Source organism: Pleurodeles waltl, chromosome 6 (assembly GCF_031143425.1).
Source record: "Pleurodeles waltl isolate 20211129_DDA chromosome 6, aPleWal1.hap1.20221129, whole genome shotgun sequence".
NCBI classification, from domain to species: Eukaryota; Metazoa; Chordata; class Amphibia; order Caudata; family Salamandridae; genus Pleurodeles; species Pleurodeles waltl.
In genome coordinates, this window is record NC_090445.1 from 1,675,583,737 (window position 1) to 1,676,675,802 (window position 1,092,066).

The following is a 1,092,066-nucleotide window of genomic DNA, read 5'->3' on the forward strand; positions in this document are numbered from 1 at the left end:
GGTGGAGATTTACACTTGTATGTTTGCGTATAGCATTTTTTAGTACTTTAGTAGTACTATTCTAATAATACTAATATACTTATACTATTATTATACTATAATTTATGAATAGGTCCCACAGTTTATGATTCCGGAGCAAGCTTTACATCATATAGGAAATCCTGAAGGCACATTGATAATCTGGCAATTCCAGCAGAAGTTTAACTTAACTCATCTTCAGTGACCAATAACATCAATTGCTTGTGATCAGTTGCTGGAGTGAATCTTTTATCTCATATGTATTCAGTCAGTCAGTCAGTCAAAGTACTTTATTTCGATAAATAAATATCATAAAAAGGCATAAAAAAAGAAAAAAAGTTCAATCAAATATTACAGGCAATCAACAATTTATATTATCTACAATGTTCAAAAAAGGGGGGTCAGTAAAGTAAAACATCCTAAAAACATCATTTAACGTAAAACATTAATATTCTCCCAGATTCGCAGAAATTACATTTCCTATAAAAAGTTAATTAATCACTCAATTCATTACAATAAAATAATCGGATTGATGGCGAACTTCTTTTTCTTAACCCTAACAGCTCCCACTAAAAAACTAGCAACATGGAACATAATCCTAGGGGTCTGTAATAACTGTAAGAACAAGAGGGCAGGTTTGACCTGTATAAACCCCTCCTCCTTTAAAATTGGGAACAAATATTTCTTTCTTAAGGCCGCGTAATGGTCACAGAATAACAGAAAATGCATTGTATTCTGGATCGAAAATTTATCACAATTACACGGCGTTCCTTTTTCCGGAGGAGACCAGGTTTGAAAATGGCCAAGAGTTAGATGGATCAGGTTAAACCGAAAGCGTGTGAGTAGAAACCGGTGAAAGGGTTGATTTACAATAGACAAATATAATTCAGGGCCCACATAAGTACTCAAAATGATACTGGCCCGCACCAATGGTTTCTCATATTCAACTTGTTCTCTTTCTAGACATAACAGATCTTTCATCATGCTTTTAATTAGTCCAATATCTTTAACAGTTATTGATTCCGGGGAATAAAAAAGATCCGCTCTCCCTAATCTAACAAAACAATTTTTGATGTAAACTAGCCACGCTATTTTATTTACTTTATCCAGCTGCAGGCAATCTTTTAATATGGAGTGGTTGAGCGGAATTTCTTGATTCAGCCAGATCTTTAGCCAGGCTAGAACGGGGGCCAGTTTGATCAAGTCTGAAATTTAGCCCACACCCAATTCAGTATGGACAATGTGTGTGGAAGTAGACTGTGGGAGAGAGAGAACCGATCTTAGAAATTTATTTTCCGTGATCTGTATACTTTCCATAGAGCAATATCCCCATATCGCACTTCCATACGTTGGTATTGCAAGGCATTTTGCTTCATAAATTTTTAGCAAACTAACAATTGGCCTCGCCCCGAGTTTGTTCATAAAACCCCGAAGAGCAGAGGATGACTTTGCAAGGGCAACATTTCTATTTTTTATCTGGGGGCCCCAGGAGCCTTTCTCATCGAAAGTGATCCCTAAGTATGGAAATATTGCTACTCTACACAATTCTTGCCTCCCACAAGTAAAAGTTTTGGGGAGTTTATTTTTATTACCCTTACCCATGATCATGATCTGGGACTTTTTAACGTTGATCTTTAAATCCAAGGAAGTCATAAAAACCTCAAAGGCGTCCAATAATCGTTGAAGACCAACACCAGTACGAGAAAGCAGGACAGCATCGTCCGCGTATAGGAGAACCGGAATACCGAGTTCTCCTATCCGTGGGGTGTCCTGGGTAGCATCTTCTAGTGTAGATTCCAAGGCATTTATATAAATAGTAAAAAGAAGGGGAGCCAGAATGCACCCCTGCCTGACTCCCCTTTCTGAGTTAAAGTGGCTGGTGCATCGCCCCGCAGTAGTAACTCTAACAGAAGCTGTTAGGTCAGTATGTAAATCTACTAAGAGGTTAACAAGAGCCTTGTCCAGTCCCATGTCAAGTAAGATTTTCCATAATTTAGATCGATTTACAAGATCAAAGGCTGACGAGAGGTCCATGAACCCCAGATACATGGAACCCTCCTTTGCCTTCGTGTATTTCTCTATTAATAAATACAAATTCAAGCCTTGATCTATAGTACTCCTTTTAGGTCTAAAACCATACTGCACATCTGCTAGGACCCCTTTCTCTGTTAACCAATCGTTCAATTTATTTAAGATAACTCGACCTAAAATTTTCACTGAGGAATCAATCAATGAAATCGGCCTGTAACAAGATGGGTCTTGCCTATTACCCTTTTTAAACACTGGTATAATTATAGATTTCTTCCAGGAAGACGGAATTTTATCAAATGCAAGATTATTAAAAACCTTGCATAATACCTTAGACCAAAATTTTGGAAAACTTTTAAAAACGTCCCCAGGTACCCCATCTGGGCCCGGGGCTTTGTTTTTTGTGGTTAGGTCTATAGCCCTTTCAACATCTGCAACTGCAAAAATAACTGCATCCTTGTCAGGGGAGATTTCCCCAACTTCATCTGCTAAAATTCCACCAGGAGGACCAATATTAGAATATATCTGACTAAAGTGTTTTATCCAGCCCTCATCTGGGATGTTTGCCTCTAAAGGAGTATTAGTTTCATCAGAAAAAAGGGCTGATTTATTATTTTCCAGAATAAACCACTGTTTTTTAGGGTTACTGGATCCAAGAGTTGAGCCAAGGCGTTATCTTTCAGAGTCCTTTTCCTCTCTAGAATAGTTTTTTTATACACTTTCCTAGCATTTACTATTTTTGATCGATCTTTAGGAATAGATTTTAGTGCCTTAAGTAGTACACCATGTGCTTTCGAGCATTCCTTATCAAACCATCTATTGCCCTCTAGTGCCTTCTGGCTAGATTTTGCCTGGAGACTACGATTAATTTCTAAGCAAATCTGATCAAATGCTACTGTAACCACCTTAGGGTCTGGATTTTCCGCTAGACATATAGAGATTTCATCCTCCACTTTGGATAAGACCTCCTGAAAAAAAGTTTCAGGGACTATTTTTGTCCACTTCAACCTTCGATTCTGGTCTTTGACTTTAAGGTTCAAGCCCCCACTCTCTGCGACTAGTTTGAGAGAAATCAGTTCAGTGTTCTTAAAAACAAGTACAACAGGATTATGATCACTAAAAACTGACACCTCAGTACAATAATTTAAAACACTATTTAACAAAAAAGAAGACAAATAAATATAATCTATAATAGTACCATTTTCTTTGCCCTTAAACGTAGGGGACCTGCTATTCCCGTCTCCACAGCCAGACTCATATAAATTCCATTTAGCAAGGAAAAGCTCAAGATAATCCCCCTGCCTAGTATGTTCTGGATGAGCAGTTGAGGAAAAGGGAGGGCCTTCCTCATCCCTCCTAATACATGGTAGGGTACATGGATGTATGTTAAAGTCCCCTAGTAATATTAACTCAAAAGTATTAACATTTATACTATAGACTGACAAAAATGTATCCAAGTCATCCAGATTTTGACTGGTGCAATCATTAGCATGTGAATTATAAAAATTTATAAAAAGGATCTTACCCTTATCCTGGGTGGAAAGCTCAACAATTAGACAATTTACTGAGCCCGAGGGGCATTGAGTTAAGGTACCTTTCATATCCAGTTTGAAAAGGCTTAATAGTCCCCCCTTAGGTCTTCCTGCCACACTGTTTGTAGCTGGAATGCAAAAATGACAAAAGCCATCTAAGGAAAAGCTATTCGTTTGATCCCAAGTCTCTTGTAAAGCAATGACGTCAAAGGATTTTAGAGTCCTTTCCCATTCGGCTATCCCAGACTTACTCTTTAAACCAGCAATGTTCCATGTAGCAATCTTGATGGACGATGCTGAAGACTGGGAAGAATTTCCCAAGACATTTGGCAGTCAATCATTTTCCTCCATAGAAGATAAGGCAGCATACCGATTGTGAAGAGGTAAAGTGTTAACGGTCTGCCTGTAAGTCAGCTGATGACGACTTGGCTCCCCCCTAATTTGAGACCGGGACATATTCACAAATACATTTGGGGTACAGGCATCCATACCTCTTCCGTTCTCATTTGAACATTGCCCTTGCACATACGACGAGCGACATTGAGTATTGGTCCCATGATTATAAAAGAAGCCAAGAGGTCTAGCATGAACCGCATTTTCTAGAGTTGGCAAAATTGCAGCTCTCAGAAGCACTGTTGCCACGTGTTGCGGGTGTTTAAAATTTATAATAATGCAGTCTCCACCACTATTTTTAGGGCCATTGCCAATCCAGCTAACTCTGCGGGTAAATAAAATGTCATTTGCAAGGGCACAAGGAAATCCACAGTTCTTATTCAGCCAAGCAAGCGTCTTGTTTTTAAGAGCAGGATACGTTTCTACCCCAGAACCATTCAGGCACAAGTCAACCTCTGGGACATTTGTTAGAACCACAGTATATGGTGCACATTCTGGCGGGAGATTAATAGAATTATGTCGCCTAGTTATACTTCTTCTATCAATGACTGTCCCTCTTATAGTGTCCTGAGTACTCCTTTGTGTTGATCGTGGTTGACTAAATGTGTTTTGTACACTAGCCGACCCTACTGGCAACGTAGACAAGGATGAGGCGGTCGGCACACTTACAGTTGGTGGGGCCTGAACAGTAGCCCCCAAGCCTTCCACCCTATTACTGACTATAGAGTGTGTAACTGAGCCCACTGGGCGGTTATCCATAGAGCCTATTGAGTCTAAGTGGGTACTCAGTGGAACAGTGGACCGAGTCAAACAAGATTCTACAAGGCCTTCCAGTCTGGTAACCCTAAGAAGCACTAATTCTACCTTGGCCACCAGGGGACTGATCAGTACTTCCAGTTTAGATTCAAGAATTGTGACCAAAAGATCAATTTGACTTGAGTGCAGACTAGCCCCCTCAATAATATTGGTGGGCTCAGGGACATTTCCCCTATTGGTAGCTGTTGGGCCAGCTTTTTTTGGCTTCCGACCCCCTGCTTTCTTGACAGGCCCCTTCCTACAAGCACGTACCGCTCTCCTAATGGGAGATTGAATAAGAGGAGACCTTGTTGGTAATGTCCAATCCTGTACTTGAATAGGTTCGGAACAACAAACCTGCTCTACCACAGAAACATCAATATTTAAATCGTTCTCATTGTTGGAAATAGTTGAGACACTCTGAGACAGTGATATAGAGGGTGATATAGAGGGTAAGCACTGCCTTATGGGAGATGTTTCTGGACTAACCCTACTTAATGATGATCTCCTATCTTCGTTAATTTTACTAACTACTTTAAAAAGATAGTTATCCAGGGTCCTTGATTCATTATTTGTAGCCATTTTAGAGGACCTCAGTTTAGACATGATGGGAACAGCGGAGTCGTCGATTATCTGAGTTTGCACGTACTCTTTCCAGTTCACCCTACAAATGTAAGGCTCCTTCCGATACTATATTGTTTACACAATCTTCCCGTGAAACGCCCGCCAGTGTTCAGACAACACTAGATAGGGTCAGTGGTGTGTCAGTGGTGTGTCAGGGTCACAGGGTTCCGACACTGCGCGGGACTCGAGTCCGGCTCCCGTCTCCCCTTCCACAGTCTGCAGCTCTGACCTCGCCTCTTCCCGTGGTCCTACCTCGTGTCCGCTTCCCCCGGGGTCTCAGGAGCCGCTTGTGCCGGTTGTGCCGGAGCCTGGAGCCTGGCAGTAGGGGCAAGTTCCCAAAAAGACACTGCTGGCCGGGTCAGGAAGGACGATGGTTCTCCGTTCCAGTAAGTATTTCGCTTTTCTTTTGTGAGCTGGGGTCCTCAGAGAGCAAGTGAAAGGGGGGGGGCCCAGCCCTGCCTCTTCCGGGCAATTTCGGGCAAGGACGGGCCCGCCCTTGGCCCGGGCTTCGCCCGGGCGCCTCCCGCGCGGCGGGAGCGCGAGTTAAATTTAAAGGGCTCCTGCCCTTTCACAGCAGCAGCAGAGTGGTTCCCCCGGTCTCTGGCGGCAAAAGCGCTTCCCGCGACGGCGGGAGCGCGAGTTAAATTTAAAGGGCTCCTGCCCTTTCACAGCAGCAGCAGCAGAGTGGTTCCCCCGGTCTCTGGCGGCAAAAGCGCTTCCCGCGACGGCGGGAGCGCGAGTTAAATTTAAAGGGCTCCTGCCCTTTCACAGCAGCAGCAGCAGCAGAGTGGTTCCCCCGGTCTCTGGCGGCAAAAGCGCTTCCCGCGACGGCGGGAGCGCGAGTTAAATTTAAAGGGCTCCTGCCCTTTCACAGCAGCAGCAGAGTGGTATTGTATAAATGTTCTAAGCCCCAGACATAAGCCAGTGTTTCTCCCTTGATAACTGAAAGTCTTTCTTCTGTGGGGGATAATCAACATGATGCAAATGCAATCACAATTTCACTTCTGTCCTCATTCTAATGAGTGAGTGGAATGCTTAATCCTTTGCAGTGTTATAAATGATTTGGCACTAGGATCATACCCTAGGAGGTTGAGGGCTATACTAATAACGTCTTTAATCTCTTCAAGGTAAGTCTAACAATAACGTAACCATTCAAACTTGTTTGGAATTATTCTCTAGTCCAGATGTCATGATAAGTTATTAATACATTTGGAATAAACCTCATCCTTGGAATGAATTGCTGGAACCTTTCTGATTGTCTTTACTAATTTCTCCTCAGATATAATTCCACCCTTACTTATTTCATAGCCAAGGTAGGTAACCTTCAGTTCTGAAAATGTCCGTTTGCTGATTCCTGCTACAAGATCTATATTTGCCAATGTCTCTGGCACATTAAGCAGATGTGCATCAAGCACCTTTATATCTCTCCAAAATAGCAAAATGTATCATGGAAACATATTACCCACGGCGTATCAACAAACATTTCTGTCATCAACCTCTGGAAAATGGCCGCAGTTGAGGTAAATCTAAAATGGATCCAACTGAACCTATATCACCCATAGGGTGTTATGAAAGCAGCCAGAGACCAAATTTCAGGGAGCAAAGCAAGCAAGTTGGTGATGACATATTGAGTGTTAAAAAACTTTTGGCATGTCTGGTAAGCATAAGCATCTCATCAAATTGTGGTAAGGAGAACTGATCCACCACAATATTGCTAGTAAGGCCAGTTGCGGCTGCTGGCAATGCAAAATGGTGGAGCAGGGCAGTGAGGGGAAAAATAATTAAAAAAATAAAGTACTTACCTGCAGCTTGCCGCCTCGGTGCACCTCTGCTCCCGGCACTCCATGGGCCACATTGCACAGGCTCCCCACCCAATCCAGATGCTGCTGTCATGCTGGTAATTCTGTTACCCAGCATGAGAGAAGTGCCAGGATTGCTCCGAGCGAGCTGCTTTGCCGCTCACATAGGGAGTCTGTGACTCTTCTCCACTCAGCTGCACAATACAACTCGGGTTGGAGAACTCCAAGTGCACATATCGGTTTGGCCATGCTCAGACAGCTGGCCAAACAGACATGCGCACTTACAGGGCCCACCATTCTTCCTCAATAGAGGATGGCCCCACCCCACCCTAGACTTGGCCCAGTCTCCAGGCAATGAAAAATAAAATTATAATAAAAGTATTAGGATAATACTATTATTATCATTTTATTTTACATCTGTTGGCTTTCGGCAGTGGGGTGATGATCCTCTATTATAGCGGAGAGCTGCCGCTGATTAAGATTAAGATTCATTAAGTAAACACACAACAGGGTCTTTCCATAGCACTGCATGCAATGACAATGAAGAAATCCACTCAGCAGACTCAAAAGGTTCTATAATACTAGTATCAAACAGTAATAAAGTGAAAAAATGGATAAACTCCCAAACCAATTTAGAAATATAGAACTATTATTAATAAATGCAACAAGACTAAAATGACAAACATGGAATCTGTAGAAGTGGATATATGTAAGTTTAAAAATGTCAATGAAAATAGCTCCAAAAAACACAAAGCGACAACTGTGGAATCTGGTTGTGCCATATCGAAACAAAGTCACAAGTTCAGGCCAACCATGAAGTAGTTTGGACCCACTGCATGGACCTAGTTAGGCCTGCAGAATCAGAGTACCTTAAGGCCTAGTTGCCTAACGTTCTGAGGTCCCGGGTTTAGGATGAATCATGTAGCCTAGGCTATACGTTGGTTTTGATGAGCTGTATGGTTTCGATGCGAGATCCTGTGTCACTGTTGAGGATCCCGTCAATGAGGGTGTGCAATGTGAAGTCTGGTGTCAAGGATGCAAATGCAGTTGAGGAGATGTGTCGGTTCCGAAGAGCTGTGAAGCTTCAAAGCGAGAATTTGCTTTGTTGTCGAGGCTGCAGTTGATGGGAGATTTGCAATATGAGAGCTTGCGTAGATGAAGCTTTGCACAGTGGGGTTCCGATACAGACATGCAAGGCCAATGTGGAGTTCTTTAAATGGGAGAACACTTGCGCCAAACAGCAGAGGAAATGCATCAGTTCTGCTGGGTCCACTGTTGGGGTCGCAGTGTACATTTAGGCCCACTTCCAAGGTTCCAGAATGGGAGTGGCACAACTTGGCAGGGAAGGACTTAAAGATAGCAGAGTAAAGGTGCTGGGATCAGGGTTGTTGGAGCTTTCTGTCCCTGAGGCTCTGGTCAGCAGGCCATCCAACTAACCCTTGGAGCCACTTTTGGGTCCTGGGTTCAAAAGATGCAGGTGCAGTCCTTCTCACCCAGGCAAGAGGGCAGCAGGCAGTTGGTCAGCACAGGGGGTAGCAGTCCTTCAGTGCAGTCGTCCAGCAGAGTGGCAGAACTTTCAGCAGCAAAGCAGACCTTCTTCATGGCACAGTATCCACAAGTCCAGAAGTCTACAGAATAATTGATCTCTCTGGTCTAATATTTATATCTGGCTGTTCCTTCAAAGTGGAAGAAGCTTCTAGAGATATCCCTTTGAAGTCCACAGGCATCCTGCCTTCCCTGTCCTGGGACCAGTCTACCTACAGCAGGTATGCAGCCTTTTGTGTGGAGGCAGGACACAGCTGATTCAAGTGTAAGTAGGGCTGTACCCAGCTCCGCTTTCCCATCCTGCCAGTGATAGCCCATCCAGGCACACGTAAGCTCATTATTTTGTATGGCTGTTTAGGAGGACTACACAAAGCCCAACTGCCAGCTACACCCAGTCACCTAACCCAGAGGTAGACTGCAAGCACTAAATGGCTTTGGCAGGAAAATGCCAATTTTTTAAATGTGCCATTTTGAAAATTGTAATTTAAAATCTTACTTCACCACAAGAGAGGGGTTTTCATTACAGTTCTAAGGACACTAAGCATGAACTGGAATACATGCTCCTATTTGGAAATAATTATCACTTATTAGATGTAATAAGGTAACTTCAATGTTAGCTTAAGGGAGAGATAGGCCTTAGTGAAAACATATTTAAGAGATTTTTACCACCAGGACGGGTAAAACTAAAAATATGTGTTCTTCTTTTTAATACACTGTATTCTGACCTCTGGACTGTCCAGGGCATACCATAGGGGTGACATATATATTAAAAAGGAAGGTATTTATCTTGCCAGGTCAACACAGCAGTTTAAAATCTGCAGACACTGGCTGCAATGGCAGACCTGAGACACGTTTAAAGGGCTATTTAAGTGGGTGGCACAATCAGTGCTGCATGCTCACAAGTGCATGTTATTTACAGGCCTTGGGCACAAGTAGTGCCACTTTACTAGGGACTTACAAGTAAATTAAATATGCCAATTGGGTGTAAGCCAATACTACCATGTTTAAAGGAGAGAGCACAAGCATGTAAGCATTAGATAGCAGTGGTAAAGTCCTAAGTCCAGCAAAAACGAATTCATTAAAAATGTGGAGGGTAAAAGGAAAAATCTTGAGGGTGACCCTGCAGAGAAGGCCAGGTCTTACACAATCAAAACAAATTTCCTATGATATATAGAAGTGAAGTTACTCTTGTGTTATATTTAGGCTATACGCCAATATAAACCTCTATTTTGAACACAATGGATGCCATTTCTCTCATTAACTCCTGGTTACCCCCATGCACACATCCTCTCCCCACCGGCTTCTTAGACCTATAGTTAAATAATTAGATAATGGTTTATTTCCACTGCAGTAATTGCCTTTTTAGTGTTGTACTTTCTATGGCACATATGTGAGATTGCAACAAGTATCTATCTCATGTGTTTCTTTACTGGGTTCTTTAACTGAAAGTATTGTTGTTTAATGTTTCACATTTGCACAAAGGGTGTTGAATAGTTGTTTAAAGAACTGGAATAGTGCTTATGTATTAAGGTAATGAGGTGTATTATTCTTGTGTTCTGATTTTCTAAAGACATGGTACTTTTGCTCACACCATGATGATTTTGCAAAATGTCTAATTTTCTATGCAAGGCCATTGTATAAGAACCCCTTGATTTTGGGGTGAGTCACATATATTCCCCATATTTCCTATGCTACTAGAGAGGCTACCTGATTTGCTTAATAATTTGCTGCTTATTTGGGACTTGGAAAATGTCTTGATTTTTACATACACTGTATAACTGTGCATCTGGGAGCCTTCATGACACTGACTCTGTATTACTTATTTTGAACTTTTGTAATAAAACTCTTTAACTTTACATTATTCTAGAACTCAATTATTCAGTAAACCCCTTTAGTTATTAAACTGTCTTACTGTGCTAATTTGATGTTCTGGCAGGTGCCTTAAAGTATTGTCTCATGAAACTAAGATTTAATGCTGTCTCTGAGTAAACTGAGGGAGAACTGAATGAAGTAAATTTTGGCTGTCCAAATTATAGAGTATGGTTTTGCTCCCACATTATGGTCAAGTCTTGTATGCAACACCCTTTGGTCTTTCCAACTCAACACAGAAAGCCTATCCATGGCAAAATAAAGTTTACTCAATGGTTTCCGACCTGTAAACTTTACAATTATAAGCCTTTAACCCAACATCTCTAAACTGTCCCTTGTATAACATTCAGATATCCTGATATCAGAAAGTTCAGGGTGATCATGAATTAATTTTACAAATCCATCTTTTCAAATTTGTTTGCAATAAAGTATACATTGAGTACCATATAGATAGTAAGCACAAGTGCTGAAGAAGGAAACACAAAACTCTCACATACACATTGGGGTGAAGGTCCATCAAGAAGATTGGTTCACACATAGGACCATTTGTTGTTCCGATGTTTTGTACTGATGAAAGCTCCACACAGCTGTGTAAACTCAGCTCCTTTATCCTCTGCTCAGTGGGATACCACAGGAACAGAAAATATAGCCGCCATATTTTAATACCAGCTATCAACTGCCATACTCTCCTTACATTCCAAACAGGACCTCTGACGCATCAAAGGACTCCACAACCAGACATTAAGGGCCAGATGTACTAAAATGCAATGTTGCATTTCCTAAATAGCGACTTCATGAAATCGCTATTTACGAAATGCAAAATGCTATGTACAGAGATACTGATTTCCTAATAAGGAAATGCCAAATGCTATGTACAGAGATACTGATTTCCTAATAGGAAATCGCTATTAGTAGCTAACTATTAGTTTTGATTTCCTATTTGGGAAATGCAAAACCAAGGATGGCAATGGGCAAAAGGCCACCTTTGGTGCACCCCAAAAATAGTGGTGCACACGTAGAGTACACATATGCCCAAGGGGCATGTGTGTCCTCTATTGGAATTTAAAAAAAAACTTTTTGGGGTGCTTTTTTTAAATTGCACATGGTTACCATCGACTTCAAGTCAATGGTAATTGCATTTCCTAAATGCCCAAATCGCATTTAGGGAAATGCTTTGTACAACAGAATAGGAATCGCAAATAGGCAATCCTATTTGATATTTCCTATTCTGGGGATCTCAAATTGCGATTTCTACCAGGTAGAAATCTCAATTTCCTAAAGGCCTTTGCACATCAGAAAAGGCCATTTTGCATTTCTTAACAGTCGGAAATACTGATTCAGACATTTAAGAAATGCAAAAGGGTTTTGTACATCTGGCCCAATATTATTAACAAGAATTATACATATCCCACTAGAGAAGGGCTGATAATTTCCTAAAACAGACTCAATGTTGCGTGGGTGGGTAGCTGTTATCAGTGTATTGGGTGAAGTAGCACTGGGTCTGCCCCCCAGGAGTGTAAGGTGCGCACTGCACCCCCATAATGGCTGCCATTATCTATCCTATATTGTGGAAATGCTACTCCATTGTGTCTTAGATGTGCATGTGTACCTAGTCTCACAGTCGAAGAAGAATTTCTCAGGATGGTCTTTAACATCACTCTAGTGATCAACTGAGACATCAATAGGCCTGTCTTAACATCTAGTGCTAGGGGACATGCCTCCTTGCTTCTTGCCCACAGTTCTTTCAATTGTAAGATATCTGCCATAGTGCAGAGGGCCACAGACACACGCCTGCAAGCCCGTAAGCGTGAATTTCCTGGATGACCAAAGCTTTTTGCGGTTGTATTGTGCACGTATGTTCTCACAGAGCACAATGAATGTATTCATGCAACTGTAGGGGAAAATTAAGTTACACTCCGCACCAGATTTAAATCACGAAACTGTCATACACCAGGCGCAAACTGGTGAGTTGTGATTTACTTTCCAAAGCAAAGCCTGATTTCTATTGGAATGGTGCCTTAGGTAACACAATGTAGCTCCATGCGCTACATTTAGTCAATGGGGCGTTCCATGGGTAGTACTTGGGCGATCACACGGAACTAGTCACGGGCGTTGACTCTAAGACCCTTCATAATTAAAAATGTAAACAGGATTTTACACCAAAAACGTACATAACCTCAAGACAGGCCTAAGGTTTGAGAAAAGTTTTCTTTCCTCAAAACTTTTTCAAACTTTACATGTGTGCTGCACTTTAAAAAATGTTTCCCCCCTATTGTATAACATGTATATTTAACTCAGAAGTTCATCAAGTTAAAGGAGTAGCTGCAGCCAGTGCAGCTCAGACACAGTGAGCAGAGGTTTACAGCTCATCCTGTTGGCAGCTCATGCACTAACTTGGATCTTGGAGTTGAATGTATGTTCTTTATATTGAGGGTTGCAAAACAACAGAGTGTTGCCCACCAGTGCACCTACTGAAAATCATTTTGGGGCATAAAGTCAGCACATTGCTACAGAATGTGCATTTTTCATTGCAGGGTCGGACTGGCCATAGAGGGCATCAGGCTTTTCCCCATGAGGCCAGAGGGGTGTGGGCCAGTTTTGCTACGGTGGGTGTGGCGGGGATAAGGGTTTGTAATGGTGCTGCAATATCAGCCCCCAGTAACAAAAGCAGCAAGCCAGCATAATTCACCCACTCTCCTATCCAGCCTCTGTGTGCGGACTGGTCTGACAAATTTGCCTGGGCTGCTTTGGGTGTCCAGTCCGGCTCTGTTTCATGCAGTGGCCTAACAGAGATCTCTGCAGTGCCCCCTGCAGTGCGGGGGGGCCTGAGCTCCAAGGGGCCCCCTCAGCACAGTACACTGTGCCCAGGCGGCAAATGCGTGACTGAGTCCAGGGGGGAGTGGGCCCAATCCAGATACTTCGCAGGGGGACCCCCGCACGTTTCTTTACACCACTGGCTTCATGGTATAAGTTGTTCCCAATTATGCTATGATTTAGACCGATCCATCTTAAGGCGCAGTTACAGACTTTGGTTATGTGCCTAGCTTCTCATAATGAAGTCACTTAAGGAACTCTTCTCTTCTCTTTCCTTTGTTTGATGTTACAAACCCTTCGCGATCTTTCCTTGTACAACCTTTGAAACTTCTTGTGGATCTGTGAATCTGGTTCCCCTTATTGTGATCTGTGTGTAACTTCATAGGCCATGGTTTGAATCATGGTGTGGCTTTCATCCTCCGAATGTCAAAGACCTGTGCTTCATTAAGATAGGAGACAGCACATTGTCATTACATGACAACTGGATGGTAACACTTGTTTTTGAGGAATATCTAAAAATTATTTAAAATTACTAATCTACTATTTTGCTGTTAAAAAGCATTAAAAACAGATTTAATTTGAGCATTGCTTCCATACTGCTGTTATGGTCTATTGGGACACAGGGCATGACTATGAGTTTTGCGGAAGGGGACACCCGTCCTCCAAACTCCCAACAGTGTAGTTGTCACTGTGCTGGCTAACTGCCCGTCGGCCCCATTAAGACTTGATTGCTGGGCTGACTGACGTAAACCAAGGTTTTCTCCAGTCAGCCCGGTGGGAAAGTGATGGCAGCATTGTAGCCAGTTCATAATCGAGCCAATGCAATACTGCCACCTTCTCTGGGCACCAGCACAGCAAACAGTGTGCATTACAATGGTGCTGGGCAGGGGGACCCCTGCACTGCTCATGCCATTTCCATGGGCAGTTCAGTGGTCCCCCTGTAGCTCCCTGCACCTGTTCTCCACCAGCCTTTTCATGGTGGTGAAACCGCCAGAAAAGGCTGGCAGAGAACCAGGTTGTAATCAGCAGGGCGGTGCTGAGTTCCGCGCCACCCTGGCTGATTCCAACCTGCACCGCCGTTAGCCTGTCGGGATCCCGGCAGGGAAGGCGGTAGGTTGGCGGGTCTGCACGCCAACCTCATGATGTGGCGGCTGAACCGCCACAACCGCGGCGGTCTGGCAGCCACTACCAGTGTGGCGGTCTGTAATTAGGCCCTAAGTTGGATCAAATGCTGATCCATTACTTATCAATTCATGAATCTTAATTTCATTTTTATTTGCTCATCATTATCATCAACGCGTTCACATAGCTGTTCAAGACGCAGGCACTTAGCGCTCTACACACCAATAAGACAGGTATTGTCTGCCTTTCATGTATATTATGGTCCTGTCACTATATTTGTACTTCCAAGCGTAGAGTGAAATTTACCACGCTCGCACTGGTTAAATATGGCTAACTTGTTACTCAATATCCTCTACTTCCTAAAAGTGTTGTAGATCAGTGTGAGGCCCCTTGGCGCGTCAGTGCCCTGCTGGTCTTTCTTCTTATTTCACACATTTCTTCTGGCAAGTGCAGAACAGCCACCGATTTGTAAAAATTTTAAGCAACAAAACGTGCTGTTTCTTCTTCTTTCATCCAGACCCTTCTCTTTATATCGAGTTCAATTGTTTAATTTTACAAAGTCCTAACACAAATGTGTTCTTAGACTAAATAAGGCAAGAAGAATCCAGGATCGAAATTGTAACTGCTAACACAAGTTTGTTACTTGTACGAAATTACCAATTATGCGGTAGTCACTTTTTGAGGATTTCACTTTTCGACACTTTCTTCTTTTTTGGGAGAATTTTGTGCCGCATCCTCTCCACCTAGTAGTAGATTTTTCCTGAGTGATTCAGACATGAATCAGGAAGGCCTATGAAACCCTTACAAGGTGCCACGGACCCCACCTGGACTCCTTGCCATATTGTGTGTTAAGAAGCACCTAGAAGATTGACCTCGGGGACCACAGAACTCCAATCGCTTCCATGTCCATTGATATTGGGGTTTAGGCACAAGTCTCACAAAAATATACATAGGGGGTGGAGGGGGGCTCGTTATCAGCAACAATGCACAATGGCATCGCATGGAGTGACGTCATAAACAGGCCATTCTCTTTACTTTAAAACAAATGTGTATTTTCAAGAATTGGGATTCCAAATCAGTCTAAGAGAAAACGTGTTCAAAGCTACAACGAGACGTTAACTTGGTTAGTACCTAGAGAGCATGTATGTTCTCGCATGTTTATTAAAAAGTCCGTGGCTTGGCTCAGGTAAGAAAGAAGGGTGGCTGCTGTGGGTCAGAGTCGGTTACCAGCCTCAAAACCTGACTTTGACCATGTTCATTACACCGGTTAAAATCTTTACATCTCTACAGTCTTTTCAGAACGTGTTCTCTTACAATGTGAGTATGACTACAAGCTTGCATCAAAGGGTTTCCTGCAACGGAAGGGATTTGCCACCGCCTCGCGCACCCAACTCTTGACTAATGTCTGACCAGGCCAAACTATGGGAAGTTCCTCGCGGAAAACTTTACGAAATGGATGTCGGCAAGGTCTCACAACTTCCCTTAACCCACAATCATTAGTAAGGAGGCAAATATAAAACAAGGAAGTAACACTGGAATTAAACTGAGACCTGAAGGTCGGTCCTACCCGGAAATGACAATGCAAATAACAACCAGTATGGTGAAGCGATAGCCTATCGAGAGAGAAAATGACCCTCTGCTTCAAACAATGCATTCCCTCGGCCTCTAGGTGAAAAAAGTGAGTCCAGGCATAATGTTTGTGCATTCCATTTTTTTAAATAAACTTAACTGCACAATCAAAGCGGGAAATGCTAGGGTAACACCATACCAGCTTTAACCTGAGGACACTTGGACACGATGAAATGAACTCTGGTTTATCATGGAGGATTGTCACAATAAAATGATTTAGCGGTTAAGATGTTAGACCATGTTGGACTGGGTCTCTGGTTCCACTACTTATCCCCAGCCAGGGCCTCCTGACACTGCAGTTCACAAACATGTTACTGTCACAACAGCTAGCCTCTGCATAGTTCATGTGAGTGCTTTCTTCCAGATCCCCAACTGCCATTGGTTCCTGGTCAATGTTGGTGATACGTCCTGGGGGTCACGAGTTAAATTACCAAAAATTAGGATAACCTGTCAGTTCCAGAATCAGGGGGTACCATCAGTAAAGTATTGCCTGATTCTGGGAAATGTAATTCAAACTAAACTATTGTCTCTCTGGAGACAGCACTATCTCCACCTTTGGTAGTTTGGCGGTGTGGGGGGCACCTGGAACCCCCCTACCCCTCTCCAGCCACTGTTTTTCCAGGTGCGGGTTAGGTAAAATCAGATCTGGTGTTTCTGGATTCAGTAATACAGGTTTGAAAACACAAGTCCATTTGTCTAGAACATCATTCCCCCACCGTCCCCCCGGTATGAAGACCCAGACGGTGTGTAATGGGAGCCATAGGGCAGAGATGGACTGGCCATCCTGCCACCCTGGCATTTTCCAACTGGGTTACAGGCTATGGGTTGCTTCCAGTGCAGGATGGGCTGCCATGACCCAAGCATAGCTTCATGACCCCATTCTTGCAGAAGCCTCCTGCAGATTGGGGCTAAGTAAAAAGCTTTTTCCAGGGCTGAGTTTGGTTTGCATTTGAGCCAGACCTTAAATGGAAGAGGAAGGGGGCGGTCAGTGCACACCCCAGGGGATGAGAGGTGGCCTACAACTCTAATACTGCATGACACAAGGGCCTGTCCAGTCAGAGGTCTTTCTTTTAAAAGGAATCGGTCTCTCGTGTACACACTGAAAAACAGGGGGCCTGCAAAAATATATAATCACATTAAAGGGCCAACACATTACCCCCCAAACAGAATTAGAGCACTTCATTGGGGAAGGTCTATACTTCAAAATACCATCGAGGTTATTTAAATGGATTACATCCTAGCATGCTAGGCTATCTTTTTTTAAATCGATTTATATTTCCAGAAACATTAAACCAGTTTCCAGGTGAATGTGCAATTAAAAAAGTGAAGCATAAATTAAAATGGCAATGTTTGTGCGTTGTAGAAGTATCATCGCACAGCCGTTATCAGAAATGCAAATATTATATTTCAGAACACGTTTCAATAATCTTTTCATCGGCTTTAAGTAGCCAGCTAGTTTTTCCATTCTTGAATTTATTATTTTTGGAACAATTTCCATCAGAATTGCTCTTGATGGTTCTTGAGTGAGGCCCTGGAATCACGGAAAATCCCAGGAACAAGTATTTTGATATAGAATTGTTCACAAGTACCTACAAGTCTTTACATATCCTGGTCAGTTTTCGCTCACAGTTTGCATCCTCGGCCCTCTACAGAGCAAACCAACACTGAGTCAGTCATCAATCTAATTCATGGAATGAGCTAGAACTTACCCCACAAGCCAAACAGATTTACCCAGCTTATCTTAATTACTGTTTTAAATTTGTTAAGGTCTTTTATGCCTCCTGATACTATTTGTCATTTGGTGCCACTGTTCCTTCCTGAATTCAGACCTACTGGTCTCATGGCACTTGTACCAGTGCTAACAATCTCTCCCATTCTTTCCTTTTATTATCCATGCATTTTGCATCTTATCACACATACGTCACATCCTCTTTATTTCCAAGTCTTCCTTCTTCCACTTGTCTCCTGCATCAACACACATTTACTTTCTAAATGTACCACTCGATTCTGCCACTAAAAACAGCTCCCCAAAGTGGTGTACCAGGGACAGTGATGAGCTCCAGCGTAGCAGTTCCATTGAAGCCTATGATGCTTCTGCCTCTGGACAACTATATCATTAACTGCTCCCATTGTGTCCTCATGCACCCTGGATTGTCCTAACCCCACCACCTGGGTAAGTATGAAACTCATCTATTGTACGATTATTTAAAATCATTACAAACTAATGGAATCAGAAGTGAAGTGAACCGCGGTGAAAGGCGCACACAGTACATCGTGGCTCTGTCACTTATTAAAGAGGTTATGTGATAAAAAATGTAAAATATAAAAGACTAATTATTAGGTTGAATTTTTGAAACTACTGGTTAGTTCATGGTTGTACAATTTAAAACAGTAATTAAATCCTGATAATTAAATTATGGGAAGACTTTTGTCATTGCATCTTTGTAAAAGCAGCTCCCGCTGCAGCATTTATCAAATGAAGAAGACAAAGTCTGATTTTAGGCCACAGGCCAACATCTGTAGCTTTGATCATTACATGTGTCCTGGGTGCAGAGTCACCTGACAGGGCGTCTGGGCCAGAACTACATCAATGGCCAGCTTCATGAACTTTAAGAAATGAGCAGTTAATTGGCCCAATTGACCTTTTAAGCACATTAACACCGCCTGTTGCAAGGTGGAATATTCAGAGTTGTAAAGGGTGGTTTGAGCCACAGTTTGAGGAATTTTTAACATGTGCCGACCACAGGCGTTAATATCTCAGTGGTAGTACCGCCTAGTCTGCACAGCCTCTATGAGCCACTATGTTTTATTCCATACCAGTAGACTTTCAATGCAACCAGGGCAAATTTAAACCTCATAAGCTGCTTTTTTTCTCAAGCGCCAAGGGTTGCATCAGATATAGCGGCATTGAGTTGGATTATTGAGTGGTACACAAGTTTGCATTGGAACGTTTTCTGAACTCTTCCATATCCAGCAGTCCTGCCAGTAGTTTGGCCTTTTAGCTTCATAGTTTGGCTAATGACGTGCTTCAAGGCCCCATATCCCAAATCTCCTCTGCCTCTAATTCCTTTAAGCAAACATTAAGGGATGATTTCCATGCATATTTTTCTTTAGTGATTGTCAAAAGATATTTTTAGCATATCGGAAGGGACTTCTTTAAGTGTGGCAATTAAGCTATGATGGGGAAATAAGCATCAAATGTCATCTTGTCAGATTAAATTCTAAGTGTAGCTGTGATTGTATAGTGGCATCTGCTAGATCATGGGTACTCACAAACATTTCCCCAGGGGCTGCAAAATACTGTCCGTGGCATGCACCAGGGCCGCACTGATGTCAGCAGGCCGAGGGTCGGGGTGATGAAAGGTGGACATAGGGGGGTGTGAAGCAGATACATGGTGTGAACAACAAACCGTGAGAGAAAAAGAGATACTCATCTGGTGGCTGAATTGCAAAATGTAAAACCAGAAAACTAGGCATCAGTCCTGGCTTCCTCATTTGACCAAACTGTGTGATCCTAGGCAATTGGTTGATTTAATTTGTCTCCTTTTTCTTCATAAGCACATATGAGAACACCTTGGAATACACGAGTTCAGGATGTGTGCTATACAAAACATTCTATTGTGTTTTATTCAATAAACTACAATGTTGTTCCAATTATACAACCAAGGATACACACAAGGTGCACCTGACAAATTACTTGCCTCTTGGTTCATTAATGGCATTGTTATCAGAATGGTGGCGGCGTGAATATTTCCAAAACCATGTTTGAAAACTATCACTTCTAAAAAATGCCTCTCAATGCAGTGCTATAGTCTGATCTAGTAAGGTAAAAGGCTCATGCATTTAAACACTTTTTTGAAGTTTGCTGACAGCTTATCAGGTTTGTACATGCTTAGTGCAAGTTATCTTCAAAACTAAACACTTTCCCAAAGATAAGTTGTCTAGGCCACTTAGTTAATGTGTAAATAAAGAATGCCTGTTTCACAGCTTATTGAATTTTTCTGTTTTGTTGAGTGAACAGCATCCCTGTGCAGTTGTTCACCAGGGGGCCGCAATTAAAGGTCAGGAGGGCCGCATGCGGCCTCTGGACTGTACTTTGAGTATCCCTGTGCTAGATGGAAGACTTGACAATAAGTGTTACATGGGACTTTATCAAGGCAGTTAATCAAGGTGTTTCTGAAAATAAGCATTCCCTACAGCAGCACAAGTATTCATTTGCATTTAATAACCCAACAAAACATAGTTAAGTCAGGCCCAATTAAATTCTTCAAACAGCAGAAAAATGTGGTGTTAAGAGACTGAGTGGTGTTTTTCAGAACTTATTTGTGAGGCATGTGCGACCTCTTTGGTTAAAAACCACACACCAGGGTAATTGTACGCAGGAACTCTTTCTATTTTTTCGACCTACCAATTTGGGAACCGCCCCTCTTTTGTATTCAGCAGCCAAATTAGATTATCTTGGTTTTTACTGTGTTTATCTTAATGTTATTTCTTCCACAGGATGCTAATTCATCCTATGACCTATAGCTCTTTGATATTGCAATTTGCGTTGTTGTTATACTGTAGAATGTTCACCCTGTGACTGAATAATTTGGAGGGTGCAATCTCTTGAAGAAAAAGCCCCTTCAATGTCACTGAAATAAAGGTTGAATAGCAGTGGAGCGAATAAGCATCCCAGTTTCAAACCTTTGTGTGTGTGTGAAGCCATGGTGGCCCTTCTGACCTTTAAATAGGTGTTAGTGTAAATACCTATTGTTACTCTTAACAAGAGGGAAGGGGTGTGATGCTTTAGCATCTTTGCCCACAGTTGGCCTCTACTGCCTCTACTGATGTTGAAGGAAGCAATGTTCCATCTCCTCCTCAGTTCCTGAATTCCACAGCAAACCAAAGACCTGGTACTTCACCTAGGCCTGACTCTGGCTTGGCCCCTACAGCTCCCGCTTCAGTGCTATGATACCCTCCTGGATGAGATGTACATTATAAAAGTACACATAACATAACACAATTTAACGTAATATAACATAAAATAACTTATAAAATTGCATAACATAATGGTATATAATAATCTGCCCTTTCCCGTCATGACTTGGTGTGCCAGTATTGCAAATGTTAACACATTGTCCTCATTAGTGCACTTTTCTGGAGGCCTGTATGGAGAGGTGAAATAAGATTCTTCTCAGAGACCCACTGCTCCAAATCTTTCAGTAGACGCTTAGCATAACACTCTCCTTCGATGTCTAAAAGGGCTCTGAGCCAGACATTTTCAGGAGATGACTATGATCATTTTTTAGGGTCGAGAGTAAGAGTGCATGCGCTACTGCATGCGTCTTGCTTGCGAGAATCCGTTTTGTTCAGTACAGGGCTTGGAGCCCGCCTGTCGCTCACCATTTGTTGGCTTGCGTGGCACTCTTCTTTACAGCCTCGTAATTCGTCAAGGCACACCTGGCATAATTTCTGTTCCTCTGTGCGGAGCAAGGATCAATCAAGCACTAATTGATTCAACTTAATTAGTGCCCGCCCGCTGATCTCAACGTGATCAAGGTGCTATTTTGTTATTTTTAACTTCTAGTGCCCCTCAAACAGAAGGCTTGTGACTGGCAGAAACGTGCCCAGCAGGACAAACAAAATTGCTAAGTTTTATTTTTTCAAGTTAGTTTTCTTTTATTTAGCCAAGTTGTCTTTTCTCACTTTCCACTCATGTTTTCTTTGGTATTTGTTCATGGGCTCTGCTCTCAAAAGATGACAATTAACGTGTTTGAAATATTGCAAAGCAACAGTGTTTCTTTATTATCTGTAATCTCTGAAATTGTGCTTGAACACATAATCATGTAGTACACTTCAGTCAACCCCACTCAAATCCACCACACTACAATCCACTCCAATCCAACCCACTTCACCCGGCACCAATCCACCCCACCCCAATCCAGCCAACTCCGACCCACCCCATTTCAATCCTGCCAACCCTCCCCAAACTAATCTGCCCCACTCCAATTCGCCTCCCCTAATAAAAAACAATTTGCACCACTCCACAGCAATATGCCCCACTCCAATCTGCACCAACCTAATCCAAAACAATATTCCCACTCTAATCTAAAACAATATGCCCCTCTCCAATCTTCCCTGGTCCCAAACAATCTGCCCCACTGCAATCTGCTGCACTCCAATCCAAAACAACCTGTCCCACTGCAATCCAAACAATCTACCCACTCCAGTCCGCCCCACTCTCATCTGCTCCACTTCAATCCAACATAATCTGTCCCACTAAAATCCACCCCACTCCAATCTGCCCCACTCCAATCCAAAACAATCTGTCCCACTCCAATGTGCCACACTCCCGTCTGCCCCACTATAATCAAAAACAGCCCGCCCCACTCCAATCTGCCCGACTCCAGTCCAAAACAATATGACCTACTCCAATCCAATCCACCTCACCCCAATCGAATCCTCTCCACTCCATCCCAATTCCCCCCACTACAATCTACCCTACTCCCATTTATTCCAGCCCACACCAAACCAATCCACCCCACTCCAATCCACCCTAATACAATCTGCCTTACTTCGATCCAAAACATTCTGCCCACTCCAATCCAAAACAATCTGTCCCACTCCAATCTGCCCCATTCCAATCCAAAACAATCTGCCTGACTCCAAACTGCCCCACTCCAATCCAAAATATTCTTCCCCACACCAATCTGCCCCACTTCAATCAAAAACAATCTGCCCCACTTTAATCTGCCCCACTTCAATCCAAAATAATCTGCTCAAATTCAATCTGCTCCACTTCAATCCAAAAAAACCTGACCCACTCCAATCCATTTCATTTTACCCCATTCCAATTTGCCCGACTCCAATCTGTTCCACTTTAATCGAAAACAACATGCCCCACTCCAACCTACCCCACTATAATGCCAAGCAACCCGCTCAAAACCAAAACAATCTGCCCTACTCAAATCCAGTCCACCTCACCCCAATCTAAACCACTCCATCCCAATTCACCCCACTCCAATCCACCCCACTACAATACAGTGCACTCACACCAATCCAATCCAATCCAACCCACCACAATCCGGTCCAGTCCAATCTACCCCACTCCAATCCAATACATCTCACCCCAATACACAACACCCCAGTCCAGTCCAGTCAACCCCAGTCCAATCCACCCAACTGCATTCCGATCCACCCTACTACAATCCAATATGCCACAGCCCACTCCAATCATCACACCTCACTCCAATCATCCAACCCCAGCCCAATCCACCCCACCCCCATCAAGTCCACCACTACCCATTCCACCTCACTCCAATACAGTCCACCCGACTCCAATACAATCCTCTTTAATCCACCCCACTCAGTCCAAACTAGTGCATAATAATCCACTCTACTCCAGTCGAATCCACCCCACTCCAAACCACTTTAATCTTCCCCACTTCAATCAGTACACCGCTCTCCAACCCAATCAACCCCACCCAACTCCAATCCAGTACACCCCACTTCAGTCCAATCCACCACACTCCAGTACAATTGACCACAATCCACTCCACTCCAATCCACCCCAACCCTATCCAATCCAATGCACCCCAATCCAGTCCAGTCCACCTCACCCGTATCCAATCTTCCCCAATCTACTCAACCGCACTCAGTCCAATCCACCCCATTACACCCTAATCCACCTCACCCAGTCCAATCCACCTTGCTCCACTCCACAATGATACACCCACCTCTACTCCACCCTACTGCAGTCCACCCCACTCCAGTCCACCCCACCAAATGCCAATCCAGTCTACCTCACCTCAATGCAATCCACCCCAGTCCAATCCATCCAAGTATAGTCCACCCGACCCTAATCCAATCCACCCCAGTCTAGTCCACCTCATCCAGTTCATCCCAATCCACCTCACCCCATTTCAATCAACTCCAATCAACCTCACTCGACTCCAATCCATCACACGCTACCACAATCCAGCCTACCCCATCCCAGTTCAGTCAACCACACTCCAGTCCAATTCATCAAGCCTACCTCACTCCAATCCACCCCACTCCAATACAATCCACGCCACTACAATCCACTCAGCCCAACCCAATAAACCCCACCCATCCAAGTTCAGTCCATCCTACTCCAATCCATCCACCCCACTGCACTGCAAATCACCCTACCTCCATGCAGTCGAACCACTCCAATTCACCGCCATCCAATTCAACACACCCCACCACAGTCCAATATACCCTACTCCAATCTAATACACCCCATCCCAAGTCACTCCACCCCAGCTCACTCCAATTCAATCAACCCCAGCCCTATCACTCCAATCCACACCACAAACCCAGTCCAATCTAATCCACCCCACTTTAATTCACCCAAATCCAATCAAGCTCACCTCTTTTCAATCCACCCCACTCCACGCCAATCCAATCCACCCAATTCTACTTCAGTCCAATCCACCCCACTACCTCAATACACTCTAACACACTCCACCCCACTCTACAACACTCTCTGCCACTGAATCTTACTTCCCTCTACTCAACTTTACTCAATTCTACGACACTCTAATCCTCCTATACCACTCTACATTATTCAATCAAATCCACTTTACAACACTCTACTCACCCACTCCACTGTGACATTCCACGCCACCAACTTTTAGCCATGGTGAGCAGGACCCACACTGGTTTACAACACAGCAAAACAAAGCCAATAGGACTTGTATATAGGAGACCTATTGGCTTTGCCAATGCTTGTTATGTATTTGAAGCTATATCGAGCCCTGCTGAAAGTCAGTTATTACATTGGTAGTTAAAATGTGGCTATAAAATGGTAGCAATATTTTGTCTCATTCTTTCTTGACTTTTTTGAAGATGACAGCTGGAATAGCACTGGGGACAGGTCACCATTCTGACAATGTGTTCTCAGCTCCTTGTAAGTTGGTGGTTGGGCTGAAGGCAAACGATTAAATGTTGTCTTGGTGTCTACAGCTTGATTAATTTTTGGACCCAGTGATGCTGCTATCAACATATAACCTTATGATGTTAATGATACAGTTAGTGAGTGAAATATAAATGGATATAAATTGTTTATGAAATGCTATGGACTGATTAACTAAAGTGCAGAATTCTCTTGTATCCTTACACTTTGCAGCCACGTGGAGCTTGTCCCATAAGGGTGCTTCCTTTACTGGTTTAAGTTCCCAAAGTTATTTCCTATATATTCCAAGTCCCAATATGGCTGCCAGCACTTCCTTGTTGGCACACAATCAGATCTCAGCACGAGAGCGGGAGGGGTCGCGAATCCTTTGAGTCCCTATATAAACAAATTTTAATTTCCTTTAATTTCTCTAAAACTACTGAGCGAATTTTCACCAAATAACAAAAAAGGTTGCTTTCTGGACAAAGAGCTACCTTCCTGCCAAATTTGGTGTAATTCCATCCAGTGGTTTGGGAGCTTTCGCTGTTCAAAATCCCTATGGAAAAATTAATGGGGGGAAAAAACTTTTGGGACCCACCCTTTTTTTCTTAGCTCCAGCTTGACAGATCACTCCGAGCCTTTCCAGACAGCAGCTGAAGTTTGCTTAGAAAATTTCATGAACATTCATCAAATTCAGAAACTAGGTCCTAACTATAACTACCTACTGGCAACCACCACTAGGTGTTATATATATATATATATCCACATACACACACATTCCCTACTGTTGGTTTTTCTATGATAAATGCTTCTTGTGGGTAATATATTTATGGATTGCCGCATATAATGAAAGATTGAGAAGGGATTACTGTTGACTTTACTGGTCCCTCAGTTTTTGGCATAAGGATTCACCTTCAACATTCACCGACCTACCTTTCTCAAAGGCATTTACATATCTCATGGTCTGCTCCTCACCTAAAACATGCACCCAAAGCCTACACGAGCACCATTTCTTGCTCTGCTCCATTTACATACGTCCAGGCCCACATTAAACGCACATTTGTGCGGGCCCTCAGCAATGCAAAGTGTTGTTTCATGGCACAAGCCAGTTCAAATAGCAACGCCAAGCATGAAGGGTCGGACTGGCCATTTTATCACTCCAGAATGTCCCTTTTGGGCTGCAGGTTAGAGGGCTGGTTTCGAAGCAGAATGGGCTGCCAATGACTAATCATTCTATTTGCCCCAATTCCAGTCAGGACCCACTGCAGACTGAATCTGGTTTGAATATTTTTGGCAGGCTGATTTCTGTTTCCAGTATGGCCCTGCAAATAATTTGTGTATGCAAAAGCTATTTTGCTCCGAAGTTGGCAGGAGCACAGCGCCAAAACCACTTTGCATCATGTCACGCCAACCCTTCTACAAGATATACAAAGGGGGTGCAACTCACAGGAAATGTGCAAACAGCCATGTGTTTCCACACATAAACAGAACTACTAACGTAGTGTGACACAGATTTTAGTGAAATCATAGCATTAAAGGACCACAGGAGGGAATAGCGGGTGAACTGCTGATCATGTGATAATCCCAAGTGCAACTTTTGAAATGTCTTCAAAATGACGTGTTTTGTATGTCTTAAGTTGAGGTATTTGTCATCACATTGAAATTTGCAGTAGAGAGTGAAACACATCTCACTCAGCCAATGGCTCGCCATTAAACTGCAGCTCAACACTTAAAACCATATTAAAGCAGCTGCTTTAGCAAAAACGTAGTAACTTCTTATTAAGATGGTTTTGTACATTTCGTTTTACCTTTTGCACAATATAACACTGCAGGTGTTCACTTAGCACTGTGCTAAGCTCAGTAAATTCGTGCCCTAGTTTCTTCATTGTCTCTAAATATTGACGTTTGATCCAATGATGTCCAATGATGTGTTTTGTTCTAAATAGTCCATTCCTGCACAGGTCCAGTTGACTGTGCCTCCGGTACACAGTTGTCCAAACTGCAATGTTGTCTATGCTGTTTTTCTGAAATTCACTTTCCATTCGGCCAGTACTGCCACTCAGAGTCCCATCATCAGTACCCTGAAAAAACTCGAAGAATACCACGCCGTGGTTCCATGCCATCCTGGTATGGTCCATTAAGCGGCCTCTAAACCCTGTGTCTCAATCGCATGCTCAGTGTTCATTTCCACTGTGTCATCGACTCACCTACAAGACAAATGCACCAGTCACTGCAGACCTCTAACAAGTGAGCCTGGTCAATAGGGCTCTCCCCACCCCACCCCTCCCTACACCCTAATCCCATGGTGTAGCCTTCATTGTCCCCTAGGAAACAGCGCCATCTGTTAGTTATAATGTCCTGCCCAGGTCCTCCACCCTGTAGACAAATGTCAAATGTCCTAGAGCCTGTGACAACAGCCTCGAAGCACCTCTTTTCAACAAAATGGTAAGGAGATGTGGCCTAGCGGCTTGAGCTGCCAACTTTAGAAAAGAGGAACCATATTCTAATTGGCTCAAAATCCTGAGCTTCTGGGTAAGTCACTTAAACTTCCAGTGCCTAAAAACAAAAAAAAACCTCTGATTCTGTTGTAGATCACTCTGGTCCCCTTGGGTCAAGTTAGTGCTCACTACAATAAAAAACTGTCCTATACTATCTCCCTTGGACACTGAAACTTGTACTTGGATTGTCTAACGTATTGAAGTCTAATTCTGGCATTTTACAAATGCCATCAAATATAATGCACTTATAATACAGCAACTGGGATATCAGGCACGTTTGTTACGGGCTATCCCATCAACTAAGATAAAACTTGAGCTCTTAGTATTTTCAGTTTCAGTTGCCAGCTTTACACTGAACCTCCCCAATAAATCATTAAAATGTCACTGATAGTGACACACACGCCATGATTTATACTTTTTGGGGCAAAACTGCACTAATGCAGTTTTGCACCAAAATGTTTAGCACTGGCTTGCACCATTTCTGTGCACCAGCCGGGCACCAAATTTATGGAATGGTGCAAGCCAGTGCAAAGGGTAGGCTAGTGTAAAAAAAAATGACGTTAGTCGGGTGGGGCTGGCGGTATGAAAGAAGGGGGTTTTGCACCAAAAAAGGACATTAGGCAGGTTAGAGTAAAAAAAATGACTCTAATCTGCCTATTGTTATTTTCTGACACAAAACCATCCATACCACATGACTCCTGTCTTAGAAAAGGCATGGCCATTGCACCCTGTGCTATGTATGGGGCCCCATTTCAGGGCCCTCTATGGCACTTTAAAAAATAAAATAAAATGCTTGCTTGTACTCACCTGGGATGGGGTCCCCCATCCTCCGCTGTCCCGCTGGTGTGGGTGTCCCTGGGGCCTGGAGAGGGCACCTGTGGACTTATTCCATGGTGTTCCACCATGGAAAGAGACTCACAGGTCCCCTAACCCAAGCGTTAAAAAATGGGGCAAAGCGAGCTTTGCACCATTTTTTGACCCCTCCTCCCTTCCGTGCATCATTTTAGCACAGGAGTATAAATATGGCGTTAAGGCTATAGAGTCATTTTTTGCACGGGAACGCCTACCTTGCATCTCATTAAGGTAAGGTAAGGTAGGTTTCCACGTCCAAAAAATGACTTTAACTCCATACACTTGGTGCTAGACGGGTCTAGCGCCAAAGTATAAATATGGAGTTAGTTTTGCACTGAATTAGAGTAAAACAAAATGATGCAAATTCGGTGCAAACAGAGTATAAATATGCCCCACAGTCTCTCTGCTCCCTTACCTTTCCCGCAAACAAGCAATCATTGGCTATTGAAGGTTATCCTCTTATCCTGCTCTTCTCTGTGTCTCCCAAACCAGGGCTGTGCTGTGGGCCTCAATTACTGTACAGTGAACAGAGCCCTAGTTGTATTGCTTTCTCCTCAAATCAGTGCTTGGAACCCCCACTCAGCAGAACAGAAGTTCCATGTAGCCACTAGCAGCACACAGACACTCACTGTCACATTTTGCCATTTCCGCTCACTAGTGCATCCCTCATTTGTTCAACTTCTTTATCCAATTGAAATAGGTTACCCCTCACTCCTTTGGTCAATTTCATTGCCTCAAAGTGACCTTAGAACCATGATGAGTTAGGTATTCTGAGCAGCGCTTTGAGCACCAGCACGTATTATTCTACACATTAAGCACTGCAGGTTTTCCAAGGGCGGCTGGGATGTCTTGTTTCAAAAGGAAAACAGAGGAGGAAAAATATAAAAATAAAAATAGCCTTGAGGCTTAAATTAGGGTTTATGCTGCAGTGTATTTATCACCCCATACTGCTCGCACCTGATTGGAGTAATGTACACGTGCGGACAGTCTTGTTGTGATCTCTGTAGAGGCTGGTGGGAAATGTAGTATGTGGGCTTGCTTCCAGATTGGTACCACCTTGTTTCATAACAAATGCCATCGCAGAAAAATAAAATAATATTAGCAATAAAGATAACACTGGGTTTCTGCTCCAGTGTGTGCATGTGTCGCAAATAAGTTGATAAATAGAATTTCTTTGAGAATGCTTGAAAAGATACATCTCAAGTGTATACGTTCAAAAAGTTATTTTACGGTGGCAGAGCACACATATGTTCACCTTATAGACAAATATGTTACTCTTGTGTTGTGACTTACTGTCATGTTTAGAGAATCAGAGGGTTGGTGACACATGTTTTGTATAGACGTGTCTGTTGCAGTCCAGTGTCTCTAAAGGAGTAGTCATGTCTGTCTGTAGGGAGATCTATGTGAGTACTCATCATGGATTAGTACCTTGAGCTAAAGAATGGCTATTAGATGGAGGCTCAAGGCTAGTGTCATCTGGAATTCAGTTAGTGCCAAGGGATGTTATCATTTACTCCCATTCTGCTGGGGCGAACCTTATAGACCCACCATTGTTGTTTTTCAAGGAGGATTGAAGTAAATCCTGTTGGCTGTGATATCTTTTCGATCTCTGTCCAGTGCAGGTGTATCGCCATTGGTTTGCCCCAGCTAGTGAGAGATAAGTCTTGTAGAAGATCTCTTGCACCAAATGGTGCTATGGTGCTCACCTATTCTGACCTTGATTTTCCTAGAGGTCATGCCTCCCTATCGCAGTCCACACGGGCATTCAGTCAGGTATACTCTGTGGTCACTATTGCAGTTTATATGTGCTTGTTGCTCCCACTGTGGCTTAGGGCCCAGATCTAGGGTTTTAGAAGGTTCAGTGAGAGAACATACAGAGCAATTTCCACAAGGGTAATGTCCGGTCACTGGTGGCGGGTTCCATAGGCTAACTTGTCTCGCAACGTTAGTATTCCAGGTTATAGTGTGGACTAAGATGTCCTTTATACTTCTAGTTTCTTTAAGGAGAAAAGGGGTTTGGCGTACGTCAACTGATTCGATGCAAAAATCTGCCAATGCTTTTTGATGATCCTCTCGATTTCATTTGAGGAGGTTTTTGTAGGTGCTGACACAAACCACAGCTTCCGCTTCCTCTTAGGAATTTGTCTATAGGAGGGCTTCTTTTGGGTTATTGCATGCACATTTTATTTGGTTTTGGAATAACCTTGCCAAATAAAGCCAACTGCTTTTCCAGGAATCTTGTTGTGAGGGTTTATGTTTCTTTCTTGAAGTCCTCTAACTCTGTGCTTTTTCTCTGGATTCCGAGGAACTGTTCCACTGTGAGATTTTCTCTCAGCGCCCTTGGGTGGTCGCTGTTGAAGTGAAGGAGGCAAATGTGATCTGTGGGTTTGGTGTAATAAATTAGTGGTGAGCTTCCCAATGTTAGCCTTGATGGTGACATCGAGAAAAGACACAGATCTTCTGTCTGCTGTCATGGTGAATTTTCAGTATGGATTCCTGTCATTAAGCCAGTCAAGGCAAAGTTCTGTGCAGTGGCGTAGCGTGGGGGTGCCGGCCGCACCGGGCGCAACATCTGGGGGGGGGGGGCGCGCTCGCGCTCGCACTCGCGAGTGCTAAAATCCACGGATTAGGGGGCGCAAATTACTTGCCTTGCCCCGGGTGCTGACAACCCACGCTACGCCACTGGTTCTGTGGTCTAGTTCTCACTGCGCAAGATGACAAGGATATGATCTATGCAGCGGTGTCAGATTCGTATCTTCTCAGTGTATGAATTGTTGATCCATATATTGTGTTGCATGAATTGTTGATCCATATATTGTGTTGCACAAACCAGTGCACATATAAACATGATATGGTGGCAGCAAAAGTGCTGCCCATCGCGGTGCTGTGGTGTTGTATGTAGATTTTTACCTCAAAAGTGAAGAAATTCTGCCTGAGTGCCAAGCTCACAAACTCCATGACCCAGTTGACAGGGACTACCCACAACAACCAAAATCCAACATACATAAGTAAAGATATGAATTTCTAACTAAAAGGAGCCTCACTTAATAGAAATCAATGGAGGTGTTGTTTTAAAACAAAGTACCTGGTATACGTCAAAAATGAAGCCGCAAGGGTCAATGGTGCGTCAGAAAAGCAAGCAATGCGCCAATTCCTGATTCTTTATTTACACCGGAAGCCGTGTGACGATTTTTACTTGCATGGGAGGCTGTGTGTCGATTCTGGGTTTGCAGATTGTGACGCCCAGGATCCATGTGTGGAAATTTCTGATGCGCTGTGCGAAGAGTCCGCATTGAGAATAGAAGCTGCATGGTTTGTTCTACCGCGAGGCAGGTGCTGCAACACATTTTCAGCTGTGTGACGGGTGGTGCGTTGATTCTTCTGATGCGCACACAGAGGTGCGTGGATTTTCCCCTGAAGTTTACCAGTTTCCACTTCTGAGGGCCAGGGACTGGTTCTGGCACTACTTAGCAAGTCAGGACTCTCAGCAGAAGAGCCCAGGCACAGACAGATGAAGTCTTTGATGTCACTGAGACTTCAGAAAAGGGGGCAAGCTCAGTACAAGCCCTTGGAGAAACTTCAGAAGCAGGATTTCAGAAAGCAAAGTCCAGCTCTTTCCCTCTTCAGGCAGAAGCAGCAGCCCCAGGCCAACACAGCAAAGCAACAGGTAGAATGGCAGGTCCTCCTTAAGCATCAAGCTCGTCTCCTTTGCAGAGGTTCATTTTGATCTAGAAGTAATCTAAAGTAGTGGGGTCAGCAGTCCAATACTTATACTCACTTCAGCCTTTGAAGCTGACAAACTTCAAAAGAAAGGCTTTGTAGTGCACAAGACCCTGCCTTCTCCTTGCCCTGCCCCAGACACATACCAGGGGGTTGGAGACTGTATTGTAAGAGGACAGGTAGACCCCTTTCAAGTGCAGGTGTCAACTTCTCCCTCCCACTCTAGCCCAGGAAGACTCATCAGGGTATGCCGGACACACCTCAGCTCCCTTTTGTGTCACTGTCTAGAGTGAATTCACAAACAGCCAAACTTTCAGGCTGACCCTGACGTGTATTCAGCAGCCAAGCAGAGGCAAAGAATGGTTAAGCAAGAAAATGCCCACGTTCTAAATGTGGCATTACAAAAAAATCTAAAAACCAACTTTACCAAAACATGCATTTTAAAATGTGAGTGCAGAGACCCCAAACTGCATTTAAAGATATTTAAAACAATCCCCATGTTAACCTATGGGAGAGATGGGCCTTGCAATAGTAAAAACTGCATCTAGCAGTATTTCGCTAGCAGGACACGTAAAACACAGCAGTACATGTCCTACCTTTTAAATACACTTCACCCTGCCCATTAGGCTACCTAGGGCCTCCTTAAGGGGTAACATACATGTAGAAAAGGGAAGATTTGGGCCTGGAAAGTGGGTACACTTGCCCGTTCGAACTGGCACTTTACAGCTGCACACACAGACACTGCAGTGGCAGGTCTGAGACATGTTTACATGGCTACTCATGTGGGTGGCACAATCAGTGCTGCAGGCCCACTAGTAGCCTAGTATTTGATTTACAGGCCCTGTGAACACACAGTGCACCTTACCAGGGACTTACCAGTAAATCAAATATACCAATCATGGATAAACCAATCACCAATAACTTTTAGACAGAGAGCATATGCACATTTGCACTGGATAGCAGTGGTAAAGTGTCCAGAGTCTCAAAGCCAACAAAAGCAGATCAGAAGAAGTAGCAGGAAGGAGGCAAAAACTTTGGGGATGACCCTGCAAAAAGGACCAGGTCCAACAACCCCTGTACATTAACTTTCATCCATCTAGACTGTTATGAACACTTCTGTTGCTTAGACATGTCTTCCCTTCCTCAGGTCTTCCCTTCAGCATACCTTTTCTCTAGTGTCTTGTTCTTAGTTCTACTATCCTATTTGTCCATTTTGAAGCAGATGGACCTTCATTTCTTGATCCCTGTTTGAATTCTCTCCTTCATTTGTAGTCAACTGTGGCTCATTTCTTAAGTGCCTTCCTGTCGCTTTATCTTTAGCCACCCTTCCCATGTGCCTCATCAAACTTTGTGTTCATTTTGCAACTAGATGATTACTCCTTAGTCCTACCACCTTAGGGGATCCTTCTAATTTCATATCAAACCTCTTTCTTGTCACTGTGTCCTGCACTCAACTTTCTTATCTTGGACCTTTATACTCATTTTCATAGCATCCTCCCAACTTGGGCCTTTTCGTCATCCTGGTATGCACCTTTTACTGGGACCCTTGGCATTCACTCAGCTATCTGCAGCTGTCACTTATTTCTTGTTATGTTATGTTGTTAAGGGGATTTATAAAGCGCATAGTTGTCCCAGAAATAGGGCTTCCAGCGCTAGTCCTAAAGAAAGGATAAGCTGAAGCCAATGGTCTAACAGATAAGGACAGGCATTAGATGGAGAAATGTCTTGTCTTCAGAGATTTCCTAAAGTGCAGATAGTTCTCGGTGTTACTAATAAGAAGAGGTAACAAATTCCACAGAACAGGGGCCTTGGCGCAAAAGGATACGTTACTAGCTCTGACTCTCCTAAACGTGAGACAGTGGCCAGATTGAGGTCGACTGAGCAGAGACAGCGGGTAGGTTGAAATTGCGGTAGAAGATAGGACAAAATCGGGGCCTCTTGGAAGGACAAAATCGTATGGGCAACACACAAAGTTTTAAAGTGGATGCGCTTTTCCACTGGGAGCCAGTGCAGTTTGCGGAGAAGACCAGTGACAGAGCAAACTTTTGAGAGAGAGAAAAGCAGCCTGGCCACCTCATTTTGAGCTAGCTGGAGTCTTCTGATGGCTGAACATGTTGCAATAATCCTGCCGAGACAGAATTTCTGCCTGAATGATGGTTTAGCGGGTGCTAAAATCAAAAAGGCCAAGATTGGGTGTGGGGCTTCTCAAGAGCCCAAACCAGGTGCCTGCTACTGCTTTGGCTTAAGCTTCAAAGGTCAGGGTGCTGTCCACTATGACCCCTAGAGGTTTTATGGAAGCCTTGGGAGTTGGGGGATGCCTGAAGGAAGGAGGCCATCAGTGGTCGTCCAAAGAGTGGGTGTATTTTCCCAGTAGAAGGACTTCAGTTTTATTCACATTTAGGCAAAGATAGTTGGCATTCACCCAATCTGCAACTGCTAACAGTCCTTGTATTGCTCTACATAATCATTGCCTTTGGAGCTGAGAAGCATAGCAATCTGCCCACTCTGTTCATGTTGTCACTGCCTGGCTATTTCCTTTCGTGCCTCTTTAGCCTCTTCACAGGTGCCCTTTAACCCACTTCTGGATTCTTGTCACTGTCATTGCTTGGCCTGCACATTTTGGCCCTCCGCTCTCTACAGTTAACTTTTCCCCAGGCTGCTTCCCTTAGAGAAGCCTTCCTCTCAGTTGTGAAACCTTCTGACCCCTTTTCGAGACAGCCTATTCTCTACACGGCAGCCACCTTTACACTGTTCACCCCATCACCCCATCACCCCCACTTATACCACTTGCAAACATTGTAAGTGAAAGCCGGAGCCGTATCCATCTCTGTAAGTCACCCTTGGGCTCAATAGTGACCTCTGTCTCTGTATGTCCATTTACACCTTTTTTAACTCCATCCCTACTTGAGAAATCACTTCACCTTCTTCTCCAAATTCATCAGCTAGACAAGTCAGTCCTTGCACTTTGCCCTGTGGAACTCTCTGGGTCTCACCTTTCTGTCAATCCTCTCTCAAGTAACATTTATCCTTCTAGTTCAGGACATCATTCCCCATCTTTCATTGTCTAGTGGCTGTCATATGGCTTTCTAGCTTGTCTCCCAGGATTAGGCACATCAACCACTTGTAAGCTTAGGCTGGTAGGATTTCACAAATTGTCCCTTGGGCTCATGACCAACTCTGTCTCTGCTACTCCCCTCTCCTTTGGTGGACATCTATCAATTAAATTTAAGGAAATTATTCGCTGAATGAGGTGGCAACTGAGCCATCTCTGCCTCTTCCATTTTTCAGGTTCCTGCTGAACCTTGCTAACATGCCTGGGGAAGGTACACTCACTGTCTATCCTTGCCTCTCCCAATTCTTGACTATGCCTAGTCTCTATACCTCTTGTTAGTCCCTTACAAAGAGGGTGGCACTCTGCCCATACCTTCCCTCTTCTAACTATGAGGTAAACCCATGAGCCCAAAATCCCTGTGACCATTGGAGGCTTTTTATAGCTGCCTCCCATAAAGAGGCCCCCTTTGGCTTCTCTCATATTTGTCAATACTGATTAACTCTAGATTTATCTAACAACAATGGTGTTATTTTAATTGTATTCCTCTTAATCCTCCATTCTAGTGACGTCTATGAGGAAATGGAATTCCTCAAACTCTTTTCTCTTAATATCCTTCATATCCCTCCTATTTGTGATTCTTGTAGTATTCTCCTTTTTTTCTTCACTTTTTTAACTTCAATGTTACCTCCAGTTGTCAAGCACCCCAGTATCACCTGATTTCCATGCATATCTCGCCCTTGTCATGACTACACAAGTATCTCATGATATCCTCTCTTCTGCAACCTCGGTGTCCTGTCTTTCTGCCAGTCCATGCTATCATTTTTGCCCTTGGCCATCCTCATGCTCAAACCTCTCCCTCTGCCCCCAAGGGATGTGGGGTTGGAGGCTCCATGCACTGTGGGAGTGCCCTCCAACATCTCGTGGGTCGATCAGTGAACCACTGCCTCCTTAGATCCCCTACATTGATCCCCTATATGGAGTTCAAGCTGCGCCTTATCTTCCAATATGCATCATATGAGGAGATGATATTCCCTCCGTGTATGCCTCCTACAGGATACCATTCAAGCCTTTGATCAGTGTTTGAAATGGAAGAATAGAAGTGCATGTACCCATTAGCCCAAAGTGCCTGTTTTTCACTGAGTGCTGCTACTCTTTCAAAGCAAATGAGTGCAGGACTTAATACCATATAGTGCTTGCCCATTTAAAGCACTGCCTGTGATGCAATGGTCAAAGCGATCACTCCACCAGCTCCTCCCAATGTGTTCCCCTGTTGCTAGTGAACCTCCCCTCGGCTGAGGGGGATACTCCATTGTGCCTGACAGGGTCCCTCCTTGGAACATATTTATATTGCAGACAGTGGGACAGATCACAAAACCTTTAGACAGGTGCTATTTCATGCCCTTGGTGGTAAATAAGTCGGTGCTTAGTGCACCATATTTTTAATGCAGGTTTGTGTAGGTGGTAAGGTGGAACAAGACGTTTGTGTATGTCGTTGTGGTGCGGATGGGCTGTCTTTTTTTGCGCCGTTTTGCTTTTGTGCTGCATCATTACACTTTTGTTTTGTCATCCTGTGCTTCTTCTGCTGCAGTCGGTTTTGATTATTTTGTGGTGTTGTGTCATGTTATGATTGCGTTGTGTTGTTAGATTGATTCGTTTATGTTATTGTTTTATGTTCTTTAACTTCAATAAATTCTGCTACATTTTCAGCAAAAATTTGTATATTCCTTCAACCTTTCTGTGAAAAACAATTCTCTACCATTGTCTAAGGTGGTAAAATAGTCAGGGGCAGCTGCTCGGCTGTGGTGGAGCAGCATCACCACGCTACTAAAAGCAGAGAAATAAAGGAATAATAAAAGTATTTTATTATCTTTTTATTTTTCCGCTTTCGTTGAAAAGTGGAGGAGGAGTGATGGTGTGCTTCTAAGTGTGCATGTCCGAGGCCGGCCAAACTGCATTGCGTACTTAAAACTGTATTATACTGCCAGGTGGAGACCAAGCACAGTGTCCCACTCGCTCTTTCTGCCTGCTCAGGCCAACCCCGGCACTTCTTTCACCCTGTGTAACAGCATGAGAGAAGCGTTGGGGTTGGTTGGGGAGGGACAAAGAAGACGAGAGGCAGCAGGAGCGGCGGAACACGGAGGTGGATTTTTTTTTTTCCCCTCCCCACTCACCCTGCTGCCCCCCCACTTCTTCCCGGCAGCAGCCGCGACTGAAAATACTGCAGCTTCAGCTCTGCCTGTATTAAAGACACCAGACAGCCCGCAGCTCTTTCAGAGATCTGTCTTACATTAGCACTTCCAGTTCCCACTTCATGAGATAGGGCTCACTTTGTGGTGCCACCCCTATCTCATGGAAAGAGGGGGATAGCCAGGCCTCTAAGTTTGGCAGGTCACTGTTTAACAAGTAATGAGGATGAGGGTGTAACAGTGGAAGCAAATTCCAAACCTTTCCTATTTAAGGTCACTGTCGCAGTGGTGTTTTGTTCTGGCAGACCTCAGATTTAATTCAACAGTAGTCTATTCTGATAACGACTCCTTGCAGGTTTTTTGCAAGTTATTTGAGAAATAACGTAATATTTATAGACTAAGAGGATGCGTATTAATACAGATTTTAAATGCATTCCCAGCTCTTCTAGAAACTGATTCTGCCTCAGGAATACCAATGAACTTTCCTCATAAAACCCCATCCCCGGGAGACTGAAAGCTGTATAAGTTTCTAGGAGAACAGAAGAGCCTGACAGGAGGGACCGATGATAAAGGTGATAATGCGTTCAATGAAATTTGCCATGTTTCAAGCGATTTGAATGATGTGACAGACTGTCCTCTCACTGCACTGAGACTTCCAGGAACAAAGGACCTTTCATTCTGGAGCAAACTTTGCAACGAAAAATGATGGCGTTGGGTTAAACTCAACATAACCTATTTAAAACAAATGTTCACTTTCTGATGAGCGATTCTAAGCTGCTCCGATTCTTTCAAATAAACCCAGGAATTGTTGAATTTAACGCCACACCATCACTTTCCTACCAAGTTAGTTTCATAATAATTTGCACTTATATTATGTAAACATTCATCCATTGCCAGTGGAAATACATGTGGTCATATTACATTTTTTTTGCAAATTATCTGGCTCTGATTCAACATTTCTTGGTACAGTGCAAAGGTCAAACTCCATGTTATTACCACAGTATAGTCTAACTCACTTCAGAAGAAAGGTTAAAGTCACACAGTTTCTATTCTTTAATCACTTTACGAAGGAAAACAACAGCGACCTTAGTCACAGTGCTCAGTAACTGTGACTCTACTTAATTCCTTTTATTTAATCAATTGTTTGAGGGAGCCCTGGGCCTGGGCATTATTTGCATATGTGACTGGGTGGGGAGTAGACGTCAGAGTTCCATAGAAAAGAACCTGCCTCCCCAGACTCCCTGAACTTTCTCGGAGAGTCTGGGAAGACAGGTTCTTTTCCACGGAGCTCTGACTGCAAGTTTCCTTTTTTTTTCGAAGCACAGACCACCCCGCCCTGGGGGCACTAGGCCTAAATATTCTTTTCATATGTGATGGGGCAAGGAGTGCTCGGGAAAAAAAGGAAACTTGCCGCTAGAGCTCCGTGGAAAAGAACCTGTCTCCCTGAAGTCCCAAAGAGAGGAAGTGGTGTTATGGGGTACAGTGCAGAGGTAGAGTGCGGAGGCCAGCAGGGAGAGCTGAGACCAGGTGACAATCAGCTGATGTGTGCCTAGCCCAGTAGGAAGCAAGACTAAGCACTTTGTGAAAATACCAGGCTGGTGAACTGGTTTGGTGCTGCTACTGCTAGGTCCTAAAGAAAGGGTGGTGTGAGGCTGTGTGTAAGTGCAGAGGAAGTGATTACAAGGCTGGTGCAAGACTAGGGGTGTGCTTGGCCCTCCGTATGAAGTTTGTGAAGGAGGGCAGTTGTGAAAGGAAGTACTGTGCAGATACTTGCACAGGGGCCGCCGGACCCTGCTTAGCGCTTCTGAGATTGGGCACATAAATTTGGCTGCAGGTGACACTATGCGCATGCGGAACTCTGCGGAATTCGACTGAGTTTTTAACCAACTCTGGGAATTCCACGGCGTAGAACTATGTGTGCTCCGTCCGGGCCTATCAAAAATTAAAAAACAAAAAAGCTTATTTTGAGTAACCCCCACAAAACAAAATAAAATAGTTTGTCTCTAGTTAGTTTTAGGCCCTGCAAGGTCACCCATGGTGGCTTTAGTACAGGTCTAGCATGGTGGCCAACCTCCATCACACACGGCCAGATGTCTGTGCATTTGGGGGTTGGCTGCTGGTGGTAAACAGGGCATACATTTTCAGCTGAACTCACCACGTGACCTTGCAGTGCCTTAGACTAAATAGGCACAAGACTAAGGGCCTCATTACGCGGCAGGCGGGCTGGCCAGGGGCTGATGGGCGTGAACCAAGGATCCCGCAGATCAGCCCAGTGAGAAAGGTACAGCGACACACAATCGAGCCAGCAGCAATGCTGCCACCAGCAGGGTGCACTAACACCCTTGAAATGCGCAGTGTCGGCATAGCAGACACTGTGCATTTCAAGAGTGCTGGGCAGGGGGAACCCTCATTGCCCATGCCCTGGGCATGGACAGTGCAGGGACCCCCTTTGGCTCCCTCAACTTGTTCTCCCCCAGCCTTTTCATGGTGGGGAAACCACCATGAAAAGGATGGTGGAAAACAAGATTGTAATCAGCCAGGCAGCACCGCCTTGGCTGACTACAACCAAGACCGCCGTCAGCCCATGGGGATCAATGTTCCCGTCAGGACCGGTGGTGCCCTGGTGGTTCCACCTGCCAGGGTTGTAATTGGGTGGTCAGACTTCCCGGAGTGTGGCGGTCTGACCGTCAATGTGTGTGTGGCGGTCCTCAGTCTGCCACACTCATAATGAGGCCCTAGATAGAAGCCAAAAGTAAATAAAGGCCAGGCCATAGGCCAAATCCCGCTATGAATCAACTGAGGCAAAAACCTCGCACATCAAGGGCGCAGGAGTTGGCCACCCGTGAATATTGAAGCACAAACTGTCCTTTTTGTCATTCTGTCTTACTGCAGATATTTAACACCTTTAACCTGGATATGTGTGGTATCTTCATGTACTGGGCATCTCATCTCTATCTGTAGAATGTTATTATGTAAAGGGTTGTTGGAGTCTTGTGGGGATTCTGGAAGGTGGGAGGAGAACTGGTTGAGAGGAGGAAGATAGTGGGAGGTGTTGTGAGCTGCTGGATCGTTTATTGTGGATGAGATAATTACTTTGGACTTAATAAAATCCCATTAAAACAACCTACTTTGGATTATAACTTCACATTGGCGACGAGGATGGGATACGTTGGTGAAATTATCTCAACACAGATATTGGAACTTCTACTTTGAACACAGAACAGGAGCTCTTATATTGGATGACTTTATTTTGGATCCAACAATTGAAACAACAAGGTATGTGGCAAAAATAGGAGGACTTGTAAGGATTTATTTCCATAATTCTTTCTTTGGATTGTCTGACTTAAGCCCTGTCTCCTAAAAGAAATGACTTGGAATTAATAACTGTGATTTACAGTCTATGCAGAGGGCTTAATTGACTAAGGTCAGGTTTGCTGTACAATTTCATCAAGTTTAATAATACTCTATGGACTTGATGTGTTAGCCTTACCAACAGTTGCCGCACGACGCCGGTATATTTTTGAATATTTTGCTCACCGCGTGAAGCTGGCACGCGTCGTTTTCAATTGCCTGGTTCTGTGATTGATGCGAGCGCTCGCGCTTCCTCTGAAGCTGCGTTCCATCTCGTGCGCTCACCGATTTCCTAAATAAACAAACAGGAACTGCCGCGTGTGTGTCTTGTAAAGTGGAGCACGAGCGCACGCGCTTCTTCTGAAGCTGCATTTTCATCGCGTGCGCTTGCCGATTTATAAACAAACAAAGACGAACTGCTACGATTCACTGCGCCTCCCGGATTTTCAGTGCAGATGTTTAAAATGTTCCTTGGGCATTTTCTCAGTGTATAAACACAAGAAATACATTTACGAGTATTTATTACAGCCTCATTTTCATAAAACAAGACGAACTCAACGTAGAAAATAGCCTCTTCGTTTTGTGTATCACATTGAGGGCTCAAAGGTACTAAGGGGGTCATTACGACCCTGGCGGATTTCCTCCGCCAGGGCCGTGGGACGCGGTGGCACCGCTGACAGGCCGGCGGTGCCCCGCGGGGCATTCTGACCGCGGCGGCTTAGCCACGGTCAGTAAAGGGAAACCGGCGGTCTCCCGCCGGTTTCCCGCTGCCCCCAGGAATCCTCCATGCCGGCGCAGCTTGCTGCGCCGGCTTGGGGATTCCGACTCCCCCTCCCGCCATCCAGTTCCTGGCGGTTCTCCCGCCGGGAACCGGATGGCGGGAGGGGGAGTCGTGGGGCCCCTGGGGGCCCCTGCAGTGCCCATGCCAATGGCATGGGCACTGCAGGGGCCCCCGTAAGAGGGCCCCTACAAGTATTTCACTGTCTGCTTGGCAGACAGTGAAATACGCGACGGGTGCAAATGCACCCGTCGCACCTTCCCACTCCGCCGGCTCGATTACGAGCCGGCATCCTCATGGGAAGGTCGTTTTCCCCTGGGCTGGCGGGCGGCCTTTTGGCGGCCGCCCGCCAGCCCAGGGGAAAACTTGAAATACCCGCTGCGGTCTTTTGACCGCGGCGCGTTATTTTGGAGGGCGGAATTCTGGCGGGCGGCCTCCGCCGCCCGCCAAAATCAGAATCAGGCCCTAAATGTTTGCTTGTATTTTAGACTGAATTTGGGGAAGACTATAAAGTGAAGGAGCTGTACATTAGACTTTACATTTTACATTTTAGTTCAAACATGCAGAATATACCACCTCCTCCTTTTTTCTTAACTGTACCTGGAGATGCTCCTATAATTTGGTCGAAATGGAAAAAGTCATTTCTTCATTACACAAGAGTTTGTGGTTCATCTATATCTAATGAAAGGAAAGTCTCACTCCTCATGCATTGTTTGGGATGTGAAGGCTTGGAAGTCTTTGAAACGTTACCTGAGCCTGAGGATGAAGGGGCAGAATTAAATGAATTTGAACTTTGCATAAAGAAACTGGATCTTCATTATCTTCCAAAGATTAGTACAATTTTGGAACGCTACCATTTTGGTATGAGAGAACAAGGACAGAATGAGTCTATAGAGGAATATATAACAGCCTTGAGGAAATTGGCTGCAACTTGCAAATTTGGGGTGACTCTTGAAGAACGCATAAGGGATCAGTTTATGTTGAAGTGCTCCAGTGACAAAATCAGACAAGAACTTTGGAGTAAGGATGATCCTACGCTTCATGAAGTGATAACTATTGCTAAAGGTGTTGAGCACACGTTGGCGTGTGTTGGTGAATTAGAGAAAAATAAGTATCCTTCTGTGAATAAAATTGGTCCGAAGAATGAATCACAAGAGAACAATGTTTTAGAGGTTGATGGAAAGAAGGATGAACTTAAGTTATCACAGATACAGAAATCTAAGTTTAAAGATACAAAATGTTTTCGATGTGGAAACCTGGGTCATTTTGCGTCTTATAAAAAAATGTCCTGCAATTGCTGCTGTGTGCAAATTATGTGGAAAACGTAGACACTTTGCAAAATGCTGTAGATTGCCAAAGGAATTACCTTCTACTTCTATTAAGGTGTTGCAAGACCGTATCTTGATGGTGGAGGATCGTGTCACTGAGAAGAAATATCCTAAGGACATTGTAAACCTGGGGGGTGTTATGTGTGAAGTCCTTTTTGATTCAGGAGCTTGGCTAACTTTTATGTCTAACGAAACATTTGATAAATATTTGAGTCATTCAGTGAAACTAAAAAATCCCGATGTGGTTCCAGGGGGTTATGGTGGCCAAGCTATAGATCTGAGGGGATATTTCGAATCTAAAATAGAGTTTAAATCTAATTCTATTGTGGGTAAAATATATGTACCAGTAAAAGGTGACAGTGTTATTAGCTGGCCACATCAGAAGGATCTTGAAGTTATTTTGGATCCTAATAATCCTAAGCCTGTGATGTTGAAAAAAGATTTTAAAAATGATGTTAACAGAATATGTAAGATATCTGATGTGGTTAGTGACAGTGTTTTTCCAGATTTTGTGAACGAATTCAAGAGCGTGTTCACTGATACATTGGGATGCCTTACTAAGTATGTACACCGTATAAAGCTTAAAGAAAATGCAGTACCAATCGTGTGCAAGGTGTGACCCATACCAATTTCTGTTAGGGAGGATGTTCAGAAAGAACTACACAGGTTGTGTCAGTGTGGTATCATAGAACCTGTTGAAGCCTCAGAATGGGTTTCACCGGTAGTGGTGGCACGTAAACCATCTGGTGAGATTCGTCTCTGTGTGGATTTGAGGAATCTCAATAAAGCTGTTGTTAGTGATGTATTTCCTCTTCCCAATATCTCTGAGATGGTAACTTTGTTGCATGGAGCTAAATATTTTAGTACATTAGATTTAGCTTCGGCATACCATCAGATTATGCTCCATGTGGATTCTAGGGATCTCACGACCTTTATTACACCTTTTGGCACTTTCAGGTTTGTGAGGATGCCTTTTGGGTTGGTTTCAGCTTCCTCGGTATTTCAACGTGAGATGCATGATTTGTTTGGCTCAGTGGAAGGAGTGAAGTATTTTCAGGATGATATTTTGGTTTTTGGTCGGACAAAAGAGGAACATGATGTGAGGGTTAAGGGAGTTCTTAGAGTGTTGGGTGATCATGGTCTTACGTTGAAACTGAACAAATGCCATTTTGCGAAGGAGGAGATAGAATATTTGGGACATAGAATTACTTCTTTGGGGTTGTATCCCAAAAGAGAGCTGGTAGAGAGTATTTTGAATCTGCGACCGCCTGAGAGCAAAGAAGAGCTTCAGGCTTTCTTTGGTATGGTGGAATTTCATGGGAAATTTCTTCCAAATCTTGCTGCCAAAACTGAAAGTATGCGTAAATTGCTAAAGAAAGGTGTTAGTTTCAACTGGTGTGAAGGTTGTGAAAGGGAATTTATTGAGGTTAAGAATAGCTTATCTAAGGTAGGGTGTTTGAAATCTTTTAATCCTAATGAACCGTGTGTTGTCATGACTGATGCTAGTACTAGAGGTTTGGGTGCTGTGCTTCTACAAAAAGGTGATGTACATGATTTAAAACCTGTGGCATATTGTTCATGGACTTTAAGAGGTTCAGAACAGAATTACTCAACTATTGAAAAGGAAGCTCTGGGTGTTGCTTGGGCGATAGGGAAATTGAAAAATTTTGTATGGGGAAGATCCTTCAATGTGTACACGGATCACAAACCATTAGTTGAGGTGTTCATGAAAAAGGGCCTTGATCAAATTTCATCCAGGATTAGTAGATGGGTAGTAAATTTGCAAGATTTTGATTTCAAGGTATTTTACGTTCCAGGGGCATGCAATAACACGGCTGATTGCTTATCAAGACTTACGTTGGTTTCAGAGGAGGACAGTTCTGAGGAACAGGAGGATAAGTTTAGTGTGTGTAGCATTACCGAGGGAATTATTAGTCATGATGAATGGGTACGTGAGGTTGCTAATGATCCTATTCTACAGAGTGTATGTGATTTCATAAAGAGCAAATGGAAATTTGCAAATTTAAGGAACTCTGAAAAATTAAAAGGGTTTTGGATGATAAGAGATGAATTGTCAATTTCTGATGGTGTGTTACTACGTGGTGAAAGACTAGTAGTTCCTGGTACTTTGGTGGATAGGATCATTCAACTTGGACATTCTGGTCATCAAGGAATAAGTAAAACCAAATCAAGAATTCGCTTGAATTATTGGTGGCCAGGAATGGATGTGGGTATAGAAAGGGTGGTCAGGGATTGTCCTGACTGTTGTAACAGTGACAAGATCTATAGAATGAGAGTACCATCGATGTGTATCAGAAGTCCGGCTAAAAGACCGTGGGATATTGTTGGCATGGATATCGTGGGTCCTATTTATGGTAGAGGTGGGATTAGCTATATTTTGGTTTTGGTCGATCATTTCTCCAGGTGGGTGGAGATCGGTATTGTGCATAGTGTTGAAACCAAGAGGATTATAGTTCTTCTGGAGGAAATCTTTGCTCGGGAGGGTTTTCCCAATGCTATTCTCACGGACAACGGACCACAATTTGTTTCCAAAGAAATGGAAGAGTATCTCATGAAGTTGGGAATTAAACACAAGTTGTGTTCCCTCTATCATCCTGAGGGAAATGGAATTGTTGAAAGATTTAACAAATGTGTCAAAGAGTGTGTTCAATTAGAAATGGCAGCAAGAAGATGTTGGAAGGAAGGATTGGAGAGATTTTTGATGGCTTATCGTTTTACTCCACATACTTCCACAGGGGTTGTTCCGTTTGAGTTGTTTAGGGGAAGGAAGGCTAATACAATGCTGGTCCCTGGTTGGGTTGGTGGAGGCAAGAATGATGCCGTGTCTTGGTCTGGTAGAATACATGAGGAGAAGGCGGCGGATAGGAGGAAGGATTATTTTGATATGACGAAACGTACTTGTGATGTGAATGTGGAAGTTGGGGACAAGGTTCTGATTAAGAGACCAACCTTTTGTAAAAGTGGGAGCAGGTTTTGGGGACCATTTACTGTTATAAAGTTGTTTCGAAATGCTGTAAAAGTGTGTGATGGAAGAATTTGGAATTTCAATCGCATTGTTGTGTCTAAAAAAAAAACGTGTGTGTAAAGATTCCATGTTAAATCTTTTCCTTGTTTATTATTCTACTTCTCTATATGCGTTTTTTTTAATCTTAGTATTATGATATTGTACAAAGTTTCTGCTGTTACATGTTTTTGTTTATTCTGTTTGTTTTGGGGGGAAAGATGTGTGGTATCTTCATGTACTGGGCATCTCATCTCTATCTGTAGAATGCTATTATGTAAAGGGTTGTTGGAGTCTTGTGGGGATTCTGGAAGGTGGGAGGAGAACTGGTTGAGAGGAGGAAGATAGTGGGAGGTGTTGTGAGCTGCTGGATCGTTTATTGTGGATGAGATAATTACTTTGGACTTAATAAAATCCCATTAAAACAACCTACTTTGGATTATAACTTCACAATATGGTTACATGATTTTGCACATAAACACAACAGGAGGGCATAAACCATATTTTTAGATGTGCAGAGTTATATTTTATTACAATTATTGAGCAGACAGTGGGCATCATGACCCTCTTGAGGCGTCACCTCTTGTGTGCCATAGCCTCTCTCCATAGTCAACTACAGTATATATAAAAATAATAGGGACACTCTTTCACCATTCTGCATCAAGCGTGAAGAGAAACCACATGGGAGGATAAAGAAGATATTCCTTTATTTGACACTGATAGAAAACATTATTTAAACATTAAACTTATAAATGTCCTTGTTAATGTTCAATAACAGTAGTGAAAGTCCATACAAGATAATTAATTGATACAACAGAGGGGGAGGTATGTAACTTCAGTTTTAAAAGTACTATTTGCACTATTATTGTTTTCTCAAAAACACACCACACTCACACACACAACAGACACAATACACACCTATAGCAACACAAAAGGATGATGGACGGAGTGCTGAACAATGCAAACACTCACTCCCAGTCACAGATCTGGGTTTAATCCATTGTTCTTTTGCTCACCATGCCACCCCAGTTTGGACCCAGCCATATGCACATCAGTCTTTTGTGTTGCCACAATACACACCTAGCCATCATTATAAATCCTCCCACACAGAACACCACACTATAACATCTGAAAATCAAATTTGCATATAAGAATTTCGATTTTTGTTTGTATCTGCAAATAATTAATAGAAAGTACACACACATACGAAAACTACACAAAACACATCTCAAACCTTTTTGGAAACAATGGACAAAAAACACATGCACACATATGTAAAGAACACAAACTAAATTCAAATGCCTTCAGTTACACAGCACTATATTGGAATACTTCAATTTAAAGTGTACGTGTTTTGGAACACCATAAGGAAATGATACACATAAACACACACACACACACACACACATAAAATAGACATAGCAAGCACATAATCATCAACAAAAATCCCTTTAGGAACACAAAATATTATAGTGGAATATGTGGAACAAAAAATTTCACCAACCACTGTTCAGACTGATTGCACTGATGAACACTTATCAGAAAAGACACACACATACAGACACAGATTATATATAACACACACACAAAATCAGTGTGGCCTGTTGGCAAATACGTGCATACACACACAGACACTCACATAATACACACACAACACAGTCCAAAATCATTACAAATCGACCTACACACAGAACACCACATTGGAACATAATACATTTGTGCTTTCACATCATGGCCCTACTCAAAAATAAAGGGGCATTTTTAAGAGCCCCTGGCACTGTTCCAACACCACATTAGTGTCATTTTTTTATGCTTATGTGGCGATAGAAGGCTTACAACGCCGCACCATATTTACAAAGTGGTGCATTGCATGCATTGCGCCACTTTGTAACCCTTTGCGCCACATTATGCAGGTGCCAGGCGTAATGCATGCAAAGAGATTTCCTTGCACCATTTTTTTTGGCACTTTTAATGCTTTTTCAGAGCAGGAGCTAAAAGACTTTTTGACGCTAATCCTGCAAAGCGCCCGACCAGCGTAAAAAAGTCTGGTGCTAGTCCCGTCCCCTAACTACCCCCATGGTGCACCGTATCTTAAATATGGAGCACACATGGTGATGCTAGGAGGGCACTAAGGAACGCAACAAAAGTTTTTCTTTTATACGCCCCAAAGTAGGAAATTTATGTCTGATTATATTTTACGTATTAGAGAAACCTCTTCACCTACACCCCACCATATGTGGAGGTGATCTACTGTCCTTTCCACACTGGAAAGGGATTTACCCCAGACCTTGGTTGAAGTAATAATACTACCATTTTGAGGTTGGAAAGGAACCAACAAGGAATTTGCTAATGCCCATAAACATACTTGTTTGCAGAGGTTCACAAACATTCAAGGCTTGTTACCCCTTATAACACCCGAAAATACCCTAAATCACACCCTTTGAGTGGAATTAATGGGTGCAAATGTCTCTGTATTCATGGCAGAGATCTCTACAACAGTAAAAGGGCTTAACCCTGCCAGGAATCTCTTTAAGTCCAAATGTACATTTGTGGGAAAGCCCCAACATGTAATCATTTATTTTAAAAAATACTTTATGCAAATATTCACAAACACACAAATTCAAAGTTGCTGTGATACTTACATGTATTCATGAGCAATGGTCTCCTTCAGAATGACTTTGATGAGCCGGCAGTTCATGGAGAAACTGTACTGCAAAGAGAGGTTTGAAAAATGTGCCCTTCACTTACTGTCAATACTCATGGGACATAAGAGACAATGAACAAAAATAACATTTGCCCACTTATTGCCATCTTTAGCATCCAAGACAAGTGCAGCTCAACAGATGTTGTAGACCACACATGCAATGACATTTAAGTCATATGCATGAATGGACTTGAGCATAGAAAAGGGTGCTCCTCGCAGGTCCACTATCTGTGTAGTTCCACCTGTGAGGGCTGCAACAGAAATAGAATATCTTACATCCTTTTCATGCACAGTGTGGTGTGTCTAATCAAAACCAACCTACCACCTCCACGAGTAGGTGCATTTCTGACCCCAGTGTGCAAATGTTGATGCAAACGGTATTGAATAACCTCCCATTGTTTGATTGTATGGGTCACAGCATACTTATAATGCCAGAATGTTAACTAAGCATCTTACCACGTTTTGAAATATCAACGTAAGTATTACAAAAAATGCGTTTGGCGAGTTGACATTTGAAATATTAAAATTGTGTGAAATGCAACTATATCCAGGAATTGAGCCGTTGTCCTCTTAGAAATCAAGTCACACAAAAAGCAGCTGCTGTAGTTCCGGTACCTCTACCTACAGCCACAATATAGCTTGAGTCTATCCTCATAGCCTCTCTCTCATTTCCAGCAGCCACTGACCTTTTGGCCTACCTTCATAGTGTGAGTCACTTAGAAAACAATATGAACCTTATGCTATGTACTTGAAATTGCTTAGTGCTATGACAGACCAGCTGTTTTTTTAAAGAAAGTTCAGACATTTCATTACTATAGCTCAGTGGTTCCCAACCTTTTGGCTTCTGTGGACCCCCACTTCATCATTACTGGAATTTGGGGACCCCCACTGACTCATTATTAGAACCCGGGAACCCCCCAATGAGTCATTACTTAAAGCTGGGGACCTAATCTGTTAATATTATTTAGTTTTCGAAGCAGTTGCGGACCCCCCAGGCGTTAAAAGGAGGCACACCATTGTTTACAGTGAACCTCAATGGGCTTAGCAGGATTAGCATCACAACATTGTATTCTAGTCCTGCAAAGCTCCGAACTAGCATAAAAAATGTTGAGGCTAGTTCTCTAACTACGCCATGGTACACTGTATCTTAGAAATGACGCACACATTGTGGCATTAGGGGAGCGCTAAGGGGCGCAAGAAAAGTGATGATACACTGGGTACAGTGCCACTTTTCTTAAATCTGGACCTAAAGGTCTAAAACAGCTTTCTGTAGCTTGACTAGCAATGGACCACTGAAGCAAACTAGTTTGCATTCTTGCAGAATTGCAGCTGAATGTTGCGTTCTATTTATAATTCACAAGAATAATGTAGTCAAAATAGTGTGGGAGAACATACCATGGGTATTCTATCAATTTTTGCTGTTTGTCAATCATATCATTAAAGTATTGTATAAAAGCTATTGTGTTTTAAATTGTTTGCAGAAATATTGTAGCATGCATCTTGTTTATAACAGTTTTTGACCTATAAATGTGTTTAATGGTGCTTATTTTTGTGTTTTTGTGTATGTTGTTTTGTAAATCAATGATTTTCTTATTTGTTAAGTGCCCTGAGTGTCGACGTTTGAGTATGCAGTGTTTTAATGTTAAATACTACAATATTTTCCTTGTATTTTGATTCTTTTATATTGGGGTGTTAGTTTATTATCCGTTCATTTATTTTATGGATTATTGTAAATGTTAGGGTTCGTTAATTTAGGAGTGTTTATTTTATCTATTTTTCATAAGTTTTTGTGCTTTTGAGGGGATTCAGTGGGTAGTGTTTAATGTTTTCATTCTTTTTTTAATTTAGTGTTTTGGTGGTTAAAGTGCAAGAAATGTGGTTGTAGATTAAATTAAGGTACTGTTTCTGCATATTGTGTTGTGTTGTGCTTAAGATATATTTAGGGAACTTTAGGGAGCTTCCAATGATCCCTTCATAACATGTTTAGTTTGATATGCTATTTTAAATTAGTTGTAGGTCTTACTGGTTGAAGCTACTGGGATTCCGAGGGTTCGGGCTTCAAAATCAATGTTTATATTTGTTAGGAGTTAGTTATTTTTCATAAACAATATTTTGGAGTTATGAGACTTTTGAGGAAAGTTGCCAGGTAGAGTTATAAATGTTAATCTAGTGTAATGATAACAATGTTAAGCATTCAAACGTAATTAATGTTGTGTGGTGTATTTGTGATTAGTTTGCGTACATTTTAACATGCTGTGTGTTTGCTTTTTTGGGTGTAAATTACATGGTAATGTTCATGGGATCATTATTTTCATCTTCCTAATATATTTTGCATTTATGTGATTTATAGTTGATATTTGTTGTAAATGTGGGATATGGTGGTTTATTGTTAAAATCTATGTTGTTATTGTTTCTGGAGATATGTAGTATATTTGGGATGTTCAGATAGTAATGTGTTTATAGAAATGTAATTTTAAAAACCAAATGGTGCTGTTCAAAAATATTTATTAGGCTTGCAGACTATAAATAGAATTATGGTTGACAGTCTTTATTAGTTGGTGAAATTTGGATAATATATTTTCTGGAAATTATGTCTAATGCCCCCAGAATGTACTCAAATTTATTATACTAAATTCAAATACTTTGTACTATTATTAAGACAAAAACACATTCTTGCATTCATTTTAGAAACAAGGTTGCATTTTGTGCTAAATAAAAATCACAAAATTGAGCTTGACACGAATAACAGTGGCTCAGTTTCAGTGTCATTATGTTGTTCCCATACTACTGTGATAGGATTATTAACCAAACCAAATCCCAATTACACATGAGAGCATAGTGACAAAATCTCAGGCATTATACATAAAAAATATAATGAGAGATGCCTGGCATAGCACAGAATATGTAGGCGTAAACAAAGTTTCACCCATTCTTAGGACTTTGCTAGAAATATTTGAATACAAAGGATTTTTTTTAACACATTAAACATATGCATTTTAAATGATTTCTGTTGAACTAAAGTTAAAATACTAAATTAGCACGCGGAAATGTATGTATTTGCCTCAATGTTTGAAGAACTAGTATTCAATAGTAAATGTCAATCCTCCACCCACCCAATGTATGCACTGACATTAATGTTTATGAGACTGGAGTTAGAATAGCTTATCCAACCTACTCCCAATTTATGCATAGTTTAAATTGGGTCTCTGGTAGGCGGAGGTATGCAACCTGTCAAGGTAAGTTACAACATAGCCTAAATTATCATGTGCTCACTCTCTTGGCACAGAGCATGCAGGCTTAACTTAGAAGGCAATGTGGAAAGTATTTGTGCAATACCTCATACAGTAACACAGTGAAAGCACCACAAAAAATACCCCACACCAGTTTAGGAAAACAGATATTATTTATCTGAATAAAAAAGACCAAAACAACAAGAATCCAACATGCACATGTTAAGAAATCACTTTTTAGAGGTTTAAGTAAGTCTTAGTTCACAGGAATCAATGGATATATCTTCTTAGCACAAATATTTGGGATGCGTAAAAAATAATGATGTAGAGGGCCACAGAGGATGTGATGCATTGGAAAGTAAAGTGATGCGTCAATTGTTCCAGCACAGCAAAGTTCATGTGTTGATTCTTTCCTCAGAGGCAAGGTGATGCGTAGATTTCTGGGTGAGCAGTCTTGGATCCTTACTGCGGTGTGGGGATAATTTGACACCAGAGGAAGAATTGTGGAAGATCCAAAACAAGCTGCAAGGATAAAACAGTCATTGTTTTGATTCGATAGGCACCGCAGTGATTTTTCAGCTGTAGAAAGTTGCTGCATCGATTCTGCAGGGGTTGCATCTATTTTGCAGGAGTTGCGTAACTTTTTCCAGCACAGTTGATTTTCTCTCACTGGTGAATTCTTCGATGGCCCTGAGATTTCTTAACAGTAAGCAGCTCAGTCCAAGTGCTTGGAGATCACTTGTGGAGGAAGGCAAAGTCCTTCTAGCAGAGTCAGGTAGCTGCAGGCAGCAGGGCAACAAGCAGGAAAACAGTTCTTCAAGAAAAGCAGTCCAGATGAGTCCTTTGTGCAAAACGGCAGTTCTTCTGACAGAGTCCATTTGTAGGTCCAGATGTGTCTGATTTTAGGGTGTCACAGACCCAGTATAAATACCCAAATGTGCCTTTGAAGTGGAGGAGACTTTAAAAAGTGGTTTTGAAACGCACCAGTTCCCCTTTCAAACCAGCCCTGTCTGCCAGGAGATCTATGGGGGGCTGTAAGTCTTTAGTGTGAGGTCAGGCCACTAGCCTTTGAAGTGTAAGTGAGAGCCCCTTCACCCTTCCTGCCCAAGAAGACCCATCAGTATGCAGGTGAATGCAGATGCAGCTGAGTGTCCTATGTTTATGGCTGTCTAGGTTGCGCACACAAGGGGAGCTGTCAACCTGCACAAATCAGACATGTATTAGAAACAGGCTGTAAGGCACAGAGAGCAGTAAGTGCAGAGAAATGCTTGCTTTCTGAAAGTGGCATTTCTAAAATAGTAATGTTAAATCCAACTTCACCAGTATGCAAGATTTCTCAGTACAATTCCAACCATGCCAAACATGACAATTCTGCTCCTTTCAGATCAGAAATTACCACTTAAAATATATAAGGGAATTTCCAATGTTGGCCTATGAGAGGAGCAGGCTTCACTATAGTGAACAATGACTTTGGGTGTTTTTCACTACCAGGAAATGTAAAACTTACAAGTACATGCCCTGCCTTTTACTTATATAGCATCCTGCCCTATGGGCTACCTGGGTACTTATATGTAGTAACTGGGGAGTTAAGATCTTGGCAAGTAGTATTAAATGCAAAGTCAAAGTGGCAGTGAAACTGCACACACAGGCCTTGCAATGGCAGGCCTGAAACATGGTTAAGGGGCTACTTAAATTGGTGGCACAATCATCGCTGCAAGCCCGCCTGTAGCATTTAGTTTACATGCGCTGTGCAAATGTAGCAACCTTCACGAGGGATTTACAAGTAAATTAAATATGCCAATTGCCATGTTTTAAGGCGAGAACACATCTTTTTAGCACTGGTTAGCAGTGGTAACGTGCCCAGAGTCCTAAGGCAAGCAAAAATGAGGTCAGAAAATGAAAAGAAGGAAGGCAAAAAGTTTCAGGTGACCCTTCAGAGAGGGCCATTTTCCAACACAACCCTCCTCCAGCCTAAAGCCAGGGTAGGGTAATCAATGTCTTGATGGACTTCCCTGCTTAGGGCAATAAAATATGGACAATGCCCACTACAGCAGGGCACTTGCTAGTTCTATGGATTTCTGAACTCAGCTGGATCCCTCTGTCTAAACTTTCTGGGGCCACTGAACTGACCCATAGTGAACCCTTCTCTTTACCTGTGGACCCCATCTATGGCCAACAACATAATGTGGCTCATTCCACCCCTTGGAAGCTTCCTGTGGTCGATCAGCTTACTGTCAACTCTGTGCTGGTGCAACACTGTAAAATAGATGTGAATGTGCTTTCTCATGATTGTGCACTCTCATGATTACTTTTGCTGCCCCACACCCAGCCATTCAGTGCTTTAGTGGAGTAATCAATTATATCTACCCCACAATTGGTTAGGGAGCTTGTGACTGTCCCTGAATCTTTGGTGATACGTCTCAGGGGTCAGTCCAAATTTGGCAATAAAAATGGCTTTTATGTGAGTGTATTTGGTTTGGTTCCCATACTCTAATGGTAGAAATGTGTCCCTCCCAAGTGTTGCCACATGTTTCCACAGACCCGTACCCCCAGTGCTCTTCAGGAACCCTATGTACCCTCAGTGCAACTTTATAAGCAGAAAACCACGTATCAATGTCATCTCCCACCACATAACTGGGCACCAAGTCCTTGGGTATATGAACATTCTTGTCTCCATCAGGTACTGCATGTATGCTACTACCATCACTGCCTGACCTTGAGTTCCAGCTGTTTTAGATTTAGTTCATGAGTCAGAAGAAGTTACCTTTCTGCTAAGGCTCTTTTAGCTACCCTGTCAGCTCACTTGGCTTCCCTCTCAGCCTGTATTTTTAATTCTGCCAACAGCAGATGAAATTCTCTCTCCTCTCTCCTTTCCTCTGTGGTCAGGTCATGGCTCGGACACTGCTTCCTGCCCTCACAGGTAACACAACTCCAGGGTGTCCTCACCAACTGCTGCAGGTAGCTCCTCGGGAGAGCCTTTCACATGCTCCCCCAACTCATCAACTTGTTGGGAGCGGGACTCTGTCCAGGCCCTAAGCACCCTCTGAAACTCCATCATCTTGGTGGCTCTTCAGGTAGGTACCCCCATCCCTTTGCAACAACTTTTCAACTGGTTAGCTGTGTACTCCTCCAGCTTATCCAGCTCAAACTCCATGACTCAACTTGTGGAACCAGCAAGAGACATGATGTTTAGAATGTATTAAAAATTTAAAGCAAGGAAAATTGCAGATTTTTTTTAAGTGGTCTTTAAATGTGGGTAGGTGGTGTACATGAAGCTATTGTATGGCACTACACAAAATCACGTCCTAGCCGTTGCGACCATTGTTAGAAATTGGGTCTCTTGTTGCAGAGATATGCACCCTGTCCAAGTAGGGACTACAAATCCTCATCAGGGTAAGTCACAATACAAGCTAAATTATCCTGCGCTCATCCTCTGGTAGCTTGGCACAGAGCAGGCAGGTTTAACATAGAAGGCAATGTGTAAAGTATTTGTGCAGTAACTCATACTGCAACAGTGAAAACACACAAAAAGTACTCCACACAAGTTGAGGAAAATAGATATTATTTATCTGAATAAAACAAGGCCAAAAATCCAAGAATCCAATTTGCACAAGTCAATATACTGTATCACTTTTTAGTGGTTTAAGTCTTAGTCCATAGGAATCAATGGATGTATCTTTATAGCACAAAGTACCTGGGATGCGTAAAAACTAATGACGGAGAGGGCCGCAGAGGTGGTGATGCATCGGAAAGTAAAGTGATGCATTGATTTTTCCAGCACGGCCAATGTGTTGCGTCAATTCTTTCCTTGCTGGAAAGGTGATGTGTCGATTTCCGGGTGCGCAGACTTAGTTACAGCCGTGCAGGAATAATATGGCCTCCAAGGATGATGCGTGGAAAATCCAAAACATGCTGCCAGGATCATCCCCCATTAGCATATTTAATATACTTATGAATCCCTAGTAACATCGTACTACATGCACCCAGGGCCTATAAATTAAATGCGACTAGTGTGCCTGCAGCACTTAGTGTGTCACCCACTTAAGTAGCCCTTTGTTAACTTGTCTCAGGCCTACCACTGCAGCCTGTGTGTGCAATTCTAAACTGCCATTTCGATCTGTCAAAATATATCTTTCTCCAAGTCCACACCTTCCTTTCTAATATATATATATATATATATATCACTTTAGAGTAGACCCTGGACTGCCCAGAGGGCAAGGTGCAGTTTATTTAAAAAGTAGGACTTGTCATTTTGAGTTTTACATGTCCAGGTATTGAGATATTCTTAAATTCATTTTTCAGTACTGCAGGCCTACCTACATTGGAGTTACCTTTTTACACATAATAGGCTGTCATTTCCAAATTGAAGCGGGTGACCAATTCATGTTTGGTGTCTTTGCAATTGTAATGAAAAATCCTCTCTTTTGGTAAATTTGGATTTTAAAATACCACTTTTAGAAAGTTTGCATTTTTCTGTGTTTGCCTGTTGGGAGTTTTGTATTCCTCCTAGAGAGCCACATGCAATTGAGAGCTTAGGTGTGCCTAGATGGTCCATTCTTGGAAGTATTGGAGGGCGGGGCTCAGCACAGCCCTACCTACTAACACTTGTCCTGCCTCCACACAAAGGGCTGCATACCCACTGTAGTTAGTCTGGAGCCAGGATGGGGAAGGCAGTATGACTGGGGACTTCAAAGGGAAACCTCTGGAAGCTTCACCCACTTTAAAGGCAGAAGTGGGTATAGGTATTGAACCTCAGACACCAACTGTTCAGTACACTTCTCGACCTGTGGATTCTCTGCCAGGAAGAAGGACTGTTGTGCTACTGAAAGGACTGCCACCCTGCTGGACTGATGCCATTCTGGACTACTGGCTTTCTTGACTGCTGCCTTGCTGTGCTGATTTGCTGCCTGCTGCATGCCTGGCTGAGAAGGACTGGTCCTGCATCTGTTGAATCCAAGTCTCCAATGTTACTCCAAGGGTTAGTTTGCTGGCCTCCTGACTAGAGCAAAGATACTTCTAGGACGAATGGAGTTAACTTCAATCCTCCATCCTACCAAAAGGTAGATTAAGCTCAAATTTACTGAACTAACCATCCCCAAACAACATATTACACCATAAATTGATCAAAATTAAACCCCATGCAAACAATTGATGTAATCCAGAACATTATTATAATGAGCCGGTGTCTGTTTCATGCAAGTGTCACAATGATTTTGGATATTGAGCTCTGGGTTAGCCCCACGGGTCTCCCTTTTGCCCCACCTCCTGTCTTGAGACGTAGCACTCAAATGTTGGGGTTCTTGCTGAAGGTAGTGTTGATGTCCTTCACCACGCACTGCACCAGCACATCCATCTCCTCCTTCCACTCCTTTGCCATCTTCCCATGAAACTGAGCCAGGCACAATAGAGCCCACGGGACACTAAAGAGTAACAGCACAAACACCTTGCCGCTGCAGTGCCTCCCCCCAGGCATTAGACCAACATTATGACTGCCTTTTTAGAATGAATGAAAGAGCCAGGCACTAAAGCACTTGCTAGCTTTCAAAAAGTGAAAAACATTGTCACTTTTCAAACTATATTTTTTTAAAGTTGCTTACATGTAAAATAGAACACATAATTAGGGCTTCTGGTTTCATAGGTGTAATTTTTTTAACATTTCCATCTGTATTTATCAGTATTTATTTTTTGCCCATTTTTTTGGGTAATAATGCATATTTATTTTATATTTTTATAAGAAATAAAGTTGTAAAATGTTATATTTCCACATTTGTTTAACTGATTAACATGCTCTCATAATATGGTGCCTGCCATGTTTTAGCAAATTAAGTGGCCAAATATAACAAAACACTACATCCATAGATAAATATTAACATTATATACAAATATAGGTTAACATATACCTGTATTTAAGAAAATCTCATCCTATTTTTTGTTGTTTAGCTGCTCAGCTGTTGGCCTGGAATTCATAAAGAACAGCATGGAGGGTCGTTAACAAGAAGCACAATTTTCAGAATTGTTCTGCTTTTAAAAATAAATACAGACAGGAAACACATTGTTTTCTGTTTGTATTTATCTTAAAAAATGAAATATAAATAACCTATAGTAGTCAATATTCTTTTTTTATTTTCCATGGCATATAAAAATAATTGTTAGCTCAAGCTGCTTCACTTTAAGGGCATAGCAGATGCATCATTTCAAAATGATTGTCTAGTTCATGGGTATGCTACCTTGCCTATGGTTTTATCAGCCCTATGTTAGCAGCCACTTTTTACTAAATCAAAACCTTAATGACACCCGGGGTGACTGTCTACATCTCTTGCAGGACTATTTCTGATTCCCCAGGGTACCAATGAAAATGGAAGCTTAGACGCCGTTATCATTGATTTCTGACACCTTCTCTTGATTCTTGAAAGCCACACCATGTTTTCGCTAAGAAGGGACTGCACACTTGCTCCTTAAATAGGGTGGGTGGTAAACTCTGCCCACCTCTAGTTTCTAATAACTTTTGCACTGTTTGATGAATCCTCACAAACCTTTCCAAAAAAGGTGCTACCGTTTGACTAGCTTGCACATGGAAAGTTTAACAGTGATCCTCAAGAGGGGAACTGAAAAAAGGCGGCTCCCAAAACACTAAATCCACATGTATTCTCTGTAGACTTCATTAGGCAGGGCTATAGCAAAAACTGCTGCATGGAATTACATCAAATTAAGCAGGAAGCTAGATCTTGGTCCCCAGATTGAGCTTTTTGTGATTTGGTGTACATCTGTTCAGTATTTATTTAGATATTAGGGTTTTAAAAAATATAGATATCTGGGCAATTGTGTCTGCAAGAGTTCTGCAAGAGTCCAGTGAGAGAGCAAATTCAAAAATGGAGCCCTTTGATTGGTTGAGAGGCCTGTTTTTCCGTAAGCCTTAACGCTCTGATGGGAGCAACAGGCTCCCATGAGTACTGTGAGAAAAAGCGCTGTGATCGGCTAGGTGTGGACTTTTAGAAGTGAAATGGGCATCGTTCCTGTTTACTGTTAAAAAAATTGCAGGTGTTGTGAAAATGAAGTGAAAAAACTATATATGTTGTCAGCAGAAAGGCAACCTGCCCCTTAGATTTTGAGAGGAGGCCTCTAAGGTATAAGTACTATCTTAAAAGTAAATTTATATTGCTTTAAAGCAAAATTTTGTATCTTGCAGGACTCTCGCAGGATCCTTTTAAATAAAAAGGAGCAGATATTGTACATCCTGTGTCCAGCTAATAGGTGTAAGTGTTTACAAAACACATGGGCTCCTAATCTATCATAGGTGTGTATGGGTATTGAACACTTTATAAATCATTGTATTCAGGAGTAACTCTGTGTACAGGTGAAAGTTGATGACGTGTGAATTTCTTGCCCATGAGGGGTCCCTCACAGACCCCTCCAAGATTTCTTGGGGTCAGCGTACCTCTAGCCTGACCCCTTCTATCACTTTTAAATGTATTTCTCCCCTGCTAAACGAGTTCCAATGTACAAAATGGCAGCCACAACTTACATTTCAGGTTGCAGCCAGCCAATCACATCATAGCTGTTGGCAAGTGGATCTGTGGATTTACCAGGATCCGCAGAGGGCCAATGGCAAATCTGCATCTCTATATATACATAATTATTTTAACTTTAATATTTCCAAAACTACTCAACAGGTTTACACCAAATTACAGAAAAAGATCTTTCTGGACCAAGATCTAGCTTTCTGCCAAGTTTGGTGTAATTCTTTTCAGCAGTTTGGGCTGTAGTTGTGTCTAAAATCTTTATGAGAAATTGCATGGAATACTGCATTTTGTGACCTTCCTCCCCCACACATTTTGTCAGTCCCCATTTGACAAATCATCCCCAAACTCTACAAACTGCAGCTGAAGTGACTGGCACACTAAATTTGAAAATGTTGTGAAGATTCACGAAACTGTGCTAAGGTTATTAGAAAAACAGAATTTTTTTTCCTGTGGAAACTAGGTCCTAACCGCTGGGTTAGATAGATAGATAGATAGATAGATAGATAGATATATAGATAGATAGATAGGGTACACACACCAACCCTCCTCGAGCCTCAGAAGCCTCCGGAGATCCTAGCTCCTGTGGGTGGCAAAATATTTTTGTCCCAAGGAGCCCAAACCACAACATTGTTTCTCTGCCTGTTTGAGCATGGGTAGGGAAGATGTGTATGCTCCCACAGGAGGGAGGTGCAAAAATACTTCCGCCAGGTGGGAGTATACATTTTTTTGCTTGCCCACTCTCTTGTGGGCAGGGAAACTGAGATTGCTCCAGCCCGGCCAGAGCAGGAAAAATACCTTCTCCCACCGGCTGGGAACATAATCAGCTCCCACTGCACCCAGGAAAGGGTGCATACAGGGGAGACGTTGGGGCCACGGGGGCAATAGGCCTCTCCTTGTGGCCACAAATGTTATGTGTGTACTGGCTACCCCAGGTGGGACTGGGGTACCCACCTTGGGCCCTAGGGGATAGGGTCCCTGGGGCCATACCCCATCTCCTTTAAATGAATTTCAGCCCGGAAGAATAGGGTCTCAGGGACCAGTATTGGTTCATGGGGTAGTGTTCTGACCCTTTGGCAAAGTGACTAGGTCTGCCTTGATTAAAATGAATTCCAGCAATGCATGCAAGTGGGCATTTGGTTGCTGGGCCCTGAGCCCAACCCACTGCTTCACACGGCTCATGAGTGGCATGGACATTGGCTGCTCATGAGAGGTTCGACGGAGGGCCTTGCCAAAGGCCAGGCTCTGCAGTCAACCCCACGCCGCACATGCCTGAAATCTGTGCCCACCGTTGGGTTAGCGTTATGTATGGTATTAAAATCTTACTTTGTATTTTTTTTTTAAAACCTCATACATTTACTGAATAAAACAAAGGTTAAAGGTTAATGTCAGTTAAAACTTTAAAGTTTTAAACTAACAAAACCACTCAAATTAACTAGTTATAGTTATCTCACGTAACAGGAATTTGGTCCCTAAAGTACCTATAACTCTTCTAAATTGCTAATTACCTCCCATAATACATTACTCATGATATGTTCAGTGACATCATTGATAAATCTGAAATTATATAATTTATGTCATGACTGTGCATAGTGGAGGCACAGGTAATACTTACTTTAGGGCACGAGTTGTGATTACTTCGGTAAGTACTAAAAGAAGGTGCAATGAGTGGATTCCACTGGGAGTACCTGCTTCCCAAAGTTTCTGTATTTATTTGGCATCTTGGAGTACAAGACACCTATAATAGCAAGGATCTATGATTTATTCAGTGATTCATGGGGCGTTTTTTTAGATTGGATTGCATTTTTATGCAATAGGAGAGTGAACAACTGGCATCTGGGGCACATATTCTGATGTGTGCTTTGACAATGCCTCTGCTATGCTTGTGCAGACAATGATGCTGGCATGTGGTATTTAAATGCCTGCTGGCTGACAGATGAGCTTTTCATTGACTATCTCGGTGCAGAAGAGGAATTATATCTCATACTAAATAAAAGGCCTCTTGAATCCACCAAGGCTATTTAGGGACCTTTAAGCCCATCCTAAGGGAGACAGCGAAGCCAGACCTAAAGCACAAAGAGAGAGAAAAGGCAGGAAAGGAAGTTTCTGTTTGGCGGAGAATTTGTCAGAGTTCGAAAGCTAAACTGAGTCATTGGAACAGGTTGTGTTAGATGATGGGTAAACAACTGAGGAATGATTATATTGGTTCAGCAGAAAAAGAGTAGTGTGTGAGGCATTTAGGGCCAGATTTAAGAAAAGTGGCGCTGCACCCAGTGCAACGCCACATTTCTTGTGCCCCTTAACGCCCCCCTAATGCCACCATGTGTGCGCTGTATCTAAGATGCGGTGCATTATAGGGGTAGTTAGGGAACTAGCCTCCAAATTTTTTACGCTAGTTTGGAGCTTTGCAGGATTAGCATCAACAAATGTTGGCGTTCATCCTGCAAAGCCCATTGAGGCCAATTGTAAACAAGGGTGTGCCTCATTTTAATGCCTGCTATGAGCAGGTGTTAAAAGTGCGGGGAAAAAATGACACAAAGAAATCTCTTAGATTTCTTTGAGATGTTTTTTCGCCCCCCCCCCCCCAATGGGGCAACGCCCCCCTTGAATACATTATGCCTGGCGCAGGCATAATGTAGCACAAAGGGTTACAAAGTTGTGCAATGCATGCATTGCACCACTTTGTAAATTAGGCCCAGCGATTTTGGCCTCGTTGGGCCACATTAACGTAAAAACAATTATGCCAATGTGGCACAAGGAGGCTCTAGAGGCTCCTAAATCAGCCCCTTCGTTTTCTATATTCTTGAAATGAGCGTTTCGATAACAAATGCAACAAAAAAGCAATAAACTACAGTATGTAGGTTAACTAATCAGTATGGGTGGTGGAGATATATATTTTTTGCATGGTGAGAAGTTTGTTTTTGTTAAAAACCTTGCTGTACAAGCAGGCTAATCTCGCTACATACAAATTTCTCAATATACATATCAAGGGGACATTATGGAGGCATAAGAGATCAAAGGAGAGCGGACACAGGATAGTTAGCCTATGTCCCACATTTAATAGGTGAGGTTTTAAGCAATTTTAAAAGTGATAAGAAAGGACAAATAGTTGCACTAGGGGCCTATTTAAGAGATAAGGTCTGAGACGAGTAGCTGAAAGGGTTGGAAATGTAAGGCAGCCCCCTGAGATTTAGGGAGGTGTGCAAAATGTGCATAATTTGCTTTTACATAATGTTGTGAAATTTCGCAAATATTAGGCTATATTATGTGAAATTATGAAAAATTTAAAAACGGCATCCAATTTAGATTCAAGGATGCATTTTGTGCAAAAAAATGACAAAAAAACATGCGTCACAAGCAACAGCTGCTTGCTTTCTGTTTATTTGTGTTGTTCCCTTGCACCCATGCTCTATGTTTACCACAAATGTAATATAATTACACCACGTGGCTTAACTGCATAATTTCAGGAATATCATATAACAATCCTAACAAGAAAGTCCTGAAGTTAGGTGAGATTGATTACTCTGATGTAATTGAAATTTGCACCAAGGAGAATTTCCTGTATCAGGTGAAAGGTTCCCTAAGGTGCATATCGGTTCAGGTTTTTAGGTCAAGCGTGCAAACGATTTGACCTGCTGTGAGTATTGTGGGCTTTTAACCACACCCATATCACGCCCATCACTTTCACTCGTTTGTGTGCTTGCCTTTCAAAAATCACTTGATGTCATTGGTGTATGCTTTTTGTTTGTCCTGTCTTGAGGCTGTTTTTAATCAAGCCATGCAGACAGTCCCTGTTACATGGATAATTGCACAATTGGTGATGCAATTCGGTGTGGGCAAACAATTTTTTTTGTCTCTCCCCTTTGTGCAGCATGGCGGCCATGGCGCTCACAGAGTGAACAGGCACAAAAGCGTGAACTTGATTGGCGGTCCTGAATTATTGATCACATTGTTCACAGTTACCTAATCAGAGTCATTTCTAGTGGCTCTCCCCTTAAAACACTTGACATTGGTAAATGATTTACATAAAAGAGAATTCTTCAAAGCGAAAGAGGCTCTCCCGGCACAGCGGGTGTGCCGATAATACAATACTCACTGCACTCGGAAAACTTGACCCATAATGCTTTGCAAGGCATTACTTTTACAAAACATGTTTACCCATAACTCACTGTGTGGTTGTCTTAGGACAAAGGGACCACCACCAAAAGGTTCAGCACCACACGCTTTTTCTATCTAGGCCATCTCTGGGTCACCACACTGGGTTAGTGTGGACCTAAAAATAATAACCCCTCCCACCATTTAGTGGCTTTTTAAGCATTCTCAAGGCTGGATCTTTTGTTTAAGCAGCTGGGAATAGCTTGTGTTTTAAGGGATTTGTTTGTAAAGTCTTGGTTATAGGCCTGCTACACCTGAAAATGTGTAATGTACTACGCTCTCTGGGGGCTGAATATAGGGTTATTCTACATTATTTACAGTTATTTATTGCCTTTTCTTTTTGTGTGGTTATGCCCTCGAGTGGCTAACTAAGCAGTTACAGGACCATGTTTCTTATAAATGCTATTTTCATTGTGGTGTCCTCTAGGGGGCTGTTACATGCATATCAACATATTAAAATATTCGTGGCACGGAAACTTGCCTGATAATGCTGTGCAGGGCATTACTTTTACAAACATTTTTTGCTCATAACTCAGCCTATGGGACCACCTTCAAAACATTGACCACAATGTGCTCTTTCTGTCTAAATCATCTCTGGGTCCCCACACTATGGTAGTAGGGACTCTAAAATAATAACCCTCTCACCATTCAGTGTCTTTTAAGCTTCCTCATAGCTAGAAGCTTTGTTTCACAGCTGAGAGAAGTTTTGTTTTAAAGGCCTTGTTTATAACATCATTGTAATAGGCCTCCTAGCCCTAAATATATCCTGTAGAGGCTGAGTATATGGGTACACTGCATTAGTTTTTTCTGCTTTTTTCCCTGGGGTTATTCTCTCTAGGAGCTAACAATATGGTTACATGTCTATGTTTCTTATAAATTATATTTTTGTTATGGTGCTCTCCAAGGGCTCTTTTTGAGCATTACAGTCTAATGCCAAATGTTTATTTTTGATAAAGGTTTAAAAGATAACTGTATATGTTTAATAATCCATCCTTATTACAGTTATGACCATAATTGAGTACAAATTAACATCCTCACTACACTATGACTGTTTGAACACTCTTGATATGGTTGAGTGACCCTTCCAGTTTATTTCTCCTCTGTGGCTGTCCTTTGTTGTTTTTTGGGAAATTATGCTAGCCAGCGACTCTGACGGTAGGGTGGTGAAAGCCAGCAACTCTGATGGTGGGGAGGTGAAAGTGGTGTTCTATTGGAATAAGCATGGCAGATTTAAAGTAGGATGCTAAATGGCAACATATTCATTTTTTTCTGCAGATGGAGGAAGAAGGTAAATGGAAGTGATTTAGTTATATGCAGAGCCACTGGAATTATACGACAGGAAAAGATGAAATTATAAGGCAGGGTGACTAATTTTTGTGGCAAGAAAAGTCCGGTTATGAATTTACAATGCCAATAGCACTAACTCAAGCAAATGCGAGACCTATTGCACTGCAAATGCTTGTTTGATAATTAGCGGGGAGATAAATTGGTCAGTACTGTGACCTGCAGAATAAATACGTGGTATGTAGCCCTATGTTTTGCTTCTAGAAAGCCAATTTGGTGGTGATAGCTGTATGCACGTGTATATCTGGGAAGGCTTTACAGGGTTATTGTGGCACACTTTAGACATTTCTCCAGTGCTAGAAATGAGTATTGAAGGAGTTCAAATATGAGGCCATAGCAGTAATGTATCTAGCTAAGGAAACATGCAATAGCAAGCCGGCCATGTGATATAGGTTGTGGGGACCAATTCTGTGAATATTGAGTACTGGGCCGCTGAGACTATGGATGTGACAAAGGATTCTAAACTTATGGTTAGTTTGAAAAGTATACCAAGGTGTCTGGCTGAAGTCATAAGAGTGAAAGTGGCTGGGAGAAATAGAATTGGTATCAGGGCATGCTTTGGTCCACAGTTTGTAGGTAAGCAGTGAACTTGCTTTAAGAAGTTAAGCATACAAGAATGGATATCTATGCAGTGTCTGAAACGTTGTGTTGGCGATTAGGAACAAAATCTGAGAAGGAACAAATATATATGTATTTTAGGCTTACACATGATAGGAGAAGCCGAAAGGTGAGATGATGCTTCTAGGGATGTCCTATTGAGAGAGTAAAGCAGAGGGAACATAACTGAGGGAAAGAGAACTCCATTGGCAAAGTAGTTAGATCTGAGACTAATGAAGAGTAGGAGATAAAGGTGGTCATTCTGACCCTGGCGGTCTTTGACCGCCAGGGCGGAGGACCGCGGGAGCACCGCCGACAGGCCGGCGGTGCTCCAATGGGGATTCCGACCGCGGCGGTAAAGCCGCGGTCGGACCGGCACCACTGGCGGGGTCCCGCCAGTGTACCGCCGCCCCATTGAATCCTCCGCGGCGGCGCAGCTTGCTGCACCGCCGCGGGGATTCCGACCCCCCCTACCGCCATCCAGATCCCGGCGGTCGGACCGCCGGGATCCGGATGGCGGTAGGGGGGGTCGCGGGGCCCCTGGGGGCCCCTGCAGTGCCCATGCCACTGGCATGGGCATTGCAGGGGCCCCCGTAAGAGGGCCCCTACATGTATTTCACTGTCTGCTGCGCAGACAGTGAAATACGCGACGGGTGCAACTGCACCCGTCGCACAGCTTCCACTCCGCCGGCTCGATTCCGAGCCGGCTTCATCGTGGAAGCCTCTTTCCCGCTGGGCTGGCGGGCGGTCTGAAGGCGACCGCCCGCCAGCCCAGCGGGAAAGTCAGAATTACCACCGCGGTCTTTCGACCGCGGAACGGTAATCTGACGGCGGGACTTTGGCGGGCGGCCTCCGCCGCCCGCCAAGGTCAGAATGAGGGCCAAAGTCTGGAACTTGTTAGGAATAGCACTGGGTTTAGGGTCTTTTTAGGTGACCGTAGACCTGGAATGGAGACTAAAGAGACAAATATAACTTCAGTACATCAACTGCTGCCATGGCACAGTGGTACAAATTGGTGGGATGGTGTTGGTTACTATTGATACCAGGTCTCATAAAGTATGCATGGGTGCCCCTTTTTTCTGTTAAACTCTTGCACCTGAGCTGTTTCTCACGTGTGGTTTGTGTAGTGAGCTTGGGGTCTGGCAAATATACCATGTCCTTCAATTATTCCGCCAACCTTGATGCTCCTGCAAGCCCTATTAGTATTAGGGAAGTCATAATGTTCATTGAAAGCCCACATTATCCCCCAAAAATGACTTGGGCCTACATGCCACCTCCCATGGTGGCAGGAGGTTTGGTTATCCCAAAACAGGGCAACGCATGGCCAATATCTGAACCAGACAACAGAACCCCATCCTAATTGCTGTAAAAATACGTCACAATCGGATGCTTTTATTTTCTATAGTGAAATATTGCCAATGTAGCTCCTTGACAGCTGATATGATCGGTCAAAGAGTGTGTTTAGCGTATAAAGGGGAATACTTGCCCCAAGCAAATGTGCTACGTGGTCACAAGTGCCATATGCAGCTCAGCACTGGGTGAGCATCGAGAAATGACCTTTCTGTCCACAAAGCATGTGATGGGTGCAGTTGCAGCACTGACACTATTCACAGTTTAGTAGGAACACCAAGGAAGTAATATAATGTTCCCTGTGCCTGTACTTGGGATTACAGTACTTTTGCTCCTACAACAGAACGTGTCACATATTGTGCCTTTTCTCAGTTTCAGAATTGAGTTAATGTGTTCTACTCTTGAAAGGATTTTTTTTCCTTTCCTAGAGTCCTTATTGTCTGCAGGATAATATAAATATGGGCTTATTGGAACGTTTGCCAGCACAGCAGAATTTGAAACGATGCCTGGACCGGTTTGCTTTTTCCATCTATTTTATTGCAAAAACTTGTATTCACTTTGAAAGTAGGAAAATGAAAATAATTGGAATGGCTACATCAGACACACCAAATGCACGCTTTGTAAAGAAGATGAAGCAAGGTGTCCTCATTAAAACTTAATCTTGATTAAGAAATGAATTTTAAATTCAAAAGGTACAGAATCACAACAAATAGAAGACTTCCGCAATATTTTGTAATTACTCTTCCAGCACAAGGAGAGCAGCATGTCATCAGAGGAAAGCTATTAAACTCTTGAAACCAACACTACGAAATCAAATTACGTTTTCAAGCGACAAAGAATAAAAGTATGTTTTGTTTTGTTTTCATCTTCCTGTCCAAGTGTGCATCTGGGTAGGAGCATAGCTGCTTTTTCAGCCACGACGATTGTGTCATTCTCGGAAACTTTTTGCATCTTGGCCAGTGGAACTTTGCAATCTGAGACTTATAGTTTTGCTTTCACCATTATGCGTTTTAAATTCCAACAAACAAATTGTCTTTGGCTCAAACTCGAGGATGGGTGAAGGTGTTTTAAATTACATGGGGCCACTCACTTTACGTTTCTGGTGCAGCATTTGCCAATTACTTGGCCCCTTGGCACTTTATACAGACTTTGGCCTGTGGTTGTGGTTTGTAAGAATCTGCAGGATTTCGATTTCCTTTTTGATGGTATTTTTTTACCCTGGACCCCGAGAGATTGCTAAAAGGTATACTGGTACATAAACCGTGTTTACACATGGTAACAAGAGATTTATTCAGAATGGATACCGATCCATCGGCGTTTTTGTATTTTTGAATAAGGCCGCCACAATATGGCACAAATGATACACTTATGACTTAAAAGTGAAATGTCACATGCGATGTGGAGTATAGATTTCAGCTACCACCATTAGTAACTAAAATGAGATGCCTGAGGCCTGTCCTGGTAGCCTGTACAACTGAAGCCCTACTGCAACAAGCGCATGCCAAAAGTAAACTGTTTTTGATATGGTAGAATACCTACGTGTTACATTCCCTAAGGCAGCACCAAAGAGTGTCTTGCATGTAATTACGTAATAACATACGTATTTACCAGATTTCGCGCAGCCCCATAACTGCAGGGCACATGCAGAGAACAAAAGGCTTGCTTCAGCATTTCTGTCTGGAGGTGGGTGAAGTATTATCTAGGAATGTGTGGGGAGAAGAAAAGATGTGCATTGACAAACACACTAGTCATCTGAAGAGCCTGTGTGCTGTGGAGCAGGACTAGACCAAAAGAGGATTATGGGGTTGATTTCAGGATGAGGCTTCTTACTTAGGGTGTCCAAATGGCAAAGAACCAGTTCAGGTGGGTACTACACTGGAATGATGTTGGAGACATCCCAGTCCACTTGTGGCTTGAACTAGAAGAGAGCCATAAGTGGCAATGAGTCTTCTATCATTTCTAGAAGAAACTTAGAGCAGGTTTATCTGGCATAGATTGCTGTAATGCACTATAGAATGTATGGGTTGTGAATTGTCAGAACTCGTTAGGGATTGGCTGAGGGTTTGTTCCCATCCTCTAGCTAATGGCCGCTACAAGAAGGGCTCCCACCACAGCTCCTCAGACCCCAACTATTCCTTGGAAGAGGGCAAAGGAGGGAAGCCAATATTGCCTACGTCCTGCTGAGGGCGGGTCTGAGGCTAGCCTACAGCCCACTTGTATCTAAGCTTGGAAAGTGTGACTCACAGCATCAAGGACAGTGTCTTCCACAGGTTTCCAGGGCGCAAAAACCCAAAAGGACACCTTCATTGGAAGGCTCAACATGTTCAGTGGAAATGGCCTCTTGGGTCCTCCCTCAAAGGATGAGGATGCTGTGGGAAAGTATGAATGAGCCAGTGGAACTGGGTTCTTGACCATGCCAAAGTATCCATTGTACAGAGGACTGTCTCCCCCTGAAAACTGCAGATGGGGTCCCCAAGCAGAGCTCTTGGAAGTTGGAGAGCGCTGATAATTTTGGTTGTGACTGGTAGCCAAAGGAAAGAACAGTCTGTAAATCAGTAACTTGTGATCTACAGCATAACTCTGAAGATTTTAAACAAATGGAGAGTACAGGCCTGTGAGGTACTGACTATATCCTGCCCTGCCAATCTGTAAGAGGGAGGAACTGCTGATTTCTGTATTCCACTATTGAAAGTGAGAGGGGCCTCTGGTAGACACAGTTGGGTACCACACACCAACTTCAATTGACTTTACCATCTCAAATATATTTTACTGAGTTTTAGAAAATGTCTTCAAAAATCTCTATAACTTAGATTGCCTTGTGTAATCTGTGTCATGTTTCTCTTGTTTTCATCATTACCTTATTTTATTTTTATTGTGGTAAAATGATTTGATAATTTTACTTACTGGGTGCCTGATTTTAATGTTGATGGCACTGCTTGATTCACTTGCATATCTCTAGAGAAAATTCCGCTATCAAAGCGAAAAAAAATCATGTTTTCTCAAAGAACTGTAGATACAAAGGCCCATGTTTACTAATCTTTCATGTAACTCAATGCAGCAAGGCAATTTCCTGTGCTGCGTTGTGTGAAAGGGAGCAGGCAGAAATGCAAAATATCTACTAAAATATGGCACACTTCTTCTCTTTCATTGTGCTGGTGCACTTCAAGCAGCCTAGTGCTAACGCAGGCTTCTTGTGTTATTATAAAAGGGTGCCAGCATTACGAACAAGATGGTTTTTGTGCAGGAAGAGGTACCATCTGGCACAAAAACAATTCTTAGAGGCATAATCCTCTTTGTATGCATGGTGTAGAATGCAAGACATATGGAAAGAGGTTGCAGCAAAGAGAAATTTAGCTATTTCTTCTCATTACAGCCCTTTAAGGGAGGCACGCCATTTTGGCTCAAATCCAGAGTCATTGCCTTTAGTAAATTTGGATTTACATCAAAATACATGGGTGGATTCATGGAACCATAAATGCTCCACCTATGTCACGCCTACCTGAAGCAGTATAGCACAATGCAGTGCAAGGTGCTGCATTGAGTTACTTCTTTTTCTTTTAGAAAATCACACAGAGGCAATGCAAATCACCCCTTGCATAGCTTTGTAAATCTCGGCCAGCATTTTGCATCATGACATTGCCAAGAAAAGTGGCCCAACCATAATGCAAAAGTGTTAGTAAATCTGGGTCTAGATTACTACTGTGGTGGGAACCTGTGACAGGCTATACGGTATAAACCAGACTGACACGACGTAATCGTGGTGAGTATATAGAATATTTATTTTTATCTCAAGGTCTCTGGTCTCTTTATTGCAAAGTCTTTCACAAGGGTACGTGTTTCTAGATATGGATCTTCACGTCTGGTCGTTCTCCGGACCTTCTCTCATCAGGCGTTCATTCCCTCCGTGTCTGGTTGGCTCTCGGGGAATACCGGAAAAATAAACAAAACCCTAGGTTACGTCCTTGGACTCTGAGGGGTTTTCCCGTGTCACCCAAACAGAGGGGGAAGGTGAAGGTATAGGAAAGTGTGCGCAACACCCGTGTACCGTGCACTAACCAACTGTGGAACTATTCTGCTATAGTGCTCCCAAACTTGAGGAATTAGACCTGCCCTCTCCCCAAACAGGGCTGTTTCTGTTTCCTCCCCTCCTCTTGCTGCCACTCCTCTCTCCCAGCACCCTTCCCCGTATTTTCTCCCCTTATTGCCTCTGTTCCTTTAAAAAGGAACCGTACCTTGCTAAGCCACGACCCTCCGGGGTCGTGGCTGGCTTGAGGGCTCCTCGTCAGGGTCTCCTGGGCAGTCCTCTCCTTCTCGCCGCTCTCCTGGTTCTCCTTTACGCCGCTCTTCGGGTTCTCCTCCACGCCGCTCTCCTGGCTCTCCTCCACGCCGCTCTCCTGGCTCTCCTTCACGCCGCTCTCCTGGCTCTCCTCCACGCCGCTCTCCTGGCTCTCCTTCACGCCGCTCTCCTGGCTCTCCTTCACGCCGCTCTCCTGGCTCTCCTTCACGCCGCTCCTTTTCTCTTCCTCCCGGGTCCGGAAAGCCTTGTCCGTTTCCCTGGCAACAGGGAAACGCCTCCATGACGCCGCGATCGTTTCCCGGGAAACGGGAAGACGCGGAACTGACGTCTCGGCGTGCTCCGACCCGTCAGCTGCTGCTCCGTCCGTGTAAGTAAGCCCGGGCGCCCCATCACACCCCCCTCCCAAGACCGATCCTGGTCGAGGATTGAGGAGGAGAGGGGAAACCGTGAAAGATAGTCCGCAGGGCTTTGGCAGGAGCCTGGTATATGCCGAACCTGGAAGGAGAAAGGCTGGAGTTCAAGGAACCAGCGAAGGATTCTAGCATTGGAATCTTTATGAGAGGCCAGCCAGGTAAGAGGAGCATGATCCGTATAGAGAACAAAAGGTCTACCTAAAAGATAATATTGCAGATTTTCTATTGCCCACTTAATGGCCAAACACTCTTTCTCAATGATGGGGTAGTGACATTCTCGGGGAAGTAATTTCCTACTGATAAAAACAATCGGATGATCCCTCCCGTCCTGATCTGGCTGGGCAAGGACCCCTCCCAGACCCACATTGGAGGCATCAGTATAGAGGTGAAAGGGTTTGGAGAAGTCAGGACATTGTAACACCGGTTCCGTGGTAAGAATGGACCGCAATGTATCAAGACTAGCCCTCTGAATCTCCGAGAAGGGGGCCAATATATTGGGAAGCGATTTTGCCAAGAGGTCTGTAAGAGGGGCTGCGAGAGTGGAGTAGGCAGGTATGAATCGACGGTAGTACCCCACTAAACCCAGAAAGGAACGAAGGTCTTTCTTTGTTTTGGGGTTTGGCGCGTTACTAATGGCTTCAATTTTTGACATTTGTGGTCGTAGTTTCCCATCACCAATGATATAGCCTAAATAGGAAATGTCAGTCTTCCCTAACATGCATTTCTTAGGATTAGCGGTCAGTCCTGCTGTTGCCAGGGTGTCAAAAACCTGACTTAGATGCTCAAGATGTTCAATCCAGGTGTTGCTAAAAATAACGACATCGTCCAGATACGCAGCTGCGAATTTAGAAAAAGGTTTGAGCAAGTGATCCATCAACCTTTGGAAGGTGGCCGGGGCTCCATGTAGGCCAAACGGCAATACCGTGAACTGGTAAAGGCCAGATTGAGTGGAAAAGGCTGTTTTCTCCTTATCTTCAGGGAAAAGAGGAATCTGCCAATAACCTTTTGTGAGATCTAGGGTGGACATGTACTTAGCTCTCCCTATCTTCTCCAGAACATCATCCACTCGGGGAATCGGGTAGGTGTCAAACAGGGATATGGAGTTAAGTTTTCGAAAATCAATACAGAAGCGGATTGATCCATCCGGCTTGGGAACCAAGACCACCGGGGAACACCAGGGGCTAACGGAAGGTTCAATTACTCCTAATTCTATCATTTTCCGTATTTCCTCCTCTATAATATGCCTTCTCGCCTCAGGGACCCGATAAGGTCTTAGGCGGATAGTTTGTCCTGGAGGTGTTCTTATTCGGTGATGGACTAGGGATGTTTTACCCGGGACATCGGAGAAGAGTCGGACGTTTTGGTTTAGCAGAGTGTGTAATTGTTGTTTTTCGGATATAGATAGGGAAGGGTTAATATTAGGTCTTATCTCTTGTGGGGAATCCTCGCCTGGACATAAAGCGATATCTAATGTCTAGTAGGGAGACAGGAAACGCCCCATCTTAACGGTCTCCTGGTCCTCATCTATGGGTTCCCATTTTTTTAGAAGGTTCACATGATAAATCTGGGTTTTCCTTGGATTACTACTGATTTCTAGGAGGTAGGTGACAGGGGAGACAGCTCTAATCACTTTAAACGGTCCTTGCCACCTAGCCAGTAGTTTCTGTTCGGAGGTAGGCCTCATAATTAAGACTTGGTCGTTTGGAAGAAATGTACGCAATTTACTCCCCTTATCATAGTAGTGTTTTTGTATTTCTTGGGCCTTCTCTAAATGTTGGCGTACATCTTCCCAAAGGCCCTGTAAATGGGTTTTCAGTTTATTTACGTATTCTAACAGGGGTCGCCCTTCTACTTCTTCGTTCTCCCAGGTCTCGATAGCCATATCCAAAAGTGACCGAGGTTGTCTGCCAAATACTAATTCGAACGGGCTGTGACCGGTGGACGCTTGTTCGTGGGTTCTAATGGCATAGAGAGCTAGGGGCAATTTGATGTCCCAATCCCTCCCAGTCTCATCGACTATTTTTTTTAACAGTGACTTAATAGTTTTGTTATAGCGCTCCACTAGCCCATCTGTTTGGGGATGATAGACTGCCGTTTTGATCTGAGTAATTCCCAGTACCTTACAGATTTGTTTCATCAAAGAGGACATAAAGGGGGTACCCTGGTCAGTAAGTATTTCACGGGGAAATCCAGTGCGGCTGAATACCGTTATCATAGCTTGCGCTACGGATTTGGTGGTTATGCTGGTCAGAGGCAGGGCCTCGGGGTAACGGGTAGCATAATCTACGATTACCAGGATGTAGGTATGGCCTTTTGAGGATGGAAGCAGGGGCCCTACTAGGTCCATTCCCACCCGGCTAAATGGAACTTCAATGATAGGAAGGGGCATGAGAGGGGCTTTTCTGGGTCGGCTAGGATCTGTAAGCTGACATCTAGGGCACTGTATACAATACTTTCTAATATGGGCAAAAACACCCGGCCAATAGAATTTCCTGAGGAGGTATTCTTCTGTTTTCTCCCTACCGAAATATCCTCCCCCTGGCTGACTATGTGCGAGGAAGAGAACCTGATCCCGATAGCTCTCGGGGACTACCAACTGTCGTTTACGTTCTCCTGCCCTTGTAGTGCTGACTCTATATAATAGGTTATTGTGTATCAAAAAGTAGGGACCCACCTCATCGGTCTCCTCAACCTTTGCGTCTCTCCAGGCATTCACTAGGGACGGGTCTTCCCTCTGACTGTGACGGAAACTGATAGGGACAACTTCGGTTTCTGCTATAACCCTGATGGGTGGGTCAGTAACTTGCTCTGCCCTGTATTTGGTTCTTCCATCTCTTTTCTCGCGTCGGGAGAGTTTTTTTCGGTATGGAGGACACTCAATACTACTATTGGAAAAGGGAGCCTCGTTTAGCCACTTAGACCTTTCTTTCTGAATCTGGACCTCCTGTAACAGTTGTTGAAAATGGATATAGTCAGTGCCTATAATACATTCTTCAATCAGGTGGTTCATTATACCCATCGGAAGCCAGTCTCGATGCTTCTCCCACTCTACGGTTACGGTAACCAGGGGGTACTGTTCCTGGTCGCCGTGTATACAGCAGATGGTTACCCATCGATGGGTATTCGGATCAATTGGATCTACCAAGTCCCGTCGTATAACAGATTGACTACACCCCGAGTCTATCAGGGCAGAAAGGGAACGGCCATTGACTGTTAAAGAGTGTTTGAATTTAGTGTCGCCCCCTCCTGTACATAGAACTCGGTGTCGCGTTATTCCTATCTCCATCGGTTCTACTCCCTCGGTTTTCCTGGGACAGATCCGGGCTATATGCCCCCATTCCCCACAGTTAAAACATTGAGGGCCTTGCAGGGGAGGTGTTTCCGCCCGTCTGCGTTGGAAAGAGTCATCTACCGGAAGTCTCGGACCGGGTTTTGGGACTGGAGGGAGGGTTTTTACCGGAAGACGCGGTTGCAAGGCTCTCCCCTCGGTGGACCTGTGAAATGCACATGCTAAGTCGATAGCCAGTTCCGTGTCTACCTTAGGGTGTTGTCTTATCCAGTTTTTCGTACTGGGGGGAAGGGAGTCTAAATACTGCTCAAGGATGACTGTTTTTATGACATCGTCTCTGTTAGATCCTATCGGACCTAACCATTTCATTGCCAGATCTTGTACCCTAAAATAGAAGGTACGAGGGTCCTCATGTAGTCCCCACTTTACTTTGCGGAATTTAACTCGGTAGTATTCCGTGTCGTGGCCCACTCGTTCCAGAATGCTTTTTTTAATGTCCTGGTACGAGGTGGTACCCCCAGGATTGGCTGCCTGATATGCGGTTTGCATGAACCCGGTAAGTAGGGGAGCAATATATTGTCCCCATCTCTCTTCCGGCCATTGAGCTGAAGATGCTACTCGTTCGAAGTTAGTAAAAAAGGGATCCGGGTCTTCACCGTCCTGATATTTTTGGAGGACTGAACTGGGAACATTCGGGTGGACTTTGCTGGAAGCGATTGTCTAAGTCAACCGCTTCATCGCGGTTTCATGTACTAGTTGATTGTTTGCAAGGATAGTGGCTTGGCTTTTCAATGCCGACTGTAGGGCCTCCCTATCCTCTTTGGCTTCTCGTTGATGGGCTTCCCACACCAACTGTAAATGCCGCTGGCCTTCAGCCAACTGTTGGATCATGTTTTCCAGAGACGGGGTCTCGCTCATGGTGTATACCGTTTTATAGCCTTCCCGGGGACCAAAATCCCACTTCTGACACCACTGTGACAGGCTATACGGTATAAACCAGACTGACACGACGTAATCGTGGTGAGTATATAGAATATTTATTTTTATCTCAAGGTCTCTGGTCTCTTTATTGCAAAGTCTTTCACAAGGGTACGTGTTTCTAGATATGGATCTTCACGTCTGGTCGTTCTCCGGACCTTCTCTCATCAGGCGTTCATTCCCTCCATGTCTGGTTGGCTCTCGGGGAATACCGGAAAAATAAACAAAACCCTAGGTTACGTCCTTGGACTCTGAGGGGTTTTCCCGTGTCACCCAAACAGAGGGGGAAGGTGAAGGTATAGGAAAGTGTGCGCAACACCCGTGTACCGTGCACTAACCAACTGTGGAACTATTCTGCTATAGTGCTCCCAAACTTGAGGAATTAGACCTGCCCTCTCCCCAAACAGGGCTGTTTCTGTTTCCTCCCCTCCTCTTGCTGCCACTCCTCTCTCCCAGCACCCTTCCCCGTATTTTCTCCCCTTATTGCCTCTGTTCCTTTAAAAAGGAACCGTACCTTGCTAAGCCACGACCCTCCGGGGTCGTGGCTGGCTTGAGGGCTCCTCGTCAGGGTCTCCTGGGCAGTCCTCTCCTTCTCGCCGCTCTCCTGGTTCTCCTTTACGCCGCTCTTCGGGTTCTCCTCCACGCCGCTCTCCTGGCTCTCCTCCACGCCGCTCTCCTGGCTCTCCTTCACGCCGCTCTCCTGGCTCTCCTCCACGCCGCTCTCCTGGCTCTCCTTCACGCCGCTATCCTGGCTCTCCTTCACGCCGCTCTCCTGGCTCTCCTTCACGCCGCTCCTTTTCTCTTCCTCCCGGGTCCGGAAAGCCTTGTCCGTTTCCCTGGCAACAGGGAAACGCCTCCATGACGCCGCAATCGTTTCCCGGGAAACGGGAAGACGCGGAACTGACGTCTCGGCGTGCTCCGACCCGTCAGCTGCTGCTCCGTCCGTGTAAGTAAGCCCGGGCGCCCCATCACAGAACCCTTAGCTCAGAGCACTAATTCTGTTTCTTACATTTTTCATCTAGTAGATGTTTCATCCTGGTAAAAAGTATTCCACTGAAGTATTTGCTGAGGGTTTGAGATTTGGAGGGTGTTTGTTATCATTATGTAGGTTTCTCGTAAGAGCGATTGGTCTTGGATTTTAGAGCCAAATCTGTTTGTTTGACGTATCCAGTTTGCATCTTGTGTTGTGGTTCATGTTTGACATTTGGGTCTTGCGATGCTCTGCCTAAGCTATCTCAGCTGGTGTTTTCCTAGCAAATGTTCAATTAAGAAGATGGACTTTTGTAGGCTGGTGTTTGTTTTCTTCTAATAAATCTGTCCAAAGTGTGAAGTCATGGTTTCAGGTTCTCCATATTTTCAAATTGCCATTCTTAATCTGATGAATGTATGAAATCTACTTTAAAGTGCCCAGTTCTCTGTGTGCTATACTCCTAAATGCTGGATACGATGTTAGGTTGTGTATCTGTTCTGCATTAGCAATTCTTGCCTTTGCAAATGTTCATGGGGTTGTGGGGTGCATTGTCTGATGTATGGATGGTCGGTTATCCAGGAGTCAATCGACGGTCTGTCAAGAAGTGCCAAAGAATTCCAGTCCATCTCTGTGTTCTTACGCCTTACCTGAAGGGCTCCTGAGTTGATCAGTTAATGGTTGGTTATTTATTGTACTGAGTTTCTTTATTGCTACCCCCCAAGGACCAGATGTACAAAGCCTTTTTGAGGTCGCAAAAAGGTATTTTGTCATTTATAAAATTCAAATTATGATTCAGTAACAATTTAGCAAAAGAGAGGTTCTTCCTGAACACATATATATCCTCTCACAATTTTTGGAGAGATGCAATCATTTATTTTGTGTTTGGTGCTTACTTATTTTAAGGACTGAGTTTTGTTTCCTTGTAAGGATTGATATCATTTTTAGCCCCTTGGAAAATGACATCTCTAATATGATTTGAGGTACCTTCCTCTTCCAGGATTTCAGTCATTAATATCCGCACATTAAGCAATGTATCCCTTTTCTTCATGGTTGTTTGTTGGTACTTGGGGATATGTTTCTTTGGACTATGCGCTCATGGTAGTGTATGAACACATACAGTGACACAACTCATGTAGGACTCGCATGTTCTGGGCACTATATTTTCTTTGTTTCTTTCTCACTGCTTTTCTTTTGGTGCTTTATTGGATAGAGATGGATATGCCTTTGGATGAATTTCACAGGCGTGTTTGCTGGTTCTTGGAGCAGTGGACTTCCTATCATAGCACCTGTAAATGGATTTTTTCTGGTCATAGGGATGGTATAATCTACATGTAAGGGTTTTTAAATGATGATTTGTATTTGCTACAATGTACATATTTATGTGCATTGCATCCTTGAAAAAGTCTTGATAGACGAAACGCATGTCAGCTCCCGATGTACTTATCAAGACTTTCAATAGCAGTCGAAGTGGTGAAAATAAAAGGAATGTGACTGCAAAAATATGGACTGCTTCTTTGAAACATTTGTATAATAAATTACAGTATTTTATGGGCGCTCCCATGCCACATAATTAATTACCACATACATATGGTGCATGCACAATCATCTATTGAAAGATGTCAGTGTAATTTAAACCTGTGACTTGGAAGCTGTGAATAGACACAGGAGCTTGTGCTTCAACCTGCAGACCTGTGTACCTGGAGATGGAACTTATGACTTGTGGGAGAGGTAAAGAATTATTTTCTGCTGTCTTTCGAACACAACAGGCCCTGATTTAAGAAAAGTGGTGCTGCACCTAATGCAGCACCACATTTCTTGCGCCCCTTATTGCCCGTCCTAATGCCACCATGTGCGCGCCATATCTAAGATATGGAGCACCATGGCGGTAGTTAGGGAAACTAGCATCAAAATGTTTGATGCTAGTTCGGAGCTTTGCAAAATTACCGTAAAAAATGTTGACGCTCATCTTGCAAAGCCCATTGAGCCCCATTGAAAACAATGCATGCCTCCTTTTAATGTCTGCTCTGAGCAGGCGTTAAAAGTGACTAAAAAAATTACGCAAAGAAATATTTTAGATCTCTTTGTGCCATTTCCAATCCCCCCTCCCCCTTCCCACCGTAGTGTGGGAGCACTCCTTTGCATACAATATGCCTGGTGCAGGCATAATGTAGCGCAAAGGGTTACAAAGTGGCGCAATGCATGCATTGTGCCAATTTGTAAATTTGGCGCGGCGATTTTGGTCTCGTTGGGCCACATCAACGTAAAAAATGTGGCACAAGGAGTCGCTAGGGGCTGTTAAATCAGCCCCTTAGCTTTCTTGCCGAGCTTTGAACACGTGTTCTTCCCCAGGTACAATGAGCTACTAAATTATCAATTGAGGATTAGAACCTGTGACCTGTAGGTTTAGCAGGGATCTCTGAAGCAGGTGCAGACACATCTATGACATCTTCCTGGGATTCAAACAGTGCTTAATTTAGGCTAGTTGTTTCGGTGCGTAGCACCTGCACTTATTTTTGCGGGCCGGCGCTTATTTTTCTGCCTCAAGCATTTACTGCGAGCAAAAGACACATATGGGAAAGATGGAGGAAGAGAAACACGAAAAAGCGTCCCAATGGGAGAGAGTGGAAGCTGCAAGAGTGAGCTGAAGGGGCAGGGAGTGCCTTTAAATGGATTGAGGAGGTCCGAGATGGCTTCAGAAATACTCTGCCTCAGTATTCCGTGTTCGCACATTTAATTGCAGCAGCCGCGTTTTCAAGAGGAGGGCTTTGAGCACCGGCACCTTCTTATTTACAAATTAAGCACTGGATTCAAACCAGGCTATATAGATTACTCGCAGAACTCTGCAGAAAGAGGCTTGGCCCTCTGACTTATCTCACAAATGGCTGCTGTATTTCTTCTCGTTAATGCACCAGGGTTATCAACAGCAGTGCGCAAGCAAAGCTTTCCGTTGGCGTCAATGCTGACAGTTTTTGTCCAAACAGAATCCTCCAGGAGCCTGTGCCCTCCTGAGCCCGCGGTCTCGTGGCTCCGGCGCAGGGTGGTGGTATTAGCGTGCACAGCAGGCAGGGCTTAGGACCTGCCAGCATCCCAGCTGTGCAGGAGGAGTGCTCCAGCTGCCCCTGTCCTACGCCGAGTGCTGCGCCGAGCAGCCTCCTCACTGGCTCTCTGCGCCTTTGTTCAGCGCCGGAGCTGCGCTGGAGCAGGAGGGGAGCGCTGGGCAGGAGGGCTGCGCTGGGCATGAACGAGGGCTCTGTGGAGGGAGGGCATACGCAGTGGAGGAGAGTGAGGGAAGCTGCAATGCTCCTCAACTAGACGCGCTCCACAGCCTGCGCCCGGCCACCATGTACCGCATCTGAGCCAGGGGTCCTAGCCGAGCCCAGCCTGGCACATCTGCCGTCCATCCCGAGGATTGTGGGCTAACTTCTTCCGCGGACAGGGTATTTCACGCGAGGGGCGTCCTCGGCTCACCATGGGCTCCGAAGTTGATGCCTACACGGGGAAGGAGCAGTCCTCCATCATGCGCAAGAGAGCCGTCCTGCTGAGGAAGGGGTGCAGCTTTGAAATACAGAGGTACGGCGCCGTGCAGTATGTGGGAGCCCGCTGTAATATGTCACGTACATAGCGCCTGAGACCAGACTTTTAGGGCTTCATGGCACTCTAAAGATGGTGCAACTCTTTTACTCTGTGCTTTAAATGGAAATATGGAAGTGGTACTCACTGTTCAGAGTGTTGGTGCTCATTGTATCAGCCTCTGAAAGATGAAAGCCTGACTTGCCCTGTCGGGATTCAGGTGCCTGGGGTGATGTGCAGATCTCTCAGCAAGCGCTTAATTTCCAGCTTCAGTGGCCTCGGCAGTGGCATTTTAAAATATTAAAGTGGAAGAGTTTATGAGAAGAGTGACTGTGAGTGGTCGAAGGCGGTAATGATGAGCGAGGGAGGTGAGGGAGTGGGCAGCAGCCTCTGGCTATACTCCTAATACCTTAGGATCCTGTACACATATAGTACAGCGATTGAAACCATCTTTGGATCTTTTCTTCTTCAAAACTAAAAAACAGCCCACTTTTCACTTCAAGGGCTTACTGGTGTTTAATCGCGTTCGAGGTGTTCATTATTTTCAGATAAGTGGGCTAGAGTAGCAATTGGCCCACGGTCAAACGATGCTTTGTGGAGACGATGCCATCATCATTCACGACTCCTAGTATCGATTTTGTCAGTTTATGTATATTTGTGTGAGTGCTGGTAGTTCTGTAGCGCCAACCGAGACGGAGCAATGTAGCGCTGTTTGCAGCAATATGAAACACCAGAGCTATCGGTGGAAAGGGAGGGGACGATGTGAGAATCCGTGATGGATGGCTTCTTGTTGCAGGGGAAGAGGTCGAAGAAGCTAGGATGTCAATATCAGTGGTTGGTGAGACGCACCTGGGTCTGTAGCAAACCCGGACAGACGAAGGGTAATAGTTTTTGGACGATTAAAAGCTAGAAGCTGGAAAGTAATTGGTTGAAAATCCTTGAACGACCTGGTCGCTCCTAGTCTGCTGTGAGTTGACGAGATATGTAAGCTCAAACATGTCAGCATTGTAGCCAGAATACAGCCCGCAATAAAACATTTTTTAAATAAACCATCCACCCATTCATCTGCCCGGCCTTTCTTTACTTGGGACTCAGCACCAATTGATTCGTCCACTGGTGCTTTACTGATAGGTATTTGTGTCAAGCAATTAAACCATAATAATGTTATCGATGCCGGAGGCATTAAAGGCAGATTTGGCACTGCAACGATTCGAACCTACGACAAGCAGGTTGCGCACAGCTCTTTGCAGGGCGTGTCCAACCAGCAGACCTTGTTCTGTTCAGTGTACCTGAATCCCTACCCATCGACCCCGCCCATCCATGCCGCTTTCCCCTCCCTCTCCACCGACCCTCATTTGCACATAGTAGCCCCCACTGTTGCAGTTAGTGACAGAGTAAAATAAAGCAGGTCCGCCAATATGGAGTGCAGTCTCGGGTTTACTTTCACAGAGAAGTACATCTTGAGGTTGGGCTCCCTGGCACCTGCATTAGTAGAGGCCGAGGGGGCTGGGGACCTCGCTGTACAGCACTCAGCAGGGCTGCATTAAGTGCACGTGTTTACCGTAATGCCTCCGTTACAGGCAGGTAGTGCGGTGCTTCCGCGCGGTCCTCCTGCTCCCCAGTAACAAGGGGGCTGTACTGTGCTGTGAGGGAGGTGCCTGTCCGGTACCGATCTCCCCGGCTGTTGCTTTGTCGAGTAAGGAGTGTTTGTGGGAGAGAGGACCTGCTCGGAGAGCGTCTGTCGCACGGTGCGCGCCAGGCCGTGGGTGTGTTCCAGGAGAAGCCACCGCGCCGCAGGACCTGCGAGCCCTCAGGGTGTTTGTGCCGTGAATAACACTGCCAAGAAACAACACCGATAATTACAAAACTAAAAAGAAAAAAAAAATCCAGAAAAGGAACCAATATTAAAATGTAGATATGTGACATTTTAAACACTTCGATTCATTTTGGTAACGAGGTGGCCCTTTATGAATCTACTGTTGTCTTAACTTAGCATGCCTTAAGACCCTACACACCACATCACAAGATACCACCTCACACATCCCACCCCATGAGTTGCTACACCAGACCATACCTTAATACCTATATATACCACATCACAAGATCCCGCTTCACACATCCCGCGAGATGTCACACCAGACCATACCTTATTACCTGTATATACCACATCACAAGATCCTGCTTTACACATCCCAAGTCCATAATATGCAATGCTGGACCATACCTTAACGTCCACACATACCCCATCAGAACATACCACCTCACACACCCCACCACATGAGATGCCTCACCAGACCATACCTTAATACCTATATATACCACATCACAAGATCCCGCTTCACACATCCCACGAGATGTCACACCAGACCATACCTTATTACCTGTATATACCACATCACAAGATCCTGCTTAACACATCCCAAGACCATAATATGCAATGCTGGACCATACCTTAACGTCCACGCATACCCCATCAGAACATACCACCTCACACACCCCACCACATGAGATGCCTCACCAGACCATACCTTAATACCTATATATACCACATCACAAGATCCCGCTTCACACATCCCACGAGATGTCACACCAGACCATACCTTATTACCTGTATATAGCACATCACAAGATCCCACATGCCATGCTAGACAATACCTTAATGTCCACACATACCCCATCACAAGATACCACTTCACACACCCCATGAGATACCACACCAGATCATACCTTAATACCTATATATACCACAGCACAAGATATCACTTCACACATCCCACGAGATGTCACACCAGACCATACCTTATTACCTGTATATACCACATCACAAGATCCTGCTTTACACATCCCAAGACCATAATATGCAATGCTGGACCATACCTTAACGTCCACACATACCCCATCAGAACATACCACCTCACACACCCCACCACATGAGATGCCTCACCAGACCATACCTTAATACCTATATATACCACATCACAAGATCCCGCTTCACACATCCCACGAGATGTCACACCAGACCATACCTTATTACCTGTATATACCACATCACAAGATCCCACATGCCATGCTAGACAATACCTTAATGTCCACACATACCCCATCACAAGATACCACTTCACACACCCCATGAGATACCACACCAGACCATACCTTAATACCTATATTTACCACATCACAACATCCCACTTCACACATTCCAAGCCCATAACATGCCATGCTAGACCATACCTAAACGTCCACATGTACCCCATCACAAGATACCACTTCACTCCCCCCATGAGATGCCATGTCCATGCATACCCCATCACAAGATACCACTTCATACATCCCATGAGATGCCACACCAGACCATACCATAATACCTGTATATACCACATCACAAGATCCCGCTTTACACATCCCAAGTCTATAATATGCAATGCTGGACCATACCTTAACGCCTACACATACCCCATCACAAGATATAACTTCACACATCCCAAGAGATGCCACACCAGATCATACCTTAATACCTATATATACCACATCACAAGATTGCACTTCACACATCCCACGAGATGTCACACCAGACCATACCTTATTACCTGTATATACCACATCACAAGATCCTGCTTTACACATCCCAAGACCATAATATGCAATGCTGGACCATACTTTAACGTCCACACATACCCCATCAGAACATACCACCTCACACACCCCACCACATGAGATGCCTCACCAGACCATACCTTAATACCTATATATACCACATCACAAGATCCCGCTTCACACATCCCACGAGATGTCACACCAGACCATACCTTATTACCTGTATATACCACATCACAAGATCCCACATGCCATGCTAGACAATACCTTAATGTCCACACATACCCCATCACAAGATACCACTTCACACACCCCATGAGATACCACACCAGACCATACCTTAATACCTATATTTACCACATCACAACATCCCACTTCACACATTCCAAGCCCATAACATGCCATGCTAGACCATACCTAAACGTCCACATGTACCCCATCACAAGATACCACTTCACTCCCCCCATGAGATGCCATGTCCATGCATACCCCATCACAAGATACCACTTCATACATCCCATGAGATGCCACACCAGACCATACCATAATACCTGTATATACCACATCACAAGATCCCGCTTTACACATCCCAAGTCTATAATATGCAATGCTGGACCATACCTTAACGCCTACACATACCCCATCACAAGATATAACTTCACACATCCCAAGAGATGCCACACCAGATCATACCTTAATACCTATATATACCACATCACAAGATTGCACTTCACACATACCAAGCCTTTAACATGCCATGCTAGACCATACCTTAACGTCCACACATACCCCATCACAAGATACCACCTCACACACCCCACCCCATGAGATGCCATGCCCATTCATACCACAGCACAAGATACAGCTTTACACATCCCTTGAAATAACATGTCCATACACATACACAAAACATCACAAGATAAAGTTTCACACACCCCATCCCATGAGATGCCACGCATGCCACACTGCAAGATACTATATCCCATCCCATGAGTTGTCATGTCCATACACACCATTTCACACAATACCACTTCACATATCCCAAAGCTATAACATGCCATGATAGACCAAATCTTAACACCCATACATACCCCATCACAAGACACCACTTCACACCTCCCATCCCATGATATACCATGTCTATACACACCACATCACAGGATACCACTTCACACATCCCATCCTGTGAGATGCTATTTCCATACATACATCACAAGATACCACTTCACACATCCCATAAAATGTCATGTCTATACACACCCCATCACAAGATATAACTTCACACCTCCCATCCCATGATATGCCATGCCTATACATACCACATCACAGGATACCACTTCACACATCCCATCCCATGAGATGCCATCTCCATACATACATCACAAGATACCACTTCGCACATCCCATGAGATGTCATGTCCATACATACATCACAAGATACCACTTCACACCTCCCGTCCCATGATATGCCATGCCTATACATACCACATCACAGGAAACCACTTCACAAATTCCATCCCATGAGGTGCCATGTCCATACATACATCACAAGATACCACTTCACACATCCCATGAAATGTCATGTCCATACACACCCCATTACAAGGTACCACTTCACACCTCCCATGAGATGCCATGTCCATACACACCCCTTCACAAGATACCACTTCACACCTCCCATGATATGCCCTGTCTATACATACCACATCAAAGATCCCAAGAGATGCCATGTCCATACATACACCACAAGATACCGCTTCACATATCCCAAGCGATGTCATGCCCATGACACCGCTTCGCACACCCCGTCCGATCCCACGAGAAGCCACGGCACTGCACACCACATCACAAGATACCATTGGACATATCCCATCCTTTGAAACGCCAAGCCATATGAGCGCATAAAAGAACCTGACATGTCCTAACACGCAACAGCAGCGTACCCTACCACAAGTAACCTGAAATGACATGTCCTTCCGGAAGCCGCCGTTTCTAGGTATATGCAATGGAGACCTTACGTTTTTGATAAAGATGGTAGCGTACAGATAATTATTAGAGGCAGGACTAAATTAAACTGAAGCACTAACCAATATTCTCCCCAAGTAGATCTAACAACCACTGGATTTAAAATTACAAATTGCAATTGTAGTTTAAACACGTCTGAAGTAACGAAGTATACGTGAGACAGACATGTCGCAGACTGACCCTTATCGCGATCTGTTTGTACTGTGATGAAATGAGCGCACGGCCCTCTTTAGGCGCACACACTGTGTACAGCCAACGTGGTCCTCCCTCCCACCCCACCCCACCCCACCCGCCAGGGATGTCAGATGGAAACACCCAGCCTTGGTGCCGAACTACGATCGGCAGACATGACCCTCCTTTCAACCGTCCCATGCCTCTCAAGTTCATCGCCTGAGTATTCCCCTGATGATATGTCATGTTAGGTAAGCGATACCGTCTGTCGTACTGTAGCGCCCAAAGGCGGGCGGATGGCTTCTGAGCACATGCAGAATAATGCAGTGGAGTACTCTATTTAATAAAATGTTTGCAGTCACGGTTACGCTTCCAGATTTCCTTTCATTGTTTTAACACGTTCAGCTCTTTAGCCTTGAGCCCATTTGAGGATTTTACAGATCACAGCAGGGCCTACTGTGCTTGTCATCCCTCTGAGGTGGATAGATCAAGTTCCACTGAGTTGAGCAATGCCAAGATATACTTCTACTGCCCAGTGGCCGGTTCTGTTTGCTGTGGCGTGAGGTAAACATTTGTAAGGCGCCCATCTCCCAAAGAGACAAATGCAAATATCATAGCTTTACAAATGTTTTCCAACATTCTTATTTTTACTTCATCAATGTAACAACAGACTGTTGTAGATCAATAACATCTAACCGAGACTTCCAAAATTGTTTTAATTGCAGATTGGTGGTCTTGTGACTGCTACACAGCTACTCGCCTTTATCAGCTATCGATTGGATAAGTTACATTAGATCATATTTATTTGACAAAAAACAGCAGACTCAAGTCGACGTTTCGACCTCCCATTGAGACCCCTTTCATGGGCAGATGCTACAATTCAATCCCCCTCCCCAGCTGCAATTTGCCTGAACGCTCTGTCACAGTTAAAAGGCAATAGCACTGATCTCCCCTTAACCAAGATTTTTTCTTTTCTTTTCTAATCTGGAAGTCAAGTGATCCAAAGCATGCGCTAGAAATCAATCCGCTGAAAATCCCATTTGGTACAGTGTCAATCTCCCTTAGATCTAATAATGAGCAGGCAAGCCTAAACCCAGCTTGTGACACAGGAGGAGTATAGGTGACTTTCCATAAGTAGTAGCCAGATTTGGCAAAAAGTATGTGGCTAGTCTAATTTTTTCGTATCCTACACATATGAAAAGTGTTTGTTGAACCAACCTGAATATTGAACTATATGAAGTTTTGAGTTGTGTCTGTTTGACTGGCTATTGATAAAAGGAGGACTGATGCTGAATCAAAAGGGCTTTTCAATTAATTGTCACTGGAGGTTGATGAATGAAAATGGGAAGAATTTATTGACATTGGCAACAGTTGCCGATGCTAATTGCCAAATTTTGTACAGTAAATTGTCACTTCGGTCTACCAATTGATTTAATGTGCGCTCAATAATGTTAATGGAGGAATAGACTGTGTATTCTCATTAGACAGCACAGAAAGAATACTACGTTTCCAAATAATGCAAGTCACTATGTTTTTTAAATGACTTATTAGGTGCTAGGAGGAATTCAAATTGGAGGAAGAGAGTTCACTCTATGACAAAAAACACTTTCTTCCAAGGCACAATGTGCAGAAACCTACTTGGGAAGTGTACAGACGGAATACCTGTCTAATTGGTAACAGGCCATTAAGGACAAAAATATTGTATAAGAAATCTCTGGGCGTTGTGTTCTTTAAAGCAGAATGTTGGGGCAACCTGCATATACTACTGCTCTTTAAGGATGGAAAACTATTGGAAGATGGCGGCAAAGGGAATAAATAGAGCGACTCAAGATTTATGTCACATTTCATTTTCGGACTGTGCAAGGTTTTAGCTTATAGACTGAAACTGATTCCCAAAACTTTCTTGTAAGAAATACTTGTTCCATTACCCATCTACTTATAAAGAGATTACTCGATTTATTGACTTTGTGGAAGTTAGGTCCCTGGACAAGAGCTCAAAATTAAGGAAATCCTAAAAGAATTCTTAGAAAGGATGGTTACCTCTATCAGTTATTCTGTTCACAGCAATACTACAAAAGGCAAATCATTCACTCCACTGGAGAAAATGACAAATCTTTTGGATACTTAAAAAGGGGTATTTGGGACATCCAACCTGATTTACTGTAATAACAATAGTTGACAGCACACGTAGCACATTGCAAAGTTAATCCTGGAAAAAAGTGAGTAGTGGTTAGGGAGTGAAAACCCCACTTAGGTTTTGATAGTGATTGGCATGGTATGGTTGAATACAATATATTACCCTAGTTAATAAATAATGAAAGAATTCTAGAGAAAGCCAATTGCATGGAGAATTTATTGACTTAGACCTTCAATAGAGTAGATAGAATCTTACATTTATCGAACACAGGATACAATGGGTACGGATTATGGATTAAATTATTGTTAGCCTATTCTCGTACACATATGACAAAATGTGTACTCGTAGGTCTGGTGTAACTATAAAAAGGATTCCTTCTTTTGATGGTTTAAAGCAGGGATGAGTCCCTGCCAGTATTCTATGGAATTTGCTTTGCTATGGTCTATCCACCTACAAGACGAGGTCTCATATCTGTCAAAAAGTAATCTCTAAGGTGTACCTTTACTCAATATGTTGACGATACAGCCATAGAATACAAACCACTTGTGCATTTCAGAAGTAACTGCAACAAATATCTTTATATGCAGTAGAGACGAACTTTGCTATTAACTTTTACAGAAATTAAGAGTTTTTCCTTTGTCAAACGAAATGATTGCTTTACTAGATATCTTTATTCAGAGGAGGTGAACTTGTATGTTTGTTTGCTTAATCTTTTTACAAAAAAATTGAGATGGGATCATCACCAAGAGCAACAGGTAGAGAAGGAAAGGGATACAATCAGAGCTTTAATATGATTTAACTCTCCATAGAGCGGGAACACAACTGTTCTTTTATAAAGAGTGTCTGTGTCAAAAGTTTGTTTTCAAATGCCATATGGTGTAGAATGGAAATGAAAATGAAAGTGAATGAATAAGAAATGTAAGTCTAGGCATTTATAATTGAAAATAAAGACCACACTTGGAATCTCTAATAGAAATGTCAAACACTGATAACCTAACTACGCGTTATAAATGGAAACAGATGTCACTTGAGGACCCAAATGTGTAAGAATGTGATGTCACAAGTAGAGTGTTCTGTTTTAGCATTTTCATATTTTCATTATTTTGTAATTTATGAGTAGTCTGTGATTAGGATATGAAACAAATCATAGTTAAATACAAAGCTTCAATCTGACCTATAAAATGTTTGCATTGCTATAACAAGAATGAAAATAAGATTAGCCTAGTAAGAGCTTCTTATGCTTTACATAAAGAAAACATTGTTTATGTTCCTTACCAGTTTAACTAGCACATCTTAGACCTGAGGTCTAAGTTTACCTTAGTGAATTGGGCCCTGTGTCTTCAGGTATTTCCCACAGAGCTTTGCGGAAGGGTGCATTTGATTCATCCAGCTGCCAGATGGTTGAAGAATGATAGAAGCGCCTGGCCTGTCTGCACATCAGTGGGCTGTTGCTGAGAAAGTGATTGCGCTGCCAGGAGACTCGCCAACCTCTTTGTAGAACTGAGCTTATCAATCCTATGGGCAACCAGATTTCACTGCATGACCAGCCTGTCTATTTAATCACTGGTGAGCAGCTTAAAGTATCTTGAATATAGCAGCATAGCTATCAGTATTGCATTGGGTGCAATAGCACCGTGGTCCACGGGCGAGGGGCCAACTTCATTCTAATTAGTGACTGCTTCTTTTACTATAAAATAAGAGGAAGGTAAGGAGAATATCCTTGCTTGCGTTAGAGACACAGTAGGGACACTACCCTTGCTTGCATTAGAGCAACAGCAGCTTTACTAGGCACTGTTTGAATATCATTATAGAGCTGAGATATTCTGCTATCAGAACCATCTGAGTAAATTCGAAAAATGACCAGGTCCAACTTGATTATCCGATGTTTCCTGAAGTGAATCTTTACATTAATAAACAATAAAAGAAAATCACATTTACACATTTCAGTATCTGGTCCAGAAATAGAAGGTGATCTTTGCACACTGGCCAGATATGAAAACTTTGGTGACTCGTCTATCATCAGTTGCATTAGAAGAGTTGACGGTGTTCATGGGTTAACAATATACCATGGAGTTTGAGGGATACAAATGACCTTAGCAGAAATGATAACTCACCATTAACAAGATTTTAATTTAAGACAAAGAGCTCAATTTAGATAAGTTAGATGAAGTCAGAGTGGTGGAGGACTTTACATCTGCTATCCTGCCTTTACTCAGCCCACAAAATTTGTGGTTCACCGTCATCTCTGCAGTGAGTTCTATGGGTTTGTATAATCCACTGTCACCGTGGTGCATACAAAGCCATTTAAAGTTTGGTGTGTGTCCATCATTGGTGACGGATGCTTACATCAACTTTCAAAAGTTTTTACTTTTCAAAAGCAGGAAGTTTGTTTCCGGAAAAGTAAATACTGACGATCCCAACACTATGAGAGTTTTATGATCCCAACACTATGAGAGTTTTCTCCCATGGCGTGGGGGTCATTTTTTATTTTTTACTGTCCCACGCCACTAAGAGATGCCAGGCAGTGACACACCATAAAAAAATCCACCAACTGCCCATTCTAAATAGTAGTGATGGTCGGGTGGCTTACCCCCGATGGCCCATATTCTCTTGAGCCGTCGGAAGGAGGTTTTCTCCAATGGAGTAAATTTTACTCCATCAGCGTACACCTGGCTGTTCCCTTTCTCAAAACTGGGTGGGTGGACTGAGAGTGTGGCGGACAGGTAATTGGTCACCACTGTGGTGCAGTACGCTGGCCAGCAAACTCTAAATCGGGACCATGAGCTTCTAGCTGCTAGTCTGATGGGTGAAAAGAAGGCGCAAAAACAATTCTTTCAAAATATAATTCACAATTAGTTTAGTTTAAAGTTCAATCGATGAGTCACCAAAATCTGCTGATCAATGTGTTAGCATCGCTGTGAGACTTACAGAAGATTATGCACCTTATTAAAATCAATTGAACATTCTGTATGCTGCTCTAATTGGATATATGAAGGACAAGCACACATCCTACTTAGAGGGTCTCTTGTCACTATCAAAAATGCTAACAAAGGTAGATAAATACACTGAATCAACTAACAGAAGGTTAAAAAGAAGGCTTTCAGCATTTCAAGAAAACTGAATCCATTGGTGAGCCTTTTAGATCCACGGCAGAGAGTTCTGCTAAAAAGAGGTGCCTGATGAACACAGAGGCCCTGATTCACAAACTGCACTTTAAAGGCCATAAAGCAGTACTACAGCAGTACTAACCAAGTACTACTAAATGCTATTCACTGATCTGTGTCTGGAGACCTCCTTCTCCACTTCCTATCTTTACAGTGCTGAAATCTCCAAACATGAAGGTAAATGTTTGGTAGTAAATATAGGGAGGGGCCAGGGAGAGCGGCTGGAAAAGTCGAATACTTACTATCAAATTGGAGCAGTGTAGGGAGCGATAGGAAACACTTGGGGGAAGGGCACACAAATACAACCCCTCACCCACAAGAGAGTAAGACGATTGCTATTTGCAAATCACTTTTACTAACATTACTACAACAAATAAGATCCCACAACAGTAGCCTGTGTATTCCCACTCGGCCTCCAGCTCAGCTAGAAAGCTAGAACAAGAGAGGGCACTCACAGTTACTGTAACATACTTCCATGGAAAACATGGGGGCAGAGACTTAATATAACACCCCTTTGGAGATTATGTATAATCTCCAAAGGGGTATATATCTGTGTGTGTTTGTGTGTGTGTGTGTGTGTATATATATATATAAATCCACATGCTCGAAGTAGAACTTCATTGGTCCAAGAGGGGTGGTGCGAGAACCGGCACGAGCAAGCTGGTCAATCATAAATCAAAAAATAAAAAGATAATACTCGCACACTCGGGACTCAGGGAAAAACAAAAATTAGTTTAATACAAACACAACGCGTTTCGGCTGACACAGCAGCCTGTATATATATATATATACATTCAAAGTCCTGCTGAAGCTGAATACAACGGCCAAACAGGTCAGTGCTGGACCAGAGGGCGCAGGACCCACTCACATGTAGAAAACGCTTGTTTGGAAAATAAATACTGAAAACACTGAGAAAAAATCTGCACTTCACAATGAAGTTTTCTTGGCAAATGTTATTCATAACTGGCTCACACGTTTCGACCAACCGGTCTACCTCAGAGCCACGTATTCTGCGAAAACAAGCCCCAAGTGCATTAAAAAATATACAACAAACACTTGTAAAGAACATAAACGAAATACTCTAAAGACAAGAATGCCCTAATTGCCCCATGTTAAAAAAGTCATTCACAATTGTATCGCAAACCAATTCAAGATCCAAAATATTCACAAATCAAAAATGATGCTTTTTCAAATAAATATATATAAACACACCTAACTTGTAATTAGTCATAAAGAAAGATACCATGTGCCCAATGGCCACATATATACATCCAATAAACTGACCAATTTCACAACTTATTATACTGTCAAGTGACATATCAAAAGCATCAATAGACAGTATAGGATCATACCAGCAATAAGTACAACACTGAAAGAATCCACAGCCCTACATTACATTCGAAAGGATACTTCAAAAAATACAAAACCATAATACATTTACCATATGCATGGTACATTTGTCACATGCAATCAGCATTGTATCATAGAAAAACGAGAAAGAAAAAGAAAGAAAAAAACGAAGGAAAAAAATATGCGAGCTGAAATAAACAGGAAAGGGACAACAGAGCAATAATGCAATAACTGGTTTCTCACTAAAGAATGATGAACATCAATAGAAATACTGTTCTTTAAAAATCAATTCAACCAATGTGCTCAAACATCTCAGCAGAATTGAGTCCTCTCAAGCAAAATAATGTATCTTGATTCTAATTCTCTCAGAGTTTGTTCTCTATGGCCACGTCTTGCAGACAGTTGTTCTCTGTCAACACCAAAGAAGGAAAGTATCTCATTATGCATCTTCTTATGTCCTAAAATATATGTCTGCAAGGACCTTCACTGTGCCCTGGCTGGGCTGTAGATTAAATGCACTGCAGCAACATAGGCCTTTGTCACATAGGAAAAGTCTGTTTCTACATACTCATAAGTCACACCTACAAAGTGCCTTACAAATCTACAGGACAGGTAGGTAACATGTAAACAGATGGCACATTATATATTGGAGTTAGTGTGCTCTCACAGTGAAACAAAACCTAAAATCTATTTCGCCTGGCTGGAGGTAGACCTGGAGCCAAGAATCCTACTCTGAAGTGCTAACAGCAGCAGTTCTGAGTAGAGGGACCCTTCCCAGCAATTAGAGACTAAATCCAAAGGTAAAATCCTTGACTGGGCCATACACTTTGTATATTTGATACCCACTCCATCAGGTTAGTCTGAAAGTGTGCTAGTTTCTCATCAACCATGAATCATTCTGCCTTAAAACCTCAAAATTCCTATGTCCGCGTCTCATAAACCTGCTCCAATGATCTTGGTTTCTTTTTGCTTCACAACTTTTTCTTTAGTTTGACAATGTTATTGTTTAGGTTTTTTTTTGTTTTAATTGTTAGCACTGTTTGAATGTAATACACAAATATTTTCGGATTGGCTGATGCTTGTGCCATAGTTACCAGTGGTCGATCAGAGATACTCTAAGAATCAAACTAACCACATTATGTTAATTAAGCTGGACTTAGGCCCTCATTACGACCCTGGCGGTTAGTGTTAGAGTGGCGTTAATACTGCCAGCAGGCTGGCAGTAAAAAAAAATGGGATTTTGACCCTGGCAGTAACCGCCATCACAGACAGACACTTTAACACTCCAACTGCCAGGGTGGTAACGGCCGCTGGGCTGGAGACAGCTGCTGGTCTCCAGCCCGGCGGCTGTCACAATCCCACCCTCGGATTTACGACCCGGCCTACCGCCATGATTTTCGTGCCAAACACAAGACACAAAAACCATGGTGGTAGGCACTATCAGTGCCAGGGAATCTCTTCCCTGGCACTGATAGGGATCTCTTCTGCCCCCCTCCCCTCCTGAGAGTTCACCCCACCCCCTCCCTCTCCTGCCCCCGCACATGCACACACTCACACACGCACCCATATACACACATGTACACACGCATACCAACCACAGCCCACGCATGCACACATACATACTCACACACCGCAACACACACCAACATACCTTGTCGCACACATACATTCACAACACACAACATACACTCACATTCAGTCATTCACGCACGCATTCAACATGACTCACACCTGCATGCACACATTCTAAAACATACACACACACCCCACATACACACAATCCCCACACTCTTGTCGGAGAACCCGACTTACCTGCTTGCAGGGGGTCCTCCGTCTGGAGACGGTCCGCGGCACTCCTGTCAGCAGCAGCGCCTGCCAGCAAAACACTGCCAGGAAGTATCATTGGTCATGATACGGTTGGTGGTGTTTTGCTGGCGTGGTGGTGCTGCTGGCAGCAGCACCGCCTTACCGCCGTCCACCGCTATGACCGTCGGCAGTATTCCGCCAGCATTCTGGCGGTATACCATCGGCGGTCATAATACGCATAGACGGCTGGTAGCCACGGCGGTAGCATGTTGGCGGCCGTCGCTGTTGCGGTAGGCGGCAGTTACCGCCAAAGTCATAACGAGGGCCTTAGTCTCTGAAATGGATGTCAAAATCTTCCAATAGTTCTGTGACCAGTGAGGGTTCCTGGAAGTCAGATATGTTGTTGTTGAGCTCCTGTTGATGCGATTTGTCTTAGTGCCAACAACTCAGACTAAGACAATCCTGAATTAAGTAGATGGAGAAGTGGATTAACAGGTCGGGTAGTTTTGCCACTTCACCCTGGTCCAACATTTTTACTTCTAACTTATTATGGGAAGTCAACATTCTACTGTCAGCCAAGGAGAAGAAGCCGTGGATGGGCAGTGCTCCACGCAGCCAGATGCCTTTGCCAGAAGGCCCTGCAGAACCAGTTTTTAACATGGAAAAAAGCCCTGAGCTTCAATGCTAGTTTGCAGTAATCCCCAATAGAAAACAAAGATGCAACACCCACAGGCTGGGTGATAACCCCAAATGTATGAAAGACATTTACCTGATGTTTTTCAATAACAACCTCCTGCTTTAGGAGTTTGGTTTTGAGGAACATCTTTGCTGAGTGGCTGCACTGAACAAGGCGACTGCACAGACACGTTTGAGTGCCTTCAATGGAGCTGTAAATGTGGCTGTGCTGAAGGCAAAGAGATCCTCACCTTTATGATGATGATCAATAGTGAATATCTGCCTGTGGAAATCTCCCATTATGGTGAGCCGTACTTGCCAGGGAAGCAAGGTACATCTTCCCATTAACACAGAAGAATTGAGTCTTTCCTGCCACCGTTTACATAATGCCAGTAGCCTGCAATCAACAGTGGAATTTTCAAGCACAGTACCTCAACTAGGTATTCTCCAAAGTCTTGCATTCATGGCTAGTTACTTTTAATAATAATAATAATAATATTAATAAAAGTAAAGGTAAACTACTGAAAGTGTTTTGTTGGACAGATGACCAGATGAAAGGAATGTGTAACACTTAATGACAAGAGGATCCTTGAGACATATTTGGCCACAGATAAGTAGTTATACATTTATTACATTGATGGTTTTAGCTTTTCATAAAACTTCAAAAGGTCACCTCCTCTAACATCTCATCTGAAAAAGTGTTCCAGGTTGTCAGGCATGCTCCCAAGGTGGATCCAGAGAATACTAAGTGACAGTTTTGAGTTTTTTTTATTCTACGGTAAAGAGAGTTATTGCAACCCAGAATGTATCGATCTTGGAGAGAGTTCATTTAGTGGTAGCCTTGAGTCGCATCTGCATATAGGTGAATTAGAAAGCCTATTACTTCTATCTTAGTTCTCAGTGACTTGATTTACAAGGTGAACAGCATAGGCGCATGTCAACTCCATCACAAGACACCTCAGCTGAATGAGATACAGTAGGTAAGGATTTAATCATTGTGAACAATTGTCTGTGATTGGAAATAATAAAAGTGAGCAATCTGAGACCCTCATTCTGAGCAGGTTGTTGATACCACTCGGGAGGAAAACAGACTTTTCCAGCCTCATTAGAAGTATAACTCGAGGTTACCTCAGTGATCTCGGCTGCTAAAAAAAGAGCTGAAGTCTTATAGTAAATCAACACGGGAGATGGGAGGGAATAAGTGCAGAAACACTGATTACTGAATGCTGTTCGGAGTATATCTGGCACCCTACCATAGAATTACCAATGTTCCCAGTATCAGTAATTCTGGGCAGAGGGGAAGAAATACTTGGCCGAATTCCAATAAAATCTGTAGGGTGCCCATAGCATCTTACCTTCAACGCGCAAGTGGGGTTCAAGAATCTTGACGAACTCAAGATGATCATTGGAACTGAAGGCTGCAGAAAAACTGAGAAGGACAAGGAGGCAGGCATCACTCTTGCAAATTTGTAGTGGAATTTCAGCACCACTGTTTCTGTGCTGCAGCCTTAGAAGCCAGAGTGGTTGGCGGCTAGAAGTTGACAATGATATTAGAGGAAAGCTGACTGGCCACACATTTCAAAGTCCTACAACTTTCTGCTGCTGTGTTTTTGTGTATAAACCTTTGCCACTATCATGTCCAAACAAATGACATTTGATAAAGGCCTTGATCAGGATAACACACATGACTGACTGACAAACCCCCTACTACAGTAGAGGAAAGGTGATCGTCTTTTGTGTCATGTCTAGTGCAGAATGACTTTCAGTAGATATCTCTAGCATCTGTCAGCCACTGTCAAAGTGGCATGTAAAGGATGTCGGAGATGTTAAAAAATATTATTTACAAAATCGAAATTCGTAATTTGATTTATTAAGAACAGAGGCTTTCATTGGCTCATTAGATACGCCAGAAAAGAAGATGTGCATTTTATAAAGATGGTTGTTTACGTTCACAGGTACGTGGGAGATGGCCATGTGCAAAGCCACGGCGCCTGGAGTCGGGCTGCCTCCCTGGCCACGCAGTCACTGCCACATCCTCTCGCTGCGCCTTTGTGTGAGAATCACCTTGAGGACTCATTGGGCCATGCATTCCTGCAGCTGGTAGATTAACCTGTTTGCACAGCTGTTGGCACTTTGCTATTTATCATCGATGCTTTCGATTTGTGTTAGTGGACTTTATTGTGAAATGTGTTTGAGCTTCGTTGAACATACCGTGCTGGTGATAAGACAGCTCCTGATTTTGAGCCCGGGGCGCACGGCAGGCGCCTGCATTCCTTACCGCGCAGCAGGGTCCCAGCTTTTAGGATGAGCCCACATGGAGTTCAATGTCTATGAATCATAAACACAGCATTGCTCCAGTTCTTTAACCACAAGACGTCAGTCAGCCCCATATGGCAGAGACAGGTGTCTTAATTTAGCAATCCCCTTGCTCACTCTGTGCCAGATTGACCAGTCCTTGTCATTTTTTTATGCTAATGTGGCTCAACAAGGCAAAAATTGCCACTCCATATTTACAAAGTGGCGCAATGCATGCAATGCGCCAATTTGCGACCCCTTGCGCCACATTATACCTGCACCAGGCGTAGTGTATGCAAAGGGGGGTGTTCCGGCATTAGGAGGCCTTCAAAAATGGCGCAATGAAATCTACAACTTTTCATTGAGCCATTTTTGGCATCATTTTTAATGGCTGCTCAAAACAGGTGTTAAAAGGATGCACCCATTGAAATCAGTGGGCCTCCTTGCACTTTGCTCCACTAGTGTCAAATGTTTTGACGCTAGTTGAGCAAAGCGCCACAATACCGTAAACTTTTTTTACGCTATTGGCCTAACCTGTGCTGTGGTGTGCCGTATTGTCAATACAGTGCACCTATGGTGTCGTTAGGTGGGTGGTTCAAAAAATCTGGCACATCATTACTGATGCGCCAGATTCTTGTAAATCTGGGCCTCTATGTGATACAGCCAAAGCAAAGCAGTAAGAGGCAGCCATGATTGTGCAGAAACAGGCAGTAGGGGGTCGTGACCTACGGAGGGTGCTCAGGCTCTAAGGCAAGTAAGGTAAGTTGGCCCTTCTACTGTCTTATTTGGAAGCTCAAGACGCTGATAAATGGGGAGCAGAGTCCCTCATTTCCTTGGGCACCGGTACCACTCATCTGCAGCGCTTACAGTAGCGATGCCCCTGTGCCGGAGTGTAAAGGTAGCGTACACAGATCTGGATCTTTCCACAGGAAGCCAGCCTCACACAAGATGAGGCAACATATCACCTTCATTTGTCAGGGAGAGAGGAAGTTTAACGTTTTGGATACCAAGTCCTTATCAAGTCTTGTATTCTGCAATCTATGGATGTCTTCTTCAGTTTGACTCCTGTTCTGAAGTTAGATTGATTGACATATTTAGGAATTAAACATATCCAAAAATTGCTTACGTGATGCATTGGAGCACACATTGTTAACGCTGCAGGGCACTCCAAGAGCCCTGTGATAGGTAAAGGACCAGATGGTAAATAATGTCAACTACAACCACTATGAGGAATAAATGTTTCAGTGGAACATTAGCTCTTGAGATCGCCGTGAGAACTGGAGGTCATAGGTCCAATCTTAGCAAGACTGGCTCATCGTTTCAAAATCGGAGAACAAGTTTCAATTGGGTAATATTAGACCTGTCATCCGTAGGGTGGTCTTCCCCCAAACCTTTTTGCCTGCTCACCTCCATTTATTGCTGTATCTTTTTGTTAGCCTAAAGTACTTTACCTCTGTGGCCAGGTAGTGTGGGTGGCACAATAAGTCCAGCAGGCCCACTAGAAGCATGTAATTTACCAGCCCTAGGTATATGGAATACCACTTTACAAGGGACCTTCAAGTAAATTAAATATGCCACTTGTGTATACACCAATGTTACCATGTTTAAGGGGAGAAACACATGCACTTTAGCACTGGTCACGCTAGCACTTGCCATTGCAAGACCTGTGTGGGCAGTTAACTACCACTTTGAAATTTAATTTAAAACTACTTGCCAAGCATTAAACTCCCCTTTTATTACACATAATGCACCCCTAAGACAGGCCCTAGGTAGCCATAGGGCTGGATGCTGTGTAAGGAAAAGTTAGGTCATATACTTTTAAGTTATCCATGTCCTGGTAGTTACAAAAAGCCAAATTCATGTTTGACTCTGATTGACTAACGTTGGGAAATCCTTAACACACTTTTAAGCTGTAATTCCTCATTAGAAAGAAGTAGTTACACAATGTTTCATATATTTGGAATGGTGATGATAAATCCTTTTTAATGCTTAAGTTGGATTTACCTTTACTATTTTACAAATGCCACTTTTAGAAAGTGGGCATTTCTCTGTCCATACTGCTCTGTGTGCCGGGCAGTCTGCTCCAAATACACATCTGGGATGGGTGACACCTACACTTTATGCATTCCCTCTAGACAGCCACAAACCCAGGAAGGATGGGGGTGACAGAGAACTCATCTGCATTCATCTGCATTCTGATAGCTCTTTCTGAGCAGGAAGAGGGAGGGGGAACTGACACAACTGAATAAGCAGTGCCTGTCCCCACACAAAGGGCTGGTTACCCCTACTAATAGTTTGCAGCCAATGCTAGGAAGAAAGGACCTCTGTGCACTTCAAAGACCCTTCTTTGAAGTCACCCCCACTTCTAAGGCACATACGTACTGGGCCTCTGACCCTTCCAAGACAATACTACACTACTGGACCTTTGAAGAACTCTGCCAGGCGTAAGGACTGCTGTGCTGCAATGATTGCTCCTCTACTGTACTGTTTCCCTGGAAGCACTGCTTTCTGCTTTGCTGAGCTGCTCTGCTGCCTGCTGATCTCTGTTCTGCTGAGGACAAGTACCGGACCCATCTCACCTAAACCCAGAGTGCCTCCAAGAGCTTGCTGCTTGCCCACGGTTCTTCTGACGTTTTAGGGGCATTAAAGACTGCCTGCAACCAACACTTGGACTCTGCTTGCTGTGAGTCCTGCTCTGCCAAGTAGTGCCCATTCAGTCCAGGCCCTTGTAATTGAGTATCTGTGCTGCAACCCCCAAAAACCAACACATTGCAGCTGCTGCATCATTTAGAACCACTGCATCCCTCCTCAATGCCGACGCATCACTGTTGCCACTGAGGACGAGGGCTTTGCATCGCTGACTGTGCGGCTCAGGATTGACACATCAGCAGTTGGGCATCACCTTTGCATCATTGGCTCCGTGACTCGATGACGACGCATTGCCTTAATCACAAATGGTTCGACGCCACACCGCAAGGACGTTGCATCAACAACTTTGTGGCTCTACAACGATGCATCCCCTGGCTGTTCACATCAGAACTGACGCTTCACCTTCCCATCGCTCTTCAATGTCGATGATACCGTCCATCCAAGGTACTTTCTCAGCAGGCCCTGCATGGGTCCTGTGTCTGGCCTGTTCTCCATCGCAGTCAGCCTGAACTTTGGATTTACCCCGGTCTAGTGCAACCTCAAGTAGCCTCTAAGCGCTATTGACCTCTAAGTTCTACCTTTTATTTATTCTTCTAAAATTCATAACTCCGGCTCTACTTATTGGATTTTTGTTGTTTTGGTCTTGTTTTACTCATAGAAACAAAATCTGTTTTTCTAACCCTGTGTGGAGTATTTTTGTGGTATTTTCATTGCATTACTTTGTGAGTGTGCACAAATAATTTACACATTGCCTCTTTAGATAAGCCCAACTGCTTTGTACCAAGCTACCAGAGGGTGAGCACAGGCTATCTCGAAGTGTGTATCTAGCTTACCCTGACTAGAGCGGTGGTCCCTGCTTGTACAGGATGCATACTCTAACAGCCTGAAACCCCCGTTCTACAGGTAATAATAAATTCAATAAAAAATGTTCCATGTGAAGCACTTTGTATAAATACAGCATATAACAGAGGCCTAGGAAATTATGTTGCAGTAGCTGCTGGGAGGGTTTGGGGGACAGGAGGTTGGTATCTTGTATCACCGCTAAATGCAAAAAAATGTTAGAAGAAGGCACAGATTACTCAGATTAGCCAAAGTTAGCATTATTTACATTTGATTTTTCATAGATATTCAGTTCAACGAGAGAGTGAATGGTTTCAGAAATAACCCGGGGTTGGATTGGAGAAACTGGGATACCCTCTACCTAATTAAGAGCGGCAAATAAAGTCAGAAGATGTTAGGAAGGTGGAATCTGCAAGAGAAAAACAAATATTCAATGTGTGCAAAAATCAAGAAGGTCTGTCAGTGCTTCTTACCTTCGTTAAATTAAAGAAATATATGCCAATGATGTTATTATCATTGTAATGGAAGTTCCTCAATGCCCATTCCAGGTATACCTGACTTTTAAAACCTAAATCAATTAATCTCTGATTTGCCTAGGCAGTGGGAAGGGATGGATGAAAGTGTTTACCTCAGTCATAACTATGCCTATGGGAAATTTAAATGACATCACCAACATCTGTATAACTTTGGGGATTTCACATTACTCTTGGTATTTAAAAATCTTGAAATTATGCCTGAAACGTTAGGCTTTCTTGGCAACATCTTACTGTGAGAATCAGTAGAACAATGCAAATGGCCAGAATGAGAACAACTGCTGATTACACCATTTGTGTTTTTGCACCATTTCTTTATCACAAAATGCGTCCTGACGTCAAAAAGCACTATATACAAAATATAGCGCTATACAGTATGAAGGACTGGCATTTCATGTAATTTTTACATTATTTTCCTGAAATTTCACATAAAAGCAATTTACATGAAATTTGCATGCTGCTAGCCATAATGAGCAGACTTCCTCGAACCAGCATTCCATTCTAGCATTCTTTAGCTTGTCTGTGCCATTAGTCAAAGGCAGTGTCCACAGACAAGCCAGTACCGGTCTCACACAAAAAAGCCTCTCATCGTGGAATTGTGAGGCGAATGTACAAAAATACAAGCGACTTGAGGCAAGTGTTTGCGATGTTGGTCCTCATCGGTAATTGATCATGAGTCCCTTGGGACAGGAAACACAGAAACCAGGTTGGGCAGACCCTTCCACTAATGTAAATTTACAGTTTATTCCCTTACCACCCATCCTCGTGAGGGCTTCCTAAAACATGAACTAGCCACTCTTCTGAAAGCTTTTCACCATGTAACAATCCTATTCTGGCTAGTCTGTAACCTGTTACCAACTCGCAAAATAGGTTTGGGAGTCGCTATTAGGAAGGGGCGTGCCAAAGGGGTCCCTTCTCCACAGTGAGTTGCAGGGGGATGTAAGATTGTTTTCTGACCATGAATGCGGTCCCAAAACATTTGCACGGGACCTATTCCCTTTTGTGAATGAAAGCAAAAATATTTATTTCAGAGCAGGAAGTGGTCCCATGGACCACTGCCTACTCTGAAAAAAGAAAAAGAAAAACTTTCCATTTTTTTGTTTGAAATGAATTCTGTTTTCCTTTAAGGAAAACAGACTGTATTAAAAAAACAAAAAAACACTGCTTCATTTAAAAAAGCAGTCACAGACATGGTGGTCTGCTGTCCCCAACAGGCCACCATCCCTGTGAGTACGGCCATTCCCAATGACGTTAAAAATTGAGACCTACCTCATGAATATTGATAAGGTCGGTCATTTGCGACCGCATTGGGATTCGCAAAGTGGTAAACACACTGTTATACATCCCAGTTTGCGATTTCCTAATATCAAATCGCTAAGATTCGCTATTAGGAATTCGCAAAGCCAAACCTACATGCATCTGGCCCATAATGCTGTGGATGTCTCCCTCCACCCAGAAATAGCGTGTAGCCACACGCTTTTTATAAACCCTGTGTGAGAAAAGAGAGTCCAGCATGGCATTTTGGAACATAAAACCTCACCGAGATGCCATCCCATGTGAAATTATGGCTTTGCATTGAAGTTTGGCACACAGGAGCTTGGCTTCAGAAGGTACATCTGGAATTGAACTCTGGAGGTGGGTATATAGAGGCCAAATCTGATTTATGCTGAAATTACTAATTACACATCCGCATTAAGTTTATGAAGGGTAACTGTTGGCATTAAGTAGTAAGAGATGGAATATGGTAGACGTGCACCTATTCTCGGGGAGCATGTGGAGGATTGTAATGCCTTTTGTGAGTCCCCAATAAAGCAAGCATTTGCCATGCACCCCATGTCCTCCAGAATTATGCAATTGTCTGTCCAAAGATAACTGAATCTTACTTCCCTTCTGTGAACTACATTTATCAAATTTGTACACATTTTCCAATCATGTTGAGAACATTTAGGACTGTCAAAAGGGGTGAGCAGAGGGACCATTGTGATTCAGGTTCCTCACTTTCCAGGCCCCCCTCTCTTTCAGAGTTTTACCTACAAGCAAGCTTACTTTCAGTAATAATGAGGCACCATACCTAGCCAGACTACTAGATGGTTCCAGGTGATGTGTTTTCTCTTTCTTTGGCATACATTATTTTTAATACACAGAAACCACTGCGTAAGGCACCAGAATAACATCGTAGAGTCATCCGGAAGACCGAGTTAGATTTTTGCCCAGGCATCACACGGACCTTGGAAGCCTGAGGATACTTCCATTACAAGTCTTGTACTTGTTTCATTCATTGATGCTGTGGCTAAGTCAGAGGGCAGAATAGATAATATAGTAGCAAAAAGGTGGATGAAGTATGGTGAACATGGCTGTTACTGCTCACTGCTGGACTCCTTCCTACCTGCCAGTACCACCAGCAGCAGCCAAACATCCAAACACCACACAAATGATATGATCAAGCAAATCCATGTGGAATCCTGAAAGAAAATAACAGAAAGGAGTTGATTTGATGCACGCATTAGTTTGTGATATAAAGGTGTACTTTCCTGTAATACAACTTGAATATGTCAATGATGACAATGTTTCAAACATCTTTGTTGCCATGAAAGTTCGAAGTATTCTATGTAATGGTTGTTGTGCACATTAGGGGATAAACATGAACAACATAAACAGATGGAACTCTAAACTGCACATATTGCAGAAGTTCCATACGTGGTTCATGACTCTGGGTGAACATGCATTGCACTAGCGCAGATTTTGGAAGGATCATATTTGATGACACTTCATATACAAATTAACAGATAAGCAAGCATTCAGTTATTCACCTGCCTTTTTGATACAAAAACAGCCTGCATTAAATATCACCCAGTATAAAATACATTCAGTAATTTCCCCAAATAAAGGACTTGGGGCCAGATGTAGCAAGCAGTTTTGCCCATTCTGTGTCTATGGGAAAATGTGTTCGTACATTCGGCCCTTGGCCTCTTCTCTATTTTCGACTTCAACATAATGAATTCCTGGATGGGTGCATAGCACATTTTATATATCAGGAAAAGTACCCCTTGCTGGACATTCTAAGGGTCTGATTTTGAGTTTAGTGGACCGGTTACTCCCTCACAAATGTGACAGATATCCTGTCCACTGTATTGCAATTTCCATTGGAAATAATGGAATTGTAATACAGTGGACAGGTATCCGTCACGTTTGTGATGTTACCCTCTCCCCAAACTCTGAATCTGACCCTAAGCATTTTACAAGTTTCCAAGTTGTTCCGTGATCATATAGAGAAAGAAGGCTGAAGGCTGAGTTTCTTTATAAGCTTATGGCAATCCGAAGAGACTTTCAATATCCTTATCATGTACAGCAAGGGCTACTTTATTCCCTATTATACATGGTCACACCATCATCTTTCCCACAAAACACTTAAATCATTAGTGCATACCTTTTCATACGAAAGAGCGAGCATGTTTCCAAACATGAAGAATAAAAGTAGAGTCTCTAGTGCAATATTTCAACTTCATAAAATCTGTTAGATATTTGTTGCAGTTTACTACAAGTTAGTTTTGTTTTTAAAAAGAGATCAGGAGAACACTTTGTTTTCAACTTCAGAACAGGCTATGACATTCAAAATGCCATGTCTGCCTTACAACAGCTTGTGTGAATGGCATTTAAGGGCGTGCCCACATTAGGGCAAAACATTCAATACCATGTGTGTTGTTCTTTTCCCTTAGCATCCTTAAAGGTCACCTTAGCATGGCACTGTTGAAAAGGAGAGCATGTCACGGTTAGAGGTTGCAGGCTGTAATAAATTACATTTTAAATTAGACTTTCTTCAGAAGCACATAATGTAGTAAGTGGGATGGGGTCGAAGACTTCATCTGAGGGGGCTCCTCAACGCTGGATAGGCAGTTTAGTGCAATCACGAGGAAAGCAAACTTACGAATGGTCAACTTGTTTCACTGAGACACATTGGTGGGCTTTGCTCAATGCCAGGTCCTCAGGTGGGGAACTTGGCTCGTTCTGGCCTATTGCTTTTGCACTGCTTTGCTTTTCTCACCGACAGGTTCAGGCAGAGCAGGACTCTTTGGTCCTGGATTTTGCTTAAAAGATCTAGCTCAGGATGGTTTTACAGGAGTTAAACATTTAAAACCAAGCTAAGGTTTTTTGTGGAGCAATCATGTCACACATTTATTGATTGATGATGGCGATCCCCCACAATATTCCAATGGAAGACAAGACAGTATATGTTGTTTTGCAGTTAAGTTTTACTACACAATGGTATTTGGAAATCATCTTGGAATTCTGTTGGTAGAAACTAAGGGCCAGGTGTACCAAAGGATTTTCCCATTCTGTGTCAATGGGAAAATGTGTTCGTACATATGGCCCTAAGGCCCATATCTATACTTTTTTAGCGCCGCATTTGCGATGCTTTTTAACGCAAAAGCGGCGAAAACTTTCAAAATCCAATTGTATTTTGTAAGTTTGCGCCGCTTTTGCGTTAAAAAGCGTCTCAAATGCAGCGCTAAAAAAGTATAAATATGGGCCTTAGTGATTCCAACTAAACTTTCGGCAATCTTTCAGGAATGATACAAAAACAATTACCTTATGTACGCAGCATTCAGGCTGGACCTGAGTAGGCAACATTTTTTTTACAAGTGTAGGGTACACGCGAGTTATGGCTTTACATGTTAAATAAGAGCAAGTGTGAGTTGCGGCGTATTTAGAGGCCTCAGAGCTGAGTGGAGTCTGAACATCGAGACACATAAAGAGTGGTGTCCAGTAGCCACAAGAGGGGATGGATTCACATACATGTTTGTGGAAGCTTACAACAGTATAGTCAAGATTACACTTTGTTCTTGTTGACAGTAAAAAACTGATTTAACTAACCTTGAAATTTGACACATTTTGCAATAAGCCTTCTTGTGTTTGATGAAAGCAGTGGAAAAGTCGTTGAGCCGTGCTTAACACTCGTATGAGCCCAATGGTATTGAGTTTCACCAGGTGTTGGATGTTGGTTGCATTTTTTATTTGCTGGTTGAGTATTTCTTATCAGGGGTCGCTCCTCCATTAGGGCAAAGGAGCATCACCCCCCCCCCGCCAGCAGCGGCAGCTGCAAACCTGTACAAGGAAATAATAATAAACAGTGTTTATTATTGTTTCCTTATAAAGGGGCGGGCCACGGGCTGTGACGAGACGGGGGAGTGCTCAGCACTCCCCCTCAGAGCACATGTGCGTTTGGCCGGCCATCTTAGGCCAGCCAAACACACATGGGCAGTAGGCTCTCTCCAGCCCAGCAACACAGTTGCTGGGCTGGAGAGAGCCTGCACAGGCTCCCAGCCAATCCTGACACTGCTCTGAGCAGCGTCAGGATTGTTGCAGGGTAGGCTGGGAGCCTGTGCCTGCAGCAGAGATGAAGAGGATGGAGCGGTGCGGCGAGCAAGGTAAGTGTTTATTTATTTTTTTATTTCATTTTTATTCCCACCAGACCACTTCCCCATGCCCATCCACCCCTGCCACGCGGTGCAAGCCGCGACTGATCGTATGCCCATGTTTGCATCTTATGGGATTTGTAGCTAGTCAAAAATTTTAAATTCTTAGAGTTTGAGGCATGTATATGTTTAGGGATATTAACCAAGAGGCTATATTTAGACTAACCCAAGAAATAAATTAGTCGTTTAAATCAAGCACATCGACTTACAAGTCCAAAAGGAAGCCAATAAGTGTTTTGTGAACTAAATGATTGAGGCCGCCTATGAAAGTACTGAACACATACTGCAGAATTCACTCAATGCGTTGGGTTGCTTATTCTGGTTTCCATATTTTTGAGCATTGATTTGCAATAAAGCACCACGGTGGAGAAAGATCTGTATTTGAAGGGACAATACAATATCTGTGTAATAATCCCTCATAACTCTAAAGAGAAACTGTACACCAGTTATGTGTTATTTGGCTACAAATGGGACATATTTACTGGCATTTACAACCAATTTGCAAAATTTTTATTTTATGATACACCATGTGTTTTTCACATCTTGTTGATGTATTTCTCATTAGAGCTAAAAGTCACTATGATGCCATGTTTAACTTGTCCTCACACATTCATTCACTCAATAACTCACCTTTCCACTTCCTTTTCCACTCATCACTTCATGAATTATTGGCTGAGTTAGTGATTGACTGGGTGACTCCAAAACTTGCTCAACCATTCACTGATTTGCTCAGTCACCTTCTCCATTACTCAAATCAAATCAAACCAGGATTTATAAAGTGCTGATAATCACCTGTGAGGGTATTCTTGCACTGAAGCCATGCTGCTCGGGTGTAATCAGTTGAACAACCAAGTCTTAAGTCCCTTTCTGAATTCCGGAAGAGAGTGTGATGTCTGGAATTGGAGGGGGATGCTGTTCCAGGACTTTGCGGTGAGGTAGGAAAGGAGCGTCCACCACTGTCGCTGAGGCAGGTGCTGGGGGTGTGAGCAATGAGAAGGAGGTGGAGCGCAGCTCTCTGGAGTGTTGGTGGAAGCTCACGCAGTGGTTAATGTATGCTGGTCCTTGATTGTAGAGGGCTTTGTAGGTGTGGGTTAGCACCTTGAAATGACAACTCTTGTGTACAGGGAGCCAATGGAGTTTCTTGATGTTTCGGGTGATGTGGATCTGATAGGGGAGGTCGAGGATGAGTCTGGCTGCTGAGTTCTCTATGGTCTGCAGTCTCTTCAGGAGGTGTGTGTTGATCCCAACGTAAAGTGTGTAGCCATAGTTCAGGTGGCTAGTGATGAGGGTTTGAGTGACCGTGTGTCTGGCGCTGACTGGGAGCCATTTGAAAATCTTTCAGAGCATGCGAAAAGTGAGGAAGCAGATGAAGGAGACTGCATTAATCTGGTTTTCATGGCGAGATTGCTGTCCAGGATGATGCAGAGGTTCCAGGCGTGGTCTATAGGAGTGGTTGAGGTCGTAGTTCAGCAGGCCACCATGAGTTGTTCCACAGGAGGTGTAGTTTCCGAAGATCAGTACTTCTGTTTTGTCTGTGCTGAGTTGAAGGCAGTTGTTTTTCATCCATTCGGCGATGCTGGTCATGCACAGGCAGAAGTGGTGGATGGGTCTTCAGATAGCCAGAGGATGAGCTGGGTATTGTCTGCGTAGGATATGATGTTCAGTCCCCGGGTTCTGATGATGCTGGACGAGGGGGTCATATAGGTGTTGAACAGAGTCGGACTTAGGGATGAACCTTGAGGGAGGCTTCAGATGATGTTCTTGGGTTCTAAGGTGAAAGGTGGTAGGCAGACTCTCTGGGTTCTTCCGGTAAAAAATTATGCGATCCATTTGAGGGCATCCTTTTGAATTTCTAGGGTGTGGCGGGACACTGTGTCAAAGGCTGCTGATAGAGTGAGGAGAATCAGGGCAGCTGTTTTTTCCCTGCCTGGTAGGGTTCTGATGTCTTCGGTGGCTGTGATCAAGGCAGTTTTAGTGCAGTGGTTTGTGTGGGGTCTGGATTGGGATGAGTCCAGCAGATCGTTGTTCTCTTGGTATTCCATGAGTTGGAGGTTGATGGGCTTTTCGAGGTCTTTGGTGGGAAAGGGAGCAGAGAGATGAGCCCCTTCATCTATCAATCGTGCCCCATTATGAAACGCGGTTTCACCATTGGAGTGTCAACTCCAGGTGAGATATCGCTCTGGGCCAGCACCGGCAGCTCATTGTCTGATAACTCTCGGAATGCAGTCATCAGGGGAGTTTCCCCAGGTGCAGATTACATGCAATAAAACTGCTGCAGGAACAAAGGTAGGCATTGTGGGCAGCGGCAAAGCCAGTCTCCTTGAGTACAACAGGGGCAGTAGGTGGGAAATGACAGTGCATATATCCTTTTCATAATGGAAAAAGAGTATATGATAATCAGGCATTCCCAGGAACAGATGGTTATTCCCCATTCCAGGGGGAAACATCATAACTAACAGACATTGCTGAACAGATGCCAGGTGATCAGAGACTGAGAGACTGTGGCCCCCGGGGCATCCCTTCAGAGAAATCCGGCAAGTCAGCAATGAGGATTTTTATCACTCCAGGTCACAGCAGAGCATTGATAAATATTCTGCTTTCACAATAATCACGTTCATACAACAACAGCTCATACTCCAGCTGGTATTCGGTAAGCTTCGTCCTCACCACCTGCTCAGTCTGGCCAATTCATACATCTTCCAAGAAGTCCTGAGAGAAGCTCTGCCCTGCTGAATAAAGAGCAGCTCTTCTGGCTTTCAATGCACATCAATCAATACCATTAATCTAATCTAATCTAATCTATGCCTCTGAAACACAAAGGCACACCTACAGGAAAATATATTTATACTGTGGATGCAAAGGACAGCAGGCTAGAGATGCATACATTACAACTGGGGAGAAATTCTAGGCAGTCGACAGAGACAGTTACCAATTATGCTATAAACCGTCACACTCTACAATTAATTGATTAATTGACAGTGCTTATGAAATGTAATAATAAAACCAAACATCTCGGTGCTACAAAGAATCTTCAATTCTAAGACAACAAAAAGGCTTATACCAGAGTGAGCAGAACTTACCTGTTGTTAAAGCCTCATGAAATGTCAAGCGATCAGTGACGAAGTGTTAAAGCGTGCTCCCACCTTGGCCCTAATACTCTTAGGGGCCATCATACAAATGCACCTTTTTATTAAAGAGGGCATCAAATATAGAGAGAAAAAAAACAGTTCCCTTCGCCCAATCCTGCATCTCTACCAATCACCAAAAATAGGCATTCTAGAATGTTTGATGACGTCTGCTGGGGTTTGAGATCTATTGTGACACCTTTTAACTAGACTACAGACTGTGATCTCAAACTGAAAGTGGTGGTCCTGAGGGACAATTGGTAGGGACAGTTTCTAAAGATAGGAGGCCCAGAGTCAGAAATTGTCCACTATATAACAGACAATGGGCCAGATGTATCAAGGTTTTTTCCATTCGCAAACGGTGCAAATGCCCGTTTGCGAACGCAAAAAGCCATTTCAGAATGTATGAAAGACATTCTGAATGCAATTTTAAGGAATCGCTAAAATAGCGATTCCTTAAAATTGCGACCCTGTTTAGAGAGTCGCAAATTGCGTCTCTCTAACTAAGAAATCGCAAATAAGGATTCCTTATTTGCGATTCCTTAGCACATGTATGAAGCAATTCCTAAATGCGATTTTGGCATTTAGGAATCGCTATTTACCACCAAGTTGAACTTGGTGGTAACCATGTGCAAATTTTAAAAATGCATTTAAAATGCATTTTTTAAATTTACATGTAAAGCACACATGCCCTTTTGGCATGTGTGTACCTTACATGGTGAAAAAAATAATTTTGGGGTGCAGCAGAGGGGGCCTTAGGCCCCCAGCACCCTGGGGTTTTGCATTTCCAAAACTGCGATTTCTAGTTAAGAATTCGCAGATATGGGCCAACAGGCCCAGAGGTGCGAATGGGGCTGGTATCACAATTTGCGATTCGGTAATAGCATTTGCAATTTTTAAGAAATCACTATTACCGATTCGCAAATGTGATACGTGACATTTTGCGAGTCGGAAAAAGCGATTTCTTAAAAATCGCAAATTCCTAATCGCAAAAGTCCTTCATGATACATCTGGCCCAATGTCTTAAGGAAAAAATATTGTGAAAAAGACAGCCAGTGTGAGGCCTCCTGAGCTAGGGGCAGATCTTCCATTATAGCGCAGGAGCATCAACCCGCTGCCAAAAAAGCCCCCAGTCACTGCCCAGAGATAAAAAATAAAATGGTAATAAATTGTCCCAAACCAAGTGTCAGGAAGAGTCAGGGCCAGCTCAGTGCCAGTATCAAGGAGGAGCTGTGGGCTGCCTGTTCACTTGCTTAAAGCGTGGATGACTCTTTGGCCAGTTGTCTTGCGACATCCAGCCAGACGTGCACTTTTAACCTCTCAACCCAGCTGCGTTAGACAGGTGGGTGGAGAGCAAGCACAGGTCTCAAGTGCCCTCGAGAGTGCCAAGAGAGGTCGCTCACCCCAATCCTGTCGCTTCTCTCCTGCTGGTTAACAGCAGGATAACAGCACCAGGATTGGTTAAGGGAGTTTGAGCCTGGAGAGAAAAAGGAAACCAGAGTGAGGGACGTGTCAGTCACCTTGCAAGCAAGGTAAGTTATTTTTTTATTTTACCCCCTCCTTAAATGTGTGCACCCACTCATTTACCCACCTCACCATGCTCGGTAGTTGTCGGGCGCCCCTGCCCTGAGCTGAGGTGACAAGAGCACGCCCTCTAAGTGATAGATGCCTTTACCCGCATATGGCACTATGTGAACTAACTCATTAACTTGTTCTCTTTGCTAATATGGCGCTCATATCCATTTGCTTTTTAAGATGTACCATGGGGTGCAGGTCCTCAATGCTTTTAAACCTCAGCTAGTGGGAGGGCATACATTGAACCATGTTTTAAGCTTTTAATGTCCTTCACATAAATATTAAAAATTGTGTTTCAGTCTGTGGCTAACATCTGCAGACCCGGTTCAGTAGCCCAGTCTCATGCTATTTCAAAAACATGTTTTTTTCTGAATGCAAAGGACAGCTAGAAATAGACGCACGCTTTGTAAATGGGGAGATGTTGCAAATAGTTTACATGGAAACCAGTGGTGGCCTGCAGGTTAAAAGTATGGTGGGGCACGATGGAGCCAATCTCACCATATTTCAGACTCCTCCCGGTGCAGCACTTCTCTCCCATGTCCATGAGCAGGAATGGAAGGACTTCCTTCCTGCTCAGTGGAACAGGATTCCAAACAATCATGGAGCTGCTCTGATGCTGTTTTCTGCATTGGTCGGAGTAAGCTAACCCAGCGCTCATTTTGAGGCTGGGGGCCTGTGCCAGCAAGCCCCGGCTGTTTGACATCTGCGTATGTTGGGCTGGCCCTAGCTAGACAACCGGCCAGCCAGACATGCATATGCTAAGAGGCAGCATAGTTCCTGTAATTGCAGGATTCAGCCCCGCCCCATTCCCCCGCGCTGTACACGGCACAAGCATGAGGGCAAAATAAAATTGAATTATTATGCCGATGCTCCTCCACTATTAAGGAGGAACCGCCCCTGATAGAAATGTTGTAAACACACTCTGAAATTCTGTGGCTCACTACGAGTTGTTATTATTCCCTGATGGCACAGTAACAGAAGGTTCCATCTAGATTATGAGTAACTGCACAGTTTACCCCAGGAGCCGGATTCCTCAAACCAGCTAAAATTCCAGCGAAACAGCCCTGCTAGGAATGAGAACTAACCTGACAATCAGGTGTGTAACATCCCCTTCAATGCAGATATTCTCATTCCTAAATTGTAAACCAACAGTTTTTCCAACCAACTTGTAACAGTCTCTTCAAGGAAGACTATGTTACCGTTGCTAGGGAGCCTCTGCTACACAGACATTACCAAACAGGCAAGTACCACTATAGATATATATATATATATATGAGATGAGGAAATATAAGGGGCTGGGGCACACAAATACAAACACTCACCCACAAAAGAGTAAGCCCATTGGTTTTCGCAAACAACTTTTACTAAAGTTAATACAACCAATGAAGTAGTAAGTGCACTCCAGCTTGGCCTCCAGCTCAGCTAGCACAAGAGAAGACACTCACAGGTACTGTGTAACATGCTTTCATAGAACATATGGAGGCAGGGACTTGATATAACACCCCTTAGGGGATTTTTGTTTTTTAAATTATATATATATATATATATATATATATATATATATATCAGGAAACTTAGGAGACTATATATATATATGTTAAGAAACTATAACTCGTGGCCTAAAGTTACTTAACGGCATGAGATATAGTTTCTTCAGATAAGTAAAGTATAACTGCAACTGCTGAATTTCTATGGTTTTGTGTGGGTAAAATACCAACCTAACTATAACGTCCCTATAACCTGTGTTTGTTTCAGTGAATTTCCATGTTTTTTTTTAACATAAACCAATATATAAGTAATATATAATTATCGTACGTTAATACAAACGCCGCCACACACGGCCAAAAGCCGTGCGTAGCAGGCGTTGGCCAGGCCCTGCGACCAATCCCTCGGCATGCACCCAACCCCACTCTACGCATGGCCTTTGGCTGTGTGCGGTGGAGGGTATATTGTGTGAGTTTTTTTCCCATTGGGCTTCAGATCCACAGATCCATGGGGATTTGCACTGGGGGTCATGCTGTGTGCCACAGTGGCTCCACAGATCACTCCTTGATTTCTCACGGATCTGCAAAGGATCAGCGTCCCCAAGTATCTCTATTTTATCCTTTTAATAACTCTGAAACTACTGAACAGATTTACACCAAATTACAAAAAAAGGCTCTTTCTAGACCAAGATCTATCTCTCTGTGTATTTCCATAGTGTCTAAAAACTGCAAAATCCCTATAGACGTTGCATGGAGAAAAAAGCGTTTTGGGAACCCCCCACCTTTTTTCTCCGCCTCAGCTTTACAAATCGCCAAAAACTTTTTAGACAGCAGTTGAAGTAACTGGTGTACTAGTTTTGAAAAATTTGTGAAGATTTGTCAAACTGTGCCAAAGTTATTAGCAAAACAAAAAAGTCTTTGTATATATTTATGAATATGTTCTACAAACCAAAGGTTAAACTGACATTATAAGTAAGAGTTGTTGAAGTAAGTAAAACTAATGTTTAAAAAAACAAAAAAAACTCAAAACCTCTGGAATTCATAAGTTATAGTTTACCAAGAAAACTAGATTGTGGGACACCGCCATGCACTGCTTATGTCCATACATGTTACATTACTCCTAATGCATTAGAGGTGACCTCTGATGACATCTAAAATGACATAGATGATGACATCATTGATGACATCATACTATTATTGTGATACCGTACTATATTGTTTGTGGACATAAAGTAATACAACATGCTACATTTCTTGAATTGCCCAGTTAAATATTTCCCATGACCTACAATTTTCAGTCAGAGGTTGCCAGGAGTACTTTTGCCACTCTAAAGGCACATTCTATCAGGCCATAAATCTCCATAGTGTAGTATTCACTATGCATGTTCCTGAGATGGGAATAATGCCATTCAACCTTAGAGCATCTGTCATACCACCAGTGTGAGATAAACTACATGGGACACCCTTACATTGTTAATGATTCCAAAATCTGCAATGCACCAAAAACTTAAGCAAATTTATGGAAATAAGCATCCACATCTTATAAAACTCCTTATCTTATAACATTTTGTGACCATTAAACCCTACTATTCACCACAAAACATTTCAGTATGGACCATGTCCCCGAGTCTTGTCATGGCTGCTGCAACATTTTGTCCTTGCTGTGTCCAGCCAATCAAGTGGGGTTCCTTTGGGATACCCCACATGCCTGTTGGGGCCCGAATGTGCTCACCTTTACCCTTTATATTTTTAATTCATTTTTAGGGTTAATGACCATGTCCCAGAGTCCTATAAAGACTGCCAGAACATATTGTTGAAGGTGTGGCTAGCCAATCAAGATTGACTAGCCCACATTAAACTGGCGAATTAGAGCATGCTTGGAGACCAAAAGTGCAGATATATCTATTTTTTAACCCGTTTATGACAACCACAGACAGCTCTTTAAACATGAATTTCTCAAAAATGGTTGAACATAAATACATCAAATTAAAAAGCACTCTTTCTGAAGGAAGTTCTAACTTTCTCTCAAATTTGGTGTAATTCTGTTGTTTTCTCAGTGTCACTTACCAAAATGACCTATATCAATTAATACTGGAAATCAAAGTTTTGGGACCATCCCATTTTCTTGGCCCTCGTTAGGCAGATCACAACAAAACTTTCCAAGAAAGAGCTGAAGTGGGTGAACTTTTTTGGACAGTTTTGTGAATATTCATCATGTGGTGCCAAAGTTATTGGTGAAAGAAAAAAGTGGACATACCTGTGAAACTCTGCCCTAACCATATCAAATGATATTCCTAGCCCGGGGTGAAATAACATTATGCCTATAAGAGGGCTTTGTTTTAAGCTGACAAAAATGAGCAGCAGTAAATCACTCTGTAATGGGCCACCACAAACATGTTTTGTCATTTATATCCAAGCTGGGAGTATGTGTCAAAGTGGAAGGGACTCCAAATGTTCTTCAAAACCCCCATGCCCCAATGCTAATAATCACACTGTGGATACTTGTTAGAAATGAGGGCTCTGGTCGGCAGTCAGTTGCACTCTGTCCAAGCAGGGACTCTCACTCTAGTCAGGGTAAAAGAGAAACACACCTTTGGTAACCCCCACTCACCAACTTGGTAGCTTGGCACAAGAAGAAAGGCTTAACCCCCGAAGCAATGTGTAAAGTATTTGTACCAACACACACAGTAATTCAGTGAAAACACTACAAAATGGACACCGCTCCAGTTTAGAAAAATAGGTAATATTTATCTACATCAAACAAGACCAAAACATCAAAAATCTAACACACACAAGCCAACATATTAATTAAAAAAGAATAAGAGTCTTAATCCTTAGAAAACAGTGAGAATGCTGTTGTTACACGAAAGTACCTGGTTTGGGTGAAAAATAAAGCCACATGGGCGAGCTTGCACCGGAAAAGTCAGCGATGCGTCGATTCCTTACTTGCAACCAAGGCAGTGCGTTGTTTCCTTCTCCGGTCGGGTCGGCGATGCGTTGTTTTTCTCTCTTGCAAAAGAACGATGTGTCGATTTCCAGAAGGGCACCTCGGGTCAGGGCAGGCTTTGAGTCAATTTTCACGCCCAGCGATGTTGCGTCTGAAATCCAGTCGCACGGTGTCAGGAAACCACGCAGGATTGCATCATTATCAGCAGCCAGTAGCGAGTGTTGCACGTTGTTATGACAACCACAGACAGCTCTTTAAACATGAATTTCTCAAAAATGGTTGAACATAAATACATCAAATTAAAAAGCACTCTTTCTGAAGGAAGTTCTAACTTTCTCTCAAATTTGGTGTAATTCTGTTGTTTTCTCAGTGTCACTTACCAAAATGACCTATATCAATTAATACTGGAAATCAAAGTTTTGGGACCATCCCATTTTCTTGGCCCTCGTTAGGCAGATCACAACAAAAGTTTCCAAGAAAGAGCTGAAGTGGATGAACTTTTTTGGACAGTTTTGTGAATATTCATCATGTGGTGCCAAAGTTATTGGTGAAAGAAAAAAGTGGACATACCTGTGAAACTCTGCCCTAACCATATCAAATGATATTCCCAGCCCGGGGTGAAATAACATTATGCCTATAAGAGGGCTTTGTTTTAAGCTGACAAAAATGAGCAGCAGTAAACCACTCTGTAATGGGCCACCACAAACATGTTTTGTCATTTATATCCAAGCTGGGAGTATGTGTCAAAGTGGAAGGGACTCCAAATGTTCTTCAAAACCCCCATGCCCCAATGCTAATAATCACACTGTGGATACTTGTTAGAAATGAGGGCTCTGGTCGGCAGTCAGTTGCACTCTGTCCAAGCAGGGACCCTCACTCTAGTCAGGGTAAAAGAGAAACACACCTTTGGTAACCCCCACTCACCAACTTGGTAGCTTGGCACAAGAAGAAAGGCTTAACCCCCGAAGCAATGTGTAAAGTATTTGTACCAACACACACAGTAATTCAGTGAAAACACTACAAAATGGACACCGCTCCAGTTTAGAAAAATAGGTAATATTTATCTAAATCAAACAAGACCAAAACATCAAAAATCTAACATACACAAGCCAAGATATTAATTAAAAAAGAATAAGAGTCTTAATCCTTAGAAAACAGTGAGAATGCTGTTGTTACACGAAAGTACCTGGTTTGGGTGAAAAATAAAGCCACATGGGCGAGCGTGCACCGGAAAAGTCAGCGATGCGTCGATTCCTTACTTGCAACCAAGGCAGTGCGTTGTTTCCTTCTCCGGTCGGGTCGGTGATGCGTCGTTTTTCTCTATTGCAAAAGAACGATGTGTCGATTTCCAGACGGGCACCTCGGTTAGGGCAGGCTTTGAGTCAATTTTCACGCCCAGCAATGTTGCGTCTGAAATCCAGTCGCACGGTGTCAGGAAACCACGCAGGATTGCATCATTATCAGCAGCCAGTAGAGGGTGTTGCACGTTGTTTTTCCACCCGCGATGCGTCAATCTTCAGGCTGTGATGCAGGCAGAGCATTGATTTCAGCCGCGAGGCCGGCGGCACGTCGTTTATCAACTGAGTTGAGGATGGTGAGTTGAGAAAATTTCCCCGCACAGCGGTCTTTGCAAGGATTTCAGTCCTTTTCCACCAGCTTCACTATTCAAGGGCCCAGGGACTGGATGAGGCACCACTTGGCAGGGCAGGAGTCTCACCGGAGAGTCCAGGTGCTGGCAGAGAGAAGTCTTTGATGGCCCTGAGACTTCAACAACTGGAGGCAAATTCAACTCAAGCCCTTGGAGATTCTTCTCAATTGGGGATGCACAACTAAGTCCAGTCTTTGTACCCTTTCACAGGCAGAAGCAGCAACTGCAGGATAGCCCAAAAAAGCACGGGCATGGGCAACACTTCTCCTCAGCTCTTCTCCTTGGCAGAGCTCCCTTTTGAATCCTTGAAGAAATCTGATTTTCAGGGGTTTTGGGTGCTCTTCTTATACCCCTTTCTGCCTTTGAAGTAGGTCTACTTCAAAGAGAAATCTCTGTTGTTTTCAAGATCCTACCTTGCCCAGGACAGGCTCCAGGCTCACACCTGGGGGTTGGAGACTGCATTGTGTGAGGGCAGGCACAGCCCATTCAGGTGTAAGTGTCCACTCCTCCCTCCATTCTAGCTCAGATGGCTCATCAGGATATGCAGGCTACTCCCCAGCTCCCTTTGTCTCACTGTCTAGAGGGAATTCACATCAGCCCAACAGTCAGTCTGACCCAGACAGGGAATCCACAAACAGGCAGAGTCACAGAATGGTTTAAGCAAGAAAATGCCCACTTTCTAAAAGTGGGTTTTCAAACTAACAATTTAAACACCAACCTTACCAAAAGATGTATTTTTAAATTGTGAGTTCAAAGACGCCAAACTCCAAATTTCTATCTGCCCCAAAGGGAATCTGCACCTCAGTTTCATTTTTGGTCACCCCCCATGTTAACCTATGAGGGAGATAGGCCTTGCAACAGTGAAAGCTGAGTGTAGCAGTATTTCGCTGTTAGGACATGTAAAACACACCAGTACATGTCCCAACCTTTAACATACAGTGCACCCTGTCCATGTAGCTACATAGGACCTAACTTAGGGGTGCCTTAGATGTAGAAAAAGGGAAAGTTTAGGCCTGGCAAGTGGGTACACTTGCCAGGTCGAATTGGCAGCTTAAAACTGCCCACACAGAAACTGTAGTGGCAGGTCTGAGTCATGTTTACAGGACTACTCATGGTGGTGGCATAACCAGTGCTGCAGGCCCACGAGTAGCGTTTGATTTACAGGCCCTGGGCATCTCTAGTGCACTTTACTAGGGACTTACCAGTAAATCAAATATGCCTATCATGCACAAGCCAATTACACATGCAATTTACACAGGGAGCACTTGCACTTAAGCACTGGTTAGCAGTGGTAAAGTGCCCAGAGTACCAAACAACAGAGTCTAGCACACAGTCAAAACATGGGAAGCAGAGGCAAAAAAACAGGGGAGACTACACCAAGGATTCCAGGTCTAACAATACTTGAACAGAATAGTATGTTTGGCATCATGTATTTGATTGCATTATTAAAGCAGTAACAGAACTTAACTGAAATTTTAAAGTAAGTGCAGACATATTTAAACATTACCAATTTAATAGAATAATTGTGAAAGATTCTGAGGAGGGCCCAGATGTTGTTTTTTTCACGAGGCAAGGTCATGGGGGGGTTGCAGCATTAAAAAGTTTGACGACCACTACATTAAAGGGCCATTCAACTTTTGCTCTCTTCAAGAGGCCATTAAGTCCAAAAAAGCACTGTGCACGCACATTTGCATGCCTATTTGCCTTCCATACATGGCACACGAACAGTTGGTCTTATTTAAAAGAATCTGACGCATCGCCATTGATGAGTCAGATTTCTTGCACTTCCCGCACATCTCCTAGTGACGTCATGGATGCACTGTATTTACAATACAGAGCTCCATGGCGCATGATTTCACAGATGTGTCAAAAATACTGATGCATCTGTTGTACTAAACTCATGCATTGCTGGAGTAGAGTTGTTAAACTGATGCAACTTCAGCAATGAGAGGATTCTCCCATAGGAAAAGTCCTGCATCAGTTATATGCCTACTCTGAGCAGGCGGCAACATTTTTGCACAGTGAAGTTGCAGAATGACGCAGTGAAATGCTGTAAATTTCACTGTGTCAGTTCTGGGTGGCTTTTCCCGTGGGAATGCCTACCCAATATACATTATACCTGGCACAGGTATAATGTGATGCAGGGTTTTACAAACTGATGTATTGGGCCCAATGCGTCAGATTGTAAATATGGAGCAGTGTAGGGCACAGCAAGCACCACCTCTGCAAAAAAAAAAAAAAAAAATGACGCAGGTTTGGCGCAAAGGGCTTGTAAATGGAGCCCTGTGAGTTTTAGGGGATGATGCTCTCAGCCTCGAGCTAGTACATTCTTATTCATCTGCTGTTTTAGTCTCCTTCCGCCAAGTAATGCTACATTCTGCGTCAGTCTTCAGCAATGAACTCGCAGCTCGTTCTGGGGGACCCGGGTGTTCCCACTGGCAGTGTCCTGGTATTCCACGCCTAGGGATGGATATATGGGCGCAGAGACAGAAGTAAATGGCCCGGGGTATGACTCCGTGAGTGATGGAGGCTCGAGCAGCTAGCGCCAAAGCTGCCACTTAAGAGCTAGCGCATATGTTTGCAGAGCGGCTCAGTAAGCCCTCGGCAGCTCTTCATTGCAAACTGGCGGGCTTTTCATGCCCAGAAATGACAGCACGCATTGTGCGAGTGAGAGACTGCAATCTCAAGCCCCTCGTGTGGAAATCCTCCCGCTGGCGCCAACGAAACGAGCAAGGGACACTGATGTCCGCCTCGATAGGAACACCGAAGCCTCCGGTTAGAAACACCGAGGCCTCGCCAGACCGCGTACTTCACCGACGGTTCGTAATTACGCGCCGAGGAGCCCCGGGGCTCGGCTGCTGACGAGGCTTCGAGGACGCATCACTGCTTAAAGTCACGAGTGACCCATCTTGAAGCGGTGGCTCTGGCACAATTTGTACAGAAGTACAAATCAAACATCGCTTGCCAATTCGCAGAACAAGCTGCCGAAAAGCACAGGCAGCCCTCTTCCACGGCGGCGGCGGGAACATGCTTAGAAATATTATCTTTAGACGCCAGAAGGAAAAAAAATAGGAAATATTAGGGAGAAAAAAAACGTGCAATCAGAGAATGAAGGAGAAAGCTGGAGCGCTTCGTGGAAAGGCACGTTGCTTGGTCATGTGTCTTTTTGTGCCACTTAGGCCTGGTTGTCGGAATCCAGGTGCCTTTCATTGCAGCATATAAATGCCTGTAGCCTGGGATGTTATTTATAGGGGTATAGTCAGTGCTTAATTTGTGCTTGTTGTGTCCGGTGCTGAGCACCGGCACTTATTTTTGAGGGTCGGGGCTTATTCTTCTGCCTCAAGCATTTGCTGCGAGCAAAAGACACATATGGAAAAGACGGAGGAAGGGAAAAACGAAAAAAGCGTCACAAAGGAAGAAAGCAGAACGCTGCTAGAGTGAGCTGAAGGGGCAGGGAGTGGCTGTAAATGGATTAAAGAGGCCAGAGTTGGCTTCAGGATTACGCTGCCTCAGTATTCAGTGCTGCACATTTAATTGCAGCAGTTGCATATTTAAGAGGAGGGCTTTCGGCACTGGCACCTTTTTATTCACAAATTAAGCACTGGGTATAGTAAATCGTTTTTGGTGAATCCTATGATGATTCTGGTATGCACCAAAATCCACATGATGCAGTAAATTTGGTGCACTTATCCCTTGTTAATTTTCAACAAGTTTGACCTGCTGAAATTTTAAAAAGGGTGAGATATGTAACAAACCTAGTAATTACTGGCTGGAGTAATTACCAATCAAACAGGGGTTTATTAAGGGGTCAGAAAATTCTGAACAACTTGTAATCATGGCAGTAGTTCAATCTGTAACGCTAGAACTGAATTACAGACATTGGTGGCAGACTAAGCCGTTTGTTACACACTTTTCTTTGTAGATGTGAGATACTAGTGCACCATTACCAAGTGCTGTACGTTTTCAATCCACCATGTCAGCAGTCATGGTACCAATGATGTCATTTAACATGTCATGTGTGACAAGTGATATTCCTAGGCAATGCTGCCTGGATTCATGAAAGGACCATTTCACCTCTACCAGCTCCTAGAGGCGGGTTACTTCTCCAAACTTCCACTGTGCAAGCTACCAGATAGTGTGAATACACCGTTTATGCAAGCAGACAGCAAAGTTACAGGTTATAATGGGATGCGAGATGAGCTGGAAAACTTTCAACAGTGTGTCCAGCAGTTTAATGAGGCTTGGCAAAGTTTGAATCCACTCTAAGGTTTACCACCTTCCTAGCAATGGGATGCTGAAAAAGCTGCCTTTGCATGTGCTGTTTGGTTAGGTTAAGACTTTTTACTTAAAGTGGGCCTGGGCCAGGGTTCATGATGAGGACTGCACCTGCATTGCTAAATCTTGCACAATCCAATAACAGCACTGGCTCGGTTCTGGACAGGATGCTGTCCAGTATTGTCCTGCTTACTGTTGCCTTGTGCCTCTTCAGTCGTCCCTGATGCCCTACACTTAATCCACCTTCCACTGAAGGATTAGGCCCATTTCTTACATTCACCTCTACACCTGCGTCTCACACACACAAATATGATAAAAAAATCACACAGTCGATTTTTTCCCAAGGCTGGCAGATCTACATCAATAAGGATAGTGCTGCATTGTCTTCAATGCAGGCCAATGATGCATAAGAGTCTAATATCTGGACTTTCTGTGGCCTTAACAAGTGTTAACAAGCATTTGCAATGCAACGGGTCTAGCATTTCTCTGAGTTAGAGCTAAAAGCAGTTGTAAACTCCCAACTGGACTTTTTTTGCCTCATTAAATGGAAAAAAAACGAGCGTGCTCGACTTCTGCCAAGCAAGATCGCGCTGCGAAAAAAGAGAAAAAGTAGTCCACAAACAGGATGGAAAACAGTGAGCCTTGTATGTTTTCATTACTTGGTCGCTGCGCTCGAGGAGGGCTAACCACCGGAAAAAGGCATGATGTATGCATGCCTTCCTTTAATGAAAGTAAGCAGATTTTAAAAGGAAGCCCACAAACCAATGAAAGACACTGATGTGACATGGGCGGGGCTCTGAGCCTTTTTCTAACTACTAAAGCGTCTCGCAAACGATACCCATGCGCAAGCGCATGCTACGCAGGCTTGACCCTAAAAAGGAGGGGCATGAAGAAAGATCTAGCACAACCACAGCAACATCTACATTGCTGCTCTGGGCTGCAAACAATCTCTGTATATCCAATCCCCAGATGTGCACAAGCACATACACATGTGCAGGGACACACACAGACACATACGCACCTGGTTGAACATAAACCCACACAAACACACACACATATCATACACCATAACATCATACAAGTATATACACACAAGCCACACTACCTGAAATAGGTTTAAAGTAATTGACTTGTTTATACATTGCAAACTAAACATAAGAGCAGAGCTATAACCCATATTTTTCTGAAAGTTATTGAAGAAAACTCTTAAATATCGGCCACTCAAATCTTTTTTCAATGTATCTAGGCTAGTATGTCAATCTTTCCTTTACCCTTATGTGTTATAATCTGCTATGCTTGTGATGTATTCTGTGCACACCTCCATTGTGCTCTGCTCTGCTCAGCCAGTGTGTGATGTCATGCAATGTTGGTGAGTGACTGGAGGAGTGTGACAGTGGGCTGAGCAGGGAGGATACGGATCCTGGTAGGGTTTCCTTATTAGGTAACTTGTAACTTCTCCTGTAACCCTATAAGTAAATCTACAGCCTCTATGCTAAGTGAACTGACTACAAGGAATCTTTGATTGCAATATTGTGTCATTTCTAACAGTAAGATCCATTTTTTTGAATAGTGGGAATCAAAATGAGCCTGTGCCCAATATGCCATTATTAAGACTTTGTTTGTTGGCTGTGCCTTGCTACTTCAAAGAAAGAACTGGAGGCATCTGATCATTGAATGCTGCTGTTAGATAGAGTTTAGAGTACCCCAGAATGTACAAGTTGTCAGGAGTCCAAATAACTGAGCAATTGCATATTGTGCTGTGTCCTTGTGTGTGGCATTGCAGTATTTTACACAGTATAAAAGACTGTGGTATGCCCCAAGTATGAGGCATTCCCATGTCATGTTACCAACCCATAATTAGTTTGTTTTCTCCCATAGAACACATCCCTGGTAACCTACCACACTGCCCCACAAAATAATTTTTAAGGATCCCAAATTCAAAAGACACCTTGCTCCTGTCTATACTGCTAGATATACAAACACTTTTTCCTTAAACATTTTGAGCAATAAAGTAAAAAGCAGAAACATTGCTTGATGATTTACACACAATTACAGAAACGTGCCTCAGTTGGTATCAAGTTGAAAACAACATCAACTAAAACACTACACATGCATTCCATCATATTCCATTCCATATCATAGTATTCTCGTGAAATGTAAAGATGGAACCATGGAGGAGAAAAGCCTGGGCAGATTGAAGCCAGCGATGATCTCCAACACACAATCAGTGGTAGAACTGGGGGAAAAACCAAAAAGGTAGCTTGATAGACTGATAGGCCACGGGCGATACTTACTCACCACAGAAACTTATTCTGGCATCTCAATAAGGGTTCTTCTCTTTTAGTTCCCCGAAGTCTTAAGACAGTAGACTTATTGGTATATATAGACCTTTCATTCTATTAGGCTACCTGTGTTTGTTCCTCCAATTGTACATTGGGCTGCTGACAACGTGTCTGAGATCCTTATTGGCAACAACCTGCCCAAGCTTTTGTCTTCCGACGTTTCCATCTTTAATTTTCATTGTTATGATACAGCATTTCATGGGATGGGCACCTGGGAAAGTTCCTCTATGATCACTTAAATCCCACTTTATACTTTGTAAGTTTAAACGTTTTGGATCCATATGATTGACTAGACTCAAGCATAAAAGTTTATCACCATCAATCGAACGGTCCTGAAGAAGGTGGATTAGACACCAGCCTTTGTCCACCGAAATGTGTTGACATTTTAAATTGTATTTGTTGAGGGCTTATGAAAGTGGAGGTAAGACAGCGGCATTTTCTCTTAAGTAGGACTTCTGCTACGCAACAGGAACTTTGGTTCTAACTTAATACAGACTGGTGGGCAGTTGGAATTATTTCTGGTGATTGGATCTTTTGTTATTTAGAGAACAAACCTTTTCCCATTAGTTTTTTTGTTGTTGTAAAAATACATTTTCCCTTTCTTGTTTATATCTGTATGTATTAGTTAAATTACATAAATTGACATTCTTGGGGCTTAGCCACGTGGGATCTGTTTCTACAAATAATATTACACCACCAGCCCAGTGATTGCATGCTTAATAATGGTGCTGTTATTAATTAATCTTGTGGATAAAAGAGTTATGTTGTTCCTACAAGACTGCTGAAGTCCATAAGTGGGAGTGCCCATTTCCCAGAAGTATTTGCTTTGCTGATGACAATCCTTGCTTATTTGTCTTGATAGGAATCTAATTCAAAGCTCAGTGGTCTGGCCCAAATTGTCCTCAGACAGAACAGATTACATTGGCCATCAGTTCTAGAATTTCAAACTTTGCAAATAATAGAGAGCTAGATCTCATTTCAAATCTCATTACAATTACCCGTCTCGTTAGATGCATATTTATTGGGTTTGGCAAGGATAAAAGAATGCCTCCTTCTGCCACTAATGGCAAAATCCAATACGCATGGTCCTTGCTGAGCATATTTTTACTTCTTTGTAAGTTCACTGGTTCTCTCTGATGGGTAACTCAAATAACTCTGTTTAAGACTCACACTTTGTTTTCTAGTGGGGGTTTTCATAATTAAATAAGAACAACAACTTCCCTTTCAATTAGTTCCAGAAACAAATCTCTTTTCAGATTAAAAACTGCAAGAAAAACAATTTTAAAATGACCTCGGAAGAAACCGTCCCATCCATTTTCATTGCCAGCTTGTGTGTAAAAACTGCGCCAAGAAAACTGTAATAAAAAGGTTTCCCACCACGACTGTGTATGAATCTGGGTTCTAAAGACCAGCCTCAGGGCATCAGTTGTAATAAGGATGTAATTATGTGGGAAGACTAAACACGTCATTGTTTTAATTTCTGAAAAAAGTGACTTCCATTACAACAAAATGGAAAACATTTGAAAGTGGAGGAGGAAGGTGAAATCATTCAGCCTTCTATTTATCAACAAACACAAAGCTTGAGCAGGCAATTTATTTGTAATCTGGGTGCGGGGGAAGGAGTGGGAAATCAGAATAAAAACAAAAAGCATTTGCAATGCAATGGATCTCGCGTTTGCTCGAGTTAGAGCTATTAGCGTTGTAAATTCCTACCTGGACTTTTCTTGCCACATAAATTGAAAATTAAAAGTGAAACAGTTGACACAAGCTAGCCGATTCAAAGCACCACAGCCGCTGTGAGCATGGAAGAGAGACACAAAAGGAAAAAGAAGTACGCTCGCAGTCAAACCTATCGGCAAACGTGCAATTATTCATGTAACAGGGTCAATGGCAAAGGCAGTAACAAAACCGGCCCAAGGAGGGACAAACGTAAAGCATTTGCCAATAATGACAAAGGATTTTTGAAAGGCAAGCCCAAGGATGAGTGGTAGTGATAGGCGTGCAGTGGGCGTGGTTAAAAGACCACAGATAGATTACAAAAGGGCAGAGCGCTTGCGTGCTCCACCTAAAAAGGGGAATGTTGTAGCGGTCTTTTTAGGGATACAATCAAGGTTCCACTCATAAAAGTTATACTTTTAACAGACTTCATTATTTGGAAGAAGGTGACCCATGTTCCGTCGACACGTTCTAAATGTAACCTTGATGCCAAAATAGATCATCGATGTTATCAATTACCGATGCCCCCTAAAAGTAATCTGAAATGGCTATCTTTATCAAGCAAAGTAAACACGGGCTATCCATCAGGTTCTGGTGAATCGGGAATTACTTTGAGTCAGAGGAAACGTTTGATGTGAGATTGGCATGAACCTAACATTGATAGACAGCAGTTTTAACTTTTGAAAAGTTGTTGTGCTAGTCATGCATTCTTTGAGCCATGTACACTATAAATTCAGCACCAGACGTTCAAAGTTGTGTGAGAGTTCCTGATAGTGAAATGCTGGTCTAATTAAAATATTCTTAGAACAAGCTTTGGAAACCTCAATAGCACTCACCTATTTGACATCTACTGGCTTTGTCAACATTGTTTTAAACGTTGCACAGCAGAGCTTAAAGTTAAGAAAAAAAAAGCGCTTTGACCCGGGCAGCGTTCACTGCGTCATAGCGCTTTTGTTAAAGCCATGTTGCACAGCAATTGTGCAATATGTTAAAAAAAAAGCAACGAAAGGGGAAGCAACATAGTAGAGGTGCGGGGGAGAAGAAGGGAGTAGCAACATAAGGAGGGGGGTAAGCAACATGAGGGAGGAGAGGCAAAGGACCAACAATAAGAGAAAGCAGAGAATGGGGAAAAGGAGGGGAAAGACATAATATCGCAATCATTGCGCAAGCAGAGAATGTGCGCTAATTAAGCTGATCCAAAATGTGCTTGGTACATTCTCCACTGAAAGGAACGGATGTGACACTTGGCCTGAGCTAGCCAATTAGGAGTTAACAAAGAATTGTAACAGAGAAGCCTACAAATGGTAAGCAATGAGAGCATTCTAAGCCCTTTACTGTACACAATGCGTCTCACAAGTGAGAGCACATGCAGTGCATGAACAGTCCCAGGCTTCACCTAAAAATATGCCATTCTGCAAAACTTTTATTGAAGAAATTAACTATTTTCTAAATAGAAAAAAGGGCAACATGAGAAAGGACCCAAATAGAAGTTCATGCAAGAGCTATGAATGAAGGACACTTCACTATTGTCTTGTTTTTTTGTTTTTTTTATGATCCAACTTGTGACTCTTTTCACTTTATGATGCTGGTTGTGTAGTGGGTTATTATACTAATGATGCCATGGACCTTCCCCGCAGCCTTTCTGATTTTAGTATTCAGATCCAGAAATCAGTGGGAATGAAGATTAACTTGGTCCCTATAGGAGGGATGGTAGGTCTAGTGGTGTCAACATAGTGAGGGACTATCTCTTATTAGAACATTCTGCCCTTTAGTGGCACTGTAGCCCGGTTATGAAACTCTCTGTATGTTCATAATCTTTTTCTATGGAGCTCCTGCATAAATAATGTTACAGTAATCCGGTGTCAGCACTACTAAGGCCCTGAGCATGTCAGCTTGATGTGGTAATTGGAATAGCAGGAGGATCAATCTCACCAGATTGAGGTAACATTGGCATGATTAATTTGTATCAAGCCACACTTCAAGGTTTTAACTACAACCCATAGTTTTTTTTTTTTGGGGGGGGGTCCTAATTTCTCTTGCAGTCGAATAGCAGGCTGTTGCCTGAGGCCTCACTGCCCTGAGGATTTCCATTGTTGAACAATTAAGAGCAACTATTCTTCCCTTCTCTTAATGGTATGAGTTTCAGACAACTCGTGAAGTTTTTAGGATGGGCTTCATTGCTCCTGTTAGACTTGGCATCATTGGCATGGCCTCCCCCAAATTTTTGCCTCTACTTCCGAGGTTGTTTCTGTGTGCTGGACTCTGCTTTTGTTGTTTTGTTTGCTCTGGACACTTTACCACTGCTGACCAGTGCCAAAGTGTAAGTGTTCCCTGCATAAATTGTATGTGTACATTGGGTTATCCATGATTGGGATATTTGATTTACTAGTAAGTCTCTAGTAAAGTGCACTAGAGGTGCCCCGGGCCTGTAAATCAAATGCTACTAGTGGGCCTGCAGCACTGGTTGTGCCACCCACATTAGTAGCCCTTTAAACATGGCTCAGACCTGCCACTGCAGTGTCTCTGAGTGCAGTTGTAAACTGCCTATTCGACTTGGCCAGTGTACCCACTTGCCAGGCCTAAAGCTTCCATTTTCTTACATGTAAGACACCAATAGGGTGGGCCCTAGGTAGCCCCATGGGCAGGATAAAGTGTATGTTAAAGGTGGGACATGTACTTATGTGTTTTATGTGTCCTGATAGTGAAATACTGCCAAATTCGTTTTTCACTGTTGCAAGGCTTATCTCTCTCAGAGGTTAACATGGGGGCTGCCTTTAAATATTATTAAAGCACAGATTCCCTTTGGGAGCAGATAGACATGTGGAGTTTGGGGTCTCTGAACTCACTGTTTAAAAATACATCTGGTAGTGAAGCTGGTTTTTAGATTGTGTGTTTGAAAATGCCACTTTTAGAAAGTGGGCATTTTCTTGCTTAAATCATTCTTTGACTCTGCTTGTTTGTGGATTCCCTGTATGGGACAGTTTGACAGTTGGGCTGTTTGCACCTCTCCTCTAGACAGTGACACAAAGGGAGCTTGGATGTTGCCTGCATAACCTGATGGGCCATCTGGGCTGAGAGGAGGGGTGGAGTGGCCACTTACACCTGAAAGGGCTGTGCCTGCCCTCACACATTGCAGTCTCCAACCCCATGGTGTGTCTGGGGCCTGGCCTGGGTAAGGCAGGATCTTGAAAACAACAGAGACTTCTCATTAAAGTAGAATTACTTCAATGGCAGATATGGGTATAGGAAGAGCACCCAAAACCCCTGAAAATCAGATTACTTCTGGAACCAAGAGGAACCTCTGCCAAGGAGAAGAGATAGAAGCTGGAGGAGGAGTACTGCCCCTTTGCCTGTGACTGTGCTTTGCTGGGTTGTCCTGCAGTAGCTGCTTCTGCCTGAGAGAGGACAAAGACTGACTTTTGTGTGACTTCCCACTGGTGAAGAATCTCCAAGGGCTTGAACTGAAATGGCTTCCTGTTGTTGAAGTCTCAGGGACATCAAAGACTTCTCTCTGATAGCACCTGGGCTTTCTGCTGCGAGTTCTGCCTGCCCAGTGGTGCTATAACCTGTCTCTGGGCCCTGGAAAGGTGAAGCTGCTGGAAAAGAACAGAAATCCACGCAAAGACTGCTGTGCGGGGAACCTTTCGATGCACCACCCGCCTCCTGGCTGAAAAATTACGCGCCGCCGGCCTCATGCCTGAAAAATGACGCACCGCCGGCCTCGCGGCTGGGAGATCGACACAACATGGTTGGAGAAATGACGCACACCACCCGCAGCGGCTGCTGTTAACCACGCAAGCCCCCACACAGCATGGTTTCTTGACACCGTGCGACCGGATTTCGACGCAACATCACTGGGTGCGGAAAATCAACACAAAGAATGCCCGGATCCAAGGTTCCCATCCTGATTGACGCATCGCTCTCTTGCGTCAGAGAAGAAACAATGCACACCAACCTGACCGGAGGAGGAACGATGCACGTTCTCGCTTGTGAGTGAGAAATTGACGCATCACTGGGTTTTTCCGATGCACGCTCACCCTTGCTGCTTTATTTTGATGCTACTCAGGTACTTTTGTGCACTAACAGCGTTCTCACTGTTTTCTAAGGATTAAGGGCCAGATGTCGCATTCATTTTGCATGGTGCAAACTGCGAAAATCGCAGTTTGCGCCATGCAAAATGCCGAATGCGATGCTCATTCACAATTTGCGAGTTGGTACCGACTTGCAAATTGTGAAGGCGACCCGCAAATAGGAAGGGGTGTCCCCTTCCTATTTGCGACTCGCATCGCTATGCTAAATTGCTTTGTGACCGCGAATGCGGTCGCAAAGCAATTCACAGTTACCACCAGTGTCACACTGGTGGTAACCCATTCGCAAAAGGGAGGGGGTCCCCATGGGACCCCTTCCCCTTTGTGAATGTTGCCAAAAAGGGTTTTTCAGAGCAGGCAGTGGGCCAATGGACCACTGCCTACTCTGAAAAACCGAAACCAAATGGTTTTGTTATTTTTTTTATTTTGCAACTCGTTTTCCTTTAAGGAAAACGGGCTGCAAAATAAAAAAAAAAAACAGCTTTATTTAAAAAGCAGTCACAGACATGGAGGTCTGCTGACTTCAGCAGGCCACCATCCCTGTGAGTGCAGGGACTCGCTATGGGGTCGCAAAATGCGACCCAACTCATTAATATTAATGAGGTGGGTCTTTGCGACCTCATAGCGACTCGCAGTCGGTGTCTGACACACCATACTGCATTCGATTTTGCAAATCGGAAATTGCGAGTCGCACCGACTCGCAATTTCCGAATCGCAAAATCAGAAAATGCTACATCTGGCCCTAAGACTCTTATTTTTTTTTAAATTCATATCTTGACTTGTGTATGTTGGATTTTTGTCGTTTTGGTCTTGTTTTGTTTAGATAAATATTATCTATTTTCCTAAACCTGTGATGTGTCCTTTCGTAGTGTTTTCACTGAGTTACTGTGTGTGTTGGTACAAATACTTTAAACATTGCTTCTGAAGTTAAGCCTGCCTGCTCGTGCCAGGCTACCAAGGGGGAGAGCGGGGGTTAACTGAGGGTGGTTCTCCTTTATCCTGACTAGAGGGAGAGTCCTTACTTGGAGAGGGGGTAACCTGGGACTCCATTTCTAACAGCTCCCCAATCAGATATAGGGGGGCATTCTGACCCTGGCGGTCCGAGACCGCCAGGGCCATAATGACTGAAAGCACCGCCAACAGGCTGGCGGTGCTTTCTCCCCTATTCTGACCGCAGCGGTAAAGCCGCGGTCGCACCGCCGGGGCCGGCGGTTTTCTGCCGTTTCTGCCCCGGCGGTGATAATCCGCCAGGGCAGCGCTGCAAGCAGCGCTGCCCTGGGGATTATGACCCCCTTACCGCCAGCCTGTTTCTGGCGGTTTTCACCGCCAGGAAGAGGCTGGCGGTAAGGGGAGTCCTGGGGCCGTTGGCATGGGCAGTGCAGGAGCCCCCTAACAGGACCCCGGCCAGCTTTTCACTGTGTGCATAGCAGACAGTGAAAAGCATGACGGGTGCAACTGCACCCGTCGCACGGCCGCAACACCGCCAGCTCCATTCGGAGCCGGCTCCTGTGTTGCGGCCTCATTCCCGCCGGCCCAGCGGGAATGTCAGAATGGGGGCCGCGTGAGTGCGGCCGCATTGGCGGCCCCATGGCGGTTTCCGCCCGCCAAGGTCGGAATGACCCCCACAGAGTTCAGTGCCATCACCTGTATTTGGAGATGTAGGTTGTGTTTCCACATAATCTCTGCCAGTGCTCATAAGTAGGTATTTAACAAGAGAGGCTATAATGAAGAACCTTGTGGGACCCCAGAGAGTCAAATATTTTGAATCCCTTATAATTTGTCAGCAATTGCTGGACAGAAATGATTGACACCACCTAAGAGTACAACTTGATATCACAGCACATATTTTTCCGGGCATTCTGTCAGTGCTTTATGATGTACCATGTCATACACAGAGGCTGAATAGGATTAGGATTCCAGTTTTTCCTTTGTCCAGAAAATAACCGGACAGGTTATTATCTATTGTCACTTCATTGCCTCTCTTTGCCGGAGGCCTAACTGCTTGACAATCAGAATATAGTTCCAACCTAAGAGAGTTTCCCTTGGACAGGCATATGGATTTGAGATGCCACTAGCTCTGCCAGGAGTCTGTGTTGCTCGGTCACTCTGCCATAAAACTCAAGCTGCACCCTCCTGATGAAACCCATATAGGGAAAAACAATTCTGGGATTATTTACGTTTCCACTCAGAGGGGACCTGGCCTCACAGTTTGGGCTGGACTGTTCCTAATGGAGCTAAACAAAGACGAATTTGCACAACTGGTCCCCGTCTGAGGTGGCAATGTAGGCAAACAACTTTATTGCAACTGAGAGTAATCACCAGAGGCTGAGATTAAGTCAAGGAAACCACCCATAATTTATTTTGCTGTCCCCAGAAATGTTAGCCGTATGATTTGATAATTAGCTGATTGATAATTGACAGCAAATATTGCTAAATATAAACCTGTCAGTATGTGGTAGTTTCAATCTGGCAAACTATTAAAAAAACTCAGGCCTTCACAGGAAAATATACTCCCTTTAGTTTGTTTGCATCTTTGCATATGACATAATATCATATTGATCTCTTGTAGGACAGTGCCACTGTTGGGATGGTTACACCCCCACTTTTTGACTAGTGTTGATGCCAAATTTGACTGTAAGTGGGCTGGGACCATGCTACCCAGGCCGCACCACCGGTGTTCTTTTCCTAAAACTGTATCTTTGTTCCACAATAGGCACAACCCTGGCAAACAGTTAAGTCCCTTGTAAAAGGTACCCATGGTACCAAGGGCCCTGTGGCCATGGGAGGTCTCTAAGGGCTGTAGCATGTATTATGTCACCCTAGGGGACCCCTCACTAAGCACATACACACTGCCTTGCAGCTTGTGTGTGCTGGTGAGGAGAAAAAGACAAAGCCTACACGCACCCCTCTCAGGGTGCCATGCCCACACATCACTGCCTATGCCATAAATAAGTCACCCCTCTAGCAGGCCTTACAGCCCTAAGGCAGGGTATACTATACCAGAGGTGAGGGCATAGCCACATGAGCAATATGCCCCTACAGTGTCTAAGTCCATTCTTAGACATTGTAAGTGCAGTGTAGCCATATTGAGTATATGGTCTGGAAGTTTGTCATTACGAACTACACAGCTCCATAATGGCTTCACTAAATACTGGGAAGGTTTGTGTCAAACTTCTCACCACAATACCCCACACTGATGCCAGTGTGGGATTGATTGAAAAATGCACACAAAGGGCATCTTAGAGATGCCCCCTGTATGTTAGCCAAACTGCTAGTGTAGGACTGACAAGTCTGTGCCAGCCTGCCACTTCTAGACAAGTTTCTGACCACATGGGGTGAGTGCCTTTGAGCCCTCGGAGGTCAGAAACAAAGCCTGTACTGGGTTGAGGTGCTTTACACCTCCCCCTTACAGGAACTGTGACACCTGACGGTGAGCCTAAATGCTCAAGCCTCAGATTACAGTGCCCCACGGCACTCCAGCTAGTGGAGATGCCTGCCACTGGACAAAGCCCCACTTTTGGAGACAAGTCTAGTGGGAAAATTAGGGAAAACTGGAAGGAGTGACCTAAGGTGTCCAGAGTTGAGATGATCCCCTCCCTGCATAATCCTCCATCTTGGTTTGGAGGACAGGGACCAATAGGGATAGGAATGTGTTCCCCTCCCCAAAGGGAGTAAGCATAAGGAGGGTGTAGCCACCCTCAGGAACAGTAGCTGTTGGCTACTGCCCTGTGACCCCTAAAACGCCTCTAAATATAGGATTTAAGGGACTCCCTGAATCCAGCTCACCAGATTCTTGGTGATTTACAAAAAGAAGAAGGACTGCTAAGCTGGAACCCCCAGCAGAGAAGAATGAAGATGACAACTGTTTTGGCCCCATTCCTCCCAGCCTGTGTCCTGCTTCAACGGCACCAGAGAACTCTGCCCAACTCCAGAGTACTGTCCTGTACCCAGAATTAACCAAGAACTCCTGAGGACAGCGGCTCTGTCTAAGAGAAACATACAACCAAGGACTCCCACCTCACTCCATATGCGTGAGTCCTGACCCCTGGGCACCCGACGGCCTGTGTCCAGGTGGTCCACCCGGCAAGAGAGGGCTCCCAGGCGATTGCGAACAAGTTCCCACACTGGGTTGACCTCTCCACCCCTTCATGACGACGCCTGCAGAGGGAATACTGAGGACCCCCAGACCGTGAAGTTCCGTACGAAGATAACCGACGCCTAAAAACGCACTGCACCTGCAGCCCCCAGGCTTTGGAGAAACCGACACCCGGTACATTTACGTTGAACAGGCGGTCCTCCTCCCTGTCCAACTGGTGGTGTGCCCAAGACACCCCCTGGGCCTCGCCTACAGTCTCTGAGTGACCCCCGGGTTCCCTCATAGACCAGTTTTGGAAGCCTGAAATCCTGTTTGCACCCTGCACCCAACCGCCCCTGTGCCGCTGAGGGGGTGTGTTTGGTGCCTACTTGTGGCCACTCCAGTGCTCTTCTAATCCCCCTGGTCTGCCCTCCGAGTCGCAGGTACTTACCTGCAGGCAGACCGGATTCCAAGAACCCCCTGTCTACATAGTAGCCCACGTTAAAATTGCTCATCTTTGACATCTGCACCCGGCCAGCTTCGTGTTGCTGGTGGTGGGTGTTTGGGGTTAACTTGAACCCCAACCAGTGGACTTCCTAAAACCCAGAAACTGAAACTGTCAGTGCTGTACTTACCTGTGAAACAACTAACATTTCTTCCCCCCAGGAACTGTTTCTGAAAATTGCAGTGTGTCCATTTTGAAAACAGATTATTGCCAATAATTCAAGAACTGTATTACTTACCTATTTCAAACAAAGTACTTTTGATACCTGTGTGAAATATGAAACTTTTAAGGTACTTACCTACAACTTGAATTTTGTGGTTCTAGAAACAAATTAAGAAACTATATTTTTATATATGAAAACCATTGGTCTGGAATTCAGACATTGGGTGTGTGCTGCTTCTATTGTCTGTTTGTATACAACAAATGCTTTGCACTACCCCCTGATAAGCCTAACTGCTTCACCACACTACCACAAAAGAAAGCATTAGTATTATCTGCTTTAGCCTCTGTCAAGCCTCTGGGGAACCCCTGGACTCTGCACACTAGATGTCACTTTGATATAGTATATACAGAGCAAGATTCCTACATCTCTTTATTGTTATTGTTATTGTTATTAAATTCCAAGAACAAAAACAAATTGCCTCATCTAGTACTGAGGTGCTCCCACTGTCTAAATATTAACATCATTAGCTTTTTCTCATTCATTCCTTCCAGAACATCATGCCTACAATTTAATTTCCTCCTAACTCTATCTGAGCCAGATCAGTGCTCAAAATATTATTGTACCAAATTACAATGACGCTAAAGTCTAATGTCTCATCACCCTCCCAGCAATGTCTGCCCATAGTCATCATCTAAAAAGCAAAACAAACCCTACTTTTGGCCATAAACCCTCTTAAAGGATGTACTCCTCTTTAAAATTAGTGAATTTAACATTCTTCTCCATTGACCTTCCCTCTATTCTAACTAGATCCGGGCAAAAGTTATGTTCCACTAGTTTAATGAAAAAACTAAATGATGGGTAGAACACATAAATACATTTCAACTACTGGATATGGCTTAAGGCCACATCTCAAGTAATCATTTTTCACCCACCATGCCATCTCAGTGTGGGCCCATCCATATGCATTCAGCCTTGACCCTGCTCCAATGGGAACTGTCCAGCCTGAACTGCTGTGCCAGGGTCTCCCTGATTTGGAACACAAGTAACACAAGACCAGTTTTGCCCTTATTATGGGCCCATCAGCAAGGTAGAGCTTGATCCAGTGGCACAGTGAGCACGGGCTCATCTGAGCGTAGCTGTCCCACTCAGGGGATCAAAAAACAAAGTGATGGATGGAATGCTTGAATTAATCTCAGCCACTGGCAATCACTCAGGGTTGCATCCCAATCCACTGCTTTTTGCCCAGCATGCCATCTTGGTTTTTACTCAACAACATGCAAATCAGTCTTAACCTGCCTACAATAGGAACAGTCCAGCCCAAACTACCAGACCAGGTCCTTTCTGAACCAGATCACAAGCACCCCAGCACCAAGTGTGCCTTTATTATGAGTTCTCAGCTAGGTACAACTTGGGTCTAGTAGCACAATAACCGCAGGACCCATGTCTGGGCATACTCGTTAAACTTAGGACATCAAAAAACAAAGTGATGAATGGAATGCATGAATTCATCTCAGCCACTGGCACTCCCTCTGGGTTGCATCCCAATCTGTAATTTTGTCCCCATCATGCCACCTCAGTTTGAATCCAGCCATATGCAAATCAGCCCTGACCCTGCTCCAATGAGAACAGTCCAGCCTGACCTGCCAGGCCAGGTTCTATCTGAACCGAAACACAAGCAACCTAGGACCTGTTTCACCCTTGTTGAGAGCTCATCAGCCAGGTACAGCTTCATTCCAGTGGCACAGTGAGCACAGGATCCACATTAGGACATACCCATCCCACTTAGGGCACCAAAAACAAAGCAATGGATGGAATGCTTGAATTAGCTTTAGCCGCTAGCAATCGCTCAAGTGCACATGATGTTCACATGAGGAATAGGGTCAAGACTGAGTTGCATTTGGCTCGGTCCAAACTGAGGTGGTATGGTGGGTAAAACATGATTGATTGTGATCCAACCCCAAGTGAGTGTCAGTGGCTATGATTAATTCAAGCATTCCATCACTATCTTGTTGTTTTTCCACTGGTATAATGTGCACAATTTTGGTAAGTTTGCTTTATTCTTGTTCCGCAAAACATGAAAAAAGTTTGCTATTACATTACTTTGTGTAATTATGTTCTTTTTGTGGTAAAAGTTGTCTGCAAATGCCCTGTTACCAGTAATAATTTGCCACAATCCCATAGAAACAACACAAATGACAGCACAAGTGGCTGCTGTTTACAGGGCTTTTGTTTTGGTTACACTATTTCTTAGTGCAAAATGCACCCCGTGTCCAAAAGGGACACAAGGATGGACTTTGCACTAAAATACTGCATCATATGCCAGCTTTGCATTTAATGTAATTACATGTAATTATGCAAAAATTTCATAGAATTATGCAAAAGGTCATTATATACATTTACCACATATTTGTGAAAAATGTTGCTTTACCTATATGTACTCTGTTTAATCTTCCAGCCTCTTCCGGCAAGTCTTTCTTTGGCCAGCACTAATACTACTTTGTAGTATACAGCAGGTCCCTGTAGACAGGTTTTACATATTTGTTTTCAGAACCTCCCCCAACCCAGAGCAAGATTGCTTGCACTGCACAGTCACTAAGCCACCTAGGGTCATATTTAAGAGCCCTTAGCGTCACCTTAGCGCCGGCATAGCGTCATTTGTTTTACATTAAGGCAGCGCTAAAGTAGCTTTTTCAATGCAGCTTACTTACAAAGTGGCCCCTTGCGCCATAGTATGCCTGCGCCAGGCATAATGTATGCAAGGGGGCATTCCCTCAGTAGTGGGGCCTAAAATGGTGCAAAGAAATCTAGAAGATTTCTTTGCGCCATTGTTTGTGGAATTTATAATGCCTTCACAGAGCAGGTGTTAAAAGGAGCATCGCATTGTTTTCAATGGGCCTCTAGTGCTGTGCAGGATTAGCGTCAAACTTTTTGCCGCTAATCCTGCTAAATGCCAAACTACCATCAAAAATGTTGACGCTAGTTCCCTAACTACCTCCATGGTGCGCCATATGTTAAATATGGAGCACACATGGTGGCGTTAGGGGAGCACTAAGGGGCGCAAGAAAAGTGAAGCTGCATATGATGCAGTGTCACTTTTCTTAAATTTGCCCCTTAGTTCGGTGACTGGGTAACTTGTCACCACCAAGCACATTCACTAACCAATGGGAAATGATATGTTCTGTCAGTGCATATGTTGTTCTTCCTTGATCTGTTCTGTTTCGCTCCGGAAAATCCAAACAAATGGCTTAGACACTGTACAATGCATGCAGCTAATAAGTTTCTTGCATGTATGATGTGGAAGATCGTTTACATTTTTTTTAATTTTAAACTAAGACATTTTTAAAGTACATATTTAGCCTCTGGAGTCAATCAAGTAACAGGGTAGAACAGGTCCTACATATTGCAGGATATAAGAGGCTGGATAAATACAGCAGTATGAACACTGAGGGAACTATTACAAGTGGGTTAGTTAATTTCTGATCCACTCATAAATCCATGTATATGCATAGATCGAAATTACGAGTTGTTAAGTATTTAACCCATTTAATAATTATAGGATGTGTTAAATTACTCACCCTTCGTACAATTTTGGCAGGTCGAACCTGCGGAAATGTAACGAGGGAAAAACATATGGTATTTGCCGTATCATGCAGATTTTGGTGCTTTAAACACCCAAATGCTCATTTTATTCCCAAACAACCCATAATAGGTGATATTTATTACATTAAATAACCTACCACATGGTATCGTTATGTATCATGTGTTAAAAATACCACCTAAACTTGTAATCAGGGCTTGAGTCGGGCTATACAAGCTGATATTCAATGTTTCGTAATTAATCATAAATGTGCTTTCAATGTAATACCAAACCAATTAAATCACTTCCAAACATTCAGAATTGTACTGAGCATAAATCATTTCAGGCAAAGTAAAAAAAGCAAATTAGCAATTTAGAAACAAAAGAAAATAATGTGTGTCATAAAACAAAGATGAAGTAGCAGAAACTTGAAAACATTCTAGAATCCTAAACATAAGAATCATCAGACCTAGGCAAAAACCTTAATAAAGGTAAAAGAATCACTTACAGTCAAGATTTCATGGCCATTAGGATAACTTCACCAGCCTTTTAATAGTTAAAAAAATCTCAATATAGTTCTCCAATGGTGCATCTCACGCAAAGAGACATCCACTGACCTACCTTGACTAGCAAGTCTCTTCTCTGTCCATAGTTTAAATCGAACAAATAAGCATGGAATGAACTGGAGTGTATCATAGGAGGAAGGGGAGATGGGATGTAGGTTGTTTTGGGCTTTAGCCAAAAGGATAGTGAGGAAAAGGCATGATTATCCCTCATCAGAGCCCTTGATGGACCGGTTGGTCTGCAGTAATTGTACTACATGTTGGGTTCTACGCTGATCATCCCACCCTTGGCTTAGCTTCAATGGCTATGCGCGTGTCAAGGCTTCTAAGTTGATCATTCATCAAACTGTGAAAACCAAGCATGAGACAATGAGACACATATCAGGGCAGAATATATAAAATGTAGTAGATGAGGATTGGAGTTAATCACCAGCTGGGATACATTTGCGTGAAACCTGGGATGGGAAAATATATCCTATGCTATAACTATTCTTCTTTTTATTCTTAGCAGTTGTGCAAGGGTCCTACAAACTGGTGCCAGGGCAACAGTTATTATAGTTAGAAATAAAAAAGGATGTCTTTTTAAACAGAGCACATGTTGCTGAACCTGTTGTGTTACCGCAGCCACAGCAAAGGTCAACCAGTAGCCATCCAGAGCAAAAACATTGGGGTGGGAGAGGGAACACAGAAAAACATGGAAAATTCTACAAGCACATCAACAGATAGACATTTTTCTACTATCATCAGATATATAATTTCTGCCCAGAATGTAATCCTTGCTGTTCTTCTTGTAGAGGAGTCACATGTCTTTAGCATCAGCAACTTTGTAGATATGTGGTTAAATTCTGAAGAGTTTAATAGTCCAAAGAAAGATTTTTGTAGGGATGTGATACACTTAGGTGTCATTTGATAAGACAACTTTAGTTCTGTGCAAATTTAACAGGTTATAGTAAACTTGTTAATTGTTCATCAGCAACCTTTTATTTTGAAACATTTCTAAAATAGCAAGAATAAGGGACCAGAGATACCACAGCAATTTTCACATCAAAATATTGCATGACAATAGGGAATGCTCTACAGTGAACAGAGAGAATGTGGAAAAAGACAGCATATTTTTTTCAGTCAGCCAATGGGACATTTTGATTGGTAAAAGTCAAACTCTAGGTTAGAGTTTGTAGTAGTAGTTTTGTAAGGATTGGGTTTAGGTATGGGTTTGCTGTAATGGTTTGGGCTTGAGAAAGGTTTGGGCAAGCAGGTAATGTCTAGGATTAGGGTTAGTGCTTACATTAGAGTTACACTGAGGAAGTAGGGAAAGAAAAGTAATAGGGGCCAGCATTAATAAAAGGACAATGAAAGAAATTGAGATAAATTAGGGGTACAAGAAGAGTAACCTAAGGGTTCAGGATTAGAGTTAATATTTGGTTTGGCATTAGGGTTATTTCCAATTCATTGTTAATTTAAAAAATGTAGGTTTTGAGATGATAAATATAATTTCATAGTAGTTTGTAGTCGTGCATTCCTTAACATGATATAGAGCAAAAAGCAAACACTTGACATTTTAGATGAGAGCAAATACAAGAATTCTTGAAAAAGACTGTCATTTATGCTTAATGTTTTGTCATGGTTTACAATAAACCAAGATAAATGAAGCATGGAATTATAAGCACACCATAATTTAATTTAAAATGGGTTTCAATGGTCGATTTGCTTACATTAGAGAGGATCATAAAACTAACAGCTAACTTTTTAAATTATTGTAAAATATGGCTGAATATATTATCATTTTAGCCTTTGCTTTCCTTATTACTTGTTGTAATGTGCACATATTAAAACAAATGTGTTCACAGTTGCACAATTTTCATATTTGTGTTCACGATGACATAGTGTGACTCCCTTTTCTGAAGAATAGATGTTTTGGTCAGTCATACAGGCAATAGGGTAATATGCATTATAAAATATTCTTCAGGCATGTCCAATCCACAATCTACACAGCTTTGTGTTTTTCCGAATAGGCTTAGGTCGACTTTTACAAAACTAAGAAATGTTTCCAGGCTGCTTCTGCCAAACATCCCATCTCCTACCTTAGCTCTAGGCAGATTAGTTCCTTGGATCTTCTTGCATCTATAGATCAAACATCACCCACATTACCCCTTCCCTGTACCTACATCTACTTCATATCTGCCAATATGGCTGAACAGACTCTCTCCTCCACACCTTTAGAACTCCCCAAGCATCCTCTGAATCGTTATCCTGTATTGTAACCTACCAATGTCCTTGCATCCTTTCCCTATCCCCTCCCTGGTTTACTCTTCATTTCTTGGTCAGTCCCAAAGACCCTCAAACATGACATCCTTATGCCCCACATGAATAAACCCTCTCTGAACCATGCATCTTTTCCTACCACTTGCTGATTTGTAAATTTCACTGGCTCTACATGTTTGCTTAAAATCATTATAACACTCAGGTGTAATGGCAATTAGAAGCTCATTACAATTTGGTTCAATGTCATGCAAACAATTGCTTCAAAGATGGCACAAAGATTATTTTGTTCTCACCTATCATGGCTTCGAAACATTTACTAAATATATAGGCTTGATCATGCTTATAGATTGTGACTGCTCCACAGTTTTTGAAAAAATCCTCATGAGACTGTGAGGTAACGGCTTCACATGGCCACAGCAACACCTGACCCTTTTCTTATTTGGTTTAGATCCTTTGTTGCTGACTGATTCCAAAAGTTCAAACTTAAGGGCAGATTTAAGAGCTCCTAGCCCCTCCTTCTGCCACATTAGTGTTACTTTTATGATGCTAATGTGGTCCAACGAGGCCAAAATCACCACGCCAAATTTACAAAGTGACGCAATGCATGTATTGCACCACTTTGTAACCTTTTGCGCTACATAATGTCTGTGCCATGCACAATATACGTACAGGAGGCATTCCCCCGATAAGGAGGGGGCAAAAAATGGCGCAAAGAAATCTAAGATATTTTTTGCGTCATTTTTTTCGGCACTTTAAACACCTGCTCAGAGCAGGAATTAAAAGGAAACCACCATTGTTTCAATGGGCCTTAATGAGCATTGCAGGAATAGTTTCAACAATTTTTACACTAATCCTGCAAAGCTACAAATTAGCATCAAACATTTTGGTGCAGGTTCCCCAACTACAGCCATGGTGCGCCGTATCTTAGATACGGCAAACGCACGGGGGTGTTAGTGGGCGCTAAGGGGCGCAAGGAAAGTGGCGCTGCCCTGGGTGCAGCTCACCTTTCCCTAAATCAGGCCCCTAGTCCATTCCTCTCAGATCCTATTCATTTCATCTATATAGTCCTCTAAGGAAAACCCATCCCACTGATACCCTTGGATAGAATCTTGCAGCCTCTCGTGCTCACTCTTTTGCCTATTGTCTTCAGTCTTCATTACTACAGTAACACCCACCTAAATGAAGAATAGAGCCCTGCATCCTCACTATAGCTGTATGAAAGAATACATTGGCTGGTGAAGTTACAAGGCAGATACAGTTGTCTGACTTTGTAAAGAAAGAAACACTGCCTAGGGCACTGTAAAGTAGAATGTAAAAAGTAGAATTCCCTACATCTGTAAAATTATGTGCCTACTTACAGCAACCCGTCCTGCACAGCTACAAGTGTAGGAGAGGTTGGATAATATGAAGCAGGCAGTGGATTGGAACAGGGAGAGGATGTGGCGTAATGGCCAGAGCTGCCGACCTTGGAGCCTGGAAACCATGTTTGAGTCTCTGCGTCAGCTCAACATCCTGTGATCCTGGGCAAATCACTTTATCTTCCTGTGCCTACCAATAAATTAATGTGTCCTTGTGTACCATAACTAGTGCTCATATAAAGTGCTCCAATACCTTCGGGTAAAGTTTGCGCTATATAACATTGCAAAAAACAAAAGATGCAGTGGGTTTTAGTGACTAGTGGAAGCAGTAGGGAGAAAATAGTGATCAGGTGGTGAGGTTGTCATTGCTCTTGAGTGTCATCATGTGCAATATGGGCTATGGATCCATCACACAGGGTGTGTGGGCCTCAAACATGGTGTGGTTGAGGAAACCCGATAAAGGGATATCAAAATACTTTTATTATCTGTTTATTTTTCTGCTTTTCGTCAGTGGGACGATGCTCCTCTGCCATAGTGGAGTTGCCGCCCCTGCTGCATACTTAAAATCCAAACAGGATGGTAGACCTGCGTTGATCACCAACCTTCTCAATTCAAAGGAGACACAAGGAACAGTTTCCATTGAACTATTCAAAAAGAGAGTAATTTGTGGTAGTGGTCTTGTTGCTGATCAACATTACCAGTAACCACAACATTTCTGGTCATACTAGAAGGGGATGGGAGTGAGCCAAGAACTAGTGACTATAAAACAGAGGGCCTGGTCCAAGGATGATAAACCTGAGCCACCACTTTCATTTTTCCAGCATTTAGTTCAGAAGGTTATTTCATAAAAATGCAACTGGAGAAGGTCATTCCTGAAGTTTCAGGGATATGTCTGAGATACTACCACTTTTTTAAATAACTAATGGAATATGAATACTGTACATTAAAAAAAAAATCTAGCCAAATTAGAGAATTAAAGCAACTAAAGAGGTTAAAAGAAATATAGATCATTCCACAAACAGCACAACATCTTCAATTAATCAATGGCCAGTGTTTTTACTTTAAAAAGGGAAAATGTTTTAATTCACACACAACTAAATACTTAACATCCAATCAAAAATATAAACAATAAAAAAAACGTTCTCACTTACTACAATGGAGATCTGTGCCCAAAGGTATTTTAGTATTATACTATGTGTAGCCCTGCTATGGCATTCATCAAGAGAAATTTTCAGTGATGCAGCTTACACAGAGGTCTATGTTAAACCCTTTCCACTTTGATTTCTCAGAGAGTTCACAATGCAAACACCCTTATTTTTGCATTTGCCAAAGACTTCACAAAGTAAAAGTTGACTCTCATTGTATTGAGGCAGTCCAAGACTGACAAAGGGAGAAGTTGGTGGCAAGAAGCTCTGAACAGAGCAACACAGAAAAAAGACACTCAATGAATGAATATCCAATCAACGTTTCTTAACAAAAAATAAAAAATAATAGTATTTTAATGCATACACAACTAAATACTATCCTCAAAAAATGTATAAGATTTTAAGTGAAAATTCAAATTGGGACCTCTTTTAGCGGCCTCGCAGATTAAACAGAGTGCAAGTTATGTACCATGAGGAAATGTCACAGGGAGCAACTACTCCTCTAAATGTAGTCTTCTTCTGTTATCGCTAGGGTACCATTTGTTAATTATCACACCAGCAGGCTCTAAACATAAAAATTAGAAATACTTCTATAAGGGCCACATGTAGCAAACTCTGAGATTGCGACTCGGATATTGCAAGTCTGTCTGACTCACAATTTCCGAGTCGCAATCTCTGATGCAGAACGGTGTCTCAGACACCGTCTGCGACTCACTATGGGGTCGCAAAGACCTACCTCATCAATATTAATGAGGTGGGTCGCATTTTGCGACCTCATAGCGAGTCCCTGCACTCACAGGGATGGTGGCCTGCTGAAGTCAGCAGACCTCCATGTCTGTGACTGCTTTTTAAATAAAGCAGTTTTTTTTTTTTCATTTTGTAGCCTGTTTTCCTTAAAGGAAAACGAGTTGCAAAATGAAAAAAATACCGAAACCATTTGGTTTAGTTTTTTCAGTGTAGGCAGTGGTCCATTGGACCACTGCCTGCTCTGAAAAAACATTCTGGGCAACATTCACAAAGGGGAAGGGGTCCCATGGGGCCCCTTCCCTTTTGCGAATGAGTTACCACCAGTGTGACACTGGTGGTAACTGCAAGTTGCTTTGCGACCGCATTCGCGGTCACAAAGCAATTCTGAATTGTGATGCGAGTCGCAAATAGGAAGGGAAATCCCCTTCCTATTTGCGAGTCGCATTCACAAATTGCGAGTCGGTACCGACTCGCAATTTGTGAATGTGCATCACGTTAGGCCGTTTGCATGGCGCAAACTGCAATTTTCGCAGTTTGCACCATGCAAACGGCTTCCTACATCTGGCCCTAAGTGCCTACTGGAAAATATTAAGCTTTTCGCAAAAAGGTTAAGTCTTCAAGCTTTGACAAGTCATTCACAATGTAAAAATAAGAAATATTTTGCCTATGTTAAAATATTTCATTATCAATGTATTGACTATTGTTTATTACATGACAAAAAGTGACCATTTTGTGTCTGCCTAAAAAGGCACATTAAACATTTTACATTGACATGAACATAAAGACTAATTTAGAAAACAAGAAACAATTATTGTGGCCAAACCTAAAAAAGGACTTCTTTCATAAACCCCTTTCTCAATTAATTTTTTGAGATAACTCCTAATTGTACCCTCCTTCATATTGTATTTGTTGCATAGTTGAAAATGTAAGACACTCAGCCTACGGTGTTTGTCATGGAATTAACAATTTAAAACTCCTTGATGTTATATTTGACAAAGAGTCGACAATGTAGAATATGTTACTATTTCTTTCGTCAGCTTCAAAATGTAAACCCAATCATATTGTATTTGTTAAATAGTTCAAAAAGTAAAACATCTTCCTATAGTGTCCCTTCACTATTGTATTTGTCTGTGTTCACATGTAAATCCCCTTTTCTTTGGTCCTAGGGAAGGAGTTCACAATGTAAAAACCATTCCTATTGTATGTGTCATAAAATTCACAATGTAAAGCCATTCCATATGATTTTTTTGCGAGAAGTTCAAGTAAAACCTTTTCCTATCATTTTTTGATAAGTTCACAATTTGAAACCACTTCCTAATGCATTTGTGATGGGGTTACACCAGGCAAAGTCTATTCCTACTACATTTTCCCTGGGACCATGTTCAGTGCTTTAAATGGGCCGGTACTGTCCGGTACTGAGTACCAGCACTTTTTTATTTTGAGAGGGAGAGTGATGACGCAGAAAAGAAGGTCTAACAAATATTCATATATCATATAATCAAAATCGTATAAGGTAGTGTGATTTTAGCAAAGAAAAATAATGTACGTGGGAAATTGTGCCCACGGGATAGTTTGCCATTATTATAAACGGGCTTAATTAATCATGAAGAATTGACAAATGTAGTAATCCGTCATAATTGCAAATGTATTCTATGATTTTCTTGTTGAGACTGTTATATGCTCAGCTTAAATTTAGTAGAGGCTTTGGCCTGGTTGCCTGGTCTCAAATTTAACTGCGTGGTTTTCCCTTGTATTAACAAAAACCTTATTTTACTTTAAGGTTGTATTTTTCCAGTAGAGATGACTAATACACTTATCTCAAGGTTTCGTGCTAGGCCGGTTTCATCCTTTTAAAGCAAGGTCATTCTCTGCAGGTGCGGACAATAAAAGCACTGATACCGACATAATTGGCAAACTTTGTTGCAACTTGTGTTCCAAGGCTCCAAGGACAATGTATGCATAAATGAGTACTAGGAGAAAGACACTATTCATTGGTCAAATTGAAGCCACCCTATGAACCCTCCAATGGAAGACCCTGAACAATTTGGAATGCTTCTTACTTAAACCCACCGGACAAAGAGAAGTCAGCCATTTTCCTCGATGCCATTTTGAAGCAAGATTCAAGAAGACATTTTTTGAACGAGTCCTTGATGCCTTTTCTCTGTCACAGAGAAAGAGACTTTAAAGAATTCTCACCGTAGAGACTTTAACTTTAACTTTGCCCCGTCCAGTCCATGTAGTAACTTTGCCCCATTCTCCTTGCTGCCGCAAGGAAACTTGCCCTTAACTTTGCCCCCTTTTAAATCTGCCCCATGCTGATCGAACCGGTAGCTGAAGGACGAAGACTTTTCTTGAATGCTGATTGTATTTGGTAATTATGAAAGGATAATTGTATTATGCATTGTGTTTTCCTTCCTAGGTACCAACTGCTTATTTTGATCGGGCCCAAGCTGGGAGTTTTCTAAATTTGTGTTGACTAAATTCGTTTTGCATGAGGCCCCATAAGCCAATGCTAATTAGAGGCTAGTCGAGGTATTCACTTGAGGCACCATGCCAAATTGAAATCTTGTTCTGCTGACCGATGTATGAAATTAGTCAAATTCAATTGCTTATATTAGTGATTTGCATTGCCATAACCGAGTGCATTATAATCCAGATTTTGCGTAGATTGCGTTTCTTCCGCCGTTATGGACAGCTAGTAATGTTCGTATAAATATATCATTTGGTTTTGAGACTCATATACATTGTGTTAGCTTTGTTAATATAGGGAAATAAACTCATTAACTTTTAATAAACTGGTGTGGTTATTCATGACTGAAAGATCATGTTGCGTCTAAATACTGATTGTCATTGATTCTTAATGTATTGATTGATTACTAATTGATTATCGAATGTTGATCATAATTAGTTATCGATGATTGATTTGAGTGATCCGACTATTCTAGGATGAGGAGAGCCCAACTCGGTTAAAAGGTTCACCGACCTCCAGCGTGTCCAAGTACAAGTAATTTATAAGGACTGGACGCGCTATCAAGAGTACCGGCACATCTCAAGAAAAACGTAATACTTTTAATTGGAGAGTACCGGCACTTGCTCAGAAACAAGCAGGTACTCTAGCACAGAGTACCTGCACTTTAATTTTTCGATTTCAAGCATTGACTATGTTAGAAAATAGATGGCCACAGGTCTTAACATAGTGTAACAACTCACCCAAAAAATCCTGCTGGCCTGTACATATGCTTTTCACGATAAATAAGTCTGGCCTACTGGCTTTGTCGTAACATTTCATAATGACCAGACCAAACATGACATCTGACATAATTTTTTCCATATTAAACCAATGGGGCCTACAACCTTGATCACTGACTTGTTACCATAACCAACTCAGGCCCTCAGTATTTGCAGTATTATATGCATGTCAATAATAGGGCATCCTGGTTTTGAATAAATGTTCTGCTGCATGAGTGCGGAACTCAAAAAAATTGATGTGACTAGCGATTTAAGACTCTTCTATACTCCACCCATTTCTGGAAGGGCTGGCGTTAACAAGTTAATGCAAGACTAGATAAATATCCGCACGGTAATGTGCACTGTTCAGCACTTAATTTACATATTTCTAAGTGATGTGCACATCTCCTTTAGACAAAAAGCGAACATTGATTTTTGCTGCCTGAAAACAGCATTGATCGCTGCGAAAATGAAGGGAGCAAAATAGATTAGCACTTACAGCACTTACAGTAGTTTATTATGGCGGTAAACACAATTTGGTGAAACTTGGTCACCAAGCCCTTGGGATCGTTTAAGGAACCTGCCTCTTGTTTTGCTGGGATGAAAGGAGACAAAAGCTTCTCGACTGGAGCTTCTTGTTAGATGATGAGACTCTACGTTTGTTACTGACGGTCTGGGTGATGCTAGATGCTCGCGCCTCTGTTTTTACTTTGACGCACGTCAGCATCAAGACTGACGTGCGCCCCTCAAGGAGCAATTACTCCCATCCGCTTGGAAAATGAAAACAGTATATTTTCCAGTCTTCGCATCGCTCTAATGGACTCGGACGAAAAGACTGCACGCAATAAATTGTATATTTTTATATACTTTGTAATTAGTTTAGCCATGTTGTTTCTAAACCATGTTAGTCCTATTTTGAATTCAGTTAATTGTGAATTAATTTCATTTTTAATAAACCTAAACAGCACCATTGTAAGAATGCCATGGCCCCTGAAGCAAGTAAGGAAAATTGTCCCTTTGGTCATCCACCTTTCAGGGGCTTCCCAAACCTATTAGGGGAACCCCTTTCAGTTCTAGGCAATTGAATATCATCTGTGAGATATTGGAGACTCAGTGGCTCCTCTTCAGGGGTTGCCACCTGGCTGGTTTTCTACCGGCAGCACCGGTATTTTAATGTCCCACCCAGTTCAAAAATTAGCAACATCACCGAAAGTCGGTATTCTTTAGTCCTAATGTACTTCAAAGTCAGAAAAGTCATTTTGAAAATTAATACATTCGATTTTGTTTAAAGTCCTTCTTAGTTTAATGTCTGTGCTTTTGCAGACTTCAAACAACAAATGGGTGGTATTTTCCTTTTGGAAAGGGGGCGGCCCTAGCAGGTGGTCTCCATCATTTTGCTTTAGTCCACCACTTCAGCAGCACACACCACTATGGCCTTTGACACAGTGCTTAATATACAAATAATAATATTAGAATTAGAGGAGGAGAAGGTTTTAGTTTCCCGTAGGAGCGTTTGGTGGCACTGCCGAATGCTGCAGTTGTGCAATACTGGGACAGCCTTTAGTCATTTCATCTCAGGCCTATTACTTTCAATACCATAAGGTTTTTGTCTCTTTATCTCATTCTTGCATTTTTTAAATTCCTGCTTTCTCCCTTTCTCATTCCCCCCTGTCCTTTATTTCCCAGTTCTTCCACCCCTTTCTGCCTTTCTTTCTCTTACTCCTGGTCATCTCAGATGATGAAAAATACATCCCTGATGAAAAATACATCCCGGAGCACAAAAATGAATACCGATGCCCACCACCGGTAGCTACACCCACAAATTAAGCTCCTTCTTTGAGTTAGTACCAGGGATTTAAAGGTTTGTCAATCACTTCAATTTAGGTGATAAATTTAGAACTTACATTCGGTAACAGCAATTTCATGTGAGCAGGACATCCCCCATGGCATTTCTTATTCCAGTAGTGGAATAAGTTTCTTTGTTTAAAATCCCTCGCAGCCAATGGGAATATTAAGATATGGCAGACTGTCTGCTAATGGACTGGTAAGATCAGTGCATCCAACAGAGGTGCACCCCAATTCATCGTTTTTGAGGTCCTAAGTGAGTCGATTATGCCCAGGCTTGGGTCCTCAGCTCACTGCGCCACTGGAACCAAGCTATACATGCCGAAGAGCACTAACTAAAGTAAAAACAGTCCTAGTTTGCCTGTTTCTGGTCTAGGGAGGACGTGGTGTGGTAGTTTAGGCTGGACTCTTCCCATGAGGAGCAGGATCAAGACTGATTTGCATATGGCTAGGTCCAAACTGAGGTGGCATGTTGGGTGAAAAATGATGGATTGGGATGCAGCCGGAGCAATCGCTAGTGGTAGAGATTAATTTGACAATCACATCTATCACCTTGTTGTTTTTATATTTGATGCCCTAAGGGCCAGATGTAATACCCTCAGTGTTTGCAACTTGCAATTTGCATTTTTTTGCGACTCGCAAATTGCGAGTTGCAAATACTGATGTAGAGTTGTGTCTGAGACACTGTTTGCGATTTCCAAATGGATCGTAAAGGACCTGCCTCATTAATATTCATGAATGAGCTCACATTTTGCGACCCATTGGGAATGGCCGGAACTCACAGGGATGGTGGTCTGCTGGGGTCAGCAGATCACCATTTCGGTGACTGCTTTTTATATAAAGCAGTTTTTTTTTTGTAATGCAGTCCGTTTTCCCTAAAGGAAAACGGGATGCATTCCAAACATAAAAATGAAAAGTTTTCTTTTTCCTTTTTGTAGAGTGTGCAGTGGTTCGTGCGACCACTGGCTGCTCTGAAAAAATGTTGGTGCCCCCATTCACAAAGAGGAAGGTGTCCCTTGGGGACCCCTTCCCGTTTGCAAATGGGTTACCACCTCCTTTAGGGAGTTGGTAAAGTATGAATGTTTTGCAACTGTATTCCCGGTTGCAAAATATTCATACATACCAGCATACGACTCGCTATTAGGAAGGGGCGTGTAGGAAGGGACGTCCTTTACACGCCCCTTCCTAATACTGAATCGCAAAAGGAAAATGCAAGTCGGTAACAAGTTATTGACTAGCATTTTGCCTGTGGTACATGCCAAAACACATTCTTCCAGCCACAAACGGCCTAATGGGCAGTTTGCGACCGGTACACTGCATTGTACATCTGGCCTTTAGTGTGCCGAGTATGCTCAGATGTGGGTCCTGGCCTCACTGTACCACTGGAACCAAGCTATACTTGGCTGAAGAGCCCTAGAGAGAGTGAAACTTACCCTAGGTCGCTAGTGTTCAGTTCAGTTCTAGCTGGGTCCAAACTGAAGTGGCACGTTGGGAGAAAAATGATGGATTGGGTTGCGACCTCCAGTGATTTCCAGTGGCTGAGATTAAATTAAGCATTTCATCCATCCCCTTATGCTATTTTTTTCCCATTTTCATATGTATTCTGTTTTGCTAATTTTATATGGATTTATCTGTTTTTATGTTGTGTTTAGCGTACAAATGAAGCTGCACTGCGTATATTTCCACACTGCAATCAAAGTACAGTCACATTTGAATGTTGAACACGTGCCAGCCATTTCCAGTACAATGCAATCATCTGAAGACATTTAAATTGTAAGAACAGCTCAAAAATCCGTACATCTACAACTTCATTAGGGAATCTTTTCTTTTTTTATCTGCTCTACTTGTCAATTTGCAGAGCTACTGAGCTGCCACCTTTGATGAACATTTATGAGAATTGTCCAATAGATCACTTTTTGTCCTTATTTTTCAATTTTTTAAAATAAAGACAGACACGAAAATAGATATTTTTCAGTTTGTACTTATCCGTCAAAATGCAAGCCTTAAATATAATGGACTTGTAACTACAGAGGATGGATGCCTAGCACATTTGTGACAGTGTAATCCATCCACCAACTTCTAAATTGGGTCATACATCATTGCTACTGTTACCAAGATATTGGTGGATGGCAGACGTTGTCATGGAACAGTTAAAAGAAAAACCCTGGTTTATGAGAGTTCAGTTTGAACAGCCTCAGTTGAATTCTTAAACCATTGTATGAAATAAGAAATCACAGACTATTTATTGTCCTGATGGGGCTGTTTAAAACTAGTCCTAAAAGCTATTGCATGATGGTCAAACCAATGAAATACAAATGTGTCTTGTATAGTGACCAGGTCAGGTACTGAAGTAAAAAGCTCTAGCATGTGGACTGCCCCCATGTGGCAGCCAGAGACATTTCACGGATGAGAAAAGTGAATAAGAAGCTTAATAAAAAACAAACATCTGTGTGTTCCTACCAGTCATTTATATTGAAATGTCAGTTTACAGAATTAAGCACCAGTGAGGAAATAAGATAGAAAAAACACATTATTTAGCTTGTCTGCTTTGACAGAATTGAATTTTTTTCAGATCTCTAGTAAAGCCTCATTCTTCAATGTTTCTAGTCAATTTCACTACTCAGATGTACTCATTATTCATAAACGTTGAGATAACTGTGTTTAGTATTTTTTTTATTTTTATAGATGCATAAATGTGTACTGCGGTCTCCAACTGATGCCAATGCATTGACATTCAATGCTAGTGTTTAGACCTGTTATGGTTTATATAGCAAGTAGTAAATCCAAACCCAAGCTGCCAGCCTCAAGGAACTAGGCAATCATAGTTTTCAAAAGTTTCTCTCAACTCTACATTTGTTATTTTTTTATTCCCCATGTTTCCACACTGTCACACTGCTATGACATTGCAAACCACACTTAATGGACAAGAAAACTCTGGCTCTAACTTCTCATCTACAACTATCCCCAGCCGCAAGAATTCTCAAGATCCCCTTGTGACCTACTTCCAGTCCCAAACTTGTGCACCACCCCAGCAAGAGGTCCCCCATACCCAGGAAAACAATCTTGCACTCGCCCTCATCAGCAGCAGACTGGACTACGGAAACGCGCTCTACGCAGGAACCACAGCTAAGCTCCAGAAGAAACGACAACGCGTACAGAACGCCTCTGCATGCCTCATCCTCAACATCCCATGCCATGACCACATCTCAGCCCACCTCAGAGACCTACACTGGCTTCCCGTCACCAAGAGCATCACCTTCAAACTCCTCATCCACCCCCACAAAGCTCTTCACAACATGGGCCCTGCCTATCTCAAGGAGCGACTCACCTTCCACACTCCCACCCTCCAACTCCGTTCCGCCAACCTTGCCCTCGCCGCGGTCCCTCGCATCCATCGAACTACAGCCGGCGGCAGATCCTTTTCCCACCTCGCAGCCAAGACCTGGAACACCCTCCCCGCCCACCTACGACAGACCCAGGACCTTCTGACCTTCAGGAAACGCCTCAAGACCTGGTTATTCGAGCAGTAGCAGTCCTTCCCAACCCCCTTTCAGCGCCTTGAGACCCTAACGGGTGAGTAGCACGTTTTACAAATGATTGATTTATTGTTTGATTGATTATTACCAGGCATGCATCAAATGATTCCAAGCTTTAGAGATACCTCTAAATAAGAAAACATTTGTTTGTAGTTCTGAATAATTTTACAAATTACAGGAAATGTATTGCTCTTAAGGTAGCCACACCAGGCCATAACTAATCCTATACTCCATCTTGAATTCCAAACATGACTGTGTATTTCATTTCTTCTTCTGCCGCATGCATCAAAATGTGCACAAGTGAAATGATTTGCAGTGAAATGTTGCTCTCAGTGAATTTAGTTTTCCTCTCAATTTCAACTCTTCTAGGTTCTCCATTTTTCTCTCCTCCCAGTGGCCCTTTTCATTTCATAAATATGTCATTATTTGGTGTGTAACTAGGTTTTTACTGTCACATCCAATACATTGGGTCAGAAGGGAACTAATTATTATTCATTTAGGGGATGGTGTTGTGTTATGTATGTTGATGTATTGAGCCTATGTAACTTTTTACTTACCTTATAATGTGTGATTTTGTTTTGAATTCTCCCATAAAAGAGTTTTCGTTGTGGAGGAGAGCCAGGATTGCTTTGCAATTTGCTCAATGCTTAGTCTTTCTTGGCTCTTAGAGCTTGTCTTTCATTTTAGGAGAGTAGAACTATACTCATATTTTATTGATGAAGGCCTTACATCTTCTCATGCTGCATCAATACTTTAATGTCTATATTGTTGACTGACTAAATGTATGTTTGCCTTCTGTAATGGTCTAGGTCTCTCAATAACCCTTCACGGTTTCTAATTTGCTACTCACTCAAGAAAACTTATTTCTTTGCCTATACAATGTATTTTAAATGTCAGTCCTTATCTGCTAGGGTACATTACCTCATATAACCGTGAGGATACCACTGCACCCCATCCTATGTAGGTGCTCGATCCTATGTAGGCTCTTTACCTTAGATTTTCATCTAAGAAAACATCAACACATGCTGCTCAGCACTGCTTTCAAAACCACAAATCTCCCCCAGATCATGTATGGAATACTGACAAGCAAAGGTGCAGTTGTTCCCTGCACAAAAATTATGAGATTGTTCTTAAAATGTTACAAGTTTTGTGTAGTTCAGCACAGGGAAAAGTAAAAAAAAAAAAATGCAAATAAATTTTCAGTAGGAGAATTTTTACACAAAACATTTTGCCAAAACATTTCTCTGCAAAATGTTTGTGCTCATTTGTATCCAGCGGCGGTTTCTTCTCAAGAGTGGGGGAGCGTCACACCCCCACCCACTGTGAACCGCACAGGCAAAAATATAATGGAAATGAAAAGCTTTCATTGCCATTTTATTTATACCTACGCAGGGCACCATCTTGTAGACATGCCGGACATGTCCTCTGCTGCCCATGGGCAGCAGAGGACTAGAGCAGGGCTGACAGGAAGCGCAAAAGTGCGCGTGTGACTTTGGCCGGCTGTTTTGCGCTGGCCAAAGTGACATGCACACTTTGAAGCTCTCCACTCAGCTGGCTTAAGGCAGCTGGGTGAGACCCAGCACAGGCCTCTAGGGCCTGAAGGAGCACCCAGCCAGGCCACTCCATCCAATCCAGGCACTGATCTCATGCTGACTAACAGCATGAGAGCACGGTCTGGAATGGTTAAAGCACCTCGTCCGGCATTGACGAAGGAGATGAGCACCGCGGAGGACGCACAGCCCGTGAGTAAGTACTGTTTTTTATTTTAAATGTCTTTGCTTGTGTGTGTAATGCATGTATGTGTGTAATGCATGTAAGAGTAGTGTTGGTTTGTACTTAGTGTCATGGTTTGGGCTTTTGGAGGGCGGGTTGGTGTACTTTGGGATTCTGGATGGAGAGGTTGTTTTATTTTTATATTTTTTGGGAAGTGGTGGGACACTTCACTTGCCCCACCACTTTCAAAGGGTACCAGCCGCCACTGTTTTTATCCCAAGGTATCGTTTGAGAGCCTAACAAATACTTTTACATTTGTCACCTTTGCGAAAGATCTCTGGTGAGGTTATAATTTTGCACACATCTGTGTTTGAAGATGACAGTGAGGAGCGAATTCACAGAACAATCTTCAAACACACAAATCATTCTAAGCCTTCTAATTCCATAGAGGAAGATAATAATAACAATAATAATAATAATAACAATAACAACAAAAACAATCATAGTAATAATAATTACTAATACTACTAATAATAATCATAACAACAAAAACAATCATAATACTAATATTACTACTATTATTATTAATAATATTATAATTATTATTATTATTAATAATAATAATAATAACAAAAACAATCTTAGTAATAATAATTACTAATACTAATACTAATACTACTACTAATAATCATAACAACAAAAACAATCATAATACCAATATTACTACTATTATTATTATTAATAATATTATAATTATTATTATTATTAATAATAATAATTATTATAATAATAATACCAATAATAACAACAATGATAATAACAATAATGATCAATAATAATAATAGTAATAATAATAATAATAATAATAATCCCTTTTCAATATGCTAAAAACTGTACTTCTGCTATTCCTAATCACTGAAAATAACAAGCGTGATTAATACTCAATTTATGGTACTCAATAATATCTTATTTTTATACAACACTAGATACAGCAGTCTTGGCTCATTTAGATGTATAAATAACAGGTATTACTATTACCCAGTTTAATGGTACTCATGATGTGCTGATCACATCAAACGTCAGCAGCGGACGTTTCACCGTCACAGGTAAGGCCAGTGGTTGGCTGCAAGAATGTGTCGTGTTAATACTGCTGCAATGCTTAGCATGACTTTCTACCAGGGGGCAAACATTCCCTCCTCCTTGAAACAAGTATATTTTCTCTCCATTCAATGAGGGCAGGAGACAGGCTTTCATGTCTAATCTAACTGGAACACTTCCAATGCTGTTTAGCATTCGGCCCCTTCATGAATCCTTAAGTGAGTGTCGAAACATATGGAGGGAAATGAGCATCTGAGGAACTGATGCAGTGCCATGCCATTTACTTGGTCTATTTTAGGACTCTGCAATTCAAATCTTCACAAAAATATTGCAGCAGTCCTTTTGCTTGTCCAGCTGTTGTTTCTACCTCTATTAGCTGGTAACATGAAGTTGTTCCTTCATGAAACTGAACAATGAATAGAAATAAGTAGTCAATCCAAGAAACTTGCTCTGCCTGAGGCTAATTTACAAAGCATTATTGATCTATTTTGCTAATTTGACTGTTGCATATAACCTCTACATGGCCCGGATCATAAACAGGACACAGCAAGCATTTGCAATGTTTGCTCGAGTTAGAGCTATTGGCATTGTAAATTTCTAATTGTACTTTTCTTGCCACATAAATTAAAAATGAAAAGTAAAACATTTGACATTAGCGAGCCGATTCAAAGTGGCACAGCTGCCAAAAGAATGACCGCGAAGGAGAGACACAAAATGAAAAAGAAGTTTGCCCGCAGTCAAACGTATCTGCAAACGTGAAATTATCCGTGTAACAGGGTCGGTGTCCAAGGCGGTAAAAAAAACTGACCCAAGGAGGGACAAACATAAAGCATTTACCAATGATAACAAAGGATTTTTGAAAGGCAAGCCCACGAATGAGTGAAAGTGATGGGCGTGAGGTAGTCGTGGTTAAACGCCCACAATACAAAACTCACAAAAGTGCTTGCGCGCTCGACCTAAAAATGTTTTCATTAAATAAAGAGAACAGAATAATAAGAATCTATACAGTAAAGTACATGGGGGCACTTAATAAAAGACACAGTTGGGTAGAAATAAAATGTACCACCTGATTGGCCAGAATGTCTGTGTATCAGGTACTGTTGCAGATGCTAGAGGTATCATGCGTATCAGTCTAGCCACGCCTTACAGATTTACCACTCAGTGCTTTTGCAATACGAGAATTTAAGCTCTTTTTTTAATACTTCTTCAGAGGTGTTTGCTATAATTTTTGGAGGGGGTGTGGTGCGCTCCCTAAGAAAGCTTCTTTACATAAGAAAGGAATTTTCAGGAGAAGGTTTTGTGAGCTCTCTCAAGAGAAGGGGTCCCCTGGATAAGGTGAACTTTATCATCATGTATTGGAGTTTAAGAGTGTAGGCTTGTAGGCTCTATTAATACCAACCTGAATATGCTGGCTTCAAGGGGAAATCATGGTCGAAGTGAGGTGCTCAAGCTTTCTGGATCCTGATATTAACCTTTCAGCAGCACGTAGACAACTTTCAGGGGGCCAGATGGGCACCGGAGACCACTGTCAGAAGTGCATTCTCATAGTTAATCCTTGAGTACAATGGGTTACAATCATCCTCTGGAAGGAATGGTTTGGTTTCCCTGCTCTGCTATGCACCTTTGGTTCGTGAATTTCTATAAGGATCAAAGTTTAGACATCATTACATGTCCAACGTGGTGATGATTGATTCAAAAACCTGTCACTACTGAGCCATGAAAGTGAATATGTGGTGTTAATATTTTCTAAGAAGAGTGTTTGTAGGTGATCGTTGGCCGCCTCCTAGAAGAATTCTGCACACCGGTAGGCTAAACGGAGACGGCGGTGGAGCTCAAGGAGCAAGGAGAATGCATTGATTTTCCCCCAAAGCAGCCACTATACCAGCGGAGACGTCCTGGCTATTTACCCGAGCTGGGAGAGGCAGATGGCGGCGCTACGTAATCTTGGAGGTCGGTGACTTTGACCTGGGCCTACGGAGCCGCGGGCTCAATTTAGATGCCCCCCGGACTCGAGCAGATGTCTCTGCTCGCTGTTGCAGATGGGTGCTGACCTGCCACACTCTGGCTTCCCAGTATCATCACCACTGTGACACGTACGGAGATGGAAAGGAGTCCTGTTCTCCCCCTTCTCTCTGCATATCACAAGGCATCCCGGGCCAGGGACGCAGATTCCGATATCATGGGGTCTGGCTGGGAGCCGTTGATTGCTGCTCGACACCTGGAAAGGCGAGCAGTGAATACGTTGCCCTGGCAGGATGGGTGCATGCCTGGGCTCCTACATTCTGTGCACTGCAGTAGCGTGCTACTGGTCAGCAGTACCCAATGAGATTCTTTGACTGACCCCAACCAGCAAAGACCACGAAGGAGGATGTAAGGGCCCACCCTACCCAAGATCACCACATCTCTAGACCTGAGGGACTGACCCATTTCCCCACTTGTCTCTTGGGGCCCTGCGAGTGAGATAATGTGGGCAGGAAGCAGTACACAGGGAACTCACCAGTAAGGTCCTGTTGTCACATTGGGACTCCTTTCAGTGGTACGACGATCCATGTGTACCACCTGGCCCTTGTCACAAACATAATATAAGTCCTCCCCCACCAATGCAGGCCTGGACAGCTGGATGAAGTAGGGAGGCGCCCCCTACATCTCAGTCATGAGTTCGGCAGCCACCAGAGGACATAGCGGGGTCCACCATCCTCCTTAAGTAACCAAAACAGCCCTTTTGACTACATACCCCTCCCTGCCTGTGAATGGGGGGTTGCCAACCCGTGGCAGACACCAGCACTCATCTAGGAGCGCTATCCATTTCAACATTAGCCACTCAGCCTGCTACCTCGAGTGTGCCTGAGGTTGGCTATCCACTCACTTCCTTGGGGGCTGCAGGGCATGAGACAACACCATTGACCTGCCCGGGCACTGCTGATCCCTTGCAAGTACTGACTGACTCCAGCCAATTTGCAGTGCCCTAAGAGTAGTCAGGCACCTCAGCCCTGCCCAACACCGGACCATCTGCTTGCTCATCACCACCTCTCTGGACTCCTGGAAAATGCCCCTGTAATGACACTTAAGGGCGTTTACCCTGCATTTACAGCTGCTTACCTAAGGACAGCCATCAAGGGAACACCAGAGCCCCTTTCTCTGCCCATATACTTACCTCCATCGGGAGCTGGTACTCAGATTTGCAATGCCTGCAGACAAACCCATGGCAAATCTGCCCGTCAGTTGATATTCTCCACGGCCCTTGCTCATCAATGCCCAGGCCCCCCCAGCATACGTCACATGTCTCTGAAACACTGAATATCCATAGTAACTCAGCCAGACTCCACAATGAAATGCATCATACAGGAAATCACAGCAGTGGGCAAACGCTTGGAAGGCATGGACACCAAGATCTCAAAGCTTACAGCGGCATCCCGGTCCATCCGCACAGACACTGCTAGGTTTCAGGATAGGGTAACACGCCTGGACCAATGCCTGTCTCTGGTGGAGGACAAACCCAATCAACCGTCAGATGAAGACCAAGAACTCAGAGACAAACTCAGGGACCTCGAGGATAGAAGCTGCAGGGATAATGTTCGCTTCTTTGGGTTCCCGAATGGGGGGAAGACACTGATTTAAGAGCCTTTCTCAAGGCCACCCTCCCTGCCCTTACATTTTCTCCTCCGTTGGCGTTTCAAAGGGCACACAGGATAGGACCACCCCGCAAGGATCCTCCAGAAGGCCATGACCAATAATAGCCTGCTTCCTTAGACACAAACAGGTGCGACAACTGTTGGTGGCTGCTCGCTCCCACAGACCTTACAACTATGAGGGCTGGGGACTGCGCATCACTCCTGATTTCTCATGGGACACAAATTAAAAACAGAAAAGCTTCCTGTCTCTGCTCCCACAGCTCTGACAACTCAACATAAAATTTGGTCTCTTTGAGCCTGCTCGAATATGAATCACCAAGGAAGACTGCTCCAGAGACTTTTTTGACCCCTGGAACTGTGTCCTGACAGAGCTGATAGACCACTCGTCACCGGATGCACAGGCTGATCTGCATTTGCTGGGAGCATCTTCTGCTACACCTTTCCCTGACGATCGGTGGACTGCTGGTGACCACCAGAAATGGGGCAGAGTTATGGACACACTCCATAGGTCTCAAGAAGGCAGGGAGACGGCTCTTCAGGCGGTGGTGCCTCTCACACAGGACCAGAACAGGGACAAGTCAATATCTCCGCTGAAGCCCTCGCCCTCAGAGGACTGATCCCCCACCTTTTCCCAGCCTGCAAATGTCTGTCCTGTTGTGAATGTCGCTAAAGGGTCCTCCTGGTGCCACTCCCTGATAACTGAATGAGTATATTGTTACTAGTTGCACAGTGTTACTATATACTTGCTCACGCTAACCAGGCCCTCTCATTCATGCACCCTCTTTCTTAGGGACACTTGGGAGGCACATGTAGACCATCCCCTTGCATGCCCCACCGGTGTCCATAACCCAGTGGTGACTGCGGAGACATTAGTTCCCACCACTATCTGCCTTGCCTTTGCTTGGCATACCCACGCTGTACCCATTTGACTTGCACCGCCTAATGAGTATCTTATGGTCCGGTTTGTTTGTTTGTTAGCTTTATTAGCCAACATTGCATGATTGCCTGGTTGTTCATGTTTTCATATTGAAGTACTGATTTCTATGGTTTTACGGCATGCTACGACATGCAGGTCTGCAATGCTGCGCCCTCACCTCCCATGGGATACGTATCCGCGTTGTATCACCGCTGCAGTACTGGCAGGTACCCCCGTGCATACACATCGGGCGCCCCTCCCACTGCCCAAGCCAAGACTACCCCTTCACCCACACAAGATAAGCCACAGCCTTTGTGACCCACATGCCGATGACTATCTCCACCGCACTATCACGGACCCCATCTGTGCGTGCAGGGACCACCTTCCCCAGTTCACTGCTGACCATGGTGCCCCTTCAGATCGCTGCAGTTCCCAGATGCCTCCCCTTCGCGTCCCACCAGCTCCACATCATCCGTTTAGAACACATGCTAGCCCCCCCTCCACAGACTGAACTGGGCCCTGCTGCTCTCACTGACTGCCGATCCCCCCAATCTTCTACTTCGATACATTGTAGCCTTACCCCTGTTGATGCCACAAAGTGCTGGGAGGGCGTCCAGCGCTATCATCCTATAGGTTTTCGGATCAGATTCACATTTAGCCCAACATGGGGTCTTATGTACACCTTATGTACACCTCACCACCCATCCCCTTGTCTGACTACCCAGTGACCCTACTCTGCTTCTTTCCACACCACAGGCTGGCCCACACCTGCCTGGTGTCCAGATCCAGGGTAGGGTGATGGGCACCACCTTCAATTGCTCTAGATTGGACTAAGAATCCTGACTCTTCCGCGGAGCCCCCCCCCCAACATGACGTCTGGCCCATAGATCCTTCCAGATGTATGGACGTCCACTAAACATAAGGTGATGTAGGTAGTGGGAATGGAAGCTGTGCCACTACACCGTCGTACCATCTACCGATCACCGCCATTACATATACGCTGGAGTGCTCCATGTGAATTGGTACCAGTCATTATTGGCAATTTAGCTTCCTTTTCCTCCCCCTTCCCTTGTTCACCTTCCCCCCCTCCTACGCTGGGAGCATCATGCCCCCCTCACATCAATACCAAGCCTCCTGCCACCCCGGGCCACGCAGAATACCCTCCTCCCTGCTGTTACTCCTTACCCTTTATTATCTCCAGGAGCTGCAGATGGGCCTTCCTCAACAATCTACCATGCCGGGATATATCCAATGTTCCCGTCGGTAACTATTCCCTATTTCCCAAAACTGACACCCTCACGCAGCCTCCTCCCTGCTCCATCACTGACATGGATACCTATCACCATGTGCTCACCGTTTGCTGACCCCTCCCCCAAATGGGTGGGGGCCTCCAGCACACGAGCAGCGCAAGTTTAGACCCATAGCTAGCCGTTACTTGGCCTGATCCAGGGTGCTTTTCTGCTTCAGAGCTGTTTTCCTCTCCTCTTCCTCTCTCCTCCCTCCACCTGTCTCTCTCCCTCCTGCCCTTCATGTTATTCCCCTGCCCCTTCAGCTCACCTGAAGCAGTGGACACTAATGCCCTTCCCAATGACCGAGGGGTCCTTCTTTGTTAAATTGCATTCCTTCCCTCTTTCCATTTCCTCTCCCTACCACCCTCTTCCTTGGGCCCCCGTCACTCACTGCTGGTTCAGTTTTATTCCCCCACTTATGGCATTCCCCCCCAGAATTTGCAACCATGTCCGTGATGTCTATGATCTCTTGGAATGTTAATGGCTTCACACACTGCATCAAATGGAAAAAAATCTAGGCTCACCTTCAATCCCAAATAGTAGACATAGCTCTCTTACAAGAAACCCACCTTCCCCGACTGAATCTGGGAAATTGTGCCACGACTGGGTGGAACGGTTTATATACAGTAGTTGTCTAACAACTCTGACTTTGGAATGAGGCCAGTCCAGGGAATGCGTAGTCGCAATTCTTCTACGGAGGTCATCATTAAAACCTGACGGACCTGAACGACCATCATGTCCTCGCTAAAGTCAGGATTGGAGATCATGTTGTGTGTATTAGTGCTGTTTATGCCCCTGTGGGGACAAGTGCTCCTTTCTCCTTCAAGTCAATCATCTTCTCACTGAAGTTGGGGCCACCATTTCCTCCTGGGGGGTGATTGGAATCTGGCACATGACCCAATCCTCGACCATACTGGTCCCTGATATCACTGCAATGCGGCGGACAGAGCCCTCCTGGATGATAGTATGTTGGACCACGGCCTAACAGACCATTGGCATCTCACCCATCCATTGGATCGGGAATACACTTTCATGTCGCCGATCCACTATACCCACTCACAAATTGACTATTTTCTGGTAACTCACAGGGTGGTGGCCCATGCAAGGGACTCCCATATATTGGAGGCTGCCCTCTCCGACCATTCTCCCATCTTCACCCTAAAATTGGGACTCACGAACCCAGGGCACAAACCGTAGCATCTGAATATCTTGTGTTACCGCACACCGCAGGGCAAACCCCAACTGCGATGTCATGTCACTACCTATTTGGAGGACAACAGGGACTCAGTCTCCTCCGGCAGAGTTCTGTAGGCTGCAGCCAAGGCGACAATTCAGGGCCAACTAATGAGACTCGGCATTGCAAACACACAAGGGCCACACACAACAGGCAGAACTAGAGGGTGCAATAGAGAACCTCACATGCCAATACACCACAAAACCCTCCGCCACCCTTCGCCGTCATCTCAAGAGGGCTTAAATGGACCTCAATGCTCTCTTCACATCAAAGGTGGAGTACGCAATCCTCAGAATGAAGGGACTCCACTATGAACATGGTAAAATAAGCTGGCTGCCTTCTGGCAGCACAACTGCACCAACAGGAAGCAGCTCTAGCTATACCGGCCATCCTCTCCTCGACTGGGGAAGTCCTTACATACTCCTAAGACATCATCAATTAATTTGCAGCCTTCTATCAATCCCTCTACACCCCCAAAACTGCACAAGATCCGGCATGACTGTCTGCCTTTCTAGCAGATGTGCCCCTACCTAGTCTCACTGCAGACACTGGAGTTTATTGGAGGGCGAAATCAGCAAGGACAAGATTGCCCAGGATATTTCCAACCTCTCTTACCATAAGACACCGGGGGGAGATGGATTCCCTGCGGAATTCTACAAATGGTCAGGAGAGAATGTAGTAACTTCCCTGTGTGGGGCATTTCAGGACACAGCATGTGATGGGTACCTTGGGTCCCATCTCTAACAAAGCAATCATACCAGTCCTCCCCAAACAGGAAAAAAATGGCCTACTTCGTGGAAGCTATCGGCCCATTTCTCTCTTGAATGGGGATAATAAAATCCTGGCGAGGGTACTCGCTGCCTGATTGTGTAGTAATTCCATTCCTTATACACCATACTCAGGTGGGCTTGTGCCCGGCCGATCATCTAGAATCCGTCTGCGCACCCTGGCTATACCCTGCGGTCAACACGAGACCTGCAGGATGAGGCCCTTGCGCTATCCTTGGATGCCGAAAACGCGTTCATCAGGATAGAATGGTGGTTCCTACTTGAAGTTCTGCAATGCTTCGCTCTGGGTGATTACTTCATAGCCAAAGTCCGCTGGCTCTACGACTTGCCCACAGTGCAGGTAAATTGCGGGGGTTTCATATCAGACCCCTTTCCCATCAACCGCAGGACCCATCAAGGCTGTCCAATCTTGCTTTTACTGTTCCTCCTGGCCATATAACTGCTGGCCACCGGCACACCCTGAGTATATCAGGCAGCACTTCTATCATATATTTATATGCGCATGATATCCTACTTACACTCACAGATCTTCCACGCTCAGTCCAGAGCCTACGGGACATCCTTGACAACTTCGAGTCTAATCAGGATATTAAGTACACTTGGACAAGAGGGAAGCATTTCCCATCTCCTGCATCACCACAAAATCAGCCATTGCGGATCTACCGGTCCTATGGATGCCTTCCTGCCTTAAATATCTATGTATATACATCAACAGAGGCCTAGATTGCATGATTGCAGACAACCTCAATCCACTGCTAGTGCAGACACAACTGGATTTTTTTCTAGGTGTCCAGCCGACCCCATCTGACCAAAACCAAATTGTTGGTCCACCGTTCCTGTGGTGGCCTGGGCCTGACCTCAATAGAGACCTTTGGGCTCTCTCTACACCTCTCACAGCTGGTGTACATGCTCCCCAGGACAAGAGACCCACCGCAATAGGTCCAAACGGAATAAATCTTACTACGTTGCCGCTAGGGGGTGAGCCCCCTTTTTGGCGATGGGAAGCCTGGGACACAACTCAACAACTCAATGGTGCAAGTTATGATAAATTCGTGGAAACAAGTTCACAACCTACTTGGAGTGGATGCCCATCCCCACGAACATGCATCAATATGAGGTAACATCAAAATACAAATTGGAGGAAAGTTGCTCGATTGGGGCATATGGCACCTTGGCCAGGACCTAACCGACGCACATCTGAAGTCCTTTGCCACGATATGGTAGGAATATAACCTTCCCCTTAGGCACACCTGGAGACATACTCAGCATCAACACTGCCTTGCCCGTGGCTTAGGGCCACACCCTTGGCCTCTGTAGTCCTCGCCAGTAGTCTCCTATCTTAGAACCTGAGGCCACTTTTGTGCAGCTTTGTCTGGCCTGCACGCTCTCTTGGTCCACCATCTCTATTCCTTACCCCTTCTCCATAGTCTCAGACTCACCTGGCAACTAAAGTTACAAGTGGAACTTGACCATGATGACTGGGCAGACCTTCTGGAAGCCCGCGATTGCAGAGCACGGGAAGCCCGGATGAAATTTTATCTATTTAATGTATCATATTTAGTATTGGATGCCTGTTAAACTGAAGATGGCGGGCCTCCTGCCTCATGCACAATGTTGACGCTGCCAACATTCCAGCTGTGACCTCGTACATATCATATGTGATTGCCCCTCAGTTACACGCTATTGGGAAGCAGTGGGGGAAACTCTGCGGAAGACGCTGCCACTGCTAAACCTATTACCCCACCACTAATCTTCCTCCGTAACTTCACAGATTCCCCGGATTTGTCATGCCCCCAGACTCGTCTCCTTCACACAGCTCTTGCCACAGCCAAACTCTGCGTATTCAGACACTGGTGCTCCCCTACACTCCCCATGAATGATGAATGGCTCTCTGCCATGTACCGTACAGCGTCGTACAAAACGCTTTATTTACAACTTACAGGACCAAGCTGATATATTTCTCCAGACATGGGCGCCTTTTCTCTATGATAACATAGCCCCGCCCTGAGCTGCTAATCTCTGCACCATCGCCCCCTTAGTCCCACCTTCCCCCCCTCAACACACCCTCAGTCACACATACATATGTCCCGTACATATGTCCCCTCTCTGACAGCCGCTCCCCCTATCTCAACATGAGCCTCATAACCACTACCCATTACCTCATGCCCCCATTGCCCTTTCTACCTGCTGCACCCCAGCTTTAGTCCTCCTCCGTCCCTCCCTCTCCTCTTTATCTTGTATCTTATATTGAGATTACATTTTGCCTTCTCCATACCTTCAACGCTACCCCATCATGTAAGGGCACCACATCCACCGCAGCCGGATTCCATTCCCTATTGTGCTGTATGCCATTACGTAATCCTTTCCTACACATTTCCATTATTCTGCAAGCACACCAACGCCTTATGTAATGAATTTGGTGTCTCCCTGCATCATTCCTTATCCAACCTCATTCACAGTCACCCCATTCTGGCGATACTTAACAATGGAGCTACCGCCACACCCTGACATTATCTCTCCCTGCCCATGCCACATCTTAACCTTCCCAACAGTGACGACCTGCTCGGACTTTCAATGCGCTACAGTGTCTCTCGACCCTTACTTCTCATTAGTCTCCATGCACCAGTAGGACCCATCCTTTTATGAACACTTACACAGCATGTGTGGCCCAGTATACACGCTGCCCCTCCCCCACGACTGGCTCCTCCCTTACCGGCAACGCCCCACCAAGCTCCTCTACCAGGGCTGGGATTCCTACCCCCTCATTCTACTAGGGGTCGAGTGTCATTTCTGCTTAACTTGTAACATGACTGTAAAATGTTGTTGTTGCTTTTTCACAGATCACCACGAACCTTGTCTCTGCCTATGTAGTATTCTTTATTTTGTGATTGTGCCTAATAACAAATTGTGGAAGAATCAGTGTTTGTAGGAGTTTACAAAAACAGGCGGTAGTTGAGGTGAAAGAACAACCCAACAGCCACAACACATGACATACTAACCCAGTAAAACAACACAGCTACACAACACAACCAAGCACAACATCAAGGCAGTACAATTCAAAAGATCAACACAATGTACAAAGTGTCAATCAATCAGTCAATCATTTGTTTTAAAGCACACTACTCACCCAGATGGTCTCAAGGCACTGAGGGGTGTGTCCTCAGAGATCAGTTGAAGAGCCAAGTCTTGAGGTCCTTCCCGAACTGAGGCAGCGTTGGCGACTGTCTGAGATGAAGGGGTAAGGTGATCCACCCTTTTGCTGCCATGTTGTCCAGCACAACATGACAGTGAGGCCACAATATAACATAGTAACAATACAGTCTGTGTCATTGAAAACATGCCATGGGCCCCAGTGCACATTAGCAGGTAAAGCCAACCCCCCCATGGTACTCAGCCACCTATGGTCTGCTTAGCATTGACTGCACACATCACCCTGTCAGTTACAACTCCTCCCTTGCACACCTTCTATCGTCTTTGAAGGTACTTCTATATAGTACTTGATCTTTGTGAATGTCGCACTTGAAATACACTATTTCCAAGGGATGGTATAACTCTCAATATTCAGAGTCAGAGCTATGGTTACAATTTATAAAAGAGAAACCCAGGGCACCCTGAGGAGCTAGTTTAAGAGCTCCTAGAGCCTCCTTGCACCACATTAGCATCTTTTTTTTTACGCTAAAGTGGCCTAACGCAGCCAAAATTGCTATGCCAAATTTACAAAGTATCTCAATGCATGCATTGCCCCACTTTGTAACCCTTTGCGCTACATTATGCCTGCGCCAGGCATAATGTATGCAAAGGGGGCGTTGCCCCGTTTGGGGGGCAGAAAAATAGTTGCAAAGAAATCTAAGACATTTCTGTGCATAATTTCTTTTGGCACTCTTAACGCCTGCTCAGAGCAGGCGTCAGACGAAGGCACACCATTGTTTACAAAGGGCCTCAATGAACTCTGCAGGATTAGCGTCAAAATTTTTTAAGCTAATCCTGTAAAGCTCCGAGCTACCCTTAACTACCGCCATGGTGCGCTGTATCTTAGATACGGCGTGCACATGGTAGCGTTAGGGGGGCGCTAAGGGGCGCAAGAAAAGTGGCGCTGCACCGAGTGCAGTGCCACTTTCCTTAAATCAGGCCCTAAATATTTGGCAATCATTTACTAATTTTCGCTATTTGGAGTGAAAACACTTATGGCATAATTTATAACTGTGAAGTTCTTCACCAAGCATTTTCCACTTGTTAGTAGGCACTTTTTGTGCTCTATTTATACAGCCAGATTTCGGTTAAGTGATAAATTTAAATACAAAAAACACCTAACCTAACAAGCAAGGCTTTTAAACGCGTATAAATGTTATTGCGGAATAAATAGTACAATTTTACATACAGCTGTCAAATACAGTAGGCAAATAAAAATGGCATAAAGAGAATCAATTAAAATGTGTTTAAATGTCTCAAACCATTTTAAGAAAACACCAGAAATCGTAATCAGGTCCACCAACAAAATGGAGATAATAATATGACCCTCAAAATAGGGTATATTTCTTTTTGGAAAACTGAACAGAGCAGGAGGAGTAGTTCTGCTCAAAGGACTGCAAAACCAATTCCAGACAGTTTTGCCCCTACACGCTACCATACACACATTAGACAATGTGTTCATCCGTCTGAGGTTAATAGGGAAACAAGCAGTGTCAAAACCAATAGCTCCGGCTTTAATGTTTCAACACGAGTTAACATAGATATTCACAAATGCAGATTATATGCATTGTATTCACACACACAAAAAAGCACCAAAAAGGATTGTTTTTATGTAGAATGTGTATAAGAGATAAGTTATTAAATCTCACAAAAAGTGTGATGAGTTTACTACTTTATAGATGTAAAATCGTTCCTCCCACATTCCAAAGAAAGTATCTCCTGGAAGGTGGAAATATACACGAAATAGCCAATAGAACGAGTTGAGAGTGTAATGCTCTTCTAGACTGAGCCAAATCCTACACTATTTATATATTTATTCAATTGGTAACAATATGCTTTGCAGACAACAGCATTTGAAGCCAGACCTAAAAAAAAGCAGAAAGATAAGGGTGGTCTAGCAACTAAGACAATCATTGGCAAATCCAATAGGTCTTTTGGTAAAACTGTCTAGAAATGCTTAAATAAACAAAACATAATATCATACATTCATTCACTCTCTCAAATACTACTAACAAACCCCTTATTAAATGTAGAACATCTTCTTTCATATCAATCATAGTTAATAAAAGATACAATCAGACTATCAAACATTACATACTGATCCTAAGCTAAAATATACTTATGTTTGTGAGCAGCAACAAAAAAGAAGGAGGGGGTCCAGGACTTTTATTGTGTTGGAAAAAAATAAATAAAGAAAATATAACAGTTATTAAAACCTTTAATAAATGCAGAGTATGTAAGGGCTCTGTGGGGTAACCAGTGGCTCTTCAACAAGGCGAAAAGAGGTAGCAGTACCTCTATTTTAACCATTAAATAATGTTAAAGTCAGTAATTCTTCGGGTGGAATTACCAAATTCTCCTGATTACACTGCTGGAATTCAAATTCCACCCAGGCCTAATTTTGTTTTGTATATTTAGATCTAAGGATGTATTTCATATTAAGGAATAGTGAAAAAAGTGTAAGCACTGTGAATATGAGCCATTCATGTATTGTTCATTTTTGCTTGCTTTACATTTTTATAATGAATGCTGCTACTTGAGGTAAAAGTTTACCATAAGTGGTGCATAATTACGAGAAGGGGTATAATAGAGTAATTTCAGGAATTTCACTTAACAAGCTTAAGGCAAAATTTACAAAATGACGTGAATTACACCAACATAGCTTAAATTTCGCCCAGGCACAAAGCAAAAGTCATGGGAAGGAAACACAAAAAAGTTTGCTAGTAATAAGAGAAAAATATATAATTTCTATGACAATAGATCTGGTTTTCAACCTAAGGGAGTCAATCATTTCCTCTTATAACTCTTTGGGAGGAAAAGGTAACTCAAAACAGCACTCCTGATCATACCAGGACTTTTTCAGGGCCATTTCCGGGTCATTTCTTAAAAGCAGTGACAAAGATGGGTTGAACTGGTGGTTCTATGGAACATTTTTATGGGCCGTGCCAGGGATCGCTCCTCTGTTTTTCAGGAGTCTTGTATTATTCAAACTTCATGGCAAGGGGACAGAATAAAGACAAGAGCACTTTAGGAGAGTGTGGCATCATTAAGGGGGTCATTCCAACCCTGGCGGTCATCGACCGCCAGGGTGGAGGACCACGGAAGCACCGCCAACAGGCTGGCGGTGCTTCCCTGCCCATTCTGACCGCAGCGGTAAAGCCGCGGTCAGAAAAGGGGATCTGGCGGTTTCCCGCCGGATTTCCCCTGTCTGGGCTGAATCTCCATGGCGGCGCTGCATGCAGCGCCGCCATGGAGATTCCGACCCCTTCCCGCCACCCTGTTTCTGGCGGTGTTTACCGCCAGGAACAGGATGGCGGGAACGGGTGTCGTGGGGCCCCTGGGGGCCCCTGCACTGCCCATGCGACTGGCATGGGCAGTGCAGCGGCCCCCTAACAGGGCCCCAGCATGATTTTCACTGTCGGCATAGCCGACAGTGAAAATCGCGACGGGTGCAACTGCACCCGTCGCACCACTGCAACACCGCCGGCTCCATTCGGAGCTGGCTTCCATGTTGCAGGGCCTTTCCCGCTGGGCCGGCGGGCGCTCCTTTGGCGGGCGCCCGCCGGCCCAGCGGGAAAGCCAGAATGGCTTCCGCGGTCTTTTGACCGCCTAAGTGTGATGCCACACAATCTGGGGAAGACACCAGTGTGGTTATCAAAACTCTTCAAAGATTTGGGTTCTTGATCAATTGGACAAACTCCTGGTTGCTCTGGTCCAAGAGCTTAGAATGCATGGGAACATTATTCAGCACAAGTTTGGAAAAATATTTCTTTCAAATTTCCAGGAGAAGAAAGCTCAGAAGTCATCTGTAGGTTCTAGTTGCAAAAAGCAGAAGCTTCATCAAGAGAATGTCTTTGGGTCCATGGAGACATAGTAATATTACTTGGAGCTTCCTGATTGGGCTCTAGATTGCCTACAATTTAGAACTACATATGGAAAGGTGTCTTAAGTGCTCTACATCTCCTTTCTTGCAGCTTCAGCACTTTTCATAGTCCCATTGGTTTGTTACCACCTGGGGCATGTGGTGCAACACATTTTTATCATTGGGTTCCAGTCCAAAACAGATGTGAAAATCTGATCTTGGTGACTCGGTCTATTTGAGAGCAATTATCTTGGTGGATGATGTCCTCAACCTTGATCCAGGGAACAGTGTTCTTGCATCGGAAGCCAGAGATCTTGGCTACAGATGCCATCAGTCTGGGATGGGGTGGTCCTAGGCTTCCAAACAATTCATGAACTCTGGATGGGATGGAGAAAAATAAATCCTCAAACTGGAAGGAACTAATGGCAGTCTGGAAAGCAATCAGCTTCTTTACTGTCCAACTCACTGGGAATGTTTTGCTGATTCACACAGACAATATTGTGACAAAGACATACTTAAATTACCAGTTTAACACAGTATCCCAAGCCCTCAATCGAGTAACTCACCAGGTATGCACTTGGGGTAAGCAGAATACAATTGGTCTGAAAGCACTTCATATAAGCTATTATCAGTTTTTCAGTCAGCTTATCTAAGCTAATTCTTCCCCTGTTGTCAGGATTTTGTTTTCAGCCCTTTATTTTTCAAATGATTTGTAGAGGTGGGTGTCCTACAATATGAGAAAGTAGATTATTAGTTGAAATGGATGGGAGTCAGCCACTCTCTTGTTAGGTCCAGTACATGTTACAGAAATTAAAACCAGAGCTCAACACCAGGTAGCTACGGCACAGAGCAGACAGGCTTAACTCAAGCAAATGTGTAATCCAGCTAAGTAGTCAAAACATAACACAATCAAAAATCTACATCAATTTACAAAAATAGAGAAGAATTTAGTAAACAAAATGGTACCATAATGACAAAAATCCAAAAAGGAGAACAGCAGATATGAATTTGTATATTTTTCAAATAAAAAAGCACCCAGAATCGTTAAGTGAAAATGCGGGTCGACTAGTTTCATTAGACCGGGACCTAAATGTGTATTGAGGCTGACCGCGAAGATGCGTGGTTGGCTGCACCAACCAGGGTCGACATGGTCAGAGATTTTACACAAGGACATTATGGGTGATTACATAGGCAGATGGCACACCATTCTGCCTTGGGGATGAAGTAATCTACTCCATCCCCATGACAGAGTTACCACACCCTAATTTATAAATGACTGCAAAACGGGTGGTCATTTATAAAAGCATCAGCAGGAACTGCCATCACCTGGGTTTGTGGCAAAGCATATTACTCTTTGCTATGAGGCTGCGTCTGTTGAATGCAGCTCATAGCAAAAATTCATTTTTTTTCTTTACAAAAAGAAAATCCCAAAACATGATTTTCTTTTTGTAAAGAAAAAATATAATGCATACTTTGACGTGGGAGTTTTCTCCCATGCCGGGGGGAGTAATGTATTGTTTTTACATTTCTTTACTTGAGGTTTTACCTGGTTTTAAGAAATAGTAAAAAATAACCACATGTCCGCCCATGTAAATTGGACAGAGTAGTCTCTGTCGTGGCCAAAGTGAATTGAAGGTCCTTCTGCATTTAAATTGGATGGGAGAACTTTCATGTTGGTGGTATATATACATCTGCATTCATTTCACTTTCTAGATTAAATGTAGTTGTGGTATCTGAATTATCAAATGTCAGAGATCCTTGATAAAAAATAATTTTTTCTTTAGCTGTTTTTGCTAATTTGAATGAGCCTTTGCACTGAATTAGTATTTGTTCATTGTACTTATTGAGTGTAAAAGCAAAATTGATTACAAATCTTCATTACAATTCTTCATTTTTTTATCTTCTATCAACCTATAATGAAGGCATATCATTTAAGTTGTACTTAATAAATTAAGGAATGGGATGAGGACGGAGGCGAGGAGGTAATGTCCGGATTGCTTACTGGTAATCGACATCACTCTGGTGCTTCAGTCCACGTCACAGTATTTAGGACCCTCCTTCTTTCCCCTACTTCCTTCATCAGCCTTTAGATTAATGGGATTTGCAACATTAAGAAGATAAACAGAGGTGAAGAAGGCTTATGGGATGTACTTTCTGTGAATTAAATACAAATACAAATAGCCTAGATAATAGTGATAGTGAGTGTTGTCATAGCTGTTTTCAAAATATACAAAATGTGCAAATGTCATGCAAATATTTGTTTTGAAATGCTATCGTTTTAATGATGCATGGACTCTCCTCTGATGAAGGGAAAAGTTGCTCCTGAAACAAGTTGTTTAATTCATATGGAAGTTTAGAATTTGCTATGAATTCGACAGGCCACATTATCCTGTTGTACACCATTTATTCTACAATGGATGCTGTTTCTGTTCAACTTGATCCTACTCATTACCCCTCCCAATCGGTGTCCCCCTATAAAACCATCTCTCCTCTTTCTCTGGTGAGAACTGAGCACAAGACTTGGATAATAATGCGTCCTATGATGATAGCGCTGTGAATGTGGCTTCCGTTGTGTACCCAACTATCATTGTCAAGGACTTCCACTGGAAGTTCCAATGGAGACTTGTGAGTTCTATGAGTCGTTGTTCAAGAAATGTTTCATTTGTGTTGTACAATCTCCGGAGTGCAGTGACTGAGGAAGCAATGGAAGACTTCTCTTAAATGGGTTAGTCTTGAATTGATATTGTAAGTCCTAATTATTACGTTGTTGTTTCTGATTTGCCAAATGCGACCCTCACCATGATCATGATATGATGAATTTGCTGAATTTATTAACAGAATTGTGTATTTTGCTATAACACCTTCTGTGTTCCAGTAGTGAAAGGGGTTGATGCTGATACTGGTGCTGCTGATGCTGCTCTGGCATTTTTAGCCCTTCTGTTCCATTTGCCCTTTTGCCTTTCAGGTTCTGCCTTTTGCCCCATGAACTCTCTACGAGCTACTTTGGAATACTTTGCCATTTTATAGATGCCCTATTATACTGTCAGAACTCCGTATGAGTTTGGCGTTTACAATTTTCATTCAGAATATGCCTAGCTGAATTTATTATATTGCATTATTTTGTGCACTCTGCTATGATTATTTAGGATGATGTTTGCCTATACTCCTTTTTGTCGCCTTTTAACTTTTCCTTAATGAAAACTTTTTGCCTTGTTTTGGTCTAGTACTCAGACATTGTACACTCTGTATTTCATACTGTTTAACTCTGCTAGTTGTTGATTCCCTGATGAGGTGTGTAGTCTCTAACCAGTAGATCAAACAAGAGTTCTGGAGCGGAAAACCTATTAGTAATATTTGGACTCATCAATTATTGGGGTTTAGATGAATATTGGGGTTCAGCTCCCACAAGGTAAATGCAATACATATATTGAAGCAATCATTGGGACCACAAAGGGAGACACATGAAGATTTGTGGTGACTGATACAGGCATTCTTTAACATTATAAAAGTGCCTTCTTTCATAGTTTGTTTTTATAGTTAGAGTGAAAATCAGAATATGATGAACACTCAGCACAGGAAATGCTTCTCCAAACAGTTTATCCCGCTCCATTGATTTTTGACACTCTGCTCCTTTTATTTTAGTCTCAGCTTTGTAGTTCTGAAAAGCATTGACTAAAATAGATAGAGCAGGGTGGAAAAGGTCACTAGAGTCTGTTGGGAACTGTCCCCACCAGCAGGTTCTCTGCAAAGTCTCAGATCTATTCAGTGTCTGCTTCATTTAGGAATTATACAGAGGGAACATAGAGCAAGTGATCATGCAGGCAACTAGATGATTAGCTCGCACTAGTGCAACTGGCTCAGTGGTACCAGGACTCTGTGGTTGAGGGTCCTTCTGCACCACTTTTATACCTGTCTGTTACTATTCCACCAGAGTGTGACAGAGGGAATTCTCCTCGCATGCATTAGGAGCGATGGCAGCTTTACTAAGGCATTGTGAGCTAACCTATTCATTAGTGATTTGGGTTCACAGCAAATGTACCAGAAGCATCAGTGTGCCCTTGCACTCATTGAGAGAGAAGAAACACCATCAATGCAGCAGTGGTGGCACTTCTTGCCATCTATATCCTGTAAATAGCGCTTCAATGTGTTGGTGATCATGACCGGAGATGGCAGAGAGAAGTCAACCTACCAAGGCACAGAGCAGTAATAGGGTCAGTGAAGGAGCCCTCTCGCTCAGCTCACAAGGTTTAGGGGCTATCTATGTGAGAGACTGGGAGATTTGAGACACTAATAGTAATAAGTCATGGGTGAATTGTATGTGTACCCTTTACACAGCTGAACGGTTTTGTCCTTTCCTTATACTTACTCCAGGAAACACAAATAGGTGTAGACCTTGGGGTGGTGAGCTACTATTCATGTTAGCGGATCATGCACAGCTTTGACAACCAATGGGAAGATTTTGTTCTGGGCACAGCAGTATCTGTCTAACTTTGACATGGAATTGGGTTATGCGTCACACACACACACACACACACAATATACACTCACTGACTCACCCCATGCATTCACAAACATGTACATACACACACAATTCATACATTGATGCATACATGCATGCATGCACTAAACATTCAAAAACAAAAATCTTACCTGCCCTCCAGCTACTGAGAAAAGCCTTGGAGGTCCCAGGAAGGTTGGTGTTGCTGCCTTCCCTCACTGGCTGACCTTAGATCAGCCAGTGAGGGAAGGCAGCAGCCACTCACTCGTCACAGAGTAGGATTGGGTCAGTGAGAATTCTGACCTCACCCCACTATGTGACAAGGTGTCACTGATTGACTCTCGGTCTTGGGCACTTCTGGGCTTCAAACTGAACTGCCTAGGTCTGAGACAATCAGTGCTGTTACCCCACATCATGAGGGGAGGACCTCAAGGCACTTTTGCAGGCTGAGGAGGTCACATGTACAGGGCTGTGAAATCCTCAGCCTGGCAAGGTGCAGCTCAGGCAGGCAGGAGCAGACTGCATGTCTAACTCCAGGCAGCCTGACCTCAACAAGAAGAGTGTCTGTCAGGCTAACCTTTGCTCACCTGACAGACACTCTTCTTCCCCAAAAAAAGAACAGGGGACCTCTTCACCAGTATGTGTGGGCCGCTGCTGGGACACAGCCGAATAGCCTTTCGGCACCGCAGCCAGGACCCCGAACTGGCAGTGCTCCACCCGGACACCTCCACATTTTCACTGCCTTGAGCTGAACTACTTTGCAATGAAATGGCCACTGATGTACTCAACTAGTTACAAAGCAGCTCAGTTCATGAGGAAATCAGTAGTCTGCATCCCACTTGTGCATGGAGACCATATACTACTCTGCTTTAGCTGCCCAAAGAAGTCGGGGTGCACACTTCTCCAGTTGCTGTCCGGGGCCCATCTTGCTTTGCAGGTTGGTAAAACTGCACCTCTCTTTCACCCTGAAAGTTGGTAGAGTGAACTCTAAGGCTTGGTGTGAGACAAGTGTTAAATAAAATGTGAGATTGAAGGCCACTGCACTGGCTACTCCACTGACAGCTGTGTCCCAGAGCGCAATAAAACAACACACCAAAACAACACAGCAACAAAATATTAACACAACTGAACAGCATAATGACAAAGACACAGAGGCGCTTACACAGCACACTGTACACCAACCCACAAAGCACAGCACAACAACACACTAACAACACAACAGCATACTAGCATAGCAGTACAATTGTCTGGTGGTGGTGTGTTGTGCTGTTTTTTCATTTGTGTTATTGAATTGGCTTTCTGTGCTAAATAGTTGTGTTGTGTTGTTATTATGTGCTTTCATTATATTTTGTTTTGTCATGGTTTTGTTATTGTCATGATTCATTTTGATATGTTTATGTTGTGTTGTTGTGTTCTGCGCTTTTGTCATGGTGTATTGTGGCTGCTGCCTTAATATATTATTGCACTGTATTCTTTTGTGGTAGTCCTATTGAGCTGTATTAGGCTGTTGTGTTGCTCTGTATGTCTGTTGTTTTTTACTTATTACCATTGTTTGTGTTGTAGTGATGTGTTGTTATCGTGTTATGTCATTGTTTTGGTATGTAGCTTCATTTATATCGACAGCAAATACAATTGCAGCCAAAAACAGAAGATTCTACTAGATGTACAGTGAAAAAAAAAATATGTGCCACTGCTACATATGCTAAAATATCATCACACAGTTATTCGTTTTTTGTAATATCAATCAGTCTAAAAACATATCACAGTGTCATGGCTTAAGACACCATTTCCACGTCTCACTTTGTGTGATCCAGAGTTTTGATTGTCTCTTACCTAGTCCCTTTTCATCATTATTGTTACTCAGCTCCTTTTCCACTCTTTTTACCATTGTCATAGATCTAGATGTCTGCATCAAAGAACCCATCATTGTTAAAATAGTCCTCATTATCAGTGTTTCTCACCCAGGTGAATGCGGTACTCATGGTGAACAAGAATAGAATCTATATGAACACTAATGATGAGAGCAATGGAGGGGTTGGCGGGAATATGCTATTAGGTGGCACAAATGTCCGCCACATGCATGTTAATGTGATAAGCATTTTGTACACTGCCAGGTTCCGCAGTCAAACAGGTGTTATCTGCTATGTCATCAATGGTTGGACAACAATATATAGAGTTTCCTCGTAATCCGACAAGGGGACCATGTTATGAGTTACTTTGCTGAGAATATTCCCTTAGGAAAAATGTTCATTAAATAAATTATTCACAGTGATGGTACCAAGAGAAACAATCTGACAAAAATGTCAAAATCTAAAAAGCAATAATCGTTTTATAAGTTCCTAGATTTTCAGTGTAGGTGTTGGCAATGCACAAAAGTTGTAGTTTTCAGTGAACAAGTAGAGGAAGGCAAAAATGCAGTGTGAGCAAAATTCATACTATTAACACACTATAGACCAGATTTACTACAAAGTGGCTCAGTGGGGTGCTGCGCCAAAATTTGCAGTGCCGTGCTGCGCCACTTTAGAAATGCAGGGATGCGCTATATTTACTAAAATACAATGCACCATTAAGTTTCCCCCTGCGCCGGTGCCAGTGCCAATGCAGGCATCCTTGCACCAAGGTGCAAGGGTGTCTGCGTTGAAGGGAATGATTGTTTATGTGCAGGAAGGAGCCCCTTCCTGCATATAAACAATCTACAATGGTGATTTGGCACTTCTATGTGTGCTGCAGAATGCAGCACACATAGAAGTAGCAAATCATCATTTATGAATGAATTATGAATGATTGTTTAAGTACAGGAAGGGATACCTTCCTGCACATAAATAATAATTCATGGCCTTTTGCTCTTTCTATGTGTGCTGCAGAATGCAGCACACACGGAAAAAGCAAAAACGGGGATGAATAAAAGTATTCCTCCTCGTTGTGCCATGCTGATGTCACCCCTGGAGTGGTGTTAACTTTTGGCACTGCTATAGATTTCCGACTTCTTTTAAATTTGGGACAGTGTTAAAAGCAATAGATGTTGCAGTGGAACGCCCAGCGAAACACCCATTGCACGCCTCTCTGATGCAGAAAACTGCGTCGGAATGGCCCATATTTACAAGGTGGTGTTAAGTCACAAATGTAGCTTATCGCCGTTGTTGGAAATGTCCTTTCTGCAAGGTCATCCCCAGACGTTTTGCCTTCCTCCTTCTCTTTTTCTGACCTCATTTTTGCTGGCTTTAGGACTCTGTGCACTTTCCCACTGCTAATCAATCAGTGCTAAAGTGCATATGCTCTTTCCTTAAAACATGGTAACATTAGATCATACCCAATTGGACTATTTAATTTACTTATAAGTCCCTGGTAGAGTGCACTATATGTGCCCAGGGCCTGTAGATTAAATGCTACTAGTGGGCTTGCAACACTGATTGTGCCACCCACTTAAGTAGCCCCTTAACCTTGTCTCAGGCCTGTCATTGCAAGGCCTGTGTGCAGTTTCACTGACAACTCGACTTGGCATTTAAAAGTACTTGCCAAGCCTAAAACTCCCATTTTTCTACATATAAGACACCCCTATGGTGTGCCATAGGTAACCCATAGGGCAGGGTGCTGTGTAGGCAAAAGGCAGGACATGTACCTGGTAGTTTACATGTCCTGGTAGTGTAAAACTCCTAAATTCATTTTTACACTGCTGTGAGGCCTGCTCCCTTCATAGGCTAACATTGGGGCTGCCCTCATACATTGTTTGAGTGGTAGCTGCTGATCTGAAAGGAGTAGGAAGGTCATATTTAGTATGGCCAGAATGGTGAAACAAAATCCTGCTGACTGGTGAAGTTGGATTTAATATTACTATTTTAGAAATGCCACTTTTAGAAAGTGAGCATTTCTCTGCACTTAAATCTTTCTGTGCCTTCAAACCACGTCTGGCTGGGTTTAGTTGACAGCTCCTTGTGCATTCACTCAGACCCACCCCAAATACAGGATACTCAGCCTCCCTTGCATTCATTTTGAATGGGTCTTCCTGGGCTGGGAGGGTAGAGGGCCGGCCCTCACACAAAGGACTGCCACACCCCCTACTGGGACCCTGGCAGACAGGATTGAACTGAAAGGGGACCTGGTGCACTTCTAAGCCACTCTTTGAAGTCTCCCCCTCTTCAAAGGCACATTTGAGTATTTAAACAGGGCCTCTGCCCCTACCAACTCAGACACTTCTTGGGCTAGACACTCTACCTCACAGACACTTCCTGGAGAAGAAACCTGAACCAGAACCTGCATCCTGCTAGAAGATCTGCCTGGCTGCCCAAAGGACTCACCTGCCTGCTTTCTGTGAAGGACTGCTGCCTTGCTGTTGCCCTGCTGCCTTGCTGCTCTCTGGCTGTGGTGGAGAAGTGCTCTCCAAGGGCTTGGATAGAGCTTTCCTCCTGTTCCCTGAAGTCTCAGGACCAAAAAGACTTTGGGGGTCATTCTGACCCTGGCGGTAAAAACCGCCAGGGCCAACAACCGCGGGAGCACCGCCAACAGGCTGGCGGTGCTCCCTTGGGCATTCTGACGCAGTCAGAAACGGAAAACCGGCGGTGTACCGCCGGTTTTCCGCTGCCCTGGGGAATCCTCCATGGCGGTGCAGCTTGCTGCGCCGCCATGGGGATTCCGACCCCCATAACGCCATCCTGTTCCTGGTGGTTTTGGCCGCCAGGAACAGGATGGCGGTATGGGGTGTCGTGGGGCCCCTGGGGGCCCTGGGCACTGCAGGGGCCCCCGTAACAGGGCCCCACCAAGATTTTCAGTGTCTGCCATGCAGACACTGAAAATCGCGACGGGTGCAACTGCACCCGTCGCACCCCTTCCACTCCGCCGGCTCCATTCGGAGCCGGCATCCTCATAGAAGGGTGTTTCCCGCTGGGCTGGCGGGCAGCCTTCTGGCGGTCGCCCGCCAGCCCAGCGGGAAACCCAGAATACCCGCGGCGGTCTTTTGACCGCGCAGCGGTATTCTGGCGGTCCCAGCCAGGCCGGCGGCTTCCGCCGCCGGCCGGGGTCAGAATGACCCCCTTTATCTCTTCAAGAAGGACTCCTTGTGCGGCGAAATTCAACGCACAGCCTGCCAGAAACGACGCACAGCCTGCACTGCGGTGAAAATGTCACTATATGCCGAACAGGAACGACGCAGCCCGACTTCGCAATGAGAAGATCGATCAGGGCCAGCGTAGTGACCGGAACTTCGACACACGGCCCACCGCATCAACGCACAGCCGAGCCGGAACGACGCAGCCAGACTTCCATAGAGGAATCAATGCAGCGCCTGCCGTGCGGTAGACAATTCGACGCAACGCCCACCGGATCGACGCAGCTCCTGTGACTTCGTCCTGCCAGCGCAGGAAATCCACTCACCGTCCCTGGAGTGTCTGCAAACCCCGCAACCCGAAGAGGATCCATGACCGAGCACCGGAAATCGCTGCACAGCCGCCCCTGCGTGAAAACTTAGCGACGCATCAGCGTGTGCGGCCCGAGAAATCGGCGCACACCCCTTTGTTTCCACACTTCTCCTCCTCTGTGGTTCCTTGCAGAGATTTTTCATGCGAACCAAGTACTTTGTGCTTGAAAGAGACTTTGTTTGCTTTTAAAAGACTTAAGACACGTTATATCACTTTTCAGTGATATCTCAACCCCTACTTATTGCATCTTCAATAGTTTTGAACTGCATTTATCCAGATAAATATTCTATATTTTTTTACACACTGTGTGGTGTATTTTTGTGGTGCTATATGGTGTTATAGTATCATTTATTGCACAAATACTTTACACATTACCTTGTAAGTTAAGACTGACTGCTCAGTGCCAAGCTACCAGAGGGTGTGCACAGGAAAAGTTGGATTGTGTGTGACTTACCCTGACTAGAGTGAGGGTCCTTGCTTGGACAGGGGTAATCTGACTGCCAACCAAAGACCCCATTTCTAACAGCAGTCTTGTAAATGTGGTGCAATGGCCTTATAAACCTGGCTGTAAGAGCCTGATATAGACCTCGGCGGATGGGTTACTCTGTCAAAACAGTGACACATATCGCGTCTGCAGAAATCTACATCCCATAGGACATAATTTATAGTTTTCTCCATCTCAATTCAGTAAAGGGACTTTCCTGTAGACAGTGAACAAACTTTCTTATTCAGGGTATATAAGAGTAACATAAGGTACCAATTTATTTGGAGTAGAATATGAAAGTAAATGAAAACAGTTGTGCTGCATTGCCACTGCACTAGCATCAGGTTATCCAGTAAGTTAGTGTCATGATATAAATGTATTCGTTTTAAATTGGTTATCTCGCATCCTAACTCAATGATGCAATATTGACTTCTTCAGGCAACCTTTTCAGTGTATTGTAATACAGCTTTTTGCTCACTCTAGTGTAGCTCAGACAGCTGTTTCTTTGTTTATCATATTATCAAAAATAAATATAAAATATGTTTGTTCCAATGCAAGTTACATGCACTGTTAACTCATATAATAGTCAGTGCCTCTGTTCAAAAGTTGAGCATTTAATTCAAACATTTAATGCATTTGGAAACATCCAAACCTATTACAACTGGGAAGCCATGATATTTCTTTCCAGTGCACTTTTAAATAGCAAAGAAAGTAACATTTCCATGTACCTCAAATATTAGAAGTGTTTTAATGTGTACAAATCTATTGCATTTTCAGTTTTTTGATATCTGTATCCCTCAGCGTGTCCATCAGAGTGAGACATCAGCGTGGCCAACACAGACCACACTTAAATGTGAGCCAATGATACATCAAAGGGAATTGTGGCCTACCTGTTTTGGGACTGTCCTGTTAGCTGATGTGATGGACCCCCTAATACATTTATGGGATTGTCTAGCACCTGTTCCACCCATATCTTGCCAGCAGACGTTTTGGCAATGTGATGAAGATCAATTTCTACTTAGGAAATGCGCTGCCTACGTTTAATGAAACAATGTTATACCTCATAATCATAAGTTAGAGATCTGGAGGTCTTTCAATGGCCTCGCCATTGGGACATGCCACATTTGATAATATTTTGACATTGTTAAGGTTTTTTGGATGACAATTTGCAAGCACTGATGATGAGTCTGACCTGTCTGGTAGTGGAAAGCCCACTGATTTCTGTGTCTAGTCCAATTTTGCTTTTTTTGACAGATTTGAATGTTGCTTCAAACCCCAAAAGTGAGCACCAATGCAGTCATTGTAACAATGAAGAAGAAAAACACAAAATACTTGTATTTTTAAATTAGATTCAAAGCACCCTGAAGAAGGAGTCTGGGCAGATACATTTTGTGGTCCCTATCAGCCGAAAAGCTATGTAAACCTTTATAAATGTAAAACAATTCTAATCCCAGATCACTGTTCAGCAGGACTAACATTTTCGCCGAGAGCAGTGAATGTAAACTGTGCAGCCATGGCCTGGAATGACGCCTAACTAACACTTTATGGCCTGGCTCTGGACGTGATTTGTTTCAGAGGCTGAAATGAACACAATATTGATGCGCATTCCTCTACCAGACATTGGACTTCCTGTTTGCATATTTCCTTGTCTGTCGGATGACGCACATCTCAGTCTTCACATTCTCACTGTTTACTTACCTCATTGCCAGCATCTTTAAACAAAAAGGCCGCTCCAACCAAACAGAATAAGTCAAAGTACAGCGAAAGACAAAGCTCAGAAACTAAATTAAAAAAACCAAAGCCAAGAGTGAGATTCTTGTGTACACAAATAGCGCATTAGGTCATTTAAGCGTGGGATAGGCTCAGAGGGCACTATAGTGCCTGGGTACCTGCAGTAGCGCTAGACAGCGCACAGTGGGATGTAGCATGCCACATTTCTGTTCTCTCCATTTTGTGCAACGAAGTGTAGCAAGTTGCCTTCCTGTGCTCCACGAGATAAAAGACAGTGGTGCAACAGCTCTGATGCCTCACTTTACTTGCGTCGCCCTGCAACCCCGTATTGTCAGTGCTGTATTTACTATACAGCGCACCGTGACGCACGTTATCGTGGTGCTTTCCAGGTCCAGCAATTTTCACGAAAGCCCATAGGGTATAATGGCAGCATCGCTTTAATGCCTGCTCTGAGCAGGCATTAAAAATGACGGAAAAAATGGTGCAGTGAAATCTTGTAAATTTCACTGTGCCATTTTTTTAGCCTCCCTATGGGGGAATACGCCCCTTGCATACATTATGCCTGGCACAGGTATAATGTGGCGCAAGGGGTTAAAAAGTGGCGTAATGCATGCATTGTGCCACTTTGTAAATTAGGCACACAGGGGGGCCTCCTTAACGCCACATTAGCATAAGTAAAATGTTTGTAAATGTGCCCCAGAAGCGTAAAGACTTTGCCAAAAAGGACTGGTGGCGGATGATATTTTTTATTTTACATTGATGTTTCCCTAAGATAATGATTATTTGCACACTTATAGTTTTCTATGTGTACAACTTGGCATTGTGTTTTCCAAGCGAAATGAAAGTGTTTCCCTGTGAGTACCACTGGGCAAAGAAAATGGATGCCCCTTTTCCTTATTCTTAAATTTAGCCAATGGGTGTCTTTGTAGACCAAGGCTATTTTTATTATCAGACTCTGACCCGGAGCAATACAAAACCGGGCAGAAAAGGAAAAAAGAAGAAAGTAAAATGTAGGAAGACAATGGCCAAGGGAGAAATGCAGAATGTAAAGGAACCTAGGAGAGTGAGAAACCACAAGAAATGTGTTGTAGTGGAAGAACGAGACATGAGATGGGAGGAGCTATATGCAGCGTTTGAATTATTCAACCCTAGTGCACATAGAAAAACTCCAGGACCCTTCATTGTTACAAATTCAACACTTATATGATCAAATTTACAAATATTTTTCCCTGACTGTATGATTTCCTAGGGTAAAGTCATAAGTTTGTCATCCCTACTTACAAAAGAATCTTTGAAATCAGTCCATAGAATGTTGCTGATTGAGAGATGCATTTTGCTTGGCTTCTTCGACATCTAAAATGGAATTTGCCCACAGCACGTTACTTTTGTTTGGTGTAATTCCTGTTCCACCCTATTTTTGAACCATTTGGTTACCCTTTAAGGCAGAAGGACACAGTAGATTTTTGTAGCATTATTGCTTATCCCGTACATTAATCTGGGGACCCAACTTCAGTGCCTCTGTCATGGACTTAATGAGTGTGCAAACTCTCCAGGGTGTTGGTAGACTTCAGAGCCTAGATTTAGCAAGGGTTTGCCAAGCGCCACATAAAAAGCAGAGCATGGTGTTTTGAACTGGACTGAAGTTCTTTCCTCTAATAGCGGTTGGTGAAATTTGAGCATGGTTGGGCGGAAACTTTCAAGATGTACAAGGAATAAGTGAGTGAAGCAAAAATCTATCGCAAAAAAAGCAGTGCTTAATTTGTGCTTGTTGTTTCCGATGCTGAGCACCGGCACTTATTTGTGAGGGCCGGGGCTTATTCTTATGCCTCAAGCATTTGCTGCGAGTAAAAGACACATATGGTAAAGACGGAAGAAGACAAAAGTAAAAAACGCCATAAAGGGAGAAAGTAGAAAGTTGCAGGATGAGCTGAAGGGGCAGGGGTGGCCGTAAATGGATTTAAGAGGCCCGAGATGCCTTCAGGATTACGCTGCCTCAGTATTCAGTGCTGGCAGATTTAATTACAGCAGTCTCGTGTTTAAGAGAAGGGCTTTCAGCACCGGCACCTCTTTATTTACAAATTAAGCACTGAAAAAAAGATCAGCTGATACTGGTTCCTGCCGTACCTAACTGTCAAAGGAGCTAAATTCAAAACATTTCTTTTGGAACTAAGGGCCTGATTTAGATATTGGTGGATGGATTACTCCGTCACAACAGTGACGGATATCCCGTCCGCCGAAATCTAAATTCCATTTTATTCTATAAGATTTCGCTTTCAGCAGACAGAATATCTGTCACTGTTGTGACAGAATAACCAGTCTGCCAATATCTATATCAGGCCCGAAGTTATTAAAGACTTGACTGTGGTAATCTTTTAGCTCTGTAAGTAACGATCACACATATTCAATGGAAAAATTAAGAATACTATTATTATGCCTTAAAATATGTCTAAGGTATGTTTATCTAAGTATAGACTTATTCAAACCAATTGTTTTGTGTCTAAATATTTCTCTCTCTCTCTGTCTCTCATACAGTATATATATCTATATATTTATTTATATAGGTATATAGATCTATCTATCTATCTATCTATCTATCTATCTATCTATCTATCTATCTATCTATCTAGCTATCTATACATCCAAACAATATCCCAAAAATAAGAAGCGTTGCACTCCTGGATCCACTTCTTTAGCTGTTTATTTCACAAAATCCTTGTGCCCCCACCACCGACGCGTTTTGACCACTAAGGTCTTGATTAAACCAATTGTTTTGTGTCTAAATATTTCTCACTCTCTCTCTGTCTCTCATATAATTATATATATATATATATATATATATATATATATATATATATATATATATATATATATATATATATATATACATATATATATATATATATATACATGTATATATATATACACTTACTTTTATATATATATATATATATATATATATATATATATATATATATATATATATATATATATATATAATTATCAGCTTAAGGAACATGGCTCTTTTAACCAACATAGAATCCGGATACTCAGACCATTGTGGCAATGCTGTTTCCATCACACAGGGCACATGTAAAAGCAAATCCTGTTTAGGACATTTTGATATTGTATAAATAGCATACATGTTACTATAGAAAAAGCCACTCCTCACTTATGAACACTTAAATACTCTTCCGGAGTGACGGTGCCAAGACTAAACGTGTTTTATTTTGTATGGCTTCCTCTTCCAAAGTTACCCAGCCAGGGCTGCAGCAACAATCACGCAAGCAGTTATATTTACAGTTTGGTTGTTCTCCAGTCAAATACTTTAAATGGAAAACATGCATTTCTTTAGTTATTCTGTTTTTGTTACTCCAATCTTTGCTGAGATTTCCCATTAAGAACAGAAAAACAGCACACAGCTTCACTTTCGGTTTCAGGTGTATCCATAACCATTTAACCTGGTTATACAAAGAAGTGTGCGATATTTTTAAATCATTTATATTCTCTGTACACCTGGAAGGTGGATGGCCACATCACCCACAGGGGAACATCAAAGGGGACAGATTTGTGTGTTTCTCTACTGCCTGGGGATAGTATTTTCGCAGGGCCATCTGGCTAAACATACTAGCCATGGCCAGTGCGAGATTGTAGCCCCTGAACCTGGTGGATGACATCTTGTGCTGCCCAGGTTGGGGGTGTTTAGGTGGGCTTACACTCTCACTTTTCGTTCATAGCAGCAGATAAAGAGCACAGGTTATCAGATGAGCACGGTTCATCAAGGTTCATGGACTTCTGGGAGGTACAATTAAAAGTATTACTTGGTCTAAGCATTCCTTCTGCTTCTGTTTGTGGGACATCTGCCCCAACTGGGCATGAGGCCTAATCCGCCAGCCCTTTCCAAGCAATATTGGAGCTTTTACTCCTGCTTGCTGGCCTTTCCTGGTTGGTAGCCTTTGTAATTTTGCACAGGGTTGATGCTGGGAAGTAAGGTGGCGCTGCAGATGAGTTTAGCTCTCTGAGATGCGCAGAGGATGTGACTAATAGCTAGAGCTACCGCCATTGTTATCGAAGAACGAGGTGGGAATCACTCTCCGTCTCAATGTCTCATGATGCCAGATAAACCACTCGATACACCATGGTGAACAGTTTAAACAAATGTTTAAAATATGTTTGGCACTTGTGTTAAAACAGTGTAGTTGTGTTGTGAAGCACTGGAATGCCCTTGGACTGAGTGCGCGCTGTATGGAAGCGTAGAATAAATCTGTAAGCATCCCATGTGCATTTCTTTCTTACTTTATAATTTGGACTGACCTCTACTAAGAGTACTGAGTTTGAGCAAGAAATCGAAATATTAATGCACACTTGTCCATAAAGTGGTTTCCAGCTTTGTTATCTATTTACTAATCTGCTGGAAATTAATGACACTAGTCCATATCAAGGTACACAGAGAGCATGCATATACCAAGAGCCATGGTCGCAGAATCACAGGGGAGGGGATGTGATGCAAAGGCCAGAGTCACTGTCTTTAAATCTGGGGAACCAGGTTGGAGTCCCGGGCTAGCTCAACAGCTTGTGATTCTGGGCAAAATTACTTAATATTCCTGGCAGTGAACCCCGCTTGCACGCGGAGTTTGCAGAGTTTTTTTCCACTCCGTGCTCTGCTTAGAGCATGGAGTTCTCAAAAACTGTGCATAGAGGAGTTTTATTCCTTGTTCGCGCTCACCAACGTTGACTTGGCGAGCACAAATGAGGAAAATCTTACTCCAGACCGACTCCCAGCGTGATTTCTCAACGCATGAGGTCACGGATGGTTGCTTCCGCTTGCTTTGAGAAACCTTACGTTCACGTGGAGGAAGCTGCGCTAGAGTAGAAAATCTACACAAGCAACAGAAAAAGAAGCAGTGCCTTCTTGCGCTGTGCACGGTGCCATTCATGATGATTTTTCAACACGGGACAAACACCCAGTGCTTAAAAATCAGCGCAAACGGTGCGACGTAACACACTTCGCAGCTTGTAGAACAGGGTGGAGTTTTTTGGTCACTTCATGGAGTTCCACGTAGCAGAATTCTGCCCAGGCCTAGTGACAATCCCTTCAGCAGCATAGCTGTCCTTCTTCCTGGCAGAATGTCCTCAGGCCCAGAAGTGTATTAATTTGTTGGGGTCAGAAGTCCAGTTTGTATACCCAGTGGTGCTTTCGAATTGGGGGAGAACTCAAAGAGAGGCCTTTGAATTGCACAGAGTCCCTGTCCTTCCTGCCCTGGCTCTGGACCACTACAGGAGGTTATGCAGCTCATTGTATGAGATCAGGACACATCCCATTCAGGTGTAAGTGCTAGCTCCTCCTTTCCATCCTGAAGAGGATGGGCCATCAGGATGTTGATGGTCCATCAGTCACACCTAACCTCTCTTTGTGCGTGGATGTCTGGAGGGAATGTACAAAAAACGAGCAGTCACACACCGAGATGTGTATTCAGTAGAGGCAGAAGGCACTAGATGAGTTAAGGTAAGAAAATGCCAACTTTCTAAAAGTGGCATTACAATTTAAAATCCAACTTCACCATCAGCTGTGATTTTAGATTGTGATTCCAGGGACACCAAACTTGGGAGGTGTCATCTCTTCTCAACTTGAAATTACACTTGTAAAATGTAATAAGGCAATTTCAATGTTAACCTATGGGACAAATAGGCCTTGCTGTAGTGAAAACTGAATTATAGTGTGTTTCATTACAAGGATATGTAAAACTTTAAAGTATATGTTCAACTTTTTACATACACTGTGCCCTGCCACTAGGACTGTCCAAGGCCTATGTTAGGGGTGGCTTATTTGTATTAAAAAGGAAGGGTTGGGCCTGACACAATGGTTAACTTGCCAGGTCGACATGGCAGTTTAAAACTTCACATATAGGCTCTGCAGTGGCAAGCCTGAGTCATGTTTGCAGAGCTACTGAAGTGGGTAGCACAGTCAGTACTGCAGGCTCTCAAGTAGCACTTAATGTACAGGCCCTGGGCACACTGTACTAGGGACTTACAAGTAAATTAAATATGCCAGTTGTGGATAAACCAATGTTACTATGTTTTAAGCAGAGCACATACACTTTAGTACTGGTTACCAATGGTAAAATGCTCAGATTCAGAAAGCTAGTAAAAATGAAGTCAAGAAAATAGGAGGTTAAAAGGAAAAAGATTAGAGGAAACCATGCCAAGGATGCCAGGTCTAACAATAACGCCTGAGTACCAATCACTAGTGAGCCCACTCAGCTCTGCTATAGCTTTTCCTCAGCAACAATACAATGTGCTTATCAGCACTGCGCTCCTCCAGTAAAACCAAAAGTTGGAGTCACAAGATGCCACACTCCTCGTCCATCCTGCTCCTTAGCATCAAACACAAAACCACCAGTGGGCAAAAGTGAAGTAGGAGGGGCTTACACTTAAGTGGGGATCACACACTCCTTACCTGTCCCCATCAGCCTGTTCCTCCCCAGCCCTCTTCTAGAATCCTGTACTATGACACAGATAAAGTTCCCAAATGCAAGTATATTCTCTTCTGCTGAACCTTCCCATGCCCAGCAATGTGATGTCACTCTTCCCCCAGTAAAAATCCCCCTCATTTGCCCCCCACCCACCTCACTCCCTGGTGATTCACCAATTCTCTTCAGCGCTGGGAAGCCTTCGGGTAGGCATGTGCTTGATGAATCTGTATAACATAACACAGGGCTCACCCAAAAAACACAATTTAGGCTTATTCATCACAAGTAGGGCGCTCAAATTTCCTTCCCACTCCTCCTCCTTTTTGGCAGGGCAATGCACTTTATGTTCTTGAACATCAGCCACCTTTGCTTTCCTCAGTGCAAAAACTGCTTTGCGTCACTGTGCATCAAGAGGGTGTTATTGGGGTGGACTAGCACAAACACCCAGAGGATTTAATACAAAGTCAACCTTTTAAAGTAGCCAGACTGAGCTTTGTGTAAAAAAACTAATGCCTACTTGGAGCAGCCGCAAAAGAAGTGAAATGTTTTCATTTTTCAAAAATATCCGTATACTTCAAGCTGCAGCACTCAGTACTCATGCATTATGTGTGATCCATCTGAGTTTATCTAGGCATAGGTACTTGTACTGAAAGGGGATGCCTCCAGTACAGATTGTATGTTAAACGGTGCACACTCCCTGTTGCACCATGGTACAAGCAGTATCTCTTGAAAGGGAGCTGTATTAGAGCTCCAGTCCAAAGGATGACACCAGCAGCAGGTCAAGCTTGGTAGATACTGCTCAGTGCTGTGGTATCTACCTAGTACAATGCCTTACAACTAATGTGTATTCTCTGCTGGATTACATTAGAAATGAGTTAATATGGGCCCAGTTTTGCACATCATGGGCAGTTTATTTCATGTTGATTAGAATTCCAATGTAATAACTTTTCGCATTATTCATGTTTGTTGCAACACACAGCATTTTTCCCCACAATAGTTTATAACATCTTAACATTTAAGATTTATTTTTTACAGATAAGTAAAGATGTAATAGGAATCAATGTTTTTCATGGTAATCTCTGACAGGGCACCTGCCTCAGTGAATCAGTGCCTAAACGAAGCCGGTGGGAGATACCAGCTCTCATTTTAGGGATTGTCTCTTATTTTTCCTCAACAAACTTTGATCCAGAGCAACAGAGAAAAACTCACAAAGGGGAATGAAAGAGTAAGAGAAAATAGTGACAAAGCAAGAAAACAAGGACAATTCCCTGCAATGATGAGGAAGGTCTTGCTTTTTTGTGAGAGGATCTTTGCAAAACCCCTGCAGCAAGACATCAACATCTTTCTCATATAAACAAATTGAAGGCTACATCTGAGCTGGAATTTGCAGCCAAAAGTAGAAATAGCAAAAACAAAGTTATGCATCTGGTTGATCTTCGACCTGCTGCCATTAATAATTGATGATCCATTGAGGGTTGGTAAGGACATTACTTGTTTTTTTGTATTTTCCTTGCTGCTTTCAGTATCCAAGTGTTTGTACCTGGTGTCAACTACAGTTTACCATCCCACCATAGCATTGAGTTTGCAAAAAATATTGTAATAAAACTAAAATATCTCATTGTCAGGAACAATGGTGGTAAGAGATTGGAGTATTAGTTGAGGGAGGTGAGTACCCACTTCAAATAAAGTACATGGCAGAGTGAACCACAAAATTCACTAAATAAGCCTGTCTTTAACCGTCTGGTAGCATGGCACAAAGCTTTCAGGGTTAACTTAGAGGCAACGTATAAAGCATCTACGCAGTTCTCAAATAGTAATAAAGTGAAAACATAGCACAAGAAAACTTTCAAACCAATTTAGGGGCATTCAGGGCCAACCTTTTGAGCGACCTATATGTGTTAAAAAGGAAGATTAAGGCCTGGCAACTGGTTTATTTTGCCAGGGCAAATGGCAGTGTGAAAATGTGCACATTGGCTGCAGGGGTAGGCCTGGAGACATGTTTAACAGTCCTACTGTTGGGAGCGGCACAATGAGTGCTTCAGCCCTCTTGCAGCATCTAACTTACACACTCTAGATATGTGTAATACCATATTCTATGGACTTACAAGTAAATTACATTTTCTAATACGGAGTATGCCAATGGACCTATGTTATGAACCAGGAGCACAAGCACTTTACCTCTGGTTGGCAGGAGTGAAGAACTGCACAGAGTTCTAGGACCAGCGAAAATGAGTTCAACATAGGAAAGCAAAAATCTGGGGGACTACCAGGCAAAAGATGGTCATCGCTAACGCCAATCTTACAGTGTCACCTAGCTTTATGTCTTTGGTATAATGCAGGTATAAGAGGCAGATATATTTGTGTGCAACTTAGTCTCACTTCACATGGGAATTATACCAATGAAGGAGAGGGGGGCTCAGAAGTTACATATGGAAGTGTTTTGTTGCCCAGTAACATACTGTAGTTGAAAATACTCTTCTGTTTGTCTCGGTCTGTTGCAGTGAGTTCTGTTGACAGCTCCACCAAGACAAGTTATCAAATTCAGGAGCCAGAATGATGATTACAGTAACCAAAGTAGGAGTGTGCTAATCCCTGGGGAGATGTACCAAATAAAAACCATCACTCAGCCTAAAGGCAGATTTCTGAATTTCTTATTGTAATAGTTTCCAATAAACACAAATCACCTTACATCTTAATGGGAAAGCTTACACACTTCTTCATATACATTATATTGCATATGACTTTTGAATCTCTCTTGGCTCTTGGACACATACAAGATTATTTAGGGAGACTGTGGAGTGTTGCTACACATTTATAGGTGGGCAGGGCACCTTTAAGTAGATTCTAAAGAGTTTTTTGCTTAGTGAGCGATTTTTACCTTTTGCATGCTGCTTCAGTATTTGGGGACTGGAAAGTGGGTTTCATCCTGCAGGTTTGAGGATAAAATGGGCCAAACACAGTGGGCCAAATTCACAAATATTCTTCTGTCAGTAGGTGTATCGTATTCTTATTTTACATGTGAATAAAGTGTGACTTCCAAGACTTCAATTACAAAACATTTACAAAACAAGATCTGTGAGGGGTTGTGTGTTACGCAAGTTCAGAAGGGACTAGGTCATCAATTTCTAGGCTCTATTTACAAAGAGAGATCTGTGAGTAAGTTGCATTATGCCAGGTTCTGGAGGAATGAAGGCCTGATTTAGAGGTTGGGGAGCACTGAAATGTCCACCAGGATGAAGGAGTAAATTAATGTGTTGTCCTCAAGACATAACGTCCCTCAATTTTAGAGATGTTAGTCAGCCCTGCAGACATCTCCTAATATTGGCAAGGATTGCTGTCACAGTAGTTCCTGTCAATGCTGTAGAAGTTTGATGGATGGGTTTAAACAAATTGCAGCCTACTGTCAAACTTTTACAAAGTGTTACTTTTTTCAAACATAAACTCCCAAAGTGGGAGCTCGCTTTTGAAAACAGTAAAAATAAGGACCCCAGACACCATGGGATTTTTCTCCCATGGTGTGAGATCCTTTTATTATTTTTACTGACAACTACTACCATGTATTATGGCAGTGACAGAGAGTTAAAAAAAATCCACCTGACCACTCACTCTAAGTTGGACAGTTAGCGAGACGGCTAACCTCCACATCCTATACTGTGTCTGTCATCAGAAGAGTGTGTCAGAGATGGAGACGGTGTAGACTCTGTCATTGACATTCTGTCACTCTGCCCATCACTAAATTGGGTGTGCAAAAAGTGTGTTTGGGAGAGAGGGTACTGTGTTGCCATTGTTATGGAGTGCTCTCTCCACCAAACTGTAAATCAGCCCCTTGTTCATCAATTTCTAGGAGTAAAATTGCTTACTTGCTAGGAAAAAAGCTTTGTACATCAGTAGCATGGCCTACTTCTTACTCTTCATGAGTATGTCACACCTAAGTCATAGGTAAGACACATCTGCTCACAAAACTTTGAGAATTAGGTCTAAAAATCATGGTTGACACTTTTTTGTACTATATGCCCATATCCCTCCTGAACATAGTTGCTCAGCTATTCACAGGGATATTAGCAAACCGACTGAATCCCTTGATGTCTGAACTGGTACACCAGGACCAGTCCAAGTTTGTAATTGATTGACAGTGTGGCAACGACATGAAGAAAATCGTACATTATGGAAAGGTCAGGAAAACCCAAGCCCACCACCATTGTGTTTGTCTTAAGCCAAGAAAGACAATGTAAAGACTGTTTTAAGCTAGGGTATAACCTTTCATGAATGTCGACCTTATATCTGGATAAGCACTTTTTTAAGAGAACAAAGTGCTTGTGACTTGGACCCTTAGAGACCAAGGGCCATATGTACAAACACATTTTCCCATTGACACAGAATGGGCAAAACTGCTTGCCACATCTGGCCCCAAATACCCAGATTCATGATCAGGACAAGAGCATTTGAGGAGACCCAAGCTGTGAGGACAGATATTGTTTTCACAATTTGAGAATGCCCCCCATTTACCCCAGGTTCACTGGTCTCCTATGCATTGGGTCCCATTATCTTCTTGAATATGTTGAAGAAGAGAGTCTGATGATGCCAGCAGGATTCCAATCCTGCAACTGGGTGATCCATTTGAATGCACTGACATGTATGGGCCTTTTGCCAGCCTATATATGCAAAGGCATAGAACTAATAGAATTATATGTCTCTCCATAAGGTAGAGCACAGAGTCTGCAATGTACGACCGGGATTCTTCTTGCCCTGCCTGCTTTCTGATTTCCACCAAAAGCATTTGTGATCTAGGGTAAAGAAACAGTATGTGTAGCAGATGCATAATTTCAGTGAATTACACTGTGAATGAGCGATGGTCTGAGATTTTAACCCTCAGAGTATTTCGTAGTCAAGGCCTACTCCACCGTACTTATAGAACCTGTCTCTATCCCTAACCTCTAAAAAGTCGAGAGTGCAAATACTGCAACCATGACGTATGCACCTTCTGATTCTACTAAATACTTTTCCCATTAAACTTAGTGACTTCATCCTGCTTCTTCATTCACAGAATGGTCTGCATGATTTTCAAATGGCTCCCAAAGCACACAAGATGCACTGTCCCCCAGGGTCACATACCCAGCAGACTAGACTACGGCAACAGATCTAAGTTGGCATCTCCAACCAGCTCACTCAAAGACTTCTGGCCATCCAAAACACCATCGCTAAACTCATCCTAGACGTCACCAGAAGAGCGCACATCACTCCTTATCTCACAGAATTACACTGGCTACCCATCCAGATGCTATGCCAATTCAAGCTCCTCATCCATGCCTTGAAAGCCCTCCATAACACCGGACCTGCGTACCTCAACAACCGACTTCAACTGTACTATCCAACCAGACAGCTACGTAGAGCATCACTCGTCCTCAGACATTCCCACCCGCATCTACAAAAGCAAGTCAGGAGGACTCTCCTTTTCCTACATTGCCTTAAGATCTGGAATAAACACCCTCAACACATCAGGACTACCTCTTTGCTACTCAACTTCTGTAAGAAACGCCACACCTGATTGTTAAACTAGGAGCTTGGCCCAACCTATGTTCCTGCTCCGGTGCCTGGATACCCACAGGGTGATAAGTTGCACCACAAAAACCAACATAACATTCAGAGCATGAAAATATGCCTTGAAACCATGCTGTATGCACCGAAAAGCCAATTCCATCATACGTTGTAGGCGTTTCGCGTTTTGTGACTCATGTTTAATGGACACATGCATAGACTACACAGCAAAAAGGGTACCATTTGAATGAGCGCCAATGCATTGCAGAATTGAAAACACAAATTGATTTTTCTTTCTTTTAATTCATTCAATAACTGTATAAATATGGAAAAGTGCAAAAAAGAGGGTATGAGGACAGCCACATTACACATAGACTGTAGACGCAAGTCAGACATATGCCAACTGACACGACTCCACTGTGTATCACACGATATTGGCTTCTTTCACACAGCAACCCAATGAGCAGCCGATATCACAAGATGGCAGGCAATATGAGTTGGAAACCCCTGCAGCCAGAGTTCCCAACTCTCATTGTTTGCAGACTGAGTACAGCTGATGTCCATCGGGGTTTTTCAACCTCCCCAGTATATCAGTGTAAACTTTAAAGTCTGAGTTTGTTTTTTAGGGGGATCAGGTAGCTCATGAAAAGTGACCTGCACAACGCTACTGCCCTGAAAATGGTACCTCCCCCACAGAAGCACTTTCATGTCTGAGAAGGGAAAGGACTGAAGGGCCCATGCTCATCTGGTTCCCTCCTCTCACATGGTGAAATTTCTTTGAGGGTTGACAGGCCCCTGCCTGGAATAAAACGTAATGTGTAAAAACTCAATTTTGCTGATTATAAAATACCTGCTGAAACGAACAGACATCATGAAACAGCAAAAACTATTGGCAGTGGGAGTCAACTGATCCCACTGTGTTGCAGATCAGTCCATGCACAAAGCCACATACATCCCCACTATCCATATTTAACTGAAAAGCTGAGGTTGCAATGTGGCCTAGCAACTGTCACTGCTACTTTTGGAACCCGGTGTCCCAGATTTGTGTCCAACCCATGGGGACTCCTCCATGAGGGCGGAGGAGTGTCGTCCTCCCGCCAGCAGTGGCAGCTGAAAACCTTTTACCAAACAATGATAATAAACTGTGTTTATGATCGTGTTTTGGGAAAAGGGGCAGGGCCACGTGGTGACATGCACTGACTGGGAGTGCACAGTACTCCCTCTCAGAGCGCATGTTTGTTTGCCCGGCCGTCTCTGGGCTGGAGAGAGCCCGCACAGGCTCCCAGTCTGGCTGGGAGCCTGTGCCTGCAGCCATGAGGAGACGGAGCAGAGTGGATGGAGCTGCACGTGGCAGAGGAGGTAAGTGTTTTTTTTTTTATTATTATTATTTTTTGTTTAATTTAATGATCTCCCTTACCCTCCCCCTGCGCACATGGCCTGCGGAGGCGGAGGTAAGTATTTGGGTTTTTTAAAAGTATTTTTTAAAAATGTAATTCAATGATCTCCCCCAGTGCGCGTGTGCCGCCCCGCCCCTTCTGTTAAGTGCGAGCTGCGACTGGTCCCACCTTTGCACTTGTATCAACACCGCCTGATTCGTGGCAAATCACTTAGGGCCAGATGTAAGAAGCCTTTTGCGCCTCGCAAACGGCGAAAAACGCAGTTTGCGAGGCGCAAAAGGCCTTACGCGATGCAGAATCACATTTTGCGAGTCAGTACTGACTCGCAAAATGTGATTCTGACTCGCAAATAGGAAGGGGTGTTCCCTTTCTATTTGCGACCGCATCGCGATGTAGAGTTGCTTTGTGACCGCGAAAGCGGTCGCAAACCAACTCGCAGTTACCATCCACTTGAAGTGGATGGTAACTCATTCGCAAAAGGGAAGGGGTCCCCACGGGACCCCTTCCCCTTTGTGAATGCCCACAAAAATATTTTTTCAGAGCAGGCAGTGGTCCTATGGACCACTGCCTACGCTGAAAAAAACGAAACCAAATGGTTTCGGAATTTTTTCTTTTTGCAGCTCGTTTTCCTTTAAGGAAAACGGGCTGGAAAGAGAAAAAAAAAAACTGCTTTATTAAAAAAGCAGTCACGGACATGGTGGTCTGCTGTCTCCAGCAGGCCACCATCCCCATGAGTGCCTAGACTCGCTATGGGGTCGCAAACTGCGACCCACCTCATGAATATTCATGAGGTGGGTCTTTGCGACCTCATAGCGAGTCGCAGAAGGTGTCTGAGACACCTTTCTGCATCTCGGATTGCGAGTTGCAATTTGCGAGTCGCTATGACTTGCAAATTGCAACTCGCAATCTGATACCTACCTACATCTGGCCCCAAATCTCCTTTTAGCTAAAGATATGATATGTATTTGTGTAATTTCCCACTTGATGTACGCAATCTATAATTGCCTCCCAAACCCTCGCAATGTACAGCCCATCATTGCTTCCTAGCCCGGTTCAGACTATATCAACACAAATACATATCTACAGGAACCTACGGATGAGAGCTACAGCGTGTTGCAGTCGGCTGATATTAACAGCAGCTGCCTGCACAAGAACCCTGGCGCTATGCTGACCGTTCTAGCTAACAAGTGTCACGCCCTTTTTAACATGGAAAGACGTATGTGGTACATATTTTGGCGTTAACAATGATACGCCCCAGGTTGCAAGACCCAAAAGACTCCACAACTGCAGATCTGCAATAACACACAAACTTGAAATCTCCGATACCATCAACTTGCACAATATTGACATGCTCTTCCTCACAGAGACCTGGTTCAACGATACTTCTCACTCTATGTTTGATCTCCTTGTACCCACTGGCTATTCTATACTTAGAAATGATAGAATTGACAAAGTTGGGGGAGGTGTTGCAGTCATCTTTAGAAACTCCCTTCAACTTAAGGCTCTTCCTAACAGCTCCTTCCACACTTTTGAATGCCTATCTCTTGAGCTTCAATTGCACCACCGCTCACCTCTCAGATTCCATGCTATTTACCACCCGCCTGGTAGCAGCCCTTCGTTTATAGAGGAACTCACGGACTACATCAGCGACCAATACACGCAAAGTGACAATCAGATCTTCGTGGGTGACTTCAATGTCCACTGGGGCTCGCCTCAAGACACCTATGCGAATTTGCTGGCCACCTTCCTCTCTGCAAATGATCTTATCCAACACTGCACAGAAACAACACACTCTAAAGGCTCAATCCTGGACCTTGTTATTTCTAAAGCAGGCTTGCTGACTATCGCTACCCCTATTCATGTAGACTGGTCGGACCACCTCCTCATCCCATTCTCTCTTCACCTATCACACTCTATAACTCTTGGCCAGCCTAAGAGGGCTACTTCCTTGTTCCGTGACACTAAAAATATTGACCTCAGTACCCTCTGTGATTCTGCTGCTATCACTTCCAAGGCTAGACCCGGACCTAGATGTTAACGAACTCACCTCTCAATGCCTCACAGTCCTTGCAGTCGAAATCAATAATGTCGCTCCTCTCCAAAGCAAAAAGAAAAGGCCCACTCCCTCAGCACCTTGGTTCAACAAATCCCTCTATGAAGAAAGGAAGTTCCTAAGAGCCCTTGAGAAACAATGGAGACAAGCGCCCTCCACTGAAAATTTGGCCACGCTTCGTTCAGCAAGATCCAAGTACCACAAGCTCATCTTCCTTGGTAAAGCGTCACACTACAAATCCCTCCTTGACTCAGCCAAAAATAGACCCAAAAAACTATTCGACCTCATCAAGAACCCAAACAGCTCTCCCCCAACCTCTAAATTGGAAGATTCCACAAAGAAAGCAGCGGAATTCGCTGTATTCTTTGACGAAAAGGTAAAATCACTTGTAGATCAGGTCATTCATCCTACCCCTACAGGGGAGCGCAAATCCTTAACCATTTGGCAAAACTTTGACCCCATCTCTGACGATGCTCTCCTTAAATGCATCCTCGATACAAAGCCCTCTAACCATTCTCTTGACCCCATCCCTAGTGCCATTGCCATTGACTTCTATACTAATTCTCTTTCCTATTGGACCACTCTGGTCAACCTCTCCCTCAGTCAAGGCTCCCTTCCTGTTTCCTTCAAAACTGGGCAGGTCACCCCTCTGCTTAAAAAACCCACCGCTGATGCGAACAACCTCAACAACTACCGTCCCATCACTAACCTACCCTTTCTTGCGAAAATCACAGAAAAATGTGTCGCGAAACAACTCTCTCGCCATATCAAGGAAAATTATCTTCTTGACAATTTCCAGTCCGGCTTCATTCAAAACTGCAGCACTGAAACAGCCCTGCTGCTAGTGATTGATGACGCGCTGCGGATACTCGATTCAGGGGAGTCTTGTCTTCTAATTCTTCTTGTCCTTTCTGCAGCCTTTGACACTGTCAATCACAACACTCTCCTTAACACTCTTCAACAGAGAATGGGCATGGAGGGCACTGTGCTCAAATGGTTTGCCTCCTTCCTCTCTGATAGATCCCAAATGATCAAAATAGCGAACAGTCTTTCAGCTCCTTTAGCGGTCAGTCAAGGTGTTCCTCAAGGCTCCATACTTGCACCCACACTGTTCAATCTCTATTTAGAACTGTTGGGAAATCTCCTGAGTAAATCTGGGATCCACTATCATCTATATGCGGATGACACTCAGATCTGCCTTAAGGTGGCCTCCACTCACGATCTCTCCTTCCTTAGCTCTACTCTCGACTCCATTCAAAACTGGATGTTAACTCATCAACTGATCCTGAATCCCTCCAAAACAGAATTCCTCCTCCTCTCCTCCTCACTTTCTCATCCCCCAGTGCAATCATGGATGGATCAGATCAATCTAATGAACAAAAAGCCCATCATTGTCGAGAGCGCAAAATCCCTTGGTGTCATACTCGACAAAAAACTCAATCTACTCTCCCACATCGACTCCATTGCAAAGTCTGCTCGACACCAACTGCGCCTTCTTTGGGGGATTCGTCGCTTCTTCCCGGAGCACGACCTTAAAACCCTGGTCCAATCGCTGGTTCTCTCCAGATTGGACTACTGCAACTCTCTTCTTACTGGCCTTCCCAAATCCCACCTTTCCCCCCTGAAGTCTATTCTCCATTCAGCAGCTCGTTTCATATATGGGGCCAAAAGAAGCGACCACATCACACCCATTTTATCCACCCTCCGTTGGCTTCCCATAGAGGCAAGATCTATCTACAAAACTGCATGTATCACCCACAAAGCCTTGCACTCCTCCTCCCCTCGCTACCTGATGAATAAACTGAAACTCTCTGGGGGCTCCAGACCATCACGTAATGCAGAAAAGTTATTGCTTGAACCTCCCATTTTCAAGAAGGAAAGATCGATGGCCCAATCCTTTTCAGGCAACGCGGTGAGAATCTGGAACTCACTTCCGCCTCAGCTTCGGACCACCACCTCTTCCCAGGCCTTCAAAACTAACCTCAAAGCTCTCCTCCTTCAAAGACACTTCCAAATTTAATTCAAGCCCTCTGTTTTCTGAAGGAAGTCCTTCCATTATAGGAAATTCTGTTCTCCATGCCTATAGAAGTGCCTTCCCAGGGTGTTTTTGTGTTTTGAGTGTCTGCCATTTAGTGCAGTATTATACCTCTACCTGTATTTTGTACTCTTTTGTAACATGCACACGCACCTTTCCTTTTACAACGTATCATTTGCTACCTCTTATATCTTGTTTGCTTTTGATACATGCACAACGGCCACCACTGCCTCATGTAACGTAACTATTGTTTTAGTGTTTTGAGTGTCTACCATTTATTGCAATTTTTTTTACCTCTACTCGTACTTTATTTGCACTTGTAACCTGCACACGTCACTTTTTCCTTTCGTAACGTATCGTTTGCTACCTCGTGTATTTTTTTGCTCTTGATACTTGCACATTTATCACTATTGCCTCATGTAATGTAACGTTTGTCTTTGTAACAGGCTCACTTGTAATTCTTATTCTTTTGTATCTTTACTTTGCCTATTGTGAAGCGCTCTGACACCTTCGGGTAAAGTCCGCGCTATATAAAAACGCATTAAATAAATAAAATAAAATAAAAAAAGAAACATCAATTTTAGAAAATCTTCTCTCAGTGGTGAAAAAAACATCGTCTAAAGAACGCACTTCAATAAACTGCCAGCAGATGGCACTACATCACCAACAAATAAAGGTGCTAGTTCTAGTAAACCAGGTCTGAGAAACGTCTCTGAAAATGTTGATCTGTTATTCCACTCAGGAGTTATTTGAGAGGATTAAGAAACCAGAGCAAGCAGTAAATTAGGTGAAATAAAACTCGTAACTCACGTAGATAACTTTTGTTATAGGATCTGCCCATCTTGAACTATCATATTTTAAAAGTAAGTGTGATCTTTGCCATCAATCGCAAAGAGGTTTTATTTTGTCGCCTTGGGTGTCCTTTCCTGGAATGTCAATGTCAAGCACTGAGACTTTTCCTTCTGGGAATGTGTTCACACATATATATATATATATATACATATATATATATATATATATAAATACATACATATATATATATATATATATATATATGTGTATATATGTATACATATATGTGTATATATATATTTTTTTATTTATTTATTTATTTATATATATATATATATATATATATATATATATATATATATATATATATATATATATATATATAAATATATATATACCTCTCTTCCTGAATCAAGTCAGCACTTGGACAGGAGACCAAGACTGCCACGAGACTGCGATGCCACAAATCCGAAAACGAATGATTTCTGTACCATCAGCACCGATCCAAAAAGCTAAATACAGAGTATGTTTTGATTTATAAACCCCCCTATGTTCTTAGTACCAGCTACAAAAGTGTGTCTGTTTCATCGCACTTTACATAGAAGACATAATTCCAGAGCCTCGAAAGAAAATAATGAAAAGCAGAGTAGGCCCTACAGGAATCAGACCAGCCAGCTTCACAGTACATACACATAACCAAGGCAAGTGCGTCACCAGCAGAGATACCCTACCGGCCACGGCTCTTTGTGCTTCTCAGCGGTACATCATCTGTCTGGCATGCCCATGCAGCCCACCATATATAGTGGTTAACTACAGGGATGAGCGACATGGCAATTATTCACAAGTTGTACAAACGACCCATGGGGGTCAGCTACATGCAGCTTCTATTCAAACTTCCAGCCACACCAAGGGGCATATTTACAAGAAAGTGGCACATCAGCTATGATACGCATTTTTCTTGCATCGCCCTACGCCCCTCCTGACGTCACCATGGTAGTGCTGTATTTACTATACAGTGCACCATGGCACACGTTGGGACAATAGCGTCATAATTTAACACGCTATTTGGCACTTTCTTGCACTAGCGCCATAAAGTATGCCACTAGTCCAGCAAAGCACAAGGAGGCCTATAGGTCATTATGGGAGTGTCAGTTTAACGCCTGCCATGAGTAGGCATTAAAAATGAGGGAATAAATGACGCAGTGAAATCTTGTAAATTTCACTGTGCCATTTTTTTGGGCCTCCCTACATGGGAACACCCCCCTTGCATAGATTATACCTGGCACAGGTATAATGTGGCGCAAGGAGTTACAAAGTGGAGCAATGCATGCATTGGACCACTTTGTAAATTTAGCACACGGTGGGAGTCTCCTTAACGCCTCCTTAGCGTAAAAAAAAATTATGCTAGGGCGGCACAAGGAGGCGCAAGGGGCTTGTAAATATGCCCCAAAGTTTTCACTTTGCTGTCAATGGTGGGTTATAGAGACGTATATAGCACACTTTACGACAACACATCTCTAGGTACTGGCCTCACTGGCTCTGAAACTATCCTGTTTGATTAAAAGCATACTAGCTGATTCACCAAACCACTGCAGCCATAAATTGCACACCCATTACATAGGAGCGGCTCTACCGCTAGGGTGGAGAAGCGTCGCCCCTCCCCCCAACCCACCAGCAGCAGCAGCTGCAAAACTTTTACAGTAGAAAGATAATAAACAGTGTTTATTATCTTTCTGCTATTTCAGGGGCGAGGCCACAGGCGTGACAGGGACAGAGGCGGAGTGCATAGTACTCCCCCTCAGAACGCATGTACGTTTGGCTGGCCCTCTCAACCGGCCGCACCCACATGCGTAGTAGGCTCTCTCCAGCCCGGCAACACAGTTGCCGGGCTGGAGAAAGCCTGCAAAGGCTCCCAGTCTGCCTGGGAGTGCCCTGGCTGGGCGCTTCCAGGCAATCCTGACGCTGCTCTGAGCAGCGTCAGGATTGGGCGCCGGGCACGCTGGGAGCCTGTGCCTGCAGCCAGTGATGGAGGAGAGGATGGACTGGCGTGACGGCTTGGCACAAAGCTAAGTTTTTTTTTTAATTATTACTTTTTTTGGGTTCTCCCCCCACTTCGGCACGCACCGTGCGCCCCGCGCCCCACCCTTTTTCCCTCCTATGAGGTGCTTCTGCCAATACATAAAGCTGGTTCAGGGTCAGAGTTTCTGTTCTTGCACCAAACCCTTCCATGGATGTGGAGAATCTGCCCGTAGGTGATTTGTTTCGGGGTCAGTCTATAAGCTTCTTAGGCCCATTTTTATACTTTTTTAGCACCAAATTTGTGTCATTTTTTTACGTAAAAGCAGTACAAACTTACAAAATATAATTGTATAAAAGTATAGATATGGGCCTAAGTTTAGTTGTGTGAATACAGGTATCACAAAAAGGGCAGGGCTGTGATTTCAGGAAATGAGGTCCATATCGAAAAAATTATGACTTTATGAATATCCAAAAGCGGCAACAGTAGCGTTTCACATACAATTTACATGTTATATTTCCGTAGGTGAAGTTAACAGATAAGTTCAAATTGAAAGTGTCTAGAACAACCGTGTGTGTGTAAATCTGCGCAGTAAATTTACATATGTGACCCAGGCCCATACATTCAAGTTGAAGGTTTCCCGAAGAACTGGGTATTTTTCATTCATTTGTATGGGAAGACATTTTCGCCCATGAGGAAATATTTTCCTTGTAGAGTTAAAAAAGAGAGAAAGAGAGCGCTCGCGAGGGAGAGGGGGGGGGGGAGGGTTCAGGGAAACAAGACCATTGTACAAGTTCCCATGTCACTATATTCAGTCATATTCCATTCCAGGCAATCCGCTGGAGTAAGTTGGGGGGTGTAGGATTATGCTTGGAAACGTGTGACATGGGTAGATTTTGTTGATCTGCTTCGTGGAATTGTGTGACTCTTGACAAACGCAGAAGATGCCGGAAATCATATATGTACATCTAGGATATCAGGGTCTTCCCTTTAAGAATGACACAAAAAAGTTAAAAATGACACAAAAAAGTTATAAGGCCCTCTTGAGACATATGCAAGCCACTTGCAGAGAATTCCCAATGGTACCCAACTTGCAGAATCCTCAAATACATAGCATGATAAATTAGTTCTAATCCTTTGGGTGCAGGGCTACTTTCAATTTGATTTTTATTTGCCTTTGTCTCCAGTGCAAAATTATTTTTGAGGTCAATATTTCCCTTCTCTAATCCATTTGAAAAAGGGCATTTTTCTCTCTAACAGAATGCCAAGCCTGGTATGTTAACAAGTGCAGGAAGGTAGGGAAAATGCTTGGCAAATGTTTGTGGATCTCCACAGAGTTACAATGTTGGGGTCTTAACAGTATTTTCATTGCCCTTCAAACCTACCTTTCCATGCTCAGATGTCAGGGCTGTGAAGAAATCTATTAATCTTGCAGGTTTTCAGAAGCCGCTGGTAAAATTTGACCCTTAAAGTCTAATATTGTGAATCTGTGAACCAGGATCTGGATTCTACCTCTGCAGATGCAAGTATGTCCATTTGGAAGGTCAACATGTGTTCGAAAAAGGATGTGTGAATCCATCAGAATCAAACAATTTAATTGGATATATCTCCGGGGAGGCAGGATGTTCAGCTGGGAGCATGTGAGGTGTTTTCTGGCCCTGATTCCAGGTAACACCCAGGCTCTCAGTGTGATCTTGAGCAACGCCACAGTATATCCCCTGTTAGCTTCCTAGCATTTTGAGTGCTTGCATAGTTTCTCTAGATCTCCACAAAAACCATGATTGATCATAACTGACAGGTAAAGTATTTAGGGGCGAAAGGTCTTATCTGTTTCAGAACAAAATTGAACACACTCTGTTTCCTACATAATTTGATTGTTGTTGGGTTTCAGCTCAAGCAGCTGTTCTGTCCTCTCTGTGTTCCACTTGCTGCCTTCATGTTGTCAGGATGAACAGGGAGTGACAGCTTTGTTTATGCTTTTCTCTGGTGGCATCTTCATTGAGCAGGTCTTCTTATCTGGATGCCTTTACACATCCCACAAGACACCTGCGCCAAGACGTGATGTGGACAGGGATATATGGTAACCCGTGTCCGTTCCCCCTGGGCTTTCGTAGACAAGTTTCCCTCCAGCTTACTTTGGACATTTTTGCTTCGCAATTGCTTGTACCCTTATTCTCTTAGAAGACCATAAGAGAATGACTGCTTCCATTACATCTAGTAATAAAACTGGAAGGAAAATAGGATTCCAAGTTTAAAGGTACAGACTAGATGGAGCCAGGAAAAATAAATATTTGCTAAGTTTAGACTTTTTTTGGCAACTGTGGCCTCTTGGCGCTTTACACTCTCATGTGTAGACTCATTTCTGTGACTGTGTGTGTTTCGGGGCTGGGGGACGTCATTCAGCCTAATCCTGACTACGTAAGTGATGCAGGTTCTAACATGAGGGTCCTCCCTCAAAGGAGGGTTGCAGCTTAAGGCATCTTTTTCTACAGTCCATCCTAAACCATGTGACCGAGACCATTTGGCTGTCATCAGATGGTTGTAAGCAATAATCTACAGTATAAATTACATTTATGTAGGTTTCACAATTGTTTTACCCAATCTAGATTTGACCAGAGGAGTCCACAGGACATGTCAATCAACAGCACCAATCTGTTCAAGTGGGCCTCCATAATCTCGCCTCTACCCCCAAAATAGGCATTAGGCCTGGTTTTCATTGCCAACGAGGTCACTGTCTTGCATGGTTGCCAGTAATCCTCATTTGCTGTGTAAGCAGCGACAGTACCAACCCACAAATCACAACGTTGGTCACCTGAACACCGCATGGTTCTGCAAAAAAATGGGGCAGATGTACAAGAAACTGGCGCATCAGCACTGATGCTCCAGTTTTCTTGCACCACCCCCACCCCACCTAACAACACCATGGGTGCACCATATTTATGGTGCAGTGCACCCTGGCGCACGTTAGACCAATACCGTCACAAATGTTGACACTATTGTGGCACCTTGCTCCTCTAGCGTCAAAAATGTTGATGCTAGTGGAGCAAAGTGCAAGGAGACCCAGAGGTTAATATGGGTGCATCATTTTAACGCCTGCTCCAAGCAGGTGTTAAAAATGAGGCAAAAAATGGCACAGTGAAATGTTGTAGATTTCATTGCGCCATTTTAGTGGGCCTCCTAGCGCCGGAACGCCCCCATGCATACATTATGCCTGGGGCAGGCATAATGCGGAACAAGGGGGTGCAAAGTGGGGCAATGCATGCTTTCCGCCACTTTCTAAATCTGTGTGGCAAAATGCCTTCCTAACGCCACATTAGGTAAAAAAAATATATGCTAATGTGGTGCTGAGTAGTTTGAAAAGGGACTTCAAAATGTGCTCTGTGCACACAGCGGCGATATTCACTCACTGTATTGCTCAGCATGCACAATCACAATCACCCACTTCAGTGGTGAACCTGTAAAGAAAGCTACATAGTCTTCCTGTGTTAACTTTAAAAAAAGTTTTTGATTCCATTTCCCTATGGAGCGCAGATGGTGTAATCATTCAAGTCTATGGATATAAATTTCAATCACAGATCCTTGTATCAGACTTGAGGAATGCCAAAAATTAACTGAGGGTCCAAAACGCATCAACAAACTTGTCAAGCCAATTCACTGCTCGATCTCAAACTGGAAGACATACCCTGCCTTGTTTTTTCCAAACAATGGGCCTGATTTAGATCTCAGTGGAGGGGAATACTCCATCACAAATGTGATGGATATCCCACCCCCGTATTATGATCCCATCATATCCTATGGGGATCGTAATATGGCGCATGGAATAGCCATCATTTTTGTGACTGAGTATTCCCACTGCCAAAACTTAAATCAGGTCCAAAATCATCAAACCCTTGCTCAGTCTTCTAAGTAGATTTTGCCTTCTCAATATTGCATTTGGCTGTGAATGGGAGCCTGGAAATAGAAATAGGTTAACAGGACTGAAAAACCTATGGTAGTTTTTGATTGACAATTTTTAAAAGTTATTTTAAGCATCAGTTTATGAATCATAATTTGTATCTGATCATAACGAGTTTTAACATATTTTCTGATCACAAGATTGGATTTTTGAAATAATATTTGTTCGTTATTCGGGATACACTTCAGTTTAATGCTGATCATTTATTTACAATGGTATTTTGCAAACAATATAACTAATATTTTCCCTTAGAATATCTTACTGCATATTCTGTTTAAATTTCCCATATTGGGGTTATAGGAAACACCCAACATGTTTTCAATAGAGGAATCTGCACCAGCCATCAGAGATTATGCAGATATGGAGATGTTCCAGCCTTGGTCAAAAGGGTTTGTCATACCTCAGTGCCAGCCCTTTAGTGACACAATGCAGTACCACACATACAGGTAGTCTCTGTACTTTAAGCTTGGGCCTAACAGCTCCAGGAGCTGCGCATCAATAATTCAGCCTCCTTACCCTCTCCCATCTTGTCACAGACCTGGGTGGGATCTCATTGACCCCAGCTCACCCCACTCTGTGATCAGAGTTTTGGAAGTTTGCCCTTTCTGCGAGGTCACCAAATATTTTTGCCTTCTGAGCCTATATTTGGTTGGCCACAGGACTCTCTGTGTGTTTTATCCCTGTTAACTGCCGGTGCTTGTGCCATTCATTTCAAACATTCTCAAATTGGTATACACCAAATTGGCACATTTGATTTACTTATAAGTCCCTAGTACATGGTAGTGCATGCACCCTGTGCCTCTAAATGAAATGTGACTAGTGAGGTGTTGCACTCATTAAGCACCCAGTACCACAGTAAGCGTTTCTCCGGGCCTGACCCTGCAGCTTGGGTGTGCAGTTTCAAACTGCCATTTCGACCTAGCATAATAACTCTTTTGCCAGGCCTAAACCTTCCTTTTTAATGTTTACAAGCCACTCCTAAGCTAAGCCTCAAATGCTGGTAGGGCAGGGTGCATGGTATTTAAAAAGTAGGACATATATATTTGATGTTGTACATGTCCCAGCAGAGAAAATCCTCCAAAGTCATTTTTCACTATGGCATGGATGGCCCTCTCATTGGAAAACACTGGCAGATAGTAAGTGGTTGGTTTTGATTAGGTTGTAACCCTAATTTGTCTCTTTGCCAAAAAAGGAGGTCTGATTAAGGCACAAACCATCTCACTTGATGGATGAGCAGTACTTCTGCTTTGTCTGGTACTGATATGGGCGTTGGGGAGATGTGATTCTTTGGCCTTCAGTTTAAACGCTGATCAAGTAGCAGTCACAGTATCCACGGAGCTATTTAACCCCTAAAGAATTGGAAAAAGGGATATCTACGTGATTACCTTTCAGAGATTCTGTGAGATAGTTTTATGGAGGGCTGGGACCCCAAGACAGTTAGGGCTGTGGCAGAGTATGGTACTTAACTGTTATGACGTTATCAACTTCAGCAGAATGAATGGTCAGTGAGGTTCAATCATCATTCCAATTCTATTATTGCCCACCTCAATGGAACACTTTGTAATGGTCTCAGAAGGACCAAATGCTGAGTCAGGCATGTCCCGTATGCCCAAGTCCTAGCCTACGCAGCTTGTAAGGAAATCCAAATTTTTCTAATTTTTATCTACCCAAACATGTTTTCTGCACCCCCGAATTCAGAAGTGCAATTTCTAGAACATTAGTATTTTTCTGTTTTGCCTGTATCCCTCAGGGCATTAGTGTACGGTGGGCTTGAAAGTGGTGGCATGTAATTCTTGCCCTAAAAAGCCGAAGTGAGTGAGCCTGACTTTGAGGGAATGAGGCTCTGGGTCATTTTGGAAAATTGGGTCAAATAGTGGATTTTAAAGGACACTTTTTATACAAATAAGCTCAGAAGCCTTTGGCTTGCCAAGTCAATATAGCCAGATGCTACCCTGAAGTTGACCCAAATATTTTTTTAATTATACAGTGGATGCCTTCATATGTCAAAAATTACCTCCACTGTGCTAGGGCCAGCATTTTATCATGGGTGCCCCCCTTTGAAATTGGTGCCCCTTCTCTATGGCAAGAATTATACACAATATGACATTGCCATAATTTGGGCATTAATGTCTTCCATGCACCATGGGTGACTCATATGTCTAAATGTACCACTAGTATGTCCAGGTCAGGCATTTTGACATGGAATACCCCATCCTAGTATGCCATGGTTGTCCTCGCTTATGATGCCATGTGTCAGTGCCCACATTTTTCCATAGATAACCCGCAATCCATGTATTGCCTACAAAATACCAGCTCTTGCATTTCATCATAGGTACAGCATATGCCAAGTAATAGGTCCAATATGCCCGCTCCAGCATTTTCAGGGTCTACCACATGTTCAAACATTTACCCCGATAATGCACACACCAGAAATTTAGTAATTTACCATTGGTGTCCTATATGCCAATAATAACCTCTAGTGTGCCAATTTTGCTATAAGCACCTCAAATGCTAAGATTTACCTCCATATTTAAGCTTCAACATTTTGCTGTGGGTACCACATATGTCAAGAATTTCCTCCAATATGCCAGCTCCTGGATTTTGGCAATGAGCAACCTAACTGTAAGACACACACAAAACACACAAACTCCCTCATCTACATTGACTCACTCACTTGCATTTACTCATGTCACTCAGACTCACTCATTCTCTGTCTCACTCTCACTCAGTCACAGCTATTCTCACTCATTCTCACTCACAATTTTACTTAATCTCACTCACTTTCGTGCCACTGATACTCACCCACTTTCACTCATACTCTCATTTGTGTTCATTTGCCGCCATTCATTCACTAACACTTAGGGCCTCATTACGACTTTGGTCGAGGGGACTACTCCATCCCAAACGTGACGAATATCCCGTCCGCCGTATTACAAGTTCCGTTATATTCTATGGAACTTGTAAAACAGCTAACGGGATATCCATCATTTTTGGAACAGAGTAATCCCCTCTGCTAAAGTCGTAATGAGGCCCTCATTCTCATTCATATTTACCTACTCCCCTTGGATCTTTTTCTCTCACTGATTCTCACTATTGCTATCACACACTCTTACTCCCACTTTCTCAGGTTCATGCTTACTGAATCTCATGTATTCTTACCCAATCTCTCTCATTCTCACTCAATCTCACTCGCTCATTCCCACTTACTTCCTGGTCATTCAGTTTCACTCAGTTTCACTCCTAAATACACACAGAGACATTCTAGAAAATACTTACTTTAATTTATGCACGCACATTCTGACTCACACCCACTCAGTCCCTCACACTCCATTCCCCTCACTCATTCTTACTCACTTAGTGTCACTATCACTCTTACTTACTTGTATTAATTCTTGCTCTAAACAGAACCTCAGTATAATTGTTTATTCTCAATTATTTTCACTCAATCAAACTAATGAATTTTCTCTTACAATTTCAACTATGCTCACTCATTCTCTCAGAATCAAACATTTTTACTTACAAACTTTAATGCTTACAAAGGTACGCACTCTCTCTCTCTCTCTCTCTCTTTCTCTCTCTCTCTGTCTCTCTCTCTTTCTCTCGCTCTATCTCTCGCTCTCTAACACACACACTTAGTTGCTCTTAGTTGCAGGGACTCACATAACATTTAGCAGATAGATGTTTTTGACTTACCTGATTTCAGCTGACTGCCCCAGCTTCGGCTCCTCAACTGCAGGTGTGTGAACCATCAGGCAGGCAAAGAGCTCTTTCCTACCTCAGGCACTGAATCAGGAAAATGAAAGCTGATGCATGCGCAGTGCATACCTCACCAAAAGAACTACCTACACGGCTTCACTAAGATGCTATCACCAGCAAATTGGAGAAACAAAGAAAAAAGCACTGGTGGACCGCATTAAAGGAAACTCCAACAGCTGCAAGGAGATCTTGATCATCAAGGATTTCATCTCACCCTCACCCACTGTCACCAACATTGCTGACTCCCAACAACTCTGCAACATCCTATCTAACTTCTTCCACAGCAAAATTAAAAAGCATCTACAGCAATTTCGCACACCAACACAACCTCAGAGAACACATCATTAACCTACCCACCACCAACCAAGACGGCCACCTGACCGAATGGACAACCTTCACCAGAGAAGACACAGCAGCAATCATGCAGACCATCTACTCAGTGGCACTAGTGGAGCCATGTCCACACCACATCTACAACCTGGGAAGATCACCAATGAGCTCCACCCTGACCCACATCATCAACACCTCCATTACGTCCTCCACTATCCTGCATGAATGGAAACGTGCAAAAATCAGCAACCTCCTGAAGAAGCCCACAGCGGACCAGAATAAACTGAGAAATCTCTGACCTATCTCCCTGGTTCCCTATCCAGCCAGAGTGATTGAGAAAGCAACTCACAACCCACCTAGAACTTCACCATCTTCTATATAACACACAATCAGAATCCAGAAAGAACTACAGCAGCAAAACAGCATTCATCACAGCCACCAATGACATTCAGAACATCCTAGACTGAAGAGAAACAGTGGTCCTCATCCTGCTCGACTTCTCCGCAGCCTTCGAAACTTTCTCCCACAACATCCTCATCAGAAGACTCCATGAGATTGGCTTCCAAGGATCTGCTCTCAAGGATCCGTTCCTTCCTCACAGGAAACACCCAAAGGGTCAGGCTGCCACCATTCACCTAAGACACCAAGAAACTGATATGCAATGTCCACAGAGATCGTCCCTCACCCCGCTCCTTTCAACATTTACATGACACCACTCACCAACATCATCCGATCACAAGGCATCAACTTAATCTCCTACGCCAATGAAACCCAACTCATTCTCTCCCTGACGGGCAAGACAAACACCAGCAGAACCAACTTCACCATCTGAATGACCATGGTAGCAGGTTATATGCAAACAAACTGCATAAAGCTCAACTCCGGCAAGACGGAAGTACTGGTCTTTGGCAACAAGACCTCCCAATGGGATTACACAAGGTGGCCGTCAGAGTTAAGACCAACACCCACACAGACCATGCAAAAATCTAGGGATCATCCTGGAAGACAAGCTCAACACGACGGCCCAAGTCAACAAAGTGCACACCTTCTGCGTTCACATTCCATGCATGTTGTGAAAGATCTTCAAATGGTTGCCTCAGAACATCAGACAGACCATCACACAAGCACTCATTACCAGCAGGCTGGACTACGGCAACACTTTCTATGACAGAATCTCCAAACAACTCCTACACAGACTTCAGACCATCCAGAGCACAGCCACTAGACTCATGCTCAACCCTCCATGCCTCACCCAATAACACCATACCCCAGGAATCTTCACTGGTTCCCCATTATCCTACCTTGAACTCAAGACAAGGAACAACCTCCCTCAACACAATAGAACCTCCTCCTCACTTCTTGAGTTCTGCAAGAAGATAAAAACCTGGATCTTCATATAAGCACCTTTAGACCACACACCTACACACCATGCCAAAGCACCTGGATACCCTCTCAGGTGATTAGTGCACTATAGAAATCAACATGACATGTAATTCACTATGCACACTTGCTTTTCCACCTCACACTCTCTGTAAGAAATTGGAGTATTAGCTGAGGCACTGAGAACCCACCTCAAATAATAATCACAATCCTTGTCTGGGGGACACACTAATTTTACTATCTAAACCTGCGATTAACCCTCTGGTAGTCTTGCACAAAACAGTCACGTTTAACTTAGAGGCAATGTGCAAAATATTTATGCAGTACACAAACAATTATAAAATGAAATCACAACCTAAAGAAAATCCGAAACTAATTTAGAAAAGTAAAGTAAATTCTAATAAATAAAATGACACTGAATTGACAAAAACCCAATATGCAGAACCGGAAATTTGAATTTTTGAAGTTTGCTTTAAAATTGGTACCTATAGGCACACAATGCCAAGTAGGGTTATATGGTCACTCTAGACTGAAGCAAAGTCAAACGTTAAAGCAGACCACGATGGAGTCCAGGGTCATCCTGGTGAAAAGTTTATCTTTAGACTTAATATGTTTTATAAAGTGTTTGCAGATGAGTCGTCCATGGGGCAGACTGCAAGCTGGTTTCAAAAGGGGACTCAATTATGGCATGTTGATAAAGTGCGGGATCCTCCAGCAAGGTCATCGACAAAGGCTGGAAAGCTTCGAACGGGTGAGTTCTGAGGGCCTCTGGAAGCTTGTTGTGTCCCCGTAGCTCAAACAGGAGGTCAACCAACTGACCCTTACACTCATTTCTAGGGTGATGGGTTCAATGCAAGCTGGCTCAGTCATTCTTCATGTTTCAGACAGCAAGGTAGTCCTTCATCTGATTCTCACAGTTCCAGGATTATTCATGACGAGAGATCTGTGAGGTGCACTTTCATGCCCAGTGCCAACATGTAGGTGGAGGACAAGCCTTTTTCCATCCCCTAAACAAGTACTCATGAGTTCTTTGTCCCCACAGTTTTTGACACTATCTTAAATAGAGAGACGATTGGAAGACAGGCCAAGGTGTGAGCTTCATCTGCTACCGACACAGTAAGCAACCGTTGAAGCTCAGAAGGAGACTGGGCACAGCCCACCAGTCATTCTGTCAAGGGAGAAGTACTTCTTCACACTCTCAGGAAACTTTTGTCTACTGTCTAGGAGACTGCAAAGGCAGAAATTGAAGAAAAATAACAATTGAGGTCTCAGATGCTTGTTTTAAGAAAGCCCCTGGTAGGCAATGTCCCAGGGGCATGAAACAATTGCTCTCACAGAGAGGGAGCTGTATGTTTAGCAGCTCCCTCTCTGTTACAGCAATGCTGGCTCCTGCAGGAGACGGGGAGCTTGCTGGTACAGTCGGTGCCTTGAAGCACCCCCCTCCAGTCCCATTGCACACTGGGTGCCCTGTGGTGGACCCAAGACAGACGGTCGGGCCCTGGGGGTGGAGTCCTTGGGGCCAAAATTGACCCAGTGAGGGGGGCTGTGCAACCTCCTCCCCCCACCCCAAAGAAAAATATTTGGAGGCTGGGCCCTGGGGGATGGGGTCCCAAGGGCCAAGACCAGCCCGGTGCCCTCCCTCCCCCAAAAAATACAATGTTAAGGCCGGGCCCTGCAGGATGGGAGCCCTGGGGCCGAGATCTGCTGGGGAGGGGGCTCCACTATTTACCTCACTTATTACATTAGTCATGACATCTTCTATGACATAATAAATAATACCAGTGCAACATTTGCAATAATATTGTTGATAGGAAACTGTGCCTGGTGCGGGCCTGAGTTATAGTTACCTTAGACCAGGTAAACTGATGATGGTTGAAATAAATTAATTTGTAAATGTTCGGCTTGTGTTTTAATGATGTCTGTTCCTTTTTTCTTCCCCTGCACAATGAATCTCCTGCATTTGTACATTGCTAATAATCACATGTAAACCTTTAGTAGTGACATACAGTAGCTTAATTATACGTGACTTAAATTGCTACCAGGGCGTAATTAGTCACACTTAATGCGCAATGTAACAAAACTGGAATTACCTAAGTGTCCGCCTCAGGAGATGGGTTGGTTGATGTCTTTGTCATTTCCTTTTGTTTAATCCTTTCCCTTACCACCGACACAAACTCAGCCAAAGTGCCTTTCAAGGGAAAACTTCTGACTCATTCGTCTCTCCTGGCTTCTAGAAACTCATTCAGTAACATCACGGAAAAAACCGCGGCGGACGACTAATATAGACATATACACAACAGCAACCATTAACAAGGAAAAGCCACAACCTATTTTCATCCCTCAATACTTACTACCGAATTACTTCTAGGCGCTTTTAACCCAGAGCAACATAATGTAGAAAGCCATAATGGCAGCTCCAAGAGACCCTTCATGGATGAAAGGACATCTGGTTAAATGAATTCATCCCCTACCACCTCCACCTGCGAGTCCTCCCCACCAGCCATGGTGCTTAGGCCCCATGGGTGGGAAGCTCACCTCGAGTGAAGCTGGGCTCAATGTTTTATTTGAGTTCTAATTAGTCCAATCCCAAGGGGTCATTCAAGCAATCCAGCCAATCCAGTCAACCAAAGCATTTACCGATGAACCATATCGAATCATCTCTTGTCTTAGACAAGAGGTGGGTTTAGATCTGTGCAAGTCTACCTACTATTTCAGAGGTGCTTCCACTGCTTAAGTTGTGCCTGTGGTTGCCAGCTGCCAGTACCAGTACTACATTTCTTAGAACTAGAACTCTTTGCTTTATCCCTTGGGTACCAAGAGTGTTCTGATCATACATGGAAGCAGCTGGATTATCCTTGGAGAGCAAGGAACACGAAGGCCAACATTTAATTCCCTGAGCCTCCACCTTCAGGCCCCTCACTATTGCCAAATTCGAGCCTCCATGGTTGCTGCAGGCTAAGAGAAAGGCACACCTTGTGATGCTTACATCCCCTGTAGCATCGTCCCAAATTTTAGTATGTATAAAGATGCAGCAGGTGATAGGACTAAGAACACAGAAGTGTGGCCCAGCATCCCTACAGTGGCCTGTATCCCACTTCCTGCACCCCGGCACCTGCGGTGGATGTGGGAGACATGAACATTTGTTAAGCTACCGAGTGTGGGCTAAGACTCCTGTGAGCAGGGGTGTCTCTATTTATAGTACATCAGGTGCAGTGGTACCTAGGTGCATGCCTGTTAGGGGGCAATGCAATCATACTATAGCTGTAGTTTAGTGTCCAGGCACTGAAAAGAGGGCCAATAAAACTTGTTTGCATCATGGCCAATAGCACCATTGTTGCACCACTGACTGACCACCTCCTAACCTCTCACAGAGCAGCGCCACTTCAAAGCATGAGAAACACAGCACTTTAAAGCGCTGCGATGCTGCAGACTGAGCTCATGCTGATGTGCTAGCCATCCATCCTCCCCCATCGGTCCATGACGCTGGGAAGGGCCTGTGCTCCCATGCGTCCCCTGACGCTCGGATACAAACATAAAAATACCCTCAAAGAATCTAGAAGATGATTTTCTGTTCTAGCTCCAGTACCCGAATATTTGTGTTTCTGAGAAATGCTGTAATTTCGACAAATTGGCAGATTAAAAATATTGGTGTGAGTGCAAGGGATGTCTGCGCACGTGCACCAGAGACTAAGGGGCTATTACAGAACCGGACTAAAACCACCGGGAGACCAGCAACTCCTTCAGAGTATTGTGGTACAAAATATCGCACTGGCAAAATACTGATCCCAAGACTTCGACCACCGAAATATCCTGAAGGTAAGTACATATAGGTAAAAACAGATTTACTATTCTGAACTCCCATTTATGTACCTAGATGTACGCAGACGTGGAGTTCAGAATGCCTATATGTTGTGCTCACCTATACACTTGCACAGTGGTTAATTTATAAATAAAAACGTGCCGGTGCTCAGAGCTCTCCTCTGAAACATGCGCCTTCTGGAATTAAATGTGCAAGAATAGAATACTGAGGCAGCGTAATCCTGAAGCAATCTCGGACCTCTTCAATCCATATAAAGCCACTCCCTGCCCCTTCAGCTCACTCTGGCAGCTTTCTGCTTTCTCCCTTAGTGACCTTTTTCCTTCTTTCTCTTCGTCCCTCATTCCAATACGTGTCTTTTGCTCGCAGTAAATGCCTGAGACAGAAAAATAAATGCCGGTGCCCCGCCCCCCCGCCCCCCCGGAAACCACAGGCTCAAATAAAAAACTGCACTTGCAGTGTGAAACAGGTTTTATAGATGAGTTTTACATAAGTCTGTAAAGCAGGAAAGTAGTTGGATAAAGGTGATGAAGGCAGTTTAGTCGAAAACATATTTTTCCCTGAGACATCTGTGCCCCAAACTGCCCAAAGAAGTGACAGTACAAGTCAAAGCTCAACAAAGCCTGGCTCTCAGCACTCAAAGATTATAGTTTCTCACCAAAGCTGTAATTCAAAGTAAAATCTTTGGGCTTCTGGATTGATCAACTTTAAACTATAAACGTACACACTGAAAAAAACTCCTTACCAATCGTCTGAGGCTCATGTCAATTAAACGTTAAAACCATTCTAACACCAAAAGACAACTGCACAGTATGCTAAACATCAGTGGTATTGTGAATAGATATTTAAAGTGCCTACTGATTGGTCCTGTAAAGATCTCATTGGTACCACTACAAGCTGTGTTAAAATCTGTTGCAAGACTCCTTTCTAGAGAAGGAAACTCTGATACCATCACTCCAAGCTGGAAGGATTTTCATTGGCTCTAGAGAGAATCCAGCATCATCTCCCAGCTAGCATGCATCATCTCCATCACACTCCATCTCCAACATCCTTTGTACCTAGAACACTATATTGAAAATGTAGGTATTTGAAGAAAATATTAAGCTATCTCTAAGACAACGCAACCAGTTAGTATTTTTAGTTTATTATTCTTCACAACAATACAGTAAATATATCAGACGTACATGTAAAAGGTGAACAGCCTTTAAACTGAAACTTTTAAAGTACTTTTTCAAAGAGCTCATAACATAAGCTACTAGCATAATAAGAACACATGAACTAAATGAAGGAAAACAGAATAGAAAGGAAATATCCAGGGCCCTATGGGAAAATAATACAGGTGTGGATTTGCATCTTAGCCGGGATGTATTCAGCACTTTGTTTTCTGTCCACCATGTCCTGATAGTATGCCAGGAAAGATGCACCAGGTGCAGGGTTCCAGGGGCCATATTACAGGAGTGCCCCAGGGGCACAACGGGCAAATGCACCTGCTTTGCGCACCCCTCCAGGGCACTTTGGTATTACAGAAGGGGACACAGGCGCTTGGGTGGCCCCTTCTGTAATATATGCACATATGCACATATAACGCCAGAAATATCACCAGAGGCTGTTCCGTCATTTGCATGGGGGCATGACCCAATGAAAATGAGGGAATCCCTTTGCCTCTGCACCCGTGCCCTAATATACATGCGGGCAAAGAGGCAAATAAAGTGTCAGGAGGTGCCCTGGCAGTGTGCCACCTAGAAGATGGTGCAATGTCAGTGAATCCTCTGATGGCAGCCCTCTGGAGGGGGCAAGGGGGTCCCATGGACCCCCAAACATCACCTTGCAGTGAATGACTGAACCCGCCTGCAAGGGATCTGTAATCCCCCTTAAAAGTGCAGTCTGATTGCCGTCTGCACAGTGAAAAAAAATGGAGCGGCTTTAAAGCAGGCACTCTGTTTTTCACACGAATGTGCTGCCCCAGAGGAGCACAAGTATGCGGACACCGTGGGGTCAGCGCATTCATGCTAATATAGTGCATTTTCCTTGTTTGCACCGGGTGCACCTTTTAAAAGGTGTACTACAGGGCATCACTACAAATTCAGATGTAAATGGGATGGGTCTTACTCCCTTTGTGTGGAATTCTATATGGCACATAATTCTGTGCAGAGGAAATGGAGCGTCCTGTGCAAATGCATATCTTGAAACAGTGGTACTGGTTTTGGAGTTTTCAAGTTTCAGGGGGAGTGTAGCACTGCAATGATGCCTTCCTCAAGCAAGTTACAAAACAGAAGGTAAACAGATAAGAAATATGAAGAAGTTTCTATAGAAAAAGACAAACTTTGTGCTTATTTTTAAATTATAAAGTTGCACAAATAAAAGTGGTTCGCATAATTTCAGTGTCAGCAATAGTAACCTTCCTAACATTCATTTTAATGATGTTTCAGGAAGATGAAAGGAAATGTAGGTTTTTACATTTTGCACAATAGTGAGTATGCTTGACCCATTGAAATTTAAGAAATTACATTTATATAATCCCACCAAAGATATCTCACAGTCTGCTCCGAGCCCCAGACATATTGCCAATGCATGCATTTGACTAAGTAAAAGGCAATGTTTCCTACTTAAATTGTTTCTGTGCATTTCAACTCACCAAATTCAATAATTTAACACCAGGTCGAACATAGGAAACAATGCAATCCGATAATAGGGAGGCCCTCGGCAATCTTTTCCCTCTCCTCCAGTGATCACAGACAAGAAAAGAATCCAACAATGTACAGAACTTAACGTCTTGTCAATCTCTCTAGAGTGTGTTAGGACCACAGGAAACCAAGGTTTTTATAGATTTTTAATAAATGGGTTAATGAAATCAATTTTCGGAGTAAATTGCATAAAGAAGTGTCAGGAGGATATTAAATAGACTTCAAGATGAACAGAAACAAGAGCTATCACAAGGTGATAAGGAATGCAGAGTAAAGGGATCAAAAATGTGTTGTGAATTTTGTTATTATGAACTATTTGTAATTATGATTGTACCCATTTTCTAATAACTATTGTTTAAATTGCACATTGTAACGCTATCATAGATATCAAACTGTAGCTTGCCTAATGTTGGCTAAAACTTATTTTAGATTCTAGCCCAGATTTATGCAAGATGATGCAAGACAACGCTAGTCGTTAGCAACACTTACCAAGCCACGCGTAGCCACCTTGTGTAGCTCTATGTAATTTGGCAAATCAAAAGTCGTGCAAGGTAGCCATATCGCTTCCTTGCATCACTCTGCATTGGGACGGTGTTCCATAGGCAGAGCATGGGCATCCTCATGCATCCACCCCTGGAATTTGGCACGTTCCCATATTTACAGAGAGTTGTAAATCTGGGAATGTGTGAACATGATACACCTTCCCAACAAAGGCATAACAAGAAGAAATACCTTTATTTCTTCTCCTTATTCCCTCTTTCTACATAGAAAGAGGAAAATGCCTCTGAAGATTGTTTTTGTGCAGGAAGGCACCCCTGTAATGCAGACCCCCTTGTACCATGGCTCAGGGCACCTGCATCGGCACACCTGCCGATGCAGGTGCCCTGCATCAGACAGATTTCACTACGCCATTTTTGGCATCACACGTAACGTCTGCTATCAGCAGGTGTTAAAACGACGCACCCATAGAAACCGTTGGGCCTCCTTGTACTTTGCTACACTACCGTCAAGTTTTTGGCACTGGTGTAGCAAAGCTCCACAGTAGAGTAAAAAATGCAGATGCTGTTGTACTAATGACCATGGGGCACCGTATTATCAATATGGCACAACCATGGTGTTGATTGGTGCCGGTAGGGAGGCGCAGAAAAAGTGGCACATCAAATCTGATGCACCCCTTTTTCTTAAATATTGGCCTAAGTTTCTCAGCTATTGCGAAGTCTGAAAGTATGTGGTTTTGCATTTATTAGACCCTGAACAGTTATTAGATTGAAATCTTTTTCAGTAGTGCAAAACCTTACCTGGCATCTGGAGGGCAGCCTCTTAAACTTTTTCCCATTCACTTCTGAGCAAATGTGCCCTGCTATTAGAGCTGAATGTTTTCGAGACACTAATTAAATGTTTTTATTGTTTCTCTAGGTCTCTGAAACTTAAATAGAAATTATCTTTGTTAACCATACAATGTATGCCCTGCTCTTCTCTGACCCAAACAATTCAGTCGAACCATGTAAAAACTTTCCATTGTAATAAAACATGTTTTCCAGCAGCTGTGGCCCTGGTGGTTTAAAATGGAACACAATAAGTGACCCAAATCAGAAAAAAGGCCATAATGCCAAACGTAATGTTGAATTTACTTTGGAAACGGAAGGTGGGTAAATCTGCACCTTTAAAAATCACTCATTCATTCTCTGCTTGTCTTTTAAATGTTGAATTTATAAAACAGATTTAGATTTTACTGCAACAGTACGAATAATGGAAAAAGTACAAGTTATGTATTATTGGCAGACATTTTCATCTGCCCTAGAGTTAGCTCCAGTGCCTACTGACACGCGAATCTGACATTCAAATATGTCCTCTTAAGCAAATTTAAATGAAAATTGTGTGTTTTAGGCAATATGAAGCAAGTGACGAAGCCACACGATGATCCCATGCCAGTATATTTGACATAAAAAGCGAATGCAATTGACACAGCCTCATCACAATTGCTTACGGGGGAGCAACACTTGAGTTGCAGCTCTTCCTGGAACCCTATGGCTGGCATGTGGCTGGTGTTTTAGGCTATCAAGGCATGGTCCTACCAGTGATGGGGGGAAGGAGTGAGGTGTCCAAGTATCATGTCGAGCAGCTTAGCACAGGACTGGGTGGTTAGTGAAGAAGAAGGTAAGGATCAAGACTTTTGGAAGGGAGATCTGTTAAGACGCAAGCCACAACGGTGACATCAGGGTTTTGGGCATGGCCATTATTAGCAGTGCAGCAAATAATGGCGGTGATCACTGCGGTGGCCATCGCTGAGCTCATGAGAACACCATGTTCATACAGGGTGGTCCTGAGGGAGATGAGGCATAGGGGATGAGTCTGGCACAAGCAACTGAGCACCCTCTCTGCCAAATTGAAGGTCCACCTGCCTGATTTACAGATGGGCGTACCTTCCTTTGTAGATGGCAGCGACTTTGCTGTCTCTGTTGCCTAGATACCCTTCCTATGGCCCTACCTAGTAAGGCCCGTGGGAGGTTTTGCCATGTGCCTGCTTGCCCTATTTAGAATGTGCAGACACATGGCCAGTTTTGTCTTCTACAAATTCCACTCAAAAGGTGGCAGTATGTAAAAGTAAGTGCTTTTAACTGACCCCCACGCAACGAGAGAAAGCTCCCAAGGTAAGACCGTCATTACTTTTTTAGTTTCAAAAACAAAATCCTGCTTTGGCATTTTGTTTTTGAAATGAAAAAGAAAATGAAAGTGTGCAGTGTTGTGCCGACATGTTGATGAACCGGCATGTTGATGGGTTGATGTTGATGGACCCGCTCCGCAGGCTTTCAGTGCATTTCCAGGACAGGTGTGATGGCGGTTCCTGTACATGCAGGTGTTCTCTGCTAGGGCAGGAAACATCTCTCAATTTGGTGGGTGGAGTACCCTCTCCATGATGGGAGTAAAGTACTCCGTCATGGGGAAGATACTAACACTATCCACCAAATTTACAATCAGGTCCTTAATTCCAATAAAATGCAAACACTTGTAGCCAGGCAGACATTCTCTAGATAGCTGCCATTCGGCTTTTGACATGAACAACTGGGATCCTCCACGTACTTTGCTTGTGATAAATCTTCAGTATTAGTAGGGTATCGTCATTATGCTTTGGTTAAATGAAAGTGCTCGGAAAGGTTCATTCGTTTCTACATGCTCATACCACTTGGTATCCAGGAGACCATTTTGAACTTCTCCGATTATTGTAATTTCTTATTTCCTGACCTCTCTGACCTCTTCGGGCTTTGCACCTACCCAAGCTCCTGCACCTTGGACCTTGCACGGGCTTCGAGTATCAAAGCAGATAGATCCTAAGGTCACCTGCATTGTTTTCTGAGTTTTCCATCGGACAGGCCCTCTGTACCTGCAGAACAAATCCCAGTGATATCAACCAGCCAATCATCTGAGATCTGCTGATGCTCGCTTGCCAGTGGTTTCCAAGGTTCGTTGGGCTCTTCGAGGTTCAGGGGCAGAGCTGTTTTTGAGGGCAGCAGCCAATATATGGCATCCCTTACCCTTTTATCTTAGGATGCATGATTCACTGCCACCTGTCCACATAGCTCCGAAAACCTAAATATTTTCCAAATAGCTGGCTTGGTTTAGCTAGTTTCAGTACACCATTTTAGTATCAGAGCACCCTATAATTTGCAGTTGCATTACCTCACATTAGAGAAAAGACATCACTTTTGTTGTGCCTCCATCCAACCCCCCAATGCACAATCTGGTTTTACTGACTTCTTGCCTCTGTCCACTATGCTACAGTAAGGCTTAACTTAGCGGCAATTGGTAAAGTATTTGTGCAACACTTTTCACAGTAAAACAGTGAAAATACCACTTAAAAAGCTCCTGTACCAGGTAAGGAAAATAGAGCAAAAAGTAATAAATAAACCAAGATCAGAATGACAAAAATCTAATCAGTTGAACTGGAGTTATGAATTTTAAGAATAAAGTGAAAAATAGCACCTAAAAGCATACCAGGGATATCGGGTCACACTGGACCGGGTCAAAATAAAAAATTAATGTTGACCGCAATGGAGTATGGGTTAGATACAGTCCCAGATTAGTCCCACAGAATTTTTACCTTCTCAAGTTTTGTGCCAACAGTCCTGTTTGCACTGCGCAGGGTCGAGGGGAGCAAGGAGAGCGCCCCGCGAAGGGCAGGCCGAGTGTCACAGAAAAGCGGGCTGGAGCTTCATGTTGGTGGTCCTCCATAGGCTGTTGATGCAGTTGTGTGAAGAGACGGGCTGGTGGAGGCTCGCATTGAATTTTGGTGTGAGCGCAGTGTTTCCAGTGCAAGCGGGCATATTCATGGTCACAAAGAGCCCAGAACCTTGATTTCCAGAGCTTGTGAACCACGCCAAGGGTCCAGGACCTAAGAGACACCACTTGGGGGGTCAGGAGCTTGCTAAAGATGGGTCAAGAAGCTTCTGGGGAGCATTTTATGTCCCTGAGACAAGCATCAGACCAGTAGGCTAGCAAACTAGCCATTTGAGTCACCCTGGGGTCCTGGGTTCAGGATGAAGTTGCTGGTCCAATTCTTCTTCCCCAGGCAAGAGGGCAGCAGGCAGCAGGTTCAGCACAGCAATGTTGCAGGTACTTTAGATGAGTAGTCTAGCAGAGTGGCAGCCCTGGTAGCAGCACAACAGTCCTTCATCCTTGCTGAGTATCCACAGGTCCAGAAGTGTACTGAAGAGTTGGTGTCTGAATTACTTTTTTGCACTGTTTTGCCTTTGCAGTGAGGAGAAGCTTCTCGAGGCATGCCTTCGAAGCACACAGTTACCCTGCCTTCCCTGCCCTGGCTCCAGACTAACTATAAGGGGTATGCAGCCCTTTGTGTGGAGGCAGGACACAGCCTATGCCATTGTAAGTGGGGCTGCACCCAGCTCCTCCCTCCCATCCTGCCAGTGATGGCCTGTCCAGTCACAGTCCAGTTGTGTGTGACTGTCTAAGAGTAATACACAAAGTCCATCTGTCACCCATGCCCAGTCATGTGACCAGAGACAGGCTTTAGGCACCAAATGTGGCTAAGGCAAGAAATGCCAGCTTTCTAAAAGTAGCATTTTCAGAATTATAATTTAAATCCGACTTCACCATAAGCTATGAATTTAAATTATGATTCCAAATAAACCAAATGTAATAAGGCAACTTCATTGTTATCCTATGGGAGAGATAGGCCTTGTAGTAGTGAAAAATGAATTTTTCAATACCAAGAAATGCAAACTCTAAAAGTACATGTCCAACTTTTTAATTACACTGCACTCTGCCTTTGGGGCTGTCTAAGGCCCTACGTTAGGAGTGACTTATATATATTAAAAAGGAAGGTTTGGGCCTGACTAAAGGTTTATTCTGCCAAGCCAACATGGCAGGTTAAAACTGCGCACATAGGCACTGCAATGTCAGATCTGAGACATGCTTGTAGGGCTACTTACGTGGGCAGATAAATCTGTGCTGCACGCCTACTACTGGCATTTAATTTACAGGCCCTGGGCACATATAGTGCACTTACTGGAGACCTATAAGTAAATTAAATATGCCATTTGGATATAAGCCAATGGTACTATGTTTTACTGAAAGTGCTCAAGCATTTTAGCACTGGTTAGCAGTGTGCAAAGTCCTAGGGCCAGCAAAAACAAAGTCATCAAAAACAAGAGGTCTGCAGGCAAAAAGTTAGAGGGAAACCATGTCAAGGATGCCAGGCCTAACGCCTCTGTATGGGTTGTATACTGAGAAGATTTCCCCCTTTCCAACACTCTACTGCCAGGTCTCTGATTAGAAACAGACCTTTGTGATTGCTGAGTCTAAGTGGGGCAGAGCAGCATGACTTTTACTTTCTCAGAGCAGCATCTGCCTTCATGTCTGCTCCTTGAAGGGAATCACTGATCCTTTTGTGCTTTGATCTTGACAGGGGCGGCTTCTCCACAGTAGCGGAGGGATGCTGCCACCCTGGATGAGCCAGCAGATGAAAAATAAAACAATAGCTTGTTATCATTTATTTAGCAGCTGCTGGCTCAGCCAGCAGGTGCAGGGAGAGGTGGGGCTGGTCCAGGGGAAGTGGGATTGGGGAGGAGGGGAGAGTGCACTAAGAGCGCGTGTGTGCTTGGCTGTCCGTTTCAGCCTGGCCAAACACACATGCGCATTTAGGTTTCTCCAACCTGGCTGGACACACAGTTGGGCTGGAGAAACAGCACTGACCCCAGGCTTGTGTTTGAGTGGAAGTCACTCCACTCAGACCAATCCTGACGCTGCTTACATGCTATGTTTAGCATGTAAGCAGTGCCGGGATTGCTGGGGAGCCTGTGCTGTTGTCCCAGCAAATGCTGTGACACCTCAAGAGGAGCAAGGCGGCAGTCGCCGCTGCATTTGATCTAAAAACATTGACGTCTCTTCGTGTACAACTGTACCTTCCAGCGGTTGCCCATCTCTAAAGATTCTCACCGATCTCTTCCATGGTCATGACTTTAGCTAGTGTTTTAAGGTCCTATTGTCTAGATCATGCTCCTCTAGCCCATGGAACAGGTGAGGTACAAAGTATCAACCTTTAGAGGATCCATTTCTGCAGATCAAGTGAAGGTGGCATAACACTGTGACAGTGGGGGAACTGTGTACTTGATGAATTCCTCATGCAGGCATTCAGTCACTTCTTCCATATTTTGCAGCTCAGCTGGGCTTTGCCTATCAGCACTGAGAGACCACTGCAAATGTGGCTATATATCTAGTGATGTTTGACCATGCCAAGAAATCAAGATTGGCAGAAATTCATCTGACCAGCAAACCAAGAAGAAAAAATATATATATTAAGACCCTCTTGCATTTTAAACCTAGTTGGGTCGATTTGCTATTTAGCTTATTTGAATAATGAATGTCAACCTCCATTTGGCTCATTCGGTTTGTGCATGAAATATTTCAGACTGGAACAGAAATCGGGGGTTTCTTGCAGAAATGAAAAATAAAAGGTTCAGTCATAATTGGTGGTTGGTTACAGCAAATAGGAGGGTGAACGACACACGAATCAAAAGGAGTCCACCAGCAAATGTATTCCATTTTCTGCTTCTTCACATTTATATTCATAAGGTGTATAATACATACCATGTGATATCTAAATTACATCAAAAAAGGATAATGCATTGTCTTTGTGACAACAGGACCAGCCTCAATACACGGAAGTGCTGATTGACCAGCATCTGCGCTGAATAACATTACCCAATATTCCTTGCAAACGATACAAATGATGAACGTGAAGAAGTACAACATTTTTCCATTTGAACAGCCATCTGCACATTTTCGTTCTGGACTGAAAAGTTTGCAAATTAGGATGCAGATCTCTTCTGTAGTTGTTCCCTTAAAACAATTTCCAAAACCTGGTCTCACTAAATTTGCTTTGAGATAATCACGTTTTCCCTTTTATAGTCTCAATAATCTTCTGCCAAGCAGAAACCATAATACAAACCTTGACTCTTTCCTAGATGCACACGACTCATCATTTCAATCTTGAGACATTTTTGCTTTGTTTTCTCTTTTGTTGCTATGAGGTTCAGTAACTCATCAATTGGTGTTAGCATTTCCCTGCTATTTTTAGCTTTACGCTCATGCACGCATTGCCTTTAGCTGACATCACAACAACATGCTTCTTCAATGTTGGTAAAACAAAATGTACCTGGACCTATAGGAAGAGCAGGAAGAGGGTTTCGCCCCCATAGTAATGCTCTGTTATTGGTTTAATTAAACAACAGAGAATATCTCCTCGTTGTTTCAATCAACTGCAAACCACAGGGCATGCAACAGATGATTCAAAGGGCCCATAAAGTATAAAGAATACAGGCCCGTATTTATACTTTTTTAGCGCCACATTTGCATCATTTTTTGGCGCAAAAGCGGTGCCACCTTACAAAATACAATTAGGCCGTATTTATAGGCCCCTAGCGCCACAGGAGCGCCCCTTTTTGTGACGCTGCTGTGGCACTAAGCACAGCGCCGTATTTACAAGGTGGCGTTAAGCCACTTTTTCTGGCTTAACGCCACCTTGTAAATACGGCCCCTTCCCATGCAGCACTGTTTGTGGAAGTGGCGTGCAATGGGTGTTGCTGTGTGGGTGCCACAGCAACACCCATCGCATTTTAATGCTGCCTCAGATTTATGAAATTTCGTAAACCTGAGGCAGCACCAAAATCTAAAGCCACTCCCAGAGGTGGCGTTAGCAAGGTGCACCGAGGAGGAATACTTTTATTCCTCCTCGTTTTTTGCTTTTTCTATGGGTGCTGCATTCTGCTGCACTCATAGACAAAGCAAAATGCCTGAAATTATTGTTTATGTGCGGGAAGGTGTCGTTTGCGGCACATAAACAATAATTAGAAAATTACGCTTTGGCACTTCTGTGTGTGCTGCATTGTGCAGCACACACAGAAGTGCCCAAGAGCCATTAGTGATTGTTTATGTGCAGGAAGGGACACCTTCCCGCACGTAAGCAATCACACCCCTCAACACAGACATCCATGCACGATGGTGCAAGGATACCTGCGGTGGCGCTGGCAGCTAACTTTAGCACCAGCGCAGGGGGTAACGCAGAGCTGCGCCGTATTACCTTAAATACGACACATCCCTGCATTTCTAAAGTGATGCAGTGCGGCGCTGCCATTTTTTAAAAATCTGGCCCAATTATATTTTGTAAGTTTGCGCCACTTTTACATAAAAAAATGACGCAAATGTGGCGCTAAAAAAGAATAAATATGGGCCATCAAGCAGGTTATGAACCAAACTTCCCTAAATAGTGGCGTTTGAGGGTAAAACTAACTGGGCTCTGATGTAAATATGATTCTGAAGAGAGGCAGCAGGGAAGAGACTGCTCCCCCAGCCCATCACCTAAATATTGCAGCCCAGCTTACAGACGATCTGAGCATCAAAGAGCCTCTTAATGTTCTCGTTCACTAGGCTTGTGGACACTTTAACATAAACAGATTTATCCCAGTCGCTCCACATTATACACAGCTGAACCAAACTGGCAGTTCTGAGAATCCAGAATAATTACCCTGCTTGTTCTTCCAGGATAACTGGAAAAGCTCCTCCTGAGGGGTGATCACCTTAAAAAGTGGGGGCAGTTGAAGTTGACTACAGATTGTTGGGTTAACAGGAATTGTCAGACAGGGGTCCAGATATGATCAGTGGTGGTAAAAATGCTGAAGCAGGATCACTGTGCAGAAACTTTGGCCCAGTGACAATCGGATACATGAGTACAGGTGAATAATGCACCCCTGAAGAATTACACAGAGTTGATAGAATGACATCAGAAAGTCCTGGGAATCAGGGCACTTTGTTAACAGAGTCTGTCTTCCTGCAAAGGCAAACTAGAGCGGAGGGGCGCATGGGCATCAATCACCAAAATGCCAGGGATAGTGGAAGTGACACCACATGCCCTTTGACCTTCATGGTATTACAGGATGTAACATCACAAGACCATTCAACCAGATTTTTTCGTGGACCCCCAACATCACACTCATGCTACCTTACACCCCTTACATTCAATCTTATTCAGTCTTACTCATATTCACTGACACTCAGGGTAAAGTATACTAATGCGTTGTACCATGTTTGCATCACTTTTGTTACTCAAATCCGGTGCAAAGTGTTAGGTTGTGATTTACTATCCAGCACAACTCCTCATTTGTATTGAATAGTATCTCAAAGAAAGGCAGAATTGCGCTATACTCCGCTTTGCAGTGCTTAATTTTTGCTTGTTGTTTCCAGTCTGGAGCACCAGCACGTATTTTTCAGGGCCGGCGCTTATTCTTCTGCCTCAAGCATTTACTGCGAGCAAAAGACACATATGGGAAAGACGGGGGAAGACAAAAACGAAAAAGCGTCACAACGTGAGAAAGCAGAAAGCTGCAAGAGTGAGCTGAAGGGGCAGGGAGTGGCTGTAAAAGGATTAAAGGGGCCCGAGATGTCTTCAGGATTATGGTGCCTCAGTATTCCGTGTTCGCACATCTAAATGCAGCAGCTGCAAGTTTAAGAGGAGGGCTTTGGGCACCTGCCCTTTTTTATTTACAAATTAAGCACTGCCGCTTTGCATTATTTTGTCTCAGCTGCATAGTCCATGGATGGTGCATGGGCATTCCTGTAAAACCATCTATGAGTTTGATTGCAAATGCCTATCTACAAATATTGGTAGAGAGGAATTTGTGTCAAAATCTTTCACCTGCTCAAGGCAGGCATAACGAGGAGAAATGTTTTATTTTCTACTAACTTTTTGAATTTTGCATGTGTGCTGAATTGTACAGCACACATACAAAGTGGGGAAAGCCTTAAAGTATAAGTATAGTTTTGTACTGGAATGCACCCTTCTAGTACAAAACCTGTGCTCCAGAGAATGCACACATCCTTACACTATGGCGCAAGAGTGTCTGCGTTGTTGTGCGGCTGCTAAAAGTGCACTAGTGCAAAGGGAGAGAAAAATGCACCATATCTACTAAGAGTTTCTCCCTTTGATGCAATGCAGCACAGCATCTTTGATACAATGTTGCCCTGCATTAAAGAATAGTAAATTCGGACCTCAGTTTCACTGACTCTCACTCACTTTCACTCACATGCTTACACATAAAGACACATGCTCACGCATACACACGCTTTTACCTCACATAATCACACACTCACCTGCAAGCACGCATAGATCATACATTTAAAATAAATTGTACTTACTAGAGCTGCCACAAAAAAACAGTGCCAGCTAAGCAGGTTCCATTTTTTATGACACTAATAGAAAAATAGAATATTATGCACTATTAGTATACACTAAAATGTGCTGAAACTATGAAATGCAGAGCCGCCCTTCTGTTCATGACACTGATTTTGACACCTCTGAGGCCAGGGGTCTCAAAGCCAGTGCCAGGGGTTGCAACGAGCAAGCCAGTGGTCGCAGCTGTGACCCATGGCGACCCCTGTATGACATCCATGGAGGGATGGTGCTCCATTTGAGAATATTGAATTAAAAAAACAAGGCCAGGTGGTGCATTGAAAGTTATATATACTAACTAATATTTCACAGGTTATGAAGAGGCAGTAACTAAATAAACATTTTCAGGACATTCCACTTCAGCCTTGCTTTCCCCAGGGGTGCGCAGAGTTTCACATTCCTAAATAAACTTTGAAAAAAATAATAGCAAAATTAGGGATTTGTGAGTTGAATCTCCCTAAAAGATAGCTACATAGTTGGACGCCGCATAACGCAAAGTGGGGAGCAGAGGTGAGGTCTAGATGAGGTAAAAATGTAAAATAAATAAAAATAATTTATCTTGCCTCTGACCTTACTGCCTCCTGCCGCCTCATCCCCCTCTTATTCTGGTGTCCCAGCATTCACTGCTGGGACAGCAGCAAAGGCTCCCCAGCAAAACCTAGCATAAAAGCATCACCTGGATTGGTCTGAGCGGCAGAGCCTGCTGCTCAGATACAGCCCTGGGGTCTGTGTAGTTTCTCCAACCCCGCTGTTAAACATAGCCGGGCTGGAGAAACCTAAGTGTGCATGTGTGTTTGGTCAGCCTCAGACAGTCGGCCAAGCACACATGCGCACTTCGGTGCGCTCTCCCCTCCTCCCACCTCCTGTGTCCCAGCCTCACCCCTCCCTGTGCCACTGGCTGTGCCAGAAGCAGAAAAATAACACAATCTATCATTTTATTTGTCTTCTTGTGGTACAGCCAGTGGGGCAACTCTCCTTCGCCATAGCGAAGGACCTGCCCCTGGGAGGTACTGAAGTCAGCAAACACAGAAAAGGTAATGAGAGGAATGCTTTCCATTAGTCTAACCAATGGAAAATTCTCTGTATTGCATTTCAACCCATCGCTTTTTTGTCCACCATTCCACCTCAGATTAGACCCAGACAAATGAACAATGAACACAATCTTGGTCCTGCTCCGATGGAAGCAGTCCAGTGCGGACTGCCAAGCCAGGTCCTCTCGAAACCAGAACACAAGCATTGCAACATTCCTCTCGCTTTTCCTGTGATTTACCTGAAACTCACAAAAACAAAAGTGGAGACTAGGGGATGGTTACACCATGTTCCTTCTTAATCCTCAGTACATATATGTAAAACGTCAGGCAATTCTATTCATGTCTGATGGTTTCACAACTGACTGCCCTGCACGGCTGATGCAGAACAGCATTTATATTTATCACACTAGCCTAAGGTGGTGGAGCCTGCTTCCTAAAGTGAACCCTATCATCTGCCAGTGTGATTCATGGGCGCCATCAAAATCCCGTTTTCTGCATGTGCTGGCCTAGAAGGGGTCTGTGCCTTGTTTTTTCACATCTTCAGCACATGTATTAACTCTAAAACCCTTAATTTTAATGCATGTGCTGTTTACAGCAGAGCTGCCCTGTGCTTCTGAGTTCTGCTGTCTGCAGCCCATGCACCGACTCGGGGATGTTTTGAGGTAATGTGTGCACTGCAGATGTGAAAAACAAATGCACAGGCCTGTTCTGTGTCTGCACTGTGCAGAATCATGATACATCCTCTGGCAGCCACAAAATGAAAGCTGTGGGCGAGCCCCACTGCTGCAGTGCTCGTGGAGGGACAGCCCAGAAAAGGCAGCAACGCTCTTCTGCTAAAGGCAGGCGAGGTCATCCTCTTTGCATGGAGACTTCATTCTGAATATCGGCCCTAAGTGCAGAGAAATGCAGATGCATATTTGAGTGGTAACATGCTCTTTGCAAACGTGCCTGTTTGCAAATCAGGCCCTGAGAGTTCGTGCCGAAGGAGAACACAATGGTCAAATGTGCAATTACTCCCAAGACATCATTAAACAAAAGGGAATAATTAAATGAATGCACATGTGCAACATGTTATGTAGTGCTTTATACTAATATTGCTTAATACTAATATTCTAGCTGAGGTGTCCAGGGTAGTTCCAGGATGCAATCAATGCCAGATTTTCATAATCGCCTAAAGTAAATTTACACATAATGGGTCCAACTCAGGTCCAGAATCAAAAGTACTGGTGGAGTCCAGTAATGCTCCTCGAAATTAATCTTAACCATTTTTTCTTGACGTTCACAAAACAGGAATATCAGCATACTTGAAAAGCCGTATCAGGTGCAGGTTTCCAGGCAGGCCTATATGCCTGTCAAGTGACTTTTAAAGAAAGCCTGTGCCCCTTTGCGGAAGTGTACACAGCGTACACGCCTCATAGTGGCAAACAGGCGACTCTGCAAAAGCAGCAAATGTTTCTGCAAGGAAAACATTGTCCCAGTGTAGAATGTAATTACACTGAACCCAAACGGATCAGGGGATGGTCCGTTCCTTGTGGTGGGGACATTAGGACCCTGCAGGTTTGAGCCTCCCTACATCCATCACCAGGACTACGGACGCCACTTCCTGCCCAAGATCTGGACAGGAAGTGCGGGGGGAAGAAGGGCATTCCAGGTTAGAGAGGGTCGCAACAATGAAGGTGAGATCAGCAAAGCATCTATTTGCTTCTGATTACTCACCTGGGAGTCTGGATTACGGGATGCAACTCTTCCCATCCTACAAGAGGCGTTCTCCAGTCCATGACTTAAGTATCTTTCTGGACCAGCTTCTCTGCACTCCTTGTAGAAAAATCTACATTTGTAAATCCAGTTATGCCTGACAGGAGTTCTTTTGTGGGTTCCAAGCAGGTGTAAGTGAGGTATTCAATTGTAAACATCTTGTTATGGTTGAAAATACCTTTGTTAATTGGGCCCACTGGTTTCAAATGTTACTGGTTTACAAAGTGACGGGGTTATCCCCAATACCCTGCAGGTATGTTTGTAACTCAGTTTTTGCATGCAACGGTAATTTATTCCCTCAGTGTAGTGATGGCTTAGGCCCAGTATTGTGTGTGCATTGCCACTCTGGTTACAACATTGTAAGAAGTGTGGGGCCGGATCACAAAAATAATTTTTGACTGATGCTATTACATGTCCATGGTAGTAAGGTGGTGCTTGAGAAAACATCTTTTGCAAACTGTTATTGATGATTTGCTGTGCTGCCTCTTGTTGTGGGAGTGATATGTTGTGTTGTTTCATATCACTGTTATAGTTTTGTGCTGTGTTATTGTATTCTGTTGTTCTTGTGCTGTTCTGTGGTGTTTGTGTTGTATTCTGTTTTGACTGTTAAGCTAAGTTGTACCATGTTATATTGTGTTGCTATTCTGCTTTGTGTTGTTTTATTTTGATGTTTTCTGTGAGTCCTTTGGAGAAGCCACCAAAGCTGCCCTGTGAAATCATGACTTTCATTTCAAGTTTTGGGAACAAGCACACATATATAGCTGCCCAACCTAGCATAATCCCACTGCTCCGCCTCTCCGACTATTAACATGACACTTAACATGGCTTAAATAACATTTTGGAAGCGAAAGTTAGTAAGTACAAATGGCCAATACATATTTGCATCAAAAGTTAGGTGATTAAATCAATTGTGTAGTGCAGATGTATCTCAAAAGTGAAACCAAATCACAGGCTACTAAAACATCTGCTATTACCACCAGCAAATGCGTGGGGGAAATTGCACAGTAACATATTTGAGTAGCGGTTTTAATTGATTTACACCGAGTGCTCACTCTTGATGTAAAACCTTATGAAAACATTCTTTGCCCTTTCAATCTCGTTATACAGAACGACGAGCAAAATAGGCGACGGAGAGGGAGGCAAGAGGCAGATTCCACGGGTCTGGGGGTCCCAGCCTCACCACCCCCTCTCCCAGTGACTTCCAGCAGCAAACCTGCTAGGGGGACGTGTGAGGCACTAGGACAAACAGACCCAGTAAGTCCTGCACTCTACCCACTAAGCCTGGCAGTACCCTAGAAATATAACGCTCGTTGATGCGAATCCCCTCTTTATTCTGCTAATTAGCCCTGTTAGATTGTTGGTTTTCAAGGCTTTTAAATGCCAGCCCCTCCTGGAGAAGCAGGCATCCTTCAAGTGAGCCAGGCCTGACGCTGGGGAACAGAGACGCTTGTCATCATTTGTATCTCCCAGCGTGAAACTAATTGGCTGCGAGACTCATTTAGTAATATTATCCGAAGAAAAACCTGCAGCCTGAAAAAACACTTCCTTCATTTACGTCTTTAAGCGAGATGAGCAGAAACCAGGGACTTGGGGAGAGACAGGGGTTTCAAGAGGCCTGGCATTTTCAGTAGCAAGATGTAGAAATATGACCAGAGGTGTTTGCATTAGCCCTGCTTGATGAGAAGGAGGTGCTGATCAGATACAGAATCCTGATGCTGATTTAGAAGATGCAATGGAATGCTCAAGCCATTAGGAAAGAGAGGGCATTATTGTCAATAGGTGCACGCTTTTCAAACCCTTGTGTCATGTGATGTGATAGTGATCCACCAACCAATCAGAAAGCGACTCTCAAAATGATTTTTGCTGTTGACTTTGCCCACTGCAAGTTGCTCTTTCTGATGTGCATCACACTACCTCTTTCGCAGCACAATAGTTTTTTTACATTGTGGTTCTATTTGGTGAAGATCATTGTCACAATCCTATTGTACCCTGTAGCGCAAATCCTTTGCCTTAGCCAATCTGATGCAAAATGCTTGGTGTGCATAGGTTTAAAAAATATATAAATGAATGACTGCAATTCAAATGTTAGGACACACCTGCATTCTTCTCTCTCCTCTCTGGGCTTTCATTGAGCCTTAGGGGAGTTAAATACATTTTTGTGATTAAAGCCTGGGGGCCTAATTCATGAAACCTTCTGCCCACCTACGTTTAACGCAAGTCATAAAGTTCCACATGTGCTCAAAATTGAGAGATTTTGATTCAGAGAATCAAGATCTGCATTTGTGTATTCCTGTTGATGGATCCCATAACATAGTGATGAAGCATAAATGCTATTGCTACATTAACGTCCCAATAATCATCTATACATGACAGAATTTGCATTTTGTTCTTTGAATTCCCAACAAGTTAACTGTAAAGTGGAGCACTGAAAGCCTATGTTAAAGTGCATTCACTGTAGAATAATAATTTTAAGTGCTTAAAGATTTTGCTGCACAAATGGCAAAAGACTGGTGCTGGTTTGCGTAAAAATTTTTAGCAGCAGCTAACACCGTTCCTACGCACCATGCAGGCGCCTTATTTAAAGAATGGCGTTAGCCAGGGCTGTCGACTGGTAAGAGTAAAAAAAAAAATTACTCAAACCAGGCAGCACCGGCGTAGGGGAAAAATGGGGGTTGTGCGTCAAAAAATGGTGCAAGTCAGGTTTGAGGAAAAATCATGCCTCAAACCGGACTTGCACCATTTTTTGATGCCCAACCCCCATTGAAATGACTCCTGTCTTAGCAAAGACAGGAGTCATGCCCCCTTGCCCAACGGCCATGCCCAGGGGACTTCTGTCCCATGGGCATGGTCATTGGGCACAGTGGCATGCAGGGGGGCCCAAATTAGGCCCCCCATGCCACTTTAAAAAATAAAAAAATGTGGTATAGCCCTAAAAGTTTAAGTATAGTTAATTATTTGATTTCATGGGATTCTTAATGATGTTAATTGATAGTTTTCACTAAGATTATGAGTTTCTGAAAGGAAATGTTTTAAATGTTACGTTTATGTTGAAAAATATAGTTCTGCATTATGCCTACTGAAATGTATTTACAAAGTTCGTTTTACATCTACTGTACAATGAACACTGACAAAGTTTATTAATGATGAATTTATAAATTGGAATGTTATATGTGCCTTGCTTAACATAAATTAATGTATCATTTTGGTTCACTTTAGTTAGCCTATGTGAGGCCTGCAAGGCCCTGTTTCATAAAATGTGTAGAAAAATGTTTAGTCATTCTTGCTAACGTAACATTCTTTTGAGACTTTGTTCCCATAGAATGTTAGCTTGCAAATAGATGTTCAATTGTTTTATGCATAGAGAGCCTGAGAAAGTAACCTTGAACCCAGAGCATTGAGGAACTGTGTAAATGGACGATTTACAATTGTTTCAAATCGTACAGGGGAGCTAGGATGGATGCCTTTCCCACATTGGTAATGGGAATCTTTTCTAATGTTTTAAGCGACTGTCAAATAATGGATTATGATTGGACAGTTAATCTTCGGATTTGTGGTGTCTCAGATTGACAAATCATTGTGCATATTGGACATTAATATACCATTCCCAGTTGGATTAGCACCATTCTTCTTTAGAGACCGCTTCTAGATCTTGAGAGGTATTGATCTCTCCAACCTTGATTTTCTGTGCTTTCCTGAGACTCAGAAACTTTTCCCTGACCTAAGGAGAAGACTCTTGACCCAGCTTCTGAAATGATGACGCTTTTAGCCAAATTTTGCCCCAATGTCGTTTTTCACAAATTCTTTTATCACATATTTTCTTCTTACTTTTTGCCCTCGTGTTTTAGCCCAGCACATGATAACTTGAAACTCGCCAATTTCTAAGGTTCTTCCGTTGTCCTAGCTAGCTAACTTAGGGGATTCTTAAATTATCTTCATCCTTAAGAGTACTGGACAGTGCTTGTTCACCAAGCATCAAATAATTGTTTTTTTGTTTTGTATTGCTATCAGTTTTTCGTTCAGTTTATGTTAGTTCGATTAAACCTCTTCCAATGCCTGGGACAATGCATGGTGATTCTGTATCTTTATAGTTTTGTTTTGAGAATCATTTATATAAACTTAAGCATTAGTCTTCATTAAAATCCTTTTACTTTATTCCCGATGTCTTCCTTGTCTGGCCAAAGGGTTTTTTGACCTTCTTTCACCCTAAACTTAGAGATCCCCCTTGAGGATCCTTTATCTGGGGGTTGGGTGGATGGGAAAATTGTTAATCTCTGAGAAGCCGATTCAACAGAGGCAGGAACCAAAGGGGGCGCTCAGGGGACTGCTGAGGTGTATAAAAGCAGGCCTCTTACTCAATCCCTCCCTTGAAGAATCTCCTTGAACCACTGTCCACTTCCAGGAGACCCAGGCCACTGCCCTCTCACTTGATGGGAACTGTACAAAGGAAAGGTGGGATTTGTTCCTCTCTTTATATCAGAGGGTCAGTGTTGCACCATGCTCTCTCGTATTGGGGGCAAAATGGTGAAGACAGCAGGCTAACTGGGTGGCCGCCTCAGCACTCACTATTGCCTCCCCACACTATCTTGCTATCCATTAAGACTGTGGAATTCATACAGGCAGATGTTTAGGGTGAACTCTGTGAAAACAATTGCTCCAGGGGAGAGACAAGGAGTTCCCTTATGGAAAATAGTGAACACCACAGTATCAATACTGTTAAAAAATGGCTGTGTTGGAAAATGGCCCTCTCTGAAGGGTCACACCAAACCTTTTGCCTTCCTGCTCCTCTTTTTCTGACCTCATTTTAGTTGGCTTCAGGACTCTGGATGCTTTACCACTGCTAACCAGTGCTAAAGTGTATGTTCTCTCTCTCTAAAACATGGTAACATTGGCTCATACCCAACTGGCATAATTATTTTACTTGTGAAACCTTAGTAAAGTTCACTACATGTGCCCAGGACTGTAAATTAAATGCTGCTAGATGGCCTGCAGCACTGATGGTGATACCCACATAAGTAGCCTCTTAATGATGCTCAGGCTTGCCATTACAAGGCTGGTGTGTGCAGTTTCACTGCCACTCGACTTGGCATTTAAAACTACTTGCCAAGCCTTCAACTCCCCTTTTATTACATATGTCACCCCTAAAGCAGGCCCTAGGTAGCCCTTAGGCGAGGGTGCTATGTAAGTAAGAGACAGGACATGTACTTGTGAGTTTCACATGTCCTGGTAGTGAATAACACCCAAAGTCGTTTTTCACCATTGTGAAGCCTGCTCCTCTCATAAGCCAGCATTGGAAATTCCCTTATATAATTTTAAGTGGTAATTTCTGATCTGAAAGGAGTGGCGTTGCCATGTTTGGTATGGTTGGAATGATAGTGAGAAATCCTGCTTACTGGTGAAGCTGGATTTAACATTACTATTTTAGAAATGCCATGTTTAAAAAGTAGGCATTTCTCTGCAGTTACTGCTCTCTGTAACTTACAACCTGTCTCCAGTCCACGGCTGGTCTGTGCTGGTTGACAGCTCCCCTTGTGTATTCCACCCAGACAGCCATAAACACATGACACTCAGCTGCATCTGCTTTAATATGCATACTGATGGGTCTTCCTTGGCAGGAAGGGTGGAGGGTTTCTCACGCACACTTCAAAGGCTAATGCCCTGACCTCACACAAAGGACTGATAACCCCCACACTACTCCTGGCAGGCAGAAGTGGGTTAAAAAAGGAACTGGTAAAGGCACATTTGGGTATATATACTGAGACTGGGACCCCCTAAACCCAGACACTTCTGGACCTACAACTGCACTCTGCCAGAGGCACTGCCTGGCTGCCCAAAGGACTCACCTGGATTGCTTTTCTAGAAGAACTGCTCTCCTGCTTGGTGCAGCCTGCTGACCCCTGACTCTGCTGGAAGACTTCTGCTTTCCCCCACAAGTGCTCTCCAAGGACCTGGATTCAGCTTGCCTCCTGTTAAAAAGTCTCAGGGCCATCAAAGACTTCATCTGAGAGGGAAATCCACAGCATTGAAAATTTTGACCCAACACCTGCAAAAATCAATGCAGTGCATGCATTGCTGCTGAAAAATCGCTGCATCGCCTACCAGATCAACGCAGCACCTGTTTCATTACTGCAGCGTGTTTTGACTTTTCCACGCATCGTCCCTGGGCAACAAAATATCCTTGCACCACAGTGAGGAATCAAGGCTGTGCACCCAGAAATAGTCCTATCACCTTGCCGAGTCCTATCACTTCTGCTGCACTGGAAAAGCACCTCATCATTTTATTTTCCAGCGTATCTCCTCCTCTGCATTCCCTCTGCATTGTTATTTTTGACACATCCCAGGTACTGAGTGTTAAAAGGATACAACCACTGATTCTTGCGGATTAAGACCCATCTAAACCTTTGAAAAGTGATATCTTGACCTGTGCATATTGGATTTTTTCATTTTGGTCTTATTTTATTCAGATAAATATTATCTATTTTCCTCAACTGGTGTGGAGTACTTTTTGTGATGTTTTCACTATGTTACTGTATGAGAATTGCACAAATACTTTACACATTCTATGTTAAGCGTGTGTGATCTGTGCCAAGCTACCAGAGGGTGAGCACAGGATCATTTTGATTAGGCTGTGACTTACCCTGACTAGTATTGTATGCCCACCTTGGTCAGGGTGCATACCTCTGCCAACTAGAGACCCAATTTCTTACAAGCACTACAAAGGCACTCATATATCTTGTCAATAGTTTTCCATACTCAGTTTGTGCATCTACATTTAGAGGTTAAATTAGACCCTAGGAGACCACCCACCTTATCTGCAATTCCATGATAGAGTAACATGGAATTTATGACAAATGCAATACCGCTTTCATGACTGGAGCACTGTCATCAGAAATGTAATCCTGTGAGATATGGAGGAGGGCATGTCAAGACAACTAGCTTGACATTATTTTTGTTTTTAAGAAACTCACTTCTGCTCAGACACCACTGCCTTAGGGCAAGCATCCTTTTTGTCTTTTGAAAAGACCTCTTTTGATTCCTTCAGTTAAGTTCATCCAGACACCACTTGGCTCATGAAAAGTGTGTGCTGTTGTTTCAATTGGCTTAAGCCACCAAAGAGGACTCACTGTCCTTCTAACTTGCAGGCACTATGGTACAGATAGTGGTTTAAGGTACCGTGGTCATTAGTTGTGCTTAGAAAACTCCTATGAAGAAACACCATAACCACAAATTACCAAGACAGAGAGAGCAACAGCGGTGGTTTCTTTGTGAGTGCGGGGGAGCATGCCCTCTGTCCTCTGTGAGCCACGGATGACAAACTTAAAAAGGCAGTAAATGATTTAATTGCCATTTTATTTTTTTACTCCGATATGCCCGCTTCTTTGCCCCTGAGGCAAAAGACATCAGGGTGTGTCTTCTGCTGCCGATTGGCAGCAGAGGACTGGAGCAGTGGCAGGCTGGATGATCCAAATAGTGCATGTCACTTTGGCTGACTGTTTCCGCCAGCCAAAGTGCCAAGTGAAGCTCTCCACCCAGCAGTCTTAAGACAGCTGGGTGGAGACCAAGCACAGGCCCCAAGCATCTGAAGGAGCAACTGTCCAGACCGCTCCATCCAATTCAGGCGCTTCTCTCATGCTGGTTAACTCTCATGCTGGTTAACAGCATGAGAGCAGTGCCTGGATTGGTCAGGGGAGCTCCACAACAGACTGCAGCTTTCAGAATACTGAGGAGGATGTGCTGCGGCTAGTAAGTACCGTTTATTTTAATTTAACATAGTACTTTTATTCTGGGGTTTTTGGGGGGAGGGGTTGTTTTGTTATGGGTTTTTGGAGTGAGGCGGTATTTTATGTGGGCTTTTGAGGGAGGGGTTATTTTATTAAGGGCTTTTGGACAGAGGGTTTTTTTTTTTTTTTTTTTTTTTTTTCCACCACTTTTTAAGGTTACCAGAAGCCCCTGGTGAGCAAATCAATGACGGGCATTTGTTTAGCTTTCTTTGTCGCCAATTTCAAGTTTTTCCATCTTGTGTGTTGATCTTGCAACCTTTCAGTGTGGATGCATTGTTTTTGCGCCCTGCGGCAGGTGACTGAATACATCTTGTAAGGGATGATTCATCCCACAGTCGACACAGTCGATTCATCCAACAGTCGACAATAAATGAGCATCTAATAACTGTACAACCTTAATCCTCAAATTCTGATTAGAGGCATGTGTTTGCCATCAAAAGAAATTTTAATTGTATTTTTCAATTAATTTATTGCATCACACATCACAGCGGGTAAAATTTAATTTGTATGTCATGTCACAATTCCGTTTGTAAGCTATTTTTAGAAAACCACTTTGTAGCCTGCAAGGCATTTTTAAATGTTATATTAGATAGGTTGTTCTACACATATGGACTGAAGAAAATGTGTTTGCATCCCATAAGGATGGTCATTTGTATTTGAAAATTTTAGCGCTGAACTACAGTGGTCCTTACAGCGTTTAAATATAATGGCAATAACAATAAAAATAAAATCAATAATGGTATTAGAACCTATGTATTAATAATAAAATTGGGGATAAAGTAACCTTGACTCTACGTTATAAAGATATGGTGAGTCGTGACAATGTGGAGGAAAAAGGCAATAACAACTTTACAAGCTAATTTATTAATTACTTTACCAAATCCATATAACATAATATAGGGACTGTTTTAGGCTGCATAAACTCCCACATAAGTAATCTTTCAAGTCCCTTAGTCTCTTAAACCTTTTTTATAAAAGAGATATTATGTTTGCGGTTATGTAGACTCATTCCATACCATAAAAGAACCAAAAATATACTATATGTATTTCATTGTAGAATATATTTAAGTAGATTAATATATCACCACCAAAGGCTTTCTGTAATTCTGATTTATGATATTAATCACATACATTATTAAGCAGAAAATGATATTCTCACGGAAAAGGAGAGTATACCTCTTCTTTTACCATCAGCAAATGATATAAGAGGAAGCATTCTATGTTGAATATTTGTCTGGCTTATGAAGCAAGTTTGGTGGTCATAGGGCCAACCTGTTCAAAATCAATGAGCCTGGAGCAACCCCAAAACACTATTGCAAATAATGCAATCATCAAGGATATAATTGTAAAGTAGGACCCAAGGTATGTGGATATACAACCTAAAGGATAACTTTCCAAAAGATGGACAGCAGTCCTCATGGACAGCTATGTAATACGGTGCTTAATGGTAAGTAGGTGTTGGACTTTTGCTTATGCAGGGTCATCCCCAGTCTTTTTGCCTCCTGCCTCCTATTTTTTTTCTGACCTGTCGCTGTTGGCTTTTGAACTCTGAGCACTTTCCCACTGCTAACCAGTGCTAAAGTGCATATGCTCTCCTGTTTAAATTGTATGTAAGTGGTTTATCCATGATTGGCATATTTGAATTACTAGTAAGTCCCTAGTAAGGTGCACTAGAGGTGCCAGGGCCTGTAAATCAAATGCTACTAGTGGGCCTGCAGCACTGGTTGTGCCACCCACATAAGTAGCTCTGTAATCATGTCTCAGACCTGCCACTGCAGTGTCTGTATGTGTAATTTTACACTGTAAATTCGACTTGGCAAGTGTACCCACTTGCCAGGCCTAAACCTTCCCTTTCCTTACATGTAAGGCACTCCTAAGGTATGCCCTAGGTAGCCCCAAGGGCAGGGTGCAGTGTATGGATAAGGTAGGACATATAGTAATGTGGTTTATATGTCCTGACAGTGAAATACTGCCAATTTCGTTTTCACTGTTGCCAGGTCTGTCTCTCTCTCATAGGATAATATGGGGGCTACCTTTAAATATGATTGAAGTGTAGATTCCCCTAGAGAGTAGATGGACATGTGGAGTTTGGGATCCCTGAACTCACAATTTAAAAATACATCTTTTAGTAAAGTTGATTTTGAGATTGTGAGGTTGGAAATGCCACTTTTAGAAAGTGAGCATTTTCTTGCTTAAACCATTCTGTGACTCTGCCTTGTTTGTGGATTCCCTGTCTGGGTCAGTTTGACAGTTGGGTTGTTTTTCACCTCACACCAGACAGTGACACAAAGGGAGCTGGGGTGTGATCTGCATTTCCTGATTAGCCATCTCTGCTAGGAGGGAGGGGTGGAGTGGTCACTCTCATCTGAAAGGACTGTGCCTGCCTCTGACAATGCTGTCTCCAGCCCCCTGGTGTGTGTCTGAGGCCTTGCCTGGGCAAGGCAGGATTTCACAAGAAGGTGTGAGTCCCCTTTGAAGAAAGGTGACTTCAAAGACTAAAATGGGTATAAGAAGGGCACCCAAACTTACAAACTTTAGAAACACTTCTGGAATCAAGGGGAACCTCTGCCTGGAGAAGAGCTGATCGCTGAGGAACAAGTGCTGCCCTGCCTGTGACTGTGCTTTGTGGAGCTTTCCTGCAGTGCTGCTTCTGCCTGAGTAAGAGGGCAAAGACTGGACTTTGTGTGCCTTCCATCTTGAAGAAGAAATCTCCAAGGGCTTGATGTAGAGCTTGCCTCCTGTTGTTGAAGTCTCAGGGATAGCAAAGACTTCTTCCTGCCAGCACCTGGAGTCTCTGGAGAGACCCCTACTCTGCTCTGTGGTGCCCTTCCAGTTCCTGGGACCCTGAAAGGAGAGGCTGGCAGCCTAAGGACAAAAATACACGCACCGAGCACCGTGCGGAGAAAAGATCGACGCGAATCCGATCGCGGCTGAGAAAACGACGCGACGCCGGCTCCGCAGCTGAGAAACGACGCCGCTGGAAACGCGACCGGAGAATCGACGCCCGGAGCAGGAGAAACGACGCGCAGCATCGCTGACGAAGGCTGAGAGATCGCAACCAGCGCCGCGGGACTTCGGACCGTCGCGTGGCTGGCTTTTTCGACGCGCCTCGCCGAGCCGAGCTGTTTTCGACGCATATACCCGTGCAGGGTTATTTTCGACGCACACCGCCCGTGCGGGGTTATTTTTGCCGCAAACCAGGTACATTTTCACGCTAGCAGCGCTAGTGTGGTGTTACAACTACCTAAAGACTCTTTTTATTTTAAACCTTTAAAAAATCATAACTTGACTTGTGTATGTTGGATTTTTGTCGTTTTGGTCTTGTTTTGTCTAGATAAATATTTCCTATTTTTCTAAACTGGTGTTGTGTCATTTTGTAGTGTTTTCATTAAGTTACTGTGTGTGTTGGTACAAATACTTTACGCCCAGCACTCTGAGGTTAAGCCTACTGCTCTGCCAAGCTACCAAGGGGGTAAGCAGGGGTTAGCTGAGGGTGATTCTCTTTTATCCTAACTAGAGTGAGGGTCCTTGCTTGAACAGGGGGTAACCTGACTGTCAACCAAAGACCCCATTTCTAACATTGGTGACCAGCGGTCGGGATTGGACTTGTGTTTGTGCTTGACATACAGTAATTAAGTGTACACTACTGTTTTGATCTCAGACCACTACGTGACCACATACTACTTGTTTGGTGATCTTTTGATTTTTCTCTTAAGGACTCTTTTTATTCTACTTCCATGATTTTGCTGATCCCTTGACTGATTCTTTTTACTTCATTGGGAAATTATTTTTTTCTGCCTTTTGGAACTTTGCACTTGTGACCATCATGTCTCAATCTGGAGATGCAACAGCTGGAGCTGTGTTTGAAATGGAGAAACTGAAGGAGTACTCAGTTGCTCAATTGAAACAGTTCCTTAAAGATCTTGACTGTCCCACTGAGAGCTCCACCAGGGAGGGGGAGCTGCAACAGGCACAGAGAGGGTGACAATCAAGAAGGCTGGAAGGCACACAGAGGAGGAGAATATGGGGGGGGAAGTGCAGAGGATACACAGTGGTGTAGTGGAGGAACCTGTTACGCCTGGGGGGAGGGTCCCCAGGAGGGATGGCAGGGTGTCACCCAAGGGTCTGACTCCTGAAGAGTTACAGGACAGACAGGCAGAAAGGGTTCGCCGGTTGGAGGCAGAAAAGTTGAGGATGCAAAGGGAGTATGACAAGTGGGAAGAGTTGGAAGAAAGGAGGAGGAACTTAGAGATTAAAAAAATGATTTATGCTTACGAGCTTAAATTGAAAGAGCTGGAAGTCATGAGGGCTGAGTCCAGCTGGAATGGTGGCAGCAACAATTGTATATCCAGTGATGCTGCAGAAGTGCACATGCCCAGAGAGGTGGTGCCCTACTTGAAGGAGGGAGTTAACACACGCCAGGAGGTTCAGGGGTATGAGGTAGCTCCAGTGATGCACAGGGTCCCTGAGGTGGATTGGGGAACTGGCATGGGGAGTCATATTCCTACTGGTGGGAGGGACACTCTACTGACTCTAGGTGAGAGTGACAGGGAGAGGGGTTCCCCCCAGGTAGAAGTCCTGGTTATGGAGTGTGAAAACATCCCAGAAGAGTGTGGGTTGAGTGTCAGGGACAGTCAGGTACTGTCTCACCAGTCTCAGGAGGGTGATGTGGGGTGCTTTTTCAAAGCAGAGTCACTGGATGGTTGGGTGAAGGGTACTTTGGTTAATTCATGTGAGGGGCTGAGTGATGTAATGGCTGGAGAGCATATGTCTAGTCCTTATTTTCCAGAGCTATGCCAACACCAGGTGGAGTGTGAGTTCTCTGACCCCAGGGAGCTTACAATGGAGGCAGACTTCTGGGTGAGTACCAGAGAGTCTGAAGAGGCATTTGGGGGTGCTCCTGAGAGGAGTGGTCTAGGTAGTTCCCAACCAGGTGAGGTAGGGAAGGATTGTAGTGTCCCAGGTAGGTCCCAGTGTAGTGGGATGGGTGAGGGACCCCATGTCCAGTCTCAGAGGAGAGGGAATGGGGATGGGTTGAGGCCCAAGGTGCCCGAGATCCGGTCCCAGGTCCTGGAGGGTTCCCTGCGGGAACACCAGGAGGGGAACCTAGCCTGTACCATAGAGCCATCTGTTGAGGGAGACCCCACAGTGTCAGGAGAACTTGGGGGGGCCGCTGTAGCCAGCGTCCCACCAGTTCTGGTGTCTGGCAGTACCACTCCTAGTGAGGGGGTGCAGAAGTCCAGACAGAGGGTTGAGAGGGGGTTGCGGACCCCAGTGGAGAACCTGGAGGGTCAGGGGTCAGCTCTGAGAGCAGAGCCCCCCATGAATGACCTTGGTGAGACCATTTCTGGGTTGGGGGGAATCCAGACTCTGTCAGATGGGCAGAGGTCAGGAGACCTGCGCCAGCCAGACTCTTGTGTGGCCCTTCGGGACAGTGTGTCCCTTGAGGGGGGTAAGTGTGCCCCCCTGGAAGTCCTGGTGTGCCAGGCAGTGGTTCAACCGCAGGGTGGTGACTCTGGGTTGAATAATCAGGTTCAGGGGGTAAACTCTGACCTGATGGGGGGTAAGTGTGCTCCCAAGGAAGTCCTGGTGTGCCAGGCAGTGGTTCAACCGCAGGGTGGTGACCCTGGGTTGGATGACCAGGTTCAGAGGGTAAACTCTGACCTGGTAGGGGGTAGGTATGCCCCCCAGGAAGTCCTGGTTTGCCAGGCAGTGATCCAGTCGGTGGGTACAGACCCTGGATTGGGAGGCCAGGGTAAGGGTGTCCCCCCTGACCTGGAGGAAGGGGCTACTGCTAACAGTGCCCCTACCATGTTGTCTTCTGGGGGGGTCACTCCTAGTTGGGTGGTTCAGGACCCCAGAAGAGAGGGCAGGGGGAGGGAAGCCTCACCCCTGGCCCTGGTCCAACCTGAAGGTACAGACCCCAGGTTGGAGGATCAGTTGCAGGTTAACATCCCTGCACTGATGGAAGAATTGTGCAGGACTGCTTCTACAAGCACCCTGACAGTTTTTGACTCTGGGGGTGCCGCTTCTGCAGGGAGGGTACAGAGCCCCAGAGGGGAGGACCAGGGTCAGGTTGTCATCCCTGACCTGGTGGAAGAGAGAGTGGTCAAAGGGTGCCAGGCACCTGGGGCTACCACCCCCCACTCTCCACAGTCACAGTGGTTAGAGAGGCCTGAGGTCGGGCTCTCATCCCTGACAGTTGTCTGGGGCCACTGTGGCTTGCTGTCCTGGTGGACAGAGTTGCCCCTGGGGGGGGGAGGACGAGAGTCACATCCCGGGGGTGGAGTGGGCAACACCACTGTGTTGGCCCTGGTGGTACTATCTGCCCATTGCAATACATCTGTGAGCAAAGTAAAGTTAGGTGTTGCACAGATGGTGTCTGTAGATGTGGAGAAGGGTTCCCCATGGGTTAGCTTAGTGGGCCCTGAGAGTATGGACAGAGGGATCCAACTGGAGTCAGGAAGGCGTAGAACTGGAACATGCCCCTGCTGTTGTGGGCCTGGGTCCTTGTTCTATCGCCCCAATCAGGGAAGTACATCAAGGTATTGATTGTTCTCCCCTGGCTTTAGGCTGGTAGGGGGTCGTGTTGGACTTTTGCTTATGCAGGGTCATCCCCAGTCTTTTTGCCTCCTGCCTCCTATTTTTTTTCTGACCTGTCGCTGTTGGCTTTTGAACTCTGAGCACTTTCCCACTGCTAACCAGTGCTAAAGTGCATATGCTCTCCTGTTTAAATTGTATGTAAGTGGTTTATCCATGATTGGCATATTTGAATTACTAGTAAGTCCCTAGTAAGGTGCACTAGAGGTGCCAGGGCCTGTAAATCAAATGCTACTAGTGGGCCTGCAGCACTGGTTGTGCCACCCACATAAGTAGCTCTGTAATCATGTCTCAGACCTGCCACTGCAGTGTCTGTATGTGTAATTTTACACTGTAAATTCGACTTGGCAAGTGTACCCACTTGCCAGGCCTAAACCTTCCCTTTCCTTACATGTAAGGCACTCCTAAGGTATGCCCTAGGTAGCCCCAAGGGCAGGGTGCAGTGTATGGATAAGGTAGGACATATAGTAATGTGGTTTATATGTCCTGACAGTGAAATACTGCCAATTTCGTTTTCACTGTTGCCAGGTCTGTCTCTCTCTCATAGGATAATATGGGGGCTACCTTTAAATATGATTGAAGTGTAGATTCCCCTAGAGAGTAGATGGACATGTGGAGTTTGGGATCCCTGAACTCACAATTTAAAAATACATCTTTTAGTAAAGTTGATTTTGAGATTGTGAGGTTGGAAATGCCACTTTTAGAAAGTGAGCATTTTCTTGCTTAAACCATTCTGTGACTCTGCCTTGTTTGTGGATTCCCTGTCTGGGTCAGTTTGACAGTTGGGTTGTTTTTCACCTCACACCAGACAGTGACACAAAGGGAGCTGGGGTGTGATCTGCATTTCCTGATTAGCCATCTCTGCTAGGAGGGAGGGGTGGAGTGGTCACTCTCATCTGAAAGGACTGTGCCTGCCTCTGACAATGCTGTCTCCAGCCCCCTGGTGTGTGTCTGAGGCCTTGCCTGGGCAAGGCAGGATTTCACAAGAAGGTGTGAGTCCCCTTTGAAGAAAGGTGACTTCAAAGACTAAAATGGGTATAAGAAGGGCACCCAAACTTACAAACTTTAGAAACACTTCTGGAATCAAGGGGAACCTCTGCCTGGAGAAGAGCTGATCGCTGAGGAACAAGTGCTGCCCTGCCTGTGACTGTGCTTTGTGGAGCTTTCCTGCAGTGCTGCTTCTGCCTGAGTAAGAGGGCAAAGACTGGACTTTGTGTGCCTTCCATCTTGAAGAAGAAATCTCCAAGGGCTTGATGTAGAGCTTGCCTCCTGTTGTTGAAGTCTCAGGGATAGCAAAGACTTCTTCCTGCCAGCACCTGGAGTCTCTGGAGAGACCCCTACTCTGCTCTGTGGTGCCCTTCCAGTTCCTGGGACCCTGAAAGGAGAGGCTGGCAGCCTAAGGACAAAAATACACGCACCGAGCACCGTGCGGAGAAAAGATCGACGCGAATCCGATCGCGGCTGAGAAAACGACGCGACGCCGGCTCCGCAGCTGAGAAACGACGCCGCTGGAAACGCGACCGGAGAATCGACGCCCGGAGCAGGAGAAACGACGCGCAGCATCGCTGACGAAGGCTGAGAGATCGCAACCAGCGCCGCGGGACTTCGGACCGTCGCGTGGCTGGCTTTTTCGACGCGCCTCGCCGAGCCGAGCTGTTTTCGACGCATATACCCGTGCAGGGTTATTTTCGACGCACACCGCCCGTGCGGGGTTATTTTTGCCGCAAACCAGGTACATTTTCACGCTAGCAGCGCTAGTGTGGTGTTACAACTACCTAAAGACTCTTTTTATTTTAAACCTTTAAAAAATCATAACTTGACTTGTGTATGGTGGATTTTTGTCGTTTTGGTCTTGTTTTGTCTAGATAAATATTTCCTATTTTTCTAAACTGGTGTTGTGTCATTTTGTAGTGTTTTCATTAAGTTACTGTGTGTGTTGGTACAAATACTTTACGCCCAGCACTCTGAGGTTAAGCCTACTGCTCTGCCAAGCTACCAAGGGGGTAAGCAGGGGTTAGCTGAGGGTGATTCTCTTTTATCCTAACTAGAGTGAGGGTCCTTGCTTGAACAGGGGGTAACCTGACTGTCAACCAAAGACCCCATTTCTAACAGTAGGTGGTTAACAAAAAGCAAATGTTGGTTTTGCAAAAGCAAACAAGGTATGGCAAATCCAATAAGACTCGTCTTTGAGAACTATTCGCTTTGCCAATGGTTTTTAGTGATGCTGTACAGCCTCCCCGATGCTGCGCAGCTTGGTTAACGAAGTGAAAAAAAAGTGCACAGTGCGGCCGACTGCTTCATTGTCTATGTGTACAAAGCATATGCACAGATACAAAACTATGTGCATGCTTTTTAAACTGTATTTTTTTAATGGGAGAGGGGTTGGGATGGAAGTAGCGGCTGAGGGAGAAGTGACATGGAGGGACGGGGTGGAGAAATGTTTTGTGCAAATTCATCAAACAGTAGCAAAGTTAATAAAGTAAAAATTATTGCTTTTACAACAAATAAATAAAATTTAATTGTAACTACACTGTGGCAACCACTACTGTGTAATATATATGGGATAAAGTACCCTCTACCGTGCCTTATAAGGATATCACAAATGACCAAGCAGTTCCATGACCATAAAGAGGAACAAGGCTGAAGGTGACTTGTAATATCTTTATTGTGTATGACAGGGGGTACTTTCTTCCTTCTAATAAATAGTCACACAGCCTCCTTTCCCAGAAACCAGTAAAATCCCTAGTGCATAGCACGTTGATAGCAACGAGAGAGCATGCTTGCCAACATGAAGAAAAAAACTAGAATCTTCAGTGCAAAATTAACACATCAAACATGCAGTTAGATATTTTTTGCAAAACTATATTAGAAATGGTTTAATACAAGTCAGTTTTTTTCAAGAAAGGCTTAGTAGCTCAGAATATTCAGAAGTATGCAGAAATAATCCAACTCTTCCATAATTACCTAGGAAGTGCAACAGGCAAACATCTTGCTACAACTTTCTCTTGTCACTGTACAGCTAAGAAAACAGAACAAAAGAAAGAAAATCATATACATATATGCATATATAGGTAGTTATAGTTAGGTCAGCATTTCCATTAGAAATGCCTTTTTGTTTTTCTAATAACTTCAGTGCTGTTTGACAAATCGAATTGAAACTTTTCAAGGAAGTGTTCTTTATTACCTAGTTTGTGCAAGGAATGTTTTGGGCTGATCCATCAAGGGGAGGAGGGCTGGCAAGAGAAAGGCAGGGTCCCAAAACACAAAGGGCCTGATTATGACCTTGCAGATGGGATACTCTGACACAAATGTGACGGATATCTTGTTTGCCATATTACAAGTTCCATTATATCCTATGGAAATTATAAAATAGTGGGCGGGATATCTGTCACGTTTGTGACAAAGTATCCCATCTGCCAAGGCCTTAATCAGGCCCAAAATTCTCATACATTTTCCATAGACAGTTTAAGAAGCACTACTGCAAAAAACGCTCAATGAAATTAAACCAAATTTTGCAGAAAGCCAGATTTTAGTTCAGAAAGTGTGCTTTTTATGGTTTGGTGGAAATTTGTTAAGTAGTTTTGGAGAAATAAAGCTACAAAAATATTTGTAAATCTGGATGGTTTGGTTCAAGGTCAGTTTGAAGAACAGAGCCTTCTGTTTGTCCAAGGAAGCTTTTTTACTCCTTGGGCCACATGAAGAAAAATGTTGCAGGCAGCCATTACTGGGCTCGGGACCTAGGCTCCGGTTCTGACCTTAGTTTAAAAAACAAATATAAGGGTGAAAGGTACCCTTCCCCCTAGGCCCTGGGGAGAGGGGTTCCAGAAGGACCCTTCCCCCGACTGAGGCAAAATAATATATATATATTTTTTCAGATTTGCAATCCTGTGTCCCTTAGAACTCAAACTTGATCACGATTTTCTAAAAAAAAAATAAGAAAAGAAAATGCCTATCAGAGTTTTTAAATATATAGTTGAGGACGGGGCAAGCGGCCGACCCACTTCGAACCACATATACCCATCCCTTGGGATTTGGGGCTGGCTGGAAGGTTAGGTGGGATGCTCTAATTTGTATTTCATTTTGGGTGAAAGGGAGGAAAGTGGAGGGGCTCCTCATCCATCGGGGTCGAAAAATATATCATTAGGGAGAGGGCACACAGCCACCGTCCCTGAGCCTGTAGAGACCACGGAAACCCCATTCCCGTGAACCAAAGAGTAATTACATTGGGGGGGGGGGGGGTGCTGTCTCCCATTCCCAAACTCTTAACAGGCCTCAGAGACACCATTCCCTAGGACTGGCTTTTTTAATGTGTCTTGGGGAGCCCACCCTTAGGACACAGTAGTGTTCTCTGCCCATACAAGTATGAGCAACAAAAGCATGTGTGCTCCCACCAGGCAGATACTTTTGGATAAAGGTTCTCCTGGGTCCAGTTACCAAGGAAAATGTTTCTTGGAAACACATCAAAGTGTTTGTTGCCAAAAACCTTAACAGTCAGCACTGGAAGGTTTGTGTGTCTTGTTTTATATATATAAATATTTAAGAAAGATTGAATCTCTACACAATTTGCTTCATGCCATTTTTATACCTGCCTTACAAAAAACTATTTCTAATATCTTATTGAAAAAAATACTAACAGCTTTTTCATGTGCTTAAGATTTTAGCACAGATTCTGTTTTTATTTTTTTGTCTGAAATAAGAATGAAAGAGCAAGACACTAGGGGGCATATTTATGAGTCCCACTGCCTCACTTTTGCACCATGCAACATGGTATTGCATGGTGCAAAAGTGATGCAAGCCCTAAGTCAGGTTTATGAAGCCTGGGTGTTTCCACACACCTCCCATGGTTTTTGACTCATTCTCAGATTTACCAAACCTGGTATACCTGGGAATGCACCAAAACCCTATGCCTGCCAAGGGGAGGCGTAACAAGGATAAATATCACTATTTCTATTAGTGTTTTCCACTTTCTATGTGTGCTGCATTCTGTCTCTCGGGATTGTTTTGTGTGCTGGAAGATGTCCCTTCTGGCACAAAAACAATCCTGTATGCAACACAGGCAGTCTTGCTCTACAGTATTATGAGGGTCCCTATTACACTGACCCAGCAGGAAACTCACCACAACATTGACGCCGGCTCGTAATGGACCCGGCGGCAATGTTGCAGTGCGTCGGGTGCGACAGCACCCGCCGCGCTTTTCACTGCCTGTAAATCAGGCAGTGAAAAGCACGATGGGGCTGTCCATAGGGGCTCCTGCACTGCCCATTCCAAGTGCATGGGCAGTGCAGGGGCCCCCATCGGGCCCCCAGCACCCCGGCTCCGCCAGCCTTTGCATGGCAGTGGAACCACCATGCTAAAGCTGGCGGACACGCCAGGCCATTCGCCGGCCTAAAAGTGGCAGTGCCGGCGGTCCGACCGTGCCGCATTCGCCACAGTCGTAATGTGATGCTCGGACCACCACTTTGGCAGCGGTCCGACAGCCAAAGTGAGTGTGGTGATCTTAAGACAAAAATCAATTAAATGAAATCCTTGCAAGACAGCAACACGTTACGCTATCAAAAACAAGAGAAGGAAGAGCACACAAACCTAATAAAAATGCATTGCATGTATCAACACAGATGAGACAGGATAAAAGCATATAAAATGTGAAGAACAATGTGAGAGAACAGGGCTGATTGCAGAGGCCCGCTAACTTTTTGCCCCCATTTTCCACGTTTTGCTGGTGTTTTCCTGACTCTGATGGTGCCCTGGGTACTGCTATCCAGTCCCAGGGCCTGTGCTCTGTGTAAAATCAGTATGCAAATTAGGCTAATTATAATTGGCTTAGTCAACCTACCTATAAGTCCCTAGTATTGTAGGGCATGGAGGTTTAGGGACCCCAGCATAGGTAGTGCCCCCATAGGTGCACTGCTGGGGTGCCCAGTGTCATTTTAAAGGCAGGCCTGCCTTGCTGGCTGCGTTTAAATTAAAGTTACATGCATATTCGACTTTGGAATTAAAAGTAGTTCCAAAGTTTTAAACTACCTTATTTTTACATATACGTCACCCCTAAGGTGTGCCCTATGTGCCCCTAGGGCTGGGTGCCATGTAACTATAAGCAGGGACCTTATAAAAATAGTTTTATAAGCCCTGGTGGGGTAAACCAGGCAAATTCGTTTTTCCCTCATTGTAGTGAATGGCCTCCATAGGCTGGAATGGGGAGACTTTATTTTAATTGTAAAAGTCCCCTTAAGAAACAGATACCAGAAGTTTGGTATCAAATTAATTGTTATAAATAAATTTCACAACTTCCAGTTGTTGGATTTAATATAACTTGTTCAGGTAAAGAGATTTAAACTTTACCTGAAAAGTTGCCAACTTCAGCCCTGCATTGTTTTTGCTGCCGTGCTCTGATTGGCCAGCCTCTGGCAGCCTGGCCAGGCTGCCTTGATGAGGTGTGAAGTTGCCTGGCTCCACACAAAGAGATGTACCTGAGGGAAGAGATCTCCCCTCAGCAGATGGTGAAGCAGGAAAGGGGAGGGCTGCCAAACTGGTCTTCAAAGTCAGAGAAGGTGCCCCCTTTAGATTAGGAGAGGGGTGGGTTTAGGATTTTTAGCCACACCAGTGGGTGGGCTCAGCCACATGTAACCTCCAAAAATCACTTTCAGCCATGATGGATTTTTGAGGAATGTTGCTCCCTGGGATTTATTTCTGCCACACTTCCCAGGAAGTGGTCATCACAGGGGGAAGGACCCTGCCCCTGATTGGAGAACCAGGACCCCCATGTCTGTTCACCCAGGAGCAAGGATAAAACTAGCAGACCTGCACCCACACCTCAGATCCCTATCAGATTCCAACAAGGAAGAACTACAGGAGAAGAAGGGCTGCCCTGCTGGACCCCTGACCTGCACCTGGACACTTCACTCTGGAGGACTGCACAAGCTGCACACTTGGGCTTCACCACTAAAAGGACTTTACCTGTCTTTTACTGCTTCAAGAAGGGACTCCCTGTTTGCTACAGGTACAAAGGAGCTGCCCAGAGTCCCCTGCATCAAGTGCTGCAAGCAGAGCCCAGATGACCAGCGTCCAGTGGCCATTTGAGGATTCTGACCAGGTGCATTCTGGGAATTGTAGTCCCAACTCCCAAGGAGCAACTCAGAGCTTCTGGAACCTTGGATCAAGTTGTGGACACTTCAAGGACACAAAAAAGGACCTCTGGAAGAAGATCCAGAAGTTTGGAGACGTTTGGAGCAACTCCATAAGTTGAAGAGGTGCATTGCGGGAGTAGTAGTCACAGACCCCAACAGACACACCAGAGCGTCTGAACCCTTGGCAGGTGCTGTGGACCACTTTCCTGAATCAAACACTTCTGAAAGTAAGTGTGAAAGTGTTACCTTGTGGGTGGCCTGAACTCTGGACTTTGTTCCTTTCCAGTGTGACCTTTTTTAACCCTTTGAGCGCTAGTTGCTTCTATGCGCTAGAAAGCATTAATTCTTTAAAAATTCATATCTCCGGTTCCCCTTATCCGATTTTATTCGTTCTGATGTCATTTTAAAGATAAAAAAAATATAATCTATTTTTATGAATTGATTTTTGATTTTTAAACTGTTTCCTGTGTTTTATTTAATTATTGTTTTGTGATATTTGAATGCTTTACGCTTTGTCTCCTAAATTAAGCCTTGTCGCTCGTTGCCAAGCTTTCCAAGGGTTGAGCTGGGTTTAATTTACTGAGATCTAACTGGACCTAAGTGGAGGTTAGTGGCCTATTGCTAAGTGTAGGTACTTACCTGCCGTTACCAATAACCCATTTTCCAACAAACAATAAATATTTATAAATTGGAACTAGTAATTGCAAAGATAAACGAGGAAGTTGAAATAAGTTAAATATATATATAAGGTGGTGCTTATTAAGCCATAGCAATATATACAATTTACCTTATGAAAGGAATTAGTTGACTATTAACAGAATGGCCTAAAGTAAGAATTACCTACCTGTGAAAGCGGGAGATGAAAGGGTAGTAGTAATTGAAAAAACTCTATCATAACATAGGGAGATTGGCATGGGAGTTAACTTGGTATAGAAAATAAATCTCTCTAAAGATTTAACAAGATACATTGTGAATATTAGAATTAGATGGCAGACTGTTTTTAAAAGGTAGAAAGGTAGCAGTGTGATAAGAGTGATGAATGTTGGGTAATAAATATATGATTGTTTTTTAATCTTGAGCTTGAAATATTATGACATTGTTAAGACCATTTTTTCTTGTATTTATTTGTTAAAGTGTATGGAAAATGTATGTATAAATAGATGAACTCGTCCTGAAGAAGGTGGTGTGAACCAACTGAAAGACCACCGAAACGCAGCGTTGACAGTTTTTATAGTTATTTGAGACATTATTTTTTATTGTGATTATGTTTTATTATAAAGGATAAGAGAAAAAAAAATTAGTGTTAAAATGTTGTGAAGTATTATACATTGAAGATACGTTTGGTGTATTTATTTAAATATTATGAGTAACATAAAAATAAAAAGATAAGAAATAACAAGAAAAAAATGTGTAGAGTATGGTCTTCAAATAGTAATGTTTGGAATATAGTGACATTGGAATATGGTCAATAGCCCTTTATTTTTTCAATATATATATATATATATATGTATATATATATATATATACATATATATATATAAATATAAATATAACTTTTAATCCCATATATGTAGAAAATTGCATGCCAGAAACGTAATTTCAATTGAGTCTTAGGACTCAAATTCACACCCAAAGGGAATTTGTGTATGTGTACGGTCTTAAGACCACCACACTCGTAATGAGGGCTTCAGCATTCATAGACTCCTTGTGAGAAGTCTGTATTGTAATTACCTGGCTCTTTTCAAGTGTTTTTTACTAATAATGTTTGCTATTGAGAGAAATGGGGAAAATATGGGGACTGGCACCCCCTATTCAGAACTGTATCTGTGTTTTACAGCCATCTGTGGCACTGTGCCAAAGGTTGAGGATGGAGGCTCCTCTGTGGGCAGGGTTGGCCAACAGGCCTTTGTTCCCAAGCTCCACCTCGCTGTTTCACAGGACGTCCACTGCATTGGAAGCTGGGATGTGGCCTGAATGGGTCACAAATGCCAGCTCTATTTATATGTATGTTGTGACTGAGACTTGGTTTCGTTGACTGATTATATTCCCAAGATGCTTTTGCTGAGAGGACCTACTTGCGGTTTCCCTTGTGTTTTCAGAATATTGTATTCATTTTTGCTGGTCTCGCAAATAAACACACCCACAGGCTTGTGCCACATTTCTTGTGATTCATTCAATACCACTCTGGTGGTCCAGTGCCCAGCTATTGCTGTAGTTCTAACAAAGCTGCCCATACATCATACATTGGTGTGGGGCATAAAGCACCACTTAGCCATGCCCCCAGTTACCTGGCAGAACCGCAACCACCATTGAACAAACCAGGTACTTATAGACGTGCATTGATCTTCCAGATACCAAGCCTTTGGGCGAAACTCATTTCAAACTCAAGGCTCCACACTAGGGCACTCTTTACCCTGGCATTAGAAAGTATGCACAGCTCCACCCAATGGCACTTCATGCACTGAAATGTTGGAAGTAAGCAAGGCTCCACCCTATGGCACTCATACCCTGGAATCAGGAAGTATGCAGGGCTCCACCCTATAGCATTCCATATCCTGGCATCAGGAAATATACACGGCTCTACCCTATAGCACTCCATATCCTGCAATCAGGAAGTATGCAAGGCTCTACCCTATACTTCATACCCTGGAATCAGGAAGTACCCAAGGCTCCATCCTATGTCACTCCACCTTGGCATCAGGAAGTATGCAAAACACCACCTTGTGGCACTCCATACCATGATATCAGGAAGTGTGCAAGAGTCCACCCTCTAGCACTCCACCCTGGCATCAGGAAATATGTAAGACGCCATCCTATGGCACTGCACACCCTGGCATCAGGAAGTAGGCGAAGCTCCACCATATGGCTCTCCACCCTGGCATCAGGAAATTTAAAAGACACCAACTATGGCACTGCATGCACTGGGATCAGGAAGTACACAAGTCTCCACCCTATGGCACTCCACCCTGGCACCAGGAAGTACGCAAGGATCCACCGTATGGCACTCCACCCTGGCATCAGGAAGTAAGCAAGGCTCCACCCTATGGCACTCCACCCTGGAATCAGGAAGTATGCAGGGCTCCACCCTATAGCATTCCATATCCTGGCATCAGGAAATATACACGGCTCTACCCTATAGCACTCCATATCCTGGAATCAGGAAGTATGCAAGGCTCTACCCTATACTTCATACCCTGGAATCAGGAAGTACCCAAGGCTCCATCCTATGTCACTCCACCTTGGCATCAGGAAGTATGCAAAACACCACCTTGTGGCACTCCATACCATGATATCAGGAAGTGTGCAAGACTCCACCCTCTAGCACTCCACCCTGGCATCAGGAAATATGTAAGACGCCATCCTATGGCACTGCACACCCTGGCATCAGGAAGTAGGCGAAGCTCCACCATATGGCTCTCCACCCTGGCATCAGGAAATTTAAAAGACACCAACTATGGCACTGCATGCACTGGGATCAGGAAGTACACAAGTCTCCACCCTATGGCACTCCACCCTGGCACCAGGAAGTACGCAAGGATCCACCGTATGGCACTCCACCCTGGCATCAGGAAGTAAGCAAGGCTCCACCCTATGGCACTCCACCCTGGAATCAGGAAGTATGCAGGGCTCCACCCTATAGCATTCCATATCCTGGCATCAGGAAATATACACGGCTCTACCCTATAGCACTCCATATCCTGGAATCAGGAAGTATGCAAGGCTCTACCCTATACTTCATACCCTGGAATCAGGAAGTACCCAAGGCTCCATCCTATGTCACTCCACCTTGGCATCAGGAAGTACACAAAACGCCACCTTGTGGCACTCCATACCATGATAACAGGAAGTGTGCAAGACTCCACCCTCTAGCACTCCACCCTGGCATCAGGAAATATGTAAGACGCCATCTTATGGCATTCCATACTCTGGCATCAGGAAATATGCAAGTCTCCACCCTCTGGCACTCCACCCTTGTATCAGGAAATATGAAAGACATCGTCCTATGACACTTCACACCCTGGCATCAGGAAGTAGGCAAAGCTCCACCATATGGCTCTCCACCCTGGTATCAGGAAGTTTAAAAGACACCAACCTGTGGCACTGCATGCACTGGCATCAGGAAGTACGCAAGGCTCCACCCTAACACTCCACCCTGGCATCAGGAAGTAAGCAAGGCTCCACCCTAACACTCCACCCTGGCATCAGGAAGTAAGCAAGGCTCCACTCTATGGCACTCCACCCTGGCATCAGGAAGTAAGCAAGGCTCCACTCTATGGCACTCCACCCTGGCATCAAGAAGTAAGCAAGGCTCCACTCTATGGCACTCCACCCTGGCATCAGGAAGTACGCAAGGCCCCACCCTTTGGCACTCCACACTGGTATAAGAAGTACACAAGGTTCTACCCTCTGGCACTCCAGCCAGGCTCAGAAGTGTGTAAGGCTCCATCCTATTACACCCTACACTGGTATACGGAAGTACGCAAGGTTCCAGCCCATGGCACCGCATACCCTGGAATCAGGAAGTACACAAAGCTCCACCCTATGACACTCCAACTTGGCATCAGGAAGTACACAAGGCTCCACCCCATGGCATTTCACCCTGGCACCAGGAAGTACTCAAAGCTCCACACTATGGCACTCCATATCATCGTATCAGGAAGTACCGAACATCCTTGGAGACCTATGTAATTTGGCTAATGACACTCAGGCCATCTCTCTACAACCCTTTCTCACTATGCTCTACCCCGTCGCCTCATCACGAATCCAGCGGCAGGTGCCGCATAACTCAAAGGGAGGGGTGGGGAGGACGAAGACGAGGTGAAAATATATTTTTTTTCAAAGCACTTACCTTGCCTCCATCCATGCAGGCTCACTCAGGCTCCCCAGCAATCCTGGCACTGCTTTCATGGTAAACTTAGCATGAAAGCAGCGCCAGGATTGGTCTGAGCACCTTGGACTGCTGCTCAGACACAGCCCTGGGGTCTGTGCAGTTTCTCTAGCCCGGCTGTTAAACACAGCCAGGCTGGAGAAACCCAAGTGCGCATGTGTGTTTGGCCAGCCTGAGACAGACGGCCAAACACACATGCACACTTAGGTGCGCTCTCTCCTCCTCCCCATCCCACATTCCATGGCCTAGCCCCGCCCCTCCCTGCACTGCTGGCTGTGCCAGAATCTGAAAAATACAACGATAGTAAACTATCTTTTTATTTCTCTGCTTCTGGCTCAGTCAGTGGGGCGACGCTCCTTCGCCATAGCGAAGGAGTGGTCCCTGCGAATCAATTGAAAGGCAAATCGAAATGACATAAAAAAACAGTACATAGAACAAATACTTACATATATTCAATGGCATCTACAAGGACAGGTAGACCTTTCATAATGTTGGAGAAGGGTTGAGAGAGCCTCATTCCTTCAGATTCATGGGAGACTGCATTCTTTTTTCATTTTGCGTGTACTGCACCAAATGAAACGTTCCAGCATGTCCTACATTCTTGCAGAAAAAAAAAGTAATTTGCCCATCTAGAAAACTTATTATAATAAATAGTGCAGTCTTGCATTTCTTTAGAAAAAAATGTATACAAATGTTGAAGTCTATCTTTTGCTAAATCCACCCAAAGCATTCATACTTCCTCTATTATGAAAATTCATTTCTGCTGTAATAGCTTCAGAATCCCATCATGGCCGCCTGATACCAGACAGATTTATTTAATAATGGACGCGCCTGGAAGCCTCCAGTATTTTCAGAGAAAGGCAGACAGTGCAAGATTCATTTGTGATTGTGAAATGTCGCTTCTGCCAAGCATAGCATTGGGAATGAAAATTAGTGGAGGGAGCGAGAGAGACACAAAAGAGAGAAACATAGAGAGGAGTAAAAGAGTAAAGGACATGTAGAGAGTGAGAAAAATAAAAAGAGACTGCGAGAAAGAAAGAGCAGGCTGGAGAAAACCGACAAGAGCTGGGGTGTCCGAAAGGAAGACAAAAGAGAGGGAGACAGATCTAGAAGAGACATAGACAGACAAACAAGATTCAGACAAAGTAATAGCCGAGAAAAAGGAAGAATGATAGAGATCAAGAAAAGAGTAAAATAGAGAAAGACTGAAACAGGAAACATGCAGAAAGAGCAAAACATTGAAAGCATAAAATAAAGGATTAGGATGAGAGACAGAGAGTGAGAGACACAGAAAGAGTAAGAGGTAGGGAGTGGAAAAATGAATCGGAGAGAGAAGAGAAAAATAGAGGGAAAACAGAGACGATTGAATGAAATAGAGAAGAGTGGAAGGAAGAGAAAGCAAGAAAGAAAGAGAGAAAGAAAGAAAGAAAGAAAGAAAGAAAGAAAGAAAGAAAGAAAGAAAGAAAGAAAGAAAGAAAGAAAGAAGGAAAGAAAGATGTGGCAGAGATGAAGAGGAGTCCAAGAGGGATATAGAACAGAGTGAGAAAAAATAGAGTAAGAAAGCATGAGGGAATAATAAAGAGAGACGAAGAGCAAAAACAAGAGAAACACAATGAAACAGGAGAGATAGATAAACAGACTAAGAGAAAGAGAAAGAGGGAAATGAAGCCTGACAAAAAACATGGATGCAGAAATGAGAGACAGGGAGAGATTCAGAGACAGAGTAATACACAGTGCTTAAATTGTGCTTGTTGTTTCCGGTGCTTATTTTTGAGGGCCGACGCTTATTCGTCTGCCTTAGGCATTTACTGTGAGCAAAAGACACGCATGGGAAAGACAGAGGAAGAGAAAAACGAAAAATCGTCACAATGGGAGAAAGCAGAAAGCTGTAAAGGGGGGGTGAAGGGGCAGGGAGTGGCTTTAAATGGATTGAAGAGGCCCGAGATGGCTTCAGGATTACCGTACCTCAGTCTTCTGTGTTCACACATTTAAATGCAGCAGCCGCATATTTAAGGGGAGGACTTTGGGCACGGCACGTTTTTATTTACAAATTAAGCACTGGTAACACAGATCAACAGTAAGAGATAAGGAGCGAGGCGAGAGACAGATGTTTGTTTCTGAAGGGACTGGCCCTAGCAGGTACCGGGCGTTTTCCCGGTGGGCTGGAAGGGTGGGGGCCGGTTTTGTGACTGGGGCCGGTTTTGCAGCAGTGCTACGAACTCGGCCCCCTAAACAGCAGCCAGCTCGCGCTTGCACCCCCTCTGAGGTCTTAAAACTGCGTGGTACCTTTGCACGCACAGTTTTAAGACCTCACTGTGTGTGCAAAGGTACCCTTTCCCTCCCGGGGACTGGTCAGAAAAAGTTGCCAGGGCTGCTTTGGGTTCCCCGTCCGGCCGTGTTGGTTGGACTGTAAAATTACCATAAAGTTCCAATCAAATAATACGTTTCTTACAAACTAGCAAATGATAAAGACTTGTGCTCATTTTTTGTAGGATATGACTATTATTTATGAGTTTACGGGATATTAATTGTGGACAAAATTACAATATGAATTATGTCATTTTCTCTGAAATCCCAAAATGGATTGGTTTGGAAACATACCTAATTGCCGATGTTCAGCGCAAAATCAAACAAACCCAGTTACCTGCTAAATGAATAGAATTCTCTTTGTAAATGATGATGTCATCCTGTGTTTAGGATTAGGTAATTGTTGTCACCAGTGGGGTAAACCGGGATGTCACTTGCCCTGAGTGCCTGGCTGTGGGTGAAACTGGCATCCTGGCTTTTTGCTTGGCCCTGCCACCGCCCTGATGTGTGCACAGAAGCCAAGGCCTGTTCCTGCTAATGTGAGGTCCAGAAGCTTTTCTGTGACCAGGCGGGGCACACAAAGTGTGCCCTCATGGACGGCATGGAGCTACTCCCATGTCTTGGATAGTACATAAAGCGGTAGTGGCAGGGTACCAATTGTTTGCGACTCATTCGTATGACCAGACCTTTTTCCTATGTCAAAAGAGAGTGCAGTGTACTGGCTCTTCACATACAAAGTTCTGCTTTGATGGGACCTTGGAACCATAGTGCTGACATCCTGTGTGTGTTGAGTGCATGTATATGCCGTGGATGCGTAGCATACATGTGGTAGGATGACCCTGGGTCTGCTGAGACTCTTAGTATTGGGATGAGTGGTAGCAATTTTACATGGCTCCTGCTTTAGCATAGCAGAAGATGGAGGGTGGGTTCAGCTTCCCCACATATTGGAAGTGTACTGACTGCATTCCTGTAGATTCACAGTGGAGACAAAGACATTTAAGTGAGGGAAGATGGAGACGGAGCTACCCTTAAAAATTCAACAGGATCCTTGTTAGCAAAAGGCTGCTGATTAGTTCTTCCTGAGCACTGCTCTTTGGCCGATACTAGAGGCGAATGGTGGGACTTTGGTTTCTGTTGTTCAAGATGGGGAAATTTAGAGGCAGGAGCAGCCCTTTTGTCTGACCCTGGTTCCTGCCTCAGACAGGCCGATGACACCCAAGTGAAGACATCTGGCACTTCACTTTGCCCTTGATTTAAATACTTCCACTAAAGCGAGCATCATTTTTATCTGTTATGAGAACCATCACCTTGTACAAAGTCTGTGTCTGAAAAACATCATGAGAGCAGGATTTGAAAGTAATCCAATTGCAATGGGTTCAAAAAGCGTGGTAAAGACACTGTCGTTGTAGGGACCGCGTTGTAAAGGCATGCATAATATAGGCATGCGATGTTCCATCATACATCCCAAAAGTGCGTACACAGAGCTCACCTGTCAGTGCCACCAGAGTAGCGTTTCCATTGAGAAGGTAAAAGTGAGGCTGAGCTGTGAACAGAATGAGAGACTGAGGGGCATATTTAAGAGCCCCTTGCACCTCAGAGCGTCACTTTTCGTGACGCTCTGGTGGCGTTATGCCCTGCACCGTATTTGCAAGGTGGTGCCACCTTGTAAATACGGTCCCTTCATATGCAGCACTTTGCGTGGAAGGGGCATGCAATGGGTGTTGCTGTGGGCGTGCCACAGCAACACCCATTACATTTTGACTCTGCCCCATATTTACGAGTTTTCGTAAACCTGAGGCAGCGGCGAAATCTAACACCACCCCAGGGGTGACGTTAGCTGGGTGCAACGAGGAGGAATACTTTTATTTCTCCTTGTTTTTTGCTCTTTCTATGTGTGCTGCATTCTGCCGCATTGATAGGAAGAGCAAATCACCATTTAAGATTGTTTTTGTGCAGGAACACAAAAACAATCTCCCCCTGAACGCAGACATCCCTTCAGCATGGCGCAAGGGTGGCTGCATTGGCGCTCAGCTGCAAATTTAGCGCCGGTGCAGGGGACAGCACAGGCGTGCGCCGTATTCAATTAAATATAGTGCATCCCTGCGTCGTGAAAATGACTAAGCGAGCGCTGCCAATTTTGGCGCAGCATCGCGTTCTGTCATTTTCTGTTAAATATGGACCTGAATGTTCAGAGAAATCTGCTTATGAACCGAAGACTTTTGTCTAGGCGAACTTCAGTTGACGAAAATGTCACCAGATTGATCAAAGCAAGTAGCTAGTGGATAATCCAGAGTGAACTGCACCAGTGTTTAATCAGTGTCTATATATGGATACTACATAATGGAAACTATAGGCATTATCAGACTCCTATGTGAGGGAAAGGACACATGAGGGGGGTCGGTGTAATATTTTGTTTTGTCGTGAAAATAAAATATTTTCTTTAGACTAAAAACAACAATGGGATAGAAAATATGTTACTGTGTCTGTTAGTAGACTGTTAACCTATAACCTGTCTGACCTATAACTAAATTTGCAGAGCCATTGTTTGGACAGGCCCCAGGAAACAAGTGGCAAACAACTTTAACCACCACAGTTGGAGTCCAGTAGCCTTTGTCTACACTGTGACCCCTCAAACCGAATCGGACCCTAATACACAAAAAATGTAATTGATAACTCATTCTAATTTGGTACATGTTTCTTTAAACCAACAAACTTAAATGGAGAATATAGAATGTAAAACCCACACAAATATATTTTTTAGAATTTTTATTTGTGGTCTAATCAGTGCTTAATTTGTAAAAAAAAAAAAAGTACTGGTGCCCAAAGCTCTCCTCTGAAACATGCGGCTGCTGCAATTAAATGTGCGAGCATGGGATACTGAGGCAGCATAATCCTGAAGCCATCCCTGAGCCTCTTCAATCCATTCACAGCCACTCCCTGCCCCTTCAGCTCACTCTTGCAGCTTTCTGCTTTCGCCCTTTGTGACGCTTTTTAGTTTTTCTCTTCCTCTGTCTTTCCCATATGTGTCTTTTGCTTAAAGTAAATGCTTCATGCAGAAAAATAAGTGCCGGCATTCAAAATTAAGTGCTGGTGCCACTCACTGGAAAACACCGGCTCAAATTAAGCACTTGGTCTAATTAGGCTACATTATTATTGCTTACCAAAATCGTTCAGTGATGCTAATATACCAACTCTGAGCAATATGTCAGTATGCTACTTCCCTCCTTTATTTTAATTTGCACGCATCACACTTCACAAAGATTGAAAATAAATCATGAGGGTGCCAGAGGGCAACATCCAGGCCATTCACCTCATCATTCCACACTGTTGCCAAAGAACGGATGGGGTGAGCTCACTGGTACCAGTAAAGGGGTGGCTGTTCTCTCTCCTACCCCTGCCACAAGTGGTTAATTTTTGTATATATTAGGCATGATCTGCATTTATGCTGTCGAGTTTCTTTACTTACCACACATTTTGTGTTTTCCTTACAACGAGGCCTTAAAATATCTGTACTTTTTTAACATAAATTATTTTTCCGTGTTCAGAACCTGCACAATAATAATATTTTATTTTTGTGCATGAAAACTGCCTTCTGTTTTACATTGCTCAGCCTCAAGTGTAACTTTGCATTCTCGTGGCACTAAGTTAGCAATAGCTGAGAAGTAAAACCTCTCCTGAAGAATGACCTTTTTAGAGATCCATTTTCTGCACTTTCTGAATAAAAGGTGCACTTATACCACTGATGCCTCAGAAGAAAACATTAGCTAAAGGTTGCTCCTTGACCAATATGGTTTCAGAGTGAGAGATGCTGACAGCATTTCCGCTAAGAAGCCAGGAAGGGCATATGCGCTCCATTTAATGAAGACAGTGGAGAGTGAGATTAGATGCTGGGGAACATGCTGCCCATTGGTGCCCACAGCTGATAGGGAGGGAGACTACATGACTCAACAGCAGGACAGCATTATACCGTAATACCCCAAGGCAGGTAGGGATCTCTCAACCAATTTCACTAGAGATGTGACCCGAACAATGGGTTTTATACTCTATTCATTGTAATCATATTATTTATTGCTGAGTTATCTATTATTATATTGTTAATCCTGATAAATATGACACCTGTTAGATTACCACAAAATGGCATGATGCACACAATTATCACAAAATACCAAGGTGTATGCGCGTGTGTGTGTGTGCGCGCGTGTGCATGCTTGCGTGTGTATACGTGCTTATGTGTGTGTGTGTGCGTTTGCTTGTGTGTGTCTCTATGTGTTCCCTTGAATGTGTGTGTGTGTGTGCATGTTTATGTTTTTGTGTCAATACACGCTTATGTGTGTTTGCTTGTGCGTGCCTGTGTGTGTATGTGTGCCCTTGAATATGTGTGTGTGTGCATGCTTGCGTGTGTATACGTGCTTATGTGTGTGTGTGTATACTTGTGTGTGTCTCTGTGTTCCCTTGAATGCTTGTGTGTATGTGTGTGTATGTGCATGTTTATGTTTTCATGTGAAGAAATGCATATGTGTGTTTGCTTGTGCATGTCTGTGTGTGTATGTGTGCCCTTGAACATGTGTGTGTGTGTGCTTGCGTGTGTCTCTATGGTTCCCCTTGAATCTGTGTGTGTGTGTGTGCTTGTGTGTGTTCATGTGTGTGTGTGCTCGTGTGCATGCTTGCGTGTGTATACGTGCTTATGTGTGTGTGCTTGTGTGAGTCTCTATGTCTTACCTTGAATGTTTGTGTGTTGTGTGTGTGTGTGTGTGTGTGCATGTTAATGTTTCCATGTGAATACACGCTTATGTGTGTTTGCTTGTGTATGTGTGCCCTTGAATATGTGTGCGTGTGTGTGCTTGTATGTGTGTCTCTATGTGTCCCCTTGAATCTGTGTGTGTATGTGTGTGTGTGTGTGCTTGTTTATGTTTTCATGTGAATACACGCTTATGTGTGTTTGCTTCTGCGTGTCTCTGTGTGTATGTGTGCCCCTGAATATGTGTGTGTGTGTGCCGTATGTGTGTGTGTATGTTTGTGTGTGTCTCTATGTGTTCCCTTGAATGTGTGTGTGTGTGTGTGCATGTTTATGTTTTCGTGTGAATACACGCTTATGTGTGTTTGCTTGTGCGTGTCTGTGTGTGTATGTGTGTCCTTGAATATATGTGTGTGTGTGTGTGTGTGTGGAGGGGGGAGGTGCGCACGCGCACGCCTGTCTAGAAGGTCTGTAGGATACTACACCCCCCCCCCCATTTTCGGTGAATGAAGCCCAAAAGAAGGGTGAGTATGTATCCAGTTCCATTTTCTCCACAGAGGCCATGCATACGCCTTTGACAACTTAGGAAATGTACTGAGTGTGACATCTTAAATGAAGGGTTCCCAGCAAGAATAAAGAATGCTATTCTGCTTTTAATCTTCGGCACCTTTATCAGTATTATTGATTTGTATTGCATGTTTTTTCACAGCTAGACCTTGCTTAAGCGTCCTTTATCGAAGCATAAAACGTTACCGTGAAATCATTTTATTGTGTAATGTAATTTTGTACAACAAGCAGCTTTGTCAACAAACACACAATGGTGCAAAGGTTAAATACACTTTACTAGCATTTGTTAATATTTTACACCTTGATTTTAAGTCACTAAATACATCAGTGATTGGGGACTGCAGACAATTCTGACAGCCACTTAAAGCTTTTAATGTGCAGCACTTAAGGAGCGTGGCTGCCACAGAACAGTGATGTGTGCGTCTGCAGACGGTGCTCCAATGTGTCCCTTCGAGGAGGCTTTTTGACAGATATTTGCAGCCAGGGAGTGGCCATGCTTCTTGCGGAACAGCTGAAGGCGAAGTCAGAGTTGTGGGTGGATACTTTAAAGCAGAAGAGAAGCAATCATATAGGATTCCTCTTAGTAAATTGTCATTTTCTCTGATCTAATCTTCAAACATTTCCTGATATTTTTTGTATATTGTCATGATTTCATTGTTTTGCATTCATTTTACAACGAGTGGTTAATTTTACATCATGGATTTGAAAAAATAAAACCACCGATTTCTTCTGGGGTGTTTTCTGTATTTTTAGTTTTTTTGTCATTACATTGCCCATTTGTCCATTTTATTTGAGAGTAATGGCATGTATAGATGTTATTTAGGGGTCGCCAGAGGTCGCAGCTGCGACCCCTGGGTTGTCCTTTGCAACCCCTGGCACCGCCTCTGCAACCTCTCGCCTCAGGGGTGGCAACATCAGTGCCAGCAACTCAAGGCCAACTTTCTAGTAAACGCTGGTTGGACTCCACTTTCTTTGTTTTCTGTCACATCTTGTATTACATTAATAGTGAATAATATTACATTATTACACTATTCACTACTAGTGTAATGCAAAATGGAGTACAATTAACTGGAATATGACGCCTCCTGGCAGCTGAGGTAAGTTAAAACTGCTCTTAAATGTATGTTGTGTGTGTGTTTGCTGATGAGATGTTTATGTGAGAGAGGGAGAGTGTGTATGTTTGCATGCGCGTGATTCTGTAAGTGAATGACTGAAAGCATATGTCAAACAGTGTGTGATGTCACTTCCCTAGCATTTTGGTGAATTGACGTCCATGAGGGCATGATTCATTAAGGTAAACTTACACTTCTGTGTAAACTTGCGGTTGTGTTAAAATTCCCAAAACTACATTTTAATAGTAAGTTTACGAGTGTGGAGACTCCGTGGTCGGGGGCAGAGAACTCTGCACATAAAAAGGCAGGACAGGCCTGTCTTTTCATGTGCCCAGTTCCCCATCCCAGCTATGGGGTCTCTACATTTGTAAACTTACTATTAAAATGCAATTCCCAAACAAACATGAACTAACTAAAGTTTACCTTGGTGAATCAGGTCCAAAATTACATACGTTGACTTACCTACCATCTAACTCTGGTAGTCAAACTATTACAGCGGGTATTTTTGTTGCTTTCTGCTGTGACAACCATCAGGAGTCACTTTTGCAGATGTGCAAGCCAAATTACACCAGTGTCTAGTCTGGCTTCCAGATGTGTATGGTCATAGCCTTCAGAAAACCTTTGTGGATGTGTCCGGGGCACCATCACACTGAATTCCCATAGTACTTGCTTGGTGTCCGTTGCCTGGTGATGGTCATGCTTTTTACCCCATGGTGATTCAGGAATGAATTCACCTCACACTCATAAGGTGAGAAACTGTCTATGTTAATCTGGAAGAAACGATTAAGGGCCTAATTTACAAAGGTATTTTCTTCATTTTTACTAAAATCTGATCAGTCCTTTCCCACTAGCGGGTGGGTGTAATTTGCATAATTCCATGCAGCGTAATCACCTGAAATTACCTAGGAATTCAGCGTGATTATGGCTGAATTATGTGCAAAGAGTAATTCTACACTTAGCGCCATTTCTTAGCATAAAAATGCCCCCTCACATCCTAAATGGACACAAGGATGGATTTTGCTTTAAGAAATAGCGGTAAATGCAACAGAACACAAATAGTGAGTGCAAGAGCCGCTCGTGCTCGCTAAATGTGCTCTTGTGATAGGATTTCCCCCCCAAATCACTTTTATTTACTTGAGTTAGAGTAATTGCATAATTAGCTGCGATTATCAGTAATTCCACATCCAAGAGTAACGCATAATTAATTAAATCACTCCAGTTACTCCAGTGTAATAGAAATTATACACAGGCCTATTTCCAACCCTGGAAACGGTCACAGATTTACTACAGCAAAAGGGCTTTGTGATTAGACATTTAGGCCCTCATTATGAACATGGCAGTCTGGGCAGCCGTGCCGGCAGTGGCGGTAATTACCGCAACTGGAATGGTGGTCCAGACCACCATATAATAAACATGGCAGAACTGCCACTTTTGTAACTCCACCTCTGCCAGGCTTCCGTCACCAGGCAGCCTGGCGATGGCAGAGTTACATATCCGACAGTGCTGCCTGCTGGATAATGTGTCAGGTTCCACCAGCCTTTCCCTGGTGGTTTACCCCGCCATGGAAAGGCTGGTGGAATGGGTGACTCGGGCCCCCCTGGGGTCCTCTGCACTCCCCATGCACAGCCCCGTCGCGCATTTCTCTGGCCAATTAACGGGCAGCAAAATGCGTGACGAGTGCTGCTGCACCCGCCGTACTGCTACATTGCCGCCGGCTCCATTTGGAGCCGGCGTCAATGTTCAGGCCTTGCATTCAGCTGGGCCGGCTGGGCCGCCGGGCCAGCTGAATGTTCATTATGTGGCCGGCAGGGGCTCCTGCGCGCTGGCGGTCTTTTGTTGACCGCCAGCGCCGAACTCGGCGGGTTTTCCTGCCAAGTTCATAATGACCACCTTGGTATAACCCCATTTCCCAGAAACCCTCTTTGATTTACTGTCCAGAGAACAACGCAATGACATGACTTAATGGTAACAGTGTATATAAAAATGTACCCACTGGACCTGTAGAGCTTTTAAAAGTAGAATTGTATTAATGCATTTCTTATTATGCATTTTGATTATAGCGCACCCCAAAGAGGATGGGCAGCAAAGTGCTTTACAAAAAGAAAACACAAAACTACAGTTTGAAAAAGATAAACAAATATAAAGTACACAGACTGAAACAAAAATCATATTGTGTCAATACAAACTGTATTAGAAATATTAAAAATGTACCAAATCAAGAGGCATCTATACAAATGCACTGGTATAAATGCTGCATTCTGAATGTTAACTTTGTTCCCTACAGTAAGCAAGACTTTTTGGAAAATATCGGCCCTAGATTAAGACTTGAGCTGGATATTTGCATACCTACAGGTCCTAGTGGGAAATTAAGAAATCTATCCCGGGTAATACTTTTTGTAGTAAGGTCTGTGCATGAATACTACATTTCTACAAGTGCCTACCTGCAATCTATTGCTTGAAAAAATAAATACTTTGCAAAATCTGACATTACTAGATAGAACTGCTAGTTTAACAAAGGTTTACAGTACATTCAGATGCGCAGAACAACATTTAAGGCGGAGATTACAACATTAGCAACCCTAAAAATTCACTTGGGGCATATATTTTTTATTCTTGTCCAAAATACTAAGGGGCATATTTACAAGTCCCTAGAGCCACCTTGTGCTGCCATTTCATCATTTTTTTTTTTTACGCTAAGGGACATTACGGTGGCTTTTTCCCAGCGCCGTCTTACAAAGTGGGGCAATGCTTGCATTCCCCCACTTTGCAACCCCTTGCGCCACATTATGCCTGCGTAAGGCATAATGTAGGCAAGGGAGGCCCAAAAAAATGGCGCAGTGAAATTTACAACATTTCAGTGAGACATTTTTTTCTGACATTTGTAATGCCTGCTCAGAGCAGACGTTAAAATGACGCACTCATTTTAATCAGTAGGACCTCCATGTGCTTTGCTGCGATAGCGTCAACATTCTCAGGGGTGATCCTACCAACTTTTGCAGCATTTCATGTGCGTTTTAATGTAAACTATCCCATGAAGCCCCTTTTCCCCAAAATGCAAATGCTATGACAATGTGCAACCCTTCTCTCGTGCTCCCTCCGAACCAGTTCTAGGGCAGCTTCCACTGGGTTTGGGGCCTAATTGTCTGAATTGTCTAGGAGGACAACGGGAAGACTGGTCTTGGTCTAAACTGCATCCACCAGTAAAAGGGTATGCATCATTTGAAGCTCAGGAAGAGGCTGGTCATACCCCACCAGGCCACCTTGCTCAAGGAAGAAAAACACCTCCACACACCCAAGTCCTTTGTCCACTGTCTTGGTGCAATGCACTATTCACTGCAGGGAAGCCTTCATCAGTCACACGGCACTGGCAGAAAATGCCCTTTTGGCTTTAAGGAAGAAAATGACACGTTTAGAGGCAATTCATTTCCAAAATATTAATATAAAATCTGACTTGACTATTTAGTTGGATTTTAAATTGCTATTAAAATGAATCATTGAACCATTTTTGAATTACTCCAAATTGGATCTAGCACTTACTAAATGTAATAGTGCAAAGCAGTGTTAACCTATGGGAGGAGTGCCAGACTTGCTACAGTGAGAAATTACTTTGGAGGTTTTGTTACTGCCAGGTCACATGAAACATTAAATATACATGCCCTACTTTTTAAATCCCGTGCATTCTGCCTTATGGGATTTACAGTCTGACTTAGGGGTGACTTAAATATATTAAAAAGGGAGATTTAGGCTTGGCAAAAGTTTTATGTTGCCAGGTTGAAATTTCAGTTTAAAATTGGACACTCAGGTTGCAGTGACTTGCCTAGGGTATGATTGACAGGGCTACTGCAGTGGATGGCACAATGAGTGCTGCAGCCCACCAATAGCATTCAATTACCAGCCCTGATTATATGTGGTACTGTACATGAGGGATGTACACGCAAGCTAATGGTGCCAATCAGGGGTATGTCATTTCTGACATGGTTAGAGATGAGAGTACAAGCACTTTACCACTGGTTAGCAGGAGTAAAGTGCTCAGAGTCCAAAGTCTAGCAAAAATGGGTTCAGCAAAAGAGAGCAGGAACCTGGGAGAATACAGCTCCAAAGATGGTCATCTCCAACACTCATAAAAAGTACTTATCCACAGCCTAATTTTCAGCTCGTTTTTTTATCCTTTTTTCTCGTGTGTTTTTTTCTTTTGTTTCTTGGTACTGCATTCCAGCTCCGCCATCCTGATCTATTTAAAGACACATAATTCGTGTTCTCGCCACTTAAGTAGCCTTTTCCCTCATCTCATTTTTGGGCAGCTTTTGGCCCTGTGCCAACGCTAACACTAGGGAGAGCTCACGCAGGCTGCGATCTGCCGCGCGCCTCGCTGGTGCGGCAGTGCCTCGGAAGCACCCTGCAACCCACAGCACTGGCTGGTCGGGGGTGGGTCTATTCACCGTCCCTGCAAAAATACTGCCAACTGGAGCCTTGGGGAGCCGTGCCAGGCCACGGCACTGCCAATGCACTTGCAGCACGATCTCCTGCAGCAGCCTGCTTCCTCCTCGGCCGTACTGGCTGTAATTTTTGCTTTATTTTGTTGTTCTTGGTACAGTAAATGAGGTTGAGCCTTTTGACGGCACGAGGTAAGGGAGGGGGTGCTCCTGGGCTCCCTGGGGGGGGGGGGGGGCTTGTGCTTTTTGTACGCCTTGCTCAGCAAGCTGCTGCCACCATCTCAGGAAGGATCAGTATTCCAGGCAGCTGCTACTCGCAGAGACAGGGCATTTGTATTCCAAACACAGCCTGGCATTTGATCAGGCTGCATAATTATGGCAGAGGGTGGAGGGGAGGCAGAGCTTCGCAGAACCTTTCAGAGCCGCGCATGTTGTGGGGGGACAAATGATGGGAAGCTAGTTTCAGCAGCACGCTTCCGTTTCACCGTTTCAGCCACAGCATCATGACCACATCTGTATCTAGGCAGATGTGTGTGGACCTAGGAAGAGGATGCTGCTGGGCGTGGTGCACCGATTAAGGCGTTGTGATTTCAATGGTAGCGCCACTAGAGGGAGCCCGAGCCAAAGGTGTCCCTGGATGCGCCCGTTCCGCATTAATAAGCACATTTATGGTTTGTGATTTATCCATATGAAATGGCTAAAGCGGAAGGAGGCGTAAGTGGGTGAAATGTGTCTTAAAAATAAGCGCTGTACGTTGTATGTTTCTTTGCACACGGAAGAGTGTAAGCGAGCTATAAAGAGGCTTCCTGGCACTTGTTTCTGTTTCTCTGTGAAGGATACCAGGTAGGAGTAGATCCCCGACACCCCCTCGGCGCTACACACGACTGGATCAGGAGGACCCCACGCCCCCAATGCTCGGCTGCGGACTCTTAAAACCCCAAATCAACTGAGTAGGAACCAAATTAATGAGTTCAGGAAGAGGCGGATGACTCCTAGTGCGAATGAATGAACAATTGGATGAATTGACGAATGGATAAATGAGCGAGTGAATGAGTGAATGGATTTATGAATGAATGCGTTCACAAAGGAATGAACGAACTCCACTGTTTTAGTGCTTGGGAAGTAGCCATTCATTGAGGAGCCCTGCCAAGTATCCCAGGTCTATGCGTGATGTGCTACTCCAGTCCACTTTTTTTCTTTGAATTCTGGGAATTGTAGTCTTGTTTATCCCAATAAAAAACAGGACTACAAGTTCCAGAATTCAAAGGTAAAACCTGGACTGGAGCTTCACACCACGCATGGACCTGGGAATCTTGGCAGCTATGATTTATAGTTCATAAAAGACAAAATAATATAGCTGTTTCTGTAGCCCCTGTGAGACTCAAAGTGCTTTAAAAAGTAAATTTGTGACAGACTTGTGCAAAGTCACTAGTGTTACTTTGCATAGACTGGTAGATCCTTGAAAAAGCAGATTTAAAGAGCAGTGCTAAGGATAATTGATGAGGCTCTGTGTGGCTTCTACTAAAGCTGACTTATCTAATCACTCCCAGCTGTCAGTCTCGATCACACAGGATCAATGCACTTAGAAGGGCCAAGTTTTAAGTTAAAATCACTCTCCTGCAGGGATTTCTTGACAGGGTATCCCTGAGAAATGTCATCTCCTAAACCCTCCACATGTCACAGATTAACTCTAAAGCACTCTTTACTTGTGAATAAAAGTGGATACAGAAAGACGAATGCGAAATAAAGAAGAGAATAAAATACCAAGTATAGATCATTATGGCAAACTCTCCATAAGGTTTACTTCTAACTTGAATAACATTTACAAAAAGTGAATTCGACATTACTAGTTTTTACCATCCAGTATTTTTTTTTCAAATGGCTTTTCCCCGAATATTAGTGTAAAATTTCATTTACTCCGCGTAATCTTGTGTAATTTCTGGCATCTGTGTGACGATTGTTATGCATTTTGCTTAAGATGGTGCCACCATTCCACATCACGTACCTGAGGCTTAATTTGGGTAAAACTTCTATTGTGTGAGCACAGGAAAAATGTGAACACACTGAACGCAGTCATCTATTATTTCCACAACGTGCAGTTTTGCACCACTTTTTTTAGAGCCAAAAGCGTCCTCACATAAGAAATTGCTTGACTCAGCTCTAATAAATAATAAAAAACATTGACGCTTGAAGTTTGCATAATAACTTATAGGTTTGTGTATTTTTGGGCATTTCTTGTACTTTTCACAAAGAAGATCGCGTGCATGCAATCATGATTGTGCTTCCATTTGAACCGATCACACTATAAAAAGTTAAGCTGAATTTATTATAAACTTTATTAGCCTAGAGGCAGGTTTAAGGATACAGCATCCACCACTTCCGTGGTCTGTTTGTAGTTGGAACGGCAGCAGTGAACTTTCAGCAATGGAGAGACCCCAGCAGGTGGGTCCTAGAGCTTTGATCCTCTACCTAGATGAACACAGCAACCAAAAAAGCACAACAAATGCACACTCGTGGCTGCAAGCAGGATGAGATGCTTTTCTGGTTAGTAATTGTTATATCAATACACGCAATACGCAGGTCCAATGCTTCTTTGTTCACATATGTATTGATTTTTCATGCAGCATCAGTTGCTTTAGCATTGCGTTTGGAGTGTTGTTCGGCTGATGATAGGGCTTGCACATTGCTTCGTAAAAGTTCACACCAGAGGAAAACCCTACCAGTGGAGCCCTGCACTATGGTCAGAAGTTCACCTTAGCCCCAGTAATGCACTGTACATCTGTGCTCTACTGGAGTTGAGGATATTGACATTTTGAATATATTATCTGTGTCACATTACAATAAAAATTACAAATGCCCCTGTATTTGAGGACAGATGCCAATGGAACAAAGTATTTTATAGGGGAGGAATCCTGCAGCTCCTTCCCTGAGCCTTCTTCAGACCCCGAGGACCACATCCCCTGTGCCCGACATATTAATTAAATAGGAGGGGCATGCAGCCCCATTAACATCATAATAAAAAATCATTTAGATTCACAGTTATAACTGACATCCTTGGTGTGGTTTGCCCCCAATCTTTTTTCTTCTCCCCTCCTGTTTTGCACTTTACCAGTGCTAACCAATATCAAAGCACTTGTGTGCACTCATCTAAACATGATAAAGTTGGCATGCACTCAATTGGAATATTTAATTTACTTGTACGTCCCTAGTTAAGTGGTACTATATGTACCTAGGGCCTGTAAATGAAATGCTACTAATGGACCTGCAGCAGTCTTTGTGTCGCCTACTTAAGTTCTACTTAAGTAGCCTTCTTAAATTTGTCTTAGGCCTGGCATTGTGGCCTGTGTGCAGTTTTAAACTGTAATTTCGACCTCTTGCCAGGCCTCATCCTTCCTTTTGAATATATATAAATCATGCCTAAGGTAGGCCCTTATTAGCCCACAGGGCAGTGTACAATGTATTTAAAAAGCTGTACATGTACTTTTAGGTTTTACATGTCCTGTTAGTGAAAAACTCTTAAATTCATTTTTCAATACTGTAAGACCGACCTGTCACACAGGATAACACTGGGCTACTGCCCCAAAGGATAACATTGGGCTACCTTATTACATTTAGTTATTGATAACTTTTGATTTTGGAGCAGGTGGGAATGTCAAGTTTGGTTTCAAATGAATTTTAATATAAAACCCTGTTTAATGATAAAGTTGGATGTTTAGTCACAATTCTGAAAATAACAAGTTTAGAAAATTGCCATTTTCTTACCCTAACCATTTCGTCCCTGCAGCCTGTATCCTGGATCAACTGGCTAGATGTAGTTGGCAAAAGGCCCTTGTGTTTCCCTCCCAGACAGTGATGCAAAGTGTTGTCAGGATCGGACACCTTGCCTGGATGGGAGTTGCCTACCACCCTTGCACTTCAAAGGGGCTGCCTTAGCACACTCACAAAGGACTTCACACTAGTCTATTGCCACTCCAGACTCCTTGGAGCCAGGGCAGGGGAAGAAAGCAAGGAAGTTCCAGAATCAGTTGGGGGGGGGAAGATTGTAGAACTTTCTCCAACATGAACGCTTTCACAAGGTACACGTATTGGAGTCTCTGACTAACTCTTCACATCACTTCTGGAGTTGTGAAAGACTCTGAAGAAGGACCACTATGCTGGTTTGCTGCTGGAAGGGCTGCCCTGCTGCCTGAGGAAGGATGATTGGGCTGTTCCTTGATCATAGAACCACCAGAGTGACCTGAAAGGCTAGCTGACTGCCCTCTTGTTTTAAGCTAAGGGAAATAACAAGCTCCAGAGACTTGACCTGCATCAGCCCAGACAAGCTACCCAGTTTCAACTGGACCTGCCTGTGCCCTAGACCATTGGCTGGCATTAGAATGTACTCCTCCTGGCCCAACTGTATGTTCTCTCAGAACAAACATAGCGCAAAGCAATACAATGCAGCACAATGCAGGGCCTTGCATCTTGACAAAGGACCTCACATCGCGGCATCTCGTAGATCCTGATCTGACCCGAGGTACTGCAATACATCTTGATTCAGTACCTCGCATCACAGCACCTCACATCTCCTGATGGGCAGCCCCATTAAAACTGAGGCGAAGCGACGTATCTTGCCACTGGACTACACATTGCAGCACCTTGCGGCGCCTGATTGTCGCCCCCATTGGAACCAATGCAACTTGACGCAACGTAACACAGTGCAACGCAGGACCTCAAATGTCAGTACAAGTTCAAAGAGGAACCTAGCCCAGCAGGCCAAACTTGGTCCTGCTCCTACCCCACACTCTATGGTAGCCGGCTTAAGGTTGTGACCCAGGCCCTTTACAACCGGTTCACCACAGTTGGCAGTTTGCACTGTTTGGTTCTACTTTACCTTAGACTTTGAAATTGCAGCTCTTCAGTTCGAGTGATTGTTGTTTTTGCTTGTTCAGATACTGTTTATTTATTAAATGTTACTCTATGATTCTAAAATGATGTGGGATTTTTCCTGTGTGTGTTTTAACTTTATTACTGTTTAAATGCTGAATAAATACTTTACAACTTGCCTCTAGTTTAAGCCTGACTGCTCTTGTGTCACTCTACCACAGGATTAAACATAGATTAATTTAGTGGCTTTTGTGGCTCACCGAGACAAGGATTGTGGCTGTTGTTTGAGAAAATTCTCATATTCACTGAAATTACAAAGTTTCAAGTGATGTTATAAGTAGAAATTGCAATATGTTGCTTTACATTAAAAATTAGACATTCACTGAGGAAAGAAAGGTTAAAGAGATGTTATAGTTCGGTGAAAACATCACTGAAAACATACCCTTTTAAAGGAAGAAAACCACTCTAATTCACCAGTTATAGCAATCTCATGTAACTATAACTCATGCCCTAGAATAACGGTAACTTGCGCCCCCAGAATTCACTGTGTTGTGATCATTGATGTCATTTCAGATGTTGCAATGATGTTATGAATGATGTCATAAAACATGTCATAAGTGATGTAATATGTGAGGTAATTTGCAGTGTATGGCGATGTCTCAAGGCAATGCTACTTTAAGGCGGAAGTTATAGTTGCTTGAGATAATGAAATAACTATAACCAGTGAATTTGAGTGGTTGTGTTTGTTTGAGACAGTGGGGGTCATTCTGAGTCTGGCGGGTGGCGGAGGCCGCCCGCCAGATTTCCCCCCTCCAAAATACCGCTCCGCGGTCGAAAGACCGCTGAGGGCATTTTGGCTTTTGCACTGGGCTGGCGGGCGACCGCCAAAAGGCCGCCCGCCAGCCCAGTGCAAAAGAGCCTTCCCACGAGGACGCCGGCTCAGAATTGAGCCGACGGAGTGGGAAGGTGCGACGGGTGCAGTGGCACCCGTCGCGTATTTCAGTGTCTGCTATGCAGACACTGAAATACAATGTGGGGCCCCCAGGGGCCCCACGACAACCCATACCACCATCCTGTTCCTGGCGGGAGAACCGCCAGGAACAGGATGGCGGTATCGGCTGTCAGAATCCCCCATGGCGGCGCGGGGATTCCCAGGGCAGTGGAAAACCGGCGGGAGACCGCCGGTTTTCCACTTCTGACCGCGGCAAAACCGCCGCGGTCAGAATGCCCTGCGGGGCACCGCCAGCCTGTTGGCGGTGCTCCCGCCGACCATGGCCCCGGCGGTAAGGAACCGCCGGGGTCAGAATCAGGCCCAGTATGTTTTAACTGACATTTTCACCCAGCTATATTCCAGCCCCTTGTTGTGAAGATCTCCAGGATGGGCTTCTGGTGAGCTTGACCTTGTGGGCTGTGCAGTTCAGATTTACCACTCAATAAGCCCTGTTGTACTGCTTGAATTAAGCCAGGCAGCACAGGAGGGGACTCAATAGTGTTAAATTGTGTCCCTGGTGTGATGACTGGTTGAAAAATGCGCCATCACAACATTGTGATTGTTAAGCATGTTCACCAGTCGAGGCTCGCCGTGCGGTAAAGGGGCAGGGTGGAGCAGTGTGTGGTGGGGGTGGGGAGGGGGTGAGTGGGTTGGGGGACATAAAACAAATGGGACAACAGTAAATGTTTTTTTTTTTTAACTTACCTTATTGCGAGCCACCACGCTGCTCTGCTGGCTCCACTTGTAGGCATGGTCTCCCAGCCTGCCCTGCGGCCAATCCTAAGGCTGCTCTCATGCTGCTGGCATGAAAGCAGCATTAGGATTGGCTGGGGCACCCTGGCTTGGCGCTCCAAGACAGACTGTTTGTTTCTGCCTGCTGTCTCCAAACCAGCAACACAGTGCCCGAGATGGCCACCCAAACACACATGAACACTGACTCTATCATGCCCCAAAGCCCCACCCCTTTTACAATAAAATGATAATAAGGGGAGGGGCCACCGCTGATGTTCACCCAACCCTCTCTCAAAACTGGGATAAGTATTTATTTTTCCAGAAACTGTCGAGGTGTTAGGACAATCCTTGTAAAACCAGAACTGTCTGGGCAAAACCTGCACGTCTGGTCACCCTACCCAGACCCTTTGTGATCACTTTGTTTAGGTTGAAGAGTAATATGGGCACGTTGGTGAACAAGAGCGTAATTTTGTGGGTAGATAAGAAGGAAAACTTCCAAATTCTGGGGGAAGGCTAATCGCACCATATTAATAGTGGTGGAGAATTTCTTCCCACTGCCAGATTCCTCTGAAGATGTAACATTTCCTCCAGAAACTTTCTTTCACCACATAGCTCTAAATCAGGTTCCAAATCATTTAAGCATCTTTTGGGTGGTGGAACCTTTAGCACTTACCTGGCAAACATTACCTCATCTAGCATGTAGGTAAATATTCATACTAATCTCTCATGGTGTCTATTCTTGCCTAGTGAGCAAACATGATAGTAGTCTCTTGTGTATACTGATCTCTCATGATATCTGTTCTTGCCCTGGTGTCTCAGCATGCCTAATAGTCAACTGTATAAACTAATCTCTCATGCTATATGTTTTTGCCCTGTTGTCCCAGCATGCTAACAGTAACTTATGTATATTGATTTCTCATAGCAGCTATTCTTGACCAGCATGCCTAGCAGCCCCTGCTGTATACTTATCTCTTATGTTGTCTTACCTTTCCCTGGTGTTGCACAATGAGTAACAGTTCCTTTTGAATACCTATCTCTCCTGCTGGCTGTTCTCACTTGGGGCTTCCAGCATGCCTAGCAGTCACTTATATATAGTAATCTCTTGTGGTAACAGTTTTTGCCCTAGTGTGTCAGCATGCCTAGCAGTCCATGATGTATAGCTATCTCTCATGATATCTGTTCTTGCCCAGGTGTGTACCAGTCACTTTTGTAAACCAATCTTTCATGTCATCTCGTCTTCTCCAGTGACCCATCAGGTCTAGCGGTCCTTCTGTATGCCTACATCTAAATGAAGTTACGCAATTTTCTTTATTTTGGATCCCGTCCCTAGTTACAACAATCCTGCAATGCTGATGGAGCTGTTCCCGCACCATGCTGCACCAACCACTTAGCAACATTTGTGCCCCCTCCTCCCTTCTCCAACCACTTTGTGACATTCCTCCTGAAGTGGTGTCCAGTTAACACCCCGCAGCATGAGCCATTTAGTCCATGCGTGAATGTTTTAGTGTTTTTGTGTGTAAAATTGCTGTACAGTCAGAAGGAACCATAGCCCATACGTGTTTGGGTATATTTGTGTGTGTGTTGGTGTTTGTGTGTTATGTGAAGCATGCCACCATCCTCAGAGCCTGGACCATTTCAATGCCTATCCATCCGACCATCAGCCCCCTAACATAGGACATCTTGGATACATTTTCATGTATTCAGGAAATGTCAATACAATGCAGGCATCTTATTTCAAACATCTGGAGCAGCCTATTGATTTCTTCTTTGTCACTCCAAACTCACCCATAATGGACTTTAGCATCTCTACCACTGGTATCACGTTCTGCTTCTTACTAAAATCCCTACATAAGAACTCCCAAAACCAATCTCTTATCTGCCCAGCCATCCTCTTACACCCAGCTATTCCCCTCCACTGGTCAGCTGGCTTGCCTCAATCTCTTAACGCTCACTCTTAGAGCCAACCCACACGCTCTCTGTTCTCAGGTCTAGACACTGATAGAATAATTTCACCCACACCGGCTCATGTCCTACACCTCTGCCCACTTTTTCTTGGTCACCTGTTGATGTTCCCCAAGGTTTAATGTAATTTGTTTCTCACTTGCCATACACGTCAACAATTTACAATTGACTGTGCTCCCCATGTGCCGGAACCAGGAGAGAACATATTAAGCTAATGGGTGATTGAAGTAGATGCCTATTCTATTTTCAAATACAGCACTTCCATGACTCCTGCAGTGTGTAAGATATGTGGTCTGGTGTAGCATTGCATATTAGCATTGCAAATACACAGGTTTGAAAAGGGGCAGAGTTGCCAGGAAACAGTTTCCCTATTTGGGTAAGAGTTGGATGTCCTAAGGGGAGCAGTGAGGGGTACTGGTGACCACTGACTGCTCCCCCCAAGATCTTCCCAAATAGTAACATTTTGTGTAATGCAGCATCTCTTCTGTTAATAAACATAGGCTGTTTGCAAAAATTGGTTCCCATTCTGGAGTGCACATTCAGGAACGGAGGTCTGGTGCTGCGCCAGGCCACCACCCTTCCATTCAAAGCCAGTTGCTGGGGTCACATTTACCAACCTATGTATTTAATATTAATTAGGTAAGCGATTTTACAATCTTCTACAAATGAGCAAATTGTGACTTGCGCTCTTGGCGCCAGATATACAGTTATTTTCTGCTTGCAAATGGCCTGATTTGCAGATTTGGGCAGTTTGCGAACAGAAAATAGTATTTTAGTATGTACCAATGCTATTTTGCGATTCAGTAATCTATTTACCAAATCGCAAAATAGGTCTGCGAGTCGCTATTTGGAAGGGGGCGTGCCAAAGGCATCTCTTCCTAATAGCGAGTCACAGTGGTATGTATAATTGTTCTGAGGTCGCAAAACAATCGCAGTAACCACCAACTTCAAGTTGGTGGTTACCCATTCACAAACGGGAAGGGGTCCCTACCGGACCCCCTTCCACTTTGTGAATGGTGCGGCAACATTTTTTCAGAGCAGGCAGTGGTCCCATGGACCACTGCTTACTTTGAAAAAATGAAAAGAAAACTTCATTTTTTTGTTTGTAATTCATCTCGTTTTCCTTTAAGGAAAATGGGCTGCATTGCAAAAAAAAACAGCTTTATTTAAAAAGCAGTCACAGACTTGGTGGTCCGCTATCCCCAGCAGGCCACCATCTCTGTGGGTACGGCCATTCCCAATGGGGTTGCAAATTGCGACCTACCTCATGAATATTAATGAGGTAGGTCATTTGCGACCGCATTGGAAATTGCTAAATATGTCTGAGACACATTTGTACATTTAATTTTGCAAGTCTCTAATTGTGATTGAAAATGAATGGTCGTTCATCTTGCCCTTGGTACATAAGTCACATTGGTAATTGCAAACATGTTCCAAAAGAAGTTGGTGTGCAATTGGCACAGACTGGTTTGTGAACAGATATAAGCCCTTTAAACCCATGACTCCCTAAAGCTACTACGAATGAAGTAGGGGTTAACGTGTTACTAGTGGTTTCCTGGTTAAAGTTTGCAGGTTATGAAGGGTTCATATTGTCACAGACTGGTCGTGTCCAGGTCAAGTTGAGCCTCGCAGAGTTGTCACTCATTCAAAGCTGCCTGTGAGCTGAATTCCTCCGAAGCCCTGGATACCCTTGAGGTTCTTCAAAAGAAATGCCATGAATTCGTGTTTCTGTACCCAATATCCATTTTAGAGCTGACAGTAGGAAATTACTATATAGAGGTTAGAGGGGATGACAGGAGTCCACGCCGTGACGCATAGACCCACAGAGGATGATGTCTGATGCTGCCTAGAACGCCTGTGCTCTCTGTGTTTTTCATGAGCTGTCAGAACTGTCAACTCAGTGTGTCAAAATGTTGAAGTCTTTCCTGAAAGCGCACGGTGCCTGCCCACATCACAGCTCGTTTTTTTCTGTGTGTTCAGTGCAGTTGACTATGAAAGGCCTCCACCTCTCTGGCATCCATGTCTCTGCAAGTGGAAAATGTATGTCAGCTGTTTCCATGTACAGTTCAAAGTGTTCTTTGGTCCTCTTGTAAACTTGTGCGCCAATGGTAATGAGGCTTTCATGAAAGGATAATCACTATTTTCTTTCACTTTCTTTTATTGCTGCCTTTTCCCTGAAACATCAGAGCTACTGCATTCCATGAAAGGTACAGTTGTGTGTTTTTCACTTTCCAGTTATGCATATTAAACGTAAAATTCGCCGAAAATATTATTGAGAATCTACGCACAGCTTCTCTTTCCATGAATCATTTATCTGAGATCACCAGTTCTGGAAAAATACTACTCATCGTGCACTGTAATAATAAGTTTGCACCTTTAATACATTAAGGCCCATATTTATACTTTTTGTCGCACAATAGCGCCAACGAAGTTGTGCGTCAAAAATTTTACCGCCGGCTAACGCCATTTCAAAGTGCCATGTGGGCGCCTTATTTATTGAATGACGTTAGCCGGCGCTGCGGACTGGTGTGCGTCAAAAAAAATGACTCACACCAGGCAGCGCCGGCGTAGGAAAAATGGAGGTTGGGCGTCAAAAATGGGGCAAGTCAGGTCTGAGGCAAAATTCAGGCCTCAACCCGATTTGCGCCATTTCTTTTGACGTCCAACCTCCATTGACATGACTCCTGTCTTAGCAAAGACAGGAGTCATGCCCCCTTGCCCAATGGCCATGCCCAGGGGACATAAGTCCCCTGGCATGGTCATTGGGCATAGTGGCATGTAGTGGGGCCCAAATCAGGCCCCCCTATGCCACAAAAAAAACCGAAAAGAAATACTTACCCTAACTTACCTCAACTTCCCTGGGATGGGTCCCTCCATCCTTGGGTGTCCTCCTGGGGTGGGCAAGGGTAGCAGGGGGTGTCCCTGGGGGCATGGGAGGGCACCTCTGGGCTCCTTCTGGGCCCACAGGTCCCTTAACGCCTGCCCTGACCCAGGCGTTAAAAAACGGCGCCCATCAGGCTGGGCGCCGTTTTTTAAGGCCTGCCCCCTCCTGTGCGTCAAAATGACGTCAGACTATAAATATGGGGCACAGGCCTTAAAGTCATTTTTTGGAAGGGAACGTCTACCTTACATATAATTAACGCAAGGCTGGTTCCCCCTTCCAAAAAATGACACACATGGTGGAACTTTGACGCCCGCGGGGTCGGACGTCAAAGTATAAATATGGGGCAGGGTTTGCACCGATTGTGCGTTAAAAATTTTTAAGCACATTCGGCGCAAACAGAGTATAAATATGCCCCTAAATCTGTTTCCAGAGGCCTTGTGTTGCTGTTGGGTGAATTCTTGGGATTGCCCTGGTTAGCAGAAAATCAAAACTTTCACGAGAATCAGCTGCCAAACCGTCTTCTGTTCTTGGACCGGTGTATGTTCTACAAAGAAGAGCGGATTAAGGCACGGTGTAAGCTTCAAGCTGCTATTGGTGTCCTTGTACCATGTCATGGGTTGGCAAATTGCTACTATCCCAAGGATGGCAAAAATCCTTCAGTTGACGCAAGAAATTTGCAAGGTTGTGCAGTGCTCCAGACGTTCAAATAATGTTCACATATTTGCTGGGGTTATCCTCGAATTCTGCAACAGTCTCAGCATCACAGCACTTAAATGAATAAACATTTAAGCATAAGTCATGCAACATTGTAACTCACAAGTGCAATTTAATTGCTTAATTTTTTTGTTAGCATCTCCAGAGCCATGTTTTTTTTTTTTTCACTGAAGTCTAAATAACCCCCCTAAATCTCCAACCATGCTCAGGATTAGAAACTGGCTTTTAAAAAGTTTGTGACTACCACCACTGTTTGCTCAACATTTATTGAAATGTACAATTCTGCCATCCTGATGTAATATTAATTACGTAATTTCAGGAAGTACATTTTTACGAGTTGTCATTGTTATCTATGATCCTTCTCTCGCAATTGCAGGTGTCCATGTCCCTAAATTACACAAAGTGGTGGCCATAGCTTTGTAGGTTGAGAAAAAATACATTGCTAAAGCCTTCCTCCTCAGCTCCTTAGTCACAACTTGCTTTCTCGGCCAAGCTTTGTACACATTCCCCATTCCACTCCCTTCTTATATTCTTGAATCTGGTCACCCAAACAGACTGATGGGCGGACACTGTTGGAGGTAACCACTGAGCCGTGTGGATGAGTGGTAGAATATTTACAGTGAATGTACCACTGCCCATCTACAACTTAATCTCCCAGGGCTATGTTTGGAGTGTGTGTAATGTGTTTAATTTTAGGCTCTTTTCTTGTGTGACCAATGTGATCTAATTATGGGCACTAAGGTCCACATTCGAAGTTGCTCACGGTGGTAGTCCATGCAAGTACAAGTTTTCTGGTGTTTTCAGGTCCAGCGTTATCGGGTCATCAAACTCGAAACTGATAATTACCAGTCAGGAGGCATTGCCCCCTCGAGACTTGTGAGAAACTGCAGGGACGATGGACCTCATCTGCGCCCCACCATACCTGACTCATAGTTCACTTGGGGGAGCTGAAAAAACTCCCCCAGTTGAAGTAAAAGAAACTCTGCCCTGGGGCAACCCTGCTCCATCCATAACTACCAAAAGGGCCAGGGGAAAAAGCCCCCCCAAAATTTACCATCTGCCTCAATCAGCAGCTTATTGTAGGTGGATTTGGGCCTATTGTTTTCTCGAGAAGGGGGGAAAACATAAGGAATGGACCTGCTATTCTGGGTTTGCATGTTATTCCCCATTCTGCAAGAAATAGCTCATAATGCCCATATTGTAAATTCCGGTCAGTATTTTCCCACAGAGTTAACAGGGAACCCGCAATTACAGCTTAATATGGTAAAGGGGATATTACAACAAAGGGGAGATGTTGCATCAATGAGAGGAATTTCTAACACAGCTTTCAGGGCCCTAACTGTCATTAGTGCAGCATTTGTAGTGGCACGAGAGCTCTGGAAGTTGAGGAACCAACTGCACCCCATTCTGGGATATCCATTACTACCCAAACTAAGGATGGGGTCCCTCTTTCTTTGAATGTATTAGGATCAGTGGAAACCTTGCTTTGCCATCAACAGTGTTGATGTTCTGCACATAGTCACCAGCTAGTTACGGTTCTCCAAGGCATGAGAGCTTTGAGGAAGAATGTGATATCTGAATCCTTTCATAGCCCATAGTGGCTGTTTTCTGCCCCCTGCTTTTGGTGCAGTTATTCCAAGCCTTTATGCTTGCTGTTTCCACCATCCTCTGGTTGAAACTACTGTGCTTAATTGAGCTGTGCTCCTGAGGTTGTGGGCAAGGCAGTGGTGGCTTGCCAGTTTGTTTTGGTACTTGGGGGCCACATGACTTGTGCACAAAGCCCTCGTGGGAAAACACAGCACTGCGAAGACCACTGCTTGTTACACTGAGAGGTTGTGTAAGGCCTTTGGTGTGGTTGGTGTTGTGTCAATCATTTGGAACTCAGGACTATTCAGGTTGCTAAGTGTAGGGCTAGTTCATGTTTTTAGGACAATTTTGGGAAGGCCTATGTAGATGCTGAGACTGCAAAAAGGAGCAGTATACAGTGAATGGAGAGGTGGATGGAGGCTATAACGATACCTCATGCTGATGCCAGGTCTCTTTAAAACTCAGCACATCCCTTTATTTGTCTCTAAGATGCTTTCCTGGTTGCCTCACAAAATACTTCAAGTGCTTGTTCCTTCAATGCCTCCTCAGTTTCCATGCAGGTGTCTCCTTTATTTTCCACTCCCTGATTGTAACCCTCTTGCGTCACCTGCTTCCGAAGAGTCATTCTTGTTACTGCACAGGTGTTGCTACTCTTGTCATGCATATGTCACGCATGTTGGACACCACTAACATATTGCAGCAGGATTCCCCAGGCATCACCTAAATTATTCTCTACAGTGCTTCATCTTTCTGGCCCTCTCCTTGGTCCTTCTCTCCAGATGCCCCACAAGTATCCTCCCAAAGAGTCCTACCTGTATCACAACCACCCTTCATTGATCCCCCGCTCACCTACTAGCTCGGCAGCCATGGCACATGCTCTCTTGCTTGAACTTGCCCCTGCATTGTGATCCAACACTGCAGAAGACTGGCTATTGGCTAGAAGCATGTCAGTTATGTTTGGGCCACACATAGTACTGTGCATCGCCAGATTGCAGGATAAGTAGTGACCCACAGACGTGCAGTATTCCGCCAGACTTGCACATGCAACATGTGCTGCTTTAGCCAATCCACAACAGAGTAATCTATTTGATGAATATTTGTGTGGTGAGAGCATTTTAGAGCAGTTTACTGTTATTACATAAAAATCTGAAAGCGGGGGAAAGAGGTTGGGTATTAATGTAAAAACTTCTTCACTTGCCGGGTGTTTGTTCTGTTCTAAACACTTTCCAAGCGTTTGCATTAACTTTGTGGAAAGCTAGAGGTGGCACTTTTCTTGACACTTGTGGCATTTGACCATAACTTATGTGTATGTATTAAGAGGGTATTCAGAAGACCCTTTATTTATGTTTTGTCATTAGGGGAGAGAAGGGGTTAATATTAAGTATAGCATTAGATTTTAAGCAAACTATGTCGATTATATACCCACAGTAAAATTAGAAGGCAAAGCTTTGCTCTACTTTGTTTAATCACCAACTACCTGAAAAGGGATGGTGTTTACAGAGAGTAATAGGTTAGGGAGCACAAACTATTTTTCATACCCACAAAGAACACAATTTTCATAAAGTTTGTGAAAATTCCTGGTTCACCTTCATCTTCGCCTTTACAATTTATTTTCTCTGCACACTGAAGTTACCATACCCCATGTTATCTGAATTTCTGGGTGCAGTAGAACTGCATCAGTAGTCCCCAAGTTCCTGTAAAGAATAGGCTTAGGAGGAACTTGTGAAACTTGACTCAGCAGAATTCTGCTGAGTTACAAAAAAACTCCACAAGGTTCCATTGAGTTCCGCCAATGGAAAGAAATAGGAACATTGCGCTGCTTGTGCTGTGATTTAGCACCTGAAGTGTGTTCCTTGCCGAAAAATGACTGCGAATGGCAACACTTCTAGGATCAGATTTTCTACTCGAGTGGCAGCCTTCTGACCTTGAATGGTTGCGGCCGCCACGTTGGAAAAATCTCTCCGGATGTCCTCCTAGCAACTGAATATCATCGCACTACGGGACCCCAGTTCTTGCTCTCACTCGCCCACATACCATTTTGACACATACAGAAGAAAAAAATTACTGGAGTTTGGCCAGAGCTCAGTGTTACAAGAATCATGCAGATTCACCAAAATTCTGCCAATTACACCAGCAGATCAGAATATTTCACCCACCCTCTAGTAAGGAGGGTCTCAGTGGTTTAGCAAAAAACCTTCACTATTAATACATCAATTTACCAGCTTTCAGAAAAAGAGTGCACAGGCATGTTTAAGTTTACAAAGTGAGAAAGCCCTGTCATAACAAAGACAGAGAGCTCATTAGCTCCACAAGGGGAAGGGAGACTATATGCAAATCGTTAACCTGATCGGTTGTTCCAAGCTCAAATACCAAATAGCCAAAATCCAGATTATAGTGGCCTCTCCTCTTCCTTCATTCATAGTACTTTTGGAACAATGTGACGCTGTTCTAACAAAAGCCAATTCAGCAGCTACTTTGCATGGTGTGTTTCCAAGAAATACAAAGGGAAAGGAGTTTGCCCTATATGAAGAAGTTTTTGAATCATTACAACGTAATCCGGGGTGCAGTGTGGCCCTAAATTTGTGAAGATTGACATACATGATGCACTTGGTGACTGCAGAGGAATTGACATTGGCATCGGTGGACATCACCAAAGAATTTGACACCCTTGGCTGGAGATATCTCTTAAAAGTCCTCCAAAAATTGGAATTTGGTTCTATCTTTCCCAGGTGGGTTAGACACCCGTATGCAGCCCCTACTGCTGGAGTGCTAAACAGGCACACAGTATCTGCAGTCTGGGAGGTGAGGAGAGGTATGAGACAGGGTTGCCCCCTCTGTCTGTTATTGCTTGCACTGGCACCTGAACACTTGGTGACAACATTGCATCGGGAAATAGATGGGATTGATATACGGGTCGGGATGTTACTCATCTTCTCTCGCTTTATGCAGATGATGCCTTACTTTACGTGCAGATACCAACAGAGTCAGTCCAGCTTTTACAGATGCACCTGGAGACCTTTTGGGGTAGTGTCCTATAGCCATTCTTCACTTTGCATAAATAGATGAAAAACTCTACTTTTTCCGCTGGGGGAACTCATTGGAACACAAGCAGGATAACTACCTCCACTGGGTCTATAATGGGTGAGAGAGGTGTTTTGTTACCTGGGCATCATGGCTGAGGATTCCCTGGAGAGGTGGTGGGTGTATGGGACCAACCCACTGGTCACTGGTCTTACAAACTCTGTAAGATTCTGGAATACATTGCTATTATTGATGATGGGAAGGACTACAGTGGAGAAAATGGTATTCCTGCCCCTGGTGTCTAACCATCATACAAAACACCCTCTACACACTCCTATGTAGTCTGATTAAAACCCATGATCAGCTACTGGTCTCCTTGTGGTGGGCTGGGAATAGAAGTCGCATGGCATTGCTCCCGCTCAAACGGGATCCGATAGGGGGGGGGGGAGGGGCATGGGCCTCCCGGATGTGGAAATGTACTATTAAGCCTTTAAGCTACAACATGCATCACATTGGTTCACAGAAGAGGGTTACTGGGAGCGGACACTCATCCAGAGCACATACGGCATCCATTCCCTATCAGAGTTACTCATGGGGGCCTCAAAGAAAGCTCCCATATACCTTACGTAGTGGGGCAGGTAGCGTAGGTATGGGAGCTGACAGTCACTAGAGTTTTTAAGAGACCGCCTTTTGATAGGGACTTTAATATCTGGGCACTCAAGCCTTTCCACTGCATCAGTGCTGATATGACCGTCATACATTGCAGGGAAGGGGGTTGCGAGACAGTGGGGGACCTATGCCCTGGGGAGACATTCCTCACTTTTGAGGAGGCTCGGGAGGCATTTGCAGTAGGGGGCAGGCAATTTTGACAATACTCCAAAGTGGTGAGAACTGCGCAGGAGATATGGACTGACTTCCCCAACACACCCAAGCAAATAGAAATGCTACACCTATTTCTGACTGCGGGGCCGGCACACTACATGGTGGCTCTATTGTACAAAGCACTCAAGACGGACAGACCAGAGTCTGTATCAGTGGCATGTACAGCACGAGGAAAGGGACTGCTATCACCCTTGAGAGGCGGGTAATGGACATTGGACATGTGCAATGGTTAAGGGGGTCTCCTGCAAGGCAAGGTTTAAATTGGCACATCAACTTTGTGCATCGCATATATCTAACACTGATCAGGCTTAGCTGGATGTACAGAGATAGGGGTGCGGACTGCCCCACGTGCGGGGCAGAGGGTGCATCATCTTAACACATGTCGTGGGAGTGTCCCGGTGTCCATGCGCACTGGATACAGGTGGTGGCCTGATTGCAAGCTCCAACGAAGCTGCGGCTTGAGGTGTCACCCAAAGACTGTTTGCTGAGACTTGTCAGAAGGCCCAAACGAGGCAAAATGCCATGGAAGTTCTTGCAATTGGCCCTGGTGGTGGCCAAGTGAAGAGTGGCTATATGACGGCTACGTACCGGGCATCCCTCGCCGGTGCTGTGGATGAAGGATGTTACGGAATGGAAAGTAGCAGAGGACGTGCGCATGAAACTCTGCAGGTGCAACAATGAACTGCGGGCGACTTGGAGGTCTGAGCTGGGTTGCTAGAAACGTTTCAGTGGCAACAGCGCAGAGATGGTGACATTGAAACACAGTTACAGGATACTGTAAATGCAACCCCACAGGGGCAAAGAATGGAAGGAAACAAAGAGACTGGGGAGGAGGCACACCATACTGGAGATTTTGTTGAACAACCATGATGAGGGGGTAGAGGAGAGAGCAGGATAAGGGCAATAGTGGTAAGGGAATGACAGCACCCAGGCCACCAAGCTGTTAACATATTACGAGCTTGGGCATGCAGGACCTGTTTTGGGGCTTCACCAGAGTTTAGAATGACGAAAAGGGATGGCAAGCAGAATCCTCCTCAACTCTATAGGTGGGACTAACTTGCACAATCAACGTATGTACCTAGTTGGGCTCTTGTCTCTGTTTTTGCTATTGTCTCTGGTATATTGCATGACCTATATTAAGAATTGATACATAGACGTTGTGTGGGTTGTTCTTTGATTATGTTTGACCGTGGTCCCACGCCGGTGTGATAGCTCTACCAAAACTACTAATAAAAGAATTTACATTAAAAACATGGTTACAACATATTTTATTTTGTGATGTTGCCCTGTGTGCCCAAAGGGGCTAGGGTATGCCCTGACGTGGGTCCCTTGCTTGCTGCGCCACTGGATTCAAGCTAATCTGACTGATGAAGGGTGATACTTGAAACCGGTCCCAGGATGCTTGTACCCTGTCCAGGGAGGATCTGGCTTGGCAGTTCGGGCTGGACTGTTCCCATGGGAAACAGGGTCAAGACTGATTTGCATATGGCTGGGTCTAAACTGGAATGGCATGGCAAGCAAAAAAACTGATGGATTAAACCCAGATCTGTGACGGGGTGAATGTGGGAAGGGTATGCCCAGACGTGGGTCCCGTGCTTGCAATGCCACCAGATTCAAGCTAGCCTGGCTGATGAAGGGTGATACCCTGAAACCGGTCCCAGGATGCTTGTTTCTGGTCCAGGGAAGACCTGTCCTAGCAGTTCGGGCAGGACTGTTCCCATGGGGAACAGGGTCAAGACTGATTTGCATTTGGCTGGGTCCAAACTGGGGTGGCATGGTGAGCAAAATAACGATGGATTAAACCCAGATCTGTGACTTGAGGTGAGTGTTTGAAAGGTTTCAACACTCCGTCCATCATTTTATTTTGTGATGTTACAAGTTCATAACACCATGAAACCCAGGACATTGGAAGGCAAGCTGGAAATGGCTAGTCTCATGCTTGCGCATGCTATAAAAACTTCTGACAACTTTTATTGAAATATGTATTGAAGTTGGCATTGCACCTTATATCGTAAACCCCAAAGTGCATTATTTAATATTATATTGTCTTAGAACACGCCTCATAATATACAGCTCTCTCTTCCAACCCAGCTAGGTTTGCACTATATAGTTACAGATACATATATACTTAATGCATGGATATGCTTTCACAGATTAAGCTGTAGGCCACAAGTTCTAATACAATGCATTTTACAAAACAATGCATTTTAAGTAGCGCCCATCTGTCAATTACTTGGCCTCTCAGCACCATCAAAAGAATAATCAGAAAGAGCACTAGGGTCTGATAGTTTCGGGTGAAGTCTAAATGCAGCTCTGAGGCATCGCCATTCTGCTCCCAGCTCTGTCTTTGCTCTGTGCGGCCTGATTTCACCGCTACTGGGACAGATGGAAAATTGAGGAAAAGGAGCCAAGCACAGCTTACTTCTGCTGCCAAGTGCAGGAGTGCCTGCCTTCAAAATGTCAAGGAACCACCAGGGTTCAGATGGGCTTCAGCTGGCTCCTTCACGAAACCTAAATATTGGAAAGGTCGCGGCTATAGATAGACGTGGCCATGGTGGCGCGAGAGATCTGATCGGTCAGAGCTTTTGTACCCTAGTCAGCACTCATTCCATGGCTTGTGGCGCTATACAAAATAACATCAGGTAATGAATGTGTTCTGAAAAAGGAGTTTTCTCATCTTTGGCGCCCTCAGCGTGGGGCCAGTTGTGTTGCAAGGATACCATAGGCCCTGGTTTAAGCATAGATAGTGGTCCCTTTGACTGCTATTGGGTACTAGATACAGCAATTATCAGGGTTGAATGGGTCCCCCAGGACTCTGGACCCTGGTAGCACTGCACCTGCTGCACCAATGGCAGCTATGCCCATATGTGGGGTGAGCTCCCCGCCTATGATCTCACAAGGTTTGTCACCTATGCAATGGTGGACTGACCTCAGACACCATCGGTTCTAGTAAATGTATTGGAATGCCTTCTGCCACTCCCTCTTGTATCTAGTCACACCTCAAAGGCCACCCTACAATGGTTAGAAGCATATTATAATAACTAAAAACCAAACTATAAAACAAAAATAAATCTGAATTGCCTGTCTCTCAAGTGATGTTGAAGAGACAGCTGATGTGACTCTCCTCCATCCATCTGCCCTCCTCTTGACCACTCACACCGACAATTTAAAATTGTCGCCTCTACGCATCACCCTTTGTTTATTTATTTATTTTTAAATAAAAAACTTTAAAAAGTAAGTAGACATTTTTGGCCGCTTTTTAGTGGCTTGGTGGCTACAAAATCATGCAGATAGCAAACTGTACGGTCCAAAGGTATCCTGGTTCACGGGTTGCCGGAAGGAGGTGGCGCTGTGGCTCTGGATCAGCTGGTAGAGTGCCCGGTGTGAGAGCTGACCAGCTGGTCCGATGAGCCTAGGAAGAGTTAAACGGTATTATGACCACTTCCCCTGTGATAGCACCCACCAGAGAGCAGCAGGTTACTGAAGAATCCATGAAAATGCATTCACAAACTGTTACATTGGCAAATGTCATTGGCCATTCTGAGATATGGAACAAGCAGCGACCTACAGAGAAGACAGTTTTACAGTGTCTCTGTATAGCAGGAAGATGGATGGCTTGTGTGGAGATTTAACACACAGCTATAACCCAATCTGATGAGGTGGGGCTTCAGCTCCTCACAGAACTTTAGGAACTCTCATTACGGTGCAAGATGCATGTGGAAGATGTTCTGGAAAAAGGAGTCCCGTACATGGACAGAACATGTACATTTGGATGGGTGGACGATTGGTTTGCTTTGGGGAGGGGACGTATGATGCCTAATTTACTGATGTGGTTCAAAGACTTCAGAAAGGTATTCAGAGTTACAAACATTAAGAGCCTTGTTGGCATTTTAGTTGGTTTTGAACTGTGTTTATTCCTTGATTAAAAGCTAAGGGTGAATTGTCAAAGCTGGGCGTGGGGTGGAAGTATAACGAAGGTGGTGGAGCTACTAGTCCTATTGCACGAGGCTGGTCGGTGGAATAGTCCATAAGCCACAAAATCAATACTAGGCATAATGTGCTCCCAGCTTTGTAGACCAAATGAGGTGAGCAGAGTATTTTTCTATAATGTGATGGCCCAAGAAGGCCTTTGTTGGAGACCTGCAGAGATAGCTTTTTAGTTATTAAGTCTCACTCGTGACCGATCTGAATAGTCTCATTGGCTCCACCAGCGTAGTACACCACAGTTTTCACCAAACCACTTGAATCTCACTCCTGCAGAATCTTACCCCAGGAGCTGTGCTGGAGCCTTGGTTAAGGCCCAGGTAGACTTGCATTTACCTATGGGGTGGGAGCAGTCAAACATCTGAATGACCAGGGACAGAATTTCAGAAGATACTCTTGTGATTAACGCCAGAATTTGGTGAGAAATATTTATGACCGAGTTGCCTGTCAGTACCCTGTCCATAACTCCTAGTTGCTGATGAACTGGTGAAGAATGGAAATGCACATAGGGAGGAATGAAAAGAGGCAGTGGAGGAACACATGAGTGGAGGAAAGATGGAAGCTCTGGTGAGTTGAGGAAAGATGGGAGCTCTGGAGGAACATAAGGTTCTGAATGAAGAGACAACGCAGGAACACAGGCAGGAGAGCATTGAAAAGGGACAGTGGAGAAACACAGAAGGGGAAGAAAGATGGGAACTCTGGAGTAACATAAGGCTGAAGGAAAAGACAATGTAGGAACACAGGCAGGGGAGCATTGAAAAGGGACAGTGGAGGAACACAAGTGAACTCTGAGGGAATACAACACTGAATGAGAGAGACATTGGAGGGAAGCAGACAGACCAATGAAAAGAGAAAGTGGAAGATGACAAAGGTGAGGCGAATGGTATGAGACAAAGTGGTAACACAAAGTGTAGAAAAATCTTCACATGTCTGTGTCGAAATCGAGGCGTGAATGTACAGCAAGCCACTAACCTACAAGTATAGATGTCACAAACCTGTGCTTAAAGAAAGCTGATGGACTGCAGAAAATGCAAACATGACCAACGCACAATATGGCGGCTGTGGGGTGCACCAAGGGGCAGAAACAGCCCATGGGCAGCGTGTGGGGTCTGCTGGGGTAGGCGATGAGAGGCAGGGGATCTGGCTACCCATAACAAAATAACATAACAACAAACCACGACTGCTACAACATGGTGGCGGTGGGTGGCCATTGGCCACATAGTGTGCTGAAGGGGTCAGCCATAGCCTTTGCAGAGGGTGCACAGTAGAGAGGGACAATCAATTAGAAGCGTATGGTCAGTAGTGCTGAAAAGAAACCTGCAAGCATCTACGGGGCATCTGCATCAAGAATAAAAAATAACAAGCATTTTCAATGCAACGGGTCTCGCATTTTCTCGAGTTAGAGCTATTAGCGTTGTAAACTCCTGACTGGACTTTTCTTGCCACACAAATTAAATGAAAAAAAAATCAGTGCAATTCCACTATGTAAAATGCAGCACGATTGTGCTGAAATTGAAAACGGAAAAACCGAGCGCAGTCGCGCTATGCAAACCCCATTGGGATTGCGCTGCGTGGAAAATAAACAGGTAAAGGAGTCCGGAAACCATGCTGAAAACATCGAGCCTCGTATGCTTTTAGTAGTTTACCGGTGCTGTATAGGTGGGCTAAACACCGGAAAAGGCATGACGTATGCATGCCTTCCACAAATGAAAGCAAGCGGATTTTAAAAGGCAAGCACACGAACCAATGAAAGTGACTGACGTGACCTGGGCTTGGTTGGAAGCCCAAAGAGAGATTACTACAGGGGACGGAGCATCAGATAGAGGGCACAAAGGGAAATAGATTGTGGTAAGGGAGACTGGAAACACAACAGAAGGGACCAGCATGCTGGAGAGTCTCTTAAATGCCCATTTCCAGACTGCAGCAGAAGGCAGGAACCAGCCCCTCCATGAGGTGAGTGGATGGTCACTGGAGCTACCATCATCTTGCTTCATACCTGCAGTTCTGCTCTAGGTTTCCAGGTTATGACAGTTTTGGAATACTAAATATATGCTATATGAGTTCAGCTAAATTTTGCTCTGAAAGGCATAGACATATATGTGTCAGGTCACCCCATGTATAACATTTGATTAGAAGTTCTAAAACTTTCTCAACTGTAATACCGCTGAATAGGTGTATTTGTTAATGCCATGTTGCAATATATTTACTTGAAATGAAATATGCATTCTGCCCATGAACTTCTATTGTGTTTAGAGGTACTTCACAGATCTCATTAATGTGTTCTTTTCACTTCTCCAACTCATTTTCTTCCTCTATTGAAAATGTCCTTCTGTTATTCATCTTTGAAGCAGCAGATGCATTAAACTGTAAAAAATGTGTTCTGTCTAAAAGAAGTATAGAAAATTCCAGCCCATATTCTGAAGCTTTCGACTGGTCTACAATGTTACAGAAACAATAATTGTATTCACATCAGTGGGGCGAAGTCTTCATAATTCACAGCTATACCACGGAAAACGTGTATTGACCTAAAGATAACGAAACTCTGTGTCTCAGTTAGAGCTGTAATTTGCCTCAACCAATCACCCACATCTAAGAACTGTCACTGAAAGGCAGTCAAAGCCCAATCCCATCCCCAGACGGGAGGTACCTTGACTTTCCCTCCTGCTCGGCCACAAGCAGTGTGCAGAGGACATTGCTTTGCCTTTCATGTTACAAGACTATGGGATGCAATCTATGGTGGCGTTCAGGACGAAATAAAAAATGCCTGTCTTCCCAACTTTGAATTACTAACTTTTCTGCATTGTTTGTACTGGGAGGTTAGGGCTGGATGATTCATTCATTCAACCATCCATTCATGCATTCATCCAACCATCCATCTATCTGAGACTTATTTTACCACCTTCAGAGTTCACATTCCCCACTGACTGCAGATAATTATTTAAACCTTGTGCAGAATATCAGTTTATCAGACTTTCTCAGAATTAGGGTCAGATTTAGCTATTAGCAAACAAGTGACTCTGTCACAACGGTGAAGTTGCCACTCTCATTAGACAGCCACTCAAAGGTGTCACTATTCATCACCAAGGGTAGCTGAATTTCATAATATCTATGTGTTTTTGGGAAAGGGTTTCTTCTAATAATTCCCATTTCCTCCTGCTGTCTAGATCACCCCTGCTGTTTCAGATGCAGCCAAATGGCAATCTGTGTGGCTGATTCTTTTCACTACAACCAATCCCCTTGTAATTAGATACATATGTATTCAAACGCATGCCTTAGGACAGTGACTTATGAATAGTGACAATCCCCGTATCCAGTGATTAATTTGTAAATAAAAACGTGCCGGTGCCCAAAGCTCTCCTCCGAAACCCGCGGCTGCTGCATTTCAATGTGCGAGCGCTGAATACCGAGGCACCGTAATCTGGAAGCCATCTCGGGCCTCTTCAATCCATTTACAGCCACTCCCTGTCCCTTCAAGTCACTCTTGCAGCTTTCTGCTTTCTCCCTTTGTGACGCGTTTTTCTCTTCCTCCATCTTTTCTACCTGTGTCTTTTCACGCAGTAAGTGCTTGAGGCAGAAAAATAAGTGCCGGCTCTCAAAAAAAAGTGCCGGTGCCCCGCACCGGAAACCACCAGATCATATCAAGCACTGCCCTTATCTAACTCTAATAGTTAAACCACAGAAACGCAGGAGATGTTGGAAGGATTGTACAGGATCAGAGGCTTTTGGTACCTCCTGGTGCAACAGTCTTTGTGGGTGTTCCCCACTCAGCCTCCCACTCCCAAAAAGACCCCCTTTTCCATGGACTCAGGAGCATGTGAACTTGATAATATTCACAGTAAGTTTACTCTGGGGGGCAATGCACTGTGTTTTGTCTAGTCACAGTTTTGGCTTATAAAGATGCGTAGAGGGTTACCGCGCCCGCTGTTAAGCACAACGTGTAACACCTTGGCCAGAGATTTGTTTTTGTAGATAGGTCAGTGGGTTACTGCAGTTATCACAGAGATCCTTTTGAAAATTGCAGTTCATAAATTGCAATCCTTCTAGTACAGATGGATCTGACATTCAAATAGTGCATAGGAATCTCTCACATACAGGTGTAGAACAAAGTCTAAAAAGTTCCTCCAATCAGATTCTCCTACACATCTGTGAAGTGATAACACTGGGTGCCTTAGTTCCCTTCCCTGCATTGGCAGCTAGGGGTTCTGCTCCAGGTAGCTCCCTGCTAGGAGGAGTCTCGCAGAAAAGGAGGTCTGATAGAACTTTATGCTGGGCCCAGCAAAAAGAGAAAAGAACCTCCCTCATTTCCTTTTGGTTGCTCCTCTGAATGCTAAGCACTCAAAGTGTAGGCGCTACTAAAAGTGTACCGGTGCTGTCAAATTACACAGGCACAAATTCAACATGTATCACTAGCTGGTTCCCTCTCATTTCCTATAGTAGTTAAAGGTGTATATTGCAGAGCTTCATGTCTCACTTCTGCCGTTGTAAGTTGCACATTCCAGCTGTTATTCACAGTGCTTTGAAGGGCAGAAGTGCAGCATGAGACGCTATTTATGCTGATGAAGGAGAGGTTGGCAAGGGTTTCCATTATTGATTCCTGGTTCGTGGAGGACAGGCCATTGGGCATCTAACATGATGAACGTTGCCAGAGGGGTGGGCTAAACAAGAAGTTGAGTTGATGAGTCAAGACTAATGAGCTAAGGAGGGCATCAAATCTATGGCACAGTCACCCTAACTGGGTGAGGAAGGATTTTTGGGTCTGGCTAGCGGTCCTCCAACCACTGTGATTTGGGCAGTGGTGGGTGTGATCACCTCTAAAATGGCTCCAGGTGTGCAGGATGGAGCCTTGTGTTTATGGGACCTTCAGCTTGAAGGGCTGGAAACCTCTGAGCTTCAGATGTTTGTACTTTAAACGGTGCTGGAGTAAAGGGAGAGGACAAGGGGTTCTGTTAGCAGGTTGTGGCTGATGGGTTGCGGTTGATTATTTCAAATAGCACTTCATGTCTCATTCCTGTCATTCTGAGCAACCTTCATCAGAGTTGTTACATAAAGTGCTTAAGAAAGCAAAAATGCAACTTGGAGCACTATGTAGGGTATATAGTGAGGGGGTGACCAAGTATTTGTGCTTCTGATTCAGGCTGCTTGAGTAAAGGCCACAATGAGTGACTGAGTTAGAATATAGAATCCATAGACTAGATACCTGGTGAGGAACTGCAGCTACCACTCGCTGAGGTCACTGTGGGTGATGGGCTGGGAGGCGGGCTGTTGTGCACAGACTGATCTGCATTCAGAGTCAGGCTGAGAACCAGGGCAGGCCTGAAACCAGCAGCTTGAGATCCCTTCTCCATGGACCTGGCTCCAGGCTCACGCTGACCTCGCTCTCTGCCTGGTTTCCCGCCTACTGACTGTCTCTCACTGGACAATCGCTTCCTGGCTGGTCTGTAATCTGGATGTCAGCTGGTGATGGGCCAGATCTGACGAGTCTCCATGACACACTACGGTTGCAAGACTGACAGTGGTACGGGTGACTGACTGACACATCTGAGGAGGAGGAGTCTCACAGGATTTGAAAAAAAACAGGGAAGAGGAGATTTCTTTTCACACAGGACCCGTCATTGCTAGCACTTTCCTGATCTGAATTAGATGGATGGACCTCCAAGCAAACACCACTGGGTTCTGTGGTCTAAAGTGATACAAGCAGTTAGATTTAGAAGTGAATGATGTTGTGTTACTGCTAATACCAACATTGTGTGTCAGCCTGCGACAGACTGCTGCTGCTTCAGAACTGAGGGACAGGCCTGGGCCCTGCGGCAGGCAGAGAGAAGCGGCATGTGGTGCCCCCCCAGACTTGGCATCTGGTGAGGGGGCACCGGTCACACCTCCCTAAAGTCAGCAGCCTAAAGCTAGTACTGGATCCAGATGAGAGACTGAAGGGCCAGCGGAGAATTGAATCTGAAGCCTTCAGGTTAGACACAAACTCTGCAATTGACCTGAGCTATCTCGATGTGTTAATGTACCAATAAGAGGAGAATGACACAAATACTTTTACAAGGTGAACAAACCGTGCAACTAGTTAAGAAGTTGCAAAGGTCTAACTTCCTGCTACTGAACAGCCTCATTAGTTAAGAAGCCAATTTGTGCTGTGTTCACTAGATGAATACATGTGATGGTCACCAATGCAATGAAGTGAACCTGCCTGTTGAATGGTGAGTTAATAAAAATCTGGAAGGCACGGCGGGGAAGGGGGCGGGGGGGCATTTACAAGACAGCGTAATATGACATCCGAAAATGAAAGTTGTTCCGTCTGTCTTCCCCTTGGTTTCTCGCTTCTTAGGGGCTCGAGGCTTTGGCTTTACTGAAGGGGGACACATCACCACTTCTCCAGCCGTACATGCTTTTATCCGTTATATAAAAGTGGCTTTGCAAACTTCCCCAAGTAATGCACCCTTCTGAAAAATGTGTAATTAGTGAGGGCAGCATAGCAACGATGCCATAACATAAATATATAGCCGCTTTGACTGCTGGTAGGAAGTAAAATCCAGCAAGTATCGTGGCTCAATGGGGCCCTCAGGGCTCTAGGACCCGGTGCCACTGCACTTGCTGCACCAAGTGCCCAGGGCTAGTGATGCCTTGTACTGTGTCCCATGCCTTTGCCACCGCGAGGCTGATCCTCGGCATTAAGTTTAGGGCTGAAAAAACAGGTGGGTTTTCTTGAAGTTCAGGGTTTTGGGACGTCTGCCCATAAATGGATTAACATCATTAGACGCTGCATCAGGACATTTCGGGCCCGTCTCACAATGTGGGAATACAAAACATTTCGAAAGCATGGCTGTAGCTACTTCAGAACAAGTGTGCCAGCTGGCCAAATTCCAGTCCAGCCGCAGGGCATGAGCCCAGACTGAACAGAATTCTATACATGGAAAAGAATTTCACGCTTCGACGTTTATTTCGATGCGTGGCATAACGCTTGATCTCATCCAGAAGAGGGAATGGATGCGAAAGATAAAAGTACTCGAAAGCCTAAAATAAACAGAGGGCCAGAAGTAATAAGGCTTTTTGTGGTCACAACTGTCCAATGTTCAAAATCAACCGGTTTGTGGCTGCAAAAAGGTCTCTTGGAATGTAACAATTTGTTTGTTGCCTGTACTTACTGAATCAGTGTTTGGAAGGAGTGGTTTTAGGACATCCCTTCCAAATATCAGTTTGGATGTGTTAATGTTTTGTGACCAGAATTCAAACACAAAAAAATAAATGAGCTTCTACACAAAGGTAGTGGGAAGTCATTGGTAGATGGGAAGAGGTCTCCAAGGGGCCTCCTTCCCCTTTGTGGACGTTGACCAAAACATTTTTTAAGAGTAGTCTTAAATTTTTTTAGTTAAACCTGTACTTCCCCTAAACTTTAGCCACTCCTGAACCCTTAAGTCTCATTAGTACTAAAAGTGGGTGGAAAATGTCATCATTCTGCTTGTGGAATTTTCAGAATTTTGGTCCCTCCATGTTACTCTTTAAAGTACAGATTTGTCCAAAATTCTGACAATTGCGGCATGGTGGAATTTTGCTTCCATAAGAGCAATGCAATGACAACAGAAAAAATGCAAGGCACCGAGAAGCGAGCTAGGGAGTACGATTTGGCATCCCCTAACATGAATTCTGGTCACTAGGAAGCCTTCAGAGGGCTGCTTCTCAAGTAGATTTCCTGCTCGAAAAGCAGCAAAATCAACTACAAATTGGATTTTTTTAGTAACTATTCCATTCGAATGGACAGTTCGGTAGTTTTTGAGAGCAGTACACATTTTCAAAAATTTTAATTTTACTTTTTCAACATGAAGGAAGTGCCTCAAAGGCTCCATCTTCCCCTTCCTGTCCTGAAGGCTCTATCCAGTGCTTTGTCCATCCGTTGGTCCCTTTTCATTTGGAGTTCGAGGGGAAAAGGCCCCTCTTCTTCTGCAATCCCTGATCTATCTATCTATCTATCTATCTATCTATCTATCTATCTATCTATCTATCTATCTATCTATCTATCTATCTATCTATATATACCTGTATATATGCATACACACAAACATACACACATATGTATATTCAATCATCACATAATAGTAACTTACCTGTGAGGGTGCTCAGGCTGCTTGGAAAAAATTATTCTAATGTTTAAAAAACAACAATATTATTAATTGAGCCTCACAACCTCGACACTTACAGGTCAAGCAGGTCCTGCTCGTGGTCTAGGATCTAGGACATCAGTGCAGTGGTGCGTCAGCTGGGTGCAATGGACCCATCTGCTGCAGCGCACATGCAGCCGCACTCGCCCAATAGCAGCAGATGTTCCTGCAGGTCGTAACCCTTACTGGGCCTGTCACCTGTTGACACCTCTATGCAGGGGAGATGGTGCTGCACCCAAATGATTAGTGAGGCCACCTCCAACTCACTGAAAATGTGGCGGGCTGCACTCCTGCACCTCTGCTTTGCCCACATGGAATGCGGGTGGCACTGGTGCGGCCTGCTTCTGCAGTAGGATAAGTCGAGTTGACTGGATTGGTCAGGACAGGAGAGAGTCTGACTGGAATGAGACACCTGGGAAGGGGAAAGGAAACAGGAGGAAGACACGGGACTGGTCAGGATGGGAATCAAAATCACAAAAAGCACACACAGAAACACAAATACACAGAAGAAAAGACGGAGAGTAATAAAAATAGGTAGAATAAAGGTGGGATTGGGAAGTAGGTGATCAGATGAGGGTGGATTAGGTAGGATTGAAAAATGAGGAAAGAGGAGGCAGGAGAAAGCTAGACAGAAACAGGTAAAACAAAAGTGTGGTGTCATTCTGCTGGGTGGAACGCAATACCGTCTCTAAACTAAAAATCTGCTCAACCACCAACAGGGTGGCATATATTTTATAACCTATTCGTAGAACTCTGTGGAATATTGCAGAGTTTTTTTGTAACTCCATGGGATTCCATGACTTTCGTTTAAACCTAATTACTATCCCTAAACAATACTCATCCCAAAACCTCTAAAAACCCTTATTACCCTAAACTCTACCCATCCCTGAATGCTAAACACCCCTTACAATCCCTAAACATTACCTTTCCCTAGACCCTACAACTTCTTATTATCCCTTAACACTTCCCATCATCAAAACCTAAAACCTCTTGCTATCACAAATACTACCCTGCCCTGAACCCCAACACCTCCTTAGCACCCCTAAAAAACACCTTTCCCTGAACCCTAAAAACTCCTTACATCCCAAAAGACAACTTTGTGCCCTCTACAAAACACATTTGCCTTTACATAAAAGTCCTTAAACATAGACATAACTAATAAAGAAACCTAAAACAATATACCATAGATTACATTATTTTTTCAATGTTAAACTTAGATCATGGTTAAAATATTCCCATTTTTTAAATATGGATATTCAAAATGTAACATAATTTTAACTAACAAATGAAATACATTTAATTTAATTTTAAAGTAATTTAAAATGGTATTATAAAATAAAGACACTAAACCCTAACATTATATATGTATTTATGTGTTCACACACACACACACACACACACACATGCACACACGTATATTCACAGAAAAAACAAAAGTTAAAGTGATGCTATAGTTAAATATGTTAATAGGATCGTAGCTTACATAAAAAACAACCCTAGACTTTATCTGAAAAAAAAACAAAAGTTAAATCGACATTATAGTGAGGTGTTGAAATAAAAAAAAACAAATGTTTCAATAACAAAAAGCACTGAAATTTACCAGCAAACTATAACTAGGGCCCTTGTCATGCACTGCCTAAGATCTCATTATATTATATCACTCATGACATGTTAAATGACAACGTTGTTGACATAACTGGTGAGATCTCAAAAAATGAAAGGTTGACCCCCATTGTAACATAGCACCATGTAAACATCCCCAAAGAATTTTGCACAGTACTGCGGTAGCATAGAAGTGAAGTTTTAGTGGTGAGCCCCCACGGAAGCACTCATGAGTTGGACTCCCTGTGAGCCCCCAATCACAAGTGCCCTGGGCATAGGGTGTTCCTAACCTGTGCCTTCTAGCACATGTTTGGAATATTTTAGGGACACAAGTACTGAGTCCCTGAGTGCAAATCTCTTTTGAGTTGCAGCGAACTAATCAGGTTGCCTGGTACTGTGTGACCATTCATATGGTACTGAAATGGCTGATGGGAGGAAAAGCTCCCTGTGCCAATCAGAGGGTCCCATTTTTTAAAATTTTTGGTTCCATAGGAGTCCCCTAGGACCACTTGTCCAAATATGCCTAATCTTTCAACTCCTTCATTAACCTGAGCACCTCCTTAAATGCTAATTTGTAATTTAGCTGAACAAATTTACACCAAATCACAAAAAGCACACTTTCTGAGTAAAGGTTAAGCTATTTACAAATTTAGTGTAATATCTTTATGCCAACATTATTGTATTGGAGAGCAAAGTTTCATACGAGAATTAACAAGAGAAATCAACGTTTTAGGACTCCTCTTTTTGTTCGACCCAGCTTCACAGATCGGTGCAAAACATTCCACGACAGAGCTGATGTGAATTACGTTTTATTTTGATGCCAAAGTTTTTAGCAAAACAAAAAATTTGTTTTCTATGGAAACTTTGACCTAACTATATCTATACAGTGGTGACCGCCACTGAGTAATATGACACATTTATGTGAGTACATATATACATGTATGTACACATGTACAGAAGCTGAAATGCCTGAGTCTTTAATGTACTGAACTCTGATGAGGTGTCCATTGAGGATGTATCACGCTCACATTAGCTTGATTTGAAGAGCTGAGGAATAAAGTTCTAAAGTGACAAAAGTTTACCACTAGTCAGAGTGCTCCTGGGAGCTTCAGTGTGACCAGGTTCAACATGGATGATTCAAACTATTTTCTGATTCCTTGCTGGAGACTCTTGCGGGTTACAGAATTTGAGAAGTATAGGGAAATGTTATAAAGATCAATTATTCAATGGAGCTTCAAGACTGGTCACAACAAACCCAATTCATATGGAAATATCTCTTACTACTCTGTTTCTCAGGACTTTTACAGCTTCCTGTCATCTACCCTTTGCCCGGGGGATCATCAGGAAACTAAGGGGCATATTTACTCTGTTTGCACTGCATTTGCGTAATTTTTTTACACAAATCCGGTGCAAACTTAACTCCATATTTATATTTTGGCGCTAGACATGTCTAGCACCAAAATATTGGAGATAAAGTAATTTTTTTGCCTGAGGAAAACTACCTTGCGTCAATGAGATGCAAGGTAGGCGTTCCCGGGCACAAAAATGATTCTAAGGCCCTAGCGCCTTATTTATCCTTCCATGCAAAAATCACGCATGGGGGAGGAGGGGTCAAAAAATGGTGCAAAGCTTGCTTTGCACCATTTGTTAATGCCTGGGGCAGGGCAGGCGTTAGGGGATCTGTGGGCCTATTTCCATGGTGGAACACCATGGAATAAGCCCACAGGTGCCCTCCCCAGGCCCCAGGGACACCCATACCCACACCAGAGGGACAGCGGAGGATGGGGGACCCCATCCCAGGTAAGTATAGGTAAGTACAGGTAAGTATTTTTTTTTAAGTGCCATTGGGGGCCCCAATATGCCCCCCCCCACGTGGCACTGGGTGTAGTGGCCATGCCCAGGGGACCCTGGTCCCCTGTGCTGGCCATGGGGTGGTGGGCATGACTCCTGTCTTTTCTAAGACAGGAGTCATGTGGTATGGATGGCTGTGCATCAGAAAATTACTCTAGGCAGGTTAGAGTGATTTTTTAACTCTAACCTGCCTAACATCATTTCTTGGTGCAAAACCCCCTTCTTCCATACCGCCAACCCCACTGATTAACGTCATTTTTTTTTTACGCTAGCCTACCCTTTGAACCAGATTGTACCATTCCATAAATATGGTGCCCAGCTGGTGCACAGAAATGATGTAAGCTGGTGCTAAACTTTTTGGTGCAAAACTGCATTAGTGCAGATTTGCACCAAAAAGTATAAATCAGGGCATAACTTCCACAATTCTTAGAGCAGGTCCTGTGTGACAACGAATAAAGGTAAAGATTGGAACATCTTGTTTAAGTGCACAAACAGGGAGCAGGAATCTTCTTAGCAACAGCAGGTACAGATGGGTCCCCTTCTTCTTAGAGGAAGGCCTGTTCCAAAGTGAATTCTTCTCGGTTTCTTAAAGGTCACAAATATATTAGCATCTGTAGGTACGCCCTAAACCGAATCCTAACGAGTGCCCTCCAGTCCCATGATGTAAGTAAAGTCATAGGAGACTTTCCTTCTGACATCTGAAGTCTCACAGAGGACTCCTGATGCAATCCAAAACAGTGGAATGCTTTCGTTCCAAGTCATGGTTCCTCCCGGGTCTTAGATCCTTTCCTAGCAAGAAAGCTACTCCACCAGAAGAAGAAAGGCATTACTTGCTTCTGTATGAATCTAGGAGGAAGCAAACACCCACACAGTTTGAAGAAAGAAAGTCTGGAAACAGAGCAGTTTGAAAGAATGTTGATAATCAGGGTAGTTTGCATATTATCACCGATCAGGAATCCACTCGGGAAATCCTCATTCACTAATCCATCCCTTTGTCCCACATGACTTTAAACTTTGATGAAGGCACAGATGCTTTGGCAGGCCTAATGGCAAAAGTTAAAGGCAATTTTATCAAGCCCTTGAGACTTCATTAACTTAAATAAATGCTCCTGACTAGAAACAGAATCCAACATTCCATCTCGTGTAACTCAAAAGCTAAATTACATAGCTTAATTCCACCTTCATGCTAATTTATGACAGGCTTTAAGTCACAAAACGTCATTTGTGATCTCATTAGCAGCAACATGGCTATAGATAATCGATGTATTCAAATATTGCACTTCTTCTTAGTAAAGAGACTGTATTTGAGACTTCAAAGGGCCCACAAGGTCACAGTACTTGGGCCACAATCCACGGTCTCTACGAGGAACATTGATCAGGCATGAATTAGGATACCATCAAAAACGTGCTGCTAATAATTTGTTGCTAAATTTGCCCACCTGCCAATGGTGCACTCAAGTATAGTCAAATATTGATCACATTTCCAGCCTGTCAGGTGCAATCACTTGTGCTTAAGTCTGGTTTCTGTGGCAACGGCCACAGAAGGGGCAGATTTATTACAAAATTGTGCGAAGCAGCAGAGAAATCAAAATTGCTGGGCCGCATTGCTCAAGGGGGCCACAGTTTTGCACCATAGTGAAAAGAATTGTACCGGATGTCTATGCCTTACCAGTACAAAAAATGATCCTATGACTCAATTCACTTCCCCAACATTGAATTTGTATTGTACAATGCAGCAAAGATGCAAAGTTTGAAAAGGTTGGAAAAATAAAAACATTTCTCCAAATGAATTTCTTCCTCAAGGAAACAACATTATTTGACATCAAGTCCTGTCTCAAAACGTTTAGGGCTTTGCATCAATGGGTGGTAGCGTGGTAATGCCAAAGCATCCCACATGGAAAGCCCCCATTAATGCAAAATAGTGCAAAGTGCAACTTTGTTTTACTTTTAAGCAACTTTCAAATGCAAGAAAAAGTTTTGTGCAAGAAAATGTTTTGCGCTGGAAAGTAAAAACAAATCAATTATTGACACTGGTATATGTCACTTTTTGTGAACTGGAGCAGGGCAAACTGTTGATAAATCTGCCCCTGTTTAGCAACATAAGCCAAATGTTCTAGTGGTGTCAGGGGCAAGGCTGATCTGGCTGTACTGGGCATCAGGCGTTTCCACAGGAACCTGAAATGGTATGGGAGGGGCTGCTTTTGTTACTTGGGACCAGTTTTGTAGTAGTGCAGCAGTAGTAAAAGCACTGCAGAGTTCCTTGTATATGCAACAGTTTTCAGGCAACAATAAAAGTGCCAAAATGACGCTGGTGATTAATGTACCTGCTGGAGAGAGATGGAGCTTTGTCTAGTGGCAGTTTTGACTCATCTAAAGGAGCACAGAGAGTTAATATGCCTGCTGCAAAGAATGTGTACTATGCACATCACAGAACAGTATTTTATGTGAATAGCTCAGTGAGATACTGCTTTTGTCACAGACCTCCTTTTGTTACTGTGCAGTTCATAAATTATAATCATAATCTAGCACAGTAAGCTATGAACTGCCATCAAAGAGTTGCATGCAAACTGCATGATACAGGTTAGAAAGTTATGAGTTTTTCCCAGTCTTTTCATATCCTAATTTTGCTAAAAAAAAAAGGGTTTGGGTAGAAATACATTGTTATTGGTAAAGTCAACCCAAACCACTGTGTTACGTTCTGAAACCTGAGTTTATGCTTCCCCAGATCAAGCACTCAAAAAAATGCCTACCAGTGTGGATGACATGTGAATCCTACACCTTGTAGTATATAAAATTTTCTATACACTGATTAACACATGTATGATTCATTGTCTCTGTACGGTGCTCCAACATCCTACGCTGGTAAGAGAGGTGCTATAAAGCAAATGAAATACATGTGAGAGAAGGGTTATGGAGAGATTACAGGCACAGCTAGAGGGTGATGATGAGGGAATCGTTGAAGAGACCCAATGAAGATTGCTGTATCTTGGTGCACTGTAAGGTCAGCATTTACTGTGCTTTAAAAAGTAATATGATTGGATATATAATGAACAAAGCGTTGCAGGAATCACTGTTTTTGCCAATTTTTTTCGGGGGGAGGTAGAACCCCAAGCCCAATTGAAGTGGTCAGGCTCGTTATGCACCCTATTGGGGCTAGTCCAACAAAATTTGCCAGGGCTGCCTCCGTTTCCCATCTGGCCCTGGTCAGGAGTAGGGGTGGGCAGCAAGCTCCGCTCCACTGGCAGAGCTAACAGAGTTTTTGACACTCAGCGTGGAGTCTGAACAAAAACTCTACTAGCCCGACAGCAGAACGGAGCTCACTGCATTCGCCCTGCAGCCCAGTTATGTACTGTGTGGCCCATAACTCGTGCTGCAGTGTGCACTCACCCGACATTGGCGGAGCTGCTCACCAGCAGCTCCAGATTCCAGGCCTCCTTCTGACGGTGACTGCCAGCGCCAGTCCGGGCAGAAAGCCAGGCCGCTGGCAATGAGGACCCCCTAGGAGAACCCAGGTAAGTTGTCGTTTTCCTTCTTTGTAAATAATGTGTACACTGGTGCACAAGAGGCCTGAAACTGCAGCTTTAGCTGCCTACGGCCCTGGCCTGAATTCAGTGTGCACTGACTGCACACAGAGCAGCAGTGCCCAGGAGGCCTGAAAACAGCAGCTTTGGCTGCCCCCTGCTCTAGCCTGAAGGTGCCCAATCTCGGAAGCCCTAAGCAGGGCCGAACCTGCTGAGCTCTTTCGAGATCGTGCACATTCAGGCTAGGGCAGGGGGCACTCTGCTGCTCGCGGAACTCTGCGGAATTTCACAGAGCTGTTTACCAACTCAGAGAGGTTTCACCCATTCCTAGGCAGGGGTCCATCTGGCATACATATGTCTCAGAATATATAAAATGGGATGGGAAAGAGCAACGAATGGGCAAAAGTGTGTTTTTAATTTTCAAAACTTCTTTAGGGGGTTGTCACAGGCTTCCAACAATTTATGTTAGCCCTTATGCACATATTTGAAAGTATTTTCGTTTTTAACAGTCTTGCAGTATGAGTAAGTGTGCAAAATGAATTACAAAACCTGCATCAGGATTTTATGTGATATTAGGCAATTTCCTGTGAAAGTATTTGTCTTCCACAAGTACAGTGAAGTAATATATCTGCTGCCTTTGAAGGCAGAGCAGAGTAATTCCTCTTTTGCAACCTGATGACCCAGTGTGCTGTACATCTCAAATTTACAAGCCATGCTTCCACTGTGCCTCCGAGTGTGGTTTAAAACCAGTGCTTAATTTGTAAATAAAAACGTGCCGGTGCCCAAAGCCCTCCTCTTAAAAACGCTGCTGCTGCATTTAAATGTGTGAACACAGAATACTGAAGCAGCGTAATTCTGAAGCCATCTTGGGCCTCTTCAATCCATTTAAAGCCACTCCCTGCCCCTTCAGCTCACTCTTGCAGCCCTCTGCTTTCTACCTTTGTGACACTTTTTCATATTTCTCTTCCTCCGTCTTTCCCGTATGTGTCTTTTGCTCGCAGCAAATGCTTGAGACAGAAGAATAAGCGCTGGCCCTCGAAAATAAGTGCCGGTGCTCAGCACTGGAAACAATAAACACAAATTAAGCACTGTTTAAAACCCACTCTGTGATGAAGGCGCAGGGCCGCTGTGCTCAGGAGCTGACATTAGTCCTATGGAAAGGGACGCTCCACCAAGAAAGCCAAGCTGTGGTATTTTCTTTCATTTGGCTCGCTTGGTAGACCACCAGGGTCACACGAGGTGCCCTGATAAATGAGCCAGGAGCACACAACCCAGCAACAAGCACCGGCAAAGTCAAAAGTTCTCACCTTAGTAAGATTGTGCAGTGTCTTTTTAAAAATTCTGTTTATTACAGGCTTATGCTACACATGTAAAAAGAAAATAGATGTTGTCACCTAAATATGACCACCATATGCTTTCAGTAAAAAAATAAATTTAAAAAGCATCACTGATTTGGCTGTTTGACACGTTATGTTTTGTTTATTACTATTAAGTACTTCAAGTGTGTCAAACATTTTATTATTATAATGTGTGAAGTAGATAACAATTAATGAAGGCCTAACCGAATATTCAAAATCACAGAGAGCTATAAAATGATAATGAAACACATATTATAAAATCAACTTCAAAATTAAGAAAGAAAGAAAATCACCTTGTAACTGGACCCCCGAAGTGAATAAGTGGTGGGTATTTAATGAAAAAACATAAGTTAAAAAAATACATTTTGAGCCAAATTTGTCACTTAAGATAAAAAAAATTAGGCAGTATGAAAAATGTGCACAGTCTTTGAACAGTCACTCAAGGTGAAAGGAGGCAATAGCTAAACTGGGCCGGCCAATTGCTCCTTTTGCTGTGGTGGGACGAAGCAAAGGTGTATGACAATTTAACAGACTAGTGGGTGAGAGTTCTGACCATAAACCCTTCCTATATGTGTATATTGTGTGTGATTTTTTTGGAATAACAATAGTCTGGTGAGACAGCTATAGATATGACACAGGCCAGACCTAAAAAAAAAGCCACCTACAGCAGGGCACGTGCCTGGCTAGTCAGAAAGGAAAGTTTGCATCATGTTAGACTTTGAGGCCATTGCTATTTCGAAAGCTGCTGGATCTGAAGCAATAAGAGGGTGAGTTCGAAGTGATGGGCCAGATGTTTTTTCAGGAAGAGTCCAATTTCAAAGCAAAAACATGTATTTCAATTCAGGGGAAGTGCTGGAAAGAGAAAGAACTCTATTGCTATGGTTGCTTAACAAGTGTACTGCAGCTTGCCCACTTGAGTTACCTTGTTGGGCCTTTTTAAGAACGTGTCAGCATTTGGAAGGTAATTCTGCACCCTGTAAATGTTAATGCCAGTAGATGTGGCATTAGCTCTCAATTCTAAATTCTGCATCACCAAAGTGGAATAATGTTTTAATACTGCTCATTTTTCGTGATCCAAACTGCAACATTTGGAATGTTGCAATGTTTACCTGCACAATTTAGGTTTTTCCCGGTGACATTTGTGTGTTGGGAGGGGAGAGTGTTGCATTTTCACACTACTTCCACACAATTCTGATGTGTGTTCCAATACTCCCATGTACAATTGATTCAGGATTATTGGGGACCACGAGACGAGGTCCATAGTGATTCATTGCAGGCCCTAGTACTCCTGTGTGGTTGATATTGTATAGAAATGCAAAACATACTATGAGGGTGCAGGTCAGTTTCATTTGTGACATTCTGAATGGTCCTTGAATTGCAAACCTTGACACTGCTCCTCTGAAATGTGCATGTAATTGAAAATTAAAATGCTGGAGAGAAGGTTAGATCCTTACCGAGAGAAGGGTAAGGCATCCAAACATACCTTCATCCGTAGCACTAATGCAGTACTCCACATAAAATGAAAATCCAAACTCCCTTACCTTTCAGCATCCCATGCATGGGTGTAACCTAAGGGCCTTATTCAGATCTGAACAGAGGGAATACTCCATCACAAATGTGACGGATAGCCCGTCCGCCGTTATATTATTATTATTCCCATAGGATATAATGGGATTGTAGTACCGTTCTGCTTTCATCCCTGCTTTCACCTGCACTGCTCATTGCCACCTTGAGATCAGGAGCCACGACAGCGCCATGTCACAAGAAGCTGTTCTTCTGTTGTCTCCAGACGTGGATAGAAACTTAAAGGAAAATATAGTTTTAATCTGTACATTTTGTGGAAACATCCTGATAAACAAAACTATTATTGTGACCCCAGGATTCAAATGAATGAATTGTTATAGATAATTCTGGAGCAGTCATTCTCCAGCAAAATAGTTAAATCACCTCTATACTGTTGTTATCATCGATGTTCACAAAGTACAGGCCTAGCTAAGTGAAAATTGGATCTCCGCCATTACCAGTAGTGCCTGACAGCAAAACTTCCAGCTTGCTCTGACTAAAAAGGCTCCCAGGACCAGACAAAGAAATGTTTACATGCACCACTACCCAAACTAAAATGGTGCCTGCACATGCCAATAACAGAAAAGTAGTAAAACAGTTGCGCCTCCATCTTGGAAATATTAAAACAATATGAACTCATATAGTCACTTACTTAATTCATCATTTTATATATTATCCTGCCCTTGAATTGTGCTCCTGTATCTCGTCTGGAAGGAAAGCCCTTTGAAATATATAAATGTTGAGGCTGATGCCTGTCTCTCTATGGTTCTGTAGAGAATGTCAGCAAAGCTTTCAAAGATAACTAAATTGAAGGATCTCCAACTTGTGGTCACTAGAGGCATATGATGACAGAATTTGGATTAAATCTCTTGCTGGAACATCTTCAGAGAGTAGCATATGGAAGCTTCTTATTGAGGCCAGCCTCTCATTGGAGGCCCAAGAAAGCACAGTCTTGCATGTGTGTTTTGTTTTTTAAATGTCAATACAATATACTTAACTACTTTATTGGTTTACCAGACATACAAGTACTGCCAAATTAGTTACAGCAACACACAGAAGATCATTTAGCACACTGGCTTTCTAAGGTGGCTCACAAGAAATTTTACTTTTTTCTGGGTGTCTGGGTTCTTTTGGTGGCATTTAGAAGCATACTTTCCTGTCTTTGCCAGAATGAGTCAGTGCGTTTCCTCTTCTGTTTTTGTCAGGAAGTCTTCATTTCATTTTCTCAGCTCAATGTTAGGAAATATGTGTTTCCAGTGTCCTTCTTTATGGGGCAACGTGAGAGAATGTGTTCTCGTTCTCCTAGGCAACACTGCTGGCAGTCATCCATCTGCTACGCAGATACTGCACACCCACTCTTGCCCTTATGTCACACCAGTAAATATGTTTACCACTTCTAGGCAGGATTGTTATCAGATTAAACTTGGCCTGACCAAAAGTTCGAAAAAGTGCTCACAACTCATTTAATATTCAACTGTGGGTTTGTGTCTCATATCTTTATTTTCAGAGCATCTTTAGGATTTCTTTGATGCTTTGGTTTCTTAATCTTCATTTTTGAGGTTTATCTGTGGTGTACCCCTTACTCAAGTTTCGAAATGATTTTCTTTTTTTTACAGACTTGCATCATGGGTGAAGCTTCTTGGTGTATGTTATGCACCTGCAATCCTGCCTTGCTCCATGTTGGGATGCCAATTACCCCTGCATGGTAAATGACCTTACAGTGCTCACTTTGTGCCTGATGGCATGTGAAACTGGCTTCCAGATTTTTTTTATTTTTGTTGGCATCATGCTAATCCAGCAAGTGAGCAGAGGTCTAGGCCTGTCCCTGGTAATGTAATGTCCAAGTGCTGCTCTGTGATGTTGGAGGGTGCATAATTCTTTCTCTTGTAGTGGGCATAGGACTACTTACCATGCCCTAGGTACGCCACATGTACATGCAGCATACTAAGATTTTGTGAATCATTAATGTTACCAGACCTTTTTCTCTGTGTCAAGGTGAGTGCAGTCTAGTACACCCTGTCTTGAGTAAGATTCTGCTGTTGGATGAGCTACAGGTGACAGAGCTGGCACCCTGTGTGCTTGTAAGATGCTTGTATGTGTGGTGAGTGTATAAGGTATGGTAGGATGACTCAGTTTGTGGTGAGAGACTGAGGACTAGGACCAGTGGGCTTCATTTTGAATGGCCCCTGGTTTAGCACAGCAATAAGATAGAGAGGTAATACAGATTTCCCACACAGTGGTAGTGTATTGATTACAATCATGTGTATGGAGGGTGGAGATCCAGACACTGAAGTGTGGGAGGAAGGAAGCAGGCCTACCCTTGGAAATTCAAGAAAGGCCTTACTACCAAAGAATTAACAATTATCTCTTCTAAAGCATTGCTATTTGGAATATGCTAGGGTTGAGGGTTGGTACTGCACTTTCTGTTGTTTAAGGTCAAGATGTTTCTAGTTAGGGTCTGCCGTTTGTCTGTCCTTAATAACTTCTTCATGGAGGCTGATGACATCCACAAGCAGAAATCTCCCACATCTTTGCACCCTTTCTTTGAATACTCCTGCTGGAGCCAGCATCACTGCGACCTACAGAGACAGCCATCAATTTACACAAAGACAGAATCTGAGGAATAACCGAAAAAAACATTTGAAAGAGAATATTAAATCCAATAGAATATAGGAGGTACCAAATAGGCAGAGTCAATGCCTCACTGAAGATTGCAAACATAGGGGGTCATTATGAACACGGCGGGTTCATACTGGCGGACTAAACACGGACCACCAGCACGTTGAAGACCCCGCTGGCCCAATAATAAACATTCCATTGGGCTGGCAGGCGGAAACAGCGGAATGCTGGGCCTGGGCATTGCCGACAGCTCCACATGGAGCCGTCGTCAATGCCGCAGTGCAGCGGGTGCAGCAGCACCCTTTGCGCATATCACTGCCCGTAATTCGGGCAGTGACCTGTGCGATGGGGCTGTGCACGGTGCCCCTGCACTGCCCATGACACGTGCATGGGCAGTGCGGGGGCCCCCAGCTGGGCCCCGGAGCACCCCTTACCACCAGCCTTTCTCTGGCAGGGGAAACCACCAAGGAAAGGCTGGAGGCACACAGGTTCATTATCCAGAGGGCAGCACTGCTTGCAACGCTGCCCTGTCGGATAGAGAACTCCGCTATCGTCAGGCTGCCTGGCAGCGGTACCCTGGCGGTGGCGGAGGGCCACCTGTGGCAGTCCCCCAAGTGTTCGTAATATGGCAGTCCAGACCGCCATGCCGGTGGCGGTAATTTCCGCCACCGCCGGCATGGTGGCCTGGACCGCCATTTTCATAATGGCCATAGTGTTCTCAATGATAACCTTGTAACTGAGAGCTCTAGTTGCTCTAGTAGTATTTCATTTTGTTGTGAGATCAAAGTATTGCCTTTTAACTAAATGATAAGCTCTGGACTGGACCGTATGTTACTAAGTCTTTCAGTTGACTGTAGAGTTTAAAGAGCATGCATCCACACTTCCTCCCTGGGTACTTCTGACTGTTCTGCCTCTCTGCCTTTGATCAAGTGTGGAAAGGGTGCACCTGGCCAAATTTGAAGAGCCACTGTGTGAAATTCCACTACAAGGCACAGGTGGCAAATGACCCCAATCACTGTGGGTGGGGCCAGTGGCCCCATCTGCCCGTGAAACCTCAAACTAGGCCTGACACTCCAGGCTTCGATGGGACTTCCTATATATCTCTTTCAGGGATACATGCTGCCTTGCGTAAAAAGATCCTTTGTAAACCAAAAGACTCTTCTCCATGAGCTAGTACATATTAAGGCTGGAAATTCTGGAGTAAATCACACCCAAGCCTGGAATAGAATGCAACTACACACAGACAATGCTTTATTAAATGAGCATCCTTTACCACCCTGCCATCAATAAGGGTCTCTTTGTAGTGTGCCATACATTAATTACATATGTAAATAAAATAGCTAATATTGGAAATGGGAAATAGCCTTTATAATGTGACTGTTACTACAGAATACCTTTACCACACATCCATTACAACTCATATACCTTTACCACACACAAATTATAGGGTTTAGGGAGGGCAATGGTGTTCGGGTGGCAAGAGCACTTTTAGATTTTAAGTTGGGTAGGGGTATTTTAGGGTTTGCGGTAGGTATTGATATTTGGGTGGGAGAACTATTTTTAGGGCTTAGGGTGGGTAATGGTGCTAGGGTTGCAAGGGTATTTTTGGGTCTTAGGGTGGGTAAGGTGTTCGGATGCAAGAGGATTTTTAGGTTTTAAGGTGGGTATGGGTATTTTGGTGGCAGAGTTTTTTTTAGGCTTAAGGGTGAGTAATGGTGTTAGGGTGGCAAAGGTATTTTAGGGTGTAGGGTGGGTAAGGGTATTTGGGGGGCAAGAGTATTTTTAGGGTTTAGGGTGGGTAGGGGTATTTGGGTGGCAAATGTTTTTTAAGGTTTAGGGCAGGAATGGATATTTGGGTGCCATGTGTTTGTTTAGGTTTTAGGCTGGGTAGGGCTATTTAGGTGCCAACAGTATTTTTTCGGTTTAGGGTGGGTTGAGGTATTTGGGTGGCAAGGGCCCTTTTAGGTTTTATGGTGGGTAGGGGTATTTGGGTGGCAGTGGTATTTTTAGAGCTTAAAGGGTGTGCAGGGATATTTGGGTGCCAAGAGGGCAAGGGTATTTGGGTGGTAAGGTTATTTTTAGGTTGGGTATCGTTATTTTGGGGTTTAGGTGGGTAGGGGTATTTGGGTGGCAGGGGAATTGTTTGGGTTTAGGGTGGTCAGTGGTAGTTGGGTGCTAATGGTATTGTTTGGATTTAGGGAGGTTAGGGGTGCTTGGGTGGCAAGGGTATGTATGTATGTATGTATAGAGTATTTGTAAAGCGCATTCCGGCCCGGGGGAATCGTAGCGCTAACTAGGGTGAGGCAACAATGACTGTGGAAAGAAAGGTGCAGACTATCGAGGGAACAGCCAGGTCTTAACCCGTTTCCTGAAGATAAGGTAATTGTGCTCTTTCCTGAGATCTAACGGGAGAGAATTCCAAATCCTAGCGGCAGCAATAGTGAAAGCTTTATCCCCCCACTTCACCTTCTTGGTGCGGGGAACTTGAATTTGAAAGGTGCTGGCAGAACGCAGCAGTCGTGTAGATCGGTGCCACTGTAGTTTGGTAGTCAAATACTTGGGACCAATCCTGTGCGTGGCTTTATGAGAGATGCAGAGAGCCTTAAAAGAAATCCGTTGGGCTATTGGAAGCCAATGTAGATTCCTAAGGCTCTCCTTAGCTGAGGCTGATCCTGGCAAGTTCAATATTAATCTAGCAGCTGTGTTCTGCATCAGCTGCAGTTTTTTGAGTGATCCTTTATCCAAGTTAAGCAAGAGGGCGTTGCCATAGTCCAATCTGGACAGGACCAGGGCCAGGGTAGCAGTAATTCTCCATTCTTTTAAAATAAAGGGGAACATTTTCTTCAATTTCCTCAGAATCCACAGACAGGATTTAATGGTCTGTTTGACCTGAGGTTGAAATGATAAGTGGTCATCAAAAAGAAATCCTAGATTTCTTGAAGTGGAACCAGGTAAAGGCAGGGTGCCACACTCTTTGGGTCACCAGTTAGGAGACCACCGAGCCCTACTTATCCCAAAGCAGAGAACCTCGGTCTTATCACAGTTAAATTTTAGCCAGTTGGCCTTCATCCAGCTGCTTACCGCCAACATGCAAGCGTTAAAACGGGCCACAACTACCTCCACGTCTTTATTGATAGGAATGATAATTTGAGTGTCATCTGCGTATGAGGTTGGAAAGAAGCCAAACGAGCATAATAATTCTGCCAGAGGGGCCACATAAACATTGAATAAAGTGGGGCTAAGTGATGAACCCTGAGGAACACCACAGGGCAGAAGGTAAGAGGGGGATCTAAAATCTCCATTGCTTACCGTAGACCACCTGTTAGTGAGAAAGGACTCAAAGAGCTTCAGAGCCTGGTCTCTGATACCTACTTGATGTAGACGTTCTAGCAAAATATGGGGGGCAATAGTGTCAAATGCTGCAGATAGGTCCAGCAGGACCAGGAAAACACCCTGTCCCTCATCAACCAGCCTCCGAATAGTGTCTGATGAGGAGATGAGAGCAGATTCCGAACTATGGGACCTCCAAAATCCATGTTGAGAAATGTCAAAACCCTCTGAATCTGCCAAGAAATTGACCAATTCTCTGTTGATGTATTTTTCAAACATTTTAGCCAGAAAAGGAAGGAAGGCTATGGGGCGAAGATTGGTTAAATCATCATGTTTCCCAGTTTCCTTCTTGTTTAGGGGAATAATAGTAGTTTCTTTCCAAGCAGAGCGATAGATGCTGGAAGCGAGGACATACTGGAATATGGGGACCAGCACAGATGCCACCAACTCCGGAACCAGTTGCAGAATAGCCGGAGTGCAGGGGTCTAACGGGGACCCAGATTTGCATTCATAAAGCAGCTTGCCAATTATGTCTTGGGATGGCATGTTAAACTTGGGAAGTAACCTACAATTATCAGATATGGCTGTAGGTGGAACAAAGGGTATTTTTAGGTTTTAAGGTGGGTAGGGTTTAGAGGTTGGGGTCGATGCAGCGATAGATAGATAGATAGATAGATAGATAGATAGATAGATAGATAGATAGATAGATAGATAGATAGATAGATAGATAGATAGATAGATAGATAATATTTACCTGCTAAATGCTTACATTTTCATTGTAAAGGCATGCGTGGTGAAGCATATGCATGGTAAATTCTTTTGTGGCAAAACCATGAGTGATAAAGGCAAATGCTTTGTGATAGGCTTGCTGTAAAGGCATGCATGGTCCTGTCATACAACCATTGGAAATGCAAACTGCTATAACCACGTATACTATAGTTACTCATTTCTAATGCTTTATGTCTGATTTTACAGCCAAGCATTCTGATGATGGTGATGATGTTATTGTCACTGTCCTTGGGACAGAGGAGTTTCATCCATGCACCAGGTACTTTGCCGTACATCCTGTTAGTATCTAGGTCTAACAGATATTCCATAAAGTGACTGGTGATGGCACGCGAGCATTAACATCAGGTCCTGCAGTTACCTTGCCTCATCCAGAGATGCTCTCTTGTCTCTGGTGGTACGGTACGTTTTACGCTGCACCGCACATTTTTTTGACACCCACCCAGAAATAGACTGTTAAGTGGTTTATTGATGAAAATGTCCAACGTGGGGCTCCATAGGTGAACATCTAAAGGTTTAGCTGCCTTTACTGCAGCAGGAGTTGTGTCACCGGGACCCATGCTCTGCAGAGGCCCACTGCACCCCATCTATGCCTATCTTTTAATACCCGAGCACCTGAAAGGGGGTCCAGGTGCCCCGCTTACTTCAGGCGCCATGCAGCTCTTACTACGTCACTAGGATGCAAGTTGACACAGCCGTGATTGACAGGCTTGGGTAACTAACCCTCCAATCTTCTCTGTCCTTTCATTTTTGGCCAATAAACCTTATATTTTCTTGCTGCAGGTGTCAGTGAAACATGCTCGAGTAGCTTTCTGAGCTTCTGTCTGCATTGTTTCTGTTTCTGATGGTAAACTTGCAGGGCAGCATTCTGTCGTTTTACCGCCGCTCTGCACGCGCACATCGTCGTGCGGAAATAATGACCCCGCAGCTGGCTGTGACCCCATGCACAGCGCCTTGAAGAACTTCGTCAAAGGCAACTTCAGACAGAGTTCACGGGGGTTCATTTCTCAAGTGCAGTGGGATCGGTGGCTGGTGCTGCTCAGACGGGGGGGTGGGTTCACGTGCAATCAATGCTGGGTGTTCCCGTCCGCGTGCTTGCCTTCCTGGGCGGCATATTTGACTCTGTTATTTACCGAGAAACCGGTTTATGCCACGTCTGGCTGCTTTCTAACCAGACCGACTTTTTTACGTATTCCTGTCATTTATCACTGGTAGTTATGTTGGTTACAAGAGCACCCGCTTGTAGGAGGCTAAGGGAACTGTGGTACATGGGCCCATGACATGGGCCCAATCCTCAAAGTGCTTCAGGGCTTTTTCTTCCGGGTGGCATTTTGAGGCTTTAGAAGTTCTGAAGGACGCACCAGTCGGATTTTCCAAGGACAAGTATCTAGCCAGTACTTAATTTGAGCCGGTGGTTGCAGGTAGGAACCACCGGCACTCATTTTTGGGTTCGGCAATCATGTTTCCTCATCAGACTCATAGCGAAAGAGAGAAAAACACAAAAGAGCGAAAGAAATGTGGAAAAACAATGACTAGGGCGGGAAGAAGGGATGAAAAAGAACTTGTACCTGTGAGATGAAAATGCAGGAGGTGTCTGGTTGTGGATAAACGAAGCATGAAGAGGAATCAAGACTACGCAGCTTGGCATTTGGAAATCTCGATATTCCTAGCACAGGCCGCAGGCTTCTCAGCAAAACGTTCCGCCCCGGCACTTGTTGTTGCACAACTTAAGCACTCAGGGGCATATTTACAAGAAACGGCGATTTAGTCCCGATGCGCCACTTTTCTTGCATTGCCCCTGCCTCACCTAACGACTCCATGGTTGCGCCGTATTTACAACACAGCGCACCATGGTGGTTGTTAGGACAATAGCGTCAAAATATTTGACGCTATTGTGGTGCTTTGCTACACTAGTGTGAACAATTTTGACTTTAGTGCAGCAAAGCACAGGGGGGCCCATTGATTAAAATGGGTGCATCACTTTAACGTCTATTCTGAGCAGGCGCTAAGTGATGGAAAAAATATTACAGTGAAATGTTGTAAATTTCACTGTGCCATCTCTTCAAGCATCCCTGCGTCGGAACGCAGCCCTTGCATACATTTATACCTGATGCAGGCAGAATGTGGTGCAAGGGGTTGCACCACTTTGTAAATATGGCGTGGGAGAAAAGCCACCTTAACGCCACTTTAGCGTAAAAAAATTAATTGACACTATGGCGGCACTGAGTGGCGCTAAGGACTTGTAAATATGGACTACGGTGTCTGGCACTTCATATATGTGTAACTACTACTAGCTCCTGACAACAGAAGTAGCTGATTCACACAGGGAGGAACCTACCTGAGGACCATATAGAGGTCTGTATCCATCCATGTTACGCAGCCTGGATCCTGAGCGGACAACCTTTGGTGCACTAATATTAATGCAGCGCATGAGCATATATACACTGCTAAGCACAAATGCACATTGGAGATGGGCTTTAAATAGCAGAGCTATCCCTCGGGTTAGAATTTACAAGCTCAGATCTCGGTTGCTGAGTTATCTCTCAATGTACACTTGCTGCTCCAGACCTCGAGGACCAAAGATGTACTGCGTGTAGCACAGACTTCCCTACCTATGGGCTACACACCAGAGCTGTTTCACAGATTGAAGATCCAGAGGGCAAAAATGTCTCTTAGGTACAGGATGTGAAAAATCCATTCTTTAGAAATCATTTTTATATGTCCCACAAAACGTACAAAAAATAAAATTAGCATGTTGCTTAGAGACATACTGAGCAAGAAACTGCTGGGACCTCGTCGTTTGAACCCAGTACCTCAGTTTCCTGTCCAAATATCTATCATTCTTTGTCCTAATCTCAATTCTTCACTTAAATAGTTTTTTTTTTTGTAATTGGAACCCGCCTAATTACACCCCTGGCCCGCGGTGGGGTGCGTGAAATATCTGGAGCATTCGGTCCGTCTGTGCCTCTCAACTAGACTTCAGTGCAAGGTTTTATGAACCCACAATTTTAACGGTAAATGCAAAATCACAGGAAAATAGTCTTTGGCAAAAAAAAAAAAAATCAGAACGGAATGAAAATGCCACAATTTGCACTTGGTCTCTTGGCATGTATCTATCTGCATACATTTAGGGATGTTTTTAAATATATAAAACATTTCATTTTCCTTCTTTTCTTAGATAAACTGAAATAGCAGCTGAAGGCTACTAACTCTTCAAGTAACAAATCTTTTACAATGTTTAGCTGAAGCCGGGGACTGCTTTGAATCTCAGTGTTTACAGAAACATTCAGAAGGCTGGACCTGCCCCAAATGTTTGTCCCTTGATCAAGAAGTTTTGTGGGTTCAGCGAGCTGAAGGCTCTGCACAGATTCGGCTAGGGAGGATCCTGCCTTAAAATATTTACACAAGTTAACGGAGAGGATAATTTCTAGGCGCAGTCCAAAATAAAAATAAGCATTCATCATAAGGAACAATACAAGTTTAACCAGCATTAGCAATTCACACAGCCTCAAAATAAGATGAATACACCTTCTAGGCCCAGCGGAGCGGTGCATGACAGGAAGGGCCCAGCGGAGCGGTGCTTGAGATGAAGGACCCAGCGGAGCGGTGCTTGAGATGAAGGGCCCAGCGGAGCGGTGCTTGAGATGAAGGGCCCAGCGGAGCGGTGCCTGAGATGAAGGGCCCAGCGGAGCGGTGCTTGAGATGAAGGGACCAGCGGAGCGGTGCTTGACAGGAAGGGCCCAGCGGAGCGGTGCTTGAGATGAAAGGCCCAGCGGAGCGGTGCTTGACAGGAAGGGCCCTGTTCAGCGGTTCTGGTCACGGCGGGGCCCTGTTCAGCGGTTCTGCTCACGGCGGGGCCCTGTTCAGCGGTGCTCCTCACGGCGGGCCCTGTTCAGCGGTGCTCCTCACGGCGGGGCCCTGTTCAGCGGTGCTTCTCACGGCGGGGCCCTGTTCAGCGGTTCTGCTCACGGCAGCGCCCTGTTCAGCGGTGCTCCTCACGGCGGGGCCCTGTTCAGCGGTTCTGCTCACGGCGGCGCCCTGTTCAGCGGTGCTCCTCACGGCGGGGCCCTGTTCAGCGGTGCTCCTCACGGCGGGGCCCTGTTCAGCGGTTCTGCTCACGGCGGGGCCCTGTTCAGCGGTGCTCCTCACGGTGGGGCCCTGTTCAGCGGTGCCTGTCTAGTGTTTCCAGTGAACCACACCTGGCCAATATTTGCCGCTCACTCTGCATCGGACCTTTCTGTTGCGGGGCCCTCCTGTGATGGAGTCCTGGGGCCCTGGCTCTCCTTCAATACCCCCGGAATGGGGCTGGTGGGGCCCTCATGGCCAGGTCGGCTGCTCCCTGCCCTTTGCTCCTTGCTGCCCTTGCCCTCCTTGGCAGACTGTCCGTGGCCCTTGGCTCCCTTACCCGATGTGGCAGGTGACGGTGCAAGGCTACCCTCCTTGGGGGCAGGCGTATCAGGCCTGTCGCGCCTGCCCTTCAGTTTCTTGGTCCCCTTCCCAGGGGGGGGGGGCTGGCTGTGCCTTTGCTGCTGGACGATGTCCCAGCCCAAGGAAAGGGCGGACTCCAAAAACCAGGCATGACGTTCTTTGGAGTTGCTGGGCTGGTGGTGGCTGAGGTGTTTGTGGAACTCTTACGGGATGGAGGGGGTGGGTCAGGTGAGGAAAAGAGGTCCACTTTAGAGAGGAAAATTTTCTTTGGAGCCATGGGAAGGGTGGCTGGAGTGGGTATGGGAGTGGAGGAAGAGGATGGGGTTGTAGGGGAGTCAAGTGTGCTGTCTTTGGGTGCAGGTGCTTGGGCAGGAGGCTGACGTGAGGTGGATGGCTGTTGTTTGGGTGCCTGCCTGCGTTTGTGTGGTTGGGAAGCGGGGGTGACAGACACACTGGGAGAGGACACAGGGGACGTGTACATGGCAGTGGGGGTGGTGACTGCACGTGTGCGGACTGGTGTGGAGGGTGTGCTGGTGGTGGGTGCAATGGCTGATGGTGGTGTGCTTGCAGGTGTGTGTGGAGACGTCACAGGTAGGGAGGAGGGAGACGAGGAGGTGGGGGACACAGAGGAGGTAGTGGCTGTTGGCATGTCTGCATCTGGATGTTGCTTGGGTGAATGCTTGTGTGTCCTGTTGTGTGCAGGCTGGTCTGTAGGTGTGGATGGGATAGGCAGAGGAACAGGGGAGTGGGACTGGGTGGAGGGAGTCAGAAGAGGGAGGCTGGAGACAGGGACAATCGCTGACGTCAGTGCTGAGGCCAGAGCGTTGAACGATCGTTGATGGGCAGGCTGACCCGAATGAAGGCCTTCCAGGTATGCATTGCTTTGATGCACCTCCCTCTCCACACCCTGAATGGCATTCAAAAGGGTAGACTGCCCAACAATGATGGTCCTCAGGAGGTCAATGACCTCCTCACTGAGGGCAGCAGGGGTGACTGGGGCAGGGCCTGAGGTGCCTGGGGCGAAGGAGATGGCCGGCTTCCTGGCCTTGCGGGCACGGGCCGAGGGCTGAGGGCCGAGGGGCTGCTAGGAGGGCGGAGCTAGTGCGCTGGGTGGCGGCTGTACCTGTTTCTGCGGTGGGCCCAGATGTTGCCGCCACCGCAAGGGAGCTCCCTTCCGAGGATGTGTCGGTGTCGCTGCCGTCTCCACGGGTCCCCGTGGTGGAGCCCCCCTCGCCCTCCGTCTCACTGGTCATGTCGGAGTCCGTTGCATGGCCCTCCGGGGCCATGTGAGATGCAGCTCCCTCTTGCGCCGATGCCACTTCTCCTCCACCTGATGATGCTAATGCACACATTCACAGAAAAACAAAGAAAATGGGGGGGGGGTGGAAAACATAAAGACAAGTTGAGTGCATGCATTGGGGACACCGTTGGCGGAGAGGACAGACACAGAAGCCCCCTGCACTACGCTGCGCACTTGGGGTACACTACTCATTCACTTGGACATGCCCTACAAGCCTATGGGCTACAACTGCTCACACAGTATACACTGGTCCATGAATCGCGTTACTAGGCACCCTACAGAGGTGGGGGGCGGGGGCACAGGACCATACTTCACGGACGGGCCTATCCTACAGAAATCGCCTTGGCCTAGGGATACCCACAGCCCTCCACCCCCACCCAGGCACCTCCACTGCGCGCAAAATAGCTGAATGGGCTGGTACTCACCCCCTTGTGTCTGCTGTGATGTCCTCAAGCGCCCATCTAAATCGGGGTAGGCCACCGCCAGGATCCGGGACAATTCACGGGGGTCAAGGTACGACTGGCACCCCTCCTAGGTTGGGAGGCCATCCCCAGCAGAGCCTCCGCGGTCTTCCTGCTCCCGCGGCGGATGTCCTCCCACCTCTTGCGGCAGTGGGTGCTCCTTCTGGTGTGGACCCCCAGGGCCCGGACGTCCTTGGCGATGGCACGCCAAATGTCAATCTTCTGATGGGCGTTGACCTATGTGACATGTACAGGGGGGGAAGAGAAACATCATCACTTTTCTGCATGCTCGACCCAACCTTGCCATGTGGCACATGCTCTCATCTGTCGTGCCATGCATTCGTCATTCGCTGCCCTCCCCTCCATCGTACATCCTCCCCACTCAGCCCAGGCATTGGGCACTATGCATTGCCCCCCGTGTACTCACCTGTTGGTCTGGAGGCCCGTAGAGTAGCGCATACTGGGGGAGGACCCCGTCCACGAGCTTCTCCAACTCCTCGGAACTGAAGGCGGGAGCCCTTTCCCCAGTCGCAGCAGCCATTGTCACTTCCAGACCGAGGTCACAGCAGCACTTGCAGTATAGGTCCTCTCCTGTGGATGCTCAGGTCTCGTGTGGTCAAGCAGAGAGAAAATGGCGGTTACGTCCGCGGCGGTGCATGCCGCGGCGGTGCGTACCGCGACGGCCGGCGCTCACCGCCATTGGCTCCTGAAACCCATAGGGTTCAATGTTGTCCAATGCGGCTTTGCGCCGCGGACTGCGACCGCCTACCGCCACGGTGTGCCACGCTTGCGCAATTACCTCACTTCACATTGTCACACTTCACAGGTCAGGCAGCCGCCATTTCAAGGGCCCACATGGCTTCATTCCTACTGCGTCACACATGGCTAGGCCTTGCACCGACAATCATACTAGCCATTCAATCCCGAGAGATACGTGTACTGGGCATGCTGTGGGCACTTACCTGTGGGTTGCTTGACTCTGTGCTCCATGTTGTCCTTCCTAGGCATCGTCCGCTGGGACTTGCGAGGAGACGGAGGAATCTTCCCGTGTACAGACCGCTGGTGGACCTGTCGACAATGGAAGAAAGACACGTCATACTCACCTACAGACTCAACCGTGCCACTATACAGGAACTGTGTGCCCAGCTGGAGCCAGACCTGATGTCACACATCCGCCAACCCACAGGGATTCCGCCTCTAGTGCAGGTGCTGTCAGTACTGCATTTTTTGGCAAGTGGATCATTTCAAACTACCGTGGCCATTTCATCTGGGATGTCTCAGCCTATGTTTTCAAAGGTGTTGTCCAGAGTGTTGTCTGCCCTGATGAAATACATGCGAAGCTCCATCATTTTCCCTGAGGTGGGTGACTTGCCTACAGTGAATGGTGATTTCTATGCCCTTGGACACATTCCCAATATCATTGGTGCCATTGATGGTACCCATGTGGCTTTGGTTCCCCCAAAAGACGATGAGCAGGTGTACAGGAACCGTAAAAATTATCATTCCATGAATGTCCAGGTGGTCTGTTTGGCTGACCAGTACATCTCCCATTTAAATGCCAAGTTCCCAGGGTCAGTGCATGACGCGTACATCATGCGAAATAGCAGCATCCCTTATGTGATGGAACAGCTACAGAGACAGCGTGTGTGGCTAATTGGTGACTCTGGTTACCCAAACCTGCCTTGGCTATTGACCCCAGTGAGGAATCCCAGGACCAGGGCAGAGGAACAGTACAATGAGGCCCATGGGCGGACTAGGAGGGTGATTGAGCGGACCTTCGGCCTCCTGAAGGCCAGGTTTAGGTGCCTGCATATGACTGGTGGATCCCTAATGTACACACCAAGGAAGGTGTGTCATATCATCGTGGCCTGCTGCATGCTTCACAACCTGGCTTTGCGTCGCCAGGTGCCTTTCCTGCAGGAGGATGGTCCAGATGGTGGTGTTGTGGCCGCTGTGGAGCCTGCGGAGAGTGAAGAGGAGGAAGACCAAGAGGACGACACAGACAACAGGGACAGAGTGATACTGCAGTATTTCCAGTGACACACAGGTAATAATCTACTCCAGCATTGTATTATATCTGTAACTGTAGTGGCTCTCTACTGTCTGACCTTTCACCCCAATGTATGGTAACTTAGTTGTGTATATCACTTCCTATTTCAGTGATCTGATCCCCACGGAGTGCCCTCTGGTTTTTTTCCCCATGGACTACCGCTGTGTGACACTGGTATGTTGTCATCACAATGTAACTAGAAATGTTTTGTTGGTTATATCAAATACATTTGGTTTAAATAAATAGATAGCAGAATCCAGTTGGTTAATGTGCAATAATTGTGTTTATTGAAGTTTTAAAATAGGTGTATGGTTCAAACAGGGTGATGGTGGAGGCATGTCCATGGCAGTGTCCAGACTGTCGTTCCTACAGGTCCATTGTCCATATGCCTGTGGAAGGTGGAGCAGGGGCAGTTCAAGGTTGGACAGGGTAAACAAGTGGGACAGTGGGATGACATCCGGGGGTTTCCGTGCATGGCGGGGGTCTTGACATCCTACTCTGTCTTCTTCCTCGATCTCAGGCCTTTCTTGCGGGTGGTTCTTGTTCTGCAGGGGGTGGGGTCCGGGAGGGCCGTTGCTGTTGTGTCGGGGCCTCCTGACCACTAGCGCCGGCGGAGGTGGTGGGCTGTTCTTCCTCCATGCTAGTGCAGGGGCCCTTTGGGGGGCCACATGGTCCCGCAATGTGGTGACAATCTGGTTGAGTGCCACCACGATTGTACCCATTGCGGAACTGATGGTGCGCAGTTCTTCCCGGAACCCCATGTACTGGCCCTCCTGCATGGCCTGGATCTCCTGGAACCTGGCCAGGACCGTCGCCATCATCTCTTGGGAGTGGTGGTACGCTCCCATGATGGTGGTGAGGGCCTCTTGGACAGTGGGTTCCCTAGGCCTGTCCTCCCTCTGTCGCACAGCAGCCCTCCCAGTTCCTCTTTGTTCCTGGGCCTCTGTCCCCTGGACGGTGTGCCCACTACCAGTGCCCCAGGTCCCTGTTGTTGTTAGGGTTGTGGGTTACCCTGGGTGCCCTGTACTGGTAGACACACCGCTGCTTGACCTGTCCTGGAGACAGAAGCATGGGCCCGCTGGGTGGGTGCTGTGCTGGTGTTTCCTGAGGGGGGTAGGTCTGCTGTGGCCTGGGGCTGACTGAGGGTAACCGACTGTCCAGAGGTCCCCGATGGTCCGGGCTGGTCATCAGGTTCTAGGTCGACAGAGCTGCTGTCATCACTGGGGGCCTGTTCTGGGGGTGGGATGGACAAATCTGGACCCTCCTGGCCGGTGTGTTGGCGTTCGGGCCCTGCAGGGGTAAAAGAATATGGTTATTGATTTTGTGTGTGCCGTGGCGTGCGATTTGTGGGTGCCCTTGTCCCCCAGTGCTGGCAGTTCCATGTGGGAGGAGTTGTGAGGGTGGTTTGTGGGGGGGGATGGGTATGTGCAGTGGTCATGCTTAGGTGATGGGTGTCCATGGTTTGTGTTGGCATTCAGGGGTTTGGGTTGGGTTGGGTGGGTTGTGCTGGTGAGACATTAGCAGGGAGGATATGTGCTGGGGGGTTGGGGGTGAGGGTGGGGGTGTGGGTTGGCATGCTGGTGGTTGGGGGGGTGAAGTAGTTGAGATTCGACTTACCAGAGTCCATTCCTCCGCCTACTCCAGCGAGGCCCTCAGGATGCAGGATGTTCAAGACCTCTTGCTCCCATGCTGTGAATTCGGGTGGAGTGGGTGGGGGTCCGCCGCCAGTCTTCTGCACAGCGATGTTGTATCTTGACACCATCGACCGCACCTTCCCCCGTAGGTCGTTCCAGCGCTTTCGGATGTCTTCCCGATTTCTGGGATGCTGTCCCACAGCGTTGACCCTGTCGACGATCCTTTGCCATAGCTCTGCCTTCCTGGCTATTGTGGTGTGCTGCACCTGTGTGCCGAAGAGCTGGGGCTCTACCGTGATTATTTCCTCCACCATGACCCTGAGTTCTTGGTCCGAGAATCTGGGGTGTCTTTGGGGTGCCATGGGGTGGTGTGGATGAGGTGTGGGGTGGTGTTTGTGGTGATGAGTGTAGTGGTGTGTGGTGTTTTGTGCGTAGATGTGGTGTGGGTGATGATGTTGGGTTCCTGTGTGTGTTGTGGTTTGCGTTCCCTGTGCTCTCTCTCTGTGTATTGCGCCGTGTCTCTGAATTTCGCTTTGTGGGGGTTTGTGGGTGATGTGGGTGTGTGTTTTATATGGTGATGGGTGTGTGGGAGTGGTGTTTGTATGTGTATCAGGTGTGTGTATTTGGAATTGTCCAATGTGGCTGTGTTTTGTAAAGGTGTGGGTATTTTGAGCGCGGCTGTGTGTACCGCCAATGGAATACTGCGGTTGAAAGACCGCCGCGTGGATTCGTGGGTCGTAATGGCATGGGCGTGTTTGTGTTGGCGTGACGGTGGAGGTTTGGTCATCTCCAGGTTATCGCTGACCGCTGATGAGGCGGGCTTCAGTGGATGTCGGGTTTTTGGCGGTTTGGCAGTTGTGGGTCAGAATGACCGTGGCGGTTTACCGCGTCCACGGCGGGATGATGGCGGTCTTCTGACCGGCGGTTTGTGCCTTTTACCGCCAGGGTCAGAATGACCCCCATAATATTGCTGTCTCAGTAGTACCAGAGATACTCCAATGCTCAGGGATATTCAGGAAGCAGACTCTTAGAGGGAATAGGGATGAAGGTGTGCCACCTTCAGAGTGCATTGACTTGGAAGAAGTTGAAAGAAGAGACCACTCTGAATTGATGTTCCCACATTCCTACCAGCAGCCCCTGTGAACCAGATTGGAGGGAAGGGGATGGACAGGAGAAGGAGGAGGTTTTGTTCCAATTCAAAGGCCGATGTGATGATTCTTGGCAACCTTTGGCTAGAACTCTATTTGTTTACCCTTAAACTTAGCCAGTTGTTCTGAATCCATGACCATAGCTAGGCCAAAAAGGACACCACTTGCATTGTTTCCCCTGAGTCCAGTCATAAGTCTAATAGGCTCTCTGTGCCATCAACCTACATTGGGCACCTGAAACCATAGACACAAGAATCCTGCCCAGGAAAAGTATTTCGAAATTTTGAAACAAGAAGACAACAATAAGACAGGATGCAGTACACAAAGTGCATCAATCTTCTTTGACATGCTGTTCACTATCTGTGAGCAGTAACTTAGTACACAGTTGTGCTGATTCCGAACTCGCCAACCTTGCCCAGGCTGCTCCAGTCAAATTTGATGCCCTAAAGTTTTAGTACCAAATGCCACTGAGAGATGAGGCAAAATTAATTTGGTGTCCTCTCTCGATTCTTCACGTCTAGGAACTTTTCCAGGGTGTACATGTTAACTTCTTACAACATTCGTTTTAGAAAAAAACCCTATTAAACAGTAGAGAAAATATTTTTCAGTTCCAATTTACATTGAAGTTGGGCAAAGCTGTATTGCGTGCATTGTAAGACATTGTTGAAACGTACCTAAAATAAGCATTGTCTCTGGAATATAGCATTGTGTTTTAGCAATGATACCTTGATAGCCTTCGAAAAGGGGTACAGAAAAATCATGCCGTGGAGCGATGCAATTGTGAACACAGGTGTGTCATGGGACACAGTGTCAAATGCTTGACTTGAAATGTACAACTGGAAGCACAACTTGGCATATTTCTGATGTCTACCTTTATCTAACTCTCACGCTGACATTGTGTCAAGAGACAAAACTCAGTTTAGGAAAAGGGCATTTGATTTCCTCACAATGAGGTGGCGGCTTTTCTTGAAATTCTCCTTGTATGTTAAGCAATTCCTTTTTAAATTTAGAGAATCCTTCTAGGGAACACTTTTACCTCAGAGTTATATACTCATTGTCTACATATAGTTTGAAGGATGTCACTTGGTAGGGTAGACACATGCATACCCCTATTGAAGAGCTTCCGGCTGCTATTTCAAGAATGATTCATTTTATTAATAACATAGGGCCTGCTTTAGATTATAATGGAGTGGTTACTTTGGCACAAAGGTGATGAATAGCCCATCTTTCTGACCTACCTCAAGATGACAGATTGGGGGTGTTTAAACTCAATTTACTACCACGGAAGCAGAAAGCATTCCAGCCACAAGGAATATTCTTTAAAAAAAAAGAAGGCTCTGGGCTATCCACCCATGAATCTGGCTGAAATACTGCAACTACACACATCACCAAACTGGGCCAATATTTATAGCAACAACTTGATGCATTCTTGTTGCATTTTGGGACCCATTGTGTCATGTGCACTAGGCCCACCCACACTAGTGAGGTGTCAGTTTTTGGGGGAGAAGGGTGGGAATATAGAACAATAGAACATCCATTTTCAGCTTTTAAATCCAAGCCAATGGGCACGAAAGAACACATTTTGCACAATGCCCTTTGAATCATGTTAACTTGTGTAACCCCAAATTGACAGATGTGCAAGTCACCACTAATTCTACAGTTTGTATCCTGGGCACATTTAAAAAAATGCATAGGTTTCTTTCATGCCCATTTCTCATTCATTAGCTCTTGCCATATGAACTGTTGCATGGTCAGCACACAATGCAATAGCAGTACAAACTGCACCTAACTTGTTGGCTCTGAGTATTGTGTGAGTTTGCACAACCTACATATCATATATCACGGCAACCAAGAGGGTTTGAGATATGGAACACAAAATATTACTATACTATGACTATTCCAGTGGAATCCAGAAATCGTGGGTACCAGTAGAATCCCCAAACTTGTGGAAAAGAAAGGATGGAAATGTGTCCTTAATTCCTTTTCTGGGAACAAGATATGAAGGATGAAGTGTGATGTTCACTGAGCATCAAAAATGGGCCCAGCACTTGGGTGCCACAAGCCTCAGCATCTAAGGGGTTAAGGAACGCTTAGTGGGCGGGGCATTCAGATCACTAGTTAAACCCCCAAATCTTGAGAAAATTCAAACATTGTGCGCTGAAACCTAGGGCTCATCAACGCTAAGATTAACATTTACAAAACTGAAAACCATGACAAGTCGTCATTATGGTGGGTCAGCTGAAGACCCCCACCACATGAACTCACATTTGTGTCTTGGAGTGCAGGTCAGCCCCTGGGTGCTGCCATAATTTTGTATATTTTGTCCTGGCATTGGCATGAATGTTAGTGTAGACCTCTAACCAGGCAAGGTTCACATGTGTATTAAACTTGCCATAAGCTTTTCTATTATTAGTACTGCACTTGCATTAGTTAGCATCCTTCTTTAGGGAAAGGGGAATCTTTGTTATTTCAAAATTAACTGGGGAAACAAATTGAAATCGGGCTACACATGGCCAGTGCTACATCAAAACCTACCACAAAAAGGCCTCAGGAGGTAACTAGATCTCAAAAAGCTCTTGGTACTAGAGTTGGAGAAGGATTCAGTAAACATGTCATATTGCCCTGTAACCCAGAAAGTTTTGTACAAGAGCTCATGTCACCAAGTGACAGCCTCATTTGTGCAAAGTATTGAACACTTGCAAAGCACCTAGTGGTCTAGAGGTGAAAGACAGATTTATGTGGATCCATGGAGCTTGCTGGCCAAATAATCTTCAGTGACCGAAGGGTTATTTGCTGCTTTTCCTTCAGGCTAAGGGATTATGAAAGTATTGAGGATGAGAGGCATTTAATGGGCCCTCTTGAGATATGGGCTTATGTTCTTCATGGGAAAGCAATGTACCTAATAGGGTATTTTCAGTTTAAGCGCAGAGGTGTAATTCTCAGAGGTACCCATTATGTGATGTTTTCATGTTTAAAGGGCGCTTTCAAAGGTCCCTCCAAGCACCTGACATGATTTCCATAAACAAAATCCTCTGAAAAATAGATTAAAGTACATTTACTATACTTGGTCTGGTGCCTTTTTAGGGTGTAGTTTTTAGGTTTATGTGGATGCATTTTTGTAAATTTATTTATATGTGTTTATTGATTTTATATCAAAAACACCATTCTATTTTGTTCAAATTACAGTATGTTTGGGGAAAATTCTCTGAATGGACACTCGTGTAGTTTTCATAGTTTTAGAGCACATTTGGTTCTTGAAATGACATCCTAATTCAAATGTCTTCATCCCATCTACATTTCTTCATCTCTTTGCCCTCACGCAAACATCATTTTTCAACATTAATTCTGTTTGCCTCGTTATGAAGTTGCAGGGGGGCTTTGAGAAAGTGAATATAAAAGGTTTAGGTGCCATTTGTCCTAATCAAAGTGCCCTCAATTCAATTCAATTCAATTCAATATAAAGTTGTATTTTTTCCTCGTTAGTTACCTTTCATTTCTTTTTTCAATGCTATTACCTTCCAGCACTCACCTCAGTTGGTCTGTCAGCCCGCAGGTTACTGTGTGGAAACATTGCTGTCACTGCTGCTGGATGTACTCTCGGTGGGGGGTGGGGGGGGGGGGCTTAGGGCCTAGTTCACAAGAGTAACTTACACTTTTGTGTAAGTTTACACTTTTAAGTAGATTTTCTCCTTTTTTGTATGCACAAACAGAATGAATAATCATATGAGTGAGTATTTAAGTGAGTGAAATGAGTGTGAGCGAGTGAGTAAGTGAGTGAGCGAGCAAGTGAGCCAAGGCTACATGCTATAAACTTGCTTGAATAGGAACATGTTTGCAGCACATCCGGCCAATCAAATTGCTTCTTGGAGTTCAAAATTTATCATGCTCTTCGGAAATCTGCAGTAAATACCCTTAACTTCTGTGAAGGGAGCATCTCTGAGCTAACACACCCCGGCTGCAGAGCAGACTGTGGGAAGTTGATCTTACATGAGATTTTTTCTGCTGATTATTGAATGTAACTCATTTCATGGTACAATACTTGATTATTGAAGAGATGGGTGGGAGAGCAGATCAAGAGGCTGAAATTTGATTGCAATAAAAACAAGTATTTGAACTGCAATGGGTCTCGCGTTTGCTCGAGTTACAGCTGTTAATGTTGTAAATTAGTAGCTGGACTTTCCTTGCCGCACGAACTGAAAATAAAAAGTAAAACGGTTGACATAAGCAAGCCGATTCAAAGCACCGCCGTGAGGGTGAAGGAGACACACAAAAGAAAAAAAAAGTTTGCTCAAAGTCAAAGTTATGGGCAAACATGCAATTATCCATGTAACAGGGTCAGTCCCCAAGGGGTAACAAAACTACTCTAAGGAGGGACAAACATAAAGCAGTTACCAATAAAAAGAAAGGATTTTTGAAAGGCAATCCAACGAACGGGCGTGCGGTGGATGTGGTTAAAATCCCAGATACATACCAACACGTCAGAAAAGCAGCGCTTGCGCACTGCTATGCTCAACCTAAAAATATGTCCAAGAGGCATCTTAAGTGGCACTGGAGCAGGACAGGCTCTCTCACGAGAAAGGGTGGGACCGAATTCCATCAAAAGCCCCTTCATTGGTGCATGAGTTGCAATGGACATCAGCAGAAGGCCGACTAAGGCCTCGCAGCAGTTCCGCCTGGACTTCAGTGAATGCTTCCCAATACAAGGATAAAGGAGTCCTTTACAACTGCTCGGTCCCAGCCTCCCAGACCATCACGAGACTCTGTCCATGAATGTCTTCACTTAGAAGAAAGGCTCGCCCATTAACTAATTTACAGAAACCTTCGCTCACTCACAATAATTGCATCCTTTTGTCAGCTGATGTGCTGGCCTTCAATAACACAGAGTGCGCAGCTAATTGAGCCTGGTTACGGGAAACCCTGAAGTACTGGTTGTCCATGGGAATAAAGCATTTACCAACAACTGAGGAGGAAGCAGACATGACCGCTGCATAAAAGGATGCTATCAAGAGAAGACACCCTACAATTGTCAAACAAATAATTGTGGTTATTTGCAAAGTGCATCATAAGCTGAAGTGCTCTTCAACAATACATCAGAATCTTTTTATTTGATTGGTACTCATTTTACCAAGTTCTCAGAGATGAAAAGCGGAGTGAATCTTTCTAAATTTGCATCTTTCATTGAAAGATCACATTGAGATGGGTATTGTGTGGAGAAAATGTGTGTTGCAGAGGTAGCAGCTATTAGCCCTGGCTCTGTCCATGCTACCCCTGGTTTCAGGGGTCATAAAGGCAGCAGGAAAAACAGAAAGTAAATAGAGTAAAAACGAATGTTTTAATTTTTGTAGCACCAGCCCTAGCTCTTTTAAATGTCCCTCAGAAGAAAATAGGAGGCTTTTGAGGGGTTACAAGTGAGGCAAGGGGACCTCTGGAGGGACAAAGTGTACATGATGCTGAGTTGCACTGTCTGGAACTGTGGTGAGTCGACATCTGTGATAGATTGGGGTGGTGTGGGGTTCTGGTTCTTTCTGACCTCTAAGCACCCTTTAATACCATCAGCCTCTGGGTCTGCCTGTCTCTCAAGTAGGGGGCTTTTCTAGTCCAGCTAAGACTCTTGTTTTTTTAACTAAACTTTTTTGGGTTTCTGCAAGTTCCATCAAATCTGAGATGTTTGAGTGCGGTTCTGACACAAAACGTTACTTCTCCCTTGTTTAATTGACCTGTATTTGACACTCATGACTACTGCTCCATTACCAATGGCTTTAGATTTTACAAATATGCTAATAATGCCAAGTTCGCCTAATCTAGGATCCTAAAGTCGTAGGTAAAGGGGCCTCCTTATTGAGTCCCAACAAATAAAATGAAATACATGCAACACAGGGTCCTCGGTCTTTAAGGACCTAAACACCTCTTTGTCTTCCATCTGCTGGCTCCCATTCTTGGGCTTCTGTCACATACAGCTTTAATAGTGAGACACCTTGACGGTCCTTATTTGTCATGTTGACTCTGAATGTTTCAAGTTGAGTTTTAACAAGAGGAACTCTTGAATCTCTCCACTGGTTGCCTATGACTTAGATAAGTGAGATTTCATGCAGCACCGCCCTGGGGATTACGACCCCCCCCCCTCCCAGCTTTTACATGGCAGTTGCACTGCCATGTAACAGCTGGTGGAGACGGGGTGCAGGCAGCCCCATGGGGCCCCCTGCACTGCCCATGCCTTTGGCATGGGCAGTGCAGTGGGGCCCATCACACTTTTCACTGTCTGCATTGCAGACAGTGAAAAGCAAGACGGGTGCCTTTGCACCCTACGCACCACAACATTGCGTCAGCTCAATTATGAGCCTGCGTCAATGATATGGGCTGTACCCTGCTGGGCCGCCCACTGACCCAGTAGGGGGAACTTGTAATGGGGCCCGCGGTAAGGGGGCTGCACTGGCGGCAACCTGACCACGGGAGTTTGGCAGGCGGCCATTTCTGCCCTCCAAATTCGTAATGACCCCCTATATGATTCGCCATCCTTTTCTTAAAGAATGCCCAAGCAGTTTCCAAATGCCCATAAGGTACTTACAGTCAGTCTCAAAGTACCTCCTAAATGTCTTTCTGTGAGGTTTGTGCATTTGTGGTAGGGCTTTTTCAGTTTATGTTGTTCAATTTAGCAAAACCCTAGAAAGTATCATTCATGCTATAAAACGATTAGGGCCTTATATGGAGTTGGATGGTATTGGAAAATACTGCTGGTGAAATTTCCACACTACAACGAAGAAAGCTAGCCAATGGATTATTCTCCAGATTTAATATTTCACCAGTAATTGGAGGGTTTTCAATCAACATCTAAATCTCGATCAGGCCCCTAGAATTCTACAAAGCCATATGAATTTCATCATTGTGTTTGCCTTCATCGAAAATAGCATTATTTTCAGATTGCTTGATTCATAGTAACATCATGGATTTGTGGAGGCAACTGTGCATTTAAATAGTAAAATTCCGTACTGCACCCCCCATATTTTACCATATCATATTATACCACAACACACATGCCCAACCCAGGCAACTTCCTAACAAACTTATCTTGCTTGAGTAAATGTTCGGTATTGAATTTTGCAATGGTTGTGTGAGCGTTGGAGGTCACAGAAAGTATATTCACACCTTCTCTGAATAAAGGTACACACTGCAGTTTACATAAAGAGATAACATGTGTAAACAATAAAATAACAGATGAAGGCAGAGATGGAAACGAGAAACCTGAAGGCATGTACTTGGAAAAACCTTAATATATCTGACCTTGGAAAGATCTCAGCAATATGAAAATCACTTCAAATGGGCTGATTAAGTAGATTTTAAAGGACCAAAAAGTCAGATATTATATGGGACATTATATTTGGAGACAGAATTTAAAGAATAAGGTGTGAGAAGCTGTATTATTGTAGGATAAAACACACACACACATACATAGACATGTCATCCTGTGAGAAGCGGAAATTAATTTCCTATAACAAATTTAGGGCCTGATTTAGAACTTGACGGAGGGGAATACTCCATCACAAAGGTGACGGATATCCCATTCGCCATATTAGGATCCCATTATGTCCTATAGTGTTTGTAATACGGCTGAATGGATATCTGTCACATTTGTGATGGAGTTCCATCCACCAAGTCCTAAATCCAGCCCTTAGCCATCTGTGGTAATGGAGAATCTTCATAAAAGAATGATCCATTCCTCCAGTGGTCTGACTTCTCTATTTAGAGATATCTCAATGGGGGGTATCCTAACCTGCCAGAGGACGCTCTTCTTGCTCCATCAACATGGTCTCCAAGGTTCCTAATTAATCCTGCGTAAATGGTGGGCAATGCATTGTTGAAACTAGAATAGCTTATTCACCACCATTAAATGGAGAACATAATGAACTACAGCCATGAAAAGATGGCCAGCTTTCAGTGAAGGTGTGTTGTACTTTGTATGCTAACAAACGCGTCCCTAGCATGTTTTGAAGCGCACATTGGCAATGTACTAGCACACTGGTCACACACTTACAGTGCTTATATTTGGAAATATAATTTCTACTATCCAGCAAGGGAAAGAGTGAATTTGCCACTAAAAGAACTCCCCCAGGTTGCTCCCAATTGTCAGAGGAAGACACTTTATTGGCACAACCTCTGTTGTAATGGCTGTGAACTGTAAATTTAGCATACCTTCCAACACCCATGTGGTGGATGACCTAAATCTACCATAATTGCAGGTCGGAAAATCCACCATTTAAACTTATAAACAGGCTATTTGTATAAGTTCTGAAGTGAGTATGCTCACTGGAGAATCGTTTACCATGTCCTAACAAGGTGAGGGTGGTGGTGCATAACATTTAGTGCAACAGAATGTGTGTAGTGACATTGGTGGTGGGAGCAATGAGTTTGGCAACAGACATGAAATTCTAGAGTACCTGTATTGCTGCAAGTGAGTATGCATTCAACAGGTAGGTAGAAGTTCAGTGCAAGCCTGAGTCAATTAAGTGGAAGCACTCAGTCCAATTGTGGTATAGAAGACCTGGTTTCTGGTCCAGGGAGGACCCGGCCTGGCAGTTTGGGCTGGACTGTTCCCATGAGGAACAGGGTCAAGACTGATTTGCACATGGCTGGGTCTAAACTGTGTGGCATGGTGAGCAAAAGAACGATGGATTAAGCCCAGATCTGTGACTGGGGGTGAATGTTTGATTGGTTCCGCATTCCGTCCATCATTTGTGTTTTGCTTTGCTTTTACCACCATAAGTGCTTGCCATGCCATTCCTGTTTAGACCCAGCAATATGCAAATCAGTCTTGTCCCTGTTCCCTGTGGGAACAGTCCAGCCCAAACTGCTTTTGTGTTTTGCTTTGCTTTTACCGCCATAAGTGCGCCGGGTATGCCCAGACGTGGGTCCCGGGCTCACTATGCCACTGGATTCAAGTTAGCCTGGCTGATGAAGGGTGAAACTCTGAAACCGGTCCCAGGATGTTTGTTTCCAGTCCAGGGAGGACCCAGCCTAGCAGTTCGGGCTGGACTGTTCCCATGAGGAACAGGGTCAAGGCTGATTACCATATGGCAGGGTAAGCAAAAGAACAATGGATTAAACCTAGGTCTGTGACTGGGGGTGAATGTTTGATTGGTTCTGCATTCCGTCCGTCATTTGTGTTTTGCTTTGAATTTATACTGGTGGCAGCAGCAAGGCATCTCTTGGACACATAGTCACTCATATCAGTGGCCTAGCAGCATCACCTGAGCTTCTGGTGATGCAGGATTTCTATTTCAATATTGATCTGGCAATCTAAGCATGAGACGGGTCAAGTGAAATGAGGATGGATGCTCAGGATGCTACAGGTTCTTTCTTTAATGGAAACTAAACACTGTCAACAGAGGGACAAAGCTTTGACATTCATATCAACCATTCCGTCTTACGAACACCAGGTACGCTACATGGAAGGGAGTTACCGTCAGGATCAAAACGAGAGAAAGAGTGGCGGGTGTGCTCTGTTAAGGAGCTCAGGGTGGGGATGGCAGAGCAACATGATGGGAAGGATGTGGGAAAGGGTCGTCAAGAGCTGTAAAAAGCTGCAAGAACTGCTCCGCGTTCTATAACCAAATGCTTTAGTGAATCTCAGTGGGACAATGTGTATGTAAAATGCTTGATGGACAGCCCGTCCAAGCAATGTCAAACCAGGACAAAATACAGAAAAACAAAGAGTTCCCTCCCAAAGTCCATAGTTTCTCTGTATACTTAGGCCCAGATTCACAAGAATATGGCGCATCAGCACTGATGCACCAGGTTTCTTGCACCCCGCCACCGCCATCTAACAACACCATGAGTGTGCCGTATATACAATACGGTGCACCATGGCGCATGTTAGGCCAATAGCTGTTGTGGCACTTTAAATTTTGACGCTAGTGCAGCAAAGTGTAAGGAGGCCCATAGATTTCAATGGGTCTGTCCTTTTAAGGTCTGCTTTGAGCAGGCATTAAGAATGATGCCAAAAATGGCCCAATTAAATGTTGTAGATTTCATTGCGCCATTTTTGCTGGCCTTCTAATGTCGGAACGCCCTCCCTTGCATATATTATGCCTGGCGCAGGCATAATGTTGCTCAAGGGGTCGCAAAGTGGTTCAATGCATGCATTGCGCTACTTAGTAAACATGATGCAACAATTCTTGCCTTGTTGAGTCATGTTAGCGTAAAAAAAATGATGCTAATGTGGTGCACCGAGGCGCTCGGACCTTGTAAATCTGGCCCTTAAGCTCTTGAAACAACAGGTAAAGATGCTTGGAACAAGACCCAATAACAGAAGAGAACAGGGATTCCTCCTAATCCTGCTACGTTTGGGAGGGTTCTGCACGGAATCCCTTCATAGCAGGCACACTTGTACACAGACAAAAGCCTCCTCCGTTCGGAGAGGTTGTTTATTAGAGCTCAAATGAAAAGAATGCATTTCCAGAATGGAGATGTTTTGCCATCTGGGAAAAATGTTTGTTTGGCTTTGGTGATGAGTTATACTGCAGCAAACCCCACCTTCAGAATATGTTTATGTCAAAAAGAACAGATGGCCAAAGTCTGTGGAAGACTGACTTTTTTTTCACGGACTAACAAGGATTTTAAAAGTTCATTTAAAGGCAGTCTCGGGTAGTATTTGTGCATCGTTACTTAGTAAGTGTTTATTTTTTATTTTGTGCATGGTGGAAATGTGAGAGAACAGTGTTTTACACAAGATCTAATACGGCAAGCTGAGCTCGGAGTACCCTTGCACCCGCCTTTGCAGATACACGAGAACAATGAACATGCATTGTATTTATTGGACTGCTCTCAGAGACTGAATCACTTGTCTGGAAAGTGCTATTTTTATTTTGTGTGTGGGGTGGGGGGAGGAGTGGGGAATCCCTTGGATCTAATATGTTTTGAATCTGTACTCCTCGTTGTCTGCTCTTGACAGTTTGTGTATTCCAGCAAGTTGTGATCATCTATCTATCTATCTATCTATCTATCTATCTATCTATCTATCTATCTATCTATCTATCTATATATATATATATATAGTTGGAGACCAGTAGGTGTTGAACATAGGGTCTGATCTTTGGCCAAACCTTAAGCTCATTACCCATGCCTACTGAGCCTGAGCACCTGCGGGCACTGCCACTGTATCCTGCGTATGTTATGCAAACTTACCAACTGGGTACCTTTACAATGTATGAAAAAGATAATTGAGGCTCTTACCACAAGCCACTTGAATGATGACAGTGCTCTGTATGCAGACATTGATGACTGTGTAATTGTCCTCCCACACACCATCCAGAATATTGTTGCTGTGGTGATGTGCAACGTACCACCGAGATCCACATTTATTCCCACTCCTAAAGTTTTTCACTGGATTCCTATCTGTCAGCAGGATACATTCAAACTTTAGTGCTATGTTCACAGAACTCTCAATGCTGGTGGCCCTCAGTACTTTCACATTAGTATTGTATTCTTTAAATCAGTTAGGGCCCTCAGATCTGAAATACTTGCTCTTGCTCAACCATGATATATCACGTGCACATACAGGTGGTTGCACGTTTTGTTATCTAGCTACCCAATTTTACTATTGATATTTGTAGAACTCTAAATCAATTAGCTTTTAAAACGTTACTTAAAACATGTCTGTTTTAGTCTTGCACCTTTTGTTTTATCAGCTTCTCTTACACTCCTGTTCTTGTTACTGGTATGGTCAGTGGTTGCTGTTGCACCAGGATGTTCCTTGGGGAGTGAGTTGGCTCACTATGAATCTACAACTCTAGATAACATATGGCTAGTACTCACTGGACATGGCCTCCTATTCCCAGTTTGGTCTTGGCCAGGCCTTGCACTAAAATTCTGCACTCGGCTCCCCCACTCCCGACACAAATTGTACATGACCTTCAACTATGTTGAATAATCTCAACTTGCAGGATTGTGTCTTTCCTGATCCACATTATTTCTGGAATTGGAGGATCATACGCCAGGTAATTATAACATCTGCCCACTTTTTTGTGGTGCTGTGTCTGAGAATATCTCTGGTTCTCGTGGCTTTCAAAATGGCAGCCACAAACATAAGTGGGCTCTTCCCTAGGAATTATGAATCCCACATTACAACGCATTGGTTTTTATGAAGAAAGGTTCTATAACTGTGGCATCCTTCCAACATTGCCTATGAGATCTGGGGTTGTTCCTTCTTCTCTCTTATAACCTCAACATTTTGCCCATCCATGGGTTCCTCACATAGCTGCAAACCCCTTGCATTACCTAATTGTTGCTGCAACATGTTCGAGTCATGGCCAATAAATCATTTCTATATGGCACCGCCCCTAAATGTTGGCTTCCAAGTTTTTTCCGCCATGCAAATCATTTACTTGAAAATATTAAACATTAAAGTATTTAATGGGTTATTTTGACACTGGCTGATTACCTGTGGATTGGCCAGAGGAATGGAGGCCATGTCCTCTGTCAACCTGGTAAACGCCTATCTACATTCTTATGGGTTCTTCTGTGCTTTGAAGAGAACCGTCATTGTCGTAGCACTGAAGGTTGCCGATTTAATACAGTGTTTAAGGGGATCACTCAGCAAACTTTTTTTCAGAGAAAACAAACTACAAAAGTGGGATCTTGTGTTCTATAAGCGTACAATAAATGACCCACAATGCACAGGGAGCTTTCCCTATGCATGTGTAGGGTGTGGCAGACGTGGGCAGGGAAAATTTGCGTTTGCAGCCAGTTATCAGTATGGTGGGAAGACCACCACTACGACCTAGATGTCTTGTGGCTCATGGACTGCTGGATTACGGTTTACCCCATGTGGCGCCATCGGACACCCAAATCAACTTGACTCAGTAGCTCCCCACAGCTCTAAAAGGGATGGGGTAACAGTGGGTGGGATGGAAAGGGGAAACCACCAGTCTACAGAGGTCCTCTTGCTCCACAGCTGCTAAATAAGGTACTTAAAGGGTCATTTATACCCTGGTGGATAGTTCACAGATATTCAGGGAGGTGGTAGCCATGGTCTGCTCTACCCTGTTGGAAAACTGTGCTTCATATTTAGATATCCCCATCTGCCTGGCTGGCATCTCCATGCTGTGAAGTGAACCACCATCATGTCAGAACAAGTACTGTAGGTTTGCTAAGCAGGGGCACCTCCTTGGCAATATTTTTGTTCAGAGAAAACAAGCTTGCAAATCAACAAACAAAATTGAGCTGTGAAAGGCAGGGAGACCTCTAGATGCATGAGAGGCCATTCTGCATTTTCCCTACCTCAGGGACATCTTAGGATTTTGGGGGCCCTGGGACAAACATATTTAGGAACCCCATTTTGGAACAGCTTTGAACTCATGATCTAGTTTAAGTACGTTTGTGCCCTTTTTGGACAGGTGCACACTCGTCAAATTCTAATGATGTTGACATCTCATATTCAGGGTAATGTGTGTTTTCAATATTGTAACACAATTTGCAGCAATATTAGTCTCCATTACCCCTTACCATTCCTCATATCTTAGCTCCTGTTTTGATCTAAAAGAAACTTTTTTATGGATGTTACATGAAATATAAACACACATTTCTCTGACAAAATGCTGTAATAGACACACACATCACCCACATTAAAAATAAATGAAAGAAAATGGCTTTACAAACCATCTATTTAAGAATTATTTAAGAGCATCAAGGCAAAACCCTCTGCAGAACAGAGCTGGTTCTAATAGGGCCCACGAAAGGCTGGACCGTGGGTCAGAGCCAATTTGTCCCATGCCTTAAAACGTCTCTGCCCTACTTGTCTCTGCCAGGCATTGCAATGACTGACAGTCATCCCACCCCAGTGGCGTAACGAAATTTGAAGGGCCCTCCTGCAAAGTACGTGGAGGGTCCCCACCCGGACCCAGCCAGAAGCTCTCAGGCCAGGGGCTCACCACCCGTGTACAGTGCTGGCTGTGGTGAGGGGCCTCCCTGGAGCTCAGGGGCCCTCCCTGACCATGGGGACTGCGGGGCCTAATGTTATGCCACTGTCCCACCCTCAATAGGGCAAGATGACTACCACAGTGACCCAATGTGCTTTGGAAGACAAACCACTGGGTCTGTGTATACAGTGTATAGGGCCACAGGAGGCTCTGAAAAACATTAACAGTGCAGTTCCCATCATGTCTAAATGAGGCCCATAGCCTTCAGATACATGACATTACTATTTAGACTTAGAAATGTGTGGCTTTGTTCCCAAAAGGTTAGCTTGGACTTTGCCCACAAATTAGCAGGGGAGGTTGGCTAATAGAGGGCACCAGGGCGTCGACCTATCAACACAAGCAGTTACAGAAGAAAAGCTGCTCTATGCAGCTCTGTGCAGCTGAAAAGCAAAGTTATGAAATGACAGGTATGCCACTTAGTGTGCCTCAAATCCTTAGGCTTCTGCTGCTGACAGTGCAACATGCGCGTGTCAGAAGCACAAGCGAGGGGTACAGGGGGGCTCCATTGATTGTGCATGTGTGAAGGACGCTTTTTCCTTTCAGCACCATACACGCATTCGCGATCCATAGACATGTTGCACATGCCCTGTGCAGCGCAGGTGTGTGATGATGGGCGTCTGCTCAGTGGGGGGGGGGGGGATTTACATCAGAGCCGCTGCACGCCCTATAAGAACATAGGATAAAGCAGGAATGGGGAACGAGAGCCACCCTTGCTCTACGTTGCCTTCTGATGGGGCAATAAGCAGACAACTCATTAACTCATGGAGCCCATCTGAATCGAGGTGAGCAGCTCCAGTCATGATTGCTCCAATCGGTACAGTTTTGAACCCACCTGACCGGAATATAATTACACCAAAGAAGTAGTCCAGAAGGAGAGTCTAAATTCATGACAGAGGTCCAGATGAGACATGCTCCACTACGCTTGGGACAATGGACTGTGTCAGTGCTTAATTTGTGCTTATTGTTTCCGGTGCTGAGCACCGGCACTTATTTTTGAGGGCCGGCGCTCATTCTTCTGCCTCAAGCGTCTGCTGCGAGCAAAAGGCTCACTTGGAAAAGACGGAGGAAGAGAAAAACGAGAAATCGTCACAAAGGGAGAAAGCAGAAAGCTGCAAGAGTGAGCTGAAGGGGCAGGAAGTGGTTGTAAATGGATTGAAGAGGCCTCAGCTGGTTTGGCTGGCTCAGTATTCCGTGCTCGCACATTTAAATGCAGCAGCTGCATGTTTAATAGGAGGGCTTTGGGCACCGGCACGTTTTTATTTACAAATTAAGCACTGGACTGTGTGCACCTTTACCACCTCTCGTCTAAGATCAAAGACACAGAGAATTTCTTAAAGTAAGAAAGTTTGGCACACTTGTTTTTATTTGTGCACATATACCTATTTCTACATAATATTACTGTATGGCATTTAGTAGGCAAGCATTCACTAGAAATATTTGTTAACCCCTGGTCTCCTGAGAATCCAGTAATGGACAAGGTGTTGCCTAACAGCCAGAGGTGTGAGCTTGAAAATTGGAGAAGAGTTTTCTGTCCTAGCGTCAGCACAACATCTTGTGATTCTGGTCAACTAACTTAAACTCATCACTATGTTAAAAAACAGAGATGCAATACACGGCAGCTACTTTTTAATCTCTCGCTAATTTATCATTATAGCAAGATCTCCACTATGTTATTTAAGCATGACACCTACCTATGTGTGTATGTGTTAGAAGGAGAGTTCGATAATAAATAAATATGTTACTTGTGATATAGGAGTGCACTTTCAGCATTTGAAAAAGAAGCGCCTTTTCAGCTTTTGAAAAGAAAAAGAGAATCTACTAGCCAGTTTGTAGTATATTTTGGGTAAACAATCGCTTTAAAAACTGGCATAAGCAATCTGCCTCATAGTGTGTTTTGCACAGCACATCCTGGGTCACACACATATCTGCTCAAGGATATCTGATTTTCAAGCTTTGTGCAGTGATGTGACATTTTTATAGTGTTTCTTCCAAAACATGTAAAGCCAAATTTAAGAAAAGTGGCGCAGCACCCAGTGCAGCGCCACTTTTCTTGTGCCCCTTAGTCCCCCCCCGAACGCCACCATGTGTGGGATGTTCTACGATACGGCGCACCCTGGCAGTAATTAGGGGAACTAGCGTAAACTTTTTTTACGCTTGTTTGGAGCTTTTCCGAACTCGCATCAAAACTTTTTATGCTAATCCTGCAAAGCCCATTGAGTCCCATTGTAAACAATGTGGTGCCTAAAGGTACTGAAAAAAATTAGATTTCTTTGTGCCATTTTTTCAGCCCCACATAACGGGGGAACACCCCCTTTGCATACATCATGCCTGGCACAGGCATAATGTGGCGCAAAGAGTTCCAAAGTGGCACAATACATTGCCCCACTTTGTAAATTTGACACAGTGATTTTGGCCTCGTTGGGCCACATTAGCATGACAAAAATGACCCTAATGTGGCACAAACATGCACCGGGGGCCCCTAAATCTGCCTCAATGTGTCAAGTCCACGCTTTGTACAATATCCTCACAAGCCTGTCCTTTGAAAGTTGTGTTTCACAACCATATCTATGACTTTTGCACAAGGTATGTGAAGCCTGTTTTTGACAGTTGTTGTCACTTTAATCTTGTAAATGGGTTCTCTCCAGCCGGTGCATCTGACAAATAAAAACAAACTGCATGGATACAACACAATCTACATGTTGGTAATGGTAAAACTAATAAAGAAAACTTAAGCAATATTATGGTAGTCTCTATTGCTATTAATATTCACTTCAAATAAAGCACATGGAGACAAGGGATTGTTTCTCTCAGACAATGACAATGTAAGTCATTTTCTGGATACAGAAGGGGGAAGATGATGCAATTGTTTAACAAAGAGATTTTAAGTTAAATGTTGCTTTATTGCTGGAGGGTTGAGTAATAGAGTAATTGTGATTGTAGGTGAGTTATAGTGCATGGCCCTTGTTACAAAGCAGTGGAGCTCTGCACAAAGAGTTTACATAGGGTGTACAAAGTTGGAAATACTTATCACTGTACTTTGCACAGACAATAACACCTTTTTAGAAAGTGTGAAGCTTTCATGATTTTAAATGACACAGGGATACAATGTCAGCACCTTTAGTAACATACAAGAAATAAGTATAAGAAAAGGTTCTTGCCAACCCTATGGAAGATTAATGAAAACAGGTGACCTGTCACTATCTTAGGCACTGACAAATCCCTGCAGTGTTACAACCTTAAAGGGGCAGGACTTCTAGTGGTAGGGAATCCCTGGTACTCCGCTGATGCAGTGGGCTGTCTGTGGGCAAGTACCAGTGTGAGCTGTGATGTGAACTGTGAAATGAACTTGGCTGTAATAATTTGCTAGTTGTGAACAGGCATTAAGATGAGCTTTGAAATGATCAGGAACTGAATGAAGAAGAAGGAAAGAGTGAGAGAGACAGGAAGGTCAGTGCGAAAGGAAGACATAAATGGTCGTGTGGCAAGAAAGGAAGGTGTACGGATAAAAGGTAAAAAGGAAAGGCTTCAAGAAACAAAATGGAATTAAAGGCAAATAATGAAAAAATATCATGCGAAAGGACATATAGAAAATTAAGGACAAAAGAATGGCAGAAAGAAATATTGGACAGAAAGAAAATGGAAATCTTAAAATAGGAAAACTGAGTATCCATGCAACTGTGTGTCACAGAGACTAATGTGAGTCCGAATGAGTGTGAGATTTCAGTAATGTCAGAGTGGAGGGGACGGATTGATTGGTTTGGTTGTCAGGGACGTTAGGGTGTCTTTTTTTATATATAGTGTTTTTTGTTGATGACTGGCTGCAGGCAGTATATGCCCATCCTTGACATTCTGTCTGTGTCCCTGATATATTTTTGGCAATATGTTGCATAAAGGTGGCCTGGGACACTGGTGTTTAATACTGATGAAAATCCTTGCATTATGATGGTTATTCCTGGTTATTATAGTGATAATAAAAAAAATGAATACAATAAAAATAAGTATTGTAGTAGTAAATACTAGTACCTAGGAAAGTGACAAGATGCCCTCTGGGAACAAAATCAGAATTTGCAGAAAATAAAAGAAAACATGTTGTTTTTCTGAAAAGAATTTGCTTCTGTGTGGGAAACTGAGCTTCTGTGTGCAAAATGAAAATTGGGTATGTTATGGTGAAGTGTCTGCTTTTTCAGAAACTGGCAAGAAAATGCTTCAAACTAAATCATTACATTCATGAAGCATATTAAAGGTTTTATTTGAAGGATCAGTTGTGTCACAATCTGGAGACACTTACTATTGTTGCTGTTTCATGAGTGTTGTGTGGTGGTATTTTATTGTCTGTGTGGATAAAGCTTTTCAACTAATGCTGCTGAAGTCTTGAGCATGTGTAATTGGTGTAAGTTGTCCATTAAGATTTTATTATGTAGTTTAACTTCCTATTCTGGATGAGTAAAACAGTAATCACTGAACATGAGCCAGTAAATGCGAGCCAAAGACTACATTGTCACTAATTGATCGACTACTATGTGAGAGTTGGAATAAGTAGAGGAAAACTGGCGAGAAAGTTGAATTTGATAATATGTAGGGCTTAGGTGAAGAAAATAGCAAACATTAGTGTGAAGGAATGGATTTGTTTCTTAATTAAGGCGTGCCTTAGACTTAAGTGAAATCACATTCTCCTGTAGTCGATGCACAGTAGATTTGCAGAAATTCAGAGATATGTATCTGATAACTCTAGTCCTGTGGTACAATGCACCTGCCTACATTTTCTTTAGATCATTTATCCTTAAGGACAGTGATGGGTGAATTGATGGGTATCAATGTTTGTAAGATGTTGAGTGGGAATACAGACCTAATGTCTGCAGGTTATGTGTGTGTGCACTAGTTGTCTTAAAACACATTTTCTAATCCCTATAATTGCAAATTTCATGGTGTTACGTCATGTACAGTGGAATTCATGTGTACAGAATTAATGACTATATTAACAATAAATAGACTACAAATTTAGGACTACAATAATTGAAAATATTGACATGATGTCAAAGCTTTCACACTCGCAGCTACGCGACTCTCCTCCATCACTGGTGACAGGGTGACTTGATGGTCGACTGAAAGTCTGCGATGAGCTGGAGAAGCAGAACTGCTGTCCCTCTTCTGGATCCCTACAGAGCTCTGCCTGCCCGCTTTGCACATCCTTCCCTTTTTCATCATCGTTCTCAATCAGCACTACTTGTTTATCATACAATGCACAATATTCCGCCCAGCACCTGCACTCCTTGGATCCATCTCCTGAGGGGCGGCTGGACCAGGAGTCATCATCAAGTTGCGCGCATGAATTTGCATTAATCAGCCCACTTTCTGTATAGAAGGAAAGAGTCAGCATATCTTAAGTGTGCTAGCAGACAGAGCTCTACTCCTGACCAGCTTTTGCTCACTGGGTGGTAGAGCTCTGTTGTGCCAGTCAGGGGCTTAGCTTAGTATGATTGATGGGCTGGGGGGGGGGATGCTTAAGATTTCCCAACAATCAAGCTGGGACATCTTTTTATTTTTAAACATGAAAAGCAGGACATGAGGGGGGCTTAGGAGGCAGTGGGAAGACAGAGAGGATTGGGGAATGTTAGGGGTACTTAAAACACAATATTTTTCAAACAAATTAATATTTTATACGTTTTTGTGAGTGTGGGCATGTGGAAATCACAGGTGAAATCCAACAGGCACTCCATGTTAACCAACTAAAAGCACTTGCACCCAACTATTTAGTACAGAATACATTTTTTGGGGTGATTAGTGTAACACTCATAACCCCTCCCCCACCCCCAGCTCTCCCACCCCTGCCCGGAGCTACGCCCCTGATGCCAGCCTAAAGACAATAGTTATTTCACCTTGGAGGCTCTGGGATTCATGGCTATAAATTTAATAACCCACCCTTCAGAAATGCAGACAGCGAAATAAATGTATTTAATCTATTTTTTATTTTTTGGGAGGTTTTGTAAATTGGGGCTATCCATCACAACATGTTGTGGTAAGCTTCAAACGAGAGAAAGGTAGCAAAAGCATGTGTGACAACAAGAGCCCAATATTTTATTAAACATCTTCATGATTCACGTTTTCAGATGTGAATTGTTTCTATGTTGTTTCTTTCCACTTGCGCTTACTGGGGTTTTGGAAACATATTGTTCGGAAATTCTGGAAACACTGTACAAAACATGCCAACACATATAATTGTGTTTTTTTAAATTACTTTGAAAGTTGTAGACATGCTTCAATATTTTTTCTCTAGTTATCCTTCTTTTAGTCCTTCCATTTCTCAGTTCTTTTCTTTCTTCGTGCATTTATATCTGATCTTTGCATAGTGATTTTCCAAAAGGTTGTGTGCCAAAAATGAATATACAAAAAAATGCACGTGTCTAGAATGGAGATGATTTATTACTAGAAGCTTTTACAATGGATTGGGAATGCTCAAAGAGCGGAGTGCCAAATTTGATCCAATATGTTGAAAGACGACACTTTATAAGGCCCCCAGACTTAGAGTAATTTGGTGTGTAAAACACTGCAACCATTTAAATGACACATTCATTTTTTAAATTATTTTGACAAGTCTAGACATGCATGCCTGTATATTTTTTCTCTAGTTTTTTTTTTCCTTTAGTTCTTCCATTTTTTGCACGATTCAAGAGTCTGAAGTGTTTATTCTATCTCCTGGTTCCCTTAACTTGTGAGATAATGCACGAGTTATCAAAAACCTTTCTCAGTAAATTACATGAATATCCATTGTTCGAATGGGCTGAAAATGTTCATTGCCGGAAATATCTCTTTTCAAAGAAGCCTTCAGAAAGTGCCAGAAAGTGCAAAGGGATTGTGAGTACATTTCTTAGTCACACAATGATCTTCCATTGGCATCTTGAAGGTGGTCTTGCTGAGATGATTCCAAGCAGCCATTAATCACATGGTCATGGAATTATGCTACAACGCAGCAATTGAAGTGATTTCTACATGTGAATTTTTTCCCAAGTTAGTAAATCACTTAACCAAATGACATTTAGGGGTGGGAGGAGTTCGCAGATTTCTGCTATGCAGAACTCTGCGAAGTGCCAGAAAAAACTCTTCTGAGCGATGCAGAGTTCTGTGAGCGATAGAGTTTGGGTAAGTCATGCTGTTCATGCTGATTTTCACCACCCGGGGTTTCTCCCATGCTGTAAACTCAGTGCAAATGGCATCAGGTGGCGTGCCAGAGGGCCCTAACTTCTTTTTTCCAGACAAATAGATTTTCTACTCCAGCGGCAGCTTCCTCAATGCGAGTAGCAGCTTTCTGAACTCGAGCAGTCGCGACCGCCCGCGTTCAGAAATCTCACTCGTGCTTTCCAACATAGCGATTTCATAGCGATTGCTCTTGCTCGCCAACTTAACGTTGGTGAGCCGCATAAGAGAAACAATTTCTTCATCCACCCCTAATAATAATCATGTTTACTTCGCCTGAAGTAAAATATTAATGTGGTCGAAATCCACATAGTATTTTCCCGGGCTTGGCCTCTTTAATTTATCCTAAAGAAAATCAGGCACATGTTGTAGCTGCTTTCGTTTTCCATGGAATTACGAATCACTCCTCATTTTGTCTTAGAAATTGGGAAAACAACCAACTTAATTGTATTATTTTTTAAGAGTCGATTTTTCCCAAAAGCAAGCAGAATCTTGAAAAAGATCAGCTGATTTTCTAAAGTAGCAATTAGTTTGTGCAAAAATATATTTATTCATCAAACAGCACATATAGTAAGAGAAAATAATTTAGTTATGAAAAGGGAATTAATTTAGAAATCACACTAAAAGTGTATTGAAATAACTACTGTAATGCACTATAATGCACCACTGAGTGTTTAACTGTCAGCTTTGCCTAATTTTGAAGATCATATTGTCTCTTTACAACAAAACAAAATCACTAGCCTCGAAAATCATCACAATGCCACACAATTTCCAACCAAATTAGCAAAGTGTTCTACTACACCCACTGAAAATAGCTCCACAATTGAGATCCTACCTGGCACATCCCATTATACAAGGGATTGTGCAAAGAATGCTCTTATGTATCCACTGTGCTCAAGCAGAGTTTTTTAACTGCTCACTCCAAACTGTATCAGTTAAACCAACCCTAGATAGCAGAATAATGTCAATTAAATAAGTCTTTCCTGTCTAGTCCAACTAGCCTTCACATAGAGAAACCCGAAATTGACATCCAACCACTTCAAAAATATATAGTTGACTACTAGCAGTTGTTAGCTAGTTTCTATTTTATCTAAAACTCTTAATTTATTTTATTTTAATTTTTTTGCAAGGATTTTGCGAAATTCTTTTGCAACACGAAATGGCACCATACTGGAAGCGCAATACTTGGGTCTACTGTAGCTGGGCGTTCCAGATTAACAGACTTTATTTTCCCTCACTTTCACTTAACAAGAAAATGCTATCTTTTGGTCTGTGCTGTACTTTTACTGGGTGACTCCCTCTAGTTTCACTTTTAGTGTCAGCCGTAGATTGGAAGAAAGTGGAAGAAAACTGCCTAGAAAAAAATAACTTTAAAACAATGTTTCATAAATGACTGATGCAAATTGCTATAGAATGACTAATCAAGCAAAAGTTGAAACATTAATAGAAAATGACACCTTATAGATTGATTTTTAAAATAGTGGGTTTTCCCTATAAATTATTTTCTGCATACGTCGACCCTCAGCGGGACACAAAATCCCCCCCATAAAGCTCCACATGAATGGTGAATGTTTTGTTCTGATGAGTCATATCCTGCCCTTGGCAGAATAAAGTTAGGCAAAAAGAAAAATGTTCCTTTTATTGTCTGCTGTGAGATCTGTCAGTTGCTTTCTGTTCTAAAGCGTTTGACAAGTCTTAGTGACAGAACAAGAAACACTTAATCGCCGTGTTGTTCTCCGGTGCCTGGATTGTTTTAAGAAATAAAAAGCTCTTTGGTGTGGATCACTGGTGTTTTGTTTGAGATGTTGCTTAATTTATCTAGAGAGTCAACTTTTCTGCTTTTTCAAGGGAATTCTCACATCAGTGAGAAGTGAGAGATGTTTTACTTAGAAATAAGTTTTGCTAACCAGTTTCCTTGCCCTTGTCTTACAATGTATACACTTGCTCCAAAATGTCAAGACATTTTAACTAGGAGTGTGTAAAATGTATGTCATTTGTGTTTGCGCAATTATGTGAAATTTCACCAATTCATGCAAATCTATGTAAAATAGCATAATTATGGTGCATTTGGCATTGTATTTTAGAGCAAAATGTGTTCTTGCATCTATGAGGTAAGGATGTACTTTGCACTAAAAGAATAGTGCAAAAAGTGCAAAACCACAGCGAACAATAGCTACTCAACCTCTGTCATTTCCATCACTCCCATGTATTTGCAACACATTTTTAACTCACTCAGCACATGTTTGCAGTACATTTTTACAGTAAACAACCTGCAATTCCACATTCTAGCATATTTTGGGGATCTGTGAGTAACAAGAGTAGAGCAGAATTACAGCAATTACACCAATTACAGCAAGTATGGTGTAAGCAAGAATCGAGGAAAGCACCCCCACCTTCTGACAGAATCTTCCCCTGGAGGTTGGGAAGGCTCAGTAGTGGGGGACCCATGGAAAAGGTGGAAAGACTACAAGCAGGCAACCAAACTTTATAGGTCACACATTCCACGGCTCCACAGTATTACATCGGGTTCTTGGTGAACCCTTGGACAGATGCGTCAGATTCAGTACCACGCCGACGTATTAATGGAGCACTATACTTAGACGGTGGATGCGAGTTAATTTACCATTGTGGGTTACAGGACAGCGGCAAGGAAACCCCAAGGAGCTCTGGGACACCTTCTAGAATATAAGTGCCGCAGGAGAACTGCAACATGGTGGGAGATACAAACACCACAGCCAGACAACATCAAAGTTGGGATGAGGGAGAACACAAAATGCAAAGCAGCAAGGATGGCAAATAAGAAAGGAGAAAGATCAATAAGTGGGCAAAAAACTTGTGTGAATAGAGGAGCAACAACGATCCAAAAGCAATGTTGCACTGATACTCTCTAGCATGGCCCAAATCTACTGTGTGACCTATGTTTCTTAAAAGGACAGTGACGTGAAAATGGTACTTGCCAAACATGCACATTTTTTCTAAGCACCATCATCCTGTCTTCCAGAGCCACAGTGAAAGACACCAAGGCCCTCATTATGACCCTGGCGGTGTTGCACCGCCAGGGCCAACGGGGGCGGGAGCACCGCCGACAGGCCGGCGGTGCTCCCTTGGGCATTCTGACCGCGGCGCTTTGGCCGCGGTCAGAAATGGAAAACCGGCGGTCTCCCGCCGGTTTTCCGTTGCCCATTTGAATCCCCCATGGCGGCGCAGCTCGCTGCGCCGCCATGGGGGATTCTGACACCCCCTTCCGCCATCCTGTTCCTGGCGGTTCGCCCGCCAGGAACAGGATGGCGGTAGGGGGTGTCGCGGGGCCCCTGGGGGCCCCTGCAGTGCCCATGCCAATGGCATGGGCACTGCAGGGGCCCCCGTAAGAGGGCCCCGCTAGTATTTCACTGTCTGCATAGCAGACAGTGAAATACGCGACGGGTGCAACAGCACCCGTCGCACCTTCCCACTCCGCCGGCTCGATTACGAACCGGCATCCTCGTGGGAAGGGAGTTTTTCCCTGTGCTGGCGGGCGGTCTTTTGGCGACCGCCCGCCAGCCCAGGGAAAAACCTAGAATACCCTCCGCGGTCTTTCGACCGCAGAGCGGTATTTCGGAGTGGGAAGTCTGACGGGCGGCCTCCGCCGCCCGCCAGACTTAGAATGACCCCCCAAATCTCTTCCTACCTGCTCACCTTGTATTGTTGTACATATCCGTTTTGTTGTTTTTAAAAGATATTTAAAACACTTTCTGTTCAAGGGACATCTCCAGGTGTCATCAATGTCCACAGCTATATCATTTATATATTGTAAATAGTGTACTCTATCTCTTAATGTTAAATTGTGCTTATGTGAAATGTCCTATCTAAATATTTTTCTGTCTTTATGTCATATTGTAAATCCTTGGATGGTCGAGCCAATGTCTCTAATGTCGTGAACAGGCCATAAGTAGGAACCTGCACAGACTGTGCCCCTCACCACCCGCAAAGTGTGATGCAGGAGTACTTTTATCCAACAAATGTGGTACTCATTTCCTTTGACTATGTGGTCGAAGTGAGTGGGATCGGAGGGGCACGATGTACCCATACTTTTATGATTTATGACGCACATTCCCCTACTTTTTGTAAAAAGACAAACATCCTGTGATGGTTAATTACAACAGTTTAAATGCCTCAGCTGAAGTGTCATTCAGTGAGTCTCCTGTGCTGTGAAACAAAAACCTGGTAGACAGCTAAACAAGCCTTCCTGCCAGGGTGCCTGCTTGCCTGAAAGCAATGTAAATGTGCACTACAAGTTAATCTGCACATGCAAACAATGCTTTGGAGCCAGTACTGGCTTTAATTGATCTAATCACTTGAAGCTTTGTGATGACAAAGATTTATTCTTTTGGAATGGTAGTGCAAAGAGTTAACTACTGGGCTGTGAAGTGCTAACTTGGTGACTTGCTGGGGCATTATGAGTAGCCTAACTTGATTTGCCACTAATTAATGTCATTATCAGCACCACGTCCATTATGTCAAAGTGTTAGTGAAAGATGGGAGTGGGATGGATCATGACTATGAATAGAGTGGATCTGAGTATTATGCCTGGTGAGCAGCTGTTTTATCGATGATCTGGGCAGTAAATCTAGACATTATCTATTGCTGTGGCCGAGTCTGGGTTTTATCGATTATGAGAGGTCACGGCACTAATAGCTCAGGCCTGTGAAGTGTGCGCTTTTAATTGTAATTGTATTTGTATCGCGCTTACTACACCTGGAAGTGCAGAAGTGACAATAACATTTAAAAAAATGCATTACATACACACTGGGTGTTACTGAAGATCTATAGTTTGGAAGCACCGTTTTATCTTTAACATTTTGCGTATTTTGTAGCAGGTTATATTATTCTTTATGTAATGCAAGTTTAAAATGATTAATTACACATTCACAGTGCTGTCTGTCACAAGCTGCAGCCTCTTAGCACTAAAAAAACACAAGTTTCTTTTCGCCATTGCACCTACCATGACTTAGTTCTCTGGCCCTGGTCACACACAGACCTCTGCAGAGCATAAACTAATAGAGGTTTCATAATGTACTATAGTTCATGTCCCACTGAGTAACAATGGTTTCTCTTTATTTTTCATTTAAGCTGCATGTTATTTTATATGTAGTTACTTAACGGTGTAGGACCAAATACAATTGCAGAATGTTTTATTTTTTTAACCACACCTTTGACCCATCCCATGCTCACTGACTCCATCCCCACTGCATGCAGCATCACAGATCACATACTTTTTTAATGCACTTCGACTACTGTATACAGTGCTCATCAATCTCACTAGAGTGTCAGGGCACTAGAGGTTTGGAACACAGGCATGCACTGATGCAGTCTCTAGCTCGGCAGTCCTTCGGAAGCAGCCGATCACATGGCAAACATTTCAACACTCCAAGGACCTGGGTGACAGCATCCAAACTCCCTCCCTTGATTTTTCACCAATAAGACTTAGCAATGTAAAAGGGCACCGTAAGTGTAATATTTGGTGCAATTTTTTTAGGGTCGAGTCTGCGAATGCACGCGCTTGTTCGTGTGTATCATATGTGAGGTGCTGTTGTGATCAGTAAAGGGCTTGGAAGCCCACCTATCACTCACAATTTGTTGGTTTGCATGGCACTCTTCTTTACAGCCTCGTAAATCGTCAAGGCATGTCTGGCATCATTTTCGTTCCTCTGTTTGGAGCAGGGATCAACCACTAATTGATTTCAACGTAATTAGTGTCCGTCCGCTGCACTGGACGTGATCGAGGTACTATTGTGTTCTAACTTTGAGTGCCCCGCAAACAGACAGCTTGTGATTCGCAAAAACGTGCCCAGCAGGACAAACAAAATTGCAAAGTTTCTCTTTTTAAAGCTAAGTTTATTTTATTTTGTTAAGTCGTCTTTTCTCGGTTTCCACTCACGATTTTTTTATGTTTTTGCTCGTGGGAGCTGTTGTCAAAAGATGACAATTAACTTGTTCATAATGTGCATGACCCATTGCATCGCAAATGCTTGTTGAGCTTGGTTCTAAGTACTGTTTTAATCAGAAACAACTACTAAAGATTGATCTCGACCCATTGTGGAAGCATGGCTTAAAAATTCATTCTCCTAATGCTAACGCTGTGGAAGCAAGGCTGGGAAATTGTTCTCCTAGCGCTAATATTGAGGAAGCAGGGCTTAGAACTCATTCTCCTAGCGCTAGCATTGTGGAAGCAGGGCTGAGAACTAGCTCTCTTAGTGATAACATTGTGGAAGTAGGGCTTAGAACTAGTTCTCCTACCGCTAACATTGTGGAAGCTGGGCTTAGAACTAGCTCTCTTAGTGATAACATTGTGGAAGCTGGGCTTAGAACTAGTTCTCCTACCGCTAACATTGTGGAAGCTGGGCTTAGAACTAGCTCTCCTAGTGATAACATTGTGGAAGTAGGGCTTAGAACTAGTTCTCCTACCGCTAAGTAGGGCTTAGAACTAGTTCTCCTACCGCTAACATTGTGGAAGCTGGGCTTAGAACTAGCTCTCCTAGTGATAACATTGTGGAAGTAGGGCTTAGAACTAGTTATTCTAACGCTAACATTGTGGAAGTAGGGATTAGAACTTGTTCTCCTAGCGCTAACGTTATAGAAGCAGGGCTTAGAACAATTTCTTATAGTGCTAACATTGTGGAAGCAGGGGTTAGAACTCATTTTCCTGATTCTAACAGTCACTCGACCATATCAACACACAAAACCTAACTCATTCACAGTCATACAGTTACAGCTCTAATTTGCATTCACACTTTCGAGAACGAAAGGCTTTTGAGAATTTATATTTTCCATAAAATAAGTCTTTTTGCAGGAGTGTTCATTTGGGGCAGATGAAGCTAAGAATAATTCATGTACATATCTATTTAATAAAGTCATTTAGAGTCATTGCTGGCAAAGGAATCAAACTACATTGTCTTATCCTGTGTACAGGGGTGTATCACAAGCCCCTGCAGCCACTGTAGTGTGGAGTCCCAAACATCAAGTGCCCCTGGCCCTTCACAGGGGCCTCCAATCAGCCCAAGGCCAAATAAATATCTGTGAGGCTAAGGATCCCTCTTCACATTCTACCGGTGGGCCCCATCATTTTCTGTTACGCTATAGCCTGTTTGACGTAATAGAGTTCAAAGTGCATTATTTTATTTTCAGTCTTCCAGTTTAAGTACCTGGTGCATCAACTTTCTTCTGTCTTGTCTGGAAATTCCTTCCAGAATGTTCATGAAAGTTCAGGGGCTCATGGCACCAACAAGGCCTATGGTTCCATGGGCTCATCTCCATCTCAAGCCTCTTCTTCACCACCTTTAATCCTACTGATTCCCAGCCTCTCAGGATTACTAGGCCATAGTACCAGACTCTCAGTCCCTAATTCAAGGCTTCAGTTGGTGGTTGGATATGGAGGATATTGTCGAGGGTGCAGCCTCCTTCTTGACCTACAAGTGATGCCTACCTTGTCACTGGCAGATTCAGCTCAAACTTTAGACTGTCTCCAGAAGGAGAGTGGAGCTCTGAAAAAACTGTTTTGAAGTGTCCACAGGGGAGTATTTGCCTGTTAACCCAGCCACTCTTCTGGGAGGGCACATCGTGCTCTGACCAGGGGAAGAAAGGTTCCGCCATGTTTGATTTAGGTAGGGTGGGACAGTTTATAGTAAAACATACAGGAAGTGCTGAATAAATGAGGGAACTTTAACCTATTGGTTATTGAGAGCCCAAGGATTTACCCCACTCATAGACTGGCACTGTGCATTAGTGTTGCATCCTCAGTACCCTCCTCCTTAGAACACTCCTGGGCCTGTGAAGATTAAAAGTACTGACCTGCTGTCTGAAACTGGGAGGAAAATTGGACATGCTTTGAATTCATGATTCCAGGAACGTCACCAAGGGTCATTTGACTGCCCTTTTGTTTGATCTATAGGGAACAAAAAGCTTACAGAGCCTTTCCTTGCAACTGTTCAGCTGACCAGTTCCAAATGGGTCTGCTGCTGGCCTTTCTTAGAGTAAGGCCTAGCCCCCGTTTGGTACCACCCAAGTCCTTGAACCTTGACTGTGTTAGAGAGTACCCCTCCTGTCTCCAAACCGCAAGAAGTGGGACTTGAAAACGTTTTACCAAATACCTGGCAGGGGAACGGTCAGAGACTTGGACCACTGTCAAAGCCACAGCGTCAATGTTGAATTGTCGGTCAACCTCAACTTGTTGGTTTGTCCCAATGAAGGAGATCTAACTTCCAGAAAAGTTTGTAAGTCCAAACGCTTAGTTGAAGGCTAGTAGAAGGCTTCACCAAGACCAGTGCCAAGCTGAAGCTGATTAATGTTGAGGCCTTCTCAGGCAAAAACTTCAGACTTCCCCTACACACAGCTTTTCCATCTTCATCATTGACTGCACTGAGATCCAGTTCTTCATCAGCTCACCATTGAGCATCCCTTTGGACCCAGCTTGCAACTCGCTCCACCTCTAACTTGTTGATAGCTACTTTTTTTCATAAATGTGTTTAAGTCTAAATGTAAACTTTGTATTCGGGCGAGCCTGGTTCCTGTATCTGACCAGTGGTCTATTTTTAGTGTTATATGTGTCCTTGCAACCATTGTGGATGTGAGTTGCCAGACAGACATTTTGGGTAGCGTTCTGTAATTTGGGGGCATTTAACATAATTAACACAATCAAAATTGCACATGTTTTACCCTGGGTTAGTGAGTAGAAGAAATTAAGAGAATGTTACAGGCAGACTTGGTGGACTCTACTGGTAGAGTTGTGCACTGGCAGTGTAAGTAACACCAGCAAGTTGAGAAGACGCAATCAGAAATGTAAGAGCAGAACCAGACCAGCACTGTGCACCTGAGATTCCCCAGGGGCACACAAGTTGGTGGCATTTTGAAATGGCAGCTACGTCAAAATTGTACTGAAAAATAGATCCATTATTTTAGGTGAGGTGGTTGTGGTAGACTGTCATGAAGACTTTGGACATGTGAGAAGGCTCTCAGAAGACTGAAGATGGAGGAATCTAGGTTGTAGTGGGTGACTAGGCTGTGAATAGGGCTGGTCCCAATGCCTGCAAAGTCACACTAAACTTCAAAACCTCACATCTATGAAGACGATGATGAAGATTCAATGCTAGGTGCTGCAAGTTCTATGTTCAAGACATCCTGCTCCAGAAAATTCAGAAGCGGCCTCAGGATCCTCTCCCCACGCTTGCAAGAGATGCAGGAAAGTGGTGGAAAGCAGACAAAATGCAAAGTGAGGGGTTGATGGCAAGGCAGCAGTTGTTGCCGCAGAAATGAACATGTTGGGTGGCAGGGTGGGATCTTGATGGACAGCTGGGTCCATGGAAAGGGACAGTTTGGGTGACAAGGAGGTGGCAGAGACCTTCTAGATGGACAGACAGTCAGTGATACAGACAGGGAGGCAAAGTCAGACTTTGCAGAGGCTGGAGTGTGCAGAACTGAGCACTGTCCTGCATGTACATTCTTCCGCTGCCCTTCCTTTTACACTTCTGTGAAATAACAACGTAACCTCCATATTTATTGAATAAACTATCTTCTACATGAAATAACAATGTACCTTTTACAAGCATGTGAAATAACAATGTAGCCTTTACATTTAGGTTACATGTTCATGAAAAACAATGTTGCCTTAACATTCATGTTAAGTAGCAATACTGCAGTTACATGTACTTGAAGTTACTGTCTCCTTTATACATGGAGATGGAGAAACATTGTTTCTTCTACATTTCTCTGAAGTAACAATGCTGTGATTACATTGACTTGAAGTTACTGTCTACTTTATCCATAGAGATGGAGAAACAATGTTTCTTTTACATTCCTGTTAAGTAGCAATGATGCCTTTCGACATAGAGATGAGAAAATTATGGCCCTCATTACAACTTTGACGGGCGGCGGAGGCCGCCCGCCAAAGTTGCGCCGCAGGAATACCGCACCGCGGTCTGAAGACCGCGGCCGGCATTCTGAGTTTCCCGCTGGGCAGGCGGGCGGCCGCCTTAAGGCCGCCCGCCAGCCCAGCGGGAAACAACCTTCCCACGAGGACGCCGGCTCGGAATCGAGCCGGCGGAGTGGGAAGGTGCGACGGGTGCTACTGCACCCGTCGCGTATTTCACTGTCTGCTATGCAGACAGTGAAATACAAGCGGGGCCCTCTTACGGGGGCCCCTGCAGTGCCCATGCCATTGGCATGGGCACTGCAGGGGCCCCCAGGGGCCCCGCGACACCCCCTACCGCCATCCTGTTCCTGGCGGGCGAACCGCCAGGAACAGGATGGCGGTAGGGGGTGTCAGAATCCCCAAGGCGGCGCAGCATGCTGCGCCGCCTTGGAGGATTCTGACGGGCAGCGGAAAACCGGCGGGAGACCGCCGGTTTTCCTGCACTGACCGCGGCCAAAGCGCCGCGGTCAGAATGCCCTAAGGGGCACCGCCAGGCTGTCGGCGGTGCTCCCGCCAACCGCGAGCCTGGCGGTCACAGACCGCCAGGCTCGTAATGAGGGCCTATGTGTCTTCTACATTTCTGTGAAGTAACAATGCTGTGGATGCACTTACTTAAAGTTACAGTCTCCTTTCGACATGGAGATGAGGAAATCACGTGTCTTCTACATTTCTGTGAAGTAACAATGCTGTGGATACACTAATTTGAACTTACTGTCTCCTTTATACATGGAGATGGAAAAACAATGTTTCTTTCACATTCCTATTAAGTAGCAATGCTGCGGATACACTTACTTAAAGTTATTGTCTGCTTTATGCATGGAGAGGGGGAAACAATGTTGCTTTTACATTTTTGTGAAGCAAGAATGCTGCGGATACATTTACTTGTAGTTACTGTCTCCTTAATACATGGAGGTGGAGAAACAATGTTTCTTCTCACATTTCTGGGAAGTAACAATGCTGTGGATGCCCTTACTTGATGTTACTTTCTAGTTTATACATTGAGATGGAGAAACAATGTTTCTCGACATTTCTGTGAAGTGACAATGCTGCGGATACACTTACTTGAAGTTACTGTCTCCTTTATACATGGAGATGGGGAAACAATGTTTCTTCTATATTTCTGTGAATTAACAATGCTGCGGATACATTTACTTGATGTTCCTGTCTCCTTTATATATGAAGATGATGAAACAATTTCTTTTCTACATTTCTGTGAAGTAGCAATGCTGTGCATACACTAACTTGAAGTTACGGTCTACTTTATAAATGGAGATGGGGAAACAAGGTTTCTTCTATATTTCTGTGAATTAACAATGCTGCGGATACATTTACTTGATGTTCCTGTCTCCTTTATATATGGAGATGTTGAAACAATTTTTTTTCTACATTTCTCTGAAGTAACAATGCTGTGAATACACTAACTTGAAGTCACTGTCTCCTTTACACATGAAGATGAGGAAACAATGTTTCTTCTACATTTCTGTGAAGTAACAATGCTGCGGATACATTTACTTGAAGTTCCTCTCTCCTTTATATATGGAGATGATGAAAAGATGTCTCTTATACATTTCTGTGAAGTGGCAATGCTCTGGATACACTAGCCTAAAGTCACTTTCTACTTTATACATGGAGATGGGGAAACAATGTTTCTTTTACATTTCTGTGAAGTAACAATGCTGCGGATACACTTCCTTGAAGTTCCTCTCTCCTTTATACATGGCGATGGGGAAACAATGTTTCTTCTATGTTTCTGTGAAGTAACAATCCTGTGGATGCCCTTACTTGAAGTTACTTTCTACTTTCTACATGGTGATAGAGAAACAATGTTTCTTCTATATTTCTGTGAAGTAACAATGCTGTGGATGACCTTACTTGAAGTTACTTTCTACTTTCTACATGGTTATAGAGAAACAATGTTTCTTTTACATTTCTGTGAAGTAACAATGCTGCAGATACATTTACTTGAAGTTACTATCCTCTCTATATATGGAGATGAAGAAACAATGTTGCTTTTACATTTCTGTGAAGTAACAATGCTACAGATACATTTACTTGAAGTTACTATCCTCTCTATATACGGAGATGAAGAAACAATGTTGCTTTTACATTTCTGTGAAGTAACAATGCTACAGATACATTTACTTGAAGTTACTATCCTCTCTATATATGGAGATGAAGAAACAATGTTGCTTTTACATTTCTGTGAAGTAACAATGCTACAGATACATTTACTTGAAGTTACTATCCTCTCTATATACGGAGATGAAGAAACAATGTTGCTTTTACATTTCTGTGAAGTAACAATGCTACAGATACATTTACTTGAAGTTACTATCCTCTCTAAATATGGAGATGAAGAAACAATGTTGCTTTTAAATTTCTGTGAAGCAACATGCTAGTCCACAGGCACGTGGACCAGTGTCTTGATCACACTTGCGTGAAGTGTCAGCCGTGCAGTGACACAGATTCACGGCGCTGTGGCCCTGCCGTGCCCATGCAGGCATGTGCTGCGGTGGAGAATGCTGCAGTGTGCACTCTGTGTGTGTATGGAGAGGGGGGAGGGCGCAGAGGGGAAGGGGCGGGCCGGTGCGAGCCGATGATGTGCCGTGAATGATGCAGGAGGGGAGAATGAAAGTCTCCCTGCCCGGGGTGGCTGCTGGCTATCCGTGAGGCGCGCGCTCCCTTGCACAGGTGCCAGGGCCCCCAGGTGATGGCGGAGGGGCCCCAGGAGACCCGCTCGTGAGGAGCCCCAGCCCGGGGTGCAGGAATGATGCTCTCCTGACACCTGCCTGTCATTCCTAGCCGGAGGGCCGGTGCATGGATTATTATGGACGTGTGCAGCGCGGAGGCGGCGACCACCAAACTGTTCAGCTTCACCCAACGGTAATGACCCTTTTTACCAACTGAAATGTCTGTATGTTTTGTTCAAATCTCCGGCAGGAACTGCGGTGCCCGCCGCCTCTCGTGGCTTTTTTCATAGGCATTTAGCAAACAAGTGTGCTACTGGTGAGGAGGTCCGAGTGCCCCTGGCAGAGAGAGGTTTGTTCCTGAGATCAAATGCAGGGACGCGTTTTTCGCCTGTCGCCAGGTCCACGTCCTCGGAGCACGATGATTCCTTTCCTCTGGACTAGGCTGCAAAAAAAGTGTCTATTAGCGGCTAAAGTGTGTAACACTTTCCTTCAGAAGCCCATAGCTGGCACCCTGGCTTCCTTTGCGGGGAGGGCGCTGTCATTTGTTAATAAAATCCTGTAGATTAAACAGGATTTTCTGCCAAATGCACCCCTCACAAAACATAGGCTGCTGCAAATAGTTCATTGATATGCTGCACGTGCACCCAGAATGTGCCCCCTTTGAAGTTTCCACTGCTGGCACGCGCAGTGGTCTCTGTGTGTGTCTCTCTCTCTCCAAAGGGGGCGTGGGGCCAGGTCTGCCCGGCCCTCCCCTTTAGGGGTGGGCCTGGGATTCTGCTCAAATTTCAGCGTGCAGTTCCTGAGAGTCAAGCGGGCAGCGGTGTGGGTGGCTCCTCTGAAGTGGATTGTGGACTGTAGGGGAGGGGTGGGGGTGCTATGGGGCGGGAGGAGGGCGGCAGAGCCGAACAGGACGGTCTGAAAGCTGTCTCAATGAGTGTCCTGCGAGTGCAGGTGCCTAATGTCTTCCGCAGGAGCTCTATTCTGGGGTCAGAGGTTATGCCCGGAATCCACTGATGGAGTTCACACTGCACAGTGCGCGCGTAGGTGCCATCAGAGACTGTGCATTAATGCGACGTGCGCGTGGGCTAGTCTGTGCAGGAAGGAGGCATAGGCCGACCTCTTGATAAACCTGTAGAGCGCCACCCACGTACGGGTTCGCGAGAGTTGTCCAGCGCTACGTGTCCCCTTCAAGGAGCTGCTATTTACTTACTGAACGAAGCTCTATTGCGCACCGGTGGGAGGGACTTGCTCTGCTGTGTGATCTTGTACAGTGCTTTAAATGGACCGGTACTGAGTGCCGGCACTTTTTTATTTTGACAGGGAGAGAGCCTGCCGTTCACAGGAAAACGTAATACTTTTCATTAGAAAGTACCGGCACTTATCAGAACCAAGCAGGTGCTCACGTACAGAGTACCTGCACTTCGAATTTTCCATTTCAAGCATTGATCTTGTAAGATCCTGTGTAGTGCACCGGGGGTGGGGGTGGGGAGGGGAGAGCGGTAGAGGATCGCCTCAGACTGATGGGGTACTGCAGTGAAATGCCTCAGACTGAGGGACTGGGTGAACCTTTACAGTGAAAGGGGGAATGAAGGCCCTGGGTGGACTGGCCTACAGGGAAATCTGGCAGTGTCCGTCGGGCTGGACCGACGGATCAGTGTATGGACCGTTTTTTGGCTGTTTGTGGGCCTGTCCTATGGTCCGGGGGCCAGTTGCTACTGTTAATTTCACCGATCTTACCTCAAATATTGACTGCAGCAAGCAGAAATGCATCAGGCTATCTCCCTGGGAAACAAACCACTTACACAGCTTGGCTTGTCTTTACAGGTTTGAAATTGGCCTGCATTGTAAAGGTGGCCTCTCTTTTACCTTGTGGATTCGCTGATGGGGGGAATTTTTATTTATTGCAAAGGCCAATTTTCTGTGATTCTATTAAGGCCTTATACTGAGAAAGGGAATTCATCTGTAGACTGCATGTTGGAGGGGTGGGGGGCAGAGAAGTCTTCAGACTGTATGTTACTGTACATGACTGTGCAGTGCACGGGGGCAGATAAAGACAGTACACTGGATCAGTTGACGCTGTACACTGCACAGGGAAGGGGTGATGGACAAAGGCCTTACAATGAGGGAAGAGATGACAGTACACTGCATGAGGGAAGAGATGACAGTACACTGCACAGGGAAGGGGTGATGGATAAAGGTCTTACACTGGGGGAAGAGATGACAGTACACTGCACAAGGAAGGGGTGATGGATAAACGCCTTACACTGGGGGAAGAGATGACGCTGAACACTGCACAGGGAAGGGGTGATGGATAAACGCCTTACACTGGGGGAGGTGCTGATGCTGTACACTGCACAGGGAAGGGGTGATGGATAAAGGTCTTACACTGGGGGAAGACATGACGCTGTACAGTGCACAGGGAAGGGGTGATGGATAAAGGCCTTACACTGGGGGAGGGGATCAACCTGTACAGTGCACAGGGAAGGAGTTAGTGCTTAATTCATGTTGGTGATGTCCTGTGCTCAGCTCTGGCACATAATTGGTAACCCTGGCACTTACTTATGATAATCTTCCAAATGGTGATACTATGGGGGTCATTCTGACCCTGGCGGTCATTGACCGCCAGGGCCAATGACCACAGAAGCACCGCCAACAGGCTGGCGGTGCTTCCTGGCCAATTCTGACCGTGGCGGTAAAGCCGCGGTCAGAAAAGGGAAACCGGCGGTTTTCCCCTGGCCAAAGGAATCCTCCATGGCGGCGCTGCAAGCAGCGCCGCCATGGGGATTCCGACCCCCTTCCCACCAGCCTGTTCCTGGCGGTTTACACCGCCAGGAAGAGGCTGGCGGGAACGGGTGTCGTGGGGCCCCTGGGGGCCCCTGCACTGCCCATGCCACTGGCATGGGCAGTGCAGGGGCCCCCTAACAGGGCCCCATTAAGATTTTCAGTGTCTGCTTGGCAGACACTGAAAATCATGACGGGTGCAACTGCACCCGTCGCACCCCAGCAAATCCGCCGCCTCCATTCGGAGCCGGCTTCATCTTTGCTGGGGCTTTCCCGCTGGGCCGGCGGGCGATCTTTTGAAGATCGTCCGCCGGCCCAGCGGGAAAGTTAGAATGCTCCCCGCAGTCATTTGACCGCGGGGCGGTGTTTGGGCAGTTTCCGCCCGGCGGGCGGCGCCCGCCGCCTGCCGGGGTCGGAATGACCCCCTATGTCTTTATGGAGCCTGCCAGCTTAACAATTGAATGCACACTTGAAGCACATTTCTATAGCATCTAGGCCATCCTTAGTGGTTTGAGTATCCTGAAACTGTCCAAACTTTCAATCAATTTGGATTTGTACAGCACAGCTAATCACCCAACAGGGTTTCTAGGCACTCCCAGATCCCAGAGAAAGCAGTGAAAATAAGGGAAAAGCAAGGAGAAGGCACACAAAGAAATGCGGGAAAAAACAAGGAGAATGCAGCGAGAAAGAGAAAAAAGCAAGGAGAAGGCCCACAAAAAACATGAGAAAAAGCAAGGAGAAAGCATTGAAAACAAGGGAAAAGCAAGGAGAAGTCACCCAAACAAGGAGGAAAAAGCAAGGAGAAAGCTGTGACAATTAGGGAAAAGCAGTAAGGGACTCAAAAACAGGGCAGAAAGCAAGGAGAGAGCATTGAGAACGAGGGAAAAGCAAGGAGAGGCCCACAAAAAATGGGGGCAAAAGCAAGGAGAAAGCAGTGAAAAAGAAGGAAAACCAAGGAGAAGGTACGCAAAAATAGGGGAAATCCAAGGAAAGAGCAGTGAAAACGAGGGGAAAGTAAGGAGCGGGCACACAAAAAACAGGGAAAAACAAGGAGAAAGCAGCACAAATTAGGGAAAAGCAAGAAGAGGACACAACAAATGGGGGAAAGCAAGGCGAAAGCAGGGAGAATGAGGGAAAAGCAAGGAGAAAGCACTCAAAAAACGAGTGGAAAAGCAAGGAGAAGATAGGAACAAGAGGATGCAGCAATACAGGGAGAGATGGGCCTGGAAACATTTATATGAGTGTTGTAGCAGCGAGCATTTATACTGGCATGTGGCAGTGATGTTTGGTCCAGTCGGTAGTGCAACCGCTAGTGGGTTCCTGAGCAATGCCTTGGGTACTGGCTGTTGCTTGTTTAGACATTAAGCACAGGTTGATGAGTAAAGGCCTTACACTTGGTGAAAGGGTTAACCAGTGTAGTGCACAGGGAAGGGGTGGTGGATAAAGGCCCTACAATGGGGAGGGGGTGAACCTGTGCAATGCTCAGAGAAGGGGTGATGGGTGAAGATATTACACTAGGGGAGGGGATGAACGCGTGCAGTGCACAGGAAAGGGGTGAAGGACAAAGGCCTTACACTGGAGGAGGAGATGAACCTTTGCAATGCAGAGGGAAGGGCTGATGGATAAATACATAAGCTGGGGGAGGGGGTGAACCCGCACTGTGCACAAGGAATGGGGGGTGGATAAAGACATTACACTTGGGGAGGGGGTGAACCCGTACTGTGCACAGGGAAGGGGGGGTGGATAAAGTCATTACACTTGGGGAGGGGTGGACCTGCACTGTGCACAGGGAAGGGGGTGGATAAAGACATTACACTTGGGGAGGGGGTGGACCTGCAGAGTGCACAGGAAAGGGGTTGGGGGGTGGACAAAGACATTACACTTGGGGAAGGGGTGGACCTGCACTGTGCACAGGGAAGGGGGTGGATAAAGACATTACACTTGGGGAGGGGGTGGACCTGCAGAGTGCACAGGGAAGGGGGGTGGATAAAGTCATTACACTTGGGGAGGGGGTGGACCTGCACTGTGCACAGGGAAGGGGGTGAATAAAGACATTACACTTGGGGAGGGGGTGGACCTGCAGAGTGCACAGGGAAGGGGGATGGATAAAGACATTACACTTGGGGAGGGGGTGGACCTGCAGAGTGCACAGGGAAGGGGGTGGGGGGTGGATAAATACATTACACTTGGGGAGGGGGTGGACCTGCACTGTGCACAGGGAAGGGGGGGTGGACAAAGACATTACACTTGGGGAGGGGGTGGACCCGTGCTGTGCACTGGGAAGGGATGTTGGATAGATACATAATACTGGAGTGGAGTGGGGTGGGGGGGGAGTTAACGTATACAGCGGGAATGAGTAAGGGTGATGGATGATGGCCTTACCCCGGGGAAAGGGATGACCCAGTACAGTCACCGGGGATGAGCGCGCCGGAGTAGAGACCTCTGGATGGGAAGGGGGCGCCCCTGTGCCTTTTAGTGAGTGAACGAACTCATCCCCCACATGGGGGTGGGTTTAGGCCACTACCAGACCCCGTACAGTGCGGGCCGGGGACCGCTGCGGTAGAACGGGGAAGGAAACAACACTGGACCCCGTGAGGCCCGGTGTGTGTTTGGGGGAGGGGGGTGTTGTGACGGGGTGGGACCGGAAGAATGAATTAACCTCTATACTGCACTCCGTGTGTGTGTGGCTGGGTGATCCCTGCGCAGTTAGACCGTAGAAATGAATTAACCTCTGCAGAGTGAAGAATACCTGCTTATGTAATCGTGATCCTGCAAAGTGCCTGTCCGTGTGCGTGCCTCTGTGCGTGCGTGTGCGCCCATGTGTCTGTGCCCATGTTTGCGCACGTGTGTTTCTTTCGGGGTTACAGAGAGAGGTTTAGGTGAGTTGCACTGTCTCAACCATTGGTGACAATTTTTCTTTTTTTAAGCACTTGAAGGTAACATGTAGTTTTCATCCGTGAGAACACCACACAAAGCCTCAAACCCCTCCAAACCCCTTCTACGTCGCCAATTATTTTGTATTTCTATATAACTAGCCCCCCTCAGGTTTCCTTTCTGCTGCCTGGCAGGGATTCATGCACGTAACGAGGAACATTCCCCATCATGCTACATACACGTAGAGCGTCACCCATGTCAGGCACACGGGATAACACACGACAAAGAAACATGAAAACCGTACTTCCTAACCTGCTGCCTAGTGAAGTCCACAGTCGGGGGCATAGCTTCAGTGGGTGCAACAGGTGCAGTAGCAACGGGGCACAGAGGCCCCAGGACCCCTCGAACCTTGATTATTGCATTTTATTAATCAAACAGCGACCCGGGGGTGAGCGGGGCACAATTCCTTCCTTCAACCAGGGCCCGTGACTCACCGGCTGGCTACTGCCCACACCGAGCTTTACCAAAGCTTCAGTGGGTGCAGCAGGTGCAGTGGCACCAGGCCACAGAGGCCCGAGGGCCCCCCTGACCTCTGATTGTTGCATTTTATAAGTCAAACAACGACCATGGGGGGGAGGGGGGACAAATCCTTCCTCGCACCAGGGCCCGTGACTCACTGCCTGTGCTACTTTTGCCACGGCTTCAGTGGGCGCAGCAGGTGCATCGGCACCGGGGCACAGAGATCCGAGGGCAGCCTGAACACTGAGTATTGCATTTTATAAGTCAAACAACGACCATGGGGGCCCCATTGCCTTCTTCGCACCAGGGCCCGTGCTTCACTGCCTGTGTTACTGCCCATACCGAGCTTTACCACGGCTTCAGCGGGTGCAGCAGGTGCAGTTGTACCGGGGCACAGAGGCCCGATGGCCCCCTGAACCCTGAGTATTGAATTTTATAAGTCAAACAACGACCATGGGGGAGATTTCCTTCCTCGCACCAGGGCCCGTGACTCACTGCCTGTGCTACTGCCCACACCAAGGTTTACCACGGCTTCAGTGGGTACAGCAGGTGCAGTGGCACCGGGGCACAGAGGCCCGAGGGCCCCCTGAACCCTGAGTATTGAATTTTATAAGTCAAACAACGACCATAGGGGGGATTTCCTTCCTCGCACCAGGGCCCGTGACTCACTGCCTGTGCTACTGCCCACACCAAGGTTTACCACGGCTTCAGTGGGTACAGCAGGTGCAGTGGCACCGGGGCACAGGGGCCCGAGGCCCCCCTGAACCCTGATTATTGAATTTTATAAGTCAAACAACGACCATGGGGGGGATTTCCTTCCTCGCACCAGGGCCCGTGACTCACTGCCTGTGCTACTGTCCACACCAAGGTTTACCACGGCTTCAGTGGGTACAGCAGGTGTAGTGGCACCGGGGCACAGAGGCCCGAGGGCCCCCTGAACCCTGAGTATTGAAAGTCAAACAACGACCATGGGGGGGATTTCCTTCCTCGCACCAGGGCCCGTGACTCACTGCCTGTGCTACTGTCCACACCAAGGTTTACCACGGCTTCAGTGGGTACAGCAGGTGCAGTGGCACCGGGGCACAGAGGCCCGATGGCCCCCTGAACCCTGAGTATTGAATCTTATAAGTCAAACAACGACCATGGGGGGGATTTCCTTCCTCGCACCAGGGCCCGTGACTCACTGCCCGTGCTACTGTCCACACCGAGCTTTACCACGGTCTTTTATGCATCTTGTGATCTTTTGTGTTTTCCTAAGTGTATCTTTGGTTATTTAAGTTAGTACCTCTAGTGACTTAACGATGTGAGGCTCTTATTGGTGATGCAAACCTAGCGCCCCAAAAGGTTAAGGTAAGGCATTTGGGAGGCGTTTTCGATTATCCTCTATTTTTGATGTTAGGTCAAGGTGTAAAGGCAATACTTGTGATGTGATGAACTCTTTTCTTAAATTAGCGTTTCCCCTTTATATGTGCAGTGAAATTCTCTTGCATGAACATTTCCTCGGTTTACCTCATTATCGAGTGCATGTTTGACAATATTTTTTTAGATCCATTTTTTATGCACGCGATGTGTAAATGTACCAGGTGAGACTGCAGGATTCAGGGTGTTCTGCACCGAGAAACGGGCACCACCCACTGGTCTGTCTTCCTCGCCCCATTCCACTCCTCCACAGGCCTGAAATTAGCCAAAGCCAATTATAAAGTTACCCACCCACCAGTATGGCTTCCTCCATGCCAAACCTCCCTCCATGCATGCTGAAAGAATGCCTGAGCATTCTCAATTCATTTTTGTTCCTTTCTGTGAGAAGTATAAAGCCCCAAGCAAGAGTATTATTTTGTATTATTCGTTTGCTATTTGCTTATGTTTATCAGAGAGTCTATTATAGCAGTTTTACAAATTTCTTTAAACACCACACACATGTGAGGTTCCGCTCTAATGGAACCAAGTTTACGTGTGGGAAGGTTTGCTTGGGAAAGGTTGGCACCTGCTTTAGTGGTGTAATTGGGTCTCATTCAAAGTGTCCAGACCCCATTTATTGGTGAAAGGAATCAGAAGAATGAATGTTTCTTCAAATGACCATTGCCTGATTTAAAGATGGCAGCAGTCTTGCGGGCAATGCTATGAGCATGTTTGGTAGCTGCTGCTGGATGGGAGGTCTTCAGGTGTGTTTATGAACACAAGATACTTCATTGTGGAGAAGAATCATTGTATTCTTTCCTAAACCTGAGTATTGCTGGTCTCTGATACCGGCAAGGAGCAGCAGAAGAGGGATTCCAAGAGGCACCAGGTGGAGGAATTAAATGCCCCTGGTGGCATAGAAGAGGGGTAAGCTTGAACTTAATTTCCTTACCTAGGGTATATACAGTGAATGATTATGCAAGCTGTATCTTCAGCCTTTAATGCAAGGGAGGCCTCAGTTTCTTCTAAATAGCCCGTATAAATTCCTGTCCTCAAGACCACAGTCTGGAAGAGGAGGAAATCAAGGTCAGATTTGCCCAGTGAGCACTGTTCAATGATGTACCTTAGCACCAAAGGGGAAATTAAAATTCCTTCAAGTTCCAGTCTAGGAGGAGGAGGATTTTTTTATCCGATATCGGGACGGTAATGCTTACTTCTACATGTAGCCATAGTAAAGATGCTGACAAAAGAATAGGCAGAGGAGGATAAAAAGTTAAACCATCCTTCTTGTTTCCTGGAAAGAAGGTACCACCCAGAAAGAATGGTTTCCTTTACAAGTTAAGGTCGACTCATTGATGACTTATTTATTCCCTCAGGTGGCAATTATTTTGGAAGAGGCCTCACCTGCAGTCCCTCGTGGATAAGAGGGTATAATTTGCAGTGATAGGGCATATTCTGACTCTAATCTTGTAGTTAGGGCCTCCTTATATGCCAGTTACTCAATAGAGTCATTATTAAGAGACTTTCAGACACTGGCTGAACAGATTGACCGAGGATCGCATTTTACTTCAACCCTATTGATAATGGAGCAACACGTCTGGTCTCTGTCAGATGTTTCATTTGATGCACTGGGTACAGTAGCAGCAGCAGCAGGTCTATCTTTAGAGACAAGAAGACAAATATGGATGAGGTCCAGGAAAAACTTCCTGGAAGGCAGATTCTACTCAAATCCATCTGTTCGTCATGTTTCCTTTGGGATTGAAACTTTTTGTCATGCAATTGGAGACACTGGTAAAAACAATCTGTCAAAGATAGAACATTGATGACTTCTTCAAAGCTTCCTGGGAGAGGAAAGTTTTATGACTGAAGAAGGGCTTTTTGGTCATCTTTCCAGACAAAAGCTCTTATTAGACTCTTCTTGGGAGGCAGTGGAGCAGGGCAGTCATCCAACAGGAAAATCCAAGTTTCAGCTTACAGAAGCTTTCTTTCCTGCTCTGCCTGTAGCAAAATCATGACTGTGTTGAGTGTTACCGACTGCAAGGTTGCATTTTAGTTTCAGGACAAATGGATGTATTTTAGATTGATGGCTTCTGGACATTTTACAAGAGGGCTTACAGATTCCTTCCCAGGAGAGTCTGGCTGATTAGTTTTGTCTTACTCCTCTACCCTAACATCTTAGGAAGCAACAAGCCTGGTTGGAAGGGATCAAGAGTTTGCTCCTTAAGAGGGCAATAGTTCCTGTTCCTCTGGCACAGAGAGGGAAGATGTTTTACTTGATCCTTTTTTTGGTACAAAAGGTCTTCAGAGAGTATAGGCCTGTGATGGATCTAAAAGCAGTAAACACGTGAGGTTCAAAGTGATGTTCCTGAACTTAGTTTTGTTGTATGTAAAGAGTAGGGCCTTCTTGGATCTTCTAGATGCATATCTGCATGCACTAATATATCGACCATCACAGAACTATCTACAATTTTCTGTCTGGGACAATCATTTCCAGTTCCAAATCCTACCCTTTGGGCTGACTTGCTTTCCAAGGGTCTTTACCAAGATATTGGCACCTTTGGCTGAGGTGATCAATGCAAGACAAATTCAGGTCTTCCCATATTTGGATAGCTGGTTGATTTACTCTTCTTCTGTTTTAAGGCTCACCAGCATGATGCCCAAATCAATGACTAGCTACTGTTGGCCTAACTTGTTTTTGCTCCCTATTTTTCCTTTCTGAAAGTGGTCCTGAGGTTGGGGAACCCAGACCAAGTGATAGAAGGTCATCTAACTAAAATCTCATCAAGATATCTCGAAAGGAGCAAATATAGAAAAAAGAACAGGTAATCTGCGTCATATTTATTGGCTTTCTTATCACAAATTCCACCTAGTAAACCAATAAATAAAGTAGGTAAAGAAAACCCTTAACCAAGAAAGAGGAAACGAAATTTTAAAAGATGAAAGCAGAGTAAATATTTATCAAGAGAAAAGGGACACAAACGATAGGTAAATCTCAGACATGGAAAGGAAAATACTGGCCAAGAAAAAAATTGAAAAGAGCCAGAACATTTGTAGAGAAAGACAACAGAAAGGCAGCAAATAAGAAAGTTGCTACAAGTGTTGCATCATTGTTTCCTTTTTCTTGCAACCTTGATACCTACATCTGGTTCTCTCGAGGGTCTATGAGGACAGGTTTGTGCAAAGGCTTACTGTCAGAAATTGGGGTTCTGATTGGCAGACTACCCAACTGTCCAAGTAGGCACCACAATCCCAGACAGGGTAAGTCAGATACACACTAAAAGTTAACATGTACTCACCCTCTGGTGGCTCGGCACAGGCTTAACTTAAGAGGCAATGTGTAAAGTATTTGTCTAACACTTCAGACAGTAACACACTGAAAACACCACAAAAAGACTCAACAGCAAGATAGATTAATATATTATATTATTATGACCAAAACAAGCCTAAAACAAAAATAAATCCAATAAGCAGTATTGGAGATATGATTTTTTAAGAATAAACATAGTTGTAGTACTTAAAAGCAAAAAGCGCAAACTGAGGCACACTGGACTGGGACAAAGTCAAGAGTTCAGGCTGCCCACAATGGACTGCAGGCTGGCTACTGGACCTACGCAGGGCAAGATGAGCAACATTACCTTAATCCTTGTTGCAGCATGACAAGGGTCGATGATCCCTATGCAGTTGGGGTATTGCGCTTGATTCCTCCATGCAACTGCAGCACTGCGTTGGTTTCATTGAGTGAAGCGCTGGTTCCGAGTGTGACAGTTCTGAATACATTGCATGTGGAACTTTAATCCATGCAGGAGGGTTGATGCATCAATGCACCATAGTCAGTGACTCCCAACTAGATTTTTTCATTCAACTCGGATTTCTCTCTCATCAAAAAGACTTACCTCAATCCCTTGTTGTTTTTGAAGTTATGGAGTATGGACTTTACAAATAGTAGATTTACTTTGAACATTTTTGTGTTCAAATTAATTGAACTGGTGCACATTTATACAGTGGTATTTTTGGTTTATTTTCCACTGTTTTTTATTTATACATCAAGTGGATTAGGTGTCACAGAAAGACATGAAAGTAGTGTGGCCAAATATGTATACTGTGAATGTTTTGTCTATGTCTTAATAGTATATGTCTATTTTAAATACTCTTTTTCTGAAAAATCAATGAATAAGATGGCAGTAAATAGAGGGAAACCTATTTGATCATGCCAGTTAATTTCCAGATCATTTGGTAAATAATTTGTTTAAATATCATCAGACAAGGATCGTTAACTTTCTAGAAGTGGCATTTTCAAAATTGGAACTGTAAATCCAACTTTACTAAGAGGATTTATTATTACAATTTCAGGGATACTAAACATGGCATATCTATTCCCTTGCTTATAGTGCAATAAGGAATTCCCAGTGTTACCTACCATATGAGAGGAGTAGGCCTCACAGTAGTGAAAAACGAACTTGGGAGTTTTTCACTGCTAAGTGGTAGAAGCTTAAAAGTATACTTCCTGCCTTTTATTTACACATCACCCTATCCTATGGGCTACCTATGGATTATCTTACCTTAGTGGCTAGCTAGGACTTACCTTAGGGGTTATATGTAGTAAAAGTTGGAGTTTAAGGTTTAGTATAAGGTATATGTGCCAAGTCGACATGGCAGTGTAAACTGCACATACAATAGCAGGCCTGACGCATGTGTAAGGGCTACGTGGGTGGGTGGCACAAGCAGTGCTGCAGTCCCACTAGTAGCATATAATTTACAGGCCCTAGGCACATGTAGTGCACTTTACTAGGGAATTATAAGTAAATGAAATTTGCCAATTAGGTATACATCAATCAAACCATGTTTTAGAGAGGGAGCACATGCACTTTAGCACTTGTCAGCAGTGGTATAGTGCTCAGAGTCCTAACAGCTCAGCAAAAAGTGGAAGGAAAGGAAAAAGGCAAAAGGTTTTGGGGTGAGGCTGCAGAGAGGGCCATTTCCAACACCTCTAGACCAAAGACCTGATAAAAAAGAGAAAGAAGAGCCAGAGCTATGCGGAAAAGAGAGATTTACCATCAACAGAATTCTCTTTGGTTTTCTTTAAAACTATTATTGGCTTTGAAAACTCTTGCCTTATCCAAAAGAAAATGCAATAAAAAACTTCAAACCCACAAATACCCAATCCCCTTCTGTAATTAGAGAAACTACATTTCATAACCCATGTCTTACTGAGGTAACTTAGTTTATTCAGCAGTCTAGAGAAGTGGACTGGAACCAAGAACTTTAAACCTATTTTTAATGATCTATCTTTAGTACTAGGTTTTTGAGAGAAGGTCCTAGTTGGGCTTGCTATCTTTATCCTGTGAGCTCACTGTGCAGCTGTGAGGGCTTTTATGCATTTACAGCTACAATTGATTGTTCCCTTAGCAGTTTCTTTAACAAAACAGTCAACACTGCAGAGAACACTATTTGAGCTTTTGGATTCTGTAGGCTTTAAATACTTGTCAAATAAAGTGTTATTTTTGGTGGCAATTTCTTCAGGAAGGAGATCAGGAGAGCTAGGAGTCCTCTTCATTTCAATGCCATACCTAAAGCCCTTTTCAGACAAAGTGATTTCAAGACCTATTCCTGATTTTGTACCCAAGATGTCTTCATTTTGTCATTGTTCAAATGACCTAATTCTTCCAGTTTATGTGCCATCGCCGCAAGAAGGATTTGTTGCAAACCCTTCATGTGCAAAACATCTTTAGTGGTTTATTCGGGAAAAAATGCAATCTTTTAGAAAGGTTGATTTTTGGTTTTTTACCTTTGGTTTTCCTTGGAGAGGGTTTCCTTGAGACCCTTAGTATCATCACTATGTAGATGTCTCAAGCAAGCCATCCTAATGGTTTATGAATTCAAGGAGAATTATTGACAACTCAGGTTCATGGGTGTGGCTACTTCCTGGGAGGCTTTAAAGGGGACTTTAATGTTTGATTTTCACACTGCTGCCACATGGTATACTTATTGACTGCATTTGTTGGGCGGGGGGGCATGCTTCACTGACTGTTGGTCCTGCTGTTCTAGATGCTGTTTTGGGATCAACTTCATTTGAGACAGTTTTTGATGTTCATCTTTCTTAAAATCGTGGAATTGAAACTTTGGTATCAATTCATTCTGTGAGGACTGGGATGAGTGATGAGGAAGACAGGCAAGGAAGTAGTGGTCCATTTACATACCTGTAATATGACCTGAAGCCAGTCGGGTAATCATCAAGGAAGTGGTTGTTGATGATCTGTTCCTAAAGTTGAATGTCCACTTTTTTCTCTACTATGTTACTTAGTAACATGAGGTGTGAATTTGGTCCAAACTGGATTTATTTCAGGAGTAGGAAAATGTGTTCAGTGTTGAATGCTTCACCAAAGATACAGTGTAAAGGAGATGAGTTGACTGGAGTGAGGATGGGCTTTAGTACCCCTAAGGGGGACTCTTAATATGGGGAAATGGGGAAAGTGTCTTTTCTATATTTGTTAATTTTATATTAAAGGTCTAATATGGTGAATGCCTTCAACGTAGTCCATTTGGCTGTGTCTGCTTGATTTAATTGGAATGTTGGATAATGCCGTGTTTGGAAAGGTGGCAACGTCATGCTTGAGTACATCAGTGGGTTAGTCTTTTTATGTATGTATGTAATTGTATTAGTTAAGCACGAATTTAGCTAGAAACCAGCAGAGTGTTTTAAGAAGTAGTACTGTTTAGATGGCGTAGGGTGGCCTTGGTAGATTGTCAGAATGTACTACAAGCGGAAGGGGATGGAGCCATTGAGTTACAATCTTGGTGTTAAAGGGGATGTTAGGAACGGAATGACATGGGGATCAAGGTCCAGTTGAGGGTATTGTAGATACTGTGAGTAGGGTTCTACAAAGTTGGTTAAAGATCACATTGCTGAGTAGATCAAGCAGTATGTCTTTCATCTTGTTGGTGGTCTTGTTTATCGGAGCTTAAAGTCTCCTAGAAAGATGTTTGTTTGGCTTATGGAGGTGATGGTAATGAGGTCTTTGATTCTAAGATGACAATCGTGTTTCTGATGGAGGTATGTGGATCAATTGAGTAGCGGAGGTCTGGGCAGCTGAGAGGGGGAAGTGCCTGATGAGAAGCTCCATAGAAAGGAGGGAGGCTGCTTCCTGAAATGTGAATAATCAAGGAGAGTTCAATTGCTTGGTATAGCATAACATGTTTGCATGGTTCCCAAAGTAATATGCTAGTAGAAGGCATACTGACACATACATATACACAAACAGACATATGGACAAACTCAGTCAAATATGATTGCTTACATGTAAGTTGACAGATCTAACTGTATAACTGTTCCTATGCCCTCTGCTAACATTGATCTGCTGATCTGCTAAAATGCATCAAAATGTAAGTACATGGATTGCAGATAGCTGTGTGTATCCCAGCAGTGACTATTGAGCTTTGAGGCAGGTGTTCGTAAAAAAGATTCCAGTATAGAATAGAGTGATAAAAAAAGTCAGACAAGGTATCTTCAGGTGACACTAGCGGAGTTCTTTTTTTGACCTCAAGAGCTTCGTGAAACCAATTGATGCCGAATTGTGCAGTTTTTAACCCAATCTCCAATGGGTTGTCTTAAAACCTTAAGTTTTACAGGCCGTCTGTTTTAGGAACTCATGACAGGTTTCGCTATTTCAAAGTCTGCCACAGTAAACAAAAGTATTATATCCACAATAGGAATAAGTCAGGTATTTGCTTATAAATGAAATTGTGCACACAATAAAATAAAATGGATTAAAAAAGAAGAACATATTGTACATATTAAGCAAAAGTTGAAACACTCTGCTGATTATTGTGCAATTTACTACTCCATATAATCTGTGTATCAGGAAATAAAATATTAGAATCATTACTCTTCTACTGCAAGGTGCCAAATGGCAGCCAAACATATGTTAGAATTCTTCCAACACAGAAATGTGTGCTTCTGAAATATTCTGTGGAAGGAAGTAATGCTCTACCTATCATGCTTTCACCCTGACAGATGTTCTGAGCAAATGGTCTAAGACTGTGCAGTGTGCCAGATTCCATCTGCAGATTGTGCTAGCAGCCACAGCTGGAGAAGATTAACTTCAAGTTACAGATGTTGTAAATTCATGCCATATTGGTATACATCAGCTTTCAGATATTGCCGTGATGCCAGCTTGCATGCCACCCCAGTGCAGCACTCAATGCAGGCTAGCTTCCATATTGCCCAACAAAATACCATGTCATTATACGCATTGGTCCAGTAATGTTCTGCCCGTATTGTCACACCAGTTTCCACAATGGCCTAGTAAAGACCTAGTAAACAATGGCCTAGTAAAGACTTCGGGCCTGATTTAGATATTGGTGGATGGGTTACTCTGTCACATCAGTGACAGACATCCAGTCCGCCCAGATTCAAATCCCATTAATTCCTATGGGATGTAAATTTCAGTGGATGGGAAATCCATCACTTTAGTGATGAAGTAACCCGTCCGCCAATATCTAAATCAGGCCCTTAATGTCCTCAGGCAGACTTTGATATGTTGCCCTTTGACATTTATCACAGGACTGTTTGTCCTGTGATAGGATGCCCAAATACAATGACATATATAAGCCTGCATGTATGTACACTCACACATGCACACACACACAGAGAATAAAAGCAACAGGCATTAATCAGAGCTACTTCTGAATCTGTTCCTCACACCCTTTGATTTTGTGCCTAGGTCATTGTGGCTCACCCTGGCTCTTCCTATGGTGATGCTACCAGGCAGGAAGACAACTTCCTTCTGTCCTCCTGGGGGGGGGGGCTTTATGCAAGTGGATTGAGGCCAGCAGCCACACCACATGATGGTTATTGAGATAGGTGCAATGAGTAGGGGGCCGTTGCCTTCACTCATGCAGTGCAATTAGCATCCATTGAGAGGACTAGGGCACCCTGGAGTGGCAGGCAGGTCCTCCTGCATTTATTTGTGCATGGATAATGGTCAAGTGCCCTAGCACCTGGACCTCAGGCATGGCTTATCCACTGACTCCCAGGCTTGCTGCTATAGCAGTGGTTCCCAACCTGTGATCCGGGAACCCCTCAGGTCCGCGAAGCATCCTCAGGGGGTCCGCGACTGCTTAGAAAATTATATAATATTAACACATATTAACACATTTGATCCCCAGCTTTCAGAAATGACTCATTGTGGGGTCCCCAAATTCCAATAAGGATTCAGTGGGGGGGCCCTCGGTTCCAGCAATGATAAAGTGGGGGTCCTCAAAAGTCAAAAGGTTGGGAACCACTGTGCTACAGCATTATTTACCATAATGCTCACATCAGTACAATTTCTCTATATATGTTTTCTACCACAATTAAAGCACAGGGCTGCCCTGTGTCAAAGGAAAATTGCAGAAATGCACTGTATTTAAGCAATACGGCACATTCCTGTCCTTTCCCACTGTGCCAGCACTGTTATGGCAGCCTAGCACCACCCAGACACTCTTGCACCATGATGCAAGGGTGTCTGCATTGTAGGAAGGACTGTTTTGTGCAGAAAGGGTCACCTTCCTACACAAAAAAAATCCTGGGAGGCTTTGTCCTCTTTCCATGTGTGCTGCAGAATGCAGGACAAATAGAAAGAGGAAAAAATTAGGAGAGATGAAGATATTTCTCCTCCTTGCACCTCCCCTGGGAAAGTGTAAGGTTTTGCCTCATCTTGCACATCTGGGGATGCCTCAGAATCCGTTGGTGTTGCGTGGGAACACCCACTGCAACACCAATGGAACTCCTCTCTTGCAGAGTAAGGCAAATCAGCGATTTGCGCTGCCTTGCCTTACCCCATGTCAATGAGGCTTCGCATGGCCTCAGAGATATAAGTGCAAGGTTTGCGCCACTGTTACATCACTAAAAGTATGCAACGTCGGCCATGGGGCTCCTAAATATGCCACTTAGACTCATATTTATGGGTTTTGTAGCGCAGGATAGTGCAGCAATTAAACTTACTGTGCTACACTTCGTCACAGGTTAAGTGGAGAAATGCGCCATATTCATCCCGCATAGCGCAGTCCTGTCCTTTTCCCTTGTACTGGCGCCTTGGTTTTGGCAGCCTAGGGCCAAAGCTGGCACCCTTGCAGCAAAGTGCAAGGGTGCCTGTGTTATAGGCGGGATTGTTTTTGAGCAGGAAGGGACACCTTCTTGCACAAAAACAATCCTTAGAGGCTTTTTCCCCTTTCTACGCATGTTGCATTCTACAGCATGCATAGAAAGAGACAAAATCAAGGAGTAATATAAACATTTCTCCTCATATGCCTCTCCTGGGGAGGCACACCGTTCTGGCTCATTCCTAGGTTTACAGGTTCTTGCAAATCTGGGAATGCGTCAAAATCCATGGATATTTCGTGGGAATACCCACACAACACCCATGGAAAGGCCTCCCAGGTGCAACGTAATGTAACACAGCGATTTGCGCTGTGCTGCATTATTCGAGATTTATGAAGCCACGCAAAGTGGCCTTCGTGGCTTCATAAATCACACTTAAGGTGTGTGTCCCTATGGCACCACATTGCGTGGTGCAAGAGCGATGCAAACTGGGTCATGAATATGGCCCTTAGTGTCTGTGTGGGGGTGTTTAGCAAACCAAGCAGGTCACATACATATGTAGAACGTCTCTTAGCATCTGTTTCACATACACTGATGCACGGTGGAGTCAACTCAACCCAGGAGGCATGGTTTTCAAGTACTTATGTAGACAGGGGTATCGATTCAGGAGTATTGTGATTAAGCAGTATGGATTGGAGAGATTATATATCAATCAGATTCAGTAACATCCTTGCGGGGGTAGAGGGAAGTCCTCCTACACATACATACATCAACTTAAAAGACCTTCAAGTCACAAGTCACACTAAAGTCACACGACATTTCGGTAAGCGATATCCTGTCATACACCGCACGCGCCCACATATTCCTGTTCTCATTAACGTTGCAGCACAGCAGCGATGGAGTACAAAGTGGTTTCCCAGTAGGGTTCCAACTTGACAGAGTGATTACCCATGTTTTCGCTATCACAAGATAGTCTTTCCTGTTCTTTTAAACTAAGAATAGTGGTTGGCACTCTGCCCTCTCTTGCTGTGCAGCCTTTTCTGCAGAGTATTTTGTGCTCTTCTCACCCCATCTCAACGCCACTGTTGCCTCAATTGTAAGACTCCCTCCAGCCCCATCTCACAACCGGTCTGGTCTGCAAATGCACTCTTGCACAAACCCGCCTTAGCCAAAGCAGGAGTGGGCTGCCATGCAGAAAGCCAGAGACTTTCACAATATGTTTATATTAGCATGCATTAGAAGTGGGTGGGGGTTTAGAGATGGGTGACCCAGCTGCCGAACAACTGTCAGGGCAGGCAGCAGCCTGGCCACCAATTCTAAACAAATTCACCATTGTTGCAGTCATTTCCCTGCAGACATGACACCCACGCACATGGCAGAACAGCATCTGTAAAACACTGGAGCAGCTATAAAGGTTGGATAAAAGCCTTGAAATGGGACATCTGTTGTTCTTGCCAGTTCTTCTCATTGCAGAATCCAACTATGTCTTGAATCCTGAATTAATTCTGTGTTTCCTCAAGTAGCCTTTAGATAGATAGCACTCTCTTTAACGACCACTGCAAGTGTAACTGCAGCCCAGTGCTTAATTTGAGCCAGTGGTTTCTGGTGGGGGCACCGGCACCTATTTTTGAGGGCTGGCACTTATTTTTCTGCCTCAAGTATTTACCGTGAGCAGAATACACACATGGGAAAGACGAAGGAAGAGAAACATGAAAAAGCGTCACAAAGGGAAAAAGCAGAAAGCTGCAAGAGTGATCTGAAGGGGCACGGAGTGCCTGTAAATGGATTAAAGAGGCCCAAGAAGGCTTCACGATTAAGCTGTCTCAGTATTCTGTGCTCGCACATTTAATTGCAGCAGCTGTGCGTTTAAGAAGGGAGCTTTGGGCACCGGCATGTTTTTATTTACAAATTAAGCACTGCTGCAGCCCAAGGAGGGGCAAGATATTATCCACAGAGTTGAACTTGGTATACTAATAAAGTCATTCTTTTACACTTATTACCAGTGTCACATAGATACTAGACAAATGCACAACAGTGATAAGGTCTATAAGATTGTTCTGGAGTGGGAATTCCACTTGGATAGTGACGGCCATTACCATAGGCGTCTGCAGAAATGTTTTCAAGAGGGGAGCTTAATTTTAACATCATCCTTCAACCCTTTTTGACAATGTCAAAAAGAACAAGGGCATAGTCTGCGGCATTCCGGACTGTTTTTGGTGGGGGCCATGGATGTACTAGTGCAGGCAATGTAACACTATGGCGGCCATAAGTATGTGTCTATTTGAGATCAAGCAACCAGGAGAATGCCTCAGAGTAAGTGAGGTGTAGTAATTGCTAAGCATATGTTGCTGCTTCTATACATGTAGAAGACAGAATGGACTATATTACGTTTTCTCACCTTAATATCAGCGGAAGACAGATCATTTTGTAAAGGTACCCAAATATCCATAGGCGAAGGAAGGAGAAAGGACTGGTGGCTCCGCGGGGCACCCTCCATGGAGGCGTTAATATCGCTGGCTGGCTGTGTATTTACCTTATAGGAATAATCTCTAGTCCATCAGTGCTCAAGTAGCTGCACAAAACTTAGAGCAAAATTCTATGGAGTTTCTAAGCCACAACCAATTTAAGAATAACCATTGCCTTGTGCTCCACCATCTTAAAAAAGTCATCTCAAAAGCTGTCCGAGGCCTTGGCAAGGTGGTGATAGTGTGTAGTTATTTTATTTAAAACTTTTTTTCACTCATCACAAATAAGACTGTTCTGCAGGTATTTTTCATAGTTATTTTGACAGAAAAGCTTACTTATAATTTCTATCTTAAAAATGATCTTGTCTCAAAAGTCTTTGTTTTCTTATTTGTGGTGTTTCCTGCTCTTTTGAGCTTAATAGTTTTCTTTTCACTATCCTCAAAGAGTTATAAAAATAACTTTAAAATAGACTTTCCATTACTGTACATGTTGGACAGAGTAAATCCTGCCAAGAGTGTTACTGAGTGTCCAGTTATGAGGAGGCTTAGCCATGCTGATGATAACAGATCTCCCCGCATTAGGCCTGCGGGCACGTATGTATACAAAAACGGCAACAAGGAGGAACAGTATCTACCTAGTATGTGTTCATTTTTAGTACCCGAAATAGGACTACATATCTTCATAAAAGTGTGTCCTTATTTTAATGAGAATTTGATATAGTAAAACTATTTATAATTTATTTTGTTTATTTTCCTTTGATTCTGTTTTGGTAATCCGTTTTTTAAATTTTTGTCTGTTTCTGAACATCCTCTTGGTCCTGTTTTGCCTTCTCTTCAAAATTAAAAATAAGACAAAATAAAGTGGAAAAAGTACAACAGTAGGACTCTGTTTTCTATTTCCTGTACAATCCCTGGGCTCTGAAGGAAATTTACACTTTAAGACCAAATGAGAAAGACAGCCTCTTGGTTGACAAATATAGATTTTGAAACCCGAGCACATCCAGATTTATCTAGATCACAGAGTGAGGTTGTAAGTTAGAAATTACTCTCTTCCCATCCCATGAAACCAGACCTGACCGCTAGTCACTAACACAGCTCATCAGTGATGCCCAGTTTCATCTTGGGCTTTCATCCAGAGCACATCACATGTTTGTGGCTGGTATTCCAGCAGTGAATGGGATACATTACAAACCACCACATTTTACTTCCAGAGGGGATGGAAACTTCAGGAGTATTCTGATCAAAGAGAATAACACTAGGCGCAAGCGAATAAACAGATACACGTTTTCAAGTCTAAAGGACACTGAGCCTGATTTAAAGTCCGGAAGATGAGTTATCCTGTCCAATTTATTACAAGTGCAGCATAACCTATGGCACTTGTAATATGCTGACAGAATATATGTGACGGAGTTTCCCTTCCACCAAACTCTGAATCAGGCTCTCTGTTACTCATGGGCCGGTTACTCAGTGCATGGCATCACAACAGTAGGTACCTATTTTGAGATTTATAACTATTTCATGCACTTGTGAACTTGCACACTGGTGCATGGGAAGTTTTCATGCCAGCAAAAGAGCTTTACTTAGTACATGTTCAGGATTAAAGTGAACAGGAGGAGGTGAAATCTGTATTTTGAAAATAACATCCACTAACAGGTCAGGGAGTTCCAAAGTTTCACTAGATGTCTCAAATAGGAGAGGCAGACAAATGTGTATGATTTCAGCAAAAGGTGGAATTGGTAGCTTAGTATCCAAGTTCATGAATGGTAATAAGACAGTTTGAGATCAACTCCCCGCCATGCTAGCTCTCTTCCAAATGAGACAAATACGTAACTTGGAAGCTTAGATGAGACAAAGTCTTGTGTGCAAAAAGGGAGAGTCGCATATTACAATGTCTTTGAAGATGGCCTGCTGTGCAGAGAACCTGAAGAACACCATAACACAGGCCTATGCTTTGTGATTCGCAGTCTTTCTCAAATGGACCTTCCAAGGACAAGTTCAAAACCAGTGGTAGAATCATAATCTTCATTTACTTGCATACTGCAATGATTTACTGTCAACATAACTCACTGAAGCTTGCAAACCACAAAGTCCTTTCATTAATTTTACTTGTCCAGAGTCAATGACAAATACAACTATACCATATTCAGCTAGAAAAGAAGGACAGTCTCAAAGAAACTGAACATTTATCATGGTGGGGGAAAGAACACTGCAGATTAGAAGAGCATTCTTTTTGGAACCAACATCCGAGAAGGCACTAAAAGATTAATTAGAATTCTGGAGGCAAAAAGTAGATAGAGAATTCTTGCTTCAATCACTAGAGTTTCCAATCATTGAGAATGCTGTTGACTAAAATGTTTGACTAACTTCAATATTTACACGTCAAGGTGATGAAATGTACCAAAAATGTTTAATCAGAGAATCATTGCTCCCCGTTCATCAGTCAAAGAACAGCTTTGGCAGGAAGTCACAGTGACTTCAACTAGCTACCCCCTCTGTGGAATGTTGTAAATCTGTTGATACATTTTTATAAAAACATATACAATTTAAATAAAAAACTTGACATCTTTTTGAGTGGAATCAGCTGATTATTACCTGTTGTTCAGCCAGACTAGTATCATGGATCTGTATTGAGATCTTTCAACTTTGTAGTGAAAAACTGGAACTATAAAAGTTTTGTTTCATGAACGAAGTTGTTGTGTTATCACACACAGTGATGCCAGCACAACTAGGCATAGGGAGGTAACACATGGTAATTTATAGGGAAAAATCTGCCCCTATATCTGTAGATCTGAGCAAGAGGGGCCATGCACATTTCTCATCACCCAAAGACACATGACCTGAAATGTCACATCTGTGACCCTCAGAAACATTCACACTTAAAAAAAAGTGTAGGAATACATAAACTTGAAGGCCTCTCTGAATTTATGACTCCACATAATGAGTAGCAATGTGCAATGCACAGGTTATGCTCTTAGAAAATGTTTGTTAATATAAAAGTTTACAGAGCTCCGAAAACTATTTTGATACAAAGGGCATTAAAATTACAATCCAATATTTAAAAACTGGAGAGATGATCAATAAATTCCATTGTTGATGGAGTCATATATGCCATCCTCTATTAAGAGCTTAGTACTACAACTAAGAGGTAAACGAGTATGGCGTTTCCTTTGTCAGTGTGTCTTTTCTTTTTCCAGTATTGGGATGAACTTTATCTACTATGATCATAATATTTAGGTACTAATATTGCTAAGCATATTTCAAAACACATCTCAACATATTCATACACATGTCTCCTTTTAACAGATCGTATAAAATACCTTAGATTGAGGACAAAATTAACGACCGGCACGGAGGATCCTTTAACTAATCCATACCGAGGCCCATGTTTTAAAGTGAATACTTATTCCAAAATGTAATACTGCACCAAGTAAATACAAGTACTCTCAGGTGAGGTGTATACCAGGCCCCTGATTGACAAGTTTAACTTACCTACAAGTTCCTATAATGTGGTGTAGAAAATGCACCCATGGCATGGAAGTTAAATGCCACTTGTGAACTGCAACTTTTATTGTGCTGTCCTCTGAGCGGGCCTGCAATACATGGCCTTAGACCTACCATAAGAAGCCTGACTGCACAGCTGGGAAACTCTGCCTTTAAATAATAATGTCACCTAACACGACTTTACTTCCAACAAGATGAGATGCGTGGGATTTAAAATCGATAGTAGTGTGAAATTAAAGTTAGCATGTTCCTCCAGTGACCAGAGCCCAAAAGCTATTTTCCCTGGCAGGGCTGTAGCCAGATACTAGAAAATGTAAATTACTGATTATAAACGTTAATCTATAACTTTTAACAGGAAATGGTTAGGACATTCATTTAATGTTAATTTTTCATATTTATTAACAAACTATTCAATTGGTGGTTAGGTGTTTAATAAATATTTATGAAATGTAATTTGTACAAAGCTACATTTTCCCTGAATAAAGCCCCTGGAGGCTAATTTGCATTAGCCTGCCAGCAGCAGTCCAGCTATGCCTTGGGGTATAAAAACTGTTCTTGTGACAATTTTTGGCATGTGAATGCATTAAATAAAAGCAGAACAAAAACAGCCACTCATGTTCTGCTTTTCTGTGCACTCACATTTAACAACAAATTTCATCATCCTCTTTTTAAAAAAAACAAAATTGTATTGTTATCATAAACTTACAGTAGTGCCCCAAGTGTGCGCAAAGTATATACAGTCACATCATAAAGCGGGTAGTTGTAGGCAAGGATCTCTATTGGTAAGAACATAGCAGAGATCAAGCCATAGCAAGCTCTCCTAAGAACATGGCAGATATTTGTATAACATAATATGTTACATTGTAGATGGTACACCCAAACAGCCATCATAAAATTGTAGGAGAAGATTTGCATTAAATTAGATGAATTGAGACACACCATTCCCCCCCCCGTTCGGTGTTTTCCCCGGCTAGTCAGCTAATGGATTGAGTGAAACATGAAGCAATCGTCCACGTCCACCTTGTGCAGTACACTCTCTCCTGTTGGCCAATGTATTTCAATAAGGCAGTGATGGTGGCTGCCAGTACTGGGGGCAGGCTGCCCTCTGTGTCCAATGAGGGGCCCAGTACGATGTGATTACAGTAGCCCACCAGCGGATCACATAGGCAGAGACAGTGTTGTCCTCCTCCGCTCGCCTCATTGAAGGTCAGCCAGTATCGTATCCCAAGCACACACAAACTCCATAGGTCTCCCGCTCTGGCCCACCTCCTGAAGTAGTTCATTTCCCTCCCACGCTGCCCAGCCCAGTAGATCCACCCTCCAGCCCGCAACACGGGGTCCCACAGTGTGCTTCCAGTGCATAGTGACACTTTGTTTGGCAAGTAGCAGGGCTAGGTCAATGAACCGGGTGGTGACTTTGTGTTTAGCAGGTTGGGAGTAGAGGACTAACATGCACAAATGAGTAGAGGGGGTCAAGGAACGATCCATAACCTCTGTCATTTGGTGCACTGCCTCAGACCAATAAGAGGCCAATTGAGGGCAGCTCCACAGTATGTGAACAGCATCTCCATTAGCATCACGACAGAGCAGGTAGTCGGGTGGCATTGGCTAGAAATAGATGCTGAGTACCAGAGGAGCGAAGTATGCCCAATATGAATTATAGAAATGCATGAGTTTGAAACGGGAATTGCAGGAGATATTGGGCACAACCTCACACATTTTAGACCAGTCTCCATCAGTCAAAGGAGAACCCAGATTGGTTTCCCTTCGGTCACGCAGTGATGTAAGGGGGGCATACATCTGCACGTAGCACCCCGTACAGTCCTGTGAAATTAATTGCATCTTTCTCTGTAAATCTTTACCACAAATGTCATATGATGACATGAACTGGCATAATGTCATCATTTCTGGAATTTCACATGAGAAACATAACGCGAAATTCCCAAATTTACATGAATTACATCAGCGTAATTTAAATTTCACCCCGCCTAATCGTCACCTGCAGGAATGTGGCCATCATGCTCAAGAAGAAGCACCAAGGACCCGTCAGCAGGTTATAGTGAACTACGCCATGAACCACGTACTCACCAGAGTGTCAGAGTGACCCGCCCCTTGAGTCAAGGTACTACCAAACTGTTGGAGTGCACTGCGTTTGACGGACAGCCAGCTGCCAGGAAGAGGGTCATTATCAGAAGCCTCCACCCCTGCTGTAAGCCTCTGAGGGAAGAGCTGCTCAGCTCTCAGGAAGACCACTGTGTGCCACCTGGAAGTTGCATGCGAACGGTAGGATCTCACTGCTGATGGAGAGCCGACCATGGCTCGACACTACTCCCACACATCGTGTGATGGATTGAGCGGGCATAGCCCTGAGAGACTGAGACAAGACCGATCCGGGGGAAGATGGGTGGAGACAGCATGAACTGCACCTACAGACCTTACATCAAACTCTGAACCTAAGGGAGGCACCCAGCTGAGCTGGACTCACTAGGGGACAGGTAGAGGAGTGATAGGATTAATTGCAGTCTAGGCCCCTACAAGCACACAGATTAACACCTGTGATTTGAGTATTCAAGCATTATTGAATGTGTGGTAGAATTGTATATTTTCTTGTAATAAATTCCTACAAAGAGAAACACTGGTCTGGACATTGATCTCAGTGTACTGCGGGGGTGGTGGTATGGGTTCCTGAGCCTGAGTACCCCCACACTGTCCACCCTGGAAGCCTGTGACTGCTCATCCTGGTACCACTAAGAGGCAAGTTCAGAAAGATATGTACATGTCCTAGTTTGCAGAGTCATAGTAAGACAGGTCCTTGGACAGGAGTGGCAAAAGGCCTCTACACCCGCCATAGTGGGCCACTAGCCCCTGTCTGCCTCATAGCCTCGTAAACGGGGTTGACATCCTCCTTGAGTGAATGATGCACTTACAAATGACTAAAACAAATACAATAAGCCTCAGGGCATGGATTATACTTAGGGGCTGATTAATTGTTGGGTGCATAGCCCTCTATCCATGAGAATGGCGGAGGTGGCTACTACACGTCATCGTACAACACTTCACAAGGTCACGCAAGTGCTCCTGAAACATCAGGGTCACACATACTCCTGACAGAGCTGCAATGCTTGCTTGATGCTCTCATCCTGAAATATCTCTATGAATACTATTTACTGCCCTATACATTGGCAATTCGTATGATCATGCAACCACCCCCTCAGTAGTGCACACCAGACAAACCACAGCAGTAGCAATAGGCTCAGTTCACTTCCAGTCACAGGCTGCAAGGCCTAAACCATAACACATGCCCTTGTTCCCACTTCCAGCCATCCAGTGATGTGCATACTCATCACCGTGAACTCCTTGACCCAGTCACTTACAGGAATGCACTAGTTCTTGTAAAGGCACATGGATGCCCAGCAGCCTGCGCCCTCTTGGCACGTGCCTACTGTGATGCTGTCCAGTGGCCCATGACATTGTCCATAGGGGCATGCATATCTTTTCTAGACAGCAAAGTTCTTAATTGTCTCCTTCAAGAGAGGATGTCAAGATTCTAATTTCCTTTTGTTTAGGTGATGTTTTAATCCTGCATTGTGGGAAAACTTTCACCGAGCAGCAAGTCACATTCTTTCTAGTGAAAATGTTTACCAAATGTATCTTTTCAGGTTTTCTGAGGAATCCTGTGCTCTCGTTCCTGTGTTTTACACACATGGAAGGCTGACCAAGTGTCAAGGGTGGGGCTGGAAAGGTTTAGGATGAAGGGATTCAGATGAACTGGTGAACCTTGGTTAGGGGGGTATTTGAGGGAGAAGAAATTACAGTTTGATAGTTACATTTGCAACCTGTACCCTATGAAGATTGCCCGTCTCATAGAAAGAGTCTGGGCACTGTGCAGTTTGCACCTTGTGCGGATAGGATTTGCACTGCTCATGTATCTAAGGTATTATGCACCTACTGTGTGCAGGGTCCGCTCAGCAGCTGTAGAGCACAACTCCAAAGAAACCTTTGCATTGTACGAGACGACTTGTGCACTCTAAAATACCAGGGGTATAATGCGCTAATCAGCTTTTAGAGAGTCACTGCACGGATCATAGCATCGAATTCACTAAAAGCATGACTTCCGAATTAAAAAAATATATAACAGTAATAGACCAGCCCCGCAAAATCCTTCAGTTGACAGGGTAGTGCGCTTACAAAAAAGTTTTTGGGGGAAAGTTCACCTTAAAAAAATAAAGATTTTGTGGGGGTCTTAGCTGCCAACGAAGTTATGCAAGGTGCACACAAAATGAAAAGGCTGTGAAAATCCGATCTTTACCGGACATTTTCATTCTAATTCGGGAAAAGGTTTTTTTGTGAAAGTATTGGTTCTGCAATGCTACAGCATGTAAATATGCATCTATTGGCAAAGTTAGTGTGATCGATATTCTAAATGGAAAGTCGCGACTTAAAATGCATAAAAGTGTAATAAATGACAAATTCCAAACAACCCTTTGTGCCCTCCTGGGAACTGCAAGGGAAAAGGGCACGTTTAAGGGATTTTCCCCTGTTTGATTCGGTAGATTCTAATGCTTTGTGACCATTTTATGTGGCTGCAAAGCACGCAAAGAATATGGGCAGGGAAGGACAGAAGCTAAGCATTTCCTAAGTATAAGATTTCAAAGTTTGACAATGTATTCTGTGCTTGTGTAGGCTGAGAACTTGCGAGGAGGTCACAGTGCCAGAACATTGTGAATTCAAGTGAGATCTGCTCTCTTACGCAGGGTCACCCCCACCCCCACCAACAGCTGCAAACCTTTAAAAATAAAATGATAATAAATGATGTTTACTATTGTTTTATTTTTAAAGGGGCAGGGAGCGGGGGGCTGACAGCCATGAAGGCGAGTGCACATAGCACTCCCCTCAGTGCGCATGTATGTTTGGCCAGCCGGCCAAACACACATGCGCACAGGGCTATCTCCAACCCGGCACTGTGTTGCTGGGTTGGAGAAAGCAGGCCCAGGCTCCCCAGTCTGCCTTGGAATGCTCAGCCAGGGAGCTCTGACCAATCATAACGCTGCTCTGAGCAGCGTCATCATTGGCCGCAGAGCAGGCTGGGAGCCTGTGCCTGCAGTGTGGCAGAGAGTTGCAGTGCCCTTAAGGTAAGTTTTTTTTTTTTTTAAATATATTATTTTTATTTTTGTTTTCTTCCCTCCGCCCCACCACTTTGCCCAGTCACCAGCAGCGACTTCTCTTTTGGAGGACCCCAGCTTTTGCAACTTTTCATGTTTAGTTGAAATTCAATTCTTGTTTCATTAATATTCATGAACAATGAGGTTTGTAATTTTTAGTAAAAGTCCCTTTTTGGTGCAAAGGCAATGACCATCCGATGTACCGCGAAGAGGCTAGCCACTTGTGGAGAAGTGTGGCACAATGGTTAGAGCGGCAGACCCTGATGCAGAGAGCTGGCCCAGGACCAGGGTTCAATTTCCACCTCAGAGGGTCTTGGGCTCAATTCCCTTGGACCAGATAATTCTCGCCTCGGTGCCTAATCTAATTAATGGGTGTAACTCTGGGCAATAGCTTGCTTAATCTCCACAACGGCCCCTCACAGCGCTTGCATGCCTGGCTTCACCCTGGGGCTGTCCAGAGGGGTTCCACAGTGGTATGCGTACAGCGCCTTGAGACCCTAACGGGTGAGTAGTGTACTATACAAGTGCAAAGTTTACAGTTATACAGATGAATGGACAACGTGCTATACCCAGCCTCTGTTGGGAATCAGGCTCCACTTCTTCAGGAGGACTCCATGATCCTGCTTTTCTGGAAGCCTTGGCATGGTTCGCTCCCTTACACTTGATCATATTCGTTGACACTTACTCTACAGCCAAAGAAGCTTGACCACCGGCCAAGACTCTGTCTATTTCTGTGGGTGCTGAGGACACACACACAGACCTCCTGGCTGCGTCTGGCCAGCTGGCAGGCTTCGCGTATTATGAGACTGCAATTTGTAGATAGTGAAAACCTCTGGCAGCAAACACCGTATGAGGGCAACTCCAAGCATGAGAGGCCGAGGGCTGCAGCAAGACGGCTCAGAGAGAACATCAAAGCCTCAAAAGAGCTCACTGTGACTGCAGCGGGCTGAGGGAGTCAGCAGTACGCTGAAGAATTCATTAAAAGCAAAGGATTGGGCAGAAGGTGCATGGGTATGAAGTAGGGGGCAGCCAAGAGTGGTGTCAAGTAAAAACATAGACTGCAAAAATATGCTTTGAAAACACACAAAAATCAGTTTACATAAATAGCTCCCTTCTAAAATATCGTCCATTAACATTTTGATCTGTATTTAATTCCCAAATTCATCCAATCTCACTTCTCACATATTTTAAAAATGGGTTCCTAGTTTCATCAGGGTCAAAGGGCACCATAATCTCACTGCTGAGGCCCCTGGCAGTTTAGTGACTCATGCACATGAGAACATCTGCACCTCTGAGTTACATAAAATTAACAAAACAATTCAGTAAAATGTTCTTTCATGATATGATGTTGTTTTAGACCTCGAGGGTAAATGTCCTACTGTTTCTCCTAGATGAAGCATAGTTTTTTTACATGCATTTCTATTCTTTAAAAAGTTCTGTGAGGTGTTTCAACCAGAGCAACATCAGAACTAGGCCTGGGCAGAATGTTTCATTCCACCCGTGGAACTGACGAAATTTAGCAAGAGTAACTCGGAGTTCTGGCCAAATTCCACCAAACCAGCAAGGTCCCAGAAATAAGAGTGAGATTTGGCGTCACCGTGCACCATTTTCTATTGTGGGAGGTTGTGGGTGGTCGCGGCCAGAGGGCTGCTTCTTAAGTAGATTTGCTGCCACAAGTAGATTTTCTACTAGAGTAGCAGAAAAATCAATTTGAGTGCCAACATGCTCCTGCACACTGAATGGTGCCATTTGCGGTGATTTTTAGTGCTGCTTGCACAAGTATTGGCACTAAAATGCAGCACAAGTGGCACAACATGCATATTTTCAATTAGAAATCACTTTGCATGTGCAGTTGATTTGTTAAGCAAAACAAACTGGGGGCCAGATGTAGCAATATTGCAAATTGCGAGTTGCAATTTGCGAGTCCGAGCGACTCGCAAATTGCAACTCGCAATTTGCAATGCAGAACGGTGTCTCAGACACGGTCTGCGAGTCGCTATGGGGTCGCAAAGACCCACTTCATTAATATTCATGAGGTGGGTCGCAAATTGCGGCCCCATAGCGACTATGGGCACTCGCTAACATGGAGGCCTGCTGTAGTCAGCAGACCTCCATGTCCGTGACTGCTTATAAATAAAGCAGTTTTTTTTTTTTAAGTGTAGCCCGTTCTCCTTAAAGGAAAACGAGCTGCACTTAAACAAAAAACGAAACCTTTAGTTTCGGTATTTTTTCAGGGCAGGGAGTGGTCCCTTGGACCACTACCTGCCCTGAAAAAATATTTTTGGGTCCATTCACAAAGTGGAAGGGGTCCCATGGGGACCCCTTCCAATTTGCGAGTGGGTTACCATCCACTTAAAGTAGATGGTAACTGCGACACCATTTGCGACCGCATACGTGGTCGCAAATGGAATTGCATACCACTGCGAGTCGCAAATAGGAAGGGAACACCCCTTCCTATTTGCGAGTCGGAAATGCATTTTGCGAGTCGGTCCCGACTCGCAAAATGCATTTCTGCATAGGAAACTCCGATTTGCGACTCGCAAACGGCAATTTTTGCCATTTGCGAGTCGCAAATTGTTTCCCACATCTGGCCCTTGGTCCATTAATAGTCTTTTGCCCAATCCCCCAGCTAGACTTTACACCCACTCTGGTGCCCTCTCCACTCTCTGGCACTTTCTAGTGTCTTCGGTCCCCAGCATGATGTGTGGGCTTAGGCATTAATCAAGCACAGGTGCACTTCACCCTGGGTCACCCACTGGCTAATGTGTAGACCTGTTCAAAGGGCTTTTGACTCAAAGAATTCACACGGACGAAATCTATAATATTGATACAGCAGATTTTTCTGTGCACTTAGTCTACTCACAGCTTGGACCCGCTTTACTTATTTGTTTGAGCAGTCTACTCTGGAGAAAGTGGCAGATGCATTTGATAAATACTTTTCTGCATCAGCGGCTTCCGTGATGCAGAGTTGCTTTGGCAGCCCCATTGAGGTCACAGACCACTAGATGGGGATCATTGCAGCAGGAATGCATGGTGGTGCTTGTGTTAAGAGGTTGAGGGCTACCAGGCTCATTGCAGAAAGATGATCAGCCACACCCGTTGTAGCCTCTGGGCCAGGTCTTCAGCCGATGGTCACCGTGGCACCTGCTCCATCCAGAACGGGTTGGGGCTTCTGCATTGGCAGTAATAGCAGCTCTTCTTGTGGTATTTACAATGTTAAGGAGGCGTGGCACCAGTATGTGGGTACACAGCAGGGCACTTGATAAAATGATGTCGCGTGGTGCTTTACGGTGCTGGTGCAGTTCACAGTGGGAACTGCTCAGGGAGACCGAAAGACCCCACACAACGTGGGATGATCCAGCTGGCAGTCAGCTATTCCTGGGTGTCCTCATGCCAGGAGCATGATGGGCTTCTCTTCCTGGGCAGTCTCTTCTTCTGTAGGGATGTGCAACCTCCTTCCCACTCTGGGTAGGTATCTAGAGAGTAGGCAGACCCTCACCTCCCCTCACAACAAATGCAGGCTTCAGATGGTTATCCCTAACTGCTGGGAGATTGGCTATGATTAATTCTGATCACACAGCAGTACTTCAGTACCCTGCAGAGCACCGCCCTACTTTGGTCACAAAGAGCATGGAACAAGCACAAAATGTGGGGATGTTGGGCCCCACGTTTATACCCATTTTCCAGACCGGGGTATGGATTCCGTTTGCAACTGGTTTGGGATGGTTTTCTTCCCATACACAGACTCATAGTCACTCCATACACATGCACTCACAACGCACATAATGTAAGTGCGAGGGTCTGGAGAGCACAATAAAGTTGAACACTACTCAAGTGAGGTCAGTAGACATAACTCATGACTCACAAAAATCAGTGCGCAGACGAAACAGTGTATGTGACTAACCCAGAACTTTGAGAGTCATTCTAAGCCCGCGATGAGGGCACACTTGATGCACCCCTCCAGGTCACAAGATGGATACTGAACCTCGAATTTGCATGGACAGGCCCAGGTTCCTGCACACATGTGAGATTAGGGTGATATCTGGTCCACCCAAAAAGTCAAGATCCCAGTTCAGGGTGCAGTTAGAAACTCAAGGTAGAGAGACACACTTGAGTGGCACGCATAAGTTGTTCCCGTCCCAATGCCTACTTCACAAAAATGGAGCAAACTCATTTTGCGCCATGTCGTCTGCTCTGTCTGTGTAACTAGAAATTAAATGAACTGATTTTGCTTTAAATTTAGCCCAATCCAGTGCTTAATTTGTGCTTGTTGTTTCCGGTGCGGGGCACCGGCACTTATTTTTTAGGGCCGCGGCTTATTCTTCGGCATCAAGCATTTACTGCGAGCAAAAGAAAAACGGAGGAAGGGGAAAACGAAAAAGCGTCCTAAAGGGAAAAAGTAGAAAGCTGCAAGAGTGAGCTGAAGGGCAGGGAGTGGCTTTATTTGGACCGAGATGGCTTCAGGATTTACGCCGCCTCAGTATTCCGTGTTCAAACATTTAATTGCAGCCGATGCGTGTTTAAGAGGAGGGCTTTTGTCACCGGCTCCTTTTTATTTACAAATTAAGCACTGGCCCAATTCTTCACATTTGAAACGCAGAAAGTTTTCAGTCATTTCCTTATTACATAAACATAGCAAAAGCTATATCAGAGCAATATATTCACTCCTTCGCTGCCCTGTTGTGAAACAGGTTTTGTGAAATCTTTACTTCCTCCGTTCCCTCTTGTAGAATTAGCAAAAATGGTGCAACAATGTATTAGCTGTATTTTTTCTCTTATGCAAAATGTTTTGAAATAGAGCCTATGGTGTTTCTCTACATAAAGTTTGCAGGTCCACGCCAAATACAGTGAAGGTAGAGACTGCAGGATGCTTCTCAAATATTGTTCTTGCACTGGCGGGGCCAAGAGGGAGGGTCAATAAAGGATTTAAAAAGAAATATACAACAAATACTACTCTGTGTTATTCTGTTCCTGTATGTGGCAGAGAAATGATCGAGGCACAAGGAGATTACATTTTATCCACAAAATCACCCAATTTATTTACTCGTGAAAGCTAGGACTGTTCTACTGTTTTCACTGATAGCACTGCAACAAGTAGAATAGTGCACTGTGTTTCAGGGTGACTGCTAACAAAAATGTGATAACTTTTGTCAGAATAATGTGTTTCTCATACAGTAAGTACAGCGCATTCAAAAAGTTTCGCGTTTCTCACGATCATGGATGAGTATCTCATTCAGGCCATATTTTAGCAATGCATTCTGGGATCTATAGTCCATACTTTATAATTGGACAAAAAGGGCTGCAGAACCCAGAATGGATAGAAAAAACCTGCACTCGATGAGCTTTTCACAGCTGAGAAACTGAGAGTTCTGTCACTGAAAATAAGCTGTTCTTTTGTGTAGGACATAGGTAGTTGCACACTAGCCATGGAGCAAAGGACCGCTAGCCTAGTTTTATGCAGAGCTTTATTTACAAACTGAAGATAATATGTGTTCCCTAGGGGTGCAGTGTTTATTGAAGGAAGCAATCTACAGAAAGTGAGACTACTTTTACAAATTTCAGTACAGGGTTGACAAAAACCTCCCAACTGGGTTGCAGGTCTACACTTACCATACTCATAGCCTCACGGTGTTCCAGTAGTCGATAGTCTGGCTACAGATTGTGTTACAATGTGTTTGTGCTCAGTGTTCTGAAATACAACCACCTACAGTTCCTAACAATCCATTTGTTGACATGAAGAAGGGGCTGATTCTCTAAGCTAGATCAGACATATCGTTGGCTGTAGTTATTTAATCTCAGGTGAAACAGAGAGGGCTCCATGTTAGCCAGGACTTCCACTGCAGTGAACTAGGGACCTGATGTAGAAAGGAAGACGTTTCTAAGGAACACAGACTTTACATCCCACTGCGATGTGGAAGATGTATTAATCCATCACAGAGCGAAATGGCCAATCAGAAGAAGTTGCTTAAATCCTAATTTACATATATATATATTAATGAAGTAGTATTCCTTCTAGGAATCCTTCTGAATGGCTGTAGAGCAGACCTCCATCTTTGCATTTTAATTTGTAAAATGTGACATTGCTGCCAGTATCCTTATAAGATGCATGTGCTGCTATCTAAAAAAATTAGACTAAAGTGAAATGACAGATCCCACCCAGGTATATCATGTGAATGAGCAGCAGTTTACCCACCCCCAGTTTACACAGCGAACATTCAATGGTGGAAGCTCTTTAGTTTGCAAGTGGTACCCACACATTTGTGTGTCATAAGGATAGTGAGGGAAAGCCCTTTTTGTTAACAAGCCACAAGAACTCACAATGTGGACATTGTGAGTTATAAATCCATTTGTGATTGCCAACATGCAATCAATCATTCAGTGATTTATAAAGCGGGCTCATCACCCACAGGCTTTCAAGGCGCTCAACGTGCCATTGTCAGCCTGGCCTCTCTAAGAGTTCAAGCGTATCCACAGTGTGAGCCTTTTTCCAAAATGGGGGAGAGGGACTTTGAAGTTTAAATTCATCCCACCCTTTCTTCGCTTTGACACCTAGACCCGGGCAGAAGATGAGTGATAAGAAATGTCATAGTTAACCTAATACAGAGTGGCTCGCTCTCACCTATTTTCTTTCACTAAAAAACACAGAACTGTTTTCAGCACTTTTTAGGGTCGAGCGCAACGTGCTCTGTCCCTGGTGTAATCGCTCTGTGGGCTTTTAACCAGGCCCATCAGTTGTGTTGGTTCGTGGGCTAGCCTTTTAAAATTAGCTTGATTTAATTTGTGAAAGGCATGCACACATCATGCCTTTTCTGGCATTTAGCCCTCCTCGAGTGCACCAGCAACTACTGAAAACATGCGAGGCTCCATGTTTCCCAGTATGGTTTCTGAGCTGCTTTTTCTTTTTATTTCATAGGCACTAGTCGAGCGCTTTGCATGACATCGACTCTGTTACATGGATATTTGCACTTTTCTCGGTTACATGGGTAATTGCACTTTTGCAGGTTACATAGATAAGTGCACTTTTGCACATACGTTTCACTGCAAGCTAACGTCTGTTTCCTTTTGTGTGTCTGCTTTGCGCTCATGGCGGTCATCGGCTCACTTATGTGAAACTGTTTTACTTTTCATTTTCACTTTATGTGGCAAGAAAAGTCCGGTTAGTTATGTTAAACTGTTTTAATTTTCACTTTCTCTTTATGTGGCAAGAAAAGTCCGGTTAGGAGTTTACAACGTTAATAACTTTAACTTGAACAAATGCGAGACCCATTGCATTGCAAATGCTTGTTTGTCTCTGTTTTCTAGGAGCATAATCTCCTCTTGTCCAGAGTGTGGCAGCCCCTGAGGTCAATTCTGGGCCCCAAGTGGGGGATCACCACATTTTAAAAACCTCTGCCCTAGAGGGTTAAATGGCTATTGACTCCCAAGCACATGTAGCATTTGTGCTACACTCAGGAACATTTTTGCGCTTGATTAATACTTGTGAATAAATAAATATGAAATGATTTGCACAATGTTTGCACTTGTTGAGCATTGCCCTACCTGCAGCTCCCAAAAGGGTGTAGTGTTCAAAACATTTCAGTGAGCGTTAGGATAAAATCCCTAGAATGGACCACAGGGTGGTTCTCATGTAAACTTGTCAACCTTGTCTGCTACCAAACAGGTGAGAGGGATTTGTTTTTGTTTAGTAGCTTCTGCAGACGCATTCGCACTTTCTTATTAACGTCCCAACCTTATCATAGTCTGCTCCTTTTGACTCCCTTCAGGATTAACACAGCAGATGGGCCAGGTTTCTTCTTCATCTTAATTCTCTTGGATAATCTGACAGTAAGTTTTATCCTCGGATCTTGTTCCCTATTGTTGCAAGCTCATTTAATCAAACCCTCCCCACATTTGTCCCTACTCAGAGCCACCCTCAAGGATCCGGATCAACCTTAAGATTGACACTGTAATTTTCCTGACATTATAAGAGTGGTTTACATCTCACTCTACTTGTGACTCTTTTCAGGAATTAGTGGCCTGTGTCATTTGATGTCATTGTTTTTGTGCATTTTCCATGAGTTTGGTACAATTTCAGAAATTAATTTGTGAACATTCAGGGTGGTAATTTGACAGGATTTGCTGAGTTTTGGTATACTGTTATGCATTTTCGCTTATTTTTAATGCAGACAAAATACAAAAATACAGAAAGCATGTGTTGTGGCAAAGTGCATACATGTTTGAATTTGAACATTCTGCAAAAACATGGGATTTTAAAAAACAACCTAAATTAAATTAAATATATATGAATTACGATTTTAGTTAATACGTTGTCCACAGTTATTGTCCACGGATGCTGAACAGATGATCTCCAGGACAAGCCTTGAAACCTCAATACTGAAGAAAATTACATTAATTTACAGTATAATCAGAGTTGCAATGTGATTTAGAAATGAATAATGAAAAGTGAATACATGACAACTAAAGAACATCAGTCAAGGAAAGTAATGAGCTCAAAATGCTAGATGCCACTTTCTCATCAATCCCACATCCTGGTGCTTTTTTCAACATCAGTATGTATAGTGTTAAAATGAGGTGACCCTGTTCTAAGAACACAATATTAGATATTCCCTTTAAGTTCAGTGTGACATAAAGGTATACAAATATAGAGAGCACACCGGCCCACCGTTCCATACACACATCATATCAAGGGGAAGACATCTTATCTTCAGGTCGAGCCATTTAAGTGAAGAAATAAGTAATCCTGATATTTCATTTTACACAAAATATTTGTCTAAATTGGAATGCCAGTGGGGAGTATATAGCTGCTGATGATTATGTATGCTTTTTATTTGTTTCTGCATCTTATCAAATTGACACTAATGGGCTTTACATGCAACAAAATCATTGTATACAGATAGGATATTAACCTTACCCCATGCACACTGCCCTCCCCATCATCCCCGCGGCTTGGCCTTCCTCAGGGTAGGTTTAGGAAATACAGCAGAGCTACAAGCTTTTTTTCTGTCCAGGCACACCCAGGCTATCAGGCTTTAAAGTCTTCTTTTTTCCTGCCCCGCAGGACTGGTCTTTTTCATGTTCGTCAGGACCATTTTTTTCATGGCTTCTGACCTCTAAAGGCTACTATTTGGTGTACTATAATGTATAATTTACCACAGACATTCAGTAATTACTACAGACCTACACTATGATTGCCCACTTACAAAATAAGGCCTACCCTATGCTAGCACCAATCCTTGAAAAGTCCCTTCCGCGACAAACTAACTAGGCAGAGATCTGATACAAAGAATACACCCTGTGTAAACTTTCAACATATTCTTAGCAATCTTTCTTCACAAGCAATACACAAATGTGCCCAATGCTCAGGGGGACTCTGTCTTACTCTAAATCATTTATTATTTCAATACATGATTAATACATTTACACCTGAATAGCAAAGCAACATATTTCTCCAATTCAGAAAACAAGCAAAAATAATTTTACAGCAGGTCTCATAACAAAACATACATCCTACTCATTGATTCTCAAACATACCTCATACTCAGTCATTCTGATAACCAGCCAATCATTCACATCCATATAAAGTAACATTGTATGTTTATTTATAGAGTCTTTATACTACGTTGGTATCACTGTAGCTTAAGACATTCAATTATTTTGACTACTATATACAAATCTCAAATTTAATTGTTTCATAGTATCATTCTCCTCAATCCAATAGTCCCAGAAAGCAAACTTTTCATGTAGATGGTTCCACAATATTTGGTTCTGTTTGTTTGGCTTTGTAAGATACTATCACCACATGCTTTGGCTAGAAACGTATTCATCAGGAATGTCACATTCTTAGACTCCAGGCTACCTGCAAAAACACAATACAAAGTCCTGATGAGCCACAGCAATACAATTAAATGTATTCCTACCCTAAAAAAGGAATAAAAGACTTAGAACGGCACAGACCGCCATTAAATAACCTCCACCAAGAAAACACAAACTTTTATTAAGAACCCTTATCCGTCCATTGAGAGTCAGACAATGAATAAAATAAATAAACTGGTACCACAATGCACCTATGTCCATGGGCAAATCACTTGTGGTGACTGATCAGAGCTACTCACATAAAACCACCACCGGAAAGCAGAAAGTGAAAATAAATCTTCAAAATCACTCCAAAACATGAGCCTGCCAACAACTACCAAATTCCATCCCACCAAGATTTTCTGATATAAAATGTTGTCTGGTCACTAGTCCGATTTTAAAAAAGAGTTCCAAAATGAAGTCCAAATGATCTGTGAACTACAGAATAGAGGCAACAGAATCTCTCAAAGATGACTAAATAACCAGGGAACTGCTCCATAAAATTACAAAAAGGCTCCAACTAGTGAGGCCCTACCTGTTTTACTTTGAATTGCCCGCTGAAAGGGGAGGGACCACCGCTCTCATGACTTTCTAAAAGCTCCTCTCTCAGGCCTAAGGTCGGATACCACAAATGACTGCAAAACACAGTAACACAATTGAATATGGCTTTATAGGAGGTGACCGAACTTCTACAATCCCTCCCCATCACCGCCAAATAATGATTCACAACATAACGCAATGCCTTTTGTTCAAAATACGCGTTGACCTGCAGGACTCCTGCAATTAAACAGCCTAGTAATGGTCTGCTACTCCCCGTATCAACAAAATATGCTCCCTAAAGGGATGGATGACCCCTTGTTCACAATCCAAACACTAAATCGAAGAACTCACCCGGCTAGATGACGGCGCTGATGGTCTCCCCAAATCACTGGTTTACATGACTAGTGATGTGGTATTGCAACCCATCTCGCCTGCTAAAGTAAAAATTATGCTGTGCGGTGGCAGAACTCCCCTTGCTGCGTTGTGCGCTGCAGGTCTACTTTGGTCACTGATTAGCAAAACTCGAGATATAGCGAATAAGACCCAACTGGCCGACTACAACAAAAGTTGTGCCATAGCTAAACAACACGCTGATGATCTGCTCCGGTCACTGGTTTCTGTGACCAGTGATATAACATTATGACCCAGGTCACCTACTAAGATGAAAACCATGCCCTAGAGTAAGCAGAAGTAACCCTGCTATGTGCATGCTGATGGCCTGGTCTGGTCATGGGTTTGGGTGACCAGTCATATAATATTATGACCCAGTTCACCTACCAAGATGAAAATCATGCCGTGGAGTAAGCAGAAGTAACCCTGCTATGTGCATATTGATGGTCTGATCTGGTCATGGGTTTGGGTGACTAGTGATATACTAATATGACCCAGTTCACCTACTAAGATGACAATCATGCCCTAGAGTAACCAGAAGTAACCCTGCTATATGTATGCTGATGGTCTGATCTGGTCATGGGTTTGGGTGACTAGTGATATACTAATATGACCCAGTTCACCTACTAAGATGAAAATCATGCCGTAGAGTAAGCAGAAGTAACCGTGCTATGTGCATGCTGATGGTCTGATCTGGTCATGGGTTTGGATGACTCGTGGTATACTAAATGTAGCTCAGCTGGCCTACCAGGATGGAAACCATGCCTTAAGTTAAGCGAGCTCAATAAGCTCTCTTGTTGTAAACCACTGCTAATACTCTATCATGTCTATGTCTCGTAAATGCACTTGCACGCATATCCTAGACGCGGCCTCTCTTACCTTCATGTTTCTGAATACAAGTAGTCTGTACTCCGTTCAATGCACCTACAAAAAGAAGGAAGGCTGTTTGGCCTTTTCTTTAAATACTGGACAATCGCTGATTTCACGAGAAGGGGTGAATAGATCAGGGTTTAATGTGTTGGCCATATTGGCATGGTCTCTGTTCTGTTCATGGCTAAATACGAATCCCCAACATAACCGCGATTATCTGGTTAGTGATGCAAACATCATCTCATGACCAGCTCGGGGTGCAGATTCTGATGGTTACAATATTCTATAAGAAGGTCACAAGGTGGGGAACCCCAGTCTGAAACTTAGAACTTGAAAACAGCGGCCATCTTATCCCGATGAAAACTCAGTATCTTCACTAAGTCCCTGCTCATTAACAAAACATCCACTGTGTTCGTATTTCCTGGCTCCAGAAGTCCTTTCATGGGATAGGAAGGACATGTAGAAAAGAGGGGTACAAAAGTATACATTAGGCAGAGATTCAAAGTCACCCAAAAGGGTAGCCTTGCATGTGCAGCACACACGTTCAAACACATATGTGCTCACATGTTCAGCACCAAGTCTCTAAACCTAGCTCTTAAAAGGCAGATACTGGCAGATAGACCTCTCAGTCCATTTCCACTGAACTTAACAGTGAGTGAGACTCAGTTGGTGAGACTAATTCATGCTACAAGTCCAACAAGCATTTGCAATGCAATGGGGCTCGAATTTGTTCGACTTAGAGCTATTAGCGTTATAAAGTCCTCACCAGACTTTATTTGCCACATAAATTGAAAATTAAAAGTAATACAGTTTTACATAAGCGAGCCGATTTAAAGCTCCATGCCATGAGGATGAAGGAGCACGCAAAAGGAAACAGAGGTTCGCTTGCAGTCAAACGTATTGGAAATTATGCAATTGTCCATGTAACAGGGCCGATGTCATGTAAAGCGCTCAGCTACTGCCCATGGAGATTGAGCTGCATAGGAAAGAAAAAGAAAAAGTAGTCCAGAAACCATGCAGAAAACACAGAGCCTCGTATGTTTTCAGTAGTTTACGGGTCCGCTTGAGGAGGGCTAAACACCAGAAAAGGCATGACATATGCATGCCTTTCACAAATGAAATCAACGAATTTTAAAGGGCAAGCCCACGAACCAACGAAAGTGATAGGCGTGGCATGGGCATGGTTAAAAGCCCACAGAGAGATTACTATAGGGGCTAGAGTGCTTCCGCGTTCTACCCTAAAAACTGGGCAGTTAAAAGTGAAAAATCCAGTGTGATAAAATAGGTAGGACCCTTTTTGCTAAAGTAACGAGCAGCAAAGTGAAGATTTATGGGAGAGACTGCTTCCAAGATGTGCATGGGGGCAGCAGCAGGCATTATAAAGAGCATATTACAGTGCCATGAACACTGGATGCCCCTGCAATACAGCTTTTGCTTTGTGCTCATTTTCTTTCAGTATTGCAGTCTCTGGGATATAACAACATCAGTTTGAGAATGTGAATGCAGACAGGGCTGCATGACAACCCCTTCAAGCCTAGTTGTAGTACTCATTTGCAATCACTGCAAAGAATTCATAGAGGGAATCCTACCACATATCAGTGGCTTATTTGCGTTGCAACACATTAGTATATTTGACCAGTGGTGGCTGCCGCAAACCTCCAGGGGAGGGGTAGGTGGTGGATAAGATAATAATTTTAAAAGAAACGTACAGTTCTGATGCTGCCACCGCTGCCTGCCACCACGCTCCTCTGCTCCCCTGGCACAGGCTCCCCCATGCAATCCTGACACTGCTCTCATGCTATGCCTAGCATGAGAGCAGCATCAGGAGTGGCCTGAGCGGCTTGGTCTGCCACTCAGACAGTGCACTGAGTCTGTGTGGTTCCTCCAAAGTTGGAGAAACCTAAATGTGCTTGTGAGTTTGGCCGGCCTAAGCCGGCCAGCCAAGCTGACATGCGCACTTGGTGCATTCCACTCCTCCTCCACCCTCCCAACTCCCAGACCCACCCCTCCCTGAGCCAGCAGCTGAAAAATACAACAATAGTAAAATATCATTTTATTAGCTGCTGGCTCAGCCAGTGAGGAGATGCTACTTTGCCATGCAAAGGAGCCGCCCCTGTTTTTGACATCACACCAAGCATGGGATGGTTCGGAAAACCGGCACTGCACAAACCTCAGCGCGCTTTAACACAGTCAATCACACATCTGCCCCGTAGCCTTGATGACAAAAAAAGCAACTGAGAAACAGCTCTAGCGAGCTAGCTCAGGGATCTACGAAAGGACTGATGGATGAAAAGCTGCTCGACGTATTTTTTGACCAGGTCTTCAAACTCACAGAGGTGAATGCAGGTGCAGTTTTCAGTACGCGCGGGAAACACCTAGATTAGTGGTGTCAGGGGGGTCCACACCCATCCAGCTTTTAAGCGCCAAAAAAAATGCTTATTTCCCAAGAGTGCAGTAACTCACTCAGAAACAAAATGATCCTGCGTGTTAATGTTTACATTGGGCCTCATTGTCAATGAATAATGCACGTCACCAAGGCAGGTTCTAGACACAAAAGACGTATTGGCCGCTGGCTTTGCTCGTTCGTACGTAGATTGATATGTAGCTTAATTCTGCGGCCTCGGAATCTCAGTTCCCGTGGAGATGTCGCTGTATCTCTTGTTTGTCCTAAAGCTATCGATCGCCTCTGGGCGCTGTGCACGCGCTAATCCTGGCTTCTCAGTGCCCCCCCACTCCCCCTGACATGGGCCCTGCTACTGGCACCCTGTTTGCTAATTAGTGTTTCCTCTTTTCTTCCAATTGAAAAATCCTAATCAAAGACTCCTCCCCCATTACCAGAGCTCTCCTCTGAGCGCAGCAATCGATGTTACATCGACTCGGCTTGTGTGAAAGCCCAGCGCACATCCTGCCTATGTTTAATTATCCTGGCTTATCAACCAGGAGACGGCTCCGTTCACAGAGAAATCTAAAGGACGCCTTGGTTTTTTTTCAAAAACCTTTTTTACTTAAGCATTTTAAATAAAATCACTAAGCAAACATGCCTGGTACGGAAATAGAAACAGTACCGCAAAGTACATAAACCGTACACAGGGACGGGGAAAAAGGGGAAACCAATCCTTTTAAGCTCGGCTATTTCAGTCCTTATGTTTTTGATTTCAATAATGCTGATTCCACTTCAGCATTTCCAGGACCCAGTTTTTATCTTGTATTAAAAACAGTGCTTTAAAGGGCAGGTCCTGTCTTGTACTGAGTACCTGCACGTCTTTGATTTGAACGAGAGAGTAGCTGCACATCTCAGCACTGCTGCAAAATATTTAATGGGAGATCATCTGCACTTCTTAGCAGTGCTGCAATACTTTTAATGGGAGAGTACAGACACTTCTTAACACTGCTGCAATACCTTTAATGGGAGAGTACCGGCACCCCTCAGCACTGCTGCAATACATTTAACGAGCGAGTACAGACACTTCTCAGCACTGCTGCAATACCTTTAATGGGAGAGTACCGGCACCCCTCAGCACTGCTGCAATACATTTAACGAGCGAGTACAGACACTTCTCAGCACTGCTGCAATACCTTTAATGGGAAAGTACTGGCACCTCTCAGCACTGCTACAATACATTTAACGGGAGAGTACAGACACTTCTCAGCACTGCTGCAATACACTTAATGGAAGACTACAGACACTTCTCAGCACTGCTGCAATACATTTAATAATGGGAGAGTACCGGCACCTCTCAACACTGCTGCAGTTCATTTAAGGGGAGAGTACAGACAGCTCTTAGCACTGCTGCAATCTATTTAATGGGAGAGTACCAGCACCTCTCAGCACTGCTGCAATTCATTTAATGGGAGAGTACATATACCTCTGAACACTGCTGCAGTTCATTTAAGGGGAGAGTACAGACAGTTATGAGCACTGCTGCAATACATTTTATGGGAGAGTACAGACACTTCTCAGCACTGCTGCAATACATTTAAGGGGAGAGTGCAGACAGTTCTCAGCACTGCTGCGATACATTTTATGGGAGAGTACAGACACTTCTCAGCACTGCTGCAATACATTTAAGGGGAGAGTGCAGACAGTTCTCAGCACTGCTGCAATACATTTTATGGGAGAGTACAGAAACTTCTCAGCACTGCTGCAATACACTTAATGGGAGAGCAGCGGCACTTCTCAAGAGCAAACAGGTATTCTGATACAGTTCTGTATTTCTATTAAAGCATTGATTTTTAATATTTTCTAAAACAGGAAGTAGGAAGGAATATGACGTGTCAAGCGGTAACTGCCCAGTCTTCAGTACTGCGGTACTCATGATATATAAGTGGTTGCAGAAATGGTACAAAGAACCTTGGTTTTGTAGCATTGTGGTTTGGAGTCTCACGCTGCATCAACTACTCCTGTGTCTTGGGCCTCTCCGGTCCTCACCCAGAAGACCCTCTCCATCTAGAGGCAGGGCCATAAACTGTTTCTCACAGTAGTTACTGTAGTGCTTTGTTCACTCAATTTTACATATTCTAGAGGAGCTATGCATGTCCACCCACTTCCCTTAAGCAGCCACACATCCAGCCCAGTTTCATTTTTCTGATCACCAGTATGGAGCTGAATCTTCTCTATCAACCAGTAATTGGATAAGTGTCTACCTTTGGCTCAGCAGCCAGTGCTGCTATGCTTGGGGCTCAACTACTGGGCTGACTGCCGCACGCAGTCTGCAGCAACTATCATTGAACTCTTTTCTGGCCTTTGGCCTTTCCATCAGTGTTCAGGTGTATTACAGCACCCATAGATGCTAACACATTTTCCCATTGACACAGAATGTGGAAAAACCCTTTTGAACATCAGGTCCTTAGTGTGTCACAATAAGCATGCAGTCTAGGATGAACCATCGGCAGTGCATGCAGAGCAATGAAAACCCAATTTTCTCAAAGAACAGGAGTCAAGAGTTCAGTATCGGATTAGGAAGCAAGATACAATATTGGGTATAGTCAACCCTGGCAAAAAAGGAAGCTGAGAAAAAGCTTCTGATGTCCTGGGGGCTCTTGGAGTTTTCTGCCAGACCCATGAACTCTGGTCTTTCCATGCACCGAACACCCTGGTTTCAGACAATCAATAGCTCAAACAAAGTGCTGAGGCCATGCAAATTTTAGAATATACACTATGGCCCTCATTCTGAGTCTGGCGGGCGGCGGAGGCCGCCCGCCAGACTTCCCCCCTCCAAAGTACCGCTCCGCGGTCCAGAGACCGCAGAGGGTATTCCAAGTTTTCCCCTGGACTGGCGGGCGGCCGCCAAAAGGCCGCCCGCCAGCCCAGGGGAAAACGACCTTCCCACCATGAAGCCGGCTCGTAATCGAGCCGGCGGTGTGGGAAGGTGCGACGGGTGCTACTGCACCCGTCGCGTATTTCACTGTCTGCGTATACTAGCGGGGCCCTCTTACGGGGGCCCCTGCAGTGCCCATGCCATTGGCATGGGCACTGCAGGGGCCCCCAGGGGCCCCACGACAATCCTTACCGCCATCCTGTTCCTGGCGGGCGAGCCGCCAGGAACAGGATGGCGGTAAGGATTGTCAGAATCCCCTCGGCAGCGCAGCGAGCTGCGCCGCCTTGGAGGATTCTTAGGGGCAGTGGAAAACCGGCGGGAGACCGCCGGTTTTCCCTTTCTGACCGCGGCCAAAGCGCCGCGGTCAGAATGCCCAAGGGAGCACCGCCGGCCTGTCGCGGTGCTCCCGCCCCCGTTGGCCCTGGCGGTTCTCTACCGCCAGGGTCAGAATGAGGGCCTATATGCCTGCATTTGACTTCCACGCAGACCCAGGAGTATCACAATCTAGTGATACAAAGCTGTTGTTGGGATGCCCTTCCAAGTACCACTTTCACGTGCTTAGGTCTCCTACACTTAGGAGTGTGGATGGAGAGCCTATTTCTTGGACCTGTCAGTAGGCACGTCATCTTTCCAATTTGACACATGCATCTATTTAAAGTTGTTGGAGTTGAAAGGTTCAGGAAGCTTTCCTTCAAGCAGGCATGCCAATTTTTATCACTAGGAAGAAGAACAATCACTCACTCATTACATCTGACAAGCAGGGGAACCTCACTACTCACTCACTGCACCTAATCGCATTAATCACTTACTACAAACCTTACTAATCCCTCACTACCCCATGACTGGCAGGGAAGCCTCCGAAGGGAGGTGTTTCTCAGGGCATGTTCCTCTTGTTCTTATCTGCAGTGCCCAGAGGTCAGGCTGAGCGCCATAACTATTCATCCCACAAATAGGAACCCAGACAAGCAGTTCTTGACTACTTCAAGGCACAGGGTGTCCAGATATAGACCCCATCATGGCACAGTTGAGCAAGGCTGCAGCTTCAGGCCCTGAAATGACATGTCCCAGAATCAGATGCTGCTGCACAGCCTAATGCTGAAGGTTTTTATTAGGAATTTGTCTGTCGCCTTTATCCAGAAACTCCTGGTTCTCAGCCCTTTGGTGTCACCACTGGAAGAAGGTCATTCAGATTCACATGAGGCTTGACTTTTGTCACAGGAAGGTTTGCACCACTCCCTTCAGTTCTTCATTTGGGAGCTACATTTCTGCATAGAAAGCCTTTGCCCACTTATAGCGCTTCTCAGGCAATCTGGATGTTCTGGCAGCCATTCACCACCAGATTCAGGCACAAAATATAGTGGCTGCTCTATGGACATGATCCTGTTATTTATCAAGTCCCTGGTACACCAGGGCATCTTTGGGACTTACAGAAAAATCTTGGAGTCCCTTTTCCAGCTCCAGTAACGGTATCAGATAACACTTACCTTACATTTTTCATCCTTGTCCATGACTGAGGGTCAAAGGATACAACAAGATGGGGTTTGAATGTTGTCCTCTTCACTATGATGCATTAACCTTTCAAACCAGTGGCCCCCGGTGACATATAACTGCATTTTTGTAAAGCAGCCTTCTTCACTGAACCTTTTCTGTAAGGCGGTTTAGTGGTCTGTGTCATTTTAGGGTTCCAAATGGTTTTCCTTCATTCATTCTCAAAATGTTGACAGTATTTCATCTGAATCAGGAGATTAATCTTGTAGTCTTTTTTCTGATCCCTCATAGTTCTGATGCTGAAGATGTGCTGCAAAGTGTTGATGCGAGATGCATTTTTGATTTTATCAAACTATGTTTTGTGGCCAGGCAGGGTACATTAGTTTCATCGAATGTCTATGCACATTTCCCCTGAGGCAAAGCAACACTGGTGACATTGTCCATGCTAGCGCCTGTCAGAGAACCAAGCATGGCAATGAGGTGACCTACCCATGTTCAGTACTTCCAGTCCACAGAACCTTCCCCAAGACCTTTGTTCTGTGATGCTGCCTTTCCAATAGTGTGTTACTGTGGAATCTAATTACAGGCTGATTATTCAAGATACTTCAGTCGAAGTATTAGGATACAGTTACCTCTATGGGTGCTTAGTTATTCTAAGTGTGCGTGGTCTCTGCTATTCCCAGCACTTTTTTCCATGAGTAAAAACAACGAGGCAGACAAGCTATTTTTTTCTTAAAGGACCCCTCAATGGAAGTGGGCATGAGAAGGTGTACATGCATTAGGGTGACCAGGTGCCCCAGATTCGCTGCTGGGACAGTCCCGGTTTTTCAGCAGCTGTTTTAGCAGATTTCGTGAAATTTAGCTCATGTCCTGGTTTTTAGGGAGGGTCAACTGAAAATGGTGGAAGGTGCCTTTTTATCTTTTCTATAGCCAGGATATTTAGCAGGTGTTATAAGAAAATAATTGAATTAAGAGGCATGATACTGGCATTAAATATTGCATTTTATATATGTTCTTAGTGCCTTTTCTGTAATTCTAGGCTGCTGATCTCCTCTTTCTGCGATCTCTGTTGAAGTACAATTGTAGTCCTTCTTCTTTTTTTGTGAAATGTCCAGTTTTTGGGCTTTAAAATTCTGGTCACCGTATCACATGTGCACAGTAACCGGCACACATAGTTGTGAATTAACTGATTTGATAACAAGTTCCTAATCTCGCCACTAGAGGTCAGTGCCCTCAGATTGTGGATAACAGAGAGATAAAGGCTCGAGGAAGAGTCACAATCAAGATAGTGTTAACTTTCCTAGCATTGACATGCTCAAGTTAGACTTTTAAAGTCTGGATTTTGTTTCCGGTCACTGAGGAAGTTGTTGACATTTGGGTTCTTAAATTAAGTTTCATTTATGTACATCCTTTATTCTATTTTTTATTATTTAAATATGTGTGTGTATTATATAAATCCATTTTGTTACCCTGGCATCTGCTTCATCCCTATGGAGGAAGAAACAGCAAAAATATATATATATATATATATATATATATTCAAATATATATATATATATATTTTTTGCTGTTTCTTCCTCCATAGGGATGAAGCAGATGCCAGGGTAACAAAATGCATTTTGTGGTCAAACGTCTGTGCAGAAAAAGGACATTTAAGCTTTGATAGAGGAATTAGAGCTGTGTTTTGAAATGAAATTGTGAATGTGATTCCACTTACTACGTATAAAGAAATGAAACAGCTTGAGTTAATTCAAATTGATGCAAATTTATAGTCACGTGGCATGCATCCAAGACTGCTCAAAGGGCTCCGTGTAGTGATGGTGAAGCATTCTTTTTGAAGTAACCATGAGATCTGGTGTAATAATTCAAGACTGCTGAACACAGATTAGATGCTACTAAAGAGCAGGGAGTAAGGAATGACAGCTGGAGGCAGCTAAAGATTCTTTATCAATGAATATATCTCGTAATACTCTGTAGTGTGGTCCAGCATGCATGTTTGTACCGCAGATCTGCTTGATCTAATTTTGAATGCCCTTCCTACATAGCAAGTAAACATATCAGAAGTGCTGCCACCCAGGGCAGCTTTAGGGCATAGGCAAAGTGGGCATTTGACCAGGGCCCCATGCTTTTAAGGGCCCCTTGGTAAAGTGATCAGGAAAGTCAAAAGCGACTGTATTAACAGTTGCACAGGGAAAAGAATATTCTTGTTTTTTTATTTTATTTAATTACTGATTCATTGCAACTGCTTGTCTTTGACAGATGGAGAAATGTTTGAGGCTGGGCCGGGGCTGACCAACATGTTAAGCTTTCTGTAGAGCCCATGCCTACAAGCCAAGGGCAAAGGGACGTGAAAGTTTCATGCACAGAGAGCAAGTGCTATCAGGCCCCTTGTGAGGACCGAGGAAGAGACAGCCCCATTCGGTGCAGCAACCTACAGCAACTACACCTTGTTTCAAGCTACTGCTCAGTGGGTTGGGCGGCTGCGGTGGAGGTGAAGGCGAAGCAGCTCTGTTCACTACATGAGACGCACAGGAGGCAGATGGAGAGGAGAGGGGGGGAGAGTGCAAGAAGTAGCCCGAACTCCACAAGGGAGAGACTCAGGTGAAATATTAAAAGAGAAATACAGAGGGAGAAACAGGAGAAAGATGTAAGAGAATGGAAATTGAATTAGAGGAAGAGAGAGGGAGAGGCAGAGACAGGGACAGAGAGACAATAAGGGTGAAAAAGTGACAATAAAAAGAGTGAGGAAGAGATAGGAAAAGATGGCGGAGAAGACGAGTGTTCACTATAATTTGTGAGCAAGAGAGAGAGACATACTATTTAAAGTAAATAGCCAGAGAGAGAGAGGAGACATTACCCACACTGCAGAGACAGTCATAACAGTAAGAAGAGAGACATTTCCACAGAAATAACCTATAGCTATAGCATGTGGTACATAAGGAGCCAATCACAAGGCCCCACAAAGAGTCAGTATCCCTTCCTTGGGACCAACTGAGGAGTTAGCCTAATGCTCACACGGCTACAAAGAGACATCTGGATATCATGTAAGGGCAGTCACTTTACCTAAAGAGGTCACACACCAGCCAAGTGTCAGTGCACGTATCCAAAAGTGACGTCTCACATAAACACTAAAAGACAGCATCGATCTATTAAGAGATAGTCAGGAGGCATCTAAAGAGACAGGCACACATGATAGATGGAGATCCTGGCCATAGGCCTCTCTCACACGTAGGCCATCCACAGGAGCCAGCCAAACATTTAAAGAAACAGACATACACCTATCAGAGTGTTGAGACAGGCCAAAGAAACACCAACACAACACAAAGAGACAGTCAACACAAACCATACAGCAGACAACATAATCTGAAGTGTGTCAGGAGGCCAAGTGGGGTCAATAAATGCAAGAGGAACAGCACTTTATTCCTATTACTGACCTCCTGATAGAGCTGTGAGACAGCAGATGTAGCCTAAAGAGGTGGCCCATTTCAATAAAGACATGTGAGGTAATTGGGAAACAGATTATGCCACCTACCCCATACCCTCTGCAGACCATTTTCTGTGCTCCGCACAATTTCACTCTTGTGCTCCTCCACTCCTACCATGTGCCCACATTATCCTTCCCTTGTTCCCACCACTGTCTCAGACCTGTGTTCCCTCTCGATCCTTACCCAATGCTCTCCACTTCTCCTCCGCAATGGTCCCACTGCCACCACATTCTGCTCCCCATATCACACATCTATACTGGGATTACTCCTTCTCTAAATTCCCTTTGGTCCCTTCCCCCTGAGATCTCAGATGCCCCTCTGCTTCCTCCTAATTCCATTGCATGTGCTCCCCTTTTCCCTCCATAGCCTTGTTTGTCCTTTGTCTCACTGTGTGATGTCCTCGGCTTCTCGTTTCCATTTACCACTGAAATCCCCATCCTTTTTCCAGCACTGCTCTCTTCCTAACAGAATCCATTCTTAGACAGCATCCCTGCCCAGAGATGGTCCATCAGTGACTGGGAGTTATCAGGTTGTTGAGGTCACCCATCTTTCCTTGCAGGACAATGACAGTCAATGTGCCAGGAAGACTGCGTTTGAGCCGGGGCCAGGCAGGGGTGCTCTTGTGAGGGGTAAACAGCAGAGGAGCATAATGGAGGGCTCCTGATCAGCTGGGATCATTCTGCACTCGGTCCAACGGGGGCCCTTGCCAGCCAGGAAGGGCCATCTCATGAGATGTTCAACCGTCATCATGCTCAGGAGAGGACTCATCAGCCAGGAGGCACCACCCCAGATGAATATCCTCAGCAGTTGCAAAATTTGTTATAAGCAAAACTGTGAATCCTTTACGATAAGGCAATGGCTGACCTTTCTTTCATGTATTTTTACCTATATCTCTCTTCTAGGTCCTTGGAAAATCTTTTGAGTCTAGCATAGGGCTCGTTAATGGATTAGTATTTACCATGGTAGTGCAAAAGGAAGCATGAGGGGCTGGGTGGCAGGGTGTTTTTTAAGATACTAAGGCCCATATTTATACTATGTTTGTGCCAAATTTGCATCACTTTTTTAATGCTAATTCGGCGCAAACTTAACTCCATATTTCTATTTTGACACTAGGTACGTCTAGCATCAAAATATTGGAGTTAGCACCATTTTTGGATGCATGCACCTACTTTGCGTCAATGAGATGCAAGGTAAGTGTTCCCATCTAAAAAATGATGCTAACCCCATGGCCCCATATTTATCCCCCCCAGTGCTAAAATGACACACGGGTGAGAGAAGGGGTTAAATAATGGTGCAAAGCTTGCTTTGCACCATTATTTCACACCTTGGTCACACCAGGCATTAGGGGACGTGTGGACCCATTTCCATGGTTAAACATCATGGAATGGGCCCACTGGGGCCCACCCAAGCCCCAGGAACACCCTCCTCACAGAGGATGGGGAACCCCATTCAACGTAAGTAGGGTAAGTAGAGGTAAGTATTTAAAAACAAAATAAGTGCCATAGGGGGCCCTGAGATGGCGCACTTCATGGCACTGGGTGCAAGTGGGTGTCCAGGAGACCCTGGTCCTCTGTGCTGGCCATTGGGGGTGGTGGGCATGACTCCTGTGTTTAAAAGACAGGAGTCTTGTGGTATGGATGGTTTTGCATCAGGAAATGATGCTGGGCTGGTTAACTGCATTTTTTTTTTGCCTCTAACCAGCCTAGCGTCATTTTTTGAGGCAAAACTCCCTTCACCCTTACCACCAACCCCATCCAGCTACATCATTTTTTCTGATGCTAACTCAACCTCAGCGCCGGCTTGTGGCATTCCATAAATTTGGCGCCCGGCTGGCGCTTTGGAATGACTCGAGCCAGCACTGTACTTTTGCAGTTTTGCGGCAAAATGTATAAAAATGGGCCTAAAAGAGAAATAGGCAGAGTAGTGAGTAAGCCAGTTGCCTAAATAATGACATAAGATATTAAACGAAAACACTAAGCGGCATTTTGACGCCCTCTGGAACTTTGTTCACGCCACTATTGAAACACAACTCTAAAAATAATCCAATAGGAACATCACTCTTTTGGGCTTTCACCATTCACAACACTCACCTTTCCTCCCAGTCCCTGCCAGTCACTCTCTAGACACCCAGTGTATACATCCCTATTCCCCAGCATCCTTGCTTTCAGATGCTCTCACATTTGTGCCTCTGCGGCTGCCATACCTGGCAATGTCGAGCTCTCCATGAACATCTGAACCCCTCATACACATGGACGTCTAATGATGAGTTTTTTCGAGGGTAGCTGCTTCTCCCTCTGGCTTGCCTTTTGGGGGCCCTGGCAGAATCTTTGCTACCCGTGGTCCCAGGGGTGGGGTAATGACCCAAGTGGAAGAAACAAAACATAAACTAGGATCCAAATATTGTGTTTAATTTAAGTATTTTCCATTTCATGTCCTCATCTTATCCTGTCAGCACCAAAGGGGAGGCTGTTATAGGCTGCGGGCGGAAGAGACCCTCCCTACAACGGGCCTGACTGTGAGGTTCACAGACTGGGTGCAGATCACTTACACAATGGAGTATCCAGTCTGCCAACCTCTTGTTCTGTCCGCGTTAGAGATGAGTGGATCACAGGGATTCCGCCGATAGAACCCCCTTCCCCACCAACCCCCGGCTTCCTCGACAGAAAACTTCCTCCGTAGGTTGTATATAGTAGGTTCGACGAGGAAGGACTTTACACCACCCGCCCTACTGAGGGTGGATGGTGTAATGTATTTGTTTCTGTGCAATGAGTGAGCGAAAAAAATAATGACCCCTGCATCCCGCGAGAGAGCCCTCAGGGGATGGAAGTGATTGCGTTTTCTTTTCTAAACAAACTGAAGTTTTGGGAGTTTGTAACTGAAAAAATAAAATGAACAACTTGGGTGGCCATTCACTAAACTTTTAGCACCTCGGAAGGAGCCGCAGTGATGTCTGTTCCTTTAAATGTACAGAGATGACCACTGGTCCGTCCTCTCCAAACTTGACATATGGTAGTCGTCAGGATGGTCGAGATAAGGTTTTTTGAGGTTGTAACTTCTGTGCTTGGCAAAATCACAAGAGTTTCTGATCCACAAAATCCAAAGTCGCAATGTACGGAAGGATCTTTGTGATGTACACATGTCTTTGTGAATTGCAATGCCCAATTTGCATCCGTTAGTAATTGTTAAGGTAATGGGACGTGAAACGCGTTTCACCCTTTTGCATAGTACACAATAGATTGTGACAGTGGTTTTCACCGGCAGTTGCAGTCACAAACTTTTCATTTGATGCCAACCTCTGAAAGGAGGTGGAATTAATTCTCAAAGTAGAAAGTGTCTGTGCATAGGCCCTCTTCTTGCTTTCTGGCTCTCCCAGCAGTGTTTACTAACAGACCCTGCATCATTACTATTAATGGAGCAGGATTCTCTGAAGCCCACCAGAAGGCCATTCTGTACTGCGATGCATCAGTACCCCGTGGCAATGCACAGAGAGCCCGGGTGGCGAACACGCCGCCTGCGATGCTAGGCTTTGTACACCAGGCCTTGTGACTCTAAAAATATCTTCTGTTTCATTCATTGATCCTTTATTCATTTTGCATTGATGTTTCCCTATTGTTCTGTGAGCACGCGGGGGCCACATCTTGATAGAGGCTATTTATAGACTCAGACAGGGTGAGCGCCTAAGCTCACAGTCCTTTTGTCTATTTAAACAACCCCAGCTGGATAAACAGCCCAAGGTCCTTCATCCCTTCCAATAATTCTGCTGTCTTTGTCTCAAGCATGTTCTGTTTTCTGTCCCTGCCATGTCCCACAAAGGCTTTCTGTGCCCTTGCTGCTCTGATACTCAGCAAGCCTGTGAAACCTCACGTGTGATACCACACAGTGAAATGTAGGGGGCGCAGCAAAAAATATAAAGTCTCATCTGTGTGCTTTACATTGTTATGCTTATTTTGCTTGCACGTCTGTTTCTCAAGTAACATCACACAGCCTCCTCTTCATGGAAACCTCATAGAATCCCTTTGCTGCTTTAAGACATCTTTCCACAAGCAGAGCCTTCCATTTCTTTTTTCTATTATATTTGATGTTATTGCTAATAAGGAGGATGTATACACTTTATGATATATAATTGAAAAAAGTGTTTATTGAATTAAATTGAGTCACGTTTAACCACTTGTGGGGTACTACATATCTCAGACTCATTCTGCACCCTGGAGGCAGCCATTTTGGGGACCAGCTGCTCACACTTGTGACCACTAACGAGCGCTATAAAGAGCGGGCAGATCAACGCTGCGTGGGACATTCACAGGACGCACCCAGGCAAAGCCCGGGCTAAGGGCGAGCCCGTCAGCGACTGGAAGAGGCTGGGCTGAGCCCACTCTCTTTGTTTTTTTGTTTTTTTAATGTCCTTTTTTATGTTTTCATGCATAGACACTGATTGTTGACTCATATAGTATAGAAAGTGGTATGTAAAGCTGGGTGCGTAATATAGTTTGCTACAGGCCATATCTAGCCTACGACCACTGGTAGGGGGCTAGTTAGAAAGCAGCCATGGGCAAGAAGAGGGTAGCCTGCAGTAAGGCGCCTATTCTACAGCCATTGATTCCTTTTTGGTGCGAGCAGTTAGTGTTGTCTCCAAGGATTGATTTGGCAGAGAGGCGTTTGTTTTTGGGCTGTGCAGGTTCCCCTTACACCGCTATTATAGAGACGCCCAACATAGAAACTGCGATAGGAGGACAGGCTATCTATGACTTTACCAGCCCTATCCCTTTCATTAGTTCAGATGTCCCTATGATCAGTAGTATGGCATCTAACCCTCATGTGGAGCACCCAAACCAAGCAATAACTAAAGCCTCACCTGCCACTAAGCGTAAGCGGAAATCCAGGACTATTGATGCTCTTTCACCTCCTATGAGAGAGTCAACTGTAGGAGAGCAAGGTGAAGTAGTCAACCTGGGTACTGTCCAAATACCGGATTTGGATATAGTCGTCCAAAAGTTTATAACTTCCCTGAATAAGTGTTTAACCCCACTGAAAGATAGATTGGAGAAATTAGAAGTAACAGTAGAGAAAATTTTAGGGTTATGTCAGGGACAGCAAATGTTGCCACTGAGGGGGCCTATAGTTCCCACAAGTAACCTTGAAAAGACCCCTTTGGGACATCCTTCTTTATTGAATGCTCTCCCCCTTGAAAGTACTAGTCGGGAAGAGATAGCAGGTAGCAGTCGACTGCGTCCTGGCCTATGTTTGCAAGATAAGCGGTCTGCAACCATTTTAGCTCCTATCGTTAATCTACCTGTTCCCAATGTGTCGTCATCAGTTTCTGATGTGGCGCCACAAGAGTCTTTAACAATTACGTCATCTTCATACTTACCAGTGATTAATCTTCCTCTTGCTTGCAGTCCATATATTGTTGTTTTGGTCGGTGTTCCTTCTGTGTCAAACTTGCATTCAGAATCTACTCCCCAACTACAAAATAAGGTGTGTCACTGGTTAGTGAACCATTTCAAGTTTTGCGTTCGTGATTATGGAAATATGTTGTTGACCTGCCGTGTCACCTGGATCGGTCCCTCTGGTAAATGTATCCCCGATGACTGTATTATTGTTAATTTCAGGTATCCACACCTGGCAGAGAAAATTCTTTCCCAGCCTTTTGAGACTCTTGGCAGACCGGGTAAAATTAGAGTGTCACCACTTGGTTTTCTATAGACCAAATATCCCCCGAAAACCCATGATTTTGTCTTCGGACCCCCTAGCACAGTCCCCCCTAGGTGTCCCCAGAATTATATGTAAAAACTATTTTGATCCATTGGTTGATCTTAACGAGGTGGACTGACAGTATAAGGGGATGCAAAAGGCAGCCTTATGTGTCAGGGACCCGCTCCTTATCATAGTGTGTTTTCACATCATGTCGAGCCTGTTTCAGAACGGGTCTCTTTCATCACTCCCTTGCCTATGTTAAATACCTTATCGAGGGAAAGGGGTCAAAGAAGTGAGATGCATTGTAATAGCCATGGTGGGGACAGACAGTTTTCCCTGTTAAGTTGGAAAGTGGCCGCCTTAAGAAACTACATTTTTAACCCAGAGTAGCTATCTTTCATTGAGGGTTATGATTTCATCGTATTTCAAGAAACCTGGGATACCACTTCTGTAGTCTCCACTGGTTTTTCCTGTTATTCCTGCCCTGCTGTTGCTGCTCAATTTGGGAGAGCTAGTGGCGGTCTTGCTATTTGGGTGAAGAATAATATCAGAATTACTGTTACAGTTATAGATACAGGTAGTTCTGCGTATCAGGCCTTATTTATCAGAGACACTAAGCGCTCCTTTAGTTTATATCTAGTAAATGTTTACAACAACAATTTTTCCAATACTTACCTGTTTGAGGAGCTATTTAGTTTTATTGGAGGCCTAAAGTTTTATGGGAAGAGCCCCACTCAGCAACCAAGTATCTTAATTTGTGGCGATTTTAACGCTAAAATGGGCATTAATAATAAGGATTTTGGGCAAAGGAGTATGGTCACAGAAGAAGTACCCTGTGATGTGAGAGGATTTTATCTGCGGAATCTAGTAATCCAATATGACTTGATAGATGTACTCAATTGTTTTCAAGGCTCCAGCCCAGATAAGCCAACATATAGAGGAGGGGGTCATGGTTCTGTCTTTGATTATATATTTGCCTCAAAAAACTGTGTGGTGTAACAATACCATGGTGATACAAACTTTATGGAGCGATCATAATGCTATCCATCTAGAAGCTTGTTTTCCCTTGAACAAGGATGACAACCCAAAAGTGTCTGATAGTGTCACGTTTAAGGGTAGTGTGGCATTTAAAAGATTCTATAGCAACGCTAATGGGCTTCATAAGAGACAATCTCTCGATTATTTTGGGCTGTCCAGAGGAAGGATCTGAGGCTGAGTTGCTCCAGTGCTATATGCTTTTGTGTGAAGCGGTCAAGAATATGTTATCACAACCCTTGAAACCTAAAATAAATAGTCCCCGTTGGTTTGATGTAAAGTGTTCTATTGCTAATCGCCGTTGGAGATCAGCATTAGAGAAGCTTCCTAGGGATAAAAAAGAGGTTCAAGAGGCGAGACACTTTTACAATATGGCAATAAAAGAAAGGAAGCACTTTCTGTTTAGCAAGGACTGGGAAATGTTGGAACAGGCTGCTGCTCAAAGCAATAGCAAGGTGTTCTTGGAGAAAGATAATAGGCTCTATCAAAGGGATGTGCCACAAACAGACCGTTTAAGCAAAAGCATTTCAGGTCACGACTGGGTAATACACTTAAAAAATGTTTACTCACAGGAAGTAGATTGAGAGCACCCGGTGGCCTGCTGCAAGTAACAGTTCAGGAGGTTGAGATGGCTATCGTTTTGAGCGCTGGTAGAAAGGTGCCAGTCCCGGATGGGATTCCTATGGATTTATTTAGATGTCATCCCGGTCTTTTGGGAACTTATTTAATAACTCATTATGCAACAGGATACCTGTGTCTTGGTCACTCTCTACAATTGTCCCAATTTTTTAAAAAGGAGACAGGGGATCTCCCAAATGTTACAGGCCCATATCTTTAGTTGATAGCTCTGTTAAGTTAATAGGGAGAGTTATTTTTAATCGTCTGCAGGCTTGGACCACCGAGAATAAAATAATGTCTCCCTGTCAATATGGTTGTCAACCAGGTCTTGGGACTGTAGAGCAGTGCTTGAACTTACATCTTATTTAAGTAAATATACTGTTGCCAAGCACTGCCCAATGTACCTGGCATTTATGGATCTGTCCACTGCATTCGACAGCGTAAACAGAAGTAAGCTTTGGATGATCTTAATTACCTTAGGAGTGGATGTTGCCCAAGTGAACTTTTTGTCTACATGAAAACTTAGGTGCTAGGGTGTTATTTATATATATATATATATATATATATATGTTTCTCCAAATGCCACTGAAAATGCCGAACACTTAAGGATGGGTGCCTTCTCCGTGCAAGTGGCATACACGTAAAACATACCAACAAAAACGGCTTTCCTTCAAAGCCATAAAGGAGCACTCTCCAGGTTGCAGCTAAGTTCATTTCCCCAGTCACGAGACTGCTGCCTTCAGGTATGGAAATAATATGGGCATGAGACGGAGATGAACAGGCTTAACTAATTTGTGGAGGAAGTCAAGCAGCCACCCTTGCTACACAGATGCTTGCACTGCCACAGGCCCATTAGCACAGACACACACAGGGCCTGATTCACAAACTGTACCCTTTGTAGTCTTACAGTAGTGTTAAAGATGTTATTTTAAAGTGCTATTTGCAAACTGCACTTTTGTAGTAAATTACACCTTTGAGTACGTTTACTACTTTATGGTACTTACAAGCTGCACTTTTGTAGCCATTTACAAATTTTTACTCAGTGGTTATTTTATATATATATATATAATATTATATTATCAGTGGCTGGCAACGCACGTGTAGTGCCAGACTTACCCCAACAGTGTAAGTTTACTAAAAAAGTGTAAATTACTACTAAAGTGCAGTTTGTGAATTACGGAAAAGTAGTTAACTTACTCAAAAGTGAAACCTACCAAAAGTGTAAGTTACTAATAAAGTGCAGTTTGTGAATATCAGAAAAGTAGTTAACTTACTCAAAAGTGTAAACCTACCAAAAGTGTAAGATACTAATAAAGTGCAGTTTGTGACTATTGGAAAAGTAGTTAACTTACTGAAAAGTGTAAACCTACCAAAAGTGTAAGTTACTAATAAAGTGCAGTTTGTGAATATTGGAAAAGTAGTTAACTTACTCAAAAGTGTAAACTTACCAAAAGTGTATGTTACTAAAAAACTGCAGTTTGTGAATATCGGAAAAGTAGTTAACTTACTCAAAAGTGTAAACCTACCAAAAGTGTAAGATACTAATAAAGTGCAGTTTGTGAATTACAGAAAAGTAGTTAACTTACTCAAAAGTGTAAACCTACCAAAAGTGTAAGTTACTAATAAAGTGCAGTTTGTGAATATCAGAAAAGTAGTTAACTTACTCAAAAGTGGAAACTTACCAAAAGTGTAAGTTACTAATAAAGTGCAGTTTGTGAATATCGGGAAAGTAGTTAAATTATTCAAAAGTGTAAACTTACCAAAAGTAAGATACTAATAAAGTGCAGTTTGTGAATATCGGAAAAGTAGTTAACTTACCCAAAAGTGTAAACCTACCAAAAGTGTAAGACACTAATAAAGTGCAGTTTGTGAATTACAGAAAAGTAGTTAACTTACTCAAAAGTGTAAACCTACCAAAAGACGAAGTTACTAATAAAGTGCAGTTTGTGAATATCGGAAAAGTAGTTAACTTGCTCAAAAGTGTAAACCTACCAAAAGTGTAAGTTACTAACAAAGTGCAGTTTGTGAATATCGAAAAAAAAGTAGTTAACTTACTCAAATGTGTAATTTTACCAAAAGTGTAAGTTACTATTAAAGTGCAGTTTGTGAATATCGGAAAAAGTAGTTAATTTACTGAAAAGTGTAAACCTACCAAAAAGTGTAAGTTACTAATAAAGTGCAGTTTGTGAATATCGGAAAAGTAGTTAACTTACCTAAAAGTGTAAACTTACCAAAAGTGTATTTTACTAATAAAGTGCAGTTTGTGAATATCGGAAAAGTAGTTAACTTACCCAAAATTGTAAACTTACCAAAAGTGTAAGTTACCTTTGTAAATCAGGCCCGGACAGTCCAGTTACTTTGTGGCAGGATGCCCGGGGTCCATCATTCCAGCAGATACTGTCTCACATCCAACAGTTTTTTTGTGTTATGTGAATGAATGAATCAAAGAGTTATATAGTGCAACATAAATCTCAACAAGAGCTGTCCCGGCACTTCATATGTCTGGTCCTTTATAAAGGGGCAGGGTAGATAGCCCTAATGCGGGCATTTTTGTTGTTTGCTCTCCGTATTGTGCTTTGAAGTTCTGGGTACCAGAGCACTCTGACTAAGAGATTGCAAATATGTGAGTTAATATGAAAGATGCCAATCGCACCATTGTAATTGTATAACACTATATATACCCATGCACCAGGTGCTTCACTAATCTGCAGAGTGGGCTGAGCAACAACCTTACAATCTAGCAGCAAATCCTACAAATTACCTTTATTCTGGGTAAAGATCTTCAGTCTTCTCACTTTTACCTGTAAAATATGTGTAGATGCAGGGACAAGTTCATTGTCAGATGTTCAAGCCTATTTAAGATTTTGAAACCACAAATATCCAAAGACAGAGCTTGGAAGATTGATATAACTTTGTGGATAGCTATAAACTGAGATTCTGTAGCCGTAGGTGATTGCTGTGCGGTCTGATAAGGGAACACTTAACTTGCTGAAATTATTTTACTAGCTGAGTTTAATGGATATATGTACGCTTGTATATATCTCTTACAAAATAGGAGTATGTTTCAGCGTCAGGAAAATGCACCTAACTTCTTAAAGATTAATTAAAGCAACCTAGAAATCACGGCTGCAGGAATCACCATACAGTTGCTCAATGGGCATTGGGATCCATTAATAACCAAATCCAACCAAATACGTGACAGATAATAGCTAAAAATTAGAAAATATTGATAGATTCACAACTTGCAATGACCTCACAATTCTCCAGCTTTCTTAAAGCCGCATTCTTCCACACGCAGATCATCAATAAACATTTCTTAGTACCCGAGCATGCCCCAGTTAATCAACCTTCGTTTCTATTAAGATTGATTACTCCAGGGCAAGCCATCTTGTCACACCAATATACCTAAATGAAACTATGCAGTGCCAGCATCCTTCTGCCTCATGGACCCTACTTTCCCTAAAGTGCCTCGGCCAGGTGAATCCAGCTCAAGGTATTTTTAATTTGTCAAAAAATGTAAAAACAAGAGCTTTGCATGCGTATAAGTTAGAAACAAATGTATGTCATGTATTTACTAAGAACTGTAGGCTATGGACACGTATGCACACATCTGGATATCCTGTACATGCCAGCAGGTTCAGACTGAACTGTAGGGCAATCTAGCAGTGCCAGATGGGCCAGTCTGACTGGTCAGGTTGTGTGGTGTATTTTTGTGGCTTCACGTACACTGGTTTTGTGGCGTGGTGGCCCTGTTTTGTGGTTGTGTGTGGGCTGTTGTTAACATCTTTAAATAAAGACTAGGCTAGGGAGCAGGCATCACTGTGCAGGTTGTGGATGCTGTTACCATATGCATGCAGCATGGATGGACGAATCCCACTTTGTGTGTTAGAAAGCAGGAATTTGTCAATGTTTTTATCTTTTTAACACGGAAGCAACATAGAGTAATTGACTACTGCATTGCTCAAATATTACCACACCCATTGCGAGAAGCAACCAAAATAAAATTTGGATAACCAACTCTCGAAGACCACCGAGACAGGATGTCTTCAAATTTCGAAAGTTGCTCCATTTAAAAATGTGGGCCTTTTTTAGCTAACCAGTTCAAAAATATGGGCCACTTTTATTTTGATGCCTATTTTCAGTCCCAGTCTGACCTTGCACGCCAGATGTTGTGGACTTGGTTGAGCAGTAGCTATAAGGTTCTGTCTGCATTCGTGCATGCTACTGTATATTACTTGCTGAGTTCCCTGTATTCTTATTTCTTTGGTTCTAGTTCTCTTAGTATTTTGTGAGGTTCTAATATTTATGCCCCAGGCCCGCTCTCAGATGTTATTTGTTTTGGATAACTTGTGGAGTTTCTGACAGCCACAGTAGTCACTGTGGATGCCAACTTGAGTTCCTGAGCTCACACTCAGGGGCAAATTCATAGGCCCCTTGCACCGCATTGCGTCACTTTTTGTGATGCATTGGTGGCTCAAACCTTACAACCATATCTATTACGCCACGCAAAGCCACTTTACATTGCTTTGAAAGGCCTCATAGATATGGAGTAAGGCACAGCTGCACAAATAGCTGTGTTGCCTTACTCTGCGCCCATGAATTTTGATGCATCCCCACATTTACCAACCCTGGGAAACCTGGGAATGTACAAAATCCTATACTTCCCCAGGGAGGAGAAACATCTTTACTTCTCCCCATTTGTATCTCTTTCTATGTGTGCTGTAAAGAGGGAAAAGCGTTCCCGGATTGTATTTGTGCAGCAATGTGTCCCTTCCTGCGCAAAAACATTCCTGCATGCAATGCAGATAACCTTGCACCATTGTATCAGGAGACATCTGAGGGCTTTCATATACTGTTGAAGGGACGAGCAGCGGGACAGACTGTTTGACAGCTTTACTTGTCTCAGCACTGGACACAATCAGATTCAAATCATTTAAACCTCTGATCTCGTGTTACTCTTCTAGGATTTTCAGAAGGGAGAAGTGGCTGACTGTATCAAAGGCTGCTTAGTGGCAAAGAACAGTTAGAGGTCATAGGTTGCCTCTATCAAAGAAGCAGAACATATCATCCCCTATGTGCAACACTGCAGTCTCTTTGCTACACCCAACAAAACAGTGTACAAAACGGCACCCGCGGAGTGGGAAATGAAAGGAATGTGCAATATTGCTAAAATACAGCTCATTCCTGCCCTTTTCCATAGAAGCAGGGCAGCACAGCAAGAGGACTTGCTGCACTGTCCTGCACCAAACATGTCATGAATATGCCCCTCAGTCTGCATGTTGGTGCCTTGCTGGATTTCTGATGTGCCGCCCACTGAACATTACATAAGTGCAGCATGCAATAGGTACATGCAGCAGATGCAGAACTGGCATGCCAAAGGAGCACCAAAAGCAAGCCTGTCGCGCCTGACCACGACTGGCCACCACCTGCACCATCCACCCTATCAGCTGTATACCGTATTTGCAAAGCTCAGCAGTAGGACACATATGTTCTTCTTACTCTGGTGAGTTCTGAATCTCTTTATGTTTCCACATTTTTCCATTACTGGCTGAGAGTATAACTATTGTAAAAACAGAAAATCTATGTCAGTCAGTTATATTGCAATGAGAGGTATCATCCCAGGGGGCGAATGGAGGACCAAAACAAATGCTGAACATGCATTGTCAGAGCCAATGTGTCTCACCTATGCAAGAGCTATTGACTTTGCCAATATCTTCTAGAAATGTTGCACTGCAGCAGGGTTGGGCAGCATGGCTAAAAGTAAAGTTAGAAAAAAGCTCTATAACACAGCTAGTGCTGGCTGCGTCCTAGAGCTTTTTTTGTTCTTCTGAAGGGTGGGCAAGAAGGACAAAGGGAAAGAGGATGGGAGGGAGGGAACAGACCAAATGGACAACATGGAAGGGAACAGGACAGTAATAAAAAATAAAAAAAACTATGATTCTGCCAGCGCTGGCTGTTTTATAGTGCTTTTTTTGTTATAGCGCATTTGGGGGAAAGCAACACAGACAACCGGAGGGTCGGGTGGGGGGGGAAGCAACACAATGGGCGGTCAAGGGAGGGGACAAAACAAAGGAGAGGGGAACAACCAATGGGGGAAAGAATAAATAAAATAGTATCTGAAGCCCAGTGAATGGACAGCGGAAAGATACTAATAAAGGTAAATCAAGCAATACTTGGTCACTGCTCCAAATTGTTAAAGGGGAAGGGACGTCTTAAAGTGCTGGCCAATTGCAAGGCAGCAAAAAAGATTGACAACGAGCCAACAAATGCTAAGCAATGGGATGGATCCAAGCCCCTTCAAGTAATCAAACCCCCTTACAGAGACAGCGCATGCACTGGCAGCAGGTGAGACCTAAAAACATGCTCTGTTATGTTAGGTCTGCCCTTAAACATAGACATCTGATAGCCGATCTTGTTTTACGGAACAACATTGACATTTTATGCGTCTCTGCCTTAGAAAACCTTCACCCACAAAGGTTTGTCTTTTTGATTAGATGAACTATAGAGTTAGAATGTAGGCTTACTCTAAAAATACTCACCAGACAGTATACTGTGTTTACATATATAGTATAAGTGTGCGTTTTTGAGACAGAATATACGTATACTGTGTGTTTGAGTAGTATATGTACGAGTGTGGGCGGTATATTTTTGTCATTACCTTACGTATTCGTGCAGAGAGTATGTGCATGTGTGTACGCCCAGAAGCACACGTACACATCATCACTTAATACTAATGCTCCAACTTCAACAGAAAAAAGAATCAATTTCCAACTCCAGGCTTGGGAGTCATTTGTGGTTCTTTTCTTCACTTGAGGAGAGCCATTTAAACCACAGATTGCGAACTGCCTAAATGGAATTATCCAGCACTTAGATATAAAGCCGTAAAGGAAATAAACAAAATGACCACAAACCACTGCATGTATTGTTCCTGCTGCTCTGAGAAGAAAGCCAAGGTGACAGCCAATAGTTTTATGGCAGCCGCACACGTTCTGCCTGTCTCTCAGGAGAGGATGATGGCCAGAGTGATTTTGAAGGTGCTGCAGTTTTGGGCTGTGGATTAATTTACATAAGTCGGTGGCTAGAATCAAAACAAACTTCGTGATGGTTGATGCTCACGCCAGGAATATCAAATGGAAATTCAGAAACAGCAAGACTGAAATGTTTGGATGATTACAGCGTTACAATTTCAAAATCAGAAACTTCCAAGTGGACTAAAAAGGATGTTGAAATTGCAAGTTTTAGATAAGGTAACACAAAAAAGCAGATTGTTTCGGGTCTCTTGCTCCCCACCCAACTTAACATACATTGATCTGATACTGAATGTAATGTAAGCATTTTCTGAACAGATTCTGAATGTATATTCAATACTATATAAACAATGGCTATCTCGTGACACATTATTTAATGTAAGTTAGTCATATATTCACACGTACCCTATAGTTGCAAAGTGCTTCATTCTGCTTGATATAGAGCGCTCTAACATCTATCTGGATATTTCAGCCGTATGGAAAAAACTATATAAATTCATGAATCCTGTGCCTGGGGGTGACAATAAATGTTGCTACCAGCTTGCTGCTAACTGCAATCCCTCTTCAAGTGTAAGTTGTCTGGGTAACTCTCCCACCCATGAACCTCTTATAACAAATCTGGCATGTGGATGGATAATGCCCTGGTTATGGATGCTCAGGCAATGGAAGTTGCCTCTAGCTGTTTTGTCAGAATAAGGACAATCCGGAAAATCATTAAACTTCTCCCAGAACACTCTAGAAGGGCAGTGGTAAAGGCCCTAGTAATCACAGAATCAGCAACAGAGGCACTGACAACACTGCACTGGCTGCCCATCCAAGCAAGAATCAATGTTAAAGCCTTAAGCCTAGAGCCTAAACTGGTCCACGCCAAGGGCCTGCAGAAACGGAGAGTTCAATTATCACTTTACTAACCAGCGAGACCTCTTAGATCAGCACCGGAACATTTCCTGAAGATCCCAAGAATTAGGAAATTCAGGTGGAGAGGTAGACCATTCACTTACCTGCTCCGAAGCCATGGAATTCCCTACCAGTAGAGACAAGATCGACAAAGGAGGAACTACGATTTAGGATGGTGGTTAAGACCTGGCTCTTTCCATAAATTTCACCAAAATATTAGTTGACGTTATTGAAGGCGGTAAAACATATAAGCTGTTTCTTTTTCTCGCCTAGTGGTGGGAGGCCTTAGGGTAGCCATTCACTTTACAAATACCCAAACATGAAGAAAAGTGTAAGTTGTTTAAAATAGCCTTGCCATTTGTACCCAATGACCTGCTCTCTGTTTGTTGGAAGTGTGAGTCACTTCTAAATTTTTATACGCCTGATAACTTGCTTGCCCTCTGTTGCATATGAAGTTGATTCATAATTGATGCTGGTGGATTTTTTGCTGGAAGAAAGGGAATGACAGCTCAACAGTTGATCCGTTCTCCTCTTCGGCTTTCTATGCCTGTGTGTGTAACTTTCAATTTGCTCTGCTTGTGTTTTTAAAATGTTTTCATGGGCAGCCACAGAATCCTGAGATGACAAAATCCCGCAATACCTTCCTTGAGTAATGCTCAGATCTACAGACCAGTGGTTGTCGGTCATTCAGCCAGCAAATATATGTGTTGGTGCATTTGCTGTTTTTTTCCTTGAGGACCTACAAATTAAGGAACTTCCTACTACTTGAGACACAGACACAATTAGGAACATACTTATGAAAGACTTGTGCTGCCGGTGCATCACTTTTAGTGATGCAGCAGCAGTGCAATACTCTCAACCATATCTATGAGGCCACGCAAAGCCACCCTACGTGGCATTGAATGGCCTCATAGATATGGAGTAAGGCAAGGCAGTGCAAATTGCTGCATTACCTTACACTGCCCCAGGGAGGAGTTCCATGGGCACTGCAGTGGGTTATTCCACGCAACACCCATGGATTTTGATGCATCCCCAGATTTACCAGCACCTGTAAACCTCGGGATGTGCCAAACATTACGCCTCCCCAGGGGAGGAGCAACAAAGAGAAATCTTAATTTCTTCTCCTTTTTTCCTCTTTCTGTGAAAGAGGAAACAGCTTCACAGGATTGTTTTTGTGCAGGAAAGTGCCCCTTCCTGCAGAAAGCAATCCTAGCTACAACCCAGATACCCATGCACCATTGTGGAAGGGTGTCTGTGTTGGCGCTAGGCTGCCAAAATTGCACCAGCGCAGGGGGAAAAGACAGGAATGCACCGTATTCCACAGATACAGCACAATTCCACCCTTTAACTTTAGCGCATGGCGGCGCAGCACGGTGACTTGCTGCCCTGCATCAAATCCCCATAAACGTGGACCTAAATATGTATACTAATAGCCAGTGGCAGCCGGCAGTTTCAACAGGGAGGGGGTTGGGCGGTAAGCACACTCACACTTTCACACACACACGCACGCACATCCATTAACAACACTCATCAACATTCAAACATACATGCACGCACCAAACATTCATTTAAAATGATCACACACACAAACACTTACCTTCAGCCTCGGAGGTCCAGTAGGGTTGGGACTGCTGCCTTCCCTCACTGGATGACCCTAGGTCAGCCAGTGAGGGGAGGCAGCAGTCCCAACTTCGTCACAGAGTGGGATGGGGTCAGTGGGACTGCTGACCCCACCTCACTCTGTGACGAGGTGTCACTGATTGACACTCACTCTGGGCGCTTCAGGGCTTAAACATGAATCGCCCAGGTCGAAGTCAATGGGTGACGCTTCCCTTGTCACCCGGGGGAGGGCCTCGAGGCCCATTTGCTGAGCTGAGGAGGTCACACCTATAGGAGCTGTGACCTCCTCAGCCCAGCAAAGTTCAACTCAGGCAGCCAGGAGTCTTCACAAATCGCGCATGTCTGGTCCTGGCTGCCTGACCTAAACATGAAAAGTGTTTGTCAGGCTGACCTTTGCTCAGCCTGACAGACACTCTTCATGAGGGGCAGAAGGTGGGGGGGGTGTGGCCCCTCCACCCTAAAGGACGGGCAGCGACTGCTAATAGTTTTGAGGGTAAAAATCATTTTTTTTCAGTATTCTTCAGATTATAGCTCTTTCGCACATAAAACAGATTGAATGGATGCAGTCAAATAAATTGAAATAAATAGAAGTACAAAACACTAGGACACCATGTACACATACTGAACTGACCCAGGAGTTACACTAACTCCTATGATACATCGAAAAAACAACTTTAGGATACTAAGTGCAAGAGTGTGAAGTGGCAGATACTTTCAATAGGAGCTGGATTTCTGTCTACAGCTTCATTCAATAAAACATCTCCTGCAAGGAACAGGTATCTTCATTAGACTGCATGACAGATGAGCTGCAACAAATATATCTTATACATAGCTTCATCGCGGTGCCATGGCTTAGTAACAATACAGCAATGCATGCATATTAATACTGCAATCATTACCTAGACGTATTTCCATAACAGCCACTGCTCTTCTCTCAATTGTAATTTCTCCAAAGAAAATTGGATCTGTCTGCCTTCTTGACATCTCTTTGAAAGAGATATGCAGATCGTGGTATCTATTTTGGGAGCAATATCTGAGAAATAGCAAGAAAGGCTTAGCTTCAGAATGAAATTAGATTTTGTCCTTTCATAATATATTTCCTTAGAGATATTCCCTTAATCAGAATGCACTGTGAAAAACACACACAATGAGTTATTTTAGAAAGCAAGAAAGGACCAAAGTGTAATGTTCGAATGTCACACTTTCCCAGGGATTTGTGTGGATCAATGGTGCATTCACTGTTTTTTTTTTATATTTCTCATCACAAACATTTACTAACCATGATCTGTAGGACGACACCTGTGCTAACAACACACTCTGCACTGCAGTCTGAGCTGCAAAACTATAGATGGGAAGTTCTGCCTGTGGGGGTCTGTAAAACAGCCCCCCTGACCCGTTTCATCAGTGTGATAGAAAGACAGACCCCTTATTCTCTTCCTTTATTCAACAGCCCCGGGCAGACCAACCAGGCCACCTTTTCAGGACCCCGCTAAATATGCTCCTGCTTGTTCCAGGTGCCTTTATTGGTTGTTTATTGACCCATGAGGGGGACCAAAGCATCTCCCGCCTTTCCCCTAGTGCCAGTGCGAAGGTCCATCTTTTAATTGATATATGTGAGTTTGAAGACTAGATACCAATTTTTACTTGGCTCACGGCATTGCAGAGCCCTCTCTCATCACTTTCCTGGGTTACATCCCAGTGCAATCCAATTTCTTCTGTGTGGACAGTGTTCATTGACACCTTACTTGACATTACTAGATGGGGAAATGAGCTGGAAGCAGATAGATCCCTGGACAAAGCAGGTTTTCGTAATGCAACCGGTAAAGAAGAAAAAAGCTCTCCAAAATTAACTAAACGCTTCCTTCTCCAAATGACTTGAGACTGATACCCAGAGCTCAGAGCATCATTTATTCAGGTCCAGCGGCCTGCTCACGTATATCATTACCAAGGCATCGTGACGATTTGTCGCTCCGCCCAGAGGATTAGAGCATGTTCCATGCTTCAGGGGTCCCCCTGACGCCCCGACCTGGCAGTGACACACGTGGCTGTCCAGCATCTACGTAATGTAGCGGACCTACACATTCCTATTACATCTGCGTAAAGCAGACTGATTGCCTCCTACTGCGAACCATAGTGACTCATTTTGACTGGTATTGACTATCTATCACCTTTTTGCCCCAGGTGGCAAAAGAAAACAAATTACTGAATTTTAGGTGTGCTTCATCACCATTAGTGCCCAGAATGTCTGTAGGACTTAACTGGCCTGCCTCTTCCCAAGTCTATACTCTTCCTGGGTAGTTCAGTCCTAAATTCATTCGCATTTCAACAGAAATAATCCTTTTGGGATTCTATAAAGTGTGTTTGGTTAAAAAAAAATATGACTTGCTAGGGGCTTCACTGGCTTCTGGGGCATGTGGCGCAGTTCTGTTGCCGTTGCTTGGCAACAGTCGGGGGGGGTCTGAGAAAAGGAGTCTTGCAGCCAACTTCAATTTCAATTTAATGAGGCAAGGTTCAGTGGTTGACAATCTTAATCAGTTTGCTATGTCTGAAAGGGATTGATTTAGACACACATAAATATAACACTAGTCATAACTGTGGAAGTGCAATTCACAGCTGAATTCAGATGTTTTATTTTCTAAGAATTTGCTCACACAAACACAGACACACACATAAACACATCCACACAAGCAACCCACACACACACAAACACACCCACACACACTCGCACACACACACACTCTCTCTCTCTCACACACACACACACATATATGTATATGTGTGTATGCCTGTGTATGTATATTTTTTTTCAGAAATTCACCTAAACAATCAGAGGTCTAATCACTAGGCCTGGGCTGAGTTCGCGGAGTTCTGCTATACAGAACTCTGCTAAGTGCCGAAAAAACTCTGCAGGGCTACGTGGAGTTCCTTGAGCAGCGGAGTTTGGGTTAGGGGCGCTGTTCCCACTGATTTTTAGTACAGGAGTGTCTCCTGCACTGTAAAATCAGTGCAAACAGCATCACGCGGAGCACCAGAGGGCGCTAACTTTTTTTTGCCGCTCGAGTAGATTTTCTACTCAAGCAGAAGATTTCTCATCGCGAGTAGTTGTGGGATACTGTGACCGCTGGCATTCAGAAATCTTGCTCACCAACTTAGCGATTTCATTTGCTTGCGCTCACCAATTAACGTTGGCAAGTGTCAGCAAGAGAAAAAACTCTGCTCCATGCTACTTTGTGGAGTTGTTCGGAACTCAACACTTCCCCACTCTGCAGGGAGAGTGGAGTAGGGAAAGCTCCGCAAACCCCACCGGCATAGCGGAATTCTACACCCACCCCAACTAATCACAATCATATATGCACAGCTGAATTGGAGTACATTTCTTACTTTGGGCTATTCACCATTTCTAAGAGTAAATTTACTAAAAAGTGTAGACTTACATGCCTCCATCCCCAGAAACCATGAGGTGGAGACTAATTTATGATTGTACAGTAACTACTAGTTATTTTACAACCATGTTTTATAACTTTGCACACTTTATACAGATTTCTGAAATAAGGCCAGAGATCTTCACCTGCTGCGAAGATCCCAACCTGCCGTGTGGACATTAGTACCATTTTGATGGCCAGCTCCCTGTGATAAAGTATGGAGAAAAGTCTCAAAGTTTATTTTAAAAACTATTTAAAAACATTTATGTTCAATACTAATTTAAAATAAAATAAATGTATAAATATAAAGTGAAAACAAATGAAATAAAATGTTATAGTATTTTTAATTCAATTGTAGATTAAACTAATTGTTATTTTTATATTTTTAATTTATTTGTATCTATTGTTCTTAAACATATTATACCTACAGTAACATTTTTACATTTATTTTCTTTGTATAAAATGTAATAAAACTTATATAAAGAATTAATAGTAAATATTTTAATTTATTTAGCATATATTTTAAATGTAAATTAAAACGTTAAATACATTTTATAGACAAAAATATCACTTTAAAATTGACTAGAATATTTTTGACATTAAACTATATATATATATAAATATACACACACACACACAGATATGTATATATAAATATATACACACCCAGATATATATATAGAAAGAGAGAGACAGAGATGTAGATGGATATATAAGAGGAGAGAGAGAGCGTTCAATGTAGAAATTAGTTTAATTTATTCAATATTATGGCCTACAAGGTTTATTCATAAGTTTCCCTTTCCATTATTTTCATAACTTCAATGGTGTTTCGTGACCAGGGTGTTGCAGTACCTGTGGGTGGCCATGTGATTATGATGTACACTATACATACATATCCATATTGCACATGTGTGAGTGTGTGGATTTATTTGCATGTGCATATTATATATATATATATATATATATATATATATATATATATATATATATATATATATATATATATATATATATATTTTGTTGTTGTTAGAAATGGGGTCTTTGGTTGGCAGTCAGGTCACTCTGGTCAGGCTAAAGGAGAATCACCCTTGGTTAACCCCCGCTAACCCACTTGGTAGCTTGGCAGGCTTAACTTTAGAAGTAACGTGTAAAGTATTTGTATCAACACACAGTAACTCAGTGAAAACACTACACAATGACACAACACAAGTTTAGACAAATAGGTAATATTTATCTAAACAAAACAAAACCAAAACAACAAAAATGCAACATACACAAGTCAAGTTATGAATTTTCAAAGAATAAGAGTCTTAAATCCTTTAGAAAACAGTGAGAACAGTGTTAGCGTACAAAAATACCGAGTACAAAAAAGCGAGACCGTGCATCGTTCCTCCTCCTGTCGGGTCAGCGTGCGTCATCTTTCCTCTCCAACAAGAGACCGATGTGTCGATCCGGACAGGCATCTCGGGTCCGGGCAGGCTTTGCGTTGTTTTTCCGCGCTCAGTGATGTTGCGTTGAAAATCCAGTCACACGGTATCACAAAACCACGCTGCATGGGGTTTGCATCGTTATCAGCCTCCGTTAGCGGGTGTTGCGCATCGTTTCTCCAGCCGCGTTGCATCGGTCTTCCTGCCAAGATGCAGGTGGAGCATTGATTTCAGCTGCGAAGCCGGTGGCCCGTCGTTTAGCAGCCGCATCACGGAAGGTGCATCGAAAATGTCCCCGCGCGGTGCTCTGTGCGTGGCTTTTCAGTCTTTGTCTGTCAGCTTCATCTTTCAAGGGCCCAGGAACTGTATAGGGCACCACTTGGCAGGGCAGAAGTCTCAGCAGAGAGTCCAGGTGCTGGCAGGGGAAGTCTTTGATGGCCCTGAGACTTCAACAACAGTAGGCAAGCTCAGTCAAGCCCTTGGAGATTCTTCACAAGCAGGAATGCACAACAAAATCCAGTCTTTGTCCCCTTTCACAGACAAAAGCAGCAACTGCAGGATAGCTCCACAAAGCAGTCACAAGCAGGGCAGCACTTCTACTCAGCTCTTCAGCTCTTCTCCTTGGCAGAGGTTCTTCTTGATTCTAGAAGTGATCTTAATTTCAGGGGTTAGGGTGCTCTTCTTATACCTCTTTCTGCCTTTGAAGTAGGCCTACTTGTGAGATCCTGCCTTGCCCAGGCCAGGCCCCAGACACACAGGGGGTTAGAGACGGCATTGTGTGAGGGCAGACACAGCCCTTTCAGGTGTGAGTGACCACTACTCCCCTCCCTCCTAGCACAGATGGGTCATCAGGATATGCAGGCTACACCCCAGCTCCCTATGTGGCACAGTCTAATGAAAGGTGCAAACAGCCCAACTATGAAACTAACCCAGACTGTGAATCCACAAACAGGGAGAGTCACAGAATGGCCTAAGCAAGAAAATGCCTACTTTCTAAAAGTGGCATTTTCAAACATGCAATCTAAAAAAACAACTTCACTGAAAGATGCATTTCTAAATTGTGAGTTCAGAGACCCAAAACTCCACGTCTATCTGCTCCCAAAGGGAATCTAGACTTTAATCATTGTTAAAGGCAGCCTCCATGTTAACCTATGACAGAGATGGGCCTTGCAACATTGAAAACTGAATTTGACAGTATTTCACTGTCAGGACATGTAAAACACATAAGTGCATGTCCCACCTTTAACATACACTGCGCCCTGCCCATGGGACTACCTAGGGCCTACCTTAGTGGTGCCTTACATGTATAAAAAGGGAAAGTTTAGGCCTGGCAAGTGGGTACACTTGCCAAGTCAAATTGGCAGTTTAAAACTGCACAAACGGACACTGCAGTGGCAGGTCTGAGACATGATTACAGGGCTAATAATGTGGGTGGCACAACCAGTCCTGCAGGCCCACTAGTAGCATTTGATTTACAGGCCCTGGGCACCTCTAGTGCACTTTACTAGTAGCTTATTAGTAAATAAAATATTCCAATCATGGATAGACCAATCCACAATACAATTTACACAGAAAGCATATGCACTTTAGCACTGGTTAGCAGTGGTAAAGTGCCCAGAGTCCTAAAGCTAACAACAACAGGTCAGAAAAATAGGAAGAAGGAGGCACAAAGATTGGAGATGAGCCTGCAAAACGGAAAAAAGTCTCTCTCTCTCTATATATTTATATATATATTTATATATATATTACCTAGTGGTGTTCATCTCTGTGCAGTTATAGTTATAGAGTTTCAATAGTAAGAGAGTTTTTTGTTTTGCTAATAGCTTTAGTGCAGTTTGACAAATGAAACCTTCCAGAACAAATGGTCATCCACCAGTGCTTCTTCCTGGATGGTTTTGGGGTCACTGTCAAGTGGGAGCTGAGAAAAGGGGTGGGTCCCAAAATCTTGTTTTCCCATGTTCCCATGCTCGAATTAGAAATGTTGGGAAACTAATTAGAAATGGTTGGCTGAACAGAATTACACCAAATTTGGCAGAAAGTTGGGTATTTATTTAGAAAGTGTGCATTTTGTGATTCTTTTTAAATCTGTTATACTGTTTTTGAGAAATGTGCATTTAAATAAGTGCTCCAGATGATCATACAAAATAGGTATATCTGGAGGGTTGGTACAGTGACACTGTAAATTAAAAAACATAGAGTGATCTGATTGATTGGGATATCTTTTTTTGCTGTCCATTATGTAAATCCTGCAAGACCGGAAATAGTCAAGGGGTATAAGCGATCAGATTGGCTGACCGAAAAAGGAAGAAAAATGTTGGGCCACAATTACAGGACAAGGAGACTTGTTGTAAACCATATAAGGGGGCAGGGTAGCAGTACCCTAACATCCTGGCACTCTAGAGGGGGATCATGAGGGAACACATTTCAGAGGACAAAATTACAAAAATATATATTTTCTGCCATGGGTGCCACATGACTCCTATGGGACCCAGGGCAGACTCCTGTGTGGTATCACAAGGCTTCCAGGGGAGTTATAGTATTGTGAGACTGCGCAAGATTCACAAACTGAAGCTTGCATGGTCTCACAGTACTGTAGAGTGATGCTTGATTGATGGTACTGTGGGAGTACTGCAGTACCGCAAAATAAAATAAAGCAAATATGTATTGAACATGGGAGGGCAGGTGTGTGGGGGCAGTTTACCATCCATGAATAGTTAAGTGCAGGGCATGGCCACAGGCATTTTACTGTGTGCGACCCCCGCCACACACAACCAAAGGGCATGCAAGTCAGGTTTTGGCTGTCAACAGGGGTTGGCTCAATGCCATGTGCTGCAGGTGGTTGTGTGCACATGGAACAGTTGGGTGGCACAGAGCCTGTCCACAGGCCAGACCATGTGTCTAAACCTATGCTGCAAGTGGTTGTGTGCAGGGCCTGTGCAGCCGACCCCCTGCTGCACACAGCCGAAGGATTACGTGGTGGAGGTTTGGACACATCATGGGGTTGCCCAAACCCCACTGAGGGGCCAACCGTTCATGCCTTCAAGCGGTAGTAACTTGGCCTCTGCTGCCAACCTGCTGCTCTGCACAAACGAAGGTTGTACAACGTGAGGGGTGGGGCAGCCCAGCGGGGTGCCAGTCCCCTACTGAGGTGCCAACCCCACACTGCTCACTCCCTTGGGGTGGTGGAGTGGTTGACTTGTGGGAATGGCAACCACAGGTGGTGGAGTCAGCTGCAGCAAATGCCTAACACCCCGCTGGGTGCCAACTTCATCCTGTCCACTGCAGATGACTATTGAAGGTCCACTCTTTTGTTATAAGTGTTTGCTTTCAGCTTGGGCCAATTACTCAGGAGTAAACCCAAGGGCCGCTATCACCTGCAATGGTGGGCTATAAGGGTATACAAGGACATTTTGTTATCCTAACACAGCTGACCATTCTTATACCTTTAAAGTCCACTTTAGCAGACTTTTGTGGCCACTAGAGTTCCACTCTCTTGTTAAAAGTACTCACCATTAGCTTAAACCTATAATAGTAGAGTGGGGCTGTAATGGTCACTGTAGTATGTTCTGGTGGGCTATAAGAATACATGAACATTAGTAGACAGAAATGACAAACATACATTCATTTTCTATCATTTAAGTATGAACCCTTTTTCGTTTTCTTAAACTGTTCTTTTTATTTACTTTTTACAATTTTTGGGTGATTTAACTAAAAACCTTAAAAAGGGCAGCAAAACTTGTATCTGATGAAGATGAAAACACGACTTCCTTTTGCTCACTTGTGTGTGTGTGTGTGTGTGTGTGTGTGCATTCAAGAGCTGGTCCCTTGCTGGGGCATCTTGCTCTCCTGACACAATAATGTTATTACCATCCATGCAGAATAGCACAATGCTCTTAAGAAGGCTGTTTCTGCCCTGCTGAAGGGGGGCTACAGCCTGAGGAGTAGCGTTATTGCCAGTCTGGACGGTAGAGTCTGTAGCAGTTGATTCTGTGACTCCTCCGTCTTTCTACCTCTTTACAGCATTGAGAACGCCAGGTGAGCCATGTCCTGAGATGCTCATTCTCAGAAGTGCCAAATGAATATTTTTTACAGCACATGTGGAAAATTGCTTCTCACTCCGGGTGTGCATCATTATTGTTGGTCGCACTTTTTTATCCCGGGATGTATCTTTTAAAGCTGGGGTTCCTCGCCTGCCAGTGCTATTCTGGCTGTTGCCCTCCGATGCCTTTATTTTTGGCAACGTCCCCAAACAGTCCACTACCACTACCGAATGAGAGTAAAGGGGTGGGAACTTCTTTCTATACATTAAACTAATTACATCATCTAATAAAAAGGTGTGCCTCCCTCTGTCACAGGTATCACAGTACTGTTTCCAGGAACTGTGTACCGTGACACCTAAAACACAGACATTTCACTAAAATCTCCAATAAACTTTCTTATTTGGCCCTGTAAGGAGACCTCTAGACTCAGAGTTTAAATAAATCCACCCCTTCGTAGATGATAGATTTTTTTTTTTAAATCTAGGTTTTGTGGGACTCCTGTGGGACCTGAAACAAGATTAGAAATTGACACAGGACTCCTGTGGGACGCGCTCTTGCTATGTTATGTCTATTTGTAAAGCGCGCTGTCTCCTGTGAGGGTATCCTGATGCAGGTGTGTACGTCTAGCCACATATAGGGTAGGGGTAATTGAAAAACAAAATAGGTCTTTAGCATCTTGCAGAATTCAGTAATAGGGGAGGAGGTTCTGACGTGAAATGGGAGGTTGTTCCAGGCTTTTGGCAGCAACATATGAGAAAGCCCGTCCTCTAAGTCTTGTTCTGCGTATGCGTGGAATATGTGTGAGTAGGAGTCCTTCAGAGTCCAGGAGTACATGTGGTTAGTGGAATGAATACATCATAATACCACCCAGAGTTAATTCACTAAAACCTTCCACTATATGTCGAGAATAGGGAATTGGGAGAAGCAAGTCAATTTATCTTTCAACCACATTATGGCTTTTCTGGAACTCGTGCCAGGTCCTGAAAACATTCAGCCAGAGAAGCTCTGAATAAAATCAAGCAAAACACATTGCATTTTAATGTGCTTTTCGGATCAATTTTTATTGCTGCTTTTCTTCTGCACATTTCAGTATGATTTTATTTCCCATGTACAGTTAGTAACGAGCTCCAATATGGCAATTTCTACACACACACTCAACAGAGCTTATAAACTAATTTAAATGAATCAATGTGTGTTCTCGTTAGTGTGTTTAGATATATGAACCTCTAAGCCTGGCAAGTACTAGCTTCAGCCTGTATATTCGAAATAATAACATAATGCATAGCTATAAAGGATAATGCAAGTCACCAACTAGTTCGCACCATTATAGGCCCTAAAAGTGTAATCATAGCCCATCCATTTTTTAATTTCTGCACATTTTAAAAACATTGAGTGATGTAAATTGTTAGGGGGACCTCACTTTTGGAAAGCATTTGCTGAGCCACTAGTATTCAGTCTGCAGAGATGAAGGAGTGGCTTATAAACGAGGTTGCTGCACAGCCAAAGACACCGGAGTACCAAAAGTGCACCAAAGCAAGCCCGTCTGTGCCCTTCCATGCCTGGACGATGCCAGAACCTCTGCCATTTTAAGTCCAGATAATAAGGAAAAGCTCTCTGATTCGCAGGACACTCTTTTGTCACTAAATACACCCTCAGCACATGGATTGGGATCATGTATGGTGGGTAACCTGGACAGATAAGGTGGAGTTTTATAAACCTACAAGAAATTTGAGATCAGTAAATTTAGCCCTAGCCAAACCAAACGTACCAAAAAAGCCAGAGCCAGAAGATCCTCCTTCACCCATTTTGCATCACCAAATCTATTACCCATGGATGTACGCCTCAGCAGTGACTATGTTAGATTAAAAAAAAAAAGTTTAAAAATATGGATCTTCCCAGAGTAATTGACCTGATCTATTAATTGCCCCTGCCCCCAATCCATTAGTAGACAGCCCATGTGGCAGTTTCAGTGCTGTGATATCTTTCTTGGGATGTGTTTTCACTCTACAAATACTGCAAATAAATTAAATAAATGCAAGTTATTGCCACTTTGAGGTGGAATGCTATATTGTGAACTTGTACACAGCTAGGAATCTTTTACTACTCATCATATATAAAATCATGCTGCTCGTTCAATCCAAAACACTCAGGCCCTCATCACAACTTTGATGGTCTTCCACGAAGACTGCCAAAGCCACGAGTGCCAGGAGACCACCAGTGTTGGCGATCTTCCGCCCACAATTTCATGGGTACTGCCAGATTTCCGCCACACTTTGGGCAGAAATCCAGAAGTAGTCATGCTGGCGGGCAGAGGTGCTCTGGTGGATCCACCACCGGCCTGACCCAGTAGGACACCACCCACCATATTATGGGCCATATTATGACCTGGCAGTGTCCTCCTGGTGGCCACTTCCAGCGGTGGAAGCGCCCCTTCCCGTTAACTGCTGGACGACCTTCTCCCGGCAACAGGTAAGGTGGTCGTCCGACAGGGGAGGGGATGAGGGGTGTTGTGTGTGAGTGTATGAGTGTGTGGTGTCTGCTGGTGTGCATGAATGTGTGTATGTGTGGTTGTATGCGTGTCTGAATGTTGAAGTGAGTGCGTGTCTGCATGTCAGTGTGTATGCGTGTGAGTATGCATGTTTGGATGGGTGTGAGTATGCATGCTGGAATGCATGTATGGATGTTATGAATGCGTGTATGAATGTTGTTGTGAATGCATGCATGAATGTTGTTGTGAATGCGTGCATGGATGTGTGTGAGTGGATTCGTGTATGTAAGTGTAGGTGAATGGGTTTATGCATGGTGCGTGTGGGTGTCTGTGTGCATGTATGCGGGAAGAGGGGGAGGGTGTGATGTGGCTGAAGGGGTGGAGAGGGGTGGGGGGTCTAGTGGTTGCTTGGGGGGAACGGTGTACCGGTGACAGGAAAGGAATTCCCTGTCACTGTTTGCCCTTCCACCATGGTTTTCGTGCGGTGCAATCGCGGCGGAAACCATATCGGAAGGCCGGCTCCTAATACTGCCAGAGGTCTTCTGTGGACTGCTGAGTTGGTGATGATCATCTCCGGCATGGCGGTTCAGACCGCAATGGCGGTATGAGTGGAGATGTGGTGGGTTGGCAGAGGCCAACGTGCCGCAATCATAATGTGACTGTCTGCATCACCAGCCTGTTGGCGGTGGGACCACCACCGACCGCCAGAGTCAAAATGACCCCCTCAGTCTAAGAATACAGAAAAAAATTAACAGAAAATGCAGTCACTACTAAATACAATAAAGGCAGTACAATCAGAAATTAGCCTTGCAGTCTACCAAATAACTTTAACATAAGGGACAATTTAAGTCTGTTGTTTTAGGAATAGGCAAACAAAATTATGTAGGAATGGAATGCTTGAGTAGGGCACAAGCCTGCAGCTGATCTAGAATTCAAGAGGACCTAACTGGTGTGTGAAATACAAAGATGCCCTTCCACCTGAACATTTCTTAGAGCAAGGTGCTCTCAACCACAGCTGATCTCAGAGGGTGTTGTACGGAAGCGTGCTGCCCTCTGACCAGCTCTGCCAGAGCTCCTGGTTATGCCACTCCCTTCTCTATGGCTGCTCTCTCTTTGCAACTTAATGTAGAGTTTGATACAAGGATCCAATCGCACTGCAAAACAATCACATTGTTCCACTGTTCTGCATACATGCAATTCTTACCAAGCTGTTGTTTTTTTTTTTGCCCTAAGTCTCTTATGGAAACGTTCCTGCCGCTATATGGATAAAGTCCACAAACGACTCATTTAAAGTTTGGCTCACACCTGCCATGTTAGCACACAAATCTAGGTTCCTCATTTTTACTGGCCTCTTGCCCCAAGAGTGTCCAGTGAAAAGTATCAGTGAAAAAGATCAAAATAAACGAAGACATAAAATATTAAATATACTTACAAAAAGCATCTCCATCTATTCCTGTGGTTTCCCCTCTTGAATGAACCCAGGACATTTCATTTCCATCCATTGGTAACATTAAGTAGGCCCTAGTACTGTTAAATTGCAGGCCAAAGTCTAGGACTATTTGCGCTCAAGATTAATAGGTTCTCACTGATCTATTGTAAATTCTTGGAAAGTGTATGGCGGGTGAGTATGTTGAAAATACAAAATTCTTTAAAAAAAGTTATAGCAATATCAGTGGTTCTGTGGGTCCCGCTTGAGTACCAAGGTACATTATGGGTGATCGACAACAAACTAAAAATGAAAGCAGCCATTTCATTGGCTATTCAAAAAAGCCTACACCCTTTAGAAATAACCTCAAATGATTTTGCCAGCCGCTACTACTGGATTTACTTTTGACAGAGACAGTTAGCAGGAGGCACAATCTGATGCAATCATGCCCTCAGGTAAAACCGGAGACCAGAAGACAACAACTGCATCATCCACCAGGCCAATGCAAGGTATGCCGTCCAAAGATAATGATCTTCTCCAAGCGCCTCTGCAGAACCTCAAGAGGAAAGGCCAGCCTATGAATCACTTGTGTGGCAGGTTTTCGAACTTCAAGCTGGCAAAAACAAAATTAGAGTGAGGTAGTTACCAGCAGTTTGTGCCAGAAAGTTCTGCATAGAGGGAATCCTGCACAGTATTCAATGAGAACCACTGGAATTTGGACGCATGTGAGGACTATGCACCCAAACAGCATACAGAAGTAATGGTAGAAAGAGAACCAACTTCTCTTGTAGAAGTCTTGGAACAAAAAGAGCAAGAAAATATGGCAACGTGCAGGGTTTCGGGATATACTTCAGCCACTGTTATAAAGTTGTGGCCTGTGATAAAGGTTAATAGAAGAATAGATAAGAGGGACATGGAACTACATGTGCAAATAGAACACAAAGACTTCTGTAAACAAATTAGAGAAGCAATAAAAAAGGGTATTAAAATCTTTGTGAGCAATATAAAAATAAATACAACAGAAGAAGTTAAAAACTGTCAAAAAAAACTGAAAAAAAAAAAAAAAAATTCAAAGATATCAACATTCTTTTCGAAAGCAGTGGTTGACAACTGCAAAAATGCGACAGATGGAAAAAGGTGAAAACCAACATGGAATACACACAAAAAATAGTATCCATTCTGTTCTGCAGATGGTGTTGGACACTTGTGTGGTGGTTGGGCGCAGGACTTTCCTGCAGATCAGGGGTTGGACACAGGGCTGAGCTGCAGTTCAGGCCCTTTGGCTAACCCCTTGGCTAACCCACCTCAGCACACTGCTGAAGGTGTGACATCACTAATACCTTAGACATATACCACATATGGCACATGGAATTAGTGAGCGTACATGTGTGGGCCCATAGCACACAAATAGCATAAACCCTGAAGGCAAGCATGAATGTGGTACACAATTTATAAATCATTAAGGTTTTGGGAGTAAGTATTACTCCCTGTTAAACAAGATAGAGCCTGATCGCACCTAATGTGTTTTGCAGATGTATATTTGAATGTACGCTGAGGCTTAAAGCCAAAGCCTGTTCCAAAACATCTGTGAAAAAGGCCAAACCTTTTGTTGAGAATAGATTATACACCAGTGGACATCTAGGCACATACTCATATTGAGTAGTGTTGTAATACAACTACTAAGATGTTTATCTGTAGAACTTTCCTCAAGATTTGATGCATTGTAAATTGTTGAATAATGTAGAATGTAGGGGCGTCCCACTTAGAGGTGCCTTTTTCAGTCACTTTTGTTTTAAGCATGGGTCTATGGTTGTATGCCACGGTGCTCATCCCAGGAACTTGAGCAGTGTATTTTATTAAACTATGGAGTGTTGTCCTTAGAGCCTGGAAGAAGATGTCTTCACAGTGAAAAATGTATACCTGTCAACCTCTTGACTTAAAATTACTGGTCATGTAAGTGGGTCACCCAACGAAGATTAATAGAAAAGTGCCCACAGCTGTAGCTTGTTGAATTACTTCAAGACAATAAACCCTTCAGGACGGTGTCACAATTGTGTGATGTCATACGTGATGTCATCAATGATGTCATTTAACATGAAATAAGTGTTGTAATGTGCAGGTTCATGAGCAGGGCACGGCAGGGGCACAAGTTATAGTTACATTATTAGACAAAAACTAGTGAATTTCAGTGTTTGTTTTTTTTACTTTTACCTTATTTTAGCACCTTACTATAATGTCACTTTAGTGTGTGTTTTATTCTCTGAATCTACATTTTTATACATATATATTTTAAAAGAAAGCCCTTGCAGGGTTAGAGTGACGCATAAATTATGCATAACAGAAGGTAATACCCAAGATTAGGTGGAGAGCAGCTCCAGTAAGGAGCACCCTGCAACACCAGCGACACTCTAGATTTGCTCACCTCTTTTATTTAGCAAAGTCTTTAAGGATCCACATGATTGGGTACAGGCTGGTCAAATTAATTATTGCTGATTTGTGATTGCTGAACTGTACAAATTTGAATGGCATAGAGCAGCATCTTATATGTTGATCAACATGCATCATTTATGTGATGCCAACGTCAAAGCTGTAAAAAAACAATATGTTGGCCATGCAGTGAATGACCTCCATACACGATTCAAGAATCCCAAATCAGCAGTAATTAGTAGTAAGAAACTTGACCAAATTGTAAACGATCATTAGCATCTTTTTTTTTAATGTAGTTATATTATTATTGTCAAATAAAGTACCTTAATTACAACTAACAACGATCATGGTCCTAAATGTAAGTCTACTCGAACAAAGGGTAGAAGGCACAACTACTTTGCAGTCCACACTCAAATCCTCATTCATAGAGTAACTCACTGCAAGAAACGACAATTATAAGTACGCACATTTGTTTTGTGACGCTGCAATGAGCTTGAACATAAAACCCAAACGATTGTGAGATTTGACAAAAAATGAATGACTCTCAACCAAGAAAAACAGAATGTTGCTGTATTAGGATGAGCTATCCTTTGGGGTTCTGTTTTCACACACTAATTATGTTCACTGTGATGTGCATTAAAGGGAGAATGACTTCTAACGCTGCTACGTCTGAGAGATTTGTACTTTGAATGCTTTACCTTAAGGACCAGAGGTTGAATATGTCTTTGGTGTGTGCACAACATTCACGTCCAAGTGACAGGGGAGACACAGTTTTAGAATCTGAATTTGACCGGTTCTTAAGTGCCTGCATCTACATTTTGATGTGTTTTTACCAGTAGGGTTCATTTCCTGGCTCCGGATTCAGTGTTGCACATCTCCAGCGCTGCCCATCCTTCCCTCTGTGCCTAGCAGAAGCTCCTGCTGAGAAGACAGTTCAGAACATTGCTTTGATAATAGCAGTGAAACTCTGTGGCGAATCATAGCAGGTGCAGGAGGGGGTGGGAGGGTTTGTGGGCCGGCCTCTTGTAGCATCTGCAGTGCGTACGTGAACGAGAGGTAAATTAAAGAGGTGGGAGGGTGATGCTGTATCATTGTATGTGGAAGGAGGAGGGCATGGCCTCAAGCCTCCCCTAGCTTTTCCTTCTTGATTTCCTGCTACATATCATCTGCTCACACAATGATTGGCCACTTTAAAGAGTTTGGTTGCCAAAACAACAAAGGTACAACATCACACTTAATGTCAAATTGGCTGGATTACTGAAAGTTTTGGGGGAATGGTGGAGGACTTGTTGAAATTCGATCCAGCCCTGGGCCAGCCGAGTGCCACTACAGTCATAGTTACTTTGGCTAAAAAGAGGGATGCTAGGGACCTTGTTTCATTAATGGCCATTCTTCAATATGTCATTGGCCACACTATGCCCAAGTTACTGCTTGTCCAATATTTAAGCTTTTTTGTAGCACATCAATTCCTGTCTAGCAAAGCACCAAATTCAGTACTTTAAGGAGAATCTGTGCGTACCTCGAGCTCTCCTTTGGTTTGCCGCTTTTCCAGTCATGTGTGTCGGATAGCATAGTGGAGATAAAAATATCCAGTGGGTAAAATATTGTGTAAACAATATCGAGGACCAAAATATCGTTAAGGTAAGTTCAAATAGGTAAGTGTATATTTACTATTTTTAACACCACATCCACATACCTTGAAGATATATACATAGATATTCGAGGTACATATATGTGGCGTTGAGTACAGTAAAACTTTGTTTACATATAGAAACTTCCCTTCATGATATTTTCGTCCTCGATATTCTTGACACAATTTTTTGTCCACATGATATTTTTAATGAGATATTTTGTCCAAATACCTCCTATGACAATGAACCACTGCTGGAGTTTCATCACACACCTTTAGTTTTGGAAAAACTTGTGAAATGGCTGCTTTGCTGAAGGCCCAGGTGCTTATGTTTTGCTTATGTTTTCAATGGGGGTTGGGAGTAAAAAAAAATGGCGCAAATCGGGTTGAGGCCAATATTTTGCCTCAGCCTGACTTGCCCCATTTTTTGACGCCCAAGCTCCATTTTCGCCTACGCTGGCGCTGCCTGGTGTGGGTCATTTGTTTTGACGCACACCAGTCTGCAGCGCCGGCTAACGCCATTCAATAAATAAGGCGCCTGCATGGCGCTTTGGAATTGCGTTAAATTTTTTGACGCACAACTGCGTTGGAGCAGTTGTGTGCCAAAAAGTATAAATATGGGCCTTAATGTCTACTTTGACTAATCTTTGTTTCAACAAACGTTATACCGTTTCAAAAGAAATGTAACAAAATAAGCAGTTTCCCTGTTCAAGATAATGTCTCACAGAACTCTTCTCTTGGTGCAGAAGAAGTGAATAGTTCTCAGTCACGCGTGTCTCACTTTCTGCGACCAGCATCAATAGTAACAATTTCAAGTAAGGTCAATGTGTTTTGTCAAGTTGGCCTGGTACTTTCCCAATTTTCCCTACATATCTCATATTGCTCATCAGAAGATTTAGATTATTGGTTACTGGGAAATCTTTATGACTCTTAGCATATTCTGTTGCTGGCCCATTGCCAGTACATCTGTTGTTCTTGTCTTTCCACTTTGATCTTATGCTTTTTGCTGTCTCTTCGAAGATCCTCCACTGCCTTAACTTTGTTTTCCTCTTGACATGAAACATCTTTACAATTGAGCTCCTTGCATCCTGTGTCTTCTTTTTTATTCATCTATGGCCATCCCACTAACTGCCTCAGAGATACATTCTCTTTTCCTTTGTTTCTGGAGTTTAAAGTGTCTTCCATCTTCCCAATGAGATATGTACAGTGGGACCCCCACTTGTCTTCTCTGCCCTCTTTATGTCATTTTTATTCTGCTCATGGTCTTTGCCTGACACGTCTGTGCATCCCGATCTTCCTGATCCCTGTCACATGCTACCTATATCCTTCCCTCCCCCTCTAATGCCTCTAAGGTGATTCCATCGTCATGATTTTGTCTCTCAGATCTGTTCTAGGCTTTCCTAGACCGTTTCCATCCTCCAGAGTGGTTTTCTCATCATTCCCTAATGTTCTCATGCCAATGCACAGCTCCTCAGTATTTGCCAAATACCATTCCATTCTGTAATATTTGTTGAAAGTAAAGAGAAAGCTTCTAAGAACACTAATATGATTTTACCCCATGTCAGCCTCTACCTATCATCCCAGATTCATTACTCTAAGGGTCCTCCTCCCTGATACAGACTGTCCTGTTCTGTTGTGCACCGGGGTCCTGAATAGAACAGTTGTGGGCTTTTAATAATGTGCATGAACACACAAATGGTGATGGGAAGGATGCTTGCAATTTGTCTAACTACTGGCAAATGCTCAGGGAGGCATCCCAACCCATTGTTCTTTTGCTCGCCATGCCACCTTAGTTTGGACCCAGACATATTCAGTCTTAACCCTGCTAATCATGGGAACCGTCTAGCCCAAGCTGTCAGCAGGCTGGGTCCTCCCTGAACCAGCACACAAGCAACCCTGGACCGGTTTTGCCCACATTATGGGCTCCTTAGCTGGGTACATCTTGGTTCCACTGACACAGTGAGCACGGGACTTACGCCTTGGCATACCCATGCCACTTAGGGCAGTAAATCAAGCACACAAAAGGTGATGGGAGCAGTGCTTGCAATATGTCTGACCACTCGCAATTGCTTGGGATTGCATCCCAGTCCATTGTTAGTTTGCACACCATGCCACCTCAGTTCGAGCCAGCCAAATGCAAATCCGTCTTGAGCTTGCTCCTCATGGGAACAGTACAGCCCGAACTGCCAAACCAGGTGCTCTCAAACCAGAACACAAACAACCCAGGACCTGTTTCGCCCTAGCTATGGGCTCATCAGCAGGGTACAGCTTGGTTCCACTAACACAATGAGCACAGGACCAACGTCTGGGCATACCCATAACCAGACATTTAACAATGTATAACATGACGAATGATGAAAAAGAATGAATAGGAGATAGATTTTATTCTATGAGATACTGGGAAATCATGCTGCTCCCCTGAATAAGCTGAGCAACTTAATAAAATATGTGATCACAGCTTGATGAAACTAACCGTATTTGATCAGAAGCAAAGGACTGAGTAGTTTTTAGTGGTAACTTATATTTCTGTATTGTGTACTATTCTGCCTGAAGCATGCACAATGTGCCCCCCCTTTCCTATTTATCTTAAAGTCTAGCAGGGAATATAAATTTTAAAAAGGTTTCCCAATCCACCCTTGGAAAGCACAGTGGCAATGCACCATCGGAGCGCTTCCTCTGTTTCTAGGGCTTTCTCTGGGGAAATCCTGGTATTCACATCACTTATATTGGGGTCTTTTGGTCTATTGTATCTTTCGAGAGCCCCTGAATCTTCAGAAAAAGACCTACTGCAAACAAATTATCTGAGTGTCCTTCGTGGTTTAGTAGCTGAACAGAATATAATCACAGGATGCCCAGCACCTACCCTTTTCGGCATTCCTTTTTGCACCCCTTTTTTTTTTTTACTAAAAACAATAGATATCTACATACTTAAATATCTTGATGTACTTTCAAGGGACAGGACCCCTACCAGTTTTCTCACATTTAAAGCTTCTTTCTTATGGCTCAGGCATTATCCACCTCAATATCTAGCAGGCTTCACATCATTTTGCTGTGAATCATGATGTTGCTTGTCCTAAGTGAACAAAATGCATGTGCAAACTTTTTTTTTTAAACTAAAGCTTAGACCATAATAATGAAAAAAGACAGAAAAGGCAATAGGAGAATGCTTGCAATAACTCCAACCGCAAGCAATTGCTTGTGGTAGCATTATCACCCATCATTCTTTTTCCCACTGTGCCACCTTATATTAAACCCAGACATAGGCAAATCAGTCTTGACCCTGCTCCATAGGGAACATTCCAACCTGAACTGCCAGTTCTGGTTCTCCTTGAACCATAGGCCAAGCAACCCAAGACCAGTTTTCTCCTGATTGGAGCTCTTTAGTTGGATGGAACTTGGTTCCAGAGGGACAGCGAGCAAGGGACCCATGTATGGGCATACCCGTGGCCACTTCGGTGGGGGGGGTTGCATCCAACACACAAAAGGTGATGGGAGGATGCTTGCAATATGTCTAACTACAGGCACCAACTTTTGTGTGTTTCATGATAATCAAAAACCAGTCACAGACAAAACAACTCAACCTCAATCTATGGTTAGATTGACAGTGCAGAAAACACCCGGGGCCTCTCACCCGAGCCTCCAACATAACCAATCGAACAACCATGATTAACAGAAATGAGAGAAATAATGCTTCCAACCAGTCCTGGTTTGCATTGTGTGCATTCCTACCTACTGAAACTGTGAGCACAATCCACTCCAGGTATTCGGCTCTCATGGGCCTCATCTTCTTCTGATTTTTTTCTCTTCATTACCTTGCATCTGCACTACCACTTTCTTCTACACTTTGCAAAAATCTTGGGCCTCCCTTTAGTTTTCTTCCCCTGTCTTATGCCCACCATGAGATCTACTTAAAAGGTCAGGCAAAAGTGAAACAGAAGCATGTTTCTGCTGTCACTGTCTTAGACAGTGTCAGTTTGTCACTGAATGTCCGTATGAAGTTCCTACGATAACATGCGACCATCTTTGGGCTGGTCAAACAGACATGCGCACTTAACATTTCTCCACCCTGCTGTATTGCACAGCCGGGTGGAAAACGTGCACAGGCTCCCACTCCCTGTCTGAGCACCGAACCAGGCCATTCAGACCAATCACAACGCTTCTGTCATGCTGGTGACAGCAGCGTTGTGATTGGCTTAGGGGAGGCTGGGAGCCTGTGTGCTGCGGGGAGTCAGGAAGATGATGGCGGAGAGACGGAACCCATCTCCCGACGGAACAGGTTAATGTTATTTTTTATTTTACTTTTTTTTTATCCCCCCTGCCCCACCACCCCTGTACAGTAGCAGTCACCACTGCACCTTTGATTGGGCTGACAATCTGTTTGAAATAACAGTCTTTACTGTGCCACAGCCTGCCTACTTGTACAGCCACCTTCATTCTAGATGCCCTCTTCTATGAAGGAGTGGGGCATTATGATGCTGGCTCCCAATTTATGTGCATATGTATGTATGTATGTGGGTATTTATACTGCACAAACCTGGCCACCAGAGCTGTGTAAAAGGCGACTGGCAAAGAAACTGCAATGATCATTTACAAGACAGAGAGGAGTGGGACTGCTGGAAAGAAAACTAATTGGACATCAATGCTTCAATCACTTGTTCAAGTATTTTTCTCGATTCCTACATTCACTAGCTTTAATTTAATACACTTGAAGTTTGTTCCTCCCACATCACTAGTTTAGAAATTGTCCTGGATAATCCACTTTAATTTTACTAAACCGGTGCCCCGCATCACAGCATCACGCCTGGTTTGCTTCCTATATTCTTTATCAGTAGGTTAAGAAATGAATAGTGATTTGTGTTAAGTGTTTAATTAGCCAGCTTTGGCTTGAATGTGAAAGGATTGGCAGTGAAATGGTTAATCATATTATTGGGAACCTTTTGTGAAAACTCCAAATTGTGGATAGTGTCCAAATGACAGGAATCTATCACAGACATCAATGAAAATAGCACAATTGAAGAGAGTAAAGGAGTTTTGAAAAAGCTGTGGTGTCTGTGCCTAGGACTTATTTTCCATTAAAAAAAAGATGTGATATAATTGTATGTGAACAACTATATCCGAAATGAATGCTTATACTCAGAAAAGAGGAACAAAAATGACTTACTTATTTATTTTTTGGTAGCTGAACTACTCCCTGAATGTGTGCTTTTAGCTGTTAAAATAATAGCACTAGGGGTGGCTGATTCTGTGGAATGCATGACACGGAGGTCTCTCTTATTACCCTCATTTATAATAATTTTTTTATAGTGTGATATCACTGGAACAAGACAGGTAAACATCAAATTCTTGGTGAAATCTAAGGTAGTTGTGTAGTCTTATGTGACACATAAAATTACACAGTGCGCATTGTGCACATTGAGTCCGCATTACAAGTGTTTAAAACACTGATGGGCCTTTGGATAGGTGGAACGCCTCCTGTCATCCACCAATGTTTGTGTGTGGACAGAGGATCACCAGTTGGAAGTCTCCCACTCTCTTATTTAGGGTTAGAACTGCCATTAACATTTCAATGAATAAAAATCCACTCAGACATACACAGATACGACATATACAGATAATGTTTGAAACAAGGAACACTGCTTTTTGACTTGCACTGGGGTAATGGTCCCACCTTAGTCTAAGATTAACAAGCATCCCTTTGCCAGGGAAATAAGAGCAGGTCATGGTCTCCCACCGTCCTATTGGCTTAACTGATGCAATGAAGAAGAGAAAGTGGCAAAACATGTGATGGTGATGGTAATTATAGAAAGTATTAAGAATGAGTGAGAACTAGATGGGGAAGACACATATAAGCGTAGAAGATAATTAGAACAAAGAGAAGATACAGAGAGAGAGAAGGTTAAATGAGAAATAAAGTCTTCAGGCAAAAATCTATGTATTGTGGTGGGACCTTGGATTATAGTAAGGGCATTGTTTTTTTTTTTTAATTGTAACCTTGTAAAAGAGTCTACCGTTCCTCCATCCATTCTGTCTTCCAAATTTAGTGTTGGGGAGGGGGGTCTTTTGTCTTTGTGGTTTTACATATGGTGTACATTGAATTCATGTTGAGTATAAATGGTTTCTACTTAGAGACAGACGCTGCGCAAAATGATGGTTCCTTGCAAAGTCTAAGGCCATTCGTGGCTTTCCTCTTTTTGAAGTAGCCCCTCAGGACGCATCATAATTTCTTGCTGAAATATATAGTTGTGACATTGTGCCTACTTTGTATAATTGCTGTATCATGTTGTGTTTGACCTGCTACCATTTCTTAGCATAAGACTTAACTGTCGGCACGCCCTATCCTTAGAAGATTTGTTTGTATAAGGAGTAACATTGTTATCAAAATGGGGTTCGGAGGTACCCAAGTCTATGGGACACCAGTGGTACCTGACTAGCTTTCAAGGACGCCCTCATTGACAACTGACAGATCCAGGACCTAGAACAACAGCCTTCACAAGGGGTGAGAAAGGAACCCAGACTAACTTGTAATGTTGAAGGTTAGAGCAGTGGATGGACTGTGAAATATATGAGGTTAAAAAGGAAAGTAAAAGGTAAAATTATGGTGCATCTGCTAAAGAGGTCGATGTCTTGACTCAAAAAAGGTGTTAGGAGGATGTTCACTGCATATGCTGCCAGGAGCAAACTAGGAGGAGGATATATAGCATCAGGATAGGCAGGGAACTTTCTAATGTACGTGCAAAGACAGACAGAGTATTAACATCCCAACAGCTCCTTTGTCTTAAGAAAATATCTACATAGATTTTGAAGGTACATCCACTTGGCATTGTTTTTATACTCAATTTGAAATTTACCTAAAATGAGGATCAGTCTTTTTTGATGCTCTCTTTTGAGAGGGGCGACAATTCTATAGTACTGTGTATTTACCAACCTGTTGTATCAGAACAGCACAGTCACGCAACATTTTCCATAAAAGCCTCTCCATTGACTTCGAGTGGAGTAATTTACAACGTGCACAAGGGACACACCATGCACATGACTACTGTACAAATGGTCAAGGTTATCAGCAGGAATTTCCCCCAACTATGTTGTACCAATCAGGAATATCTAATCTAAGAGCACAAACACATTTTTTCAAGGCAGTATTTCAAATGATGATGTATCCTTACATGTTTCTGAGCCCCTAAGACTACCTGGAAACTTCATACACAGATACTGTCCAGGCTATAACTATTCTTGGCACTTCACAGAGAGCCTCTTTCCCAAATTATAGAAAGTTAGAGAGGGGATGAAGCTTGCATCATGACCAGAACACCACTGCATCCAAACCACAGCACATTGTACGGTGGTCAGATTAGCCTGAGGACATTTTCAAATGATAACTGCATACATCCGGCCACTTTAAGTCTATTAAAATGTGACACCGCAATCAAAACAGTTGGAGGGAACCTACCTTTCTCACCTCATTGAAGGCTTCAGGACTCCCAGCAATTGAAAAAAGATATACTGTCCCAACTACTAGTCTAGTTGTTGGGACAGGGCACCACTTTTCTGAGTAACCCGACAACATGTGAAACTGGTATTCTGATTTTCTTTTGAGCCCCGCATACAGGAAACCCTGCGCATGCACTGAGCCGTAGGCCCAAAATTGACAACGAAACCCAGGGCGTGGGTCTGAGATCAGGAGGGGCATAAAGTATATTTAATAACAGACATAGGCCCTCATTACAACCTTGGCGGTTGGTGGAGAAGTGTCGGTCTTACAGCCAACATGCTGGCGGTAAAAAAATTGGAATTATGACCATGGCGGTTGCCGCCATGGTCATCCGCCACTTCTCCGAACTGACCGCCAGGGTGGAGACGACTGCTGGGCTGGAGACTTGGGTCTCCAGCTAGGCGGCCGTCACAAGACCGCAGGCGGTATCATGACCCGGCTGACCGCCATGGATTTCATGGGGTTGTGCACTGCCATGAAATCCATGGCGGTAAGCACTATCAGTGCCAGGGAATCCCTTCCCTGGCACTGATAGGGGTCTCCCCCACCCCTGAGTCCTTCCCGACACACCCCCCCTGCCAGCCCCCAAAGGTGGCAGGACCCCCCTCCCCACCCCGTCCCCCGACATCACTACACAGACACACACCGACACGCATGCAGAGACCACCAACACACATACCCGCACACACAAAAAGAAACATGCCAACAGACACACACACAGTCATACACGCACACCCACATTCAGACATACACGCACACATCTATACAGACATACATACAGACACGCACACATTTCCAAACACACTTCACCCCGCATGCATACACGCACTCACACACCCCCTCTTCATACTCACACGCACACCCGCATGCATGCACACAACACCCCCCTACCCCCTTCCCCTAACGGATAATCAACTCACCTGGTCCGTTGATCCTCCGGGAGGGGATGGGATCCATGGGGGCTGCTCCGCAGCCAGCACCCCGTCAACAGAACACTGCCACGCCGAATCACGTAACGTGATTCGGTGTGCGGTGCTCTGTTGACGGGTCAGTGGAGGAGGAGCAACCTCCACTTCCCCGCCGACCGCCAGTATGGCTGCTGGCGGCTCTGCGTCCAGAAAAGGACAGAGGGCTGCCAGCAATCATAATTCGCAGAGCGGAAAACCGCCAGCACTGGCGGTCTTCAGCACGGCGGTCCCTCGGTGGTCTTGTGAAAAGACCGCCGAGTTTGAAATGACCCCCATAATATTCATGTCTGCGTCAATTGGGAGATGTTCTGTGAGCGGTGGTGTCAGCATACCCTTTATAATCCCATAGTATTGCCTACATGTAAAGCCCATACCCTGAGCTGTCATCCCTGCATGGATGTTGAGTGTGTGTAGTAATGGGGAATTCTACTAAGTAGCATGTTGTATGCGAGTGGGGATGCCATGGGCCATGGTGCAAGCAAGCAAACAGTCCCTTACGTGTGGTGGGGTGAAAAATGGCATCGTCAGGATTCAATGGGCCCCTCTGTCCTTGGCCCCCGGTGTCATTGCACCTGCTGCACTGGTGGTAGATACTGCTGGCACTACCCTACATAAATGCATTTCAGACATTTTTACTTGAAGTTTGGTGAATCGAGCCCTCCAGCATAAATAGAAAGTGAACCTGTGCGCGCTGCAAGGCCCTTCAAGATGCAGGTAGTAACGTAGAAGAGGTGAAGGGTTACCCGGAGCCCGGTGGGGGGCGCTGGTCTCCGTGGCTCAGGCACTGACAATTGACTTCTCGTTGTTTAATATTCTCCGCGAATCCTTAAATGTCTCTATCGTGTCATGGGAGATAATGGCAATCATTTTAAAACAATGAATATATTAAAAAACACTTTTTTAATGTATATTTAGTGCCTATTTTATTTCACAGGCATCATGTGCTTTTCTCTGTCACCTTCAGAGAAACAATTGTGTTTTTTTTATATTTAGGATACATTTTAGTTAGTCACTTACAATGCACATAAATGTACCGCAATTATAATATAAACGTTGCATACACCTGAATTTGATGGATTGGGGAAGTGTTATTGTCAATCCTAATAAAACGTTAATATCTAAACATATGCACAAAAAACACAAATTACCTGTACAGATGTAATGGTCTGACTCACCTGTGTGTTACCTTTCTAAAGAAGAAGAATTGTTGTCATGAGATGCAACACTCCAGTGGGCTTATTTATTGGGCGCATCTTAGATGCCCCATCATTGTGAATCTGATTGGAAAGAGCGCAGTATACGAAGGTATTACCTGTGCTTCAGCACAATACTCTTTATTGGAAATATTTACCGCCCTGCTGTGCGGCGGTGGGGCTAAGGAAGCTATAGGTCCTTCTAACCCCTTGCTGCTTTGTGTGTTAGATTGTTAATCAAACTAATTCATTTGCAAAGGCAGCTGATCAGTTTCCTCAGCTAAGATGTGGTTTGCAGCCTGGGACTACCAGCATTCCAGTCTTGGATGGAAGATTCATTACTATTACATTGCCAGTGCACAACTTGGAAACAAGAGTTTTTTTCCCTCTCGTATGCATAGATAAAATAACCCATCTAGTAGGCGGTAACGAAAAAGGGAAACAAAATAAGAGGGGGCAAGATGCAGTGCAGAAAACCACTGGCAAACATAAACTGTCTCACTTTTAAAACAGAGACACAGAGCTATTGGTTTTGCCAATGCTCGTTGGTTTGTTGGTTTTGGTATACTTTCTGCTGAAAAGCATTTCAAGATGGCTGGCCATGAACCACCCATGCATGCGCATCGGTGTTGATGCATGGCGGCTAACTTAGAATTTTTTTCAAACTATAAAACCCAAATTAAACAATGTAAAAAGGATAAACATACCAAGGAAAGAATGCAGTTCCAAAGAAAATGTTTATGCCACAATCTACTTCATGATGTAGAATCATTTTAGGAATATTGCCTATAATGTGGTTCTAACCGCATGGGACAGTGGAGTGCTTTGAGGTGTGCGACTCAATGCATGGGCTAATACAAGGAAGGGGACATCTTACATAATCTAATAAAACAATGGTGCAATACAAATATGAGCAACATCAATGCAATGAAGCTATATAATTAGAAGGTAATATTTGCAGTTAACTGACAAGTGTTATTATGTGTACCGATCCGTATGACCTCTTTTCTTCCAATCAACCCCAACACAGCTCTAGACAAAGAGTGTGGGAGTAAGTGAGTGGCAGTACCTCTAGATGCACATAAACCACAGAGGATGTTGGTGCCAGGAGAAGAAGAAAAAGAAACCCAGAGGACAGAAATCAAAGGAGATTCACGTACAGCACACCCTTCCAGAAAAGATGAGATCCTAGGTGTTGGACCTGGCTTTTTGACAGGGTCATCCCCAAACTTTTTGCCTCCTTCCTCCTATTTTTTCTGAACTGTTGTTGTTGGCTTTTGAACTCTGGGAACTTTACCACTGCTAACCAGTGCTAAAGTGCATATGCTCTCTGTGTAAATTGTACTGTTGATTGGTTTATCCATGATTGGCTATTTGATTTACTTATAAGACCCTAGTAGAATGCACTATATGTGCCTAGGGCCTGTAGATTAAATGCTACTAGTGGGCCTGCAGCACTGGTTGTGCCACCCACTTCAGTAGCCCCTTAACCTTGTCTCAGGCCTGCCATTGCAAGGCCTGTGTGTGTAGTTTCACTGCCACTTCGACTTGGCATTTAAAAGTACTTGCCAAGCCTAAAACTCCCCTTTTTCTACATATAAGTCACCCCTAATGTGTGCCCTAGGTAACCCCTAGAGCAGGGTGCTGTGTGGGTAAAAGGCAGGACATGTACCTGTGTAGTTTATATGTCCTGGTAGTGTAAAACTCCTAAATTCGTTTTTACACTACTGTGAGGCCTGCTCCCTTCATAGGCTAACATTGGGCTGCCCTCATACATTGTTGAAGTTGCAGCTGCTGATCTGAAAGGAGCAGGAAGGTCATATTTAGTATGGCCAGAATGGTAATACAAAATCCTGCTGACTGGTGAAGTCGGATTTAATATTACTATTCTAGAAATGCCACTTTTAGAAAGTGAGCATTTCTGTGCACTTAAATCTTTCTGTGCCTTTCAATCCACGTCTGGCTAGGTTTAGTTGACAGCTCCTTGTGCATTCACTCAGACAAACCCCAAACACAGGGTACTCAGCCTCACTTGCATACATCTGCATTTTGAATGGGTCTTCCTGGGCTGGGAGGGTAGAGGGCCTGCCCTCACACAAAGGACTGCCACACCCCCTACTGGGACCCTGGCAGACAGGATTGAACTGAAAGGGGACCTGGTGCATTTCTTAGCCACTCTTTGAAGTCACCCCCACTTCAAAGGCACAATTTAGTATAAAACAGGGCCTCTGCCCTACCTCATCAGACACTTGCTGGAGAAGAAACCTGAACCAGAACCTGCATCCTGCCAAGAAGAACTGCCTGTCTGCCTAAAGGACTCACCTGACTGCTTTCTACAATGGACTGCTGCCTTGCTGTTGCCCTGCTGCCTTGCTGAACTCTTGTCTGGCTGTAAAAGTGCTCTCCAAGGGCTTGGATAGAGCTTGCCTCCTGTTCCCTGAAGTCTCAGGACCAAAAAGACGTCTCTTTTTCATTTGGACTCTTCCTGCACCGAAAATTTCGACGCACAGCTTGCTCCGCGGCGAGAAAATCTCCGCACACCGACGCTGATCGATGCAACACCTTTGGGGCGACCGGAACTTCGACGCACGGCCTCGCAAGGACAACGCCGCCGGACTTCCAGAGGGGAAATCGACGCGACGCCTACCGTGAGAACGAGAATTCCACACACAGCCTCCCGGAACGACGCGCAGCCGGAAAACATGCCAAAGAATCCACGCACAGACCCCGGGACATATGGTAATCCTGCGACCCACAGAAAGAGACTGTCTGCGCACCGGAAAACGACACACGACTTCCCCGCGTGAAAAATAACGACGCAAGTCCGTGTGTGCAGGGGAGAAATCGACGCACACACCATTTTTCCACGTATCTCGTCTTATGCGGCCCTTTGCAGAGATTTTCCACTTTAAACCAGGTACTTTGTGCTTGAAAGAGACTTTGTTTGCTTTTTAAAGACTTAAGACACTTTGGGGGTTATTCTAACTTTGGAGGAGGTGTTAATCCGTCCCAAAAGTGACGGAAAAGTGACGGATTTACCACCAGCCGTATTACGAGTCCATTATATCCTATGGAACTCGTAATACGGCTGGTGGTATATCCGTCACTTTACCGTCACTTTTGGGACGGATTAACACTCCTCCAAAGTTAGAATAACCCCCTTTATATCACTTTTCAGTGATATCTCTACAATTTCACATTGCATCTTTATTCGTTTTGACCTACAATTATCCTGATAAATATTATATATTTTTCTAAACACTGTGTGGTATATTTTTGTGGTGCTATATTGTGTTATTGTATGATTTATTGCACAAATACTTTACACGTTGCCTTCTAAGTTAAACCTGACTGCTCGTGCCAAGCTACCAGAGGGTGGGCACAGGATAATTTTGGATTGTGTGTGACTTACCCTGACTAGAGTGAGGGTTCTTGCTTGGACAGAGGGTAACCTGACTGCCAACCAAAAACCCAATTTCTAACATTGGTGATCAGCGGTGAGGATAGGACTTGTATTTGTGCAGTGACATACAGTAGCTAAGTATTTCACTACCTACCCACAGTTGAAGGTCAACTTGATTTTTCGTCTTTTTGCTTTTGGTTCTCTGATGTCCTCCTGGATATATTATTGATATCTTGGACTTTGGATTTTGGTTTTTGCCTGTGATACCTTATCAGATTGAGAATGGGTATCTACTGTGTGTCATTCTTTGTGCGTACTGAATCCCTCACTAAGGCTGACCTAAGGAGGCTTTGCAGAAAATGGGGCCTTCCTATGTCAAGGAGATCTAATAAGATGGAACTGCTAGATACCTACATAACATGGGGGGAAGAAAGATGGGCAGAGGAAGAGGCAGCAAAAAAACAAATGACTAAGTACTCCTCAGATGAGGAGGAGGACTGCTCAGATGAGGAGGAAGACTACTCAGATGAGGAAAGAGAACCAGTGAGAGATGAATGGCTCCTAGCTCGAGAGCGGTCGTTGGAGGAGCTAGATGACTTTATTGAAAGGGCTGAGGCAGCAAGAGCCTTAGCCCTGGAAAAAGAAAGGATTGCAGCTCAAGAGCTGAGCTGTGAAGAGCTGAAACTGGAAGCCGGAAGGGCTGAGTCCAGTTCAGATGGTGGCAGCAAAAATCTTGAATCCAGTACTGCTGAAGAAGGGCACAAGCCCAGAGATGTGGTTCCCAACTTGAAGAAGGGAGTTGACGCACCCCAGGCGGTTCAAGAGTATGAGGTAGTTCCCGTTATGCACAGGGTCCTTGAGAAGGATTGGGGAACTGGCACAGGGAGTCATATTCCTACTGGGGGGAGGGACACTTTACTGGCTCTAGCAGAGAGTGACAGGGAAAAGGGTTCCCCCTGGTGGACGTCCTGGATATAGAGTGTGGAGACATCCCAGAAGAGTATGGGTTGAGTGTCAGGGACAGTCAGATACTGTCCCACCAGTCTCAGGAGGGTGATGTAGAGTGCTTTTTCAAGGCTGAGTCACTGGATGGTTGGGTGAAGGGTACTGTGGTTAATACATGTGAAGGGCAGAGTGATGTAATTGCTTGAGAGCATATGTCTGGTCCTTATTTTCCAGACAACACCAGGTGGAGTGTGAGTTCTCTGACCCCAGGGAGCTTACAATGGAGGCAGACTTCTGGGTGCATACCAGAGAGTCTGAAGAGGCATTTGGGAGTGCTCCTGAAGGGAGTGGTCTAGGTGTTTCCCAACCAAGTGAGGTGGGAGAGGATTTTAGTGTCCCGGTAGGTCCCAGGTCCTAGAGGGTTCCATGAGGGAACGCCAGGAGGGAAGCCTAGCCTGTACCATAGGGCCACCTGTTGAGGGAGGCCCCGAAGTGTCAGAAGAACTTGGGGGGGGTGACTGTAACCAGCATCCCAACGGTTCTGGTGTCTGGCAGTACCACTCCTAGTGAGGGGGTGCAGAAGTCCAGACAGAGGGTTGAGAGGGGGTTGCGGACCCCAGTGGAGGTCCTAGAGAGTCAGGGGTCAGCTCTGAGAGCAAAGCCCCCCAGGAATGACCCAGGTGAAACCGTTTCTGGTTTGTGGGAGATCCAGACTCTGCCGGATGGGCAGAGGTCAAGAGACCTGCACCAACCAGACTCTTGTGTGGCCCTTGGGGACGGTGTGTCCCTTGTGGGGGGTGAGTGTGCCCCCCAGGAAGTCCTGGCATGCCAGGCAATGGTTCAACCTCAGGGGGATGACTCTGGGTTGGATGACCAGGTTCAGGGGTTAAACTCTCACCTGGTGGGGGGTAGGTGTGCCCCCAGAAAGTTCTGGTGTGCCAGGCAATTGTTCAACCTCAGGGTGGTGACTGTGGGTTGGATGACCAGGTTCAGGGGTTAAACTCTGACCTGGTGGGGGGTAGGTGTGCCCCCCAGAAAGTCCTGGTGTGCCAGGCAATTGTTCAACCTCAGGGTGGTGTCTCTGGGTTGGATGGCCAGGTTCAGAGGCTAAACTCTGACCTGGTGGGGGTAGGTGTGCCCCCCAGAAAGTCCTGGTGTGCCAGGCAATTGTGCAACCTCAGGGTGGTGACTCTGGGTTGGATATCCAGGTTCAGAGGTTAAACTCTGACCTGGTGGGGGGTAGGTGTGCCCCCCAGAAAGTCCTGGTTTGCCAGGCAGTGATCCAGTCTGAGGGTACAGACCCTGGGCTGGAAGACCAGGTTCAGGGTGTCCCCCCGGACCTGGAGGGAGGGGCTACCGATAACAGTGCCCCTACCATGTTGTCTTCTGAGGAGACCACTCCTAGTTGGTGGGTGCTGGACCCCAGAAGGGAGGGCAGGGGGAGGGAAGCCTCACCCCGGGCCCTAGTCCAACCTGAAGGTACAGACCCCTGGTTGGAGGGCCAGTTGCAGGTTAACAGCCCTGCGCTGGTGGAGGAATGGTACAGGGCGACTTCTATAAGCACCCTGACCATGTTGGACTCTGGGGGTACCGCTCCAGGAGGGAGGGTACAGAGCCCCAGAGGGGAGGACCATGTTCAGGCTGTCATCCCTGACCTGCTGGAAGGGAGAGTGGTTAAAGGGTGCCCAGCACCTGGGGCTACCGCCCCCACTCTCCACAGCCACAGTGGTGGGAGAGCTTTGAGAGGCCTGGGGCCTGGCTCTCATCCCTGACAGCTGTCAGTAACCACTGTGGCTTGCTGTCCGGGTGGACAGAGTTATCCCTGGGGAGGGAACAAGTGTCACACCCCGGGGGTAGAGTGGGCAACACCACTGTGTTGGTCCTGGTGGTACTATCCTGCTCCTGGGATACATCTGTGAGCAAAGTAAGGTAAGGTGCTGCACAGATGGTATCCGCAGGTAAGGAGAAAGGTTCCCCATAGGTTGGCTTAGTGGGCCCTGAGAGTATGGACACAGGGATCCAATTGGAGTCAGGAAGGTGAAGAACTGGAGCATGCCCCTGCTGTTGTGGGCCTGGGTCCTTGTTCTGTCGCCTCAAACAGGGAAGTACAGCAGGATAGTGATTGTTCTCCCCTGGCTTTCGGCTGGTGTGGGGTCATGTTGGACCTGGCTTTTTGACAGGGTCATCCCCAAACTTTTTGCCTCCTTCCTCCTATTTTTTCTGACCTGTTGTTGTTGGCTTTGGAACTCTGGGCACTTTACCACTGCTAACCAGTGCTAAAGTGCATATGCTCTCTGTGTAAATTGTACTGTTGATTGGTTTATCCATGATTGGCTATTTGATTTACTTGTAAGACCCTAGTAGAATGCACTATATGTGCCTAGGGCCTGTAGATTAAATGCTACTAGTGGGCCTGCAGCACTGGTTGTGCCACCCACTTCAGTAGCCCCTTAACCTTGTCTCAGGCCTGACATTGCAAGGCCTGTGTGTGCAGTTTCACTGCCACTTCGACTTGGCATTTAAAAGTACTTGCCAAGCCTAAAACTCCCCTTTTTCTACATATAAGTCACCCCTAATGTGTGTGTGCCCTAGGTAATCCCTAGAGCAGGGTGCTGTGTGGGTAAAAGGCAGGACATGTACCTGTGTAGTTTATATGTCCTGGTAGTGTAAAACTCCTAAATTCGTTTTTACACTACTGTGAGGCCTGCTCCCTTCATAGGCTAACATTGTGCTGCCCTCATACATTGTTGAAGTTGCAGCTGCTGATCTGAAAGGAGCAGGAAGGTCATATTTAGTATGGCCAGAATGGTAATACAAAATCCTGCTGACTGGTGAAGTCGGATTTAATATTACTATTCTAGAAATGCCACTTTTACAAAGTGAGCATTTCTGTGCACTTAAATCTTTCTGTGCCATTCAATCCACGTCTGGCTAGGTTCAGTTGACAGCTCCTTGTGCATTCACTCAGACACACCCCAAACACAGGGTACTCAGCCTCACTTGCATACATCTGCATTTTGAATGGGTCTTCCTGGGCTGGGAGGGTAGAGGGCCGGCCCTCGCACAAAGGACTGCCACACCCCCTACTGGGACCCTGGCAGACAGGATTGAACTGAAAGGGGACCTGGTGCATTTCTTAGCCACTCTTTGAAGTCACCCCCACTTCAAAGGCACAATTTAGTATAAAACAGGGCCTCTGCCCTACCTCATCAGACACTTGCTGGAGAAGAAACCTGAACCAGAACCTGCATCCTGCCAAGAAGAACTGCCTGGCTGCCTAAAGGACTCACCTGACTGCTTTCTACAAAGGACTGCTGCCTTGCTGTTGCCCTGCTGCCTTGCTGAACTCTTGTCTGGCTGTAAAAGTGCTCTCCAAGGGCTTGGATAGAGCTTGCCTCCTGTTCCCTGAAGTCTCAGGACCAAAAAGACTTCTCTTTTTCATTTGGAATCTTCGTGCGCTGAAAATTTCGACGCACAGCTTGCTCCGCTGTGAGAAAATCACCGCACACCGACGCTGATCGACGCGACACCTTCGGGGCGACCGGAACTTCAACGCACAGCCGCGCAAGGACAACGCCGCCCGACTTCCAGAGGGGAAATCGACGCGACGCCTGCCGTGAGAACTAGAATTCCACGCACAGCCTCCCGGAACGACACGCAGCCGGAAAACAAGCCGAAGAATCCATGCACTGACCCCGGGACATCTGGTAATCCCGTGACCCACAGAAAGAGACTGTCTGCGCACCGGAAAACGACACACGACTTCCCCACGTGAAAAATAACGACGCAAGTCCGTGTGTGCAGGGGAGAAATCGATGCACACACCATTTTTCCACGTATCTCTTCTTCTGCGGCCCTTTGCGGAGATTTTCCACTTTAAACCAGGTACTTTGTGCTTGAAAGAGACTTTGTTTGCTTTTTAAAGACTTAAGACACTTTATATCACTTTTCAGTGATATCTCTACAATTTCACATTGCATCTTTATTCGTTTTGACCTACAATTATCCTGATAAATATTATATATTTTTCTAAACACTGTGTAGTATATTTTTGTGGTGCTATATTGAGTTATTGTATGATTTATTGTACAAATACTTTACACATTGCCTTCTAAGTTAAGCCTGACTGCTCGTGCCAAGCTACCAGAAGGTGGGCACAGTATAATTTTGGATTGTGTGTGACTTACCCTGACTAGAGTGAGGGTTCTTGCTTGGACAGCGGGTAACCTGACTGCCAACCAAAAACCCCATTTATAACACTAGGGTACCTGGCATAACTCTCAATTTGTCAAATAGCAATAGGTAGGCGATTCCAAAGCGAAGGGGCTAAGGTCAAAAAAGCCCCCAGATCCTAAAGCATATGAAGCAGGAAACAATAAAGAGAAGGTGCAACCCTGACCAGGTAATATGAGAATGGGCATATTGCGATAATCAAAGTGGCGTAACTTGACAAGATTGGAGGGTGGTAGAAAGATGTACCATCAAAGAGGGTTAGGCAGGTGGCACACTGCGATAATCAAAGTGGCGGAACTTGACAAGAGGGTCAGGCAGGTGGCACAATGTGTACATCCCTGTGATTGGTAATGGGAAAGTGAACTGAGACAGTGGAGTGGTTGTCTCCTTGAATTTGTCCCATAAGTGACACCTCTCAATGGCATTAAAGGCCTTGGGTATTCACAGTAGAGACTGTATACAAAGGCATTTTCTTTCAACTGTTGAATTTTCCAGTAATATTTTTTGGGTGAAAATTTGGTTGATTAGGAGATCCATTATCAGAAACCTGCCGTGGGCCTCCTTGGGGTTCGCTCCTGCTGGATCATATCTGTCCATTGCCAAGAATGCCAAGAGTGCATCTGACCCGTAATAAAAATGTTTGCCTATTTGCATCATTGCAAGATGAACTAAAAAGTTGACATCCTGGAACCATACAGTGTGTATGACAGAGGGGCTTTTGTGGGTTCTCTTAATTATTAGGGCACATTTTTCAAATGGTTTAGACCCCATCACATACACAAAGCTTTGGCAAACCTTTGGCATGCGTGGGCCAGTTGTGGCATCATGTGAGTACCCATGCCATTCTTTACCTAGTTTATGTACTTAAATGTTTATCAGTCCAGATAAGGTTGCTTTGCACAAGAGAAGATGGCTTTCATATCTTGAAACAAGTCTGAATAAGAATGATTACTTCACTGAACAAAGACCAGTTGTCCCTGTACCTAAAGGAGTATCCGTGAGCTGACTTTTCGACCACGTTCCTTTAACATTGATTGAATTATGACATCTCAATAATACTTTATTCAGCATATATGCCATCAACATACACACAATCACGAGCACAATAAAAGATAAATGAAACACATATTTTTAGACAAACCAACAATGAAACATCAAAAGTGCTTAAAAATTAAATTCCATAATAAATACACAATCCAGGCTAAAACCATTTCAGCACAAAAGCTAAAACAAATAAAATAACAATATAATCCAATTGCAAAAAAAGGAGCATAGTTTTTGCTTTTTGCAGGAGCTTTCACTCTTTATAAAACCCTCAGCCCCCCATTTCTAAATGACAAGTCATGTGGTTCTAGAGTGCAGAGTATCAACTAGGCCAAATTATATTCTTTGAGTAATATCAGTTGGGTGTCTCGGTGCAGCAGATCTAAGGGTCCAGCTCCAATGGAGGAGTTTGGCAATTGCACAGACTACATGCACCTTGGTCTCAGCTCTCAACATCCTCAGGGCCACCACACATTGCCTAACCCCCAACTGTTTGCAGATTGGCTGAATCCAACTAAACCTCAGTTTTCTATACCCTGGGAAGAAGAGAAAAAAATGCAATAAATTATCCTTACTGTGCTGGCATACCAGACTAGCCATAGTCTGGCAAGTTTAGAATTCCAGTTGGCACAGAAGGAACTGAGCAGAAGTGTGCCATGACTAAATTTTACATAAAGTGACCTCGCCGTTGGGACCTTTATATCATCCAAAAAGGCTCATATTTGTATTGAATTTTTAAATCAAAGAAGGCCATGGCCAGAGAACCGTGTCTACTACTTCCCAACTCCAGAGCCCATTTGAGCGCTCAAAAGGCTTCTTTGATTGTGGCCTTAGCAAGATTCAAAGAGGGGCCTAGATCATGCCAGATGATGGACTCAAATGAACAAAAAGGAGACTACAAGGAATATTATTTTTGGTTCAAACTGAATTTTCGTCCAAAACAAATACATGCTATACTGTTTGGTTTGAATTTCCATGGCTCTAGAACATCTCATCTCAGAGCGCTCCCCGACTCTTCTGTTCTCCCTTCCTTTCCATATAGATCTTTTTTCCCCTCGCACCGCACTTCCAAGGAAAGCCTTGCTTTGGTATTCGAGGAAGTGTGGTCTGTCCTGTGAGCTACATGGCTGTGGGCCAAGATCCTCTTTAAGGCCCACCTTTCGTCTTCTTTTTTTTTTCTTTACAGAGTGAACCCTCACTCCCTCTGTGCCACTGTTTTTTTTCTTCTTCTTTTAGGCGTGTGGTCCCCTCCTTCCCTACTAATTCAAGCTAGATTTCTTCGTTTAAAAACACTCTACTCTTTCAAATGGTCAGATTGCTGATTTAATATTGCATGAACACTACTACTTTCAGAAAAACACACAAGAGAAACCAGGAGTGTTCCTTGTGTCTGACGGGCTTCATAAATAATGAACACATCTCAAAGGTCTTCGCAGCGCCTTTGGAAGGCTCCCAAATGATTTACATATTTTAAAATACAACTTTGAAAGAGTGAAGTCATTACATTTTTAGATGTATTTGATAGGACTAAAGGAAGTAAGGCGCATTCAGGAGTTTAAACGGGGTTTGAAATGCTGGAAAGCTCCAGGCTTTGAAAGAGAAGGACATGGTTTGGAAGAGACCAGTCTGACATCTGGAGCTGTTTGGAGTGGGAATGTACTTTATGAGAGGGATGGGTACAGATGTTCGGAGAAGCAGGCACTGGAAAATTGGTACTTAAGCAAATATGAACCCTTTGGTGGCTGCTCCGCTTAGCTGATATTAGGTTCCTCAAGTAAATTTGGAAATTTGAGAGTGATCTGTCAAACTCCATACTCTAACGATGTGTTTTTTTTTTAAATCTCCCTTCATGTGTGTTATGTTCTTTGTTGCACTTTTCCATTGGTTGGTGATACCCAAAGCACAAGCGTGCAATCTATCAGTTCTAATAAAAACATGATAACAAATCCCAATGAGATGAATTTTAGACATATCTGTGTGTGTGTTGATCACATGTTGCAGGATTTATGTTTTTTTTCTCAATATTGTTATTTCTGGAAAGTGTTTTTGGCAATGACTTCATTTGCGCGCCAGATCTGCACGCAGGAGTCAGCTGAGAAAGCCGCTATCAAACGGTGACAACATTGCACCTCTGTAGTCACACCTCAGACAAGAGAGCGTTCGCTAATTTTAAGACAAACCTGCTATTTCGTACTGGGGGTGAAATCTTGTTTTCTTTCCCTTCGCCAGCATCCCATCGCGCGCTCTTCGCCAGTATGCTGTAGTCCATCTGCAAAATCGTCATCCCGCCGCCACCCTGGCTCACCGAGGACATTGGAGGGGGGACAGATATTAGAAAGTTAATGACAACATACGAAATGTGAGCTCTGATCACAGCGCGCTGGCGTAGATGGTGCTTTCCCTCCATGCACCAGGGAGTCTGCAGGGCGCCTTCTCCCCCCGCCCCACCCCTTGGTCAGATAGGAGCTCTCAAATGCAATTACTAGCCACCACCAGCAGCCCTGCAACTCCGAATCGATCCCTAATGACACAATATTTAATTTAATCATGTCCCCCTCTGCTGTGAGGGCTCCGGCATGCCACTCTGCCTGAGGGTGATGCGCGCGCCAGACCCTGCTCCGGCTGCTGGGGGGTGCGCATGCTGCTAGGGAGCCTCCCCTGCGGTGTCCAGCCGGCGCACCACCGCCCCTACTCCACTGCTCAGTAAAATGAATGCTCCTAGAAGCTGCTAGCAGGTTCTTGCAGGATGCTATGGCCGGTTACTATGCATACTGATGAGGCGTTTTTGTTCCAGCTCTGTCTCGGAAGACTTGGGCTGCAGACGTGGACAGTTCAGCAGAAAACATTATGGATCGGTGGAGCTGGTGAGTTTTCCTTCCTTCTCCGATTTCATGTTAGTGGTGTGAATGCAAAACACAGGGCAGCGCGAGCGCAGCACCGTTCTCTGTGCCTGGCTGGGGTGCGCGAGCCACCTCTGGGCTCCCGGGTGCGGCGAGTGTGCATGTCATTCAAAGGCGCGGATTTAAATGTCATTGGCACGAATGACAATGTACACACTCTCTTCTGGAGCGAATACCGATGTGTTTTCTTAGATTCAAAGCTTGAGACACAGTCAACAGATTTTTCTGCCTGCCGGCTTCCAAGGGTGTTCAGTCGCGTGAGACGCAGAAGAGGCGAAAAATTCATAAAATCACATGTATTTTATTAAAATTCACGTGCATGTTTGAGTTGCAGAATTGCACACTGTTTTGTTTTTGTAGCTCACACGCTGTGCTAAACTTAAGCTGTGCGGAATATAAACTGTCTAGAAAAAAAAAGCGCTGCAGTTAAGGAATGGATTGAATTTGCAATGTTGACATTTCCTTGCAGACAGTGTTTCCTCGGCTGCCGTGTTGTATTGTGAGCAGGGTGTCTCCCTGTGGGCTGTGTGCGTGAGGTACAGATGTGCGTGACTTCCCACGCAGTGCGCGCCCTGGGCGCGGCGGGGCGCCGCTGACCGCAGCCACCAGCCAGTGTACTGTTTAACCACTGAGCAGCATTCCCGAGTTGGTGCCACGCTTGTGGGGTGAGGATGTGCGCCGGTAGAATCACAGCTCAGATGTTTGAGTGGGCGTGGGCTTAGAATAGCGCAGTACGTGCAACCCCCCGGCATTGGTTTACAGTTCTAACTCCAGAGTTCGCTTTAGGCTTGGATTTTTCTTGTTTTGATTGCTTTTTGCTGAAGAGCAAATCTATGAAGCGATGAGTGCTATATATGTATAAATGTTTTATTTGTAGAGCGCATACCTAGCCAAAAGGCACCGGAGAACCGTACAGGGCCAAAGTTCACATGCAGTCCTTGAGTTATGGAAGAGGGAGGTGGTTTCTGAGAGGCAAAGTGGACTGTCACTGCCTAGTGATGTAGTTTTCTTTAAAGAGGCGGAGCTTTACAACTCTTCCCTAAACTGGAGCAAAATTAGCTCAGTCTTTATGGATAGAGATTTTACTTTAGATTCCAGTTGCAAAAGGCCTGTTGCCTTACTCTTTCTTCTTTGCACTTCAGTGACTCAAGACTGATGGTGTCCAAGCACTGCAGCTCAGGCCGCCAAAAAATAGATACAGTGGCATTGTTACCAAGCTGCTTTTTTTGTGTCTATAATCAGACTTATCACTAACAATGTGAGCATCTTTGGATGATATTCTCATACTCGCACGCATGAAGCATTAATGGTTGTGCAGTTAGCGACAGTGATGAAAAGTTTCATTCCTGTTGTCCCGTTTGACGGGTTCCAATCCAGGGGGAGACCAAGTTGCCTGTCTGGGTGTGCTTGCAGTCTCCAACAAGTGGTAGTGTATTGGGGTTACAGAAGGCCTGCTTTCCAGAGTGATACAAACTTGGGTTGGCATGTTGACAAGCTGTTGCATTAGGCCTTCATTGACTTTTGAAGAAGACATTATGTTCACAATGATGTGCATAAATCCTGGTGAGATCTGGAGGACACAGCTGGTGGTAATTATGGGATCCCTCCACCAGATTCTTACTTTCCATTTTAATGAACACTTGCCTCTGAGAGCCCAAAAATCCACTTATCCCCATCCAATGCAGGAAGAGCTTCGACAAGGGAAACATTTTCAATTATTGTCCCAACTCTAAAATGTTCATCCCCTTCTCTTCCCTCGTCTAGGCCCACCACATCCAATGATATATTGCAGCCAAAGCTTTGACTAATAATTTGTTGACCCTAAATTTTGATATGTGATTGGGAAATGCATATAATTTTTTGGCTTAAGAAGGCTAAGGTGAAGGGCGCACCCATGGCAAGTATTGCAAATGATAGCAAATGGTAGCCAATGTCTATTCTTTTGTGCTCTGGGAGCAGTTTAAGGTTGGCGTGGGATTACACCTCCCCAATTCCTCTCCTATGTTTTTTTCTCAGCCAATAGTGGAAATCACACAAAATAAAGGGGTCACTTAACCTTCTCCTACTGTCTTTCCCTAAGCAATTTATTCAATTTTTGGTAACAACAGGGTAGCAAGTTTTCTCTAAAACAAGATATTTTGTCAAAAAGGCATCCTACTGAAGTGCCACTTTAAACCCCCACCACTTATGCCACTGGAACCTCCAATGTCTCCTGCCATGTTTCATCACGTTGTGATTGCTTCCGTGCACTTAGATGGATGGCTCAACTTTGTACTCCATTCCAAATCAGAAATAGAAATCTCAACTTGTCAGGGGCGTGGCTTGGTCAGTAAGATTGAGGGCGGGGATTGAGCTTCAAATGTGCCAACAATCACGCTGGAATATCATGGTAAAATACATTATTTGTGAAGAAAAGAATGAGGGGGGCATAAGGGGCAGTGGGAAGTGATAGCAGTGCAGATTGATCAGGTTATTTAAAAGACAATGGGGGTCATTCTGACCCCGGCCAGCGGCGGAAGCCGCCGGCCTGGCTGGAACCGCCAGAATACCGCTGCGCGGTCAAAAGACCGCCGCAGGTATTCTGGGTTTCCCGCTGGGCTGGCGGGCGACCGCCAGAAGGCCGCCCGCCAGCCCAGCGGGAAACACCCTTCCATGAGGATGCCGGCTCCGAATGGAGCCGGCGGAGTGGAAGGGGTGCGACGGGTGCAGTTGCACCCGTCGCGATTTTCAGTGTCTGCATGGCAGACACTGAAAATCTTGGTGGGGCCCTGTTACGGGGGCCCCTGCAGTGCCCATGCCATTGGCATGGGCACTGCAGGGGCCCCCAGGGGCCCCACGACACCCCATACCGCCATCCTGTGCCTGGCGGTCAAAACCGCCAGGAACAGTATGGCGGTCGGAATCCCCATGGCGGCGCAGCAAGCTGCGCCGCCATGGAGGATTCCCCAGGGCAGCGGAAAACCGGCAGTGCACCGCCGGTTTTCTGTTTCTGACCGCGGCTGTACCGCCGCGGTCAGAATGCCCAAGGGAGCACCGCCAGCCTGTTGGCGGTGCTCCCGCGGTCGTTGGCCCTGGCGGATTTTACCGCCAGGGTCAGAATGACCCCCAATATGTTGTAAAAGAACCAACAGTTTTAAGAACTTCAAAACAGAGGGAAGAGTGAGTGAGAGTGTGTGTGTTTATGTTTTTGTCTGTCTGTGCATGTAAACATCTTAGGTGAAATCTGACAGCCACCTTTCCATACCAAACTGAAAGCACTTGTACCCAACTATTTACTAGAGACTACATTTATTAGCGGGGTGTAACACCCCAAACACCCTCTGCAAGCTACACCCCTCCAAATTGTGTATGTATCCCTCTCATGTAGTCCAAGCCATCCTTAATTACACTGTCCTTAGTCCATATCCCTGGCCCCAGTGCACCAAACCTACCTGTCACACAAGTTCCACAAACCGAATACGACATTGCTAATCAACTGCAGACCTATGTTACTTTGTATCCACGTCTGTCCAATAATGGAACACGTTTCTCTAATATCTTCAGTTGAATCTCTCTGAGTGAGGGTGTTGTAGCTCCACAAAAACAAGTTTAAACAAATGATGAGTCTTGTACCATGTGTCCAGGGTGAGCAATTGACTAAAAGATTATAGGTAATTGACACTACTTGTTAGTTTGGGGGTGCATTATTTGTTTATAAGTTTAAAAAAACATGACAACCCAGACATCCATTAAAAAGCCTTTCAGATAGCTTGTGAATGCACCTCATATTCACTGTAACCATTTTTCAATTGACCGAATGATGCTCAAATCCACAAGCTGTTGAAGCCCTTTGGCTATATTGAGGTGCTGAGTATTTTATCAGTGTACCCTGTTGTCATGGTACAAGCTGTTGTTCCAGTTAAAATGCTCATGAACTGAATCCAGGAGCAGGGCTGTATGACAATTCTGCTGCTAACCCAAGTGACTTAATTAGATAGACAACCATGCTATTGATGTTTGGGAGACATAAGTAAATTAAATGTCATAGGAATTTCAATCTAAACTCGACAGTCCAGATGAGTCCTATGACAACCGGGGTGGCAAATTCTCCTTCCATTGAAAGATTTCCTGCCTGCAAACATTCCCAGGGGCTTAGTTAAACAGAGTGTGATTGTCACGTCAATTAAAGCACAACACTCGACCGAATGTAATTACTTTCATAAGTTTCCTTATAAAAATGCGACGGTAAAGAGAGAAATCACAATTTTTCACCACATCCCTCCCAAATATCGCTGATTACTCTGTAAAGAATGCAAAGGGAGCAAGTGGTTGGCAAATGTATTTATCTCATTGGGGATCTTGCCTGTGTCCTCTCCTTGTACCAGTCTTGGCTGGATCTCTGACTTCTGACAATTACTAAAGGCCAAATGTTGTGGTTTACGGCTGCTCTATGAAAGTGACTTGTGTAATGGGTGTAGGGGTCTTTATAACATAAACACTGAAAAACAGTGCAACAGAAATGCATTTTGGTACCTTTATCTCATAGCTGGACAGGCCTAATGCAAACAGCCTTCCAAATGACTGGAGTTGTTAATAGACCAAACCCTACCACACAACGGTACAACAAATGTTTCAGAGGAGTGAAATAGGTGATGTGCCTTGTGCATCACAATGGATCAGGCATGGTGAAGTGTGGTAGAAGGTGGATCTCACGAATGAAAGCCATGACACAATGTCATGATAGCCATAGAAGATAGCTTTGCGCACAATAACTCTAAATAAGGAGCATTTACATTGGCACTGGTTATTCCAAAAGACTGGCAAGGCTCCGGACCTATATTGTACCACAGCCTCCCTAAATGATTTTCTTACAATAGATCGTCCGCTCAATATGATTATATTAGAGTAAGGGTTTCTAGGCAGGTAAAGCAGTGCTCCATCAATGGGAGATGTTCAGGATACTTACGCATTGATATTATTTTAATCTAAATGAAACCCTAGCTAACTCACACGTCAAACTCAGGCTACGAGTTATCACTATCATTCATCTTGAGATGGTCCAGCCAATGATTGACATGGAAGGGATGCTGGGCTTCATTCCAGCTCCAGGCAGGACAGTGTCCAGTTTCCTATAGCCTCCGCTGCAGCCAACACTGGCAGGACCCTCATTGCCGCTCTCAGCAGAGGATCCTAAGGGTTTCTAGATTTATTTTTTATTTTTCTCCACAGCAGGATTATTTATGTTAATTAACGAACCATTGTTAGGCAGGTTGTAGCATTGTTGAAAAATACAGACGCCCCTGCTGCGGTCTTCAGTGTTCTCAGTGCGTGCGTTATGCAAACACTACACCCACCCTTAATAATACTCACAAGCACCCAAGGAGTACCCACTTCCGGGGACACTACTCAATCGAAAACGTCAGCTCCCTCTGAACCTGCAAGCTATGTACATCATTGTGACAATGAAGCAAGGCTTCGATCATCTGATTCACTTGATGGCTCTTGTCTTGTATTGATTTGTAAGGGATATGTGTGAAATTTGATTTTTCTGCATGTCACCCTGATTTCGTAGGTTTTCCTGCACCCTATTGTTGTTGGTATCAGAGCTCTGTGCCCTGCAACACTGCTAATCCCTGACACAGCTCATGTGCTAGCACACTAAAATGTTTTCCCATTTTCACCCAAGTTGTCCATTTAACTGTCCTATCAGACCACTGCACATGGTGTAGAAAAAGCACCTATCATGTGGAAGTTAACAATCATATGTGGGCTGCAGCATGTGTTTACACCACCTTTCCATTTCAGAACAGTATATATCTGCTATGATTAACACTGCACTCTGGCTGTGCAGCTGTTTAAATGCACTGAGGTGCCACCTGGCAGGGAAAAATGCCTTAGTTGTGTATGAAAAGCCTATTTTTATATAGTCATAAGTCACCCCTAAAGTTTACTTGTAAATCCACAGGGTAAAAATCGGGCATTACATATCAGGGGAAGTGAATTTTCACAGTGAAACAAAACTTAAAAGCTCTTTCTTTGTGCAGGCATTGCTATACTTTTCGTTCATTCAAAGTACCTCCTTCGGTTTCAGTAAAACCATAAAAGAACAATAGCATATAATCATGATAGATGAAATCCACATCATACAATCAATAAAACATATAAGTTATATCAACAAATCCATCGTATTATGACAAACATCTACTAAGACGCACAGGCACACAGCAACGTTTGACATGCAAAGCCAGCAGCTGAGAAAGCTGTAAATGTACATACGTTTCCTACACATTACAATAATAATATTAATTTAAGTTCACATACTATTTAAAAAGAATAATTCTTGAACCCCGTTATGAACATTTCCTAATCCTCCTAACCTAGGAAACTTTCTACAGAATGTCCTATGACTTTCCTATGTAATCCCTGAAGATATACCAGAGCAGGTCTGCTCTGAACAGACTTTAAATGTTTGATAAGAGGAATAATCAGCTCTCTTCTTGGAATCGTATAAAAACTACAGAATAAACATGGAAGGTGCTTTGTTCAGAGAAATGATCACAAGGGCAGGGTGGAAGATTCCAACCCGTGCCATCTGAATTGCATACTTTTGCATGAACAGACCTAGGCAGAATTAATATCCAGTTCGTATATCTGCCTGGAAAAATCTAGGGAAAATGTTTAAAAGTCATTTCTTTCAAATTTTCAAAATCAGATTCAATAGTGAAATCATATTTTTGATAGTACAAGTGGAAACTCAATTACATAAACATGTACCTTGTGCTGCCCGAGCCAAACCGCTCATAGGACCAGTTTTGCTGCCCAGCCTCTCTCTAGATGAAATGCACATCCTGATGTCTGTGGCCCAGAGCATAATACCCAGCACCGAGCCCAGAAAGAACAGGTGAGTGCTAACTGCTGACCGCTTATCAGGGATTACCTATCTGAAAGTGGACAGGGACAGTTGGCACAACAAAGGGCAGTCTTAGCACTACGTTTTTGGTTCGGGGATGCCAGTGAGGACTTCTATTCATATCCAGGACTCGCCTAAGTGACCAGTCTCTAGTCAAAATAGGGGGAAAAAGAGTTTGGACATTGTCAGGTAGGTTAGGTGCTCATGTAAATAGAGGAGTGGCTAAAGGGCTGAAGTCAAGCCTCCCTGGTGGTAGTTCAGTATTACCATCTTGAAACAGGAAATGGTAGGTAATATTAGAGGAAGGCAAAGGGAAGGAGCTTCAAAAGAAGCAAAAAACTGCAAGGAAATAGATTGTTCTGGGATTTAAAATTTCTTCAGTCACTGTGTGCTACACACTATAGCGACAACACCACGTTCACCACCTCAGAAAATTCTTTGACCTCTAGAGACAGAGACTTCACCTAAAGAAGGCCCCACAGAAAAAAGACTCCTGACTCTTGCGGTAAGAAGAGGAGTCACATAAGGACTCAAAGACTTCTGAATCTTGCTGGCAGTCAAGGACTTGAACTTATCTCAAAAGGTGAAGTTGTTGACCCCCTATTTGCCTGCTTCAGGGACACAGAAAAGCAGAAGGGGTACTGAGTCAAGAGGGACTAGCTGACAGAGTGGACAGAACACTTTGTGAGACCTCATTGGACAAAGACTGGGTGCTTAGCACTTTGTTCTGTAGAGCTAATGGCTTCAGAATAGACCAGGTGTGGGGGTTATATTGTCCTCTCTAAATGGGGCACGTAGTCTGATGTCCTTAATTCAATAAGTTTTCCGATGGCAGAGGTAGGTGGGCCACTGCTGTTGGAAAGAAGTCAAACAGCCATGCACTAAACTTTTTTGTTTTTCAAAAACAAACTCCCAAACCTAGAGTTCATTAGTAAAAAACAAACAACTAACTGCCCCCTACACCCTAGGAATTTTCTCCCAAGGTGTGGGGATTATTTCTCTATTTATATGTTATTAGAGACTGTGAGGTTTTTCCTGGCAGTGACATAGAGACTAAAGAAAGACACCAAAGAATCCACTCTAAATATGGTGAGCAGTCAGATGTCCTCAATCGAGTAAGCTTGGGACAGCAGTCAAAGGTATGACAGTCTGCTTGACTCATTATAATGTACAAGGACCAAGGATTTGATGGCAGGGTACTCTGTCACATTTATGATGGAGTCCAAAGGTAACATCTTTGACCAGGGTAAGGTGGCAAATCCATTTGACTTGTAAAGCAGCCTCAGTACCTAAATAATCCAGGTTTGTCCCACTCTGCACTTTTGCCGCCAAAGCCAACAGCTTTAGCAAGGATAAAAACCTTGACCGGTATGATCTGCTTGATGTATCTAGTGTCCACTCAATCGCCGTCCATCTGAAACCATGCCCAGGTCAGGGTTAACCTTGATCAGTGACTTTCTTTTTCTTGGCGGTTTTTGCATTAAAACTATAATAATTCATATTTCCAATTCCCCTCTACCTATTATAAGGAGCACTGTGTCTTCTTGTTTGTTATTGTTTTCATTATTTTTCTGAATTGGTTGGGAATTTTATTGTGATGTGCACTTCACTTTAAAATTGTTAGTACTTCTTGAAATTAGCAAGGATTGTCTTCTGGTTGTGCTACAGCTACCAGCACAGATTATCTGTGAACTGTGCTTTGACTTAACCAGAGTGGGACTGTTAAGTTGGTAGGGGTACCCCTCCCAAACTGACAACTACGTTCCTAGCATAAGTCATTCACTCTTTTTTCATGGGCCAGGTGAAGCAGCAGAGCTTTGTTCAGCTGAAATGATGGCCCTTATATTCTACTATTCATTTTTAGCCAGTTTAGGCTGATTCAGTGCTCTGTTTATTTCAGACACCCAAAGTGCTAGTTGAATTCTGATGTAAGGCATTCAATTCTTAACACAGTTTGTCAAAGGATGAATATTTGAGCATGGAAAATGTAAGGGGTACTTCACAAATGTACCTTTGCATATATACATCTACTCACATGTAGATAAACTCCTACACCTAGTTGTAAACCTCCACTTTTTTGCTACTCACTGCTTCTGACTGGAGGTTTGCACCTAGATGTAGGCCTAAGAGTCTCAATCTCCTAAAAAGATAGGTGGGAACTCCTTCAATTGAACTTACAAGTGTAAAGATTCTGCTAATGTTTGGGGTATTTGCCGCCACCAGGGTGGGGATCACCCTTTAGAAAAACAAGGACAAATGTTATAGATTTTATCTTTTTGGATAAATAAATACAATTAACTCAATGTAAAATAAAAAAGAAAGATCATTTTCTAGCAAATAATGCTAGCCTATGATCACATAAAGAAAAAATGGACAGTACATACCCATACCTCCTAAATGATTATTGTATCGCGTTGTATATTAATTTAAGTATATTCATTATGTTTTCACTATTCAAATTTAACGTATCCAACTTCTATAAAAAAAATTCTTATTTTAATTGCAGCAAAGTTGTTTAAAGATTATTTTAATTAATTGTAATATTTGTCTGACTTGTTATACTAAGTTAAATCTTTAATTTATATGAGTTTTATTAAATAAAAATATATATATACAGTAATACAATTTAGCATTGATTACATTCTTTTTTTAGCATAAAGAATTATATACCTATAGTTTGCTCACTTTAAAAAAATATATCATTCATGACAGGTAAATTACATCATTCTTGACCTCACTGATGACATCCGATTATCCGATCAGTATGACAGTTTGCTATACGCTTCTGACACTGAAAGGCATTTAGGGCCATATGTACGAACACTTTTTCCCATAGACACAGAATGGGTAAAAACCTTTGCTACATCTGGCCCTTAGTGAGCTACCTCAAGAGCAAACCTTCAATAGCTTCAGTACTGTTGTAAAATGTAGTGTAAACTTTTTCACAATGCGTAGCCTCGTAAGGGGGCTTGCATGGGTAGTAATATATGAGCTTATAGCAGTCCGTGGAAGGTGTGCAAGTTAGAGTTAGCTCAGTAAACTATAACTGGGGAATTTCAGTTTTTTAAATTTAAAATTGTATTTTTAACTAATATTTTTACCTAACTATAACCTCACTTTAACCTTTGTTTTGTAATGTAAAGTATGATGTTATTACATTGGTTACATGAGAGACATGGGGTTAAGTTTCTGAATCAATCCTGTGGGCTGCGGTGTTGGGGTACTGTTGATGGTGTCCCTGTCTAGAATGGGGCTCCATTACAACCAGAAAAGCAAGTAAATAAACCCAGTAGGGCATGAAAAGCCATATTTAATTAGTGTATCCTTCTACTTTCTTTCCAAGCATGGATGCGTTTTTCTTTTTGTTTTCATGTTTCTTTAGGATAGGTTCCTGGGACACCCACGGCTGCTGGGCACACTGGGGAAGAGTGGGGAACCCCGTGCTGCTCAGCTGGTTCCATTGGTGCTGCACACAGGAGCAGCCATCAACTGGACTGCTTCTGTGCAGTGGGAGAAAGTTTCCTCTACTTTTCCTGCCCTTGAGTGGTAACTTTCCCTCTGCTACCCTCCCCGACTTAGACACGGGCAGGGGAAGTTAACGGGTCCTGTGTTCCAGGACTCACCGTTGTGGCATCGACCACGAGGATGGGTTTTTTGGACCAGAATGACGCTGGGGAGGGAGACCCACACATGCCTCTCCCCGGGCAATAATAATTGATGAAACCTGAGCCAAGCCTTTGGCACTGGCCCACTCTACGGGTATATTTAGAAATTGCAGTAGAGCCCCACATGCTCTGGTTCTCAAGCTGAGTTCAATGGTCAAATCTCTTCCCAATTCCAATGACCTTCGTCTTATTTTACTCCTGATGGTGAGCTCTAGCCTCCTGGCCTCCAAAAGCGTGCACTTTGAAAGGACCTGCTTTTATTGGCTCCCTGTGCCATCCTTCTCCTTTAGTTAACCCTATACCAACCCCATGACCTTCTTAACTTGCATGGCATCTGGTGGTTGTGGGGTTTCAAGTCTTCCCACAACTGGTCCTCAGGGGGCATAAGGGGACCACCAGAGAGACTAATCCAGTCCCGGGGGTCAGCTGCAGGCAAAGTTTCTAGTCCATCAGAGCATCAGGGGCAATTTCATTCCATTGTTGCTGCCATCATTGTCTCGGTCCAAGGTCTTGCTTTCTAACATTACATTGTGCAGGGGTTTATATGTGTGGGTGGAAAGTTCTAGATGCCAGGCACTTTTGGCCAATCTTAGGATGCCACATCATCCATCCACCCTTGTTCCAAACCTCTTGCCCTGCCTTCTGAGACAAGAACCCTTCTTCCTCTGGTCAGAGCCCATACATTGGTGTTACTATGATAATGGGCAACCCTTCCCTTGTGGTCACTCCAAACCAGTTCTGGGGTAGCCCACACGACCTGCCCCCCACCTCTCACTGGGTTTGGAGCCCAGTTGGCTAGAGGCACAAGGGAAGGGGGTGGGCCTACTGTCAGCTTCATCTGCTGGTGATGGAGGGAGGCTTCTTTAAAGTGTATCTAGTCCTGGGCCACAGCCCGTAGGGCATCCTGTCAAGGGGGAAGGTCCCACCACATACGCAGGTCCCTTTGTGAACTGTCTTGGAGTAATACTCATCTCACTGTTAGAGAACCATCAAGCTGTCAGATAACAGTTGAAGGCTTACAGGGCTTAGGCAAAAAAATGGTAAGTTTTTTAAAGTGTCTTTTACTCAATAGTGAAACAAAATGGAATTACTCCATTAAATTGGATTTAAAATTAGGATTAAAATAAATCCTTGAAATATTTATCTAGCTACTGCCAATCAGAATTTAACATGTATTAAATGTAACAGTATAGCTCAATGCTTCCCTATGGCACCAGCCAATCTTACTACAGTGGAAATAGCTTTTGGGGATATTTCACAGTAAGGACATGTTCAACATAAATTTCTACATCTACTTTTAAATATTATGCATCCTGACTATATGGACAATAAGGTCTACATGGGGGTTGATTTGTTAATATCTAAAACGAAGGTTTAGGCCTATCACAATGGGTATTTAGACAGGTCCAGTTTGGAGTTTAAAATTGCGACAGGCAGGTTACCTGGGTGCATCTACCAGGCTGTGCCTGTCTGTTGTCTCTTATGTACAGCCTGCACATATGACCACATGCGTGTGCATGTGTTCGCGTGCAAACAACCCAATTCCCCTTAACCTAGCAGCAGCATCATCATAACAAGTGGACACTGACGGTAAACACATGCGGTCCACTTACCATGTAATTACCATGAGTGAGACTCAGGTAGTGAGAGACACACCTACAATAAAGATCCAAAATCTGCCTGATCAGAAAGCAAAAAACGCTGGCGTACAACATGGCTGAACCTAATTGCAACACTTTATGATCGCAAATCCACAGGATGTACTGTCCTTTCAATGTCATTCACAGAGGTTTTTAATTTTCACTCTAGCTCTTGTCCCCGCTAAGGAAAGGAGGAATACTGTGAAAGCGATTTCAGGGCTGGAACGCTGATGTCTCACGCAGGCCTCCATCCCTGGAATTCACAGCTATTTTCAGTCAGTCACAAGCTGACTCCCACTCTATTAATATGAATGTGGGAGCATCTTTACAAATGTTGGCAACCTGTCTATTTGTGGTATGAATTTCTGAACATAACTCGCAGAGGCGTAATGCAGGCCCCTGCATACCATGTGGCGGGGGGGGCATTCAGCACAAGGCCAATGGACATCTGTGAGAAAAGGGAGACTCCAGGACCCTTCAGCAGAGGAGGGGGGCATCATTTTGCCTTATTCCCCTGATCCATCGTGCTGCACAGGGAAAATGTAGTGGCAGTACAACCCAAAACCTGTTCCATGGCCAGCTTCTTCTGTGCATCAGTAACAGTGTTACAAATAAGTATCCCAGTTTTCCATTTTTACTTATTTTTACAGATAAATACAGGTAGAAAACAATGTGTTTCTTGTCTTTATTTTTAAAAGCAGAAAAATACTGATAATTGTGCTTCTAATGAGTGACTTTCCATGCTGTCTTTTCTGAATTCCAAGATGACATATGAGCATATAAACAGCATGGGAAGTTAAAAAACACAGATTAAGATATCTTTAAATACAGGCACATGTTAAAATATCTTTGTAGTAAATTGCTAATATTTGCCTGTGTAGTGTATTGTTTCACTATATTTGGCTGCTGAATTTGCTTAAACGAGACAGGAATCAAAGGATGAGTGCATGCTTATCAGTTAAATAAATGTGGAAATGTACAATTTTTTAATCCACTTATTCACAATCCACAAAATAAATATGGATAAATGCTAGTAAGATGGGTAAAAAAATATGGATAAATACTAATAAGATGGCAAAAAAATAAATATGGGTAAATACAGACAGAAATGTTAAAAAAAGAAATACCATAAAACCGGATGCCCTAATTATAAATTATACTGATACGATTTGTTTTCCTGTAGCCCAATACACAGGCTCCTGTCTCCCGGTTGTCTGGCATTTGTAGGAACCATCCTGTTCCAGACGCTATCTCACATCAAGGATATTAGATTTGCTTCATTAAGGCGAAAACCAATGTGGAGAAGCCTGCCCTCCAAGGGAGCATTTCTAATTTGTGAGCTAGTTACTGGCATTCACGAAAGGCCATTTATAAAGGAAAATAAATCTTATCTTTCAAGGGGTGGCAGGTATGGATTTTTAATCAATGTTGCAAAAGATTGGTGGATTATGCAACAGTGTGTTTTTTTAGTTTGTTCAGGTGTCATCCCTTTAGGAAAAGGCCCCATATTATACTTCGGAATGTATTTAAATGCAATGTAAACTGAAGAGGGAGTCAATGCATACATTCCTGATATCGGTCTCTGTTGCATAGGGAAATTGCTGGACCTAGTGTTGAAAACAGCAACCTGGATGTGAATTGTGGAGATCACCATGGGAAAGGGCTTCAATTAGGTCAACTCTCCAAGAACTCTTTAATTTGTTCAAAATTATTCACAGAGTAGAATTTGGTTACAAACCGTGTGGTAGGGCAGTAAAAGAATTCACTGCAGAATTAACATAATATTGCATACTGCTCCTGTCTGGACATTGCTGGAAACCTCCTTTTAGACCCAATTGCATTCACATTTCAAAAAATGAGATTTTAAAAATATATATTATGTTCAAGCGAAGCATCGCCTTGGAGATGAGCTGAGATTCTTTCACCCTTGGGAAAAACACATTTAGGGAGGGAATCCAAGTTTGGTGGATTTATCCACCCTGGCCCAGTCACAGGAATGCTGGGGGTGGGTGCGGAAATACTGCTGGATTCTGAGGAATAATGTGGAATTTAGTGTTTTCACCCCATTTCCCACACTTTCTTTTATAATCAATGTTTCAACCAAAATCTTCTAATGAAACATCACATCCTAATCCCAATGCAATCAGTAACCACTTTACCAGCCTCACAGGTATTGTTAGAGACACCTGCAATGAGGCCAAGAGCAGACAATCTGGGAATGGTGCTTTAATGCAGGCAAATAGGCTTCCAGGACTTCCTCCCCAATCCACCCCACCAGAGGAATTACACAGGGCCTTGAGCACCTCGTAAATGTTGGCTGTGATGCACATGAGGGTCTCCTGTCAGAGTGACTAAGTAACCCTGGCACAATTTGCCTGCGAGCACTTTGGATCCTATATTGCAAGAGAAGGGCTTTGGGGCCTCATGAATGAGGATGTGATCTAAAACTGGCTCACAAATATGTGTTGTCCATTAGGTTTTCCCTTATTGGTTAGGTAAGTTTGGTGCACATATGGTTGGAAAGTCAGATGAAGCTTTCCGAAGAGGCTCAGAGAGAGTCCCACCAATATTTGTAATTGCAGTATGCACTTGTATCTGCACACACTGGCTGTAAGCACCATTTAAAGGAATACAGCCTTGGGTAGCAAATCAGAATTTTGAGTAAACTGCTGCCTTGCGTTAGACTACAATAGTTGCTAGATATTAGTTCCCTTAATGGGCTTATCACTAAACAATCACAATTCCTGGAAATATTCAAATTTCATAGTACAATTTTAATTATAGTTTGACACTCTGAAAGGACATGGGGCTCATTAAAAGTTTGGTGGGCGGTTTACACCATCCGCCGAACTACCTCCCCGCCAGCCCCATTGTGAGTTTCCCACTAGGTCAGCAGGCAGGAACCTAAGTTTCCGCCCGGTCGCCTAGCGGGAAATAGCCTACAGCATTGTCTCTGGCTTGGAATCGAGCCGGAGGCAATGCTGTAGAGCACAGGGTGCACCAGCACCATCGCAATGTTCACTGTCTGCAAAGCAGACAGTGAACATTGCGAGGGTGCTGGCCAGGGAAGCCCCTGCACTGCCCATGCCAAGTGCTCCTGTTCTCTGCCAGAATTTTCAGGGTGGTGATACTGCCATGAAACCGTTGGCAGAGAAGGGGGTCGTAATCCCCAGGGCAGTGCTGCCCTAGCAGATTAGCCCCGCCACCACCTCCAGACCGCCGGGATCTGCGATCCTCGTGGAGCTGGCTGTTCCCTGGTGGCCAGAACATCAGGGTTGTAATGTGGCGGTTGGACCGCCTCACTGGTGGTGGTCTGACCGTCATCCGCGAGTTTGGCGGTCTAGTGACCACCAGACTTGTAATGAGGCCCATAGTGCTGAGCAGCCACCTCGTAATGAATGAAGCAACTCAGATCATCATTCATACAGTGGAGGAACACATATCTGAGTGTGAATATTCAAAGCTCTCTCAGGTCCAGCAGAGGTCACATCTAGAGTAAAAACAATGTTGTCCTTTCTTCAATCTGTGATGTCACCTGTGGGCCATTTCTAGAGTTCATTATTTAGTTTTTTTCTTTTTTTTTAACAAACTGTGTTGCCCGATGACAACCCTGGTGCCACCAGATGGAGTTGAGTTAATAATAATAATAACTAACATGTTGGTTTGACCACTTCCTTGATGCAACTGCTGTCAGGAATGCTGAAGCCTAAAATGCCCGTGCTGTTGTCATGCAAGATATAAGAATGTGTAGAGCATCACAATACGCATCTATTCCTTTTCACTTTCCAGGCCGGCTCTGCTTTATCGTCTTGTAGTAAGTCGCATCACAATCACAGACTAGTTCAGGTATGGGTACCAGCCACGTAGCACCTTAATTTATCTTCAATTAGTATAGATCTCTTGACATTTAGGGCCTACTGCATTACAGGGATGACGGATAGCCCGACCTCTGAAGTCTAATTCCTGTTATATCCTACGATATTTAGATTTCGGCAGATGGGCTATCCGTCACCTTAGTGACAGACTAACACGTCCGCCGATATCTAAATCAGGTTCTTAGTTAACAATCCAATCCATAAAACATAATTTCACATTTTATATCCTGACGTACTTATTTTAGCTGTTCCTATAAACAGAATACTGTTAGTAAGTCATATGCACACGTTCGTTTACGTACGGAAAGTCGTGTGGACGTTGGCACTAGGAGATCCCAGAATTCAAGGCCAATGCCTATATTTTTAGAAGGTAATCATGAAGATATCAGCTTGTTATTGTTATTCCATGCAGACGTTCAGTTTGATCTGACATTGTAATCAATGTGCCACTTCATTGCAAGTCAAGTCCATGGATAAATGAAACATCCAGGCTGATGTGTTCTTTTTGTTTATTTTTATTTATGTCCAGATGAACCTTTAGTTCATGTTGATCTTTGGTGGGGTAAATAGATGATCTAGAGAACACCAGGCATTGTGAATATGCAGGGGCATGACGGTCAAAAAAGGAGAAGCTGTGATTCCCAAAATGAGCCGCGAGTAATCTGCAGAAATACGTTAATAGACATGAAGGCAAAGATGCATGTGACACAGAGAGGCTGTGCTGGGACAGATGTGGCATATCAGGGATGGAAGGGGAGGAGAGGGCCACTTGAAAGAAAAGAAGGAGAAGCAGATATCAGATTTTCTACGAAAAGGGCAGTTTATCCTGCAGGATTTAGAAACACAGAGGATGCCCTTTGAGGTGGCATGAGATAGCATGAAACTTGAGGGAAATAGCATAATGTGCTTGTGAGGCTAGTGCTATGATAGGTACTTTTGATAGGCACCAGACTCAGGTGAACAATGTGTGCACTGCCAGGCTCTCACTATACCACCACTTCACCAATGCCAACTGACCAGCTCAGTGGCTGGAAGCGTAAAGTAATGGCTGGATGTATATACTGGGAAGAGTCTTAGGCTGTGCTGGAAGGAAATAGTGACCACGTTCATAGCACTGTGAGAAAATATATGGCTAAATAAGGCAAACATTGAGAAGGAGTATTTTCAAATGCAGGAGTGGATGTCTTGCAATGTTCATCCCCAAGTTTGGCTCACAGTATTATTTATCAAAGCAAAATGGATTCGCTCTCTTTGGATGTCCTCGGAGGGGTCAGGACAGCTTCCCAGACAGAGGAAGAGCATTGTCTGCACCAATGAAACTTGAGGGTGGAAATTCAGACACTGAAGCAAGTTGGGTGGTGACTGGGCCCTTTGTTTGCAAGGGTCTGATGGCTAAACCTCCCAAAGCACTGCCCTTTGGTAGGTGGCAGGGGAAGGAGTGGGACTGCAGTGGCTCTTTGTGCAAGGTGAAGAGGACCCTTTAGATGAGGCAAAGAGGACCTTTTAGGTGAGGCTCAGCCCAGTGTCCTTCTTAATCACAGAGAACTGCAGAAACTCACACCTCTTCATGGATGCTCTTGGCCAAAGCCAGAGAATAGTCAGGAAAGGACTTTTTTAATTATGATACAAGCTGTGTCACTTTCTGTCAGTTAAAATTAGTGCCTGCTTCAAGTTGCAGGAAAACAGGATAAAAGCAATAATGAGAACAGAAATGAGTTAATTACTAAATGTTTAAAAACCTGTGAACTAAAACACTGCAAAGCTACATTCCGCCTACTTACAGGGTTAATACAGCATATATTTATAAACTGCTTATAAACACATATAAGATTTGAAACTAGAGGATGTGTATAAGTCAGTATTACTAATGTTGATAGAGCTGGGTTGCTCAGGCTTCAGATCAGAGAGGACCTGGCTTGACAGTTCAGGCTGGACTGTTCCTATTGGAGCAGGACCAAGACAGATGTGCGTATGGCTGGGTCTACTCTGAGGTGGCATGGTGACAAAAACATTTTTGGGTTGTAATGCTACCCCAAATGATTGCCAGTAGTAATACAAATTACAGGCATTCTTCCCATTACCTTTTGTGTGTGTGATGTAATGAACTAGATGGTCACGGGTATGGTCAAACGGGTCCCTTGCTCACTGTACCACTGGAACTAAGCTACATTCAATGATGAGCTCCTATCAGGGTGAAACATGTCTTGGGTTGCTTGTGTTCTGGTTCAGAATTTACCTGGCCTGGAAGTTTGGGCTGGGCTCCTCCAGTTGAAGCAGGACCAAGACTGATTTGCATACGGCTGTGTCTAATCTGAGGTGATAAGGTGGGCAAAAATGTTTGGTTGGATTGCTACCCTGAGTGACTGCCAGTGGTTAGACGAACTGCAATCATTCCTCCTATCATCTTTTGTGTGTTTGAGAGCTCCGCTATATACATATGTTTTGATGCTCTACAAACCAATAGACATGTAAATAAAATAATACTAACCTGTTAAATATGATACTAGTTGATTTTGCACAGATGCAAGCAAACAATGTTACTACCACCAAACTTAATGCAGATAAGATGTGTTACTGTTGCACTGGAAAATAACTTGCTTTCAAACACTAATAGACATTTCTATTTTTGTGTAGCTTGTCATTTACTTGAGAAACCGCAGTTTCCTGGGAATCTAAAAATTACCTTAACTTATACTTTGCAAAGCAAGATGAGTGTTAAAATTTGGCATGCATCAGTTTTGTGCATATGATCTGATAAACATAAAAAACAATTAGAAAGAAGCAGGTGACAGTACTGATTCATATCAAACTTCACTGAATGCTTAAGCCTCTCCCTGGCACAAAGCGCTCTGGTTAACTTTGCAGATGGCTCAGCCGTTGGAAGAGGCCAGTCAGTTTTAACAGAACCAGGAGCCTCAGACCAAGCATCCTTATCTACAGCAGTCATTTTTCATCCCCAGGCTAAAGGATGGGCAGAAAGAAAATGCTTGTTGTCATGCAGCACTCTCTGGATGAGGAGGTGGGTGGGGATGGTCTTCAGCATGGGCAAGCTGGGCCCGCGCTCAAGGCGCATGCCTCCAGCGGAGCACTCTCGCTGCCTGCACCAGTCTTCTGGTGCCCGTGTTTGCATTTTGACTGCTGGTCTTTCATGGCTCTCCTTTCTGTTGCCCCATTTACTTCCCCCAAACCCTCCCATTTTTTCAGCACACAATTAAAGAGGATGAATAGGAGAGATGTGCTAAATCTGGTTTCCCCCAGAGACACTGAGCAAAGTTCAGCTCTTAAGGGCTGAAATGCGGTTGTAAACCTGTTACAACTCGTAGGAGTTAATAACCCCATCTGAACTTGTAAAACTTGTAGGATTGTTTTTTTAAGAAAGAAATAACCGTTTTAAGCCCCAAGCCTTTCATACTTCCAGACCATATACTCAGTTAAATTACTGGTTGACCAGGTGCGACTGATGTTCATGGGAAAAAGGGGTGTTTGGTTTTAGTACTTCATTTGGTTTCACTTTGAAATAATCATTCTGGAGTATGACTGAGTGCTCCTTGTTTCGACTGTAGGGGCCAAAGGGAGGGAAGTAACCAGCTGTGGACAACAATCACACTAGTGGACTAAGAGGTAATCATGCAGATAAACATCTGCCTGCATCAGGGGAATCGCCACCCTCCTTTAGCAGCTGCAGTGGGGTTGGGTCCTTGATGGGCCTCTTCTGTCTGCAGCTCGGCAGACAAAGGCTCATAATTAACTTGGGAAGCTGAGTGAGTGAAAAGGAGAATGTGTGGATGGATGGATGAAATGGTGGAAGGATAGATGCATGGATGAATGAGTGAAAGGAGGGACAAAAGAATGGAAGAGTGAGAGGCAGGGTGGGTATATGAGTGAAAGGGAGAATGGATGGATGGATGGACAGATGGATGGATGGGTGGATGGATGGGTTGATGGAAGATGAGAGAAAGGATGGATGGATGATAGAATGAGTGAAAGGATGGATGGATGAATGGAAGGGTAAATAAGTGGATGGATTGTTGGATTTATGGATAGAGTGAAAGGGTGAATGGATGAGCGAAATGATGGATGAGTGAAAGGATGTATGTAAAGATGGATGAGTAAAACAATGAATGGATGAGTGAAAGGCAGGGTAGATGGATGTCTGGATAAAAGGATAGATGAATGGATGATTGAAAGGATGACTTGATAGATGCATTAATAGATAGCTAGATGGATGAGTGAGTAAAAGGATGGATGGCTGAGTGAAAGGGTAAATGGAGGGATGTATGGGTGGATAGATGGATGGTATGAAGGGTGGATGGTTGGGTGTAAGGGTGGATGGCTGAGTGAAAGTGGTAGATGAATGAGCCAAAAGGAGAAGGACGGATGGAGTGAAAGGGCTGATACATGGAGCGAAAAGGTGGATGAATGGGTGATTGAATGGATGGATGAATGGATGGATGGATGAAAGAAAGATGGATAAGTGAAAGGATGAAGCATTGAGTGGATGGATTGGTTTGATGGATAAGTGTCCCTGGACCAGTGGCAGCTCTCCTTTGTGGGCTCAACAGCTACACTACACCTTCCTTGTTTTGTGGTCCATTTTTATTGTATCAAAATTAAATAATTATTCACTCTTGATATAATAAAAATAAAACGCAGACCCGCTTCGGGTCCTGCAACAAACTGAGGCAGCTAGTGACATTGGTTGATTGCTGACACAGGTGCATGAAGGTGCCCGTGTCAGCCTTCAGAGATACTGTTTAGAGCTGGTGAAATACCAGCACTGTGAGCATGAGTGTGAGACTATGGGTGTGAGTGAAAGTGAGAGTGTGAAAGAATGGGTGAAGAAATGAGTCACAGTGAGTGAGAATGAGTGACAGTAGGGACCAGTATGTGTGAGAATGAATGTGAGTGAGTCAGGAAGAGTGACAGTGAGTGTACCTGAGTGTTAGTGTGTGAGACTGAGTCACAGTAAGACTAATTCAGAATGAGTGGGAATGAGTGGGTCAGAGTGAGACAGAGTGGGCCAGAGTAGAATGAGTAAAACAGCATGAATTAGTAAAACCAAGTGAGACTGAGTGACTCAGATTAAGACAGTAAACTTAGTGAAAGAAAGTGGGAGAGAATCCTTCAAGAAAAGGCTCTTTGGAGTTCGAGCCAAGGAGTATGCCCCACCACATTTAAAGGTCACTGGCTGCCACTGTGGTGGACTGGCGTTAAAGCCTAATCTGAGAAGACACCTCTGGCGCGATCAATATTCTCAGAGGAAAGATATGGAGTAGCTAGCAGCAGTCTCTCTATCTCTCTCACCCGAGATCTCCTCCAAAACCCCTGGTACTCTGCCTGGCTTCCACCTGGCCACTGCTGCCCGGCCTGGCCTGGGGCACGCTGCACAGAATGGTGCCAGATGCCTGTCCTAGCCACCTCCCAAGCAAATTCCAAGTGGGGAGGCAACACTGTGCAGGAAAAGTAATGGGTGGTGAGTCAGAACTTTATAGTGACTTCATGAAAGCTGAGAGAAGGGTCACCTCCTGATTTAGACAATGCACATTCTTTCTAGAAAGACTTTCTCAAATTCAGGGAAGCCTCCGCTTCAACTTGCTAAGAGCTGGTGGGGACACAACACTATGGAGTACTTCCAGCAAGCAAAGAACTTCATTGCATGCAATAATCTCACATGTTGACAAAGCAAACCCTTCATTTCTTTTTTTGGGGGGGTTGGAGTTTGCAGAGCAACTCAAGTTGTTTCATGGCTTAAACTGTCAGTCCAGTTTCTAACCTTTGCTCTGTTGTAGGCATGCAATTTAATAATGGGAAATAAAAAACTGCAAGTCCCAGAATGCAAAGGGAAAAAATAACCAGCACTGGATAATTTGTCCGAGGCAACTGGCTTTCTCTGTCCTTTAGAGAATGGATTTTGTTTATCTTCCACTATTTAGGAACAGTCGAGAGGAGCATGTGTCAGGCAGACCTTGTTCTCCTGAAAAATGAATGGCCTAAAATTATTGTTCTGATACTCAATGTACTTAAGCAGAGATGGCAGGAATTTAAATAGGTGAGACAGCTAATAGGCTGAGAGCACCTCCACCCCAAGCGCTTAAAGACTGGGCACAACTTACTTTTAAACAGAATTAAAATATAAATGACCAACTTGTGTATTAGTGTCATCGAATGCACACAAATCACTACAAAACCGCATAGACGTACACACACGACCCTTTAAAAATACGAAAATGGTAAGAAAAAACTTGGAAAGTTATTTTAATTCCTTCCAGCAGAGACTTCTGCTCTGAGGCAAATATGAATGAAGCGAGAGTTTACAGTGAGTAACTTTGAACTCACTAGTGTGTTTTAAAATGCCCATGGGATATCTAGAGCAGGAAGGCAGAGGTGAATCTAGCTCGCAGAGCCGGGTGAGGTGATGTGGGTTGCTGCCTTGTTATGATTTATTGGACAAAGGATTCTATGTTACTAGGACAAACATTTCAAGTCCTGGGATACCCCCTTGCAATTGATAGTTATCGGCGTGTGGGCTGAACTGGCGTGGCCGCTGCTACAGAACGGGGGTGACGGGGCGGGACAGGGCGCCATGGGATGGGGGAGTTAAAAAAATAATAATAATAAAAAATAAAAATAAAACACTTACCAAGGATGGGAGATGCGTTCGTCTCCCCCCCATCCTCGTCCACCTTCTGTTCCCGGATGCACACAGGTTCCCAGCCAATCACAACGCTGCTGTCACCAGCATGACAGCAGTGTCGTTACTGGTCTGAGCGGCCTGCTTCGCTGTGCAATACAGCCAGGTAGAGAACATGAAAAGCGTGCATGTCTGTTTGGCCGTCCCAACACAGCCGGCCAAACAGGCATGCGCACATTGTGTGCATAGCCCTCCTCCAGCCCCCTCCTTCCAGCCCAGCCCCTTACTCCCAGGAAAAATCAAATGATAATAATGTAGTGTATGTTATCATTTTTTTTCCTTTGTCAAAAATCCAGCGGGGTGACGCTCCTCCGCCGCTGAACTGGTTCAAACTGAATGGAACTGAAACTACAGCTCCCATAATGCATTGCGTTAAAATTCAAGGAGTAGACACATTGTGTCCCTGTGACAGGGTCGTATTTAGTAACTCTAATCACAGTACGAACACTGTCAGTTTTTTTATTTTTTTATGAAAATTGCTTTTGCCATGGTGGTCAAGGTACCCAAATTAAGGGGGTCATTACAACCTCGGCCGTCTTTTAACAAGACCGCCGAGGGACCGCCGTGCGGAAGACCGCCAGTAGTGGCTGTTTGCCGCTCAGCTTATTATGACTGTTGGCTGCTCTCCGTCCTTTTTACGACGGAGAGCCGCCAACAGCCATACTGGCGGGCGGCGAGGAAGTGGAGGTTGCTCCACCGCCACGCCAACAGAACACCGCCCAGCGAATCACGTCCTGTGATTTGGCGCGGCGATGTTCTGTTGGCGGTGTGGTGTCGGCGGAGCAGCCCCCATGGCTCCCGTCCCCTCCTGGAGGATCGACGGAAAAGGTAAGTCGATCGTCCGTTAGGGGAGGGGGGTGGGGGGGTCTTGGGTGTTGTGTGGGTTCATGGGGGTGTGCCTCTGTGTATGTAGAGGGGGGTGTGAGTGCGTGTATGCTTGCGGGTGTGTTGCGTGTGTTGGGAATGAGTGCGTGTATTTCTGTATGTATGTCTGTATGGATGTGTGCGTGTATGTCTGTATATGGGTGTGCGTGTCTGACTGAGTGTGTGGATGTAGACATGTATGTTGATGTGTGTGCGTGTATGTGTGTTGGTGGTGCCTGCGTGTGTGAGTTATGTGATGTTGGGGGTCGGGGTGGGGAGGGGGGCTCTGCCACCTTTGGGGGGTGGCAGGGGTGGTGGGGGGTGTAGGGGAGGGAGTCGGGGTGGGGGTGGGGGGTGGGGAAGACCCCTATCAGTGCCAGGGAAGGAATTCCCTGGCACTGATAGGGCTTACCGCCATGGATTTCATGGCGGTTCCTACCGCTGGAAATCCACGGCGGTAAGCCGGGTCGAAATACCGGCGGTGGTATTGTGACAGCCGCCGGGCTGGAGACCCAGGTCTCCAGCCCAGCGGGCGGAATGGTGAAGCGGCGGATGACCATGGTGGTAACCGCCATGGTCATAATACTCAAAAAAAGACCGCCAGCCTGTTGGCAGTCTTTCCGCCGCTTTAACACCGTCCGCCAGGGTTGTAATGACCCCCTAAGTCTCTTAAGAGAGAGCTCTATTCTCCCCTCCAACCATTGACACTGCCCGAGGAATACTTTGGGTCCCTCATCCACTCACCTGCCAGTGCCTGCGAGGCCCTCTTCAGCGGTCTATAGCTGTGCAGCGTGCTAGGGACGTAGCTTGATCACTAAGACTTGGGAGAGGCGAGCATGCGATTTTCCAGTAATCATGTTGCTATATAATGTTAAAATACATTATCGGACAAGCAGGGCACATGACAGTCACTAGAGAGGCTGTGGAAAGGGAGACGAATGCGGATTGGTAGGAGTACAGAGTGAGAGAAAACACAATATTTTATGAAATAAGCAACATTGTGTAGACTTTCAGTGAAGTAGGGAATATATGTGCGTTTTTGTCTGTGCTTCTGTAAAATTTTCTGTGAAATCCGCCAGACACCTCACCATACCTGACTTAAAGCACCTGTACCCAACTATTTACCAGAAAATACATTTATAAGCGGGGCTGTAACACCTCAAACGCCCTTCCCCCCACGCTACGACCTTGGTGGTAACAGCTCATGATAGGGTTCAAGGGCTGGGGTACCGAGCACAGGGACTGCAGACTGGACATCGTCATGGATACAGAGGACCTGACACGGATGCACAGTGAGGAAAGAGGGAAATGCCAGGAAGACCACAACCAACAGACGCAAGGCGTCATCATGGTTAAATGGACAACAAACATTTCTGACCCTTTGGTCCACCTTCTCTACCCTTTGCTTTCGGACCTCTGCAGCCTGTCACTTTCACCCTACATTTTGAGCTCATCATCCCGCATTGTAACTCCATCACGTCTCCACTTTGACGTCCTCACACCTGCACCCGGACCACTTTAAACTGAACTCTAGCTTCTTGACCCTTGAACTCAGGCCCATCTTCCTGCTCTCTTATTTGTTCATCCCTGCGCTCTGATCCCTTGTCCTGCACTGTGATTCAAGCCCCTGTATCCTGCCCTGTGATTCAAATACCTGTGTATGCACAATCACATAGATATATATTTTACCTATTTGTGGTCATCACTGCGTAGTTACAGTTAGGACTGTGTTTCCATAATACAAGGAATTTTTTGGTTTGCCACTTACTTTGGCGCAGTTTAACAAGTCTTTACAAAACTTTCCACACAGTAGTCTCAACCCCTTCAGCTCCTTCCTGGAATGTTTTCGGGTGATCTGCCAAGCAGGGGCCAAGAAAGAGGGGGATCCCAAAATGCATTTTCCCCATGCAATTTCCAATAGAATTAGACATAGCCAAACCCAAAACGGCTGAATGGAATTACACCAATTTTGGCAGAAAGCCAGATCTTTACCCAGAAAGTGTGCTTTTTATGATTTTGTGTGAATCTGTTCAGTGGTTTTTGAGTAATTAAGGCAAAAGTTATGCATATATAGGGACATGTCGGATCCTCTGATCCAAGACATCTAAAGATAAGACCTGATTGCCTGCAACAACATCAACAAACATTTTGCAGCAATCATTTTAGGACCCAGGGATTCAGTCCTGTGTCCTGAAAAGATTAATAAACATACATGAGAGCAGAGTAGGGATACCCTGAGCCCTTGGCCTGAAGAGGGGTCCCAGAAGCCCCATATATTTTTTTTACTAGCACTGCAAGGCCTGTCCAGGCTGAAACGCATTGATGTTTTTTCTGCTTTTTGCCAATTTTGATTGGATAAATTGATTGATTCTTCATCACCAGAAGTGCCTCCCTTTTTCTTTGGGGTAACCCTGTGGAGCAGGATTGTTGATATTGACATTGACATGGATTGATGCCATAGCAATAAAAATAAATGTGACTCCATAGTATGTTGTTTAGAATAACTGTACCACACATTTATTATTACAGTGCAAATGTCAAATTCCAGTTTATTACCACAATAGCACGAAATTCATGTGAGAAAATCTTTGTATACTACCTTATAGATTACATGTTACAATTACTTTACACGTGGAATCAATCACTCTTGTTAGGATCTCTTAAGTATTGATTAACTTTACTGAACAAATGTAATCCCTTGCATCCTGTTTTTTTTCAAATAAATTCTGTTAAACAAATACACATGAAAAACATGCCATGGCATAAACAATACAGGCAGATCTGGAGAAGCCAACTAGCTATTTATTACCAATGTTGAGGGAAGGTTTGGACATTGTGACCCATTGAAGCTTCAGCTCTTGTGAGACCTCTCCAAACTCAAGAGTGGTAATAAACAGCATATTACGCTCTGCGTATTAGGCAACGCGTTTTCGCTACCTGGCCTTGTTTTTCAGAGCATCCTAAAAAACCTTTCTATGGTGAAACCACATGTGATTCAATGGCACAGCCACCATGATTCTGAGCACATAATTATTACTTGAGGAAACATGCATGCAGAAACTGCATTGGGTGTACTGTGTCATGCATAGGATTAGGGTTACTTATTAACAGTTCTTTATTTGAGCTAGTGGTTGCAGGTGAGGCTAAGCAGCACTCCTTTTTTGGGGACCGCAACTTATTTGTCATCATCAGACTTTGTCCCAAAGCAAGAGAGAGAAAGGATGAATAGGGGAAAGGCAGTCTTGTCTTGATTGCAACTTAGGCCTTTTTTTTCCACCACCCTACACTTCATTTCTCCTTTTCACACTCTTGGAGTTGATTTTCACACCAGATTTCACCTTTATCAACTGATTTCCTATCTTCCTAATAATCTTTCTTCCTCCCTTTTCTCTGTTTCTCTGTCTTGCTCTGGGTCAGTCTTGTAATGAAAAATAAGCCCCAGTCCCCATAAACGACTGTTGGTACACCTACCACCTAAAACCACCAGCACAAATTAAGCAGTCTTTGAAGGATAACTACACCCCTGCTTGGATTTATGCTATTACGACTCCAAATGTAAACCACCAATGTCTTCAGGTTATCTTTTTTTGCACACATTAATTGGATGAGTTCTCACTTAAACAGAAATCTACCGTGAAAGAACAACTCCAAAACTTACATTTACAGTCATTTTAAATATAGCAACGAGTGGTGTCACTGTCAATCCAAGGGGGTATATTACAATACGCGTTTAAGCAAAACATTGCAGAAGTACTCACATCTGACTTGCTCTACAACATTTTAAGTTCAGGGGTTGGAGGTCATGTAGATACCACTCACTCCACAATGGGAAAGACCGAAAGGATAACCATTATACTGTTTGCAATGGCACTGCACTGACTGGCTTATTTGGAGCAGCCAGGGCACCATCATTTCCATTTATCTCACTTCTACATAAGGCCACAATTTAAGCCATGTTAATCTTGCTTCAAGGGAAAAAGCCCTGACTCTGAGACAGGAAGCTCATATCATAAAAACTGTAATCTGGAATTGTGGCAGAAGTCTTTCCCCTGCTAGCTTGTGGAATGAAATTCACCTACTGAATAGAAAATCATCTCTTTAGACTGATAGTTATGTGCTTTCTTTTTACTCCATCATTGCAACCTGCCTACCTGCTGCTTTTGGGGCATTCTCTGTCTCTCCACAAGGTTTCCCGGTTAGACACCTTAAATTGATGCTCCTATTTCCACACTGGAAGCCTCTTGGTGTGTGTCCTCGTTTACGTTTTACTGTCCCTGCAGTATTTACTGACGATTTCTGCACCCACTGTCCTGGGTGCTCCTCTGAATTTCCACTGATGCTGCTTGGTCACTAATTGCTAAAGGTTCCACATCTTGGGACACTCTATCCTTTGTGTTTTCCCCCTTCCCTCCTTGTTTTGGACATTTAGTAGGGACCCTCCTGAAATCTAACTCCCATTGGGCCGAAGTTATTCCCCTATCCCACAAGAGGTCCTGTGCCCTTGTTCTTGGACATCCAGTAGGGACCCCCCTGAATTCTAACTCCCATTGGGCCGTAGTTAGTCCCCCATCCTACAAGAGGTCCTGTGCACTTGTTCTTGGACATCCAGTAGGGAAATTCGTCCCCTATCCCACAAGAGGTCCTGTGCACTTGTTCTTGGACATCCAGTAGGGAAATTCGTCCCCTATCCCACAAGAGGTCCTGTGCACTTGTTCTTGGGCATCCAGTAGGGACACCCATGAAATCTAACTCCCATTGGGCCGAAGTTAGTCCCCTATCCCACAAGAGGTCCTGTGCCCTTGTTCTTGGATATCCAGTAGGGACCCCCCTGAATTCTAACTCCCATTGGGCCGAAGTTAGTCCCCTATCCCACAAGAGGTCCTGTGCACTTGTTCTTGGACATCCAGTAGGGAAATTCGTCCCCTATCCCACAAGAGGTCCTGTGCCCTTGTTCTTGGACATCCAGTAGGGACCCTCCTAAAATCTAACTCCCATTGGGCCGAAGTAAGGGCCAGATGTAGCAAAAATGCAATTTGCGACTTGCAAATTGCGAGTCCCTGCGACTCGCAATTTGCAAGTCGCAAATTGCTATGCAGTACGGTGTCTCAGACACCGACTGCAACTCGCAATGGGGTCGCAATGACCCACCTCATGAATATTCATGAGGTGGGTCGCAAATTGCGGCCCCATTGCGAGTATAGGCACTCGCTAACATGGAGGCCTGCTGACGTCAGCAGGCCTCCATGTTAGCGACCTGCTGTTCAATAAAGCAGGTTTTTTTTTTTTGAAGTGTAGCCCGTTTTCCCTAAGGGAAAACGAGCTGCACTACAAAAAAAAAACGAAACCTTTAGTTTCGGATTTTTCAGGGCAGGGAGTGGTCCCTTGGACCACTCCCTGCCCTGAAAAAATAATATGGGGTCCAGTCACAAAGGGGAAGGGGTCCCATGGGGACCCCTTCCCGTTTGCGAGTGGGTTACCATCCACTTCAAGTGGATGGTAACTGCGACTCCATTTGCGACCGCGTACGCGGTCGCAAATGGAGTTGCATACCACTCCGACTCGCAAATGCATATTGCGAGTCGGTAACGACTCGCAATATGCATTTTGAATTGCAAACCCACGTTTGCGAGTCGCAAACGGCGATTTTCGCCGTTTGCGACTCGCAAAAGGGTTGCTACATCTGGCCCTTGGTCCCCTATCCCACAAGAGGTCCTGTGCACTTTTCCAGTACTGCAATAAGGCCATCACATGTTCCTTTTTAAAAGCACCTATAGACATATATTTCAAGGTGTCATGGCAAGCAGACCCTGGGGGGAGATGCCCGTGCTGCTAGGGGAAATGGAGTACTTAAATAAAAAAACTGCCATTTTGCTTCAATCTCTTAAGTGATTCAAATGTCCATCAAAATCTATCTTCTATTTATATAGAGGACTCTGTCTCTGTTTTAGACACTAAATCAAGGACACGTCCATGAAATGCTTAAAGATAAATCGGTTCTAACGATTGCACACAGAGTTATGCATCAGCCTCCACCTAGTGAAACTGAGTCACTTGGTCCATCGATTTGCAAGGTTTTTCATGCTACAGTTTCAATAATATTCTGCAACAGATAATAGTAGTAAGTATTACATTGTGTACACAAGGAGTTCTTTGCCATACCTCCAAGTCGCAGTGAGTGCAACAGAGTGATCCTGTTTCCTAAATATTGATGACAATGATGCTGTGTAGCATTTCACTGTTTGGATTTAAGCCAAAAGAAACCCCAGAGGGCTGCGGTCAGCCACAATCGCATCGTTTATTCATGAGCAGATCCATGCTTGAGCCACTAAACTAAAATGACACTGACTGCACTTCACATTGCATCCTTACCTGAAGAAATCCTTTGCGGAGAGCTCTTGGCTTTCGGACTTCAGTATCTGGCATCTGCTAGCTAGATACTGAAGCACTGCCTTGTCCATTTAGCAATGACAAGGAATCTGTCAATTAGTGGTGTTCACTTCTCATCATAAGCAGGTGTTTTTGATACATTTCAGACAAATACTCTCCAGAATATGTTTTATTGAGGGAGGAGTATTTGAAATCTGTGAGTGTGAAGATGCTAGCATAACTCTACCGTGGAATGTGATCGAAGATGGAGTGCCCTGATGCCTTTACTGCATTGGAATTGGAAAATCTTAAATGTGTAGAAAAAATATTTTCCAAAATAGAATGACTGGTCTGCTCTGGTTCTAACTCAACTGTCAGGTGTCAACTAAGATAGAACTGGCCTGCAGCCCAAGGAGAGGGAAAAGGGAACTTTTGCAACTGAGGCAATACTCAAACATTTATTCACTCACTCACCACTCCCTCTCCTGGTCCACATCACTAGGTCTGCTGAAAGGTACCAGAAGAGGCAGAACACAAGCCCTGTCCCACTGGGAAGGGCACAGAGAGAAACAACTACTGCAGCTGGGCAAGCCATATTCAGTTAGTCACTCACTCACTCTCCTGGCCTGCACTGGCTCTACCTTAGTAGATAGGTGCTAACTGAGGCAAAAAAACATTCCTCCTCTCCAGAGAAGGGCACAGGGAGAGGCAACCTCACCAGCTGGGTTGATACTCATTTAGGGCCAGATGTAGCAACTTGGCAATTTGCGACTTGCAAATTGCGAGTCCCTGCGACTCGCAATTTGCAAGTCGCAAATTGCTATGCAGTACGGTGTCTCAGACACCGACTGCGACTCGCAATGGGGTCGCAATGACCCACCTCTTCAATATTCATGAGGTGGGTCGCAAATTGCGGCCCCATTGCGAGTATAGGCACTCGCTAACATGGAGGCCTGCTGTCGTCAGCAGACCTCCATGTCCGTGACTGCTTTTTAAATAAAGCAGTTTTTTTTTTTTAAGTGTAGCCCGTTTTCCTTAAAGGAAAACAAGCTGCACTTAAAAAAAAAACAGAAACCTTTATTTTCGGTATTTTTTCAGGGCAGGGAGTGGTCCTTTGGACCACTCCCTGCCCTGAAAAAATATTTTTGGGTCCATTCACAAAGTGGAAGGGGTCCCATGGGGACCCCTTCCAATTTGCGAGTGGGTTACCATCCACTTGAAGTGGATGGTAACTGCGACTCCATTTGCGACCGCGTAAGCGGTCGCAAATGGAATTGCATCCCACTGCGAGTCGCAAATAGGAAGGGAACACCCCTTCCTATTTGCGAGTCGGAAATGCATTTTGCGAGTCGGAGCCGACTCGCAAAATGCATTTCTGAATAGCAAAGTGGCTTTTGCGCCTCGCAAACGGCGATTTTCGCCGTTTGCGAGGCGCAAACACTTTGCTACATCTGGCCCTTAGTCACTCACTCAATGATCCTGTCCCCTGAATTACCATTGAGCTACTGCCAGATGTTGTCTTCTTCTTGTATACTGCTGCAAAGCATAGACAGCAGCAAAAGATTCCAAATCTGCATTAATCCAGAAATATGTACTTTACTGACTTGTAGAGTGAGTGTTTTGCTAAGGTTCCCCCATTAGTTCACTCACCAGGTGGGCTCAAAAGAGTATTTTACAGCATCTGGGAGACATCTAATTAGAAAAGAAACGGTTATTGCACAAACAGTTTTAAGTTATTACCAACTGTGGTGATAGTTTATAAACCTAGTATCTATCACCCATGGGGTTAATAGCAGTTGGAGTAAAAGATTAAAGATTATAACACACTTTCATAGATTGTTATTTACGACTGTATCCCAAGAGTCACCACTCAGCCTCTGCCTGTTCTTAATTCCTATCCTAAGGTAATGGAGTACCAGAAAAGGGGTGCTGCTGCCAAAATATGAAAACATTGAATAGATTTGTTTGTGGGTGTGTTTTAGAGAAGGACTGGTGGAGTCGAAACTCTACCCTGTGTTTGTGTCAGAGCTCCTTCGGCCCTTCCTCATTTAAGTGGAGGGAGCCTGAAAGAATCACACAGTAGAGAATGAGACCTGGAGCTATTGCAGAGGACGGTGAACCTCAGGAGATTAGATTGCCACCCTGCACAAACACACTGGCAGGACCAGTTGTATCATGTCTGCTCTTGAACACAGAAACATTGCCTTTGGGGGCATAGACCTTTACTCCAACTCTGTGTTCAGAGTGCTTCCAAAAGAGAGCGTCTAAACCAGAATCAAATGGGACATGTCAACATTCATGTGCAGGACCAGATTAAACAGCAATTAGGCTTGCAGTTGAAGGGTTTGAAAGTTAACTTGGATTTCCATAATGGGAAGACCTATCTCATCTGCTGGCCGGCACATCAGAGCAGGTGCTCCCTTCAATATTCAGGAAGGTTCAGGTTTTTATCCTGTTCAGCTAAATGTCCTCCCTAACTGGTTGTGGCATGTGATTTCCACAAGACTAGAGACTTCATATCAACATTCTCTAATTGAAAACAATATTTCTGGTGCACAAGGCTTTTCCCCCCTCAAGATCATGGTGTAATACGACAACAGCATAAACATACCTATGCTGTGTATAAAGAGGAGGTGTTGTAGGCTGGGTAACCCCAGTTTGTACTTTCTGAGATGGGCACAAGCTCTTGATCAGGAGCTTAGTGTGGTCAATCCTAACTCAAGATTATGTTTATTTGGGCCATGTGTTCATATATATTCTGCATCCTCATCATGTTTCAAGATCCTTGTCGAAAGGGTTCACAAACCACACAGACATCTTCCACCACCCTAAAAACTAAACTCTAGATACAGCTCACCCTTCCATAAGCAACTCCATACAGACATCTGGGCTTGAATTTACCTTTGTATTCTGGCAAAAATTGCATTCTACATGTTTTGGGACTGTCTAAATTTGTATTATGACTCAAGTCCTAACATTTCCGAGGGCAAACCTGTATGGATTAGCAGCATTTCAAACTTTTTTCTATAGTTGTGTTGATGCAGGGTAGAGCATTACTATGTTTTGGAGTCAATGTTTTTGCAAATAATGTTGATGTTGTCACTGTTTTCATATGCTATCATTCCAAAGAGTATGGAAGAAGAGGTTCTGGACATGCCAGTAATTACAAATTACTGGCCTTAGTCCCTGACAATGCACAGAGTCCTTCTTCCATCTTCTCCAGCCACCAACACTGCTGCCCATGTCATAGGATTCTGGTATAGAAAAGCAATGTTACTGGGGCTCAGGAAGCCCACAGGCAGTGCATGGGTAAAACACAAGCACATGTGAGGAAATATACCAACATATGGCTAAGATGTTGATTCTGGAGACAAAAGATCAACATAATAATTCCAGTTCTCCATTTTACCAAATTGGTGGATCCAGGAAAATCTTGTTACCCCCTTATGATTAAGGGCTTGATTTAGATTTTGGCAGGCAGGCTACTCCATTACAAAAGAGAGAGATAGCCCATCCTCCGAAATATAAATCCCGTAGGATAGAATGGGATCTATATTTCGGCAGAAGGGCCATCCGTCACTGCCGTAATGTAAATCAGGCCCTTCGTTCCCTTGTCTGTGTAAATTTCAAACACTGGTAAACCTGCTAGATCAGTGATACTCAATGTACGGCCCGGGGGCCGCATGCAGTCCTCCTGACCTTAACATGCGGCCCCTTGGTCAACAGTAGCACTTGGCTGCTGTTTACTCGACTCAGCACTAAAATATGTTAAATTAACAAGCAAGCATTTATGTAAAGGTTAATCACAGTTAAAGAAGTGGAGTAATTAGGGTGTCCTGCACTGCAGCTTAACTTTAGAAACACCCCTATTTACAAATATATCTTGCAGTAAAAGTGTAAAAATATGAAATTCTCTTCAAAATGCAAAATGTATATTCCATGCAGAAGTGTTTCACCTTAGGAAATCAGATTATTTCAGTGCATTGAAAAGTATTTTTTTAAACAATAGTTTTCAAACTCGAATTTAGAAACATTCATGCTTCCCTCCCACCCAGACAATAATTCCTATAGTGAACTAAAAGGCAACTCAGTTGTTATTTGCACCTTTTGGATGGCCGAGGTAGCTATTATACATGAACCTCTAGATTATTAAATCGAACATGGTAGAAGTTTTTGTACAGCAGACATTCTGACCTCATGTTTTTTTAGGTCCTCATATGTGATAAAGGATGGAAAGTCAAGTAGAGCAGCTGCCTAGGATCACACAAATAAGTCAAGCACGAAAGCCTGGTGTAACCCCAGGTTTTCTGGTTCCACATTGTGCAATTCAATTCAGACACTAGATGTACATGCTTAGTGTACACTACACCCACCTTCACTCACCCTCCACCCCACCACCCACCTGCTCACATCAGTGCGGCCCTCAGTCATACTCCTGACCAAACGTTTCGGCCCCTGAGAAAATGTTTGTGAGTACCTATGGGTAGATGATTGTATTAGTTACATACTAAAGTATTTTGATCTGGGCTCAACCAAAGAAAATAGGAAAAGCAGAATTCATCAAAAGGCCAGCTGCAGCAAGAGTCAATGTCCATAACGAAAGAGACCTGTACCGTGTGAAGGAGCTTGATAAGGAGGGAAGTCCCAGCAGTAGGAAGGGCGGGGTCAAAGCCTTCCAATTCAATGACCTATGTCATGAGTTCCCTGGACTATCTTTGTGCACCCAAAATTATATAACACAGGAAGTTCTAAAAGAGGGTTTATAATTCTACATTACTCAAAATGTACGCAAAGTGAGCGCCTACTCTGATGTGCAAACACATTGCAAAAAGTCATCTCATAAAAGTACATAAAATGTAAATAGATACCTGAATTCGGAGATAATAAGTCTAGGGAAAGGTAGATAGTCAGGATTCTGTGAGTTGCAAGGCCCTGCTGTCGCCCATCAGTAAACTTTCATGCATGGCTAGCGACATTTCAGGTTAACCTTAATTATTTAGAGTTCTGTTCACGCGCTGTAGGTTTTTCTCCCCTTTCGTGCCTGTGGTGAAATCCCTCGTGAATAGAGCTTTTGAAAAATGCATGAACTGACTGGTAACTTAAGTAGATTGAACTGTTCCGTGCGCAAGTTTTACATCTATGCAAATGCCTTGGTTGGATTCCACACTGTGAGTGCTGTCGGGAGGGTGAAGGTCGCCGAGTCCTCCTGTGACTCCAATTACATTAAAATATGCCAAGCAGGCTTAGTGCAAAGCACCCTATACTTTGTATGCCATTTTTTCATTTGTTGTTTTCCAAATTATAATTTTTAGTTTTTTCAAAAATGTGTTTTTAGGAAAAACATGTTTTATGGGTTGTTTACACAGAACCTCTGTGTCCTCACAGTGAAAAATATAGCCATGATTATGTCAATGAGTTCTGTTTAGACTCATAGGCCTGATTATAAGTTGTTTGGAGCATAATTCCTGTGTGGAATTCCGCTCTGCACAATTTTAATTCCCACACTCAGAGTTACCATCTGGCTGACACAATCACTTTGGAATACTGAAATCCCTCCATGCAACAGCTCATCACATCAACCCAAGCAAAGTAATATACCAGTACGATCAATGAAGCTGCCTACAGAAGCGGATTGCTGTTCAAGACAATCAACACCTGCCTCAACCCCCTGCTGGACCCACCTATTCCTCACTCCACAGAAAAGTGCAATGCCATCTGCCTCTCATTCAGTGAAAAAATACAGAATCTCCTGGCACAATGACAGCACAATCATTGTTTCATTTCTTATGCCTAGCCCAGTAAAAAATCAAAGATTTGACTCTCACAAATCTCGTTGACATGCTCAATTCCCGCAAAACTACTATTTGTGAAGATAATATATTACCCTTATCCTTCTATAAAACTCCCTCTGGAGATGCTCTCTCACCCCCACTTACAATTGTCAATGCCCCCCACAATTAAAACATGTTCCCAGAAGATCTTAAGACAGGCCTTGTCCTCCTACTCCTAAAGAGCCCTGCATTAAACCCTGATGACCTCTCCAAATACCGGTCCATCACTCACCTACCATTCATCTCCGGATGGTTGAAAAAACAGGCTATGTTCAACTCCAAGGTCACATCAGTGCTGTGGCGTAACAAAAGCTCTTGCAGTCCCTGTGGTGCATGGGGTCCTGAGTGCACCTCCAGCACTGTGCACGGGTGGCAGGCCCCTGGCTGAATGCTCCTGACTGAGTCTGGAGTGTGTGGGAGCCCCTCCGTGCATTTTTCAGGGAGGCCCTCAAGTTTTGTTGTGCCACTGCATCAGTCGTAACTATCTGCACGACTACCAGTCTGACTTCAGGTCATTCTGCCACATTTGTGCTCTACCTAGGCCACCTAAGCTCTGCATGAGCATTTCCATTCTCTGACTGGGCTCTCAAAGCATGTGGACTTCAGAGGAGCATTCCTAACTCTGCCCTGGTATTTACGACCTCAATCAGTGGGGCTGTTCTGAGACAGTGCCTCTGCATTGGAAGATATAGTCAGACATGAGCCATGTTACCTAGACATTTGAAGAAAGAAATAAGACTCTGGCATATTAATGTGGTTGGGTAGATGAAAACTGCCCTAATGGACTATCATGGCTACATCACTAAAATATCGTGGAAGCATCCTAGTTAATACATACATGATAGTCTATATTAATAATCTGCTTATATCTGCTTTGGTTTTATTAGTTTATTAATCTTGCACGTGTTGTATTTGTTTAATTCAATGTAAAAAACGTCAAAGGCCACGTATTACCATTTCCTGCAATGTCAATCAATCAAATGTCGTGTGATGTAATTTTGTGTCTTGTCACTTGGAGTCAACCGGTTCATGTTATTAGAACCAGGTTGGGTGGTCCATGGACCATCCATACAACTCAGGACACCAAGATTCACTGAAAGAAGGCAAGATTATTGTGGTGAATGGCTGCTTAAAACATGTTTATCTCTTTCCCCCGAGCTGCAGATGTCCAAAAGTACCATGTGTATCTGTCATGACTCTTTTTACTGGGAACATGCTTTCTTCACAGAAACTGTGCATACAGGGCCTTAATTCCACCTTTGGAAAATGCAGGTGAACAAGCATTGAAGATTAAAATGTGTTTAGACACAATTGGTTCCGTTCGCAGATGTAAATTTGGACTAAATTTGCATTTTACGCCCGTTCCAACGGGATTCTTGGTGGGTGTAAATCCGAGTCAGTGGGTGGGAAGACTCTGCTGGTGGTTTCGGAACCCCTAATGAATGTTTTGACCTCTGGCATGACCGTCAGCGTTGGAGGGGCTGCAGTGTGCAGTAACACACAAACCACTGAGAGGCCTGGTCGTGGTATTTAATCAAAAGCTTATAGTCTAAAAATGTTCCATATATCCGTGCAGCTAGCATGTCCCTGAGCCTGCCAGGAGTGAGAATATTGCAGAACAGCGCTTTGGTACACATCTGAGGTTTACAATCCTTATTTTGTACAAATAGCAATTGAGCGTATTCCAGCTGTTCACCTTCTGCACACTGAGCCGAGGCTGCTGGAATAACCCAGGGGGGCTGAGGCCACGTGGACATACCTAATATATCGACTCTTCTCCTACGCTGGTGTATTCTGTAAACTTCCCTTTAAAATACACAAAGCAAAATATACCTGGTGCCACACAATGCACAGAATGTGGCTAAATCCCTTTCTGGAGACGCGTGAAGAATACTTGTAAGGGAAGCATAATGTAGACATTTTCTTTGACTCAGGTTTTAGTTTATAAAACTGTAAGCAGTCGATGTATAACAAATTATCTATCTATCTATCTATCTATCTATCTATCTATCTATCTATCTATCTATCTATCTATCTATCTATCTATCTATCTATCTATCTATCTATCTATCTGTCTATCTGTCTATCTATCTATCTATCTATCTATCTATCTATCTGTCTATCTGTCTATCTATCTATCTATCTATCTATCTATCTATCTGTCTATCTGTCTATCTATCTATCTGTCTATCTGTCTATCTGTCTATCTATCTATCTATCTATCTATCTATCTATCTATCTATCTATCTATCTATCTATCTATCTGACTTTAAGATGGCCCATCTCTCTTTAAAATGTTTTAAAACAGCCACTTTATGCTTTATCCTGCAATAGGACATAATGTTCATAATGTGCTAAATAGGACACGAGTTTTATATTATATAATGGCTCTATGGTACACTCGTGATTGTTATTAAATAATTGTTTCTTTTCTAAATTGATTTCTCCTTATTAAACTTGATTGCTTATATTTACTGTGTATTTTTATGTTTCACGTTTTAGTATGGAAACCTAATTTCACATAATTTGCTCCTTTCACTAAACTTTCATGGGATTTCACACACTCACGAGAGAATTTGTTGCGCATTCTCATGTTTCGCTGTTCTTTTTAACTCAAATATAAGGTACTATTTAGCTATTCATTCTGTTTCTGTTGCTATCTTCTGAAAGTGAGAATTGTTTTTTAGTTTTCAACGTATAAATAAATAAACATAAAACAACAGATGTAGCAGTTTATTCATCAAAGGTATTCATCCCAACATTTTAGTTTTCATTGACACACAGAATATACTTCTGCCAGACCACTTCCCTCCATCCAGGATGTATTTACAATGCCTTTAAGTCATACCCATGGAGATCCAAGTGCCCCTGATGTAGTCTCCATCCAGGAACCTAATATTGAATTTATCATTCTGTGAATCATTTGCTTTACTTGATTTACTATCTTGCTCACCAAGAGAATGCTAGACTCTTTTTGGTGATGGGGTAGTCCCAAAAGTGTTACTTGTATTAATATGTGTGGGTACCGCCCAGTAACCAGGATACGACACAACTAGTGGTTAGTTCTTGTGGTCATATAAGTGTGGTACAGACAGGTTTACCTGCATCCCACTGTGGAGACTGCCTGCTGGTCCTTCTTCAACTACAAACACTTTACGATCTAACATAATTATAGAAATTCACACTAAATGGGAAGATATTTTTGTAAACAATATTTAAGGCAGAATATTTATTCTACCATACGAACTCTTTCCAGTAAACCCATGTAGTATGTCAGTACTGAGCAAAAAAACATATTTTTTCCTCATAAGAAATTCATAAAATTCCATGAAAATTAAGTGAAATTGTGAGAAGTAAATGTTCGACGGTGAAATGTGGTTTGCAGGTATCTTGGCTGAATTCTTGTAAGTGTCTTGGATCTTCAGTAAAAAAAAAAAAACTTTTGAGGTATTGGCATGGATCTGGTCAGAACAGAAAATGTCTCTCTGCTTTACATTTTCTGTATGTATCACTCTCCCGCTGACATTTTGCAAGTCTTTTTTATGTGTGGTAGATGTTTGCTTTAAAAAAGTTAGGCAAAATCACATAATATAGCCTTTCAAGAAGCTGCTTGGATTGTAAATACAAAGAAATTCAGAAATATCACAAATTCTGCTTACATTAATAAAATTTCACCAGGACCTGGTCATGACTGGGGCCCATAGTATATGTGGTTCACATGATATCTTCACAGTACCTGAAAGGTGTACGTACATGGTCTGGAACTCTTGTGAAATTCCTGAATGTGCACAGTGCTGATTTTTTCAGTAGGCTGCCACAGATACATGGAGTACAATGCTGCCACGTTCCTGAAACCTCCACCACCATTCGGTATCGTCAAAAAGCAGAATATTTGTGCCTGAAGGACCACATGGATCGAGACTTTTAATGACTTCATAGATGCTCAGGCAGAATTAAATGATGAGAAAATCATTAAATACCTAAAGAATATTGCTCATGATGTAGGAAATGAAGTCATAAAGAAAATCTCACAGACTGAGACAATATTGTACCATCATATCAAAGGACTATTATGAGCTAAGTTCAATCCGATACCAAAACGTAGACAATGAAAGGTACATTTTTGATCAAGTGAGACAACAAGTTGGTGAAAAGATGGATGAGCTCATTGAGAGACTTGGGGCCAGATTTAGGTATATTCCAATTTGCAACTTGCGAGACTCAGAGCGACTCGCAATTTGCGAGTCGCAAATTGGAATGTAGGATGGTGTCCCTGACACCATCTGCGAATGGCAAGGGGGTCGCAAAGGCCCAACTCATTAATATTAATAAGGTGGGTCGCAATTTGCGACCCCCTTGAGACTCGCGGCACTCACAGGGATGGTGGCCTGCTGGGGACAGCAGACCACCATGTCTGTGACTGCTTTTAAATAAAGCAGTTTTTTTTTGTAATGCAGCCCGTTTTCCTTAAAGGAAAACGAGATGCATTACAAAACTAAAAAATTAAACGTTTTCGTTTCATTTTTTCAGAGCAGGCACTGCCTGCTCTGAATTTTTTTTTGCAGTTCCATTCAAAAAGGGGAAGGGGTCCCATAGGGACCCCTTTCCCTTTTGAGAATGGGTTACCACCCATTTCAAATGGGTGCAAACTGCGATTGGCTTGCGACCGCGTTCGCGGTCACAAAGCAATCCTGCATTGCACTGCGACTCGCAATTAGGAAGGGTACTCCCCTTCCTAATTGCGAGTCGTAAACCAGTATTGCGATTCGGTAACCAGGTTACCGAATCGCAAAAGGGGTTTTGTGGATTGCAAAGTGCAGTTTGCACATCACAAACAGTGAAATTCGCTGTTTGCGACGTGCAAACTGTTTGCTACATCTGGCCCTTGATGTGCTAATCAAACACTTTAAGTTTAGTGAATGTAATCATGAAGAAGCAATGCCCCTCAGAGTCATTGATGGTTGTTTGTTGGACGCGTTCAGAAAAAGCATGTTGAGAGAAACACTCAGGCCCTCAGTATGGCCCTGGAGGTCGGTGGTAATATGGTGGAAAGTACTGCCAACAGGCACTAATATGGGTCTTCCCCACCCCTGCCCCCTCCCTAGATTCCCCCCACCCCCTTCTTACCTCGACCCCCCTTTCATACACGCCCCTCCCTTCACACATGCACACATGCATACACACACCCATTCCCACATTCATCCATGCATGCATACATCCATTCACACACACATCCGCACACACTTACATACATACACCCAGACATGCATTCACACAACACAACATACATGCACTCACACCTCCAGACATGCACACACATACAACACGCAACACACACTCGCATACACACACGCACAGACATACACACACAACACCTCCCACCCCTTTCCCCTGTCGGAGCACCCACTTACCTGTGTTCAGGGGGTCCTCCAGCAGGAGACGGGACACTGCTGCCAGCAGCAGCATCCACCAGCAGAAGACCGCTGGGCCGTATTATTTCTCATAATACAGCTGGCGGTGGTCTACTGGCGTGGCGCTGCTGCTGGCAACAGCGCCACCTTACCACCATCTGCCGGCATGGCCACAGCTGCATTTCGGCCATTCTTCTGGTGGAAATCCGGCTGTGGTCATAATACGGCAGACAGCGGGTAGCCGCGGCAATGGTCTTTTGGCAGCTGTCGCCGTGGCGGTAGGCGTTTTTTACCGCCAGTATCATAATGAGGGCCTCGGTCTAGAAAAAGTACTAAAGGCTGCCAGAGCTGAGGAACGAGGGGATCTGCAAGCCGCTGACATGGAAGCGGGAACAACAAAAAGAGAATCAACATTAATAATGAAGAGCAAACACAAGCACCAAGTAGATACCCGTAAGTCGACATCCTGGAAGAAGGACAGTCAGTGTTAGTGGGGTGGCTTTTCATTTGTATATGAAAGCACATGTCCAGCCATCGGACAGAAGTGGGAAGGTTGCGGAAAGGAGAACTACTTCATAACGGTTCACACAGCAAAATCAATTGTCTCATGGTAAGATGAGAAAATGGACAGCAACACATCTTGGAAGCATTCTCACCACACCCATAAGGACCAAAAGCAACCTCAACTGCGACAGATGGAAGCTAAACGAAGTCAATCATCATCAAGTTTATCCTAGAAGGACTCCTGGGTAGCATCATTGAGTGACAATGAAGACAGTGAATGTTCAATGATCATATTTGAACAAAAGCGACATGCACACGTGGGCCTTTCCATTTGCAAAGAAAACTAATGTACGACAAAAACAAGTGAGTCAGCAAAACAAAATAATTCATATGGACTATGCCCTAAGATCAAACTAAAACCCAACAGTTGCCCTATAACCTTTGTAATCAACAGCAGTTCATTGATCAACACCATGCAAGTCAAACAATTTAAAAGTTTGTCACCTGTACTGTGACTCAAAGCATCAAATATGAAGATGGACAGATGGGCAACTTCCAACCTGTTGCAAAGTCAAGTCTCATTCACAGTGACCCTGCAACATAAGAGGATGTTGGTGCAGGCCCAAATTCATGTTCTTTAAGGTACTTCCTCCAGTGCATGCCTACTTAGTTTTACAACTGCTGCTGACATTGGACTGTTATCTATCAATTACAACCTAAATATGCAATCTGAAATTGTGAGTCAGTTTCTGTCACTTTTTCCTATGGCCTAGCAAAGTTCAAAACAATGAAGGTTCAACTTTCTATTAATGAAGACATCTGGCCTGTTACACATCGGCACCACAGAAAAGCATTTCACCTACAAGAAGCGGTCGAGAAGTAACTAGAAATGCTGTCAAAACATGACATCATTGATCGATCTACTGGTCCTACTCCATGGGTGTCGTCGATAGTGATGGCACCAAAAAAGGACATTGGAGGTGCAGTGCGCATTTGTATGGATATGCACGAAGCCAACAAAGCAAGTGAGAGAAAAAGACATCCTGGTTCACATATTGCAGATATGGCCATGCAGCTGAATGAAGCCAAAGTCTTCTCCCGTCTTGATTTGGACAAGGGATAACGTCAACTCAAATTTGAAAAAAATTGTAGGTACATTACCACTTTTTCAACTCCTGTTGGTTTGTTCAGATACAAAAGATTGAGATTTGGAGTGTCATTTGCTGCAGGAATATTCCAAGATGTTATACATAGAACAATTCAACCTGTTACGCATGCTTTCAGTTGCAGTGGTGACATATTGGTATTTGGAACAACACTGAAGAAGCATAATAAGGCTCTCAAACAAGTGTATCAGTTACATACAAATGCAGGTCTAACGTTAAATGCAGAAATTGTGAATTTCACACAACCAAATTCAAGTTCTTTGGGCATGTGTTTTCTGATGGAGTGATGACTCTGAATCCAGATAAAGTATGAGCACTGTCAACCACCAGTCCCCCACAGGTGTCACCATGTTATGGTCCTCCTTGGGCATGGCCAGCTATTGTTCAAGGTACATTCATGATTTTGCTAGAGTGATTGCCCCACTTTGTGACCTAACCAAACAAAATGTCCAGTTTCCATGGTCCCCTGAATGTGACTAAGATTTCAAATGAATAAAGCATTTGATTGAAAATGTCACTGAGCTGGCCTATTTTGTTCCTATACTGCCCACTGAAATTACTGTTGGTGCGAGTTTGGTGGAGCTGGTAGAAAATCTTGCTCATTACAATGGACATCTGAATGTTCAGAGACACATTGTGACATACACCAGTGGTAGTTTGTCTGACACAGAACGTACCTATCCCCAGTCGGAAAATGAGAGTCTGGCTCTGGTGTGGGCCTGTGAACTTTTTCATGTGTTCCTGTTTGGAAAGCATTTCAAGATTGTTACCGACCACCAAATGCTGCTCACCCTATTTGGAAATCCAAAAGTCAAGATGCACTCTCGCATTTAGAGGTGGGTGGGTCAGTTTACAAGAGTATGACTGTACAATTGTACATAAAGAAGAACCAAAACTCTGCAGATTATTTCTCATAAGTACCACATCAGCATCGAAAACAGCAGGGGAATACATCAACTTCATTGCAAGGTCCAGCAAACCAGCAGCCTTATCCATTGAAGAGATTGTTGCTGCTGCAAATGCTACTAAAGACATTATTTCAGCGCAAACATGGAGACAGGGTGTTTGACCTCTGAGTGACGATGTTGAATTTCAAAAGTATCAAAACGTACAAGATGAACTGTCTGTCACTAAAGAAGGCATTTTACTAAGGGGCTCCAAAATTGTCATACTTGAGAGTCTGAGACAGCAAATCATTGAACTCGCTCATGAAGGTCATTGTTGCATTCCTGCCACCAAAAGAACACTGAGACATTGAGTGCGGTTCCTGAGACATAGAGTGTGGTTCCCTCACTTGGATGAGAAATTTGAAAGGGAATTAAAGGAGCGGCATGCCTCTCTCCAAAAGTAACTCAGCATTCTCAGCATTCACTAACTATGTCTGATCTTCCTGCACGTGCATGAGAAAGAGTGTCCATAGACTACTTTGGGCCCCTCACAAATGGACACCATCTAATGGTGGTCATTGACAAGTACTCCTGTTTTCCCCTGGTAGAGAATATGTCGTCAACCACCCACAACAAAGTCATTGAGCGACTGGATGACATATTTACAGTGTGGGGCATACTGGTCACTCTCAAGTCTGGCAATGGTCCACCGTTCAATAACAAGGAGTTTAAGGAGTTTCTCATTAGGCTCATTGTCAATGATCAGTAAAGTACACCCTTGTAGCCGCAGGCTAACAATGTCATGGAATGCTTTATGGGATCCCTAAAACAAGTAATCCAGAGTGCATTGATGGAGGTAATTGAGCTGAGTCAGGCATTATTTCAAGCCATTCATGCTTATCGTTTGACTCTTCATTCTACCACTGGTGAAAGTCATGCCACCTTGATGTTCGGGAGAGCTATAAAAACCAAACTATCACAGTGGACCACTGAATGAACCCGGTGTGATGAAGAGGTTTGTGCTACTGACACTGCTCAAAAATGTCAAATGAAGACATTTGCTGATCGATGTCGGAGAACTCAGGAGATTGTGTTTGATGAAGGTGACTGAGTTCTTGTCAAGCAAAAAATGAAAGTGAAAGACCGATCCTCCTTTTGATGTTGAGCCTCTGAAGGTTGTAACATGCAAGGGACACATGATAACGGTGCAGCATCTCTGCAAATTCATCACAAAGGGCTCGTCACATTTCAGACATGTATCTCAACGATCAGCAGTCCCTGTAACTCCAGAGGAAGCTGCTCCACCTGAAAGCCCAGATCAGACATTAGACTCTGTATCTTCGGTGTCCTCTTCAGGTACAGTACAACTATCTCATATCACGCGGTCTGGGTAAACTGTGCGAGCACCTCGATGACGGATCAAAGAACTTTAATGCTGCTATTGTTTATACCTTTGTAATTAACAAGGGTAGAAATGTAGTGTCTTAGGACCGTGAGCACTAGGACCTCGCGCCCTGGGCAGACTCAATGAACGAATTGCGTAGCCATTTGGGAGGTGTTATGGTCTGGTTATTAACAGTCATGAGATAATGAGAAGTTTTAGTTTGAGCGTTGTGCAATGATAAATAAAGACATTGGCTACGAGATCCGCATGTGGCGTGTTGTGCATGCTCCAGGTCTGGCAAAGGAGTGACATCATACTTGACGAGATATTCTACTTGTCTGTCCCCTGCGTCCTCGGTGCTGTTCTACTGAGAAGAAAAGACCCTAGCAGAAGCATCTGATTAGCCAGAAGTTGCCTTCAGTGTAATAAGTACTCTGTGACACCTCCCCTCTAGCTAGTTAGCAATGACTCTGTGGTACACCTGGAAGGAAAATACACTTTAAAATGATTGGCTGCTACAAATCATGTGAAAGTGTATTTTCGGTTTCAGGGTATCTTAGAAACTTAGAAATTAAGTGGTTAGAAACTGAGCAGTCAACTGCTCGCAACAAAGTACTGCGTATACGATGACTACTAGGGCTTATGCAGTGGTCACTGTTTACTTCAAGGAGTCCTACCCATGTGGGTGTATGCTGTCTCCCATGCAAGGGACAGACTAAAGAATGTTTCTGATGCGGCAAACTGATGAAAGATGGTATAGATGCACTGCCAAAATTCTAGGTTTACAGATGCTGAGTATTGCTGTGAAGAACAAGAGAACCAAATGTGCTGAGATGGAATGTTGGTGACTGCTGAAAAGCCAGATTGTAATTCCTGCAGTAGGCCTACATGTATCTGTGATTGTGTTTACACCCAAGAGCCACTGTGATTGACAGGAACTCCCTGTGGATTGCCTCAGAGTTCTTTGCGGCACTCAAAAGCTGTAGTGGCAGACTAGAACTCTCTGAGATGAGCCTTATGCCTACGAAGCCTATTGTTGTGTTTGCAGCATGGAGTCTGGTTGAGGTATCTGTCTGATCTCGCATGCTTGCACCTGACTCTGTGCTTTTATTGTAGTACTCTGCTTTTCTCTTTTGCCATTTTCTCTGATCCACATTGTGTGCACACCCACAGAGGGAAAACATTAGATACAAGTCAACTGAGATGTTTCTTACAAGATTCTAAGTTATGCCTCTTGAACCTACCTAGAATATTTCCTTCAATATATTTAAAGTCTTAAATAATTACTGAAATGAATAAACACTGTGGGAGGTATCTGTACTACCATGTTCTACCTCACATCCCACAGTAAGCAGCCTTGCTAAAGCTTTAGGAGGGTGTACTCTGTGATTCACTGAATCAGTGGTAGTATCTGCTTCCTGTGCTTTCCAAGGACAGCTTGAGTTACAAAGGCTCTAGAAAACTGGTTTGACATCCTCGAATACTCAATCCTATTCTTCTATGACTCTGAGGCATTCTTCCCCAGTTCACTCTACTTATACAAGCCCAAGAAGTGATTAATTTGTATAAGAACAGGTGTCAGGGCCCAAAGTTTTGTTCAGAAGCCTACCACTGGAGCCATTAGGTGTCAGAGAAGCTGAACACCAAGGCTGCATAGTATTGAATCCACCTCATAAATCCCTAATCCACCAGCAGACACTCCCAGTCCGCTGTATTTTACTCTTGCATGTACTTTGTTTCCCCCTTTGTCACTGTTTTCCCACTTTTCACTTTCGTCTTCATCTCCCTTTTTCGTTTTTCTCTCTCTTGCTCTGGTTAAAAGACTTTTAAGGCAAATCCAGTGTTGGTTTTCAAAAATGAGGAGTGCCAGTGGGCCCCTTTCTGCAACCACCAGCTCAAATTAAGCACTCAGTCACAGCCTCTTTATTTTCCCCAATATATCATTTACAAGTACAATGTACCAGTATTTCTTGCCCTCTATACCGCCTCCATAAATTGATATGCTTTCACAGTACTCACACAGGCAAACTGAATGATCAAAGACCTTGATGCCATCCATTAGGCGGTTCTTTAATTCAGCGATTTAGCCACATCATCTTATACCAAAGGGTTCTCATAGCTCCTCAAAGCCATACTCTTGACAATATCAAGTAGAATTAATTGTCTACTAGGAATCTGCTTTGCTCAGTGGGCGCGCATGATTTCCCGGATACCAGGCGATGTACCACAGAATTTATGCTCCTCTGTTTCATTGTGCCAGAAAAAATAATCACACCAATCATGAAACGTGCACAAACTGAAGTGCTATCCATCACAAATAATGTGCCAGGAGACATAGTTCTCTCAAAATACTGTATTAGCACTGGGGCCTGGGACATAGCTTCCACTTGAAACAGTAAGCCACGAAAGCTACACTCTAAGATCTACTGCCCTACGAGACACCATTCACCATACATACAGTGCATGAAACATACCTTATAGAATATTCTATGAGGCTTGTAATACAAAGACGTTTCATGATCAGACAGACCATCCAAAGAGTTGCTGGTTCTATAAAGCAAGGTAAGGCAGTAGCCAATGGTCACAACCGGTGGGTTACATCACAAAACATTAAAGAGGACTGAAGCACTGCATTTTTATGAGGGGTGAGGTAGTGCTCAGATGGCAAATTGCTATTTTTCAAATTGCTATTTTGCCTTGGGCACTGAAAATCCTTGCACCATTCCTAACCATCCACCTACTGAGCAATAAGACATATCATCCACATTACCATATGTGCTATGTGGCAGTATGTGCCCTGAAAGTAGAAGCTATAATATCCAAGCATACACATTTATATAGGACATAATATGGAATCCAAAATATTAAAAGGTAAGTATAAATGTGCTATACCTAACTCCACATGCAGTGCTTAATTTGTGCCAGCCGTTGGGGCCATCTGCACTTATTCTTCCTTATCAGACATTTCCTAAGAGCAAAAGAGGGAAAAACATACAAATTGGAAAGAAGAAGAAGGGTGAAGTGAGAGAAAGAAAAACTGTCACAAAGAGAGAAAGCAGGGACCGGCAAGAGTGAGATAAAGTGTGAAGGAGTGCCTGGTAGTGGAGTAAAGAGGCCTGAGGTTGATCCAGGACTATGCAGCCCTGGTACTCATGCTGACATTTAATAGTTCCTGCCGTGGGCTTCTGGGCACTGGCATTCATTCTTTAACAAATTATGGGCCTCATTTACTTCAAAGTGGTGTGGAGCTGCACCAAATTTGGCAGCACCGCGTCACTTCAGAAACGCAGGGATGAGTCATATTTAAGACAATACGCTGCACCCCAGTATTTTGCCCTATGTTAGCGCTAAATTTTGCAGCACACATAGGAAAATCAAAAACAAGGAGAAATAAAAGTATTTTTTCCTTGTGGTGCCATGCTAACACCACCCCTGGTGTGACGTTAGTTTTTGGCACTGCCTCAGGTTTAAGAATCCTCGTAAATCTGGGACAGTGTCATAATGCCATGGGTGTTGCAGTGGAACAACAAAACCCACTGCACGCCCCTTTCACTCAAGTGATGGATATAAAGGGGCCACTATAGGTGGCTTAACGCCACTTTGTAAATGTGGGGCAGAGCAGTGGGCCACCAGAACATCGGTAAAAGTGACATTGCGGTGGTGTAATGTAATGCCCTTGTAAATGAGGGCCTATGTACCTTGTATGTACCTTGAAGATATGCATATCTTCAAGGCACATACATGTGGTTTAGGACTAGTTAATCTACACTTCCTGTTTTTGCTCTTAACTTTCAATGTTTTCATCTTCGATATTTTGTCCACAATATTATTGTCTCAATATTTTTTGCCACAATATTCAACAGTACAATTCTGTGTTGCATTGTCTTCTTATGACAGCACAAGGGACATGTAGCCTCGAAAGGTGGCGCAGTAAAAATGCATTCACCCAATAAAAGATCTGTGAGTACGTTCATTTTCCCCTGCATTTTTCCTGAATGCGATGCCCTGCCCAGTGTCACCCATCCCCCCCTGTGAAACACAGACCTTAAACGAGAGCTCATCTCACTATTAACCCAATGAGGTGGGGGCCCAGATGATGAGACGTCCCAAATCGTTTTTCGTCTCACATTATTAACATTGTCATATAATAACTTAATGAAAATCGATAGGTCTGGTTATAATTTCTCCAGCCAATGGCAGCTCCTACGTTCTCTGCATGAGATGTGCAGCAGGCTAGAGACACCCATTACACAGTCATTCAGCATGCAGGGAGACATTAGTGCATCATGGGTAATAATTCTAGAGCCTCGGTGGTGACATTTATTACATTATATTTGGCCAGTTTTGTCTGCGTTTACAAATTGTGAAACATTACTTGATTCTCCAGACATATTACTTTAAATGAACTTTCTCGGTCTGCTTGCAGGCCTGGCTTGCATTCCGGCCAGTTCATGGACTGTCGCCAATTACATTAAACTGTTAATCTTTTTCTTCATTGCCAAGAAAGCTGCTCTGGAAGTCGGGGTCTGGGGGGAGGGGCTTTGGGGGAAGGACGTGGAAAGGGTAAGAGGCTGGATGGAAAGCACTGGCTCTTACATTAGGATAATTGGATTCTCAGTGGATTAACCCGGCGAGCTACTCACACCGAGGCGATAGTGAAAGGATGCTCAGGCTCACCTTGTAGGACCAATTAGGACATTCATTGTGGTGAAACAGCCAATGAGGGGCTGGGACAGATTTCTGTGGCTTCTTGTAAAGGCCGTCAGCTGAAGCTTCCTATTGAAAACAGCAGAGCGGAGGAGGGGAGGGGACAGGCCACATTCATGTCCTCTGTGTGGATGTCACGCTCCTTGATTGTCCTAAGACAGTCGATAACTAGAATTCTTCTATTTCATCTTCTTCTTCTTCTTCTTCTTCTAATTATTATTATTACTGTTGTTCTTCTTCTTAATAATAATCATCACCACCACCACCATCATCATTGCCATCATCATTATTATTATTAATATTATTATTATTGTTGTTAATAATAATAATCATCGCCACTATCATCACGATCACCATCATAATAATAATTATTATTATCATTGTTGTTGTTGTTTTTGTTAATAATAATCATCACCAGCATCATCATCATCGCCATCATCATTATTATTATTAATATTATTATTATTGTTGATAATAATAATAATCATCGCCACTATCATCATGATCACCATCATAATAATAATTATTATTATTGTTGTTGTTGTTGTTGTTAATAATAATCATCACCAGCATCATCATCATCGCAATCATTATTAATAATATTATTATTGTTGTTAATAATAATAATCATCGCCACTATCATCATGATCACATCATAATAATAATTATTATTATTGTTGTTGTTGTTGTTGTTGTTGTTGTTAATAATAATCATCACCAGCATCATCATCAACATCATCATAATAATAATAATGCCTTGGATTGCGGCCCTAGTAGATTTTTCAACATCAGCTTACAACCCCTCAAGGGAATATGCCATTTAATAGCAGGACTGATAATCACTTCAAGAAAATATTATTATATAATTTCCATTCTCCTTGACCTCCACTGACTGCCGCTAAAGGTCAGGGTCATACCCAGAGTATGCTTCTTGCCTACAAACCTACCTGCTGGAGCATCCCACCTTTTCTCTCTGAAGTGCTGCCCATCTCTGCTGGGCAATGAGGAGATGTGGAGATGTTACAACTCTCCACATATTGAGGCCATCTAATGTAGGATATCTCTCACCCATAAATCATATTCTACTGCCAACGCAACTGCTGCCTAAAATGACGTGTCCTATTTATCACTAATCAGTAGACCAGCCTCAAATGTCCCATTGCAGAAATAATGTTGCATAAATGTTCTAATTTTGTGTTACACTTTTTACGGTATGCTACATTACGTAATGACATGTAGTTTTTAGTCTATGCTTACTGTACAGTGTTACATTCAATGTGAAGCAGCCTGATTCTGGATGGTGCAGGTACCCATTGCAAGGTTATGACATGAATGACAGATGAATCTTTGTTGACAGGTGCTGTGCACACAGATACTCTCAGCTTGTTCTTTGATGCCATGTGCAGCATGTTAGGCCTTACTGACTTCTGGAATGTGGTACAAAGAGGAGGCTTTATTTGTAGCTAAGGCAAATTATGCTTCTCAAGTGCATTTTTCATGTTCACAAAATATAAGTTGTAAGAGGAAGCCAATGTTGGGATGGAAAGTTGTAAATGTTAATGCATATCCAACTATTTCACCACCAGCTGCCTCCTCACCTAAGCATCCGCCTTTAGATCTTTTCATTGGTTTTCACTACAGCCCACAAATATATTGCTGTTCTGCCACTTTTCTTCCGTAGTAATAAGACAATTGTTTAGACTTTGATACTGTCTCATGGCCATTTGTGATGGTACTGTAAGGCAGCTGCCTGCAGTTACTTTAACCCAGTACTGCTTTATTTGAATTGAAGACCGAGGAATGTAATGTCATTCTTAAAAAACACAAAGGGTTACTGCTCTACCAGCCTCAGCGTAACTTAGCCTCTTTCTTGAGGTATAGGTCCGTTTAGTTTTTAATGTGCTGAACGTGTTTTTTTTAGTGATGTGGTGCACACTGCTACCCACACGGGTAATAGTCTAGTGATGACCCTGGGTAGACCTCACCTCCACAGCCAAGGAGTGACCCTGCAGACACCTCACTTCCACAGCCTAGGGATGACCCTGGGTAGACCTCACCTCCACAGCGTAGTAGTGACTCTGCAGAGACCTCACCTTCACACCTTAGTGATGACCCAGGGTAGACCTCACCTCCACAGCCTAGTGAGCACCTTGTGAAGGCCTCACCTTCACAGCCTAGTGATGACCCAGCAGAGACCTCACCTTCACAGCCTGGTAGGCACCCTGTGAAGACCTCACCTTCAAAGTCTAATGGTGACCATGCAGAGACCTCCCCTTCACAGCCTGATGAGCACCCTGTGAAGACCTGGTGAGCACCCTGTGAAGACCTGGTGAGCACCCTGTGAAGACCTCACCTCCACAGCCTAGTGAGCACCTTGTGAAGGCCTCACCTTCAAAGCCTACTAATGACCCAGCAGAGTCCTCACCTTCACAGCCTGGTGAGCACCTTGCGAAGACTTCACCTTCTCTGCCTAGCGATGACCCTACTGAGACCTCACCTTCACAGCCCGGTGAGCACCCTGTGAAGACCTCATCTTCGCAACCTATTGGTGACCCTGGGTAGACCTCACCTTCACAGCCTTGCGAGCACACTGTGGAACCTCACTTTCACAACCTGGGATGACCCTGTGAAGACCTCACCTTCGCAGCCTAATGATGATCTTGTGAAGACCTCATCTTCGCAGCCTAGTGATGACTCTGCAAAGATCTCACCTTCACAGCCTGGTGGTGACACTACAGAGCCCCCACCTTCACAGCCTAGTGATTACCCTGCAGAGATCTCACGTTCACTGCCTGGTGGTGACGCTGCAGAGACCTCAACTTCACAGCCTGATGAACACCCTGTGAAGACTTCACCTTCACTGCCTAGCGATGACCCTACGGAGACCTCACCTTCACAGCCCGGTGAGCACCCTGTGAAGACCTCATCTTCGCAACCTACTGGTGACCCTGGGTAGACCTCACCTTCACAGCCTTGCGAGCACCCTGTGGAACCTCACTTTCACAACCTGGGATGACCCTGTGAAGACCTCACCTTTGCAGCCTAATGATGATCTTGTGAAGACCTCATCTTCGCAGCCTAGTGATGACCCTGCAAAGATCTCACCTTCACAGCCTGGTGGTGACACTACAGAGCCCCCACCTTCACAGCCTAGTGATTACCCTGCAGAGATCTCACGTTCACTGCCTGGTGGTGACGCTGCAGAGACCTCAACTTCACAGCCTGATGAACACCCTGTGAAGACTTCACCTTCACTGCCTAGCGATGACCCTACGGAGACCTCACCTTCACAGCCTAGTGATGACCCTGGGTAGACCTCACCTCCACAGCCTAGTAGTGACCCTGCAGGGACCTCACCTCCACAGCCTAGGGATGACCCTGGGTAGACCTCACCTCCACAGCCTAGTGAGCACCTTGTGAAGGCCTCACCTTCACAGTCTAGCAGTGACCTTGCAGAGACCTCACCCTCACAGCCTGGTGAGCACCCTGTGAAGACCTCACCTTCACAGCCTAGTGATGCCCCGGGTAGGCTTCACCCTCACAGCCTGGTGATGACCGTGCACAGACCCTCCCTTCAAAGCCATGTGATGGCCCACATGCTAAATGTAAAGTTCCTCATGGCTGTGGTAGGTGAGTTTTCCTGGGATTATGCCCTCCAACAAGGAGAGAGAACTTTCTGTAAAAATTTGGTAGTGGGGGCATCACATCATCATTCGTGTGCAATACAGTTTTATCAGTAAACGTCTATGTCTGTGCATATTTAGTTTCCATTCCAATGGAAAATGTGCTGTCTGTAAATGACAGTGCGCTGCCACAAGATGCTTTAGTTACCTTAAAAAATTCACTCGCCCATGTCCATTAAAGCTAGGTGGGTAGCGAACGTTTGTTATGATTAAAAGTGGAACGTGGTTCTGAAAAGTTTGGGCAGCTATAAGTATTCTACAGCTGATGGATCCGAAATGAATGTTCACCAGTCCTGCATCACAACCATTGGTGCAAATAAAACTTTTGTGCACCGTATTTTTGCCAATGTGATCTGCACACTAAGAACTATGGGGCATATTTATGAGTTTTGTGGCACAGGGCAGGGCAGGGTGACATAAAGGTTTGTGCCACACATGTACTGCATTGCATGATGGAAGCGTGGCACAACCATTTCATAAATATGACCCTATATTTTTTCTCCGCCCCCCACCACATTTCACTTCCTTGCCCTGACTTAGCCGAGTGGCTCACTTAACAAATGTTGGTGGAAGGGGGGCCTTTGGTAGCAAACAGATTTTCATGTTCACAAAGGGATTCTACTCATTCTTAAAGGAGTGTTTTGCATCAAAGGCAGACAGTAAAGACCTGTCTCGTCATCTGAAGAGGTAACCTCAGTGCCCCCCCCCCCCTCCAGTACAGGCGTGGAGGCACCTGAGCCTGGCAGGTGACAGCATGTTCATCCCTTTGATGTGGACAGAAATAAGGGCCTTGGTGTAACCACACACCTTCCTTTGTCGAAAGGATTATTTCGACCTCCACCCCACCCCTCAGCCTTCTCCCCCAGGCATGATTCTCTCAAGTGGTTGCATCACTGGCAAAGTACCTCGGAACCACTTAAAGTGTGATCCAAAACCGGCTGTAGACAGATGCTGACCCTGTAACATAACATAAGAAGTATTTACATCAATAGATTTGTTTCGGCAAACTCTCCGATTTGCTTCGGTTAACTCTCGCCCCCGGCATTTGCTGACCTCTGCTTGTCATGGGTTTTCAGTCCTGGTAAGTTCATTCCACCCTTCTATCCTTCCAAGGTCGGTATAATGAGTACAATTACGGCGGCTAATAGCAGCACATATTATCTACAGGGCTTAGAAATGGTCATCATGTGGTTCCAAGCTCTATATAAAAAGGAAGCATTATTATTATATTGTAGCTGACGCACGCATTGAAGTATTCTTTCTTCTGTTTGATGATGTGTTTGAATTTTAATGAAGCATTTGCATAAAACCTATTGTTACAGGCCTAGTATTCAAAAAGGTTTTTCATGGGACTGCAACAACCTATTCCTGATTTTACAAAATATTAATTTTGCTGTAAGTAATTCTGTCGTGTTGTGTTAGACAGATTGTGTTTATTGGTTGTATGTCAGACTATAATTGACGAAAATCTCGAAAGACATAAACCTGTCCTTGTAAGTATTGTTATTTTTTACCAGACCATATAATCGCATTTATCTAGCTAGTTTTTAATTAGTTAAATGTTGCTGACCTTGTTTGAGGCAATATTCAGTGGTTAGAAATTCAATACAATGGCTCTAAAGGCACAGCAAATGAGGTGTTGGGGAGGGATTTTATTTCACGGTTACAAGGTTACTCTCGTCATCATGTTAAACACATTTATTCGCTGTCATTGCTTATGCTTAGATCATTTTCTTTGGACTGCTAGAACACCTATGACGAACTGAGCTTGCTGTTTTGTATAGCACCCCATGTGAAAAGGATCACCTCAAGGCACTTACCAGTGGAGAATTATTCCACCATTCTCACTGCCACGATAAGTGCAGTGCGAACGGTGTTTGCAACCGATTTCGATTACTGGCCCATACAGACTGCGTGTAGTTAGGGTGACCAGGCTTCCCGGGTTTGCCGGGACAGTCCCGGTTTTTCACCAGCTGTCCTGGCAAGCTCCAGCAAATTTGGGTTAAGTCACGGTTTTTGGAGGGATTCCACCGAGGATAGTGAAGGGTACATTTTAGCAGTTGTTATAAGTAAGCAATGTAACCAGGGATTCTCTTTTGCGAATTTCTCCAGCCATTACCTGCGTGCGGTGTGTGTGGCGGGGAGAAGGTGCGCGGGGGGGGGGGGGGGGCAGAGTGCATTGTGGGGCAGAAAATTGAGTTCCCGATTAGTTAGCGTCTGAAACTGGACGTCATTCACAATTCTCTTTTGAAGAACTCGCAATTGGTTGGTGAAACTGCTGGGGAAATATTGTGTTTTCTCTGATATTTTTTCCAGGGAGATGTTACTGGCTGATGCTTCCGCTCCGGTGAGAATTATCGGACTAGTGTTTGTGAAAGATCCAGATCAGAGTGATTTGAATAATGGAGTCCACCGTTCCTACTCTCCCTAGCATTACTTCTACGACCTCAGCTTGCTGGGGTCGAGGGTAGCTCAAATCTCATGTTTTCTCAGTTTATGTCTAATGTCCACAGTGAGAGACGGAAGGAAATGGAAGCCAAGGAAATATTATACATCACTTGGACGTTGAAGAAGTCTCAGACAGAGAAGCGAAGAGGCGGCGGACACTCTTTCAAAATGCATGAACCAATAGAATGATTATCCATCCTGGGATATGACGCATAAATGACATCATCTTTTCTGCACAAAATGGCGCCCGGATAGAGAATGTGCTGCAAAGCAACAACACTGGTGGTTGGTCCGACGCAAATGTGAATAACGTAAATTAGGGCACACAGACAGGTCTCGGGCTGATGTGGAGTCTAACTTCACAATTATAGGGTGAGATTCATAACAACAGGATTGTCACAATAAGACACTTCACAAAGACAAACAGAAACCTCATGTGAGCACACAGGTCTGAGGAACCTTTTAGGAGCAGACATCGGTCTGAGCTTACTCACAGCTGGAAAACTCTGGGCCAGATTTAGAAGGCCCTAGCGCCACCGGAGCGTCACTTTTCAGTAAATCTGGTACTCTGTCTCTTGTATGTGTGCATGTATGCATACCTCTCTATTCCTGTGGCGGATGGAATGACCGCCAGAGGACAGGTCACTGTGGGTTGGGTTCGGAGCAACTGTGCATTTATAATGTAACGTTTTCACTTTTTTTTTCACCTGAGGCAAAGCAAGCTTCCCTCTGGAGAAACCCCTTCCCCTGCTTTCACATAGTTTTAGGACCGCTTTCCCACCCGGCAGCCACACTTCCGCCAGCCTTTTTGTTGGTGCACATTCTCAAGGGTTTGCAGTGCGGGGAAATACCTGAAAAACCTGTATGGCTTTCACAAGGATGACAGAGCGAGCAATTCCAAAGCATCTGATATTGTTACACTGGCTGCCACTTCAGAAAAGCACTAGCAGTGCCCAATATGGCATTTTATAAGACTGGGCCCAGACATCTTTGTGAGAGGCTGACTCATTACCATCCTTTAAGGACACTGAGACCATCGGATGCTTGCCTTCTTCACATTCCTAGGGTTGGACTAGTTAAAAGTGGGGGTCGCCCCTTCACTTCTGTAGCTGCAGACGCATAAAAAAACACCCCCAGCCCTAAGCCTCCCTGCAGATGAAACCCAATCGAGAAAGCAGATGAAAACATGTGGTTTTTATCATGCTGGTGGCTGCTTCTGGTTGCTGTGTCTCTTTCCTTACTTTAGCTCCGCAATGCACCTTGGGGCATTGCGGCGTTTCGCTATACAAATTCTTCATTCATTCACTCATTCATTTGAAGAAAACCAGCCATCGTTAATTATTAATGAGGAGGCAGCTCACAAGGCCAAACCACTAGGTGGTGCTAGATTCTGCAGCTGGCCTGTTTCCTGTTTCTCTTGGTAAAGGACTTTTTTTGCTTCAAAACAGGCGCGCTTCTATGGTGGGACCGAGACTAATTTTGTGACATGGCCAACAAATCAGTTTACATGCAATATGAGAAAAATACACTCCCAATGTTTCCCTCCATAGCTTCAAATTTCGTCTGCTCAAAGTCAGTGAAACTTGGGGCTGGGAAACAACCCATAAATTAGGAATTTTTTATGGGAATGGGACGAATCGGGAGAAGAAGCATTGTTTCGCCCAGTAAATCCTCTTTTCTGTGGCTGTCTCCGCTACATATTGCACTATCGGCGTATTCCTGCACCTTGCCATTACCAATCTCTGCAGTAGTGGTTATTTAGGGTGCAAATGTCCTTATACTGAGGACCTTAGTGAGAGTAAACTAAGAATTTGCACAACTTCTCTCTCTTTCCTGCCTTTCCCTGTGTACTTTGAAACACATGGTTTTGGCGAAGGGACAGTTTGGGCCTGGACAGCACCCAGGTGGGGGAGACATGGGACCCAATTCACAAAAGGACTTATGATTCTGAATGTTGTGAGTGCGGAGTCTCCGCAGTCATGCCTGAATGTTCTCACTAGGGGAGGAATCAGTGCACCTCAGTGCTCAGTGTGGAGATTCCGACCCAAGTGCAGAGATTTGCACCTTAGCGCGGAAACTCTGCACTCGTAACTTTACAAGTCATAAGCAGTGGTCGATGTGAGAGGTATCTTATAGGCACAACATGCCTGTACTTTTATGATTTATGATACACTATTCCCCTACTTTTTGTAAAAAAGACATCGGCCCCTGGACAGTTAATTCCAACAGCTTAAATTCCTCAGCTGAAGTGTCATTCAGTAAGCCGGGCAGGCAGCTAAAGAAGCCTTCATGCCAAGGTGCTGCTGCCTGAAAGAAATGCAAATGTATGCTACAAGATAATCTGCAAATCTTAAGGGTGCTTTGGGGCCTGTACTGGCTTTAAATGACCTAACCGAATCGCTTGAAGCTTTGTGATGACAAAGATTTTTTTCTTTTTGAGAGGTAGAGCAAAGCATAACAACTGAGCTGTGAAGTGCCTGCTTTTATTTGTAATTTAATTTTTATATTGCGATTACTACACCTAGATGAGTTCAAGGGACACAGATGTCCACAATTCCACTATGAACACTCTGGGTGGGGAAACAGCCTTAACAATGGGTTTGGGAGGATAGCTTTTAGGGGTGCAGCTGTTTTAGGGCTCAGGATTTGGGGGGTTGGGTTAATTTCTTGGTCCGGGAGGAGGGTTTTAGGGCTCAGGGCACGTGGGTTGGGTAATTGTAAGGACTGGGGCAGGGTTTTAGGGCTCAGGGTGAGGAGAAAGGAGCAGTTTTCTGGGGTGGGGATATTTGTAGGTCTCAGGGAAGGGGGCCTGGGGTTGGGTCATTTAAATCAGGGCTGGGACTTGGTGGATTGCATGGCTGGGGTGTCGGGTGTTAGGGGTCAGGGGGGAAATTTAGCACACATTCTCCTTTGCCAAACATGCTTTTACAACACAATTCATTGTAAAGGCATGCGTGGTAAAGGTATGCATGGTAAAGATGCAGTCGTTGTTCAGACCACGTTGTTAAGGCATGCATGGTTGTGTCAGACAATCCTCTGGGTGTTACTAAAATCTATATATTTGGAAGCATCATTCTATCTTATACTGTGTGCTATGCAAGTTTAAAATAATGAATTACATAGTCACAGTTCAGCAAAGAAGACTTAATTCTGTGACTTTATGGTTATACACAGACCTCTGAAGTGTATCAAGTAATAGAGTTTTCATAATGTACTGCAGTAACCTTTTTTTTTTTTTTTTTAATTTAAGCTGCATGTATGGAATATTTTATTTTTTTAGCCATACTTTTGACCACACCACCATGCTTACTGATCCGGCCCCCACTACATGCAGCATCACAGTTCCCATTATTTTTTTAACGCACTTCGACCGCTGGTCGTATGTCCCTTCATGAATCGGCCTGTAGTTGGCAAATTACTTTACAAATAGTGCTCGTAAAGTAGAGTTAAAGGTGCAGCCCTTGTGGAGTCTGTCACCAGAAGGGAGAGGGATTAGCATACTTCAGCTCTCTTGTCATTGGCTGTTTAAAACCCAAGGAAGTCTTCCTGCCTTGAGCATTACCATTGCCGGGGGGGTCCAGTAATTCTGGGAGTGGGAAAGTTTACAGGATTATAACATTCTGGAGAACAGCATGCAGGAAACTTCAACAAGTTGGAATTCTTTTGGGCCCTCTTCCCGGGCCAATCAGAATGAACGGACCATTCCTCATTCGGGCTTCAGTGCCTATAAGCCTTACAATTGGGTTATTTTAAGAGAGTGGTTATTACTCACTGGAAACTTGGATCGAGCTTCTTGAAAACCCAGTGCCAAAAAAATCACTTTGAAGAATGATTGAACTGGTGCAACAAACGGGCCACTTGCGTTTTGGCCTCTTTGTCTGATTGTGCGCTAGAGAGTGAATCAAAGAAATAATCCCATAGCCCAAATACCAGAAATAATTTTGCCCCTTTGCAAAATAAAGGAAATCACGTAGATCCATTAAGAATATTTTTAAAACACGTATTCCTTAAATGTGTGTGATAACACTTTCAACAACTAATTCATGGTCGCCACATAAGGTTAGCTTCAAACTCCTTGAGTTGTACAACACATGTATTAGAACCTGGAACAAACTCACATTGCCTCAAAATGTTTCCAATTTTCGATATTTGGTATAAAAAGCGGGGAAATCTTTCCTTTGTTCCTTATAATCAAAAGCAAACAGTATTTATTTTGCTCTGGTGCTTAATACAGCAGCAGGAAGAGATGGCGCACAGGTGTCTGTCGGGCGTTTGCAGTGCAGCAGTTTCTGTGACCTGCCCCCCCTTCCACGCCCCCCCCCCTCCTTGGAGGTGATGGTCACCCGAAGCTTGTCCCACGCACTGCCACCCTAGGAGAGAAAAGTGCTGTAAGAGCGAGCCCCCGGCTTCACGTGCATTTAGACAGTGGGGGTTATTCTAACTTTGGAGGAGTGTTAATCCGTCCCAAAAGTGACGGTAAAGTGACGGATATACCACCAGCCGTATTACGAGTTCCATAGGATATAATGGAGTCGTAATACGGCTGGTGGTAAATCCGTCACTTTTCCGTCACTTTTGGGACGGATTAACACCTCCTCCAAAGTTAGAATAACCCCCAGTGTCACTTGTGAAAGAAGGACTCCGATTCTTGCAGGGGCAGCAGGCAGAGGCGGTGGCTGCAGGATGCGCCTGGAAGGTGGAGATACCGGATGTCTTTAACTTGTAGCTATTTCAGAAATGAGATAATGAGAAGAGAGATGTGCAGCCTGGTACTTACTGGTGTCATGCCCAAGGAAGTGCGCACTGCCGTTACCCCACAGATACTGCAGATATGTCAAACAATGAAAAGTTGGAAGAAAATGGAAACAACTATTTTTAACACTTTCTAACTCTATAGTCTTGTGTTTTCTGCCACGTATATTGCTTTTTAATTTCTTTATAGGTCTCTGAATAGTACGCACTTATTGGAGAGTTAGGGCCTGATTACAACTTTGGAGGAGGTGTTAATCCGTCCCAAATGTGACGGATATACCACCAAGCGTATTACGAGTTCCATAGGATATAATGGACTCGTAATACGGCTGGTGGTAAATCCGTCACTTTACCGTCAGTTTTGGGATGGATTAACACCTCCTCCACAGTTGTAATCAGGCCCTTAATTGGCAGAAATCACCGTTGTGAAATCTGAAAAGAATGGGCCGAACCACACTGCTGCTTCTAAGAGGTGTTGTGTGTTACTCCAGTCTGATGTGAAACACACATGAATATACAAAATAATTAAATTTTCTCTGAGCAATTATGTTTCATTCTAGGCTTAGATGTGACTTCCCCATGTATTTCCAGGGGATAAGACATGCAAACTTACAGAAAACATGTTTGGTGAGTCGCAAAACATTTTTGTCAATCAGGCCTGATATACTTTAGTTAGCAGGAACACACATAATTATGGAAAAAGCTTTGTGTAGTGGGCCCACTATGTATAAGTTATTGACAGACAAGCACGTTTATTCTCTCGCAACCATTGCTGTCACCAGAGTTAAAAGTAGTGGTGGGCGAAACTCATTGAGTTTGTTGGGCTTTATTTGCTTATGCAGGGTCATCCCCAATCTTTTTGCCTCCTGCCTCCTATTTTTTCTGACCTGTTGCTATTGGCTTTTGAACTCTGTGCACTTTACCACTGCTAACCAGTGCTAAAGTGCCTATGCTCTCTGTGTAAATTGTATGTAATTGGTTTATCCATGATGGTGTATTTGATGTACTAGTAAGTCCCTAGTAAAGTGCACTAGAGGTGCCAGGGCCTGTAAATCAAATGCTACTAGTGGGCCCGAAGCACTGGTTGTGCCACCCACATAAGTAGCTCTGTAATCATGTCTCAGACCTGCCACTGTAGTGTCTGTGTGTGTAGTTTTAACTGTAAATTCGACTTGGCAAGTGTACCAACTTGCCAGGCCTAAACCTTCCCTTTTCCCACATCTCAGTCACCCCTAAGGTAGGCCATAGGTAGCTCCAAGGGAAGGGTGCAGTGTATGGTTAAGGTAGGACATATAGGCCCTCATTCCGACTTTGACCGGCGGCGGTCGCCGCCGGCCTGTCGGGGGCCGCCAGAATACCGCTGCGCGGTCAAAAGACCGCCGCGGTAATTCTGACTTTCCCGCTGGGCTGGCGGGCGGCCGCCTTCAGGCCGCCCGCCAGCCCAGCGGGAAAGATGCTTCCACGATGAAGCCGGCTCGGAATCGAGCCGGCGGAGTGGAAGCTGTGCGACGGGTGCAGTGGCACCCGTCGCGTATTTCACTGTCTGCCAAGCAGACAGTGAAATACTTGTAGGGGCCCTCTTACGGGGGCCCCTGCAATGCCCATGCCAGTGGCATGGGCACTGCAGGGGCCCCCAGGGGCCCCGCGACCCCCCCTACCGCCATCCGGTTCCCGGCGGTCGGACCGCCGGGATCTGGATGGCGGTAGGGGGGGTCGGAATCCCCTCGGCGGCGCAGCAAGCTGCGCCGCCTTGGAGGATTCAATGGGGCGGCGGTACACTGGCGGGAGACCGCCAGTGTTGCCGGTCCGACCGCGGCTTTACGGCCGCGGTCGGAATCCCCATTGGAGCACCGCCGGCCTGTCGGCGGTGCTCCCGCGGTCCTCCGCCCTGGCGGTCTTTGACCGCCAGGGTCAGAATGACCACATAGTAATGTGTTTTATATGTCCTGACAGTGAAATATTGCTAAATTTGTTTTTCACTGTTGCAAGGCCTGTCCCTCTCATAGGTTAACATGGGGGCTACCTTTAATCTGATTAAAGTGTAGATTCCCTTTGGGAGCGGATGGACATGTGGAGTTTGGGGTCTCTGAGATCACAATTTAAACATACATCTTTTAGTAAAGTTGATTTTAAGATTGTGTGTTTGAAAATGCCACTTTTAGAAAGTGAGCATTTTCTTGCTTATACCATTTCTGTTACTCCCTGTTTGTGGATTCCCTGTCTGGGTCTGTTTGACAGTTGGGCTGGCTGCACCTCACACTAGACAGTGACACAAAGGGAGCAGGGGTGTAGTCTGCATTTCCTGATGAGCCATCTGTGCTAGGAGGTAGGGGAGGAGTGGTCACTTACACCTGAAAGGCCTGTGCCTGTCCTCACACAAAGTCTCCAACCCCCTGGTGAGTATCTGTGGCCTGGCCTGGGCAAGGCAGGATTTCACATTCGAAAGAGACTTTACTTTGAAGTAGGTTACTTCAAAGGAGAAATTGGTTATTAGAAGGGCACCTACACCCACAGACGTTAGAACACTTCTGGAACCAAGAGGAACCTCTGCCTGGAGAAGAGCTGAAGAGCTGAGGAAGAAGAACTGCCCTGCCTGTGACTGTGCTTTGTGGAGCTATCCTGCAGTTGCTGCTTCTGCCAGAGCAAGAGGGCAAAGACTGGACTTTGTGTGCCTTCCATCTTGAGAAGAAATCTTCAAGGGCTTGATTTAGAACTTGCCTCCTGTTGTTTGAAGTCTCAGGGACAGCAAAGACTTCTCTCTGGCAGCACTTGGAGTCTCTGAAGAGACTCCTACTCTGCCCTGTGGTGCCAATCCAGTTCCTGGGACCCTGAAAGGAAAAGCTGGCAGCCTAAGAGGAGGACATCCACGCACAGAGCGCTGTGCGGGGAAAAGATCGGCGCAACTCTAATCACCGGCTGGAGAAACAATGCACCGCGGGCTCCGCGTTTGAAAATCGAGGCTTGCCGGAAACGCAACCAAAGATTCGACGCTTGGAGCAGGAGAAACGATGCGCAGCATCGCTGACGGAGGCTGGGAGATCGCAACCCACGCTACGTGGTTTTCAGATCATCGTTTAGCTGTATTTACTAGGCAAACACCGCTGGGCGTGTAAATACAACGCAAGGCCTGTCCAGACCCAAGAGTGCTGACCGGATCGACGCATTGCTCTCCTGCGGAGAGAAGGAACAACGCGCCCTGACCAGACGAAAGGAGAAACGACGCAAGGTCTTGCTCGTGAGTGAAATCGATGGATCGCAACCCCTTTTTGATGCACACTTGCCCGTGTGGGGTTATTTTTGACACACCCAAGGTACATTTTCATGCTAACAGTGTTAGTGTGTGTTTTAAGCTGTATAAAGACTCTTTTTGATTTTAACTTGACTTGTGTATTGTGGATTTTTGTTGTTTTGCTCTTGTTTTGTTTAGATAAATATTCTCTATTTTTCAAAATCTGTGTTGTGTCATTTTGTAGTGTTTTCATTAAGTTACTGTTTGTTTTGGTACAAATACTTTACACTTAGCACTCTCAAAGTTAAGCCTACTGCTCTGTCAAGCTGCCAAGGGGGTAAGCAGGGGTTAGCTGAGGGTGATTCTCTTTTACCCTGACTACAGTGAGGGTCCTTGCTTGAACAGGGGGTAACCTGACTGTCAACCAAAGACCCCATTTCTAACAGAGTTTCAATCTGCAGAATTCTGCAGAGTTCCATCACTGGGGAGAAACATGCATGTTGCGCTGCTCGCACTACAATTTAGCACCAGTGGCAAGAGCAGCACAGAAAATTCAGTGCTAGAAAATCAAGCAGATGCAAACATACTCAATAATCAACCCTCTTGCCATGACCGCCCGCGCACACTCGCATTAGAAAATGGTTCCAGGGGATGCCAAATCTCAATCACACTTGCATTTATGGAGCCTCATGGGAAAAAAATCTGCTAGGCACCGATTGGCAGAATTTGACTGCAACTCAGCATTAGTCAACATGGGGTCGACAAATTCTGCTAATTTTGCAGGAAGAATGAAAAAGTCCACTCATCGTAATTAAAAGGTAGCTGACACTGCTATCTACTGCTTCTAACAACCACTGACAACTCCTGAGAGTCACATATGCTAGTAAGTGGGGCTGTGGAAGAATTATTCAATTAGTTTCAAAGAATCTGCACCCAACTTGGAATCACCAATCAATAAGCAGGAACTTAAAAGCGTGGCTTATCACCTGTGAGGGTATCCAGGAGCTGAGGGTCTGGCTGCTTCAGGAGGAATCATTTTGAATAGCCAGGTCTTGAGAGCCTTCCAGAGTTCTAGGAGAGGGGTGGAGGTCCAGAGGTGCAGGGGTAGGTTGTTCCATCTTGTACACCTTGAAGTACACAGATGAAATCTCTGCCCAACCCCTGAGAAAGGGACAGTATTTAATATTTTTTGAGAATGTAGTAACACTTAATATGACAAACTATATTATTATCTTTTCTGGCTAATCTCCACAATTTCCAAATGTCAAATTTGGGTGAGCTATTTTAATCTATTAGTTAGTTCTTACAAATCAATGAAGTGTTTACTGAGAGTTAAACGGGACAGTACAAGATTTTGTGGCACCCCCTACAACTTTCCCTCTTCTTATCATATTTTTCTAAAGTGAACCAATTCTGGCTGGTCAAAGATAATTTTATTTCAAATGGTAATGCAGATTGGTGAAATGAACATATTGGCTGCCAAAAATTTGGTGGGAAATGGGATGTTCCATGAGTTGTACAGGTTGCAGCGATACATTAAGTGGACAATTTCAAGAGTATGTGTGTGTGTTGATCTAAACAGTACTTGACTACAACTCAGGCTTATTTAGATGTTGTCATATGTAGGCTTCTTTCAAAAACGTAACTAAAAATTTCTCTGTGATTTGCAAGGACTTTGTGGTGATATAACAGTGCCCTTACCCCAGAGGCATCAGGACTCAGTCTATGGCTATCTCCAGCAGCTCTGTTATAGAAGCCCTCTAAGCACCTAAATGCAAAAGAGTGTTTTAATTGTTTTGATTTGAATAGCGCCAATTACCACTTTTCAGTAATGTCCAGTAATATCCAAGATCCACCAGGTGAGGGGACGGGAAGAAGATGTAGTCCAGACAGATAAGCTGGGATAACCAAAAATCAGCGCAAGAAATGTATGTTTCAAATGGGAAGGTTTCAAAAACATTTCCCATTTTCAGGATATGACTTCAAGTCTGAGGCGGAAAGGCAAGGAGCTTCAGAGAGTAGAGCGTGGAGAGATCTCTTAACAAACTGTTGATATTTGGTATATTTGGGTGCCAAGCATGCTCATCGTAGCAGAAGCTAGACATCTGGCTAGAGGGTACGTTTTAGAAATCTTGGTTAGATGGAGGGATGGGAGATTTCTACAACATGTGGACCTTGTGAGCTATGGTTCGAAATGCATGCATGAATTCGGGAAGGCATAGTAGATGCAATCCCAAAGACAATCTTGGATTCTCTGAAGATTGGAAAGCATTTAAACATTTAGGGACAGACTTAGGGTTGGTGGCCAGATAATTGTCACAAATGTGATGGCACTTGTAAAACGGCAGGCTGGATATCCATTGTTTTTGTGATGTAGAAACCCATCTGCCAAACTCTAATTCGGACCCTGAGCCAAAAATTACATATGGATTAGGCTACCTGATTAATTTAGCTGCCAGAAGCTAACACAATAATTACAAAGCCAGAGTGATGTGAAAACACCTGGTAAGATCAAATAAATGTCCAGCTGAAACATTTTAAATAAGCTAGTCTGTGGACTGATGTTTTAAAGACCCAAACTTTTCTACCAGTAGTTTTGTTTCCTCAATATATTTTATTCCCTCTATTGAATGATCTGCCTCAGGACATTCCCTAGGAACAGGCGTAGGTATGGGAGGGCCTGAAGCTGTGGTCGAAGTGGGTGGTATCGGAGGGGTAGGGCATGCCCCTTCATTTTTCATTAAAAAAAAAACAGTCACCCTACTTTTTATGAATAAACAACTGTCCCAGGACAAATAATTCAGAGTTGAAATGCTTCAGACGAAATGTGAGGAAGGGAGTCTCCTGTGCTTTGAAACCAATGGAGGGGCAGATAGCTAAAGAAGCCTTCTTGCCGGGGTGCCTACCTGCCTGAAATAAATGTAAATGCTACAGCTTGTTAATGTGCAAATGTCAATGGTAAATGGAAGCTGGTATTGGCTTTAATGATGGAATCACTTTAAGCTTTCTGATGACACCGATTTATACTTTTTGAGTGGTATTGCAAGGCAGCTACCAGCTGAGCTGTGTAGTGGGTGCTCATAAAGGACCATGTACATTCTGAGTATTACTAAAATCTGAGTTTCGGAAGCACATTTTCTTAATCTTAAGCCTTTTTTGCGCATTTTGGAACAGCCTGTCTCATACTGTGTGTAATACAAGTTTAAGATAATTACTTACATATTCACGGTGCTTTCTGTCACAAACTGGGATCTCGTAGCACTAAACTTTCAATAGTCACTATTCTCCACTGCACCAATCAGGATTAAATTCTGTGGCTGTCCAGTTACATACACAGACCTCTGCAGTGCATTAACCAAAAGAAGTTTCTTAGGGCCAGATGTAGCAATCTACAATTTTGCGACTTGCAAATTGCGAGTCAGACCGACTCGCAATTTGCAACCCGCAAAATTGTATGCACAAAGGTGTCTCAGACACCTTCTGCGACTCGCTATGGGGTCACAAAGACCCACCTCATGAATATTAATGAGGTGGGTCGCATTTTGCGACCCCATAGCGAGTCCCTGCACTCACAGGGATGGTGGCCTGCTGAAGACAGCAGACCTCCATGTCTGTGACTGCTTTTTTAATAAAGCAGTTTTTTTTTCTTTTTGCAGCCCGTTTTCCTTAAAGGAAAACGAGTTGCCAAAAGAAAAACTTCCGAAACCATTAGGTTTTTCTTTTTTCAGAGCAGGCAGTGGTCCATCGGACCACTGCCTGCTCTGAAAAAACATTTTTTTCGGGATTCACAAAGGGGAAGGGGACCCCTTCCCTTTTGCGAATGAGTTACCACCCACTTCAAGTGGGTGGTAACTGCGAGTTGGTTTGCGAACGCATTCCGGTACCGACTCGCAATTTGAGGTTGTGCATCGCGTTCGGCCTTTTGCATGCCGCAAACTGCGTTTTTCGCAGTTTGCGACATGCAAGGGGCTTCCTACATCTGGCCCTTAATGTAGAATGGAGCATTTCCCACTGATTAACTTAACTTGAATTTACTTTTCATTTAAGTCATTCCTTGTTTAACATGGAGTTATTTCAAGGCAAAAGACCGACAAAAGTTACAGAGTGTTATGTTTTTTTATAGCCATGCCTTTGACCCCCCCATGCCTACCCACCCCACCTACATTGCGCGGAGTATTACACTTTACACAATTTTTTATTGGACTTCAACCATTGGCTTAAAGTCAATGCAAGAAACCTCCTTGCTTCCTTGCATGCAGGGCTGTATATAAGTGACACTGACACTATCAGTTGGTAGCCTAATGATTGTGTGGTGTGCTTGAAATTAGTGTTCATGCTGAGATGAAAACCTTGGAAGAAAACTCGAGTGGAATGTGATCTGCAGAAAGAAATCAGAAACATTTAGCTCCATTTTACATTCCTGATGCAATGTGCGTGTGTGTGCGTGTGTGTGCGTGTGTGTGTTTGGGGGAGGGTGATATGAGCCCTTCTGTCTTCCTGAGGTTAGAGCATGAGAAGTTTCAGGATGTCCAAGGCTGTATCTTATCAAACACAGCATGCTTGAACGACGATCATACTCTTGTTTGAAGATCTTTGGGGCAGGTAGAAAGTTCCCAAAAATGGCTTTCAAGGTTCCAATTATACAGCAAGCCTTTGGCTCTTTTGCTCTTTCACAGTTGCTTTTTGTGGTGAAATTAACATACGTAACATTGTGCATTTGTGAAGTGCACAGTTTTGAAACATTACATGTATGTAGTTTGGAGCATTCATATCAAACAGGCAATGTTTAGCAAAAACTCTATGCGCATGAGCAAAGAACTAACTACTGTTTTTTGCATTAGTGTATGCCCCGTACACAATAACTGGATTAATATCTTCATCGTGAATCCCAAGCTATATTTTTCAGAATCATGTCTTCAGCCTCCTGGTTTATCATCACATACAGAGACACAAACACCCACATGCTTTGCCTACTGCAAGTGCCATTGTTCACCTTCACATCAATAGTTGGTGTCAGGCTAAACCTAAAGAACATCCCATTTTTCTTATACATTTACTACATTAATGTCAGCGGCGGGTCCTCCGTTATGGTAGAGTAGCGTCGTCCTCCTTTCTGAAAGCCAGCAGAGGGAAAAGTGGAAAATAAAATCATAAAATCCATTTTATTATCATTTTATTTATCATAGAGCTCTGGAGCCCACTGACACTAGGACAGGGCAGGGTCATAATGGCAGTAAGGGGGTCAGAATTGTGCGCACAGTAAGTGCGCATGTCGGTTTGGCCATGCCTGGCCAAACTGACATGCGCATTAAGATCTCTCCTCCCGACTGCACTGCAGCAGACGGGTGGAGAAGAGGCACAGGCTCTCAGGCCCTGAGCGAGCACTAAACCAGCCCACTCAGGCCAATCACGGCACTGCTTTCATGCTGGTAAACTGTATTGCCAGCATGAGAGCAGTGTCTTGATTGGCACCTGGGAGGCTGTGCAGTTTGCACCAGCCTGTGCAGATTCAAGACAGGAGAAGAAGACAGACGGCATGTAAGTACAGTTTTATTTTATTTACCCTCCCCCATCACCCCATCTCCCCATCCCCTCCCCCCTCACTTATAATCACTAGCAGGGGCCACTAATTAATGTGAATGACAATACGCTATGTCTTATGGCTGGTGTTCAGGAAAGCATTGACCAATTGCTTCATTGACCTGGCTGCTGATGCAGAGGGTCACTGACCTAGTGCAAGAGTCTATTAAGGCACAATGCTGTGGTCACCAGTTGTTGAGCCGTATAAAGAGAGTAGCAGACACTGCAACTGTAATTACTATTAAACAAAGTAATTCAGAGGTATGATTTAATTCTTGTGAATTACAGATTTTCAGCCAATGGGAATCTAATGCGTTTTCATTCTACTGTAAAAACGTGTTTAGCCTTGGAGGTGTTCTGGGGAAATGTACAAACCTTTATAAGGGAGGTGGTGGTGTCACCAGAACTGCACAATTGTGTTCTGTTCTCATCTATACCGGTAACCAGAACCACACAAGTGAAAAACGTGTCCATTTCTGTGTGCATCACACATCAGCACAAACCTAATGGCACTGGCCCTTCTTGATGCACAGAAAGAAACTTGACATAGAGCCTTCTGCTAGGAGCACATCTGCAATGAACCTCCAGGTAACCCGCCCCCTCCCACATTGTTTCCTTTGAAGAATGAACTACAAATCCTGCATCTTTCTAAACCACCCTACTCCCATGTCCCCTGTATTTCCATTACTTCCCATCTTCTCCTCCCGTGCTTTGTGTCAATCCGTGCACGTCATGTCTTTGTACCTTAGACAAGATCTGAGACCATCAGTGAAAGGCTTGTGCATTTCCTATGCATAGAAGTCATACCCTTATGTATCATTTCCCCTCTTTGCTCGGTTCTTTCTATTTAAATACTCCATCTACACATTTTGTGCGGAAAAGATGGTATGGGGGCGCAGTGGATGCACTTACCATTTCGCTGTTCCTGCCACCGTCACCTCCTGCTGCCTCGCTTCTCTGCTCCTGATGCTGTCCCAGCATTCACTGGGACACCAGCATAGGCTCCCCAGCAATCCTGATGCTGCTCTCATGCTAAATCTAGCATGAAATCAGCATCAGGATTGGTCTGAGTGGCTTGGTTGGCTGCTCAGACTTCTCCTGGGTCTGTGCAGTTTCTCTAATCCAGCTGTTCAACACTGCCAGGCTGGAGAAACCTAAGTGTGCATGTGTGTTTGGCTGGCCTAAGACAGCACTCCACTCCCCCTCCCCTCACACCCATCCCAGTGGCCCATTCCCACCCCTCCCTGCTGGCTGAGCCAGCAGATATAAAATAAGTCAACAGTAAATTATCGTTTTTCTTTTCACCTGCTGGCTCTTAGCCAAATGAGCGACGCTCCTCCACCATTGCGTAGGAACCGCCCCTGAATTGAGACTACATGAGATCAGTTGAGATCGCGACTAGAGCACAATACAAGTACACCACGTTTAAGTCTACTGAGAAGCACCGCAAACCTCATCCACAAAAGGATTTTTGCAGATTTGAATTACACGTACAGATTGGACTTCGGACCTTAAAACCCTTATTTACAGAATTATTACAAGTAACTGTAAATCACATCACTAAAGTAGCAAACCTGGTTGACCGGTGAATATTCGGTTGTATTTAGTTTAGGTAGAAAAATTGTTAGTAACAGCAGTGTGCTTGTGTGCACAGCCATTCCTAACTGTTTCACGCTCAGTGTGTACACGTAACTCCAGTGGCACACATGGAGGGGGCACATTGCTGAGTACATGTGAAAAACTGGTGTCTCTCCAATGTTTTCAGGGGTACCCGAAGGAGAAGGGTCCTTTTCTCGAGAACTTTGGATTTCACGTTCTCTCAAAAAGTACACCAAATAGGCAAAGATTATGATAGCTGCGAGTAGAACTTCCATGAGGAAATAAGAACTTCTTATGAGTACTTTGTGAGCAAGTGCAATTTGTAAAAAGTCAATGATGAAATAGAGGAAAGGAATGTGTGCTCATAGATACAACACACTTGTGGGTTACCAGCATCAATTAACAGGTGTTAAAGACAACCCTCTGAGTGCACTGACAGAGGAAAATGGGAAAACTAATGAAAAACAGGTAGTCAAAACCGGGAACCACATGAGATTACACACATTAAAAACTCAGACCCCTGGTGTAGGGAAAGGCTTTTCTCCAACTTTTCCACCAGGAGAAGCAAGCTCTAGAAGCATTGGCAAAGCCAATAGGTCTGACTTTGAAAGCAGCACAGCGGAAGAGAAAGCTGTAGGGTGCCACTGGGGGAAAGAAGATGCAACAATCATGGCTGAGAGCTGCAGTGCAGTCAACATTCAAAGTGTGGGCAGTAGAGGGAGGGAAAGTGGCAGCGTCAGGAAAGGAAGCCACCATGCGTTCCAAAGGCAAAGTCAGCAACCAGGCCACAAAGAGACAGAAGTCCTTTGCAAGAAAGGCACTGGGCTCTGGGTGAGTGTTGTGTTTCAGATCATATCTGCCTGACCTCAATATGGATGTCCAAAGGTTTTGTGAGACTGTGGCCTTTGACACTGACCTCTCACGACTCTCATTGGCCAGTTTGGGTTCAGTCTGTCCCTATCTACAAGAGCTACACAACGAAAAGCCGGTAAGACCACCATTGTAGGGTCAAGACTGTTCTTGAGCCATGACAAATGAAATAAATCATTCATTTCATGTGCTGAAGTTACAAAAAATGTTTATTTCGTGTTTTTATTAAGAATTTATGTGTAATATAAAAGTTAAATGTGGAAAAATAAGTTTTCTTTGTAGTTTAAGATGTTAAAAGTCACTGCCGCTGGTGTTGCTCAGGAAAACACGCAGCTCATGCAGTACAGCAAAGGAAGCACCCCTTAGGAAGTGGAATGGCTCTCCTAACAGTTAATGCCCTGGGTGAGGATGAAATACTCCCCCGAAGCCTCATTGGAAAAGTAATTACAATAGATCTGGCAAACACCAAAAGGAACCCCCAGACCCAAAAATGTTAAAGGGACTATTGCACATTTCTGCAAACTACTAATGCTTATTGGCCACCCAGCAGGGCGAATCAGAGGGGTAACACAGGCCCCTGCAGCCCCTGTGGTGCAGAGGGCCTCACCCTTCAAGGCTTTGAGTGTCTGTGCGATATGGGATTCTGAGGTCCTTCGCCACTTTCAGTAGGGGGCGCCGCACCATGTTTATCTGCATCGCTGGGGAGACTGTGTCAGCCACCGTGCTAGCCGACCTACCTTTCATACTTTGCAAGTGAGAGGCAGATAATGCACAATGAACAGTAGGAGCGGCTCCTCCATTAGAACGGAGGAGCGTCGCCCCTCTGCCTAAAATGCCCCCCAGGGATGAAACAGAAAATGGTAATAAAGTTAATTTATTAGCATTTTATTTTCAATCCTCTTGTCCTGAACTGAGTGTCGGGTGGGGCCACTGCTGAGCGGCAGCAGTGAGCTGTGCATAGTTTAAAGTGCACATGTCTCTTGGGCGGCTCTCTTGGGAAAGCCAGACAGACATGCACACTTTAAACCTCTCTAACCCAGCTGTCTTAAGAGAACTGGATTAAAATAAACACAGGCCTCCCGTGCCCTTGCGAGCGCTGAGAATGTCTGCTCCCTGCAATGCTGGTGCTTCTCTCATGCTGAATACCAGCATGAGAGCAGCACCAGGATTGTTTAAGGAAATTTGCTGGAGCCCGAGGACACCGCAGCAAGGAGGACATCGGACGTCGTGCAGCAACCAAGGTGTTTTCTTATTATTATTTACACCCACCTTGCATGCATGCACGCACCAACACCACATGTGCCTGCCCCCCCACCCACAACTCTGCATATATGCCAGCCGCTGCTGGTGAACAGTCTGTAGTAGGAAGGGTAAGGAGACAATGGTACCCATGAACATTTCCAGTTTCTGTTACTTTTCCTTTTTTTTTGTAAACCCTCAGAACTCCTGCCGTTTACTTAAAACGTAGGCGAAAGCCTGAGTGGAGAGGGTTTCCACAATGTTTTGTTCTGCTCCTATTTGCCTCTTTAGTTTATGAAAATGTACATTTCCAATGACGTCAAAGTGTAATGGAATTACTCTAGCTTATGCAGTTTTATGGCTTTTATTGAGTACCAGTATACCAGTACTGACTTGTATAGGAAATTCGGTTACTCAACAGGAGGCTGTTTCCACCACTGAATTGTAATCATTGCACTTGCGGCTCAGCATTGGACGTGTGTGTTACTGGCACACTGCAAGCTATTGATGTAAGCAATATGGCCACTGAAGGATGCACCTGAAGAATCTGGACAACAGCATCTCTAGTGCCAGATCCCCTTCCTTATAGAGCAGGACATCCTTCCCAATTGCAAGAGGACACGTGAGGTCGACCCACCTCTTTCTTCTCTGCAAATGTCATTCAGATATGTTCAGGAGCTGTATTTCTGCAGTTTTGCAGGTTTTCAGGGTCAGCCTCCCATGCTTAAGTAGGGTGTCTGTATGAATTTGCATCTTCAAAGTGTGAGTAATTTGTGGGTTCCTAGTCTGCCTGTCACAGGCAGAGTGTGGGATGAGCTGACTTTAAGCAGCAAGGGGACATATTAAACTACTTATTTAAACAGCAGGGGGACAGGGAAAGCAACGTAAAACATTGCAATTAAAAGAATTGTGAACCAATCAGTGCCTAATTTGTGCCAGGGGCTGGAGGTGGTGAGCGCTGTATTCCTTTTTGAGGGCAGAGTCTTAATTTTCAACACCAGACTTTGACCTATACCAAATGAGAGAAAAGTACAAAGAGGGACAAAGATACGAAGATGGTCACAAAGGGAGAACGTAGGGATGCTGTAAAGATGCAGGAAGCGAGGGTGATGGAAGAAGACGTATGAAGTGAAACCAGGGGTTGGAAGAATGTTGAGGGATGGCTTTGGTGCATGAACACATCTCTGAGGGTAGGTTTAGTGGTTTGGGCTCTGTTGACAGAGGGATCTTGGTTCATATAATACAGCCGTCTTCATGCTCATCTTTTCCTGTCTTCAGAGGTTTACAGGTACCTTAAGGGAACCCACCAATGTCAGAGTGCTCCAAAATGTCCTTTATTTGGTCTTGTGGAGGTTCAGAGCGCAAACTGTGACGTTAATAGAGGACTGTTCAGTGTAGGTCAGTGGTATAGATAGGCCCGGCCCAAAGAAAAATGAATTATGTCAGAAAGCCAGAAGGGATATTCAACCTGGTGAAGTCATAATATGTGTGTTTATTCATACTGCCAGGCCTGGTGCATTTATTCACTGCATTTACTGAGAAGAGCCATCTTGCCCCATATCAAAGAATGAGTCACTTTTTCCACTCTGCCTTTTGACTTCCTCTCTTTGGAAGGGACACAGGGCTGTTCAGTTCTCATTTGAATTTAAACACTAGATTATCTTCTGTCTGTAAATATTCAGCTATTACACCCTGTGAGACCTCTGCTGACCTCAACATCACCAATGTCAAAAATAGACTGGCCTTTGGAAGGGAGTTGTTTCTGCTTCCTGCTGATTATGTTGATGGACTGATGTCCAAAGTAGGCCCAGGAGGTTAAATCCATGCCAGACTTTCAGCATACCCATGTTTTCACACAACAGCCTGATTCACAAAGGTTAATTTACACGTTTCCAAAAGTTTATGATTGTTTGCAGTTCACAAAGGAATTTTAGGAGCAGAGTATTTACAACTTCAGAGTCTCTGCACTCCTGGTGGAGACTCCGCGCTAAACAAACAGACAGTCACAAACATCCTACCCCTAAAAATACTTTGTGAATTACAAAACAATTGTAATCTTAAACAAAAGTGTAAGTTTACCTTTGTGAGTCAGTCCCAATGTAAATTAAAACAATGCCCATTGCCAGTGGTTGTTCTGAAAATCTGGCATGAATCTATCCCTCCTGATCCAATGTTTCAATGGAGAGCCCCGGGAACCGAAGAGCAGAGCACCTCTGTAGAAGGTTTTGATGTTCTCTAGAGGTGAACGAGGAAGAAAAACCAGACGTTTATCCCTGCTAGTACATTAGTAGTTATAGAACAGGAACAGGGCGATCACCGCCTTTCAGGTCATTTAGGACATTGTTTCCACACTTGGACACTGGTGTAACAGCCTAATGCATTCTGGGTGTGGTAGTCTTGTTTTGTTTCCATTGAGTAACAGCTAAAACAACTGAAATCAACTAATTTGTTGGTGAAAAGTTCTAGACTGGAGGCAGTGTCCATAATGACATGATATGAGGGGGTCATCCTAAAAGAGAGCTACACGGAGCATGTACCACGGGTGGCCAGAGATCCTTAGTCACAGAGCAGCACAGGTACGGTAACTCTGGGCCTGCTATATGGATGTCCACATACTAAGTTCACCCCAACTCATCTTCAACTTAAACAATGTTTTCCCTAGAATCCACTTTTCCTCTTCATCTCTCTCTCTTTCATATTTTTCTCCTTCAGGCCACAATTTTGTTGCATCCTATGACGACCCCCCTGCATTTTCCATACCCACCTCTTTCATCTTCCACTTCTGCTCCTCTTTCTTCAAGTCCTTTATCTGGATTAAATCTTTTCTTCATGTCTTACCTACTATGGGAGGTCTTATTCAAATGCTGTGTTCGTACATGGATTACGCTAATTCTCTGGTCAAAGTGCCTTCTACTGCAGCTTTCCTACATTTCCTCATTATTTAATTGATCTAATTCTTAAATACATTTCTATAGTGCACCGATACTTTTCCCACACAGCAAACTGATGTTTAGTTAATTTCAGAATGCTTTGCACAAGATTTCAGTAACCGAGTTTCAAAGGGTGTTTCTAAATTTCATCAGGATGGGGCTAGCCATGCATGTAAGCATAGGCTGGTACAAAATACTCATCTGGAGGCTAGCTCCTCAAGGCATCACACACATTGTAAGTAGGGGCCCGGTGCAAACTCCTAGGAGGCTGGTATTATCTATTCATGGCTTTCAGGGCCCGTATTACAAACAGTGCATGGTTTCCCTCTTTGCACCATGGCACACCGTTAATCAAGTGCGCCAGACGCAAACAGGATATGGGTGCCCTATTGTGATATATGTACTGTCGCCAGCGCAGCTGCCCTGGGGGGCAGCGCATTCAAGTGACATACGGAGTGGCTGCTTCAAAGCGGCTTCATGTTTCATAGTGCAAATAAAACCTGCAAGCACTTTGAGGAGGGATTAGAAACTCCCTTTCAGGCAGATGTGGTGAGTGACTGCACCTGCCTGCAAGGGATTGTCTAGAGGGGGACTTGGGAACCCCTTTGAACCTTAATGAGGACTTCATGCAGAGGGTACACTGACTTCACGCTACCTTTTTGGGGTGCACTTTCGATGTGCCTCCAAAGGGTAAGTTTGCCACTGTGCCCGCGTCTTTAATACGGAGGAGGCGCAGAAGCAAAGAGATTCCCTGATTTGCATGGGACCACGCCCCCATGTAAATGAGAGAACGCCCTCTCATGATAGCGTGTATGCTACATGTGCACCAGCGCTATAAGTATTACAGAAGGAGTAGAGATATCCATAAGGGGACCCTTCAGGAACATCCATTGTGCATGGGTGGTGCACAACGCAGATGTACAAGTCTTTTGCGCTCGTGGGGTACAAAATATAATATGGTCCCAGGTGTTCAGGGGCTCGGCTATGAAGACATCTGTGTGTTGAACATACTGAAGCCCTTATGACAAGTTTGCCTAATGTAAATGATGCAAATATACCCCAGTACAAACAGCACGTGATATTGCCTGTGCTTTTACATATGATTAGTGTCTGATTTTTTCTTTTGTGACAAACAATGGGAAATAATACATGCACATGTTTCTTGCATCCAATGTGCGTATACTGTGAACTCTACTTTAATGGTGTGCCTCCACAATTTCCTACATTTATAACCTGGGTGTAATTTCATGCACCAATATACCACGTGTAAAAACCATACGCAAAAATCATTTGCGCTTGATTTTTAGGGTCGAGCCTGCGTCACATGCGCTCGCGCATGCGTTTTGCTTGCGAGACGCTTTAGGTATTAGAAAAGGGCTCGGGAGCCATCAACCTCACGTCAGTGTCTTTCATTGGCAAGTTGGCTTGCCTATTAGAATCTGCTTCTTTTGATTAGTGGAAGGCACGCATACATCATGCTTTTTCCGGTGGTTAGCCCTTCTCGAGCGCAGCGACCAAGTACAGAAAACATGCGAGGCTCGGTGGGTTTGTGGACTACTTACTTTATTTTCGCAGCGCTATCTCGCTGGGCAGAAGTCGAGCACTTCGCATACTGTCGACCTTGTTACACAGTTAATTGCACTTTTGCCGGTTACGTTCATAATTGCACTTTTACTGATAGGTATTGTTACATGTGAACTGTAGCAGCGCAATCGGGCAGTTTTTTTCTTTTAATGCAAGAAAAGTCCGGTTGGGAGTTTACAACTGTGAACAGCTGTAACTCCGACAAACGCGAGACCCTAGTGCATTGCAAATGCTTGTTCAATTTGTGCCCAAGTCAGAAGAAAGCCTAGTGGCTCCTCGGTCCCATCATGGACTGCTTAAGTTGTTTTCTCAACTACTTCTAACACTGCAGAATCTGGAGAGTCTCCGTGAATTTGAGTTTTAAATGTTGCTTCTTATGTCTTGTTTTCTATCTGTTTATGCTCTGACGTCTCTGCACATTTGTCTCTGCCTCTTACAGCTCATACTGCCTGGCATGCGAAGAAGACACTAGGACCCTGTGGGACAGAACCCCCAGTGTCCACAGCCAGGCCAGTGGACGCCTTTTCCTGCCCCAGTGACTTTATCAGAAGTGTGGGTAGGAGAAGGGCATTCTAGGGCAAGATAGGGCAGAGATAGCACAGGTGGGGGTACAAGCTCTCCTAGAAATAGAAGAACCAGCGTAACAGAAACAGCACCAATAATAAACTGGTGGTAATTAAAAAATCAGAGTCTGTGTGGTATTTACCTGTGGGTTACGGTTACAAGGATATGACACTCTTATCCGCCTGTCGTATTCCCCACTTCCGTTTTCCTCAGCACTTCCTTGATTTCCAACTAAACTTGCACTAAAGATATGACTTTGCATATACACTTATGAGCAGTGCTTAATTTGTAAATAACAACGTGCCGGTGCCCAAAGCTCTCCTCTGAAGCACACAGCTGCTGCAATTAAATTTGCGAGCACTGAATACTGGGGCAGCGTAATCCTGACGACATCTCGGGCCTCTTTAATTAATTACAGCCACTCCCTGCCCCTCCATCTCACTCTTGCAGTTTTCTGCTTTCTCCCTTTCTGACGCTTTTTCATTTTTCTCTTCCTCCTCTTTCTCATTTGTCTTTGGTTCGCAGTAAATGCTTGAGGCAGAAAAAGAAGTGGCGGCCGTCAAAAATAAATGCCGGTGTGGAACAACAAGCACAAATTAAGAACTGCTGATGAGCCTTTAGCATTTTGATCATATGTTAATGCCGTCCTTTCATATCAATATTCATTCTTGATCAAATGCCTACATTTTATAAATTCGTCCCAAGCCACTATCTTCCCCAGGTATATCCTTTACATCCACATTCATCCAATCCTATCGCTGTCCGAAAATATTCTTCCATCCCTTCAATCCACGTTTGTGTGCTACTGCTCTTCATAAGTGTGCAATGCTCTGGCACCGGGGATTTATAAACTTAACAAACTCATAATTGGTCAGTTCTATTGTTATCTTGAAGATACAGAGAAAGTAAACTCAATTTGTTCTGAGCATTCCTATTTAAAAATGAAATGACTGTTGTTATCAATTGTTTTATTAATTCACAAATATGCTATTGCCCTATTTATTCGTGGAAACATTTCCAGGAAATATAATAAATTGATTGAATTAATTAAGAGTTCTCCGGGCGATCAGTAGATGCAGGAGGGCAGGCAAAACCTGAGTGACATTTCACTCTTCTGAATCCATAAATTCAGAACAGTGAAGTCTAGTTATAGGGCTGTTATTGGTGTAAGATGGAAACAAGCTCATATTTAACCAGATAGCTATTTGTTTCGGGTTTCTGGTCACAGAGCATTCTGGTGTCAGTCAACTCAGAGTCCACAAGTGATCTAGATGTGATGGTGATGGTTCACTACTGCAGGGAGTGAACTGTCCTTAGGTGGGACTATGAAGCCCAGGCGGAGTCCAATAGTTTAGAGGGGACCCTGGCTTTTAAATATGGTGACTTTCAATGCAGTTGGGATCAAATTCAAATGCATGTGTTTTTTTTAAGCTATTATGGTATCTAATAAAAATGTAGGGACTGATTTTAAGGTTGATGGACAGAACTCTGTGCATCACAGTGGCAGAGAAGATTACCTCCTACACCCTGATGGACTACTGTCTCCAAATTTAGAGTTGAGAGCCGGCAAACATAATTTTTGTGGAATCACAATCACTGCATTTTCCCTTAATGCGCAATAAGTTTGGTGTCTGGCCGCCAAATGTTTAACAGGTTTTTGTTTCTCAAAAACAAACTCAAACTCCCAAAGTGGGAGTCTGTTTTTGAGAAACAAAACAATTCTGATCCCCATACCTTGGGAGTTTTCTCCCTGGGTGTAGAGGTCATTATTGTTTTTATTTTCGGCACTCAGCCCTGGGTTTCTTCTGGTGGCGACAGAAAAAAGGACATTGTACCATCCACCCTAAACAGGGAGGGTGATCTAAGTCCCTTCCTCTTACAGTCCCTAATCCACTGGACCAGATGAAGAAGCTTTAGATCAAAGGAGACAATGGAGTCTCTGTCAATGGAAAGGTTACCGTCCGCTCGTCTAAATTAGGCAGGAGTACTCTATTGAGCTCGTGACTGAGTACCCTATCCACCAAGCTTTAAATCAAACCATGAGCGTATTAATGGAGAAATACTCACTCTCTCTCAGTTCATTCTCTGTGTAGCTTTGTTAGGTGTTTATACTTATTGTACATTTAGATTGCTGCTCTGCCTCTTGGAAGATTTAATCTCATAGTATCACACCATGCCCAAATTGTCAAGGATCACACTTAGTTCGACATTAAAATAAAATGTATTAAACATCAGGGTATGTTGTAAGTTTAGCATCCCCCACTGTGTTGGGCACTCAGGAAGTGGGTCCCAGCTGCTAATGAAACATCCCTTAGCTTTAAAAACTCACCTATATGCCCAGGGATGATAAAAGAATACTTGTTAGTTCATGTCCTCACTGTTTAAATGTCCAATACTTTAAATGCAAAGTAAGAGGTGTGCCACTTTGCCACCACAGAGCTCTGCTCTATTACGTTCTGTCAAATAAACACACATGATGGATGGAATGCGGAACCAATCAAACATTTACCCCAGTCACAGATCTGGGTTTAATCTATCAATTCTTTTGCTCACTATGCCATCCCAGTTTGGACCCAGCCATATGCAAATTAGTCTTGACCATGTTCACCATGGGAACTGTCCAGCCTCAACTGCCAAGCGAGGTCCTCCCTGGACCAGAAACAAGCATCCTGGGACCGGTTTCAGGGTATCAGCCTTTATCAGCCAGGCTAGCTTGAATGCAGTGGCACAGTGAGCCCAGGACACACTCAGCACACTTAGGGTGACAAAAGCAAACAAACACAAATGATGGACGGAATGCGTAACCAATCAAACATTCATCCCCCGTCACAGAGCTGGGTTTCATCCATCAATTACACTCTGTGGCATGATCATGTAAAAAGAACACTCACTGAAATTCAACTTTGCTCTCGCGGGGGCAGTCCAGGCCAAACTACTAGGCTACTCCCCCTACAGAAGAAAACACGCAACACCAACATGTTTCTGCCTCAGTGAGCTTTGTCGGTCAGCTGCATCTCGAGCCTAAAAACAATCATCAAGGCATCTAGACTAGGAGACGATGAGAAACTATGCTATGGTTTTTATTCCTACACAAGCTTCTTTATTAGAACAACAAAACAAAAATTTAATGCCTCTGTCACCGGCTGTAATTTAACCCATGACATATTCCGCCTGTGAATAGGATATGAGGATCATTTCTTCTCGCTGAGAGATATAGTTGTACTAATTCAATAAAGCCCTGCACTAGGATTATCCTTTGAGGCAATCTGACACCCTGGAGTCTGCTGTTGCAAAACACAGAGATAATTGAGTGCCATGCTACAGTATCCAAGGTGTGTTTTGCTTCACTTGCACCGCAGGGCGTGCTAATGTTTGTTGCATATCGAGTAGCAGAGGACACTGCCATTTATTTTGTAACAATCAAAAATGCCGTTGATCAACCTTTGTCTGTTTCACCCGGATTCAGAAACCTGAGCCTTCAAGTAATACGCGGCGATCAATGTCATTCGGCAGGAGACCGCCCTTCAAAATGGCTGGCGGTTCTCAGGCGGGGTTCGCTCAATTGAAATCATTAGAAGGTTCTGCCCTTTCAATGTTTTGGCACACAGCGGACGTCCGCCGTGGGGCTCTTTTCAGACTAGGGCTGAGGCACAGCAACAGTTCCCATAATGTGCCTGTGTGTCACGGTAACGTCCGCGCACCGCTGACTCTTCATGCTGCTTCAAAGTATAGCTTGTTTTGGGAAAAGGAGGAGTACGGGATCGCAGTCGGCTTTTCACAAGGGACTGGGTTCATAAAAAACAGAAAGCACAAGCAAAATTTCAATTTGACTATGTTTTCTCAATAGGAAGTCACGAGAAGACAAGAGCCCTATAAGTAGTAGGTAATGGATAGCTTAGGTGTGCATGCCTAGTTGTAATTTACATGCACATACAGCAGCATTTGTAAAGCAAGCCTCCTTCACAGAATCAAGAAAAGTGGGATTTTCCACCCATAAATAGATTTGCACACCTACTTATAATTCTGCCAGTTTGATAGAAGTTTCCAAATGAGTGTATATGCTCGTTGGGGAAGGTTGCGGGTGTGAGGACTAAAACATCTATAAAACTGGGGAATTCCAACAAGCTCATCACTCTCTGAGTAGTCAAAAGCATTTTGCAGGTAGTTTTCTCCCTGGAAAGTCTGACAGGACAAGTAAATCCATTTTCAGAGTGGGAAGGGAATGGAACACCAACTAAATGGTGGGGATTTTAAGTAAGAGATTTCTCCCCATAGAGAGAAAAAAGTATGCAAACACTTTGCATCGTTTCACTTGCACGTCTGCAAAATAAAACTTGCTACAATTTCTTATGTGGAAACGTGCATGCATATGATTACCCCTGCCAAGCAGTGATTGTTACAGGTTCTCTAAATGTACGCCTGGGCCTGCATTATAGACAGTGCGCTTTGTCCCTGTTTGTACCACACAACACCTGTAAACAGATGATCCATTCACAAACAGGGATAGTCCACTCTATTACAAATAACGCGCTGCCCTCGGGTCCGCCATGCACTCATGCTGCTCTCACTGCAGAGAATCATTGAAAGGCAGACCTGCTCTTTGAAGAACCCAGTCCTTCTTTCTCTGTGCAGGTGACATCTGCCTGCACTTCCAAGAGGGGACAGAGTTCCCCCTAGTGGTGGATGCGGTGACTGCACCAGGCCTGCTGGGGGATTTCTATGGGTCTGTGGGGTCCATTAGATGGAGTTTCACCCCTCAGGAAGGCTGACCTCAGGCGATGAACTGATTGTATGCCACCTCTTTGTGGCACACAGTTAATGCGTCTGCTGATAGCATCTTGCTTCTGCGCCCACATTCATAATATGCACTGGCACAAACTGATTCCCTCATTTGCATGGGACCACAATGCCTTGATAATAAAAAAATGCCCCTTTGGAATAGTGCTGCTGCTATGTGTGCACCAGCTCTAACTATATCACAGAACATGGCACACAAGCTTATTTGCCCTCTTCTGCAATACTACTGTTCCCAGGGGCACAGAAAACTGGCATACATGCCCACCTGTAGCCCTGTATGTAATACAGAGCCTGAAAGCCTTTGCTTATTCCAGGGTAGTTAGGAAAATATGCAAATCATATGTGTAAGTCTACCAATGAGATTTTCTGCATATCCAGCCATGCTAATTTGTTGTGATATTGATAAACATGATGAGGAAAGACATGCTTAGGTAGGCCTTTTATCTTGAGATTACAAAATGGTGGAATGGTTTAATGTTTATTGTTCCTATGTTCCCTTTAATACTTAGTTATTCCCCAATGGTTATCAAAGAAAGTTACTGCACTTTCGTCTTTTGATTTCCATTTTTGTTTTAGAAATTTGAGAAATCCTTTGAAATAAGATGCATCAGATGTAAGTAGAGATTTGGCAAGCTGGGATAGACAGGTTGATCCCAAAATGAGGTCCTGTAAGACATCTCTTCTTTCGGATTACAGCTTTATCTTTGCCAGAAATTTCAGCTGATGCTGTGCTTATCCCATATTATTCAAAGTCACAACGCCCGATGCTCTCTCACCTAACAATAAGACATACACCTCTGTTACTCTTTTGGTTTAGGACAAAATACCTTTTCACAAATGTGGCTGGCTTAAGGCCCGAGCAAGTACCTTTGTCAAGGTGTGAATTGGCAGAATTGTTCTTTATTATGTCTTGTTTAGCAACCAGATTGATTATACTTGTTTAGGTAATACTATCTGGAAATACCAGGATTTTCAGAAAATTGCCTCCCACATATCCTCCTTTATCTACAATTAAAACTTGGGTGATTCTGAGGGAGAATAGTCTAGAACTTCATTCCTGCTGTGTTTGCAATTTCTCTGCGATCTTGCCAGGTCGTGCAAGATCTTCAGTGTACAACAACAAAAGGGAAAGAGCAGGGGTCTTAGAATCACTTAGCTACTTGCCTGCCAACCAGCTCGGAAGAGGAAAGCTGATGCAGCGGAATGACATCCCCCTAAACCCCCAGATCCCCCCCTCTCCCAAGAGTTGATGCACCACCAGGGGCGGCTCCTGCGCAATTGCAGAGGAGAATCGCCCCCTGGCTGAGACCAAGGAGATTAAAAATAGAATGATAGTTTACTATTGTTTTATTTTACATCTTTTGGCTCAGCCAGCAGTGCAGGGAGGGGCGGGGCTAGGCCACGGAAGGGGAAGTGGAGTGCACTAAGTGCGCATGTGTGTTTGGTGTGCTGTCACACATTTGCACTTAGGTTTCTCCAACCCAGCTGTATTGCACAGCCGGGCTGAAGAAACTGCACAGACCCCAGGGCAGTGTCTGAGCAGCACTCCAAACAGCTCAGACCAATCATGACGCTGCTTTCATGCTATGTTTAGCATGATAGAGGCACCAAGATTACTGGGGAGCCTGTGCTGGTGTCCCAGTGAATGCTGGGACCCCATCAGGAGCAGAGGAGTGGGGTGGCAGGAGGCAACGGCTACGAGAACGGCGCAATAGTATATGTTTTTTTATTGATTTCCCCATCCACATCTTCTCCCCGCACCCCTTGGCAATTGTGGTAGCCGCCGCTATTCAGCACCCCCAGAGGTGATTGAAATAGTAGGTGAATGAAGGCGGGAAGGAAAATGGCAGATAAAGGCAGACTTTCTTTATTAAAATGTTGATACTGTGAATCAAAATGCCTTTTACATTTGCCACAATGAATATCAGTATTATAGTATTTTGACCGGAGACTGGTGAAACACTTGCTCTAACAAACTACATTTTAAGAGGCTGGTCGTGATTAGGGGTGAGTTGGGTTGTGATTCGGGGTGAGTTATGTTGTGGTTCTGGGTGTTGTATCATTACTATAGCGGTTGCTGTGTTGTCCATGTTGGTCGGCACAGATGAAGATTTATCAGAAAAAAAGGCAATCACTGATCACAATAAGCAAACTAGAATTTGAGGCCTCCTCTGTATGCCCTGCAAGTCTGCTTCACTTATGTTCTGCTGGTGATTTTGACTGTCCTTCGACTAATATTTGTGCAGCTTTTCTTACGGTCAAACTGGTAATTTTCCTAATAGAAAGGCTTAGCCAATTGCCCAAATGACAGACTGCGTAGTAGTGCGCCTGTTTGCAAAAAGAGGTCTGACGTGTCTTTACAAGTATTTTCAAGTTGTATCTGCTGTATTGTCTTGCCTGCATTCTTTTCTCAGCCCCCTTCACTTAAGTTTTGTTTGTTGAAATTGCATAATTCATTGCATATCTTTTTTACTTCTCTTACCATTATCAGGGATTTATGGAGCCTAAATAAGCAAGCAATGGATTCCTAAGGACATTAATTCAGGCAAGACAATTGTGAATTATTTTCACCTTTCCTTATTCGACAGGTTTGCTTCTCAGGAACACCAGCAGTACCCACTCACTCCTCTGACTTTCAGTGCCACGACAGATCAAAAGTATACCCACTTCCTGTATTGTGCATCATGCACACAATGCCTCTTTGTCAGTTATGTCTCTCACACACTTACTAGTGCAATATGTTCTTATGGAACATTCTTCTGGGGGCTTTCCCTTGACAAGGATGAGTCCATGTACGGAATGGCTTTTGAACCAGTCTGCATCATTGACCCATTAGGTGAGCCAAAGGCAGGGCCCGTGCTTCATTGTAAGCAGCTGTCTGACAGCACCACCACAAATGGCCGCAAGGGAGTGCCAGATTGCAAAAAACTTTCTACAGATGGAGCTAGTTCCCTCGCCTGTGACCCATTTCTGTGAGTTTCTGTGAGTTAGCTATGACAACTTCCTTTATGCTGCTGGCACTGTTGGCTTAGCGGAAGCGTTTAGGCTGGCTTTCTCCAAATGCAGAGTGGTCTCTGGGTTTGTATGTTTGTTCTGCTGAGAAGAGCAACAGGTAGGGGGCGAGGATAACAGCAGAGGTTAAGGAAACCTATGTCCACACAGTGAGGCATCTTCTCAATTCATTACGATTGATCTCAAATATGTACCACTGCCACCCCTTCATCGATCGGACCCTGCGAGACAGGATCCCAATCAATACCCAGGAGAAGACAAAAGAAAAAAGTGCTACTTGGGAAACACATGCCTAATGGCAGGAAGTGAAACACACAAAAACAGAGAGCATTCATGGAGTGTGAGGTCTCTTATCCTGTAAGCAGGAAAGGGAGGAGTCAAGTAAATGATTGCTAATGGATGACTGTCTTTAGAGGTAGGCAGTGGCGGCCGGCAGCTTTAGGAGGGAGGGGGGCGGGCGGGAAGCACACACACGTACACACTCATTCTTTCACACACAGACACGCACGCACATCCATCAACAACACTCATACCATTCAAACATGCACACACCAAACATTCATTTTAAAACATCACACACACTCATTCTTTCACACACGCAGCCCACAGCCATTAACACTCATAACATTCAAACATGCACGCATGCACCAAACTTTCATTTTAAAAGATCACACACACACATTCGTTCGCACACGCACGCACGCACATCCATTAACAACACTCATAACACTCAAACATGCACGCGCGCACCAAACATTCAATTTAAAACATCACAAACACACACACTTACCTTCAGACTCCAGGTTCCAGGAGGGTTGGGACTGCTGCCTTCCCTCATTGGCTGACCATGGAAGGCAGCAGTCCCAGCCTCGTCACAGAGTGGGATGGGGTCAGTGAGACTGCTGACCCCACCAAACTCTGTAACAAAGTGTCACTGATTGACACTCGCCCTGGGCACTTCAGGGCTTAAACCTGAAGCGCCCAGGGCGAGTGTCAATGGGTGACGCTTTCCTCGTCACCCAGGGGAGGGCCTCAAGGCACCTTTGCTGAGCCGAGGAGGTCATGCCCATAGAAGCTGTGACCTCCTCAGCCCAGCAAAGTTCAGCTCAGGGAGCCAGGAGTCTGCGCAAATCGCGCATGTCTGCTCCTGGCTGTCTGAGCTGAAAATGAAGAGTGTCTGTCAGGCTGACCTTTGTTCAGCCTGACCGACACTCTTCATGAGGGGCAAAGAGTCGGGGGGCATGGCCCCTCTGCCCTTAAGGACGGGCCGCCCCTGGAGGTAGGTCAAACTCTGTTAAGGATTTTGATGAGGAAGGGAGATGAAGTAGGAACGTAGGTGCCACAGGTAGACTCGATCGGGGTGATGCTGCCTTATGGGACAGGGAGGACTGAAAATGTTTCCACTACAACTTCAGAGGTGGGGGAGATCAGACTGTGAACGGAGTCAGTGAACGTAACCCTAGGTGCATTGATGTAGGGTGGGGAGGTCAGATGTAGGTCAGAGGACCACATGAAGCCTGATTGCCCACCATTCTAAAACTTATGTCATCCACAATGCTATTTTTTCTTTTGGGTACGTGAAAACATGCACATAAAAGGTTTAAACAGCGGCTTTCTGCTTACTGCATTGGACATTAAAAATATAGGCCATCGTTATGACCGCCAGGGTTAAAGTAGCGGTAGTACCGCCAACAGGCTGGCGGTGCATACAGCTACATTATGAGATTGGCGGGTTGGCTGTAGTCAACCTGCCACTTCTCCAATCACACCACCAGGGCGGGTTGTGCCGCCAGGCCGAAGATGTTAATCTCCGACCCAGCAGCCCACAGAGTACCGCCCATGGCAATATGAGACAGCCTACCGCCATGGTTTTCGTGGCATTGTTTTTTTTTGGTGTTGCTAACGCCATGAAAACCATGGCCGTAGGCCCTACCGGTGACAGGAAATTGCTTCCCTGTCACCGGTAGGTGGCTCCCCCACCCCCCAACACTCACCTGACGCGCCCTACCCCCGCCATCCAAACTCACCCCCCAACCACCCCGATCCAAACACACACACTCCCACCCCCTGACATTCAAACTCACCCCACCACCACCATACATACACTAGCCCCCCACCCCGATACACAAACTAACACCCCCACTACAGTCACAGCACCCTCACCTTACCCCCCGCATACACCCATTCACTAACACTGGCATACACGCATTCATACACACACTGGCATACACGCATTCATACACACACTCTCGCATTCATGCACACACTCAGACTCACACACAACACCCTCACCCTCCTGCCCCCTCCCCTGTCGGAAGCCTGACTTACCTTGGTGCTGGGAAGGAGCGCTGCTACCGCCAGCAGCAACCTGCAAGCAGAACGCCGCCATAATTCTCCAGTGTTTCTGTGCTGCAACTGGGGTGTGCAGTGACAAAGGCCTGTGCAAGCATCCCTCTGTGTTCATGACTGTCATACTGTACTATATTATAATTGAATTTATACTGCAGTTTCTTCCCCTGACGAGGTACTGAGGGACTGTGGGTGGGTGGTAGCAGGCTACACCCAGTGTGGTGCTCGGTGCTTGTTTGCAGGGTGGCCTATAAGGGAAGTGTTTCATAGAAGTGCATGGTGAGCAGAGAAGTGCTCGTGTTTTGGCACTTTTAGATGTGCTTGAACTTCTAATGGAACTAAAAGGAGTGAAATCAGAGTGACCCATAGTTGGAAGGTTGTGAGTTCCAAGTGTGACCTATAGGGAAAGTAATTTAGTGTCGTCCCGCGTAGGGCCATCCACTCTTAGGGACCATGGCTGTAATCTATGTAATGGAGCTTCCTCGATTCAACGACAGAGGACGTGGTAACCGAATCTTTCAGTTGCTTTCATGGAGACAGACTGAGGTATCTGTGTGATGTTAACTTCACACTCAGTCTGCAAAGGGCAGCCAGGGGCAACAGATCAGTTTCCACTGTTCTTTGTTCACACAGGTGTGTACCACAAGGCCCTTTCAAGGCGCAGTGGCAGGTTAAACAATGAACTTGTACTGCTGCAGGCAACGTCCAGTGCCCAGCATTACACTACTGGGGCCTTTACGCATTACAAGCTGAGTGTATGACATTACACACCGTCACGCTTTATCGGTAGCTGCTTTAGCAAACGGAAACTAGCACAAGTGGTGGCACGTCATACCCAGTTTTCTAGAAAATGTGACAAACTATGGCTGTTTTGTATTGTAACTAAAAACATATTTTGTATGCTTTATTAAAAACGAAATAAAATTACAAAACAACCAAAAATATTTATAGTGGTTATCCCGAGTGGTTGGTGCCTTTAAAAACTGTGAGGTAAGCAAGTTTTATTGATTTATAAATGATAAGCATAATGTTTATGGGATTGCTGCTTGCATGGAAGCTTATTATGTTGATGCCATTATCGTTTTAACAACAATGCCTGAGAATCTGACAACTTTTGAATCTAGGTTCCCCGTCTTAGAGCACAATGTACCCTTACTGGAAGGTAATGGAACCTTACTGGAGATAACAGGACCTTATTGGAGACAACTGAACCTTACTGGAATACGGTGGAACCTTATTTCAAGACAATTGACCCATATTGAAAGACAACATAACCTTACTGGGAGACACTAGAACCATTCTGGAAGACAATGTAGCCTTACTGAGAGACGCTGGAACCATACTGGAAGACAATGTAACCTTACTGGAAGACAGTGGAACCATACTGGAAGAACATGGAACCTTACTGGAAGACAAGCGAACCACACTGAAATACAATGGAACCTTACTGGAAGAGATTGGAAACATGTTGGAAGACCATGGAACCTTACTGGAAGACAATAGAACCATACTGGAAGACCATGGAACCATACTGGAAGACCATGTAACCTCACTGGAAGTCAGTGGAACCCCCCTGGAAGACAATGCCACCTTACTGGAAGACAATGAAAACAAAACCAGATGCATTATTTTCATGTATGTGCCCCTGATTCATACAGAAGGGCCTGTGAGTGCAGTAATGACAGGCATGGCATCTCAAGTCAAGTGTTTCAAGAGATGGTAAGGGCTAATCTACAGGCCTAATTTAGAGTTTTGCAAATGTCTACTTTGTCACAAACGCGACAGATATCCCAATCGCCTTATTACAAGCGCATGTGTCGGGCCTTCTCCTACATTTCTCCTAAAGTATGGAAAGACCTGCTGCTTTACATAGGAACCTCCTCCTCACTTTGGAATTCTGCAAGAAGCTGAAGACCTGGTTTCTCTTTCTTTGAGTAGTCCCACTCAGTCCTAGGTGTTACTAGACTCGCACGTGCTCAGCGCTAGGATGCCCTTCTGGATGATTGTGCGCTCCGCAGATCTACATAACATTACACCATCTGTGCCCTATTCTTGCGTGATGTATGTGGTTACACCAAAAACATTGCGGTGCAGAAGTGGTCCCTTCTGATTTCTGGGAGTGTGGTACAGACCCCCCTCCTCTCTGAGGCTGTTAACCCTGTGGTGCCCCTCTGTTCTCCACAGACATTTCTGCTTAGCTGCCCAGTGAACTTTTACATAGATGAGATTGTAGGTCTAAAGACCTAATTTAGAGCTTGGCAGTCATATTACTGCATCACAGATGTGGCGGTTATCCAGGCCACCATATTGTAAGTACCATAGGATATAAGGAACTTTAAATATGGCGGACGGAATGTCCACCACATTTGCGACAGAGTAACCCATCTCCCAAATTATCAATCAGGCCCTAATGCATTAATACTATAACAGCAAGTTAAAACAAAAATATTATTAGTTAACCAACAGAATGTCGACCAACTTCATAAAACTGCACTTTTCACATGGTCACAAATCCGCCTTATAAAGATGGCTTCAGATTAAAAGGTGATAGAAATCGGTTCCATTTGTCTTTTTACTTCTAAATCTTTCACTAAATCAAGATACATGTCAGGGGTACATTCAACTGGTCGGGATTTAGCCTTGGGAAACTTCTGAAAAAGTACTCTGCCAACGGAAGAACATATCTATATAAGTGGTAAGACTGGTCCAGGGTCTGACTGGTCTTGAGTTCAAAGGTTATGCGGCTTTGTCTGGATCACAGTGCATTTTATATAGGGCAGAATTAACAATTCTAAGGAGCTATGTTAAAGATGATCTGACCCTGTTTTTCTGTGCTAAAATGCATTATAAGGCCCTACTTTGGTATGCACCTTAAAAATTAGGATATCTCTACAAAAGCTGGAGGAGATGTTTAACAAAAAGTGTTGTACTGTAATCTGAAGTGTATATGTTGCATTGCACAAATTGATATTTTAGAGACTGTGTGTCAAATCATCCTTGTTGTACAATACTAGAAGTGCAGGTAACAGCAGTGTTTAGTTTAAACTCCTTCTCTCATTGGTTCTTACATCTTGTAACACTGTTCCTTATGGTGGAATCAATGTTCTTGCACCACCTCCAGTTTGTTTTACCTAGGCTTGTATTGCATGCATCCTTATCAATTTGTTGTTCCCATGCTCATTTTGCAGTCTTTTTGAATTTCAAATGCCACAGTCCTTAAATTATATCGGCTCTCAAGACATCAGCATATGCTCCCGTTGCGTTTGCAATTACACAGCAAGCATATACAGCTTGAGGCATGGGGGTGTGTTTTGGTCTGTATCACAAGATTAGGGTTAATGGCAAAGCCAGAATTGAATGCGAGACAAGCAGCTTTAGACCAAATCTCATCCCATTCAGAAGTCAATGTGTTCATCATGAGATGCCAATGAGGCACAAGGCATCTTTGCATGCTCCTTAAAATGTCCTCTTCTGGAGATCTGTTCAAGGGTTTAAGTAGTGCCATCCTGTTGTATTTTATGCTGATGTTTTGCTCTTCTAGATGTCATTTATTTTCTTGGGTTATGTTCAGTGCCCTCGCTGACGTGTGATATCTTCAGTCAATCCTGGCGTAATATTCAACACACTGAATTTTGAACCCACTCATGCGATCGCGAAGGGTAACTACAATTCTTGAAAGGAATACTGCATTGGCAATGGCGAAGAAAGGGACTAAAAATGTCACACCAGAGACCCAGGGTCACCTGACTGCTATGATGTTCAATCACGTCTGAAAGAGCAGATTAGTGACTAATAAAAACATGCACAACAGTACAATCTAAGCCATCAGAGTTAAGCATGCAACAAGACCACAAAATTAAAATGTACAGAACTCTCTTCCAGGCACTGATGACATGGCAAGGACGCACTGGTGCCATTAAGCGCTCCAAGACCATGAATGCTGCGAAATAAGTGATTTATATAAACACAATCCACAGGATCACCCCAAAAATTGAGCAGATGCAAGTTTAAAGGTTTATGACATTGGCTGGATGAGATTTGCAAGTGTTTGTAATTCACAAACAGATCTCAGGTTAGTTACTCTATAGAAAATTCTCTTTCTGTCACTCCACCAATTTTAGGTCATTCCGGTGCCATTCACAATCTGGACAGAGATTTAGCCTTGCCCTTGACATTAGTAAATCACCAATATTTTTCAAGGTAGGTATGGACAAGGGGAACATTGTGAATACTGATTAATGTGGAGGTCTGTGAAAGCACCCCATCTTCAGAGCATTCCACTTCTGGAATGCCTAAATCAAATCAAATCAAATCATTAGCATTTATAAAGCGCGCTACTCACCCGTGCGGGTCTCAAGGCGCTAGGGACAAAGGGGGTGGTTATCGCTGCTCGAACAGCCAGGTCTTTAGGAGTCTCCGGAAAGCGGAGTGGTCCTGGGTGGTCCTGAGGCTGGTGGGGAGGGAGTTCCAGGTCTTGGCCGCCAGGAAGGAGAAAGATCTCCCACCCGCCGTGGAGCGTCGGATGCGAGGGACGGCGGCGAGTGCGAGGCCAGAGGAGCGGAGGGGGCGGGTGGGGACGTAGAAGTTGAGGCGTCTGTTGAGGTATTCCGGTCCCTTGTCGTGGAGGGCTTTGTGTTCGTGGGTGAGAAGTCGGAAGGTGATCCTTTTGCTGACTGGGAGCCAATGCAGGTGTCTCAGGTGTGCAGAGATGTGGCTGCTGCGGGGTACGTCGAGGATGAGGCGGGCTGAGGCGTTTTGAATGCGTTGTAGGCGATTTTGGAGTTTGGCTGTGGTCCCGGCGTAGAGGGTGTTGCCGTAGTCCAGGCGGCTCATGACGAGGGCGTGGGTCACGGTTTTTCTGGTGTCGGCGGGGATCCAGCGGAAGATCTTGCGGAGCATGCGGAGGGTGAGGAAGCAGGCGGAGGACACGGCGTTGACTTGCTTGGTCATGGTGAGAAGAGGGTCCAAGATGAAGCCGAGGTTGCGGGCGTGGTCTGCGGGGGTCGGTGCGGTGCCGAGGGCCGTGGGCCACCAGGAGTCGTCCCAGGCGGACGGGGTGTTGCCGAGGATGAGGATGAGGACTTCAGTTTTTTTCAGAGTTCAGCTTTAGGCGGCTGAGCCTCATCCAATCTGCGACGTCCTTCATACCCTCTTGTAGGTTGGTCTTGGCGCTGGCGGGGTCCTTGGTGAGGGAGAGTATAAGTTGGGTGTCGTCGGCGTAGGAGGTGATGATGATGTCGTGCTTGCATACGATGTTGGCGAGGGGGCTCATGTAGACATTGAAGAGTGTCGGGCTGAGTGATGAGCCTTGAGGTATGCCGCAGATGATCTCAGTGGGTTCTGAGCGAAACGGAGGGAGGTAGACTCTTTGGGAGCGGTTTGCGAGGAAGGAGGCGATCCAGTCCAGGGCCTGGTCTTGGATCCCGGTGGAGTAGAGGCGGGTGATTAGGGTGCGGTGACAGACGGTGTCAAAGGCAGCCGAGAGGTCGAGAAGAATGAGGGCGACTGTTTCACCGTTGTCCATCAGGGTTCTGATGTCGTCTGTGACTGAGATGAGGGCGGTTTCAGTGCTGTGGTTGGTTCGGAATCCGGTCTGTGAGGGGTCGAGCAGGTTGTTGTCTTCCAGGAAGGTGGTCAGCTGTTTGTTGACGGTCTTCTCTATTACTTTGGCTGGGAAAGGCAGAAGGGAGATGGGGCGGAAGTTTTTCAGGTCGCTCGGTTCAGCCGTAGGTTTCTTTAGTAGGGCGTTGACTTCGGTGTGTTTCCAGCATTCGGGGAAGGTAGCAGAAGAAAAAGAAAAGTTGATGATGGTCTGGAGGTGCGGGCGATGATGTCGTCGGCTTTGTTAAAGATGAAGTGCGGGCAGGGGTCCGAAGGGGCGCCGGAGTGGATAGAGTTCATGATGGATTTGGTTTCTTCCGTGCTGATGTGGGTCCAGTTGTTGAGGGTGATGGTCGGGGATGTGGGTTCTGTGGTGTTTGGTTGGGTCTGGTGTCCGAAGCTGTCGTGGAGGTCTTGCGATGGAAGAAAGTGGCGAGGGATTCGCATAGATCCTGTGAGGGCGTGACGGCGTTGGCGTTGGCGCTGGGATTGGAGAACTCCTTGATGATGCTGAAGAGTTCTCTGCTGTTGTGGCTGTTTTTGTCCAGTCTGTCGGTGAAAAAATTCCTTTTGGCAGCGCGGATCAGGTGGTGGTGTTCGCGGGTAGCGTTCTTGAGTGCCTACTCCCAACCCCTGGGAGTAGATGTACTCACACGTAAATCTTCATGAGAGTAGATACTTTTACAAGTGTAAAACCATCTTCTGTAGATTTAAAACCTGGTTTTGTGTTGATAATTAAGGATCAATTTTTGTTGTGCATGAGGCATTTGTCTTACCTTTTTTCTAAAGTAGTCCTTTCCCGCTGTACCGTATGAGATAAATGGTTTTGCTGTTTTACACATTAGTATTCAGTGCAAAGCAGTTTTGCTGCTGTGAATGAGTTTGCTGGCAGTGCCTCGTGAGTGGTGTTCTGTGAGATTTTACCTTTGAAAATGTGGTAAATGGAGTTTGATGAAATCCCTGCATAGACGCGTTGAATCCTATCGTGGGATGAGTGTATCGCTGCTCTCTCAGACTCACTGGGCCCATTTGCTTTCAGTCCTCTCAATCTCTGGTAGTATTCTTAGCTAGGGAGGAGTCTCCTTACTTTTGTGGCATTGCTCCGTTTTGTTGTGTTGTCCCCGCACCTTCTTCCAGCTGCATTGTCACTACAGCACCTGCAGGTTGAGAGCAGAACCCTCACCTGCAGCCCAATCAACAACAAAAACTTGCACCAATAGCCAGGACTTGCACAGGCGCTCACCGCTAAATTTTTGATAGTCGCAGGCTTCCAGAGATACTCCTGCAAAACATATGGAATTTATACTTTAGGCTATGATGAGACATTCCTATGTGATCAGTTGTTGAAATGAGATGTGTGATGAGTGCAACAGCCATGTTGCCTTCCATTTAGCTTAACTTTATTTTGCGCCATTTTAAGACCCCTATAATTTGGGGCCACCCTGATCCCACATTGTTGTTTTTGGCTGTTAGTCTAGATTAGGCCTTGGGGCTTCATCATTATATTTTGCTTCATTTGTATTTTATCTCTTAATTTGCTCACTCTGTATGGTTACTTCTTGGTGCATAGGTTGTGCTGTGTGTTGTGAGACAGCTTGTGATTTGCAAGGTCATTCGTAAGGCGTGGATTCGTCTGTTTGCTGCCCTGCTAAATCCTCAGAGGCTAATTCCTTCCAAAGTAGCTTTGGATTCATTATCAAACGAGTTATTCTTCCAGATTAACTGCCAAATCTAATCTTGGAATATAATGATAAAGCAAATAAATGCGTTGGAAAACTGTAGTGTTACTTCTAGTGACTTGTCATTATGTGGCATGCATATGTGGCTGGGATCCCATGAATTTAGTATGCGATCCTATGAGAATCTGCAGAGCCTTATAATATTTAGTTCATTCTAGTGACCAGTTTACCATTCAATGCAATGAGCGCTTTGAAAGCGGTCGAGTGGTTTAACCCAAACCCAGTGCTTAATTTGTGCTTGTTGTTTCCGGTGCTGAGCACCGGCACTTATTTGTGAGGGCCAGGGCTATTCTTATGCCTCAAGCATTTCCTGCGAGCAAAAGACACATATTGGAAAGTCGGAAAAACTAAAAAGCGTCATAAAGGGAGAAAGTAGAAAGTTGCAGGATGAGCTGAAGGGGCAGGGGTGGCCGTAAATGGATTGAAGAGGCCCGAGATGGCTTCAGGATTACGCTGCCTCAGTATTCAGTGCTGGCAGATTTACTTACTGCAGCCTCGTGTTCAAGAGAAGGGCTTTGAGCACCGGCACCTCTTTATTTACAAATTAAGCACTGCCCAAACCCGGATAGCCTGACTGTAAGGTGCTATCACTTGCGGAAAAAGTTATTTCAACACATTTTTTCAACTTCCTGTTCCACAAATTGTAAAAGTAAAAACTCTCCGTAAAGCGTGCTGTCTACTACCAATAACTCAGGCAGACCCAACACATCGTGGTGCTCTGCCTCATGCATGAGATGCTTCTTATAAAATTGAAACACCCCCCCCCCCCCCCAGCCCCCCTCCACCCCCAGGACCCTCCGCTGCTCCATGGAATTGGGTGGACTCAGACCCCCATCAGCCTCTTCAAATAAATCAGGATCTATCGTTCAGGTTTAATCGAGTTGAATCAGGTTTGTTGGGAGCAGCCAGAAGTTGCAAAGTTTGGAGATGTTGTTTGCTATTAGAGGGAGGAGGAGGAGTTGTGTAAGAAGTTCAAGGTGTGTACTATGGTGTGATATTCTAGATGTGAGGAAACAGTAGGAATACTTGTTAAATGAACGTGGAGCCCCCGACTCTGGAAACCGTTCTGAGGAATACGTGCTAATACGTGTAATTAGCGTACAGACCCGAGGGTGGCGCTGTTGAGGGAGTGGTGAATATTGACAACTTTCTCCTTTATGTTTATACAGACGGGTGCTATTAATGCTACAAGGAAATTACACCGTTTGGAGCAAAATGCAATAGAAAAGGCACTGAAAACAAATGTTTAAAAAGGCCAAAGGTGAGGTGTCTCATTTAGAAGTCCATCCTCTCACCAAGTCCACTGGCATGGGAGGTGTAAAGGAAACCCCTCCGTCACACCACAGGCAATGCCCACTTGGCAGGAGCCACCTCGAGGGAAACCTTAAGTGCAGGTATGCCCAACGTTCCATACAGGCCTTCTGGATATGCCATCCCAAAATGGCCACATCCAGAATGCCTCTGTATTGCAACATGTCTGTAACTTCTGGTCTTTCAGTGCAAGAACTGCGAGGTTTACATGGCCATGTGGCAGGCACTAGAAATGGTGAAGGACTGGCCACCCAAAACTGGGTAGCTGGCCCCCCGCCTTTTCTAGAGAATGCAGTCTGAAGTTGGGAAGTTGGAGGTGGGCGGCCCAGATATCTAAGCTCTGATGGCCAGATTCACAAAGGTTTTTCACCGAGTTAGGGTTACTTTTTTAACGATAAACATTTTGGTATTAACACAATTTGCGTTGGTTCATATGGAATAATAATGCAAAGCATCGCAAAACCTGATTCGCATTACTTTGTGTCAATGAGGTGTTACATGGCTGGTACAAGGCTACCACCCTAGTGTCAAATATTAACAACGGTTGAAAGCAAGCTTTAATCGGAGAAATGTGTTCATTGCTCTGTGACTTTGCATGTGTGCTGTACTGTACTGCAGACATACAAAGTATACTTGTCCAGGCATTGTATTTTGTACAGGAAGGGTACTGTTCCAATACAAAACCTATGTTGAACTCACACACACATCCTAGCACCCTGGCACTAAGGTGTGTGTGAGGCTCTCAGCAGCTAACATCTGCACCAACGCTACGGAGACGGGAGGAGAAGGCCACATCTTTGTGAATATGGCGCTGTCCTGCTCTTTCCCTGTCACGCAACGCAGCGTCTTTGGATGCTGCACCGCGTTGCCTGATAGCTTTGAGAATCTGGGCTCAAGTCTCTAATCATGAAGAGGTTTCTGTAACTGAACTACAGCTCAAAAACAAAAAATAAAAAGCCATCATATTGGTTCTTTACAACATAATTGATGTTTGTTTTGGGGAGTAGATTGGGAAAAACATTGATACAGGCAGTTATGAGCAAAAGTATGGGATGATGAACATATTAGAAGTTTATCAAGAGCAACTGGGCATTTATAATGATCCAGGAAGGATGTTAGTTAACTTAGTCCGAGTCCCCTTGAGTGGTAAATGAGTGAATGTTAGGTTATTCCTACCTGGCTAAGGATGCTTCAGAGTTTTTCGCAAGCACTACTGCTCACCCTTTCCTTCCTGTTCTCAAATAAATACTTCTTTCACCTATAATAAACCAATTCTTGTTACCAATAACTTGGGCCACTGAAATTATGAGGCAGGAGCCGACCAAATTGTGTGGCAGCATTGATAAAATTATGTGGCAAAGAAAAGGCAAAATATGTGACAAAATGCACCATATTTTGTAATAGTATTACGTCATCATTTTACCAGTTTTGAACTTGGAAACACTATATGGACATTGGTTGCACCACATTAGTACCAGTGTATCATCCAGCTACAGCAGTAAGTTACAAAAAAGTGGCCAGTCCAGTTTTGCAAAAGACCTTCCACTGCCCAGCCACACGTGACACTGGATTTTTAGTACCTTTTAAACCGTTTAAGGTAGAAATATTTTTTGAGTTAAAATCTGCAGATTATTTGTCAGATGAAGGATAATGTGCAAATGTTGCAAATCTATAGTTATGCAAAAATCTCTGCGCCCACACCATAACATAATTCTATTGGCCCTGCCAGTAACACACCCTCTTTTATCCCCTTCTGCTATTTAACATGGACCCTCCTGTTGACCTTTCTTGAATGGATCCCTTTCCATGATAATTTCATCTGTTCTCTTAAACAAGATGACCTCACCTGTTACTATCAGTTTTGGAATTTACCCTTTACCCAGTGGCCCAACAAAGACGCGACAGGGAGCACAGTGTGTCCAGGAGGGCCAATTAAAAGATACATTGAGTGAAGTTCCCTGGGATTCATCTACTTTTCTAAAGCCACACCAAGAGTTTTCTTCCGAACAGGTGAATGGCCATGCATTATAATCCCTCTTTAAAGAGACCCAGTAGATGCTTCTTCATGCCAAACCCCATAAACTGCCTAGATATTTCCAATGAGCAGGATTGTCTTGCAATTCTGGATTATTGCCTTTGGGATGTTTATGCTTGAGAAACTGGTTTCCATTCTCCTTTTAATATAGTTTATTCTTTGATAATATTAGTGGTTGAAATGTGTGAATTTTACATAGACTGAAAAGTAGCGGCCATGTTTTTGGAGTTTTGTCATCCCAAAGGTAGATTAAGAGATTTGCCCAGAATGACAGAATGTTGAGTCGACATCAGGACTCAACTCTGGTTCCCAAAGTTCCAAAGTCAGCAGCTCTGGCAGGCACTTTTTGATTTTATCAGGAACAGAGTCTGTGCACAGCGGCATCACTTTGTCAGTGTAATCAGGACGAATGGGCGATTTGAACTTCGGATTTCGCAACATTCACTCAGGAGCATCTTGTTGAAATACATTATATGAGAAGCAGAGGGGATTTAAGGGGCAGTGGAAAGAGAGTGGAGTGTGGATTGTTAGGGACACTCAAAATGCAATATTTTTCAAACTAATCAACATTTATTAAGGGCTTCAAAACATGGACGAGAGCGAGTGTGTGTGTTTTTGCCAGTGTGGGCATGACAAATCCCAGGTGAAATCCGAGTTTCTTCACTTTACCCGACTGAAAGCACCTCTACCCAATTACTACAGAATCCATTTTTCAGGGAGGTGTAACATCTCAAACACCCAACTTGGAACTAGGCCCCTATGTGTGCACCAATGATACACAAGTTGCTTAACCTATGTGACGAGTAAAGGGATTACGGTTAATAAAATATCAGTTTTTGGGTTCTATGTTTTTGTCTGTGGATACATATTACAGAAACCTTTCAGAACGTATCCTAGGCAAATTGTTCAAACCATTGAAACCAGAAATTAAAAAGACTTTGATAAACTACATTTCCAAATCCTTGTTGGCACAATTGTAGGCAAGGGTGATGATGGGAAACCAACCTCCCCTTTTTTCTGGCCCTCTATGCATAACACATCAGCAGTGCATGTCTCTATTTTGTTATGCACTGGGTGCCATGAGGCATGTCAGTATGTATATGTATGTCCAGTTTATTGACACTTCCAGCCTTCAGTCTTTTCTGAACACGATGTAGAAGTAAAATGGGCAAAGGATGGAATATCACAAGTGAGTAGAAGAATTTGTAGAAGTCTAAAGGATAGGAGAGCATTCAGTCAAATAAGCAAGAGGTGCCATTCTAGTTTAGAGTAGTAGGAGATGTTAGTTAGCATCTGGAAGAACTTACCATGAGGACATTTGCACCATCAAACGATTTTAGATTGTCAAAAGGAAAGAGGATCCGATGGGTGGGGAATAGCTAGATTGGTTGTGCATGAGAATGGCTCAGCCAGTATTGGTGCTTCACTGATCAGCCATATAATTTGCATTGACCTGGCACAATATATTATATTATATATATATATATATATATATATATATATTGACTATTCCTAACTCCCCATCCAATCAATTTGATATTATGCTGTGATAGAAAACCAATCATTGTGTACTAATTGTATACATGTATATGTATGTAAAACATATTAACAGAATATGAAGTTACTCAAAAGTGGATAAACTTTAGAAACATCCAGGGCAAAAGGTATTGGGCCATTTAAGTGAGACTATCTGTGGAACCAGGGAGCATGACTATCTATGCTGAAAAAAAGTTCAACACATGTAATTATTCTTTGAAAAATCACCAACCTATTTAAACTTCATATAAATAACTACTAAATTAATACTACTCCTTTACTACAAAATGCTGCTCACAAATCTAGGCACGTAGACACTTATATTTTACATTAAAATAGTTTAATATATTTTTTAGAAAATTAATAAACTTTTATACGTGATTCCTATACTTTCCCAAAGGAGTTCTCCACCATAATGGCAGAGAGCTCAACCTCTGTGTGAAAAATTTCTTGCAGTAACTTTACATATGTAAATTCAGTTGATGTCTCTACCCCAGGAACTGAGGGTATGGAGGCATATAGGTCTACACTTAGGTGTAAATATACACTTGCAAGTGGTGGATAGAGAAAACGTTTAGACTTACCCTTAGCTGCAGGAGTAGGTTTACACATGAGTAAGTCAAGCTTGTAAATATAACTCTGTGAACGGGGCCCTAAAATGTAATGAAAAATGGATGTTAGAAGGTAAAAAACAAAAATTAAATCCTTGTACTTACTTACTTTGAAATGCTTATATTTACCTATCTATCAGTTACCTGTATACAACATTTGTGGTACAAGAGAATATAAAAGTGACATTTTAATGGTACAGTTACTAAATGTATACATTAGACCCAAGATGATTCCTATTGATTTGCCCGTGCACTTAAGTCTGTGATAAATATTGTTGTGAAATGTGCATAATTAGGCCAAAACCAGATTATGCAAATTTCTCATACACATAATTAGTACAAAATTAACTGCAAAGGCAAATCAAAAAAATTATATGCAATTATTTGAAATCCATAATGTAGATATATATTTTAGCACAAAAAAGTGTCTACGTGTTAATTTTTGATGCAAGAACACATATTATGCTAAGAAAATAGCACGGAAAATGCCATTTCCAGAAACAACAACTAAGCTCCAGCAATACTTTTGCTGCAAACAGTAGTGTACCTATGCAACGTGGTGCATTGCTATAATTTTGTGAATTTTACATAACCTAGGAAAATACAATTCCAGAAATTATGCGCAGTACACCAGCACATTTTCAGTTTTGCCTAGTGACCATTAAAATAATTTAGATTTTTATAGTATAGTGGGAAACACCTGCACAAATTAAGCACTGTTGTAAAGACCGAAGACATCTTGATTCAATGGTTTCGCTTCAGCACCTACCAGTCTTGTTCTTTCTTGCACTCACAGAATTTAATAATTAACCATTATTGGCAATTCCTAAAACTCAGTGCCATGCGACATTAAAAGTTAAGGTATTTTTTAACACAAATAAGACAACAATAGGACTAATCACAAAGCTATTTTCCTGTGTAAGTTTGGCTTACAATTTAGTCATATTGTTGATTATTACTTGCTATGGGATTATTGCAGGGACATGTTTATTTAATATGCCATTTTCCAGCATAATGAAAGTATTTATTATGGCCCAGATGTATGAAGATTTGCATTGTCATTCTGCTGTGCAAGGTGATGCAAGGACAACGCAAAGGCTTCAGTAATCTTTACAAAGAGCTATTTGCACTGCCTTTTGTGGCTAGGTAAAGAAATGTAACACAATGCTACTGCTTGATGTTCATTACATTGCATCTCAACTTGGGTGGAGTGCCATGGATGGAGCTTGGGTGTGCCCATGAATCCAAGCATGGATTTTGGCGTACTCCCAGATTTACTAGAGCAAATAAACCTAGAAATTCATCAACATTGCTGCACCTTCCCCAGTGAGGCAGGGTGAGGATGAAATATCTTTATTTTTCCTTGTTATTTCCTCTTCCCACATGTGCTGCAGAGAAAAAGGCCTCTAAGAATTGTTTTTGTGCAGAAAGGCATCCCTACCTGCACAAAAAACAATCCTGCCTGTAACGAAGGCACCCTCATTCCCTGGTGCATGAGTGCCTGCGCTGGGACTAGGCTGTACACCGTGCATTAGTGCAAGGAGGAGGCAGAAATGCACCATATCCTTGTAAATATGGAGCATTTTCTGCTCTCTCCTTTTCATGCAACGCAGAACAGCAACGTTGTTTACTGCCCTGCATTGCATGAAATATTAGTAAAAGTGCCTCTATGTGTACCAATGTAAATGATTTGAGGACATGACGTGATTGTAGTCAGTAACACAAATCTATGATGTATTGTAAAATTAGCAGCTTTAGCTTATAATGAATGCAGTAGATGATATTAATTCACTAAGGGAACACATTATTTGAAGCACTCAGTGATATCCAAGATACGCTTCCATAGGTAATCTGCATTTTTTGTACAGTTGGGGTGTCAAACATAGATCCTGGAGGGCTTTACGCTGGGATATCCACATAAAACAAGTATCCACACAGTAAATTCTAAAGTGGACTAATTTACACAGTATGTAGAGATCTTGAAAATCTGGAATGGGTCTAGCCCACCTGGACCTAGGCTGGGCAAGGTGCACAGTATTAGTTCAAAGAATGCTGTAAAATATCAATGAGTGTTCCAGCTGATGGTATGTAAAAAATGATACAGATAGTAAAGCAAATGTTTTTCAAAAAACATTTTTAAGGCCTGCCGACAGACAGATTTTAGCAGTCTGTTTTCGAAAAGACTTATTGTGGACGATACCAGTATTTACCATTGTCTTTGGGCCAGCCCATTGCTTACCATTGCTTGCAGTTTTGACAGTTTAATTTGCTTTCTTCTTATTCAATTGCTTTCCTTCTTCTTGCAGTTTGTTCCTTCCCGGGAGCATAGCTTCATTACCATCCTTTGGACTGCATGACTTGCATCCTCCCACTGCTCACATTTAGGGAACTACTTTTTCTTTCTCTTTTAGCACATGATGAGAGTGCATGCATTTTGTTGCTCTCTCCGTTGTGGGCTACTTCCCATCACTCCCCCTCCTAGTGCACACATTTTGCTGCTCTCTCCCCCCTCCTCATTCCAGCCATTGATTTCCCCATCACTCCCATTTTCCCCCTTTTTTCATATTTTTTGCCCCCCTTGCCTCACGCTCCTCCATTACTCGCCCACCACCTTCTGTCCTTTGCTCCCCGACAGTTCCCCCGCTACACTGTTGCTCCCCCACATTCTTCTCCCCACCCACTCTTTTGTTGCTTCCAAGCCCCTCCCCAATGCCTCCTTAATAAAATGCTTATCTAAATTTTTGGAGGGCCTGCAGAAACAATTTGTTGCCGGGCCACTCCTTCTTAAGTACACACTTTTATGTACATTTAACTGCTCTTTTTATGTACCACTTGAAGATTGGTGTCCATCAACTTGGACTGGTAAATAAAAAAAAATGGTGCCCCCTTAGGTGTGCATAGGCATGGTGACGCACATGAGTATATGAATCATCCCGCTTAGCGGACGTAGCATTATGAAGCATTCATGCGCTTGCACGATGACGCATGTGCACTCACACAACAATTCAGTTTCTTCTTTTTTCTTTTTTCACAAATTTTGCACAACATTGGTAAAAATGATTTTTTTTGTTTTTTTCATCAATAAAAAACTCTGCTGTAAGTGAGACTTGAAAATCAGAAATGTCTTTACATTTCTCATCCATGGAACTGCCTTTGTAATATGTCTGTGACACGGAATTTGATAGAGAAATGCCTTCCACTGCTTCTCTCCTTCCACAAGCACACAAGAGCTGGCAGCTTAATATTCAAGACACACCTCCGGAGGAAGCCAAGGTTAGTGGAGAGAACATTTACATGTTGACAGTCTGTGGGGTAGCATGCAAATATATTCTCCTCAGTTTAGCAGATAGCCCAAAACACACGTGGGATGGATGAAGTAGACGGAAAAACTGAGTTTTGTGGAAATGACCTTTCTTGATCCAAGTGGAATCCTTATAAAAGACCAGCAACATTTATCTGTTTTACAGTTTTATTTCTACCTGGAATACTCTCTGGGTGATTCACAATAAAGGGCTTTCATGTCTTACAGGATGTCTGTTTGTTCCATAACTATGTAATATTTACAAGTTGGCAATATAGCACTTCGTGACATAGTGCTCAAGCAACTTCATTGCGGGGTCCTCAGTGAAGGTGAGATCGGGCGCTAACAGACTTCACATTCCGTATCTGTTTTTTTACCCCACACGAAATCCCTCAAACAAGGTATTAATTACCTTGAGAAATTTACTTCAGAAAACTCCCCTCAGTGTGCATGTATGTTTGGCCCGGCCGTCTCAGTGACAGATGTTGAAGTGGTGTTAAAACATGGCCAACTGATGACTAGCACAATTTCATTATAAAGTCTTAAACCTGCTATAATTGTAGGTCTGGAGAGGAAGGTAGTGGAACCATGCCCACTGTGAACTATAGTTGAATAATTCCGTAAAGTCCAAAGAAACATGAATGATTCTGACTTTCACATGATCTAGAACTGCCTTGGCTTGTGCCAAACTCTTGTTTTTTTGCCACTTCACAACTTGTTCCCCGTAGCGTTACGTTATTGTACACATGTAAGTATATGGTAATTCTATAGCACAAATGCAGCTAGAGGCAGCAGAGCGCTCCCCACAATCAAAGATAAGCATAACATCAATGAATAATAGGATGGATAGCTGGTTTGCAGATGGTTAATGCATTGTGATGTAGTGTTCTTTAATGAGTTGAGCCTTTAACTCTTTCCTAAAATGGACTACCATTGGAGTGGTCCTGATGGATACAGAGATGTTGTTCCAGATTATTGCCGCATAGATGTCTGATGGTATCCTTGCTTTGGGTGTGCCAAGGACCCGCATAAAGGGTGAGGTTGTATGCAGAATAAGTGGGTTGGTGGCTGTTGTGACATTTTTTAAATGAGGCAGCTGGTTTTGAAGATGAAGATGGTGCAGGCTGGCAAGAGTATCCAATGGAGCTCCATCAGGATGGCATGATGTGATCATATTTCTTCAGGAGCAGGATCAGATGTGCTGCAGTGTGTAGGATGCACGTAAGGGGTGCCAATGTGAAGTCTGGTAGGCTACGGATTAGGGTATTACCGCCGTCCAAGTGCAAGAGTAGAAGCACTTAGACAGCAGTTCTGAAGTTGCTTTCTGGAAAAAATGCTTTTACCATTTTTTAATAGAGATCTAGAAAGAGGCTGTCTTTTTTTTGGGAACTAAGCTCCTTAAACGTGAGTTTGGTGTCCAGGGTGAATCCAAGTGACTTGGCATTTGGTGGAAGTTAGGCTTTGAAGCCATTAAGGTTCATGCCATTGAGCTAGGTTTGTACTGTTTGTTGTTCTTCGCAAATAGCTGAAATTTGGCCATAGCTGGGTTGAGCTTCAGGTAAGCGCTTTTCATCGAGGTCTGAATTTTATGCGGGCTGTGCAAACGCCTATGACAAAGATAAATGAGAGGTCAATAGAAGGTAAAAAAAATGAGGGCATCATAGTGAAAGGGGGCAGGTCAGGCATATGCAAAAGAAATAGGATAGAGAAATCTAAGTTTAGAGCCTAGAATTAGTCCTACAGTAGAATAAGCACTGTGGGGGTTTGAAGAAAAAGGCCCTTTGGACATTTATTTTTTAGATTTTGTACTCCAAAGGTATGCATACTACAGTTACTCTGACACATTTTATCACACTTTTATGTGTGTTCTTTCAACCGCTGGCTGTTACTTAAATAGGGACTGTTAGACCTGACAGCCTTAGGGTAGTCACCCCTAACTTTTTGCCTGCCTCCCTCCACTTTTTGGACACTGTTTTTGCTGGTTTATAGACTCTGCGCACTTTACCCCTGCTAACCAGGACTAAAGTGCATATGCTCTCTCCCCTAAAACATGGTAACCTGGAATCATACCTGATTGGACTATTAATTAACTTATAAGTCCCTAGTAAGGTGCACTTTAGGTGCATAGGGCTGGTAAATTAAATGCTACTAGTGGGCCCGCAGCACTGGTTGTGCCACCCACTTAAGTAGCCCCTTTTCCTTGTCTCAGGCCTGCCATTGCAAGGCCTGTGTGTGCAGTTTCACTGCCACATCGACTTGGCATTTAAAAGTTCTTGCCAAGCCTAGAACTCCCCTTTTTCTACATATAAGTCACCCTTAATGTGTGCCCTAGGTAACCCCTAAGGCCGGGTGCTGTGTAGGTAAAAGGCAGGACATGTACCTGTGTAGTTATATGTCCTGGTAGTGTAAAACTCCTAAATTCGTTTTCACACTACTGTGAGGCCTGCTCCCTTCATAGGCTAACATTGGGGCTGCCCTCATACACTGTTGAAGTGGCAGCTGCTGATCTGAAAGGAGCAGGAAGGTCATATTTAGTATGGCCAGAATGGTAATACAAAATCCTACTGACTGGTGAAGTCGGATTTAATATTACTATTCTAGAAATGCCACTTTTAGAAAGTGAGCATTTCTTTGCACTTAAATCCTTCTGTGCCTTACAATCCACGTCTGGCTGGGCTTGGTTGACAGCCCCTTGTGCATTCACTCAGACACACCCCAAACACAGGGTACTCAGCCTCACTTGCATACATCTGCATCTTGAATGGGTCTTCCTGGGCTGGGAGGGTGGAGGGCCTGCCCTCACACAAAAGACTGCCACACCCCCTACTGGGACCCTGGCAGACAGGATTGAACTGAAAGGGGACCTGGTGCACTTCTTAGCCACTCTTTGAAGTCTCCCCCACTTCAAAGGCACATTTGGGTATAAAACAGGGCCTCTGCCCTACCTCATCAGACACTTGCTGGAGAAGAAACCTGAACCAGAAACTACATCCTGCCAAGAAGAACTGCCTGGCTGCTCAAAGGACTCACCTGTCTGCTTTCTACAAAGGACTGCTGCCTTGCTGTTGCCCTGCTGCCTTGCTGAACTCTTGTCTGGCTGTGAAAGTGCTCTCCAAGGGCTTGGATAGAGCTTGCCTCCTGTTCCTTGAAGTCTCAGGACCAAAAAGACTTCTCTCTTTTACTTGGACGCTCCGTGCGCCGAAAATTTCGACGCACAGCTTGTTTCGCGGCGAGAAAAACGCAGCACTCCGACGCTGATCGACGCAACGCTCTTGGGACGATCGAAGATCCGACGCACGGCCTCGCAAGGACAACACCGCCCGACCTCTAGAGGAGAAATCGACGCGACGCCTGCCGTCAGATCATAATTTCAACGCGCAGCCCAGCAGATCGAAGTCTAGAGGAGAAATCGACGCGACGCCTGCCGTGAGATCGTAATTTCGACGCGCAGCCCCGCAGACCGACGCGCAGCCGGAGAACAAGCAGGAAAATCCACGCACCGACCCTGGACATCTGGTAATCCCCGCGATCCACAGAAAGAGACTGTCCGCGCGCCGGAAAACGACGCCCGACTTCCCCGCGTGGAAAATAACGACGCAAGTCCGTGTGTGCTGGGGAGAAATCGACGCACACACCCTTTTTCCACGCACCTCTTCTCTTGTGGCCCTCTGAGGAGATTTTTCCACTCCCAACCAGGTACTTGTGCTTGAAAGAGACTTTGTTTATACTCTAAAGACTTAAGACACTTTATATCACTTTTCCGTGAGATTTCTACAATTTTCCATTGCAACTTTATTCTTTTTGACCTACAATTATCCTGATAAATATTATATATTTTTCTAAACACTGTGTGGTGTATTTTTGTGGTGCTATACGGTGGTATTGTATGATTTATTGCACAAATACTTTACACATTGCCTTCTAAATTAAGCCTGACTGCTCGTGCCAAGCTACCAGAGGGGGGGCACAGGATAATCTTGGATTGTGTGTGACTTACCCTGACTAGAGTGAGGGCTTTTGCTTGGACAGGGGGTAACCTGACTGCCAACCAAAAACCCCATTTCTAACAGGGACATTGGTCCTTTTTTTGTTTTAAGCCATTGTGCTTTGCACTTACCTATTCCTCAGTTTGATTACTTTCTGTGAACTAATAACAACTGTTGGAAACCTACAAGTATTCTCCTACTGTTTTTTGCCAATTCCAAAATCTTGTCATGTTAGGAGAGCCTGAGTCACTGGTGCATTTGCTATTGTAGTCCAGAGAATGAGTTTAGCAAGACCTGAGGCCCGCCCTATCTAGCTCTTACTTAATTAATTTCGCTCAGCTTCATCCACCCCAGAGTGAATCTGGGTCTAACCTTGTGCTTTTGAAAAGTTTTCCTTCTACCTAAAATATATTACTTTTTCTAAACTCTTCTGTCTCGGTCTCTCAAACAATAAATTGAACGTTTATTTATCATGGGTTTGGTGGTGGTGAACTTGCTGACTGAAAAAAGGTGAAGGGTTGAATAGAGCTTTATTCTCTCTTTGGTTACCTGGTCCTACGGGCAATCAATTGGCTTTTCAATACCTGAATTAGGTATTTGTGCATATAGCATGATGGTTTTCCTTGGTCTTATTTATCATGGATTGTATTCACTTTCTGCCTCTAGGAGGGTGCTAGGCACCAGCAAACTGAAAGAGGTTTAGAGCCTTCAACCATAATTGTTGCTTGCATCAGACAGCTGCTGCTCTCTGTTCTGTATGATATGCTGGTTCACTCTTTGTGGTATGCAATTCCAAGTAGTCTAACATTCCAACAATGTTTCTATTTTTAGGATCCCATCTGCAAATATCTATGCTCTTATCACAGCCTGATATGTGCTCCAAATAAGGTTCTCAGTAATGGCAATCCATTAATATTTGATGATGTTCACATTTTCCAATGTGTGGTTTCTGATGGTTTTGAATTTCCTCTATTAATCGTCACCTTGAGATTCATCCAGTAGTTTGGCAAACTGTTCTGCAAGTTTAAAGGCCATGGTCACTTCTTGCAGGGAGTTCTCAATTATTGATGGAGTTTGGCAGGAATGGCACTAGGAGACAACTGATGTGCAGCACATAAATATTAGTGTTAATATTGGGATGCATAAATTACTAATATTCTTATTATTGATAATATGAGTATTAGGATGATGATGATGATGACGATGATTATTATTATTAATAATAATAATAATAATAATAATAATAATAATGTTTTTATTTATGTGTGTATTTATGTATTTATTTATTTGTACGAATTTAATAAAACCATTCCTAAACAATTATTTTGCTCTGCATGCTAAAACATTGGAAGGATGACTTGCATAAAAAGAGGCTCTAGGTTAAAAAAATACAAATTCAAAATACTAGCATCAAAACGTGCAAATTGGAGCGTGAGTGGCCTGCGAAGGTGGCTTACATGTAAAGAGCCTACATGCTGAGTGGAAAGTGCTGTATTGATTTTTCACTGTGCAAAATACTACTGTATTATTATTATCTAATTTTGATTGGCAATATACAAATCAATTTGTTTCAAGGTTCAGTCATCTGTTTTGGAAGTTCAATGCATATGTTTCGGTCCTTAGGTCATAATGGTACGCCTTATTTACATAACGTATTTACATAGGTGTGCATAGGATGGAATTCCCGGTCAGAATTCTCAAATCTTGATTCAAGGAATAAGATACTCAGCAGCGTACCATGCAGCGGGGGATCGATGGTGCTATATAGTGTATTGGGTCTCCTCCCCTCAGCTCAGGTGCAAATGTCTCCAGGTGCAGTGCGTCTTGGGGCTTGTAATCTCCCCAGTCAGCCTCAGAGGCCTTGTTTGTTTTCAAACAACACTTACGAAGGAATTAATGGCCCGGGGCAGCTAAGCTACGAGTCTCAGAATGATAAGCACCGCCTCCTGGAGTTCCATAGTTCCAATGAATTGCTTGGGTCTCACACATGAGAAAGGCTCACTTGTCAGTGATGTCATCACTACAGAAACTGTAAGGCTCAGGAGGCTCTGGGCTGCTTAAGATACTCATGATTTGGGAAAATATAAATCATAAATTCTACATTCTACTTGAGGAAATCATCAGTACAGCAGTTTGTCTGCAGATATTTATCTGAAGTAATTGCTGTAAACACCAGTTGAAATTAGTAAGTCAGAATTTTGGTAAAGTCACGCACATTCCTAATGGTTTCCACCCAAATTGCAAATTAATATTACTGATTAGAGTAATGGAGTCAGTATCAGATTGGTGGGAGTAGTTGCCCCATTACCACATTTTTAGACATGAAGAAAACGAGAATCCTCGCAATAGAAAATGTTGGCCATGTTGACAGAAAAAACAAACAAAAAATGTGCTTATGTGCTAATTCATAGTTCCGCAACACGTAAGCCTGATTTAGAATTTGGAGGAGGGGTTACTCTGGCACAATGGCCAAAATCTAAATCCCCTAGCAAACCATGGGATTTAGATATCGGCAGACGGGCTCTCCGTCACCCTTGTGAGGGAGTATCTCCTCTTCCGAAATGTAAGTCAGGCCCTCCATCTGCAGATTGGCCACTGGTGAACAATCCTCAGGAGCAGGTGTAGAGCAGGACTCACACACGTTGAAACCTACAATTTCAATACTTGCTCCAGGATATTTTTGTGAATTTCCCAAAAGATTGAGATTTCTGCAAACGGAAAACCTACAGCATGTTGATGTCCTGACTTCTTATGAGTAAATGCAGCAGACACATTTTACAAGATTAACACCAGCTCCGCACTGTGTTTGCCTACATATTTTATAGTTGGGGGGAGTTGTTCTGGGAGAAAAAAACTGATGTTGGTCCTTGGACTTTAAAGACTGAGTGTCCACAGCTCAAGGGCAGGAAATTTGAAAAAAAGCAACAGATAAAATTCATGAGACGCATTCATTCCAGACCAAATATGATTATGTTTCCCAGCAGCACAGCTTCATACATCAGAGTAGACAGCAGCATCATTGCTTTTCTGCTAATGAAAGCATCAGAATGTCAGGTTGGGATGCGGCATTGGCAGAGAGTATTAACACAGCTCAGAGTGGACTCCTCTTCATAATGTATAGATGTTTTTGTACATCTGCTGTCTGCCTAGAAATAGCACTGGCAACCAAATACATTTAAGACAATGTCAAACAGAAACCTTGGTTCACAAATCAATCAAAAACTCCCCTTGCAAAATCTTTCAAGGCATGAAATATAGCAACACTTGAATACACATTAATGAAACAGACAGACACATTCTCTGCTGTAAGGCCATGGGAAATCAAACTGTAAACACAATTCGAAGGTAAAATAACATATCTTTTGCTAAAAAAATACCCTTTAACGTTTCTTTTCTTCTTTCATTCTTTCTTTATTGGTTTCCTCCATTAAGTGTTTAATTGGTTGACAGCAATTAGCAGCAGAATGCAAAGTACACTATTGTCCATATTTAAAAAAACTCACTAAATTAGTTCCAACATTATTTCTTACCTTCTACTCTCTTTGTTGAACGAAACTTAAAGTTTCTACTTAATGATTATCTTGCTCCCCCCCAGTCTAAACATCCTCTCATTGATATGCACTGACTATTTTGTGACAAATTATACATGTTTGTTCATACATCTTTGTTATTTGATACCTTTATTTCAGCATTATTTCGCTCTGGTTTATTTGATCTTATTTCTCTGTGTCTCTTTCTACAAAACCCACCACATTGACCATGGAACGCCTCCCAGGTGCAGAGTAAGGCAACGCCACGTTTGTTGTTTCCTTCCGTTACGCCATAGCTATGAGGCCATTCAAAGCAACACAAAGTGGCTTTGCGTGGACTCAGAGATATGGATGAGAGGTTTGTGCCAGCACTGTGTCACTAAAAGTGATGCAACGGTGGCACAAGCCTCTCATAAAAATGCCCCCGTGTATGTACGCTATTGAAGCATTTCATCAAAATTACTGAGGAACAGAATATCAGAATATCAAAAGAGGATTGTATATTTTTATATATAAATATATATATTCCAAAACAAACAGTTGATAACAACTGCACTCCATGGTGATGGTTGGTGACTTTTTTTGACTGCAAATAAACATAAGAGCAAATTTTACTCCTGGAGTGCAGTTGCAGTGTTGCAGTTGTTTGTTTTGGAATTATTTAGAGGAAAGGTCCATTCCTGAAAACTGCACCAGCAGGAAATAGCTCGCCATAAGGAGGACCGTTTGTTTGTGCTTGATAAATATATATATATATACATATACATACACACAGACACACACACTCATATACATATACACGTATTTATAATATTCACTAAAAAAGAACAAAGGTTACAAGGACGTTATAGTTAGGTTCTGAATTTACTCATACAAAACCATGGATATTCAGCAGTTATAGTTACCACTCATGAACTCACATATTACATCACTCATGACATGCTAACTGGCATCACTGATGACATCTCAAATGGCATTATTGATGAAATCACTGATGACATCATACAGTTTTTGTAAGTGAATACAAAAATGTTTATATGAGTTAAACATACATAATAAGGTATTGCTTAAGTTAAATTAGTACTCTTTTGCTATTGATCAGTGATAGTATTTGTAATGTAGGTAATCTCAGTGGATATGTATGTGTGTGTATTTGTATGTGAGTGGTAGTGTGAGAGGCTGTACAGTTTGGTGACTGGCTGTGTCAGTAGATGAGTGGGTTTCTGTATAGTTGTATGAGTAAACAAGTGGATGTGTCAGTGGTTTTCTTAGTAGATATAGTGGTAAGTGACTGAGTGTTTAAGTGATTATATGGCTGAGTGAGTGGCTGTGTGAGTGGCACTTTGAGAGAGTTAGAGGCTGTGTCAGTATCTTTATGCTCAAGTTAGTGGGTGTGTCATTGAGGGGAAAGTACTAAAAAGTAGAAGATAGCATTGTGAACATACTCAAAAAATGGCAAAAAAGGAAGCAGAAAGCAGTACAAATGAGAGAAAAGTGTGTGGGAGTGACAGTGGATGTGAGAGGTTGTGTCTTGGTGTGACAGTCGGTGTGAGAATATCTGTCTGGGTGTGAGAGAGCGTGTGAGAGTGTCTATGTGGTTGTGAGGGTGGGTGTGAGTGTGTGGGTGTGAGAGTGGGTGTGAAACTGTGTGTCTGGGTGTGAAAGTGGATATGAAAGTGACTCTGGGTGTGACAGTGGGTGTGAGAGCGTCTGCCTGGGTGTGAGAGTGGGTGTGAGAATGTGTGTATGGGTGTGAGAGTGAGCTTAAGAGTCTCTCTGGCTGATTGAGTGGGTGTGCAAATATATATATATACATACATTTTTTGACACTTCGCGAAATCCATGGATCTACCCAGGGATTTACCCTGGGGGACCACACTGTCCCCTGCGGTTGGATTAGCAGATCTCAGCTAATGACAAAAAAATACCTTTCTTGGCATTTACTCCCCATTACATAGGGGCTTGTTACCACTTTGGTGGTCGGAATGATCCGACTGCCAGAGCCGAGGGGAGGAGGCTGCAGTTATACCGGAGGCCTCTCCCCCACTTGTATTATGATGTTTTCACTGGGCTGACCAGTGGAAACATTGCATTATGACGTTTCCGCCAGCCAACAGTGCCATGGAGTTGACCTTGGCTCCTTTAAGGGAGCAAAGGCCAATGCCATGGCACAACAGCACCCTCGGAATAAGCACTGTCTGCACAGCAGACAGTGCGCATTCTGAGGGTGCTAACAGGGGGCCCCTACACTGCCCATGCCCATAATATGCCATGGGCATGGGCAGTGCAGCAGTGCAGGGGCCCCCTGTTACCCCCAGCACCGACTTGCCACGAGCCTTTTCATGACAGAGATCACTCAATGAAAAGGGTGACAGGAAGAGGACTAGTGATCAGCACAGCGGCGCTGAACTCAGTACCACCATGACAGACCACGACTCCGACCGCCACCACTCCGTCAGGATCCATAATCCTGGAGGTGTCAGCGGTCCCCCGGCGTTCTGGCCACCAGGGTCATAATCTGGCGGGCGGACCGCAAGGCCTGCAGTGTCTGACTGCCACTGCTGATACAGTGGTCCTGGGACCGCTGTACTCATAATGAGGCCCTTAGTCTTTAGCCACATCTTATCTAGTAACAGGGGGTCAGGGTACCTCTATCCTGAACCCGATCATCTCCATTGCCCCCAAATTTTGGACCTCAGGTACTGTCTCCCCGATCAAACAAAATGGCTTCACAACTTCCCTCTCAGGTTGCATCCAGCCAATGGGATTCTTCCTGTGGCGCATGGATCCGGAGCTCAACCCGCGGTAGATCTGCCGAGCATCAGCATCCTGAGATGCCTACATTTTTTGCCCTTTAATAACTTCAAAACTAGTGAATGGATTTATACCAAATTACCAAAAGTACAATCTGTGCAACAAGATCTAGCTTAAATCCAGTGTAAGTCCATTCAGCGATTTGGACGGTAGGCGTGTCTTAAAATATAATGGAAAAATTAATTGGGAAAAAGCATTGTGGGACCCCACTTTTTCTCAGCACCCACTTCACAGATCACCCTGAAACTTTAAAGACAGCAACTAAACCGACGGTTGTATTAATTTTGAAAATGTCATGAAGATTTGTCAAGCGGCCCCAAAGTTATTGGCAAAAAATGCTTTTTTTTTGGAAACTAGGCCTAACTATCATTACCTACTGGTGACCTTCAGAAAGTAATGTGTATATATTAAATATATACATATATTCACACTTTCAAATATATTAAACTCTACTTAAACAATAAAAACATACACTATACATAGTGATTTGCAATTAACAAGTATATATATATATACCAAACTTAATTAAGAACATTAAATTCATGTGAAAAATAAATATAAATATTTATACATGAATAATTTGACTAATAAATAAAAAACTAATAAAAATAGTGGCAATCCAAAATAAACAACACTAGCAAAAGTGTGAGACTTTCATAGGGTCACGTTTAGTATTCTAACTCCAATTTAAGCAAAAGTAAAAAAAAGTGGTGTACTTTGGAGGGGTTGGATTTAATTTTCCCATTATAACATGAGCAAAATCAGAGAAAGTGTTAGATTCTGGAAGTTAAATATACTAGTCTCCCTCCAATCTAAGGGGCTTATTACGTGTTTGGCGGTTGGACACGCCGACTGCCAAACTCACGGGTAGGAGACCACCACAAAAGTAGACTTTTCCCACACTGACCCATTTTGATATTTCCACTGGGCTAACCAGCGGAAACATTTATATTTGAAGGTTCCCGCTTGTCAGCCCAGTGGAAACAGTGCAGCAGCATTGGTCTCGGCTGAAAGCCAATGCCATCACACATAGGGGGGCCTCCAGCACAGTAGACAGTGCACATTCCAGGGGTGCTGGGCAGGGAGGCCCCTGCACTGCCCATGCCATGTGCACTGTGTTTTTGCCAGCCTTTCCATGGAGGGGTCCCTATCATGGAAAGGCTGGTGGAAATTGAACTTGTGATCAGAGCGGCGATGCTGAACTCAACGAGCCGTGGCTGACCACGACTCCGACCACCGCCATGCCACCAGGAACAATGTTACTGTCAGGGAGCGTAGTATGCTGGCCGTCGGATCACCTGGAGTGTGCCAGTCCGACCGCCACCGTGAGGTTGGCGGCTTCAAGACCGGCAGCCTCATAATGAGCACCTAATTAATGGTAGGGAAAATGTTGGATTTTCATGGTGTTACATGTACAGCTACACAACAAAATAAAAAAAAATTAAATTCATTTCATTTAGAAAATGTACACATAAAAAAAATCTCATGATGCAAAAATAATTTTACAAATCTAAAACAAACAACAAATATTTCAAATAAATATACTTCCATACCTACTAGCCAAAACTCCACAAACAAGTATAAATAAATAAAGATTATAAATTAAACATAATTATTATTATTACATGAGTTATTAAAAAACAAATACAATTAAACAAATAATAAACATAAAACTAGTTTAGAAATGTAGAGTAAATACACTGTTCAACTAGTTACAAAGACAACAAATATTTAACATAATATTCACTTACATGACTAATAATTACTATACTTTTAATTAACCTAAAATTCATTACAAATTTAAAACAATAGTAATATTTTCAATAACTTCCAACTCAAATTGCTTACAACCCAAAAACCTACTGCAAAATTAACAACTAATAATCAAACTGTGGAAAATGTAAATAAAAAGGTAAGTCGAAAACATTTATAAAAAAATAAGACAACAATGAATCGTTTGAAAGAAAAATTATAATATTAATGAATAATTTAATTAATATGAAAAATTAATAAGAAATAACACACAATAAATCATAAAAATATATTTCCACCCTAACTCCCAACAAACCCCACAGCATTCTAGTAAATTAAAAATAACTAAATAATTTAAATAACTACAATACAAATTCTAAAGTATTCTAAAATAATGATAATACAATTAATTAAATAAAGTACATAGTAAATTGCCAACTACTTATTTTATTGGAATACATATTATTTAAAAATAAATAACCCTGCTACTAAAATCTTAACACAATATTGTTGGAACACAGCTTTTTTCCTCATTGTTTTGATTATTGAAAGACAAGGTAAAGTGTAAACAAAGGACAACAGTGCAGGAGCTAAAGTGGCCAGCAATGCAATGAAGGCATAGTCAAATGAAATTAGAAAGTAAGATATACGACAGAGGTTAATTCTACTGGGTAGAAAAAGTAAGCTTGAAAAAAAGAAAAGTCTAATTGGAAAAGAATGAGCACACATACACACATATATTTAAGTGTCTTTATAGATAACCCACTCAAAAGCAGTATCAAAAGTATTGCAGAACAAATAAATCGGCAAAACAAACTCTCTCTCTCTCTCTCTCTCTCTCTCTCTCTCTCTCTATATATATATATATATATATATATGTATATATATATATATATATATATATATATATATTACCTAGTGGCAGTAGCCACTATGTAGTTATAGTTAGGACCTAGTTTCTATAGAATAAGCATTTTTTGTTTTGCTAATAACTTTGGTGCCCGTTGATGAATCTTCGCACGATTTTCCCAAACAAATCGGTGGTCATTTCAGCTGCTGTCTGGAATGTTTCAGGGTGATCCATCTAGTGGGGCTTAGAAAAAGAGGGAGTCCCAAAATCCGTTTTTGCCATTCATTTTTCCATAGGGATTTTGAAAACAGGTAGCGCCGAAGCGATTGGACGGAATTACACCAAATTTGGCAGAAAGGTAGCTCTTGGTCCAGAAAGAGGCTTTTACTTATTTGGTGTAAATCCATTCAGTAGTTTTCTAGTCATTAAATGAAAACCAAATTTGTATATACGGGGACGTAGATTGTCCTCGGATCATCCGGGGATTTGGATGAAAAGCAAAGCCCTGAGTGGCTGTCCCAAACCTGACAGAAAAGTTGCAACTGACATTTTCTTTCTCGCATTGGCTGGGGGGGAGGGAGAGAAACAGTGTACAAGTGTATAAGCCGGTCAGGATAGAGGTATCCTGACCCCATAGAACACATGCAGGGGTCGCCCTCATGGGCACTTGAAGAGCACTCTCCCTCATCTCCTTCAGTGCACAAAAGTGCCCACTGTGCTCCCAAGTATGAGGCTCCCACCTCCCCTGTCGGTAGCGAGGCCGTGTTGAACCTCGGTGACAGCGTGGTCAAGTGCCCTCTTTCAGGTGCCCCCGGGGCAAAGAGCGCTTTGAGGAGTGCCCCCGGGGCACAGGCAGGCACCTGCTTTTAGGAACCACATCCGCGCCCCCTGGAGAAGACAGGCTAGAGTTGGGAGCTGTGCAACAGCTAATGTGTTTCCTCTGTGAGCACCCGGCTAGCCAGAGGATCGAGGTTGAGTTGGATCATGACAGGGTCCCGAGCCAGGAGGCTTGATCCGCCTAGGTGCCTTTCCTGTAACAGAGATGTGTGGTCTCCAGGGATGGAGAATCCTGCCTGACATAGGGTTGTTTGGCGGAGGTGGCCTCCGAGTGAGGAGGGGGCTTGCCCACCAGGCTAGCAGCTTCCCAGTGAGATTCCATGTTTGGGGGGTTCTTGTTTGCAGAGGATAAGCCTTCCTGGTTATGGTGTCGTAGCAAGATTGCAGGGCTTGCAGGACAGGGAGGAAACCCTCGCCAGAGGTCTCGTGTCTGCCCACCCTTTCTGGAACCTACCGTGACCACCATAGGGAAGCACCAAGGCGCTATAGCCTTTTTCTAGGTGAGGTAGTGGGACTCCTACCCTCCGTGCTTGACTGTTGTTTCTCCCGGGCTATGACCAGATAGTAAATACCTGTCATGCTAACCAGGTTGAGGGGGGGGGGAGACGTGCTTTACCATGATATGTGCCTCCTACGAATGTTTTCCTGATATGAACAGCTATGTGATCCTAATGACTTGCCATTTTTGGTGATGTTTCACTTTATGTGCGTTCATGATGTGGGTTTAGCAGTTATGATTATACGTTCATGTTAACATATGCATTTTTAGTAATAATAATGCCAACCTGACTACTGCTTGTGTTGCAGAATAACTATTAACCTATGTGTTTTATATGACTACTGCTAGCTTTTGCAGAGTACTAGTAACTGTGTAATGTTCTGACAACTGCTCGTGTAGCAGGGTATTACTGACATGTTCTGTTTGGTCTAATGATGTTTTGTGCAATACAGTTTATTTTTATATAACTTGGTGCTGTGTTTCCTTTGTGGTGTATTTATTGCGTCATGTGTGTTGCGTGTATTGTGCAATCGCTTTACACATTGCCTCTGGGATAGACATGACTGCTTGGGCCAAGCTACCAAGGGAGTGAGCAGGGGTTATCTTGCATGTGTAACTCCCTCACCCTCACTAGAATGGATGGGTTCTGCCTGGCTTAAGTGCATACTCTAGCCAACCAGAAACCCCATTTCTAACAATACCTTACTTGAAATACTATTCTCATTACATCAATATATCTCACAGGCACGTTATGTGACATTGGTTTGAAGAAGTACCAATAAATCAAGATGGCCCCACAAAGCTGCGTAAGATGTATGGATATTGCTTAGCCAATTGGTAAACTATTACACTGAGGGCCTCATTTTGACTTTGGCGGACGGGAAAGCCTGTCTGCCAAACTCCTAATAGGGTGGCTGCTGCCTTCTTGGGGACCATCCTGCCGGACCTATTAAGATTTTCCTGCTAGACCGGGGGGCAGAAACCTAGTGGGAAACAGCATTGTCTCCGGCTCGTAATCGAACCAGCGGCAATGCTGTAGCCCCAGAATGCACCAGAACCCTTTCAATGTTCACTGTCTGTAAGGCAGACACTGAACACTGCGATGGTGCTGGGCAGGGGGACCCCTGCACTGCCCATGCCAAGTGCAAGGACAGTGCAGGGGCCCCTCTCTGCCCCCCTGCACCTGTTCTCTGCCAACCTTTTCATGGTAGTGAAACCGCCATGAAAAGCCTGGTGGAGAACAAGGTCGTAATCCTCAGGGCAGCACTGCATGCAGCATTTCCCTGGCGGATTATGATCTCCGTGCCCGCCAGGTCGTCGGGATCATGGATCTCAGCGGTGCTGGTGGAATCCTGGTGGTCTGACCGCCATGGTCTTTATGTGGCAGTCGGACCACCACAGCAGCTGCCAGACTACCAGCCTCGTAATCAGACCCTGAGAGTCATTTTGAGAGAGATGGGCATTTGGTACTATGCAGGGTGTTTCTCAGGTTACTGGTGTAGATCCTGGAGCATCTTCTACCTGCATTTTGTGAGTATGAAAAGGCCAAAATGTGATGGTGGTACACGCATCTCTTGTTCTTGGACTGTGCATTGCATATATTATGGTTTCTGCAAATAGAATAGTGGACTGTACCCACTTTCAAAGCTTCACAAATAGATCTTCACTCTGCCAAAGCTGAAAGTGCATTCTGTAGCTTTCATTTCCTTTACACAATGTGAAATTAGCCATAGATTAAAAGAACGTTCGGAAAATGCAATATTGCATCTCCTATTATTATTTGTATAGCATCTCTCTTCACTTATAAATTTCACTTCCTTTCTCTAGTCAGTTTTTCATCCTGCCAATTACAAGTACATTTTAATAACACTATTTTTACTGAGCATCTCTTTGAAAGGGCAAGTTCAGAAACAATTTACAAACATCTCACCAACTCATGTCATAGACAGCTGAGCTGGACGGTTTTACAGGCTCATGAGGCTCTGCCTTTGCTCGGGTGATGCTCAGGTTATGGAGACCTGGCTTACAGGTTTATACTGCACATCAGTCTTGCATTGCGGTTTCTTACTCCCATAGTGGTTAGCACCCAAATATATGCTTTAAATATATATTAGGAAATGCAATAATTTGCCCCCCAGTCAGCTTGTGAAAAATAATTTGCAAAGTAAAAACCTAGCATTTTTAAGAGAAACAGTACTCTGTTTTGAAGCACTAGTTTTCCACTTTTAGTAAATACCGGTTTGTTGCCTTGACGTCAATTGGTCACTTTCAGCAAGTTCTCAAATGTACTACTGCTACACACAACTAGACTCTGTCCTGCACTCTTGCACATCACAATCGCATGCTTGGAATTCCATTCATATTCCAAGAAGTGTGCGAAATGTTCCATGATCAGGATTGTGGCTGACCAGAGGATGGCACCATAAAAGTAACTGATATCCACAATATCCCAGGAATCATCCCCATTATGCCAGGACCAGCATTATACAGGGAATAGGCATTATCATGTTATGGATTTCCAAAATATGTCAATAATTGCCACTGTTATGCCTGGGCAAGCTGTATATATGAGTTGGGCTCCAGCCTGCCATGGATGCTGACTGCATTCAAACTACAATGCCGGAGACAGCACTGTGGCACGGATAGACACTACAGGCACACAACCACACAGTCCCCCTTTTGTTTCTATGTGATATGTAGGTCAGGTGGCATGGGATCCTTCATTGTAGTCCTTCGTTCCTTTTAAAATCTTTGAAACAATAACATGACATTAATGCAGGTGCCCATGCCACCTGAGTCTCAGCTCACATCGAAACAACAAGCATTTGCAATGCAATGGGTCTTGCGTTTGCTCTAGTTAGAGCTATTAGCATTGTAAACTCCTAACCAGACTTTTCTTGCCACATAAATTGAAAATGAAAATAAAACAGTTTCACATAACTAACCAGACTTTTCTTGCCACATAAACTGAAAAGTAAAGGTAGCTTCACATAAGCGAGCCGACGGCTGCCATCAGCGCAAAACAGACACACAAAAGGAAACAGAACTTAGCTTGCGGTGAAACGTATCAGCAAAAGTGCAATTATACAAGTAACCAGCAAAAGTGCAATTATCCATGTAACCGGCAAATGTGCAAATATCCATGTAATAGGCTCGATGTCATGCAAAGCACTCGACTACTGCCCAGCGAGATCGAGCTGCGAAATAAAGAGAAAAAGTAGTCCAGAAACCATACGGAAAATATCTAGCCTCATAAGTTTTCAGTAGTTGGTCGGTGTGCTCAAGGAGGGCTAAACACCGGAAAAGGCATGACGTGTGCATGCCTTTCACTAATGAAATCAAGCACATTTTAAAAGGCAAGCCCACAAACCAACCAAACTGATGGGAGTGACATGGGTGTGGTTACAAGCCCATAGAGAGATTACACCAGGGACAGAGCTCTTTGTCCTCGACCCTGAAAAGAGCACTCTAATGGAGCAACGGTGAAGGCAAGGGAGCCTTTATTACAGACTGCCTTTAATTTTATATGTGTCTAGGTATAATGTGCTCAAGCTGTGTTTCTATATACTGCCATATTAATGAAAAATCACTTGTTTTATCTCTGTATCACCCCCAACGTGGTATGGCACAATATAACTCCAGACCATTGGAGAAGCGAAATATTTCTATATGAATTGCACAGCTATGCGAGGCACAGATAAAATGCACTATACCTATGGCAGCCAAAGTAGTAGCACCAGCTAGGTTGGGAACCCCATAGTAATGTGTTCAGCCAGGGACAGTACCAACCGCCACTGTTGCCCAAAGACGCCCTTCGGAGATTGAGTATGCTGCCTGCAGTGCCATGGTTGGCACAGTTAGCTGCTGAACAGCACTAAAAGGGGAACAGCCTATTTGTGTAACTCTGCACAGCACATGCAACAGTGGCTTGCACATCTCTTTGGCTTCTGTAGTTTCTGCACTGCCTCGCTTTACGTGATGTGGCCTCTGTTTTCTTTCGGAGATTGGCTGCTCTACCAAGCAGGCATCCAATCAATTAATTCTATAGATTCAGTTTCCCAGTGGCAGGGAGGCAGGCAGTGAGGTTTTATTTTAGTGCCTTCTTCCTGCACCAAAAAATCTCCTGGTGCATAGTTTATAGAGCCCCTGGCTTAAGACGTGTGTTGAAAAGCACAGCGCATACAGCCTTCCTGTGCCACATACATCTTCTGCAGTGCAAGTCCCTTGCTACCACTGAATTTAACAGGCTTGCTCTCCTGCCTCCATTCAAATGTGTCTTCCTTCTCACATTTTTGCCAGTAGGCTGATGAACAAATAAACTTCCTCTTTTTTGAGAGCCTCTGATAATTCTTGCGTTGGGAGGTCCACATTACGACTGAGTTGTTTTTTTCCAAACCCTGCACAAATCTTCGTTTCTGCATGGATCTGAAGCCTGAGCTGGGAGCAGTGCTTAATTTGTAAATAAAAATGTGCCAGTGTCCAAAGCCCTCCCCTTAAAGACGCGGTTGCCGCAACTAAATGTGCAAACAGGAAATACTGAGGCAGCCTAATCCTGAAGTCATCTCAGGCGTCTTTAATTCATTTACAGCCACTCCCTGCCCCTTCAGCTCACTCTTGCCGCTTTCTGCTTTCTCCCTTTGTGACGTGTTTTCATTTTTCTCTTCCTACGTCTTTCTCATATGTGTCTTTTGTTCGCAGTAAATGCTTGAGGCAGAAAAATAAGCACCTGCCCTCAAAAATAAGTGCCAGTGCGCCGCACCGGAAACAACAAGCACAAATTAAGCACTGGCTGGGAGGTATTTAGTACAGCCAGTAATTACCAGATGCATTAAATACCCCTCCCTTCATTGACTCAACTGGTATAATATGCTGAAATTTAACAAGCAAGAAGTGTTCACTATTTGCCATGCAAATTTTGGTCCATCAAGCATCAAAATAAGCATGATATTTCCACATCTGATCAAAAACATTCCCCCAGAGTATACTTCTTAGGTGTGATAAGTAGCACCTGTTGCTCCGACAACCTCAGAATTAGGGCTTCAGAAATGGGAAAAGATGCTATATAAAACCAATGGAGCTCCATATCAAATTAAATCATTATGAAGAACAATGTTGTGGCTTAAGAGTTGCCCTACACACAGGTATTAATTCCTCCTTTAGTTTTTTATCTGTATCCTTAAATTAACTCCAGACAACACCACTTACTGAAAAAGAATTAGGTTTTAAGTTTGTCACCAAGAATGTGTGGATTTTTTTACCTACATTCATGAGGTGGAATTCTTACCTTATTAATGACACTTACCGCAGACATTTGACTTACTAACATCCAACTGAACACAGTAGTCAGAACTATCAACATGCATTTAGTAAGAATGAGATCAACAAGGTAGCTCACACACTTCCCCAAAATGTCATAATTTGTAAACCATTGCCCATAATAAGCTCAGATTGCACCATGAGCACCACTGATGGTGAGAACAATGACTGTGCAGACATAATTATAGTGGCTTAGTGAGCTAATGCATCCACTGCTTGGTGATAGATTCAGATCACAGCGGCTTCCCTCAGACAATCTTACTTCTGATGTTGATAAAATAACTAGCAATGAGTGGAGTAACAGTGATCATTTTTACCTGCCATACATGACAAGGCTCCCTATTTCTGGTTGGCAACCACATGGCCCTTCATTGCACTTAGAAACCAAAGGGCCTGGTTCACAAAAAAACAGGAATATTAAGGATGGAGATCTCCCCTGAATGTACTCTTTCCACTTTGTGCTGTTCATCAACATTCTCAGGAGTATGCCTGAAAAGCTGTGTCAGGTTCAACTTTCCAAGGATATACCTAGAAAGTTCAGGTGGCTCTCCCTGTTGGGAAACAGCCTTAACAACGTGGCTCGAGTCACGTTGTGCCTTTACAACGCGGCCTGAACCACGAATGCGTCTTTACAATGCATTCCTTTACCACTCAAGTCATTACAACGACTTTCCTTAGGGAAAGTGTTGTGGGACTGATGTTGGACTTTCCCTACTGTAGTGCTGACTGTAGTTGGAATAGTAAACTATACTATTCCAAAGCCCAGTGCTGTCGACAAGGCAAGTCGTTGTAATGACTTGCGTGGTAAAAGAATGCGTTGCAGAGATGCATTCGTGGTTTTGGCCGCATTCTTAAGGCAGGCATGCTAAAGACCTGCGTTGTTCTGACACACAACCCTCCCTGTGGGATACTCGTCCAACTGTGACGATTTCTCCATAGCAAAGAACACTACACAATGGTTATCAGATCCCCTGTGAAAATGCACACTTATTGCTGTATGAGGGGAATATTTTTCCCTTGGAGAAAGACCTTCTCCTGCTACTCCAGTAAATTTGGGAGTTAGCCATTCCCTCTCTCATCCTAGAAAGCTCAGAGTACATTCTGTCCATTTCACAGGTGGACAATGGGCAGAGAGGAGTTTGAGAAAATCACGAACACAGGTATTTGTGGGTGTTACCAGGCTTCCCAATGGAAACCATGCCTTTGACTGCCCACTTCCCACCCCTTAAGAGGGATTTACAACTGGGGAGTTCTCCACACTCCACACTACTAAAATGGATTTACATCCACCAAGAATGCCTCTTTGAATTCCTGATGGATGTACAAAAGGTAAAATTGGTCTGAAATTTAAGATTGCAACCAAATTTAGCTTTGTGAATTGGGCCCAAAGAATTCCTAAACATCACTAAACGTCTACAACTCCCAGAGATCATTAGAATAAAAATAATCGAAGACAAGGTGGAAAAATTGAAATGACTTACGAATCTCAAGTCAAATAATTGTCTTGTAAACAGAACTACAGTGAAACATTTTAATAATAGCCCAAAAATAAGTTGAGAAAGGAATTGGGGGATTATGTTAAAGAACAAAAATTCCTTTACTTGATGGAGCAGAGTAATAAATTATATTAGAAAATTGGAATGTTGGGGGCTCCATTGGAGACAATGGAGTGCTCTGGGATTTTACTGGTTGGCAAAAGCCCGTCATGTCAACATGCCAATGTTCTTTGTTCACAGCAGCAGCTGTGAACAAAGGCATCAGGGAGCCAGAGGGATTTTAATCCCCTTAAGCTCAGTGAGGATTTTGTTGTATTTATTAGAACATTCTGCCCTCAAGTGGCAGAATCTTCTAATAACGTTATAGCCCTTTGTACCTGGGCTATACCGGCAATTAAAGTCCTGCTCATTGTTAAAGTGCCTCGCCTGCGTCTCAGGCCTTTAATGCTGGATCGGGCCTTTAATGGCCGGTATAGCCCGCTACCGCGGGCCCTAGGACTATAATATAATTACTTAGTTCCAACACAGCAGAGAGACCTACCCAGGATCTCGCAAACTGGTTATATGGGAGCTGGTATCCAAACTGAATTATCAGCTGGGTCACAACTCATTCCCAATATGAACTGATGACAACCCAAAAGGTTCAACATAAAGTGGACCATTAGGTGGTCCTCCACGTGAAACCCTTTCTTAACTTTGCACCGCCGACCTCCACACCTAGCGGTCAGCAGATACAGAGATAGGCTGATGGACAGAGACAAAGGTTTCAAGACAGCATCAGTGATTGCCACCACTCATCTGGCAGGTTTTACTTCTTGGGTCATGGCTCTGTGTAATTGCTATTTTGTATCGTTAAACGCCTCCCTGGTTCTTTTCAAGTGATATCAAGTGCACAGTTAAGAAATGCTAATTTTCAACAGGACATAGTGCTTCTGGCACGTCAGTTAGGAGGGAGTATTTTTGGACCATGTCTGTTGATACAAAAATGTAATCTCGTAGTCCCTCTAACCATGCCTGGGCTCAGAATATCACTTGATATGCTTCATAGCAGCATAAAAGACTCACAGCAGCTCTAACCACGGTCAAGGTCATAGCTATTTGCTGCTACACTACTCTTCATCTCTGCCCGCATCCTGTTCAATCTTTACGTTGAGTCTTTTTCCCCAATCCGCAGATGACATCCAGTTGGACCTGTAAACAGACAGCCCAAGTGCCCCCTGACACTGGCCACCAGCACATTGGAAGTATACCCCTTGCCTCAAATCCCAACCAGTGTAGGGATCAGTCTTTGAGGGGGTAATTGGTAACTGGTTGTTGGGTTCTTTTCCTTTTCTGCAAGACAGGGTTATTGGTAGCCTGCAGTGCTGGTAGGCCCCACTTTCAGGAGAGGGGGGAATGGGCTCTTTCTGGTGCTGGGGTAGGCCTTGCCTGCAAGTAGCACTGTTATGGTGTTTGCATTGCAAGAAGGCGCCTTCGCGGCAGGCAAGAGTGATTTGCTGTTTCCATTGTAGAGAGGAGCTATGTCTGCAGCCAGGGTTACTTGGCTGTCAGATAAGGTGCCATAAGCAGCACCAGGGTTAATTGTATGTTTCTGGTGCTGGGAAAGGCCTTGTTTGCAGGTAGGTTTAATTGCTGTATCAATTACAAGGCCGGATCTTGTTAGCCAGCAGGGGTAATTGGCTGTTTCTGGTGCTGGCATGGGCCTTGCCTGCAGGTAGGATTAATGTTACTTTTTCCATTCCAAAGAGGGGTCTTGTCTGAAGGCAAAAGTGATTTGCTGTTTCCACTGTAGAGTGGAGCCTTCTCTGTCCCCAGGAATTACTTGACTATTAGACAGGCCAGGCAAATTGATTGCTTCCGGCGCAGGTGAGATCTTTGTCTACTGGTAAATTTCATCTGATGTATCCACTGCAGGGAGGGACCTAGTCTGCATGCTGGGCTAATTGTCTGTTTCTGGTTGTGGCAGGATATTTGTCTGCTGGTAGGTTTAATTTGCTGTATCCACTGCAGGGAGGGACCTGGTCTGCATGCCGGGCTAATTGTCTGTTTCTGGTTGTGGTAGGATATTTGTCTGCTGGTAGGTTTAATTTGCTGTATCCACTGCAGGGAGGGGCCTCGTCTGCAGGCAGGGGTTATTGGTTGTAAATTATGGCGCCACAAGACGCCTTTCCTCCTTCCAGGGGTATGTGGCTGTTTCTGGAAGGTTCCTTGACTGCTGGGAGGGGTAGCTGGCTGTTTCTGGCGGCGATACCCATGCATACTTCTCGGTCGCGGAGAGTCCTACAGCTGCTTGGACGCGCTTTGAAATTCTCTTGTTGATGCGGCGGGGGCTTGCTCGTTCAGTGATGCCCGGCGGTAAATTCACTGCATGTTCCACTGACTCTCCGCGAGTGCCCTGAATGCTGTCAAAGCTGTTTCCCTGCCACCGCGCTCCGCCAGCGTCTTTTCACACACTGCTGTCGGCTCGCTGGATTCAAGCCGCTTAATCTCGCTGTGTGCAGGCAGACCTCTCGCAAAAGCCATCCCCGACGCAATTAACATTTGGAAACATCGGTTGTTGAGCTCAACAATTTGGCGGCTCAAAATAGCATCGGAAAATATCACGAAAGCTCAGAGCCACCTGAGTAGCAAATAAATACATACACGTGTCCACATAATGGCGACATGTAGGGGGCAGGCAGGTCTTCTGGGGGGAGAGAGAAGGCGGGCGGGGAGCATGTCGGTGCCTTGATCGTTCACTGTGTACCTGGCCAGGTGACCCCAAAGGGGACATTGGCTGACTTTCTATTCGCTGACATTGGTCGATCCAACCACGTTTTATTGGGTCGGAACCACAGCGAGGCTCTGTCTTCCAGGGCTTTGATAGACTCACATAGGTGACTAAACCGATAAATTATAAGTTGCAATCAATTTATTTACATAATTTGTTCAACGCTGCAGCCCAACAGGGTTTGCAAACCTGCATAACATTCAAGCAAGAACATTGAACTCAGCAGTGACCGGTCTAGTTGAAGAGAACAAAAATGTAATATGAAAGGAAACAAAACGAAATTGAAAACTCATCAGGAAAAGAAAGCCCTAAACCCACCTTCCACAGAATAAATCCTTTAACAACAATACCAAAACCTAGACCAAGGGACAAAGCGCACCAAAATATTAAATCCCATTTTCTTCAAAACAGGTATGTTTCAAAACATGTATCAATTAGGATTCTGTTGACGCTTAATGATGGGTGTTTGGCTGACCAACACATATTTCTGACCCCTTTGTGTATAAATTATGTGTTGTAATTTATAAGAATACATACATGGTGCTCATGTACGTTCATCATTTCTGTGCTCGTTTCCATTCCAGAGCTTGTGTTATTGACACATTGTATCAAGGAATCATTAGTAGTTTTAGAAAGTAAAAATGCGTTATTTACTTTTAGGTTTAACACTGTTTCCTTATCCTAAATTACATTTGAGCAGAATGAATCTACTTTCTTCTTTCTCCCCATAAATGTTTTTTTCAATATCCCTAATCAATGTATGACAAATAAAGGGACCGATTACTTGTTACTAATACAGCCACATCGAAAACTAAAGTGCAAGAGGCGGTTTAAATATAGCTGCTGCTACTGCTCTGCTCATTTGTACCATTTAATCCCTCAAACATGAGATCAGACGTTTTTGACCTCAATTTATAGTCAAATCTTTGACATCCCCCTTTGTAGCTAGGTACCTTGTTCTTCATTCATCTTTACCAACTGGTGGCTCATCAGCAGGTGTGTTTGGGTGATTCCCAACCTTCTTTGAGCTATACTCTTCTCTGTTACCTACTTAAATTAGTTGTATTCGTGATGAACATTGCCTCTGCTCAGGTCACCCCTCATGACCTCTCCAGGCTCCTCATGGCCCCATGAAGAAGAGGGAGTCAATGCACAAACCATCTACAGAGTCCTGCTTACAAACATAGCACTCAACAGATGTATATCTGAATAGCGCATGTCTGAAGGGCTTAATTCATCTACTGTCCCCCCAAGCAGGCATTATACATTTTATTTATTAGACATTCTGCACATGCCTCTGGCAGCACCGTATGTGTGCTAAAATGGGGCTGTAAGGATGCACATCCATGTATCCATGTGCCCAACAAAAGGGTGGGATCTCAAGCTTTGTCCCGCTTCTGATAAGGTTGTGTGCATTTAGCCCTAGGAGAATCTGGTAGTGAGTTTGACGGGGATCATCCCTTCATTAATCGTGACATTGCTGCTCTGTCTGTCTCAGCGGGTCCAACAAAGGAATCATGCCTGCTTTCTCATTGAAGCAAGCCAAAGGAGAATCTGTGCATCACTTAAATGTCTTCTACAGAGACAGGGATGGCACGGTTGCTGTGCTTGGGTAGAGCGGATGGGGTCTGGCACAGAGACAGACCATGACGAAGGAAGTGAAGTCATGGTTGGGACTATGGTGAGACTGAATAAGGAGTGTGTTCAATGGCCAAGAAACAAATGATTAACTCTAGTAAGGTGAGATAGTGCTGTTAGTATAGAAAGGGAGGTGGATACCGTGGGAAAATCTACCGGTATGGTAACCTACACTTCGCACAGAATCTTAGGACCACTGTCTCCCAGGCCACAAGCAAGAGCATTTATGTTTGTATGCTAAATGCAAGGCAATAGGAGAAAAATGTTTCTTAATTCAAAATGTGGTCCATTGGCTAGAGAGGACCTTGTAGTATATAGTGGAGTTCAAAGTTAAAAAGAATTTTTCATGTAACACTAACAATAATAGTGTTTTGTGCAAACAATAGAGTCCACGGACTGGTTTAATCACCCACATCTCCTTTCCTATCTTTAGTCCACTCCTTGCCTAAAGCTGGCCATCCAGATGCACCACAGGAACCACCACAAACCTTAGAAGTCTTATTACCGATGTTATGAAGGACATGATTCCCACCCTGAATGCTGCAAAGAATTCCAGCACTGATCTCCCTTACCCAAGAATGCAATCTCAAACTGAATCACAGACTGAACACTATTGCCCCGCGTTGCACCAAACTGAGAGAAAAAATCACAATTCTTGTCAAATAAACACAGACAGACTAACATTGAGAGCACCGGAAAGAAAAAAGTGGAAACACCCATCTGAAGCCACCTGTATACATCCGGTGATCTCATGAGTCACTGATTAGAAATTACTATTCATATCTAAATGCACATTTTGTAAAAACCGGCTTATAGCCTGAGTTAAAATTCGGCAGAGTGGCAGAGGGCATTACGGCCTCCACCATGATGGAGCGCTGCTTGCGCATGTATTGATCACTGCTAGCCCTGCATGGACCTCTCAATCTAACTTGCACAAAACTCATACAAGGTCATCTGAAGCAACAAAAAGGCAATTCACTCAAATATCTCAAAATAGCTGGCTAATATATTGTCCCAAATTAGAGACCTCAGGGAGAAGAAGATGCCTTATGTCAAAAGAGTCCCTTACCTGGCAATTGATCAATATGCTAAATTAAGTCTAATGGCATCAGATTAAGTACTTGCTCATGCATCAGTGTGTTCTGTGAAACATCTCCTAAATTAGTTTCGGTATAACCAAATGAAGCACCTTACCCACTTAAAGTCTTCAAGAAAATGTGCTCTGTGCGTAGTCTACACTTTTGTATGGTTAATAAAACTTGTGGTTGAAAAACATTCGTAAAGCATCAACTCAAAACGTAACATGTGCATTGCAAAGTGTCAATCACTTCTGTCCAATAACTACTGGAGCAAAACATGCTGTGGTTTCACTGAGTGAAAGATTTTGATTCAACAAATATGGGTACATATATGATACATAAAATACATAAACAATTGAGACAATTTTTGGGTAATCACATCTTAGATTAAGGCTGCAAAAGATGAAGGACAAATAATTCTTCAGTGGTGTAACCTGGGACCATATGTACTAAAGCATTTTCCCATAGAGACAGAATGGGTAAAACCCTTTGATACATCTGGCCCCTGGTGAGTGTCTTTCTCAGTGAAAAAAACATGTGTTCAGGTTGTTTTTCATATTTACCATTTCTACTCACACCTACTCCGAAGCGTTCTTTTTTCCTTTTTTTATCAGAGCCCCGTTTCTCTGTGCATTCAACCCCTCCCATCTTCCTGCTAATCCTGCTTTTCTCCCCCATTCCGCCACTTTCACCTTTCTTTGTTTTCACTTAACAAGGGGTGTATCCCCCCATACCACTGTGCCCCCACATTTCTTATCTTCTTTTTACATTCCATACCCATTCCGCTCCCCATTCCAGCATTATGTTGCCATTGTTTCTCCTCATTTTTATTTAATTCCCCCGGAGCTCGTCCTACTTCCTCCAACCAACCTTTGTGTACTTCCCTTTTTCTTTTTTTCCTCCTCATTTTTTGCAGGCGAATTCTTCACCTCCTCTCTTATTTTTTCCCCTAACTGGGTCACATTAGGTGAAGGACCACCATGCCCCTTTTGTCAGGTTTGGCCTGCACAGCGCTTTTGCTGTGCTTGTGAAATCTATTGTATTCAATATAAATCTTAAAAGGGGCTTACATCCCTCCCTGGCATGTCATTGGTTCCTGTGCTTGTCACTTTCTATCCTCCATTCCTATTGGCTGTAGCATACTATTTACTGCATTTACCAATGCTTGTTCGTGTGTTTGCTCTTATCAGTGTCCTGAGGCCCAAGTACTGTTTTGATCTCCTTTGTGGGCTTTTTTTGTTTGTTTAAGTTTTGACTTCACAGCACTTTTTTTATTTTGCTAACATCGGAAAAGTTTAGGCGTAGGCTGCCCTCACAAAGGCCCATCTTTTTAGTTGACCCTCAAAGTTGGTAGGTACAACTGTGCTTCGGACGTTTAACGTCCAGCTACCTTCAGGGTCTGGCACGCCAGGTATGCCTGGCAGATATGAAGCAAGAACCAGAAGGTAGTTGCAGGTGTTTCACAACCACAGGGAAACGAGTTGGCACTGGTCGCTTTCTGACTTCAGGGAATGTTTGCCTATGGCCGGTAGGTTGGCTGCCCATGCTGCTGTGCTGGCCGGGGTCTGTAGTGAAACTGCAGTGCTCTACCAGGTTCCTCTGCTTTATTTGGTGTGTTAAAAGAAAGCAGTGATGCTTATTGTGTTATCCAGTTAAACCTATGTGAAACAAAACCCTTTTGTCTTTGCTGATAATTACAAGCTCTGTTTTTATTTTTTTGTCTCAGACCCCTTCCCTCTGCCCATTGCATTCGCATAATTGCTTTTGCCTGGAGGTGCAAGTGTTGGTATGTGGCCTTTGTTTTGACACACTGACACAAGAGAGCTGTGAATGCCCCGATAGGAAGAGTTTATCAATGTAACTTTAAACAAACAGCCAGTAGGGATGGTTACACAAGTGATACGTTTTGCTTCGTGTTCTAGTTTGACATCAAACGTTTGGGAAGCAGGACCCCTGGGTAGTCTAGTTTCGCAGAATTGAGCCCCTTTGAGCGAAATAGCTGATAGCCAGCAGATGATGGAAACATTATTGCCTGAGTTTGTGGAGAGTGCAGTAGTATTTTATTGGGTTTCGTACTCACACACCCCGTTGCAACCACTGGTGGTCATGAAGCACTGTACAGAGGTTGTACACGTGGCTTCTACAGGGCATGTTTATAGTGTGTCCTTAGTGGGAAGCATTGGATGTCGTACGTGAGATCCAGAGGGGACCACTATTATCGCTGCAGACTTGGTACAGTGCTTCCTTTGAGCTGGTGGTTGCATGCAGTGGCCACTGGAGCTCATTTCTGGGACGGATATTATTCCTCCTGATCAGACTTTGACTGAGAGCAGGAAAGGGAAGCTAGAAGTGGTGATACAAGGAGGTAGCAGGGATGAAAAGAATCTACAAGAGTTGCCTATCTTGTCCTTCCAAACCATATATTCGTGTGATGGTCCTGGGGAGTCAAATCCGTGCTGTTCATAGAGAGTTGGGCCTGTGCTGGTTTTCACTGCTTCTACTTGTGAGACAATTGTTGGTGCCCAAGGGGGAAGTCTTAACTATCCCTACATTTCCCTTCAGGGGATATTTTAGTAGGTTTCTATCTCCTTCTTTTTGATTCCATTAAGTTCAGGTGTTTGAGATCTAGTTCTATCAGAAAGTTTTGTGGGGCATGGGCACCCCCCAACACCAAGCAAGCCCCCTCTGTCATGCACGGGGCCCTCGTTTACAAGGAAAACAATTCCCTTAGACATATTTGAAGGCTGCACTAGTATATGGTTGTGATGGCATTGTCTGCCTCATAATTAATTCATCAGAAAAGCAGGCAATGCATGCCTTTGTGTAACGTAAATACATTTAACAGTAACAACATGGGGCCTGGTAAAGAGCAGGCAAACATCTCAGCTGTAGCCCCACTTGGGACATCCCTGGTGAAGCGTAAATGACCAGCTGCCTTGATCAGTGCTTTTTAGCCCATTTGTAACAACAGTGGATCTCTTTGTGATGTGCTTCTCGTGTGCCAGGCTTCTGTAACAGAACGGTCATGGAGCTAGATTGAGGGGGAGGTAATGCAATTCATGTGCCACACCATTGTTTTCTTGGGTTCAGAAATTCTTATAAAATTCTGATCGCTCTCCTCATTTACTTTGTTCATAGACTACATAATTTGAATGTTGAAACATCAATAAACTCTCATGTTATGGAGGACTGCAGGGTGCTGAGGCCAAGCCAATAAATTCACCTTAAGAAGGTGTCATAAACTAATTCACTATTCCTCCATCATTCTATTTAGTGTTACCTTCAGATGTATTGTGGGTGTAGTAAATATCTCATGACAAAAGAGGCTGAGGCAGTTTTTTTATCCTTGTGAGTTGAATAAAATAATAAGACAATTTTCTTTTTTTTGAGCGAGGGTTAATTTATTTTTTTGTGTTGTCATTTTTTTTATTGGTTTAAGAGCGTCAATGAGTACATATATGATACAACAACAATAATAAAAGATAGTCAAGGAACAGCAGATCTCCAGTGCTATATATCGTCCTCTGTAAGCGGTATGGTGAAAGACCGCTGTCCAACATAAACTGGATAAATAACCAAGACACATTCACATTCTGCAATGTATACGCACATTGTTGAAAGGGACAAAGAAAAGACGAAGACAAAAATATAGGAATAGTAAGAGGTAACTGTACTGACCATGGGGAGAGCATAACGATAGGGTGGTAGAGTGATAAATTGATAGATGGGAGAGAGGGAGGGTCATAGATTCAGCGCAAGCTTGGCCCAGGGTGCATTTAGGGGGGTATCGTAAGGGGTCACCGTCCGAGATGAGTCTGTCCTGTATAGCCCGTGATCATTGGGCCCTTAGGAGGTATCTCCCCCGTCAACAAGTGTCTAAATAGACAACAGTCCTATTATTGCAGCAGCGGGGGCCCGTGAAGATCCGTGTGGAGGAAAGGAGTTGGAGTGTCCCCAACCAGTGCAGGGTTTGCCGGGGGAGAAGGGAGAAGAGAAGAGAGGAGAGAGCAGGAAAAAAGAGAGAACAGGGGAGGGATGGGGGGAAAGGAGAGGGAGGGGTGGGGGTTAGAGGCGGGAGACAGAGTATAGAGCCCCCAGCTTTTTTCTTGGGAAACTGGCGCTGCCCAATGACGGGTTGCTGAATACCATGGCTACCTTCTTTTCGATTCCACGTCATGCCTCATTCTTCTACACATTACACTACCTGTGTGTTCTCACTTTTAGAGGTTTTTCTTCGCTACATCCTCCTTTTGTCCCAATTTTTCACTCTTTCTCAGCCTCCTACTTCACCTCTTTGTCACCCTTCTTCCACTTCCTCTTGGTCAAAGTCTGCCCTTACCTGCAGTTTTAAGAAGTTGGTGAGATAGGCACCAAGATCCTAACCACAACCGCAAAGTACAGATACACCTTCGAATGCTTGTATACTTATGTTCCCACTTACTAGATATTTTCCTTGTGTGCCAAGGACCTCTCCAGGCAGAGACAGTTTAATATTTTTAATTCCCACTTTTTAAGGTTCTTGACTGTAGCTATCAAGCGGCGTGTCACAGTGAGTTTATGTAAGGTACTTGTGTGTTATGGGAGGCCTCAAGTGAGTTAGTCTGTTAACAATTCATAGTGTTATCAGCCTCCAATGCTTAGCATTCCTCAGTTGGGGAAACTTGATAAACGTCAGTTTCTGTTTGGTTTTCCCATCCTTGCTGGGGCTTGTGTTACAATGGAGAGATTTGTCACTAGTGGGGATGGATCGTTGGTGTTTCTATAGCTAGGCCACACATTTGTGTAAAATATATAGTCAAAATAAAATACGATGTTCTTATTTTTTATGTAAAATGTTAAACAATGCAATAATGGTAGTGATGTTTGGAGACATTTCCTCTGAGAAAGAAAGACCACTGGTATTCAGTGTTGCAGTTACTACCCTTAAACACAGTGATAAACATGTCACACATGTCCAACATTTCAAGTGAGATTTAAAGGAGGTCCAGTTACAAAGTCCAAAAATCTGTTGTATGCTGATTTGTACTGAAAATATATTCAGTGTTTGAAACTAGTGTATCGTAAGCGAGGGTGCCAAAACATATGTGGGATTATTGATTGCATAGGGTCCATATTGCCCAATCATTTTTTATAAAAGGTGATATTCTTTGTTAGCTTCATTTTGTAACATTTAACTGCTTCACATTTTGCATATTAGAATGATCAGTTTTCTGTTTGTAAATTATATGTAGTCCAGTATATGGGCCAAATGCTATTGTTTCGTGTCTCAGGAAACTTTCGTTATCTTGCTGGCCTTGGTTTGTGCCTGTGAAATCTATTGTTAATATATATCTTAAAAGGGGCTCACATCCTGCCCCCTTTCTTTTCATTGGTTCCTGTCCTTGCCAATTACTTTTCCTCCATCTCTATTGGCTTTTGCATGCTATTTCCTTTTCTTCCTCATGTGTTCGCTCTTATCAGTGTCCCAAGGCCCAAGTACTATTTTCATCCGCTTTTGAAGCAGAGCTTTTTTATGTTTTTCCTGCACAGCACTTGCTCGGCTAGCCGACCGCTCAATGCGGCTCCCCTCTCAAATGGAAGTGCATGTACCTTGTCAGTTTCATGCCAGCTCTTCTCTTATTCTTATTTTCGTTGGGCTCCCAAAGTCTGACTTTAATATGGCAGCTCTCAGGACATAGCCTTGCATGAAAGTAGGTCTCCATGAGGTGCACGATTCTGTCAGTTTCATGCCAGCTCATCTTTTTGTCTCATTCCCCCAGCCTCGCAGCAAAACAATGAGGCACGCACTGACTGTTGTCACTCTAGACTTTCTTTAAACATCTCTGTGACGTGCATTCATTCCTAATAAGTCTTTAAATATTACTTTTAAACTATTGAAAATAAGAAACATGTATGTATTTAAAATAAAAAGTAATATTTTCTAACTTAATTAATAGCAAATGCTAAAGCATCAGTGTTGGACTTTTTGCCTTACGCAGGGTCATCCCCAGTCTTTTTGCCTCCTTCCTCCTGGTTTTTCTGACCTCTCGCTGTTGGCTCTAGGTCTCTGAGCACTTTATCACTGCTGAACAGTGCTAAAGTGCAGGTGCTCTCCCATCTAAAGTTGGTATGATTGGCTCATACCTAATTGGCATATTTAATTTACCTATAAGTCCCTTGTACAGTGGTATCTCTATACCCAGGGCCTGTAAATTAAATGCTACTAGTTGGCCTGCAGCGCTGCTTGCGCCACCCACTAAAGTAGACTTTCAAACCTGTCTCAGGCCTGCTAGCGCAGGGCCTGTGTGCGCAGTTTTCTGCCACAGGGACCTGGCATCTAAACTTACTTGCCAGGCCCATAACTCCCCTTTTACTACATGTAAGTCACCCCTAAGGTACGCCCTAGCTAGCCCTATGGGTATGGTGCCATGTATGTAGAAAGGCAGGACATGTGCCATATTGCATGGCCTGTCCTGGTAGTGACAAACAGCCTAACTTGGTGTCTCACTGCTGTGAGTGCTGCCTTCTCATAGGATTGCACTAGAAATGCCCTGCTTTATGTGTAAAGGGTATTGTCTGAATTATGAGGGGTAGCGTAGGCGTGTTTGGTATGGTTGTGATGGTGATAATAAATACTGCTTACTGGTGTGGGTGTATTTGTTATTACTATCACAGAAATGCCACTTCTAGAAAGTGCGCATTTATCTGTGCTTATGACTCTGGTGTTTTGCAGCTTGACTCCAATCCACGTCTGGGACAGAGTGACAGTTGGGGCTTTGTGCATACTTTTCAGACAGCCTGTACACAGGGAGGGTGGAGGTGTTACAGAGGTGCATCTGCATACTGAATAGTCTTCCTGGGCTGAGAGAAGGGAGAGGCGGGGCACACCTGCATTTGTAAAGACTGTGCCCTGGCCTCACACAATAGGGTCGTTAACCCCCCACTGATGTTTGGAGCCTGTGCTGAAAGGAGAGAGGGGGCACTCCCAGAACCAGTTGTAACTGGCTGGAACCTCCATTGTAAAACACTGTAAGAACTGACTATAAGTACAGGGGAATATTCCCCACAATTTGGAGACTCTTGGAATCATCTTGGAACTGGACACCAAAGGCTGAAAGGACTCACCAGGAACCGCCATGGACTGCTGCTGCTGTGCTGACCTGTGACCTGCCTGGTCACTGTGAAGGACTTGCCACTTGCTGCCTTTCCCTTGTGCTGGCCTGTAGCTGGGCCCTCCACCTGAGGACCTTGTCTTAAGATTCTGCTCCCCAGGGGCAAGGTGCTGTGGCCCCTGACCCCTGCATCAATTTCTTCACGAGGGGTGCTTCTCCGTGGTTGCGGCTGCCATAGCGCTGATTGCAGCGCGCTTATGGAGCCTTGGGAGCTCGTAGGCTCCTTGCTGCATTGTGCCCCTTTAAATAAGATCACCGCAGCGGCCCGGGAAGCTGGAAGAACACTCGCGCACCGCATCGGGTGCAGGCGAGTGTCTGCTCGGGCCCCAGGAGGGGTCAGATCTTCTTGTGGCTTCATGGCAGGACCAGGGGAAGGTGCGGGGCGTGCCCCCTTCCCCCTGGCCTCTGCGTTAGGAGCAGGACGCTCCTTTCCTGCTGTTAGGTAAAACGGGCATTATTGTGCCCCCCCCCCCTTGGTGGAAGGGCCAGTGGAGGCCCAGGGGGGCCCCCAGAGATCACGGGTCCCGGGAGGGGCCTGTCATTAAACCGGAGGGGGTGCGTGGTGCCCCCCTCCTGCCCTAAGTTGTTTTTTCTGGCTTTGGCCTCCCTCGTGAGGGCCGGTTGAGGCCCTGGGGGGCCCCCAGTAATCACGGTCCCCGGAGGGGCCTGTCTATAAAAGAGAGGAGGTGCATGTCGCCCTCCTCTGACCCCAGAGTATAAGGGAGGCCTTGCCTACCTGTTTTATGATGTTGTTGTGTACATATGCAAATGTTCCTTTTATGGGCATGACTTGCTGATATGTATTCCTATGACTTGCCATATGTTTCTAATGTTCCTACTATGGGCGTTTTATGATATTCTTATGACAAGTGTTCTAATGTGATAACGTGTTTGCTGACTACTGCTTATGTTGCAGAATACTGAGTAACCTGAGTTTTATGTGTGACTACTGCTAATTTGCAGAGTAACTAATGTGTAACGTTCTGACAACTGCTAAGGTAGCAGGATAGTACTGATATGTGATGTTTGGTCTGATAATTGTGTTGTGTACAATACAGTATATTTTCATATAATCTGGTGTTGTGTTTCCTTTGTGGTGGGGATGTTGCATCACATGTGTTGTGTGTGTTGTGCAAATGCTTTACACATTGCCTCCGGGTTAAGCCTGACTGCTCGTGCCAAGCTACCAAGGGGGTGAGCAGGGGTTATCTTGGACGTGTAACTCCCTTGCCTTGACTAGAGTGGATGGGTTCTGCCTGGCTGAGGTGCATACCCTAGCCAACCAGAAACCCCATTTCTAACAATCAACAAATGCATCCCGGAGGACGCTGTGCTGAAGACTGGAAAACTAGGGATAACATTTTACGACCTTAGTTGCGCCACTATGAGGAACCGTCGTCCACAGTCCTTTCAATGTTTACATCTGTTGGATGGCTGGTGCGGGCGTGTTCTTCTGTGGGAGTAGCAGCTGACAGTGAATGTTCCGCAGAGGCGCACAGAGCTGCGACGTCAGCATCTTGGCATTGCCTGACACACCGTTCTGTCTAAGGTACGAAAACAACTCTACCAAGTAGTTGCAGAGCTCTTCTTTCTCTGAGTGAAGACAGGCTTTTTGGAACACTTTGGACTCGTTTCTTCTTGTAGTCTACAGACACCTACCTCTCTTGCCGAGGACTGGATGAGCATGTATTCTGAAAACCTTTGTGCCCTACCCCAATCACAAGCACTATGAGATATTCACACTGCCTTTTATCCTCAGCTCCAGAGCTTTCAAACCTGCTGTGTTAAAAACAGCCACCCAGAATGTGAACTTGCACAGACACTTACAGATGACCCTTGTCATTGTATGGAATACTGTAAGTCTTATATTCTTTACTCTTTTTTCAAGTTCTCTTCTAGAGGCAGGGTTATTTCACCGCTGTTTTCAAGTTTAGTTCATGAGCTTGCTCATGTATGGCATGCATATCAAACATGCTTGGCCGCTGCATGGTTATTTTCTTTGTCCTCCGCAATTTACCCAATCTCTCCACATTACATTATCACCAGTTACTGCATAATATATTGTATTTCTCAATAAACAAGCCGTTTATAGAGTTTCAGTAACTTATATTGCACATCTGTTCACCAAGATAAATCGTACAACCAAAAACAAAATTAATTTTACTCTTAAGATCAATAATCTAGGCCAAACCTAATGCATTTACCAATGCTTGTTTGTTCCTTCCATGCATCCTATCTTCTTTTTCTATTACAAAACAATAAATTATTCTTACCTTTCCTATATTTTTAGAAGCTCTAAGAATGTTTTATTTTTTAACACACTGTAACCAGAATTCAAACTGTTTTGTCTAAGAAAATCAGATGATTTTCCTAGAGTTGGTAAATTCTCAATTTGGCAATTCACTAAAATTGAGTTTTATCAGTCTGATTTTGTTAGGCTAACATTCTCCACAATGCAAATGTATCACACTGTGGTACATTCAATAAGACAAGAAGTCTCTTTTGGTCAGAAGAGGAGATTCAATATCTGTCATATCTGTTTCCTCCAAAGATTCTTTGGCCAACACATTTTGACCCTCTTGTAGGGCACAAATTTATGGGCAGGTCTTTGTCAAGGTTGTAAGTGTTTATCTTAATTCTCATAAGTCGAAGGGATCCTTTTATTTGGTGTGTGACTTTATGGAGTAGGGCTGCTGCTTTTTCTGGAAATGAATGCCATGGTCTGGAATTTCTTAGAAATGGAATAGCTCCTGTCTTTGCATGTCACTTTGTGAACGGTTTCTTCAACGAGATTGCTGAATACATACATGTACCTCTGTGGTATGATCTGCTCATGCTTCTAGAGGCATGCTCTGAATCGCACATGATTGCAACCAGCACTTTCTTTGAACCTGGGATCAATGGTGTCTCCAAGAAAACCATATCATTGTGCACATTTCCAGAAAAGGCCCGATTGGTCAAAAATATATTGCAGTGCTCGGAAAAACTTTAAATAGGGTGAAGGCAAACTTAAACTGGGAAACTTTGCGAAGTTTGTGCTCGATAAAAATCAGGAACTGAGAAAAGATTTACCATCATATGTAAACATTTGTATACCCATGCTCTTATGTTTCATTCCTAGATTAGACTCACTCAGCCTTTTCCATGACCTCTTGATAAGGCCCATGGTGGAGGCGTGGCAATTAAGGGTTGAAGTTCTGGAATAATCCCACACTTCAACTGAAGAGTGAGCCAAATTATTTCCAGTAAAGGTTTAAGCAAAAACAGTTCCTTTTCCAATAATTTCCCATCATGACCAGGGTAGGTTGTTGCCTCCATCACCACTTTGACTAGTACCCATCACTTGGAGATGTCAACAAACACATAAACACAGTGGTCCTGATTCACAAAGACCTAAATCTGCTCCTGGAAGTCTAAGACATTCACTTACTAGTGTTCGGAAAACTTTACAAAGTTACGTTTGGAAGCCTGCATTAGATGGAACAGTCCAAGCATAATTCTGGAAAATCTTTGAGAATTCCACCTATATATTCAAATTAAAAAAACAAAATGTGTAATTCACATGCACTTTTTCCTTCTCTACGGTGAAATGCTATAGACCATGGAGAAACTCCTGCACCTACATCTCCCTACCGGTTCTGCATGTTATATTTCTCTTCTTGAATAAGGATAGGGTTTTCTCATGCCCTCGTCATAAGAAAATCTCTGTTTCATAGGAGTGAAGGGCATAGAGGGGGGATTTGTGAATACTTTCAAAGATTTGATGGGTGCTCACAACCTTCTAGGACATGTCCACCCTGCAGCTCCCACTGTCTTCCCACAGGAGTTTTACTCACACACGGAAACCACCCTGAGTGCTGATCCATCTAAAATTGCAAAAACCCGTTTTCTGAATTGAAAAAGTAATTTTGCACTAAGCTATCTGCGCATTTAGGTTCAAGTTGCATGTACAAATAGCTATGTTTGTCTGGCACTCGGTACAAGCCTTTCCTTCAGCCCCTCGGCCTCTGCATGCCTTCCCAAGTACATTGACAGATTGAGTTGACTTGTGTTTCAAAATCTACCTCCAGTGCCAATGCGGGCGACTGACAAAAGCTACGTTTGGAGGCTCCATTTCTTCAGCAAGTCACAACACTGACTGATGTGCTTGCAACACGGCAGATGGCTTAATTTCCATGTTGTGTGGGAAGGCCTACAGTGAACATTGCCTGCCAAATTGCAATCTCCTTTTGCAACACATGTTTTGGTTTTGCTGTCAAGCTGTCGGCAATTACTGCTGCCGAAACATACATTTGTAAAGCGCAAACAGCAAATATGAGCCCCCGTAGTACATGCAGGGGCGGCTCCTTCGCTATGGCAATGATAAAATATCTATTTGCCTGATGCTCACTCATGGTAGACACAGAATAGTTCTTCCCATGGAATGATCATAGGTAATCAAAGAAATTAGTAAGATTTAGGTATGTAAAACATAGAAACCTATCAATGTTTTATGTTTATTAGAGAGGACTTCTAAAAACAGAGCACCTCAATAATTAAACATGTGCATTTAATGCCTTAAATGTGCTGACAGAGGCTCAGCATGACATTTTGAGCACAGCTCCAGCTTTCATTGAACTCATAAATAATTCCATAAGCCTTCCAGGGAATCTCTTCACCTGCTGTAGATTCTCATCGGTAGTCACATGTATATCCATTTAGATAAATGAAAATGTACGGGTACATAGTTCTATATGCAGAAATGAAACACTAACAAGAATTTGTACTGTATAACAATTTTATTTCTCTATGGTGAAGACATTTTTATCCTTTGAAAAACATCCTTCCCTTACACTCCGTTTGGGGCTTTTCTGTCACATTTCTACCCTGAAAACAAGTTTATATCTGCGGTATGTAGCAGTAAATCTCTGACATTTTTCAAAGTGGGGAAAGTCTGCAAAAGCGTGAGTAGAAAACTATCATAATTTGTGAGTGTTCACCAACATGTTCAGGTGGAACCACACTGGATCTCACACAACCTGGTTACTATCAGTAAATTTACTGAAAAGGAAATTCCACCCTTTTAGCAAAATTTCTGTGTAAGCAAATCTAATTCTGTAAACCAGGAATGTTTACATCCACTTAGAGGAATAGATTTTTGAATCAGGCCTGGAGATGGGGACTCATTCTTCTATTAGTATATCTGTACTTGATGAAGTGTGAGTAAGCAAATGAGGACATAATATAAAAAATAAAGGGAAATGGAAGACACAAGTAAACAGTGAGTAGCCACAGGCATTTGGACATATGGATATGGGAATTAATGGGTCCTGGAGTCATTGAGACATTGAGACAGCTACAGAGATGCAAAAACATTGGGAAATGGGCAGAGAGAGACACCAACTTCTGGAGACATGAACATGAGTAGACATACTCAAAGAAGACACTCGGGAAAAGATAAGGGGCAACATGGAAAGCAGAAGACTATCTGGGACACAGCAAGAGAATGACACATAGAAGTATAGGCAAGAGCTGTCAGATATTGTCCGGTCTACTGGAAAATGCCACAAGACCATGACAATGCAGAAGTGTGGTATAGAAGCATATGCTATAACATCTAATGAGTGAATAAGTATGCCCTCGGAGCAGAGAATAGCATATTCGCTTCCCTCATATGCACGCCTGTGGAAGAGCTGAATGCACCTGCTGACTTCACCTTATCCGAAAAAGGTTATATTTTTGTATCTTTACCTTGCATTGGTGATAGCTAAAAGAAGGAGGACCCAAGTCCTGCAGGCAGCCAATGATACTTCTGCTAGACAGTTACTGCAGGGGAGTCCATCACATGCAGCAGCACAGAGTCTACTAGCTGCCTATGATGGTGCTGCACTCTGCACTGTGAGGATGATTGGCTGGTTTACAGTTATTGGGATATATTTACAAACAGCTTGCACCACCAGTGAGTCACTTGTTTTGATGCACCGAGTGCGCAGGCCCATATCTAAGCCACGCACAGCCACTTTGCATCGCTTTTCATGGCCTTGTAGTTATGGAGTGAGGCAGGACAAGTCACTGAGTTACCTTACTATGCATCAAAGAGGCATTAAATGGGTGTTGTGATGGGGTTCCCACACAACTCCTATGGATTTTGATGCATTCCAAGGTTTACAAGGAATTGGAAACCTGGAAATGCATCAAAAGCCTACGCCTCCTCAGGGGAGGTGTAAGAAAAGCTCAACAAGGAGAAATACCTTTATTCCTCATAGTTTTTTCCGTTTTCAATGTTCGCTGCCCCTTCCTGCACAAAACCAATCATCCCGCAATGCAGAAAGCCTTGCAGCATGGATTTTGATGCATTCCAAGGTTTACAAGGATTTGGAAACCTGGAAATGCATCAAAAGCCTACGCCTCCTCAGGGGAGGTGTAAGAAAAGCTCAACAAGGAGAAATACCTTTATTCCTCATAGTTTTTTCCGTTTTCAATGTTCGCTGCCCCTTCCTGCACAAAACCAATCATCCCGCAATGCAGAAAGCCTTGCAGCATGGATTTTGATGCATTCCAAGGTTTACAAGGATTTGGAAACCTGGAAATGCATCAAAAGCCTACGCCTCCTCAGGGGAGGTGTAAGAAAAGCTCAACAAGGAGAAATACCTTTATTCCTCATAGTTTTTTCCTTTTTCAATGTTCACTGCCCCTTCCTGCACAAAACCAATCATCCCTGCAATGCAGAAAGCCTTGCAGCATGGAGCAAGGGTGCCTGCATTGGCGCATGTTAGCCCATTGTGCACCAGAGTGGGGAAAAAGGACAGGAATGCACAATATTTTGTAGATACGGCACATTCCTGCTCTTTTCTTTTGACGCAGGGAACTGCAGCAAGAAAGCCTGCAGTGGTGCTCTGCTTCAAAAGATTGTAAGGGCCTCATTCTGACCCTGGCCGGCGGTGGTAGCCGCCGGCCTGGCGGGGCCCGCCAGAATACCGCTGCGCGGTCAAAAGACTGGTATTCAGAAGGCCGCCCGCCAGCCCAGCGGGAAACACCCTTCCATGAGGATGCCGGCTCCGAATGGAGCCGGCGGAGTGGAAGGGGTGCGACGGGTGCAGTTGCACCCGTCGCGATTTTCAGTGTCTGCATGGCAGACACTGAAAATCTTTGTGGGGCCCCCAGGGGCCCCATGACACCCCATACCACCATTCTCTTCCCGGCGGCCAAAACCGCCAGGAACAGGATGGCGGTATGGGGGTCGGAGGATTCCCCAGGGCAGCGGGAAACCGGCGGTACACCGCCGGTTTTCCGTTTCTGACCGCGGCTGTACCGCCGCGGTCAGAATGCCCATGGGAGCACCGCCAGCCTGTCGGCGGTGCTCCCGCGGTCGTTGGCCCTGGCGGTTTTTACCGCCAGGGTCAGAATGACCCCCTAAATATGCTCCACTGTTATGACGAAAATGGCAAGACTCTTTTTTGTGATTGGCAAGGTTTAAATACTGGGGCACATTGCCAACCACAAATACTGGATATGCCAATCTCAAGATAGTGTCTTTCTTTTATGATTAGCTCTCGCAGCCTGTTATTTAGAGTATTATTGGTGTCACTTGGCATGTTTAAGTATTGCAGTCATACTCCTCACTCTTGTAACAAGTCCAATACTGAATCAAGTTTGTGCATGAGACAAATAGAGATGTTCAGACAAGCATAATTTGTGCTAGTGAGATGGTGACATTTGCAGTTGAGTGACAGGTTTTTCTTCTGGAATATTCTTACACTCTGGCCCATATTCACAAAAAGTAGATGCTGCGTGGCGCCGCAAGCCTTTAATGGAGTTTTCCTCCTTCTATGTGTGCTGCAAAATGCAGCACAATTAGAAAGAGCAAGAAATGAGGAGAAATAATGTTATTTCTCCCCGTTGCGCCACTTTTACACCACCCCTGCGATGGCATAGGAATCTGACGCATTCCCAGCCTTGCAAATCCGGGAATGCGCCAGGTTCCATGGGTGCTGCACGGGAACTCCCAGGACAACACCCATGGAATGCCCCTTTCATGCAGAGTTATGCGTGAAAGGGGGCCATATTTACAAGGTCATGAAAAGACATGCAAGGTGGCTTTACGTGACCTTGTAAATATGTGCTGGCACACTGCGCCGCCGGACTGTCACAAAAGTAACTCTCCAAGAGGGTTACTGTGCCTCAGGGGCGTTGTAAATATGCCCCTATGTGTTGTGCATGCCGAAGGCCAATTTTGAAGTGCGATTCATTTCATTGGACTCAGGGCTTCACAATGAGTGTGCAAAGGGAGGCTAGGTAGGCCATCAGCTGATTGGAAGACTCATCTGCTCAGGGTACAGCCCACATTTCCTACTGCACAGTGAGCAAAGATTGCCACTCTCACCGGCCAGTCTAGGATGTGTATCAGAGTACCGCGCAGTACCAGCAGCAGACTCCAAAGAAAATCGATGGGGCTCTGTACTTACCTTAATACAAAGTAAGCATGGAATTCTGGATAATTGGTCTGCATGTCTTAATTTACACCTCTCTTCTCCGAGTCAGACTTTAACTGTTAGCTTGGAACTTAAGAAGAACTCTGCTCGGTCTCTTGATGTTTAGCATCAGTCACCATTGCAATCTGTAATGGTCAGAGAGACACCGAAATCCTGAAGTGGTTTAAACATCTTTGTAGGAGCTCCTTCAGCACTCATCATGAACCTTCTATGACACCTTCGTAAGTACACCTCTGGTAAAAGCAACAATGGGTGTACCTTCTATAATAGCTCCCAAGTGATACCTTATGTACTGGCATCCAACACACAACGCCTATAAAGCACCAAGGTCCCAGCTTCTACACTGGCAACTGAGGGACATCTTAGGGATAACTAAATGATCATGCATTGCACCCCTGCTGCCTGCGTACCTTTTCTAAAACCAGGGTTACCAGGGACTCCATGGTACTGGGACACATCTTTCTGAGTCCTACATTTTTCTTTTACACACCATTGTCTTCATTAGTGTTAGTTGAATTGGTTGAATTGACTCTACTAGGACTATATCTGCCAGAACACACTGGGTTGCTAAATGAAAGCCAGAACTGGATATTAGGTTTCCCTGACATAATGCATCTCTTTGTAACTCTACCAATAACATCACCTGTGAACCCTCCCCAATTACAGCACGCAGGGCAGGGTTCATGGGTGATGTTACAGTAGTAACTATACCACATTTAATAGTACTGGAGTAACACCACCTATTAAGAGCCCAAAGGACATGGTGCACTTCAGCATCTGATGGGACAATTCCTCAAACAGGGTCCCGGTGCTAGCTCCCGCATCAAGTACTTGGAACACCTCATGTACCTACAGAGCATCTATAAAATATGCAAGGGGTACCTCCCATAACACTGTCTGCTAAAACCTAATAAAGGTACTCTGGGACACTGTGATAACACCTGGGGTATACTTCCAGTAAAAAACACCTCCTGGCACTTGCAGAGCCTCAAAAGCTTCACGCCACCTTCTCAGCTCCTACAGCACATTTCCACCTCCTGCAGTGCCTTTCCACTCCCTGCAGTATCCTTTCAGCTCCGTTCCCATCTTCTCCAGTAGTGTAGTGTCTATCTAGTTCTTTAACACCTCCCCAGACTCCACCAGTCCTTGCAGTTCCGCTGTCTACACCAACACTGCTTCCTGATGCTTCTACACTGCCTTCGCAGGTCCTGCACGGTGCTGCACCACTTTCCCTGCTTAAGCACCGCATTCCCCACTCCTTAGCTGCTTTCTTATGACCGCACCACCTTCGGTGCTCATGCACAACTTTTTATGATCCTATACCACCTTGGCTGCTCATGCACAACCTTTTATGATCCTGCTCCACCTTCGCTGCTCATGCACAACCTTTTATGATCCTGCTCCACCTTCGCTGCTCATGCACAACCTTTTATGATCCTGCACTACCATCGCTGCTCATGCACAACTTTTTATGATCCTGCACCACCTTAGCTGCTCATGCACAACCTTTTATGATCCTGCTCCACCTTCGCTGCTCATGTGCAGACAGTTATGATCCTGCACTGCCTTTGCTGCTCATGCTCAAACGTTTTATGATCCAGCACTATGTTCTCTGTTCATGCACAACCTTTTATGATCCTGCACTACATCTGCTGCTCATGCACAACCTTTTATGATCCTGCACCACATCTGCTGCTCATGCACAACCATTTATGATCCTGCACCTCATCTGCTGCTCAAGCACAACCTTTTATGACCTTGCACCACCTTTGCTACACTTGCACAACCTTTCTTGACCCTGCACCACCTTCCAGCTCCTATTTGCCTTACTCGATCCAGCTCTGCCTTCCCGGCCCCTACCTTGTTCCAAATCCGGCTTTACACCCATAGCCCTACACAGTCTTCCTCGCTCCTGCACCTCGTTCCCGGTCTCTTTACAACATTGGTGAAGGTGCAAGAAGTGGTCCTAGGCCACATAAGTCAAAATAGAAGTAGTTGATGGAAGTACAGTTCATCCTTTCCCTCATGTCTGCTTGGACAGCTGTGCCCCTCATTCTACTGTACACATCATAAGAATTCTACATAGAGCCCTGTCAGACTAAACTACAGTGCAGACATGAAGCTGGACTATCTGGAGAGGGTTTTCTCTGGTCCCCTTCTGGGAAAAATTTTTTATGCAACAGAAATCAAGGACATTCATCCCCATCTTTTAGTGGGATCCACCTAATGCAGGGGCACATAACATAGGCCAATGAGGGCTAAATCTATGCCAGTTTTTACAGATGTCCATGCACACGTCACATCTAAAATGAACACCTTTACTCTATCTGCGGTTGTATGCCGACATGGATCCGGCCATTCTGGAACGTGCCTGGACACCCCTGATCTAATGTTTCATTAGACGAGACAGGACTGACTGCTCAGTTTTAGACCATCAGTCTCTTAGATCCTACTCTTTGGTGATGACATTCTCAAACAGAAATTACATTTTTCCTAGATTTCTATCTAAAAACTAATATCCTGATGAAATACGCTGCCTGGTTTTATTGCTTTTTTGGATGTGGAGATGGCTTCCTAGGATATGAGATATGAGCCTGGTTCGCCTTGGTATCTATGAAGAAAGGGGTGAAATATGCACCTAAAGTTCAGTAATAAAGGGAAAATGCAAATATAGCTAATAAAACCTGTCACTCTACTGGCTGCTTTAGGTGGTCTTTTTATTGAATCATGGTGCTTTAGAGTGGTGGAAAAGAGAGAAATTAAGATGTAGGAAACCAATACAATGAGGCTTCTCACACAGGTAAACTTACACATGAGTAAATATACAGATGCTAGATTGCGTACTCACTTTTTGAGTATCTTTACTCATTTTTGCAATCTATTGTTTACGAGTATAAAATTACTCAAAAGTGTAGATTTACATGCCCCACACCCTGAATTCAGGGGATGGAGCCACATTTATGAATGTAAAGTTACTACTTGTTACTTTTCAGGTGTAACGGTGGGTCTCCACCGCCGGCCTGGTGATCTCCTCAATAGTAAAGCCTAGGTACAAAAAAATGTTTATTATATTTAAATAAATAGTAATACTATTTTAAATTTAAATATTAATGTAGATTAACGTAAAATATTTATTTTAAATTAATAAAAAATTAAGATCTGTGCCAAGAGCCAAACCCACTGATCTATCTTGCCAGTATGAAAAGCAGATATTCTCACATGGGTCTTGTCTCCCTGGGATGGTTTTACACGTGTGACAGTCTGCTTGTGAGTGGACTTAGGCACTCAATATTGAGGGCTTCCATCTAGTTCACCAGCGTTTTATCCCAAACAGTGAAAAGATTCCCAGCAAATTAACGTCGGACACTCCCTTGCTAGCCTGCTCAATCCTCCATCTGCCAGTGTTATCACTTTTGAAGCTTTTAGGCATTGCAACCTTCTACTCCGATGATTGGTCATCTCTTTGATATGATCAGGAACCCCCATGTACTTCTCTAAATCGAATCAATTCTCGATCACATGAGTTCAGGACAGGACGTCGCAGCTTGCATCAGAGGATGCAATATGACTGCTGGAATCCATTTGTGAGAAGCCTTCATAACACGTTTATTATTTTGATTAAAATAAGTGCTTAATTTGAGCCGGTGATTTCCGGTGGGGGACACCGGTACTTATTTTTGAGGGCTGGCACTTATTTTTCTGCGTCATTCATTTTTTGTGAGCAAAAGGCACACATGGGAAAGATGGAGGAAGAGAAAAATGAAAAAGCGTCACAAAGGCAGAAAGTTTCAAGAGTGAGTTAAAGGGGCAGGGAGTGACTGTAAATGGAATAAAGAGGCTCGAGATCGCTTCAGGATTACGCGGCCTCAGTATTCAGTGCTCCCACATATAATTGCAGCAGCCACATGTTTCAAAGGAGATCTTTGGGCACCGGCACGTTTTTATTTACAAATTAAGCACTGATGAACATGATTCCGCATGATCCTTGTTTGGGCTGTAGTGTACTAGGGTGTTCTGAAAAAACATTTGGGGAACATCTGCTCATTTAACTGAACACAAAATAAAATCGTCTGGGACATGTCAGTGTACTATGCGGAAATCGTTTAAACAAAACGACTACGGCAGTGGAAGTGACATCACGCACTTTCCGGTTTATGATTTCAGAAAGTAAACCTGGCCCTAGAGCTGTTTATGGTATGTCCTTGTTGCTGCCTTCATGAGCAAAAACCAGAGATAGCAGGGCAAATGCGGGGTAGAACACAAATGGATGCAGCGGTAGGAAGCGCTAGCTCTGGGAGCCCCACTGACGTCCATGGTATTAATGAAAATATTGAAGTCAAATTGGTTTATGCTTAAGTAGGTAAGATTGACATCATCAATTAAAATCAAGATTTATTATTCCCTGAGACCCTATGTTTTCAGTTTGGTAGGAGTATCTGGTAACCTGAACACTCTAGGCAAGTCAAGTTAATGAAGGGAAAAAATACACATAGAACATGGGGTTGTATGAAATGTGAATAAGTGAGTCAACATTTAAAATGGAAGCAACCATTGTGAAATTTGTGACTGGTTAAATTTTTACAGAACTTTAGCAACACAAAAGGATGTTGAAACTTTTCAAACACCCACCCCCAGTCACAGATCTGGGTTTAATCCTTTGTTCTTTTGCTCACCATGCAACCTCAGTTTGGACCCAGCCATATGCAAATCAGCCTTGACCCTGTTCCCTGTGGCAACAGTCCAGCCTGAACTGCCAGGTCAGGTCCTCCCTGGACTGGAAACAAGCCTCCTGGGACCGGTTTCAGGGTATCACCCTTCATTACCCAGTCTAGCTTGAATCCAGTGGCACAGTGAACACGAGACCCACGTCTGGGCATATCCTTCCCACTTAGGGCAATTTTAGCAACACAATTTTAGCTGCCCTACACTTTTGTGGCAGTAGGCCACTTCCTCACACCTGCACAAAAAGTAACGTTGAGAAGTGTTGGAGGGGGCACATTGTCGTTGGCTGAGGCGGGGCCCTACCCAGGCAGAACGTACCACTCCCAACAGGGGTGGGTAATTACATTCCCTGTATAACCTACACTCACCCTTGGGTAGCTTGGCACTGAGCAGTCAGGCTTATCACAGAGGCAATGTGTAACGCATTGGCACAGCACTCTTACACAATAAATACCCTGATTTACAAATATGGCAGCAGTGTGTAGACACAGATAATTACATCACTCTTAAAAAGCCTCAAGGGCTTAGGCCACACGGGCAAAAATCAATGTCAAATGTGATAATCTTTTGCCAAGGAAACAACCTGTGTGGCAACACTGCCATGCGGTGCAGCTGATCACAGGCAGTCAATCCCACACACTCACTCCACATCGCTACGCAGTGCCACGGATATCAGGCATCGTCTTATAGCATTCACTTGTACACACGCACTCCCAACACCCTAATGAGGTGCACTGACCTCCGGCAGGCCAGTTGTTACTGTGCTCGTAGACCCTGTGGGCCCAAACCCTCCTCCACCCATCAACCAATCCCTACCACCCCTCCCTCAAGGGCTGGAAATGAAAGAAACCTTTCCCCGGGTATTAGGCCGATCGCGTCCGGAGTCACCCACCCACCGGGATAACAGGGGGAAAAAATAGATAACAAGCTGATCATGCAGCAGTCGACAAATGGAGGTTTGTCTCTCACTCAGGAAGTTCACTCAAAGGTCTCCACACTGTCTTCTGGCACAGGCAATGTTCTCCAAAGCACAGGGAGGGGGTCACCATAGGACACACACCATTCACAATAGTGCCCAGCCAAACCGAGCACTCCAGTACACAAATCAGCTCCTCCACACCTCCTGGAAATGGGACACAACATCTGGTGCACAATGACTTGAGTCGCACAAGACAATTCCGAACACATATGAAGAATTACCAATTCCGTACCTTCCTGGAATAAGGCACAACATCTGGTGTGCGATGACCTGAGTCGCACCTGATAATTCCGATCACACACACAGTAGTCCCACATGAGGTTGAATGTGGCAACCTGTGAATTGGACACCACACACAATGAGCAAGCAGTTGGTGTGTTGAAAGAGAGAAATGAGGCACGACTGACAAAGCGGTTACACCACCGGTAAATCCGCTCACTACCAACAAGATGCTTATGCATTTTGAGGCCCCATGATGCAGGGCCAGACTCCTTGAATAGGGGCCATTCCTTTGGGGCTCCAAACCAGGCAATCTAGTCTCCAGTCACAATACTCGGCTCCACACTCACACCACTGCTACTACATGGGATCCAGCAGACAATGTGGGCACTTAAGAGGGCACTGCTCTCCAGATGTCACAGGTAAAAGGTGAAGGTCCCTTGCAGGAGGTCTTTGATGTACCTGAGACCTCCACATGAGAACAGGGATCAAGCCAACAAGCTCTTGGATATCACACTTCAGGGTGCCACACAGCACCAGGCAATCAGCCCAGGCCAGCCACGATTCAGGAAGGGTGTGCGATCCCTTCCAAGGGCAGTAATTACTCCTTGTGTACAGCAGATACCTCTTGCAGTTTGTGCTACGCAGTCCAATACGTCCGATCCTGCATCCCCACAAGCACACCAATGCATCTCTTAATCTTTAGTGGGGCCATGATCTGGCTCCGAGAGGCCAAGTGTCAAAACCTCTCCCTCCAGTCTATCCATCCAGGCCATCAAATGGCAGCGGTGTGTCGTTCCAGTTGTGTACCCAAGGTTTATAGCTGTTGCCGGGGAGTGCACAGATGTGTTCCCCCAGCCTCTGGTGTAGACTAGAGTTGAATTTAAAAAGGCACACAAAGGGTTTTAGAGCAGAGAAATGCCAACGTTCTAGAAGTGGCCTTTCTAAGTAATCATTGCCAAAACCACCTTTACCACAGAAAGGGATTTGTCAACACGATTTCAATGATGGGAAACATTATGAGGCTGCTCCATTGCAATCCACTATTGCAGTTAGGAGTAATTGTAAACTTCCCCCATGTTAACCTATGGGCAGAGCAAACTTCATTGGTAGTGAAAACACATGTGTATTGTTCACTCCCTGGGCATATGTGCCCTTGCGCACACACAAGCCTGCCAGGGGCAGGCTAGACACATGTTTATAAATACCATAGGTGCAAGTGTGTACACACAGGCCTGTAAGGACTGGCGGGACTCATATTTAAGAACACCATAGGTGCAAGTGTGCACACATATGCCCGTTATGACAGGCACAGTGCATGTTTAAAAACACCACAGGTGCAAGTGCGCACACAAAGGCCTAGTATGACAGGCGGGACTCATGTTTAATAACACCATAGGTTCATGTACGCACACCCCAGGCCTGCTATGACATGCTGGGCTCTTTTTTGACACATCAGTGAGCACGCGCACACACTTGCCAGTGCCACTTCCTAACATATGTGATATGCGCACGCACTTTCACACTGTACTTACAGTGGGGAAGTGCCCAGGGCCCTAGGACCACTAGATAGAGAATTAGCAAAACCTATGGGAAGAGCCGGTCCCCTAGGTAGGGAAAACCCACATGGGGGTTCTTCACCTCCAGGGCATGGGACACCCATGTGTACCTGCCCATCCTTTTGTTTATCACCTGCTCTGCCCTTCAGGGGGTGCTCTAGGGGTAGCGGAGGACCCAGTCAGGATTGACTACAGAGTTAGAATTGGCAACATGAGCACAAGCACCACTGGGCCTCCCAGGCCTGCATGGCAGGCCATATACATACTTGACAGGTTATTCTTGTGGGTGGCAATTTCTCACTAGTAGCCAGGACCATACCTGCCCCGGGTATGTGGTGTACCTTTTTACAGGGCACTTTTGGGTACAGGACATGACCCAATCACATAAACACCCCTTCCTCGCATGTGTTGGAAGGGCGCATGCACTTTCCCACTGCAGTACAATGGGGAAGTGCCCAGAGTTTTAAGGCCACACAAAAAGAGTCAGCACCAAACCAGCAGGACAAAGTTAAAAAAAAAAATCAGGGAAATTCCCTAAGAAGGGCCATGTCCAACAAGAAGTGACATCTTCTCAAAAGTCTGCCTGATTACTATTCCCTCATTTCAACCCAATCTAGTCTGTGACTGTACCCAAGCATGAATATTTTAATCTAATTAGACAGTTGAGTTTCTCTGCCCAAAATTACTCAGGTTAGCCTGGGATGAAGGTCCAGTTTTCCTTCTCACACAGCAAGGCAGTCCTCTGGTAGAAGGCCTTCTTCTATAATGTTCAGTAGCCCAGGAGTGCTCTGAAGGTCCAAAATGTATACCTGCTGCCAGCCTTTGTGTGAGGTGGGGCACCCAGTTCGACTCCCACTTCTGGTTCTGGAAAGCTCTTCCTTTCCCTTTCAAGGATCCAAGACGCCTGGGGTGACAAAAGCTTGTGTCAGGGTTCTTCATGTGTGCTGGAAGCAAGCCATTTAAAGTGCAAGTGGGACAGGGCAAAGCTTGTCCTCCAGCCATCTTGCCAGGGTGGCCAATCCTGCCCACAGCTTGTCCCCTTTGTGTCACTGTCTGGGAGGAAAACACAAAGCCCAACAGCAAAGCCATATGACTCAAGATACTGGCAGAAGGCACGAAATTGTTAGGACTAGAAAATGCAAACTTTCTAAAAGTGGCTTTTTAATAACTGATTTAAAATCCATCTTTGCCAAAAAAGAGGATTTAAAATTATAATTCATTTTAGTATAAACATTATGGGGGTCATTACGACCTCGGCGGTCTTTTCAAAAGACTGCCTAGGCCACGGGATACAGAATACCGCCATTGCCGGCGGTATTTCTGTCTCCATATTATGACATTTCTGCTGGGCCAGCGGACGGTAACAGTGTTACCGTCCGCTGGCCCAGCGGAAATGTCACATCAACATTGCTGCCGGCTCGTAATAGAGCCGACGGCAATGCTGATGTGCAGCGGGTGCAGTAGCACCCGTCGCGCATTTCACTGCCCGAAATTCGGGCAGTGAAATGCGCAACAGGGCTATGCCTGGGGGCCCCTGCACTGCCCATGTCAAGTGCATGGTCAGTGCAGGGCCCCCCAGGGGCACCCCAAGTCCCCTTACCGCCAGCCTTTCCATGGCGGTGTGTACCGCCATGGACAGGCCGGCGGTCGGGGACTCATAATCCCCAGGGCAGCGGTGCTTGCACCGCTGCCCTGGGGATTATGACCGCAAGGCGGAATCCTGGCGGGAAAGTGGAGGGGCCGGCGGTATGGCCGTGGCAATTCCGCCACGGTCATGATTGCTGGCGGAACACCGCCAGCCTGTTGGCAGTGTTACCGCCAACATACCGCCAGCCGCCAGGGTCGTAATGACCCCCTATATTTCTACTTTCTCCCAATCTAAAGTTATCACTTATTAAATGTATTAAGGTAACTCATTATGTGGCAATGGCACAGATAGGCCTTACAACAGTGAAAAGCGACTTTAGGAGTTTTTCACTGCCAGGACATGTAAAACTTCAGTACACATATCCTACATTTTAAATACAATGCACACAGTCCTATGAGCCATTAGGGTCTATATTAGGGGTGATTTATAGGTATTAAAAAGGAAGGTTTAGACCTATCAAAAGGCTTACTTTGCTGGCACAAAAATGCAGTTTAAAACTACACTGCAGGCTGCAGTGGCAGTTTTGAAGCAAAAAGCCTACTTTGGAGGGAGGCAGAATGAATACTGCAGACCCACTAGTAGCATTTAATTTACAGTTCCCCGATACACGTAGTACCAATTGGATGTAAATCAATTTTACCATGATCGAGTGCAAGAGCACCAGGACTTTAGAACTCGTTATCAATGGTAAAGTGCACAGGAGCCTAATGCCAGCAAAAAAAAATTCAACAAAACAGGAGGAGTGAAGCCAAAACGTTTGAGTACGCCAAGGATATGAGGTGTAACACTACATACTTCTGACTCTCTCTACCGCACCACAGCCTCTGGGGCTGGCAAACCCCCTAATATTAGCATCAGGCTATAGTACCTCCTGCCTAGTTTTGATCTTGATAATCCGGTGGATGAGAGGTAAAGAGGTAGAGGCAAAGAGCATCAGAGAAACACCAGTGATAGCCCCTCTGGTCTCCCGCTCACACACCTAAAATTAAAGTATGATACCAGAATAGTATGTTATAATTATTGTAGCACAAAGATCGACAACCAAAATATCAACAAGGCAAGTATATATAGGTAAATATAGATTGGCATCCAAAACTTACAAAACATGTTCATGGGTGATACTTTGCGATATTTTATTCTTCGATATTAGTGCTATAATATTTTGATAGTCAGAAATTTAAAACTCGATATTCTGACATGCAACCCAAAGCATCGGGGATATTTTAAGCAGTCATGTCAGCCTGGGGAAACCTCCCAGAAATCCACGTCACCTGAGAAGAAGCACTAGGGTAGCTAGTACTCTTGAGGACTACTTTTGGATTACTCTGTCCATGAAATGTTTGCCTCTCCAGTATAGGGAAAGGCCTGGGACTACACCATACCAGTGTGGTAGACTTTAATCCTTGAATTTACCCTTGGGTTTAGAATGTGGGGAACCCTTACCATTCCCCAATCATTGCTCAACATGCATGGAAATGTGGGTGGGGATTACAGAGATTCCACAAGCCTAAGTGTGGGAGGAGGGTATCTGCCATAAGTCACCATGCACAGGTCCAAGACTGCCCCTTTCACATCCCAGCCTAGGCCTAACCATCCCCTAAATCAGGAGGTGTGATCATCAGTGGAAATATTTTTCTCGACCTAGTGAAAGGAACATGTTGCTGCCCACTTCCTATGCAATTTGGTGGCCACATGTCATACTTGTTGGGGCAATCTGGCACAACTTTGCTGTGCTTCCGTAGGAAGCTGCCTAGAATTGCCTTTTCTGTAGCACCTTTTCTTGAAGTAGGTGTTCCTATTCATGCAGTGCTATACTGACCTGTAGGGAAATTAAGCTTGAATTCAGGCAAGTCAGTACATTTATTTTTGCTGTTTGTGAGACGGTTTTTACTATTGAGTTCCCCGATATTACCACAAACATTGCCTACAGCAACCTCAACTTAAATACATTCTTCCGTATCTGGCAAACATTTATACAACATTTCATTTCAAGCTTGAAACTGCCCAAATGCAAAGATGGATGACTTTTTAGGTTTAGCATGAACCACGTGTGCTGTCCTTGCTAAACATCTTCCAAACAAAAAATAAATAAAAAGGGCTTAAAGCCCGCCCCTTACATACCATTACTTATAGTTGCCTGTTTTCATGTCACTCTTGTTTGCTTGCTTCTTATTGGTCAGCAGCTTCCTGCTTTCTCCTGGGCTTCAGGTTTCAGTACCTGTGAGCATGGACCAACTACAGTTTCATGTCTGCATCCAGTGTCCATCAACTCGCGGCAGGCCTCTGAATGTAATTTTTGTAAGTTTTGGAAATGGACTTCTGAAGAGTACATGTCTCTACAGTACATGTTCCGCTTTCCTCTCTCTCTCTTGTGCAGCTTTCCCCAACCCCCACTCCTCCACTATCCATATTTGCTCCCCGCACTAACATAAAGAAACCAAATAGCTCTCGGACAGCTATTTGGCTTCAGTGTTTTTGTTTTGAAGATGTTGCACAGCAGTGTGGGCTGCTGTGCAATATGCTTTAAAGTAAACAAAAAAAGTGCTATGACGCACTTAACCCTCACCACACCATAGCACGTTGTTTTTATTTACTTTAAACAACGTTGCCCAACAGCCCACACTGCTGTGCCACATGTCTAAAAACATTGACAATGGCAATAGGTCTCAAAACTTGCTGGCTTTGTCAATGCTTGTTCAGCTATCTAATTTACTAATAGGGCCCACTTTTATTTTGGCTCACAGGCGTATTTTCAGTCATACCCCGTGTTCACTCACAAATAGGCCTCAAAGTGTTGCCCAAAAATACTCAGCTGTGGTGGCCGGAAGAAGTTGTAAAATTCTGCTTTTACATGATGTAGTGTTGCTTCCATGAACCAATCAGCTACACATCAGTGTTAAAAGGAACAAACTCTACATGTCACATTCTTCTCAAGAGGAGGTTTTCATTTTGATGCACACTATCTTAAATCTACTTACTACATTCATGGCACAGACATTGCTGAATGCTGAATTCTTGGTTTCCTCTTTGGTCCAATATTTCCTCCAGCTCCAGCAGAAATGGAGAAAACATGCTGTGAAAGAGAGACCCTTCTGCAAAGAATCAATTATGAAATTCAATTATTGGTCAATCTCCACCATGGGTCTCCAGGAAGTTAAAATCCAAAATGTGATGTTTGAGCGAAAATATTAAAAGTATGCATAGCCTTAAGGTTGTAGGAGAATAAAGGGATTAAATGTGCCATAACATGGCCAATAGAGCAGGCTGATCTTCCTTTGGCGGGAAATGTAATCCATGTTTTATGTTTCTCTCTGTCCAATCTACGAGGGTTCCTGCAGTGGGAACTGGTTTGCATAAACACCGGTTTCAAGGTTGTGTCCTTGGGCTGTCAAATTAGTGAGTATAGCAGCCGCTGTGAAGAGTGACACTGGAAACCTTTTCAATGCATCTTGAGACCCTCACGGGTGAGTAGTGCGCTTTACAAATCCCTGATTGATTGATTGAATGAGATGAAATTGAAAATATTGCCTGCTCTGACTTCCCTAAATTATTGCATTACCAATTAGGCCAAGGAAATGTGTAGCATTTGGCAGGTATCCAGTTATTCTGTGAATTGAGAAAAAACATGCGAATATGAAGACATTCTCCTCGAGTAAAAATGCAGTTAGAGCTTTCAGCAAATATGCCTAGCAGCATATGGCAGGAAGGACACACCTAGAGTTGCCAGAGGCAATAAAGCCCTGGAAACAGATCACAGCGAAATGAATTATTTATAAAGGGGTACACAGACACATGTGCCAAGGTGGTGAATTTGAACAAATGTAACTGGTTAGTCAGAGGAAAGATAGGGCCTTTATTGATGTGTCCTTAAGAGAATCATGAAAGGTTCATCCTCACTGCAAACATATGCAAATTTACATGGATGTATTTATTGATATGTCGGCTTACCTTACGCAATAATACATGCATGATCAATAACATTATTTATTAGGGGACATTAGCTCTTAAACTAGGGAAGATGCTGCTCGATGCTGCTCCTGTGGACCATCACCCCTTGGGGTAGCATGGCACTTTACTGACGCGGATGGGATGGAAAGAACGCTACAAATACCCTCATACAATATTGGTAAATGTTTCAGATTCAGGATAAACGAAGAGGTCCTAGATAAAGTTATTGAATTAAGATTTTTTGAGGTGGGAAACGCACTTGAATCCAGGATCTTCTTCAACTGAAGCTGCACGACGAAGGAAAGAATTTAGAACTTGATGCCACAATTTAGTGTTTCAGGGCACAGACCTCCTTAGCGCAAAAGGTCAAGCTTGAAAGATGCACATACATTGTTGCACGAAAATACTGCATGAGTGAAACTGGATGCACTAAGACGTTCATTTGATGAATGGTGATATAATATGAAGGCATGTGAGTGTGGTCTTTGTCTTTTGGTCAGATATTTCTCGCTTATTGCTGGGGGATGGTTGGTTACAGTACAAGAGTAGACGCATCAGGTGCTATTTCATGGCATGCATTAGGAGGACTGACTCTGCTGTTATGGGGCCTAGAGGTCCACACCTGGTGGGCAGCATCACAAGGCTGGTGGGGATTCAGAGGGTACATTAGATGATGGTAGTTTAACAATAAGGCACATGGGTATGCAATGTGGAAAATTCAGGGAGTTTATGTTTTTTTCAGTTTATTTTGTTTTAGGGAATAGCACAAACACTTAGCCCTGATTATGAGTGACTTTTGAAGGGTTCAGAATTCCGTGTTGGGTGGTATTTAATGCACATATTTTCTACCGGGTGTGTTAAAGAGCACACCCTTCTTTAAATTTCTGCAGCTTAAACCTACCAGAACTTAGCAGGGGAAAAGTGCACAATATTTAGAGTACCATGTTTTTTTGTGTGTTATGCACCACAATCAGCATGTTATTCCCCGAAATGTCACAATAGGCAATATCGTACCTGATAGATAATGTACCCTGGGGTTTTGTTATTTATCAGGTGTGATAAAGAACACCAATATTCAGAATTAGGGCATGGGTTGAACTTTGCTCCATGTCACTGGGCAATTGTGCTTCAACATTTTGAATTTTACACTTCTCCCCATATGGTAAGGTAGTGGACAGTTTTATATAGTTGCTTAAAGAGGTAACATCAGTCTCAAAGATCTTGTCATATGAAGAGAATAGCCTCAATAACCTTTAAAAATGAAAAGCGATTGAATTATGGATACTGTTACACACCCCTCAATAATAATACAAGCAGAACCAAATTTTTTAACTCAGTGCTCCATTTCTCCAAGCAGAATGGTAAACAAAATAAAAATCAGACAACAAAGTTACTAGGAAGATATTTAGTTGATTCTGATTGGTCACACCCCTGTAGGAAAAAACATATCCAGATAAATCAAAGTTCTCTTGCTTAATACATCACTTGCAGCTAGATTGTTTTTTGTTTGTTCGACAACTCTTAGGAGGTCATTGATAAACTATTTTGCAGGAACTGATTTTCCAATCACTCTGCTAAGGGCTGAGTCTGATATGTTGCATGCGATGTATGCAAAGTAAGAGATGCATCCTTAACAAAATATTGTTGGAAGATGATAATGTCATTTATGAATTATGTAATAGCAATGAATGATCTAGTCAAATTTCAGTAACCTTGGATACTTTTATTGCAACTTTTAAAGGCAGGTTTAAATCTCATGAAAATAGCCAAAAGGAAAAAGAAAAGGGAAATAAAAAGAAAATGTGAAAGCTAAGGTTGGCACACTCTTCGTAACTTGATTTGTAATAACATGTCAAAATTAGAAAAGAGCGAGATAGGTCGTAAGATAAATTATAACAATATACTCTGAGATCTATCTGAATAACAACATCCACTTGCTGCAATGTTATTAGGAAAATGAATATTTGGGATAACTTTAGCTTGGGCTGCAAGAGAAAAAGTAGTGAAAAATAACATTTTGACATTACATCACATCTGCAATAAATGCAAAATGAGGAAGTTCAACGAGATTCAGGAAATACCTGTTGATCATTATAAGATACTCTCCTCAACAAGAGGTCAAGCTATTTTATCTAATTTTAAACTCACTTTTAATACCTTAAATGCTGGCAGATTCCTCCACATAGGAAAACTCTTTGTTGTTACAGAAGGTCACTGAGGTCATCAGAAACCTGCTAAATGCTAAAGGATGTTCTCATGATGGTTTGTCGGCTGAGTGCTCCAAAAAGATTCAGGGGCCAAATCAGCAAGTATATCACCACACTGCAAACACTCTTTTAGCAGGAGGGAAGAAATCCAAATCCTTCAAAACAGGAATTATAGTTGTTTTTAAAACCATGGAATAATACAGAGGACCCAAATTCTTATCACAATATTACTTAATATGTTTACAAGATTGTGACTAAATGATTGGTGTGTAAAATAATTAAAATTTTAACTTTGTTGATTCATACTGATCATAATCAAAAACAATCATTAATTACATAATTAAAACTATAGATATTTAAATCAGTGAAATATTCCAGCAGTCTCTGCGATGTTTAGTACAGAAAAAGCTTTTGACCTCATGTGCTCGTGTGTGTTTTTATATTAAAAATAAAGAAACAATACCTCAACTGGTAACATTCCACAGAATAATCTAGGCATGTTGTTTCTAATTGTTATGTGATGGTGTAGAGATTGGGTTGCATAATGATATCTGAATTTCAGCAGTAGTGTTTTTGTCTATCATGCAAACATTACTTAATTATGTTTTGGGGAAATATTGCATAATTAGGAGCAACAGTGGGAATAATTGCCCACTTCCTGTCATGGCACAGTACACCTTCTTTCATATAGATTGTAATGATAGATAGAACCCTAACATAGCTTTACAAATAATATTTCAAATGCAGTTCCTATGCTAGTAAGGATTAGAACTAGAATTGGTAAAGCCAGTGGATTTGACTTCCATTGTGATGTATAAGTCAGACCCATTGGCTTTACTAATATTTGTCAGCAGCAAGTGGGAGCTGCTGGGCACACCAAATACCAGCAGCAACCCAACAGAAAGATGATGGAAGGTGGCAGGGTCAAGAACCGTCTCGCCAGGTCCTCACCATCCTAAAATAACAGTGTCAGTGACACCCATTGCACCAACTGGGATCCAACAGGATAAAAGATAACCAGTCAGAAAGCAGACTCCATTTGCCTATCGTTCATTTTATTTTGTTTGTTTCTGGATGCCCAACTGTTAAAGTGCATAGAATGCTACAAATGCTAAGCATGCTTAATTTTTAGTTGATTGAAACATCTATTTAATACGTTTTTTTTTAATTCTTACAGCTTATTTCAAGCGATGCCGATGGAGCCATACAGAGAGCTGGAAGATTCCGTGTGGAGAACGGATCTTCTGATGAGGTACAATCCCAATTATTGCACACACGAACATACTATTATTTCAAACCAAGATTTGGACTTTCCTCTTGGAAGACATTATCCAATCCCTTAGTATACCTAGTAGTAGGCAGCATGTTTACTGTTTGTACTGCTTGCATCCACACCTACTTGAAAGATGTATGAATTTGAGTATCTTAAAATTCACTACATGTTCAAAATAGCTTGAAATGGCCGTCCTAACTTTTGCAGGTTCAGCACCATGGAATGTAAAAATACCTTATACATATTCCTAAAATGAGCAGAAAGGTGTGCATCATTCTAAGACAAGGTACAACCATATTATGATTTGAAGTGTGTGTAAGTGACTCAAAAAAGAGAGGGATAGGGAGGAATTATGGTCCAGTGTATATCCTCCAAGTGGAACTGTCAAAAATATAAGATACACTGTTCCAAATAGAGAGAAAGGAACACATGGCGGGGGTCCTAAAATTTAGGAGCAAGAAACCTCACACATCCGTAAGGATGTCATGCTTCATCATCGGCTTAGCTCCTCGTCAGACCGGCACTGCAATGTCTGACGGGCACCACCCCAAATGGGGGGGTTCTTTGCCGGAGATCTTTTTCAATGGTGGTGCCGTGACCCCAGGAGTTAGTAGGCAAAGTAGGAGATCAAAGATAAAGTGGTTAAAATTGGCTCTCAAGGCCTCCAACGGGTAAACTATTTATTAGACCAGGTGGAAGGTATGGACCAAGGTTAAAAAGTATAGTCAAGAGAGTGAAACAGAGATAATGGTCAATCACTCTATATCAAAAGGAAAAAATGGGAGGGAGGTTGGGCAATTTCCAAACCAGCCCTTTCATGGGTCAACATGTTGCGCATCCTGGTGGTCCATACGGATCCAGTGATGCTTCGTCAGGACCTAGATGACTATGTGTGTCTCCTAATCATAAAGGCCAGGTGTATCTCCTTAATCGAAGAAGTGTATGGATTACTCTTAACCAGAGATTTTCAGGAAAAAATAACCAGTCACTTACATCAGTATGGAACCAGTAATTCCTAACTGTCGCCCTGTGAATGAAATTACATAGATTAATCATACGAAAGAGCGAATCAAAACCGAGTTACTGTAGGTGGGAGAACTGGTGGAAAAAGTGAAACCGTGCTACACAATGTGAGTGTTGACTAGTGAGAAAATGCATGCACTTGTACATAGTCATAGCTTACCATCCCCATTTAGGGAGTGCGCTCCCTAGGACCACGTAGACCAATGGTCAGGCGCAAATTAAGTCTAAGGGAGAAGTGCAAGAAGGTTAAAAAAGGAAGAAAACAACAAGTAGTTGTCAAGGAGAATCAAATTCAAGAATCACATTAAAAAATCATGGAGGTATAGACCAACTACTGAGGTAAGTTTGCAGTTCATATTATCAGTGTAGGTAGAGTGTATGTCTTACAAAAGTAAATCAGTACATTGATGTTGCTGCGTAGATAGACCAGACACGTAATGGAATCGAGGGTCCAGTATTTCTGATAAAGCAATTGTAGACCGAATGAAAACAGCATGGTCAACTAAAGCCCTCACGTAAAATTATAAGCTCGTATTTCAATAAATGTACAAGTATCACAAGTACAGACAAGATATGGATATGGATATGCCAGGAAACCACCACCGTAAATCACAATGGATAGTGAAAATAAAGGACGTTGAGGCGGGCCGGGTCCCACAATAGTGGACGAGGGGCCCTCAAAGCGTCAAAAGAAGTAAACACTTACTTGGAGATGCTGCCGTAGCCGGCCGGAAACCTACCCGGGTCCGTGGTTCCTGAATAATAAACGGAACCCAGGGAATGCCGGAGTTATCCCATTCTGCCCGGAAATCATTGAATAGGGCTTCCGGTGCTCGTGTGGTCACATGACTACGCGGCACTCAGACGCAAGTCGGGAGGCATGGAAAGAGACGAGGGGTTCCTAAGGTGAGGAACCCGGGGGGAGGGACATGGAAATAGAAGAGGGGGCTCATATCAAACGAGGAGTCCACAGAAGCTAGAACGGAGTGCAGACTCCAAAAAACACAGTACCATAGGATAATAATATGATACTGATATGAAAGGCCCACCTGAGCCTGGGCTATTTCAATATAGAAAATTACAGAATATATATATAGACTCCAATATGATCGTGGAGTCAACAATGTAAAAATGTAAAAAATACACAGATGTAAAAAATAGAGATACATAGGACCACAATTGAAATCAGATAGTGAAGTTAAATAGTTAGACTCGTCCAAGGAATATCATCATTTAATCCCTTTATATGAGTGCGTAGTTTGAACACCCACCGTTGCTCTAACTCAAATAGAGAGCTAGTGGTATTGCGTGAGTTAGTTTGTAAGACAACCCACCACATGTCATCTGGGCTATGTCTAATCTCAAGGAAATGAAGAGACAGTTTTGTTGTGGCACGACCACATCTGATATTGCTACAGTGTTCATTAAGTCGTAGTTTCACTGCTCTTGTGGTCATTCCTATGTACTGTAAACCACATGGGCACGTGATCATATATACACAATTCCGAGTATTACAGTTAGTGTGTTTGACCAGTTGCCAATTGCCAATAAGATCAAAGTCGATGTGTGTGTAAGTGAGACAGCCATACATTATAATACATTCTACTACAGCTTATGTCTCAGAATTTTCAGTGAACTTTTGGAAATAAATATTATATTACATTTATAAATTTATGAATCTCCTGTTTTCAAATTGTCTGAAGCACTACATGACAACTCTTTCATGTCAGCATATACAGAGGCTTCCACAGGAGACTAATGTACTGGAAGGAGAAGCTTTAGGTTTTTCTCACATATTTTGGTAACAGGCTATTGATGTAAGGCACAACCAACTTGTAAGGTATGACTGCAACTCACACTAGTTTAGTCTATACCTTTTTAATGAAGTACTACTTGCACTTAAAACCTCACTGCTAGCTAAAGAGTACACCACATATTTTTACCATACTGAATGAAACTTGTCTCCGGTACCACAATGTTTATATTTGAAAAGCAGTAGCTTGGATGATGTCATTGGTGAAATGATCAGTGATGTCACCAAATATGTCATTTGAGATGTCATGAGTGATGTTATTTACCATATCATAAATAATTTATTATGTGAGATAATTAGCAGGACATAAGGGCATGGCAGGGGCACAAGTTATATTTGCTTAGTGAACTATAACTGGTGAAGTTCAGTGGTTTTTAGGTCGAGCGCGCAAGCTGTCTGACCTATTGTAATCTAGCAGGGAGCTTTTAACCACACCCACCCCACGCCTATCACTATCACTCGTTTGTGGGCTTCCCTTTCAAAAATCCTTTATTATCATTGGTAAATGATCTACATTTGTCCCTCCTTGGGGTGGTTTGGTTACCACCTTGGACATTTACCCTGTTGCATGAATAATTGCACAATTGCCTATGCATTTGATTGCGAGCAAACTTCTTTTTCCTTTTGTGTCTCTCCTTCTCGCTCATGGCTGCCATGGCACTTTGAATCGGCTCGCTTAAGTCAACTATTTTACTTTTCATTTTCAATTTAAGTGCAAGAAAAGTCCATTTAGGAAATTACAACGTTAACACCTCTAACTCGAGCAAATGCGAGACCCATTGCATTGCAAATGCTTGTTTTGATTTTGTTAACTCAAACATAAATAACCAGTCATCCGAAAAACAGGAAGACACTCCCCCACACAAGGAAGGGATTGAAAGCAAGAATAAAAAAAGTTTCTTTGTGCCAACACTCCATGAGGCAATTTGGTCTAACGGCCTTGATCACATGACCCTCAGCAGTGCATCATAGCCCAATATGTAACCCCAGGTGCAAGTGAAGGAAATAGAAAGCTGCAAAAGAAAAGCAGTAACTTCATAAAACATCGGGCCCATCTTGTAGCATGTTTATACCTCATAAAAGTTATATTTCATGACTCCAATAAAACAGATGCAACATCCAGTTGCCTCAAGAAATTGCATGACAGGGAATAGGAAAAATATTTCAAGGACCTGTGTGTATATACAGTACAAATAGGAAGATGCAAATATAATATATCCACATGTCTATGTTACAAATTAAAATAAAAATGCAAAGCATGAATGCCATCGTAGTCACCCTCCCCCTATCCCAAAAATAAAAAAACACCTTTACACACTGCCCAATTGGGCATAGGTAAACATAACGGAAATATTTCAGAAAACAAGATAGAACAACAAAAGCACCAAAATGTAGCATAGTTGCCTGACCAAAAAGGAACATTTCAATACCTATAGCGACACCACCCTCAAAATATTAAGAGAAAGAAAATGAAAAGCAAGTAGTAGGAAGAAATAGGAAAAATCAATGTACCCAGAGAAGAGTAGAGAGCATCATATATAGAGAGATGGATTGAAAATTAACAAAAAATTAACAAATCTAAATCACAAGTAACAAAATATGCAGATATGTGTAAAGGCAACAACATCATATAACCCAAGTGGTAGATAGTGTCATACACAATGCACAAAAAAATGAATAAAATAACGCAAAACATTATTTGGAAAAATTGGGTACAAGAAAAAGACTGTTCCAAAAAAAGATAAACATTCTGTTTTGTCCAGCAGTGTCCCAAACCACTAAATCAAATGTAAAAGAAAGGTAGGGCAACATCACACCACAGGTGAAATTTCCTTCCTTTCCTCCTAAAAGTAAAAGGAAACAAGAAGCACAGCTGTAAACCATAAGAACAGGAAACAACCAAAGTTCCTAGGACCACAGAGAAAAATATCACAAAATACACATCAGGTAGCCAACTCTGAGAAATTAATCAGACCCCAGGTGAACTTTCAGTTCTTCTTCCGTATTTCATCCATCAGGTTTCTTGGTTTTTAAGGTAATTGTATACCTCGACTTTTTACGTCTTATGGTTGCCCCCTCTCATGTTAGAGGGATTTGACCAATGGAAAAATAGGACAGCTTATTGCTGTCACTTAAATGCCTTTCTTGAAAATGTCTAGCCCTGGGATATGTGAGTCACCTCTATCAATCACCATGAGATGTTCCAAAATCCTCTTTTTCACAGGATGTATGTTGTTGGTAGCATGGACATTCAAGTATATAATTAACAAATTGTGGTTGCATGTCAATAATTGATGGATCCCTCTAGGACATTTTCCAAAAAGCACAGTGAAATCCTTCTTGGGACAGCTCTTCTTCTTACAGGCTTACCAGTTTCTACAAGGAAAGAAACCCTTCCATTGGTTGTTACCAGTGGTAATACTAATGTAACTTTTAACCAAGAGGTCCCTGAGGCTTTTACCCCACCTATAGGCAAAACAGGGCTTTTTGTCCAAAAGGTGACCTAGGGTAGAGTCACACTTAAGTATGCCCCAAATCTTTTGCACAACCTTAGCCATATTTCTAGATTTGTTCTTGAAAGTAGTAATAAATCTTATGGTTTCATGCACCTCGGTGGTGTGGACTGATTATGAAAAAGATTGGCGTCTCCGGAGATCTTACTAATGCAAGACTGAGCCTTGTCCAAAACTTACTCAGAGTAACCGCTCTCTTTAAATCTCTTTATGATTATTTTTTCTTTCTCCAGGTAAGCTCCTCACAACAAAAGTTATTTTCAACCTCAGCAGCTCACCATAGAGCATGTTCCATTTGACACTCTTAGGGTGGGTACCGAGAGAGTATAGAACACTGTGGCCTGCAGTGAACTTCCTAAATAAAGTGGTTTGTAGTTTATTGCCCTTGACTGTAATAAGAAAATCAACAAACCCCAGTCTGTTTATACTAATTGTATCAGTGAAATCAAGATTGAGATTGTTCTTCTTGAGTTTGCATACAAATTCTTTGGCTGAATACTCAGCACCCCTCCAGATAACAAACTGGTCATCCATGTAGTGGAGCCACATAACAGCTCTGTCCGTATCTTCCATAGTTGGTGCGGTGGACACGTGCTCCTCCTACCGACCCATGAAAACATTTGTGAAGCTGGGAACAAAGCAGGTGCCCCTCACAGTATGGTATGTCTATCTGCACAATTCATCAATAAATATAAAAAAATAATTCTGGAGATACATGCTTATCATCTTCAGGAGCATATTGGTATGAGCAAACAGGTACATTGGTCTAGCCTTCAAGAAATGTCTACAAGCTTCAATCTGGTGTGTATGTATTTATTTATTTATTCATATACATTTACATTCACTGAAAAAACAAAGGTTACAGGAACGTTATAGTTAGGAAATAGAATTAAAAAAACCTTATATATTCAGTTTAAAAAACAAAGGTTACAGAGACGTTATAGTTAGGTTCTGAATTTACTCACACAAAACCAAAGAAATGTACCAGTTATGGTTAAAGTTATTTTAACTAACTATAACTCTTGGCCTAAGGTAACTATAACTAGCACTCCTGCTATGCACAGTTTTTCTTCAATAATTTGACTTCGAATTTTCAATGATTTTTTATTGATGTTATAAAAAATTTAATTAGTGCTGTAATATCTAGGGTAATTAGCAATGCATGGCAAGGGTGCAAGTTATAATTACCTTAGGCCGCGAGTTATAGTTACTTGAAATAACTCTAACTATAACTGCTGAATTTCTCTGGTTTTGTGCGAATAAATTCAGCAAAGCAGGAGTGGTCCCCAGGACCATGTATGGCTCCACTAGAGGGGGCCGGGCAGCTCGCCTCCAGTGTTTGAATTTGTCCCATGAAGATGGTGGACCCCAGGGCTAGAGGTCCGTGACATACCCCTTCAATATTTCAATTCAGCCCCAGGGAGGTGGCAGTCTCAGGGGCTGCAGGTGGGCTAGGTCCCTCTGCCCTTAATTTAAGTGAATAGCCCTGGGGAGATGGCAGTCCCCGGGGCTCTGGGGTGACTGCGTGTCCCCCGCTTACTTGCAATTAATTGCCCCGGGGAGTTGGTGGTCCATGGGGCTTATTCATTTTCTTTCTGTCCTGGGTAGGTGGCAGTCCCCGGAACACGCTCCCTTACTTGCAGTGTATTGGCCTAGGAAGGTGGTGGTCACCGGAGTGCATACTATTGAATCAAAGCCCCGGGGAAGTGGCTGCCCAAAAGGGGGGACCGATGTGCCCACTCATTTATTTTTGTACATATCACCGGAACCTGGCCCACATGGTGGCTTTATAAAACAAGTGTGGGAGACCACTTTTAAAAAAAATATTTTTGCTGTGAATTCATAACATAATTGCGAATTTGCACCAGTAATTTCTTTAAAAAGTGCTTTTTTGCCCTGGCGGGACCCCCGCTCCACAATTAAGGGGTCGGGTGTCCCTACCCTGGCCACTTTTCTTTTTTATCACTTTTTTATGAACTCGGCTGCAGCCAAGTCCCAGGATGGCTGCCAACACTTCCTGGTTGAAGTAATTACAGTCAATCAGAGCTCTGCAAATCTCTGCATGAGCTCTTATTATTCGCAAAGTCATCAGGGAGGATCGGGGGCCCTGTATATACAAATTTGGATTTCCTTAAATTTCTCTTAAACTTCTGAACGCGTGTAGCCCCTCTACTCCCCTATAACCTTTCTGTTAGATCCTGACCTTTTCCAAGGGTAACCGCTTGACTTTGTAACCACATTCATAAGGGTGAAGAATGCATTTGTGGCCCACAAGTTCACACAGGGTTTGTTTCTCACTTTGGTCCACCTGAGGCAAAGGGTTTGGCTCACTCAAGTGTGTGCAATGTTTTTGTTTTGTTCTGCCAACTAGTATTTTCTTCTTGCGTAAGATACAATTTTCATCTAGGTGTTCAGCCGGAGTGAAAGGGACCACTTTTGAGCTGAATCTGCATCGAATAGACTTTCTGTCCAGGACAAGCCTCTGATGATCCTCTCACAGTGTGAGGAAACATTCACTGCTTAGGCAGTGATACATTTGCCCTCACATTCGGCTTTGGGCTCGTTTCTGGTTATTGCACGAGAGGAGTTCCGCAGGATCAGCTGCACAGCCTAATGAAATCAAGTGAGCCACATCCCCACTAATTTAGATTTTGTCCCACAAGCTAAATATTTTCCTGCCCTCTTTCTAGAGAAAATAATTTGCTGGTATTGATGAAATGTTAATTTAATGTTTGAATCCAACATCTGAGTTCCTATCCCGACAGAAGATCACAAGACTGAATACAATTCTGGATCCAGCAACTCTGTTTATCACTGTTACATCCAGTTCCACTGCAGCTGAGCATATACATGTTTGGTTTCAGTACTAGCTTTTGCTCCTTGTTTTACCTTTGGCAGGTGTCAGAATCTGTACTGGAACTTTCGTGAATCCTCATCAATAATTGAAATGTGGTGAAGAGCTGCATTGGAGAGAATTTGTTCGAATACAAACTATGGAAATGACTTTCAGAAATACGGAGGTCAAATTTGCAATGCATGGAGTGTGCTATCAGCAAGGTTAAATGTGGTGTCTTCTTTCCTGCACTAATATGGTTGGAAGTGATGCCTTGAATAATAAATCCCTAAGCAGGCATACTTTTAACATCCAATGTGAAGGTCAAAATGGCTGTCATCACATTCAACAGTCAAATAAATCACACATACGCTCGAGATCCATTAGCAGATTAAAAATCCAGTGGCTGAAAATCTGAATGTGTTTAAAAGGGGTTATCAGAGTTCACCTGTGCAATAAAACAATAATTGTTGAACTTGATTTCCAGACATTGTTCATTGTGATCAATCACTCGGATATGGCATAATTGAGAACATGTAGACAACATGTTTCACCAGAGGTCACACTCACCTCAGCACTTCGTGCTAGGAATTTTCCTTGACATTTTCCCTTTCAAGGACATCTCTCCATTAAGGACCCCATGTAGTCCCGTCCTATCTAGCCAGGCTCACAGTCCCAGGGTCAAAACGTCTTGCTCTGCTCCTTGATATTTCATGCTATTGTGGTTTTAAAATAAATATAGTATATGCTAATTCTATGCTTCTAAAACACTATGGAATATTGGGGGTTATTACAACTTTGGAGGAGGTGTTAATACGTCCCAAAAGTGACGGTAAAGTGACGGATATACCACCAGACGTATTACGACTTCCATAGGATATAATGGACTCGTAATACGGCTGGTGGTATATCCGTCACTTTACCGTAACTTTTGGGACGGATTAACACCTCCTCCAAAGTTGTAATAACCCCCATTGTGTCTCTTATATAAACTCTATTAATAGTTGATTACAATGCTCTTTTCAAATGTACAATCTAAATGCAGTGGGCGAAATTAGAAATTTTACAGAACAATTTTCATGTAATTTGGGTAAAACCCTTACCTTCTGAATCAGAATTGTCAGTGCTGTTGTGGAGTGCCAGGTAGACTTACCCAGCTTCCCTTGTTGTGGTGTGACTCACCTTTCCGAAGAACACTTTAAATAAAATGGTGGCGAACTACTGGAGTTTTCAGCTCCAGTTTCCTAGGTATTTGTCAAAAGGGGTACACGTATGACAGCAAATTAAGTAAATCTGGTCATGGCCCATCCATTTCCAAAATGTATACAGGACACTTTTCACTTAATTTTCCATCTTTGCTCTTCAGTAAGGATTTTTAGTCATTTGTTTTGAAGAAGCATGAGGGAAAAATCAAAAATAAGGCGAACATCAGACTCATAAGCCAAAGGAATTATTTATAGTTTACCAAAGCAGGAGCCCCTGGGAATTGCCGGAGACCCCACCGTGCCGAACTCGCAGATCATGCACCCTATTTAGAGCTCAGCAAAGTACAGGGTTCCCACTGGAGTAGTCCCAGCTGGTTCCTTCAGTTGAAACCTTTTGACATGTTGCCCCATCTGCCACTGCTATATCATAGTGACAGCTACCTTGACCCCTAAGCAAGAGGGATCTCTAAGGAGAGCAAACAGTCCTCCGCCAGGTCCAAGAACTCCATACCTTGCATTGGCCATGTGAGCTGGAGGGCCATTTAAATGCCCCCTAAAGACTCAAGAGCTAGTCAGATCTCAGAGGCTCCTGCATCAATATGATTGCTTGCATAGGGATTACGGGGGGATTAGACATTTTGCACCCCCATTTCCCCCAATCCCCCTCCGCGGATGCTCAAGAATGAAACACAATTGTGACAACATCAAAGAAAGAGTTAATAAATATATATATATAACAGTATACCTCCACTCATGTCATTAAATAACAGTTGTAACAGGAAGTGCCCTCTCTCATTAAAAAACAAAAAACTAATTTGTTACAAATATGTAGCAGGCATGCCATCATTTTGTCAGTTTGCTAGTTTCTGAAAATAAAGGCATTTCCGATCCATGTCTCCACAAGTGTTTGTCATATATATTTAAAAAATATTATTTTCTCAAAACACTAGATTTTCCATTAAGTCAACATAAGTTTGGTCCTCAAATAGCAGTGTGTCACCGCCGCCCACAACAGAACACCTAAACAGAGTATCTCCTTTGTGCCCAACTATTATTAAGCTCATCATCATCAACATCAAATATCGTAAACAACCATTTTGTCAAGGGTCGTCATCATCTTTACTCCAAGCTTAACCAGGAGCATGTTCTACATTCACATCCCAAAGATGTGAATACCTAGTTTTTAGAATTCGTTGTTACTCAGATTCCATTCAGTTGTCTGCAAACCAAAGGGTGTTCTCCCTCCGTGGAAGACAGTGTATATATATATATATATATATATATATATATATATATATATATATATATATATATATATATATATATATATATATATATATATATATATATATATATATATATATATATATATATATATATATATATATATATATATATATATATATATATATATCCTGCTAATGTGGCCTTTCTGTAAGTGTTTAGTATTCTAAATGCAAGTATTTCCTGCCTGCAATAAACAAAGAATTGTAGATATTTGTAAGATATACTCATATCATACACATACACATGCACTCACACGCATCCCACGCATACACTGAACCATATCTGGAGGACGAGCGTTCTCATACATCACTCCCAAAGTGTGGAATGAACTCCCGCTCCACATCAGAACCTTCTCCTCTCTCCTTGAATTCCACAAGAGGCTGAAGACATGGGTTTTCAATTAACCAACATACGATAGGCATTGCTAGACACCAGCGGCAGCTGCTGCAAATTTCAAAGGGGTGGGTGAGAGGGAGGGACGGGGGAACAAATAAAAAAAAAAAGACTTACCATTGGCCACCCCCGTCCTCCTCCCTTGCTCGTCCTCCTTTCTTGTCCTGGTGTCCCAGCATTGAATTGAAACACCAGAAAAGGCTCCCCAGCAATACTGGCGCTACTTACATGCTAAAGCTAGCAAAAAAGCAGCACCAGGATTGGTCTGAGCTGCTCGGACTGCCACTCAGACACAACCCTAGGGGCCTTTGCAGTAGACAGCTGGGCGGGAGAAACCTAAGTGCGCATGTGTGTTTGCCCGGCCTTCTTAGGCCGTACAAACACACATGCACACTTAGTGCACACAATTCATCATCCCTCCTCCCACTTCCATCGCCCAGCCCCTCCCCTCATGTTGGCTGACCAGCAGCAGAAAAATAAAACGATATTTAAGTATCATTTTATTTTTCTGCTGCTGGCTCTTAGCCAGTGGGGGGACGCTACTCTACCATTGCGGAGGAGCTGCCCCTGCTAGGCACACACACATGTATCGAAGTGGGAGACCAGGGGCATGCCTCGGGTGTGAATAATATAGAATTATGTAAAGATTTAGTACCTGTCACAGGTTCTGCGGACACCTATAGTGCTCAACTATAGATAAGCAAAAGAGGATCCTGAAACACAATGAGCTGCTTCAAATTCGCAGTAGGAAGGGTGTTGTGAGCAGTCGCGGCTCGTGGTGTGCGGAAGGGGTGGGGTGGTGCACGAGGGGGGTCCGGTGGGAATAAACATTAAATAAAAATTAAAAAATAAACACTTACCTTGCTTGCCGTCGCCACCGCCGCACTGCTCCATCTGCTTCTCCTCAGCAGACACAGGCTCCCAGCCTGCCATGCGGCCAATCCTGATGCTGCTCAGAGCAGCTTTAGGATTGGCTGGGAGCACCCAGCCAGGGCGCTACCAGGGAGACTGGGAGCCTGTGCATGCTCTCTCCAGCCCAGTAACTGTGTTGCTGGGCAGGAGAGAGCCTACTACGCATGTGTGTTTGGCCGGCTCGAGATGACTGGCCAAACATACATGCGCAGTGAGGGAGAGTGCTATGCTATGCTCACAGCTCGTCACCTGTGTCCCCATCCTGTTACAAGAAAACAATAATAAACTCAGTTTATCATCGTTTTTTGGTAAAGGTTTTGCAGCTGCCGCTACTGGCGGGGAGGGCAATGCTCCTCCACCCTAATGGAGGACCCGCCCCTGATTGCGAGTCATTTATAAGTGGCAGTGACGTTTGTCCAAATAAAGAAACAAACTGCTTTAGAATAGACTTGGAATTACTCATTTGTGGAATTGCGTTGTTACTGAACTGTTTAAATGGCTCAAAGCAGATTTCATTTCAAACAGATTCATGGAGACAATAGATGTGAAACACTGTTAAATAATCTTGGTAATACATCCCTCTATCTGGCAGTTTTTGTTATTTCGCTTAAGCGTTTTAGTGAAATTATACCTTACATCCTTAGACCGAATCCAGCGGGAATCCAGATTCGGAATCAAACAGCCGTTTCTATCTCAGTGAGAAGTTTTTTTTTGTAAATCCTGCTCTAATGCAAACTTCACAGTACATATTTTGCTTCAATAAAATGGCAATATTTGCCTGATGGGAAACATTTGTAGTGGCAAATCATTTGCAAATCGGGCACACCAAGTATGTTACCACTTATTGGCCCATATTTATGCTTTTTTAGCGCCGCATTTGCGCCGCTTTTTGACGCAAAAGCAGCGCAAACTTCCAAAATACAATTGTATTTTGGAAGTTTGCGCCGCTTTTGCATCAAAACATGACGCATTTGCGGCGCTAAAGAAGTATAAATATGGACCATTATGTCTACTTCCCACTTACAGAACTCAGAAATATATTGTAATACTGCATGCAGGGGTATTAAGCAGGCCCGCAGCCCTGGGGCGGAGGAGCGGCAGGGGAGCACCAAGCCATTCAAAGGGGCCCTATTCCGCCCAAGGCCAATACATGTGAGCTATGGGAGACTCAGGGACCCCTCTTCACATTCAGCAGGGGGGCTATGATTTTACGTTATGCCACTGACTGCACCTGGGCACTATTTTATCAAAGTATACTAGAGGAGTTGCAGCTCGCCATGCGATAAACGGGTAGACTGGTGCGTGGCAGGTGGGGGGGGGGGACACAAAACAAATGGGACAACATTGCATTTTTTTTTTTTTTTAAACTTACCTTAATGCGAGCCACCGCTCCACTCCACTGGCTCCACTTGCAGGCACGGGCTCCCATGCTGCTGGCAGCATGAAAGCAGCATTAGGATTGGCTGGAGCGCCCAGGCTTGGCACTCTGAGGCAGACTGGGAGCCTCTGCCTGCTGTCTCCAACACAGTGCCGGGTTGGAGAAAGCTCAGTGGAACCGAGACAGCCGACCAAACACACATGCACACTGAGGGGAGTGCTGTGGCCTCCCCCCTGCCCCTGTCATGCGCCGTGGCCCTGCCCCTTTAACAATAAAATGATAATAAACATTGCAGTGTGTGCACACCAAGTCACACAACATCCATGACCGCATTGACATAGAACACACATGAACATTTGTAGACAATAAAAACACGCTTACAGGCACAGACCCATGAGCACTGACCGCAAGACATACTCAGCACCATCCAGCCAATCACATGAGTTACATTGAGGTTCGAAGAGCTGTGTGTCATTCAGTGGTGTCTGAAGGAGGACAGTGCTGGACAGTGCATTAAGGAGGTTTGTAGTGTGGGTCGAAGAAGCACAGTTGATAACTAAGTAAAGCTAGTCAATTTTCTCACAAACAAAAATGTGCCGTAGAACAATGACTGTAACCACTATTGTAGAACAATGCCTGTACCCACTCCTGTAGAACAATGACTGTAACCACTCCTGTAGAACAATGCCTGTAAGCACTATTGTAGAACAATGCCTGTACCCACTATTGTAGAACAATGACTGTAACCACTCCTGTAGAACAATGCCTGTAACCACTATTGTAGAACAATGCCTGTACCCACTCCTGTAGAACAATGCCTGTAACCAGCCCTGGAGAACAATGCCTGTAGCCACTCCTGTAGAACAATACCTGTAACAGCCCTGCAGAACAATGCCTGTAACCAGCCCTGTAGAACAATGCCTGTAACCAGCCCTGTAGAACAATGCCTGTACCCACTCCTGTAGAACAATGCCTGTACCCACTCCTGTAGAACAATGCCTGTACCCACTCCTGTAGAACAATGCCTGTACCCACTCCTGTAGAACAATGCCTGTAACCACTATTGTAGAACAATGCCTGTAACCACTATTGTAGAACAATGCCTGTACCCACTCCTGTAGAACAATGCCTGTACCCACTCCTGTAGAACAATGCCTGTACCCACTCCTGTAGAACAATGCCTGTACCCACTCCTGTAGAACAATGCCTGTAACCACTATTGTAGTACAATGCCTGTAACCACTATTGTAGAACAATGCCTGTACCCACTCCTGTAGAACAATGACTGTAACCACTATTGTAGAACAATGCCTGTACCCACTCCTGTAGAACAATGCCTGTACCCACTCCTGTAGAACAATGCCTGTAAGCACTCCTGTAGAACAATGCCTGTACCCACTCCTGTAGAACAATGACTGTAACCACTATTGTAGAACAATGCCTGTACCCACTCCTGTAGAACAATGCCTGTAACCAGCCCTGGAGAACAATGCCTGTAGCCACTCCTGTAGAACAATACCTGTAACAGCCCTGCAGAACAATGCCTGTAACCAGCCCTGTAGAACAATGCCTGTAACCAGCCCTGTAGAACAATGCCTGTACCCACTCCTGTAGAACAATGCCTGTACCCACTCCTGTAGAACAATGCCTGTACCCACTCCTGTAGAACAATGCCTGTAACCACTATTGTAGAACAATGCCTGTAACCACTATTGTAGAACAATGCCTGTACCCACTCCTGTAGAACAATGCCTGTACCCACTCCTGTAGAACAATGCCTGTACCCACTCCTGTAGAACAATGCCTGTACCCACTCCTGTAGAACAATGCCTGTAACCACTATTGTAGTACAATGCCTGTAACCACTATTGTAGAACAATGCCTGTACCCACTCCTGTAGAACAATGACTGTAACCACTATTGTAGAACAATGCCTGTACCCACTCCTGTAGAACAATGCCTGTACCCACTCCTGTAGAACAATGCCTGTAAGCACTCCTGTAGAACAATGCCTGTACCCACTCCTGTAGAACAATGACTGTAACCACTATTGTAGAACAATGCCTGTACCCACTCCTGTAGAACAATGCCTGTACCCACTCCTGTAGAACAATGACTGTAACCACTATTGTAGAACAATGCCTGTACCCACTCCTGTAGAACAATGCCTGTACCCACTCCTGTAGAACAATGACTGTAACCACTATTGTAGAACAATGCCTGTACCCACTCCTGTAGAACAATGCCTGTAAGCACTCCTGTAGAACAATGCCTGTAACCAGCCCTGGAGAACAATGCCTGTAGCCACTCCTGTAGAACAATACCTGTAACAGCCCTGCAGAACAATGCCTGTAACCAGCCCTGTAGAACAATGCCTGTAACCAGCCCTGTAGAACAATGCCTGTAGCCACTCCTGTAGAACAATGCCTGTAACCACTATTGTAGTACAATGCCTGTAAGCACTCCTGTAGAACAATGCCTGTACCCACTCCTGTAGAACAATGCCTGTAACCACTATTGTAGAACAATGCCTGTAACCACTATTGTAGTACAATGCCTGTACCCACTCCTGTAGAACAATGCCTGTAAGCACTCATGTAGAACAATGCCTGTAACCAGCCCTGGAGAACAATGCCTGTAGCCACTCCTGTAGAACAATACCTGTAACAGCCCTGCAGAACAATGCCTGTAACCAGCCCTGTAGAACAATGCCTGTAACCAGCCCTGTAGAACAATGCCTGTAGCCACTCCTGTAGAACAATGCCTGTAACCACTATTGTAGTACAATGCCTGTAAGCACTCCTGTAGAACAATGACTGTAACCACTATTGTAGAACAATGCCTGTACCCACTCCTGTAGAACAATGCCTGTACCCACTCCTGTAGAACAATGCCTGTAACCACTATTGTAGAACAATGCCTGTACCCACTCCTGTAGAACAATGCCTGTAACCACTATTGTAGAACAATGCCTGTAACCACTATTGTAGAACAATGCCTGTAAGCACTCCTGTAGAACAATGCCTGTACCCACTCCTGTAGAACAATGCCTGTACCCACTCCTGTAGAACAATGCCTGTAACCACTATTGTAGAACAATGCCTGTAAGCACTCCTGTAGAACAATGCCTGTACCCACTCCTGTAGAACAATGCCTGTAAGCACTCCTGTAGAACAATGCCTGTAACCACTATTGTAGTACAATGCCTGTAAGCACTCCTGTAGAACAATGCCTGTAAGCACTCCTGTAGAACAATGCCTGTACCCACTCCTGTAGAACAATGCCTGTAACCACTATTGTAGTACAATGCCTGTAAGCACTCCTGTAGAACAATGCCTGTACCCACTCCTGTAGAACAATGCCTGTAACCACTATTGTAGAACAATGCCTGTAACCACTATTGTAGAACAATGCCTGTAAGCACTCCTGTAGAACAATGCCTGTACCCACTCCTGTAGAACAATGCCTGTACCCACTCCTGTAGAACAATGCCTGTAACCACTATTGTAGAACAATGCCTGTAAGCACTCCTGTAGAACAATGCCTGTACCCACTCCTGTAGAACAATGCCTGTAAGCACTCCTGTAGAACAATGCCTGTACCCACTCCTGTAGAACAATGCCTGTACCCACTCCTGTAGAACAATGCCTGTAACCACTATTGTAGAACAATGCCTGTAACCACTATTGTAGAACAATGCCTGTAAGCACTCCTGTAGAACAATGCCTGTACCCACTCCTGTAGAACAATGCCTGTACCCACTCCTGTAGAACAATGCCTGTACCCACTCCTGTAGAACAATGCCTGTAACCACTATTGTAGAACAATGCCTGTACCCACTCCTGTAGAACAATGCCTGTAACCACTATTGTAGAACAATGCCTGTAACCACTATTGTAGAACAATGCCTGTACCCACTCCTGTAGAACAATGCCTGTACCCACTCCTGTAGAACAATGCCTGTACCCACTCCTGTAGAACAATGCCTGTACCCACTCCTGTAGAACAATGCCTGTAACCACTATTGTAGAACAATGCCTGTAACCACTATTGTAGAACAATGCCTGTACCCACTCCTGTAGAACAATGCCTGTACCCACTCCTGTAGAACAATGCCTGTAACCACTATTGTAGAACAATGCCTGTACCCACTCCTGTAGAACAATGCCTGTACCCACTCCTGTAGAACAATGCCTGTAACCAGCCCTGGAGAACAATGCCTGTAAGCAGCCATGTAGAACAATGACTGTAACCACTATTGTAGAACAATGACTGTAACCACTCCTGTAGAACAATGCCTGTACCCACTCCTGTAGAACAATGCCTGTAACCACTATTGTAGAACAATGCCTGTACCCACTCCTGTAGAACAATGCCTGTACCCACTCCTGTAGAACAATGCCTGTAACCAGCCCTGGAGAACAATGCCTGTAGCCACTATTGTAGAACAATGCCTGTAAGCACTCCTGTAGAACAATGCCTGTACCCACTCCTGTAGAACAATGCCTGTAACCACTATTGTAGAACAATGCCTGTAACCACTCCTGTAGAACAATGCCTGTAACCACTATTGTAGAACAATGCCTGTAACCACTATTGTAGAACAATGCCTGTAAGCACTCCTGTAGAACAATGCCTGTACCCACTCCTGTAGAACAATGCCTGTACCCACTCCTGTAGAACAATGCCTGTAACCACTATTGTAGAACAATGCCTGTACCCACTCCTGTAGAACAATGCCTGTAACCACTATTGTAGTACAATGACTGTAACCACTATTGTAGAACAATGCCTGTAACCACTATTGTAGAACAATGCCTGTAACCACTATTGTAGTACAATGCCTGTAAGCACTCCTGTAGAACAATGCCTGTAAGCACTCCTGTAGAACAATGCCTGTACCCACTCCTGTAGAACAATGCCTGTAACCACTATTGTAGTACAATGCCTGTAAGCACTCCTGTAGAACAATGCCTGTAAGCACTCCTGTAGAACAATGCCTGTAACCAGCCCTGTAGAACAATGCCTGTAGCCACTCCTGTAGAACAATGCCTGTAACCACTATTGTAGAACAATGCCTGTAAGCACTCCTGTAGAACAATGCCTGTAACCAGCCCTGGAGAACAATGCCTGTAGCCACTCCTGTAGAACAATACCTGTAACAGCCCTGCAGAACAATGCCTGTAACCAGCCCTGTAGAACAATGCCTGTAGCCACTCCTGTAGAACAATGCCTGTAACTAGTCCTGTAGTACAATGCCTGTAACCACTCCTGTAGTACAATGCCTGTAACTACTCCGGTAGTACAATGCCTGTAACCCCTCCTGTAGAACAATGCCTGTAACTAGCCCTGTAGAACAATGCCTGTAGCCACTCCTGTAGAACAATGCCTGTAACCAGCCCTGTAGAACAATGCCTGTAAGCAGCCATGTAGAACAATGCCTCTAAGCACTCCTGTAGAACAATGCCAGTAACCACTCCAGTAGAACAATGCCTATAACCACTCCTGTAGAACAATGCCTGTATCCAGCCCTGTAGAACAATGCTTATAACCACTCCTATAGAATAATGCCTGTAACTTGCCCTGTAGAACAATGCCTGTAACCACTCCTGTATAACAATGCCTGTTACCACTTCTGTAGTACAATGCCTGTAACCACTCCTGTAGTACAATGCCTGTAATCCCTCCTGTAGTGCAATGCCTGTAACCCCTCCTGTAGAACAATGCCTGTAACCCCTCCTGTACAACAATGCCTGTAACCACTCCTGTAGAACAAAGCCTGTAACCAGCCCTGTAGAACAATGCCTGTAACCACTCCTTTAGTACAATGCCTGTAGCCCCTCCTGTAGAACAATGCCTGCAACCCCTCCTGTAGAACAATGCCTGTAACCAGCCCTCTAGTACAATGCCTGTAACCACTCCTGTAGAACAATGCCTGTAACCCCTCCTGTAGAACAATGCATGTAACCAGCCCTGTAGTACAATGCCTGTAACCACTCCTGTAGACAATGCCAGTAACCCCTCCTGTAGTACAATGCCTGTAACCACTCCAGTAGAACAATGCCTGTAACCAGCCCTGTAGAACAATGCCTATAACCACTCCTGTAGAACAATACCTGTAACTAGCCCTATAGAACAATGCCTGTAACCATTCCTGTATAACAATACCTGTAACTAGCCCTGTATAACAATGCCTGTAACCACTCCTGTATAACAATGCCTGTAACTAGCCCTGTAGTACAATGCCTGTAACCACTTCTGTAGTACAATGCCTGTAACCACTCCCGTAGAACAATGCCTGTAACCAGTCCTGTAGAACAACACCTATAACCCCTCCTATAGAACAATGCCTGTAACCACTCCAGTAGAACAATGCCTGTAACCAGCCCTGTAGAACAATGCCTGTAACCACTCTAGTAGAACAATGCCTATAACCACTCCTGTAGAACAATGCCTGTAACTAGCCCTGTAGAACAATGCCTGTAACCACTCCTGTATAACAATGCCTGTAACCACTTCTGTAGTACAATGCCTGTAACCACTCCTGTAGTACAATGCCTGTAATCCCTCCTGTACAACAATGCCTGTAACCACTCCAGTAGAACAATGCCTGTAACCAGCCCTGTAGAACAATGCCTGTAAACCATTCCAGTAGAACAATGCCTATAACCACTCCTGTAGAACAATGCCTGTAACCACTCCTGTATTACAATGCCTGTAACCACTCCTGCCATGACACTACTGGAGGCCTACCAGTACTTCCGACAAAAACCCCTCTTCAGCACTCACAGTAAAACCCCCATCCTGCAGTATAAATGACAGTAGCACACAGATGAAATCCAAGACCACCATCTTCAAATGAATGCCCACAAGTGACAAAAATATTATTATGAATTCCAGCATGAATGGTCTGAATCTATTTTAATAAGCAATTAAAGCCATTTTGTTGACATCTTTGGTGCTCATTACCTGAAATCCAGTCCCCACGGGTTGAGTTTATACAATTACATCTCTCTCTTCTCTTTCAGAATTCTGACTTTACACCTGGAACCTGGAGGAGAACAGATGTGCACTTGGAAAACCCTGAGTATCACACCAGATGGTATTTCAAATATTTTCTAGGAAAAGGTAATTGAGTTTTTTGTGCACAACTTTCAAACTGAGAGGTGTAAATCTGAAATTATCTCATATGCCTGATTTGGACTGAAGTCTTAACATATATAACGTGTGCTGCAAACCTAAATCATACTGGTATTTGCTGCTTCTAAGTTGCCTCTTTGATTAGTAAATTTCGCTTTCTCAAGGAGTGTTTTTAGAGTATTTAAATACAAACAATTACAAAGAAAACATATTCTAAAACTATTCATGTATCCCCCTAAAAGCCACAATGTTAAGGAGCTAGGCCCACCCCAACACCACTGTTTATCATAGATTCTCAACAAACTTTTGTTGGTATTCTGTTTATCTTTTTTCCACAAATGGGAGCCCTGCCCATTTTAAGTTAACAAGTTAACTTATGGTATCTAGAAGCAGTGACAGGTCCTCTTTGAACTGTAACACACCCAAACACAAGCAGCAAAAGACCAGTTTCGGACATTGAAAACATAAATACATATAAAAATTGTTACATTAATATTTATCATAAACATATTTTTACTATATTTTTCAAGTTTAATATACCTTTTTATTTCCTTGTACGTTATATAGAGAGATCGTTGCACATGTATGTCACCATACTCCCTACTAGTTGTCAGTAAAAGAACAGCACCCCTCTTTACAAGGCATAAACTTATTTTCAGAATAACTACTCCTGAAGCACCAAAACATATCTCACCTACCTACTCATCCCGCTACCATAAATCACAATGTTTCATTCTTTTTAACCTCTCTTTTTTATCTCACAGTATTTAATCTCCTTCACCTTTTCCCTCATCCATATGTTCCACTTACGTTAACTGACCTAATAATTACATGTAACTCTTACTCACATAGTACATCACCACTTAAAAATGAAGGAAATATTTCAGTTTTCATAGAGCACAAGAATAACACAATAACCATCAAATATAGAACAATAATTTATAGCCACTATATTAACTACTATCTTTGGGCTACACAGTAGCGTTCTACCCACCATCCAGGGCTTCAATGCCTCGTCACCTGACCTATCAGGTACTGATCTTAGGATACCACTGTTTCAACCGCAATGGTGTAGCCACACTAGGAATTACTCAGAGCAGTGGCAGGGACTCCATTCACTGTGATCTGGTGTAAGTGATGTCTTCAACCCTTAGAGATGACAGGTTTTCTTTCTGAGTCCACCTCCCATCTAAGGGCCACTAGGGCATAATCTACCCTAAGCTTCAGAGGGCTACCTCCCCCCAAAGCTACGTTGGTCACCCTTGTGGAATTCGCACCAGTGAATGATGTCTTGACCATAACAGTCAAAGCACTTTGGCATAAAAGATGTTGCCCTGGACATCCGCACACCAGAATCTCCCCTGGTCCCCCCATTTTCAGATGCAACATGGGAATCCTCACACCGATTTGGGCCCTTTTTGTTACTTGTTTCGCACTGGACCTCCCCATTTCTATGCTGAGGTGACCTGAACCACCCTTTTAGGGTTCACTCCCAGCTACCTTCTTGAGGAAGATGGTGCTGATCCAGAGGTCTGCTGCATTCACCTGGGTGTAGTGACCTTTGAGTCAATAATGTGTTGGCGTGAAGCTGTAAAACAATTACTGAGCATGTGCTCTCTCAAAATTAGACTGTACAGCCCATCATAACTATTCACTTTACTGTTCTTCACCCAACCATTCAGTGCCTGACCCAAATAATCCATAAAATCTACCCAAGATTGGTCAGGAAGTATCTGGATGTCTGTAAACTTTAGCCTGTACTTTTCTGGGGTAAAACCAAACGTTGTAATAGAAGCTTGCTTTATTGGGGCATATGTCACCTGGTCAGCTACCTCTAAGGCCAACAGGGTATCTCTCCCAACATTATGCATGTGCTTCCATAGACTAGCTCCCCAGTCTTCTTCTGGGACCTGTGCATACACAGTGCTTCCTCATCTGCTGAAGACTACTTATCTGTATCATCCAGTTGCGCTGGACCTGGACAAAGTCACAGGTTCAGGCCTACTGCAGGAACATGGGCCAGCTGCAGGAACAAGAGTGGTTTTCTGGGAGTTGTAACGTTTGTCCTTGGTGAGTGGGCTGTGTGGCTATGGGAAGTTCTGCATCATGTATTTCGGGTCTGTCAAACCAACAATCAGGAGCTGCGCAGTTCTGCAATGTGAGGCCTTTGCATCAGTCTGCACCATGCTGCAGAGGGTCCTGTGAAACTGCTGATCATGGGTCGTGAGGTGCTGCAAAGCGAGGCCCTGCAACGGTCTTGTGTTGAACTTTGTCAGATCCAGTGAAAACTCCAGTGGAGCATCGAGTAGTGTACTGTGACTCAGCCAAGTGTCCATTCCCTAAAGGACAGCACCTGCAAGGTCAGGACCCACTATGGCAGAGGCCAGCAGAGGGAACCATGTCAGGCCCAGTTGGCATGGTCAGCTATAAAGCAGGAGAGGCCTCTGGAAGCTTGTTGTGTCCATGTAGCTGAACATGAGGTCAGCCAATTGACCCTGAGGTTCTGTGTTCAAGGCAAGCAAGTCTAATCTTCCCTCTAAAGCTAGCAATGCAGTCTTTCTCCTGAATCTTCCCCAGGTTTGGTTCAACCCTTTGTAGGTGGACAAATGCAAGTTCAGGCCTTCAATCAGATTCATTTGTGTGTGCTGTAGGCAGTTTCCGTAGAAGTGTAATCAGGGCAGGGAACAACTCCTCCCCAGTCATCCTTTCTGGAAGGATTCATTCCTGTACAACCAGACCCCTTTTGTCCCCTGTCTGGAAGTGTTGGAAAGTGGTTGACTACTAGGGGTTGGTAGGTACCCACCACTAGTAACAACTCAATGTCTCAGTAAATTAGTCCCTTGCTCACCCTTGGTAGCAGGCAATGAACAGGCAGGCTTAACTTAGGAGACAGGTGTGTAAAGCATTTAAAACACCAATGCATTAAATAAGTAAGACACAACACAATAAAAAAACAAACACCACTTCATTAAAATAGGAGTATTTTCTGAGTAAAATGACACCAGAACTAATAAATTCCAATGTAGGGAACCAGAGAGATGAATTTTTAAAGAGTAAAAGTTAAACTAGTGCTTAAAAGCAAAAAGCGCACAAAGGGTTAAAAAAAAAAAGGTCATGCTGGACCGGGACACAGTCAAGATTTCCAGCTGTCCACGATGTTACATTTTTACACTTACTTCCAGAAGTGTTTCTTTATGCGGGAAAGTGATCCATAACCCCAATCCAAGGTTCCAGAATCTGATTTACTCCTTGGGACGTTGGGACTGCACTTTCCACATTGCACCTGGCCAAATCCTTAAAGGTCCACCAAACACTGTCCAGCTGGACTTTTCTGGCAGACGTCCACTCCTGAATGCTTTAGGAGACAGGCAAAGCCCTTTGTGGGCTGAAGACCAAAGTGTGCAGCAGGTTCAAGCCTTATAAGTGAAGTCCTCTTGAGTGCAGTCCAAGGGTCTGGCAGGGCAGTCCTTCTTCTTCTTCTTGTAGTTTCCAGGAGGGGATCTTTTGGGAGTCCACAACACAGAGCCAAGGGTCTAGAAGCTCTGAGGGTAGTGGAATCCTAGCCAACTTTGGTTGAGTCAAGGGAAGAATCCTGAGGATGGGGAAGGTGGGTATATGGAGCTGGCCTCAATCAGAAATTTGAAGGACAATTTGAAAGTTATAGTGGCTGCAAGATCCGGAAATTGACTGGTGGGCTAGAAATTATAAATTATTTTGTATTGATCATTGTGGACAGGATCCAGGCCTTAACAGTTGTGTCCCAATTATGGAGTAGGTAGATCAAAATCAGATGCATTGTCTAGTGGGACTATTTTGGAGCTAGGGATATCAATTTTCCTGTACAGATGTTAATTAACTGGTGGATTTTCTGAGTTGACTTGTAAGGTCTGGCTGTTTGAAGCTCTGGCTCCACATCTCACAATTTGAGATAATGCTGTAGGTCTGTTTATGGTTTTGTGAATTTGATGAAGGAGAAATGAATGCTGTGGGAATGTGATGTGTGCAAGTGTGTTCCTAATTTTCCAAGGCCTTGTCACAGCTCATGTACATACACTAATTTATACATAATCAATGTTACATTTAATTATCACATATTGTGGGTACTTAATTTGATGTAGGATGCAATAGCCCCCAGTCGTGTGCAACAAAACAATTATAAATATTGTTGAAATGTTGAAGGCTATAGTGTTGATGTCAAAAATTTCTTTGATAATGTTTTGACCTGCAACCTTGTGGTTAGGAGAAAAGGCCTGAACAGTAAATTATAATCATGCATTGGGATCCTTGCATCAAGGTTTGTGGCTTGTGATTTTTTGCCTCTGCAAAGTGAAATCACACATGGTTTTGAATCGGAGATATATGTATTTAACACCAATTGTTTTCCATCAAACCCTCTCTAGTGCAAAGCAGTATGTTTTTGATTTAGTACTGCGTGCAGAAACACCAATGTAGAATTATTACAGTTCCAAAGTGACGGCCTATGATCCAGGGAAGACTCCTGTGCCCTTAATGTTTTAGCATTTAATACAGTAAACACCATTTCTGATTAGATTAATAAAGCATGCATAACTCTTACATGCCAAGAGCTGTTTGGCCAGTCAAACCACAAGTTCTTCCTAGCCTGTTGTTAATCCGCATACTGTAAATTGGACCAAGTTCCTCAAATATGAGGAGTCTTAGAAATAATGGCTGAAGTGAGACTCAAATGTAAGATCTGCATCTTGCCTATGAAGCCGTCCATGTCCAATACAAAGGGAGGCAAAGGGGACATCATCTCCCAGGAACCTCTCATTACAGGACCCCACGTGCTGTTTCAGCAATCCTTAATTATAGACTTTTAAAGAAAGCAAACTTGTCATCTTCATCACTTAAGAAACAGCAAAGATGCCATATTTTTCATTCATTGGAGTACATTTTTAGTAATAGGTAGAAATATGCTCTGATAATAGGTGAAAAACAGAAGTGTTCGGATGCCTACCATTACGTTTTTGTCCCAGGCCTTACAAAACTTCTGACAAGACTAATGCTGTCCACTTAAACAGAATCCTTACCTGGCTTCCCTTCCTGACATTTCAGTAGCCCAACGAGGGCTCATGTACAAACACTTGTTAGTAGTGAAAACTCAGACCTTATCGACCTCCCAAGAATTGAACTCAAACCTGAGTGGCGCAGCAGATACCTTTTGGAACTCCATTACACCAGACTTAAGAATCAAACCCACTCTGCTGTCTTTTCAGGAAATGGCTAAAACACCTCCTCCCTACTGATCTTCATGTGCTATGGGTCTCATTTTGAGTAGGCCTGGGTGGAGTTTGCGGAGATCTGCGTTGTGCCGAAAAAACTCTGCTGCACTACTTGGAGTTCCACGAGCCGCTTGGGAAAGTTGTGATGTTCTCGCTGATTTTCTGTAGGAGTTTCTTCCACACTAAAATCACTGCGAATGGCATCACGTCGAGAGCCAGAGGGCGCTAACTTCCTTCTGCTGCTCGAGTACATTTTCTACTTGAGCGGCAGCTTTCTTAACACGAGCGGCAGCTTTCTCAACGCGGGTGGTAGCGACTTGCCGAGACTTTCTTGCTTGCGTTCGTCAACATAGTGATTTCTCTTAGTCACCAACTTAATGTTGACAAGCCACACAAGAGGAAAAACTCCACTTCGCAATACGTTGTGATGGTTTTCGGAACTCTGCGCAGAGCGTGGAGTGTGCAAAACTCTGAGAAGTCCGCTGGGAAAGCGGAATTCTTCACCCACCCCTAAATATGAGTTGCCTGGAGCATTATCCCAAGGGGGGGAACCTCTCGAAGCAACTACCAATTATGGGTCCGATTCACAAAAGTAAACTAAGAACAAAAGTCTAAGATTAGACCAAAAATCAAAATTTATAACAAAAGTCTAACTTTACTACTGGTAAAATAGAAGATGAAGGATCACAGGAAAAGAGTAAACTTTTGATATAAGTTTAGACTTTTTGGTCTAAGTTTAGGCCAAAAGTCTAATCTTACAACAAAAATCTAACTTTACCAGTAGTAAAATGAGACTTTTGGTCTAAGTTTACCTTTGCGAATTGGGCACTATGTGCTTCCTGATGTGTCCGGGCCCAGAATTATCAAGCCTGCAAAGTCCAGACCTGATAATTCCAAGCCCAAAGACATGGAGCCCAGACTTCACTGCAGAACTGCAGGGGCTGCGGGCATCTGCTCCACCCAGCCCTGCCCGCCCACCCAACTACATCCTTGAGCTGGGGGTAGCAGTAGGAGCTCCACCCGGTGTAAGTGAAAAGGAACCTGGTCTCCTGCATCCCTTGACCTCCTGCCAACCTAATCCGGGCAAAAGACAATGCTTTAGCAACATTTACCACCTGCTCCAAGTGGGTGGTAAATTATTGTCGATTTGGGCTTGTTCATGCCTCCCGAAGGAGTAAAACATGCGGAATTGGACCTGGTATTGCCAGATCTTCATACTGTTGCACACTCTATCTTTAATTCCGGCCCTGGTATCCCCCCTTAGATATAACAGGGGACTCGTAATGGGACCTATTGTGGCTCTTGTCAGTGCTTAATTTGTAAATAAAGAGGTGCCGGTGTCCAAAGCCCTCCTCTTAAACACGCGGCTGCTGCAAATGACACAGAGAGGGAAGTGGAGAGGGAAACTGACAAGGAGTCAGTAAACACTAGAAACAAGGAGCAAATGAAGAGAGTAATTGAAGAGAAGCTAGTGCAAAAGAAACACAAAAACTAGGCAAGAAGCGGCGGTAATGGCACAATTAAAACCTTTCTCCGGGGGCACCCCACACAAAAGGTGACGGGTGACACCCCCACATGGATTCCGACACATCAAAAATTTCACATAATTGCAGAAGACCGCAGGATTACCTGCAAAGACAACCCACTAACTGGACTTCCAAAATGCCAGACCACAAGGACAGAAAGCTCCTCATAAAACGAAAATGAAGCTTGATCCGTGTCACGAAACACAAAATGTAATCAAATAACATGTATGAAAAGGTGTGTGTTTCAGGCCGAAATAATACAAAAAAAAACCTTCCTCAAAGTTATTGTAAGCGTATTTTTGGAATTTGACAGTTACAGGCTCGCTTTACTTTCTCCAGGTAATCGTTATTAAAGCAGAAATGAAGTCGCTGTTTTTTTTACATGTTGAGGCGGTTTACAGGTATTGCGTGATACTGCTTCGATTTGCACCATAATTTTCCCCAACCGACCTGTATAAAAACATTTGCACTGATTGATGGGCCAGGGCATAAGCACATTTTGCGCTGGGCGGTCATCTCAAATGTAATTTGTGAACCACTTCTGATTAAATGGCGGTGCATAGTTGCATCGTTAATAATGTTATAACGGTAATCCTGTCCTGAATTACAGGAAAATATCAATTACAATGTTTGGTAAAAGTCATATTTCATAACGAAATCGACAGCTCCCAATACCCCTGAGATGACATTTGTTAACATGCGGATCGTGCCTCTAAAGTGCGTGCAGAACACTGCAATGACATTACCAGACTCCGGTGCACCATAAACCCCCTCTCTCATAGTAATTTGTTTTCCGGATATTGCCAGGGTACTGCTGCAATATTCCCTTTTCTGAAAGACGCGGCCTGGAGACTAAAATTAGATTTCGTGTTCTGTGCAGACTGAAAGAGACCAGAATATTAAGCAGCCAGGATTGATCAGAGTCCAGATTCTGTGTTGTGAGCCTGCAGCCCAGGACACCAGTTAGATACATTGATGAACGGATGGATACAGGAATGCATTCATCCTTCTGCCAAATGTGTATATCATGTACATTTTAGTGGAAACATTGCTACTATCAATGTGCATCTGAGTCAAAAAAGGCTAAAGCCATATTCAGGAAACTGCATTAATCAGAATCCTATTGCATTCTGCATAACAATGCAAATGTATATGTTTTCTTTTACTATTGTCAGACTCATTTTATTTTAGTAATAAAACATGTTCTTCTATAAGTTATCGTATCCGGCTATTAAAGAGAAATAGGCAATCAAAGCAGCTGCAATATTTACTGGGAGATGATGAGGCCCTTGACACAGGGGCTGTTGCCCCAACTGGAATCACAGAATGTGACATCAGGGGGCATGGCATAACAGGAAGTGGTGTACAGAAAGTGCAGGGTTATCATTATCGTTTATGCGTTTTTAAGGGGTCAAATGGAGCATCTGAAAGCCCACCTTTTACCCTCGACTATTGGGAAAACTCACTCTGCACGGCCCACCTACGTCATCACATAAAGACCTGCTCATCTATAGTGTAATGCTTCAATAATTCTCATCACTGGAGTTCTACTGAAATGTTAGTGCTTTATGTGTGAAGGATACTTATCAAACTGCATTTGACAGCAGCACTGTTCGAATCTTGGTGCTCCTTTCTATCTGACGTGGTGACTCACTGATGTCCAGTCACGCCCCCAAGTTAAAGGGGCACGAGGAGGTTGGAGATCATTCCAGGATTTAGGACCCAGGCTCTGAAATGAGCTTCTGCTGGAGCTCCACCCCATCCCAACTTCACAGATTTTAAAGTTTGTATCTAAGTTCCCGGTCTAGCCTTTTCCTTTCAGTTAGCGCAACCATCTTCTGTCTTTGGGGTCTCTGCTGCATTGAAGGGCTTCCTTCACTCTGTTTATTTCCTGCATGTCCTTATAATCAAGATGACTCCATGTATGTGTACTTAATTACAATGATAATAATGATATAATAAGAAATCACTGGTGTAACAATGGTCCCCGCAGCCCCCGCGGGAGACCACTGGCTTGAAGAGCCCCTCAGCACAATAAACTGTGCACGGGTGTCGGGCCCTCGCCTGAGAGCTGCTGATAGGGTTGGAGGGACCATCGGTGGCACTTTGCAGGGGGTCCCCACCAAGTTTCGCTACACCATCGGAAGAAATAATTCCATAGGTGTTTTAGGCAGCTGTAGTACAAGCATCGATGTCATTTAGTGCTAGTCAGGGGGTCGCAGCTGCGACCCCTGCCTTCCTCCATGCGACCCCTGGCACTGCCTTTGCGACCCTGGCCTCAGGGATGGCAAAATCAGTACCAGGTGCACAGGGGCAGCTCGTCCTTACGGACGTCTTTTGGACTTCCATTTTTCATTCCAATGATGGAAACCAATTAGATGGAATACGACCCTCAGTGGCAGCAGCAGAAGTAATTAAACATACTTTTAAATGTATGGTGTGTGCATGCTTGCGGGCGAAACTCCATAGGTGAGAGAGAGTAGAATGTTTTGTGTGTATGTGTAAGCGTGTGTGTTTGAGTAAAGGTCTGGCGGAGAACCAGGTTGTAATCAGGACCTGGCTGATTGCAACCTGCCGCCAGCCTATTGGGATCACCGATCCCGGTGGAGTCTGCCGTTCCCTGGCGGTTGGGCCACCAGGGTCGTAATGTCACGGGTGGACCATCACAGCAGAGGCAGTCCAGATCGCCACCACGAGTCTGGCAGTCACAGACTCGTAATTAGGCCCGATCCCTCCTGATGTATCCAGCCCACACTGCATCGCGGTCGGCCTGAAATCATGATAAGTTCCTTGTCACCCGGGAATAGTGACTAATCATTGGCACCTTAGTTTTTCTTGGTGTTTTTTTCCTTAAATCTTTTGAAATTCATATCTCCGGTATACATACCCCAGAATACCAGGATTGCTCCTAAAATTCATTGAATTTTGTAAACGGTCTGGGACATACTCCAAACAATGGAATAAAACTGGAAAATTTCGTTTTCTATACTGACTTTTGTAAATTGTGCCATAGGTGGGTACGAAATCCACGTGTTCAACTTCAGAGGTGGCTTCATATATCCACAAGGCACTGATTGACAGGTTTACATCACAACATGGGTATCCTACCCATAGTTGCCTTACTGTTCAAGATCCATTGCCAATAATACTATGTGTAGTTTGCGCAACTTGTGTATTTTTAATGTAAGTGCAAAGAATACAGACTTACAACTGTTTTTTTTATTTCAAGATATCCGTTTTCTATGCCTGCAGTACACATGTAAAGTTGAGACAGTTTTTGAAATGTAGTTGTTTCTTTTGACTGCTGTTATTCAAAATAGACACTGAGATTATGCTTCTTCTCTTCCAATACCCACCAGGGTGTGTCTGAATAATTGGGTGCACACATTCACACTTTGGGTCCAATTCACAAATAATTTTCTGGAGGATAATTTTGTAGTACTCTGAAAGCCCTACTGGCTTTTTTCCTAAAATTCAGGAGTAACCTAAGAGTACTATATGAGCAAGTGATAGCAAAATCTTTGTCAAAAAGGCCCAAGTACAATAAGGTAGAGGCAAAGATAAAGGGAAATACATTTCAAAGTCTTTGTAAATGGCCGCTGTTTTAAGACAGTTTTCTCAATTCACAACTACTTCGCTGTGACTTATTCTTGCAAAATGGTATACATTGGATCCAGTAAATAATGAAGTTGTAGGATTGTTTCTGTCTTACTCAAGAGTACTGCAGGAGTAAGTCACACCTACTCATAGCATTATCTTTGTGAATCAGGCTCAGTGTAGGTTCAAGTGTGTACCCTAAGTACATGTAGAGTACTATGCGTCACACTTTTAGGACTCGGGGGTAAAGCATACATGCACATCTTGTGATTTTTTTCAAAGTGAGGGTCAGATGTACATCAGCTTTGTGAATCAGGGTATAAGAGCCCCAATTCACAGAGTAGGTAAAACGTACCCTGTAGCACTCCTTACTCCACAATTCCATGAGGAAGCCAAGCGTACGTTACACCAAAATCTTTGTGAATCAGGCCCTCAGTGTTTTAACTGTTTGTAGTTCACTAATGATTATTTTGATCAATAGGTAATCATTATCTTAGTACTAGATTATAACCTTTGTGTTTTTTCCCTTTACTTTTCAGTTCACCAGAATTATGTAGGTACAGACATAGAAAAGAATCCTTTCTTTTTGTCGGTAGTACTGTCTGACCAAAACAATCAGCGTGTCCCACAATACCGCTCAATACTCTGGAAGAAAACAGTAAGTTACAGCAGGTGTTTGACCAACAGTATGATTGTGCAAACCCGTCATTTTGATTTCTTCACATTCTTTAGAAACCTCATAATTTCTGTAATAAGCACTTCAGAGATAAAGTACTGCTTTTCGTGGCATTGTGGAAGCCAACAAACAGTGGGTGAAATTTAAATGTCATTGAATCTTCACCCTAGTGTTGATATCTGTTGCAAAATGCAATTTTGTGTTATAAACCTTCTGGTTTAATTATTGCCTCCTTGTGTGTTTGAGGATGGTACATGTAAAAACATTTGTTTTATTATTTCTCTATTTATATCCAATGCCTTTATACATGTATGTCTTCTTTGTGAAATTAACCCTAAAATTAAAATTAAATGCAAGTGAGGCATTACTTTAGAGAAAATTGCATTAGAATTCTTCTCAAGAATCTTATTGATTTTAATCAAAGGAGAACAAAATTAACCAGCGATATTAGTGGGAATACAATTATGAAACTAATTAACCTAAAAGCCGTTTACATGTATTTCATTCTACAGAGAGTTTAGGTGGTCCAGCAAGGCTACTTAGTATTTTTTACTGTTTTCATCCTTTGTTAAAAAGGTACATTTTGAGACACAACTTCTGTAGACCTGTATGCCTGTAGTGTGGTGACTGGGGCTAAGGATAGGAATGCTTGGGACAGGCATTAAGACTGAGAAGGACATACCTACTTGGAGGTATTGGCAAGAATGCTCCCAAAAGGAGTGGGGAGGTTCCCTGGAGGGACCAAGACCAGAATGTCAATACAGGCTGGAGAAAGCTGAAATGATGCATATAGAATCATAGCACTTGGCAGAAAAAGTCACCAGGATCACAGTCGTAAGATATCCTTCAACATAAGTCAAATGGGGGCCTTTTAGAGTTTGGCAGTGAGGGTACGCCATTGCGAAAGTGATGGAGTACCCTCTCTGCCAAATATATTTATTTATCCATTTATTTATTTACTAATGGTTTGATGTAACATGAACTAGACTTTCAAAGATGAAGGAATGTTTTAAAAATGCTAGCAGTTAACACAGTGTTTCAGCTTAAAAGTATTGTACATTCAGACAAAAGCAAGCCTCTAAAAGTAAGGTTTCCTTAACTATTGTGTAATTTTCAATGGGATCGACTCAGGTGGTCACAGTGCACTCTTGCCATGTGCTCTGAAAACGACTCTGTGAGGGCGAGGAAGTTAAGTGTGGTCTATTCAATTGATAAAAACAATTGTGGCATTAGTATTTTAAGTTATATATTGAAAGTTATGTAGGTAGTCTTCCGATTGAGGGGGTGTGGAGTGCTCAATCTCGGATATATTGCCTGTTGGGGATTATTTAATTGTTTTGTTTTTCATTCCTCAAGGCCTGGATTTAAAGCTAATGGGTGTCTGCTCTTCTGAATGCATTGACCTCCTTATATAATAAGTTTGTGGGATCACATATTTAGGAGTTCCTGTCTGTATTGCTTTGTATGTGATGCCTTGTTTATTTTCTCTTCTTGCATAAAGTGGACCTACCTTAGTGTGAATTGTATGTGAAGTACTGCAAATCACATCTGTTGCTTCAAAGACTTTCACCTTATTGAGAGGTGGAACTTTAAAAAACAAATGTCACATCTTCCTGTCCATGTAATGCCTCATTCTGTTATGAACATGGTCTAAGGTGATTTGTTGATAGTGAAGCTGCCACTGACTCTGCCATCATGAATGCCACTTGGACTGCCTTCAGATGGTGGTGACACTAATGTAAGTGACATTTTAACTGATGCTTTATTGAAGCATGCTGTTGTGCCACCAGTTCTGTCAGCAACACCTCCATTCCAGACCACTGTGTCCTTGACCTGCTGGGAGAAACGTCCCTGAAGGTCAGGAACTTTATTAATCTACTTTGTGGAGAGGATCCAGCATCTTAGGGGTAAAATTCTGGCATCCACCAGGCATAATGGACTTATCACCATTGAGTTGTTCCCCTGTTTCGAACCAATTGTATCGTCAAGAAACCCACAGGGGGAAAAGGAATGACATTACATCAGAGACACCTAAATTGGACAGGCTTCCCACCAGCAGTGCAGCAAAGATGGTGGCTGTATGGACAAGGCACCAAAGCTTACATCAGACCCCTAATGTCATAACATTATGAGGCTTTTCAAATTCCAGCATATTTATGGAGGACTGTGTCACCTCACACCAGACACCACTGTGCTATGAATTGTGATTTTGATTATCGGTTAAAAATGTGTCTTAGACTAGGCTGGGTTGCTGCCAGTACTCTCATACCTTTTTATAGTTGGAGGACATTTCTATTGTGATCTTCAGCTCTCTATCTAGAGGTGAGAATGTGCACAGGCAATCTAATTTAATAATTGTGCATTAAGGTGTTGTAATGGCAAATGGGTAGATTTACTGCACAAGCAATTTATTTTAAAATGTTTTAAGCTATAAACCACTAGAGGTGAGTGGTTGTATAACTGATATGACGTACACAACACGAGAGTGAGAAGTTCCCCGTACGGTTCATATATCAAGCCACCTTCACATGAGTTTTAATGTGATACAATTTGTACATCAAGAAGATAAGGTCACATTTATCTTTGCAGTGTTTAGATGAAGTACATCTAAAGGAAGTGGTAGCTACATAAGTCCTACGCTTTCCAGCTTCATGATAAACTATTCACTTTTGCTTGCAAAGAAAACCTGATGTAGGCTATTCATTTTGGATTTTAGAAGACAAGGGACCTGGAAATTGGCTGGTCTGTTATTTGAAGATACTTAGTATACTTTTCACTTTATTAAACTTAAAGAATGATTAATATGAGCAAAACAGGAAAGTGTGAACACATCACCTGCAAACTTAAAATAAAAACTGTTAATCTTTATTGTGTGTGTGTGTCTGTGCAATGTTTCTATAATGTAAACTTACATTTGTTTTGGATAATTTGATAGCAATACAGTAACAGCACTCTCACAATAGCAGTCTCACATATGCATGGTCCAACAAACCATGGAAACGCTATTAGGTTTTCAGACTGAGCTCAATTTTTGCCTATCTGTGGAGAAGCAGCTCTCCTTCAAAATTATCTAATTCCTGTAGAGCCAGTCTTAAAAGGGCATGTTCTAGATGTATCAATATCTTACCTGCAATTTACTTTTTTTTGGACTATGTTGTCTCTTCGTCTGTCAGCCCTAAACCTTTGAAACAGACATGTGCCCCTCTCTCACAAACTTGTTGAACACCATGAAAGCAGGTAAAATCTTAACAGAAAGTGATGGGAACTCAGAGAACCGATTTGGCTTTCAAATCTACATGAAACACAAATTCTCTGGATAAATCTATAACTGCAAATTAAAATGTCACCTAATTTGCCATCCACACAAGAGCTCATGTAATTTCTTTTGAAGAAAAATAATTGTGTCATAAACCAAGCAAGTATAGAAGGACTTTTCTTCTGAGGTTATGACTCAGATTCTTTCTTTCTAATAATTTCCATGGCTTATATCATTGGCCGCTCTTTTTTTTGTCCTCATTCACCCCCAGGAACACTCCTTGAGATTTTTCTTATTTCTCCGAAACCGTCCTTGTTTTAAGTCTCAGAACCAAGGATCAAAACAAATTTGAACCTGGAGTGGCCTACATTCTGTGACACACCCAGGCCTTCCAGCCAATATCAGAGTCTCACAGATAATTATTTGGTGTAATCAAAGGACAATAAATATTTTCCAATATCCGCCCCTTGATATTTCCTCTGAGGGTATCCCCATCCATTCCCCAAGCTTATATCCACAACCACTTCATTAGAGGGAGCCAAAACCTATACATTCTGTTTTCTAATTCCTTTGCGTCCAAATTCAAACTTTATATAAGAGACCCCTTCCAGTCTGAGTACACAAGTGGGAGGTTACTAAGCCATCTTCAACATACCTCCCTCCGTGTCAACAGAATCATATAGAAGAGTAGTTTGGCCCCACATTGTCCACGTTGACTTGATCTCATAGAATTCCAAAAATAACAAGAGAGGGGCTTATCATAAATGTTAAAGAGAGTACCTCACCAATTGCAGTACGTAGTTCCTCCGAAAAGTTTCTGATTGTTGGGCAATCCACGAACATGTGCAAATCATGTGCACCGTCCAACCCACATGTCTCACAACTGACCAAACTGCCAGACTTCATTTTCGATAACCTTTCCGGAGTCCAGAAGGCCCTGTGAATGGAAAACAGGTGGTTTCTCCTTAAATAGTCCGATTTGACTGTAGTGTACAAGAGAGTAGGAGAAACTTGCCATAGGTCTCTTATCTGCATCCCTGGAAAGCATTCTCCCCACAGTTCCTCTGGTAACAGTAAGTCGCCATCTGAAAGTCGACCATCAACCAGTAACATTTTGTAACTTCCTTCTTGGTTGAAACCTTCTGATATAATAGCTCTTCCAACTCTTTTGAACTCCCATCCTTCTAACTCAAGCTCTCCACCCAGCTCTTAGTTTGGAGATAATTAAACGAAGACACTGCACCACCCGCCTCCGAATTGAAATCCACCCACAACAACAGTTCCCCATTATGACAGCATTGATTCCACTTCCTGAACCTTGCCTCCCTCAAAGGACATCTTTGGCCACTCTTGAGAAATATGCACAAAAACTTCAAAAATCAGTAAGAGGCAGCAGATGCAGGTAGTTGCTTGGTCCCCTTGGTAGGAGGTAGTTGCCCTGCCCCCTCATTGCTCATAGAAAGAAAATATTACATGTGGGTTGCCACAAGGCGCAACCTTATCACCTATAATTTTTAATGTTTACATACAACTTCTAATAAACTTGGTTTAGAGCACATGGCTGTACCAGGAATTATTATGCTGACAACACACATGTACTGTGCTTTCGTATGCGGATGACACACAAGTAATAATAGGGCTTGACCGGGGTCCTACAGACCCAACAGAGATACCACAAAGATGACTGGTATCTAATCAGACTTCCATTCTATCACAATTTCCTCACACTGAATGCTGATTAGTCTGAGCTTCTATTAGTAGGTTCATGGCCAGAAAGATGGCACAGGAGATGTCTTGCCAATGGAACTTGATCTGGAGCAAAAACAATTATGAGATGCCCAGGGATTTACTTAGAATTTCAACTATCCATGCAGTCTCAAATAAATGCACTCCGCCCCTGTTTTTTACTAATTAAAGAATTTGAAAATGGCATTAGGCTTCCTTTCAAACAATCTACATAAACTGGTCATCACCTCATGTATACAATCAAACATAGATTATTGTATTTTGCATATAGGAAGCCTAGATTTGGGCCTGAACCAATTACAGTGGATTAAAAACTATAGGGAAATAATTATATTTGGGCTCTGGAATCTGGAAAAATGACTCTATTTCAGCAGGGAACAGGACCATTAAGTTTGGTGTTGCACTTTATACCTAATATTCATTCATTTACTCATTCAATCACTCTAAGAAGTGATGGTAAATAGGGGTAGCCAGGTAAGTGGGTGGCAGGGGCACAAAAATAGGCAAGTCCATTTATAAGATCTAAGGTAACTTCACCACAGGTGGGGAAGGGAGCACAGGTACATGATCTGTATATAATTTTGCACCTTTGCACGTTTCCATCCTTAATGTTTCTGTATGTAAATATTTTTACAAAACATTTCGTAAAAGTAGTCTATGTGTGCGTGTGTGGAGGCATAACATGATTATGTTTGTAATCAAACATTAGTCAATTTTTGGATATTGGCACCTACAAGCTTAGATGAAAATGCTTAAACAGCCATCTTTGTGCAGAGTGATGCTCAGCTAGCATTTGAGTAACAAAAAGCAAAAACAATGCTGGAGGAAAATAGGGCAGAGCAGTTGAACTGTGCATTATTCTGAAGGTAAAAACAGACATGATTCTGGTACACAATACCTTCTGTCACAATCTGTTCAGTCAGTCCCTTGGGCTGGACCTGGACTGCACACTCATAACAACAGATTTTCTGAAATGATTTTTTGTTAATAAAGTTGGCAAACAAAGTGCTCTGAGCATTAAACAGGATTATCTCTTCCCAGTACACATCTGTTTTATGACAATGCAACATACTGAGGAAAGCGCAACAATTTCCAATGCAGTGCTCAAAACGGGTGAAAGGGAGCCCCTGGTTTGGCAGCCATGGTTGTTACAAGTGCCCTGTTCGCTGGAGATCTGGTGTTCCTGCGAGGAATACATTAGTCAAAGGTCATAGAGTGTAACAACTGTTCACAGATCAAAACTTGTGGTTTTATTGCTGGTGGCACAGATGTATCTATAATTTATTTCAAATTACTTGCACAATGTTGTACTACAATCCTACTTTTAAAATGAGTGCCTCTTATATTGTTGTCATTCAAATGATTATTACCAAAATAAAAACTGAATTATAAAACCCGAGAATTCCTTAGAATACAAAAGCATATATTAATGTATGATTAACGAGGAATATAGATTCTTTTTAGGATTCCAGTGCAAATTCCACCTGATGTAACCATTAATCTGGCATCAAAATGTCATTTTGTGGTTATTTGCTAGTAAAATAAGGTTTCCCTTAAAAAAACATTGAGCCATTAACATACCATTGAGTCTCCTTAATATGTTCTTTATCAGTTCCTCCCTTTGTAGAATGAACATGTGCTGCTGCTCTAGGAACAGTTTTTAGATTCTCAGATCCTTAGAGGTTTCTCACATGACCTGGCCTCGCCTATAGCGCGCCCTTCTGTATCCACGTTTACATCACTGCAGCCTTCTAGGAGTTCCCACCCACTGCAAGTCACAGGTCGTTGAACCAAGGATGCAACAAAGTCCAAGGGGACATTTATAGTTTTATAGTTTGGAGCGATGGAAAACCCGCTGTAAATCCTTCTCAACTAACTTGTGCTGCCATCAGCTCGTCGGCCACGAGGCTGCCTTCTCTAGAGCATCACCAGGCCTGCCCTTGCTTACCCCCTTGTTTTTCTTGTACACAGCAGAAAAAAATTAACGCAAGTCTGGACCATTGAATTTTTGTTTTACTGAAAATTACTCACAGTTTTGGTTGGATTTTCAAAAAACAGAAATAATGCAGCAACAGCAGGATACATGTCGCCAAATGATCCTAATTGACATGATGTGTATCTCTACATATGACGTCAGCCCACCAGGAGGAGGAAAGGAGTGATCTCCACCAGCCCAGTCAGTAAAATCGATCTCCAGGTTTTGTGCTTGATGTCACATACCCAAAGTACCGCCATCTTGAGCCTGGCAATGTTGTTAATTCAGTATACCGACAAATAATGTTACGAAACGGAGTCAAGTACAAATACAAACCTACTCAATACCAAAACATATGTTCAAAAACAAAGGTAACACCAATGATTTTATGGAAAAAATAGTACACCGTAGAGTACATTTCCAAAGAAGTTAAGAAGATGAGGTCAAATAAGCCATAGCTAATGTGTATGACCAGTAAAAATAGAAAAAAAGAGAGGTAAAATGTTTATTGCCATATCTGTAAATTGTACAGAGGCACATTTTATCCCTAAATCTAACTTCAGTAGTGCTCCAGCATCAAGTGCAATCCTATTCTTTTATCATTTAAATTTTGCTATCCATACATTTTTGTATGGAGAATATTAGGCCTGGGCGGAAGTGACCAAAAAACTCCACCGCGCTATGCGGAGTTCCACAAGCAGTGGAGTGCGTTAGGTCGCGCTGTTCGTGCATATTTTTAGCGCAGGTGTTTGTCCCATGCTGTAAAATCAGTGCAAATGGCACACCGCGCAGCGAAAAAGGGCGCTTCTTCTGTTCTGCTGCCACTAGATTTTCCACTGTAGGTGCAGATTCCTCAACGCGAATGGAAGGTTTCTCAATGCAGGCGGTAGCAACGATCTTCGACTTCCCTCATTGAGAAATCTCACCGGGATCTGGTCTAGGGTAAGATTTTCGTCACTGGCCATCTCCAACTTAAGGTTGGCGAGCGCAACCGAAGAAAAAAGCTCCGATACGTGAAGTTTTTCGCAACTTCACGCTCTGACTGTAGCGTGGAGTGGGAACTACTCTGCAAACTCCGCGAGCGGAGCGCACTGCCCACCCTTAGAGAATATCATTGTACCACCTCTAAGGCAATGTTTGTGTTGCAAATTCTTTGTACACCATTCTTTATGCCTAAAATGAAACCTTCTATTACTCTAACCCAAACCAAATCCTAAACATACTCTAATCTTAATCCCATCCTTTACCCAACCATAACCTTCACTCCTATCCTACACCTTACTGTTATTCCAACCCATACAGTAGCACCCTCCCTTCCACCCTCCTTACACATCCCTTACTCCAACATAACCCTGCCTAACCTCTAAAATTAACCTACCCTCAATGCTATCTGGTACCCCACCCCTAAACCTCACTGCTTTCAAAACCATAAATCCGATCCCCTGCCCTAATCCTACAAAGTACCCCACACCTTGTAATCTTAGTAAGGTTGTGTGGTGGTGGGTAGGGATTGATGTACTCCCACTGTGGCCAAAGGCATTCCTGAGAACAAGAAAGGATTGTTATTTTAGCATTGACATTGAGCTTACATGCATAGTTTGGGAGTTCAGTGGGCAGAGGCAAGAACATTATTCGAATGGGAGGTAAGAGCAGCTTTCCACAATTTTGTTAAACTAGCCCCATATTGGACTTTTAGCATCTGAACCTTTCTCTACCTCCCAAGGTTTGCTTCTCGGGGGAAATGGGTCAATTCAAAAGTGAATTTTGAAAAATAGGGCCAAATGCTGAATTTTTAGCTGACTACGGGTTAGTATCGTCGAGCATTCACTTTCTCAGAAGCAAAACTGTCCACCACTGAATCTTACTAAATTGTTTATTTCATCCTGTTCTTCCTTTTGGTGTGTATCTCTATAGACTGATGGGTGTTAAGACAAATCCTCAGTTTGAGGCAGGCAAAAATGGGACACTGCTGATTCCCAACTCATTTATAGGTGAAGGAAATTTTCTGAGTTTCGGACAGTGGAGCTTCACTTGGCTCTGACAACGGAAATCCCTCTCTACTGGACCAGTTACCTTAGAATTGCTAGCATCATGGCAACAGAAGGCCATCCAGTTTAGGATGGAGTCTCCAAAGCCCAAGTCAAATCATACATAGAATGGAGGACCAGGGCAGGGAAAAAAAGAACAATGTCCCCAACAAAATTGATAGAATACTCCCTGCTCAAGAATGACTCACTTTTTTCTAAAAGCAAGCCATGTTTTGGAGTTTGTCTGTAATTCAAAATGCCAAGAGGTCTCTCATGTCTACATGGCATGACTGGCCAGATGGAATGAAGCATTTTGTCAAAAGTCCACCTGCCATGTTGGTGGATGCACGTTCTGCAAAAATTCCCTGTTTGGCAAATGAGGAGACTTAAATGCAATAGCCAGGTAACCCCAGTGGTTTGCCAAACTGCCAAGCCAGGCATAAATGAGGCCCTAAGTCTCAAATAAAGCAATGCATTATGAGATCATGTAATTAGCAAAATCACATCAAAGCAAATCACCAGTACAAAAACACTGCAAGGTAATCATGCAAAACATCAGATGACAGAGTACATGAAATGTGTTTCTGTAGTGCAATTCAAAATCCCAAAGATTACGGCAGAGTAAAATGTTCATGCACACCTTCTCTCATGAATACATCAACTTAGATCACCCTTAACTTGTTGTTTATGGATACTCATGCTTCAGCATTATTTTACCTGCTCCAAAATGGAGTAGTGTAATAAACTACCATAGGAAGATACAGTACACTTTCACACATAACCAAAAATAATTGGTTTGACAGGATAAACCAACAAATCAATTTGCTTTTGCATCAATGAAATTTGCATATTAAAGTTATTGTGCATAATATTTAAGAGTGGATCATGTTTGACATTAGAAATGCTATGGCCGCCACAAATCTCAAGGTGGGGAGGAAAATAAAATAAAAAGTAAATAAAAAATAAACACTTACCTGTCTGCCACGCCGGCCGCCTCACTCCTCTCCAAATTGTTTGGTGTCCCAGCAGTCTCTGGGACAGCAGCACAGGCTCCCCATGCCAGCCTGGTGCAGCTTTCATGCTATAATTAGCATAAGAGCAGCATCAGGATTAGTCTGCGCGGGTTGGTCTGTCACTCAGACACTGCATTCGAGTCTGTGCTCTTTCTCCAACCGGCCTTGTTGGAGAAACCTAAGTGCTCAGGTCAGTTTGGCCAGACTAAGACAGCTGGCCAAACTGACATGCGCACTTAGGTGCACTCACTCCACCCCTCCTCCCGACTCCCATGGCCAGCCCCTCCTCTCCCTGCAAATATTGGCTCAGAGCCAGTAGATGAAAAATAAAACAATAATCAAATATTGTTTTTTTTTTAGTTGCTGGTTCTGAGCCAGTAGGGCGACGCTCCTTCACCATTGCAAAGGAGCCACCCCTGGTTCCCCCTGTTACTAGGCCCAAAATGACATTGTTTCAGGGTAGGCTGTGACTGCTACTTAAAGAATGTCAAAGTGTAGATGATGTATTTTAATCTATAACTTTTGATCTGTACCCACTACACACTCCATTCAAATACTTGTTTGTTATATTTCATGAAACTCCAATCTAATGGTAAAGTTGCATTTTTATAAAAAATCTGGCAAATGTAACCTTTAGAAAAGTTACCTTTACACTTCCTGAAGCTGCTGGAGGCTAATTAGCTGTCCAGCAACTGGCCAGAATAATACTTGGTCTGAACCAGGTGTGTGAAATTCCTCCAAGTAGCTACACAATAGGTTGACTCGTCTGAGCGCAGTAGAATATGCAGGGTGGGGGCATCCCTTGGACACTCCAGTATCACATTTTGCCTTACTGGTCTGCTGGAGCCACATTTAACACTTTGGCACACTTGAAAATGAGAGAACAGGCCAGTTCTTATGTATCCCTTGCACAGATGTTGTCGGACCCTGCCTTTTTCCTACCTGACCTCTGTCTCTTAGTATGTTGTGGGCACAGGGCCTGCTTCAAACTGGATTTTAGTATTAGGTGTGGGAGGATACTGAGAATATCTATAGGGCACTTCCCTACACATCCACAACCCTCAGAGGCCAAGTCTAGAGTGGCTGAAGACTTTTGCCTTCTTGAAAATGCCCTGGCACAAGGCATTTTGGAGCTGTTTATAGGAAAGCAAACAAGAATTACTGAAAAAGTAGGTAAGGTTGTCTTCACAAACTTTTACCTATTGGTTAGGGAGTGCCCAGGAGTCACCTCCCACTGCTAGCTGGTGTCAGGCGTAAATGTGGCATTGCCAGGGACCTCTTTCAGAACTCTGGACCTGTGAAAGAACAGAAAAAGATTAGATTTTCTCTCTGTTAGTGCCTTCAAAGGACAGGACCTGCTTTCCCTTGTCTCCAAGGCATATACATGGAGTTTAAGAATCAGTTGGCTGACCTCCTGTGTGGTTGAAAGATGTCTTTCTCCCTAATTTCCCAACTGACCACTGGTAACTTGAAATGAACTTTACTGCTGGCCTCTGCCTGGCACCCTGAGAGTCTCTAGGTACCCCTCTGCCGAGGTCCTTTGAAGCTTATATGTGTATTCCTGTGGTTGCTTGGGCACCAGGAAAAAGTTTGAAATCGTTTGAAAGCTTTTACTCGAGAGCCACAGAGCCACGGAAATGTACCACAAAAAGTGCATAACCAGCAATTCTAAGGATTTGAATTGAATTTCAGATTTGTCCCCTGTAAGGCTACAGTGACTGAAAAATGGGAAAGTCCCTTTCTCTTTTGGTAGGTGGTAGGGTCCTCTCAGTCGCAGCAGCAACACATTGGAACTGGCTTCTGTTAACCCTTCATTCTTAGAGGAACAGGTTCAAGCTTTAAAAGGCACTATAATCCTTGCTGTATCATTGTTGTGACTAACTTGAATATGTCTGACTGGTGATTACTTCTATAGCACTGAAATGTCCCTGGTGTACGTTTGCAATTTACAGATTGATAAATATAAATGGAAATAATTCCCTCATAATCATATTTGTTAGAATTCATAGGGATTCCAAGCAGATGGGACTATGCCAGTAGGCAATTCTTCAGAAAAAGTAACTAATAGATAGAGCAAAGCTGATAAGGAGATAGAGCTAGAATAACCCACAATGAGCACAACATGCAAACACTGAAAATAGCAACATAAATGAAGCCAGGAAGGTGAGAGGTAATGATAGAAGCAGATTCCTGATTGTACTGACGGCCAGTGTCCATGTGTTCAGTGATAAAAAGCAGAAGAGAGCTGAATTATTCAACCAAGGTAGTCCAGAGAGCTCACTAAGACTCCAGTTGACTGAAGAGCAAGCAATAGGTGGAAGCGTTAGATGCAGTAGAGTTAGCATCTTAGACATCATTGAAAAGGTAGTAAGAGGTAGTAAATGAAGGGAGACAATTTCTGGTTGAGCCAATAGAGGACAGAAGGGCAGACCAGGGGTGACAGATGCAGAGAGTGTGTTGTATGCTGGAGAGAAGTAGATAGAGTAAGTGAGGTGCACCCGGAGAGTTCAATATTGAGGAGGTTAAATATTGCTGAAGTGTTACTTTGAAACATAAGTGTTTAGCTCTTTCTGAAAGAAGAGAATGGTTGGGGGGCTGGCAAATCAGAAATGGGACCTCTAAATGCTTTTCCTTTGCACTCTGCCTCCTCTTCTCTCATGCTGCACACTGCAGTCATGTTCCACATACTATACTTGTATATCTAATAGTTATTGTGAAGTTCCATGATCTAGTTCATGCCTTCCACCAGGAACACTTATAAACTCAAATGAACATGGTCAAATTTGTGTTTAGTAATAAAGAGAAAGGAGTGATGAATAGAAAAGGTCTTTCTTCAAATGCGTATTATTTTAATGCATCCAAGCATAATTTACTTAGAGGGTACAATAGAGAAGCTCTAGTGATTTGCCCAATTACAGTCCATTCACAAGTGTCTCATAAAATCCAAGAACCTTCCATTTGTCTGTGCTGCCAAACAAATATGCAGCCTTTAGCCTTTATCCATCCATTAGAATGTGGTGCCAGCAAAAGCTGTGTTACTGAGGACACCACGCTAACTGGTCGTTATATGCTGTGCACATTGTTCTTACAAAGTTCAATCCAACAATCTATTGGAGTGCGTGGTTTGGCTCTTTGGATAAAAAGTTATCACTGGACATAAACAAAGCTGAGTTCAAAGTTCATTGGGGGACTCAGTTTTTCACAGAGTAAATTCAACTTTGCATACCATCCCTTCATGCCATCATACAAAATCATTAACCAAAAATAATAATTTACATTTTAGTTTTGATGGAAAGGATCCTACTATGGCTTCACTGAGTGATTTGGTGCTTTTGAGACTAAACTACTGCAAGGTTGTCCATCTTGGAGTGCTAGAAAGAGAGAAAGAGAACCACCAGAGACTGCAAAATGGAGCAGCCACACTATGTTGTAACTCAAAGAAATCTTCTTAAAATCTAACCGATTCTTAAAGAACTGCATCACCTTCTTATGGTGATTTATAGAATAAAGATTAAAATCCATTGCATTGTTTTAAAAACTCGAGTGGGAGCTGGTTGTTCATCACCTATGCGCTGAAATTTAAGTCAGGACTTAAGTAATGCAAACCTAGTTGTACTGCCCATATTTATTTGTAACAACCAAGGGAGGGAATCAATCCATATAATGGGAGATGAATGCAAACTGGCAGCCAACCCCACTTGGCAGCTTTAAAAAAAATCTGCAAATAAGAATTTTCAAGAAGGCTCCCTAACCATCCTTAAAAACATTGGGCCCAGCAGCATAGAAGAAGCCACAGTACCTCTCTGTATGCAGTTTGATCCATGCCAAAGCCCGTGTATAATCTCCCAGCTTCACGACCCAGTACTGTACAACCTCAGTCAATGTTCTTTCAGGAGAAGGGTTGGCTTGGTAACAAAATGTGGAATCTTTACTGCTTCCAATTCCACAATTCAGTGCTTTATAAAACTACTAAACTAATTAAACAAACAAATTGTTATATTATCATTGTTTTTTTATCACATAAAGCAGCAAATCCCTATATTTTATATAATAAAAATAAAACTTACTATAGAAACCCACTCATAAAAGTTCTGGGATAACATTCTTGAACATATTCTCAATGAGCATTCACCAGACTCTCAAATCAAACTTCAGCATTAGCTTATTTATGAAAGTAATTCTGTTTCCTGTCTTCAATTCAATATCAGAGTTGAGTAACCATCAGAGCAAACTGTCTGTATATTGTATTTTAAAATTCTTCACATGCATTCAGGCAAATATATGAATATATCTAATTTACACCACTTTGCTAGACTCTCCCATTCACAAACCCAACACTCCGACAATGCTATAGGTTTAAAACAGCAAAGACCCTTCATAGCTTATTTCAAGAAGTCAGAGCCTGATGTGCCCAGTCTTAATGCGGTAATAAGGTGTATGGACTTAAAGTACATTGTCAGTCAGAAATGGCTTTTTCCTACTCACAAAGTGAACTTTGCAACTTATTCTGGTTCACAAACAGGAAGGGACATATTTACCCACCTCCTATAGAAAAGCAGAGCAAAGTATGAGACCCTCATTACGAATGGCCTCTTAATGCTTATGGGGCCAGGAGCAGCGATGGGTCCCATTGATATTAGACCTGCAGAACACTGCAGACCTCTTCCTTTCATTCAGATTTCGGCTGCTTATGAGTGCTGAAATCCTGGTGTGTACATAAGGGGGAAATGAAGAATTACTGGGAGAATCAGACCCAGAATTACAGTTTTCCCTGGTAATTCCTTATTTCTTAGTGGGCCTTTAACACTAGCCCGAGAGTTACAGTCACCACGGGTGTTGGGTAATCTGGTGGTGGGCACAATCCAGACCCTTTAGTGGGTCTCCCATAATGAGCTTAATCGGTTGCATCCACCACTGCAGTGGCAAACCAGTGACTGGATATCGACACCCGAAAGGGAGAGGTATCCTTTCAAAAGTGAGAGCTGTCATCCAGAGCCTTCCCTTCATTTGTGCTGGAGAACCAGACATTGGTCCAAGAATATACTTCATGCTCCCCATTGGCATTAAGAGAATGTCTATTTTATTTCTTGATTGAAGTTACTGGCCCCATCAGAATTATGAGATTTGCGGGAGCCACAGATCTCTTTACATTTATCTGGTGATTTTCACTTCCAAAAACAGCTGAAATCTTCATGTGAGTGTACAGGGGAAATGATGAGTTACTGGGTGAATTGCACACAGAATTACCAATCCACCAGTAATTCCCCATTTCTTAGTGAACGCTTTGGGTCCAACTTGTAATAGGCCGATTGGGGAAAATCCAGCTCATTTACTGGGCCACTCTTGTTGAGGGCCTTAGTGGGTTATATAAACTATGCTGTGTCAAACTACTGATTCAGTACTGACACCCGAAAGGGGGAATTATCAGTTTGAAAACTGAAAGCTGTCACCCACAGCATTCACTTCACTGGTGTTAGGGGAGCAGACATTGGTCCAGGGGTCCACTGCATGTATCCCCCTTCCCATCCACATTTTCAAAATGGCTGTTTTATTTTTTGATAGCATCCACTTCCCCTTTAAAAAAATAGGGTGGGAATCTACCGTCCCTCACATTTGCAACCCGTTCAGTGGGATTCGAAAAGAGAACCTTTCCCCATTTAAAGTAATGTGGTAGAATTTGGTAATTCCTGCAAATGGCTATTTTGCATTGTGACATATTCGTAACTTTTTTTGCAAAATAAAGGTCTGGTTGCAAAGCATGTAAAAAAAATTGACAACCATCCATAGTACATCCCGCCCAGTTTTTTTTTTAACACATCTCTGGAATTTATTAAGAATTGCCTTATTTGTCAATATTGAAGTAATGTAGCATTTAATTTTAGTGCTTTAAGTGCAGCTTATCTGGGAGTTGCATTATAGTAACTGTAATAATATAAACGTTTAGGTAATAAATAACTTATGCAAAAAGCAAAGCTTCAAGTGGACATTCAAACATTTGCTAACATGAGTGAAATTCCATCAACGTGTCAGGGAGAGCTGTGCAAGAAATGCAGTACAACGTGTAGCTTCAGAACTGGCAGTAGCATATCAATAAGATACATAGACCCTTGGATACAATTTTACTGCAACAGGGTTTATATAATGTAGCATCTCCTATTCTTTTTCTACCCTAACCTCCATGTGTTATTCCAGAAAACATCGTCTAGCAAAAATATATTTACCATGACATCTGAACTATTACTATGTCGTTGCAGGCACTGTAATGCAATATTAATTATTGTATTTATTTTTAAAATTTTCGTTATCCATTATTTGATTTGTTTACTGAGAATGTGAAAAGGAACCTAATTTGGTCTAGATCATTATATTAATTTTTATTGAACGCATCATCTCATGCGACGTCATGGTTGTGCAGCCAAGACCCATCAGACACTCCTGTATGTAAATTTCAGGTAGCGATGGCGTAATTGTGGTGAACCATCCCAAGATATGCAGATCAGTTTTGTTGCTTGTTCGCAATAGTAAAACTCTTAGCTGTTGTCCACAAACATTTAGCTTTCTACCTACTCTTCAGGGGCGACTCCTTCGCTATGCCGAAGGAGCATCGCCCCCCCGGCTGAGCCAGCAGCAGAAAAATAAAACAATAGCTTGCTATTGTTTTATTTTTCTGCTGCTGGTTCAGCCACTAGTGCAGGGAGGGGTGTGGCTGGGCCACGGGAGGTGGGAGGGGGAGGAGGAGAGAGTGCACCTAAGTGCGCATGTGTGTTGGCCGGCCATTTTAGGCCTGCCAAACATAGATGCGCACTTAGATATCTCCAGCCCGGCTGTGTTTAACAGCCGGGCTGGAGAAACCGCACAGACCCTAGGGCTGTGCCTGAGCGGCAGTCACTGCCGCTCACACCAATCCTGACGCTACTTTTATGCTAGGTTTAGCATGAAAGTAGCACCTGGATTGCTGGGGAGCCTGTGCTGGTGTCCCAGTGAGTGCTGGTGCACCACATCCCGGCAAGAGGAGCGACGAACGAGGCGGAAGGAGAAGGGTGCATCAAGGCAGAGGTATGTTTATTTTTTAAATATTTTCACGCACTCCGTCTCTGCCCCCCTAGTGCTCCCCTTGAGATTTGCGGCAGCCACTGCTACTACCCTTGTGAGACCTCATGTATTTTGCCATATTGGACACTTGGCAATTAGTTTGTCAGAAAATGGACTTGCTAATCCAACTGAGTTGCTTGATATCTGATGGCTTAGTTGGTTATTGTAACTTGTGGCAAGCCCATGAAATATGTCTCTTCATTTATTTACCCAAAATATATTTGGAAATGTTGCACTATAAAATGAGAGTAGTACATCATTTATTTTTGGTTAATGAACGCAGTGTGGATCATGGAACATAGATTTGATCATATAATGGGAACATGGCCACAAATGGTTCAATTTGGGTTCAGTACTTATTTCAACTGAACCCAGACTGAAATCTTGAATGAATTGAAATGTAATTGATACCACCTTTTTATAGTTAATAGGTTTTCATGGTTATTGTGTGTTGCACTTATAATATGTATTTTTACAATGTATGAATGGTATAGAAAAAAAGTTTAAACAAGAAAGAAGAGAATATTTCTGCTGATCCTTTTGTTAAATAACTTTGAAAAATCACCTTTAAAATGGTTAATGTTATTCTTGTCCTTGACTTTCAGGGTACTCAGAAAATATGCCTTCCATACAGTCCCACAAAAACCCTTTCTGTGAAATCTATTTTAAGGTAATTATTACTGCTTTATGACAAAGTATGTAAATAATGGGTACTTTTATCTGTTCTGCGTATTCGAACTACTTGTAGTTTACTCACATATCTCAAAATACATACATTATCAGAACTTCAAGATTATGGCCCTCATTCTGACCTTGGCGGGCGGCGGAGGCCGCCCGCCAAAGTCCCGCCGTGAGGTTACCGTTCCGCGGTCGAAAGACTGCGGCGGTAATTCTGACTTTCCGGCTGGGCTGGCGGGCGGTCGCCTTCAGGCCGCCCGCCAGCCCAGCGGGAAAGAGGTTTCCACGATGAAGCCGGCTCGGAATCGAGCCGGCGGAGTGGAAGCTGTGCGACGGGTGCAGTTGCATCCGTCGCGTATTTCACTGTCTGCGCAGCAGACAGTGAAATACATTTAGGGGCCCTCTTACGGGGGCCCCTGCAATGCCCATTCCAGTGGCATGGGCACTGCAGGGACCCCCAGGGGCCCCGCGACCCCCCCTACCGCCATCCGGATCCCGGCGGTCGGACCGCCGGGATCTGGATGGCGGTAGGGGGGGTCGGAATCCCCTCGGCGGCGCAGCAAGCTGCGCCGCCTTGGAGGATTCAATGGGGCGGCGGTACACTGGCGGGAGCCCGCCAGTGTTGCCGGTCCGACCGCGGCTTTACCGCCGCGGTCGGAATCCCCATTGGAGCACCGCCGGCCTGTCGGCGGTGCTCCCGCGGTCCTCCGCCCTGGCGGTCTTTGACCGCCAGGGTCAGAATGACCGCCTATGATTCCTGAAAGTTGGTCAGAGCTATAAAGGGCAGGGTAAGTCACAGTCTTGCTCTACCCACCTGTGGGGATTGTGAAAAGCACCTTGTTCCACCACTTGTTGGTGAGGAGCTTTATTTTTAACATTCAATTGCCTTTTTTCTATCTCAGCAAAGAGTTTCTCTAAATAGTGCCTGTATGAGTACCTAGCACCGTTAGCTTTGTTGACTATGGACCTGATTTAGATATTGGCGGACGAGTTACTCCATCACAAACTGGGGCAGATATCCCATACGCCAAAATCTAAATCCCATAGGATCTGACGTTGTGACGGAGTAACTTGTCCGCAATATCTAAATCAGGCCCTAAGTGATTGCAATCTTTAAGGCATGCCTGGTGCAGGGTGTGCAGGTGCTGACTCTGGAGGAGGCAGAAGTACAAGGGGAGGACTAAGGCAGAGACAGCAGATAAGATTTGAGATGCACCTGGAAGTGGAGTAGAGTTTCAGATGGACACTGGGACAAGGGGAGGGATTTCCATGGTTTAGTGGAGAGCACCGAAAAGGCATGACCTGACATCACAGGAGGTCCTTATTAAAACCTGAGGTACAGTTGTTCATGCCAATTATTTTACCTTAGTGATAGTCCCAACTTTCCACCTGCTGCTAACTTCAAATGTATGATACTTGTCAGTTGCATCACCTCTAGGTACATTATGTTAAGTTCTAATCACCAGGGAGAAGTTCAAGTGATATACAGCTCTCGCTAACCTCACTATTGCATCTTTTATGCCATATCTCTTCAACCTGTAGATATTGCCCAAATTCTAATCCTGGTGACCTTTGTTGTAAAGTGCTATGCTAGTCTTCAGGATCTGTAAGCATTATATTATGAAATGTAAAATACGTTTTTCCAAAAATAAGTAGCATATACATACAGTGTATGCACTTGCATGCTGCGGTTATGCATGGATTGGTTACAACAACTTTATCAAGGCGTAAGGCAGACGTATGCCTGGAAAAGGCTTTGTGAACCCAGGCCTGGAGAGTTTCAGCACCGTTTCCTCTCATACCAATGAACAATTCAGTATAAGACAACACATAACAGAATTCACATGCAATGCCATATTGCATTCAACTCATTTTTTAAGATTCTGTTATTAAGATAAACAAAGTGAAAAGACCAGAGTAATTGTGCATTTATAATACCTATATAAATATAAATATATGCTTTTTAAGGTCAGAACAGTATACTGGTAAAACTACACATGTGATGTTACATATTTCACCTTGATATTTGAAATGAAGGTTGACTCATTTTGGAGACTCTGTTTACTAGGGCAACAATATCTTCAAAGACAACGTTATTTCTGGGAGTGTTCTAGTGTTAGTACCACATACAGAAAAATTAAGGGAAAGCACTGATACTGTTAAAACATAGCTAAACAGCGTACACTGTGGGTACCAGAACTTTAATCAATATGTTTGTTGCATTTCAGTGCCATGAACCTTGACAAATTTGAGAAAAGCCCCAGGGAAATCCTTAATCCAGAGATACAAAAGGTGAGTTTTCAATCATATGCATCAGTCTAGCTGTGGAGGACGTCTAAAGAATGCACATTTTCTAATAACTTCCTCTATATGACAGGTATCAGATATAGCTACTTGAAACACTGTGGCCCTCATCCCGCCGCCCGCCAAGCGGAAACCGCCATTTGGCCGCTATTCTGGCTTTCCCGCTGGGCCGGCGGGCGCCCGCCAAAGGAGCGCCTGCTGGCCCAGTGGGAAAGGCCCTGCAACAATGAAGCCGGCTCCGAATGGAGCCGGCGGAGTTGCAGGGGTGCGACGGGTGCAGTTGCACCCGTCGCGATTTTCACTGTCTGCAATGCAGACAGTGAAAATCTTTATGGGGCCCTGTTAGGGGGCCCCTGCACTGCCCATGCCAGTGGCATGGGCAGTGCAGGGGCCCCCAGGGGCCCCACAACACCCGTTCCCCCCATCCTGCTTGCAGCGCCGCCATGGAGATTCAGCCCAAGCAGGGGAAATCCGGCGGGAAACCGCCGGGTTCCCTTTTCTGACCGCGGCTTTAACGCCGCGGTCAGAATGGGCATTGAAGCACCGCCAGCCTGTTGGCGGTGCTTCCGTGGGCCCCGGCTCTGGCGGTCTTGGACCGCCAGGGTCGGAATGACCCCCTGTGTAACCAAACATGTCAAAGAGGAAAGAGGCATTTTCTGAAAAGTCCAATATTAAGTGCACATTTTGAGGTTGTACTTGGATTTTAAAAAGATGTGTTATGCATACATTGAAGTAGTGGGGTCACTGTAAATGTCGCTCGGATCCAATAGATGTTACTTACATCCTGAAAACTTGGAAAAGGTGTTTGTGGATGCAGATTGAGTGTTGCAAGGGACCTTCTTGCTGGAGGTATGGTGTATTCAACCTCAGAAGCTATTGTGGAGATAGTGGATATGGGCTGGCCAGGAATGGAATAACTCATTTTGGGCATGTCCTCAAGTAGGACAGCTGTAAAACGTAATACATTTCTGCAAATTTATGAAATTTGGGTAATCAAATTCTGAATGTGATAATAGCATGTAACAGCAAGAAAAACATCTTCCTGTTCCCACAAGCTATTTTATTTAGATTATTCTGTATAGGCAAAGTACTAAAGCAGCATCAATTAAACTAACTCAATGTGTAGTGACATAATTATTGTGCAAATTATATTACCACGGATTTAGCAGGCCACTCCAAATGATAGAATCCCTTTCTCTTTTAAGGCAACTCTGTAATAGAGTTTTAAGTATAGGGGAACATAATGATGCTAATTGATTGCTTGTTCAGAATGTAACAATAAATAATTTGAGTTATTTTGATTTACGTAGGTGGTGACTTTTGAGTCATAAGAGATCCACTGTTTAAGTCATTTAGGCATGTAATAAAAGCAGTATAAGATATTAATAAAAATAGAATCCTTACCTTTTTGTCTTTAATCCCTCTATAGTTTAGATATGGGAAAACGGACAGACATCCTCAATGTCATTTTATGATGTTCTTTGGGCGTGTCAATGACCTGAGGGTGTCAGCGCTTTTTGACTTTTGTCCATGGCCTGCAACTGGTCTTCAGCATAGGTGATGTGTATTAATAGACTGCATTTTCCACTTCACATCCTCTAAGCCAGAACTGCATTTGAATACAAGGTATGAAGCTTTATTCGATGGCCAATTGCAGAACGTCCTTCCAGGACTGAGCTTAATTCAGCAGTTCACGTTGGTCCATTTGTGGTTCAAAAGGCATTGATTAGAGCAATATTTATATTTAGATTACATTTTTTGGTACCATTCCTCCCCAGTATTTATGGATTCATGATTTGTAATCCCTGTGTTAGATTTGTAAATTTGTAATTTTTGGGGTAGCTAAGTTTTGATGCATTTGTACATGTTGTGAAAAAGTAATTCGAGACCATAAGATATAGCACGCTCACATCCAAAAGCTCATTTTAAATCAAGTGCCAACAGCAATATCATTAAAGCTAGATTTCTACAAGAGATGTGTGTTTCGCAGTTAAGTGCAAGACCATAAGTCTAATGCAAAACATTTTTTGTGAAAAAATGAATTATTAATTGGGGAGAACGACGTCAGCCACAAGTAACAAGGTCATTATCTTGTTAGGTTCTGTTAAAACATTTAGGGCCAGATGTACAAAACGTTTTGCATGGCGCAAACAGCAAATTTTTACTGTTTGCGCCATGCAAAACGCGCATCGCGATGCTCATTCCCATTTTACGAGTCGGTAACTTGATTACCGACTCACAAAATGGGAATGCGAATCGCAAATGGGAAGGGGTGTTCCCCTTCCTATTTGCGATTCGCATCGCGATGCAGAATTGCTTTCTGACCGCGAACGTGGTCGTAAAGCAATTTGCAGTTAGCACCCATGTGAAGTGGGTGCAAACCTATTCGCAAAAGGGAAGGGGTCCACATGGGACCCCTTCCCCTTTGTGAATGGCTCTGAAAATATTTTTTCAGAGCAGGCAGTAGTCCTATGGACCACTGCCTACTCTGAAAAAATGAAACAAAAAAGTTTCATTTTCTCGAGTGTATTGCAACTCGTTTTCGTTTAAGGAAAACGGGCTGCAATACAAAAAAAAAACTGCTTTATTAAAAAGCAGTCACAGACATGGTGGTCTGCTGTCTCCAGCAGGCCACCATCCCTGTGAGTGCAGCAAATCGCAACGGGGTCGCAAATTGCGACCCACCTCATTAATACTAATGAGGTGGGTCTTTGCGACCCTCTTGCGATTCGCAGATGGTGTCTCCGACTAGCAATTTGCGAGTCGCATACCCCAACTTACCTACATCTGGCCCTTAGAATCAAGAACTGTTAAAATGACTAAAAAAAACACAACACCACTCCAGTTTATAAAAAGTAGACAGTAATTTAATGGAACAGAATGGCACCAAAACAAAAAAACACCTAATATGGTGAAACAGAGATATGCATTTTAGAATATTTAAGTAAAAATAGTACCAAAAAACGCTAAGCAACAATGCGGTCAACTGGTGGATGAAGGCCAGGTCCTAGGCTTAATTCCAGGCTTAATTCCAGGCCAATCACCATGAAGTGAGGATGGGATACCCCAACCAGGTTCGATCCAATAGGAGGTTACACCTTGAGACTTAGGGCCTGATTTAGATCGTGGCAGAGGGGAATACTCCATCACAAGTGTGCCTGATATCCCGTCCGCCTTATTAAGATCCCATCATATCCTATGGAGATCATAATAATTTGTACCGGATATCTGTAACATTTGTGACAGAGTATTTCCTCTGCAAGGGTCTAAATCAGGCTCTTAGTCTCAAAAACTGGAAGTCAATATCCTTCAGCAGTGCAAGGCAACAGGCTCCTTCTGAGGAGGGCACAGCGACATCAGATAGGCATTGCATGAGGTCTCATTGAAGTAGTGTGTTTTGGCAGGAAAAGCTCTGAGTTGAAAAATTCTAATTCCACGCCAGGGAAGTCTTCTGAATAGCCTGATACTTTTTTGCATCTTTGCCTGTTCTAGATTTTAACAATCGGACATTGTGTTGTTTGTGATGCTTGGAATCCACCAGTGGGGCAAGGCTTCTGCCTGTGTCTAATAAGGGCTCCGCGAGGATGGATACCTTCTTGCCACTATCCAGCTGCTACTGATTTGCTACTGGGGAAACCTGTATATTCAGCCCAGCGAGGTTGTGCCTTGGACAGATCAACTTAACAGGTTTGTCCCCCTCCTACAGAGGACTCCGAAGTCCAAAAATATTCCAAGTCACAAGCTGTTAAGTGTGATAAGAGTAGTCTAGTTAGACGCAGTCAAAAGTACCAGGACCTCAAAAAGGACACTTTGGGGGCAAAATTCACTCCAGTAGAGGTCACCCATAGGATACAGGTCAGTTCCAGTTGGTACTGGTCAGCTGGCATTGTAGGAAGAGGGCCTCTTGTAGCTTGCTGTGGCCCTGTAGCTCACACAGGAAGTCAGCCAAATTAAACTTCAAGCCACTTCCTCGACCTGGACAGAAGTGGGAGGAGGTTCAGCCCTTCAGGTCTCCTCTCAGGTCTTAAAAAGCAGCTGAAGTTCTTTTTCTGTTCTTTCACAGGTCCTGAGTATTCTAAAGAAGGTGTCATGGGATGCCACATAGATTAAAGGTTCCCAACAGTAACACTACCCCCCTTTGCAGTAGTTCCTTTGTGAGCTGCTGTAAAAACATTCACAGTGCCCCTGACTAACTAAACAAAAGATGGAGAAATCTACCTTGTTTATCAAAAACCTGTGTTCCCACCCAGAGTTGTGTTCAGGGTAATGAGCAGCCCCTCCTCTGTGGTCACTCCCAACCAGTCCTATGGGCAGCTTTTCCCTCAGTCGGTTTGTTGACTGCTTGACTGAGGGGACAAATGAAGAGGGCTATTCTTTTGTCATCTGACATCTGCTCGTAACGGGAGGAGCCCTTTTGAAATATATTTAAGTTCACATGCACAGCCCAAATGGTCTTCATACCAATGCAGAAAAAACATCACCCCACAGCCAGGTCATTGTCTCTGCTGTGTGGGCTGTTTTCACACACCATAATGACTATTCACCAGCTAGGTGGCTAATGCAAGTTAGTCTTTGGGAGCTTCAGGCAGGGAAAAGGTACCTTTTCAAACTTCAGAATTATTTTGGGCTTTTAATAAATATTATAAATGGTTGTTTAATCATTGTTTTAACTAGTCCTTAGCTTAAGGTAGCAGAAGTTATGCTTAATATTATTTCCCAGTGTTTCTCCAAATTTTTCTCTGGGCCAGCCTTCCTATAGTGAAAATAGCTTTTGGGCTCTAGTCACTGTAAGAATATGTTAACTTTAAATTTCCACATGCCCTTTTATTAAATTCCATGTGCTCTGCCTGGTGGGCTACAAGACCTACATAAGCCTGACTTGCTAATATTTAAAAGGGAGGTCTTCTCCAGTCACAAAGGGTCATAGTGACACGTCGGGCTGCAGTTTTAGAACTGCAGCTGCATGCTTCAGTGGTAGGGTTGAAGTCTTGTATGTCTTGTCACACTAGATAATGGGCCAATATTGCTGTCGTCTGTAAGGGACATTTAATTTTCCATGCCATATGCCATGGTGTATTTTGGTACACCACATACTAAAGCCATTTATGAAAGTTAAACAGCCATCTTAGGGCTAAGCCACTTTTGTCATGTTATTGGAGTCAAAGCACATGCACTGGGGCCTGGTTGCCAATGTGCCAGCAGCATCAGTCCACAAAAAGTGGTGGTGACCACATAAAAAGAGGCACCATCTCACAATGTTAAATAAGACTTTTACAGTTACAAAACAATACATGACACTATCTTGAGAAGATAGTGGTAAGTGCTTTATGGCCTTCACCGAACAATAATAGATCAATGTCAAAGTCATAAAAGAGTTCAGTAGATTTAAAAATAAAAGGTGGTTGGTTGAAATATGGAATACATATTTAACATATGTTGATCCACCTATTTAAGAAGCTTATGCTAATCATGTACCAGCCTGCCAGGCATCTATTGTATACTAATTAGGTGCAATTCCTAAAAGTATTTTCAGTCATAAATATGTACGACTGAAAATTTCTTCATTTATGCTTGCCAGGAATCCACTAAAGGAAAAATGCACAGCGGTACCTCCCAGACAAGGGATGGAAGGCTGGAAGAACGAGGGCTTGTTTGACTTTTTAGCTTGTAAAGGTCCATGAAATCTGCAGAAACTTACAAATTTAAAATCAACCCTTTTCCACCCTAAAAATGATAAGGGCTGAAGTAACTCCCCTTGCTGGACAGAAAGGGGAATTGATTGTTTCCAGTCTTGTAGGAGATGTAGGGGAAGGGGCTTATGCATGTGGAAAATATTTCTCCATGGAGAAAAAGGGAACAAAATTACATTTGCACAATGGGTAACATTTTCTCAGTTCTAGGTCTACAGTATGTAGAATTAAGCATTGGGAACTTAGGAAGCTGGGCAATAGGTTATATGATATTATGATATTGCCAGTTGTACACCAGGACACCTGAGGTTTTCACAGATTTCTAGACATACTACTGAAAGTCTGTGAATTCCAAATATTATTAAATCTGGAACCGTATATAAGAACAGCTTTATAGCTGCCGATTTTCTACCTTTTTTTTGTGAATTGTCCATTACGTGTAAACTAATCTTGTTTAGATACCACGGAAAGGTGGAATTAATATGGTTCTCCTGGACGAACATTTTGCACAATTGCCCTATATATTAATGGTCCAGCAAATCTAACTCCTAACTGTCCCAACAAATCCACACCATTTCCACAGCGTATTGATACATTATGTGTAAATGGATCCCAAGTAAATAGCCTAAAAATCCAACAGCTGTCACTCAGGTTCTGCAACATTATCTGAGTGTGGGTGTTTTCAGGAGGTGTGGATGATCCATTCAGCTTGCAGTACTTCTATGTGGAAAAAAGGGTATTTGGAAAGTCCTAGGTGGAATCAAGAGGTGGAAGGGAAGTTGGTATTTTTGTAGCAGGCCCAGAAATCCTCTGAGGTGGTGCAGTTAACAACACCTCTTGCCAGATTCCTTGTTGCAAATTGGGCTCATAAATGGCACGTTTGCACCAGCACTGAGGAAAGATTTTCTGAATGGATCTATACGTAAGAGCTCCACCCTCCCCCCATTGTGCTTGCCCAATCAAATCCTCTCCTGGTGCTCTCTGTGTTGCTCTCGCTCGCCTGCCAAGGCAAAAAAAAAAACTTAGTTCCTTTAATGCAAACAGTGGATGTTTATAAGACATTTGAACTAAAGGGTGGTAAAGAAGCTATGCTCCATGGGACGAACTACCAAAATGCAGAGGGTGGGTGTATTAAATGTGTTATGCGGGTTTGCTGAGCACGATTAAGAAGCTTAAAGAGCTCCAGCAGAAGGACCCACGATCTATATTCACAGTGTAGAAACTGGGTTATTATTTGAGGGGTTGTTAGCCCAACTCAAATAATAAACACAATTCTTGTCAGGGCGAACCATAAAAACCACTAAATAAACCTTTGCTTAATCCTCTAGTAGCTTGGCACGAAAGCCGTCAGACTTGACATGGAGGTAATGTGCAAAGTATTAATGCAGTACTCAAAAAGCAATAAAGTGAAAACACAAAACAAGACAAATCATGAACCACTTTAGAAAATTGTAATGAAATCTAATGAATAAAATGATATCAGCATGACAAAAATCCAATAATTAGAACAGGATTTATGATTTATTAAAAGTTTCTAGTGAAAATAGTGCTTAAAAGCTCAAAGCACCAATTGTGGTTATCCGGTTGTGCTGGACCGGTCAAAATCACAATTTCAGGTGGACCGAATTGGACGTTGATCAGACAATGGGATCAGGTTCATCTTCCTGAAGATCTTACCTTCTCATGGGGAGCTGCAGTGGAGCATCACTTTGGCAGTCTCCATAAGGTGACCATTGTCAGGACAAAGAGCAGGTCAGTTGTTGCTGTTTGATGCGAAGAGTCAGTCGTCCCTGAAGCATCACATTGACAGTCAAGGCAACTTTTGCCATTGATCCTGGATCTTGGAGCAGACACGAAAGGTAAGTAGTCGCTGCAGATTCAAAATGGCCAGCAGCAGGGCTCAGCCAGGTGCGTTCATGTCTACTTGGTTCTTTTATTTGCGCAGGTGCTGATCTCAGTGTCCCTGTAGCTCAAACAGGTCAGCCAATTCTGGGGAGCCTAAAGTAGCATGTCCAGTCTTTGTTCTTCAGACACCAGGGGAGTCCTCCTTCTGAATCTTCCACAGGTCGAGGAGTGTTCAAATGAGAGGTCTGTAGGTTCCACTTTTATCTCCAGTACAGGCCTGTGAGTGGGGAATGCTCCCTTTGTCTAGCCTTCCTGGGTTTGGCTTCAAACTGTCTAGGGTAATGTGGGAGAATGACATTTTGCAGATCATCCCCACTTTCTCCACAGTTTTTTACTATTAGGTACTGGTGTAATGACTTTGTGATCCACTGAACCCGGCTAACCAGGTCTCAGTGCTTGTGCTCTGTGTTTTTAATTGGCTCTTACCCAATTGGCATAGGTTATCTTGCTTATAAGTTCTGAGTATATGGCAGCAGGGTACCCAGGGCTTTTAAGTTAAAATGCCCAAGTGAGCTGCAGCACTTATCATGCCACCTCAAGCAAAGTGTCTCTCAGCCCACCATTGCTTGGGGCAGAGCTGTTTTAAACTGCTAGCTCAACTTTGTCATTTAAAGCAATGGGAAAACCCAAATGTTATTCTATTATATTTATAAGTCACCTCTAAGGCAGGCGTACTGAGCCCTACAGGCAAGACTCATTATAATAAAATATAAGACATGCACTTTGTATCTTTACATGTGCTTTTTTTGATGTGGAAAGGCTAGCCCAAACCCCGTGACACAGCCCTTCACAGATTCAGCCCCGAACCATGGAACATAGGATACCCCAGAAAATCTCTTGAATAATACAGGAACAAAATTCACACACAACCTACTCAAACAACATCTGGAAACTCTAATAGTTGCTACCTACCATAGCATGAGCAACGGTAACACAAAAACGAATCTAATTTTTGTACTCTAAATGCCCTGAAAATGGAGGAACAACTTCTTTCTGCACCTTCAGATTACAAAACCAATTAAAATCCCCTATGGAACTAAACTCACCATTACCCCTTCCTAAAACTTCAGAGGTAAGATCTGCATATCTAGCTTTAAAACTGGGAACATACTAATTCAAGTGGCAGACTATCACCTCACTATTTTTGACTGACACTTCTCGTCACTCCTCAGCTCTTTAACTCAACCTGATCTGACTCCCCGCCCTCCCCCTCTCTTCCACCCCGGTATGTTTGCCCAGAAGCTATACGCTTAGAGGACTCAACCACTGTACTATCCACCATTGCCACTTCCCCTGACGCACACCCGAGTCTCCCCCAAACACACCCCAGACTCACATTGAAGAACCAACCCAACCCCCAAAAAAGACACATTTCCTACCTTGATATCACCTCTCTACCCTCCGTCAATGTTATAGATCACTCGCCTTCTTTAGACTCTGGACCTGCCATCTGCCAACCTACTGACGGAATAGGCAACATCCCTGACATTCTTACCATGTTCCTAAGCCGAATAGAACAAAAACTTGATTTTCTAGCTAAAGACCTCTCCATAATTTTTTTTATCTAAGCTTACACTCAATCCTACCATAGGAATAGAGAATATGACTCCCCGAAAATGATCCCCAACAGTCAGTGGTCTCACCAGTGAGATTTCCATCCCCATGAGCCAACTGTCCTACAGACAATACTGAGCGCTCAACATCCTATCCTCAATTGAAGCCGAACCACTCTGCTTCCCCCGAGCTGACACCAAGCTGACACCAATCCTTCATACCCAATCCCAGTAATCCCAGTAATCATTGGCACAAATAACACCCAGGCCACCCGCTCAATATACAACCATCCAAACACTGTACTCCTCTTAAAACAGCCCTTGTTCCCTAACCTGTATGCTCCTTAATTGCAAATCTGCAATGAAATATGCCAAAGAAATTGCTGAGACCGTACTAGTGGAAGAAATTGACATTGCATTCCTTACAGAAACCTGGCTTATTGAGCACTCAGCCCTAATACTAGACCTGCTCCATCATCAGAAGAGATAGACCAGGGCAAGGACTTGCAATCATCAACAAAGTGGAAACCCAGATTAATCCCCTAGAGACCATGAACTACTCAACCTTCGAAAATCTCGGATATTAAACTCCACACCTTCTATCACCCTCCTGGTGATCTGATCGCACTCTTCACCAAGGAACTAACCAACCTTATAACTCAATTCTCACTAACTGACTCAAGTGACGTGCTTGTGGGTGATTTCACCCTACAATGGAATGACACAGAAGATGCCACAATCCATAACCTACTGGAAATCAAACAACTCTTTAATGAAAAGACCCACAATAAAGGCTTGACTCTAGATGGGATAATTACTAGAAGTGAGCTTGTCTCCCTTTGTTCCATCTTGCCTCTCGACTGGTTGGACCACCATTAAATACTGTTCAATCACAAAACACACAAAAAATCCTCCCCAACACCATTTAACAAACCCATGCACTGCGCTAGGAACATCAAGCATATCCCACTAATGGACCAAGAATCCAGGATCAGCACCCTTTCTTCATAACGTTGATGACCTCACCGCCCCTATAGCTCATTGATGACAAATATTTTTGACTAGGTTGCACCACTCAAACTTAAGAGATCAAGAAAAATCCAATCTTTGACGTTAGGTCAACTTAGTCCTTAACAACCAAAGAAGACAACTTAGACAGACCGAAATGTCATTAGCGCACCTCCTTCTCCTAAGATCCAAATGTCTCTTCTACAAGAAACACATTTTCAGGGAAAAAGCTATTGTCTTTCGTAATGAACTCGACCATGCAAAGAACTGACCAAGGGAGCTCTTCAACATAATAAAAAAATAAAAAACAATGCTTACCTCCCATAGGAAACAATAACCACCAATGAACACTGCAAAGAAATAGCTAACTTCTTCACTTACAAAGTTGTTAAAGTTGTAAAAATCAAACGATCCCTGACCCTTGACAATAGTCTGACATCTCAAACCACCGGCTCCACAGACAGACAGGTCAATACAGGAGCTCTCCCCAAAGAAATAACCAAAGACTGAAAGGGCCCAATAAAGCAAAATATAGTAGTCTTCCTGCGAAGCTCTATTCAATTATATGAGTTAAAAAAACCTTTTTTAAACAGCCAGACACGCTTTGGGGAGAACCTTTGAGAAAACTTGAGCCATTGGAAGCCCTCTATTCTGCCCATTAAGGTCTGCAATAATGACCATAAGCTTCTCATTGTTTATTGGTAACGGGCCTTGTGAAGCACTGATGTATGTATAGGCCAGGAAGTGTTTGGTGCAGAACTGCACCCTCGTTATTGCTCCTGAAGCAAATGACACAGATGGTTCTGCATCACAATCCAGTATGTGGGAAGCACATGGGATATCTCTGGTAGATCTGGGGTTGACATAGCACGGCCCCGGGCACCTGCTTGTACTGATATGCACTTTCATAGCCGTACCATCAATAAGATACGGCGATGTGTGTGTGAATTATTCTATGTAGTTCACAGCTGTAAAATGCAGTGAGAAGATACTGAAGAAGATGGATAATCCAGCAGCTAGATCTAGCTGAGCCACAGTAGTAAATGACTGAAAGAGGTTGCCAAAAAGCTCTTTTCTGTTTGTATCAGTAAATATATGTGTATGTTTTGTGTTGTGTTGTGTGAAGGTATGGAGGTGTGTGGCAACATGCACTTTTACGAAACAACTGAAGCTGTCTGTAGGCGAGACTTAAAAAGAGAACAAAAAGTAAAGGGAGTTGAAAGGTGAAACAGAAATTCTCCATCACATCTCTATAGGTATCTCTCTACATGCAAGGCGCAACAAGCCATATTCAGATTGTAGTTTATGATTTATAGTGATACTGTGTGACTTCACTTTAACAAAGCATTAATGCTACAGCTGCACACTCCTATTGAACATCACAATATGTTGTAGCCATTTCAATCAAGATTTAGCCTTAACCAGAGTACAGAGAAAAGAGACAGGCACTCTTCATGGACTCGGTGGCCACCATGAAGGTAGCTGGCAGCTTGTTCTCCAGAAGGTATATTACCAAACTTCTACACAAATGGGTGTCACCACTCAGTCTGGGACTACACTCTAGATGAAGGCAGCGTGTTTGACACTCAATCCTGCCAAAATTGTGTTGCTATTATTATCTGATGGAAATGTCATTATTTTGTGTGCAATCTTGTTTTTCTAGCATAGTATTAGAGCTGATACTAACTGTTGTAGAGTCAGCTAAACAAATAGGGTTTCTGCTCCAGCAAGAATACACATTCTTAGCTTTCATATCCATGACATTCGGATGACAATTCATTCCAAGGTCCAGGCTTTAGTCCTGGTCCTGGAAATTGAGGTAATGAATACTGCCTCTCCTCCAGAAGAGTAATGCATTGCCATTTTGGGGTAGGGGCAGGGGGGTCTTGGGGTCTAAAACTCAGTAGCCCAACTAATTTTGACTGCCAGCACATCTGAGGATATCAGTCCACTTCTGAGATTCTCAGGCGTTTTTCTGTTCTAATTCTTATAGTTTATGGGCTGGCTAACAGGCAATTTTGGTCCCCATTTAAGTTGGTGAGAAGTAGTTTACAGTGCTCTGGTTCCAAAATATACATGGTATATCTGGTAAACAAATTAGTACTGATATAAGAGTTTCAATCTGCAAGGAGCAATAACTTTCATCCTTTAGAGAACCGTACCAAAGTTTGGTCAGTAACACATCTCAAAATGACTTTTTCCATAACAATCAGCTCTATATATCTTTACACTTCGGATAGCTCCTTCACTGTTGCTTTTAAAAGGGATCTGATAACGTTCTCTCTATTTTGTTTGTACTTCACTGTGCTAGGTTAACAAGATATTTGTTATTCTTTTTTGCTTTTTATTCTTTCAGGATTCCTGTTTATGGTTTTTTTCAGATAAACTGACTTTATAATTGTTTTATAGCAGTTTTAAATGTATTCTATAGTGCACCACCAACCTTTAGTCAAGCCCCCTGCTCTATAGAAAAGAGAAAATATGAAGAAGTGAAACATTGTACTTCATTTGTTGTAAAGCTCCCCAAACACAACTCGATACACCTAATTTAAAAATAAAAGAAACTGGGGAATATTTGCCCCATATGCTATCATCCTTGACAATGGGGCAATCGCATGACTCAGACCACAAACTGTCACACCGTTCCTCTCTGCTTTTAAGCAGATTCCTTTCCATGTGTCACTTAAGGAACACGTTTGTGTAGTTCCATTTTCAGTCGCACAGCTGTGCAGGTTAGGGGACCTTCATTTCAGCAAAATTCCAAAATGGAGATGAACAGTCTGATGAACTCAGAATGGTAAACCTCCAGTTTGCTTTTATTACAAATATCCTATTTCCACAAAAATAAAAGCATTTCCGTGGAAAAGGAAACCTTTCCATGTAAATGAGAAATTTTTCAAGAGAAAAGATATAACTGCTGTGGGATGGAGTCCAGGGTCTGGTGTGTGTGTGTACCTGTTCAGTAATTTCGAGAAATTAGCTTTAGAAAAGTGTTTTGTAGGCCTCAAATTGAACTGAGCTGTCAATCACGATAGAGACGTTTATACCATGAATTCTCAGATGGTCTGTGAACTGGATCTACTAACCATCCATAGACCTGAATCTTAACAAGTACTCAAAACCGATTAAATATTGATTTTAGGGCTGCAGATCCATAGCCAGGCCCATTGACCCTCATCTCTTTGATTGGCTCAGGTTTTTTGGGGGCAAGGAACCCGCTCACCACACAGGTTTACCATCCCCAGTGCAGGCCCAGAGCAGATCCAGGTCAAGGGTTTGCAAGCCCATAACAAGGGGATTTGGCTCTTTGGTAACCTACCACAGGGTTCATAGACTTAGCACTCAGGACACAAACAAATGTCAGAGGGTTGGTTGCTTGCAGCGAGAAGAGCAAAGGGCCCGGCCGGCTGACTACATGGACTGTAATACAACTGGAGATAACAAATGTTTAGCTGACTATTGCCTCAGTAGGGGACCATACCAGAAAGATATTTGTGATTGCTGATTTTTTTAATGCAGATCTGCCCTATTTGTGTATGTTGATTCTAATATATGCACTATGAAATAGATAAAATCTGTTTTTTAAAACTCATTTTAGAGCTTTAACATGTATCACATAGCCCCTTTTGCAACATTGTCATTTTAAATTACAATATTGAGACAGGGTATTCAAATTGATGTGTATTGTTTTAAAGAATCGACTTGCAGATATAATGCAATAATATATGTTATGGTGAGGACACTGTGATCAACATTTTGATTAAAGATTAATGCTCTGCTTTGTGATGTTACTTCATCATTTTTTGTTTACTTTTTGATGTTTTCTTTTTAATAACAGGACTTGCTGGTATTAGAAGAACAAGAGGTACGCAAAACAAATGCATGTACTCCAACTCCAATATTAAAATTCAACATCAGCCCTATTTAATCTATACAAAGCAGAATTCGCCTCAATGTAGGCTTTTTGTTGATTTTCTGATTTACTGGTACTGTAATTGTTTGCCTAAAAGAAAGTATAAATAATAGGTTATATGATGAACAAAATCAACCTACCATGAGTGGTGCTTGATTTGGCAAATGTTATGCATTAGTTATGTCGATAAGGCTGAAGTACATTTGTCAACAGTGCATAAATCCTGGATGCGTTACCTGCCACCAATCTAGCCAGTAATCTGCCTTCTCCTCTATTAGTATGTTTAAGCGATACTTTGTTGGGGATGTTATGTAGCACTCTGGATCAGGCGATGAACCAGGTGTTAAAGGCACAGTGAAAGAGCGAGAACAAGAGGCTGGTGTGGTGTGATTTCTTATTCTATTTGTGCCTTATGTGTTTCGTAGATCATGCCCTTTGAAGAACTGTACAAAGTTATTCATTAAAGCACTTGCTACAGTTTGTTCTCAGAGTCCCCCACAACTATATTTAGTGAAGCAGTTAGTAAACATATGTGCTGACAGTATTGTATCTTTTCTTAATTTGGAATATACTAAATCCCAGGTAAATATTGACTTGCTGACTATCTGGCGAAAATAGATCAGATACTGAACCTGGAAAATGAATCCTGTCACGGAGAGTGTCCTAATCAGTCCGATGCAGACTCTAAGCTGAAAACTCACAAGGTAGCCTGTAATATTAATTTGGGAAAACAAAGTAAGGGTGACTTCCATGTTAGAAATGTAGCTAAATTGCCTCCTCAAATTTCAATTTTTGGAGTGAGACATAATCATATGACTTAGTAAAAGACTGGCCTACTAACAAATCCCCTGAACTTAGAGCGATAGAGTGAAGAGGAGGGATGTGGGATGTCATGAAATGTACAGTCCAAGACACAGTCATATAAACACCAAAACATTGCAAAACAACTTATAGGGGGTCATGTGCAGGAGTTATCCTGTTTTTGGGAAACCCGAAAGCACATGTATATGCATGTAGGAGGTACCCAGGAATACCACATTAATGTACAGCTAGCCCCACAGACTAACCTAGGTATCATGCTTCAACATGACACTGCACATTCGTCAGAAATGGTTATAGTAAGAATAGGCTCTATCATTACAGGAAGTACTGTCTGGGGTAGTGGTGCAAGATCTAGTTTACAGGTTCAAAATCTCAGGCTCCCTCATACTTTATGGCTGGAGGGCTACCAAATGATTGAAACAAACTGGGGAGGCATATGACCATTACTACTCGAGCATCATGTAGGTCAATCATAATACACGGTTACCTATTAAATATCCTATGTATAGCTAGGATTAGGGAAAAAAGCCACTTTTAAATTTCACATTCCAAATCAAAAATGAAACATTAAATAAGTATTTTCTAAGAAACTAGCCAAAACCAACAATACATTGCTTAATTTCTCTCCAGGTATTTCTCTTTGAATACCCTTTTGTTTTCTGTTAGATTGTTTTTAATATTTGGTGCATCTTCATGAGAAGTTAAATTTGTTTACATGCCATATTTATATATGTGCCAGCAATCATACTGTATCTATCAATGAACAGGACAAACAAGGAAGACATGCTCTAAATATTCAATCTGTTTCTGGTTTAACCACAGAAGATAACAGTAGAAGCAGCAACTAAGTGAACTCCAACATAGGAAACTAAAAGAGATAGGTAGTGAAAACTCATCCAGAGTTTCCACTATCTTAATGTTATTGAAGAGGCTTTTAAAACAGGGCAAGCAAGCAGTCTGGCTTTTGAAATATATCTGCACTGACACTTGGCAGGCGGCCCCATTAATCAAAATGTGTTCATGGCATTCATCAGGAGCACATTGAGTGTCAGGGGAAATGGATTCTCAGCAGCAGGCTGCATGTCATCTGTTCAACAAGCCCTCTTCCAAAGTAAGTTTATGTACACTCTGTGTTTATCCTTTATTCTATGAAATGAATTATGGTTTCCTCTTTTCTTGTGTTTTCCTTTATTTCACAGGGCTCTGTAAATTTCAAGTTTGGAGTTCTTTATGCCAAAGAAGGGCAACTTACAGATGATGAAATGTTCAGTAATGGTAAGTCTTTTAAATATGCAACCATATCTGGAAATATAAATAATTTATTTCGTCCACGGAGTTCTATTACTATGTTTGTATTATTTCAGCTGAAGGTTTATGGGCATTTAAGAAGGGTGTTTACATTTCCTAGGAATTCCTTTGCTAACACATCTGCATATAGCAAAATTCTTTAACATGTATTCTAGTGCTATTTCTTCTTAATACTGTTACTTTGTTTTACATAAAGTGTGGCATTTAAGGGCTTAATGTTAGTTATTACATATTAGAATATAAATATACAGGTGAAAATAAATGTAAGTAATTAGTAGATCACAAAAATCAATGGATCCAATTCACAAAAAAAGAAAGCCATCCTACATCCTGCATCCTACTTTTTTATTTTGCCATACTTACTATGACTTGTGGGCTGGTAGCAGCCTGTGAATAGAGTGCACTTGTAGGTTCAGCTCAGGTCTTCTTCAAAACACAGCTGTGCAACCACTAAAGATTGGTTGCTATGAGCCACTCTGGAGCAGCTATTGGTGGGACTGCTGATGTCTGCAGGCACTCAACTGCTCCAATGATACCCATGAGAGTGTCATGGCACGTCAATATTAATGTAGGCATTTCCAATATAGAATAAAGGGTGGGCATGTATGTCTAGACTCTACTATTTATACATTTAATGCGCAGTGGAATACATACAAGTTTGTTTTGGGTGTCTTTTAATTTAGGAGTTAGTTGTGGATGATTTAGGCACATCTAGTACAGCTTACAGTACTGCACCTTTGAGATAGACTCTGGGCCCAAGAAGAATATTCTGTAATTGAGTGAGGTACTGCTCTTTTGTTAAACTATGTTCAAAGATATGTGCGAACCTCAAAAGGGGCATCTAGTGACAACCTACGTTGAATGGCAAGCATTGGCAAAGCCAATATATCTGGGTTTCAAAAGTGAAACACATGCTAACACATACATAGACCATGTATTAACACTTGAAAACACAGGGATGCACAATTGCTGCTAGCATGTGTTAGCACATTAGAGCCTGAAGTATTCAACTGCCCAGTGGTTGTTTCATTTTTATTCCTAAAATGCCATGAACCCGGGACTTTGAAAACCTGATTGCTTTGCAGTGGTTCAAACCCTGGTGAAATTCAAGTTAGAATTTCGTATCTCTACACTGACTAGTTCACCCATGTCTGATACATCTGGAGATTTGACCACACTACAGAGTATCATGGTGCTAGACCAGATGCATTCAGCGCTATTCACAGAGGCAGCTTACACTTGTGAGTAATTTACTTTTTGAGTAATTACTACTTTTAGTTTTATACAAAATCAAGTGCACATTTTCTTAAATGTGTTTGCATGTCTCCTCCCACTGAAAAAGGGATGGAGCCAAATTTACAATTGTAAGTTACCACTGCCAATAAAGAAACAGTAATAAACACAACACCACACACAGCCAACCTCTATTACTACAACACCCTCCCATTAAGAATAATGGCAGTAGGGACTTTAAAAAAAAGCACATACAAAATAATGTTCAATTAAATTAAATTATAAAAGTTAAATTATAAATACATTTAAGTTAATGTTAAAATCGAAAAATAAAACATATTTAATATTTAATAATAACATATTTTGGTATCTTTTTTAATGTATACATTAACGTAACATCAATTTTATTAAAATATAACTAAATTATTTTAATGAATTCTACAAGTCACTTTTAATAATTATTAATCTTTATTAAAATAATGTATGTGTTTACTTTAGGTGGGAATTTATTTTTTAATGTAAACGTCAGAAAAATAATTTAAATAAATGTATTACACTTTAAAAATGTAATGATTAAAAAAAAAAAGTTAAAACATGCTATTGCACTTTTGTATTGTGCTCTACATTTTAAAAAGTACAGAAAATTCATTTACATTACTGGTTAACAAAAAATATTTTTAATTTACATTAATGTAGTTTAATGTAGCTTTTTAGAATTGTATATTTATATACATTATTAAAAAGTACTTGGAAAAATAAACTTGCACTAACATTGATAGTCTTTTTTAAAATTACATTTTTTTTTATTCAAAAAATTTGAGATTGGTTTCGGTTTAATATTTTTTAATATTACAAAAGTATTAAGATTTGTGATGATTGAAAAGACTAAACGTTTTATATATCTTTTTAAAACAGATTCTCACTTTCATTTTAGACTTTTTTTTAAACTGTTGCACACTATTGGCCTTATTACGAGTTTGTAAATCTTCAGACCGCCACACTCGTGGTGGCGGTCAGGACCTCTGCTGTTGCGGCAGTCCGACTTCCACAGTAAAACCCTGGCAGTCAGACTGCCAGGGAACAGCCAGCACGGCCAGGATCCATAATCCCCGTGGCCTGGCGGTGGTGGAGATTGTAATCCACCAGGGCAGTGCTGGATGTAGCGCTGCACTGAGGATTACAATCTAGTTCTCGCCAGCCTTTTTATACACTGCCATAAAAAGGCTGGCGGGGAACACTTGCAAGGGGCCCCCCTGCCCAACACCATCACAATGTTCACTGTCTGCATTTCATACAGTGAACATTGCAAGGGTAATGGTGCACCCTGTGGACTACTGCATTGCTGCCGGATCAATTATGAGCAGAAGACAGTGCTGTAATCTGTTTCCTACTAGGCCAGCAGGTGCAAACTGAGGGTTCCGTCCGCGACCTAGCGGTAATCTCTTAATAACTCCGGCGGGTTGGTCACCATAAAGGCATTAGCCACCCTCTCGGGAGCTTGGTGGACGGACTTTCCCGTACGCCAAACTCTTAATTAGGCCCTGTGTTTTAGATACACATTTTGGTAAAGCCTTTTTACATTTTCAGATTCTATTTTTGTAGATATTGCTTCCAGAGATATTTTTATACTTAGTGTACTTATTAATCTCAATATATTTTGTTGATACTTTTGTACTTTACAGTTTAAAAATATCAAACTGATATTTTGACCTAGGATATGTTTATCAAAACATAGGGCTTGATTACAAGTGTGGCAGTTCTCGGACTGCCACACTTGCAGTGGCTGTCTTACTGCCACTAATATGGCGGTCCGGCCACCACATTACCACCCTGACGGGCAGCCCCGCCAACCCTCTGCCGTCTCCGCTGTGATCTTCGATCCCGATGGGCTGATGGTGGCGGAGGTCTGAATCAGCCCGGGCGGCGCTGCCCTGCTAATTGCGACCTGGTTTTCCATCAGCCTTGGATAGCCATGGAAAGGTTGGCGGAGAGCAGGTGCAGGGGTCCACAGGGGGGGGCCTCTACTGCACAGGCACTTGGCATGGGGAGTGCAGGGGTCCCCTGCTCAGCACCCTCGGAATGCTCACTGTCTGCTATTCAGACAGTGAGCATTCCGAGGGTGCTGGTGCCCCATGCGGGCAGCAGCATTGCTGCTGGCTTGATTACGAGTCCGTGATAATGCTGCCACCACTTTCCTGCTGAGTTGAAGATCCGAAACTAAGACCGTAATCCCAGTGGGAAAGTCGTAATGGGCCTGGTGGGGCAGCATCCTCCCCGTCTGAAGTTACGGAACTGGAAATCAGACCCATCGTTTTATTTCAATGTTTTTGGAGTTGATATTCTCATATACAACTGTTTAAACCACTCAAAGTAATCTAGAGTTGCCTTTATATAACACTGTCTCTTTTTCATTTTCTTTTCTCAACTTTTAATATTGCATTCACTCACATCTAACTAGAAGCTGTAAAGTAACTTGAGTTTAAAATGTATATTGTGGGTGATCATTACAAGGTGTGTAGTGTTCTTACTGAGATGAAAATCTGCTTTGTTGAAACTAATGCAAATAATAGATATTTCAGATTTTTTTAAATCTCTTTTACATGTATATTTCTAATAAAATGCGTCCAGTTTGTTTACCATTTTATGTTTAAAATGATGACTTGTTTCATTGTTTACAAGGCATTGGGTTAGAAAGGCACTTAAGCTCAGTAAAGGATTGTGATTTGGTTATCTACCATAAATTTGAAAGTGATCAATTCAAGACCCGGGCATATCTCTTCTTACATTGAAAGATACAGTTTTATTTTAATTACTTTCTGGTGGCATTCCCCAAGCTAATTTCCTGTTATAAACAAAGAGTACCATAAAATATTTTTAACTGTAGACAACTGTTAGATCATGCAGAGGTATGTCATTCACTTAAGTAATCGTCAAAAAATATTTTGGAAGTATAAGGTCTAGAGGTTTTTTGATTTGCTGTCATGAAGTATTCTTTTCTGTGTGTCTGCTTGGTCTACTTAATAATGAATTTTGCTCAATAAATTGAGTATTTGACAAGCAACTTAGAAAGCAGTGGCATTACTATTAAAATTTTGTATCAGTTGGAAGTTATTCTTAAATACATTTTTCAGTTATATATTCATACCAACTTTCAAAACTTTAGTGCTAATTGTGCTAATTTAAACATTGCACTATGCAAACTGGAAAAGATTTCTAATAAAAGCAGTTGCCAAATCAAAATAGGTTTTCAATGATCTAGCTCTCAAATATCCCAAATTATTGATTTGTCTTTCACCCTAATGAAATGGGGTTTAAATTGTAAAAACTCAGCCGTTTGGTGATTTGCAGCAGCATTTCCTAACTTTTACAGGCCATTATGTAACAGCCTAATTTTGCATTTTTTGTTTCATGTACAAACTGTTGAACAACTGGCATCAAAATGCCAAAATATTATCAGAATGTTTCAAAAATGTTAATGTGGATTCAATGATATAAGTATACAATTAGAATTGTATGTAACATCTATGTCAGTTAATAACCTATATCTGTTCTTGTTTTAGAAACGGGGAGTGAAAGTTTTCAAAAATTATTAAACCTCATGGGTGATACAATTACACTGAAGAGCTGGATAGGCTATAGAGGCGGCTTGGACACCAAAAGTAAGTACTGAGATAAATATTTGCTAGAAACTATCTGGGAACATCTTTTTATGTGTCAAAATATATGTGTACAGCACCTAAACTACAAGCTAACAAGCAGAAATGTAATTTCATACTCTACTGCTCACAACTATGTATGAACTGTTGATAGCAAGAGACTTGTAATGTACATCCATCAAGGGAGCAAAACATTATTGTAGGGAAACCCAAATAGCACATTTCCCCATGTTAATTCCCAAAGGTAAATTCTTTTGCATGTAACATAAGAAATTTGGATTATGTGAAGAAGCCGGGTCAATCTCACAATCCAAACTTTGTTTCATGAAAAACAGTCCAGAAAGCTTTATTAAAAAGAGAAAAGTGTTTGATTTTAAAATATATATTGTTGATGGGTGTAAGTAGGTGCAAGGTATTCTTACTGACATGAAAACCTGCATAGCTGAAAACAGAGCAATTAATAGACATTTCAGAAAACATTTTTCATCTCCTTTTGAGGTGAAGCAGCCGGATCTATCTAACAATCCTATTTGAGTTTCATGAAAATCCATCCAGCAGGTTTTATTAAAAAGCAAAGGGTTAGAAGTCAAATGAGGTTAGAACTGTACACAAATCTCAGGTGATTAAAATCATAATTTGGAAATTCCAATTTTGAAATTGAAATTTCTATTCAAATGAAACTTGAAAACAAAATTGTGATTTTAAGCCAAATCTCTGTTTTCTAATTTGCTGCTTAGTTTATCAACACATCTTTTTAAGGGAGTGTTAAAGGTTTTACTATGCCGATAGTTTTTGACAAATCTGCATGAGATTGTATAGCTCTCTACAATGTTTACTTTAGTTTTCTTAGGTTAAGTTTCAGTCAGACACATAAAGAGGGGTTAAGTTGAACAAGTGAGTCCATAAAGTAGTAATTTCAATTTTAAGCATCATTGGAATTTTACTCTCTGCTCCCAAAAATATGGAAAAGAATTACAACATACTTGGCATGAAAAAAGAATTATACTCAGATAAGCCTCATTATTTGGTTTGATGTCTATCCATTCAGTATTTGCTATAGACATGTGTGCTACAAAATAAGCACTGGTGAGCCTTGAAGAGTTAATTTGTTTTTATAGTTTGACTGTCTGGATTTTGGAAAGATTCAAGTGTGAAAAATTAGGAAAGTAGGCAAATCTATTTGACGAAGGCTTTTTTCCATTCCATTGTTCATGTAGTTTCTGTGGATCCTGACCAGATCTGCTGACTTGGTAATTTCATTAACTGGTCATGACTAAGAGGCTCATTATGACTTTGGCAGTTGGAATCATCCGATCGCCAGAGCCGTGGGGAGGATGCTGCCGTCATACCGGCAGCATACCCCCAGTCATATTATGATGTTCCCACATTGTGTTACGATGTTCCCACCGGTCAGCCCGGCTGGAACAGTGCTATGGGAGTCTAGGCCAATACCGTAGCACAACAGCACCCTCTGAATGTGCACTGTCTGCAAAGCAGACAGTGCGCATTCCAAGGGTGCTGGGCAGGTGGGCCCCTGCAACCCACTGGGAACCATGTTCTTGTTGGGAACAGCGGTCCCCTAGTGGTCCTGACTGCCAGGGGAGTAATGTGGCGGTCGGACCTACTGGAGTGAGGCAGAACTTCCCACAGCAACAGGGAACGTCAATGCCTCTGTGCAGATTGCTCTTACAGATAGTCACCCCGCAAGTCCCACAGAAAGGAGGCAGCAGAAGTGATTCTGTCTCTGGACCCTTAGAGCACAAACAAGGATTGTACTTACATACACAAGACAGAAGGAAACACAGTTGCAATTCCTGGGAAAACAGCAATAGCACACTGTCACTGTTAGGTACTAAAGACTGCGTATAACTTTAGACAAAGGATGGGGGCTGGAATTGCCTCATGGAAACCAGGAGCCAACCCCAGTACAAAGGAAAACACTTATACACTGGTGAACACTGATAGTACACTTACCAGACACTAATACCCAAGAGGAAACGGAAACAGAAGGAACAAACTAGGAGGCAGAGGCAGGAACTGGGAACAGGCTCAGGCTGAAGCAAAGGCAGGAATACGACTGGAAAACAGAGCACAACCTCTAGCTGGAACAAGCAGAAACAGGAATGGGAAACAGAGAGCAGGCTATGGCTGGAACAAGCAAGAACAGGACTGGAATACAGGGAGTTGGAACAAGCAGGAAACAGGTCTGGGAAACTGAGAGCAGGTTCAGGCTGAAACAAGACAGGAACAGGACTGAGAAACAGGGAGCAGGCTCTAGAAGAAACAAACAGGAACAAGGCTAAGAGATAGGGAGCAGAATATGGCTGGAACAAGCAGGAACAGGGAAGAGAAACAGAAAGCAGGTTGAATGTGAAACAGAACAGGAACAAGACTGGAACACCATCCGATATAGGGTCTGGAACACAAAGGAATCAAACTCCAATGCACAAAGAGGATCTTGAGGAAATGGCTGCTTATAAGCAGTTCCAGGCTGCAGCAAACCCCAGGTGAAATCACATGACTGGGCTGCACAGGAGAGGTCTCAGGTGTGTGTAGTTTCAGACACTTGCAAGTCCTGGACGAGAGAATCCAGTAAAAAAAGGAGCAACTGGGCTTCTCTCATAGAAAACAATATATACCAGAATCCAGGCTTCCTGCCTACCAGGCAGTGCATTATGGGATTTGCAGTCCCAGGAAGCAAATGCAATTCTACAAAAGCATACCATAGCGAAAGATTAAACAAAAGGGAGTCAGAAAGGGACTCTAGATGTTCGTTCAAGGTGATTCCCAGGCTACAGACAGTCCCTTTACAGTGCCCCCTAGAGAGGGGACGACAGAGTCGTAAAACATTTTTTTTTTTATTGCAACATACCTAAAGAATTGCATTTCATCTCAAAATGTTCACAGAACTTGTATTGCAGAATACTCAGAGAAACATAGGGGGCTGGGAGAGCATCTCATGAAACACAAGAGGATGTTTGGGGTGGGTGCCAGAGGAACAGATACTGCCCTCAAATACAGCAGTAAAACTTGGTTCTATGGAACCACTGAATGAACCAGTGGTCAAGAAATGCACTATTTAGTAAAGAGGCAGTTTCTCCCAACACCACGGAAGATGTGGCGGCTAACAAGAAGAAGGGCCTTCATTACTCAGTTTCTGTAGAAAGGAAGAACAATTTGATGGCAGGATCTATGGGTCTATACATGGTACTGTGGAACACAGACACCTGTGAACTTACCATTGTGAATTGGCCCCTCGGACATCAATTATTGTATTTCATAAAGAAGCAGCTAATTTAGTTGTGGATCTTCACACATAAGCTGCTTAAAAATAAACAAACCATTTGGGAAGAACTCAAAGTCGAACAAGCATTTAATGCAGAAATGACACGCAGCACAGCAAATATTTGAGGCATCAATTGTCAGTTCAACTGACCAGAGCTCTCACTCAAAAGCCAGCTGGAGCATGTATTTCTTAAATGCATGCAATTTTGGAAGGATCTTATTTACTTTTCTCTCAGTACAAGTCTGTGGAGCAGAAACATGACAGAAACTTTTATTTCAGCAAAACGATCTAATGAGCAGACTGCAGGATCTTCTCATTGAGAGAGTTTGATAAGTCCTTGAAATTAAGATAGCTATAAATAAGCATACTGCTGAATTCACTATTTTCTGAAAATCTTGTTTCTGTTTTCCAACACTGAAAGTGATGCTACACTTTATTAGTAGACGCAGGAAATCTGCAGATGAAGTATCTTAAATAAAATGAGTTCTAGGCCTACAGGAATCATGGAATTTCACATCGATGTTAAGGGTGATTAACACTTCAGGTTAATATAAAAATCATATCCAAATTTGACCCTGTAATTTATAAGTGTGCATAGTAATATACATGTGTAATGAAGCATTAATAATTAAGATAAAGGGATTACAAGAGTATATTTTTTCAGCTCTAATGCTGTAAAACAACCCTATTTAAAACAAAATAATGGAATTAAAAATAATACAAATTGAGTACAATGGTTATGACTTGAATCTTGAAAGTGCAATCTAAAAAAGTGGAAAGTAATGCTTTTAATGAACCAGTGTTAAACCTAAGCCTAAATTCTAAACTCCGAACCAAAGCACAGTGGTAACCTTAAGCCTAATTCTAACCCTAGCATATAGCCTAAATCAATGCCAACCCAAAGGCTGGGCATACCCTTGACCCCAAATCATGACGCAGTCCCTATGCCTGTGCCCTGACCCTATCCATAATGCACGTAACCTGTTGCCTTGACTGTAAAACATACATTAACCATAAGCTTCAAACTTAAGCCTAAGGTTAACCATTAGCTCGTTGATCTGATTAGGAGTTTGGTGGTCGGAAAACCCAAAGGCTAGACCCGAGGTGAGGAGACCGCTGTTGAGGTGGCAGTTTCCCCACTGGCCCGATTACAACTTTCCCACTGGGCTGACGGTGGGAACCTTGTCTCCCGCCCGTCAGCCCAGTGGGAAAGATGTGGCAGCATTGCCATTGGTTCATAATTGAGCCGGTGGCAATGCTGCTGTAGGCAGGGTACACCAGCACCCTTGAGATGCCCACTCTCTGCACAGCAGACAGTGCACATTTCAAGGGTGCTGGGCAGGGGGACCCGTGCCCAGCACTGCCCATGCCATTGGCTCCCTTCACTTTTTCTCCCCACCAGCTTTTTCATGGCGGTTGAACCTCCATGAAAAGGCTGGCAGGGAACAGGGTTGTAATCAGCAGGGCAGGGCTGAGTTCAGCGCAGCCCTGGCTGATTACAACCAGGACTGCCGTCAGCGCTTCAGGATCACTGATCTGGGTGGGGACGGTGGTAAGACTTACCCTATTACTTAACCTAAGACTGAGGTCTTCATTATGAATTTAGCGGGCAGCGGAGGCCACCCGCCAAACTCTTTGGGTCGGACGACTGCCACTCAGATTTTCCACCCGCTGGCTCTATTATGAGTTTCTGGCCCAGCGGGAACTCACCACAACATTGACGCTGACTCGTAATCGATACGTTGGGTGCAACAGCACTCATCGCGCTTTTCACTGTCTGTAAATCTGGCATTGAAAAGCACAATGGGGCTGTCCATGGCCCCCGGCACCCCGTCTCTTTCAGGCTTTGCATGGTGGTGGAACTGCTAGGCCGTCTGCCCACCTAAAAGTGGCGGTGCCTGCGGTCCAACCGTGGCGCTTTCGCCACGGTCATAATGTTGTCGGACGTCACTTGGCCACATTTGGCTGCTGTCCGACCACCAGTGTGGCGGTCTTAAGACCTGAGGGCCTAAATCTAACCCTGTGATTATTCCCAGCCATAACACTTGGTCTAATGTTAATCCTAAAATCAATCCAATCCCTGAGCAAAGAAAATGAGTCTAATACAAGCCAAAAACCCTAAACCTACGCCTAATCCCAAACTCCAATGTAGAGCACTGCAAAATTGAATCTGCATGTATTTGCATGTATTTGCAACTTTATTTATTCCAAAATGAATGCATTTAAATGTTATATTTCTGACATGTGTGTTTTATGTGTTTCATTATACCTACAACTGCTTAGAAGCACCTTGAGAAAATATAAGAATGATACTGTATATGCTGTCTCACTTTGTGACTCTTGTTAACATTGTAAGTGAGCAAATCAGTGATTGTGGTAGCATCGTAGACTTATTACTGCCTTCATTGTTAAACAGTTTCAAGCTGGAGGTCTTGCCAGTTAGACTCTGCTATCATGCCTAGTCTACTCAATATAAATATGGGGCCACTTGCTGATGTGATTTGGTAGCTTTATTGTGACGGTAATGTGTGTGAGGAAGTGCACATTTTGTATTTTATACCTGGATATTAGGCTCTGCATACTGCAGCATTACTGTTCAGTTCCAAGAGCATGTGCTCTGAGCCTTAAGGCATGTAGAAATTGATCAATCCTTGAACAACACATTTACCTCTCCTATAAGGCTGTAGTGTATGGTGAGAAATTACACTTGTTGCCTGAAAATTAGATATCACTTGTAGATGACAGCACTTATTGTGCTGTCCACTTAAGTGTCATGGAAAAGCTGGATTCAGGCCTACAAATGTAGCCTAACTACTGAAGTTTACACTGTAGTCCAACCTGGCAAAATAGCCCTTTTGACTGAGAAAACATCCATCTTATAAATATTGATAAGTCACCTCTATGTTTTCCTTGTAGCTCCCAAAGTAGGGCACATTTTATTTAACATTGGCACATTAAGAAAATTATTGTTACCATATCCGTACTGTGACAAGGCCCCAAAAGCTATTTTTAGTATGGAAGGCTCTGGTTCTGGCGGTCCTTTGAGGAAAACCAGAGTGCATATTAAATATTATTTCTGCTATCTCGAGTTTATGACAAGCTAGGTAGATTCCCCCGAACGGCAGTCTTTACGTGGATTTCTGGCATTTTCCACCAGCTGCACCTTTCAAGGGCCCAGAGACAGGTTAGGGCACCAGTTGGCAGGCAGGACTCTCAGCATAAAACCCAATTGCTGGCAGAGAGAAGTCTTTGTTGGCCCTAGCCTTCAATAGCAGGAGACAAGCTCGGTTCAAGCCCTTGGAGATTCTTCACCAGTGGGAAATCACACAAAAGTCAGTCTTTGTCCTCTCTCAGGTAGAATCAGCTACTGCAGGCCAACCCAGCAACGCACAGTCACAGGCAAAGGGGCAGTACTCCTCCTCCAGCGTCTAGCTCTTCTCCCTGGCAGAGCTTCCTCTTGGTTCCAGAAGTAATCTGATTTTGAGGGGTTTTGGGTGCTCTTCTTATACCCCTTTCTGCCTTTGAAGTAGGCCTACTTCAAAGAGAAGTTTCTGTTGTTTTCAAGATCCTGCCTTGCCCTGGCCAGGCCCCGGACACACACCAGGGGTTTGGAGACTATATTGTGTGAGGGCCTTTTCAGGTGTAAGTGACCACTCCTCCCCTCCCTCCCAGCACAGATGGCTCATCAGGATATGCAGGCTACACCCCAGCTCCCTTTGTGTCACTGCCTGGAGAGAGGTGCAAACACCCCAACTGTCAAACTGACCCAGACAGGGAATCCACAAACAGGCAGAGTCACAGAATGGTTCAAGCAAGAAAATGCCTACTTTCTAAAAGTGGCATTTTCAAACACACAATGAGTTCAGAGACCCTAATCTCCACATTTCTATCTGCTCCCAACGGGAATCTGCGCTTTAATAATATTTAAAGGCAGTCCCTATGTTAACCTATGAGAGAGATAGGCCTTGCACAGTGAAAACCGAATTTGGCAGTATTTCACTGTCAGGACATATAAAACACATTAATATATGTCCTACCTTAAACATACACTGCACCCTGCCCATGGGGCTACCCAGGGCCTACCTTAGGGGTGCCTTACATGTAAGAAAACTGAAGGTTTAGGCCTCCCAAGTGGGTACACTTGCCAAGTCAAATTGGCAGTTTAAAACTGCACACACAGACACTGCAGTGACAGGTCGGAGCCAAGTGTACAGGGCTACTTATGTGGGTGGCACAACCAGTGCTGCAGGCCCACTTGTAGCATTTGATTTACAGGTCCTGGGGACCTCTAATGGACTTTACTAGGGACTTACTAGTAAATCATATATGTCAATCTTGGAAAGCCAATTACACATACATTTTACATAGGAGCGCTTGCACATTAGCCCTGGATAGCAGTGTAAAGTGCCCAGAGTATCGAAAACAGCAAAAACAGAGTCCAGCACACATCAACAACCTGGGGAACAGAGGCAAAAAGTTAGGGGAGACCACGCCAAGGATGCCAAGTCTAACAGAACACCAGAGAATGGGCAGAGGTCACATCACACCTCATTAAGGGAGCTTGGCTGAGCCTAGGGCTGCCAGAGACTGACCAATCAGAAAAGGGCACTACAGGGCTGATTTTGGTAACTTTCAGAAAGATCTCTAAAACTCTTTCTCTGTTCTAGTTATAATAAATCCAACCTTGGCAAGTTGTTGGACTTATTCTTACTTTTATCAAACTTTATTTAGCTGCTTTCTAGTGGAAATGAGACTTTCCTATTTTTAAATAAAGCCTCCCAGTGTTAGCCTATGGCGCTAACGTACTACTATGGGGAAAAATTAATTTGGCTGTTTTTCTTTCACCAGGGGTCCTAAAAACACCCTTTATAAAGTCCCTGCTTATAGTTACACTGCGCCAGACCCTTGGGGAACCTAGGGCAGATCTTTGGGTGACTTATTTTTAAAAATAAGGTAGTTTAGGACTTTCTAAATACTTTTAGTTCCAAAGTCGAATTTGGGGTTAACTTTAATTTAAAAGCAGCCTGCAAGGCAGGTTCGCTTTTATAATGACACCAAAGACCACACCAGTGCACCCATGGGTGATCTAGCTACACTGGGGTCCCCATACCTACATGCCCAACCACATACTAGGAACCTAGAGGTAGGTTGTCAGAGCCAATTATAATTATACCTCATTTGCAGATATATCATTTTAAACAGAGCACTGGCCCTGGGACAAGTTAGCAGTGCCCGGGGCACAATCATTGTCAGAAAACATCAGAATCAGCTAAAATGTGGGCAAAAAGTCAGGGGGGATTCTGCAATCAGCCTAGTTTTCTCACGATTACAAGCAGATGTCAAGAAAATAATGAGCAGAAAAGCAAACATGCCATCACATATTCTTGGCGGCCATATGCTTGCAGTCATTTTTGTAAAACAATGGTAAGGGCCTACCAGGCTTGTGTACGTAAGGCAGGTATAGAAACTCTTTTGTACTATGGGATTCCTCACTATATAGTTTAAACCCACAAGTTAGACTGTAAAAGAAAACATGAAAAAGGATTAAGAATGGAAAGAAAACAAACACAGCAATGTATTGGCTTACCAGTCCTGCCACAGAAGTGCACTTCATTAATGAGGATATGCATATGTGATTAGTTACAATGCCATCATTCGTAGGGCAAGAGGCCAATGACTGAAGTGAGCTGATACACTGTGCAATGCTCTATGATGAGGTGGCTATAAACAAATGTAAATGACGGCTGAACATATTAGTGAATAAAGATAGCTGACCCAAAGCCCCTCTTTGAATATATACATGTATGTGTTTTATTTATGATTTATTAATCACATGAGGCTGGCAAGACACGTCATGCTGTCTCTCAGCCATACCTTGAAATGAAGTGCTACATGTTTATCATGAAGAATAACATTCATGAAATTCATTTTGACTCTTCGAGAATGTTATGCACTGCAAAAAGTAGTGGAAACCAGTGTCGGAGACAAGGTTCTCCAGAGCAAAACACATATCCCTAATATTTGAAATACTGTCTTTATAATGACTAAAGTTTTTCTTTGTATTTTTTTTCTCATTAACAAAGAACCTATAAGAGAACCTTCGGATAATGGAATGATTTGTCTGTTACTTTGATTTTACCATTTTAACTATTGATCTGTTGTACTTGTTATATTTAAGTTTGGGTGTGTTATGAATGTGGACTTTGCTGCTCTGTAACACTCATGTGCTGGGCTGCATCCGAGTGATAACCAATTTCTTTTCTTTTCTGGATAGATGACACTACAGGAATCCACTCAATATACACTGTATATCAAGGTCACGAGATCATGTTTCATGTTTCAACCATGCTGCCATATTCTAAAGAAAACAAACAACAGGTATGTTTAACAATATTCACCATGAAAAACATTAAGGGCCTGATTACCAGTCTGGCGGTCAGAAAAGCCGTCCTCCAGACTCACAGCGGGGAGGTCCCCAGCACTGGCTCAAGGCTGGCGGAGAGTAAGGTTGTAATCAGCCAGGGTGGCGCTGAGTTCAGCGCAGCCCTGGCTTGTTGCAACTCCAACCACCACCATTTGGAACAAAGTCTCAAGGCTGGTCCGCCTACCAGGGTTGTAATGTGGCAGTTGGACCGCCACATTTGCGGCAGTCCGACCACCATGCAAGGCTGGCAGTCCTAGGACCACCAGCCTCGTAATGAGGCCCTAAGTTTCCTCTCAAATTTACAAAACTCAATTTTAAAGGTCAATTATAGAAAGTCTGCATATTAACACAGAAAGCTCTCATCATGTAGGTTTATACTTTTTGCAGTTTGGTTCTGAACAAAAAGGAATTGCCTTCACTAAAATCTGTGTTTATAGTCAAAGGGTCATTAAGAGTTTGGGAGAAAGGGAGCACCACTATGAATCGGTGGTGTTTCTGCCCCACCAGACTAGAAGTTCTCCTGCTCTATTTAGTCAGAGAAGCACTAGGGATGTGCTGGTTGAGGCACTATCCCAATTTTCTTTGAAGTTTCCATATTGAAGGTGGCCAAAAACTTGTGATATACTAGCAATTGTATTCACAACTCTATTGAACAACGCTTTCAACCACAATTCGAGAAAAAATAAACTAACAGAGTCTTTAAAAATCCTGCTCTGGGAACAGACAATGACTCAGTTACAGATCACTATCAAACATGATACCTGCTTAAACAAACATGAATATGTGGTCCAATTGGTAAAAGTCTATATCACCAAAAATGGACACTGCAGCCATCAAAAGGCACATTGCATAAAAAAGGCATACTTATCTGATTGTTTTGCTCACCACATTGAGTAAGCACATTGCAGTTGCCATGATTTGAGTATTTTGACTGTTCAGTTTTTTCACAATCCCCTTTCAGATGCAGGAGGCAGAAATGGGTATTTAACCTGCATACAAGTGTGCAAACACAGCTCCTTTGGCCATTGCAGTCTACCTGAGCATGCATGGAACAGTCAACTATAAAACAGCCCCTCCTAAGTGTGAGAAATAACCAGCACAAATGATATACTATGTTTTAGACATGCCCCAGGAAAACAATTACACAACAATGTGCTCTATTCCTCTGAAAATCACTTCCAAGTCATGCTCTGTTTCACACTGCCCTGCTGCCAATATGTATGCTCGTTTCATATGGTATTTTGGAGGTATGATACAAGAATATCATAGACTCTTGCTTAACATTAATATTGTGTCACAAATGTGGTTAACAAAAATGTTGTTCCACTAGAGTTTAAAAATGAAAATCAACAACCAATGGGATGATACTTTTGTAAAAGACATTTATAACACATTACTTATAGCAGATGATCTGTGATATTGTGATGTACTTTGTGAACAGTAATGAAAATAAAATCCAGTAGATCGCTCTACATTTTAGATTTTTGTTTTATTGTCTGCTTTCAGCTTCTGACAAAAACATTATTACACTTTCATACAAAATATAACTCACTTTTCAAAAGATTTACACCTGAATGATGAACCTGGAAAAGTCTTTTATGTATTTGCCATTGTAAATATCTATTTAGATTCGGAACATGCTGACTGAATATATGGATTATTAAAGCAAATAAAAATAATTGAAATGTCTATACTATTAGCATTGCCTTCTAAGTTCAGATTCAATAAAGTATCATCAAAGTCTGGACTACTAAATGTGTGTGTTTTAGAAGTCAGTGACTTTCAGAGTTCTTGGAGCTACCAGTTGCTAAAATGTAAAAAAAATATTTTTTACCTTTTGTGTGCTTCCTGCACATGCTTAATGTGGACTTTAATAATCAGCTCATTAAACACCTGTGCTTTCATTGATAACAATTTCATAATGCAGAATCACTGCAATCAAACAGGATATTAGCTTACAACATGGACAGATCGGTATTATGATAAGCACCCACAATGATCTGACATTTATTAGCAGAAAAATAGTTACAGAAACAATGAAATTCACATCTCTTTGTGGTTCTTCTTCAGGTGGTATGAAATTCCTGGAACTGATACGTTATTACCAGGTGGTTAGCTTTTAAAAGTTAGTATTCTCCTGAGGAATCAATCCTCTCTACGATGTAACTGAGAGTAATGCTTCAGTCCTGGCTGGGAAGAGAGATTGCCCTGTTTGGTGTGAAAGGCAAGCAGTTGTCCATCACTTAAGAATTATTTAGTTCTATCCTGGTGTCTTTACTTTTCTTAGACATAGAGGTAAGAGAGAAATTCAGTAATTATTTCTAGTGAGAGTTCACAAAATTCCATAAACATTCTGTGACATTTCATACAAGAATGTTGTTTGCTGTCGCCTTGCATGACTTTTTTTAGGTAAGGATGTCCTCACATAAAAATGCCTTACAAGAAACCAGTAAACATCACCTCACAGTGAGAGATTTTCTGTGCCAACTAGTCTTCTGCTGCTACCTTGCAAGACTTTTTTGTATGCATGCTTCATACTTTAGTAAAATGTTAGCTAAAGTTGCATAATTTGAAAATGTAAGGCATTTTGCAAATTTTGTGAGTTCGGGATTTTCACAAATTTCACCTGCTTAATTAACATTCCTCCCACTGGCCTTCTTAGAATCTTCGTCATCCCCATGCTGATTCCTTTACATACTGACCTACACATATTAATTATATCAGGATAAAAACCTTCACTAACAACATGATGACATAAAAAACTTTTTGTTGCCAAGTTAATCATGTTTAACAACAATACAGATGTTTAGAGAATAAATCATGTTGCTTTTTTTACCATGAGTACATTTATTTATTAAACAATTTATGCACTGCCAGTTTGACACACACTAAGCACACAAAACCTTATGTGTTCAATGATACCATGTAATCTTTAGCAGCCCTGTAGAGGGCAAACTATCTGAAATATGGATGAATATCAAAATGAGACAGCTGTGTGGTAAACATATCTGACACTCATCACAGAATGATCTCACTCCCAGTGAATAAAAATACCAGACATAAGTACATGAAGCTTAGAAAGATTTATTGCCAAATGTTAGGATGATATATTTTAATGGCTCTTATGAGCAATTTAAAAGGGTCCAGTAGAAAATGAAATCAGGAAATGATGTGTTATCTCTGGTCTGGCATCCCTTGTGAGCAGGGATGAAATTAGATTTGATATCCAATTTAGCAATATCAGATTTCAAAGTAAATACGTATAATAATTTCAAGTATAATTCAATTACTGCTGCTTGAAGATCATAGCTACAGAAATGCCTCATCATGAAAACAATATTGTTTCAAACCCATTGCACAGGAATATTATGACCATGACTAAAGCAGAAAATATTATCAGATTATTGTGTCAATGTTGTAAATTAATTAATGTTAACTCTTTAAATATTCAGTAGAATATAAATGTCCTCCATTGAGGTCATGCTGTCTCACTAGATATCAATTATTAACAAACAGAAATGCATGTCATAGCAAGCAGTTACAAACCACACTAATATCTCACATTGAAAACAACACCTAGGATTGCAGGTCTTGTTTCCATTCCCCAACACGTCAACTATTTCTCAAACTACATTGTCTGCAAAATATTGATGTTTGAGTTGCCAACATTCTTACAGAAAGACTGATTTTCAGGCAATGCACAGTAACTTCTTCTGCCCTGCCCTCAACTCCTCACTTTAATCCCTGCTATTCCTTTGCTGTGTCCAACACTTAAACAAGGCATGTTTGCTACAATGACAGATTAACAATGTCTTTGACAGTGCATTTCCACAGTAAAATGGTTACATAAATATTTTGATGTTATAATGAAATGAGCTGGCACCCACAGTGAGCTCGGAGGAGAATGAGGCGAGCGAAGCGGTGCAAAGCAGAAGAGCCGGAAGTACAGAGATGAGACAATAAGATGAACGGGTCAAAGCTTTGACTGAGATGACATAAAAACCTGGGATAGGTGGAAAGAAGTATTAGCTTGGCATGCTGGAAATATAAACTATGCAGACAAGGAGCAGTGGGAGTCTATTAGGAGACATATCAGAGGCAAGAATGTAGAGCTAACACAAGGAGATTGTAATGATAACATGTCAAGTTAACATTAAACGTTATGAACAATGGACCCTATTCCTAAAAGGCATTCTGGACTACAAGTAGTATGTAAGTAGTAGCACTTCATGTACTACAAAAAGCAAGTCACAAACCTACTGATGGATATCTTCTCCTCTGCCTCCCTATGTATTCAGTACAGTGATATATGTCCCAGTGGAGGAGATCACGTGAGTATTGGATTTAGAAGTAAGTGTGGACACGCAATGGATAGTGGGGGTAAAATGGGGAATAAATACTAAAAAAAAGGTGAGGTTAAGGGAAATTGTAGAAGGGGTTTAGAGAGGGAGTGCTGACACAAAACCCACATAATAGTAAGTGAATTGCTATAGGCAAAACAACATTGCTAGTTCTACTACAGCCCTAATAACAAAACAGGCTTAGGAAAACATCACCCCAGCATTAATGTAAGTCAAGAGCCACATATGGTGAACACTCACACTGCAAAACATGCCCATACATAACAATGGAAGCAGGCTCTAATACCAACATTCCATACGAAATAATGTAAAATAAATGAAATCAATAAAGGTAACAGTATATTCCATTAAATATTATACACTTCAATTCAAACTAAATCAAGTATGTTTTTAACTTACTTCAACAAATCTAAAAGTTATTATAACTATCCAAAATAATAATTACCAAGTTTTTTCAAATTAAATAAAAAATGTTATGGAGGGTGTGATTTGAATTTCAGGTATTGTCTAAAAATAGTATTTAAAAAATAACAATGTAAGTAATAAAATAGTTTAATTCAAATTTAATTTTGGAGACATTTTTCTTGAGTACTCCCATGTTAGTATTAGCTGTTCTAACAATATGGGGCCTAATGTGAGAAATTTCCATTTGTAAAATGTGGTTGAAAATTGTGAATGTTTTATCACACAAAATTGGGAGCAGCTAACTTTTTATTGTTTTGCAGGCAAATTACTGTCTCAAAACATTGATACATCCCTTAACAAATCAATCTTTGGAAGGGGCCCCCAAATATGCCTCGTCCAAATACTGTTTTGTTATCGGTTTCAGAACCTATTTTGTGATAACTTGTTAATGAATCACAAAAAGGGTTTAGTGCTCAAAAATTGGCCACTTTGGGAGTCACATCTCATTTGAGTTTGCAAATTACTGGCTTTGCAACAGCTAAATTGCTTTGTACCTCAGGCCCATATTTTATTTAGATTCCCCATACCAACCTTTATGGAGCTACAAGTGAAAAGCTACTAATTGTCACTTTACTCCCATACACTCAGTTGCAAAAGTCTCAACCCCCCTCAGATGAAGAGATGGAAACTCTCAAGTCCACACCTAGGCAGTCAGAAATGTTGAATAGTAGAAAAGTGAAGAGTTACATCTAGGTGTAGGAGAACTACAAGTCTGTCGATTACCCCTATGTTTTTAAAACTAGATTTTTGTTCACTTTTTTAAATGTGCATCATATTACAAAAATAACACAACAGAATACCATAGTTAAAATACTTTTTCTTGTTAATTCTGATATTATGAAACAGTTCCTATGATGTTTGTTAATTTAAGGCTAATATGATATCAGTTAATGGAATCACCTAGGGCCCCAAAGAATGTGTGATTAGCTTTCTATTGCTTTGATGCTCAAGTTTATTATACGTTGGAAGGTGCTTGATTACATTTAAAACTAGACATATTTCACTTTTTACTTGTTAAAAACAGCAGTACATACACTAGAGGTGTGCATGAATTTCCATTGTTATACTTCTCTTTCTGGACATATTTGGTATTCTACTTTTCCTCCCTTATTCTTAACTACCACCTTTTTTTTCCAACAGTTAATCTACTGGAACTGCCTATATACTGCATTTTAGACCAGTCTCTTGAAACTCCACGCATGCTTCACCTATAGTCTGCATTTTTTAAGTCTGCCATTTATCTTTCACATTATGTTATATTAATGGCTTCTCATTTCATGGAAGGGCTGCCAATCAATGCCATTGCATTTTGTGGATGGTTACATTGTCCCATTTGTGTTCCCATCATGCTTTGGTGATGGGACTCAAGTAGTCCTTTTGTTAGTGTAGAGATATTGCATGCGTTTTGATGTACTTGCTCAGTTGACGTGGTGATAGGTTAATTGCTGGATCAAGACATTTTTTTAGAAAGTCCTTGTTTGGAGGCTGTCAGAGTCACCAGATCCTCGGGGTCTGTGCACGTTCCCAACACGTCCACCACTGAACAGCTCCAAGACTCTGATAGATAAATCACAGAGACTGAGAGAGTCCAAGAGGGGAAGAGGGGATTAGGAAGGGAACCGCTGGGAAGGAGACCTGTAGTAAGAAAAAGGTTAGAACACACAATATGAAAATTATATCTCCTGAAATCAATACTAGACTATGATTCTAAGCCTAATCACTCTGAAAACATGAACAATCTAAGCGTTAAGTTTAAAATGACTAAGGGGGTCATTCTGACCCTGCCAACGACCGCGGAAGCACCGCCAACAGGCTGGCGGTGCTTCCTGGGCCATTCTGACCGCGGCGGTAAAGCCGCGGTCAGAAAAAGGGAACCGGCGGGAAACCGCCGGTTTTCCCCTGGCCCAGGGAATCCTCCATGGCGGCGCTGCTGGCAGCGCCGCCATGGGGATTCCGACCCCCTTCCCGCCACCCTGTTCCTGGCGGTTGTTACCGCCAGGAACAGGATGGCGGGAACGGGTGTCGTGGGGCCCCTGGGGGCCCCTGCACTGCCCATGCCACTGGCATGGGCAGTGCAGGGGCCCCCTAACAGGGCCCCATAATGATTTTCAGTGTCTGCTTTGCAGACACTGAAAATCGCAACGGGTGCCACTGCACCCGTCGCACCCCAGCAACTCCGCCGGCTCCATTCGGAGCCGGCTTCATCGTTGCTGGGTCTTTCCCGCTGGGCCGGCAGGCGGCCTTTTGGCGATCGCCCGCCGGCCCAGCGGGAAAGTTAGAATGACCGCCGCGGTCATTTGACCGCGGTGCGGTCTTTTGGCGGTCTCCGCCCGGCGGGCACCGCCCGCCGGGGTCGGAATGACCCCCTAAGTTTCAAGAAGGCCGGATACCTGTAGGGGAATCAAGATGAATTAAATGAAAACTTTCTTATTCAAGTACTTTCCTTTACATGAGAATCAGAAAAAACATTCTGACTAAATTTTAAACCAGTCATATAAATCCTGTTTTGAGAATGTATACTAGGACCATACAATATTGCATCTAGAAACTCTGGCCTTCTGTGTACTCTTAAAATGTTTCAACACAACTTGCGCATATTGCAGATATATATGTATAGTATACACCATAAAAGGATTGTGCACCATGAATAACACAATATGGATTCAGGAAACAAATCACATAACTTGTCAACTCGAATATTACACAATAAATATCTTAGAATAGTAGCATACAATAAACAACATGAATTAAACTCGAGGAGAGAATCGTGCGTCTTGCCAATTCGAGTGTTACCTTGTAAAATACCAAGAAATGGTAGCACGCAATGAATATCAAAGTCAAATCATCATTAATCGAATTGCGCGTCTTGCCGATTCGTAAAACACGATGTAAATGTCAAGGAATAACAGCTCACAATAAATAACAAGATCAAAGTACAATGAAACGAATCGCGCTTCTTTTGCCGATTCTTAAGCCACCATGTAAAATGTCAAGAAATGGTAGCGCGCAATGAACAACAAAGTTAAATGCTCATGAAATGAGTTGTGCGTCTTGCCAATTCGTAAAACATCATGTAAATGTCAAGAAATAGTAGTGCGCAATGGACAACAATGTTTAAACACCATAAAACGAATTGCGCGTCTTGCCGATTCTTATGCTACCATGTAAATGTCAAGAAATGGTAGTGCGCAATGAATAACAAGGTCAAACCTTTATGAAATCAATTGGGCGTCTTGCCTATTTGTAGACTACCATATAAATGTCAAGAAATGGTAGCGCGCAAGTAATCTGTTACTCATTTAAGAATTTAAACCAAGAATATGAAAATTCTAAATAACGGTGTCGGGACAGTCCAACCACCGTCTTACCGCCTGTAACAATGATCACCAATGAAGGATTAGGGCAGAAGACTGGAAGATCCAAATAGGCCGCCGGGACAGGAGCTCAGGAAGAAGCTGCTGCTCTGCACCAGGACCTCTGAATAGTGAGCACCGGGAGTTGGGCTGGCTCTCTTTTACAGAGTCTTGGCCCAGCCCAGAACCAAGCCCAGGCATGTTGCAGGGAAAGTCTCTGGAAGGCCCTGGAAAGGGGCCACACCCTAACACACTCTGAAAACCTGCAGCAATACATTGCAAAGGAACAGTATTTGTAAGCATATTAAAAATAAGTTTTCAGGATTGAACTCTGCAATGCAAAAGGTTAAACCACAACATATCAGCACAATGCATAAATTAATTGAGAGTGCTGGGTTTTTGCATTTTTGTCGCCAATAGAGCGCGTATTGCTCTGGTGTTGACAGAGGCTTTAATTTGTTTGAAAGGCAAAGTACTGTTCCCTATTTGCCCTTGTGCGTTAATTTGTTTTACTTTGTAGTAAACCGTACAATGTAATTTACAACATTTTGTGTTCACAGCCTAAAGATATGTGCACTTGTACGCTTTCTTACAAATGCAACAAAAATACAGGTCCCTATTCAAAAGTGTCTGTTGCACAATATTTTGCTACTTATGCTTTTTTAAGCTCACCACTTGTAAATCACTCTTCAACTTCTCCCTCTTTTTCATAGCATTCTTCTTTGAGGGAACTGCATAACTCTGCTATTACAGCGTATTCAGGAAAGTCACTTTTCAGACCTTCTATGTTGTTGAAGTCCAAAATGTTGCTTAATGTTGGATTTTCTTCAAAGACATCTGGAGGCAACATACTGACACACATCTCAATATTACCAAACAAACAAATCTGTTGTCTTTGCCAATACTTGTTTTACACTGTACCAGAATGATGAATAGAGATCAATAAGGGTGAACACTAAGGAGCAAAGCATGGAGATGTTTTAAAACATTGCCGTACAATGAACTTTAGTCGGCCAAGGTGTGTTCATTTGGAGAAAACAACTTAAAACCTATATATACGTGAAAATAAGGGGACATTTAATAGCAAAAACAAGTTTACAGTAAAACCTGGCCCCACAAGTGATACTATAGGAGAGACATAAATGCCACATCTTCACGCAGTGCAGATGTAGTCCACTTCGAAAAACTTTGTGAAGTCACAGTTTAGGTAATTGTGGTGTTGATGATAACCTAACTTCCAGAACACTAAAGATAGAAGTCTTCCACAGCAGTTCAAACTTACCCTTTTGCACACTACTGTGGTTTCTCCAGAAAGAAAGAAAGGACTTAAAACTTTGAGCTCTTTCAGTCGCTGGCCTCTATATGGAGACTGCTAAGGAAGGTTACTGCCATGAAAATTCAGATGCCTTTGATCAAAGCAAAAATGTAACAAAACTCTGACAGATGTGGCAAAAACATGCTGTCACAGAAGGTGGCTGTTTGAAATGGACTAATCCATAGAAGATTGACAGCTGAACAAGTGCAAATGGAAACCCTTATGAGAAAACAGGGCTGACTTTAGCGGTGGTGGTGCCCAGTGCAACAATCTTGGTTGGTGTCCCACAAGAAACCTCCTTCTCCATGAATTCCCTCACACCATGCCCCTTCAGCTCCTTCATCTGTCCATAGACCCTCTCTAACATGCATTTCATTTATTTTAGAGCATTACTCATACCAATGTATGGTGTTGGAGCACTTTACATCACACACACATTTTACAGGGAAAATTAATCATGCATGTGTAAATCGTTGTGTAGGAAATGTTACATAAGACAAAGAGGAATACACAGTGTAGGAGTCGCATATCACTGATACTAGTAGGCAGTAGTTAAGAGTGTTTGATCTAGAGAGGGACAGACTCAGGATTTAAAATGTACCATAGTGGTTGGCTTTAGTAATAAGAATTTATTTCTAACTAAAATAACTCTTTTTAGCAACATTAGGACACTAATGTAAGGCTCTAACCTATACCATGGAGCTCTTTGATGACAGTTCAAAACTCACTGTGCTACATTAGGGTTTAACTTATGAAGTAGAAGCAACAAAAGGATCTCTGGGATAAAAGGAGTAACTTACTGAGTAATCCACAGGAAATAGAGTTAGGTGATTTGCGTGGTACACGTTCTTTGCAGCAGGCATACTGACCCAATTATCACGAGTGATAATTACCACTGAGATCAGAGCCAAAACTATGATCTCACTGCAATAGGAACATTAATCACCAGAGTTATCTTGACATTCTTAATGTTGTCTGAAAACTGCTAGGCACACAAGGAACTCTGCAGCAGGTGTTTTTAAAACCTTTGCTATTTGTAAACAAGATGCCCCTCGAAGTTAGCTCCAGGTGTGACTGCACTGGCTGCACTGCCCGAGAGCTGGCCCTGCTCGGAACATATTGGGAAAGATTGAACAGCAAATGGAAAAGTGGACGAGCATTGCATATGGTTACAAAAACTAGTGGGACTAATTAACAAATAAAAATAAAGGCAAAAGGAAAGTGTCAGAGCTCTGTATATGGATACAAATATAGTGCAACTGTTTGAAATTCAAAGTAAAAGCTGTCTAACTAATTTCGCATTAAATTTCTGTCGAGATAGACCTGTTTCTGTGCGAGACGGAAACACACAGCATTTGAAAGACCTAGTGAACAGAGAAAGTTCTGGTGTGAGTTGGAGCAGGGAGAGCTCAGGGCATCATTTTGAGTTTGGTGGGCAATAGAGGCTGCCTGCCCAACTCTTTAGGACGGAAACACTAACCGGCCCTATTATGAGTTTTCTACTGGGCCAGTGGGCGGAAACAGGGTTTCCGCCTGCTAGCCCAGTGGAAAACTCACCAAAAAATTTACGCCGGCTCGTATTCGAGCCCGCGTCAATGTTGCAGTACATCTGCAAAGAAAAGCGCAACAGGGCTGTCCATGAGGGGACCTTCACTGCCCATGCCTTATGCATGGGCAGTGCAGGGCTCCCCAAGGGGCCCCCAGCACCTCATCTCCACCAACCTTTGCATGGCCATGGGACCACCATGCAAAAGATGGCGGAGAGGGGACTCGTAATCCCCAGGGCAGCCCTGCCCTGGCGGATTAAGACCACCGGCACCGCAAGGCTGTCGACTGGTGGCAACCTGGCGGTGCTGGTGTTCAGAAAGTGGCGGCTCTGCCACAGTCGTAATGTGAAGGCCGGACCGCTGCTTTAATGGTGGTCCGACCCCCACCGCGATCCTGGCGATCCCGGACCGCCTGACTCATAATGAGGGCCTCAGTGTATGCTACATGCTTATTATCCTGTTTGTGAAGAAACTCCTCTCAGTGACTGTGTTTATTTCTGCAGGTAGAAAGGAAGCGCCATATTGGAAATGACATCGTTACCATAGTATTTCAGGAAGGGGAGGACACATCATCATCTTTCAAACCATCCATGATTCGCTCTCACTTCACACGTATCCTTTTCTATGGTTTGCTTGGCATGAGAAGCACCTTGGACCTTACTGAGGAAGTGAAGCTACTTTTATGCCAGGTAATCATTGATCAGAAACCCATCACAAGACCAAGGATTTTAATGGAATGGTTTTTAAGGACCACTAGAATGCTTCAAACGTAGAGAGAGGCATTTTCTGAATAATTATGGAATTACCACACTTGCCACACAATTCAACATGAGGGCATAACATGCTGAATGCAACAAAAATATTTCGTTTCTAGCTCAAACGGGTCAAATTTTGCTAAATATATGCCACCAGTCAATTTTTAGTTGCTCTAAACTGTGTTAAGGTTTTAAATACATACTAATGAGTTGGAATCTTTATTCACACAGTATTGATATCTGTTTCGTTTTTGGTAACCATTTGCTACATATTTCCATCCGCACTGGCTTTCTTTCAGGGTCTGAGCCCAATGGGAGTTTTCCATTACAAAGTAGCTTGAATCCCACTTTTCATCCCGATTTACACTCTCATTGTCAGTCTGTCCTATTGCATTTTTCTCTCAATAAATGCCTTAATGAGGCATAAATACCTCAAGTACTGAATTACTACTCTAATTACATTATTGCTCCACAAGGTGGTAACCTCTGCGACCTTGCAATCTTTTAGTACTGATATGGTACACTATTACTGGCGAATTTAATCCTAACTGTTAGGGCACAGCCTCCAGGGCCGGCTTTAGCGCTGGTGGTGCCCAGTGCAACAATCTGTGTTGACCCCCACCAAGGACCTCTTTCTCCACAAATTCCCTCACTACCCTGCCCGGCCAGTGCCCTCGTCTCTCCATAGCCCCTCTCTCACATGCATTGCATTTGTTAAATAGCTCAATTCATACCAGTGTAGTGTATCCGAGCACTTTACATCTTATACACACACACACTATACAGAGAAAATGAATCATGCATGTGTAAATCAGTCTATAGGAAATGTTACATGAGACAATGAGGATTACAGTGTGCAGGAGTCACGTCACCCATACTAGTAGGCAGAAGATAATAGTGTTAGGTCTAGAGGAGCACAAATTCAGGATTTGAAACATACCAGTATGGTTGGCTTTACTAATAAGAATGCATTTCTACCCAAATGAACTCTTTATAGCAACTTTAGGTGAATGAAAGACTGGGGAAAAGCATAACGTTCTAACCTATACCATGCAGTTTGCATGCAGCTCTCTTCAGTTCATGCCTCACTGTGCTACATTAGGATTGTAACTTATGAATTGCAAGTAACAAAAGGATCTCTGTGAAAAAAGTAGTTCCTTACTGAGTGATCCACACCAAATGCAGTTTGGTGATTTGCATAATACATGTTCTTTGCAGCAGGCATGTTGGCCCATTATACTACTTTATCACAAGTGATAACTGCCACCAGACAAGATTCTGATCTCTCTCCAGCAGGAACATTAATCATCAAAGTTATCTTGACATTTTTATTGTTTCCTGCAAACTGCTGGACACACAGAAAGCTGTGCAGCAGTTTCTTTTTATAACTGTGTTATTTCTAAACACAGTTCCCCCCATTCCTCTAAGGTCAGCACCAGGTGCGGCTGTACTGGTCGAACCGCCCTAGAGCCGACCCTGACAGCTTCGTTCACTTGGTGTGAGTCCCCCACCTTGGTGTACCATCCCATTGACTGAATGCAAGTTTCACATCTTGCAGCACAGTCCCTCTCACTTTGTGTACATTTCACACCTTGAAGCACAGTTTCAGGATGTGAGATGTACTTCTTGGAGGGCAGTCGCACTCATGAGTCTCACATTTAACAAATGTTTGTTTTTTAATCTTAATATCACGTTTTCTGTACTTGCAATAGGACTAGGTGGAACTCTCAAGCAGACGTAATTTCACCATTTTGGTCACATCTGAGTACAAAATTTGCATTTTTGGGGGTAATTACTGTGTGTTGTGCATATTTTTCTGAATGGAGGGTAGCATTCGTAAGAGAGGAGTGGCTAATGTCTTTAGCTGTCTTAAATAACTTTTTAACACTGTTCCATCAATTACCAGACTCTTAAAACAATGTGATGCTGCCTGTGATATATGTTGTTCCCATGTGGTCCCTACATCTGTAGGAAAATACACTTCTGAAGGACCAGATGTGCTCATTGTCATCATTGAGTCCTTTTGCCTGTTTTAGCCATTCACTTCTCATGATTCACGTTAAATGAAATCAATAACACTTTACCTACTACTGTATTTTTTTCAAGAGTAGATGGAAAGGGACGCTATATACAACCTTGAGTATGGCCCAATTTTACTATGAGTAGAATCAAAGAAAACTAGAACATATTTGGAAACAAAGGTTCTTGGAGTACCTTCATTTCAGATTATTACAGAAATCATTACATGTGTATTTAGTTTCATGAGTTTGTGCATGTTTCAACCATATTGTGAACATTGAGTTAACTCTAGTTTTCTTTAACCAGAATGACAGATATTTTTGCCTTAGTAAGATATAACAAGCAGAATGACAGTTACAGGTAAGTTGCAGTACAGAATATATGTGGTGCCTTTGTTGAGCTAAATACTGAATGCAGCAGCTTATAATCAGCAGGGAGAAATAGTGATGTTAATTTACTGATATCAGTAGGTCGAATCTGGTCGCTCGCTACTTTTCCCCTAGTGACATCACAGAGAGAGACATATATCGATCTATGAAGTGACATCACATGGCCTTTGAAACAAATATCACAGAAAATGGCATAACTGATGTGCTATAAAAGATGTTGACAGCAGATCTATGATATGCCAAGTAGTTGCAAATAGCACCAAATAGTACCTTTTTAGGTTAGGGAAACAATACGAAAGCAAACTGCTAGCATCATGCTGCGATAGATAGTGACATCACATGACAGAGCTCATAAGTTAAGTTGATCATCATGTACTCAGTAATGTCATAAGGTGTAAGAGGATGCTACAATATGCCAGGAAGTGCCAACATTGGACAAGGCATTATCCTAATGCGCATTGCTGTGGAGATTATGTGCATGGAATGTTGTGTCCCTCTCCATGTCTCTTTCTAGCCTACTATTCAGAATGCTTTCTGATGTGTAGTCCTCTAAAGGAGGCGTGTGTAGGCAGGCCCTATTTGACGTCCAACATAGAGGAGCGCTTTGGGACACAACAATTTACTGCAAGCCTAGGGAATACTGAGGGACTGTTGTCTCCAACAGAAGCTACCTGCATGGACCAAGTCTCTCAGGAATGTTTTGCAGAAAGAAGAAAAGCATTAAACAAGGAGAAGAATCATACTGATCTGCAATAGGGCTTCTTTCCTATATCTCTCTCTCTCTCTTTGATGTCTCTGAGTGGGGTGGGAGTACATGACTGCTGGATGCAGGCGAATGGGCTTGGTCTCTGCATGCTCTTCTTTGTAAGACTTCCTTGTTTTCCAGTGCCAGACCTCTTCCCAGTGTGACATGATAGCAAAGCTGCTAGCATCTCAAAATTCTTCAGAAGCAACAGCAGCTGGCTGAGGGTGTAAAATAAAGTGGAACTTACAGACAGCAGACAATGCTCTCTAAGCACCCCTTGACTCCGTCTGCTCCCCACTTCAATGTGACCCACTAGGGGCAAAGGAAGCGTCAGGAAAGTAAAGAGCTGTCATAGATGTGTCAGTTAAAACCTATAGCAGACTGATGTCCTGTCTACATAGTTGAATAAGAAAGGTGAAATGAATGACAGTCACGTTCTAATGTATTATTTCTATTGTCAGACTGAAAATATTTTCAGAAGAAAGTGTTCCACTCTTTGGCCCACCTCTTCCATCACCTCCTGTGTTTACTGACCACCAGGAATTCAGAGACTTTGTTTTAGTAAAATGTAAGTAAAACTACATATGTATTCAATGTTTCTGTTAAATGTTTTCCTACACAAGATCATTTAGCATTTTAAGGAGTATTTTATGTAAGGGGTTGGGGGCAGAATTACATGTATTTAAATTTGTGAAATAGTGAAATCATATGAAGATTTAAAGGTCTCTCCAACTGCTGTTTTATTAGATAGGGAAGTGGGCCAGTTGAGATCTATCTGTTCCTTTCATATCAATCTATCTAGGTATCTCTATACAGAGGTTATTAGCAGTGTGAAGAAAACAAGAGTGTTGGCCACACAGTTGTGGTAGTAGAGACAATAGGCACACGAAGGGTATCATTATAGATTAATGGTAGTGAAGAATCAGCCAGAAATTAGTAGATTCCCCATCTGCTCATGTCTTACCACCCTGTCCTCGTGTACCCCTAATTGTGTTGCCCCCAAGACCGGAAGCCTTTTTTTGATGTGTGAAGTTTGTAGATACCCCTAGAGGGAACTGAGAAAATAACCAAAATGTAGCAAAGGTTTTTTTTTTTTGGGAAAATTGGGAAAATGTACTGTGCAAGAAAGTATGTTGTTTCCTAAAAACAACATCAACAAAAGGTTTGCTGTCACAAGGTCACCCCTTTCCACCTTCCTGGCTTTTCAAAGGACTGCAGAGTTGTAAAAACATAATTTTCCTTACAACAGTGTTTTCATTGTTCTAAGTGGTAGTCTATAGTTCCAATTTCTGTGATTTCTACCTACTTGCAGATTGTGCGGGAAAAAAGTTCAGAAATCAGCAAGGGACTATTGTGTGCACCACTCATTGTTTCTGCAATAATCTAATTATTGTATCCGAAGCTAATTGTACTGAGTAGAGAAAATAGAACTAGGTGACAGTGTTCTCATCTGTATTGTTCTGCAGGGGTGGCTGATCTAAAAAAGCGATACACAATTACATTTCTCTTGTTACTGGGGAATATAGCATTAGCTGGTTGTTTAGAGCCCCGTGATAAACAGAGTCATCAGCCTAGTTAAAGTTTATCATTAGTTTTCAATGTTTAAAGACCATGTATCAACACATAGAATAGCATCTTATGGATAGGAAGGAAAGTTCTGTATTTCTGAAGTGTGCCCAAAAAATATTGGTCAGCCAACTTACAAACCCCAGACATTTCTAAAATGTAGACACCTGCAAGTCCAGGGTGATGCACAGACCCCACCATCTTTTCTTACCGTAAAGGCACATTTCAGGGTCACGTATGAATATATTAAAAACACAGGGTATTTCTACATGGCAAGGACACATTTTCGACCACGTGTCACTGCAGTACATTTAAACTAAAGCCCAGCCGAAGCACAGTGATGCTTCTGCAGACATATATTTAGTCAAATATGTGAGTAGCATAAGTACATATTTCAGCCCACAAATCAACCGTAACTTCCATGCCATAGGTGCATTTTCTAAACCATTCAAAATGGTCTCAGGGGAAAGCTAAGCAGATCGATTGGTGAAACCAATTTTCCCAGTACCATTTAGGGACAGTTCATGACGTCACGCACATTGTGGCACTGAATAGCGAGCTCTCTGAGACTCACATATCGCCTTTTGTACACTTTGATGGTTATTGGAGAGAACAATTGGAGTAGAATACTCAGTCAGTTCTGGAATTCCTGTGACAAGCTTATTGAGCAGGGGCCAGATGTAGCAAAACGGCAATTTGCGACTTGCAAATTGCGAGTCCCTGCGACTCGCAATTTGCAAGTCGCAAATTGCTATGCAGTACGGTGTCTCAGACACCGACTGCGACTCGCTATGGGGTCGCAATGACCCACCTCATGAATATTCATGAGGTGGGTCGCAAATTGCGGCCCCATAGCGAGTATAGGCACTCGCTAACATGGAGGCCTGCTGACGTCAGCAGACCTCCATGTTCGTGACTGCTTGAACAATAAAGCAGTTTTTTTTTTTAAGTGTAGCCCGTTTTCCTTAAAGGAAAACGAGTTGCACTTAAAAAAAAACCGAAACCTTTAGTTTCGGTATTTTTTCAGGGCAGGGAGTGGTCCCTTGGACCACTCCCTGCCCTGAAAAAATATTTGTGGGTCCAGTCACAAACTGGAAGGGGTCCCATGGGGACCCCTTCCAATTTGCGAGTGGGTTACCATCCACTTGAAGTGGATGGTAACTGCGACTCCATTTGCGACCGCGTACGCGGTCGCAAATGGTATTGCATCCCACTGCGAGTCGCAAATAGGAAGGGAACACCTCTTCCTATTTGCGAGTCGGAAATGCATTTTGCGATTCGGTTCCGACTCGCAAAATGCATTTCTGCATAGGAAACTGCGTTTTGCGACTCGCAAACGGCAAATTTTGCCGTTTGCGAGTCGCAAACAGTTTCCTACATCTGGCCCCAGATGTCTTGTTTGTGCCCAGATTGGCTTTATTTATGCAGAAAATATTCGTTTTTCCATTTAGGAAATATAAGACCTGTTAATCAGAAAGTTTTATATTGTTTTAAGCGAATCGAAACCAAGGTAGTTGTACATATTCTGAAATGTTCCGAATTAGCCAGTAACATTTATGAGAGCAAAAATACCTGAACATAAATTTTAATTAATAAATACAAAGATACATTGTTATCTGTCTGTTTAATCAACTTTTGTGCATATGGTTTTATTAAGACTTAAAGAATAAAGACTTTTCTATACACTCACAGACAAACAACACAGTACTTTTTTCACTAAAGTAAAAACATTTTTGATAACGCCACTGTTGTCCCAAAAAGAAAACAGTGAAATATATCAGGCTTGACGGTAACACCCAACTTTATTTGAAAAAATAAAGTACCACATTTTGGCCATGGATTATGATTCACTCCACCACCCTCTCCTGGGGCACAAGAGTGTAATTACAGAGAATTATTTCAATAAAGTGCCATCAGAGAATATGGACTAGCTTTGCAACATTTAATCTCACTAATTGGAAAACCACAATCCAATGGACCAGAGAGGGGTGAAAGCACATTCCATTCCATTCACTTTTCTAAGCCTCAGTGCATGTTCTTTTGCTGACTATAAGTGTGTATGAATATTGTTAAAGTAGCATTAGGCTAAACAGAAGAAAAAGAGCCAAATGAACTGAAAAATAGACATTTTCTTTAAAACTAGGGCCATCGCTCCTTAACCATTTAATCAATTTCCCTGCATATAACCCTTGTGACACCTTTTTATGCAATATGTTTCAGTGATAAATGGGGAGAAGGCCACCTTGGAAACCCCAACATTTGCTCAGAAGAGACAGCGCACTTTGGATATGCTGATCCGGTCGCTGTACCAGGATCTCATGCCAGATTTGCACAAGGTGAGTTTGAATGCTTGCTTGATGTATGCGTTATCATATTCATTATCGTCACCATTAAATGTTTCATTTGTGACACACAGTGAGTGTTGCACAGCATCAATAATTAAAGACCAACCATTTCCTCATATGTTACTTCCTGTGAAATCTAAACCATATCTAATGCCGGCCTTAGGGGTGTTGGAACCATGCGGTAGCACAGGGCCCGCAATTTATGGGCGCTCGGGAATGTTTCAGAAAAATTCACAGAAATTTACCATCGATGTCAGAGTGCCTGCCCCTCAGCACCGGTGCTCTCGTTAGCCAGCGCTCTCAGCTCAAGAAGCGATGGGCTCAGTCAGCTATGGAGGCACCAAAAGAACAATGAGCGATGAGGCAAAATCAAGTGGGTGCGCCTCAGAAACTGATATGTCCCACAAAAAGTGGGAGGCTTTTCATGGTTTCTGTAAACACTGGCTATGCCACTGCTAGCTCCGAGATCCCAGAACAGTAGCAGATTACATGAGGGCGAAGTGCCTCCGTGGATTATCGTCAGATCATAAACTGCGTGTAATGTCATTGTAATCTGCTGCACCACAGAAAGGGTGGCAGCCTCCCATACTTTGACCTGTGTAGGTTATCAGATGTGCACAGCAGGAATAAAAGCAGCTGTGTATGCGTTATATCGTGTACATCGTGTATGGCGCCCTGCCACGCGGCAGAGCAATTTATGAACACATTTCTCACCTCATTCATATCCAGTAAGTACATTCCATTTCCCCATTATTTGCAACACGAGAAGTTCAAGCAACTTGTTCTAACGTGCGTCAGGGATGACGTAGCTCTTGTTGTTTTAACTTGTAGCCTGGGGTGTTGTTCATTTTAAAACGCAGGCTGCGAGTGGTTAGCTGTTTTCCGCCTTAGATTAGGAGCTCAAGCTGTTGAATGTGGTGTAGGATCCACCTGTCCTCTGCTGCAAATCACCGTAGCTGAGGTCCTGACACCTTTCCAATGTGTTTTCAATGTACTATAGACTCCACAGTGGAACTCACTAAGGCTTCCCTTTTTGTGAAGAAGTAGCATTATATATTATTCTATTATTGGTGCACTTGTATACTTAAATTTTACTTTTTAACAATCTACTAAAATAACGTGATTAGCAATGAAAAACAATTTGACTTGTGTCATGGAGGGCCCGTACCGTATACTCTGCAGAGGGACCGAAATATCCTAAGGCCTGCCCTGCCATATCAGTCCACAATTCAATGTTAGTGGACCTGAACTGTTCTAAAATAACACATGGGATAATAATAGTAAAGTAGGATATGTGTTGGAAAGTGGGTTATTGGCAATAGGTCATTAACCCCCACTTAGGTCCCGATAGGTCTCAATAAATTAAACCCAGCTCGATCTTTGGAAGCTTGGCAATGAGCGACTAGGCTTAAGTTAGGAGACAACTGTGAAAAGCATTAAAAAATCACAAAACAGTAAATAAGTAAAAAATAAATAAAACGCAATACAAATCCAACACAATTTATAAGAATAGAGGATATTTTTATCTTTAAAATGACACAACAACGATTAAAATCGGATAAGGGGAACCGGAGATATGATTTTTTAAAGGTTAAAAAAAGGTCACACTGGACAAGGACAAAGTCCAGAGTTCAGGCTACCCATGATGTAACACTGGTACACTTACTTTCAGAAGTGTTTCTTGATACAGGAAAGTGGTCCACAGCACGAACCAAGGGTTCAGAGACTCTGGTTGGCCTCTGGTTTGCCTTCTGGGGCCTGGGACACAACTCCCACAATGCACTTCTTCAACTTGAGCTGTTCACAACAGTTGTTCCAAGTGTCTCCAACCTTCTGGATCTTCTTCCTGAGGTGCTTTTTGTGTCCTTGAAGTGTCCACAACTTGATCCAAGGTTCCAGAAGCTTTGAGTTGCTCCTTGGGTGTTGTTACTACATTTCCCAAAAATCACCTGGTCAGAATCCTCTGTTGACCACTGGACGCTGCTCAGCTAGGCTCTTCTTGCAGGACTTGATGCAGGGGACTCTGGGCAGTTCCTTTGTATCTGTAGCTTACAGGAAGTCCACTCCTGGAGTTGCAAAAGCAAGGCAAAGTCCTTTTCGTGTTGAAGCCCAAAGTGTGCAGCTGGTGCAGTCCTTGTGAGTGCAGTGCCCAAGTGCAGGCCAGGGGTAAAGCAGGGCAGTCCTTCTTCTCCAGTATCTTCTTTCAGCAGGGATATGAGGTGTGGGTGCAGCTCTGCCATATTTATCCTTGCTCTTGGTGTGGAAAGCAAGGGGTACAACTGTCCAATCACAGGCAGGCTACTACCCCCTTGGATGACCACTTCCTGGGAAGTGTGGCAAAAATCAATCTCAGGGAGCAACATTCCTTAAAAATACAAAATAGCAGAAATTGAATTTTGGATGTTAGGTTTGACTGAGCCCACCTACTTGTGTGGCTAAAAATCCTTAACACACCTCTCTCCTAATCTAATCAAGAGGGCTCCTGGTTGTCAGGATTTGCAGGAAATGGGGGACGTTCTGGGCTGCTCCAAATGTCCTTCGCTCCTTTTAAGATTAGTTCAGCTGCTCTCCCCCATCCTATTTCACCATCTGCTAAGGCAGATCTCCTCCCCCAGGCACTTACTTTGTGTTCACACCTCATCAAGGCAGCCTGACCAGGCTGCCAAAGTATGGCCAATCAGAGAAGGGCCCTACAGAGCTGGAACTGGTAACTTTTAGGAATAGTCTAAAACTCTTTCTCTGAACTAGCTATATTAAATATAACAATGGCAAGTTTTGCATTTATTATAACAATCAGCTTGAGACCAAACTAGCTCAGTTGGAGATTTTATTAATTAAAATAAAGTCTCCCCATTTTAGCCTATGGAGCCTATTCACTACAATGAGGGAAAAACAAACTTTGCTCTTTTTCCTCACCAGGGCTTATAACACATATTTTATAAGGTCCCTGCTTATAGTTACACTGCACCCAACCCTGGGGCACCTAGGGCACACTTTAAGGGTGACATATGTAAAAATAACTGACTCTATCTTCAAGGTTTACACAAATGTATGTTCTCAAACACTAGCTAAACAACAGTATAACATGGCAGAGATTAAAAAAAGTGGCCTCCTTACTCACTCAAGGGTGCTTCCTAATATTTATAGACCTCTATGCATGATATACTTTCAAAAAGAGAAGCTGAACCTCTTTAGACATGAGAAAAAGAGATTAAGATGTCGGAAGTTGCAGATGTCTTGATTAAGTCTTGTCAAACATCCCCAAATTAACAGGTAAATATTAGAGGGAATACTGGGAAACGTTTGGGATATCCGTGAATATTGGAGGCTCAATCTGGCATTTCAAATCCCTCTAAAAATCTCTTTGGCCCACAAAGTGAATTTTTAGTACTATCCTGGCCTGAAACCTGTTTCCACTCAAAATGGTATTATGCATTCTACTTTATTACCCTATGTAGTAATACTACATTGGTTTCTGGCAATTTGTCCCATGAAAGAATTCTAGAGTATTGGGTCACATACAGGAACTGGTGCATTAGTATGAATCTCCAAATGTTACTCCACATTCAGTAGGGATGCATCTCAATGTTACCAATATATCCGGTGCAGGTATAACAGGGTGCATTTTTACTGCACAGGGCACACAAGGTAGTTTGTAACAAAGCCCTGAGGCACTTTGCAGAGTCTCCTGAACTGTCATATTTTGTTGCATGTGTCAAGCTCTTTGTTAGGGAGCAGGTTCCTGACACGTTTGGATTTTATAAAGTTCTCGGGGGATGGCTGGCTCCTCCAGGCCAGTGCACATAATAGTTATTTGTCATATTCATTGTAAGACAGCATTACTCCTTTGAAATGTTTACTTTCCATCTCTGTCAGTGTTACACTCATCCAGCTCTATAAACATTGCAAAAAAGATATCTGCTCTTACATTAACATATGCATATAATTATTATGTCTCAAACATAACAATCAATACACCAGTTGCTGTCATATCGGTCAAACTAACCAGACTACTGGGGTTAGTCAGGGTTTGAGAGAGAGGGAGCCCCATCATAAATCAACAGGGTTAATGTCCCACCAAACCAGTGGTTTACTTGCCTCATTTAGAGGATGAGGAACTGTCGCTGGAGCTTTGATAACAGAAAACCATTGGTGTGATGTGGAATATGCACCTCATGTCTGCTGGTTCATGTTAGAAATCGGGTCTCTAGTTGGCAGATGTATGCACCCTGTCCAAGTAAGGACTACAGTCCTAGTCAGGATAAGTCAGATACACACTCTAAATTAACCATTCACTAGTATGAGTACATGAGTACAAACTCATTCACTGTTCACAAACCCTGAGATCTAGTAGGGGTTGGGACAAGTACATGTGTTTTTTTGAATGTACTATATCCACTTAGGGATTTGTTAACAGTTTGCTTTTTGCTGAATGGATTTAGTAAACAATACCAAATCGGTATGTGGTAGGGCATTCTTTATGGAATGTATTAATGTTTTGCATTAGAAATCTAGTCATAAAGCATTAAGATGTTACCAGCATCTCAAAGGAGGTGATAGCATATTTGCCAATGGGCCGGCTTCCCAGGAGATCCCTTCCCTTTTGTGAATGCTGAAAAAACCCTCTTTTGGAGAAGGTAGTGGTCCAATGGACAAGTGCTTACTCTGAAACAAGAGTTAGTGAAACTTTTCATGTTTTTTTAAACGGTTTCCATTTTCCTTTGAGCTGCTTTTTTTAAGTGATTGCTTTATATAAAAGCAATGATGGACATGTGGCAAAAAAATTGTAGTGGGTTGTAATTTGTGATATACCTCAACTATATTAATGAGGATAATTGAATTGCGACTACAATTTGGTAGTTTGTGAACTGACCTATTAGTAAGTAGGCTGTTTGGTAAAATACCAATGCATTTGATAAAAAGGTGGTGTGCAGATTACTACCACTTTGACTGAATGCATTTTCAGTACATGAGGACTAGTATCAGTTAGTTAGTTAGTTAGATGTATTTACTTCCTCTTTTGTAGTGCCTACTTCTTACTACTCACTGAGAGTTTACAATCTCCTACCTTTATGTAACCACCTCAATCAAAAATTTTCTTGTTGGGCACTTGATTAGCCATAAGTTGGATATTCTTTGATTCTGCCTTAGCTGCAGTTGTCTTCTTTAACTAAAAGAGCTCAGGGGAGAGGGGGCCTGGGGAGGGGCATAAGCACATCTGACTGAGAGAATCTCTCTTTCCATGAGCTGTTTGCTGTGGAGAAAATGGAGAAGTTATGTTATGTAAGGTTCTGACATATAACCAGCTCCCACTGCCATACTTTAGTTTGTAATTATTATCAGTGAAAATTATGTGGGGTGTTGTGTTTTCATTTTTTTAACTCTTTCCCAGACAGAGACATAACTAATTATACATAATAAATGCACACCAAGATGGCTATACGGGCCAAAAAATTCCATCTCGTACAGTTATATCTGAATTCTGGGTCAAAGGGTGCTGGATGCTCAAATGCTCTATGCTTAAATGAGCATTGAGTATTTGAGTTGGTTTTAGATCATCATAGTTCTGAAACCAGCACCAGATGAAAACAGAAGACATGATATAATTGTTCCACCATCATTTAACTTGTTTGGCGATCATAAAGGTGATATCCTTTTAGCCACAACTTGCCCCCTCTCGATTGGTGAGGATTGTTCATTGAGTGGTTTGTCCTTTAAGCGTATACAAACTTGTAACAAATCTTTAAAATGTCAATATGCTATTGGATCACTAACACAATTTATTTTTTATTGGTAATAATGTAGTACAAAATTACCATTACTCTGAGCAAAACTAAGACTAGTCTTCTCTAATTTGAAAATGTAAGACTTGATAAGTTTTCAACTATCTCATTTGAGGGGATTATGATGACAAAGAATACATCCTGGCACACATTCTATGGGCTATGAGGAAATAAATCAAGTTGGACTTCACTAAATGCAATAACTTTAATCTCTTGTTGTGGGTAAAAACACAGTTTATTCGAAAATGTTGTTATCCTCCAAACTCGACTATCTGCTTACAACATAGGTATGTGAGTCAATAAGCAGTTTCTTTTTAGGTTAAAAAAAACCGCTCATTCTCAGAATCAGAAGGAATGAGACTCTGGAAATGGAGGCCTACGCTTTTGACAACAAAACCTTTCCACTATTGTGGTTTCAGAACCATTTGGTATTGGGCAGAGTAGTATAGTAAGGGAACAGTGTTGTAGAAAAATGTATCTTTTTGCTTACTCAACCCCATTTTATCAACTGATGCTGCTAATGTTTGACTCTGTGCACTGGGGCTCTGCTAACCAGGCATTAGTGCATGTGCGCAGACCCCTAAAACATTTCATGTTAAAATTTGTTAGACACTAAATTGGCACATTTCATTTAGCTTTAAGTCTCTAGCATATGGTAGCAATGGTAATCAAAGTCTGTGAGTTAGAGAATTAAATGTCACTAGTAGACCATAGCACCCATTGTGCCACCCACTACAGTGACAGTGCAAATATCACTACAGGCTTACACCTAGAGCTTGTCTGTGCAGTTTTTACTATTGCCACTTTGACATGTCAAAACATTCCCTTTTGACACAACAAAAACCTCCTATTAAATATTAATGACTCACCCCTAAGTTAGGGGTGGACGCTGAACCCCGCTTCGCTCGTGGAGTTTGCAGAGTTTTTCCCACTCCACTTAGAGCACGAAGTTCTGAAAAACTCTGCGTATCAGAGCAGAGATTTTTCCTCACTTTTGCTCGCCAACATTGAGTTGGCGAGCGCGAGCTAGGAAAATCTTACGCAAGCCCACCTTTCTCAATACGGGCAGTTTTGGATGAATGCGACCGCTTGCATTGAGAAACCTTCTGTTCACATTGAGGAAGCTGCCGCTTGAGTCGAAAATCTACTTGAGCTGCAGAAAAAAGCAGCACCCTCTTGCTCTGCGTGGGTAGCCGTTTGCACTGATTTTTCAGCGCGGTACAAACACCGGGTGCTAAAACTCAGCGTGAACGGCCCAACCTAACGCACTCCACCACTTGCGGAACTTTTTGGTCACTTCGCGGAGTTCCAAAAGCTATTTTCACTGTAGCAGGGTTAACTGTTCCTTAGGAAAGCATTGCAGTACAATATTCAATTTAATTATGTTAAACAGCTACAACGTTAACTCTTGGACTTTTCAAAATATTGATTGCAATCCCAATTCACTGGTAAAGGTGGATTTGTAATACATATTATAGAACAGCGACTTTCAGAAAGCAACCTGTTTCCTGCCTGAATCTACAAGAACGCCATTTGCATGGGGTTCCAAATGTCACCCAGAAGCTGAATACACCACTTGATGAGGTGTGAACTTGCCCCAGACCTGAGACAAAGGATTTGAGTGTAAGTGTTCTATTCTACCAACAAGATAGCCATCTGGGGTGTGCTCAGGAACTTAATTAACTTGAAAGAGGCCTGTGCTGTCACAAGAAAATGTAACTAAATCTGGGCCTACCTGCTCCTTTGCCTGTAGTCAGCCAGGCACCAATCTCAGTGGCAGAGGAGCTGCCCCAAGAAGTGGTTTTGAGTGACGACTGAGAAGGGTTGACGAAAAGCGAGAAACACTGTAGAATTGTTTGTAGTAGTGCATACAGGAACTACAGCAAAAGTGGGTTACCCCGGAAACCTTTTCCCTGTTGGTTTGGGAGGAGCCAGGAGGCACCCCATCCACAGGCTTGTGCCAGGCATTAATATGGCATCCATGGGCATCCTTTATAGAACACTACTGGACCTGTAAAAGACAGAAAAGGGCCTGCACCTGCAGTTGAGACCTGTGAGGAGACTTCAAAGGCCAGACCCGCACCCATTTACCCAGGGCAAAAAAGTGGACTCAAAGGGTTGGTTGGATGTTCCTGTTAAACTACAGTGACACAAAAAGCTGCTAGAAGCCGTTTTTATGAACAGCCCAGCTGACCAGTCCCAACTCAACTAGTCCTGTACATTGCTGGTGGTTAAGTCTTGACAGCCAAGTAATGTTCCTGGTGTCCTTGAACCCTTGGTTGTGTTAAAGTGTACCCTCCCTAACATCCTTAAAAACCAGGAATAAATCTGTCAAGTCTGTTTAGTGAAGAAGTTTTGCCACTGGGCCAAAGATTTAGGTTGCTCTTTGTGGAGTCTTTCCACAGCAGCAAATCTGTTTCAGTGGGCGCAGTGGAGTATCCGGTCCAATGGAGCCCTGCTCGGCTACAGGCTGAAGCCTTGCCCCACTGGAAGAATTTGAGCTCCAAAAGATTGGGTCTTAAGTGAGCGCATAGAGATCTTTGTCATGTGAAGGGGCCAAAGGTGTCCTTCTTTGGGCATCATTTTATTTTTATTTCTCACACTTGGAGCTTTCCCAGCAAAAGTCATGGCTTCACTGAGACTTCGTCCAATGTCTGTCTGGCTTCATGGAGCCTGCCTCTGCCTCAGCTTGCTGTCTTGCCCTCTGCGGAATTTTGACTTCCATTTCAAGGCTAAGTCAGATAGAACTTTCTTCTGAGTCAAACCAACCTGCGTTCCTTCTCAGTTGGCCTCATATTACACCTAGGTCTCAGTCAAGCGCAACCAGATGACAGCGGTTAGAGCTTAGCACTTTTTACAAACAGGGAGATGAGCGGTCTCAGAGTGCCTTCTATTGCTGATTTACACTCCCCATGAACCTAGAACACAGAGGAACAGCAGTAGTTAGAGCCAGCATCCTAAATTCTTACTGACTGAGTCATGCCAGCAGTACAAACAGAAACTTGATATAAAGTAGTGTGTGACTGCAATGATCAATGGAACCTTTAACATATCATGGCGACTTGTTCTGAATTTCCTGTTTCCCATCACCACAGAATCCAATTCTAATAATTAACTATTGATCAGAATGTATTACCAGCTCTTCTGGGCCCCACCGTGTTCCCAGCCTTGGAGTCTTCTAGGTTTTTATATGTGCTTTTCATATGAACTCTGCCACACGCGAAGCTTTGCTATTTCTTTTCTTGTTCTGATGTTAATTCTTGCTCACATTAGGGAGCTCAAATATTTGGACTTTCAGATATTTGATGCTAAGCATTTCTAGAATGCTTTATATGGCAGAACAAGGCAGGTAAATTCAGTGGTGCTCCCCCTCCTTTGATAGGGCAGAGTTGCAGTCACTGTGACCCGGCAGCCCTGTGGTAGATGGTCCACTGGGTAAGGGGTTTTCTATGCCAGAACCAGCAGTGGCCCCAGATTTGGAAGCTTGGCATATTCACCTATTCTAAATAAAGTAGGGGCAAACTTAAGTTTTGAAGGGAGGGTGCTCTGCCAGTTTATGGGAGTGCTCCAGCTCCAACAAACTCTAAATGATACCCTAATTATGTTCACGTACCAAGAACTTCGAGATGGGTCTTCTCAAATCTGTTGTCAGTATCTTAAGGTATCAGGCACATTTGTCCTTCTATGTTGACTGTACCATCCTTGATGCCAGTTTTTTCCATTGTTTATGTTTATCATCCTCACCCAAGCTTCTGATTGCCTTGAATGTGGTGAAAGAATGGAAAGGAATACATTGATGAAGAGCGTTTACAACTCAGGGCTCATCACTACTTGTCCATTTGGTCTCCATAAGTTAAGTCAAACACTTGCCAGTAGTAAAGCAGCAACCTCTCTCATTGAGTCTCAGACTGGGAGGGTTTCCTGTTTTCAAACTGCACAACATTTTGTTTTTCCTTTCAGCCACTGTGGAATATGTACTACAACACTGATATCCACTGGGGGAGAGAGGCTGCTCCTTTACTCCCGGTAAGTGTGAGAACCTTTTTTGGGATAAACCTGCAAGGGTGTAACCACCTGGCCTTAAGGCTATGAGGACTGCCCTCTACTTTCTAGAGTATAATTTAATATTGGACAACACTTTCTATTGTTTGAATTTTTATTTTAATAAATGTGCAGAAATAACACCATTTTTATTTCAAATATTCTTTACTTTTCTTTTACATGATGTGAATACGTTATAGACATTGCCTGTGACTATATATCGATGGCTAGCAGAAGAATAAAGTCAAAAGCACTTTCTCATCTTTTAGAAAACTAGTACAAAACATGGTGTTCAGAAGAGAGAGGTAAAAAGGAGGCAGTGTAGTGTGTGGGGCTTAGTGTCGTGTAAAGGTAATAGACTGAGAGCGAAGAAAAGCAAAGTGGAGGGCATAAGGGAACAATTAAGTGCAAGCGGGGAAAGACATTCAAAATACATCAGCTTGCAGATCCCTGAAATAATGTGTTTAGCAGACCTCACTTCATCAGCAGCTGCTTACTCTATATTGAACATTCTACTGTAGTAATAAGATTGTAAACAATAGGTGCTGTACCTATAACAAGTAGGATCCGTTTGTGTCTCGGGAGACAGTGTAGGCTGGGAATATCGAATTCCAAATATCGACGGGTCACAATATCCTGACCACAATATCGGGGGACAAAATATCGATGTGGAGTTAAGAATAGTAATCTCTTTCCTTCCTCTGAGCACTTATCCGATATTTTGTCCCTTTAATATTGTGGGCACAATACTGTGCCCTGTTGATATTTGTGAGTCGATATCCCCTACTACCATCTGGAGAGACCACTATTCTAATCCTAAAAACAGGTTACATTAGCACAATAATATCAGGCTCACAATGCACAGTTGACCTTTGAGTATTTAAGTTACATCGATTTTAAGTTGGAGACTCAGGTACATAATCGATTACTTGTGAATCACCTTATTTTAGTCAAGTGATGGAGCCAGAGTTAAAACCCAAGGTACCAGATTCCAAGGTCTGCAACCTATGTTCTAGTCAATGGCTGTCAAATGTTCATCCATAATAGCTGGACCCATTTTACATTTTCTGGACATCATCAAATGGTACATCTGCATGAATTAATTTGAATAGGAATCAGTAGACACTCAGTAGTTATGCTGAAAATCAGGTGTGAATCCAGATTCGAAGCAGGAAAATGGACAACCCGGCACTTGACAAATTCCTTCCAGATACTCCAGTAATTCATGCATCCTTATTGTCACTTCCATAGAACTCTCATCCCTTGAGAATATGGCAGAATCCATGAATATGACTGTTCTACATCCGGGGAAGTCAACTTTTGTGACCAATCTCAATTTGATGCAATCCCACCTATCTCTGCTTTGTCCCTTTGCTTCTTACTTTCGCTCTCTCTCTTTGTCAACTTTCTCTTTCCCCCAAATCCTGTTTATGTTTCTAGTGATCATATAGTTATTCCTGTCAATGTTCAGGTCAGTCCTTTTCTGTGACTGCCTCAAAGTTTATATATAAAGCATTCACAACTTATGAACTTTGACAGTTTTGAAACTTTGTGAAAGCTGCCATATTTTATTTATATTCTGTGTGACTATGAAAGTATAAAAATACATATGGGCGTCATATGGGAGTGAGGTTTAATTGACTATTTAGTAGGTCGTTAGCTCAATTACGATGTCTGATGGTTGCTTTCTTCCCAGTTTTGTGTAGGCATCAGAACTCAGTTGCTGAGGCAGATCACTAACACATAAAGAAACAACAAACCAGTGTTCAAGAAACCTGCCTTGGGAAATTACTCCCTCACGGGATAGTCTTAGTATATTTCGAAGTCTTGTTCACCTTGACAGATGTACCCCTTTATAATTGTATACATGGGATTTGGGACCACAGGCATGCCATGTCAGTTACGACAAAAGGTGCAGAGAAGTTGACAAATACAACAGAAACAAGAGTCTGACAATACAGTTAGTCATATAATAGTGAGCACTGTTGACTTTCCATGCCTACATTCTGTTCAAGACACCTGTATTATAATATGGGAGTTTATTAATTATATAAATGGCTCAAAAGTCAGGAAGAAAGTAGAGGATAAAGGTAGTCTATGCTTTTCTTATGCTGTATGACTTTTGTTCTTGCTGGAACCAGCTGCAGTCGTCTCTATTCCACGAATAATAAATAACTTGGTCGGAATGCTGGCAAAATCTTATTTATGTATTTGTGGAACCATTGTACAGCACAATCCAACCAAGAGCTAAAGATATAAGGGCACTGTACTTGCTGACCAATGAAACTGGGGTTACATCAAAGGAGGGGACGTGAAAGAAGAACTTTTGAAGACAGCAAGTTATTGTTCAAGCAGTAACGTAGACAAGGCAAGTGGCTCCAAACATGCATTGGATTAAGGTGTGAGGGAATAGTTAGTAGCAATGGGTAAAGCTTCAGATGTTTCTTGAACTAGGGGCACTTAATTTGTTTCTGAAGGACAAGACAGGTGTTAGTTTTCTCAAGGATGCTGGCAGAGAATTCCATGCCACTGCAGGAGCTTCAGGGAATGATTGCTTGCTGGCTAGGGCCATCTTTTTAGAGAAAGGAGTATTCCAATCAAAGAATCTTCCAAATGAATTGACCTTCCAAGGGAAAGACATCTTCTGCTAAACAGGTGCCCACCATTTAAAATGTGTGATGGTCTAAGTATGATTGTTCATCAGGACCTAATGCAGTAGATTCTTTTAGTGAATTAATCAATTGCATCAGACTTAGAATGCAGAATATATCTAAATTTGTAGTACTTTCATGTCCCAAAAAACACTTATTAGTATGCTCTAAAGTGCCTTTGTTCCTTTTAGAATAGTCTGTTTTCTTGAATACCTTCTAAAACCCTTAGCAAACTTTTGTCATGTTTGTGGTATTGTATTTAATACATTTTCTCTTTTAATACTGTCTTTTGCTGACAAGTCTATTACTTTATTTTTTTCTGTTACTTGATTGCAATTTGACTGTTTATTTCAAAATCCCATAGACATTTGTCTGAAGGTTGTCTTTCCATTCAGATCTGACTACCAAAACTGATTAACCATTTTGGGCCACTTATTCCCTACATCACTTCCATCAATTTATATGTCGGTGCGACAAAAGAGCAATTGATAAAGAAGCATCTTACAAATTATAAAGCTACTCACCTGCTGCAGAGTGCCCAGGATTCCCTGTATTAATTCTGATTGCTTCAAGACTCAACACAATTTCTCAAAATGAAACAGGAACCTGGTTAGAAAATATCTTTAGAGGTTAAAAGGCAAGTAGGATTCCCTTTGTGGATTCTATAGCCAATGTGATAGTTGTATGTAGTAGATGGAAGAAGGAAGTACCTGCCATACCACATGAGTAAAGAGACCTACCCATGCCCCTGACACCTCCTGGAGTTATTTTCACCACCTCCACAACATCAAAGTGGACAAGCCCACACCAGTGTCCTGGACAGACCATGACCTGGTCAAGCACCACATCCTCATCACTGTCCAGTACACGCACACCTCCACCAAACCAGCCCATCAAAACTCGAACAACATCACTGACAAGGACCGGAACACTGCTCTCAACACCCACCAATAAAAACACAGCAACAGTCTCCCCAAAGCCATAAAACATTTCAGCAGTTGGATCACCTCCTTCGCTGACTCCCTGACTCCCCTCAAACATAGCAACACAACAAGACACAGGCCAGTTGGAACACAGAGAAACTCAGAATGATGAAACGCCACTGAAAACAATTGTCATACAAATGGAGGATGAGCCAGAGCAATACAGACAGGCCCATGCTCAAATCCAACCTGAGATGCTACCACCAAATGATCCGGACCAACAAACGCGTCACTCTGGCAGAATGCATTGAAGCATTGTGAAGGATTTCACCTCTATAGTGGCCACCTCAACTTGATCATCCCCTTGAAGGACCTCTGAAACAAACTCTCTCAATTCTTCAGAAACAAAATCACCGCCATTTACAGCAACTTCAACCCACAACTGGACCAGAAAGACCTCACAAAACAGCTCCTGATCTTATCTAAAGAACCAATGCTAACCATATGGGCCATCATCTCCCCAGAAGAAATTGTCGTCACCAAATAGTCCATCCACTCATGGACCCCATCAAGCCCCTGCCCCCACCATACCTACTCCAGATGAGTGCAATCCATCAGCGGCATGCTCACACTCACTCAATGCCTTCAACTTTTCTGCGACCTTCACAGACACTAGGAAATATGTAACTGTCCTCCCATTGCTGAAGAAACCCGCCACTGACCCTTTAACGTTCGCCAACCACAGACCAATCTCCCTGCTATCATTCCAGACAAGGTCTTAAACAAAACACCTAATACCTTAATTCCTTAAGAACCACCAGTCTGGTTTCAGACCCTATCACTGCATGGAAACTGCCCTTATCACTGCCATAGTTGACATCTTCATGACACTGTATAGGGAGGCTATTGCAGCCCTCATTCCTCCTGGATATCTTTGCAGCATTTGACATGCTCTTCCACACAATTCTCATCCAATGCCCACACAACATCATAATCCAAGGATATGGACTTTGATAGATCTGTTCCTTCCTGACTGGAAGGACCCATTCAGTCAGTCTTCCACCATCCACCTCAGACACCTGAGATCGCATCTGCGGGGCTCTGCAAGGATCCTCCTCAAACCTGGCCCTCTTCAACACATACAGTATCCCACTAGCTAGTTTCATCCTACTGTCATGACATCAACATCCTCTCCAATCCCGATGACTCATAAATCACTCTTTGACTTACGAAAAAGACGTTCATTGCCTGGAAAAAGTTCAGTGTCTGCATGACTGAAATCAACCACTGGATGAAGACCAACTATTGAAAGCTGAACACCGACAAGATCAAAATCACGATCTTCTGGAAGAGTACTTTACCCTAGGACTCCACCTGGTGGCTAACTGGGCTGGGTCTGACACCCACTCCTGCCACCCATGCCAACAACCTCGGGATCGTCATAGACAGCAAACTTGACATGACCACACAAGTCAACATTGTTACCACCTCATGCTTCCATACCCTGAAGATGCTGAGGAATACTTTCAAATGGCTTGCAATCTGCAACCCAGAAAACCATCATGCACACCCTCAAGCAAGCTGAACTATGGGAATACCCTCCATGCCAGGATCAACAAAAAACTCACCAGAAGGCTACAGACCATTCAGAACTCAGGCCCTCATTACTAGTCTGGCGGTCTTAGGACCACTAGGCTCGCGGTGGTGGTAGGACCGCCGCCAATGCCGCGGTCTGACAGCCACATTATGGCTGTGGCGGAAGGGACAGGGTCCTACCGCCGGCACCACAAATGTTTTGCCAGCCAACAGCCTGGCAGTGCCGGAGGTCTTAATCCGCCAGGGGATTACGACTCCTGTGTCCGCCAACTTTTGCATGGCGGTTCCACCACCATGCAAAGGTTGGCAGAGAGCCCGTTGCACTTTTCACTGCCTGAATTACAGACAGTGAAGAGCACAACGGGTGCTGTCGCACCCGACGCAGCGCAACATTGCTACCGGCTTGATTACGAGCCGGTGTCAATGTTGTGGGTAGTTTCCCGCTGGGCCAGCGGCTGGAAACTCTGTTTCTGCCCGCTAGCCCAGTGAGAAACTCATAGAAGGGCCAGCGGACGGAAGACCGAACTGGCGGTCTTCTGACCTAACGAGTTTGGCGGTGGCCTCCACCACCCGCCAAACTCGTAATGAGATCCTCAGTGTTTATATTTACTCTCAACCACTCACACCTCACTCACATCCCACTGCACATGAAGGATTTCTACTGTTACCCCATACACACAAAAGTACAATTCAAACTCCTTATCCACACTTTAAAAGCACTAGATAACACTGGCCCAGCATATCTCAACAATAAGATCTGCTTTAAAAAAAAATTCAAGACAACACTTGTTCAACTCCTATTTGCACACATCCCACACGTAGGAAAAAATAGATCAAGCACTGGATCTTTCTCCTACATCAACCCTAAAGATTGGACAACCTGCCACTAAGCTTAAGAACCTTCTCACTTCTTGAATTCCGCAAGAAGGTGAAGGCCTGGCTTTTCGAGTAGTCCCATAGGCACAGGGTTTGGCTAGACTCACACGTGCTCAGCACCTGGATAAACCTCCCAGGTGACAGTGTCCTCTACAAATCTGCATAACATAACTATTGAACAGTATCATGGAGGGCAATAGGGCACTGCAAGTTTCTGACCTATTTGGAGTTGGGAAAATAAGGTGTGAAATCAGAAGTCCCTCCCATAGATAAGAGTGTTTATGAATAAACAACATATTACAATGCCCAGATGTGAGGCTTGTTGTCTACCTGGCCTCAACACTCTGGTAGGTGCTCTGGCATAATTATTCCTATATGTGAGGTAAGTGTACTCTTGGCTGCTCTGGTCACACAAAGGGCTCTCTCCCTCCGGAAGTTGTGTCAAGGTATGCTAGAGGCATTGTGTGTCACTGATGCCTCTGCCTCTTTGATGTGGTAGTCGTGCCATTATTGGAATAAAAATGTGTTTTTGTCTCTTAGAATTAGTAACACTGCTGCAAAGGCAGCGTTTTGAATGCATAAATGTGCAATTGTCTGGCCCCTGCATAAGCAAGTACAATGGTGAAGTGCCTTCAATTTTGTCTCTGTGATTAAAATGAGCTCTCCAGCTCACCCTAGGCAAAAACATACTGAGCTTAAACTACCCCGAGAAAATTAAATGAAAAACTAGCACGTTCACCTTTTGCTCATGATTTTCTCATGCAGCCCTTTCAACCAGGTACAGTATCTGAAAACGTAATTTGTGAACATGTAGGTGCTCTTGAAGCGTGCATCTGTTGAGCATTACTAGACGTCCTGGGATTCACTGGTAATCACATATAAGTTAGAAATTTACCCAAAGAGAATTTCTGCCCTGTCCTTTAGAATTACATGAGAAATATCAGTGTATTCTGACCCAGCCACAACAGAAGCTTAGGGGGATATTGGGCCTTATTTAGAGTCTGTGTTGGTAAGGATACCCCCTTAAACGATGGTGAATATCCAGTCTGCCGTACATCTGCCATAGGATATGATCTACTTGTAATACAGTGGATGGGATCTCCGAAATATTTTCGACAAAGCACCCATCCTCCAGACTCTAAATAAGGTCCCTAATGATGACAAGCAATTGGACTCATTTAAAACCCTATAACACAGCATCTGTATAAACATGACAGAAGATGACATAAGTATGAAGAACAGTGAGTTTTGAAAGCACAAACCTGGAGCAATTTAAAATCATGAGCATATCCTAAGCATGATCCAGTGAGTACTGGTCATTAGCAGCATGCTAAGGCCACCCCCTTAAACACAATGCAGTTGATTCTCATGAATCAGCCTCCACAGGTCTATCACTTTCCATAGGTGAAGATTTATCCCTTTAAAGAATAAAAAAAAGTTTTGCGAAGTACGCCTGGAAACTGGCGACATTAACCTCTTAAAGCTGGATGGTTTGGGCCAAACATCTGAAAAACATTTGCAAATTCCATTTTCACTTGAGTAAATATATACACAGCCATATTTACTGTTGTGAAAGAATGAACAAGTGCAAACGTGTATTGCATTTATAATTGTATTGTAGTTGCATTCATATAACACTTACTATCCCTGCCGAGGTGTACTTCCTAATTTATCTTAGAATCGCTTCCTCTATATTCCCTCCTATTTTGTGGCTGTTGCCATCCTCTTTCCATCCTGCTCTTGACACCAGTTTTGATATTAGTATGTGAACACCCACTATTGTGTAAATGTGCATGTGTTCACAAACTCATTTGGCCTTTCTGCCCTGCAGTGCCCTCTCAAGACACAACCTTGTGAGTGGATTTACTGATGTGAAAATATTTGAGGCTATAAGTTCATTTACAACCACAAAACACCTTTTTCAGAATTAGAAATGTGGCTTTGAACCTATGACTAAGGCTATTTAGACGTGAAGGGGTCAGATGTGTGAACCTTGTATTATGCTAAAAGGGGTCACAGTTTGTACACTGACATATAGTGAATCCAATGGTATTTTGCAAACCGGCGTATGTACCAATAGGTCACATCACAAAATACCAAATTGTAGTGGGTCATAATTCAACCTACCTCATGCATATTAATGCGGTATAAAAAGCAACCTTCTACGATTTGCTGCCGTGTCAGGGATGATGGCTTGCTGGAGTCAGTCGGCCACCTTGTCTGTGATTGATTTAAAATACAAGGTCGTACTGGGTTAGAAAACAGGCCGGGTACGAAATTAAAAGTGGCCCCCATTAGTGAATCTTATAGCTAAAAAAAGTCCTCACTTTTTCAAATATAGCAGTTTTAAAATTGTAAAGACACGTTGTATGGTTGTTTTGCAAGGTGTGGGAGACTGCATGCATTTGTGCTTACTACAGGCAATATTTGCGGTTAAATCAAAGAAATCAACTATAAAATAATAGAAACCGGCCTATCAGACCATAAAACAGACCCACAAACCTAAAAAAACAGCCCTCACACTACCCTATACACACATTACACCAGTTCCTTGGATATGGACTGATTGCCCTATGGGCCACTCCACCTCTGTTTTAATAAAGAAATCATTTTTTTAAATGCAGCCCATTTTCCTTGAGGGAAAACAGGATGCATTAAAAAATGAAAAGCTTTCAGAACCTTTTAAGAATAGGCAGTTGTCCCTGGGTCCACTGTCTACGCGTTAATCATTTTTTTGTAAACAGTCACAAAGGGGAAAGGGTGTCTTTGTGACCTCGTCCCATATACAAATGGGTTACCTCTTCCTCTATGTATTTGGTAAAATATTAATGTTACGCAACCGGATTTAAATCACAAACAATTAATACATCGTATTGCAAATCGCAATTTGGAAAGAGCACCCTAAACACAAACCTTCTAGATAGCTATTCAGTATGTAAGTACCAGAGGGTCACTTTGTGGTCGCAAAGGATCCAAATGGATTGAAAATCCCTTCATAGATCTAGCCCTAAAGTTTGCTTTATTTGTGCATATAACTTTGAGAATCAAGAACAATGCATCTGAGAATGCAGAGTAATCTGTCACTAGCAAAATCAGAGTGCTATCTGGAATGTCCATCTCTGAAAAACCAGCACTGGGCTGAAATGTGCACTGGAATTAATTCAACTTATTATACTTCGCAAAGGATCACACATAAGATGCATCTAGCAGACATAGATGAGCAGTATGTTGTGATCTGAAATAGATCCAATTCAGCACATAGAGCCCTGACCACTGGAAATGAGGCAATGCTCCACACCTTCGAATACGTTTTCTTTACTGCAGTGTAGTCGCTTCGAGCACAGTCGGTAGTTTTCATATCTGCAAAGATGAAACATTACGTTCACCTACACTATTTTGTTGCTTGATCACTTTCTACTTTTTGTCCAAGAGTTTGAAACTCTTTCTGATTCCTTAAACTTGCATGATTAGTACTGGGAAATCAGTCTATCTAAAGGGTCTTGTGCTCCACTAGAGCGTCAGGATCTCACTCACTCTATTTGATGTGTTAGACCATCAGTTCACTGACTTTCAGGAAAGCAAAGTAACAACTTACCATTCTCAAGTACTAAGTACTATCATGGTCTTTGTGCTCTTTGGGGACTTTTAGAGTTTGTCAATGTTAGGTGAGGGTGATAAAGTTGTTAATAATGTATGATAATTTTGATAGTAGCATTTATGCATATGGCAATGATGACAATGACATTGTTGATTACATTGATAATAATGATTATGTTGTATATGATGGTGATGTATATGATAAAGTTAATGAAAATGATGATGACATAATTGATAACGATAATGCGGATGAAGGTGATGATGCTCATGATGATAAAATCTAGTTCTGTCGATACTCAGGAATGCTCAGGGATGCATATACCCATGAAGTCATATCAAGGGCTCAGAAATTACCACAAAGTGACATCACACGTCATATAAAACACTCTAGATAAAAATAGTTTTTATAACCATGAGTTCACAGAACTTTAAACCAGCAAATTTAAAAATGGCAATGTCTTGATGTGCTTATTTCTTCTGTCCTGTTCAGTAGATTATTGAAGAATTGGTGATGTCATTGTGTGCCAAGTTTTAGGTTAAGAAGGACATATTTCGGATTATATGTATCCTGTTATTATTGGGCCATTCTAAGTTCTAGAGAGTTCAGATATTATGCATATGTATTGATGTGGATTATCTCCCTAGAACATGCTCAACAGAAGGTCATTCAGCGATGTTTTGCCAGAATCTCCAAAATCCGCACGGAAAAAAGAAGAGGCCAGGCAAGCAGAATTTGTAAGAATAGGGCAGGTAAGTTGATTAATTCCAAGCAACTATCTCCCTATCTCATTGCTGCCAGTTCCCATCAAAATACTCAAAAACATTTTAATAAATCTCTTCCAAATAAATTCCATCTTGGACCCTGTAAATCAGGTTTTAGATCTTTCTGTATCACAGAGTTGACATTTGTAGCAGTGGTTTACAAATTACATTGGGTTCTGGATCAAAGTGACTGTGCAGCCCTATCCCCAACAGACTTGTCCACAGCCTTTCCCATGAAGTGCTTTTTATTTGGTTGCATGAAATTGGTGTCAGAGGCTTGAAATGGCTAACATTCTACCTAACCAACAGGTCACAAGCAATTCAAGTTGGCTCCTGTGTGCCTGACACCAAAGAAGTTAGACATGGGCTCCTGTAGAGCTCCTTGTTGAGCCCTATGATATTAATATCTCTGTGGCTGATCTGGTTCGGCCCGTTCGATCTTTTGGATACTTTTTATGATGACACCCACTCATCATTCATCTAGATTGGCCGGCTGAGCTAAATCAACCCAACTTTAAATATTTGTTTTCTTTATGTGGCAAAATGGATGCATTACAGTGCCTTCAAGTTTAATACCGACAAACAAAAGTGCTGGTTGTGTGTCATTTTAAGGTAATCTGGTCCGAGGGCTGGTGGGATTTGGACCTTGGGGTGCCTCCCACCTCTAGTAGCACTGTAAGAAATTTAATAAGAAGTTTAGAAAGTGTTAAGGGTAATAACATCATCAACCTGCTTTCGTGGCTTAAAAAGTTTGAAAAAAGGCCCCCTTTCCTTCCATTATAATGTTTATATTAATATTGTTTGCATTTGTTATTGCAAAACCGATTTACTGTAACAGCTTGAAAATAGGAGCTTTCAAACACTAGTTGCAAAACTTGAACTGATTATTCAAAATTTGACAGTCCGTATGATATTTGGCCTGGGACACCAGGCACATGTTTCCTCTCACAGGGGCCCACTACATTTGCTTCCTCTGGGAATAAGCTTTCTATTCAAAACATTATATCTCACTCGTCCCACGGTAAACATATTGGGCCCTCTGTATTTTCAGGACACATTTCAGCTGGCACAAAAAGCGTCAGAGAATTTAAATGAAATGCTACTTTTAAAGATAGCATCAGTGTGGGCCCATTTCCAAATGTTTAAGCCAGAGCTCATCCACTTATCAATAGCCTGCATTTATAGCCATTGCTGGTTTTAAAGGGCTGGGACTTATCTCGACATTCAAACTAATATAGACTGCATTCGTGTGCTGCACGGATAATTAAAGCAGCCACAGTCAGGCTTATAAATAATATTTAAAAAGTGTTTTTGTTCTCTAAACATTCCATATTCATGCAATAATCTGTCATACATGACATATTGCTTGCAAAATATCTAAACAAAGCACAGATCATGCTTTTCTGACTTTTCAGTTATACTTCTCTTAAGTGGCAGGCTGTAGGAAACTGGAGTTTTTAACTTTAGAAGAGAGACCTTGGTCCCAAAGCGAGCAGTTAAGACCTCTCCACCCACCAATCATAACAAACTAGTTTCTATTAGCTAAACAGGTTTGTAGTAAGTAAACTCATTTCTGTGAGGAGTGCTGAGCTTACTGTCCCTTGGTAGCTTGACACAAGCTCTGAGTTAATTACGTAAACAGCAACATCATAACAACATTACAGTGATAAATAAATGAGTCAATATTCTCAAGCCAATTTAGTTTTGAAAAGTTATGTTTGATCATTCAAAACAACATCAAAAATATTGATATACAGTGTTGAAATCAGAAGTAAAAAAACATATATTGCCTATACAAAAGTGCAGTAAACTAAAAATAGAATATAATTCAATTGGATGTGCTTGAGTGGACCAGAGGCACATTCTGGGGTGGTTCAGCCATGGAGAAAGATCAGGTAGAGCAGTGTGTTTCGTCCCAGTGAAGACTGTGGAAGACTTGGGCATCCTTCTAAGATGATCAACGATAGAGCGGGGTCAGGCAAGAGTTGCTGGTTTATCTCAGTCCATGGTATTCAGAATTAGCCTCTTTCTGATTGTAAAACACCATCAGCAGGCCAAGAGCTGTAGCCAAGCAGGGCTCTGCTAAATTGGACATGTTGATATTGGGGTCCAACGGGAGCCTCTAACTTCCTCAAAAGGGCTCTGAGCAGTAAAACCTTTTAATTCAGCCACCGCTGTGGGCACATCTTCGCAAAGATCATTTTTGGCACATTTGTCTGTGCCATAACCAAGTTTGTGTACCCCAAAGATGGCTTATATCTAAAGTAACCCCATCTGCTTTGTTCTCCAGCTTTCTAAAATGCTAGACTTGAGTTTGGCCAAGGATCTTCTCTTTCCAAACTACTCACAAAGCCAGTCCACTCCAGCCCCTACAGGATCATCTCCTCACTAATTTAAGAAAATACCCCCAATCAGAAATACCGAATCTATTTGGATTTAGGGCATATGAAGAAATCATCTTTTATTACAAAGGAATGTTTAAAGCATTAGAAACTCTATCAAGGGATAATAGTGAGAGAGCATCACACACTGACTCAGGATTATTCTACCTGTTGTTTCAAACGCAGCAAGAGGGATCATGTTCCTGTAATTTGCACCTCTCTCTTGAGGTTACCTACAAGCCTGGTGGAAAGTGGCTCTTTCCTGGGCAATCCACATCACTTCTGAGATATTTTATCACCTGCTGGAATTGTCTCAGCATGGTTAAAGTGTTGTTTTAGCACAGTTATTGTTGTTAATATGGCCAGGGGAAAAGAGAGCCCACAGGCTCCTGCTCCTCAAACACTCAAGTAGGTGACTCCTGTCATTTCATAGTCATGGAATGTCATAACTTGAAGACCCTCCTCTTGTAGCCAGGTAAGCCAGTCTATCATGATGATGCCACTACAGAGCTGTCTCCTCACAAGTTCCCTCAATAACTTATAATTCATGAACAAAAGGCTACACTTATTTTGTTACACACATTTTGCCTCTCTCGTATCATTATAATAATTCAGTATTAATAAAAGGGAGGGGGTTTAATATTTTTAAATATACTATCTTAATGGTGATAGGCTGGGTTGCTGTTTCCTGGTTTTGCCTTTGGAGTGCATTTGCTTTTTATCAGTGAATTTACCCTCTCCTTCACAAAATGATCTCCTTTAGGCACTGAAACTGAAAACCATTGTGCGAGGAGATGCTCCTACAAGCTTAGCCACGACAGGTCTCTGCAGAAAAGAGGTGAGTGCTCTTTCGTTACGTTCATTACATCAAACCATGCCATTTTAGCTGCCCTTTGCCACACTGTATTTCAACTAGAGGTCAAACATTTTTTTGATCCTAAAATGGAACTCTTTTTGAATGTCTAATGAAGGGACCTTTAAAGGGGGTGAGAGGTGGGTTGAGTGGAAGTGAGAAGTTAAGAGTGAAAGAAAGAGAGAGAGAGATTGAGAGAGAGAGAGAGAGAGAGAGAGAGAGAGAGAGAGAGAGAGAGAGAGAGAGAGAGATTATGCTGTATAGTGATACAAGGAGATGTGGTGGGACGAGTGAAAAAATAAACAGAAGTCATACAAGGAAGTGGAAGAGGGAAGATATGAGAAGAACATGTGAAGGAACTTTTCCAGTCTAGATATAAAGAATGACAGGAAAACAAAGGCAAGATACCAGGCCTTCCTTTTCTACATCCCAAAGATATGAGCTCCATCACAGTATAAGTTAGGGATGGGCGAATTTCCTGTTTTTCCATCCATTGTAGGTAGGTGCAAAACTGGGGTCAATTTCACTACTTCTGCGTTTACCTGTCTCAAACTGTTAAAGGTGAGGAATGTAGGCAAAGAGCCCTAAAACAAGAATTTCACAATCTGGGCATTGAGTAATGCAAGAACTAGGAATCCTTATGCCAGCCATCATTGTCATGGTCAGGCCATTGTAATAAACATAATGATAATTATATTAAGTTAATTGCAATCAGCTCCTGGCAGTGTGCTTCAAAACATTTTCCCAGCAAGTGAGTTTGAATATAGTGCCTGCCTGTCAAGGGGACCCTACAGATAGGCACTTCACACAGACCTCCCTGCTCAGGAAGGTGCTTTGTGGTGCACTGTCAGGGGGCGGGGCAGGCTATTTGCCTTAATGCAGTTTGCATTAAGGTGAGTACATTGGCCCAATTGTCACTTTTTAGTTTTTTTCCACCCACCGAGCAGCGGATCAGGTCCAATTCTGGTTGGTGGGCCGAAAAAAACAGCTAAAATGGAAACACTGAGCTTTCTGCATAGGAATTTCTTCCACCAAATCTATTTAAATCCATCAGGCACTAGACTTCCTTTGCTTCATGAAAGAACTCAAGATCATTCTCTTCCAGCAATGCCTCTCAATTTTCTGTTGACGTGGTCATTGAGTTACTCGAAGAATTGTCACTTCCAACCTCAACCTCCTGTCACATGACCCCCAGCCCCCGCCCTACATACACACACAGGTCTTGTTTGGCTTTGCTCCACCCCACAACCCCAGCAACAGCAACTCTCCTCTCTTCTTACCATGCTCAGGTGGTTTATAACTTACTTATGCTTCATAAATCTACAAAAGTGAGAAACGCGAGGGAAGATGCAGTGAGATGGAGTGATGAATGGAAGAACCACAGTATGATAGAAAGAAGAGGGGTAAGAAAATGATGAAAACACTTGATAGATATAAAGTGATGAATATGAAGGAAATGAGCAAAAGTACCAGGAAATAGGAAGATGTGGGACATAAGCGGGGCAATCATGTTGCGTGAGAGGCAGGCAAGAGAGGGAGCGAATCCAAATAACTGGTACTGTAATGGGATATTACCCTGTAGGCATGATTATGTTGTTCATTTTCTTTACCTGTATATGAGGTTGTACTTTTCATTTTGTTTTGTCATGTTTTTCCTTCTCTTCAAGCCCTGGGAATCTCAATGCTTCATCAGTAATTTCCCCCATGAAGCTATCTCTGGTGATTCTTGGGGGCAGTCTTTGCTGGTTTCTACAGACGCTGGGATCTTGCTGGTAGATGGTCAGTGAGTAACTGCTAGTATTAACATATAGACCTGAATAATTAGATAGAATGAATTTTAATGTGTCACACTGAGAAATAGGAGTCCAAGGCACTGTACGATTGATGTGGCAAGGAACTGCGTTTGATAAAAAAGAAGGTGAAAACCTAACATGGATACCTGTTTCACTAATAACTCTGAAAACAGTTGCTGTGTTGTGTGCATACATTTGTGTCTGTCACTAGAGGTATTGCAATGTCCATACATCACTCATTTCATGTGAAATAGAGAAAACTAATGCTATCTACACTTGTATAAAAGGGAAATACAGACCACTCAGCAACTTACTACTTAGTCTTTATCGATGATGTTTCCTGCTCCCACTGAAGACATGGCTGCATTGCCTTTATCGCTGCTTGTTGTATGCCTGTTCTTGTGCTTTCCACGGGGTTTCCTAATAACTGCTACAACTACTTTAGCCTCCATCAACACAACCAACTTTTCATCTAAATGTATTTTGAGTTTTGCTGTAATTTGCTGTTATTTCAATAGTTTTTTGGCTGCAATGATTATTGTTCTCATTTTCTGGACTGCAGCATTGAAGACTAGGTATATTGCAATCAATGAGCCTTAGCATTGTGATGTCACTTCTCCCTAGCCAACCGGAGTCCCATGTCCTAATCTCCACAGTTTGGCTATAATGTACAAAGGAGGAAATCTTATAGCTATATTTTGTGCACTCGTTATGGCACAAATAGATCGGAAACGCAGGTAAACAACATCAAATCCAAAAGTAGGATCTAAAAGAATATTTCAAGTTTGCCGTTCACAGAGTATTCAGGCAGGCTTTGTATTCTGATGTTATCCCTTCTGGAGCAAGCCTCCAAATCCTCATTTTTTGACTTTACCTCAAAAACTTCCTTCCATGTAGGTTGAATTCTCTTAGCTGTTGTGACAGCGTCATCTCTGATATCTGAAACACTGCACTCAAGCACAGCTAACTAGGTGTGTTGCTTAGCACGTCACTCTTTCAGCTAATCAAAATGTAGGTTGAGGTTACCTATTTTCCTGTCAATCAATTGAAGGCTTCTTTTCATTTCCATTAGGATATGTCCGACATTGGTGTCATCACATGTTGCCTCTTTTTCATAATTTCACTGATTGTATCGGAAGGTACTTTTAGGATTATTTTTATGGTCAAAGGGTAGTTTACTTTGCTTTTAATCTTATTTTCTAACACTTGCTATTTCTCCACACACTTGTTCATGAACTGAAACTCATAATACGGCTTTCTGCTGAGTCTGTCCAGGAAATATATCACAATATGACCAAAGTGTACTGACAGCCGTTACTCCAGGGAAAGCATGCAGCCACAAGTTTCTTAATCATCAAGATCACACATGGTATTTCAGTTTTGCTTCTGTGTAGTCTCCACTTACCACCAAGCTGATGTATGTAGGATCATGCAGTTATGTGGATTGAGTGCATTTTAGCATCTTCTTTTCTCCATCTTTCAAAGACCATCTTTGTATTTAAAAATGCAAAATCGGTGTTGGCGCCAAAAATAACTCATTTGGTACACATCATTATTTTAAATCTAGCATTAGGCATCAATTATTAGCTATTTACTTTCTCGTTTCTGCTTCTTGTCTCTGTATACCTCCTATTATGTATTTCAGCCATTTTACTTTTTATAGTTGCTAAACCATTGCACCACATTTTGTAAGTTATGTTAAGCATTTAGGAAAATCTAAAATTAATGAAGAGAAATTAAATAACTAAGGGTCTATTTTGCTAACCTCAGGTGACATTGCAGATGTGACCCAAGACTATATCTGAGTTGCTTTAGAGATAAATATCTATCACAGAGCAAACACGGATTTGCACAATCCTTTCCCCGGTAATATTATGGGGGCAGGTATTCTGCTTGTGAATCCCCAAATGCTTGTAAAATGTACATGTAGGTATTGCAAGGAACAGTAGACCTCCATCACTGGATTTACACTACATTTACATTCACAAAACATTGCTTTTAGGCCTGGCTTGACAGCATAGCTGTCTGCATGACCCATTTCTTATACTGTTCATACAAATTACTACCTATATTATTGAGGGGATATTGAGCATACTCTCTGCCAGATCAATTGGGATAGCCTAACCCCCCATACCTGAGTAAGATGTACCAAGAAGACTGGAAGCCGGTCTGATGTAGTGTAGGCTATCGTCCTTTGCAGGGTGGAGGTCAGAGTCTGCAGGGCTGCATCTTGGTCACAGTGCACCGCGTTCCAGATAATTCCAGCAGAAGTGCTTTTCTGCCGAATGTAGCACAGAGGCAGTTCATATAATGAAAGCACTGTTCATATTGCACTGTGTCAGAGATGCAGAGCTGATGGGATGATTTCTCTGCAATTTCAGAACTGTCGCCACTGAACCATAATGATTCAAGGGCATCACATTCTGTGTGGATAGCCTTGGACGGAGTGTACAGACTTCATGGCAGCAACACTTACAAGTAATAGGCTGCATGTGCAGTGTCTTCTCAGTACATTATCGAATGAGTGTAAAACCATGTAAAAAGGTCACCATCAGAAAAGATGCCACGCTGAAATGTGCAATCTAAAATGGAGACTGCATAGGCTGCAATGTGCTTCACCACATGTTGTTAGCCATCCTTTTAAGTATATAGAGGGCTTCAAATACACCCAATGCAGTGTTTTTCTCTCTCACCTTATGCTAATGGCTCCTTAATGTACCCCTCCATCTCCCCTAGAGTGTTTACAATGCAATGCAGGAGTGACTAGTCTACATCTCAAAAGTGCACTGAATCAGCATGCATTAAATCCTTTCTCTCATAGATACCAGGGCCCATATTTATACTTTTTGACGCAAAACTGCGCTAACGCAGTTTTGCGTCAAAAAATTAGCGCCGGCTAACGCCATTCTGAAGCGCCATGCGGGCGCCGTATTTATTGAATGGCGTTAACCGGCGCTAGCAGACCGGCGCTGCCTGGTGTGCGTGGAAAAAAACCACGTACACCAGGCAGCGCCGGCGTTGGGGGAAAATGGCGTTAGGGCGTCTTAAAATGGGGCAAGTCAGGTTGAGGCAAAAAAATCGTCTTAACCCGATTTGCGCCATTTTTAACGACGCCCAGACGCCATTTACATGACTCCTGTCTTAGTAAAGACAGGAGTCATGCCCCCTTGCCCAATGGCCATGCCCAGGGGACTTATGTCCCCTGGGCATGGCCATTGGGCATTGTGGCATGTAGGGGGGCACAAATCAGGCCCCCCTATGCCAATTTTTTTTTTTTTTTTTAAATACATTATACTTACCTGAACTTACCTGAATGTCCCTGGGATGGGTCCCTCCATCCTTGGGTGTCCTCCTGGGGTGGGCAAGGGTGGCAAGGGGGGTCCCTGGGGGCATGGGAGGGCAGCTGTGGGCTCATTTTGAGCCCACAGGTCCCTTAACGCCTGCCCTGACCCAGGCGTTAAAAAGAGGCGCAAATGCGGGGTTTTTTGCCCCGCCCACTCCCGGGCGTGATTTTTGCCCGGGAGTATAAATACGACGCATTTGCGTCGCAGTCATTTTTTTAGACGGGAACGCCTACCTTGCATCTCATTAACGCAAGGAAGGCGTTCTCGCAAAAAAATGACGCTCATTCCTCATACTTTGGCGCTAGACGCGTCTAACGCCAAAGTATAAATATGGCGTTAGTTTTGCGCCGAATTTGCGTCGAAAAAAACGACGCAAATTCGGCGCAAACGGAGTATAAATATGCCCCCTGGTATACAAAAAATAATATTTTTTTTGTTTTCATTTTTCACAGCAACACACTCTAATGTTTTAGTCAGGACTCAAAATACAAGCTATACCTATTCACTTTGCCAATGATCCCCTTTATTGCTGATCCTAATGGGACTGGGGCAGCAAAATAAAAATTGTTGAAAATGGCATTTGAGAATTCCGTATCTGCCTTGGAGTGCTGTATACTCCCCCAATGTCCAAGCCCATATTTCCAGTGTGGAAGCTGGCTCTCATCATCCTACAAAGAAATCTGAGCCAGAATATCCAGAATATTGAATATACCATATTAGGAAGGTATTTCTAACTCTGCATTTATCTATCTATACTTACATACACACACATGTGTGCATTCACTAAAAACAAGGATTAAACTGACATTATAGTTAGGTGTTAAAATTAGATTTTAATTAACATTTTAAAACACTAAAATTTAACAATTATAGTTTAGTAAACTAACTATAACTTGCATGTCTGTCATGTGTTGCTTATGACCTTGCATATTACATCACTCATGACATGTTAAATGGCATCATTGATGACACAATACTGATTTCAACACTTAACTATAGCATCACTTTAAACTTTTGATTTCCAGTGAACTTCTGTCATTTTTTTTATCGCATTCAAAGTTGGTACCACAGTCCCAGGGTTGGCCACATGGTCTCCAGCCAAGCTCTACACCAACCCCTGTGGGCACCCAACTTCCCATGGATTCTCAACCTCCCACATGTGCTCACACCTCATGGGAGCCCAACCGCCCACTGTGCACAGCCTTCATCCATGTAAAGTAGTGGGTTGTTTTCCCTCAACTCACTGCAAGCGGCAACTCCTATTGTGTATGGCCTGGAGCATGAACATTTTATGATAATTTATTTTCAGTACCACGGTACTGCCTTCCCTGCACCGTTACTATGGTACTTCATAGAGTATCCCCCTAGATATTGTATGTAACCAAGTTCTCTCTTAGATATTCTCCTTGTTGTGGCAGCCAATCAGGATCCACCCATCCACTTTGTATGAACCAAACAGCGTATATTGGCCCAGCAATAGTCAAGACATCTCTAACTTGTTACTAGCATTAACCCCTTTATGTCAACTTGATCATTTATTTAAATGCTTATTACTCAAACATGGCTGAACGTATTTACACTAAATAACAAAAAACATGTTTTGTGAGTAAAGTTGTAGTGTCAATATTTTGTATACAGTATTTTTGTGGGGTGATACTTAAAATGAAAAAATGTGTTAGGACAGTTCAGTGACATGAAGATGCAAAAGGGTCAAAATACATACTTAAAGATACAGCATTCTAAAAATACATCTGATTAACCTGGTATGCTGCTTAACTGCCCAAAATCAGCAATTAAAAAATTATGCATTAGGTGTCTTTTGTTCGATTGACACCAAATTTGCTTCATGATGAAAGTGCAATTAAAGGAGCAATTGGAATATAACTTGTGCCTCTTTCCCATGCCCTACCATTATAAATGTGTACTCCAAATGCTCTTTATTTTCCAATAATGCCTTCAAATAGGAAGCTTGTCAGTAGAGTAAACACAATTCTGTTTCATAGCAGCTGAGTCGACAATGGGAAATGTACATTAGCTTTAATCCTACCAAGAAAGGAAGACTCTGATTGCAGGTTCTAGAGGCTGTATTGCTGATAAGTTGCTAAAATATGTTCTTCTTTCAGATGGACAGCCATCAATACCTGTATTTGACAAAACGTTCCAGGTAAAGCAGATACACGTTCTCGAAGCCCTGGACCTTGTACTGGCCAGAACAGATAAAGGTGAGTAGGCACATGTGCAAAAGAGTCTGAGTTCTTTTCTAGGTTTAACAAACTCAGTTAATTGTTGGCCTTGCTCTTTTGTATTTTGTTACCATTGGTATGAGCAATATTTTATCTTATCACCAAGAGAGCTATTTATTAAAGTGTCTCTACAAGTGTACCATTAAATCAAGATCTCTTAGAAATGAAGCCCCAGATGACTGCTTGATGGTGGTGTGGAACGTTTTCACCTTACTAAAGCACTGCAGTCTTTATTTGTGCTGTTAATTTGTTATGTTAGAGCATTTTAGCTTAAGGATTTGCTTACAACCTAACTATACAGAGATAACAAGTGAATTACTTGTTGGGGTTCATCCTGCCCTATTATCTGGCACTCCCTCACTCTGGTAAATTCATAAAGTTTTATTGACTGAGGCATGGTAGCACTCCCCCCTTGGCGGCTGCCAGAAGTTTTGTAGAATTTCTCAGATGGCAAGCAGGACATATTTGTAATAAAATATATCCTAAGATTATTATATCACCCTTACCTTGTGGCCAAGTGATTATTTCAAAAGCCAGTACATCTATGTGAGGAATAGGATCTTGCGAGTAGGGTTAGTAGATATAAAATTGTCTACTTGATAAAGTTGAAAGATAAGAATCCATTAGGATATACTAATATGCTTCAGTGGGTAATAGAGTGAATTTGGAGAGTGGGAGAAAAATAACTTGTATGCTGTGACTTGTGTTCTGTTTCTTTTCAGTGTGGAAGGTATTAGGACCCTTAGTTCTTCACATTTTGGGAGAGATGAAGACCCTATTGATTGTAATAGAAATCTAACCTAGCAAGTATCCTGGGCTCCTGTTTAAAAAAATCGATTCAAAATGAAACCTCAATTTCACCTGAAGGCAAATAAATCCGTTTAAGATTTGGGTTTGAAGGTTTTTTTCAAGTTTAATGCTCGTCTTCATTTCCCGTTTGTTGAACTGTCAACAATCTTTTTGTGGGCCACATTACACCACACCAAACAACCATGTTGTTATCACAGATTTTCCTGCCTCCGCGTGGTTGGCATATTTGAAGGACAGTAAGACCTTGCAACAAATGAAAAGGTGGAGGGTCATTCCTTTGACCTCTGAATTAAATAAGGTTGGAGAGTTGGGTCTGAATGTGGCATCCAGTTCAGGTCTCCTTCTTTCTGCATCAGGGATAACCCATGTGGTAAGGTTAGTACTGAAGGAAGCGTTTTTACTTCTGGGTTTCACATTACAATCTCGTTTTACATTGCCTTATGGTTACTACATGAAAAACTAAACCTTGAGTAATAGTTATGGTCTAGGCCTGGTGTCTCCAACCAGTCGATCGGGAGCTACCAGTAGCTCCCAGACCACTTCTGAGTAGCTCACAGCCTAGAGTTATTTTTTAAATAAACACAAGGTCCCATTTTTTCTTTAAAAGTTAAGGGAAGGCTGTGTTTATTTTACATTAATATCACCAGGCTGCAGGTAGCAGGGCCTGATAAGGAGTCTGCTGGAGTCAGTTTTATGACCTAGGTGACAGAGTTGAAGAATTGAAGCACTAATTTATTTAACTCTTTAAAAAAACAGCCCTTGTCAACTCAGTGTTGGAAGTGAGAACAGAAAAATGTTTTGCAATGCTTTTAAATCGGAGAAAATGAAAATGAAAAGTTACCTTATTTTTAAGTTAACTTTTCATTTTCATTTTCTTAAATTATTTTTCAAAGTGTTGCATTTACAAATAGCAGGCCTCTTGCTCCCAGAGGCCATTAGAACACTATGGAATATTTATAACTGTAAATACAATCAGTTTTTAAATGGGAGAAATTTAAAATGCAGACAAATGTTCCACATTATGAACATTTTTGCACTTTAACGTCCGCCCATTTAAAAACATTGTTGTATGTTTGTGTTATACTTGTAACGGTGCCACATATGGCGAAAGGTATGCCCTGTGCCACAAGTACATATGACACTGGCTCTCACTACACATACACGTATAACTCATTCATATGCTCTCTTGTTCGTACATCCCCAAAGTCCACGCTCTCACTGACACACATGCCAGCCCTGTCATAGTGCCCCTAGTAAAAGTATTTTGTTCAAACTATAACATCTGGCTGTATGAACATTAGGCTTAAGGTCAAGGAAGTTTGTTTTGGGAGTGTCTGGTAATAATGTGTGAGTTACGTAGCCTTCGGTAGCTCACAATGGTTTTCACTAATCAGAAGTAACTCTCACTACTGAAAAGGTTGGAGACCCCTGTCCTAGACAATTTCTAATGTTAAGCAAGTACCCTGTAGTATTTTGCAATTAACTTAATCTAAAAATATATCAGAGTCTTCACACAGTAGATGATTATTTACAGTGAGTGGTAAAGATGAGTGGGACGAACCTTAAGCTGCAATAAAGCAAATCTCCACGAATATCAGGTGGACCTGATCTGGATATGTTTTCCATAAAAAGTATAAAGAAATACCTTTATAGAGAATCTTCCACAAAGGCAGCAGAAGGTCAGTTTTTTCAGATAAACTGCTAAAACTAAAGAGTTAAAACAAATAGTCTTGCTATAAAAATGCATTTCTTTCACTGTCTCCAAAACTCTAGTTAACCCTACACTGATTTCTAACCCTGATGGTTACTCTAAGTTGGCCCTTAATACAAACCCTTACGGTTACCCTAACCCTTACTCCCATCCCAACACTTACCTAGCCCTTGGCCCGAGCTTTATCCCTTACCTGACAGTTGCATTAACCATTTTGAGTATTTCATCTTTATGTTAATGTCTTTAACTAATCTAAAAAAAATTACTTCATTCATTACTGTAGACGCCTCAAGAAATACTTTCTTGGTTGCTTATCTTTCTAGCACTTTAGTTGTTGCTTGCCTTACTTCCTTTTTTTAGTGGGCCTTCTCCTTGCTTCCCCTCATTTCACTGCTTTCTCAGGGACCTGCAAGCGCCTGGGAACCCTGTTGGGTGATTAGCCACATTTTACAAATCTTGATTGATTGATTGATTGATTGACAGGGGCTAAGTAGACATAGACTGTTTTTAAGTTGCATGTGTTCTGTTTTTTTGGAGTGTACCTGGCCTGGCAGTTCATACTGGATTGTTGATATTAGAGCAAGTCCAGAATGATTAGCATACTCTCTGTACTAGTCTCTTTCTAGAGTAGTATAGGGGGTGTAAAACAGTGGTAACATTTGTAGATGGCTAGTCAACTGTGAAAAAGTGTTCCATTAGGCGTTTGATCCATACCTTAGGTTGTTCTCATCTTTTGTAAATCTTGAAAAGCCTTTAGATTTGAGAAATACTGCAAAACCCATTGGGTTCCAGCAAGGCAATATGGGTAGTGAATTCTGGATTTTAGTTGGTGCTGTTTCAAAGCCTTATGTTCTCCACTTCTGAGCTACCCTAAACAAGCATACCCCTATTTTTATTACAAAGTAACCTTAGCAACATCTGGTGAGAGTTTCATTCTGAGCACTGAAATCTGATATCCATATTCCTGTGAATCCACGGTGGAGGAAAGCTCACCTTGTGGGTAGGATGCCTTTCCCTCTTTGTTTTAGTGCTCCCTGTACATCTAGGGCCAGATTTATCAAGGGCAATGCAAGCACTTAAATCAGATTTACTATACCACCTTATGTGGCTCTGAATGGCATAGTAAATCTGGAGTAACACAAAGCAGCGCAAGTTGCTATCTTGTGTTACTCTGCCCTGGGAAGGCTTTCCATGAGTGGAGCATAGGTGTTCCTAAGCATCCACCCATGGTTTTTGGCACATTCCCACATTTACTGGCACAAGAAAGCCTTAGCATGCTTCAAAATAGTACACCTTCCAAGGGGAACAGTTATTTTTCTTGTTTTTGCTCTTTCTACCTGTGATGTATTCTGCAGCACCCACAGAAAGAGAGAAAGCCTCAGGGGGTTGTTTTTGTGCAGGGAGGTGTCCCATCCTTGACAAAAACAATCCTGGCTGTAACATAGACACTTTTGCACAATGATGCAAGGGTGCCTGTGTTGACGCTTGACAATCTCAAATGTGCTAACGCAGAGGGAAGCAGGAATGTGGCGTATCTTAAAAGATATGCCACATTCTTGCCCTCTCCATTTGACTCAGCAAAGCAAGTTGTCTTCCACGTGGTGATGGAGACCAAAGTGTCCATTGCCTGTACTAGATGGTGAGGAAGTATATCTCCATTGTTCCCCAGAAGCACCTTTTGTTCTGAATGACCCACTTCATTGGGAACCTCAGTGCACAGAGATGATTCAGCATAGTGTGCGCTATATAACTGTTCAACATACTTTAATTACTTGCTATGACTCACAGTTTTAGACTCATCCTCGGTTGTGATTGCACCATGTTTTTTCAATAATCTGTGAGTAGAACATGGAGTGAGTGGCCGCTACGGGTTAGAAAACCTATCTCCGTGCTCACTTTACAGGCATACCCTACTATCAGGATTTGCTTGATGGGTGTAATGTCACATTCAGGAAAATCACATTTTCAGACATGAGTTCCCTTTCCCCACATTTGACATTTTGTCTTCATTGTGACAACTCAGTGGTTGCAGTGTCTTTAATTGTTTGTGAGTGTGATGACTATATCCTCAGATGGGTACTGGAGGCCACTATGGCATGGGTGAGGGAACTCAAGCTCCGCCTCATAGATGAAGTTCATCAAGACTGAAACTGGCAGCTTGCATGTGCATTTGGAGGGGCCATGGCCTATTAAATCAGGCTGAATTGTTTCATCTGGAGCACGAGTAAGTCCTGCTTGCAAATGGTAGGTTTCTGTTTGTAGGAGCACAAAAATGATGGAATAGAATGCGGCCCATAGGAAGCAGAAGTGCCCGAGATTAAGATAACTGTCCCACTCACCACTTTTAGGGGCATATTTATACCGAAGTGGAGCAGTGCATTGCTGCAACCAAAACTGGCAGAGCTCCACTGTCGTCACTTCTGAAATGCAGGGATGTGCCGTATTTACACAAATGCTGTGCACCCGTGTGTTTCCCCCAGCGATGGCACTAAATTTAGTTACCAGTGCCAACGCAGGCATCCTTGCACTATAGTGCAAGGGTGTCTGCATTGAACGGCGTGAATGTCCCTTTCTGCACATAAACAATCTACAATGGCAACTTGGCACTTGTATGTGTACTGCAAAATGCAGCACACACAATAATAGCAAGTTGTCATTATTGAGTAATTGTTTATGTGCAGGAAAGAACACCTTCTTGCACATAAATAATCATTCATGACGATTTGCTCTTTTTATGTGTGCTGTAGAATGCAACACACATAGAAAAAGAAAAAACGAGGAGAAATAAAAGCGTTCCTCCTCGTTGCGCTGTGCCGATTTCTCGTACATCTGAGGCAGCGTCAAAGCAATGTGCGTTGCAGTGGAACGCCCACAGCAATACCCAGTGCACGCCTCTCTGACTAGGAAAACTGCATCGGAGGGGCCCATATTTACAAGGCGGCATTAAGCCACAAGAAGTGGCTTAACACCGCCTGTAAATATAGAGCAATGCACAGCGGCAGTGGAGCATCACAAAAAGTGACGCTCTGGTGGCTGTAGGGCCTTGTAAATATGCCCCTTAGTTTCAATTAACATTGAACGAGAGCATTTCCCATGTGTGCAGAGCAAGAACTGTGGGCTTGGGAACCTCATTCCTGGATGAAAGAAAACCTAAAGGAATCACAAGGTGAGTGGCTGGGGAGCAAACGTTGGATGAGAATGGGCGCTGTGTACAGATCCCACATCGGGGCTATTGAAAAACACCATTATGTACAGTGCACTTGTGCTGAATTCACTTGATTGCAGGGAACTGCTGGCTTGTGCGAAATTACAAAGCAGGCAATTATTACCAGTTAAGCACAACACTTCAAACACAACGAAAAACCTCGCTTTATTCACATAAAGGACATGAAAAATGCTTTCCTTGCGCGTCGTTGCTTGGCGTGCTGTGTGTCCTTGTGTGAAGAAAGGCGAGTGTGCTGAATGCGCTCTTCTGTGTTATTCATGGCATTCCGGCTGCAGAAACATGAATGTTTAACAGTTTGATAGAAAACTGATCCTTTCAAAGAATACAGAACAGGGGTAGTTCCATCATTTTTACCTTTCAAATAGTTTTTCAGTCATTTTGCCTCTAAATAATGTGCATCTCTTGGATTTGTTCACATGCACATTTTGCCTGGTACTCTCTGTGACACTGCCCGAGAAAACAGGTGAGAAGGAGGCAAGATGTGTGGGATTCGGCTGAGATAACTCAGATGGTGCAAAGTGTCCGTCAGTCCCACCTGTGAAGTCTGAATTCTGCAATAGCATTGCTATGGGGTCAGTGCCGGCTTAAACCCTGTGGAGGCCCCTAGGCAGTCGAAATTTCTGGGACCCCCCTCGCAAATTATCTCCTAATACGTTTTTGATTTTACCAACCAACAATAAAAAATAAAAAAATATTACACAAAACTAAACATTACACGTATGTACAGATTATTTTTACAAACTGACAGCTGACAAACTGTTATGTGAATCTGATGCCTATGGTGTATATACTTTAAGTTGTTAATGGGTACATTGCATTAATACAGTATTTTCTCTATAGCATCTTTAATGTAAAGTTTCCGTTTCTTTAAGTTGAATCCTTTTTTTTCTATCTTTTGGAAACAATTTAAGTAAACTTGATAGTACTTTCTTTCAAAATCAAATCAATATCATTTTGATCCATTGTTGTGGGGCCCCTAAATGGAGTGGGGCCCATAGGCCGGTGCCTACTATGCCTATTTGGTAATCCGGCACTGTATGGGGTCAAATGACAAGGTGCTTTGCCAGGGTTTACCTTGACGATTTTAGCACAAAGTACTCTCCTCCAGGTCAGACTGAGGCACAAATACAGTTGTCAAGGGCATCCCTCACTGTATCCTGGACAACTACTTGTTTAAGACATCTTCAGCCGCCTTATAAAGCTATCCTCTGGGCGGTCACCTGTTGGCCTCATCCAAAGAACAACATGCCCTTAGAGATAGTAATATACCAGAATTTGCTGTGTGCATTCAGATCATGAAATCAACAACGTTAATATCATTTTCATAGCAACACGTTGGGTCAAAGATACTACTACAGCTGTGGATGGACAAAACTTTATGCTATGGATCTGCTTTGGCAGCAATCCACAAAACGTCTCTCGGCTGAAATCAGAAAACAGGTTGGACAATGTTGAGCAGCTTTAATGGTACCACTAGCAGAGCCCCATAGTTGTGTGGAAGCCTGAAAGCCACTTGCTCTTTCACCACCTCCCCATCCCACCGCTGTGCTAACCCTGGATGGTGCTGCCTGTTAGTGCTGGTCATAGGCGAGGGTCTTTCCTTTGACACAGAACTGGCTTTCTTTTATAAGGGAGTAATGGTGATGACTGTGGGGAACCATTCCCAGCGCAATGAGCAATGTTCTTTACATTAGTCGTCCCCTCGAATAATTCAGAAATTACTTTTAGGAAAACTTGATGGGATCCTGTTTCTCCCACCCAAAGCGGAGGTCAGACCTATGAGAAATGTAAAGAATGGTCTTATTGATACAAATCCAAACATGCAAGTCTATTTCTTTCTCAAATCTCTCAATGTATGCAACACGCACAAGCGAATATTATCATGAACTCCCTCCGTTTGAGCTTTATCCTTGAAGAATATAGAGGCAATGACCTATATGTCATGAGTTTCCTCCTATGATATGCGTAGATGTCTGATTTTCAAGGGACTCTATAATTCCCACTGGAACAGTGGACGTCTGACAAGTCTTAGATAGTCATGCATACTCAGTCTCCATCATAATCTGGCATATTGTCTACAGGCCACACTAACCGCTGGAGTATGAGTGTTTGACTTGTGCATTGTGTCATAAACATGTTTCTTTTCTTTCTCAGTCTAGAATGAATTATTTCCAAATTGAATGAAAAATTTTTTGGAAGGTTTGTAAATACACACAAAGGGAATTATTTGGAGTTTTGCGGATGCCGGGCATGGTAGATGTCTCATCCACACTCTTTAGATTGTATAAATGACTATAGGCTCTAAATGGGATGAGCAGGGCATGCAACAATTTTGGGTGGACTTTTCACATCCATCAACCTCCAGACACCCCCTAAAGTTACATGTTTATATATATTTACTTCCTCCCCAGTAGCAAACCCTCCATTTACTTCTCTTGAGAATATCATTCATTCTTTCCTAGTCTCTAGCTGTAGATTTTGATTCCCTCTGTGAGCAATTTGCGAGCATAGATGACATTTTTTAATGGCTTTGTCTTATGCATCTAAGTGTTTTGTACTACCCCTCCTACAGTTTCTCTTAACTCTACCCGTTTTGAAGTAATTATTATCCATTTTTCCACCACTCAATATTGGCCCTGCTACATTTCTAAGTAAATCCCTTCCTTACATCAGAAAGGGAGGAGGCAGACATCTCTGGCTGAGGTTTATGAATTGCGTTTTGAAGTACATAAGCTAGTAATACTTTACATACTCCAAAATAGCTTTTGTGAATGGCCCCCTTGGTATGTCACTGCATACAATTATGAAGATTGTGTTACTTGGATAATGAAAAGATCCCAAAAAAGGTGCGATGGCCTTGTTTCTGTCTAAAATGTGCCTGGCTGATGGACAAGAGTTTGGCTTGATAGATTTGATGCCATATTACCCAACCGAGGTGGGCAAATGTGGAGTAGACGACACCACAGTCTTTGATCGATTGGAAAAAGTGAGTTTATTCAGGAGCCAATCTATGAATGAGATCTGGAGTATATACAACGTACTCTAAGTCAGTTAAACAAGTTTTTAGTCTATTTGCCCATATGCAATATGAGGAGGACTGCTCAGAAATCCTTCCCGTTATGGCGTAGCAGGTGGATTTTCTAGCTGATGTAGCTTTTTACTTCATTAAGGGTAACCGTTTTTACCAGCAGTGCTGTTACTGCTGCCAGATGAAACAGCTGGGTATGGAAATAGTTTACAGATTCCAGCCACAAGAACCTGCCATGTGAAGGTAAAAAGGGATTTGGTGATCAGGTGGAAGACATAGTTTTCAGGCATCTAATACAGGATGCTTTCTTACCCATTCAGAGGCAAGTCTCAATCTAGAGACAAGATATAAATCCAGAAAGAATCTGAATCTCATTCTGCTGTCACTGGATCCTCTCTTCCCTTTTGGAGTTTGAAGCAATCTTTAAATTGTAAAGAAGAGAAAACATGCTTCTTGTGGCAGGGAGTGGGGATCATATTCTTAGATTCAGGTCTATAGGAAACAGTTCTTTCAAGATCCTCATGCTCTTTGGTATCCAAGTGTCAAGGACTGATGGATGGGATTCATCAGGATGCAGTGGGACGTGTGGCCCAGGAGGAAGAAGGAACATGGTTCTATTCCATTTCCTACATGTTTCCAAAGATGATAGGAGGTTCCGTTTTGGTACTGGACCTCAAGAATTTAGAATTACGGATCCCACATTATCTTTCACAATGATGACATGTCAGAAGGTAATCCCATTAATTTATTCTCAGGACATTCCATTTTGATAGGTGTACTAGAAATGTATTCTGTATTCCAATATGGCAACCTCACCACCACTGATTTGCTATGTGCAGCAACCACTTTCAGTTCAAAGCTCTGCCCTTTGACCTCACAGTAGAGTCAAGGACCTTCAACAAAGTCCTTGAACCTCTAGTAGAACTATATTCTGAAGGAATCCTGGTTCATCACTATTTGGACATCCAGTTAATCAATATTACTTCAGATCGCCACAATCCATATGAAAACGGCATGGTCTGTGCTTCTGTCTCCCAGTCTACTCATTAATCTTTACAAATCACTTCTATTTTCATCCAAGGCATAGACATTCATAGGGCCAGACTTTCAAATTTCTCTGAGAAAAGTGTTCCTTACTAAATCGAGAATTCAACATCTATGAACTATGCTGTTCACCTTATAGAGTTGATAAAGGTAGGTGTGAAGGATTGGCTGAAAGTACAGGATCATATGGCCTCAACTGTGTTTTTGGTACCTTAGACCCGATTTCATATGGATTATAAAATATAGTTTTAAATGCCAGGATACCCATTGCCTTGTTATCGGTATTGCACCTAACAAATTTAATAAATAAATAAGACCTCTCCTTAACATTGGTTAAAATTTAGCATCTGAACTCAGAGAACTACAATCTGATTTTCCCAGCTCCTCAATTTCTGCAGGCATCTTTGAGATGGGATCCCAACTATAAAATGTAATAAGGGGGTGGAACTGTACATCATAGATGCATGTGACATCCTAGCAGATACCATTGTGTGGGACTGTGTGCCACATGTCAGAATCAGAAGGCCGAAGGTCAATGATCTGTTTTGAAGAAAAAAACATTCCTCTAGTTGGAGAAAGCTTAAGGCTGCCATGTGGGGTCTCTTTCCTTTGATCCATGGTAAAGGCCAATCTTGGTTAGAAAGGACAACATTGTGGCCTAGGTCCTAAGCATATCTAAATAGATAGGTAGCACCAAAGAAAAAAAAACAAATGTCCTTCATAGTTCATAGTCCAAATTCTTCGGTGTTCAGGAGGATCTGTTCTTTCTCTAAATATAGTTCAACTCAAGGAATTCTGTGGGCAGGCCTTTTGCACAGATCTTCCTATCTTCAGACAAACAATGCATTAATCCAGTGGTATTCTAGGAACTGTGCAGCACGTTAGGCCATCAAGTTCTGGATTTGTTTGCTCTCATGAACACACTGTTTTATAGGTTCTATGATCTGTCGTCAGTGTGAGAAAGATGCTGTGGCTACAGCTTATTTGTGTTCCTACCATTCTTATTGAGTCCTAAAGTACTTCTGAAAATCATATTGGACAGACCCTGGTAATGAGAGCGTGCCATTATTGTCCCCGCAGTGATTGGTTCCCACTTCTGATCAAAATGGTGGGGGCTCCACCATGGATTCTGCATCTAGTTTCATGTCTGTTAATCTCCCAAGCAAAAGTCGTCTTCTCCCATTTAGAATGAAATTGGCAATTTGGAACCTGAAATGCTAGATTTACTTTGCTTGAGACTATTTAGAGAATGCTGCAGCTGTTGTTCAACAATCTAGAAGCCTTTCTACAGTAAATGCCCATGTTCCCCGTTGGGTATCATTTCAATTTTAGTGTTTGATTAAAGGGTTCCAGTCTTTGTCGTGCCCTTACACGTGGATTGTAGATCCTGTTGGGATGGCCTTCATTTAGTTCTGGCTGCCACACTTAAATTTCAGTTGGAAGCCATAAACCATTGAGGAGGTTTAGAAGCCTTAAAGTTATTTGTGCTAAGGTTACTGAAGGGGTTCCTTATTTTCAATTATCTTAGAAAGATAGTTGTTCCTTCCTGAAAGCTTCCATTGGTGTTTGGAGTTATTCACCAGCCTATATTTGAACCTTCTAAGCACACTGTGCTGGTTCTTCTTACGTGCAAAGTTATATTCCTAGTGGCCAATTCCTTTTAGGGAAGTCTGTTTTTTTTTAGATTCTCTAGTTTGCTCTTCTCCATATATCAGAATTTTGCCTGATTCTTTGGTATAAATTCCGGCACTCTATTCCTACCAAAGGGTCTTTCTGAATTTCAGCTAGACAAAGGATTTATTATTCCATCATTAGGTGGGGAACCTTGGCCTTATTTCTTACATTGCAAATGTCAGAAGAGCAGTTTTCTGTTATCTTTATTGTACAGCTCACTTTAGGACCAGTGAGGCACTGTTCGTTAATTTAGAGGATTTTAAACATGGTTCTAAGGGCCAGATGCACATAGTTTTAGGTTTGCGATTTCCTAATAGCAAATGTTTGTGTTTCTTTATTAGGAAATCTCAAACTGCTATGTGCTTTTTTTATGCCACTGCCTATGTCCTCTACTGAAAAACTAAGCCACTTAGGGCCAGATGTAGCAAAATAATATTTTGCCAGTTGCAAATTGCGAGTCACAGCGACTCGCAATTTGCAACTCGCAAAATATTATGCAGAAAGGTGTCTCAGACACCTTCTGCGACTCGCTATGGGGTCGCAAAGACCCACCTCATGAATATTTATGAGGTGTGTCGCAGTTTGCGACCCCATAGCGAGTCTAAGCACTCACAGGGATGGTGGTCTGTTGGAGACAGCAGACCACCATGTCCGTGACTGCTTTTTTTAAAAAGCAGTTTTTTTTTTCTTTTTGCAGCCCGTTTTCCTTAAAGGAAAACGAGCTGCAAAAAGAAAAAATACCGAAACCATTTGGTTTCGTTTTTTTCAGAGTAGGCAGTGGTCCATAGAACCACTGCCTGCTCTGAAAAAATATTTTTTGGGGTATTCACAAAGGGGAAGGGGTCCCATGGGGACCCCTTCCCCTTTGTGAATGAGTTACCATCCACTTCAAGTGGATGGTAACTGCGAGTTGGTTTGCGACCGCATTCGCGGTCCCAAAGCAACTCTGCATGGCGATGCGGTCGCAAATAGGAAGGGAACAGCCCTTCCTATTTGCGAGTCGCAGCCTCAAATTGCGAGTCGGTACCGACTTGCAATTTGCGGTTGTGCATCGCGTTTGGCCATTTGCGCCTCGCAAACTGCGTTTTTCGCAGTTTGCGAGGCGCAGAAGGCCTGCTACATCTGGCCCTTAGTTTGGTCCTTATCCCAAATGATATTGCATGAGTGGTCTTAACCTCCTATAGTTCAGTGTAATTCTACAAGCAGAGTAGCAGCATCTGTGCCCTCCAATTCCAGAGTCCTTTTATTGTATGTTTGTAAGTTACATCAGTGGTTCCCAACCTGTGGTCCGGGGACCCCTGTTGGTCTGCATCCTCAGGAGGTCCACGACTGCTTAGAAAATTAAATAATATTAACAGATTAATAAAGAGTATATAAATAAAATGGCTAAATGTGCATTTGAAAATTTTAAAACATACTGTAACTGTCGAGAAAATGTGAAATTGGAGGCTAAAAATGAAATTAGTATCCTCAAATTGACTTGTGGAAGCAGTGCAGTTATGGACGATGTGTGGCTTCCATTGAGTTTAGAAAAGCACCACCCCTTCTATTAAAATTACATTATTTATTTATTTCATTTATATTTGATTGCAAATTAAATCCAATGTTAGCATTTGTGTATGTATCTGAATGCTTGTTACTGTATTGTTTGTATTGTTTTGCACTTGAAATCATCGGCAGTGTTTAGGCTGACATCCCAGCTTCTAGTAATAATTTAGTGGGGGTCCCTGGATTCCAATAATGATTCAGTGGGGGTACCCGAGTTCCAGTAATGATAAAGTCGAGGTCCACTGAAGTCAGAAGGTTGGGAACCACTGAGTTACTTGGGTCTCTTTTTCAATGTATATTCAGCGTTATTAGCTCACATTTTAAACAATTCGGAGGTCAGTGATGAAAGGGTTGTGTGTCCTCTGTTGTGGTGTCAACATTATTTTTGCTTCCAATAATTAAAATTGTTCCAGGAGTGTTGCATCAACATGCAGTTGTGATGGTTGTGTATATTCATCAGTTATATTGTCCTGTTTTTATGAATAAGGGGAAGACACAAACGGATGTTGCAGTAATGCTGGGATCGCATGAGTTCATCCTCATTACACAGCATTGTTTATTCTTCATATTCCAGCCCAGCCTGGGCATAGTGTTTAATTTGTGCCGGTGGTTGCCGACGGGGGCCGCCAGCACCCATTTTTGAGGACCTGCACGTATTTTTCCTCATCAGACATTACCCGAGGACCATAGAAGAAGAACAAAAACAGGAAAGAAGGGGGAGAGAAAGACAAAAAACCGTCACCCAAGTACAAAGCAGGGTCCAGGAAAAGTGACAAAAAGGGGATATCACTGTCTGGCAGTGGGTTTAAGAGGCCTGATGTGATTCCAGGACTGAACAGCGGGTTGGACACCGGCACTCATGTTTTACAAATTATGCAATGCCTGGACAGATGCAGCATGTGTTCTTTGTATTGGCAAGATGTGACATACATGAGGTGGTTTGATGTAGTGTATCAGTAAAGCAGGAGTATATTAAACAAGCATTTGCAATGCAATGGGTTTACATTTGCTCGAGTTAGAGCTATTAGCATTGTAAAGTCCCAACTGGACTTTTATTGCCACACAAATTGAAAATGAAAAGTAATACAGTTGTACGTAAGCGAGCTGATTTAACGCGCCACGCCATGAGCATGAGCATGAAGGAGCACACAATAGGAAACAGAAATTTGCTTGAAGTCAAACGTATCAGCAGTTATACAATTATCCATGTCCAGCAAGATCACGCTGCGTAGGAAATAAGAAGAAAAAGTAGTCCAGATACCATGCGGAAAACATGGAGTCTCGTATGACTTCTGCAGTTGGCTAAACACCAGAAAAGGCATGATGTATGCATGCCTTTCACAAATGAAATCAAGCTATTTTTAAAAGGCATGCCCACCACCCAGAAAAACTAATGGGTGTGCGGTGAAAGTGGTTGAAAGCCCACAGAGAGATTATAGCAGGCTAGAGTGCTTGTGTGCTCCACCCTAAAAAGTATATAGAAAGTCACTTCTGGAAGAAGCCGAGGTCGTCATTGTCTGTTGGGATGCTCTCAGTTGCATAACGAATAACACGACGGCCAAAGGCATGACATAATGAAGGTTACTTCATGTTGTTTGATGAGTAAGTTTATTCCAACGGGTACAGAGCGGTAGGACGTGGTGTGATATTAGAATATCGTCATATAAATAGTTAACATTAAACAATTATATCACCCCATTCAAGTGAATTATAGGAAAACTGTGTGCAATTGAAATTTAGGCCAAATATTTCTCAGATTAAATTCTTGTTATCAATATTCTGAAACGTAACTGGTGCAAAATATCTTCTTGCAAAAATATTGACTCCAGATTAGCAAGCTAGATATGTAGAGTAATGAATAGATTTACTATTCATAATTCCACAACTGTGTGTCAGGACAATATACATATTTTAAAGTAGATGTGAAGTTAAAAAGAGTAAATTTAAACGTACCTGTATTTAGTTACCTTCACAGTATAGTGGTAGTCAGCTGCGGCCTGTCCTTTGAGGATATGGGGCCATATCCCCCACCTTTTGCTTTGCCCCTCAAAAACAGTGTCCGTGAGGCCAAACAATGGTCAGCCTGACAAACACTCTTAATTTTCAGGTCAGGCAGCCAGGAGCTAGACATGCGCTATTTGCACAGGCTCCTGATGCCTGAGCTGAACTTTGCTGGCTGAAGAAGTCACAGTCCTGTGGGCGTGACCTCTTCAGTCTACCACAGATGCCTCATGATGAGGGGGAACGTCACAGATTGCTTCGGACCTGCACACTTCAGTTTTAAGCCCTGAAGCACCCAGGGCTGAATGTCAGTCAGTGACACCTCATCACAGAGTGGGCTGGGGTCAGTAGTCTCACTGACTCATCCCACTCTGTGATAATGTTGGAACTGCTGCCTTCCTCATTGGCTGACCTTAGATTAGCCAGTGATCGAAGGCAACAGCCCCAACCCTCCTGGGACCTCTCAGGCAGAGATGAACGTAAGTGTGTGTGTGTTTTTGTTTTTTTAAATTAATGTTTGGTGTGTGCATGCCTGTATGGTTGAATATTTGATAATGAGTGTTGTGAATGGATGCATGTGTGCATGCGGGTGCGTGTGAGTGTGCATGTGCACCGGTGTGTCCCACCTGCCCTCCTTAAATTACCGGCTGCCACTGGTGGTAGTTAATATCTTGGATTTGATATTTTTACAGGACGATATTTTGTCTCTTGACAATGTGAAATACAACTTGGAAAAGTGGTGGAGCAGGGTTGGGTGGGATAAAACAAAAATAAAAGATACATTTTAAAAAAAACGTACCTGAAAGTCGCCGCAGCTCTCAGCCGCTCTCCGCTGCACTGCAGACTCCCAGCCTGCTCTGGGTAATCATGACGCTGCTCAAAGCAGTGTTGTGATTGGCTGGAGTGCCCTGGCTGGGTGCTCCAACGCAGACTGGGAGCCTGGGATGGTATCTCTCCATCTTGGCAACACAGTGCCGGGTTGGAGAGAGCCCTTGTGCGCATCTTTGTTTGGCCGGCCTGAGACGGCCGGCCATACATACATGCGCACTAAGGGGAGTGCTCTCTGCACTCCCCTCGGTGCTGGTCACCCCATGACCCCTTTTTAAAGGTTTCCAGCTCCTGCTGCTGGCGGGGGAGGGAAGATGGGGGGGTGATGCTGCTCCACCCTAACGGAGAAGCATCCCCTGAACTTTGGGCCACAAAAATCTTCTGCGAGCCGGCATCAAGTGAAAGGTAAGGCATAAAGGTCTCCTATCCCATTAGAGAAGAGTAATATTTAGTTTTCCTCCTAATGTATCACACCTCAACTATCATTTTGGAGTATTTGACACCCAGAGAAGAGATACAAACAAATTACTTTTGAGCACAAAATCAAAGTTTGTACATACATATCAAAATTTGCAACAGAGATTTTCCAATAAAAGTGACAATCTAAAGGCTTGCATTGACATCATCACTCCACAGCTCATGGAGTCTAGCCCTTGACCTCCTATGCTTTTATGTTATCTCATTAAATTGCATTTTAATAGAGCCACTGTAATAATTGGGGGCTGCTGTTTTGGCAGAAATGCCTCTGTAAATGTAAGCAAGCAACACTGTAAGGAAGCAGAGAGGCTCTTGAAGACACTGGAAGTGTTAGGAGAAGAGCATTGGTGTAAGGAAGGTTGTTTAACCTGGGCATCAAGCATTTGCTGCAACCATACCAGGTATTTTGAAAGTTTACCTCAGATGTTTTGTTATTGCACACTACATTACTCTGGAAAAGCATTGAGTGCATTTTTCTGATTCAGAACCCCCACTCATGACTTAGGGCTTCTTACGGGCTTCAATTTGACATCCAGTAAAACTCAGAGTGACCAACAATCATAAAATCAATGAGTGATAGAAAAGATATCTGAGTTGTGGACGGTTAGTGCCTTATGATGCAGTGTTTTTCAAAGTAATTTAGAAATCTTTTCTCAATTTCAGCAGCATTGAGGTAGTCCTCAGGGATGCGGAAATCTTTGGTGTACAGAATGAAAAGGCCTTTTGACTTGTTTTTTTTTTCCTTTTTTACACTTATCACTCTGTAGTCTGATGGTGTTCTGACTTCAAGTGTGCCAAGACTCACCAGTGGTGGAGAGCTTGTCTGCAAGATAAGCGGGGATGCTGGTTGTGATAGCTTTGTAAGTGATGCCACTGATGGTGTGGGCAGGCAAGGGGAGCCAATGGAGTTCCATCAGGATGGTGATGATGTGATCATATTTCTTCAGGCTATGGCTCGGATGTGGTGTGATGTGTAGGATGCCCTTAAGAGGTGTCAGTGTTTAGTCTGGAAGGCCTGGAACAGGGCCTTACCACCGCCCGATGAGATTATGAGGGTACCGTACAAGTGAAAAGCAGTTCTGAAGTCTTTCTCTGGAAGAAACGGTTTTGCTTTCTTTATTAGTGAGAGCTGATACTAGGCTGTCTTTGTTGTTTGACACTGTGTTTCTTTATGGTGAGGTTGACCTCCAAGGTAAATCCAAGTGACTAAGTATTCAATGAAATTTGGGGTTCAAAGACGTAAAGGATCATCACATTGGTGATGTCATAGGAACTGGATCCCTTCAAATGTACTTGTATAATTTGACTAAATCATGATTGAAAAAGCTTCTGAAACACTGCACATTTGGATAATTTCAGTGTACTCATATTTGCTGAGTGGCAATATGACATGGAAGATAAGGTGAGTTGTCTTGCCCCTCATAACACACCTCTGGGTGTAGTTATATTTAAATTAGCAATACCATAGTGACAAGGTCCTGCATAGTTTTATGTTTCTAAAGATACCCTAAGTGACCAAGGTATGTCCATACGTGGGTCCTTTGCTCACTGTGCCACTGGATTCAAGCTAGCATAGGTGCTGAGGGATGATATCGTGCAACCGGTCCCAGGATGCTTGTTTCCTGTCCAGGGAGGACCTGGCCTGGCAGTTCAGGCTGGACTACTCCCATGGGTAGCAGGATCAAGACTGATTTGCATATGGATGGTTCCAAACTGGGGTGTCATGTTGAGCAAAAAAACAATTGATTTAACCCAGATCTGTGAATGGGGGTGAGTGTTTGAAAAGTTTCAGCATTCCGTCCATCATCCTTTTATGTTGCTAAGGTTCTGCATATAACAGTAGGCTATCTGTTTCCATGATCAGTACTGATGCATTATACTTTTCCACTGACAATACAGTGGTTTGTGATTGCAATACAGTTGAGCATTTTTTATGCATTCTGTAAAATGTAATTTGCCTTTGTTCATTCTAACAGGGAAGGATGCTCGCCTCTATGTCTTTAGGCTCAGCACAATCCGGAAATTCCTGGAGGATAACATAGTGAAGACCAAGTATGACTGTCGGGAAAATAAGCTTGAAAAAACTAAAGGTATCTCTTCTTTCACTTGGATATTGCTTGTTCTTAAAATGTATCAAATTTGTGCTAAATAGTAGCATAAAAATATATTTCCCGGGTTCTACCAAAGAAGATTAATTGACATTTTAGTTCGTTTTTTAGTTCTCATTTTGGAGTTAGAAGACATTTGTTTCACACTTTATGTTGCAAGTGTCTAAATTTAGATGTAAACTCAAATATTTCTTGTTATTAAAGACGTTTTACGTTTTACCCAACTGACCAATTCATTTGTGCTCCTCTTTTGAAATAAAGGGGGTCATTACAACCCTGGCGGTCTTTGACCGCCAGGGCTGTTTTGGAGGAAGCACCGCCAACAGGCTGGCGGTGCTTCCAGGGGAATTACGACCACAGCGGAGATTCCCCGCCACATTGGTCCCGGCGGTTTAAATCCCCCAGGGCAACGAGTCCCCCTCCCGCCAGCCTTTTCATGGCGGTAAGAACCGCCATGAAAAGGCTGGCGGAAAAGGGAGTTGTGGGGCCCCCTGCCACGGCCCCATGGAACTTTTCACTGTCTGCTATGCACCCGTCGCACAGTCGCAACACCACCGGCTCCATTTGGAGCCGGCTCCCGTGTTGCAGCCGAGAATCTGGTAATAACGTGTTGGAAATTAGTGTTAGACTTCATGGACATTGACAATCTTTAGTACATATCAAACTTTGCAACAGAGATTTCCTAATAAAATTGACAGTCTAAACGCTTGCATTTCCATCACCACTCCATAGTTCATGGAGTCAAGCTCTTGACCTCCTATGATGTCAAAGCCCTCTCTGTCACTTTGTGCCAGTCTGCAAATATGACATAAGTAACAAGATCTCCTTAACAATTCCTCTTCTCATTGGGACACTGGTAAGTTAAAGACATAACCTAGGACTCACAGCTCCTACTTCGATCATCACCAGACAAATAATGTTCTGTCCTTTGGAGTCATCCCAGGGGCCTCAAGCACACAATCTCTATCCATTGAAAACCCCTATAACTAGCTAACCACAGACCTAGTTCAAGTCTTCCCTGTGTCAGAAAAGCACTTGCATCTGTTACTACCTGTCAACATCCAAGGATTCAAACGACCTTCTACATGACAATCACTCAATCTTTAGACCCAGTAGAGGCACAGAGACCACTCAACATCAAGGAAGAACATCTCAATTCCTGTAACCAGGGTTGGGTCTGTGCACTGACTATATTTGACTTCTTGGCTGACTCTGACACCATTGGTGACGAAATGCTATTAGATACTACTACAAAGACTGTCTACATCTGCTGATATCAGCAGAAACCTTACTTATCAAGCGAGTAGACCCACTCATCTCCAGAGCACTTGACATCAACTGTGGTGCACCTCAGGGATCTGCTTTGTCACCAAGCTCTTCAATGCTTATGTTCCTCTCTCCACCCATGGCTGACACATTAGAATTCTACAACAAAAGATAGCACATGCGTGCAGAGGATACATAGTTCCAAATAAATTCTGAAGATTAACTTGACAACCATCTCCACATATGGCACTGATGCTTTCTGGTTCATTAGTTGATGTAGCTTGATTGGCTCTCTGGTGAAACTCTGCTCCTGGACTCTATGAACCAATTCCTTTTTTCTATGTTTTGGCCAGTGAAACAGGTCACCCCAATGACTGTGGACAAGGCATGCAATTTGGCTGTACTCTGTAAAGAGTGATCGATATTTTACTCCAAGATTAATGTCACTTGCAGAACAGCATTACACCAACTTGTTCAAGATGGTTATCCTGATTCTCTGAATCGTCCCTCAAAATGTGGTGAATAACCCACCTGCCATATTAGAATGTCCATAGGCTTTAATACACTAGTAGTACATCAGTCGGGATATCCGTCTCTTTTGTGACGGAGTAACCTGTCACCAAACTCTAAATAAGACCTATAGTTTCATCTCCCTGGCTGTTAGGACACTTGCTGAGCCAATGATTTTTCATCATGCACTAGACCTTTTTGACAGTGAACTAGCTTCAGATTCTGTCCATCACTGCTGGAGGATCTACTAGTTCTCCACCACTGATTCTGCAAGTCTCCATTCCTTTAAAGCCATACAAAATTTCTGTGAGGCTAGTGCAGGGTGATTAGTAGTACAAGACATTACACTACCTACCCAACATATCTGCTTCTTTGATCAATTTTGTTTTATAATTGATTTATATCCAAAGATATTGTTGTTACTTGAAGAGTAACGTATTTTAAAACTCCACTGAAGAGTCATATTCTCATAGCAAAATCAATAGAAAGCCTGTCAGTTTTCTGTGATTTTGCTTTTCTTTGCAGTGTTTGGTTTGCATATCTAGAGATTAATACTAGTAGTTGAGCCATACCCCTCTGACCAGGCTTGATTCAGTAATTACATTGTGCAACTTATCTTTCCATGGATGTCTGTTTCCTCGAAGAGTCTCAAGTGTTTTAATATATGCATAAATTAAAGCAAAACCTTACTTTGTATCCCCCAGGTTGCCACTTGTATTCTATCAACACTCACAACAGCAACGAGTTGAGAATTGTCGTGGCCATTCGTAACAAGCTGTTGCTCATTACAAGAAAACACAACCACCCCAACAGCTTCCAAAGCCTGTCTGCGATGTCTCCATCATCAGAATCCCCGGTAGAGGAGTTCCAGTATATCAGGGTATGTTTACATCATTTGCCAGCTCTAATGAGCTTTTATACTTTATATTACAATAAACTGACATCTATCATCAGTGGCAATTTTAAAGAAAAGCATGTTGTCTAAACGATGAAACTGATATGTGGCTTTCATTTGGTGTGCAATGTTTTCACATGTGCATAGGTTTCAAATCATGCACCCAATCATACATTATTTGAATAATGGTCCATCAAAATTGGTTAAATACTTCAGGTAAATACCTTAATAACCCTATGCTTAAGGAAGTCCAAGAGGCATCTGTCTCATGTAGATCTGCTTGTTCTAGCATAAATGGACCACCTAATGATGTCTCCAGAATAATATGCGCACAACTATTAGTTGGCCTGGCCAAAAAGGCTCAGTGAACTAGGAAACCCCTAAAGTTTAAAGATTTATGAAGTTCAGGGAACATGATGAAGCCTGAAGGGTGATTGGTCCTTTAGGTTTGCTGAGGTAATGTATGCTTATTTATAGTAAAGCAGCAGCATATTTTTTTGTTCATCAGCTCTTGTGGTTGTTGGTAGGTTTCTCCAAATTAGTGTAGGCACCTGGATGTGTTTGCACATTAAATATAGAAACTAATCTCTCTGCTTTGTTTTATTGGTTCCTTAAATATGTTGAATACAAAGGAAGTGCTGCATCCTTGTTAGTGTGAGAATGAATGTTGCACTGGTACCCTAACATGAAAAGTCTTCCTAGGCTCATGGGGCCTGTGTGAATGATATGTAAACAGAAGAAGGTTGTCCTCTCTGACTAAGCATGAGCATTAGCAACAAACTGCTGGTGTCTGTGAAAACAGAAGATAGCCCTTTTCTGCTTAGAGGATCTGTAGGAGAACTGTCAACACAGAAGAAAGACTACCTTATCTGTATTAATTAGAATGCCAATGTAAACTAAAACTGACTGTGCTGCCTGAGAGATCTTTCCCTTACAATGACCTGTGTTAAAAGTGAAACACCCGGAAGAACGAGAACCACGAGGTTGTGAAAAACGAAAGCGAAACAATGCATTCGTTTTCCACGACTTCCTTGTTTTGGTACCTTAACCAAGCATGTCTGAACAATGTACATGCGTGGTTAAGGTACAGAAGAAGGGAGTCGGGGTGGACGCGGTGAAGGAGGAGGTAAGTTGGGCTCGGACTGGGGCTGTTTTTGGGGGGGTGGGGAACTCGGGGTTATTAAGGTTTGGGGGCAGGGTTTAGGTTTAAGGGGTGGGTTGGGGTGTTTAGGTTTTACGGGCGGGGTGGGGACTCAGGGTATTTTTAGTTTTTGGGGTGGGGTGGCATGGGGGCTGGGGTGATTAGGGTTTGGGGGGTCAGGGTTTAGGTTTAAAGGGTGGGGTGCGGGGTTGGGGTGTTTAGGTTTTAGGGGCAGGGTGGGGACTCAGGTATTTTTAGTTTTTGGGGTGGGGTGGGGGGCTGAGGGTGATTAGGGTTAAGGGGAAGGGGGTCAGGGTTTAGGTTTAAGGGGTGGGGTGGGGGGCTGGTGTGGAAGCATGCTGGGTTGTGCATGCTGATTGCTAATGCCTTTACCAGGAATGCGTTTACAATGGTAAAATCGTTGTAAACGCATTCGTGGTAAAGGCATTAGTGGTTAGAACGAGGTCGTTGTTCCGACCTCGTTGTTGAGCCACGGTTTGTTAAGGCACCCATGGTTCCGACATAAAACCAAGTTAAAAAACTGAAATGGTATACAGGCTCCTAAATCCCCCAGTAAGTTCAGGGAAGCATTTAGGAGCCTGTTTTTACCAATAATTGGTCATGAGTTCCTTTGGTTTTTCCAGGTCAATCCACAAGCTCTACTGAATCAATTTTTGGAAATGTTTGCAATGTCTGAGTGACAAGCCTAAGTACTAACATAAAATAAGATAAACCACCATTCTAAGAATGTAAACATAAGCTGGTAAGGTTATGAGAATTGATTCACAAGCATTGCAAATCTACGTGTATTTGTACAGAGAAATGAGTGAGCAAAAGTAGAAGAACCCACTCAGGCAAGTTAAACATATCTTCAATAAAATTGGAAACAAAAAGTAAGCCCAAAAAATCCAACTTTGTAAAGACAGAAAACAATGAAAACACGCTTTTGAATTGTCCATAGTAGTTTGTTTCAGGACCGGTTAAGACCTTTTCTACATGTTCTCTCTAAGCTCAAATCACAAACATTTTTTGCACAGTGTGCTATGTACGTTTCAATTCAACCTCCCAACTCACAAAATAGATGCCCTGATTTTCAAAGTCCTTGAAAAGAGTTGAAAATCGCCTGTAGCAATGTTACTGTTATGCAGTGGATTTTCACACATTTAGTGATTACAAACAGTCCCAGTAATCTAGTAAATCTATCTGCCATTAATTTCCAGGCATACTTCAATGCAGAACATTTATAGATGCAGATTTTCTAGCAGGCATATATTTCCCCATTGAGAAGCTCCTTCTTCCATTTCCCCATCAAATCAGTAAATGCTCTAAATGCTGCCATAAACAGGAACAAATGTGCCTACATTTTCAGAGGTAGTTGGCACCTGCAAGTTTCAGGAAAATATCCTTAACCTTGTGAGTATTCACCTTCATCTGCAGGGCAGTACACCCAGAACCACCCGTAATCCCAACCCAATTCTATTCACACATGCTGGAATACTGTCCACATTCTAAAGTACACTGAATGCGAAATTCTCCAGTTTTTGATTTTACAAATCCAAATGTGGGATTGATGCCCACAAAGTGCAGCTTTGCACACGTAAATTGAAGTTAAGCTTGTAAAAAATCATTTATGAAGTGGACCCTGGATTGGTGGACTTCCAATGCTTTTTAACATTAGTTCTACTATGTTTATTGTTTGCACAATATTATTTGTAAATTCGTTTTATCCAAAGACTTTTTCCATGTTTTGTTCCAGTTCAAAAAAGGAATCCATACCCTGTAAAAAGTGTTTTCTTTTATTTTTAAAGGCTACCTCTTAGGTATTTATTGATTGCCATATACAACCGAAAGTCTACATGAAGCTAGTTTAGGAATGCTATACAAATGGGATAGTGATTACATGTCCAGTAGGCAGACACTAAATTCCTCATCATACATTTGTCTGTTTATGTGTCATTTACATTTTGATTCCACCCACCACAGTATGCATTGGCAGGCTCAGTGGATAAATACAGTTCAGCCATTGGCTAACTTCACTGTCAGTTCTAGCCTTTCACAAGGAGCACACCAACAAACAGGTGCCAGTGCCACGGAGTAAACGATGCACGCTGGCTGGCGAGTGTAATGTTGTGTATTATGACATAATAATAATAAAAATAATAATAATCATAATAATCGTAATAACCATAGTAATGAAAATAGTAATAATATTAAAAGTACTACTACTAATACCACTACTACTACTACTACAACTACTGCTACTAATAATAATAATAATAATAATACTTATAAAAACAATACGCATTGTAATGAAAATAATAATATTAATAGTAATACTACTACTACTACTAATAACAACAATAATAAAAATAATAATAATAATAACTATTAAGCTGCTAAACATTTTAAACAATATTACAGAAGAAAGAGAGCAAGACAACAAAAAGAAAGGGACAACTAAACAAAGTAGCAAAGTTCAAGTGCCTTCCCAAACCTACAGTGTATTCAAAAGTTCTGAATCTTGCACTTTTGGATTAGCCTGTGTACCTCCTGGACATGCTGCTTATGTAAAGAGGAAGAGTGCCACCAACAGGATGCTTAGTGTGTCAATCACTGAAACAGCTCTTAATGGATCTTGAGTATGTGTCATATTTTGTCCCTCCAATGAAGTTTTGAATAGGCTTCAATTTTGTCTAGTTGGAATCAGGGAGGCCCAGCCACACTACCATACTTCATCTTGCGAATGGATGGAAGAGGTTTTCACTGCAAATAAAGTGTATGAAAACATGACGAAGACATCCCGTTAACTTGAGGCTGACATGAGAGGTCACCAATAAAAAAAAGTTAAGAGATCTAACCTGCAGCATTTGGACTGCCAGAGGCCTTAAAGTGTCCAGCGCAATATAGTCCTGCAAGCACTGCTTCTTCATGTTAATGCCATTCAGCTGCATAGAGGTACTACACTTGCAGATGTTTATGGCTGCCAACAAGTAGTGAAGCAGTATGAATGATTGTAGGACATTGTAATCTAAGTGAATGAGCAAATGAGCATCGTCACTATAAGGCAACGCAGAGCAGGTGATGGATCTGATCAGGCTTATCAAATGTGTAATGTAAACGTTAAACGGAATTGGTGAGAGAGGAAATCTCTATGATATACCATAGAAAGCTTCTAAACTAGGTGCTCTGAATCGGGTTACGGTCAATTATTGCAACGGTCCCTACAGGAAAGATTGAAACAACTTTGTTACTTATCCCAAAATCCCCACTTCTCCTAGCCTCATTATGAGGATTCCATGATCTAATGTATCAAAGAGAGTGGTCAGTCCCCTTCCTCGAGAGTTTTTCTATTGCCGTCAGCAACTGTATCCACCTCTGTTTCTCTACTCTTCCATGGCTGAAGACCAATAATGATCGATCTCAGAGGCTAAATTGATCTAAATAAGTGGAAACTTGTTTGGCTACTATGCTTTCTATGAATGTTCTCAAAATGTTGTCAATAAATAAACAAGTTGTCAAATATTTACTTTTTGAATATCCGATTCGTATTAATCAAACTTCTGTCACTATCGCTTAAAGTGATTCTTTAAAAAAAAAAAAAATAGAAAAAGTATCTGTTTTCCGTTTTCTATTCAGTTGGAACTTTATCAGTGTCTAAGTAACAGTTTAAATGTCTATAAGATATTGTACCGTGCCTGGAGCCACTATCGGAATGATGGATATAGTGCACATTTCTCCAGTGATACCAATTTCGTGATGTTCATTGTTTTCATACCTCTTCAAGTGAGAGTGCAATAACATTTTAATATCATAGGAGCAGAAACTCAGATAGACATCAACTTGATAACTTGAGGGTTTTTTATCTGTATATAGATTTCTAAAATATTTGTGTTTCTTTTTAGATGTTTTGAGGTAAAGAACTCAGGAATTTTGTTAGAGAAAGCTAGAGAAGGGATCCACTATTATCACAGCAAGATGCAAAAATGTTTTTATGACTGAAAACAGTGGACAACAGGAATTTTCCACAGCTACAACACTGGTGCATAGATAATTGGATAGGCAAGAAATAGCAATTTGTATAAGCTTACAGACAGGATTAACAGTGGCTTCTTCTTCTGTAGTTTGGGATAACCTCCATTCGCACTGCTGCAGACAGACTTACAGCTGTTCCAGCTTGACTGCTGGCAAAAACCAGCACTAGACACTTTGGTGGCTTTTCTGTTCACATCACAATAAAGGTAAAGGCATTGTCATTGTTGAAAGAGAAAAGTAGCAACATGACCCACTCTAGGCTTTGGCTTTTGAGAGTCATGGTTCCCCCCACAATCAACAATAGTAATAAACAGCATATTAAATTGGCATGCACATATACTATAGCTAGAGCATACATAAGGGTTTGTGGTTACATCATAGACCACAAGGCCAAAAGCTTGTTAACCCATCAAATTTCTTCAAGGTGCATTTAAAGAAAGTGTATTGTTATCAAAGGAACCATATCAAAACATTTAGTCTCAGCATCATTTCCTTGTGGTGGTCACTTGTAGTCTGGCATAACAAGTAAAGAGTGAGACGTGTCAGGACATTCCTTGGAGAATTCTGTATGGATTAATGAAACTACGGACAGTAAAATAGACATTATGCTCAAAACCATTGGCCCAAATTATCTGATTATTATTTTACATACTATGATGTATTGCACGTTTATTTAATATTCCTACAGCAATGCATTCAAAAGTGACCATGAAATCACTTGTGTGATGTGTTTGTGCATATAGGAAATTTGTCTGTCAGACCCACCTGTGGTGATGTCACTAGTGGATGGACCAACAGGCGACAATGACAATATGATCTGTGTGGCATACCGGCACCAGTTTGACTTGGTGAATGAGAGCACTGGAGAATCCTACAGATTACATTATGTGGATGCAAGTAGGGTAAGTACCTTAACACTGGATTAAGTACCTTAACATTGGATTTAACTGAAAAGTATTATTGTCCTTCTTTGTACTGCAACTATTTAGTAGTATAATAAAAAATGATCGTCTGTAATTGAGTGACAAAAAGTATAAAAATCTCAGGATCTACAATATATCTCACATTAACTGGAAGAGTAGTCTACTATATTACCTTACTCCAAATTGGTGCTTGGCTGGAGAGGCTTAAGTCTTCATAAACTCAAACATGTGCCCACTACTGCCCATGTGTGACATTGTATTTTATGTTGTCTAAGTTGTTACATTATATATGATCTAAATCTTCACTTGTGGGACCTTCTTTGCCAACAGGTATGTCTGTGTCTCTCACAAATGCCCATCATCAAATGTATATGAGTGGCAACTCTGTTTGCACACTAAGGTGGTCATTCTGAGTCTGGCAGTCTTGAGACCGCCCCATCCTGACCGTGGTAACCGCCGGCACCGTCAAGCTGCAGCCAGCCTGCAGCTTGGCAGTCCGAGCAGTTGTAATCCGCCAGGGCAATGCTGCAAGCAGCGCTGCCCTCCGGATTTCGAGTCCCCATCCACCAGCGTTTCCATGGCAGTTTACACTGCTGTGGAAAAGCTGGCGGAATGGCCGTGCCGGGGGCTCTCTGGGGGCCCCTGCACTGCCCATGCACTTGGCATGGGCAGCACACTGGCCCCCATGCACAGCCCCATCGTGCATTTCACTGCCCGAATTACAGGCAGTGAAATGCACGACGGGTGCTGCTGCATTCACTACACTGTCAAATTTGCACCAGCTCGTTTCTGAGCCGGTGTCACTGTAAAAGCCATCTTCACCGCAGGGCCAAGGCCCTCTTCACCACCGGCCCTGCGGTGAACTTGGAATAGTGCTGAGGGTGTCCTGGCAGCACTAGCGGTCAGGTGGCAGAATGAGTTTGGCGGGCGGCCTCTGCCACCCACCAAACTCAGAATGACCACCTAAGTATAACTTTGTGTGGAATAAAATTATTGAAAGCAGCAAAATCCTTTTTTTAATTCTCATAATTATGAGTGAGGAAATTGGTACCTTAAAAGTGGGATTTACCTGTGCAGAAATTCTAACAATATATTGGAGATTCCATGCAATCAAAACTGCTAGTACAAGAGCACTTGTTGGCATTCCAGTGAAGTTCCACTTGTAAATTATGTAAACCCCCACACTGTGGCACATTTATGGGTGGTCCTCAAGCCATTGCTGGTAGTTTTTAATCTCAAGGGCACTTCTACATTTACAGTTCTCAGGAGCAGGAGTCAATGTTTATTTGGGGTGTTAAGAGAATTATAAAAAACAATTTCAACGTGCAAATCCCCTTTTGTGATCCATCCTGCTTATTAAAATGCACACCTATTTGGTTGTGTATTTGAGGAGTTCTAGCAGTTTGTGAGGGCTGCGTTTCTAGGGGCCATATGTACTAAAGCATTTTCCCATAGACACAGAATGGGTAAACTCCTTTGGTACATCTGGCCCTAGGTTCCTCATTATACTCTATTGAGCTGTTCATGGCCAAGGCACCTGCCTCTCCCTCAAGACTCTCTCTCCTTTCCACAAGATAGGAAACGCTGTCATCATTGGAGATTAATAGCTGTGGTGCTAGGCTCTGTGCCTGCTGTCCACTTACCCATTCATGCTCCCAGCATAACTCTGTCTGAAATGATGGCACAATGTACTGCCCCAAGCCTATACTCATTCATCAATTAATATCAATAGTAAGCCAGGGATCCTTAAAGAGTTCCGAAAAAGTGAATGCACTCTAAATGCATCCAAAAGCATTTGGGACTACATTCTCACTTTTTCATTAATGCTTCTGTATTTTAGGCTCTCTTTGTAAGCAGCTTCTGATGTTGGATAAACATACTCATAGGCAATGAGGCCTAGTGAGCTGATGACTCGACCCATCTCCTTTAAGACATAATTATCATTGATGTTCCTGCTAAACTGCGACCTGCCCTCTTCAGCAACATTTAAACTTATACAAATTCCCTCTATCAACTTACTGTGGGAAAGGTAAGGAGTGGGTGAGTTGGGTGACATACCTGTCTCTCCTCCCTTACAAACATTTCCCTTTAAAGGGAGTGTAGGAAAGAAGAACGTTTCTACAGGTAGTTAAGGAAAGTTAGCACCCAGAAAATAGCAGGTTCCAAAATTAGATCTGATCAGATTGGTTTCAGAGGATTTTCATTTGTCAGATGTATAGTTTAATAGGGATAGCGTGACTGCACACTTAACATAGGAAGACAGATATTTTTTAAAGTATCAATAGAAAATTGGTTGGAAAAGTCAGAAACAATTTCCTTGAATTTCTAGATTGGATCATTTTGAGATACAGGCCCTGATACCCTATTCGGCTGACGTTCCATCAACCACCTCTGCATCTCCTTGCCCCATTTGGAGAATGGGGTGAGCATACCTTCTGATTGAGTAGCTGCCACCAGCTTCCCTGACAGTAACATTGCACTTCTGTGACAAACCACCAATGTGCCCAGTGCCCTGTGTCATGAACTATACAAAAGTGTTCCTAACACAGTAGCATTCTCTAAACATTGTCAGGGATGCTTTTCATGTTGGTACTGCCAATATACCACCTCTGTTGAGGTACATTTCTAGTACCCACATGATGATAGTTCTGTCATTCAGCCCAAGCATGATGGATGAGGTGGCTCCCACCATGCCTCAGAGACCAAAAAACACAGTAAATACCGTGTTTCCTCTACCACACACGCACACTCCTCAGGGCTGACTTCCTGCCACGAAATAATCTCAACTACAGAATTTGAAGGTGATGCTTTGTAAATACTTGGTACACTCAATGCTTCCCCTATTATTGCTTTCACGTTCACCAATAGCAATTAACGACGGTGAAAAGGGGCACCGTATTTGAGTCGTCTCAGTCCATTGGCTGAATCAAGTGCTGTGCTCTTAAAAGTCCCTTACATTGTGGTCCTATAGTTCGCAGTCAGGGCGAGGATCAGCACACACCAAGACTGACTACCCAGATGGTAATAGGTTCAAGTTTGTTCGTTACTCGGGTAGTTTGAGTTAGGATTTACAGAATTTGACTTGCAGCTGACCTTGGGTTCTCTTTAGTGGTCGCAAAAATTACTACGTTTTTTCCAAAACATGTTGGTCTCTTTAGACCCCTGTGACTAAAGCAATGTTTTAAAGGTAAGCATGGATTACGTTTTTATTTTTATCCACATGCAGCAGGCTCATTTTTCCAATGCTGATTTTCATCAAATGAAATACAGTGTCCTGGCGTGAGGGTTAATGTCCATGTGATGTTACTTCCTGTGATGTCAAGCAAGCCGGCATCTAATGTATAATTCCATGGCTCTGGTGAAGTTAGTGACCTGAGACCTATATCAGTGAAGAAGATGCGTGCAAATGAAACTCGCTTGGCCATGTAGTTCTGATGATTGATTCCAGTAGCAGCTGACAAGGACCCTGGCAACAGTTCAAAAGTTTGTAAAAGACTTCCCAGAAGGCACATGCTTTTCCCCACAGTGCCATGGCAATGCTCAATAAATATGGGGCTAAGGGGATAGCACAGTGTTTGGATGGGATCACCTACCTTGCATCTCATTGCCGCAAATAATGGTGCAAACTCCTATATTGTGACGTGTCTAATGTCAAAATATAAATATGGAGTAAAGTTTGCGACAAATTTGCGTTAAAAAAAATGACACAAATTCGGTGCAAAAGGAGTAGAAATATGGGCCTAAGGGGCATATTTATACCCCATTCGCGCTGAATTTGTGACATTTTTTTTTGTTCTCCACCGTGAGAATATTGATGCCCTATGAAAACATTTTCCCCTGCACAGGCAACAGTTTTGGTTGGTGTTACCTCCTATTCACAACTAAATTTTTCCTGCCATTGATAGGAATAGTCCTTTGATAAACACTGCTGTGACTTTCCAGGCAGTTAATATTTAAAACTTTAAAACATGGACAAAGAACATAAACAAAATCTTAATATTTGCCTTGATTTGTTCTATTAAATTACCTGCAGGCTGAAAAACTGATGTTCTGCAGGATTTTCCAACCTGACTTTGAGTTTCTGTTCAGTATTGGTGCAATACCATGCATGTTGCCACCTTTTACCTCTTCGTCATATTCTTTTTTTCAGTATTATTTCAACTGAGTTAGATTCATGCTATGACAAGCACAAAACAGACTACAAACAACTTTGTAGACACATGCACATACACACACTTGTGCAGCCAATGCATTAACCTAGCATGCTATTGCACTAGCATTGGCCCTGAGACTTGCATGCTATATATACGCAGACTACTGCAGCAGGAACTCAAGCAGCTGAGGTATCTTACTAGGACTGCCACTTGGTAACTACAGGTGGCACACATTCCGTGGCAAGTGATGCAATCAATAAAAGTATGGGACAGCTTTCCCCATACGTCAATCCTTGAAGGGTTTCAAGGTTGTTGTTTACTTTCCACTTGCATGGACCCATGTATCTCATGTTGTCCACTGAGAAAAGAAATCAAGGGGGTGATTTAAGAAAAGTGGTGCTGCACTCAGTGCAGCGCCACTTTTCTTGTGCCCCCTAGCTGCCTCTTGGTACCACCATATGTTCGCCATATTTAAGATACGGCACACCATGGCACGTGGTAGGGGGCAATAGCATCAAAGGTTTTGCCGCTATTGATGTGTTGTTCAGGGTTACCCTGATCTGTACATAGGGGCCCATTATAAATAATGGTGTACCCCCTTTTAACGCCTGCTCTGAGCAGGCATTAAAAATGGCGCAAACAATGGCGTGAATAAATCTTTTAAAATACAGACATTATCCCTGGTGCAGGCATAATGTGGAGCAAGGGGTTACAAAGTGGCGCAATGCATGCATTGTGCCACTTTGTAAATCTGGTGTGGTGACGTTGGGCCACATTAGCATAAAGAAAAATTATGCTAATGTGGCGCAAGGAGGTGCTACGGGCTCTTAAATCTGGGCCCAAGTGTCTTAAGGCCCCTTTTTTCAGGAATTGTGGTCCAAGCAAATCATCCCTCTGATCACCAGGCACATGATGTCCATTGCCCCTGTGGCAAAGCTTTTAACTCAACTTGTTTCTTTCACTATTCAAAAAACCAAAACATTTGCAAAGATATTTCTTTTTACCACCTAATCCACTACAGAATTATGCAGAGAATGTCACTACGTAAACACAAAACGAATCCAGTTTTCCCTGGGAGGGGTTTCTGCTGCTAGCACTGGATGCTGGCACCACAGCAAGGCGCAGTAATTGCCAGAGCAGCTGCTTCATCCAATCAGCGCAGCCGGCCACAGGGCTGCCATTTTGCCTTTTCAATACCTGCCCTTTCAGCCGTAAAGAGACACTGGGCTGCGTTCCTAATTGTTTTGTTCAGGTTTCAACTACACGTATTTTTAGCTCTCCGATTTCACACTTTGTTCACTTTTATGCCGACAAGGCGTGGTTTTCAGCAGGGATTTTAGATCCTTTTTAAACGAGTGGTTTGCAACAGGGTTCATAAAACCCTTATGCTCCTAAAACATAAATATGACACAAATGAAAAAAAAGAAAGTGTCAGAAATAATGGGCCAGTGAGTTTTCAATGTTCTAGTTTAGGTGGGCAGTGGTGTCATGGAAAAATGATGGGGTCCCCCCTGCAGAGTATGAAGAGAGGCCACGATTCTCCCATATTCTACACATATTATTTGGCCGAAATAGGTGCCCCCTTGAGGTGTTCGGGGTCACCTGGAGAGTTGGGGGCCCCATGTGTTGCAGGGGGTGCAGGGGCCTCCCTTACACAACTGTGGATGGGAAGCTTTGCAACAGGAAGCGTGTAGAGTTCCTCCAACACATAGGCCCGTATTTATACTTTTTGACGCTAAACTGCGCTAACGCAGTTTAGCGTCAAAAAGTTTAGCGCCGGCTAACGCCATTCTGAAGCGCCATGCGGGCGCCGTATTTATTGAATGGCGTTAGCCGGCGCTAGCAGACCGGCGCTGCCTGGTGTGCGTGGAAAAAAACCACGTACACCAGGCAGCGCCAGCATTGGGGAAAATGGCGTTAAGGCGTCTTAAAAATGGTGCAAGTCAGGTTGACGCTAAAAAATCGCCTCTACCCGATTTGCGCCATTTTTAACGACGCCCAGACGCCATTTACATGACTCCTGTCTTAGTAAAGACAGGAGTCATGCCCCCTTGCCCAATGGCCATGCCCAGGGGACTTATGTCCCCTGGGCATGGTCATTGGGCATTGAGGCATGTAGGGGGGCACAAATCAGGCCCCCCTATGCCAAAAGAAAATATAAAAAAAAAAAATAATTATACTTACCTGAACTTACCTGAATGTCCCTGGGATGGGTCCCTCCATCCTTGGGTGTCCTCCTGGGGTGGGCAAGGGTGGCAGGGGGGTCCCTGGGGGCATGGGAGGGCAGCTGTGGGCTCATTTTGAGCCCACAGGTCCCTTAACGCCTGCCCTGACCCAGGCGTTAAAAAGAGGCGCAAATGCAGGGTTTTTTGCCCCGCCTACTCCCGGGCGTGATTTTTGCCCGGGAGTATAAATACGACGCATTTGTGTCGCAGTCATTTTTTTGGACGGGAACGCCTACCTTGCATCTCATTAACGCAAGGAAGGCGTTCACGCAAAAAAATGACGCTCTTTCCTCATACTTTGGCGCTAGACGTGTCTAACGGCAAAGTATAAATATGGCGTTGGTTTTGCGCCGAATTTGCGTAGAAAAAAACGACGCTAATTCGGCGCAAACGGAGTATAAATATGCCCCATAGTGTGAATAAGAGCCCCAAGTCCTTCTTCTTGGCTCATTCAGAGTAGTGAAATAAACTCTGAAGTGTGGATCAATTATGGTGTGAGGTAATTAATGCAAGTGTCAATTACCGCACCATCTCGAATTTCACATATGCTCCAAGGTTCCTACCAGCCTGTCCCTCTGCCTGTTCAGGATTCTATTCTTTAGCCCTACATACTGCCCAGGATGGGAAACATCCTTTACAGTGCGATTTTTACCACCAGATGCCTTTACCACGCATCCTTTACTACGCAATACCTTTACTACGCAAGTTTTACCACACATATGCCTTTAACGCACAGGCCTTTACAACGAAATGGTAAGTATATATCAGGTAAGTAGGTATATATAAATATATATCTATAAATATATACATATATATACACAAAGAGAGATAGATAGATAGATAGATAGATAGATAGATAGATAGATAGATAGATAGATAGATAGATAGATAGATAGATAGATACATATATATATATATAAAAGGTGTGTGTGTGGGGTGTGTATATTTAGTGTGTATATATATATATATATAAATACATATATGTATATATATATATATACACAAAAGAGAGATATATAGAAATATACATATAGCTATATATAGAGAGGGAGCTATATATAGCGATATATATATATATATATATATATATATATATAGAGAGAGAGAGAGGGATAGGGTAAGGGCGGGCGTTTATAGGGGTTAGAGGTGGGTAAGGGTATTGGGTGCTAAGGGTACTTTTAGGGTTTTTGCTGTTTAGAGGTGGGTAAGGATATTGGGGGGTAGGGGTCTTTTTAGGGTTTGGTGTTGGGTGGTGGTATTTAGAATGTTTCCTTCAAACTATCTTTGGATTTTAACCAGTATGATGGGTTTTCATTTTTTTTACTTTGCTCTTATTTATCACATAATTATTGCACTACATCCTCATGTGTCTGGTAGGCATTGATGTAAGACATTGGATTCTTGAGGTTACTGACCAGCTATCCCTTTTCGGGCACTTGCCCCAATGAATTAGTCATGCATGTGGAATCATGTACTGGATGCTGACATGAGACTACACACTTTCCCTCTATATTAGTTTACATTAATTTGCAATCGTTTTTTAATTTATTTTCTTTAACAAATTAATTATCGAACTAGGGAAACCAGTTGTTTATGGTAATTCTTGATTGTATGTGATATCATGCCAACACATGATTTTGGGCCTCACTCACACGTGCACCTCACGTGCCCTGCCTTATGTCATTCCAATGTATTTTAGGGGAGAACTAAAAATGACTGCTTCATTGTATGATTTTCTGAATCGTTTTTTTAGTTTACGGATATCACAAATAGGATCGCAACTCATAGATTTGCAGTATTTTTTTATGTAGATGATATTACTTTTACGGATTGTTATGATTTTGCGATCACATTTTAGGTCAAACCGTACATTATGCCTTTGGGCTTTTACACTTTGTCTGTATTGATATTCTCTTTATTTGTAATTTTTCGTTTTGCTGATAGCCGAAGACTATTTTATATGTTTATGATTACAAGTTCTGATATTATTGCGGGGGGGGGATTGATGCTGCTAGTAATGACAGCATTGGTATGTTTACTATGTCTATGAACCTGTTCCACCTTTATCTATGGGAGATTGAGGCTGATGTTTTCACTTGATAAAGCTCTCTGTGAGCCAAAATGCATTGTCCTTCACGAAATCAATAAATTGGCGTTTGCAAATTGGTGTGTCACTTTCACTGTTCAGAACAGAACTGGGTCTTGTGAGCGCATATATATATATGTGTATGTGTGTGTGTATATATATATATATATATCTATCCTAGTCACCAATAAGTAGTTAGGACCTAGTTTCTATAGAAAAAGCATTTTTTGTGTTTTTTGTTTGCTGATAACTTAGGTGCCATTTGATGAAGCTTCATGAAAGTTTTCATGAAACTACAACGCTCACTTCAGGGCTATCTGGAAAGTTTTTGGGTGATCCGTCAAGCGAGAGCTGAGAAAAAGGGTAGTCCCAAAATGCTTTTTCCCTATGCATTTTTCCGTAGGGATTTTGAACAGGAATAGCACCCAAACCACAGGATTGAATTACACCAAATTTCTCAGAAAGGTAGCTCGTGGTCCAGAAAGCATCCTTTTTGTTATTTGGTGTAAATACATTCAATAGTTTTTGAGAAATTAATAAAACCCAAATGTGTATATATAGGGATGCAAAGGCTCAGCGAACCCTCTCGATCTTGTGCTGAGATCTGATTGGCTGCCAACAGTTCAACTAGGAAGTGTTGGCAGCCATGTTGGAACTCAGCTTCAGCTGAGTCTCCAAAAAAATGAATAAAAATGAAAAAGGGGCCAGGTCAGGGACATCCTGACTCCTTCCTTACCTCTGGTGCTGGGGTCCCAGAAGGACTTCCCAGAGCAAAAAAGCATTTTTTCTTTTTTTTTGGCAGGACTTGCAACGGATCCACTGAAAATTGAATAAAAAAAACAAGAGCAAGCTTGCTTGCTTGTTTCAATGAAACCCCTGGGTGGGCCTGGTCCAGGGGCACTAAAATTTGGAAGGGTGGGGCTGTCCGCCCCCTCCACCCCAGTACCCCAGGGACCACCACTTCACCGAGGGGAGCTGACAGCTCCCACCAAGCGAAAGCAAAGTCCGCTTTCATACAGTAGGTGCTCTCAAACAGCTCCCACTGGAAGAAAGCAGAGTTTTCATGTGTTTCAATGCACCAAACATGCGTACAGGGAAACAGATGAAAACATTGCTCCCACAAGCAAGAGCTGCTATCTTAAGCAGCTTCCTGCTTGTGGGAGCACTGCCAGCTCCCGCAGGATGTGGGGAGGAGGCTAGGACGGCAGGGGCCTTGAGGCTCCCCCCCACGGTCCTGTCACTCACTCTCTCTCTTCCATCCGTTCCAAAGGGATGGAAGAGAGAGAGAGAGAGATTGTTAGTTCAGTGGCCTCCACATACAGTGATTTCAAAGAGTCAGACTAGCAGGATTTTTCGTACAAATGCTATAGTTTTGTTTGGAGACACAGCGGAATAGAGTCGCTTCTGTGCTATTGGTCAAGGTCTTGTGCTGTCACTCAGTAGGCTGAAGGTTCAAATCCTAGTATTGCTTGGCAGTGTGTTTGTTTATATACTAGTGATTTGACTGTTAAACCTTCCTAGTGATGAAAAATTCACATTTCATTCCAATCACATGCATGTGTTGACTGTCATAGGTATGTCTGGAAGCATTGCAGACACCTATGCCTAAGATCACAGACTCTCACACTGAAAGTTGAAGGTTCTACTCCAGGTGTGTTTGTGGTAATTTTCCTTTTTTTATTTATTTTTAACTTCAAAAGTTTAAGGTTCTCTTTCTCTCACTCACACACCCACTCAGACCCTTAGGCACCCACTCACAGATCCACTCAGACACTCACCCACCCACTCAAAGATCTATTGAGACCCACACAGACACTGATGCACGCACTCACAGACTCACTAAGACACTGTCTCACACCCAGACAGACACTCTCACAGACACTCCAATACCCAGATACACCCTCTGGACCTTTTTTCATATCCAGAGAGGCAGCTGCGGCCAACTCCCTCCACGCAGGGCCAAAGGCTTGCCCAGCTTGGGGTTGGGTGGTTACGCGGTTGGACATAGGCCAAGCCTTGTGCCAACACCCGCCCTACTTGGCCGAAGGCAGTAGTTGGATTAACATATAGTAAAAAAAACTACTTTACGTTATGAAAAAACATAGAAATTCACTGGAAAAAACTAAGGTTACAGGGACGTTATATTAAGGAAATAGAATTTAAAAGCAATGGTTACATGGACGTTATAGTTAGGCTCACATTTTAAATGCCCAAAACCAAAGAAATGTACCTGTTATAGTTAGAGTTATCTCAAGTAACTATAACTCATGACCTAAGGTCGTGCCTTTGCCATGTACTGCTAATTATTCCACAAATTACGGGACTTGTTGTTAATATCAATGTAATATTAGCTGTAAAATGTTTGACGAAAAAACTGCACATGGTGGGGGCGAGAGTTATAGTTACGTTAGGGCATGAGTTATAGTTACTTGAGAAAACTCTAATTATAATGGATGAATGTCTATGGTTTGGTACGTTTAAAATGTGAGCCTAACAATAACGTCCCTGTCACCTTTGTTTTTTAAGTGAATATATATATATATATATATATATATATATATATATAGGGGTTTCACTTACTCGATATCTCGATATATACTTAATATTTTGTTGTGAAAGCATGCGTGGTAATGACATATGCGTTGTACAGATTTGCGGGGTAAAGGCATTGTGTGGTAAAGTAAACGTAATAAAGGCATGCATGGTAATGGCATGTGTTGTAATGTCATACAACCTCCCAGACTTTACAGGCACTGTAAATTATAGAGGTAAAAAGCCCTGCATCTTGCTTCCCTCCTAGTGGCAACATCTCAGAGACCTCCAGGATTCCAGACACTAAGCTGCTCTATGATGAAACTACAATTGCCACATGGTCAGTACGATGCAGGCATGGTTGGAATAGGCATGTCATAATGTGCACAAAACATAAAAAGCCCACATTTTTTAGTTTTGAACACAACCTCAAAGACAGCAAAAACAAAAATATACATAGTTTTATTTGCCAAAGGTTGCCATTCTAGCTCCGATCCGTCAGTCCATTGGCCTCCCCCATCCCGCTCACACTATCCTTGAACATCCCCATGTGAGAATAAAGACAGCCTAGAAATGCCTAGAAAAAGGACACACTTCCTGGATATTTTTAATGACAAGCAGGCAACCTTGAGCACCTCCCTGCCCTTATGAACCAACAATGCTGAGGAATTGTGCCCCAACCTGGGGTTTGACATCGCCCCCTCACCAGAGGGGTGTGACTCCCAGTGACTCTATGCTCTACTGCTACGTGAGGTGACTTGCTCCGAATGTACTTGAAGGGTCAGATCAGCAGATAGGGCAATAAGGTAGTGTCCGATGGACTAGTCAGACCAGTTAGTACCTGCAGCATGGTCAAATAAGTGCAGTCTTCCATTTCCTGCAAATTACTTTTACAGAGTAATTTTACAAGTTTAAGACTTCTGCAATTTACAAACATAGAACACTTTTTTTAGCTACTTAATTTGCTAACTAGAACCATCATTATGTTGGATCCTGGGTTATTTTCTGTTGGAGTTTGACCATGTGGGCCTGTTATAGGTTTCGTGAGTCTGAGATAAACAATGTTTTTGCCTACAGGTCTTGTGTCTGGCAAAAGTCCTGTTCAGGACCAGGGGTTTCTCCTTCATCCACTTAAAATGGGTTTTCCCATTTTAGGCACAGATCAAGGCAGCCATCAGTATCGTACCAGTGTGTTTTCATGGTGTTCACTCGGAGCACACTTGTAGCTATCCACACTTCTATGGTATTCAGATCTGCAAACACAAAGGATGGGGAGGAGGTACTGTATCAAGATACTCTAAAATCCACAGTCTCAATATACCCTGAAATCATATTTCCCAAGGTACCCTGAAACCCATATTGTCTCAAGATACCCTGAAATCCATATTGTCTCAAGATACTTTGAAATCCATATTGTCTCAAGATACCCTGAAACCCATATTGTCTCAAGATACTTTGAAATCCATATTTTCTCAAGATACAGTGTAACCAATATTGTCTCAAGGTACCCTGAAATCTGGCAGTAATTGTCCATAGAAGTGTGGAGGTTTGTCTATGAGACTCTCCGTAACTCAGAATTCACAGACAACATGATTTGCAACAAGGGGAGGACAATGGAAAATTCAGGGATATTCCAGAGCAGAAAGCTTTTTCAGTGGGGCTAAAGCTCCTTTGAAAGCTCTTAGATTTCGAATCCCAGGCAACAAACGTATCTAGACATTGTCAAAAACAGCACTATGTTGATCAACTCCAATTATCCTAGAAGTCTGATGAGTTCTATGTGAGTGATAGCGAGCATGCAGGTTGTAGATATCCATAGAACGTGGATGCCCCAAGTATGAAACCTAACATGATCACCTCAGCCCTTCATCCTTTTCAGGTTGATTAAAACAGTGTCAATAAATTGGATATTGGGAGTCCCTGTTATTATTAGTGGTACAAAACAGGTAACATATAAAACGAAGCACTATGCCAAACAAATAATATTAATAATAATAAAAGCTAGTAATACTAGTAGGAGGAGGGGAAGGATGAGAGGAGGCAGTGTAGCAGGACTTTGATTATTATTAAAAAGCTACTGAGGAATTTAAGAGCACAAACAGAGCAGAGCTTTTCACATTTATTAAAGACTGTGGGCCTGACTCACAATGGTAACCTACTCTTTTGAGTAAGTTTACTGTTTTGAGTAAGTCTACTACTTTTCGGTATTTACAAACTGCACATTTGTAGTAACAGTCACTTTTGTAGCAAGTCCAGGACTGCACATGGAGAAACAGTGGTACTGCCACCCTTGTAATGGAGGTAAGGACTTACAACAAAAGTTTAGGTTACTGCAAAACTATAAGTTACTACAAAAGTGAAGTATGTGAATACTGAAAAGTAGTAAACTTTCGGTAAAGTGTATGTTACTACAAAAGTGTACATTACTATAAAAGTGCAGTTTGTGACTACCAAAAAGTAGTAAATTTACTGAAAAGATAAGTTACCACAAAAGGACCAGATGTAAATAGCATTTTGTACAAGATTTTGTAGTACTACTGTAGTGACACAAAACTTACTGCAAACTTCTATTTTTGTCAAGAAGTTTTGTTTTGATTGAAAAGAGTTAACCGAGGAAATTCCATTCAGTGAAATGTTTATCATGATCATGGTAGACTGAAATCTTTCAGGTGGGTGTGATCATCAACCATGCAAATTGAGGTAATTGTGGAAGCAAGAAAAGAGGGGATGCAAATCTAGCTTTTAATGATGTCAAGTTTATTTGTTAACATTATTATTGTTGTTATTATTATTATTATTATCATTATAACTATTAATGATGGCACTAATACTACCACTACGACTAATAGTAGTAACAGGGCCAACTTTAGGGGACTGCAACCGATGCAGCAGTACTGGGCGCTGACCTGGAGAAGGGGCACCAACCTTCTGTGGGGGGGCCAACTGTTTAGCATCATCATCATCATCATCACCACAGACTATTATCAGTGATTGAAGCAAGATGTGGATACAAGAATGCAATAATTTTTAATGTTGTTTTTCTTTTTTTTTTATGAAAGCTGTGGTCTAGTTATTTTATTTATTTTCTTGAGAAACATCTGGTACCAATGCAATGCTCAGTGGCCAAAGTATTTTAGTACCTATTCCTCATAATTACATCTTCAAAAATGAGTTTCTCTCAATCTAGAGTTTGCAATTCTATCAGCCTATCAAAATGTAGGTGTCCACACGTATCTTAACCCTTACGTTATTTGGGTAACATTGAGCTAACGATCGTAGGTTGTTCGATATTTTAGTAGATGTCATTGACAGGATAAAAAATGTGCTCCAGCTACATATTTTTTCTTTTGGAATATTTATATATCTGACCATAGCTGAATGGAGGGCAGGCCAATGTAGGTTGTCTATTTCTTTGTGTCTATGCTATTTACTCTGCTACTCATTTAATATTTCTGGCCTGACTACGATCTTGGCGAATGGGGTTACTCCGTCACAAATGTGACTGATATCTCATCTGCTGTATTATGATTCCATTATATCCAATGGAATCGTAATATGGGGGACAGGATATCCTTCACATTTGTGATGGACCAACCCATCCGCCAAACTCTAAATCAGGCCATCAGTCTTCCATTGTACTCAATCTTCAGCCCTGAAATAGTTGGTGAGATGTAAACCTAATAAAAGACAAAATTCTAAGAACTCAAACATCCCAGCAGATAAATTACAGGATGGGTTGGGCTTGATGGGGCAGGTAAATGAGAATGGCAAAGTAATAGTCACTGCAATTAGTTCTTAAGTTTGAACCTTATTATAATTCTGGCTATCAGCCTTCCAATGCCATACACAGATGACAGAGTGGTCCACTAAAGTAACAAAGTTTAAGCATCGATTTACACTTCACAGTGTAGGTTACAACATATAGTTGAAGTAAAAAGATGTGGCGTTAAGACTAGAAACTCAGTACTTCCCTATCTGTGTTACCTTGACAATATGGTGGTAGTAGATACACATGCCGGTTGATATTATTGCACTATATATTGTAACATAAAGCCGATGACAGCGACCATAATGTAATTGACAACAGGTGAATGCCTCTTGTTCACAGTATTGCACTCTCCTTTAAAATAAGGTTTGATCCTACAAGCTCTTACCACAGCAGTGATTGTATTGTCCTATTACAATGAATGCTAAGAATAGCCTCAGTATCCAGTCTGCCCACTACCCTTGCCCATTATCATTGCAGGTTAATTTTGTTGCAGCTATTGATGTGTATGAAGACGGGGAAGCTGGCCTACTCTTGTGCTATAACTGTGAGTAATTTTTAAATATCTGTAATTATTTCAATGTCTTTATATTTTTAATGTGAGAAGTGGTGTAGTCTATGGACAGTGGAGAAAAAATCATTGCAAGACGGGGTTGTTATTGATTATTTGTGGGTTGTTTGTGTGCACATTAAGGAGTGGTGATAAGCAGAATACTTAATACAGTTAAACCTTGCCCAAGCAATTATGCACATTCTATATGCCTTCCCAACACCAATGACTGCAGTTTTTGATTTTATGGTGGAGGAATGGAAGCTGACTGTCAGCATGAAGAGCAAGGACATTTTCTGATCAGCACGGTATTTTTAATCTTCACCTTTTGTCTTGTATTTTTTCTTCTTTGCTAATCAAAAGCCTTGAGAAAGCCTCTATGGGAAGAAACACATCTTGGTTGAACAACACAAATAGAAGTTTTGCACAATTGCTAATTGAATTAAAATGTGTATTCACTCACGTCTGTTTCTCTAGTTTATACATCATTTGTAAATAATTTCATGCTAACTAAAAGATCTATATGTATTTTGACAATTGATGTCTATGATTTTTGGTATGTGTGTCTTCTGTTTAAATGTATAACATAACTAGGTAACGGGGCTTCTCCTCAGTTGATGCTCTTTGAATAACTGGGTAAAAAGGATTTACCTACAGTAGGTGTACTTTGAATACCAAGCCCTAATTCTTATCCCACAAATTGCAAATTGGATAAGAAAGGGGCGAGTAGGAGCAGAATAACTAACCTTCCCAAAATATTTTTAATATCTCCTCTGAGGCACAAGTGATTCATTTTCATTATATTGGCCACTAACTCTGATACTGTTAGGTGTGATAATACTCATAGATTTGAGGTTGACCACTGCAGACTGGGTTGAGACCAGCAGACTCATTTCACATGTTTACATTCAGCAGTGCTGAATTGAGGTTTAGGAAGAGGTGAAATGGTGGAGAATAGTATCAATTTGTTTAACCCACCACAATTTGCAGAAATACAAAGGTATTTGTATTTCCAAAGGTCCATGTGATTTACACCAGCTGTTCCTTGTGCCTGTTAGAAATCTACCTGGAGTAATAGGGGACCTACATTTTGGCTCCCACAAAAACTTCATTCGGGGGATCTTACAGAAGCAAACCAAACCAAAGATTTTTTTAAAGCAGCATGTCAGCTGGGCTAAGGTTGAAGGCTTTCTCATAGGTAGACTTTGTCAGGGTTCTGGACGTGTGATACAGGTAAAGAATAAAGAAAGAATTGTGCAATATGAAAAGTACAAAAAAAGTCTCTTTGGACTAAAAAAATATGCTCCTTCTATTTAATTTGCAATTGGAACTCAGAGGAATTCTTTGTATAAAATATGTTATTTTTACAAACGTAGCACCTAGAGGGCAAGCAGAAGGCCATAAACATTTACTAGATCACCTGAGTGCTCCCAGAGTGCTCACACAAGCTCTTAGGGCTGCAACTTAGGGCTCTACATTGGTAGAGACACACAAATTCTATGTCATGTCGCTACAAGCTTTCAATTATGTTAACCGATATTTTGAACCAGAGACAGGAGAACCCAGAAGGTTTCTAATATAGGATACTACCCGCTGGCTATGGTAGTTCTCATGTGACACAGTGAGGCAGAAAAAATGGGTGAAAATGAGGAAGCATCAAGATTCGTGTTTTCGCTGACTGTTCACTAAATGATCATGACCCAGGTACAAAATTGGTCCTCTGAGAAAACGTAAGATGACTACTCCTGTCTGCAACCAGTGCTGCCACTGCTCAGAAACAGAGATGCAGGTACAGCTCCCACATTAGAGGTGTGTCCAGCTCATGTGCATGCATCTGCATTGTCCTCACAAGTACCAGACCATTTTGCAAGCTCATGCATTTGAGTGCCCCACAGTAGGCAAACAGGGCAAAGTCAAGGCTGGGGAACTGGCTGGGCTACTTGGGAAGAATCAATGGGACCTCTGGATACATAATACACAATTCCTCTCTTCAAGTCACATGAGAATCCTGAGGTTCCTGAACTGCTACAAAGCTAAGTAGCCTCAGGTACGACTCTATTTAGGTGACTGCTGGAATTAAAATGGTGAAATCTATAAGTCGTGAATCCCTCAATCAAAGAGATTCTCTGTTTCCTGTGGTCAGGTTTTCAATAGAGGGGACCCAGTGTGCTGGATTTTGAGCTAGCAGTTATCAGCTTCTGCTTTCAACCGCAAAACAGTTCTTCCTCAGTTAGGTTCGTATTACGAACTGAGGAGACCAGGCGGCATGGAACTCCCCTCCTCTCAAACATAAATGGCCTATTGTTCTGAACATGGATTTTCAGGGTCAGACATATTACAAAATTTGACTGGCTGGAAAAAATGGCCATTAAAATCGTAATAGGCTTCGGTGTAGCAGCAGCCATACTTGGTACCCCATCTTTACCTAACCTCCTTTTAGGTCCCCCTGCTAGGGTACTCCTTCTTCTTCCTCCTGTCCTCTCCACACCCATCCCTCCACCCTCATCTTTTACAGAAACACCTGCTCCCATTTAACATCTGTTCTTGTTAGCCCAGTATCATAGTTTCTACAATGTTTTGTTTTCCTGATTTCCCCAATGTTTTATTTTCCTGAGTGGCTTCCATTCATTTAAGTACCACATCTCTCCTGTTCCTAACGGTCCAACTTTCACATTTTGCACAGTGATGTAAAAACCAGTGGCTGAATTTGCCACATCCTCAGTCTCCGTGTAGCATCATTATTCCCAGTTTCCCCTGTTCCCTGGTCTTTGCCATTCAGTGCCAGATTGACCCTTGAACACTCAGGCATTTCATCTGTGGACCGCAGGCTTTAAGGGTGCTCCCCTTAGAGTTGAATGGGCTACCACCCCCCAACCAGACCCACACTGCTGCATTCTTGTCATGGTCTCCTTCACTATGGAGCCAGATGGAACCTGTTTTTCCAGGACTGATTTTGGTTTCAAGTCCAGCCTGGCTAGTATCAAAGAGGGCTGAATGGAAACTAAAATTAGTCCTGGAAAGGCTGCCCAACTTGCACCACAAAGCAGGAGTAATCCATTAGAATGGGGATCTGGGGTATGCTTGATTATTGCAGGTTTGATAAAAGGAGCATTTCACACCTGATTATAGGGGTGTTAGAAGATAACTGATCAACTAATTTATCAAGCTAGAGAAAGATTGTTTTTGTCTTCCATGTTTAGACAACTTACAATGGAAAAGCTTGACCTAACTGCAGAAAAACAATATGATAGCTCAAAGCAATGGTCTGGTTCCAAGCTGTATTTTCTGTGGTGTTCTTGTCTGATAATTTAAAAAATAATAAAATGCATATTTTTCAGACACCAACAGGATTTAAATTCTAATTTCTCAAGAACTACTGAATGGATTTACACCAAATCAAGTAAGGCAGGTACTTAAATAATGAGTAGAGATTATTACTCATGCTTAGAGTGGTGTAATGCTACCCAGCAATTATTACTGTAGATAAAGCAAATATTTATATGGGAGTTAAAACAGAAAAAGTCAATTTAACCACACACCCTCTATACACACACACACACACACACACATACACACCCTTAATGGATATGCATGATCCTTACTGTGCAGAACCCAAATCAGATGACTTTTGCTTTGGAATATTTGTGCACAATTGTCAAATAGCACCTGTGTTATTAAGAAAAGGAAAAATTTGTTTTCAGTGGAAACTCTGACCTAATTGCTACACACATGCACTATAGCAACCTCTGAAATTAACATATATGTTACACAGTAGTGACTGCAACATTGTAGTTAAAATTAGGGGAGTGTATCCATAGGAAGAACTTTTCTTGTTTCACTTAGATCTTTGGCTTACTTTTACTAATCTTTACTAAACTTTCCAAACAAAATCATCCACCTCAGCTCCTTCCTGGAAAGTTTTGTGCTAATCTGTCCGTAAAAGAAAAAAGGGGGAGAAGGGATCATAAAACGTAGATTTCTAAAGCTGATTCCTGTAGGAAAGTCTAAATGCAGCTACAGAAAAATTGCTGAACAGATATGCACCAAATTTTGCAAAAAGTTAGACTTTTACTCTGAAAGTGTGCTGTTCAGATGTTTTTTTTTAAATTTGCTTTTAAAGAGGGGCTCGGGATGGTCAAAGGTTTGATATAACTGGACAGTTGGTCCTTCGGGAGTCCTGGTGAGCTCCTCCGATTGGCCCCGGGAGCAATTACTTCCATTGGCCATTTCAGTACCATGGTACCTAGGCTGGTACCATGGTACCAATAGATTTGATTGGCTGGTTGCAGCTAGAAACAAAATGTTCCTGGTGCCATTAGAGGACTTGGGGACTCTGTTCCCAAATTGTAGGGGCATCTACTCCTTATTTTGTGCCAAAATTCCCAAATCTAGATCAGGGAGGGTCTGATCCATGCCATTTTCCCAAGATATGCACATAACATAAAGGTATAGACAGGGAAACTAATTGGAAAAAATACATAGTTAATAGTTTCATTGAAAATGCGCAATAGATCCTGCCTTCCTGGACCTATACTGGATACACCGGCTTTTCACCTCTGCTGTGTTACCAGCTTTCCTACCCTAAAATAATGAAATTATCCAAGCATTGACATTTAAACTAGGTTATATTTATGTGACACATTTCTAAAACAGACGAGAAAATTATTTCAGGCATTTTCATCAATACCTTTAAAATGTTTGTGTTGCTGTCATTCCCTGCTACGAAACTAACCTGCAGTTTTTTTCTTAGATCTGTGCCACTACAAGAAGGTTTGTCCCTTCAACGGAGGTTCTCCCTTGATGCAGAGTTCAGCCTCAGACTTCCAGTTCAGTTGGAACCAGGTTCCTAATGCAGTTGGTAAGATATAACATGTATTGGCTTAGAAGAGGTTAATCTTTCTCACAGGTTGCTTTTCCTCTTGTTAATACAGAGGTTAAAGGAGATGGGGTATGGAGGGATAGCTCAGTGTGCCAAAGACTTTGCTATGTCTTTGCAACAAGCAGGGTGAATCTCAAAAGCCCATTGTCATTCCAGGGTTGATTTAATAAGTACGAGAAAGATGATAATATTCACCCATTTTATTTAAACCCCTACAAAAAGGCACATCTGTGGTATACTTTTATTAATAATCATAAAGTATTTTTTTGTTTCACTTGAAAAACAGACACAATGGGGCCTGTTCACAAACTGTATTTTTTAGTATTTTATTAGTACTACAATAGTACCACTTACATACTAAAAATGCTATTTACTAACCCACTTGCGTAGGTGTCTGCCTCCACCACTCCTGTCTTCTCTATGTATCTATGCAGGGGTCAACCCTACCCCACCTCCACCACCATCGCCACTTTACCAGCCACGGAGATCTCTGCATACTTACAACAAAATATGCGTGGTTTTGGGAGATGTCAGAAGGGGTTAAATGAGGTGCTTGGGGTGAGTCAAACACCCAGCCACAAAAGAATAGTCCCAATGAGTGTCTCAAACTGCACTTCTAAAGGTACAGAAGCCAAAAACAACTCAAAGCAGTCTAACTGTACTCTGGATCATAACTGGAGTAAATCTAACACTACACGTGGCCAACCACTGGAACTGGAAAAAACTTCTCTAGAAAACAATGGCAGACAGAGCTAAAATAAACCTTTAGGACGTTTTGTTAAATAAATGAACTTATTTGACCTGTAAAAACAATATAGATGTAATATACAAAATTAAAAATATATATATATTTAATTATAATTTGTAAATATACGTTTAAATTAAATGTAACTTTTATTTTTTAAATGTAAATTAAAACTTTTTCTATACACATTTAGTAGTAAATAAAAAGCATTTTACTTTAGGTGGGATTCTTTAAAGAAATCTTCAAATTTAACAATCATGCGTTATTCATCTATATATAGATTAATTAATTTTTTATTTCATTTTAAGATTACAGTGGTGTTTTTTTTTATTTATTCTAGTTTTTTTTAAAAAATAGCAAAAATGATTTTGCATTAATTTTTAAAGTTTAAATCCTTTTACTAAATTATTTTAAAGTTTAATTATCTTTTTTACTTTTCTCTGTACTTTGCCATAGTGAGATCTGCAGTGGTGGAGACTTCCGACTGCGTATGAAAAATTACTCTCAATAGCTTTACATTTGCTAGTTTAGTTTCACATCCTAGTTTCAGGGAGTGGACACATGTAAGTCTATACTTTGTAGTATCTTTACACTTGAAAATGGTAATAAGTCAAAAGGAGTCAAGCTACTACGAAGTGTAAGATCAGATCTACAAATGAATAAATTTACACAAGTGAACTTACCTTTGTGAACCTAACGTCTGAATCTCTTAATACTCAACTCAGCTAAGACGTGGATATTTCTTTAAAACAACAAACTCCCTGTAGACACCAAAAAATGAATTTACCAAATGTACACAACATTCCACTCTGTTTCGTCTCTTTGTTTTCAATTTTTTGTCCTGTTGAGACAAGTGCAGGACAGCTTGAAAATATTTTGGGCCCTCTGATTGGTCAGTTAGATGACCAAGCAAGAGGTCTGAATGGAAGACCAGTGCATGACATATGGAGTGCCATTTTATAATTTTCCTTTCTGGCTGAAATGAATTAACAATATCCAGATCTGAAACATAGGCCAAGTTTTTGTTTGGTTTCTATAAGCAGTGAGCAAGCAATCCTCTAAGGGCTGCCCAATCTACATCCACCAACTGAATCTACCTAGATGCTCCATGTGGGAAAACATAAGCACTCAGTAACAGAAAGGAAATACTTTGCTGATGTCTACTCTAAAATGAAAAAATTCTGAAAATGTTTTGTACGATAGTTCTAATGATGATTTAAAAGACAGAAAACTGTGGCCGATTTCCTGAGAATGGTAAAGTGAAAGCTAGTTCGCATTCATATGTTTGATCATCATGTGTATCTCTTTTTCAGTTTGTGCATTTCCATATATTCTGGCCTTTACCACCGACTCAATTGAAATCCGATTAGTTGTGAATGGAAACCTGGTCCACACAGCTGTGGTGCCTGAACTTCAACTTGTGGCTTCAAGGGTAAGGACTATCAAACTGAAAAGTATATTCCTGCCATCACTTTTCTTTAACCGAGAAAACGCTTCTTTCGAAGCAACACATGTCTGCATGTCAATATGTCACAACTGCATAACAACAGTAAAATCATTCAATCTCACAAATTTGTGACTAATTACCACTTCAGCTCTATTCCTTGAGGCAGTTGGCTACCTAGTAGTGTTGTTCCTTTGCAAGTGGCAGTGTTCTTATAAAATAGCTAACCTAAAACATCAAGAAAAGAAAGTTAAATAATTTAGATATAGCATAACTATGTGTTTTTGGAGAAATTACTAAAAAGCCAGCCTGGATAATTTCCTTCTAGCTTTAAAATCCTATGACTGGGTGTCTTTATTGGTCTTTATTCCTCACAGGTGAAAAGAAATCCGAAACTCTGTGAATAGGCAAAGGCATTTGTCCAATTTGTTGATATCATTTCAGATTCATTTTGCTGACAAAATACAAAATGATAAGCAAAATACTTTTTCTAATTAAAACCACAGTTGTGTTGACTATCTGGTTCCGAATAAACTCAAGGTTAATTAGTATTATCCCCTTATAATGATAACCTCTTGTTTTTGACAAAGAACTAACATACTGTACTACATTAGACATCAATAAAAGATAGAGTGTATCTTGCTGCACCAGGAAAAGGTAGCAAATATTTAAAAAACATTTGAAGTCAATTAAAAGGATAATTGTAACTTTTCAAATTATTTGCTTTTAATCTTCAATCCTAAATTCTATTTCACGCGTTATCACCTAGGGCACCTTGCTTGTGTGTATCGTCACTGCAAGACTTTTCAAACAAAATTAGTTTACCTGAGCGATACAGCTTGCTATTGGTTTGTTAAAATAGATTGCGTGAGAAAATATTTTAAATATTATTGAAATTACTCAAGCTCCTGAACAATTCCCGAAAGTGGAGGAATCATAAATCAGAATACAATTGGAATTTAATTGACTACAGTTTTAATGGAAGTGATAATGTAGGTAGCCATTTTACATGTGACAGGAGCCATGTGGTCTCTAACGTCTTACGAGCCACTCTGTAAAGCAGTTAATTCATTCACAAATTAAGTATTAGTGTTTATTCTTAACATTTTATATTTGTTCATAATGTATGCTTTTATGGGTTTTTGTCTATTTCTCTCTCTCACTGTTTCTCTTTCTGTATTGTTTTATGCAGTATTGTTCCACTCTTCAATTTCTGCATTTTTTTCTTTTTAATATTCATTGGTTGTATGGTTCCCATGCACATACATGGATGTAGCCCTGCCTTTTTAAAGAAACAAACTCTTAGAGCTATTATGTCAGCATGAAGAAGGAAGCTTGCAATCATTAATGCATCACTCCAGGCATCAACGGAAATGTAAACCTTCTTTCACCATAAAGAGCAGTTAGGGTTGTGTTGATAGCAGGTGGACAATGCTATCAAACAAAACCACAGATGTTGTGACACTGTGTCTAAAGTAAATTACTTTAAAAAACATGTTGTTTAAGGTAGCTAGACAACCATAATTACCAACTTCACCATGCACTCATGACCTCACAGATAACATCAACAATGAACACACATGACTTTTTTCAATCAATTCTTCAATGACATCAATGATGACTTCAAGTTTATCCATAACATTTTATATGATGTCACTGAATCTGTGCCTCAAATTCTACTAGGTCCAACATTTGGCCCTTTCTTGCTTTTGCCGCACAGCAAGTCTTGAGCCAAAGCTTTCCAGTGTCTGCATATATTCAAAATGGTCTGCTATTACAGAAAAACATAATAATATACACACAGTATTAAAGCACACCAATGTTTTCAAGAAAGCTGTTAAGTTAATGCAAATCATTCTAGACTTGAATTTTGTCACTGATTGTAGTATTGATTTCTTCACTCTGTCTCTTCTCAGTCTGATATTTATTTCAAAGCCACTGCTGCAGTGAGTTCTTCATCTAACAGCAGCTCCAAGGACACAAGTACCCAGAGTTCACCACAAACACCGACAGGGTACGAAATGCCAGTGTTTCCTGCATCACCAGGCGAAGGTAAAGGGAGCTTGTGATGAAGCCTTAAGTTGTATAGTTCTTTTAACTTGTGCTTTAGTTGGAAAGGACAAACATAGGAATCCACAGAGAATCTGAAATCAGTCAATCAATCAATCAGTCATTTTTATAAACCTCAACTGCTCACCCTTGAGGGACTCAGGGTGCTGGTAATGGGTCTGGGCCTCATTCCAAGAGCCATGTCTTGAGGTTCTTCCTAAAGATGGTGAGTGATGGGCTTTGTCTGAGGTGCGTGGGCAGGTTGTTCCAGCTCTTAGCTGTGAGAAAGGTGAAAGATCTTCCTCTGACTGTGGTTTTCCAGATGCGTGGGATGGTGGCTAGCACCTGCTTGAGTGTTGATTGGATGAGTTGTAGTTTCCTGATGTTCTTTGTTGTGGTGCTGGCGTAGAGTGCGTTGCCGTAGTGGAGCTTGCTTGTGACTAAGACATGGGTGACTGTCTTGCAGCAGTCGACCAGGACCCATTTGTAGATTTTGCAGAGTTGGCCGAGGGTGTCCCAGCAGGAAAGAGGTGACTGCATTTACTTGTTGGGTCATTGTTAGGGAAGAGTCGAGGATGATACCTAGGTTGCGGGTGTGGTTAGTCGGAGTAGGCGAGGCACTGAGCAATGAGGGCCACCACGAGTCGTCCCAGACTGAAGTGAAGTTTCCGAAGATGATGATCTCAGTCTTTTCTGAGTTGAGCTTGAGGAAGCTCTCCCTCATCCAGGCGGCACCGGCTTCCATTCCGGTGTGAAAGTTCCTCGTAGCTTTGTCCGGGTCTTCAGTAAGGGATATGATGAGTTGTGCGTCATTGGAGTATGACACATTATTTATTCCATGGCCTCTGACGTTGGCTGCAAGCGGGGCTATGTAGATGTTGAACAGCGTTAGGCTCAGGGAGGATCCCTGAGGGACTCCGCAGCTGACTCTTGGTGGTTTGGATATGAAGAATGAGAGCCTGACTCTCTGTGTTCTTCCGGAGAGGAAGGAGTGAATCCATTGCAGGGCTTTTCCACGGATTCCTGCGTCGTGGACTCTGGTTCATAAGGTGCTGTGGGAGACCATGAAGAAGGCTATTAAGAGGACTAGGAATATGAGTGCTGTGGTGTGGCCACGGTCCAGGAGTGTGCGGATGTCATCGGTGGCTGCAATAAGAGCTGCCTCCATGATGATTGCTGCATAAGCCAGACTGAGAGGTATCCAGAGAGTTGTAGTTTTCAATGAATTGTCGCAGCTGTGAGTTGATGGCTTTTTCCAGTACTGTGGCCGGGTAGGGTAGTAGCGAGATGGGCTGGAAGTTCTTTAGCTCTAATCCGTCAACTATCAGTTTCAGAAGACTTTCTGCTCTTTACAGATATTTTGTGCACACAATGTGTGCAAAAACAACTTTCATGGGGGGGCAATGATTAGAGAGAATCAGGAGTTGTTGAATTCAGCCCCTGTGAAGTGGATTTATTCTCAACCATTTTTTGCGAGTGTGGTGGAATTTAATGTGTCAGTAAATTTGCTCCCAGGACAGGTTGTGGGGAGTCCATAGATCTGTTCACCTATTATGTTAATTTATTCATAAAGTGCATCTGTAACCCATAAGGTGTCCAGGTGCTGAACTGATTTCTGTCAGCAGAGTTTCAGTCCCCTTTGCCGCCTTAAGTGTTATGATGCAGTAAAGAATAGTCCTAATGTATTTCCAAAAAGCCAGATGCCTTGACGTATGTCTTAGTAGTGCACTAAGATCTTCTCTAAACGTGAGTGAACTTGCACATTTCCATTTATCGATATTATGTGTGCAGTTTCCCACCATTAAAATGTTCACAAATGTATTCCTGTCAAGGTCGGGAGTGTTTTATGAGTTGGAACAGGAATGCATTCAAATATTCACCTGTGACTTCTGTGTCTTAGTGGGGCTGGTGTGCTGCCCTTTGATGTGGTCTGCAGGTAGAGGCACTTTGATAAGATGCAGATTGATTCTAGGTTGTACTGGTACTATGTAGTGCGTTGGGAGTCATTACATTGCAGGCAGTACATTGGGAGTCACTACATCGTAGAGAAATGTTTCTATTAACATTGGGAGTATCTGTACTGAATAGGACATACACAAATAGAAGGAAAACTAAGTAAAACGATTGGGGACCTGATGTCGCCCTATCTAATTAATATAAAAAGGTTGGTTGCAAATTGCGACCCACTCCAATTGGCCCAAAAATCTGGAATTGTGGCCTCCAAAGGTTAGCAGACCACCATCCCTGTGACTGCTGTTAAGGAAAGATTTTGTGAAAACACCTCGGTTTAGTTAAAAGAAAACAAGGCTGCTTTTAAAAAAAGGGCTTTCTTTTCATTAAGCTCATCAATTAGAGTTTTGCAGGGGTCCCCTGGACCTTTGTAAACTCTATAAAATGTGTGCCACTGTTCGCAAATGGGAAGGAGCCTAAATATGACTTCTTCCCATTTGCAAATGAGTTACTACTGTATCTTAGGAGTAACTAACATTTCAGTAGTTTGTGACTGAATTTACAGTCACAAATCTACAACACATATGGATAGGAATCACAATTTGGAAGGCATGCCCTCATCTCCCCTCACAAATTGTGATTTGATAACCATTTCTAAATAAATTCTAAGAGTTAGTAAATCTTTAATGACCCCTAAAATGAGTTTACAGTTGCAAGCTAGGATGTCCAGCTTTGAGGAATCCTCGCCAGCTAGGGTGACTAGAGTTCAAAAAACTAAATCTTGGGCTTTCCACAAACATAGAAATAGGTCTACAATTTAGCATCGAGGTACACAGAATGACTTAATTAACAGCACTCACCAACATATAAAGTAGACAATGAGCCTCTAAGGATAAGTAAATAGAAACTTTATACACTGGCTCAGCTTTGTTAATTCAATTATTTTCTGATAAATGCCACTATCTAACCCTGAACTGATATAGATGAAAAATGTACTCCCTTTGTGTTCAGTTGACACTCTCTCAAAACTGTAACATGGCTTACATTTGTTAAAATCTGCCGGGACAGAAGGTGAAATGCTGGAACTGATCCTTCAAATCTGTTATGCCTGGTCACCCTAACAACAGTGTTATCATCTGACAAGTTTTCAGTGGTATATATGAAGGTGGACGACAATGCTGTAGAGATCCTCTAACTCATTGTCTCAATTAATGTTTTAAGGTTTAGACTTTTATTAAAATAATTTTGAGTGTATAAATTATTTTTAACTGGGCAGCTATTTTATAAAGTTAGCATCTCTAAAAGTTTTCACCAAAATTAGAAATGCAGTTGATATCTAAAACTTGCTTTTGTTAGTCCTTTCCTGAATTCCAGGAGAGAGGAAGATGTTGGTAGGTGAAGGGAGGAGGATGTTCCAATATTTTGCCGTGAGATAGGAGTAGTAGCGTCCACCACTGTTGCTTAGGTGGACATGGGGATTGTGTGCGAGAATGAGGGAAGTGCAGGTTTCTGGAAGGTTGGTGGAAATTCAGGTGGTGGTTGTTATATGCTGGTCCTTGATTTTGAAGGGCTTTGTAAGTGTGGATCAGCATTTTGAATTGACACCTCTTCTGAGTGGGGAGCCAGTGGAGCTTCTTGAGGTGGGGGGTGGTGTGGTTCCATTTGGGAAGGTCACGAATACGTCTGGCCACTGTGTTCTCTATAGTCTGCTTCAGAAGCTGTGTGGTGATTCCCACATATAATGTAGCTGGCTGGTGACTAGGAACTTGTGTTGATGTTCATGTAGATTTTAAACAGTTGGGGGCGGAGGACGAGCATAGGGCGGTCACTACAGATGATGTTCTTGAATTTTGAGTTGAAAGGTGGTAGGCATATTCTCTAGGTTCTTCCGGTGAAGAAGGAGGAAATCTATTTGAGGGTGTCTTCTTGGATTGGATGGTTAATGATACGAGTGTGGTGGGATACGGTGTCAAATGTCACTGAAAGGTTAAAGAGGATAAGGGCTGCTGTTTCTCCCCTGTAAAGAAGGGTTCTAATGTCATCAGTGACAGTGATCTGAGCATTGGTTGATCCGTAATCTGCATTGGGAGGAGTCCAGAAGATTGTTGTTCTCCAGATGTTCAGTGAGTCGGAAGTTGATGGCATTTTCAAGGACTTTAGAGGAAAAGGGAAGCAGAGAGATGGGACAGTAGCTCTTGAGAATGCTGGGGTTAGCTCAGGTTTCTTGAGCAAGGGTTTGGCTTCTGTGTGTTTCCATTCTTTCAGGAAGGTGGCCATGGTTATGGATGAGTTGAAAATGGCATTGCGCTTCTTGCTGATTATCTTGCTCCTGATGTTGAAAATGTGTTAGAGACAGAGGTCCATGGGTTCTCCTGAGTGGACAGAGTTCATGGTGGCTGTGGTGTTTTGTGTGGTGAATCTGGATTTGCATCAGTGGGAACGAGGAGGCTGAGGGTGCCGGCGGCTCTGAGATGGGAGTTCAAAGTTTCTGTAGATGGTGGAGAGCTTGTGAAAGAAATCTCCCAGGGTGCCTCAGAGTTCCTGAGAAGGGAAGATGATGTTTTTGGTGGCCGAGGGGTTGGAGACTCTCTGACGATGTTGACGACTTCTATGCTATGATTAGAGCTGGCTTCAATGCGTTTGGCTTGGCCCTTCTTTTTGCCTCTTTCAGTAGTTGGCGGCATTTGTTGAGGCATGACTTGAAGGTAGCTCAGTTTGTGGACTGTTTGCAGTTGCACCATTTTCTTTCTAGTCACTTGCAGTAGCGTTTTGTGGTTCTCATTTCTGTGATGTACCAGCTGTTCTGTTTGGTTGGTCTCTGGAGTTTGGAGGGTTTGACGGGGGTAATTTTGTTGGTGCAATTGGTGATCCAGGCGCTGATGTTCTTGACAGCCGGTTCTAGATTGGTTGCAGTGTCAGGGTGGGAGGTGTTGACCGCGTCTGTCCACTGGCTCTCTGATGCTCTGTTCCAGTTGTGGTGTCAGGTGCTGGGAGGCTTGGTGGCGGTGCCTGAGGATCCTGTGATAATGAAGTGGATATTTGCATGGTCTGCCCAGGTGAGCTCTGTGACATGACTGTACTTGAATCTGTTGCTGGCTGTGAGAATGGGATTGAGCATGTGTCCTGTGTAATGTGTGGAGTCAGTAGCTAGTTATATGAGGCCAATGTTGTTCATGCTTTCAAGGAGGTTGTCAGTATTGATGTTGTTATGGTCGTCTAGGTGGAAATTGAGATCCCATGAAGATGTATTGCTTGGAGTCAATGTGAGTGGGGCCATGAATTTGGGGATGGCGTCGCAGAAGCTGGGGCGTGGTCCTGAAGGTCTGCAGGTGAGGGTGCCTCTGGTGGTGGCATTGGCATGGGTGTGAAGTTGGAAATTAATATGCTCCATGATTGGGATGGTGTCGTCTGTGGTAGTGGTGGAGTGGATGGTTTCTTTGTGGATGACTGCGATTTCACCCTTGTGTTTGTTGGTGGTGCCCCAGTATGCTGGCTTGTATCTGTTGTAAGTAACTACGGAAATGTCGGGCATGGATGCGGAGTTGAACCAGGTCGTAATGAGGAAGATGACCTCAGGGGTGATTATGTCCCAGATTTCGGTGGCGTGCTTGCAGAGTGATCGTGCATTGAGCAGGATGCAGTGGAGTTGTTCTGAAGCAGTTGTGGTGGTCGACATGCATCAATCAATCAATCAATCAGGGATTTATAAAGCACGGCTACTCATCCATTAGGGTCTCATGGCTCTGGGGGAGGTCGGGGGTGTTGCTGAGGATCAGTCGAAGAGCCAGGTCTTGAGGACCTTCCTGCGCGTTCTTTGGTGCTGCAGGAGAAAATACATTGTCGGCTGGTGAGGGATCCTGCTGTAGAACATGGAGAGATGCAGCAGCAGTTGTCGTTGCAGAGTCTGGTGTCCAGGACTTGGATTTTGGCTGTAGTGTATCTGCGTGAGGTCGGAAAGCCAGGATTCCTAGCACTGGGAGCTGTCCAGGCACAGACGGGCATTGACGGGCTTGCCTTTGGTGTACCTCCACAGTCTCATCAGCACACCTCCTGCTCGCGTCCGCTGTGCTCCGTCACTGCGGTCCCCATTCAGTAGGTCCTGAGTGGAGGGAGGGGGCACTAGGTGGCAGCTGGCATGGTTAGCGGGAGGTGGGAAGCAGGAGGGAGAGTGGCAAAAATGCAGAAAAAGTGAGAGGGTGAAGGTACAGCAACAAACAAGAGAAAATACAATGAGGGTAAAAACAGAGCAAAACAATGGCAAACTGCTAACAGAAATAATTAACAGTAAAGATTTATTAACAATACAATGGGAAAAACAAAGGCAAAACGCAAATGAGCTATGGGAAACCTGCTGAGTGGGCAGCAAGGGGGAGCTGGCGCAGGGACCCCATCAATTGCAATTCGTAATCAATTTGCTACAGGTGCAACAAGTATATGGGGCACAAACATTTTTAAGGGTCATAAAACCATACTGCCCCAGGGTGTAAACAATGCACAGGACTGCAGTAATGCAACAAATAGTCAACCCTCTGAAGTCACACATAGCATCCTTTAGATGCTAGTAAACAAAGAGCCAAGAGACCCAGACCCCAGCTAGTCAAGGCACTATGGAAAAGAAACCAACACAACTCTGCTTCAATTTACTGTATAGTCCTGTAAAACAAATTATAGAGAAAAAATCTGGACATAAATATTATAAAATGTAAATCTGTGTGTTAGAATAATTCACCTCTGTTTAAAGGTGTTTTTTCCTGATGACCTAGTTACATGTTTACAGTATAACTCCAATCATTTGTTAAAAAAACAGAAGGATGAAAGGCGTTCCCCTATCTGCTCCCTGCAGCTGTTGGCGCGCTCCTCACCGCCCACACTTCTAATTACTTCATTTAATTCTGGGACTGAGGAGACTCGGAGGAAATCCTCGCCTGGTGGTGGAGATGAGAGGTCAGGGGATGTAGCATAACATTTGCAGACGCTGAAATCGTAGCCAGTCCAGGAAACACTATTTAATTATCTGCAGGCACTGTCCAATTAACTTTTCCACCCTAGAGGATAACAGACTTTATTAATGGTAGCCAAGAGTGGTCATTTAGCTGAGGAGATAGGGGTTTTCCTCAAAGCAAGCTGTTTATGAAGAACTCACATTTCCTTAAAATAGAATTGCAAATGGCAATACTTTTCAGAAGGACCCGAAGGAAAAGTACCCCTGGGAGATGACATTTGAAAAGGTAAAATGGCTAGTAGGCATCCTAGTGTGCCACAAGCCGGCGGGTGCTAGATTGTTTCTAGGCGCATCAGATGAGGCTCAGGTGAAAAGGGAAGGGGAGCAAGTAGGCAGAAAAATTACCCTTCTCCCAGGTCACCTTCTTGGCAAAAATCAGACAATGAGGCAATGTTTTCTATACTTTGCGCTGGTGCAAAACCACAATCCAGGCATGTAAGCTGAGGCACAAAAGTTGGTAAAGTAATTGCTTTTCAGCACCATCTATAGTTTTTGCTGCAAAACCCAATCTGCTATCAGAGAAGGGCAACAGGCCTATAATTGCACCTCCCCAAGGCGGGCACTAATAGAGAGAAATATTTTAAATTTTCCTAACTTTTGACAAATTGCATGTGTGAGACACTTTACAACACTCACACAATGCGGGCTTGATTTAAACCATGTCTAGGCATTGTATTTTGTACTGGAAGGATATCCAAAAGCTTTGCTAGACAGCAAGCACACACCTTTGTACTATTGTACAAAGGGTGTGCATGTGTTTAGGCAGCCTGTGTGTGTTCCAGCACTGGGGAGGAGACCAGCAGCACCATAACTAGCAGGCAGAAGTCTGTAATACTGTCCTCCCTATCACAACGCACCACAGCCACTTTGCTTGCTCTGTTGCATTGCAGCATTTTATTTTGTTACAAAATATGTCCCTTGCCCTCTATGGCTAGTGCTCATAAAATATAAACATGCATTCCGAATACTTTCCTCATTTCTGAGCCTAGATACCCAGCATTACTAGTACAGGAGTGTTTGTAATCAGACTTTGCAGTCAGTAGAGCTGTGAGCATGTTGGTTGATGGCAAATTCACATAGTGATTTCTACTGCACGCAGATCAGACCTATTAAGATATCAGGAAGCGATAAGAGGGACATTTCTAACAAAATTGAGAATAAAATAGATTGTGCTTCAGATGTTTAATTATTTTCGCTTAGTTGCTTATTCGAGCTGTTATTTACTGGATCCCCTGCTCCCACCGCTTAGCTCAGAATAAATGTAGAGCTTTGCTGAAAGCAGGTTGTTGTGGTAACATTGCCATATCACCTACGCACATCTCATTCGCTCTCTGTTAAGGCCAGTGCTAAATTTGTGCCAGTGTCTGCCAGTGGAGGGCACTAGCACTTATTTTTGAGGGCCGGCACTTATTTTTCTGCATCAGGCGTTTACTGCGAGCAAAAGACACATATGGGAAAGACGGAGCAAAGAAAGATGGAAACGCTTCACAAAGGGAGAAAGCAGAAAGCTGCAAGAGTGAGTCGAAAGGGCAGGGAGTGGCTGTAAATGGATTTAAGAGGCCCGAGATGGCTTTAGGATTATGCTGCCTCAGTATTCTGTGCTTGAACATTTTATTTGCAGCAGCTGTGTGCTACAGAGGAGGACTTTGGGCACCTGGACTTTTTTTTTCACAGATTATGCACTGGTTAAGGCATTGTTCTAAATTGGCACAAAGTAGAAAATTTAGGGCAAGCTTTTTCGCACATTTGTTTCTAAATTAGCTCTTCCTAGAATTAGCTGAAAGTGCCCTATCTCTCAAGGTTGCCATTTCTTTGGGTCCTGCCTGGAGATATCTGCACCAGCAAAACAGTGCGTTCGGGGTAATGATGGCCAAAAACAGCTGGATTCATAACTAATTGCCCATTTAAGACTGCAAAAATAGTAATCAGGCACAAAGACAACTTATTTTCGTGATCAAAATATGTTTCACTGGGAGGTTCTTATGCCTGTCACTACAGTTGTAGACTGAATTAACTTTTTAGGTTGTCATTTATTAAAAGGTGCACAGACGCTTGTGCAACACGACATAATGTAGTGCTGCACATCTGAGCTTTTAAAAAGGTAATTGATGTTATCTATTTGTGCTAGTCAAGCAACCATACAATTGAGGACCTATTCTCCTCTATCATGCTGATCGATCAAACCACTTCGGATATCACATTCAATGACATTTTGCAATCTTTCTAGAAAGGTAGTATTTATGTGCACACAGGGCTAGCCTTATCAAAGCTTTGCACCAGTGCATTGTCACAAAAGTGATGCAAACTGGTGTAAAGTCATTATTTCGGATTTACTTTTCAGCAAAATTCTTGATTTGCTTTGGAAAGTATCCCAAAAGTAATGCAAAGTAACGCTGACCTCTACTTTGTGCTACTTCGCAACAAGGGGGCATCCCCTGGGTTGTACACTGGTGTTCCTGTGCGATCGCCTAGGAACTTGAACGCAAATCCCTATAGTCTTAAAAAGGGACCCCTTCTTAAGGGAGGTGTTATGCTTGAGAATAGTTCTTTCCTCAAAACCTTTCTAACTTTGCATTTGTGCTATATTGTACAGGCCAAATATTAAGTTAGGAAAACTTTAACTTGTGTCTAAACCTAGTATTTTGAGCTGGAAGTACACAGCCTAGGTTAGATATCATGCACAGTGAAAGGGTGGTTGCCTGGTGCAAGGCAGCCTAAAGTGACCGGCACACAGAATGACAACAGCACCACATCTTAACAGATATGGCGCTGTCCTGCTGTCTCCCTTTCATGCATCGAAGCAGCTTTGGTTTCTAAATAAATCTGACCTGTAGTAGTCAATCCATGGTGATCACGGTCTCTAATCAGGACCAGCATTTTTTTAGAGAATGTTTGGCAAATTGATCAAACCCCTGCCTGAACGCAGACAATTCTGCAGCACTTTGAGGGCTAGCGTGACTAACTCGGATTGCCTGATCAACATCAGAACAGACTTGTGTTCCTTTACTTCATCCCCAAGCTGTTCCAACGCTCTACTTGGAGCTCCTCACAGTGATCTCTCATAATACTGTCATTGACCCAATAGAAGAAGCGCACAGACTTCTAGAATCACCAGCATTTACACTTAACTGAATGTTTTTGTTACTGAAAGCATTCTCTTTTTAACAAGTGATTATCACAAGATAGGCTAATTGGATTTTTGTTGTTTTGGTCTTGTTTTTACAGATGCATGTTTTCTATTTTTTTAACCTGTGTTTTCGTCTTTTTGGGATCTTTCACTGTGTTACTGTAATTAAGAGTTGCACAAATGATTTACTCATTGCCTTCAAAGTTACGCCTGCCTGCCTGTCTGTGCCAAGCTACCAGAGGATGAGCACAGGTTAAGTTGGTTTGTGTATCTGACTTGTCCTGACTAGGATTGTGATCATACCTTGACAGGGTGCATACCTCTACCCAACTAGAGACCCAAGGCCAGATTTACAAGAAAGTGAGGCACCGGTCCCAATGCACCACTTTTCTTGCGTCGCTCCTGCCCCACCTAACAACACAATGGTTGCACCGTATTTACAATATGGCGCACCATGGCGGTCGTTTCCACAATATCGACATAATTTATTACACTATCGTGGCGCTATTGCAGCAAAGCACGAGGGAGGTCCCTGGGTTACTATGGGTCTGTCACTTTAACTCCTGCTCTGTGCAGGCATTAAAAATGACAGGAAAAAATGACGCTGTGAAATCTAGTACATTTCACGGTGCCATTTTTCTGGGCCTCATAACAGGGGAACGCCCCTCCTTGCATACATTATGCCTGGCTCAGGCATAATCTGGCACAAGGGGTTACAAAATGCTTGCATTGCGCCACTTTGTAAATATGGCACTGGGGAATGGCCTCCTTTATGGCACATTAGCATAAAAATTATGCTAGTGTGGCATAAGGAGGCGCAAGGGCCTTGTAATCTGGCCCCCGATTTCTAACATTGAATTTTTTCTGTTTGTGTGTGAATTTGCTTTTTATGAGATATGGCCCATGAGAAGTCAAGACCATGCACACTCCTTGTGAAACCCAACTGCTTTTGTTTTTTGATGTACTATAGTAGTCTCATTTCATCCCAGCCCTGAAAGACCTCCAATTGGTGTTTCAAGCAGGGGTGGAAAAGGACTAAGAGAGTTTGCAGAAACAGAGTGCAAGAGACACTACATTAAGGGGCTTTTTCTCTGGGAGACTGACTGTAAATTTCCATGCAATACTTTCTGCTTTCAAACAATTCAAATGACTTTTCTTTGCTTTTCAAGGTGAAATTCAGTGCAAAAACCTGTATAAGATACCTCTGAGCAACCTCGTGGGGCGGAGCATTGAACGACCACTCAAGTCCCCGTTAGTCACAAAGGTCGTCACCACACCCACCTCCAGTGGTCTTGCATCAATTCCTGTCACTCACTCCTTGTCCCTGTCTCGCATGGAAATTAAAGAAATTGCAAGCCGGACAAGGAAAGAACTTTTGGGTAAGTCTTATGAAAATCGAGATCATTCAGCACAAGGCAAAATAGCTTGCCAATCTGGTATGTTAAATGAGACAGCTGTGCACTACCAAAAATGGTATGTTTTGATTCGCTCATTAGAGTAAAAATCCACATTTTACTACACCTTCTTCCTCTAACAGCTGCCTGTGAGGATCACAAAGTACCAATAAAGAACTAAAGCTGTAGTTCTCAACTTTTGACTCCCCCCTCCTAGGGCCCCTCTATTCAGTTTCAAAAATTTTAAACTCAGAATACATCAAGAAAATACACAAGTTATGCAGTATTTTATTTAACTCACAATCAAAAATATGCAAAAATCTAAATTGTAATTTTAAGGGGCAGCTTGGACCTCTTAAAAATGTAGGGCCTGGTTTAGGTTTTGATGGATGGAGTAAAACCAAACAGGGTGGCTGAGAACATTACCTAGCCTTTACTCCACCCTCCAAATTGAGAGATGTGCATCAGCCAGTTGCCACCTCTATAAAGTGGAAAGAACTGCCACCAAGGCGGTTGATGTCAGTGTTGGAAAAGTTTGACAAACCTTTTTGTCAAACATGACGGCTGGTTGTCACGCTCTTCCAAAGTTTATTTCGTTTTAAAAAACAAAATCCTAAAGCAGGAGTTTGGTTGTACATAATAAAAAAACGAATGGTCCACACACCGTGGGTTTTTTATCCCATTGTGTGGGGGTTATTAGTGTTTTAGTGTCCCTTACAGCCAGGTTTTACCTGGTTGTGAGGGACAGGAAATAAACATAACGCCTTCCACCCTAAATATCGCTGATGTTGTTATGTTCTTTCTCTGGTGGCTCCAACTTAATCAGGCCGTCAGAGGAAAGTTTATGCAGAGAGAGTGCATTTTCCTCTGTTGGTGTAAATCTAGCAGTCCACCTGACTCAAAATCGGGAGGAAATTTACAGAAGAGTTCTCTTTCACCAAACTCTAAACCGCACTTTGGTTTTATTTCTAGAAGACAAAACGCTATGGAAAATTCTCAATTATCACTTGGAGTTTTTCTATGCTCTCTTCATGTTGGTATGTACCAATGCTTTAGCTGAGGCCACCAACCATCATTAGTAGTTTAAATTTGCTTTACGTCTGGTACTTCAACAAATCAAGATAAAGATGCCAACACAAAGTTAACCCTCCAATTTCAAATTCTTTCAAATTTACAGATCATTTTTAAATGTTCACATTGTTCACAGAGTGTATCCGTACTGAGAGCTATACTCTTGGAGAACACAGATTTAAAGCATTGACTTTTCTACGCCAAAACCTGAACATGCATGAAAATGTTTCATGTCTCTGCTGTTACAAGGTACTAAAATGAATGAGTCCATGAAAACATTCCTTTCCATTCGGTTGTGTTACATATTTAAATTGTTTTCAAGTTAGTGAAAATGGTGTAGTCCATGGAAAATTCTGTACTCCATTACAGATGTCTCTATATTTTAAAATAACAGCCTAATTTTTCTGTCTGATTTACAATTGCATATTTTAAAATATGGTTTAGCTAATTACCCCAAAAGTTCAGTCATTTATAAGTTATACAGAGAAGCAGTATTTATAGACAATAAATATACATTTTTAAAAGTGATTTTCATTTCCTCATATTTAACTCACAATCACAATAATCTTAAAGCAAGAGCACATTCATGCAGATAGATGCACATCCTTGCAGGAGAAAGTGACAAAAAGTAAAATTAAAAAAATAAACATCCACATGGCAGCACCTTTAGGAGTGTCTCACTATCTACAGGGGCACAAGACTAGTTGGATACGAGATCTGCCTGTAAATAGCATGCTAGACATGTCCCCAAATGGATTCCCATAGACTTAAATGGACAATTTAAAAACATCAAAATATTACTATTTTTAAAAAATTAGTAGATGCTATGTGACACAGAGGATACAAATAGACTTCTCATTGAGTATTTTTAGGCCTTTAGCTCATTTAAAATATTATGCCATAACTGACTAAAGTCAATTTTTCTCCTCACATTTATTTAACCATATGGATTCCTACCTGCATTAACACCCCAGTGCTCATTTACTGCAGCTTGTTCTTTATTAAGGGTTTTAAATTCAACAGTGCCTATCCCAGCAAAATGGCATCCAGAGGAGCCTTGCTTTTGTTGTGAATATAGAATGTTGGCACTCTAGTTGTCTATTAGAACACTGTGGTGAAGATGCAGTAAGACACTGGGGAATCAAATGACAGGCTGCTTCTGCACTGCTGTTGAAGCACGTTTACCTAGCTTATCAGACTTTTTTCACATAATTGAGAAAGATATTTGTGAATTTACAGACAATATGACCTCTTTTTAGCTCCTGGAGCACCTTCCATAATTTCAATGACAACACCATGCAAGAAAACTGTAGTCTCTTGCACATTTAATCAAACCCCAGAAGGGCAGCAGCATTTTGTCAAGGTAAAACTGCCCAGGAACTCCTCACAATTATGAAAATTCATAACAAAAACAACAAATGATTTATATTGTGAATAGAAGCTGTTAGCATCCTTTTTATATTCTCCTTTTTGCGACCCTCAAAACCAAGCATTCACTATAAATCATTTCACTAGGACAAAAATGACAGAGCCTTTGTGGTAACTTGTGAAGTATGCTCAGTAGTGTTGGATGATTCGATGCTTGTTTCTCCTTGGACATGCATTGTTGTTTTATGGAAATTAGAACATAGATTGTAGTAGGATTACAGGGCTGACCTAACCTCTGGTATGCTCCTCAGGTAGCTGATGTTGGATCTGGATGCTAAAGGTTGTGGATGGGATGCTCTTTAATAAAGAACCTACTTGAAAAGATAATGTATGCATTTATCTTCTTTACAGCCTTAGCACCAAAAAAAACAACAGGTATATTTTTTGTACTCTCACACCGAAATAGTAATATATCATCCAACTAACAATTTTATGATTTTCACCAAGTATTTATGGTTTGGTTTACAAAAGCAAAACAAACCGAGGGATGAAGAGGGGGATCCCAGGCAGTTATTGACCTAGCCAGCCTTGGCCTTCTGACTCCACGCTACTCAGTAACTACCTGGGAGTGACATACACCTTGGATAACATGGCATAAATATTACAAAGCATTAAATGGATCTACGTCTACAAGGGCATCAATTGTAAATGCCTTGCAGATATATAGCCTGATACACATTTGTGTATGTAAAATTAGGTTTCATGAGCAAATTAGGAAAAATACTTTCTAAAACAATGCTTCCTTGCAGTAAAAGACGCCCATATATTAAGAGCCCAGTCATTGGTCATAATATGCCCAGTGCACAGCTTTTTGTATCCCCTGGCAAAACAATGTCTTGCTGTTGTGAATTTCCCTATTATCTAGCATAACAACTTATACCTGCCAATATTTTACCTGCTTGTACACTACTAAAGGGCTTCTTGACACAAATAAGACATTTCTATTGCTACCTAAATAAATTATACTTATTCTGCTGATCAAAAGCTGATTGGACCTAATGGGATTCAATCAAGTGATACATGGTCAAACAAAGGCCCCTTTTGTGGATTTTCTAATCCACCAAGACAACAGAACAAGTGGTAAGTCCATATCTCAAGCTGTTTTGCTGCAGTCTGGTGCGCCCTAGCACTGTGAAACTAAGGCAGCGGCCTGATATTAATTTCATGTTGATCCTTTCTCTAGGTTGTCTCACCCAAATCTTCTCCTCCGTGGTTATTACATAAACAATATTAATTTTAGTGTAGTAGTGCTGGCCAAGAGATCAATGAGAGTGTTAGCTGCTGCAAACAGAATAAAGACTTGTTCATTATATTAAGGATTGTGATGCCTAATTTGGAAGATCTGTGGCAATTTACATTGAACATGTTGCTTATGCACATGGAAAGAAAATCAAAGCATGTCTTTTTTATTGCTGGTATCTTATTAGCAAGTAAAATAACAATTGTCAATGTGAATTTTCTTTTACCAGAGCAGCACAGGTGGTGTGCAACAGAATATGTCTAAGAGAAATGTAACTAAAAAACCTTGAAGAAGAAGGACTGAAGATGGGGGCATAGAGATTAGTTAAAACTTTGACCAGCATTGTAAGAATTTGAGGCCTTTTACTAACACAAGCAGAACATCAATAAAATAATACAATTTCTGACGAATGCATGCAATGTGGAAAAACTCCTCTTTATGACAGACCCCACATAGAATGCGAAATGCTTCTGAAAAGGGGAATGCTACCAGTTGGCATCAAATTCGGACTGGTATGCCCATCCCGAGGAACCCAGGAATTATCAAAAGCACAGCCACTAGTAATTTAGGGCTGGGGAGATATTCCTTTTAATTGTAAATTACTATGGAATAACACACAGAAATTGATTAAAGACCCCATTCCTGTAGTTTTCATGCAAATCTTGTAATCCCTACGAGTGTGGTAGCTATCTTTCCTGGCAAAATCAAGATTCTCAGGGCACTCATAAGTAGGCGTTATGTCCATAGTTATTTGATACCAAGGTATATGCTCAGGAAAGCTAGTACATCTTAGTATAACGGGCCAGAAGCGCTCAGGAAGAGGTGAGAGTGCACCGGTTTAAAGAATCTGAGGAAACACGTTCTCAAGTCTTACAGAGAGAGAGATGGAATTTAAGGGACCAAATAATTACAAGAGTTAAGATATTTCCCTGAACTCTTAGAATCTCACCAGTAGCACAACAAGAAATTTGGAGAGGCAGACTTGAAACAATTCTTTCCTACTACTACTTTTGGAAGACTTTTGGAGTATGTGCTAGACCCCTTCCAAGCAAAGCCTTGTCGCCAGTCAGCAGGGATTTGAACTGAGTTCACTTCTTTACCACAAACCAGAGTAAGTTCTTCAGCACTGTAATGATGTGGTTGGAGTGGCATCACCTCAATGCGAGGCATGGAGCAGGATCACTGCCACATTAATCTGCTATAAATCTTTAGAAAGTTACCAAAGTTTAGGTTGAAATAATTAACGTCAAGTAAAAAAGCAAGGAATTAAATAATTGAAAATACAGTCTACTGATGAATTTTGAATTTCTTTTTGAGTGGTAAGACAAGTTAATATCATATAGTAACATTTCATGAAATGTAGCAAGATATCTTTGATGATCCAATGTGACTCGTTTGTTTTTGTTTTGAGTTAGCAGAGATTCTCAAGGAAAGGGTTGCCTTATGCTGTGTGCATTTTCCCAAAAGGGTATTACATATTTAAGAGATAATTGATAAGTCATATTTATGTAGGTCTGTTGGAGGAGCCAGCATCCAAATCAGAAGGAGCCCAGAAACAAAAAAAGCTGACCCGCAAGCGGATTGAAGGAGAAGTCAAACAAGGACCTGTACGGTCAACAAGCAATGACAGGTAAATGAGTCACAATTGCAAAGCTGGGCACAAGTCTACACAAATGATCAGTGCAAAGAGCTGAGTAGAAAATAAAGTTAAATGATCATTAGATGAGTTCTCACACACTAAAATACATCATAAAAGTAGGATTCATTTCCTTAGAGATTAGAGCAGTAACAGATATTAAAAGTACTTCCATGAATTAGAGGTTTAATACAATTGGTGTTATTATTAGGAATGTAGATGAACAGAACAATTTAGATTTGGTTTGAGATGTATTCCTTTATTTAGTGTCTACAGCACAAACTTTGCCAAGAGAAAGTAGAGCACAGTACATAGATCATATGAGGAACAATGGAAGAACAGACGCAGTGAATGCAAAAGAATATTGGTAGAATTTGAGTGCCATATGTCACTCTTAGAATGACACCAGATGAAGGGAGGGAGTCAAACATCAACTGACAGAAACACTTCTGCAAAGGTTATTGGTAGAATTTGAGTGTCATATGTCACTCTTAGAATGACACCAGATGAAGGGAGGGAGTCAAACATCAACTGATAGAAACACTTGATATCCTAGGAGCACATGGTGCCAAAAGCCTGTTTTAGATTAAAGTAACAGTCTCTGTTAGTAGTGATTTGCTTCTGGGTAATCATGAGTCTCCAGCCAGTGATTTTTGATATTTCAGGCAAGTTGTTGTTAAAATCAGAAGGCTTTGTAATTAATACAGTTGATTATGAAATAATTATTGTTTCAAGTGGGAGAAAATATAGGGAATGAGGATGCAATAGTCAAAATTCCAGCCAATAATGCCCTTATACCTGAGTAAGTGACATGGAAACTTTTCTCAGTAATGTGAGAAAGTAGGTTAAAAACCACAAACAGAATCTTAACTTCATCTGAGACAGTAATCATTGCATTGCCATCTATTACATTTTGAGAGTGAGTTTTGATTTTCTTCAGCCTTTTAGGAGTAAATATTTTGTCATAGTCTAATTGAGGCTTCACAGATTTAAATTCATCCTTCTACGTGTGTTTGAAAATATTTGATATAGGTTTGGAAAATTTGGTTACATATACAATTATTATACAGGAGTGGTTGGTTATAAGCAAAAGAAGACCGCAGAGAGAATCCACAACTAACACTCAGTTTGAACACACAACAGCCAAGCATACTTCTTTAGCCTTTTTGCTCTATAAAGAAACACTCAACTTAATTGCCATTTCAATTTTATCAGCTTCACTCCCTAAATTCTTGGAAACAGGCAGTGGTTGCAAATCTTTAAAATACAGCTCATCTAGTATCATAAAGCCTTCTGCTTCATCCTTGTGAAAGATATCAAAAAGGCACTATTGTACACCTAACAATGCCGGTAAAGAGTTACTATTTAAGCAAATTCCTCATTGCATATTTCCCCAGTGTCCTGCTGGATTACAGATTTTCATTTAGTCACCATTTCCTAGAAGCTTTGAAATATTAGGGGTATTAGAAGCTTGCTCTTGTGTGTAGTACCGTGGCATTATGCATTGTTGGATGACATCTAGATGCTATAAATCAGTACAAGATGGTTTCCAATTCTTGTGTATTGTTTAGATTTCTAAGGAGGAGTAATTGTTACTTAGTAGATTTCAAAATGGTGTTAACATCACTGGTGAAAATTGTGAAAGCAAGTGCTTTCTTGCAAGTTGCCAGCAGGAAGCATGTCACCTGTGAAGAGGTCAGAGAAATGCATTTGGATAGAAGACTTACAGTCTTTGAGAAGAGGATTAGGATGTATGTCATGGAGTAATAGCCTCAAAGGTAGTGTTATGCCATTCGACATTCATTGGTGGGTAGAAGTGTTTAAAATGGTTAATTTCCAAAATAAAGGAAATACCAGATATTGCTATTAATTTTGAAAATATAGTTTTGATTAAAATAATTTCAAAACAATTCAGAGCACTCCACAAATATTGTATTAAATGCTGGTTTTAAGAAAAAAATGTATGTTCTTGAAAAAGACTCATATGTACTAATGTGGGAATTTTAAGCTTGAGGAGTCCAGTTTCAAGAATACTTTAGTAACTTTACAAAGTCTTCTTCTAATAACAATGTAAACATTTTCCTTGCAGGATAGTCAGTGGCTCATTCGAAAGCAATTCTGAAGAACAGCGTCACTGTTCCACCAGTTCAGATCCTGATACCAATGTAAGCGTTGAGGGGAGTCCCCCTTTCAGCAGCAGTCCATTTCAGCTCACAGCATCCTTTGATGAAGACATTGTTGACTTGAAGTGAAGACAATTACGCCTCTTGTCTCCTCATCCTCTTCCCTTTGTTATCAGAGTTCAGTTGGCTCGGTAGCAACATCACAACAGCTCTACGGCGTGCCAAGTAGATGTGGAATTGGAGGTTGTCACTCTTCAATCCCTCCAGAAACAACACATTCTTACACAACGAATGTGCTTCCATTATCCTTCAGGCATCCTTCTCCGCATTTTCAATCGACCTTCTATTACTTTTTTTACAGAGAAAGTATGGATTAAAGATAGTATTTATTCTTCTTCACGTATGTAATTATGTTAAAAAATTACTTGAGATGTTGTTGTCATGCGCTACATTCACTACACTTTGTCAATATCAAATATTGCTCATTACACGTAAATCACATTATAAATAAATTATATATGAAGATATTATTTTTAAGGTAGGGGTGGGATATTTATATCAAGTTAGAATACAACTTCCTAAACTGAGAACTAGTTCTTGGTAGCTTTGAGTTCTCATAACCAACTGTAACATCTACGCCAGATCTGTTATATTGAATTGTTTTTTTTGTATCACTGTGAACTTTGATACCACCAGGGTTGCTATTTAAGTCAAAGGAATTATATTTATGATGTAATTCTATCTACAGTAGGTCTCTAAATTTGTATTTCAGTTACGTGGTGAATACAGTATTATCCTGGAATGTACAGCATTCATCTGACAAGCCCTTATAATTACAAATTAAGTTAAAAGTCTAAATTATAAATTATTCATTTTTGGAATTATATTTGCCATGTGCTGAGTTTAGCAGTGCGATTTGGAAGGCATTATACTATTTAATACTGCTAGTAACTCAGACCTACGCTTCTGTGCACATGTAAAAAATGGTCTGATCTGTAAAAATAAGCATTTCCCCTGTTACTAAGTGTAATTCAGGAGTGCTTCAAGAGTAAACCACACTTACTCACACTTTGTTATTTAGACCCCGTATTTTCAATTTGCGAAAGTATTGATTCACTATAACTGCTTAAAACACAGACACTATTTAAATGAGAATGAGCAGTCTGCTACTTTCATCTTCTTTGTGCGTGATAGTCATGGTAAATAATTAGCTTGCTAGACTGAGAGATCTAAATTTATAGCTGTTTCACCTTCAACGCAAATGCCTAAGCTTGCGATATTTTCAGCTAGCATGGTCATTAATCGAGCAGAGAACAGCACCTCAAGTCACAACCTTTACCATCTCCAAGGAACTTTGAAATAGTAAGGAGCCCAAGTCTTCACAATTTGGAGACAAACATTAAAATTTGCCAAAGGGAGGCCTCAGGTTTATTTTGAAGTAATAGAGACACCATATGCATTCCTTTTCCTTACATGATTCTCCAACCTATGATGTACAAAGTTCACTGTCTCTGTGCCAGCTTGTAGAATAGTTAGGTCATTTGAGTGATCCGTGCTGCTATTTTGGTATCTTGACTGCTGCAGGAACAATTCCAGGAAGTGCCTGAAGGAGCAGCAGCTTCAAAGTGCATCCATAGAGTACTTGCTGCAGCTCCCATGGCTCACCAAAATCAAGATAAGGGCAGACCTTGCTAGGCTTTCAATGAAATGAATATACCATGGCGTATTCGGTGCAGCATTGCTGCTATTTCCCATGAGAACAATACAAAAGGAAAGTAGAGTGTGGTGCAAAATATGGCATCCTTTGGCCATACTGTAGAAAGCCACTCATTGATAATGGACTATCAACCTAGTCCATCATGCTTTTTTTTAATTTTTGGTTAGCTGTACAAAATCTCATTCAAAATATACTGTATAAAGACAATGGTACCTCTATGTTAGTCTTCCTCTGGGTTCTTTAGTATTCTATTGAGTAGATGCACAGATGAGAATCTTCAATGTTGTGTCCCCGTATAAAACTCAAATTGTGGGCATATTAAGTGTTTACAACCACAAATAGGCCTAGCATCACCAACACGTAAAATAGTCAATTTTCAAGGAAACACAAAATAAATTGTCAGATATATTGTAATTGTCACCTGCATGTTAGAAGTGTATACATTTTCTCTTCTGTGCTTATTCTGTTTCTGAATGGACTATTTGGTTACAAGTCCTAAATTTACTGTCAGATCTTCATAATGAATATTAACCTAAATAATGGTACATGTGCAAATAATAAGGCACTCACCCAGCTTATTTTAAGTGGTTGCTTTGTTGTAGTCACAGTAGGGGTCATGGTTGAAAAGAGCATGCCATATTTGAAAGTCCCCACAGAAGTCCCATTCATTCAGCAATCATATTCTACAGAAAGACGTGTTTTACTCAATAGCTTAGACTCAGTAAAGGAGTGATTGATTTAGGCACTTCTTTGTAGTTGGTGTGCACTGATCCATATATCAAGAGCACATTTTTGGTGAGGCACCAACGCCTCACAATGTGCACTTTGTATCTCAACGTTGGATGCACCTTACAACTTATGGCTGCATTTCTTGTGACCGCTAAAGTTATTCCAGGGAACAAACTTTGCTTCCCCTAGCTTTTATCCCTGCTGTGATTTTATCTCCTCACTGTAGGTTTTGTATGTTGGAGGAGGAAATGACATTGGGTTGACATGTGAAGTTCAAAATGGGGAGGAAATACCCCGCAAAAATACCTCCATTTTCTACCTGGAGGATTTTGCTAGGTAATATTGCGTTTTCAAGTGCATTGGTAGTTCATTGGTAGAATTCTCGCCTACCACATTCAGTAGGAATTTAAAATTGGATTTAAAAGATGTTTGCACCTATTTTTTTTAAATGGTAATGAGGATCTAATGCTTTCTTTCAATTTCGTGACTACTAGAAAAGTGGCCTCGGGCACTACTTGGGTATTTTTTTACTTTCCTTTCAAATTCAGCCTTAGTCTCTGTACTTTTTCAATTACAAAGCCAACCAAATGGACTGATTGTGATAAAATTGTTGAGCGAAATCTTTTGATAAAGGATTGTAATGGCATTCTTGTTCAGGTTCATATTATCATAGGAATATGTCCTTTTACTGGAAAAAAGAGTTAAGTACCATGTGGCCTGATGCACAAACAAAATGCATAAATCCCTGGAGGTGTCTCATACACTTAGGTGCAGCAGACTTCATAACTCCCAGGCATACCCAAGAGCAATTTATGATTTACAAAAATGCGGCTTATATGTTTATATGAATCACATACAGTTCTGGCCTATGCCAGTTTTCTTCACACAAAGTCTTCATGCTGCAGAGATTCTTCACATAGTTAGAAATTAGTAAAGTAATAAAAATAACTATTGTAACAATTAATTTATTTTTTACTTTTCATGGTACTATCTTTGCACACCCAAAGCTATGTTAGTCAATTGGATTTCGTACTTGCAGTACTCATCCATGATGAGTTGTTTGGTGTCCCAGGCAAGAAAAAAAGAAGACAAGAAGGCAGGACATTATCTTCTATGCTCCCAAACTTTGGAATACTCCACCTTCTTATGAGAATGCCCCCTTTTCTTCTGACCTTCAGGAGAGAACTTAAAGCCTTTTTTTAACAGTGACCTTGACCCACATCTCCTCCATCTCCTGATCATCAACTTTGTCCTAAAATGTTTGCAACTCTTCTCTAATCTCATTCTTGAAAACTCCTGGTGACCTTTTGTAAATGGTTGTAAATGGTTAACCAATCCTGCTTTAACCTGCATGCATACTATCTGCCCCTCTGTCACATTGGCTTGAAATGTATAAATACCCTCAATCAAATAAAATGATGTTTTCATTCCTACACACACACACACATACACTCTGTAGAAAAGAGCAATAACAGCACATATTTTTTCATACTGAGATGGGTCTGGTGTACACTTGGAGCTAAGGATGAGTGAAAGAAATGTGTTACTATTGTTTGTGTGTAACTATAGCGTCACCTAATTTCCATTGCATTGGCTGACCACCCCTGAGATGTTCTTCTAGGACTGAGCACATCTACCCGTACAAGGAGAATTTCAAATGTATCTGTGATGTAACTTTGCTTAGCCTTCTCACATAAACACAGATGCAAGCACCACAGGCTGCAGATTTCTGATCACCTCTAGGTACTGCAGGTAAAAGTTATAGTTTTTTAAGCGCAAATCTCAATTATGGATGGAAGAAGCTTGGTGAATCAGGCCCATTAAAAGCCCACTGGGCATTGCTTCAGGCCCAGAGCTGCAGTTGTGGAGAAATGAGTTCTAGTATGTTATTCTAGTGCAAAGTGCTAGTGGTCTAATTATGGTAACAGAATTTTTTTTAATGAATGGAAGGCTTAGTATGGAGCAATCGAGCTATCGGCAGAGCATGTGATGTGACGGACAGCTGAGGTTATTACCACAATCTTTTGCCGCAGACAATAGAACTCAACCTGCCAATGGGGCTTGGAAAGGAGATAGTCACACTACATTACCATCAAACTAATTCATCTTATTATTTAGGTAAAAACCGCAAGAGACATAAATGCATATAAAAAAATAATATTTAAAAGTCTATAACTGAATAAACACACAGATATTATAATTTTCCTATAGATGTTTTCTGCTAAGAAGCTAGAGTTTGAGGTTCAAGGCTGCAATCACATTTCTCATCCATGACTAATCATTTAAGATTTTGCCCACAATATTGTGGCACAAACTGTAGAAATCAATGTGGTTTGAATGAATTATTATCACTCAAGCTGCAGTTCTTTTTCACTGTCATGAAAAAGCTAGTGGAGAACAGGTTCAGGGGGCCACAGGGGGGCCCCTGCTCTGCCCATGCACTTGACATGGGCAGTGCAGGGGTCCCCTTGCCCAGCACCCTCGCTGTGCAGACAGTGAGCATTGCGAGGGTGCTGGTGCACCCTGTGGGTGGCAGCATTTCCGCCGGCTCGATTACGATCGCATGACAAGGCTGCTGTCACTTTGCCACTGGCTGACGGGCGGAAAACATGGTTTCCGTCTGTCAGCCCAGGGGGAAAGCCCTAATCGGCCCAGCTGGAGAGGTAGTCATTATGGGGACAGCCTCCCAATCGGAAGTTCAGCGAACGGGTCAACCCCTCCGAACTCGTAATCAGGCCCTTTGTCAATATCAAAAAGGCCTGTAGCTACAGCACAAGATTCCCCAAGGACAGGCAAGCCCCCGTGCAGCCCTTAGTAATTCTAGAGCCCAGCTGGCTCAGTCCTAAGCAAATACTGAATATATGCTTACTGGTACAGATTTTTTCTCAAGGAACTAGAGAGATGTTTTTCCACAATGTTGAGCTTGTATTTCTGAGTCCCCACCCTCAGAAAGCATAGATGTCCTACAGTAATAGTGGGATAAAGTGAGGTGTGGAACCACCTGACTATTTAAGAATTTGAGGATGTGAGCTTTGAGGACATTTAAAGAAACTTCCCAAAATTGATGTGTGCTATCGAAACTCTCTGGTATGTGGTGAGTGACAAATGAAGTTTCCATCTCTAACGTGGACAATGTTGTCCTTAAATATTTTACACTGCCATCAATCATATCTCTCTTGGCTTTAGCCCAGGCTGCCAATATGATTGATATTTGACGTAAATTCTATGAACAGACCTTTTACAGTGTGGAAAGTCTGAGCTCCTAATCACGTTGGAGAACTATCATTAAATCTTATTTAGACATTCAGGATACCTTCTTTCATGGATTTCCTTTTTCTTCAGTTGTCCATGTCACTCTATATTGACAAATGTGATAGATGAACTAAAAGATGAAGAATAAACCATGAACATGGTTCAATTTCTTTATTAACTATGTGGATTACAATTGCTTGAATACTGTCAAAAGACCTTTGGCGATGTAAGAATGACTAAGTAAGATTTCTCCTTGTGTTAAGCTTCCTGTGATCTACTGACACAGCCCGCTTAGAAGGCTAGATTGCATTTACAACCAGAGTAATCCACTACATGAGAAAGGCAGTGTTTATTCTCTAACACATTGAAGACTATGGACCCTGTTGGTGGTACAGCACGACTGCTACTGAGTCCTTGAATCTTTGGCACTAAGGCCCATATTTATACTTTTTTTAGCGCCGCATTTTCGTCAGTTTTTGGCGCAAACTGACAAAGTACAATTATATTTTGTAAGTTGGCACCGCTTTTGCGGAAAAAAGCAGCGCAAATACGGCACTAAAAAAGTATAAATATAGGCCTAAGTATTACAGTTTATCTGAATCTATTAGAAGTGAAGCCAGGGAATTACTGTCCTGATAGCTGAAGCTTTATAATTATGTTTAGATAGGAATGGGTGACTCTCACGCATTAAGTAAACCAAAGACAATTTATATATTGGTATATGTTTCATTTATGGAAGCAAAGAAAGGGCCCCAAAAATGACACAGATCGTCTGAACAATAGCATTAATGGTGAACAGTAAAGATGCAAAGCTTGATTTGCAAAAGCCTTTATGAGTATGGGGAATAGCAGTAGAGGAAAACACCTACTCCTTTAGGTACTCTTACATGCATTTGTAAATTGGACTTACAAATCAAATTACCTGTTTGTAAACGTATTTGTATTAATTGCATATGAATTTCCCCTGAATATTCCAATTTTATTCTGATTGTAGGCATCTTGAGGCTAATTTACAAATGCATGCAAGAGTGCATAAGAGTGCTGCAAAAGTACTTTTATATATACTCCAGAGTACCTTTGCAAGTAGCCCCTCCATTGATTTTAAGATGTTAATAGAGAATATTTTTGATTTGAAAACATTTAGAAATGGCATATCAGTTTTCCATCCATTTGTTAACCTTTTAAAGCAGTGTGCAATTCCAACTTCATTTACACATCCATCCATATATAGAAACTGATCCTGTTATCATCTACCTTCATCTAGATTTTTCTCGTACAGTCTGAGATGACTTACGTCTTTGAGAGAATTCACATAGTGCATAATACAGACCAGAGTGAATATCTATATTGGTGTCTGAAGTTCACCTGCACAACCTCAAAGTAGCTTCCTTTAAATGGAATGAACTCAGTGGAATCAAAGTAAGGTCTTCTGAGACCATTAGATCTTGTAACAGGCGTGTGCGGTGTATGGAGTCAAAGCTACACAGAGATGTAAAGGCGTTATCGCCTCCATGTTGCATGTCAATTAGCAATTTATCCATACCTAGATAATAATGAAATGATGATTGATTGTCATGGAAAAATCCGATGTGGAGAAAACACACACAGATTATATATGACAAGTTGAAATCAGACTTGAGTACAACCAAATTAGGACCATTTCTAATACGTCCTTAATCATATTTCATTAAAAATGGACCAAGGTTGTTTATAGAAGTTTGACTGGGCGATTCATGAGCTACGCAAATCATGGTCTCATACATTTGTTGCAGTGTAGGGCATTTTCTAAAGATTTTACTGCATTGTCATACAATGCACTACCCATGGCCCCTGTAAAACAGTAATGTAAAGAATATCAGCATCATAAACCCTCTAGGTTTTTAAACTGCCAACGGTTGTATTGTTCTAACATTTATTTTCAAACATAACATCCCTGAACAGCAAGTTTGTTAATACTTTTTCCTGTTTACAAGTATCTAATGTAACATCTGCTCCATTCACTCCAAGGCCTTGTGTGGAAAGAGAAGTGCACCAGACATACTGTAAATTTGCCTATAAGTAATGTAAGACATTCATGTACATATTATTATCTAAAATTGTTTTATTATGTGTGTGTGTGCATGTTACCAGAAATCATCATGGCACACCTTCCACGCCTTAGCACTAAAATGCAATACAACATCTTTCCTGCTGAAGTTAACTTGGTCCAGAGCTGAAGGTTTCTACTGTAAATTCAGGGATGGGAAATCATTGTATTCCAGTTTACCAACAGGGCTGCCTATCAATATCATTCCTATAAATGTGTGCGGTCTACTGTCTAAGAGTGTTGGAGAGAAATCACTCCATAAGAATTACACTGTCCTCACACCACCGTAGCAAAGACTTGTCAATTCAAAATCAACCTCCACTCGTGTTCAGTGTAAGTTGCCACAAAGCTCTTTGTTAAAATTCACTTTTGTCAAAAAATGACATCAAATGTGTTGGCTTAGAACAAAACATCTTAGAATAGTGAAGAACTATTGCATCAGAATGTATATTGTGCTGGTGAAAACAGGTGTTATTAAACTAGTACACCACTATTACATGATTTAAGAACATCTAAGTATGTAAGACGCTATCAACGGGTGGTTTTGTGTTATTTTCAAGGTAATTCAATGGAAGAACTACAATAGGAGAATTATAACAGGGAGTTTCAATTTGCATCTGTCGTTCATCCTTATCAATAATTAGTACTGTGCTACACTAAGACAAAAAGACATGTGAGCACTACACAGACTAGGATCACAGGGTCTTCAGCTTTTTCCTGAACAAAAGTTTGGAGTCAATTTTGTGGACCAAACAAGGGAGGTCATTCCAGAGGCTGCATGCATGGGTGGCAAAATGCAGTCACTGGACCATGGTCTCACTCATCTCTCCTGGTCAGGAGGGTATGACACATGCAACAAGTCAAGGAAAAACAAAATTTAAAACAATTCAAATAACTTCCACCATAGGCCTTTTGAGTTCCCTAGTGAGTGGCGGTGGTGGCTGATGCAAATAAGAAAACAATCACTTAAATATTTTATAGCGGCCAAATCCATCAAATAAATTGTATGGCTTGTTTTAAACAAGAGCCAGAACAAAATACAGATTGATGGCAGGGTTAGTTTTTTAGTGCAAATTGGCAATGCACCACCTTCTATACGCCAAACCTTTGCACACTTTGAAAGTGGCACAAAATGGCCGCCCCCATCATTTTAGCCTCTGCTGAATTTTGAAGTCCTTTGAACCCAAAGTGCAGATCTCAGATGTGTTCTCAAACTGTATATCAGGAAGTTGCTCAGAGGAACTCCCTATTCAAGGAACACCATGCGGTAATGTTGTGTTGTCTTTCCTTCCGTTGCCTTGCATTCTCTCCACAGGGAAAGCCCACCAGCCTATGTAATGCATGCCTGCTTTGTCCTCTTTCTGCAATTGCACTCGAGAAGATCAAAAGCTTCTTTTTACCTGTTTAAATGTGAACTCTCGAACACTACTAGGAGCCTTGAGGAAACAATTTAAAGAAACAAAAAATGGGAATATTTTTGCAGATTTATTTACTTCTTGTTATTTATTGAGTATTTATCTTGTTGAATGGAAGATGTTAAAGATGCTAAGCTTTGTACAGATTTGTTTGTCAGCCCTGTTTCTTTTTGTTTCAAACCCTTGATTTTTAGCAGTGGTTTTTGTACCTTAATGATAACGTACTGTTAGACTGTTGCTGAACCTCTGTGATATAAGAAATGAACTACCACCAAGTGTCTTAAAATATATTGTATTGCCATTGTTTTTAATGCCAAGTGATAATGTAAATGTTTTGTCTTTCGAATGTGGCCTGTAAAGAAATAGAGTTGTTAGTATAATTACTACAGATATTTCAAGTGATGTAGACCACTGCTGTGAGGGTAGGTACTTTTTGTTCTCGATATGTAATAAATATTTATGAAATTTGAACTTCCAGTCCGTTGGCCTGATTGTTAAAATGTAATAAAATCTTTATTGAGAGACCAAGCTTTCATGGTTCATTAGACAGCTACATCAATAACCTAAATTTTCGACTACGATGGTGAGAAGTTACAGACTCCTGCACACTAGACCTGAAAGACCCCAAATCAGCTCCTCACGAGTAGTTGTATGGACTGATGTAACCAGAGCTTAATTTGTAAATAAAAACGTGCCGGTGCACAAAGCTCTCCTCTTAAACAATGTGGCTGCTGCAATTAAATGTGCGAACACAATACTGAGGCAGAGTAATCCTGAAGGCATCTTGGGCCTCTTCAATCCATATAAAGCCACTCCCGGCCCCTTCCGTTCACTCTGGCAGCTTTCTACTTTCTCCCTTTGTGATGCTTTTTCGTTTTTCCCTTTCCCCGTCTTCCCCATATGTGTCTTTTGCTCACAGCAAATGCTTGAGGCAGAAGAGTAAGCTCCGGCCCTCAAAAATAAGTGCTGGTGCTCAGCACCGGAAACAACAAGCACAAATTAAGCACTGGGTGTAACGAATCCTACAAAGTACATGTACTCGTTCCGGAACTCTCAGGCAATGGTACTGTGCGGAGGAGCCGCCCCTAGAGCTCAGCCCCCTCCCCCGCACCACAAGGGCTTTAGGGGCCTTTGTTACACCGCTGGTTGTATGACTGAATATCACAGTCCAAATTACCAACTTTACATACATATAGTAGAAAGCAGGGGAAAATCAGCTAAAAAATTAACATGCTCCAAAATATCGACATTACATAAGTAAGTATATGTACATCTATGTAATTAACATTATTGCTCCCTAAAAATAACATTAGATTATTTTTAAAACGTAATACATTGAACATATAACATTAGGAATATGTAAACATTAATTAAATAACTTTACAAAAATGAATTTATACAACTGCAGGTAACTTTAAAATAACCTTACATATGTAAAAATCTAATATTAATCATAAATCAAAACAAATGTTTTACTAATAAAAATAACTCTTAAATGAAAACTGTAATATTATTTGTTTTATAAAACAATTTTATTAGGTTTTAGCTTGGTTAGACTCATAAATCTACCAAGGAGCATCAAACTTAGCACAAGTCTATGGCTGACAAATTACACCATCATGCATCATATTTGTATGTACATCCTATGTTGCATATCTAGATCCTTTACATTTTCTGGCATTTAATTAACTCATTATTAGAAATTGGGTTGTTGGATGACTGGGGTATGAGCCCTGGTTAAGCAGCAACCACAGTCCTAGTCATTGTAAGTGTCAAGAAAACCCCAAATTAACCTGTGCTCACCTTTTGAGTAGCTTGCACAGAGCATTCAGACTTAACTTTGACACTGTGTGTAAAGTATTTGGGCAACACTTCAAAAAGTAAAACAATGAAAACACCCCACAAAAAAGATTCCACACTAGGTTAGAAAAATAACTCTGATCTTAATAAATAAAACATGACCAAAACGACAAAATTCCAACTGGGAGTATCTGGTCGCTCAGGACCTAGACAAAGTCAAACGTTCAGGCCGAGTGTGATGGAGTAAGGGCCAGCTACGGGAACCCATTTAGGTTCCGCTGAACCAAGGTGCCTTAAATCCTGGTTGCGGATTGTTGCGTAGATCTGAAACACAGATGCATTGTGCAGCTGAGACGATGTGTCTGTTCTGAGATGCAGCGATGCTGCAGTGCGAGGTCCTGTTGCATTGTCATTGAGGATGCTGTTTGAGGGGTCTTGCAATGTTAAGGCCGGTGTCAGGGATGCGGTGTGCATTCCTCAGCTGAGGCAATGCATCTGTTCAGGTGAGCGCAGAGGCTGCAAAGTGGAGCTGTGGTGTCATTGTCAAGGCTGCCACCAAGGAGGGATGTGAGGCGCTGGCACTGGGGGAAACAGTCCCGAAGGCAATTTGCTGGTCCCAAGATGCAGCGATGTGAGTCAGTTGTGGCTATCCTGACCCATGCAGTGGTGGCGTGCACCGGCTCCAATCCATGCACCAGCGGCAATGCATCAGTTCTGCTCTCGCAACAGATGACATGTCAGTTCCACTGGAGCAAACACCTTAGGCCCACTTCCAAGGGTCCAGGACTGGTGCAGCACTGCTTGGCAGAGCAGACTCACAGATAGTAGAGTCCAGGTGCAGGCGCAGGGTGGTTGGAAGTCTTTTATATCCCTGACACTTCAGATCAGGAGGCCAGCCAGCTATCCCTTGAAGTCACTATGTATTCGAGTGATGCAGGGCCAGTACTTCTCACCCAGGCAGGCAGCATAGTAATCCAGCAGGAGTCCAGCAAAGTGCAAGTCCAGCAGAGTTTCAGTCCGTCAGGAGCAGAGTCTTCTGGCTCCTGGCAGTGTCTTCATAGGTCCAGAATTGTACTGAGTTGGTGCTGTCAGAGGTCCATTACTTATAGCCAGTTGGGCCTTTGAAGTGGAGGAAACTTCAAAGACAAGACTTTGAAGTGCACAGAAGTCCTACCTTTCATGTCCTGACTCTAGTCTCACTACAGGTGGTTATGCAGCCCTTTTTGTTTCCCATCTTTCCAGAATAGCTCATCAAGTCATACCTAACTCCCATTGTGTGTGGGTGGCTAGAGGGAATACACAAAGCCCAGCTGTCACCCACCCCAGACAAGTGATCAGAGACAGGCAGCAGGCAACAAATGTCTAAAATAAGAACATTAACTTTCTAAATGTGCCATTTTTAGAACTGCAATTTAAAATCCGACTTTACCATAAGTTGTGATTTTAAATTGTTACTCTATAGACACCAAACTTGGAAAGCTTATCTCTACAAGATTGCAAATTACACTCATAAAATGTAAAAAGGTAATCCCAATGTTATCATATGGGAGAGACAGGCCTTGCTATAGCGAGTAATGACTTTAGGCATTTGTTTGTGCCAGAACATGACAAACTAAAAGGTACATGTCCTGCCTAATAAATACATTGCACCCTGCCCTCTTGGTTGTCCAGGGCCTACCTTTGGGTGGCATGTGTATAAAAAGAGAAGGTGTGGGCCAGGCAAAAAGGGTTATTTTGCCAGGTCGACATGGCTGTGTAAAACTGCACACACAGGCTTTACAATGGCTGACCTGAAACATGGTGAAAGGGCTACTTAAGTGGGTGGCACAGTCAGTACTGAGGCATACAAATAGCATTCAATTTACATGGCCCTGGGCACAAGTAGTGCACCCCACTAGGTACTTATAAGCAAATTAAATATGCCAAATGGGGATAAGACAATGTTACCATGTTTAGGGGAGACAGCACAAGCACTCCAGCACTGGTTAGCAGTGGTGAGGTATACTGAGTCCTAGTACCAGCACAAACGAGGTCATAAAAATGAAGGAAGTAGGCAAACAAGTTCCCCTTCTATGCCCATGATGAATTCAATTATGCTGCAATACTTTTGAATACTATCCTTTCCGCACAGACCCTACACTGGTTATGCAGACAACTACAAGCTCTATATATCAGCTTCTCCAATAAAATGTTGTGGAAAACTGGAGTATTATGTGGTGTGGGGGTTAGTCCTCATCATGTAGTACTCTTACAATACCCCAAAGATGGTCCTTGGATTCACACTAGTAAATCCTTAGCTCAATCTTGGTAGTGTGGCAAAAAGCAGTCAGACTTTACTTAGAGGAATATGTCTTTAGCATTTCAGAGCACTAACACAGACGATAAGTAATTGACAACTCAAAAGAAATCCGACACCAATTTATAAAACTTGAGCTTATTTTTATCTTAAATTAGGACACCAAAATAAACAGGATTGCATGAGTATAACTGGAGTTTTGAATTTAGATGCAAACTTAAATCACAGCTAAAATGGCATTTAAACGTTGCACTGAAGTCTATAGAGCAAATATCACTGGTTGCAAAACAGTACTTAAAGAATGAGTTATGTGGAATCTTTACAGGGTTAAGGATGTGCAGGACCAGACTATGACAGTCAGTTCAGTTTTACCTGGCCTGTTGCGTCCGGGTGCATAGTTGTCCTGGCTGTCTGTGGTGCTGACCGGAACTCACAGTGGTGCTGGCTTTACTGCCTACACAACGGTGATGACAAAGGGGTGCAAAATCTCAGCTAGGGAGGGTTGCAGATGTCAGATGTCAGTTGTCAGTTGTCAGATGCAGGTTGCACGATGTGCTCTGCAGCTGCAGCATCAAGTGTAGGGGTTAGTTTCCGGACTGGCAACCAACAAGCCTTGGAAGAAAAGCTTTAGGAGCTTTGTGGGGCCTGAGGGAGGGACGTAGCGGCCTGAATCTTGAGGACAGGCAACACTACAACTCCCACAAGACGTTTGACCACTAGCTTTCGGCGATCCCACGGCGGGCTCGGCAGCAGGTAAATCTCCAGATCCTGCAAGCGTCCAATGGAGATTGAGTGTGTTTCTGGCTTCTACAGGGGTGCCTCTGATCGGGAGTGCTGAGTTTCAGCCGAGGACGAGGGTCGTACATGCTGTTCCCAGTCTGTTGCCTCAGGGACAGAGTATCCTTCTTTTGCTTCGTTACAGTGGGAAATGTCCAGTTGTCGGTGATGCAAGGCTCCTCTTGGTCTTTCTTTGAAGACAGTACTCAAATCTGAGGTTCTAGTGTCAGGGGTGTCCCTTAAATCCTGGATTTAAGGGAGTTAGGGGTGTGGAGGCTAGTGGTCAATGGGCAGCTAGGTCCTACAGCTAATCCGCCCCTGAGGGGAACACATCCAATGGGGTAGGTCACATTTTGCTACCCAGAAACCTCTATTCTGCCACTCCTAAGATGGCAGGAATTAAAATTAAGTGGACAGACCGGGCTGCTTATCCGAGAGGTTCGGTCAACCTGCTAGGCAAGCAGTAGGGCAGCACAGTAATCCAGCAGGAGTCCAGCACTTTCCTGCATACCTAATTTCCCACCTGACCATTAACAAATGTGCCTGCTGCAGAGGGGGCTGTTTCCTCTTCTGGGGGACAGCACAGGTTGCTATCAGGGGCAGTAAAGCCTTTGAAGCTCACTGCCATAATGTGCCTATTCACTAGCCTAACTGGGGAAGGGTGATGTGACCGCCTTCCTGCCTCAGTCTTTGTCTCTGACTCCTGGGAGTGTCCACACTACCTGGCAGGAGATCAGAACCCAGTCTTGGCAGCAGCAAGTCCTGGAAAAAATGTGGACTGACCAGCCAGAGTACAAAGAAGGTGGGCAAACAGGTGGGGAACATCTAGGGTGCCACCTGGGTGCATGCCAGCCATCCCTCGACTCCAGATTTATGCTGGGGGAGAGAAAGCACATTCCTTGACACCAAACTCGACATATATAGGTGGTACCATAATGGAGCTAGCAACCCAGGTCTGCCCAGGCTTAAGTCCCATGTTATCATATTGGCTGGCCAGCACTTATAGCGTACTTTAATGGAAAAGAAACTATAGAGACATATAAGCTTGTGCTTACATGCCTGCACCTTAAACAGAATGCACACTGTCTCCTGGACTGCAGAGGCCTTCCTTAGGGGTGTCTGACACATATGTAAGGTAGTGTATGGGGCTGGGCATCTCATGGTGAGGGCACAGTCGAACTCGAGCAGTTTGCACTGCTCTTGCAGTCTGCAATGGCTGACCTGACCTGCTATCATTAGTTTGTTTAAGTCACCCCAGGTGGCACAAACTCGTGGTGCAGCCCTGGGGACCCCTTTACCACCTATGCCCTGGGTTCCCCTGGTACCATATGCTAGGGATTTATAAGAGGGTAAAGTGCATGCCAATTGGGGATACCAATTCACGTTTATCAATTTAGGGAAGAGACACTTGCATTGGGACCTGGTTAAGCAAGTACCAGTCACTGTCAGAGTCGAAAAGCCAGCATCTAATAGTCCAAATGGGGCAAAAAGTGAGGGGCATCTGCAAAGATCCCAGTTTTCTTACACATGCAATGATCCATTACACTTACCCAGACCTCCAGGTTTGCTGGTTCACAGTTTCTCAAGACCTCTGCACCATTATGTTTCACCATCATAAGCTCCATGATGATCATACTCAATTTGTGCCTGCCTCTGTCTAGATTTGAGGTGTTGTGTAACAAGGTGTGTTTGAAGTCCAAATCAAGCTGCCTATTTGCTATTTCTGTGAGTGTGCTGAGTTCACTCTCTCAAAATCCATGTTGGTAGGGACAGGACCACACTGTATGCAGAAAATACCCGGGTTTGTTTTTGCATCTGAGGCAGCTAAGGGAGTCTAAGCTGCTGAATCGCTACAACCTGTAGGATATCACATTGTCCCTGTGGAGGACTTTAAGTTGGATTACCCTGAATTGTGTAGCAACCTCACTAAGTGCTGTTTTGGCTTCTTCCAATTTCTCATCTTGAAAGGTCTCCAATATCTTATTCCTATAACAACCTAATTTCTTCAATGTCTCTGGTGTGTTCATCACTAATGATTTACATAGCTTGAAAAATTTCTTCCCACCCAAATCGCCCATCAGGAGCTTGGCCTCCATGGGCTAAAATCTGGCAGTTCTGTGCAGAGTTTTATGCATGAGCTTTGAATCATAAATATGCCTGGTGTAGCGGAAGTGGCAACACACATCATTTAACCTTAATGACATCACAGTACGTGACATCATATGACCTTTGACCTTGAATCTTTCCAGGGATTGATATTACATGATCTTAACCCTGAGGATTTCATAATAATTGACATCACTGGTGTTCCATAATAACTGCAGGATTAATATAAAAATTAAACCCAGACAAATGTATGTTTTAGATACCACCTCGATTATGGTGCTGACAAGATCTTTGAAAGTGGTGGGAAATACTACTTACCTTTAATTGCAGCAAGCAAAGCAGATGAGCCAGACCTCCTCTAGGGTTCTCAAATTCGGAAAATGTTTTTAATGTTGGGTCAAATCGTGCATTTTAAAGCTAATTTTTCACATAAATTAGCTAGAACATCATAGGTTCTGAAAGGGCACACATTAAAAATTCATGTCCTTTCAAGGTGTGCAAAACCAATTGACCCAATGTTTTGATAGCGTGCTATTGGTCAACATATCTCAGAAATTACCTTCATTGAGCCAGGGTCAGAATTCTGTCATGCCACTCCTGCCCCTTATACCACCCCATCACATACTTCTGTCCAAAATCACAAACATGCCAGTGCCAAAAGTCTGCTGTTAATGTCATTAGTACGGCATAAAGAAACGGTGAACCCTATGTCAGCCAGCATGTCAGGACCAGCATTTTGTCATGGTTGCCCCACCCCCATATTCCACGTTTTGACTTCTTATGCCAGGTATTACCTCCAATGTGCTAGCACCTGTAGTTTGGCATGGGTGCCCCCATGCCAATAATTTTCTCAAGTAAACCAGTGCCAACATTTTTCCAAGAATGCATGTACTGTATGCCAAGAATTACCTCTAGTATGCCAGTACCACTGTTTCATCACAGGTGCCTGTCATGACAGGGATCACTTTCACTACACCAGCACAAATATTTTGACATGAGTGGTTCTCTAGGACAAGAATTTCTGTGCTTATGAGTAGGCCAATCACAGATGCACAAACAAAAAACAACATTCTAAGTCTCACTCACACACATTTACTCATTCACACTCATCACTCATTCACTTTCACTCCCATTCCTTCCCCCTCACTTGTGCACTCATTCATTATCACTCTTTTGCACTCTTATTCTCACTCATTTGTGCTCACTCTCACTCATTCCCACCCTGATTCATTCTTATTTACACTCTCTCCTTCCCCCAGACCCTCATTTTATCTCACTTTCACTTATTCTATCTCGATCAATCAATCAATCAATCAGTGCTTGTAAAGCGCAGCTACTCACCCATTAGGGTCTCAAGGCACTGGGTTGGGGGGGAGTGTAGCGTATACCAGTGAGGTGGTTTAAAAAAGCCATGTCTTCAGTTCCTTCATGAAGCTGGTGAGGGATGTGGATGGGTAGGGCGTTCCAGGTGGTGGCCACGAGGTAGTAGAAGAAGCGTCCTCCTGTTCTGGTTTTCCTGGTGCGGGGTACTTCTGCAGGAGAGAGCTGGGCTGAGCGTAGGGCACTGTGGGATACGTGGAAGTTTAGTCGCTGGTTCAGGTAGGCTGGTCTGATGTTGTGGAGGGCTTTGTGTGCGTGGGAGAGGATCTTGAAAGTGATTCTTTTCTCTATGGGGAGCCAATGTAGTGTACATAGGTGTTGTGAAATGAGGCAGTGTCGGGTTAGCTCGAGGACTAGTCTGGCGGCGGCATTCTGGATGTTTTGCAATTTGCGGGAGAGTTTTTTGTTGATTCCGGCATAGAGTGCATTGCCGTAGTGCAGTCTGCTGGTGCTGAGGGCGTGTATGACTGTCTTTCTGTGTTTGAGGGGGATCCATTTGAAGGTCTTGCGTAGGAGGCAGGTGGAGGTGACTGAGTTGATTTGATGGTTCATGCTGAGGTCAGGGTCCAGGATGATTCCGAGGTTGCGGGCTTGGCTGGGGTGTGTGGGGGATTTTCGGAGGATGAGTGGCCATCAGCAGCCGGTCCATGCATTGGGTTGAGGGCCCATGATGAGTACTTCTGTCTTATTTGTGTTGAGTTGAAGGCAGCTGTTTCACATCCAGTTTGTGACTGCTTTCATGCCTTCGTGGAAGTTGTGCCTGGCCTTGTCTTGTCTGGTTCGTTGGAGCGGGAGAGGATGAGTTGGGTGTCGTCGGCGTAGGAGATGATGTTTATTTCGTAGCTTCTGATGAGGGTGGCTAACGGGCCATGTAGACCTTGAACAGCGTGGAGCTGAGAGAGGATCCCTGGGGGCACTCCGCAGGTGGTGCATCCTGCTGGAGATGAAGGATTGGATCCAGTCGAGGGCCTTGTCTCTGATGCCGGCTTTTGGAGTCTTCTTATCAGGGTGTGATGGGAGTCTGTGTCGAAAGCCGCCGAGAGGTCTAGTAAGATGAGTGCCGCCGTCTCTCCCTTGTCCAGTAGAGAGCGGATGTCGTCTGTTGCGGCCAGGAGGGCTGTTTCAGTGCTGTGGTTTGACCTGAATCGGATTGGGAGATGTCAAGGATGTTTTGGTCTTCTATAAACGTGATGAGTTGGCTGTTGACTGATTTTTCATTTACTTTTGCTGGGAATGGAAGTAGGGAGATGGGCCTGTCGTTTTTGAGGTCGGTGGGGTCTGCCAAGGGTTACTTGAGGACGGCGTTGATCTTGGCATGTTTCCAGTCGTCGGGAAAGGTGGCGGCAGCTAGTGAGCGGTTGATGGTGAGGCGGAGCTTGGGGGCGAGAGTGTCTGCAGCTCTGTTGAAGATGTGATGGGGGCATGGGTCCCTGGGGGTCCCAGAGTGTATGGACTTCATTGTTTTCAGAGTATCTTCGGTAGGGAGGGGTGTCCAGGGGGAGATTGTTGGTTTGTTGGTGTTAGGGTTTGGTAGAGGGGGGTTCTGCACGTAGGTTGTCCTTGTTGAAACTGTCCTAGATGGTCTTGGTTTTGTGGTGGAAGTAATGTTGAGTCTGTCGCAGAGGTCCTGTGAGGGTGGTATGTCTGTTGTTTCACTGTTGGGTTGGGCGAACTCCTTGATGATGCTGAAGAGTTCCTTGCTGTTGTGTGCTCACACATACAAACACAAATGCTCACACATACCCAAGTTTTCTTTCCCAGAAACACACTCTCATCCCCAAACACATGTTCGGCCTACATTTAAAGTTACCACAGCTTCCAGCAATAGTCCATTTTTAATAAAAAATGGTCAAAAAGGATCATGATGCCCAAAAGGACAAGGCACTCCTATCTTCTTGGCACTGAGTGTGACACTCTCAGGCCAGACAAAATGGACTGGAAGCCAAAAGCAGCCCTGGCAAATGATGTCATACCACTCTCCACACTACTCTGGCTGACAGAGTACAGTGAGATATCCCAACAACTACAAAGGAAGGGTAGGCAGAGTTCTCACCAAAGAAACTTTGGAAAGAAAATGTGGAAAATAGTGCATAATAACACACATCCTTCAAAGAATGCTATTTCCATCTCCCTTCTGATCCTTCCTCTTAGCTCTCTCTTCTTTTTCCCTAAATCCTCACATCATTTCCCGTCTCATAACATGTTTATGAATTTGACTCAACTTTCATTTTTTCTTCTCTCCTAAATACTCTCATGCTGAGTTTTTACCACAACCTTCTTCCTTTCCTCCTCCTTCTTCTCTCTCAGTATCCATGTCATTGCTCCAATCTCTTATTTTCATCATTTTCTCTGCTTTGTAATGCTCTAGTCATCATCCCTTCTCTCTCTTGCTCATAGTTGCTCTTCTTCCAGCCTTTCTCTCCTCTCTTGGGATACCTCCCCTCTACCTTCCTCTCTTCGCAACCCTCCTCATCTCCATTTTTCATCTTTCCACCTCTTTGCCTCCATTTCACTTTCTATTCCTGTCTACCATTTCTTCTTTCTGTCTTATAAACCATTAAAACACAAGCCAGACAGAGGTAATGCTGGTGAGACCTGCACGTGAGTAAGGAACAGTGGAGCTGATGTCTGCCAGAATGACCAGGCTAAACAGTGGTTGCTCCTAATTCACATGGAAGGAACTGTGCTAGGAAGATTGAAGGGTAGATCTGTAGACAACATAAAACCAGTATATAATGGCAATGGATTGTGAGGTGGGCCATGTCTATTGCATATGGTGAGTAGCAAGCAGGAAAACACAAGGTAAACTTTACACGCTAAATTACAACACCAACTTAAAATGAACAAACACCAGCAGATGCCAACAAAAGCAATTGCCATTAGGAACAAGTTTTGGAATGTGACTATAATCAAATGGATATTCCTCAGCAGTTCAGTAGCTATCAACATTCATATACCAGCATTCTACATTGAACATGTGTGAGTTAAAATGCAGAAACTGTTGAGACTGAGGATATAAAGAATAGACCATAACACCTGCTTTGTATATAGATTTAGAAGACACCACCTTTATTGTCTGTGTTTGATTTAATTCCTGGAGGACTTAAAATGTATTATGCTTCCTAAAGCATGTGCTGTGGATGAACAGGTGGTATCTGAGAGTCTCAGGAATGGCTTTTGCTGCACCTGTCAACAATGCTGATATAATGGGGTAGTATTTGTATTTGTCTACAATGGTGCTATATTTTCAATAGACATACATTAGACTTGTTTCACATTACTCCTGTCACTTTATTTAATTTGTTGCTAGCTACAACTGACATCTTTGTTAGTGTTTGAAGGGGCAGCAAGACTAATTCTTAGCAGTGTTTAATCATTCAGGGGACAGTGTCTAAACGTATTAGCAATTATGCAATATTGTGACGAGATTGTGCCTTCACCTTTGTGCATTATTTCTGCTGCCTGCAATAGTGTAGGAACATCTTAGAATGTTCATACGTTTAACTGGCTAGTGTATGCATTGTCAGCAATGCTGTGTTATTACTGGGTATAATAATATAGATAATTAACTACACTTATAAATATGGGTTTTAGGCAGCATACACAGTAGTAAACTTGGGGGCGTGGCTTGACACCGATGGAGTAGCACGTAAGCGACAAAGCTCTTGGCTAAACCCGCCATCCACCCTAATCCTGTAACCGGTTCTGCACGGCTTCCTGGCTGCCAGCAGTGTGAGTCTCCAGTTGAGCCCAAAGCAGTGGGGGAATTTTTGTTGATATTGCCCCCCCACCTGAGCGGAGTTAGCCACTTAGGCCGATAACGGAGCCCCAACCCTTGGTGCACAAGATGGCAGTGCCCTACGTGCTGCACCTCTGCTGCTTGTCACACCTGCGGCTGAGTAGCAAGATGTGATATCAGCACAACGGACAGGGGGAATCAAGGTGGGCCACCCCCCCCAGTCAGCCCTACCCCCTGACTAGTTGAGGTGCCCGGAGGTGGCCCTGCCCCCAGGGCATACTAGAAGGGATCTGGGTCCAGACATGAGACAGTGGCCTCGGGCCCTTACCGGGAGAACTGGGTGCTGCCACTGCCCATAGATGCAGCGGAGAACTGCTACCTGAGACAGATCTCACCAGAGCAGACATAGTGACCTGAGGGGTGAGGAGCTGTGGGACAGGACTGTGCATGAGTAGCAGGCGCAAAAGAGCGGCGCCGGTGATTGAGATGAGGCAAGTGTTGCCCAGCTTCCACAAAATGTTGGAGGGTAACTGGGGCCAGCTCCTTGTGGGGTCCTGAGCTCTGAGAAATATCCTGGAATCACAAAGTGGTTATTGCAGTCCCGCCTCCCGCTCCCCTCTTCCTTCTACACTGCGTGGGCCGGCTCCGTCCATGGGCCCCTTACGCCTAGTGCCCAGCGCAAGCGCAATGGTGCTCTTATTTGACGTACTCCCTCTACCCCTTTGGCAGTGACATTGGTGCCTCTTTGCTTGTGACCAACAGTGCCTCTGTGGGCTGGAGGTGGAGGATGCAGTTGTGCCGGAGTGGGTCAGATATCAGAGGACTCATAACGCCACATGTGAACTTTCCATACCCTGGCCAAACTGGTCATGCCCTGGGCAAACTTGCTGGCATATCTTAGTGAAGGGCTGCCATAGAATGGTGACACATGAACCACATGTCACAGCCTTTTGACAGCAGAGACTTCACACAGTAGAATCCGGCACTAGATAGAGCGCGTGGCCACGTCCCCTATGGATTGAAGTGCCCACACATCGTCGTGGTGCTTCTGAATTGGTTAGTGGGAGAACACTGGAATGAGTTGGGGATAGGCCTGGAGACTGCCCTTCCTGGGTCTCCTGACCAGCTAGATACACCCCATTTCTGCTCCTCATCCCTTCACACATCTTCGCAATTGGCAAAGCCGCTAGAAAGAAGGAAGCTGCATGGACTGGTCCACAAACTGATGAATTGCTGTCCAATAACTACTCCAGACACCAAAATGGTTCGACCTTGGACACCATCCTACAGGTTATTACTGCCTCCAGTGAAGCCCTAGAATTTAAAATGGACACAATGGTGACAGATCTAGGTTCATTATGGGACAATCACCGGACACTAACAGACAGGCTCACCACCACTAAATGGACCCTTGAAGACATAGCCCCTGGATTGTTGCAAATGTGGGAGCGTGTGTCCACCATGGAGGTGAAGGTAAAGACATTAGAGGCCCGTGCGGAAGATGCAGAAAACAGAGTTTGAAGGAGTAATATACAGATTATAGGGCTTCCCAGAACAGGTGGAGGGTCCAGGTGAAAACATGACTGATTTCCTCGAACAGTTGCTCTGGGACAATGCGCTTCAAAAGGACTATTTTCATACTATGCGTTGGAGCATGCACACCGAGTACCTCCCAGAATTCCTCCGTACCCAGACTGCCCCGACCAGTAATACCATTAGTCACTAAGTTGCTGCATTTCAAAGACCGGGACCATATCCTCCCGCAAGCAAGACTGCAGGGAGATATAATGGTGGACAATTACCATGTATGATGTTCCCAGACTTTACACATGAGGTCCAAAAACAGAAGGCTTCCTTTGCAGATGCTAAAAAGAAGCTGAGAAATATAAGGATCAAATATCTCATGGTTTTCCCTGCTAAGCTCAGAGCCACATATAATGATGTGGTACACTTTTCCACGCCCCCTCCGCAGCTATGGGATTGGATCAAAAAGCTTCCTCGACAGTGGGGGCGGGGAAACTGGAAACCCCCCGAAGAAATCCACAAACCGACCACGAAGGGGCTTGTGCCAGATAGCTGGTGTAGCTCCGTCCCGTGCCTAGGCATTACAAGAGCACCAGGAGGTGGTGGAAATAGTGGCAGCTCTTAGTGGCACAAGATCAGGTCCCGCCAATGATTTAGATAATCCTACAGTGAGGGACATAGACTCCGATTGCAGCATGATCTCTTCCTTTGACTGCACAGGCTCGTCCCTGATGGTCACCTCTGGCACATCTGATTAAATCATCTAAATGGGCACCACTCCCCAGGTGGATAGCATAATAGGCAGACTGCGAGAACTTGCAACATGACTATCTACTCACTGTGGGCAGGAGACTGGGGGTGGCCCTCCGTTAGATGTCTAAAGTATGGCATGCAGAAGATTATGCAACCTGATATGTTGTACCAGATCTAGCCAGATGATCTGTATCCAACTTAATCAGAAGCAACAGGGGCACCTGAGTAACTGAACTGGTGTCCTTTTACTTTATCAACATTCTGGATGGTGTGATGTGATGCCGGGAGGAGCATAATGGAGTTAATTCCCTCCCCACTTCGTATTTGTGCATTGTAAGAATGTGTGAATGTTGCAGGTTTGCTTAACAGTTTGGATGGGGAGATTTTAGTTCCTTGTCCTGGGGTTTGGGGGGGTTGGACAGTTTTTTTTTGTTCCTAGGAAGTTGTACTGGACAGCATTTGCTGGCTTACAACCATTCCACCACGTACACACTACCTCTGTGAAAGCACAGGGGTCTTGGGCGCACTAGCTTGATCCGTTCATTTTTTACATCAGATCAGCACAATGGCAGCTTCCCTATTATATAGCTTTGTCAGCTGGAATGTCAGGGGGCTTAACAGTATGAGGAAATGCTATAAGGTCTACCCATACCTAAGAAAGAGAGGGGTACAGGTGTCTTTAATTAAGGAGATTCACCTTACAGCCCCAGAGCGTGACGCCATTAGGAAAAGGTGGTGGTTAGTCTATGCCACAAAATACTCAGGGGCATATTTATACTCCGTCTGCGCCGATTGTGCATCAAAATTTTTGACGCACAATCAGCTCAAACGTTGCCCCGTATTTAAACTTTGACGCCCGAGCCCGCGGACGACAAAATTCCGCCGTGTGCGGCATTTTCTGGATGCGGCAACCCGCCTTGCATTAATTATATGCAAGGTAGGCGTTCCCGTCCAAAAAATGGCTTAAAGGGCCGTGCGTCATATTTATGCTTTCGGGCAAAAATGACGCACGGCTGGGAGGCGGAGCCAGAAAATGACACACAGCCCGATTTGCATCAAAAATTAATGCCTGGGTCAGGGCAGGCATTAAAATGGGGCAAACACACCTGTATTTAATCAGAACACACAGAACAAACAGCAGAGCAGCAGAGCAGCAACAGGGAGCCATGGAGGTGATTCTAATCCAGCATGCACGCAGACGCAGAGCCCAGCAGCAACAACAGCAGCTACAACAACACGAGCAGGGACCCCAAAGGCAGCGCAGAAGGCAGGAGAGGATATTCCACCCAAGAACAACCCTTCAGGGCCTCAGGGAACACAACATCATACAGAGGTACCGGTTGAACTGGCAGGCCATTCAGCAGCTGCTGCGAAACATTGAACAGCAGTTGGCCCCCACTTTGGTGACACCCCGCACCATCCCAACAGAAACAAAGCTGCTTGTCGTACTTCACATACTGGCAAGTGGCTCTTTTCAAACAACTGGTGCCCTGGTTGGCGGAATATCACAACCATCATTCTCCGCCTTTTTGCCCAAAGTACTGGACGCCATCATTCGACTGACACCCCGCCACATCTGCTTCCCTCACACACTGCAGAAGCAGCAGGAAACTAAACAGGGGTTCTACGCAATCAGTGGCTTCCCACACGTCCTTGGTGCAATCGACTGCACACATGTACGCCTTGTGCCACCTGCTGCAACTGAACACCTCTACCGCAACAGGAAGCACACACATTCCATCAACGTGCAGGCCTTTGTCGATCACCAAGGATTGATCACCAACATCGTGGCTAAATATCCTGGGAGTGTACATGACTCATACATCTTCCGTCACTGCACCATCAATGAACACTTCCAGGATGGATCGTATGGCAATGGACTACTTGTTGGTAAGTACAAAAACCTACTTATTTACACACTGCACAGCAACCCTCTGGACACACAACACATACACCACAACAGCAACATGTCGACAGGAACATACTGAGGTCGTGACATCGCTAGCCAGGTTTCTTAAGTCACCATTGAACCTGTCACACATCAGAATTTACTGTACAGCCTACTGTGAAGACGTCAATGAGTGTGGTTGCCTAAATGTCACCTTGCAAATTGTAAGTGTCCCAATGACCTTTACATTAATACATTGCCTAAGTCTAAAGGTATGGGATGTCCAGGGTACTTTGATATGAACGTGTTAACAACACTTTCAATTTTAACTGTGCATGGAACTATCATCTCACCCCCAGTGAAGACACACGGACACCTGTATCACAAGTCACAATGCTAGGGAGGGCACACTGTACTGAAAATCCCAAAACATACTACTGACAAACGGCTAGCAGACAAACACTTGTTCAGCCAAGGAAACAACACAATGCAGATGGTATAGCCTACAAGCATAGGATGTCACATTAGTACACAAAAGAGTCACAGACAACACAAGACAACTACTGCCATTAAAGGACTTTTCAATAGTGGCATCTACATCAACATGATCCCATTCATTTTATCTTGCAGCTGATCAGGGGTATGGCATCCAGCCATGGATTATGACACCATTTGGCAACCCGAGTACAGCTGCAGAGCGTGTATACAATGAGGCCCATAGGAGGACACGCAGCATAGTCGAGCGGACCTTCGGCATCTTCAAGTCAAGGTTCCGCTGCCTCAATATCACTGGTGGTGGCCTCCTATATTCCCCCGAGATGGTCTGTAGGATCATCCTCACATGTGCAATATTGCACAACATTTGTATCAGAAGAAACATTCCCCTCCTGGAACCAGAGCCACACATGCCTGAAGAGGAGGAAGAGGAAGATGCTGGCCTGCAACAGGAGGGGGAACTACAGAACACAGCTGCTGATATACGCAGGCGGCAACAGATTGTGAATAATTTCTTCTGAATATGATCACCTTCACCACTTTAGTTAACTAATTTACATAAACACCTATTATAATCACCATATCATGGTCTGGCTATTCCTTTTTACACACCTTCATCTCTACTTATCAGAATAAGAGTGTTGCCTCATGGAGCATTGCTGTGAGATACTGAGTAGGACACAGAACATCCCAGAGCTTATGTGATGCCTAACATACAATGGTCACATACACACACACTCTTAATGACATATATCATGTACATATCTCCTTTGAAGGCCTATAGCAGAGGACCACAACTATTTCACACATACATGTTGAAAGCAAGGTCCAAATCAGCATGTGGCACACAACTATGACACCATCATTCAATAAGGGGAAAACAAGCCTCATACATGAGGCAGTCAATGTGCTTTGGCATCACTAACAGGAATGTCTGACAAGACCCTTGACAGCAGTTAGTCCAACTGCATCCAATATTTGCAAGGAATATCTGTGACTAGAGTTCCATAGAAGCAGAACATAGACAGCACAAGTGCCACACATATGACATGCATTGCGCACATGGCATTCCATGTACATGTCAGCCCATTTCCTAACTCCTGACGCACCCATGCACCTGGTCACAACCCACCTGTCAGAAGAGGTCCCTGGAATACTAAGATGTGTACCTTGATAATACCTCCTCTACAAACACAGACCAACATTAGCAAACCAGTGTGCTACACTCTTTCCTAAGGTATGCCATTGTCAAAGAACATCTGACTGCAAGGACGTCAGGTCAATTTATACACTGTCTTCTAGTTTCAAAACCCTGTTAGCACATGTAGATTGCTTCCCCTTGTGAAAATGTCTGTTGGCCCTTAGAATGCAAGTCTCACCTACAGGACTGGTGAGAAACAGATGCAGCCCACACCTGTGATCACCTCCATGCACACCACCCATTACAAAAAGCACTGCCCCTGATGATGCCTGGAACAGCATAGGAGTTGCCATTATGTCAAATACATCGTCAACCATTGATAGTAATTAAGCCGTGTAACACAGCCCTTGGGTTCATTTGTCACCTTCAAAAACACAGGACATACACAGATTGACATGTCAACTGTCTAGTTTATCCTCCAAACAGTCTCAGTCAGACCACTGATTATGTAACTTGTCCAGTAGCTGGCTCCTGAATCATCTTGCATTCTGTCAGCCTGACTGGCAACTGTCTGTGCATCACACTAAAGTATCCCTGTGTCTACATATGTACCACACTTGCGTTAGCAAACCTGCCATTCATCAGGGGGCATTGGGCATGGGCTTCTACCATGCATACACAAATACATTGTATAGCATCATCTGCCTTTTAACTGTACCATTTGAGTTAAATTCTCTTGGAAATGCAAAATTCATGGCCCATCCCTTTTCTGGGTTGCATTTATGCATGAATGACAAAGTGTGACAGTGTCCCAGGGTCAGAGGCAGGGCTTGGGTACGGGACTTTCAGCACAACCAGCAACCTCTGATAATGTACATGACTAATACACAAATGTCAGAACCATGACAGTTCACACACAGCATCACAACATAGTGATGGGCCGTGTGTGGTGAATAGCTGCGAGAATAAACAGCACAGAGGCTATGATGTTCCCAGATGCAGTGGGAAGTGCAGAGGCCAACCTGTGTACAAATGTTGTAATGACACCTGCCGGAACATGACAATTGAGACATTATCTCACTCAGCACACCAAGGTTGCCCTGTTGACTATCTCATTACACGTCTTTAGTGACAGGGTTGGACCATCCACATGTTGGTTCACATGTCCACATCTACTTTACTCACATTGATCAACAAAAGATACTCAGTAGTTACAGGAATAGCTGCCACTGACTCATGATGAGTCCTGATCCGAACTGTGACAAATTACATCCCAAAAAATCTACAGGGTCATCATTGGACCACACACATGAACATGACACTTATGTGCAAATGATCACTGGAAATATGTGGACACGTGCTGTCTTGTATGCTGTTCCACCACAGCCACTTGATAGTTGGGGCTTACTTCTATGGCCTCAACTGTGGTGTCATCATACATATGAGATTGACCCTTGTCTGTCTGTGCAAACAACATGGTACCCACTTCCTCAATGCATGTGTATGACTCACTGTGGGATTCATCAACTAGGGCCTAGGAAGCTCTTACCAATACTCTAGGACATAGGATGTAGAAATTGAGGACCTTTGACATGAACATGTGTCTGCCATCCATCTGGTGCATGCTATGTCACATGTGGTGTCTACGTGATCATAAAACTTGGAAGTATACTTTGCGGGTGTTGTTACATGTATGACTAAAACATGCCCTTGCTCATTCCAATTTTTACTTGCATCTTAGGGTTGGACACATGGACGTCACATTCATACAACCAAATGTACAATAATGCTTCATATGATGTACACACACACACCTGGTCAACCAACAAATTAGTTGTCAAAGCACACACTTTGAGCCAAAGGCAATTAGGTATTGTACATATGTGCGTCACATTGCTATCCTCTCCTTATGGCAAACATGCACAATTTGTGCCACACATATATGTAGGCCACACTTATGACCATCTATGACGTCAGCCAACTGTAAACATACTGTGAAGGGTGTAGTGGATGATGTTCCGCTGCAGTATGATGTCACACATGTGAACATACACCATCAACACCATAATGTCTTCAATTAGCCAATCTCTGATGTGTTCCAAATGTAAAATAACCAAAAAACAAGTAAAAATGCCCCAAACCAGTTAATGCACTGTAATTTTGACGTCCCTAGCGGTGTGCGTCATTTTTTGTTTACCAAAACTGAATTTGCGTCATTTTTTTTGACGCACAGGAGTGAAATATAGCCCGCATCCAGATATTTGTACAGTCCATGTATCATTATTTGGATGCAGGTTAATATTCACGCCTGTGGGTAAAAAAAATGACGCAAATACAGTTTTGTGCAACAAAAAATGACGCATAACGCGAAAAAGGCGGGACTTTTCATTCAGGAAGTGATGTAATAGGATATCCTGTTTACAGATCATGTACAGTGGGTGTACTTTCACTTTCACTTTGCAGTCTATGATCCTTCTAGACTGTGTGGCTGTGTAGAGAGTGTTGTCCAGATATTTTGTGCTGTATTTGTCCTGTGTGCTATCTGTAAAGTCCTTTTGTGAAATACATTTTGTTTGTGTATACTGTAGTACTGTGTTTTGTCTACATTTGTCCATTTATCTTGTGTATTTCTTGTTTGTGGGAGTCTGTTGTGGGTAGTGTTAATTTGGGGATAGTTGGGCTCTTTTAGTGTTTAGGTTCCTTTTCTTCTGTCTTTTTACCCCTACTTTCACCCATTTCCCCTTTCTATTTCTTTTACCTCTATTCCTTCTCTTCAATTATAAGTATGTCTGGTAGGCCACGTCTTGGCAGGATGGGGGAAGAGGAGTTGGGGGGCTTCATCTGGCTGGTGACACATTTCTTGCCGCTCATGATCCAGGCAGGGGGCAGGGTCATACAGGGGTACCTGACAGAGGCGCGCAGAATCCGGTGGGGAAAGGTGCTGCATCACCTGCAGCGTGTGTATGCCAGCCAGAGGAGTGACCACCAGCTGAAGCACCGGTGGGCTGACCTCATCACCAGGGAGCAGGATCTCTTGGGCCACCTGGGAATCATGATTGGTGGCGCTGTTGGTGAGTAAGACTATTGTTATTGTGGACAAATGAATGCTCTGTAGTGACATCAGTGGATTAGTGCAATGTCTGCCAGCTAACTTGATGACTGTGTGTAATTTTGGGGACATATAAGGGGATCATTGATGCACTATGGCAAGGATCACAATTGCTAGCTGTCAGGTAGCACGTGCTCAGCAAACTTACAGGTAACTTTACCATGAAGGAAATTGGTGCGGCCTTGCTGTCAGCACAGCTAACAAAATAGGAGCCAATCATGTCTATATAGGGTATTATTGACAGAGAAGTACAGATGTACCAACATTTAGGCCAACTATGTTGACGCAATTGCTATACTGACTTTAGAATCACTACATGATGCTGAAAATGAGTTCTGCCTTCACGACAATTTATAATAGCAAAGTGGCTCAAACATTGGTCTCATGTGAGTCTGGTGAGTGTGGAAGGAAAGCGTTCACAGAAGTACTATGAATGTGTGGGATTATTGTGTTTCTTAATCTTTTAGGATAAATGTCAGTTCATGATTTGAATACATCGTGTAAAGGTGTAAGGTGCCCTCAGCTAACATCGTAAGATGTTTGTTGGAATCGGTTGAGCCACAATCCAAATATGGATGGCAGTCCAAGTGTATGCACATGGCTTTACATCTCCATGGTTGGTGCAAATCACCATAGCTGGGCCACATCAATTGACTATACTGTAACAACAGGATGGCTTACAGGAGTCCCTGCCCCTCCCTCTGTACATTGGGCCTATGTGCACTAAATGTGTCATGGCCACAAGGCATGTTTGACTGGTAATGCAGTCCCCAAGTAACCAGGCGTTGGATGTTTCTCTTGGATGCACATGATGAGACGATTACACTCCATATTTTTTAGTGCTCACCAATTATGGGTCAAGTTTGCAACCACATGATAGTTAGGGCCAATGTATGTGTGCAGATATGTGTGTAACTGTCACAGGAGACCCATGCTATGTACAAGTTGGCCGTGAAATATCAGATGCAGTACCATCATGTCTGAATAGCTGCCATTTACTTATTCAGCCTACACATTGTAAATGATACTGAAAATGTTGCACTGTGCACAGATTTTGAGCACATTTCTTCCTTCCATACCTTACAGGTGGACCGGCGCCCTACACTGTGGGAGAGGTGGCGACATTTGAGGACCCCGACCACTACAGTAAGTGTTGATAAGTCTGTTATGTGTTGTGTTTGCTGGTTATGGACTCGTGTGAGTTGGACGCATAGCAAGGTGGGATGCTGTGGGCAAGTTTTTCACTTGTTCCATGAGTGGGAATGCAGTTTTCACATGTTTTGAGTTAGCCATGCGTATCCAATGGTATCATGTAGGGATTGTAGGACATCCCTGTAGGCCCCACTGTGAGTACAGGGGATAGTCATGTCTCTGACACTTGTATCACCAAGAGTCGCAATGGAAGTCAGCCCCTATTTAGTCAGCCTGTCAGACCCACATTCTCTAAAACTGGTGGAGATAATAGCTTCCCAATAGACATCTGCTTCACTATTTACCTACGTAATTTTGAAACAGTAGGTAGAACCTCCTAGCATCATGTACTTCCACATGTAGTGCATCAAGTCTGTGGAACCTGAGTGTAATGGCCTATGTGTGCATGCAATTCATGATCATGGGTGTTCTAGCAACTCTGTGTCTGATGTAAGTCAGGCCTCACTGGAAGTATATGTTGTGTACTAAGTTCTGATTTTCCTGACATGTCTGACCCTATGAGTGCTCTAGGGTTTGCTGACTCCAAATTGTAGATTGACCTTACCTGTGGTGTGTCTGTAGAGACAAACATGTGTGGATTAGCCTATACACTCCTCGGTGTACATGTTGTTGGCAAATTATAGTTGTGTATCCACCGCCCCTTCCTCAAACACGGCCATGGGTTTGTGAATGGGGTGCCTAGTATTGATGCTATCAGTATGTTACACATACCTGTGAAGAAGTGACGGTTTGGTTGCATACTAGTATACACACTCAGGTTTGGCACTTGGTACCATACCGGAAAGTCCAGTTACAACTTGCAGACCATGTGGCTTTAGTTTTGCTTTCCGTACACTGACATTTGTAGCCCAGCTCTTGGTGGAGGATATGCAGCATGATTCTTAGATGTTAACTGTCAGAACTCAGATTGCGAGTCAAGGCCAGTTGTTACCCATCTTGTAGGTTATGGATGTGCTATGTGTGATGTGACCTTTGTAGTCTGGCCTGCCATGTACTTCCTCAGGGACATTCGATGCTCTGTATCGTGATATGAGTTGTTAGAAGTACAGTAGATGTATTGTCTGATTAACCTGCTGTGCTGTTTCACACAATGCAGTTACTAATGTGGCATGTCTGCATTTGTCTTCACAGCAGCTAACATGACTCCAGACCAGGTCCGTGAATTTCAGCGTCGGGCCATGCGATACCAGCACATCCTGCTGGTGGAGTCGGGGTTCCGGAGGATGGCCCGGCGATATCGCCATGAACGTGCCTCCGGGGCATGGCGAGCCTTCCCACAGGGAGGGCCTTCTGTGCCCACCACAGCCACCACAGAAACAACCACCAATCTGAGCCAGGTGGCCCCACCCACAGCTGCCTCTGTTGAATCTACATCTGCTGGACTTCCTGGCCCCAGCATTGCCACCGGTGCAGGACAGCCCACACAGACCTCCTCCACCGGTACCCAGACTGCCACTGCTACAGCTGTTGACCCTGCAGCCTTCAATAGACTTGAAAACAAGATGGACAAAGTGCTGCGCAAGGTGAGCCACCTGAGCCGGGACGTGCGGCACATTAAACGGCGGGTGAAGGATATCAAGAGGACCCTCCGGAGGGCCAACCTCTAGACAGTTGATTAGATGGACATGATACCCTCCCCTCCCTCCTCTTTCCTTGTTTTTATACTTAGTGGGCTTAGGGGGCTTAGTGTTAGGTTAGTATAGGCTGTTAGTTTAGTCAGTGTTAGTGGGTGGGGGGTAGGGGGTCCTGCTTGTTTCTTTTTTGACTTATTACATGTGTGGGTGGGTGGGTGGGGGGGCTATGTTGGGGTTCTTGTGTGTTAAAAAAAAAAAAGCAAAAAACATTAAAAAAAACATTTACCACAAAAATATATATTTGTATAGGATAGTATAGTATGTGTTTAGGTAAGTATGTGTTGTCCTCCTTGTGTCCCGTCTCATAAGAGGGGTGGGGGGTAGATGTTTAGAACATTTTGTTACATGTGATAAGTAAGTGTAGTTTAGGTTAGTTAGGGACAGTTGTGGGTAATGAGTAGTCAGGGTAGATTAGGGTAGGTAAGATTTTCCCTCAGTTTCTTCATCTATGGTTAGCTTTTAATAAATATTTGGTTACCCCTTAATAGTATGTGTTGAATGGTACTTGATCGTGGGTTTGGATTCCGTGTACATCTCTTTTGTACTATAACATCTGTGTCCAATGCTACAAACAAATCCCAACTGAGCTGTACCATTGGCAGCTAACCCAGAGCTACCTTGCAAAGTGTCGACCCTTCGTTGCAACCACCAATCACAGTTAATATGGATGACAATGTGTTTCTGTTGATAAGTGTGTTTTCAAAGTCACTAACAGTGCTTCCAGACTTGATATTGGGGAAACAGTTTTAGGTCTGACTGCAGTGTGATGATCATGCACACCCTTATAAGATGAGTTCTCATTGGCAATCTTGTATTCTTGTCTTCATGACCCTCATACATCATTTGTGACACAGTTCGGCATGATTACCTATTTGTATGTTAACTCAGACACCTTCATTTGTGCAGTTTTTTTAGTGTTTACTTAGATTAGTGTGGCATGTTTATTGTGTTATTTTTGCACGTTGACAACATTTAGCGGGCACTATTTGATGAATTAGTTATCCCCTGAGGAAGCATTCTTCTGTCCAACACAGCATGGTTGTGTATGGTTTCTCACTTCATCAGATTATTCCCTCAGGATGGGCAGAGTACGATGCAATCATGGTCACTGTGCAGATTTCTCTAACTACATAATATCTGGACAGTTGTATTGACAAGCTACGTTATTTGACAGTAGGGACATTTCAATTATCTACTGCGCAGTTGATATGTCACATATTCCAGAAACAGATTTGTTGTGTAAGTGCTATTTATTGAAAAGTGCTGTAGTGCTATATGTACATTGTCCATGATTGTGAGTCCATTATAGTGATATCTTCCATTGTGATCCAACACAAGGGTTTCCCAAAATGATTTTGTCATGGTGGGGTTGCTGTTTCAGACAGACTTAGCCAATGAGTAGGAGAGAGACAATCACTGGGCTGGGTGACAAGATATACAGTGGTTTGCAGAACAGTGCTTGAGTACAGTTGTTGCAAGACTGGCAAGTTACAAAGCGCAGGACCTTGGTAATAGTTGGCCATGTGGCAGGGACTAGTGCTTCCGGGTCATTTTCCTTGTGAGTGTGATCTGTTCCATGTCTTCTTCTTCTGATGTGTGTGTTGCCTGCTTTGTCCTTGTTGTTGTTGGTTGTGAAGGGGAAACACACACCTCAGTGTTAGAAGACGTGGAGTCAGACATCCCGGTCGCTGCTCCCTGTGAAGGTCTTAAGGGCAGTACTGCTGCAAGGAGGGCCTGCTGGTTCTTGAGAATAGCAGCCACATCACGATGGTAGGCAGCCAGGTCGGCCCTGAGGGGTTCAATGTTGCATTCGTGCACGTGTTGACAGGATTGCTGTTGTGGGTGTTGGGTCAACTGTATTACAGCTGTGCTGATTTCCTTCTGGGTTTTCTGCAGTTCCTGCAAGATAGATGTTAGGGCTTGCATAGCTGCTGCCTGATCTGCAGATGACATCATGCACGAACACACACCCTCAAGGCTGGCTGCCATATTTTTCATCCCCACCGCACCTCCTTGGTCAGCTCCCTCTGTACTCCAACTACAGTTCTCTCAAAGCTGGTGCCAGTGTCGTCTGAGTCCTCAGCTGTATTGGAGCTGGCAGGTCTTACAATTGGGGTGGTGGGTGGACCCTCTGCGATGGCTGCTTGTTCTGTGCTCCTCCTTGTGACTGAAGGTGGGGTCTGGAGGGTTTCAAGGACCTTTTGGATAGTCTCCTGGGGAATGTTTATCGGCTCGTCATCCATGTCATCAGGGAAATCTGGGACAGGCATTTCGGCAGGAGATCCATCTTCCTCTGCAATGAAACAGGGTACAATTAGTGTGTCTGTGTTGTGACAATTTTGACGTGACGTGCCTGCCTTTTGATGAATTCACTTCAGATGGGCATTGTTTCAGGCCTATGGCCCACCTGTGTGTCACATGTATGTTATTGAGTTATCAGACTTGTCAGCCTCATCGCCTCTAGGTGTTGGTTTATGCCAAATAGAGAATTGCCACCTTCTTGTCCTACTCGACCCTCTGTGTATATCCGTTCTCATGGTGAGACCTTTCACTGGCTGTGGGTGTTCTGATGGCCCTGGCAGCACACTTAACTATCAGGACCTGCCCCAATCGCTGATCGTTCACATCGACTTAAATGTAATTGACATGTTGCATATCCTATGCATGGCAATGTTATGATCTGATATGGATGTTGACATTGTTAATGGGTCCTGCTGATGTTGGGTAATGTGTGTTACATTGGATTGCCCTGATAGTCGTATCAGTGTCCTATTTCGTCCTCTGACTGTGCAGGTGTATTTCAGTGACCAGTTACATGTGTCCCCTCCTCAATGCTGTTGTCTGAGCAGTATGACATTTGTGATGTTGCCTTGTTACCCAGGCACAGGATGGACCCTGACATATGCAGCATGGGTGTGTCCTTAGTGCTGTGTCGCTCCTATTGTTGTTTACTTTGGCTGATGTTTGTGACAACTATAGGCATTGACATTTGAGTGTACTGGGGCCTTTGTCTTGTTTCAAGAGATTGTTGCAGATGTCATCCTCACCCCCTAATTTAGGTATGTATGTTCCATGGGCAGGTTACTGCCATTGGCTACTTGAGCTGCACACAGATCAGAGGTGGTAGTGGTAACTGTTGTTGCAGTTACATTGCAGTTGTCAGTTTGGCTAGAGGATTGCTAATAGGGCCCTAGTTAATGTAGGAGGTATGTTGGCTGATGAGTGCCAGGATGTCAGTTTGACGTAGTGGCCTTCCCTCCTGTCGTGGCTTTCCCTTTGCTCCGTCGTTGGCATGACAGCATGCCCCCATGGGACTGTTGTTGGTGTTGTGTAATGGTGTGCCCCAGGTCTTCTCAGAACGGGCCATGCCCCCCTGCCGTGCCCCTTTACCCATGCCACTCCATGTATATGATGACTTACATGCAATGTGTAGTAGGTATTCCCCCCCCCCGGTTGCAGTTGACATTAGTGCATTTCAATTCCCCATGCGACTTACCCTGCATGTGCGTTGTCACCTGGTAGTCTGCGCTGTCCTGTCCTTGAATCCCTGTGACGATCTCCTCAGGGATGACAACTGCGACCATCTCCTCCATGTGGTTCAGGGCCTCCTGGTGTGCTGGACTCCCCCCTCCAGTCTGCAGTGCTGCCTTCCTGTTCCTGCCCATCTTTTCCTTGGTCCTGCGTTTGCAGTCATGCCAGCGTTTCTTGCACTCGATGACTGTTCTGCGTACTTCAGCCACACTGTTAATCTTGTCGACAATTTGTTGCCATATAGCCTCTCTCCTACTGATTGGCAACTTTGATGTGACAAACAGTTGGTGCTGGTGTTCCGTCACCTCTTTAACCAGGATTTCCTGCTGCTCTGCACTGAAGCGACACTTTCTTTTCTTCTTAAAAGTGTCCTGGTTCTTGTGTGGGTCCTCCTGGCTGGTTCCTGGTCTGCTGTCATCTTCCTGGGGTCTGTAGTGGCATCTGGGATCCATTTTGGCTCTCCTCTGGTGAAATGGCTGTGTTTGCTGTGTTTTTTGACACTATTGCGTAAAAAAAACGTCGCATATCCTGTTTGCGGTGTCGTAAATCGACCCACAGTCATTTCCGCCGCGTTAACGTCGTATTCCTTTACGACTTGACGCCGCGGTGTGCGTAAAAAATAATTACTCCCATCTGATGTTTGTGCCGCAGTGCGTCAAAGTATAAATATGACGCCCGCACGGCGCACCAAAATGGCGTTAGCCGGCGGTAATATTTTTGACGCAAAACTGCGCCGGCGCAGTTTTGCCTCAAAAAGTATAAATATGGGCCCCAGCTTTTTCCAGAGGCATCCTAATACGGGTTCATACTGGAGTCCTATTTCAGGTTACAAAAGAATTGATAGAACAACACAGCCATTATGTCTTGGTATTAAGCAGCCTGAGGGTCGGGACATAACAATTGTTGGAATATATACCTCCAACTCTGACCAAGGTGGATTTCTCTCTGGACTGACTGGGGTACTGGCCCCTTTTTTGACACAGAATATCCTGCTGAGAGGAGACTATAACTGTGTCTCAAACCCTCTTCTCGATAGATTGCATCCTCCAATGGGTGACTCCCTTGTGATGTGAACCATGAGGGCTACCGAGAATGGCAGTATCCATGGGGCCTTGTCGATTCCTGGAGACACCTGCACCCGGATACTACATGACTTGCATGTCCGATTAGATGCTTCCCCAGCATTTTCTGACGTATAAAGGTCCGCCCAGCATGCAGAATATCTATGCTGCACAGTCTTGGATCATAACCCTATTTTGATCTCACTAGGCTGGCACAGAGAGCACCCCCGAATCCTAGATTAGCGCTTAAGCACGGGGTCTCTGGAGGGCTCTGCTTTTCGCCATTCCATTGGTGAAGTCATTCAGAATTGTTTTTTAAACAATGCTGCCTCCATCTCAATCCCCTTTACAGAGTGAGCGGCCTTCAAAACAGTGATTAGAGGTATAGAGGAAACAGTGGGCGCAAGGCGCACCCTGGAGATTGACACTGATGAAAAAAAAAAGACCCTACAGACTCTGGAACTAGAGAGATCCAGCAACCTGGGATTAAAGCAACGACTTTTAGAGGCCAAAGAACAAGTGTCAGCTTGTACAGAGAAACTAAGATGTTTTGATTATCGAGCCTATATGGCACAAGCACACGCCGAACGTGACAAAGCCAGAAGCCTGCAGGCATGGCTGGCAAGCCCCCACACCCTGCAATTCACTGATCCTAGAAATTGATTCTGCAGCTGGAGAGAAGATAAACCACCTGGAGGCCATTAATGCTTGCTTTAAAGAGTACTACACATCATAGTATGCACCTCCCCAGAGTGCCGCTGATCAGGCTCAGACCCAATTCCTTAGGGTGATGGATTGGCTTTGCTGGGGGAAGACGAGGCAACTGAATTAGGTGGCCCCATCACACTACAGGAAGTGCAAGCAGCCTTTAAAGTAATGGCACGTGGTAAGGTGCCTAGCGTGGATGGATTCATTGCCTAGTTTTATGTGACGTATATGAAAGAACTTTCCCCACGGCTAGTGGAACTCTATGCAGCTGCACTAGCAGAAGGGAATATCCCCCCCCTATTAATGAAGCTCTAGTGATCCCATTGTTAAAGTCAGATCTTCCATCCGAAGATGTTTGTGCATGTTGTCCATTTTCAATGTTAAATATGGACTATAAAATTGTTAGCAGAATACTTTCATCACGTCTCCTGCCCTCTATGCCAAAGCTGATCCACTCGGGTCAAACAGGTTTCATCCCCATTCATAATATTGCCATTAATATAAGAATGCTCCTATCTCTCCTGGAACACCACCCGTACCAGATGCCAAGGAAGCACCCATAATAGCCATTGACATTGAAAAGGCTTTTGATAGCCTGACATAGTTAGAACACTTCTGGACTGAGGACATTCGGCCAGGAATAAGAGTTGGATACTGTAGGAGGGACTGCCACTCTGCGTGTTGCTTTGTTGTGCTGGCCTGCTGCTTGCCGCTACTGTCTTAGGAGATAAAAGGTCTGGACTGTGCTTTTCACGTCCTGCTTTCCAAGGTTCTCCAAGGGCTTCAACTGAGCTTGCCCCCTGTGAAGAAGTCTCTGGGCCATCAAAAACTTCACCTGCCAGTACCTGGGCTCTCTTGCCAAGAGACCTGACTTGCCAAGTGGTGCCAAATCCAGTTCCTGGGTGCTTGAAAGAGAGCTCAGTTGCAACTAAGAAGAAACTAAGCACATCGACCCCAGAGCGACTTTGGAACTAGCTCCACTGCCTGAGCCGTGATCCCTGCTGAACGCAACAACCGTGACCTGCAACACAGGCTGGATACTGCTGCATTGCCTCTGAAATCCATGAGTTCCAAGTGCCATGTCACTGACGTCTGTGACACCTCCCTGCTCATAAACAATCATTAATGGCATTTTCCTCCTTCTAGGTGTGCTGCAGAATGCAGCACAGATAGACAGAGGAAAACCCGAGGAGAAATATGGATATTTCTCCTTGTTGCACCACTTTTACGCCACCCCTGGGGTGGCATAGGAATCTGACGCATTCCCAGCCTTGTGAATCTGGAAATGCATCAGATTCCATGGGTGTTGTGTTGCAACACCCACAGTAACACCTATGGAAAGTCCCCTTCACATAGAATAATGCATGAAAGAGGGCCATAATTACAAGGCAATGAAAAGCTACGCAAGATGGCTTTGCGTGGGCTTGCTAATATGGGCCGGCACACTCGCCACTGAAACATCTGAAAAGTGATGCTCCGGTGGCCCTAGGGACTTGTAAGTATGCCCCACAGCTTATTTAAGAACAATAATCAACACATTGTATATACAATAGCCTGAGACAGTTTGGGTGTCCTTGGTTAGGTACAGCATGGTGAGAAACTTCTAGGAACCCTTATCATCTTCTAGTGAGAAGATTGCAACTCTTTCTTTTTAACCAAAAAATAACAATAGTCATGTAGTGTGGTGCACCATCACTTCAAGATGGAAGACAGTACATCTTCATTTACGTTAGCACAAGTTTGCTTTCAAGCAGGTTAGAAGCAAAAAGATGAAACAACATTTATAGACTGTACAAGTAATGCATGCTGTATGTTAGACTTAGCATCCTTTGCGTGGTCTCCCCTAACTTTTTGCCTCTGTTTCCTAGGTTGTTGATGTGTGCTGGACTCTGTTTTTGCTGTTTTTGTTACTCTGGGCACTTTTCCACTGCTATCCAGTGCTAAAGTGTAAGTGCTCCTATATAACTTGTGTATGTAATTGGCTTTCCATGATTGGCATATTTGATTTACTGGTAAGTCCCTAGTACAGTGCACTAGAGGTGCCTAGGACTTGTAAATCAAATGCTACTAGTGGGCCTGCAGCACTGATTGTGACACCCACGAGTAGCCCTGTAATCAGGGCTCAGACCTGCCACTGCCGAGTCTGTAAGTGCAGTTTTAAACTGCCAATTCGACTTGACAAGTGTACCCACTTGCCAGGCCTAAACATTCCCTTTTCTTACATGTACGACACCCCTAAGGTAGGCTCTAGGTAGCCCCATGGGCAGGGTGCAGTGTATGTTGAAGGTAGGACATATACTAATGTGGTTAATATGTCCTGACAGTGAAATACTGCCAAATTCGTTTTTCACTGTTGCAAGGCCTATCTCTCTCATAGGTTAACATCGGGGCTGCCTTTAAAAATAATTAAAGCGTAGATTCCCTTTAGGAGCAGATAGTCATGTGGAGTTTGGGGTTTCTGAGCTCACAATTAAAAAATACATCTTTTAGTAAAGTTGGTTTTGATATTGTGTGTGAAAATGCCACTTTTAGAAAGTGGGCATTTTCTTGCTTAAACCATTCTGTGACTCTGCCTGTTTGTGGATTCCCTGTCTGGGTAAGTTTGACAGTTGGGCTGTTTGCACCTCTCTCTAGACAGTGACACAAAGGGAGCTGGGGTGTAGCCTGCGTATCCTGATGAGCTATCTGTGCCAGGAGGGGGGGGGGGGGCAGTAGTCACTAACAACTGAAAAGGCTGTGCCTGTCCTCACACAATGCAGTCTCCAACCTCCTGGCATGTGTTTGGGGTCTGGCCTGGGCAAGGCAGGATCTCACAAACAAGAGAGACTTTCCTGTGAAGTAGGGCTACTTCAAAGGCCAAAATGGGTATAAGAAGAGCACCCAAACCCCAGAAAAATTAGATCACTTCTGGAAATCAAGAGGAACCTCTGCCTGGAGAAGAGCTGAGGAGAAGTTCTGCCCTGCCTGTGACTGTGATTTGTGGAGCTATCCTGCAGTTGCTGCTTCTGCCAGAGAAGGAGGGCAAAGACTTGACTTTGTGTGCCTTCCATCTTGTGAAGATCTCCAAGGGCTTGATTTAGAGCTTGCCTCCTGTTGTTGAAGTCTCTGGGCGATCAAATACTTCTGCCAGCACCTGGACTATCTGCTGAGACTCCTGCCCTGCCAAGTGGTGCCTTATCCAGTTACTGGGGCCTTGGAAGTGAAGCTGGCAGACCAAGACAGAAAATCCATGCACAAACCGCTGTGCGGGGAGAATTTCGACGCAACTCCTGAGACGTGGCTGAGAAACAACACGCCACCGGCTTCACAGCTGAAATCTACGCTCCACCTACATCACGGCTGGAAGATCGATGCACGCGGCTGGAGAAACGACACGCAATACCTGCTGACAGAGGCTGATAACGTCACAACCCACATAGCGCGGTTTTGCTGATACCGTGCGGTAGGATTTTCGATGCAAACATCGCTGGGTGCAGAAAAACGACATAAAGCTTGCCCGGTCCCAAGGTGCCTGTCTGGGTCAACGCATCGCTCTCCTGCGGAGAGGAAAAATGACGCATGCCGACCCGACCGGAGGAGGAACGACGCACGGTCTCGCTTGCAAGTGGGAAATCGACACATTGCTGGCCTTTTCCGATGCACGCTCGCCCATGCGGTGTTACTTTGACGCAACCCAGGTACTTTTTCACGCTAACAGTGTTAGCACTGTTTTCTAAGGATTTAAGACTCTTTTTGCTTTTTGATTCATAACTTGACTTGTGTATGGGGGATTTTTGTTGTTTTGGTCTTTTTTTGTTTAGATAAATATTACCTATTTTTCTAAAGCTGTGTCATGTCTTTTTGTAGTGTTTTCATATAGTTACTGTGAGTGTTGGTAGAAATACTTTAAACCTAGACTCTGAAGTTAAGCCTGCCTGCTTGTGCCAAGCTACCAAGGGGGTGGATGGGGGTGTTAACTGAGGGTAATTCTCCTTTACCCTGACTAGTATGAGGGTCCTTGCTTGGACAGGGGGTAACCTGACTGCCAACCAAAGACCCCATTTCTAACACTGTAACATGTAGACTACACTTAGAAGATTAATTGACCCCTGTGCTCTTCCTATAATGTACCCCCCATGTATTTTGCAAGCCCTTTAGATGGTGTTCCCATTGGGTTTTCCACTTGTCCATAATTATAATTTTGCACATAGTAATTTGCATTGCCTGCATTAATGCACTTTTTTTATAAAGATTCTTTGTCAAGCTTTTCAGTATCAATTTTCACATAACATGAAAAATAAGTCATAACCATGCTAGTATACAAAGATCAGTAAGCCACCACAAAAGAGCATGGTTCTCAGAGTAGAGTAAAAAGGATACAAGTCGAGTGATCGAAGTGGGGATACAGCATACCTCTGTGCCCTGGCATAGCACAATCCCTAGCAAGAATCGATAAGGTCCCCCGTCAATAAGAAACAATATTAGATTGGTAATTTCATGTCCAAACCGGAACATCTCACGCCAGGCCCACATTCCTTCTCTTCTCCCACTGTTCAAACCCCACTCAAGAGAGCTGGAAGGTCTATTGTCCATCGCATTTCAGTGAGTCAGCGTGGGATTCCCCCTTTCTGGATTCAAGAAATACAGGGGACAAATCCCACGTGTCTGGAGGTTAGGTGATGGGATGACCCAAGCACCTTTTCAGTATTAAACCTCCTTGAATGATCCAGCAAGGGGCCAGGCAGGCTTTGTTGTTATGTATTACCCATGAGTGAGGAACTTGCCCAACAATATCTCAATTACAAGTAGACAGGTCGGTCTGCATTAATGTACGTTTGATATTTAAAAACACTGACTGGACATTGATTATTGTGCTATTTGTTGTGTTGCTGAGTTCTTAGTTATAGCCCATGGCTCCTCCCCAAGTCAGTCTTGGACTGCTCTGCATCACTAGCTTGAGAGTCAAGTTCTGGAGGGGTTCTTGGTTCCCACTTTGAAGATGCTCAGTATAGGGTGCATATGAGACAATAAGCATAAGCAACCAGTAATTTAGGATTGCCTTGGAACCTCCCATCTTAGATTACTCACATTTATATGTTATTTTACTCATAAGACTTTAAAACATGGTTAAAAAAACTCAGAAATCCCTTGGTTAAAGTGAAGTTATGGTATAACTTGCGTCCCAATGCACTGCTCATGTTTTCAAACCTAGGGAGTCATTACGACACTGTGGCAGTCAGACCGCCTCCAATGTGGCGATCCGACCTCCACATTATGAATGTGGCAGTAGCCCCACAGTCGGACTGCCAGCACCGGCAGATTACGAGTTTTCATTGGTCTGGCGGTGCTGGCGGTCCTAATACGCCAGGGCAGCGCTGCAAGCAGCCATTCACAAATTGCGACCTGCCTCATGAATATTGATGAAGCAGGTCCCTTTCAACCCTTTTGGGAATCGTAGCCAGTGTTAAACACACTGTAACACATCACAGTTTGCAATTTCCAATCACAATGTTTCTCAATTAGGAAATTGCAAACTGGATTTTTCGTACATCTGGCCCTTGGTGAATAAATGAAAAATCCTAGGCCACGATTCAGATTTTCACATGGAAATGGCTTCACCTGTTCAAGACATACATATAAGTAATCTTGCAGTTCTTAAGTTCAGTCACTTATACATAACATTACATCACAGTGGCGTAATACTACGTCTGACTAAATCTCAGAGTGTATCCTTTGATTGGGTTTCCTTGGAGGTTTAGCAACACAAAGGGGCAGATTTAAGAAAGTGGCGCTGCACCTAGTGCAGTGCCACTTTCCTTGAGCCCCTTAGCACCCCACTACCGCCACCATGTGTGAGCCATATTTAAAATATGATGCACCATGGCACAGGGTAGGGGGCAATAGCATCATTTTTTTTTTACACTATTGATGTACTCTGCAGGAGTAGCGCCAACATTTTAGCACTACTCCAGCAGAGTACATAGAGCCATTAGAGATAATGGTATGCCCCCTTTTAACGCCTGCTCAGAGCAGGTGTTAAACATGCTGAAAAAAATGGCGCAAGGAAATCTCTTAGATTAACAGGGGAACGCCCCCCTTGCATACATTATGCCTGCTTCAGGCATAATGTGGTACAAGGGTTTACAAAGTGGTGCAATAAATGCATTGCACTACTTTGTAAATATAGTGCGGGGAAAATGACCCTTTAGCGCTAAGTAAGCGTAAAAAAATGACGCTAAGGCACTAAGGTGCCGCTATGGACTCTTAAATATGCCCCTTACAGTTTGTGGAGTTTATTAAACTTTTCCTGCAAGTCTTTTCCACCTTGGAAATGATCATCAGATGCCTTCCTGGGGTACAAGTTCCCAATTTGATAGACACCAAAGTATCCCATGAGTACTCCTGGAAATCTGCGGCTGTTGCGTACATCCAAGTGTAACCTGGGAAAACTTTATGAATTTTCATAACTAGTAAATTAACACATATGCCAGGCCATTCATCTTTAAGTGTAGATTTATCGATTTTTTTTTTGTAAATCGGACTCCTAGTTGTTACTAATATTTACAGTCCTTTGAAGACAATAATGACTTACCTCTGAAACATCAGTTCGTGCTAAACGGCATAGGCAGCAAAATGCCATCGGATTGTGGATATAAATGTATATCTTGCACTCGTATGCGTGCCCATGTTTTTCCAGCAGACATAAAAGACCCGTCAGCTGCTCAGTATGAAACAGATTGGCAGGAGTACGACAGCTTGGTGATTGGATGCTTCACGCTTTGTTTCATCAGCAGAAAAATCCTGCAGAGAATCTCTAGGGAAAGGCTTGTGAGGCTGTGAGGAGTTTATTTGGGGATACCAGACAGCTAAAGCTCGGCAGAGGGTTTGCTCCCTCCCACTTGCTTTGATCAGAGGCTCCCATCCTCGCTGATTCTTAAAAAGCCAGGCACATATTTTAGCGATGGTGTTTCTTGATGAATTTCAATTTATATTTGGGTTTTATTTTGTGTGGTCTGGCATCTGACATTAGCATTTCTTTAGCAGTTATTGATGCAAAATCCATGCAGCTAAACCTACAAAATGCATTCAAAATATTGCCTCCGGGGAGATGTGAGGTCGTGTTACAGACTGGAGCTAGAGCCATTGGATAAACAAGCATTTGCAATCCAATGAATTTCGCGTTTGCTCGAGGTGGAGCTATTAGCATTGTAAATTCCTAACTGGAATTTTCTTGCTACACAAACTGAAAATAAAAAACAGTTGACATAAGCGAGCCGATTCAAAGTGTTGCTGTAGGCCTGAAGGAGACACACAAAAGGAAAAAGAAGTTCGCTCCCAGTCGAAGTTATCGCAAAAGTGCAATTATCCGTGTGACTGGGCCGATGACTAAGGTGATAACAAAACCGCCCTAAGGAGCGACAAATATAAAGGAATACAAAGGATTTTTGAAAGGCAAGCCCATGAACAAGTGATAGTGATGGGCCTGCGGTGGGCGTGGTTAAAAGCCCGGATACATACCAATAAGTCGCAAAACCAGGCTTGCGCGCTGCTATGCTCGGCCTAAAGAGGCTGTGTCCATCTTGTCCTTTTTTGCTGCTTTCCTAACTTGACTGGAACAAAGACGTTATGACCCAGTCCTGGCATAAAAAGGGAGTGCACCGCCCTCAAAAATGCAAGAAATGGTCCGTGAAATCATTACTAAATTTATTTTAAAAAACATATGCTTGCAAATCACTTTACCGTTGAAAGGCCTTTAATAACTGTTTTTTGTAAGTGTTCAGTTTTGCTAGTTATGTACTGAAAGTGAAAAGAAATGATTTTACATTAACGTTAGTCCCATCTTTCCAATGTAGAACGTGTGGACAACGTTTTTCTGCACTTCGTTATTATATCACATAAAAATAATGTGAACTCTTGTTCTTGGATTGTAGAACCACAAATACAAGGGAAAACGCGAAAGCATTTTCTTTCTTTTTTCGTACCAGTGTTTTTGTCATACTGCACATAATCGGGCTTTGCTGACATTGCTGGCTGAGAAACAAACAGATCTAATTATGAAGATTCCTGACATCCCCACAGCTCTTCAACTTCCACTGACAATCTGAGTGCAGATCAAATACTCCTGTCCAGTGCTGAATTTGTAAATAAAGAGGTGCCGGTGCGCAAAGCCCTCCGCTGAAACACGCGGCTGCTGCAATTAATTGTGCGAGTACTATACTGAGGCAGCTTAATCCTGAAGCCATCTCAGGCCTCTTTAATCCATATACAGCCAGTCCCTGCTCCTTCAGCTCACTCTCGCAGCTTTCTGCTTTCTAACTTTGTGACGTTTTTTCGCTTTTCTCTTCCTCCGTCTTTCCCTTTAGTGTCTTTTGCTCGCAGCAAATGCTTGAGGCAGAAGGATAAGCTCCGGCCCTCAAAAATAAATGCCGGTGCGCCGCACCCAGTGCTTAATTTGTGCTTGTTGTTTCTGGTGCAGAGCACCAGTACTTATTTTTGAGGGTCGGCCCTTAGCCTTCTGCCTCGAGCATTTGCTGCGGGCAAAAGACACGTTTGGGAAAGACAGAGGAAGAGAAAATTGAAAAAGCGTCACAATGAGGGAAAGCAGAAAGCTGCAGGTGTGAGCTGAAGGGGCAGGGAGTGGCTTTAATTGGATTGAAGAGGCCCGAGGTGGCTTCTGGAATAGCTGCCTCAGTATTCCGTGCTCGCAGTTTGAATTGCAGCAGCCGCGTGTCTAAGAAGAGGGCTTTGGGCACCAGCACCTTTCTATTTACAAATTAAGCACTGGCCGCACCGGAGACTACAAGCACAAATTAATCACTGCTCATGTCTCCGCACTGCTGGTGAAGCAACTCATGTCTTGGGCACTGTGGTGAAAAAAGCAAAAACTAGCCCCCTACTCCCAGCCATGTACTCTGAAATACTTGAGATGATACATTGGACTCGACTCGAACCCCCACACGGTGTGGGTGAGTTGCTAAAACACTATCCAAGTTGGTGATGACAATGACTTCTTCCCCAGATCCGTCAGTTGACTGAGTTACAAAGGGCCTGCAATATCTCTAAACACAAGGGGCTTGTAAAGAATCCCAGTAATGGCTGTTCATTGTGCAGAGGGAATACATGCATGGATGAAAACATTGTATGATCACAACCAGTGCTTAATTTGTAAATAAAAAGGTGCCGGTGCCCAAAGCCCTCCTCTTAAACACGCGGCCGTTGCAATTAAATGTGCGAACACAGAATACTGAGGCGGCGTAATCACTGAAGCCATCTCGGGCCTCTTCAATCCATTTACAGCCACTCCCTGCCCCTTCTGCTCACTCTTGCAGCTTTCTACTTTCTCCCATTATGACGCTTTTTAATTTTTTCTTTCCCATATGTGTCTTTTGCTTGCAGCAAATGCTTGAGACAGAAGAATAAGCCCCGGCCCTCAAAAATAAGTGCTGGTGCTCAGCACCGGAAACAACAACCACAAATTAAGCACTGATCACAACTAGTAACAAAGGGCCTTATTTAAAGTTTTATGATAAGGTGATCTGCCAAAAATGCAGCGGAGTACCCCGTCCCCAAAACTCATGGTTCACTTGCTATATTTAGAGTCAAGCGAATCATTATGTTTCTGTTAGCAAAGCCTCCACTGGTGAAAACCTTGGACCGACAGCCTGACTGACATTGGGCCGTTAGTCAAAGTACCCCAATCTTTCACCCTATTTAAGGCAGATGTTCCAACATAATATGTTCCTATTTGGACCATCAGGAGAAGCTTGGACCCCTAAACAGGAGAACAAATAAATGACCCTCCGCATGCTAAGAGAAGTCTCCCAGTATCAAGGACAATACTTTTTTGTGTTTAAAAAAAATCCACTTTGGGGGTTTGATTTTCAAAAACAGCAAATGTTGCTATTTTATCTGGAATGGACATGGTGCCCACACAGCAAAGCTTCAGCGCCTTCAGAGGAGCCACCACGAAGGCAGAAAAGGCTCGGCCTCCCAAACAGAAATATGGCGGGATTTAACGCGAGGGCAGCACAGTACTTTCTTCCACTGCCCTGGCAGAACAAATACAGCCCACAATACTCTAAATAAGACCCAAAGTCTATTGATCAGGAGATGATGTAGGCAGGGCACAAGTCCTAAAAAAAGAAGCGGGGGACTAACCATGTCAGTCGATATGCAAGTCACATCACAGTACGTGACAACGCTCATGACATTACAGGAAGTGGCATCACGACCCATGACATCACAGGAAGTGACATCATAAGAAGTGACATCAGATCTTAAGACCACACACATATTTTTAGCAGGCCTATCATGAGTACAATTGAGCACTTTACAAGGTGTAACAAATGAAAGCTGATCACTACTTAAGCCTGTTACTTCAGTTTCCGGTCTAAAGGAATTAACAGTCCATAATGGGGATGAGGTTTAGCACAACCCTTCTTACATAGCACAGTGATCTATGACGGATATGTGACTCCTACAAATTGTAACTGTCTATAACACATTGTCATATTTCCCTAATCCACCACTAATCCTTTTGGGGTTCCGCAGTAGCGTGCTTCTTCCTGAAAAGCACATTGATGCCTTGCCAGGGGTAGGAAGTGCTATACAAATATAATTACAATTACATCCTGTACATTGATTCACACATGTGTATGATTCATTGTCAAATGTGTGTGAGTGAAGTAAAGCAGCCAGACACCCTAATTGGAATGAGTAGGACTATAAAATAATTAAATTAAAAAAATAGTGGTATTTAAATTTGTGTGTGTGTAAATACTCATCCAGACCAGTGCGTCCAAAGACATTCTTAAAGTGCATGCATATGGACAGCAATTGAACAGTCAACAGCTTGCCTCCAAATTCTAGGTTTTTAAAAGTTCTTGTGAAAAGATAACCTGTGCCTCTGTTTCCTCTACAGTGCATTGGCACCTATGTGTGAGGCTCTGATAGCTCCCAGCCAGGATCACTCTGAAGTAGCAGGAGAGCCCATGGCCCATTGAACTCGATCTTTGTTTTGGGCCCAGGTGGAATTTTAAGCATGAACGCCCTCCTCACTGCCTGCACGTTGCTGCTCTGAAGGGAAAACGGACAACCTGCTGAAGCTTCTGGGTCTGCAAATCACACCAGGATAATTCCATATTTCACTGGGGCCCAACTTCTTTGCCGGGGGACGGCGTCCACCCCGTGAAAATAGTGGATGGACGCCGTCCACTCGTGTGTACCCCAAGTTGTGCCCTGCATGTAGGAGTGTCCCTGCATGTATTCCAGTTTCCACATTTAGCAAAGTAACATTTAGAACATGCCTGTCTTCAAAGGCATCATGACAGCACACATTGCCTACCTCTGAGTGCCTTAATGGAGCAGTGAATGGCTCATAACTGCAGACCCGCCAACTACAAGGAAAAACAAATCACAGTGTGAGGAGAGGGCGGGGCTGGGAGGGGGTGGAGTTTCGTTCCCAGAAGTACCTACAAGGCACTTATGCCCCAGCCATCTCCCAAACCCCTTCTTTCAAAGTGAAATGAAAAGGGCCTGCTGAGCTGGTGGCGATGTCCTGGGGTGTTTTCACACTACTTCACGGATACCGGCACTTAAAAGCCTATGAGAAGGAGCTGAAAACCGACAGTTTACAGTTGTTTTCAGCTTGTTTTCCATACAACCATGTGACATTTGCTTATCACCGGTTAACCATTTGAAGGGAGTCCATATTGTGTGTCACACAGTGGCACCGTGTGAGTTGGCAGGTTTGCAACTGGTGAGGTGCAGTGGTGCCTGTAGTCAAAAGCATTACTGATATGAGGACGAGCTTGTATATTATAACTGGCATGCCAAGCAGTGCTTAATTTGAGCTGGTGGTTTCCGGTGGGGGGCACCAGCACTTATTTTTCAGGGCCGGCACTATTTTCTGCATCACGCATTTACTGTGTGCAAAAGACACATTTGGGAAAGACAGAGGAAGAGAAAAACAAAAAAGCGAAGAGAATAACGAAAAAGCTTCACAAAGGGAGAAAGCAGAAAGCTGCAAGAGTGAGCTGAAGGGGCAGCGAGTGGCAGTAAATGGAATAAAGAGGCCAGAGATGCCTTTCGGATTACGCTGCGTCAGTATTCCGTGCTCGCACCTTTAATTGCAGAGAACTGCAATGCCACTGCACTGTGGGACTCTGCACTCTTCTCCACTCTGAAACACTCCACTCTATGACACTGCACTCTATGCTACTTCACACTATGGCTCTCTACTCTGCTCTGTACCACTCTACTTTATGCCAATGCACTTTACACCTCTCTACACCATTGCGCTCTCTGCCTCTGCACTCTATACCAGTCTAAGCAGCACCAATCTAACCCACACAACTCTACTCTATGCCACTCTGCAACACTGCACTGTACGCTACTGCACTCTATGCTAGTGCACTTTACTCTGTAACACTCAACTCTATGCCCCTGCGCTTTACATCAATACACTGTATGTCACTCTAATTTACTCTATGCCACGGCACTCTACATTACTTTACTCGCCATCACACCCTATGCTACTCTATGCAACTCCGTTCTACATTGCACCTCTCCACTCTATGCCACTTCACTGTACAGTGAAACAATCTACTTTACGCCACTGCACTCTGCGCCACTGCATTATATGCCACTGCACTCTACCCTACACCTCTCCACTCTATGCCACCGCACTACACTCTGAAACAATCTATTCTATGCCAATGCACTCTACGCCACTCTGCCCTACTGTACTCTAAACCACTGCACTCTACTTCAATACACTTAAACAACTGCACTATATGTCACTGCACTCTGACACTCTACACTGCAACACTGCACTGGCCACCACTATATTCTATACCACTCTACTCTTTACTACCTCATTCTGCACCAATACACTCTATTCCATTGCACTCTATACCAATCTATTCTGCAGAACTCCACTCTACTTCACTGCACTTTACAACACCATAGTCTGCTCTGCACTGCACCACGCTACACTACTCCACTCTCCACCACTCCACGCCACTGCACTCTATGCCACTCGAGTCTGCTCTGCACTCTATGCTACTGCACCACTCTACACTACTGCACTCTCTGCCACTCTGTTGTATGCCACTCTACTCCACTGAACTCTATGCCACTCTACTCTGCCCATTGCCATTCTATGCCACTGCACTCTATGTCAATGCACTCTAAACAACTGCCATTTACTATGCAATACTGTACTCTACACCACTGCTCTCTGTACCACTCTATGCCACTCTCCACCACTGCACCCACACTCTACTGTGCAACATTGCACTCTCCGTCACTGTACTCTACTCTGTACTAGTGCATTCTATGCCACTGCACTCTATGCCACTCTACTCTTCATCTCTCCACTCTACACCACAGCACTCTACAGCACTAAACTCTACTCTGCACTGCACCACTCTACACTACTCCACTCTGCACCACTCTACGCCACTGCACTCTGTGCCATGCGAGCCTACTCTCCACGATATGCCACTGCACCACTCTACACTACCGCACTCTCTGCCACTCTATTGCATGCCACTCTTGTCCACTGCACTCTATGCCACTCTAATCTGCCCCCATGCCACTCCATGCTACTGCACTCTAAACCACTGCAATCTATGCCAATGCACTCAAATCAACTACATGGTACCCCACAGCACTCTACTCTGCACCACTGTGCTCAACGCCACTGCTCCTATGCCACTCTACTCCACTATGCCACTAACGTTTAGCCATGCTGAACAGCAGCCTCTCTGGTGAATAACATGGCTAAAACACATTGGCAAAGCGAATAACTCTTGTGTAGACGAGACCTACTGGCTTTGCCAATGTTTGCTAGTACTATGAGGTACCGCGGTCCCTGAAAGAACTGTGAATGTGTAAGTCCTTATTTTAAACATGCATTACACACATCAAAATATAGGCTGGTACAAAATGTGCAAATTATTTTCTGTTAGATAAAAAAAAATCCTTCTAAAATACAGATTTGAATAATATACAGTTTATACCTAGTACTAAGATTTTTTTATAACATTCCAATAAAACCACATACTCCACAGCTCACCCTGAAACACCCTCACAGTACCTCTCCAAAAGAAAATGTCTTTGTCATCACAAAGCTTCAAGTGACTCCTTTGATTAAAGTTTCCAAGCCCCTTTACATTTTCAGATTTACCAGGTAATTTGCATTTCTTTAGAGAAGGAGACACCCTGACAAGAAGGCCTGTTTATCTGTCTGCCCCTCCCTCACTCAGAGCACAGGAGACTCCCTGCCTTTCAATCCAGCTGGGGTAACTGATCTGTCCTAATTACATTTTGTCCTTTAGGTGAAAGGCTATAATTACGGACAAATGCTGTCCGTAATGTTGTCATCACGGACAACGGACGGCAGGGCAAAATTACAGGCAGTCCGTGAAAATTACAGACGGGTGGTCACCCTAGCTAGCTACCTTTGTACAAGGTAACACAAAGATGCAAAAGTGTATATTTCCACCCATTACGTGTTCATCCTCAAGGAATAATTGTGCCCTGCTATGCAAGTTGGATATTACCCCGAAGAAGACCTCACTTAATTAATGTGCCAGGTTGAAAGGAAACAGGGCGGTACATCATACCACACTGAGAAATGTAAACCAATGCCTTGGACCTTTCCCTACACCTTGGTGGAAGATTTTGAAAAACTAGGGGGCATATTTATGAGCCCTTAGCAGCACCCGGAGCGTCACGTTTTTGGCCCCTTCACATGCAGCCCTTTGCGTGGAAGGGGGGTGCAATGGGTTTTGCTGTGGGCGTGCCACAGCAACACCCATTTCATTTTGACGCTGCCCCAGATTAACGATTTTTCGTACACCTGAGACAGTGCCAAAATCTAACACCAGCCAAGGGGTGGCGTTAGCAAGGCACAACGAGGAGGAATGCTTTTATTCCTCCTTGTTTTTTGCTTTCTTAATGTGTGCTGCATTCTGTAGCATGCATGGAAAGAGCAAAATGCCAGAAATGATTGTTACCTGCACGTAAACAATCATTTGAAAATGACGCTTTGGCATGCTGCAGCACACACGACTGCTCTGAGCAGGCATTCAAAATTACAGAAAACATGGCACAGTGAAATGTTGTAATTTTCACTGCGTCATTTTTTCGGGCCTCCCTGCGTTGGAACACCACCTCTTGCATACATTAGGCCTGGCACACGCATAATGGGACAGAAGGTCTTACAAAGTGGTGCAATACACGTGTTGCACCACTTTGTAAATAGGGTGTGGGAAAACGACCTCCTTAATTCCAATTTAGAGCCAAAAAAAATGAGCTAGGGTGATGCAAGGTGGCACTGGGGCTTGTAAATATGCCCCCATGAACTGAATATGGTTAACAAAAGCTACCAGCCACATTAAATAACGTCTATGTGTGTTTTAAATCATTGTGTAAATCATGGCGCGTGGGGGTCTTGGAATTTGTAAGTCAATGAGAGAAATGTGTCAGCAGAATCTAGCACATTAATGTTCGAAAATATCGATACAATTTCATTTAAACAGAGGGCTAAAACCTGAATGTCACTTTAAAAGGTACTGAAATTTGACCAATGTCACCTCCAGCAGCTGAGGAACATTAGCATCTCATTGTACTTCCCAACCTATGCTCAGTGACGTAAGCCCCGGGGAATTTCCATTTTGATGCATCTCCCATAAAATCATCTGGCATCTCAGAAGGTAATACGAAAGTAGGGAATGCTACGTTGGAATTACCTCAATTACAAGAAAAACACGTCAGACTATTCCCACCTGAGAAGTGTCCACAGCAAATAATCTTTCCAGCGTGTTTGTCCACAGATTATAGGATTTTCCAGAACGAAGCATCTCAAATTCAGGCCAGTAATTTGCAAATCCGATCAGTTGTTTCTGCCTCTCAACATTTCCTTCCTATAGTTTAATATTGAATCCATTTCATCACCTCTCTTGTCAAAGTGGTGGAGGCTAGCCCTTCCATAAGCTTGCACACTGACAGTGCAAAGTGTATTGTTATTGGCGTTTTTCCTTTTATAACCAAAATACAAGTTCTTCTGCCTCTAAATTACATTAAATGCTGCATCTGGACGTGTGGCAGAATACATCCCTCAGCTCTCAATAGGCCATTGTCAGTAAACTTGCCTGTCTCCTCCAAGATGTCGGAGTAATTGTAAAGATGCTCATGACAAATGCCTCAGAATCAAAACAACACAACTGTCTTAGCTCCACCAAGCAAAATGCACCCAAGTTGCTCTTAACACACTGTCACTCCAGAGGCAGGTGATGCTTCCCAAATCAGCTTCTAGATTTATTGGGAGAAATCTTTGTATCTTCTACCAGTGGCCGCTGGAGTTAAGGAGCGTTGTTGGTCTTGCCCTACCCATGGAGGAGGAGGGTTGAGGAGCACACCGAGCAATTCAGATCCAGGGCAGTACATTGCTTGCTGTGAATCAGCTGGGACCTGTTTATTTATAAGAAGCGAGGATGCAGGGGGCACTATTGTTCATGTGCAGGTCTAGGTTTTTCTCATCCTCAAGGTTCTCTTCTCACATGTGTTCCTCAAAGAGTGTTCCCTTCTCCTTCTGCCGGCCAGATTATAACATTTGTTTTGCCCATGGGAACTTTGGGGCTAAAATGCTAGACTGCTGGGACAGCAGAAGCTCTACGCCCCCCATCTGACTGCCTCTGCCAGTGGGCTGGGGTCATTATTAGCATGGCAGCCAGGCTAAGGCCTCCTTTAACCACTTCACAAGTTAAAAAGCTTTCTACAGTTCCCCAGATGCTTGGCGAGTGGAACTTTGCTTTTCTTTGCATAAATTGAAACATTCTGCTGTTGATCTGTGCACGTTGATATCAAAATCATCCTCTGGAGGTACCATTCACTCCAGGATTTCTTACTCGCCCTTGGGCACAGGTCAATGCAATGACATCAGGAGGGATGGGCAATGATGATTTACCAGTGTTGCGTATGTGTGATGACCATTGTAGCTCATGGCAAACACAACTGAGCACCAGCTTGCATATATTAGGGAAAAGTACAGGTCTAGTCACAGGTGTTAATGTGGGTTTGTGGGGAGTGTAGCTCAAGGTGGTCATAGAGATACCCGAAGCATGAAATATTAAGAGGGTCATTCTGACCCTGGCGGCCGGTGGCCGCCAGGGCCACCGACCACGGGAGCACCGCCAACAGGCTGGCGGTGCTCCAACGAGCATTCTGACCGCGGCGGTTCAGCCGCGGTCAGAAGCGGAAAGTCAGCGGTCTCCCGCTGACTTTCCGCTGCTCGGGTGAATCCTCCATGGCTGCGGAGCGCGCTCCGCAGCCATGAGGATTCCGACCCCCCCTACCGCCATCCTGTTCATGGCGGGAAAGCCGCCATGAACAGGATGGCGGTAGGGGGGGTCGCGGGGCCCCTGGGGGGCCCCTGCCGTGCCCATGCCAATGGCATGGGCACGGCAGGGGCCCCCGTAAGAGGGCCCCGCAAAGTATTTCAGTGTCTGCCTTGCAGACACTGAAATACGCGACGGGTGCCACTGCACCCGTCGCACCTTCCCACTCCGCCGGCTCGATTACGAGCCGGCATCCTCGTGGGAAGGTCGTTTTCCCCTGGGCTGGCGGGCGGTTTTTCAGCAACCGCCCGCCAGCCCAGGGAAAAACTTGTAATACCCGCCGCGGTCTTTTGACTGCGGCGCGGTATTTTGGAGGGCGGCATCCTGGCGGGCGGCCTCCGCCGCCCGCCACGGTCATAATGAGGCCCTAAGTATTGGAATATAGGAGCATTAGCTGTAAAATGCACCACTTTAACCCACTTTTTTTTTAAAGATTTTGTAGTAAGTTTTCTTGAAACATAACTTTAATGTTAACCTTTTATTTTAGATTTTCATGGAACAAGAAAACCCTTCAAGATCCTCCTTCGGCTCGGACTTGCTCGCTTGTTCAGTGCCCTACCACTTTTAGGATCCACCAGCCTCCCTTCCTTTACACCATTGCAAATGACCTGACCATCAAAAACATGTAAACAAACCTCTTTCTGATCACTGTTCCTCATTTCCAATCACTAGCCTTAGAAGCAATACAGTTTGTGGTGTGCTTTGCAAGAGTCCTCATGTATTCATTGTTTCAAAATGATGTGAGCACATGAGTTGTTTCCTGATAGAAATTAATCAGTTTGAGCTTGGACCTGAACCTAATTTTACAATTACTGATTGGAGACACCCTCGACATTCTTTTAATAAATATGTGCTCTTGAGAATTCAGCATTTGCTTACTCCTTGTGTTAGACCTGTCAGCCTTAGGGTGATCTTCTCCCAAACTTTTTGCTTTCACCGCCCACTATTTCTGCTGATCTCATTTTTGCTGGCCTTTAGACTGTGGACACGTTACCCCTGGTAACCAGTGCTAAAGCACGTGTTCACTCCTTACAACATGGTAACATTGGCTTACACCCAAATGGCAGATTTAGATTACTTGTAAGTCCCTAATAAAGTGTCACTACCTGTAACAGCACTTTAAAAATCGTTTAGGTCTTCCATACCAACCTGTCTGTGCAGTTTTACATTGTCATTTCAACCTGGCAAAATAACCTTTTACCAGGCCCAAACCTTCCTTTTTAATACTTGTAAAGCATCCCTCAGTTAGGCCCTGGACAGCCCAGAGGGAGAGTTCAATGCATTTCAAAAGTAGGACATGCACTTTTAAGTTTTATGTGTCCTGGTAGTGAAAAACTCTTACATTTGATTTTCACTACTACCTCTTCCATAGGCTAACATTAGAGTTACCTTATTACATTTAAAAATCTGTAATTTAAAATGGGTACAGGTAGCCAGATCATGTTTAGTGTCTTTGGAAATCCAATGAAAAACTATACCTTATGGTGAAGCCGGATTTTGAATTACAATTTTGAAAATGCCACTTTTACAAAGCTGGCATTTTCCTTACTTAGCGATATAATGCCAGAAGCCTACCTGTGGGCCACATGACTGGGTGTAGTTGACAGTTCGGCTTTGTGTATTACTCCTAGACAGCCACATACAGTAGAGAGCTTAGGTGTGTCTGGATGAGCCGTCATTGGCAGGATGGGATGAAGGAGCTGGGCACAGCCCTACGTACGCTTGAATAGGCTGTGTCCTGCATCTACACAAAGGACTGCAAACCCCTGGTTAATCTGGAGTCAGTGCAGGAGAGGGAGGGCACCTATGCACTGCAAAGGGAAGAATCTAGAAGCTCCTCCCCCACTTCACAGGCAGAACTGTGTATACATATTGGACCGCAGGCACCAACTCTTCAGTACGCTTCAGGACCTGTGGATACTCTACCAGTAACAAGGAATGCTGTGCTACTGAAATGACTGTCACTCTGCTGGACTGCTGCTCTAAAGGACTGTTGCCCTGCTGTGCTGACCTGCTGCCATCTTGCCTGGGTGAGAAGGACTAGACCTGCATCTCTTGCACCCAGAAACCAAGAGTGACTCAGAGGGCTAGTTGGCTGGACTCCTGATCTGAAGCCTTAGGGAAACAACAGGCTTCCAACAACCTTGCACCTGCACCTGGACCCTGTGATCTGTGATTCTAACATAGCAAGTGGTGCCACCGCAGTCCTGCACCATTGGAAGTGGGCTTAATGTGCTCTGCCAGCCTCTGTGAATCCAGTGGAACTGACGCATCTCCTCTGCTTTGTGGCGCAACTCAGAGCAGAACTGATGCATCAAACTGGTGCAAGTAACAGAGCTGTCGCAAAGACCTGCATCACATCACAGCTCATTCCTTCTTCGGAACTGCTGCTGCATGATGCATTCTCACACAGTCCCTTGCATCTCCCATCGATGGAAGCCTTCATGATGAAGTCGGGCTTTGTATTGCAACCCCACGGCTCCTCAGAACCGAAGCATTGCCTCGATCCTGTGACGCATCCCTGATGCTAGACTTCACATTAGAACCTCGGTTGATGGGATCCTCAATGCAGGACCTTTCATCAAAGCCTCGCTGTACCTCAGGTTCGATGCATCGCTTCAGCTGCGTGATGCAGCTTCGGCGTGGACCCTTTCAACACTCTGCAAAGCCGGATTTAAGGTACTTTGTTCAGTATGCCTAACTGGGCCCCTGTAGCCAGCCTGCGCTCCATCTCAGCTGACCTGAACTTGTGACTTTATCCCAGTACGAGGTGACCAGATATCCACATGTTGGCACTTTGTGCTTTTTGGCACTACCTTTGCTAATATTTTTTTAATTGAATACCTCTGGTTCTACTGATTAAATTTTTGTTGTTTTGATCTTGTTTTCTCTATTAAAAATTAATATATTTTAGGGTTGAGCTCCATCTCAGTTTGCCTGAACTTATGACTTTATCCGAGTACAAGGTGACCAGATATCCACACGTTGGCACTTTGTGCTTTTGGCACCATCTTTACTAACGTTTTTTAAATTGAATACCTCTGGTTCTACTGATTGGATTTTTGTTGTTTTGGTATTGTTTTCTCTATTAAAAATTTATATATTTCTAGGGTTGAGTGTGCAAAGCGCTCTGCCCCTGGTGTATTCTCTCTATGGTCTTTTAATCATGCACATCAGTTTGGTTGGTTCGTGGAATTACCTTTTAAAATTTACTTGATTTAATTAGTGAAAGGCATGCACACGTCATGCCTTTTCCAGTGTTTAGCCCTCCTCGAGCGCACCGGCCAACTACTGAAAATATACGAGGCTCGATGTTTTCTGTATGGGTTCTGGACTACCTTTTCTTTTTCTTTCTTAGGCAGCGCGATCTCGCTGGGCAGTAATCAAGCGCTTTGCATGACATCGACCCTGTTACATGGATAATGGCACTTTTGACAGTTACATGGATAATTGCACTTTTGTCGGTTACAGGGATAATTGCACACTTGCCGATACGTTTCACTGCAAGCGAAGTTCTGTTTCCTTTTGTGTGTCTGCTTCACGCTCATGGTGGCCGTCGGCTCGCTTATGTGAAACTGTTTTACTTTTCAGTTTATGTGGCAAGAAAAGTCTGGTTAGGAGTTTTAAACGCTAATAGCTCTAACTGGAGCGAACGCGAGTGGTGTGGGATCCGTTTGTAATGTTTTCACTGTGTTACTGTTTGAAGTAAAATATTTTACACATTGCCTCTAAGGTAAGCCGGACTGCTCTATGTCAAGCTGCAAGGGGGTTGTGCACAGGTTAATTTGGGGTTTGCTTGTGCCTTACCCTTACAAGGATTGGGGTTGCTGCTTGACCAGGGCTCACACCACAGTCAACCAACAACCTAATTCTTTACACCTTGATTATTTAAATGTTCACACATAAAAGCATGACATCCATTTTTTCTAATTCTTAGTTTATCAATTTTTACTCTCAGCCCTTCCTCCACCATTCCAGCTGGGATTTTGATAAATGCGAGATGGGTGGTGTAAAAATTCTTAGTCCTGCACCTTCTTGTGCGGGATCCCCCATCTCTTATCTACCTCCATCAAGGCAGCTGTGCCCGTTCTCTCCAAGACCCTTGCCCGTAAACCTGTCTGTGATGAAGAGCCTGGTCAGACCCTTTAAGGGCCCTCACATAGGCTGATATTAGCTGGAGTTGGCAGGCAAGCCTGTGTGTTTGGGTCATTGCTCCTCTGATCAGAATACGTGAGTCCTCAATAAGGCTCTGTGGCACCCTCATGGTCATCCCAGAGGTGACAGGAGGAAATAAAATTGGAAGGTAGAAGACCCTTTTTTCATGCATTACTTTAGCAAGGAGAATAAATGATTTGTTAGAAATGTTACAAATGTTACAAGCTCAAATAAATGCAAAGTATCCAAATTGATCATCGGAAAATGCTCCACAGTGAAGAATTGTACCTCTCTTTCCATCATCACTAAGCACTACTCCATAACCATATCTATTTTGGGACCATTATTGGGTGACATTCTCGCTTGAAATAAGTTTATTTGTGTTTTTTTAACACTTTGATGACACTTTGCTGTGAGGACACATGTTAAGTAAGCTCTATTTATAGATTTAAAGAAGAAATTAGCATTTTGTTGTTACATACGGTTGTCAATGAAGAGCCATTAAGCCCATGAGCTTGTACCAAAAAGCTCTTAGGGTTTGGCAATGGAGATCAATACTTGAGTTCATCAGAATGATATTTCTGAGACATGCTCATTTTACAAAGATCCCCGGAGCTCTCCTTGTTTTCTTGCTCGTTCTATGTGTTCAGCATTCTGAAGCACACATAGAAGGAGGAAAGCACCATTATTGATTGTTTATGTGCAGGAAGGTTTGCCTTCCTGCACATAAACAATGATCTCTGCAATTTGGGTACCCTTGCACCATGGTGCAAGGGTGCCTGCATTGGCGCTAGGCAGCCAATTGCATGCCAGTGCAGAGGAAAGTACAGGAATGCATCATATTGCTGTAAATCCAATGCATCCCTCCACTTTCCTAATGGCGCAATGAGGTGCAGCAAGCTAGCTTGTAGTGCCACGCTGCGTCATTTTCTTTTAAATATGGACCTTGGTTTTCTTAATTCCATTCTTTTTTACCCAACTATATTACTCTGGCAACTTGCTGTAATTTTTTCCAAAACCTAGCTTTATATCCAAGATTGTGGTGTCATAGAGTTCAAATAAGGGAGAGTGAATTTAGGCCCAGATATCCAAAAACATGGCACAGAGCGGCACTGCAACAAAATTTGCAGCCCTGGACTGCACCACTTTTGAAACGCAGGGATTTACAAAAATACGGCGCACCCCTGTTTTCCCCATGCGCCAGCGCAAAATTTAGCTGCCAGCACCAACGCAGGCATCCTTGCAAGATGCAGCACACATAGGAGTACCAAATCATAATTTTTGAATGATAATGTGCAGGAAGGGACACCTTCCTGCACATAAACAATCATTCATGGCCTTTTGTTCTTTCTATGTGTGCTGCAAAATGCAGCACACATAGAAAAGGCAAAAACGACATTCCTACTCGTTGCGCCATGCTAACACCACCCACGGGGTGGCATTAGCTTTTGGCACTGCCCCAGATTTATGATTTCCCATAAATCTTGGGCAGCCTCAAAAGCAAAGGATGTTGCGGTGGAACGCCCACAGCAACACCCATTGCACGCCCCCCTGCTGCAGAAAACTGCGAAGGAGGGGCCCATATTTACAAGTGGCTTAACGCCTTCTTGTAAATATGGTGCAGTGAATAGCGCCACCAGAGCGTCACTAAAAGTGATGCTCTAGTGTGCTAAGGCCATGTAAATCTGGCCCATAGTTTCTTAAGCCTTAATCATAAATTAGTGTTACTAACTGCAGAACTGGTCCAGTCAATTATGCAAGTTAACTCCATTCATCTGACTTTTTGGGGAGGAGGCAAGAGCATACCAAAAGGGTAGGGGACAACAAATTGCAATGTTGATTGTTTCCAAGGACAGAACATCTATATGAGAATGAATGTGTGGGCCCCCCCAACCCCCCTCCTTCTCAAGTTGTTTTACAAATTTCAGTTCTAGGATATGTGAGTTACACCTCTATTGGTAGTTATGGCCTAAGTGGAGTGGACTCTGTGCTAAAACTCCATCCCAACTACCACACTGGATGTGAAGGAAGCCTATGTTATGTACTGTATAAGCACAAGCTGACTGGATTTTTAAAAGTGGCCCTTCCCTGACATTTGGGAGGTTAGTGAATCACAGTGTAAATTATGGACCACATGTAGTGTTGAAAAAGTTGCATCACAGTAGCACCACCAGAAGGCTGGAGTATGGCAACAATCTCTACGCTACACAGGCTTCAGACCACGCAGAACACCACTGCACGACTCATATTTGACCTCCCATGCCGCACCCACATCACGCTGCACCCACATCACACTGCACCTCAGGAAGTTTCACAGCCTATTCAAACTTCTCACAAACATACAAAGCCCTACACAACACAGGACCAGAATACCTGAACAGCCGCCACTTTCACCAACCCACCAAACACTCATGCTCTGCCTCACTTGCACGCATTTCCTGAATCAGCAACGTCAATTCTGGTGGTTGCTAATTCTCGGACATCATGCCAAGACATGTAACGCCCTCCCCTCACACATCAGAGCCTCCCCCTCATTTCTTGACTTACGCGAGAAGCTGAGGATATGGCTCCTCATATATGCACCTTGGGGACCACAAAACTACATGCATGACCAAGCGCCTGGATACCCTCTTAGGTGATTAGTGCACTATACAAATCAATATAACATAACATGTTTACGTGTGACTTCGCTAGGTATTTGCATCATATTTATCAATCCAACACTGCGAAAAGAGAATAGTTGCAAGGGTTCGCGGAAATCAATTCTCTTAAAACACACTTGAGGATGAATTATTTCCGCAAATCATTGGTTTGCAAGGCATTAGACGATTTTAGCATTCGCGTTCTCAAAACACCAGTCTTGGCAGGGATTATCAGGTATCATTGCCACAGGGCGTGGCGCTCTGCGAAATGTTCATATTGGCACCAATAATCACTCAGTCACTTTTAGGTGAGGTGCCTAATCGAAAGGAAACAATGGTAATGTTGAGATTTAAATAACTTTGAAAAAAATGTTCACTGATGTTTTATGACGGATGTAGGACAGTGAGATCTCATGCGTGAGAGATTGATTTGTCCGCAGTCGTACACTGCCACCTACTGGTCATAGTGTCCATCGCATTTTAAAATGATTGTAGCCCAGTTTTCAAGTCATTCGTCCATAACCTTGGTCAGATCTCCATGGAAGAAAAGAGTTCGGCTTATACCAGTGCTTAATTTGTGCTTATTGTTTCCGGTGCTGAGCACCAGCACTTATTTTTGAGGGCCGGGGCTTATTCTTCTGCCTCAAGCACTTACTGCGAGCAAAAGACACATATGGGAAAGACGGAGAAAGAGAAAAACGAAAAAGCGTCACAATGGAGAAAGCTGCAAGAGTGAGCTGAAGGGGCAGGGAGTGGCTGTGAATGGATTAAAGAGGCCCGAGATGGCTTCAGGATTATTGTGCCTCAGTATCCCGTGCTCGCACATATAAATGCAGCAGCCGCGTGTTTACGAGGAAGGCTCTGGGCACCGGCACCTTTTAAATTTACAAATCAAGCACTGGCTTATACGCATTCACTCTGGAATCTGTGATTCATAGACACAGGTTCTCACCCTGGTGGGGTGGGTGTACTTTCATTTTACCAAGATGAAAAAAAAAGAACATCACTGAGCTGGGTAATAATTAACATGTAAATAGCACGTTATTGTGTTGTACTTTCAACCACTAGTGTGTCACTAGTGTGTTTAAGAGTACGCCGTTTAGCAAGAATTGTCACAGAACTAGCACACAAAATTACACATCCTGCCAGGTCTACGCCCCCCAAAAATGTTTGACAACATTTAACAGTGATGGAAGGACCCATGAGTAACTGCTTAGGCTCTGAAGATGGTCCATCCTCACGTTTTAAACTCTTAGTGCCACGGCCCCCCAGACTTTGAGTCTAGTAGACGTGCAAACCCTCGAAATTTCAACAATTTCCACAATTTGTTGAGTGGTTTATAGTCGAACATGCTAAATTTTGTAAACAATCGCAAACAGCTAATTAGTCCTCATTCCAGGGAGAGGTGCAAACCATGTGCTAAACACAAGCATAAACCGGGAAAGCCAGAATCCATCAAATGAGCAGCATTGATAATCCCCTGGAGGAGCAGACGGCGGAGGAAGCATATCTTTTAACCAGGTTGACCACGTTTCAAGAAGACGAAAATCTACCGCAAATACTGATCCAAGAGTGAATACCAGACCTTAGGCGCTAACGTCACACCTGTACCCTAACCACAGTCATTGGGGCAAAGCTATCATTATTGCAGCAATTGCAATGGTAACAGGACCCAATGCCACCCCTGTACCCTAACAACCATACAAAGGTCACTGGGGCAAAGCTATCATTAATGCAGCCGGTACAGTGGTAGCCGGTCCCAGGTTCTAACAGACTGACTTGACTTCGCCTCCAATGCAGCTATTTCTCACTGTTGGAAAATGGGTTATTGGTAGGGCAGGTAGGTACCTACACCTAGCAACAAGCCACTAACCTCCACATAGGTACAGTTAGGTCTCAGTAAATTAATCCCAGCTCAACCCTTGGTAGCTTGGCAACGAGCGTCAAGGCTTAACTTAGGAGACAAAGTGTAAAGCATTCAAATATCACAAAACAGTAATTAAATAAAACACAGGAAACAGTTTAAAAATCCAAAACCAATTTATAAAAATAGTTTATATTTTTATCTTTAAAATGACACAAAAACGATTAAAATCGGTTCAGGGGAACCGGAGATATGAATTTTTAAAGAATTATTACTTTTCTAGCGCTTAGAAACAAAAAGCGCCAATCGGGTCATCTGGTTGCACCTCGACCGGGGCAAAGTCAAACTTTCAGGCCGACCGCGATGGAGCCCTGCTCGGCTGCAGGTCGCGGGAGGCCTCGGTTAAAAAGTTACCTTCTGACTTAGGCCCTCATTCTGACCCTGGCGGTCTTTGACCGCCAGGGCGGAGGACCGCGGGAGCACCGCCGACAGGCCGGCGGTGCTCCAATGGGGATTCCGACCGCGGCGGTAAAGCCGCGGTCGGACCGGCACCACTGGCGGGGTCTCGCCAGTGTACCGCGGCCCCATTGAATCCTCCGCGGCGGCGCAGCTTGCTGCACCGCCGCGGGGATTCCGACCCCCCCTACCGCCATCCAGATCCCGGCGGTCGGACCGCCGAGATCCGGATGGCGGTAGGGGGGGTCGCGGGGCCCCTGGGGGCCCCTGCAGTGCCCATGCCACTGGCATGGGCATTGCAGGGGCCCCCGTAAGAGGGCCCCTACATGTATTTCACTGTCTGCTGCGCAGACAGTGAAATACGCGACGGGTGCAACTGCACCCGTCGCACAGCTTCCACTCCGCCGGCTCGATTCCGAGCCGGCTTCATCGTGGAAGCCTCTTTCCCGCTGGGCTGGCTGGCGGTCTGAAGGCGACCGCCCGCCAGCCCAGCGGGAAAGTCAGAATTACCGCCGCGGTCTTTCGACCGCGGAACGGTAACCTGACGGCGGGACTTTGGCCGGCGGCCTCCGCCGCCCGCCAAGGTCAGAATGAGGGCCTTAGTCTTTATTTTGAAGTTTTTCTTCACCGGGACGAACCTGCCAGTTGAATCCGACCTCCTGGAGCCCTTGTCCGGATACGCGATGTGGGTTTCCTCGGTGGAGACTTTTACCTTCGGACTTAGTCGTTTTTTCGAGATGAAAATCCTTCGACCGGGGTAAACCTGGATCTTGATCCGACGTCCATGGAGCCCTTCTCGGATACGATGGCTGGGAGGTCCCGGTCAACTTTTTACGTTTGGACTTAGTCTCTTTTTTGGATGTTTTTCTTTACCGGGACGAACCACGAAGTCAGGCCGGGTCGCGGTTGAGGCAAGCCGGCTAGAATTTCCGCGGCGGGTCGGTCCCTCTCTGGAGCTTTTTTCCAAAAATTCTCAAATCTTTTCCAAACTTCTGGGGCTTCACCCAGATGTTCTTTTAAGGTTCTTTTGGGGTCCACAGCTCACCCCAAGGGTCCAGAAGTTCTGTGATGGTCCTTGGGGGGTGCGGACTTCAACTCCCAGAATGCACCTGGCGCAAACTCCTTTTTGGCCACTGGACAGTGGTCAGCTGGTCGCTTTCTTCAGGAGTTGGTGCAGGGGACTCTGGTTTAGCAATTTTTCACCTGTAGCAAACAGGGAGTCCCTCCTTGAACCAGTTGAAGCCAGGCAAAGTCCTTCTTGTGGTGAAGCCCAAGTGTGCAGCTGGTGCAGTCCTTCTGAGTGCAGGGTCCAGGTGCAGGCCAAGGGTCCAGCAGGGCAGTCCTTCTTCTTCTTTAGTTCCTTTCTTGTTGAATTCTGGAGGGGATCTGAGGCGTGGGTGCAGGTCTGCCAGTTTTATCCTTGCTCCTGGGTGAAAAGCAGGGGGGCCCTGGTTCTCCAATCAGGGACAGGGTCGTCCCCCTGTGATGACCACTTCCTGGGAAGTGTGGCAAAAATCCATCCCAGAAGGCAACAGTCTCTAAAAATCCAACATGGATGAATCTGATTTTTGGAGGTTACATCTGGCTGAGCCCACCCACTGGTGTGGCTAAAAATCATAAACACACCCCTCTCCTGCCCTCTCCTAATCTAATCAAGGGGGCACCTAGTTGTCTGGGGTTGCAGGATGTGGGGGTGTTGCTGGGTGCTGCAAATGTCCTTCTCTGCCTTTGAAGACCAGTTTGTCAGCCCTCCCCCTTCCTGCCTCACCATCTGCTGAGGGGAGATTCTCTCCCCCAAGCACATTCCTTTGTGTGAAGCCAGGCCACTTCACACCTAATCAAGGCAGCCTGGCAGAAGCTGCTGCAGGCTGGCCAATCAGAGCACAGCAGCAAAAACAATGCAGAGCTGAAATTGGCAACTTTTTAGGTAAAGTCTAAACTTTTTACCTGAACTAGTTATATTAAATCCAACAACTGGAAGTTGTAGGATTTATTACAACAATTAATTTGATACCAAATTCTTGGTATGCAACATTTAAGGAGACTTTAAAATTTAAAATAAAGTCTGCCCATTCTAGCCTATGAAGGCCATTTACTTCAATGAGGGAAACACGAATTTGGCTGTTTTTACCTCACCAGGGCTTATAAATCTATTTTTATAAAGTCCCTGCTTATAGTTACATGGCACCCAGCCCTAGGGGCACATAGGGCACACCTTAGGGGTGACTTATATGTAAAAATAAGGTAGTTTAAGACTTTGGAAGTACCTTTAATTCCAAAGTCGAATTTGCATATAACTTTAATTTAAAAGCAGCCAGCAAGGCAGGCTTGCTTTTAAAATGACACTGGGCACCTCAGCAATGCACCTAGGTGTGCACCACCTATGCTGTGGTCCCTAAACCTACATGCCCTACCATATACTAGGGACTTATAGGTAGGTTAACTTAGCCAATTATAATTAGCCTAATTTGCATATCCATTTTACACAGAGCACAGGCCCTGGGACTGGTTAGCAGTACCCAGGGCACCATCAGAGTCAGGAAAACACCAGCATAAAGTGGAAAATGGGGGCAAAAAGTTAGGGGGCCTCTGCAATCAGCCCTGTTTTCCCACACAACCCCCCCCCAGCCCACACGCCCAGGAGACTCAGCCCAACCCTGGGAGAGTCTTCCTGGCTTGTTAGGCGAGGAAGACAGTGAAGAAAACTGGCTGTCCCTTTGCAGGGCCTACTCTGCCTTACATCCTCCTGTCAGGGTCACTCCCTCTGGGTAGTGAAGCCATCCCAACAGTAAAAGGACCCAATTCAAACTGAAACTTCCCTCTAGGGGGGTCTTCCTCCTCTCTCTCTGCCAACTTGGGTAGTGAGGTGCCCACCTCCCCTACTCCAAACTTTGCTAGGGCAACACCTAGCTTACCCAAAGAGGTCACCCAACACTTGAGCAACCCCACCATGACCAATAGGGTCAGGGGGCCTACTTTGCTATTGGCCCTGGGGTCTGCCTCCCAGGCCAAGTACAGTGCTGCCAGGAAGGCTAGCACCCAGCAGAGGCTACTGACAGCTGTCAGTACCCAGAACCACACCCTAAGCTCTCCACTGACAGGTGGCTGAGCTGCTTTAGGGGCAATTGTGAGGTCCTGGCACCCCTCTTGCTGTCTAGAGTGGGGGGCTACCACTTCCTGTGGCAGACACCCTCCTTCCACTCTCCCTTCTGTCAGTGCAGGGGCAACACCTTGCATCTGGACAGCTGCCTGACTACTCAGGACTTCCTTGGGGTCAGGTGAGGCCTCACCAGTGCCAACTCTGGGCTCCCCCCCTACTGGGGCAGAAGGCCCTTGGCTCCCTGGAACTCTCTTTAAGAGTGGCCTACCCTTCCTTTTCTTCTTTCCTTTTCTTGGGGACCCCTGTCTCCTAACTGTAGGGACTGACTCCCCAGGACTTTGGGTTGGGGGGGCGCCCTGGGCGACCAACCCATCTGTGACCAGACTCACCTCTGGGAGGTCATTGCCCAGGATACAATCTAGGGGGAGGTCAGCACTGACTACCACCCTAATCCAGTCAAGGATACCCTCCCTCTCTAGGGGCACTATGGCTACAGGTTTGGAGGTGACCTCCCCTGTGGCTATCCTGACTTTCTTTGTCTTTCCTGGGACATACATGTCTGGCGTCACTAACCGGTCACTCACTATAGTGTGACTGGCACAGGTGTCCCTCAGGCCAGTGGTAGGGATCCCATTCACTTGAATGTGGTGGAAGTGCCTACTCCCACCCTCAGGGATCACCAGCTTACCATCTGGTCCTGTCTCCCAGCACAATGCTAGGAGGACGTCATCATCTGAGGAATCCTCCTCTATGGCTACACTGGACAGCCCAGTGCTAACCACCTTCCTTGGACAGGCTGCATCTCCTCTGAAGTGACCTGTCTGCTGACAGTCAAAGCAAGCCCTACTGTCCAAGAGTTTTTTTTAACCCTGGGTCTCCCTGTCTCTGCTTGTCAGAGTGGGAGTGGGATTTACTCTCCTCCTTCTTAGGGTTCTGGGGTACAGAGGGAGTCTCTGTGGTGGGCTTACCACCTCCCTCCTTAGGTTTTTGGGGACCTGTCCCCCCCTTCTTGGAGTCTCCCCCCTGGGACTTGACAACCACCCTGGTTCTCAACCACTCATCAGCTGCCTCCCCTAGCTCTCTAGGGTTGGTCTGCTTAGAGTCCACTAGATGCTGGCGTAACCTTTCTGGGGTACAATTGGTCAAGATGTGCTCTCTCATGATCAGATTGTATAACCCCTCATAAGTATCTACTTTGTTACCAATAATCCAGCCCTCTAGTGCCTTTAGTGAAATGTCCACAAAGTCAACCCAAGACTGGGTACTGACCTTCTGGGTGTCCCTGAACTTCATTCTATATTGCTCTGGGGTCAGACCAAACTTCTTGGCTAAGCACCTCTTCATACTAGGGTATGAATCTGCCTCCTCCCCCCTTAAGGTCAGAAGCCTATCCCTCCCTGAGTTGGGGACCAACTCCAACAAAAGGGAACCCCAGTATTGAGGCCTAACCCTTCTCATTTGGAGTGCCCTCTCAAAGGCCCCCAGCCACTTATCTATGTCATCCCCCTCTACGTAAGCAGGAACTACCCCCTTGGGTAATCTGGGGCAAACTCCCCCACCCATGGACACCTCAGCTTCTTTATCACTGCTTCCATCTCTTTTCTCTTTGTATGCCCACTTTTTCTTTTCTAGGGCCAGCTTCTCTGCTTCCAAAGCTATGTATGCTAGCTGGGCCTCCAGCTCTCTTTCTCTGATGGATGGGTTCTCTCCTCCTGAAAGGACCCCCTTCCCACCACTAGCTTTGGATCTGCCCCTAGTGACTGTATTTACTGAGGACCGCTCTTCCTCGTCCTCACTTAGGGTCAGATGCCTTCCCTCCCCTGAGTGGTTAGAGCTTGCATCCTCCCTTCTTTCTCCCTCCTCTGGAGCTTCTTCTGACTCTACCTCTTGGGCCTCAGCCCATGCTGTCAGGGATGTGATCAGGATTTGCTTCCTGAGATCAGTGGTTGCAGGCAACCCTCTTTCAAAACACAACCCCCTAAGCTGGACTACTGTCAGTGTGGGTAGGCTAGCCAGATCAAGCTCCATGGTTCCCTAGTTTTGTGTCAACAAAAACTTTTTGCAAAAATTGGAAACAAGAATTTTGAAAAATTACAAAAATTCAATAATTGAAATTAATCCAAATTAAAAATTAAAAACAATTTTTGCACTAGGACAATTTAAAGGATTTTTAATTTGTTTTACCTAAAACTGTAACGTGATATTGAACACAAGTACAGGATCCCGTCGCTGCTTCCAATTATGTTGGAAAATGGGTTATTGGTAGGGCAGGTAGGTACCTACACCTAGCAACAAGCCACTAACCTCCACATAGGTACAGTTAGGTCTCAGTAAATTAATCCCAGCTCAACCCTTGGTAGCTTGGCAACGAGCGTCAAGGCTTAACTTAGGAGACAAAGGGCCTGATTCTAACTTTGGAGGACGGTGTTTAACCGTCCCAAAAGTGGCGGATATACCACCTACCGTATTACGAGTTCCATAGGATATAATGGACTCGTAATACGGTAGGTGGTATATCCGCCACTTTTGGGACGGTTTAACACCGTCCTCCAAAGTTAGAATCAGGCCCAAAGTGTAAAGCATTCAAATATCACAAAACAGTAATTAAATAAAACACAGGAAACAGTTTAAAAATCCAAAACCAATTTATAAAAATAGTTTATATTTTTATCTTTAAAATGACACAAAAACGATTAAAATCGGTTCAGGGGAACCGGAGATATGAATTTTTAAAGAATTATTACTTTTCTAGCGCTTAGAAACAAAAAGCGCCAATCGGGTCATCTGGTTGCACCTCGACCGGGGCAAAGTCAAACTTTCAGGCCGACCGCGATGGAGCCCTGCTCGGCTGCAGGTCGCGGGAGGCCTCGGTTAAAAAGTTACCTTCTGACTTAGGCCCTCATTCTGACCCTGGCGGTCTTTGACCGCCAGGGCGGAGGACCGCGGGAGCACCGCCGACAGGCCGGCGGTGCTCCAATGGGGATTCCGACCGCGGCGGTAAAGCCGCGGTCGGACCGGCACCACTGGCGGGGTCTCGCCAGTGTACCGCGGCCCCATTGAATCCTCCGCGGCGGCGCAGCTTGCTGCACCGCCGCGGGGATTCCGACCCCCCCTACCGCCATCCAGATCCCGGCGGTCGGACCGCCGAGATCCGGATGGCGGTAGGGGGGGGTCGCGGGGCCCCTGGGGGCCCCTGCAGTGCCCATGCCACTGGCATGGGCATTGCAGGGGCCCCCGTAAGAGGGCCCCTACATGTATTTCACTGTCTGCTGCGCAGACAGTGAAATACGCGACGGGTGCAACTGCACCCGTCGCACAGCTTCCACTCCGCCGGCTCGATTCCGAGCCGGCTTCATCGTGGAAGCCTCTTTCCCGCTGGGCTGGCTGGCGGTCTGAAGGCGACCGCCCGCCAGCCCAGCGGGAAAGTCAGAATTACCGCCGCGGTCTTTCGACCGCGGAACGGTAACCTGACGGCGGGACTTTGGCCGGCGGCCTCCGCCGCCCGCCAAGGTCAGAATGAGGGCCTTAGTCTTTATTTTGAAGTTTTTCTTCACCGGGACGAACCTGCCAGTTGAATCCGACCTCCTGGAGCCCTTGTCCGGATACGCGATGTGGGTTTCCTCGGTGGAGACTTTTACCTTCGGACTTAGTCGTTTTTTCGAGATGAAAATCCTTCGACCGGGGTAAACCTGGATCTTGATCCGACGTCCATGGAGCCCTTCTCGGATACGATGGCTGGGAGGTCCCGGTCAACTTTTTACGTTTGGACTTAGTCTCTTTTTTGGATGTTTTTCTTTACCGGGACGAACCACGAAGTCAGGCCGGGTCGCGGTTGAGGCAAGCCGGCTAGAATTTCCGCGGCGGGTCGGTCCCTCTCTGGAGCTTTTTTCCAAAAATTCTCAAATCTTTTCCAAACTTCTGGGGCTTCACCCAGATGTTCTTTTAAGGTTCTTTTGGGGTCCACAGCTCACCCCAAGGGTCCAGAAGTTCTGTGATGGTCCTTGGGGGGTGCGGACTTCAACTCCCAGAATGCACCTGGCGCAAACTCCTTTTTGGCCACTGGACAGTGGTCAGCTGGTCGCTTTCTTCAGGAGTTGGTGCAGGGGACTCTGGTTTAGCAATTTTTCACCTGTAGCAAACAGGGAGTCCCTCCTTGAACCAGTTGAAGCCAGGCAAAGTCCTTCTTGTGGTGAAGCCCAAGTGTGCAGCTGGTGCAGTCCTTCTGAGTGCAGGGTCCAGGTGCAGGCCAAGGGTCCAGCAGGGCAGTCCTTCTTCTTCTTTAGTTCCTTTCTTGTTGAATTCTGGAGGGGATCTGAGGCGTGGGTGCAGGTCTGCCAGTTTTATCCTTGCTCCTGGGTGAAAAGCAGGGGGGCCCTGGTTCTCCAATCAGGGACAGGGTCGTCCCCCTGTGATGACCACTTCCTGGGAAGTGTGGCAAAAATCCATCCCAGAAGGCAACAGTCTCTAAAAATCCAACATGGATGAATCTGATTTTTGGAGGTTACATCTGGCTGAGCCCACCCACTGGTGTGGCTAAAAATCATAAACACACCCCTCTCCTGCCCTCTCCTAATCTAATCAAGGGGGCACCTAGTTGTCTGGGGTTGCAGGATGTGGGGGTGTTGCTGGGTGCTGCAAATGTCCTTCTCTGCCTTTGAAGACCAGTTTGTCAGCCCTCCCCCTTCCTGCCTCACCATCTGCTGAGGGGAGATTCTCTCCCCCAAGCACATTCCTTTGTGTGAAGCCAGGCCACTTCACACCTAATCAAGGCAGCCTGGCAGAAGCTGCTGCAGGCTGGCCAATCAGAGCACAGCAGCAAAAACAATGCAGAGCTGAAATTGGCAACTTTTTAGGTAAAGTCTAAACTTTTTACCTGAACTAGTTATATTAAATCCAACAACTGGAAGTTGTAGGATTTATTACAACAATTAATTTGATACCAAATTCTTGGTATGCAACATTTAAGGAGACTTTAAAATTTAAAATAAAGTCTGCCCATTCTAGCCTATGAAGGCCATTTACTTCAATGAGGGAAACACGAATTTGGCTGTTTTTACCTCACCAGGGCTTATAAATCTATTTTTATAAAGTCCCTGCTTATAGTTACATGGCACCCAGCCCTAGGGGCACATAGGGCACACCTTAGGGGTGACTTATATGTAAAAATAAGGTAGTTTAAGACTTTGGAAGTACCTTTAATTCCAAAGTCGAATTTGCATATAACTTTAATTTAAAAGCAGCCAGCAAGGCAGGCTTGCTTTTAAAATGACACTGGGCACCTCAGCAATGCACCTAGGTGTGCACCACCTATGCTGTGGTCCCTAAACCTACATGCCCTACCATATACTAGGGACTTATAGGTAGGTTAACTTAGCCAATTATAATTAGCCTAATTTGCATATCCATTTTACACAGAGCACAGGCCCTGGGACTGGTTAGCAGTACCCAGGGCACCATCAGAGTCAGGAAAACACCAGCATAAAGTGGAAAATGGGGGCAAAAAGTTAGGGGGCCTCTGCAATCAGCCCTGTTTTCCCACACAACCCCCCCCCAGCCCACACGCCCAGGAGACTCAGCCCAACCCTGGGAGAGTCTTCCTGGCTTGTTAGGCGAGGAAGACAGTGAAGAAAACTGGCTGTCCCTTTGCAGGGCCTACTCTGCCTTACATCCTCCTGTCAGGGTCACTCCCTCTGGGTAGTGAAGCCATCCCAACAGTAAAAGGACCCAATTCAAACTGAAACTTCCCTCTAGGGGGGTCTTCCTCCTCTCTCTCTGCCAACTTGGGTAGTGAGGTGCCCACCTCCCCTACTCCAAACTTTGCTAGGGCAACACCTAGCTTACCCAAAGAGGTCACCCAACACTTGAGCAACCCCACCATGACCAATAGGGTCAGGGGGCCTACTTTGCTATTGGCCCTGGGGTCTGCCTCCCAGGCCAAGTACAGTGCTGCCAGGAAGGCTAGCACCCAGCAGAGGCTACTGACAGCTGTCAGTACCCAGAACCACACCCTAAGCTCTCCACTGACAGGTGGCTGAGCTGCTTTAGGGGCAATTGTGAGGTCCTGGCACCCCTCTTGCTGTCTAGAGTGGGGGGCTACCACTTCCTGTGGCAGACACCCTCCTTCCACTCTCCCTTCTGTCAGTGCAGGGGCAACACCTTGCATCTGGACAGCTGCCTGACTACTCAGGACTTCCTTGGGGTCAGGTGAGGCCTCACCAGTGCCAACTCTGGGCTCCCCCCCTACTGGGGCAGAAGGCCCTTGGCTCCCTGGAACTCTCTTTAAGAGTGGCCTACCCTTCCTTTTCTTCTTTCCTTTTCTTGGGGACCCCTGTCTCCTAACTGTAGGGACTGACTCCCCAGGACTTTGGGTTGGGGGGGCGCCCTGGGCGACCAACCCATCTGTGACCAGACTCACCTCTGGGAGGTCATTGCCCAGGATACAATCTAGGGGGAGGTCAGCACTGACTACCACCCTAATCCAGTCAAGGATACCCTCCCTCTCTAGGGGCACTATGGCTACAGGTTTGGAGGTGACCTCCCCTGTGGCTATCCTGACTTTCTTTGTCTTTCCTGGGACATACATGTCTGGCGTCACTAACCGGTCACTCACTATAGTGTGACTGGCACAGGTGTCCCTCAGGCCAGTGGTAGGGATCCCATTCACTTGAATGTGGTGGAAGTGCCTACTCCCACCCTCAGGGATCACCAGCTTACCATCTGGTCCTGTCTCCCAGCACAATGCTAGGAGGACGTCATCATCTGAGGAATCCTCCTCTATGGCTACACTGGACAGCCCAGTGCTAACCACCTTCCTTGGACAGGCTGCATCTCCTCTGAAGTGACCTGTCTGCTGACAGTCAAAGCAAGCCCTACTGTCCAAGAGTTTTTTTTAACCCTGGGTCTCCCTGTCTCTGCTTGTCAGAGTGGGAGTGGGATTTACTCTCCTCCTTCTTAGGGTTCTGGGGTACAGAGGGAGTCTCTGTGGTGGGCTTACCACCTCCCTCCTTAGGTTTTTGGGGACCTGTCCCCCCCTTCTTGGAGTCTCCCCCCTGGGACTTGACAACCACCCTGGTTCTCAACCACTCATCAGCTGCCTCCCCTAGCTCTCTAGGGTTGGTCTGCTTAGAGTCCACTAGATGCTGGCGTAACCTTTCTGGGGTACAATTGGTCAAGATGTGCTCTCTCATGATCAGATTGTATAACCCCTCATAAGTATCTACTTTGTTACCAATAATCCAGCCCTCTAGTGCCTTTAGTGAAATGTCCACAAAGTCAACCCAAGACTGGGTACTGACCTTCTGGGTGTCCCTGAACTTCATTCTATATTGCTCTGGGGTCAGACCAAACTTCTTGGCTAAGCACCTCTTCATACTAGGGTATGAATCTGCCTCCTCCCCCCTTAAGGTCAGAAGCCTATCCCTCCCTGAGTTGGGGACCAACTCCAACAAAAGGGAACCCCAGTATTGAGGCCTAACCCTTCTCATTTGGAGTGCCCTCTCAAAGGCCCCCAGCCACTTATCTATGTCATCCCCCTCTACGTAAGCAGGAACTACCCCCTTGGGTAATCTGGGGCAAACTCCCCCACCCATGGACACCTCAGCTTCTTTATCACTGCTTCCATCTCTTTTCTCTTTGTATGCCCACTTTTTCTTTTCTAGGGCCAGCTTCTCTGCTTCCAAAGCTATGTATGCTAGCTGGGCCTCCAGCTCTCTTTCTCTGATGGATGGGTTCTCTCCTCCTGAAAGGACCCCCTTCCCACCACTAGCTTTGGATCTGCCCCTAGTGACTGTATTTACTGAGGACCGCTCTTCCTCGTCCTCACTTAGGGTCAGATGCCTTCCCTCCCCTGAGTGGTTAGAGCTTGCATCCTCCCTTCTTTCTCCCTCCTCTGGAGCTTCTTCTGACTCTACCTCTTGGGCCTCAGCCCATGCTGTCAGGGATGTGATCAGGATTTGCTTCCTGAGATCAGTGGTTGCAGGCAACCCTCTTTCAAAACACAACCCCCTAAGCTGGACTACTGTCAGTGTGGGTAGGCTAGCCAGATCAAGCTCCATGGTTCCCTAGTTTTGTGTCAACAAAAACTTTTTGCAAAAATTGGAAACAAGAATTTTGAAAAATTACAAAAATTCAATAATTGAAATTAATCCAAATTAAAAATTAAAAACAATTTTTGCACTAGGACAATTTAAAGGATTTTTAATTTGTTTTACCTAAAACTGTAACGTGATATTGAACACAAGTACAGGATCCCGTCGCTGCTTCCAATTATGTTGGAAAATGGGTTATTGGTAGGGCAGGTAGGTACCTACACCTAGCAACAAGCCACTAACCTCCACATAGGTACAGTTAGGTCTCAGTAAATTAATCCCAGCTCAACCCTTGGTAGCTTGGCAACGAGCGTCAAGGCTTAACTTAGGAGACAAAGGGCCTGATTCTAACTTTGGAGGACGGTGTTTAACCGTCCCAAAAGTGGCGGATATACCACCTACCGTATTACGAGTTCCATAGGATATAATGGACTCGTAATACGGTAGGTGGTATATCCGCCACTTTTGGGACGGTTTAACACCGTCCTCCAAAGTTAGAATCAGGCCCAAAGTGTAAAGCATTCAAATATCACAAAACAGTAATTAAATAAAACACAGGAAACAGTTTAAAAATCCAAAACCAATTTATAAAAATAGTTTATATTTTTATCTTTAAAATGACACAAAAACGATTAAAATCGGTTCAGGGGAACCGGAGATATGAATTTTTAAAGAATTATTACTTTTCTAGCGCTTAGAAACAAAAAGCGCCAATCGGGTCATCTGGTTGCACCTCGACCGGGGCAAAGTCAAACTTTCAGGCCGACCGCGATGGAGCCCTGCTCGGCTGCAGGTCGCGGGAGGCCTCGGTTAAAAAGTTACCTTCTGACTTAGGCCCTCATTCTGACCCTGGCGGTCTTTGACCGCCAGGGCGGAGGACCGCGGGAGCACCGCCGACAGGCCGGCGGTGCTCCAATGGGGATTCCGACCGCGGCGGTAAAGCCGCGGTCGGACCGGCACCACTGGCGGGGTCTCGCCAGTGTACCGCGGCCCCATTGAATCCTCCGCGGCGGCGCAGCTTGCTGCACCGCCGCGGGGATTCCGACCCCCCCTACCGCCATCCAGATCCCGGCGGTCGGACCGCCGAGATCCGGATGGCGGTAGGGGGGGTCGCGGGGCCCCTGGGGGCCCCTGCAGTGCCCATGCCACTGGCATGGGCATTGCAGGGGCCCCCGTAAGAGGGCCCCTACATGTATTTCACTGTCTGCTGCGCAGACAGTGAAATACGCGACGGGTGCAACTGCACCCGTCGCACAGCTTCCACTCCGCCGGCTCGATTCCGAGCCGGCTTCATCGTGGAAGCCTCTTTCCCGCTGGGCTGGCTGGCGGTCTGAAGGCGACCGCCCGCCAGCCCAGCGGGAAAGTCAGAATTACCGCCGCGGTCTTTCGACCGCGGAACGGTAACCTGACGGCGGGACTTTGGCCGGCGGCCTCCGCCGCCCGCCAAGGTCAGAATGAGGGCCTTAGTCTTTATTTTGAAGTTTTTCTTCACCGGGACGAACCTGCCAGTTGAATCCGACCTCCTGGAGCCCTTGTCCGGATACGCGATGTGGGTTTCCTCGGTGGAGACTTTTACCTTCGGACTTAGTCGTTTTTTCGAGATGAAAATCCTTCGACCGGGGTAAACCTGGATCTTGATCCGACGTCCATGGAGCCCTTCTCGGATACGATGGCTGGGAGGTCCCGGTCAACTTTTTACGTTCGGACTTAGTCTCTTTTTTGGATGTTTTTCTTTACCGGGACGAACCACGAAGTCAGGCCGGGTCGCGGTTGAGGCAAGCCGGCTAGAATTTCCGCGGCGGGTCGGTCCCTCTCTGGAGCTTTTTTCCAAAAATTCTCAAATCTTTTCCAAACTTCTGGGGCTTCACCCAGATGTTCTTTTAAGGTTCTTTTGGGGTCCACAGCTCACCCCAAGGGTCCAGAAGTTCTGTGATGGTCCTTGGGGGGTGCGGACTTCAACTCCCAGAATGCACCTGGCGCAAACTCCTTTTTGGCCACTGGACAGTGGTCAGCTGGTCGCTTTCTTCAGGAGTTGGTGCAGGGGACTCTGGTTTAGCAATTTTTCACCTGTAGCAAACAGGGAGTCCCTCCTTGAACCAGTTGAAGCCAGGCAAAGTCCTTCTTGTGGTGAAGCCCAAGTGTGCAGCTGGTGCAGTCCTTCTGAGTGCATGGTCCAGGTGCAGGCCAGGGGTCCAGCAGGGCAGTCCTTCTTCTTCTTTAGTTCCTTTCTTGTTGAATTCTGGAGGGGATCTGAGGCATGGGTGCAGGTCTGCCAGTTTTATCCTTGCTCCTGGGTGAAAAGCAGGGGGGCCCTGGTTCTCCAATCAGGGACAGGGTCGTCCCCCTGTGATGACCACTTCCTGGGAAGTGTGGCAAAAATCCATCCCAGAAGGCAACAGTCTCTAAAAATCCAACATGGATGAATCTGATTTTTGGAGGTTACATCTGGCTGAGCCCACCCACTGGTGTGGCTAAAAATCATAAACACACCCCTCTCCTGCCCTCTCCTAATCTAATCAAGGGGGCACCTAGTTGTCTGGGGTTGCAGGATGTGGGGGTGTTGCTGGGTGCTGCAAATGTCCTTCTCTGCCTTTGAAGACCAGTTTGTCAGCCCTCCCCCTTCCTGCCTCACCATCTGCTGAGGGGAGATTCTCTCCCCCAAGCACATTCCTTTGTGTGAAGCCAGGCCACTTCACACCTAATCAAGGCAGCCTGGCAGAAGCTGCTGCAGGCTGGCCAATCAGAGCACAGCAGCAAAAACAATGCAGAGCTGAAATTGGCAACTTTTATGGTAAAGTCTAAACTTTTTACCTGAACTAGTTATATTAAATCCAACAACTGGAAGTTGTAGGATTTATTACAACAATTAATTTGATACCAAATTCTTGGTATGCAACATTTAAGGAGACTTTAAAATGTAAAATAAAGTCTGCCCATTCTAGCCTATGAAGGCCATTTACTTCAATGAGGGAAAAACGAATTTGGCTGTTTTTACCTCACCAGGGCTTATAAATCTATTTTTATAAAGTCCCTGCTTATAGTTACATGGCACCCAGCCCTAGGGGCACATAGGGCACACCTTAGGGGTGACTTATATGTAAAAATAAGGTAGTTTAAGACTTTGGAAGTACCTTTAATTCCAAAGTCGAATTTGCATATAACTTTAATTTAAAAGCAGCCAGCAAGGCAGGCTTGCTTTTAAAATGACACTGGGCACCTCAGCAATGCACCTAGGTGTGCACCACCTATGCTGTGGTCCCTAAACCTATATGCCCTACCATATACTAGGGACTTATAGGTAGGTTAACTTAGCCAATTATAATTAGCCTAATTTGCATATCCATTTTACACAGAGCACAGGCCCTGGGACTGGTTAGCAGTACCCAGGGCACCATCAGAGTCAGGAAAACACCAGCATAAAGTGGAAAATGGGGGCAAAAAGTTAGGGGGCCTCTGCAATCAGCCCTGTTTTCCCACACTCACTAGCAGTGCAGGTGATGGGAGCCCATTTTCCATGCTTTCATCAGATTCCATGGCACGCTTTCTACACCACTGGACTCTGTTCCAGCCTCAGTGAAGGTTCTGCCCTCTGTAACCCTAATGGTATCTGGCCCATTCCAGTCCACTACTGCCTCGGCTAGGGAAGCAACCAGGGCATCTTATCCAGGCGCTACAATGTATTTTTACATGCACTGTTAAGCCACATCCAAAATATAGAGCATTTCCAGACACACAAACAAAACTTGTGAGAAGCAGGACTTTGACAGTAATGCAAATTGACCATATGTAATTAGTGCAGTGAATGGTAACTACATTAGATTGACCCCCCCTTCCCCCACGTTCCATCATTGAGGGCATATGCATGGATAAAATATGAAGCATTTTCTGAACATGGTGTTTAGCAAGATGCATATCATCACCAATGGCACCATTCACAAATGTAGTGGTAAAGTACCCAGGGAGTGCCGATGACTGTATTACCTATGTATGAATATGTTTTTTTTTATAGCGCCAACCTAACCAAAAAGGCAGCAGACGTCTTTACATGGTCACATTTTTAGGGAACAGTAAGTTTGATGCACAGTTAGCACAAGAAGCCTATTCATAGCTGAAGGTGATGTGTGATGGTGTGCATCCAGGAGGAAAATGAAGAGGAAAATATGAAAACTGGTGTATGGAATTACTAAATCATATTACAGGACTGGATCAAGAGTATGGATAGAGTTCTCCAGACTCAGGCCCAGATGTATTACATTGCAGAACGTATGGAAACAGGAATGTGTGAACATAATAAGGATTCCCTGTTTTCAGTTAAAAACAATTATATTAGATAAAACATCACCGAAGGAAATACTTGCTTTTCAGTAGGAACCAGAAAATACTGTATTTTTCTGCACTTATACTGCTTTGGTGCCATTCGGTATCCAACAGTACAAGTGCAGGCCCTACCTCTCTGCTGTTTTCTGTGATAGCATTAATATGCCAATTAATATCTCCCTGTAAAGTCCGCAAGGCTCTAGGACAGTGGTTCCCAACCTGTGGTCTGCAGACCCCCAGGGGTCCATGACACATTCCCAGGAGGTTCGCAGGCCTGGGCCTGGAGGAAGGAACTTCTCCAGCTGGTGCCTCTGGCAAACATTTTCATGTTTTTATATTTATTGCTTTGTGCAGCCGTTTTAAAAGCACTGCAAACTTCCTCCTCCATCCAGCAGCTTTTGGACAAAAATGAAAGCATCAAGATTACTCTAGTGATAAATGTACTTTGACTCAAAGTTAGCACAGATGGTTAATATGCCTGCTGCAAAGAACAGTATTGTATGTGCAAAGCACAGTGGGTTACTGCTTTTGTCACAGATTCTTTTGGTACTGTGCAGTACATATGTTACAATCATAATCTAGCACAATGAGCTATGAACTGACATTAGGGAGTTGCATGCAAACTGCAAGGCACAAATTAGAAAGTTGTTTTTGTTTACCTAGACTTTCATTTTCCTTACACTGCTAAAATAGGTTTGCTTGACTAGAAATACCTTCTTATTATTAAAGTCAACCACTGTGTTGTGTTCTGAATGCTGAGTTTGTGCTTCTCCAGACCAAGCACTCTTAGAAAATGCCTACCAGTGTGGATGACGTGAATCCTACACCTTGTGGTACCCTGTAAAGTGTCTGACAACTCACACTGGTATGAGAGGTGCTATAAAACAAATGAATTACACGTGTCAGAGAGGTTATGGAGAGATAAGAGGCCCTTATGGTGTTACTTCCTTTACACACCACATATTTCTGTGAAAAAACTCTCTCAGATATTATATACCTAAAAAATAAAATCAGAAATCATTTGGGAAACGTTGAATCTGACCTGAGGGTTCAGCTTTCCTAAATAAAACTAAACATTGAAAAGTTAGTCACTGAGATGCAGCCCCAACCTTTCTATGAAATTATTTTCGATTTTGGCATATTTTTTCAATATAAAATAATTATTTCTTTAGTAATTAGAGTATTTGTTTGGTGTGTACTTGTTTGTGTATTTTTTACAAATTACTGTTTTAATGTTTGAAATTTAAATCATACAAGTTGCTTGGAGGTCCCCGGCTTCCAGTAAAGATTCAGTGGAGGGTCCTCAGGAGACAAAAAGTTTGGAACCACTGCTCTAGGACTACCAGCACCAAATCGATCCTGTTTTGGGAGCATACATAACCGCCTATGGTTTCAGCTCACTGTTCACTCAATGTTGCTTTGTAGTGGCCAACAGGTGTACAGCTATACTCCGAGCATTGTCTCAGACCACAGAAAGTGGCACCTCCATGAGGACATCCTCTGTCACTGAGAGTGAGAAAAAACTTTCCTTTCTCAAAAACAGTATATTGCGACGGTGGCAACAATAAACACTATGCTTCCAGAATCAGTGCTCTCCCACAAAACACTTATCAGAACAGTCGTTTGATGGGTTTACTTTGTGATGGCCTGAAAATCATGCCTCCCATCATGCATCTACTCCAACAGAAGAATCAGGGGCCAAATCATGAACAGCTTCTCTGCCTGTGCTTAAACACAAAAGCGGTTTTTGCACCACTTTTATTGAAATTAGTCTGTTTTTGGCAGAAACATTAACTCAGAAAACCTATGTTTAGTGTACGGTCTATAGACAATATGGTTGAAAAACACAAAGAGGCAAGCACCTCTCTCTGGGGCAGATTTAAGAAAAGTGTTGCTGCCCCAGGTGCAGCACCACTTTCCTTACGCCCCTTAGCGCCCCACTATCGCCGCCAAGTGTGCGTCGTATTCGAAATACGGCACCCCATGGCACAGATTAGATGGCAATAGCATCAGAATTTCTGATACTATTGATGTACTGTTCAGGCCCAAAAGTTTGGCGCTAACCCTGAACAGTACGTAGCGACCCATTGTAACCAATGGTGTGCCCCCTTTTAACGCCTGCTCTGAGCAGACGTTAAAAGTGCTGAGAAAATGATGCAAAGAAATCTTTAGGCAGGCATAATGTGGTGCAAAGGGTTACAAAGTGGCACAATGCAAGCATTGCACCACTTTATAAATCTGACGCAGTGTTTTTGCCATAATATCGCCAGACTGGTGCCCAGAAAATTACGCTAATGTGGCGATATTATGGCACAAGGGGCTCTTAAATCTGCCCCTGTATTTCCTAGTATTTGTGGCAGACAGCACAATTTCAGCAAGAACTGGTGCACAGAACAGTGGTGGTGCTGCATACCAGACTATGATGCATTGATGATACAGCCCAACAATCACCAAGTATAACTTTCATTTTCATCTAGATGCCAAAATGAATCTTGAAACTTATGTGCTGAAACAAGACTTGACACTTAGCAACATCACTTGTACATACTCCTGTGGTTGCATCTAACAGAAAGATATTGAGTTGCGCCTATTTCTTCCCCCCAAGGTGGAAAATGCACTAGGTCAGTGCATGCTATACTGAACACAAAGGTAAACTACCTGGTGCAACTCTCACATATGGCCAGCATGAACACAGTCCCCATACTGCTTTAAAACAAAGGACCACCAGATTGGCAAAAATCAGTACTAGGAGGTCCTTGTGTTGGTTTAAAAAAAAACACAAAATCCCACAGACATATCCCAGCAATGCCAAATAAACCTCACTCATGTGTAAACCTCAGAGGCAAATGACCGCCAGCATCCTGTTGGTCACTACCTCAGCATCTTCTTCATACAGCAGCACAGTCTGTCACCAAGTTCATGCAGCTGACAGAGAATATCAATTCCTTAGATTTCTCAAAGCCACCAGTTAGAACAGAAATGGCCCAGGTCAAAAAGTGCTAATACATTTATTAGCTCAGTTATTTTGTGGCATTTCGAGACAAAGAACAGAGTAGTAGCATATGTCCTAAGTAGAGCATCTTCAAGCATCCTATCATTGTCATTGATCTAAAGAAGAGAGCATCAGGAAGATATGTTAAATGTCCACCATTAACCTTTAAAGTACTACAATCTAAGAATAATTCGGTCCACACATATCTTTCTGCACATCTTTGACCTGAGGTGGGTGTGGACTTCCAGAAAAATGGATTTGATTACTTAGAAATTAAACAGACAGGCAGGTGAGAGAAATAAAGAACAGTTACTTAAACAAGTTAAATAAATGTAAGATTGCAAAGTGGTCCCTTTTTGAGTGGTCAGCACCAGTTTTAAATTTTTATTTTTGTTTGGGACTCACCTGCAGGTAATTTTCAACTCTACTATTGGGTCATTCATATCCAGTGCCATATGTATGTGAACTGGGCACTAAAACACAGTCGAATTTGGCTTAACATCCTATTCTGCATATTTAATTTTACTGTAAGGCCATTATATATGGTATAACAACGACACCTTTGGCATGTAAAATTAAGTGTTGCATGTGTACTGAAACTATATCGTGCCATCCACTTTGTGACTCTGAAAACATGATAGAGGCCTCGCTGCCTACAGTCTGCAAACTCTCATGTTTGCAGACAAATCAGTATAAATACACTTTTTTACAGGTGTTGAACCTGGCATCCTTGGTGAAGTCTCTACTAACCTTTTTGCCTTCTGACCTCCTGTTTTGCTGGCTTTAGGATTCTGGGCACTTTGCCACAGCTAACCAGTGCTAAGGTGCATGTGTTCTCTGTTTAAAACCTGGCCACATTAGCTTGTCCAGAATTGGCATAATTAATGCACTTATAGGTCCTTAATAAAGTGCATTACATGTGACCAGGGACTGTAAATTAAATGCTACTCGTGGGCCTGAAGCACTCATTGTGCCACCCAATTCAGTAGCCCTTCAAACATGTTTTCGGCCTTCCATTGCAGAGCCTGTGTGTGCAGTTTTCAACTGCCATGTCAACCTGGAAGTTAATCATCTTGCCAGGCCCAAACCTTCCTTTTTAATACATATGGCACCCTTAAGGTAGGCCCTAGATGGTCCAAGGGCAGGGTGTAGTGTATTTAAAAAGAAGGACATTTACTCTTAAGTTTTGCATGTCGAAGTAGTGAACAACTCTAAAATTAGTTTTTCACTACTGCAAGGTCTGTCTCTCCCATGGCAAATCATCAGGATGACAACATAACATTTTATAAGTGTTATTTCCAATTGAGAAGAGATGGGACCCCCAAGTTTGGTGTCTCTGGAAGCACATTTTAAAATCACAAATGATGGCGAAGTCTGATATTAAACTGTAGTTCTGAAAATGCCACATTAAAAAGTTGGCATTTTCTTACTTTAATCATCTGGTGTCTTCTGCATGCCTCCAATACATGTCTGTGGTGGGGTGACAGGTGAACCTGTGCATTTCCTCTAGACAGCCATGCACAAAGGGAGCTTAGGTGTGACTGATGGGCCATTAACATCTTGATGGGCCATCCTGGGCAGGATGGGAGGGAGGAGATGACACACCGGAATGGGTTGTGCCTGTCTACACACAAAGGGTTGCATACCCCCCTGAAGTGAGTCTGGAGCCAGGGCACAAAGGGCAGGGACTCTGTACACTTCAAAGGCCTCACTTTGAAGTCTCCCCCACTTCAAAGGCACCACTGGGTATAAAAGCTGGACATCTGACCTTACCAACTCAGTACACCTATGGACCTGTAGATGCTCTGCCAGAAAGAAGGACTGCTGTAATGCTGAAAGGACTGTCACTCTGCTGGACTCCTGCTCTGCTATGCTGACCTGCTGCTTGCTGCACTCCTTGCCTAGTATTGAGAGGGACTGGACCTGAATCACTCCAACCTAGATCCAGAGTGACTCCAAGTGCTTGCTGGCTTCCCACCTGTTCCTTTGAAGTCTCAGGGACAGAAAATAATTCCAATACACTTGCTACAGTTCCTGGACCTGTCTTCAACCAGCCCCTGACCCCCAAGAGGTGCCTGTCCAGTCATGGGCATTTGGAAGTGTTTTTTGGCCTCTGAAATCAAGCTTTTGGGTTCTTTGTGACTGCAAATGGGCCAGCTCTCCCCAAGACTGCACCGCTCACATGAAGTAGTGCAAGATGCTGCAAGTTTGTCTCTTCGCAGGACAAGCAGCGCCACTCACAACAATGAGGCTCCATTCTATCCATCCGCACTGCCTGGCTGAGTCTTCGCACCCGCAGACTACCGCCAGCGACACACTCCATGCCCTTGGCAAACTTCTTCCCGCAAACGGTACCCTTGGCACAACTGTTATGAAGATAAAACTTCAGCTGGACTTGTCTGGGACTGTATCCATTTGATGCTCCATCACTGTCGGCCTTATCTTCGGGATTTAACCCCTTCTAGTGCTACAAGATATCTCTGGTTGACGCTTCTGATTTAAGCAGTATATTGCATTTTATTCTTTAAGAAATTAATATCTCAACTTCACTTATTGGATGTTTGTTGATAAGGTCTTCTTGTTATTATTTTTCTAACCAGGTGTGGTGTCTTTTTGTGTGGTGTTGTCACTGTTTTACTGTTTGAAGTGTTGCACAAATACTTACACATTGCCTCATAAGTTAAGACTGCCTGCTTTGTGCCAAGCTACCAGCAAGTGGGCACAGGTTCATTTATTGTGTGTATCTGACTTACTCTGACTAGGACTGTGGTCCCTGCTTGGGCAGGGTGCATACCTATGCCAACCAGAACCCCTATTTCTAACAACAGGCCTAAAAACTCATGTCTAAATGCTATATAAGTAATCACTAGAAATATCTAATTGGCCATAAGATAGGGTGCAAAGTGCCTAGAAGGGCTACATGCCTAAAGTAATGTTCGCATGTACTTACAATGAATAAATCACCAAAACCTATTATCACTGAATCAAGTTTACCTGTTCCCATAGGAAATACTGGTAAAGCAGATTAGATCACTAGTTCAGCATTTTCCAGTAAGAAAAAGCTACAACAAAAAATATGGAACAATCTCTTGGATGGGATGTTTGGGTGAATATTGATGGCATTGTCATAGATAGACTAATGGAGTATAAGTTGTGAAAAAAAAATATTTTTTTAAAAAGGATACCTTGTGTTAAGTGAGAGATTAAAATGGGATCTTGCCCTTGGCATGTGCTTAGTTGTCAGTATGTCAAGAAAACAGCAGTGGGTGTACTGGCCCAAGCAGTGTTTAGGGGCCTTTTTTCATCTGTGGTAATGAAGTATCTTGAGCTCTTGAGACGGTGGTGACATGGATCCACTTTCAGGTTGCTGGGATGTTGGTAGAGCACAGGCATTTTGTGTCATTCACTATGTCCTGGGCAGGAACAGCATCCCCACTGGCAAGGTTTCTCACTGCTGACATCAGTTCACCCCAATGGAGCTTGAAGCTATGCATGCCCATGTTGTATGCAGACCAGAACCTCTTAATCACTTTATGAGTGTAGCTCTGCTGACACAACCGATGGGCAGAAACTCACAACAGCAATTTCTCTATACTAAATGCAATAGATTCATAGGACATATGTAATTGAAATGTTGTTGAGCTCCATCACTTTGCAGTGGCCATGCTGGTTTCACGATTTGTGGCAATGTCTTATCAACATGTTTTTCATTAGGCTGTTTATCTCAGGCAGACTGTTAATTATCAAAGCACTGGGCAAATGTGTACAATCTGAGCAATTGACGAGTGTATCCACCATCTATTAAGGACAGCCATACTCCACCCATGGAAAGCCTTTCTGCTGCAGTGTAACGTAAAGCAACAATTTGTGCTGCCTTGAGTTACACTAGATTTATCAAGCCATGCAGTGCCATGCAAGGTGGCCTTGCCTGGCATCCGAATCTCACTGAGGTTTTGCCACAAAGGTGATGCAAAACCTCGAAAAATCTGGCCCAAAATATTATTTATACAGATGACAAAAGATTCATGGATCCTCATAATATGGAGAGGAACAAAATTGGAACTAGTACCCAGAATCCAATCAGTCCAATAGTCATTACATCCAACTTTCAAATTATAGTTTTAGCATTCCTAGTTGTAAATATCTTTATTTTAAGAGGCATCATTATTACAGAAAACTTTCAAATTACCAGTTTAGTATTCCTAGTTGTATATATCATCATTGTGAACAATGTATACCTACCAGCATCTACACTGAACCAATTGATAGGAATAATCTTCCTTCCTGGAGGACAACATAAAACTCAGCCAGCCGACGGCGGAGCGGAGTTCACCAGCGCACCAGTGGCGCCACCCAGTATGTACTCTGTACTAGGAGCAAATGTTCACATGCTCTCCTTCCTTTCACTTCTGGGCTCATCCGTGCATGTGTGAACCTTCTGATCAGTCTTTCCAGTGGTCGCGCGCCCCACCGTCCCTCCTCCTGCTGCCATTACCACCGCTCCAGATCCGCCGTGCAGACCTGCCTAGCAGGTGAGTGGTGCAAGGGGATTGGGGGAACCCTAGCTAAGACTTTGCTTTCTGCCGGTCAGCGTGGAGCTGCTAAGGGGCTGCACTGGTGCTATCTCCAGTTCCAGGCCTCCCTCATTTAACTGTCCTCAGCAGCCCAGGATCAGACCGGGGGGGGGGGCAGAGAGAGGCAGAGAGCCAGGTCGCTGGCAATGAAGACCCTTGATCCAGACAGCATTCAGACCCTAGTGTCATGTTCTCTTCTACATGCACAGCGAGGCAGGCACTGAGCATGGACAGTATTTGCATATGAAGAGGTGGAGGGGTCTGTGCTTGGAAAAAAGGGAAACTTGTAGTCAGAGCTTCACTTGAAAGACCTGTTTCCCTAGAATCCCTGAAAAAGGAAGTGGTGTTATGGTGTATGCTGCTGAGGCAAGCAAGGAACGCTAGAGACCCGGTGGCCATTAACTGCTCAGCACTGGGCGGCATTCCGACACACGTGGAACTCTGTGGAATTTCACAGAGTTTTAAGATAACTTCACAGAATTCCGCGAAGTAGAACTCCACGCGCTCCGCCCACCTCTAGTTTTCTATCCAAATGTTCGACATAGAAAGGCAGAGTCAAAAAATCATTCTAAGGCATTGACCTTTGCTCCAATCATAAACTGATCTGAACAAACAAAACACCAATATTACCAAAATAGTTGCAAAAAACAATGCAATCAAAACAACTAACCCAAATTCAACCCTAATAAATGGCTCCACCCTTTTGACAACTTGTAAAGTAGTCATTGGGAAAATAAAGTCAACCACGCACACATGAGCAACAAATTTCATGTACAAGGATGCACAAATCTACACAAACGTCTCAAATGCCCTTTTGGAGAAAATAAACATATGGACCCAAATTTAAAAAAAGCACTAGCACCACACTAGCATCATTTTTGTTGTTGCTAATGAGGCGTTAGGCTTCACAAATCGCCAAGCCATATTTACAAAGGAGGCGCAATGCATGCATTGTGCCACTTTGTAACCCTTTACACCACAATATGCATGCACCTTACATAATGTATGCAAAGGGGGCGTTCCTCCATTAGGGGGACCGCAAAAATAGTGCAGTGGAATCTAAGAGATTCCACTGCATCATTTATTGCAGTTACTTTTAACGCCTGCTCAAGGCAGGCATTAAAAGGGGGCACACCATTGGTGCTAACCCAGAACAGTACATCAATAGCATCATAATTTATGATGCTATTGCCCCCTACCCTGCACCATGGTGCGCCGTATTTTAAATACAGTGCACACCCGGTGGCAGTAGGATGGGGGGTGCAAGAGGGCCTGACACTTACATGTCAAAGGACAGTAGCCTGCCTTCACATAAAAGGGCTGCCACACCCCCTACTGGGACCGTGGCAGACAGGATGGAACTGAAAGGGGACCGTGTGCACTTCTAAGCCACTCTTTGAAGTCTCCCCCACTTCAAGGCAAATTTGGGTATTTAAGCAGGGTCTCTGACCCTACCAACTCAGACACGTTTTGGACAAGATATCACTGGTGAAGAATCCCTGAACCAGAACCTGCACCCTGCCAAGAAGAATTGCCTGGTTACCCAAAGGACTCACCTGACTGCTTTTCTGCAAAGGACTGCTGCACTGCTGTTGCCCTGCTGTCTTCTGGCTATGCTGAGAAATGCTCTCCATGGGCTTGGATAGAGCTTGCCTCCTGTTTCCTGAAGTCTCAGGACCACATAGACTTCATTCCTGCAAAAGAACGCCTTGTGCATCAAAAATCGACACACAGCCTGCAAGAAACAACACACAGCTTGCCTCGTGGTGAGAAAATCAGCGCACGGCAAGCCAGAATGACGCAGCCCGACTTCCTGATCAGAAGATCGACGCAGCACCAGCGTTGCAACCGTAAATTCGACGCACGGCCCACTGGATCGAAGCAAAGCCAAACTGGAACAATGCAGCCCAACTTCCTGAGAGGAATCAACGCAACACCTGCCGTGCGGCAGAAATTTCCATGCAATGCCCACCAGATCGACGCAGCCCCTGTGATTTCGTTCTGCACAGCCAGGATTTCAATGCATCGTCCCCGGGGCGTCCGAAAACCCCACAACCCGAAGAGGATCCCAGTCTCCATGCTGGAAATAGACGCAAAGCCTGCCCTGCGTGAAAACTCAACAACGCATTGTCTGTATGCGCCTGAAAAATTGGCACACATCTCCCCGTTTTCCACGCAACTCCTTCTCTGCTCTCCCTTGCGGAGAATTTGAACGTGAACCAGGTACTTTGTGCTTGCAAGAGACATTTGTTGCTTTTTAAGAACTAAAGACTCTTTATATCATTTTCTAAGTGATATTGCAACGTGTACTTATTGAATCTTGATCGTTTTGACCTACATTTATCCAGATAAATATTATATATTTTTCTAAACACTGTGTGGTGTATTTTTGTGGTTTTATACTTTGTTAGTGCATGATTTGTTGCACAAATACTTTACACATTACCTTCTGAGTTAAGCCTGACTGCTCAGTGCCAAGCTACCAGAGGGTGGGCACAGGATAATTTGGATTGTGTGTGACTTACCCCGACTAGAGAGAGGGTCCTTGCTTGGACAGGGGGTAACCTGACTGCCAACCAAAGACCCCATCTCTAATAGGTAACTTCTGAAACAGCCGACCACACACAGCCCAGGATTAGAAGGACAATCAGGGCAGTACATACGCAGGTGTGCGCACTTCGGCAACCTGACCCAAATAGTCACTGGGGATGTACTCTCATCATGGATGGTAGTCAGCATGTAGACATCCCTCCTGTCTGCAAATTTCACAGCTAGCAGCTCATCATTACGCAAGGCAGTACACTGTCCCCTCTCAAGTTCTCTACACACAAGCTCCCTTGGATAGCCATTCCGGTTAGAGCAGATTATGCCACAAGCAACAGTGTCCACTCTGAAAAATTCCCTGAACAACTGCACTCCAAACTAGAAGTTATCTAGGTACAAATGATGACTTTTGTTAAACAGTCGTCTACCAAGTTCCAACACAATTTTCTCACTAACTCCAAAAGTGGGGTGACAACCAGGGGGATCAATACTGGAATCCCTACCAGTGTAGACCCGGAAATTATAAACATATCCTGTACTACTTTCAGACAGCATATACACCTTGGTTCCATACCGTGCCCTCTTGCTAGGAATGTACTGTCTAAAAACCAAACGGCCCTTGAACAAGACCAAAGACTCATCCACAGATATTTGTTTCCCTGGAACATACACCTCTGAAAACTGATCTACAAAGTGACCGAGGACAGGCCTAATCTTAAAAAGACGGTCAGAATCTGGGTGATCTTGTGGCAAGGCTAAAGCATTGTTAACAAATTGCAGTATCGAAGAAGAAGCAAATATCAATTACGAGTTATGGTTGCAGGAAATATAGCCATTGCCATCAAGGGACTAGTAGACCAGTAAGAAGACATCAAAAAAGTCATAACCAAGAACTTTTTCAACTCTTCCAGATTTGTGGGAATCCACTGGGTTGCTCTAGACTGTGGCCTAAGTCTGGCACTGTTGTCCCTCAAATACTGCTCAGCATACAAATTAGTCTACTTAACAATCTCTTCCAAAAATACATCATCTATAAACAACTGAAAGAAATTGATAGGAAAAAAGTTTTCCGTATTGACTCTACACCCCAGGAGACCAGTGAAGGCAGGCAAATCTGGCTGCTCCATGTGTGGGGCAACCCAGAGTTCAGGTCTTCCAGTGGGGGAACCTTTCAGCCCCCGGCTGCTGCACTATTGGCACATCAGTGTCCTCCTCTAAAACAAGCCCTTTATCTGCACTGAAACTGGCTTCTTCATCAGAAGACTCCTCTCGGACAGAAAATCCACTGCCAGAATCTTGCACTTCCTTCTCTGTCTCATAATCATGGTCAGAAGACGACTCAAAAAGCATACCAACAATCAGCTCTTTGCAGTTCAGTTTAGATTCTGTTCAGCTCAGTTTTGCTATTCAGCTCTTGTTTATGATTTTAACAGTTCAGTTACATTAGGCCCAACATTACGGAACTGTTGCCCTTTTCATTGTTCCTGATATCTGAAGACTAGCTGTTCATGGGCTCTGATGAATACTCTGCAAGATGCTGTCTCATTTGGGAGAGGTATAACCAATGTGTATTATTTTTCTTTTGAAAGTTTTTCCCTTTAGAAATCCAACCGCATATTTTGTTAGCACCATAGTTAGATGTTTTATCAAATTATTTTTTGTCTAATTTTGAATTTCTGCATGTGTAAAGTCCAGCCCACCACAATATTTGATTAAATGTTTATTAGTTGATTGTGATTGATTCAATTGCAAATGAGTTTTGTTACTATTTTCCAGATAATTTTGTTGCTATTCTGTAAAATTATTTTACAGCATTTAGTGGTGATTGTACTTATAAAATTGAGATACTTCAGACGCTTTGGACAGCCTGTGTTGTTTCTGTATTGCTATACTTTGGTTTTGCGCATCATTTACGTGAACCTAGCATTGTCAATTTAAGAGCAATAAATGTTTCAGCTTTACTACATTGTGGTGATACATGGCCACATAGGTCATGGTGTGTATACTTCTCATTGTATATTTGATTGTATTAGTTCTCATTGTGTGATTTGGTGATCTCATTACTCCTGTCTGAGTCAAAACATCTGAGTCGACCTCTGAGGGCAGTAGATGTTATTGCCCTATTACGTGTCACCTTAGCCTAATATTAGGATCTCACACACCCGCATATACATGTTTAGTATGGTGTTATTTTCATTTTTAGGCTGTATTACAGTTCTGGCCAATAACTCTCATTTTAGTTGAAACAGGAATTAGAATTTTTGAACCGTTTGGTAAAAACATGCAGACATCGTACAGGTAAATTCTGCATGTTATAGCCGTTCCATAGGAGCATTTATAAGGATAATCCACAAAACCTGTACCTTTAGTATTGACTATACTGGATCCAATATAATGAGGGCATTAACACATACATTGTTATGATGGGTCTGGTCTGACACTATGCCAGATCACTCTGAAGGTGTCAAATATTAAAATCCAGTAGAACATAAATAGTTGTAATGAACAGAGCTGCATCTGTCGCTCCACATTTGTCCTTGGCTTTGTGACCATAGAGTAGTAATATTGTTCCATTAGCCAAAAAGTGTCTTGTGTGTGCTTTGTCTCCTACCAGGGGCTCTGTAGGCTTTGGACTCCAATTTTAGCCTCTCCTAAACAGCACAGATTTATTAAATATTAGTTAGAGATCAGTGGAAGAAGCAAGTGAGATATTGAGAATGTTTTTGGAGTTTGGATCAAAACTTGCAAATCTCATAATATGCCTATCTGTGCCCTTCTACCAACACCACACACAAAGAATGCATGTATAAAAGAGAGATTGAGGGGCAGTAGATTTTGGGAGCCCCCCTTCAACCTGTCAAGATCCTCTTCCCACGGGAGGCTTCATCTCTTCCTCTCAGAAGGGGAGGGCAGGATTACTTAGAGTGCACAAGTGGGTGGGTTAACTCCATAGCAGAGGTCTGACTCTTTGAATAATGCTTCTGCTCTCTTCATCTGGACAGGGCCTGGTCTGAATGGCTTCCCCAGTCAAAAGACAAATCTCAGTGGGCTTGGGTGGCACTGAAAAGGGGAGTGGCACAGATGAGGGATACGTGGGAATGGCTTGGATGTCGTAGTTCACTTTTTTCTTTCATCTTTTTTGTTTGGGCTACTCTCCGAATTTGTCATCCTTCTATGGAATCTTACCTATTTCTTCTTTCTCAGACATTGTATTATGCATTTCTTCTGCCAATCCACTAATTCTAGAAGGGTTTTAAGTTAGGTATAGATGATGTTGATGACACACAAATCATTGAATTGACTGATCATTTTGATCAATCAATTCATTTTGATTGTACCAGAATATAAAAGGATCTACACGTAAACGAAGACACACTCTTTACTTGGTATTTTTATCTGCAGACCTAACTTCAAAACAAAAGAAACAGTTTGCTCTGATCAATATTTTCTGGACTTTCCTTTTGCCCTCACTGTACATATCCCCCACACAATCAAAACCCAAAATATTTCATGTTTGGCATAAAGTTAAAGCATATTCTTTCAGTGAGAAATTATGACTAGCTCATTTTCCTCAGGTTAAAGAGGACTGTCATGGGAATATTAGTACACCTAATTTAAAAAAACAAGACCGCATCTTGATTCTCTGCAGCTCTAAGGCTTTTAGAAACAAAAAAAACTAGAAATGGCCCCAAATATATTAGCTATCTGAGAGAAAATTTAATGCCTTTGCAATATCTTTGATGAACTAAGTACTACTTTATCAAAGTAATCTAACAGCAAGAAGATAAAAAAAAAAACATAGCCTGATATGTCAATGCCTGCCCAGCCTTAGCTATTGACATTGGCCACTCTCAATAACACATTAACCTTATTTATTAAAATTCTATTTAGGACAAAATATTTATGTCAGATGATATTTCTGACAATTATAGACGGCATTCTACCATTGACTAGACACCAGTGTCGAGAGCATCTTCGTACAAGGTGGAGAAGCAAAATGGGCCAAAATGGATGGATTGCCTGCATCTAGAGGAGCCTACTTCAATAGAGGGTATTTAGAAACACAGTGATCCAAACATGACTCATCATCACCATCAGAAATACTATATTCTATCAAAACAAAAACAATAAAAGCACCTACAGATAATACACAGAAAATCCATTGGAGACCTTTCTCTCACAGCAACAGATAAAAAGTGGTCAATAAAAAAGCCAGCTTCCCTCAGTATGTAGCATTTGTGATAAGGTCAGGACCGGCCTGTGTAAAATTCTTATTTTTTCGCAGAGGTAAAATGGCCTTAGCACAAAGAACAGCATAAAAATCCCAGAACAGAGTGAAGTGCAAGCTATCTTTGTCTGAAACATTTCAAATCCACTTAGTTAGGTTGTTGATCGTATTCCCCCATTTCAGAATCGCCAAACGACATTGCAATAGATTTCATCCAAACCTGGTAAGGAGGAATGCATCATTTTGATAACAAAAATTAGGTAAGGCTCAAACAGTAGTGTGGTGGAGACTAGGACATGTGCGTGCACAGCAGATTTACTTAATTCCAAGGATTCTCGGTAATCTGTTGATAGCTGAGAAAGCTCTTTTTCATCCAGAACAGATCATATTTCTTAATACATTCAGGGTAATTAAATAATTCGGGATGCCCCAGGCTAATGGAAGAGGTCTTAACATAATGTGACCAGCGAATGCTCCCTACCGCTTTTAGTGATAAACAATCCCTCCAAATTAATCTGTTTAACTCAGTTTCTGAATTATACCCCATTAAAATCCATTAAAGTAAGAGGCGAATGGCAAATATATTTTAAATAAGACTCATACCTAGTTCTTCATGGAAAATTTAAGAAGAAATATTCTGTGGCAGTGATGTATGCTACACAGTCTGTATTTGGTTACAGCCACAAAAAATTTGGGCCCAGATGTATCAAAGGATTTTGCATTCGCAAACGGTGCAAATCGGTAAATTCCACCGTTTGCGAATGCAAAATTGCCTTTCATGATTTATGAAAGGAATTCGCAGTGCAATTTTAAGGAATTGCAAAAACAACTACTCCTTAAAATTGCAACTCCGATTAGAGAGCTGCAATTTGCGATTCCCTAAATAGGGAATCGCAAATAGGGAATACCTACTTGCGATTACCTATTCACATGTATCATGCATTTTCTAAATGCGAATTTGGCATTTAGGAAATGCAATTACCACAAATTCAAGTGTGGTGGTAAGCATGTGCAATTTTAAAAAATGCATTACAAATGCATTTTTAAAAATGACATAGAGCACACATGCCCCTTGGGCATGTGTGCGTTTTACATGTCCACAAATATTTTTTTGGGGTGCATCAATTGGGGCCTTAGGCCCCCAGCACCCTGGGGTTTGCATTACCTAATTTGCAAATTCCTAACAGGAATTTGCAAATACAGAAATGCAAAATCATTTGCATCTATGGGCCTACAGGGCCATGGGGATGAATAGAGTCCCATTCCCAAATTGCGATTTGGTAATAGCAATTGTGACTTTTAAGAAATCGCTATTACTGAATCGCAATTTTCATACATCCCATTATCATTTCTTAAATAGCGATTTCTTAAAAATCGCTATTTAGGAAATGCAAACCGGGATGATGTTACATCTGGCCCTTGGCCTTAAACATCTATACCATAATTTTGAGGGCATACTCCCCAATCTCGAGGAAAAATCAAAAACAGAGTCAAAGGACCTAAGGCGTGAGCGTTTTTTAACAGACAAAAATGGGGACCAGGTCCCCGTTGTCATCAAAATGACAAAGGTCCTTACCTATTCTCATTACCTTGTACGTGGTGCTTTCTGGACTTAGCAGCTCTTGGACCAGCTGCAAGAACATATGACATACTATAATAATTACTAGAAAAATCGAGAGAGTACATCAAACCACAAAAGAAATGAGGACCTGCTTGAGGTCTACTACTGTTCTTATTAACAGTAATGCATCATCTGCATGGAGAAGTACAGGGACAAAACGAGTGACTACTCGTGACTTGGCCCTGCCCTCTCCAAGCAGGTGGGTTTCCAGATGGTTTCCTTATATTATAAATAAAAAGAAAGTTGAGAATACAACCCTGCCTTGAGCTCTGCTTGATCTCAAAACGTCCTGTGCAGACCCATCTGTGGCATATCTGGCACAAGCAGTCATACTCCTAAGCAGATCAGCAAGGAATAGGCTATATCCTTATTGACCCTCATGGAAATCATGATAGGCCACAATTTATCCCTGTTAACCCTGTCAAAGGAAGACGTAATATCCATATGCCATATGAAGCCTTTTTGCTTGTCCACCATATATTTAGCATCAAACATAAATTGAGACATTAATCAATGGTACTCTGACTAGGCCTAAAACTGTACTGGGTGTCAGAAAATATATGGTCATCCTCTGCCACAACAGTAAGGATGTATAGTGCCACATATCCTGGAACCTTTGCAGTTGGATAACAGCAGGGGTCACATTTGTTTCCATTTTGGTTCCATTAAACCCCCCTCTCCTCAGAAAATTACTCTCTGTAACGATGGGGAGCCCATTCACCATTAAAACGTTCTCTGGTGAATGCGGCATGACCAATGATGAAGCATGACACCCAGTGGTGTGAGTGAGTCCATACCTAACAATTTTATGTGAATCCAGTTGGACCTCCACATATAGTAAAACAGGACACAGTGAATGACAAGCTCCAGGATAGTGAGCAATTCTCTATGAGACAGCCCTTCAGTCATGTTTCATTGTGTGTATGTTGTATGTAGGAGGAAGAAGGATGCAAATGTTGACAGCCCACTTTCCTCTTGTTCGCCTTGATCAACTTCAGCATCAGAAAAATCAGGTCCATTCACGTGTGCAGGATTTTAAGTATCGCCGTGCTTGGCCTTGTGTGGCTTGATTGGCTACAAGTGCTCCAACAAATCAGCATGGGACGACTCCTGGTGGTCTGCCACTCTAGGAGCCGCTCCAACTCCCACCACCCACGCACGCAACCTCGGCTTCATACTGGACTGATCGCTCACTATGACCCAGCAGCTTAAAGCCATCTCATCCTCATGTTTTAACACCCTCTGCATGCTTCGCAAGACCTTCAGATGGATTCCCATTGAAACCAGAAGAACGGTCACCCACGCCCTCATCAGCAGTAGACTGGACCACGGCAATGCACTCTACACGGGAACAACGGCCAAGCTTCAGAGAAAACTTCAGCGAATTCAGAACGCCTCAGCACGACTCGTCCTTAACCTTCCTCGCCACAAACACATCTCAGCCCACCTCAGAGACCTCCACTGGCTCCCCGTCAACAAAAGGATCATCTTCAAAGTCCTGATCCACGCTCACAAGGCACTCCACGACGCCGGCCCTGCCTACCTCAACGAACGTCTCAACTTCCACGTCCCGACATGCCAGCTCCGCTCCGCCAACCTCGCCCTCGCCACTGTCCCCCGCGTCCACCGCACCACAGCCAGCGGCAGATCCTTCTCCCACCTCACCGCCAAGACCTGGAACTCCCTCCCTATTAACCTACGTCTGACCCAGGACCTTCTGACCTTCAGGAAGCGTCACAAGACCTGGCTTTTCAAACAGTAGCGCTTAACAAATGATTGACTGATTGATTGATTGATTAAATCTAGAGTAACGCAGTGTGTTACTCTGCCCTGGGAAGGCGTTGCATGGGTGTTTAAACGCATCCACTCATGGATTTTGGTGCATTCCCAGATTTACCACTACTGGTAAATCTGGGAATGCGTCAAAATGCTACACCTCCCCAGATGAGGCGTAATGAGGACAAACATCTTTATTTCTCCTTATTACTTCCTCTTTCTATGTGTGCTGCGCAATGCCTCAGAGCATTGTTTTTGTGCAGGAAGGTGTCCCTTCCTGTACAAAAGATCCTGCTTACAACACAGACACCCTTGCCCCATGGTACAAGGGTGCCAGCATTGGCGCTAGGTAGCACATTGTGCGCCAGCATAGGGAAAAGACAGTACAGTGCTGCATTATGTTAAATACGGCACATTCCTGCCCTTTCCCTTTCACGCAGCGCAGCAAGGCAGCTTGCTGTGCTGCATGAAAGCTACATAAATATGCCTCAATGTTTAAGAGGGGAGGTGTAAGAAATGAATGCTCATGCAAGACCCAAAATACAATCAATGCATGAATAGTTGAGTCTGGGGATCACTGGCTATTGAAAAACTAACAAAAATGTGCAATATATGCTGATTCGTGCAAAATAGGAACGAATCGGCATAGAGGTTCAAGAAGTGCACACTTGTGAAGAGAACAAACGTAAGTCAAACAAGAGGTACTCATGTAATGGCTGGAATTAATGGGCAAGTTGAGCTAGAGAAAATCAAGAGGGATATGATTAGGAGAAAATGAAGAGGGAGGTGATTAAAAGCAGCTCCCTTATTAAAGAATGGATTAAATTCTAACAGTCGCTTTGCATCTGTGAGTATTCGTTGAGCACAACTGAACATATGCAGAATTAGCGCCGAAATTTACTAACAGTTCACTCAACGCAGCACAGCGTGAATGAGTGAGAGCTGAGCTGTGCCATATTTACAAAGGTATGATGCTGTTCAGATCTCTTCCTGCACTGGCGCACTTGTGGCTGCCTAACGCCAACTCACACACCCTTGCACTATGGTGCATGGGTGCTTGCTTTGTGGTCAAGATAGTTTTTGTGCAGGAAAGAGTAACTTCCTACGCAAAACAACTTCCGCTTTGAATGAGTGCTGCAAAATGCAGCACAATTACACATAGGAAAGAACATGAAGAAATAAAGATATTTATCTAATTCTGCCATCTATAGGTATGTGCAACATGCTGGAGCAAACCCATGTTTACAGACCTTAGTAAATCTGGATTTTCATCAAAATACATGGGTGAATACACGAGCCTGCTCCACACATGGAATGCCTCCCTGATCCAAAATAGCAGAAAACAGCACTATGAGATGTATTGTTTCTTTGTGGCTTTGTAAATCCTGAAATTCATATTTCATCCTGGCTGAGTGAAAAAAGTGGCACACTCATGACGCAAAATGTTAGTAAATCTGGGTATAGATATGGGCCGGAAGCATGCAGGCAGGAACACAGGTATGCACTTGTGGAAAACAAATAAATTAATTACAGGATGAAAAACTATTCGAAACAATATAAACAATATAAACAGAAAGAAGAAAATGTTAACAAATACTTAAAAAATTTGATATTTTTGAGAAGGTCAGGAAAACCGACTCCTTTTTTAAAAATAGACAAAAGGCAAGCCTGGAAAGTCTAACTGTTACATCTGAAAAGTTAAAAAGGCATTCACGGCAGCAATGAGAATATAGGCCCTCATTGTGACTGCGGTGGTCTTTTCCCAAGACCGCCGCAGCTGCTACCGAAAGAAGACCACCGTATTATGACTGCACTGCTGACGGTCAAATATCCAGTGGCATTCACTATGGCGGTCGACGGAGCTTAGGCGGATGCCAGAAAAAGACCGCCCAGAGAATTACAATCAGTAATTCTGTGTGGCGGTCTTTTTCTGATGTGGCAGTGCTGGCAGTGGGAGCGCCGGATCCTGTCCCCTCACGGAGGACCACCTCGTCGGACGAGGTAAGTGTCGTCTGCAAGGGGAGGGGGGTTCAGAAGGTGGGAAGTGGTATGTGTGAGTGTCTGTATGAGTGTCAGGAATGTGGGGGCAGTGATTGTGCATGCATGCGTGTGTGTCTGTGTGTAAATGTGGTGATGCGTGTGTGTATGCATGTGGACGGGGTTGGGGTGTGTGCATGGGTGAATGACTAAGGGATAAGGGGGTGTGAGTGAGTGCGTGCGTGCAGGTGTGTGCATGTATGTAGTTGAAGGGAGGGGCGGGGGATGGAGAGTGAATGCGTGCGTTTGTAATGTGTATGGGTATGTATGCGTGTTTATGGGGTCAATGTTGTAAGTGTGTGTGTGTCTGTGTGTAATTTGGTGTGTGGGCGCATGCGTACGTGTGCGGAGGTGTATGGGGGTATCCCAGTGACAGGAACACAAGTTCCTGCCCTCGGAATACCTTTCCTCCGGCATTTTCATGGCGGTGAGACCGCCAAGAAAATGCTTGCAGTGTCCCGAGTTGGAATAACCTCGGCGGTTATTCGACTCCCACCAGGCTGCAGGTGGAAACGTCCAGCCCAGCAGGTCGCGGTAAAGCGGCAGGATGGGCGGGGACGCAGCAGTTTGGCAGTGGCCAAACCACTGCTGTCATAATATGGCGGTCTGCACTGCGGGTCCTGTGGTGGTGAGACCGCCACAGCGGCCCTGGCGGTCCATGGACCTCCAGGGACATAGGGGGTGATTCTGAGCTTGAACCGCCAGAAGACCGTACCGCGGTCAAAAGACCGCGGCAGTCATTCTGGGTTTCCCACTGGGCTGGCGGGCGACCGCCAACAGGCCGCCCGCCAGCCCAGCGGGAAACACCCTTCCACGAGGAAGCCGGCTCCGAATGGAGCCGGCGGAGTGGAAGATGTGCGACGGGTGCAGTAGCACCCGTCGCGAATTTCAGTGTCTGCTAAGCAGACACTGAAATTCGAAGTGGGGCCCTCTTACGGGGGCCCCTGCAGTGCCCATGCCATTGGCATGGGCACTGCAGGGGCCCCCAGGGGCCCCACGACACCCCATACCGCCATCCTGTTCCTGGCGGCCGGAACCGCCAGGAACAGGATGGCGGTATGGGGGTCAGAATCCCCATGGGAGGATTCCCCTGGGCGGCGGAAAGATGGCGGCTGTACCGCCGCGGTCAGAATGCCCAAAGGAGCACCGCCAGCCTGTTGGCGGTGCTCCCGCGGACCACGGCCCTGGCGGTTTTTACCGCCAGGGTCAGAATGACCGCCATAATGAGGGCCATACTCTGTTTAATGTAAACATCTGAAAGGAAACAAATGGTTCAAGATAGCAGTAAATGATATGTTGGACTACTGTGCTTTTGGTAATAAGAATGTCCAGTCTATTTGATTTTAATGATGGCAGTCCATATGTCCATTGCTCACGATTAATAAAAACGAGGATGCAGTGGAAGTGAATACATTGCCGGTCCAATGTAAACATCTGAAGTAAAGGATACAGATAAATGGGAAAGGCATATATATGCCAAATATGTCCCTGTATTATGCTTTTGATAGGAGTGTCCAGTCCATCAGATTCTGATGATAGACTTCCATTCCATTCCATGTGTACAGACCTTCTTCAGCTGATATGCACCAGTTTAGCCACTGGAATTCAGATCTGCACAAAACCTCTTCAATGTCTCTTCCCTTGCTGGTTTTATGATGGCACCTATCACTTGCCAGTAGATATTATTCTCATTGTGATTGGCCTGTATGGTGTTCGACTAGTGGGGCATTGGTGGCTTTACACCTGTTTCTGCTCCTGTGTTACCTTAGCTTGGCCTTGATATTTTTTACTGTCTTACCAGGGACTTTTGGTGCATTAAACAACAAAACTGGAGTGGCACATGGAAAGGATGTCAACTCAAAGTTTAAGACTCTATGTAAAAAACTTTCATGTTTCAGTGAAGCCACAGGAGAGACAGTTGCCACACGTAAGATGGCCAGTAACCAATAGTAGCCAACAGCCATTGGGTTATAATTGATGCATGTTTACCGGGTTGTTTACTAGCATCTCATGGCATGCTCTTTAATATTGAGGTCACATTTGTATCAGAACAGTGTCAGATCAAGTTGAAGTCACCAACCCTTAACACAGTCCATTGTTGTTTTATTAGTTTTACAATTATGGGGACAGCCTTTAGAGACACTGTTTACACTTTCTTGACATTTCTTGCTTGCAGTTTAGTAAATAAAGCTTGGACCTCTGCAAAGAACCTGTTTTAAGTTTACAGTTCCAGAAGTTCCTCAGGCATTGTCCAAAGGGTAGGCCATTGCTAAGGCTTTAGGATAATTGATACTTTAATAGCGTGGTACGCTCTGCTGGTTCTCTGAAGAGGGTAGTGCATTGGGAGTTATCAATGTTCTTGATGGAGAAATCAAGGTAATTGATGTTTTCAGAGTCCTTGATATAAGTAAACCTCAGATCTGGTTTGATGTTATTAAGCCAGTTTCCAAAGATAGGCAGAATGTTATTAGTACTGAACAAAGTCAGAAAGATAGAGGGGGTCATTACAACCCTGGTGGTCAAAGACCGCCAGGGTTGTTTTGGCGGATTTCACCACCAGCAGGCTGGCGGTGAAATCCCTGGTATTACGACCGCGGCGGAAGTGCTGCGGTCGCACCGCCGGGACCGGTGGTTTTCCTGCCACTTTAGTCCCGGGGGGAGTAATCCTCCAGTGCAGCGCTGCCTGCAGCGCTGCCTAGGGGATTACGAGTCCCCCTCCCGCCAGCCTTTTCATGGCGGTTTGCCCCCCATGAAAAGGCTGGTGGAAAGGGGTGTCGCTGGGCCCCTGGGGGCCCCTGGGGGCCCCTGCACTGCCCATGCCACGGCCCCATGCAGCTTTTCACTGTCTGCTGTGCAGACAGTGAAAAGCGCGACGGGTGCAGCTGCACCCGTCGCACGGCTGCAACACCGCCGGCTCCATTTGGAGCCGGCTCCTGTGTTGCGGCCGAGATCCCCGCTGGGCCGGCGGGCAGAAACCAGGTTTCCGCCCGCCGGCCCAGCGGGGATCTCCTGATGGCCACGGCAGGAGTGCGGCCGCCCGGCGGTCAGACCTTAAGGTCGTAATGACCCCATAGTCTACATTACACTAATCTGTATTGTGAGTGGACGTTTTACTGAGACCTTTGGTAATCAGTCTATATATGATTTACTCAAAGTTCATTAATGAATTAATGTATTTTGTAATTTCTTCAATGGGGGACACCCTAGTGTGGTTAAGTGCTGTTGGAAATACCACAAATCTAGGGACTTCTTAAGAATGGACAAAAAATTGGCGCCCCCATGAGTTACATTTTTGACAGTTCAGAGCACGATAGGTATCCATAGCGGATGGATTTAAAGGTGGAAAAAGACAAATAAAACTGATTTTGTGAAAGCGAAGAAAAATTACATACGAGAAGGAAGAACTATAAGAGACAGGCACCTTCTCATAAAAGATATCAGGCTCTTGTTTGTATATCTTCTGTGCAGGCATTGCTGTTTTGAGGATGTAAGGGACTGGCAATTCTTTAGCTTTTCAAACTTTTTCCTTTTGAATGTTTAATGGTTTTCCAATATGTTTATGCTAATAACCACTGAAATCTACTATAAGTTTGGATTTTTTAGGCCTCCGGAATATATCCACAATGGCACAGCTGTTTGCATGTCTTTCTGGAATATTGACAGAATTTGCATGAAGTCAGACATCAATATCGTTTGGCCTTCAGTTTAAGGGGATGTCCAAGTAAAGAGTGGAAACAATTGAATTAATGAAATATTCAGGAACCTCAGGGAAATTACTGCTACAGAAATTGTCTGTGCAGCAGGGTTTTAAAGATCCAAACCCTATTTTGCCCAATTTCTGCAAGCACTGTCTAACCAAAACAAAGGTATGCTTGATAACAAGTGGAGAAAAATTCTTGTTTGGTGTATGCATGGGAATAGCTTTAGAATCTGTGGAATCGTTTGGACTTGGAAAGTGTACATTTTGCACTTTAAAAGATGCCTTAATTGCTCAATCTGGAACAAGATGTAGATAAGATGTGTGATTATTAGATTGTTTGAATTGAATACACATACTGTTGTGTAGCCATTTTAGTTATAGGTTCATACACGTTATTTTAGCAAACTAATCCTGCTGCTGTGCACTTTAACCCAGATATATTTCATTCAGCTCCGATCTATTATTTTAACCATAGCCGCATTTGCGGTCTTGTTTTATATTCTCTATCTAGCTGTTCTTAGCCTAGGAAAGCACTGCGTTCTTAAATAAGACATTTCTTTCACTGTGCTTTTCTCAAGGCTGCAGTGAGATAGGTTGCCAGCAAAAGTGGAATTCTTTGTCTCTAATGTTCACAAAAACATACACACTCTTACTCGGGGATCCTTTCAGGGAACATCAGCTGTTTTATTATAAAAACACTACTTTGACCCATGTACATCAGAGGGAGATTCCAGCCAGATGACCACAACTGTATGCTGATTGCTGAGTGCTTTGCTGCAGGTGCTTATGTCGACTACAGGCCTCTTGCTCAGGTATGAGGGATGATGTCTTCCCAGGGGAACCTGAAGGGCAGAATTAGAGCTTAACATGTCGTGCTCTAACATAGCCTAGGTAGAAGTTATTTTTAATGATCTTAGTGACAATATCATAGCTTTATTTATATGTTTCACTCTCCTTGTCACAATTCTAATCCTGTCATGCTTCATCAACCTAGTTATTGTAATTCATGCTTTATTATCTAAGATGCAGTTACTTCAATAAACCTTAATGAACTATATTCTGCCTCTGATTGTCCTTGCATACGTGAAACTAATGTAACTGAGAGAAACTGATGAGATCTGAGTGACCACGATTTCCCTGAGGAGTCAATTGTGTCATGCGCTCGATTGCCCAATCATCCCTGCTCTTGGGTGGAGATGAGGCACTGCTAGTTAGCCGGAACAAAACCCGGATTAGGCCGACAGGTGTCACCTGTAGTGGGTTCAGACTCAGTCCTCCACAGTGCAAGTGATTCTGCCGCCCGAACCCAGTAGTCTCATTAGGACAATGAGAGACTGCGCGACAATACCAAGGGACGTTAAAATTCAAGAGCCTGGGTAATGCTGTCCATCCTAGGTCCTAGGTCTCTGTGTCTTACTTTTTGTAGGTATATTTTGTTATTGGCATTGAGAAAGACACATACAAAGAGTAAAGACAATTGATAGAGTTCTTATCTGCCTGTTTGTCCAGCCCAAGTGACCTTAGCTCAACCTGTAAAGTTTTGTCTAGAGTTTAGTTGGGAAGAGCCACTTAAAATCTCCAACTCAAGTTGTTCCACTCTCCAAGGATCACAACATCAACTGCACAGCTTTAAGTTAGTGGTTCAATGTTTTAGAGGCACAAGCGTCAAGCACCAGATATGGGTCTGGAATAACAATTAATACAGATAGAGTATTTAGCTGCCACTGTATTTGGTCCAGCACCATTTAGTTTTGGTTGAGCTCCCCGGAATAAAGAGAATTTCAGAGAGGCTTCCCCACTTGAAAGACAAGAATACATAATATTCAGGACAAAGAACCTAATTCTGCACTTAGATATACCTAATATCCAACACATTGTGAAACCAAGAGACAGGAGAGCTTGGCATTGCCCCGTTTTGCCAACAATGTGGCGCTACTCCTGCAGAGTACATCAATAGCGTCACATAGAATAATGCTAGTGCCCCCTAACCTGTGCCATGGTGTGCCATATATTAAATAGCGGTGCACACATGGTGGCGGTAGGGGGGTGCTAAGGGGTGCAGAAAAAGTGGCACTGCAGTCGGTGTAGAGCCACTTTCCATAAATCTGCCCCTATGTTCCCAGAGGTCAGGAATTGAGGGATAGGAGCTGTTAAAAGGCAGAGCTGTAACAGCCCAGTATACTGCGTATAATTTCTAAATTTTGACTTTCATCTACTCCCTCAGCATTAAATATAAAAACTATTGAGGGACTAAGAGTTGGACAAGGTGTCAATATTCTGATGTTAATATGTGTCACTTTCGCTATCAATGGCCTTTTGGTGGATTCACACCCTTTACCTTAGCCCTAATATTAAGAAAACCGATCTTGGCTTCTACGTGAGTCTGCAAGCACATTTAAAATAGGCTGAAAAATACTCAAAACCATACATATATCTTCCAACTTTTGAAGAGCTGAAAACGTCAATGCTCTTATGAAGCCTGGCCCCTCTGAGTCCTCTGGAAAGTTAGCATCTCATTATAGCACTTTGCCTAGATACGTAAGGACTGATTTAGAGTTTAGCCAATGGGGTTGCTCCATCACAAATATGACGGATATCCTGTTTGCCGTATTACGATTCTATTGTATCCTATGGACATTGTAATACAGTGGACGGGATATCCGTCACATTTGTGATGGAGTAACCCATGCGCCAAACTCTAAATCAGGCCCCTATTGAAGTTCAGAAATCAACTAAGTCTGTATAGCTCGGTGTATGAGCTTGATTCTTTGGTCAGAATGTTCCCTGCAAGGTGTATAGTCATATTGGCCTACCCTGAGTACTTGACTGCATATATGTGGTATACTACTTTTTCATTTTTGGTTCTAGTGTTACCCTAAACAAGCATGTGCACAGAGGCTATGACTGTCCCTTGACAAGATTAAAGCCCTTGTCTTGTGACTTGGAGGAGTGCACCGAGCATCCCCGAATTCTCAGACAGTGGATAGAAATGGAGCCCTGCCTCCACTTCCCTCACTTCTGTGTCAGAACATAAACTGCAGATGTCAGTGCTAAGAGTTGGATAAGCACATAGAAGAGGAACTTTGTTGGAGTAGGCCAGTAGGCCTACACTCCAGTGACACAGATGAAAAGGTCTGGTCGGAACTGTAGAGTCACAAAACACGATACACTGCCACCACTATTCTATGTGCTAATCCCAAGAAAAGAACAGAACAGCTTGCTTGGCAGTTCGGGCTGGACTGTTCCCATTGGGAACAAGGTCAAGACTAATTTGCATATGGCTGGGCCCAAACTAGAATGGCATGGATAGCAAAAAAAATATGGATTTCGGCCCAGATCTCTGTACTTGGGGTGAATGTTTGACCTTGTTGAGCATTCTGTCCATCACTTGTTGTTAGAAATTGGGTATTTGGTTGGCAGTCAGGTTACCCCTTGTCCAAGCAGAGACCCTCACTCTAGTCAGGGTAAAGGAGAATCACCCTCAATTAACCCCTGTTTACCCCCTTGGTAGCTTGGCATGAGCAGGCAGGCTTAACTTCAGAAGCAAGGTGTAAAGTATTTGTACCAACACACACAGTAACTCAGTGAAAATACTACAAACTGACACAACTCAGATTTAGAAAAATAGGTAATATTTATCTAAACAAAACTAGACCAAAATGACTAAAATTCAACATACACAAGTCAAGGTATGAATTTAAAAAGCAAAAAGAGTCTTAAATCCTTTAGAAAACAGTGAGAGTATTGTTAGCGTACAAAAGTACCTGGGTAGAGTCAAAATAAAGACGAACGGGCGAGTGCGCGTCGAAAAAGGCCAGCGATGCGTCCATTTCTCACCCCCACGTGAGAGTGTGTGTCAGTCCTTCTCCGGTCAGGCCGGTGGGCATCGTTTCTTCTCTCCCACAAGAGAGCGATGCGTCAATCCGGACAACCACCTTGGATCCGGGCAAGCTTTGCAATGATTTTCCGCACCCAGCGATGTTACGTTGAAATCCGGTCACACGGTGCCCAGAAACTGTGCTGCATGGGGGCTTGCGACATTACCAGCATCTGCTGCGGGTGTTGCGTGTCATTTCTCCAGCGGTGTTGCGTCGATCTTCCAGATGTAATGCAGGTGGAGCGTCGATTTGAGCCACGAGGCCTGCAGTGCATTGTTTTTCAGCCGCAAGATGAGTGGTTCGTAAAACATTTCCCCCCACGGGGTTCTTTGCGTGGATTTCTGTCCTTTTCCAGCAGCTGCACCTTTCAAGGGCCCAGAGACATGTTAGGGCACCACTTGGCAGGCAGGACTCTCAGCAGAAAGCCCAAGTGCTGGCAAAGAGAAGTCTTTGATGTCCCTGAGACTTCAACAACAGGAAGCAAGCTCAGTTCAAGCCCCTGGAGATTCTTCACCAGTGGGAAGTCACACATAAATCAGACTTTGTCCTCTCTCAGGCTGAAGCAGCTACTGCAGGCCAACCCAACAAAGCACAGTCACAAGCAAAGGGGCGGTACTTCTCCTCTGGTTTCTCCTTGGCAGAGATTCCTCTTGAATCTAGAAGTGATCTAACTTGCAGGGGTTTTGGGTTTTCCTCTCATACTCTTTTCAGCCTTTGAAGTAGGCAGACTTCAAAGAAAAGTCTCTCTTGTTTGTAAGATCCTGACTTGTCGAGGCCAGCCCTAGAAACCCACCAGGAGGCTAGAGACTGCATTGTGTGAGAGCAGGCACAGCCCTTTCAGGTGTAGGTGACCACTCCTCTCCTCAGCCCAGATGGCTCATCAGGATATGCAGGCTACACCCCAGCTCCCTTTGTGTCACTGCCTAGAGGAGAGATGCCAACAGCCCAACTGTCAAACTGACCCAGACGGAGAATCCACAAACAAGCAGAGTCACAGAATGGTTTAAGCAATAAAATGCCTACTTTCTAAAAGTGGCATTTTCAAACACACAATCTAAAAACAAAACCAACTTCACTAAAAGATGTATTTTTAAATTGTGAGTTGAGAGACCCCAAACTTCACATGTCTATCCGCTCCCAGAGGGAATCTGCGCTTTAATAACATTGAAGATGAGAGAGATAGGCGTTGCAACAGCGAAAACCGAATTTGGCATTATTTCACTGTCAGGACATGTAAAACACATCAGTACATGTCCCACTTTTAACACACACTGCACCCTGCCCATGGGGCTACCTAGAGCCTACCTTAGGGGTGCCTTACATGTAAGAAAAGGGAAGGTTTAGGCCTGGCAAATGAGTACACTTGCCAAGTCGAATTGACAGTTTAAACTGCACACTCAGACCCTGCAGTGGCAGGTCTGAGCCCTGTTTACAGAGCTACTTATGTGGGTGGCACAACCAGTGATGCAGGCCTACTAGTAGCATTTGATTTACAGGCGCTGGGCACCTTTAGTGCACTGTTATAGGGACTTACTAATAAATCAAATATGCCAATCATGGAAAGCCAATTACACATACATTTTACATAGAAATACTTGCACTTTATCACTGGATAGCAGTGGTAAAGTGCTCAGAGTGACAACAACTGCAAAAACAGAGTCCAGCACGCATCAACAACCCAGAAAACAGATGCAAAAAGTTAGGGGAGACCACGCCCAGGATGCCAAGTCTAACACTTGTTCTTTTTGTATTTGACACCCCAAGTGGGAAGGGTATGCCAAGATGTGGGTCCCTTGCTCCCCACACCACTGGAGTAAAGCTAACCTGCCTGATGAAGGGTGATACCCTGAAACCGGTCCCAGGATGCTTGTTTCCGGTCCAGGGAGGACCTGGCCTGGCAGTTTGGGCTGGACTGTTCCCATGGAGAACAGTGTCAAGAATAATTTGCATATGGCTGGGTCCAACCTGGGGTGGCATGGTGAGCAAAAGAACGATGGATTAAACCCAGATCTGTGACTGGGGATGAGTGTTTGAAAAGTTTCAACATTCCGTCCATCATCCTTTTGTGTTGCTAAAGTTGCCCTAAGTGGGAAGGGTATGCCCAGATGTGGGTCCCTTGCTCACTGTGCCACTGGATTCAAGGTAGCCTGGCTGATGAAGAGTGATACCATGCAACTGGTCCTAGGATCCTTGTTTCCGGTCCAGGGAGAGCCTGGCCTGGCAGTTCAGGCTGGATTGTTCCCATGGAGAACAGGGTCAAGACTGATTTGCACATGGCGGGGTCCAACTTGGAGTGGCATGGTAAGCAAAAGAATGATGGATTAAACCCAGATCTGTGACTGGGGAGGAGTGTTTAAAACATTTCAACACTCCAGCCATCATTCTTTTGTGTTGCTAAAGTTTCCTTTAAAAAAACAGCATGCTGAGAAAGAAGATAGGAGGCTATTCTATGGACAGATTGACCATGTGTGGTAAGAAACTTACAACTGAGCCAGAAGACTCTGTCCAAGCTTGTCAAGTAGTAAGAACTGCACCATAGCAATTATCATGCTAACACTTCTTACCTTGAGAGAGGGCACCTTGATCCGAACAGGCTGGTGGAGGGGTATGGTGAGCAGAGGTGCAGCCATGCCTGATTGTCCCCGAGTCAATATATTGTTTTTAGATGTATTAGTGTATAGCATTATGGTCTACTGTGTATTAAAGTAATTTCTTTCTTGAAAGATAAACATTCGGTTGAACATTCATTTATTGCACTGTTATGTGATTATTGAGCTCTGAGCTCAAGCACCCCAATGCTACCTCCTAGAGGATCTGGTTATTGCTTGCCATCGCTACCACTGAGAGTCAAGTCCTGAAGAATTTTTACTTAGCACAGTTTACACAACACAGTACAACAGTAGAATGGAATTTAGGCCATAAAAGGCAAATTACTCAACTTTCCCCTTCCCTACCATGGAGAACACCACCTCCGGTTGAGATCCTGTTGTCCTGCCTGCTCTATGATTCTCTGAAAGGGGCCAGACATCCATCTATTCCTGTTTTATCAATGATTAGTTTGCCCATAGCAGGTTATGTTTTTCAAGGTGCTCTGTCAGTTTCAGATACAAACCGTACATGAAAAGTACCTCAGGGGCCCTACTTTCTCTTACTGTACTTTTATCAGCTGTTTATTTCTGAGGCCATTTCCATCCTTCAATTCGTTTTGCCTAAAACCCTCCCTCCTGAGGGACCACTGAGGTAGGGGTTTCATTTGGGAAGCTGGTACTTTCCTTTGTTTTCCTACAGATATAGGATATTTTCCAAACATATTTACCTCAACTAATTATTTTAATGTAATGCTTTGCATTATTTCACTGAGGCTAAATCAATTCAAGCAAGTGAAAGAAAGCAAAGTGCCTCCACAACCATCTGCCAAATTCAAACACAGAAACCACCATTAGGAATAATTCTAGAAGAGATATATTTTACAAGCTCAAGCAGACACTATTGAAAAGGCAGGATTTATTGTGCCTTTTATTATTTAAATTAAAAACAATGGCCGTCATTATGACATAGGTGGTAAGTACCACCTATCGCCGTGGCGACGGCCGTCAAAAGACCGTTGCCACGGCTAACAGCCGTCCGCCATACTATGACCACCGCCAGATTTCCGCCACAAGAAGGGTGGAAATCTGGCTGCGGTCATACTGGCGGACGGTGTTAAGGTGGCGCTGCTACCACTAGCAGCGTCATGCCAGTAGACCACCACCAGCCGTATTATGAGAAATAATACAGCCTGGCGGTGTTCTGCTGGCAGGCGCTGCTGGCGGTAGCAGCACCCTGTCCTGTTCCCTGCCGGAAGACCTCCTGGATCCAGGTAAGTTGGGTTTTCGACAGGGGAGGTGGGGTGGGAGGTGTTCTGTGTGTGTGGGAGGGTTTTGGGGGGTGCATGAGTGTGTGAGTGTGTGCGTGAATGAGAATGTATGTGTAGTGTTGTGTGTCTATGCATGTGTGAGAATGAGTGTAAGTATGGATATGTGAATGCGTGTCTGCGTGTCAGTGTGAATGTGGTGCGGATGTGTGCATGAATGAATGGATGGATGCGTGTATGAATGCGTGTATGCCTGTGCGAGTGGGTGTGTGTACGCATGGTGCGTGTCTGCGCGTGTGTGTGTGTAGGGGAGATTGGAGGGGGGAAGCGTGGATGGATGGTTGGGTGGGGGGGTCTGGGGAGTTGTTGGGGGGAGGGGGCCTCCTATCAGTGACAGGGAAGGAATTCCCTGTCACTGATAGGGCCTACTACCATGGTTTTCTTGGCGTTAAGAACGCCACAAAAACCATGGCGGTAGGCTGGATCAAAATGTCTGAGGTGGTACAATAACGGCCGGCGGGCTGGAGATTCTTATCTCCAGCCCGGAGCCTGCTACCGCCATGACTGTCGGAGTGGTACATTGGCAGGTTGGCTTCAGCCAATCTGCCAATGTCATAATGTGGCAGAATGTACCACCAGCCTGTTGATGGTACTACGGCCACATTACCACCGACCGCCATAGTCATAATGACCCCCAATATGTCAAACATTGACCAACTTTTACCATTGGTGGGCCCCATTATAATAAGGAGGAAACTCATTTCAGATTTGAAAAATTAAATTAAAGGCAATATAAGCTTTCAATGTTTAATCTACCGGAGAATATAGAAGCCAGAGCTACAAGATATATGTAAAAAATCAGATGTCACAACTACTTAATGTAAACTTCTGTAAAACAAGTGGAACTGATAAAGCACATCATATTCCCTCTCAATACAAAGCTTCTCAACCTCACCCCGAACAGCTTATTTTTCTAGATGTTAAGTCATTGTCATTTGGTGAAGATTAGGAAAGAGGTAAGTAGAATACCATCCTGACTAGTTACCCTGCTTGGTACCTGTCTTCATTTTGCTCTTGCTACTTTTATGTGGTTCCTCTTATAGAGTTTTCTTTTTGTTCTCTGCTTTGATTGTTTTGTTATATGTGAGCTACGTATTATTAACAACACTAGCATTATCATATATATGTGCTTAATTGGCCCTTTTGATAATATTTTTCTACAACTTGGTTAATAATGACAATATTAAAAATGATTTCTTAAATGGAAAAGGTTTGAAACTTTATCTTAAAAGGAAGAAAGTCAGTGATCTAGCTACAAAGAAACTTGTTTGCTTACTTTAAGAAACTCAACTTATTTACATAAGTATTAAAACTTGCTGACTGTTTGAATCTGTTTTGGGTAGAAAAATGGTGCTACTAAAACCTACAGATTAAAATACTACACAAATATAAGGATTCAAAGGGTAGTTTTTTTTGTTGTCAAACTACAACTGCACTTTTGAATTTTTTTAATAAATATTGATTGGCCTATTGCAGACGACCCTCTTGTTTGGAGAGATATTACTTCAGAAACCATCAACCTTGGCATACTACCTCTTAATGTTGTAGATGATTTACTATACAGATAACCCTCTTTTAAAGTCAGGCCATTCAATGTTTTATCTTATATTAAACCTTGAAATCTACCAAACTTGTTGATTATTGGAGACTACACTTTCCAACTTCCAAGAATTTTAGTTTTCTCTAATTAATTAATTGTTTCTCTAATTGCTAATGAATCACATTACAAATATTCTAGAATAAACTATCATCTTTCGGGGAAAATATATGCCATATGATACCCAAACCTAAATTTGAGCAAATTAATATTTCTTGTCATGCTTTAGTCTCCATATTTGTTAAGAGTGATGACTTTAGGGAACCAATGCCAAGAAGCAGAATAAATCAATCAATCAGAATTTGTAAATCACAGCTACTCACCTGTTAGGGTCTCAAGGTGCTGGGGGGAGGGGCCTCATCCGAAAAGCCACGTCTTGAGGTTCTTCCTGAAGATGGTGAGCTATGGGCTTTGTCTGAGGTGCAGGGGGAGGTTGTTCCAGCTCTTTGCTGCTGTGTAGGTGAAAGAACATCCTCCGGCCGTGGTTTTGCAAATGCGAGGGACGGTGGCCAGGGCCATCTCGGCAGAGCAGAGGGATCTGGCAAGGGTGTGGAAGGTTCAGGTAGGCTGGTCCAGTGTTGTGTATGGTCTTGTATATGTGGGTGAGAAGCTTGAAGGTGATTTGCTTCTCGACCGGTAGCGAGTGGAGGGTCCTCAAGTGTTGGGAGATGTGTCCTCGGTGAAGGAGATCCAGAATGAGTCTGGTGGCGGTGTTCTGGAAGAGTTAAAGTTTTTTTATGTTCCTAGTTGAGGTGCCGGTGTAGAGGGCATTGCCGTAGTCAAGCTTGCTACTGACTAAGGCGTGGGTAAATGTCCTGCGACAGTCTGATAGGATCCATCTGATGATCTTTCAAAGTTTGCTGAGTGTGTGCTAGCAGGAGGAGGTGACAGAGTTAACCTGGGGGGTCATGGATAGGGAGGAGTCGAGGATGATCCCTAAGTTGCGGGCATGCTCAGTCAGTGCAGGGGGGGCACTGAGGGATGTGGCCCACCAGGTGTCATCCCAAGCTGAGGCGGCGTTCCGAAGATGATGAGCTCAGTCTTGTCAGAGTTGAGCTTGAGGCAGCTTGCTCTCATCCAAGTGGCGACCGCTTCCATTCCTGAGTGGAAGTTCCTTTTGGCCGTGTCCGGGGCTTTGGTGAGGGAAATGATGAGTTGTGTGTCATAGGCATATGACGCAATGTTCATACTGTGGTTTCTGACGATGGCAGCAAGAGGGTCCATGTATAAGTTGAACAGAGTGGGACTCAGTGAGGATCCTCGGGGGACTCTGCAGTTGACTCCTGTGGGTCTGGAAGTGTACGGCGAGAGTCTGACCATCTGCATCCTCCCGGAGAGGAATGAGTGGATCCATTCCAGGGCTCTTCCGGGTATTCCTATGTCATGGAGTGTGGTGCGCAGAGTGCTGTGGGAGACTGTGTCAAATGCTGCTGAGAGGTCGAGGAGTATGAGTGCTGTGGTGTGGCCGCAGTCTAGAAGTAATCGGATGTCGTCAGTGGCTGCCAGGAGGGCTGTCTCCATGATGTGGTTGTTGCAGAAGCCAGACTGAGAGCTGTCCAGGGAGTTGTTGGCCTCAATGAAACTCCGTAGTTGTGTGTTGATAGCTTTTTCTGGTATTTTTGCAGGGTAGAGTAGCAGCGAGATGGGCTGGAAATTCTTTAGTTCTGATGGGTCGGCCAAAGGTTTTTTCAGGAGAGGGCGTATTTCAGCATGTTTCCAGTCCCCGGAGAAGGTGCCCGTGTTGATGGAGCAGTTGATTGTGTTACGGAGCTTGGGGGCAATGGATGGGCGGCTCTGATGTACTGTATATGTGGTGCAGGCAGGAGTCCAAGGGGGCTCTAGAGTGGGTGCTGTTCATGATGTTGACTGTTTCTTCCGTGGTGAGCGTGGATCAGCTGTGGATGGTCTGAGTGGGTTCTGGGGGGGGTGGCTTGGTCACAGGTTCCAGTGCCAGGTTTTTCCAGGAGGAAGCTGTCGTAGATGTCCTGGATCTTCTGGTGGAAAAAGGAGGCGAGTTTGTCGCAGAGGTCCTGTGATGGCGGGATGCTGGTGGCTTCAGGGGGATCTGTGAACTCGTTGATGACTGAGAAGAGTTCTTTAGAGTTGTGTGCGGGGGAGTTGATGCACTCCCGAAATGCGTCCTTCCTTGCGTTCTTGAATTTTCGTCGGTGGGCGGCTGTTGTGGCTCTGAATGAGGTGAGGTTTTCTCTGGTTTGGCTGTTTCTCCATTTTTTCTCCAAACATCTGTGGGTATGCTTAAATTCTCGGAGTTCGGTGGTGAACCAGCTGGCTTTCTTAAGTACACGTTTGGCCGATGTCAGCCGGAGAGGGTCTAGAGTGTCGGCGGATTCAGTGATCAATGAGTAGAGATTGCGTGCTGCTGTGTTGGCATCGTCGGAGGGAGGAGGGAGGGATTTGGCAAGCAATGAGGTGAGTTGCTCATTAGTGATTTTGTTCCATTTCCTGTGGGGGGTCCTGGAGGTGCGGGTGCGGCTGCTGGATGCGGTGATTGTGAAGTGTATGCAGCGGTGGTCGGTCCAGTCTGGGGTCGAGATCGTCTTGATGGTGATCTGGTTGCTTGAGGTGAAGATGGGGTCCAGAGTGTGTCCTGTGATGCGTGTGGGTGCGGAGACCAGCTGTCTGAGGCTGAGGGTGGAAAGGTTGTCTCATAGAAATCCGGTTGCTTGAGATGAAGATGGGGTCCAGTGTGTGTCCCATGATGTGTGTGGGTGCGGAGACCAGCTGTCTGAGGCTGAGGGTGGAAAGGTTGTCGAGTAGAGCAGTGGTGTTTGGGTCGGTGCAGTCCTGGAGGTGGAAATTCAGGTTGCCAAGGAGGAGGTAGTCTTCTGACACCAGGGCCTGGATAGTAGCGATGTCTACGACGTCCTCTATGAAAGGTGGGCGGGGGTCGGGTGGCCTGTACACCAGAGTGCTGCAGATGGTGGAGTTGTGGTTGGAGTGGACCAGGAAGTGAAGGTGTTTCATGGTGGTGCAGTGTTCTTCTGGGATGGCCTTGACACGTAGTGAGGACTTGTGTACAATGGCGAGTCCTCCACCCGGGCGGGAGGGCAGGTCCCTCCTTAGGATGCTGTAACTGTCAGGAATGGTGATGGCAATGTCTGGACCCCAAGTTGGGTTGGTCCAGGTCTCGGTAAGGAAGGTGATGTTCGGTCGAGCGGTGTTGATCAAGTCCCAGAGTTCAGTGGCGTGTTTGTGGAGGGAGCGGATGTTCAAGAGCAGGCAGTTGATGGGGTTCTGGAGGTTGTTGGTATCTTTGTGTGCAGAGAGTACCTTCGGCTTGTTGAGGCTGGTGCTGAAGTTGCAGTTCCTGCAGGTGAAAGGTCCATGGGTGTCCTTGGGGGAGATGGTGCAGCAGTTGCTGAGACGTCCGGTGTTGAGGTGGAGGAGGGTTTCGGAGTTGTAACGGAGGCAGTCCAGAGGGGATTTTAACGGGGATCCAGGGTGCCTGGTGCTGGGTGCTTTCCAGGCACAGATGGGTGCGGACAGGCTTGCCTTTAGATCGCCTTCGGTGCGCCAGCGCTGCGTCCGCCATTAAGAAGTGGTGAGGGGGAGCGTTCTGCTGGGAGGCGGAAAGGGTGCTTCACAGAGTGGGAGGGGGCAGAGAAAAGAGGGGGGAAAGGAAAAAGGAACCGAGGAAAAATGAGACAATATAGAGAAAAAGGAAGAGTGAAAGAGCGACAGAAAAGAAAGAAATACTTACTTGTGATGGCCACTAGATCACCAGGGATGGGGCGCAGGGACGAGCCTGCAGGTGGAGGAGGGCCTCGAACTGAGGGTCAGGAGACTCTCAGTTCATCCCAACAAAGGCAGAGGCAGCAGCAGCCAGAGGAGCTGCCGAGGGCAAAAAACACTGACCAGGAGGTCAGTGCAGTGACATTGTTCTCAATGACAGAGAACACATGCCAGGTGCTATAAATTACTATGCCTTTGTAAATAGCAGATGATACTTTCAACAAAATGCATAGAGATGCACTTTGTAAAAAATGGGTTACTGGTTGAGTGAAGTGAAGCCCTTCTCAAATAGCAACCCTTATTCTCCTCAGGGTAAAGTCACATGCAAACATTAAGTTAACCTGTACTCAACCCTTGGGTAGGTTGGCACAGAGCAGTCAGGCTTAACTGAGAAGCAATGTGTAAAGTATTTGTGCAACACATCAAACAGTAACACAGTGAAAACACAGCACAAAAGGAGCCAATAACAAAGTTAGAAAAATAGAAGAATGTTTAATTCATAAACAAAGACCAAATAACAAAACTCCAACCAGTAGAACCGGGGATATTCAATTTAGATAGTTTAGTAAGACTAGAGCCAAAAGGCCAACTGTGGATATATGGTCCTGTCGGTCCGGGACAGAGTCACAGACTCAGGCCAAAGACGTTGGAGCATTAACCAGCTACAGGGAGCCAGTTAGGCTCACTGACCCAAGTACCTTCAATCCTGGTTTGCGGAGCATTGCAAGCATCCATGTCGAAGAATGGTCGCACAGCTAAACGTTGCATCACTTCCAAGATCTGAGGGGGCTGTGGTGTGAGTTCCTGTTGTGTCATTGTTGGAGATCCCATTGACAAGGGCTTGTGATGTGAAGTCCAAAATCAGGGATGCATCGCCCAGTCAGGGCAATGCGTCTGTTCCGAGAAGGGAGCTGTAAGGATATGATGTGGGATCCAGTGTCATCGTCGTGGCTGCCGTCAATAAGAAATGTGAGGGTCAATGCTAAGAATACATCATGCAGTGGTGTTCTGATGCGGCATTGGGCTAAGATGCAATGTGGGTCTTTGAGGCGGTCAAATCCATGCAGCAGCAGTGATGCATCAGTTTTGCTTGGGGTTGTGCTGCAGAGATGAGGCAGTACTGCTGGGTCCATATAGGCTAGCAGCACATCTTAGGCCCACTTCCAAGGGTCCAAGACTGGGGTGGCACCACTTGGCAGGGTAGACTCACAGAGAGCAGAGTCCAGATGCAGGTGTAAGGTTGTTGGAGACTTCTGTCCTTGAGGCTCAGTCAGGAGGCAAGCCAACTAGCACTTGGAGTCACTCTGGCGTTCTTGGGTCAAAAGATACAGGTCCAGTCCTTCTCACCCAGGCAGGAGTGCAGCAGATGAGCAAAGCAAGGCAGTAGTCCAGCAAAGTGCAGTCCAACAGAGTGGCAGTCCTTCAGTGGCACAGCAGTCTTTCTTTCTGCCAGAGTAACTTCAGGTCCAGAAGTATACTGAAGTGGTGGTGTTGGAGGTGCAGTATGTATACCCAGTTGTGCCTTGAAGTGGGGGAGAACCTTCTAGAGATTATCCTTTGAAATCCCCTGGCATATTGCCTTTCCTGTCCTGGCTCCAGACTAACTACAGTGCGTATGCAGACTCTTGTGTGGAGGAAAGACACAATCTATTCAAGTGGAAATGGGGCTGTGCCCAGCTCCTCCCTCCCATCCTGCCAGTGGTGACCCATCCAGGCACAAGAGCTTCTTATTGTGTGTGGCTGCCTAGGAGGAAAACACAAAGCTCACATGTCAGCTACAACCAGTCATGTGACCCATGTACAGGCTACATACACTAAGGGGGTCATTATGACCCCGGCGGTCGGTGGTAATGTGGCGGTAGTACCGCCAACAGGCTGGCGGTACATTCCGCAACATTATGACATTGGTGAGTTGGCTTTATTTATCGAAATAAAAGCAAAATGTTACTAAAATGCTAACAAATCAGCTAAATTACTTGCTACTTATGTGTTGAAAAATAGAAGCCACAAATTTATGCAATTAAAACTTGGATGATCAGTTACTATTATCACCTAAAGATATTGCTAATGATTTTTTGTCCTTTTACTCTAAATTCTATGATAAACCATCTGAGGCCATATTAGACAATGCATCGCATTTTCCTTTCAAAAGGAGATATAATAGGGTGTGCCGTATTCGATTGCATGCGCTGCCCCAGGGCAGCCGGTCCGTGATTCACTGTGTAGGGGGCAACCTGTCTGCACATTTCAGAGGGCTGAGAGATCCCTTTGCAGGGAGGTGCAGTGAGTGACTGCACCCGCCGCCTGCAAGGGGATGTCTGGGGGTCCAAAGGACCCCCTTCTCCCCTCCAAAGGTTGCCATTAGGGGGCACTTTGACAGTGCACCACCTTTTTGTGGTGCACTGTCAGTGTGCCTCCTGATGGCTTCTTTGCCTTTGTGCCCAGTTTCTAATACAGCGCAGACGCAGAATCAAGAGATTCCCTCATGTGCCTTGGGCCACACACCCATGCAAGTGAGGGAATGCCCTCTGAAGATAGTGCTGACAATATCTGTATTACAGAAGGGTCCGCTCAAGCGTCTGTGACCCCTTCTGTAATACCAAAGTGCCCGAGGGGTGCACAAAGTGGGCAAAAATGCCAGTTGTGCTCCCAGAACACTTTGTATAATACAGCCCCTGGTATGCAAAAATATTATCAAGCAATTTACCTTGTTTATTTCAAAGTGAAATAGATTCACTTGGAGCTCTAATTGATGCTAGTAAAATATCATCTTTTATCAAGTCCCTTAATTCAAGGAAACCGCCTGACTGACGGCATACCTGCTGACTTTTACAAAACTTTACCCACGTATCTGATTTTGTCTTGTTACCATTTTTTTACAAATTTACAAGATTAAAAACAACTCTTGATGTATCTTTTGCAGGAGCTATCATTATTTTCTTTTTAATAACAGACAAGTTTAATTAATCAAGAAAACAGGCTATCATCTGTCAGTGCCTTTTTATAAGGCTGACCCAGTGGGTGCATGACTTGTGGGGATGACTGAAGAGGCACTTTCAGTAGTAAGCCAGAACAATTCTCATTTCCAATGCCTGTTTACAGCTGGGCTTTAGTCTACTGTTCCTTTGCTGCCACCTTCTGGTCACTACCTGCATACGTTCCTTAAATTATTATTTCATAAGTAGTTTTGGTGTTTTCAACAACACAAACACACCTTGTAAATGCCAGACTGATTCTTCTGAATTAAGGGGCATATTTACAAGCCCCTTGTGCCTCCTTGTGTCACATTAGAGCCATTTTTTTACACTAATGAGGTGATGGGTAGGCCTTTCTGACGTGCCATATTTACAAAGTGGCGCAATGCTTGAATTGCCCCACTTAGAACGCTTGTGCCACATTATGCCTGCACCAGGCACAATGTATGCCAGGGGGGTATTACAGCACTGAGAGACCCTAAAAAATGGCACAACTAAATCTATAAGATATCACTACGTCATTTTTAACTCCGGCCTAAAGCAGGAGTTAAAATGACACACCCATATTAGTCTATGGGCCTCCCTTTACTTTGCAGGATTAGCGCCATCATTTTTTACATTAATCCTGCAAAGCACTACAATAGCATCTACATTTTTGATGCTATTGTTCTAACGTGCACCATGGTGCGCTGTATTGTAAATAGGGTGCACACATGGTGTCGTTAGAGTGGCGCATTGCAACTCAAGAAAAGTGGAGCAGCAGCAGTGATGCGCCACTTTCTTGTAAATATGCCCCTAAATGTTTCTGGCAAAATTTGTAATTTGTTTGTTTCACCTGTGAAAAACATAAACGTAAGAGGTACAGGAATGCAAGACAACTTCTGACCAAGACATGTTTAGCAATACTTTCTGCTGGATGTTATTTATTTGTCTCTGAGAAAATGCACACACTGCAGAAATCTGCTTTAGGGTGAAGGCAGGAGGTAATGTCTAAAACAGCAGAGTGAATTCCTTATTTAATACTTCGGCGTCAGAGAAACCATGTAACATTGATCTGAAGAAAGATGGCAGCTGCTATTTACAGCCCTATGAAACTGACAATGTAAAGGAATAAACGAAATATAAAAATCACATTTTATCATTATGTGTGCAGTTGAGTAACAAAGGTCCCCACAGCCCCCACAATGCAGGGGGCCCCGGACCTCCAGGGGGACCCCTCAGCTCAGCACCCTGGCCTGAGAGCTCCTGAGTGATTCCGGAGAAGGGGGGCTACTTGTTCTTTGCAGGGGGACCCCCTCAAGTTTTGTTACGCCTCTGGATATGTGCAATCTTTTCGACTTACTTGATCTTCTTAGGAGATGGTAATATAATGGGTGCGGAGCATAGGCAAACCAGGAGGTGCAGCTATCAATGGTTCAATAGATGGAGTCTCACCAAGGCCCAGTGTCCTTGGGGCCCACTGAACCCTGTAATTTATACCTTCTGCCATACAACCTGTGGTCAATTGAGGCATTTTCCTTGTTGTCACTAGGGCCTATGGCACCCTTGCAATGCCACTAGTTCGAAGTAATAAAAAAGTATTGGAAGTGTGATATAGACGCAGCTGAGTGGACAGTATGGGCATGGCCCTTTCTCTTCCACTCTCTGCTATAATTTTATTCTGACTTTGGGCCTGATTTAGAGTTTGATGGAGGGTGTTAATCTGTCACAAATGTGACGGATATCCCTCTGCCGTTATACTATCCCATCTTAGCCTATGGAGATCGTACTACGGCGAATGGGATAGCCATCATGCATGTGGCAGAGTAACCCATCTGCAAAACTCTAAATCAGGTCCTTTGTCTTTTCTGCACACTTTTTCTCTATCTTTCAATTTCACTCCCATTTTCCATCAGCCCTGTTTGTTTTCACTTTGTTCTCTTCTCTTGATCATGCTCTAATCCTTATTTCTCCATTTCCTCATTTTGTCCTCTCCCTTTCCCTTACTTCAGCTCTCCTGCTTTTCAGCCTCCCTCTTTTTTCATCCTCTCTTCATGTCACGTGACATGAAAGAGACACCACTATACATTTAATATTCGTGTTTGTTTGCAGCACACTAATGTGTCGTAGTTGAACTTTCGGTCCTAGGCGAGACTGCTGGTTTAGGGGAGACAGCACTTTTGTTTGTAGGCGTCTAAGCCACTCCTACAAAAAGTTGCAACTGTTGCCCCAATTCTACCGGTTCACAAGCAGCACCTCACCAAAACTCAGGAAGCAAAGGTGATTTCTGGCAGCATTACGCATGGACTCTATATTAGACCTCTCAGGGAAGTCCTGGTGGAACAGAAGTTACGCTTTTCTCTCGTTAGCAACAAGTCTCAGTCACACACAGGCAATGAAGAAGATGCAGGAAAGTTTTCAACATACTTATTGGAAGGACTGCAATCTACAGTAAAATGCATGAGCTGCAATGATTAGGATAATGAACAGCAAAGAAGCATAATTATAAAGATGAGATTTGTGAACATAAAACCCCCCATCATCTTACAATAAACATGAGATATAATATTCCCAGCAAAGAGAACCTAATCTCTATCCTGAGGAGAGATAAGTATGATAAACCTAATCTGCCAGTACCATGTCCATGAGAAGTGCCCCCCCCCCCCCCAACCCGTGTTACCTTGGAATGAGATCTTTAAGTCGGACTCTGTGGTGACACAAAGGCTGAGTTCTGCAGCAAGGTGACGTGCAGCGTAGATGGTATCTGGTAGGAACCCCTCTAATGACCTTGTCCATGTGGTATGTATTTATACAGACATGTAGCATCCCTGACGCATGTATGTTCCTAAACAATGGATAAGTAGGCAGACTTGTGGCAGCAATTATGTTACTATTAAATGTAAATGAAAAATGGACATGATAACAATACCTACGTACATCACTGATCATAATGCAGATAATGACGCCTTCTCAGAGTGGCACTGATAATGCAAATTAAAACATCTTTATAAACTTTAAACAAAGGCAGCCATCTTAAATGAAATAATAAAATAAATGGAATAAAAAAGAGCAAGCTAAGTAGGTTAAAATTCACTAGATGATGAGGGCACAATCCTGCAAGCGAAAGGCTAAGCTAAACTCATGTGTTCCAATAGGAAACTAAAATGGATTCATGACAAATGAACTGCTAAACTCCCAGATGTTTAGGTGTGTGCACAAGTTGTCTATTCCTGCCTACTTTGATCACATGTTTCTGTGTGCATGTGTATAAAATCAGAACAAAGTGAAGGAGCACAGTATACAAGGGGGTGACATGTTAGGTGGCTGTGACAATTGAATGAAGGTTTGTGGGTAAACAGGATTCTAACACATTTGTTAGTCTAAAGGGGTGGTCACTATGGAAATATAATGAGGTCACTATATTGCAGGGGTGTAGAAAGAGAAGGCTTAATGTCTGTTTATACAGTGCTTAATTTGTAAATGAAAACGTGCAGGTGCCCAAAGCCCAAACATGCAGCTACTGCAATTAAATGTGCAAGCACGGAATACTGAGGCAGCGTCATCCTAAAGCCATCTCGAGCCTCAATAATCCATTTACAGACACTCTTTGCCCCTTCACCTCACTCTTGCAGCTTTCTACTTTCTCCCTTTGTGGCGCTTTTTCGTTTTTCTCTTCCTCCGTCGTTCCCATATGTGTCTTTTGCTCGCAGTAAAAGTTTGAGGCAGAAACATAAGTGCCAGCCCTCAAAAATAAGTTGTAGTGCCCTCTCCGGAAACCACCGGCTCAAATTGGGCACTGGGTTATCTCCTTCTTGAGGCTCCTGCTTTTTAATCCTGCAGTGGTGCTACTCAAGAAGCTGCTGGTACTGCCACAGAGCCTAAGCTTGTATGTAATAATGTATGTAATGAATTTATTTAAGGTAGTGTGGGCTAACAGAGACAGTGGAGTGAATGTGATCCTTCTAAACATCTGCAGGCCCATGATCAGACATCATGCTGCTAAGAGGACACTTTTCAGAGGGATGGGATTCTGGCATTTCTCTCAGCAGGAGGTTGTTATATCAAGCTGTGTAAAGAAGACCTGGCCCAGCTTACCTCAACAACCACTTCCACATCCTGTCCTGAGATCTCCACTCGGCAGGCCGACTTCATGCCTCTGTCTCCCACATGTGGTGTGCCAATACAGGATGTTGCGCCTTTTCTCACACTCGAGACCTGGAACGGGCTGCCCTTCCCCATCAGAGTTCACAGTTCCATCCTCAAATTTATAGATAAACTAAAAGACCTGGATCTTCCAATAAGTTCTTCTCACACAGAGTAGTTAGCTCCTTCCACAGCACCAGGATACCCTTCAGGTTATCTGCATGTCTTAGAAATACTAATAGCAAAACAGAGTTTGGTAGGCAGATTTTCCATCCACCACTGCAGCAGATCATCCTTTACAAGTGCCATATTAAGAGTTTTTCACCAAGACAGCAGAAGTTTCTCCACCAAATCAGCAGAATCCACAAACAGGAAACCCATTTAGCTAGGAAACCTTCCAGGAGAAAATCGACCATCCTAAGTCACCGGTGGTGGGATTCCCAGCAGCAAATATGGCTTCTGGAACCGTGCCTCCAAATTGGGAATACATTTTCATGATCCATATATCTAGTCTAACATACATGCTTTGCACTGCTTTCCCTTGTGTCAAGGGAGCATTACTTGATCATAATTTGGACGAACTAGCACAAACATCCAAAGATTTTGATACAAAGCCTGCTCTACTATGACAGACAGGCTACACCTTGCATCAAAAGCTAACTCCTCCATAAAGCAGGAAGTAACAAGGGGTACATCCATCTTTTCATTTCTGAAAAAACAAGAACTGCATGTGTGATGCAGTGCACAACACACCTCTAATTTACGGTATCCTTCTTAGTTTGCCTAAGCATAGACATCTCTACTAGAAGGGATTGCTTATAGTACAAATCATGTACAAGAGAGCTCGAATACCTATGCACCATGCCGCAAAGCTGTGAATCATGCAGTAGCCTTTTTCTTGGTTTTCTTTCTTTTCTGAAAGCCGTTTTAGATTTATATTCTCAAGAGTTTATGCTGTAATTAGGTGGAATTATAACTCGCAGAACTGGCAGATTTTGGGTAAACTCTGCATTACACTTGTAACATGGACTTCCTACTAAATTCAGCCAATTGCATGTGATGGAATTATTCTGCCATTCACACCTTGCAGGAACAATGAGGCTCCACAACGTACACATTTGAGTGAGATTTGCCCGTCCCTGGCCTAGTTTTCAATTGCCACGAAGTCTTCTGGTGCCATTTTATAAAGCCGGCAGATGCAAGCGGTTGCAGACAAAGAGGGCTGCCGTTCAAGTGGATTTGCTTTTGGACAACTAGATTCTCTACTCAAGCAGCAGCCGAATCAACTCAATGGCCACACACTCTCATGCAACGAATGGCACCCTTTGTGCTGATTTCCAGTGCTATTCATGCTATTGGTGCTAAATTGCAGCGCAAGCAGCATATTTGCTACCCGTTGGCAGAATTCTGGAGAATCTCGCAGAGATTTTCTGTAACTTCACAGAGTTCCACGGAGTGAAATTCCATGAGTTCCGCCCACCCTTAGCTGTTCTAACATGATTTGCTTACATGACCACCATTTTGAGTGGCACTTGTCTTTTGCCTGACTGATTCTTTTGGTCACTGTTCTCTTAAAAAAGAAGTGCATATTTTGTCTTAACAATTTGGTTCTCCTTGAAAAAATACACCTGGTGTTCGATGCTCACATCTATATGTTATAGGCAGAATTAAATCCTCTCACGAGGACCGTTACAGTACAGTGCTTCACATCAAAATGGTCAGCAGCTTACTAGTTGAGGCTAAAGCCACCTCATCTGTTAAGAAGTCCAAGAGGGCAAAAACTGATCCTCCATCATCTATCATGTCATCTATCAATTCAGTTTTGGATACCATCCTTGATGAGGTGAGGGGCCTGCAGCCTATTATGTGTGCCACTAATGAGAAATTGCAACAGAACGAGGATAGATGTAGTATTAAGGAGGGCAAAATGGTTGAAATTGAGCAGCGTGTTTGTTCCCTTCAAGATATGTCCACAAAAATTCCACTGCTTGAACAAGAGGCCCTGAAACTTCACACAGATTTGGAGAACTCAAATAGTCACATTAATTTCCATGTGTATGGTTTACTGGAGGCTTTTGAGGGACCTCACCTTCTTGAATTCTTAAAGAAATTCCTTGCAGACCTCCTTGGGCTTCCTACAGCTCCTCCTCTTAATTTCCTGTGGGCTTATCCATTAGGTCAACTTAATTCTCATTCTTCCAAATCTTGAGGCATAATTTTGATTTTTCTGAAATTTACAGACCTTCTTCTTGTCTTTAAAGTGGGCAAAGAAAAATGGTGCCTTATCTGGTCTGGTCATAATAAATGTATATCTCAAGATATTTCTAATGCAATTAATGCCAGACCTACGAAATTCTTCACCCAGATGCAGCAAATGAGACACCTGAATATAAAGAATGTAATTTTTTATCCCTGCTTATGCAAGATAATTTAAAAAGGCATGGTTAAATCTTTTGATGATCCAATTAAATTGAAAATGCTTCCCCAGAACATCACATGAAATGAATACTGTTTCTCAGAAGTCTAAAGATGTTTCAATTTTTTTTGTTTTTTCCTATGATATCGTCTTCTTTTTTTTACCTCTATTTTATTTATTTATGCTCTGCTGTCGATCTTGTTATGGTGTTGACACGTCCTATACCTCTCTTCATTAGTTGTCCACTCAGATCTGGATGCGGATCCTTGATCCTCTCTTTCGTCTGTTTTCTTATGTGTTTCCCTGTCTCACTTCTATTCTTTTCCTCTCTGCTCTCTTTGAATTCTTATATGATATTTGATTTCTCTTTGTTTCCTTGTTTTTATCCCTTGTCTTCTATAATGAATGTTGGTATTTTGCCTCCTTTCATGTTTTTGCAGCTTGTTGTCCCTGTTCCTGTCTTCTTTGCCACAAAATTTTGAGACTACAAATTGTTTCCACTGAGTAAAACACTGATGGAAGATGGATGTTGGTCAATGTTATTGAGCCGGTAAGCATATTACTTTACTTAATGTTTGTGGCTTTGTTAAATCAGAGCTTTGGAATTAAGTTAAAGGAAATTTTCATCCACACCTATCACCTAGACAAACTCACTATGTTTGGTGCTTGTGATATTCTGCTTAAAAGCCAATCTAAAATCCATGGGAGCCAGAACAAAGCTTGTACAATGCGTACTAAGTATTTAAAAATAAAGAGAGAACGTAAAGCTATTAGGTTTATTAGTAATGAATTGGACAATTCTGTATCAGTCTTCAATATCGATATTGCTAATTGTTTTCAATCTTTTTATAAAACACTTTATACTAAAGATACTTCCTCTTCTGCAATCAATATTCAGAAATGTTTTGATGATTTTCCTCTACTGCTGCCCCAACTTACAGATACATTTGCAGAACAAGAGGGTGATGTCATACTTCAAGAATTTGTAGCTGCTATTAAGTCAATGAAGGGAGCAAAAATGTCTGGTCTGGATGCGTTCTTTATTGAACTTAGTTCCACCTTTTCTCCTTTTTTGTCCTAAACAATTAGAACTTTCCAATTATTTTGTTTTTGACACCAAAGCTAGTGGTTCCTTTTTGAAAGCCTTGATAACTATAATTCCTAAACAAGGGAAAGACCCTAAATTCTGTAAAAACTATAGGCCCATTTCTTTTATCAATTACGACCATAAAATCTTTGTCAAGATCTTAGCCTCCTGTTTGGAGTCTGTTGTCATTTTATTGGTGAAATTTGGCCAATCTGGTTTTATTGAGGAAATAATTGCTGCTGATAATGCTAGACTGTTCTCTAAAATTGCTAGTCTAGCTGGAAAAATTAACTCTCTTTTAGTGGCCCTCTCACTAGTTGATGAAAACACTTTTGACCATATTAATTGGTGATTTATGTTTACCATGCTTCATTTGTTTGGTTTTGGCCCCAAATTAATTTCTTTTTTTTAATTACAAAATTACCATACTGCAACCCTTGGGCTAGTGTTTTATTAAAGGATGTTTTTCTCCGTACTTCATATTACATAGCAGTACCAGGAAAGGTTGCCCCCTCTCCCTTTTGTTATTTGTCCTATGTTTTGAAATTTTCCAAGAACAAACTCATTGTAATACACTTATATCTGGATGCAAACGTGTTGCTCTTGAAGTTGAGTTATCTGCATTTGTGGATGATACCCTGATATATATGCCCAATCCTCTTGCCTCTCTCTTGCCTCTCTGGATCCATTTTTACAAGAAATGTCTTTATATCCCAGCATCTCAGATATATATCTAATTTTAATACAAAGGATATTTTATCCTTGTACTCTCTTTGTTATTAACTTCTGTTTGCTAACACTAACTGTAAGTGGTGTCCTGTATGGCTAAACATCTCGGTATCTGATTTTCCAACACTATTCCAGACACACTTAGCCATAATTTTATAATGTGAAAATTCAGAATACAAGCATTACTCTGGGCTTGGTCTCCACTGTATTTGGCGTGGTGAGGATGGCTCAATACTATTAAGATGATGATTGTATCACACATTCTTGACTCTATTTGTATAAATATTTTATGGAATAATAAAACTCCACTTACTCCTATTGCCACAATCAAATCAAAATTTGAAGGTGTTGTTAGACTCCCAGATTTCAAACTGTACAATTCCTTTTTTTAATTAGAGAGGCTTGTGCCATGATGCCTGACTTTCCATGTCAGCCCATACCCATTTGGAATATTTGTTAACATTCTTTACTTATAATTTTTCTTTTAAAGAAATCATTCCTATGTCCGTGAAGCTTTCAGGTGGTGGTAAAGTGGGTTGTGATCCAACTGCAATCAGTGCAGAGCATGAGGTCAAGCTCTGAATACAAATACTTTTCAGCAGGGAATTTGGCAGTGGGCAACTACATTTGCTGTCTCTTTAAGAAAGGATTATGTTGACAGTCTACTCTCAACATCGTCATCTGGCCATTAATCAGAACTAATCTATCACGCTTCCGGTAATATTTCTAGTTGCACTGACATGTCTCCGTACTACAGGACTAATGCATGGGTTGGTCACAGAAAATTACGCCAGATTTGTGTAGTTCTTCACCAACACAATCATCTTTCTAGGAACAATTTTGTTCATAAAACAAGATGTGCAAATGGAATCTGCTTTTAGCAAGAAACATGTAGATAGAGATAGGCAGGTCAGTCACACAAACAGAACTATGTGACCCTCAGATCACAGGGGTTTCAGAGAAGACAAATTATGTTCTCAATCAAATGAAAGTCTCTCCACCCCACCTAAAGAATGCACTGAAAAGGTCCCTTAATGCTGTACAATGAATTACAAACATTTCATCCATAATAGTTAAACATCAAACAGTATTGTCCCCATTCCCCAAAATAATCAAGTAACACAGGCTAACAAGGATGAAGAAACTGAGCAGACATTTCCCCTCTGTCACATCATAGAAAGAACTACTTAGTCTGTCAAACCTGCCACACAGTGTTTAGCTGCCACCAGCCCCACTGCAGACAAAAGAGATGGGCAGCTTATAGGGAAGGAAGAGAGACAATACATACACGTGTTTGCAGATAAGCATCATTTGTGGATTCATACCCTTAATGTGACATCATTTTCTGAAGAGTCTGTCACTTTAATGTGCATACAATTAAGTTTACCACATCCAGTGAAATTCACGCTCATCTGTGAAATAAGTAAGAAAGTATTTTCAGCACTTTCCATGTCTGAGCATATTTTTCCAAAGGATGGAAAGGTGTAAAGAAATTATTGGTTTTGAGCCTACATGAACACTTCAAAATGCTTTTGAACGTCACACAAGGGAACTGAAAACGACTAACTTGTTAAGGTTTTCAATTCCATTTTGACTATCCGCAACCTGACCTGTTGCTTTATGAAACATTTCAAAACAATATCATATTTAGCCTTTGGAATTTTGTAGATGCCTGGATCAAGGTGATGGTTAGTCTGCTTTCAAAACTATAGTGAATCACATTAAAATATGTATTCCGTAACAATGTTTTCCATGTGTTGTTCAAAATTGTAACTCAAACACGGCCATAATTCTCAACATACAATTACCTCTGATGCTTAGGAAACCCCATCAAACTGAACATTAATGCAGGACTATTTTGTTGGATACATTTTATTACCGCCACAACAAAAACATGTATGCATTTTTGGATAGTCTCCATTTGTTCTATCTTCCATGATAAATCAGCTCAAGAAACTTCTGCTTTTAGCATGTTGTATTATCCGTTTATCCTGTTCCCCTTCAGCATGTTCAGCAGATTGCTATTCCCTTGATTATACTTCTGTACTATGTTCGAGTAGATCATCTTCGATTATGTTTAAGAGAAACGCATTAGAAGATTACCTTGTACGTGTAAGAGAATTAAGAGGTAAGATACTTTGTGATGATATATTAAGCGCTACCATGTTAAATACATGAAGAAATTAGGCAAGTTGTTGTTATCAATAGTATGGATCATATTTTTATTTAAAAAAACACTAGATAATATTATCATACACTAGGAAGCATAGACATGCGTAACCATACTACCTAAGTTCACCGAAGGTTATAACCAGCAGTGACTACAACATTTGCACAGAAATCCATATTGTTGGGTGACTGATGGTCTAAAGAAGCTCATTTTCATTTTTTTGATGGTCTTTTTTGAAAAAAGTCTGAGATTTCACTCAATGTTTTTCCTCTTGTTTCTGGAACACTGCATATTATGAAAATGATGCCGATTACACAGAAGCCTAAGAAAAACAAAAAAGCCCCAAAGGGAGTCAAGCCATCCTAGAAAAAAGAACACAGAAAATAAGTCAAAAACATGTACAAACACCAATAAGAACACTTTATTGCTGGTGAAAATATCTACTCTATCTGCCGCATTTGGGGGTGTCAGGAATGTGTTTGGATCCAACTATAGTAAGATTCCACTAGAATATTGTGAGTGACAAAGCACATCAGTATTTCATGCCCTGTGGAGAGATGCATTGAAGGGGAAGCTGGACTAGCATTTATAATGTTATTGATAAATAACACATGTTGATATACAGTCTGCAAACTTGTTCGAAAAGTACCATTGTAAAGAAGGAATCTCACCCTAGTTATAAAGAGTGATACAATATTTTACCTGAGCTTTCTGCAAGTACCACACACAGATCTCTTACCCCTGAGATTACTTCACAAAATGATGAATTGTAAAATGTTAAGACCTCACCTTCAAACCCCAAAGGCAACACTGTTCAAGCAAACTTTCTGTAAAAAATGTTAAACTCACTCAGTACTGGTTACTGGAATTAGGAGGTTCCCATAGCTTCAAACCTTTATTAATTACCATCATCATGTGGTGCTCTCTGAAAGGGGTCTAGATTCATAGAGCTTTTTTCATTATTTGGTAAAAAAGTCTAGAAAACCCAGTCGTAAAACCCTAATAAAACCCCCTAGAATCCTGCAATGCATGGCCACGCGAATCATTCATAAAGCAAAACGCAAGATGTGATTGTAGCACTAAACTCATACGTGTGTGTGCTGCTAGTGGTAAGGCCAGTCCAGGTGACATCTAGTAAGTGGGTGGTATATCACTCTGATGCCAGAATACTCTTGTAAATGTTGTAGGAGCTGAGCAGAAACACCAAACCAGAAACTATTAAGATTAACCGTTGCAGGGATTGCGCTTAGTACTGTGTTATCCCTGGGATAAGGGGAAGTAAAGTCCTACCGGTATGGGCTGAAGTTTGTCATAGGTCGCAGCTGTATATTTATCTAGACAGTCGGAATCTAATCACACACCTTGAGGAATAACAATCCAGGTGACCACTGCATCACAGAACTAGAAATTTCTACTTGTGGTTAGGTAAGGTTGGACTATTCTGCTACCTATGGGGAATATAAGTTTCACCCATTCATGGGGACGTTTAATGTCCGATCAGACAGAATAATGAAAGTGTCAGCTTCAGTGAGGGATGGGTTTGTAGAGTTTCCCAAATAATGTGTGTAGGAAGCTGGCTCTGTATATACTATATTACAGTGAGATATGGGCCCTCATTATGACATTGGCGGTCCAGCTCCGCCACGCTGGCAGTGGTGGTAACACCTCCGACGGTGTGTCGGTGCTGGACCTCCAGATTATGACCACGGCGGTGAACTGGCTGCAAAGTAGCCAGTTCACTGCCTGTACAACCAGGGCGGTCGGACCACCGGGGCGAAGGTGGACCACCTTTTCCCCTGCGGTCCACCATAAACCACCAACGGTATTTGGAGCTTCCTTTCCACCCCGCCAGGAAATCCCTGGCGGAAAGGATACTGGCGACAGGAATTTATATTCCTGTCACCAGTATGCGACTGCCCCCAGCCCCCCCACAGCCACAGTCCCCCCTAAGCCTGTAGAGACCCTACCACACCCCATCCAAGCATGCACGCACCCCCCACACACACACACACATGCAATCACACATTCGTGCACTCATACACACACATACATACATACTCGCACACCCCACCACCACCGCCGCATCCATTCACGCACTCACACAGACACTCACAATCACACTCAAACACCACCCCCCACCAATCACATAAACGCACACCCCCATGCACGCACAAACCACTCATCAGATCAGCCCCCCTCCCCTATCAGACGGGCACTTACCTTTTCTCAGTGGTCATCTGGGAGGGGACGGGATCCTTGAGGCCTGCTCCGCCGCCAGCACCCCATCACCACAACACAGCCACGCCTATTACGAACTCATAATAGGCCTGGCGTTGGTGTGATGACATGGAGGTGCAAGCGGAACAGCCTCTTCTGCAACGCCGACCGGCAGTATGGCTGCTGGTGGCTCTCTGCCCAAATTCTGGCAGAGAGCCGCCAGCAGTCATAATATGGCAGTCTGAAGACCGCCATCCCTGGCAGTCTTGTGGCTGGCAGGACGTCGGCGGTCTATGTTATAGATCGCCGAAGTCATAATGAGGCCCATAGTGCGCAGAGAGTCCAAGGGTTCCCCAGAGGCAAAATAGATAATACTAATGCTCTACTTGTGGTAGTGTGGTCGAGCAGTTAGGCTTATCTCAGGGTAGTGTTAAGCATTTGTGGGACACACACAAGCAATAGAAGAAACACACACTCAATGACCTAACTCCAGGCCAATAGGATTTTATGTAGAAAAATATGTTTTTGTTACTTTATTACTAGAACCACAAGATTCAGTTCAGAAGTAAATACTGTTGCAGGTAAGTACTTTGCATAGACACCAATGTAACTTTGTTTCACTTTAGTCAAGTAAACAGTTTTTAAGAAAACAAAGAATATCTATATTAAAAGTGGACAGTAAATTTTCTGAACAGTTCCTGGGGGAAGAAAATAAAGTACAGTTTCAGAGGTAAGTACATGACTTACAGTTCCAGTCTCCGGGTTTTGGGTAGTCCGTCGTTGGGGGTTCAAGTTAACCCCAGACACCCACCACCAGCAACAAGGAGCTGTTTGGGTGCAGAGGTCAAAGTTGAGCAATTTTAATGTGAGCTCCTACGGAGACAGGGTACTCCGAATTCGGTCTACCAGCAGGTAAGTACCTTCGACTCAGAGGGCAGACCAGGGGGGTTCAAGAGAGCACTGGAGGGGCCCCAAATAGACACCAATCCCACACCCTCAGTGGCACTTGGGCAGCCGGGTGCAGGGTGCAAACAGGGCGTTGGGTTTCCAATGAAACTCTATGAGGGAACCCTGGGGGTCACTCAGGTGCTGCAGGCGAGGTCCAGGGGAGCGTCTCGGGCACACCACCAGTCGGACAGGGAAGAGGGGCGCCTGTTGATCGTTGCTGCCCTGGGTGCCCATTTCTCCAAGGCCTGGGGGCTGCAGGTGCAGTGGGTCTTTTGGCGTCGGTAATTTTCGTCCAGGGCAGTCACGGTCAGGGGGGTCCTCTGGATTCCCTCTGCAGACATCGTTGTGGAGGGGTGGAGAGGTCAACCCAGGGTGGGCTCTTGGTCACGGTTGCCTGAGGGTCCTCTCTGGTTGGTTAGGCCACCTGGACTCGGGCCGTGGGCGTCGGGTGCAGAGTGTTTAGGACTCACGCTTCTGGAGTGAGGTGGGAGTCCTTGAGAAGAAGTTTCTTCTTCTTTTCTTTTAGACAGGGCCGCTGTCCACAGGAGTTTCTTGATCCTCAGTGATGCAGGCAGTCCTGTGGAGGTTCTTCAGGGGTCGCTGGACCAGCAGGACGCGTTGCTTTTCTCTTGCAGGTTCTTTGAAGCAGGAGATGGGCAGGTAGGGCTGGGGCCGAGTCAGTTCTTGTCTCCTTTCCTTCTTTGCGGGGTTTTCAACTCCCTCTTCTTGTGAGGTCATCAGGAATCTGACAAGCTGGGTTCAGGGAAGCCCTTAAACACAGAATTTAGGGGCGTTTTAGGGATTAGAGGGCAGTAGCCAATGGCTCCTGACCCTGAGGGTGGCTATACCCTCCTTGTGTCCACTCCCTTTGGGGAGGGGGGCACATTCCTATCCCTATTGGTCCCTGCCCTCCAAACCAAGATGGAGGATTCTGCAGGGAGGGAGTCTCCTCAGCTCTGGACACCTTAGGGGTGGTCCTAGCTGAGGGGGGTCACTCCTCCCGGCTTTCCCTAATTTTCCAGCCGAACTTGCAACCAAAAGTGGGGCTTTGTCCGGGGGCTGGACATCTCCACTAGCTGAAGTGCCCTGGGGCATTGTAACACGAAGCCTGAGCCTTTGAGGCTCACTGCTAGGTGTTAAAGTTCCGTCAGGGGGAGGTGTGAAGAACCTCAACCCAGTGCAGACTTTGTTTCTGGCCTCAGAGAGCACAAAGGCTCTACCCCATGGGGTCAGAACCCATCTCTCAGTGGCAGGCTGGCACAGGTCAGTAGGTCCTGCACTGAAGAATTGGGTAAAATACAGGGGGCATCTCTAAGATGCCCTTTGTGTGCATTTTTTAATAAATCCTACACTGGCATCTGTGGGGGTGTATTGCGCTGAGAAGTTTGATACCAAACTTCCCAGTATTCAGTGTAGCCAATATGGAACTGTGGAGTTCGTTTTGACAAACTCCCAGACCATATACTTAATATGGCCATACTGCACTTACAATGTCTAAGAATGGACTTAGGCACTGTAGGGGCATATTGCTCATGAAGCCATGCCTTCTCCTGTGGTATAGTGCACCCTGTCTTAGGGCTGTAAGGCCTGCTAGAGAGGTGACTTACCTATGCCACAGGCAGTATTTTGTGGGCATGGCACCCTGAGGGGGATGCCATGTTGACTTTGCCTTTTTCTCCCAACCAACACATACATTCTGCAATGGCAGTGTGCATGTGTTAGGGGAGGGGTCCCTTATGGTGGCACAACATATTCTGCTGTCCTTAGGGACCTTCCCTGGTCAGTGGTCCATTGGTACCACTAGTACCTTTTACAAGGAACTTATCTGTATGCCAGATGTGTGCCAACTGTGGAAACAATGGTACATTTTTAGGGAAATAACACTGGTGCTGGGGCTTGGTTAGCAGGATCCCAGCACACTCTTAGTAAAGTCAGCATCAATATGAGGCAAAAAGTGGGGGATGAGGGGGGGGCTAAAAAACAAGGAGCCATTTTCCTACAATGTGTACTAAATATTCTTTTTGTAATCAGAAGCTTTTACCCTTATCTGAGGAGAGAGTATGAGCTTCCTACAACCGTACGGAGAAGTAGAGGTTTTCATCCAGGCAACAGGAGGAGTGAACGCTTAGATTTAATTTTGAAGAGAAATCAGAGCTCTTCTTCAATTGCACAGAAGAACAATTGTTTTCTCTTTCAGTGGTGTGGAATAGACATGTAACGGGGGCCAGAGGTAGCACAATATTCCTATCTGTGTAAAGGGACAGACATTTTCTTGGTCAGAGACAATATCCCTCCACACAAATTAGCACCAACCAATGTGAACAATGGGAACAAAGAGGGAGATCGTTTCTAATACAGGACTTCAATTCACCTCAGGGGATGCAGGTATGTGGCAACAGAAGCTCCCTTCCCATGTGCTAAGAGATCTTGGACAACACAAGGAGTAATCAAAATTTGCAATTCTAAGAAAACAATCTGAAACACTTTACACAATACTATAGTATAGGTGATATGTAGACTAGTGTTTCCTGTGAACTGTACTTACAATGAGATCAAAATACACCATTGTAACCAGAAAGGCAATTATCCAGTGGATCAGAAGACAAAAACCGGTACCCAGAGCCCTCACTCTCCATGGGAACACCTCTGACATCATCAGTCCAGGGACATGACCCCAGCCAATTGCAAATCCTGAATAATTAAGAATAAAACAAGTATCTGTAACAATTTAGTTTCATGAACAGAAGAAAGAGTGTTAATGAAAACACAACAGAATAAATGATTAACATACCTACCTAATGCACACATGAAAAACAGGTGTGTATAATCCAACATATAGCTTCAATTGAAATTGCTCAAAATGATTATATATAGATGGATGATATATATATAGATAAAACTTACTTGCAGTCGCAAGTAAGTAGTTATAATTAGGACCCAGTTCTATAGGAAGAGTGTTTTTTGTTTTGCCAATAACTTTGGCATCGCTTGACGAATCCTCACTAAATTTTCAAAATTAATATCACAGTTGATTTAGCTGCTGTCTTGAAGGTTAAGGGGTGACCTGTCAAGTGGGGACCAAGAAAAATGGGGGTCCCACAACACTTTTTCCCCATTTATTTTTCCATAAGGCCTTTAGACACGCCAACAGCCCAAACCGCTGAATGGAATTACACCAAATTTGGCAGGAAGCTAGATCTTGTTGCACGGATTGTGCTTTTTGTGATTTGGTGTAAATCTATTCATTAGTTTTGGAGATTTTAAAGGTAAAACAAATATAAAGGTCTAGGGATGCAGATCCTCCGAGGATCCAGCTGTCCCTAGGCTGATTTCCAAATGACTGCCAGCACTTCAACAAGGAAGTGTTGGAAGCCATTTTGAAACTTCCCATGGTCTAGGGTTCCCCACAGACCCCACCAGGGCTAAAAAGCATTTACAAAAAAATATCAGAAAAATCCACAGATGGATCCACAGATTTTTCATCAATAAAAAAAAAATGGGTGGTCTCCTGCCCTTTTCTTTTATCTTACCCCAGGTGGGCCAGGTCCCAGGGGTATTGTGGGCTTAAAAAAGGAGGAGGCGCACGCAGCCCCCCTCCTAGGGCTTATATTAGCCACAGGGACCACCAATTCCAGGGGCAATAATACAAAAATATGCAGCGCCCTCCCCCCGCAACCCCAGGGACCACCACCTCCCTGGGGCAAGGTACATTTATAATAGTAGGTGGAGGCCTGCAGACCCCCCAAGCCCCATGGATCACCACCTTCCCAGGGCGAAGTTTCTATTATATGTAAGGGGCTGTGCAGAGATATGGCTGGGCCCCGGGGGATGGGGTCCACCTGGCCGAAATCGGCCTAGGGAGGGAGCAACCGTTACCCCCCCTTCCTCTTGGAAAAAAGTATTTGGCCCCAGGGAGTTGGTGGTTCCGGTGGGTCTTTGTGGCCCCATTATTAAGATTTTTTAAAGTTCCCCTGGGGAGGAGGTGGTTCCCAGGGACTGGGGGTCCAGGCAGCTCCCCCACATAGTTATAAAATGTAGCCCGTGTGGAGGTGGTGGTCCCCAGGGCCCAAGGAGTTCTGTGGGGCCCCCCTAATTTTTTTCATGTGAAGCCCCGGGGAGGTGGTTGACATCAGGCCGCGGGGGGCCCATGCAGTCCCCCTATGTACATATATATATATATATTTAAAGCTGCCCCCTTAAAGCTTCAAACCCGTTTGATCGGGCGTGGCGCAGGTTTGGAGTTTAAATGGGGTTGACCGCAGGGCCTGGACACAGGCCAGGCCCTGTGGCCAATCCCCACTGTACGTGGCCAAAGGCTGTGCTTGGCATGGAGTTGGCGTGGTTATAAAGGAATGCCAAGCCCTGCCATGTACAGCCAAAGGCTGTGCGTGGCGTGGGTTTGGGTGGTAATAGGGGGTTGACTGCAGGGCCCGGCCATAGGCCAGGACCTGCGGGCAACCTCCGCTCCACACAGCTGAAGGCCGTGTGCGTCAGTGGTTGCATTAACGTATAGTAATTAAAATTCCTTTACGTAAAAAAAAACCATAGAAATTCACTAAAAAAGACTAAAGGTTACAGGGACATTATAGAAACATAGAAATTCACCTGTTATAGTTGGAGGTATCTCAAGTAACTATAACTTGTGCCCTAAGACAACTATAACTTATGCCCCTGCCGTGCACTGCAAATTACCCCACAAATTACAGCACTCATGACATCTTCGATAACGTCATTGCTAATAAATATTAATGTAAAATTTGCAGTAAATATTTTGAAGAAAAAACTGTGCATGGTGAGGGAGCAAGTTATAGTTACCTTAGGGCACAAGTTATAGTTACTTGACATACCTCTAACTATAACAGGTAAATTTCTATGTTTTTTTATGTTTAAAATGTGAGCCTAACTATAACCTCCCTGTAACCTTTGTTTTTTTACGTGAATTTCACTGTTTTTTTAATTCTATTTCAGAACTATGACGTCCCTGTAACCTTTGTTTTTTTCAGTGAATTTCTATGTTTTTTTAATGTAAAGTCATTTGAATTACTATGCGTTACTGCAACCACTGCCGTGTATGGCCTTCAGCTGTGTGCCCGCAGGGCCTGACCTGTATTATCTATAGATGTATATGTTATATAAATACATATGTAGCTTTAAATATATATATATATATATATATACACACACATACATATATATATGTATACAGTTTTCACGAATTGATTAACTTATGGCAACCTCTTCACACACTACATATCTGCTCAAAGCTCAAATATAATGACCGGTGTAATATCAGTACATTTTTTATCAAGTAGGCAGAAGAATATGAAGACATGAAATTGGAACATAAGAGATATTTTGATCTCACTATAGAAGGGAAAACTTCACCAGAAATTGTTTAGGATGCTTCTAAGGCAGAGGCAAGATGTGTGATAATGCAGACGGGAAGCTATTAAAAGAGGCAGAGCAATGCCTATGATTATAACTGCAGAACTAAATAGAATGGTTGGTACAATAATATCTCTGGAATCCTAGATAAGAATCCTTCATTGCGATTAACAATCCCCATATGCCCTGCGCATAATATAAACAGGTAGTCAGTAATTTAGCCTTAGGGGAGCGATGAGTTTTATGAGCAAGGAAATACGTCTTGTTGACTCCAAACACATCCCATTAAGAAAAGGCAACTGTCAAAGTACATTATAGCATAATGCAATAAAGTGATATGCACTACAAAGCTATAAGCAGTGTTCTAGGATTACAATACTGTCAAAACACACTCACCTTACAATCTGGATTCAACACAAGTGAAGGTAGTTTCCATACTTCACCCACTCACAGCCAACCTCACATTGGTGCTTGTTTACAGAAGCAATTAAATGTGTTCATGTGTTGCAGTTTGGTACATAAAAACCTGTCTAACGCATGACGTGAGGAATTAAATTAACCCATTAAAGCAGATAGGACTGAACTGCTCATCTTATTACCCGAATGGTCTGTTTCGAAACTGTATCACTTGTAGAAACCTAAAACAAGCAAACATAGCTCCTATTTAAGTGAATAGAAACAACTGCACTGTAGTGAATTTAACATCTATTGTTGGCTGTAACTGTATTTTGCATGTTTGGAATAAAACTTTGTGATGGGTTAGGTAAAACATATACTTGATGGCTTGGTTAACAGCGAAGACACATCGATGTATCTTGTTAGAAAGTATAGTTCATTGCATTTGTGACTAGTGCAAATAAATAAATTTGAAATGTACCAAATGTAATCAGAATCTAATCCTTGTTTACATGAAGTTTAGAAACAATGTTATTGTACAGTGTCTAATAGTTCTATTTTCAAAACTATGGACTGCCTAGAAGTATGTATTTCATTGTGCATTCCTTCTTCCGATTATTTATTTTACATAATCACATTAACTAATCTCATTACACAATGACTATATGTGAAGTTGTTGATAAATGTCTCACAGCTAACACCACCATGAGGTAAATTCGTTGTGTGAGGAGATTAGTTAATGTGATTAAAGGAGGTCTGGGCTGAGCTCATGGAGATCCGCAGTGACCAAAAAATTCTGCGGCGCTAAACGGAGTTCAACAAGCGGCGGACTGCATTAGGTCATGCCATTCACACTGATTTTTAGCACCAGGTGTTTGTCCCGCACTGAAACATCAGCATAAACGGCACTGTGTGAAGCGCAAATGATTGCTGCTTCTTTTCTGCCACTTGAGTAGATTTTCTACTTGAGTAGCACCTTCCTCAACGCAAACGGAAGGTTTCTGAACGCGAGCTGTAGTGACCACCTCTGACTCCGCGAGTTGAGAAATCTCGCTGGGAGGTGGTCTGAGTAAGCTTTTTCTCGCTCATGTTTGCCAACTTAACGTTAGCGAGTTCAAATGAGGAAAAAAACTCCGCTCTGCTGAGTTTTTCGGAACTTCGCACTCTATGCAGAGTGGGAAAAACTCTGCAAACTGAACAAGCGGAGCGGAGTTAACCACCCACCTCTGGATTAAAGTAAATATTCTGAAGATGGAATTCAAGGACAAATATTTAAACCTGAATTTAGGCACTGAAGCAGATAATCTTGTGGTTTTATGATTTGCTGAAGGTTGAGTTTAATTAAAACTTTATTTTTGTGCATGGAAGTAATTTCTTTTTTGGTTGATACCCTGAGATGAAAATAATTTATTTAATGATTTATTATTTCATGAAGTTTTATACATAAAGAATGTACTTGTTAGACCTGTCAGCCTTAGGGTGGTCTTCCCCCATACGTTTGCCTCTTTGCCTCACATGTTTGCTGATTTCTTTTTGTTGGCCTTAGGACTCTGAGCACTTTACCACAGCTGACCAGTGCATGTGCTCTCTTCCCTAAATATGGTTTGATTGGTACATCCACAATTGGCATATTTAATTTACTTACAAGTCCCTAGTAAAGTGCACCACATGTGCCCAGGGTCTGTATATTAAATGCTACTGTTGGACTGCAGCACTGCTTGCGCAACTACTCAAGTAACCCTTAAACATGTCTCAGGCCTGCCATTGCAGAGCTGGTATGTGCTGTTACACTGCCATGTGGGCTTGGCATTTAAAACCTGTTTCCAAGCCCTAAAATCCCCTTTTATTACATATGTCACCCCAAATGCGGGCCCCAGGTAGCCCATAGGGCAGGATGCTTCATGACTAAAAGGTGGAACGTGTACTTTTAAGTATTACCTGTCCTGGTAGTGAAAAACGTCCAAATTTATTTTTCACTACTGTGAGGCCTACCCCTCTCATAGGGTAACATTGGGGATTCCTTCTCACATTTAACAAGCTGTAATTCCTAATTGAGGAGTAGATATATCATGTTTAGTACCTATGGAACGTTAATAAGAAAACCTCTTCAACAGTAAAGTTGAATTTATTGTTACAACCTTGAAAATGCCACTTTTAGAAAGTTGCAGTTTTCCTGCTCTTAGCCATGTTTCCAGTCTGGGCTTTGTGACAGCTGGACTTTGTGTCTTCCCTCTAGACAGCCACACACAAAGAGAGCTTAGGTGTAACTGATGGGCCATCAACATCCTGGGCAGGGTGGGAGAAAGGAGCTGACACTTACATCTGAATAGGCAGTGTCCTGCTACAGCACAAAGGGCTGCCTACCCCCTGTAGTAAGTCTGGAGTCAAAGCACAAGGAAAGGGCCTATCCCACCTTGGCCCTTAAAAGTGTTTTCTGGCTCTTGATATCAAGCTTTTGGGCTCTTTGCGAATGAGCCCATTCACACCAGAACCGTACCTCCCACCAGAAGAATCATTGGGAGCACCTCATATTCATCTCTTCAGACAGCAAGTATCACCGCTCACAAGGCTCCAGCCTGCCTGTCCACGACGCCCGGCCGACTCTTCACACCACGGAACACCACCAGCAACGCTCTCCTTGCTTTCAACAAACTTCTCCCCATGAACGAGACTCTTGGCTCAACTCTTGAGAAGGTAAAACTTCAACAAGTCTTGTCTGGGACTGTATTCAACTGGCACTCCATCGCACTCTGCATGAACTTTTTGGATCTCACTCAATCTAGTGCGACCAGATAGCCCCGGTTGCCGATTGCTGCTTTTAAGCACTATATTGCATTTTAAACTATGGAAATTCATATCTCAACTTCTACTTAGTGAAGTTTTGTTGATTTGGTCTTATTTTGTTAATAAAATTAAGCTCTGTGTTTTCTGATGTTGAGTCTTTTTGTGTTTTTTCACTGTGTAACAGTTTGAAGAGTTGCACAAATACTTTACACATTGCCTCTTAAGTTAATCCTGCCAGCTCTATGCCAAGCTAACAGAGGGTCAGCTCAGGCTAAATCATGGTGTGCATCTGACTCCAACACATAATGCCCATATATTGGGGGGCTGCTAGAAGGAAATAAAACTTTTGGGTACACATTTGTGCTCTCCTTTATTAACTCACTAAATACACAAAGGGCAATCATGACCCCACAATGTGTTCTCAAGTGTGAGACCTACTCATCCTACTGTATGTGAAGATGATCCAGTGGAGGATGTACCTATGGTCTCAGTCTCAATTTACAGGACCTGGAGGGTCTATTATAAAAAATAGGTTTATTTTTACAATACATCCTCCAGTTTCTGACATATGAAACTAAGAGCTGGAAGGTAAATCCGAACGAAGATAATAATATGACCACTTGGTAAAAGTATTTCACCTGGCCTTTTTGGATTAAATAATAAAATTAGTAAGTAAAGTGCTTAAAATTCATTTTCTCTCATTTGCAAGCCATGCAGATTGCAGTAAAATGGCAACCTATCTGAAAGCTAACTTTCAACAATTCGATTTAAAGTTAAATAGGTAGGAAAGTGCGGAGGAATGCAGTTATATATGAAGTGGTGCACCTACTTATAAAGAACAGAATGTATTAAAGTCTGAATTCCCCTAATAAGGTATAAGGGCCAATGGCTACCTGCTAGTTGAATGGACCTCTACCTCATGGACCTGCTTTCACACAAGGAACACGCTGTATGTGCCAATGTATTACAATAGCTATGACAGAAAGAAGTCCTTTTTGGAAGTCCAGGTCTTATTTACTGTTACCATTTGGATGATGGACTATTTGTTGTGGATAGGGATTTTGTTAATTAGGATTTTACTATCTGCAGTTTGGAGGACGTTTTTGTAGAGTTTCAATGAATATGCAGAGTCTCCCATGCATAACATATAATACCTGAGAAGGTTAAAGGTTATAGGTAACAGTTTTAGTAAAAATGCTCTTTATTCTGAAAAATCAAAAGTTAGATCTGAGCTGCTTTTGAAGGAAATTGTATTGAACCAAAAGCAAAAGTGGGAAAATAAGGGAGAAAGATTCTCTCTAATTTCTTCAACAATGATACTTGAATTATCATTGTAAAAAACATTTATTTCAAAATAATTTTCCAATGCGTCTTTGAAAGAGTTCCAAATTGTTCTGCACTGTGGCTATGCTTTATTTCTTATTACCATATACAACCCAAAACATAAAGCTTCCAACATTACATAAATCCCAACTAAGAAATGTATACAGGAATAAATAGCAACAAAAAGTTTCTGATAGAATTCCTTGGGATTTCTTATAGAGTTCCTTGTGGCTTCCTAAATTAAAGCGGTGGCTCCAACCACTAATATAGTAAAGGTAGTCCCAAATAAATTCCAAGATTTCAGGCCCAAATAGCCTCCAAATATTCTGGCTCGCACTGGTCTCTCAGAATTCAAATTTTGAGGTCAGGACTCCTTAGAAGCTTGTTGACAGTTTTGGTCTGTACAAACACAGCCTCAACAGGACATCGGAAGACAAGGAATACCCAAACATCTAATATCTTTAGTAGCCAGTGATTTAACTGACCTCCAAACTTCAACCGGTAGCCAACTCAATTGAAGATACTGCAAGGAGCTATTTCAGGCTGGATCAATAAATTCACATTCCTGTTGGTAGCCCGCGGGTAGAAGCGACCCAAACTCCCACAGGAAATGCCAAGCGTGCCAAGTGGAGATTTAACCAAATTCTCCAATGTTTTGGGTTGTATATGGTAATAAGAAATGAAGTATGCCCACAGTGGAGGGTGTCACAGTATAACAATTTGTAACTCTTTCAAAGATACATGAAAAATTATTTTGAAAGAATTATGGGGGTCATTCCAACCCTGGCGGTCGGTGATAAAGCGGCGGCCAACCCGCCAACAGGCAGGCGGTCAAAAAAATGGAATTCTGACCCTGGCGGGAACCGCCAACACAGGCCGCCACTTTAACACTCCGACCGCCACGGCGGGACAGACAAACAGTGCGGCGGTCACCGGCAACAGGCAGGCGGCAGACAATGTACCGCCCACCCAATCACAACTCACCAATCCGCCACCTTTTCCGGGGCGGGAGCCCCGTCGATAAAAACACGGCTTAAACAGACTACGAACGGGAAAACGCTCACCTCTACACACTCCACGAGGAAGGAGGACAGAATGGAACCCGAATTAAACATCCTACCAGCTATTGTCTACCTGCTCATCTACCAGGAGTACGAACGCCGGCGCAGACGACAACGGTGAGTACTGCACCTACGACACAGGGGAGGGGGGAGGAGGAAAGCTTACGGGCACACACATACGCCATACACCCACCCCAAATACCTACACCCCAATGCAGAGCAACAAGTCAGAGTGACACCCCCCAAACCCACCGGAATAATGCAAAGACACAATTAAAATGATCTATAAAATATATGTATAAAATAGCTCCATTGAAGTTATGGGAAATATGCAATATGAAAGATACAAAATAAGGAATGAACATAGTTAAAAATATATACATAGGCAATAAGTCCTGCCCATTCTGTCAAAGTTCCATAGTCCGTGGGCCAATGTGCACAAACACATGGGCAAAGCTTACACAGGAGACCAGATACCATTGGAGAGAACACTGCTGGGGCATCAGATGATAAAACTACAGGCACCTCAGGGGGAAGCGAAGGGGGGGCACCTCAGCCACATGAGTCCACGACGCCAGATCCACGAGGGGCCTCCATGCCCACTGTCCCATCCTGGGGAGTGCAAAGCCACAGTCTCTCAAGTCTCTACAGTGTGTGGCTTGCCCACTGTTCCATCCTGGGAAGTGCCAAGCCACAGTCCATCAGATGGATTACCGACTCCACTGTTAATGGAGGAGGCATGGTGCTCAGAGTGCTTTGTGAAGCCCTGCTCGACACAGAACCAGCACTGTCAATGGGCCAGCGGTGCTTGAGACGGCGTTGCCCAGCGGAGCGGTGCTTGACAGGAAGGGCCCAGCGGAGCGGTGCTCGAGATGAAGGGCCCAGCGGAGTGGTGCTTGAGACGGCGGTGGCCAGCGGAGCGGTGCTTGAGATGAAGGGCCCAGCGGAGCGGTGCTTGACAGGAAGGGCCCAGCGGAGCGGTGCTTGACAGGAAGGGCCCAGCGGAGCGGTGCTTGACAGGAAGGGCTCAGCGGAGCGGTGCTTGACAGGAAGGGCCCAGCGGAGCGGTGCTTGACAGGAAGGGCCCAGCGGAGCGGTGCTTGAGACGGCGGTGGCCAGCGGAGCGGTGCTTGAGATGAAGGGCCCAGCGGAGCGGTGCTTGACAGGAAGGGCCCAGCGGAGCGGTGCTTGACAGGAAGGGCCCAGCGGAGCGGTGCTTGACAGGAAGGGCCCAGCGGAGCGGTGCTTGACAGGAAGGGCCCAGCGGAGCGGTTCTTGTCACGGCGGGCCCCTGTTCAGCGGTGCTTCTCACGGCGGGGCCCTGTTCAGCGGTGCTTCTCACGGCGGGGCCCTGTTCAGCGGTTCTTGTCACGGCGGGGCCCTGTTCAGCGGTTCTTGTCACGGCGGGGCCCTGTTCAGCGGTGCTTCTCACGGCGGGGCCCTGTTCAGCGGTGCTTCTCACGGAGGGGCCCTGTTCAGCGGTTCTTGTCACGGCGGGCCCCTGTTCAGCGGTGCTTCTCACGGCGGGGCCCTGTTCATCGGTTCTTGTCACGGCGGGGCCCTGTTCAGCGGTTCTTATCACGGCGGGGCCCTGTTCAGCGGTGCTTCTCACGGCGGGGCCCTGTTCAGCGGTGCTTGTTCTGTGTTTCTAGGGAGCCAGACCTGGCCAAGACTTCCCGCTCAGTCGCCATCCGACCTTGCAGTCGCGGGGCCCTCCTGTGATGGAGTCCTGGGCCCGTGGGTGTCGTCCGTCACAACCGGAATGGGGCTGGTGGGGCCCTCCTGGGCAGCTCGCCTGCTGCCTGACTTCTCCGCCCTGCTGCCCTTGCCCTCCTTCGCTGAAGCTCTGTGGCCCTTGCCTCTCTTTGATGATGTGGCAGGTGACGGGGCAAGGCTACTGTCCTTGGTGGCAGCCGTCTCAGGCTTGTCGCGCCGGCCCTTAGTTTTTTTTGTCCTCTTCCCAGGGGGTGGGCTGGCTGTCCCCTTCCTGCTGGCCGATGTTCCTGCCCTAGGAGCTGGTGGACTCCAATAGCCCTGCACTATGGTCATAGTAGATGCAGGGCTGGTGGTGGCTGAGGTGCTTTTTTGACTCTTACCAGATGGAGGGGGTGGGTCAGTAGTTGGAACGAGGTCAAGGTTGGAAAGGAAAAGCGCTTTGGAAGGACAGGGACGGGTAGGTGTAGTGGGTATGGGAGTGGAGGAAGAGGATGTGGTTGTAGGAGAGTCAAGTGTGCTGTCTTTGGGTGCAGGTGCTTGTGACGGAGGCTGTCGTGAGGTGGATGGCTGTTGGGTGGGTGGCTGCCTGCGTTTGTGTGGTTTGGAAGAGGGGGTGACAGACACACTGGGAGAGGACACAGGGGACGTGTAAATGGCAGTGGGGGTGGTGACTGCACGTGCGCGGACTGTAATGGAGGGTGTGCTGGTGATGGAAGTACTGGCTGATGGTGGTGTGCATGCAGGTGTGAGTGGAGACGTCACAGGGAGGGAGGAGGGAGATGAGGAGGTGGGGGACACAGAGGTGGTAGTGACTGTCGGCATGTCTGCATCTGGATGTTGCTTGGGTGAATGCTTGTGGGATCTGTGGTGCTTATGTCTGGATGAGCTGCCCTTGGGTGTAGAGGTGTGTGCAGGCTGGTCTGATGGTGTGGATGGGATAGGCAGAGGAACAGGAGACTGGGACTGGGTGGAGGGAGTCAGAAGAGGGAGGCTGGAGACAGGGACAATGGCTGCCGTCAGTGCTGAGGCCAGAGCGTTGAACGATCGCTGATGGGCAGCCTGACCCGAATGAATGCCCTCCAGGTATGCATTGCTCCGATGCACCTCCCTTTCTACACCCTGGATGGCATTCAAAAGGGTAGACTGCCCAACAATGATGGTCCTGAGGAGGTCAATGACCTCCTCACTGAGGGCAGCAAGGGTAACTGGGGCAGGGCCTGAGGTGCCTGGGGCGAAGGAGATGCCCGCCTTCCTGGAGCTGAGGTGCTGCTGGGAGGGCGGGGCTGGTGCGCTGGGTGGCGGCTGTACCTTGTGTGGCGGTGGGCACGGATGTTGCTCCCTTCCGAGGACGTGTCGGTGTCGCTGACGTCTCCACGGGTCCCCGTTGTGGAGCTCCACTCGCCCTCCGTCTCACTGGTGTACTCGGAGTCTGTTGCATGGCCCTCCGGGGCCATGTGAGATGCAGCTCCCTCGTGCGCCGATGCCACTTCTCCTCCGTCTGATGATGCTAATGCACACATGAACAGGAAGACAAAGAAAATGGGGGGGGGAGAAATGAAGACAGGTTGAGTACATGCATTGGCAACACCGTTGTCGGAGAGGACAGACACAGAAGCCCCCTGCACTAGGCCGCGCAATCGGGGTACACTACTCAGTTATTGTGACTAGGCCTACAGGTCTATGGACGACAAATGCACACATGGGTGAGGCCGGACCATGGATAGCTGTACTTGGCACCCTACAGAGGTGGGGGGCAGGGGCACAGGGCCATGCCTAACGGAGGGGCCTAGCCTACAGAATGCGCCCTGGCCTAGAGATAGCCACAGCCCTCCTCCCCCACCCAGACACCTTCACTGCGCGCAAAGATAGCAGAATGTGCTGATACTCACCCCCTTGTGTCTGCTGTGATGTCCTCACGCGCCCATCCAAATCGGGGAAGGCCACCGCCAGGATCCGGGACATCAGGGGGGTCAATTGGCGGCTGGCACCCCTCCTACGTTGGGAGGCCATCCCCAGCAGAGACTCAGCGGTCTTTCTGGTCCTGCGGCGGATGTCCTCCCACCTCTTTCGGCAGTGGGTGCGCCATCTGTTGTGGACCCCCAGGGCCCGGACGTCCTTGACGATGGCACGCCAAATGTCGATCTTCTGATGGGCGCTGACCTATGTGACATGTACAGGGTGGTAAAGGAAATCTCATCACTTTTCTGCCTGGTCAATGTGAGTGGCCCCCCCCTCCCCAACCTTGCCATGTGGCACATGCTCTCATCTTTCGTGCGTTGCACTCCTCATTCGCTCCCCTCCCCACCATCTTACATACACCCCACTCAACACAGGCATAGCCCATTCAACGTGCACCCTGTGTACTAACCTGTTGGTCTGGAGGACCGTAGAGTACGCATACTGGGGGAGGACCCCATCAACAAGTTTCTCCAATTCTTCAGAAGTGAAGGCAGGGACCCTTTCCCCAGTCGCAGCAGCCATTGTATCTCCCAGACCGAGGTCACAGCAGCACTTGCAGTATCGGTCCTCTCCTGTGGATGATCAGGTCTCGAGTGATTAATCAGATAGAAAATAGCGGTCACGCCCGCGGCGGTGCGTACCGCCGCGGTGCGTACCGCGACCGCAGGCGCACATCCTCATTGGCTACTGAAACCCATAGGGTGCAATGTTAACCAATGCGGCTTAGCACTGCGGTCTTCGAACGCCTACCGCCACGGTGTGCCACGCCAGCGCATTGACCTCACATCCCACTGTCACACTTCACAGGTCAGGCAGCCGCCATTTCAAGGGCCCACATGGCATAATTTCTACTGCGTCACACAGGCCTAGGCCTTGCATTGCCACTCATACAAGCCTTTCAATGCATAGCGATTCGTGTACTGTGCAAGCTGTGTGAACGAACCTGTGGGTTGCTTGACTCTGTGCTCCATGTTGTCCTTCCTAGGCACCATCCGCTGGGACTTGCGAGGAGAAGGATGAATCCTCCCGTGTACCGACCGCTGGTGGACCTGTCGACAATGGAAGAACGACATATCATACTTACATACAGGCTTGACAGAGCAACTATACATGAACTATGTGCCCAGCTGGAGCCAGACCTGATGTCCCCAATCCGCCAACCCACAGGGATTCCCCCTCTGGTGCAGGTTCTGTCAGTACTCCATTTTTTGGCAAGTGGATCTTTTCAGACAACAGTGGCCATATCATCTGGGATGTCTCAGCCTATGTTTTCTAAGGTTTTGTCCAGAGTGTTGTCTGCCCTGATGAAATACATGCGGAGCTACATTATTTTCCCTGAGGTGGGCGATTTGGCTACAGTGAAAGGTGATTTCTATGCCCTTGGACATATCCCCAACATCATTGGTGCCATTGATGGGACCCATGTGGCTTTGGTTCCCCCCAAAGAAAGTGAGCAGGTGTACAGAAACAGAAAAAGTTATCATTCGATGAATGTCCAGGTGGTCTGTTTGGCTGACCAGTACATCTCCCATGTAAATGCCAAGTTCCCTGGGTCAGTGCAAAACGCGTATGTCATGCGAAATAGCAGCATCCCTTATGTGATGGAACAGCTACAGAGACACCGTGTGTGGCTAATTGGTGACTCTGGTTACCCCAACCTGTCGTGGCTACTGACCCCAGTGAGGAACCCCCGGACCAGGGCAGAGGAACGGTACAATGAGGCCCATGGGCGAACTAGGAGGATCATAGAAAGGACCTTCGGGGTCCTGAAGGCCAGGTTTAGGTGCCTGCATATGACAGGGGGATCCCTAATGTACTCACCAAAGAAGGTGTGCCATATCATCGTGGCCTGCTGTATGCTTCACAATCTTGCTTTGCGACGCCAGGTGCCTTTTCTGCAGGAGGATGGTCCAGATGGGGGTGTTGTAGCAGCTGTGGAGCCTGTGGAGAGTGAAGAGGAGGAAGACGACGGGGACGACACGGACAACAGGGATACAGTCATACAACAATATTTTCAGTAGCACACAGGTAAGAATCACCAACGCCATTTTACATTTACTTAAGGCCTCATGCGTCTCCACTGTCTGTGTTTCCCCCCAGTTCCTGTTAACTGATTTGTGACTTTCCCTTCCCTTTTCAGAGCTGTATGACCCACTGCGTGACTTCTGCTTTGTTTGCCCATGGACTAAAGCTTATTGAAATTGGTATGTTGTCATCACAAAGTAACTGGACATTATTGCACCGTTATGTGTAATACATTTGTTAAGAATACAAGCAGACTCCTGTTATTTTAAGTGCAATAAGTGATTTATTTTAAGTGCTACATATAGGTACATGATTGTAAAACGGTGATGGGTGGGGGTGGAGTAATGTCCATGGCAGAGTCCAGTTCTCAGTCGCACAGGTGCATTGTCCATATGCCTGTGGAAGGATGGAGCAGGGGCAGTTAAAGGTTGGACAGGGTGACAATGTGGGACAGTGGGATGACATCAGGGGGTATCTTATGCTGGCGGGGGTCTTGCAATCCTACTCTGTCTTCTTGTGAGATCTCAGGTTCCGCTTGCGGGGTGGTTCTTCTTCTGCAGGAGGTAGGGTTCTGGTGGCCTGTTGTTGTGTGGGGGCCTCCTGTCCACTAGCGCCGGCGGAGGTGGTAGGCTGTTCCTGGCCTGGGCTAGTGACAGGGGCCCTTTGGGGTGCCACATGGTCCCGCAATGTGGTGACTATCTGGTTAAGGGACACGACGATGGTCCCTATTGCGGAACCGATGTTCCTCAGTTCCTCTCTGAACCCCATGTACCGTTCCTCCTGCAGTGCCTGGATCTCCTGGAACCTGGCCAGTACCGTCGCCATCGTCTCCTGGGAGTGGTGGTAAGCTCCCATGATGGAGGAGAGGGCCTCTTGGAGAGTCGGTTCCCTGGGCCTGTCCCCCCCCTGTCGCACAGCAGCCCTCCCAGTTCCCCTGTGTTCCTGGGCCTCTGTCCCCTGGACGGTGTGCCCACTACCACTGCCCCCAGGTCCCTGTTGTTGTTGGGGTGGTGGGTCAACCTGGGTGCCCTGTAGTTGTGGACACACCGCTGATTGACGTGTCCTGGAGACAGAGGCATGGGCCCGCTGGGTGGGAGCTGTGCTGGTGTTCCCAGAGGGGGTTGGGTCTGGTGTAGCCTGTGGCTGTCTGTGGGGAACCGACTGTCCAGAGGTCCCCGAAGGGCCGGGCTGGTCATCTGGGTCCAGGGAGACAGGGCTGCTGTCATCGCTGGGGGCCTCTTCTGGGGGTGGGATGGACATCTCTGTACCCTCCGTGGCGGTGTGGTGGCGTTCGGGATCTGCAGGGGTATAAAGGTATGGTTATTGCTTCTGTGTGTGGCATTTCGTGTGATGGGTGGGTGTCCGTGTACCCAAGTGCAGGCATTCCCTTGTGGGGGCTTTTGTGAGGGTGGCTTGTGGGGGTGATGTGTGTGTGCAGTGGGCATGCTTTGGTGATGGGTGTCCATGCTTTGTGGTCGCATGCAGGGCTTGGTGTTGGGATGGGTGGGTTGTGATGGTGAGCCATTTGCAAGGAGTTGGTGTGATGGGGGTGGGGGTGAGGGTGGGGGTATGATTCGGCATGCAGGTGGGGTGGGGGTGGAAAGCAGTAGTGAAGATTTGACTTACCAGAGTCCATTCTTCCGTCTACTCCTGCGAGGCCCTCAGGATGCAGGATGTGCAAGACTTCCTCCTCCCATGCTGTAAATTCTGGGGGAGTAGGTGGGGGTCCGCCGCCAGTCTTCTGCACCGCAATGTTGTGCCTTGATACCATGGAACGCACCTTCCCCCGTAGGTCGTTCCAGCGCTTCCTTATGTCATCCCGATTGCGTGGATGCTGTCCCACCGCGTTGACCCTGTCCACTATCCTTTGCCATAGCTCCATCTTCCTGGCAATTGTGGTGTGCTGCACCTGAGCCCCGAAGAGCTGGGGCTCTACACGGACTATTTCCTCCACCATGACCCTAAATTCTGCGTCAGTGAACCTGGGGTATCTTTGGGGTGCCATGGGGTGGTGTGGATGAGGTGTGGCGTTTGTGGTGATGAGTGTGGTGCGTGTGGTGGTGTGTGGTGTTTGGTGCGTGGATTCTGTGTGGGTGATGTTGTTGTGTGCCTCTGTGTTGTGGGATTGTCTATTCTGTGCTCTCTCTCTAGCCTTCGTCAATAATTTCGGGTCGTAGGGGTTTGTGGGTGATGTGGGTGTGTGTTTTATATTGTGTTGGGTGTGTGGGAGTGGTGTTAGTATGTGTATCAGGTGTGTGTGTTTCAAAATGACCAATGTGGCTGAGTTTTCTATGTGTGTGTGTATTTTGACCGCGGCGGTGTGTACCGCCAATGGAATACCGCGTTTGAAAGACCGCCGCGTGGATTTGTGGTTCGGAATGGCATGGGCGTATTTCTGTTGGCGTGACGGTGGAGGTTTGGTCATCGCCATTTTTTCGCTGACCTTTGGTGTGGCGGACTTTTGTGGATGTCGGGTTTTTGGCGGTTTGCAAGTTGCGGGTCAGAATGACCGTGGCGGTTTACCGCGGCCGCGGCGGTGTTATGGCGGTCTTCTGACCGGCGGTAAGCGCCTTTTACCACCGAGGTCAGAATGACCCCCTATGTGTTTTCCAATGATAATTTAGGTATCATTATTGACGAAATTAGAGAGAATCTATCCCCCTTATTTTCCCACCTTTACTTTTGGTTCAATAGTGTATTAGCCCACGGATTGGAGAGGGTTACATGGGCATCACCCTAGTTTGATGACATTTTAAGGAAATTGAGCAGCAATATTCAAGCAGGTGGAGCTAATATTGTTGACTTCAAGGGGTCGGTGCCTGGTTATATGACAGGTTGAGTTAATTCCAGGTGCCTATATCTGGTTCAACCAGTTCAAACTGAAAATACGGACTGTAATCACATCTTTTGCAAAACCAAACACTTTAAATTAAAGCAATACAAAGATTTTTCCTACAATATTCTCAACCTATATGTGTTTTCTAAAACAATAAAAAAGTTAATTTACTATTTTACCTTTAGTTTAAAATTAGGTGGGGGCATTCGTTTGATATTGGAATTTGGTAGGAAAAACAGCGAGGAAGCAAGATGGCAGCCATGTGAGGATGGCCGTTTTTGCCCTGCTCCTCAACTGAGCCCTTAATGGATGTTTTCCTGCTCTTCAGCAGCTTTTTTCCAGGGATTAGTGCGGCAATAACGTTTGCTAGCATTCTAGTTTCTGTTTGGCTTTTTGCTCCTAAAGGCCCCTACTCCACTGCTTTCTGAGGTGACTGGTTCCCTGCTGGTCGACGGAGGCCCGAGGCAGGGGCCTGCCAGCCTATGAAACCTACAGTGTCTGCAGGCTCTGTAGCGAATTACTTCAGGAGGCCAATTCAGCTCCCAGATTCAGACACAGGTCTGTGGTCGGGTACTCTGGAACCAGTATCAGCACTACATCCTGGCCACACTGTTTTAAGTTCAGAGGCCAATGAGATTGCTCAAGTTTTTCCGGTGGAGGTTACAAAGTCCCCAGGACCAGCTATACAGCAGAGTCTTCCACTTGAGATAGATGCAGCTGGCAAACCTACTCAAGCCTACACAACTATCTGTTGATGTTGATACCAAGGCGTGTATAGACGCAGATTTGGGGCATCATTTTAATTTTTCACTCTTAGGCCATTCGGATTGGCCAGATGAGGGGGATTTGGAGATCACTGGAGAGCACCCCAATTTAAAACTCCAGGGTAGCATCCTGAGCGATCTGAGCAGCTTGGATGAGGGACGGGGATCCCCACCTTAAGAGGCGGGCACTGACTTGACTGGGACAGTGAGGAAAAAAGGGTTTTGCAAGAGGAAAAGTCTAAAGTGGAAGCAAAAGGACTCCTATGGGATTATTCTGTGATTCCCCATCTGGAGGGTGATGCCTCAGAAGGGGGGAGTATAATGGCGCATAGGGAGGAAACACAGAGTGAAAGCCGCAGAACACAATCTGAATGCTGTAAATCATAGGAAGCCATCTGCAGGTCTGCAAAGACTTGTTCTGAATTCTCTGAGGGGGTTGGATGAAGCCAAGAACAGGATCTTAAATTTAGAGAGCAAGTCAATGACACATAAGAAAGTGGCAGAAACTCTGGAGGCTCTAATGGTGATTACCCAGTGGAAACTGGAAGACTTTGAAGACAGACTCAGATGGAACACTCTTAGAGTTTTGGGCATCCCTGAAGGACTGTAGGGAGCAGATACCCATAAATACATCTTGGGGGGTTTTGTAATGTGGAGCTTCAGTAGGCTCATAGGTTCCCCTTTAAGCAGAATCCCAGGGCTATGCAGGAAGGTGGGAAGCCCAGGGCAATATTAATATATTTTAGCAACTTTCTGTTTCGCCAGGCACTTTCAGACCTGGTGCACCCAGATCAGAGGTGGTCTGCTGAGGGGTGTTCATTTTTTCAATTGATGCAACCTTTTCAAAAGAGGGGCGTTAAGGTGTATTTAAGGAACCCATCCAAGCTTAAAGTGATGTGGCAGGATGAATTCCACTTTTTTACATAAGAAGTTAAGGAATTTTTAGAGAGTCTAAATTCACATTAAGGTGGTTTCGCCGCATTCCACCTTGATGGCGTTTCAGTATGCTCTTATGGATTCACTTGTATGATTATCCATTTGTTTTTACCTGGCTATAAGCATGCATGGGGTAACTTCTTTCTGGGGTTTTGTTATGTTTTTGGCGTGTTTGTTTAGTTCATTAGCACTGGGGCCAGTGGTTCCGAATCTTTTGTTTGAGTAGAGAGCGATTTGATTAGGGTTAAAAGAGGGGCTATGGGGGCTTAGTAGTGGGGGAGGTGGGCATGTCACCATCAACAGTCCTGGCTGGTCTGTGGGCTTTCAAGAGGTGGCAGACAAGGGATGGCGGTGGTGGGAGGGGGGTTTCAGCTGGAATGCTGGGTTGAGAGCGTGTGAGGCAATGGTGGGTGCTGATGGTGGAGGTAGAGAGTTTCACGGCTGAGTGCAACAGCAGGCGTGGGTTGAAATAATAAAGATACTTTAGAGAGCAGCAGATACATTTGGGCATTTTTCTCTTTTGGTACCTCATCCCTTTTAAATGAGCTGAGGCCCATCTTTATATGGTTATGAGGGGGCAGGTGGAGATCTGTTGGATTTTAAAAACTGGCTCTTGTAGAAGGCTAGATGGCAGGAGATAACCTATGTATTTGTACTGTTAACATCTATGGCCTTAATGATAGAGCTAAGAGAAGTAGGGTTGCCTTGAGCTTGCGGGTTATGAAGCTAAACTGGATTTGTATACAGGAGACTCACATCCAATGGCATAAGGGTGGATGTTTTAAAGATTTAGGCCTCTCACTTTTGGCTTGTACACGGCAAGGTTTACCATCCCAGGGGGTGGCAGTTTTAGCAACTAAGTCTGTTTGTTCTGGTGGTCTCCCATGCTGTGGATAAATTAGGTTGTTGAGTCATTGCTGAGTGCGGTGTTGGCAGTGGCTGATTCATGCTGTGATCTGTATATGGGCCCAATGTAGATGAGGCTGCTATTTTTTATTTTTTTTTATGTAAAATTAGCTTCATGGCCGCTCCCTCTTATATTTTGTGGGGATTTGAATATTTACCAGGATGTGGAGACTGACTTAAGTGGGGATGAAGCCTGTGGTGTCTAAGGCTTTACAACACTTTTGCTCTCATTTTGACTTCGGCAGACGGAAAAGCCCGTCCGCCGAAGTCCTGCGGGTCAGGCCATCCCCCGTGCGGAGACCTTCCAGCAGCCACTATTACGAGTTTCCCGCTGGACCAGCGGCCAGAAACAGAGTTTCTACCTGCTGGCCCAGCAGCCCACAACATTGACGCTGGCTCATAATTGAGCTGGTGACAACGTTGCAGTGCGTAGGGTGCACTAGCACATATCACGCGAAAAGCGCGACAGGGCTGGCCATGGTGGCCCCTGCACTGTTCATGCCAAGTGCATGGGCAGTGCAGGGGCCCCCATGGGGCCCTCTGAACCCCGTCTCTACCAGCATTTACATGGTAGTGCAACCGCCATGTAAATGCCAGCAGAGAGAGGGTTCATAATCCCCAGGGCAGCACTGCTTGCAGTGCTGCCCGGCGGATTGAGAACGCCGGCACCGCCAGGCCATCGGCCGGTGGAAATGTGGGGGTGCCGGCAGTCCGACCATGGCACGTGATTTTATAGCTATGAGGGTAATTCCAAGGCCCTGGATCCAGGCTTGACATTTAATTCATTCCTGCATAATAAACTCATGAGGCTAGATTATTTTTTTGTTTCTACTACCTCAGTTGGTTTGGCCGGGATATAGATGTTTCCCAGGGCTCTCTCAAATAATTGTGCGCTGATTCTAGAAATACCAGCAACAGTAATTACCAGGCCTTGGGGATCTTAGACTTTTGATAGAAAGCTTCTGTCAGATCTGGCATATCGGGATCATATGTGTAAATGGATTGGGCAGTTTTTGGACACTGATAGAGGGGCTGCCCCAGCTGGCCTGGTGTGAGATGCTCTTAAGCCAGGGATCGGGGGAGACCCTCAGCTTCAGACTGTTTCAACAGAAAGGGAGGCAAACTGAGATTCACTTTATAATCAGTTGTTCTTACCTAAGGAGAAACTGGTGCACGGGCTGCCCAAGGGGATGGATGTTCAGGAACCCCCGCAAAAAATCCTATTTTGAAATCAAAGGTAAATCAGTATTTTATTAGAGAGGTGGCCACCAAATTTAATCAGTATAGGTTAGAAAGTTACAAGTACAGGGAAAGCACTGAGCGGTTGTTAGCTAAACAGATTAGGCAGAAGGAGATTGAGAATAGGATACCTGCTATTATAAATCAGGAAGGGAGGACCTTTCAATCACCGTCTGATATTCTTAGAGTTTTTAGGGATTTTTATGAAGCTCTTTATACAGAAGAACTGGACTATCCGGTTTTAAGGACCTGGATACAATTAAGTTAAATAATGAGGTTGAAGACTTTTTGGATGCTCTGGTTACTTTGGAAGAGATATCTGAGGCAATAAAGTCCTTAGTCACTGGGAAAGCTACGGAAAGCTACGGGGCCTGATAAGCTTCCACTGGAATTTTAAAAATAATTTTTTGAAGAGCTCCGACAGGATATGCTTCAGACTTTCCTGCAGGCACAAGCGGGGATAATCCCACCATCCTGGGAGACAACTAATATAATTGTGTTTAAAAAGGAAGGCAAATCGGCCCAGCTCCCCGGGTTATCCAGACTGATCTCCTTAATAAATTGAGATGGTAAGATCTATGCTAAAGTATAGACCAAAAATCAGCTGGGGAGGGTCATCTCGTCCTTAGTTTACCCCGGCAACATGGTTTTATTCCTGGAGGCAGCACAGCAGTCCAAGTCAGAAGGGTAATTACTCTGTTCGACATGGCCGAAGCCACAAGGTCACAATTGGGTTTAGCCTTATTAGAAGCCAAGAAGGCTTTTGACCACGTGTCATGGGAATTTTTGTGTTAGAATGGAAGGGCTTTGGTAATAGCTTTATCCTCGCCATCAAGGCCTTGTACAAGGCCCCAACGGCTATGATACGAATAATAGGGTGGGAGTCTGATGGCATACAGATCTCAAGCGGTATGGTTGCTCATGCTCTCCTTTATTATTTGCTTTATATATCATCTATTTATAGGGAAGCTTGAGAATAATCTACACATTAAACCCATTGTTGCTAAGCAGATAGAACATAAAGCCCTCTCATCCGCAGATGACATTGTGGTGGTAACTATAGACTCCTCAGTGGCGCTCCCTGAAATTGAGGATTTGACTAGACAGTTTGGGGCATGCTCATGGTTATAGGTTAAATGAGGGAAAAAACAAGGTATTATGTACTGAGGGAACCAAATTTAATGATCTGCGAGTAGTGACTGCTGAAGTGTACCTTGATGTTAGAATTACAGCAGCCCTGGAAAAATTGGTGGAGTTGAAAATGGCACCATTCTTATATAATATCAAGCAAGATCCTGATAGAATATTTCACTTGCATCTTTCATTATTTGGAGCATATCGTGCTAAAAATGACTATCCTGCCAAAGGTGCTATATATTTTCTTTACTTTCCTATTGGAAATTATCAAATATTTGCTGTCAAAATTGGAAAGTGCAAGTCTTCATTTTTTGTGGGGATATCAGAGGCCAAGGAGGGCAGCTAAATATATGATTCTGCATGCTGCAACGTATGGGGATTTTAATCTTAGGTGGCTCGGGGGGATCAGTTTTTTCAGACACTACAACAATATATGAGTCGCTTCTGGGATGCTAAGCTATTAAAAGGAAACCAGGTTTAGGATTTTAAAAGCAGCATATAATGTCTAGGATCAGATCAATTGGAGATTGGGTATCTACCAGATTAACTCCTAAACACATAGGATGGCTTTGACAGTTCAAGATGCAATCACAGTCTGATGAGCTCTGAAGGGCCTTACTGTCCTGGGGCATCTGTTCTGTGATGGTCAGCTCCGTTCTTTACCGAGCTGCAGGAGGACTTTGGACTGGTCAGGACTGACTTCTTCAAATTTCTTCAGCTGTGAGATTTTCTTTTTAAATGCAAAAAGGAAGCAACACCAGTGGCAAGGTTCCCCTTGGTTGAGGCAGTGAGGCGGAAGAATAGAATTGGCTTAATCTACGAATTGTTGGTACAAGCTCAACCAGACAATTTGGAGATGAAATAATTCTAAGTGGGAGGCCAGGATTGGGGCAGAGGGGCTCTATCTTCAAGAGTCAACTGGATATAGGTAATAAAGTGCTACCAATGGCCAGTCTGAGAAGCCAACACTTCATGATGATCTTTAATCTGGCAGATTGCCTTTTTAATTGTTGGCAGTTTGTCATCAGTAACGCTATCTTTATGAGGGTCGCTGGAGGCAGTATGGGTTGCAATCCGTTGCCCTGCCTGCGGAGATGATTTGGATTACCTCATTATGTAGTCTACACATACAGAGCACGAGTTTTGATTTTCTTGGCATATTGTGATCAGTGAAGATATCCATACGGGGCAGTACGCTTTTGTAGCCCCTAACAAATAGATCCTGAGACCCTTCCTGCAAAGGCCATTTGTCATATTCTTGAATGTTGGGTATATTCTCAGTGGCAAGATAAGTTGAAGAGACAGCAAGTGGCAGTGCAGGTATAATTCTCTCTCTCTCCCCTGCCTGCGATGTTAGTCCCAGACATCTTGCGATTGAATGTAGCAAACAATATGCACAGGAATATGACCCTGACAAATTCTCCAGTCACATACAATGCCCACTGGGGTGACACAAATGTGCAATATGGAGCACAGAGCTCATTCCTTTAAATGATTGGACACGACGTGAATCAGAGTTAGCATGAACCGATGCCCATTTTCTTAGTATTTAATTCCTTCCTCAGTGTCTGACTACAAGGGTCGTCAACACTATTCCCAGATGAGAGGCCCGAATCCCTAAAGTTTAGGGTATCACTATATTTATAGGAATAAGAACCTGCATGTTGTGTTGTATTAGCATGTAACTTGGCACCTTTGTTTGCATTGGTTTGCAGTGTTTCATGACGAGGCATGTTCACTGAGTTGGTTTGCAGTGCGTGCTAATAATAGAGCATTTTCCTGTGAAGTTTTTTTTCTCATTTTTTGGTTCCTTTCCGTAAATAGGTATCCATAATCTAGTACTGCCACTTAGGTAGGCCTTGAGTGTTTGGATATTGAATATTCCTTTCCAATAGTGGGATAGAACAGTAGTTAGCTCACTGATGTATGTTAGAGATCCTTGGCCCTGAAGAATGCCCCAGACCAGGTTAGGCTCGCTGTGAGGCAGAAACATGTTGGCTTTGCCTTACAACGGGTTGAGTTACAATACCCACTTATACCGTTGATTCATTTTTTAACCTTACCAACAGACACCAATATTAAAGATGTATTAACATAGGTTGTCTGCTAGGTATTTTTAATTGAGCTGGATCCCATTATTATCCAGATAACTTTACCTAAGAACTTCCTCCGGGTGTATCTGACTGTGAAGTCAAGTCCACCATGCTGGTATTGTCCTACTAGGGTGGGGGATAGGTGGTCTATGATGAAGCATGACACTATTAAGTATGTGAGATCACCTATTCCATAAGGAGGAATTCCCCACATAGGTTCCAACACAACAGTCTTTAATAGGAACCCCAAGAAAATATTGACAGGATCACAACCAATGTGGTTGTTACTGATAGGGTGATCACATCTCCTCCACACCCTTTGTGTATACTTTTTTGACTTTGGGAGGATGTGTGGTGGTTTCACCTCTCATCTCTCTGTTTGTGTAAGGTGATCTTTAACTTATATCACACCCAGCAAAGGTGGCCAAGTGTAGTGGTAGGTTTGGGGGTAGGTCCAGCAGGTGTGGTTCGGAGGGTGCTTACATTATCCATTTGTTTTTTCATGCCCCAAATCAGATACATGATTTCAGGAGATTGAGAGGTTCATGGGGTTAATTATTGGTTGGCAGGTTCGAATTACCCCAGCACTGATGATTTTGGGTGTGATTGATAGTTCGGAGGATAATGATGCTTTAAGGAGAGAAGCCTATTTATTATTTATCACTATGTTGGTGGCTCACCTGTGCATTGCATCAGAATGGCTAAGACCTGAACCCTCCAACATTTTTAATGTGGAGGTCTAGATTGCTCACAATCTAAGATATGGAAATTAGTCTGTATAAATGCAAAGGGCGCAAAAAGCAGTGGTGGGGGGCTGGTTCTGGGCCCCTGTTACTAATTGGATGAAAGGGTCAATGAGGTAGGAGTGAATTGCGGGGGGAGGCAACAAAGCTAGCAAACTATGGGCCATCTGAGGACTTTATTGCCATTTGTACTTTACAATTGTTCTTGATTTAATTCTTTGCCATCTTCGTTGATGATGCCTTTTAGTTAAACTGCTGCCGGTTAAGAGCTGTGTGTGTCAGCAGAGGTTGACACTGCATGGCATTGTTTCTAAATATGCTGCTTATAAATATACTAACATGATTATGCATTTGCACTTTATGAACTCATTGATATGATATTGCCTTTGGTCTAAGAATCAGCATTTGTACTTTAAGACTTAGATTCAGATCTTGTTTCTACTGCTAGGGATTTTATGACTATCAATTGTTAATTATCTGTTTGATCTGTCTCGGAGGATCGTGTTTTTTTTAACTGTGCTGCTGCTGGTTATGAACTGCATGTTGCCAGCAGGGTTTAGTACTCTATGACAATGTTTTTAAGCGTGTTGTGACAAGTATATTAGAATGATCATGCATTTGCACTTTATAAAGTCATTGGTATTGATGGGGTTATAGCTGTGCTGCTGCTATATAAATATACTGATAATTGATGTATTTTGTACTGTCTTCTGGAATTTCTGCTGTGGGGTAACATCAATAAAAAAAAGATACTGGAATTCGGTAGAGTTATGTGTTAGAAGATATTTCTGTAACATGAAAAGTTTTCTTTTTTTAGGAGTAGATTGCTTTTTTAATCTATGTTTTGTCTGGTCATGCCTTTGTGTGTGCTGGATCTCTGTGGCAACAGCCACATACAGCCATGAATGCATTCTTTCCAATACTTTTGTCAGGAATACTGCACAAAAGACAGGCATGCTAAAGTATGGTGAAACTGCAGGACAATTAACCTCTGCTCTTTAGGTCAAAGCCTACAAGACAGCAGAGCTACCTGGTTGCAAAAACATCTTGGGGACATGCTAAGAGCTTGCTTAGGAATGTATTCCTGCAATTGGCTTTGTGTTTTGTCATTCACATTTGCATGTTTTCTATTTGCTGGCTTTATTTGTTTTAGACCTTCCGTCTTGTTCCTTCTGTGGATCATAGCCTGTTTACCACCTCTCTGATTGGCTCCTTCTACACGTTCACAACTGTTGCCTTTTAGAGACTATTTTTCCTTTTTCATACAGCACTCCATGAAAGTGCATGTGTTGTCCAGCTATTCTCCTTGTGTGCTTTTCTGCCCACCCCTGTGCTCTCCCCAACCCACTCCCCATTTTGCTTTTGCCCTCCGACCCCTTATATTGTTCTTTGCTTTCCCTACACTCCATTGCTTTTGTGCTTTGCCATGTTTAAAAAAGTTCCTTAGTGTAAAAAAAATTTAAAACGTACTTTAGGTGCTACTTTTTATTTTCCAACCCATCATAGATTGGTGAATAAAAAGAAAAAAATGCTTGCCTCATTTTGCAGGCGCATGCTTGAGTGTTTCTACCCACCTACAAAATGACTCAGCGGCCGCACCTTATTGCTTTTTCTTTTTTCATTTGTAGCCATGCAGCATAGTGGCCACACTATTGCACAGCATGTTTAAAAATCATTAGGAGAGTCAAAAGGACTCATAGGTGAGAACGATTGGCTTTCCCAATGCTTCTTCTATAACAAGCAAGAAAGTCAGTAGACTGAATGATCCTTTAGTTGTTGTCTGTGGTTGAATTATATGGTGCTGAGAAACATATATATCTATGTTAATTTATTGAGGCTGATGTGTTTGGTCAGTATCACAATGGAAATGAATGGGTACACATTTTAATGAATATTCCAATAGGGGTTACTCACCAGCTACAAAGGTCCCCAAACTGCAAATTTCCAACCAATCAATACCTCGGGTTTTTGTAGAAAAAGATTTTTCCTCTTTATCTTCATTTTTTTTGCTGCTATGATTAAGGTGGAAATACACAGACAAACAAACTGCGCTGGCAGCCATAATCGCCCCTGCGAAAATAAAATTGGTTGATTTATTGATTAAAGCAATAATGTATTAAAGAAAAGGCGACTTGAACCCCACTTAGAGATTCACTGATCTGTCCATTATTATTCTACTTTAATGCCACAGAAAAATATCTATTACTAGTATCTATTTCTTCTAGACTTTATAATGCTCCCTTACTAAAGGCTACCAAACTGAAGTAGGAGCAGATATTAAGACAGTCACAAAAATACACTCTTACTTTATTGAGGCTTCCCAGTCACAAACACCTATGCCTGGAAAACTGCCCCACAGGCTGGTTTATAAGCACACTTTAGGAATTTCAATTGACTTTTCACAAAGTTTGCCATAGCAGACAACTCTGCACAGGAGGATTAGGAGCCTCCTGGGCCAATGCACATTGTTTGTTTCTTTTGTTTTGCAAGAAGCTCTTCTGCTGCTCCCCCGGATGTCTAGGGGTGATTCATTATCCTATCCATCCAGGAAGCAGAGGTACTGGAATCCCAGCTGCAGTAAATCTGTGACCATCTCCAGGATGAAAGGGGTAGGATTAGAATCTGGAAATTCCCACAAAAGTACCTGTCTGTGGGGGTTCCCAATCTTCTAAACAAACAACCCCCAGTAACGTCCACTTCTCACCCACTGATGGGATTAACTAATGCAGATTTCTGCAGATTTACCTGCATTGGTTTTTAGCCCTGTTCCCACTTTTGTGGGAATCCCTTGTACACACTCTATGGAGATCATCTGAAGTGAAATGCAGCACACCATCCCTGCTCCTTTACAATGTATAAAAGCAGCAGGAAGGGGCAATTTCTGCTGTGGCTATTGAATAAATATAGACTATTTTGAGGATGTCACTTTTGACAGGCTGTTACGGTGTCTGCGACAGGTTATGTTTAAAACAGAAGGTGAGATTCACAGGTAAGAAGAGGGTTGAAACATGTTGGTAAGATAATTTGTGTTTAAAATGTGGAAAGAGAGGAGTGGAGGCTCTCATCATTATGCAGTTCGCATTCCTTTATTCCACAACGGAATAATAAACCAAACATTGAAGATAATGCAAGTGACTTTGTCATTGTGTATGGCAGCTCAAGATGGAATTACCTTCTCTTCTGGTTTATCAGGATCAGTGGTATTTACCAGCAAACTGTTCTGGGAGATCGTACAATGACATAAGGTTTGCTTCTTTACCATTCATACAAAGTGGATAGTTACTTATTGTTGGCACATCTCAGAAGTTCAAACTTGGTTGTTTTGAAGGCACATATTTTCTGCAGAATTGGCTATTTTTGTTTGCACTTCTATACATTTTTATGTATTTGTAAAAATAAATAAAAAAAGAAGAAGCTAAACACAAACTAAAAGCAGTTATGTATTCAAATGTTACTTATTATTTCAATGCATATGGAACTGATTCACAAAGGGAACTCACACTTTTACGTGATTTACAGTTTTAAGTTTCCCATTTTTTGCCCATTCACAAAATTCTACTGTAAATTTACTCCAAAAGTGTAGTTCACAAATCTCCACCATATTAAAGAGCCCGTGAGCTATACACTTTGAATAATTTACATGTTTGAATAAGTTTACTACTTTGTGGCTATTCACAAAATCATAGTGTAAATTTACTCTAAAAGCGCAATTTAGGATCCTGTGAATAGCATGCAAGCCTTAAGCTGAGGACATCATTTGTAAACAAATGGATGGGGTCTGGAATAGATAAGAGCCCTGGGGTACTTCGGAAAACAGAACAGATTGCATTTAGTGGAAGTAATTCAAAGAGGGTTTTTTACAGATAACCCAACAGCAACTTCACTCTTTTTACAGCAATTAGCACTAATTGGATGGTTAACAAGCATTTGCAATGCAACGAGTCTTGCATTTCCTCCAGTTAGAGCCATTAGCGTTGGAAACTCCTAACCGGACTTTTCTTGCCACACAAATTACAAGAATTTCGCGCTGAAATTGAAAATGGAAAAACCGAGTGCGATTGCGCTATGTAAATCCCAGCACGATCGTGCTGCGTGGAAAATAAAAAGATAAAGTAGTCCGGAAACCATGCTGAAAACATCGAGCCTTGAATGGTTTCAGTAGTTTACCGGTGCTGTGTAGGAGGGCTAAACACCTGAAAAGGCATGACGTATGCATGACTCTCACAAATGAAAGCAAGTGGATTTTAAAAGGCCAGCCCACGAACCAATGACGGTGACTGACGTGACATAGGCATGGTTAGAAGCCCAAAGAGAGTTTACAGCATGGGACGGAGTGCTTTGCGCTCGCCCATAAAAAGGTGGGGGGCGGCTATACTACACTCTGTTATGCCTACTCTGAACATGTTATGGGCCCATGTACCTGCTTCATACAGTCCACAGATAAATGTGTTGCAGGAGTGCATTTTTTTACTTTTTTAGTGTTACATTGATCATTGCAGTACAAGAAGATATTTCTGTTTCAAGCATTCCAGATGGGATTCTCAAGTACAGGAAAACATATTTTAATTGAGGTGATTTTAACATCTGGGTTGATGCAGAGAAGTCCTTATCTAATGAACTATTAATACTTCTTGGAACTTTAGACTTTGCATAGTGAAAATATGTATATACAGTGCAAAGACGTGGTCAGCATGTGATGGGAGTGGCAGCTGGTATTTGGACTGTTACTGGAACGTGAAATATTGCTCTTTAAAGAGGTGAACCTTCTACTAGTTCCAAACTTTGAGCAGGGTTAGGACAGTTATGACGGATACAGAGATATGGTTCCACAATCTACGTGCATCAGTAGAAAAGGACGTTTGCCTGTTTTTTTTTTTTTTTTTGCATTTCTTCATCTCCAGTTTTATTGTGTCCGGGCTGTGGATGTGCTGAAAGATACTGGAGATTAGTGATCTTATCAGCCAGGTATTCAGGTATTGGCGAATACAAGGCCAAATGTGAAAGTTTGTAGGAGATGTAGACCTTGCACTAAAAAGGTGTTCTCGATGTACTAAAAACATTTTAGAAGCCGGTAAACCAATTCTTAAAATGGGTTTAGAAACAGTTTATGAATTGATATTTGAAAGGGTTAAGTTCTGGGCACCCTTGCAAATAGTGATTTAGTACCATATGGCTCAAAGATTTGTAATGAGAATTCAAGTGCAAAACATTGATGAGCCACTAACTCCCAATTTGGGGTAGAAACCTAGTCACAAAAAAGAAAGGGTCCCCTTTGTATTCCTTGCCTATTGCGAATTGGGGTACATGTTTGAGGGAGGTGAAAGCAGTGATTCAAAGGACCACTGCCAACACTCATGTTTCCTTTAAAGAATTCGGGCTGCAAAAGTAGCTCCATTTACTTTAGGGAAATCTAGCTGCGTTGAAGAGCTATCACAAGGTTGATGGCCTGCTGATTCTTCCAGGCTACCATCCCTGTGGTGGTGGCCAATCACACTGAGTCGCACCTTGCGACCTGTCTAATGAATATTCATTATTCAAAAAAGTCTGTGACTCACTGCCATTCCTTATTTTGTGAATTCAGCTTTTTAAACATAAGATTTCTTCTGAGATTGCATTGCTAAAACAAACATGTTCTCAATTAGAGATTTGATGGCACATATCTACGCTAAGCTCAGACTGGCTACTTAGTGGAGTGCACTGTCTGTAAAAAAAGGCCAAATTAATGTAACAAAAGATCATTATAGGGATAGACCCAATATGGATCCAAGTGGCTCTCAGGCATGGATAAAAGTATAAGGAGTTAACAAATACTCCAGTCAAGGAAGCAATGGTTTCGCTTGTAGCCCAGCGCGTTGGAGGTTTTCCCTGTGGATTGCTGATATACAAGTTCAAACTAATTCTGATATCCTAGGTACACCAGAAAACTATCTGTTCCTATTGATTCCCCTAATTCCAAATTTCAGCAGTTTAAATTTGTTTTAGCCATGGATGCTGTGTCCAGAGTTCTGTAAAAGTTGTTATCTTCTCAGCAGCTTTCATTAAAGGAAGTTCTCCTGGTTCTTCTGATGACATTTTGGCACTGGTCAATGCATCCTTCCAAAGAGGTCCTTACAGATGCATATTGAAGCATGAATAGTAATTCCTTTAATCGCAAAACTGACTGGTTGTACTTTATTGTCTTTTCTTATTTGGCCAAAATTGTGAAGTGCTGCCACCCCCTCGTTGTCTGCTGTAGGAACTACCATAAAGTTGTGATGAGAGGTTGAGCACATATTCTCTGGAGTAAGCTTGTTGTTGATTGGTCATAATTGATATAAATCCAAATAAGTCAAATAAGAGTCCAATAAGAACGGAGCGATAGACTGACTTCTTGCACTTTATCTTCTCTCCTCATTTGGCCAAACTTTGTGAAGAGCTGCTGTTCTCTCAATAAGTCCTCTGTGGGGAACTATTCTAAGGCAGTGAAGGAGGCTGAGCAGTTGCTCCCTGGGATAATCTGTGACTAGCCTTTGATAACATAAAAACAACGAGCCCAATATACAGCGTGAAAGACTGACTATTTTCAATTTATCTTCTCTTCTTTTCTCATTTGGCTGGCCCTTGTGAAATGCTTCTGCTCCCTCATCAAGTGGAACTACCCCATGATGGTCAGGTGAGGTTGAGAAGACACTCCCTGGGGAATGCTTGTTTAAGACTACTCAAGACTAGTCGTTATTAGTTAAAAACATCAGCGGCATGGTGGTGGTGTGATGACAGTCAGTGTGTGATGTACATGAGGTGAGCGAATTTCATTGCCATCCTGCCTTCTGACCAGAAGACTGTGAGGCAGGAGTAAGCCAAGCTGTACATTTACCCAGAAAACTTAATTCCTTGTTACATTTATATTTTTCTTTATGGTGTCACTTCAAAATGTGGAAAATGTCAGGAACACCCAGTTCCCATGCACACCAAGTTGTCCACAGCAAACCCTGAGTGGATTTTATACTCCCCATCCAACTTTCTCACAAGGAAAGTCAAACGCAAATTACAAATTATGTGACCAAGACCACTTCTATAGTCACTTTGGCTGTAAACAATCAACAAATCATCTGGACAACACATCTATGCAAGTCAAGTTTATACAGCCCTAATGTACAGAGGGCAAGAAACCAAAGAGGAGAATAGTGGTCAACATTACTTTGTTAGACCTAACAATTGACATCCTCTATGCACCAGGCTACAGATCTGACAACTTTAAAGCCCGCTCTTTTTAACACATTGGCGTGATAACAATTAATGATGAACTCAATTCTATATTTTTTGAGGATTCAGCAGATTAGGGGAATGAAATCCCAAATATATGGGGAGAGGCTAAGTCTCAGGATAAGGACTCTTTGATCTGATACAAATTGACTGCTAATATGAATAAAATGATTTAATTGCTATCTAAACTCTTGTACTCTCTGCATATAAATTGCCAGGTCGTTCCTGGCTATCAATAGGAAATTGAGGGGTCTAACTACTTTAGTGAGTACCCCAGTGCTGAGTGTCCCAGGGGCGCACAAAGCAGCCACACATGCCCGTTGTGCTGTTTGGTATTACAGAATGCCAGCAGACATCTGTGCGGTCCCTTCTGTAATACAGATAGCTCTGGTGTACGTGTAGTGCTAGCACTATCTCAAGCGGGCATTCCCTCATTCACATTGCGGCGTAGTCCCATGCAAATGAGGGAATCTCTTTAATTCTGTGCCTGCGCCGTATTATGAACACGGTTGTAAAAGCACAAAAGCTGACAGGAGGCACACTACATGGGCACCACAAAAATGTGGTGCACTGAAAGTGCACCCCTGATAGCAGCCCTCTTTAGGGTGGAAAGGTGGTCCCATGGACCCCGCAGACAACCCCTTGCAAGTGGTTTCAGTCACTCACTGCACCTGCCAGCAAATGGATCTCTAATCCCTCTTTAAATTGCAAGTGAGTTGCCGCCTTCACAGTGAAACACGGAGCGGCTTTGAAGCAGCCACTCTGTAGTTCACTTGAATGTGCTCCCCACAGGGCAGCATGAGTTTACTGCTGCCCTGGAGGCAGCGCATGCACTGTGATAGGGCCCCCTTTCCCTGTTATCACACAGTGCACCTACTTACAGGTATGATGTGGCGTAAACAGGAAAAGTGCTCCCTATGTGCAATAGGGCCCCTGCGGTCACTTACAAGGGTGTAGGAGTACAGGGGGATAAACAATTGGGGGAAAATGGGCATAAATGGAATGAATGGGCTGAACATACAGTAGGGAGGGAACTTCACTAAATGATGGAAGGGTGGTGTAAGTCACGTCAATTTAGGACAAAGGGCTGATGATGGGTAACAGTGGGATGGGTCGTTTTCAGTAACTTCATACTCTTCCTTGGACTACTAATGGTATGAAAGTGCTAAATAAGAACAAGTTGATTAAGGAGGAATTATACACCCTGAAACCACATATCATTTGTGTGTGGGAAACTCATCTGCCTCATGAACAAACCCCCCCCCCCCCATATTAAGGGAAATAGGGTAAAGGGTCTTGAATGCCTCTAGTAATAATTCTGCTCCAAGCGGTGGTGGTGACTTTACTAGCATGTGATCATCTGTGGGTCATTTTGAAAACTAAATCTGACATGGGGTGATGGCTGATTGCAATAATTCAGAATGGAGACATTGCATTTACTAGCTGCACAATTTGTGGGCCGAACAAGTATGATCCATCTATCTTCAATTACTTGCTGGCCAGAATTCATCAATAGCCTGAACCCGCAGTATTATGTGGGGATTTTAACATCATCATATGCCCAGGGCTCAACTCCGCTCTGAGAGGATCATGGAACATGATAAGAAGGGCAGGGGAAGGGAAACAAACTCAGATATGCACTGAAACAGATCTTGGGTTCTCATACATTGATGGATTTTTGGGACAGCTGTAGATCATGGTAGCCTGGTTTTGCTTTCTCTCATCACTTCACAGGTCTCTTTCTCAGACTGACATGTTCCTAGTGAGTTACTCACTTCAGTCTTATGTCAGAATCTGCTTAAATGCGAGAATAATATTGAATCATGACACTTTGTTGATATTACTAGCTGAGAGGGGCCTTGTCAGCCCTCTTTCCCATGTAATTGGACCTTTGATCGGAAAATGTTATTGGATGAGAATTACATTTCAGTAATGAACAATAGTTCAAAGTGATTATCTATACATTAACATTGGCTCAGCATCGACAATGTTTCGGATGGACTTAAGGCTTTCCGTTAGGGGCAAACGTAGACTTTTCAATACATCAACAAAAAGCCTGGTGCAATGTGGCTTTCAGTCCACCAGATCAAGGACAGATTGGTCCAAAGTATAAACTATCGAGACTGGCAAAGAGCCTTAATGGTCTCAGGACAGTTGGTGCCTTGCAAATTACTTTGAAGAAAAATGTTTTGGATAAGGATAATGAAAAAATTCAGGCTAGGCAAATGTTATGTTTTGAGACTAATGAGGAGATGGGCTGTATACTTGCTTTTAGGGTAAAGGATAGAGTAAGTGGTAATCTTATAAGATTGTCAATTAACAGGGTGAGCCAATTATTGAGCAGTTGCATATCAGGGAGGAGTTTAGAACATTTAATCAAAGCCTCTATTAAGAGCACTGTGCCACTTCTCCAGAAGCTGTCACTAAATATGTAGACAAATTCCATGATCGTAAATTGAGACAAAGACAGCTTGAGAGATTGGATTACCTTGTCAGTCTAGCTGTAGTGGAAATGGCTATTAGCCAGCTGACGAAGAGTAAAGCATCTGGGCTGGACCAAATGTTCTTAGAATTTTATAAAACTTTCTTGGGGTGCCTCCAGTGGTCCCCTGAAATCTTTTTAACTCCTCTGGCTTTCTAAGCCAGGCCCCCCATTCTTCGGGGATGATTAAAATCATTATCTTCCCAAAGAAAGGGAAGGATCCAACGCATTATGGTTCCTATCGGCCAAAATCCTTGATTAATGCAGATTCGAAGATCTATAGGAGATTGGCCAATAGATTATCTGCAGTGATCTCTGACCTGGTTGACATAAAGCAGCATAGGTTTATCCCGGGAAGTAATAAATCCCTCATGTTAATACTACTGCAACTGCCTTGGAGGTAACGTCAGTCGAAGAGGCCCCCATAGGGCTGATCATGATGAATGCCAAAAAGGCATTTGACCAGGTCTCCTGACCGTTCCTTTGGGATGTTTTGGCATTTCGGAGTTTGGCCAAGGGTTTATTTCTTGGGTAAAAATAATGTATTGCAGATTATGTGTAAGGATTTAATGTGGTGGTAATTTATCTCATTCTATTGAAATTACTAGAGGTACCTGGCAGAGGTGTCCCCTTTCATCACAACTCTTTGCATTATATCTTGAACCCTACATGCAGGCTTTGCAGGTTTCACACTCCATCAGTGCATTACATTTGTATTGCTTAAATCTTAAAGTTCTTGCTTACACTGACAATGTTGCTATCTTGACATCCTCCTCGGCCACCGAACTAACAGCGGTGGAATTATGAACAATGGAGTTTGGTAAGGCCTCAGGTTGTAAGCTAAACCTTGACAAGACCTAGGTTATCTCAAATGACCACGCTGAATCTCTATAAGATGAAGGGACACTCTGCAACATACCTAGGGGTTAAATTGTCCATGCAGCTGGATGAGGTTGTTGGTAATGAATCCATGGAGATCTTCAAAAAGTGGAATAGACTGCATTTGGTGCTTTTTGGGAGGTGTAACTTACAAAAATGCATATTCTGCCTCTGTATTTGTATTTATTTAGGTGTATACTGCTATACCTTCCTAAAGTTTTTTTGTAATAAAATCAAAGCCCTCTGGCAAAAGTTTATATGCAATTCCAAAAAACCTTGATGCAATATACAGTACCTTCACTTACGTTCTGATAGGAAGAACTGTCTTAATCAGCAATTTGTTTGTATTTTCTGCCCGTCTTTGTTTTTCGTGTTACGATGGTCTGGGGTATGGAATTTTGGCCATTGGGTCTAATCTTCTTCGACTATCTACCCTTGGGGGTGGCCATTAAACCCTATCTAGGCTTTATAGATACAGTTTATTTCAAGAGGACAAGATTTAAGACCCTCCGGATCTATCATCAAATATGGACCTGTTTAAAAAAACTCTTGCCCCATTATCGCCACTTGTAACTAATACACTACCATTGGGGTATAATCCGAACCTATGACTGTCTGTTCATCACAGCTCACTCAGATGCAGGATGGATTTAGAAATGTATACATGAGGACAGCTGTATGAGGATAGAGGATAGAGCTTTGTTTCTATGAGGCTCCCCAGCAGCAGTTATCTTTCCCCAGCCAAGATGTATTTATCTATTTTCAACTTTTTCATTTTCTGGTGAGCTTGAAGGTGGAAGAGGTAAACTGTGTGCAGAATGACTTCCTTGAGTTTCTTATGAAGCTGACTCATAAGGGCAATATACGTTTGGCCTATAAAATGATTCTTCCAGCGGAGATTGAGGGGAGAGTGCATTTATTTCAACTTGGGACCGATAAATTGGATATGTGGGGTTGAAGTTACATATAATGAAATTGAGAGTAGTAATATTCTTGCACAGACAGTTTTGAATGTGTCTCGGGTGAAGGCCCACTATTTCAAATTTCTGAGAAATTTGTACTTTACACCATATTGTTTCTACAGAAGGAAGATTAGGCAGTAAAGTCAATGCTTTTGCTGTGGGGCGGATGGAGAGGGAGCTGTTCATATCTTTGTTGATTGTATACATATACGCAGGTACTGGGACTATATCTTTCAGAAACTGAATTGGATCTTCCTCACCAATTTTATATCGGACCATAAGTTGAAAAGGCAAGTAGCTGAGATTTATGTTTTCACTGTTTTTCTTGCCAGATTGGTTCTAGCTAGGGGTGGGTGATGAATTCCACTTCGCCGGCGGAGTCTGCAGAGTTGAAAAAAACTCTGGAGTGGCGCAAAGCATAGATTTCTTGTCTCGTGGTTCACCAAAGTTAGGTTGGCGAGTGAGAAAAATCACACGCTGGACCACATCCCGGGGAGATTTCTCAATGCCGGCGGTCACAGCAGAAAGAAGCAGCATCCTCTTGCACTGCATGTTGTGCCGTTTGTTCTGATTTTACAGCATTGCACAAACTCCTGGTGCTAAAAATCAGCCTGAGCAGCACCACTTACTGCACTTAGCAAAGTTCCACGTAGAAGTACTCCACAAACTCTGCCCAGGCCTAGTTCTAGCATGACAGTAGTTGCTAAGTGTAGCACCGGATCCAAAGATATGGTGGCAGGAATTTTTACATGTATGTTCTCTTGCAATGTCTATTCTAGAAAATGTCGGTCATCAATCTAGATTAAACCGTATCTGGGACCCACTAAGAGCATGGGGGTCTGAGGTTTTGGTTGGTCATGATCCTTCATTGTCATGACATATGGTATTGTACGGATTCTTCTTTGATGATTTGATATTCTTATGTATTTTTACCTGACGCACACTGCACTTTATGGTTTGTTATCTCCTGTCCCCCTTGTTGAGCGGTGTTGGTACCATTAAAATTGATGGAATTCCTTATTGTTGTTCTGATGAATTTGTACAATGTGATGCTCTTTTCAATAAATAAAAATGAAAAAATGAAAAAATATTATGCAAAGTTTCTGGGTCTTTTGCTTCATCCAAGCATCCCAGCACTGTTCACCAGAGGAGATTACCCTCCAACATTCTAAACAATTTACTTATATGATTTGATAACAGATATCAATGGTATCCAGTTCCTCCTTTAGAATTTGTTATAGCATTCGGTCTTGAGCATGGATGGCATGTGAAATGGTTGCAGGAAATGTACTGGCCTCTTGAGCAACCTTCTTCTTCTTCAATGTCTCAGCAATGAACTGCTGTTCATGCTGTGAATTAAGATGCCTTAACAGAGACTTCAGCATGTGAAGAATGTGGCTGATTTTACATTGATAGGACTTTGCTTTAAATACCCACTGCCACACTCCTCCATCTGCTCTGGCTTCTGATGATTTTTCTGTTCTGCCGTAATAGCTTCTGAAACTATGCATAGCATCTAGCTTCTGTCTCGGACCCGAATGACTTACTACTGAGCCATCATTTTAACACTTATCTTTTAGCCATTGTCTGCCTATCTGCTTCCACCCCAGGGGATCTGGGGGGAATCTACTCTAATCTCCATCTATGACAATCTGAAGGCAACTGTAGGTAGTAATGGTGTGGTGCCATTACTGCTGCTCGACCTGGTTACTGACTTTGACAAAGTCTGTCACTACACTTTTGTGATGAGACTATAGGCACCTGACATCCAAGGAAGAGGTCTAGAAGGGTCTAGATCAAATATTATCCTACCTTGGTGACCGAACTAGCATTCTCACTTTTCCCTTTCACTCCTGCGTCTGTCACCACCAACCGATTATTCTGAAACTCCATGGGAACTATTCCCCTCAGAACTAGAACTTTACCTTCAACCTCCCCTCAGAACTAGAACTATACCTTCAACCTCTCAACCAACAAGTGTGGAGGAGCAACCTGAAACTGAGCTCTTCAAAAACACAGATCCTCACCAGCAGTGAATGAAAGAAAGACCAATCTCCCAAACAACTTTCACCAGGATCACATGCCCACATTCCACAGGAGTAGATTATTTGTGAGGGATCATAGTCTTTGGACTATAACTCATGCGACAAGTGAATCAATTCACAGAAAATGCTTCTCACACAGAGAAAACTCAATGCCTCTAAGTTTCTCAGAGAATCAGCAGACTGCGATTGCCCATGTGCTATCTTCCCTCAGCTATCCAGATACAGTCTAATGAGTGGTTCCTCACTTCCTGCAGTCAAGACTTCAAAGATTCAAAAATGCAGCAGCAAGACAACCCCTACAATTATGTGACCACATCACAGCAGCCCTTCAAATACTTCTGTGCCTATTCACGGCCAGATGCTCCTCCTATTAGGGGTGTTACATTGTCTGCATAATAATAACATGATAATGAGTATATCCTTCATTTATGCAAAACATCAAAGATACATGCAGATTAGGACAATTTCCTCTACATCAGCATCACAACTAGCCACCCCATCCCACATAAATGCATGCATCAGTGGACCTCCTTAAGAGACACATCAACATTATGAAATCCCCCCCCCCCCCCTTGCAGGAAGGGCAGGAAACATCCAAACGACCTGGAATTCAGGAAGATGGAAAAGACATAGCTCTTCCCAAAAACCTTACATAGGATTGCACTGACAAAGAGGCCACACCACTCTTTCACATTGATTAATGAACAGCAGGTAGCTAATGACCTTACCCAAAATGCTGAACCAGATTTCCACCACAACGATGGCAGACACGATCACAAGCAAGTTCTATTTTCCTCCGCTTTGTGCAAAAGAACAGCTACACAACAGCAGTGATATAAGATGTACAAGTCAATACTTATCACAGACAACACCAAATTCTTTCCACTAAAGTCACATTCACATCCCATTTCTCCACACAATTAATATAATTTTATGCTTGCACAGCAACATATTTCAAGATAGAGCACCACTCTGGGCACCACACATGACACCACAAAATGTCATACACACATAAAACTAACAATGCTATTCCAATCCAAGTACACACTGCAGAGTGTGAGCTTGCCATCCACCAAAGCACAATTATTCCTGATTAGAGGCATGAAGCAGTCTATAAATGCAACTGCAATGCAATAGCATCTAGTGTTATATAATAGCCAAGCTAGTCTTACCTAGAGGAACATGAACCTATATTTTGTAGAGGAGGTGGATGGGTAAAAAAGTCCAAGAAGCCTTCATTGCCAAGATACATTAACAAACACATTGGTTATCAAGCACTAATGATACATAAATGGAAAGCAGCTATTAACAACAGGCATACTGAAAATGGCCTTGGATTTTAGAATGGATTCAGTAATCTAGCCTTCTAAGGAAGGCTGCCTTCAAATAATTCACAGAGGTGGTGTAGACTGTCTGTTATTATAGGATTAGCAACAAATAGCGATCAGAATGTAGGGATTTACATTGATTTGCCAAATCCTATCAATATCTATCAGATATAAAATCACTGGTCGGATAAAAAAATGCTTCAGCATTCTGTTTTCCTGTAGGCATGGGATTGTGGAAGATGACAGCAATGGTGGAAGACATCCAGGAGTGATGATACAGTCCTGTATACTACTATGCTCATTTAGAGCGCAGTGCAAAATTGGGTGGTAAAATCCAGCAAGGGGCTTTACCTCGTGACTGTGAGATTATCGACTTAAGATGAGTCATTATATGTGGCACATCAATAATGCATTGTTCTGTACATCCCTATTCAGACTGTTACCACCAAACTATTTGGTGTGGTAATTGCAGATGGGGAAATGGAGAATGTCAACAATAAGCTGACTGATGGAACTTGTCATATGCTATATTTTTGCGAGCTATTGCAGTGGCGGCTCTTCAGGGTGAGACTCCTAAACCACTTACATTTATAGAGCTAAGCTCTTCAGCCCCCTTCTGGCTGCCCCCCATTAACATGCCCTGTTCTGAATTGTCGGTCATCCCGTCTGGTGAGCACTTGTCCCAACCTGCAAGGGCAAAAACTACTTTACCTGCCCTTGACAGGTGAATGGCATTATATTGGAGCATAGCTCCCTGGATTTCATGCATTTTGATTTGTACCACAATGCTGTGACCATTCATCCTTCTATGGATATTTGTTACTAAGATGAGAAGCATTGATGGAATGGAATCAATTTGACATTTTGGGCAGAAAATTCTTAGTACTTCAGGGTCTTATGTAAATGACCCAGGTGGTACAAGAACTACATAAATGTTATCTCAGTTCTTTAGGTGGGCTTTGTTTGCCTGATAACAACTTTAAAAATACCTATTTGTGTTTACTTCATCAATCATCATCAATAAACCAACCCCCTTGAATGTTCTGCGCCTTCATTACCTGATACAATGAGCAACACTTTCCGGCCGGTTTTATCCACAATGCTTATGAATACAACTGTAAAAACGAAGAGTATAGCCCCTACAACAACAGCTGCCAAGCCACTGTCCTGTTGATGCAAAAAAACAGAAAATAAGATTATATGGTGATGTGTCCTAGTAAAATACAACACATTGATCTTCAGCTTCTTTCTGGTCTTTAGAAAGGACACCATTGTACCTGGAAATTGGCTTCTTCAATCATGATTTCTGCATAAAAGATGATGGCGTACATCCCGGTTAATTGTTGGAAAAGCATCAGCAAACTACATATATATAATGGCTTGTAGATAGTAGGATCCATGAGATCCTTCATGTGAAATTTGTCTCCCTGGTGGAATAAGATGAAAATATAGTTGGTTACTAATAATGACTCTCCAAGTGGTTCTTTGAATGCCAGATGGTATAATAATGAGAAGACATGATCCTTTGTGGCATCTTAAGAGCATATAGCTCCATACTAGCCCCTCCCGGCCTGATTCATAATTCAATCTGTGGGCAGTCTGTTTATATTACAAATTGTCAAGTCACTGACACTGAATTTCATTCAGAACTTGTACTATGAAAAGCTAATGTCAACTAAGTAGATGAACTTTGACGCCATTTACCAAACTTGTTAAAGGACCTTTGAACAACAAAAGTTATTATTACAGTATAAAATTCCTGCAAACACTTTTTATTAGTTCATCAACAGAGAGGAATTTGATTTTTTTTTTAAACAAAGGTGGATCCGCACAATGTGTGTACTAGAAAAGAGAATCGATTCAGTGCCTAAATTATGGTAAACTTTTGTGTTTTGGGTGCAAATGTTTCAGTGTTTAATTTGTAGTAAAAAGGTGCCTGCCGTCATATTATTTTTCGGGACGCTGAGCACGTAGAGGTGGGGTAGGGTTAAGGGGTGAGCAGTGCTTAATTTGGACTGGTGGTTTCTGGTACTTATTTTTCTGCCTTAAGCATATACTGCAAGCAAAAGACATATGGGAAAGATGGAGGAAGAGAAATTCGAAAAAGCATCACAAAGGGAGAAAACAAAAAGCTGCAAGAGTGAGCTGAAGGGGCAGGGAATGGCTGTAAATGGATTAAAGAGGCCTGAGATGGCTTTAGGATTATGCTTCCTCAGTATTCCGTGCTCGCTCATTTAATTGCAGCAGCCGCGTGATTCAGAGGAGAGTTTTTGGCACACAGCATGTTTTTATTTACGAACTAAGCACTGGTGTGCGGTAAAGCGTAGACGTCAGAGGTTTGGACTTACCTTCCTCTCCTGATAGCCTTCCACTTGCCTCTACACTTGCCATGGACGGGGAGCAACATGCACACCTTTTAATAAGGCTTATAATTATAGAGGAAAATGAAATGTTGTTCTCTCTGGATGGTGTATCTTGAGAGGCGGGCAGATGCCATCCATTTCAATGTTTTTGGAAACATTTCAGGACATAGCACCTTTAAAGTTTTCAGCAAAAAAGTATTTCATATTTAGTAGAGATATGTGAAATTGTGGAATAGTGTGACAACACTATTTTGTGCATGAGGGGGCAAAAGAAAACTGCAGAATAAAACTACCCAGTATTCCAAAGTTTTGTGTACAATTTATGAATGTGATTTAGATGTTTCAAAAAGTGATGCAGTAAGCAGGAGATAGGTCACCAATCACAAGATAATTGTACAGTTGGGAGACATTTTGTGGACTGCTTTTGTTTATTAAAAGTGAACATGTGGATCTAAGGATATCAATCAATCAATCAATCAGTCGCATTTATAAAGCGCGCTACTCACCCGTAAGGGTCTCAAGGCGTTGTGGGGGGGGGGGTCAATGCTCAGAGCCAGGTCTTGAGCTGCCGTCTGAAGTGAAGGTGGTCTTGTATGGCGCGAAGGTGGCTGGGAAGGGAGTTCCAGGTCTTCGCTGCTAGGTAAGAGAAGGACCTGCCTCCGGCAGTGGCTTTGCGAATGCGTGGTACGGCTGCCAGGGCTTGTCCGGGCGAGCGTAGGGTGCGAGGAGGAGTGTAGAAGGAGATGCGGTGGTTGATGAGTTCTGGTCCGAGGTTGTGCAGGGCTTTGTGTGCGTGGGTGAGGAGTCTGAAGGTTATCCTCTTGTTGACTGGGAGCCAGTGGAGTTTCCTCAGGTGTCCGGAGATGTGGTTGTGGCGGGGTATGTTCAGGATAAGTCGTGCAGCAGCGTTCTGGATTCGTTGAAGTTTCCTCTGCAGCTTGATGGTGATGCCGGCGTACAGAGCGTTCCCATAGTCCAAGCGACTGGTGACGAGGGCGTAGGTGACGGTCTTCCTGGTGTCGGTGGGGATCCAGCGGAAGATCTTGCGGAGCATGCGGAGGGTGTTGAAGCATGCTGAGGTCACCGAGTTGACCTGTCTGGTCATGGAGAGGGAAGAGTCCAGGATGAAACCGAGGTTGCGTGCGTGGTCGGTGGGTTGGGGAGTGCTGCCTAGGGCGGGACGCCACCAGGAGTCGTCCCAGGCGGTAGGTGTAGGGCCGAGGATGAGGACCTCTGTTTTCTCTGTATTCAGTTTAAGCCGGCTGTCTGTCATCCAGTTCGCTACTTCCTTCATGCCTTCGTGTAGTCTGGTTCTTGCTGAGGTGGGGTCGTTGGTGAGGGATAGGATGAGCTGGGTGTCGTCTGCGTAGGATATGAGGTTGAGTCCGTGTTTGCGTGCGATGTTCGCCAGGGGGGTCATGTAGATGTTGAAGAGGGTGGGGCTGAGGGAGGATCCCTGGGGGACGCCGCAGATGATCTCCGTAGCCGTGGATCTGAAGGGGGGGAGGCGGACTCTCTGAGTTCTTCCGGAGAGGAAGGAGGTGATCCATTCCAGGGCCTTGCCTCTGATGCCGGCGTTGCTTAGGCGACGTATCAGGGTGCGGTGGCAGACCGTGTCGAATGCTGCAGAGAGGTCCAGGAGTATGAGGGCCACGGTTTCTCCTTTGTCGGTCAGGGATCTGATGTCGTCCGTGGCTGCGATGAGGGCGGTCTCGGTGCTGTGGTTAGCTCTGAAGCCGAACTGTGAGGGGTCGAGTGAGTCGTTGGTTTCCAGGGCGGTGGTGAGTTGAGCGTTGACGATTTTCTCGATCACTTTGGCGGGGAACGGTAGGAGCGAGATGGGCCGGAAGTTTTTGAGTTCGGTGGGGTCTGCTGTTGGTTTCTTTAGGAGGGCGTTCAGTTCAGCGTGCTTCCAGTTCTCCGGGAAGGTGGCGGTGGAAAAAGATGTGTTGATGACGTCTCGGAGGTGGGGTGCGATGATGTTGTCGGCTTTGTTGAAGATGTGGTGCGGACAGGGGTCGGATGGTGATCCTGAGTGGATGGAGTTCATGACGCGGGTGGTTTCCTCAGTGGAGGTTGGGTTCCAGGTGTGGATGGTGGTGTTGTCGGTGGCGGGTTCCGGTGGAGGGTTCGAGTTGGTTGTGGTGAAGCTGTTGTAGATGTCGGTGATCTTGTGGTGGAAGAAAGCTGCGAGGGAGTCGCAGAGGTCCTGTGAGGGAGGGATGGAGTTGTTTTCGGCATCGGGGTTGGAGAGCTCTTTGACGATGCCAAATAGTTCCTTGCTGTTGTGGGCGTTGCTGTCTAGTCTGTTCTGGAAGGCTGATTTTCGTGCTGCGCGGAGGAGTTGGTGGTGTTTGCGGGTGGCGTTTTTGAGAGCAGACATGTTTTCGTCGGTCTGGTTGAGGCGCCAAGTCTTCTCGAGGGTGCGGCATTCTTTTTTGGAGTCCTTGAGGTCGGGGTAAACCAGGAATGTTTCTGTTTGCTTGGGTCTTCAGGGGGGCCAGGAGGTTGGCGCAGTCTGAGATCCAGCTCATGAGGTTGTTGGCGGCTTCGTTGGGGTCTGTAGTGCTGGTGGGTGGGTTCTGAGAGAGGGTCGATGTGAGTTGTTCCGAGGAGATTCGGTTCCACTGTCTTCTTGGTGGTTGTTGGGCGTGGTGGTGTACGTTGGTTTTCTTGAAGCTGGAGTGGACACAGCTGTGGTCTGTCCAGGAGAGTACAGTGGTGTGGCTGAAAGAGATGTGTTTGCTGGAGGAGAAGATGGGGTCCAGCGTGTGTCCGGCGTAGTGGGTGGGGGTGTTGACTAGTTGTTTCAGTCCCAGGTTGGCGAGGTTGTCCAATAAGGCGGTGGTGTTGTTGTCGGTGCGATTCTCCAGGTGGAAGTTGAGGTCCCCTAGGAGGATGTAGTTGGTGGACGGGAGTGCGTGTGGGCTGATGAAGTCTGCGATGTCTTCGCTGAACTTTGTGCGTGGTCCTGGTGGTCTGTATATGAGGGTGCCTCTGAGGGTGGTCTTGGGGTCGCTGTTGATTGAGAAGTGGAGGTGCTCGGCGTCGGGCAGTGAGTTGTCGGTGTAGGTTGAGATGCGGATGGAGCTCTTGTGGGCGATGGCGATGCCTCCTCCGGTGCGGTTGGTGCGATCTTTCCTGATGATTTTGTAGCCGTCGGGGATGGCTATGGCGATGTCGGGTGCCGAGGAGGGGTTCATCCAGGTCTCGGTGAGGAAGGCGATGTCCGGGTTTGTAGAGTCGATGAGGTTCCACAGTTCGATGGCGTGCCTGTGGACGGATCTGGTGTTGACCAGGATGCAGTTGAGGTTGTTTCTGGGCGAGTCGTTCCTGTTGGGTGTAGTGTGAGTTCGTAGGCAGGTGAAATGGCAGTTGCGGCAGGTGAAGGGTCCGTGGGTCCGCTTCGGGGTGGCGCGGCAGCAGGCCGGCGTGCGGCCGGGGTTGAGAGCGGTGAGGAAGGCGGAGTTGTGGGTCAGGCGGGGGAGGTGGGGGTCGCGGAGCCAGGGGTTGTGGCGCTAGGCGCGGTCCAGGCGCGGACGGGCGCAGACGGGCTTGCCTTAGGCACGCCTTCGGCGCGGCAGCGGCGTGCCCTCTGCGCGCGGCCGCCATTTAAGGGTAGCCGGGGAGGTGGGGTCAGCTGGGAGGCGGGAGGCGGGCGGGCGGGGGAATCTGGAGGCGGGAAAAAGAAAAAAGCAGCGAAAAAGGCGGCAAAAGAACGGCGGCAAAAAACGGCGAGAAGGCCAGGTAAAACTCTAAAGGGAGGGGCTGAGAATGAGGAAGAACGGCAGGAGGGGGCACACGGCACTCAGGGGGACACGCACGGGATACACGGGAAAAAAGGAGGATTCCGGTCAGTCAGTCAGCACAAGCACACGGGGTACACGGGTAAAGAGGGGGCACACTCGCACACACTCACAGGATGAGAACGGTGAGGAGGGCAGTCAGGGACTGGTGGCGCTGCGTGAGCAGGGGAGCGACCTACCCGAGGGTCAGTGGTCGCTACCTCTGCCTCGCAGCGGCCGCCATTTAAGGGTAGCCGGGGAGGAGGGGTCAGCTGGGAGGCGGGAGGCGGGCGGGCGGGGGAATCTGGAGGCGGGAAAAAGAAAAAAGCAGCGAAAAAGGCGGCAAAAAAACGGCGGCAAAAAACGGCGAGAAGGCCAGGTAAAACTCTAAAGGGAGGGGCTGAGAATGAGGAAGAACGGCAGGAGGGGGCACACGGCACTCAGGGGGACACGCACGGGATACACAGGAAAAAAGGAGGATTCCGGTCAGTCAGTCAGCACAAGCACTCGGGGTACACGGGTAAAGAGGGGGCACACTCGCACACACTCACAGGATGAGAACGGTGAGGAGGGCAGTCAGGGACTGGTGGCGCTGCGTGAGCAGGGGAGCGACCTACCCGAGGGTCAGTGGTCGCTACCTCTGCCTCGCAGCAGCCGCCATTTAAGGGTAGCCGGGGAGGAGGGGTCAGCTGGGAGGCGGGAGGCGGGCGGGCGGGGGAATCTGGAGGCGGGAAAAAGAAAAAAGCGGCGAAAAAGGCGGCAAAAGAACGGCGGCAAAAAACGGCGAGAAGGCCAGGTAAAACTCTAAAGGGAGGGGCTGAGAATGAGGAAGAACGGCAGGAGGGGGCACACGGCACTCAGGGGGACCCGCACGGGATACACGGGAAAAAAGGAGGATTCCGGTCAGTCAGTCAGCACAAGCACTCGGGGTACACGGGTAAAGAGGGGGCACACTCGCACACACTCACAGGATGAGAACGGTGAGGAGGGCAGTCAGGGACTGGTGGTGCTGCGTGAGCAGGGGAGCGACCTACCCGAGGGTCAGTGGTGAAATTCCACAAAATTCCTATCCCTAAACAGGTGGCGTATGTAATGTGATGGTAGACACATGTGATGTTAGAAAGCTATGTGAAAAAAATATTTTGCAATCTTACTGTGGTACTATATGTCGTGTAAATCGAGTATGTCAGGAATGGTAGTGGAATTTCCAAAAACTTATACGTTACATTATTGCAATAATGGAAACTATGATGATCATAAATTATGAATGTCTTTCTGATTTAGGGCTAGTATGGCATAGTTAACATTATGCATGATATTTCCACACTTTTCCTGCTTTTCTTAAGTTATACATACATTTTGTTACAATGTCGAGGTTGATTGGTAAAATGTGTTATAGGATGTGAATTGTCAATGGACCAACAGCAACTTTTTGAACCTCTAGAAACTTTTGAAAAGTTTTTTTTAAAAGTTACGCTTTTAAAATCATATCTTATGCAGTCAAAACATTATGTCAGCCACTGCTAAACTACTTGAAAATTATAAAAGTGTTTTTGTCCTATGTTAACATTGCCACTTGTACAGATCTAGTTAATTTGTAGCTAGTGTTATTGTTTTCAATAAATGCCCTTAGATCACAGAATCAAATTTCACATGTCTGGGTGCCTCACAACATCACTAAAAGCCACAACAACTCACTCTTTCCTTGACTTATTCATAACTTGGCTACCACTGAAAGCCACTGAATATCATCCACCCATATTGGTACATTTTGCCCAGTAACAAGTGACACCAGCCAAGCAGATTTAATTAAGGTCACACTATCAAATCAACATCCTTACATTTTAGCTCCTTTAACTCAGGCATGGTTCTGCCAGCTTGGAAAGCAGTTGTTGTCACTCCTTAGTTGAAGAAGACAGTCTCACCCTGACTTATCTTGTTAATTTTGTCTTTTCTGTTTTTTGTCTATTTTAGGCAAGCACTGGAAACGACAACAATGTTGCAGTAGAAAAGTTACATAAAACATCATAACTTTTTTGATCAGTCCAGGCAGAATAAAATCCTAGCAAAAGCATGGAATGAGGTCTATTTTGTTGGGAGACAAATGTGGGCTATATATCAATGCATTAGTCCCACTATATTCATTCTAGATTTTCTCAATTACTCGCTAGGAACTGTGACTGCTGTTATGGACACTCCTGGTCAAATCAGGGTACAAAGTACTTAGCCTCAGTGTATAAATGAACTCTGATTATACCGAGAATATGGTGTCCCTAGAAAACATTAAATGCTTAATAAGTTACTTATGACTACACATTTTGTATTAGCTGGCTGGCATTAATAAAGAAAACTCCTTCAAAAAAATCAGGTAAAGGCCCAAAACTTTACAATTAGTTCCCACTGACACCAGTTATGTGAGTTAAGATGGCAAAAACCGATCTGTCTTCAATCTGTAATTTAACAATTGTCTATCAAGAATGTTAACAAATGATTGTAATCTTTATCTGGGGATTCAAATGTGTAACTTTAGGATGTAAAGTGATATGGAGGTTACTCAAAAGGGGGGGCACATGTGGGTTGTAGTCTGTATTTATAATATTTAGTTAATGTATGAATTATTTAGCTTATTTACAATCGGGCTGTTATCTGGTGCCATAATACCCCTCTGGTATTGTGAGTTGAGGAGGTAAATGAATAACGATAATGAGGTATGAAAAGGAAGAAAGGGTGAGTGAATGCCTAAAAGTTCTGAAGAAGCAACCCAGTGAAGGAGCTGGGGTATTGAATACCATTTCCTACTTATGAAGATGCAAGGGATGAAGATGTGAGGGAACTCCAGCAGTGAACAGTTAGCACTGGAGAGGTAGATTTGATTGATCACATGAGTTTTTGTAAAGTAACAGAATGACTGCAGGAGAAGGCAGGTCAGTCCTCTTGAAACAGAGGTTTTTATGCCATAAAAGCATCTCTATTTGGGGCTAACTATAACCAAGAAATAAATCAACTTTTGCAACAGAGTGGTCTAATGACATTGTTCAGGATTTATTTACAAAGCAAGATAAAACACATTATACTTAAAATGTATTATGATATAGGTGTGCTATTGTATAATATGCACAATTTAAAAAAGATCTACTATAGCAGCTCATATACTAAAGTCTTTGTTACACTACAGAAGAAATATATTAAACTCTGGATTATCTGGTACCTGACCACAGTATAACTAGGTAGCTACTGACAACTTGCATATGTTTATGGACAGCCAAGATATAAACTTACATTAGAGATCTTTGAGCATGTATGTTGGTAGCACAGTGGCTAATAAAAGCCAGGTAAGCCTCATCTGAGTTTTAGTTGGCCTCCTAGACAACTATCAGCAATATAAGACTAACACGTTAGGACTAAATCAGAGACAAATCACTGTTTGTAAATGTAAGTGAAGAATGCAGTTGTCTTCAACATTTTAAAAACTGTGGAGTTTTAGATTTCTCTAGGGAAAGCAGAACTGAACTCCATAAAGCGACCAGGGACAGAGGAGCTATGAACTGGTGTCTTTTCATTAATATAAATCATTTATCTCAGTGGAACAAATATTTAGTTTTTCAAACAAAAACTCTTGAATAATGGCAATAATGTAAAGCTGTTGTCAATGATCATTTAAGGCGCATACAAATAAGTACTACACAAAAGTCTGATTTGTGTTTTTGTCTCATTTACTGAATTTCTTCTTTTTACACATTATTCTCCACTACATATAGAATGTTTGTTTAGACCAAGAACTGCTGTTACTTCTAGTCTAGATATTCCTAATTCTATTTCTTTGCATTTCACAAAAAGTTTGGTAATTAAAGTGGTCACATTAGTTACTTATTCTTTAAATTGCTTAATTGTTTTATGTGGTGCATATAGAAAGATCAAATGCCCTTCCCCCCCAAAACCAGTGCACTTATTTAGACGGTTGTGGTAGTTATTTTGTAAAAGACCACAAATGTGAGAGCATAATAACATTTTGCTCTTCAAAAACGTGATTTATAAAAGTTAAACATTACAAATTATAGTTCCTGTCATATGTTGTTAAAAAAAGTAAAATATTAGTGTAGCTTTTCCAAAGTTTTTTACGCAAAATTTGAAACATCTACTAAGTTATCTAACCTAAATGTGCCCCAATACCATCATGAATAATTTTTTTTAATTACATTCCATCAATCTACAGGGTAAAATGAGAATTGCCCAATTCACAAAGCCATTTGTGATTGTAAACCTAACGCACACAAACAAAATGGCTGAATTTAGGAATATTTGGAATCAACAAAATTTGACCTTTCTATTGTAAATCTCTTTATCAATAACCAATATTACCCCTTGAATGTGTAAAATGAATAAATAAATTCCACTAGAGGATGTCCCAGGGTGTGTTTTCCCTGCAAAGTTTGGGAGCATGCACAAACTGGAGATTTTTCTAGTTATTCTCATTCTCGTCTTTGACCCCTCCACCCTGGAAAATGATCAGAGGTTTACTTCTGTCAAAGGGCAAACTAAATCACTTTCCAAAGAGAAAAGAGCAAATAAACCAACAAACATTTGTGGGAGTGTGGAGTCAGATGTTTGCTCAAGGAAAAAAAAATGTGCCATCAATCAAATGTTATGGCATTGCAGCAGGCATAAATGCACACTGTGCAGTTATGATAGGGGAAAAGCCAATGCACATGTGTAAAATGACATTCATAAATGATGGATGTAACTGCAAGTGGAAATGTACTTCTGTGTTTTTTTCCGGGGGAATCAGTCCTTTTGGGTATAGGTAACCAGTTGCTATAACTCATCCCCTTTCCTTAAATGGCCATCATTTTTCCAGTGTGCTTGACATTTTCTTATTTAAAAGGTATGTTCTAGCTCCACCTGCCTAAAGCGCAAAAAGGGCAGACAGTTTTTATTTTGCATGTATTTTTGCTTCCCTCTGTCCTTAAGGATAGAATGCTGGAAAGGGTTCTTACCCGGATCCTGATACTGTCTTCAATCTGTTTCAGCTCCCATTCATGATCAGCATCTGGTCCCCTCAGAAACGTCAAAGCAGCCAGAGCATCAGAGCGTCTCTTCTGTTGCAGGAGAAATCGAGGCGTTTCGGGCATCACAACCATGGCCAGAAGCATCATGAATGAAGAGGCACAGCAGCATAAGGCGAGCCAGCGCCAGGCAAAGACCATCCCTGCAGAAGTGTGGACATAATGATGATGAGTAGGAGTCAACATGTAAAAGCTAATCAAACTAATTCATTATCATGAGGTCTGAGCGAACCCCAGCACGCTCTACTCATAAAACCTGTGATAACAATATTGAGGTTATTGGTCTTCTTCATACATAAGCTCATGTGGTATGCCCAGACATTTAACTCTCTAGATGATTCTGTAAATAACTTATCTGTAGAGGAACCCCAAGAACCTAGAATGTCAGGTTCAAGTGCTGTCGCAAGGTGGGAATGGGGCAGGAAAGAGGTGACACAAGCTAAACAAATGCTGATAACACCACAGACGTGTTCATCATTTAATTCTACAGAATTTCATCCTTTGTGGTAATGCCATGGGCCAAATTCACAAAGCCACAAAACCTGTTCTCCGATGTGGTGAAGTGTATGTTGTAGGACAGAGATTCATTGCATTACAAGTCAGCAACCACAAAACATGTGAGTTTGTTAAAAGACTGAATTATATTACATATGTATTTGTAACTCAGACTACCCATGCGTTAGTTGTACACATTGCAGTGCTCAGAGAATTATATAACTTTTGCAATAAGCTTGAGATATAGACTTCATACTGTTCTATGAAAGATGATTCATAATATATCAGCTTGAACCTTTATGAATGAGACCCTTATATTTCTACCCAACATTATAGATACCCAATAAGTCCACTAGTGGCTTCCTGGGGCCATTTTCATGTTGATACTTCCTTAATTTCTCTTACACATCAAACCTGGCTACGTATACTCTTTTCAGTTCTCTAGAATGTTCCCACAGAGTTTGATTTTGTAAAATATGACACTGTAACTATTCAAATGCCTCATAAAATATAACTTATGAGGGAAATCAGCCAATACTGATTTTCATACTTTTCATATTAAACTATAAGCTTTGTGCAATTTTACCACTAATGTTTGAATTTAATTGTCCTTACTTTTTTGGTCTAAATTAATTGTTCGAAAATCAACTGTGACACAAACTGTGCTTAAAAATAATGTAACTTTCAATTAGTTTAGATAGAAAAATTACATTTTATCACAGATAGTCCGATTTTCTGAAAGGAAAGGTGTAATTATAGTTTACATTTTTCGGTACCTAGTGAGTGATTTAAGAATAACATTTCAAAACTTGTTTGTGTTAATGTTTGTGCTTTGTTTTCTCCTGGTGGCCACTGGAGAAGTTGTTGGTTTTTACCAGCATGTGAGTCGAGGCAGTTGTCCTCATTTAAGTACAAACAGAATAAGTTTGTGTTATAGAAATTTTGATAGCTGTTTTTTTAAATGTAGTTCTCTTTAATGTAATATGAACACATCTTCTGAATGTTATCATTTCAGATACTTTTTAGAACCTTTAGTTTTGAACAAAAGGTACTTTCTATTTCAGTCTAGGAGTTTAAAAATATTTTTAAAGAAACAAAATGAAAAAGTGAAAATCTAACAGATTGGGTTTTAGAACTGTTAAATCGGAACATATGCTGAACATCCACATTTTTAATCATGCTGACTGAAATAGCCCAGAGCTGAAGCTACCTCTTCCCAACACAAAAATATAGAATTTTTTGAGGATGCGTGTATCTGTGGGGTCATTACCTCTCATAACCATTCACATAAAAAAAATATTTTTTTTATTTCTGTTGCTAAAATAACGCAGTTTGTTTTAAATGTTTTGTCTCACATCTAATGTCAAATTAATAAAATCTTTATTTTCACTTATTTGTAAAACAAATATGTACAAATGTGTATTATGAGGTTTAAAAGACTCCTAGAACAATGGTGAGCATTTCTGAAACTCACACTTTGCTATAAGGTGGCCAGCTGAACTCGGATTCACACCCACACCCAGAAATCATACCAGGAACCTCGGAATAATCTTCAACAGCAGACTCATCATGACCGCATAAGTCAATATTATCACTACATCCTGCTTGCACACCCTGAAGATGCTAAAGAACATCTTCAAAGGGCTCCCAAGCAACACTACAAACAAATGTCACTCTCACATTAGTTGCCAGCAGGTTGAACTATGGTAAATCCCTCTAAGCTGGTATCACCAGGCAACTCACTAAACGACTAAACCATCAAGAACTCTGCAGCCAGACTCACCCTCAACACCCCATTCAGGACTCACATCACACCTCACCTCAGGGAGCTCCACTGGTTCCCAATACACAAAGGTGTTCATTTCATTCTCCTCACACACACATTCAAGGCACTACACAACTTAGGCCCCACTTATCTGAACAGTCCCATCTCCTTCCAGCAACCACCCAGACAACTCCGCTCTGCAGAGCTGTGCTAGCACACATCCCAGACATGCACAGAACCAGGTCAGGTGGACGGATATTCTCTTACATCACTTCTGAAGGGTGGAAAGACTTGCTACTCCACATCAAAGCCTCCTCCTCCCTTCTTGAATTATGCAAGAAGCTGAAGATTTGGCTTTTCAATCTACCAACCTACCAGAGGTAGGGCTAAGAACACACACTTGAGCTGGTGCAATTATAAGACATTAATGACAGTGAAAAATCATGAAGAGCTGGGGGTGAAGAGTATGAAGAGAATTTGAGTAAGACCTATGGTAACAGAGAGTGTCGGATCAAGAATGATGGAGCTAGATAATTTTGAGGTGAAGGGTCTTTGGGTACAGAAAGAGATAGGGAGCTTAGGTCTGAAATTACAATTGAAGATTTGAAAGACCGTACAAGAACTGCAAATTAGGTAGTCAGGACAAGAGTATGGATCCATTCCTGATATCAACCAGTAGAGTATTCATTACTCAATAATAATAATAATTCAATAGTAGGCTAGTAATAACATTATTGTCACTCCATATAGGACTTCTGTGAAAGAAGCACTATTAAAGGAATTTCCAAATACCTGCTGAATATACGCCAAATACCCCCATCGTTACCATCATTGGGATACATGAGATGAGAATTCTTTTTTTCCGCCTGTGTGATATTTCAGTTAGATAGATCTAAAAATAAACAATGAAGAGAAAAAGCTGGTTTTACTCAAGTACTTTTTTGACATAATGAACAAACTGGCTTTCCGCCCATTTTATTGCCTTATTTTAAAAACAGTTATGGGTGAAGAAACTGCACTTTTATGAAAATGGTAAAGGACTGATACAGTAAAAGAAATACAAATATCTGGAAAATAGCAAACTATAAGTATGGGTATGTGGAACTCGCGGAGTGTTACACGTTGAATTCTGCGAAGTTCCATGAAAACTCTGCAGGATTCTGCAGCTTTCCTCCAAAGGGCGGAAAATGTGCATTTTGCACTGCTCATGTTGCAATTTAGCACCAGTGGTGTGAGCAGCACTGAAAAATCAGCATGAATGGCACCATGCGGTGTGCAAGAGCGCGCAGCTATTCAAGTTGATTTTGCTGCTGCTCGAGTAGAAAATCTACTCGAGCGGTAGCAAATCTACTTGAAAAACAGCCCTCTCACCCCGACCACTCGCAACTGCCCGCATTAGGAAATCGTGCTAGGAGATGCCGAATTGCACTCACTCTCACATTTCAGGAGCCTGGAAGGAAAACAATTCCTCCAGACGGAGATTGGTGGAATTTGACCAGAAGTCTGCCTTACAAGACTAACACGTCACCAAAATCCACTGATTCTGCATGAGGAATAAAACTTTCCCCACACCCCTAACATTATGAATCATATCGCTAAGTTTGTTAGATGAATAGCCACAAGGGTTCTCTTCTGCATCATCTTCAGGACTACATCTCTTTTTTCAAATATTTAATTTTTCTTTCAATTCCTTTCAGCATAAATATGTGTATGTCCTATAGATGCAGGTGAATTACAAAGACACAGCTAAATAGGCATTCTTGTGCATGAAATATATTTGAGACATCTTGTAAGCAATTGGGTTATGAGTTATGAAGGATGTGAGTCCTTCACACGTAATAGGTCCACAGCTGTCTTTTTACTGGAAACCAAGTACCCCATTGCAGCACTTGCGTCTCTCAGGGTAGCGAACCAGAGCTGTCAAAGGCCTACTCGGGGGAGGTGGTGTGGGCTAATAACCCCAGCTTGCCAGTATGCAACAACAACAGTCGATAAATTACTGTTCAGTCAGTGCTTTTCCTCTTAACAATGGAAAAGTACTTTTTTTACACACATGCATGTGATGTGACTCCTTCAAAAATAATAAGTCTGCAATTGTCTTTTTACTGGGAACCAAGAACCCCACTGTAGACCTGACTCTCTCAGGGTAGTGAACCAGAGTTCTTTTATTACACATACACTACTAATTACTACTTATTAAATTACAAATATATATTCAGGTAGCTGGAAATACCTTTAGTGGCGCCCGTATACTGTATAACATTACACCCTGAGTGGGTCCTGAACCCTATAACCACAATACCACCCCACCTACACAAGATGCAACATCACAATATAAGGGGTAGCATTAGAAATAAAACAGACCTACTCACTTTCTAGACAGTCACCGTATCATAGAGGTGCCACATGTTATGTTTCAACATCATAAACCAACAGAAGTTATTAAGAGCAGGATCAATATGTGTGGATAACAGGGCATTGTCATCATCAATGGATCAGTAAAGCATTGTAGTCAACACATTTCACTAAGTGTTTCGTTTACACCTATTAGACTGCTGCTGCAGTCATAGGACCAGCTACAAGAGGTCTCTGCACTCCGGAGCCAAAGAGTAAGTGCTGCAGCTTCAGAAGTGCTTTAGAATCAAGGCAAACCTCTCCTGGGATCAGTGATTCAATGCCCTGGGAGAGGAAGGCTTAGTTTTTTCCGAGCCTTTTTCAGGTGGGGCTGGTCTATCTGCACCTCACACGACACATTATACAGTCATTGGTGGTTGCCTTTCCCAGTCTGGAGCACCACAGAAGCAAATATGTGCATTTCATCACCCATGTGGAAAATCATAGGGCACTCCAGGCCTAGCAGAATGCATATTCAATGAGTGGCTTCTGGCTAGGCTAAGGTGGGAAGATGTGACCCCTTTCTTTCATTTCCTTTGTTTTTGTGTGCCGCAATCCCCCACCCATGGAACCCACAGCCTTTGAAGTCATTTGAGGCAGTGGGGTTTGCGATAAGGGCCCAGCCAGCTCCAGGTGGGAGGCAAGAATCTGCATTTTCTTTGTGCACCTGCCCACCCTGTTCCCAGTGAGCAAGGGCTTAAACCATTGTTTCCCTAAGGACTGTTTAGGTTTAGAGTATGGTGTGACTGTCCACATCCCCAAGACATGGGCACAGGGCCGGTAGGCACTCTACAGGTTGTTCGCTTCTCCTTGGCTTGCTTTGTCCTAGGGTAGGATTCCCAGAAAATCTTCACTCACCTCAGCCCCAATTGGTTCAGGAAGGGCACCTTATGACACCCACCACACACAGAAATATAATTAAAGAAAGATGTGCTGACCCCAAGGGACTTGGCTGCCCCAGAATGGAAATCTTAAAAACGCAGCAAAGACCATGCAGTTTTGTTTGCATCACAGTGTCCTGCAGCACCACGATTTCTGGCATATCTCTGGCCCTGTAGGGCTAACTTGGATGATCTTAAGCTCGTTTTGAACTGGTGGCGCACTCATAGCCACCAGGAGCAGTTTCCTCAGGTCCCTAGCCTCTTGATGCTCTGTCCTTTTGGGAGGGCACCATTCACAGCCCCTTCACAGTCAGCCAGCAGAAACCCTCCCTTTCACACTCTCCAGGTCCCAGAATCTCTTGGTTTCTCGAAGGGCATCCATGTGTCAATGGGGTCACAGGCCAGTCCACTTAAGTCCTAGATCATGGGTACTAACAAACATTTTCCCAGGGGCCAAAAAGTTTGGTCTGTGACGTGCCTGGGGGCCGCATTGATGCCAGGGTGTTGGAAGTGGGGTGGCTAGGGGCATTGGTGGCAAGGTAGGTGTAGGGGAAGCAAAGGCTATACATCAAGTGGCTGAAATAAACAAAGAGAAACCAGAAAACCTGGAATTAATCCCGGCTTACCCACTTTTCCAAATTGTGTAATCCTAGGCAATTGTTTAGTGTCACTTTCCCTCCTTTTCCTGCATTATCACATTTAGGATGACCTCGAAATACATGATTCATGGTGTGCGCGGCACAAAACCTGCTTCTATGTTTGATTTAATAAACTATAATGTTGTTTATGTATGATAGGAACCCAGGCCACCCCTAAAGTGCACATACCAAGTGACTTGCCTCTTTAATTTACTATTGGTGGTGTTCTCATGGTAAGGGAAATAATTAATGTTTCCAAATTTATGTTTGAAAACTATCACTTTAAAAAGAATACAACAAAATGCACTGATAAAATAAATTGTACTAAGGCGAAAAGGTTCTGCATGTTAACTAAATACACGTAATTAATTTTGAAGAGACTGTCTTAGTGTTACACTTATCCTGCAAGATTTATTTAAAAATTAAGGCGTTTCTAAAGTTAAGTGCAGGAGTCCCTAGTTACTTCCTTTCTTTAGCACCAATTACGTTTGAAATAAATGATTGTGTGTGTATTTAATATTTTTGTTAGTGCGTAGTCGAGCAAACAGCTGCCCAGTGCTCCTGTTGCCCCAGGGGCCGCATGTAAAGGTCAGAGGGGCCGCATGAGGCCCGCGGGCCGTACTTTGAGTATTCCTGTCCTAGGTGAACCATCTAGGGTACCCCAGCAGGTCCATTTCACCTACTGTTCCACAGGGGGTGTGAGCACCACTGGTCCTCGTGGGACTCATCCTAACCCTGGGGGTCAGCTGGGGGTCATAGTCCCAAAGTCCATCATTGCAGGGCATCAGGTGACTTCTCCTTCCACCTGGACATCCTTTCACTGTTGTCATTACCAGGTCCAGTGTCATTCCAACTTCTGGCTTTTAAGTGGGTGAGGAATGTTCTAGAAGCCAGGCACCTGTGGCAAATCCTTAGGAGCCACATCACAGGAGTGCCACCCTTGTCCCAACTCTCCCACACTGGAGTCTGGGACAACCCAATGGGGTGACTTCATGTTGCCAGTGGAGCTTCCCTGAGATCTTCAGCTCCATCCCTAGATGGGACAGGAGCCTGCTCCCTTCCCAGCAAAATTTTAAAGTGAGCCTCTCCTGTGTGGGCTCCAGTGTTCTGGCCCTCTTCCTTTGTTCCAGCGGGCCTAGGCTGTCCCAGCCAAGGTGCAGTGTGGCAGCTAATTAATAGGTGCATATTTTCTCACCACCTTTTCCTTTGTGAGGAATTGGGACATGCTCAGTTCATTGCTCTATGACTTTGATTTCTCCACTGGGAAACAGAGTAAATACCTTGGCTTAGTAGAAGGGACAGTTCCTGGAATAAGATTCTGAGCTGTGCTAGGGAAATATGACAAATTTTAACGTGTCTATATATAGAGTGTAGATGAGATGATAGGATGTATGGGACTGTACATGTACACTTGGGGGAGCATGTTTACACCTAGATTGGTACCCCGCTGGACCCTCTAAGCCTAGCTAAAGTGAAACTGTATTTTAGTGCATATTTCACCTAAAATGTGTAATACGGAGGGAACACCAAAACCATGTTGAGCATGGCAGTAGTCTCACACATGCAGTCCGCACACATGCACATGTGATGATGTGTAACTAGGCCACTGCCTCTTACCCTAGCTGCACAGCAGTGACCTTATCTTAAAAGGCAGATCATGGTGGTTAGCAGTCATAGTCCAAATACTGTGAACTTACTGTGAATGAGATTCAGGTGGTGAGACTCGCTCATGGCGAGCGGCCACAAAGCGAGTAGTCAAATGCAAGTAATCCTGGGGGATTAAATCAGCAGAACCCATATGCTGATAAATCTGTTTGAAATTTAGAAATTATCATAGAATTTGTTCCAAATTTGGTGCCGATCTGGGGGTCAAACGTCACAGAAAAACCATTTAATGCACTTTGCACCATAAAATGCCTTATTCACACCAATTTGGCATAAGTACAGAATTTTGCAAATTAGACCTCTTTTGCGTCAAATGCGCATTCTTGGAGAGATCTGCAACTACGAATCATCAATCTTCATTTCAATAGGTTATTTTTATGTGTATCTGTACCATAAGAACCACAGGGAACTCTGACCTAAATTTCACCTTTATAAAAACCTAGATTTGCTAGCTTTATTCATAGTCTGTGCACTTACAGGCTTTGTCGGCTCCTAGTTGGCCAAACATGGATGACATTTTCTCTCTCATGGCCGTGTTGGACAAGCGGTCCTCGAACGAGAGCAGTGTATGCTGTTGTTAAATCATTAATCCTTAGACACATGGTACAACCCTAGCCACGTATCAACAACACCAGTGGCGAAAAGTGTGCATTTCAGATGGATGGAAATTACACACTTCCCACAAACATTATGCAATTGCTTCAGCATTCATCACAGATTTCTTATTTTCTGTAAGAGGACATCCCATAAGCACTTTACTATCAAGGACAGGTATCATTCTTGGCACTGAGAGGTCAGTCCACCTCTGTGTTACGAGGTAGTGACTGAAAATGTGAATGTCCTGGTCCATTTTCACCAATATTCTGATCCTGATACCCATACACTGTAGACAACAAAAGATATAAAAATAACCATGATTACAAAACTCAAAAAAAATCAGTGAAAACATTTACATTAAGGGTCATGATGATTTGGATATGGTTAAACCTTAACAACTACTGACACTGATCATTTATTGTGGTTTGCACCACTGAAACTATAGGCCAGATGTACAAAGCTATTTTGCAGTCACAAATGGCACAATTTTCCCTTTGCGACCGCAAAATGGCCTTCTACCATGTACCATTCCTATTGTGTGAGTCAGTAACCTGTTACCAACTTACAAAATAGGGATTGCGACTCGCAATTAGGAAGGGGCGTGCCAAGGGCCTCCCTTTCTAAGAGCGAGTCACAGGGGGATGTATGATTGTTTTGCGACTGGGAACGGGGTCGCAAAACAATCACAGTTTTTTTAGTTTGTTTTTTTAACCTCGTTTATTAAAATTATCAAATACCTTACAGTAATCTGGATATATGGACGAATTATTATACCAAATTCCCTTACATTTAGAACATCTTGTCATACATCACATTTCAACAACACAAAACAATCACAGTTACCATCAATTTCAAATTGGTGGTAACCCATTCGCAAACTGGAAGGGGTCCCGAAGGAACCCTTTCCCCTTAGTGAATGGGGGCAGCAAAAAGAAATTCAGAGCAGGCAGGGGTCCCATGGACCACTGACTACACTTAAAAAATGAAACTGAAACATTTTTCTTGTTAAAAATGCATCCTGTTTTCCTTTAAGGAAGTCCGGATGCATTTTAAAAAAAGAAACTGCTTTATTTGCAAAGCAGTCACAGACATGGTGGTCTGCTGCATCCAGCAGGCCACCATCCCTGTGAGTGCGGCCATTCCCAAATGGATCCCAAATTGTGACCTGCCTCATGAATAGTAATGAGGCAGATCCCTTACGACACATTTGTTTATCGCAAACAGTGTCTGAGATACGGTTGTACATTAGAGATTCAACTCCCAATTTGCGACTCACAAAAAAAATGCAAATTGTGAGTCGTAATATCTAATGGTCATGAATCTGGCCCCATATTCTTTATTTGCGACTGTGAAAAAGAGACGCACTTCATGGAAGCAGCTACATGATGTGGGAAAAACAATGTAAAGGATATTTTTAATCCCCCTTACGTCCTAATCCTTTGAAAAGGAAGACTCCTCAGCCCATTCATTTATTTTTAGGAGAATAAGGTTTTTGACGTTCTGTTAACCCATTAACTTGCTGCAAATCTCTGAAAGGCTCTTGCAAATGTAATGCATTACAGAATGTACAAAGTCTTTATGAAATGATCCCCAAACGTATATTCTTGTATATCCGTTATTACAGAATATGTCTTATATGAATTTCAGGCTCTACTTATGTGTACTGTACATACCAGATTGTTTGATCTTTTTTCTTCTCATTTTAATTTTATTGGTTTTGCATTCAAAGAATATTACAAAAGGTAATAACATTCCTCCCATCTCTCCCCCTACACCCCACAGAACCAGACAGATAGGCAGTGCTTTAGTGATGTACTTTGCAACACCCCAGAGCACAACGTCCAACAAACATTAGTACAGCTGCACATATCAAACACGGAGGCCCCAATGCCCTGTGAATGCATCCTATTTCGGGCTCCTCAGCAAAATGATTTAGGGCCAGATGTAAGAAGCCTTTTGCGCCTCGCAAACTGCGAAAAACGCAGTTTGCGAGGCGCAAAAGGCTAAACGCGATGCACAACCTCAAATTGCGAGTCGGTACCGACTCGCAATTTGAGGCTGCGACTCGCAAATAGGAAGGGGTGTTCCCTTCCTATTTGCAACCGCATCGCCATGCTGAGTTGGTTTGTGACCGCGAATGAGGTCGCAAACCAACTCGCAGTTACCATCCACTTGAAGTGGATGGTAACACATTCCTATGGACCACTGCCTACTCTGAATAAACCGAAACAAAATGGTTTCGGAATTTTTTCGTTTTGCAGCTCGTTTTCCTTTAAGGAAAACGGTCTGGAAAAAGAAAAAAAAAACGGCTTTATTTAAAAGCAGTCACAGACATGGTGGTCTGCTGTCTCCAGCAGACCACCATCCCTGGGAGTGCATGGACTCGCTATGGGGTCGCAAACTGCGACCCACCTCATTAATATTCATGAGGTGGGTCTTTGCGACCCCATAGCGAGTCGCAGAAGGTGTCTGAGACACCTTTCTGCATAACATTTTGCGAGTTGCAAATTGCGAGTCGCTATTACTCGCAATTTGCAACTCGCAAAATGTTTTTTTGCTACATCTGGCCCTTAATTATTCATCCCCCAAATCTGTTACACACTCCCAGGTGGTTCCCCGAACTCCTCATTTCCCATTCCATTATGCCACCCTGGTCATACTCCACAATCCGCTCGTACCCGTCGTGCCAGTTCCCACAGCCATTGTTTCTTAGGTGGAGACCGACTGGTCAGCAAGCGTGCTGCTATGCATTTCTTTGGCACCGCTAGTCCTAATTCTATCACCTTTTCAGAATATTTAGTATGTTGGATCGGGTCACCAGGCCCAAAAGGCCACCGTTTCATGGGAGACAAATGCGTTTCAGTTAAGGTACCCAGTATCTGAGACATCGCTCCATAAAAGACAGTTGGGCACGCCCACCACATGTGAATATAAACCCCAGGGGTCAATCAACATTTTTTCCTGTTTGGTCGGGTCCAATCTGTGTAACCACTTTGGTGTGACATAGTGCCTGTGTATATATTTATAATGTATGAGCTTCAGCCACACATTGAGGGTTACCCTTCTGCAGTTGCCCAGCAGAGACGCATAGTCACACTCACTGAGCACCTCACCCACATCTCTCTCCCATTGCGTCTTCAGTGGTAAGACAAGGGTGGCCTTGCGTGGAATGAGAAGGGCATACAGGCGCAAAATGAGCTTACATTCTCATCCCCTTGTCCGGCAGTGCTTGGTTCAATGTATGCATGTCAGGTTCCTTTGAGGACCCCGGCCAAGACTTTCTTATAGCCGCTGCCAGTCCAGCATATGAGAGGAAGCAGCCGCCTGTGGCATCTCATTGGCTGCAAAAGTCTTCGTAGCTCAGCATCCTACTATCTGCATACAGATCTCCCAAACAGTGTGGGCCATTGTCCTCCCCCTGTGCTGCAGGTGCAGTGGTATGGAGGGACTTATGGCTGTGTCCCAGGGAACTAACTTCTCTAAGAAGATATATTCCTCCCATCTTGTCATGCCTTCCAAGATGGTTAATAATGTCTGAACCTGTCCCAGCAGGGTCAATCTGAATTTGTGCGTTGCCAGTGGGGTTTGGCCATTTGGGCTAGCAGTTCTGCAACAGGGCCTGTTCCCTCTTCTTGGAATCATAGTATTCTGTGTTGGGGAGCAGAAGGTCAGGCTCTTAGTGAATTGGCTCCTTTTTAGGACATAGAGGACAGGCTGTGTGGATGGCACCCGATTCATCTACTGTCAAATCCCTCAACATTAAGGTGCCTCTGGGCTCATCTCTGAACCCTCCTTCATTTAACTCCTACTTTATGTAACAGCCATATGTCCCCAATGGCCCCTTTGGTATGGTCATTAGCCATGATGAACTATGGGCCACTCCTGACTCAGCAATTGATATTGGCCTAACCTGCCCCTCAGGGTATAACATCTTGCTTAAACCACGCACTACCAAGAGAGACGATGGGGTCAGAATTATTTAAAGAATGCTGGAATCTGATATCGCTAACTTTGGATGAACCCTCAAGTGCTGATCTGATGGGCTTCCCCTTGCAATCTAAAAAAGGCTGCTTAACATCAGGTATTTTATGTTATCGTCCCCCTGGTCTCTCAGTTTCGTGCTCCCAACCACTAATAGAGTCCATTTCAAACATGGCTCTGACCCACTCCAATTTTTTCATCCTTGGAGATTTCAACATGTGAGCAGAAGAGTCATCCCCTACCTCCTCAAACAGAGAATTCACTAATTCTTGTAAGATTTTAGGGCTAAGCCAGTTGGTCACTGGCTTCATGCACTCTAACAGCCATATGCTAGACTTTATTTGTGCCCCAGAAGATCTGATCTCCACTGAGGAAATGCTTCCTCTCTGTTGGACTGACCCCGCACTAATATCTTTCCATCTCTCAGTTAAAGAACTTAACCTAGCCAAAAAGGTGGCTACACCTAAGCATACTTGGCATAAATTAGGAGCATCCTTTCGCAATGGGTTGTCTGTTATCTGAAACTCCTTTGACCAAGACAAATCACCAGAGGAAAACTAGTCTCATGAAGGGCAAAATCATCGAACTAATGAAATACCTGCCCAAACCATGAAAAAATGTAGTTGTCCTTCTGCCCCATTGTATAATCCTGCCTTAAAGATGCTGAAATTAGCTTGTAGACAATTTGAGAAGAACTTGCGTAAGTCATATTAGAGAGAAGGACAAACTGTGATTAAAATCCTCTCTAAATGACCGCAAACAGAAGATCAATAAAGAAGCGAAGGCAGAATATTTTGCTGCTGCCATTCTAACTGCACTCAACAACACCAAAAAGGTCATTGAAATTATGCAGGAGGTCTTTAACACTGACTGTCTAAAGGGGGACATTACATCATCCCAAGAACTATGTGACTACCTCATGTTCTTTGAGGAAAAGATTGATAAGATTCTGGTGGACTTCAAGGATGCTTGTCATCCCTGCTGCTCTCTTGCAATTACTGTCTCGCCAACTTAGGGAGTCCTTGTCTCACTCCTTATGTGCACAACTTATGACATCTTATGACAGCCAACACATGGGATAATTCCAAGCACAGACTTGATTTTTTCGAATCTATCCCCGAGAATTCCTTCTTTTCCTTAGTTAGAAGAGTTCCCTCCCACTGCTTCATCCCATTTGTAATTAGTTGCTGGATTCCGGTACAGTACCGCCGACCTGGAAGAAAGCTATTGTTTCTCTCATTTTGAAAAAATTCTTGTTGGACCCAGCGGTCCTCAGTAATTGTAGGCCTCCTTGCTGTCCTTCCCCAGAAAACCTTTTGGAAAGGTATGGTATGTCAACAAAAAACTCTCCTGCACTCTGGAGCAACATTACTTTTCAGTAGTTAGCAGGCTTCTGACCAGGTCATAGGACCGAATCAGCCCTACTTACTGTCATGGATGAGCTCTGGATGTTAGTTGTTTGCAGCCAGTCAGCAATCCTGATCTTTCTCGATTTATCTGCCGCTTTTGACGCAGTTAACTATACCATCCTTCTAGACGGATTCGCCTTGGCCGTAATAGGAGGCATAGCACTGAAGTGGACAAGCTCTTACCTTTCTGAATGCAGTCAGGCTGTTGCTCTCCTACCTTTTAGGTCTGCTTTCAGGAAAGTGAAACATGGAGTTCCTCAAGGGTCATCCGTCAGTCCAGCTCTGTTTAATTTGTATATAAGGCCACGTGTGTTCCTTATCAAAACTCAGAATGTTAGATTTGTTAATTATGCAGAAAATGCCCAGCTGATTTTGTCACTAGTGGTCACCAGACAGCAATCAGTGCCTTCCATGACTGTGTGAGGCATATTGCTACTTCACTGATCACTAACACCGTCAAATTTAATGGAGACAAAACTGAGTCAAAAATGAGTTCCTGTGTTGCTCAGCCAATAAAGTTCCCCTGAGTCTCCCTACCAATGTCTGGCCTTTGACAGCTAAGGACAAACCCACTCTGTCCAAGTCAGACCATAATCTGGGAGTCAAGCCAGTTGGTGATGCACCCAATGTGGATCATCAAGCAGGTAGGTCCTGGTCTGTTTGAGCATCTTTAGCACCTCACCAAAGGATCCAGGGCTCGGGGGACACTATTTGGAGGGTCAGGACTTACTTCAGGATGGGTCGAGGGGCACTTTGCAAGTTGTTGGAGCCTGTGTTCCTGTAGGTCTGAACAGGAGGCCTACCAAATAGCCCTAGGAGTCAATCTGGTGGTCCTGAGCTCAAGCAGCAAAGCAAGTCTCAAGCAGCAGGGCAATATCCTGAAGGCACAGGGCAGGTAGCAGGTAGCAGGGCAGTCCTCCTGGAGTAGCAGGGCGGTCCTCTGAAGAACACAGCAGGTCACGGTGGCAGGGCAGTTCTCTGACAGTCCTCTGTTGGTCCAGAAGCAAACTAAAGAGTGGTTCTGGGGGTCTTATTTTTTACCTAGTGCCAGCTTTGAAGAGGAAGAAACTTCTGGTGTTTACTCACATATGGTTCTGGAATTTCCTGCCTTTCTCAACAGTCTCCAAAAGATCTGGGGTCACAAAAGACTTCAATTAAGTTATTTGTGTGTTGCTGAGGCAGCTTACAAATATATGGCACATATCTGCTCTCTCCTTGCGCTGGTACACTGTGTGCTGCCGAGCACCAACGCAGGCAACCTTCTACCGTATTACATGGGTGCCTGCATTACGGGCAGGCTTCTTTTTGTGCAGAAAGAGAAACCTTCCTGTGCAAAAGCAATCCTTAGAGGAATATTCCTCCTTCTTTACACAATGCTGAATGTATTTCACATAGAAAGAGAGAATAACAATAAGAAAAAAGATTTTTCTACTTGTTTCGCCGTCTTCTGCCATTGCATCAAATCCATGAGTGGATGCACAGGATAACCCTCCAGCTTGAAATGTAACGTAAGCTGCGCAGCCAAGTTGTATTACATTTCTTTACCAAGCCAGGCAAGGTGCACATTTGGACCATTGCGTAGCTTTCTAAACCCTACTGAAGCCTTTGAGTTGTACTACACAAAGGCTTAGTAAATCTGGGCCTTTGTGTACACCGTCATTGAGCATCAGAACACTGGACTCAAGCAAGGATTTTAGAATATCCACAGAAGATAATTTTACAATCGCTGAATTGGAATGGAAATCTATCAATCAATCAAAATAGTTTATATCTTTCAAGAGATCATAAAACAACATAAAACATGAAAATAATTTGCATACTGTAATCTGATTATCCAGAATGGATCTAGCCCTTCAGGTTCTACACTGGGCACTGCCCCTTCTGGTTCGTGGTTGGGCCTTAGTGCTTGAGAAAGGTGATGGATGATGGATGCCAGAGACGAGGCTTACCAATGCTTGACTGGGTGAACTGCATCTGAGAATGGACTCTGGAGAGGAGAGAGAAATGGATACCATCCCACTCGCATGTATTTAGGAGAAAGCATTAGAAGCTATTCATGACCTGAGACGAATACCTACGTTTTTTAGGCAGCACTTCTGGGCTGGGAGGAGGATATTTGACACTGAGATGTTCTGCAGGAGTAAAAGTGCCATATCCATTCACAGTCATAGCGCACATTGTCTGAGCTAGCCCTATCATTGCCTGCTATGCCTAACAATGCAAACAAATAAAGGAATAATGTAATTTAAAAGATAGAACAATGGAGCAATATCTACTAGTGTGCAGGATCCCTCAATTGGGAATAATTCTGTTCTGTGGAGTATGTTCAAAGAATTATTTACATATATTTTACAACACAGTATGCGCTACTTAACAATCATTTGGCAAGCATACGTGCCAAGTTTGCCCGTATTACCTAAAGTAGGCACAAGGTGGCAAAAATATTCAAGGCGTTTGAAACTGTGAAGCAGAAGATGACTATTGCTGCTTCACCTGCAGCACAGATGCAAGGTAAAGGCCTGCATCATGCCAGGCCTTAGGTAGAATGAAAGTCATTAGTGCTGCCAGCGGAGAACAACACCTGTCTGTATCCAGACGCTCAAGAGTAATGGCCAATCAGGTTTGACATTGATGTCCAGTGGTGCACCTTAGACTTCTCTGTCTAAGCTCATGATAACAAACAGTTATTCTATGCTTAGGAAGTACACCCTACAGATTGAATACATCATACTTACAGGAACAACAAGGGAAGCCAAGCCAGTGGCCACACCTGTCAGAAGTCGCCCGAAGCAGAGTACCCAGACACTTGGGGATGCAATGATGACTGTGTTGCCAAATATGAGAGGCAGGGAGCTGAGGACCAGAGTCAACTTTCTACCAATCAGATTGATGAGCCACATGCATAACAATACTCCAATGATTGCTCCTATCGCGAGAATGGACTGCAATTAAAAACAAGAGAACAAAGCAAAACAGTAAGAGTGGTTAGACTGAAGCCATTTGCTCATATAAGAAGAATAAACGCATGAGAATTGATTTATATACGAGTACAAATTCCCTTTTTAATTTTATAAAACATGAATTTACATTCTAAATCTTATCAGCTTTTTTCTATCTTCACCTCATATTTTTCATTTCCATCAACCTGAAATGCTGGCATTTAGCTGTTAACCAGTGAGTCACCGCATGTGTTCACCCCCAAACTTCGAAAAAACTGGCAGATCCTAATTAGCATACTTAAACATTTGGAGCCAGATGTATCAGAATGTTTTGCATTCGCAAACGGTGCGAATGCCCATTTGCGAATCCAAAAAGCCCTTTCAGAATGTATCAAAGGCATTCTGAATGCAATTTTAAGGAATAGCTAAAATAGAGATTCCTTAAAATTACGACTCTCTAAATAAGAAATCGCAAATAAGGACTCCTTATTTGTGATTTCTAAAGCACATGTATGAAGCAATTCCTTAATGCGAATTGGGCATTAAGGAATCACTATTACCACCAAGTTGAACTTGGTGTTAACCATGTGCAAATTTTAAAAATGCATTTAAAATGCATTTTTAAAATGTACATGTAAAGCACACATGCCCTTTTCACATGTGTGCACCTTACATGTTGTTAAAAAATGTTTTGGGGTTCAGCAGAGGGGGCCTTTGGCCCCCAGCACCCTGGACTTTGCATTTCCCAAAATTGCAAATTCCAGTTAGGAATTCGCAATTTGGGACATGCAAAATATTCGCAAATATGGGCCGGCAGGCCCATAGAAGCAAATGGGGGCTGTATCGCAATTTGCGATTCGGTAATAGCATTTGCAATTTTTAAGAAATCACTATTACCGAATCGCAAATTTGATACATTGCATTTTGCAACTCAGAAATTGCGATTTCTTAAAAATCGCTATTTCCGATTCACAAAATGCATTCTTGATACATCTGGCCCTTGGTCACTCCAGGGTAAAACTGGACAAACATTGTACAAACAGCAGAGAAGCACATGTCCTTTGGCCTTACACCACCACCATGGGAGAGTAAAAACACAGCCAGAAGGTTGGTCAGTCGCTTTGTGCCACTGCAGGCCAAGCCTCATCATTAAAACTTCAGAATAAAACAATTGTAATATGTTTAACTCAACTTTTTAACAGTAAATAAGTCAACAATCAAGTTTGCCTTGAAACCAGCAAGGCCCAATTGCAAAATATTTAGATGTGACAATATGCCGCACCTTTCCGCCAGTCAGCCCAGTGGGACAGTCATAATGGGGCCAGCGGGGAAGTGTCTGTTGGGAGTTTGGTGGACGGACATCCGTCCGTCCAACTCATACTCGGCCCCTTACTCTTGTTAATTGAAGGAGTAACCATTTTCGAGTGAAGAATGACAAGGGAAGCACTTCAGCATTCGCGAAGTTGTAGAAGAAATGGTATCTGCAGAGGGAAAAATATATTTCCCATTGAAACTTTTTTTTCTTGAAGGGCATTTGCATCTCCCCAATGACATTAAGACATCGTGCAAAACATACACGTAGCCCCGCAGAAATGGACATCGTTGGAAATTCAAAACAGCATTCCAGGAGTACTCAGTACTTAATTTGTGCTTGTTGTTTCCGGTGCTGAGCATCGGCACTTGTCTTTGAGGGTCGGTGCTTAGTCTTCTGCCTCAAGCATTTGCTGCGAGCAAAAGACACATATGGGAAAGACGGAGAAAGGGAAAAAACGAAAAAGCGTTCACAAAGGGAGAAAGTGGAAAGCTTCCATAGTGAGCTGAAGGGGCAGCAAGTGGATGAAAATGGATTAAAGAGGCCCGAGATGGCTTCAGGATTACGCCGCCTCAGTATTCCGTGTTCGCACATTTAATTGCAGCAGCAGCGTGTTTAAGAGGGGGGGCTTTGGGCACCGGCACCTTTTTTTACAAATTAAGCACTGCCTGGAATCCTGCCACCGCGACAGCTTTCCAGGAGTACTGGCTGCTGGGAGATAACATAAAGCACTTTCAAATGGGGGAGGGCAGGGCCACGTACACAAATTCATATGTGCCTGTGGTGTCAAAAATCCTTGATCTGCTGCAGACGATGAGTACTTTTACTTGCATAAGTGGCCTAGTGTAACACTAAATATTGCATAATCCTCTTTCACTGATGTTTTCAATAGAGAAGCTTTGGTCCAGGGTTTCCATTTGGAAGGTCTACATTTGCAGGTCGCAGTGCATGGGAAGGAGCTGCTGCAGTTTTCAAAGTTATTTGCTTCCGCACAAAGCCTTCTCAATGCCAGCATTTTCAATATTATAATTTCTTTCCAGTCGATTCCGCCCACAGCTTTGAGATTTCTCTTCCCATCTCAAACGAATTGCCCAGCAGTGGTGATTTTAATATATAATCGAACAGAGAGGCTCATCAATCTTTGCCACAATGAGGATGCTGCAGAGAGGATGCCCTCGCTGCCTTTATCACTTATCTACCTATTGGTGATTCGTATGCTGCACAGCCTCAGGCACAATGTTGGATAGTTACAACAAAAGGTTATTTAACGGTGTTCCAGGTATCAAGATAAGAATCAATTTTATAAATTTTCCTTAGTATCCCATAGATAAGGTTTCTTGCAGGCGTGTTCACCACATAACTCTCGGTCTCCCACTGTCTCACTCCTCTCGATGAGCTTTAATCAAGCGCCCAACTCCCATGACAGAGTAATACAGAGCTGGACTGGCCTTATGGGGCACACCGAAACCAGGAGGCTAGGGATGGATAGATGGAGGGTTCATCAGCTTCTTAAACAACTCTTAGGGAAAGGACACAATTTTATAATAGACAGGCATATAGGTCTGGTGCTGTCCAGTTATGCCAATTTTTTGGTAAATCCATTGAGTTATTTATAGTGTCCGGCCCCTCAAACTGCACTTCAAAGCAGGTTTTCCAGCAGAGGATCCTTTGTGTAGCACCTACCTGCTAGAGTGCCAAGAGGACGCAGCAGGAGGCTACACACAGGTTTCCTTGCAGGGGGTGGTTGCTTTGGAGAACACTGTCAGGCAGCTAGCATCAAGGCAAATACTTTTTAGACCCCTCACAGTGTTTCTTAAAGCAACACTGCTTTCGTCTTTTTTTCTGCCCACAAAGCAGCAGATCGGTCTTATTTCCGCCTCTTTCTCAATTGACCTACATTTCCAAGATATTTTTGATTTGAGAAGCACTTCCGGGGCCAGATTCCATGAACTGGCCGGGGCGCTGCCATTCTTTGGTCTTTGCTAACTTTCATCACGTTATTCGTTAGCACAAACTCACATATAGGCGAGCATTTAACTGTGTCCTCTTTTCTGCCACTTCTTTGATTGCTGTTTTGAGGCAAAAAAAATCAATGTTTGTGTTTTATCTGAAGTAGAAAATACAAAACTGATTTTTGTTATCGTCAAAATACAGTCAAAAGCAACAATGCAAATTCCTATATAAAAATAATGAGCACCTCCTTGCAAATCAGCACAAACTCAAAACAACAGAAAAAGACACATATCAACATCCCTGGCAGTTTATATAGTCTAGACCCTGTGTTTCATGTAAATATAGATCCACCCACGAGGCTTCGTTCACTTCCTTGCAGACATTTCCACATCTGGTTTCGCCGGTAATTACATTAGTATGAGGACAAGTAGTTGAGGTCCAGCAATGCTGCATGGAAATGTGCTGCATAATACAGAAGCACAATGGAGGCTAATTTGTCCACCACAGAATCGCTATTGGAAGCAGAGAATCCCAGGACCAAGCAATTTTTATGACTTGAACCGCGGACGTCATTTAGGGGTCCAAGGTTCTTGCCCTTTGCTACCCCTGGCACTGCCTTTGCGAACCCCGGCCTCCGAGGTGGCAAATTCATTGTCAGGAACACAGTGGCAGCTAGTTCGGGGCTCCACACATTGTTTTCTGACAATTTATTATAATACTAGTGAAAAACATATATATCATTCACTATTAGTGTAATAAAAATGGAGTACAATTAGCTGGAATATGCCTTTCCATGGCAGCTGAGGTAAGAAGAAATTGCTTTTAATGTCTGCTGTGTGCGTGCTAGCGGGTGAGTGTGTGCTTATGTGAAAGAGAGTGTATGTAAGTGTGAATTTGTGGGTATGTTTAGGTATGTGTGTGTGAGTGAAAGTGAAGGTCAAATGGCGTGTGATGTCACTTCAGCTACCCATGGCATTTTGGTGAATTGACGTCCATGACTTGAACCTCAGAATAATACACAAAAATACAGAAACGAGTATGCATCTAAGAAATCCATACATTACGAAACATTTTATGTAATTCACAAACACAACTATACAAAAAACAAAATTCTAATTTAAATAGGAAGGTTGGAGCTTTTGTTTTATTTTTAAAAGAGGAAGTGGTTTGCTAGACTCTAAGATATCACTTTGTCTTTGTTCCTCAGAAAGTTTAGCTAGTGGACCTGCCAAATCTCTGCTGAGTGATTTTAGGGAAGCTTAGCTAGTGGACCTGCCAAATCTCTGCTGAGTAGATTTGGGTATGTCATTATGACGATGAACACCACAGTTTACAGGGACCTGTGAAATATTTCCCATGCAGACAAAGATCTTGAACAGTCATCTACAGATGCATTCACATAACTCTAACTACATGTGCTAATACGCATAGTGCAATGAGTAAAAAACGTACAGTGGAGAAAAACAAATAGGAAGAAGGGAGATTTATTCTGTCCGTTTGGAGAACTATCAGGGACGGCTCCTTGCAATGACGAAGGAGCGTCGCCCCTTCCCCCCCCAGCAAAGCCAGGAGCTGAAAGATAAACAATATTTAATTGTTCAGGGAGGGGTGGCCAGGGCCACGGGAAGGGGGAGGGGGAGAGAGTGCATGTAAGTGCCCATGTTTGTTTGGCCGGCAGTCTCAGGCCAGCCAAACCCACATGTGCACTTAGGTTTCTCTAGCCCGGCTGTCAGCCAGGCTGTAGAAATTGCACAGACCCCAGGGTTGTGTCTGAGCGGCAGTCCAAGCCACTCAGACCAATCCTGGTGCTGCTTTCATGCTAGGTTTGACATGAAAGATGTGCCAGGATTCCTTGGGAGCCTGTGCTGGTAATCCAGTGAATGCTGGACACCAGAAGAAGAAGAGTGAGGTGGCAGGAGATGGCCGTGACGGGAAGAGGTACAATTTTGTTCATTTTTTTTTATTTTTTTTAGCCCCCCACATCCCTCCTCCCCACCTGCACCTCCCCTTGAAATTTGCGCCAGCTGCCGCTGGAGCTCTACTATATTTTGTGAAAGCCTTACCCCAAACCAAGCTGCATCCAGTTGTTTCATCTTTAATCTTCTGAACATGACTACTTTCAGGTCGGCAATGGCAGGAGAACTATATCCCATGGCAAATCCACAACTCAAGGATGCTAACAATGCGGCAAAAGCAGCCCAGTACAGATTTCCATTTCTGACACTGCTGAAGAGCAACAGAGAAAAACGGTGAGCTCTCCTTGTAATCAAATAATGAACAGATCACACATTCAGTAATAAACATCAATTTCCAGACAACACTTTGCTGTATCATCTTGCATTCACTGTTCCTGATTAGGAAAATAATATTTCTAATTTCTTTAATGTAACTATCCACACTAAAAGTCAATAATAGCTACTTTGCAGATTTGGTTGAGTTGCAATTCCATAGGTAAGTTGTTCACGTTTATTGACAACAGCTTTTGCCTTTTTTTTGTAAATCTATTAAAAGTGTTTGGCCACCTTAGGTGGGCGGTATGCAATTTTGAGCAGGTTGGGTGCTTAAAATTGTCAAAGTCTCCCCAATTTTATGTTTTCCATCCAAATTCCATATGAATTGCTGCTCAACCTCACAGCAAAACTGTGATACCAATTAAGAAGCTTAATATAAGTGTAAATCTTCACTTTTGGTGTAACTGTGTAATGTGGTATTTGACATTTTCAAAATAATTAGACGCAAAGCTATATTGAATTCTGGTAGGTGGCCATATAAAGCAGGATGCTAAACTCCTCTTTCTTGCCTATATACTTCACAGCATCACAAGTACTACAGACCTTGTTACAAGTGGCACATAAAAATCCAAATCATCCCACCCACACCCCACACCCTGAATTTACCATTTCCAGGAGTCTCTATTATTTCAGAGTTGTGGGACACCAGGGATTTAGGCCCATATTTATACTTTTTGACGCTAAACTGCGCTAACGCAGTTTAGCGTCAAAAAGTTTTGCGCCGTCTAACGCCATTCTGAAGCGCCATGCGGGCGCCGTATTTATGGAATGGCGTTAGACGGCGCAATCAGACCGGCGCTGCCTGGTTTGCGTGGGAAAAAACCACGTAGACCAGACAGCGCCGGCGTAGGGGGAAAATGGCGCATGGGCGTCTTAAAATGGGGCAAGTCAGGTTACGTCGAAAAAATCGTCTTAACCCGACTTGCGCCATTTTTTAACGACGCCCATCCCCCATCAACATGACTCCTATCATTGTAAAGATAGGAGTCATGCCCCCTTGCCCAATGGCCATGCCCAGGGGACTTCTGTCCCCTGGGCATGGTCATTGGGCATAGTGGCATGTAGGGGGGCACAAATAAGGCCCCCCTATGCCACCAAAATAAAATATAAAAAATAAAAAATAAAACTTACCTGAACTTACCTGAATGTCCCTGGGGTGGGTCCCTCCATCCTTGGGGGTCCTCCTGGGGTGGGCAAGGGTGGCAGGGGGGGTCCCTGGGGGCATGGGAGGGCACCTGTGGGCTCATTTTGAGCCCACAGGCCCCTTAACGCCTGCCCTGAGCAGGCGTTAAAAAGTGGCGCAAATGCGCCGTTTTTTGCCACGCCAACTCCCGGGCGTCTCTTTTGCCCGGGAGTATAAATACCACGTAAAGGCCTGGGAGTCATTTTTTAGACGGGAACGCCTCCCTTGCATATCATTAACGCAAGGAAGGGGTTCACGCTAAAAAATGACGCACATTCCGGGAACTTTGGCGCTATTCGCCTCTAACGCCATAGTATAAATATGGCGTTAGTTGGCGTTAGTTCTGCGTCGAAATTGCGTCAAAAAAAACGACGCAATTTCGGCGCAAACGGAGTATAAATATGGCCCTTAGAGTTTTGGGGGGATAAGTGTGGAAAATTGATCTTAAGCTGCCCATTTCCACATTTTTTCCTGCTAGTCCCCCCAGAGGCTTCATCTGCTTGCAGCAGGTGACATTTTAGAGTGAGATACCACTGAGTGGCAGTATTCCTCCTAAACCCTCCTACAGCAGCTTCAATCCCCAAATGCAAGACACAAGAACTCATCAAGCACCTGCCCAACACTGCCAAATCAGACAGCCAGATCACTATCTGGAGACTTCTCACCCCAGAAGACACCTCCAAAATCACAAGAACAATCCACTGTGGGGCTCCACAGACCCCTGCTCACACCATATCTTCATCCAAGGAGGAACTCTGATCAGCTCCCTCCTCACCACCGTCATCAACACCTCCATCCAAGGTGGAACCTTCATAGACTACTGGAAACATGCAGAAGTCACAGCTCTCCTGTGAAAACCCATGATGGACCCAAAAGAGCTCAGCAACTACAGACCCATCTCACCCTGCCCTTTCCATCCAAAGTCGTGGGGAAAGCTATCGAGAAACTCTCCCTGCTTCTCAAACTACACCACCTACTAGACATTGTGCATTCTGGCCTCTGCAAGAACCACTGCTCAACCCACACTGAAGGCCGCAACTGATGACATCCAGACCATCATGGACAAAGGTGAAACCGCCATACTCATACTACTCGACTTCTCCACAGCCTTCAACACTGTCTCCACCAGCACCCTCATCACAATACTCCACTACTCCAGGTGACACGGTCATGCCCTGAGCTGGCTGGCCTCCTTTCTCTCCAGCAGGACCCAGCAAATCAGGCTCCTGCCGTACACCTCCGAACCCAAAAACCTCCCCTGTGGAGTTCATAAAGGATCATCTCTGAACCCTACCCTCTTCAACTCCTACATGGCACCACTCGCCAACGTCATAAGATCCTATGAAATCAAAATTGTATCCTACGCAGATGACACCCAGCTCATCTTCGCCCTCAGAGACAACAACCACACCACCAGGACCAAATTTAACATCTACATGTCTAATATAGCAAAGTGGATGAAACAGAACTGCTTAAAGCTCAACACAGATACAACTGAAGTCCTGATCTTCGGGAACAATAGCTCTCCATGGGGTTCCTCCTGGTGGCCAAACGACCTGGGACCTGAACCCATGCCCACTGACCAGGGCAAAAACCTCAGTATCATCCTGGATGAGAGACTTATGATGGCAGTACAAGTGAATGCCGCCACCTCCTCCCGATTCTTTATCCTGTGCATGATCTGCAAAATATTCCATTGGCTCCCCACCGATCTACCAGACGCAAAATCACCCAGGCTCTCATCTCTAGCAGACTAAACTACAGCAATGAACTCTACTCCGGAATCACAAAACACATACAAAGACTCCAGGCTATCCAGAACGGCGCCACCAGACTTATCCTCAACACCCCTCACAATGCACACAGCATGCTCCACCCCAGAGTTCTAGATTGGCTACCAATCCAGAACCATTGCCAATTCAAACTGCTACCCACGCACACAAAGCCCGCACAATGTCAGACCTGCCTAACTCAGCCACTGTCTCAACTTCCACCAACCCACCAGGCAACTGGGCTCAGCCATACTCCACCTCATGTACATACCTCATATCCACAGGAGCAAGTTGGGACACACTCATGTCTCCACCAAATCCTGGCACCACATCAGGACCTCCCCATCCCTTCTCGAATCCTGCAAGATACTGAAGACCTGGCTATTCAGCTAGAAACCTGATTGTCCTACTCATCTACTCCAGTGCCTGGATAACCCTTGGGTGATAAGTGAGCTCTACAAATCCCCATAATATAACATAACATAAAATAACATAACCCATAATTCTTAGGGACCCAGGAACTCAATCACTGGACTCTTCAGAATTAAAGTTCCAAGGGTATGTCTCCGCCACCAGGTTTTCATTCTAGCCAGACCCGCCATTGCTATTTTCCAGAGTATTATTTCCTTTAGTTCAATTCACCGTGAATAAAGCTATTTGTTGTAATTATTCTTTAGGAATATCAGAGAAACTTCATTGTGTAACTGCAAGGGAGAAACATAATCATGTTTACATTGAATTTTGTATCCTGCTATCAGGATTCCCACTGGAAGAAGCTTGGGAGCTATGACCAATGAAGCATAAAGACATTGCAGCAATCATACATCCAACTCCGTCTGCATCTAACTGGCTAGTGGGGGACCCAAAAGCTACTGCCTCCGTTTGCTGCCTAATTCAAATTTACATTTGTCTGTTAATGGGCAAGTGCCCCAAGTGAGAAGAAAGTTAAACATTCTTCATACAGCCTTTGCCTTCAAATTTACAATTCACTAAGTTTGACACCCTCATCTAACAAAGACATATTACTTTATCCTTACTAATATTACATCTAATTACCTTGTTGGTGTACGTTTTCTATATTAAATGAACATTGACATAACATATCAAACTAATTCAGATCAGGTCCGCTCTGGACCCACTTGGATATTTATCCCAAGAATAACAAAAGAGCTGTGGTGCCATATTTATAGAAAATTGTACACTTTATGAAAGTTTAAATAATTATAACTATGCAACAGGTGCCCACTCTCCATCCACTGAAAAGAAAGTTAATATTTAGCTCAAAATAGTTCAAAACCCATTAATTTTAGAAGTGGTAATGTGTTCCAATTTTTTCAACAGTCTCAGCCTTTCAGGCTTAATTTAAAAGTACCTTGCGGTTACTAGTTTAGTAGATCTGTTACTGCAGGAAAACACACGTGTAGATTTCAAATGCTTTAAGTAACAACTGCTATAACAACCAAATGCAAAATTTGCATATGTTATTAGGGTATTGTTAGACCTGACAGCCTTAGGGCGGTCACCCCTAACTTTTTGCCTGCCTCCCTCCTCTTTTTGGACACTGTTTTTGCTGGTTTTAGGACTCTGTGCACTTTACCACTGCTAAACAGTGCTAAAGTGCATATGCTCTCTCCCTGAAAAAATGGTGACATTGGTTCCTACCCAATTGGCTTATTTAATCTACTTGTAAGTCTTCAGTAAAATGTACTACATGTGCCCAGGGCCTGTAGATTAAATGCTACTAGTGGGCCTGCAGCACTGATTGTGCCACCCACATATATAGCCCCTTAACCATGCCTCAGGCCTGCCATTGCAAGGCCTGTGTGTGCGATTTCACTGCCAATTCGACTTGGCATTTAACAGTACTTGCCAAGCCTTAAACTCCACTTTTCCTACATATATGTCACCCCTAAGGTAGGCCCTAGGTAACCCATAGGGCAGGGTGCTATGTAGGTAAAAGGCAGGACATACACCTGTGTAGTTTATATGTCCCGGTAGTGTAGAACTCCTACGTTCGTTTTACACTGCAGTGAGGCCTGCTCCCTTCATAGGTTAACATTAGGGCTACCCTAATATACTGTTTGAGTGGTAGATTCTGATCTGAAAGGAGCAACAAGGTCATATTTAGTATGGCCAGAATGGTAATACAAAATCCTGCTGACTGGCGAAGTTGGATTTAATATTATTATTTTAGAAATGCCACTTTTAGGATGTGGGCATTTCTCTGCACTTAGGGCCAGATGTATCATGAAGGCCTTTTGCGATTCGGAAATAGCAATTTTTAAGAAATCGCTATTTCCGACTCGCAAAATGGCATGTATCACATTTGCGAATCGGTAATAGCGATTTCTTAAAAATCGCAAATGCTATTATCGAATCGCAAATTGCGATACCGTCCCCATTCGCACCTATGGGCCTGTTGGCCCATATCTGCGATTTTTTGCAGTTCCAAAATTATGATTTCTTAACCAGAAATCTCAATTTTGGAAATGCAAAACCCCAGGGTGCTGGGGGCCTAAGGCCCCCTCTGCTGCACCCCAAAATTATTTTTTGGGACATGTAAGGTGCGCACATGCCAAAAGGGCATGTGTGCTTTACATGTACATTTTAAAGATGTATTTAAAATGCATTTTTACATTTTGCACATGGTAATAGCGATTCCTAAATGCCCAAATCGCATTTAGGAATGGCTTCATACATGTGCTAAGAAATCGCAAATAAGGAATCCTTATTTGCGATTTCTTATTTAGAGAGTCGCAATGTGCGACTCTCTAAACAGGGTCACAATTTTAAGGAATCGCTATTTTAGCGTTTCTTTAAAATTGCGTTCAGAATGTCTTTTATGCATTCTGAACTGGCTTTTTGCATTAGCAAACGGGCATTCGCACCGATGGCGAATGCAAAAAACCTTGATACATCTGGCCCCTAAATCCTTCTGTGCCTTACAATTCACATCTGGCTAGGTTAGTTGACAGCTCCGTTGTGCATTTCACTCAGACAACCCCAAACACAGGATGCTCAGTCACACCTACACCCATCTGCATACTGAATGGGTCTTCCTGGGCTGGGAGGGTGGAGGGCCTGACACTTATATTTGAAAGGACAGTGGCCTGTCCTCACACAATGGACTGCCAAACCCCCTACTGGGACCCTGGCAGACAGGATGAAACTGAAAAGGGGACCTGGTGCACTTCTAAGCAACTCTTTGAAGTTTCCCCCACTTTAAAGGCAGATTTGGGTATTTAAACAGGGCCTCTGACCCTATCAACTCAGACACTTCTGGACAAGATACCACTGGTGAAGAAACTCTGAACCAGAACCTGCAAACTGCTAAGATGAACTGCCTGGCTGCCCAAAGGAGTCACCTGACTGCTTTTCTGCAAAAGACTGCTGCCCTGCTGCCTTGCTGCCCACTGGCTCTGCTGAGAAGTTCTCTCAAAGGGCTTGGATAGAGGTTGCCTCCTGTTCCTTGAAGCCTCGGGCCAAAAATACTTCATTCTGCAAAGAACTCCTTGTGCGGCGAAAAGTTGATGCACAGCCTGCCAGAAACGACACACAGCCTGCATCACGGTGAGAAAATCACTGCACGTCGAACCGGAACGACACAGCCTGGCTCCCGAGAGAAGATTAACGCAGCACCAGCGTTGCTACTGGAACTTTGATGCACAGCACACTGGATCGACGCAAAGCAGAGCCGGAACGACGCAGCCCAACTTCCTGCAAGAAGAAGCTACGCAGTGCACGCCGTGCGACAGAAATTTCCCTGCATCGCCCACCGGATCGATGAAGCTCCTGTGACTTCGTCCTGCCTGCCCAGGACTTCTCCGTATCGTCCCCGGGGCATCCAAATACCCCGCAACCCGAAGAGGTCCCAAGTCTTTGCACAGGAAGCCGACACAAGGCCCTGACTGTGTGAAAAAATATCGACGCATCGTATGTGTGCGCCCGGAGAAACCGACGCACACCTCCCCGTTTTCCACACATCTCCTGCCCTGCGGCCCCTTGTGGATAATTTAGACGCAAATCAAGTACTTTGTGCTTGCAAGAGACACATTGCTTTTTAAGAACTTGACTCTTTTTATCATTCTCTAAAGTGATATTTCAATGTGTGCCTGCATTTAACCAGAGAAATATTCTATATTTTTTCTAAACACTGTGTGATGGAATTTTGTGGTGTTATACTGTGTTATTGCATGATTTATTGCACAAATACTTTACACATTGCCTTCTAAGTTAAGCCTGACTGCTCAGTGCCAAGCTACCAGAAGGTGGGCACAGGATAATTTGGATTGCGTGTGACTTACCCTGACTAGAGTGAGGGTCCTTGCTGAGACAGGGGGTAACCTGACTGCCAACCAAATACCCACATTGGTGATCAGCGGTGAGGATAGGACTCGTATTTGTGCAGTGACATACAACAGCTATGGGTACACTACCTACCTACAGTTGAAGGTCAACTTGATTTTTTATCTTTTTCTGCAATTTCGTTTTTCTGCCTGACATTTTACCTAAATTCTCATTCAATATGTCTCTGGCTGGGCCTCCAGCAGGAGCTAAAGATTTTGACCTAGCCAAGCTGGAGGCATACACTCTTAACCAGCTGAAGGGGGATGGGAATACCTACCCAGGGTGCCTCCAAGAAAGGAGGAATACCAAAAGCCTCTGGTGCCTGGGCAGAAGCCCAATCAGATAAGAATGTTGAGGAGGAGGGCCCAGAGGAGGGCCCCTCAGAGGATTTTTTGCCAGTAGTGGGGATGTTACCCTTGAAATTGTGCCCTTTGCTAAACCAGGGAGCAGGGTCTCTCGCCATGGCCTGACCGAAGAGGAAGGGAGGGAGGGAAGAGAGAGAATTTCAACTGCAAATGGCAAAGTAAAAAATGTAAGCTCAACAGGAGGAGAGGAGGGCAGAGAGAGAAGCCAAGCAGGCTGAAGCAGAGGCTGACAGGGCTTTGGCTGAAAAGAAACTTTTGTTGGCTCATGAACTGAGGCTCAAAGAGCTGGGTATCAAGGCGAGGCAGTCTGAATCCAGCAGTGATGGGGGCAGCGTACATGCAGGACCTGCTGGGGAAAGGAAGGTTCGTATACCCAAAAATGTGGTGCCAAGTTATGTGATGAGAGATGACATTGATAAGTTGTTGGCTGCTTATGAAGTTGCACTAAGGGCTCATGGGGTCTCTGAAGAGCAATGGGGACGGCCTTGTGGTGGTATGTACCAGTGGTTGGGAGGGACACACTCCTTGCATTGGATCCTAAGGATCAAAACAGATACGCACCCATGAACACTGCTTTGCTTGCCAAGTTTGGGCTGACACCTGAGAAGTACCATCAGAGGTCCAGGGACAGCACCAAACTCTCCACACAGAACTCAGTAGACTTTTTTGATTTCTCCAGTAAGGCACTGAATGGATGGGTGCGGGCAGTAAAGCAGATGACTATTTGGGGTTATATAATCTGATCCTGAAAGAGCATATGTTCAGTGTTTGCTTTACAGAGTTACACCAGCACCTAGTTGACAGCAAGCTGACTGCCCTAGGAAGCTTGCTGAGGAGGCAGACCTCTGGGTTAGCACCAGAGTGTCCAAGAAGGTACCTGGGGGGGACATACACAAAGGTGGTCAGGGTTCCCACCAGAAGAAAGAGGGGGGAGAAAAACGTAAAAATAAGGAGTTCTCAAAAGGCCCTCAAAACAATATCCAAGGGGGGGTGGTAACCAGTCCCCACCTGAATCTGACAGGAAGCCAGGTACTTTGACAAGAAGAAAGGGAAGTTTATCTCAAAATGCTTAGAGTGCTTCAAGTTTGGACACTATAAGGGTGACTCCCAATGTCCCAAGAGGGCACAGCCCCCCACTGGAGGGCAGACACCTGGGTTTGCTAGTGTAGCGCTCGGGGAGGAGATGTCCCAGTTAGCTTTGGGGAGCAAATAGAGGTGTCACTAATATCCCTGGGAGATAAGGAAATGGTGCCAAAAGCCCACGTGCCTGCCAATACTTCCAAGTATAGGCAGTGGGTCACCATTGATGGGCAAAGGGTGGAGGCTCTGCGTGACACAGGAGCCAGTATGACTACTGTCAGGGGTCAGCTGGTGTCAGCAGAGCAGGTCATCCCTAATACAATCCACCAGGTCATAGTCACTGACAATCACGAGAGCCACCTACCGGTAGCTCTGGTTCCCTTTGAGTGTGTGTGGGGGGTCTCTGGTAATCTAAAAGTAGCTGTGATTCCTGCCATGCCTGTAGATAGTCTGTTAGGTAATGATCTTGAGCACACTGCCTGGAAAGAGGTAAAGCTCAGATCCCACATGGAAATGTTAGGTTTGCCTGCGTGGGTCTGCATGACCACACGGTCTATGACTGCCCAGGAAGGGAGTCAAGGGTGTCTGGAGCCTGGAACAATGGCTGAGAAAGCTGCACAGAGGAAGGGCAAGGGGCGCAGGAAACCGTCCCCAGATATTCCTGCGGTGGTTGACGGGGTCCCAGAAGAGGAGGCCCCTGAGCCAACTGGGGAAGATATTGCCACCCTGGGTAACCTATCTGAGCTTGCTGGCTGGCAAATGGAGGTTAGACCAACCAGGGAGGAATTCTGCAAAGTGCAGAAGGAGTGCCGTACTGTTGAGGGTCTGAGGCAACAGGTCTCAGCCCAAGCAGCAGGTGAAGCCTCTGGCGATCACCACATATATTGGGAGAATTATCTCATCTACAGTGAGCCTAAGGTACCGGCCGCTGGGGAAGCACGTGTGTTGGTGGTCCCCTAGTGTTACTGGGCCTTTCTGCTGGGCCTGGCACACAACATCCCCCTGGCAGGACATTTGGGGCAAGACAAGACCTTTGCCAGGCTTGTCACCTACTTCCATTGGCCTAGAATGCGGGTAGCCTCAGATAATTTCTGTAGGGCTTGCCCAACCTGCCAGGCTAGTGGAAAGACAGGGAAAAGGCTTAAGGCCACCCTGATCCCACTCCCCCTTTGAGAGGGTGGGCATCAACGTCATTGGTCCCCAAAACCACCCTAGGCAACAGGTTTATCCTGGTTTTGGTGGACCATGCTACCCGCTATCCAGAGGCAATCCCTCTAAGGACAGTGAGTGCACCAGTGGTGACCAATGCTTTGATGGGGATATTTACCCGTGTGGGGTTCCCAAAGGAGGTTGTGTCTGACAGAGGCACAAACTTCATGTCAGCGTACATGAAGTCCATGTGGGATGAGTGTAGGGTAACCTACCTGTTTACCACCCCTTACTATCCTCAAACCAATGGGCTTGTTGAAAGGTTCAACAAGACCCTGAAAGGTATGATCACTGGCCTACCTGAGGCCATGAGGCGTAAATGGGACGTACTCTTGCCATGCCTTCTCTTTGCTTATAGGGAGGTGCCCCAGAAAGGGGTGGGGTTCAGCCCCTTTGGACTTCTCTATGGCTACCCTGTCAGGGGACCACTAAGCATAGTAAAGGAGGGATGGGAGAAAGCTCCCAAGAGACCTCCCCAGGATGTGGTGAGTTACATGCTGGCCCTCCGCAACCAGACACAGTTTATGGAAACAGGCCAAGAGCAACCTCGGGGCCAGTCAAGAAGTGATGAAGGAGTGGTATGACCAGAAGGCCACCCTGGGAGAATTCTCACCTAGAGACAAAGTAATGGTCATGGAGCCAGTAGAGTCTAGAGCTCTCCAGGACCACTGGACTGGCCCATTCGTAGTCAAGGAGCGAAGGGGTAGGCCACTTACCTAGTGGACCTCAAGACCAATAGAAACCCCCTAAGGGTTCTCCACCACAACAGACTGAAGCCTCATTTTGAAAGTTCTGACGTCAGTATGCTTCTTGTGACAGATGAGGGCATGGAGGAAGAGAGTGAGCCTCTTCCCAACCTCCTCTCTGCCAAAGAAGCTGATTGGTCAGTGGAGGGTGTTAATCTCTCTGACTACCTGACTCTAGATCAGAGGGGAGACTGCTACGAGTTGTTGGAGCAGTTCTCCTCCCTGTTCTCCCTCACTCCTGGGCTCACAGACTTGTGTGTCCATGATATTGACACAGGAGACAGGCCACCTGTGAAGAACAAAATTTACATGGTGTCAGACAAAGTGAGGTCCAGCATCAAGGAGGACGTTGCCAAGATGCTGGCTCTTGGGGTGATAGAGAAGTCCAGTAGTTCCTGGTCCAGCCCAGTGGTGTTGGTTACCAAGGCTGCTGCTCCTGGTACCAAGCCAGAACTTAGGTTCTGCATGGACTACCGGGGTCTCAACTCTGTCACAAAGACAGATGCTCACCCCATCCCCCTAGCTGATGGGCTCGTAGACAGGCTCGGCGCTGCCAAGTTTCTTAGTACCATTGACCTTACATCAGGGTACTGGCAGATCGCCTTGACTAAAGGGATTCAAGAGAGATCCGCTTTCTCTACTCCTGAGGGCAATTACCAGTTCATAGTAATGCCCTTTGGATTGAAAAATGTCCCCGCTACCTTCCAGCGGTTGGTTAACGGGGTCCTAGCTGGCAGGGATGCCTTTTGCACAGCCTATTTAGACAACATTGCCATCTATACTTCCAGCAGGGCGCAACGCCAGCTCCACCTCAAGGAGGTGCTTCAGGCCCTGCAACAGGCAGGCCTGACCATCAAGGCCAATAAGTGCCAGATTGGGCAGGGTTCCATGGTGTACTTGGGACACCTAGTAGGTGGTGGCAAGGTGCAGCCCCTCCAGGCCAAGATTGAAACTATCAAGACCTGGCAATCATCTAGAACCCAAACAAAGGTGAGAGCCTTCTTGGGCCTCACCGGATATAACCGCAGATTCGTTAAGGGATATGGCACCCTAGTAGCTCCCTTAACAGAACTGACATCCAAAAAACAATCTAAGTTGGTGAATTGGACAGAGGCTTGCCAGAAAGCCTTTTTCTTCCTGAAGGAAGCCATGTGAACAGCCCCCATACTCAAGGCAACTGACTACTCCCAGGAATTTATTGTGCAGACAGACGCTTCAGATCATGGCATAGGTGTGGTTCTAGCACAGCTAAATGAGGAGGGCTTAGACCAACCAGTAGTCTTTATTAGCAGAAGACTATTACCACAGGAACAGAGGTGGAGTGCTATTGAGAGAGAAGCATTTGCTGTGGTCTGGGCACTGAAGAAGCTGAGACCACACCTGTTTGGGACTCACTTCTGGGTTCAGACAGACCACAGGCCCCTCAGATGGCTCATGCAGATGAGGGGCGAAAATCCTAAACTCTTGAGGTGGTCCATTTCCCTACAGGGGATGAACTTTACTGTGGAGCATCGCCTGGGAATTGATCACGCCGATGCCGATGGTCTCTCCAGATACTTCCGCCTTAGCGATGAGAACACCCAGGAGGTTGGGTACCTCTCCCCACTTTCAGCTGGTGGGGACAGATGTTAGACCTGACAGCCTTAGGGTGGTCACCCCTAACTTTTTGCCTGCCTCCCTCCACTTTTTGGACACTGTTTTTTGCTGGTTTTAGGACTCTGCGCACTTTACCACTGCTAACCAGTGCTATAGTGCACATGCTCTCTCCCTTAAAACATGGTGACCTTGGTTCCTACCCAATTATTTAATCTACTTGTAAAACCCCAGTAAAGTGCACTAAATGTGCCCAGGGCCTGTAGATTAAATGCTACTAGTGGGCCTGCTGCACTGATTGTGCCACTCATTTAAGTAGCCCCTTAACCTTGTCTCAGGCCTGCCATTGCAAGGCCTGTGTGTGCGGTTTCACTGCCAATTCGACTTGACATTTAACAGTACTTGCCAAGCCTTAAACTCCCCCTTTTCTACATATAAGTCACCCCTAAGGTGGGCCCTAGGTAACCCATAGGGCAGGGTGCTATGTAGGTAAAAGGCAGGACATATACCTGTGTAGTTTATATGTCCTGGTAGTGTAGACCTCCTATATTCGTTTTACAGTGCTATGAGGCCTGCTCCTTTCATAGGCTAACATTAGGGCTACCCTAATATACTGTTTGAATGGTAGATTCTGATCTGAAAGGAGTAATAAAGTCATATTTAGTATGGCCAGAATGGTAATACAAAATCCTGCTGACTGGTGAAGTTGGATTTATTAATACTATTTTAGAAATGCCACTTTTAGGAAGTGAGCATTTCTCTGCACTTAAATTATTCTGTGCCTTACAATCCACGTCTGGCTAGATTAGTTGACAGCGCTCTTGTGCATTTCACTCAGACAACCCCAAACACAGGATGCACAGCCACACCAGCACCCATCTGCATGCTGAATGGGACTTCCTGGGCTGGAAGGGTGGCTGGCCTGACACTTACATTTGAAAGGACAGTGGCCGGCCCTCACACAATGGACTAACAAACCCCCTACTGGGACCCTGGCAGACAGGATGGAGCTGAAAGGGGACCTGGTGCACTTCTAAGCCACTCTTTGAAGTCTCCCCCACTTCAAAGGAACATTTGGGTATTTAAACAGGGCTTCTGATCCTACCAACTCAGACACTTCTGGACAAGATACCACTGGTGAAGAAACTCTGAACCAGAACCTGCAACCTGCTAAGATGAACTGCCTGGCTGCCCAAAGGACTCACCTGACTGCTTTTATGCAAAGGACTGCTGCCCTGCTGTTGCCATGCTGAGAAATGCTCTCCAAGGGCTTGGATAGAGCTTGCCTCCTGTTCCTTGAAGTCCCAGGGCCAATAAGACTTCATCCGGCAAAGAACTCTTTGTGCAGCGAAAATTTGACGTACAGCCTGCCGAAAATGATGCAGAGCCTGCATCACGTTGAGAAAATCACTGCACGCCGAACCGGAACAATGCAGCGCCAGCGTTGCGACCGGACGTTTGACGCACAGCCTACTGGATCAACGCATAGCTGAGCTGGAACGACGCAGCCCGACTTCCTGCGAGAAGAATTGACGCAGCACCTGCCATGCGACAGAAGTTTCCCCACATTGCCCACCGGATCAACGCAGCTCCTGTGACTTCGTCCTGCATGCCCAGGACTTCTCATTGTCCCGGGCTGTCCAAATACCCCGCAACCCGAAGAGGATCCAAGTCTTTGCACCGGAAACCGACACAAGGCCCGGACTGCGTGGAAAAATATTGATGCATCTTCTGTGTGCGCCCAGAGAAACCGACGCACACCTCACCGTATTCCACGCATCTCCTCGCCTGCAGCCCCTTGCGGGTAATTTAGACACAAACCAGGTACTTTGTGCTTGCAGGAGACACTTATTGCTTTTTAAAAACTTAAGAGTCTTTTCATAATTCTCTAAATATTCTATATTTTTCTAAACACTGTGGGCCTCATTCTGACCCTGGCGGACGGCGGAGGCCGTCCGCCAGGGTACCGCCGCTGAATGACCGCACCGCGGTCAAAAGACCGCGGCGGCCATTCAGACATTTCCTCTGGGCCGGCGGGCGCTCTCCAAAAGAGCGCCCGCCGGCCCAGAGGAAATGCCCCTGCAACGAGGACGCCGGCTCAGAATTGAGCCGGAGTAGTTGCAGGGGTGCGACGGGTGCAGTTGCACCCGTCGCGTATTTCAGTGTCTGCTTAGCAGACACTGAAATACTTTTCGGGGCCCTCTTACGGGGGCCCCTGCCGTGCCCATGCCATTGGCATGGGCACGGCAGGGGCCCCCAGGGGCCCCGTGGCACCCCCTACCGCCATCCTGTTCCTGGCGGGCGAACCGCCAGGAACAGGATGGCGGTAGGGGGTGTCAGAATCCCCCATGGCGGCGCAGCAAGCTGCGCCGCCATGGGGGATTCTAAGGGCAGCGGTAAACCGGCGGGAGACCGCCGGTTTGCCTCTTCTGACCGCGGCCGAACCGCCGCGGTCAGAATGCCCTGCGGGGCACCGCCGGCCTGTCGGCGGTGCTCCCGCCGACCCTGGCCCCGGCGGTCTTAGACCGCCGGGGTCAGAATGACCCCCTGTGTGGGGTATTTTTGTGGTGTTATACTGTGTTATTTCATGATTTATTGCACAAATACTTTACACATTGCCTTCTAAGTTAAGCCTGACTGCTCAGTGCCAAGCTACCAGAGGGTGGGCACAGAATAATTTGGATTGTGTGTGTCTTACCCTGACTAGAGTGAGGGTCCTTGCTTGGACAGGGGGTAACCTGACTGCTAACCAAAGACCCCATTTCTAACATGTATAAAGGAAAAAGCCTTTTTACTGCCCTGCCTTGCTAACTTGATAGTTAAATGCTAAAAGGGCTACTTGTTTCCCGGTTCAAGGGTCCACATTACTGAGAAACCAGGACACCAGATGCGAAAGAGACCTGTTGTTATGACTGTGGCTCACTAACGTCTGAATGCCTTGGATTCCCTGACCTGAATTTCTCACAACAGTTATTGACATATTTTAAATATTCCAAACAGTTTTATGCATAATTTAACTAGTGTTACTTTCATGTGTAGAATGTTCGGGTAAAATTAGAATGTGGTTTATGAGCAACACAGTTGAGCCTAACTGGTGGATGTAAAGCTGTTCTTCTTTCATGTTAAATAAACTAAGGGCCTGATTTAGATCTTGGTGGTGTTACTGCCAAGCCGCATCAACAGCAGATGTGAGAAGACTGTCACCCCCATATTCAGATGTTACAGCACTGCAAGTGGTGGACTAGCGATTTATTTCTGACGGAGGGAGACAGCAGTGGGACCCAATTGACCTCGTACAATGGCAGGAGCTATGGAATAGAGTTAAGTGACACACACACTGTCTCTGAGCCATAGGTGCCCCACTGCACTACACAACACACCACATACACATCATCATCCATTACAGTTCCAAAACAACACAACCCGTTCATGCAGAAAACACACATCAACATACATCCATGACAGTACACATGCACACAATATTGACACTGCACCAGCACATGATACAACCACAACATCCAACACAACTACACACTCAGCTACACAAACACACACACACAAGTACAACTACACGACATCACGAAACAACAGCATACACCACACAACACTCACCTGAATGTGTTACACAGCAACAAAACATACACAACATCAATCTCACATTCAAGTGACACACATACAGACACAAACACACACTCCAGCTCCTTCCACCGAAACCAGCAAATACACACACACACACACATATATGTGTACTGACTCACGTACACAACAGAAAGCACAAACCTACCCATACAGGTCCCCTTGCAATGCGCACACATGGACACCATCAGCAAGTGTGAGTGTACCATCATTGTGGTGCCAGGATTCATTTTGCAAGGAATGATGACACCACAATGACAGTTGTGTATGTGTGCGATATGTGTGTTGAACTGTGTCCCCCATCCATGAGTGACATAATTGTCTCCTGGACATATGTATGTCACAGTGATTTTAAAAAGTTACTGTGACATGAGTATGCCTGCAGTGGTTCCGGACTCCTGTGCAGAACCCACCCAACATACCCTGGCAATGTGGGTTTCCTATCTCCGAGTCCGGAGATGGGGGCCTGTGCTTTCTCCCTAGATGGCAGCAGTGGTGGCAAGTGTTGTTCAGTCGTGATCAGTCGAAGATGGGGGTGGAATGGGGAAAAAAGGTGAGTTTTCACCCTTTTCCCAACCAATTGCTAACTCAGACATGGAGGTCAGATCGCCACATTTTCCTTGGCTCTAAGGCACATCCAAATCTGCACGGTAGGAACAGTGGCAGGGGTCCCACAAGCATTTCCTTTTCCCTCTCCCGTTGTCCATGCAGGTGGTGTTTCTTGGCGGAGACAGCGGTTCCAATGCGGGCTTTCGTCTATGGGACCTCCAACATCTAAATACAGTGAGCGAACAGTCACTGCGGCAAAAGGGTTTTCAGTTGAAAACTCAATGGCGGGACCATTACCGCCAACGTTTAAATCAGGCCCTAAGTCTCCTCAACTTGTGTGGACCCGCTTTACTACATTGTGGCAATAAACATGAGGCTTTGGAAGAGCAATGTTCACTTGGAAACAGTTGGTGTGCCAATCTAGTACTGAGGAAATGTATGGTGCATTAATCGGTTCATGGTGCTCGGAGACTGTGCTGTCCTGCATCGGGAATATCGGAGTGTTGATTGAGCAGTACCTTGGGGCTCAGTTACCAGCTGAAAGCTTCATAGTGTGCAGTTTTAAGTGGGCTACATCTCCTACAGGGTTTCCGGCTGGGAGCTCCGAAGTCTGCAGCAGTAACTAAGCAACATCTCCTATGGTGGGTCTGACCTTACAAGTACGTGCTCATGCACAGCTTGCACGCTCTGGTGACCATTGTATTGCCATTTGGTATTCCTGGAAATATGTTTGTATCCCACAATTCTTTGCCAGGACAATGTGCTCTTGTATGACTCATGCATGTTGTTGGCCATCTTAATGAGGTTTTCAATGTCGTTCAAATAACGTTTATAATAATCCTATATTATTTGGAATGCACCTGAATCAGTGGCCATCTTAGATTGGGATCGGCTCTGATAATTCCTTTTGTACTATATGGATGTCCATTTTGGATTGGGATTGTTTTGGGAGAGAACAGGAAAATATTACATTTTCCATATAGTGAGTTTGGTTGCTTTTAGTCTACCATGGCAAGTGCAGCCATATCTCCTTTTCTACAATCAGTTGTGGAATCACAAATGGAATGGGAACTGTGGTAGCCCATGTTTATGGCCTATGTGTAAGTACTTCAAGGGAAAAATTCTTCTGCTCAGAGGAACTTATCATTATTGAAGCATTGTCTATGAGGAATAGCTTTGAAAGAATTAAAAAATCTACCTCCTTTGGAAGGTGCAGGTGATATGAATAGATTAGACCAAACTATTAAAGTAATAAGCATTGAAAGGAAAATTAGTATGGTGATTGAGCGATTTAAATGTTATTTCCTGCTCAAAAAGAGGTTGAGTCATTTGAAAACTATATTGGTGGTATGTGTACACCGTTGCAACAGTGAGGGAGAATACATACTGCCAATATAAAGGTCTGCCTGCAAAAATTAAAAGTGGCCAGACCTTCAGTTTAGCCACAGTGGAGACTAGCAGACTAGTCTGTCTCCACTGTGGCCAAAGTTGTCTGATGGCCTAATGGAGTAAGGGTAGTTGGAGACACGGCTACATGTCTGTCCATCCAGTTTAAATGGGCGGACATGTGGTCATTTATTAGTGTTCCTTACCACTAGATAAAACGTGGCGGTAAGGAACAGTAAAACATTTATAATGCTCCACCTACTTGGGAGAAGCTGGGGAGCATTACTTTTTTTATCTTTTCAAAAAGAAAATTCTGGTTCTGGATCATTTTTTTAAAGACTAAAGAATACCATTTGCTAAAGGGCTGCTCCTTCTGACGCACCCCTGTAGCAAACAGTTACCTGCAAGGAACCGCTGTGACGGCGGCTCCTGCCAATGCCTTTAAAAATAACCACCCGTTTAGCAATCATTTATAAATTAGATAGATGGTCTCTCAACCATGAGGGCAAGTAATTTACTCCATCTGTGTGTCTGCTTTTCGAACACTAGCAGGGTCCTGTGATTTTGCAACCATTGCATATGAACAAGTCTTCAGGAACCAAATTAAGATGAAGATTAAAATAAAGAAAAAACAAGAGAGAGAATATGGGCAGGAATAGAATCGTCATTAAGTGATAATATAAACATTACTAAGGGCATTATGCATTCTGAAAAGTTTGTAAACAAAATTAGGGGCCAAAATATTAAGGGCCTGATTTAGAGTTTGGTGGATGGGTTACTCCATCACAAACGTGATAGACATCTTGTCCGACGTATTATGATTCCCAAAGGATATAACGGGATTGTAATATGGCGGGCAGGATATCCATCATGTTTGTGACGGAGTAACCCTATCCGCCAAACTCTAAACCAGGCCCTAAGTCTCTGGATACTTGTTCAGATGTTAGTATGGTGAGAAGACCTACTTATTCTAAGAACAGGAAAGCTTTTAACCATAAAAACCCATTCTCGCTACTAGAATCCACTGTAAAAATCCTTGGGTGAGTAATCTTTGGCAGGTTGGAGGATTGGGCAGAGGCCACTTCCTTTTTTTCACCATACCAATATGGTTTTAGACCCAGTTTAGTGACAGTTAGAACAAGCCTTTAACTTAACACTCATTTGGAGCGAGTATGTCAAGGCCAGAAGAGGTGCCCTTCACATGGCCTTCATGGACCTCTCCTGTGCCTTCGATTTAGTGGAAAGGTAAACTCTGTGGCATCTAATGTATCAGGCAGGTATTGACCAGCCATTACTGGACTTAATAAAAAGTTTGCATCACGATGCAACTACTACAGTTCACTATACTCCTGAAGGAGGGTGTACTGCACCAATTAGAGTTTCCAGAGGTGTAAGGAAGGGCTATATCTTAGCTCCATTTCTATGTTTACTGTATATAAACTCCCTAGGAACCTTTTTACAGACATACAGCAAAGATGGCCCCAGAATTGGGTTTAAGGTGGTGCCCATACTTTTATATGAGGATGATGCTGTTCTTTAGCTTTAACAGCAAATGGCCTTCATAGTCACTTAAATGGATTTAATGATTTCATGATAAAGTTAAAACTTAAGGTTAACCAACAAAAGTGATTTGTAATTACGTGCGGGCCCCATGTCACAAAATCTAAGTGTTTTTATATTGGGGGGACTATGTTTGAGAAAGTCCCATTTTTTTATTATTTAGGTTTACAGCTTGATGCCAGTGGGTCTTGGGAGAGGTTAATTAAGCAGAGAGCACACAAAATGGGGGCATCGTGTGATATGATAGTCAGAGTTGCCTCAAGGATTGGTTTTAAGCCAATCAGGGAGATGATCCAGCTTTATAACAGTAAATGTTTACCCATTAGAGCCTATGGGGCAGGAGTATGGGGTTGTGCCATGCCAACAAAAGTACAGATAATGGGAAAAAGAATTGTGTTGACTGCTTGCAGCTCCTCGTACTACCGCTAGTTATATTGTACATTTTGAACTTGGAATGGAGTATCTAGAGGACTACATTGGCATTGCCCCTCTGTATTTGTGGCTGAAAATTTGGAGTTCGCAGGTGGCTGGCTTTTCTCAAGACGTTCTGAAAGACTGTTTATCCTTAGACAAATCGCTCTCCATCCCATGGCTGACTTACATTATAATTTTTATAGTTTGGGCATGAATACCTTGTTTGACTTCCCGGGACTGATAAATTGCAGTCAAAAGGATAAAGTGAGAGGGAATTTGCATCACAGAGGGAAGAAGGCCGAATTGTACGGTCTCCAGGTCTGCACTCTGTTGTGAACTACATTCAAATTTATAATGGACCAGCAATGAATTCATATTGAACCTGGTTCACCAAAGCTCAACATAGGTTTTTTTACTTGGTTCAGGTTAAGGCCGAGATTTAAGAGGGCCTAGTGCCATTACCCACATTAGCATACTTTTTTTACGCTAATGTGGCGTTGGAAGACCAAAAATGCTGCTCCATATTTACAAAGTGCTGCTATGCTTGCATTGTGCAACTTTATAACCCCTTGCGCCACATTATGCCTGTGCCAGGCATAATGTATGCAAGGGAGGCGTTTTGGCACTAGGGGGGGCCGAAACAATTGTGCAAAGAAGTCTAAGAGATTTCTTTGTGTCAATTTCATCAGCATTTTTAACGCGTGCTTGGAGCAGGCGTTAAAGCGAGGCTCCCGTTGTTTTCAATGAGCCTCTGGGTGCTTTGCAGGATTAGCATCAAACTTTTTGATGCTAATCCTGCAAAGCGCCAGGCTAGCGTCAAAAGTGATGACGCTAGTACCCCTGACTACCGCCATGGTGTGCCGTATTTTAAGTACGGTGCACACATGGTGGCGTTAACGGGGCACTAAGGAGCACAAGAAAAGTGGCGCTGCACTAGGTGCATAAATCTACCCCTAAATTTGGTTCACCACCTAGTTGCATTTCCAGTAGCTGGCCCTACAGTAGATCTTTTCTTATATTGCCCAGGTGATGTTGTCGCTTCTGAAACCTCAGAACATTTTATATTATTTTGTAAATTGTTTGTTCATCAAGAGTTAGGTTTTTGCACCCAATTTTAATGAAGAAGCACTGTACAGAATAGAAAGAGGATTTTAGATATCTACAGTCTTTAGCGACGCCGGAAATTTGCTCCTCCGTACTTAGTTAAATAATTGCTGCAATCAGATTGAGGAACTCTTACGCCTCCTAAATTGTCTCTATGGACTGCACTGTAGGATCTGCATGCATTATGGCTGTATTTTTAGAAAATGTTAGCATTTTAATATTTTACTTTGTAAATATTGTGTATGAATTTATTGTGCTTTTATGGTCTTAGAATTTTTGAGCGAATAAAGATTGATGATGACCATTAAAGCAAGGAGAGAAAAAAATGGTATCAATTGCTTTAGATGTGGAAGTTCATTTCACATGGTGAATTACAAGGGATGTCCCGCGTTGGATAAAGTTTGCATTCAATGGAAGAAAAAGGGGCACTTTAGTAGAGTGTATAAAGCTGTTTTATTTCAAAGGTGAATTGCAGCGCTTATGATGAGAGCGGAGAGGATGGTGTTGATTTCAATTCTATTCTGTATGTGAAAGACAAGCAATGAAAAGGTTTTCCCAAATGCATGATGCTCATTGATGGTAAACCATTTTCAATGATGGTAGATTATTGTGCCTGGTATAGCATCACAGGAAAGGCATTACTAACAAAAACATGGGGCCATAAGAAATTAATTTTCACCGATGTTCAACCAGATGGATATTCTGGTCACAATATTGATTTGGAGGTATACATATAGATGGATTTGGAATTTTAGAGATGAGCAATAAGAGGCAAAATATATATAGCAACCAAAGGTGATGCTATATTAGGGTGGCGTCATCATCAGGAAATGGGAATACGATTGGATCCTAATGTTTTGCCACCTGTTTATGCGATACCATCGGGTCAATGAAAAGAGGATTCTGTATCAAAAATATTTATATCTTTTCCCAGTTCATTTCAAGAAAGATTGGGGAAAATATGTGGGTTTCAAGCATACGATTACTCTGAAAGAAAAACCTGTGAGGCACAAGGTAAGGCATGTGCCCTAAGCACATTGTGACAATTTTTTTAAAAAAGTTGGATGATTTGTGTGAGAAAAAATATTGAGCCTATTGAGTGTTCTCCATGGACGCCTCCTGTGGCCATTTCCTTAAAGGGGTCTGGTGAATTGTGTCTATGTGTAAACTTAAGCAGTCTCAATATTGAAATTTGAGTAGAGGGACACCTTCTTCTGAATCTCCATTAACTAGTTTTAACAATGGCCAGAGGAACTGTTTTTTCCACTGTCAACTGAGCAAGCACATGTCACCATGTGGAATTACACATAAATTGCAACCATTTAACAGCTTTTGTAACCCCTGAAAATATGCTTCAATACTTAAGGATGACCTTTGGCTTAGCAAGTGTTGCTTCAGTCTTTCAACCCCTAATAAAACACATGCTGGAAGATGTTGTGTGGGCAACTGCTTTTCAAGACGATGTACTAGTGTTTGGGAAAACCAATGAGGACATGATGAGAACTTTCATAATGTATTGGAAAGACTGGAGAGCAAGGGTTTAACGTTGACATTTTCCGAATGTAATGTCAGGCAGGATTTCCAATGAAGCCATTAAACCTAAACCTAACCATGTGAAGACAATTTTAGATGCTCCTGCTCCTACATCTAATGATCAAATATTATCCTCTTTAAGGCTGACTGAATTTTATGGAAATTTGTGCAAGACTGTGTGAGCAAAGTACATTCCCTTAGACAGTTGTTTAAAAAAAGGCCAAATAGAAATGGGTCATAGTCAACAGAAGGCTCTTGAACTGTTCCGAAGAGAGACTGTTGCAGCACCTTTCTTAAAATCATATACAGTTGGTAAAGAGTGGATTGCGGCAGTGGATGCCAGAAGAGGTGGACTGGGTGCTGTATTAATTGAGAGAGATAAGACTAAAGAATGGGTGGTATTTTATGCTCCAGATAGTTGAGGGATTTAGAGTGTAACTATGGCACAATTGAGAAGGAGTAATTAACTTGTACGTGGGCTGTTCAACATTTTTGACAGGTTTTGTGGGGAACAAAGTTAGCAAAAAGAACAAACCACAAGCCTTTGGTGAACATATTGTCAGCTGGGGTGGGAGAGTGTTAAAGGCACTTATAGCAAGTTTAGCACCCAAGTTGCAAGTGTACCCATGTGTAGTAAAGTATGTTCCTGGTTGTGTTAATATGCACATGAGATTGCATGTCTCGTTTTCCTTTGATGGGTAAGGATAGATTTGGGGAAGAGTAGGAGTGTGATGTGGCGTACACTGTAGATGATGTGAATGTGTGGAGCAGGGATGATTATTCTGACAAGATTATAACAGAGGAAAAATGGTGTGATTCGGTGCTTTATGATGCCTGTAAGGAAGCCTCCCACGTCGAGGGAAGCATTAACTTTTTTTCTACGCAAAAAGAAAAATTAACACTATTTGCTACAGGGTTGCTCCTTTTGATGCAGCTCGGGAGCAAACAGTAAAATGCTTTGCCAGGAACCGCTATGATGACATTTCCTGACAATGCCTTCATAAATGGCCACCTGGTTGCAGGTCATTTATAAACTAGGTGAGCAGCTTCTCCACCATGGGGATGGAAAAAATGTACTCAGTTCCCATCGCAGACCAACAGCCTGTCCACCTAAGAATAAATCAGACCCTATGTGTTCTGGGAAGAATATAACTAAGGAACAATGGAGTGATTATGTACTTAGTGAGTGTGCTTTGCACCTCGTTCAGGATTATTTGGTCAAAATGTGGCTGGAGAAAAGGAAATTGAGTGGGGATTTGCAACCTTTTTTTCAAGGTAAAGGATGAATTGATAGTTTTTGATTGCATTGTCATGAGAGGTGACAAGATGGTTCCTCCACACACCTAAAGGAGGAGAATTTTTCTGTTAGGACATGAAGGTCACAATGGAATTTCCACTACCAAAAGGAGAATCAATGAGTTTTACTGGCGGCCTAGAGAATTAATGGTATGGTTGACAACTGGGTGACAGAATGCAAACTATCTGTGAATAGGGATAAGTCAGCCAGGACAGGAGTAGTCGATGTTAGTGCGATCGAATATGCAAACATACCTTGTAGAAAGTTAGGAATTGACATTTTAGGTCCGTTCAGGGTTTTACCAAATAAGGAGGCTATGCAATTGTGTTAACTGACTACTTTAAGAAATGTCCAGAAGTAACTATCAACCATGTTATTAAATGTTTGGTTTATGTCTTTGGCTGTGAAGGGATACCAAAGGAATTAGTGTCAGACAATGAGTAAAGAACTGGATTCTTCCTAGCAAGATGTGGGATCTCTCATAAAAAAAGTGTCAAATTATCACCCTCAATGGTCAAGTGAAATGCTTTAATTGGGTCATTAATGAATCTCTTCAATTGGCTATGAAGAGTGGATTGTCTTGGAGGAAAGCATTACAGGCTACACCTTTGACATATAGGATGTCTCCTAATTTGGATACTGGGATGTCTCTGTTTGAAATGATGCAAGTAAGGAAACCTAATTTGAAGCTGATGCCTTGGTGGCTGAGGGGGAAAAAATGTGAATGATGTTGAGATTGATTTTTCTAAGGTTAGGAAGTGTGTGGAGATATATCAAGTTAAAATGAAAGCTAAAAGTTCTAAATTAACGTTTCCAGAGTCTAGATTGAAGGTTAGCGATTTGGTGCGGTTGAAAATGTCTGTGTAGCTAATAGAGGGTTTCTAAGTGGTTGCATACTGTAACAGTAGTGGAGGTTTTTAGTAAAGCTGTTAGAGAGGAAGGTGGAAAAATATGGAATCTCATGTGGATTTCTTTTTTGAAGGAGAATTGGAGGTCAGGCATAAGTCAAAAGGTGGTCCTGTGCGTTGCTCATATTTTGATGTGAGTGGGGAATGTGACAACAACACTCTAGTGTGTGATAGTAGTATGACTGGACCCCAAGTGTCTAATGATGTTCTTTCTGTGACTTGTATTTCCTGTAAGGGGGATGTTACTCTTGATCCTAGAGAAGAGCTTGTAGATAGATAAAATAGTCATTACTATTTTTGCAGGAATGAGAGAGCAAGAAGGGTTCCTGAGAACTTGTAAGAGTTTCTACAGTATTAATTGTTAATTATTTTCCAGATCTCTTGTATGAGAAAAATGTTATTTTAACTCCAGTCTACCTTTTCTAATACATTTTTGTATGAGACAAATCTAATTCCAACTTTCCTGATTTGTGTCTGAGCTAAATATTTAAGAATTACACTTGTTCTGTACTACTGCTGGCCCCAAATTTCTGATTCCAATCACATAGGTTGAGCCATTTAATAAATGTATTCAGTGTTTCCTGCTCTCCTGCCCAAATAAAGAAGATGTTGTCAATGTAGATTCTAAAAAGGGGGTCACCTCATTGTAAATATATTTTTCTTCAAAATAGCTCGTGAAAATATTTGCTATGCTTGGCGCACAAGAGGCACCCATTCTTACTCCTTTTTTGGAGTAACGTGCTTCCATTACAACCTACATAGACAAAGGTAAAGATTGATCAGAGAGAAATATGTTACAATGGAGAAAAAATGTATTTTTGTACTGAACAATAAAGAATAAAAGGAGGAAAAAATAATGTAAATCCTCTGAGCCAAAGATGCTTTTATGGGTGTGTATGTGTGTTGGAAGATAATCTCCAATGAAAAGGTATGGGAAAAGGTAGACTTGGGTTCTAATAGTAATTTAACAGTTTTCCCTGTCCCAGTAACCACTTTCAAGCAGGGGGCATCATACTTTTGTAACTTTTAGGTTAATGTCATAGTGTATTATTTTCATTGCTATTATTGTTTTCTTAGTTTTTATGTTTACAGGAAAAAATGTGTTGTATGCATCATGTAAGTAGTGTTACTTTAATGTGTAGAATATTCGGGTAGAATTAGAATGTGCTTAGAAGAGTGCTACAGTTGAGTCCTGCTGGTCGATCTAAGGCTGCTCTTCTTTTGTGTAGAATAAACTAAGGGCCTGATTTAGAGATTGCCGAGTGGGTTACTTTTCAACTTGTGTCTTCTCAACTTGTGTGGATGCTTTACTACACAAACTAGATATCGTTGTAAAATACCTTTTAAAATATCCTACCTCTAAAAAAATGTTTAGCATCAAAAGTATCTAAATCAGGACCTTAGTTTGTAAGAGTTTGGCGGGCGGGTTACTACGTCAAAAATGTGACAGATATCCTGTCCGCCATATTACTATTCCCATTGGATATAATAGGATCGTAATATGGCGGACGGGATATCCGTCATTTTTGTGACAGTGTAGCCCAATCTGCCAAACTCTAAATCAGGCCCTAATTTTCTATTTGTCCACAGAATGATGCCTACAAGCATTCTCAAATAAAATACTTGTGCCGCGTGAGAAGAACTATTATTTCAAAGCTGACTCTTTGTGCCTAAGTGAAAACACCACAACAGGTGTCCATATCATTTACAACATTTTAATATTTTTGTGGAAACAATATGGATGTAGGACGAATAATGGGGTTGGGGAAGGTCCAAGTTCCTGATGGCCAAAAAAAAGGAAAAAGATATACTAGACATTTCGGGACAAAACGAGTTGCGAGGATTTACCAGAGCTATTGCTGTGAAATGGCATGAGTTATTGAGATTTCCAATCAGAACGGGGAAAAGAGGCATGCTGGGAGAAAAGGAAGAAACTACATTTTGTCTATTTCTAGAGATTATTGCAGCCAGATGTGTGTCGGCATGTTTCGTGAATAACAACAATTTACCAAAGCATACAGTAAAGCACTTATGGAGTGAAGAATGAACCTTTTAAAAAATAATATGTACCTATTGTAGAATTGCTACTGTTTAACCTGGTAATTGTTCAGTTCATATCACAGTTTAAGACAAACTGTGTTTGGCATATTTCACTTGGAAGATTAGGAATGTTAGGACTTGAGAACAATGGGCATTCAAAGTGCTCTGCCGGAAGCACCAAGAAAGCAGAGGTGCTGTAACAATTTTCAGTGGGAGTGCTGGTGTCAATGTTACATCACTGAAGTCATAGGGCTTGGGAAAAACCAAGAGTCCCACATCTGAAGTATAGCAAAGGAGTTGCGCCCATTCAGCGGGAAAGTGGTAAGAATGTGGTATGTAGGCGGTGGGTCATTCTGAAGCACACTGTCACAACTATAGTATAAAATAAAAGTCTTGTAGCACAATGTCACTTACAGACAGCATATTTGTTTATTAAAATGGCCAAAAACTTCTCACTGTCATACAGTTTTTACTGATACAATTGTATAGTGCACAAAGGATAATGTGTGGAAATCAGTTTATAACAAATATTTACTGTTAGAAATGTGGTTTTTGGTTGGCAGTCAGGTTGCCCTCTGTCCAAGCAAGAACCATCACTCTAGTCAGGGTAAGTCACACACATTCCAAAATCAGCCTGTGCCCACCCTCTGGTAGCTTGGCACGAGCAGTCAGGCTTAACTTAGAAGGCAATGTGTAAAGCATTTGTGCAATAAATCATACAACACCATAATATAACACCACAAAAATACACCACACAGTGTTTAGAAAAATATATAATATTTATCTGGGTATTTTCAGGTCAAAACGATCAAAGTTGCAATATGAATTTGTAAAGATAGCACTGAAAAGTGATATAAAGTGTCTTAAGTCTTTAAAAAGCAAACAAAGTCTCTTTCAAGCACAAAGTACCTGGTTTCTGGTGGAAAATCTCCTCAGAGGGCCACAGGAGAAGACATACGTGGAAAACTGGTGTGTGCGTCGATTTCTCCCCAGCACACACGGACTTGCGTCGTTATTTTTCACGCGGGGAAGTCGTGCGTCTTTTTCCGGCGCGCGGACAGTCTCTTTCTGTGGATCACGGGGATTACCAGATGTCCCAGGTCTGTGTGTGGATTTTCCTGCTTGTTTTCCGGCTGCGCGTCGTTCTGCGGGGCTGCGCATCGAAGTTTCGATCTCATGGCAGGCGTCGCATCGATTTCTCCTTGGAAGTCGGGCGGCGTTGTCCTTGCGAGGCCGTGCGTCAAAGTTTCAGTCGTCCCCAAGGCGTTGCGTCGATCAGCGTTGGTGTGCAGCGTTTTTCTTGCCGCGGAACAAGCTGTCCGTCGAAAATTTCGGCGCACGGAGCGTCCAAGTGAAAAAGAGATGTCTTTTTGGTCCTGAGACTTCACGGAACAGGAGGCAAGCTCTATCCAAGCCCTTGGAGAGCACTTTCACAGCCAGGCAAGAGTTCAGCCAGGCAGCAGGCCAACAGCAAGGCAGCAGTCCTTTGTAGAAAGCAGACAGGTGAGTCCTTTGAGCAGCCAGGCAGTTCTTCTTGTCAGGATGTAGTTTCTGGTTCAGGTTTCTTCTCCAGCAAGTGTCTGATGAGGTAGGGCAGAGGCCCTGTTTTATACTAAGTTGTGCCTTTGAAGTGGGGGTGACTTCAAAGAGTGTCTAAGAAATGCACCAAGCCCCCTTTCAGTTCAATCCTGTCTGCCAGAGTCCCAGTAGGGGGTGTGGCAGTCCTTTGTGTGAGGGCAGGCCCTCCACCCTCCCAGCCCAGGAAGACCCATTCAAAATGCAGATGTCTGCAAGTGAGGCTGAGTACCCTGTGTTAGGGGGGTGTCTGAGTGAATGCAGAAGGAGCTGTCAACTAAACCTAGCCAGACGTGGATTGAAGGGCACAACAAGATTTTAGTGCAAAGAAATGCTCACTTTCTAAAAGTGGCATTTCTAGAATAGTAATATTAAATCCGACTTCACCAGTCAGCAGGACTTTATATTACCATTCTGGCCATACTAAATATGACCTTCCTGCTCCTTTCAGATCAGCAGCTGCCACTTCAACAGTGTATGAGGGCAGTCCCAATGTTAGCCTATGAAGGGAGCAGGCCTCACAGTAGTGTAAAATCGAATTTAGGAGTTTTACACTACCAGGACTTATAACTACACAGGTACATGTCCTGCCTTTTACCTACACAGCACCCTGCTCTAGGGGTTACCTAGGGCACACAATAGGGATGACTTATATGTAGAAAAAGGGGAGTTCTAGGCTTGGCAAGTACTTTTAAATGCCAAGTCGAAGTGGCAGTGAAACTGCACACACAGGCCTTGCAATGGCAGGCCTGAGACAAGGTTAAGGGTCTACTGAAGTGGGTGGCACAACCAGTGCTGCAGGCCCACTAGTAGCATTTAATCTACATGCTCTAGGCACATGTAGTGCACTCTACTAGGGACTTACAAGTAAATTAAATAGCCAATCATGGATAAACCAATCAATAGTACAATTTACACAGAGAGCATATGCACTTTAGCACTGGTTAGCAGTGGTAAAAGTGCCCAGAGGTCAAAAGCCAACAACAACAGGTCAGAAAAAATAGGAGGAAGGAGGCAAAAAGTTTGGGGATGACCCTGTCAAAAAGCCAGGTACAACATTTACCATTTGCCCCTCACCACGTAAAGTGTCTTGATTTTTCAGATCCTATTAAAATCTTTCTTTCCACCACACTTCATAATTACAAAAAAATTTGATCCATTTGTGCTTCCCAAACTGCTCAAGTATTTGTAGAGTTATGTTCCAGGTATTTGCATTTTCTGTGTTTTGAAAAAACTGTCAAACTACATTCTTTCCTTTCACACTCCATGTACCCAGCAACATTGTCAGATAGTTCATTTTAGAAACTTTTCAGTCATAGAAAGGAAAGTAAAGACCAATTCTCATCTTAAAAAGAATAAGCAGCAATTTGTCAGAAGACATATCCTGATATTGGACCTCTGTCCTTGAAGGCACTGCAATTGTGACATTGAAAACAAAATGTAAAGGCATCGTTATTGCTGATTCACCATCTGAGCTCCAGCATAATTTGGGGGTGTTGCAGCATCCCCGCATCCCTACTTGCAGTGCCTATGCTAGAAAGTCAAAGTTCTAAAGCCAAACACATGCTATTATGATGGTGCCAGTTTATCCTTCTGTGCTCTGTCCCACAGATGCTGTTCTTTTTCTACGGAAATGTAGGTTATTGTAGAAAAGGTTAAGCTAGTATGCCGAGTGACCAGCAAAAAACCATGATAACTCATTGGTCTAGTGTGAAAACACACAGATTATTCCCCAACCACTGCCTCCTGATGCTGCTAGCACTTTCAGATGCCATCATCATTGACCATCTCAACCTTATCCACACCTGGGTTTCTGAAATAGAATTCACTTACAGTGCCCTTCACTGGTCCACCTCCTACTCATACAACCTACATCAGTTCTTTCACAAAAGCAGCTCCAGATCCCAGAACCTTCTATAACCTCTGGAGTTCCCCGGGCTTCTAGAGTGCAACATTTCATTTTCAAACTCTTCATTCGGCACCTTTGAAAGTATCCTCTATTGTACATTCAATGCCTCAAACTCTCCCTGCACCTCATTCAGATCTGGAAATTCAGGACCTAACTCAAGCTGAGCCCCAGCCGACAGGTTCACCACCTCAGAAAGCTCTCGGCACATGTGTATCCAGGGCACCATCAGCCTGGATAAAAAAATATAAACTAAGTGGCTGATTTAGACTTTGGTGGAGTGGGTTACTCCATCACAAATGTGACGGATATCCTGTCCGCCATATTAGATTTTCACTCTTGCCAATGGAACTTGGAATACTACGGGTGAAATATCCGTCATGTTTGTGACAGAGTAACCCCTCTGCCAAACTCTAATTGAGGTCCTAAGACTTCTCAACTTGTGTGGAAGCTTTAATACCCAAACTAGACATTGTTGCAAAATAACGTTCCAAATATAGAACCCCTAAAAAATGTTTAGCATCAAAACTGGATTTATAATACAAAGCAACTTATCTTGGTTATATAGGCACCTAGGATCAGGAACAACATATATATAACTATCAGCATTGCCCAGCCCTGCTCCAACTTAGGAAAGAGTTGAATAAACCCCTCTTTAAAGAGTGCTCAGTAATGACAAAGTCCATCACTACACCCAGAGCCCAGCTACCCCTCCAGTCACTCAATGAGTGTCTTTACCTTTGACCTTGTATAGCAGATGTTGCCTTTTGGCGAAGTTCACCCTGTAAAAGGATATACATACATACACACATACATGTCTATGTTTCCAGAAAGCTCCTCAGTGAAAGCTCGTACTATTATTTAGGCATGTAACACACATTTGTATAAATCACAGCTGCAATGGTGTCAGCTCGCTGTACAACAGGGCAACATGGGGTAACATGGCAGGCCCTTAAAGTGCAAATGTGATTAAGACATAATGGGCCAGATGTGGCAAAGGATTTTACCCATTCTGTGTCTATGGGAAAAAGCTTTCGTACATATGGCCAATCTCCCTACAATGTGAAAACACTGATCTTACCCCGCAGTTTCAGACAGCGCTTGTAAAATCCGTCATTTACGTTATTTTAAAGAAGGTGCTCCAGATCTTAAAGTGACCTTTTCATTCAGTTTTAATTTTATGCTGTAATATTCACGACTGTTTTGTTTGTTTCATTCTGTGCAGGAAAGAACTGCATTCGCAAGTGCAGTAATAAATATATCATTCTCTGCAAAATATGCAGTTCTTGAGTTTTTGAAATCACTATCTTCTTATTGGTTAATAATAACTATGGCGTACCTTGCGTTCAACCAATCATTTAGATACACGTTGACCGCACTGACAGATCTAGCAATCCTCTGTGATTTCCAATGCTTTAAAACACGTCAGGGTAGCAAAGTGTGGTACTTACCGAAGGTACTCATTCTCCTGAAGTAACAGGTCCTCCTGTTTTTCCTCTTTTATCAATAGAGATTCGCTTGAGGTCATCACAAGAGGTGCCTCTCAGCCACTGTACAACAAATGATGCTCTTTAATGGTGAACCTCCTTCTAGTCCTGAGTCAACAATACGATGTGGCGCCTTTCCAGGACGTGAAACTATCAGACAGAAGTCTGGCTTTCAAAATCATCGGGCCATTATTCATTTGGAGACTTAATTTCATCCACAGCAACTGCAGGGCATTTTCCAATTATTTTGGCAAAGAAAATCAATATGATAAATCTTCATTAATCAAAAGAGATCTAAGGAGGAAAACACCCGGGATTTTCCTTTGCTTCCCAGTACTCCTGCAGTCTTACCCAATGACCGAATGAGAAATGCTTTTTCCAGCATAGACCCTTTTCATTGGACAGGCTTGATTACATCACAATGGTGTACTTGTGAGTTATAATGTATTTGTGATTGCTCAATGTTCATTTGCTCATGACCTGAATGTAAAGTAGGCAGCATTGACAATGTAGTTACTTTAAAAGGAGTTTTGCTCAAAGGGTACCTTTTTGAAAGATCATCCCTTTCATACTATTCTTTAAGGTGGGGAGATGGAGGGCCGAGTCTCGTCAACCCCTTTTCAACTCTCCCCAAATGATTTGTTTTGCACAATGCCTTTCCACCTCTGGCTGGAGTGGTTCCTTCCTTCCCACGTGCAGGCAGTACTGCAGGTATCCTTTCTAAACTTACCACTTTCTTTCTCAATGTCCTATTGCCCTTTCCATGTCTCCTTTACTCTTCCATGAACCTGCTTCTCTTTCCTGTTGTAGTTTTACTTTTCGGTACTGAGTGGTTTTCCTCAAAACGAAATCTCATTTTATCTTTTTTCATTAAATTAAATGTCTCCTTGTGGCTCTGGGAACTATTGGGAGAAACTATGAAACAATACGATTCAAGGATTCCATGGGATCCCATTGGTGAACCAAGAAGCGTTGAGGCAGGTAGATGTCAGAGTGCAGACGATCTGCGTGACCACTAGGTTAAGTGTCAAAGTTATGAACACATGCCTATGCGTATGTGTAGTTTATTGGCTCATGCAACAGGGGCCAAATGTATGACACAGCGAACCCAATGACAATACACCCAGGTTCCAATGTTAAAAATGCCAATGTAGAAATCAATAAATCAATCAATCAGGGAATTTGTAAAGCGCACTTCTCACCTGTGAGGGACTCAAGGCGCTGAAGTGGGGGGGCTGCTACTTCTCGAACAGCCAAGTCTTGAGATGTCTCCTGAAGGTAAGGAGGTCCTTGGTCTTACGCAGGTGGGTGGGAAGAGTGTTCCACGTCTTGGCGGCGAGGTGCGAGAATGATCTGCCGCTGGTGGTTCTTTTGTGGATGCGTTGAACGGTAGAAAAAACAGAAGCGACTGAGGCCTAGTTTAGTCTAAGCTAGAAAGACATTAAAACACATCATAACAACGTTGTTTTAAACGTAATAACTTCGTGTTAATGCACATATATGAATTCAATGTAGAAATACGCATATTACCACACATATATCATTCAAATGTGGAATAACTTCCACAATGGTCTTGCAGGACTAGACTGGTCAGACAGGAAACAGGAAACCACTGGCGAGGCAGTGAGCTGTGCCGAAAAGAAGAACCCAGGCAGGTAAGTCCAGAACACAATATTTATTAACTGGATAAAGAGAAGAAAAGGAGCGGCGTCAGCAAGACTGGAGGAACGAAGCGCTCAGCACCAACTGCTTCTCACCAACCCACACCCACAAAATACTTGCCATGCATGTTCCACATTCTACCCCAGCATTCAACCTATTTAGAAGTCCCATAAGCTGCTTTCAGAGGAGGGTGACCTGAGGAATACACTGGCCACCCAGCCCCAAAAGCAGTCCTGAAGGAACAGCGTACATTTTTAGGTCGAGCGCGTAATCTATCCGTGGGCTTTTAACCACGCCCACAGCACGCCCATCACTATCTCTCCTCCATGGGCTTGCCTTTCAAAAATCCTTTGCTATCATTGGTAAATGCTTTACTTTTGACCCTCTATGGGGCAGTTTTGTTACCGCCTTGGCCATCGACCCTGTTACATGGATAATTGCACTTTTGCCCATATGTTTGACTGCCAAGAAACATTTTTTTTCCTTTTGTGTCCCTCCTTCGTGCTCATGGTGGCCGTGGCGCTTTGAAGGGGCTTGTTTAAAATATGTTACTAAATGACGTTTGCACACTAAATCTTAGAAGTTCACACTAAAAGTTATAGGATTGGGAGAAAGTGTAGGAGCGATTTTTTTTTCATTTTACAAAGTTATTTTCTGGAATATTGTATTATGATACACCATGCATTGTTACCACCCTCTGCTTTTTCCTCCTCAGATCCAATTACAACTATTTTTTTCTCCGACTGATTAACTCCTTCATTTGGCAATCCTTTTGACGCAGCCCTGGCTTTTCAGTAGGAAATTTACCTATGTTTTCGACAAAATGCAGCACCCAGAACCAACTTTGTCAGCTCCAATATTGAGCAGTAACTGAAAGTTTCACGCAGCCAACTTGTCAACTACGGATTAAGCTTTAGCCACAGCAGAAGTCATTGTTAAAACAGCGGACTCGTTCACATTCGAGGCGGCAAGGCCAGCTGCTGCTCGCGCCTCATTCGCGAAAACAACAAAAGCATTGACAAGGCCAACACGTGTGGGTTTAATGTGCAGCCTCTGTGCTCCGTGGTGCACCCCTCGACCTCCACTCACACAGGACACTTCTCACTCTGCACTTGCAAAGGCACACCTCTCACCCTGCACACCAGCCTTTCACGTAGGCAAACCCCTCACAGTACACACTGAAACCACGTACTCGGGCACACTGCTCATCCTGCGTTCACAAAGGTACACTGCTAAAACTCCACTTGCAAAGACACAACACTCACCCCGCACACACACAGTCAGCCACTCGTCTCGACTTGCACTCCTAAAGGCACACTCTTAATCCTGTACTCCCTCAGGCATGTCACTTGCTTTGCACTCACACAACTCACCTTGCTCTCAAACATGCACAGCTTATTGTTCACTCGCGCAGACACCACTCACCCTATACTCTTCAGGTAAGTCGCTGCTTACCATGCACTCACACAGATGTACTGCTTACCCCGCATACCCATTGGTTCAGCTCACCATTCACTCACACAGGCGCAGCTCACGCTGCACCCACACAGGCACCACGCTCCCTCTATTCACACATTCATAAAGACAGGCACAGCTAATTCTGCACTGTCAAAGGCATAACACCTTGCATCAAGACAGGCACATCTCTACACTCACCAGGCTCACAGGCACATCTCTCTGCACTCACACAGGCACAGCTCTCTAGGCGCTCACGGAGTGCTCCAGATGGGACAGGTACTAGAGGGGGAACCTGTACACAAGGGAGAGAGCATGAAAACAGATGTACTTCCATGGAGTGCTCAAAGAAAAATAAACAAGCACTGGCAAAGGGAAGAGGCCGTGCCTTTGTGGCCTATTGACTTTGGCAGTAGTTTTTACCCACAATGCACAGCATCCACAATGCTGTGCAGCATGGCAACATTTTTTGTCACCTACAAAATGATTCTGGGACTTTTTTAGGTCGAGTGCACAACTACTTTGACCTGTTGTAGTATTGGGGGCTTTTAGCCATGCTCACCGTACACCCATCACTTTCACTCGTTCATGGGCTTGCCTTTCAAAAATCCTTTGTTATGATTGTAAATGCTTTACGTTTGTCCCTCCTTGGGGCGGTTCTGTTACCGCTTGGACACCAACCCTGTTACATGCACAATAGCACTTTTGCCAATACGCTTGACTGCGAACGAACTTATTTTTCCTTTGGTGTCTCTCCTTAACGCTCATGGTGGCTGTGGCACTTTAAATCGTCTCACTTATGTCAACTGTTTTACTTTTCATTTTCAATTTATGTGGCAAGAAAAGTCCAGTTAGGAATCTACAACGCCAATAGCTCTAACTCGAGGAAACACGAGACCTATTGCATTGCAAATGCTTGTTCTCTATGTCACATCCCCTGCCGTACAGCAGCATTGTATTGTACTGTATTGGAACATTTGCATAGCGCTTACTATCCGTATGTGGGCGCTGAAGTGCCCGCCCACATAGGTAGCATGTTACACCATGTAGGGGTGTGAGTGGGTGGAAGTGTGTTGTTTTGATTTTATGTAAGAAGTGTTTCCATGTTGTGTGTGATGACCAAGGAGGTGCGGTTACCATGCTATAGGTTGTAGCACTTAGCAGTGTGATGGATGAAAGTATAAGAGAGATGAATGCGTTTATGAGTTCATGTAAGAGAGATGATTGAGTTTATGGTTTTCAGTAAACTGGCAGATTTTAACAGCACTGCAAGTCCCTTTATGGTATGTCTTTAGGTCATAGTCCACTTAGCTGGTTGCTGCACTGGGATGTCCAATCTGAGATATTTTGTTGAAAGTTTGTGGTCCTCACCAGGTATAGTTTGGAGGAAGATACAGCGGAGAGATCTGCTGAAATGGACTTTGTTAATATCATCCCAAACCAGAAAGACATTGCGAGATGTCAAGAAGCTTTCGAAGTATGTAGAATTTTGGGACATCCAGTGGTGGACTAAGTCAAATTCCTCCGTTAGCAAGGGGCATGTGGAGGACCTCTTCAGTTATTCCATGCCTGTTCAGTTGGTGAATGGTGGTTTATTGGCATGGACTGGTACAGTACTAGGTGATCAATGTGACCGGTAGCAGTCTTGTCTTATCGGAGTATGAAAGTATCAAGCGGTTTAAGGGAAATATTGAGTAGCCTGCAGGAACTGCCCTGACTGTGGAGTGTTATGATATCAATAAGGGCAAGGTGTTTTGTATTGTTTTGTAACTGTTCACTCAAAAAAACAAAGGTTACAAGGACGTTATAGTTAGGTAACTAAAATGCCCTGAGGTAACTATAACGTGTACCCTCTCCATGCACTTCTAATTACCCAAGATATTACAGCACTCATGACAACTTTTATAAACTCAATGAAAAATTTGCAAGCTTGCAGTGGGGTTTAGGAATTCGTTACACCGCTGGGTGCTAACAGATGTGTGGCAGCTCCAGCATGGTCAGGAGCGCGATTTCTCCTACTACTCGCACCTACCCGACCTGCAAGCTAGAATAGATGGAGTGTTTTGTTCTGAGAGGCTTTGTAACTATGTGAAGCTCACTGAATATCTGGGACGTACCCTCACAGATCACAGCCCTCTCCTTATAGCCTTCCGTCCCCTGGTCGATAGACCTACGACTCCCCAATGGCAGCTCCAACCCGCTTCGCTGGAATAAGTATAGGGAATTGCTGCGCAGAACGATAATTGAGTACTTTGAATTGAATCAAGGGCCTGCTCATCTATGCTTGTAGAATGGGAGGCCTTCAAGATAGTGATTAGAGGACAATGCCTGAGTCAGTCTTGGGTGTTCACTGAGAGCTACACAAACAATTACACACATTAGAAACTTCCATTCACACTTTGGAAACAGGCAAGTGAACAGATCCTACTGTTGGCTTAAAACTTAGTGAAGCCCTTAAACAGTACAATGATGTTTTTCACAGGCTAAAATGTGTTGATTACAAAAATGACCTAACCAAGGCACATGCCGAGGAGAATAAGTCAGGACGGCTCCTGGCATGGCTGATACGTCCGGAATCCCGAGGTGCCCCGATCACCCATCTGACCATTTCCATTGGGTCAGACGTTCATGCCCTGCGGCCCATTAACGGGGAGGTTCGGGGTATTATGAGACCCTGTATGGACATCCCAAAACCCCACCTGCCCAGGTGCAATCTGACTTTCTTACGAATGTACACTTACCACACTTCTATGGCTAAAGAAATATCAGGGGGCTTATTACGATACAGGAGATAAAACAGGTGGTCAAAGAGCTGGCCTCATTTAAAACGCAAGCCCAGATGGTCTCATGGCTGAATTCGTCCGGATCTACATAGACCTACTGGTCCTGAAGTTAGTACTTCTATACGCAATTGCACTACGCACACGGTACTTGCTTGAGTCTACCAGAGATGCTCTGATGGTGCCTCTTCTCAAGACTAAATTCCTAGGTATGCCAACTACTGCTTTTTGGCCTTTATCCATGCTGAACATGGATTTTAAAATTCTTAGCAAAATTTGGGCAAATAGAGTTCTGCCCTACATGCAGAAATTGGTGTGTTAACGCATCCGTCTATGTCAATTTATACACATCAGGACTCGTTTTAGGCCAATTAATCTTTGGGCCCAGTGGTGAGACACCGTAGGATGAGATAACTAATCAAAATATCAATCAATATGTCAATAACATTGTCAACGTTTAACATCAAAATATCTCTTACTTTAGACATTAATAAACGTTCGGCGCAACCATGACCTTTCAGTCATGAATAACCACACCTTAATGGAGTTAATAAGTTTTATTCTCTATTGATTACAATCTAGTAGTAAAGGCATTAATCTCAAAGTCAATAAACATATAAACACGATTACAAGATGGCAACCACAATAAGCTTTTGATAATGCAAAGATCACTAACATAGACAATCAGATAGATATAAGCAGATTATAACACATTGAACTTTCTAAGATACTAGTTCAGCATAGCACCACGTCAGTCACGTCAGTTTGTCAGTCAGAATGAATACCTCGTCTAACCTCTAATTAGCATTAGCATGTTGGGCGTCATGCAAAACAATTTTGAACACCAATTTGGAAAACATCTAACTAAGGTCTCTATCAAAACATACAGCAGTTGGTACCTAGAAAGAAAGGCAAAATGAATTCTCATTAGCAAATTTATAATTACCCTCCTCTGATTAAGTCAGCACTCAGGATCAGTCTTCGTCTTCAGGACATCAGTCAGATCGCCGTCAGTCTATCTAAGTTAGAGGCAAGAGACACTCTCCTCTTAAGGAGAAAAGTGTAAGGGGCAGTAATATGGGCAAGGATGGTTTGTCTAAGTCTCAAGTCACAGAATAGTGTGACAGAGTTTCGGGATGTAATCAATATCATTCCCTACCTAATGCACCGTTATTTCCTGTGTCATGGGTTTTTATCCCTTTCTAGTAATTCATTCCCCCAAAATTCTATTGGTTAGTCAATACACCCCATCATTGTTAACCTATCAAATTATACATTAAGTAATGCATTTGTCATCTCTCGATAATATTTAGTTTTCTGATTGGTCTTCATAATCAGCCTTCCGTAGGTGGCATATCCGGGGTTACTTCATCAGCTTGGCACACGTCTCAGGTTAAAAGTTCTCGTTCCCTCGTCTCATTGTCCTTGGAAGTATCTACAAATGTTTCGAAGCACAATCATTTTATACTAAAAGATGTTAGCATGCGGATGGGAAAAAGTCCCTATGTTTCGAACTAATACAGAGAGAACAATAGCTGGGTCAGGGTTTGTTTGCAAGTTCTGCACACTGAAGAGACAGGAAAAATACGCTTTTAAATGAGAGCTACACAGCTTCTGCTTGGCTCATGCTAACTTAAGATATACGAGTTTTAATGAATGCCGTTTTATACGTTTTAATGTGCTCAGTTAGGCAAACTATAAACGATTATTCCTTACAGTTGACATTAGTTTATACATGTGAATGATTCTCCATTTTTATGAATACGCTTTTAATAAATGTTTTATTAATACAGCATTGTTAGACATAAGCATTTCACGTCTATAATATGTAATATCAAAATACGCTCTCTCAGTCCCTCCTCTGATGACGCTCGTCATCACAAATCTTCCAGGTTTTAACTTTTTGCCTTACGCATAATGCGCATTTCAACATCTTTTCCTTTATGTGAGCTTTCCCATATTTCATTAAACATTTTCTCTCTTTCACTTTCTTCGTTTCTTTTGGTTCTGTTAGCCAAATTTCTTTTCACCTTTTTATTAATTTTGCATATTCCCCAAAATCCCAATAAACAAATCAGAACAATTAATAATCCCATCATGATTTTTGCAAGTACCCCATTCCAAATGTTGGTAAACCAGCTTCCCACTCGGGCAATTCCCTTTCCAAATTTCTCCCAAACACCAAGTTCTTTTAGATCCTTCAAATCTGCACTATCTCTAGTCAGGTAAGTAAGCATGCTTCTAATTTTCTTACTATTGTCAGGTATATACGAGCAACAATGTCGCTCATTAAGCATTTTGCACACACCTCCACTCTTTGCTAAAAGAATGTCTAAAGCAAGCCGGTTTTGAAGAGTCATAGCTCTTTCTGCAGCAAGTTCTGAATCCATCAGAAGTATAGCTCCTGTGAAATTTGTCAGCATGTTATCCACAATAGTAGACAACCTTTGAATTTTCATAGAATTTAGAATAACCCCTACTGAAGGGATTATAGCTCCAAATATATCACCAATGACAGCCGCCACTGATTCTCGTTTTTGTCTGGTATGTTGTAATTCAGACATTTTAGGTAGTTGTTTTAAGTCATCAATCTGGTAAATCTTTGGGAATATTATTCCCAAATAACATGTCCCATACCATCCCTTAGGGAGACGGTAATACGCATTTAACCCACAGATGTAATAGATTCCAGGAATCGCTGGGTCTTGTCCATTTAACATAAAGGTCCATTGGCTCTGAAACAAAAACACATGCCTACATTCACTCGTTCCTACAAACAAATTATCTTGATCAGATTTTGGTCTATATATACAGAGTCTACCTACGTGTAATGCATCTATAGCTAACTTGCCTTGGGTTTTAATTTCAGTATAAGCATAATTATTTGCATAAGTGCGTTTTTCTAAACCTTTTTCTAATCTTTCCTTTAGTGCTTTGCGTCTATCATCTGTGTGATCTAAAAAGCTTTTCTCTTCAGGAGACACTAAGCATGTTAAGTTATTGCGATGTGCATAAGCAGTTCCAAATGTTAGTGTTGGCTCAAAGAATCCTCTAACTAATTTTATATCATGCTCTTTAGCTAACTTATTTAAGAATTCAATAACAGGCACAAAAGAAAACACAACATCCAAATTTGAATAAAAATATTGCACATGCTCTTGATCATAGAATCTTGTTAGTAGCAGGCTACAACTAATCCCATACGTAAGAGGGAGGCTATGATAAGTAACTCCCTCCTGCACAGATGAAGGAATTTTAGTACACACATAACAGTCTTTCGCATTCATAGTTTCCACATACTCATTTAGTAGGCGATAGAAAACATTAGTAGAAAGCTCCCCGTTTGGATTAGTTCCCTCATGCAGATGTTTTGTGTCTTGCTCGAATTTCTCCCATGATGATAGTTTATTAGTTGTAGTAGTAGTCTCAGGTTTTGAAGTTGCATTAGTAGTTTCACTCTCTCTCCATGGCATTCCTACAATCACTCCCACAATCATTATTGCACATACAGCACTTATCATAAGTCCTAACCAGCCACACACTTTACTTCCCTTGTTACTATAAGCCATGTTTGTATAGAATCAAACAGTAGATCAACAATCAACTCTAAGTAGCAAACTCTTTCTGCGTAATTTACAGCGTCTTCACTCAATCCAGGACCCTTTTCGTCAATTCAGGTTAGCAGCTTGTCGTAATCAGGTTTCTATAAGTCAAATCCAGGTTTAATGTCACTTTCCGGTAGTTGTTTTTTCTTCTCTAAGATTCTTGTTTATTATTTTTAGCTTTCACAATTTTCAATGTCTTTCTCTTCAATTTTCTTGTTGTATTTTCTTCAGGTACCGTAGTACTGGCCTGGTATTTCTCGATCAAAACAGAACGCTAAGAATTCTTGTTGCCATTCAGCGGTTGTAGCATATGCCCATTCAGGACCGGTATATCTTCTGTTTGCTATTCTTTTTCTTTTTATTCTTCGTTCACCTTGCTGTTCTCCTTCACTCAGATCGTCTGCTCGTGAGGTATCGCTTTCCTCTATTATTGTTTCATTTGCTATTTCTCTTATTCTAAAGTGTGAATTGTCTGGCCAATTGTCACCTCTGTTCGTCTTACTTCGGCGTTTTCCTTCAGTACCTTGAACAGCACCCTCCTCTGGTAATATGGTGTTTTCTCCTGATAGGCTTGGAACTCGTTCGGCAGATCTTGATTCGTTCTGATTTAAATTTGACACCTCTTCGTCTCTCTCTCCTTGTTCGACACTGTATTCAGTTTCTGAATTGTATTCGTCTGCTTCTGGGAGAACCTCTCCTTGACTTTGTTCTCCTGCTGCCTCCACTGAAATTGGCACTTCGTCACCTCTCTCGAACTCTCTGATAGTTTGAGGGACACGGCTGTTCTCAGCATCCTTCTTGACTGATCTCTGATTCCAAGACTTCTCCTCTTGAGGTTGCTGCACCAGAATTTTCAAGTTCCTCTTCAACAGGACACGCTACCCTTTTTGTATGACTGGCATGTATCCAGTTGGGAACCCCGGCACACTTCACAGCAGTAGTGGTCGTCAATATCACTTGATATGACCCTTTCCAACGCGGCTCAAGACACGATTTTCTTACGTGCTTCTTGACAACCACCCAATCTCCAGCTTGCAGAGAGTGTCCTGGTTCGCCGATTGGTGGTAACGTGTTAGCTTCCACCTGGTGAGAGAAAGAGCGAATGACGTCAGCCAAACTTTTGCAGTAATCCAACACCATATCATCTGTAATATTCACTAGTGCATTTGCAGGTACCGCCGGTAACCTCATTGCTCTGCCCATGAGGATTTCATGTGGGGACAATCCTGTTTTCTTATCTGCCGTGTTTCTCATAGACATCAGCACTAGAGGTAACGCATCTGGCCACTTCATGTTTGTTGCTGCACACATTTTTGCTATTCTTGATTTCAAAGTACCATTCATCTGTTCGACTAGTCCTGAAGCTTCAGGGCGATAGCTACAATGCAGCTTTTGTTCAATGTTGAGTGCGGCACACAGGAGTTTAATCACCTCATTGTCGAAGTGTCTTCCCCTATCTGATTCTATAGAAACCGGAAACCCGAACCTGGGTATTAATTCTCTGAGTAGTAGTTTTGCAACTGTAAGACTGTCATTCCTACGTGTGGGATATGCCTCAATCCAATGGCTAAAAACACACACAATCACCAGCACGTATCTCAGACCTCCACAAACAGGCATTTCAATGAAATCCATTTGTATCTTATTAAATGGACCACCAGCTCTCCCAATGTGGCTCAAAGTTACCACAGTTCCTTTTCCAGCATTCATTTGTTGACAAATGACGCATCTGTGACAAGTAATTTCTGCGGCATGTCTGAATTTTGGATTGAACCAATCAATTTTAAATGATCTGATCATGGCATCTCTTCCCAAGTGAGCCTGCCCATGATACAATCGGGCAAATTGTGACAGAAGACTGTTTGGCAACACTAGTTTTCCCTCTCTTGATACCCAAATATCGTCTTCTCTCTGTACACACTGCATTTTCTGCCAAGAACGTTTTTCTTCCTTACCAACGTGGCTTTGTAGTGTCTTTAATTCGTCTAAGGTATCAACCACTCGTAATGCTAGACTTAAGGTTGTGTCATTCTCAGGTTGTGGTAACAGTTCCCATTGTTCTTTAAAAGATATACAGTTTAATGCACAAAATCTGGCAACCTGGTCTGCATAACCATTCCCCATTGACACAAAATCTTGTGATCTGGTGTGAGCACTGCATTTTACCACAGCAATTTCAAGAGGCAACTGAATCGCATGTAACAAATCTCTTATCTGTTCTCCATTTTTCACTGGTGAACCAGAGGATGTCATAAACCCTCTTTGTGACCAGAGTTGACCAAAATCATGCACAATTCCAAATCCGTATCTGCTGTCTGTATAGATTGTGACCTTTAAATTTACAGCAGCATGGCAGGCTTTTGTGAGAGCTATCAATTCTGCCACTTGTGCAGAAAACACTTTCTCGAGCCAGGAGGCTTCGACTATACCGGATATGGTACATACTGCATAACCAGCTCTCAAGGTTCCTGATAAATCTCTTAGACAGGACCCATCAACGAACATAATGTAATCGTTTTCCTTTAACTGGGTATCTTTTATATCTGAGCGAGGTTTGGTACTGAGCTCAGTTACCTCCAGACAATCATGCTCAAATTCTTCCCCATCTTTTATTTCTGTATTCTCAATGGGAAGTAGAGTTGCCGGGTTCAGTACAGTACACCTTTTCAATGTGACATTTGGTGACCCCAGAATAATTGTCTCATATTTGGTAAGTCGGGCATTTGTCATGTGTTGTGTCTTAGTTCGTGTCAGCAGAATTTCAACAGAATGTGGAACCAATACTGTCAGGGGATATCCCATGACTATGCCCTCGCATTGTGAAAGGCTTTGACCAACTGCTGCGACTGCTCGCAAACAACCCGGTAAGGCTGCTGCGACAGGGTCCAAAGTAGCCGAAAAATATGCTACAGGGCGATTTGCATCTCCATGGACCTGTGTTAAAACAGACAAAGAACAAGCATCACGTTCATGACAGAACAACAAAAATGGCTTCTCATAATCAGGCATTCCTAATGCTGGAGCTCTGCACATGCATTCTTTCAGCTCTAGAAATGACTCAAGCTCTTCTTTTGTCAATGTGATTGTGTATGGTTCATCCTTAACTTCCTTTCCTGTCAGTTTTGTTAATGGTTTTGAAATGATCGAGAAGTTGGGTATCCACTGGCGACAGTAGCCCACCATTCCCAAGAACATTCTGACATCTCTCTTTGTTGTTGGGGGATTCATTTGTAAAACAACTGTTATTCTCTCTTTGGATATTCTTCGAGACCCTTTCTCAATCAGATGCCCCAAATATTTTACTTCTTTTTGGCAGTACTGCAGCTTTTTAGGTGACACCTTATGTCTGTTTTTCCCTAAATGATTCAATAAGGCAATGGTATCATATTTGCAGCTGTCTTTGGTTTTAGATGCAATCAACAAATCATCAATGTACTGCACAAGAGTCGAATTGTAAGGTAGCACAAGAGGTTCCAAATCCTTCTTCAATATCTGATTGAAAATGGATGGTGACTCAGAAAACCCCTGAGGAATTCTGCACCAACTGTATACCTTATCCAGGAACTTGAAACTGAACAAAAACTGGCTGTCCTCGTGAAGTGGAATCGAGAAAAACGCTTGTGATAGGTCTACTACGGTAAACCACTCAGCATCACAAGGAACCTGGTACATTATTACTGCTGGGTTGGGAACCACAGGGCAGCATATTACCACGATTTCGTTTATTTTTCTCAAATCCTGCACAATTCGAACTTTCCCACAGGGCTTTCTCAAACCCATAATCGGAGAGTTACACGGACTACTCAGGACTTCTTTCAAAACTCCCTGTCTGAGAAAATCTGCAATTATCTGTGTCACTTCAATAAGGACATCCTGAGTCATGTGATATTGTGACATTTGTGGGAACACTGCATTCAGCCTTATCTGCACCTTGATTGGTTTTACTCCCTTTATTAATCCAACCTCCTTTCCAGTCAAATCCCACACTTTCTCTATCACCGATCCTTGCTGATCAGTAGGTAGATCGATCAAGGTGAACACTGGAAAAAGGGTAATTAGAGGGTAATCCTCATTCATCTCTCCTCCTTCTTCCATAAGCTGACCCTCATCTGCCTCGTCATCACTGTTTGTCTGAACCTCTATTCCACCATCGGAACAGGTAATTGAACATTTGGTTTTGCACAATAAGTCTCTTCCTAACAAGGATACTGGACTTGAATCGCACACAACAAATCTATGCAGGCCCTGGAAATTTCCAATTTCAACCTGCACTGGGTCAGTGATTGGATTAGTCAGGTACTGATTAGCCACACCAACCACTCGTATGGTGCACCCTGAGAGAGGTAATCTTGGTACCTCTGCACTGCGAACAGTAGAGCGTGTAGCTCCTGTATCAACTAAAAATGAGACTTTGTAGCCCATTACTTTTCCCTCCACATATGGGCCTCTCTGGTCTACCTCTAAGGATGCGGCGAGTCTGCACTCTTCACTGTCTGAGCTATCATCTGACCAGTCCCCATTCATCTCATTTTCACCTCTTAGTGGGAATTGTTGTACAGTGTTGTTTTGATTTGTTACTTGACCTGTGACCTGTTGAGGAAGCATCACCTGTTGCTGTCCCATCGGAGCTAGGGGTAACTGCATTTGCTGTCTAGGCACCATAGGGATCTGCTGTTGCATCGGTTGTACTGACACTGTTTGGAAACGCGGCATTTGCATTTGCTGCATAGGTTGCACCCCTGTCATTTGTACCAAATTATTTTGATACTTCTGATTCGGGTGTCTCATTCTTGAACCTCGTGAATTTTGCAATGTACCGGCATTGATACTCTGCTGAACTGTACCATCCTGCATTATATTTGGACAATCCCGTTTCCAATGTCCCACGCCCCCGCACGCATGGCATGGTGACATCTTTTTCACTCCTTGACCATCACCTTGAACAACAACATTATTCATGTCCACACCACGGTTCACAAACCCTCGACCTCTACCTCTCGGCTGTGCCTGAAACACACCATTCAATTGCGGTTGTTGCTGTATCATTTGTTGAACACCATTTCCCTGTATTCCAGCCTGTGCAGCTCTTATCTGCATCACCATCACCTTCTCCTTCAACTTTTTC

At 43.6% G+C, this 1,092,066-nt stretch overlaps 2 protein-coding genes across 3 annotated transcripts; one reads left to right on the forward strand and one right to left on the reverse strand.

Annotated features, from left to right (window-relative positions):
• The first annotated feature begins 80,068 nt into the window (after nucleotides 1-80,068).
• Nucleotides 80,069-839,862, forward strand: GARNL3 (GTPase activating Rap/RanGAP domain like 3). Of its 2 annotated transcripts, XM_069241688.1 has the most exons (30): nucleotides 469,493-469,653; nucleotides 470,089-470,158; nucleotides 633,493-633,567; nucleotides 653,974-654,073; nucleotides 664,991-665,109; nucleotides 682,842-682,906; nucleotides 685,143-685,206; nucleotides 699,213-699,239; nucleotides 701,309-701,384; nucleotides 706,211-706,309; nucleotides 715,867-715,970; nucleotides 727,561-727,669; nucleotides 730,146-730,191; nucleotides 731,427-731,533; nucleotides 734,752-734,867; nucleotides 744,620-744,685; nucleotides 754,989-755,093; nucleotides 758,250-758,324; nucleotides 760,007-760,118; nucleotides 765,600-765,698; nucleotides 784,043-784,156; nucleotides 786,655-786,830; nucleotides 792,762-792,920; nucleotides 808,185-808,251; nucleotides 813,005-813,112; nucleotides 815,192-815,310; nucleotides 817,239-817,374; nucleotides 828,620-828,829; nucleotides 834,096-834,213; nucleotides 836,309-839,862. In XM_069241688.1, the coding sequence occupies exons 1-30, from the start codon at nucleotides 469,637-469,639 to the stop codon at nucleotides 836,469-836,471; spliced, it is 3,021 nt and encodes a 1,006-aa protein (XP_069097789.1). In that variant the 5' UTR covers nucleotides 469,493-469,636; the 3' UTR covers nucleotides 836,472-839,862. The 2 variants fall into 2 exon arrangements, with proteins under 2 accessions (XP_069097788.1, XP_069097789.1); XM_069241687.1 differs by lacking the exons at nucleotides 469,493-469,653; nucleotides 744,620-744,685 and adding an exon at nucleotides 80,069-80,268 and having other exon boundaries at nucleotides 836,309-836,616.
• A 122,905-nt stretch (nucleotides 839,863-962,767) lies between these two features.
• LOC138301809 (solute carrier family 2, facilitated glucose transporter member 8-like) lies at nucleotides 962,768-1,077,480 on the reverse strand. The gene is made up of 10 exons (XM_069242310.1): nucleotides 1,077,404-1,077,480; nucleotides 1,076,053-1,076,185; nucleotides 1,047,662-1,047,780; nucleotides 1,045,522-1,045,684; nucleotides 1,039,990-1,040,196; nucleotides 1,026,482-1,026,581; nucleotides 1,023,361-1,023,572; nucleotides 1,013,496-1,013,645; nucleotides 1,013,277-1,013,385; nucleotides 962,768-962,793 (listed from the first exon to the last, which is right to left on the reverse strand). The coding sequence occupies exons 1-10, from the start codon at nucleotides 1,077,478-1,077,480 to the stop codon at nucleotides 962,768-962,770; spliced, it is 1,296 nt and encodes a 431-aa protein (XP_069098411.1).
• Nucleotides 1,077,481-1,092,066: the final 14,586 nt, after the last annotated feature.

Coding starts and splice junctions, on each gene's coding strand:
- GARNL3 (XM_069241687.1), top strand. CDS start 80,168: ATGGGCTCCGAAGTTGATGCCTACACGGGGAAGGAGCAGTCCTCCATC. Junction 682,907..685,142: donor TCTGTGAAATCTATTTTAAG/GTAATTATTACT, acceptor GTTGCATTTCAG/TGCCATGAACCTTGACAAAT. Junction 792,921..808,184: donor ATTATGTGGATGCAAGTAGG/GTAAGTACCTTA, acceptor TTATCATTGCAG/GTTAATTTTGTTGCAGCTAT.
- LOC138301809 (XM_069242310.1), bottom strand. CDS start 1,077,480: ATGACCTCAAGCGAATCTCTATTGATAAAAGAGGAAAAACAGGAGGAC. Junction 1,047,781..1,076,052: donor GAGAGTTTGAGGCATTGAAT/GTACAATAGAGG, acceptor GGGTTTTCACAG/GAGAGCTGTGACTTCTGCAT. Junction 1,026,582..1,039,989: donor TGGCTTCCCTTGTTGTTCCT/GTAAGTATGATG, acceptor GTTTATTTTTAG/ATCTATCTAACTGAAATATC.